Here is a 1,104,277-nt window from a genome sequence, read left to right as displayed (position 1 = left end):
AAAAGTTCAAACTACTGAACTGATGTCCCCTAACCCAGTCCAACATCTATATCCTTAATCTTATCGCCCTGTGAACAGTTTTATCGTTAGTCAGCTCTTGATTGTCAGAATTGCAATGTCTGCTACATTCAAATCTGTATTGAAAATGTCTTCATTTATTTAACTAATAATTTGTAAAATATTTACCATGTGCCCATCAGTGATTAAAACATAAAGATCTTGGAACTTCATTCTACCTTCTAGCAGAAGATAGAGAATTGAAAAAAAAAAACACATTTAAAAATCAGGTACAGTCATCCTTTGATAGCCTTGCAGGAATGACTCCCAGACCACCACCCTCCAGGCTGAAGTCTGTGGATGCTCAAGTTTCTTACGTCTTCTGGAGTAATATTTGCTTATAAGCACTAAACCAATGCACTTGAATAATATCTACTAGAAGGTAAATACATCATAAATAATAGTTATGCTGTATTGCTTAAGGGAAAATGACAAGGAAAAGTCCACACATACTACATACAGTTGCAACTTTTTGAAATATTTTTGATCTCCAATCGATTGTATCCACAGGTATGAAACCCACAAATATATAAGGACAGCAAAATCCTTTAGGTAGTGCCGGGCGGTGTGGCCTAGTGGCTAAAGTCCTTGCCTTGAAAGCCCCGGGATCCTATATGGACGCCAGTTCTAATCCCGGCAGCTCCACTTCCCATCCAGCTCCCTGCTTGTGGCCTGGGAAAGCAGTCGAGGACGGCCCAATGCTTTGGGACCCTGCACCAGTGTGGGAGACCTGGAAAAGGTTCCTGCTTCCTGGCTTCGGATCGGTGCAGCACTGGCCGTTGCGGCTCACTTGGGGAGTGAATCATCGGACAGAAGATCTTCCTCTCTGTCTCTCCTCCTCTCTGTATATCTGACTTTGAAATAAAATAAATAAATCTTTAAAAAAAAATCTGGTAGGTAGAAGTTGCAAAATATTACACATAGGAAAAGAAAAATAGTTTGAGTGGTTGAACAATTTGGAGTGAGGAAGCCAATATGCTAACAGCATAAACTAAAGCAGGATAAATCCTTTGAAAAATATAAAATTTGAGAAACATGAAAGAAACCGACCTCTATGGAAGAGCTAAAAGGACTCCGTTACCAGATACGGAGAATTGTGAGGACAATGACAAGAGACAGGTGGCAGCTCCTATGTTAGGTATTTTGGGTCTCATCCAAAACAACTGAACAGCTATAGAATAATGTTAAGGAGAGGGCGCAGCATGATCAGATTTAAATTTTGAATAATTCATTCAAACTGATAAATGGGGACTGATTCAGAAACAGGCATGAGAGAAACGAGACTGAGTTGCAAGGCCACCTAGCCCAATAGCAGAAAAAACAGGCTTGATGTGAAAACGGTCACCTCTGGCACCAAGCTGGTTATAGATGTACAAGTCAACGGAAGCAATAAAACAGCAATAGCCAATTATTATTTTTTTAAAAGATTTTATTATCTATTTTTATCGGAAAATCAGATTTGCAGAGAGAAGAGATAAAGATCTCTGCATCTCCCACGCAGGTTCAGGGTCCCAAGGCTTTGGCCTATCGTCAACTGCTTTCCCATGCCACAAGCAGGGAGCTGGAAGCGGGGCCGTCTGGGCATGAACCGGTGCCCAAATGTGATCCTGGCACATGCAAGGCAAGGACTTTAACCACTAGGCTATTGCACCGGGCTCAGCAATAGTTAATTATTAATAGCTAATGTTTCCAGATAATCTTCAGTTCAGCCTCAGTCTGCTTCTTTGCATAAACCTTAAAGCACTAAATTTCAAAATTAGTAGTAGTAAAACTGTATCAGGCATGAGGTATAAAATAAAGAGAAATAAGAGCACGAAACTGGAAACTTCTACATTGAAATATTGTTTATAGCCCCCTTATCTATAGTCTCAATAAACTAGGATCTTTTTGTTTTTTACCCATTAAACTGATTTAGTTGAGCACTAAGCTTTTTTACTGTTATGTAAATTTAGAAGATGTTATCTGAAAAACTAAAAAAGAAAGAAAAAATGAAAGGGAGACAAGGAGGGAGAAAGAAATATAATGGTGAGAATTGCACTGAGGCCAGCACTAGCTCAACAGGCTAATCTTCCACCTGTAAGCACTAGTGTCTCATGGAGGTGCTGTTTTGTGTACTGGTTGTTCTGCTTCCCATCCAACTCTCTGCTGGTGACCTGGGAAAGCAGCAGAGGATGGCCAAAGGAGTCCCTGGGCCCCTGTACTCACACGAGAGACCCAGAAGAGGCTCCTAGCATGGAGGCTCATTCATTCTCTCTCCTCTGAAAATCTGGCTTTCCAATAAAAATAAATGAATCTTTAAAAAAAAATGTATCTAACAACTACATCGAATCTGTTAAAAACTCATTAAAATTAAAATTTCAAAAAAAAAAAAAAAAAAGGCTGAGTTAAAGGGAATATTACCAACGTTTAAAATGCTGAGCTCCAGGCCCAGTACAATAGTCTAGTGACTAAATACTCAACTTGCACGTGCTAGGATTCCATTTGGGTGCCGGTTCTAGTCCTGGCAACTCCACTTTTGAGGACGGCCCAAAGCTTTGGAACCCTGCACCCGAGTGGGAGACCTGGAAGAAGCTCCTGGCTCCTGACTTTGGACCACCTCAGCTCCAGCCCTTGTAGCCACCTGGAGAGTGAACCAGCGGATGGAAGATCTTTGTCTCTTCTTTCTGAAAATCTGCTTCTCCAATAAAAATTAAAAATAAAAAATATTTTTTAAAATGCTAAGCTCCAGAGCTATCATGGTGTATCATCCCTTCCTATCTATGACTATGGTGGGTCCTGGAGAAGGTGAGACTAGACCCGTAGCTGGAGCACAGGTTAACTATGGGGCGGAGAAGAAAGGAGCAGTCAGTAGGTAGTTGTCTGACAAAACGTTTGGCAACTTGGACATGCATGGCAGAGACATGAGTGATCCGCAAATGTCAAACATATCATTTGCTCCCGCAGATTCCTGGCTCCTTTGCCTTAAGTTCTGGCCCATGGGCTGTACATGAAGTAATGTGTATCATTTCCAGACCAAAGCACAGAAAAGCCACTAGTGCAATGCAGCTGTCTCTTTCTCTGCCAAAGCCAGTAGAAAAGCCAAATGCTCAAGACATTATAGTTATCAGTGTGGTTCAGTCTTCATTAGCTTGCGTTCCTGATAATTGAACATATTCCTCACTAACCTTCACTGATGTAGGTAGTGAGGGAAAAGGAAAATTTTACATTAAGCTATGTAGATTCCAGGATTATTATTGAGGATGACTTAGCCTGTGTACACTGGATAGCCATTATCACTAACAGATATCATTGTACCAATATAGTTTTACAAAACTGGCCACACCTCACAAAAACAGAATTATGAAGGAGAATAGTTATGCATTTGTAAAATTTATCAGTTCTGTGGAACTAATTAAATCATTGGAACTCCTATTAAATAATGTAAATGTTTCCCTGAAGTTCACCCTAAGAGTTTGGAACACATATCCTCAGTTCTGATTACCAAAATGACAACAGCTAGCAGACCAATTACAAACGCTGACCACTAGAAGAAAACTGTCTGAAACTATGGTAGTTAATAAGGTTTACACAAGAACTAGAAGATATATATATAATTTGTGTTTATTTATTTGAGAGGCAAGAGGGAGGGAGGGAGGGACAAAAGGAGTTCACACCTGCTGGCTCACACACAGGTGCCTACAATGGCTGGTGCTAGACCAGGTAAAGCCAGTTGGAAACTCTACCCAGATCTACCACAAAGGTAGCAGGGACTCAGTACTTGACCCATCACCGGCTGCCTCCCAGGGCCTGCATTAGCAGAAACTTGGAATCAGGATCAGGGTCAGGATTTGAACCTAGGCACTCTGATACGGAATGTAATATCCTAATCAGGGTCTTAAACACTACTCAAAATGCCCGGTTCCCCCAAAATGGAAATACTCAAATGTGGATGTTTTGAGGTGTTTTTAAGCGTTGGGATTTGTTTCTTCTTATATTAAGAGAACTGTGTTAATTCATTGAATCAATTCAAGATATATCTTTTTTTTAAATCATGACCAATTTTCAAAATTCACCTTTCATTGAGTAGCTACCTTGTCAGCCATCCACTGAAATCTGCCTCACTCATGATTTAAGAGAATGAATTACATGTTCTGGGGGAACCCAGGAAACTGACTTTGAGCAAATCATTTCACTTCCCACTTATGTAACAGACCTCAGTTCCTCATGGGTAAAAGAAGCCTGGAGTCTAATGTTAACATTTTTTCTCACTTGGAGGCTAAGGCTCTTAGTGAAGCATCTGAAATGTACTGAAGTTTTGAAAAAACAAGACCTTCTTATGACCTTGCTTTCTAGTTTTTCTGGCTTCTGATAAGTGCTTATCTGGCCCTTTCTAATGACCTCCAAATAACAGAACCGGACTATCTGTTTTCGAAAATTGCACAAATAATTTCAAGAGCATCATTTGTGTTGCAATAAAGCTACTGTAATGTTCACCCTAACAACCTCTGCCCTGTGTAAGATAAGTATAGATCCCTTCTTATAGAGACTCCTGAGCACAAAAACTTTCATATCAAAACTTATTCTCTGCTTTGTTAATCCAGACATTCTTAGTTATAATTGGTTAAAAGTGGATAGCTATGAGATAGGGAATACGGGAGAGGGTAGCAAAAATCCTGAGCCTATGGAATTGTACCAAAATTAAAAATAAAATAGAAGAGAACAAAAAGCGGATAGCAATTTGGAGCTGAAATGTGATTGTTTCATTTCACAAATATACAACAAATTACTCTGTAACATTTGAACCTCTTTTACATGAATGTAAGCCTTTCTCTTTAAAAATGCTGATTAAAATACACATATTTGTATTTTAAAGATTTATTCATTTTTATTGCAAAGTCAGACATACAGAGAGGAGAGGCAGAGAGGATCTTCCGACCAACCAATGATCCACTCCCCAAGTGACCGCAACGGATAGAGATGAACCAATCTGAAGCCAGGAACCTCTTCGGGTCTCCCAAGCAGGTGCAGGGGCCCAAGACTTTGGGCTATCCTTGACCGCTTTCCAGGCCACAAGCAGGGAGCAGGACAGGAAGTGGGACTAGAATCGGCACACATTTGGGAACCTGGCGCGTTCAGGGCAGGAGCTTTAGCTGCTAGGCCACCGCGCAGTGCCCTGTTTACATATTTATTTGAAAGGCAGGGTTAACAGAGAGAAAAAGAGACAGAAAGAGATCTTCCATTTGTTCTTTCATTCCCCAAATGCCGCAACAGCCAGGGTTGGCCCTGGTCGAAGTCAAGAACTCTCTTTTGGTCTCTCTTGTGAGTGACAGAGGCCCAAACACATGGGTTATTTTCCACTGATTTTCCCGAGTGCTTAGCAAGGAGCAGGATCAGAAGTGGATCAGCCAGGACTCAAACCATCGCTCATGTAGAATGTCAAAGTCACAATCTGGTGAACCACAATGTTGGGTCCCAAAACACTGATTTTTAAAACATTCTTTGCAGGGGCCCGGTGCCGTGGCCTAGCGGCTAAAGTCCTCACCTTGAACACACTAGGATCCCATATGGGCGTCGGTTGTAATCCTGGCAGCCCTACTTCCCAATCAGCTCCCTGCTTGTGGCCTGGGAAAGCAATGGAGGAAGACCCAAGGCCTTGGAACCCTGCACCTACATGGGAGACCCAGAAACAGGTCTTGGCTCCTGGCTTTGGATTGGCTCAGCTCCAGCCATTGTGGCTGCTTGGGGAGCGAACCATTGGACTTTCCTCTCTGTCTCTCCTCCTCTCTTTATAGATGCCTTTCCAATAAAAAGAAATAAATCTTTCAGAAAATAACAATGATAAGGCCCGGTGCTGCGGCCTAAGTGGCTAAAGTCCTCACCTTGAACACGCCAGGATCCCATATGGGCGCCAGTTCTAATCCCAGCAGCTCTACTTCCCTCCCGTCCAGCTCCCTGCTTGTGGTCTGGGAAAGTAGTCCAGGATGATCCAAAGCCTTGGACCCTGTGTGGAAGACTTGGAGAAAGTTCCTGGTTCCCAGCTTCGGATCGGAGCAGCACCGGCCGTTGCACTCACTTGGGGAGTGATTTATCAGAAGGAAGATCTTCCTCTCTGTCTCTCCTCCTCTCTGTATATATCTGACTTTGCAATAGAAAATAAATAAATCTTAAGAAAAAGAAGATAACAATGATAAAAGAGGCTCATTATGAGCCTTTGTCTTGGGGCCTGTCTCTAATTAAACTAGGAGACCTATAAACTCTGGCATCTTTGATTTCTGTTGCTTTAGCACTATGAATGCCTTCTGCTGAATCTCCCACTTTGTTTTCCAGTTTAGTTATCATATCAGTGTGGTTTATCAGTGTATTTCTCCTACCCTACAGACATAGGCATCATAGTTTTAGTCTTCTTAAAATACAAAATAGAAAATGGAGCTACCACATTTGTGGGATTTTTCCCCGTGTCTTTCAAATATTAAAGAATAATCTTCCCATACACCAAAAATAAATTCTGTTAGGAAAATGCACTGAACACAGACTATTACTAGCATGATTTCACAGCTAAGGATTAGTCATATGCATGCTGTTTGCCAAAGATTGATGTGGGACAACTATACAGAATCTATTTGCCTTATCTTGCCCTCTTACATCTCCCTATAAGGATTTTTTCTCTCTTGACCACAAAACTTTAGTAATAGGAAAATAGGGAGGCAGGGGAAAATTTGTTGGAGTGATTGGGCTATGTGACAATTTTCTAAGTAGAGATTTAATGTGGGTCCAGCGCAGTATCCTAGTGGCTGGAGTCCTTGCCTTGCATGCACTGGGATCCCATATGGGCATTAGTTTGTATCCTGGCTGCTCCACCTCCTATCCAGCTTCCTGCTTGTGGCCTGGGAAAGCATTAGAGGAAGGCCCAAACCTTGGGCCTATACGTGCGTGGGAGACCCAGAAGAAGCTCCTGGTTCCTGGCTCCTGGCTTTGGATCAGCTCAGCTCCAGCCATTTCAGCCACCTGAAAAGTGAACCAGTGGTTGAAAGATCATTCTCTCTCTTTCCTTCTCTCTGTAGATCTGATTTTCCAATTAATTAACTCATTAAAAAGATTTAACGAGTAAGCTTACATTTCTGGTTGATCATTACTTTGCCAATCTACTATATATAAATATACTCACATACATGCATATATATACATATTATCACACAGTTTGTACCCTACATCCTCAGTCTATAAACAGAGGTCTTTACAATCTTTCCAAGCATATCATGACTTTTGGTCCTCAGAGGCAAGAGTCACTTGTCTCTCGGACCCGGCGGCGTGGCCTAACAGCTAAAGTCCTCGCCTTGAACGCGCCAGGATCCCATATGGGTGCCGGTTCTAATCCCAGCAGCTCCACTTCCCATCCAGCTCCCTGCTTGTGGCCTGGGAAAGCAGTTGAGGATGGCCCAAAGCTTTGGGACCCTGTACCCGCATGGGAGACCTGGAAGAAGTTCCTGGCTCCTGGCTTCAGATTGGAATAGCACTGGCCATTGCGGTCTCTTTGGGAGTGAATCATCAGACGGAAGATCTTCCTTTCTGTCTCTCCTCCTATCTGTATATCTATCTTTCCAATAATAAAAAATAAATAAATAAATACAGAGTCACTTGACTCTTGAACACATCAGGCTATTTCTCTCTCTCTCTTTTTTAAGATTTATTTTTAATTTTTTTATTGGAAAATCAGACCTACAGAGAGGAGAAGCAGAGAGATCTTCCATTTGTTGGTTCACTCTCAAAATGGCCGCAACAGTCAGAGCTGAGCTGATCTGAAGCCAAGAACTAGCTGCTTTCTCCAGGTCTCCAACGTGGGTGCAGGGTCCCAACGCTTTGGACAGTCTTCGACTGCTTTCCCAGGCCACAAGCAGGGAGCTGGATGGGAAGCAGGGCTTCCGGGATTAGAACTGACACCCATATGGGATCCCATTGGGTGCAAGGCAAGGACTTTAACTGCTAGGCTTCCACACCAGGCCCATTCTGTTTCTTGAATTTTACCATCTTTGTAATTGAAGAAAGAAAAGAAGTGGTCTGGGCCCGGTGGCGTGGCCTAGCAGCTAAAGTCCTTGCCTTGAACGCACCCGGGATCCCATATGGGCACCGGTTCTAATCCCGGCAGCTCCGCTTCCCATCCAGCTCCCTGCTTGTGGCCTGGGAAGGCAGTTGAGGATGGTCCAAAGCCTTGGGACCCTGCACCTGTGTGGGAGACCTGGGAGAGGTGTCCGGCTTCGGATTGGCGCAGCACTGGCCGTTGCGGTCATTTGGGGAGTGAATCATTGGACGGAAGATCCTCCTCTCTGTCTCTCCTCCTCTCTGTATATCTGACTTTGTAATAAAAAAAAAAAATCAGTCTTAAAAAAAAAAAAAGAAGAGGTGGTCTACTACTTCTTATAAACTATTCTGTCGCTTCTATGACTTTCCCCTTCTCGTCTCCAAAAAAAATTTTACTCTTTTTTAAGAATTCTGTCTTTATTTATTTGAAAGGAAGAATTACAGAGAAGGTAAAAAAGACACAAAAAATAGAGAGAGAGAGAGCTCTTCCATCTGTGTTTCATTCCCCAAGCGATTGAAACGGCTGGGGGTGGGCCAAGACAACACCAGGGACCGGGAGCTTCTTCTGGTATCACATGTGGGTACAGGAGTGCAAGCACTTGAGCCACCTTCTGCTGTTCTCCAGGCACATTAGCACATGGTTTGGAAGAGGCAGGTCCAATAATCCAGTACTGCAGGCAGAAGCTTAACTTGTTATGCCACAATGCCACCATTTCAGCACCTCACCCCCAAACTTTTTTTTCTTTTCTTTTATTATGATTTTCTTATTTTTATTGAAAAGGCAGATTTACAGACAAAAAGAGAGACAGAAAAAAATATTTTCCATCTGCTGGTTCATTTCCTAAACGTCTGCAATGGCCGAAGTTGAACTAATCCTATGCCAGGAGCCAGGAGCTTCTTCCAAGTCTCCACATGGACACAGACAGAGTCCCAAGGCTTTGGGCCTTCCTCTATTGTTTTCCAAGACCTCAAGCAAGGAGCAGGATGCGAAGTGGAGTAGCTGGAACATGATCTGGCACCCATATGGGATGCCAGCACATGAAAGGCAAGGCTGTCGCCACTAGACTATTGTGCTGGGCCCTTTGTTTTTTTCTTTTTTTCCTTTTTTAAAAATTTTATTGCAAAGTCAAATATACAGAGTGGAGGAGAGACAGAAAGGAAGATCTTCCATCTGATGATTCACTCCCCAAGTGACCACAACGGTCGGTGCTATGCCTACCTGAAGCCAGGAGCCCAGATCTTCTTCAACGTCTCCCATGCAGGTGTAGGGTCTAAAGGATTTGGGCCGTCCTCAACCACTTTCCCAGGCCATAAGCAGAGAGCTAGATGGGAAGTAGAGCTACCGGGATTAGAACTGGTGCCCATATGGGATCCTGGTGTGTTCAAGGTGAGAGCGTTAGCTGGTAGGCCATTGCACTGAGCCCCCTTTGGTTTTTTCAGAGGCCAACATACATGGGATAAACATTACAGTGCGCTGGGTTAAACTACTGCTCTGCTCCTCTTATCTCATATCATAGTGGCTATCCATATGTACTTCAATCTACTTTCCTGCTAATGCACTTAGGAGGCAGCCAGTGATGGACTCCAGGCACTTGAGTTTTCCGACATTCACTTGAGAGTCCCTGAAGGACTTCCTGTCTCTTGATTGCATTTTGCCCCAGACCTGATCAGCAAATAAAAAATCTTTCTGTCTCTCTACTCTCCACCCTACTTCTGTCACTCCAAATAAACAAATAAATAAATCTCTTCTTTTTTAAATGAAGGATTCTCCTATTTCCCAGTCAACATCCTTTACCTTATCTTCAGTGTTTCAAAGAGAGCTGTTCAAACATCAGTGTAATGCATCTCTTCCATTTTAATTGTTCCTGGCTTGGATTTGGGGAAGAGGAGAATTATTGATGATTTTTAAATTATTATTTTTTTATTGATGTGAGGAACAGAGAGGAAAAGATAGAGAAGGAGAGCTCCTGTCTACTGCTTTGCTCTCCAATTGTCCATAATAGCTGTAGTGCAGCTGAACCAGCTAAACCCAGGAGCTGGGAACTCACAACAGCTCCCTGATAGAGGTTACCCTCATGGGTGACAGAATTCAGCTCCTTGAGCCTTCGCTGCTACCTCCCAGGGTCCACATTAACAGGAACTGAAACCCGGAGTCAGAACTGGAAATCGAATCCAGATACTCCAAAGTAGGTTGCAGGCTTTCCAATTAGTGTCTTAATCATTAGCCACTGAGTGATTTTTACACTTGATCTTAGCCAAAAGGCCGAGAAGCGATCACTGAGTGATTTTTAATGTTACTTTTTTCTTTATACTTTGCTATATGTTTTATCTTCAATAATGTATTATCTTCATTGATAAGAAAAAAAGCATTTCAGAGTAACTCAGGATACAGAAAATAAACAGGCGGTGCTATAAACAAGGTTAGGAGATAGAAAAGAAGCATGCAAACTCTTTTCATTATCAAAACTCAAATTACTTCACAGGCAACAATCATTGCTATAATAGTACTATTCCAATACTTATTGAAGCCTTTGGGATGTTAATATTCTGTAAAACACTCTGGTTTATTATAGGTTAGGTTATCTTTTCAAGTCTCTCGCTCTCTCTTTTTTTTAAAATCATCATATCATATCATTCTTGGAAGCCTCCCCAAGTCCCTGGTAGAACAGAAAAGGTACAAATATGCTGTTTTAGGTGCCAGAATTGTGATTATCTGTGGTGGGTTCCATAAGATCTATCTGTTTAGCTGTAGTGGAAATGCTTCCTTAATGCAAGGGACCTGATGAAGATAGCAAAATGATAAACCACAACATAAGACTGCTCACACGCAGCCAACACAGCATGTCTATACGCAATAGACCATACATGATATACAGAAGGTTCTGGTATTTATTCCTACCTTTTCATTATAGAAATGACAAAAATTCTTAGTCATTCACAGATGACCTCTCTTTCTTCCTTATCTTCCTTTTTCCTCCTTTTTTTCTCTCTCCTTCCTTCCATCCTCCCTCCTTTCAGTCTTCCCTCTTTCTTTCCTTTTTCTTTCTTTCAATTTAAGAGATGAGAGAGAGAAAGAGAGATATCTATCCACGCTACTCCCAGGGCTGGGCCAGAATGAAGATGAGCGTCTGGAACTCAATCCAGGTCTCCCACCTGGATGTCAGAGCCCCAAGTGTTTGAACCGTCACCCGCCACCTCCTTGGGAGAATATTAGCAAGAAAGCAAAATCAAGAGCAAAGCAAGGCAGGGACTCAAACCCAAGGACTCTTAACCATAGGCCAAATGTTCACCCAAGAGTTTTCAGTTTTATCTTGTCATTGAGCCTAGCACTGATTTTCTTTCACATGTCCTGTTCTTGTAGTTCCCAAGTCTGGCTGGGTTGCAGAGTGGTTTCCAAGATCCATGCTTTTATTTTTGTTTGCAAATGGAGTTGTATTTTCTAAATATGCCGATTCTGAATGAGCATTGTGAATGAAGACTCAACAATCAACTTACGAAGGAGGCTTAGCCAGAGCTCTGCCTAGTGTCACAGTCCAACTTGATGCTGAAAAGTGACCTTCTTTCTGTTTGCTCTGCTGTGCAAGCTGTGGCCTCACTCAGTTTGACTCAGCTGGCTCTATGAGGAATGTGTTATCTGTGCCATGTATATTGACTGATGAGAGATATCATTTGTATACTTTGACTTTACCTGGCTTAAAGTCTCCATTGTGTTTCCTGACATTCGGTGACAACCTTCTTGTCTGTATCCCCACAAGGGTTTTACCGCTGAGCCATTTAAATCTCCCACTGCGGATCTACAATATCTTGTACAACATGGCCTTGCAAATGATCTCCTTAGAAAGAGAGATTATAAATTCCTTAAGGTCTAGGACCTTAGTCCTGGGATTAAGCATAAATTTCTCAAAAAAAATATACAAATAATCAAAAAGCACATGAAAAGTTGCTCAAAGCTACAGTGAGAGTGGGTGTTTAGCTCAATTAAGACATTTGCATCCAGTGTCGCACACTGCAGTGCCCAAGTTCCAGAGTGCCTAGGCGTGGGTCTCCAGGCCCTACTCAGATTCTGATCTCATGTCCTGACTAATGTATACACTGGCAGGCAGTAGGCAATGATTCAAGTACTTGGCTTCCTGCCATCTGCATAAAGACCGGATGCAATTTCACAATCCTGGTTTCCACATGACCCAGCCCTAACTGGTGTGGACATTGGAGTAGTGAACCAGCAGATGGAAGATAAGTTCTCTCTCTCCCTCTCACTCTATCTCTGCCTTCCTTTTTCCCTTCCTCTGTTGTTCTGCTTTTCAAGTAAATAAAAATAAATTTGAGGGGATGGTGTTGTGGCACAGCAGTGTTCCATACAGATACCAGCTCAAGTCCTGGCTGCTCTACTTCCCATCTAGTTTCCTACTAATGTGCCTGGGAGAGCAGCAGAAGACATTACAAGTGAGTGGACCACTGCACCCAAGTGGGAGACCTGGAGGAAGCTCCAGGCTCTCAGCTTTGGTTCAGTTCAGATCCAGCCATTGCAGCCAGAGAATGGAAGACCTTTACTATTATTTCTTCTCTCACTGTAAAACCTGCCTTTCAAACAAAAATTAATTAACTTTTTGAAAATAAAGTTTATTTTTTAAATAAACCAGTTTACATTCACCAAGATGCACAAAACAGAAAAAGACAAATTTAACCTCAATCTGTAGAATGATACAGCTGTTCTGGGAAACCATTTCACAATTTTTCAAACTCAGATGTTGTGGCCTTTTTTGCAGCCCACCCCTCCAGATATTTGTTCCACAGGGGAGACTGACACATCTCACAGTAAGGAATGCCAGAGTTGGCATCACACCCATGGCCCAGACTGGTGCAGTCATCTCCGCTAAAAATCATCTACTCTTCCTCTAACATCAGCACCACTCTCACTTCCCTTTCCCTATGAAGAAGGGATATCTGTTTCTAAAGCTCACTGAGTTTTTGGAGCCTCGCTCACCTGTGATGCCCTTGTACATGTAATAAACTTGCAACCTTTTCCTCTGTTAATCTATCTACTGTCAGTTTTCCTCAGTAGACTTGATTATTGAACCTCTGGGAGGGAAGGGAAGATTATGTTGTCCCATCTGGTAGATTAGTTCTTGCACAGAGGTGGGCATGAGGAACGGCCTTGAGAGTAAGTGGAGGGGGAATGTACTGGATAATCAGTTGTTTTGGAGGTAAGGAAAATGTTCCAGAACTGATCAAGGTGATAATCGCACAATTCTCTGAATATACTTACAATGATTGAATTGTCTGCTATAAATTGATGATTTACATTCTATGTGAACTGTATCTTAACAAACTATTAAAAAGTAACTGGAAAGCATTTTTTGAAGATTTCCTTTTTAGACTTTTATTAGAAAGGAGGAAAGACAGAAAGATCCTCCATCCACAGGCTCACTCCCTAGGTGGCTGCAATGGTCCAGAGCTGAGGCAATCCTAAGCCAGAAGTCAAGAGCTTCTTCTAGATCTCCCACAGGGCACAGGGTCCCAAGACTTTGGACTATCCCCCACTGCTTTTCCAGGTCACAAGCAGGGAGCTGGATGGGAAGTGGGGCAGTGGGGACAGAAGCTGGTGCTCATATGGGATCCCAGTGCTCGTAAGGCAAGGATCTTAAGTCATTGAGCCATTGCGCCTGGCCCACTGGAAAGCATTTTGTCAGTATCAAACTGCTAAACCTTAAACTTTGCTTTGTTTCGTGGGATATTTTGTAAGAAGTGCACCATGCTTGAGAAAGCTGGCAGATTCATACAGGAAAAAAATCTCTGAGTCCTTATATTTTTCCTAGCAGCTGGACAAAAGCAAGATGATGAAATAGATCCCTCCTTTCCCATGGGACTTTAACTGATAGCATCAGCATGGTTATAAACAATTTGGTTTGTTGAAAACAATACTGGAAATGTCAAACTGTTTCAATATATGTGAAGAGAGAGGGAAAAACCCTTAGCGCGTAAACTTCAGACTCCAGAGTAGATATTAGCATTTCTAAACTTGGCTTAGATTACCACTGACCTTTCTACTTCCTGAAACTCTTAGTGGTGTAGTAAGCAAGGGGGGAATTTTTCCTAATAACAGGGTACCTGTAGCCCTGCTGAGATACAATCTGTTTGGTGACAGACTTGCTTTAATTTTTCTCACACATTTGCCAGCAGTCATGTTTTCACTCAATGCCTTGCAACAATTACAGCAACTGAGATGATGAAACTGATAGCTACAGGTAAGCACCCATGAGGGTGTCGGAGCTAGTCCCTGCATCACAGAGGATTTCAGTGCCAGCACCAAAGAAAGATGAGGTCAGAATGGAAAACACGTGACAGGAGAGCTGGACGGAAGCCACTGGCACACTAGGATATACATAGAAAACCCACTGACACCTGCCAGCATATTTGCAAATATCACAGCATGATTGGGAAGGTGCTCACCTTCTAGAACAGTTCCAAGAAGATGCATGTATTTTTGCTTTAAAGCTCAGGAGGGTGATGTTTATTAAGCTTGTACACATTAAGTTTTTGCACTGGTGCCTCTGGAGCAGGTGTTACTTGAGTCAGTATCACCATCCTGAGCCACAACCTTCGGTGACCTCTTCCATTCCAAGCAAAAGGGGATGCTTTGACTCCATCATTTTAATTCTGAGTTTAAATTGGGTCTGAGGGAGAAGTCAATTTCATAGAAACAGTAGCTTCAAAACAAGGCTCCTGCAAGCAGTAATTAAAATGGCAGAGCTGGAGCAAGCACATTGGTGTGGCCTGTGGTGGCTACGGGCATTGATATCCCAGCTGAATGCTTGTTTGAGAACCAGCTGCTCCACTTCCCATCAAGCTTCCTGCTAATGGCCTGGGAAAACAAAGGACGATGGCCCAAGTCCTTGAAAGCCTGCACCCGTGTGGGAGACCACAAAGAAGCTCCTATCTTCAGAGTGGCTCAGTTCCAGCCATTGTGACCTTCTGGGAAGTCAATCAGTGGATGGAAGACCTCTCTCTGTGTTTTTCCTCTTTCTGTAACTCTGTCTTCCCAGTAAAAATAAACAAATCTTTTTAGTTTAAAGGAGAGAAGGAGAAACAGAAAGAGCCTCCATCTGTTGGTTCACTCCCCAAATGGCTGCAATGCCTGGAGCAGAGCCAATCTGAAGCCAGGAGCCTGGAACTTCCTCCAGGTCTCCCACGTGGGTGCAGGGTCCCAAGGCTTTGGGCTGTCCTTGACTGTCTTCCCAGGCTACAATCAGGGAGCTGGATGGGAAGTGGAGCAACCAGGATGTGAACTGGCACCCATATGGGATCCCAGCGTGCTTGGGGGCAGAGAATTTAGCCACTAGACCATCACACTAGGCTCAAAAATAAACAAATCTGAACAAAAAAAAAAGCAATTCCACAACTATCTACAATTAACCCAAACTGGGGGATAAAAAACAAGAATGTGAAAACATCAGAATCAAAATTATATTACTGGGCCTGGTACGGTAGCTTAGCAGCTAAAGTCCTCACCTTGAACGCCCTGGGATCCCATAAGGGTGACGGTGCTAATCCTGACACCCACTTCCCATCCAGCTCCCTGCTCGTGGCCTGGGAATGCAGTCAAAAGGCCCAAAGCCTTGGGACCCTGCACCTGTGTGGGAGATCCAAAAGAGGTTCTAGGCTCTTGGCTTTGGATCGGCACAGTTCTAGCCATTGCGCTCACTTGGGGAGTGAAACATCGGATGGAAGATCTTCCTTTCTGTCTCTCCTCCTCTCTGTATATCTGGCTTTCCAATAATAATAAAATCTTAAAAAAAAAATTTTTTTTTCACTTGTGTCATGCATTATGCTAATAATATCATTTCATTTTTGAAAAAAATATATAATAGTAAAAAGCAAAACAAAGCCAGAAGTTGGCTGGACTGTCATCTTCAAGTCAGTGATATCGTTTTGTTTTGTTTTTAAATATTGATTTTATTTTTACTGGAAAGTCACATATAAAGCGAGAAGGAGAGACAGAGAGGAAGATCTTCCATCCGATGTTTCACTCCCCAAGTGAGCCGCAACGGGTCGGTGCTGCGCCAATCCGAAGCCGGGAACCAGGAACCTCTTCCAGGTCTCCCACGCGGGTGCAGTGTCCCAATGCATTGGGCCGTCCTCGACTGCTTTCCCAGGCCACAGGCAGGGAGCTGGATGGGAAGTGGAGCTGCCGGGATTAGAACCGGCGCCCATATGGGATCCCGGGGCTTTCAAGGCGAGGACTTTAGCCGCTAGGCCACATCGCCGGGCCCACAAGTGAAAAGTTTTTAATCCTGACTATTTCAAGAATGGATTTTAGATCAAAGACACTTGAAATGTCCATTAGGATGCCGCCTCCTATACCAGAGTTCTTGGGCATGATATTTGCTTCAAGATTCTTATTCCAGCTTCCTGCTAATGCAAACCTAGGGGATCAGTGGGGGGTGATGGGCCAAACCGTCAGGCTCCTGGCACCCTCGTAAGAAGCATGGAGTGAGTTTCTGGCTTTGGGCTTTGGCCTTTGAGCCACTTGGAAGTAAGCCAGTGGATGGGAGCTGTTCTCTCTTTGTCACTGCATCCCCAAAATAAGACAAAGTGAGAAAGAGAAAGAGAGAGAGAGAGAAGAGAAAGAGAAAGGAGAATGTACCCTTACATAGTGGTAGAACAAGATCTTTCAAAATAGATCGCTTTTTCATTAAAATGTATTATTTTACTAGTAAATGCATTTCTTATCTTGTCGTTCAAGAAGTAGAAGAAATGCCCCAAACAGAAGATATAACAGAGTTCATCACTTGTGGTTATTTAAATATTGCTAAGCCAATTTTAATTTAGAAAATAATGCTCCAATGAGATTTTGGGGTATAAAGCGAATTCAAAGTATTTCAGTTTGTTGAGAGAATACAGAAATGAAAATATGTGTGTTGAAGATTTTTGGCATGTGGGTAGTTGCTTCAGCTTGGGTTTTCATCCAACAATTGCAGTATTACTTTCCAGGGGAAAAACATGGCCAATGAAACAATAGCATTCTTAATTTCTCTAATAGCAATAAAATACGGAATACTAGGAAATCATTCAGCTTCCTCATAGGGATAATAGATATAAAATCCACCCACATGACAGAGTTGTTATGAAAACTAATTAATGCCTTAAAACTGCTTTGATTTTCCCATGTGAAAGACGCTTAATCTGATCTTCCTCACTGAGCCTCAGATGAGGCTTCTTATATGGGAAGACACTATTCATCTAGGAGCTGAAATTGGCTCTGCCTTGTGCAACTTGAATTTCTACTTGGCAGGAAGGTAATTTGGCAGACAGAATGCTGTTACACTTGCACAATTTTTTCATTATTTCATTCCTCAAGCACCAACCGTGGATACACAAAGTGCTCAATTCAATGTGTAGACATAAATAGCACATTGAATTCGGGTGTGAACATATATGAACATGCTCCCCCGCCTTTTTTTAAGATTTATTTATCTTTTATTGGAAAGGCAGATACGCAGAGAGGAGAGACAAAGATCTTCTCTGCTTATTCACAGGGCCACAGTTGCTGGAGATGAGCCAATCCAAAGCCAGGAGCCTGGAGCTTCTTCCGGGTCTCCACACAGATGCAGGGTCCCAAGGCTTTGGGCCATCCTCAACTGCTTTCCCAGGCCACAAGCAGGGAGCTGGATGGGATCCAGGACATAAACTGGCACCCATATGGGATCCTGGCACATATGCAATGCAAGGACTTTAGGCTATTACACTGGGCTCCCTGAGCATGTTTTTTATTTATTTTTATTGTTAATTTTTTTAAAGATTTATTTTTTTATTGAAAAGTCAGATGAATAGAGAGGAGGAGAGACAGAGAGGAGGAGAGTCTGTTGACTCACTCCCGAAGCAGCCCCAACAACTAGAGCTGAGCTGATCTGAAGCCAAGAGCCAGGAGCTTCTTCCAGGTCTCCCATGCGGGTGCAGGTCCCAAGGCTTTGGGCCATCCTAGACTGCTTTCCAGGCCACAAGCAGGGAGCTGGATGGGAAGTGGAGCAGCCAGGACATTAACCAGTGCCCATATGGGATTTCAGCATGTGCAAGGCGAGGACTTTAAGGTGCTAGGCTACTGTGCTAGGCCAGAGCATGTCTTTTTTTTTTTTTTTTTTTTCTTTTTTAAATCTTGGGCCCAGTGGCGTGGCCTAGTGGCTAAAGTCCTTGTCTTGAACACGTTGGGATCCCATATGGGTGCTGGTTCTAATCCCGGCAGCCCCACTTCCCATTCAGCTCCCTGCTTGTGGCCTGGGAAAGCAGTCGAGGATGACCCAAAGCTTTGGGACTCTGCACCCGCGTGGGAGACCCAGAAGAGTTTCCTGGTTCCTGGCTTCGGATGGGCGCAGCACCAGCCGTTGCGGCTCACTTGGGGAGTGATTCAACGGATGGAAGATCTTCCTCTCTGTCTCTCCTCTCTGTTTATCTGACTGTAATAAAATAAATAAATCTTTTAAAAATATGTTAAAATTAATATTATTTCATTAATTTCTGTCCAAAAAAACACAACTAGCATTTCTCAGAGTTCAGATTTCATTAACATATTTTTTCGTGGGGCCTGGTGGCATGGCCTAGCAGCTAAAGACCTCACCTTTAACGCACCAGGATCCCATATGGGTGCCGGTTCTAATCCCGACAGCCCCACTTTCCATCCAGCTCCCTGCTTGTGGTCTGGGAAAGCAGTCGAGGGTGGCCCAAAGCCTTGGGATCCTGCACCTGCGTGGGAGACCTGGAAGAAGCTCCTGGCTCCTGGCTTTGGATTGGCACAGCACCGGCTGTTGCAGCCATTTCATTTGAGGAGTGAATTAATGGACAGAAGATCTTCCTCTCTGTATATCTGTGCAATAAAAATAAAATAAATCTTTAAAAAAACATATATACTTGTGTTTTTTATCATGACAGTATATCAACAGATCCTTCTCAAGTCTATTTACTGACTGCAACTTTGTGATCTAAGTGTAAGCTGTTAAAACATGGAATTTTGGGGTTCATTGAATACTTGATGTTTTTGTCCAGTTTGGCAGAAAAGATGTCGAACATCGTAATTCTTGATTATTATCTATATGGGATCATTAGTTTCAAACATAAATGTAACTTAGCTCTGTTCCAGAAACCGGCTTTTGAATCAAATGTTCAGTTTACCAGCCCCATCCTGACAACTTTCCTCCTATGGGAGATCTTCAAAAGTTTATGGAAGGGGGGCTTGGCGGCGTGGCCTAGTGCCTAAGGTCCTTGCCTTGATCCCTTATGGCTGCTGGTTCTAATCCCAGCAGCTCCACTTTCTCTCTGTCTCTCCTCCTCTCAGTGTATCTGACTTTGTAATAAAAATAAAATAAATCTGGGCTTGGCAGTATGGCCTAGTGGCTAAGGTCCTCGCCTTGATCCCATATGACCGCTGGTTCTAGCCCCGGCAGCTCCACTTCCTCTCTATCTCTCCTCCTCTCAGTATATCTGACTTTGTAATAAAAATAAAATAAATCTTTAAAATAAAATAAATCTAAAAAAAAATGTTTATGGAAGGGGGTGGGCATCTGGTGTTAAGATGCCACTCAGATGACAAAGTTGGAGGAATTCGGGCAGGATGTCATCAAAGCTAATTATCTCTCGCTGTCTCTCATCCCCACACTGCTGTGTGCTGCGTTGTTCTTGGGCTTCTGCTGTAGTGACCTTGCTTACTCCTCATCTTCCCCCAAAGCCCGCAACAGAGTCAGATTCAGCTCCCACACTCTTAATGCCTTTTCTGTTATCACAGGGATCCTGGGAAATACTCAAACCACACCACCACTGCTGCTCAGTGAACTTTCCCAAATCTTGTTCCCTTAAGATAATAGCTATCGCTTAACTTTACTCGTGCTTCTATAACTGAGACAGAGCCCAAGAGGAAATGTTTGCTTATGCTGTAGCATATCTAGAAACTTAGTTTCTAAGACTTTCAGTTGAAAGTGACTTGGCTGCTGAGACTGAAATTACCTGACTTTTGCTCAGCCGTCATTTCAGATGGGCCTTCATTTGGGTCTGGCATGGTGCTTCTCCTTGTTGCTTAGTTGTGTGACATTGAGTGCTTAGACTTCTTCTCATTACCGTGGATAGAGGCTAAAAAAGAGCACCCGAAGGGATCAAAATGGAAGCTCCATGGCATTTTTATGATCTAGCCTTGCAGTTCACATAGAATTAACGTACAGCTGCAGCAAGCCTCCCAAGTTCAAGGAGGGAAGCTAGAGAGGAGTCTCAAGAAGTTTGAAGGCATATCTTGAGATCATCAACTCCCAGTCTTTTACTGGGCCTGTACTAATGCTACCATACAGAAGAATCATCTCCAAACTGTGGTAGACCCTCCCGTCTGGCCTCCTAGCAATTGTAGCTGCATGATATTGGACTTGCTCAACTGGATCGTACAGTTGTTTCAACTGACTCTTTCTAGAACTCAGTTAAGGTGACACAGATTAATGGTTAGGAGCATGGGTTCCTAAGTTCTACTGTCTGGATCAGATTTCAGCTGTGCCACTTTCTAATTGTGTGACCTTGACTTAACTATCTAACCTGTCATGTCAGTACTTGAAGTTCTTTGTATGAAAAATGGAGATAATAACATACTTTCCTTACAGGGTTATGACAAAACCTAATTTTAGTTAGTACATATAAAATATTTAGGAGAGTATCTAGCACATAGGAATTATTTAGTAGGTATCAATCATCCTTATCAAGGCTTCTTACTTTGGAATATTTGGAGGAACTTTCTTGGACTCATTGAAAATATGTGCAGAATTTTAGAACTGTGTGTATTTGCATTTGACAGAGTGTTCCTAGCTTATCGCATTCTCAGTGAGGCCTCATGCAAGTGTTTAAGAACCGTTGTCTTTCTATTAATATCTTGGGATTATTTACAAAGTCACAGAATGTAAAATATGTTTCTACTGAGTGAAAAATTGTATGTATGTCATTTTTGATGTATTAAGAATAAAGACTGGAAGGCAACACATCAATAAATGTTAATAATAGTTGTCTTCGGGTGTTATATTCATTGTTTATTTCAAACATTCAGCTTTAAATTTTTGTACTTTGCAAATTTTCTGCAATCTCCAATCTTACTTTTGCCTTCAGAATTTTAAAATTATTTTAAGGACAGAAAAAAAGAAACTTGACAGATGTTGACACATTTTATTTGAAAAACTTGCCTCCCAGAAAATGATCCAACTGTTCTATTTCTCCATATTATTACCACCGAGTGCTAGAACTCAGTGACGCAATATGCATAAAATTTGAGACCCCTATATCGATAACAGGATTAAAGGAAGTCTTCTTGGGCACGCTTTATTCGTTCAAGAATTCTGAAACTATGTGCACACCATTCGTGTGTGCTCTGTGGAAGGATATGACTCAGAAGTACCCTACCCGACCTCCACATGATTTACGGAACTCTTGAATAAGATAAAATTGAATAATGATCAAGCAATACACAGTTTAACTCACATGAAATACCATTAAAAAAAATTCAAGCTTTAGTACTTATCTACTCAAAACTTATCCTGAGAAAAAGGAACAAGGACACTTTTGCTCCCTGTTAGGCATTTATTAGCAGCTTCCTCTCGGCAAAGAACACCTACTCACTTGGGAAATCTCCATCAGAAACAGAGGTGGGAAGAAACCAGCCCACAGTGCACTTTAGCTGTGGGATCAACTGTGACTCAAACCAAGTCATAAACAAGGGTGAACCTCAATGTCTGTGCAGGACTTAACTTGATAGGAAATCAAGGAAACTGAAAACTGTCGTCCAGCATTGCATGGGTTAGCTTTTGTTTTTCAGAACCCTATAATTCTTCATTATTTTGCTTAAATTTTCTGTTATTTGAAATATTTTTCCTCCTAAAAAACTTTTTTTTTTATGTTTTATTTATTTTTATTGCAGGTCAGATATACAGAGAGGAGGAGAGACAGAGAGGAAAATCCTCTGTCCAATGATTCACTTTTTAAGTGACCACAACGGCAAAAAAAAAAAAAAAAAAAGCCAGGAACCAGGAGCTTCCTCCAGGTCTCCCACATGGGTGCAGAGTCCCAAGGTTTTGGGCCATTCTGACTGCCCTCAGGCAGGGAGCTGGATGGGAAGTGGAGCTGCCAGGATTAGAATCGGAGCCCATATGGGATCCCGGGCGATCAAGGCGAGGACCTTAACCATTACGCCATCATGCCAGTCCCTCCCCAGGCATTTTTACCCACATGGGCACTTCCTGGCTCCTGGCTTCAGATCAGCTCATCTTTGGCTGTTGCAGCCATCTGGGCAAGGAACCAACAAATGGAAGATTCTCCCGTCTCTCCTCTTTCTGTATAATCTGCCTTTCAAATGAAAATAAATAAAGAAATCTTAAAAAGTTTTTTAAGGGCCCAGCGTGGTGGCCTAGCGGCTAAAGTCCTTGCCTTGAAAGCCCCGGGATCCGTTCTAATCCTGGCAGCTCCACTTCCCATCCAGCTCCCTGCCTGTGGCCTGGGAAAGCAGATGAGGATGGCCAAGTGCCTTGGGACCCTGCACCCATGTAAAAGACCTGGAGAAATTTTCTGGCTCCTGGCTTCGGATTGGCGCAGCACTGGCTGTTGTGGTCATTTGGGGAGTGAATCATCGGACAGAAGATCTTCCTCTTTGTCTCTCCTCCTCTCTGTACATCTGCCTTTTAATTAAATAAATAAAATCTTAAAAACATTTTTTTAAAGTGCCTGGGGACAGGAGCCATCCTCTGCTGCTTAAATATGAACTATTATTCTTGCTGTGTTAGAAAAAAAATTATCTGTTTGAAAGGCAGAGAGACCCAGAGAAAGAGACAGACAGAACTCCCACCTACAGGTTCCATCCTCAAATACCTGCAACAACTGGTGCTAAGCCCAGCCAAAGCTGATGCTGGGAAGCCATGTGGGCGGCAGGGACTCCATCACCAGAGCCCAGCCTGCTGCCTCCAAGGTGTACATCCTCGGGAAGCTGGAATTGGGAGTAGAGCCAGCCAGTGCAATGGTGAGATGTGGGTGTCTTAGCTGCTGGACCCAAAGCTTGCCCCCACTATTATTTGACCTTGGAACAACCATTAATAAATCAGCCTTGAAAAGTTAGCATCTTAGGGGAGGGACAAAAAAAAAAGTTAGCATCTTTTATTCACCCTAAAGATGAACATCAATGTCAGTTTTGTCATGGAACAAACACATGCTTCCCAAACACTTCTCCAGCATTAAGCCACATCTTTTCTGAGATTAGAAATTACCTTTGTACTTTCAGTTCTACCTTTCCTTTCTTTCTGCCAGAAACCCAGAATAATTTGAAAAACTAGGTATGCAGGTATGTATTTAAAGCATTTTTCAAATATTTATTTAATTTATTTGGAAGGCAGAATTAAAGAGAGAGAGAGCTCTTCCACCCACTAGAAAATTCCTCAAATGACTACAATCATTAGGGCTAGGCCAGCCTGAAGTCAGGAGCCAGGAGTTTCTTCTGGGTCTCCCACATAAGACTCAGGGGCCCAAGCATTTGGGCCATCTTCCACTACTTTTCCAGGCACATTGGCAGGGAGCTGGACCCAGGGTAGAGATGCAAATCTGGTGCCAGTGTGTGATGCAGGCACAGCGGGTGGCAGATTTACTTGCTAAACCACGAGCCAGCCCCATATTTGAGATCTTGTCAGGGAAATAGAGAGAGAGCCGAAGAACACTTCCTATGTGCTAGTTCACTCCCCAAATGTCTGCAGCACCTGAGCCTGGCTGAACTAGGAGTTGGAACTCCATCTGAGTCTTCCACATGGGTACAGGATCCCAGCCACCTGAAACATCACCTGCTGCCTCTCAGGGTGTGCTTTAGCAGATCGATGGAATCAGAAGCAGGGCTGGAACTCAAACCTAGACCTTACAGTATGAGATGCAGTATCCCAACTGGTGAGCTAACTGCTCAAATGCCTTGGAATTCCTGAATTTTTATGCTGTCCTACAACCTTCAGTCAATCACTAAAAACTATCCTCAGGCTATTTGATATTAAAAATTATCATTATTCTTAATGTGTTAAGTAGGATATTTCAAAATAAATGTTTTACAGTTAAATAAAATTCATTCCCTGCACTTGGAAAAATTTCACTTTGTGTTTACCCAGCAAATTTTAACCATCTTTCAAATCCTGGTTATTCTACAATAGTCCCCAATGAAACCCTTCTAGACTTTCCCGGGAGAACTGCCATTCCTGGGCCTGGCCGCATGGTCTAGCAGCTAAAGTTCTCACCTTGAGCATGCCCCAGGATCCGATATGGGCGCCAGTTCTAATCCCGGCAGCTCCACTTCCCATCCAGCTCCCTGCTTGTGGCCTGGGAAAGCAAATGAGCATGGCCCAATGCTTTGGGACCCTGTACCCATTTGGGAGACCTGGAGGAAGTTCCTGGCTCCTGGCTTCGGATCAGCACAGCGCTGGTCATTGCGTTCACTTGGGGAGTGAACCATTGGACAGAAGATCTTCCTCTCTGTTTCTCCTGCTCTCTGTATATCTGACTTTTTAATAAAAATAAATAAATCTAAAAAAAAAAGAGTTGCCATTCCCTCTTAATGGATCCTCTTCACTCTTTGCACCTACCTTGCCTGTGCTTGTCACTTTAGGGGTTAGCACATATGTTGTGAAGGGAAAATTCTATGTGTGGAGCAGCTGCTCCAGCATTATTGTGGGACGGGTGGGAGTTAGGGGTGGGTTAGGAGGTGAGACTGAAGGGCCTGGGTTCAGGCAGAATTTATATGCAACAATTAAACATTACATTTGGAATAAAGATGACATTTATTTCTCACCGTTCCATTGGCTGGGTAGACCAAGAGCAAGTCCATCAAGGCTGCACAGAGAGCCTAGTTTCAGGATCCAGCCTGGCATTTGGTTGCTACCTCCTCCAGGACAGGACACACAGGCACAAAATCTCTTGCTGAAGGGCCCTCATCTCATTCACCAAGGACGAATCCTGATGTCCCAATTACATCTTAAAGGTCCCATCATTTAATGCTACCACCGTAGCGATTAAGTTACAACATTGAAATCCTGAGAGTCACCTGCTTTGTAGTCATGGACACAGCTTCATCTTCGGGGCCTTGCATCCCTCATGTGTAAGGAGGCAGTACCAAGAGTCACACCCGTCCAAGAATCCTTAGCATCCACAGTTTCACCATCTGGCCTCAGCAACGGCTTCCCTTTTCTCCAAGTCCTTATTGGCTTATGCTGTGTCTCCTCACCCCTGATCATACCACGCAAATCTCGAAGGGAAAGATGACCTTCAGAAATTACATATGCATGCACAGTTTCTTTAGTGAGAAAGAATATGCGAGCAAGTGAATCTGAAACCAGAGGTAGGGAGAGAAGAAATGTGATATGAATGATGAACATGATGGCTGTTGGGTAGAGGGAAGTTCATGGCCAAGAAGCCAAAATCAGCAGAATGGAGTTCCTTAGGAAGCAGCGGTTGCTATGATACAGGGTTCTTCAAAAAGTTTCTGGAAAATTAAATGAAGATAAACTTAGGAGATGATGTGAGGTCTTAGTAGGCTAATCCTTTGTCCGAAGCACTGTCATCTCACATAGGTGCCAGTTCGAGTCCCAGTTGCTCCACTTCTGATCCTGCTCCGTACTCATGGTTTGGAAAAGCATCAGAGGATGGCCCAAAGCTTGGGACCCCTGTACCCACACTTGAGAACTGGCTCATAGCTTCAGACCAACCAAGCTCTGGGAATTGCAGCCATCTGAAGAATGAACCAGCAGATGGAAGATCTTTCTGTCTCTCCCTTACTCTCTGTAACTCTTTCAAGTAAAATAAATAAAACAACCCCAGACACAGGGGGGAAAAAATGTAGAAACAATGGTTTACCCACTTTCCTGTAGGCCTTGACCCTTTGTGCCCTAATAAACTATGTAAAGATTATCAAAATAAAATAATAAAAAGAAAAATAAATAAATAAATAAAATGATCTTCAAGAAGCTCATGGAAAATAAACATTATGAAAAAAGTATGCATGGATTCAATAATTTTTTTGCAAGAAAACTTTTAACTTTATCCTTCCATGAACTTCTACTAATATTTCTGTGGGGCTGGCATGGTGGCTTAACAGGCTAATTCTCTTCCTGCAGCACTGATATCCCATAAAGGCACCACTTCATGTCCTGGTTGCTCCACTTTTGATCCAGCTTCCTGCTTATGGACTGGGAAGGCAAAAGATGATGGCTGGAAGCCTGGGGCTCCTGCATCCATGTGGGAAATCCAGAAGAAGTTCCTGGCTCCTGGCTCTGGATTGGCTCAGCTTTGGCCATTATAGCCATTTGGAAAGTGAACCAGCAGATTAAAGATCCCCTCTCTTTCTCTCTCTCTCTCTCACATTCTCTCTGTCTCTCTCCCTCTATGTAATTCTGCCTTTCAAATAAAAATAAATAACTCTTAAAAAAAAAAAAGAAGCTGTGATATATATACACACTAAGGAATACTACTTAGTCATAAAAAATAAAATCCTCTTTTGCAACAAAATGGATATAATTGAAGACCATTATACTTAGTGAAATAAGGCAATACCTAAAAGACAGATAACATATTTTCTCCAGTTTCTGCTAATATGTAAAGTACTAAAAATGTAATGAATGAAATTAAGATTCTGAGGTTTGCTTATTATCTATACCCCTTGTCTATACTCCTGAGGGAAAGTGGATTTTCTACTTATTACTTGTACAATTCTCTATTTAATGGAGGATGAAGCTTGTGATTATAAATTAAATTGGCAGAATGTCATTGAAAATGAAAAGAAAAATAAGGAAAAAGGGTGGTAGCAAGGGTGCTAAGTAGCATTATGTGTTTAAAATTGTATATGTAGGGCCTGGTGGCGTGGCCTAGCGGCTAAAGTCCTCGCCCTGAACGCCCCGGGGATCCCATATGGGTGCCGGTTCTCATCCCAGCAGCTCCACTTCCCATCCAGCTCCCTGCTGTGGCCTGGGAAAGCAGTGGAGCATGGCCCAATGCATTGGGACCCAGCACCTGCGTGGGAGACCCGGAAGAGGTTCCAGGTTCCCGGCTTCGGATCAGCACGCGTCGCCCGTTGCGGCTCACTTGGGGAGTGAATCATCGGACGGAAGATCTTCCTCTCTGTCTCTCCTCCTCTGTGTATATCTGACTGTAATAAAATGAATAAATCTTAAAAAAAAAAATTGTATATGTGAAATACATGAAATCTCTTTCCCTTGTATTCATGAATTTAAAATAAAGGAATTAGTTTAGGAGAATATGACTGAATGATCTTGTGTTGGGTGTTTGCCCATAACGGGTCCAATTAACCATGACCAAAGCAGAAGGTCATAGAGTATTCACTGAGTATACGTTATGAGATCTGTACTAGTTAGCATCTCATTACTTTAAAACACTGGGGAGAAGCTTCTTGAGAAGACTGATTGTGACTTAGAGTTTGGGGGTTCACAGTGAGGGAGGCAGGTCATGGCAGAACTTGTTTGGAGAAATAACACGGTGAGCTACGAAGCAGAAAAGTTAGGGTGAACTTGGCTTAAATAACCAACCTTCCGGGCAGAGCCACCTTCTGAGAGCAAGGCTTCCCAGAAGGCCTGCCCCTCGGGGGACATAATGAAATCAAGTCTCCACCTTTACTCTATCCACACTGTAAAAAAAATGTATTTTCTTTCTTTTTTTTTTCTTGATTGATTTTTTTAATTGGAAAGTCGAATATACAGAGAGGAGGAGAGGCAGAGAGGAAGATCTTCCGTCTGATGATTCACTCCCCAAGTGACCACAGCAGCCAGTGTTGCACTGATCCGAAGCCAGGAGTCAGGAGCCAGGAGCTTCCTCCAGCTCTCCCACGCGGGTGCAGCATCCCAGGACACTTGGCCGTCCTCCACTGTCCTCCCAGGCCACAGGCAGGGAGCTGGATGGGAAGCAGGGCTGCCAGGATTAGAACCGGCACACATGGGATCTTGGCACATTCAAGGCGTGAACTTTAGCCGCTAGGCCACCGCACCAGGCCCTACTCTATCCACACTTAACTCTAAGGTTTCGGAGTTCGAACCTCTGTGTAGGTCTGGGGTGCTGAAACCCGTTCAGTACACAACAAAGCCAATGCCCAGGGTTAGCCAAACTGTGAGATCAGAGGGACAGTCTATGAGACAACCCTCGCTGCTGGGGCTGCTTAGAAGGTTGGGGGTTTCCCAAAACCACTTAGAGTTGATAATTCTCTAGATTCCTGGAAGCCACCCAATACTGTTAGAGTCTCGGTTAACTGTTTTTGCAGAGCAAGGACAGAAAGGAACATCACAGGGGAACAGATGGATAGGCCAGGGCGTAGCACAAGCTCAAACACAGTGCTCCTGGTCACCCAGCCCTGTAGGTTCATGGACAGGGCCACCTCCTCCTGGCCACTACACATGACAATGAACACACTGTGTTGCCCTCAGGGAAGGCTCACCAGAGCCTTTGGTGGCCAGAGCATTTGCTGGGACTCAGACACGTGCTGTTCACGTGGCTGACTGACGGCAGTCCAGACCCCTCCTGGGGCTATGCTCATATCTTTGATCTTCAACCCCTCTTGGTGTGTAAGACCCAGAGCCCTCATCCAAAATCATATTTTTAGATTGTTTGGTGGCCAAAGCCCCAGGCAAAGAGAGACACTTTTATCAGGCAGTGGGCAGAACATTGCAGAGGCCTTGAGATGGCTTTTAGGTCCCAGGTGCAAAGGCCAGACCTCTCTGAGTAATGTGAATTCTAAACCATACAGACCCACTCCCAACTGGGCAGAAGAGCGGATGTACTCAGCAGAGGGTGTCTTGATGGCAGAACTAATCCTCAAGGCTACCCATTGTTGTGTGCTTGATGGGCCAGGGACTCCAGCTTTGGTAATAAATAACCCCTGAAATTCCAGCACTTTTACGTAATAAAGTTTATTTCTCTTGTTCACAGTCCAGTGTGGGTTGGTGGAAGGTAGGAGGCGAGGAAGGAAGAGAGGGAACGCGTAAGCGAGGCAGAGAGAGAGGGGAGGGGGAAGGAGAACAGGGCGAGGAGGGGCTCTCTCCGTGTGACCATCCGGGGACCCAGGCTGCCTCTGTCTCTGTGGCTTCACCCTTTTCCTGGTCCTCTTTATCTTCTCCATTCAGCAGAAGGGATGGCCAAGCCATGAGGATGGTTCTCCGGAGGTTTTCATGGGCCTAGGAGTGGAGCTGGCCATTTGTGTTCACTCAGTCAGGGGTTGGAACAGCTACGTGGCCGCACCTAACTGCACTGGAAGCTGGAAAACAAACTCTGGCTGTGAGCCAGGAAGAAGAGACGATCATGTCACTGGGGAGCACCAACAGTCTTTGCTGCACAGGACACCAACATCAGCTGCGCGCCACATCGTCTCTGCTCTTTGGAACTCATTCCCCAGGGCCAAACCGCTGCATCATACCCTGTCCCACTGAACTGTGTGTTGCCTCAGATTTATGTCTTTAGGCGCCATTTTTGCGACATAAGCAAAGATCATTCTTCAACTGCTTCGACATTTTCTATGGTACAGGCTATAACACAGGCACCATAAATAAAATTTTTAAATCATCCTGGGTGATTTTAGTAGACCTAGAAAGTCCAGTAAAGACCTTGCAAACTTTTACCATCTCGAAATAAGCTTGTTTTCATTGCTATGGCACAGATAAATAATTTAAATATATAAATACATATATAGAACAGCAAAAAGTAGAAAGTAAGTTGAGTATCTGGTATGCACATGTCAACATGAGAAAAACATTAGTATACTGGCTAGTCACACACGTGCACACACACACCAGAAAGGAGAAAAGCGCAGCAAAGTATCAAAGCATTAATTAATGATTAATTCATTTTTAGAAGTATTAATGATTATCATTGCACAGTGAGATTATGCACATTTTATTTACTTGTTGGCTGAATTTTCCTACAATGAATTCAGGTTACTTGTTTAAAAAAATTGTTTTTAACAAGAAAATAGTTATAATGACCAGGAATCATTATAATAGCACAATCAGATTAGGAAAAGCTTTGCTTTAAAAGTTCTATGTCTTCTGGATTTCCTGTAGCAGAATCCAGGGAAGGAGCAGCAGGTATCATGTCTGGCTTGGAAGGTGGCAAGAACGCCCCGAGACAGCCTAAGAGGCCAAAACCACGCACGGGAAGAGCCAATGTTCAAGCAAAAACAAGAAGAGGAGCATCTTGGCCACAGGTGGAACTAAGAGACCTGGAAAGGCGGCGGCTGTTCCTTGTTGCTGACATGCCCGGGCCCATTGAGCTCATTCTTTTAAACACCTGGATTCCTTGCCCTACCTACTTCCTTTGCCACCCCTGGTTAGAATGAAGTGTTATCTTAGAGCCTGTTGCACATTCCCTGGGGATTGCAAATTCCATGTGTGTGAAGAACCAGGTGTCCAAGGTGTGGGTGTTTAACGTAGGGGTTAAATGCATCACAGTGACTCGGTTCAACACTACTGATTTTTTTTTTTTTTAATTAGAAAGTCAGACATACAAAGAGGAGGAGATACAGAGAGGGAATTCTTCCATCCCAATTCACTCCCCAAGTGGCCGCAATGGCTGGAACTGAGCTGATCTGAACCCAGGAGCCAGGAGCCTCTTCCGGGTCTCCCACACAGGTTCAGGGTCCCAAGTCTTTGGACCATCCTTGACTGCTTTCCCAGGCTACAAAAAGGGAGCTAGATGAGAAGCACAGCCATTGGGATTGGAACTAATGCCCATTGGGTATCCCAGCACATACAAGGTAAGGACTCTAGCCACTAAGCTACCACTCCAGGTCCATGGTCTCCTGATTCTATCTTCCTGCCATAGAAGGCTCCACAAGGCAGCAGGGACGTCGTAAGTCATTGACTTCCTGCCACTCCCATGGAAGACTTGGATTGAGTTCCTGGCTCCTGGATTTAGCCTTGGGTAACCCAGACTGAGCCCTCTGGCCAACACCTTGCCTGTGGCAGGCATCTAGGAAGTGAACCAGTGGATGACACATCTCTCTCTCTGCCTATCTCTCTCTTAAATACATAAATAAAAATTAAAAAAAAAAAAGTACCTCTAAAGATAAGTGATTATGTTTCACATGTACATTTTTGGAATTTTCCAAGTATGAGAACATGGGAAAATGACACAGGAGCTAACCTGATAAAGTTCCAGAAGACCACAGCTGGGACAATTCTAGACTAGAGGAATTCTAGACTAGCTAGACTTGCTTTGTGCACCCAGTTCCCTTTTCCAGCCTGTGCAGTGGGCTGGACTTTATGGTTTGCTTTCAAAGGACAGGTTACAGAAAGGGTGACACGGTCACCCTATGGAGGGCGGACACGTGGGAGGCCCTGCCTTCCCTGGCCAGGAAGGCTGCCATCATGGCTGTCCTTTGGATGCCATCTCCCATGACACTGCGAGAAAGCCACCTCACCTCTGAGTACTTCCCCAAATCCTCTCATCCCAGGGGAACAGTGAGCAAAACACCAGACAAAACATCTGCCTACCAGTAACAGGAAAACTCCGCAGCTAGCTCTCCACAGCTCTTGTTGCTATCTTTCCAATTTTTCTGGAGATCTAAAATTATCTTCAACAAAGTGTTTTTTTTTTTTTTTTTTTTGCTTTTATAAAACTCTTATAGAAAACAAGATAAAAGGTCATTCTTTGGAGGGAGGAGCCTCGGGTTAATAAAATGTACTTTAAATCCTTTGGAAGTGGCTCTGGCAAGAAATACAGAGGCCATGTGGGTAAGGTAACCTTGGCAAGGCTCCCTCCATTTCATAAGCGCTGTTCGAGGGCAGAGCATGCTAGCATTTGGCCTGAGACCTGCGGGCTATGCATTTATGAGGCAGTGCTGCGAGTGCCTGCGGAAAGGACACAAGCCTACCTGTCCTTGCCCGCAGCTTTATTCATCTGTCCCGGTGTTCGGTGTTCCAATGGAAGCTGGGATTTGACATCCAAAGGAACATTTTCCCACTGATTTCTCATGCTAGCCTGGGGTCACCCAGAAGCAGGGGGGTGAGCCTGCAGGAGGGGACTCTGAGTTTGGGAAGGGCCAGCAGGCACATGATTATGCAGATGGAGCTTTCTGCAATCTCCCTTCCTCCGCTTGGCAGTGCAAGTACAGCTCTGAAGATAAAAGGCTTCCATTAATACCAAACCAGTGGAAGTCAGAGGTTTTTATTCTTTTTACTATGGTTAGATCATAACTACAATTTCTTCCCCTCCCCTCGATTTTTTTTTTTTAATGTTTATGAATGAAGTCAGGGTTTGGGCTGCCCTGGGCTATTTTCCAGCGTTTAGGAATGCAGCAGAAACTTGAATGCTGTTTTGTTTCCAAGATGAGTAGAAGCAAATGCCTAAATGGGAAAACAACAAACTCCCCCTTTACTCCTCTTCAGCATCATTGGCTCTGTACTTCACAGCTACTTATTGGCAGAGTTCATGGTTCTAGAAACTTCCCTGGCTGCATGCCAGGGACTGAGCCACTCTCACTCCAGACTGCGTCCTAACAGGTCCACTTCCTGTGCTAATCCTGCTCTCTCATCACCATCTCCTTCCGTATTTGCTCACTTACTCATCCACCCCTTTTTTACTGAAACACCTGTTATACTAAACCGGGCACAGAAGGGAGGGTGATACATAGCCAAAATGGATCCTGCTCTGGGAGATGTATGGCCCACTGGAGGAGGCTGACATCGGTGGCAAATGAGCTATGAAGAGTCTGGGGTGGAGGAACAGGGGAATGTTAGAAAGATGGCTGGGGAAGGCTCCTTTGGAGGTAACACAAGAAATACAGCCTCAGGGGTTGGCTTTGTGGCACAGCAGGAGCACCAGTTGGAGTCCTGGCTGCTGTGCCTCCAACACGGCTCCCTGCCAATGTGCCTGGAAAGACAGCAGAAGACGGCCCAAGTGCTCAGCCCCCTGCCACCCATGGGTGAGACCTGGACGTACTTCCAGGTTCCCAGCTTCAGCCTGGTCCAGCCCCAGCAGTTATGCCATTTGGAGAGTGAAGCAGAGAATGGAAAATCTCTCTTTTCCTCTCTCCGCCATTCTGCCTTTCAAGTAAATGAGAAACAAAAATCTAAACAAAAGCAAAAGGAATGTAGTTTAAACCAATCCTGTGTACCAAAAGAAGAGCACCTTTGCATATCATGGAAGAAGAGGGGTATGTTCCAAGAAACGGTCGGCACTTACCACTGAACACACAGTGTGGAGTGCACTCACACACCACTACATGGTATAACCTACCACATGTGCTCCTGGCCTGAACAAGCATTTGTCACACAATGGTAAGTATCTCTGTCTACACATCCAAGAGGTCCAGTAAGAATACCCAGCAAAAGAACTTTTGAGCTTGACTAAAATTGGGGAACTCTGTCAGATATACTGTGATGTGTCATTGATCGGAAAGTTGTGACCGTGTTTCAGCTAGAAGGAGCCAGAGATCCTGAGGCCTAGAGGCAAGAACCAACTTAATGTGCTGTAGGCTGCAAGCCTATGAGTGCGGCACTGAATGGAAGGAGCGGCCAGGAGACAATCGGGCAGGACCCTGTCTCTGGGAGTTTGCAAGTCCTCCTAAGAGGTTTCATTTTCATGTCTGGGAGCTGTTAAAGTTATGGAAAACAAATGTGAGCAGGGTCAATCACTTTGCTTTGGGAAAGGCAACTTTTTCATATACCCTTGACTTTAATTCACCAACTGTTTGACTTTTGCACTCATTTATCATTCTGTTTCCTACACACACAGAAATGCTGTACTCCACTATTAGTTGCAGACAACAATGTGCCTTTACCCCTAACACGCTTCATGTATTTCCTAAACACCAGGACATTCCCTTAGATAAGGGCACACGCCGTCAAAATCAGGAAATCTAACATTGGGACAATGCAGTTATCTAATCTGCAGGTCCTATTCCAGTTTCAGTTGGCCCAGTCACGTTCCTTCCCACTACTTGCTTCCCATCTCAGGCCCAACTCAGGACAGAGCATTGTAGGTGTTCTGTTTCTTTAATCCGGACCAGTTCCTCTTCTGTCTCTTCAGACCTTTTCTCAACCTGGATGCTTCTGAAAAGTGCAGCCACTTTGTAGAACGATCTTCTACTTGTGTTTGTCGAGAAGTTCCTCGCGATTCTACTCAGATGTTGCATTTTTGTCAGGAAAACTGCGGAGGTGATGTCATGCTCATTTCATCATGTTCACCATGAGGCACACGGAGGTGGTTGGTAGCAGGAACTTACACGTATAGAAAGATAATGACTTTACATGGAGGATGGTTTTCAGAGTGAGCACTGAAGCAGAGGGGCCAGGAAAGAAGAAATCTCTGCAGCAATGCAGCATGTGGCCCAGCAACAGGGATGAAAACAGGGGGTTCCAGGATTAGAACTGGAAACTCACTTCCCTAGTTTGTTTCCATTTTGCTTTGCTTCTTCCTTTGTTTTTATTTAAAGGACAGAGAGGGAGAGACACCTCATCCATCTACTAGCCCATTCTCCCGAGAAGCCTGCAACAGTCAGGGCTGAGCCACACCTGAGCCAGGAACTTCATCTAGGTCTCCCATGTGGGTAGCAGGGGCCCAGTAACTTGAGACATCACTGGCTGCCTCCCATGAAGCATACTAGCAGGGAGCGGGATGGGTGCAGAGGTGGAATTCCATCCTGGGTGTACCAATCTGTGAAAAGGCCAGCCTGAAACCAGGAGCCAGGGACTCCTCCAGGTTACCCCCGTGGGTCACAGGGACCCAAGTACTTGGGACTGTCTTCTGTTGACTAACAGCTGCCTAACGTGTCGCATTACAACTCCTGTCCCTCAGCATTTTATTGTGACACTTCTATAATAAATTCACTTAGAGCTAAGCTGCAATGCTCCTAGTTCTGGGTGCCTGTTAGGCGGCAGTGACACCCTGCACTAGGGAGCTGAGCCTTCAGTTAGACTTCTGAAATCAGCATGTTTTGTATTTGTTCAAGATCAGAGTTTGGTTTTTAAAGTGAGACTGCAACTAGCAAGCCTTATGGCTGAGGAACTGACAAGGAGACTCGAGGAGCTTGGGATCAGGACAAGGGAGGGGAAGGGCCAGGGCCTTCTGGGGTTTAATGTGGACAGTGGGTGTCAGGGAAACATTCATAGACCGACACTGAGGACATATGGTGAATCTGCACTAGTCCTGAGGCATCTAAATGGCTATAGTGTGTCTATAAAAGTTGTACTCTGTGGGCCCAGCACGGTAGCCTAGTGGCTAAAGTCTTTGCCTTGCATGTGCTGGTTTGTGCCCAGGAAGCTAGCTTCCCTTCTAGCTCCCTGCTTGTAGCCACAGAAAGCAGTCAAGGTTCCCTCCTTGCTTCCTGTCCACTCAAGATGGTCTGGGTGGGAGTGGAGTGGTCAGCATGTGCACCGCCAGTTAACCCACTACTTGAGACAACAACCTCCCAAATGGAGTACTGGGTCAAGTCCTGGATCTTTGCTTCTGATGCAGCTCCTGGCTAATGTGCCTAAGGAGGCAGCAGATGACGGCCCAAGTGCTGGAAAGCCTTTTTAACACTTTCAAAAACCAGAGTTTTCCCATTCCTTAATGATTTGCTTCAGACATTCTAAAAATGAGGTAGGTAACAGGGGCAAGCAGGTGGCATAGTGGCTAAACAGACATGTTAGGAAGGTGCAGAGCCTATTATAGGAGCATATAGGCTCTAGTGCCCAGTTCTACTTTCCTGTTAACATAGACCCTGGGAGTCGGCAGTAACGGCCAAAGGAACTGCATTCCTGCCACCTGTGAGGGCAACCTGGCCTGAGTTCCCCTGCAGCACAGTCCTGGCTGTGGTGAGCGTTTGGTGGCATAAACCAGCAAATAAGATTGTGCTGCCTCTCACATAAAAATAAACTGAAAAAAATTCTATACCAAGCTGAATAACCAACTGCTCCCCATTTTCACTGCAAAACACAAAAGGAAATGGGCTGATGAAGCTGCCAAAAGAAGGAATTTTGGCTGTATTAATGACTTAAAACTTTTGACCATGGAACCATTTATTTAATAAAGCAAAACCTGGGAGGCTCATGTACAAAACAGGAAAAGGGAACAGAAGCCTGGGTGAGGAGTCCCTAGTCCAGCCAGGTCCTTCTCCCCGCAAAGGACTTTGTCAAAATGGGATTGTGGCTCATCAAACTACCAAGAGCCCAAACGCTGTTTACATAGGGGCTCATCTCATGTCAAAATGGGATGCAGAGCAGTGTGCATCTCCACTTCCAGATTGGAAATGGTCTTGACAACAGCATGCTAGACTCTGCCATGATCCATACCTACAATATCAGGATCAGCTTAAATAGCAGAATGAGGGACTTACGACTGTGTTTTGAAGGACTATACTATTGTAACAAAATAGGGAAAATCAGTGGGGAGAGGGAATTTGGAGAGTGGAAATCCCACAGCCTATGGAACTATATCATACACACATTAAGAAAAAGGGGGGGGGGGGGGCCCGGCACCGTGGCCTAGCGGCTAAAGTCCTTGCCTTGAAAGCCCCAGGATCCCATATTGGCACCGGTTCTAATCCCGGCAGCTCCACTTCCCATCCAGCTCCCTGCTTGTGGCCTGGGAAAGCAGTTGAGGACGGCCCAATGCATTAGGACCCTGCACCCGCGTGGGAGACCCGGAAGAGGTTCCAGGTTCCCGGCATCGGATCGGCGCGCATCGGCCCGTTGCGGCTCACTTGGGGAGTGAAACATCGGACGGAAGATCTTCCTCTCTGTCTCTCCTCCTCTGTGTATATTTGGCTGTAATAAAAATGAATAAATCTTAAAAAAAAAAGGGGGGGGTAATCGTTAAGAACAGGCTATTTTAATGGTTGAATGGAGAAACTCATGAAATATGAAAATTAAACAAAATTCATACTTTTATGTCCACACCTAGGGCTGCACTCATTTGCTTTGGTGTTGTCTATGGTGGCATTCACAGCACAGTGAGAGTCAAGTTGTCTCACGGAGATCGGTCTGTGAAGCTCCACTATATTTACCTGTCCTCTGCACAAACAGTTTGTCGGCCTCAGGTTTACAGGAAAGAAAAGGTTCCATGACAGGGTACAACACTGAGACCTGAGAGCAGCAGGATCTATGTATTTTCTCCCCTCAGAAGGCAGGAGAGTCGGGCTGAAGTTGTTCAGTGAGGTCCTCCTTGCATGGAGAAGGAACTAACCTCAACCTCTGGGATCCATGCAAGTCCCTCCCTTCCAGGCCCCCAGCCTGTGGCTTTTAGCCCTTGGGCTCCAGCCAGTCTCCTACAGAGGGCCGAAGGGAAAAAAGAGAAGGCAGTTATCTGGCAGGGCACCAACCGCCGCCTCCTGCCACCCCCAGTTTGGAGCCTGAATTCCTGGCAGTGAAAGAAAGGATTTCCTCCAGAAGAACACAATTGGAGTCATGTTTTGGCCAGCCAGTCACTAGATTCCAGAGGGTGGGAAAGCCTCTGTGACTGGAGACGAGGAAACTCCAATTCCAAGAACTGATGAGAGGTTAAGGAGAGCTCGAAGACTAGGAGAACCAAAAAAAATATATCTAGAATAACTAAGAGTAACTAATAAATTTATTCATATTACTTTGTACCTCGAAATCTTTAAAGAACTTTTAAGATCAAATCAGCTCCTCAGCATAAAGCTGCATTTCAGAATTGCACAGCATTGGGCTTCTCACTATTAAACCATTATGATTCTGTCACCATAATTCTGTGATTCTAGTTTTTCTGCTATAAATGAGGAAATCTTATCATCTTGGTTGATCTATTAACCTGCAGTATAAAGAACAGTAACAGTGCTTACAGAGGGCTATGTTCAAGAAACTGATTAATCTCAAATAACTGTTTAAGGCCTGTTTCAGTGACTCAACTGGCTAATTCTCTTCAAGTGCCAGAATCCTGTGCCAGTCCGTGTCCTGACTGCTCCACTTCACATCCAGCTCCCTGCATGTGGCCTGGGAAAGCAGTCGAGATGGCCCGAAGCCTTGGGACTCTGCAGCTGTGTGAGACCTGGAAGAAGCTCCTGGCTTCAGACTGGCTCAGCTCCAGCCACTGCAGCCACTTGGGGAATGAATCAGTGGATGGAAGATCTTTCTGGCTCTCTCTACTTCCCACCTAGCTTTTTTATTATAAAGTCTTAATGATTACACTGGAGACTACCAAAAAGCAAACACAACACCCCCTCACAGCACTCCCCCGACAAAAAAAAAACAAAAACAAAAAAACAAAAAAACCAGAAAATTAACAAAAAGTATGTAGCTATCATGGTCCTCACAAAAAAACAAACAAACAAACAAGCAAATAACCAACAGCAAATCACCAGTATCCTAGCTTTAGTAGTCCCATCTGTAACTTCATTTATTGTCTTTAAGAAATGAAAATAGTACATGTGAAAATAAAACATGCTTTTTAAAAGGAAACAATAGAGGAAGGAATGACAAACCAAGTCTCCCTGCTCACCTTCTCCCCAAATTTCTATTCCATGCATGGTTTCCTGTAGACAGGTCCAAGGAGAAAAAATACATATCTTATCAAAATTCTGACACAGATGGTTTCACATTCTTCTGCAACTGACTCTTCCAACTATAGGGTCTATCCAGGAGATCTTTATGTATTTGAATGGTCGAATTTTTTGGACATATGATCCTTGCGCCCTACTTATGGGACATGGTGGTTGTTTAGCTTTATTATTGTAAACAATGCTATAAACACACTTGAAGAAAACCTTAATGGCTTGCTTTTTTTTTTTTTTTTTAATTATTATTGGAAAGCTGGATATACAGAGAGGAGGAGAGACAGAGAGGAAGATCTTCCATCCGATGTTTCACTCCCCAAGTGAGCCGCAACGGGCCGGTGCTGCGCCGATCCGATGCCAGGAACCAGGAACCTCTTCCGGGTCTCCCACGCGGGTGCAGGGTCCCAAATCCTTGGGCCGTCCTCAACTGCTTTCCCAGGCCACAAGCAGGGAGCTGGATGGGAAGTGGAGCTGCCGGGATTAGAACCGGCGCCCATAAGTGATCCCGGGGCTTTCAAGGCGAGGACTTTAGCCGCTAGGCCACGGTGCCGGGCCCCAATGGCTTGCTTTTGTGACAATATTCATAATAAAAGCGTCGCTGCCTGGCTAGCATTTTTACTGTTAGTAGCGGCTACCAAAGTATCTTCCATGTTCACAGTCCCACTACAAAATCTGTCTGCTTCTGCACTCTGGCTAAAGCTGGACATTACCATTTAACTTTGGGAATTTGATAAGGTACACTGCAACTTCTCTTACATTTATTGATCAAGTTTATGTTTCTTGAAGAACAGATTATCTGCATTCAAAATAATTTTTCTCTAAATATTAAATGTCATTTTGACAAGACATTTACTATACAAGTCAATTTGTGTATGTGCTCAGTTTACGGCATTTTTCTTATTTTCTGAATTTTACGTTGCTTTAGAAAGCACTTCAAAACATAATTTAGGGCTTGGCAGCGTGGCCTAGTGGCTAAGGTCCTTGCCTTGATCCCATAATTTAAACATAAAAAAATGTTTCTCCCACTGCTCTCTCAAGAACTAGTTTATAATCTTTTGTTTATTAAAGCAGACTTGTTCTTTTACCCTTGCTTAGTTCGATTTTTTTTTTTTTTAAGATTTATTTTATTTTTATTACAAAGTCAGATATACTGAGAGGAGGAGAGATAGAGAGGAGGTGGAGCTGCCGGGATTAGAACCAGCAGCCATATGGGGTCAAGGCGAGGACCTTAGCCACTAGGCCACGCTGCCGAGCCCTGATTTTTTTTTTTTTTAACACAAGACAAGGGCAGGCGTTGCCCACAGCAGTTAGGACATGGCTTGGGACTCCCACATCCCAGATTAGAGCACTGGGGTTTGAGTCCTGCCTCCCCTTCTATTGATGTGCCCCTTGCGAAACAGCAGGTAGTGGCTCAAGCACTTTGGTTTCTGTCACCAAGGTCAGGTAATTGGGAAACGAATCATGGCATGGAAAATCTGTCAAACACAAAATAAAAATATTTTAAACATTTTGTGGAGCAAAATCAATTCTATTTGCATCAAATCTAAACAAAAGGCAGGCAGCGTATAATCTCTGGTCCACAAGTTTAAGAATCCTTATTTCCTTTCTCTTTGGAAAAATGTGCCCGTTAACATTTCCTCTGGGTGTGGACATGACAGGGTGGGTTAAGTCAGCCACTTGGGATGCTGACATCCCACTTGTTTCCAATATCTTCCTGCTATTGTGTCTGTGATGTCACAAATATTTGCATCCTTGATACCCATGTAGAATACCTGGATGGAAGGTTCTGTCGTGATAGCCTAGTGGCTAAATCCTTGCCTTGCATACGCTGGGATCCCATATGGGCGCAGGTTCTTGTCCAAACTGCTTCAAATTCCCATCCAGCTCCCTGCTGGTGGCCTGAGAAAGCAGTAGAGCATGGTCCAAAGCCTTGGGACCCTGTACCCGTTTGGGAGACCCAGAAAAAGCTCCTGGCTCAAACTAGCAGTAAACAGGGGAGACAGCACTGAGTGCAGCAGGACATTCTTATGGAACAAGTCTCAAAGTGAGGTACATCACTGCCACCTGCCACCATTTCAGCTCAGTCCCATGGCTACACCCAACTGCCAGGAAGGCTGGAAATGATCATCTGGTATTCAGAAAAGAGAATGGCTGGCTCTCTGGAACACATAACTTCTGTGTGTTCAGAGTTCCCAAGAGCCACACAAGACAAACATCATTATTTCCACTTTATAAAGAAACTGAGGCTGAGAGAGGGCACAGGGTGATGTTGCCAAGGGCATGATCCGGCAAGCGGGGAAATGACCTGCTTTGCCGGATGCCTTTGGGCTGATGCTGCATTTTTATGTCTATCATTTTCCCTGACCACGGCGCAAGGCTCTTCCCATGTTGACCATCAGCTTGTGGCTGCTCCATCATGCCCAGCTTGCTGGCCTGGCAGATTTTCAATCATTCTTTCATATTTTTTTCCCCTAGAGTTGGGCATGTTTATCTTTGCTAGGAACCATGGGAGTGCAGTTGGAGGCTGGGTAGAAGGTAAACCGGATATGGCTTCATTACCTGCATGGCTCTAGATTCTAAAATGTGCAGGTTTTGGATCCAGTGCAATGGTTCAATTGGCTGATCCTTTCCCTATGTTCTAGTTAGATTTTGCTGAAGCACTTCCGAAAATAGGCCTCAGGCTACTTTTTCCCAAGGGCAAGTATCTTCTACAAAACTGCATCATCAGAAAGTCCAAGTCCACCACTATCATGTCCTGAAGTCAAAGCTCAACTTGCATTGGAATGTCATGAACTGTCCAAGATATTTTGTGTTTTGGAACCAGGGTAAATTATGGTTTGCGTATCACATGTGCCTCTTTCAAAATTCCTTTTAATCCAAAACAAGAATCAAAAAAGAACTGGCAGTTAAGTCTGTCTTTTTAAATACCTACATTTTGCTGTTGGAGAACAGCCACAGCTGACTGTGTAGCCCTAAAGACCCCTCAACACCTACAGCACATCAGCCTGACAGAGGCCAGGTGCTAGCGTGGGACACTCCCACCAAAGATTCTCACAGCTGAGCCAGAAAGAAAACAGTACAATGCTCAAGGTGCTGTCTCCCCAACCACCATTAGCTGGGACCTAATAAAAATGCAAATCCTTGGGCCCAGCGTGGTGGCCTAGCAGCTAAAGTCCTTGCCTTGAACGCCCCGGGATCCCATATGGGCGCCGGTTCTAATCCCGGCGGCTCCACTTCCCATCCAGCTCCCTGCTTGTGGCCTGGGAGGGCAGTTGAGGACGGCCCAAGGCTTTGGGACCCTGCACCCATGTGGGAGACCTGGAAGAGGTTCCTGGTTCCTGGCATCGGATCGGCGCAGCACTGCCTGTTGCGGCTCGCTTGGGGAGTGAATCATCGGATGGAAGATCTTCCTCTCTGTTTCTCCTCCTCTCTGTATATCCGGCTTTCCAATAATAATAAAATCTAAAAAAAAAAAAGCAAATCCTTGCCTGCTGCCATCACCTATTAAAGCGGAAACCTGCTGCAGGTTCACCGCCCAGGCGACCACAACCACTGGCCAGGCTTAGGCCAAGCGCTTCACTCGGCTCTCCCAGGAGAGTAGTGGGGCCCAAACAGTCGTGCCATCTTCTGCCACTTTTCAGGCCATTTGCATGAAGCCGGATCAGAAGCTGGCTGCTCTATTTTTAATCCAGCTCCCTAATAACGGCCTGGGAAAACCGAGTAAGATGGTCCAGGTTGTTTAAGCTCTGGCGCTGGTCTGGTTCGGTCTAGCTACTGCCTCTAAGGCAATATGGAGAGTGAATCAGCAGAAAAGATTCAGCTTGGACTTTCAAATAAATAAAGGTTAAAAAGAAAAGCAAAACTCTAAAATACTCAGTTTGTCATTTTGAACAACAACAAAACAGACTCAAAACGTTTTGGAATTAAAAATCAAACAAGTGCTGAATTGTGTCCAAAAGACAAAGCAGATTAAAAACGGAACTACGAGTCTAAAACCTAGAGGGTTAAATGCAGAAACGACCTTCAGAGTTGGCAATATTCTCAAAGAGCGGGCAATTAAAGTGGCATTTTTTTCCATTTGTCTAAGGAACACAGAATCCTAGGGGTATTAAGGTATTAACACCCTATTTCATGCCAGAGACATTAGTGATGGGCAAGGAGGGTACACAAGGTCTCTACCCGGGGATGGAAATAATGAAAAAGAATTGGTCCGTATCATATCAGATAAGCTATTTTCCCCAACTACTGTGTGTCATCCTAAGCACAGGCCTTCATGCAGCACCACCTCAGACCTCAAGTGCAAACTCTCAGCATCGAGCCCACACCTGAGTCACAATTACATTTTATCAGGAGTCCCAGAAGAATTCCTGTGTATGTTAGTTACATCTGGCCCAGTGGGCAGTTCTTCTGAGTATTATACAGCTGGAATAATGGACAGGACAAAGCTATGTCTATTTATTTGAAAGGCAGTGCTACAGGTTAAGGGGGGATACAAAGATCTTTCATGCACTGGTTCACTCTCCACCCCAAGCCTCAAGGGCCAGGGTAGTGTTGAGCTTCACTGGGGTTTTCCACATGAGTGGAAGCGCCCAAACACTTAGGCCACCTTCTGCTGCTTTTCCAAGAGAACCAGCAGGAGGCTGGACAGCGAGGGGACTACCTGGAACATGATCCAGTGCCCATGTAGGACATAAGCAGCAGCCTAACCCATGTCACACAAAGTGTCCCTGCAGAGCTGAGATTTTAACCATGGCCTTAGGGAAACAACATTTGTATTAAAGAGAATTTGTCAAGGGCAGAGTCTTCTACAAAACTTCTGAGACAGAACTGCAAGTAATGCTGAGGTGGGAAGAGTGAAAGCTTAGCCAAAGCCTTGTACCAACGAAAACTACAAATAGACAATGAACTTGAGCTAAGCATTTCAAACCGAAATCACAAAGCACTTCTTAAAACCAGTACATTATTAGCACCAAGAAAAACTGGAACATATCTTTCATTCAGTATTTAAACAGTTACAATTTTTGTCCTTAAAATGAAGGCTTGTGACACCAATGGTTCAAGTCCTAGATGTCCCACCTTCGATCCAGCTCATTATTATCACACTTGGGAAAGCAGAGGAAGATGGCCTGAGTATTTTGGCCCCTGCCAAACACGTGAGAGACCCGAATGGAGGTCCAGACGCCCTGGTTTAGCACGGCCCAATTGCAACCATTACTGCCATTTGAGCGAGCAAACAGCTGACTGAAGATCTCTCTGTAACTTAGAGCAGTGAGATTTTACTTCATTCTCATTAAATCCATAGAAGGCTATTTATAATGGGCACTTTACTAGTTAGCGTTTTCATGTGTGTGGGTCATTCTCAACTAAAGTTGTTAAAACATAAATGGTTTTCTTTGCCACTGCCCCACACCCATCTATTGGGTAACATAAAATGACAATGTTCTCTCACAGCTTTTTGCCCAGGCATGGCTACATTTTATTGACCATTACTTCAAAATAATCACCTAGAAATGAAATTTATTACATTTCTGATCATTTCTGTCATCTCATTTTCTGCAAAACCCTGTAAAACTGACCAGTAACTGTGATTACAGAAAGAAAAGCTGAAGTAGGGCTGCTGGTTGTATGCAGATGAAAAGCTGAGAGTTCAAAACTGCTGTCACTCCAGTCCATAACCCAGGTACTACCTGACGTGGGTTCCTGATGCTGATAGTACACAGACAGGCACAACATTAACTCGTCTATGAAACGTGTGGCTGTAAGGACTACGCAGGACCACATTACTGCTTTCTTATTAAATACTATCAGACAGAATTACAAAATTATCTCTGATACTCTAAGTTTGGTTTACACATAATTTCATTGATATTGTGTTTTGTCTCATCTTGTTTCCCTTTATTACCCATTGCTTAAGATAATTTTGCATTGCACTTTAAGGCCACTTTAAAAACTAAATCTCATATTGAATCAAGAATTATCTAGCTATACCTTTTAAATTACAAAGTGATAAACACATTTTCTTGTGTTGTGAAAATAGAAAAAGTTCTGCTCACCTAATTCCAAAACTTGAACAAGAAACAAATCTTTATTTAGGTAAGTACAAAGGCAGAAAGCTAAGAGAAAAATACTGAGAGAAGGTAAGAGAAGCACAGCAGTGAGATTTTGAAATTGGTCCAAGTTCTGAAAGTTCAACTTTCAATCTAACTCCCAATAATTCAGAATGTTCAATTCATCTACAATGTTCAATGCAATCACGAGGTACCAAATAAAGTCCAAAGATTCTTGATCTAACATGGAAAGAGATCACAGAAATGCTTTAAAATACAAAGAAAATATTTTTATTTGTTTACCAAAGACTCTAGGAAATAATATAATAAGTTTAACACAGACTGGGTTGAAAAGCTATAGATGAATAATTTGTTTTGTTTTACTCAACCTCCCCTCCAATACAGCAGATGGCATCTCTGGCATATTCCTAACTGAAGCGTGATGTATCCAGGTGAGAAAAAGACAGTTTCCATCTATTAGTTATCATCTTTCTTTTTTTTCTTTTTCTTCTTTTTCTCTGGGCTCTGAAAGCAAACAACAAGAATATTTTGAAAAAGCTGCAAGCGGATAGCTGAGTATTAACTTTTTTCTTACAAAGTACAAAACTTTCTCTTGAAAACAAACTGGGGCAATTCTGAAATGTAAAAATATTCTCTACCTCTCTCAAAACCAATTATTGTAATGAAATCGCAAAAATATTAAATGCCTATTAATTCCTGAGAGGAATAGATTAAAATAAGGAGAGCCCAGGGCCAGAGTAACAGTGCAGCCAACTAAGCCTCCACTTGCGATGCTGTATCCCATTTGGGTGCCAGTTTGTGTTCTGACTGCTATACTTCCCATCCAGCTCCCTGCACCTGTGTGGAGATCCAGAAGGGGCTCCTGGTTTGGCTTTTGTGGCCATTTGGGGAGTGACCCATTGGATGGAAAGTATCTCTCTCTGTAAAAATCTACCTTTCAAATAAAAATAATCTTAAGAAAGGGGTGGAAGTAGAACCCGCCCACACTAGTGAGTACATACTGGAACTGCTGTGCTGGTGCATGGCTCTTCCTCAGAGAGCGGTTCTTCCTTAATGTGCTTCTTTTTATCCTTCTTCTTCTTCTTCTTCGCAGGAGTTTCCTCTTCTACCTCTACTACTTTATCTTCTTCCTCTTCTTCAACTGAATAGGGTCAAGTATAAAAATGTAACAATCAATCAACATCATACATCACTCCCCAAACCCTAATTTTTTTTTCTGCTAATCTGGTCAGCTATCTAATGGATTCTGTTCATTTTATAGCTGGAAAAGTCTTTTTTGAGGACTGATATAATCCCTACACTTTCTATCTCCAACTACAAAACGTCTGTTACAATAAACTGTTATTCCCTTTACGAACTGTATTGATTTTAGAGACCTATTAAATGATGGTAAGTAAAAATGCTAAGGATAAAAATAAAGCAGGAAAGGGAACGGTTGGGGAACAGCAGTTGAGTCCGTAGCAAATTTAAGGCATGACCAGCAAGACTAGTATGATTAGGGTAAAATGAGCAAGAAAAAAATTCAAGAATGTCTGGAAGTGCTATTTCTAAGACAGGGAAAATTTTGGAATGACAGATTAGGAATGACAAGCACACAGGCATGCTAACTTTGAAAAGCTCATTGCATATAGAATTGACATCAATCTGGAAGTTGGTGTTTCAAATGTCACTAAAGAATTTAGGGATCTGATTGCTTTTCAGTAGAGAAATAGCAGCACAGAAGTAAAATGACTTGTTTGTGAATTCTGTTCCAAGGGCAAAAGCACATATTTCTGAGCCTACTTTTGACCCGTAAGTTACTTAGAAACCAAGTTAATCACTCATTGCTTTAATGTGTTACTCCTGCTAGAGTAATGCGAATAAGCTAAAAACACAAGTGTACCCTAATTTCAACAGAGCCCCTCCCTTATTGGTGGGCACTTTTCCACTATTCTTAGCAACAAGGCAGGCTACTGACACACATTGAGGAAATTATCAAGTTGCCAGCAAGCATTTTATCAGCATATGCTTATTGTTCCTACTTTCATATCTTTACGGTAAAAACTGAGTTTTGGTACACTTAGCATTAGCACCCAGTGCCACATATTCAAGGATATTTTTCAGATTCCTTCTGAAGTCGGATAAGCTTTGTAATATCCTAACACTTCCCAGCCAAGCAAAACAACTATTTCTTTAAGACTAACAAAGTCTGTAATTCGTTAAGAGGTCAGAGTGGTTATACAAGTATGTAATTCAAGAGACACCAAAACATTCAAACTCACCTTTAATTTTAATCTTGGCCTTTTTCGCTTTCTTTTCAGTAACTTCACCCTCGTCATCCACTTGTTCTATTTTGCGTTTTTTAGAGCAGGTTGGAAGTGTGGAGTCACCAGAAGGATCGTAAGTCTTCACTTCACTGAAAGAGTCAAAGAGCTTTAGAGAATCTCTACAAACACCTGCAACTGAAAAAATTCTCACGAGATGTAATGAAAATGTCATTAGATAATACTTACATAAGCACACAACGCTGTTTCATTTTAGTAGCTTTGGGGTAGTTTATGAAGACTAATAGTTTCCAAAAGATAAAAGTATTGATATTTTTCAAGTAGGTCAATCACTTTCAACAAGTGGTGAGCTAAGTGAATTTTGATTTAGTAATCAACGTAGTTACTATGGTATAGGAAGACAATCAGCAAATAGGGAAAATGAATGGAGAAACCTCTTTATAACTGACTAACCCAAAGGAAACTAAATCAATACAACTTTTAAAAACATTAGGTAATGAAATGAAAGAACATAACAAAAAGTTTAAATCAGTTTAATACATTCAGCCCTTTTCACAAGATCCTAATAGGCATGGATATCTTTTCCCTAAAACCCAGTATTTCCTTCAGTTCTAATGTAGCAGAATGAAAATATTGAAATATTCAGTGTCTAAAATGCAAACTGATTTCCAAAATTAGTGCTTTTAAAGTATTAACAGTGACAAGCATAATGGCATAGGAAACTAAAACAACACAGGTAGCCTAGAGGGTGGCACCGTGGCTACGTTGCCACTTGGGATGCCGGTGTCCCAGATCAGAGCCCCTGGTAGTTCAGAGTCTCAGCCACACTGTTTCTGAACCAGCATCATGCTAAAGCTGCATTGGGAAAGCAGCAGGTGAAGGATGGTTCACCTCCACAGGCCCTACCATCCCCATGGGATACTTCAACTGAGCTCCAGGCTTTTACCTGGCACAGTTCTGCCTGTTGCAGTCATTTGGAGAAGGAATCAGAAAGAAGAGATCTTTCTCTGCCTTTCAAATAAAATTTGGGGGGAAAGGAAGTGCTGCAGATCATTTTATTTTCATATGTGTCCCAGTAGATGAATTATATAAATTTAGGGGTTAAAAGCATTAATGGGGCCCAGCAGCGTGGCCTAGCAGCTAAAGTCCTCGCCTTGAAAGCCTCGGGATCCCATATTGGCGCCGGTTGTAATCCCGGCAGCTCCACTTCCCATCCAGCTCCCTGCTTGTGGCCTGGGAGGGCAGTCGAGGACGGCCCAATGCTTTGGGATCCTGCACCTGCGTGGGAGACCCGGAAGAGGTCCCTGGTTCCCAGCATCGGATCGGCGCAGCACCGGCCTGTTGCGGCTCACTTGGGGAGTGAATCATCGGACAGAAGATCTTCCTCTCTGTCTCTCCTCCTCTGTGTATATCTGGCTGTAATAAAATGAATAAATCTTTTTTTTTTTGAAAAAAAAAAAAAAAAGCATTAATGATTTTTAAAACAAAGATTCACAGTTTTCCAATGATGACCGTGAATTAGAGACCTTAACAATATAGGGTGGCTACAGCAAACCTGGAAAGGAAAAACAGATACAAAGAAAACACTGATGCCCAAGTAACAGTTACATTAATTTTGCAGAACATACAAAAGCATTTCTTGGCGTATTTTACTATCCACAAAAACACATTTAAATAAGATGGACAAATTGAGCTTTACCACACTCTCATCACAATCTCAACAATACTGAACAATGCTTCCAACTAATAACCAGGAGAACCCTTCACCCATAAACCTTCTGCTAATTTGACAGGCATATCTAACTACTTCACACTTGTGAGCCATTTTTACATTTGTCTTCAGTCATTTAAGTCTTTTTTTTTTAAGAAGGATTTCATTGTAGATTAACTGAACAAACTTCATGCTGTAGGGGGACCATGAAAAGAAAAATATTCACTTCTGGGAGGTATATCATGGAGTAGCATACACCAGCATCCTTTATCAGAGTGCCAGTATAAATGACAGATGCTCCACTTCTGATCCAGGTCCTGGCACCAGGAAAGCTGGAGGAAAATGGTTCAGGAGCTTAGGCCTGACCTAGACTAGACAGTTAGAGCCATTTGGGAGGGAACCAGCAGAGGGAAAATTCTTTTTCTCCCTCCCTCCCTCCCTCCCTGATTTCCAAATAAAAAATTTTTAAAAAGAAAGATGTTTACAAACAATTTCTTCAAACTAGTATGTGTGTGTAATTTAAAACTCAAAGTGTGTATGGAAAATTACATGGTAAGGAAAAAAATTAGGGCATATAAAATGACAACACACAGGATAATCAGTTCAATTCAGCCACTCTAGCAATGCATATTCCTCAAAGCTTGTAAATATTTCATTTGGTAATTTAGAGAAGATTAAAAACTAAAATTTCACACAGAAACTATTAATTCAGCCATCCCTAAGTTTACTCACCTTTTGTGTTCATATTTTTCTGCTTTTGCTAACGCCTTCCCTGTTCCACTTATTTTTCTTATCTAAAAAGAAAGCGGGAAATTACCAATAAAATTCTAAGCCATAATCTTTTTATAATACATTGTCTAGTAAAAATCAGTGGGTCAGTAAGAAGTAACAATTCTTATTCCTCTGATGCCATATCTTGATGGTGAGCACTGTTCAATATATGAATTCTTGGTAAGTAAGAGAAACTGAACAGGCACACAAAAAATTTACTGAGCATTCTACAGTGCATGATCATATATTACTCTTTAGCAGATGAAGGAAATTAAACTACCACCAATCCCCTAACTTTTGACAAGTAAAATTCGCAATGGGTAGGATTTGGGTCTTACCCCTCTATCTTCCAAGGTCCTCAACCTGGCCTCTAATTTGGCTCTGTTCTCAACTCCCATCGCAGAACTGGAGTCCTCACCAAAAGCATCGTAACGGATAGCCAAAACAGTTTTGGCTGCCAGCATTCGGGAAATCTGATAGAAAACACAAAGTTTGAAGAAATCAAAGAATATTCAAAAGTGATAAGAAATAATTTACATGAGGAAGGGAAAAAAAGCAGAAAATCATCACTTTTTCGAGTTATACAATTCAGGTCACCTACCATATGACTACTTACAGGTTGCAAGTAATGGCTAAATAGTTACTTATCACTCTCAGTGGTTCAGTGAATAAGAAAGAACGTATAATAGCTCATATGTGAAAGCAGCTCATAATATTCCAGTGCCTTCCATTAGTTTCTATTCAATGATATTGGTAATACACCCTAGAGTTATTCTAAAGCAAATCTATCCTCCTCCCAAAAAGTCTTAAAAAATTTTATGGACCTTTTGAAGAAAATTCTTTTTCATTAACTTTACTGAAAAGAATGACACACATATGCAGATATCTTCCATTTGGGTGGCAGAAACCCAATTACTTAGAACCATCCATTAATTTCTCTAAACAGAGAGCTGCATCAAACTGCAGCAACCAAACTAGAACAGGTAATCTGATATAGTATCCTGTTCATGGTAATCAGTGGCTTAACCCACTGTGCCACATAGCCGGATGAATAATTAACATTTTTTTACAGAACTTTTATTTTAGAAAATCCTGTTGAATTATTCATTGTACTTAAAGATTTATCAAAGGATTCAATGTGGGCCAGTGCTAAGACCTAATGGGAAAAGCCACTGCCTGGGGTCTTGGATACTTCATTTTCCATCCAGCTCCCAGACTGGGAAAGCAGTGGAAGACAACCCAGGTTCTTAGGTGACTGTACTCATGTAGGAGGCCGGAACAAGCCACTATCTTTGGACCCATCCACTTCTGGCCATTGAACCTACACTGGGAAGCCAATCTATTAATAGGAGACCTCTTCATCTCCCCTATCACTCCTCTGACTCTTTCAAAGAAATATTTTAAATAAATATTTAAGTGAAAAATAAAAAGGATTCAGTGAGTGAATGTCAGACTGTTTCACTCATGAACGCAGTTAGAACTTGCCACAGAGACTACTACTGGCAAGCCACAGCAGGGATCCTAAACTGGTTTTAACAGAACCTACAACAATTTCTTTTGATAGTACACAAAGATAATGTTACACAGTGAAGAACAGGAAAAAGGGGGCCGGCACCACAGCAAACTAGGCTTCTGTCCGTAATGCCAGCATTCCATATGCGTGCCAAGTTCAGTTCCTGGCTGTTCCACTTGTTAAGATTTGTTTTTATGGGGAAGTCACAGAAAGAAACAGACAGAAACATCTGTCCACTGGTTCACTCCCCAAGGAGCTGCAATGGCCAGAGCTGAGCTGATCCAAAGCCAGAGCCAGGAGCCCCTTCTGGGTCTTCCACACAGGTACAGGATCCTAAGGCTTTGGGCCATTCTCGACTGTTTTTTCAGTTTACAATCAGGGAAGTGGAGTGGCTGGGACAAGACCAGTGTCCATACGGCATCCTGACGGCTGCAAGGTGAGGATTTAGCCACTAGGTTGTTGTGCCAGGCCTGCTGTTCACTTCTGATCCAGTTCCCTCTTAATGTTCCTGATCACGTGTGGGCCTGGGTTGATCACCTCAGCTGTGGCTGTTGCGGCCATTTGGGGAGCAAAACACAGATGGAAAATCTTTTCTTTTTTTTTAAAGATTTATTTTTATTTTATTACAAAGTCAGATATACAGACAGAGGAGAGAAAGAGAGGAAGATTTTCTGTCCAATGATTCACTCCCCAAGTGACCGCAACGGCCGCTGCTGTGCCGATCTGAAGCCGGGAACCTGGAACCTCTTCCAGGTCTCCCACGCGGGTGCAGGGTCCCAAAGCTTTGGGCCGTCCTCGACTGCTTTCCCAGGCCACAAGCAGGGAGCTGGATGGGAAGTGGAGCTGCCGGGATTACAACTGGCGCCCATATGGGATCCCAGGGCGTTCAAGGTGAGAACTTTAGCTGCTAGGCCACGCTGCCGGGCCGAGAAAATCTTTTCTTTCTCTCTGTAAACCTGCCTTTCCAAATAAATCTGCAGCTCACCTTCCCTTTGTGTTTAGGACTTGTCTGGCCCACAAGTGAAGCATGGTAAATGAGACCATACTTCGGGGTATCCCGTCGAGATTTGAGGGCCCGGAAGAGTGCCTTTTCTGCTCCAAGAATCTGAACTGTAGAAGCTGCATGCTTGGCCAAATTCAAAAGAGAACCTACAAAAAGAAGGAAGTAGGTAGAAAAAACGCATTTGCAAACATTCCAAAGCTCCATGCGTAAGCCTCAGGCCATGTTTCAGTATCATTTTTACAGCTGGCATATAAGTAAATCTTACCTACAATTCAGAATTCTGTAGTACAGAAGTCCCAGATAATCCTGTTTCATTTGTGATTCCTTCACTAATACCAAGCCAAAGCTTAACATCCATGATGATGTGATTTGCCCAAAGGATGGCATTTACATTTCAACATTCCATGAGCACAGAAACACACACACAAACATGCATGCACATACACGTGTAAAAAAAAAAATCCCAACACTTACTAAGATTTGGGACTTAAAATATTTCATAATCATAGATACAAAAAAAGAGTATAAATACAAATAATCAGATTTTTAAGGATACTTCAGTAGAACCTAATTAAGTATCCACACTTCCAATTGTTTCAGATACAAATCATGAAGAGATGCACCTATCAGCATATTAATCGGCAAGAGACTGCTTGTTCGGGTTATTACACAGAACGTTCTCTGTCAGAAAACATGCACCATTAATTAATGCTATGGACTCAAATGCTACACATGTGTTTATTAAAGTGCAACAAACTCAGACTTCTGTCAATCTCTGTATCTCATACTGCTACAAAATTTGCTGCACCTGAGATGTGGATAAGACAGTGAAATAATACCAGATGAATTTTTTAAAGATTCATTTAGCTAGGTGAACAGCAGAAAAGAAAAAGATCTTCTATTTGCTGGTACACTCCCCAAATGGCTGAAATAGCCAAAGCTGTGCCAGGCTGAAGCCAGGAGCTTCTTCCAGTTCTCCCACACGGATGGCATGGGCCCAAATACTCGGGTGGTCTTTTGCTGCTTTCACAGGCAAATAGCAGGGAGTTCAATGGAAGCAGAGCAGCCAAGACAGGAGTCAACACCCATATGGGATGATGGCAACACAGGTGGCAACTTCATACAATACACTATGCTAGTACAGGAACCCCAGACCAGACGATTCTAAACCTACAGCCCAGGATAGCTAACTGAAAATTTTATAAAATAATACAGCTAGGTCTTAAATGCCCAGATGGATGCATTGTAATATCTTCAGCACAAACAGAAAATTTAACTATATGTTGAATCTATTCCAATTAACTGTAAAAGCTTCTAACGATGGACAAGTGTCTCAGAAGAGGTAGTGACTAAAGATGCCTTCATTATCCAAAAGGAAATCAGGCAAACAAACAAAAATCATCATTGAACACTTGGTCCTTAGCCCACACCTATATGCAACTTATCTATTTTTATCAACTAAACTATTTTTAATAACTAAAGATTTAAAATAAAAAGCAAGCCATAAGAAAAACCCAAACACTTATATTTATAAATCACATGAAAAACATCACCTGCATGAGCAATAAGCCGTGCTCCAACTAATTCCCCAACCATGACTGTGACATTGGGTGCAATGGCCATCATACGATTCTGTAGATATTCATAGAGCTGGGTTCTATATTCAGAGATTTCAATTACCTAGTACAGAGAATAAAGAAGTCACAAATAAGGAAAAAAAATATCAAATCAAAGACCAGCTGCTCAACACTGGGTAGATTTACTCTTGATTCCAATCTTCAATAATTTCCTCAATATTGCTCTTAATGTTTCAAAACTCCAAAGGTTAGACACTGAGTCATTATTTCTAGGATTTTTGTATATAGCACAGGCTATACCAAAAAAATAAGCCTTATTTCCTTGAATGGCAATAGATTCTTGATTAATAGCTGATGCTTATACAAATTATGTTATTTTATCTCTCCCTGTCTTTGTCTACTTGAAACTAAGATGGCTTCAGATGAGGTAGTGACTGAACACCCTCATATTTAGATTATCAGGTGAACCCAAGTGGGAGAATCATCATCGCCATCAGAAAATTAGTATTACAGAGTTGGTAGCACTACTAGATTTTCTACAGGGATAACTGACCTGGGTGCAAAGATGCAGAATGTTGCAAATATCTTCTTCTGAAACTTCTGTTCCCATAGATATTTCTGCAGCTGCTTTCACTTCAGCTTCAACTTCCTCTGGGAGCAGTTCAGAAAGTGTAGCAGAAGCATAGTTCTTCCTATCGCCTATAGTGTTTGCAGAGGATGAAGGAGAATCACTCTTCAACAAATTATATAAAATCCGCCACAATATTCAAAAGAAAAAGTAGAGATAAGCCAATAAAAAGGATGCCTAAACAAAACAAAAAGTGAACAAGTTTGCCCTGGTATTGTACTTAGGTAAAGGCTTTCCTTCAGAGACAAAAATCTTCCCCCATCTTCATTGGAAAAAATAACTAGAGATTAAGACATAATACCCGATAAGAATTGAAACTGAAAAACTGAAAAAGAGAATTTTGGACTGAAAGTGGGGCTGGTCATGCTCAGGATTTGCTCAGGTCCACAGCTCCCTCTCTTAGTGACTAACATTCCTCAGCTGACATTCAAAACCAACAAAAACATCCAAATTAGTGAACCTCTGTTGCACAACCTACCAAAAGGCAAGTTAGAAATCACCGTGTTTCTAAAGTCTAAGTCATTAAATGCTTACATCTCCCAAACACAAAGAATGTGTAAAAGACCCTGGGAATTTCATGAAAAATCTACTTTAATTCATTTTTTAGGATTCAATCAAATTCAGTTCGTTTTAGTGCCTTAAGAAAATACACAAATTACTCACCAACTTTCTGTAAACACTTGCAGTACGTCAAATTATCTGAAATAATTTTTCCTAATTCAGGGAAATGCCAGCCATACCATTCTCTACATCGCATAATATAGTTATTTAGTTCTTTATCCAAGTCATCCAACAAAGCTGTAGATTAAAACAACAGGTGTTAAAGGACAATACTACTGTAACAATATTGGGCAAATCAGGGAAGGGGGGATGAGGTTGTGGAAGGAAGAAATCCCAGAGCCAAGTTTTTGGTTTTGCCTGATCACCTGGCTGTCACCTGGCTGTTATAAACTCTACTGCTATGAACACAGGTATAGTAACTCAGAATCCCCGATTTAACCTCTTGCAAGGAGAGGGGAGAGCCTTGCGGCTCCTTTGCGTCTCATCCAGCTGGATGGCTCAGTATTTGGATTCATGTCAATCAGAGTGAGTTCTGGACTCCAGATTTCAGCAAGTCCAGTACAGCCCATTGTGTCCATTTAGGGAGTGAATCAGCACACAGAAGATCTCACCCAATCTCTCTGCCTTTTAAATAAATAAGAAACACTCTTGATTGTTGTCTACGGCCATACCACCCTGAACACATCTGATCTCGGAAGCTAAGCAGGGTCAGGCCTGGTTAGTACTTGGATGGGAGAAAAACTCTTATGGGAACATATTTAAAGAGGAGAGATTTGCCAGCATACAACTTTTACAATTGGGAAACTGAGAACAAAAATGTTCCTGAAAATCACTGGATAGGATAATAACCCTTCACAGAGCCAAGTGGCAAAAAGAGAATACATAACAATACAATCTCACTGTTGTGATATTTTCATAGAAAAAAAAGCGGCCTATAGGTTAATGTGATTCACATTACCTCTAGTCAAATTATGGCTAGTTTACTCTATGTAGTTGCAGTGTTTCTCAAATTTGCTTCCATTCATTTTCTACATATTCTAGCTAATTTTTTTGAAGATTTATTTTATTGCAAAGACAACCCAGATACATGGAGAGAAAGATCTTCCATTCACTGGTTCACTCCCTAAATGGCGTCATTGGCCAGAATTGAGCTAATCCAAAGCTAGGAGTCAGAAGGTCTTGGTTCATCCTCTCCTGATTTTTCAGGTTACAAGCAGGGACACAGAAGGGAAGTGGAGCAGCTGAGACATTAACAGGAATTCATGCAGGATCCCAGTGCTTTCAAGGTGAGGATTAGCCACTGAGCCATCGCACCCAGCCCTGTTCTTAGCACTATCTTAAGAGATACAGTTTCAATTTAAAACAAAAAAGATAGTTTCAATAATAAGAAAATTCCACGAAGATAAGCAGATTAGATTTTTCATATTTCATACTTACAAATAGCCTGAACAATCATTGTGTCCACTTTATCAGCACTAAATTTCAATCTATACCGAGACAGGCTATAAACAGAAAATAGCAAATCATTAAGACAGTATTAAGGAAAAGCATTCCCTTGAGAGTATCTCAGCATACCAGAATCACACCTTTTTTGCTTTTTCTTAAAATGTTTGTAATGCAATGTATTTGGTCTCCCATTGTTTTGAGTGGAAAAATGTGAATGAGCTTTTGCTTTCACAGTTTAATAATAAATATTCATCTACAAAAAAAGTGTCTTTTATTTTTAAAACAACTCAAATCCTACCCTGTGGATGGGTGTTTACATGTTAGTGGGGATGCCCACTGAGCTTGAGTCCTAGCTCTGACATTTATTACAGCTACCTGCTACACAGCCTGGGAGTCCACAGGTGATGGCTCCACTATTTGTCTTCCGGATGCCCAAGTGGGAGGCATGGATTGAGTTCTGGGCTCTTGATCTCAGCCTGGTCCAGCCAGGTTGTAATAAGCATTTGGGAGAATGAAGCACGCTGGTCTCTGGATACTTTTCAAACTACATTGTGTTAGTTTTCTAATTAGAAAGATTCACTAAGTAAGAAGTATGTTACCAAAATTTCAAAATATACATCCTGCTAGATCTTGCATTTCTTTATAAATAAAAAAATAAATACGTATTTATTTTTATTCAAAAGATTTACAGGGAGAAGGAAAGACAAAAGAGGGAAAAGATCCTACTGGTTCACTCCCCAAATGGCCAAAATTGGGAATAAGGAGCTTCTTCCAAGTCTCCCACATTGGTACAGGTTCCTAAATAACTGGGACAACCTCCACTGGTTTCCAATGTAGTAAGTAGGGAGCTGGATGGGAAGTGGAGCAGCCAGGACATGAACTGTTATGCACATGGCATATTGGCACCTGAAGGCCTGTTGAGCTAGCCACTAGCCTGTATTTCTGCAACATTCAGTTTGTGTATGAATAACAAACTAATTGATGATTTTTTTTTCCTGCATATTGATGCTTTATGTCACCTTAACTGTAGCACTCTAACATCCAGAAACAATATTGTGAGTACTTTTGGGATACTTGTAGGAGCTGTCCATGTTCACTAATATCCTTGACCTTGCCCCACAAGATGTTATTGGCTGATCAATTCTACCTCCATTTTGGGTCATTATCAAATGTTGTGAAGGAAACATGACTGCGGTGATTGAACCAATCAATCTCAACTCTGGATTTTGAGTTTTCCTAATTGCAATGCCTACTACAATGTTCTTCCTGACCTTTGTATATTCTGCTCTTATCTCTGCAACGCAGCAATTTCAGTTCCTTTCATCAGTTTGTGCTTATCTTTACATTTACAGGTATACAGCTTTGTTTACCATAACATTTATTCATTCATTGCACAGTAGACAGAAAGAGCTGTCATTTCCAAGCTTACTCCTGCAATGCCGATAATGGTCCATCAGGCAAAGGCTGGGAGCTATACCCACACCTCCACGTGAGCGGCAGAAACCCAGTTCTACAAGCCATAACCACTGCTTCCCAGGCTTGGCACTGGCAAGAAGCTGCAGTCAGGAGCCAGGCTGTACTGCTTTGAAGCAGTCTGCCCTTAGCTTTTCACTTTCATCACAAAGCCTGTCATTTTTGGTACAAACACACAGAATACCAAGCTTTTCATGAAAAGCCACATGTATTTCATAGCAAAGTAGTAATGCCGGTTCCAAGGGAAATTCGAACTTAGTAGGGACAGTTTTGGGAATTCTACACTAAGCTTTGAGTGCAGGTCCATGTGTGGATCCCGACTAGCTACACAGATCTTGGCCATCAGCTACTTAATAAGGTTGGTGCAGATTTAATACTTAGAGATATCTTTAGTTCAATGCCTAATACATTTTTTGGATTAAAAAAACCTTTAATTTCGGGCCCGGTGTGGTGACCTAGCAGCTAAAGTTCTCGCCTTGAACATGCCAGGATCCCATATGGGGGCTGGTCGTACAAATCATGGCAGCTCCACTTCCCATCCAGCTCCCTGCTTGTGGCCTGGGAAAGCAGTGGAGGATGGCCCAAAGACTTGGGACTCTGCACTCACCTGGGAGACCTGGAAGAGGTTCCTGGCTCCTGGCTTTGGTTAGGCACAGCAGCGGCTGTTGTGGTCACTTGGGGAGTGAATCACTGGACGGAAGATCTTCCTGTCTCTCCTCCTCTCTGTATATCTGTCTTTCCAATAAAAATAAAATATATCTAAACAAACAAATCTGTAATATCTAGTAATTCTTACCTGTGAGCCAATCCAAGACACATAGCTGCCATTTCACGTGGTTCTACCCCAGGGATTAACCCATCCATTTGTGAACGAATTCCTCTCATGAGTTCATTAACAACAGGGCTGTGGATACAGCTGAGATTCAACTTTTCCTACAATAACAAAAACATCTCTTTTTAAAAATTTGCTGGAATTACCAGATAAACACTTGATTTCTGTTTGACAAAATTGTAGCTTCCAATGGGTCTCTACAAGGACACATATAAGTTCCCCGGAAGACACCTTGAGTATACGAACCAGGCTACAAAAGAACATGCCCACCAGTGTTGTGCCATAGCATGTTAAACTTCACCTGCAACCGCGGCACCCTTTATGGACAGAGCTGTTCCATTCCAACCCAGTTCCCTGCTAATGCACCCGAGAAAGCAGCAGAAGATGGCCAACGTCTCTCACATGGGAGACTCAGAAGCAGCTCATGGTTCCTGACTTAAGTTGGTCCCATCCCCCAGCATTGTGGTCATTTTGGAAGCGAATCAGTAGATTAAGACAGATCTCTCTTCTTCCAGCTTTTAAGTAGGTGAAAATAAATGAATACCTAATTAAAAAATACTTCACACATGAAATATTTACAAAGAACTACTTATAAGATTACTAAATGGGAAAAAAACAAAGTTATTAAATCAGTAAGATTCAAATAACAGGCTCCTTCTCTGCAATACAGCATCCCTTAATTATTTCCAAAATTACACACATGGTAACATATACACATTGATCACATTTATAAGTTGAAAAATTATTTAACACGCAGTTGCAGAGGCAGGCAGGGAGATGTCCCATCTGCTGATTGCCTCCAAAGGGTGGACCACAGCCAGGGCCAAGCCAGGTAGAAACCTGGAGTCTGGAGTTCCATCTGGATTTTCTAGCTGAGTGCAGAAGCCTAAGCATCAGGCCATCCATCTTCTGCTGCCTTCCCAGACACACCAGCGGGGAACTGGGTGGGAAATCGAGCAACTGGGATGCAAACAGGTGCCGAGACGGAATGCTGTTGTTTTAGGCAAGTTTAACCCACTCTACCACAACCCTATATAAGAGTATTTAAGATTTAAATAGTTTAATTTCACTTTATGTATACAAAAGACATGCAAATTATACTTTTCACTATGCTTAAGAACAATATTTAGCAGTTCATAAATTCTTACACAAATCATAAGCATACTTTTAAAACTGAGAAGTTGCAAAGAAAAAAGTTGGATACCACAAACTCACCATTCAGCAACATATCTTTCTGTAACTGTGTTTAACACACACATACACATTCACTCTAGCACTAATATCTAAATTACATTCTCAGACTTTGTTACTCTTGTACATAACGTATATATGCTGCACTGAATTTGGAATTAGAATGTTTTAGTTCATACAATACTTAAAGAGGTCTGCTTTCTTTCTAAAATGCTAACGGTTGAGCTGTAGCAGAAATACGTGGAGCTTTTCATCTCATCTACGAACATTTCAAAGAGTATAGAGAAAAGATCATCACAGAACATCTTAGTGCTTGACAGTATCAAAAGTAATTTACTCAATGACCGCATGGGAGACCAGGAGAGGGCTCCTGGCTCCTGGCTCCGGATCAGATGAGCTCAGCCCTGGCCATTGCAGCCACTTAGGGAGTGAAATCAGTGAACAGATCTTCCTCTCTGTATATATGACTTTCCATTAAAAATAATAAATCATAAAAAAAAAAAAAGTAACACTTTAGGCACAGTGGATTACACCGTTGTTTACAAAGCCAGCATCCCATGTTTGCTGGTTTGAATCCCGGTTGTTCCACTTCCAGATCAACTTCCTGGTCTGTCATTGCAACCGTTCAGGGAGTGGAACTAATGCATGAAAGGCTGGCCCCTCTGTCTTATGTCTAACTTATCATAACCTCTTAGCATACTGTTGCCACTTCACACTTTTTTCCTATCTAAAGAGACCAACAGCATAATCCTTACCTACACGAAACAAGAGGTACTGTACTATGTTGTACCTCTTATACCTGCTAGTATATTCTCTAATTACTACATATCAAACTATGACAACTGGCCCTGGAACTGTTTTGCTTGTCCCAATAGGCAATTTCTGTCTTTTTCACTCTTACTTTATCTCTAGGAACTACACTATCTTATAACGCTTCTTTTTCTTTTTAGAAGCTTCATTTATTGACTAACTTATAGGAAAGGCAGATATACAGATAGGAGAAACACTGAGAAAGCTCTCTCACCCACTGCTTCACTCCCAAAATGGCCACAACAGTCAGAACTGAGCCAATCTGAAGCCAAGAACTGGAGCCAGGAGATTATTTCGGATCTTCCCCTTGCAGGTGCAGAATCCCAAGGCTTTGGGCCATCCTGGACTGCTTTCCCCGGGCATAAATAGGGAGCTGGGTGGGAAATGGAGCAGCTGGGATACAAACCAGCACTCATATGGGTTGTTGTTGATTGTAAGATGAGGATTTAACCACTGAGACAGCATGCCGGGCCATCTAATAAAGTTTCTAAACATTTACATTAGACAGTTGGAGATTAGCACTGTCCCATAACAGGTTCACATCCTGGCTACTCCATCCTAACTAGCTTCTGGCTAACATGCCTGGTAGAACAGAAGGTGGCCAAGTCCCTGCCAGCACATGGAGGAGACTTGGATGGTGTTTCAGTAGCTGTGGCCATGTGGGATGGAAAGCAAGCCTGCATGGAGATCTGTCGCTCTATTAGTCACAGGCACATCAGTACGGCTAAGTTTCTGTTCCAGTACTACTTCCAACCTAGCTTCCTGTTAACACACACCCTAGAAGGCAGCAGTGACGGTGGAGCCTGCCACCCATATGCAGACCCTGATGAAATCCCCACTCTTGTGTTTGGTCTGCCCCAGGCCTAAATGTAAATCAGTGGATGGAAGACCCTCCTCTCTACGCCTTCCAAAAGAATTAGCAAAAATCACAACCTTCCTTTAAAAGGGGGGGAGGGGCCTCAGTTCAATTTTTGTTGGGAGATAAAAACATGTCTAAACAAAAATACATGATATAAATATGTTAACAAATCATATAACGGGGATAAGGGTGGAAAAATGCAACCTAGTTTTTTTTTCTTTTTAATTTGTATTGGAAAGTCAGATAAACAGAGAGGAAGAACTTCCGTCTAATGATCCACTCCTCAAATGGCTGCAATGGCTAGAGCTGAGCCAATCCAAAGGAGCCAGGAGCTTCTTCCAGGTCTCCCACACGAGTGCAGGATCCCAAGGATTTGGGCCATCCTCGACTGCTTTCCCAAGCCACAAGCAGGGAGCTGGATTGAAAGTGGGGCTGCCAGGATTAGAACCGGCGCCCATATGGGATCCTGGCACATGCAAGGCAAGGACTTTAGCCACTAAGCTATTGCGCCAGGCCTGAAAGGTAGCTTTTTAAAATCATCTTTTGCTTTCTTTTATTTTCCAGAATGAATAAGCATAATTATATGCTTCATTCTGCTTATTTTAGTGGAAATCAATTCTTGTGTATCCTAAAAGAGAAAAAACAAGGATGAAGGTTTATGATAAGCAGTCAATTACAAAGACAAAACTTTCAAGTCAGTTGTACAAGAGCTCTAACAGGCCTGAAAGAAAAACCACAATTTTACCTTTATGACCCCTCCCAGCTTAGCATCAGCTACAGCCAGAGGCTCGTGCGCTTCTTTTACTATTTTCTTCAGAACTTTCTTCAGCTGCTTATTGATTTTGCCCTCCATCAAAGCTGTGAATGCTTTTCAGGAAAAAAAAAAAAAAAAAAGAAACAAGAGTTTAACTGTGAGGGCTTATCTTAAATTGAAAAAAATAATAAGCTATGCAGACATCATCAAAAATGGCTCCCTTTGAAAAGGCCAAAATTTACATTGCTTCTGAAACATGTAAAGGTGTATGCTATACAATCTCCACTGATCTTCCACCCTTGTTTCTTCACCAGACCCTGGGGTGAAAAGCAAACTCAGGCTTCCTTCCGCTGGGCTAAACAAAACCTGATGGTCTCAGAGAATCACAAACTGTTAGAAATAATCTACTCAAAGAAGACAGACTGGCTTTCCTATGTCACTTCAGATTGACTGGCTTGATGCTCTAGATCGTGAAACATGCTAAAATATGAAAATCAGCAAATGGGAGTGAGCTCTTCCAGAGTGTTCTAGAGGCTTATCTATAAATCTCCAACAAAGACGAGTTGTAAACCTCCAGTGATCAACAATGTACTAACTTATACCTCTCATTCTTCCTTAGAGCAACCATTTCTTCCATTTTCTGAACTTTCATCTGGGGTTAACATTTGTCTGGCTTCTGGTAGAGGTTAAAATATGCCTGGCAGGAAGAAAAGTCATAACTTGTGAGGTAATTTGTGTTTTATAAGCCTAGGACATGAGGAACTCAAGGTAGGTAACCCACATAGGTGGCCTGGACCCAAGTACTTGAGCTATCATCATTGCATCCTAGGGTGCAAATTAGCAAGAAGAAAGACTGCAAGTTGGGCCCGGCAGCGTGGCCTAGCGCCTAAAGTCCTCGCCTTGAACACGCCCCGGGATCCCATATGGGCGCCGGTTCTACTCCTGGCAGCTCCACTTCCCATCCAGCTCCCTGCTTGTGGCCTGGGAAAGCAGTCGAGGATGGCCCAAAGCCTTGGGACCCTGCACCCACGTGGGAGACCTGGAAGAGGTTCCTGGTTCCGGGCTTCGGATCAGCACGCATCGGCCCGGTGCGGCTCACTTGGGGAGTGAAACGTCGGATGGAAGATCTTCCTCTCTGTCTCTCCTCCTCTCTGTATATTCCAATAATAATAAATCTTTAAAACAAACAAATAAATAAATAAATAAAAAGACTGCAAGTAGAGCCAGGACTCAAATCAAGCACTCCCCGCCACGTAACATGTGAGTATTCTAAGTAGTACCTTAACTACCACACCAAATGCATGCTCGAAAAATTAAAGTTTTAAAATTCAACTTCTTGCTCATTGTTCTTAATCTCCAGTATCATCTATGGACTACGTCAGCCAGTGAATTCTGGAGAGATTTCGTCGTGCTTGGAATGGTGAGATTGGCAGCAATTAAGAACTGTTCACCAAAACAACTTAGGCAGTGTCCTCGGAGCATGCCCCACATTGGGAACCCTGGGATGGTTGGGGTGTGGGGTGGGGCTTCTCTCTTTATCTCACCCGCTTACCCCAGAAAAAAAAGAGAGAATGTGGAAACAATGGTTCTAACCACTTTCCTGTAGCCCTTGACCTTTTTTTGTCCTAATCAATTATGGAAAGGTTATAAAAATAAAATAATTTAAAAATAAACTGTTCTTTTTAAAAATGTATTTTTTAAACATAAAATTTCTACTCTATATCCTTTCTTACATTTATACTTTTTCTTCCTTTAAAATCATTTTTTTTCGTATTTAATGTCTCCCAAGACACAATATGATAGACCAGCCCTGAGAAAGGTATATTTTTGAAACGGAATAATAATAAATATATTTCCTTTAAAAAATAGTTAATTGGGCCCGGTGGCGTGGCCTAGCGGCTAAAGTCCTCGCCTTGAAAGCCCCAGGATCCCATATGGGTGCCAGTTCTAATCCCGGCAGCTCCACTTCCCATCCAGCTCCCTGCTTGTGGCCTGGGAAAGCAGTCGAGGACAGCCCAATGCATTGGGACCCTGTACCCGTGTGGGAGACCCGGAAGAGGTTCCAGGTTCCCGGCTTCGGATCGGCGCTTATTGGCCCGTTGCGGCTCACTTGGGGAGTGAATCATCAGACGGAAGATCTTCCTCTCTGTCTCTCCTCCTCTCTGTATATCTGGCTGTAATAAAAAAAATGAATAAATCTTTAAAAAAAAGAAGTACAGTGAGGACTCAAAATAAACTTCTCCACATAAATGGCAAATGAATTCCAGCCACTAAGAGCCATTCTTGACAAAACACGCTCAGATTCTTCCCAAAACTACATGGATGAAGTCATGTACCAAGCCAACTACTGCTACTTTGGTTTTATCATGTCCCAACTGCCATATAGAAGAAACAGGAAGTTGATTCCTACGAAAGAACTCTGCCCTCTTAGTGATGCTCAATTTTATGGCACAAACAGGAACACGTACTACAAAGGTTTCTATTAGATTTCTGAAAGAGCTCAGTACTTCTCATTTCTACTGTTAGAAGCTAAGGTTCTGACTATGATACAACCTCTACCTTCATGAAACTTAAGATGAGGTGGTTTGACTTAAAATTCTCACCTAGTTTGTATTTTCCCATTTACCTGCTTCATAGAACACAAAAAAGTTACAAAGGGGAATTCAATGATTCAGATCTCATGGCATTATGTCAAGGATTAAATGACAACCATGAAGTGATAAGCACAAATCTGACAACAATATGTGAATGATACAGGCGTTATTAATACTAACTTGTGAGTGCTTGGCACAGAACACTGACTCACTGCAGAGCACCTGGTTTTACTTCTGGCTCTTCTATCATTTTTCCCCTCTCTACTATCAATCTAGCTTCCTGCTCACGTCCATCCTGGGAGGCTGCAAAGGACATTGGTAATATCTCCAGTCCCTGGCATCCACACGGGGCTCTGTGTTTCTGGCTTTTGCTTGGCCTATCCTTTAGGGGAAGTGGATGCAGGTTCTTTTTCGTCTGCCTTTCAAACACCATGAAAGAAAATAAGTAAATAAATGCATACATGCAACAAAAAATCCCACTTCACGAATAAACTCTCGTTCATCTTCACATTTTTTAAAAAGATTAATTTTTTTTAAATTAGAAAGTCAGATATACAGAGAGGAGGAGAGACACAAAGAAAGATCTTCAGTTCATTGATTCAATCCCCAAGTGGCTACAACAGCCAGAGCTGCGCTGATCCAAAGTGAGGAGACAGGAGACTCTTCCAGGTCTCAAGGCTTTGGGCCGACCTCGATTGCTTTCCCAGGCCACAAGCAGAGAGCTGGAAGGGAAGTAGGGCCACCGGGATTAGAACCAGCACCCATATGGGATCCCAGTGCGTGCAAGGCGAAACTTTAGTTATTAGGCTACTGTGCCAACTTATTTTCTTTTCTTTTCTTTTTTTTTTAAAGATTTATTTTATTTTTATTACAAAGTCAGATTGAGGAGAGACAGAGAGGAGGTGGAGCTGCCGGGATTAGAACCAGCGGTCATATGGGATCAAGGCAAGGACGTTAGCCACTAGGCCACGCTGCCAAGCCCGCCGGGACCTATTTTCAACATAAAATGATTGGTCTAAAATATCTTCAATGGGGAATGGCATTGTGGTACAAGTAAAGCTCCTGGTTCCAATGCTGGTATCCCATAGCGTACTAGGGAAAGAAGTGGAAGATGACCCAAGTACGTGAGTCCCAGAGTCCAGGTCCTGGATTGGGCATGGCCCAGTCCAGGCTGTTGCAGCCATTTAGAGAATGAACCAACATAGGAAAGTTATTGGGCCTGGCCAGGTAGCCTAGCGGTTAAAATTCTCACCTTGCATGTCCTGCAATACCATATGGGTGCTGCTTCTAATCCCAGTGGCCCCATTTCTCATCCAGCTCCTGGCTTGAGGCCCAAAGCCTTGGGACCCTGCACTCGCATGGGAGACCTAGAGGAGGCTCCAGGCTTCAGATTGGCACAGCTCTGGTCACTGGGGCCAGCTGGGCAGTAAATCAATGGACATAAGATCTTCCTCTCTGTCTCTCCTTATCTCTGTATATCTGCTTTTCCAATAAATTAAATCAATTTTTAAAAAAAGTTATCAGGCCCTGCACGATAGCCTAGCGGTTAAAGTCCTCGCCTGGAACACGCCGGGATCCCATATGGGCACCAGTTCTAATCCCAGTGGCCCCACTTCCCATCCAGCTCCCTGCTTGTGGCCTGGGAAAGCAGTTGAACACAAGAGTCGAGCTTTGGGACCCTGCACTCGTGTGGGAGACTTGGAGGAGGTTCCTGGCTCCTGGCTCTGGATCGGCACAGTACCAGCCGTTGCTCTCACTTGGACGGAGGATATTCCTCTCTGTCTCTCTTCCTCACTGTATATCTTTGTAATGAAAAATAAATCTTAAAAAAAAAATAAAATAAATAAATGCATCTTTTAAAAAATATTTATCGGGGCTTGTGCCATGGAGTAATGGGTAAAGCATGTGACGCCAGGATGATATTCCACATGGGCGTCGGTTCAATACATTGCTGCTACACTTCCTGTCTAGCTCCTGCTATCCTGCTTGGTAAAGCAGCAGAGGAAGCCCACGTGTTTGCATCCCTGCACCTATGCAGGAGACCCAGAAGAAGCTGTTTTCTTCTGGCTTTGGACCAGCCCAGCTCCAGCCAATGGGCCATCTGGGGAGTCAAAGAGCAGGTGGAAGATCTGTCTCTCCTCTCTCTACCTTTCAAATCGATAATTAAATCTTCTTAAAAAAATCTTTCTCTGTTACTTCCTCCCTATCACTGCCTTTCAAATAAATTATAAATTATATATAATATATATAAGGTTTGTTTATTTATTGGAAAGTCAGATATACAGAGAGATGGAGAGACAGAGAGGAAAATTCCATCTGTTGATTACTCCCCAAGCAACTGCAATGGCCAGAGCTCAGCCAATCTGAAGCCAAGAGCCAGGAGCTTCTTCCAGGTCTCCCACGTGGGTGCAGGTTCCCAAGGGTTTGGGCCGTCCTCAACTGCTTTCCCAGGCCACAAGCAGGGAGCTGGATCGGAAGTGGGGCTGCCGGGATTAGAACTGGTGCCCATATAGGATCTTGACACATGCAAAGCAAGGACTTTCCCCACTAGGCTATTGTGCTGGACCCGTAAATTATATCTTTGAGAAGAAAGAAATGTCCCAAACAGAAGAAAAAGGAATTTACAACAGCCCAATTATCAGTGCTACAGCTCTTCAAAATTCCAGTTGTTCTTAATGTATTTCATGTAGACAGCACCCCCTACAGTTAAAACATGGCTTACACAATCATGCTTGTGATTTCACCCATACTTATTGCTCCTATGTGGCTGTAACTGCTGATGTATTGGTGAAGGAGCCCCAGATAATAATTTGTAAAGAAGAAACAGGCCCCATAATTGGGTCTACGTTCAGCCGATCCCTCTGCTAAGGCGCATTAGTGTTCCAGAATATTTAGCTGGATTTCCAGTCTTCACACCAGAAACTATAATCCCTCCCCATGGATGGACACAATTACTTGCATTTGTCAAAATCTTGGCTAGTTTAAAATAAGTCTTCCTCATAGTTTTTTATTTTCAAGTTACACTACCAACTAACTGGTCTGTGATGCAGAATTTAAGAAACCAAGAAGGTGATAATTTGGATTTTATATCTGTCCTTGCTATTTTATCCCACACTTGGTCTACTGTAATCAATTATAAATCTAGCTGAAGGATAAACAATCACATCCTTTCAGATCAACAAAATTCTTGAGCTTTTCAGCAGCTTTGTATTAAAATAGCATCCAGACAATCAACTAAAAGCACTTCTTTTAGTTTCCTTTTTATTATTGATTTTTCTCAGCTAACGTTTTTCAATTGTGACTATAGCGTTTCTCAACTATCCTCCTGGACTCCAATGACAAGAGAGCCGTGTACTTGCCCACATTACCTTGGTCCCTTGTAGAAGAGCTTTTACTGAATTTTGCTTCAGCATTATCCTATTGGTTTCCACAGGGAGATCAAATTAACCACTGCTCACCTCTCATCACATGAGGGAAAACAGCCCTATGGTGAAAAAAGCTAACTCAATGTTGTCTCAGTGGTAGTGACGAATTTGAGTCAGATCACTTAAATTCAGTTCCATTGAGAATGCATCATTGACAACATTGAGTAAGATTAACTAAGGTAACTGAATCAAACACCGTTCAACAAGCATTCCAATCACCGATTTTCAAAAGCAAAACAAAGCAAAAAGCTCTAATCTTTAATTTTACCTGCTAAGGCTTCTGCTGTATCCTGAAATTTCTCAAAATGTTTTAGCTTTACTCTAAAATTAAAAAGAGAAAGAACCAAGTTATGGGCATACATTGATTTCTGCAAAAGCTACCTAGCTGGAAAAGCAGTGTTGAATGTTTTTCAAAGCACATACCATTAAAGAAACCTGTCTATCTTTGGTTGTCAGGGCAAGGTTACAATTTTTTCATAACATGACCAAGTTTTTCAAATGTTAGGCCAGTAATGTCTGAACAAGTTTGCAAGTAACTTAGGTCAAAAGTAAGAAACACACAGAGGAGTTTTAACATACAGCATAAAATTCACCCAAGTGTGTGGGGGGGATATATATACATACATATACAGAGAGAGAGAGAGAGAGAGAGAGAGAGAAAGATCAGATCCTGTTAACCCCTTTTATTCCTGAAATGTTAAGTTCATGGCAACATTTCCCAGTTAATTCATTGCTGTCTCAGTGGTAGTGACGAATTTGCTTGAGTCAGATCACCTGGATTCAGTTCCAACAATACATCATCGACAACAATGAATCAAATTAACCCAACAAAGCACGTAACTCTTTCAAAAAAAGAACTTGGCCAGTGGGAGACGGTCTGTATTCCTGGGCACCTGCCACCTACATGGAAGACTGGACAGAACTCCAGGCTCCTGGCTTTGACTTGGTCAGTCCCAGCCATTGCAGTCATGTGGGAAGGAAATCAGACAACAGAATATCTAACTCAGCCTTTTAAACAATCATAATAAAAGAAAAACTAGTCTTTTATTTGCTAAGTATTGTGTTATTTTTTAACACGGTTTCCTTGAGCCCAGCGCAGTAGCTCAGTGACTACAGTCCTTTGCATTTCCAGCTTCCCATATGAGCACCAATTTGTATTCTGGCTGCTCCATTTCCCATCCAGTTCACTGCTGTGGCCTGGGAAAGCAGAGTAGGACGGACTAAACCTTGGGACCCTTGCACACAGGAGGGAGACTTGGAAGAAACTCCTTGCTCCTGGCTTTGGATTGGCTCAACTCTGGCCGTTGCAGCTACTTTGGTAGTGAACCAGCAGATTCTTTCTCTTTGCCTCTCCTTTACTCTGTAAATCTGGCTTTGCAATAAAGCTTCTTAAAAAATAACAAAGTTTTCTTAAGTAGTATGGAAGAACAGGGGTGGTTCCTTAAGTAACACACTTATAAATACAGTTTTGGGAAAAATAGTGAGTCCATCATTTCCACCTTTTTTAAAAAGATTTATTCATTTTATTACAGCCAGATATACACAGAGAGAGGAGAGACAGAGAGGAAGATCTTCCGTCCGATGATTCACTTCCCAAGTGAGGCGCAACAGGCCGATGTGCGCCGATCCGAAGCCGGGAACCAGGAACCTCTTCCGGGTCTCCCACGCGGGTGCAGGGTCCCAATGCTTTGGGCCGTCCTCGACTGCTTTCCCAGGCCACAAGCAGAGAGCTGGATGGGAAGTGGAGCTGCCGGGATTAGAACCGGCGTCCATATGGGATCCCGGGGCTTTCAAGGTGAGGAATTTAGCCGCTAGGCCACGCCACCGGGCCCCGTTTCCACCTTTTGACAATGGGTTGAAAGTTCGTTCAACTCCCTACTTGTATCAGCAACATCACCGCTGATGTATTTAGGCTCTTGTAGAGCATTTAACTGTGCAAATGCTACAATTCCATGTTTTTGTTTCTATAGTTGGCTTTGTTTGCCATTTCTTTGGGTTTAACACTCCCCACGAGATTAAGAATCCTTCTACTTTAGTGTTATCAGGTTAATTATCAAACACTCCCTGGCATCCATGAACATAATTAGATATGGATCTCTCCCAAACAACAAGCATCAAGGAGATCAGCCAGGGCCTCACGGACAGACCACATTCACCAAATGAGCTAATTCAACTGTTCAGCTAAGTCAGCTATCTCCCACCACTCAAGGCATAGCCTGGGCATCAAAGTTACACCGCATCTAATGTCAAAGACAAACTCCCACATCCTGCTAGTTCTCTTATAACACAGAATAGCAGAGAGCACAAACCATCCCATGCTTTGGATAATTAACTACCTTTCAAGGAGAAGTTATACTTAACTCCTAATCTGTGCTTGCAAATCTCCTATAAAATAGGAATGCTGGGGTGCTGTTCAATCCTGCATGCAACTAACAAAATTATTAGAAATACTCTATGTCACACATGAAATATCTATAATTATAACAGTATTTTCCTTGAAACAGTAAAAAAAAATGCAAGACAAATAACCTTTTACTAAATTATTATTTTCAAGATTACGTACATTTTATTTGCTTTTTCTGGAGTTTCAAATTCTTTCCACAAACTGTCAACCTCCTGAAGTTTCTTCTCATTTAGAACCTGTGGTAAAAAAAGATAGAGTGTGATTTAAACAACAAAGTCACTTAACTCCTCAAGTACAACCATACAGGCAAAATGGAGTGGTAAGCTATTTTTCTCACTGAAACAGAAAGCTAGTTTTTTCATCTATCTATACCATCAATTCTAAGATACAAAAGATAACAGGGTGGTGCTTGCATTGTAAAGGTCAGGCCCTACATCTGACCCAAACCCAGCCACTGCAGCTGCTTGGCGAGTGAACCAGGCGATGATAAACCTCCCTCGTCCCTCCTCTCCAACTCTATCCTTGAGAAAAAGGGGATAGGGCCCGGCGAAATAGCGTAGTGGTTAAGGTCCTCGCCTTGAACGTGCCAGGATCCCATATGGGCGCCGGTTCTAATCCCGGCAGCTCCACTTCCCATCCAGCTCCCTGCTGATGGCCTGGGAAAGCAGTTGATGACGGCCCAAAGCTTTGGGAGCCTGCACCCGCGTGGGAGACCTGGAAGAGCCCCTGGCTCCTGGCTTCGGATTGGCTGAGTTCTGGCCGTTGCGGCCACTTGGAGAGTGAACCATCAGATGGAAGATCTTCCTCTCTCTGTCTCTGCTTCTCTCTGTATGTCCACCTTTCCAATAAAAATAAATAAATTTATTTTTTAAAAAAGAGGGGATAGCTAATCAATCATTCCTTGTCATTAACCTGTAGGTATAGATCTTTCAAGACTCTTGGGATGTCTGTAGTAACATTTGATGCAAATCGCATTTATCAGAAGTGTATTTTAGAGGGCTTAACCACCTAGAATTGTAATGTAGAATAGTCATTACCAATATTTAAAATATTTCTATTTTTTTAATGTTTCAGAAAATACTTCGTATATGCATATATATTATTTCTGTAGAAAAAGTTACTGGAAGTAGAATTAATACTCTAGGATTTGCATAATTTGTGTTGACAGATACTATCAACTACTTTTTCCAAAAAATAAAAGACTGTACATTTATTTGAAAGGTAAAGAGTGAGTGTGTGGGGCCCGGCAGCGTGGCCCAGCGGCTAAAGTCCTCGCCTTGAATGCGCCAGGATCCCATATGGGCGCCGGTTCTAATCCGGGCAGCTCCACTTCCCATCCAGCTCTCTGCTTGTGTCCTGGGAAGGCAGTTGAGGACGGCCCAATGTATTGGGACCCTGCACCCGTGTGGGAGACCCGAAGAGGTTCCAGGTTCCCGGCTTCGGATCGGCGCAGTACCGGCCCGTTGCGGCTCACTTGGGGAGTGAATCATCGAACGGAAGATCTTCCTCTGTCTCTCCTCCTCTGTATATCTGACTTTGTAATAAAAATAAATTAATCTTTTTTAAAAAAAAGAGTGAGTATGTGTACACCTGACTGACTCACTCTCCAAAAAACCACAATGGATGGGCTCAGCTCTGGCCACTCAGGGAGTGAACCACAGATGGAAGATCTTTGCCTCTCTTTCTCTGTAAATATGACTTTCCAATAAAGATAAATTAAAAAAATTTTTTTTTGAATTCTCATTGTTCTCTACACCCTTATCAACCCACCTGAGATTAGTCAAATGTCCAAAATGCAACCAATCCTAAAATGCACCCACCCTATATATTTACCACATCTGAATCTCAAATGTCTTGTTTTAAAACATTTATTTTCATTTGAAAGACAGATTTACAGAGAGCAGATACAGATCTTCTGTCCTCAGGTTCACTGCCCAAATGGCCACAATGACCACAGCTGAGCCAGTCTGAAGCCAGGAGCCAGGAGCTTCTTCTGGGTCTTCTACACAGGTGGCAGCGGCCCAATGCTTTGGGCCATCCACTATTGCTTTTCCGGGCTACACACAGGGAGCTGGATGGGAAGCGGCACAGCCAGGACACAAACCAGAGCCCATGTGGGAAGTTGGCACTTACAGGAAGAGGATTAGACAGTTGAGGCACTGCACACCCCCATGCCTTAAAACTGACGGCAGGCTGAACTGGCACATAAAATTTAATGACACGAAGCATGCACAAGCACTAAGCTTATCTCAAAAATCAAACAATTAATTAAAAACAACACCTTGTAGATAAACACCCTTATATCATAGAACACATAAAAATATTTATTATCTCCTTGTAGTCTAATACATTCTTTTGCAATGATAGGAATTCTATATTGCAAGGTGTAGAAAACCTTTAGTTTACCAAATGAGTAAAGAATGTGTTTTGTCTAAATCTGATCCCATATATTTACACAACTAGAAAAGCTTATCAAAAAAACCAAACGTGCCCAGCACAGTAGCCTAGCTGCTAATGTCCTCACTTTACACACATTAGAATGGGTGACCATTCTAATCTCAGTGGCCCTGCTTCCCATCCAGCTCCCTGCTTGTGGCCTGGGAAAGCAGTTGAGGACGGCCCAAAGCCTTGGGACCCTGCACCCCTATGGTAGATCTAGAAGAAGCTCCTGGCTTCTGATCCATGCAGCACCGGCTATTGAGGCTGCTTGGAGAGTGAATCATCAGATGGAAGATCTCTCTCTCCTCCTCTCTGTATATCTGACTTTCCAATAAAAATGAATAAATCTTCAACAAAGAAATAAAAAAAAGAATGGAATAAACAACTGTTAAGCATTGTACAGGGCATCAAAATATATAAGCTAATAACAGCGATGAAGTTTTAGAATCTAATGATATATTTGTAATTATTAACCTTCTGAAACTAAAGTTAAAATAGCAAAGGAAATGCCAGAAAATCACGGTGTTTCAGCCCATCTGAAGGTCTTTTAAACCTTCCTTATGACAAACAAAACAAAACCAAGCTGCAATATTTTGGAAAGAACATTAATGTCAGAGGCAGTCACAACAAAACGAGATACCACCACACCTTCTGTTTTACAGTTATCTATAGATTTTTCTAATACTCAGCTTTTTATTTGAAAGGCATAGTAAAGGAGAGGAAGAGGCAAATAGAGAAAGAGCAGAGATGTCTACCAAAATGATCTCAAAAACTAGGGCCGGAAGCCAAGAGCTGGAACTCAAGATCCCAAGCACTCTATCTTCTGCCACTTTTCAGGGCGCATTATCAGAGAGCTGGATGAGAGGTGGCGCACCCGGACCACTAACATTTTTATTTACAGATTTTCTGACAGGAACCTTGGAAGCATTTATGTACAAAACGTAATTCTGAATTTTATAACTTTAAGGGGCAAGTGTTGTGGCACACCATATCACACTGCTTATGTGGCAACTGCTCCACTGTTGTTCCAGCTAATAGCCAGGAAACAGCAAATGGCCCAAGTGCTGGGGTGCCTGTATTCATGTGGAAGACCTGGAAGAAGCTCCTAGCTCCTGTCTTTGACCTGGTCTAGCTCTGGACATTGTGGCCATTTGGAGAGTGACTAGCAGGTAAAGATCTCCCTCTCGGGCTTGGCAGCGTGGCCTAGTGGCTAAGGTCCTCGCCTTGATCCCATATGGCCGCTGGTTCTAATCCCGGCAGCTTCACTTCCTCTCTGTCTCTCCTCCTCTCAGTATATCTGACTTTGTAATAAAAATAAAATAAATCTTTAAAAAAAAAAAAAAAAAAAAAAAAGATCTCCCTCTCTATCTGTAAATTTTTTTTAAAGATTTATTTATTTTTATTGCAAAGTCAGACACAGAGAGGAGAGGCAGAGAGGAAGATCTTCAGTCCAATGATTCACTCCCCCAGTGACAGCAACGGCCTGTGCTGCGCCGATCCAAAGCCAGGAGCCAGGAACCTCCTCCAGGTCTCCCACACGGGGGCAGGGTTCCAAGGCCACAAGCAGGGAGCTGGATGGGAAGTGAGGCTGCCAGGACACACCTGGTATGTGTAAGGCGAGGACTTTAGCTGTACCAGGCCCCAATGTCTTCCTTAAAAAAAAAAAAAAAAATCATTCATTTATTTTTAGTTGCAAAGGCAGATTTACAGTGAGAAGGAGAGACAGAAAGATCTTCCATCCACTGGCCAAATATCTTCCATTCACTCCCCAAGTGGCCACAAAGGCCAGAGCTGAACTAACTCAAGCCCGGAGCCAGGAGCTTCCTTGGGGTTACCCATCTGGGTGCAGGGTTCCAAGGCTTTGGGCCGCCCTCTACTGCCTTCACAGGTCACAAGCAGGGAGCTGGATGAGAAGTGGAGTAGCCGGGATACAAATCAGCACCCATATGGGATCCTGGTGGTTTCAAGGAAGGATTCAGGGACTAGGCCACCACACTGAACACAGCTTTTATATTACTGGCTGGTTTCAAATCATGTCTGTATTTCACACATACTTAATATTATACAGATAGGATTAAATGCTGTAATTTGCTTCACAAGCATGCAGTGTGGGATAGGAGAGTTCTAACACTGAAGTAGATCGGAATAGGAGTGAGCAGCACACAGGGGTTGGCTACAGTGAGAAACAAACCCTCCAATCTGTAGCAAAAAGAGCCCCAACCTACCACATACCAAAAAACATCTGCCTAATCTCATTTTAATGGGTTACCTAGGATTTTGTTTTATTCAAACTGTTAATGTTGAAATTTTACTTCAGACAGAAGGGACAAGTAATGTTTTCTGAAACTTATCTGAGCATGAATAAATGAACAGTTTAAAACGTGAACTGCCAAAAAAAAAAAACCCAACCCTGTAAGAGATTAACTTCAAAAGCATTAAGTGGAAAAAAAAAATTTACTACAAAAAACTAAAATACCACTAACATGAAACTTCTAGAACAAAATTATAGAAAAAGCTGAGGTATCGCACTAAGCCTCTGCCTGCAGTTCTGGCATCAGCACCCCTTATAGCTGCAGGTGTGTCTCAACTGTTCCATCTCTGATCCAGCTCTCTCTGATGGCCTGGGAAAGCAGAGGACGGCTCAAGTTCCTGCACCCATATGGGAGACCTAGAAAAACCTCCCAGTGTCAAACCAGCCCACCTCCAGCCCTTGTGGCCATTTCAGGAGTGAACCTGTGGGCGGAATACCTACCTACCTACCTACCTCTCTAAATCTGGCTTTCCAATTAAAAAAAAAAAAAAACTGGATCGTAAAACTGACTGCAAAATTGTACAAATCTTGCTAAAACATGAGGTGAGTTACACAGCATGTAATATCCTGCTCAATAATCAAGTTAAATATGAATATTTGACATACACATCAATTCAATTATTCCAAACTGTGAGAAAAAGGAACAACGTTATTACACAGCCACTCTGCACAGTAAGATTTAAATGAGTTGAAATCTGGATCTGGCATGGTGGCCTCGCAGCCGCACATGCCAGGATCCCTTATAGGCGCCGGTTCTAATCCTGGCATCCCCGCTTCCCATCCAGCTCCCTGCTTGTGGCCTGGGAAAGCAGTTGAGGACAGCCCAGGGCCTTGGGACCCTGCCCCCCTGTGGGAGACTTGGAAAAGGCTCCAGGCTACTGGCTTCGGATTGGTGCAGCTCTGGCCATTACAGCCATTTGGGGAATTAACTAGTGTATTGAAAATCCGTCTTTCTTACTGCCTTTCAAATAGTCACATGAATCAATCTTTAAAAACAAACAAACAAAAAAACTGGTTTCCACAGCCATACCAGCCACATTTGCAGGGCAAATAACTGTATGTGGCTAGTGCTGCCAAACTACAGTTGGAAGTCTGGCATGAACAATGAAGGCTGTCTTGATCTTAGACTATGTGTCATAACATGACACAGGCTAAGTTTATGAAATGTGATGAAAAGTAACTGACAGTTCCTTCACCTATTGTTTTCCCATTGTAACATACAATCCTGCCAGTGAACAATAAAATTTTAGTCTCATTTTTTGAATCATTATAACCATGTAGGTATACTGGATCCTAATTAGAGGTGAAAAAAAGCACTCTCAAACAATGTTTTTCATGCTACCAATATAATATGATATGTGCATTTCAAACTATGAGAAGGGAAGCTAATCATCTTGTACAATAGGTTCACTTCCATCTGCTTTAACTCACACACTGTCACATTTATGTTTCTAAATGTACTGTTGTTTTTCATAACATCCCCCAACCACTACCATCTAATCCTAAAACACTGTGTCTATTTACTCAGCAAGCATTAACATCAACTCCAATTATACATCAATCAACATTTCGGTATTGAAATGCAACTCATCCAATATCAGATGTTACATAAACAATTCCTAATTTTGAACAGTAACGTGTTGATCAGTAACAACGATGAAAGTTATAATGAAAAAAATCATTGATATATCCCGACTCAAAATACTGACAGACCACACCGGCTCACAGAATATGCAGAATCCTACATCATCAGGCAAAATTCCCGAAAACTGGAAAAAAGTGAAATACACGAGCTGCAGAGTTCTAAAAGGAGCTACTGCTGACAGTACCTTAAAGCTGCCAACACCGTTAATAACGGGTTTCAAGCCCCGGAAAGATAGGCAAGGCTGCCTCCTAATCTCGGATACCTCAACGCACTACAGGAAGAACCCGGGGTCCGGCCATTGCGTGGCTGAATCCTTAAGCTAATTCCAAACTTCCCCTAAGGAAACAACCAAATCTCAAATCGTTACCGCCAGCCCCGATTCCTCCCCTAGATTTCCAATCTGAAACATCGAACTGCCTGATGTACATGCTGCATTCTACCGTCCAAGCTTCCCACAGCCCCAGTCCTACGTCCGCGGGATCTCCCACAACACCTTCGCTCCATCACCTTAGTACTTCTCAGTTCCACCTTCGAAATCCCTCTACCAGCTTCCTTCCCCCACCAGCCCCAAGGCTCAGCAAGTGGACCCTGCCACATTCGCGCAATCACGTCCTTCCTTCCAGTCTCGGTCCCCGCCTAATCCAGCGTCCCTAGGAAGAAGGCACGCTCTACCAGCTCCATCTGAGAAGTTCTCGATCGGTCTTCACAGGTGAACCGAGCCAACAAACCCTGGGACGCAGACACGCCGGGGCCACGTGCTCACCTAGCGGCGCCCGCTGACCTGTCCACATGCAGAGCCGGGGACCCACCAGGCACCCGTGCGACCCTAGGCAGTTCCACCCTCCCCTGGGGGCACCCTCTCCTCTCCCTGTCCAAACGGGCCTCCCCCGCCCCCACGGTTCATCGCCCACCTTACCTTAAAGATGGCGTAGCCGACCGACGTCTCAAACAGCACCAACATGGTGAAGTCGGCTCAGGGGGCCGCACGGCCCGTCACACCACGATATCGACGAACAAAGACGAACAAAGAAGCCCGCTGGGCCGCGGCGGGCAAAACGCGAAGGCGCACGTCTTCCCCACAAGAATCACACCGCGTAGCCCTCAGCTGCCACACCGTCCGACATGTGGAACACCAGAACGCGCTTCTCCTTCGCCACGGCTTCTGGGAAGCTGACGTCACTTCCGACAGCAGCCTGAAGCTGAGCGTCCGACCTCTTCCGGAATGTTCCCGCCGAAAGGGGGAGAGTAGGAGCTCCGAAACATCGCGAGATCTCTTAGCGGTGGCCCCGAGTGTTCACGTCGCCCTACCGTGCGCAATAAGGTCGTGGCTGTGGCGGTGTTTGCAAGACATCTTCGTGGATGTCGTCTGTCCGGCCGTACTGATTCTTAACAGAAAATCCACGTCCTGGGATCGAGTGGAAAGGAAATCCTGGGTTGAATAACAGGAAGAAGTGAGGGAAAGGCTCGGCGCGGTAGCGCAGCAAGCTAAGCCCTGTGGTCGCCTGTTCGTGTCCCGGCTGCTCCACTTCCCATCCGGTTCCCTGCTTGTGGACTGAGAAAGAAGGAATGACCCAAGTCCTGGGGACCCTGCACCCGCGTGAGAGACCTGGAAGGAGCTTCTGGCTGCTGGCATCAGACCAGCCTGACCGTAGCGGCCATTTGGGGAGTGGATCTGTGGGAAGCAGATTTCTTGTCTTTCTCTCCTGTAAAATCTGCCTTTCAAGTAAAAATAAATAGGTTAGGGGCTCGGCAGCGTGGCCTAGTGGCTAAGGTCCTCGCCTTGATCCCATATGGCCGCTGGTTCTAATCCCGGCAGTTCCACTTCCTCTTACTTTGTAATTAAAATAAAATAAATCTTTAAAAAAAAAATAAATAGGTTAGTTAAATTAATAAAAATACGTTTTAAAAGGGGAAGGAAACTAACATGTTAAGGAGCAGGGTAGGAATTAACTTAAGTATGTGAGGGGAGCTATAGAAACAAAATGGGAATTTTTGAGTACCTGAATGAATTAAGAAATGAAGAGGCAGACTGTGGAGCTGGACCAGCATTTGTGCTCAAAAGGATTGCTCATGTTCTAGAACCATGTTAAGATGGATCCCACCCTGCTCCAAGGGTAGTGTGTGTCCAGGACCCTGTGCTAGTCATGTCCTGTTTCTCTTTCATGTCTCTGTTTCTCTCTTTCTGTAGCACTCTCTTTCAAACAAAACTCTACAGTCTAAAGCAGGCTTGGCTCTTAGTTCTTTATAAAGCTGTCTGCCTGATCTGTTAGGTGTATTTATATATAGGTATATATCACCTATATAGACAGACATTTTTATTTATTTAAAATATTTTTATTGCAAAGGCAGATTTAGAGAGAGGAGAGGCAGAGAGAAAGATCTCCCATCTGCTGGTTCACTCCCTAAATGTCTGCAATAGCTGGAACCTATATGGGATGCCTGCACTTGAAAGCAGAAGACCAGTTAAGAAAGGCATCATGCTGGCCCATCAGATATATTCTTTTGGTTAAACTTTTCTGTTCTGGGACCTGGTGTGGTAGCCTCATGGCTTAAGTCCTCACCTTGCATCCACTGGAATCCCATAGGGACACTGGTTCCTGTACCAGCTGCTCTACTTCCCATCCAGTTCCCTGCTTGTGGCCTGGGAAAGCAGTTGAGGACAGTCCAAGGACTTGGGACCCTGAACCCACACGGGAGACCCAGAAGAAGCTCCTGGCTCCTAACTTTGAATTGGCTCAGCTCCAGCTGTTGCAGCCACTTGGGGAGTGAATTAGTGGATGGAAGATCTCTGTCCTCTCTGTATGTCTGATTTTCCAATATAAATAAATAAATAATAAATATTTAAAAGAAAGATTCCTAGTTCGGCCTACACTGAGAAATGGGCACCAGTTAGAGTCCCAGCTACTCCATGTCTGATGCAATTCCCTGCTTATGTTTCTGCGAAAGCAAAAAAGGATGGCCCAGGTGCTTGGGCACCTGCAACCACAAGGGAGAACTACATGTTCTGGCTTTATCTTAACCCAGCCCTGGCTGTTACAGCCATTTGGAGGAATGGACCCACAGATGAAAGATCTCTGTTTCTTGCCTGTAAGATCTATTTCTGTAATTCCACCTTTCAAATAAGTAATTTTATTTAAAGTTTCATTAGCATGTTTGCTGCTACTTTCTGTCTCATGTTTGAAATTCTCTTCTTGTGCAATGACAGCAGCTCTCTGACAGCCAAGGTGTGGAGGGGTCTAGGGTGAAGACAGCAACACGACTGATTACACCTGTAGCTGTAGTCCAGCATGATCGGTAAGACAAGAGAAAGCGATGGTTTAATGGAGAATGGGAATAGATAAATGGAAGAGGAGGATAGATGGTTTTATGACATTGTTTAACTTGAAGACATTTTTCTCTCTAACTTCCTTAACATTTGCTGGTGGGTTGTCTGTATTTTACACTCTCCTGTATCCATATAGAGCATTATGCTGTGCTACTCAAGAAATAGGATCTCATTAAATCTTTAATATGGGAGGGGGGAGGCAGTGACCCACTGCCATGCTCAGATGGCTGTGTGCTCCAGCCAAGGGGAAGAGGTGGGGAACTCATGAGAGCCTGTGGATGAAGGCTTGGGGCCAAGGAGGATAAAGGGTATAGCACTGGTAGGCATGTGGGGACCTGGGAGCTCATCTGCAGGCAGGTGGAGTGAACCTGGTGATTTCCTCATGTGCTTGGTCCTGGGTGAGGTGAGGAGAGGGGAGGGGAGAGCCCCAGGTCAGCACGCTGCTGCTGGTGTGCTGGTGGACCAGGCCTGGAGACTTCAATGGGCTTGGATCTTGGGTGTGTGGAGGGGTAAGGCTCTAGGCCAGCATATGTGCCAGGAGCTTGTGACCCTGGTGTGCGGCAGCACACTGGACCAGCACATCACCCACTGTGCTTCCATAAGCTGGACTGGAGAACGCATAAACTCCTGGTCACAGGAATTGTGGATTGGAGCCTGGTGTAATAACCTAGCAGTTAAAATCCTTGCCTTGCCTCAGACGAAGTTTCTTTGGAGATCTCTTCAACTGAATTGCTAATCTCAGAACCCCAACCATGAAGAGACTATGTCAGCCAATGGGTTCTGGATAGATTTCATCGTGATTGGAACAGCGAGATGGGCAGCAATTCAGACCTGTTGAGCAGGACCCTCGGAGCATGCCCTACATCAGGGACCTGGGATGGGTAGGAGGCTGGGTGGGGCTTCTCCCTTTGTTTCTCCCCTGACCCCATATGCAGGGGAAAAAAATGATTATATTAGTGTGGAAACAATAGTCATACCCACTTTCCTGTAGTTCTTGACGCTTTGTGCCCTAATCAACTATGTAAGATTATAAAATAAATAAAGAAGACAAAGACTGGCTACTAACAACTACAACAACAACAAAAAAACCCTTACCTTGCACATGCCGGGATTCCATATGGGCAGTGGTTCTAATCCCGGCAGACCACTCCCCATCCAGCTCCCTGTTTGTGGTCTGGGAAAGCAGTTGAGGACAGCCCAGAGCCTTTGGACTCCTGGCTTCGGCTCAGCTCCGCTCTGGTTATTGCGGCCGCGTGGGGAATGAATCTGTGGATGGAAGATCTTTCTCTCTGTCTCTCTTCCTCTCTTTTTATCTGACTTTCTGATCAAAAATAAAGTGGAGCCTGTTGTGATAGCATAGCAGTTAGTCATCGCTTTAAATGTGCTGGGATCCCATATGGGTGCTGGTTCTAATCCCGGCAGTCCCACTTCCTATCCAGCTTCCTATCTGTGGTCTGGGAAAGCAGTTGAGGATGACCCAAAAGCCTTGGGACACTGCACCCACGTGGGAGACTCGGAAGAAGCTCCTGGCTCCTGGCTTCGGATTGGCTCAGCTCCAGCCGTTGCGACTGCTTGGGGAGTGAACCGTCAGACAGAAGATCTTCCTCTCTGTCTCTCATCTTCGCTATTTGTCTGCCTTTCCAATAAAAATAAATAAATATATAAAATGAACCTTTAAAAAAAAAAGAATTGTGGATTGATTAGGCAAAGGTGCAAGGGGATATGGGGTAGGGAAGACAATCCTGGGAGTATCTTGTGGGTGAGGAGTAACTCCTGAGGGACTTCCAATGACAAGGCCGCTGTACTTGCAGATAAGTGAGAACACTGAGACCTGGTGGTTTGGAGGGGTGAGACCGGAAGAACTTCATGGGTTAGACCAATGCACCAACCTACATGGGAGACCTGAGCTGAGCTTGTTAGCATGGAACATTGCTAACCACCACACACCAGGCCACACCAGTTACGGCTGAGGGCCTATCTGGCAGGGCTAGATCCCAGTATCTGACAGTGAATGTCAGATCAGGGGACGAACGGGTCACAGTAGGCTGGGACATGACACCAACCAGCACGCAAGAGAACCAGGTCCAGGGATAGATTCTGCGGGAGATACGTAGGCCCAACCCTATGGAATTACAAGTCCCGCTGGTTAGCTTAAGACTTGGGATGGTGATGGGCTGAGCTAGGTGTGACCATGGAATTCACTGACACTCACAGGTATTGGAACTGGGAACAGGCTAGGCAGGTTCAGGCTACAGCACCTGCATGAGCACCCCCAGACAGGGAATGAGGTGGGTTGGGTCACAACATCCACCAGCTCATACAAAGGCAGGTCATGCCAGGTAAGGGTCTAGCACCTGCTGGCATGTGTGAGATCTGGGTCTGGAAGTGGAATTAATTGAGGAACTTGGGAAATTCCTCTGGTGGGTCATAGCTCCCACTGGTGACCATGTGGTCCAGGTGTGGGTGTTGGGCAGGCTGGGTAAGGTATATCTATCCATTGGCAAGTATGTGAGTTGGTTTTGGAAGGGGGTGGACTGGGCAGGGCCAAGCAAACATTAGCCCACTGGCAAGTGCAGAAACCAGGATGGAGTGCAAGTCATGCTGGGCTAAGCCTGTCACACCTACCAGTTTGCATGAGCCAGGAATGGGAGCAGGCTGAGCAGGGCCAGGATCCAGCAACTGCCAGTGAGAGTTAGGACTGTGGGTCAGCTGCGCCAGGCTAGGCTGCGGCATCGTAAAGCAAAAGCCAAGACAGGGGAGAGGCTATGTCAAGATGGATCAGAGAAATCACTGGCATGTGTGAGATCTGTGGCTAGGATCAGGCTAGGTTGGGGAGCTAAAGACACGCCCTGGCTGGGTTGTGGTTCTTACTGGTGAGCACGGGGGCCGGAGTAGGGGCTGTGATCTGGTCTGGACATGGCTGCGGTGTCCTTCAGCATGGGTGTGGACTGGATCTGGGATGTGCCAGACTGGGCTAGACTCCAGCACCTACTGGTACTTGTGAGAACCGGGGTGGGTATAGGATCGGCTGGGCTAGGTCTCTGCCCCTGCAGAGCCACATGTTAGCTCTGTCTGGGTGTGGACTAGGCTTGACTGGGCTGTAGCACCCACCAATAATAACTGGAATGGGTGAGGGCCAGTCAGGAAAGGCTACTGTTCCTGCTGGAACAGGAAGTGGACTAAATAGGGCTGATGCATGGACCCAACAGTGTGTGCAAGATCTAGCATTGGGAGAGGTTCTGATGCAGGGGCTTTGGGAACTCCTCTTGTGGGACACAGTCCTTGCAGGTGAGCACAAAAACCAAGAAAGGGAGCAACCCAGACCATGGTCAGGGAATGGTACCCAAAGGCATACTTTGGCTCAGGTCTGGAGCGAGTCAGACTGGGCTAGTTCATATCACTGCTGGCGAATCTGAGAGCCAGAATGGAGTGTGGATCATTCCAGATCAGGCTGTAATGCCAGCCAGTTCACATTAGGACCAGGCCTTTGGGCTGGCTGGGCTGGCTAGGTTATATTCCCCACCAGCATGAACTGGTACTGAGGTTTGGTCAGGCCTGGCCAGGCTACATCACCCATTGACAAATGCCAAGGTGAGGCAGACCATGCCAGGCTGGGCTACAGCACCCAACTAGCACACGTGAGACCCAGGGGGAGAAGGGGCGAACCCAGTAGAGGGACTGCAGAGGGCTCCACTGCTGGGCCACTACTTCCACTGGTGAATGTGAGAGCTGAGATTGGGAGCAGACCAGGCCGAGCAGGGCTGTATGTAACACCTGTTGGCATATCAGCTGGATTAGGGGAAAGCCAGGCTGGGCGAACTGTACCTGCTGGTACATGTCAGAGTGGGTTTGGGTTGGTTGGGCTTTGCCATAGCATCAGCTGGCAGATGCTGATATGGGGGCAAATTCTTGTTTTTAAGATTTTTATTTTATTTTTATTGGAAAGACAGATATACAGAGAGAAGGAGAAACAGAGAGGAAGACCTTCCGTCCAATGATTCACTCCCCAAGTGAGCCGCAACGGCCGGTGCTGTGCTGATCTGGAGCCAGGAACTTCCTCCAGGTCTCTCACACGGGTGCAGGATCCCAAGGTTTGGGCCATCTGCGACTGCTTTCCAGGCCACAAGCAGGGAGCTGGATGGGAAGTGGAGCTGCCGGGACCAGAACAGGCACCCATATGGGATCTCGGGGCGTTCAAGGCGAGGACTTTAGCTGCTAGGCCACGCCACCGGGCCCCACTTTAATGTCTTTTTAAAGGTTTGTTTATTTTTATTGGAAAAGCAGATTTATAGAAAGAAGAGGCAGAGAGAAAGATCTTCCATCCACTGGTTCACCCCCACAAGTGGCCGCAATGCCTGAAGCTGAGGTGATTCAAAGTCAGGAGCGAGGAGCTTCTTCTGGGTCTCCCACGCAGGATCAGGGACTAAGGCTTTGGGCCATCTGCGACTGCTTTCCCAGGCCACAAGCAGGGAGCTGAATGAGAGGTGGAGCAGCTGGGACATGAACCCGTGCCCATAACGGATGCTGGTGCATGCAAGACGAGGATTTAGCCAATCGTGCCAGATATGCTCCCTCCTCCTCCTTTTTTTTTTTTTTTTTTTTTTTACAGTTTTATGTATTAATTTTCTTTGGGAAGGCAGTGTTACAAGGAGGGGGAGGGGAAAGTGAGAGAGCAAGAAAGCGAGAGAGAGAGAGAGAGACAGAGAATTTCCATCTGCTAGCTAACTCCTCCAAAGTATCCATGACAGCTGAGGCTGGGCCAGGCTGAAACCAAAAGCTAGAAGCTTCTTCTGGGTCTCCCATGTGTATGCAGAGACCCAGGCACTTGGGTCATCTTCCATAGCTTTCCCAGGCACATTAGCAGGGAGCTGTATCAGGATTGCAGCAATCAGTGCTCCAGCAGGTTCCCTATGGGATACTGGCATCACAGGCAGCAGTTCAATTTGCCACACCACAGTGGTGGCACCTGGGATTGTTTCTAGGCTACAGTGATAGGCCTGCTGCCTAGAGGTCTGTAATCCATTTCTCTTACGTCCGCTGGCCATCCATCTCTGGATCAATTTATTGAGTGCAACTGTTGGCTCACTTTTTGCACACTATAAGCCTTCAGGGACTTTTGCTTTTGGTCACCAGGGAAGCAGCTTTCGTGTCTCCAGATTCGTCTATAGAGGTGTGGCCTTTTGTGAAGTATGTTTTACTTTTTCCATAGCTTATTCCTTTTAGAGTTCATGGGTGCTCAGAGGAAACAGATAATTAGGGCATATATGGGGGGTTGGGAGTTCCACCACCTGCTCCACCATCCATCGTTCTTACTTGTTCCGGCTCATGCAGCTGGATGCATGAAGGTTCCTCTCAGGTCCTCTCAGCCAGCGTCTCCTGAGAACTTCCTCCCATCAGGTCAGCCCTCATATGAGCCTCACAGTCTTCCTTCACTATCACCCCTGGTTCCTGTGCTAATACAAGGTGTCTGTTTTACTCTAATTCCTATTGGGTTAAAGTATTTCCTGAATAAAAGTTTGGAGTCATGGCCAGCATGGTAGCCTAGTGGCTAAAGTCCTTGACTTGTATGCGCGGGGATCCCATTCAGGCGCCAGTTAATATCCCGGCTGCTTCACTTCCCTTCAACTCCATGCTTTTTGCCTGGAAAAGCAGTCGAGGATGACACAAAGACTTGGGCCTCTTCACCAGAAGATCCTGGCTTCGGATTGGCTCAGCTCCAGCCATTGCAGCCACTTGTGGAGTAAAACAGCAGATGGAAGATTTTTCTGTCTGTATTTCCTTTTCTCTGTATATATGCCTTTCCAATAAAAGTAAATAAGTCGGGCTTGGCAGCGTGGCCTAGTGGCTAAGGTCCTCGCCTTGATCCCATATGGCCGCTGGTTTTAATCCCGGTGGCTCCACTTCCTCTCTGTCTCTCCTCCTCTCAGTATATCTGACTTTGTAATAAAAATAAAATAAATCTTTAAAATAAATAAATAAGTAATAAATAAATAAGTCTTTACCAAAAATAAGTTTGGAGGCTAGTCTACCTTGAGAACACAGAGGCCGTCTGGTGAGGTGTATCGCCTAACCACACAAAGCAGCTCAACAGAGTCTCATCTATGACTGGTTTTATTCAGCCCTCGGTGAATTGTGAGCTGGAACAAAATAAGCCATTTCCTCTGAACTAATGAACTCTGAGTGATGTGTTCACTTATAAAGCTCGGGTCCTGGCTCTGGACTGATTTGATAAGACCGCTAGCTAGCACTGTGGTGCACAGGGGTAAGCTGATACTTGGAGTGCCTACATCCCATACGGGAGTACCTCACTCCAGTCCTGGCTTGACTTCCTGCTAATGCAAACGCTGGGAAGGCAGTATATGATGTCTAAAGTACCTGGGTCCCTAGCACCCATGTGGGGAAACCTGGAACGTATTCCTGTATCTTGGTTTTTGGCCTGCCTAGTTAAGGCTGTTACAGGAATTGAGGGGAGTTAAAGAGCACCTAGCAGTTCTTTCTCTCACTTTCTATCTTGCAAATAAATATACATTTAAAAATATTTTTAAAAATACCTTATGTATCTAGGAACAGAAAACACTCGTTGAGAACTGGAACTGCCGTAATTAATTGGTGAGTTTTGAGTTCTTTGCTTCTTTTTAACCCTTGACTGAAGTTGGAAAACTCATGTTACAGGTTTTCTTCCAGTGTAAAGATGAGAAAAGCCTTCCCCCTCTCTGAAAAAGATTGCTTTTTTTTTTTTTTTAAAGATTTATTTTTATTACAAAGTCAGATATACAGAGAGGAGGAGAGACAGAGAGGAAGATCTTCCATCCGATGATTCACTCCCCAAGTGAGCCGCAATGGGCCAGTTCTGTGCCTATCCGAAGCTGGGAACCAGGAACCTCCTCCTCCAGGTCTCCCACGCGGATGCAGTGTCCCAATGCATTGGGCCGTCCTCAAGTGCTTTCCCAGGCCACAGCAGGGAGCTGGAAGGGAAGTGGAGCTGCCGGGATTAGAACCGGCACCCATATGGGATCCTGGGGCGTTCAAGGCGAGGACTTTAGCTGCTAGGCCACGGCGCCGGGCCCTGCTTTTTTTTTTTTTTTTTTTTTTTTAAGATTTATTTATTTTTCTTGGAAAGGCAGATCAGATTTATGAAAAGACAGAGAAAGATCTTCCATTCACTGGGTTCACTTCCCAAATGGTGACAATGGCTGGAGCTGAGCCAATCCGAAGGCAGGAGCTTCTCTGCATCTCCCAGTTGGCACTGGGTCCCGAGGCTTTGGACCATCCTCCACTGCTTTCTCAGGCCATAAGCAGGGAGCTGGATGAGAAGTGAAGTAGTTGGGACATAAACGTGCCCATACGTGGTCCTGGTGCTTTCAAAGTGAGGACTTAGCCATTTAACTATTATGTCGGGCCTGATTGGTAGCTTTTGTAATGACTCATTTTTATTTCTGTGGCTATTACTCCATTTCATTAAAAAAATATATTTTCTTTATTTTTATTAAAAGAGTTAAGGAGCTGGCATAGTGGTTTCTTAGGCTAATCCTCTGCATGTAGTGCTGGCATCCCATAAGGGCACAAGTTTAAGTTCTGGCCGCTGCATTTCTGATTCAGATTCGTGTTAATGTCCTGGAAAAACCAGCAGAGGATGGCCCACATGCTTGAATGCCTGTAAACCATGTGAGAGACCTGGAAGAAGCTCCTGGCTTCATCATATTGGGAATGAACCAGCAAACAGAAAACCTCTTTCTGATTTTCCATCTCTTTCTGTAGCTTTGTGTTCAATAATTTTTTTAAATCTTGAAAAAAAAAAACAGACATGCTGTTTATACCCAGTCAGAAGGTTATTATCTAAAGGGGGAGATGCGTAGAAAGGAAGAAGCAATTTTTTCTAAATTTTTATTTTATTTAGTTGAAAGGCAGAATTCTATACACAGAGTGGGAGAGACCGAGAAAATGATCTTCCTCGTGCTAGTTCACTCCCCAAATAGCGGCAATAGTGAGGACTGGGTCAGGCTGAAGCCAGGAGATTTATCAGGTCTTCCACATGGGTGAAGGGAACCAAGCCTAGTGCCATCCTTTGCTGATTTTCTCAGGTCATTAGTAGTGAGCTGGATCCTAAGTAGAGCAGCTGGGACTGGAACTGGCACCCATATGGGATGCTGGTGCTAAAGGTCATGGCTCAACTGACTAATCCTCTACCTCCAAGCACCTGTATTCCATATGGGCGCCAGCTTGAGTCCAGCTGCTCCACTTTCAATCCAGCTCCTTGCTAGTGGTCTAGAAAAGTGGTGAAGAATGACCCAAAATCTTGGGCCCTTGCACCTGCATGGGAGACCTGGAAGAAGCTCCTGGCCCCTGGATCTGGCTTTCTATTGGCTCAGTTCTATCCTTTGTAATTATTTGGGGAGTTAGCCAGTGGATGGAAGATCTTACTTTCCATCTCTCCTTCTCTTTGTGAATCTGTCTTTCCAATAAAAATAAAGACATCTTTTTTAAAAAAGAAAATACTTAAGATTTTCAGCTTTTCCTTTTTCCTTTCACTTTTTTCTCTTCTGAACAATTCAATCCTAAATTCACTGGATGGAGTTGACTTGAATAAATGTCCACAAGGCGTCAAGTGGATGGGAAGGTTGCAGCCTCAATGGGGGTAAAGAGGGTGTCCTGTGAAGCAGAGGACCAACTAGGGGTCAGTGCTTGAGTGGAGTGTGAGGACATGCATGCAGACCATGGCCTAGCACAGAATCTGGGAGCCTGCATGGAATGAGAGTGTCCTCGTGGGACCGTGGGCTAGTATGAAACATCCTGTGGCAGAGTTGACTCACTCATAGACGTGGGGCTTTCACCAAGTTATGCGGGAAGGGATGGATTTTGGAATTACCATCGATGTATATCCTCAGTTCTATATTCGAGAAAAGTCTTCCTCACAGATTTCTCTTGGTTGCATTGTCATGGGTGTGCCTCTGTATTGGGCAGAATGCCTTATTTTTTCTAAGTTCATAGGTCACCAGATTGTAAAAAAAAAAAAAAAAAAAAAAAAAAAATTCACTCCTGAGCCTGAGGAAGAAAACTGGGGAATTACCTGCAGAGAGTGGTAGACTTTGAACTGCCTATATTGGCTGCATGGGACTTTGGGCTTTCCTCTTTAGGGTTATGGAGGGTGTGATCTATACAAAGGAAGAGCAGTCAGCAGGACACATAGTGGCTTAAAAGGGAAGACTTGACCCAGGCTGGCTTTCAGAAGATCAATAGTCTCTTTCTTCATGAAACAGAAACTCCAGAGATGGAGGGACCTCTATGATAAAACACTTCAGTGAACTGCTATAGATGCTAGCCAGGAAAAAACAAAACAAAATAAAATTCCTGGGAAAAGTTCTTGCGAGGACCAGCAGCAGGACTAAATAGCAATGGGGAAATATGTCCACTGAAAAATTTGGGGAAAGAAAGCAAATATTATTTAGGTTGAAAAGAATTACAGTAAGAAGTGAAAATTTTCATTCCACATCTCTTATTTTTATAAAAAAAAGTTTTTATTATTTTTTATTTGAAAGTCAGATATACAGAGAGGAGATACAGAGAGAAAGATTTCTGTCTGCCGATGCACTCCCTGAGTAGCAACTGAGTGGGCTAGAGCTAAGTCAATCTCACGCAGGTGCAGAGTCCCAAGGCCTTGGACCATGGTTTCCCAGGCCACAATCAGGGAGCTGGGTGGGAAGTAGAGCAGCCAGGACACAAACTGGCATCTATGTGAAATCAGCATATGCAAGGCAAGGATTTAGCCACTAGGTCAACACACTGGGTCCTTCATATCTCTTCCTTGACTGAGTTTTCAAAGCTATCTTTTCCATTTACTGATTTCTTTCCCAACTGAGAAAGCATGAGTGTGGACGCTGCAGGCTATATGAATTTCTAATCTTACACAGTTACTATTTTCTTTCCTTTTTTTTGAAAAAAAAAAAAAAACTTAGCTGAAAGTTGGAGTTACAGAGAGAGAGGGAGAAAAAAAGAGATCTTCCATCTGCTTCTTCATTCCCCAAGTGGCTACAGTATTCAGGGCTGGGCCATAGCCAGGAGCCAGGAGCTTCATTCAAATCTCTCATGTGGGTTCAGGGACCAAGGGACTTCAGTTATTTTTTGCTGCTGCCTACCCAACTAGTTTGGGAGGGAACCAGATCAGAAGTGGAGCAGCTGGGCCCGATGTAATAACTCAACGGCTAAATTCTTACCTTGCAAGTGCTGGGATCCCACATGGGCACCAGTGTGTGTTATGACTGCTCCATTTCTTACCCAGCTCCTTGCTTGTGGCCTTGGAAAGCAGTAGAGGACAGTCCAAAGCTGCTCCAACCAACAGAGCCAGTAACGTGGACAGGGAGAGGGTCAGGGGATGAAGCACCAACAGGAGACCAGTGATGGTAGAAGTCTCTGCCAAGTCTCTATTCTCCTTCAGGTCTCCTCATATACTCTTCTCCCTTAAGTCCTAATTTAGCCAGGAAATTGGATACAAATGAGTTCAATTAGTCTAGGTGTTATTAGCCACAAGCCCAGTTCCTGTTCCTGCCCAGCCCAATATCCCTAATCAACTCCTTAGCCCACAGCACAAAGCCTTGACACCCTGCACCCACATGGGAGATGCGGAAGTTCCTGGCTCCCAGCTCCTGGCTTCAGATTGGCCCAGCTCTGGGCTTTGTGGCAGCCATCTGGGAAGTGAACCAGCAGATGGTTTCTCTGTCTCTGTAAGTAGATCTGCCTTTCCAATTAAAATAATCTTTGAAAAAATATGTATTTTTTTTTATTTCAGATCAGAGACAGAGAGACGTACAGAAAGAAATCTTTCATCTACGGGGTTACTCCCTGAAATGCCTATAGCACCTGTACTGACAACCAGGGGCCAGAAACTTGATTTGGTTCTCCCATATAGGTGGTAGGAACCCATTCACTTGAACTATCCTTACTGCCTTCCAGGTTCCGTATTAGCAGAAAGCTGGAGTCAGGAGTCAGAGTGGCCTTGAACTCAGGCCCTCTGTTACGGGAGCCAGTTGCCAGGCCAAACATGTCCATACTTCTGCATTTGCCACTCTGCTCTTGGAAGGCATCAGAGGCGAAATAAGGAAGTAAAACTTCTAATATAGGACTACTCCTTACCAGTCTTCCAACCTTTCTTATTTTATTTATTTTTGTCTGTACTTTTAGCTCTTATAAAGGTTCTCAGATTTCCCAGGACTCCCATAGATAGGGCTTTACTCTTGCACATGTCACAAGCAGCTGTTTTAGCTTCTCCATGAGTACCAGACTTGATTCACAGTGCCATACTCACGTGGGAAAACACGTTATGAGTCTTTCTTTTTTTTCTTTTTGAGATGAGAAGGGGGATATTACCATAAGAGCATGGCAGAGGTCATGGATAACCAGGTACATTTCATTTTAATTTCTCCAAGAATCTTCAACTTGAGAATTGTTAGGGCAAGTTTTTCACATTTCCAAGTCCCTCCAATTCTGCTTTCGTTTCTCTTTAATTTAGTAACCTATCCTCCTTTACTGCTGTCCAGCAAACTCACCCATTGGTGCACTGGCTATTCTATAATCCCAAATCCTGCTTCCCTCTAGGTGACTTCAATTTCTACGTAATAGCTTAACCAGCATGCTAATCTTGTATTCCTCTAGTTTCTCATTTCTCACGAACCTTTAGTCACTCATATTCAAAATTATCACTCAGAATTTTCCTCTGAAATGTCAAATTCAAACCATGCTCTTACTGTCATGAACACACATGGGGTATGAAACAAGCCCCAGAGATCACTGTTGTCTATTCTGGAGTGATTTTTCAGGGGACGAGGGAAGAAAACAGTCTCTAGGGCTTTCATGTGAATCTCAGAGGTTTAGCTGATCTGAAGTCAAGTCGCCAGTGTTCAACCCTGAGTGTATCACTTGGGAGAGTCATTCAATCTCTTCTCTATAAGGGGAGAATAGTACTAGTACTTTAAAGTAAATGACAGTACTTAAAGGAAGGTCTGTCATTTAACACATTTTTACCATGTCTCCGTTGCTTATAGGCTAATGGCTTACAATCTCTTATTTTCAGCCGAGGTTTCCTTAAGTGGTTAAAATCAGAACCATGCATGTCCTGAACTCCTTCCCCGTGGGTGACTCCAAGACTGCACGCGTCCGTCTAAAATTTATTTTTCCTTTGAAACCGTACTTCCCGGGCTCAGCAGCGTGGCCTAGTGGCTAAGGTCCTCGCCTTGATCCCATATGGCCGCTGGTTCTAATCCCGGCAACTCCACTTCCTCTCTATCTCTCCTCCTCTAAGTATATCTGACTTTGTAATAAAAATAAAAATCGGGCCCGGCGTTGTGGCCTAGCGGCTAAAGTCCTCGCCTTGAATGCCCCGGGATCCCATATGGGCGCCGGTTCTAATCCCGGCAGCTCTACTTCCCATCCAGCTCCCTGCTTGTGGCCTGGGAAAGCAGTCGAGGACGGCCCAATGCATTGGGACCCTGCACCCGCATGGGAGACCCGGAAGAGGTTCCAGGCTCCCGGCTTTGGATCGGCGCGCACCGGCCCGTTGCAGCTCACGTGGGGAGTGAATCATCGGATGGAAGATCTTCCTTTCTGTCTCTCCTCCTCTGTGTATATCTGGCTGTAATAAAATGAATAAATTTTTTTAAAAAAATAAAATAAATCTTTAAAAAAAAAAAACCTACTTCCCTTCTCTAAGGTTTCCTATCAATCTGTAAGCGATATCACTATAACAATTTCTGTAAGTCAGAATCTAATCAACCACCCACATCTGATTGTTACATCTCTAGTATCATCCAACTCCTACTTTGCTTTTTTTCTTCAAGATCACTGATGCAGTCTTCTAACTTACTTCCTGTCTCTTTGCTTCTACACCTGGTATTTTCACTCACCCTGCTTAAGAGCCCCACTTCCAATGCCATTTCTTTCAGGGATTCAGTCCCTGAAATAATATGGTCTAGTAGGTTTTTTGTAAATGAACCTTTTTTAAAAAAAGATTTATTTTTATTGGAAAGTCAGATATACAGAGAGGAGAAGAGACAGAGGGGAAGATCTTCTCTGTCTGATGTTTCACTCCCCAAGTGACCGCAATGGCTGGTGCTGCGAATGATCCAAAGCCAGGAACCTCCTCCATGTCTCCCACGCAGGTGCAGGGTCCCAAGGCTTTGGGTCATCCTCAACTGCTTTCCCAGGCCACAAGCAGAGAGCTGGATGGGAAGTGGAGCAGCCAGGATTAGAACCGGTGACCATATGGGATCCTGGCGTGTTCAAGGCAGGGACATTAGCTGCTATGCTATCATGCCGGGCCCACTTAATAGTTTTCAAAATATGATCTGTGGACTGATGGAGGACTGGAGCTCTTTTCAGGAGGTATGCAAAGTCAAAGCTGTTTTCATAGTAATTACCTAGATGCCCTTGCTTTTTTCTCTAGTTTGAGATTAGCACTGATGATGTAAAGTAATGGCTGTTAACTGCTAGCATGGCTTATAGAGTGACAGTTTTATTCTCCACTGTGATGCATTTGAGATTAAAAAAAACAAAAAAGCGCCACTTTCACCAAAGCCACTTTCACTTCCCTTGACTTAATGGTAAAAGTTAATTAAGTAGGGCCCGGAGGCGTGGCCTAGCGGCTAAAGTCCTCGCCTTGAACGCCCGGGATCCCATATGGGCGCTGGTTCTAATCCCGGCAGCTCTACTTCCCATCCAGCTCCCTGCTTGTGGCCTGGGAAAGCAGTTGAGGACGGCCCAAAGCTTTGGGACCCTGCACCCGCGTGGGAGACCCGGAAGACATTCCTGGTTCCTGGCATCGGATCGGCGCGTACCGGCCCGTTGTGGCTCACTTGGGGAGTGAATCATCGGACAGAAGATCTTCCTCTCTGTCTCTCCTCCTCTCTGTATATCTGACTTTGTAATAAAATAAATAACTCTTTAAAAAAAAAAGTTAATTAAGTAGGTTAAGTCAGGCTTCTCCCCAAAATCTGCTCTCAAATGCTCAGGGTAACCTGTGAATTTTTACTTTACATGGCAAAGGGACTTTTGTAGCGATAATTCCAGAGCTTGACATGGGGAGGTTATCCTGGTTTTTCTGAGTGTGTTCAATGTAATCACAGAGTCTTCTTCTTTTTTTTTAATTGGAAAGGCAGATATACAGAGGAGGAGAGACAGAGAGGAAGATCTTCCTTCCGATGGTTCACTCCCCAAGTGACCGCAATGGCCGGTGCTATGCCAATCCAAAGCCAGGAGCCAGGAGCTCTTTTTGGGTCTCCCACACGGATGCAGGGTCCCAAGGCGTTAGGCCATCCTCAACTGCATTCCCAGGCCACAAGCAGGGAGCTGGATGGGAAGCAGGACCACCGGGATTAGAACCAGTGACCATATGGGATCCTGGCGCTTGCAAGGTGAGGGCTTAAACCACTATGCTATTGCGCCGGGCCCTAATTACAGAATCTTTATAAGAGGGACACGTAATCAGAGAAGAAAATAATGTGACCTTGGTAGCAGAGTGGAGAGCAAGTGAGTCTGCTAGGGCCAGTGGGTGAACGCTCCGGAAAGCAGGAAAAGGGGAGGGGAAGAAAGTGGAAGGGTGAGGAGAGTGAAAGGAGGGGTCAGAGTTGGGGAGGGGAGTTATTTGGGGGCTCCTTTTTTGGCCATTTGAATGAAACTGCTGTGAATATTTCAAAATATGTTTCTGTTTGGACCTATGTTTTCTGCTTTCTTAATTGTACACCCATGAGTGGAACTGCTGGGCCATATGCTGACTCAACTGGAGGAACTACCAACCAGTTTTCTTTTTTTTTTTTAAAGATTTATTTTTATTACAAAGTCAGATATACAGAGAGGAGGAGAGACAGAGAGGAAGATCTTCTGTCCGATGATTCACTCCCCAAGTGAGCCGCCGGGCCGGGGCGCGCAGGGAACCTGGAACCTCCTCCAGGTCTCCCACACGGGTACAGGGTTCCAATGCATTGGGCTGTCCTCAACTGTTTTCCCAGGCCACAAGCAGGGAGCTGGATGGGAAGTAGAGCTGCTGGGATTAGAACCAGAGCCCATATGGGATGCCGGGGCGTTCAAGGCAAGGACTTTAGCCGCTAGGCCACGCCTCCGGGCCCCTACCAACTAAAACATATCTCCACTAGCAAGGTAGGAGGTTTGTTTCTTCATATCCCTGTCAACAATTATTACTTTAAAAAAATACATTTACTTTTTTTTTTATTGGAAAGACAGATCTACAGAGAAAGATCTTCCATCTGCTGATTCACTCCCTAAGTGGCCACAACAGCTGGAGCCGATTCGAAGCCAGGCTCCAGGAGCTTCTTCTGGGAGCTTCTTCTTCCCACATGTGTGTAGGGTCCCAAGGTTTTGGGCTGTCGTTGACTGCTTTCCTAGGGAACAAGCAGGAAGCTGGATCAGAATTCAGACTGGCAGAACACGAAGTTTCCCCATATGGGGAACACGAAGTGGCGCCCCATATGGGATGCTGGCACAAGCAAGGCGAGTTCTTCAGCCACTAGGCTATTGTGCCTGGCCCAATTAGTGTTTTTTTGAGCATAGCCATCCTGGAGGGTACGAAGTGCTATCTCTTTGTGGTTTTAATGTGCATTTCCTCAATGACTAACAATGTTAAGTATTTTCTCACGTTCATTTATATCTCTTCTTTGGACAAATGCCTATTCAATTGTCCATTTTAAAGTTTCATGACTTTTTTATTATCAATATATATTCTGAATCTTAGATCTTTATTAGATATATTATTTTAAAGTATTTTTTCCATGTGCAGTTTTTCTCTTAACGGTAGCAATTGGGTTTTAATTTTGATAACATCTAATTCATAATTTTTTTCTTTGGCTGTGCTAACAAGTGGTGGTCTCAACCAAGTCGTGGATTTACGAGTGTTTTACCCAAGTGAGGTGTTTCACCTAATAGTTCTCTTACAGACCTTGAATCCATTTTAAATTAGCTTCACTTGCATGTGGGCCCGGCGCAGTAGCATAGTGGCTCAAGTCCTTGCCTTGCATATGCCGGGATCCCATATGGGCGCCGGTTCTAATCCCGGCAGCCCGCTTCCTAGCTAACTCCCTGCTTGTGGCCTGGGAAAGCAGTCGAGGACGACCCAAGGCTTTGGGACCCTGCACCCACGTGGGAGACCTGGAGGAGGAAGCTCCAGGTTCCTGGCTTCGGATAGTGCGCAGCTCTAGCCGTTGTGGCCACTTGGCGTGTGAGTCAGTGGACGAAGGTCTTCCTCTGTGACTCTCCTCTCTGTATATCTAACTTTCCAATGAAAATAAATCAATCTTAAAAAAAAATTCGTTTTACTGATGTCGTGAGATGGAGATTCAGTGAATCTATTCTCTCCCTGGCGGCCGTCCAGCCGACCCCCTATCATTTGCTTACGCCATCAGGGCCGTTGTATCGTAAAGGAGAAACAGGAGCGGGCTCCTCCTTTAACTCCACACCGGTCCCAGGGCTCGGGAATCGACTGCTCCTCCGCGCCAGTTTACAGCGTCTACAGCGCGTCCTGGCGGATTTGTTACTTGCTTTTCCACAAGGTCTGCGCTCGGCGGCCAGAGGAGGGCCTCTCGGCGCTGGCATTCCAGCTCCGTCTCTAGGGAAGCGGACGGGCGAGGCACGGAGCGCGGACAAAAGAGCCGGGCCGGCTGTGTCCTGGGAAGCGCGCAGGGTTCGGCGAGGGAGGAGTCTGAGCGGTCCGTTCGGCTTCAACGCTGCCGCGGGAGGGGGACCTGGACCGTCCCCGCTGGGGGATGGCGTTAGGGGCTTGGAGGGGCGGCTCTTCCAGCTCTCCCCCGCAGGCTGTAGCCTCGCTAGGACCCTCCCTCCTTCCCGGCCGTCGCTTTCCCGCCCCACACCGCCCCACTTTCCCGCCTGCCGGTCTCGTCTGCTTTCCCCAGCCCTCCACCCGGGAGCTCAGCGGAAGTGACGCGACACGTAGCGGAAGTTCCTGCAGCCGCGGTGTTGTGCTGTGGGGCCGGGGAGAAGGATTTGTAAACCCCGGAGTGAGGTTGTGCTTGCCGCAGGCCGCTGCCGTGCGGAGACTCCCCGTCCCCTAAGCCCTGGGGAAAGCCGCCGTCACCATGTCTGACCAGGTACGGGGGTGGAAGACCTGCGGCGGAGGTGGTCGGGCCTGAGCCCCGCAGGTCCAATCTCCCCGAGGGCCCCAGGGATGGAGGCGCGGGGGAGGGGAGCGCAGCCTGGGGGAGGGGGCGGCCGGTGGAGGGGAGTGGGCCGGCCAGGGAGGGCGGCGAGCGGGGCCCGGGGCCGCCGGGGCCTGTCGCGGGGCCGAAGCAGCCGGCCCGCCCCCCTGCCCGGCCGCGCTCGCCGGCCCGGGCCCCGGCGCCTCCCCGGCGTCGGCCGCTGCCTGCTCTCGGGTGGACCAGGTGCACGGCCCCACTCCCACCGCCTCCGGAGACTGCCCCGGGCGGCTCCTGCTCCCAAAGCCGGGCCCTAGGCCCCGGTTATGTAACGGGAGAGGATCCCTGACCAGGAGCTTCCCGTGGCCTTGGCGAGGGGACTGGACCTCACTGCTTGGGCGGCGAGGGAGACATTATCTGATGTTGGGAATCTGGAAAGGACAGTGCGTTCCGTGCGGGTAGCAGCTAGGGCCGGGCAGCTCCGGCTCTCTAGTTTTTTTTTTTGTTGTTCCGGTGTGGGGGTGCAGAGCTGTCCCTCTCGTCTGTACTTTCCCATTTGTTCAAGCCTTCAGTTGCGAGAGAACACTCAGAATAACTCAGAAACAACGTGGAACAAAACTGCTAGAGCGAGAAAAAAGAGAACATAGCGGCTGAAGATGACTTGGAAGAAAATGATAGGAAAACTTTGTGTTGCCCACCGTTTGTCGAAAGTTGCCCATTCCTGCGATGTGCGCCCTTGAAGTGTTAATGTTACAAGTATCCATGAGATTTATGCTCAGTGTTGGTAGTTTTTTTTTTTTTTTGTCCCCCTGCTACATTTTTCTTGCTCATACTGTTTTTGTTAACCACGTTAATGGCTAATTTATAGTTTTTAAAGTTCTTGTTGGGTCTTTGCTCAGCCACCTTTCACTTTGAAGAATGTTTTTGGCCTTTTTGCTTGTTTAGATATGGTTATTCAGAAAACGGTTTTTCATGCAACTCCACGAAGTACCCGTACTTTTAATTTTAACACAAGAATTCCCTTGGCTCCTAACCCAGTTTTCTACCGCTTGATGAGAGCAAGTGAGGCCTTTTGCCGATTTGTGCTATTGGACAAATTGTAGCCGTGTATTTTTTTTTTTTTTAAGCCTGACAAGTCTAGTTTTGGATAGATCTGTTTCCTGATAATCTCGATTAATTCCCAAGTTGCTGTGGGAATGGCATTATAAATATCTCCCTAGATAGTTGTTTACTTGGTTACCAGGGAGGAAAGAAGAGGTGTAAAAGCTTGGTTTCATCAGCCTTTTATTTTGATGCTTACGATGACTAGAACGCATGTTAAGTCGCTGTAGGCAGATGAGAGCAAGAGTAGTTTGAAGTCAGGTGGTGGGAGAGACATGAAGGACATGGGGCACAAACATTCTTTCCTGGGTGTCTGAGGGCAGAGCTGTTGCTATGCTCAGAGTGCGGGGCTGTTTGTCCCTTTCACTCTTATTCTTTCATTATTGCTAATTGGAGTTTTCTAGAAACTCACCCGATTAGTGCTATTGCTGCAACAGATTGAAAAGTGGAAGCAGATATGAAAATCCAGCTGCCTTCTATTAAGCCAGACATTAAACAGCTTGGCAAAAATGTGAGACAATGCCCCTCATTAATTTTGTTTTGAAGAAAATCTTTTGAAATAAAAACAGGCTTATTGTAATGTGGAAGTGAATAAATATTTAAAAACATTTCTCAGTTTCAGTGTTTAGTGCTATAAATATCGGTAGGTAGAACTATCCTAACAGAAGGGTTATGATGTTTTAAAAGATTTTTAAGCCTATGAAATGAACAGTTTGATGCTGTTGCTTTACTGACTGGTCTTGTTAGTGGTAGGATCCAGTTTAAGTTCAGTGCTAAAGATTTAAAGATAGTGAAACTGAGCTGGTGACTTTAAGAGGCTTGTAAGTGAGAGCAAGGATCCCACCTTACCACTGTGTAATGTCAGCAGCGCGAAACTGAACCTCGGCTTCTGGAGAACAACCTTGATTTAAAACAAGTTCTTTTAGAGTAATATGTTTGTCTTCTAAGGCTGCTCTAATAAGGTGCAAGGATAATGAAGTTGACCAATAGTTTTCAGGTTAAAACAGGTGAACTTTGAATTGAAGATTTGTCTGTTGGGTAATGAAAAATCATTAGTTTTGGAATTTGAGTGAAATAGGTTTTTAACAGTTTCACTGCTAGTGAATCTTGGAACCATTATCAAGTAATCTTCTCAACTGTTTCTAAATGGGAGGTGCCTAGACTCATGGCAGAGAAACTGTGGAAATTGTTCAGAATGTTTAATGTTTGTGTGTGTGTTTTGGTGTTGGTGGGGAGCAGAAAGGGCTTGTAGCTCTTACGAGGTACTGGGGATGAGGGTACTTGGTCCCTGCAAAATGTAAAGGACCATTCTTTAAACAGTTAACAGAAAGTGCTAGCCTAATTTCACCTTACAGCAGAAGGCGTGATCATATTCAAAGGGTAAGGATAATTTGTACCAACAGATTTTCTAAATATCCAGTCATCCAGTTTGGCTTGGATTGCAGTTATCTGTTAATTTTGACAGTTGTGAGACTGCTTCAGCCTAACTGAATCCTCAGCAGAGAGGTTCGCTCTCGCAATCCCACTCTAGAAAGAGATGGAATGGCTTCCTTTTATGTTTAGTTTAAGACTTGGAAGCTTTCTGCACTTCTGGTTATCAGTTGCTGCTTAATTTGTTAATTTTAGTAACTTAGATCAGTTACTTTGCTCATTATCTTCAGTTTTGTTATGCTTCTGGGTTAGAATCATCTCTTTCCTTCAGTGCAGTGGGCCTCGCCCAGGGTGACTCAAATGGTCAGGAGCTGGAATCACTGGGGGTGGGGTACTTGGGACCTGACCTACACTCTGAATCAGAGTCCAAGGCTCACTGAGAGTGAATGTTTTAATATAACTTGGGTAGAAATAGCGAGAGGCCTAGGATCTAGCCTTGGAAGTGACTTCTCTACTGTTTTGTTGTTGTTAAGATGTTTTCTTGTTGTTGGGAAGGCGAGTTTACAGAGAGAAGTAGACTGATCTTGCATCTGCTGGTTCACTTCCCAAGTAGCCGCAGTGGCCGGAGCCTAGCCGATCCGAAGCCAGGAGCCAGGACTTCCTTTGGGTCTCCATCACAGGTGCAGGCTCACAAGGCTTTGGGCCATCTTCTACTACTCCCAGGCCACAAGCAGGGAGCTGGAAGGAAAGTGGAGCAACCGGGATGCAAACCGGTGCCCATATGGGATCTTGGCTTCCTGGAGGACAAGTATTTAGCCACTAAGCTGTAGCGCTGGACCCTCACTTCTGTATTCTTTTGGTCAGCCCAGAGAGAGGCATATTAGATTCTATTTCCCTTTTTTTTTTTTAGATTCTATTTCTCAATGGGAAGATTTCTTTTAATCTGCCACATTTATGATTTTTTTGTGTGTGATGTGGTTCTTCCTTGTGTTTTTTGTAGTTCTCTGTTGATGTTTACTGTTCTTAATAACTTAGGTTAAAGTAACAGAATACCAGGAAATGACATATTAAAGTTCTCAAGCACTTATTCTATCATAGCATATGTAAAATTGTAGCTGTTACTTGAGCTGTGGTAGCAATATCAGTATTTTAACCTTTTTCTTTTTAAAGATTTTATTTATCTATTATTTAAAAGAGTTGAGCCTGGTGTGGCCTAGCGGCTAAAGTCCTCGCCCTGAACGCCCCGGGATCCCACGTGGGTGCTGGTTCTAATCCTGGCAGCTCCATTTCCCATCCGGCTCCCTGCTTGTGGCCTGGGAAAGCAGTCAAGGACGGCCCAAAACCTTGGGACCCTGCACCCGCATGAGAGATCTGGAAGAGGTTCCTGGCTCCTGGCTTTGGATTGGCACAGCACTGGCCATTGCAGTCACTTGGGGAGTGAATCATCGGATGGAAGACCTTCCTCTCTGTCTCTCCTCTTCTCTGTATATCTGCCTTTCCAATAAAAATGAATAAATCTAAAAAAGAAAAAAGAAAGTTACAGAAAGAAGGACAGCCAGAGTGAGATCTTCCATCTGCTGGTTAACGTCTCGAAAGGCTGCAAAGGGCCGATCTGGGCCCGATCTGAAGCCAGGAACCAGAAGCTCCTTCTGGGTCTCCAAGGACTTCCCCCATCCTCTGCTGCTTTCCCAGGCCATAAGCAGAGACCTGAATGGGAAGTGAAACAGCCAGGACACAAACCTGCACCCATATGAGATCCTGTGAGTCTACAGGCCAAAGCTTAGTGTACTACACTACAGTGCTGGTGCCTATTTTAAGCATTTCATCCCATGGGAGAGGAGTGATAATACTTTCTCCTGCTGCTAGTGGATACTGCACATAGAGTGTCATAAAATAATGCAAATAAAAGGGCCCATTGCTGGTAGTTGAACCCATGTACTCTGATGTGGGATGCTGGTGTTTTGACGGGCATCCTAATGACAGGCTAAACACCTTCCCCACCCGTACAAAATTTATTTGTCTTGTGAAAACTGAATGTGATTGTTATGGTTAGAGTCCTCATTAATGTTAGTTGGGGATAGCTGCTAGATTTTAACTTGTTTCCATATTTGATAACATTAGTGATTCTGATTTCAGTTTTTCATTTGTTTTTGTTTTTTTGTTTTTTCCTTATGTAACGTTGGTGAAGGATCCTGGAATATGACACAAAGCTGGAATAAACGTTAATTTTGTGCAAAACAACAACAAAAAAGGCTAGTTGAGTAGTTCCAATTTCAAAATTATGAAGCAGGGTAGGTGTGGTGATGCGGTGGGTTAGACTGCTGTTTGGGGCCCCACATCCTGTAGGTGATTCACTGCCAGCTCCTCTTAACTTTTTTTTGAACGAATGAACAGGTTAATGCATTTAACATGTTTTTATTTAATGTCACTGTTTTCTCATCACTGTTGTAGGCCATACAATGGAAGGTCACCTGAGAGCATGAAACAGCAGTTCTTACCTTTTTCAAATTCCGAGATCTGTTCTGTAGAGGAAGGGTTGGTTGCAGTGGAATGGTCTTGATCTTTACATTTATTAGCAATAGACCTGATAACTTCATCTCTAAAACTGAGTGATTTGTTTCTTCTAGGACATTGGAATTGTTTCAAGTTATTTTCTCCTAAGACATCATATAGCATTCTATTTTGGAATATCCTAAAATAATTATCTTTTTCTCGATAAATAATTATGATTTTTTTTAAAAGTCTTTTTTTTTTTTTTTAAGATTTATTCATTTTATTACAAAGTCAGATATACAGAGAGGAGGAGAGACAGAGAGGAAGATCCTCCGTCCGATGATTCACTCCCCAAGTGAGCCACAATGGCCGGTGCTGCGCCGATCCGAAGCCGGGAACCTGGAACCTCTTCCGGGTCTCCTATGCGGGTGCAGTGTCCCAATGCGCTGGGCCGTCCTCGACTGCTTTCCCAGGCCACAAGCAGGGAGCCGGATGGGAAGTGGAGCTGCCGGGACCAGAACCGGTGCCCATATGGGGTCCTGGGGCGCGTCGAAGGTGAGGACTTTAGGCGCTAGGCCACGCCGCCAGGCCCCTTAAAAGTGTTATGGTAAAAGTTTAAACAAACTCTAGTAGTTATTTGGAAGATTTTTTTTTTTTTTTTATTGGAAGGCAGTTTTGCCGGGAGGAAAGACAGAGGTCTTCCAAACACTGGTTCATTACCCAGATGGCCACAACAGCTGGAGCTGAGCTGATCTGTTGCCAGGAGCCGGGAGCCAGGAGCTTCCTCCAGGTCTGCCATGTGAATTCAGGGTCCCAAGAATGTGGGCTCTCTTGCACTGCTTTCTCAGGCCACAAGCAGGAAGCTGGACAGGATGTGGAGCAGCCAGGACGTGAAGTGGTACCTATATAGAATGCCTGTGCTTCAGGGTAGAGAGTGAACCTGTTGAGCCATGGTGATAGCCCTGCACCTCAAAAATTTTTTTTTTTTTAATTTACTTGAAAGACAGAATTATGGAGTGATTAGGAGAACTAGAGCTCTTTCATCTGCTTTACTCTGCAAATGGTCCCAGTGGCTGGGGCTGGGCCAGGTTAATGTCAGGAGCCAGGAGTTTCTTCTAGGCCTCTCACATGGGTGCAGGGGTCCAAGCACTTGGGACATCTGCTTTCCCAGTCACATTAGCAGGGAGTGGAATTGGAAGTGGAGCAGCTCTGTGATCTCAAAGTGCCACCCATATGGGATGCTGGCATCACTGTTGGAGTCCTTACAGGCTACACCACAACATTAGCCCCAAGTACTTTGATTTTATAGTTGAACTGGATATACCTGCAACATGACATATCTACTTAAGATGTGTCATGTTTGTGACTTCTTCTGACTATTCATTTTGCAGTTGCCTTTTCTGAGCTAATGAGAATCTGAAGGAAGAGAGGCTGCTTTCTTTTTCTTTTCTTTTTTAATAACCTTACTTAGTTGATTAGGATACAAAGTGTCAAGGGCTACAGGAAAGTGGATAATTCCATTGTTTCCACACTAATAGCATCATTTTTTCCCGTTTCTAGGGTCAGGGGAGAAACAGAGGGAAAAGTCCCAGAGAGGCTGCTTTCTAAACTCAGTTTTGTAGGCCCATTTTTAAAGCTTTTATTGAAGATAACCTACAAAATGGTGTGCTTTCTTAAAGATTTATTTATATGAAAGGCAGAGTCGTAGAGAAAGGAGAAACAGGTGGGTCTTCCATCTACCGAGTCACTCCCCAAATGGCCATAATGGCAAGGACAGGACCAGTACTTAGACAGAGTCAGAATCCCTGTTCAGGTCTCCTGAGTGAGTGGTAAGGAACCACAGACTTGGGCCATCTTCCACTGCTTGCCCAGTGCATTAGCAGGGACCTGGGTCAGACGTACTGGAGCATATGTGGGATGTCGGCATCCCAGCTGGCGACTTAACTTGCTGCATCAACAACGCTGATCCCTGAAATTTACTGAATTTTCACAAACTAAATGCATCCATGCCATCAACGCCCAGATTAAGAACCGCTGTCGGGCTCGATGTGGTAGTCTAACGGCTAAGTCCTTGCTTTCCATATAGCTGGGATCCTGTATGGGCACTGGTTCACTTCCCATCCAGCTTCCTGCTTGTGGCCTGGGAAGGCAGTAGAGGATGGCTCAAAGCCATGTGAACCAGCCTTGTGTGAGAGACCCAGAAGAAGCTCCTGGCTTCTGGCTTCCGATTGGCCCGTCACCAGCCACTTTCGCCACTTGGGGAGTGAACCAGCGGATGGAAGATTTGTCTTTCTTTCCTTCTCTCTGTAAATCTGACTTTCCAATAAAAATAAAATGTTTAAGAAAAAAAGAACCACTGTTTTGATTACTGACACATGGATTAATTTTGCCTGTTTCTACCCATTGGAGCATTTTGAAAATTGAATAAAAAAGTACGTGTGTATTTCTGTCTCTGATTTTGCCTTCTCAGCATCATTTTGAGATTTGTCTATCATTTTATGTAGTGAAGTGTTAATGAAGAGTCATTGGAGTGTTGTGTTCCATTGTGTGACAGTGCCATAGTTTATTTTTTCTGCTTTTGAAACTTTAAGACAGTTTTCTTGGACTTTTTATTTATTAATTCATTTATTTACACTTTTTTTTTCAAAAACACAGGCTCTCTGATAAAAACTTTGTTTTGTGTGTGTGTGTGTGTGTGTGTGTGTTTAAAGTTTTATCTTTATTTGAAAGGCAGATTGACAGAAAGAAAGAGAGAGAAAAGGTCTTCTGTTGGTTTATTCCCCAAATGGCCAATTTGAAGCCAAGAGCTTCTGGGTCTCCCGTGTGGGCACAGGGACCCACGCACTTTCATCATCTGCTGCTTTCCTAGGTGCATTAGCAGGGAACTGGATCAGAAGTGGAGCTGCTGGGACTTGAGACAGTGTCTTTATGGGATACTTTAGCCAGAGGTGGAAGATTAGTAAGGAATGCAACGGGTCCCAGGAGCTATATTTAACATGAATCATAGGATGCCAGTTTTTCTTTTTTTAAAGATTTATTTACTTTTGCCTGAAAGGCAGATTTACAGAGAGAAGGTGATACAGAGAAGAGAGCTCTTTCATTTGCTGGCTCACTCCACAGGTAGCTGCAATGATTGGAGGTGAGCTGTTCTGAGGCCAGAAGCTGATCCTCTGGCCATTTTTTACTGCCCTCCCAAGTACAAGCAGGGGACCGGATTGGAAGTGGAGCACAGGGACGCTGGGATCCTGGCACCCAAAGGGGATGCCCTAGCCGATGGAGCCGTAGTGCTGCGCCTAAGATAACTTTCTGTGGCAGAATTACTTTTGTACTGAGTAATAGCATATCTGATATTGTAAACAAGTAGGGTGTTAGTTTTTCTCATGAAACAAATTCTGAAAGTAGCCAAGAGCTGGTGAGACAGTGCAAGCCTTCATAGTCTTCCTTTTGAACCCTTAATATAGCCTTTCATCTGATGGGTACATACACACACACGTGTGCGTGCGCGCTGCTCTGTGTTTTTGACAGGAGAAAGGGAGAGGCAGAGGAGAAGAGAATGTTAATTGTATGTTATGACCAGCATTGAATCACAAAACGATAAAAGACACTGGGACTTTTTTTCATTATTTTAACGTGTTTATTTCCATTGGAAAGGCAGATCAGATCTACAGAGAGGCAAGACAGAAAGGTCTTCCATCCACTGATTCACTTTTCAAATGGTTGCAACAGCTGGAGCTGACCAATCCAGCTTCTTCTGGATCTCCCATGTGGGTTCAGGGTCCCAAGGCTTTGGGCCATCCCCTATTGCTTTCCCAGGCCACAAGTAGGGAGCTGGATGGGAAGGGCGTGGGTGGGAAGGATTAGAACTGGCGCCCAGGTGAGATCCTTTGCTGTTGTTTTAAACACTTTGTTATTCATTTGAAAGGTAGAGTTACAAAGAGAGATCTTCTGTCTGCTGATTTACTCCACAAATGGGCACAATTGCCAGTGTTGGGCCAGACCAAAATCAGGAGCTAGGAGCGTCTGCAGGTGTCCCCTGGGAATCCAGGTGCCCAAGTATTTGGGCCATCTATTGTTTTCTCTGGTGCATTAGCAAGGAGTTGGATTAGAAATGGAGCCGCCGGGGCTTACGTGGGATGCCAACACTGCAGACAGTGGCTTTACCAACCTGCCCTGCAGTGCTGACCACTGGGCATGTATTTTTTATCTGGGCAAGTTACAGCCTTTGTTTTGTATAGAAGTAAGGCCAACCCCCGCTCCTTCCTTCCCTATTGACATAGCAGAGAAAAATTAGAACATTTGTCCCATCCACCTTCCTCCATTGCTTAGCCCTCCCCACCCTAATCTGGGATGTGCCTGGGCATGCATGTCTTTCAACTATTTAAAGAATATTTTTTTTATTTTATTGTATTGTTGTTGACAATCTTTACATAGTTAATTGCGGTTAAAAAAAGGTTCAGGGGGTATAGGGAAGTGGGTAATACTATTATGTCCATAGTGTTTCCATCATGTATCTGAGGTAAAGGGGGGATATTGAGGGAGAAGTCCCACCCGGTTTCCCGCCCACCCCAAGTCCCGGATGTGGGGCATGCTCTGAGATATTTGCTCAAGTGGTTTTAATAGTTCTCCAGTTATGAATCGCTGCCAGTTTCGCTCGATGAAGTCGTCCACTGATTGATATGGTCCATCATAAAGTCTCCGTTTGCCCCATATTTTGCTGTCAACATATAGCTGAGATGAATGAATGACCGGTTCTGTCTTCTGTCTTTTCTTGGTTAGAGTTCTGAGTCCAGCAGTTCGATTGGGGAGATCTCCAAAGAAACCTTGAGGTATTCCCAGACCAGATTCTTGTATGTTCTGGCAAGCACAGGGCCCGGCACAGTCCATCACCCCGATCAGCTGGTGTTTTCAATTGCTGGGTTGGTTCTGTTTTCAGTCCCGAGTTGCACTGGAACCAATGGGTGTTGCAGTCCAGTCTGGTTCTGCCCAGCACATACTCGGCCCTTACATCAACCAGTGGGAGCTGCAGCCTAGTCTGGGCGACCCACAATAACCCCCATCAGGCCCGCCCCCTACCCTTGTTTGCCAGTATGTATAGCAGACTAGTCCAGTCTGTCCCCCATCCCATTTGGCTCTTGTACTTGTCAATGGGTATTAAAGCTTAGTTCCATCTCACCAACTCAACCTCTCTGTCTAGCCACCCCAGCCCCCGTCCTAGTTTTCATGCCCTCCCGCGGGACCAGTGACCCAGGAAGGGGGAACCCACTTTTTCCCTCCCAGGTCTTTCTCAGTCCCGGTTTATGCACTCTTTAGGTGGTTCTGTGATTTGACTTGACAGAATTAGTCCCCAGTGCCAGCTTCTGCCAGCTGATGCTGTGGCCAAGCCCAAACATCCCTCACCTGCTCTAATTTATGCTTGCACCAACAGGAATAATCAGCCCAGCCTGGCTTTTCCCTGATCTAGTCCACATTCAGTGCACAGGTGTTGCAGCCTTGCTTAGTCTGGTCTGTCCTCATCCCAGCCCATGCTCTCCAGTGGGAGTAGCTGTCCGGCGAGGGGACCAGCCCCTTAATCCCCCTGCCAGCTCTGTCCCTCCCTTCCTGGATCTCACGTGTGCTGGTTGGGTGCTGCAGTCAAATCCAGTATAGGCAACCTCACCCTGGCATTCCATAATGTGTACTGGTTTTGCCACAACCAAACCCGGCTCAACCCACACTCTGTTCTGGTGTTTGGATTTGCCAGTGGATGACATGAACTGATTCAGCCTGGTCTGCCCCTGACCCATGCCGAATGTGTGCCAGTGGGAAACTTTCCATGTCCTATTCTGGACTGTTTTCTATCATGCTTCTTGAGCTTACCTGCAGGGACTGTGTTCTGCCAGAGGAGTTGCCCAGGCTCCTCCATCAGAACCCCTCCCAATGCCAGATTTTGCGCATACCAGGGGGTCCTTGAGCCAACCCTACTCAGTTCACCTCCTGTCCTAGCAGGAACTGTGGCTTTTCCCGGCTGGCTTTCACCCCATTCTGGTTCTTGTTGTTGGATGTTTCAGCCCAGCCATGGCTCGTCCATACCCACATACAGCTCACACATGGCTCAGTAGGAGGTTGAGACCCAGCCTAGTCAGTCCCACATCTACCCTGGTTCTCTATGACACCAGATGGTGTTGGGGTCTGAACTGGCCTGGTGCATCCAATCCCAGCCCACACTAGTGCCTCGGGTGACTGCAACTGTTTCCTAGATAGAACGCAGCCCCCATTCCAGCACACGTGCCCCTTGGTGGGAACCTCAACCCTGTTAGGGTGTCCAACTAGGGAAACTTGTAATTCCACAGGGTTGGGCCCACATAACCCCATAGAGTCTACCCCCGACCAAGTTCTCTCGCGTGCTGGATATAGTCTTGACCCTGCCAAATGTGACCACTCCACCACTCCACCAAACAGTTGGGTGATGGTACCCATCACTGCCAAAGAGACCTCCATCCATAGTATTGGTGTGGGCTGGTGTGTGACGATCAGTGATGTTCTAGGCAAACAGGCCATTTCTGTATTCCGAATTGGGTTGGTGTATCTGACTAACCGTAATTGTCTCCTGGGTACTTCCCTCCTAACCACCAGGTCTCAGTCCCCACGCATGCCTAAAACTTCCATGACCCTGTCACTGGGAATCACCCAAGATTCACTACTCACCTACACTAAAATTGGACTTAGTCATGGGTGTCCCCAGGCAGCAAACATATCTTAAAAAACCCGAGAGCAGGCCGCCGGGTGGCCAGCAGGCAAAGCCTGGCACCTGGTGAGGCCGAGGACTCGTTCACTGCCTTGCGGCAGTGTCTTTGGCGTGAGCCCCCAGCATTGGGTCCGACCCGGCAGGGGCACCCCCCACAGCCGCCACACTGTGAGGAGCTGCAGTTGCCCCCAAGCCCAAGGCCCGAACCCCTCCCAAACTCACCTAGCTGCAAGATATTAGCAGCTAGGTGGAGCTAGGAATTTTACCCCAGTTCCCAAGTTCCCTCATGGCGCACTTACCCTGAGGAAAGAGCTCTCTTGGATCCTGGGTGAGGCTTAGGACTCATTCACTGCCTTGCGGCAGTGTCTTTGGCCTGAGCCCCCAGCCTTGGGTCCGACCCGGCAGGGGCACCCCCCACAGCCGCCACACTGTGAGGAGCGGCACTTGCCCCCAAACCCAAGGCCCGAACTATTTAAAGAATATTAAAAATGAAAGTTTTTTAAAAAAAGGAAGAAAGGGAACATAGATGTTGAATAGGTAATGAATAATGCCTGCCATACCTCCAGTTCTGTTAATACTTTTGTTTATACATAAGCCAGTTCCAGGCTTTGCATAAGCCTGTGTTCAAGACTCAGAGTTTACACAACTGACAACAGTTTCAATTACAGTTTTTAATCCCTGAGAAACTGCCTATCAAGTGTTTAACCACAGTGGAGTGTTGAATGTAAATAAACAGGCCTGGTATCTTGACAGGCTTCACTTCAACCTTACAGTGATGGTGTTCAATCTGGTCAGTTCTGTTCCAGATCTCTAGTACTGTCAAATGAAGTTTGAACATAATGCCGGGTGAGGATGAGAGTATACTTTAAGTTTTATGTTTTTAGGATTTTGGTAAATCCATTTAAGTAAGGAGGAAATGACTATTGTCAATATTAGGCTTTTATCTTTCATTAATGCAGATAAGTGCTAGGAATGTCCATTTTAATCCTCAAGGTTTCTTCATTAGGGAATGAATGAACTGATGTATGTAGAATTTTTTGAAACTTTGTTTAAAAATTTGAGATAGCAAGTAAATGGTTGGGTCTGGGTCAGAGCTAGGAGCTCGCTAGGAGCTCACTTCGAGTCTCCCTCTTGGGTGTTAGGGACCCAGTTACTCGCTCTGTCACTGTTGCACCCTAAGTTCTGCATTAGTGGGACGCTAAGGGTCAAGAGCCAGTACCAGGCATTGACCCCAGGAGCTCTGAGAATGCACATGGGTGTTACAACTCACATTTTAACTGCCAGGCAAAGCACCTACCCTTGGCTGAATGCATTTTTAATGATTTTTTTTTCTTATGAAAAACTTAATGTGTGTATAATGAATTCTATGTAACTGTCTGGGCCTGTGTTACTTTTATCTTCAGCATCCTATGTTATTTAAAAAATAATCCCATTGTGTTATTTCATCTGTAAATGTTCCAGCAGGTCTCAAAGAAAAAGATGTTTTAACAAAACCACCATACTGTTAGCCTGTGCTAAAAATGGTTTAATAACTTGTAATATCAAGTAAGAGTTGGACTGTAGGTGTTAGGTTTCCCGAGGATCTTTTTTCCCTGAGAATGTACAATCCTTGTGTAGTTGGAAGGGTTATTTGATGGATTAAGGGTGGATAAATGTTACATCCTGGTACTGAATTGTCAACATAACCAATTGCCACAGTTTTTGTGAATGTCTTTTTTTTTCTTGACTGAAATGGCACAATAAAACCCTTCTTATTAATTTCATACATTTGTAAGAATTGTTTTATTTTCTACATCTTCTCCAGTCTAATTCTTTTTCCATATCCAACCATTGTTTCCAAGTTGGTAGTACGTTGTGCCTAGTGTGTTCCCTTTGCCACTCCAGTTATCAGGGTTTGCTCTGTGGATGACCCAGAGTTGAAAATGGAGAGGTTTTCAGTAGGCTCATTCATCTTTCATGCACACTCAGTTTTCTTTCCATCACAAGTGTCTTTGCTCCAGCATTGTGGACCCTTTTCAGCCGATTCAGACTGTCCTCCCTGGGATTCTCTTTTCTCGGATGACCTAGTGTCCCAGGCCCAGAGCTGAATGCTTGTACTGTTTTGTGACTAGTGCACTATGCACTTTTGCATTGGTTTTCTTTAGAGGGGGGAAGAAGGAAAGAGGCACACAAAAGCCATGGAGATCACTGTAGACAAACTTTGACCTTTTTTGTCTGGGATCTTCTCAATTTCCAGGCTACTTTGTCAAAGGAAAAAGTACCAGCCAGAAGCTGGAAGACTACATTAAACATAAAGTTAGTAACATGACTGTTACTGTGTTCAAAGTAACAGTCTAAGTTGAAACACAAGTGTTCGTGTTGATAGGAAATTGGAGTTACCTCTAATACCCTACTATGAATATAAGAAACTGAGAAGATTTTTAAAAAATATTTATTTATTTTTATTACAAAGTCAGTTATACAGAGAGGAGGAGAGAGAGAGAGGAAGATCTTCTGTCCGATGATTCACTCCCCAAGTGAGTGCAGTGGCCGGTGCTGTGCCGATCCGAAGCCAGGAGCCAGGAGCCAGGAACTTTCTCTGCGTCTCCCATGCGGGTGCAGGGTCCCAAAGCATTAGGCCATCTGCGACTGCTTTCCCAGGCCACAAGCAGGGAGCTGGATGGGAAGTGGAGCTGCCGGGATTAGAACCGGCGCCCATATGGGATCCCGGTGCATTCAAGGCGAGGACTTTAGTAAAGGGTACCAAGGACTTCCCAGGCCACAAGCAGGGAACTGCATGGAAAGCGGGGCTTTCCAGAGCCCATGTGGCATCCCAGTGCATGCAAAGCAAGGACTTTAGCACTAGGCCATCATGCTGGGCCCAAGATTTTTGTTAAAATTGACTATTGGGCCCAGCGTGGTGGCCTAGTGCTAAAGTCCTTGCTTTGCATGCACTGGGATCCCACATGGGCTCTGGAAAGCCCCGCTTTCCATGCAGTTCCCTGCTTGTGGCCTGGGAAGTCCTTGGTACCCTTTACTTGCGTGGGAGACCTGGAAGAGGCTTCTGGCTCCTGACTTCAGAGCGGCACAGCTCCAGCTGTTGTGGCCGCTTGGGGTGTGAATCAATGGATGGAAGATTTTCCTCTCTCATTTATATCTGACTTTCCAATAAAAAAAAATCTGACTTGTATACAAATCTGAAGCATGAGTAAGATTCTGTGGCATGATAATTGTGCTTGGCGTTACAGAGATTATAAAGTTGGAAATACTTGAACGTGATCCTTGTAAGTTTGTAGGGAAAATGAAAATGTGCCACAGAAAAAAATGTATTAGTGTTTTAAAATCAGTTTTTAAGGCAGTTGTTTATCTGCCTCAAGCAGATAAGGAGAGGGGAGATATCTTCCATCTGCTGGTACGTTTTCCAAATGGCTGCAGTGGCAGGGCCTGGTCCAGGTCAAAGCCAGAAGCCCAGAACTTTACAAGGGTTTCCCCATGTGAGTGGGTGGGGGCCAACCTCTTGGGCCATCTTGTGCTGCTTTCCCTTGCATATTAGCAGGGAGCTGGATCAGAATTAGAGCAGTGAGGGCTTGAGCCATAAGAGATGCTGGCACTACCGGTGGTGGGTCAACCTTCCATACCACAATGCTTCTGAGAGGGATCTTTTTGTAGTGTTTGAGTGTTCTACATAGGGGAATAGGTTGGAGAGTTGATCAGTACAGAGATAAATAACAGATACGAAGATGCTTTGTTGATGGACTTGAAGAATATGATCTTTTCAAAGAGAAGAATGGAGAATAAAGATGCATTACTAAGCTGGAACTACCATGAAACCAGTGTTTTATCAGTAGGAGTTTAACTGAAGATTTTGAACATATCAGATTGCAGTTTAAACAGAAAACTCTGGTGGCAGTTTGAGTTATTTGAAGGAAGCAAGACTTGGAGTGTCCCTACTGCTGCAGTAATGTTAGTGAGCAACAATGAGTGCATGGAATGAGGTGGAGTGCAGAGATGGGATGGGCTCGGGAGCAACTGAGAGCATCCTCAGAGTGAGGAGTGGTGGAAGGTGCAAACACCCGGAAGTAATCCCATGTTTCTGTTTTGGGAAGCTGAGTATGTAGTAAGCATTTACTGTAATTTGGAATCAAAGAGTTACCATTTGTTTTGATTTTGGTTTTTGGGAAGAAGATAAAGCCAACAGGAGTTTAAAAAAATAATGCATTTATCTGGGCCTGGCGTGGTTAAAAGTAGTGGTTAAAAGTCTTACATGTGCCGGGATCCCATATGGGCGCCGGTTCTAATCCCAGTGGTCCTGCTTCCCATCCAGCTCTCCGCTTCTGGCCTTAGGAAAGCAGCTGAGGACGGCCCAAAGCCTTGGACCCTGTACTTGCATGGAAGACCTGGAAGAGCTCCTGGTTCCTGGCTTTGGATTGGCTCAGCTCTGGCCATTGCGGTTACTTGGGGAGTGAACCATCAAATGGAAGATCTTCCTCTGTCTGTCCTCCTCTCTGTATATCTGCCTTTCAAATAAAAATAAATAAATCTCTTAAAAAATGCATTTATCCTTGGACATGTTAACATTGAGATATCTGGGTGTAGATATGTGGGAACTGGATAAATGAGTAGGTAACTCAGAGAAGTCAAGTTGGAGAGAAGGATTCTGAGTCGTTAGTAGCTGAGGCATCCTTAAAATAATAGCTTAACCCACCTGGAGACATGAGAGAGAGGGGCTGGAGACATGGGGCTCAGGAGATGACCAGCATTTAAAGGACTTAGGATGAGGAGAGAAAGAAATTTGTAAGCCAAAGGTAAAGGGTTTTCCAGAAAGAAGTTATTAGTGTCCGTTGTTTTAGAGAGTTAGATATTTGAAAGTGTCAGTTTGGCTTAACAATAAGGAGTCCCAACTGGTAACCCTTGGTGAGAGCAGTGTCAAGTGAAAATTAAGTGAAATGGGTCATAAACCAGACTACAGTGGATTGGGAGTGAAAGTGAGGAGGATATCAATGCATTAAGGCCATACATATAAATTTATTTATTTTTAAAATTTTACAGAAAGGGGAAGGGAGGGAGGAAGGGAAAGGAAGAATTGTATCAGTCCATCTTTCATCTACTGGTTCACTTCCCAGACGGCCACACTGTCAGCTGGGCTGGTCCAAAGCCAGAAGCTTTCTCTGGGTCTCTCAGGTGGGTGCAGGGATCCAAGGCAGAGGGCTGTTGGGCCATCCTCCTGCTTTCTCAGGCCATTATCAGGGAACTGGATTGGAAGTGGAACAGCCAGCACTAGAACCAGTACCCAGGTTGGATGCTGGCCTTGAAGATGGAAGAATTAGCCTACTAAGCCACCACACTAGTTTTAAGGCTATATGTATATCTATCTATATATGTATTTAATTTTTTTTTTAAGAGGCAGATTTACGGAGAGAAGGAAAGACAGAAAACTTTCATTCACTGATTCACTCCCCAATGGCTGTAATGGTTGGAGCTGAGTTGATCTGAAGCTAGGAGCCTCTTCCAGATCTCCCACAGGAATGCAGGGTCCCAAGGCCTTCAGTTATCCCTTTCTGCTTTCCCAGGCCTCAAGCAGAGAGTAGGATGGAAATGGAGCAGCTGGGACATGAACCGGCACCCATGTGGGATCCTGGCACTTGCCAGGTGAGGATTTAACCATTGAGCCATTGTGTCAGCTCTGATAATACCAGTTTTATTTGGAAGGTTGTGGAGTGCTACAGTTATAGAATAGTTATTGAAAGTACTGGATTTCATTGAAGTTTGGGATAGATACCTCTGCGGTGGTTTCAGGAGAGGCTGAGAGAGAGGATGTTGTATTCTAGGTAACTGAGGTATAAAAATGCCAATACTGGAAGGGTGCTAGTGGACATGTTTGCAGAACAGCAAATGGTCTGGTTTAACAGAATCTTTGGGTTTGTAAAGGGAATAGTGAGAAGAAAATGAGACTTTTAGTGTTGTAGGAAGAACTGGCTGCTGGATGGTGAAGACCTTGTGTGTGTGTGTGTGTTTTAAAGTTTATTTTTATTGGAAAGGCAGACTTACAGAGAGGAGGAGAGACAGAGAAAGATCTTCCATTGGCTGGTTCATTCCCCAAGCAGCTGCAATGGCCAGAGCTGTGCCAATCCAAAGCCAGGAGCCCGGAGCGTCTTCCGAGTCTCCCACGCAGGTGCAGAGTCCCAAGGCTTTGGGCCGTCCTCAGCTGCTTTCCTAAGGCCAGAAGCGGAGAGCTGGATGGGAAGCAGGACCACTGGGATATGAACTGGCACCCATATGGGATCCCAGTGCTTGCAAGAAGACTTTAACCGCTAGGCTACCACTCCAGGCCCCCATGTGTGCTTTTGATCAGGAAAGTTGTACTGTGGAAGGAGGGTTCTGAAATGCTGTGGGTGATGGATTGGGGAGGGGAAAACATCGTTTTTTGTTCTGAGTAGCTGCTATAGCTACCCTATCTAGGAGCACAGCAGTAGAATCATCCTTGTAGCTATAGATGGATTGCTGCAAAGGATGCTTCCACAAAGCGATCCCCCCGCCCGCCTCTGCAGTCATGCAGGACTCCCATCTTGGCTGCTGTTTACTGCCCTTCACTGTCCGGAATAAGCTGTTGTCTCGCTCTTTGGATAGTAAAAAGCAGCAATAGGTATTGATTATGAAAATAAATGAATAGAGTGTTGTGGTGAGATTATGTTTGAAGTTAGTCTTCTAGTTTTCAGGTGAAATACTGTCTCAGTGAAGGTTCATTTTGTCTGTTACTGTAATAAAGACTTATTTTATTTTTATTGCAAAATCAGACGTACAGAGAGGAGGAGATACAGAGAGGAAGATCTTCTGACCAGTGATTCACTCCCTAAGTGACTGCAATGACTGGTGCTGCGCTGATCTGAAGCCAGGATCCAGGAACTTCCTCCAGGTCTCCCACACGGATGCAGGGTCCAAGGCTTTGGGCTGTCTTGTACTGCTTTCTCAGGCCACAAGCAGGGAACTGGATGGGAAGTGGGGCTGCCGGGATTAGAACTGGCGCCCATATGGGATCCCAGGGCGTTCAAGGCGAGGACTTTAGCCGCTAGGCCACTGCGCTGTCCCCCTATTATTTTTAAATATTAAAATGTTTAAAGGCCTTTGCAGTGGCTTAGTTGGCTAATCTTCTACCTTCAAGCACCAGTATCCCATCTGGGTGCTGGTTCGTGTCCTGACTGCTCCACTTTCTGATCCAGCTCCCTGCTTTGTGGCCTAGGAAAGCAGCGAAGGATGGTCTAAAGCCTTGAGACCCTGCACCTGCATGGGAACTCCACGGAGGCCCCTGGCTTCAGATAAGCTTGGCTGTTGTTGTGGCCATTTGGGGAGTGAACCAGGGAATGGAAGATCTTTCTGTTTCCTCTCTGTAAATCTGCCTTTACAATAATAGTAATGATGATAATAAAGCTTAGTAATTTTAAGCCACTGGTATGAGATACATAAGTAATGGCTTATTTTACTTGTAAAATACAGTATGGTTATATTTTTATAAAGTCTGAATAATAAAAGTATATGGAGCAGTTGTAGGAAAAGCTGTTTTTACTACACTCTTGGGAAATTTTTCAAGGTGCTCCTTTTTTACCGAGATACTTCATGGTGAAGTGTTTGGACTCAGTAGTTATTAATTTTGCTTTCAAAATTCCTTTATTTGAATTATTTTGTAGCCTCCTTTTCTTGATTTTCTGTCTCTCCCTGCTGTCTCCCTCTTCCTGCTGTCTCAGGGTATGCTTTTTTCCCTGATTCTAACACAGTTCCCTTAATTTTTTCCCAGCCATGCCTTATCTTCTAATCTTGAATATGCACCTCACATAGTTTAAAAGTAATGAGGGGGCTTGGCACAGTGTCCTGGCAGCTAAAGTCCTCGCCTTGAACCCGCCAGGATCCCATATGGGTGCCGGTTCTAATCACAGAGGCTCTTCTTCCCATCCAGCTCTTTGCTTGTGACCTGGGAAAGCAGTCGAGGACTCCCTAGAGCCTTGGGACTCTGCACCTGCGTGGGAGACCTGGAGGAAGCTCTTGGCTCCTGGCTTCGGACCGGCTCAGCTCCGGCTGTTGTGGCTGCTTGGGGAGTGAATCACCCAATGGAATATCTTCGTCTCTGACTTTCCTCTCTGTATATCTGACTTTGCAATAAAAATAAATAAATCTTTTTTTTAAAAAAAAGTAATAGGAAAGGGGCAGGCCTTGTTGTGCACTGAACTAAGCTGCCGCTCTGGGTGCCCCATCACATGTTACAGTGTGGGCTTGATCCTGCCTCTCTGCTTCTGCTTCAGCTCCCTGCTCAGTGCCTGGGAGGCGGCAGATGATGGCCCAGAGAGGTCCTGCCTGCTAGGTGGGAGACTTGGATGGAGTTTCTAGCTGTGGCTTCAGCCTGTTCCCAGCTGTGTGGGCGTTTAGGGAGTGAGTCAGTAGGTGGGAAATCCCGTCTGTGTCTCCATCTCTCCCTCTCTGTCCCACATAAATAAATGAGTAGTTTGAAAAAAGGATACATGATATAAAACTGTTTGACTTGAGCATTAGGTCAGTAGTTTGCTGTTTGCTTTTGTTTTCCAAGTAGCCTTTATTTGTGCAAATATTGTCAGTTTGTACTTGCCAGTACAGTTTCTTTTAACTGTTGACTCAGGATAGGCAGTAAGAAGAAAGTGAGGCCTTTAGGTGTGTGGCTAAGACTCATGGTGGGGACTGACTGTAAGACAACCATGACTGAATTGTTTCTGCGGCAGAAAGCTTCCGCACCACCTGGGAACTTGTGAGGAACAAATTGTCAGCTCTACACCAGACCTAGTGAATAAAACATGAGGTGGGGCACAGCGCTCTGTTTGTTTGCTGTAACAAGTTTTGCAGGTGATTTTGATGCATGGTAAAATCAGACCGTTCCTGTTGAATATGACCAAGACATCCCTTTCTTGATTGGTGTTGAAGTGGTGATGAGATAGTACTTTTTAGGCCATCTTTTGCTTGACTGGCAGAGAAAAATAAGGCTCTTGGTATTCTCAGGGATTTTTTTCATTATGAGGGAAAGTAATGGATATTTATAACTTTAGTAATTAAAATATAGGAAGTTTTATCTTGAATTGCACTTTTGTTTTTTTTAGGAGGCAAAACCTTCAACTGAGGACTTAGGGGATAAGAAGGAAGGAGAATACATTAAACTCAAAGTCATTGGACAGGTGAGTTTTATTATTTTTCTTTAACTTTCCGAAGTGTGAATAATTTCTCATGCATAGGAAAGATAATGTTTTATCTTGGAAAGGATTTGAACAAGTTGTGGAGGGTGTTGTAGAGATGGTGAACTGCTGGCTGGGACTTCTGTGTCTCCCACTGGAGTGCCTGCTTTGGCTCAAGCATCTGGGAGGTGGCGGTGTGGCTCAGATGTTTGGGTCTCTGCTAGCTACATGAGAGATCCAGAGTTCTTGCTTCGGCCTGGCCGGGCTGGGGCTGTTAGCAGCGTATGGGAAATGAACCTATCTATGGATGCAAGATCTCTCTTAGAGTCAGCCTCTTTCTCTTTCTTTATTTCAAATAAAAGAAATGTTAAATTTTGAAGAAAGTCAAGTTATTTAAAAATAAATTTTTGTTTATGGACCTGGTGCAATAGCTTAGTGGTGAAAATCTTGTCTTGCAACCACCGGGATCCCATATGGGCGCTGGTTCATGTTGTGGCTGCTCCACTTCCCATCCAGCTTCCTGGTTGTGACCTGAGAAAGCAGTAGAGGATGGCCCAAAGCCTTGGATCCCTGCGCCTGCGAAGGGGAGACGTGGAAGAAGTCCTGGCTCCTGGCTTCAGATTGGCTCAGCTGCAGCTGTTGCAGCCAGTTGTGCAGTGAGCCAGCAGTTGAAAGATCTCTTTCTTTCTCTCCTTCTCTCTCTGAATCTGCCTTTACAATAAAAATAAATAGATCTTTAAAAACAAATAAAATAGGGCCCGGCGATGTGGCCTAGCGGCTAAAGTCCTCACCTTGAAAGCCCCGGGATCCCATATGGGCGCCGGTTCTAATCCCGGCAGCTCTGCTTCCCATCCAGCTCCCTGCTGCGGCCTGGGAAAGCAGGAGAGGACGGCCCAATGCATTGGGACCCTGCACCCGCGTGGGAGACCCAGAAGAGGTTACAGGTCCCAGCATCGGATTGACGCGTACCGGCCCGTTGTGGCTCACTTGGGGAGTGATTCATTGGATGGAAGATCTTCCTCTCTGTCTCTCCTCCTCTCTGTATATCCGGCTTTCCAATAATAATAAAATCTTTAAAAAAAAATAATAAAATAAAAGATTTTCTGGGGCTAGTGCTGTGGCATAGTAGGCTTAGCACTTGTGGTGCCAGCATCCCATGTTGGCACCAGTTCAAATCCCACCTGCTCCACTTCTGATTGAGCTCCCTGGATCAAAAGATGGCTCAAGTCCTTGTTCCCCTGTATGCATGTGGGAGACTCAGAAGAGACTCCTGGTATTGGATTGGCTCATCTTTGGCCATTGTGGCATTTGGGGAGTGAACCAGTGGATGGAAGATCTCTCTCTAACTATGCCTTTGGGAAAAAAAAGATTTTCCTTTCTTTAAGAAAGTTCTAAGCTGGGCCCAGCGCAGTAGCCTAGTGGCTACAGGCCTCTCACACACTAGAATCCCATATGGTTACCGGTTCTAATCCTGCAGCCCTGCTTCCCATCCAGCTCCCTGCTTGTGGGTTAGGAAAGCAGTCAAGGATGACCCAGAGCCTTGGGACCCTGCACCCACATGTGAGACCCAGAAGAAGCTTCTGACTACAGATTGGATCGGATCGGCTCGGCTCAGCTTCGGCCAATGCGGCCATTTAGGGAATGCAGTCAGTGGATGGACGGTCTCTCTGTCTCTCTTCCTCTCTATATTTCTGACGTTCCCATTAAAAAAAAATTCTAAGCCATGAAACTTCTGCTAATATAGATTTGTAAATGTGATATGTATCTGTAAGGGTGAAATTATATAGCGTGCCAGCGCATTTTGTGTATAGATATATATGTGTTATGATTTGCTAGACAGTTAGGTAGAAGAAAGCAGTCTGTAGTCCTCCAGATGAGTTTGAGTCGTGTGGTTGTTTGTTTTACTTTGACGGTAGGAGTGTTTTCTGCTTCAGCTAATGGCCTGTGTCTCCGATACTTCACTTGTAGGGAATACTTTTTGTTTAGAGTTGCTCTTTGGGAGTCTGTGATAGTTCATCTTTTGACAGATAGAATAGGTGTGTAGTAAGGAAGGATGCGTTCCTTGACGTACATCCTTTTTACTTGTATTGATAATTTTGATACCTAAGATAATATCTTTGTTAATTTTTTTGTAATAGATCAGAGCAACTTTGAAAATGATTAGTGTTTTAAAAAGTTTACTTTTAGCTATTTGAAGGATAGAGGGAGCGTAGGGTAGGGAGAGAGAGTTGAATGTTTGCTGGTTTACTCCCTACATGCCTACAAAGCATCTTGAAGCCAGGAGCCAGACCCTCCATCAGGTTTCTCACACGGGTGATAGGGGCCCAGGCACTCGGGCCCATCATCTCTTGCTTCTAAGCATACTTTTAGCAGAAGGCTGGATTGGAACATGCGGAGGAGCTGGAACTCACACTGGTTCTCTGATGTGTGTAGTCCTGCAGGGTAGCTTACCTGTTGTGTCATGATGCCTACCCCTGATTAATAATAATAGTTAATATTTATACATCTACTAATAAAATGTTTGAAATGTTAAGTATGTTTTGGTGGAAAAATATAGATATCAAGGTTTATGGTTTTTTTTTAAGGTTTATGTTTCTCATTGCTCTATATATGTGTAATTAAATTTCGCTCCAACAAAGCAAATAGTTTATACAAAGGAGGATAATTTTTTCCCTCTTGTCTCCTTAGGACAGCAGTGAGATTCACTTCAAAGTGAAAATGACAACACATCTCAAGAAGCTCAAAGAATCATACTGTCAAAGACAGGTGTGTGTATTGTGATTTTTAAACAAAGTGTTTTGTTGCACATTTTTTTTACTGAAGGTTGTCCAAAAAAAAAAAGATCCTATTATTTTCACCATTAGCAAGTCAGGAAAACACCCTGATTTTATCATTTCCTCTATTCTATTTAATTGCCTTTTTTTCTTTTGAGGCCTGATTGATTCAAAGTTTGAATTCTTAAGATGTGGAACTAGTTTGAAAAATAATCCGAGTTGCCCAGACATCTCAAGTGAATGTTTCCATCTTGATGTCTTTCTAGTGTCTGTAGAACTAAAGGCGAATACTTGTTGGGGATTACTGTGAAATTTCCCTGTGCTTCCAACTGTGGGTGTTCAGTCATCGTTACATTTAGGTACCGATATTATTAGCAGGTTGTCTTTATGCACAATAGTGCTTGTTACTGCTAATTGCATTTGGCAAAACTGGGAATTTTCTCTGTTTAAAGAAATTTCTTAAGAAAATCTTGTTAATTTTTTAACATCAAATCCTCACAGATTCTGTGATTTCATGTACTAGATTGTTTCATCAGTAACTAATTCTTTAACCTAAGTTTGGACTCCATTATTGTGATGGGCAGGTTATTTAACCTGTATGTGCTTTGGGTTCTTGTTAATAAAATATTAATATTGTGTTAGCACTATGTCTTAGAGATGAAATGCAATAGCCTGTGTAAAGCTCTGCCTGCTGCCCAGCCGTGCTCAGTGAATAGCACCCATTATCATCATTATTATAAGGTAGATTTCAGAAATAAGTTTAATTGGAATGAATTATATGTATATAGACTATAAATATATTTTAGGTGAAATGATTTAAATTATTTGACATATTAATGGATTATAGGTTTCATAAGTATAGAAGGTTTGCTTTTTTGTTGAAATTTGTTAACACAAAGTAATTTTTGTCAGAAGAAAGTGCTTAGGTGTTCAGTCACAGTTTTGTCTGTGTATGTGGATTTTCATTGTTGACCTCAGCCAATTCAGATCAGTAATAATTTTGATGGGTGCTAAAACTGAGAGGAAATTCATCTGTGGGAAGGGACATGTACTCATTGTACGCATTATGTTGTAAGTACTTGAAATACATTATTTACTCCTTCAGATTGTAGAGAAAATCGCTGCAGTCTTTTCACTCTGAAAATAGGGAACTGACTGTTGAAGAGAAACAGTGCGAAGTAAAGAGCTAAACCACAAAGCTACCTAAAATTGAAGGCGCTAGCTTTGCAGAAATTAAACTATCAGTTCAGTGTTGTTAATGTATAATCACATTTTGAAAAATTTATTTGTTGGGCTCTGCATGATAGCCTAGTGGTTAAAGTCCTCGCCTTGAATGCACTGGGATCCTATATGGGTGCCGGTTCGTATCCTGGTAGCTCTGCGCTTCCCATCCAGCTCCCTGCTTGTGGCCTGGGAAAGCAGTGGAGGACGGCCCAAAGCATTGGGACTCTGCATCTGTGTGTGAGACCTGGAAGAGGCTTCATGCTCCTTACTTTGGATACGCGCAGTTGCAGCCATTGTGGTCACTTGATGAGTGAATCATTGGACTGAAGCTGTGACTCTCTCCTCTCTGCAAATCTGCCTTTCCAATAAAAATAAATCTTCAAAAAAATTTATTTATTTTTATTGGAAAGGCAGATATACAGAGAGAAAGATCTTCACTCCACTGGTTCATTCCCCATGCTGCTGCAGTGGCCAAAGCTGAGCTCTGATCCGTTGCCAGGAGCCAGGAGCTTCTTCTGGATCTTCCATGCAGTGGGAGGGTCCTAAGCCTTTGGGCATCCTCTGCTGCTTTCCCAGGCCACAGGCAAGGAGCTAGATGGAAGTGGAGCAGCCATGATTAGAACTGGTGTCCATATGGGATTCCAGTGCAATCAAGGCGAGAACTTTAGTCACTAGGTTACTGTGCCAGGTCCTATAGAGTCTCTTCTAAGTATCTTTCTATGCTTCGGAATGTATGCATTAGTCTTTAGAAATAGGTTTTTCTATAAATATCAATTTTTCTTTGATATAATGACATATAAGGAATAGGAAAATTTAAACTATGTATATGAGTGGAAAATTGAAAAGTGGCACATAAATATCTAGTGGCTGACATTATGTAGAATGTAAATTAGCTGCTGAGACAATGGCATCTCGTATAGATACCTGTTTGTGTCCCAGCTGCTCCAAGTCTCATTCAGCTTCCTGCTTAATGCCTAGCAAAAGCAACAGAAGGTGGTCCAGGTATAGGGTCCCTGCACCCACTTGAGAGATGGCAGGTGAGGCTCCTGATTATGTCCATCTAGCAAGATGGACAGATCAAAGATCTCTCTCTCGGATGTAAGAGCCCATTCACTTGTTCATCTTTTACTTTCCCAGGTGCATTAGCGGGGAGCTAGATCAAAGTGGAGTACCTAAACATAAACCAGCACCCATATGGGATGTTAGTATCAGCGGAGTGGTGTGATCCACTATGCCACAATGCTATCCTGTAATTCTGCCATTGTATTTTAGAAATTGGTTTTTGTAAAAACTTTATTTGATTTAAATACACTTTTTTTGAAGGTCAAAATAAAAGGGGAAAACAATTTTTTGAAGATTTATTTCCATTGGAAAAGCAGATCAGATTTATGGAGAAAAGAAAAGATAGAAACATACTGCATCCGCTGGTTCAGTCCCCCAGTGGACGCAATGACCTGGGCTGAGCTGAGCCGATCCAAAGCTAAGAGCCAGGAGTTTCTTCTGGGTCTCCCATGCGGATACAGGGTCCCAAGGCTTTGGACCATCCTCTGCTGCTTTCCGAGGCCATAAGCAGGGAGCTGGAGGGGAGCTGAGGCCGCTGGAACATGAACCAGCACCCATATGGGATCCCGGCGTTTGCAAGGTGAGGATTTAGCCATTGAGCCATTACACCAGGCCCAGAAAGAGATTTTCTGTCTATTGGTTAACTTTCCACATGGTTTGATGGTAGTAACCAGTAACTCCATTCACATCTTTCTCTAGAGGCAGTGAGATCCAAATTATGGGCCAACTTCTGCTGCCTTTCCACATCTGTAGGCTGGGAGCTCGATCAGCAGGAGAGCAGCAGGGACTTGAACAGACGCTCTGATAGGAGATGGTGACTTTGCAGGTGATAGTATAACTTGCTGTGCCACCGTGTTTCCTGTTGGATCACAAGTTTTAGGAGGAAATGAATGTAGAGTAGTGATCAAGAACACAGGCTTAGAAGGAGATTAGGGCTTAAATTCTTGACTAGCTTGTGTGTTTTCTTCAAGCTTCGGATTCTTTAGCTATAAAGATAAGGTGATACTTCCTCCTAGCATTGTTCTGAACGTCAGTGATTATGGTAAAATACTTGGTACAGAGGTGGCTTAGCAAACAGTTGGTACTCAGGATATGGTAAGTATGATAGCATCAGTTGTCTAATGTTCTGTGTAAAGCTTTCATGCTTACTTTTTGTGCCTCAAAGTTCCTGTTATAATATTTGTATACTTTTTTTTTAACCTATTTTAGGGAGTTCCAATGAATTCACTCAGGTTTCTCTTTGAAGGTCAGAGAATTGCTGATAATCATACTCCAAAAGAAGTAAGTATAATTTCTTTCTGAATTAGGAAGATTTTAAGTTTCTTTTTTTTTTTTTTTAAAGATTTATTCATTTTATTACAGCCAGATATACATAGAGGAGGAGAGACAGAGAGGAAGATCTTCCGTCCGATGATTCACTCCCCAAGTGAGCCGCAACGGGCCGGTGCGCGCCGATCCGAAGCCGGGAACCTGGAACCTCTTCCGGGTCTCCCACGCGGGTGCAGTGTCACAATGCATTGGGCCGTCCTCAACTGCTTTCCCAGGCCACAGGCAGGGAGCTGGATGGGAAGTGGAGCTTCCAGGATTAGAACCGGCACCCATATGGGATCCTGGGGCTTTCAAGGCGAGGACTTTAGCTGCTAGGCCACGCTGCCGGGCCCTTAAGTTTCTTTTTAACTGTTTGGTTCTCTAAGTACTTTATTTGCCAGAGAGAAGATAAATCTTGAGGATTGAACTTATAGAATACTTTCTTTTTTTTTCTTTTTATTTTTTTTTTAATTGATTACATTGCATTATGTGACACAGTTTCATAGGTACTCAGAATGCTTTCAAAGTGCCAATAAAAGAGGTAGAAGCTGGGAATTGAGTATTTAAGTTGTCTTGTAGTAGGGCACATACTACAACTTCGTCTTATTTGTTTCTTGATTTATTTACTTAGTTGAAAGGCTAAGGTTACAGAGATAATGAGAAAGAAATTCCATCCAGTGATTCACCCCCCCCCCCCCAAATGACCGCAACAGCCTGGCTGGGTCAGGTGGAAGCCTGGAGCTTCTGGTCTCCTGTGTGGGTTCTGCTGGGGCCCAAGCACTTGGCCCATCCTCTGCTGCTTTCCCAGGTACATTGGGGAGCTGGATAGGAAGCGGGACAGCTTAGACCCAAACTGGTGCTGTTTCGGATGTTGAAATTTTGAGTAGTGGCTTTATCTGTTGTATTACAGCGCTGGCTCCATACTTCTTTTTAAAAATTAAGTGACAGGCTGGCATGGCTAATCTTCTGCCTGTGGTGCCGGCATCCCACATGGATGCCAGTTTGAGTCCTTGCTGTTTTGCTTCTGATCCAGCTCTCTGCCAAGTGGCCTAAGAATGTAGTGAAGGATGGCCCAAGTTCTAGGGCCTCTGCACCCCCAAATGGCAGACCTGGAAGAAGCTCTGGTCCTCAGCTTCGGACTGGCCCAGCTTTGGTCATTTTGACCCTTTGGGGAGTGAACCAGCAGGTGGAAGATCTGTGTTTCCCTGTCTTTCTAACTCTTGATAATTCTTGATTTTACAGGTAAATAAATTTTTAAGAATTGAGTGAGAGACAGACATAGAGGAGAGTTCCTGGCTGCTAGTTCACCCCTGAGTGCCCTCAGGATCTCTGGTTGGGGTTAGGCTGCGCTGGGAACTTAACCCAGGTCTCTGATAAGGGTAGCGGGAACCCAGTTACTTAACCCATCACTGTTGCCTCCAAGGTTTCACATTAGCAGGAGGCTGGAGGCGGATGATAGAACCCAATAGCATGCTCGCGGTAATCCAGTATGGGATCTCAGCATTTTAAATACCTGTTCTTAATGGCTCTTTTTGAAGATAGATAAATGGTTGTCAAACCTGGAAGATTTTTGGTATGCTTTTAAGGTGATGATGACCACAAAGGGTAGAATTTGATTTCTCACTCGTTTTGAGTGGTGGTACTGAAGCTTAGTGTATATTATCGTATTTGGTTTTTTTTTTTCTTTTAAATTTTTAAAATTTTTTGTGTCTTCAGTTATTTTATTGTGCATAACCTGTTTTCTTATATATCCCAACTCCTATCACTAAATAGAGGCATCTTGAAGTAAAATGTGTATGTATGTATTTGTATGTAGATTCCACCTATACAAAATAACATTCTGATTGTGGGGATGATTTACTTAGAAAGCATTTCAGATTTACTGAATTGTTAGACTAGTGTTGTATTCTCCTGTATACCTTTTCCTTGGGTTCATCACTTATGTGCTATATGTGCTGTCATCCTGTGTCGTCGTCATCGCTGCTGAGCATTGCAGATGTGACCCTAAACATTTCTACATTATCTCCTAACAATAGTTCAGTTATATTTTTAACATAGACACGGTATTACTGGATAGCAAATTAAGGTAGATTTTATCCATATTTTAACCAGACTCACCCAAAATATGCATTCTGACCATTCATTGTGCCTCTGTGGCCTCTTTGATATGGAACTGACTGGAACCTCAGGTTTCCAGTGCCTAACCCCATACCTGCCCTTTATCACACGGACATTTAAAAAAATACAGAGACAGGTTTCCCTTTCAGAGAGAAGTTCTTGAATTTGGACTTTTCTGATGTCTTATAATTAGGTTAAATCCACCAGCCCCCTACTCCCTCTTTTTTTAATTTGAAAGGCGGACACACACAAGACTTCTTTGGTCTGTTGGTTCATGCTTCACAGGTCTGCGGTAGCTGGGGCTGGCGGCCTCAAATTCATTCCAGGTTCCACCTGAGTGGGGATGATGGGTGCTCAAGTGCTTGGCCCATCGTGTGTGGCCTCCTAGGATGTGCCTTTAGCAGGAAGCAGAACTTGAAGCCCTGGTTTCTTGTGAGATGCAGGCGTCCCAAGCTGTCTTATACTTGCCGCCACGAAGTTCTGTACTTCTGAGTGCCACCACATCTGAGGGTACAGGATGTCCATCTGTCTTGTTACGGCCAGTGTTAATTTTGGACAGTTAGTGAAGGTGATAATCGCTTTATCCTCTGTATCCCTTATCATTTAAATTGTCTGAATACCTTGAAGGTATTGATCAGTTGTGGCCCTTTCAAATCACTCTGTTCTGATGTTTGGTTTTTATGAAAATAATTTTCCAACTTGTGGAAAAGTTGCAGCAGTACAGAAGATATGTATGTATTCTCCAGATTCACCAATTTAACATTTTGCTACTTTTGCTTATTGTATGTGTGTGTGTTTTTCTCTTCATCCCCAAGTCTTTTTTTAATGAGCACTTAACTACTTTTATTTTCAAAATTTGAAAGAGGTACAGCTATAGCAAGAAGGAGATATAGAGAAATCTTCCATCTGTTTGTTAAAAGGTTGCCAGGAGGTGGGCCAGTCTGAAGCCAGGAGCTTCTTCTGGGTCCCCCAAGTGGGTTCAGGGGCCCAAGCAGTTGGGCCATTATTTGCTGTTTTCCCAGGCTATATGCAGGGAGCTGGATTGGAAATGAAGCAGCTGGGATTAGAACCGGTGGCCATGTGGGATATAGCACTGTAGGTGAAAACTTAACTTATTATACCATAGTGATGGCCCCAAAGGAAGGAATTTTAAATGTCAATACAAAACACTTAAAAAAATTGGATCTTTTGGGCCCTATTTTTAAAAATTTATTTTTATTGTAAAGTCAGATATACAGAGAGGGGGAGAGACAGGAAGATCTTCCATCTGCTGTTTCACTCCCAAAGTGGCCTTAACGGAATTGTGCCGGCCCGAAGCCAGGAACTTCTTCCAGGTCTCCTATGCTGGTGCAGGGTCTCAAAGCCTGGGGTTGTCCTCAACTGCTTTCCCAGGCCACAAGCAGGCAGCTGGATGGGAAGTGGAGCTGCCGGGATTAGAACCGGAGCCCATATGGGATCCCGGTACGTGTGAGGCGAGGACTTTAGCCGCTGAGCTACTGTGTAGGGCTCTTGGACCCTGTTTTTATAAATCACATTTTAAACATTTTTTTTTTTTTTAATAGAAATGGTATTCTGTCAAGTAATGACACTTAGGGGGCTGGGTATCGTAGGCTAATGTTCCACCTGTGGTACTGGTATATCATACAGGCACCAAATTGATTCCTGGCTGTTCTGCTTCTGATCCACCTCCCTGCTAAAGGCCTAGGGAAGCTGCGAAGGATGGCTCGAGTCCTTGGGCCCCTGCACCCATGTGGATGATCTGGAAGAAACTCTTGGCTCCTGATTTTGGATCTGCCCAGCTCTGGACATCAGAGCCATTTGGGAGTGAACCAGTGTATAGAGGATCTCTTTTTTTTTTTTTTTTTTTTTTTTTTGAGGAAGGAGACAGAAACTTAAATGCATTTAAAAGTAAAATGTGTTTTAAAAACCAAAGCATTCAGTGATTAATTTTCATTAGATTTCCAACTTCAATATACTTGTCAAAGACACTTCAGTTGTGTACAGCAAATGAATATGGCAGTCACACGGATTCAGGTGAGTGAAGAGGAGTAAGTACACAGAATTAGGAAGCCAGATCTTGGAATACTTTTTTTTTTTTTTTAGTCATAGGACTTTTTTTTTAAGATTTATTTTACTTTCATTACAAAGTCAGATATACTGAGAGGAGGAGAGATAGAGAGGAAGTGGAGTTGCCGGGATTAGAACCAGCGGCCATATGGGATCAAGGCGAGGACCTTAGCCACTAGGCCACACTGCCGAGCCCAAGATCTTGGAATACTTTTAAGAAAAGCCAGTTGCTCACAAATCTTCCGGGTGTAACTGTGGTTCACAGTTGCATCTCAGTGCTTTTAAAATGGTGGCTACGTAGTTACAGCTAATTTAAAAATATTAGTATTAAGTGTGAATATTTAAATGCTTTTATATTTAGACATTTCTCTTTCTTCTTACAGCTGGGAATGGAGGAAGAAGATGTGATTGAAGTTTATCAGGAACAAACAGGTGGTCATTCAACGATTTAGATAATTTTTATTTTTTTTGCTTTTCCCTTAATCCTTTTTTATTTTTAAAAATAGTTCTTTTGTAATGTGTTCAAAAATGGCATTGAAAACTGGCATCCCATCTCTCAAACATCTGGTAATTTGAATTCTAGTGCTCACTGCTCATTGTTTCCTTTGTGCTGATCTTGGGTGATCAAGCCTTAGCCCCTCCCTCGGGCCCTCTCTGTTGTAAAATCAGTGTACACAGAGGGGCCTCCTCCTTCAGGACTGCATTTCAGGCTTGTGAGGTTAAGTAAGAGCGACCCACGCGAGTGTTCCTAATTGGCCCCGAGATTCACCAGGTGATGGCTTCACTCCTGGACTGTGACTTTCAGTGGGAGATGGAAGTTTTTCAGAGAATGGAACTGTGGAAAAATGACCTTTCCTTAACTTGAAGCTACTTTTAAAAATCTGAGGATCTGGACCAAAAGATGATCAGATTGGAGTCAAGATGACAGATTTGGTGAAAGAAATGACTAACTCCAAAGATGGCATCACTTGAAGAGAAAGCATTTTAAGATTAAAAAAAAAAAAATCTTGTCAGAAGATCCCAGAAAAGTTCTGGTTTTCATAACCAGTTAATAAATTATTCATGCGGAAGTGTGTACAACAGAACACTGCTCCTTTTGATTTTATTTGTACTTTTTGGCCTGGGATATGGGTTTTAAATGGACATTGTCTGTACCAGCTTCGTTAAAATAAACAATATTTGTAAAAACCGTACTATTGCTTATTTTATTTTAATTGTATAGAACGGAAAAAGAAAATGCCTAAAATCAGGTTTTCCTGTATAATACTGGAAATTGTTTGCACATAGGATTTTCTCTTCAGTACTGTACAGTGATGTTAATGACTCAAGCACTGAGAGTTACTGAAGTGCCTTCTCAACCAAGGATTTAATTAAGGCCACAATACCTTTTCAAAATACTCAGCGTTCTGTTTAACAACTTGATATTCCTGTATGGTGCATGTATGGAACAGTTATTCAATCGTGTTGAATAAATGGGCACACAACAATTTGATTCATATTGGTTATTTCAGTTCAGCAGTTGTAAGGCATTCTGCCTAGTTATTTATTTTCCTTTTCTTTATGTCAGATATCTAAACTTTGTGAAATTAAAATGCCACACATTAGTCTGATCTTATCAGAGGACTTGATTTTTTCCTTTTAACTCTTTCATGAATCAAGTTCAATATACCTATACAAACATAACTCAGCTTCATTTTACTCCTAATAGAATGTCAGCAGAGTACTTTAGAGAATTGACCTTGAACATATTTTGAAAGCATTTTACAAACTGTTATAGCTACTCAAATCACCTGCTGAAAATCAGATTGACTCAATGTTATACATTCTTACGTTTGACCGTAGTTGAAAAATTAATTGTATTGTGTAAATTAAGCTTCAAACTGGTAATTATTATATTCTTTTCTAGTGACTAGGAATTAGGTCCATTTTTAAAAAAACCCTTTTGAGTTGTGTACTTCTGTTCAGAGATTGAATAACAAATCACACTGGCTAGTTGAGTTAATCCACATTGCATGAATTGCTAGTTTTAATTCTGTTTGGGACTGTAAGTGTATGAAGCCCATTTAGGTGGTGGCGCTTACTTAAGTCCTGGGGAGTAGTTTTTAGTTTTTTCATTCTTCAGATTGTATTGCACCCTGCTATGCTTGCCTTACAAATGCTTATCAGGTATTGTAGAGCTTATAAAACAGGAGTTTCATGGCAAAAATGTACTGCTGGGCATCAGATTAGAGAGACCTCGAGTAACATTTGGCATAGCTACTTTCTCTGGTCCTTGACTAGAACATCTGAGACTGTAATAGGAGGGAGAAAATAAAGTGAATAATGGTAATTTTCCCCACAAGGATGTTTTCTTTGCTTATTCTGTTCTTGAGTTGTTTGAGCTGCTCTTTTCTTATCTGATGAAGTACTATTGAATGAATGTTCCAGTAGGGTAGACAAGCTTGAAAAGGTTGAAGTTGTGTATTTAAATTCACTAGGACTGATACCTAGCATTTCATTTTATTTCTACTTCATCTTACCTAAAAACAAGGAGTTAAAGTAAGCATCAGATCTAAGCAGGTCTAATAACAGCAATAGAGAATCCAAAATAAGTACAATTTCTGGGTTGTAGTAGATCTTTAGAAAGTAAATGCCTATGAATATTATTGAAAAGTTCGAGCAAATTACCTGTTAGGCTTCTTAGCTGTGGAGAATAAAGAAGTACAGTCATGCCAAAGGAGAATTTAGGCTCGGTTATTTTATCTTATTTAACACTCTTTTGGTCCTCTTTCTTTTCATTTGAAAGGCAGGGAGCAAGATCTTCCGCCTGCTACTTCACTTCCCCAAATAACTGCCACAGCCAGGGCTGGGCCAGGCTGAAGCCAACACCCCAGAACTCCACATGGTTCTCATGGGTGGCAGGAGGTCAAGTACCTGAGACATCAGCTCCCTTTCACACTAGCAGGAGGCTGGGCAGAAGTGGAGGAGCTGAGACTCAAACTGGGCACTCTACTTTGACACATGAGTGTCCCACGCAGTGTCTTAACTACTGCACCAAATGTTCACCCCTAAATGGGGAAATTGTGTGAATAGCTGATTCTTCAAGGCACAGGTAGGTACAAAAAAATTAATTTTCAGGGCTCCAGAATAATTCAATCCCATAGAACTTTGCTAATGCAAGTCTCTTATATAGTAGTTGCCAACTATGTGTGGCCATTGAGCACTAAAAGGTGGCTAGTGTGATTGAAGATGTTTAACTACATGTGACTGGTCAGGTGTCTTACTGACTAATGCAGCTACAGTCTGAGGATATGAATCTCATGAAGCAACTCTGCTCATCAAGGGATTATAAACACTTTGTTCTAAATAAACATTAAATTTTAGATTCTTAGCATGAAATGGCTTGGTTTTGCTTTATAAAGAGATTTACAATAAACGTGAATAATTGAGTAAGAATCACTTCCTCTTAGCAAATTGAAAATTACTGTTTGCCTTAAAAATGCTACCTTTAGCTCATTCAGACACATGTAAGTGAAATACTTTGCATATCCTGAGACCATCTTACTGCTTAAAGCGAATTATGAAGTCATGGGCAGTTTTAGGCACCTACTTATGTGTTTCTAAAAAAACAAAGGATTGAAGAAGTGACTGTTGAACAGTGGTACTGAAGAGGTGGTAGGACAGCAGGTTACAAGGCAGAGAACATCTTAGCTGTGGGTTGAGGTGAACCAGACTGGGCCCAGGACAGAATCTGATTATAAAGCCAGTGTGTCCCACTTACTTTTCTGTTTTCTGCTAGTGTTAAGGTCTGGGCATTTGTAGGAACTGGAAATAAGAGTAAACCCAGGGTCGAGAGATGTTGTGTGTCCACTGCAGGCCACTGGCTTCCTTCTGGAGTTCTTGATGGAAAAGAAGACGTTTCTCCAAAGCAGCTCTTTGTCTGAGGAGAGAGAACCACCCCAGTTCCCAGCATGGTTAAGCAACCTAGAAATTGTCATAAACCGGGAGTTTGGGTTTGAGTGCTCATCAGTCTGGGCCAGTGGTTCTTTGGTTTTAGTGAAGGATTGTACTCTTCATTTAGTAACTTCACAAAAGATGGGTTGATTGTCATGAGCCTTGTGAAAACCAAAAGTGTAGCTGACAGTTCTTACGGTGGTGGGCGCTCTGGCTGAGCAGCGTGGCACATCTGGACTCCTGTCACACAGGAGGCACTAAGGCCAGTTACCACCAGCTTCCATTCCTCAGTCAAATCAAGGCTTTGCCTCTGCTTTTATGTACTTGCTTTTCTGGTCAGTTTCCACTAAGGTGGCTTTTTTTTTTTTCAGTAAAAGGGAGGACTCTTGATAGCTTGCTACAGGACATGGAATGTGTAATTCTGAAATTAAGACTTTGATAATCTAGTTTGTGGTACTCAACAGCTGAGGAACAACTCAGGGTTAGTGACAAACTAGCAGAGTTGTTCTGGTAGCCTTTTCCTAGTCGCCAAATGAGTATCCTCTTAGATTCAGTTTATGTTGTGGAAAGCACATTTTAAGGGAGAACGTGTTTGTGGTGAAGGTTGGAATCCTCACTCCCCACCCCGGGCTTGCACCTTACGACCGTTCAGTTTCGATGGCTCTAAAAGGGAATGGCTGTTCCTTTGCTTTCACCGAGGAGGGCAATTTCCCAGTATAACAGTTGTAGAGGCCCTAGTGTTTAGAGGGTCAGTAGAGACCAAGCGACTGAAATTCTGTTCTGTTCTGTCCTGTGTCTTCTAACAAGGCATCCTTAGATCTAGTCTGACCTTCCTGACCACAGGTGGACATAGTTCCTGTGCCTTGATCACTTCATTCCCTGCCTTGCTGACTGATCCTCTGAACATGCTAGTGTCACTGCTTTGGACCTGTGCACTCCATTTGCTGGAGCGCTTTTGATATTTATGGGGTTAGCTCCATGTCCTTCAAGGAGTTCATTATGTAACACCTCTTCTGAGAGGTCTTGCTGTGACAAACCAGTCTAAAAATAAGTTTCTGTAACCCTATCGCATGTTTTAAATTTTCTGTGTAGTATTTTTTTATTGCTACCTGAAGAATAATGAGCATCTGTCTATGCTCGCTCCCTGAATACAGACATCATGGGAGAAGAGACGTTGTCTTGCTCACTCCGGAGTTCCCAGAAGCTAGAAGTGCTTGGCACAAGGTACACAATACTTTGAGGAACAATGGATTTGGAATTGTGGTGTCTTAAGGTCTAGTTGTGGGGTGCCGCCGGTTCTCCCTTTGGCCCTCACCCAAATCCTGTCTTGGGACTTGGCTTTTCTTATCTGGAAACCGGAAGACTGAGCTAACTGAGCTCTAAACTGCCAAGGCAAGTTCTCCACACCATGAAGGCACTTGTGATGTCTGCAGCAAACCATGCCTGTGGGGAGTGGGGAAGCTACTTGTCTAAAGGGCTGTGCCCAGGCCACTAAACCGTAAATAGGCACCCCAAGTGCCTAGTACCTGGCATGTTCCTGGGCCTGTTGCAGGGCCTCCTCCGAAGCCAGCCTTGCCACTTCCTCTTCCTGCAGCCGCCTCTGCTCAGCCTCCCGCGCAACCTGCTGCTCTGCCTCCTCTTTGCGCCGCAGGTAGTCCAGCCGTTCTTCCTCAGCCATTGCCATCAGGCGCTTCTCCTCTTCTGCCAACTGCATTTCCAGCTCCTTCTGCCTTTGCCTCTCTGCCTCTACAGAACAGACAAGGGCTGGACTTGGTAGGGGGCATCGTTGGGAAAAGGAATTTTCTGCTCCAACTGTCCAGTTTGATTCCTAGGGTTTCCTTGTGAGGAACTTAGAGATCCTCTGTGGATTACCTAGGGGAGGGCAGAGGTAATTTACTAATTTGAGTCCATCGAGCACCTGCTATGTGCCATGCACTGTGCAACTTGTAGACTTGGGGGAGAATTTTCCAGAGCCTGGTGTGTTGTGGGGACTGGTATAAAATCAGAGTCCAGAAAAACTTGGTGCTTACTCAGGTGAGCATATGAGAGAGGCAGAAGCAGGAAGTGGCTGTGGTCTTACCTGCTGAAGTTCCTGCTCTCTCCCCCAAAACCAGGCTAGAAAGAAGAACAAAAGGGAACAAAAGAAGAAAAAACAAAGGCTGGAGAGAATGCATTCTCTGGATACCTGTGCCCGTGCCCATTTGCTAGACAAGGAAGCAAGGGGCAGGGCGATGGCTCCAGTTTTGGTGGCCCCAAAGGGTGGACAGGGAGGTCTCTGCTCAGGAGGTTATGAACTTGGGAGCAGGCCTGGAGTCATCTGCTCAGGTCAGTCCTATTTTAGTCTGATCTCAAGTCACTGTGCAGTCACCCAAGTCATCACTTTGGAAGAAAACAGCATATGCATCCACAGGGCTTCACACACTAGCCCTAGGATCTAGGAGTAAAAGATGGCCCACAGAGGGATGCGGGTCCCTGTGCCCCAACAGAGGACAGAAGCAAGGGGCCCCAGCATCTTCTCACCAGCCCTCTCGGCTTCCTCCTGCTCCTTTTTCCGCTGTAGTTCCTGCAGTTTCCTCCGGAACTCTTGTTGCTGCTGTCGGGCTCTCTCCTGGGCCGCCTGCTTCTGCAGCCGCTGCTTTCTTGCCGCTGCCTCCTGCTGCTGCTGTTGCTCCTCCAGTCTCTGTTTCCTTAAGCTGAGAAAACACCCGCCTTCCCTGTGAGACAAGCATGCTAGGGAGGTGTGGCCACCTGCAGGCTCCTGCTGCAGCCAGGAGTGCAGAAAAGGGCTAGAACGTGATGAGCCAAGGACCAGATGCATGGAGGTTTCAGCAGCCAGCTCTGCGCTCTTGGGTCTCAAGTCCTCAACATTTCTTGTTCCCATTCTTTTTTTTTTTATTATTAATTATTTTGCATTATGTGACAGTTTCATAGGCTCTGGGAATCCCCCCACCCCTCCCCACGCCCCTCCCCCCTGGTGGATTCCTCCACCTTGATGTAGTATTACAGTTCAAATTCAATCAAGATTCTTTCCTTGCAAACATATACCAAGCATAGAGTCCAGCTACTTATTGTCCAGATGGGTTGAACAGTTTCTTGGGGAGACCATTTCTGGTCTGAAGTTAGAGCTGGTATAATATCATCACAGTCAATTAAGAGTCCCAGTATAACATCAACAGCAATTTGCAACATTATGGAATTGACATGGTTTTGAGTAACCAGTATGTTAAAAAAAAAAAAAAAAGCGAGTTCTTAACCACAACCTATGATTAGCTCATTGACATTTCAATTTTAGTTTATATACAGGACCGGCTGCTATATACCTTAAAATGGCTATAAGGTACCATTCAGCTGTCTCGTGTCTATTTCATTCTAGTATTTAGCCATTTGTTGTGATGAAGTATAATTTTGCTGATCTTGGCAGATTTTAGGATAATCTAGACTGGCTTGTAACTCTAACAAGACATTTGTCGACAATTAAGGTGCAGAACATTTTTTTTGGGGGGGGGGTGTGCAGGAAAATCCTCAACACCATGGTGAGGAGTGTCTTGTCCCCATTCTTAACACAGTGGAGTTTTGAAACTCATGCTCCACAGGTTGGTGGGGCCTGCATGGCGTAGCCACAGGGCAAGGGTTCAGCCAGTGTTTGCTGGATGCCTCTTCAGAGCCTCCCCATCTCCAAGAACCTCTATGGGCCAGACCCTGCATCTTATGTCTCAGGTGTTCCTGCGAGAAGAGAGGAGGGGACAAGGAGCCTGTGGTTTCTTGCACCCCTCATTAGGCCAGTGCCAACCTTCTGCTGCCTGACATGGCCATGGTCTCCCTGGGGCAGGTGCGGGGAGGACCCACCGGATCTCCTCTCTGTAGCGCTGCTGCTCCAGCTCCAGCTCCTCCTTCATCCTCTCTGCTCTCTCCAGCTCTTCCTGCTGGTGCCGCCTCTGCTCCTCCTGCTCCCTTCTCTTCCGTTCCACCTCCAGCCGCCTCTTCTCTGCCCTCTCCATTCGCAGCCTGTCCCTGGAAGCCAGCACCTGCTCCTGCTCCCTCTTAGGGAGGAGGCCCTGAGAAGACACAGTGCACTCAGCCCAAGGAACAGACATCACTCTCCTGAATTTGCTTTGGGATTTGGGGATCACAATGCACTTCTCCTGATACTGTTTTACTCGTGGGACTGTTAGCAGGGTTCCTTGAAATATGGCACGTGGGGCCAGACATCTGGACATGTAATGGAGATGCCCATGGTGGAGTACATGGGTTCAGAATGAGCTGTGGCTTTGGCTGCTATTGCAGCTTCCTCTGAATCGCAGCCCCTGGGAAGGCAGCCTAAGATGGCTCGAGTACCTGGGTCCCTGCCACCCATGTGAGAAGCCTGGATTGAATGGATGAATCTCACTTTCTGGTTTTTTTTTTTTTTTTTCAAGATTTACTGTATTTTGGGCCCAGTGCAATAGCCTAACGGTTGAAGTCCTCGCTTTGAATGTGCTGGGATCCCATATGGGTGCTAGTTTGAATCCCAGCAGCTCCACTTCCCATCCAGTTCTTTGCTTGTGGCCTGGAGAAGCAGTTGAGGAAGGCCCAAAGCCTTGGGACCCTGCCACCTGCGTGGGAGACCTGGAAGAAACTCTGGGCTCCTGGCTTCAGATTGACTCAGCTCCAGCTATTGCAGCTGCTTGGGGAGTAAACCATCAGACAGAAGATCTTTGTGTCTCCTCTTCTCTATATCTACCTTTCCAATAAAAAACAAATAAATCTTTAAAAATTTATTTTTATTGGAAAGTCAGATGTACTAAGAGGAGGAGAGACAGAGAGGAAGATCTTCTGTCCATTGGTTCGTTCCCCAAGTGACCACAGGGTCCCAAGGCTTTGTGCCATCCTGGACTGCTTTCCCAGACCACAAGCAGGGAGCTGGATGGGAAGTGGGGTCACTGAGATTAGAACCTGCACCCAAATGGGATCCTGGTGTATGCAAGGCGAGGACTTTAGCCGCTAGGCTACTGCACCAGGCTCCTGGCTCTCAGTTTTAACCTGGCATAAATTCAGCTGTTGCGGGCATCTGGGGAATAGACCAGTATAAGGCAGTTCTGACATCTCTGTGCTCGCCACATTGTCTCTTATAAGTTTAATACATTTAATCTGATACATAAAAATTAAGGAGCAAATGTTTGATGCAGCGACTGCATTCCATATGTGAGTGCCCAGGTTCAAGTCCTGCCCCTGCTTTAGATTGCAGCTTCCTGCTAATGTGCACCCTGGAGGCAGCAGGTGATGGCTGAGCTGCTAGGTGCCTGCTGCTCACACAGGAGCTGAACACTTGGCCCCTGGCTTCTAGCTTTGGCATGGGCTAGCTCAGCTGCTGTGGGCATTTGGGGAGTGAACCAGCAGACGGAAGTCCTCTGGCTGAGATATCTTGTCTTTCCAATAAATAAAACAATTTAAAAATCAGGTCATTAAAGACAATACAAGTGCTAATATTGTGTCTAGGATGCTGTAGATGCCAGAGTTTTCAACCCTTGCTGCCCTTCAGAAGTTTTTTTTTTTTCTCCTTTTTAAGAAAAAAGATTTATGGGACCAGTGTGATCACCTAAATCCTCACCTTGCAAGCACTGGGATCTTATATTGGCACCAGTTCATGTCCTGGCTGCTCCACTTCCCTTCTAGTTCCCTGCTTATGGCCTGGGAAAGTAATAGAGGATGGCTCTAAGTCTTGGAACCCAGCACCCACATGGGAGAACCAGAAGAAGCTCCTGATTCCTGGCTTCGGATCAGCTTAGCTCTGGCTGTTGTGAAAACTTGGGGAGTGAATCAGTAGATGGAACAGCTTTCTGTCTCTCCTTCTCTGTAAAATCTGCCTTTCCAACATAAATAAATAAACATTAAAAAAGAATAAAGATTTATTTAAAAAGCAGAGTTAGAGGAAGAGACAGTAAAAGGTATCTTCTATCTGTTGGTTCACGCCCCCAAATAGTTGCAATGGCCAGGGCTGGGCTGGCCAGGTGTGGTTATGACACCTGCGATTTGACAGGTGCACTATACACAGTTAACTCATGGGAGCCTAACTAGTGGCTCCGTGTTTCAAGACACTTGTTAAAAAGGCAGAGTTACATAGAGAGAAGGATCAAGTGAAATCTCCTATCTACTGGTTCACTCTCCAAATGGCAGCAACAGGCCAGGCTGGCCCAAAGCCAGGAGCTTCTTCTAGGTTCTCCCATGTGGATGCAAGGCCCAAGGCCTTGAGTCATTCTCTGCTGCTTTCCCAGACATGTTAACAGGGAACTGGATTGGAAGTGGGACTTTAAAACACTCTTTAAAATAATACCTCCAAATGCCATTCACACCTTTATTTCAGTGGAAGAAATATAGGGGCTGACACAGCCATGTGAATATCCCACATGGGCGCTGATTCGAGTCCTGGCTGCTCTGCTCCTGGTACAGCTCCCTGCTGTGCTAAGTCACCTGGAAGGCAGCAGAAGCTGGCCCCAGCCATCCGCTGAGACCTGGGTGGAGTTTCTGGCTCCTGACTTCTACCTGGTCCGGCCCTGGCTGTTGCAGTCATTTGGGGGAGTGAACCAGCAGATGACAGACACTTCTCTCTCTGTAAACTCTGCCTTTCAAATAAGCAAGTAAGCGTTTTTTAAAAATAACAAAAACAGAACAGTAGTCTATTCCAGAGACAAATAGGTTCTATTGGTCTTTCTGAGAGGACATATCTGAGTGGTGTGTTTTTTTCTGCACTGTAGGGATTTTCGGGGTAGTTTGCTTTAATTCTCAGCTTTTCTCTTCAGACCTCCACATGAGAATCCAGGCCCTGGAACAAAGCGTCTCTGGCATGGAAAAGCACCTAGTGAAGGCCAGTATTTGTACTGAAGCTGCCTTGGGTCCAGTTATGGATGCCCAAGAAGCAGCTGAGCAAAGTAGGTATTTCCACCGTCTGTGGCAGGCGAGCACTCGGAGCCCCCGGTCCAGCCCAGGACTCGGCCCCTCTTTGCTTGTGTCCTGGAGCAGTGCGCCTCTCCCAGATGGTGTGGTGCCCACTTCCTGCACTGCACGGGCTGCCTAGGCCTTCCCCGGCACTCTCAGGGCCTCCTAGAATGCATCACGGCAGTGGGGCCCTACCACCCCGTGTCCTTGGTGTCCTTGATTAGGCCTGATTGCTTTACTTGGTAGATCTGTTTACTAGAGTGCAACAGACAGAACCAGTGTTTTGCACAGCTAGTCCAGTCCCTGCAACACAATTTGAGGGCTGTCTCCTTCCCCTCTAAAGATGCCCCAGGTGAGGACAGAGCTCCCTCTGGCCCAGGTGGGAATAGCCAATCTACCTGCAATGGCTCCTCCGGGCTTCTCTCTCCTTCAGGGTCCACGTGACCAGCGACAGCTGTGGCCTGGCTGGGCGATGACCTTCCCTCGAGAGAAACTTGGGTTTCCGGAAAGTCATACTTGTGAGCAAGCCAAGGGCCGTCTAAGATGGGGCTGGCCGAGAAGCAGCCTCTGCCTGTGTCTTCTGTTCTGGTGGAGTCAGGGCCATGAGGCCCGGCTAACTCTGCCAGTTCCGGATCCCTTGCCTTCTGGGGCCTGCCCCTCTTCACACCTGCTCTTTTGGCTTTGGAAGTGAGCTCTGATTTCTTTTCAGCCTTTGAGGGCTTTGCTTTGCCTGGGGGAGAACAATTAGGGACAGAGGTATAGGGTTAGGTGAATGCCGTTTCTGTCACCCCTTATGGCAGCTGTGGAGTTTTCACCTGCAGTGACATCATCCGGGGCACACAGTCCTGAGCCCCACCTTCTCACACTGTCTCAGGGGTATCTGCAAGCACCCCATGTATTTTAAGAGTACTCTTCAGACCACAATTTGCGAAACTGCCTCAACCCCACGGGGGCCCGCTGTCCTTGGCAGCACCAATAGTAACAGTTCTGTTTCACCCTGCTCTGTGGTGAGGACAAGGCTTTTTCACAAGGAGACCAGAGGCTCAGCTGGAAGATCCAGCCTTTGGCATCTGTGGCCCTGTAACCTGGCAAAGCTGCAACCTTCCGTAGTCTAAGGGACTTCCTGCTACTTTTGTCCAGTCTTGCCCATGCTGCCCAAGCTGTGGCCTGCAAACATGTAAGTTCAGTTTACAAAGCAAATGCTGAAAACAGACCGGGGCCTGGAGGGTAGCCAGCAGTGCCCTCTCCAGCATGTGCTATAGCTGGAGGGCCTGCGGCAGCAAGCAGACAGCTCACGGCCTCAGCAGCACAGGACTCTGACTCCCTGGTGAGGTGCAGCTGAGGTGGAATTAGGGGTGGGGAGGACTGCTCAGAGCTTGTTATGTTCCTGTCGCTTCATGATGCCGTCCCTCCTCAATGCTCTGGTATGACAAACAGGCTAAACGTCCCGTATCCGAAGTGCTTGGAAAGAAAAGTTTCAGATTTTAGATTTTTTACTCTGTGTGCCTATATGATGAAATATCTTGGGCAACAGAACTCATGTCAAAAGACAAAATACAGGGGCTGGCATTGTGACAGAGGCTAAGCTTTCACCTGCAATGCTGGTATCCCATATGGGTACCAGCTCAAGAGTTCAAATCCTGGCTGCTCTGCGAGTGTACTGGGACAGGAGCACAGGATGGCCCAGGTACTTGGACCCTGCACGCATGTGGGAGACCTGGAAGAAGTTTCAGGCTCCTGGCTTTGGCCTGATCAAGCCCTGGTCATTGTGGCCATTTAGGGAGTAAACCAGTTCATGGAAGATATTGACCTTCTGTAACTCTGCCTCCCAGGGTCTGCATTAGCAGGAAGTTGGGGTCAGGGTCAGAACCAGGTATTGAGTTAGCACTGTGCTTTGCAAAGCGAGTCTGCCTTACCTGTGAAACCACTTTTTTGACCGTGATCTACATTTTGACTGTGATCTGTCCCGTGAGGCAGGTCTGGGATTTCCTATTTGCAGCATCATGTCAGTTCTCCCATTTTCAGATTCTTAGGATCCTTCACACTTCAGAGTGTGGGATTACAGGTGCTCAGTTTTTCAGGTATTAGTCCATCAAGGGAGTGGTAAGAGCATGCACCAGGAGTGCACCAGGAGTGGTGGGTTCACCACCCTGCTGTATTTGATCTATGTGTAAGTCACCCAAGCTCTTTCAGCCTCAGCTGCTGCATATGGTCGTAGTGACTCCTACTTCATGGAGGTGCTAGAAGGATTCCATGAGATCACATACGCAGTGCTCCTAATGCAGCTGGATGGCCCCAGGTCTCTAAAGCTTCCTCTAATGACATGGGGTGGACCAGGATGCTCAGATGCAGGCTGGTCTCCTGTCCCCACTCTACCCCGCTCTGGCAGCCTTCTGGATTGTTACACACACACACACACACACACACACACACACACACACACACTCTTACCCGCAGCAGCCTCGGCTCCTCTGAGAGCCTTTTTCTCCTGTTCCCCTCCTGGGGCGTGGCTCTCGTCTGCCTGGGTTCTTCTTCTGTTGACCTTGGCAGTCAGCTCCTTGCCCTGAAGGTGAGACATAAAGAAGGGAACTGTGACACATGGGTTCCAGATCCAGCAGGACACTCTTTGTGGACCTAGTTTGGGAGATTTGAAGATTCAGCATTTACAAAGTGCTGGGAGCTGGGGCTGACATGTGGTGCAGAGGGTTAGGCTGCCTGTTGTGATGCTGGGAATCCTACACGGGTGCTGGGTTGAGTCCCAGCTCCTCCACTTCTGATCCACCTGCCTGATAATGGCCTCTGAAAAGCAGCAGGAGGTAGTCCAAGTGCTTGGGCCCCTGCACCCAGGTGGTACACCTGGATGAAGCTCCTGACTCATGGCTTTGGCTGGGCCCAGCTCTGGCCTGTTGACACCATTTAAGGAGTAAACCAGCAGATGGAAAATTTCTTCTTCTAACTCAGCCTTTCAAACAAGTAAATTATCTTTAAAAACAATTCTACAAAAAAAAAATTCTAGGATTAGTTTTATGGGAGAAGAAAGAAAAAAATAAGATACTGTATGGGGAAGTTAAACTGTGACCCACAGGGGCCAGCACTATGGCCCCTGCCTGAAGTGCTGGCATCCCCAATGGGTGCTGGTTTGAGTCCAGCTGCTCCACTTCCTACCCAGCTCTCTGTTGATGCACTTGGGAAAGCAGCAGAGGATGGTTCAAAGTCCTTGGGCCTCTGCACCCATGTGGGAGACTTGAAAGATGCTCCTGGCTCCTGCCTTCAGACTGACCTAGCTCCGGCCATTGCAGCCATCTGGGAAGTGAACCAGTGGGTGGAAGATTCTCTGTCTCTCTTTTTTTCTCTGTAACTGCCTTTCCAATAAAAATAAATAAAAATCCCCCAAAATGTGTTACCTACAGAGCTGGATTAAAGTGAAGCAGTTTTTACCGTTGATAAATTGATGTTGCCACCCCTAAGGTTGAGTATTTTGATTTTAAACATTTATGTTATTTGAAAGTCAGGGAGATGCCTTTCTCTACATATACATAGAGAAAGAGAAACCAATATCTGATCTAGATATCAATCTGTCCAACCATCCATCCATCCATCCATCTTTAAAAACAATCCATCCATCAGTCCATCCATCTGTCTATCCATCCAAAAATACATATTATTCAAATATATTACATTTTATACATTATATTACATATTTATTATATATTATCCAAATTATATCTATATCCATCCAAATATAAATATTTCTCTATAGAGAAACACAGGGGAAGATGAGCTACCTGCTGGTTCACTCCCCAGGTGCCTGCACAGCTGGGGCTAGGCCAGGCTGAAGCCAGGCTCCAGGAACTCCATGTGGGTCACCCACATGATGACAGGGAACCGTGTATGTGAGCCATCACCTGCTACCACCAGGATGTGCATGAACAGGAAGCTGAATCGGGAGAGGAGCAGGGACTGAAGCCCAGGCACCCTGCTGCAGGATGCAGGCATCCCAAGCAGCAGCTTAAGCTGCTAGACCAAACTCCTGTCACCCATGTTGTAAGTCAAAGCCAGTGTTATTCACTGCTGCATCATTTACTAACTTCCACGAAACCTCAGGCAGATGGTGACAGCCATGTTAGTCTCTGCTTTCTCTCCTGCACTGAAACCACACAGATGTTCTCCTAAGAGCAGATGGCAGAGTAGGGTCATGCTACCCTCTTGGTATCTTTGTAGGGACTGGAAATGGACACCCCATTCTGCAGAAGGACATAGCAGGACAAGACCTGGAGAGCAAATCCAGGCTGGATCTGGGCCCCACCCGTGGTCACTTTGACAGAGATTTTATACAATGGTACTTCCAACAGTTCATGGGAAATGGAATGAAAATAGGAGTGTATTTTGTTGTAGAACAATTTGAAAACCCATGCACAATTTTCCAAATATGCACCTTCCATGAATTTTTGGAAGCCCTGAAAGTCTGGTATGGTGAGCAGTTTTCACAATGGCACCTGGTGGCCTGCTTGGGATCTGGGGAGGGTTTTCAGATGGGGCTCCTGGGTGTTCTCACTCACACGTCTGGGGCTGGCAGGTGCCTGCTGGCTGGACAGTCTTGGCAGAAGAGATGCATCGGCTTTGCCCAAGTGCTTTGGTGCACCAGATCTGTGTCTTGGAAGTCCTCTGGGTAGGTGGGAAGCATTGTTATCCCTGCCTCTGTGGAAAGAGCAGACCAATGGGAGTGAGTTAGAAAGACTTGGTGGAAAAGGAGGGCATGTGACCCTAACTGAGCCCTTGCTCTCTGCCAGGCCCTGCGTGGGCCATTTGACAGGATCAGCCAGCCATCTCTCTCAACAGCTGCAAAATCAGCTTTGTACTGTGGGGTTTCTCAAGGGCAGCCCTTCAAGTGCGAGATTCATTAAATGATGCAGAGTGATGTAACTGAAATGTGTTCCACCGAAAAAGGAAAGGGACCCTGAAGGAAAAAACTGTCTTAGGAACATGCAACAAATCTGTCCATTCCCTGTTGCGCTCTGAATTCTAATCTTGATCAGATTCAGCTACTGAAAGGTCACGGGCTGTTAGTTATGGAACTGTTGTCATGGCTGCTGTGCTCCGAGGGTGACTTGACTTATCCCTTTGGGTAAGAAGGCCACTGAAAACCATCTTCTGGGTCTTGCTAATGGTGGTGGCAGCAGGAGTGTGCATCTGCCAGGTGCCACGCCTGTGCCCAAGCATCTCTCCTTTCAGCTCAGTCGGTCCTATGCCCTCAGGGCCCTGCTGTGGAAACTTGAGAAATAGTTGTTGAATGAGGTAAGTGGAATTTCCTATAAATATATGAGTCTTTAAATCTTTCAATGTCACCCTATTAACCGCCCCCACTCCCCCTGATGAAGTCAGTGCTAGCAAACCTTGCTCTTCCCTAAGGAACAAGTACGCAACCAGCAAACACGACAAGCCTGGGTGTGTTGCCTTTTTTTTCTCCTTTTTAAACACTCACGCTCAGGAGTGCCCGTGTCAAGTCTGAAATTTATGCTCAATGACTATAATGACTTTTATGGAGTGTCTATGTATATATTTGTCCTCTTGGGGTTTTCCAAAATTATTTTTATTTCTTTATTATTTTGGGGGGGTTTGGGGTGTTGTTAAACACATTGTGAAAAACTACTCCATATGAAAATAAAATGGAAAAAAGACCAAACAACATAATTTCCCCAGTGGCTGTCTCAGTCATACAAGTGCCTTTCCCTCTCTGCTCCTGGAGAAAGCGAAAGCTTTGGACCCCAGTAGCAATCCTTGTTGCACTGGGAAGGTGTGGGCTGCTTCTCAAGCCACCGAGGCTCGTGGGAGGCCATGATGGGCTCTAGTTCCAGGGGGAACCAGAGAAGACCACGCCTGGTGCTGCAGCCAGAAGGCACCTAGGGCAACGAGCTCCCCGGGAGCACACAGGGCAGACACCTTAGCATCTCCTGCTGCTGCTGCTCCTCGCGTCCATCACCCAGAGCTGAATGAATGCTCAACAGAGAGCCGCAGGTTGACCTTAGGTTCCTAGACTGTTCAATAAACCTCAAAGTTACAGACAAAGCTGCTTCTGCATGTCAGAGTTGAACTCGACTCTCCACCTACCCCAGCCACACAATGCAGATCATAGTTTAATCTTTCCCATCTGTTTCTCTTAATTCTAGCTGTCCCAACATGCTGAGAATGCTCATGTGTCCCGGCGGGGGGTGGTGGTGGGAATAGAAGCTAAATTGTTCAAAGAAAAACACAGTGAAAGCAGACAAGTCCTTGGCGCTGCTGTTCCGAACACTTACGTATTTTTTACAATATCGGCCACAGGGGTATGGATGGGCCCAGCCAGGCAAGTGCTGAGAGGGTCAAGGGTCACGGCCCCAGGCTCTGTGAAAACAAAGAATAAGCTCCCTCAGCACAGTGGGGTCAGAACATCCCGGAGAAAATCAGACAGCAGGTCATCCTGCTGTCAGCACAAGGGGCGCTCAAGCGAGGATGCCGGCACAGGAAGTATACAAACTGCGGCTGGCACCTTGCAAAGTGACATTACAGTTACACCAGCACAGCCTGTAGGGGGTGCCATTGTGCTGCTGTGCGTGAAGGCAGCTGCCGGCAGCGCCCGCATCCAGGTCCTGGCTGATGCTGTGCCTGCGCGAACAGCATAGGCTGGCCCAGCATCCTCTACTACTCAGGTGTGTAGTAGACCCAGATAGAGGTGGACTGAGCCAGTGAAAAAAAGCTCGCTCGCTCTCAGCTTCTCAAGGCTGCCCTTCCCATTCCCTCCACTCCCCTTCCTGCCTCTCCTCTTCTCTCCTTTCATTATCCCATCCTTTGGGATGTTTTAGCCTTTGACAAGAAATTCCACTCCTGGGTGTTCATCATAGGAAACATTTAGAAAGAATAACAGGCTTTTTTGGGGGAACAAACTTAATGTGTCATAATTACTAATTTGGTAATAACTCACAAGAGATTTTGGAAAATAATTTATGATACAATTCTTGGCACAAAATTGTTTATAAAGATACATGGGGGGCCTGTGCAGCAGCCTAGTGGTTAAAGGTCTTGCCTTGCACGTGCTGGGATCCCATATGGGCGCCGGTTTGTGTCCCGGCAGTGCCTGTTCCCATCCAGCTCTCTGTGGCCTGGGAAAGCAGTTGAGGACTGCTTCATTAAAAAAAAAAAAAAAAAAAAATAGGGCCCGGCGGCATGGCCTCGCGGCTAAAGTCCTCGCCTTGAAAGCCCCGGGATCCCATATGGGCGCCGGTTCTAATCCTGGAAGCTCCACTTCCCATCCAGCTCCCTGCCTGTGGCCTGGGAAAGCAGTCGAGGACAGCCCAATGCAATGGGACCCTGCACCCGCGTGGGAGACCCGGAAGAGGTTCCAGGTTCCCGGCTTCGGATCGGCGCGCATCGGCCCGTTGCGGCTCACTTGGGGAGTGAATCATTGGACGGAAGATTTTCCTCTCTGTCTCTCCTCCTCTGTGTATATCTGGCTGTAATAAAATGAATAAATCTTTAAAAAAATACATTAAAAACATACATACATAGGGTAGCCATGCGATACAACGGACTAAACCACTGTTGAGGACGCAGGCATTCCACTTTGGAGCACTGGGGCCAAGTCCTGGTCCCCCTCAGAGTTGCATCTAGTTCCCTGCTCATGCACCTTGGGAGGCGGAAGATGATGGCCTAAGTGCTTGGGCTTCCGCCACCCACATGAGAGACCTGGGTGGAATTCCTAGATCCTGGCCTGGCCTGGCCCAGCGCTGGCTATTGTGGTCCTGCTGGTGAGTGAACCAGCAGGTGGAAGATAGAGTTCTCTCTGTGTCTCCCTCTTTATCATTCTGACTTTCAAATAAATCTTAAAAAAAAAAAAGATAAGCAGAGGTGGGCACTATGGCTTAGCACGTAAAGCTGCTGCCTGCTGTGCTGACATCCAGGTGTGGGCTAGCTTTAGTCCTGGCTGCTGCACTGCTGGTCCAGCTCCTTGCTATTTGGCCAGGAAAGCAGCTGAAGATGGTGCAAGTATTTGGGCCTGTGAATCTATGTGAGAGACCCAGATGAAGTTCCTGGATTCAGCCTGGGCCAGCCCTGGTCATTGCAGACATTTGGGGGAGTGAATCAACAGATGGAAGAATCAGCAGGCCCCTCTCCCTTGGTTTCTCCTTCTTTTTGTAATTCTGCCATAATATATCTAATAAATTATCTATATAAATAATCATCTATAAGTTACATATATAAAAATCTTATACATATAAGATTATTTATTTTTACTGGAAACTCAGATTTACAGAGAGGAAAGACAGATCTTCCATCTGCTGGTTCACTCCTCAAGTGTTTGCAACAGCCAGAGCTGAGCTAATCTGAAGCTGGGAGCCCAGAGCTTCTTTCAGGTCTCCCATGTGAGTGCAGAGTCCCAAGGCTTTGGGCCATCCTCTGCTGCTCTGCCAGGCCACAAGCAGGGAGCTGGATGGGATCCCAGCACATGCACGAGGATTTAACCACTAGGCTATTTCACCAGGCCTATAAATTTTCTAAAAGATAAATAAAGATATGGACTACAGAACAGTGTGTAAGAACTTTGAACTCTGGATGAATAAGGGCTGAAACAGACAAGGAGAAAGGAGACACATGTTAGAACAAGAGGAGGCTTGTGTGTAGTTAACCTTTTCTTAGAGCCTCAGTGTGGTTATAACATTGGAAAGCAAAGTGAGGTAAAGGTGAGAGTTACGGAAGCGGCCGGTATTGTGGCATAATGGGTAAAGTTGCTTCCTGTGACACATCTCATATGAGTGCTACTTGGAGTCCCGGCTGCTCCACTTCACAATTGGCTCCCTGGTGTTATGCCTGGGAAAGCAGCAGAAGTTGGCCCCAATGCTAGGGCCCCTACACCTATGTGGGAGAACCAGATAAATGGACCAGATCTGGCTATTGGAGCCTTTTGTGGAGTGAACCAGCAGATAGATCTTTCTCTGTTTCTACCCCCTGGACTCTTTCAATTTTTTTTTCTTAATTTTGGGGCTGGAGTTGCGGTCTAGGAGGCTAAGCCACTGTCTGTGCTTCTGGCATCCTATGTTAGAATTGCCAGTTTGAGTCCTGGCTGCTCTACTTTTCATCCAGCTCCCTGCTGAAGTGCCTGGGGAAAGCAGTGAAGGTGGCCCAGGTGGTTGGGGCTCTGCACCTGCATGGAGACCCTGAGGGAGTTCTGGGTACCTGGCACTGGCCTGGACCAACCCTAGCTGGTGTGGACATTTGGCAAGTTGAACCAGTGGATGGGGAATCTGTTTTTCTGGCACTCTGTCTTTCCCATAGAGAGTTCTATTTGAAGGTGACTTTCTGGAAACGACTTCTGCAGGTCACATAGTCAGCCCTCCCAGTTCACACAGTCAGCCCTCCCAGTTCCTCTAGGAGGGGACCCTCCCATTGATGCATGGCAACAGGCTGCCCTACGGTGCATGTTTCAGTTAAATAATTTTTTTTGTGACTATGAAACCTATATTTCACTGCAGAAAATTTGAAAAACATAAATAAGCATCCAAGTGAAAAAAAAAACCTCTTATGAGCAACACAAAACTATCTGTACTCTTTAAAAAAAATAAAATTTATTTATATTTACTTTTATTAGAAAGGCAGATTTACAGACAGAAGGAGAACAGAGAGAAAGATCTTCCGTCCATTGGTTCACTTCCCAAGTGGCTGCAATGACCAGAGCTGAGCTGATCCAAGCCAGGAGCCAGGAGCTTCTTCTGAGTCTCCCATATGAGTGCAGGGTCTCAAAGCTTTGGGTCGTCCTAGACTGCTTTCCCAGGCCACAAGCAGGGAGCAGGATGGGAAACGGAGTAGCCAGGACATGAACTGGTGCCTATATGGATCGTGGCATATGCAAAGCAAGGATTTAGCCACTAGGTTATCGCACTGGGCCCCTGAATTCTCATCTGTTACTGGTTGCCAGGCATAGTGGCATAACCTCTCGAGAAGACAGAGTGGCAATTTCCTAAAAAGTTAAACATGCGCATACCAGATTGTTCACCTGTTCTCCTATGTGTCTGATCCAAGAGAAATGAAAAGCACACGTTCATAGAAAGATTTGAATGCAAATGGTCAGGGCAGCTTTTAGTAATGGTAAAAAAAACAAACTTGAAACAGCCCACATATCCATCCACAGGTGACTCGGGTAAATATACAGCCCTACTGAATCTGAATAAAGGGAGTTTTGTCCAGTGGTAAAAAAGGAGAGGACTTTTGATACACTTGACAGCACAGCATAAATCACTGCAAGTCCAACTGGTTTGCGTGAGGACCGAGTATGAAGTGGGTAGGATTGAGCTGGACTATAACACCCGTTGGTCCACGAGGAAGACAGGGCTGGAAACAGAACGGACCCAGCAATCGCACTGACCAGCATGTGCATAAGCTAATTAGTGTGACGGACGGTGTTGGAGTCTGTACTAGCAAACTCACGCAAGAATCAGGTCTGGGATCATCTCAGATGAAGTTTCTTTGGAGATCCCTCCAACTGAACTGCTGATCTCAGAACCCCAACCATGAAGAGGCTGTCAGCCAGTGGATTCTGAATAGGTTTCATTGTGACTGGAACTGTGAGATTGGCAGCAATCCAGAACTGATGAACTATCAAAACTGAGCAGGACCCTCAGAGCACGCCTCCCGTTGGGGATCTGGGATGGGTGGGAGGTTGGGTGGGGCTTTTCCCTTTGTTACTCCCCTAACCCCAGATACAGGGAAAAATGATAATATTAGTGTGGAAACAATGGTATTACCCTCTTTCACCCTGTAGCCCTTGACCCTTTGTACCCTAATCAACTAAGTAAGATTACTAAAAAATAATTAAAAAAAAAGAAAAAAATTAAAACAAAAATATTTTTTAAAAAGCAAAAAAAAAAAAAAAAAACCCCAATATATATCATCCTCTGGATATTATTACCAGCAATTTAGCCAACATGCAATATAAAAAATGAAAAGCAGTAAGATTGTTTTTAAAACTATAAAGAACCTCTTATGGAACATTATTAAAAGATTTACCCTTTGTCCACATCTTGGTAATACAGGATACAATCTTTTTTTTTTTTTTTAAATTTTCACTTTTTTTAGAAAAGTGTGAATCATCCAATGGTTCACTTCTCAAATGCCCACCAACAGCTAGGCCAGGGCCAGGAAACCAGAACTCAGCCCAGGTCTGACACAGGTGCCAGGGCCCTAACACTTGAGCCATCAGCTGCTGCCTCCGCGTGCACACACTGGCAGGAATGTGGATTAAAAGCAGAGCCACCTGGACTCCAGGGACTCCTGCATGGGATGTGGGCACTCCAAGTGGCATGTCACGTCTGCAACAATGTACCCCTAACTTAGCTTCTGTACCCTTAAGACGATGCTGAGACAAAGGCTCTAGTGATCAGTCTCTCTCCTCTTTCTCCCTCTGAGAACTCGGAGAGCTCTGGCGTCAAGTTATTCCTCCCCAGCTTCGTTCATTTGAAAGTGCTAGAAAAGAGTGCATCCATCATCCCACTAACATCATTCACTCCCTTAAGACTATAGCTAATCTGGGCCCGGTGGTGTGGCCTAGCGGCTAAAGTCCTCGCCTTGAAAGCCCCGGGATCCCATATGGGCGCTGGTTCTAATCCCAGCAGCTCCACTTCCCATCCAGCTCCCTGCTTGTGGCCTGGGAAAGCAGTCGAGGACAGCCCAAAGATTTGGGACCCTGCACCCGCGTGGGAGACCCGGAAGAGGTTCCTGGTCCCGGCATCGGATTGGCGCGCACTGGCCGTTGTGGCTCACTTGGGGAGTGAAACATCGGATGGAAGATCTTCCTCTCTGTCTCTCCTCCTCTCTGTATATCCGGCTTTCCAATAATAATAAAAAAAATCTTAAAAAAAAAAAAAGACTATAGCTAATCTGCTCTTCAGCATTCAAGTGACTGCAGTGTGGGTTCCATGGTGCCATGCACAAATGTTCAGGAGGCACTCACTGTCACATCAACCTCTAGACTCACTGGTAACTTGTAAGATGGTTGAGCTCACTGGATAGGTTGATGGGGCTGCACCTCAGAACTTATTTTGTCCTGGATAATCCCCGTAGCATTAACAGTAGAACTTATGGAAGTGTTCCTGGGAGAATTTCCTCAGCCTGGGCTGCCTCAGAGAAAACTGCCTCAGCCATGAGTTTCACAACTCTGCAGTTATTTCAAACTTAAGGACGAGGCACAACAGAGCCAGCAGAGGGCGCCTTTGTATTGACCAAAAGCTGAGGTTTTTCCAAAAGCAGATTTCACCATTTTGAAACCTTGTCAGCTGTGGAAAGCAGATCATAAAGAAAGGAGATTTTTTTTGTTTGTTCCTTGTAAAATAACCCAATATTTTGGGAAGTATTTCAGCAAATCAGAACAGTACTTTGAGTAACTATATATATATTTTTAAAAAGACTTTAATTTTTATTGAAAAGATTTATGGAGAGAAGGAGACAATGACAGAAAGATCTCACATCTGCTGGTTCACTCCCCAAGCAGCCACAATGGCCAGAGCTGAGCCGATCCAAAGCCAGGATCCAGGAGCTTCTTCTGGGTCTCTCAAGCAGGTGCATCCTTTGGCCCATCCTCAATTGCTTTCCCAGACCATAAGCAGGGAGCTGGATAGGAAGTGGAGCAACCAGGACACAAACCGGTTCCCATATGAGATCCTAGCACTTTCAAGGCAAGGATTTAGCCATTGAACCATTCCTTTGGGCCCTATGTTTTTAAAAAACTTGTAAAATATTTTTAAAGCACAAGAGTATCCAAAATATCCTACAGGGGCACAGTGGGTTAAGCCCCCAAAGGTCCTGCCTGCTCCACTCCTGATCCTGTTTCCCGATAAAGCATCGAGGAAAGCGCATGAGTGACTTGGATGGAATTTCAGGCTCCTGGCACCCGCCTGGCACCCGCCTGGCACCCGCCTGGCCTAGCCCTGTATCTCCTGGCCAATTGGGAAGTGGGCTAACAGATGGAAGATTCTTCTCTCTCGTTTCCCTTCTCTACAACTCTGCCTTTTAAATAAGTAAATCTTACTTTGATGATTCACTCCCCAAGTGAGCCACAATGGCCGGTACTGCGCTGATCTGAAGCCGGGAACCAGGAACTTCCCTCGGGTCTCCCATGCGGGTGCAGGGTCCCAAAGCTTTGGGCCATCCTCGACTGCTTTCCCAGGCCACAAGCAGAGAGCTGGATGGGAAGCAGGAGTGCCGGGACTAGAACTGGCGTCCATATGGGATCCAGGTGCGTTCAGGGCGAGGACTTTAGCTGCTATGCCACGCCGCCGGCCCCTGCTTTGCCTTTCTTTTTTTTTTTTTTTTTTTTTTTTTTTAAATTTTTTTTCTTTTTATTGTATTGTTGTTGACAATCTACATAGTTAATTACAGTTAAACGAAAAAGAAGGAAAAAAAAAAAAGGTTTAGTGGGATAGGAAAGTGGGTAATGCTATTATGTCCATATTGTTTCCATCACGTATTTGAGGTAAAGGGGAATATTGAGGGAGAAGCCCCACCTGGTTTCCCGCCCACCCTAAGTCCCGGATGTGGGGCATGCTCTGAGATTGCTTTGCCTTTCTTCCAAAGTGCATTGGCTTTTGTCTTACTCTGAGGTGCTGCTGTTAACAAAATGTCATAAACTGGGTGGCTCATAAAGAATAGAGATTGGAGGCTGGTGTGGTGGCACACAGGGTTAAGCTACTGCTTGGGATGCAAGCGTCCTAGATCAGAGCCCTGGGTTGCATTCCAGCTGCTCAGCCTCTGAACCAGCTCCTGCTCACGTGTTGGGCCCCTGCCACCCACCTGTGAGGTCATGATGGGGCTCTTGGCTCCTGGCTTGGGGTTGGTCCTGCCTGGCCACTACAGTCATCCCAAAGGCTAAGGAGATCTGCCACTGCGCCTTTCATATAAATCAATCTTCTTGAAACACACCAGGACAAAACTGAAATGCACTTCTCATTGTTCGGTAGGCTGCAAAGCTGGAGAGCAAGGTGTCTGGGGAGAGTCGCACGGCTCTCAGGGGGTGCCTCCTCACTGTGTGCACACGTGCTGAAGGCCAAGGCAGCTCAGGGACTGCACTGATGAGGGCCCGTTCCCATTCAGGGAATCTGTCGCTGCGAAAAGGCTCACTTCTACCACATGAATTTGGGGGCAGACACAAACCTTCAGGCCATGGCAATCCCTTCTGTGTGAATTTTATAATCAACTTATGTCCCACCAAAAAAGTTATTGAGAATTTCAACAGCAAAATTGCCTCAAGATTGCAGCTATAGGGAGAATTTGTTTGATGATAGTGAAAGTCATACGTATGAACATTTTGTGGAGGAGCCGGTGCAAGGACTCAACTGGCTAAACCTCCACCTCCAAGTACTGGCGTCCCATATGGGTGCTGGTTCGTGTCCCAGTTGCTCCACTTCCAATCCAGCTCCCTTCTTTTTTCTTTTTTTTTAAGATTTATTTATTTTTATTACAAAGTCAGATATACAAAGAGGAGCAGAGACAGAGAAGAAGATCTTCCGTCCCATGATTCACTCCCCAAGTGAGCACAAATGGCCGGTGCTGCACTGATCTGAAGCCAGGAGTCAGCAACTATCTCCAGGTCTCCCACACAAGTGCAGAGTCCCAAGGCTTTGGGTAGTCCTCAACTGCTTTCCCAGGCCACAGCAGGGAGCTGGATGGGAAGTAGAGCTGCAGGGATTAGAACCAGTGCCCATATGGGATCCTGACACGTGCAAGGTGAGGACTTCAGTTGCTAGGCTACATTGCTGGGCCCTGCTTAACAATTTCTAAGTTACCAAAGCATGCGCGGCTGCTTGCTTCACAGAGAGCTACATGAACAGAGCGCCTCCTGATGGGACAGCACGGTGCCCCAAGGAAAAGGCAGGCCTGAAGCTCATCAAGGCGCCAGTCCCAAGTCCTAGCTTGCAGGAAATAGTGTTAAATAACACCATGAGGCTGTAATCAGAAAACCTTGATTATAGGAAATCCAACAGGACAAGTGACCCAATTTCCTAAACATAAATTAAAAGGGGAGAGCAGAATGGAACCTATAAATTGAGACCGAAAGAGTTTAAGCAAATTCCTAAGCAGTTACATACTAATTAGGAGACAATTAGAACAATAGGATATTCAAACAGATTAAATGATTGTGTTAATGTTAGATGTAATACTATTATAAAAAGAATGTCAGGAAAGTCCTTTCCTATTCCTCAGGGAGGCATCCCCAGTTATGGGTGGGTAAAATAATGAGCCTCAAATGTACTCTGTGATAATGTGCAGGAGAGGAAGGTGCTGGAGATGGAGAGTAACAGTGGCCAAGGGACGGCGAGTCACTGTGCTGTTCTGTCAACCTTTGGGCAGGTCTGGAGGTTTTTTTAAACAACTATTTCTTTTTAAAGATTTATTTATTTTATTACAAAGTCAGATGTAGAGAGAGGAGGAGAGACAGAGAGGAAGATCTTCCGTCCAATGATTCACTCCCCAAGTGAGTGCAATGGTCGGTGCTGCGCCAATCCGAAGCCGGGAACCAGGAACCTCTTCCGGGTCTCCCACACGGGTGCAGGGTCCCAATGCATTGGGCCGTCCTCAACTGCTTTCCCAGGCCACAAGCAGGGAGCTGGATGGGAAATGGAGCTGCTGGGATTAGAACTGGCACCCATATAGGATCCCGGTGCGTTCAAGGCGAGGACTTTAGCCACTAGGCCACGCCGCTGGGCCCAACAACAACTATTTTTAATGCCATTTTTTTTTTTAAATTCTTTTTTTTTTTTTTTAATTATTTATTATTTAACTTCAGTAATTACATTGTATTATGTGACACAGTTACATAGATACTTGGGTTCTCCCCAACCCTCCCCAAACCCTCCCACCATGGTGGATTCCTCCACCTTGTTGCATAACCACAGCTCAAGTTCAGCTGAGATTTCCCCATTGCAAGCGTATACCAAACATAGAGTCCAGCATCTTATTGTCCCGTCAAGTTCAACGGCTTCTTAGGTATACCCTCTCTGGTCTGATGACAGAGCCAGCAGAGTATCATTGTGCCTTTTTTACTTAGAAGAGCACAAGTGAGCGGGTACACAAGACAGCACATCTGGCAGAGTGTAAGCATGGATGATATTCCAATCCTCTGGGTCCCTTCACAAATGCCCTCTAAGCTGAGATTGGGCCAGACCGAAGCCAGGAGACTAGAACTCAGATCCCCCAGGGGGTGGCAGGGCTCCACTCGGAGCCACCAGCAGCTGCCTTCCTGAGTCAGCATCTGTGGGTAACTGTGCTGGAAGCTGGGTCAGGATTCAAAACCAGTGACTCCATAGTGGCTTTTGTTTATATTTAATAATTTCATGGAAAACTTTTGTCTCTTAAAGGTTTAACTACAGAGTTCCTTGGATTTCCCATGTAAAACTATTTTAAGAGTTTGTTTTTAAAAATTCATTTATTTGGGCCCGATGTGATCTAGCGGCTAATGTCCTCACCTTGAATGCACCAGGATCCCATATGGGCGCTGGTTCTAATCCCAGCAGCTCCACTTCCCATCCAGCTCCCTGCTGTGGCCTGGGAAAGCAGTTGAGGACAGCCCAAAGCCTTGGGACTCTGCACTTGTGTGGGAGACCTGGAGATAGTTGCTCACTCCTGGCTTCAGATTGGCGCAGTACAGGCCATTGCAGTCACTTGGGGAGTGAAACATGGGACGGAAGATCTTCCTCTGTCTCTTCTATGTCTGACTTTGCAATAAAAATAAATCTTTTTAAAAAATTCATTTATTTTACTTGAAAAAGATAGAGAGAAGGAAAGAGATCGTCCCCTCCCCAAATGGCTGCGAAAACCAGAGCTGGGCCAGTCAAAACTGAGAAGTCAGGAGCTTCTTCCAGGTCTCCCAACTTTTTGGGTACTGTGGCCCAAGCGCTTGGACCATCCTCTACTGCTTTCCCAGGCCACAGGCAGGGAGCTGGATGGGAAGTAGAGCAGCCAGGACTGAATCATACGGGATCCCGGTGCCATAGCTGGAGGATTAGTCCAGCAGACTACCATACCAGCTCCATAACACAGTCTAAGTACTGACAGTGTCATTCCCTTCTTTCCCCTTTCCTGTTGTCTTCCTCACTGCGCTGGCTCTGACTATGTAAAACAGAATGTGACCCAGGGCACCGATGTCCCAATCCCTGTCCAATGAGCAGGCTTCTAAAGTTCTACCTTAAAATGGGATGCTTACTGTACGTTTTCTTTTTTGCAGACACTATTAAAATCAGGAAATCCTAACCATTTCACAGATTCCCCTAAGACCACTTATAGAAAGAACCTCAGCCACCCTCATACCCTTGAACCTGTTATTGTAAACTTAAGTTATAAACAGGTTTTCAAATGTTAGATCTTTGCATTCCTGTGATCAGTCACATGGAGTCAGCTTATTGTTATTTTGTAACATATGGCTTACAGAGGGGTCTGATTGACTAATACTCAGAAGTTTCGTGTCTTTGTGAAATGGGTCTCTGTCCTTGCTCTTGTTGCCCTCGCCTGTGGCTTTTTAGCTGCTCGTTTGATGAGTTCAGGGCCCACATGAGAAAGGACCTCTCCTGGAACGTGAAGCCAGTCTTCAGACTTGAGGGACAACAGCTGGGTTCCGGGACTCCAGGGACTTGTGGGGCTTTCCAGGCTGAGGGGAAGGAACCATACAGCTTCAGGGCTGATCTACTTCCTCCTCTGCTATGGAAGACTTTCACACACTTTTCAGTAAGAAACATAGAAAGCTGAGGCCAGTGCTGTGATCCATAGCTAACAGGGCCTGGGGAAGGGCTGTGTCGGGGCAGGGTTTGCTCAGGGCATGGGGCACTGGTCCATCCTGTGCTGTAGACGCTGGCAGGTGGCCCGGCCCAGGATCCAGGACCCCACCTGCTGGGCTCCTGATTGTGTCCACACTTTGAGGGCAACTTCTCCAGCTGGCTGGACCATCACCAGCCTAGCTTCTTCCACAGCTGTCTATTCCTGGAACTGGAGTGTTCTCCTGGGAAGGCTTGGAATGAAACTCAGCCCCACCAAACTGTAGCCACGCCAAACCAGGCAGCGCTTCGAGCCTTGGTTTTGGTCATTAGCTGTATGCATAATTCTTCTGACTTGCAGGCCTCATGCTCCTTCACCCATGACCTTCTAAAGATTCCAAATCATCTCCAAGATTCACACTGGCTTCAAAAATGCTGTCCTGGGACTTGGCACCATGGCACAGTACGTTAAGCTGCTGGCTGTCACAAGTCAACATGCCATATGGGAGCCAGCATATGAGTCCCAGCTGCTCCATTATCAATCCAGCTCCCTGCTAATGTGCCTGGGAAGTAATAGAGGATAGCTTGAGTTTTTGGGACCCTGCCACCGATGTGGGAGACCCAGATGGAGTTCCTGGCTTCATCCTGGCTCAGCCCTGGCCCAGTAGCCATTTGAGGAGTGAATCAGTGCATGAAGAATCTCTTTTCCAACTCTGCCTTGCAAATAAAAAAAAATCATTGTTTTAAAAATAGGCTGTGCTGGGGATAGCATTTTGGTGCAGAGGGTTAAGCCACCGTCTGCGATAATGGTATCTTATATGCCTGCTGGCTGAGTTCCGGCTGCTCTACTTCCCATCCAGTTCCCTGCCAACACACCTAGGAAAGAAGCAGATGACCTAAGAGTTTGGACCCCCATAACTCAGGTGGGAGACCCCGAGGGAGCTCCTGGCTTTACCTTGGTCCAAAACTAGTCGTTGTGGGAAGTGAACCAGTGGATGGAAGAACTGTTTCTCTCCTTCTGTAACTTTGTGTTGCAAATAAATATGTGCTTTTTTTTTTTTTCCTTTTTACTTTGTGAGGCAGAAAGAAACAGGTAAAGGCAGTTCCCATTTTCTGCCTCACTTCCCAAAAGCCTGCAATGGCTAAAGCAGGAAGACAGGAATTCAATTCTTACAACATAGGTGGCCGAGACCCAATATCTAGAGCCATCACCTGCTGCCTCCTTGGGTCCAATCTGCAGGAAGCTGGAGTCAGGAACCAGGGGAAGCTATCAAACTCAGCAACCTGATGTGGCATGTAGGTACCTTTCCTGGCACCTTAACCACCAAAACAAACAAAACAAACAAAACATTCTTAGTTATTTTGTGATTAGAAATGCATGGCTGGTATTACAAATCTTAAATAGCCAAGGGCTGGCCCTGGTGTGAAAGCCCAATACGTAAATCCTTGTCATGCATGCGTTGGGATCCTATGTGGGCGCCAGTCTGCTTCTTGGTGGCTCCACTTCCCATCCAGCTCCTTGCTTGTGGCCTGGGAAAGCAGTAGAGAATGGCCCAAAGCCTTGGGACCCTGCACGTGTGTGGGAGACTCGGAGGAGGTTCCTGGCTCCTGGCTTTGGATTGGTTCAGCCCTGGCCATTGCAGCTACTCGGGGAGTGAACTAGTGGATGGAAGAGCTTTCTTTTTCTCTCTCCTTCTCTCTGTAAATATGCTTTTCAAAACAAAAAACAAAAAACAAAAAAAAAAAAAAAAAGAAAAAAGGAAAGAAAAAGATAAAAATGCTAAGGGCTTTAGAGCCAAAGAACCAGAAGTTGGTATCAGGTCCTCCACTCCCTGGCTGCGTGGCTGTTCTCTCTGAGCCTCATCTGGGCATGCTCCTTTACAAGGAGCCAGCAGCGATGAAGCGAAAATATATGCACAAAGCACCAAAGCCCACATCTCACTTCACAGGAAGTGCCAACAGTCACTTCCCTCTCACCCCACAGGGGCCCAGGTGTGGAAGCCCGGCCACAGGGAGTCTGCGGAAACAGAAATGGCTAAATCACGTGGGTGGCGCTCCTGGGGTGCACCTGTTCTCACCTTTCTGCAGAGTCTGCCTTCCCGCCTGCCTTTGGGAGACTGCATCTCCCGGCTCTGCAGATCACCACCTACGTGTGGAAGGCACAGCTCCTCCAGGGCAAGGTGGCATCCCAGGCTGCCAGGGAAGGGGCATCAACACTCCTACCACTCCCCAGGATGCACATGCAGCCACCACCGGGCCATTTTGTCCTTAATTAAATATTTTTCCACTTTCTCTTTCAAAGCCCTGCTTGAAAAGCTTCTGTTCAGGTTTGTCCACTTAGGGAGTGAGCACAGTCATTCCTTAAATCTCTGCTGCCCCTCCCCCTCCATGTGAGTGCACTCCCAGATGGAACATTTCTTTCAGAGCTGGCACCAGCCAGGGAGGCATTCAGCTGGGGAGGGCCCTGGACCTTGCTAACAACCCTGCTCAGAGGCACACAGATGCTGGGCCTGCATCACTATGATATATAGGGACAATAGGTACTCCTCTGGAAAAGCTGAGACACTTTGCAGAGAAGGTTCAGCCTGGGGCTGGGCAGCCACAGACTGCACAGCTGCCCCTGTCCTGAGGCCTGCAAGTTACATCAACTCTGGTTCACTAAAGTCCTTCCTTTGCCACATGGCCCACCTCCTCCAGAAACCCTCCCAACTTAGGCTGGCTCACATGGCCTCTGTGTTCTGGGCTCATCACGCTGCCTTGGAACCACCTGCACACGTGCCAGGATCCTCCTCCCAGGTGGGGGCAGCTGTGTGGAAGTTGCCTCGTCCAATCAGAGAAGGTTGGGACTTAGGCCCTGCTTTCGTTTCTGTTGGCCAAGTGACATGAGGGAAACTTCTACTGCAGGTCGCCAGAGGTTAGAGACCTGGTAGGTCTATCTGGTTCCATTGGGCTTCTCTGCCTCAAGAAGCAAACCCAAGGCTACTGAATCACAATGAGAAGCACTGGCTTCTGCTCTTCTCAGGTGAGGATACCTGAAGAGTGCGAGGGGCTTACTGGGGCCTCACAGGCAGGCGGTGGCAATGCAGTGCCCCCTCCTTCTCCGCCCCTGGGCTTCACTCGCTGCTGCTGCCCCACAGGCAGGGCTCTCACATGGCAGCAGGATTGCAGACCTCCTCTTGGGCTACCTGCATTTGCCAGCTTTTTGTCTCTAAGACAAGTCACTAACCAAAGGAAGGAAGTTTATTTTGACTCACGGTTTTGGAAGCTCAAAGTGCAAGATGGCGTGTGATGCCACCAGTTGGGCTGGCTGTTGGAAGTAGCAGGGCAGGTCCCCTAAACAAACATGGAACCAGGGCAAGGGAGGGCAAGGGAGGGCAAGGGAGGGCAAGGGAGGGCAAGGGAGGGCAGCGACCCCCCCCAACTCAGCTTTTATAGCCACGTTCTGCCAAGGACACACGCACAGCAACCCAACCAATCACAGGGAGGGCCAGGGCAAGAGGGCGGGAACGCCCAACGCAGCTTTTGTAACCACAACCTTCTGAGGGCACGCCCCCAATAACCCAACCAATCCCTATAATTGGGTCTAGCCGTCAGCTTGTAGGGCACCACTAATTCAAGTCTTCGAGATTTCATTGTCTGCACGCGTTGGTGAGCCCAGTCACAATCCCATCACAGCCCTGTTGATGTCACTGTTCCCCCAGGGCGGGCTGGGTGGGACTGAGCTTTATTTGTAGGATCACAGTGAACATGGTGGACTGGCTGTCCCTGGGAGGTGGGTGTCCTGGCGCTACTGCTTGTCTCGGGTGGGCCTGTCCAGTCGCAAACGCTCCAAGTGTGAAGGTGGGATGGGGCTCTTGAGATTACCCAGGTCAAGCATGGTTTATGGCAAAGGGAAACACCCTGGGACTGCAGATCTCAAAGGAGAGGTTGTTGAGCCCTAGTCTCTTGAACCTCAAGAACATAATGGGTATATGAATCACCTCATCGGCTTCTTAAATCAGGGCAGTGCTGGATGAGACCCCACATTCTGTCTAACAAGCCTCTGACTTCCAGCAAGAACGGGTTTATGCAAGTGATTCTTGTAAAACTTCCAGCTGCACCGTGATGCAATCACTTGGTGCTCCAGCCACTCATTAACCCACCAGCTGATGGGGCCAGCAGCCTGTTTCCTCCCCCAGCCATGGCCAGCGCCACCCTTGTTGGCTGCTTCCAAGTCTGGCTGGAGATGCAGCTCCTGGCTAGTGGCTGTAAACCTGTCGGGATGCAGGACTGTGGCAGCATTAGGAATTTCTGCAGGCTTTGATGCTTCACAAGAGTGGGTCACAGCCAAAGTTGACACCTGCACCGTAGGTGCTAGAGGATAGGGAACTTGGCTGGGTCACCCCTGAGCCTCGTGAACACTCAGCATGCTCCTTCAGCCATTCATGCTTGGAGCATTTACTAGGCCTTCTTAACATCAGTGGCTACTTGGCACACACATGTGAGTAACTTGACTTAGGGCTCTCAGGGAAGGGGGTGCATCATCAAGACATAGACGTGCAGTGAGGAGTCTGCCAAGCTGATTGCTTCCTAACTAGGGACCGATTTTCATTGGTTCCCAAGGCAGCTCCCATTAGGGTCCATGGCAATTACACCTCCTGGAGTCCCACGGGGGCTTTGTACTTTTAAGTTAAAAGGCACTTTCACAAATGCATGACATATTTATTTTTCCTCTTGCCTTGATGTCATAAAGACCAGCAATGGAGGATGTGGGGGTGCTCCCAACTCTTGTCTTGGCCAAGCCACTTAATTGGCAGCCAGGCAGGCATGGCACTGGAGACAGACAAGACAGGCTGAGCTTAAGGAGTGAAACAGGGAAATGGTCACATCTGGCACAGCGGCACCTGGCTTGTGTGGTAGAGGCTGTTAGCTGACCCTTGACATCCACTGCTTCTTCCCTTTGGGTAGCCGACCCCCTCCCACCCAATTTTAGCATGGTATATGGACTCTCCCAGCTGCCCCTGGAGCTGGCTAAGACCCAGGATAGGGGCAGAGGGTGGTGTGCAGTTCCTGAGGAGCTAGCATTGTGGTGCTGTGGGTAAAGTTACCACCTGTGACACTTGGGTTGAATTCTGGGTGCTCCACTTCCAACTCAACTTCCTGCTAATGTGCCTGGGAAAGCAGCTGAATATGATTCAAGTGCTTGGACACCTGCATCAACGTGGAAGACCTGGAAGAAGCTCCAGGTTCCTGGCTTCAGCTTTATCAAATTGATAAATCACTCAACCTTATAAACAAAGACAGCTGTGGGCCCATGATTGGCTTCTGTCTCCTGTTCTGCAGGCCTTAGGAGGCCTTATTCTTTTTGGGTCTGCTGCCCTCTCCTGGACTTAAGTAAAGAACTAAATGCATCCCTAAGGGCAAGCAATGAGTCCTACAACAAGACTGATTTCAAAAGTAAAGAAGTCTTTTGTGACTGCCTTAGAACACAGCTTGTCTGACAAGGGGCAAATTGTGGCTACGATAATTAAGGTTCAAACCCAGATGGAGAGCAAGCTCTTTCCTGGGCACCTCAGCTGTGACTGACAGCTGTTGTTCCAAGTGTGGTCACATGGATCAGCTACTGCATGTCACAACCATGCAAAACAAGAACTACTAGTGTTTCCTGTGTACAGATGAAGGGAAACGATCAGAGATGCTCCCTACATGCTGGGGCTATGGTTGGAATGCAGGCAATCAGACCCCATCAACAGTACTGTTAAATTTTTTTTCCCATTTATTTAAAAGAAGATTGGGAGGGAGATTCGTCCATCTGTTGCTTCATGCCTCCAGTACCTGCCACAGTTGGGATTGGACCAGGCCAAAGCCAGGAACTAAGAACGCTATCTAGGCCTCACGGGGGGGCAGGGACCCTACCACTTGATCTATCATATACTGACCCCGTGGGTGTGCACTAGCTGGAAGCTGGGAGCAGGACCAGGACGCAAACCTGGGGATTCCACTATGGCTTGCAGGTGGCCCAAGCTATGTGTTAACCACTGTGCCAAATGTCTGCCCCATGTTCAGTGCTCTCAGTCTTAGTGAAGGTACTTCCAATAGCGCCTGTCCATGAACCCCTTGCCTTCCCCTCCCGCTCCATTATTTTCAAAATAATAGATTAAATTGAGTCACTGCCCGATTCAGAGAAATAAAATACTAGGAGCCAGGCCCAGTGAGGGCCAGGTCAAAGCTAGGAGCCAGGAGCTCGAGCCAGGTCTCCCATGTGGGTAGCTAAGACCCAACTAGTGGGGCCATTCGTGGGGCCTCCCAGGGACTGCCAGGCTTTGCAATCACCTGGAATCTTATTTAAAACACCAGCTGCCCAACCTCAGCCCAGATCTAATTAAACAGACTTGTGGGGGTGTGTGCATTGCTAAAGAAACCTTCCAGGTGTCTCTAATACATGCTGAAGTTGGAGCATGAAGGGCCTCGGAGGCAGGAATTGAAATGTCCCTTTCTTCCGGGAGAAAGTTTTGTACTTAAAACGGGAAGTATTTCCCAAATCACTGTCTACTTGGAGGTTACAGATTTGAGCTGTCTTTGGAAAGCTTGCATGGAGAATTCTCACCATATCCAAAACCAGAGGTGCTACTGGCTCACTGCTTATGATTAACCTGGAAGATCATTGCCTAATTCAGAGTAGGAAAAAAAGTCATGACAACTAGCCTTAAAGCTCTGAGAGGAGAAATTGATCCTTAAATAGTTAAATTCTTTGGTACTTCCTCCTTTTTAAAAATTTCTTCAAAGACTTGAAATCCTCTTTAAACATTAGCATTTATCATTCAGGACAGGCAAATGCCTTCTTTAATTTTCTGCAATGTCATTTCATGGCCCTGAAAATTGTCTGAACAACCTTTTGGAAACTCAACCAGAGGCTGCCTTTTCGTCATGAGACAGGAAACCTGTCTTGATTGACTTGGTCCTTGCTTAGTTTCACCACATTCTGTGTTGCCTACAGCCTCCACTGCACTTGGTTAAGAACTGGAAGCATCGTCTGTGTCCACTATCTGCATGTCTGACTTCCAATAGGGATGAGCTGAAGACTGGAATGCATTTCCCTAGAAAGTGTCACTCAGCTTTGAAAATGGAGAGTAGAGGGGCTGGCAGGGTGGTATAACAGAGTAAACCTCTGCCTGTAGTACCTGTGTCCCATATAGGTGCCGGTTCAAGTCTCAGCTGTTTCGCTAACTGACCCAGCTCCCTGCCTATGTGCTGGAAAAGCAGTGGAGGTTGGCCCAGCTCCTTAGGTCCCTGCACCAGTGTGGGAGACCTGGGAGGAAGCTCCTGGCTTTTGACCAGACCAAATCTGGCTGTTGTGGCCGCTTGGGCAATGAGCCCGGGGATAGATGTTCTCGCTTTCTTCCTCCCCTCCCTTTGCTCTTAATGTAACTCTGTCTCTGCAATATAAAAAACTTAATTAATTAAAATGGAGGTGACTGAAGCGCTTGAGCCATCCATGCTGTTGCCTGGAGTTGGAACTGGAAGCAGAGGCAGGCACTCGGATAAGGGATGTGGGGTCCCAAGTGGCATCCTAACTGCTTTGCCAAGTTGCCTGTTCCCTTCCCCACCCCATGGACTTTCTGAATCCAGAAACAGTGAGGTGTTTAAAAAGTAGTATTGGGGGATAGAGCATTGGCTTGGCAGGCTACTCGTTAAGATGCCCGTTAGAGTCCTTGGGTGTGACCGGCTCGTGACTCCCGTTTCCTGGTAATGCAAAGCCTAGGAAGCAGCAGGGTTGGCTCCTGCAGTGGGTTCCTGTCTCCGGACCGGGGTCCTGGCTCCTGGCTTTGGCCATTGTTGGCATGTAAGGGAGTGAACTAGTGTGTATGAGCGTGGGTGCTCTCTTCCTCTGTTTCTCTGCCTCTCCGATAAATAAGAAACATGTAAAAATCGGTATAAAACATGGCTATTTTTGACTAGGACTTCAACGGAAAGAAAAAGAAGCAGATAATAAACAGAAAAATATGAAGTTTAAGGCAAAATCTCATTTGCCTATTTGGTCTCCCGAAGCGCACCAGGGTCAAGAGGAGACAAGGGGAGTCTGAGTGATCTTTCAGAGGTTGGTCAACAGTGACTGGGGAGGGTAGACATGTATTCACCGTGATATCCAAGACGAATACTCATTAAAACCTACTCGATGTGTATACTTCGTTGTTCCTCATGCAACTTCACGAGGGGGAGAGTGTAAGCAGATGAAGTCATAGAGGCAGGGAGAGGTTATGGCAGAAGCAGCTCAATGCCAGGGCCCAGGCTCTCAATCGGGTAGACTAGCGTTGCTGCTGGGGTCCCATAGTGTTGTCTTTAGTGAGAGAGCCAAGGAAGTAAAGGGGCCTGGTGCTGGTGGATGCAGCCTATACCTCAGGTGCACAGCACCAGCTGGAATCCCCGGAAGAGCTCCCTCTGTTGGCTACATCTGTACAGCAGCAAGCCCAGGTCTGTCCAGCCCCTGCTTCTGGCCACCTCCAGTCTCTCTGGCTACTTGGGTCAAGTCAAAAGAAGCCTTACGCAAAACAGCTCGGTGTCCCCAGGAAAGGGCTCAGACAGAGTCTACCTCAGGGATTGGGGAGTCAACTAGAAGAAAATGCCCAGAGGCCCTGGACCCAATAGTTCATAGCCTCAGCATCACCTTCCATCAGATGCAACGATACCTGTTTGGGAGGAAGCAGCACCAACAAGCCCTCACTACCCAGGACTGTGGATGACATAGGCTGGGTGTCTAGAGGTCATGTCCTTCATAGGCTGGACCCTCATGCATCTCATGGGCAAGTCATCTCTCCTCTCCCATCCCCTCCATCGAAAAGAGAGGTGCAGATGCCTGGTGGTGGCCGTCTCTAAGAGCCCCAAAGTCTCCTCTCTTTTCCATCAATTCGCAACAGCTGGCAGGCAAGGGATCCTCCCATCAGTGACCGTGTTCCCACTTCCTGCCCTACCCCGACAGGCAACGGAACTTATCAGACAATGGCTGTGTTGACAGTATGCCCCCACTCTGCTCTGCCCCCTGCCATGGCCCGACTGCCTCTTACCTTGGCCTTTTGGGTCATTTTCTCCAAGGGGTCCTCCTGCTTCGTCCTGAGAGCCCAGTTCTCCACTGCCCTGTTGGGTTAGCACACAGCAGACAACAGTGAGATTCCCCCCAAGTGCAAGTGCTGCTGTGCTCCAGGCCCCGGGTTCAAGGGACCCAGCTTTCTTAGATGCTCCATCTGCCTGGTCCCCATTTTCTACCTGCAGTGGCCAGGGAGGCCGCAGGGAGCCACTGCTAGGTTCCTGGCTATACTTGAAGTGATGGGCCTTTGCCTCACTGATCTGCGTGGTGGTCCGGAGGAAGTGAAAGTTTACTGGGTGGTGGGAATAAGAGCCAAGAGGCAGGAGGAAGCAGGGCATCTCTGGGAATTCCCGGGAGGACTGGCATGACTGGAGCAGATTGAGAGATGGGGAGTGGGGCAGGGTGTCAGATTCCGAAGGCCTTGCTGGCAGGTTAGGACTTGGAACTTTGCCTGAGAGACCCATGGAAGGCACTGAGGCTTGAGGACAGGCAGCCACGGGGTCAGGTGGCTGTGGAGCCAGTTGGGCTCTTCGCTGCATGCCTCAGGGACTACAGCTTGTAGTCAACATTTGGTGCTGTCTTCCTTCTCCTGCAGCTCGCAAGTTGACTGCAGGGTCACTACCCAGAAGTCTCTGTAACAGTAGTTTTCAACCCTGGCCACCCATTCAAATAATTTAAGGAGTTTATGAAACAACATGATTCCCTCGACCTGATGCCAAACAACAACAACAAAAATTAGACTCTGGGGGCTGGTGCTGAGGTGAAGCAAATTAAGCCTCTGCTTGTGGTGCCGGCATCCCATATGTGCAATGGATCGAGTTCTGGCTGCTCCACTTCTGGTCTGTGAAAGCAGAAGATGGCCCAGATCTTTGGACTCCTGCACCCACGTGGGAGACCCAGAAGTTCCTTGCTCCTGGGTTTGGACTGGTCCAGCTCTGGCCATTGTGGTCATCTGGAGAGTGAACTAGCAGATGGATGATTCTCTGTCCTTCTCTCTCTCTCTCTAATTCTGCCTTTCAAATGAAAATAAAATAAATCTTTGAAGAAAAATCAGACTTTGGAAGTGGGGTGAAGTTTCCGAGGTGATCCAACATGGAGCTGGGATGGGAACAGCTTCCTAGCAGCCTAGGCGGCACGGCAGGTGGACTTGGTGACCCAGAACAGGACCATGCATCTGATGAGGCTTCCCTCATGTCACTCAGCCCACCAGCCGAAGTGACACATCTGACCTGTAACATGCAGGGCTCTGGGCATCTCTACTGGGTCACCCTGCTCCTCTAGAGACAACCACTGCTTTGCTCTCATCAAGTGCAGCCTACTTTGGGAGGGGATCACGCCTCTCCTAGCCCCTCCGACTTCCTGCCCTTGCCACATTTTTACCCAGGATGCTGCTCACTAGCACACTTTGATTAGTGTGAGCCACAGATATATAAAAGCTACAGTAGGTCAATAATTTTCCTTCCTTTGGGCTTCTCCTTTTGGAGACAAAGCCGATTTGGTTGTGGCATAAACCAGATCCATCTCAGAAGAAATGGAAAGATTTAAGAAAAAAAATATTGCAAGGACACTTGCCTCAGTCACAGTAAATTACTTATGCAAAAGCCTGGAAGAGAAAACAAATATTTGAGAGGCTTCCTCCTTTGCAGGAATTTTGAAGTCCAGAAGGACAAACCTTCAGTCTCAGCAACACAAAGCTACACCAGCTTCTGGGAGCAAGAACAATGGCCATCTTTCAAAAATTTATGGAAAACATGCATTCTGAAAAGTTGTGCTGGGATTGCAATTTTTTTTGGCACTGAAATAAACTTAGCACTTAATTATGCTTTTTCACGTACTTAAAAAATTATCAATCTATTTATTGTCATTTTATTTGGAAGGCAGAGAGAGACACAGAAAGAGTTTTTATCAGCTGGTTCACTTTAAACACCTGCAACAGCCAGCCAGAGCCAGGTTAGACTGAAGTGAGGAGGCCAGAACTCCATTCAGGTCTCCCATATAGGTGGCAGGGACCCAGGTGCTTGAGCCATCATGTGCTGCCTGCCGGGATGTGCGTTAGCAGGAAGTAGGACTGGAAGCAAGGTGCCTGGCCCTGAGCTAGGCACTCCCATCTGGGATGCAGGTGTCCCCAGTGGTGACTCCATCTCTGCACCAATGCCTGTACCTTCCTGCTCCTTTGGAAATGACTCACAGTCTCATTTCCCAGTCGGGAAGATAGAGGCAGAAAAAGTTAGGGACCTGGAAAGAATCTTCAGTTGAATCTTCGTTAGGGAAAAAAAAAATCCTAATTTGATATCCTATCCATTCAGTTATATGCTGCTTAGAAAAATATCAAAAACCTCTTACTTTTGAGATATATGAACACATGTGTGAAGTAATTTGTACTTAAGAGCATCCATTCATTACTAAAGATCGGAAACAACTTAAATGCCTTCCAATTGAGGACTATAGAAAACTTTGCTAATTTACACCATGGAATACTATGTAGCCATTCAAGAGAAATAGACTTTTCTTTATGGATTAATATGGAAAGAATTCCAGGAAACACCAAGCCAAAAAAAAAGTAGTAAGAGTCTGAACAATGTGTCTAATGTGCAAACATGTGCAGAAAATGTGTATTTGTGTTTGCTTCCATGAAAACATGCATCGCACAGCTGCAGAAAGCCTGGCCCAGCAAGAGAGGTTGTCTGAGGGACAGGAACTGAGCGACTGGGACATTCCCTGTTTTATACTCAAAATTTTTAAAAGCTGCTGAGACTCTTTCAGACTCAAAATTTGGATTTAACAAACCAAAGCTAAACAGATCCTGTCATTTTTCTATATGAGTGACGAATGGATTGACTGAACAGCGCTACGACAAGTTGAACGCTGTCCCCAGAAATGCCTGGAACCAGGAGTGACTTGGGATTTCTTGGATTTTGGAATATTTACATATACATGAGACATCTTGGGGATGGGGCCCCAATCTAAACACAGGATTTATTTTCATCTCATAAACATTTTACACACATGGCATGTTGGTGACTTTACACCATGGTTTTTGTGTGTTGACTGCAGTGTGAGGTCAGATGTGAAATTCGCCACTTGAGTCATGCAGTACTCAAGAGGTTTGGGATTTTCAGATTAGGAATGCTGAACCTGCAGTGGCTGGAGAGAGGGTGAAACGGAGAGAGTGAAAATTTAAATCCTAGCTCTGTCACTTGGCTCTTTACTGTGGTTTAGATAATTTAGGTGTCCCCAAGGGTCCAGGATTAGGAGTGGAGTCCCTTAGGGCATGCTACTGGGAGGAAGCAGGACCTTTGTGTGTGTGGGGGGGTAGTGTGCATGGTGGGAGGTCCTTTGGTCTCTCTGGTGATGTACACACACACACACACACACACACATTCTCACACACACTCATGCCCCATTGCACTCCAGGACAAACCAATGCCCACCTTGCCTGGTCTGGGATTTTAAACCTCAAAAACTGTAAGTAAACCCTTTTCTACATAAAGTTAATGACCTCGGGTATCTTGTTGCAGTAACACAAACCTCACTAACATCCATCCTCTGTTCATCCAGCTGATGAGTTTTATAGAGGGTCTGCTGCATGGCAGGCACCATGCCAGCCACAAGGGGCACACAAAGATGACAGATCTGTGTCTTTCGAGCTCCCTGACTCCTGGGGAAATGACAAGAAATTTCACAGTGGCCATGCAGTGTGACAAATATGGAGGCAAACAACAACAGGTGTCTGCCAGGCAGTGCTGAGCCTTGCAGCAAAGGGAAGGTAGACCTGTTTCCAGCAGAGGAAGCAGCCATACCAGTGAGGGAGACTTACATATGGCTGCAATGTGTGGGCAGTAGGGATTTGATAAGACCCACGTCTTGTAAGCTGCAGTTTGTAGGTTTTTTTTTTTTAAACTCTGCATTGAAAAAGGTATTTTCTTTGGAAGAAAAACACATCGCTGATAGTGGGAAGGCCTTGGGATATGGTGAAGAGTGTTAGCAAACCAGTGGGAGGACTGAATTAGGTTTCAACAGAGCACTCAGAGGCGCAGTCTTACAGGCCGGAGCAGGGAGAGGCCGTCACTCTGCCAGCTGCACATGCGAATGCTGACTCTAGAGCTGCTGGGAGTAAGATCCTGTCCAGGTGTCCTAACTCAGGCACTTGACATGCTGTGTATCCTAGCGGTTACTGAACAGCTGAATCTCAACTTGTCTACTGTCCCCCGCCCCCAACCCCACCATCCAAACCTCTACTGTCACACTTAGCATCCCTCGAAAACTCCAAGCCCACAGCAGCCTAGAGAGACCCAGAGAACAGAGTAGCGTGGGATGCAGAAATCAACAGGAGGGATTCCAGCCTGTCTCCAGCTAGTTGGCATGACATATCATTGAGCTCAGCTTCCTCGTCTGTGAAATGGGAGTGGTGCCAAAGATTGCACTGAGTTCCTGGAAGGCTTAGCCAGGAAAATACCTTTGGAAATTCCGTGTAACAGACTGCATGACACACACACATAAATGACTATGCTCTCTTAATAATGGAAGAAAATCAGTATCTCATTTGAATGTATCAACTTCAGGTGGTGTAAGTTTTCAAAAGACCTCACCGACTTTAAAAAAAATGGTTTATTTTATATTGGAAAGGCAGACTTACAGAGATAGAAGAACACACACACACAGAGGCAGATATCTTCCATCCACTGGTTCACTAGTCAAATGGCTGCAACATCCAGACTTGAGCCGATCTGAAGCTAGGAGTCAGGAACTTCTCTGTCTCTCCCATGTGGGTGCATGGGCCCAAGGACCTGAGCCTTCCTCCACTGCTTTCTCAGGCCATAAGTAAGGAGCTAGATCGAAAGTGGGACTTCCAGGGCATGAACCAGTGGCCCATATGAGATATTGCTGCTGCAGATTAAGAATTAACTTGTTATGCCACCATGCAAGCCCCATGGCTTGTCTTTAGTGAAAAAAAAAAATGGCAGAATCCTAAGGTAATGTGTGAGATCAAGATGGAAATACATCATCAGCTCTTGGCTCTCGTATGGCATTCTGAAGGCAGAACAAAGATGTGCAATTAAATTCTTCCTAGGAATCGAGCAGAGAGATCCTAGAGATCGCAGGTGCCTTGGGTTCTGTGGCTTTAAATCCCAGCTCCCTCCGCTGTCAGCCATGTCTCCGACGATCTCTGTGCCTCAGTTTCTTCATCTGCACTGTGGGGTTTGGCACAGTAACCAGAAAGGCGGGTGAAAAGATAAAATGATCTTCAATCTGTGAGGGCCTGGCCCGTGGCAGGCATCAGTGGCTGTTTGTTCCTTTCTCCCTTGTGAATTGAGTTCTTTATAGATGTGAACGGTCTTTGAAAATGCTGATTTCATAGAAGGCTCACCTCACTGGTGAGAGGCCGGCACGGAGGTCCCAGTATTATTATCTCTGTTTTATTAGGGAGCGACAAGGTCATTCAGGGTCAGAGAAAGCCCGGGCTTTACCAACTACTGGTCAGGCACCTTAAGATGGAGAATGCACCACTTAATCCAGGGCCTCTTTTAGGAAATGCAGCTGACTCGATATCCTGAGGTCCTTTTTTGGAAATGGTATACTGTGCTCCTGGATTCATTAGGTCCAGTGAGCAGCCCAGGATCCCTCTATAACTGTCTGCCAGCTAGTTAACAAAGCAATTCTCCATGTTGCTGGGAACCAGGACTTAGCTCAGCAGCAGTGCCCTCCCTCTTTGGACCACAAAGCCAAGCACTATTTCCGGGTTGCTCTCAGTCTTTTTCACCTATGCAGTGCATCCCTGAAGTGACCCAAGACCCAGTGGCAGCAGCAGCCATCCTGTGTGCTTGCTGCCATGTACTGGCACTTGCTTGCCTGGGCAAAACCTGAGACCAATCTGACTCAAAAACAGGCAGTGGCTGCTCCATGCTCCAAGTCCAGGCATGCCTGGCTCTCATGCCCATGTTCAGACAGTTTTCTCTGCCCTCCCTGCAGCTGAGGGCTCATGTGCCTGCCTGTGACAGCTACATGGTAGGACACTCATTTCTACCTCCTTACATTGTCTGGGCATAACCCATGTCCCCTTGACATCAGTTATGCTTCCTGAAATGCCTGATAGAAGCAGGGTGTCCTCTAACATGGATGAATCATGTTGCCTTCAGTGCTGTCAGGAGGTTCTTCTTCTGTTGCTTTTTTATTCTGTAAGATTTATCTATTTTTCTTGGAAGTACAGATTTATAGAGAGGAGATACACAGAGGAAGATATTACATCTGCTGGTTCAGATATTACATCTGCTGGTTCACTCCACAAGTGGCCGCAATGCTGGAGCTGAGCTAATCTGAGGAGCCAGAAGCCTCCTCCAGGTCTCCTATGTGGATGCAGGATCCCAAGGCTTTGGGCCATCCTCTATTGCCGTCCTAGGCCACATTCAGGAAGCTGGATGGGAAGCGGAGTAGCCGGGACAAGGACCGGCATCCATACAGGATCTTGGCACTTGCAAGAGGAGAATTTGGCCACTGGGCACTGTACCGGGCCTTGTAAGGAGGTTCTTAAACTTCACATGTTGCAACTGAGAAATGAATGAGTCTCCCCCACAGCCGCCTCTGCCTATCTCTTCCGCACATTCTATGTTGACATGGCTCATTTCATTGTTCAGTTTTAGAATGTCAAGGGTGGAGATGACCCATGCTTGCAATCCTTGGAGCTTAGCACATGTCTGATATGCTCCATACATGCTGGCCAAAGGGAAATGTTTGATCGCTTAGAGAGACAACTCTTCAGAGCTCTAGCAGAGACTTCCAAGCGTCAGTGAATCTGCCAGCTGACTGCAGACATGCATGCACAGGGGTGGCAGTTTTGAGGGATGCTTGGATGCTTGGCTGACAAGGAAGGCAGTGCTTCTGCTGGCCTCATTCCAGTTGGAAATCTGTTAGCTGTTGGTTTTGGACTGAGTGTGTGGGCTCCGGACCTGGGTTGCCTGGCTTTGAATGTTGTTTCTGCCATGCAGCAACTTGCATCTTCACCAAAAGATCTGACCTTTCTCATCCATGAAACAGGACAAAGGCACCTGCTTCTTCATTCATCACAAGAGTTCAGTGAGCGCATGCATATGAAACTCAGAGCCTGGCATGCAACAAGAGCTTCAGAAAGCTGCAGTTATGGTAATCTGCATCTTTTCCCATCTCCTTCCTCTACCTGCATCTTTCCTATTGAGTGCTGTCACCCGTGACATGCCATGCTTCTGCTCTGTACACAGACAAAAATAAAGCGCCCTGTGGATGGGCACGAGATGCATGAATAAAATGTATGAATGAGGTGCATCTACCCAGCTCTGTGGGGGAAGGACAGCCCATGTGCTCTGCTCTGAGCCTACTGTCCTTGTCTGCATGACCCCAAGACTGTGTTTCTCCAAGCCATCCTTGAGAATCTGCGAGCTGCCACATAAAGAGAGCTGTAAGCACTGAATGCCCCAGAGAGAGCTGTGGTCTCTTGGCCAGGGACTGACCAGGGGTGCAGGAGGCCGAGTGCAAGCTCCGAGAGCCCTGTGGAGTCATACTACATGACCAGGTCCATGTCTTCAGGAGGGTAGGCTGGAAAATGGGGCTGAGGAATGACAACTCCCTTTCCTCCTGTAGCACTGCGTCAAAGTTGCTGAACAAAAGGTGGAGAGCAAAAACATTGTGAACACAAATTGCACTGAAAAATTATTGTGAAATTGCCTTTTCTGATTTCTGTGGTTTTTGGATGCCATAAGTAGAAATCTCATATCCCTGTCTGCACAACTGTCACCGTCAAGCTACTCTACACTTTAATGATCTGTTCAGCGTCTGTCCCCTGCACTAACCTGGGGCAAGTCACGCCTCCTGGACTAATTTGGTTCACTGATGCATCCCAGGGACCCAGCATGTGCGAGACACATAGTAAGTAGCAGGTGCTCAAATACCGGTTCTATGAATGAACAGTGCAGGAGATGATGACACCTCTTCAGGAAAAACCAACCATCATTCTTTTAAGTGCTAAGGGAAGAACGAATCTATTGCTCGGGAGGGCTCCATTGATGTGAGTAATAGAGCTTGGCCATATTATCTTTTTGAATACTTGAAACAAACATCAGTTGTCTTGCTGCTCAGAATGATTCTTCCTTTTTTGCACTTTTAAGGCCCCATTTCTTTTATGAGACACCTATTCCCCAACTGTGTGGCTCCAGGGTGGGCCAATGATGCTATAGTTGGGCTTGGGCATGGAGCCGGGAGGTCCACCTTCCCGCTCTGGAGAAACCTGAGGAGGAAAGGCTGCTGCCAGACTGTCCTGCTGGGGAGAAGCCTCCCTGAGTGAAGCCCAGGAAAGCAGGGCTCAGTGGAGAAACAGCCTATTCAGGCAAATGCATGGCTGTTGACCAAAGCTGCACTTTGTGAAACTGGAATGGGGGAAGCCCTGAGAAGGTAAACCCAAGATGTCTGGATTGGCTGAGGTCTAAAGGGTGATGCTAGGACTTGCACTCTTCCCACCAGTTTGCAGTGCTAGCTAGCACCACCATCAGGAACTCCACAAGGGTTTGGTCACCTCTCCCTGTTTCTGTCTGAGCTGCTTCTGATCAAAGGCCTGTGATGGCGGCCCTTGGAATAATAGCAAGGCTCTGTGGTCCTTCCAGGCCAGGCCTGGCTCTGTCCCCTTAGTGATTTATGGCTGCTTATTTCCAGTCTAGGAACCTCTGAGGAAGACAAAGAAGGGGGGTCCTAAATCAAAGGACTATGGGATGACAAGGGTGGGCCAATGGGCACCTCTCATGTGGCATGTACCAGTGCAGGAGGCAGGCTTGCAAAGACAAACGGCATCCTCCCCACAGAGACCCTCTGTACCCTTAAGCAGAAATGAAGTGGAGCTTAGGAGATCAATGAGCTCTTAGAGAAGAGAAGACACGACCAGCCCTCCTGGAAGAGAATCGCAGCTGATGACTTCTAAATAGTTAACCCAAGAAGAATCTGTCTTCCCCACAGTGGGACTCCGGCTCCACCGAGTTGCAGGGGTAGGGCAGTACCCCATTATTTCAATGACTGTGAGAGCAAATGAATTCCATGTGCCAGTGCCATGAGGCGGTTCAAAGTTACTCTTTCTCCTCTCTGTTCCACGTCCCCCCCGCCACCCAAACCAGACACCCAACTGATTTGTCCCCGATGGCTGGCTGTGATTACTGTCCTAATTTGTTCTTTCTTCATGTGCTACAGACTGCCTATTTTCTGTCCCTTCTGATAAAGCCAGAGCTCTGGGGGACTTCTGAGGCTGTTTTTTTTTTGTACCATGCAGAAGTGTATTAACTGGCATTCCTGTGTCTGTGTCTATAAAACCCCTCGTCGGCTCAGTGTGAGACCACCTTCAGGAACGGCGTCATGTCGATGTGCAGCTTGCGCGTGGAAAATTCTTTGCTGTTTGAACATATCGGCTCTTTATTTATACAACTTTGAGGCTCTCCCGTCTTCTGAGCCGCTGCCTCCAAGGACTGCTGCGCTCCCTGTGAAGACAGGCAGAGAGCTCAACTTTCACAGGAAGGCTACCTGGCACAACCAGAGCAGCCCGCAGCCCCCAATATTTATAGAAAGCAATTCTTCACCATTGGAACGCTAATAACCACACCAATTTGTACCATCCGGGATGTGGTGTGTGTATGTGGGGGTGGGGGTATCACAGGGAAAGATCTGAGATTGGCTAATAATTAATACCTGGGAAAGTGGGGAGAGGGTCTCAGGTTGGAATGATTTCCTTGAAACCTCATGACAACTCCGGGAGTCTGGTATGGTTACCCCCATTTTCACAGATAAGGAAACTGGGAGGCTCCAGGAGGTTAAGCAATTTGCCTAAAGCCATGATTGCATATGTGGCAGTGGTGACATCCCACATCTGCCCAAATCTCCCTTTGCAGTAAGATCTCTGGGATGCTTCTACAGCTCCCTCATGCTTCTCTGCCCCACCTTGGTGCAGCTAAGGTATGGCAAGACTCCAGGCTAGTTCTGAGCTGAGCTTGTGAGGGGTGCTTAAGGAAGATTGACTGAGTGAGTGAGTGGATAGGAAGGAAGAACAGGCCAGCAGAGGAGCTTGGGGTGGGGGGGGCATGGAAGGGGGAGGGGCTTGTTCTCTGGAGTGCATCTTTCCAAAATGCAAAGTGACCAGGTCCCTTTCCTACCGAAAGCCCTCAGGAAGGAGGCCAGCTGACTTGAAAGGTTCACCAAGCCCTTTTTGCCCAGCTTTGGACTCTCTCTCCTGCCTTGGCCAGTCACTGCACACCTTGAGCAGGGTGCATGTGCTTGGCCAGGCAGAGTAGAGAAGTCCACACTGACAGGAGGTGAACACTCCTGCCCTTGTAGTATGTACGCCTAACCACTGGCTAGGGAAGGAAGGTGAGAATTAGCACATAAGAGAAGCCCAAAGGGGCAGGTCTTTCTACTTTCTTTCCTCTGTGGGGAATACTGCTCCCCTCCAGTACCTCCTCAGCCTTCAGCTCTGGCTTGCCTGGGCCCCTGAGATGTCCCAGAATCCTGAGTGCTTTCTGTTCATTGCCACAAGGGTCCTTGAGGGTGAACACCCATTTCTCCTCCCCACTGGGTTGAGGCAGGCATCCCAGCTCTCCTGCTCCCACACCCTCCTCCCTGGCAGTAACTGCCAGGACATACACACCGGACACCCATTTGCAGAACAGAAGAGCATTGGAGACAGGAGCCCTGCCATAGTCACTGCCTTCACGGGGTGGTACGGGGTGAGGGTGGTAGGGGAGTGGGGTGTGTGTGAGTTTCCCCTTCCCAAAGATGCTGGATTTGCTGTGTTCCCTGCAATCACCCTGGGTGTGTAGTTGGCCACGTCCCTGTTTTCTGGGAAGCTAGCTCTCAGCTGGCCATATATCCAGGCAGCCTGAAGCTCTCCCTTCCACTACATTTCTGTTACTTGTGAGTGTTGGTGATGCATTAACCATTGGCGGGGGTCCCATACGCGGCCATGATTCCAGTGAGCAACCACACCCTTTTCCTTTGTTTCGAAATGTGGCAAGGGATTTTTCCGGACACATAAATATCCCGTGTTGGGTCATCCCAGTCGTATATCTGATAAACTTGTTGGAGTGAGGCAGCCCCTCCCTGCTTGTAGACCAAATGAAAGCTTAGTTGGGTCCAAGTGAGAATCAAAGTATTCCAAGCTTTCTAGCCTCCGCAACCATGCATGAATCACTGAGTAGAATAACAGCAATCAGACGATGCTGCTTTGAAGGAAATCTCTGCATCATCCCCAGGAGAAAATTTTGTGTTAGGCTGCAAGGACAAAAGGGCTAGCCAGGATCCATCGCATTAGCTGGAGTTACTTTAACTCCTTACGGGGTTGGGGCGTGGACCCAGATGGAGGAGTGGGGAGCAGAGGGGCTCTCAGAGCAGTCCTTCTAAACCACTCAAACTATAAATCTTTGTGAAACAATTCCCTCGCCAGGATGGCTCATCTTCCCGATATTCAGAAGGCCATCAATTCTAACTGGATGGGGTTTTCAGAGAAGGCACTATAGTTGGGAGAATGTGCAGTGCTGGTTGTGTTTATTGTGCTCAAGTGTTCTAGAAAAAAAAGACAGGGGGAGGGGGAGGGGTCATGGGGAGGAAAGAAAACATGAAACAGAAAGAGAGAGAGGATTGGAGGTGATGATAAAAGGCATAAGAATAGAGATACTGAGACCAGGAAAGGAAGGCTTGGGCATGGTAACTCTTCACTCATTACACTGGGACGTACTGAGTGGCCTTGTGAAAGTTGGACAAATGACTTAGGCGGGATGACTTGGAACAGTGGCTAGTCCAGAAAGACAACGCAGGGGTGACAGGGTGAAGGGCACTGGGGAGTGGTGGCGACCAGCCTGTTGCTGGTCAGGGAAGGTCTCTCTGAGGAGGTGACATTGGAACAGAGGGCTGGATGACCAGAGGGAGCCAGGCATGGGTAGATCTATGTTTAGCAACTGGTGTAGCCCGGGTCTCTGTGGGCGGTTCACTTGGAGGTAAACCCAGGCAGGGGTTCTTTGCAAAGGAAAGCAGAACTCCTGACCTCTAGGCTGACTCTGCCCCAGCCTCCTGGTCCCCATCCCTGACTCCGGGAGGCGCCCCTCCTGCTTTCTGAGTGGCTGAGCCGCCACACCCAACACTCCTGGGTGTGCTGAGACCTAGCACAGCCGAACAAAGAGTGTCCAGAAGTCCAGGGCTCTGCAGGCAGAGGACAGAGATGGAAAAACAAGGTGAAATAGAAGGAAGCTGGAAGAAAACAGAGATGCCAACACTTTTTCTTCCTTTTATGTGCAGATTTTCGTGGGAATGATGAAAAAAAAAACTGATGGAAGGGTGAAATGTTTAGCAGAGCATCAAAACTCATCCTTTCACCTGCAAGGTATTGTAAATACTTTAATATTTTTATGCTTTGCTAAAGACACCTGGGAGCCTTTCCCTTTAGTAAATGAAACAATAAAGATTAATGAGCTAATTTGGTAAAGCTGATTTGGATTGCACAGAAGGCATTGCGCAAGCGCTTGGCATTTAAAAAGTTATCTGACATTTAAAAGGAGACAACTGTTAATGAATTCAAGAGCTAATCTTATACTCTGACCGAGTGAGCCATGGAAAATCCGGGATTATTATCTTGCTGTAAACATCATGTGATTTAGTTGAGCCATCAAAAGAGAGCTATCAGCTGTGCATAAACACATACACACAATGTAGCAACGTGGAGGACCTCTACTCAGATTAAATGGGTACCTTCCCCTTTCCTTCCTTATGCTTGGACTCTAAGAGCTAAACCCCAGACTCAGAAGAAACCCTATTTCCCCATCAGTTTTCCTCTTTTTCCCAGCTTGTGTGTTCTGCAGGGCCACTGCCAGGGTTGGCGCCACAAGAAGCACATGAGGTTCCAAACTCAAGACTAGGTCCCCACCCACCCATGGGCCCCACAGAACCACCAAAGATACAGATCTGTGCTGGAGGCATCCTGTAGGTTCCCCCCTTTCCTTCTCCCACTCCTTTCTAATTGGGGTTCCCCATCTTTGTAGCCGCCGCTTAATGGCTCCAAGAGCTATTGTCCCTCATTAAGGCCATGGCAACACTCTGGCTAGCCAAGTGCCTCCCACACAGCTCACATCTTCTTTTTGCTGGAGAGCGAGCTGCCAAGAGTACCTGGGAACCTGTGGGCAGGCTGGGCTGCAGGGAGGCTCTCTCCTCAGCCCTTGGCAAGGGCAGACAGCTCAGCAAACTGCTCTGTTTGGCTTTCTCAGATTTTGCTATTTCTTGACCATGGTAGCCTTAGGCACCCAAAAGTGGGCAGCAGAAAGGGGCAGTGTGGGGCTGGAGGGCACCAGGAGTTTCATTGTGGTCGGGATGCCTGAAGGAGGGCAGGGTGGTGGTGGGCTGGGGTGGGGGTGGGGTTCTGTCTGCACTGTCAACCTCAAGCTGCTTGGGAGGGGGATGAGGCACACCCAGGGTCTCCACTCTAGCCCCCAACCTGCCGGCTTAGCCCCTGTGGAGAGCAGAGGGGACCTCAAGCTCTGCTGGAGCCCCATGCAGCTTGAAGGTGCCCCAACCATTCCCTGGTCACTCCCTGTGGGCCCCTGGCGCACTTCTTAAAGCTGCAAAGTAATGTGGTGGTGGCGAGGTGGGTGCGGTGCAGGACTGGCTACAGAAGGCTCCTCTAGTTAGGCGCGGTGGAGACAGAGCGTTTGGTCAGTAGCCATTTTCACACCTCTGCTCTATGGAAGGAGATTTTCCATTCCCCTGAGGGATCAGCAAAGCAGCTGGCATGCAATAGCCTAAGCCAAACAATGCAGCAAACTTCTAGTCCTAGCTAGCGCCAGGGACTGGATTTGGTGGCTCTTGCTATGCTAGTCATTGTTCTGGACTTCAGCTTCCCTACCATGAAAATGGGGCCAACTAGGAGGAGTTCTGATGGAGGAGCCTGGGCAACTCCTCTGACAGGACACAGACCCTGCAAGTAAGCACAAGAAACATGCAAGAAAACAGCCCAGAAGAGGTCATGGAAAGTGTCCCACTGGCATACATTTGGCATGGGTCGGGGGGGGGGAGGGACCAGGCTGAATCAGTCGTGTCATCCACTGGCAAATCCAAACACTGCAGCAGAGTGTGGGTCGAGCCAGGTTTGGTCGCAGTACACAACACAGAAAGCCAAGGTGAGGTTGCCTGTGCCAGATGTGACTGCAGCACCCAACAGCACTCATGAGAACCAGGAAGAGAGGGGGCAGAGCTGGCAGGGGAATAAGGGGTGGTTCCCTTGCTGGACAGCTACTCCCACTGGAGAGCGTGGGCTGGGATGAGGACAGACCAGACTAGGCAGGGATACAACACCTGTGTGCCTCATGTGGACCAGATCAGGGAAAAGCCAGGCTGGGCAGATTATTCCTACTGGTGCAAACAAAATTGGAGTGGGTGAGGGTTGTTTGGGCTTAGCTGCAGAAGCTGGCACTGGGGGCTAATACTGTCAAGTCTAACCACAGAACCACCTGGAGACTGCATAATCTGGGAGTGAGAGAGACCTGGGAGGGAAATAGTGGGCTCCTCCCTCTTGGGTTACCACTCCCATGGGAGGGCACAAAAAACTAGGAGAGGGGCTGGGGTGGCTAGATAGAGAGGCACTCAACATCCGTGAGGGCTGGATAGTTGATCTGGTTAGATGGAACTAAGCTTCAATACCCTTCGACATGTATGAGAGCCAAATGGGATATGGGGAAGACTGGACTAGTCTGCTACACATACTGGCAAACCAGAGTAGGGGTAGGCCTGGTGGGGGTTATTGTGGGTCGCTCTGATTGGGCTGTAGCTCCCACTGGTTTATGTGAGGGCTGAGTGTGTGCTGGGCAGAACCAGGCTGGACTGCAACACCCACTGGTTCCAGTAGAAGTCGGGGCTGAAAACAAAACCAACCCAGCAATTGCAACCACCAGCTGATCAGGGCAATGGACTGTGGCGGGCCCTATACTTGCTAGTACATACAAGAATCTGGTCTGGGAACACCTCAAAGTTTCTTTGGAGATCTCCCCAATCGAAATGCAGGACTCAGAACCCTAACTAAGGAAAGATGGAAGACAGAACAGGTCAATCCATCACCTCAGCTATATGTTGGCAGCGAAATATGAGGCAAACAGAGACTCTATGATGGACTATGTCAATAAGTGGATTCTTCAACAACCTCATCGTGCTTGGAGTGGCGAGATTGGCAGCGATTCATAACTGGTGAACTATCAAAACCACTTGAGCAAGGATCTCAGAGCATGCTCCACATCGGGGACCTGGGGTGGGTGGGAGACTGGGTGGGGCCTCTCCCTCAATATTCCCTTTACCTCAGATATATGAAGGAAACAATAGGGAAATAATAGTCTTACCCACTTCCCTATAGCCCTTGTACCTTTTTACCCTAATTAACAATGTAAAGATTGTCAAAAATATAATAAAAAAACACACACACATATATATATAAAAAAGAAAATGGGGCCAAGTCATTGCTGCCTTTAGGGAGATTGTGAATGATGGGACATGGGCCATGTCTGGGAGGGGTTTATAGCCATGGCTGCTAGCTGATACGGTCCTCCATTTAATTACAGGCTTGTGGACACAGCAGAGTTCTCCCTGGATCAGCAGGAGCTGGGAAGGAACACAGAGCCAAGAGTGATCTCCTGTGCCCCAGGGAGGCAGCGACCTGCTATTCTCAGGGAGGGGTATGGGAAGGGACCCCAAGCTGAACCCCAAGGTGTGAGACTTCCTTGTTGTGCTGGGCCTGACCTGAGCGCTGACAGGCAAGGGACACTCACCTTGGAAAATGATTTCCTTGTAAAGTGGGCATTTGAAAGCCCCTGTTGCATGAGAAGAGAATGTCGTTGTGGTGCTTTGATTCCAAGGTGGGCCCCCAGAACTGATCTAGCCTGTAATCTAGCAAGAAAGTGGAGTTGAACCAGCCTTGTATTGCTGGCACCATAGTGGGCTGGATGAAAAGAAAAATGTCCTTTCCTTTTCTCTCCTGTCCCCGCTAAGTCCCCTTTGCTGCCCTGCCTTCTCCATCAGACGTCCTGTCTTCTGCGCTCTACCCTTTCATGGGCAGCTGTGCCGTGGGGGTGGGGTCAACTGGACCCCTTGACCTGGCTCATATTCCCTGCCTCCCTTTCTTCCCCAGGCCTTCAGCTCCCCAGGGTACAGGCAGAACCATTTAAGCAATTACCTTTACTAGGCAGAATCCTAAGTGGTGAACCCGAGTCAGGGCTCCAGACCAGGGAGGGGGCAGCTTGGAGTTGGGGCGGGGAGGGGAGAAGGTTGGTAGATGGGCTCAAAGTTTTCCCAGTCCTTCTGCTTTTCAATCTCCTCATTCCCATGGCAGAGCCTTTAGACTGTACACATGCTCTGGGTACAAGTCTACAGTAGCTCTCAAGCTAGGTGGCAGGACAAGGTGATAATCAACATTGTTATCCAGGATAGGGGCTGCCAAGTGCCAAGCCTCATGTTGGTATTTTCCCAAGTCTTTTGGCTGTGGCATCTAATCCTTGTCATTCCTGAGGCAAGGATTGTGTTCCATTTACAGAGAGGAAATGGAGGCTCTGAGAGGTTAGGCAAGCTGCTGAAGGCCACCCAGCCAGGAAGGAGGACAATGGATCTCAATGTACTTTTACAGGACTCCCAAGTCACCAGGGCTCTTTGCACACACAGGTCTGGAGTAAATGGGCCCTGTGGGTCTTTTTTTTTTTTTTTTTTTAAGATTTATTTTTATTACAAAGTCAGATACACAGAGAGGAAGAGAGACAGAGAGGAAGATCTTCTGTCCGATGATTCACTCCCCAAGTGAGCCACAACGGGCCGATGTGCGCCGATCCGAAGCCGGGAACCTGGAACCTCTTCCAGGTCTCCCACGCGGGTGCAGTGTCCCAATGCATCGGGCCGTCCTCAACTGCTTTCCAGGCCACAAGCAGGGAGCCAGATGGGAAGCAGGGCTGCCAGGACTAGAACCGGCGCCCATATGGGATCCCGGGGCGTTCAAGGCGAGGACTTTAGCCGCTAGGCCATGCCGCTGGGCCCGGCCCTGTGGGTCTTGACACCTGTTTTCTCACCTGTTTGATGGGGACAGTAACTGCATGCCCTTCCCAGGACGTCACAAGAGTTAAGGAAGACAATGTAAAGTCCAGCACATAGTAAACCTCAAAAAGTATCAGCTGGGGCAAGCGCTGTGGCATAGCTGATAAAGCTGCTGCCGGTATCACCAGTCCTGGCTGCTTCACTGATCCAGCTACCTGCTGATGCTCCCAGGAAAATCATCAAAAAATGGCCCACATGCTTGGGAGACCCAGAGGAAGCGCCTGGTTCCTAGTTTGAGCCTGGCCCAATCCTGGCCATTGCAGTTATCCGGGGAGTAAACCAGCAGGTTGAAGATCTCCTCTCTCTCTCTTTTTCTCTCTCGTTCCCACCCGCCCCCCCCCCCCGCCCCCAATCTCTGTCTCAGTCTTTCTGGCTGTAATTCTTTCAAATAAATAAAACATCTTTAAAAAATCAGTTACTATAATTTAAAAAGATACTCTCCAGATATTAGAGATAAATATTACAGCTTCTGTTAAGTACATGGAGTCCCCAACATAATTCTCTGAGGCCAGAGCCGTGGCACAGTAGGCTAAGCCTTTTTCTGCTGTATCAGCATCTCATATGGGTACCAGTTCAATCCCTGGATACTCCACTTCTGATCTGGCTCTCTGCTTATGGCCTGGGAAATCAGTGGAGGATGGCTTGAGTGTCTGAGTCCCTGCATCCATGTGAGAGACCTAGGGGAAGCCCCTGGCTCCTGGCTTCGGACTGGCCCAACTCTGGCCACTGTAGTCATTTGGGGAATAAACTAGCAGACAAAAGAGTTCAGTTTTTCTCTTCTCTCTCTGTCTAACCTCTCCTCTGTGTAAATCCACCTTTCAAATAAAAATAAGTAAATCTTTAAAAAAATAGTTCTCTCCAAAGGCTGGCATGATGACTCAACTGGCTAATTCACCTGTAAGCACTGACATCCTATATGGGTGTCAGTTCTGGTCCCGGCAGCTCCACTTCCCATCCAGCTCCCTGTCTGTGGCCTGGGAAAGCAGTCCAGGATAGTCCAAAGCCTTGGGACCCTGCACCCGCATGGAAAACCCAGGAGAAGCTCCTGGCTTCGTATCAGCTCAGATCTGGCCATTGTGGCCACTAGGGGAGTGAATCAGCAGACGGATTTTTCTTTTTGTCTCTCCTTCTCTCTGTATATCTGACTTTCCCATAAAAATAAATAATTTTTTTTAAAAAAGTCCTCTCTATGTCACATAGGTTTGATATTTCCTTAACTAAAAAGAAACAGGCTGGGACTGTGTGTCACTGGCAGTCAGCAGTCTCATGATAGATATGAAAATTCAACAAATAAAAGCCTTGATTCTGTAATTAAAATAAACCTCTTTCACTTATTTCCTTAAGTGTTCAAAAAATATTTATCTGACAGGTAGAAAGGGACACAGAGAGAGATAAGGACCAGTCTTCCATCCACTGGTTCTCTCCCCAGATAACCACAACAGCCAGGGGTAGAACCAGGCCAAAAGCAGGGACGGGAACTTGGTCCAGGTCTCTAACATGGGTAGCAGCAAGCCAAGTACCTGAGTCACCTGCTGTTTCCCAGGGGGCACACTGGCAGGAAGCTGAACTAGAGACTTGAACCCAGGCATTCTGCTGCAGGCACTCCCAGTAACATCAGCTGTTATGCCCCACTCCGTTTAGGGAGTTTGGAGATGGACAGTGATTCCTTGGGCAAAGTTGAACTGAAAAATGAGGTTTGCTTAGATGGCTGAAGAGTGTTGAAATCAAAATCTACAACAAAAGCAGGAGGGGAGAGCTGGAGGGAGCATATACCTGCATGGCACCAGAGGTTGTGTTAACAAAAGCTGGCTTTACAAATGAGATGCAAAGGAAAGGTGAGGAGCAAAGAACACTTTCGGTGGGGAAAGGCAGACAGGTAGTCCTTCTAGGCACCCTGCTGAGGACCAATGCTGTTTACAGGATTCACCAACAACTCCAAGAAGGCCAGTGACAACTGCAAATGTGTACAACTGGATTCCCCAAGGGCTTAGAGCTGAAAGTGTGGCCTTGTGCAGTGATGCTGGGAGGCAGCAAAAGCATTAACAATCCAGGCTTTGTGGGACTCAGAAGAAATGCACACAGGGCTAGCAAACATAGGAAAGAGGAAAGACTGAGTCTGGGTCTCCTTCTCTGGCTTTCTGCCTCACCCTGTGAGCCCGTCAGCAGGAACCCATCGGGCTATCATCTGGCATGCGCCCCTCTCCAGGGGCCAAACTAACAGATTGCCCAATCTTGGATGTTCAACTTCCTAAACCATGAACTAGCTAAGCCTCTTTTCTTTGTAAAGTACCAGACCTCGGATACTGTTATAGTAACATCAGAGAAACGCAGAACACAACAAATACCTGGAAGTACTCTTGGATCGTGTGTACTTTCTGGAGAGATTTCATTGTGATTGGAATGGCGAGATTGGCAGCAATTCAGAACTGTTGAACTGTCAAAACCACTTGAGCAGGACCCTCGGCGCATGCCCCACATGGGGACCCTGGGATGGTTGGGAGGCTGAGTGGGGCTTCTCTCTTTATCTCCCTCCTTCCCTCAGATACAGGAAGAAAAACAGAGAATGTGGAAACAACAACTTTACCCACTTTCCTGTAGCCCTTGACCCTTTGCGCCCTAATCAACTATGTAAAGATCATCAAAATAAAATAATAATATGAAGAAAAGAAAAAGATTGTGGGGCTGTCAGTCAAACGTCAGCTGACCCCCCTAATCTCACCCCATTGCTGTTGCTGGAAATAAATCTGACTTAGAGGACGATGGGCATGCCAGGACATTACCATAACAGCAATCAAAGATTTATTGATTGACTGTTTTTGCGTGACTACTATATGCCAGGAACTGTGCTGGATACAAGAGACACAAATGGGAATGAGGCAGCATAAGAAAAAGTCCACAGCTTGCCCAAGCCTAGTACCTTGTTCTTTTAGACAATAACCCAACAGTTAAATGGAGGCAAGAGATTGTATGACTTAAGACATTGAAACAAAAGATTATTTTGTACCCTTGCACCAAAAACTAATGTATCTACAGGTGTTTTTTTGGGGGGGGCGGGGGGAGTCCTGAAGGAGGAAGGCTGACAGGGATATGAACACCACCTGTCAAAGCATCAAGGAACAGACAGGGTAAACACAGGTTGATTCAACCTAAATCCCAGTGTGCTGCAATTGCAGACTACTCTTTGAAATCCAGCGAGAGGGCATATTTAGGAAACATAAGATGGCATATGACTTTCTACTGTCACAAACTTATAAAACCTGACCTCACGAGATAGAATAGGATCAGACAGAAGTGGCTGTGTGAAAAGGTGGCATGATTCCATTCTAATGGAAGCCTTGGGCCTTTGCTGAAGTCCTAACCTTCACCAAGCCATCACACAGAACCCAAGATAAAGATATGCTGACTCTCCCTAACTCGGAAACAGCTGGAACAGAGGGAGAAAATTCATAATGTGAAAACTGGTGAGATGCGTCCTTTCTCATTTTAAAGAAAGATCCTTAGAAAAACTAATGAAGATTATGTGTTTTGTTTTAGACCACTTCTTTTTTTATGGACCATTTTTTTGGCTTGACACTCCTACAGGCCAGTGGCTCTGGCTGTTCTGGTCCCTGGCTGACACAGATGCAAAGCCACCTTCACACTGAGATTCAAAACTTGGCAGAAACAGGAGGAGCAAAATGTTGAAAAAAAAAAAAACAGTGAGAGCCTTACAAGGCAAATTCTGACTGCCCAATTCAACAGCCTAATAAAAACCTAGTGAATGTTAGTAGTACTCAGTTTAAAAACCCATCATGCGAGGGCTCTGCTCAGCCTGTGTATTGCATACTTGCTGTATACTGGTATGCTGTGATTGCCAGGTCTTTGTAAGCTAGACTTCAACTAAAACCAGCTCCTGTCAGGAGTTACCCTTTTTCTCAAACGGAAAATTTTGAAAATAGGCAACCAATGGAAAAGCTAAATAAAATCAAAATGCTCAACTCAACCCATCCATAATTTCTAGTTAGAACAGTTGAACTCCTTTCTCTTTTTTACATAACTGAAGTTACAACTGACTTACTTTGTTTTCCACTTTTAAAATATTAAATCAGGGATTTTGTCCCCCAGGATACATTTAACAAGGTCCAAAAGCATGTTTGATGTTTATACTGGGGATGGTATCAAATTGGGGAGGGCCAAAGATACCGCTCAACCTCCCACAATACAGAGCAAAGCTTCCCAGAGCAAAGAACACATGGGCCAAAATGTTAGAGGAGCGGGGATTAAATCATTACCTTAACACCAGATTCCAGAATGGCCAATCACCCTTTTTCTCCCAGTTGGATTAAACCACTCATGGAGAGGGATGTGCTGGCCTCAAGGCTGCATTTCTCGGAAGTCAGATCACTAGACTTTTTCTCATCTTTCTCCACTATAGATAATGCTGTAATGGACATCTTCATTTAGTTCTCCTTTGTTCAATGATTTCCTTAGGATAAAGCCCCGAAGTCAGAAATACGGAATCACTGGATGTGGAGACATTTCCACGTTTCAGTGCTGCTCAGGAGTCACACTGCCATGTTGCTTTGCAAATGGATTGCTCCAAATGACAATCTGCCAGAACTGTGTGAAGTGTCCTAGTTTCACCCAGACCTTGGCACCACCAGGTGTTACCACTTAAAAGCATGGGAGGAGGCATCAATCTCAAGTTCAAAAATAGCATCTTTAGTTTGCCTCAGTAGGCATGTAAACCGTTACTTGGGAGGAACACTTTTTTCCCTATTTGTTTTCTTAATTTTATTTTTGACATGGATTGCTGATGTCATTTGCTTATTTTTCCCACTGACTGCATGTCTGAATTTTGAAATGGAATGTCACCTTTGCTGTGTACAGGTAGTAACTGTACAGTCAATGCGTCTCTCCCTCTCTCCAGCACTGCCATAGCTATGTTCAGATATCCTTCTAGAGTTTTCATTGACACTTTTCAATATGCCATTCAGGGGCTGGCCACCTTCCCTCCCCTGCAGCCTCTACACGGAATAGCCCTTGGAAGAGGAACAGCTTGTCTGGCAGTGGGTGTCAGCGACCCCAGCAGGAGCAAGACTCAACTCAGAAGCCATCCCGGGATCTAATTTCCCTTAATCAAACGGAAGGCCTGAGGAGGAGCCACAAGGCAGAAAGAAAAATAAATCCGAGGGAGAACAGCACCTTGGGCGAGGAGCTGGGAAGACCTGCATTAAAGAAAGGGCATGATACCTCCAGGACTTAGAGCTGGCTGCGCTCTGCGTGCAGCTATTAACATGCAAAAAATACCTTCATAAATACTTGATTCTGGTCACAGTGGGGAGGCAGTTCATTTGAAAGAGGAAATGGGAGCTTGGAGTTGAAACACGTCTGCTTGTCTCCTTTTTCTTTCTTCATTGCTCTTTTCATCTCCACATTTCCCTTGTAGCTTTCTTCCCCCCCTCCCCCTCCACCGCGCCCCTTTCTCCCCCTTCCAACTTCAGCCTCTCTTCCAGCTCCTGGGAAGTTTGCTGATTCAGTTGCTGCTGCGGGATTTCCCTGGGTCTTGCGGCCGGGGTCTGGGTCAGGCGTGGAGGGGCTGCCTGGGGAGCTCGGCCAGCCGCTCGCCACCCTCGCGCTTGGGCATCTGCGTGCCAGCTCCAAACTTGCAGCCAGGAGACCGGGCCGCAGTCTCCAGTCCCACCAGCAGGGGGCACCCGGAGGTGGCCTGCCTCGCTGGGCAACTGCAGGGACCCAGTGTCTTAGGCAAAGCTCCCGGTTAGACACTGCTCCCGGTTAGACACTGCCTGCGCCTTCTCCTTTAAAAAGGCGATATCAAAATCCTGCACCTTTGGGATCTCCGTGTCCTTTATCCTACCCACTCGCAGCCGGCACTGTGATAAAGGGGAAAAAAAGGCATTTTCTAGGGCTGAGCCCCTAAGAGGGCCAGACAGACCCCATGAAGATGGGGACAGGAGGCAGGGGATGTGGAGTGGGGATTCCCCACAGGAAAGAGGGAGCAGAAGTGGCCACTGCTGGTCCCCATAAAGGTCCTCGGTATGCCATGCCCTCACCTGCTGGATTGGGCTGGGTGGGGCTGGCCGGGACAGCAGTCTGTGGCGTTTGCCTGTGGCCCATCAAGGCAGGGAAGTGAATGAAGTTGGCTAGGCGGAGATCTGTTTCTAAATCCCTTCCAGATGCTTTATAGTAAACATGAAATTAGTCATTTGCATGGAGTAGGTTGAGGAAGTAGTTAAAGTCGAGGCCAGTGATTAATCTAATAAAGGACCATTAGTCTGGAGAAGTCAAGGAAGGGGGTGAGGGAGGCCAGGAAGACCCCTGGCTCTGCCCCCAACTCGGCCCGCTAAGTCTGGGCTGTGGGGGCCTCTGTGTCCTCTACCCTTGCCCGTCCTGCCAGGCCTCTCTCTGAAGGCACTAAATCGACAGAGACTAGAGCAGACTCGGGTTCTGGGGGGAACTAAGCCCATCCCAGCCCAGGGCAGTCCTCACCCCTGCCCAGTGGGCTTGCCACAGCCTCACAGGGATACATGCTGGGTGCCAGTGTGGGGCTGTGTGCCATTAGCAGCAGCGAGGGAAGCTCATGTCTGTGTCTGACCTCAACGGGGACCTGGCCTGCCCACTGTGGGCGTCCAGCTGGAACCTTAGGACCCAGGTCAGGCACGTGGATAAAAACAAGTTCCCGTTAGTCATGAGCTGGAGGGAACTGAAGAAAGGCGGAGTGTGGTGTGCAGCAGGGAACTGGGCCTGAAGGAGGAGTGGAGAGGGCTGCCTGGAGACTGTCACGCAACAAGGAGAGAGACCTGGGAGGTCCCTGGAGCCAGGCGGCTGCGTCCGCCTCAGGTTTTCTGAGACCCTGGCTGCGGCTCTAGGAATTCCCCCAAGGGCCCTTTCTAAAGAGAATTTGAAGACAGGCTCAAAGCTGCCAATGAAGTCACACACTTATAAATATTTGTGAACACAGGCCTTTGAACCACTCATAGATATTCCTAACCCATCGGGGGAAGCATTTTCTTCCTTTTTTCATGATTATTCTTGTCTCTCTTTTCCTGATGGCTAATCTCCTCTCCCATTAGGAACGGAAGGCAGGGCCTTCGCCTTGTTTTTGACCTGATATGTGACTCCTGCAAAAGTCAGGCCTGGTTGGCCTGCAGTTTGCTTTCCGTGATTTCAGTTGCCCATGGAAAATTCCAGAGATAACTGAAGTGCTTTAAATTGTGTGCCATCTTGAGTCACCCGGTGAAGTCTTAGGCTGTCCTGTTGGGTCCCATTCGGGACATGAGTCATCCCTTTGCACTGCGTGTGCTACCTGCCCGGTGGTTACTTGGTGGCTTTCTCATTTATCAGATCCACTGTCAAGGGATCGCAGGGCTTGTGGTCAAGTAACCCTTATTTCACTAAACAGTGGCCTCAGAGTGCCTGAATCCTGATGTTGGCAGCTTGGAGATGCCAAAGAGGGGACAGAAAGTGCTTTCTTTAAAAAGTGAAAAGTCTGGATGTCTCAGACAACACTTAGCATATAGGCAGCTAGATATTCTTCCTGGTTTTAGGCATTCCCTACAGGTCTTACAGCACACTCCCATGGATAAGGGGAAAACTACACTAAGGTATAAGTCAAGTTCAGATATCCCAAGTTCAAGAGTAAAACAACTACTGTGATGATGTAGTCTAATTGCATCATTTTTCTGATTAGGCAGATGAGGCCCAGAGAGGCCTCCCTCCAGAGCCTCACGGAGGTCACACAGCAAGCTGGAACTAGAGCCCAGGAGTCTGGACTCTTAAATATCAGGCTCCTTCAGAGCCGATCTTGTACCTGCATCTCCATTGTCGGGGTCAGAGGCGAGGCTTCAGGTAGAGTCATGTGGAGATTACGTTTGGATTCTGTGTCTGCTGTGGGGAAAAAGAAATCAGAGAGAAAATGCAGTAAGGTCTTCAGCTCTAGGTCTCACAGATTTTTATTTATATCATATAGCTATATGGCTGGTGCTTGCACATTAAGGAGTCTACACACACTGACACCTCTGACATTTGTAAGGACCCATGCGACAGCCATCACCTCCACAGGTACATGTTAAATAGCACACTCAAACCTTCTCCTCGGATTGACATATTTCTGGTTTCAGTTGGTCTGAAAAAAATCAGAGTAAATCCTTTGTGCTATTAAAATTCAGATAAAGCTGAAATTAAAAAGGAAATATTGATGGAAAAAAAATCTGCTGATGCTGGTAGATATAAATTTTGTATGTTCGCACTCCACTGAAGTGGCAAAACACTCCTGCCACCTTCCAGATAGAGAGATCACAGACTTGCCTTTCCCCTGCTAACGGGGAGGGCAGCAGCAGAGGCAGGAACACCAAGCACAGCCCGAGGCCAAGGTGGGGCTGGGCAGGGCGTACAGAGAAGGAGGGATTCGCAGGGTTCAGGAGTCCAGCTATGAGGCATGTGCCATGCAGACCTGAGGTGGGCTTGGCACACACACCCCGGAATGTCCCATTGTGCTGAGGGTTGCAGTGTAGAGTACCTAACACCAGGAGCTGTACACCTGGTGAGGTCCTGGTGAGCCCAAGGCTGCCTGACTCTCCAACTTGATGGTTTGAAAAGATAGGATCTACTGCATTCTCCCTTCCCTTGGAAACTAAAATTATCAGGGGAAGTTTGAGATTTGACTAGGTACATGCCCCAACTGACAAGGCTTTTAGTCCCCTTCTAGGGAACCAGTGTTCAACAAAAAAGTTCTGTCCATAGCCGGTATTCCTAAATAGCTCTCGTGAGAGCTTCTGATGCCCTCTGTCTCTGGGTCTTCTTGACCTGAGGCCCACAGAACACAGTTCATGCTGTTGGCTCACTGCCACATCATGGAACAATGCACGGCCAGGACCCAGGACCCAGATGTCTTATACACTCCCCTCCACATCCTGCCATCTCCTCTACAGCCTCACTTGGGCTTGCCACGTCACAGCTGTTTGGCCACAGGCCATCTTCCGGACAGATCCAGCCCGGCAGAATTGTGTTGTGATGTGGTTCACTTCACTGTGGCTTGGAAGGAATCATGGGTCTCTTAGAAACAAAACTTATAAATTCTAATGCAGGAGGAAAGTGCTTGTAACACCAGGAGAATGAATCAGTCAGCCAGAGTTCAGGAAACATAAACACCATTTTTAGATAGGAGACTGAAAAATCACTTAGGACTTCTCCATCTCTTGGGTCAAGACCTTGGGAATGTACTGAGGGCCAAGCTGTCAAAGAGGAGATACAACTCGAACTGCATTCCTGGGAGCGCAAGCGAACGGGGGTGGTCAGACTTCCTCTTGGAACAATATGGCAGGATCCACCCCTGTTATCAGGTCAAAAAAACTAAGCTATCAACCCTCCCAGACAACCGGCTGTGAATGCAGGGCTCGGCTCGTGCTCATTGTTCAGGAGCCAGTGTGTGCCCAGCCACAGAGCACACGCTGTTCAACTCATAGGCCCCAAGTGAGAAGCTCACAGTCTGTGATGAACGCTTATGCCATGGGAGAGATAAACAGAAATTGCATTCCTTTCCCGGCGACCCATCGGCCAGCCTGAGCAGATTTTCAAATGCCGGCATTCATCTAACCGCAGGCTTTTAGCGAGGAGATAGCGCTCCCACCAGATAACCAGGCCATTTCAGAGATGACCCTTTCCTCAATGGTGCCTCATCCTAAACCTCTCCTGCCTCCTCCACATCATGGGATGCCTCACCAAACACTCACTACTTGAAAAGCATTGGATTCTAGGGTGGAATATAGCCCCTTCAGCTTCCTTCTACTTCAATCCGTGTGAACTAATTCCCAAGTTGCTACTGTGCCTTGTTTTAAGGACATCGAAAACATAGTTCTATTATTTCTATTGTCCCAGAACACTTGTCTCCTGGCAACGGATACTCTGGGGGTCTCATTTGATGTCAGATAATCTGACTCCAGAAAGTTCCCTGTTAGGCCAGGTGGGCCACCTGAGCATGTCAGCTCTTGGGAAAGAACAGCAGATCAGGAGGCTCCAGATGGCCAACCTGGTTACAAGGAGAAGTGATACACTGTAAAGGCTCCTTGAAGTCAACCTCTTTAGGGTCTTTGTCACATATGCCATTTCTGAGTGGCACCTCCTTTGCTGGTCCATCACTGGGTAGGAGCTGGGGGACATGTCTGCTGCCAGACAGTTCTCAGGAAGCCTTCTCACAGCTTTGCACAGACGCCTACAGACAAAGGCCTTACATGTGAGCCTGGGTACCTCCATGGTTTTGTGTGTGGGGTCACAAATGGAAAATACAAATTCAAATGTCAGATTATTACCAAAAAATTCTTTCCATTACAAGCTTAGCTATAAAAGGATAATTCTAGTCCTGCTGACCTTTTCTTAAGAATATCTAAAAATACTTTATTTTATATGATGTGACTCAAGACACCTCTGACCTATAGAGTGTGTGTAGGGTTCTAATAAATTTTGATTCTGTTTGTTTAATGCAGATGACAGAGACCCCGGATGGCCTCCGGTACTGTCATTAGCAAATTCTTGGGACAAGATTTAAGACCTTGTTTATGCTACATATTTTCCCTTTAAATCTTCCTGGATGAGTATGAGAGTGAGACAGCATATCAAACAGTTGCTGGAGACCTGAGAAAATCTCCAGGTTATACACATATCACTGGGAGCGCCAATTAAGGAGCCTTGTGGACAGTTCTAGAAAGTATGAGTCAATCTGAATTTAAATAAGGAAATGTCTAGTAAAAGCAAAGGCATTGTTTGTCTTCCAGTTTGAAATAATAGTCTTTTCAGACCAAGGCTAGCTTGGTCTCAGGGGTCTGGCTTGAACCTTGGGAACACCAACTCCTCTCCCAAGTTATAAATGACTTTTTATGGAGAGGTCTGAAGGTGCATGGCTGTTCAGCAAGCCCCAAATGGAAGCCAAGCTGAATGACAGAATTTGTTTTGTTGGGAGGCAAAAAAAAAAATCAACTGCCTGAGAAGCCGTCAGTCAAAATTCACAATAGGATCAAGGATCGAGGGAGGAGGCAGAGGGCTCAGCTGTAACTTGTTCTGGTTCCTGGCTCCAGCTCCTGCCTTAAGTTTCTGCCAGTGCACACGCTGGGAGGCAATGGTGTTGGCTCATGGAATCAGGTTCCTGCCACCCATGTGGGAGACCAGGATTGCATTCCTGGTTCCTGGCTTTGGCTTTGGGCTAGTCCTAGAAATTTGGGCAATAAAACTGCTTACAGGTGGGAGTTTGTCTCCCTATCTCTTAAAACAAAACAATACTATAAAGGTGAGAGTAGACACTCATTTACTCAAAAAAAAAAAAAAAAAAAAAAAAAAAAAAGGCCAAAGGTATAGGACTTGAGTCACAGAGTGGTGTCAGTTCTCTGCAAAATAATGTTGGTTACTGGCTTTCAAGTGAACACAGGCCTCTAACGGCCCATACCACGGGCAGACGTGTGGAAGAAGTCAGAGAAAGTAGAAGGAAAAAAAATCTGTATTAAACATCTTAAACTTCTTTATGGTTTTTTCTTTTAAGATTTATTTATTTTATTGGAAAGGCAGATGTACAGAGAGGAGGAGAGATAGAGAGGAAGATCTTCCATCCGATGATTCACTCCCCAAGTGGCCGCAATGGCTGGTGCTGATCTGAAGCCAGGAGCCAGGAACTTCCTTCCGAGTCTCCCACACGGGTGCAGGGTCCCAAAGCTTTGGGACATTCTCAACTGCTTTCCCAGACCACAAGCAGGGAGCTGGATGGGAACTGGAGCTGCCGGGATTAGAACCGGCGTCCATATGGGATCCTGGCACGTTCAAGGCGAGGACCTTAACTTCGCCAGGCCCAAACTTCTTTATGGTTTTAATGAGAATATAACACAAACATCTAAAGGGTTGATTTGGAAAATCACATCAATGGATTGCTGATTATTGAATTACATTTTTTATCATTTGGAGAAAAATTAATCTTGCAAAGTTAATTCTAGATTGAGAGATGGGAGTGACATACAACTCCCTCTGCCCCACAACAGATTCAGGTTTGTCTAAAATGTTTCACTGTGGGATGCCCATCCCCTCACACATTGTGCAACTAGTGAGCTGTCAATCCTGGGCCCTTGGAGAGGACGCATCCTGAGCACTTGAAGACTCCTTGGGTTCGTGACTACTATGAAACTGAAGGGTAATGAAAAGAAAGGAGTTCCTGAAATTCTTAATGAGACTCTAAAGAAAAGGGAAGATCAATTCATAAAAGTTTGTGGGCATAGAATCATCAACTTGGTAGGCCACTTTCTCTTACTTCCTTCTTTGACTCTAGTGGCTGACTTGCTTTCAAGGGCTGTTTAAAATGTTCTTTTTTTTTTTTTTTTTACTTCATGTTTTTGTAAAATGACAATTGATATGTGTGTCTGACTTTTTAGGTAATTTTTTTTTATTGGAAAGTCAGATACACAGAAAGGAAGAGAGACAGAGACAGAGAGGAAGATCTTCCACCTTCTGATTCACTCCCCAAGTGGCTGCAACAGCTGGAGCTGAGCTGATCTGAAGCCAGGAACCAGGAGCTTCTCCAGGTCTCCTATGCGGGTGCAGGGTCCCAAGGGTTTGGGCTGTCCTTGACTGCTTTCTCAGACTAAAAGCAGGGAGCTGGATGGGAAGTGGGGCCGCAGGGATCAGAACCAGTGCCCATATGGGATCCTGGCATGTGCAAAGTGAGAGGACTTTAGCCACTAGGCAACCATGTCAGGCCCTAAATAGTTTTTTTATTTTAATTTAGATGTCATTTTTATATGTAAGTATTCATTATAGCCAAGGGCCAACAAAAAAACCAAATACTTGTAAAGAACCATACAGGTTATTCTAATGAATAGATGTTTTAAGAAATTCGTTTTTATTTATTTGAAAGGCAGAGACAGAGAGTGCGAGCTAGCTGTCTCCTGCTCAATCTAGCCAGGGCTAAGTCCGGCCAAAGCCAGGTATTGGGAACTCAATTCAGGTCTCCCAGACAAGTGGCTGTTTGAGCCTTTACCTGCTGCCTCACAAAGTGTGCATCAGCAGGAAACTGGAGTTGGGGAGCAGAGTTGGGACTTGAACCCAAGCACTCTGAGATGGCATGCAGACTTCCCAGCTAGCGTCTTAAGCACTGCACCAAACACTGATAGATATCTTAGACTGCTCTTTGTACTTCATTTCTGGGAACATCAGGCATTTTCAGAGCAATGTTATACCTAAACAAACAGGGTGGAGGGTAGTGCTGTGGCACAGCATACTGGGGCTCCACCTGAAGCACTAGCATCCCATATGGGCACTGGTTCAAGTCTCGGTGAATCCAGTTCCAATTCAGGTTCCTGCAAATGGCCTAGGAAGGCACAGGAAAACAGTTTAAGTCCTTGGGCTCCTGTATCCATTTGGGAAACTCAGAGGAGGAACTAGATGTGAAATAACACACTTGCAAGTCAAATGACAATAACTAGAGGCAATTTTTCTAAGAGAAAAGCTTACCTTTCAGGAATGACTGAATACTAAATCCTTGCTCTGTATGGTTGATACTTGAACTGACAGATTCACGGGCTGAAAAACAATATGGAAAACTTAATTCAAAGATGTGAAACCCAATAATTATTTTATGGAACCAACCCAGATGCCGGTCAACTGATGATTGGATAAAGAAAACGTGATACAAATACACTCTGGAATCCTATTCAACCATGGAAAAGAATGAAATCTTAACAGTTTCCAACAAAATGGACCCAGTTGGAAACCATTATGCTTAGTGAAACAAGCCAGTCTTCAAAAGGCAAATATCATATATCCCCTCGGAGCTGTAACAACTCATACACAGAGCACAAAAATATAATCCCTGTGAGTGAGATTAGCTTACCGGGAATTAAATGCTGTACACAGCACCTACACTCGTAATAGCAGGATTCCCATTTCTATTTTGCTTTATTTACATAATTTTCTTCTTTCTCTGCTTGTATGTCATGGGGACTTCATATACTACAAAGTTAAGTTTATTTATGTGAAGCAAATGAATATGCTATTGGAGTAATTTGGAAAAAATAATGGGGGGGGACCAGGGGAGGAGGAGGTGGGCTGGGGAGGGAGGAATCCCCATGCTTGTAAATCTGGCTCTAGAAAAGTGTGAAATCTACTCATTTTATAAATAATAATTATAATAATAAGGTGAAACCATCTTTAAAAAGAAACATTTCTTTCCTTCTTTTTCCCAAGACAGTGGGCTGTCATCCACCTCAGGCTTTGAGGTAGATGCCTGCATGCTTAAGCCTGATAGCAAGCCAGATGGTTTCAAAATCCTTCAACATCATTATGGAGGGAGGGCTGATGCAGGACTTCAAAAAGCATTTAGGGAAATAATGTTTCTATGAATGATATTTAAAGGTGAAACTGGGCAGGGCCAGAAAATCCTGCCAGGGGAACTTCTGACAGAGCAAGAGCATGAAACAGTTAATGTTTGAGCCAAGCTGTGAGGAGGTGCCCAGATCTGTACAGCAGCAGATGTGTGGCGTGCAGGGCCTTGGAGTCTGCAGCCATGGCGGGGGTAAGAGAGACAGGGACAGACGGCATTAGGAGCCCCGGCTCCAGCGGGGACCGGGCCAGGGGACACAGGAGGACTCGAGCCCATTGAATTCCAGCAACAAGACTTTTTTTACAGCCCTTGACTCTGTGTGTGTGTGTGTGTATGTGTGTGTGTGCGTGTGTGTGTGATTTGTTCGAGTCACCCATGGTGAGAAGTGTTCTAACTGTCCTAGTCAATCATAGTGAATGTGACCTGAAGCAATGCTTGTTGTAGCTAAAGAGAGTGAGGATGACAGAACTGAGAGAGACAGGTAAGGGAGGTGCACGTGCTAAGAAGTCCATTGAGTGTGTTCCACCAGAAGGAAGAGCATTTTCAAAAACATTTTACCTATGGGAAGGCAGAGAGACAGAGACACGTGGAGCTCTTGCATCTGCTGCTTCACTCTCCATAGTTGTACATTAGCTAGGGCTGGGTCAGCCTGAAGCCAGGAGTCAGGGACTCTAGCTGGGTCTCGTATGGGGGGGCAGGGACCCGAATACTTAGGACCATCATCTCTTGCCTCTTAAGATGTACAGTAGGTGGAAGCTGGATTGGAAATGGAGGAAGGACTTGAACCCAGGTAGTCTGATATGTTATACGGGCACCCCAAGTGGCAACTTAACTCCACACGGCCATAACCCCTGTCCTGGAAGAGCAGTTTTTGACGGAAAATTTGGGAGAGGGGGAAGAGAGTATCAAGCAGGTAGTCATAGAGTCAAAATCACAGAAAATGCAAAATAAAGCTCAGAGCCAAAAAGATTCAGGCAACTTCCAGACTCTTTTCCAAGCTGATGTATTTGTTTTTGCCTACCCATCTCAATAGTGAAAACAAATATACTAGAAAGGCTGCCAGAAAAGGATGTTTGGATTTCCTGAATCCTCCTGGCTGCTTTGGGACTTAGGAAGGCCTGCCTCTTGGTATGCTTCTGTCTCAGCACGCACACAGGTGCCCACATGCACCCGGCAGTACCAGGCTGAGCTGGCAACCTGGGATTCTGAGAGCCAACACTAGAGAGAGGAAAAGCCATAATTCGTGTTAATTGTTGACCCTACAGTTCAAGAATAGATGCTCTGGAGAATGGAAAATGAGAACAAACATTAATTATTGAGTAGGGACCTTGGAGACAGACACTCTGGATTAAAAGGAGAGAGATAAGTTGCATAATGAATGTTAATTTTCCCTCAAAGAATTGAGTGGTCGGTGGTTGAAAGGGAAAAGCGAGGCTCAAACAGTCATGAAAGAGAACCCTGTGTGTGTGTTGGGCGAGAGGGGATAAGAGGGTTAGACAAACACTTTCCATCACTGCCTCACAACTCCCGAGAAAGCTGCTGTCAGATCTGCCTTAGCACTGCCATGATTGGCCACAGTTGTCTGCTTGGAAGTTCAGCCACTGCCCTACTGCACACAAGCCAGAGAACAACCACATGGCAGTTACCAGCAAAGAGGCCCAGGACACTGCAGTTTCATTTTTTGTTTTGGGGGGTACTAGTGGAGCTTTGAGCTTGAGGGTAGGTGTGCATGGCATAGTGGGGTGAAGCTATTATTTGAGATGCCTGCATCTCATGTCAGGGCGCCTGCTTGGAGTCCCAGCTCCTTTGTTTCTGACTCAGTTTCCTGTTCACACATCTTAGGAGGCAGCAGATAATGGTCCAAGTATTCAAGGACCCTGCCATCCATGTGGGTGACTCGGATGGGGTTCTGACCTCCTGTCTTTGACCTTGCCCAGCCTTGGCTTTTGCAGGCATTTATGGAATAAACCAGCAAGTAGAAAAATTTTTTTCCCTCTCTGCCTTTTTCAAGTAGATAAAAATAAACAAACATTAAAAAGAAAAAGATGAGTTGAGGCCCCCCTGGAACCATGGGCTATTGGTGTTTCTCTAGGGGACATGTGGGCTCCTGGACCTTAATTGTTTTATCATAATGACAACACACAAATCTCTTCTCCCAAAGTAATCTGCTTAACTGAAAGTAAAAAGGGAATAAAGGGACCCTGAGTAGAAGATCAAAGATAGGAGCAGAAGCCAGTGGTGTGTGGCAAACACAAGCAGGGCGGTCACTTGTTGCTGGGATTCCAGAACCACGGTTGAAAGCCTGTTTTAAGTTAGCGGCTCCGGGGACCTTCCCTTTTGCCCACTGCCTTCCTTTCAGGGCCTCATCAGCTGTTGTCTGGGTGATTTTGCTGTGGCCAGAACTCTGCCATTCCTCTTGCTTGGACGCTGGGCTATGTGACATTTCTCCTCAAACATGTCATCCCTTGTTGTCTAAAAAGCATCATATTAGTTCTCCACTGGCACACAAGGCAGTCCCTGGTCAGGCCCTGGCTTGCCTTTTGGGCCCAGTTGCCCCTATAAGGCTCTTTTCTTACTCACTCACACTGGGCTACTGCTTGTTTCCCACATGCTCTACTTTCCTACCTCTTTGTCTTTGTTCTTGCGGGTCCCTCAGCTGGATGCTTCTCCCTCCCTTCCCTGTTGATCCATGTCTACCAAAGTCTCAAAGGTCAGTACAAATCAAGACTCATTTGCAAAAATCCTTTCTAGTCTCCAGGGCTGGAGTTAATCATTCCTTCATTTATTCACTGAATGCCCTGAGCTATGGCGCTTTGGTCTTGGTTGTACACTCATTTCTTGCAGCCTGGTAGTAGTGGTTGGTGCCTCTGTGCTACAATTTGGATACAAGTTTGGATCTTGAACATCCCTGGGGTAGAACCTTTGGAAGGTAGGGCCTGTGTGGTCCTTACATTCTTCCGGACATGTCCTCTGGAGATGGATATTTTGAGGGGGTTGTTACAGAAGCTGATTCTGGGTCCAGTCTCTTTGAGATGCCCAGCTGACCTTGTGATCTTTCCTGTGTACCTGTTCTCCTGTCTGCATGGGCCCCTGCCCAGAGCCAAAGCCTGCTCCAGGCCTTGCAGACTCCAACTCTAAAACTACGAGCTCCATAAACGTCTCTTTATTTCATACATACTTTATCTCGGTTATTTTGTTGCAGTAATGAAAAGCTGACTGACACAACCCTTCACTAGAACGGTCTGAGATCCTTGAGGGCAGACGTCACAAGGCCTGATGTGAAGCCTTGGGAACTAGGGTGAGGAGAATAGACAGGCCTGGGACCAAGATCTTACTCTTGCCCTTATCAGATAGGTTAACTGCCTGTGTTTCAACTTCCTCAGCTATGACATGAGAATGACAATCCTCCATAGGGTTATTGGGATGCTGGAATGGGATGACACATGTAGCACAATGCCCAAGTCTCTGCTGCCCAAAAGAACATCCTTTCATGTCCTAGTACATGGTAGTGTTCAGTGCATTGTATTGAAGTACTTAAGCACACTTGTCGAAAGCCTTTTTTCTTTCAGCTCCAGTGATATCTTTTTTTTTTTTTTGAAGATTTATTTACTTACTTATTTTGGAAAAGAGGAAATGAAATTATCTCTATTTGTAGATGACATGATTCTCTACATAGGAGGACCAAAAGATTCAGTCGAGAGATTATTGGAACTCATAAGAGACTTTGGCAGGGTAGCAGGATACAAAATTAATGAACACAAATCGATGGCACTAATGTACACAAATAATTCCATGGATGAGAAAGAAATTGTAAGTACAGTCCTCTTTAAAACAGAGGAGAAGAATCTTAAATATCTAGGAATTAAGCTCACTAAATATGTGGAAGACCTCTATGACAAAAACTATAAAACATGTAAAAAGAAAATGGAGAAACTTACAGTGTTCCTGGATTGGCGGATAACATCATCAAAATGACCATATTACCAAAAGTGATATACAGATTCAATGCAATCCCAATCAAAATCCCAAAAACATTCTTTTCAGAAATAGAAAAATGATACAAAAGTTCATCTGGAATCACAAAAGACCATGAATAGCCAAAGCTAGCCTTAAAAATAGAAATCAAGCTGGAAGAATCACAGTTTCAGACCTCAAGACATACTACAGAGCAGTGGTTATCAAAACAGTCTGGTACTGGTACACAACCAGAGAAGAAGATCAGGGGAACAGAATAGAAACACCAGAAGGGAGCCCACATATGTATAGTCAACTAATCTTTGACAAGAAAACTGAAAACAATCCAGGCAAACATTTGGGACCATTCAACAAATGCTGTTGGGACAACTGGATAGCAGCTTGCAGAATTAAGAAGCAAGACCCACACCTGTCACATTACATGAAAATCAGCTCTAAATGGATCAAGGACCTAAATCTACACCCAGAAACCATCAAACTATTAAAGGAAAACATAGGAAGCACACTCCAAGATAGGAACAGGGAAAAACTTCTTAGGAAAGACGCCAAAAGCAAAGGCAATCAAAGCCAAAATGAACAAATGGGACTACATCAAACTAAAAAGCTTCTGTACAGCAAAGGAAACAATTAACAAAGTGAAGAAGCAGCAAATAGAATGGGAGAAAATTTTTGCATACTACACAAGTGATAGGGGACTAATATCCAGGATTTATAAAGAGCTTCAGAAATCCAGGGACAGCAAAACAAACAAACAAACAAACAAACAACAACAAAAAAACAAAACCCTGTAACAAAATGGGCAAAGGAAATGAACAGACATTTTTCAAAAGAACAGATTCAAATGGCTAACAGACATACGAAAAGATGCTCAGGCTCCCTAGCCATCAGAGAGATACAAATGAAAGCCACGTTGAGGTATCATCTAACTCCAGTGAGATTAGCCTATATTCAGAACTCAACTATCAACACCTGCTGCTGTGGATGTGGGGAGAAAGGCACTCTCCATCACTGCTGGTGGGACTGTAGGCTAATACAACCACTGTGGATATTAGTATGGAGAGTGCTTGGAGAATTGCAAATAAATCTGCCATATGACTGAGCTTTCCCGCTCCTAGGAATATACCCAATAGAAATGAAATCTGCATATGAAAAGGGGATCTGTAACCCTATATTTGCAGCAACATAATCCACAATAGCAAAGACATGGAAACAATCCAGATGTGCATCCAAAGAAGAGTGGTTAAAGAAACTGTGGTACATCTACTCCATGGAATATTATTCAGCCTTGAATTTATTCTATTTACAACTAGGTGATCCCAATTAGAGACCATCATGCTCAGTGAAATGAGTCAATCACAAAAGAACGAATACCATGTTTCTCTTAGATAAGGAAACCAGCATGCAAAGTGTAACTTCAACAATCCGATTCATATTCGTTTTTATTTTCTGGCTGTATCCCTTGTGTTTTGATTTTTTTATTTCAGTTTTATTTATTCCAAATACTTTCTTCTCTCTTGTCAAATTCATTGCTGGCTCATAGATTACGTGGTAGCACCATTTTTCCCAAGAGACTTTTGTGTTTCCTTTTTGTCACCCATGTGTAGGTTACTCAGTGGCATGTTTTTTCATGGTGCTGTAATTTGTCATTGTTACTGTTGTTGAGGCTGTTGTTCTAACTCATACCAGTTGTTGACCTTATTTCATGGCTACTCAATTATGGAAATGTATAGTGATGGAGTACTGGGGTCTACCATGTCCAGATGTGGGAGTATAATGTAACATGCATCCCTGATTCCAGATGAAAGAAGGACGCCCAATGAAACTGTTGGACATGTGTAGACAATGGGATGCAGGACTATCTGACATTGTCTGTATCAGCAATGTCAGGGTAAACTTAAGTAAGAGACTGATGCAATTATGATTCCTTATGAAGGACTATACCACTGTAGTAAAATGGGGAAAATCTGTTGGGGGGTGGGAGTTACGGGGGAAATCCCAGACTATATGAAATAGTACCACATATTTCAAAAATTCAAAATAAAAAAAATTTTAAAAAGATCTATTTTTTTTTAATTGCAAAGTCAGATATACAGAGAGGAGGAGAGACAGAGATGAAGATCTTCCATCCGATGATTCACTCCCCAAGTGGCCGCAATGGCTGGTGCTGAGCTGATCTGAAGCCAGGAGCCAGGAACTTCCTAAAGGTCTCTCACATGGGTGCAGGATCCCAAGGCTTTGGGCTGTCCTCGACTGCTTTCCCAGGCCACAAGCAGGGAGCTGGATGGGAAGCGGAGCTGCCGGGATTAGAACCGGCGTCCATATGGGATCCTGGCGTGTTCGAGGCAAGAACTTTAGCTGCTAGGTTACAGTGCTGGGCCCCCAGTGATATCTTACACCAGAATTTCACTTGCTACTTAATAAGATGGAGAGAGAGTGCAAGCTGATCCAGTTTGACTTTCATAGAGCAATAGGAAATACGTTGGCAATGGTTATTATGCTTGTACTATGTTACGGATTAGGTAAACTATTGCAATAAAGAGAGCATAAAATGACCTCTGGTCATAAGAGGTCAGAGGTAGATGAACAGATCAAGGTGACTCTGCTCCTGTGCTTACAGTTTGTTTGCTTATTTGTTTAGTTTAGTTATATTGGAAAGGCAGATTTACAGAGAGATGAAGAGACAAAGATCTTCCATTTGCTGGTTCACTCCTTAAGTGGCTACAATGGCTGTAGCTGAGCTGATCTGAAGCCAGGAGCCAGGAACTTCTTCTGGGCCTCCCACATGGGTACAAGGTTCCAAGGCTTTAAGCCAACCTCGACTGTTTTCCCAGGCCTGAAGCAGGGAGCTGGATGGGAAGTGGAGCAGCCAGAACATGAACTGGTGTCAAATGGGATCCCAGTGCTTGCAAAGTGAGGCTTTAGCCACTAGGCCATTGCACCGGGTCCTTTGTGCTCAGTTTTAACCAAAACATATAGGCAATGCTCTGAGAGTAGCAGCTGTATTTTCTGGGATATAAAGAAGCAGATGCAGGGGCCTGGTGAGGTAACCTAGTGACTAGAGTCCTCGCCTTGCACGTGCTGGGATCCCATAGGGGCGCTGGTTCCTGTTCCAGCAGCCCTTCTTCCTATCCAGCTCCCTGTTTGTGGCCTGGGAAGGCAGTGAAGGATGGCCCAAAGCCTTGGAAACCTGCACCTGTGTGGGAGACCGGAGGAGGCTCCTGGCTCCTGGCTTCCGATTGGCTCAGCTCTGGCTGCTGTGGTCACTTTGGAAATTAGCCAATGGATGTAGGCTCTTCCTCTCTGTCTCTCCTCTTCTCTGTATATCTGACTTTCCAGTAAAAATAAATAAGTCTTTAAAAAAAATGAAGTTGCAACAAGGTGGAGGAATCCACCATGGGGGGCAGTTTGGGGAGGGGTGGGGGGGAATCCCAGTGCCTATAAAACTGTCACATAATGCAATGTAATCAATTTAAAAAAAGTAAAAAAACAAAATAAAACAAAATGAAGTAGATGCAGGGGGATGGAAATTGATCTACAGCAAATTTAAACATAGGAGAAAGAAAACTAAAAAGTGTAAAAAAAAATTAAAATCAAATAAAAAGATGAAGGAAGTGAGGGGGTACCTGGTAAGAGGCGCAGACAGTAAGGATGATTGGCTCAGGCATTCCCAGGAGGTGGGACTGGAGCTGGTCCCTGAGGCCTGGGTGAGCTCTGATCCAACTGTATTTAGGGTGACCTGGGTGAGAGCCTTGGACTTTCTGCGCAGAAGCTGTATGTGCAAGTCACACTCTCTGGATCTCAGCATCCTTATCTCTCAAGTGAGGCCTTCAAACTGTGGCCCTCCCTCAGCTCTAGTGGTCCCGTGTAGACAGCCCCTACACTCAAGTCCGAAATCATCTTAAGAGGCAAAGGAAAAACTGGTCTACGGGGGAGCTGGGAGGGGCACAGCAGCTCTGCTCAGTAAGTCTGATAAATGCTCCCTTTGTTTGAATGGTGATGAAAATGGTACCTAGACCCTGCCCAAATTCAGGATTCTTTGAAATGGAGCAAAAGCAACGGTTGTGCTGTTCATAGTCTCACAGATTCTCTTAAAAAGATATAAGTGCCATCTTTTGTAATAAATAAATATATCCTTTTAAAAAGGAATTCTGCATCAAGAATAAAGTAGTTTGTATTTTTTTTCCCTCTGGAAGTTATAAAATGATAATCTGTCTTAGCCAAACAGGAGGTCGGGAGGTTTTGTGTGCAGAGAAACCACAAGAAGTGTTTGTCAAAGGAAAGAAAGGTGTCTTCAGTGTTTTCTGGTAGCTCTGTGCTGGCTGCCTGCTAAGGTTTTCCAGTGCAGGCTGCGGAGGCATTGCAGGCTTAGTGTGGTGAGGGAGAGGACCTTCTTCTTTCTCAAGTGCGCTCAGACCAAAGCCAAGTGCAGAGCTTGCCCCGTTGGAGCCACTCAGCACTGTGCTAGGTGTGAGCAGCCCAATCTGACCATGGGCTGAGCCTTGTGGGACACTCGGTTATTTCTGTCAGGGGAGCTTATGCCTTGGCCTCTGCATAGAACAACCCATCCAGTCATTTCCTGGAGAGATGGATTCACTGTAGAGAGCTAGAAGCTGCAGCGACTACCTCCCCCAGCATCCCCCATCCTTGGGAGCTGGCGTGCCAGCAGCGTAAGTGGCCCCAAACCTTCCTGCCTTGTTTCTGCCCTCCAAATCTCATGCAAGCACATCTAATTGGCAGAACGTCATTTGCATCCAGACCTCCCGCTGCAAAGGTTATCTGGGAAATGTAGTTTTTAGCCTTCTGGTACAGGCATGTGGAAAGGAAATTCTCGGCAACCACATTTTCTTAATTTGAACATCTGACCCAAGGTCACAGGAACAAGAAATGTCTTGGCAACATAATTTCTTATGGGTTCTTAACCAACACTGACTGGCAAAAGGGACCATGGGAATCGTTACCACATGGGTCTCCTTCTACCCTCCTCTGCTTCTTCCCAGTCAGAGACAGATGGATTGTGAATACCAGGATTCAGAACTAATATTTGGAGAATGAAAACAAGAACAGTCATCAATGGTTCAATGGCGGAGCTCCTACTTCAGGATTTTGACAATAGAACTGCCCTTTCCCCTCCCCTTGCCCCTTGCTCTGGAGTCTCCCTAGGAAAAGCAGCATGGTTGGAAGCATACAGGGTTAGAGCTGCATGAGCTCAGAAAGCATTAGTACAGCATATTTCAAAATGTGTTCCAACCACTGTTTAGATCCACATGATGCTTTGAAAAAGCAAAGGTCAGAAGTAGTTTAGGACCAGGTGACCTATTGGATGACCCTTCACCTTTCTGTTTACCAAGTCACAGACCATTCAGAAATGACACAAAGCATTGTAGTGATCCGGGACTTAAGAACAAATTACCCACAGACCTAGTCACTTATAGCATTAACCCTCAGCTGTGCCTCACCTGGGTCCTGTGGCAATGATGTGGGTATGTGGTTCTGGTGCAGAGTCTCCCAAGGCAGGTGGCATCACATTAGTCTGAAGACTTCAGTGACCAGGGAGCATCACTGCTCAAGGCAGCTGGCTCAGGAGCCTGGAAAGTCCATTCTGGAGGCTAGCAGAGGCTGTCAGTTTCTTGCCATGTGGACCCCTGGCTGTTAGACTGTTGGGTTTTCCCAGTGTGTAAACCAAGAGTGAGGGGGATGCCATAGTGCCTTTTATGTTCCAGTCTCAGACACCACACATTGTTGTCCAAATTATAAGTGTTTCACACTCACACTCGGGGTGGGGGGGCGGTTAGGTTCTCACTTTTCAATCAAAGTTATAGGGACACTGGGCCCGGTGTGCTAGCATAGTGGTTAAAGTCCTTGCCTTGCACGTGCTGGGATCCCATATGGGCGCTGGTTCTAATCCCGGCACTCCTGCTTTCCATCCAGCTCCCTGCTTGTGGCCTGGGAAAGCAGTCAAGGACGGTCCAAAGCCTTGCACCCGCGTAGGAGACCTGGAAGAGCTCTTGGTTCCTGGCTTTGGATCAGCACAGCACCGACCGTTGCGGCCACTTGGGGAGTGAATCATCGGATGGAAGATCTTCTTCTCTGTCTCTCCTCTCTCTGTATATCTGGTTTTCCGATAAAAATAAATAAATCTTTAAGAAAAAACAGTTACAGGGACACAAGACCAGTGTTGTCCTATAGTGAATAAAGCTGTTGCTTGTGATGCAAACACCTATGAGCATTAGTTCAGGTCCCACTTGTTTCACTTCTAATTCATCATCCTGCCAATGGCCTGAGAAAAGGAGTGGAAGACTGCTCAAGTGTTTGGGGCCCTGCAACCCATGTAGGAAACTCATGTGGATCTCCTGGCTTCAGCTTGGCCCAGCAGTGGCTGTTGCAGCCACTTGGTCAGTGAAACAGCAGATGGACGAGCTCTGGGTATCTTTTTCTGTGTTACTGTTTTCAAACACACACACACACAAAATGCAATGTAAAAGGACAGATGCTATGGTACCATGGAGTGTGTGTTTGAGTCCCAGGTTTGTCACTTCTCATCTTGTTTCCTGCTGTTGCACCTGATAGGCAGCAGATGATGATTCAAATCCTTGAGTTTCTCTTATCAATGTGAGAGACCTGCATGGACATTCCGTACCCTGGTTTTGGCAATGGCCAGAGTTGGGCCTGACAGAAGTCAGGAGCCTGGAGCTTCTTCTAGGTTTTCCATGTGGTTGCAGAAGCCCAATGCTTTGGGCCATCCTCTAATTCTTTCCCAGGCACATTAGCAGGGAGCTGGATCAGAAGTGGAGCATCCAGGACTCAAACCAGTGTCCACATGGAATGTCACTACTGCAGGTAGAGGCTTAACCTCCTATGCTACAGTGCTAGCCCTTAATGTATCTTTTTTTTGAGGGGAGATATTTCACAAAATTTGGAGTGCGTTTTCAAGCTACCACACCAAGAAAAAGTAGCAAGCTGCAAGAGGGAAGGATGCTGATTAAATGATTCCTTCATCATCTCAAAAAAAAAAAAAAAACCTCAAAAAACATTCTGAGTATTAAAAACCACGTAGGACAAGAATAACTACTAGTTAGAATCTCTGAAAGGGACCAGGAATTTATATTTACATGTGACCTGACGTCCCAACCTGAACCACTGCCATTGATTTCTTAAATTTCTTGAAAGAAGAAAACTTCTGAGTAAAGGCACTGCTGACAAAAATTCTCTGTTGCTGGCACTGTTGACTGTGATGACAGATGGAGTATCTGCAGGGAGAATAAGCAATGCCGAGAGCATGTCCAATGTTCTGACTTGCATCCTTCCAAGTCAGCTTCTCCTTTCTGGAGACTTTGGGTTTTCTAATTGGTGCAATACCCCAACATGACCAAGAGAGTCCAGTTCCAACTCCAGACTTCACATCTTTGTTTTTTCTCCTGAAGGTTTGTATTCATTTCTCTCTGCTGTCTGAAAGCAAGATACCATGACCTAATTGCCTAAGAATTTATTTCCAAATAGTTGTTGACAGAGTCTGAAAGTCTCAGGAAGATCAGACAGATCATATTCCCTCTTCTACTTACAATTTTTTTGGAGAGGGGGTTAAACAAAACACAACAATAATCCTCAAAGAACTTTCCTTTGTGGCACCTGGGGTATCCAGTCAATCAACAAGCATTTCTTGGACATATGATAAAGATAAGATATTCTCTGGGACGCATATATTTGGGAGTTAAACAGAAAACAGATGCAATAACTACAAATGTGGGCTTGAGAGAGAAACACACGAGGCTCTGGCTAGGCAGTGCTGTGATATCAGGTGCCTTTTAAAGGGAAAAACGTCTCAGAAAATATGAACTTTCAGTTATTGTAAATATTTGTGGGCAACTAGGGCCAAAGCTTGGAGAGAAAAGAATGGTGAGTGAATGTTTAAATCGTGAAAAGGATGGAAAGGGTGACCTTGAGTTTGGTGGCAGATAAAACTGGGAGAAGAAGTCAGAGAGGGAGATCAAGATGGCTCTGAGCTGACCGAGCTTCAATGAGCCTGTGTGATTAGTGGAAATCCTTTGCAATACACCGAGAAACCAAAACAACCTCTTCTCTCCCATTCCCATTTATAGACTCTCAGAAAGCTACATTTATTCTGTGGATTCTCACAAGGAGATGTGGGATTCAGATCCTTCAGTATCCTCTAAGATATCATCCATTTTCCAATGACTGAAAGTCAACTCACAGGTACATGGAAGGAATACTAGAGAGAGGCCAGTAGCTCACTGATTGGCTGACTCCTTCATCCAGCAAGTACGCAGTGGATGCCTTTAGATTGGAGAGGCAAGGCACAGCACAATGGCTCAATTGGTTAATTCTCTGACTATACATGCCATTTGGGCAACGGTTCATGTCCTGGCTGCTTTTCTTCCCATTCAACTCCCTGTTTCTGGCCTGGAAAAGTAATGGAGGATGACCCAAAGCCTTGGGAACCTGCACCTATGTGGGAGACCTGGAAGAAACTCCTGGTTTTAGATAAGCTCAGTTCTGGCCATTTTGGCCATTCATGGGGTGAGGGGGTTGGACCAGAAGATGGAAGATCTTTCTGTCTCTCTTTCTCTCTTTAAATCTGCCTTTTCAATAAAAATAATAAATAAATCTTTCAAAAACAAAAGACTTGAGATACAAAGAGGATTAAATATACTGTCCATGGGATTGAGATAACAAGGCAGGCAAGTCTCCATTTCTTCACCACATATCTCGTTTCTCATTGTGTGTCTTTCTCATGGAAGTGGCTGAAAGATGCCTCAATGAACATTTGCTGTGGTGCTGTTGTGTATATGTCAGGGGCTGTGATAGGTGCCAAGGATACTGAAGTGACAGAAGCGTTGAATCATGCTGATAATGATGACACAAGTTTAAAGCTAAATATTTCTTCTACTGCTGCTGGCTTTTGCTTTATAAAAAGAGGAACTATTTCTCCTGGAACACAGTGGACAAATGGGCAGCAGGTGACCAGAATCATTTGCTTTCCAGCTGTTGTGCCAGCTGTGTCACACTGACGCTGGCTTCCACCTGTCGAACTCTTGCTTCCGCCAGTTTAGAACTGAGATATTTTTATATGCCAATCATGGCAAAACCCGAGTGGGGATGGGATTTGTCTGACAGTGAATTGGGAACTGAATGTATTGCACTTCCTGGCAATCTGTATACTAGGAGGTTTCTTCCACAGTGATGGACAAGATATCAAAGGCAGCGATAGTTCAGGAGTTGCTCTGTGGGGGAGCCAATCCTCTCAGATGAGGTTTTTTAGACAAAGGGGTACAGGGAGTGCAGCGAGGGGGAAGGGCAGCAGTGTTAGGGTCTGGGCACACAGAGGACAGGCCAGGGCTGCTTAGGTCTCCTGGTTTGGAGTCCAGGCTGTTTATGAAGCCAGTGGTGACATAACCCTCCAAATCAGTGCCTCTTTTCATCTTCTCTCACCAAGGGCCTATTTGCTGACGAACTCGTGTATGCATCAGGCTGGTTTCTGGGTGGTTGACATTCATCATCCTCTGACTTCATTTCTTTCCTCCTTTTGCAAAATGACTATTGCCCAGAGCCAGCATCCTGTTTCCAAAAAGTGAACCTGCCAGGAGAGTTTTTGGAAACTGCCTTGCTCTCTGCCAGGAGCCAGATGATTCACAGCAATGAACCAATGCACAGAACAAGAGCACCTGATTGGATTACCAATTAGCAACCTCCAGCTCAGCACGGCAGGTGGAAAGAAGAGAAAACAGTAGTGTTTAGCTTGGGCAAACACCAACAGGGTTTTATCATTCTCATCGAGACAGAGCCATGGCAAGCAGACTTCTTCCCAGCTATGGCACGGGAGTGTCTCTCCCCAGATGCTCCAGCAAGAGGAAACTTGTTGTGCAAACAGTGGGCGATTGTGTGTGAACTACAGAGGCACCTCTGTGTTGGCAGGAGACGAGGAGAAAGTGGGCGGCTCACATCTGTTTTTAATGAAGTCTCTGCTGCATGGAAACTTGGGAAGCTGTAGGTATAACTTCTGCCCTCTGGCAGCAAGACTGGCCTGGGGCGTGGTAGAGTCTTACCTTCTCCTGGCTGCAGCTCCAATGTTAGAGTTGGCTCTGGGGGGAATGGGCAGACCTCTTCTCCAGGGGGGTCCGGCCTGCAGCATTCCAGCATGGGCTCTCTGGGCTCCTCTGGAAAAGCAGTACAAACATAGGCAGAATCAGCAGCTGTGCAGGTCAGGAGTTGAGCCCAAGGGGCCTGAATGCTGCTGTACTTGCTCAGAGGCCATCAAAGGGCAGGGTAAACCCTCACCCTGGGATGTGACTGAGCAGGGCCATGGTTCAGATCCTGTCTTCTGTGAATCAGGTAGGAGGGGCAGAAAGGTGTGCTGCCAGTGTGGCCTAAATCATGCCTAAGTGAGGGGCTGTCAAAAAGGGGCCCCTCTGGGGACCTCAAGGCCAGGGCTCAGCTGGCAGGAGCACCTGGGTGCACCTGGCCAGAGTACTTCCCTGCCCACCCACCCTCTTTCGCTGTCCCTCTCTCTCTAATGCATTTGTGTAGCACCAAGCAGGTCCAGCTGTGCTGTGGGGACCAGATTGCTAGCACTGTGCAGTGACCAGTGCACAGTGAGGAGAAGGATGCTGGAGTTGCCTCCTTCTTGTGTACAGACTGAAGGGCTGTCCATGACCCTTGCTGTAAGAGTGAAAGCAGACCACCCCGTGTTCCGTTCTCCCATTCAAACTAGGGCATCCCACTACCGCTGCAGACCTGCTACCCTACACCTTGTGGTTCAATAGCAGATGCTGCCAGGTGATGGTCTCCAATCTAATTCACTTCCCACAGTGCTGCCTGGTTCCACAGGACTGCCCCCACTTCAGATGCTGGCCACAATCCCCAGGCTGTGACACATCTACCTGATGGGCCACCATAAATTTGGATTCCATTTCTCCTTGGGCTTGGTAATGTACAAGAGTGGCTCACAGGACTTGGGAAACACATGGACTATGTTACGGTAAAAGATGTTATAGACAAGCAGCAGATGGCCAGAGACACCAGGAGGGTGCGTGAGGGTACCTGCAGAGCCTGCAGGTTCTCTCTGAGTGGGCCATCCAGCCTATACTTCCACATGTTCAGAAACTTAGAAACATTCTTGCCGATGCACAGTTTTTATAAATATTGGGCTTCAACTCATCCTCCCTGTCTCTGAGGGCTTGGCAGGGCTTGGCAGCTCCAAACCTCGAATCCTCCACTCACTGGGTTTTTCTGGTAACTGGTCCCTCCATAGATTGTCTAGGGGCCTAGCCCCAAGTCACCTCTTTGGCAAGAATTCAGTTGTTGAGGAAAGTGGCTCAGCGGTGAAGATTCTGCTTGGGATGTCTGTAACCCGTATAGAAGGTGTGGGTCCAAGTCCTGGTTCCCCCTTTGATCCCAGCTGCCTGTGAATGCACACCATGGTGGCTCAAGTCGATGGGTTCCTGTCACTCACATCTGAGTTGCATGCTCCCGGCTTCGACCTGGTCCAGCCCTGGGTGTTTGCAGTAACTGGGGAGCGAGCCAGCAGATGAGCAATCTCTGTCTGGCACTCATGGCCTCTCAAACAAGTAAAAATAAATTAAAATTTATAAAAGTATAAGGATCAAAACAAATCCCTCAGTGTTACCAGAGGTTCTCCCTATGATAACAAAGGACCTTGTATCCCTCTGGAAAAGCCACGGATTTCAGGTTTGTAAGAGGAACGAGGGACAAACACCATGCGTCCTTTTCCCTTTCCAAGGCAAAGGGGTCAGGAGTGGGGCAGGCCATGAACTAAAGTGGATGCTTCTGTGAATAACACACATGCACTCACACACCACAAAGGCACCAATGTGCAACTTGCAACAATACAAAACACACATGTACCCACACAAAGGTATACACACTTCATATACACATGCATCCATGTCCATTCATTTGTACAACTACACACATGTGCCTGTTACATAAACAGTGACACATGTTGACACAGGCACTCATTCACAGGCCTGTTTGTCTATATGAACATGTCAACCACTCAGCCACACACTCCTGCGCATACTGGACTCATACTCAGAGACACTGTAACATACTCAGAGACATACATGTTCACTTATGTGTATGCATGCTGCCACCATATCACTTGAGGTTCTAGCTGTCTTCTTGTCATAATGACCCTGACTAGTTGTTCTAACTGGGTTCTCTCTGCCCCAGGATGCCCAGGAGCTGTTTGGGTGTGCATGGCAGCATTTGCCCTGGGCTGTGCAACCCCCTGGAACACTGTGAATGCTGACATGGCAGCACCTCAAATTTGATTTGTGTCTATCAGAATCAAAACAACATCATAGCCACTTGAGTGCAAAGGGCATGGGACATTGTGAAAGGAGGCTTCCAATGTAGAAGCTAGAGAAGGAAGGACAGAATTGGGAATGAGGGGGACTGGATTTGGATTTGGACCATCTCAGCCTTAAACAGAGAAGCTGCAAACACAGTATGGGATTAGTGATTTATGGGATTCATTTATTTTTTATAAGAGTTCAACCTTATGTGCTGTGTCGGTGAGGAGGGTGATGGAAACAGTAAGGGCTCCTGTCCCTGGGTGAGCCCAAGATGCAGGCTGTGCTATCTATTTTGCTAGTGATTCTCAGTTCACAGTGTTCATAGAGAGGCCTCTTGGTTTGTATTGGCATTTCAGGCCCCTCTTCAGCTGCAGGTGAGGCTAAGTCATAGGGCAGGTGGTCCTGCCCTGCCTTGACCTTCAGTAGAAATCCAGGGTCCTCCCCTCTCTGTGAATGGGCCTCTTGCTGGATCCTGGACTGGAAGGTGACTTCCTTCTGGGGACTTTCTACCGGCAGGGTCACAGATGCCCTTGCCCTGGGCTAGGGGATCATGCTCTGGGCTGAGTAGGCCTGGAACAAGCAAGTAGCACAGGTCCCTCTGGAACACAGGGAGCTGTGACACCACACGCTGCTGCCAGGTGTGGGGCCAACACAGCTTGGCAATGCATTTTGGTGCAGCAGGCCCTCCAAACATGTACTGATCTTGAAGAACATGCATGGTGAGTGGGCATCTGGCTGGCATTGTTGGAAATACTGCTGGTTCCCCATTTCGCAATGGGAATTCTCATCATGGATGCCTTGCAACTCTAGAAGGAGCTGCATATGAGCCAGTAGGTTAGGGACATCTTTGCACACTGGGGAATGATTACCTTGTTTTGTTGGCAGTGTCCTTGCCGGAGGTCTCATATTTGGGGGACTCCTAGGGCTCCTATGGCCAGATGTTCTGGGACTGTCCAATGTCCCCTGGCTCCCTGGACTCTTTCTCCTGTTAATCAGGGGTAGAACATCCACCAGCGAGGCCATATTCTGGGATGGGACACTGTCATCTTCAAAAGCTGAAGGGACACAAACACAAGTGAGATAAGTTCTGAACTGACAGGAGGGAGAACATGTCTCTTTTCTAGGTCAGGGGATGGCTCTTTGTGTTTAGCATCACCCATTCTCCAGTCTGTCTCTGGCCCAGTCTTGCCAAGGAGCAGACTGGATGTCTCCTGTGGTCAAGATTAAATTACTCTTGGCCAGAGCAGCAGGTGACCCTTCCTTTGGGGAACTGCCAAGAACTGGGAAGGATTGAGTAGTGGTGTGGAGGTATTCTCATACTGAGGCTAGGATCCTGGAAGCAAGCCAAAGAGGGATGGGGAGACTGCAGGTGCCTCCTGCCTCCAATTGGAAAGCTCTGTCTAGGGGAGACCCTGGCTGGGGCGCTCATGGGATCACTGAATGCTGGCTTCTGACCACAGAGCCAATGGTCACATTTCCTTCTCAGGATACAAAGTACAGATGCCTTTCAGTATCTGTGGAGCACAGGTTCCAGAATGCTCCTCTACTGCTAATACCAGAATCCATGGGTGCTCAAGCTTCATTTATAACTCTCTACACTATCTACACAGAACCTCTGTGCATTCTTCTGCATGCTTTTTTTTTTAAAAAAGATTTATTCATTTTATTACAGCCAGATATACACAGAAGAGGAGAGACAGAGAGGAAGATCTTCCGTCCGATGATTCACTCCCCAAGTGAGCCACAACGGGCCGGTGCGCGCTGATCCGATGCCGGGAACCTGGAACCTCTTCCAGGTCTCCCACGCGGGTGCAGTGTCCCAATGCATTGGGCCGTCCTCAACTGCTTTCCCAGGCCACAAGCAGGGAGCTGGATGGGAAGTGGAGCTGCCGGGATTAGAACTGGTGCCAATATGGGATCCTGGGGCCTTCAAGGCGAGGACTTTAGCCGCTAGGCCACGCCGCCGGGCCCACTTCTGCATGCTTTAAATCACTTTTAGTTACTTATAATACATATTATGAGTACAATAAAAGCCACATAGTTTTTATTCTGTATTGTTTAGGGAATAATGGCAAGAAAAAGGAGGCTGTATAGGACTAGCACAGACACAATTTTTAATTAAAAATGCTTTAGGATGGACCCAGCAAGATGGCTCATTGGCTAAATTCTTGCCTTGCAAGCACCAGGATTACATATGGGTAATGGTTCGTGTCCTAGCTGTTCCACTTCCCATCCAGCTCCCTGCTTGTGCCCTAGAAAGCAGTCAAGGACGGCCCAAAGCCTTGGGACTTTGCATCCAGGAAGGAGACCTGGAAGAAGCCCCTGGCTTCAGATCAGCTCAGCTCTGGTTGTTGCAGCCACTTGGGGAGTGAACCAGTGGATGGAAGATCTTTCTTTCTGTCTCTCCTTCTCTGTAAATCTACCTTTCAAATAAAAATAAATCTTAAAAAAAGTGATAGTTATATATTTTTGTGAGCTCCTGTGCCAAATTTAAACGTATATGCACAATGGAACCTGATCAAATGTCAATTACTATTTTGAGTTCCTTATCTCTTATGTTTGTAGTCTCCCAGCTCTTATCTTTGTTAGTTGTTATAGTATATAGTACATTATTGTAAACTATAACTGACTCACTACTGCTAAATACTAGAATGCATTACTTTAATAATTGCTTTGTACTGGTTATCCAACCTCCTTGTACTGCTTAGCCTCCACTCTTCCTAGCCTCTAGAAATCAAACTGACTTTGTTTGACTTTCCATATTAACAGAAGAAATATAGTATCTCTCTTAATGCCTCTGCTTTATTTAACTTGACATAATGGTCTGAAGTTCTATATACTTTGCTGCCAATGTCTGAGTTTCCTTTCTTTTGTTTTGTGGCTGAACAATGTGCATGCATACCACATTTCCCTAATCCATGCAACCACAGTGGACACCTTGCTTGATTCCATGTTTTCACTATTGTTTCTGGTACATAAATGAACATGGGAGTGGAGCTATCTCTCTGATAGGCTGGTTTAATTTCCTTTAAATATATATCTGTGGTGGTGTAGCATGGTGTAGCTAATCCTTCTCTTCAGCGCTGGCATTCCATATGGGCAATGGTTTTAGTCCCAGCTGCTCCATTTCTGATCCAACTCCCTGCTAATGATATGGGAAAGCAGCAGAAGACGGCCCAGTTCTTTGAGTCTCTGCCCATGTGGGAGGCACAGAAGTTCTGGTTCCTGGCTTAGGGACTGAACCAGTGAATGGAAAATCTTTCTCCACCTCTCCTTAGTAGGGAAATAGCTTGGTATGCAGTAAATTTGTTTTTTCTTTCTCTCTCTTTTTTTTTTTTTTCAGAAACCTCGTAACTATTTCTCAAAATGGCTGTACTAATATACATTTCCACCAATAGCAAACAAATGTTTCCTTTTCCCTGCAACCTCTTAAGTATTATTTTCTTCTTTTTGGCCATCACTTTAACTATATAGATGATATCTCCTGTGGTTTCCCTAATACTAGTGATACAGAACATTTCTTCATTTTTGTTGGCCAGTTCTGTCTCCTTTTTTGTGAAACAACTATTGTATTCAGGGGCATTGTATTGCTTTACTTTTTCATATTTTCCATGCCTTTATATTGATATTTGCACTTTAGTTGTGTGTGTATATGCTTTGAGATTAAGATTTATCTATTTGAAAAACAGAGTTACAGATAGAGTTTCGCCATCTGTTGCTTCACTCCCGAGGTGGCAGCAATGGCTGGGACTCCCTGTGTCTTGTTCCACTGTAATCAATGGCAATGACAGTGTAATCAATCAATGACAGTGGGGCCTGAGACACTCTCTCAGAAGGATGCATGGCCATTGTGGTTTACCCTCAACACAGGCGAGGGTGGCAGCCGACAGTCTGTCATGGCTGGGGTGGTGGGAGCCTTGGTCTTTACTTCCAGAGGGGTCACACATAAGAAACCTGCACTGGCTGAGGAATGGCTGGGTTCTCAGTAGGGCTGGCCCAAAGTTTGGCGGAGGCATGTGGGTCCCCACAGTGACAGCCCAGGTTGCTATACAAATGCTGTGGCACTCATTTACCTCCTCTTTCCCAAAGAAGACAATTATGTGGTCTGGGGTCAGGGAAGTAATAGGATGAGCAGTTATGTGGCCATCAACACTGCAATGCTAGGTAATACCTTTTATGATTTGAATATTAGTTTGGCGCCCACAGGCATATGTGCTAAAGGCTTGGTCCCCAAAATCTTAAGGTAATTAATAATTAATGATAATGAACCATGAATTAGAGTATAGGCTTGACCCAATCATAGTGTCTAGGAACTGGACCTGCTAGGAGGTCCTGAGGTCATTGGGGCATACATCAGAATCTAGTTCTCTTGAGAGGGTAGATTTTTAATCCCAGCCTCTCTGTGTGTTTCCTGACTTACCGTGTGATTCTCCCACTGCCTTCTGCTGGTTATCCACTGCCCTCATCAGACACCAGACCTATGGGGTTACCTGATCTTACACCATGAACCTTCCAAATCATGAGCCAGAATAAACCTTCTGTGCTTCCTAAGTCGCTAGGTTCAGGTAGTTGTTATAGTGACAAAATGCTGCTGCTAACAGAGTAAGTACCAAGAAGCAGGGTCAGTGCTAATAGAAAAAAAAAAAAGTAGAAGTAGGTTTAGAAGTGGGTGACTGGCAGACACCCACAGAAGAAAGCTGCAAGTCGTGTTGTATTATACATGATGGGAAGCCACAGTCACTGCATGGCATGTAGTCAGCCACGTGGGTGGAGACAGTGACGACAGTGAGGTCTCCATCTCTGTTCCGAGGCCTGGTCTCAGACAACCTGGCTAGGATGGTGGAGCAGCAGAGACCTGCCGCAGAGGAAAGAGCTACTGCAGAGAGCTCTGTTAGGGCAATGTCAGGGAGAAACAGGATGTCAGGGTTGGCAGAGAATGCCCTCTGTGGTTGTGCCCAGTGGAATCCAGAGGATGACACAGCCTGTCTTGTTAACTCTAAATACCCTTCCACTAGGGACCTCAATGTGCGAACGACTTCCAGGAAAATCCCTGTTTCTTTGAATTTCTTTCTTTATGCATCTATTACTAGGTTGAGTAAACATACTGCACAAATTTACCCCAAGTTCTCTGGAACTTCTTAGGCCACCTTCTTCCTGCCACACAGGCAAGAGACAAACAAACTCTAGCTGGTGTCTCCATCCCTGGTGGGTGGGCCTGGCAGCTCAAAACCAGTGCTCAGCTGGGCAAGATGAATAACAGTAAAGATGGAATTCCAGAGTGTTGTTCTTGAACTGCATGGCTCCGGCTGTGCACCTGCCTGCCTAGGCCCACAGATGAGAAAGCCACTTTCTTATTTATTGGCACACAGAGTGACCTCTGCCCATACCTGGATTTTGTAAAAAAAGAAACTTCTAAGTCTTTCAGAGGGCTAACTGACTTGAGAGACAGACTAAATTAACCTTTGCCCCAGGAATCAAAGGATGTTCTCAAAACAGACATATTTCAAGGATGTCCTGACCTGGGTTTATCAACTTGCTTCTTCTGAAAGGCCATGCGGTATAATGGTGAAGGACACAGACTCTGGCATGACAAGGCCTGAGCTCTGGTCCTCACAAGGCCACTCAGAACTGTGTGACATCCACAGACTGCTTCTCTGCCAGGGCGTCAGATTGCTGGGGTTGTCATGAGGCATATCCAAGATATTGCTTAGAAGTTCAGAGCAGAGCCTGGCCGGGAAGGAGGACTCAATCCCTCTGCTTCCCATCAGAGGTCACTTGACAGGATGGGCCTGCTGCCTCACACACCTTTCAGAAAGGAAGCTCGGCTTTCTGAGACTGGGAGCTTTCCAAATACAGCCCATTACCTCCAACCGATCTAACACATAAAAATAGACACTTGGATGCACCTATGATTTCAAGTGTTTCCATGAAGTTTTAAAAAAACGGGCATGAAGGCTATCATTGTTATTGGGACTGCTTAGTGACTATCTACCCACAAAGGATTAGGAATCAAATTCCACTGTTTCCAAACACAGGATTAATCATAGGGTGTGCAGAAAATATTTAATAAAGTCGGTGCCTTTTTGATGCCTGCAACTAGAAAATGCTACCAGGGGGATGAATTCATGACTGAATCATTTACAACACAGTCACTAAGTTAACTTTACTCCAGCCCACTGGCTGAGGCAGTGGCTGCCTGAATAAAAGCCGCTTCAAGAGGCTGGAGATGGACTGCCCTCACTCCCAGCCTTGTGCTTGGCTGACAACCCTCAAGTGCTGTGCTGTGTGTCCTTTCAGACACTGCCGTGGGATACAGGAGGAGCTACCTTGAGGTGAGAGCATGGCCCTGCTTGTGTCCACTGGGAGATGCACCCTTAACTTTCGTGGTCTTCGGGCCTGCTTCAGGGGAGGCCTCTGTGCAGACCTGGTCCCCATTTCCACTTCCGGTTTTGACTCAGAGCATGGAGCACCTAGGAGAAACAGAGAAAGCAAAGCTGTCACTGACGTATTGACAAGATATTTCTGTTGGGACCTATGCCCTGATGGATGACAGTTTCTGATCTGGCTGGTCCTGGAGTTGGCTGAGGATTTTATTTGATTTTGCCTTCCCTCAGTTTGCATGAAGCTTCTGAGGGTTGTGGAGGAAAGAAAGGGGAGAAAGCACCCCCTCCACCCCTCAGCTAGCTTTCTTTTAATTTTATTCCAATTTTTCCCTTTTATGACATGACGGCAAGATGAATGTAGCTACAAGTTTTAAGAATCTGGTTTGGGCTGGCACCATGGTTTAGCGGAATTAGCTTCACACTGTGTCGCCAGCCTCCCAGGATGGGAATCAGGTTGTGTCCTGGCTGCTCCACTTCTGATCCAGATTCCTGCTTATGGTCTAGGAAAGCAGCGGAATATACACCAAAACTTTGGGATCCTGTAGCCATGTCGGAGAACTGGAGGTAGCTCCTGGCTCCTGGGTTCAGACTGCCTAGTTTCAGCCACTATAGCCATTTAGGGAGTGAATCAGCAGATGGAAGATCTCTTTAAATCTCTCTTTAAATCTGCCTTTCAAATAAAAACTTTTGAAAAAGAGAAAAATTAAAACTTCAGAAAATAAAAAATCTGGTTCATGATGATCTTGTGACATTCATGTAAAAGTCATCATGGAAAACAAGGCTGTAATGGCCAGCACTGGGTCAAGAGCCAGAAACTTCTGCCAGGTCTTCCAAGCAGGTGGCAGGGCTCAAACACTTAGGCCATTTTCCACTGCTTTCCTCAGGCTATTAACAGGGCGCTAGATTAGAAGTGAAACAGCCAGGACGTGAACCTATACCCGTACAGAATGCTGGCATTGTGAGCTACAGTTTTATGTATCATGCCATAATGCCAGCCCTAGAGTTCAGGGGAGAGGGAGATAGAGAGAGAGAGAGAGATATCCTTCATCGGCTGATTGGGAGTGAGGAATTCCACCTAGATCTCCCAAATGGAGAGCAAAAGCCCAAGCTATTGGGTCATTCTCTGCTGCCCTCCCAGGCATGGAGCTGGATCAGAAGTGGAACCCATATGGAATGTGAAGGAAAGATAGGAGTTCACATGCAGGGACTTACCCCACTGTACCATAACACCAGTGTCAAAAACAATTAGATTGGGCCCAGTGCCATGGCCTAGCAGCTGAAGTCCTTGCCTTGAACACTCCAGGATCCCATATGGGCGCTGGTTCTAATCCCGGCAGCCCTGCTTTCCATCCAGCTCCCTGTTTGTGGCCTGGGAAAGCAGTTGAGGATGACCCAAAGCCTTGGAATCTGCACCCACGTGGGAGACCCGGAAGAGGATCTGGGCTCCTGGCACTGGCCATTGTGGTCACTTGGGGAGTGAATCATCAGATGGAAGATATTTCTCTCTGTCTCCTTTTCTCTGTATATCTGACTTTGCAAGTTCCCCTTTGGAACTGATTCTGCTAGAACCTCACTCAGAAACACAGAATCTCTTTACCCTGGTAAGTACTGTAGTGTTCACCCCTTACAGAGGAAGAGCAGGAAAATGATGCTTTGGACCAGCTTTTTTTTTCTTTTTTTTTTTTTTTTTGATCTTTGTTTCATAAAACGAAGATCCAAAGATCCTTTTCACCTTAGTTGTCAAGAAATTCAGCTAAATTCATTGCTTACCTGTAGCAGTGAAACAATCCCAGATGTCTGCCAGCATTTCCCGTCCCCCCCCTTAACTGGCTTGTATTTCAGGGATAGCTGTCTTCTTTCATACTCTATTTTTTGTGTGTGTGGGAATCTGGTTCATGATGACCAAAATATTCTTGTACCTTTTTGACATTCACAGTGCACCGAATTCATTTATGTGTATGCCTATTTTCCTTTCTATTTCACAGCTCAGCAAATAGTACTGGTTAATAAAAAGTTCAAAAAATATTTTTAAAAATGGAAGTGGGGGGTTGGTGCCATGGCATTGCACATTGGGCCTCTACCTGTGGTGCTGGCATTCCATGTGGGCACTGATTTGAGTTCTGGCAGCTCCACTCCTGATCTAACTCCCTGCTAACATACTAGGGTGGGCAGTGGAGGATGGCCCAGGTTCTTTGGCCTCTGTGCCCATGTGGGAGACCTTGAAGAGTCTTCTGGCTCCCAGACTGGCCCAGTTTTCCATTGTAGCCATTTGGAGAATGCACCAGTGGATGCAAGACCTCTCTGTCGTTTCCTCTCTTTGTGTCCCTGTGAATCAGTCTCTCAAATCTAAACCAGCCGTTTGTTTTAAAAATGGAAGTGAATGTGACCGGAGTAGACCTACTTCTTTATCCTACCCCTTTTTCCCCTTCCTTTGGAACATTATCTGACAAGAATCTGGGGAAGGTTAGCCATGATTTGCGAGCAGCATGGATTGGCAGGACCCCAAATCTCAGTCCTTTCTGGACCATTTGAGTTTCCCCAGAGGGACACTCATTCACCGGGGACTTACCTCTTCTTATGGCTTTGTCTTTTGGTGGGTGTCGGGTGTGGAAGTGGATCTCCACTGGGAAAATGAAGAGTTCTATTGGGGGCTCAAGGGATTTAAGCTGGTTCCTCAAAGGCAACAGGACCTTGCATGGGTCTTCAGAGATAGGAGGTAATTTCAAAGCTTTGGGCACCTGGAAAAAATTGAAATACAAAACCAACATGGCAGGGATCAAAACCCCACTGCTCACAAGTAGTAAATGATACAGAGTCTTGTCGTATCCTCTGCACCAGGAGCAGCTAGGGGAAGTAGAGCTTGGCAAGTTGGGAACCTGCATCTGGCTTTGGCGGCGCTGCTCGGTCTCCTGGGAGCATGGCATACGGTACTGTGTTACTCAGGCCTCTGATTCCTCTGTGCATTACCAACATGATCAATCTAATGGCCTTGAAAGGGTGGAGAGCCTTTATCCTGCAGCCAGGGAAACGGACAAAAGACGAAAAAGACAGAGCTGATCCCAGCTATGCGTACTCAAAGTGAGAAATCACAGCCTCTGCTGGTGAGCGGCAATAAGCCAAGTGCGGAACTCTGACGTGCAGCTGCTAAGGTAGGAAGTGGCTGAAACAAGAAGATGAGTCCAGATTTGCTCACCTCTCCAGGCCCTTTGCCCTTCCTCTGTGAAGCAGGAGTGAGCATAATGCCTGCCTCACAAGGCCGTGGAGAGAAATAACTGAGTTCGTATTCGTAATTACAATAGTATTTGGAACTTGGATTATTGTTGCCACAAGTGATAAGTACATAGGCTTTGAGAGCAGTCTCCTTTCTTGTTGGTTTAACAGCCAAACCAGCCACTGGCAGAAAACCAAAGCTTCTCCTCTCTTACTACATGAACACAGCTGAAACAGAAGAACTGTGCGTCAAAATCAGCAATTAGTTTGGCCAAGATTTTTTTCTGTCCCTGCACACACAGACACAAAACATATATGGGTTTGCAATAGAGAGAAAAAGATAGACAGCTATTAGGGATAGTATACTTCCTGTTACTAATCATTTAGAAGGGGCTGAAAATTTCTTAGTTGGCACCTTTGAACATATGAACATGGCTTTATGAAATGTGTATGTGTGCTGGGTTTCAAAGAGCTGCATTTCACAGAAGGAAAACATAAAACCATCTCTACTTTTTCAGTGCCCGAAAAGAAAAAAAAGTGATCAGAAACACACATTAGCTTTGTGTGTGTTTAGAGTTGATGGAGGAAGGAAATTCAACCAAATAAGACTGGCTAATATTTATAATTTGGAGATATTAAGAAAAATGATTAACCAAATATATGCACATAGGATCTTTATGTTCCTGGAGACCTTCACTGCCCAGGTGCCAGCTGCCCACCAAATGCCCTTTCTTGAATGCTGACCTTGTGTGTTTTCTTGAACAAGGTTTGCTTTGAGAAGTCTGTGCGGAATCTCAGACAATTTGTGTGAGGTATGACTCACAAGCCACGCCTTAATTTCTTAATTCTAATTAAAACTTGACATAGAGTTTTAATACAGTGGAAAATGATGCTTTCCTCGGGCACCGTATCCCTGGGTTGAGGGAAGGGATGTCTCTCCTGTGAGCTTGGCTCTGTTCGGGGATGGCCCAGGTATGAGAAGGAGGGCTTTCTTTAGGCCCATGCCGGTTCTGGCAAGTCAGGTCTGCATTTTATTTCTGGTCCAAAGAACCTTTGTGATGTGATGAAAAGACTCCGATTAGCTCAAATACCGGAACTCTGGGAAAATACTAAACACACTAAAAGCAACCCTGTGCTTCCCAAGGACTCTGCGATTGAACAAAACCTTGCTTGACCAGGACAGTTGCTTACAAACTCGAATGCTGTTGTCCTTGCATGTTTACAAATCTTCCCAACCCCTCAGCCGAACAAAGGAAAGGATTTTGTTGCCACAAGAGAGTATGATAAGAACATAGGCTTTAAGGTGGAATTAGGGACAGCCCAGATCCCTTATTCTTTGCCATTTTGTTAACTTCAAGCAAATGACTGCAGCTCTAAGTGAGCTCCACCAGCCAGTTGAGAAGCTGGAGAAGCAGGTTCTCTCTTGAGACATCCCTCTGAATGATCGTGTGTCTAGGGGGTACAAATCACACACACTCTCTCACACATACCTTTTTCTTCTTTAGTTCCCCTGGGGTGTGCTTCTCCAAACCAGTGGCAGATGCTATGGGAGGGAAATGGAGTTTTTCAGCTGTGGGTTCCTCTAACAGGGGGCCACTTCTGGTCTTGAGGAGTTGTACAATCTCTTTTCTGTCTGTGGAAAAAGGATGGGAAGGAGAACTTATTAGCTGCAGGTCTGGAGGGGGAAGAAAGTTGACACTCAACTTAAATCCCTTTTTGGCTGATGGGAAGAAAGGCACGGAGAGTTCCTAGAGCACAGACAGTGGTGGCTTTGGCTGGGACAGGTGCACAGGGACTCCTGGTCTCATGACCTGAGTCATGTTCTTACTAGCCGAGTCAGATGATAGAGAGAATGATAATAATAAAAAATGTATTAAGAGACAGATATAGAGGAAAGAATTATACAAAGTATTTTATATGTATTGACTTGGTCAGTTCCCACAATAGCTTCACAGAAGTAGTTTGCCCAAGCTCACAGCCAGGAAGTTGGGGAATAACTGGAACCCAGACAGTAAGGTTGCAGAATGGGCAAGGTGAAACACGAAGCAAGGTGGGGACTGACGGAGTCCCATTCCCAAGCCCATTCAGACTCTGTTACTTATTTTTTTAATATTTATTTCTATTATTTTATTTTACTTAAAAGTTAAAGTTACAGAGAGAGAAACAGAGGTCTTTTGGTTCAGTCCCCAAATGGTTGCAATGGCCAGGGGTGGGCTGATCTGAAGCTGGAGCCAGGAGATTCTTCCAGATCTCCCACGTGGGTTCAGGGGCTCAAAACCTTGGATCATTCTCCTCCTCTGCTTTCCAAGGCCATTAGGAAGCTGGATTGGAAGTGGAAAAGCTGGATCTTGAATAGTGCCCATATGGGATGCTGGCAAAGCAGGCAGAGAATTAGCCTGTGTCAGCCCCTGGACTCTGTTACTGTCTAAGCTGAGCAGCCCAAGGAAGTGATGTTCAGCATATCTCAGCATTCTTAGATAAACTCTGCACTAGTAGGTTTTTCCAGATCACAGTGTGAGACACAGGGCTCCTTACCCCTAAGGTTTGCCTTCCGACTGGAAAAGGCACCTCCATAGTATGTAATGTGGGACGTGGGGCCCAGGAGCCAAGAATGATGGGTGTGTGCCTGGCTGGAGGCTGTTCTGGAGGTCTGCTGGGGCTTTTCATTGTGGCTTTCCTGGGATGCTTCTGACGTGTCCTAGAAACAACAGATACACAGTGCTGTAAACAGGGGGCCAGAAACAGAGCACTCAGGTGCCATTCATGGTAAGCCCCCATGGCTAGACCCATGGTTCCAAGGGCGTGAAATGGCTTTCACAGCCTGGGAAGAATACAAGCAAGCATACCATAGCAAGATCTCTGATGGTAATTAATTACAATAAAACATTTTCTACACTGCTGCTAGAAAGAATGACATTTAAACATACCTGACCTATAATGCTTTCTTGCAAAAATGATTTTTAAATCAAATGAAATGCTAGTCTCATTGTTGTCATCCATCATAAAATGTCTTCCTCCTCTCACCATCCACCATGTGGTTCTTCTATTCCTGCTCTGCTCGGCACGTGGCCTTCTCATGAGTCAAGCAAATTCACATTTTTTGTTGCATGAACAACTTTTCTTGCATATCCACACACATGCCCACACATACAACAAACATTTTGCCATTCATGAAGCCTTTCTACATTTCAACTCTTTTAATTCTCATGGTAACTTTATGAGATATACTAAAATGCATGGATATCAATTTTTTGGCACCCAAACAAACCTATCTTGCGCAGGCTCATCACAACTGGTAAATGAAACAGGATTCAAATCAATCTTTTCCAAGCTTAAGGCCAACAGTTCTTTTCCCTGGATAAGACCACAGTAGTGGCCCACATGGGATGAAGAGTCAGGGTGGCATTTGTAGCAAGTCATTCTGGAAAGTCCCAAGTTTAACAAATGAAGCCACTGATGTTACCCCAGAATCTTTTTGAAGGACTCCACATCTAAACATGCACAGAGACTTCTTGGAAGGAGCACGCAGAAGGCAGCTTTTCCCCAATAGCTGTGAGGTCCCTTTGGCAGAGAACAGTGCCAAGGTTCCACAGGTGGCACTTTAGGAGATGGGGGTCTGAAGGACCCCATCTCCTTTCTTACCTGCAGATACCCCAGGAAATGGCAAAGGGAGAGAGAATCCCCTCTGAAGACAAGAAGAGCATGACAGATGCTGGACGCGGTACCTTGGCTCTGGGTGCCTTTTCCTGCTGGGGCTGCTTCCTCAGTGGCAGCCTGGAGGGCCCCTGACTGCTGTGGTTGTCAGCTCCAGAGTCCTGCTCCATGCATCCTCCATACCCAGCTTCCCCTTCCTGCAGACCTCGGTGATCTGCAAAGGTGAACAGTAGCTCAGCTCAGTGCTGTTGCTGCCTCCAAGCTGCCTCCCTGCTTGCTTCTCTGAGCTAAAGGTCCTTGTTCCTTTCCTTCTACTGCCTGCTGTTTCTGAAAGCACCTGCATGGAAGTGGCAGCTGGGGCTGGGAGGGTTGGAGTGGAAGCAGTGCCGCATTGGGGGATCAAGAGACTCATGGGCGGGTCTCCCTCAGAGAGTTTCCTCATCTGTAAAATGGGCACACTGACTGCTGGCCCTTGTTTCCTTGCAGAGTTTTCTGGAGCTCAAATAGGACAGTGAATGTGACAGTCCTTTGCATACTGTGAGGGTTGCTGAGTGTTGTTGGGATGGCCCAGTCTACTGCAGGCTGCTTGCTGGTGGAGAAACCTCTGCCTAATGCAGCGGCAAGGCGGGCCTCAACGCAACTCCTTCGCTGGCAGCCCTCGGGGAGGATCTGAGTCAACAGATGACTCTAGTGTGGTTAGCAAATCTTTCATCAATGGCTGAAGGGGTCCTGCAGCTATTTTCAGCACTCAGGGTGGATTTGGGGCTGAGACAGTGTGGCAAACCTGCTGTTGTTGGCAGCCAAGCTCTAGGGGCACCTCTGCTCCCAGCAGGTTGCTGTCAAATGGGGGCTCTGGAAGTCATGGGGAGGGAGCACTGGGCTGCCAGGAGCTCCTCCTCCTCTCCCCCAGCCAGCCTCCTCCCACGCTGCCCTCTTTATCATGCCCACCTGGGTGTTCTGTCTAGCCTCCAATGCTCACACATGGGCCTCCTTGCCCCTAGTAGCCTTTCTTCCTCCTTCTCACCCCTTCTCTCCCCATCCCCCCGCTGGCTGCTCAAGGTTTCTCTGGGTTGGAAGAGATGCCAACAGAACTGGTAGGAGAGATGTAGGCATGGGGAATCCCTTAATCTGAGCTGGCCCAGGGTCACATTGGGCCTGCCCCCACAAGGGCTCCAAGTCCTGTGTGCAGCACTAAAGACCTTGTAGGGTACTACATAATGATCCTTTGGGGTCCATCAGACTCCAGGTCCACCATTCCTTGACAAATGCATTGGGAACCAAATGCATCTCAGGCTGGAGGAAGGGGGTGTTAGAAGCAGGGGGAAGTGGAGAAACAATTTGCTCTTTGGCTCTAGCCCACAGGAGATAGACTTCTCAAACTTTGATAGTTTTTTTCATCAGTAAACATCACTGGGCTCATTTAATCACGCTTCATAGAAACAGGGTTGTAGAAAGAGGACCATAAAACAGTTTCTTTCTATCTCAAATATGGATTCAGATCATCCAAATAAGGAATGCAGATCCCATTACTGACATTTTGCAGGTGTACAGAGTGGAACCGAAGTGACCTGGCCAACATCACATGGTTAGGAGATCTGGGATTTGAAGCCAGGACTCTTGCTACTTCTCTAGATTAAGTATCTGGAAAGGAGAGAGAAGTCAAGGGGCTATAAAGTTAAAAATCAATGCCAATCAGACAGGGTTCCAGTTACAGCTTCTTGGTTCAGCTCCTTTTACTTCTTCAAAACTTCATGTCTTTGGCCCCTGTGATCATGGACAATTGGGCACTGCAATTAGCTAGTAATTATTCTTATAAGCCACAAGCTAGGAAGGTCTGTAATTACTGTTTATTGAGCACTTACTATGTGCCAGGTATGGCACATCATTCTGCTTTACTCCCACATATAGCCCTTGAGGTAAAGGTGGGAGTGTTCGTTTTATTTTATAGACAAGGCGACTGAGGCTTAGGGAGGTCACATAACCCAGGCTCCTGTGTTGGCGACCATAGGTTTCACCATGGCTGTCTACGGCCTGATTGTGACCTTGGTATATGGCACTACTTGGTCCATGAAACAGGCAGTGTTTGACCAGCTGCAGAAACATAGGCAGTGCTAGCCTCAATGGTGTGTTGGAATCCTAAGGCATCAACATTTAAGGATATTAACCGGAGACAGTAGTTTTGCAAAGAAAGAGGAGATAAGGCAACGGGGAGACAGTGTGCCATCTGGGGAAGGGCAGCAGCTTCTCACACAGGGACAACCCAGTGAGGCCATTTGATTTCTTTAGGGGTCCAGCATCAACTGGCTTCAAGAGCTGTTGATCCACACCGGCCAAGTGCATAAAGACGGATGTACAGATGGGAGTATTAACTTAGAAAGAGAACTATGACTGCCTGACCAGCATCCTTCACATGGACAGACAGTGCTGGGGCCAGAGTCATGATTCACACCACACATGTTGCCTGGAGTGCTTGCTGGCACCAAGCTCTGAGGACTTGCCATGTTCTCCATTCCTTCAACTAGCCAGATCCTCTCCTAATTCTGACCTGACTCTCCCCACCAAAGACTAGGCTTGATCAGGCACTACCATGGTTTTTAGAAAATTCCTTATTCATTCCATAAAGATTACTTCTACATTATGCTAATCCCTGTTTTTTTCTTTTCTCAAGGCTATGCTAACAGCAAATGTTTTCAGCTTTGTCCTTTCCAGTGATTTCCCCCTCTCTTTCCCCAAAGCAACTCTGGCTTTTAATGTTACAAGTTCCCAAGATTGACACAGTAGATAACCAGAAACTTAACATGGTTCAATGACTTCCTCAAGATCTTACATTTTGTAAATGAGAGAATGCCATTGCTACAGATATCTGGCTTCAAAGTCAGAAAACTTTTCACATAATATTGCCATAAAAATCACAGGATTAAAGAATAATGAAGAGGAACAGACTAAGAAATTATCTAGCATCTCATCTAGACCAGAGCTGTCCTGGCAGAGTACCATTAGCCTCATGTGGCTATTTAAATACAAATTAATTTAAAAATCCAGTTTCACAGTTAGTTGTACAAGCTATATTCCAAGTGTTCAAAAGCTAAGCGGAGCTAAATTCCTACCATACTGGATGGTAATGATAAAATATTCCATCATTGCAGAAAGTACTATTGGACAGTGCTAGACTAACCAATCCTCTCACTTTACAGATGAGGAACATGAAATCCAGATTTGACCTAATTTGGGGGAACTCCTATTTAAGATATTAAAAATGCAAACTCCAGAGCAGGTGTTGTGGCATATCTGGTTAAGTTGCTGCTTGCTATGCTCACATTTCATATTAGAGTGTTGGTTTGAGTCTACTTCCCATCCAGCTTCCAGGTAATGTGCCTGCAAAGGGAGTAGAGGGTGGTCCAATAGCTTGGGTTCCTGCTATTCATGTGGAAGACCCACAAGGAATTCTGGGATCCTGCTAGGATCCCGCCTAGTCTGATACTGGCTATGGCCATTCAGGGAGTGATTCAGCAAATGGAAAAACCTGTTTCCCTTTGTCACTCTGCCTTTCATTTGAATAAATAAAACTTAAAAAAAAATCCAGGGAACACCTGGCATTACTGTAGTCTGACAACAAGGAGCAGCACAACTTCTTCTGTCCTCCAACACCCCCATCCCACGGACATAGCAGGGAAGACAGAAACATTTATCTTACTCATCTTCCCCTCTTCCAACCCTTTCCACCCTAATCAGAGGCCCACATGGGTCTGCGACCTCCCCACCTCTGTAATAAACATAAAAAATATTAACTTTTTAAAATCCAGGGACCAGTACTGTGGCATAGTGTATAAAGCTGCTGCCAATGGTACCGGCATCCCATATGGGTGGCAGCTGGAATCCAGCCACTCCAGATTCAGCTTCCTGCTAATGCACCTGGGAAAGCAGCAGCAGATGCCTAAATGGCTGCGCTTCTGAGTTACTGGGATACTCCGAAGAAGCTTCAGGCTCCCAGCCTCCGCCTGGCCCAGGCCTGGCCATTAGTGATGAATCACAGATGGAAGATTCTCTCTCTCTCTCTCTCTGACTCTTTCTCTTTCTCTTCTCTTCTCGTCTCTCTCTCTCTCTCTCTCTCTCTCTCTCTCTCTGACTCTTTCAAATAAATACATACATTGTTAAAAATAATACAAATATTTGAGAACTTGTCATAAGATCTACATGTACCTTGTTCAAGAGATTTTCCTTGTTGGCTCCAAAGTGGAGGGAAGACAGGCAGGAGGTGGTATTTTGGGGGTACACCTGAAAGATCTTGTTGAGGTCTGAGATTCTTTGGTACATTAGGTTGACTGTCCTGGAGCAGCACAGAGTCCTTGATGTATCCTGAAGAGGTATGTCAGGAGTTACTTGGAGAAATACTGGCTACTAACCTAGAGGTCTTGGCAATAATGACAAGGATTCCCACCTGTACTAGCCTTGGCTTTGGGCAGCACCCAGTAAGGGAGACAATTAGAATATGGGAGGGATGGGAAAAAATCAAATAGAACCCATAGATGCTTCTCCCTCTACCACCTTGGACGTTTCTGGTCCTGTGCCACTTGCGTGCTGCTCCTACATCACCATTTCTGAGCAGTGGCTCTTCCTGGAGGAAGACACATAGCTGCTCCATGTGGGGTGGGAGAGAGGCTCACCCACCTCACAGGAGACACCAGTGAGGGCAGGTGGATCCGCTTTTTTTCTTGGCTCCCAGTCAACAGTCTTTTCAATTGAGCCATCTTCCAGGTATTTGCTGAGGACTTATCAATTGGTCTCTCTGCTATAGGCAGTAGGAGAGATACAACACACTCATAGTCTACTACAGAGACAAAACACCAGGCTCAACTATGTGACCCTAAACATCTGCATGATATAGAGCCAGGAAACAGAAGCTCATTGTAGACTGGTGTTGTCAGAGAAGCCCTTGTCAAAGACATGGTGGCCTTGAAGGTTGGGAAGGACTCACCCTGGGAATGAAAAGGAGACTCAGGGAACACAATAGCATCACAAGGTGGTGAGCTCTGAGGTGTGGGGGGAGAGGGAGGCAAGGGCCACTGGGCTCTTGCCTGAGTGTCACTGCTGTTACCCCAACTTGAGGACCTCACTTTCAAGAGGGGCTCTGGAGAAGAAGGATGTTAAGAAGGCTAAGAAAGCACACATGCAAGTCTTCTTTTAAACCATGCATTAGGATACATGTTTTCTATGGAAGGGGCCACAAGATTCTCATGGAGGGGGTCTGAGATTTTACTGATGCTATTAAGGGCCTCCATTGTTGAAGTCATTGGGCCCAGTCTGTGGGAGCAGTGGCCCATCCACCACTTACCACACCGAAGATAAGCACGTTTGCTTAAGAGGCTCTCCTTCACAAGGGTTAAATAAATGGAGCTGCTGACCACTGTGGGACTAACAGACATGCCCATGTCTCATTTTGTTTCAAGTCACCAGTGACTGGGGAAGGGTTATCTATTTCTTCTGGTCCTGCCTATTTGTTGGTGCTGAAGAAACGGCAAGCAACCAAGCCAGTACTGGAAAACCTTACTTCTCCCCCTGCTCTCATCCCCAGTAGGTTTGCCAAATAAAACACAGGGTGCCCAGTTACATTTGAATTCCAGGTCAACAATGAATACTTTTCTGGTAGAAGTATGTTCTAAACATTGCAAGTGTTACTGGGGGTGGGTGTGGGTGTACCTGTGCTAAATCTGGCAGCTCTAATTCCCAACCACTTCCTGTTTTCATTTCCAAGCCTTTGCAGAGAGCATCTGGGGTCTCCGTTCAGCAGAGGGGCGTCCATTTCCCATGTGGGTTGTGCTGCAGAGTCCCTAGCAGGAAATGTTAACACTGCCACTTCCTGGAAGACCTGAGATCACCTTGAATGGAGAGAACTAGGGAATGCTGCGGTGATGTTGAGCTGTGGGTGTGGGAGGGCTCTGGGTTTTGGTTCCAGTTTTACTTTTGGCTGGATGACCCTGGACACAATTCACTTTGCTTCACTGGACCTCTTTTTCTTTCATCTCCTAAAAGGTGGGGCTGATCTGAAAGACCCCTGAAGCCTCTGAATGGGGAAGGATGATGGGAAGAATACTCTAAGGTTCAGGTGTGGAGTCTGGAAGGAGGGAGTGAAGACAAGATGCTAGACTGTCCTTCTTCCCCACGGATTGGGAATGGAAGAGGGGCAAGAACAGTGATAGAGGTTTATGAAGTGACCAGGTATGGCGACCTTCCCCTTGCTTTAACCCCAAACTGGGTCTGAAATCCTGATGTTTCATTCCTTGGTAGGAAGTATTGTCTCATACCAGAATGTGAGGTAGGATGGCTCAGGGCCCCCCTGCCCTGCTTTCCCCACTGACCTGCACACTGGAACTTGTACATGGTGTCTGGGGGCCATGCCCGCAAGAGGTCTCGGAGGTATCTCTTGGCTGAATACCCAGGTTGGATCTGCTGCTGGGCCTGGCTCTCTGGCTGGCTTTGGAAGTAGAGGTGAGGTCGCCAGGCTCTGTCCTGCTCCCTCTGTTGGGACATCAGTCAGGAAACAGCATCACTGCTGAGCCTTGAGTGTCCCAATGACACGGGGGCGGGTGGTAGCACAATCCTCAACAGTAACCCAGAAAGTCCCAGAAGGTGCCAGAAGGCACCAAAAACAGTCTCAGCTAACAGACATAAACCAAGAGTTTACAGAGTGAAGCTCCAAAAGGCCCCTACAGATTTGTAATTGGAAGGAGAAGGAGAAATGACAAATTCCAGACCCCCATCTTGAGATAAAGCCTTAAGGCAGGATAAATGCCTGTGGAAATGATTTTAGTGCCCTCAAAGATGGCCCTGGAGGGCAATGGGAAAGCCAGTATGCATGTTGGCACTCAAATGTTTGTAAGATGAATAACAACATGACAGGACAACCATGTCTGTGTTCAGGGGAAACCTGGCATGTTGAGACTATCTGGCCCTGCTGCTCTTCATTTCAGCTGCAGAGAATTTTGGGGGACCCTACCCCACTGGCCATGACATTGTGGGGAGTCATTATGAATAATAACATTTTACACGTGTCTAAGGATTTACACTATCCACAGAACCTACACCTCCTTGTAATCCCATAGGATGGACTGAATTAATACCGCCACTTAAGTGACGCAGAAACCCATGGGTTGATTGGCTAAGCATAAAAATGGCAAGCATACAGTACCTATGTTGACACCTCTCACCTTTCTGCTTGCTAATGGCAGACATCACTAATCCATCATAGCATTCTTGGCTGCTGAATGAAACATGATCTGAATCTCTTTTCCCTGTAAAACTTTTAGGGGCAAGTGTGGTGGTGCAGCAAGCTAATCTTCTGCTAAAGAGCCGGTATGTCATGTGGGGGGTGCTGGTTTGTGTCCTGGTTGTCCCACTTTCAGCTCAGCTCTCTTCTTGTGGCCTGTGAAAGTGGTTGAGGATGGTTCAGATCCTTGGGCCCCTGCACCCATGTGGGAGATCCAGAAGAAGCTCCTGGCTCTTGGTTTTGGATCAGCACAGCTCTGGCTGTTGCAGCTATTTAGGAATGGGGTTAAGATTTATTTATTTTTGTTTGAAAGGCAGAGTCTACTGGTTCACTCCCCAAATGGCTTCAATAGCCAAAGCTGGGACAATCTGAAGCTAAGAGCCAAGACCTTCTTCTGGGTCCCCCACATGGGTGCAGGGGCCCAAGGACTTAAGCCATGTTCTGATGCCTCCCTAGGCACATTAGCAGGGAAATGGATCAAAAGTGGAGCAGCTAGCACTTGAACTGGAACACCTGTAATACAGACAACAGCTTAACATGTTACAACACAGTGCCAGCTCCTAATTTTTAAATTAAGGCATAATTTATAAATCAGAACATGCACAGAGCTTAGAGGTAAGTTTGATAAATGATGAACAATTGCATATAGTTTTTTAACCAGCACAGAAAACACTTTCTCAGCCCAGAATCCCCCTCGTGCCCCTTCCAGTGTTCTCGCAGCCACCTCACAGTCACTATCTGGGTTTCTAGCACCATGGACTACTTTTTCTGTTTTTGCACTTCACATAATGGAAACATGCAGCACACATTCTCTGAAACTCCATGGAAGCGATCTGCAAGCAGGAACTGGTACAAGAGCTAAAACCCATTTTCTCTATGCTTGGTTAAGCAGCTCCCCCAAGGCAAAAACATAGACTGGGAATATACAGGAGAGCTTAGTCTGTTATTTGCTCTATAGCAGAATGAACACAGATTGATTTCCTCTTGGATTTTGTAGACTGGACAGTCCAAGATCAAGGGGTCTGAATGAAGGGGGGGCCTTTGGACTGTGTTGTCCAATGGTAGGAGGCAGGACAAGAGTGTACATATGCACACACATATACACACACTTACACAAGGAGTGGGCTAAGCACATCCTTCCATCAGAAACTACTCCTATAGCAACAGCATTCTTCAGTTATGAGAGCAAAGCTCTCATGGACCAAACACCTTTGCAAAGGTCCTCTGCTGTGTTGGGATTAAATTCCAGCACATGAACTTGGGAGGACACATTCAAAGCATAACAGAGTAGAAGGCTCAGCTGGTCAGTTGAGGGGTTGGAACTGGAATCCAGGGCTTCAAAATCCGTATTAGTGTAAGCCTTCCTATCCTTCCAGAACTTGTCATTCCATCAATGGACCCCAGGACTTCACCCCATGAACCAGCTTGACATCAGAGCCAGAAGCAAAAATGATTTCAAAGCATGGACCTCAGTAAGGTGACCCAGATTAACTATAAGGCTAGAGAGGCCAGCATTTTCTCACATCCTGGGATGCAGTAAGACATGAATCAACAAGCTGAAGCAATGAAAAAGGTGATTGATTATGAGCTATAGCAGGAGGACCAAAGTATAGTGAGTACCGGGATTGGTTAATTCAGGGCTTTGATGGCTCTGACATCAATCCATAGTCATCAAATCTATGCTGGCTTAAAGGCCTGCGGAGCCTAAAAGTGCACAGAGCAGGAACACCAACTGCATCCAGAATGTGTGAGCAAGAGAGAGAAGTAGGAAGTCTGGTAAGAAAGCCTGGAAAGGACCCGGGTGTTTGGATTTGAGGCCTGTTCTGCCTCATAGAGACTTCAGGATCTGGGATGAGCCTTGGGACCTTTCAGAATCTCTCTCTAAAAAAGCAGCTAAGGTGGGGGAAATCTGTGAATTTTGTAATAAAAACCAGAAGAGTCTGATTTCATAGAGCCCAACATAGAATAGGGTTTGGGCATCACTCAGAACTCCATGCCCTAATGAATGAGTAGCTCTAATGCTAGCCCCATCCTTTGTCAACTGCCCAAATGATAGTACTTTCTGCACTACAGACTACCTGCTTCGTAGTGCTTTTTGATTATATACATGAAATATGAGAGGTCTTCAAAAAGTTCACAGAAACGCCTATTACAAAAAAGAAGCTATGTATAGATATCAAATTCTTGCACCAAAATAAGTTTAATGTTCCCCAAGCCCTTTAAACCCCCTTTTCAATCTGTCTTTCACTCCTTCTGGCCTTCCCTCCCTATCTTTCTCATACACATGGAAGTGTTTTCTCATTTCCCATGCTCCCAGTGAGAAGCCGGGAGAACCCAGTGAGAAGACTGAGCAGAGGCTGTGAGATCAATCCCACCCTGGTGGGGTACGTGTCTTTAAGCAACTTCATTACTCTCCAATTTCACTTAATGTCCACAGTGGATGAATTCAATGAGCTAAGGGATGTAAAACGCATATTCAATACTTAGCACATAGGAGGTGGTCAACAGATGTTAGAATTTTTCTCTATCCCCCTAGTCAGTGCGTGGGAGACTATGTTACTGCCACAACATGCCTTATCCTCACTTCCTTTTGCTAACAGATCCCCCAGTTTTGTGATATCCCAGACACTGGCATTCCCAGACTTCATGGTTGCTGGAAGGGACAACATGACCTAGTTGTGACCCATGAGACTTAAGGAGATGCTGGGGTGTCTTTGCTTCTTTGACAAGGGGCGGCTGTACAAGGATGGCTTGCTAGCTCCTTCCTGCTCTGAACCCAAACAGGGTCTCCGAAAGCCTGGGAGCCATCGTGCAAGCATGCACTAAGACTCCAGGGAAAAATTACAACATTCCAAGGATGGTGGAGGAAATGGACAGAACTCAAGTCTTCCATGACTTTGGATGCCACCTGGTCAAGCATGGAAGTCCTGTCTCTAAACTCTGTCACTTGATGCTGTAGCTGGGATGGATGTGGCAGGTCCTCAGGTCTGGTCCTCAGAGTGGCAGTGGTGGGAGGATCTTTATGAAAGGGATCCCAATGTGAAGCCATCAGGTCAATGGGAGACATAGGGTACTTTAGCTTCCAAGCTTCTCAGGCCTCTTGTTAGGCACAGTGACCATTCTCTGTCATGCTGTCCTGTCATTTATCATGAAGGTCTCACCAGAGTTGAGCTGATGCTGGCATTGTGCCCTTGGATCTAGAAATGGTGAGCTACTAAACAAACCTCTTTGCCCTATAAAGTTAATTTGTTTTGTGCATTTTGTTATAGTAACAAGAAAAAAGAGACTACTACCCTGCAGATAATTAAATCTCTTCATTGTATAAATCAGGGTTTGGTGATCTTTAGGAACTAGGTAATATTACTTAAAGATTTATTTACTCAAGACATGTTAACACAGAGAGGAGAGACAGAATGAGAAAGAGAAATTTTTCATTCATTGGTTCTGTCCCCAAGTGGCCACACAATACCCAAGATTGGAGTAGGAGCCAGGAACTCCATCCTGGTATTCCCCCTGGAAGAGGCCCAAGTCCTTGGACCATCTTCCACTGCCTTCCTAGGCATATCAGCAGGAAGTTAGATTGGAAATGGAGTAGCTGGGACTCAAATTCACATTTCAGTATGGGATGCTAGAATCACAAGTTGTGGCTTAATTTGCTGTACCACAACATCTGCCTCAATAATGAATACTTCGGGTTTTGTAGGCCTTATGACTTTTATTCTAACTACTCAACCTATCCCTGTAGTGCAACAATACTTATAAATAATGTGTAAATAAATAGTCATGCTTGTATTCCAGTAAAACTATTTGCACAAAAAAATGGTGAGCAAGATTTGGCCAGGAAGTTATGTGCTGACTTAAGCCACCAGTAATCGCTGACAGTCATGAAGCCTCTTGCCTTGAACTGCAGCATGTGAATCTGAAGACTTGAGAAGAGCTGGGGAAGAAGCACTGGATAAAAAGTGATGAAGGACCCAAGAAACTGTTCAATTCATCTGGACAATAAGATGCTGGACTCTATGCTTGGTATATGTTTGCAAAGAAAGAATCTTGATTGAATTTGAACTGTAATGCTGCAACAAGGTGGAAGAATCCACCATGGGGGAAGGGCACGGGGAGGGGTTGGGGGATTCCCAGAGCCTATGAAACTGTCACATAATGCAATGTAATTAATAATAAAAAAAAAAGGAAAGGAAAGAAAAAAAAAATATAATCCTACATATTTGGAGTAAAAGTAATAAAAATACTAAAAAAAAAGTGATGGAGACAGAGGAATAATTAAGAAATGAGTATCAGATAAAAGAACACAAAACTTATTTTTCAATGGGGTTTGCTCTTTAGGAATTTATAAATTAAGTGAATACTTGATATTCAAACATGGAACCTCTGTTACTATCTTGACAATTTATGTGGCAAGCACTTCAAGGGCAAAGAATTGGAAAATTTGGCCCCCACATAGTCTTGAATTTTTTCCAGAGGAAATAAAAGTGAGGACTGTAGAGAGGACAAGGAAGCTAAGTGACACTTCCATAGCCTTCCCTTTTTCACGCAATAAATATTTGGCAGGAGCTTTCTGTTCATCAGGCATCGCATTAGGCCCTGGGACTAAGCTGAGGACTAAGATCCCCTAAGACCTCTTCTAGGTGAAGCAGAATCTTGTTTCTTCCCTGCCAAGCTTTTTTCAACTGACCTGTCTCTGCATATGGCAATCCCAGCTCTTCCACCGCACTAGGGTCCCTGTGCTTGCAGTATGGTGCTTGAGTCAGCTCCACAGCCAACTTGCCTCCACTGTCAGGCATTCCAGAAGTGTCAGCTTGGTCCTGCAGCTTGACTGGGTGACTTATTCAATAGTGCAGGCGGTGTTCATTCAGAGCTAAAGAATCTCTTGGTCTGGAGTTTGGGCTTTGTCCATATGTTGTTGCTGAGTCTGAAAGCTGATTTTGTCTTCTCTACAAGGGTGCTTTAGCCAGCTCATGGAAAAATGAATAAAAATGATAAGCTTATTTTGGTATTAAAAAAAAAGGAAACTCAAAAATGCTTCCTTAATAATGTACATTTTCCATGAACTTTCAGAAGTTTACTCATATTCACTTCCTGTCACAGCTGTAACAAACCAGTTGCTCAGGCTTCCATACCCATGGGTTTTGTATTTGGAAATTCATCCAAACACAGGTGGGAAATATTTTGTTTTAACAATTGTGTCTGTTCCAGAGTATTTATACCAGGCATTATAAGTGATCCAGAAATGCTTTCACATAAATGGGAACACTTGCCTAGGTTCTATGCAAATGCAGTGCCATCTGATAGAAGGGACTTGGACATCCCTGGGTATCAGTCTTGGGCAACCATTCCCCATGGACAGTAATTGAAGTGTACTACATACTTGGTATTTGGAGTGGGTCTCACTGGGCTAGAACTGAGGTATTGGTAGATCTGCGTTCCTTCCTTCCTTCCAGGGGAAATGTCGGTCCCTGCCCTCCTGCAGCGTTCACAGGCAGTCTGTGCTGCTCGGCCTCAGCCCCCATCTCCACAGCTGGCAACATTGGGTTGAAGCTTCTCATGATGCCCTCTCTTTGGTTCTTCTACTTTAAAGGATCCCTGTCATCCAAATAAACTCAGATCATTGCTCCAGGTTCAGGCCTCTAATTGACAGCCTTAAATTCATCTTCCATGGACCTTTCCTTTGCCATGTAACTAACAGTCAAATTCCAAGGATTAAGAAGTAGGTAATTGTGGTGGTAGTGATACATTATTCTGCCCATTATGGCTTCTTTTTCCTTGTTTTATACTTTCTCATTTTTCTCCAGTCTCAAGGTTTCTCTCAATTCAAAAACTGCTTGTGAAATTGGTAAATAGAGACACATTGCATTGGAGAAGGCAAAGCTCTTGGGAAAGCCCAGGAGATCAATCAGGGGGAAACATATTTATTCATTCTAACCTGTTAAGTGATATTTCAAGTGGAAAAAGAACAGCTCTAAGAGGGCATGTATGTTACAGTCACAACCTCACAAAAGTGTGTCTTACATATGCATAACCACAGTGGAAACACTGGGAAAAAACAAAGTGCCGACACTGGATATAAGATTACAGGTGATTCTTTGTTACGAAATTAGATTTCAGCAACACAGCTAAGGTTACCTTTATCAACAGAAAACATGTTCACAACCACCTGGTTTCATTGCACAAAACCCTCTGCTCGAATGTTACTCTAAAACATAAAATGAGACAGAGGAGAGCCAGGAGGACAGTTTCTAGAACAGGGAAGTCCAACAGACTGCAGGAGGCCGACTGAAGTGGATGACCGCGAACTGCTCAGGCTCACCTTGGCCTTTGTCAGTCACCTCCAGCTACAGGTTTCTTCTTGGATTATTCGCCGGAGTAATTAGCCTGGAGAGTGACCTGGGAGCCACACTCCACCGTATGTGCTGCCTTAGGGGGTCTCCAATATCATTCTCTGCCCAGGGAACTGGCAGGATGGAAGGGGCGGTGGCACTGCGTTCACTCCCAGCAGACAGGGAGTGGCCCTGTGCCAGAGTGCCCAGGAAGGCCTGGACGACCAGCTGTCCCCTGACTGCAGAGGTTGGCACAGGCTTTGTGCACAGGAGTCAAGCAGAGAGGTGGACATAGAGACACCCACAAATTCCAGGACATGCAATCACCCCTCAGCTGCTTCTTGACGTGTTTTCAGTGGCAGCTCCACCCTCCTCCCCCCCCCCCCGTGGTGCCTAATCACCCTGACCTGCTGTCCATGCCTCACGTACCCCCTCCTGGAAGCCGCTTTAGATTCTTATTTTTTATTTTTTATTTTTTATTTTTTTTGGGGGGGTCAGAAGCATTCACAAGCTCTCACCTTCTCTACACTCGCACGGCGTGTTCCAAGATGGCAGCCCAGCTCCTCTCACAGGCCGAGGCTCCTCGAGTCAAGTGCGTAGGGACATCTTCCCGCCTCCATCGCTAGACTGCGCTCCGGCCAGGAGAGGTGGGAGCCTCCTGGCGGTTCCTGTCCCCGCTGGCTGTTGCCCCTTGCGGCTCCTCTGTGGAGAGGAGGACCCCGTCGGGGCGGGGCCTCTCTCCACCCGCCCAGAGGGGCTTGTTGCCACTGGGAAGCCAGGGAGCAGAGAGCTGGCGGGCTTCCTGGGGTCAGCGTGCTCTGCCAAAGGCCTCAGAACTGAGAGGGACGGCTCATTGTTGTCACACCTGTGCGGGTGTGACAGGAGCCAGCCCTGGTGTCTGCCAGGTGAGTGTAATTGGAGTAGAGTGGGGGCAGGGAGTGAGGGGGTTGTTGTGAGGCCGCTGGCAGCGGTGGAGCCAGAAAAGGCTTCCTCCTGAGGAGGTTCAGCATTATGCCAACATGGCAGCTCCCAGCCAGCCTTTCCTCATGGACTTCATGTCTGTGAAAGAGGCTCCCTCTCCTACGAGATATCCTTGGCGACCGTGTACTCCTGGATCCGGGCCATAAAGAAGTGCCTCACCAAGTGGCTTGCATTTGTCTCGTTAAGGCAATGTTGTAATGAGGCTTGATTCCTGACTAAACCCTTCAGCTTCAAAGACTTGAACCGCTGTGTGTCACAGACATAAAGGCTCAAGGGCCAGAATTGCCAATAGCTGAAATGAAACCCCGTTTCCTTTAAGAACACGGTCGGCCTGAGTTTGTCTTTATGGCTTATAGCTGTGTGACAATGGTGAAATCACTTCACCCATACATACCTCAATGTCTGTTTCTGTCATACGAGGTTGACAGGAGTATATTCCTTATATGTAAAATATGAAGTTAGACCCTTACAGCATACATACAAATTAATTCAAAATATGGGGGGCTGGCATTATGGTGTAGTGGGTACAGCCACCTCCAGTATTCCATATGAGCACTGGTTTGTATCCCAGCTGTTCCACTTCTAATGCAACTCCCTGCTAATGGTCTGGGAAGAGCGGCAGAAGATGGCTCAAGGGCTTGGGCCTCTAGACCCATGTGGGAGAATCAGATGAGGCTCCTGGCTTCAGCCTTGCTCAGTTCTGGCCCTTAATTTAAGGATTAAAGCAGTAGATGATAGATCTCTCCCTCTCTGTGGAACTCTTTCAACTAAATAACTCTTTAAAAAATTAGCTCAAAGTGGAGCAAAGAACTAAATGTAAGAGCTAGAATAGAAAACTTAAGGGCAAAGCTTCTTGACATTAGATTTGGTAATGATTTCTTGGGTTGACACCAAAACAACAAGCAGAAAAAAGTGAAATTCATAAAAATTATAAACTTTTCTGTTTCAAAGAATATAGTCAACAGAGTAAAATGATAACCTGTAGAAGGGGTAAAGCTATTTGAAAGTCTATATCTATAAAAGATTAATATTTAAGAGGTAGACATTTGATACAATGTTACGATGCCTCTGGGGTGACTGCATTCCGTATAGGGGTGCATGGGTTTGAGTTCTGGAAGGCATCAGGTGATAGCTTAATTACTTAGGTCCCTGTCACTCACATGGAAAACGGACAGAATTCCAGGCTATTGGCTTCCACCTAGTTCAGACCTGGTTGCTGATGAATATTTGGGGAGTAAACCAGAAGTTGAAAAATATCTTTCTCTGTCTCTTTTTTATAAAAATGAAAATAAAACATTTAAAAGATTAATATTTATAATAGTTCAAAATTCCTATAACTCAAGAGCAACAAAACAATCTTAAACATTTTTTTTTTAAAGATTTATTCATTTTATTACAGCCAGATATACACAGAGGAGGAGAGACAGAGAGGAAGATCTTCCGTCCTATGATTCACTCCCCAAGTGAGCCGCAACGGGCCGATGCGCGCCGATCCGATGCCGGGAACCTGGAACCTCTTCCGGGTCTCCCACGTGGGTACAGTGTCCCAATGCATTGGGCCGTCCTCAACTGCTTTCCCAGGCCACAAGCAGGGAGCTGGATGGGAAGTGGAGCTGCAGGGATTAGAACCGGCGCCCATATGGGATCCCGGGGCTTTCAAGGCGAGGACTTTAGCCGCTAGACCACGCCGCCGGGCCCTAAACATTTTTTAATTATATTTTTGACAATCTTTACATAGTTAATTAGGGTAAAAAAGGTTCAAGGGCTATAGGGAAGTGGGTAAGACTATTATTTCCATATTGTTTCCTTCAGGTTTAAAGGGGGGTTTTAAGGGAGAAGGCCCATCCAATTTTCCACCCTCCTCAGGTCCCAGATGTAGGGCATGCTCCGAGGTTCTTGCTCAAGTGGTTTTGATGGTTCACCAATTATGAATCGCTGCCAATCTTGCCACTCCAAGCACGATGAGGTTGTTGAAGAATCCACTGATTGACATAGTCCATCATAGAGTCTCTGTTTGCCTCATATTTCGCTGCCAACATATAGCTGAGGTGATGGATTGACCTATTCTGTCTTCTGTCTTTTCTTGGTTAGGGTTCTGAGTCTGCCATTTTGACTGGGGAGATCTCCAAAGAAACTTTGTCTGAGGTGTTCTCAGGCCAGATTCTTGTATGTACTAGCAAGCACAGGGCCCAGCACAGTCCATCGCCCTGATCAGCTGGTGGTTGCAATTGCTGGGTTGGTTCTGTTTTCAGCCCCGACCTCCACTGGAACCAGTGGGTGTTGCAGTCCTGCCTGGTTCTGCCCAGCACATATTCGGCCCTCACATAAACCAGTGGGAGCTACAGCCCAATCAGAGAAACCCACAATAACCCCCACCAGGCCTGCCCCCACCCTGGTTTGCCAGTATGTGCAACAGCAGTCCAGTCTGTCCCACACCCCATTCGGCTCTTGTACATGCCAATGGGTATTAAAGCTTAGTTCCATCTAACCAGTTCCACTATGCAGCCCACACAGATGCTGTTGAGTGTCTGTCTAGCCACTCCAGCCCCTCTCCTAGTTTTCATGCGTTCCCGTGGAAGTGGTAACCCAAGAGGGAGGAGCCCACTATTTCCCTCCCAGGTCTCTCTCACTCCCAGATTATGCAGTCTCCAGGTGATTCTGTGGTTTGACTTGACAGAATTAGCCCCCAGTGCCAGCTTCTGTTGCAGCTCATGCTGCAGCTAAGCCCAAACAACCCTCACCCACTTTAATTTTGGTGTTTGCACCAGTAGGAATAATCTGCCCAGCCTGGCTTTTCCCTGATCTGGTCCACATGAGGCGCACAGGTGTTGTAGCCCTGCCCAGTCTGGTCTGCCCCCATCCGAGCTCATGCTCTCCAGTGGGAGTAGCTGTCCAGGAAGGGAACCTGTAGGAGGACATTGTGACCCTAGAAGGTCAGTGAGCACAGGATTACAGTTGATTGGACAATATTTGTATGATGAACAACTGAATGGATGTCTTGTGTGTGACTGATTGGATATCCTTTGCATGAGAACAACTGAATGGCTACCTTTTGTATACCTGATGAGATATCATTTGTGTAAGAACAGTTGAGTGGGAAGTAATATACAAGGCAAAAGGACTTCCACACTAAGGCGTAGAAACAGTTGATGGTTCTGTTGATGAACTGAGTATCTCTACCCTAATCCTGTATGACCCTCAGCATATAAAGTCTGTTGCCCCTAATAAATTTTGGCTATTGATCATCAATCAGTAGTCCATGCGTGTTATTATCGGCTCTGTGCACCAAGTCCATCGCTGCAGGACAGTGACAGGAACTACCCCTTATTCCCCTGCTATCTCTGCCCCCTCTCTTCCTGGTTCTCATGCATGCTGGTTGGGTGCTGCGGTCATATCCGGTACAGGCAACCTCACCTTGGCATTCCATATTGTGCACTGGTTTTAAGAGCAACAAAACAATCTAATTTAAAAACAAATGGAGGGCCCAGTGGCATAGCCTAGCAGCTAAAGTCCTCGCCTTGAACGCGCCAGGATCCCATATGGGCACCGGTTCTAATCCCAGCAGCTCCACTTCCCATCCAGCTCTCTGCTTGTGGCCTGGGAAAGCAATCGAGGACAGCCCAAAGCCTTGGGACCCTGCACCCGCGTGGGAGACCTGGAGAAGAAAGTTCCTGGCTCCTGGCTCCTGGTTTTGGATCGGCGCAGCACCGGCTGTTGAGGTCACCTGGAGAGTGAATCATTGGATGGAAGATATTTCTCTCTGTCTCTCCTCCTCTCTGTATCTGACTTTGCAATAAAAATAAATAAATCTTAAAAAAAAAAAGATTTTGAACCAATATTTCTCAAAAAATGCAGACATAAATGACCAATAAGCACATGAAAAGATGGTGATTGTCATTTGTCAATAGGGAAATGCAAATCAAAACCATGATGAGAGACCACTTCACACCCGTAGGTTGGCTACTGCAAAATTTAAAGCAAGAAAGAACTCAGAAAATAACAAGTATGAGGATGTGGAAAAATTGGAGCCCCTGTGTATTGCTGGTGGGGATGCAAGATAGTAAAACTGCTTTGAAAGCAACTTAGTGGTTCCTGAAAGTCTTAAAAATAGAATTGCCCTGTGATCTAGTCACTTCACTCCTGCAGAAAAATACAAAAGAACTAAGAGTAAGGATGCCAACTGATACCTGTCCACCCACGTTCCTAGGGTATTAAGTCACAAGAGCCAAAAAGTTAAAGCAGCCCAATTTACACACATCGGAATATTATTCAGCTTTAAAAAGGAAAGACATTCTGAAATATGGTGCAGCATGAATGAACTTTGAAGACAGATACTTTAGAGACATAAGCCAGTCTCCAAAGAATAAACACTGTGTGAGTCCACTCATGTCAAGTATTTAGAGCAGTCAGATGCACAGGCACAGAAAAGTGGTTGCCAGAGCCTGGGAGGAAGGGGAATTTGGAAGTTAGAGTTTAATGGGTAGAGACTCTTGGTTCTGGAAAATGAAAAATGTCTGCAAGTGGCTGGTGGTAAAGGTTGTGCAACATTGTGAACATTCTTAATGCCAACATACGGTGTGCTTGCAATGATAATTTTAAAAGTACATGCTTATAAAGCTGACATGAGGATTAAATGAACCAATACATTGAAGAGCTTAGACCACTGATATAATAATACATGGAAAATTCTACATATATGTTAGCCATTATTGAAATTATTATCTGTTAGTTATACCAGGAAACCAATAGATAAAGAACACAAAGCCTTCAAAATCAAGCCTGCCGGATCATATATACAGCTTACCATGCAAATGCTGCCATAACCCAGATTGATCTTAATGAAAACCTGATTTGCTTTTTTTAGAATTGTAAAGTCTTTAAGAGATACGTTGGAAGACCCTAGTCCACTTTGTAAAAACATGTGTTACTGGGCCCGGCGCAATAGTGTAGTGGTTAAGGTTCTCACCTTGCACACACCAGGATCCCATATGGGCACCGGTTCTAATCCCAGCAGCTCCACTTCCCATCCAGCTCCCTGCTTGTGGCCTGGGAAAGCAGTCGAGGTCAGCCCAAAGCCTTGGGACCCTACACCTGCGTGGGAGACCTGGAGGAAGTTCCTGGCTCCTGGCTTCGGATTGGCTCAGCTCTGGCTGTTGAGGCCGCTAAGGGAGTGAACCATCGGACAGAAGATCTTCCTCTCTGTCTCTCCTCCTCTCTGTATATCCGCCTTTCCAATAAAAATAAATAAATATAAAAAAAAAAAAAACATGTGTTACTGGGAGTGGAGAAATACTTTTTTATTCTCTAAGGCATTTAGGGTCTTCACAACCATACCCCCTAGGGGTTGAGCATGGAACTTGGGAGTCATTTGCCTGCATTCTAATTCCTGCTGCACTGCCTGTGTGTGCACTTGGGGCAAATGAGTTCTTGTCAGGCCCCAGTTTGTGCTATAGAGTGGAGGTAGTGCCTGCACCTAGCTCATAGGCCCATGCAGACTGCATGAGGTGCACAGAAATGCCTGGCATTTACCAGCATTAGCAATTAGTGACATTGCCTTTGACCTGATGGAGTCACTCTTTCTCCTCTTTGCTACCTTGGCACCTACTTAACCCTTGGTTAATGGTTGCCATAGCATTTCTCATGTCTTAGGAACACTGCTGAATAGGGGGCAATTTGAGAAATACTTTCAAAGAAACTTATTCCTCCTAATCTTTGTAAACATAATTGATAATTTGTTAATTTGTTGTTTTTCATACATTTCTGTATTTTCTATTTTGTGTGGTGAATCTATATTTAGGTTGGAAAAATGAGCTAGATTCAAAAGATATACTTTATACTTCTGATAATATTTTTTGATAAAATAATAACTTGAGGATCTTGGCTCAAAACATCAACCAAAAGGGTAAATGTGTTTAGTATTAAGATGTGGGGAGAAATTAGACAGTGCAGAATGAGTGGGGAACTATTCTATGAAACAAGCTAACGCAGTTCTTAAATGTGGCCTAGTTTATAATGACGATGGCAGTAGCAATACAACCTGGGTTGATATCCACTATAGTTACCTAAACCCTGTTTCTTCTTCAACAGAATAGAGAAGTGGCATGCCTTATTAGTTGAATTTTAAAACAAAGTATTTTTAATGTAGTATTTTATCAATGTTGAACTTATGGTTTGAATGTGTGCCTCACAAGTTCATGTGTTGGAAACTCAATTCCCAAATTCATATGTTAACGACATTTGTAGATAGAGTCTTTGGGGGGCCATTAGGGTTAGATGAGGTCATGGGGATAGGAATCCCATGATGACTTTCATGCCTTTACAGGAAGAAAAACAGAGACCTGAGGTGATATACTTCCTTTGCTTTGCTGTGTGACACCCTCCACTGTGTTATGATCCAGCAAGAAGGCCTTGCCAGATGCTTAGCAGATGCCGTGCCACGACCCTGGACTCCCCAGTCTCTGAAACTGTGAGCTAAACAAATGTCTGTCCTTTAAAAATTACCTCAAACTGTGGTATTCAGTTGCAGTAGCATCAAGTGGATTAAGAAAGACATTTAGGAACTACTACTATATTTATGAAATTCTAAGATCAACAGGGGTTGGCATTATGAGGCAGCTGGTTAAGCTCTTGCTAGGCATGCCAGCATCCACATCAGAGTGTCTAGAGGGAATCAGCCTTCTGTTCTGATCCAGCCTCCTGCTAATGTGCTTGGGAAGCAGTAGATAATGAAGATCTTAGCTTCTGGTTTTGGCTGGGCTGAGCCCCAGCTGTTGTAGGCATTTTGGACTGAGCTAGTGGAAGATCAACCTCTCTATCTCCCTCTCTCTCTTGTCTCTTTCAAATAAACAATTAGTTTTAAAAACAAAAATATGAGAGTAATAAATACTGTAACAATGTGAACATTATTTGGTGTTTCTGATTGAGAAACACATTATCTTTCTGCTATACTTTAAGAGTATGACTGTGACTCTCCCTTAGAAAAGAACCCATAGGATGACTATCCAGGTTTTATAGCCATTTGACTTCTCACTAATGGGAAGGTGAGTGAACTAAGGGCCTCAACAAGAAGGATAATAACTTTGACAGTGTTGAAAAAGAGTTCCTTTTTCCCTAAAAAATTGACCCACAACCATCAACCTATCTGTCTAGAAGTCTGACAAGTCTGACATCTGATCTCTAAACTCGACATGTATCTGCTCATTAAGAAGAAGTGAGTTTAAGAGTGGCCAGACACATGCTGCCAGGTCCACACAGGTGTCTGGAGGTGCTGTGGGACGTGGGGAACACTGACTTGCCTCTCTTTGTGGCAGCCTGTGCTCTCCCAGGTCGGACCCAGGCCTGAGTTCAGCATGATTCCTGCTTCCTGCTTCACCATCCAGCCAGAGCAGCACTACCATGTTGGTTGGCCCTCCTCTGCTTTGGCTTTCTGGCTTCTCCTTCCCATTTTGGCCTTTTTGTTTGTTAGTTTTTTACTGTGGGTAAGAGGACTTTTAAGAATTATTATTTTTAACTATTATTTTCCATGATATATTTCCCTTCCTCCCTCCATAGTTTCACTAGGGAACTTTTTAACACTTGCACTATGCTTTTGGGACAAAGAAATATTGGCTTTGAGAAACAGATGGTGTTGTTTTTTGGTAGGCTCCATTTCATACTGTTTGTTATTCTGTTTTCCTTCCTCATGTTTTTACCGTTCACTCTATCTTCTTCAAAGAGGTGTGATTTTATTTTATTTTTAAAATCCCATAGCTTAGGTGAACAAGGTATGGAGTGGTTGAGCTGCCACTTGGGAGGCCCACACCCCATAATGGAATGGATGGGTTTGAGTCTCAGCTCCACTCCCAATTCCAACTTCCTGCTAAGGCACTCCTTGGGAGGAGGCAGATGATGGATTAAGTACTTGGGTCTCTGCCATCCATGTGGGAGACCTGTACTTAGTTCCTGGTCCCTTGTGGGCAATTGGAGAGTGAATCAGTGTGTGGGAGGTCTGCCTCTCTTTTTCTTCCTCCCCCCTTTTTCTCTCTACCTCTCAAGTAAATAAAAAAATTAAATCCCTTGGCTTTAATAATTTATGTTTGATAACAAATAAATATGTAAGTAAAAACATGATTTATAATCCCAACCACCATGGTTTAAACCACAGTTAAAATATAGGTATGTATCGTTAGTAAAATGTTTAATTTTTTAAAAATTGAAATTGTATTAAGAGGTGATGTTTTCTATGATATATAGTCTTGAATTCTGACGCAATGATCTACTTGGCTGGGTAATCTTAAGTGAGTTACTCAACCTATCTGTGTTCGAGTTGCCTTAGGTTTATAATGGGACTTTTAACAGTAAATGTTCCCCATGATTGTGGGAAAATATAAATGAATTATATTTGGTAAACACCAGAAAAGTGGCAGAAATATATTAACTGCTCAAAAACTGCTAGTGAACAATGGTATTTTCATTATATGAATACTCTTTTGTAACTGGATTAAGAAAATACATTCTGTATATTTTCTTGCATTACTTATGACTAATACATGACTTTATTGCCTGACCCAAAATCTATTATGTGAGCAATTCATTTAATTGGTGTTCCATTGTTGGACCTTTATTGTTTTCAGTGTTTTGCATAGTAATAAATAATCCTCTAGTGAATGTTCCTGGGCATAAATCTGTTTCCTAAGGCAAGCTCACAGCAGTTGAATGCTAAATCAAAGAGCACCAGCCCTTCTTAGGATTTTGCCAAACCGCCCTCCAGAAACATCATGTGATTTTGTGCTTTTAATCTGTGAATCTTGGCTTTCCCCACTGCCCTCCCAGCTCTGAGTGTTAGGATTTTAAAAATTCTTTGCCAGTCTGTGATTTTCATCTTCACAAACTACCTGATGCTTTCCACTCCTTTTGAGTTGCTTTGCCTGCTTATTTATTTAGTGAAAGACAGAAAGAGAGAGAGAGAGAGACGGACTATTAATCTTTCATCAGCTGATTCAGCCCCCAGATGCTCAGCAAAGCCAGAGGTGGGCTAGATCCAGTGTATTAGCATATTAGTAGGAAGTTAGAATAGGAAATAGAGCAGGGACTTCAACCCAGGGATTCCACTGTTCGATGCAGCTGTCCCAAACAGTGACCTGACTGCTGTTACTAAATTCCTGTCCCTCTCTTTTAATCTATACCCCCCTAGTTTTAAAGGCCTATCCTGTTACTGTTACAGTTACAAACATTTCCTTTCTGGTTCGATGCCATTTCACTCCCCATACCCTTAGACTATGGCATTTGTTTTATATAAATTTGAGCTAATAATCTAATGGGTGGAACCAAGGGAAGAGAAGAACTTACTTTCATGGAAACTAAAGCAAACCAAAAATGAAGCTGTTCTAAAAAATGGACTCATCTACTTTATAAACAAGTAAGATCCTTATTGTCCAAAGCCTGTAGGCACTGAGACAAGTATCTGAGAGTTGTGGAAGACACTCCTACACTGAGCAGGAAGTAAACTTACCTATCAGTCAGTGTCCAGCAGGAAAACAAAAACCACTCTACATGTTGAAACACGGAAGGTATTCAGCGAATTGGTTACACTGGGGATTGGCATATTCAGGCACCAGAGGGTGAAGCAACACTGAGATCTATAACACTGGGGAGCTGGAGTCTCCCCTGAGGACAGAGGGAAGATTCTGGGGACATACTGGGTCTGTCTGTGGGGACCTGGACCTCAGAAGAGAGGTGGATGCACTTGTCACTTGCAGCGGAGTAAGAAGGGGAAACATTCTGGTTTTCTCCTTTTCCTTCTCCAGTCTCCCTATAGGTCCCGTTGATAAATTCAGTCTCAAGGTAGTTGGCACGCGGATTTGTGGAATTGTATGTAGCTGTGGTTAGCCCCACTAGCGAGCACAGGAAGGCTCTGAGAGCTGACAGACTGAGATCAGTCAGAGTGATCTGAAGCCATTAGAACCACTTCAAGTCCAGCAACAATAAGGTAAAATGCAAGGGATGCTAGGTTCCAGGTTTGAATCCTGGCATTTACCAGCTATTTTGGCCTAGGGCAAGTCACTTAGCACCCCTGCTTCTGCAGAAGGAGCAAACAACAAACAAACAAACAAACAAACAAACAACCAAACAACCAAACCTATTTCAAGCCAGAGCTATTTATGCTTCTAGAAAGGCAGTGGAAGGTAGTGCAAGTGCTTGGGCCCCTGCAACCACCTGGGAGATCTAGCTTCAGTTTAGCCCAGCCCTGGCGTTTGAGCACAGCAGAAGGGGCTGTGCCAGGCTGAAGCTAGGAGCCGGGAGATTCTTCTGGATGGCCCGAAGGACTTAGTCCATCTTCATTGCTTTCCTAGGAAATGTTAGTAGGAACCTGGATCAAGAGTGGAGCAGCTGGGACTTGAGCCAGCACCTATATGGGATGCTAGCACCGCAGACAGCATCTTAATGTGCTTTGCCACAGCAGTGGTCCTGAATTAAAAAACAAAAAAGAATATTTGATTTTTAAGACAAAAGACAACTAGGCATTTTGTTGTGGTCTCAAGTGTCTCTATTTTGAAATATGGAAACTTTTGCCTAGGGTGAGAGTAGATGATAAATTTCTCCATAAGCATACTGGAACACAATCTAAGAAGCACGGAGAAGCAAGTGTGTGATCCATTGCTTAAATTAGTGCTTGTGATGCCAACGTCCCATATTGGAATCCTTTAGTTGTAGTCCTGTCTACCCCACTTTCAGTCTGGTTTCCTGCTAATGTGCACCCTAGAAGGTAAAATATGGTGATTCACGTACTTGGGTCCCTGACACCCACATGAAAGATCCATGTGGAGTTCTGTTTGCCTGTCTTAAACCTGGTCTAGCCTTAGCTGTTATAGGCATTTGTGATGTGGACCAGTAGATGGTGGATCTCTCTCCATCTGTATCTCCATTTTTGCTTTTCCAATAAAAGGAAAATAAATAAATATTTTAAAATGTCTGTAAAAATAAAGAAACATTGGAGGTATCCTGTAGGATTAGTTCATTTATTCTATAGACATCCATGTGTACCCACTATTTTCTGTCAATGATTTAGACATGCTCCCTGCCCTGAAGGTGATGTTATTCCATTGTGAAAAACATGAGTGAAGAACTAAATCTGAATGCATGATAACATGGAACTGGCGCAGAGGAGGGAACTTGGGAAATGCAGAAAGCTTCAATGAGGAGATGATGTTTGAGCTGTGTTTTGAAGGGTGAACAAGAGTTTGACAACCATATGAAGTTATGAAAGAGGATGGTCAGGAAAGGGTGTGGGATATCAGGGAATGAACTAGTCACATGCAAAAAGCTGGAGGAGTCCATGGTTGAAGTGGTGTTGGCAGCAGTGGCACATGTGACTAGATGTGGAGGAGAAAGCCAGTGTATGAACGGCTGGGGGTCAGAAGCTTGTGGCTTTATCCTGGGCAGAATGAATAGGCAGCAGACAGTTTCAAACTAGGGAATGACTTTCCATCTCTAACCTAGATTTAGAGTGACCTATCTTCCTAGATGGTTTTGTGGCCTCTGGGGAAGCTAGAACAAGCAGTTACACTAAGTGACAGTGGGAGGGATCACTCCCATCTCATGAGGCACAGGAAGCGTGAGTCGGAAAAACGAACACAGGAGTTTGTCCTTTGCATTAAATTCAGAGTGGGAAAAGTCATTAGCTTATCTTGCAGACATTGACAATCTTGAGGTAAATATTTAAAATGATGTCTCCCTCCTCTCCACAAAGCCAAGACCACCAGAGGTGCATGGTGATGTTTGTGGCTGGGAGGCAGGATTTCAGGGTTCTGAGGAAACGTTTGCTGGCCTAAATCTGTCTGGAGACTGAAGGAAAAACACAAGGTGGTGATGACCCAGTGCTTGATGCTTTTCAGAGCCCCCTTGACATTCACTGTCTCATTTAATCCTGGTGACAAGGGTGTGTGGCATATATGGCCAAAAGAAGGACCCTGTGGAAGAAATAAAGGGCTAGGTCTAACAAGTTGTACCCAAGTCACAAGTGGATATGCAGACACAGGCCCATGCTTCCTCCAAACCCGAGACCCTGCTCTGCTTACCTGTTTTCTTCCATATGCCAGGATGGCCTCTTTGAGGTCGTGGAGTGTGTGCAGTTCAAGATCAGGCCTCTTCCTGGGGCCTTTGGGGTGGGTGAGTCCTCTGCCCCTTACGTTGGGTGTCCATGCGGACAGGGCCAACCCTTCTGAATAGAGGATCAAGGCCCCCTTCCTAGTGCTGAATGTTTTAGGAAGAAAGAGGCTCCAGCAGTGCTGGCTGGCATGGTCCTCATCCTGAGGTCTGCTGGCCAGGACATAGTCTTCTGGGGATTTCCAATTCAAGTAATCCTGTAAGGAGGAGACACCACTTGGACTGAGCCCCCTCCAGAGACTGCCAGAGCAAAGTCTGCTTGTGCGAAGTGTTGGATGCCTTTTTTTTTTTTTTTTTTTTTAGCTCCTGGTTTTCTCTGAGTTGTTCACAAGGTGTGATGGAACATAACGGCTCTACTCATGCAGTTAACTTTTGTCTCCACATCTCAAAATTCATAGAACCCATGGCACAGTTCTATTTGGCTGGTTACAGCTTTCTGGAGAGCCATTCGTGCCTGAGGCTCAGCTGGGGTGGAGTGCGGTTACAGGCCAGTTAAAGTGTGCTGGTATGCAAGTAAGTAATCAGAATTATCAAGGGCAGCTGATAACTTTGAAATTAGACCCGAACTAGCTGGCAGTTTAAATAGAGGGAAACTATTCCAGCCCACCACGACTTTAGCTGAACACAGGGAAAATTTCTATACATTCCACATGCTATGTAACATTACCTAATTTGGCTATTTGGGACCCTATAAAGTAACTACATATCTTATAAGTAAGTAAATGCCATTGGCCAAAGAACGCCTTTGAAACTTTATGTATCTTTTAACACAGAAAAGGTCAAATATCACTACAAACTACCATGACAATGGAAATCTCTGTATGACCCCCAAATTTGCAAAATACCCCCAGTGGATTTCTTATTCCTGGCAGGAGTCAAAGAAATAAAATTCCAGTACAGCAAGGTAATTTTGCCACCTCTTTAAAATCTTCTAGAAGGAGATTTTCTTTGGCCTATATAAAATATGAGTCCTGTGGGTTGAATTCCAGAAAGTTCAAGGAAGCCATCGAAATGGCACGAACACACACAGCATTTCAACCACAGAACACGACTTCAGCAAGCCAAACAGCCGTTTGCTTGCCCAGAACCCAGGTGGGAATTCTGGTCTTGAACCAAACCGTCCCAATTCCAGACAATCTGAAGTCTCCTTCTGTCCCAGCAGAGGTCCACAGAAGTTAGCAACCAGAGGAAGAAAGAAGGTAGGTAGCAATTTCATGAAAGAAGACAGAAAAGCTACGAGAGAGCCTTGTTGCTCCCTAACAGCACAAACCAAGACACATAGGCTGATCCCCAAGTGGGAAAAAAACAGATGATTCCCACACCCCCACCCACAAAGCATGCCTTTAGTCGGCTGTAAGACTCACCTCTGGTTCCAAGTAGACTTCTAGCTTCTGTTTGTTCTGGACCAACTTCCCATGTCCCCGGCTCAGGAGGGAGAGTGGCAACATGCTTCGCCTGCGACCACCCCTTGTCAAGGATACTTCATCTTGGTCCTGACAGCTGAACACTGGTCACACCTCAAGGTTTGCACAACTCAGCAGCAAGCTTGAGGAGACCACAAACACTGGGCCTTTTTTATGGAAGACATCCCCCCTTCTGTCCCCCGACACACACGCATACACACATACACACCTGACAGCAATTTCTAAAAAACAACCAGCCTCACAACTTAGACAGTGTGGATCTTTGTGGAGAGAAAACAGAAACCACATCCCTGGCCTCCCTGAGCCCCACAGAGGCTACTCTGGAGCGGCCCCTCGCTCCCCACCCATGGGCCCTTGTTGTTTCTGGGCACTGGTTGCTCTGCTACGGGGCCGCGTGTGTCTACAGATCCGGTGCCACAGCACCAACCTCTTCATTGTGAGAGGTGGTTGTTTCCTGGTTGCTATGGCAGCCCAGGGCCACCAAGGCACGCAACCCAGCCAAAGCCAGGCCAAAGCAGCCCAGGGGTGTGGGAGTGGGGTTCTATTCTTGTGCTCACCTTGCTTTTAGAATGCCTTGCCTTCTCTATTGTCATTGCCAGGTGGATCACCTCAGATCCCCTGTGGTGTCTCCCTCAGCTGGGCATTCCCAGTTTCACCCCCATTGGTCTGGATACCAGTCTTCAGTAATGCTTCATTATGTCACTGTTGCTTTACCTGAGTTGAGTGGAGGATCCTGGAGATCTCCAGTTCTCTTTGGTTCTCTATTGAGCAGCTCTCATCCCCAGATTGTGGGGGAAGGGAGAAAGCTTGGAGGAGGGCACCTTGGAAGTGCAGGTGGGTGGTGTTTGGGTTGTTAGAATTTAAGCTGTCCTCTAATAGAGGCCCAGGCTGCTATATGTAATTCATGAAATCATCCTCTGTGTTGTCTACTGCTGTGGCCTAGGCTCTGTGGTCCTCTTTGATGAGGACTCTGTGAGAGGCACAGAGAAGGTCAGTGATCCCAGGACCCTCCTTTGACCTGGAAAAGTGAACTCCCCTACCTGTCAAGTTCATCTACTATGGCAGTCTCATGAGAGTGCTCCCTGTTGGCCCCTGTGAGGAAGTACGTCAGGCTGCTTATGGGTCCATTTGCTGAGGGGCAGGCTCAATCCTGAGAAAAGACAGAGATCACACTGTAAAATGACATTGCATTTGTTGTGGAAATCCACACAGAAAATGCAGAGGCCCCATGAGATACTGCTTCCCAGCAGTGAAGATGGCTAAAAGGAAACCCAAGTGTCACTTAGGATGTGAAGGAATGGGAGACCCTGGGCACTCTTGGCGGGGTTGTAAAGTGGTGGAGCTTCCTTAGCACATGCATGGCAGTTGCTGAAAAATTAGGTGTAGAGTTGTATGATCTGGTTGTTCTGCTTCTGACTGCTCTCCAGAAAGAACGGAAAGCAGAGGACCCAGCACAGTAGCCTAGGGGCTAAAGTCTTCGCCTTGTATGTGACAGGATCCCATATGGACACAAGTTTGTGTCCAGATGTTCCACTTTCCAACCAGCTCCCTGCTTGTGGCCTGGGAAAGCAGTGGAGGATGGCCCAAAGCCTTGGGACCCTGCACCCATGTGAGAGACCTGAAAGAGGCTCCAGGCTCCTGGCTTTCGATTGACTGGCTCAATTCTGGTCATTACAGCCACTTGGGGAGTGAACCAGTGGATGGAAGATCTTTCTGTATCTCCTTCTCTCTGTAAATCTGACTTTCTAATAAAAATAGATGTCTATTGTTGTTTAGTGTCGCTTTGAGTCTGTTGTCTATGAATTACCAGATTTGATCTTTATAGGGTATATTGTACTTTTTCCTCACTCTTTTTATGGTCCTGAAAGATTTCCCTGCACTCCCTCCCCATTACCGGTTAACATAGTGTATTGAGGGCCTTACAGTTTTACGATGTAGATCTTAAATATTCTGACATTAATTGTTGTTTTATAGATTATATCGCGTTATACTATACTATAGATTATATCGCGTTATACTATACCAAGGCATGAGGGGGGAATCGGGTGCGATCCTGACAACCTCTTAACAGGAGGTCATGTGCGTGGAGCAGGGGGAGCACTCCAGAGTAGAGCAGGTGGTAAGGAGGAAGCTTGGATCCCAACCACGAAGACTCCCAGACCTTCACCACAAACTATTAAGACGAGCAACAAGGACTATACCCCAACTGCCAAGGAGGCCACAGGGAATTGGATGCCCTCGGAGGCTGAGTACTCTGAGGTCACCCACCCCCAACCGGAGCTTCCCCAGGGGATGGAAGAAGTCCAAACACTACCGCACAGAAACCAACGTCATCGGAAAGACAACCAGAAGCCCTGAGCGGTCCGCAGACACAGAAGAACAATAAATGTCCTTCGGGACCAGGGAGGAGAGCTTTCTCTGGTCCGAGCCTGGCTCCACTTCTGGACCCCCGCCCTCCCTCGCAGTGACCATCGGGATCGCTTTGAAAACCCCTCACAGCAAACAAACAATCATACAAACTAAAAAAAAAAAAACCTAAAATAAATAGACAAACAACAGAAAGTAGAGCTTGAAATCTGACAGGAAAGAGCTGGCGTGGATTGGCTCATGCCTTGCTGGGTGGGACACAAAGATTAGTCACTCCTCACCATGGTGTTGAGGATTTTCCTGCACACCCCGCCCCCCCCCCAAAAAAAATGTTCTGCGCCTTAAATGTGGACAAATATCTTGTTAGAGTTACAAGCCAGTCTAGATTATCCCCAAATCTGCCAAGATCAACAAAATTATACTTCAACACAACAAATGGCTAAATACTAAAATGAAATAGACATGAGACAGCTGAATGGTACCCTATAGCCATTTTAAGGTATATAGCAGCCGGTCCGGTCCTGTATATAAACTAAAATTGAGATGTCAATATGCTAATCATAGGTTGTGGTTAGGACTTTTTTTTTTTTTTTAACATACTGGTTACTCAAAACCATGTCAATTCCATAATATTGCAAATTGCTGTTGATGTTATATTGGGACTCTTAATTGACTGTGATGATATTATACCAGCTCTGACTTTGGACCAGAAATGGTCTCCCCAAGAAACTGTTCAACCCATCTGGACAATAAGTAGCTGGACTCCATGCTTGGTATATGTTTGCAAGGAAAGAATCTTGATTGAATTTGAACTGTAATGCTGCATCAAGGTGGAGGAATCAACCAGGGGAGAGGGGAGGGGTAGGGGTGGGGGGATTCCCAGAGCCTATGAAACTGTCACATAATGCAAAATATTAATAAAAATATTTAAAAAAATAGATGTCTAGCAGCACATCACTCACAAGAGCTAAGATGTGGAACCAACATGCAAGTCCACTGACAAATGAGTAAAATGTACCTGCCTCCAATAGAATATCATTCAGCTTGAAGAATAGAAGGGAATTCAGACAGGTGCTGTAGCGTGGCTGAACCTTGAAGTCAATATGCTCAGAGAAATAAGCCAGACACAAAAAGACAGATACTGTGTGATTCCACTTATGTGAGGTACTTTAAGAAGTCAAATTCATCAAGAGAGAAAGTAGATTGCTGGTTGCCAGGGACTGGGGGCAGGGCATATTTGACAGTGTTTCACTGGTAGTTTTGATTTGGGAAGATGAACAAGTTTGAGAGATGGATTCACAACAATGTGAATGCACTTAATGCCAATTAAACTGTGACCTTGAAATGATTGAAATGGTATTTAAAAAAATATGTGAAAGGCAGAGTGACAGGAGAGAGATCTTTCTTCTTCTGGTTCACTCCCCCAAGTGGCTTAGGGCTGGGCCAGGCTGAAGCCAGGAGGCCTGAACTCCATCCAGGTTTCCCCTGTGGGTGGCAGGAACTCAAACACTCAAGCCATCATCTGCCGCTTCCCAGACGCATTAGCAAGAAATTGGATTGAAAGCAGAATACCTGGGACTCAAAAACTGGCACTCCAGTTATGGGTTGCAGGGGTTACAAGCAGTGGCTTAATCTGCTGCCTGCAATGCCTACCACTGGACAGTAACTTTACACACACACACACACACACACACATCATCCAGGAAACATTTCCACAAATAATATAGCAAAAAACTAAACTTAGTACTTCAGAACCACAGCATTATCATTGAATGACTTCCTCACAGCAGATGAGACCAAATTCCATAAATGTATAGTCCAAATCACTTCCCAGGGTCTTCTGATATGGTCACCATGGATCATATGGACAGAGACGGGAAGAGAGAGACAGGTGGGTTGGCCAAGAACCCAGAGATCACATCTCCCCTGTTGAAGCATCGGGGATGTTCCTCTTCAGGAGGGATCTTTTAAGCAGAAGAGTGATGAGATTCTAGATATTTGTTTAAAGGGTTTTTTTTTTTATGTTTTTAAGATTTATTTTTATTGAAAAGGCCGATTTACAAAGAGAGAGAGATTGAGAGAAATCTTCATCTATTTTTTCACTCCCCAGAAGAACTCAATGGCCAGAGCTGAGCCAATTCAAAGCCAGAAACGGTCTGGGTCTCCCATGCAGGTTGAGAGAACCCAAGGTCTTGAACCATCCTTTGCTACTTTCCCAGCCCAGTAGTAGGGAGCAGGATCAGAAGTAGGGCAACCAGGACATGAATCAGTGCCCATACGGGATGCCAGTGCTGCGAGTGGAGACTTGAACCTTGCTGCACCACCACATTGGCCCCTCCAGGTTGGAAGCTGATGGATGTGGGATAGGTAAGATGCTCATCTCAAAACCTCAGGGTAAACTCCCTGGATTTGCAGCTTGGGCCAGACTTGAACCAGTTTGTCAAATGGATTAAAAATAATAATTTGCTTTGGGTGAGACATATAAGTGAAAACTCCACACCAACTATAAGGAGGTATAAATATTGCCATTTTAAAAATGCCACTGCTCAAAAAAAAAAAAAAAAAAAAAAAAAAAAAAAAAAAGAAAAGAAAGGAAAAGAAAAGAAAAGAAAAGAAAATGCCACTGCTCAGAGTGGTTAAGATGCTGCCCAAAGGATAAGTGTTACTGTGTAGTAGGCTGAACCACTTCTTGAGACACCTGTTTCCCTTAGTGGATTCCCTAGGATGCAGTCTCAGAACCCCTGCTTCTGATCCAGCTTCCCACTAATATGTACTCAAGCCCTTGGATCCCTACCACCCATGTGGGAGACTCAGATTGAGTTCCCTGGCTTTGGCAATGGCTCAGTCCTGGCTGTAATATGCAACTGGGGAGTGAACCAGATGATAGGAGATCTGTCTTTGTCTCTATGCCTTTCAAAGAAAATGAACATTACAACGTTTTTTTTCATAAAAAAAAAAGGAAAGAAGAAAGAAGAGAGGAAGACAGAAAGAAGATGGTGCTTAAGAGAGTAAAGCAGCCTAAGAACTTGATGAAGTGACTGGATCTGAATGAGAACCATTAGCTGAGGAATGACTCCAGTGTCTTGGCTGGAAATTCTTTCCCTGAGCTCACTTGACTTTGAAATGTTAACTTTCCCATAAGTGGGGAGGCAGGGCCCCTGGAAGTGATCATTCTAAGTGAGCATCTCTCCTGGGAAAATACCCGGGCATCCCTCTGAACCTCCCAAGACTGTGGCCAGGCTACCCAGCCTCTGTGGCGTTGTAATCTCTGGACAGCCATCGTGTTTACATCCTTGCTGTTTAATACAGACAATGAACAGATCCACAGATCAATTAATAGACATTTAAAAGCATTTACTCAGTCGCCACAACAGTTTATGGAAAGTGCATTTAGAAAGCAATCGAGATTATTGCTATTCTAAAGTGCTTGGGGAGCCCAGATGAAAGGCGCTTGTAACTGGAAAGTATTTATAACTCAAGAAAAAACCCTCCACACCCATGTTATACAACACCAACACCATCCCCTGGCATGTCTGACCTGTCAGCCCATGCAGTGTGTCTGTTTAAATTGCACTGTAAATTCTATAGGGTGGAGACCTTGCTTTCATGGTTTGTAGAGCATCATGAATAACCATGGCAGTCTGTAAATAAATAGAAACCACATGAAACAGGCACAAAAAATTGATGCTATTCAATGGGCACATCCCTAGTGCATTCTGGAATTTTCCCCTTGTTTCCCCTTGCTTGGTAACTGGATACCACTCTGTAGAAGGGGTCCTTGGGCAGGTGTCATATTCTCTTCCCCCTTTAAGAAAAAGTGTGATCCTATTTTCTAGTAATCCTATTATTTTGGGGGAAAATCTTTAACAGGAGTCATTCATGTTGCTTTAGCTACCCAAAGATCAGTGCCTAGAAGGTTTAATTGATTTATACAAAATCACTCAGGGGACTGGAGACGGAAAGGGACCTAATCACATCCTGCTTCTACTTCCAGCCTGTTGCCCAGTACACATCTACAGTAGAGCAGTGACCTTCCATAAGGAGCTCCATTATGGCTGCTCCTCTGATGTCAGAAGGCAGCCATAACTGGCTACCACGGCACCATTTTCAGTCTCTAATCTGGTCACGGGGCACTGGTTCCTTGACCTAGTTATGTCGCCACTTCCAAATACTCCATCTCCCCATATTGTGTCGCTTCATTTTACCTTGCAAAATCTTATTACAAGGGAAGCCCAGAAAAGGTTTTTATCTTTTTTTTCAAAAAAAGTATATTTTGCTTATTTGCATCTACTTGAGAGGTAGAGCAAGAGGAGGGAGAGAGAGAGAGAGCGATAGAGAGAGAAAGATACACCATAGCCAGGCCTGGACAAGGTAGAAGACAAGAACCTGGAACTGCATCTGGGTCTGCCACATGAGTAACACAGGCCCAACCTCTTGAGCCATCATCTACTGCTTCTCAGGATACATTAACTCGAAGCCGGATTCAAAGTGGAAGAGCCAGAACTCCAACCAACATCCCAATATGGGATGTGGGTATTTCAAGTAGGATCAACCTAGCATATCACAGTGCCTGCTCCTGTATTCATCTATCCTGTTGTGTTACAGGAAAAGTAGAGTGAGACTAGTAGTTATCTCATATAAAGACAAGTTGCATGGGAGAGTCAAAACATGACCTTTTTTTTTTAAGATTTATTTATTTTTATTGGAAAAGGTAGATTTACAGAGAGGAAGAGAGGCAGAGAGAAAGATCTGTCCACTGATTCACTTCACAAGTGGCCTCAAAAGCCAGGGCTGAACTGATCTGAAGCCAGGAACCAGGAGCTTCTGGGTCTCCCACATGGATGCAGTGTCCCAAGGGTTTGGGCCTTTCTCGACTACTTTCCCAGCTCCAAGCAGGGAGCTGGATGGGAAGCAGGGCTGCCGGGATTAGAACCATATGGGAGGGCCCGACAGTGTTGCCTAGTGGCTAAGGTCCTTGCCTTAAATGCGCTGGGATCCCATGTGGTTGCCAGTTCTAATTCCGGCAGCTCCACTTCCTCTTGTCTCTCCTCCTCTCTGTATATCTGACTTTGTAATAAAAATAAAATAAATCTTAAAAAAAATAAATCTTAAAAAAAAAAAAAAGAACCATATGGGATCCTGGCACGTGCAAGGTGAGTACTTTAGATGCTAGACTAGCATGCCAGGCCTAAAGCATAACCATTTTAAAATACGAGACATGGGTATAATAAGCTGTAGCATCTTGAGTCTTTGCATTTGCTTGTGTATTATACCCTCCAATTACATGGAAGGTAGGGACTGTGGTTTATAATTCTTGGTATCTCCCTATTGCACCCTTTGCAGAAGTAACAACTGAATGAATATTTACTGTTTGCTTTTTAGCACATCTAGAGAGGCACATAATTGTGTTTGAGATGGAGTGAAAGATCTATGAATGGGTGGGTGCAACAGATTGAGCTGCTACTTGGAGCATTCCTGATGCCCACCTGCACCCCAAATCAGGGCCCCTTTTCAGCTCCGCTGCTTCCCATCCAGTTTCCTGCTAATGTGCCTGAGAGGCAGCGGATGATGGCTCAAGTTGTGGGGCCCCAGCTACCCACATGGGAGATCTGCATGGAATTCCAGGGTCTGGCTTTGACCTGGCTCAGTTCTGGCTGCTGTGGGCCAATGGATGAAAGATTCTCTCTCCTTCTCTCTGTGTCACTCTCTCTCTTTCTCTTGCTTTGCCTCTTGAGTATAAAAAATAAATAACTAGATATATAAAGTAATTAGAGAGAGACAGAAGAAAAAAAATGCTTGGAAGAAGAGAATTAAGTTAAGGCCCATTTTAGTAGTTAGTAGTTTGCCTCTAATACAAAATTTTCAGCCATAAACTAAAGACTGCCACCAATCCAAGGCTCAACATACAAAGATTCAAAAGATGCCAATACTAAAAATGAGGAAGATACAAGCCTTTTAACTTGTTGAAAGAAACATAGATTTGCTAAAGATAAGTATGTGGTCTATTTAGAAAGTACTGGTAGCTTTTCATGTGGCCCAAATCAAGTGTAAGGAAAGAAAATGCAAAAAACAATAAGGAATATTCTAGAATCATAGCACAGGAAAAATGTCAGCCTTTACTCCCTGTTTAATTTTTCTCCTTATGTGTAGATTATGGCCGCATGGCCTGTCTCATTCAGGGCGGAACTGGAAGTTTCTTTATTTTAGATCTTTCTGAAGGATTTGCTTTGGGAATCTAAAATATTTAATTATGCCTTTGCTGAACACTTCATTGTATTAGTAGAGCACTCACCGTAATTGCAAACCTTTAAATTTACAGTGGAGAGAGAGTTTGTAGGAGAAATGAAAGTTGGCTCTCTTGAAAGTTGGAATTCTTGGCTCTCTCATAACACAGGGAAAATTAATCACCATCTGGCTGGTAAAAGTGGCAAACTTGTATAGGCACCAACTGATGGAGGAAGTCAGGGCTGTCCAAGCAGATGTCATTCATTGCAACTACATGGATTTTTTTTTAAGATTTATTTAAATTGGAAAGTCAGATTTACAGAGAGGAGAGACAGAGAGGAAGATCTTCTATCCCCTGATTCACTCCCCAAGTGGTTGCAACAGCTGGAACTGAACTAGTCGAACTGAAGCCAGGAGCCAGAAGCTTCTTCCAGGTCTCCTGTACAGGTTCAGGTCCCAAGGCTTTGGGCCATCCTCTACTGCTTTCCCAGGCCACAAGCAGGGAGCTGGATGGGAAGTGGAACATCTGGACACAAACTTGTGCCCATATGGGATCCCATTGCATGCAAAGTGAAGACTTTAGCCACTAGGCTACCATGCCAGGCTTACATAGATTCTTTTTTTAAAAAAAATAAACTTAATATGGGCTGGAGTAATACCTCAACTGGCTAATCCTCTGCCTGTAAGCTACAGCATCTCATATGGGCACTGGTTTGCATCCTGTCTGCTCCACTTCCTATCCAGCTCCCTGCTTGTGGCCTGGGAAAGCAGTAGAAGATGGCTCAAATCCTTGGGAACCTGCACCTGTGTGGGAGACCTGGAGGAAGCTCCTGGCTCCTGGCTTCAGATCAGTTCAGCTCTGGCTGTTGGGGCCACTTGGGAAGTAAATCAGTGGACGGAAGATCTTCTGGTCTGTCTTTCCTCCTCTCTGTATAGCTAACTTTCCAATAAAAAAATTAAAGAAATCTTAAAAAAATAAACTGCTACATGAAAATTATATGTATTTGGGATAGTATGTGTTATCTTTTTTCTTTCTGTAAGGCTTCTTTTTTTGGAAAGGCAGATTCTCACAGAGAAGGAGAGACAGAGAAAGATCATGCATCTGCCGGCTCGCTTCCCAAGTGGTTGTTGCGTCTGGAGTTGAGCCAATCCGAAGCCAGGAGCCTGGAGTTTCTTTTGGGTCTTGCACGTGGGTGCAGGGTCCCAAGGCTTTGGGCTGTTCTTGACTGCTTTCTCAGGCCACAAGTACAGATTTGGAAGTGAGTGGAGCATCCAGGATCCAAACTGGCACCCAGATAGGATCCTGATGTGTGCAAGGAGAGGTTTTTAGCTACTTGAGCCATCGTGCTGGGCCCATGTGGTACTTTGATATTTGTATATATGGTGTGATGTTTAAACCAGTGATATCTAGCTCCTCAATCAGTTATCTCTTTATATTGAAAATATTCAAATAATCTTTTGCTTTCTTTTAAAAAATACAGAACATTATTGTTATCTATAGTCATCGTACTGTACCTTAGAATGCCAGAACTTTCTCCTATCAAAGTATATCTCAGTGCTCATTAATCTATTTTGTTTTATCTTGCCCTCCCGTCTACTTTCTCCAGCCTCTGATAAGCATCATTTTCTTTCTCAATCTCTGTCTCTTAAGATTTGTTTACTTATTTGAAAGAATTACAAAGAGAAAGAAAGACAGAGAGAGGTCTTCTGTCTACTGGTTTACTCCCTAGATGGTTGCAATGGCCACAACTGAGCCAGTTCAAAGCCAGGAGACAGGCAGGAGCTTCATCCAGGTCTCCCATGTGGGTGCAGGGGTCCAAGGACTTGGACCATCTTTATTGCTTTCCCAGGTGCATTAGCAGGGAGCAGGATTGGAAGTGGAGCAGCCAAGACATGAGCTGGCACCTATAGGGGATACCGGCACTGTAGGCAGCAGCTTAACTCGTGCCACAGTGCTGCCCCCACCACTATTCTACTCTCAGCTTTGAAAAGATCCAATTTTTAAACTTCAGGAAAAAATGCACTTATTCACTCATCAAAGAGAGGGGGAGAGAGATCTTTCATCTATTGGTTAACTTTCCAGGAGCTAGCAACTCCATTTTGGTCTCCCACATGGGTGGCGGCGGCCCAAGCACTGGAGCCATCTTCCACTTATCACCGGGGAGCTGGATGGGAAGTGGAGCAACTGGGACTCAAACTGAAGTTCCTTGTGTGATGTCAGAGTCACAAGAGTGATTTAACCCACCACCTCACGATACCAGTCCCAGATCAACTTTTTGCATTCCACGTATAAGTGAGACCATATTTGTATTTCTATTTTGGTTTGTTTCTCTTAGCATAATAGCCACCAGGTATATCCATGACAGAGAAGCCAGGAGCTTGTCAACACCTTGGAATAGTAAGCTAAGTCTCTGCCTACAGTGCCAGTTCAAGTCCCAGCTTTTCTACTTCTGATCCACTTCCCTTTGTGTGGCCTGGGAGAGCAGTGAAGGATGACTCAAGTGCTTAGAATGCTGTACCCACATGGCAGACCTGGAAAAAGTTCTTGGCTTTGGCCTGACTCAGCCCTGGTCACTGTGGCCATTTGAGGAGTGAACCAGAAAATGAAAATTTTCTCTTTCTCCCTTCTTCTCTCCTTCTCCCTCTGATTCCCTCTGTAATTCTGCTTTTGTATTTTAAAAGATGATTTTTAAAAGTACATATTCTAGGAAAAAGGAAATATTTGGGCTGGTGCTGTGGCATAGCTGATTAAGCCACCACCTGCAAAGCCAGAATCCTATGTAGGCTCTGGTTTATAGCTGCCTGCTCCACTCCTAATCCAGTTCCCTGGTAATGACCTGGGGAAGCAGTGGAGGATTGCTCAAGAGCTTGAACTCTTGGGAGACCTGGCTCCTGGCTTCAAACAGCTCTGGCTGTTGTGGCCATTTGGAAAGTGAACCAGTGAATGAAAGATGCCTCTTTCTTGCTGTAACTTTACCTCTGGAACAGATAAATTTGTCTGTTTGTTTGTTTGTTTTAACAAAAATGAAAAGTATTTGCCCCTTATGTCACAGAGCAGAACTACCTGGATCAACTAGGGGCCAAAAGACCAGATAATACTCAGCCATAAGTTGTCACTGCAAGTGTGGTCAGACACAAACAGCGCCCTTCTTAGAGCCTTGAGCCCCCAGCTAGCCCTGGCTCATACTCACTTTGCATGCCAGCCTACCAATAAGCAGGTGCCCAGGGGACATATTAGTCAAGCAGGGAGGCTGTCATTGAAATGGTGTGTTCCAGGGGTAGCAACCAAAGCAAGAGTGTGCGTAACTTTTCAGATTTTTACGATAATCCTTCTCTTGACTCACTGTCTAGACATAGCTAGGTGCACAAAGGGTTAACAGGCCTTGTAGGACTCAGCTGCCAAGTACACTTAATGCTCAGTCCAGCACTCCCGGCTTGTATTCTTGCGCTGCTGGAGTGGCCTGTTCATGGCATCTGGTTCCCTGGCAACAGCTTTCATTGGCTCAATCAAAGCCCTTTCTTCTTAAGAAAGCTCCTACTGAGATGCCCACCACCACTACTAATCACCATCTTAACTCGGTGTTCAAGATGCAGCTGGTATGAAAAATAGCATTTCGTGGACGTAAGAAGATCAAGTGAGGTTGGTTGAAAACACCTGCCTTGTGTGATCCTTGCACTGTTATTTTTTTGTTGCTTTTTTTTTTTTTTTTAACAAGGCTACTGGGAAATTACCTGCTTTTCCACTGGGATAAGAGTTAAGACTGGGGCCAGAAAGTTTCCTAGAGTTGGAGTTCTTTGTTTGGCAGAAATCCATGAGTATCTGTGATTCATGACTGTCTGTGTCCTGGGCCGATCTCTGATAGAACTGTGGCTGTGTGCTCTGACAAGGGGCGGTGCTGAGCTCAGAGTTCTGACAAGGAAATCCATATTGTGGAAGGCTTGTCTGCACTCAGCAACAAGCCGAGGAAGGAGCTGGCCTGCCTTAAGACTTCAGGAGTCTGGCGGCTGCTCCAGCCTTCCCCGAGAAGTTTCAGCAGCTCCAGATTGGCTGAGAATTGCGGGAAAAGTCTCTCACTGGGAAGTCTCTTACTGGGAATCTCTCTGAGTTTTCTTGTTTTGTCCGGGGGAATAATTGGAGAGCAACCAAGCAGAAGTGAGGAAGAAGCAAGCTTCACTCTCACTTCACCTGTGTCAACCCATTTAATTCAGTCTGCCTTTTAAATTTAATTGTATTGAATTTTCAAAAACTTACTTGAGAGAAAGAATACTCACATTCATTGATTCAGTCTACAATTCTGAGCAGTGGCTGGGACAGGGCTGGGGCTGAAGCCAGGAGCTAGGAAGTGAGTTTAAGTCTCCCACCCGATTACTTGAGCCATCACCACTGCCTCCCAGGATCTGTTAGCAAGAAGCCAGAGTTCAGAAGCCAGATCTCAGTGACAAACACACCACTCTAATATGGGATGCAGGTGTTTTCACTTCTCAGCGAAACAACCACTCCTTGTCATTTTTTAAAAAAGAAAAGTTTTATCTCATGTGCTTGTATTAACAAAAATCTAAGTGTAGAGTATAGTGAGGAAATGAAAATGTCCCATTAATAGGAATTTTGACTTTGGGCCTGGCTATCCACGATCCCATTAGAAGGAGCTCTTGACTTTGGGTCTGGCTGTCCATGGTCCCATTGGTAGGAGCTCTTGGCTTTGGGCCTGGCTGTTCATGGTCCCATTGGTAGGTGGGTGCTGCCCTGGGTGGGTGCGCTGTAGCTTTCTGCTTCCCAAGAGCTGGGCTGTGGTGCTGAGATGCCATGAGAAAGTCAACAGTTGAGAGACAGGGCTTGTGACTGCTTTGCTAGGGAAGCTGAGCTGTGGAAGCAAGCAGAGACTCATTCCCATTGCCAGGAATGAGTGTCTCTGAGTTTTACCACTGAGTTTGTCTGTGTAACAGGGTAAAGGCTGGTGTTGGTGCACCATCACAGGCTGGTCAGATATGTTACAGGAGCCGATTCACAAAGTAGCATCACTATGAGAGCTTTTGGGGCCTGGGGAGCATTCTGTTTCCCCTTCGAGTCCTTTCCAAGTGAGTCTTAATCAAATTTTTGAAATTATTACTAAAAATGGATCTATAAGGGCCCGGTGTGATGGCCTAGTGGCTAAAGTCCTCACCTTGAAAGCGCCAAGATCCCATATGCGTGCCAGTTCTAATCCCAGCAGCCCTGCTTCCCATCCAGCTCCCTGCTTGTGGCCTGGGAAAGCAGTCGAGGACAGCCCAATGCCTTGGGACCCTGCACCCACATGGGGGACCTGAAAGAAGTTCCTGGCTCAGCGGCGGCGTGGCCTAGCGGCTGAAGTCCTCGCCTTGAAAGCCCCGGGATCCCATATGGGTGCCGGTTCTAATCCCGGCAGCTCCACTTCCCATCCAGCTCCCTGCTTGTGGCCTGGGAAAGTGGTTGAGGACAGCCCATAGCTGTGGGACCCTGCACCGCGTGGGAGACCTGGAAGAGGTTCCAGGTTCCCGGCATCGGATTGGCGCGCACCAGCCGTTGCGGCTCACTTGGGGAGTGAATCATTGAACGGAAGATCTTCCTCTCTGTCTCTCCTCCTCTGTGTATATCTGGCTGTAATAAAATGAATAAATCTTATCTTTTAAAAAAAAAAAAAAAGAAGAAGTTGTTTCTGGCTCCTGGCTTCAGATCAGCACAGTACCAGCCATTGCGATCACTTGAGGAATGAATCATCGGATAGAAGATCTTCCTCTCTGTCCTTCTTTCTGTGTATCTGAGTTTACTACAAAAAAAAATAATAAATCTTCAAAAAATGGATCAATCAATAAATAATGGCTCAAGAAGCTCTCAGTCTGGCAAGGTGAAATAAGACAATGGCAGCTTGAACCCATGTAACAGAGGGTGTGGCATGATCACAAGAATACTTTGTACTTCTCTCACAGGGGAAGCTTGATGATGTAACACAGCAAATTTCAATCTATTCTGTAATGGGGGACTCATTTTTAGCTTGGTCTCTAAGAAGAAAGTGATTCTTATCTTTCCCAACAAAGGATAGCATGCTGTTTAAAGATCAAGAGAATAAAGACAGAACTCTTGGTTAGAGCATTAAATTTTATGAAATATCACAGCCATTTTCATTAGTAAAATAGTCAACAACAGAACATCTCCTGAATATATCAATGGAAAAAGTCATGGTGCTTTAAGTTTACATAAGTATATAAACAAGGAACTTTTTGTGGTTACTAACATGATGGAGTAATGTAAAATAATAGACTTCTAAATTCCAGATTCTGCCGAAAGAATTCCAGATTGATCCCCAAACTGTTCTTTTGGCTGTACTACTATGACTTTTCACTAATTTTGGGGGGTGATAAAAAACCCTAAATGTTAGAACCCCTTATATATTCCTTGGGATTAAAGTCTATTTAAAAATATGGCATAGCAATGGCAAATAGACTTCGGATTCACTGAATCCTGCCTGATGGCAGTGGCTGCCTTGAATGGTTGGGAATCAGTTTGTGGGGTCCTAGCCTGCAGAGTTCCATGGATGATTAGTGATGCCTTCTACAGGCAGGGCAGGAAGATGGGACTGTGATACATACACTGAGTGTTGGCAAGTCAATGCTATAAATGACAAAGAATTTACAACAGCTGAAGCTGAGCTGATTTGGAGCCAGGTGCCAGGAGCTTCCTTCAGGTCTCTCACTCGGGTGTAGGGCCCCAAGGTTTTGGGCTGTCCTTAACTGCCTTCCCAGGCCACAAACAGGGAGCTGGATGGAAAGTGGAGCAGCTGGGATACGAACCAGTGCCCATATGGGATTCCAGCACATGCAAAGTAAGGACTTTAGCCACTAGGCTATGGCGCAGGGCCAGATTTCATTATTCTTAACAAATCCTTTTGGAATCAACCTAAAATCAAAACTTGAAAAACTAATTCACCCTAGTTCCTTAATTTTGAAATTGTTACTGATTTTTAAATATATGCTATTTTAATAACATTTTTGAAGGGGAGGCCCACCATTACAATAAATAGGAAGACTGAAAATGTTATATTAAAATTTTTATTTCTGTTTATTTGAAGGGCAGAGAAGACATAGAGCTTCCTCCACTTGCTGGATTTCTTAAATGCCCACAGCAGCTGAGATTGGGCCAGGCCATAACTAGGAGCCTGGAACTTAGTCTAAGTCTCCCACATGGGTGACTGGGACATACTCACTTTCACCATTACCTGCTGCCTCTTAGTAGGCACATCAGAAGGAAGCTGGAATTGGGAGCAGAGCCAGGATTTGAATCCAGGCACTCTGATGTGGTATGTGTGTGTTCCTAGCAGCATCTTAACCTCTACGCCAAATGTCTTCCTTCTAAACATCTTTACCCGTATATCTTTCTCATCCCTTCATCCAGTGTTTGAGAATCAGCCTGTTTCAGTTTCAGCCTGTGAATTCTTGGGAATAGTTTGTGGCCAGTGGCAGAGCATCCTGGGGAGTCTGCCTTTCATCCCCAGGGCTAGTGATCTGTACTGCCTGAGAGTTCTGGGTAAGGCAGTCTAATTGTTAGGCCAATTGTGAGATCCCGGGGTTGTATTTGTATTTCTCCTTTTCTGAAACTCAAAGTTCTGTCCTTCCCTTAATTAGATTATTCATTTCTAGAAGGCAAACAGCTTCTTTCTAAAGTCACCCAGAAAGCTTCTGAATAATATTTGGTACCCGAAGGTGACTTTGCAAATGAGTGAGTTGATCATACCAAATTTTTAAAATTCTGCAATTTCTCCTGAGATAGCTGTCAATATTTTTTTAAAAAGATTTTATTATTATTGGAAAGCCGGATATACAGAGAGGAGGAGAGACAGAGAGGAAGATCTTCCATCCAATGATTCACTCCCCAAGTGAGCCGCAACGACCGGTGCGCACCAATCCGATGCCGGAATCCAGGAACCTCTTCCGGGTCTCCCACGTGGGCCGTCCTCAACTGCTTTCCCAGGCCACAAGCAGGGAGCTGGATGGGAAGTGGAGCTGCCGGGATTAGAACTGGCACCCACATGGGATCCCGGGGCATTGAAGGCGAGGACTTTAGCCGCTAGGCCACGCCGCTGGGCCCTGATAGCCGTCAATTTTTATTGCACATAATTACAGTGCCCATTTTATGGTCTGACAGTTCTTCTCCAGTGTCCCCTGATGTGCTTTGCTGTTGTTTTGCTAGAAGACATGAAAGGGCAGTCATGCCTTCAGCAATAAATATTTGCCTCACTTATTGTAAATATGCCTTGCTAAGTCCTCCCATGGGCAGATAACAATAACTCTGTCTCAACTTACTCTCTTGCCAGCAGGTGGCAAATTTCTTTTGACATAAGTTATAAGCAGCATTCCAATTTTAGAAATGTTGAAATGTAAACAAATAAAGGTCTGAGAATAAAAGGAATAAAGCAGATCTCTAAATGAGGCCCAACCTGAGTATTCAGGCTCAAATTATAGTGCTCCGGTGTGCAGATGTGGGATAAAGGGGTGGAGGGAAATACTCTGAGAATTCAGGGGTGATGGATCGCTTAAAGATTGTGCAGAACAGAGCAGAGGAGCATGTGGCCTTCTGATGGATGCTAAAGAAAAAGGAATGACATGGGGATAGGCAAAGAGAAGAGACAGGGTGTGTGGCCATGAAAAAGCACCTCATAGGTCTCCAGATGTGAGGAACAGAATTGACTGGAGTGCTGGGGCCTGAAATTTATCAAGGCATTTGTCCTGAGAGGAAGCTTTCCACTGGGCTGCACCTGGCAGATGACTGAGGTACTGCAGCAGGCAGGTGCTGTCTTTGGAGATGCCTTGGATGTGGGACTCCTCTGATGGGTGATGGTTCAAGGACTCCTGGTGGCCTTGTAAGACTTCATTAGGACCATGTACATTGCCATCTCAGAGACTTCCAGCTGACCGTGGTTCCTGCCTTCCTTCCTGTGTGGGTCAAACTGTGTCCAGCCAGATGCTCTCCCTGCTTCCCTCCCTGTTTTCTCTACAGGTGTTTTCCCCCAGTAAATCTTTTTTTTATTTATTCATTTTATTACAGCCAGATATACACAGAGGAGGAGAGACAGAGAGGAAGATCTTCCATCCGATGATTCACTCCCCAAGTGAGCCGCAATGAGCCAGTGCGCGCCGATCCGATGCCGGGTACCTGGATCGTCTTCCGGGTCTCCCACGCGGGTGCAGGGTCCCAGAGCTATGGGCTGTCCTCAACCGCTTTCCCAGGCCACAAGCAGGGAGCTGGATGGGAAGTGGAGCTGCCGGGATTAGAACCGGCACCCATATGGGATCCCGGGGCTTTCAAGGCGAGGACTTTAGCCACTAAGCCACGCCGCCGGGCCCATCCCCCAGTAAATCTTGTGCACGTCTGTTTCTGTCTTGGTATTTGCTTCCTGGATCCCAATCCTTGTAGAGATGCAAAGCAAATATCCCAGATCTGCACTTTTGTTTATTATTTGTTACCCATTCCCAATTACCACCGCTTTTTAGAAGATGGCACTATTGGAGATTTCTCCCACGCTCTCTGCCTTCTTTCTTTTCTCCTTTCTGTCCTTCCCTGCCTTCCTAACATTTATGGATCAGGTCATATCAGGCATTGGTGCTGTGTTTTGGACATAAAATATAAGCAAATATAAGCAAAACCTTTTTACAGCTCTGCAAGAGTTCAGAGTCCCCAGGGCTACTTGACACAAGCTCATCATTAAAACATTACAGGAACAATGCTGGTCCCAAGCAAGTATATTTCTGTAATTTCTACTTTCTGTCACCAGACATGAGTTTTTTTTCCTTTAATTACATATTGGCCTTTCTGTATATTGGCATCTTCCAGTTCTTTTTCAAAGAATACATCAGATATGCTTAATTTTGGTTGTTGTAGCCATATTGTCAAGAGAAATAAAATGATTCATTAACATGCTGTCATTTGACAAATATTTTTGGGACATGTAGTATGTTCTGGGTTCTATGTTTGGAGCCTGGATAGAGTAACAGACAGTATACAAAGAAAAAATAAATATGTGGAATTAGAGCTGGCACGATGGTTCAGTTGGCTAATCCTCTACCTGCATGCACCAGCATTCCATATGGCTGCCAGTTCATGTCTGAGCTGCTCCACTTCACATCCAACTCCTTGTTTATGGCCTGGGAAAGCAGTGGAGGACGGCCTAAAGCTTTGGGACTGTGCACAAGTTTAGGAGACCCATAAGGGGTTCTTGATACCTGGCTTTGGATTGGCTCAGCTCCAATCATTGTGGCTATTTGGGAAGTGAAGCAGCAGATGAAAGAGCTTTCTCTCTGTCTCTCCTTCTCTCTAAATCTGCCTTTCCAATAAAATAAATACATCTTTCATTATATATGTGCCATTCCAACTAAGACCCATACACAGATAAGAAACCTGTGTGGTTAGGGGAAGGAAGACAGTGGGAACAGCATTCCCAGAATGAATCCTCAAGATGAGGGAGAGCCTGGTGAATTTGATTGCTGGATGGAGGGCAGTGTGGCTGGAGGACATAGGCCAGGGAAGGTAGGGAGAGATGAGTATGTGAGTAGATAGAAACCAGAGGAATTGTAGCTTGTGAGCCAGTATGAGAACTATGAAATGGGCTTTAAGAAGGTAGTGGAGGTGGGCATTTGGCCTCACGGTTCAGGTGCTGCTTGGGATGTCCGTATCCCATGCTGGAGGGCCTCGGTTTGAGTCCTGGCTCCATTGTTTATTCAGGCTTCTTACTAATGCGCACCTGTCAGGCAGCAAGTCATGACTCAGGTGGTTAGGCCCGTGCCACTCACCTGGGAGACCCAGTTTTGAGTTCCTAGCTTCTGACTTTGACCTGGCCCAGCCTTGCTGTTGTAGACATTTGTGGAGTGAACCAGTGTATAGAAGACTTTGCTTTCTCTCTTTCAAAAAAATTTTGGGGAGTCCTATTTCATCTTTAACTGATGGAAGTGGGAAACCTAGGGATGTGTGTTCTGACAGTTGTTTGGTGGTGACTTGTAGAGGAAAAAGAAAACAAAACAAAGCAAGGAAGAGGAGGTCCCTGAGAGAGAAGAGTAAGAGAGTGAGTAAAGAGTGAGTGAGTGAGCAATAGGAAATAGAGAATGATTTTGAGAGGGAAATATCACAACCTAATGTCTGGAATAATTGGCTGCCACTGCGGTCCCCAATTGGTTTGACTGATCCATGGGAATGGTGTGGAAATCATGATTTACAGAGGAAACAATAACCAACACCACAGACATTTCACTTGATTCAGCTTGCAGAGTTGTGTATGAAAAATTAAAGTGGGTTAAGCTTTCTGTTTCATGGGTACCAGTGTTGTAGCACTCACATCAGCTGCAGTGCACAGGAGCACTTTCCATGGAAAGTTTCAGCAGATGGGCTCAAGACCCTGAATGAATTTTTCAAAGTTGTCACAGGAGAGGATGCATGGCTTTATCAGTGCAATCCTGAAGATGATGCACAATCAAACCAATGGCTACCAAGAGGTGGGATGGTGCAATCCAAGCCAAAGTAAAATGGTCAAGAGCAGAGGTCATGGCAACAGGCTTTGGTGGACTCAAGGCATTTTGCTTGTTAACTTTCCACAAGGCCAAAGAATGATAACATTGGTTTTTTAGAGAGAATGTTTTGAGAATGTTAGACAAAGCTTAGCAGTAATACATCTAGGTAAGTGTCACCAGAGAGTCCTTCTTCACCATGATGGTGCCTGCTCATTCCTCAAACAAGGGTAATATGTGAGGGTTTCTATAGGAAATAATGAGGCATTTACATTATGATCCTGATTTGGCTCCTTTGGCTTCCTTTTGATTCTGTATCTTTAAAAAATCAGAGGCAATTTTTTGTTGTTGTTGTTGTTAAATTCTTATTTTGAAATTTTGTATTTTATGGTATATTTTTTAAAGATTTATTTTGTTTTTATTGAAAAGTTGAATATGCAGAGAGTAGGAGAGACAAAGAGGAATATCTTCCATCCACTGATTCACTGCCCAAGTGGCTGCAATGGCCAGAGTTGTCTGATCTGAGGCCAGGAACCTGGAGCCTCTTACTGGGCTCCCACAAGGGTGCAGGGTCCCAAAGGCCATGGGCCGTCCTCGACTGCCTTCCCAGGCCACAAGCAGGGAGCTGGATGGGAAGTGGGGTTTCCGGGCTTAGAACCGGTGTCATATGGGATCCCAGCACAAGTAAAGTGATGACTTCAGCTGCTAGGCTACCACGCCAGGCCCAGAAGCCTCCATTCTTTATGAATGGATAAAGTGACTGATGTTATAGCTCACAAAAACATCTTGGGGATGGCATCATGGTGCAGGAAGTTAATCCTCCACCCTGTGGTGCCAGCATCCCATATAGGCACCAGTTTGTGTCCTGACTCTACTTATGACCTGGGAAAAGCAGCAGAGGATGGTCCAGGTCCTTGGGACCCTGCACCCACATGGCAGACCCAGAAGACGCTCCTGGCTCCCACCTTCAGATCAGCTCAGCTCTGGCCATTGTGGCCATTTGGAGAGTGAATTAGCAGATGGAAGACCTTCTCTATCTCTGCTTCTCTTTTTGTAAAATCTGACTTTGAAATAAAATTTTTTTAAATATTAAAAAATAAACCCCCATACATCTTGAACTTGACAAAAACTTATGCTGAAAAATAAAATTTATGTTTTAATTGCATTTTCTTTTTTAAAAATTTATTTTATTTTATCAGATATACAGAGAGGAGAGACAGAGAGGAAGATCTTCCATCTGATGATTCACTCCCCAAGTGGCAGCAGTGACCAGAGCTGTGCAGATTTGAAGCCAGGAGCCAGGAGCTTCTTCTGGGTCTCCTATATGGGTATAGAATCTCAAGGTTTTGGGTCATCCTTCACTACTTTCCCAGGCCACAAGGAGGGAGCTGGATGGGAAGCAGGGCTGCCGGGATTAGAATAGGTGCCCATACGTGATTACAGCGCATGCAAGGTGAGGACTTCAGCCACTAGGCTACTGTGGCAGGCCCTTAATCACATTTTCACATGAACTTTTTGAAATTCTCATCTACCAATCTATTTTTTTTCATTCTCACCACTGACAAAGTGTGCTGATAGGAGCTGCAAACAGCAGCAGCAATAATCCTCATCAGGGTGAAGATAAACCAGAATTATCACCCAGATCCTTAAGGAAACCCCACTACAAAGGAGAATTCAGTCACAATTACACACCAAAGAAAGGGGGAGACAAGGAGAAGGCACAATCAAGCACACATCAGTTAGGATTTCAGGATCGAATCAGACTTTTAAAATCTCCACTTTCTGTTCAGGACTTTCAGTCTCTACCTGTCTGATCCCCTAAAGTTTCCCATAAAGAAAATGTCAGTTTATTGGAACTTAGAGTATTGAGGAACTTCAAAACTTCAAAACAGGAGGTTGTGGATGGTTTTACTTTATACCTTACTAAGTTCCTACGGAATGTACCTAATTTTTGCAGGCAACTGCAATACTACTTTGGGGCATTTGGGAGCACCGGGAGGAGACATATTTTGAGCTCCTCCCTCTTTGTTGCTGCCGCTCTCTGGCTCACTTAATTTCAGAATGTCAATGCTGTTTCCAAGCCATCACTGTTAGAGTCACAATCTTTGGTGACCTTGGAAAGGTAGGATTTTAGAAATACGCTCCATTATCATGATGTGCCAGCTCAGTGCTGAAATCCATACCTGGCTGGTGAGGCTCCCTGTGGAAACTGGCAGCTGTTAATAGGGGTGATGACTGACTTGAGTTGCAATGGAAAGTAGATTCCAAAGCTGGCCCTGGAATGTGAACTTTTTCTGGAAACTTTCTATAAGGCCTCTTAGAGAACAGCAGGCATCAAGGTACTCACACCAGGAGTCAATTAAAGAGACCTAAATTGTTGCCATTCCAATAAACAATGATCTCTCTTCCTTTTCAAACAAATGTGTTAGAATGGCCTAAAAGCCAGATCTCATTACACGATCAGATAGAATAAATCTGATTAGAATCTTTTCATCTACTTTAATTAATTTTCTCCTTCAATCAGAAAAATTTTTGGTACATGTTAAAGGCATATTTAAACATCAATGTACGTCATTTTTGAAGCCTCCTGGAGTGGTTTTCCTTCATCCTTACTCCATTTTCATGAGGCATGGGTGTTGCTAGTACACAGTACTTAAAGAGGAAAAGATTTGAAACATCTCACCATGGCTCCAGTGGCTAAGCCTTCACCTGTGCTACTGGCTTCCCATATAGTTGCAGGTTCCAGACTTGGCTGCTCCACTTCTGATCCAGCTTTCTGCAAATGCTAGGAAAAGTAACAGAGAATGGGCAAAGTCCTTGCAACCCTGCACACACCTGAGAGACCCAGAAAAAACTCCTGGATCCTGACTTTGGCCTGGTCCAACCTCAGCATTGTGGCCATTTGAAGAGTGAACCAGAAGATAGAAGACTTCTCTCTGTCTCTCTCTGTAACTCAGCCTCTCAAATAAATAAATCTTAAAAAACAATATCACCTTTATTTTGTGATATAAATACACAGAACATAAAGGCTAGACTTGGGGGTCATTTAAAGTGGTTCTGAGTAGCTGTTAAATATTTGGTCCACTGGAGGGAGAAAGAGAAGTGGCAAGACTGTGAGTGGATCATACCTATGCCTTCCAATCTTGTCTGAAGTAGGATCTTCCAAATGTAATCACCTACAATTATCCACCTCCTTCCCTCTCTCTTTCACACTTCAAAAACCATTTCTTCTTCCCAAGGTGCAGTTCATCTTCCGGCAGTATGGAGATCTGCCACAAAAGGGTGTAGATACAGATTCTGCCAATAATAGAATGTGTTACTCATACAACAGTTGGTCTATCTATGTTTAGGAAGGAAGGAAGTGAGTTTTCATACTTGACATGATTAGGATACAACAGTCTCAGAAAGGCCAGCCTTTGGGTTAGAAAGAGTGATTGCTGAAACTTGGTGAAACAGGAAACATGGTTTGAGTTATTGCTGAGTGCTAACCAGCATCTATGTCAGCTACCCTTGTGGGGCTCGAGGGTGCGTAATTGTGGCTGAATTCTCCCTTGCAGTAGGATTCCTTGAGGGGCTGGCTGGCGATTCTAGGTCATCTCCACCCTGATTAGAATTATTGTTGCTGCTTGTGGCTTCTCTCAGTTTACTCTGTCCTTGTCAACAGTGACAATGAAAAAAACATTGCTTTGAAGTTTAAAAAATATCCGTAAATTGGTATACAATTCAAGCAATTATTTTGTTGTTGTTTTTGTTTATTTGGTTTTTGCCTTTCTTAAAAGAGGGTATCTTGGTTTGAAACATTTCTGTTTGATGGTATGTTGGCCATTTATTATTTACAGAAGTTAATTTTTTCCTTTTGTTTCTTTTAATAAGTTCTGAAACCAATGTCTTTAGAGATCAGTGGTATCATATTTTCCTTCCTTTTTTTTAATTGGCCAAGAATACCAGAAATAGAGGGGAAATCATTCCTAAGAGCTAATAGGAAGGCACAGTGCTCAAACCTGATGTGAGCTTGATTTACTGTTGATAAATTTTCATATTGAATTTACATTGAAGTGAACACACCTAGTAAAGAAAGCCTTCCCTGAAGATTACTGGCTCAATATATACACACAAAGTGCCTGGAGACCCACTGTTAGCAAAGGACCCGCCTTTCATCAAACGCAGTCAAATTATCTGTTTGCACTGCTCAAGGGGAGGTGATAGGGGCCACTTATCAGAGTCCCCACACCAGCCAACAGAAGACCTCCCACACTCTCTGTCTTAGAAAAAGGGCCCAATTTGGCCAAACAGGAGATAAGGAAGAGGACTCACTACCATGACTGGGTTTAGGCACAGCTGAAGCCTGACAATGTCCAATCATATCTCATGTTTACATAGGAGCCCTTTCCTTGGGGCAAAGTGCTTTACTGGCATTATCTCATTAACCTACCCTCTGACCCTAAAAGCGTCCACATTTGATGGGCTTGGAGTGAATAGAACACAGAGAAAGAACAAAAGAATTAAATGGGAAGCAGGATTTGGAATTCAAGCCCCTGCGTGTCTAGGCCTGGGTCCCCTCGTCATTCAGCATCATTCCCTGGTGAACCGTTGGAGCTTATTCCAAAGCATGAGGGCTTCATGATGTAATGTGGCCGGAGTTCAAAAAAAGAAACAACTTGATTGCTATTTTCTGTTTTTAGGAAGTGTATAGAAAAGGTAAAAATATGCAATATTCTGCCTGTTATCTTGTAATCCACCAATTCTTTTTAAATCTTGTTTAAGATTTATTTATTTGAAAGGCAGAGTTATAGAAGGAGGTGGGGAGAGACAGAGATCGTCAACAACTGGTTCATTCCCCAAATGGCCTCAAAGCCCAGGGCTGGTCAAAACCAAAGCTGGGAGCCTGAAACTCTATCTGGGTCTCCCATGCTGGCGGGAATAAATGAATGGGTCATGTGTGCAAAATTATTTGGAACCAAGTATTAGCATTCTTAGAAATATGATGTATAGATTAGTATGATTTAAAGCTAAAATCACTCTCTCCAGTCCCAAGATCCCATAACTGTATTAGAGCTGAACCCACAGTTGAAACTCTAAATACCAGCAGAGAAGGTAGAAGCTCTGTTATCCACAGAGCTGGGGAACAGAACAAAAAGCGCAGGGATTCTTCTCAAAGAACCCTAGATCCTTTAGGAAACCCACTTGGGCCCTTTGCAGCTGCTTTCCCGGGCACATTAGCAGAATTGGATCCGAAGTAAAGCAGCTGGGATTCTAATTGTTGCCCTTATGGAATGCTGGTGTCATGAACAATAGCTTAACCTACTGCACCAAAAATCTGTCCTCAAATTTGGGAATTCTGAATCTTGATTCAGTGGGTTGTGTGTGGTGGGAGTGAGAGGCAGAAACTGTTAGATACAGTCTGCTCATTTCACTCTACTCACAATATCAGCTCTGTGTGAGTTCCACCACCTCTATGAGTTTAACAAACCTTGGACTAAAAATAATTGAAAAAAAAATTGCATCTGTAATTGACCATATTTGGGCTTTTGAATGTCAGTCCCTAAACAATATAGTATAATGGCTGTTTACGTAGCAATTATATTGTGTCAGGTATTAAAAGTCATCTGTAATGATGTAGAGTGTAAGAGAGGATGTATGTAGGTTACATGCAAATACTATCCTATTTTATATAGGGTATTTATATTTTGTATAAGGATTGAACAGCTTCAAATTTTTCTTAAAAGATTTATTTTATCATTTTTTATTGGAAAGACAGATTTACAAGAGAAGGAGAGACAAAGAGAAATACAGAAATACACTCCATCTGCCGGTTCATTCCCCAAATAGCTGCAGCAGCCAGAGCAGAGCCAATCCAGAGCCAGGATCCAGGAGTTTCTTCTGAGTTTCCCATGAGGGTGCAGGGTTCCAGGGCTTTGGGCCATCCTCTACAGATTTCCCAGGCCAAGCATGGAGGTAGATAGGAAGTGGAGTAGCCAGGACAGGAACCAGTGCCCATATGGGATCTTGGTGTTTGCAAGGGTAGGATTAGCTAATTAAGGCATTGTACCAGGCCCAGAGCATCTTCAGATCTTGAAGATCAACCTGGAATCAACCCCCCTACAAATACTGGGTATGGGGTTGAGGGTGCCAGTACTTACTACTTTTTTCCCCTGGGGACTGATCCCAAAGGATCTAGGATTTCGTGAGAAGAATCCCTGGGCTTTTGTTCTGTTCCCCAGTTCCGTGGATAGCAGAGCTTCTACCTTCTCTGCTGGTATTTAGAGTTTTAACTGTGTGTTCAGCTCTAATACAGTTATGGGATTCTGGGGCTGGAGAGAGTGATTTTAGCTTTAAATCATATTTATCTATACATCACATGTCTAAGAGTGCTAATACTTGGTTCCAAATAATTTTGCACAGATGACCCATTTACTCCCTTATGTATCCACCCCCTCCAAAAATGTACTGAATGTATTACTTTCCTGGGACTGATGTAACAAATTACCACAAGTGAGGGTAATTACAGGCCATGCACATTTATTCTGTGACAGTCCAGGGGGTCTGGAGCCAGGGTGTCAGTGGGACCCTGCTGTTGCTGAAAGCAGGCGAAAAGCATGCCTGTCTCTTCCTTGTTTCCTGTGGTTGCTTGGTGCCCCCTGCCATATAGAGGCATCACTCCAGACTATCTCTGTTGTCATGTGGTGTCCTTCCAGTGCAAGGGCATGGGATTAACGGCCACTTTGCTTCCATATAACCTCAACTCACATGATTATATCTTCAGTGTTCCTTTTTCTGTACCAGGTCACATTCCAAGGTTCTGGAATGGACATGAAATTTGGGGAGAATCCATCAAAACTAATCATGAGACCAATCACTGCTCTCTAGGCACAAATAAAACTTAATCTTTTGGTTTCACTTTGGAGTTTGTATGTCCAGTAGTGCCCCTTCTTGAAACCCTTTAGTTTTCCTATAATGATGCAAGAGGATTGGAGGCCTAGATTTCTCTTTGATTTGCTTTTGGACTTAAATTCTCACCCATTTCCATAAGGAGCAAGAGAGCTGGAGTACATCCAGCAAGGAGCTTAATTAGTTCTTACACAGTTAAAATAGCTACAAATTCTCCCTTTCATCAAAAAAAAAAAAAAAAAATGAGCTTGTGTGACCCATGAAGAGAAGGGCAACTGTAACTGATCAGCATTGAGAGTGCTTTCCACCTTGGACAGATTATAGAAGAGGAGGCTGGATGACTAGAGAGAAATCATGGAAGATTTATGGGCCATGCTTAAGGGTTTTTTTATAAGACTTTTTTATTTGAATGGCAAACAGAGAGAAGGAAAAACACAGAGAGAGAGAGAAAGAGAGAGAAAGAGAGAGAGAGGAGAATCTCCCATCTACTGGTTTGCTCTCTAAATGGCCACAATGGCTGGAACTGAGCAAATCTCAAGCCAGGAGCTTCATCTGAGTCTCCCACATAGGTGCAGAGGCCCAAGGACCTGGACCACCCACCACTGTTCCCAGGCCATAAGCAGAGAGCTCTATTGTAGTAGCCAGGATACAAACAAGTGCCTATATGATATGCCAGTGCATGCAGATGAAGGATTAGCTTGCTGAGCCAACCATGCTAGCTTCCATGTTTTGAGATTTTAAACATGGAGGAAATTTGGTCCTAGTCACATTTTCATGATCTCTTTCTGCATGAGTATAGGATGAATTAGAGAAGGAACTTAAATAGAAGGAGCAAGATCAGTTAGGGACCATGACAGTGATCTAAACAGGAGGGGATTTGGGGGGACAGAGTCCAGACTCTAATGTGGTTGACTGAAGGTAGGAGTAGAGAGCGCAAATAGAGTCAAGGATGAATGATTTTTTCTGGCAGAGAAAGTAGATTGCACCAAGCTGTCAGATCCCACACCATTCACCTTGTTCCAGCAGTCCATGCCTGTTAAACACCAAGAGCTTGCAGGGTTGCAAGGGACACGGGGAACTAACCAGCACACTCTTAACAGGATTGGGAATAGCATGGCTGTCTTTTTGGCTCAGAACCTGCCTCGCCTCCTGTCCCCTGATACAAGTGTCTTAGAAGGAACCACCTTTTCTAGCTCTGTTGGTGAGCTGCCTGCCTTGGCTGTCCTTCCTTCCCACAGCCCCAACAGAGTTTTCAGCATCCCTGTTCTTGCACCCAAGTTGTGGAATGCAGGAGCCCAAATAGACTGTGGGATGTTCTTTGACCAGCTTAGCACCGTCAACTCCACAGCTGAGTTGAAGATGTCTCCCCAGCTGCAAGTGATCTCTTGTTTCACTCTTGGAGGAAGTGTTTCCAAGCAACCCCCAACCTCCTTAGGGTATCTGTCATCTTGCCCATTCCTTCATCTTCAGGGGCCAATTAGAGACTGGACTTGGGGAGGGATACAGTGGGAGAGCACAGACAAGTGAGTCATCTGGACTTGGCCCCTGACCTTCTGGAGTCAGTTTGCCCCAGGGTTGGAGTGAAGGTCTTCTATCAGGCTCCCCTGGGACTCCTGAGAAAGAAATAGGAAAGAAACCAAACCCGAACCATCTTGAGATCCACGTGTCTGTCAGTAGTGGCTGACACTCTGTCACCCCTGCGGTAAAACACTATGCCCTGATGTTCTGACTAGCACACTTTAAACATAGGTCAGGAAAAAGCAGGATCTAATTCTCGACTAACAAGTAACACATGACTTGGAATAAACAGATCTGAATCACAAGGAGAACTGATCACTGACACAAGGTCATTCTTTGGATACCACCAATTCAGTAGTCATAGTTGGGAAGAATTATCAAGAATAGCGTTGCTGTACAGTGTTGAAATCAAGGAGTCCTGGACAGGTTACTTAATGTGTTGGTGTCTCTCTTTTAAAATTATTTTTATTGGAAAGGCAGATTTACAGAGAGAAGGAGACATAGAAAAATCATTTGCTGGTTCATTCCCCAAGTGGCTGCAACAACCAGAGTTGAGCTGATCCCACAGTGCAGGGTCTGAAGGCTTTGGACCATCTTCCAGTGCTTTCACAGGCCATAAGCAGGAAGCTGGATGGGAAAGTGGAGCGTCTGGGACACAAACTGGTACACATATGAGATGCTGGCGCTTGTAAGGTGAGGATTTAGCCATTGAGCCATCACACTGGACCAAGGTTTCCCAATCTTTAGAAGGGGCAGAACAGTATTAAGAACCATATTATCTCTTAGTGGTTGAGAGAAATAAATAAGTTGTGCAATGTGCTTAGCACACACATTACAGATGTTTCTGGTACATCAGAACTGCCTATGAATGCTGCCACTTACTGTAACTCTGTGGTCCAGGGAATAAGAGGAATTATGGGAAGTCAATTAATAGTTGTCAAAAGAATGATTGAATAAAAGTGCTCTGGAACAAAGCTCTATTCAGCTGTCTGTTACTATCATGTGTGCTTTATTTCCTCACTGGGGTTTTTCTTTGATTTTTTTTAAAAACCACATTCCTTCGTTGTGCTTCCTTTTTCTTGGTTCACAGGAACAGGTTAAGAAAGATGCCTAGGTTAGAGGAAATATCTCCAGAATCTTTAGGTGAAAAGAGATGTTCCCAAGGAAGGTGAGGCTGGCTCTACTATGTTTCTTGAAGGCTGATCCTAGGCAAAAGACTGTAGGTAGGTTTAGTTCTTTCATTTTACAAATCAAAAGCCAGGATTAAGAGACAGACCCTTGCAATCACTGTCTTAGAGGCAGAAACTGTTAAATGTTCCTCTTCATATAACAAGTTATCCAAATCTGGTGTTCTGTCTAGGAGAAATGGTGTCTTGGCATTAAAGATAATATAAGGCCATATAGGTAGCATTCTGATTGAACAGCAGTGGTAACATTTTTGATTCTTTTTTGGTAAATACTTCAATTGCTCAGACAGATTTCTGTAATCCTGGGAGACCAACTTGGGCAGTTATAAATGTCTAATAGGAGGACTTGCACTGAAAGGGGACTTGGTTATCTGAAGCAAATATTTTGTACACTTGTAGACCAAAAACCACTAGGTGAATGGGGGAATTGTATGTTGCCTTCCTCTCATCAGAGGTGGACTAACTGAATTTCCTTCATTCCTCACTTAACTCCTACAGTGAAATGATTCCTCCCTTAACTGAAACATGAATCTACTCTGTAGAGGGAACTCTCCTCAGTGGACTCCAGGTGGGGAATTCACCAAGTGAAGCTGTTAGTCTTTTTTTTTTCAGTCCCTTAGGGTGACAGTAAAATGATGCTTCTCTGTGACTGGAGAGGATGGTTTGGTCGAAAACATTTGTTCTCCTTTCCTGAGGCCCGTCTGGCTTTATCAAGCCATTTGGTTTCTGGAGATCGCTACAAGAAGCTCTGGCGTATGCATGCTAGTCTGAACACTAGCCGTGCTGGTGGCAAATTAGTGTGGCATTGAGTTTCCTGAACAGAGTGCTGTTTACTAATTCAAATCTCTTTGGAAATGGAAAACGCAAATAATAGTGAGAATAGCTGTACCTGGCTTAAGTTTTCTCATTTTTTACAAATCAAATAGGTAAGAAGAAGAAATGCAGGGGCTGCTGTTGCAGTGCAGCTATTTAAGCCACCGCTTGTGATGCTGGCACCCCATATCAGAGTGCTGGTTCAAGTCCTGACTTCTGCAGCTTCCTGCTAATGCACCTGGGAAAGCAACAAAAGATGGCTCAGGTGCTTGGGTCCCCGCCACCCTTGTGGCTGACGAAGATCCTGGCTCCTGGCTTAAACCTGGCCCAGCCCTGGCTGCTGCAAGAATTTGGGGAGTGAACCAGTGATAAGTCATCTCTCTCTTTCTCTCTCTCGCTCCCTCTATCCCCTCTTTTCTCTCTGCCTCTTTCTTTCCTTCTGTCACTTTGTCTTTCAAATAGTAACTCTTTAAAAAGTGCAGCTGTAACTGTGCAATTTCATTTCAGTGTTGATAGGGGAACTGACAGAATGGACTGATGCATGCTTGTGTAAGAATCTTGTATGAAACAAGAAAGATGTTAAAATTAAATTTTTGCTTCTTTGCATTCTCCCCTTTTACCCCTGTGAGATCAGCAAAATTCGGCTTGAACTACACACCCAAGACTCCTAGTATTTACTCACTTATTTTAAAGATTTATTTGTTTATTTACTTATCTTTATTGGAAAGTCAGATTTACACAGAGAATGAGAGACGGAGAAAAAGATCTTCTGTCTGCTGGTTCACTCCCCAAGTGGCCTCAATGGCCAGAGCTGAGGTGATCTGAAGCCAGGATCCAGGAACTTCTGAGTCTCCCATATGGGTATAGGTCCTAAGGCTTTGGACCGTCCATCCTCTGCTGCTTTCCCAGGCCACAAGCAGGGAACTGAATGGGAAGTGGGGCAGCTGGGATATGCACTGGCACCCATATGAGATCCTGACATATGCAAAGTAAGGATTTGGTCATTAGGCTATTGCACTGGGAACATCTTTTTGTGTTTAAAACAGTCTGCACACACATGGATATGCAGACACACTACACACCCCACCAGATTTCCACTTCTTCTGTGCATGATTTGATTTGTGTGGATCTAGAGTTCCTAAGCTGACACTGCTCCCTTCAGCTCTGGATGAACTGAAGAGCAGAGTCTAGTTCCCCATGATGACTAGCCAACATCAGTCTTTAATCAGCAAATCAGTAGACAGCTGAACCAGGCAAGACCTTTTGGTTTCTTGCTTACCAGTTTCTGCTGTGAGTCCCCTGTGCCTGAAAATTTCCCTCTCTTGGAAGCCCAGTTACCATGTAGTGAACATCCATAAGCCTGCAAAAGCATAAATGCGGAAGGGGGACATGCTGAGGGCCTGGGGGCAAGATGCTGTGTCACCATGGCCTCAGGAGAAAAGATGATGTTCCTCCTGTCTCTCTGCAAATGCACTGGATTTCTGGTCGAGTTGCATGAAATTATTTCCTGATTTGTTATTATTTTTGAGATAACATTAGAAAGTGTGGTCTTCAGGGAGTATGAATTCTTAGAGTAGGAGTGGCAGAACAGGTAGATTTAACTCTGCTCTTAAAACTCTTTCCCCAAAAGGGTTTCCTTGTTGACTAAAGAAGGGATGCAGACCTAAAACAGTTCCCCTTCCTCATTCCACTTCCTAAAGGCCACACAAATTTCTCTGTGCCTCAGTGGCAAATTCTGTAAACTGGGGCTGAATAGAAGGGTGTATAGGGCAGGCCACTCACAAAGCTCCCTCTTGAGCTGTTACGCCAATGTCTGACTCACAGGACGGTTAGGATCCCAGTAGTTCCTCCTGAGAGCTTGAGAGCTTGTGAAGTGAGTACAGTAATGGCTTCTGTTATGCACTGGAGACGGAGGTTTCTGTGGGGCTGGGGTTCATTTGCCTCCTGTTCCCACTCATTGATCCTCCAGGGGGAAGGCAGCCTGCCCTGATGTGCCAGCAGCCTGAGCTTTCCTGCTGAGCCCCTGGCCCAGCCTTGGGAGACCGCCTTGGGCTTTAGGGCAGTGACTGACAGGGACGGAACCAGAGGAGCAGGGAGGAAGATTCCCAGGAACTCTAGGCCAATCCCCAAGAAATGGCGGGGGCATCTGGGAATCATCTCCCCAAGCTCGTTCTACTACCAGACCTTGGGAGCCAGCTAAGCAACAAGCCATGTTTGGGTCTCAGAATTTAAACAGCGTTTGTGAGGCTTGTGCTTCTCACTAAGAAAAAAACAAGCAAAAAACCCAAAATACTTCCTGGGGACTAGCACTGAAAATTTCCTCGTGAACTCCACTCTGTTCTGATGTAAATCATTTCCATCTTTTTGGAATGGTTCTAGGGTAAATTAAAAAGAATAATAGAGAATGGAAGACATTAAGACCTCAGCAAATGTTTGTGGCATGGTGATTAGGGGCACAGGCTAGAGTTTGCTGCTTTCCAGGTCACCTTGTGTAGCTGGAGTGTCCCTGGAGGTGCCTCTGACACATCTTCAAATCCTGCTGCTCTGCAGGAAAAGATGACCAAACACCTGGGTGGATCCCTCCCTGTGGCTTGGCCAGGGTCCTTGTGACAGAACAGTGCTGCTTTTAGCCTCCCGGACCTGGTTTCCTCATTGTTGAGATGTGACAGAGGCCTTGTTTGCCCATTTGCCAGTTCCTGAGAATGCTGTGAAGAAAGAGACTTTGTGAAGCACCAAGTTACTGTACCCTCCTCACGCATCCCTTGTGAGCCCAGCAAGGTGCACTGTTTGTTGTCTGCAGTCCTGGCCAAATCCCAGGACACCAGGTCCCAGCAGCCACTGTGCTCAAGACAGGACTTACTTGGCATCTGGCTCATTGCAGAGCCTCAGAATCCACCTGCTGGAGCTGGAGGTAATTCAGGATTTTAGCTCTAAGACTTGTCTATAGCCATTGCAAAGCCATTCAAAACTTTTAAAAAGTAAGCAAGTTAAAACAACACACACACACAAAAAAAACAGCAAGCCAGTCATTCAGGGAGCCAACCACCCCTCTTTGCGGCTACTCCACTCCTGGAACCTAAAATGAAATGCTGGGTGTCATTTGTGTTCCCCTTGGAAATTAGAAAAGTAAAATTGACACTTGGTTATGCCACCATGCTTCCATTGTTGCTAATAATTCCTATTCCCTGTCCCACCATACAGTACCCCACCCACTTTTCCCTTTGATTAATTTGTCTCCTAGAATCTGCAAGGCCCAGCTGAATTCTTGGGATCACCCTTCCTAAGGACATTGGGCAGCATTGGGTGGGATCACTTGAACACCTGTCTTTACCTGTGGGCTGCAGGGAACATTAGTTCCTCATCCTTTTCTATCCCTGCCTCCTAAATGTCCTTTCTGGCTCCTGATTCATTAACCTCGCAGAGACCCCTGCTCAAATTCTGGGCTGAAGCTGGTACCAGAACCGCAGTGTAAGGAGCATTGCAGGTGGGAGTGTTAGAAGCCAGCTGAAGAGGTGAACTTGGGCTCCCTAAAGGATTCTCCAAAAGTGAAGCAGAACCACCCTTAGAGCTCCCAGCACAATATCCACTTTGTGGCCAGGAAGTCTTAGAAAAAAAGCTTTAGGGTCCTAGAAAAGCTCTTGCTTTGAGAATCACTGCTCCTGGGCTCCACATGGTAGTCCTAGTGGCTGGGGTCCTTGCCTTGCATGCGCTAGAGTCCCATGTGGGTGCTGATTCTAATCCCGGCTGCTCACTTCCGTTCCAGCTCTCTGCTTAAAGCCTGGGAGGGCAGTAGAGGATGGCTCATGGCCTTGGGACCCTGCACCCGCATGGGAGACCTGGAGGAGGCTCCTGACTCCTGGCTTCGGATTGGCTCAGCACTGGCCATTGTGGCCACTTGGGGAGTGAACCAGGAGGATCTTTCTCTGTCTCTCCTTCTCTCTGTAAATCTGACTATCCAATAAAAGTAAGTACATCTTTTAAAGAGGGAGAGCGAGAGAGAATCACTGCTCCCAACCCCAAACCTCTGTGCTATCACTTCGGCTACTACAAGTGCAGATTTGGTGCTAAAACCCCTAGCAACAGAGATGCTAAGATACAGCCACAGTCCTGGAGACAACCTGAGAAGATCCCTGGTAGTGAGAGGCCCTGGGTTTTGAGGGACATGAGCTATCAGCTGGGGGAGTACACTTGCTGCAAGAGCTGGCAGAGGGAGGTGTAGGCAGGCAGACAGGGCCACATACCAAGCTTTGGCTTCAGCAGACAGTAGCCCAGTGGTGACTTTGCCCTTGAGCTGGACTTGCAGAGGCCAGTAGTGAAGTTCCTTTTCCTTCACTGAGCATCCACTGGATTGACCAACTAGAGAGTGGACCTTACTGACCTATACAGGGGGAAGAAGACAAGCAAGCAGGGATTTGATGAGAGCTTTGGACAGGGATTTGCCAAGAGCTGGAGGCCCCCCACTTGGGACTGCCTACAACACTGGTGCTGGGGTCCACGGGAGGCCTTTGCCTTACCAGGGCGTAGAACCTACTGGATTCCTAGAATCTGGGATCTTGGGAGCACCTTCTTGCTAGACACCTTCTCTTCATTGCTGGATGGGTTGTCCCATTTGCTGCACCTTTCCAGCAGCTTGGGCAGGAGCCCTGGCCCGCAGATTCCAGGCCCTACCCTGGATTCAGACCCAGGGCAGGAGGCTCACTGTTGCCTCCACCTGCGCCACTGTGCCTCTGCCTCTCACAGCCCGGTCATCTTTAAAGCACAGATGACTCCCCATTTCAGGCTTAGGATAACTGTGAGGCTAGAGGAAAACAGATTGTGAAAGGGGTTTTGAAAAACAATAAATGCCACCCAGTACCTGGGAATATTATGCCAATGGGGGTGTGTGTGCTTGAATATGATACTTGCCAGGTTCTGTCTTGCGGTGGAGGTACTTGCTTTTTTCCTCCCCAGGGAATGCCTTCCTCACTCTGAACTATGATGAGAGTTACGAGAGTTACTTCATGGATTTGGTCTCTTTCCTTTCATCTGTCGTCCTTTGGGTCCCTCCCTTTCAGAGGGCCTTCTGTGTAGTGGCGCCTTGATCTTGTTGAACAGGTTCACTTAGAATAAGCCAGCGTTATCTTGGTCCAACTTCCCCATTTCCCATCATTGAAGCACTAATTGAGAAAATTCTGCATGGCTGTATGCCTCTCCCAACACACACATATTAATAGGAGGCATAGAGTGTGGTTTATCAAAGAGCTACCATTCTAAACCTACTCTTTAAAACTAGTTGGCTTTGCATGAAATGTGAGGAATACAGGTTCAGATGTAAGAAATGTCACAAACAGAGAAGAGCTGAAAAATCAAGTTTTTATGAAATCAGTTCAATGCCGCTAAGGGGAAAATAAGAGAACAGACCTGGACTTGTTTATTTAAATCCACACTGGTGTGGTTTGGGTCCCTTCTAGGATTTCCTGGAGCCCTGTGGACTGCTATTCACCATCCACATATGCATATATAAAAATATACCATCTATAAATAGCTACCTGCCTTTTCAGTAAAATTAAAGATGGCAGTTAGATTTTTCCCAGCATAATTACAGGACTCAAACCTACAGCTGTTAGACTACTGTGGTCCAACCCAGAGGAGTTCTAATATCACTGTGTATATCAAGCACATTCCGAAAAGCTATTTGTTTCATGATAAGATGTTAACAGGACATTCTCTTTTTTTTTTTGCCAAGATTTCTCACCTACCTAACTTAAAAAGATTAGGTGTCCCATAGGGGGTTGCTGTGTAGACTGCTTTTGTTTTGTAAACTGCAGAAAATTTTCACAAGTGTTTCAGCTCCTTATCTGGGGATTAACACCAAACTCTTGCCAATGTTTTTCTTAAACTCTACACATGCCCTTTCACAAACACTGTCCCGCACCTATTTTCTGCGGAGATGCAAGTGCTTCAGAAAAAAAAAAAATTCCCAGAACTTCTAGAATGCTTAGGTGAGGATTGCCGGTCTGAGAGCTCACCCCAACGGGAAGGGAATTAACACTGGTCACTTTTCTCTTACAAACACAGGGGATAGCAATTGATTCAGAGGCTGGCTTTGTTCCGCCTGCGGCATACCAACCTGCTGTCTGAGTGAGCACCCTGCAGCTCCCAGAGGAAGGGCCTAAGTGCCTTCAGCAGTTCTTTTGCAAGAAAATAAAACAACAGCAACCCTTTGGGAACTTTCCACCTGCTCTAAAAGCAAGCATAAACAGTGTTCCTGGGCTAAAAGGTGTAATTTTATGAGCAAAAACTGAATAAACCCCACAAAACCCAAAGTGAGGTTATTGGGGGTTTTTTCCCCCTCCCTTCCTTGATGCCAGACTTTTTGGTATATGTGCTGCCGAAGCGAGCACGATGCCAGACTCTTGCTAGGGTACGATGACTTCTCAGCCTTTGTGATGTTGGAAACCCAGGGAATCTTCAAGAAAAGCTGCCTCTTGGCCCTGTGACTTCCCCCTCCTGGAGAGAAGTGCAGGGCTGCTGGTTTTCTTTGCACGCGGTTGTGAAACATGCCAGCCGGGTTTGTGTGCCGGTTAATTAAAACAAAACCAGGACTATGTTCTGCTGTGCTTTAAAATTCCAGAAACTTCCAGTTGACGTGGCGCAAGGGAAACCATGGCAAGAGGCTGTGGGACACATAGGCTCCTGGGTGAATACTGTGCTCCTAAGGCTGACAGAAAATTGCCCAGTATTCAAATGCCTTGAGCAGTTCCCCGAGGGACGGCTTTAGTATCAGACGCCTGGACAGTGCCATGGTTCCCTGCCCAATCTGATTCCAAAGTTAGCCTCTTCTACAAGAGGGCATGGCAGTGTCAGTGGCTTCTGAGGCCACGCCAGGGTCAGGCGTGGAGTCTATTCCTGCCTAGCTGCTGAGTCACTGCCATCCCGGGGAGCTGCCTGCCCTCTGGTTCAGCTTACCTAGAAGGTAGAGTGAAGCCTTGAGCTAAAAATGCTTCTTGGGAAACCTCTACCATCACTTGAACCTGAATTAATGATTTAGATAAGGCATGATAGGATAGAAAAACAGTCAGTCACAAAACAAAACAAAAAACCCACAGAATTCTCCCCAAGGAAAAAAACAACACCTGAAAGGCAGAAAATAGCAAAAACATCTTTCAAATACAGACTCCCTCTCCTAAGGGTGGTAAACACGCAGATCAGACAGCATCTAAAAGGGATGCTTATTCAGTACTTTCAATAGGCAGGATGTGAAAAGGCTTAGGGGTGTTAGGGGTGTGTGTGGTGGGGTGGTGTGCAGGGAGACAGGAAACATCCACAACATAAAAAGTAAAATAAAATAAAGGACAGTCAAGGCATTCATTAAGCTCCGAGTTTTAAGAGGCAGAGAGAAAAGACCTCAACAATCAATACTATCCTTTTATGTCCTTTTCTTGGGGGACACACCCAGTAGTGTCCTTCCATGCCTTCTTTCCAGAACACAAGTTCGGTTCACTAATGAACTGCATAAACAGTCACTTTGTATTTAAAAAATTTTTATTTGTGATCTGTACACGTGATAAAGTGGGGCTTCATTGTAGACTTTCAAAGGCAAAACAAAACTCCAAAGTAAAAACGTATAAATACAATATATATCTTCTTACAAAAATGGGAGATTTACAAAATATACATACTGCACTTGTCTCTATTTTACAAATTTCACATGCACCTTAAGAGATGTAACGCAAAAGCTGATAAAAAATGGTGTAGTGGAAGTTTAAAAATTCTGACACGAGACAGTTATGAAAATCTTTGAAACACAAGACCATTTTCTCTGCTGAATGTGGAAGCAGCTCCACTCAACTGAGCGCTCCATACTGCAAGTAACTTGTTCTGTAGGCAGTACCCTCTGATTTGGCATTTAAGAAACAGGATAGCCCTGCAAGATTGGAGGGTAGTGTCAAAGGTGGGGGGAAGGTTAGCTCCCATGATTCTCTGCTCAGATTGACACCATTATGCAAAAGAATCTGAGTTCTACTACCAAGAAAGAAAGTACATGATTTAAGATGAATAAATTTTAAGTCTCCCAGCACATTTCAAAGAACTCTAGGATCACTTTGAAGTCTACCTTCTTCTAATGACTTTTTATAAAAAACGGGTCCCGGGTTCAAACTTTCGTCTCTGTTTACCAGCATTTCTGCAGCAGTTACCTCCACCCAACTTCAGGGGCAGGTGGGGTCAACACACACACACACACACACACACACTCACACACATCCGATGTTCTATAAACAGATTTATGAAACCAGGATAAAATAGATAAACTGATTCCCTAGCTTTTTTTTTTTTTAAGGAAATCTTTCTTTTATTATGAAGCTGAAGGGCATGCTTTTCCTTTTATCTTGAAGGATCCAAATCAGAAAGGGGGGGAAAATGAGAAAACCTACACGTAGGCTTATAGCAGGAAGAAATGAAGGGGCAGATTTCCCTGAACATGTGAGCAGAGCTTGTTGGATCATGTGTTCTGAATTAAACTGACTTAAAACAAACAATAAAACGTCCTTAGGTTTCCTTCAGCCAAGTCAGAACCTCTGGCTGAACCGGGTGTGGACGCACACCGTCCTTCACTTTTCCTTAAAAAGGAATGTTTATCTCAACCAAATTAACAACCAAAGGGAAACCTCAGGTTTGCGCTGCTTTGCCTGTAAAAGTTGCGGTCTTCACAGTTACGCCTTTCCACAGGGAGACACTTTGGTTTCCTCTTTTGTCTCTTACAACAAAGACAGGAGTGGGGGTTGGGGGGAGAAATGCATTCCTGTTTTGAAAAGCAACAAGTCACCACATCTTTTCAGGGTCCTAAAGGAAATAAAACACCCTCTTTTCAGCCTCCTGCCTTTCCCCAAAAGATGACAAAGTAGCAGAACGTCCCCAGCACTCCGTTCCCCCCGGCCTCGTCATGAGACCTCCTTGTCATTTCCTTAGCATCTTCACATTAGGATTCCGCCAGGCAGGCCTCCCAGCACTTCCACATTCTCGGTTTACAAGACTTGAAAGGAGTCGGGGAGCACAGACAGGCGGGAGGGGGCGGGGAGGGACAGAGGGTAATGCCTGACCCTGGAAATTAACCCATCTGGGCTCCAGTTTGGCCCCAGTGAAAAGAGATTATGGTTTGACCACCGCCTGACAAGAACGCGGCAGGAGGCCCTCCCTCTTCCCAACAAAGCAGCCGGCCAGGGCCGGGGCTGTGCCTCTCCCCGAGGCCTCACCGCAGTGAGGACAGGCCACTTGCCTTGCAGCGGGGGACGGCCCTGGGCCCCGCTGGGTCCGCAGCCGGGAACCCCACAACAGTCTCTACTGGTCTCAGTCTGCTGCGGCCCAGGCCGGCCATACCGTTCACAATTCACAGCATCATAGGCCTCATCGCCATCATCATCCTCGTCCTCAGTCTTGGCCACAAGTTTTTTTTTTTGTTTTGTCCAAACCACTTTCCACCAAGGTCTCCCTTCCAACTCCTACTCCTAACCCCAACCCCTCCAAACTCCCTTCCCCAAAATCTGTAAATAACTCCCACCCAGGTCACTTCTCTGGGCTGGGGGTTTAGGGGCGAGGGGTGACCCAATCAAGCCCCCAGCAGCAGTCTCCCTCCCCCTCCGGGGGGAGGCGGGTGGGGGAGGGGCCGGGGCTCATACCGCAGTCTCCCCCTTGCTGCTGTGGCTGAGTCTGTGGTAGAAGCGGCGCCACGACTGCAGGGTTTTGCCCGACCAGATCCAGAAGCCGGTGGTGATTCCTACGATCATGGTCATCAGGTACTTGATCATGAAGACCGTGAAGTCGGGGCTCATGGGCGGGAAGTGGCCGGGCGGGCAGGGCACGGCGTAGCTCTTGCACGTCTGCAGGAGCCAGGTGCGCTCCCAGTGCTCGCGGAAGGCCTGCTCATAGAAGTAGCAAGCGAGCACGATGGTGGCGGGCACGGTGTAGAGCACGCTGAACACGCCGATGCGCACCATGAGCTTCTCCAGCTTCTCGGTCTTGGTGCCGTCGTGCTTCATGATGGTGCGGATGCGGAAGAGCGACACGAAGCCCGCCAGCAGGAAGGACGTGCCAATGAACAGGTAGACGAAGAGCGGCGCCAGCACAAAACCCCGCAGTGCGTCCACGCTCGACAGGCCCACGTAGCACACCCCGCTGAGCAGGTCCCCGTCCACCTGTCCCATGGCCAGGATGGTGATGGTCTTGATGGCAGGCACGGCCCACGCGGCCAAGTGGAAGTACTGCGAGTTGGCCTCGATGGCCTCGTGGCCCCACTTCATGCCGGCCGCTAGGAACCAGGTGAGGGACAGGATGACCCACCAGATGGAGCTGGCCATGCCGAAGAAGTAGAGCACCATGAAGAGGATGGTGCAGCCCTCCTTCTTGGTGCCCTGCGCCACCGTGCGGTAGCCATCGTCCGAGAAGCGCTCCACGCACACGGCGCGGTCCTCCAGCAAGAAGCCCGCCACGTGCGCCACGGCCACCATGAAGTAGCAGCCCGACAGGAAGATAATGGGCCGCTCTGGGTAGCTGAAGCGCCGCATGTCCACTAGGTAGGTGAGCACGGTGAAGAGCGTTGAGGCGCAGCATAGAACGGACCACACGCCCACCCAAAGGCGGGCGAAGCGCCTCTCCTCCTCCTTGAAGTACATGAGGCCGTTGGCACGGCCCGGCTCGCACGGGGCGCCACAGTCGCGCTCACCCAGGAAGCGGTAGCCCAGGTAGGGCGGCACCTTGAGCTGGCGGGGGCACGAGAAAGGGAAGGAGGAGCGGCCCCTGCCGTCCGCAGCCCCTGGGGGCAGCGCGGTTAAGGGCAGGTCTGGCAGGTAGGGTGCGGTAGGATAGGCGGTGGGGCCGCCGCCCGGGCCCCCGGAGCCGTCCGACGTGTTCTGGCCCACGCAGATCTCGCCGGCGCCGTGCACCGGGAAGTTCTCGCAGCGCAGCCGCTCGGGCCACTGGAAGCCGAACTTGTTCATGAGCGCCTCGCAGCCCTGGCGAGCACGCTCGCACAGAGAGCGGCATGGCGGGATGGCCTGGTCGAGCACGGTGCACACGGGAGCGTACATGGAGCACAGAAAGAAGCGCAGCTCGGGCGAGCATTGCACCTTCACCAGCGGGTAGAACTGGTGCACCTCGAGGCCCGCGTCCTCTTGGTTCGTGTGGCCCAGCAGGTTGGGCAGGATGGTCTGGTTGTAGGCGATGTCCGTGCACAGCGGGATGGAGATGGGCTGGCAGAAACCGTGGTCCGGCACCGAGATGCCCTTCTCGCCGTGGTAGGGCTGCGCCCCGGCGCCCGCGGGCAAAGCGCCCAGCAGCGCCAGAAGCAGGGCGCATAGGCCAGGGGACGAACGTGACACGGCCGCGCCGGAGCCCCGCATCGCCGGCCCCGAGTGCAGCAACGCTCTCAGCCTAGGGAGTGAGACGAGGCGGCTGGGAGAGGTTTGGCTGCGGAGAGGCGCCGCCGCGCCCGGCGCATGAGAGTCCTCCAGGCGCCGGGGCCGGGCCGTGGGCGGCGCGGAGCCGAGGGCGCTGCCGCTGGGGTGCCTGCGTCGCGGGGGCGAGGCCCGCCAGCCGCGGGGACGCCGCAGCCGCCTCCGCCCGGCAGTCGCGCGACGCCGGGGGTCCCCCAAACTCGTCGGTTTGGGCGGGGGGGCGCGGAGCAGGAGGGGGCGGCCCGGCCTTCTCTGCTGAGACGTAACGGTGCGGCTTCTTTCTCTACGACGAGGAGCAACAAGCGTCTCCGGCACCCCTTCAAAGTTTGCCCAAGTCACTCGACCCACCCTCCCCAGTGCACAGTGACGCGCACGCCCCCCGCACCAAGTCCGGCCCCCACCAGGCCCGGGCCGGCGCCGCCGCCGTCTCCGCCGCCGCCTCGGAGGTGCTGCTCCGCCTCCTCGCCTCGAGGCTCGACTCCCCGCCGCCTCCTCCTCCACGCCCCGCGCCCTTCTTCGGCCCCAAGTTTCAGCCCCACCGGCTGGCTCTCGCGGAGTCCCACCGGCGCCTCAGAGCCTGGAGCCCGGCGATTTGTGTGGGGGAGCGCAGTCAGTAGGCGTCTGAAGCAGCGAGGGCCCCTGCGCCCGCAGCCTGAGCTCGGCCTCTCCGGCCTCGCGCAGCCCTGGCCCTCGGGAGTCCCGGCGCCCGCCCGCCGCCGCCGCCGGCCGCCGAGAGGGAGCGCAGAGTAACGCCTGGGAGCCGCGCCGGTGGCCTGAAGAAGCGTTCGGGCTCGCGGGACTCGGGCTGACCCGCCCCCTCCCCTCCCCCCATTCACAAACCACTCCGGGGGCGGTGCCCGCGCCCCCGAGAAGTCCAATGGCAGTCTTTGTTTTCTCTGGAGTCGCCTCCGCATTGGGTGGAAGTCGGAAGGGGCGGGCGAGGGAACGGGGTGGGGGCGGTGACTGCGGTGCTCTGGGCGGATTCCTGAGGGGAGGGGCGGGGGACCGGGAGGGAAAAGTTGGAAAAAAACTTTTACCCTGAATTCACTCAGGGGGAGAAAAACGGACCAGAAGGAGAGTTTACGTGAAAGATTTGTCCCTCTTTTAAGTGCACTAAATACACAGTCCTGGGCAGAAGGGATCGTTCGCCACTGGCTTTTTGCCGGGAGAGCTGAGAAGAACGCCGCGCCTGGGTCGGGGAACTACTGGAACCCGGAGTCACCTCAGTCCCGGTCCCGGCTGAAAAAGTGGGCTTTGGCCGAGGGGGGCTTGGGGCAGCGGAATCCTAAGGGTGCGGTTCGGGACGGGATTTTAAGGGGGAGCGTCTTGAGAATGGCTTTTCAGCCCCCACCCCGCCCCACCCAGACCCAAACAGACCGCGTGAGGCCGTGGTCCCCTCTCCCCTCCTCCTCTCAGAGTTGTGGAGAGGAGGAGGGGCGGCCTCAGAGGAGAAACCGGAGTCGGTCGAGGGGGGCCGCGGGAAGGCAGCAGGAAGTGCAGACCCTCCTGGAGAGAGCCGGGAAGGGGGGCCCCGGGTCCTAGGCCGCTCCGCCCGCACGCGCGGCCGGGCCCAGCGTCTGCCGCGCTAATGTGGCCGGAGCGCGGCTGAAGGAGACCGAGACGGCGATGGGGGGCGGTCATGAAAGTAACCTGAGCCCGAGCGCTCGGAACACCCCGCACCGCCTCCCAGAGCCTCTGAGGTGGCCCCGTTCCCCTTAACTTCTGCGGGCCTGCGGCCTTTTGGGAGCCCGTTTCGTTGCAGAAGAGTCTGATTCTGCATTTGAAATCTGCTCAGAAAAGTTGCCATGCATGTGTCAGACACCAGGGCGATCGCTCAAGGGAAGAAAAAAAGTCTTTCCAAATCCCCGAAGAGGGGTTCCCCCTTGTTCTCGGGAGCGCGTCCCGATTGGCAAGCGTTCTTTTGTTCTCGAACAAATCTGCCTCCTGCACTGTGCTCGGGGGCGCTCGCGCGCCGGCGGGGTGGAAAGTGGCGAGGGGGCTTCTCCCCTTTTTGGGGGGCAGCCGGGGATGCCAGGAATACCTTGCAGGCAAGTTACGTAAGTGATCTGTTGAGGAAGAATCGGGGTGGGAGAAAAGCTAGTCCCCGCCGCCGCCCGCCTCTCTTTCTCTGTGGAACCCCCATGCCTTTCCATTCTTTCTTCTGGCGAGAGTCCCAGGAGCTTCTGACCGAGTCGGTTCCCGACCCCGGTGCGCGGCTTCTGATTCTGGAACTCAACGGTGTTCATCGGAGTTCCCTCCATAGGAGACTCGAATTTCCTGTGTCTTCTGTGATCCCTGACGTCTGCTGGGCAGCCTGCCCACTTGACGGTTCTTTGTCGCTTCCCACTCCTACCGGTCCAGCCACAGAACTTCAGGCTTTGGGGCAAGCGAGGTTGCCAGACTGCTGGCCTCCTCGCCCTCGCCCAAACAGGACAGTGCCCTTCTGCCTCCCGCGCATCACTTTCCCCTCAGTCTCAGACTGCTTTTTTGTTTTGTTTGTTTGTTTTGTTTTGTTTTTGAGGGGGAGGGGAGGGGAAGTCTGCCTCAAGGTCATATGAAGGAGTAGTAATACGGGATCCCGCCACCACCACTTTCCTTTAACTATCACCTCGGTTCCCTAACCTCAGGGAGCGTTGCTATTTCGTGAGAGGTTGCCGTTTAAAAGACAATGCGGCCCCTTTGCTTTGTCCTTGCAAGTGTGTATAGTAGAGCTCTAAGTTCCTTTTCTCTCCCCGTGAGTCTCAGGGTAGTCTCCCTTTCTGAATCAGATTTTCGTGCTTATTCATCAGGCCACTGATCTAAGTCATCTCTGCTTGTGGAGGGAGACATGGCGAGCACTATCATCAATAAAATGAAAACTGACAAGCTAAAATGCTGTCTCTAGAGTAATGACAACCAGTGTAGCTGTTGAACGGGGACTCCTCATGCTGCAGCCCAAAGCCCACTGCTGTTAGGTAAGGGGACTAAGAGGAAAGAGAGCCTTTAAAAGTACAATGAATGGGGCCCGGCGGCGTGACCTAGCGGCTAAAGTCCTCGCCTTGAAAGCCCCGGGATCCCATATGGGCGCCGGTTCTAATCCCGGCAGCTCCACTTCCCATCCAGCTCCCTGCTTGTGGCCTGGGAAAGCAGTTGAGGACGGCCCAATGCATTGGGACCCTGCACCCGCGTGGGAGACCAGGAAGAGGTTCCAGGTTCCCGGCTTCGGATCGGCGCGCACCGGCCCGTTGCGGCTCACTTGGGGAGTGAAACATCGGACGGAAGATCTTCCTCTCTGTCTCTCCTCCTCTCTGTATATCTAGCTGTAATAAAATGAATAAAATCTTTAAAAAAAAAAAAGTACAATGAATGAGATATTAAAAAAAAAAATCTACGCAGAGGATACAAAAACCCCATCCCAGATGGTAAATATCACGGGCAAATATATGCACAAAGAGAGAAATTTTTTGAGATTGTTTTGTTTTGAAAGACTTTTTCCCCCTAAGCCTCCATGTAAAATTACTACCCAAAATTAGATTTGGCTGTTTGTGAGTGGGTGCCATAACTATCCATGCTTTGCGTGGAATAGAATGCTGTGATTTCAAGGCGTAAAGAAATAGAATATATCATAACAAGTCAACCCACAGTATAAGGGACTAAATAGTGTGTTTGCAGCTCCACAACAAATGTAGCCACATTAGTGTACTCTGTCCAGGATCTGCTGAATTCTTTATTTCCAAGTAATGCCTACCACACCCAACCCCCAAAGCCACTCATTCCTGTCTTCTTTGGAGAACCCACGGTGGAAAATTTTGTAACTGTCTGCAGCAAAAAACTTCTAGTCTTCCCTGCCCTTTAAAATAACATAGGCCTTTATTTCTTCACATCTGTTCATAGAGTTTCACAGAAAAATGTTGGTATTCATTGGCTCTGGTTTTCCAAATGCTACTTATTTTGGCCACATCCCAGGTTTATCTACATTCTGATGTCAGGTCAGATTTGAAAATGGTCACCTCCTTAGTGCCACAATTGTGTGGTGGTAATGAAACTCTAAAGCTGCAAGAATGACTCATGTGTGACCAGAAAGTTCAGCTTTTAACAGGGCTTCTCATTCCAGCCTCCCTTACCAGGCCATTTTGACCTTGAGGACTTGGAATGTTCAGTTGGGCAGGTTGCCATTAATGGGAGCTCATTGTTTTTTAGGGTGTTGATCATTCCTTGGGAGGGGAACATTCCTATCCCTAAAACAGCTTGAAGTGTTCTGCATGTCTGAAGTGTCCAGATTGAATACCGGGAGAGCCATGTTTTCATCACTGGAGGAGTATGGGTCCCATTCTACAAAGATGCTTTGTGTAGTAGGTTCTGGCCACTGGATCTGTTGACCTCCTTGTTGTTGAGCGTTTTGTTAAAAATGGATTGTTGTGTAACAACTGTAAGTCTAGGATCTTAAAACAATGAACATTTAGTATCCCATAGTTTGTTTATGTCAGGAAGGTGTGTCCTTAGCTGGGGCCCCCTGCTTGGTCTTTCACAGAGTATAGTGATGTTGATTGGATCTGTGGTTGCCTCAAGGCTGTGGACAGTTATCAGTCAAATCAGTTCCTTGTCATGTGAGCCTCTCATGAAGCAACTCATGATATGGCATCTGAAAGGCGGTGTGCTAGCGGGAGCGGGGGAAGACAGACGCACAGGTAGTACAGTGACTACATTACAGGCAGTAGGTAGTGGGGGAAAATGCTGTCATCTGCAGGTTCATTCCTCAAATGTTTGCAACAACTGGGGCTGGGCCAGCCAAACAAGAACTCCATCCTGTTCTTGTGACTGGCAGGAATCCAATTATTTGGGCCATTACCTGCCGCCTTTAAGGTACATTAGTAGGAAGCTGGATCAGAGACCGAAACAAACAGGCCTCCATCTCAGGCACTGTGATATGGTCTGTGGATGTCCCAAACAACAGATTAACCTGCCTCACCACATTGCTCACACCTACAGAGGAGGTTAATGCAAACTAGTTTTGTTCTGCTTTTCACCATCCATGTGTGTGTTCTGGCCCTGGTGAGTCACTTAACCTCCCTCATTCCTCCAGCGTGTCCCTTATTCCTCCAGTGTGTTGTGAGAATTCATGGCATAGTATTTACAATACACGTTGTGATCCTTGAGCCAAAAAAAAAAAAAATCACCTGTATGGTTACAGGGTCAGATCCCTGTATGGTTACATGGATGCAAAGCATGGAAATAAAACTAAAGGCCAAGTTAGCCTCAGATTTTGTGGCTCTGGCTCTTTGCTAAAGCTGTTATTTATTTATTTTACAGTATTGTATTCATAAATGTTTATCATCAGTTCTTTAGGAAAGAGGCCCTGATCTTTACATCTGCCAATTCCTGTGGTGTAAGGCCAATTTCATGTCCATGTAATATCACTGAACTTGGAATTTGTAAAAGATGCACATAACCAGTTCCCCAAAGACTTGGCTCAGAAACACCTTTGGATTTCTAGAGATTATCTTCTTCAGATTACTTTAGAAAGGCAGATTTACAGAGAAAAGCATAGACAGAAAGAAAGGTCTTCCTTTTGTTGGTTTACTCTCCAAGTGGCTGTAACTGCCAAAGCTGAACTGATTAGAAGTCAGGAGCCAGGAGTTTCTTGTGGGTCTCCCACATGTGTGCAGGGTCCAAAGGCCTCGGACAATCTTTTACTGCTTTTCTAGGCCACAAGCAGGGAGCTGGATGGAAAGTGGAACAGCTGAGTCTTGAACCAGTACCCATATGGGAAGGCAGGTGGAGGCCCAGCTCCGTGCCTGCGCCATGTCTAATCAAAAGCCTTACAAAATTGTAATGATGGACTGGAATTTCCAGATTTGGGATATCAAGCCAGGTTGGTGATGATCCCCTGAATAGTATACCTATAGAGGTTTCAAACCCTACACTTGGAAGAGTCTGTGTATTTTCTCTAGTTTCCTGAGGGACAATTTAATTCCTACTGTAGAAATAATGCTAGTGGAAATCTGGGAAATTAGGGGATGTGGGGGCAAGTAGAATTTTGATGATATACCAGGCTTTTCCTATAAGAGGATCTTGATAGGCTATGCCAGTCAGCAAAGCACCAGGAGAAACTGCAGGAACCATACTCTCAGTAGTGATGAAAGCCCCCAGGAACCTTCTAAAAGAGTGCAGATGGGAGCTAAAACTGATCATTAGGAGTAGCTGAGAAGAAGCGAGGGGAGAGAAAGGAGGAAGGAAGAAAAAGAAATTTAGGAAGGCTGATCCCATTTCTTGTCTGTTCTGTTAAAATCTCTGGAATGAGACTGGGGGGGGTGTAATTTGTAAAAGTCACTAGATGATTCTTGTGAATTAATCAGGTTTAGAAACCACTGATCCCGACTGTGTTCCAAAGGAAAGCATCATGTCACAGCTACTTTCTTGAGTGTCTTGAAGTCCAGCATACGGTCCCTTGCTCTACTTAATTATGTTTTGAACTCAAGGATGGAAATAATAAGAACCATACGGAAGTAAAATTTTTGTGTATGTGTGTGTGTTACAAGAGTGGAGCTGGTTGCATGATGTGATGTTGGATTGCTACAAGTTCACAGTGACTATCCTGAAATGGAACAGCTGCTCCTCCCACAGTGTGTCTGCTGGACATGGAGTGGTCACCTTATTAGATACTTTTATTTGGGGATCTGGGTATATAATTGACTTGCGGAAGCTCAGAAATTGGAGAAGGGAGGAAGCAGAAGCCAGGAAGCAAAAGCAGCTTGGGAGTCATGAGAACTGGGAGGCTAAGGTAGCATGAGTGGAGAGCAATGAGGTGATGGTCTCAGAAATAGAGGGAAAAACAAGATAGCAGAGGAAAGGAGGAGGGAGAGGGTGAGGGAAAAGAAGGAGGTAAGGAGAGAAGGAACACTTGTTTCAAAAGCAGAAGGCAAAAGGTCCGGACCATAGGAGCTGCCTCCTGGCTGTCTTCCTTCCTCAGAATCCTCCCATCCCCATGAGAGAAGCTGCCTGACTGCCTGTCTATTGCTAGAACTAAAGAGAACCTTATCGACAACAGTGCCAAGTCTAGAACAGGGTGAAAACATAGGTGTTTCCTGAGTCTCCCCAATCCCACCCTCGGGGGAGCAGTTGGCCCACAGCTGCCGGAGGCTGAATTAAGGATCAGCTCCCAGCTGAGAGAGGCATTTGTGCAGGGCTGACCAACAAAGGCTCAGGCAGGCAGCCTCCATTTTGCTGGATGGCTTGGGCCGTGAGTCGGAGAATTTGCTTCCTAGAACCATAGTTGATGTTGAGCCAATTGTGATTGCCAAAGTGTTGCAAGACAAGAATGACCTATAAAGGTCCAGGAACTTTGTATCAAGTGCCCAGCATGCCACAGAGGCTGTGGCTGCCCTCCAACATCATGCTCCTCTTTCTCTAAAGTGATACAGGAGGGCCAGTCTTTAGCTTGATGTGTGACTATCTGGAATAAAGATCCAATTTTTTTTCTTTTTTAAAAATGTATGTGTTTTTTGTTGGAAAGGCAGATCTACAGAGAGGAGAGACAGAGAAAAAGATCTTCCATCGGGCCCGGCGGCATGGCCTAGCGGCTAAAGTCCTCGCCTTGAAAGCCCCGGGATCCCATATGGGTGCCGGTTCCCATTTTCTACTCTCCCTGATGTCAACCACTGTGTTCTGGCCATGGGAAGTCAGTAATGGAGCAAATAGTAGAAGGAGCCTGGTTCCCTCACATTTGCTAGCCTGCCATGGACTCATTAATATGAGACTGAATTACTGTCTTATCTAAGCCAACGGAATTCTCAGTGTTGCTATGCTTTACAGCAAAACCTCATTCTATTTGGTCATAGTATGCCTGGTACACAGTAGATCGTCATCAACATTCAGTATCTTTCACCAGCTCACTTGCAAGGTTCTTGAATTTTCCTCCTTTTGTGAGTCAAATCATACAACTCACCAATCAGATGAAACACAATGAAAAGAAAAGATCTGTAACTTGCAGAGATGCAGCATGACGAAAGACTAGTTGGAAACAAAAGACCCTGGGATCATGAGTGATCAACGAGCCAAACATTTGGGAATGGTGCATCACTCTGACATAAACCTGGGATGCAGACTCAATTCAGTGGCTCGAAGGTTGCTGTATGTAAGGTAACCAGATGAGGGTGGTGGTAGAAAGATTTTAATTCCCAAAACCCACTTCCTGGGCCCCACCCAGGGAGAGTCTGTTAAAAGTTCCCCAGGTGAATCCAAAATGCAGCCAGAATCTGAAATAGCTGGTGAGAGGACCAGGTGAAAGTATATGTATCAGGGGCCCGGCGGCATGGCCTAGTGGCTAAAGTCCTCGCCTTGAACGCCCTGGGATCCCATATGGGCGCCGGTTCTAATCCCGGCAGCTCCACTTCCCATCCAGCTCCCTGCTTGTGGCCTGGGAAAGCAGTCGAGGACGGCCCAATGCATTGGGACCCTGCACCCGCATGGGAGACCTGGAAGAGGTTCCTGGTTTTGCATCGGATCGGCGCGCACCGGCCCGTTGCAGCTCACTTGGGGAGTGAATCATCAGACGGAAGATCTTCTCTGTCTCTCTTCCTCTGTGAATATCTGACTTTGTAATAAAAATAAATCTTTAAAAAAAAAAAAAAGAAAGTATATGTATCACTTTTTGAGAGAGATACAAACCAAGTCTTCTTCCCAGATTGCCTATTGTGTGCAAGTCTGTTGCAAGGTGGGCCCGTGGCACATTTGTGTCAGGGGAGGCTCCAATGGTAGAAGGTTCAGGCATGGCTGGGGGGGAGGGGGAAGCAGAGGACGTCCACAGCCTCTGCCCAGCCACTGAGCCTCTTGTGCAGGCTGCTCAGCTCTGTGGGCCCAGCGGGCTGGCTCTGGGATAGCCCCTGGCTTAGTGCAGGAGTTCCTTGCCTGGTGAAGACTTCTCCCAGTGGGGATTTGCTAGTGTGTTTGCCATCCGGTCTCTTCCTAGTGCCACTGGGATCTGGGCAGTTCCGAGCCTGAACTGGACTCAGAGGCCAGGGTTTGCTTGATGGTCCTACTTGGAGTGTTCCCTTCAGGGCCACTTGCCTGTCTCTTGTCTCCCCTCTCACATTTCCAATTAGCCCCCTTCCCCCATCTCTCTTCCTCTGCCTGCATCTTCCCCTATTATTACAAATAGCATGTTGAACTCTAGAGCTAGGCCCTTCAATTAAGGTGTAGACAAAGTGGTTTGACTCCACTTGATTAAAACCTCCATGAATGGGAGAAAACACAAACCTCAAAAACATTTGCCTTTCAAAGCTGGCAAGGGGGTAAGGGGAGGAGGAGAAACTGTTACTTGATCTCGAATTTGCCAGATGTCAGTTAAAGGCACCTAAAGAATTCCTAAGCCTTTGTTTACCAAATCCTTCCTGCCAGCCTCGGTGAACCCGTGGGCCTGTGGCTACCTGGCAGGGAGGCCAGTGAAAGGCCAAAGTGGCTGAGAAGGGGCGGGTGGGTGGGCTGAGGGGGTGGGGGAGGTGTTTGAATTTTGTTTTTTCCTCTTAATTATCTGGGGTGGCCCTTCAAGAAATCAGTTCGCTCTGCGTTGGGAAATGAACCCTTCATCTGCCCAAATGAGGGCAATCAACCCATTTACTAAATAAACACAGATCATTACAGACTGCCAGTCCCTTTTTGTGATTTAATTTGAGAACGGCTTCACCTGAGGCCAGAGCCACCTGGTGGGGTCCCTGAGAGAAGTGGCAGCCTGAAGTGGAGTTGAGGGGCGGGTGAAGAGAGGGGTCTTGGCCACATCCCTCTCTTGCCTGGAGTCTTATCTGCCCAGTTTATCTGGATCCTCCGCTGGAAGGTGTGAATTTTGACCTTGACTGTGTGAGGCTGGTTAAGGCGACTTTCATTAAAACAAACAAACAAACAAAAAAACTGGCTATCAGAAGTCACAGCATGGTGGAGTGGGAGGAATGCGGGGAAAGAGAGTGACTGAGAAATCTTTATTTTGTTAAAAAAAATTAAGATTTTTTATTTTTCATATTTTTGTTGGCAGGGCAGAGTTACCAAGAGAGGAGAGGGAGATCTTCCATTCACCGATTCACTCCCCAAATGGTTGCAATGGCTGGAGCTGGGCCTAATAGAAACCAGGAGCTTCTTCCAGGTCTCCCATGTGGGTGCAGAGAGCTGGAGTTGTGCCAGCCTCTGCTGCTTTTCCAAGCCATAATCAGGGAACTGGATCAAAAGTGAAATACCTGGGACTGAGACTCAAACTGGCACCCATAGGGTATGCCGGTGTTGCAGGCAGAGGCTTAGCTTACCACACCACCTCAGAGAAGCCTTTATTTGCTAACCAACTTCTCATTAACCTTTTGAGAACTCTTTCTGCATCTAATTCCCTGCCTCAATCTCCAATTATACTTTGTTGAGAAGTGGTCACAGGTGTTTATTTAAAGCCCAGTGCAGTAACACTGCAATGAGAAGCAGAGTGAATGCTCAAAGACTGATTTGAGCAAATTAATAGGGCGCAGTTCAAGTTAAAACTTGAACTGCATGGCCTTTGTTTACTTACAAACAATGCATTTGCAGCATGCCCTGTGTGCAATACTCTAGGAGATGCTGGTAATGTATGCCCCTGCCATTATCTGATAGATGAATCTTTCTTTTGTGTGTGTGATTACCTCAAGTCTGTCTCAAAATGACTGACTGAAGGTGTTTGGCCCTGGGCTAGGAGCCAGCATCTCCTGGGAGTGAGAAAGGAGGCTTGGAGTTGAAGTACGGGCCAGGTGTGGTGGTGCTGCATGTTAAGCCCTGCCACTTAGGTTGCCCAGGATCCACTCTCATCTCTGCTTCCCATTCAAGCTTCCTGCTAAGGCAAGTGGGAGGCAGCAGATGCTGGCTCAGCTCCTGGAGTCCCTGTTACCCTTAGGGGAGACCGGATGGAATTCCTGGCTCCTGATTTCAGACTGGCCCACACCTGGTCATTTGTGGCCATTTGGGTGTGAATCAAAGAAATAAAAATGAATCAGTAAACATAAATACATGTAGTTCAGGGGTTTATTTTTCAGGTGAAATCTCAGATTTCAGTAATGCGTTCCCTTTATTTTACATGTGGAAAAAAAAAAAAAAAAGACAACCACAGCCCAGGATGGTGAAGTGGTTTGTCAAAAGGCTCACAGACAGAACTGGAACTAGGATCCTCAGGTTTGGCCTCCTGGGCCTCTGCTTTATCCAAGAGCCTTGTCCATAGTGGCCTGTTTATATTTTCTGTACTTTCTGCTCACTTCAGATGACTGTGGAAGGCCAAGAAAGATAAGTGTGCCAGCACCCTGAGAAAGCTGGTGAATTGATCTTCTCCCTGTTTGTGGTCGATGGTCAGAGCTCATCTTCACAGCTGGGCCTTGTCAGGATAGCATGGGAAGAGGATCCAGGCCTGCCCCCCCCACACTCGCTCCTCTACTCCCCTACCCAGGGCTGGCTGCAGGGGAGCACCTTGGATGTGTGGGCTGGTCCTGGGACAGACTTGTGAAGTGCCACCAAAATGGAAGAGGGGGGCAGTTTTAAAAACAGCCAGGAAGATTCAGAGGAGAGATAAACGTAAGCAGGCGACAGACTTGTCACTCCAGCAAACGGGCCTTTGGTTTCCCTGTGAAACTTCACTCCTCCTCTTCCCCTGGCCGGAGAGACACCAGTCCGGCCTGTTGTTCTAAAGCCCTTGTTCTGAGGACCATATTGGCCTTGTGTGGTTTGGGCACCCAGGGCTGGGGCTGCCAGCTGAGCGGTTCAGAGTCAGCCAGTGTGTGTCCGTCAGAGCTGGAACTATTTGTGTGAGTAGCTACCACCTTGTGAGTGTGGCCCAGGAACACGGCTTGTGCTAGATGCTCCACCTGGGTTCCTTGCATCTTTATCCTCAGAAGCAACCCTCTAAGGTGGCTACACTCTATTTCATCCAACTTGTACAGCTGGGGAAACCAAGATCTGGCCAGGCCCAAGGGCACACAGGTGCTAAGTAGAAGAACAAATCCGTGTAATCCAGTTCTTGCTTTGAAGAGAAAATAGTTGTGGAAAAGGAAGAAGGGGGAAGAAATTTAGAGCAAACAGATGGGGCAAGCTTGTGTTTTCCATGGAAGCCTTCGTGGGAGGCCCCTGCTTGGGTTGGCACTGGTCTGCAGCCAGCTGTCCCAGAGGGTGGGAAAGGGCCAGGATGCTGGTGGGAGGCAGGACCAGGTGTGGAGGCCACCTCCCCCAGTGCCTGTGTCACACTTCTCAGTGGGCTGAGAGGAGTGATAGAGGAGTTTCTTTGGTGGCCATTTTTGAAAGCTCTTAGTTTTTAGTATCCTAGCCACCCCCTCCATTTTCTATAGAGGCATGTTTGAGAGCCCAGGTTTTGTGGATTTCAATCCTGGTTCAGTAGCTTGTTGGTGAAGGAACTTCGGATGAGCAACTTCACTTCTATGGGCCTCGTTTATCCATCTATAAAATGGGTGATAACCTTTTACAGCACCTGCTTCTTGGGACTGCGAAGATAAAGGGGGATATGATCATGGACTTGGTACCAGAGATTCTGTAAGTGCTCAATAAAGGATAATTATTATTGCTGACAGTGGAAAGCTGGCCGTTTGGCCTAGGCAGGTGGGAGCTGAGGTTTCTGCTTCCTCAGAAGGCTCTCAGCATGCATGCTGTAGCTTGACTGCAGGAATGGCAGGGACAGAGCAAAGTTGCATTTTTGTCTGAATGTCTCTAATGATGAACTGTATCTAATGATGGATAGCCACTGGATGTTTGAGTTGTTGCAGGCCACAGAGGCTGTTGAATGGAAGGTTCTCTTTCTGTGCTCTGGATGCTGACACCCAAAGGAGAAATATCCTCTTTAGTCACAGGTGTTTCAGAACCAAGGACTGTGCTGGGCATAAAAGGGGGGGGAGGGAGAAACAAAATCAACCAACCAACCAACCAACCAACCAACCAACATGAAACACCTTTTGCTGTCTTTCCTGGGTGATAGGTACCCAGAATTCACCAATGTAACTTCTGAAGCAAAAGAGGGAACAGAGTTAAATATCCCTTAACTCCTTTAACATGACTCAACACCATCATCTTTCAACTTAGTTTGAATTATTACGCTGACCATTTTATTTGTATCACAAACTAATTCAACATCCATCCCCTTTCCCCGTAAGAACATTCTAGATTTGCAGAGCCTGTGAACATCAGAACATTCTAGATTTACACTGCACACTTTAGCAAGGAGGGAAGGTCGGTAGCAGTTCTTTGCTACCTGGCAAGTCCCCAGCAGACAATGTCCATGTCCAAATGCTATTTGTATTTCCAAGAATGTTTGCATAGGGTAAGTGTTTATTTGTTGTATACGTAAATTACTGTTTTCTGCCTCCTTACCTTATGCAGTTAAATTTGTCGGTTTAACATAAGTTTCCGCATCCTAATTTCTGAGCGCGTAGACACTCCAGTATGTGATTATGTGTGTATGTAAAATAACAATTACAGGAGCCAGCCTTGGCTGTAGACCCCGATGCATGGTCTCTGGTGATCCTAGTTCCTGATCCCCTTGAATAAAGGCTGCCGGATGACTTTTTTTTTCTTTTTAAGATTTATGTTTTTAGTGGAAAGTCAGATATACAAAAAGGAGGGAGAGACAGAGAGGAGGATCTTCTGTCTGTGGATTCACTCCCCAAATGGCCACTATGGCTGGAGCTGTGCCAATCCTAAGCCAGGAGCCAGGAGCCTCTTCTGGATCTCCCATGTGGGTGCAGGGTCCCAAAGGTTTGGGCCATCCTCTGCTGCTTTCCCAGGCCACAAGCAGGGAGCTGGATGGGGAGTAGGCCATGGGGATTAGAACTGGTGCCCTTGTGGGATACCAGTGTGTGTAAGGCTTTAGCCACTAGGCTGCTGAGCCAGGCCCTGCCAGATGACTTTTTAATACACTCAAATTAATTAATTACAAGATTGTTGTTCTAGATCATAGAAGGAGAACATTGGTGGCCTCTATTTGATAATTTCTAGAACCTAGTAATGGCTTTTAGTACCCAAAGGCTTAGGGTACCATCTTACTGTTGAAAAAAACCCTGCTGCTTTTTGTTAACATTTAAAAAAACCCTCATAGGGCCCAGTGGCATGGCCTAGCGGCTAAAAGCCCTCACCTTGAACGCCCCAGGATCCCATATGGGCGCCGGTTCTAATCCCGGCAGCTCCACTTCCCATCCAGCTCCCTGCTTGTGGCCTGGGAAAGCAGTTGAGGACGGCCCAAAGCTTTGGGACCCTGCACCCACGTGGGAGACCCGGAAGAGGTCCCTGGTTTTGCATCGGATTGGCGCGTACCGGCCCGTTGCGGCTCACTTGGGGAGTGAAACATCGGATGGAAGATCTTCCTCTCTCTCTCTCCTAATCTCTGTATATCCGGCTTTCCAATAACAATAAAATATATGTATATATTTAAAAAAACCCTCATAATTGCCCACTATGGCTCCTGTGTTCTCTGTCTTCATTTACATTTTTTTAAAGATGCTAAACTGAAGTCTTAGAGAGGCTAACTCAGCTGCCATATGGTACTAGTATCTGTGAGGGCTGGGATTTGAACTTGGAGAGGACACTTGGCTACACTGGACACCTATTGGGTCTTTGTGCCCTGGGCCTTTGAGCTTCTTTGCCTGTAAAGATCTCACCTCTGCCTGAAACCCTGCAGATGGGGCTCTCTGTAAAGGTTCCCATGGAATAGTTCGGACAGCTTTAATTGTCAGAAAGTCCTTCATCATATTGAACTGAAATTGGCCTCCCTGAGGCTTCCATTGATCTGCACAATATGCATTTAATCCTGCTCCCACACAGCCGCCCCTCAGACACCTGCATGCCAGCCTGCCCCCCAGCCTCCCCCTACACACCGTTGGTGAGAATCCTGGAAACAGGCCCTCTCAAGGTTCCAAGCCCCCAAAGTAAATGCAGGCTGCAGCAGAGGGAAGCTGGGTGGGGCTTAAGCAGTAGGTAGAATAATAAATCAGGGATTGTGAACAACTAGGAGGCACTGCTGCGAAGCTGGGTGCAGTACTCCCTGGGAGAGTGGCTCACCACCAGTGCACCCCACACTTGCCATAACATAGACACAGCCCTTTGAAGTCACTGCTCCTGAAAGCAGCGAGCACAGTGAGATAGCATGACTGGAGCCCTCTGGTTGGTGTCCTAGTCTTTATCTCAACCTGATGGGGCTAGTGGAGAAGGCAGCCCCAAAGGCAAAAAGAGTGAGAATGGAACCCAAAAGGATGTCAAAATGGGCAGGGAATGGTGTGTGTGTGTGTGCAGAAGATTCTGTAGCAGGAATGTTTATATTGGTGCATATGGGGTCTGATGTGGAGGCTGACCTCGTGAAGAGAGAAAATAAAGCAATATTCTAATCCTGTCAGAAAAAAGAGCTGGAGGGCCCAGCACGATGGCCTAGCTGCTGAAGTCCTCGCCTTGAACGAACTGGGATCCCATATGAGTGCCTGTTCTAATCCCGGCTGCTCCACTTCCCATCTAGCTCTCCACTTGTGGCCTGGGAAAGCAGTTGATGATGGCCCAAAGCCTTGAGACCCTGCACCCGCTTGGGAGACCTGGAAGAGCTCCTGGCTTCAGTTTGGCACAGCTCTGGCCCATTGTGGTCAGTTGGGGAATGAATCCACAGACAGAAGATCCTCCTCTCTGTCTCTCCTTTTCTCTGTATATCTGACTTTGCAATAAAAATAAAATAAATCTTAGGAAAAAAAAAGAGCTGGAATTTCAGATTTAAAAAAGTCTCTCCTGTCCACCAGTTACCTTGGGGGCCGAGGACAGAACGGCATAGGTGTGTGACAGGTGGACATGGGAGCACCCATGTCAGCACCTGGCGGCTGGATGGCTTATCCCTGCATAATCCTATGGCTGACTGTTTCCAAAGGGTTGGTAATCATGTGACAGCCCCCAGGCTGGGCAGAAACCAGATCTTGGCTACCACTGAAGATCCTCTGGAGAAAAAATCCCTCCCTTGTGTTCAAATATATGTGTTCATTCATTCATTTGAAGCCACATAGACCAGGCCCAGCAGATTGGGTAGTATGCCAGCCTTATGCAGTCCCTGCCTATTGCCTTTCAAACTCCTGGGGCACCTGGCATGGGCAAGACTTTGTGCCAGCCAGCCTGTGCTCAATGCATCAGCTTCCCCTGCAGGGCCTTTAACAGGTTGACATCTCCCGTGCTGTAGGATTCTGATGGCTGTGGGCTGGACTGCCCATGCTGGCTGTCTTCTGGGAGATGGGAGGTATACAGCTCTGCCCTGTTGGACAAATTCCCCTTTGTGTGAATCTGGATGTTGTCCCTGCCAACAGAATGGAGAGAAAAGCTGGAGTCCCAGAATGCGGCCCAAGCCTTTGCGCAGTCTTGCTCTGTCTCTCAGCATCTGCCAGCCATTAACATAACCTGATACCCAGCCCATCCAGATAAGCGTCCTAATGACCACAATGGCTTCTCTTTCTGATTGCTGGGGTACTTTGAGCTTACACCGGTGGGCTAGTGCTGGGCCAGCCATTCTGCAGGCAGCTCCCTGAGAGGCTGGTACGCGGGCCCCAGGGACCATGCCGTGTTTCTCTTTAATAAGCTTCTCACACTACATTAAAGATAAAAGGGGAAGGGAAATATTTATATTCTGACAAAGCAGCTCTTCCCTTCAGGCTCTTGTTTTATTTATTAACTTGCTTTGTCCCTCTCTGTTTCTGGGGCTAGACATTTCCTCTCCTTCTCCCCTTTAGTCATTCTTTTGGTGGAAAAGGGACAATGACAAGGGAACTTTAGAATCTTAGCACAAGAGATGGGGACTTGTAGGTCAGTGCCATCCCCAGGTGACACCAACAGCTGTTCCTCCATCATCCTGGGAGATGTTCATCATCAGCAGCCTTCTATGGAGCACTCAGTCATGTGTGTAGGTTGTGGGTACAGGATGGTTGGCAGCCTATGCCTGTGCCCTCTGGGACCTCGTGCTTTATTGCAGTTTCTTCTCTCCCAGAGGTGATGGTTAGCATGCTTGTTTCCTCAGGCTAATCTGCCCAGGGCCAATAAAACACAAATAGGTTGATTCAAATCCCTAATCACTCTTTTGCAACGATCATTGTTCCTGTTTTGTCCATCTATTATTCCAAAGCCTGGGTTGGTTGTTATGGAGTTAATCCTGTGAAAGCTTGCTCTGCTACCAGCACCACCGCCACCACTCCGGCCACCCCCCACTGTGTCACAATCATACCTGTTCCAAGAAGTCTGCCTAGATTAGACGGGAAGGCAGGATGGTTTATTCCACTCTCTTGGGCTGGCAATATCTGAGATTATTTGTCTTGTTTTCCAAAAAGGAGTGCTTTTGTTTTATTAGTAATGCCTTTACTTTTATTTATTTTTTTTTAAGACTTACTTATATATTTGAAAGACAAAGAGAAGGAGAGAGCAAGAGAAATTTCTCATCTACTAATTCACTCCGCAAATGACCTTAACAGCCAGGGCAAGGCTGCTCCCATTCCCATCCAGCTCCCTGCTTGTGGCCTGGGAAAGCAGTAAAGGCTGGCCCAAAGCCTTGGGACCCTGCACCTGCAAGGAAGATCTGAAAGAAGCTCCTGGCTTCAAATTGGCTCAGTTCTGGCCATTGTGGCCACTTGGGGAGTGAACCAGTGGATAGAAGATCTTTGTCTCTCCTTTCTGTAAATCTGCCTCTCCAATAAAAAGAAAAATCTAACAAACAAAACTATTCCTGCTTCTTGTTAATGTAAACTCTGGGAGGCAGTAAGTGATGTCTCAAGAAGATGGATTCTTACTGCTCGCATGGGAGACCTGTGTTGATTTCTTGGTTCCCAATTCAGCCAGCCCCAGCCATTTGGAGAGTGAAGCAGTGGATGGCAACTCTCTGCCTGTCTCTGAATGAATGAATGGATGTAATTCTCCCCCAGCCTCACCCTTTCTAAATATTGAGAAGGACTCAGTGTGTTTCCCAAATGCTCTCATATGTTACAATGTCTATGGCCCCTGTAACTATTGTCTGAGTTTATCTTTGGGCCCAGACCTTGCATGTTTTGGTTCTGAATCGCATCTTGCTCTGTCTGCTGTCTCCTTCAGTCTTAAACTTTGACTAGACTGGAATTCACTGCCAGTTTGCCCCTAAGTGCTGCCAAGAATCTGATGCTGATGTGTTGCTTAAAGACAGAACAATCAGCAAAAGACAAGTAACAATCAAAATCTTATACCTTAAACTCAAGGTGAGTGAGCAGAAGGAGAAGGTAGAGAGTAGATGACCCGGGATAGCGGGAGCAGTGTTTCTGTGTATCCTGCTGTGGGTGGAAGATTGGATGAGAGGGACAGGTGAAGGACAATGGGAGCCGGCATGGGTGGGTGGGCGTCTCCACTGGCCCCCTGGAGAGAGTTCCCTTGGCACAGGGGTTGGAACCCCAGGTTTCAGAGTAGCCTAACTTGATGGCAAGTCTTTGTTCTACTACTTGCTGATCAACTGACTTGGAGCCAGGTACAGGTTCCCTTTGAACCTCATGATTCTCATCTGTCACATGGGAATAAGCCATTTTATAACATTGTTAGTGAAGAGCAAATGACGTAATTCATCTAAATGGCAACGCGGGTAGCACACTGGAATAGGTATTTAATAATGGTGGTGATTACTGTTGAGGCCCTTGAGCCCCTAACTGGATTGTGAAGTTCATGGGTATGGGAAGGAGGTGGATTGTCTGTTACCCCTAGTTATATGCCTCATACATAGACAGCAATCAGTAAATACATGGGTGACTTTATTGTATCAGGTCACACTTAATTGTAAGAAGCAGAAATTGTAACTCAAATTGATGTGAACCAAGGATGTGTACATTGTACCCTGTAGGTCAAATTCTGCCTGCCACGTGTTTTTATATAGTTCATGGTGTGTACATTTTTAAATCTTTGTACAAAATCAGAAGAATTTTTCTTTGAGAAACTTGGAAATTTTATAAAATTAAAATGTCAGTGCCTATCAATAAAGTTTGTTTATTTTTATTGACAAGGCAGAGTTACAGATAAGGAGTGAAGTTTTATTGGAACACAAGCACTCTTATTCATTTATTTATGGGAAATGGCAGGTATTAGAGAACTTTTTCTGTAATGGGCCGGATAGTAAATATTTTAGGCTTAATGTCCTTAATACAAGGACAGCTCAAAAAGTTCATGGAAAATGAAAATCAAGGTTTTTTTGGTTGCGAAAAATGTAAAATCTGTGTATGAGAGGTCTTTATAAAGCTCATGAAAATGTGAATTAGGAAAAGCCATAATTTGTATATATGTGTGTCAAAATGTTTTGCATCTAAATAAACATCTTTAAATTCTATTTTTCCACAAATATTTTAAAATTCTTTTGTATGTCTTCTGTCTCACCTATTCAGCTCCGCTGGTGTAACACAAAAGTAGCCATGGCAATAACCTTAGAAGCATAGATCTGAGGATAGGAAATAGAGTGGAAAAGCAGAAGCTTTTCTAGATATGAAGCTGGGCCTCCTGGTGCCAAGTTTGACTTTGACCACCCAATGGTAGGATTTTAGTCAAGCCACTGTGCTTCTGTGGGTCAGATAGTCCGAGAAGAAAAAGAATTGGATTAGATCTTGAAGACTTTTTTTTTTCCTCCAAAATTTCTATTTTAGTTTCCTAGTTTAGTGACCTGGACTTTTTTTTTTTTTTTTTGAAGGTATGTGTGTAGCAGTGAGAGGACTTCCATTGCAAGCAACAGAAGCTAGCTCTAGCTATTTTAAACAAAAACATATTTACTGTAAGTTTATGCTGGTAGCTCACAGAAATAAAGGAAAGCAGCAAAAACAGGCTGAGATGGCACAGGAATGAGGGCTGCAGGACCTCTTCAACTTCTGTAGTTTCAGTAGATTTCTGATCACTTGAAGACCATTCAAATTTGAAATTGCAGGGAGTGAACATTTAGCCTAGAGGCTAAGACACCAATTGAGATGCTTACAATCCCCTATCCTAGAGTTCTTGAGGTTCAGTTCCTGACTCTAGCTCCTAACTCTAGTTTCCACTAATATACAACTCTGGAATGCAGACAGCTCAGATAGCTCAGGCAATTGGGTTCCTTCCATCCATATGGGATGCATGGATTATTTCTTGGCTTTGGCCCTAGTCTAGCCATAGTCATTAAAGACATTTGGGGAATAAGCTTGCAGATGGGAGTATGTTTTCTTTCTCTGCTCTTCAGATAATAATAATAATCTTCCTAGCCTTAAAAAAATAGATTGAAATTCTGATGTGGTGTTTCTAACCTAGCCTAGCTAGGAATGGTATAAAAGATCCACTATGATTACTTCCACTGGGGAGTAACTGTTCCCCAAAGGCAAAGGAGAAGCTCTGACTAGAGAGAGGGGACTGGATGCTGAGCAGACACAAACAACAGATGTCCGTAAAAATGAAAGGCATAGTTGTTTAAGAGCTCAACATTGGGGGTGGACTTGGCAGTTAAGTCACCACTTGGGATACCCATATCCTATACTGGAGTGTCTGGTTAAAGTCCTGGCTAGTCCCCTTCCTATCCAACTTCCTGCTAATGAATGCTCATTGTTGGAGGCAGCAAATAATGGTTCAAGTACTTGGATCTCTGCTATCCATGTGTTAGACTCTGATTCAGTTTTGGGTTTCAGAGTTTGGCCTGGCCCAACCCTGATCAAGATGAGCATTTGGGAAGTGAACCAGCAATGGAAGAACAATTCCTTTTATCTCTTTGTCTTTTTTTTTTTTTTTTAAGATTTTATTATTATTATTGGAAAGCCGGATATACAGAGAGGAGGAGAGACAGAGAGGAAGATCTTCCATCCAATGTTTTCACTCCCCAAGTGAGCCGCAACGGCTGGTGCGCGCCCAACCGAAGCCGGGAACCAGGAACCTCCCACGCGGGTCTCCCACGCGGGAGCAGTGTCCCAAAGCTTTGGGCCGTCCTCGACTGCTTTCCCAGGCCACAAGCAGGGAGCTGGATGGGAAGTGGAGCTGCCGGGATTAGAACCGGCGCCCATATGGGATCCCGGGGCTTTCAAGGCGAGGACTTTAGCGGCTAGGCCATGCCGCTGGGCCCAATCTCTTTGTCTTTTAAATGAAACGAAAATAAATTGTATAAAAGAGAGAGAGCTAGACATTGTAGCAAGGGAAGACAAGAGAGATTCTTGAGTCTTGTTTATTCTCAAAGCACTTACAGGGAATGGTAATTTGGAGCTACAAGCTAATGGGAAGGGATGCTTAGATTTTACTCAAGGAGACCTGGTTACAGAATTGCATTCTGTTTTCATTTGAATCATGAAAGTATGTCTGAGCATGTGCAACTGCAGCTCATTCTAGGTGAGAAGTTAAGAAATTCTCTAATTATATATATTACACCGTGGGCAGAGGATCCTGAGACAGCCAGTGACTTATCTCATAGGTCAAGTTGCAGAGCTAAAAGCAGGACTTGACTTCCTGACTTGAGTAACTGTCCTGAGCCAGCTGCCTAGCAACCATGGCACCCGTTCAGAAGCAGTCCCAGGGTTAGGCCCCTCAGTGCCTGGCTCTGCATTGAGACTGTGACCTTATCAAGGTCAGGAACTGGGTCCTGTGGCTCCCTGTGCCTCCTGGGGCCTCACCTGGCTCTGGACACACTAAACAGCTAGCCAGTATGGACACTGCTTTGCAGCCTCCATCTGCTGCGGATGAAGACTTGAAAACTTCCAAGGCTCCTGCGGGCAATGCCCAGTCCAGGGACTCAGGGAGGACGTTCAGAGCTAGAGAATTTGAGAGATTTTTTTCTGATAGGTGGGTAGGCTCGAAGCTCTGTGGAGTTCATGGCAGACAACTAGGCCATCGCCGTGTATGCATTAGTCCTTCTATCAAATAGTGCAGTTTCATGACCTCAGCAAACACCCTGGCTGCTGTGACTCTCCATTCAGTTCTCTTCCCCCTTCCATGGGGAAAAATAGGGCTGGGCCTTGAAATCCACTCAGAGGGAAATGTTTACAGAAATTTGTCTTCAATTAAGTGCTTGTGCTAGTCAGTGTGCTCTGTGCTTAGGAGAGCTCACCCATGCCCTTGATTATCTTTGGAGCCATAAACTCAAGCCCTGGCTTATCTGTAGTGGACCTGTAGTGGACCTGAGGGGCCCAGGCAACCTCAGCCCTGCAGGAACAGCCCCCCAACTCTTCTCCAGCTTATCCCACCTGCAAGGGAATCATTTATTCAATACAATTACCATTGCCTTTTCTTATTTTTAAAAAAGATTTATTTATTTTTAATGCAAAGTCAGATAAATATATAGATAGGAGGAGAGACAGAGATGAAGATCTTCCATCTGATGATTCGCTCCCCAAGTGACTGAAATAGCTGGAGCTGAGTCGATCCGGAGCCAGGAGCCAGGAGCCAGGAGCTCTTCCGGGTCTCCCACATGGGTGCAGGGTACCAAGGCTTTGGGCCTGCTTTCTCAGGCCACAAGCAGGAAGCTGGATGGGAAGCGGGACTGCCAGGATTAGAATTGGAACCCATATGGAATCCAAGTGTGTTCAAGGCGAGGACTTTTAGCCACTAGGCCACTGTGCTGGGCCCTGCCTTTTCTTATAATTTACCTCTACTTCAGTAAGAGAGTTCGACTCACTTTTCTTTACTTGTCCCACCCCATCCCCCGCCTGAGGATGTCAATCAGCTGTGCTCAGTGAGGTTTGTAGGACAACAATGATTTCTGGCTTCTGCTTCACAGTCATCTAGAACGTGTCCAGTTGTTGGGAACCTCAAAATTACATGAACCTCGGTTCACTATGGCTTCATAAATTTACCTCACTTTGCATTATGAAGAGCAGGGAGAATGTGGACTATAGATTGTCCTGTTCCCAAAAGAATCGGCCCCCTTGGGGGTGATTTTGAGCTGGTTCCCTAGTAGTTTTCTTACCACTATGGCAGGAATACAGGGTTGATTTGTTTCAAGAAAGCTCCCCTACCCCTGCCCCGACTTCAACAGGAACCACCCTTCCAACCATCTCCTCATTGTGTCCACGTAGGCATGGCTATTTCACAGCTAGCCTTGTCCTTGCCCTGTGTCTCTTCCCATGTTATGTACATTCGTGGCCTCCTGTGTGATAGCAAATCTCAGGTGTTTGTTCAGCAGGCCCACTTTAGGCTGAGTGCCTCCGTGGCACGCTTCTGGTCCACGTCATCAGGCAGTGAAATCTTGCCTTTTACTTAGGAAAACTTTCGGTTTGATCACCTCCTGGTTCCATATCCTAAGAATCCACAAGAATCCAGCTCCTAGTCTGCCTGCACCTCTTTTTCCTCCAAATATCTAGAGATGTAGACTAACAGAGATCCAGAGCTATGCTGAAGGACATTATGGGAAATGTTGAGGGCGAAGGGTGTGGCAATAGTGACAGTGGTCAGCAGCCCTAGGGGTCATCACAGGATTTCCTACCTTTTTTTTTTTTTTAAACAGTTCCAATCTTTTCTCTCCCTCTTAAAAATTTTTTTCTCTAAACTTTTGATGTCAAATTTATTTAGGCAGTGCTTCAAATGCCAGCAGCATCCAGGGACAGTTTCATGCACCCGTGACTTTGAATAAAGAGTGAAAAGTTCAGACAGGAATGACATATCCAAAGCTGGGGGCAGAGTCTGCAGCGAGACACCAGGGTTCTGCTGAGTGCTTTGCAGGGAGTTGTGAGCCAGTTGTGTGGATTGCGTAGGCTGGGGTGTGTGCAGAGGAACACAGCAGCCAACGGCCGAGGAGAAGCCATGGAAAGGATATGCGTGTAGCTCAGACTGAACACTCCAGTAGGCAACGGAGCCTTCACCGAAGGCTTTTCATCTCGGAAGGTGACTAGGAGGCTTGAAGAAAGGAAGGCACTTTGAGCAGGGATGAACAGAGCAGAAAGGGCAGCATGGGACTCTTCCTTGTGCAGAGTTTTGTTGATCAAGTGCAAACCTTGCCAGAGCCTGATTCATTCCTTTGCCAGAGCCTGATTCCAATTTGTCGTCACGTCAGAGGACAGTCACTCCTATGTTGTGGGAGGAGGAGACAAAACCCCAAACTCCGCGACTTGTTCCAGAGCTATTAACCACTATATTCATTTAGTTTCCTTCAGTTCCTCTTAGCTGATGCTACCCACCAGGTATCCCTGGGCTGTAGTGTTCAGAGCAAGCTTGTCACCAGGCCAGTGAAATGATGAAAACTCATTCAAGAACTGCAGGCAATTAAAAGAATGATGTGCAGATTTACCATCTGGCACGGGCAGCTTGAATGATCCTAAACAGGGCGAGAGGGTTTTTGAGCCTCTTCAGTCTTGGAGTCTCCTATCATTTTTTTCCCCCTATGTAGTTCTGAAGCAAAGCTACTTAGATCTGTTGCTGTAATCTCTCCAGCATCGCTCTCCCCAGGCAGGATGGCCCTCTTTCTAAAAGTCATGGTCTTGTCCTGTTACCCCTATTTCTCTTGAATGGAAAAAGTCAACTTGAAGGTGGTATGTCAGATGACCTTTACAATTTCCACCTGGTTCCATGTGGGGAGAGGGAAGGATGAGACTTGGGGTTGGGTGCAAGTTTCTGGCATCTCTCCTAATCACGGGATGATGTAATTTTCTAAACTCTTACGGAATCTGGTTGCTTAAGCAAGGCCTATTCTGAGATTGAATCAAATTTAAGTTGAAGCCTTGGGTGGCGGTGGGGGCAGCTGTTGCCTAGATCACTTATTTGCAAAGTAGTGAAACTTTAAAAGAGAGAATATTGAGATTTTTGTTGTTGTTGTTGTTCTTGGTGGTGGTGGGAGTGGTGGGGTAGAGCTAGCTCAAGCAGGGTATCATCTTAAGGGAGTAAATGAACTGAATTAGAAACAGGTGTGCTAGCTTTTCTTGAAACTATACCTCATTAAAGCAATTAGGGGGGGCAAATGCTTGGCATGATGCATTTCACATTTTGTGCAATGGAGCCTGTTGTGGGACAAGAAGCAAGTGAACCAGCACGGGTGAGTGTGTAGCAGTGAATGTTTGCTGTTGTGGCTCAGGACTGTTCCATACATACACATTGTAGGTGTTTGGATGAGAGCCTTCCACTGATCAAAGTAGCCAATGATCAGCAAATACATGGGCTCTTCTGCCTTTACATACTTCTGTTTTTAAATCATGAACTTGTTCTAAAAAAATCACCACCAACATCACTACCAACATCTCCAACTGTAGCAATAATTAGTTCCTAAGATTAAAAAAAAATTTCTATTTTATCTTACTTTTAAAATTTGTATCTACTCTCCATAAGTCTAGGCTAGAAAAGGACATTTCTAGATTGGTCCACTCTACAAAAATGTGGCTTATTCTCAAGTCATCTGTATGTGTATAACCTTGTGCTTACACCTCTGAAGTGACCACTAAGTGCTTGGGATTTTCTCCTGTAAAATTTCAGTGGTGAGCATTGTATACAGCAAGTGCATTTTAGTGGATGCACTGCATTGAACATCCTCCTTGAGTCATAGGGAAAATAAACCTTGTAATCAAGATCATCTGTGAAAAAAACCCCTTCAGTAGCTTACAGACTACAACAGGGACAGTCTGACAGAGCTGGGTGTTTCTCCAACAAAGGATCCAACTGTTATTTCATTCTGTTTGGTTTTAGATTGTGAACCAGAGGAAATGACTGGCCCTGACTTTTTTTAAAAGATTTATTTTATTTTTATTACAAAGTCAGACATACTGAGAGGAGGAGTGGAGCTGCCGGGATTAGAACCAGCAGCCATATGGGATCAAGGAAAGGACCTCAGCCACTAGGCCACGCTGCTGAGCCCCGACTGGCCCTGATTTTAAGGCCACATTATCCTATCAATGTTTGATGCAGCGGGTGAAATCCCACTTGAAATGCCCATGTTGTGTATTGGAATGCTTACGTAGGAGGTCTGGTTCCCCTTCTGATTCCAGCTTCCTGCTAACTTGTACTCCAGGACACAGCAGTGATGGCTCAAATAGTTGGGTCCTGTCATTCACTTGGGGGGGGGGACCAGAACTGGGTTCTGAGCTCTTGCAGGTGTTTGGAGAATGAACCAGTGGATGGGAGATTTTTTCACCCTCTGTCTTCCTCTGTCTCTCTGCCTGTCAAGTGAATCAATAAAAATAAGAAATGAGGGGTCTTCAAAAAGTTAATGGAAAATGTATATTATAAAAACACCACACATAATTTTGGTTTTGCACCAAAATATGCTTATCATTTCATTGAAGTTTTCTATAAACTTTCTAAGCATTCTTGTGAGATGTTATGAGAACATTTATTGAATGAATAAATTAATATAATTTATTGTTATTGTACTGCTTCTTGTTTGATTATAAGCTATTTCCCCATCCTTGAAAAAACCCCCAAAAGTTTGAATGTCTATAAAGAACAGCAAAGTATGTGGACACAACTAAAAGAAAAAATTACCAATTGTTTTTATAAGGAGAACAAACAGTCAGACTCTTTAGATTAAGGCCTGGTCGTAAATATTCTGAATTTCTTAGAGGTACGATATATAGCAATACTGGCAATTTTAATACTATCACTAATCATTTGGAATATTCTGACATCCTTTCACTGTAATATTTGTATATTTAGTGGAAATCTTAAAAAAAGTCATGTTACAGTTATGATGTAATTGCAAGGTAATATTTCAGGCTGCCAAGATCAAAGACTTGAAATATGACTTACCAAAAAAAAAAAGTTTGAGAGAGACCCCTGCAAGCAACCTTTTAAAAGACCTTAACCAATAGCATTTTGTCTTCTGTTTTCCTTAGGCTTTGGGAACAGAACCTCACAAAAGATACATTCTCCAGAGGCCCATTAATTCAAATTAAAGAGCAAAAATAAATAATTCTAGATGAAATTTCTCCATCTGATTTAAACAACAGGAAATAGACAGACTCAACGTATTGGCAATAAAAAGGGGGAAACTGTACTTGAATTGTAAATTGGGGCCAACACCACAATCTGAAAGTGAATGTTATAAAAACTGCTTTATAGTTGCTGTGTTGGTAGAACAAATTCTTAAACATGTAGAATCTAAAACTAGAGGTTCTATTTAAAAATTAAATTCTTAAATAAGAGACTGATAGAATCGTGATTTCTTAAGAAGGATATACTATTGTAGTAAAATGGGGAAAATCTGTCGTGGGGTAGGAGTGTTGGGGGGAATCCCAGCCTATGAAATTGTACCACATAATTTCCAAAATAAAAATATATTAAAAAAATTAAATTCTTTCTGTGCAAGAAAGATGGAAATATGCTGAACTGACATATAAGTTTTTCATTCTCCCAAATATATTTCTTTTTTAAAATCCTGAGTTTATTTTGGTGCCAATTTTTAAAAAAAACTATGTGTAATTTTTTCTTTTATGATATGCAGTTCTCATACATTCTGAAAGCTTTTTTGCACCCAAATCAACTCATACTTTGTGTTTTTTAGTTATTTGAAAGACAGAGGGAGACCGATTTCTCGTCCCCTGGTTTACTTCCCAAATGCCCACAACGACAGGAGTAAGAAGTCAATGGATGGCTTTCCTGCTGATGGTAGGGACCAACCACCTGCGCCATCTCTCGATACCTCCTTGGGTGTACATTAAAGGGAGCTGGATTCTGGGAGTAGAGCAAGGACTGACACCCAGGAACTTTACCTTGGGTTGTGGGCATCTTAAGTGGCATGTTAACCGCTTTGCCAATATCCACCTCCAAGCTCATATGCTTCTTTTTTCTAAAGATTTTACTATTTATTTTTGCTTGAAAGTCAGAAATACAGAGAGAGGGGGGAAAAGATAAAGCCCCATGACTTCTGGTTCACTCCCAAAATAGTTGCAATGCTCAGAGCTGAGCCCCTCTGAAGCAGGGAGCCAGGAGCCTTTTCTGGGTCTCCACATGGGTACAGGGACCGAAAGCATTGGACCATCCTCTGTACTTTCTCAGGTCAGTAGAAGGGAGCTGGATTGGAAATGGAGCAGCTGGAACTCAAGCTGACACCCATATAGAATGCTTGTGCTGCAGGCAGAAGATTAGTGCGCTATAACTCAGCATTGATTTCCTCCAATCTCATACTTTCAACTCTGGTTTTCCATGAGCTTTTTGAATTACCCTCATAAAACCACTATTATGATAATAAACATCAGTTAAGAAGGTCTATTATGGGCCCAGTGTGGTAGCCTAGTGCTAAAGTTCTTGCCTTGCACATGCTGGGATCCCATATGGGCACCAGTTCTAATCCCGGTGGCCCTACTTCCCATCCAGCTCCCTGCTTGCCCCCTGGGAAAGCAGTAGAGGACGGCCCAAATCTTTAAATTCTGCACCTGCATGTGAGACCTGGAAGAAGCTCCTGGCTCCTGGCTCCTGGCTTCAGATGGGCTCAGCTCTGGCCATTGCAGCCACTTGGGGAGTGAATTATTGTATGAAAGATCTTCCCTTCTGTCTCTTCTCTCTGTATATCTGCCTTTTCAATAGAAATAAATAAATCTTTAAAAAGAAAAGAAGGTATGTTATTCTATATAAATATATAGATTCTCTCTATATAGAATATATATATACACATGTATTCTATATAGAGAGAATCTATATATTCCAGGCCCGACCCTGCTTAGCTTCTGAGATCAGACAAGATCAGGGGCATTCAGGGTGGTATGGCCATAGACCAGAATCTATATATTCTATATTCTATGCCATTCTATATTTTTATTGAAAAGGCATATTTACAGAGAGAGAAAGAAGAGACAGAGAGGAAGATCTTGCATCTGCTGGTCTACTCCCCAAATGGCTGCAACTGCCAGAGCTGAGTCAATCTGAAGCCAGGAGCCAGGAGCTTCTTCCAGGTCTCCCATGCAGATGCAGGGTTCCAAAGCTTTGTGCCATCCTCCACTGCTTTCCCAGGCCATAAGCAGGGAGCTGGATGAGAACTGGAACAGCCAGGACATGAACCAATGACCATATGGGATGTCTTGCAGGCAGAAGATAAGTTAGTTGAACCATAAGAAAGGCGTACTATTGTCATTTTACAAAAGAGGAAATTTGTATTCAGAGATGTTCAATAGCTGAGTCTCTCATAAAGACTAAGTAATAAAACTGTGATTTGCAGCAATTCCTGATTTTACCTGTGAGTTTGTTTTCGTGACCCAGCTCTGGCCATTGTGGCCATTTGGGGAGTGAACTGGTGTCTTGCCCTCTCTCTTTCTGTAACTCTGACTTTCAAATAAATAAATCTTGATAAAAAAAAAGAAATGCCAATCTTGTTGAGAGAAGGTACGGGAGGACTCTTGGATATGCTAGGGGTGGTCAAGGGACGCATGGCCTTGGTGACCATGGCAAGGGTCATGTACCAAAGTTCATCTTGGCAACACAGGGGGTGCAGGGTCGTCATGGGGCTGCACAGTGTGGTGGCTGTTGACCTGACAGGGCTCTGCAACAAGTCGGTGGTCTAATGCTGCAGGTATGTGCTGGGAAGGCTGTGAGGGCCTGCGGCGGTTGGCGGGGACCTTTCCCTCTGCGCAGTCAGCTCTATACTGACAGCAGTCCTGCAGCTGGGCTGCTCCGGCTGCTCCTCATGCGGTGATGACAGTGTGATGGAAAGGCTATTGCCTTGAAGCCGAGCAGCTTTGCCAGGCCCTGGGAACCTGCAGCTTTACTTGCACTGTGCTGCTCTCCTGAGAAGACACCCAGGTTGCTGATGGTGGGGGGGGGGCACAATGTGGGTGAGAGGACAGGATGCCTGCCTTCCCCAGAGTACCTCCTTAACCCATTGATTGGAAGCCAGTCTCTTCCAAGCACGACGCCATGCTGGCAACATCTCTCTCTTCTGAACAGGGATGAGGCGGGGTCCAGCTGGCCTTGCTGGCCAGCATCCACAGATGTAACCAAGAGGGGTGTAGAGGATGTAGGAACGCTTCCCTTCCTGGAAAGGGATTTCGCAAGCAGCTTCAAAGGAATGAGAGCGGCGTTCTTGTTGAGGTTTGGGTCTCCAGGGAGGCCATCATTCCAGCTGAACGCTTCACAAACACAACCCGCAGAATTGGAAATTCTAGACGCCCGGGTCGGAAGCACCTGGAGGCACAGATTTTTCTTTTCTTTCTGGGCTGCAGCACTTTTGGTACACCATCTTTTGTCTTGCGCGATGCAGGGAGGGCTTCCCCTCCTCTCTGGAGGCTGTGTCTCAGCATTTCTACCTCCCTTGCCAGCGTACAGGCGCTGGGAATCCAGAGGCAGTTTTTTTCCCTCTTCCCCTGAAGGCAGATACCTCTGCTCCCTCTCAGAGCCTATGACTGTGCTGCCTTGAAGCAGAGATGCTGCCAAGATCTCCTGGATCTGCTGGATCTGGGGATCCCTTGTCGGCTGATGTGAAATCTGCCATGGCTTCTTCCTCTTTGTGCTGCATTAGTCTTGCTTCCGTGGGCAAGGAAAGGTGAATGAGAGTGTGTGCTGGGCCCTGGGAGGCCGGGGAGAGGCTCTCAGAACCTAGGGGGAGAGTTTCTATCTTTTTTTCCTCTATTGAGCAGCTTGGTTATCATATTCCTATGGAGAAAAAACGAGTAATTTAAAAATATCAACCAGAGGAGAGAGTTTAAAAATATAGAGAGGGACTGGGCACAATGGCTCAGTAGGTAAAATCCTTGCATTGGATGTGCCAGATTCCATATGGGTACCAGTTTGTGTCTTGGCTACTCCAACTCCCTTCCGGCTCCTTGCTTATGGCCTGGGGAAGCAGTGGAGGATGGCACAAAGCCTTGGGACCCTGCACCCGCGTGGGAGATCCAGAGGAAGTTTCTGGCTCCTGGCTTTGGATCGGCTCATCTCTGGCCACTGTAGCCTCTTGGGATGTGAGTCAATGGATGGAAGATCTTTCTGTTTGTATTTCTCTCCTAAATCTGACTTTCCAATAAAAATAAATATATCTTAAAAAAAAAAAAAGAACCTGGGCCTCTGGGTGTCTTCATTCAGAGCCTATTGGACATTGACCTTCAGTGTCCAACCAAAAGACAAATATAAAAATAATCACTTACACAGTGCACCAGATTGGGACAAACACATAACAACATTAAACTCACCATGAATAATCACAGAGAATGTGTGGCTGAGTTTCTATGTGTCTGTGACTCCCACTTGGCATTCAGTTGGGGGGGGCGGGGTCTCCAGCAGAGGCTAATGGAGTTGTGTCAGTTACCAGACACGTTCTGTTTAGGTTTGGACCCCTTTTAAGAGGGGAGCTTTTTATCCATCACCTGACCCCAGTGTGTTTGGGTTATGAATTCTTTCAGAAGGCTTCTGCTTACTGATGACATAGTGACCTGAAAGGGGCAGGCAGACCGGATCCATGGTAGCTTCCCAAAGAGAAATATGATCGATATCCATGTGTGAATGGGCAGGAAGTGGCCTGGCCGAAGCACTGCCGCCACGTGGCTGCCCTGCCCCCATGCTCAGGGAGGTCCACCCCCTCACACCATTCTTCACCCCCATGTCCTCCTTCCCCCACGTTGTGGGACACAGCTGAAGAGAAAATTCCAGTGGCAGTGAACACCCAACTTTCCACTCCATCACTAGCAGCCAGCCAAACACAGAAGCCATATTCAAAGGCTTCTTTGTCCACAAGATAACAGTTTGAATCGGAAACTTGTTTGGCCAGATTCTCTTGTTACAATTTACTGTTGTATCAGGTGGGGGCAGGGACAGATGGACACTTTTTTTTTTTAAAGAATAGGATCCTTCCCACAGGCTGGTCAGTTACTCCATATATATATGTTTGAAAAAAAGAAAAAAGAAGGAAAGAAAAATCCTTGCTCTGCCTGTACCTCCCACGTGCAAAAATGTGGCTCTCAGACGGGGAGGAGGCTCCAGCAGGAGGGAGTGTTTGTGTGGTGGCCGGCCGGCATTGGGAGAGGGAAAAGGTAGTCCAGAGCTGTCCTTGTTAGAATAGTTTCCCTCCCAGGCATTACAGATGAGCACAGAGAGAGGAGGGATGGGGAGAGAGGGAGAGGAAAGATGGACCAAGAACTCCCCACTGCACATTCCTAGGAGAACAATCGTCTTTGTTCACCGCAGGCTTGGCGAGCAGCTTGGGAAAGATCCGGGCTGGGGCAGGTTGTAGCCTGTGTGCACGCGTGAGGTCTCCTAGTGACCAAGGGCCAGGTGGGTGGGCCTGGAATGTTGATACCAGAGCTGGGCTGAGGGGGTGTTTGGGTCCATTATCTCTGCCCACTTGCACCCAGAGTCTCCCCAGGCCTGGGACCCGGAAGCCCCCTGCAGCATTCCCAGTGGGGTGATGGAGGGAAGCAAGGATTTCCTGCTCCCGCCCCCAGCAGGGGAGCTAGGTTGGCCCAAGACAGACTGGCATTCTGAGGGCCCAGCTGGGGAGTGGGCAGTTATGGGTCACAGTTACCTGGGGAACTGAAAAACAAAATGCATTCCTGTGTGCCCCAAGATCTTCTGCAACTGAGCTTTCACTGGGGTCAGGCCGAAGAATTTGTGTTTTCCAGAGCTCTTCTGGAATTGCCCATGCCACTGGTGGGGAAAGACAGCTGGCAAGGTCCCTCCTGGCACCAATACAGTCTTTGTTTTGTTATATACCTGCTCCTATCTGAGAACCAGGTGGGGATTCCAAATCTCAGGACTGGCCATGCTTCTATAGGGCCTGAGTGGTCCTCAGGGCAGACTGCTCCAGCCAAGGTAGGCTTGGGGAGGCCATTCTTCTGGAGCTCCTTAGACATCTCCAACAACAGGAACTTGTAGCATCATTGGGTGTGTTATTGAACACACAAAAGTCAAGCATGGACAAGGCCAGCCACTGTTACTGGGGAGGCAATGTGAGTGGAAAGCCCCTGACAGGCAAGAGATCAGGATATTCTGCACAGCACAGCCCCTTGCCTGCTTCCTTCCCTGCTCATGTCTGTCTTGGCCTAGCTCTTAAGGGTGGCCTGCATGCTCTTTTTTAAGGTTTTAATAATGATTTCTTGTGCTGGCCCATGAATCATTCCTTTTCCTCACTCCACAGGCAGTGATTCTTGATTCTTTTCAGCGGATCTTTGGGTTCACATGTTTGTGGTCTTGCTTGCTGATTCAGCCAGACATTGACCTGTAATCTCCACCCCTACATAATGTGTATTCCGCCAGTGGGTAAGAGACAGTGACCTGTAAGCATAAAAATAAAAAATGCCAGTGTGTTAAAAGGCGGTAAGTGCTGGGGCCCTGTTGTGGAACAAAGGGCTAACCTAAGAGGTGGAGTAAGTACCCATGTGGAGATGTGGATGGAGCTCCAGGATCCTGTCTTTGCTCAGGTTTTGACCCTTCGGAGTGATCCAGCAGATGAAAGATCTATCTGTCTCTCTGTCTGTTACTTTCGCCTTTACACAAATAAGTAAATCTTTAGGAAGAATAAAACAGATGATAAGTACTGGGGGAAAAATTAGGCAGAAACTGCTAACTTGAATGGGTATTGTGGGTTGGATATGTTGCCATGATAAATTTTCTATAATTATACTTAAAAAAAACTTAAAGGCAGAATTACAGAGATGAGAGACAGAGATCTTCTATCTACTGGTTTTTCTCCAAATGGTCACAACTGCTGGAGCTGAGCTAATCTGAAGACAGGAGCCAGGAGCCAGGAGCCTCCTCTGGACACCCCCATGTGGGTGCAGGGGGCTCAATGATTTGGGCCATCCTCCACTGCTTTCCCAGGCCATAAGCAGGGAGCTAATTCAAAAGTGGTGCCAAGACTAGAACTGGCTCTCATATGGGATGCTAACACTAGCAAATGGAGGATTACCCAGTTGAGTCACTGTTACCAGCCCATCCTTGTAATTTCTATTTATATAAACAGTACTTCTCTCAAATCTGAGTCCATTTGGGCTTATAATGCAAAATACTCTCAATGAGTTCATTTAGAAAGTATGAAAGTTTATTTCTCATGCATCTGGAGGTTGGGAAGCCTAAGGCCAAGACCCACTTGATGTCTGCTTGCAGCCTGTGTTTTCTGACTCATGGATGGCACCTTCTGGCTCTTTCCTTACAATGTGGGAGGGACAAGGGTCTGTCTTGGGCCTCTTTTAGAAGGACACTGATCCTTGTGGGGAGAATTTAGGGAAATCCCAGAGCCTATGAAAATGTGTCATAAAATGAAAGGAAAAATATATATATTAAGAGAAATTATATAATATATAATTATACATATGTATTATTATATTATATATGATGTATATATAATGGAAAAGTAGTCTGTATGTGTGTATATATATATATATATATATAAGTAAATGTATGAATTAGCCCATATATATGTATATATATATATATAAAAGTAATGTATGAATTAGCCCTTAGCAAAAAAATAGATTCCCTGCCCAAGCTATATCACTATTCCATTTTTTAATTTAAAAAGTTATTTTTATACCTGGAAGGTAGTATATTTCAACACATATTCATTTGTGTACCTTTTTTCGTACAATTTTATTTTGAAAAAAAAAAAAAAAAGGAAGGACACTGACCCCATTCATGAGGGTTCCCCCATTCTGACCTCTTCACCTCCCAGGAGGCCCTACTTCCTGACAGCATGATTGTGGTGATGAGAATGTAAACGTACGGATCTGGGGAGCACACAGTTTTTCAGGCCACAGCTCTCTGGTCTGTTTCCTTTCTGAAAAAAGAGAGAGAAAAGAAAAAAAGGACTGAAAATTCAGCAACTCCATCCATCTTGAATTCCTGTGTTCTTTGTCATGCCTGGGAACTGCTTTCCCATGGTAAGCTTTAGGGTTTGTGAATGCCATTGGCTACATTACAGAGGAAGCAGTCTCTCAAGGGCTCCTCCAATTTTTCTCCACTGTCTAACAAATCACTCAGCAAGTACCCTGAAAATGCTTCCCCAAGTCTGTCCTCCCATAACCACTCACATTTTTATTAAAAATTCATTTGTTTTTATTGGAAAGGGAGTTTTACAGAGAAAAGGAGACACAGAGGGGAAAATCTTCCATCTGCTGGTTCACTCCCCAAATAGTTGCATTGCTGGAGCTGAGCTGATCCTAAGCCAGGAACCAGGAGCTTCTTCTGGGTCTCCCATGTGGTTACAAGGTCCCAAGGACTTGAGCCATCCTCACTGGCTTTCCTGAACCACAGCAGGGAGCTGGATGGAAAGGAAGTGGAGCAGCTGGGACATGAACCGGTGTCCATACGGTATGCCAGTACTTGCAGGCAGAGGATTGACCATTTAAGCATTTCATTGGACCCATCTGTTGTTGTTTTTTTTTTTTTTAAATAAGATTTGTTTGTGTGTGTGTGTGTGAGAGAGAGAGATTGAGAGAGAGAGAGGAAGTCTTTGGCCACAATGGCTAGCGCTGAGCCAGGCTGAAGTCAGGAGCCAGGAACTTCATCTGGGGTCCCCACATGGATGGTTGTGGCCCAAACTCTCAGACCATCCTCTGCTGCTTTTTTGGGTTATTAGCAGGGAGCTGGATGGGATATATATGGAATGCTGCTGCTGCAAATGGCAGCTTAAATTGCTGCTTGATGTAGTTACTTTTCAACTTATGATGGGGTTCCATGTCAATGACCCCACCCTCAACTGGAAATGGTATGGGTCATGGATGCATTGTGTGCACCTTCCCACCCTAAGTCAGCAGCACAGCACACAGTAGCATGTCAGTTGCTTGCCCTCTTGATCATGGGGCAAGCCGAGTGTGGCAAGACATTATGACTTCATATGTACCACTATACTGGAAAATTACCCAAATTCGAAATTTGCAGTATGGTTTCTGCAAGAAGCTTTTAGCTTTCACACCATTGATAAGTCAATAAATTTTATGTTCAACCATCATTGTAAGTCTGTGAGAATCTGCATTACAACACTTGTAACAATAATTAGTAGCATTGTTTGCTTTAGGTGCTCAAACTTCCTTATCCAACTATACATTTTCCCTACTTCTGGACACAGCACCTCTTCTTTGTGTTCAGCTCAAATTTGGAAGTAGGAGAGAAAGAATGTGGGCTTACTTCATCTATTCCCCAGATCATAGCTACCAGTTGTTAACAGAAACGTGACCCAGTTAGATCTAACAAGATGCAATGGGAATTTTGCTGGGAATAGACAGAGGAAGAAGCAAAGGTAGGGGTGGAGAGAGGGGAGAGGTTAGGGTAGAGACAGAAGGAGAGATGGAAAACAGAAATGTTTGTCACTCTCCTGCTGAACTTAACCAGAAGGGATTTTGGATCCAGTAGTTTCAGCAGCCACCTTGTTACCATGAAGGCAATGTCCAACTGAGCAGGAAATCAGTTTTATAGAAACTGATCTAGAAGAAAGAGAGAGAAGGGGATGTTGTACTGCAGTGGATTGAGCTGTTGTTTGGGATGCTTGCATCCAGTATTGGCGTGCTCTGATTTAAGTCCTGCCTCTGTTTCCCATTGTTCACTTTGGGAAGCAGCAGATGATAGGCCATAGTATCTGGGTTCCTGCCATACCGTTGGGAGACCCAGTTGAGTTTCAGGCTCCTGACTTGAACCTGGCTCAGTTGTGGCTGTTACAGGCATTTGGGGGCAAACTAGAGGATGGAGGATAGTTTTCTGTTTGTCTGTCTCTCTCTCATTGCCTTTCAAATAAACATAAACAATGAACAAGAAGATAAAACACAAACAGCAGAGGAAAGAGAAAGTGGGCCTCTTGAGTCAGCATCATAGCTCAAATTTTTAGTTCACGAGTCAAAGCTATTTGGAGTCCATGGTCATTCATGATTTGACATTTATGATTAATGTTCAATGTTGAGTAAGAGACAGAATTTGTGGTGGGAGAAATACCAGGCCAGCAATAAAAGTTTTGGACATTCTCATCCATTAGCTATCATGTGATTGATTGGGGTCAGATCATTACACTGCTCTGGTCCCCCATGTTCCTCATCTGGGGAATGAAGGAGCTGGGAAGATGAGGGCTGAGCTTGCACTGGTGTGCATTGGCTACCTTCTGGTGTGGCATACCATTGCTCCATTTCTGAATAGCCAAACTATCTCAACCTTCCACTCCCTCTGTCATCTTGTGCTTCCAGGCAGAGAAACTCATCTTCTCATCATCCTTAATCTAATGACCAAAACACACAGGTGCAAGATGCAGCACGTTGTATTAAAACCAACCATGGAATGTTTATCTCCTCCATAAATTATGTTTATTTCTATCTAAATGTCTAGATTCATTTTGTCTTAGTAGTATGTGATTTAGGAACAAGAGCTAACGACAGCATAGCCTGCGGCCCAGAGTGTGTGATTCAACTGTATAGCGATGACAAAGAGGATAATTCATGGTGACATCAATCATCAAGTTTGCAGCTTTTTTTTTTGAGTCTTTTTTTTTTGTCTGTTTTGTCTTATTCTCCAACTTCATGGATTTTCCCTTTCACATGTTTAGAATGTTTTTATATTTCTCCCCATATTTTCTTTTAAAGATTTGTTTACTAGTTTTATTGGAAAGGCAGAGTTACAATTGGAGAAGAATAAAGAGAGAGAACTTTAATCTGCTGGTTCACTCCCCAAATGACTGCAGTGGCCAGAACTGAGCCAATCCAAAGCTAGGAGCCAGGAGCTTCTTCCAGGTCTCCCGAGTGGGTACAGGGACCCAAACACTTGGGCCATCCTCCAGTGTTTTCCCAGTTGCATTCACAGGGGCTAGATGGAAAGTAGAACAGCCAGGCCTCAAACTTGGCACCCATATGGGCCACCCCCGTATTTTTTATTGTCAGAAAAATCATGCAGGATTTTCCTCTATATAGTCCATGAACATCCTTCATTGTGGTTCACTCCCCAAGTGGCTGCAATGGCTGGAGCTGAGCCGATCTGAAGCCAGGAGCTAGAAGCTTTTTCCAGGTCTCCCGTGCTGGTGTAGGGTTCCAACGCTTTGGGCTGTCCAGTACTGCTTTTCCAGGCCACAAGCAGGAAGCTGGATGGGAAATGGAGCAACCAGGACATGAACTGGTGATTATATGGGATCCTGATGCATGCAAGGTGAGGATTTAGCCAGTAAGCTATCACACCAGGCCCTAGGATAGTTTTTAAATGTGTCTAATAAGAAATATTAGGCTGTGAAAGAACATCCTCTCTTAAAGAACTGACAGAGACTGAAAATTGTGTAGGAAAAACAAAACACAGCACCTTTTAAAGCCCTGTAGGCTCAGGTTGGGCTGCAATGGGCAATGTTATCTAATAGCTTAAGTGGTGGTTAAGTAGGTCTCAGGGACCTGTTAGTCTTAACCCTGGGGAAAGGAAGCTTAGCCCAGCTGATTGGAGCCCAGTTGAGCCTGGAGGCATATGTTTCTGCCCCTGGGAGCCTGTCATTCTGCTTTTGCCACAAGCCCAGATCTGTGGCTCTTACCCTGACCACCTTTCCTGGCCAAACATCACTGTGGCCTTCCAGGGAGACCATTTAGGAAGAGTTGAATGGGTTGGCAAAGGGCCACGCCTGGCTTGGAAAACCACTTGCACCAGCCGCTGGGTCTGGAGCCCACATTCCAGTGGAGGGAGACGAGTGGCTGTGTGGAAATAGGGCCAGAGGAAGGCCTCGCCACACACAGTTTGGTCCGTGTGCTCTACTGGGTCCCACAACCAGTGCCGGGTGTAAGAAAATGACCTGACTGGACCACGTCTATATAAAGCACAGTGAGCTTTATTTTGGTCACTTATTTTTATGGTCACTTATTTATGGTCACAGTGAGACCATAATTTTCCTTACTTGGTTATCAAATGAATACAGCTTCAAAATATTCCAAAGCCTCCGGGAGAGTCGTCTTTGTGAACCAAGGGCTTGCTCTGCTGCTGCAGGGGCTTCTTGTACATCAAGTAGAACCAAGGAGACCCACTTCATTCTCACTCAAAGCCATGGCCATGGCTCCAGTGACTCCCTTCAGGTCAGGTATGTTGGCTCTGTGCCAATTCCAGGCCTTTTTGAAAAGATATATTTCTTTATTTGAAAGGGAGAGGAGAGAGAGAGAGAGAGAGAAAGAGAGAGAGAGCACTTTTCCATCTGCTGGCTCACTCCCCAAATGGTTGAAAAGGCTGGAGCTGTGCTAGGCTGAAGCCAGGGGTCAGGTACTCCATGTGGGTCTCCCATGTCGGTGAATCATCATCTGTTGCTTTCCTAGTGCATCAATAAGCAACTGCACTGGAAGCAGAATAGCAGGACTTGAACCTGTGCTCCAGTACTGGATGCTGGTGTTGTAAACAGCAGCTTAACGTGCTTCACACTATGCCAACCCCTTACCTACGAACGTTTTCAAAGAAGCGATACCTGGAAATCCTCCAGTTGTGCCTGGGAATAGACTTTCCTGCTACCTGTTAATGGAGGAAATGGATATGACTCAGGCAAGAAGGCGAGATTTGGGAGGAAGCAGACAAACACTCCAGGGGCACTGTTTTTCACTTTGCCTTAAGAGAACAGATTTTGTGTCAGGTGCTTGGAGGTGGATGGGCAGGAGGCCTGAACCCCCTATCGTGGCTGACCCACCATCACTTGGACTGGCTGTTAGCACTGGTCCCCCTGGGCTCCCATGGGGCCCATGGTGATCGCTCAACATCTCTCCTGGGCAGTCCACCTGCCAGCTGGTGTTAGGGAACAGGTTTTCTGAGAATATCAGAAAAACAAAACAAAACAAAACAAAACAAAACAAAAAACCGAATTGCTGATCTCTAAGTTTCATTGGGCCAGGTGGGGTGGTCACTGCATTTTCCCTAGTTCTGAGCATCAGGGATTTGGACCAGACAATCGCAGGGTTGGGTATCGGCAGCAGGCAAGTGTGATCATATAGAGCAGTTATTCTGTCCTATAAGTTGTTGAGGTCTGTGTGGTCCAGCGTCATGCTGTGCATGGTGTTAGGTGTCAATGCCTCTGAGATATTTCCACAGTCAGGCTGGCCCAGATTGGGCTGAGCCTCAGTTTCCCCCAGAGGGGGAAACGAGGCAAAGAGTGGCTGAGGTCTGTCCCAAGAAGACCAACAGACAGTTGGGGTCTGGGTACCGCTTTCCCCCAACTGCACCATGACTCTCCTCTCCCTGCTGGCATGCCTCTGACAGCTTGTGCACATGCTGGGATGTTACATGGCAGTATGAGCTTTCCAGATGACGGATGGGCTCTCCAATGCTAGGAAACCAAGTCGTGGGGGTGAAGGTGAGACAGGAAAGCTTTCTCAGGTGGGCAGTGGTGTGCAGAGGCCATTCCAGTTTTGGAATTTCCCTAGCAATTCCCACAGACTCAAGCCTGTTACATGGGAGAGGCTGCAGAGAGACAGGGAGCTTTGCCTGCACCTGCTTGCTCTGGCCTGACTTCTCTTCTGCTTTGGGGGACTGGAGAGAACAGAGCAGCACCCTGGGGAGAACACATGGAGAGTGAATAAGCTCCTAGGCCAGGGAGCCGCCACTGGGCTGCCTGGTAGTAGACTGCAGACTGGCAGAGCTGGGGGGCTGGGGAGGGGATTCCTCTGTGTGGGAAAACCTGCACCTCTGTGGCCAGTAACCCCTTGCCTGGAAACATTTCTGGCCACTAGACATGGACCCCTGCTGGCCAGGGCTGTTCCAGGAGACACTGGTGCTGGAAGAGGCAGCTGAGGAGGGCCTGTGGCGGCTCAGTGTGCCTGTGGCTGGGCTGACACAGGTTCATCCTCTCTGCAGCCCTGAGTTGGAGGTGCCCCCTCTAGCATATGGCCTTTGGCCTGTCATGAGAGGAGGAATGGTCCAGTACATGTCCTGCTGCATTCTCAGGCCTGGAGGAAGTCATCTTGGTGGTGAGGAGACTGTGTTTTACTAGATGAGGGAGGAAGCTAAGGTTGGACCCCTGGACACACTGGAGAATGGATTCAAAGCCCAGCTCTCCCATAGTATTTGACCTACATTCAGCCTCACAGAGTATCTTTCTGCACTTAAAAGGCAGAGGTGTGTGTAGGGAGGAGTGACCCTCAGGCCACTGGAGGAGCCCCAGGTCACTGTGGTGTCAAGAAAACTCCAGAAGCCGGAGCTAACAGCTTGTGCCCTACACCAAGCATCTGTGGGGCCACCTTTGCCTTGAGCGTCCGGCTTGCCATGCCACAGAGAAGGAACAGCTCCTTTCTCCATGATCTTCAAGCAAAGATGTCCTCAACACTGCCTCCTTTAGTTCCCAGTTTCCCCACTCCACCTGCTGCCAGTGTGTTCCAGCTGTGCTGGCCACTGGGGGTGGGGGGTGGGGCAAAGGATGACTCCCACCTCTCCACAAGGGTAGAAGTCACCCCAGCATTTGGATCCTTTTCTGTCGGCTGCTCACTTCCTTGGGAGGGTGGGCTGGTTTGCAGGAGCAAAACTGCAGCTCCAAGGGTCCCAGGATGAGCAATCATGTGATAGTGGCTGGAGGGATTTAAGGACATTATTTGTGGGTCGCAGACCCAAGGTTCCAGCTGGGCGGAGCCAAGGGGAAAAACAGTGACCATTGCTAACCAGGAAGGATGAATTTAATGTACACAGGGCCTGGGCACTGGATGGTGCGGGAAGATGGAAGGAAAGAGGACGCACCTTCTTGAGCCTTGTGCTTGTATGTCCAGAGGTAGTAGCTAGAGGACAATTTCCATAACTTATTCCTCTCCCTTAACCCACCTTGCATAAAATACTGCTCACGAATAATTATCAAGAAGCTTCCCTGCTGCTAGGAAACTGGGACTGGGGCTCCAGCACCCCTTTCCAGTCCCCAAAGACCAGGACACCCTCCTACCCCCACTCCAGGAAAATTTGGAAGCCAACTCTGGAGGCTGAGAGAGCAGAGGTCTTCCAGGCAGCGGGGTCAGAGGGCACGGCCAGGGGAGGGGTCAGCTTTGTTTCTGCTTCGAGCTGGTGAAAGCTGAACCTTTATGGAACTTTTCTAGCTGCATTTTGAGCTATTTAGCTTCAAAAACAAAAGATTTATTTTTCCCTCCTTCTCCTTTTGGGTTTTGTCCTCCGCTGACAGCGATGACAGATGTGGGTCTGGAGGCTGTTAAGGCTGTTTCCCCCGTCCTGCAGAAAAGAAAAGATAGGATCTTAGTGAAAAGGGAGCCCAGCGTGCGGAGAGGCCATGCAGATCTTGGCAGCATCGTCCATGGTGCCTCCAATCTTGTCCTCACAGAAAGGAAAGTTCAGAATGGAGTGACAGAGAATGCCTCTGTGGGATGTAGCATCTGTATCACCAGCCAAGGTTCTAACTTGTTTTCACATGCTTAAGCCTCCTGAGGCATCCTGGTGTTGATTCTGTTAGCTTGTGGTCCCCTCTTACAAATTGGAAGGCTGAGGCTTAGAAGCCGCTTCACCAAGGTGGCAGGTGTCTGAAGGAGGCAGAACTGGCCCTCTAACCCAAGTTTTTGTCTCAGTTATAGGTGTCTACTCAAGAGACAACCTAAATGATGTGATTTCACTTCTCCCAATCTCATTTTCCAGATCTATCAGAAAAGGCTGTCCTGTCAGTTCCGTTAAAATCATCTGATCTCTTCCTTCCCTGGGGCCAGGCAAAAGAGGTCACAGAAGGAGGTTGGGGTGTGACTGTAACAAGGGAAGAAATCAATTTGTGTGTCTTGGTGGCATTTGGGGTTTTATACCAAGTTCTTGATAAAACTCATTCTGTTTCCGTACTGTGCTCAAATAACAATCAGAATGACTCTAAAATCCACTAGAATAGCTCCCTGGGGACCATTTAGTATTTGGATGTAGAAGTTACAATGAGCAGGACTGGCCCGGGTAGCAGACTAATCCTCATTCTACAGCACTGGCATCCCATATGGGTGCTGATTCTAGTCTCAGTGGCTCCACTTTCATTTTAGCTCCCAAGGCAGTGGAGAATGGCCTAAAGCCTTGGGACCCTGTATCCATGTGGGAGATCTACAATGAGCTCCGAACTCCTGGCTTCAGATCAGCTCAGCTCTGGCTGTTGTAGCTGTTTGGGGAATGAACCAGTGGATGGAAGATTTCTCTGTGCTTCTCTTTCTTTGTGTAAAATTGTTTTTCAAATTAAAAGAAAATCTTAGAAAGAAGTTGCAGCTAGTATCATCTAATCTTCGAACCTTTGTGAGTTTGAAACCACTCCACTGTTAGTGGAATGATGCTGTTATTGAAAATGTGTATAGTGTCTAGTCTAGGACTTGTGTACCTAGCTTACTTTCAGCGACTGTGTTTGTGAGGGACGGGTGCTGAAGTCTCAAGTCATCTTGTTCTTTCAGTTCTGGAGTAGAAGGAAATATCTATAAGTCCTGTGGGAGTTGGCGGGCAGCTTTTTGGTGGCCACAGGGTACATTCTCAGAACCTCAATCCAGGTTCTGTTGTGCTGGCTAGCACAAGCGATTGGCCTGCAGCCATGACAGCTGACTTTCCTGAGAAGCAAGTCTAGGTGGAGAATCCTGGGGGAGGGTCAATGGCCCCAATGCCAGAAGCCTGGGGCTCTGGTTGGGTGGAGAGGGAGCCCCCCTTGGCTCCTGAGCTCACAGGCTGTCCTTTTATTTTCCAGCAGGAGAGACCAGTGAACCTCAGGGAACCAGTCTCTCTGGGTAGTTGCTTCACCATTCTAGGTTCCAGGCTGCTGGGAATGGGATTGTGCAGGAGAGCTTGCCAGAGGTGAGTTCTGTGGGGAAGTGTCTTCCCACTCTTCTCTCTTATAACAACCATGAGGCAAAGGATAGCAGGTGACACAGTAGAGAAGGTGAGCTGCTAGGCTCTGGAGCTGGATTCCCTGGGTTCACCATCCCAGGCCTGCTGGACCTGCATCTTGACAAATGAGCTGGCCTCAGTGCCTGCTTCTTCATCTGCTGAATGGGTGGCCCTATTACTGCGGTGCAGCATTAAAGGATTGATTGATTGCCGTAGTTCCAAACACGGCATGGGGCTATGTCCAGGGCATAGATTGAGTGTGTCCCTTGTGCCTTGTATCTGGGTCAGGTCTGCACAGTCTCCCGTGGCTGCAGAATATTGGGAAATTATCTGCATTGTGTTTTGTCAAAAATGTGGGACAATTAAGAAAATTTGAAAATTGTGCAAATGTCAGAGATGCAAGTTCTTTCAACTCCCTCTGTTGCTGGAGGAGAGAGGGGATATGCATGCCCCACCTGGCCTGGCTCTTTCTGGATTTGTTGTCAGGCCATGGAGCTCTAAGCACAGCCACACAGCCACACAGCTGTCTGCTGTGCTTGAGGCCATTTGTAATAAGCTAGCTTCATACAGCCTGCTTTTCTCCAGAGCCAAACTCTAGCAGGCCTTGTAGGGTACAGCCAAAGCAGGAAGCAGGCTCTGGTGTCCCCACATTGCCTGAAATCATGTGGTCCTTCTCGAGGACCAAATTGCGAGTCTGTCCCGCTCCACATAGTCTCTGTGGCTCCAAAATGGGAAAGAGTGTTCCAGAGAAAGATGAATGACCTCAGCAATGGTGAGAGGAAGAAATTGGGTGAATGTCCCAGCAGGGCAGGTGGGGTGGGGTGGGAAGCAGAGACAGGAGCAGGGTTTGTCCCAAGGCTCTTCAATGATGAGGAAGGTGTTGGTGGATAGCTATGCATGAGAGCACAAGGTGGGTTGATGTTCACTCTGAGCCTAGCCTCACTGTCCTCTGTGGACCAGCAGTAAAGATGGTTGGCCGGGGAGTCTTCTGTTAAACGCGTGATTTGGGCTAGGCTAAGGCTCTTGTGAAAACATTCGCTAGTGGCTTTTCCCTCATGGCTCTGGATTGGTGGTAATGATAGACACAGGGTACTGCTGATATTTAGAAGTTTGCAGAGAAGATGAAGGGTACCAACTGTTTGGCAGGGTAGGGGGTTTCCTTCCTCCAGTGGGTCTCCTCGAGTCCCTTCAATATCCCCTGACTTCATTCTGTCCATTTTCAACATTGGCAAGAACCAGGTAGGATGTCTGTCAACCTGCTGTACCAACAGGGCATCTTTCCTAGCTATGTCCTAGGTTGATTCCAGCAACACTCCCCAATGGCAGGAGCTCCTTGACTTGTCTTGGGCTTGTACCTCTAGAAACCCGTGGGAAGTTCCACCTAACCTAACACCATTGTGCAGCAACACAGCACATGCTAGAATGTGAATGGCTAGCTCAGGAAGAGATAAAAATTCAGAATGGAAGTATGGTTTCTACTGAATGTAGAGGGCCTTTACCCAGTCATAACCAATCAAAAATCCTAAGTCCCCGTGGGTGTTGTTCTAATTTTATAGACAAGGAAATGGAATCTGACAGGTGAGGCCTCTTGCCAAGGTCTGCAGCTGGTTAGTCACCTACACACGGTCCTTATGACCATGGTTTCTTGGAACGGTTTTATCGCTTTCCCCCCATCTTCCACATCAGCTCTCCAGCATGCCGTTCAGGTGTGCTTCCCTAAGGTGAATATTTGGTGCAGTGCTCAAGTCGCTACTTGGGATGCCTGCATTCCATTGCCAGGTGCTAGGCTTTGAGATCCTCTGCTTCTGATCTAGCTTCCAGCTAATGTGCCTGGGAGGCAGCAGGTGATGGCTCAAGTACATGTTCCCCAGCCACCCCCTGTGGAAGACTTAGATGGAGTTCCAGGCTCCTGACTTTGGCTTAGCCCAGTCCAGCCCTAGCTATCGTGGGGAAGTAAACCAACACACAGAAGATCTTTCTCTGTCTCCTCATCTTTCTGCTTTTTAAAAAGAATAAAAGGGCCCGGCGGTGTGGCCTAGCGGCTAAAGTCCTCGCCTTGAAAGCCCCGGAATCCCATATGGGCGCCGGTTCTAATCCCGGCAGCTCCACTTCCCATCCAGCTCCCTGCTTGTGGCCTGGGAAAGCAGTTGAGGACGGCCCAAAGCTTTGGGATCCTGCACCCGCATGGGAGACCTGGAAGAAGTTCCAGGTTCCCGGCTTCGGATTGGCGCAGCACTGGCCGTTGCAGCTCACTTGGGGAGTGAAAACATCGGATGGAAGATCTTCCTCTCTGTCTCTCCTCCTCTGTGTATATCTGGCTGTAATAAAAATAAATCTTAAAAAAAAAAATGAAAGAGCACATCCTTGTGAGGGTTGGTTCTAGAAAAGAAGGCTGAAAGCAGAGTGTGAGGGCACAGGCAACAGGCTAGCTTTGCTGGGGCCTGTGTTTCTGTGGTAGTGGTGGTGGGCAGTGTTGGGAGGGTAAGATGCGGGCTGTTGTATATGATAGAAGATGAGTGGGTTCTGTCTCATGCTTGATTGGTCACCCTTTGATTGTGAACTCTGTTCCTCCTGCTTAAATCCCAACCGTTTACTACTACAGCCTGCACAGACTAAAGGAGGGGGAACAGTGACCCTGGGTCTCTCTCCTCTCTGACCTTGCTGTAGAACTGGAAGCAGGGCGAGGGACTCAGAGTGAGGCCGTAGAGTGCAAGCATTTCAGCCTGGGCTGAGGATGTATGACAACTTTGCAATTGGAACAAACCCTGTACATATAAAGAGCTCAAGAAATGGAGCATCAACTCAGGCCTGGTTTTGTGAGGCTCTTGGGTCAGACATGGACTTTTTGAGGGGACATTGCCCCATCAAGAAGTTCATGAGGACTCAATCTCTTCAACAAGCTCACAGAAGGAGCTGGCTGTTGGACACAGTGATTGAGCCACTGCTCTGCACACCCACATCTCACACCCCAGTGCCTGGGTTTGAGTCCCAGCTGTACTCTCCTTTGTAGCTTCCAGCTGATGCTGGGAGGCAGGGATGACGATGCAGATGCTTGGGCTCCTGCTATTATGTAGGAGACCCAAGTTGAGTTCATGGCTCTTGACTTCAATCCTACCCAGTCCTAGGTGTTCTGGACATTAGAAGAGTAAATCAGTGGATAGGAGATTACTCTCTTTGTCTCTCTGTTTTTCAAGTAAATAAAATTAAAATACATTAAGCTTATGAAATATCTACATTACACATGGCTTTGAAATTATTTTTGTACTAAAATACATTTTAATTAATATTTGGGTGTACTTTATGAAATTCACTTCTACTTTTACTGCAACAATAGTGTACAAGATAGTTAACGCTTATAAAATATTTGTTATGTTTGGGCTTATCTTAAGAGCTCTGCATGTCTGACCCAGTTTAATCCTTGGAGTGACTTTAACCTTTATCATTGTTACCTTTGTTCATTTGAAACACAGAGCTGTTGGATGATTTATCCAAGCTAGCATAGGAAGCAAGAGGTGCAGCCAGGCTTCATAGAGACAGACATGTACTTGGAAACCCTGCACCTGTGCCCTCATCCAGTCCATTTCATGGCTTGGTCTTAACAGACATGGTTACGGGCTATCCTGGCACCTGTCCCCAGAGAAAGAGCTTTAGCTCAAATCCTTTCAGGTCCTGAGTTTGTTAAGGCCAATGAGACTTTGTGGCGAAGATGATGAAGATGGGCTGGGCTTTCTTTAGAGCAGAGTTTCCATGGCTGTTTGGAATGACACCTTACTCAGTCTGCAGACTCTCTGGCATGGGCAGCAAGAACTTTCCCTATGAGAAGACTGAGGAAAAGTGACCCAGCTAAGCCCTGGGACAGGTAGCAAAGGATGTACTGGTCTGAGATGGTCATCCTTCCCCCATAGCAATCCATTTCTTGGCATCTTCAATGTTTCCAGAAAAGGTTGTATATTGAAATAGATTATTTGGAGGTTAGTGCTGTGATAAAGTGGATTAACTTTCACCAGTAATGCTGACACCCCCGATAGGCACCTGTTTGAGTCCCGGCTGCTCTACTTTTGATCCACCTCCCTGCCTGGGAAATCAGTGGAGGATGGCCCAAGTACTAGGGCCCCTGCACCCATATGGGAGATCTGGATAAAGCTCCTGGCTTCTGGCTTCAGCTTGAACTAGTCCCAGCTTTTACAGTCATTTGGGGAATGGGCCAATGGACTGAAGATCTCTCTCTCCATCTCTCTTTGTAATTCTGCCTTCCAAATGAATAAGTACATCTTTTAAAAAAATGTTTATTTTATGAGGGAAAAGCTCTCCTTGTGCCTCCGGACACCTCTCTTGGTGTGTTTTCAGAAACACTCAGGTGAGCACATCCCGACAGAGTAAGGATATATGGGACAGTGGGTGGACTGTTACTTGGTTGTTTGACAATTCTCTTGGCAGAATTGTGCCCTAGGCAGGTTTCAGTCACAAAAGAGGCAGATGTCAAAAGGAAATGAGATTCTTAGTTGGGGTTGAGGGTGGCAGTGGGGATGTGTGTGAAAAAAATGTATCTCATGAAATGGTACCAGTCTGTAAGAGTTAGAAAAACCCAACCCTCATCTCTAGCTGTGGAGGAATTCACAGGGAGACAATGCATTAATCTACAGCTGCGCAGTGGAGTCTGTTGGGAGAGGCAGGAGAGCTCTTGGCTCCAAGTTCACCCTTGACTAGAGAGTGGATTGCATGCAGAAGTGGAACCTGACTAAATTTAGATTCCTTAAGGATGGAAGAAATTCCCTGGGGCACAGACTGAGGAATTTGTTTCTGTTGAAAATCTAAGAGGAGCTGTCATTGTGTTTGTCCCAAGAGGAGGTCCTGGAGGGCCACCTCGGCTTTCTGTCAGCCTGTGCACATGGCCCCCACCACTTCCCCATAGGGGAGTTAAGTCCCAGCCCCACAGTTGATTGGATGCCATGGCTGGTCTGCGTAGAGCAAAAGAATTGAACCAGGAGGTGGGGGGGCCTCATAAACAGGTAGAAATAAGAACAAAAACGGATCCCCTAAAAAAGACCCCAGAAGACCTGGAGGCCACAGGATTAATAATAGGGATGGGGATGAGTATCAGAAAGCTTCCTGTCCAGCCTCCACTCTAATCCTCTCTGGCTAAGAACTGCAGTGGGAGAACAGGCACAACAGGGTCTTTTTGGAAAATCCAAGATTCCAGCCTGCCTCTTGGTCATTTTCTCCTCCTTTTTTTCTTTTAAAAATTTTATTTATGAAAGCTATTGCTGTGGTGTGGCAGGTTAAGCTGCCACCTATTGCACCAGCATCCTGTATGGGCATTGGTTAGAGTCCTGGCTGCTCTACTTCTAGTCCAGCATCCTGCTAATGATCTGGGAAAGCAGTGGAAGATGCCCTGAGTTCTTGGGCTCCTGAATTCATGTGGGAGTCCTAGAAGAAATTCCTAACTTCTGGCAGGAGACCAGCCCAGCTCTGGCCATTGTGACAATTTAGGGAATTGACCAGAAGAGGGAGAATCTGTCTCCTGCCCCTTCTCTCTGTAAATCTACTTTTCAAGTAAATAAATAGATCCTTAAATTTTTTAGTTATTTACTTGAAAGTTACAGAGATAGAAAGAGGCACACAGGGAGCAATATCTTTTATCCTCTGGTTCACTCCCCAAGTGGCCACAACAGAGCCAGGACAGAGCTAGGCCAAAGCCAGGAGACATGAGCTTCAGGGCTCCCATGTGGATGCGTGACGGATGTCCAAGTATCTGGACCATCCTCCACTGCTTTTCCCAGGCACATTAGTAAGGAGCTGGTTTGGAAATGAAGCAGCTGAGACTCAAACCAGTGCTCATAGGATACGCTGATGTTGCAAGCACTGGCTTTAACTACTGTGTGCCCTTTTCCTTCCTCCTCTTCCTCCTTCTCCTCCTCTTCCTCCTCTTTCTTTCTTTCTTTCTTTCTTTCTTTCTTTCTTTCTTTCTTTCTTCCTTTCTTCCTTTCTTCCTTTCTTCCTTTCTTCCTTTCTTCCTTTCTTCCTTTCTTCCTTCCTTCCTTTCTTCCTTCCTTCCTTCCTTCCTTCCTTCCCTTTCCTTTCTTCCTTCCTTCCTTTTCTTTCTTTCTTTCTTTCTTTCTTTCTTTCTTTCTTTCTTTCTTTCTTTCTTTCTTTCTTTCTTTCTCCTCTTTTTTGATGGATAGTTTACTTTATTCATTTTTAATGCATTTGAAAGGCAAATAGACAAGACAGAGAGCTCTTCCATCGCCTCCTGGCTCATTTGGCCAACATCTTGCACAAAGAAGACTGGCCCAGGTTGAAGCCAGGAGCTAGGAACTCAAGCTGAGTCTCAAGTCATTGAGGCATCATGTTCTCCCTCCTGGGGTGCACATTAACAGGATGCTGGATCAGACATGGAATAGCAGAGACTCAAAGCAGGCACTCTGTGATGGCGGATGGATGCTGGGCTTCCAAGTAGCATGTTAACAGTTGTACCAAGCATCCTTCTCTGGGTGTAATCACTCTGGGGCTGGGCTGGAACAAGGTAGAATGCCAAGACCGTGACATTGCCTCAGGGAATGCATCTCCTTTCCCCCTCTTCACTTCCCTCTAAGGTCCACGCCTTGAACATGCTGGGATCCCATATGGGCACCGGCTCTAGTCCCGGCAGCTCCACTTCCTATCCAGCTCCCTGCTTGTGGCCTGGGAAAGCAGTTGAGGACGGCCCAAAGCCTTGGGACCCTGCATCCGCATGGGAGCACCTGGAAGAGCTCCTGGCTCCTGGCTTGGATCAGCACAGCTCCGGCTGTTGAGGTCGCTTGGGGAGTGAATCCACAGACAGAAGATCTTCCTCTCTGTCTCTCTTCCTCTCTCTATATATCTGACTTTGCAATAAAAAATATGTTTTAGTTCTTATATTATTGAATTATTTTTGTCCTTAAAATTTTTTTTTTTTGAGAAGCAGAGGGACAGAATATCCATCCCCTGGTTTACTTCCTAAATGCCTATGAACCAGAAGTTAACCAATGGCTCCCATGTGGGTAGCAGGAACCCGGTGGCTAGAGCCATCACTTCTGCCTCCCAAGGTCTGTATCAGCAGGTCAGGAGTGGAAGTGGAAACTGAACTGAGGCTCTCCCATGTGGGACAGAAACTTCCAAATAGGCACCCTAGCCACTAGGCCACATGCCCACTCCTGCATCTAATTCTTGATGCAAAAAAGGGAACTCATTAGCAGCATGCAGCAGCTCTGAGTTGAGTTTATCAGCCAAGGTTGCCTAGTTATAAATGCCAGGGTCAAGGTTTGCAATGCGAACTCTCTGCCCCGTGAGTGGTGTGACCTTAGGCAACCTTCCAGAGACTATTTCCTCGCTTGTAAAAGGATGATCAGCTAATCCCTGCTCACAGGTAATTGCAAGAATTAAAGGTTGGATCACCCCATAAACCTGGCCTTACAATTCAGGTCTCAGCTCAGATGCTTCCCTGTAAACCCATTTGTCCCCCATAGGGAAGCCACCAGGGGTGACTCCCGGCTTAGAGGGTTCCTGCCAGCCTCTCCAGGCTGACAGCTGGAGAGGCTGTCCCTCTGCCTGGAACATCCTGACCCCAAGCCTCCTCCTCCACACCCAAACCCTCATTCAGACCAGAAGTCAGCTGTCAACTGGAAGTGTAGCCAGGCCTCAAACCCAGGTACTCCCCTTTGCATCAAAGGTAGCATCTAGACTGCAATGCTGATTGCCAGTTCCATAGTAATTTCTTAAGGACTTACTTGTATATTTATTATTAGAAAGGAAGAATTACAGAGCGAGAAGGAGAGCCAGAGATCTTCCATCGACTGGTTCACTTCTCAAACAGCCACAGCAGGTGGAGTTAGGAGCCAGGAGCTTCCTCCAGGTCTTCCACACAGACGCAGGAACTGCAGGCTTTAGGCTCTCTTCCACTGCTTTCCCATGTGCATAAGCAGGAAGCTAGATCAGAAACAGAGAAGCTGACAGATAAACTGATGCCCATATGGGATACTGGCACAGCAAGCGGAAGCTTAACGTGGGTACTGGCCCCCTCAGCATTTCTTTATTAGACTTTGGCCGTGATCTCTATAAGAATACTTCAAAAAGTTCATTAAAATGAGATTAAAAGATAATTTTGATGGAAAACCAATGTTTTGCAGTTTTCACGCTATTGATGTGACATCAGCCATCTCACAAAATTCCTGGAAATATAACTCTGAGTTCCAATGAACCCAGTATTAGGGTTCACATTGTGAGAGTCAGGCTATGGGACAGCAACACTTATGTAAGATCCAGGCCCCCACCTCAGCCTTCATCCAAAGTGAGGGGCTTTGGTGTGGATGTACAGGCCTTGGCAGCTTGAATATATAAGGTTTGGCTTCTTGACTGGGTTTCCTGGGCCGGTGGGGCTCCTGGGATTACAGAGACTGTTGCCCAGGACACATGGTGTGTGTGTGTGTGTGTGTGTGTGTGTGTGTGTGTGTGTGTGTGTGTGTGTAGGGGATGCAGGCTGGGGTGCCCAGAGGGTTCCTTCTCAGGTCTGGTGGAAAACTTCAGATTGGCCTGCTTTGTGCCTGATCTTTTAGCTCTCTGTGCATGAGAATGGGTCAGTGGCAGGTGGCCTCAGGGTGGGTATGAATAGCAGTAATTGTCCCAGTGTCAAAAGGATGAGCTGGGAAACAGGACTAGGACTGGAGGAGGCCGGGGGTGGGGCCCTCAGAGCTCAGTGAATTAGGCCTTTTCTATAGATTCCGTAGGCTACATAATGAGCCACTTTTTCAACCTCTGGGTCGCTCAACTACAGCTCTGACCTCCTGGGGGCCTTGAGGAGGGGGTCAGCCCCTCCCCCACTGCCTTTGTTTACCTATTATCTCTCGGGGAGGGAGACTGGATTCCTGCAGCAGGCCGTTAGATGTCTGCTGTAAGGCCAGGAAGAGGACGTAAACCTTGTTTGCTGCCTCTGATGCCTTGGGCATGCAGTTGCATCTGTTTGACCACAGTTTCCCCATCTGTGAAATGGGAACCAAGATGAGTCATCCCAGCCTCATGAGGCAGTTACCAGAATGGAAGGAAATCACCCTCATGGTTGCTGGTGTTTTCCCATGAAGCATTCAGCTGAGAGCACCTTGATTAGTGGCTGAGACCTGGCACTGGTTGACTCAGGATATGACCCTGGGCCGGTACCTTTTCCCTTTCCCCTCCCTACCATATGGGTAATCACACTGGGTCCTCCCTGCCCCCCAGCACTGGTAGGATTAATGGGAGAATGTGAGAAGCAGCTCTGGGGAAGCAAGGAGTGATGCACAGGGAGGGTGTAATTATTTTCCTGTAACTACATGAATGTTTATACCATGTCTACCCTGCCAATTCCAAGGGGCTCTCACAAGTGCCTTGTCTCACACTTGCAAAACCCAGCCAAGTGTGGGGACAGCTTTTCTTTGCTTCCCATAGCAGGCTTGTCCACACCCTAGGTATTGGAGGCTGGGTGGGCACAGAGGAGCAGAGTCCTCCAATGGATGGGCTCCATACCCCGGATCCTGGGAACCCCAGGATGGCTGCAAAGAGCATTTGAGTCAAAACGGAGATCCAAGCATAAGCATAGCAATTGTGTGGCTGGCAAAGATTTTGGTGTAGGGTTTAGCAAATTATAGTCTTTCTCAGATTGTCCTACCCTGTCCCTAATGTTTCAGTCTCCTGCTTCCCTCCAGCTGTCATCACCACTGACACCATCTTTATCATCTCTTCGGAAGTGCCCAGGAGGGCAGGGTCCTGTGCTGGATGCTGGCGTTGGCTGTTGCAGAATTGAAAACAGCTGCCTGTGTTCTCCCTCCCAGATAGTTTCCCTCTAGAAATAGCACACCAGGCCGAGATGCAAGAAGGGAAGTTTAAGGGTGAGAATGAGCAGAAAGAGATGTGGGAAAATGGGGTCCCAGGATATTCTACACCCAAACAGAAGTGTAGATGGGAATCGGGGTTGGACCTGGGCATCCTGGCTTGGTCACCTGCCAGCCTCTTGAACCTATTGAGTAACTGTATTCTCTGTGTGCTCCAGCATCCTCATCTTGTGACGAGTTAGTGTGATGATTGAATGGAATAACACCAGAGCCTAGAAGATAGGGTGCCTCATACGTGTCTTTCATGGGCAGTATCAGATCTGCCACCTGAAGGGTGTCCTACCAGGAGTCTGTAATTGTCTTCGACTTGGGGACTTCTGGAGGACTCCCCTTGAGCCCATGCACACCCTCAGGACCATGCCCAAGAGTAGCTCTCTGAAGACATGGATGCTACTGAACAGCCAGCTGTCTCCCTTCTTTCCCTGTCTTAGTCTGTTGTTGGAGCTGCTATAACAAAATACCTTACACTGGGCAATTTATAACAAGGGCCAGGGAGGACATCTGAGACCATCCAGTAGCCTCAGTGCCTGTGGAATGCTATCTGCTTTGCAGGTGGGTGGGGGGGATCTACTGCATAAAGACTTCATCTTTATGACCTAATCTCAACAAGACCTCCCAAATATACTATCTTAGGGATTATGTTAGAAGCACATAAATGAGGACAGGCCATTCAGACCCTAGCACCCTCTCACAGCCAGAGAGGAAAATTTTCTGTCTGTTGGTTCACTCCCTAAGTGGCCTCAATGGCTGGAGCTAAGCTGATCCAAAGCCAGGAGCCAGCAGTTTCCTCCAGGTCTCCCAGTTGAGTGCAGGGTCCCAAGAACTTGGGCCATCTGCTACTTCATTCCCAGGCTACAAGCAGAAAAATGAGTGGAAGTGCAGCAGCCAGAATGCACACGAAGCAGCACCAATATGGGATCCTGGTGCTTTCAAGGTGAGGATTTAGCCTCTGAGCTATCATGCCAGGACCCCTCTGTTGCTTTTCCCCAAGCTCATTTGCAGGGAGCTGGATCAGAAGTAGAGCAGCTGGGACTTGAAACAGTGCCCTTGTTTTCTTTTTAAAGACCCGAACAGGCCAAGAAAACCCACACCCAGAGGGAATGCTGTCTTCCCAGAGCGGCTGTGCCAGTTCCCTCGCAAAAGTCAATTCTTTGGTGCTGAGATACCAGAGGCCCTGGGCTGGTATGCACTGGGCCCTGGCGTTTGTCTTTGGATGCTAGTGGAGGGGTGGTCAGATATTTGGAGACCACATCAGGCAGCTTCTAAAAGTAGCCGGGGGCCTGCAGAACAAGCAGGAAAGAGGATAATGGCAGAGTGGGCTGCTTTAATTTTACTTCAGGAAAACCAGGGGATGTGGGAAAGGCTGGTGCCTGCTGGCTGCATGCAGGCACCGCCTGGGTTGTGTAGCCACAGTCGCTTGCAGTTTTGTGAAAACAAATGATTGTGATTAGGAGGAAAGAGTGTAGAGGAGCTGGGCTGAGCTCCCACCCACCACCCACGGGAAGCAGGAGAGAAACAGAAACAGATGCTTGGGGCTGGCACTGGGCATTAATGGGCAGACGGTTGTCACACCCGACTGGTTTGGCTAGTCCTGCAGAGGCTCCCCCATCCCCCGCCCTGCCTCCCTGGAAACACTGGGCTTCTCCTTTCACAGTTCCCTCTGTCCTCAGGACGCCAGCTTTGGGACAGGAGGTGAGGGCCCTGGGAACAGTCAGTTGTTGCAGGAGGATGGGTGGGAGACCAGTCTGAAAACTTGCCTTCTTACTCAGCAGGACCTCCCAGGACAAGTGGCCCAAGGCAGCCAGAGGAGACAGGCACGCTGTGAGGCAGCATGTCAGGACTGCTATGTGGTATGCCCACAGTCTGTAGCCCAGTGCTTTGTTCCACTCCTGGCTCTCCCACCTTCCAATCCATCTTTCTGCTAATGCACCTTGGAAGTAGCAGATGTAGGCCCGAGTTCTGGTGAGGATGAAGTTCTTACTTGCTGGGTTCAACTTGTCCCAGTCCTGGCTATTATGGGCATTTGGGGGAGTGAACCAGGAACTGAAAGATTCTTCCTTTGTCTCTTCTCTCTGCCTCTCAGACCAATAAATTAAAATCGTAAAAAAAAAAAAAAAAGAAAAAGAAAAAAGAAGGCAAGTGCACTGACTCACCTGCCTTCCTGAGGAGTCCACAGCTAGTCTTCTCTTTCTCATGACTGGTTCTGGCCCCCCATGCTGGGGCTGCCCAGCAGAAGCAGCAAGCCCCCATTCGGCTCTGTCTTGTTCCGTCTCACTTGTTTCAGAAGGGACCAAGTAGGCAAGGAATTCCACACAATGAAATACAACTCAAGAATGAAAAAGACTGCCCTACTTCATTGAACAACATGAGTCAGTGTCATAGGCCAGACATTTGGTGAAAGAAGATGGATATCAGGAGCAATGTCCATTCTATGGAGCCCCAGGACAGGCAAAGCAAGCCAGTGGGGGACAGTCACTTGCTGGGTATTGATTTGTAAAGAGCAAGAGGGCTGGCTATGGTCCTAAAGCTTGATCTGGGTGCTAGATATGGGGGTGCATTTGTGTCCATCAGAATTCACAGATTTTGATAAGGCGTTTTTTCAACACGTAGATTTGACCCCAATACAACGTGCAAGAAGGATCAAATAAGCAAAGAAGCCATGGTGGCATAAGCATTGCCTTGCAATGCCATCTTCCCTTGCCCGTGTGTGTTGGTGCTTTCTGAGTGATAATTCTTTCAGACTTTGAGGTGCATAGTAGGCTATACCAACCCTTTTCAGGGGTTCTGCCCATGCCAAGGTGGCACTTGGGAGAGTATGAGGCTTTGGGATGTATAAGATGACTCTGCAGGAGGGAGTTCAGGCCTGGAACACATGCAGCCTAGCTGGTCAAGAGCCACACTCTTCTGTGGTCTGCATAAAAAATGTGGGGTGAGCAGCAGAGTTGAGGAGTCGCTGTTCTACTTACTGGGTCTCTCCTGGGAGGGGAAAGGTGTGTGGATCTTGCAGGGGGGATTCGTGGGCATCCTGAAGGACTTGATTCCTGTTTACAGATCATCTCTCTCACAGTTTTCTTTCTTTTTTTTTTCAAGATTTATTTAATTTTATTTGAAAAGCAGAGTGGCAGAGCTAGGAGAGACAAAGATCTTTGATTCACTGGTTCACTCCCCAAATAGCCACAATGGCTGGAGCTGAGCCGGTTCCCTGCCCGCGCATTCCTGTTTTCCTATTGGAAGCATGGGGAAGGTGGGAGCCACTCTCTTCTATGGAGTCTGCACCCTGCTGCCTCAGTCCCTTCTCAGGCTGTAGTGGGACCAAACAAGAATGAAATGGATGGACAGGATGCTATTGGTGTGGGGATGGCCTTGAAGAAGGCACCGTGTGGTGTCTGAGGAGTTTGTTCCCAAGCGTGAATTTCTTCCAGGTCACTGAGACCTGTGTTTGATGGGGAGAGCACCTGCTTTGTAGTCAGTGTTTCAGGCACCATCCATGTCACTCATGGTACTGAGCAGCAGCTGTGTCTCAGAGAGGTTTCTGCCAACTGTCCCCTTGGCTGATGGGGCAAGAGGGGAGTGTAATAACCCTTTCTTCAAAGCTTAAATCCAGCCAGCTCTGTCTCAGAAAAGTGCTGCTGACACAAGGCCTGACTGTGAACAGACACGTCTCTTCCATTTTCCACTGCTCTTGGTGAAAGCTACTAGGGTTTGATGAGTGGGAACAAGCCACCCTGCTGAGACATGCTGCTGGTGCCAAGTGTTTTTGCCAGGAGTGCTAAGTGGTTTCCATGCTGCAGAGGCAGCTTTGGGCAGCCTGGATCAGCGAGATAGCCTCACTAAGCAGGGTGGCCCTTTGGGTGGATGCTGGGTAAAGCCCACGTGCCTTGTTCTCCATCCTGCAGGATGTGCATATGCCTGTGTGTGCACATGGGTGAGCGTGTGCACATGTGTACCTGCACATTGTGAGGCCCAAGCCTTGTGCGGAATGTGGAAAACAGCTTGTAATGTTTTAAAATCAGTGACACACTTTTGGGAGAAGATTAGTCCCTGTTTGAGTTATATTTTCACCATACTTCCTGGGGGCATTTCCTTTAATTCCTGGCCAGAGGAGTGGCAACCGAGAAGAATCTTTGGACTCCTCTGTCAGCAGCATTTCTTCCATGTGTGATCCTGCATAGTACATTCTTCCAGCCGCGTGCCCCCCAAAAAGCCTCCTGCACTGCTCTGGCTGTGCCCTCCCCTCCCACCGTTGGTGATGCATTACTAACTGAGATGATTGCACCTGTGATGATCCCAACAACAGCAATATCTCTGGTGCATGCAGAGCAAAACCTACTTGTGCATTGGCAAGAGGATATGCTATGACAGCTTGTTCTGGGACTCCCAGGCCAGGACTGGGCTACACTTCTAGGGAGCCTCTGCCCCTTTTGGGTCCAGACCTGTCTGAACCCAAACTGTGAACTTCACTGACTCTCTCTTTTCATTTTTACCTGTTTCTCTGGATCAGCGATAGTCCCTAAGGTGCAGTGAACAGGAGATCCCATACCATCTTTCCTTCACCCTCCCAATGTAGGATATTGCTACTGTGTCCCAGAATGGCACAGAGGGGTAGGGAAGAATGCTGCCTACTACCTTGGCATCTTGCAAATTTCTCCCTGGAACTTGGCTTGCCCTGAAATCCAAAGGCAGCTCAGAAGAGAAAGACCAGGCCAGTAGCTGCTTTACCATCACCAAACTCCCCAGAAGTTACCATGGATAGAAACTGGAATCCTTTTTTTTCCTTAAGATGTAACTTTTTGCACAGCCCTGGGAGTTGGCCACTGTTAAAACAATAGACTTGTCCAAGCATCTTGTCTAGGATCTGAGGGGAGGAAGACAGTGTGAGGCCCAGGAGCGGATGAATTGCCCCCAAGAATGGAAAACAAATGAGCTAGGGTGTAAATGGATGTGAAAAACAAAAGAAAGAGAGCCCCAAGACAATGCGCACTATTGAAGGAAAAGAGGCCGTGGACAGAGGCCCGGGTCGTGGAACCAGCTGCTGGGTGGTGGGAGAGGGTGGGTTAGCTGTCAGCACACGATGGAACCCACGAGGCTTCTCCCCTTGTGAATCAGGAAAGCACAGCTTTGTTGCTATACGACAGAGGGACCCGGCTGCCCGGGTCTGCCTCCCACCCGGCTTTCCACTAATGTTTACATCCAACACAGGCTGCAGCTTTCTTTCCCGGATGAGGCATGTGGGTGATTTCCATGGAACATATGGACTCCCCTGTAATTTGACCTCCTTGCCCCTGTTGGTAATGGAGCCAGCGGGAGCAAAATAATGGCCCTGCCCTCCCCATCCCCTGTAGAGGCAAGGCTGAGGGATTTTTTTTCTCTGCAGAACATGCTGGTCACCTTGCCCTTGGTGCATGTCCACAGCCGTCCTGAAGGAGGGATAAATCTGTGGCCTCAGGACTCAGTCCTCTTGTGGAGCACAGCAGCTGGCCCCTTGACTTGCTGGGGATGGGGCTGTGTCCTGCTAAACCTTACAATGAGGCTAAAAGTCAAAAGCACAGTTAATCCACAGGTCTCCAGCACAGCATCCTGAAGGTATTGGGCTGTCACTTGTGATTTCAGAGGTGTTGTAGCCAGATGTCCTGAGAGGACATCACACACGTGTCTGAAGAGGGGGTCAACACCCAAAGGGCAGTTTCTACTGGATGCACATCACTTTTGCACCATGAGAAAGTCAAAGCATCCCATAAGTTCAGCCATCAGGGGTACAGGACCATCTGGTTCGGTAGAGACTGCTGGGTAAGATGTAGGGCTGTGTGTGTGGTAGTAGGGTAGTCCCTTCTTCTTCCCAGCACTGGCTGACCATCCTGGAATGTTGGTTCAGAGCCTGCATATGTGAGACTCATTCTGCAGAACTCATCACAGTTGGTGTGCGGGCTCCTTGGGAGAGACCCAGGGCCCAGGAAAGAAGGAGGTCAGATCCTGGCTATCACCAAAGGCCAGGATCCTTGGACAGCTATGCTGAAGAAAGCAGAGGCTGCTCCTGACTCCAAGACTGCATTTTGTGTGAACAATCAAGGCCCTGAGAGGAGGGTCAGTGACTCGGTTGTTTCTTGTTGGATCTGTTAGGTTACCACTACTCCCTTCTCTACATCATGGGCTGCAAAGCTTTTCTTCTTGGGTACCTTGCTGCATGGGTCCACACCCAGGGCAGGAGCCCACAGCTGGGGAAGGGGCCCACAAGCAGTTGGCCTCTTGATCCTCTTGGGAATTTGGGGAGTAAACAAGCAGATGGGGAATTTCTCCATCTGCCTTTCAAATAAATAAAGTAAATTTTATATACATCTACGTATATATACATATGTATCAATATTTATGTTGCTAAAAGAATAGATTTTTGGAAAATTTGTTTTCTTTTATTTATTTATTTTTATTACAAAGTCAGATATACAGAGAGGAGGAGAGACAGAGAGGAAGATCTTCCATCCGAGGTTTCACTGCCCAAGTGAGTGCAACGGCCAGTGCTGTGCCGATCCGAAGCCAGGAACCAGGAGCCTCTTCCAGGTCTCCCATGTGGGTGCAGGGTCCCAAAGCTTTGGGCCGTCCTCTCCTGCTTTCCCAGGCCACAAGCAGGGAGCTGGATGGGAAGTGGAGCTGCCGGGATTAGAACCAGCGCCCATATGGGATCCCGGTGCGTTCAAGGCGAGGACTTTAGCCTCTAGGCCACGTTGCCGGGCCCAGGAAAATTTGTTTTTATTTTATTTGAAAGAAATAGAGTGAGGGAAACAGAGAGAGACACACACACATAGAAAAAGAGAGAGAGATCTTTCATCTACTGATTTACTTCAAAATACCCAGAACAGCTAGAGTTGGGCTCTACCAAACCAGGAGTCAGGGGCTAACCTGGCCTCCATACTAGAAGAATGTATCATTGTACTCCACAAATGTCTACACTTATTATTTGTTAATTACAATACATTTTTAAAAAATTCATTCAAAACATTTAAAAAGGTAATTGAGTTGATTTAAGAATTTCTGATATTTGCAATGCTGTTTATTCCAAGTGTTGAGTTTTTCAAAAATGCATGCAAATACATCAACAATTGGAAAATTGTTTGCATCTGAAAGAGCATACATTATAGTGTTATCAATGTTTCATGATTTAAGTAGAATTACAATATATATATAACATATATATTATATATGTGTATATATATATATATGTATATATACATACACACAGGCTTATTCTTTCTTCAAAAAACTTTTTATAGAGGGATAAGAAGAGCAGCAAAGAGAGTCGCCATCCTCTGTTTTTACTCTTCAAATGCCCACAACAGTCAGAATCCCAAAGCCTGGAGGAGTGCAGTCCAGATCTCCCATGGCAGTGACAGGAATCTAATTACTTGAACCTTCACTTGCTGCCTCCCTGAGTCTGCCTTTGGCAGGAAGCCGGAGTCAGGAACTAGAGCCAGGCACTGAATCCAGCACTTTGATATGGGATATGGGTGTCTTTCACAACTTAAAATTGAGTGTTATTTATTTATTTTTTATTAAAAACAAGAGATTTACAGAGTAAAGGAGAGGCACAAAGAGAAAGATCTTCCATCAGCTGGGTTACTCCCCAAATGGCTGCCGCTACCAGCACTGAACCAATCCAAAGCCAGGAGCTTCTTCCAAGTCTCTCATGCAGGTACACAATCTCAAGGTTTTTGTGCCATCTTTCACTGCTTTCTCAAGCCATACAGGGAGTTGGATAAGAAGTGGAGGAGCCGGACATGAACTGGCATGCATGCGAGATTCCAGCACTCATAGGCAGAAAACTAGCCAGCTGAATCATCGCCATCAGCCCACATATTATTATTATTATTTTTAAAATTTATTTTGGGGGGTCTGGTGCAGTAGCTTAGTGGCTAAGGTTCTCACCTTGAATGCACCAGAATCCCATATGGGCACCAGTTCTAATCCCAGCAGCCCTGCTTCCCATCCAGTTCCCTGCTTGTGGCCTGGGAAAGCAGTTGAGGATGACCCAAAGCGTTAGGAACCTGCACCCACATGAGAGACCTAGAAGAGGCTCCTGGCTTTGGATTGTCTCTGCTCTGGCCGTTGTGGCCACTTGGGGAATGAATCAATGGATGGATAATCTTCCTTTTTTTAAAAAAAGATTTATTTATTTTATTACAATGTCAGATATACAGAGAGGAGGAGAGACAGAGATGAAGATCTTCCATCCGATGATTGACTCCCCAAGTGAGTGCAACAGCCAATGCTGCGCCAATCCGAAGCCAGGAACCAGGAACCTCTTCTGGGTCTCCCACGCAGGTCCCCGACGCTTTCCCAGGCCAGAGCAGGGAGCTGGACTGGAAGTGGAGCTGCTGGGATCAGAACCGGCGCCCATATGGGATCCTGGTGCGTTCAAGGTGAGGACTTTAAGCCTCTAGGCCATGCCGCCGGGCCCTAATCTTCCTTTTTGTCTCTCCTCCTCTCTGTATATCTGACTTTCCAATAAAAATGCTTTTAATTAATTAATTTTGGGGCTGGTGTGGTAGCTTATAGCCCAAACCTCCATCTTTGTCAGCATCCCATGTGGGTGCTAATTTGTGTCCTGGCTGCTCCATTTCTCTTCCAGCTTCCTGCTTGTGGCCTGGAAAAGCAATAGAGGATGGCTTAAGTCCTTGGGTCCCTGTACCCACCTGGGTAATACAAAAGAAGCTCCTAGCTCCTGGCTTCAGATCAAATCAGCACTGGAGGTTATAGCCCTTTGCAGAGTGAGCCAGCAGATAGATCTCTCTCTCTCTCCTTCAAATGATAACCAATGAAATCTCTAAAAATTTATGTTGATACAGGAAAAACATCTGCCTACAATAGGCAGGGCTGGGTTAGTTGCAAGCCAGGAGACTAGAATTTATTTTTGATCTGTCTGATGGCCGTCAGGGACCCAAGTGCTTGAGTCATCATCTGCTGCTTCCTAAGGTGTCCATTAGCAGGAAGCTGCTCTGCAAGAGGATACAGGGACTCCACTACGGTGTATGGGCATCCTAAGTGATGTCTTAACTGCTGAACCCAAAGGCCACTTAACCAGCTTAGTAACTACTGGGCTAAGTGATCATCCCATGTTTATGCCTTTTACCCACATTCCCATTTTTTTCTGTTATATCTGATTTGGAACTTTCTTCATAGACGAATCAGATTTTTGTTATTTAAAAGATATATGTTTATTGAGTTATTCCACTGTATGAGGTAGTAAACAGATCAGAATGAATCACAAGAAATTTTTAGGTGTAGAAATGCTGCCTTTAAGGTCTTACTCAGCGCGCGCGTGGCCGGCAAAAGGGAAATATGAATTAAAACTTGCGCTCACCTTCGCGAAAAAAAAAAAAAGATCTTAGTCAAGTAACACCTGTCGGATGTAACTAAACTCTCACTTAGAGCTAGTTGCTGGCAGCGAAGCATGGTACTGTGGCTTGGAGTCCTGCCTCCAACTGTACAACCTGGGGCAAGTGATGGTCCTCCTCTGCGCTGTGGGTGATGACTGTACCTACCTCAGGGGCTACTGTTGGGATCAAAGGAGAGAGTTGGCATGGAATATTTAGTAGTCTCTAGCCTTGGAAAGTGCACAGTACATGTGAAATAGTTATCATCTTGATAGAGACGGTCATTCTCCAAGTGTTTCCTTCCTCAGGCTCAGTGGTGCTAACTGGAGTGAAGGAGGACGACCCAGAGAAGAAGGCCTGGTACAGCCCAGAGCCATGCATGCGTGTGTGTGTGTGTGTGTGTGTGTGTGTACTGGCAGTGTAGACCCAAGGGAGATATTAGGCTGTATGAGTTATCCAGAAATAAGAGGACTACAAAGAGCTGGTTTAGCAAGTGCAAGAAAGTGGGATGTTGGCAAGTTAGTCAGAGGCTGAAGAGCCGGCCCCCAGGCTCGAGGTCTTGGAGGGGAGGCAGAACCATGTAATGTAGTCCAGCTGTGGTGACTCCTGCAGAACAAAGGTCACCACCTCAGAGGACAGCACAAAAGAGGGCAGTCAGCATACTGGCCAGGTCACTGACATGAAGGTTGAGGTCACCGAGAATGACAGTGAAGGAAAGAGGGGAAAATATGAACCAGAAATAGGTGGGGGTCTGGAGAAGGAGATGTGGTCAGATCACAAGGACTTGATTGGCATGACCATGTGGCACCAACTTGACACCCTCTTTCTTCTCCCTTTGTGGTGAGAGCCCCGGGAGATGGCACGGCTGGCTCGGGTAGGGGAGAAAGCAGTGTGAGGCAGGATGCTGACAAGTGTACACTGGGTTAGGTTAAGACATTGGGAAAATACAGACAGAATGCATAGGGAGGGAGCCTGCACATGGCATACTGTGCAAAGGTCAGGGGTCAAGAAGCCCCTACCAAGACAGGATGAGAGTAGGAATTCAAGCCCAGCTGGATGGGATGGGGATTTGAGTGGGGTAAGGAGGGGGTCCCTACACAGATTGCTTCAGGTGGTGGAACTGAGACCTAGGGAAGGAAATGGTGGTTTGACAAGTTCTGTCCTTGGAGAGTCTGTGGCTCTGCCATGGCAAGCAAGTCTTCTGGACTTTTCGCTCCAAAGAGCAGTAGAGCACGTTGTTCCCTTGGGGTCCGAACAGCTGCTGCAGTAGCCATGAGCACACCGAGACACGCTGTGGTTTCTCCTGTTGCTGAAGTGGGCTGCATGACTAAATCAATCCTGGCACCTGTGGGGATCAAGGGCTCCTGGTGACACTGAAGGAAAAAGAATATACAGAAACGGGGGAGCTGCATAGGAGCTGGGCAAACCCTAGGCTCTTTAGGCCTCTCCCACAAAGGAGTCAGAACAGCACACAGTTCCTGGATGCCTGGCTGGAAGCCTTTTCTTCTCCACAGCTCACCAGGACTCCTGAGAACACTTCGACTAGTCTTTTGTAGGACTTAGGGATGCCACCTGCATCTCTAAACCTGTGAGGGCATCTGAGGCCCTCTTACACAAGAGGAACTCCTCCTTCCTGGTCTCGGATGTGCACACTTCACCATTCCTGGTCATTTTTTTCTAGCTCAGCGTAACCCTTGCTCTTTAAAGATCCAACTAAAAAAACCTATCCTTGGGAACTGCTCTGCTTTCTCTGACCTCTGGGTCATCTACTGTCTTGGTCCTTCTGTTTGGAGTGGCACCTTACTTCTCTGCAGGGATGGCCGAGAATACAGCATCATTAGCTGGAGGACCTGTGTCTTGCCCCTTTGTTTGAGTCCCTTAGCTGTGGTCTTTCTAGAGATGCCCTCTCCTCACCTGTCCTTATAGAACCTGGCAGTGTCTCAGTGTTTCTGGGTCCTGAGTTCTGTAACATGCCAGTCTCAGGCAACTATCTTAGTGAGGCATTCTACTTAGTGTATGAATCTTATTGAAAGTTTATTCATTTCTTTTTTTTAAGATTTATTTTATTTTTTATTGGAAACTCAGATATACAGAGAGGAGGAGAGAGAGAGAAGATCTGTCCATTGATTAATTCCCCAAGGGGCTGCAACAGCTGGTGCTGCACTGATCTGTAGCCAGGAGCCCACCTATTTTTATTTGCTTGAAAGGCAGAGTGACAGAGGGAGAAAGAAAGAGAGAGACAGCATGTGAGAGAGAGTGCATTCAACTACTGGTTCACTCCCCAAACACTTACAAGAGCCGGGGCTAGACTAGGCTAAAGTCAGGAGCCAGAGACTCCATTAGAGTCACCCACATGGGGGACCTGAGCACAAATACTTGATTAATTACCTGCTGACTGTGAGGGTATGCATCAGCAGAAAGTTGGATTGGAAGTAGAGGCAGGATTTGAATCAAGCACTAAATATGTTTGTAGGTATCTCAGATAGCAGGTTAATGTACTGTGCTGAATTCATCCCTGCACTAATGCTTACATTCTTGTGCCTTTACTTTTTTCTCCTAGCATTTTGTTCTGACATTATGTAATATGCAATGGAGGCCTTGGATAGCACATACCATAGTAACTTGAGCCAAGAGAATGTTTGGTGGATGATTGTTTTCTGTACTCTGTAGCAGGTTCACCCCGGCACTTCATCAGTCTCACTACAATCTGAATTGCCCATGGTTGAGTTTTAGATCCTACCATAGCATTATTTTTTTTAAAGATTTATTTATTTTTATTGCAAAGTCAGATATACAGAGAGGAGGAGAGACAGAGATGAAGGTCTTCCATCTGATGATTCACTCCTCAGTGGCCGCAACGGTCCGTGCTGTGCCGATCCAAAGCCAGGAGCCAGGAGCCTCTTTCTGGGTCTCCCATGCAGGTACAGGGTCCCAAGGCTCTGGGCCATCCTCGACTGCTTTCCCAGACCACAAGCAGGGAGCTAGATGGGAAGCGGGGTTGCTGGGATTAGGACCGGCGCCCATATGGGATCCTGGAGCATTCAAGGTGAGGACTTTAGCCTCGCTGGGCCCTGGAATTTACCATAGCATTATATTAAGTTTATTCCACCACAATTTTGACTTGTTTCATTGTCTTGTCTTCTGTTGGAATGTTGCTTCTATGAGGACAAAGATTTTGTCTATTTGATTCACCATGGTGTTTTCAGTGTCAGTACAGCTCCAGGCACTGCTGGCCTCTCAGTGTCTATTGGATGGATGGATAGATGGATGGACCTGCTATCTCCTTGGAAGGAGGGGCTGTCACATCTGATTTTTATGTCTTTGTCCATATGGCCTCCTCTGGAGGACAGTACAGTTGGTGGATTTGACCAGCTGACTGGCTGGCCAATTTTGATGTAGGAAGGGGGCTTAGGCCCCACTGAGAAATGAGGTCAATTGACCGGGCATTACTTTAGTGCCATAGCAGCTCTGAGAAGGAAACTCTATGCTGCTAGGATGAGGGGAAAAAAAAGAGTTTATTCTTTTGGGGCATGCCAATAGCACAGTGGTTATATGAGAAAATGTCCTTGCTCATTGCTCATGCTTTTGAGGTGATTTATATTAAAGTATACGATGTTCAGTGACACATTTTGGATTTGCTTTGAATGAAACATTCCAGGGGACAGCATATGCTGCCTTGGTAAAGATGTGGCTTGGGATGTCCCCACTCCATAGTGAGGTTGCTCAGCTCTGGTCCCAGCTCAACTCCTGATACCAGCTTTCTGCTATTCCACACCTTACAGGAGACAGTACCTGGGTTCCTGCCACCCATGAGGGAAATCTGGTTGGAATTCTTGACTCCCAGCATCAACCTGACTCCATCTTGGTTGTCGTGAACCTTTGGAGAATGAACATGAACCAGCAGATGAAATCTGTCTGTGTGCTTGACTTCTCCATATCTCTGCCTTTCAAATAAATGAAAAAAAATTAACTAAAAAAATTTTAAATATAAGTAAAGTATTTCAATGAAGATAAAAATGAGAATGGGATTGATAGAACAAACATGACAAAATCATAATCATGGTTCAGGCTGGATGGAATGTATGTGAACCTCATTGTATTATTCCCTTTTTTGCATGTTGGACATTTTGGGAATGGTGAGAATTTGATGTGGTGGTCAAAATTCAAGTTCAGAGGCCAACATCCCACATTGAAGTGCCTGGGCTCATGCTATGCCTATGGCTCCTGACTCGGGGTCCCTTCTCATACAGACCTGGGGGCAGCAGATGATACCTCAGTCTCGGGTCTCTGCCCTGAGTTCCTGCCTTCTGGCTTTGGCCTGACCCAACTCCACTGCTGTGGGCCTTTGTGGGGGCAGAGCAGCAGAGGGGAGTTCTTCAGGTCTATCCATCTCTCTCTACCTCTCAAGTAAACAAATGATTAAAAAAAAAATGACATACATACGTAAGCTGAGCAGTGAACAAATGCTAAATGTCCAACTGGGTATGAGCTCCTTGTACACTGGGCCAGGGCCTTGGGATGCCCTAAGGAGGGGCTCCTCTCCTGGGGTGCAGTGAGTGGCATGCCCCTTCAGCATCCTATGACCAGAATGGTGGTACCCTGCCCACAGCAAGGTCCCCAGCTGAAGCCTTCACAGCAGCCAGAGTAGCTCCAACTGGCACACACCTGTGGGAACCAGAAGCCTCTGGCCTCTCCTCCCTCTGAGGGGAAAGGGAAGTTCTGCATCATTAAATAATACGGGCTCCAGACAGGGGGTCAAATGTCAGCTCAAGTGGAAGGGGCACCTGCTCCCCCACCTCCCTTGGGTCATTCTCTCCATTCCTTCATTCCATATTCCTGTTCCGCTGCTGCCTCTCCAGGGAGCCCTGGTCTGGCCTCAGTCTCCAGTTTCTGGGGGCTTTCTTTGTGCTTTGTGGGGGTGGGGGTGGGGAGGAATTTCATGGTGGCTGCATGGTTTCTCTGCTTTGAGTCCTGTGCAGAACTTTAAAAGCACCAGGCTGTGCCGCTGTTTGCCGTCCAGGGTGGCCTCAGTCATTGGCCTCAATCTTGGACCTTTTGCTTGGGGCAGTTTTGGTAGGAATTCATTCTTGTGCCACCTGGAAGAGTCCATTTTCACAGCCATCACTGCCAGGGTTCATTTTCCTTGGTCATTTGCTTGCCATGGAAGGTTTCTTGTCATCATTTTATTCATGGTAACATTGAATCCCTTCCTTCACAGAGGTCAGAGAACCCAGTGACCTGGGCTGTTTGTGCCTTCTTTAAGTATTTGTGTCCTGTGGCTAATTGTCCACGATGTTTTAGTAAACAGCCCCTACCAATTTATAAGCTCCCAGAGGAACCCCCATGCCTTGTTCAGCCACATCCTCCTCCTGAAAGACATCTCCAGCTCCTTCCAAATGAAGTACAAATGTGTCTCCTAAGCCTCTTAAATACAGTAAGGATAGTGGATGGTTAATGAGTACATACTGAGCACCAGGTGCTTTCCTAAGTACTTTTCATGTGCTCATTTGACCTGCTTTCTCTCTTCTCTGGCTGAAGAGCTTAAATTCCCGACAGACACTGAAACTTTCTGAGAAAGAGGGCCAGAGAAGAAGTACCTGAGGAAAGTTAAAGGATCACCTGTGGAGGGGGCCCTCCACACCCAGAGGCAGGCTCCATTATTCCTTTCCTATCCATTTGAATGGGGGGTTAATGCTGGAAGGAATTTGGCCTCAGTCACCACTAGGCCCCAGGCCGGTTCAGATAAGAGACTATAATTGTTAGGGAGCCAGCCCAAGCCCCAAGATCCAAAGGGAGATAATGCTTGGCTGTTTAGCACGAAGCTGGAGACCTTTGGAAACAAATTGGGAAAAGAGGAGGAGAGGCAACAGGAGAGAAGGGAGATCAGTTTTAAATCTGTTTATTTCCATGAAAACAATCATTTTAATGACTTGCCTTTTAATTTATAAAACAAACACAGCTGTGGCTTGATGTGCTCTCCCTGATTTTAAAGGTGCTAACCTTCCAGCATCCGGCTCCAGTCACGTCCCGGGCACAGAACCTTTGCCACCAGCATGAGAGGCAGTCTGGTGATGACCCGCCAAGGTGAACCAGAGCTGGCACACCTGTGTGCAAATGGCCTGAGACCCAAACACACATGTCTGTGTGGCACAGAGGGGACATGCTGCTTTTTTCACCTGATTCATACATTCCTGGACTGTGGCTTTCTAGGGCTGCCCCCAATGCCTGGCATTTTGTAGACCTCAGGCAAGTCCTTTCAGTTAATGAAAAGGCATTTATGTGAAGGGCAGTGTGGGGTCTTGGATTGGATTCTGGAGTATGGAAGGCTGGTAAGGAGGAAATGGTTAAATGTAAGCCTGTAGTTAATAGTAATGGCTAGCGTTTACTTTATCATTTTTGACAGATTTGCCCAGGTTGGAGGGATGTTCACATGAGCGGAAACTCAGAAAGTCTTGGTACTAACTTTGCAATGTTTCTGAACATTCCAAACTGAAACAGTTTGTCATCAAAAAAAAAATTGCATGGTTAGAGAAAAGCCAGTTATGGAAGACATTTAGAAACAAAGCTTGACATCAAAGATAACACTGTCCCCAGGAGGCTTTGATAAAAACCATGTAAGTCAAAGAGCTGGGAGAATTCCATATGGGACTAAGTGACCAGTGCTGCTCAAACTTCTTGGAACACATGGTTACCCCAAGGGTACATTTTAGGTACCCAATGTACTTGAAAACTCTAAAAAAGCATAGCTATTTCCTATATATATATATGACTCTTTTTACAAAAGATTTATTTTACTTGAAAAGCAAAGCTACAAAGAGAAGGAGAGGAAAAGTGTATGTGTGCTTCCATTCATTGTTTTATTCCTCAAATGGCTACAATGAACACATCTGGACCAGTCCAAAGCCAGGAGCTAGGAGTTTCTTCTGGATCTCCTATGTGGGTGCTGGGGACCAAGCACATCAGCCATTCTTGGCTGCTTTTCCAGTCCATTAGCAGGGAGCTGGATTGGAAGTGGAGCATCTGGGATCAAAACTTGTACCCATATGGGATGCTGCTGCCACAAGTGGCAGCTTTATCCACTATGCCAGTGTTGGTTTTGGCCTCAGGTGTTTGGTCATGGGAACAGAGAATGGACTATGGCAACTTCTCTGCCCTTCAAATTTTCTTTTTTCAAAGATTATTCTTTATTTTGAAGGCACAGAAATATCCGTATCTATCTATCTATCTATCTATCTATCTATCTATCTATCTATCTATCTGCTGGCTCACTCCCTTAAATGCCTGTAACAGCTAGGGCTGAAAAGAAGAGTCCAGAACTCAGTCTGGGTCTTCCACACAGAGGACAGGACTCGACCACTTGAGTGCACATTAGCAGGAAAATGGAATTGGAAGAACTAGGACTCTCAAATCTAGGTATTGTGATAAGGGGTGTGATTGTCCCAAGCAGTAATTTTACCACGGCACCAAGCCCTGGACCCTGCCCTTGAATTTCCTGAGTTAATACTTCTACATGACTCCTGTGAGACTTGGGATGGCTTCCTTGTGTGTCTGCCTCTAGGGAATCCTAGTTCCCTTCCTTCTCTTTGGGCCTGAGAAGGAGCCCAAGAAAGATTGGTAGGAGAAAAGCAAGCAAATATATTGAGCTCAAGTTTTCCATTTCATAAGGAAATGAATACTCAGATAAACTTCCACTCAGATACATGTTGAACTGGACAAAGAATAGGTAAGTTGTGAAAAAAAAAAAACCAAATCAAATTATAAAGTAAAAAACAAGTAAATTATTCAAGATAAGTGTTACTCGAACAAGATCTGAGAATCCTCTCAGTCTAAACTACCCATCCTTAATGAACAGAATTGTGTTTTCCTTGTGGTGTCGGAGGAACATCTTTCCCAGGGCACTGTTGTCACCTGCTTTGTAGAAACAGAAGGAAGTGGGGGCCATTTGGTTCAGGGTTAAGATGTCACTTGGAATAGCTATATCTCTTATCAGAGTTTCTGGGTTTGAAACCAGGATCCTTCCCTCTGCCCAGCTCTGACCTGTAGGGCAGCCAGCTATAGGGCCCAGTAATTTGACTGGCAGAGTTAGAGAGGTGAGAGACTTCCATCTGCTGGTTCACTCTCCAAATTAACTCAATAGCTGGGACTGGGCAGATCCAAAGCCAGAAACCAGAAGCTTGTTTTAGGTCTTCTACTTGGGTACAAGGCTCAAGCACTTGAGACATCACCCACTGATTTCCCAGGTGCATTGAAAGTAGAGTAGTTGGGACATGAACCAGTGTCCAGGCCAAGGCTTAACCTACTATGCCTTCATATTTGTGTGTGTGTGTGTGTGTGTGTGTGTGTGTTAATAGATTCATTACCTTTTATTTAAAAGACACAGAGAGACCAGGTAAAGAGGCACTTTCCATCCACTGATTTATATCACCAAATGATTACACTAGTAAAGTTGGGCCAGGCCTGAAGCCAGGAACCAGGAACTTCATCTTGGTCTCCCATGAATACCTTCCCAGGCATAGCATCAGGAAGCTGGACAGAAGCAGAGGAAACAGGATTCAAACTGACACTGACATGAGATACCAGTATTCCTACTGGCAGCTTATCCCACTGTACCACAATACTTACTCCAGAAATATATTTTTAATGTGTATGCAATCTAAATTCTCATCTTCTTCATGTAAGCTTAAAGGGTGGTATATCTGAAATTGTTCAAAAGAGACTTACAAGCAGATTCTTAATCTACATTTTCTATTTTGTCTCTGGTCCATGGGTAAGAAACAAATTGATCATTCTAGTGAGCAAGCCTTCTCAGGAGCTTGAGAGATGAACACTGTGTATTTTGTGGGACTCATGTGGACTGTATTCAATGGCTCCTCTGGGATGGGGCCATCTCGAAGATGTTGTTTCCTGGGGTAGTATAGTAGAATGGTTGGAAATACAGGCTTTGGAATACGGTGGACACACATATCTGTCATTCACTGTGTAACCTTGAGCAAGTGACTTGCTCTCTATAAGCCTTGTCCTTCTGTAAAATGGCAATTATATTAGTACATCTATCTGATGGACAGATACACACCTGTGTGTGCATGTTCATAGGCTTGTGATACATGGAATAGTACCTGGTCTCTGGTGCCAGCAGCTGTTGTTATTATAATGACCAGTATTGTACATAGTAGAAGCAGAGCAGCATGGCCCTAGGTCTGTTGGTGAAGTTCTTGGGTCTCCCTTAGAAACAGGTAGAATGGGCCCAGTATGGTAGCCTAGTGGCCAAAGTCCTTGCCTTGCATGTGCTGAGATTCCATATGGGCACTGCTTCATATCCTGGTTGCTCCACTTCTCATCCAACTCCCTGCTTGTGGCCTGGGAAAGCAGTTTAGGATGGCCCAAAGCCTTGGGACTCTTCACCAAGGTGGGAGACCTAGAAGAAGCTTCTGGCTCCTGGCTCCTGGCTTCAGATGGGCTCAGCTCCAGCCATTGCAGCTACTTGGGGAGTGAACCAGCGGATTTGAAGATCTTTCTGTCTCTCCTTCTCTCTGTAAATCTGACTTTCCAATAAAAACAATAAATCTTAAAGAAAGAAAGAAAGAAAAAGAAATAGGCAGAACATCTGGAGAGTGCAGCAATGCTCTTTGGAACAGGCACAGGCTGGGCTCCAGAATCACCTATCAGAGAAAGCAGCCTCCTTGCCAGGAAATATTTTCTCTTTCCTAGGGAAGGGGCTTGCAGGTTCCTCCCAGACCTGCTGGGGCTTTATTCTTGCTCCTGCTCTGTGCCAGTCACCAGTTAAGAGCACACGACTACAGAAGGGGACTCCCCGGAGAGGCCTCTGCCCTCTGGCTTTCTCTCCTTTCCCTGGCGAACACCTGCCTCCTTATGGTCAGGTTTTCTCCCTCACTCTGTTTTCAAAGTCAGCATGGCAAGGGGGAAAGTGGTCCCCAGGACAGCATTCCCCATGGTTTCCATCAGCATCAGCATTTCCCAGAAGAAGTGAAACAAATGCCAGGTCTGGAGACGTAATCCAGAGCCGTTTCTGTTTTGATGACGCGTCTGCCTCCTGTGCACAGGCCATTTATAGTGGTGATGGGGGCTCAGCATGCGCGGCCCCAGCATGTGGCACCTGTGCACTTAGGAAAGCAACCGAAGCAGAAAGCCTGCTCTCACCTTCACTCTATCTTTCTCCCCTGCAGCAGGCACTATGCCCAGACACCAGGGCGCAGAGAAGAATCTGCACAAATAGGCCCCTGGTTTATTATCGTTAGATAATACATTCTTTGTCTAATCGTAAGCCTCCCTGACTGCCTACCCCTTCTTCAAAGCTAAGTGTACAAACAGACACTTTACCAGTCTCTGAAGGCTCCTGGGCCATGTAAAACTCAAGTTCAGGGCCCGGAGGCGTAGCCTAGCGGCTAAAGTCCTCGCCTTGAACGCCCCAGGATCCCATATGGGCGCCAGTTCTAATCCTGGCAGCTCCACTTCCCATCCAGCTCCCTGCTTGTGGCCTGGGAAAGCAGTTGAGGACGGCCCAAAGCCTTGGGCCCTGCACCCGTGTGGGAGACCTGGAAGAGGTTCCTGGTTCCTGGCTTCGGATTGGCACGCACCGGCCCGTTGTGGCTCACTTGGGCAGTGAAACATCGGATGGAAGATCTTCCTCTCTGTCTCTCCTCCTCTCTGTATATCCGGCTTTCCAATAATAATAAATCTTTAAAAAAAAAAAACTCATGTTCATTGAATATATTTTCTCTTGTTAATCTGCCTTTTGTTATAAGCATCTCAGCCACGAGATGCCTATAACATCGAAAAAAGGTCATTTCTGTTCTCCTATGGCTGGGATGAGGAAAAGTAGTTAACAAGCAGGAAAGAAAATGCCCAGAACTTGCATTTATAGGTGGAATGGGAAGATTAAGAGGTTAGAATAATACAAGTGTCCTGTAAGGAACTTTATATTTTTGAAGCACTCACTCTACTTGCTTTAAACAATGATTTTAAGAGGTTTAATATAAAGATGCCTGTACAATAAAACTATAAGCAGGTAGATATACATACACAGACACAGGGAGATAAAAATGAAAGAAAAATCAAATGGAAATAATTATTACTTCTTATAAAGATTTGAGAAAATATATGCTAATATATTAGTTGGGCTTGATCAGTAAATTTAGCTCTGAACTTCCTGATAGCCAGTGCAAGATAGAAAATATAATGGAATATAGAATTTTCCTCTGGTTAAAACAAAAATATCAGTATGAGATGCTGGGAATGCCAAGATCCAGAAAGACAAATGTTAAGGAGACAAAGCTTTCTTCCATGTTGCCAGACAGCCAATTCAAAGTGTTCTGGGAGTGGGCATGTGGTAGTCATGAAGTTGCATTTGCCATTCTTACATTCCATATTGGAGTGCCTGGGTTTGAGTCCCGGATCCTCCTCCTACTCTGGTTTCCTGCCACTGTGCACCCTGGGAGGCAGCAGGTGCTGACTCAGTTCTGTGCTCCCTTCCCCCGCATGGGAGTCCAGCCTCCATGCTGGGGCTTGTTGCAGGAGTGAACCAGCGAATTGAAGATTTCTCTGTCTCTCTGCTACCAAACAAAATGAGAATAAATGAAAAATTTTAAATGTATGTAGAATCCTCCCTCTCCTAGTTTGTGTCTCCTTTCAGACTAATTTTTACGTTTACAGACAATAAAGTATCAGACCTATTTTGGCTTAGAGTTAAAAGTAGGAAAAAACAGACTTCAAAAGGATAAAAATTAAAATTTCTCCCTTCTGGTCACATTGACACAGACACATTAACACAGGTTCAAATGTATCTTTGCCCTAAGAGACTCAAGAAGGCCAATGGGATGCGCCGTTGGCTTTGCTGAGCAAAACTCAGAAGAATGACAAGATGTTTCATTCCATCTGAAAAACTGAGAAGGAAATGACTAGAAATTCTTCCACTAAACAAGCTTAGCAAACATGAGATCAGCCTGATTTAGCCAGCCCCAATTCTGCTGTTGATGTTTAGCCACCTCCTAGGTAGAGCTATATCCTGCCCTTATTCTGGGGAACCAGCTGATAATGTGGCGAACTGACTGCTAATGTCAGTGATTTCCTCTCTACATTGGGATTCCCAAACAGGGCTCCTGCTGCTGACAACCCAAGAAGAAAGGCCAGTTTATAAACTCACCTGAGTTTTGGGGGACAATGCTTCAGAGAGGGCTCAGCCCTCACAACCCCTAAATACAGTTCCTCAGCATTTGAGAAAGCCATAGAAGCAGGAAGGTCTCCCTGGCCTCTTCCCAGGAATTCCCTGGCCTTCTTCTGAAGTAGAGTGCAGGACCTCCACTCACAAGATGCCCACTCAATGCCAACAGGGAAGGAGAGCCCGCATCTCTGAAGACACAGGATACCGAAGAATCTTGTTGAAGGAGCCTTGCTCAGCTCCTCAGCTCAGTACCATTAGATCACAGCCCTTTGTCTGACCACACATCTCTACTCTTTCTACCTTGACATCATATGCAAAATTACCCTTCCCTTTCCTTTCTCTCCTCTTCCCTTTCTTCCCTTGCCTTCCCTCAGGAAGGCAGAATTACACACACACACACACACACACACACACACACAGATTCTCCATTGCTGCTTCACTCCTTGGGTGGTCACATAATTGGGGCTGGCCCAAGTCAAAGCCATGAGTCTGAAACTCCATCTGGATCTCCCATGGGTGTGGCAGAGGCCTAAGCCCATGGACCATCTTCTGTTAGCCTTTCCTGGCATGTTAGCAGGGAGTTGGATTAGATATGGAGTGTCCAGGACTGAGACCTGCACCCATATGAGATTTCAGCCTCACAAAAAGGTCTAAGCTGCTATGCTACAACAGCAAACTAGGTCTTCATTTCTGAATGCTGCTGCATCACATAACGCTTACATAAATGTGCATGCTGTTCCCTAGATAACCTGTGTCTTACTATAGGTGTCTTAGCCGGGAACCTTGTAATGGGAGAAGAAGAGATGTTACATTGCTTCTCCAACAATGTAAAGGAAATTATTATCAATTTTTTAAAGGAGTCTATCAATATTAAATTTGATAAAGTTGATAGTATATATTAGTTCATTAGTCATATAAGAGTATCCTTATTAGTAAGCACCACTGATTTTTTTTAATTTATCTTTTATCTATCTATTTATTTATGTGAGAGGCAGCGAGATGGAGAGAGAGAGTTCTCAACTGCTGGTTGACTCCTCAAATGCCTGCAAAGGCCAGAACTGCACATATGATGAGAAAAGGTTCAGAAAGCACAGCTGGTTGGGGATGCAGTGGTGACTTGATGGAGCTCACATGGAGCTCTGCCCTGCCGGTGAAGACCTGGCCCTGGCGCTCCCTAAGCATAGTCACTGGCTGGGGCTTCCCCTGGGAGTAGCATAGCCTCATTCCTCAGGCTAGGACCTGAGGGCTGGAACAGTTGGCAGCCCATGTCTGCTATGCAGCTGACTGGTACCTTGTTCTAGCACCCCTCTGGGGCTGCCACATGGGCAAAAGGGAGGCAGCCAGACTATGTGTCCCAGCTACTGATGGAGACCTTGTTGTCTCCTCTCCATCCGAGTGCCCGCCCCTGACTTCTCCAGACCCGTGAGTTTCTTCTGAGCATGGCGCCCCCCTCCCCAGGTTACTAATGGACCAAGTGTGGAAGGGACCAAAGGACTCCATGCATTCTACCAAGTCAGTGGTATGAATAGAGAGGAAAGAGAAGTTTCCCAGTTGTAAGTGAGTTCTGTGTAAAATGTAGCCTCAGCTCCTGCCTCTAGCATAGCCTCCTCCACCCTGGGTCTGGGGCTTTTACAGATTTGGAAATCTCAATCCACTGACAAGACCTTGTCTCTGCCATGCATTCCTGCTTAGGCTTCTACCTGCCTGCTGCTCCAGGGGAAAGACAGCCAAATTTTCCCTCAACCTGAATCCTCCATGCCGCTGCCTGCCCCTAGAGAGAAGTGGTAGTCCCACATCCCCACCCAGAGGAGCCTCCATTTCCATCCCTCCCCCACCGACCTTTTCCTCCCTCCCTTTCCCCCTCTCCCCAACACAGGCCAATGAGAAACTGCTGAGAAACAACATCCACAATTAAGGACCAGGTCACATTTAGTTCAGCACCACTGGCTGCTTAATTGGCGGATTCTATTGCTGCTCTCCTCATCTGCCAACACAGACTCTAACAAGCTGTTCGCAGGGCAATTAATCCTCAGGTTCCTGAGCCCTGGCTGATGAAAGGTCTACACCCGCCTGCCCAGGCATAGGCTTATCTGTGAACCTATTGGGGTGGTGGGGGGATAGGAGTGGATTCTCATGCAGGGGTCCTGAGCCAAATTTAGGATGTGCACCCTTGGAAGGAGGCTGCACCCTTGGAAGGAGGCTGCTCCAGGACCCAGGGAAGATGATCTAGCCTCTCTATGGGGTCTAGAAAGGCAGGCCCTGATGGTCCTTCTGGGACCCTTCAGACCAAGGACATGGAGAGGCAGCAAAACTTAGTAGTTAGATACAAACAGGTCCTGGCTGTGTCCCTTATTAGCAGGATGACCTTGGGAACCCAGTGTTACTCATCTTCACCGAACTCCACTTGCGACAACAATTACTGTTCTCCATTATCAAGTACAAACTAGGATTACAGTATACTGAGCATGCTTAGCACGGGGCCTGCTGCTAATAGGGCAGCAGTGAGATGGGGTAAGCAAATGGAATCATACAGCCAAAGGCAGGTGTTTTCAGTCCCCAGCAGGAAGGAGTGACCATAGCCATGGGGAGGTAGCCCTCCTTTCTGCACAGATGGGAAGCAGCTGTGCAGACAGCCAAGCCTGCACAGACTTGAAATTTGGGTTTTATGGAATCCGCTACCCTCTTGAGAGAAGCCACCTGTGAGTGCTCAGTGTGGAGCTGTAAAGCTTACTCTCTGCCCGTCTGTGGCAGCCACAAGGAAGGCAGAAGCCACCAACATCATCATCGTTAGCATGATCCAGATTGGGAGCTTGGCTTACAGACACATCACATCCCCAAGTGCATTTTGTGATCAGAACAACGCAGTGAGGTGCGAACCCCAGAGGGAGAAAACTGAGGCTTTGGGAGGTTGTCACTTGCCTCGGTCAGCTACAGGGCTGGGTGCCAAAGGAGATGGAGTGTGGAGCCGCAGTTTTCTGTTTTTAGGTCCAGCACTTTGTGGGGTTGGCTGCAAGAGCGGTTATCCTGAATATTGCCAAAGTGATGCAAGTGGTGCGTTGCTGTTGACTGCCCAAAGTGTTGCTGAGGGGCAGACAGTCATGCTTCACTCAATGGCCTGTAAATATGTGGGCCACCTGGGCCAGGCCATGCTGCTAGTCACAGGAAATACCCACCCCCAAACCCCTGTTCTCTGCTAATAGAATGTGGGCCTAGTGGTTTTAGTTTGAAAGCCTCTCCATTAGTATCGTTACTGAGCCAGGGTTGCAGTGAATCCAGTTGACTGGGGGTGGAAACAGTGATCCAATGCTGGGTAAGGATGATGTCAGCACCTAGGCTCGCTGGGATGGATGCCCAATCCTCCCACCTGCCTCCCTGCCCCCTTATTTTGCTTACCTGATTTCATATGAGCTCTTTTATTTATCTGACTCCCGTACACTGGGAAACTGAATTATGGGGATCTCAGTTCTCTGTGTGGGTAGTAGTCTGAACTATGGTGCTTTTCAACTGGACTCCAAAAATACTTGCCTTGATTTTAAGGGAATGTTTTTTTTTTTTTTTTTTTTTTTTTTTTTTTTTAAAGTGATTGGAGAGACTAGGAAACATGAGGGCAAGAATGGAGCCATTGGAAATGCCTGGGTTTCTAAGGGATGACTTCTGGATTCTGCCGTTTTCATATCTCTAAGGAAGATGGGGTAGGGGGTGGGAGAAGTCAATAATATCAGAAATCATGGAACTTTATGGTAATCTCAAATTATCATTTTCTTTCAACTTTTGCTTCAATTTTTCTTTCTGTTTTTAAAACCAGGGTGGATAAGGAGCGAAACTGGCCAATTGGAGTAGTGCTTTATTTATTTGTTTTGCTCCATCCTTTCAGGCAAGCTAGCTAATGAGCAGGAGATGACTTAAAGGCAGGCAGGATGGGGGTTAGGAAAAGGAGTCGTGATAATCCTCAAACTACATAATTGGCTGGTGGTTCATCCAGGGCCACACTGCAGCTCTGCTTCTATTCAAGGCAGCATAGAGCAGGGACACAAGGAAGAGCTGGCATCCCACTCTCCAGCCACTCTAATGAAGGAATCTGTTCATCGGCGTGTAAAGGAGTGTGTGATATCATAAGTACCCAATTAAGGAGACCCTTGCCAGATTATTCACTCCCAGGAAGTTTTAAGAAGGGCAAGACATTTGTTCTGTTAGGCTCAAAACACCACCACCACCACTGCCACCATTCCCCCCATCAGTTTTGTAGATTTTTTTGTGGCTGGCTCATATTTACACATACACATTCTCCTCTTCTTAATACTCTCACTTTCCTGTGGGAAATCATCCATCCTCACCTTTTCACCTTCCAGGTGATTCCAACTTCAGGGCCAGGCAGGGAGCATGGGAGCTGCTCTAACTCATTAGTGCATTGCATTTCCCTGATTTGATTAGTTCCAGGCTGGGCACAGCACCCTGGTCTGTCCATCGGGCCAACAAGACTCAGTTCTGGGTCCTGCTTGACAGTCATCTTGGGGTTGTGAGAAGAGAGCCTCATGAAGAAATGAAGATGGGAAATGGACTGAGAAAATCCAGCTAGGGTATGTAGTATGAACTGCCAGAACAGTCCTCTCTAGAAGCCTAGCAGTCCTACTTTTAGACTCTTCTGTTCTTTTTTTTTTTAGATTTATTTATTTTTATTGGAAAGACAGATTTATAGAGAGAAGGAGAGAGAAAGATCTTCTAGCTGCTGATTCACTCCCCAGGTGGCCACAATGGCCAGAGTTGATCTGAAACTAGGAGCTAGGAGCCCTCTTGGGGTCTCCCATACAAGTGCAGGGTCCCAAGACTTTGGGCCATCCTCCACTACTTTCCCAGGCCATAGGCAGGCAGCTGGATGGGAAGTGGAGCAGCTGTATATGGGGTGTTGTTGCTTGCAGGTAGAATAGCCTATTGAACCGGCCCTTTAGTTTCTTTTTGAAAAACAAATTTTTGTTGCAAAGTTACTCTATAGAGAGGAGGAGAGGTAGAGAGGAAGATCTTCTGTCTGTTGATTCATTCCCCAAGTGGCCACACTGGCTGGAGCTGTACCAGTCTGAAGCCAGGAGCCCAGAGCCTCTTCTGGGTTTCCCACGTGGGTGCAGGGTCCAAAGGCTTTAGGTCATCCTCGACCGCTTTCCCAGGCTACAAGCAGGGAGCTGGATGGGAAGTGGAGCTGTTGGGATTAGAACCGGCACCCATATGGGATTCTGGCATGTGCTGGCAAGGTCTTTAGCCACTAGGCTATTGAACTGGGCCTGAAAATCAAATTTTAATTTTGTAAGTTTTTACAAGTTTATTTTATTTATTGGAAAGGCAGAGAGAAGGAGAGAGAAGGAAAGAGGGAGGGTTCATCTGCTGGTTCACTCCCCAAATGCCTGCAAAAGTCAGGATAAGGCCCAGCTGATGCCAGGAAACTAGAACTCCATCTGGGTTTTCCCATATGGATGACAGGAACCCAATGCCCTGGGTACCACCATCCACACACAAGTCCTTAGGGACCTTCCAAAGCAAGAGTTTTGGTGAGGCCACAATTTCAGGCAATTCATGTGTTCATTCACTCTGTCACTCATTCACTAGACCCTTAGCACTACCCAAGTGTGATATCATGAGCTATGGGAGAAGGACCCATTCCCTCCAGGTCACTTCCAAACCAGGGAAGCTTCTATAAGGCAACAGGTAGAAGCCAACATGTCCCTCTCATAGTCCGTAGTCCACCTCAGGCAAAGGTTAAGGTGGGACCATAATGAGAATCATCTTATTTCCCCCAGGAGCAGCTAAGTCTTGGCCTCGTTGGCAACTTGTCAGAGCAACAGAGAGGGATGGGCATCGCTTGTGTACAGGCAGATGGTGCTGACTGTTCTGAAGCTGAGCACAATCCTCTCTCCCTGCACTCCCTGCTCATCAAGGCTGGCAGCTGACAGCACAGGCATGGGTCTGTGGGACAGTTCTACCAGGCTCGATCCAAAATTCAGCTTGGATTTTGCTACCATCAATCACATCAGATTTTGTCGAGGCAAGAAGGAGGCCTGCTGCAGGCAGCTGCCTCAGGTGAATGACTAATGTGTTGTTGAAGAATAAAAAATAAAATCAAGAACCTTCTTGAAGAAAAGGATGCTACTGGGAGAATCAAGATGGCAGAATAGGTAAGGACACATTTAAACAGACGGAGAAATATTAGCCAATGTGAAGCAGAGAGGACACACTCCAGGAAACAGGAGAGGACAGAACAACAGCAGAGGGGAATCCAGAGACTGACAGACACAGGAAAGCAGTGAAAACAATGGTGTGGTGTTGCAGTGACTGATACGCCAGTGATATTCAGTCGCTTGAATGCCTGCTTTACGTGCTTCTCGTTGATAAGAAGCTTAATAACAAGTGTTTTAAATTCTGTATCCCCCATTTTCTCAATGTTTTCCTTAGTCAACTCTGAAGTTGGCAAAGGCTTTTGCTCCTTTGCAGGGCAGTCATCAGTAATATTCATTGTGCCTTTGTCTCTTTTGCTGTTGGTCATTGTACTTCTGGTTAGCAGCTTCTTACCCTTGGGGCAGGTTTCTAAGTTGTGTCACCCACAGGTCTACAGTTCAATTTTACTTATTGCAGTTGGTACAGGGCTCTTTGTTTGCAGTCACTCGTGCCACTCTTTCCAGTGAGTTCCAGGTCTGGGTTCTTATGTTCAACTTCCACCATGGTCTCCATAGCCCGAACTCCTGTCTCACCAGTTTCTACCTCCTGTGATACCATGCTGAGGCTGCACCATTATCTATACAACCTTTGTCCCACTTCCGGTTGGAGCAGGTCCCTGGATTAGGATTACATCTGGTGATTAGGGAGACATCCAATGCCCTATATAGCTAAGTTGTTGGTGGTACTGATCTTGCTGGAACCTGTTGGCCATTAAGTCTGAGAGTCATACGGACATATTTTGACCCATACAATGCCAAAGTCAGTATTATTTTCTGTGTAGGATTAGTGCAATGTACTGAGCTCAGTGAGTTTGCTCCCAGCTCAGCGCATACAGAGTTCACTGTTGTACCTGCAGTCTTAAAGCCTTTGCCACACTGTACAAAAATGGTGCCTGATAGAATTCTTGATCTGCTGGCCATCAGGTCCTGGACCTATTTTGAGTGGAACCTGTATGATGCTATGTTGTTGCAGTTCACTGTGCCAGAAATTAGTTCACTCCCAGCTCAGTGCATGTGCAGTCCTGTCCCATAGCCTTTCTTTCTCTAGACAAAATGGTGCCTGATTTGGCTCTAGGGGGCAGGCTGGGCTGTGAAATACACCTTGTTCCCGCACCACCCTCCTGGGACCTGCTGCTCTGTCTCTGCTCCTGGTCAAATCAAACAGACCAGCAGGATGGGCAGTTCCTTGTCTGCGTTCACCTCCAGAGCTCCCAGTGAATGTCCTTTCCCACCTAGTTGTTGGTGGAATTCTGGCTGCAGGTGCAATTCAGATCTCCACTGGCTGAATGCCACTGGGGTATGGGTCACTGCAACACCACACCATTGTTTTCACTGCTTTCCTGTGTCTGTCAGTCTCCAGGTACCCCTCTGCTGTTGTTCTGTCCTCTCCTGTTTCCTGGAATGTGTCCTCTCTGCTTCACATTGGCTAATGTTTCTCTCTCTGTTTAAACATGATCTTACCTTTCTGCCATCTTGATTCTCTGGCATCTGAGTTTTCTTTCTTTTCTTTTCTTTCTTTTTTTTTTTTTTAAAGATTTATTTTATTACAAAGTCAGATATACAGAGAGGAGGAGAAACAGAGAGGAAGATCTTCCATCCGATGATTCACTCCCCAAGTGAGCCGCAACAGGCCGGTGCTATGCCGATCCGAAGCCGGGAACCAGGAACCTTTTCCAGGTCTCCCACGTGGGTGCAGGGTCCCAAAGCATTGGGCCGTCCTCGACTGCTTTCCCAGGCCACAAGCAGGGAGCTGGATGGGAAGTGGAGCTGGCAGGATTAGAACCGGCGTCCATATGGGATCCCGGTGCGTTCAAGGTGAGGACTTTAGCCGCTAGGCCATGCTGCCGGGCCAGGCATCTGAGTTTTCAATGCTTGACTGTATTCCTTGATTTGTAGCCTTGTCCTTCATTTTCAAACTGGATCCCTCCAAGCCCTGCTGTGGGCCTCATCTAGCTGCTGTCTCTGCTGTAAGCAATCTCCCTCTGACAAGCACTTGAGTGGTTCCATTTAGGGCCCATCCAGGTAAATTCAAAACTATTTTCCTGTCTTTTACTGAATCACACCTGCTAAGTCCCTTTTGCCATGTGAAATGATGTTCTCAGGTTCCAGGACTCAGGCTTGAGTATGTTTGGGGCATGGTTAATCCACTGCACAAACTGAGAAGCGTGGCTGGCTGGAACAGGCCACCCTCAGGGCGTGCTTCTCTCTTTTGGTATTGTCTATGCCACCGGGGAGACTAAGTCTACCTTCCATCCAAGCACTCCCTGCCTGCCCTGTAAGTTAGCTGTGTTTTCTTGGCTGGTGAACTCATTCTGCTAACCACTGCCATTTGTCAAAGGCAGCATGCCATGAAAGTCCTGGCCACATTCATCCTGCTCTCCCTCTCCTGTTTGAGGGTGCAGGTCTGTGGATACCACTGTTGCTAGCCCTGAGGCCCCCGTGGTCCCACACACGAAGCCAGGGGGTGCGCCCCATTATTGGGGCTGACTGTGCTGTGGGCTGGCAGGTGGTCCCCTTCCAGGGGGCAGGTCAGAACTGTTTCCAAGTTTTCACAAATACCACCTTGCTTGTTTGGGTGGGAGGCTAGGTCCTTAGATGCTGTGGGCAATGTCCAAACCCTGAAGGAGTCTTTCTCAAGTAGGTGACAGAGTGAGTCCACAGGACCCTGAAAAGTGATGCTTGGTGCTGTCCTCACTCCCCTCTTCACCAGGCCAGTTGGTGTCCAGGAGGGGCAGGAGGTGAGGGTGGGGGAGGAAGGAGAGAAAATTCTCCTCCGATGGTAAAAGTGGGAGATGGAATTTCTCAGGATCTGGATTGAATGGAAGCATTGCCCTGACTGGCCTAGAGGAGTGGCTGTTGGGGTTAAAGTATTCATCCTTTTTTTTTTAAAAAGATTTATTTTATTTTATTACAAAGGCAGATATACAGAGAGGAGGAGAGACAGAGAGGAAGATCTTCCGTCCAATGGTTCACTCCCCAAGTGAGCCGGTGCTATGCTGAGCCGAAGCCGGGAACCGGGCTTTAAAAAAAAAAAGATTTATTTTTATTGCAAAGTCAGATATACAGAGAGGAGGAGAAACAGAGAGGAAGATCTTCCATCCGATGATTCACTCCCCAAGTGAGCCGCAACAGGCCGGTGTGCGCCGATCCGATGCCGGGAACCTGGAACCTCTTCCAGGTCTCCCACGTGGGTGCAGGGTCCCAATGCATTGGGCCGTCCTCGACTGCTTTCCCAGGCCACAAGCAGGGAGCTGGATGGGAAGTGGAGCTGCCGGGATTAGAACCGGCGTCCATATGGGATCCCGGGGCTTTCAAGGCAAGGACTTTAGCCGCTAGGCCACGCCGCTGGGCCCAAGTATTCATTCTTAATAGCAAAAAAGATGCTGATGATGTAACCACCTCCAAGCAAAACAGACTAATTCCTGAACTTGGGGAATGGCCTTTTAACATGTGTTTTGTAGAATGAATCCAAGTCTGCATGTATTTATCCAATGTCCTAACGTGAGCAGACATGGCCATACCACTAATTCAGGTTAATTCTCTGGGGGTCTAAGTTAAATCCTGAATTATCCACTATTTTTAAGGAAGCAAATGGTTTCATTCTGCTCTCCCCACAGAGTTATTTATTTTTATTTGAAAGGCAGAGCTACAACATAGAGAGGAGAGACAGAGAGATCTTCCATCTATTGGTTTACCTGCAGTGGCCAGGAACTGTCCATCCAAAGGCACAAGCCAGGAGCTTCATCCAGGTCTTCCATATGGGTACATATGCCTAAGCACTAAGCCATCCTTTGCTGCTTTCCCAGGTATTAGCAGGAAGCTGGATAAGACACACTGAGCCACTGAAACTCCAGTGCCCCTATGGGATGCCTGTGCCACTGGCAGAGGCTTAACCTGATATGCTTTGACCCTGGCCCAAATTTCATTATTTTGAAGAGCTCTGAGTAGCAGTTTTAATAAGATGTTATCTAGGAGACATATTTACAGATTTATTCTTGAGGAAGAAAAAGCTCCAATTTAGAATTCAGCTGTTGGAGGAGGCAATGGGTCAGAGGTGTGGTCTTAATGCAGGTAGGCACGTGTTGGGGGGTTCTGATTCCTATGGAGCATGAGCTTGTTTTGTATTGATGGTGTTGGACAGCAGGCTCCAGCCACCAAGTGTGCAGGTACTTACATATACCTCAGAGCATGCACTTTCACATCATACCACACTTATAACACACCAAAACAGAAGCCTTGCATACATCTAGTCAACCTCTCTCGGACTAGGAGCAGCTGAGAGATAGAAGCAAGGTGGTCTCCCAAGCAGGACATACTGAAGCCAGGAACTGGAGCTGGAATGCGAAGTTCCTGCTGCCAGGTCAACTTTCTTCCTTCTCTTCCTGCTACTTCTTATGTATCCACAGTCACATTTGGGAAGGGGAGAAAGGAAAGAGCAAGAGAGAGAGACAGAAGAGGTATAGATTTGGAGAAAACAGCATATCCTCTGGTATCTGGAATTTGGAGCAAAACATTCATTCCATTTTTCCTTCCATGCTGGGGACAGAGCTGGGTCTCTGGAGCGAAGGCAGCAGCAAAAACAGTGGCACTAACCATTGATCCAGTGCCAGCTCTGTGTCAGCCACTCTTCCAAGTCCTTGGTAGAGATTCCCTCAGTCACTGCTCAGAGCAGCCACTGGAAGTAGGTCCTATCATTAGCCTTATTACATTGGTGAGGAAACTGAGGCAAGGGGAGATTAAACAACCAATCCAAGATTGTAACTGAGCGAATCTGCTTTCAGAGATCTCTCCCAAGCACTGCTTCTCTACTACAGAGACATTTGATAGCTGCCACAAGGCACTGGATTTTCAACCACTGGGTGTGCAAGGCCTGGAGTGGCAGGGAGCACTTGGTTGACTGCAAGCAACCTTATCTATTGGTCTTAGAGTATCTTATATTCTAGTAGCATCCTTTCAGAGTGCTCCTAGATGTGCAGCGTAGGCAGACCCTGCTCTGTTATGTCACATGATCTTGTTGGGTGATACATTCCATTTCTGTGTAGTGTCCCTGCTGTCTGGTCAGCTCAGGCTAACCCAGCTACAAGTTCTGCCCCATGAACTAGAGTGATTTAGCTTCCTAGACTCAACATGCTCTTTCAGGATTTCTTTTATAAACATAAAGGCAAGGGAGACCAAGAGTCATGGAGCGTGTGCCTTTTGGGAACATGGCACCTGCCTCTGCATATTTGAAGGACAAGACCTTCAGATTTAAGAAGAAATCATTCAAGTTCAAAGTCACGGGAAGAATTTTGCTTTTCTATTCCTAAAGGTCAAGAGCATTGTGTTTTGTTGGTTTTTTTTTTCTGTTTCTACCTATCATCCAGGGCACCTGAGCTGACTTTTATACTAGTATTGTGGTGATAGGTTCTTTGAAGAACTAACTGTTTGGGGGATGTCAGGGTTAGAGGAGTCAGCAATTATGAGCTTAAGAGATAATGACATGTGTGTTTAGTGCGATGGCAAATTATACCATAGAAAAATTTTTTTAAGATTCACAGTGCACTGTTTCCCATATAAACTTATTGCCTCAGGAAAACTGTGGTTAAAATGATAAATTACCAAGAAACTGGAAATTTCCCCCTGGAGAGCCAAAATAGAAATACAAGAAGTAGCATTGTTGAAGTCCTCCCAAATTGGAAGCCATGATTATTCAATTAGAAGTAAGCATAGTCACTCTATAATGGTATCTTCTAGCAGTTCTTCGCTACGGGGCACAAAGGGAGAGTGAGTTATCATAGACTGCCGTCTCCCATCTCCAGGATGGGTTATGCTGTCCCACTCAGCAGCTGAGTTTTCCTTATGGATCTCCAAGGGGATAACATCCTCATTTCCCTGTGAATCTGTATCAGCTTTCTGCTGGCTTCATGGATAGAAAGATCTTTCTAACATCCACCCCGAATCTTCCTGTGATGCTTTAAACCCATTGTCTTTCACCTTGTCCCTGGGAGAATGGTAGCCACTGTTAATTTTTCACGTTCTTATAAAATATAACTAGGTCAACCCCTGGCCTCTGCCTGACCCTCTGAATGAAGACAGTAAGGGCTTACTTTTCCTAGTTACCATTTGAGAAGTTTCTCACTTCTGGGTCTTCTCCAAACTCACATTATAGTGAAGTTCAAGAGTCCACACCCAAGTGCAGTGTGGAGGTAGAGGGATTGGTCTCCTTGAGTTCTACAGGTCTCCATGATTCACTGTTCTACCCGCAGTCACAATTCACCAGTGCTAACCCTCCTGGAGGGATAAGCTGTGGTTTCTTCATTTCCTACCCAGGAAGTGCAGGTCTACAGGAAGAAATAGAAAAGGAACCTCTTGAAAAGGATGAATGGAACAGTCCCCAGTATATATTGGCTTGGGATTTTAGGCAGCTCAGCAAAGCCTTCTGAACCTCAATGCCCTTCTCTCTGGGAGGGAAGATGATACCCTTCCCTCTGCCCCTCAGCAAAGCAAAGGGTCTATAGATGCTATGGCAGAGTACCCCAGAGGTAATCTTTGACATGGCCTTTAATGTCTCACTTGAGATACCTGCATCTCACCTCAGACTATCTGGGTTCAAATCCTGGGTCTTCTCCTGATTCCAGCTTCCTGCTAATTTGCACCCTGAGAGGCTTCAGGTGATGGTCACATGGTTAGGCTCCTATCACTTATGTGGGAGATTCATTTGAGTCCCCAGCTCCTGGCTTCAGCCTGACCCAACCTAGCTATGGCAGGCATTTTGGTAGTGAACCTGCAGATGAGATATCTGAATATCTATGTTTTTCTGTCTCCCTTCTATGCCTTCCAGAAGAAAGAAAGAAAGAAAGAAAGAAAGAAAGAAAGAAAGAAAGAAAGAAAGAAAGAAAGAAAGAAAGAAAGAAAGAAAGAAAGAATAGAGGTTACATTGCCTTTCCTGTGGCCAAGAACTAATGACTGAGTCCAACTGGGTGGCAAGGTGGGAGCCAATTCAGCATATAGTGGCCCAGTCCCTGGACTACACTCTTCTGAGTTAAAGGTTGCTCATGACATTATAATTTTGTGATGTCTCCTCTTTCTTTCCTTAGTTAGCAGCCTTAGAAACATGTGACGAGTCTTAGACATGGAAAGACAAGGCCTCACCCATTCGGTTGATGCGATTCTCCACATGGGATATGAGAATATTTGTTACAGCAAATCCTTTGGATTGAGATTGCCAAACACAATTATTTTACCTGGATGAGGAACCCTTTAGGTGCAGAGAAGTCTGTTGATTTCCTAGCAGAGGACAGGACCCTGCCGGGAGTAAATGCTGTTGGAAAATTGTCAACCTGTCTGCAAAGTCAGGGTGCTTGACATCAGGGAATTTGGAGCTGGACAAAGAGTGTGGGAATCAGTCCCAGATTTTCCACTGGTGAATTATGTGACTTTGGGTACCTCACTCAATATCTCTGATGTTTCCCCTTATGAAAAAAAAAAATGAAATGATCAGATCACATGGGCACACATATACCCCACAGGGTCTGAAGATGGCAGCGTAGGGTAGAGTGCTGTTACAGAGCAGGTAAGGAAATGCAAATCAGGGTCTTTTGTCACTACATTGATCTGCACTGGAGTTTTCCAGGACCCAATGCTAGTGGGGAGAAGAGTAAACCATCAGCTGGTTTTAGGAACCCCCTTGACTGAGGGGCATCACACCAAATCAGCAGAGGCCTGAGGATGAGGATACACTGTTTTATACTACATGTATACATCCATGATAAACTCTGATTTATAAATTAGGCATAGCAAGAGAGTGATACAATGCCTAACAAGATAGAGCAATCATACTGCGGTAACAGTGTTGTGAATGTGGCATGTCTCTCTAAAAGCATCTTATTAGGCTATAGATGTTAGTAACCTCAGGATTGAATTTTTTTCTTGTTAAGAACTTTGACCTCTTCATTTAGAGGATGATTTAAGGCTTCTTTTTGGCATTTCTGAATTTCCAGCATCACTACTCTTGAGCTGTTTGGGGCCATTAAGTAAAATAAGGGTTATTTGGATACAATAAGATACTGTGATGGTTGATTAGATAACCAAGATGGCTCCTAACTGATGGACAAAGGGATGATCCACAACCTGGCAGCAGGGAGTGGGATGATGTAAGATTTCATCATACCGTTTAGGATAGTCATGATTTAAAACTTAGGAACTGCTATCTTTATATGCAACTTTCCACTTAATAACTTCAGACCACTGTTGGCCATAGGTAACTAAAACCATGGAAATGAGGGGCAGGGATGGTATTGGGGAACAGGGGGGACTACTTTACTGAGAGAAGGGGATAAGGATAGTGGGTATGTCTATGCATGAGTGATGTGTGTGTGTGAGAGGGGAGTATTCCAGTCACAGCAACAACAGCAGTCAGTCTGGAGCCCCTGCTGGGGACCAGCCCTCATAATGACACAACATCATTGGTAATAGTTTTTGTTTTGTTTTGTTTTTAATGGGGAAAGAGCTCAGAGAGGTGAGTTATGGTCCAAGAACACAGAACTAGGGGTGTGGGAGCTGACTCATGGTCATGCTGAGTGACACTGGTACCCATATTCTTTGTGCTTCCCCACAAGTCTCTTTTAAATTCAGGTCCTTGGTCTTTGGGCCCAGTGCTCAATGGCTAAATCCTTGCTTTGCAAGCACCGGTATCCCATATGGGTGCCACTTCATGTCCCAGCTACTCCCCATCCAGCTCCCTGTTTGTGTTCTGGGAAAGCAGTAGAAGACAACCCAAAGCCTTGGGACCCTGCCCCCATGTGGGAGACCCAGAGGATGCTTCTGGCTCCTGGCTTTGGATTGGCTCAGCTCTGGCTGTTGCGTCCATTTGGGGAGTAAACCAGTGGATGAAAGTTTTTTCTCTCTGACTCCTCTTCTCTCAGTAAATCTGATTTGCCTTTCTAATAAAAACAAATACATACATCTATATTTATTTACATACCATATATATTTAAAAAACATTATTATTAAGTTATTATTAAGTTCTTCATCAGGGAAGCCCCAGTTTAAGCAAGAGACAGGTGGATCCCAGCACCCACTCCAGTCCAGCAAGAGAAGTAGCAAGCTAACTGGGCTTCCCAGCTTTCGCTAGGGATGCCTGGGAGACTCCAAATTAGAAGCGACTGTCCTCTGCTGGATGTGACTCTGAAGTGCCTGTTCCTTATTTGGGGCATTCTTACTTGTAACAGAAGTGGTAATATTTCAGCAACAGTGGTGATTAGTGTCAGAAGGAGCCAAGTGACTGCCCATCTCCATATAAAAAGCCCTTGGGGCCCTCTAGGGCACCCTGGCCGCCTCTGCCCCATTCAAGGCAGTGCATGCTCCCTGCCTGGCGCCCAGCTGGCAGCAGCCAAGCTGTTGTGACACAAACCCCTTCAAACTCAAAGAGCTTTTAATCAGCCTACAAGGGAGGAGAAGGAAGTGAAAGAAGAGTAGGAATAGAAAGCACAAGGACCTGGAGTGAGTGAGTGGACCTGTTGGGGGGAGGTTTGGAGAGGGAAGGTGATAGAATCCTCCTAGAGGGAATTTAACACTTTGTGTAAATGAGGAATGCCCATGTCTTTTTGAGAAAGGAAAGCAGAGAAGAGAGGAGGCTTGGGGAGAGGGAGAGAGAGGGGAGAAGAGGAGGGAAGAGGGAGAGGAGAGGAAGAGAGAAGAGAAGAAGCGAAGAGAGGAGAGGAGAGGAAGAGAGAAGAGAAGAAGTGAAGAGAGGAGAGGAGGAAAGAAGAGGAATATTTTTACAGTCTGAAGGAGACTGCCTTGATTTACTGTCACATGCTCACTGAACTCTCAGCGGCTGGTCCTAGGTGGGGAAGGATGAGGGGTGATTTGTTTCAGTCACACAGTCCCTCATGTACAGGAAATGGAGGGCCTGGCGCTTTCCTCCTGGGGCCTCCTGAGCCAGAAGGCTAACTTTGGAGGTGTGCAGTTTCACACCACTGGTGTCTACCATAAGGGGATCCAGGGGGCAGACAGGAAGGAAAACATCCTGAGATGTGGTCAGGGTTGCCTTCTGCTCCGTGGAAGTGTTGGGGAAACTGCCAGGGCTGAGGCCCAGGCCAGGGGAGGTAGGGTGCTACTGTGTGGCAGCAGCTAAGATCCAACATGGTTGCAGTGGCTGGAGTTTACGTTAGAAGGGGCAGTCTCCTCACTGTCCTTTCAAGCAACTACAAGGTACAAACTCTGGGAGAGATGACGGTATCACTTGTTTGCACATCCACACGCACCCACGGGTTTTGATGATGTAACCCAGACTTTCCCCTCCTCCTTCAGTACTAAGGTGTTTGGTTGCCACAGCCACTGCTCAGGTGGATTCATTATTGTTTCCTGAGATACCCAGTTAAACTCGACAGTTTTTCATAACAGTAACGTTGTGCCTTTATTCTCCTAATTTCTTATTTTGTTGAAAGATTTCGTATATTTACTGGAAAGTTGGAGTTAGAGGAAAAGAGAAAGAGAGGAGATCTTCCATGTGCTAGTTTACTGCTTAAATGGCCACAATGGCGGGGTTGGGCCAGGTCAAAGCCAGGAACTAGGAGCCCAAAATTTCATCCAGGTCTCCTACATGGGTACAGGGCCCCATCTTCCATTGCCTTCCCAGGCATAACTGGGAGCTGAGTTTGAAGTGGAGGAACTCAGATAGAAACTGGCACCCTGGGCCCAGCGGCGTGGCCTAGAGGCTAAAGTCCTCGCCTTGAAAGCCCCGGGATCCCATATGGACGCCGGTTCTAATCCTGGCAGCTCCACTTCCCATCCAGCTCCCTGCTTGTGGCCTGGGAAAGCAGTTGAGGACGGCCCAATGCATTGGGACCTTGCACCCGCGTGGGAGACCTGTAAGAGGTTCCAGATTCCGGCTTTGGATCAGCGCGCACCGGCCATTGCGGCTCACTTGGGGAGTGAATCATCGGATGGGAGATCTTCCTCTCTGTCTCTCCTCCTCTCTGTATATCTGGCTGTAATAAAATGAATAAATCTTAAAAAAAAAAAAAAAAAGAAACCGGCACCCAATTAGGCTGTTAGTGTGTTAAGTGGTGGCTTAACTCGCTGCACCACAATGCCAGACCCTATTTTCCTAATTTTTAAGCTCTCTTTTCCTTCTCCTAAGCCTTATATCACTTCCATTCTGCAATTTTTCTGCATTTTCTCTATGAAGAATGATCTTAATCAATCACTGGCCTTTATTGATCTGTGAGATAGGACTCTATCTATTACTGGTGACTACAGTAAAATTGGGGACAGTGTGTGGTGCTGTGGAACAATAGGTTACTCCACTGTCTGTGACACTGACATCCCATGTGTGCATCCATTGGGTCACAGTTGGTCCAATTTTGATCCAGCTCCCTGCGAATGTGCCTGGGAACACAGCAGAAAATGGCCCTAGTGCTTGGGCCCCTGCCACCCATGTGGGAGACCTGGATGAAGTTCAAGAAAAACTAAATCTGAGAGAGAGCGAGAGCGAGTGAGTACAAAAGGCCAGGGCTGGAGATGAGGGACTTCCAGACTTTGAACAGAAGATCTGAGCTTTCCGCTCTTAACTCCAGGTGCTCTCTGCCATTCCTCATAACTCCTCAGTTCACCTTGCATGCGTCCTTGTGTGTTGCACCCTGAATACTAAACACTGACGTTTACCTGGAGTGTGCCATCTTCAGGCTCTGTCTTGCACTGATTACTATGTCTTTGCGTTAGGTTGGTAATGCTCTTCCATCTTGGGCCTGGCGCGATAGCATAGTGGTTAACGTCCTCGCCTTGCACGAGCTAGGATTCTATATGGGCGCCTGTTCTAATCCCAGCGACCCCGCTTTCCATCCAGCTCCCTGCTTGTGGCCTGGGAAAACAGTTGAGGATGGCCCAAAGCCTTGGGATCCTGTACCCACATGGGAGACCTGGAAGAACTCATGGCTCCCTGCTTCGGATCAGTGCAGTACCGGCCGTTGTGCTGACTTGGGGAGTGAATCATTGGATGGAAGATCTTTCTCTCTGTCTCTCCTTCTCTCTGTATATCTGACTTTGCAATAAAAATAAAATAAATCTTTAAAAAAAAAAAAAGACCTATGTCCCCAGGAGGACTTTCTTCTGTCTGGCTTGGATCAGCTGACTGTTTTCACCTTCAGTTTTCTGTTCTGGGTCTGCTTAGGATTCCCTGCTCCAACTCACTGAGAACTCTCCAACGCCCCTCTCTGCTTTAAGGACTCATGCTTTTGTAGTGGGCAGATAATCCCCCATGGGATTCCTTGCCCTCTGGGCTCATCTCCCACTCCTGCTGCTGCTACTGCCCCCCAGGAAAAGGTTTCAGGTGGTTTGGAGTTCATGCCACCTAACTGCTGTGTGTGTGTGTGTGTGTGTGTGTGTGTGTACGCATGCGCATGCATGCATGCACACAAATGGAAGGGCTTGGTATAATCATAGACGTCTTTGTTGTCAGGGTTGCTGTTTATCTTTATCTTCCCCTCTTGCCAATAAAACAACCTATTTAAACCAGATTTTTTTTAGATTTTTCTTACAAGCTTCCTACTAAATGGCTTCAGCCATCCTTGTTACTTTATAGGCTGAGAAAGCACTGTTAGGCCATGGCTGCCTGCTTTGGTGCAAGGACCTGAGGAACCCACTCTGCCCTGGGTTACACTGTGGGTAACAGAAGCTACTCCCTAAAGGGCTACTCCAATGGGAGTTTCTTCTTTTAAAATTCTAATTTTGGGAATTCCAGACTCACGGAATTAGAGAAAATGACCTTATAGACTGTCCTCCCCCATCTCCTCGTCTGTCTTGGTTGACCATCCTCTTGCTGCTTCCCAAACTGCCCCGCCAGTTTGAAGATTTTAAGTTAGATCCAATACATCATACCATTTTACCCATGAATATTTTAGTACATTTTCCAGCCATAAAGACTATTTGGCTTTTATCATAATCATACTGCAACCACATCAAAAAATACTAGCAATAATTCCGTAGTGCTATCTGATATTTATCTACTCATTATTCAACTTTTTTTTGATGGTCACACAATTATCTTGTATGTTAGATTCATTTAAATCAGGATTCAGTAAGTATTCCTGATTGCATTTGACTAGTATAACTTTTTTATTTTATCTTTTATTTTTTTTTACTGTAATGGTTTCTTTTTTCTTTAGTTTTCTGTTTTTCCTCCCAGGAGCATCATGAGGTAGACAACTTCCTAAAGCATACATATTCTATTCCTTCACCAGCAAAGAAATCCTGGAAGTGTGGGCCAGCAGCAGTGTTTTCCTATAGTATGGGTCTAGTTATTCCTTTAGAATCAGTCCTAGCTCCTAAGTTCCTGGCCGCTGTCACATGGATGCTTTGAGAAGTCAAGATCATGTTATCCTCATACTAGTGGCAATCGTGGGGTCCTCAAGGATTTAGAAGTTACCAGTCCATTCTCCTGAAGTCACTCACATTAGGCTGGGCCCTTTACTGTCCCTAGTCACATGGAGGAATGCAGGAACCCAGTCTAGTCATACTGAGCACTGGGCTGTGAAAGTAGCTGGTTTGATGGCTGCACCTGCTGGCTCAACAACCAAGAGCCCTGCCTCCTGGTGCAAGGTCTTTCACTCTTCCTGGGGTTTTGTGGATCTTCCAGGTTTCTTTCAGAGGGCCACCAGAAAGGAGGCAGAAGCCTAAATGGCAGGCTGTGTTGCCACTGCTGGGAGAGAGGGAGGGTAAGAAGCAGCTGAGAAACAGAGCCCACGAACCCACAGGAGCTGCAATGATCTGAGAACTTCCTTTATCCACACTGGGCCTGAGCCCATCCCTGTCCCCTTCGCTTTCACAAGTCCACACAAGCCATTATTACCACACACTCTCCAGCCCACACAAATACCATATCCACAAACCCGCAGATCCACACCGGGCACTCTTCGAAGCATTCAGCTTGCAGACCTTCCCCCACAGCGTTCATTCCTGCAAGTGTGGACATGAGGACACACACACACACACCTCCCAGTGCTGAACAAACACAGACCCTGGGGGAGGGGAGACCCTAGGGAAGAAGAGAGGGAGGAACCAAGTGTTTTCCCAGTGGCAGCCAGAACTAAAGGTCTCTGACTTCAGTGAGAAGAGGGAGCTATCTTTATCTCCATCTCTCTATCTCCCACCTGTCTTTAACAAGTGTCCTGTTAAAGTCTTGGGAAAAAGACAATGGTCTTGGAGCTCCTGTCTTTGTACGCCCCAGGGAGTCCTAATGGGGCTGTGGGGCTAGTGAGCCAGGAGGGGAAGAGGAGCTGGCTGGCTAAATAGGGCAAAATTCAAAGTCCCCCATCTGAAGGAGGAGAGCCCTCCGCTGTGGTTCTGATAGAAAAACACCAACTGCTAGCAAGATAATCCAATTTCCTTTCTCCTTTGCTTGGAAGGGATGGCCCTGGCCCTCCTGCTCCAGCTTCCTGCTGGGACTCAGTCTGCCTAGAGCTCTTCACCCCCTGCAGCAGAACTCATATCAAAGCCTCAGCCCCCCAGGGTTCATTAGGAGGCATTTATTTCTGCATATTCTTGGAGGGCAGGAGGGAGGATAACTTGATTCGCAATGCAAATTGCTTGGCTGTAATTTTAACTCTTCCTTTCTTTCACACAGGGAGATTTTGCGGGTCATTAAAAATATATGATGGCCTCCAAAAGAGCAGTGACAGCCACTGTGCTGGGCAGGGCCTGCCCATGCAGCCTGTGCCAGCATCTGCTCTCCAGATTGCCTGGTTCTGGGGCCAATCTGGACACTCCATCTAGTCTGCACCTCAGTTCTGCCTTCTGCTGCTGGGGGGTGCCAGGTAACTGCATCTCCATGTTCTTGGTTTCCTCCTTTGTAAAGCTGAGGATAAAAAGGAAGTTGCATACAGCTGGGGCATAGTTATTGCACCTGGTCTGAGATGTGTAGTGGATGGGCCATTCGCTCTGAGGGCTGGGTTCTCACACATCACGGGCTGGCTGTCTTCTTCATTTCACTGCCATCCTTATGCTAGCTTCTGGTTTCCAACCAGGTCAGAAAGAGTTGCCTGGGTGTTCTGGTCATGACAATGTTTCCCATTGCCTCCTCCTTAAGCCTGTAGGAATTCAGAATTCCTAGAGCTAGCTAGGCCTTTACTTTTTTTTTTTTTTTTTTTAAGATTTTTTTGTTTTTATTGCAAAGTTAGTTATACAGAGAAAAGGAGAGACAGAGAGGAACATCTTTTGTCCGATGATTCACTCCCCAAGCTACCGTAATGGCTGGTGCTGCGCTGATCCGAAGCCAGGAGCCAGGAGCTAAGAGCTCTTCCGGGTCTCTCACGTGGGTGCAGGATCCCAAGCCTTTGGGCTATCCCCAGCTGCTTTCCCAGGCCACAAGCAGGGAGCTGGATGGGAAATGGAGCTGCCGGGATTAGAACCGGCGCCCATATGGGATCCCAGCATGTTCAAGGCGAGGACTTTAGCCTCTAGGCCACTGCACCGGGCCCTAGACCTTTACTCTTAACCTGTTCGATCCTGTAGACAACTGGAGGCAGCAGGGAGGACAGGACCCAAGCAATGTGAGCATTAATTAAAGCCAATAGTTCAGAAAAAAGAAAGAAAGAAAAATTCTAGATTAGACAAGAAGACAACTGCTTTTCTGTAAGTTTGAGGTAGTGACCTGGGACTCTTCTGGGAGGAAGCATGGATGGCGCTTTAGGTCCAGGTCAGGGTTCCAGGCTGCTCCAGATCTGGGTACACAAATGCCTTGTTTATGTCACAAACACAGCTCTGGGGCCAGATTACCTAATGTACTGTTAGAGGAGGAGCCACACATTGTTCAGATTTAAAATGATCTTTTAATTCAAGTTTCAAACATAAGTGGGATAACAGGTCAGGAGTCTTTCAGCATATCAAATGTAGAGCATTAGAGGAGTCGGCATTTCTATTTCCACACTAATGCTCAGGAGAAATTGTTGTAGGGTTTTTCGAACCCGAATACTGCAGCAACCTCAATTCTTGTCTCGCAGGAAAGAAGAATTTTCATGCAGATACAGTTTAGTTTTAAAGCAAGATATTTTAGAAAAAGTTGAGAAAGTAGACTCCCATCCTAGTGATGGGAGGGGGCCTCGAGATCCTCTACTATAGTGGCAGGGGGAAAGGCAAGAGAGAAAAAGAAGCCTGTGCATACATGATGCTAGCGAGACGATTCATAGCAGCCAAAAAGTCAGAATGATCCACATGCCCAACAGGAGGTGAGTGAATACATGCAATGTAGTCTCTGGATGTGTTGGAATATTATTCAGTCACAACAAAGAGTGGAGCCCTGGTCAATACTCCAGCCTGGGTTAACCATGAAAGTGTCACATTAAAACAGAAGAAGCCGGCCATAAGCAACTGTGTATTGTTGGCTGCCATTTTAAGAAGCATCCTGATTAGGTGAAACTATAGGGACATAAAGTAGACTGGTACTTGTCTAGGGCCAGAGGCTGAACAGGGAGCTAATAGACAGGTGGCTTCTTTTGGGGTGACAAAAACGTTCTAAACTTGGCTGCGGGGATGGTGGCACAATCCCGAGGCCGTACTAAAAAAAGAGCACTGGATGTTATACTCCTAAACGGAGGAATTTTGTTGTATGTGCTTTGTATCTCAAAAAACCAAAAAATGTCCTGAGGAGCGGTGAAGTGAGCAGTGTAAGAAATTCGAGGAGATCCCTTGTAAGCTTTAGGGACCTGTGGCCCGCCACCCCTCTCTGCCTTACCATTTGCTTCATCAGGGCCTTCCAAGACCCTGCCCACCAGGGACAGGCAATGTACTCTAACAAACAAGGGGAGTGGGTTTAGGACAGATAGAGAGGTCAGTGATGGAGCACAGTCGGTGGGAAATTCATTTATCTTCCAGTTGTGAGCCAGAAGATGACATTCACAAGAGGTTTAAACAAATCTCTGACAGGCAGTCCTCACCTTTGAGGTTGATGTCACAAGCTTGTCACATTAAACAAATGATATCTTATGCAATGGGAGATCTGAAGGAACTGTTAGACACGAATTCCAATTTTTAACAAATGTATTCGTCACGAACTCCCCCCACACTTTCTCTCTCCTTGTCGCGCATCTGTACATGCATGTCTCCCTACATTCATGTTTAGTTCCATGAAAAAACCAGAAGTCTCCTCCATAGAAAGATCTGGAACCAGGCTCACTCCAGGAGACTGAGGACTTCTCCCCAATTCCTCAATCATATCCATATTTTCAGTTCTTTGCAGTTCTGGAAACTTCCATGCCTATGCTTAACCTTGTGTTTGAATGTTTTTTCCTACTTCTTTGCCCAGTAACCACCAGGTTGTCCTAGCAGAATCCTCTCTGACTTTTGCTGGGGGTAGTTGGTCTCTGTCTCCTCCTCTGGGCTTTGAATCAGCTATGGCTCTCCTCTGGTCTGTGAACTACTCAGGAGATCATGGTAAAGTCATCTGAGGCATATGGTAACACAGGAGGGATATTCCGCAGGCACTCAGATGATGATGGGAAACAAAGAGGAAGAGAAAAAAAAAGGAGATCACATTTTGGTGTTATTTCTTATTTGTTCACAGTAACATTTAAAAAGAAATACCAAGAATTAATTCTAGGAGGTGGTTTGGTTTGGAAGGTTGTTGTTGGTATGTTGTCTCTTTGAGGAATAAAGTAGAAAAGGAGAAAATCAGGCATATTTTATGCCACAGTGTGATTTAAATGGACTTCAAGATTTAAAAAGTAGTTTTCTTTCATTTCTTTTCTTGTAAAATATACATCAATTTGCTCTTTTCACCCTTTTTAACTGCATCACTCAGCATTTTGTGCATTAGTGTTGGGCAGACATCAAATACAGCTATCTTTTATGGTTAATATTAATTTTTCTCCTGTAGAAAAATAATTCTCCCCCAGAATGCCCTTAGTTTTCACTATTTCTGGGAAAATGGGGCGTGGTTGAACTGAGGGCTGAACATAGAGCTCCCTTGCTATTTGTTCACATGGAGAACACACAGCTGTTCCCTTTCAGATCACAAGGGGCTTCATGTCTTTGCTGTGGTCCAAACCCATCCCCCTTCAGCCTCCCTGTGTACAAATGCATCAAGTTTGTGGACTTCAAAGGGTGTTCCACCTACATGCCGGAGATATGGGGGTTCAGCAGGTGGGAATGGCCCCTCTCTATTAGTTAGCATTTACCGAGCCTCTATAATCATTAACTAGTTGCCCTGGTGGAGTAAGTCCAACAGGAATCAATGAGAGTTATCTGAACATAGCAGGAGAGAAACTCACCTTCCCATCTCATCCCCAAGCAGGTCCCTTTATGAAGCCCTATAAAGAACTGGGAGCAAGGTGGTACAAAGGGAGGGAAAACCATAGCATGGTTCTTATTCTAGGTCTGGTTAGAGCCAGCTGTGTGACCTTGCATGTTTCCTCATCTGCGTCCTCAGAGGCACTGGTGACTGGCCTCAGTCAGGGAGAGCAAATGGGTAACATATGGTCCACTTCTAATGTTCCTTGTCACTGTGGCAGACATCACTAATCAATCACAGTTTTTCCCTGAGCCTGGACAGAGCTCCATAATCACAAGCACTTACAATCGAGCAGACGTCCTTGGGAGCCACTGCTCATTTCCCATGCCTGAACAAGATGGTTGCTTTGCTCTTCCTTCTGGCACTCATTCTCAGTCATCTTAGGTATTACAGGTATTCGTTTTATTGTGGCAACCGCTACCAACAGGCCTCATAAAATGGTGCTATTCTGTTCCAAGTATCCCAAACAATTTCTCTTTTCAAAACACTCCTATGAAACAGGAAAATAAGCATTGCATTCCAGTGTCCTGGAGGTCCAGGCTGCCTGAAACAAAATTGAGTGGCCCAGATGCTCTACAGCTAGAGCCAGGCAGGGCTCCAAGCAGAGACGGCCACCCTGCCTGCTACCTCGCCCTTCCCCGCAGAGCGATTGGCCAAGAAAGAATTCTATCCAAATAGGAATTCTTGCAGGAGTTGGTACAAATTTGGCATGGAAATGAACAAGTTCCACTCCTAAACTGTTGATGGCACTATAAAAGGGTGCCACTGTTTCAGAAAATAGTCAGGCAGTTCCTCAAATATTTAACATAGGTGCAATGTGTGATCCAGTGATTTCATTCCAGGTTTGAGGGGACTTTAAACATTTGTGGAAAAACAGATACAAAATATACCTATTTTGTTTTTTTCATAATATATACTTGCCATGAACTTTTAGAATAGAAATAACAGATATACACACAAAAACTTGTCTATGAATGTTCATAACAGCATTGTTTGTAATGATCAAAATTGGGAAAAGCCTGAATGTCCATCAACTGTTTAATGGATGATATAAGGCAACCTTCATGCAAAATATGAAATATAGGTAATGATATATAGGTAAACAAATATATGCATATATTCTGATAAGCCAGTGTTGTAATGGAGACTAGAATACCAGGAGACAAAGCATTGCAGTATGCCTCTCTACTCCCAAATAAAAGAAGGATCCCCAATGAAACTCTTAAATAGACCTCGACAAAATACTAGACTCTGTACCATTGCCTATACCTACAGTGTCATGACAGATATTAATGGCAGAATGTTGGAATTGTGACTGCAGCTGAAGGACTATTTTCTTGTAAAATATAGGGGGAATGGGAGGGGAGGAGCATAGGGGGAGGGAGGAAAGAGGGAAGAATGGGAAATCCCTATTCACAAAATTATATAATGGAAAATTTTAAAAATAGACCAAAAAACCCCCACAAAATTGCAAGCACACAGAAATGGTACAACCATCCAATGGAATATTATTCAGTCTTGAAAAGGCACGGTATGCTGATCCATGCTACAACATGGAAAACATCCTGCTGATAAAGGTTGCCAGCTACCAGTGACCGTGTGTCACATGGTCTCACCCACATGAAATATCCAGAAACCATAAATATATAAAGACAAAGAGTAGATTGACTGGTGGTTGCCTAGGACTGAAGGAGAGGGAGATGTGGGGGGTGATGACTGTGGTGATGTGACTTGAAGTGATGAAAATGGGCCAACATTGACTGTGATGATGGCTGCACAGCTCTGTGTGTACTCACAGCTGTTTAATTGCATAACTGAATGAGTTCTATGTGACTTATATCTCAAGAAAGCTGCTCTTAAAAAGCTATTACATTAAAAAGTATTAATAACATGAGTAAGTTAAAGGTGTGCATGTGTGTGTTCCGTGACCATGAAACAGCATCCTAACAAGCTTTCTGTGATCCTCTGGTGCTGAACTGGACTGAGCACACATCTGTTCCTTCAAACTCGGACCAGTGTCTCAGTCCCTCCCTGGTGCTTCCCGCTGGCTGCCCATGCCAGCTCTCTCCCTGTTAGCTATCATGGCAGTGGCCTGTGATCATTTCAAACTGTTGAGGTCCTGTTCCATTTTCTTCCCGTGAGGAGCAGGGCTACCCCTTCCCAAGCACAACGGCCCTGTCCCCACCTAGTCTCTGTACCTCTTTTCCCCCCAGGGTCTCTGCCCTGTTCCTAACCCTTCCAGGCGTGCTCTCTGCAGGATCACCAGGGCCCCTGGCCTTCTGGCGGGGCAACTGTTCCAGGGGCCTTTGCTCAGTACTTCTTAGGGATGTTGCAACAAACCTCGAACTACATGTGTGGGAAGACCCATGTGGTTGTTCTGAGGCATTTTTAGTTGATGCAACAGGGGAGGACATCTGTTCCTCTTCAGTGCTGCCTGAGTCCTGCTTTCTGGCTCCAACCTTCTCCTGGCTTGAGAGACCAAGTCCTGGGCTCCCTGAGCTACATCCTTGCACATCCCCTAATGCTCTGTGTTTTCTCCATTCATTCAGAATGCCAAGCCTCCAGGCCTTCCTGGATGGGGTGCTGCTGTCCGCTCAGCCTTACTTCTATCTGCTCCACTCCCCTTAAACATGCACAATTCACCCCCTGCTCAGGAACCCCAGGAAGCCTCTGAGCCCTCAGTGACTTGGACGCACTCTGCCCATACTTCCTGCCTCAGGAACGTTTTGTGGCCTTGTTCATCTCTTCAAGGCCACTGTGGAGGCATTGAGGCCAGGGCTGCTGGGGCAGACATCTGTGAGCAGCAAGCCTGGCCCACGGTGGGCTCCTAGAACATACAGGATCGGAATTTGTGACAGGAGAACTGTACTCAAGTCCTTTTTTCATTTAGGACTTGAGGACAGGTCACCAAGTTCATGTGTAAACAGAATCTTCAATAGTTGGCTTCTATTCCAGTGGTAGCCTTTTCCACAAAGATCCTGTTGTTGTGTGGAACGTGCACTCGACAGGACACCTCACTGGGGAGACCTCCTCCTTCTGACCTAAGGTCATCCTCTCTCGCTGAAGAAAACTCCAGAGTGTCTAAGTTTGGACAAGGCTGAGGAAACAGAGAAGGCATGGTTTCTCTCTGTTTAGTTGTGACCATGGAGGAGACAGTGGTTGAAGCAGTGGGAGTCTTGTGAGAAAGTCACCACTGGGCCATTGGCTCCCACCATGGTCTGCAGCATCCAACAGGAGCTGTACCATTGGCTGTCTGACAGCTCACCGAATAGATGAGCCTCTCTACTTAGAAATGATGTGTGTACCCCTGCCCCAACTATCTGCCAACTTTACAGGCACTTGTACTATAGCCAACCTTGTATGCTTTTGCATTTACCTCTTCAATTAAATTATTTCTGAATCCATATACATTATTTCAGCATATCATCATGATGATATTAACATGTTCTAATTATTTTCTAGCAGCTCAGTGGAGCTCTTCTTTTTTATTTTTAAGATTTATTTTATGGGGCTGGTGCTGTAGTGTAGGAGGTAAAGCCACCTTCTGCTAATGGTAGCATCCCACATGTATGATGGTTTTAAGTCCCAGTTGCTCCACTTCTAATCTAGCTCACTGCTAATGTGCCTGGGCAGTCTGACCCAGTTCTGGCTATTGTGGCCATTTGGGGAATGAACTGGCAGATGAAAGATTGATCTCTTTCTGTAGCTCCACCTTTCAAATAAATAAAGTAATGCCGTGTGTGTCTGTGTGTGTGTGTATGTATATGTGTGTGTTTGTGTGTATACATATACTTTGAGACAGAGATAGATCAGCCATCTGGTTCACTCCACAAATGGGTATTTCCCTGGTGGTCTAGAGGCTAGCAATCAGCACTTTCGCTCCCCAAATGGCCACAACGCCTAGCGTTGTGCCAGGCTGAAGCCAGGAGTTTCTTCTGGGTCTCCCATCTGGGTGCAGCACCCCAAGCACTTGGGCCATCTTCTATTGCTTTCCCAGGCACACTAGTAGGGAGCTGAATTGGAGTGGAGCAAGCCATGACTTGAACTGATGCCCAATATAGAATGCTGGCATTGCAGGCTGTGGCTTAATCTACGCTGCGATGCCAGCCCCAAGCTCAGCAGGTCTTTCTCTACACTCGTATTCTCTCTCTTCCTTGCCCCTTAATTTGGGGACTTCCAGTATAGCTTGGCTCAAATTCCTGGAAGTAGAATCCATTGTCCCCACTTAGGGATGGAAAAATAAGGGCTCAGTGAGTTATGGAGCAGCCTGAAGTCCCACAGCCCATGGATGACAGAGCCAGGTCTTTGGGTAGAGCCATGTGCACAGCCCATCTGCAGGGAGGAGAGCAGGGGCCCATGGAGGAGTCTGTAGGAAGCCTGATGGGGCAGCTTCAAGTGGAAAAGAGCCCAAAATCCTGTGTAAATCATTTGAGAACACCTAGAAACCAACCCCATCCTCTTTGGACAATCTCAGAACATGCCAGAATAATAAGTGTTTTTGTGAAGCATCTCTGTTTCATACAATTCCCAGGCCTGAAACCTTAGATGCAGTCGACTTCAGGCTGATAGCAGAACAGCCTTCTGTGTATATACAGAATAAGTGATGGCCCCATAAAACATGGATTTCTTTAATCTGCTGGGGGAGCACCCCTGACAAGACACCACAAGGGCACAGCTGTGTTTACTCCAGGGTCACCTCGGTTATTTGTAATAAATGCTTTTGCTTTTGCACTTTGGATATGAAGTATGTTACCACAGGACCAGACGCTGTTAATGGGCCCACATGGCTCTGAACGCACCAGCCGCTCCAAGGTTTTATAGCATCCATCACGGGACACCAGGATCCTTATTAAAGAAGAGAGCTTTTCCAGAACACCATATTTTCTGGACCCAACCCACCAAGAAAGGGCTGCCGTGAACACTGTTGTGCCAGGGTCTCTCGCACCATGAATGCAAGGGAGGAAAATCATCAGATGGTATTTATTATGTGCTGTCCTGTGTGGCTGCAGGGCTGGGGGTCCTGCGAGGAAAGTCAGAACATTCTGACACTTTCCCCTGAGGAGCTTCCATTCAGATAGGGGAGTATAGATGACAATCCAGCTCACCCTGTGCAACATGGAGTGAACATGTAATTAACTTTGATTTACAATGTGCACCTCTGCAAACCCTGATCTGCTTAACCCTTCTGGGCCACCCAAGGTTCTCTCTCCTTTCAATGCTTGTTTAATATCTTATCAATTGCTCAGGGCCTCTTTCCCTATTTAGGCAGCAGGGTTTACTGAGTAAAATCTTATCTCTGAGGCCTGGGAGAATCTCCTGTGTCAGATGGCGGTTCGGGACTGTTTGTTCTCTTCCAACAATGTGCCCCATGTGTTCTGAGGTGAACTGAGGATCAAGTGGGCTCTGGCTTTGGTGTTGAAACCCGGGCCTGCCACTTGCTTCACTGGGTGGCCTGGGACCGGTTGCTTGGCCAGTTTGAACTTCTGAATCTTAATGTCATCTGTAAAATGGAACAAATAATAGCTACTTTGCTGGACCTGGACATGGTGAGTGCTAGGAGGGTGCTCATACAAAGCACTGCTGGTGGTGGGTGTCTGACACAGGGGTTATAGTGCCTCTTGGAATGCTCACATGCCATATTGCAGTGCCTGGTTTGAGTCCCTGCTCCTCCACTTCTGATGCAGCTTCCCGCTAATGTGCACCCTGGCAGGCAGCAGAGCATTATCAACTATTTGAGTCACTGCTAGCCAAATGGGAGACCCATGTAGTTCCAGGCTCCTGGTTTTTGGTCTGACCCAGACCTGACAGTGGTCAACATTTGGGGAATAAGCCAGCAGAGGGAAGATCTTTCTTGGTATCTCTCTGGTTCTCAAGTAAAATGAAAAACAAATTAAAAAAATATTTAGGGTTTATGGAAAAATGGAATTAAAAGATAAATGTATGTTAGTGTAAAATTATTTTTAATTCATATGTAAGTTTTTCCATAATAGGCATTTTCTAGGAACTTCTTTCTTCAAGTCCCTTGGGGCACATCCATGTAGCAGACACGATCTTTGTAGCAGGTAGAATGGAAAGATTAACAGGGATTTAGTGCAGTATCTGCTACAGATGGGTTTATGTGTCACCATCAAGACCACGTGCAATCCATATTGATCTCAGAGTGCCCCTTAAGTATTGATTTCTTGCAACACATACTCTGATGCCCTTTTGGGGTATCACCTCTTGGTGCCTCACAGGGACTGCCTCACCTAAGGCTACTCTCCCCTCCCACACTGGATGTGTATGCAAATATTCAGTCCCTTTGCCTCAGTGTAGAACAATCCTGAGGCCACTTCAGCTCCAGAGGTTGTCTGTGGGGCCCACCAGGGCCCCAGGTAGCCTCTCTGCTGTGTTCAATTCTTCTCAACCAAGGGCTCCCCTCAGGACACCTGTGGCCCTCAACTCTGTCAGCATCTGTTTCAGGAGAAGCCATTCTAAGATCTTGCTGGAAAGATCTTACTAATGAGATTTGAATGTATCTCTCAAAAATCCTATGCATGGAAACAAGCTAGCGTATTGTTTTTTCTGATTTCCTATGGCTGCTACAAGTTATTGCAAGGTGAGTGGCTTAAAACAATGCAAATGTACTACTTTATGATTCTGTGGTTCAGATGCCTAAAATGCGTCTCTCTAGGCTAAGCATGAAGGTCCTATCAGGACTTCACTTCGGGCGTCTTCATTCTGGAGAGCCCTGAAAACAGCCTGTTTCTTGCTTGTTTCAGCTTCAAGAGGCCATCTTCATTCCTTGATTCTTGGCTCTTCTCTTCCACCCTCAAAGCCAGCAATGACAGATTGTTTTCTGTAGTCTTCAGACTCCATGTCCTCTTTTACCTCTCTTTCCTTTGATAGACTCTGTGATAACATTGTCCCCCACCCCTGATGACCAAGAGTATTCCCCCAAGCCCCACCTCCCACAGTCTCCTGATGGGCATCCTTCATTCCATCTGCAATGTCCATTCCCCCTGCCATGGAATGCAGTCATGGCTTCCTGGGATTAGGGTGTGGGCATCTTGGGAACCATTGTTCTACTTACCACAATAATCAAAATTTTGCTTTTTAACTGATAAGACAAATGAGAACCAGACCCCTGAAAGTAAAGGCGGACTTACTCGGACAATTACAACATGTATACATTTTGGCATATGGGATATTTCAGGGTTGTGCACATCTGGAAAGCACAGTACAGAGAGGCGGGTGCTTTGGGAGGAAATGAGCAGGGTAGGTAAAACTGAAAGTGATAAGGAAACCAAAGTAATGTTATTGTGAAAAGTAGGGTGCTGTGGTTTTAATTAGGACTAGGGTAACCACTAACCCCCGAAGCCTGTCTTTGGGCCTGGTTGGCCCTGGACCTGACTCACCAAGTGCTGAGACTGAAAAAAAGCTAAGGAAGGATGATCCTGTGTGTGAGACATGGAAGTGATTATCAAATGACAGGCCACATACAAACCACATGGGGCAATGGATGTTTTTGTTGAATGTCTGGCACTGCAGGGGATGGAGGACAACACCCAGTTTCCAGTCACCAGCAGGTGTTGACATTAAGCTCAGGACCTTTGCATGAATGGAGGGAATTGCTGACTTCCTACCAAGAAGGCTGGATCCAGTAGTCATTTGCTTCTTCATAGCTTCCAACTCTCCCTCTAACTACCAGCCACCATTCCTGGCTTTGTGCTCAGTACTGCAGGACAGATAGATGGATATCTATTACCAAGTTAGGGTATCCCTGCCTCAGAGAGGTCCCTTTCCTGTATGAGGCCTTTGTCCATGTTTATAATTCACTGAGTCAAAGTTCAGAAGTTAAGGCAAGACACAGCTCAAAAGGGCCTCATGTCTTCCTGGATTTCCCCTGCTATCATGGAATTGAGTGTCTGGGCTGTGCAGGAAGTGAGGTGTGAATATGTGTCAGGAAATTTAAGGTATGTTTTGGATAAACATACCAGAGCTTATGCATCCCCAATGAGTCTCCCTTCAAAGCAATCTCTTTGGAAGACAAATCACTGATTCCAAAGATGGTGCTAAAAACGCTCTGGATCGTTTCCTTTAAGACACAGAGGTGAATTCTTGGGAGTATCTTGACGAGGACAAATATTTATCCTTGGAGGTGGAGTTGATTTGTAACAGCCCAAACCCATTTAGATGAAAGGAGAATAAGATGCATAATCAAGTTCAACAACACCATTTTAGATTAAAAGGTGAAGATGCTCAAATAGAGCAAGACTGGTTCTCTCGTGAGGCTTCAATCTGGCTCTGCAGGCCTAAGGGACAGGACAATGGCAGCCTTCTAGAAACAAGTGGCTTAGCCTCCCTGAGTTTCATTTTCTTCAGCTGAGAGGGAGAGAACTGTAGTCTTTCCTGGCAATCAGAAAAAAGCAAGGCCATCTGGGAGCCTAGTGCCATGGCTCAATTGGCTAATCCTCTACTTCCAAGTGCCAAGATCACATATGAGTGCCAGTTTGAGTCCCGGCTGCTCCACTTCCCATCCAGCTCCCTGCTTATGGCCTGGGAAAGCAGTCGAGGATGGCCCAAAGGTTTGGGTCCCTACACCCACGTGAGAGACCAGGAAGAAAAACTCCTGGCTCTTTGCTTCGGATCGGCTTTACTTCAATGGATGGAAGATATTTCTGTCTTTTTTCTGTAAATTTGCCATTTATATTATATTATATTATATTACATAACATATAATTGCCATATACATTTTATTTATTTATTTTAAAGCCAGGGCATCTGAATAAAGCACAGAATCATGTCAGTAACACCTGTTCCACCAAGGACACATAGTAGGTGTTCAGTAACAGTAGCCATTACTTTTCTCTTTCTCATTTTCTTTTTCCTGCACTCTCTCTTCTGTGCACAGATGCCTCTGCACACCATGCAAAGCAAGTTCACAGTACTGATTAAATTTGTGGTTTACTCGGACACTAGTCACTGCGATGTGCTCAACATCCATGATGGGTCGTACCCTCTCAAATCTCACCTTAACTCTCCTGGAAGTAGCTATGATTATTGGACAAGTCTTTAAAATGTTATCTATTTATTTTTGTTTGGAAGACAGCCACAGAGACAGGCAAGAGAGATCTTCCAACAGCTAGTTCATTCCGCCAGATGTCCACAAGAGCTAGGGCTGGACCAGGCCAAAACCAGGAGCTCAGAACTCAATTTGAGCCTCCCGTGTGGGTAGCAGTGCCCCAAGTTACCTGAGCCAACCATCTGCTGCTCCCAGGAAGCTGGATCAGAAGTGAAGTAGCTAGGACAGGAACCAGGCACTCCGGTGTGGGATGCCTTGGCCCAAGCAGAAGGTTAATCACTGCACCAAATGTTCACCCTAAATGGACCCAGTTTTGCAGGTGAAGACATTGAAGTCCTAATGAGGTGAAGTCAATTGCTCAGTGGCACCGAGCTACAAAGCCATAGAGTCATGATTGGAACTCAGGTACTTTGGAAAGCTGGTGCCCTTAACTCTTTCCAAAAAGCCTTGCCACTTTTTTTCACTGTGACAAGAGGGCAGCATGAGCAGTGGTTCAGTTGTGGATGTTGGAACTCTGGCTGGATTTGAGCTTGACTCTCACCTAACCCAACATGGGTCTTGATGCCCATGGAAGCAGAGTCTAGCAGAGTGTGTTTTCAGAAAACCATGGTCATAGAATTGGAATGCAAATCTCCAGGAACCAAATGCTGTATGCACAGAGGGGCTTTGTCTCGGAACCCTCACCCTTGAGCTACACATGTTCCCCCTGGGTGATAGCGGTACTGTTGAGCTGAAAGTCTTTGGTGATAGCCTAAGTATGAGAAACAGCCCTGCTGATAGTAGGAAATTCTCCTGAAAGTGGGCAAAGTGTTTCCATCAGATTATGGCTAAATTCCATTGGGGGTGAAGGAGGTGACAGACAAAACCACTTAGTGCTTCTGCTAGCCTATGAGTTGACACTCTGATCACACACTTTTCCTAACACATGTTCCAGCAGCTTGTTGTAGGAACTCAGGGACTGCCTGCTGACCCCCAAGCCAGAAAAGGACTCCTCCTTCCCCCTCTCCAAATACTTCTTTCTTGAATGGTCCTATAAAGTCTGAATGGTCAGAAGAAAACCTAATGTTGCTGGCAGTTTGTCTGCGGCTGGTCTGGAACATTCATTCATTTTTCTTTCTTTATGCGTTCATTTATCTTCCTCCTGCACCTGGGAGACTGCACACTTGGTTGACCTCAAAGTGGCTTGCAGCCCTCCTGAGAGTGACCTCGGATCTCAGGGACATGTCTATTGAGGTGATTCATTTTTTAAAAGAGGCTTATTTACATCTGCTATGCTTTTATCTGTTCTTTGTTGTTGCTTGAGTAACACCTGTTAAATGACCCAAGTTGTGCCTTCCTCCTTACCTTTTGAAAGGACAGAGCAACATACATTTAAAAGCATGCTGAATGTGAGAAATTTAGGCGAGGAATAATCTGGAATTGACAATACTCAAAAATGCCTCCAGAGATTTTTTTTTCCCTAAAAAATCTTAAGCTCCCAGTTTCTCTTACATCAATAAACCAGGCGCTTCCTAGCTAAGACTCACCCAGCCAGCAAGTCACTGGGAGGGCCAGCCTTCACAAAGGCGGATGTGTTTTCTGACTTGGTCAGCATCAGTTTCCAGCCAGAAATTCCCCATTCAATATTGAAAGCCTCTCTCATTATGTATGTCTGTTTCTTCTCCTGCATGTGAGAATCTAAGGCACCTTTCAGTTGCCAAGTTTGTGATTCTGTGTTTGGAAAGATGAGCAAACGTGTGAGTCTCCCTTGCCCTAAACAGCAAGCCATCATTCTAACCCAAATATTCTTTGTTTCATTCATTAGCTCAGTAAATGCTTGTTGAATGAACGACTGGATTAATTAATGAATACCGGCTGTGTTCCCAGCTCCAGGGAATGCACAGATAAATTAGACAGTTTCTGCCTGTGAGGAGCGTGTGCTCTGAAGGGAGAGACAGATTGCATAAACACGAGTGCTGCTCAGTTTCTTTCTTTCCAGTGGGTTCTACTTGTGATCATCAGATGCATTTCTGTTTATTTAGTGCCTAGTCTGTGTCAGGCACATTCTTGGAGATTTGCAATGTAAATTTCTCATGTCACTGTAAAAAAATAAGTTATTATTGACTCTAAAGATTAGCAAATGAAGACCAGCAAGTGAGAGAATTTTCTGTGTGATTGGCTCCTTGTCACAAACAAATGATTTGTAAGTCACATACACCCAGCTTGAGCTATGCAGCTTTGCTGATCCAGGAAGAGAAGCAAAAATGAGCCTGTGGCTTGACCTCATGGAAGGGTAACAAGTGTTGATGTGTTTTCAGTCCATTCACATCACCAATTGAACACCTTGTGTTTCAGCCTCTGCTGGACGCTGGGAATAACATGAAACAGCTAGGAATTCTTCTGATCTCCTGATATAAAGAATTTTGAGGAGACAGAAGTATCAACTAACAATTGCAAATAAATGAGGCTGATATCATGATGTACATGGCAACAGGGAACTCTGGTGATCCCAGAGGTGGGAACACCCAACTGGGGGCTGATTGACCTTGGAGCTGAGTCTTGAGGGGTGACCATGAGCTCCTGAGATGGACAGGAAGGAGAAGGACAGTTAAAGCAGAGGCAGGAGGAAGTGCAGAAGGCTAGGGATATGGACATAACCTGGATTAGGGTGATGATGAGGAATTCTGTGTTGCTGAACATAGAGGTAGCAAGTAGGACTCCAGCAGGTGGAGACTGCCAGGGCCAGACTGAAGAGTCCTGCTCAGAGTGTTTGCTAGCACTGATGGGGCTTCTTATTTTTTTTTTTTAAGGTTTATTTATTTCTTTTTCTTTTTTTTTTTTTTTTTTTGATTGATTGCATTGCATTATGTGACATAGTTTTATAGGCTCTGGGATTCCCCCCACCCCTACCCAAATCCTCCCCCCATGGTGGATTCCTCCACCTTGTTGCATTACCACAGTAAAAGTTCAGTTGAGATTCTTTCATTGCAAGCATATACCAAGCATAGAGTCCAGCATCTTATTGTCCAGATAAGTTCAACGGTTTCTTGGGGAGACCATCTCCGATCTGATGGCAGAGCTGGCAGAATATCGTCCCGATCAATTAGAAGCCCCAGCACAACATCAACAACAATTTACAACATTATGGAATTAATTGACAAGGTATTGGGTAATCAATACGTTATAACAGTGCAAGTTCTTAACCACATCCTGTGACTACTTCATTGACCCTTCAATTTTTGTTTGTACACAGAACCGGGTTCTATACATCCTAAAGTGGCTATAGGGTACTATTCAGCTGTCTCGTGTTTGTTTTCATTTTAGTATTTAGCAGTTTATTGTGTTGATGCATAGTTTTGCTGAACTTGGTAGATTTTAGGATAATCTATACTGGCTTATAAATCTAACAAGGACTTTGTCAACAGTTGAGGTGCAGAACAGTTTTAGGAGGGGTGTGCAGAGAAATCCTCCATCCCCTAGTGAGGGGTAACTAATCTTTGTGTCCTATCTAGTAAGGTATATGTGGATCCACGCTGATCATTTCCTGTTTGGTTCTAAGCTTTCCTTGTATTTCTCTGACTATCTATTCTATTTTTTTGGGGGGGAGGGGGTGCTCCGGAGCAATCCTGATGGTCATTGCAAGCGAGGGTGGGGATCCAAAGTTGGAACCAAGTAAGGACCAGAACATGCTCCTCTCCCTAGTCCTGAAGGAAGTTTGCTGTTCTATTTCTGCAGATCCCTCGGGGCTTCTGGCTGTTGTTCTGATGACCTTGGGTCCTGCGTGGAAGGATTTGGGCCTCTTCCATCCCATGTGGTAGATCCAGACAGGGCTGGGTGACCTCGGAGTTCTCGGCCTCCGAAGGCACTCCAATTCCCCATGGTCTCCTTCTCTGTTGGGATGTAGTCCTTGGTGCCCATACTGATAGTCCAGGCATTGGCATTTTGTACAAACCTCTTCAGGTGATTTCTTTGCTCAGCCGAGATTGTGTATGCTGCTGTGGAGCATACTCTGGAGAGGAAAGAGGAGGAAGGTCGCAAAGCTAAGCAAGGAAGACTGTTGCAGGGTGCAAGCAAGATCATGTCAGACACGTATGAGACTGATTAAGGAATCTTTATTAACCAAGCTTGGTGATAACAAGTCCCATTAGAAACATCAAATCACAAGTCCATATGGCAATCTAGTCAATCATAACCCAAAGAGGAACAAATGGTCAGTACCCTGAATTCCATCCGTTAAACTGAAAACCTATGGCCCAGGTTCCTCAACAATGTAAGTTACCCTAAGAGACATGCAATGAATAACCTGGGCACACTTACAAAGCTGCAGACATTCCCCTTTTCCTGGATTCTCTGCCCACATTCCATTACCAGTAGGCCTCACCTCTTCTGGATCTCTTGAGAGTACACACATTAAATATATTAAGCATTTCAGCATTAACACCTTCACTGTCCCGCCCAAGCAGTGAACAGAGGGTGAAGAATACAGACACACAGGGGCCATGCTCAGGGGATACCTGTCCTCAGACTCTGTCCGTGGGAAGCCAGAGAGCAAGTAGGTACTGGGGAGGCCAAGAGTCAAGAGTCAAGAGTGCCAGAGTGACAATGGAGGCACACAACCAAGAGAGAGCCCCTCCCTCTCACGAGCCTTTATAGGGGCTTGTGAGGTGAGTGGTTACATAACAATACAATACTGCCCCCTCTGAGGTTCCAGGTGATGATAGGTAAGCATCACAGGTGGGAAGGAGGGAACACCTAGGTGGTGGGGGTGGGGAGAGTGGCTTCTGAACTCTGACCCTGAACTAGCTGCCTACCTCACTGCAAGACTGCAAGGCAGTGCAGGGATTTCCAAACGTATGGGTGTCAGGAGCATTGGGAAGACTTGTTACAAGGCAGGTTTGCTGGAGCAGGTTTGCCCCATTTCCCAGGTTCAGATTTGCCATATCTGAGGTGGGTTCTGAGAACTACCTTTCCAGCTAGGCTATGCTGATGTCTCTGGTATAGGGGCCTGGTCTGGTGGAGGGGGTGGAGAAGAGAAATGGCCTGGAAGAATTCAGAAGAAGGGAGAAAGGGATCAGGCAGGTAACTGCCTGGGTTAATGAGGCCATTAACCCAACTGGACATGGAGAAGGCATTTTTGCTTTGTTTTGGATAGGGAGGAGAAGTTTGGCAATACAGGATTTGATTGGTGTATTTTCTAGAAACATCTAGGCCAAGGCACTGGGTCAGTAGCAGACAAAACTGGCAGCCCATACTTTTCCACTTACCAGGAAGAAGCAAGGCAAACCCAGGGACACCCAGCAGTTTGGATTTACCTGAGTTCCAGATAGGTATAGGCTGACAACTCCATATAGGTTGAAAATGCATTTTACTTCCACTAGAAAGTAGAAAATACTATGATGATATTTTTAAAAATTAAGTCCTATATATGTTATTAAATGTAGCACTTAAGTATCTTTATTTTCTTGAAAGGCGTATCAAGAGAGAGGAGAGAGATCACTCACTGGTTCATTCTTCAAATGCTCACATCCCCAAGGGCTGGGCCAGGCCAAAGCCCAGAGCCATGAATTCCATCTGGGTCTCCTATTCTTAAGCATGCTCAAAGATATATACAATGCCTCAATCAGTTTTTTTCCATTTACCTTCATTCATGGAAATTGTTTTTAAAGATTTACTTACTGTACTTGAAAATCAGGGCCTCAGAAAGAGAGAGATCTTTTTTTTTTATAAAGATTTATTCATTTTATTGCAAAGTCAGATATACAGAGAGGAGGAGAGACAGAGAGGAAGATCTTCCGTCCGATGATTTACTCCCCAAGTGAGCCGCAACGGCCGGTGTGCGCCGATCCGATGCCGGGAACCTGGAACCTCTTCCAGGTCTCCCACGCGGATGCAGGGTCCCAAAGCTTTGGGCCGTCCTCGACTGCTTTCCCAGGCCACAAGCAGGGAGCTGGATGGGAAGTGGAGCTGGCAGGATTAGAACCGGTGCCCATATGGGATCCCGAGGCTTTCAAGGCGAGGACTTTAGCCACTAGGCCATGCTGCCGGGCCCAGAGAGAGATCTTTCTTCTGCTGGTTCATTTCCCCAAATGGCCACAAGTGTCAGAGCTGGACCAGTCTGAAACTGGGAGTCTGGAGCTTTTTCTGGGTTCTCCCATGTGGGTTCAGGGGTTCAAGGCCTCAGACCATCCTCTGCTGCTTTCCTAGGATATCAGCAGAGAGCTGGATTGAAAATGGAGGAACTGAGACTCAAATTGGTGCCCACATGGAATGCTGGTGCTGCAGGTGAAAGATTAGACTGCTACACCACTGCTCTGGCCCCCATGCATGCTTTGAAAGACCTTGAAGCAATTATTTGTCATATTGGTAGTCATGTTTCTACCTTATTTGTGGGAGGAGTCTAACACATTAGTCTAAGCCTCCATTTCCTTCATGGCAAAACAAGAGTGTGGCTACCAAGGACCCCAAGGGCTCCAACATCATTAACCTTTGACTCTGCATCCATTTTGCCACAAGGATCTACAGGAAAAAGTATCTAACACTGGAAAAAGTTTTTCTAACTGTTTTAATTTAACTTTTCTGAGTACATTTCTATCAGGAAAAAAAAAATATCAGGAACCCTCTTGTCAGAGCTGTGTCTTAAAGGTATTTCCAAACTGGTTTCTTATTCTTCACTTGACAAGTGCTGTCACAGGGCTCCATCACTTCTAGACTAACAGCTACCAATAAATAGAAAATTATTTCCAACCAGCTAACATGCTGTTTACTTTCCAGAAAAATTGCACTTTCCAATCTGACAGTTGATCAAGGAGTATCCCGCTGCTGTCAGCAGGGAGAAATGTTTAAACACAGAGATGGGAGTTTAAACATTTTCTCATTATCACAGAATAAGGGGGAAAAACACAAATAAATAAATAAGTAAAAATGGCATCCAGACTCTCTAACCCCCTGCTGGGAGTGTAATGAAGCCGTGTCATGTGACCAGAAGGAGAAGGCTTTCATCTCTGGCCCCAGCATCTTACTCAAGTGACACCTGTCACATGACCCAACTTGGGTCTTTTATCTGCCTCTACCAGCCACCCTTTTGGGGAATTGTCTTTCTCAGAGATGTGTGGCCCATCACAGCCATTGTGGCCGGCGCTGTGGGGCTGGCCTGTACGTTTCCAGCCTCAAATCCCCACTGCTTTCCCTGAGCATCATTTAAACACAATCAATTGCCAGCCACCTGCAAAACCAAACAGAACGCCTTAACATCTTGGAAAAGACAAAAGATCACTGCCATTGTTACATAGTTTACAGGAATTGGAGTTTGCGGAGAACAATATATTTAAAAACCTGATCCTCAGCTTTAAGGATTTTGGTCTCAAAACTTTTCATTGCCCATTCCCTCTTTCTTTCACTGCCTTGCAATCAGCAGCAGCCACTGTAGCAGCAGCACTGCCAGCTAATTTTTTATAGAGCTTACCATGGTTTGGGCACTGTTTAAATGTACTAACTCATGTAGTCTTTACAAGCAACTCAAAGGGACAGGTATTACTGTTATTCTTATTTCACAAAGGAGGAAGTGAAGGCTTATGTTCATACAGTTGGTACGTGGCAAAGCAAGACCAGGCTCCCAATTCTGCACTTCTAATGGTTTAAAAAAAAGATTTATTTATTCTATTTGAAAGGCAGAGTTAGAGAGGGAGAGGGGAAATATCTTCCAGCCATGGAAGAGATCTTTACCAAATGGCTGCATGGTCCAGTGCTGGGTCAGCCTGAAGCCAGGAGACAGGAGCTTTATTTGGTTCTTTCATATGGGTGCAGGGCCCAAACACTTGGGCTATCTTCTGCTGTTTTCCCAGGCACTTTAACAAGGAGCTCAATTAGAAGCGGAGCAGCTGTGGCTTGAAGTGGTGTCCATATAGGATGCTAACCTTATAGGTGGTGGTTAAATTTGTTGTGCCACAATGCTGGCCTCCTAAAGGCTTTTTAGTGTTTTTACCTGTGTACTTTCTCTTTCCTTTCTCTCATCCTCTCTCAGGCGAAGAAAGGCTCTTAATCTCATTGTTTCCCTGAGTTACTGATTCAAATTCTACAGTTATTTACTAAGCTCCAGTGATGTATCATGTACAATCCAAGTGCCTGTATATGTCGTGAACAGAATACATCAGAATACATCAAAATTCTTACTCCGGTGGGGTTTCTGTTCTACTGGGAGAGAGAGAAAATCTACAGTAAGCATAAGACGCTGGAATATTTTAAAAACAAAAGAGACCAGAATAAGGCAAAGGAGTACTGGGTTCCAGTTAGAAACGTGATAGAGATATATGCCCTGGGAGGCAGTAGGTGAGGCCAGGTACTTGGGTCCCTGTCACCTACAAGGGAGAACTGGGTGGAGTTCAGGCTTCTGGCTTTCGTATGACTCAGAGCTGGTTTTTCAGGCATTTGGGGGAGTGATCCAACAGACAGAAAATATGTCATTGTCTCACTGTCCTTCAAATAAAATGAGAAAAAATAAAAAGAATTAGAAAATGGTAGAGGAATCATATGAAAGATATTTACTATGTGTGAGAGACCAATCAGGGTACTTGTGTGACATTCCTGAATATAGGCAAGATTCCTAGCCTCGTGAGCTTACAAGAGAGCAGGGGAAAAGTCAACTGCAATAGGTGAACTGTAAACAACAAAGCAGAAGCGCAAGTGAAAACGTGTCTAGAAAAATAAGGCAGGTTACTGGGGGCTGGCGTGTAGGGGACCTGCTCACTGAGTCAGGCGTGATGACAGGTGCCGTGTAAGCAAAGACTTGGCATGGGCAAGCGTTTCAGGAAGATGTGGCTATGCCGATATTTGGGAGAATGAAGAAAAAGCCAGACAAAAGCTGGAGAAGGGAGCACATCTGATGCTTTTACATTATCTGCTGGTTCTCCTCACTTCTTTTGTCTTCATAATGTCTCTCCTGTGCTCAACACTGCAAGAGACTGCTCAATCCTGCCCCAACTCCAGCAGGGAGCCCATCTTGGCCCGTTTCATGGCTGATTATCTGGGCAATGTTACTGCCTGACTTCACCACTTGCTCTGTCCATCCACTGTCTCCCTTGTGGCCTAACCCCGCCCAGGAGGTACCAAGTTCCAGGGCCTCTACTCGCTCCCAAGTTTCTCCTGGGCTTCTCTGCAGGCTGCTCAGTATTGGGGCACTCACTTAGCCTGAGGTTCACAGAATGACTCTAGTTTTCTTCCCCATCGCTGTCCAGGTGTGCTTGCTCTCTCTCCTTCGTTGATGTTTCTTTAGAAACATCTTAGAGCTGTGGGCTTCCTCTCATGCTACTGTTCCTCGTTGTCTTTGTTCATGTGGGCAATCACCCCTGGGCACAAGGCCATTGATAAGTAGGTGATGCTCACTTCAGCCAATCTCCATTTCCCACTCCCAGGCCAGTAATTCTAATGTTGCACCAAACACAACTTCGTCAAACTCAAGACATCCAGACATGAGCTCATTATCTTGTCTCCCAAGTGAATGGCCTGACTGGGTGATGTGTCAGGCTGCCCAGGCCCCTATATGGGGAATTTATACCAATTTGTCACCACTCCAACCTCAACCCATGCTCCCTGCAGCCCAGGGGTCACAGTCCATGAGCTGCGGTAGCAGATTCTGTTGGCTTTCTACCCAATAGTCATTCCCCACTCTTTTCTCATAGGGGCCATGTCCTCTGGGAGAGGACAGGATACATTTGCCATGATTTATTCAGAAAATCTTCCCTCAGTAAAAGTAGTCCTAGTCTTGGATGAGGAGGAATTGCTGAGCATCCAGAAGCAGTCCCTGAATGGCCATTTCAGGAATGGCTATGTGACAGGTTAGTTGGTAGGCTGTGGAGGGTGTGTGCTTTCTTTTCAGAAGGAACACAGAAGATGAGATATCTTGTTTTTCAACTAGACAGTGCAGTATCTGCCTGTGAGGCCTGGAATTGTGGCAGCATCTTATGACAGTGACAAGATTCAGTTGGAGGACTAAGGCAAGGAAGGTCACTGGGGATGGAGACAAAAAATGTGAGTCACTGTGGTGTCACTGATCCATGAATGGTATTAATCAATCCTAGGACAACCTACCATTGGCTTTTTTTTAATATGAAAGGAGAGGAAAAGAGGGATGGAGAGAGGGAGAGAGGGCAGAAGAAAGGGAGGGAGGGAGAGAGAGGAAGGGAGGGAGGGAGAGAGAGGAAGGGAGGGAGGTGAGAAATGGAGAAAGGGAGAGAAAAAGAGAGAGGGAAAGAGGGAAGGGGAGAGAGAGAGAGAGAGAGAGAGAGAGAGAGAAAGGAATGGAATGAATAGATCTTTGCTCTGCTGCTTTATTCCCTAAATACCAGCAATAGCTATGACTTGGCCAGGTCAAGGCCTGGAGTCTTAAACCCCACTCAGATCTCCCATGTGATTGACAGGGACAGCAATTTAGGTTATCCCCTACTGCCTCCCAGCACTCATATGTACAGGAACCTAGGCTTGGAAGCAGAGCTCGGATTTAAACTGAAATACTCTGGTAAAGTACATTGGCCTGCCAAGTGACTTACTAACCACTGTGCCCCAACACTTGACTCGATTTTAGACTTTTTAAAATTTTTATTTTCCAGCCACTGGTATACTCTTCAAATGCCTGCAACATCCAGGAACAGGCCAATTTGCAGCCAGGAATGTGGGACTCAATTTGTGTCCCTCATGGGAGCAGCAAGGACCTAAATACTTGTGCCATTGTCTGCTGACTCCCAGAGTATTCCAGTTAGAAACTGGAAATTCAAATAGATCTGGGACTTACGTACTGCAATATGAATTGTGGACTTCCTATGTAAAATACCTTCACAGGTTAAGACATTGAGGTGGAGGTTTCTGTTCCCTACAGTCAAAAACATCCTACCCCTCTTACCTTTTCCAGACATAGCACTATTTTCTTATCTCTTCAACCATCTGCCTGGAAAACTCCCATTTCAAAACAAACTTACCATCATCATCTCTTCTGTGATAGGCTGAATGACATGTTGTCATTGAATCTTGTGCTTCTTTCCATATAATTCCCCATTAGATCCCAAGATTCTTGTAGAAACTCTTAATCTTTCTATTTCTAATGCCTGGATGTTTGTTGAATGAATTAATAAAGAGACAGAAAGGATGATTTTTTATCTTGGCCCAGTGTTGAGCTCCCAGGTGATTTTCTTGTAATATCCAACAACAGTTTTTACCATAGAAACAATTGCTTACAACTTGGTTGAATTCATTACTAAACACATCAGATCTTATATCAAGTGCACGCAGACCCACTAAGGGATAGAGAGGAGTTAGAAGTAGGAAATGTGAAGAGGTTCAGAGGATGGACTAAAATAAAACTACCTTGGGAATTCATTTATGAAAAGTGTCAAGAGTAACAAAAAGATGTTAATTTTCTCTGTCAATGTGACCTTCAGAAAAAGACCTTCTGAGCTCTTTGTTTCTAAGAAATGTGACTCCTCAGAGTGATTTATTTTCTTCCGAACAATGACCTCCGCTAGATACTCCCAAAGGTTTCATTCAAAAAATGCAAACTTTTAAAGAAAACTCCAAGGTACTATTAGACATATGCACTTAAAATATCAAGGATTATTCGAAGATGTCATTTCTAACTCATAAAAATCCTGGTACTTTGTGTCAGCTCTGTTCAATAAACACTTTTTCTATAGCAGCGGAAATGTTCTCTGTTTGCACTGGGCAGTTTATGTGGTTACTGAGCCCTTGAAATACGGCCAGTGTGTAATGGAGGAACTGGTTTTTAATTTTAGCTCAATCACTGATGCAAGTGTAGCTGATCAAGTAGTTACTGAGAGAGTAACTAGTTTAGATAGTGTAGTCATAGTCCAACTATATCGTGTTGGATCACACAGGTATGTGTTTTACATGCCCTGGTACTACTTAGGACAGACTAGATTATGTAATAGTAACTATAAGTTACTATTAAGTAGTAAGTAGCAAAAAATAAGTCCAAGATATTTGTAATTTAAAACAATAAAGTTTGGGTCTGGTGCTTTGGCTCAACTGGCTGATCTTTCACCTCCACACGCCAACATCCCATGTGGTTACTAGTTCGTGTCCTGCTGCTCCACTTCCCATCCAGCTCCCTGCTTATGGCTTGGGAAAGCAAATCTTAAACAAGGAAGAAAGAGAAAGAAGAAGCAAGCAAGCAAGCAATATGGTCCAGTACAATGGCCCAATGACTAAATACTTCTCTTGCAAGTGCCAGGATCCCCTGTGGGCACCAGTTCATGTCCTGGTTCCTCTACTTCATATCTAACTCTCTGCCTGTGACCTGGAAAAGCAGCAGAGGATGGTCCAACGCCTTGGTACCTTGCACCCACATGGGAAAATCTGGCTCCTGGCTTCAAGCTGGCTCAGCTCCAGCCGTTGTGACCATTTGGGGAATAAACCAGCAGATGGAGGATCTTTCTCTCTGTGTCTCCTTCTCTTTAAATCTGATCTGTCTTTCCAATAAAAATTAATAAGTTGATAGAGTTTTATTTCTATTTGTCACCCCATATTCACCAAGTGTCATCTGGGAACTCTGTTCTGTATCTCATTATTCTTGGACCTTTTTGAATGCTGCAATACAAGGAAGAATCAAAAGATCTGAAATGTCTTGCACTGGCAATCAAATGGAATGTTTGGCCCAGAAGTGACACCTATTGTTTCCCTTTCACAGTTCATGGCAAGAACTAATCATATGAGTGCATCTCTGTCCACTCAACATACAGCCAAGAAGTGCCATTGATTCTGGATGGCTTGAAGCCAGAAATACTAGGTAAGTAGCACTTATGACAAAATAAGTTAGCATCACTAAAATAACTAATATGTTGAATTGAATATATATAAACTATGCCTTAAAAAGTAAGTCAAGTGTGTATTTATACAAAGAGATCAACAAAAATGGTGGTTGTGAGGACAGAATATCCACAGGGAACAGGCGTTTAGCCTAGAGTACCTGGGTTTGATTCCTGGCTCCAGCTTCCAAGTGCCACCTCCTGCTAATGCAGACTCTCAGAGGCAGTGGTAAAGGCACAAGTCATTGGATCCTGCCACCCATGTAGGAGGTCTGGTCTGTATTCCTAGCTTCTGACTCTAGCTCAGGTCACAGGGGACTTTTGGGAAGTGAACCAGTGGATGTGAACTGTTTGTCCACCTGTCTGTCTCTAAAGCAAATTTTAAGAAAGAAAGAAAACGCACAAATACCTGGAATACTTGTTTTATGAAATCAAGGGATGGGGCCCGGTGCAGTGGCCTAGAAAGGCTAAAGCCCTCACCCTGAACGCCCTGGGATCCCATATGGGCACTGGTTCTAATCCCAGCAGCTCCACTTCCCATCCAGCTCCCTGCTTGTGGCCTGGGAAAGCAGTCGAGGGTGGCCCAAAGCTTTGGGACCCCGCACCTGTGTGGGAGACCTGGAAGAGGTTCCTGGCTTCGGATCGGCACAGCACCTGCCATTGCGGTCACTTGGAGAGTGAATCATTGGACGGAAGATCTTCCTCTCTGTCTCTCCTCCTCTCTGTATATCTGACTTTGCAATAAAATAAATAAATCTTAAAAAAAGAAAGAAATCAAGGAATGAAGGAAGATTTGAATGATGTTTTCAAATGTATACTTAATTTTATTAGGCTTTTCAACAGCCAAATTCATTAATTAGAAGAGAAAATAAAAGATAAAAGGACAAGAACAATTTATCTTTGTTTATTTAAAAATTTTTATTTTTTGGAAACACACACACACACACACAAAATCTTCCATCTGCTGGTTTAATCCCCACATGTCTGCAATAGCCCGAACTGGCTCATACTTGTATCCAGGAGCTGGAAACTCCTTTGTGGTCTCCCACATGAGTGATAGGAACCCAGGTACTTGGGCCATCATCTGCTGTCTCTCTGCACACGATCACCAGTGGACAAGCTGGAACTCAAGCCTGGCACGTCAACATGAAATGTGGTAGCCTAACCTGCTGCACCACAGGAGGGAGCCTAACCTGCTGCACCACAGTGCCTGCCTATTTATCTTCCCTTATAACTACAAAGGACATTGCCAACTTCCACTTTAGGAAAAAACCCTGTTCTCATGAAGAACTTAAGCTACACTGTTCTTGCAACATGTTTATCATGATTCTGGGTGCATGGCTACTCACAGTCATGAGAAAATCAAGCAAGGAGATGGAGCCTTTGAGCTCAGCCATTCCCATCTCCAGTGTCAGAAGCCCTCCCACAGCTTGCCTCATCCACACGCAGGGGGAGGGAGTCCAGGCTGGTGGGAACTTATTCCGCTAGTAGCTGGGTGAAAGTGTCACCAACACCTTCTGCTGAACCAAAGTAGCATCCCTGGGTTTTTGATGGTTTCTCCCAGTTTTATAGCCACTCACTGCAGGGTCAGCTACTTTTCAAGAGTTCTTACCTCTCTGGATGCCCCTGGAATTTTGTCTCTGCAGCTACTCCTCCCTGCTCCTTGAGTGTTCTTTTGTAGTTCTTCTAGGAGCACGTGGCACAAAAGGAAAGCTGGGCTAAGGGAAGCATAGACACTGAGGACAGACAGGATGGTATCAAATCCTAGCTGCTTAGAGTTAAGTCTTAATGCTCCTTGTAAAATGAAGATTAACCATACCAATGTCTTAGCCTTATGGAAAGGACTAAACAGGGGGCCAGAGCAGTGGCAAAGCAAGCTAATTCTCCACCTGCAGCACTGGCATCCCATAAGGGTGCTGTTATGAGTCCTGACTATTCTACTTCTTCTTTTTAAAGATTAATTTATTTTTATTGGAAAGGCAGATATACAGAGAGGAGGAGAGATAGAGAGGAAGATCTTCCGTCCAATTATTCACTCCCCAAGTGACTGTAATGTCTGGGGTTGAGCCAATCTGAAGCCAGAATCCCAGAGCTTCTTCTGGGTCTCCCACACAGGTGTAGGATCCCAAAGCTTTGGGCTTTGCGCCGTCCTTGACTGCTTCCCCAGACCACAAGCAGGGAGCTGCTATAGGAAGCAGGGCTGCCAGGATTAGAACCGGTGCCCATATGGGATTCTGGCACGTTCGAGGCGAGGACTTTCACCTTTACTTTAAGGTGCCGGGTGCTGCTCTACTTCTGATTACGCTCCCTGCTAATGGCCTGGAAAAGCAATGGAAGATGGCCAAGGCATGGGGTTCCTGTATCCACTTGGAAGACGCCAAAGAAGCTCCTGACTCCAGCTTCAGACTGGCCCAGCTTTGGCCATTGTGACCATTTAGAGAGTAAATGAGTGAGTGGAAGAACTCTCTCTCTCTCTCTCTCTCTTTCTATAACTTTTACTTTCAAGAAAAAGAAATAGGGCTTGGTGGCGTGGCCTAGTGGCTAAGGTCCTCCCCTTGATCCCATATGGCCGCTGGTTCTAATCCCGGCAGCTCCACTTCCTCTCTATCTCTCCTCCTCTCAGTATATCTGACTTTGTAATGAAAATAAAATAAATCTTTAAAAAAAAAGAAATAAATTTTTTTAAAAGGGACTAAACAGAATTAAACTTGTAAATTAATAGATGTATTTATAAAAAATACTTTAATATGTGTCTTTTAAAATGTAGTATATGGAACTGAATATAATAATAATTGAAATGTAGTTCAATCATGAGACAGTAAACAAATTTCCTTCTTGGATACAAGATGATTTTTCATTTATGTAGCCTGAAAGGATTAGCCTTGCCTTTGGGGGATGGTCAGATTATACTTTTCCACAAAGTCACAGTCTTATGAAGCTATATATAAATGTCTTAAGCTCAAATGTAAGAATTTAAGTCAGATATATCCTGATAGGAATAGATGGTGCTTTGGCTTGTTGCTCCTTAGCTTCTAGAGAGGTCTCAGTCTTTTGAATCATGGTCCAATGCTACCTATTGACAGAAGTAATTTGAGCTGCCCTGGCTTCTTTCATAAGAAGTCATTGTAAAAACAAAAACAGAAAAACAAAAATGCCACATGTTTGCTGCGTCAAATTTCTCCTTTTACTTGTGTGTTAATGTGTGTGCAGGTGTGGCCAATGGTGCAACAGGGGGCTTGGGTCACATCTCTGAAACTCTTTGTTCTCCACTAGTTCAGGCTGTTCACCACCAAATGACCATATTCCGCCCTCAGCCCTTCTGCCATCACCACAGTTCCCATCCAGTGGTAGGGGACAGCTCAATCCCATCTACTGATGTCTGGGTTCTGATAATCCAGTTAGTGAGAAGCGCCCCCTAGGAAGTCACAACAAATAGTCTTGAGCAAATTCTTTTGTTGACAACTTTATCCAAGAAGCCATCTTCCCTGGAGACTTTTCTGACCTTTGGCCTAATCCCTTCCTTGCCACAGCAGTCCTTTTGTTGGGGGAATTCTAAGTGAATGCAGGAATGACAGGCCTCTGGAAGGCCGCGCCAGCTCTAGATTCTCTCAATGGTTAGTCTCCCATCTGCCTCTTGGGAAATGGACCTTCTGGCCCAGCGTTCTCTCAAATGACAAAAATGGGTGAAATTATTCAGAAGTCCTCCTTTCAACACTATCTGTATCTGCTTCTGAGTCAGTCACTGGTAAATTCTAGGCACATGACAATACGGTAACTTTCCGCTATTTTTTCTTCAAGTATGATTTATCATGGCCTTGAAGTCCTGTTAAAATCTTCCTAATCACAGGTGATGTAGAAAACCTTTGGCCCAGATTGGAGTTAGAGTTGAAAGCCTCTTAGTAAGCAGAAGTGAAGGAAAATGGAAATAGCAGGAATGTAGCCCTGGAAGGGAATGGAGAATAAGCAAGTTCAAAATCATGAACAACAGAGTACATTTCCAGTAAGAAAAACCTGTGGGGCATCTGGCATTTGGTGATGGAACTGTGTTGATCGAAAATGGAATGATAAAATACAAGGGAGGCAGCATCTTTCCCCTAGTAAGAAGAATTAAGGAGTTAATCATCACAATCTATCTCCTGATGGACAAACTGCAGTTGGAACTCACCATACTCCACTGTTCCAAGTATGGCAAACTTGGAAACCCTAGGTGCCAACTGGTGGGTTGGGCACATGGCAACTTCATTTCCCCTTTACTTCTCTGTTGTAGACATCAGTTACACATTTTTTATTTCCCCATTTCCACATTTTTTATTTCCCCATTTTGAATATCCTTCAAAAGTCTAATTTTCAAGAATTGCTGCCAGTTACCAAGTCTTAATACCTCCATTTACATTTTGAGCCTCCTGAAAAGTGAATATTTTAACACAAATTCAATCCAGTGGAAAAGATTTACAGGCCCCCAGTGTCCATGTGATTACGGCTTTTAGTCTCTAACTCTGGCACGCTCAGATTTTGCATGTTTCAAGCCATTTATTAAACCATTTAATTGCTCTAGTTTTCCCCTGTTGTGGTTCATCCCCTGCTGGTTTTTATCTCCTTATTTGAGTTTTAAGGCCTAGAAACATCAGGAGATTACACCAAGAGGGGCTCAATCTGTCTCCTCCCTTCTTCATGGCACAGGCACTGAGCCTGTCAGACTGCCTAGAGCTGATTTTCTATTGTGACCAATTTATGTCTACAGGTAACAATTGTTTGTGGAAGGCCCCTGCAGATCAGAGAGACTGGGTGAGATGCTTCTCTCCTGACTGCTGAGTAAAACAAAAGCCCTAACAAAGATAGGAATAATAATAATGCTTGGGGGCACCATATCCTGAGACCCTTCCCACCAGTGTCTTTGATCATTATATGAGGGGCAAACACTTCACTTTATAGAGTCAAGTGGAAGTTCATCCTGTTCTCATGACCAGTGTGTTTGAAATGGCACAGTTACCCATAGTAAAAACTGTTCCAGAGAATATTTGGCTTTGGAAATCCCCTATCATATCATTGCCCTGCTGATTCTAAGTCCCATGGCACATTGTCAGAATACAAACTTAAGTATTCCATAAAAGGCTTCAGGGGGACAGTAATAATTTTAAACTCTCTTGTTCTTTAAAACAAGATCATTGTTGAAGAACCAGAAGACAGACAGCCTTGATGTGTATATGTCTTTAAATAGTGACAGCTAACAGTGGAGCTCAAAGAGAAAGTGGCTAAGAGTTGAATTCTGCCATGTGAGTGATACTAGGGTGAGGGGGTGGGTGGTGAGCATGGCAATGGTTACCACCAGGCCCCAAAAGCTCTGATAGAAAGGAGGTTAAAGCTGTGGTTGCCAAGCAAGTGGCCAGTAGCAGTAGAATGACTATGTCTTGGAGAAATAGCCTAAGAGGTTGACTAGCTGACCCACACATAGGTTCCACCTTGATTCCTCTATCCCAGTTCTGTCCCTCTGTCTGCCATGTAAGGCCAAGTCTGGAAAGTGTTCTATTGATACCTAGAGATGTCTATACTAGGCAGGTTCTGGAGTTGTCCCATCTGACTTCCTGAATCTGCCAGCAGAATTCCTTTCAAGATATAATAGCTTTGGGAATGTCCTCCCCAGAGTCGTTTCCTCTTTAGAATGACCTTGGGGGCCCGGTGCGGTGGCCTAGTGGATAAGGTACTCGCCTTGAACATGTGGGATCCCACATGGGAGCCAGTTCTAATCCCGGCAGCTTCACTTCCCATCTAGCTCCCTGCTTATGGCCTGGGAAAGCAGTCAAGGACGGCCATAAGCCTTGGGACCCTGCACCCACTTGGGAGATCTGGAACAAGTTCCTGGCTCCTGGTTTTGGATCGGTGCAGCACTGGCCGTTGCGTTCACTTGGGGAGTGAATCATCAGATGGAAGACCTTCCTCTGTCTCTCCTCCTCTCTGTATATCTGCCTTTCCAATAAAAATAAAATAAATCTTTTTTAAAAATGACCTTGGAAAGTCGTTTGCACCAGCAAAATGACCAACTGTCATGATTTACTTAGGCCTGTGCCAATTTCAACACCCAACATCCTGCATCCGGGGACATCCTGGGTCTGGGACACACTGGGTAGCTGGCCACCCTTGCATCTGATTTTGTCTTGTCAGTGAGCAGAGAGAACTACCCAGGTGAAGGAAAACAGTGCCAGCTGCAATTCTTCACTGCAGTGAGTTTGGGGAGGGTCTAGCCACAATCTGGGAGTTTTATCTTTGGAGCCCTCTGGCTGCTCCAGAAGTGGGAGAGAAGTAAGGCCCATTGTCATCCTTTGTTTTCCCAGGTCAGGACAGGGAAGCCTGAAGGGCTAGGTCATCTATCCTTAAAACTGCAGCTGCAGGGCTACACACAGAATACAGGTACCCTGGGTCAGGGACAATGTCCCTCCATCTGTCAGCAATTGTGTTTCAGTTTTGTCCATAGGAACCTCACGCTTGGGACAGCACAGTTGGGACCACTTACCTGGGATGGTCTTCAGGACCTCGCCCTGTCTTTTCACCAGCATTTGCTAAACCCGGCTGGGTGGTGACCTTTCTGGTAGGAGACCAAGAGGTCACACATTTCTGGCTTTAGTCTCACTCCTGAAACTGTAAACAAAGACTCCCCTGTAGGGATGAAAAGAGAACAAGATCAACACATTAGTTCCTGGGATCTATCACAGTGTATTTATTTAGGTCTGTTGTAATATTTGTTACTAGAGGAGATGTCAAAAAAAATGAGCCACATATATTTACCAATCATTTATATTGCCTCGTGTGACTCACTTTATTGAATCTATTAAGAGTTGTCAAATGCTTTCTATTTAATTTTATTCAATGTGTATTTGCCAGCTGAATACCTGGGCAAGGCATTATGATAGGTGTGAAAACGACAAAGCTAGGGACAGGACTGACTGGGAGACACACACACATCCACATCCCCTACCCACACACAGACAAGCACCAAAGTGAGGTGCAAGCAAAGAATCAGGGTAACCCCTCTACCAGAATCTACTACGGAGCACTGGAAATCATAGGCCTGGAGCCCTTTGGGCCTTGAAGGGCTTTCAGGGAAGGTAATCCTGGCTGAGGGATTGGCATGAGTGAAGGCGTGGAAGAAGAGGCACATTGGGGAGGACACCAGATCATTTTGTGTGGCCACAGCAAGACAAAGCAGAAGATAAAGGTGGAGAAGAGGTTTGAACTAGATGAACAAGGGGGGGCGTCTGGACTGTGACCCTGATGATAACAAAGAACATCATATTGGCTTGATAGTTACAGAAACTTTCAAATCACGTTGTATGCTTTAGACAATTTATTTAATTTCTGTAAATCAAAAACAATCCTGGTTGCCATTGCATATAGGAACCTTACCTCTTTTTTTAAAAAAAATATTTTATTTTTATTGTAAAGGCATATTTACAGAGAGAAAAGAGAAGAAGATACAGAGAGGAAGATCATCTGTATGTTAATTCACTTCCCAAGTGGCCGCAGCGGCCGGAGCTGCACCAATCTGAAGCCAGGAGCCCTGAGCTTCTTCCGGGTCTCCCATGTGAGTGCAGGGTCCCAAGGCTTTGGGCTGTCCTCTACTGCTTTCCTAGGCCACAAGCAGGGAGCTGGATGGGAAGTGGGGCTGCCGGGATTAGAAACGGCACCCATATGAGATCCTGGTGTGTTCAAGGCGAGGACCTTAGCCACTAGGCCACCGTGTAGGGTCCTAGAACCTTACCTCTCGATTTAGGTACAGATGCTGCTTGATGCACAGTGGGGTTACATTTTCATAAACTCGACACAAGGGAAAAATGCCTTTGCTATGCTTCACCCCAGTTCAGCAGTACAGTTTCCTGAGGGATATGGATTGTCTACCCTAGCATCAACCTGACTTCAGATTGCCCGATGTTGAGTCTATTAGTTTAGGAAAAAGTCAAAATGTGAAGTGGTCATCTCTCAGTCTATGAGGTCTCCTGAGGATGCCAATGTCTGTGGGTGCTCAAGTTCCTCACATTCTAGAACGCACACACACCCTCCTGTATCTTTAAATCATCTCTAGATGACTTGGGAAAGCTTACCACATAATGTTATGTACCTAGTTGCAATATGGTAATGTCTAGGAAATAGCAGCATGACAGGTATGTGTCTATGTTTAGCACAGATGCAAGTTGTTTTCCAGGAACATCTGGTGAGTGAAATCCAGTTAGCAGACTGTGAGTGATGGAACCCAAGCTTAGTGACACCTTCCTGAATCAGAACCAGTAGATACCAAGGGCTGACTGCCGTTTCTACTCCATGCCTATGGCCTCCATACCTTCCCAGCATCAAAAAATCCTAAACTAAACCCTCCTAAATTGGGAACTGTCTATGTTCAGCATCCTGCCAGGCTCAGCATCCTGGCAGTTTGCATTTCCATACGCACCTATATTGGCTGTCAGCTGTTCCTAATGCTCACCACATTAAAGCTATGAATCAAGTCCTCCAATAATAAACCATTTTAAGAGATTCATCCACAAATGGGGAAAATAAGAATTCCTAGCAGATCACTTGAAGTGTAAGGAAGGTAACACATGCAAAACATCTTATGTGGTTCCTGACATACAACACATTTTAAATACACAGAAGCCATTGCCAGGAGCCTGGGCATAGTCAATGTCCTCTGAGAAAAACAGCAAGACACAGGAGCCCCAGTGTGACCCAGCACCTCCAAGGAAGGTGCTCGGGGCATTCTTTCACTTGGACATTTCTTCACAGTCCACTCAAATACGGGTTACCCAAAACCTCTCACAATTTACCAGAAATTCATGGTTCCATCCTTTAATGGAAAAAGCAATAAGTGCTTTCATAATCTTGTTGGCTGGAAACTTCTCACACCCTGAAGAATGAAATAAACCTGCTTTGCTGGGCCTGTACATCTGCCGTGGGTGCTGGGGGCAACCTATGTCTGTGGCTTCTCCTCTGCCTAAGGACACAGGTCCACTAAGCTGGGTTGTGGAGATGTCAGGTCTTGTCGAGGTGTGCAAATGTGTTGCCAGGGACAAGCTGCACATCCGGGTGCGCCTTTCTTCTGGTTCATGTCGTGGCCCGAAAAGTTGCACAGCTAAAATAAACAGTGTGCACACGTCACAAGAGGACTCTCAAATCCAAACTGCCTGGGGTCTTCTCTCAGGGCAGAGTGCACAGAGTGCACAGAGTGCTCTCTGGCCTGTGGGACAGTGGCAGGCAATGCTGGGACTTCCCCCAGGCTTTCCTGCTCCTCCAAATAGCAGACTCTGTAAAACAGGAAGTGTGTGTGTGTGTTTGTGAGTGTGTGTGTCTGAGAGAGAGAGAGAGAGAGAGAGAGAGAGAGAGAAACATTTGGCAGAATAATGCTGGGAAGGCAACTAGTTAATCAAAAGGATTTCGACTTGGCGGTGGTCTGCCAGACTCTTTCCCAACTCATAGAAAAAGCAAAAGAGAAGGAAAGGGGGGAGGTGAAGAAAAACAGTGAAAGAATTAAAGAAGAAAGAAGAGCGTGGCTCTCCTTCGGCAATCTCACAAATGCAAAATCTTCCACTCTGGTGACTCCTCATTAGTTACTGAATCTGACAGCATAATTATCGCAGCTGCTACCCTGCTTAGAATAAATAAATACGAAAGTGGTGTTTAAAAAAAATTTTTTGAGAAGGGAAATTCAGTCATCTAGACAGTCAGTAGGACAAGTTTATTTAAAACTTTTAGATTCTTACGTATTTAGATCATTGCCGAATGAGATAATGAGATAGTTGTCTTTCAGTCTAATTGAGTCCCTAAGCTCCTGGCTGTTGGATGTCACCCGTTTCAAACTTTGCTTTAACTTTCCTTCCTTTGGAAATCTGATCCTGCTCTCCATTTACTCTTCCTGGGCTGATAACCTGGGCAAGGCTCAGTGCACTGGAGTGCAGAAAAGTGACTTTAATAGGATTGAGGAGCTAAATAGCCTTTCACAGGAAACGAGATAATCAGATCTCCTTTCCTTGCCTGTAATGGTGACAAGAGAAAGCACAAGTGGATGAGCAAGCCAGAGAGGCAGAACTCTCAACGCAAGATGTCTCCTCATGTCGGGCGTCACGTGGTTTCAAACGCCTCCTTGGCTTCCTCTGTCCATCAGCAGGAGCTGCTCGGTGCATTTAATTATTCAGGGTGCATGGATCCTGCGACCACGAAGTAGTTTCAGCTCCTGTGTATGTATACAGGCCTTCCATCTTCAAAGCCCAGAGGATCACACAGCGCTTTAAATTGAAGTTGCTAACTAACATGGAGTGCATTTACAGCTCTGACTAGGGGCACGGTACACATGCATATCCGATTAAAGCGGATGATTTTTCCTTTTAAAATTAATTAGTGTCTATTTATCTTTTCCTCTCCCTCCTGCCTTCCATTCTCCTAGGACCGCATTTAGAGGAACCCTTGAATACAGTGAGTTAAAAGCTTTATAAAATAAACATCTCTTCCATCTGGGATACAGGAAATTGGGTTAACCCATTATGCAGATGGGGAAATGAAGGCTTATGGAGGCCAATACTGCATATTACTTTGGGAAAAAAAAAAAACCCGCAGATTCCTTAAACCTCAGTTCAGAGATCAGACTCCATGTACCATTTTGTTTTAACTCACTCTTACATAATGAACATAACCTATTACCAATTTTATTAAAAAAATTTTTTTTCTAATACCAACTTTAAAGAAAAAAATTGGAAAGGGAAAAATGTGGCCTGAAATCGCCCTAAATTAGAACACAATTTGTTACCTTTCAGACTTGTTCACAGGCATGATAATTTTCACAAATACATTATAATATATAATTTTATTAAGGCTTAGAAAAAAATATTTTAGGGGCCTGGCACAGTAGCCTAGAAGCTAAAATCCTCACCTTGAACACGCAGGGATCCCTTATGGGTTCTAATTCTAATCCTGGTGGCCCCACTTCCCATCCAGCTCCCTGCATGTGGCCTGGGAAAGCAGTGGAGGACGGCCCAAAGCCTTGGGACCCTACACCCATGAGGGAGACCTGGAAGAGGCTCCTGGCTTTGGATCAGTTCAGCTCTGGCCATTGCAGCCATTAAGGGAGTGAATTATTGGAGGGAAGATCTTCCTCTCTGTCTCTCCTCCTCTCTGTATATCTGACTTTCCAATAAATATAAAATAAATCTTAAAAAAAAAGATTTTATTTGTTTTACTTGAAAGAGTTTCAGAGAGAGACAAGGACAGAGAGGAAAAGATCTTCCATCCTCTGGTTCACTCCCCAAATGGCTGCAATGACCAGAGCGTGGCCTGTCCAAAGCTGGGAGTCAAGAGCTTCTTCCAGGTCTCCCACATAGGTGCAGGCGCCTAGCCTCTGGAGCATCCTCTTCTGTTTTCCCAGGCCATCAGCTGGATCAGAAGTGGAGTAGCCAGCTCATGAATGGCATATGGAATGCCAGTGCCACAGGCAAAGCATTGGTCTGCTACGCCACTGCACCAGCCCCATAATATATAATTTCGTATTTGTGTTTCTTATAGCATATGTCATAGTACAAACACCTAACACTTCTGTTAATTATAATTTTAAAAATATTTGCTTAAACGCGAGAGGAAGAGAGAGGTGGACAAAGAGAAATCGCTCAAATACTGGATCACTCACTAAATATCCATAGCAACTGGGGCTGGGCCAGATGGGAGCTGAACTCAATCTGAATCTACACTGTGGGTGGCAGTGACTCAGCAACTTGAGCCATCCGTTGCTGCCTCACAGTAGGAGCATCACAGGAAGATGGACTTGGGAGCAGAGCTGAGTCTCAAGCTGGTACTCAGAAGGTGGATGTATTGTGGAGGAGCCAAGTAGCCTGCTATCCACTTCACTGAACACTCACCCCAACTGTCACTGCAAATGGTGACATGGTGCTGAGTCAACAGGCCGACATTGGTCCACTTTGTGTTCTAATGTGTAAATTGTTCCTTTTATACTTTAAAAAAAAAGATTTATTTATTTTTATTGGAAAGTCAGACATACAGAGAGGAGGAGGAGAGATAAAGATCTTTCATCTGCTGATTCTCTCCCCAAGTGGCCACAATGACTGGAGCTGAGCTGATCTGAAGCCAGGAGCCAGAAGCCTCCTCCAGATCTCCCACATGGGTGCAGGATCCCAACGCTTTGGGCTGTCCTCTACTGCTTTCCCAGGTCACAAGCAGGGAGATGGAGGGACAGTGGGGCTGCCAGGATACAAATTGGCACCCATATGGGATCCCCATGCTGGCAAGTTGAGGAGTTTAGCAACTAGGCACCATTGAAATAACTACTTTTATAAATGTATATTTTAGATTCTCTGCCCCACCCCATTCAATTGTTTCTTTTAATAACGTCTAGAACTAAAAGTACAGGGTTGAAGGGTCTGACCCTTTTAAGGCTCCTGCACTGTGTGTTACAGTGATCTGCAAAGGTTTCCCCAGTTTACACCACCATCATCATTATCAACAGAGAACCACTTGACTACAACCTCACCAGCATCAAGAGTCACTGGGTTAAGGGAAAACAGAACCAGTTGAACAGTTCTTTGTATTTATTTGATGCCTAGTACAGATATTTTTTCTAAGTATCACATGCTCTTTTTATTTCCTCTTGTGTAAATTGCTACTTTATGCATTTGCCTCATTTTCCATTCAGTTCCTGGTGTTTTTCTTATTAATTTAAATGAGTTGAAGGGCAAAACAAAACTATAACTGCCATTGGTTTTAAGACATCTGAAAACTCAAGGGTGGCTGTGTATATTATTATAAATTTAAAAAAAAAGGAGCAGGGACTAAGATAGGATTGAGGGAGGAAGGGTTCAGTGGTTTTCAGGCATTCAACACGTGACCTGGGGACCTATGGAATCCTTCCTGGAAGGTTTAAAATTAAACAGAGCACAGGACTGGGAATTCAGATCTCAGGTTTAATCCTGGCTTTTCTAGCAAGTTCCTATGAGATTTTTCCAAGAACAATGAACAGCTCCTCTCTGAAACTTGCCTTCACAAATATTCTGGTTCAACCTTAAGCAGGTTGGACAATAAGGCAACACACAGAATGGGTTTGAAGGCAAGGACAAGTACACAAAGGGCTAAACCAAGCTTCATGAGTGTCGCTGCTGCTCCACTTGCCATCCAGCTCCCTGCTGCTGTTCTTTGAAAGGCAGCAGAAGGTGGCCTCAGTGTGTGAACCCTTGCACCCATATGAGAGACCTGGATGAAGTTTCAGCCTGGCCCAGCTCTTGCTGTTGTAGTCATTTAGGAACCAGCAAATGGATGATCTCTGTCTTTCTTTCTACCTCTCCTTCTCTCTAACTGCCTTTTAAATCATTTTTTTTTAGTTTAAATGGTTGCACTTTTGTAATAAGCATTAAAAAAAATAAAAAGACAATGTCAGTCAATGTTACGTAGTTATAAGAGAAACATGGCTGGAGCTGATTGGGCCTCCTCTGGCCCTCTTAATTCCAGTGTTCCATGGGATTGCATGGTCCTACAGCTGCTGATAGAATCCTCCTGTTTTCTTGAGGAGGAGAAGTTCCTGGGGGACAGGGCCCCGTTTCCTTAGCTGTTGTGCTATCAATCTCATACCTAATAGACATTCAGTAAACCATTAATGAATGGATGGGGGCATAATTTCCTGACCACAATAGAAATACAAGTGCATACCAGTTCCCGGGAATCAATGATAAGCAAAATAATAGGGAGAGATGTGGTACAGACCAGGGAAACAATGACTAAGATGTGGGAGAAACAGAACCTGTATTTGGGAAAAACGAGTTTGGAGGCATTTAGGATGGAAGTGACTGCTAGGAAGAGGTATTACATGGATCATCAAATACATTACAGAAAGAATACCAGAAGAAAGCCTGGAGATGTTTTATCAGACTGAAGCTAAGTATCACTCAAATGTTAATGGGCTGATGTGAACGAGGCCTGCTGAAACTGAGAGACTAGAATTTGGGGTGTCCCTAACGCAAGGGAACAGTGTGCTGTGCGCCTGGTGGCAGTATGGCCTGCTGGCTGTAAGTTTTTGCAAACTGACTTGTGGAACAATTGCAAGCTTTTAAGTTTTAAGGTCCATTCCCTTCCTCATTCCCCACCCCCCACCAAGATGCTGAAACCTGTTTGCAAAGAGAAGAGGGATTTAGTCCAGGAAGAAAGGGTAGAGCCTAGGATTTGGATAGCAAAATGGGACCAACCCAGAAAGAAAGGGAGACAGCCTTTGAAGTCTTGACGATCAAGCACTGTGGCTTAAGCACCAGACTCTTAAATCACGTGGCATTTACTGCCCACCCCCCCTTAAAAAAAAAAAAAAACTTTTCTGGATCAGTGTCTGAAGCTCAAAATGGCTGGGTTCCAAAATCTGCCTTAACTTTCCAATGACAACATTTGGACAGCTTCCTGGAAGAACCAAGTGCAGCCAGTTTCTAGAAGGGGCAGCCTAATGATTTTCTGGTCCCCTGGTCCCCTGCCCCCACCCCAGTCATTAAGCAGTATTCCTTCCCCAGAGCCCAAGTTCATGCTGAGGGCAGAGGGAATTAAATGAAGAGGCTGGACCTGCCGCTAAGATTAGAGTGCTGCCAAGGGCCTAATTTTAGGCCACAGCTACCCCAGCTGCCGCCCTGCCCGGCTGGCTCAGCCACGAGGACCACAAGTGCGGCTGGACTGTGGTGCTGGAGTGGGAAGAGCGGCTCCCCTGGCCATCTGTGAAAGCAATCAGCCTGCCATTGGGTGTGTTTTCAGAGGGACTATCAATAATTTCTCCTCCGACAAATGTTTCTTCAGGTGTTCAAGAGTCAATAAGGGAAAATGTCAGAACTTGGCGGAAGTTCCCACATGGCTTGCCATGCTAATATTCACGCTTTTTCTCTGGAGAGTGCTCCCCCAAAAGGGAAGGGGTTCTGGAATTCCTAGTTTTTCATGGCCAATAACCTGGTGATGAGTTCTCCCTGGCCCTAACGCTCGCTGCCACAACCTACGGAAAGTGCTGCTTGGAACTTCTCAGCTTGATGAGAATGGATGTGCATGGGTGGGTCAGTTCCTTCACTTGGGGAGGAGGGCTTTCTAACCCTGCTTGCAGCAGAATTCAGGCTGTCCTTCCGCCCTCTGCAGATTTCCCAGTCACAGGTTTCATGCTTTAATTGTCTTCTTCAGAGGGCAGACAATAAGAGCTGGCATCTTTCAGATCAAAGGGGGAAACAGAATATATTTTAAAGTGACAACTCTGTTATCCTGCAGCCAGAATAATAAAACGATGTAAATATAAGCCCCTAAATGAGTCTATGCTGAAATGCTACCTGGAAGTGAAACCTCCTGCACAGTTATGACAAGGTCACTCTCCCTGAAATCACTCACAGAACACGCCTCTGTTTGGACAGTTCTCATGCCTGGCATGGCCCATGCAACCATGGAGACGCTATGTCCTTGCAGGTTGGCAACTGTGATCATGGCAGGTGCTCTCTGTAGGCAAAGTAGGCGCTTGAGGAAATGCTCCCTGGGGCTGGCAGAGCAGGGAACGCCTCAACCTGCACCACTGGCATCCCCTGTGGGTGCTGGTTCAAGTCCCGGCTGATCCACTTCTGATCCAGCTCCCTGGGGATGTGCCTGAGAAAGTTGTGGAGGATGGCTCAAGTGCTTGACCCCCTGCACCTACATGGAGGACCCAGATGAGACTCCGTGCTCCTGGCTCTAGCCTGGCCCAGCACTAGTCCCTGCTGCCATGTGGGGAGTAAACCAGCAAATGGTTTACTTTCTTTCGGTCTCTTTTCTCTCTTTCTCCTTTATTTCTGTACCTCTGCCATTCAAATAAATCAATCAGTCATTTCAAAACATGCCCATTGTCAGGGGCAAAGAAAAAGCAGGATGGCACTGCCAAGCCACGGTGATGTGTCCCAGGAGAGAGCACAGGCTCATAGTGAGGGTCCCTGCCATGAGGGTACACACACTGGCCCTGGCAGCATCTCTGTTTCTTCTCATTTTCTTTTCAGTTTTGCTGGTAGCTTTGCTTTTCCTATCTGCTTGTTCTGTGTCCTGTGAGCCGAATTCTCTCCATACTTCTGCAGCCCTCCCCATACACATGCACACACGTGTGTGCGCGCACGCAGACACACTCACATCCACATTGCATCCGCCCGCCCCTGTCTCTTGGCACCAGCTCTTTCATCTTCTCCCTCAGGGACTGGAGATGTCGCTGCAGGAAGTGCTTGTCCGCCGAGGCAGCAGCAGCGGAGCCCTGTGGCTTTGACAAACCTCATTTAATTGGGAGGAAGCCAGGAGAATTTGAAAGAACTGAAACATCCACGAAACTCCTTTTATCAGGCATAATTTAAACTCTGCATGGAAAAACCCCTATATGTATAAAGAAAAGTCAACTTCCCTCCTGCTGTGAGCACTCCTCAGCTCCCCCCCTCCAGCGCAGGCAGGCTGCTGTAAGATTCCATCTTTTCATTTTTCTAAAAGTGTCAAAGTAGATTTGGGCTCTGGGGCTGTGAGAACAGGGAAGGAATACAGATGGTTCTGGCTCTCACCCATGCGTGTGAGCTAGCACACACACAGACACACATATGGGTACACACACACACACTGGAGTCTCTCTCTCAGTAGTCTTGCTTGCCAGCCACCTGGAGGACTCCGACCCATTGCTCAGCACACATCAGCCTGGACAGTTGATTGCTTCTCCCTAATTACCTTTTGTTAGGCAAAGCCGGAACCCAGAACACTCTGCAGCTTGCCAACCCTCTCAGTCTGCAGAATAATAGAGCCTGGAGGAGAGCTGGTGGGACAAGTTTATTTAAGTGGCAAAAAAGATGTGTGTGTGTGTGTGTGTGTGTGTGTGTGTGTGTGTACCAACCAAGTGTGAACACTTGGATGAAGTGGCAGTGCCAGAAGTCTCAAGCCCGGGAGAAGAAAGCTAAGAAGGCGGTGGCTCAGCTCAGCTCCATTTGGGAAAGGACAGTTGGGAGGGGAGAGGGGAGGAGGAGGTGCAAGCAGGGGCCTGGGCATCAGGAGAGGAGGGAGACTCTGCCAGCCACACCTTTTATTCCTCCCTCCCTTTCACCTTGTAAGGCCCACTTGGGAGTCCCCTGCAGTCTGATCTGGCTCTCTGGCTCTCCGGAAGGGACTGGAGTCCCTGCAAAGTGCTGGGCATGCATCAGGCTCTCTGGACAGCTGCAGCCCATGACACCCAGCCTTGGACTGCTGAGATATGATTTGTGCTAAAGCGTGTGCACGGGTACCCTGGCTCTTCTCTCTCGCCCTCTTTTCCGCCCACCCCATGAGATCCTGGGGGCCCAAGACAAGTCTCTTGTTTTCCTCAACGTTTTATGGCACTTTATGTGTTCTTGACACTTCATGGCAACTTAATAAATTCTAACGACTGGCTCTTCATACCGGGTTAAGTAAGACATTAACCTCCGTTATATGATTATGGTTATTTTTGGAGATCTTAAATGACTCACTCAAATAATAATAAAATACCTCCACGAAGCCCAAACAATGGGCTTTGGACTAGTGCAGGCAAGGGTACTAGACAGGGCACAGCTGCGCTGCAGGGGCTCCTTGTCCTGCCTCCTTCCCCTCACCATCTCCCATCCTCCCCCCAACCAACCTTATTGAGCCCCCTCTTCCCTGCCTCCTTGTCTCCCATCCCTGCTCCTCTTCCCTCCTATGAATCCTAACTGTTTTCCATTGAATGCTGGATGTTCTCAAAGAAACCCCACGAAAGGCTAGGGTTCCCCCTGCCACCCCCTAAACACAGCCTTGCCTGCATTGCACTGCCCACATCCTCCACACAGCCCTTCCTGCCCACATTCTCAGCATACAAGGAGAGCTCCGAATCACGGGATCTCTCAGACTGCAGATTTGGAGGATGACTTTAGGCCTCGGGCAGCCCAGCTCCCCAGAGCTGGGTAACTTGGGCTTCCCAGTGGGCGGCCAGCCTGGGAGGATGCTGCCCCTCCCCCAGCACCCGCCTCAGCGGGCACTTCCTTCTACAGCGTCGTGTTACCAATCAAGAAGGCTCAGTTCTCCTCTCGTGACATATCCGTGTCACCTATCAGCTTACTCTTGATGGAAAGGGAGAAGGGGCTTGTGAGAGGCTTTGGTTTGGCTTCCCCTGGCAGCTGCTGGCTAAAGTAAACAACAGGGAGGCAGTCTCATGTGCCCTGCTTGCATTGTGGCCCCAAGGGTCCTTGTCCCCTTCCCCCAACCCGTGCTCAGGAGTTTTCAGAAACTCTCCCACAAAACTCAGGCAAGATCGGGTTCTGTCTTCCTTCCCCCAAGAAATTCCATCTCCAAATTTATTTCCGGGTTAGATTTTAGGATTTTTTTTACTGGTGTTGAGGAAAAAAAACACCCACTTGGGTTGCCAAGACATTGCACATAGTTGCAAGTCCACACATGCATGCACACGTGCGCACATGTGCCTCCACTCACCATCAGGAAGCTGATACAGCTGGGAGGGCAGCACACTGAAATAATCGTGTGCAAGCGCTTCCTGGGCTGAGACGCGATCTCGGGGAAATCCCTTGAGCATTTGGGAGGCCAGGTCTTCTGCTTCTGGCGCCTTGCCCAGCCTGGAAAACAGGGATAGAAAAGGAGGGTTTCTCCAGGGGTCATCCTTCTGAGAAATCCAGGTGGGAGAGACAGAGACCCAGAAAGAAGAGATGGAGACTTAGAAGGGTGTTCCAAGGAGAATTTTCCCTGGCATGACTAAAGTGGAGAGGGGACTGCACAGTGGGAAAAGGATTCCCACATTGAATGTCTTACCTGCCCTGTGATTAAAAGGAACACACAAAAATCTCAGTGCTCAATGCCTGGCTCCCAGCCCTCTGTGCTGTCTCTGAGCACAGAGCGCATGTGAAAGGCACAACAGGAGCATTACAGATGCAGTCACGTGGTATCGTGGTTTCTCCTTGCAGGGATGCAGCAGCTCTGACCAAGGAAAAGACTGATAGACTGCATGTTCCAGGCTAGGGACCTAAGGACAGTAGAGAGTTCTGGAGAGGGAAAAGGAGAGAAACGAGCTTCCAGAGGGTGATGCCTGGATGGGAAATAACCTCCACAGCAGCATTTCTGGAGTTTACTTCCCACCACTGTTCACAAACCCTGCCCCCCTTGTGGGAGCTCCTCCTAAAATGGAGCAGAGGAGAGAGATCATGAATTCTCCCAATTCCAGGAAGAACTACTCCTCAAGTTGATTTGGAAGGTGGTTGGCTCTGGAGGATGCAAGGCAAGACTGTGCCCTGGTGGCCTGAGCCAGTGGAGGCATCAGGAGCCCTTAGTACATGACCACAGCCAGGTCCAGTCGCTACGAAGGGCTGTCTGAAATGCACCCCACCTAATCAGCAATGTGATTAGGATTAGGGGTGGACCCTTCAGAGGTGATTAGCGCAGGAGGTGGAGGTCTCATGAATCAGATTAGTATCTTTTACAAAAGCCACTCGTGGCACCCAAGACACAGCAAGACAGCATCTGTGATGCCAACACAGCCTAGGCAGACACTACGCTCACTGATCATGGACTTGGGAAGAAAACAATTCCCTGGCTGAGGAATTTTGTTGTAGCTACCAGGACAACACAGCCTTGGGATGCAAGGAGATCAGGGGTGGCTTTCTGGAGGAAGCAGCATTTGAGCTGGGAGCTGCAGTTCAAGGGGCAAGCATTGCCTGTAGAATTCTGCAACATTCAGAGTGGAGTGATGGAGTAGAAAAGAGAATTAACAGAGAATGAAGGCTCCTGGATTGGCCTTGGAATAAGAGGTGGAGCAGAGGTAGAAGTGGCTGGGGAGGGTGGCAAGAGCTTATCCTTCAGGCCTGTGGGTCTTCACGGTCCCTACTTACTCACAGGTGTTTGAAAGCCTTGCCAGTCACTCCAGGTCATCCATTTGCACCACCCATAGAGAAGATTACAAGTGCGAACCACAAGAGTTGCAATGAGGCAGATCCTTGAAGGTCCCCACGGGACATGTTTGCCATTCCAAATTAAGGCGCACAGTCATGAAACACCTTAGCAGATCCTCAGTCAAGCAAAATAGATGGGTTGACTTAGTGTCAAATATCCCAGAAGAGAGCAGGGAACAGCAGATAGTGCTTACCTTTGCAGGTACCAAAGTGCAGGGATGTTGGGAGAGCTGGCCTAGAGTTGTGATTTGCTTAAGATTTACATATGATTTACATAACAAACTTTTCAGTGTTTGAGTCCCAGCACATAAAACTATTTCTTCAGGCAAACGTTCAAACTCAGGAGTAATTGCTTCCTAGATAACTTGGAGAAGAAAGCCCCAATCCTAAACTAATTTCCAGGCCAGTTAGGATGGCAAGGAAGCTGGGTGGAGGGCTGCTCATGAACAGAAGAAAAGTCTAGCACGTGTATTATCCCTGTCCAGTATTTTCAGGTGCAAGTGGTAGGGGGTTGGAGGGGGAAAGTTAGTACAAATCACTAGAATCCAATGTTTGTGTGGCAAAAGACTCAGGGAAAAGCCCCTGAAACAAAACTGTAGCTGGCCCACCCATGTGATTGGGTGTGTTCTAAAACTGGAGCCCAAACCCACTTTCTGCAGCCTTACAGGCTTTCTGGTTAAATATAAATTTCTGGGATTTGGAGAAAGTGGGTAGGTGGTGATTGGGGGCAAGGTGTCTGCCAGCCAGCAATTGCCATGCCAATCATCCATGGCTTCCCTTCACCACGGTAATAATGGCTCAGAACTGCTCCTGAGACAAAGTTTGGGGGCTGCAATCTGAACTTATTTTCATTTGGATCCTATTTACATAGGAGTCTGGGGAAGCCAGGAGAGACTGATGGAGACATTGCAGGGACTCCCTTTCTTATAAGAAGTACAGGCAAATGAGAGAGAAAAGAGGGGGTCAGACCAGGGATAGGAGAATCTCTCTTTAGGATTTTTCACCTAAAACTGAGCCTCCCCCATCACTTCTAGCATCTTCATGATTTGCTTCAGTCTCCTGGTCTCCAAACTCACTTCTCCTGCCCCATACCACTTCTCCTGCTCCATGGCTGGCGGAAGTGATGATGAGGGCAAAGTACGTGGAAGAGGTGCTTCCTCTGGGAGTCAAGTTTATGTAGAAGTTAAATCCATATCCTCTGGCACATGGGGTTCCCAGTAGGATCTGCAGCAGACCCACCAATCCTGACCCTTGGCAGGTGTCCTCAGACTCTCGTTCTTACTTTCAGTATGGTGCCATCCTCTCTGGGGGTTAAGAGCCCCAGGGACACCAATGATGTATCTCTGAGCACACATGTTGATTTACAGACACCTTCCACACTGAGTTATTTCTCCTTCTGCCATCTATGGTCTTGCTTGCTAACCACTGCCTTTAATTTCACATTCCCACCCTTTGCCACTACATCAAATCTTTCTAGCACAATTCTGCATTGGTTAGCATCCCTACTTGGGAAAGGAGAGTTGGCATAAAAGAATTAATATGGTACATGTTAATTTGCCTCCTATGGTTGTTCCATTTAGATAACATAACAACAATGTAAACCTGGTGAAGGTTACTGAACATGCCAGCAGTATCTTATAGTTAGGAGAATCCTCCCATCCAATCAGTGTGTGTGTGTGTGTGTGAAAGGCAAAGAATCCTGGGATGCTTGTGATAGCATTTCAAGGAGAGATATTCCATGGCCAATATAGCATGTGTATATTGTAGAACATTTAGAAAAATATCCAGAAAGAAATACATATCCCACCACATGAAGATGACCTCCTTCATGCAAAAATAATGACTGTTGTTTCGGAAGGTCAAGTTACATGTTGTTTTAGGCTGTTTTTTTCCACATCTTCCACATCATCAACTTCTTCCAGTGACTAGGATGCAGTTTTAATGACTACATCACACTCAGTTATGTGAGCATACCCAAATCTGTACAGCCAGGGCCTTTTTATGAGCTGTTTCCTTTTTGTTGGGGTTAGGCTAGAAAAGTACTATTCAAATCACACTGCGCCAAATATCCTCAAAGAAAAATCTTTGTGCGATTATGCGATTGTTTCCTTAGGACAAATTCTTAGAACTGAAACTTCTTGGATTCACACTAGTCTCTGGAAAACTTACAGCAATCTCCTTTTCTGTGCTCTGTCTCTGAGAGTTATCCAGGATAACAAGTTCAATCCACTTCAGCCAATCTGAATTGCCATAGGCCACATGGCTTATGAAAGTCATAAGAAGTATTAAAATTGTGCAGTGAGCCTAAAAGATGTGCTAAATGCCAGGACTTCTATCTGTGATTTTAAAATTTCAGGATCCAGACACAAGCAGAAAAGAAGGAAAACCAGGCTTTGTGATTGCATGAAACACTATCTACTAATCCAACACCACACATCTGCTCTCTGGTTGTTCTTAGGGGTCCAAGGCAATCAAGACAACCATTCTAATTTCTTCACACAACCTGGCTCTTCCACTCCCATGCTGCTCTTGGCCTTTGTGGTGCAGATTGAGGCTGCCACCTTGGAAAACAGAGTTCTGCATTTTTTTCCCTAAAAAGAGAAGAGCAGATGTAGAGCCTGTACTTCCTTATGCCCTCAGTTTAGGATGAGATAGAGTAGACACGATGACAAGAAATGCAGTATAATCAGCTTTCCAGATATGATGATTTTGCATCTGGAAACTCAACCAATTGTGGATTGAAAATCTTAAAAAAAGAAAAAGCATCTATGCTAAAATGTATAGGCTTTTCCCCCTTGTCATTATTCCCCAAACAACAGAGTTTAGCAGTTATCTGCATAGCAATTACATGATATGGGTTAGATTAATAATCCAGAGATGACTTAGGGAATATGGAAGGATGTGAGTAAACGTGAGCTCATTTATATCAGGGACTTGAGCATCTGTAAGGGTTGGGTGTTCTGTGGGAGGTGGCAGTGCGACTGCCTACACATCCAACACCAAGAAGAAACAACCCAGAGAAGGTGTTCTACAAGGTGCCTATCTAAACGTTGAGTGTGCACCTCTTAGGGCCACGGTAAAGAGGTCACCATGAAACCTGCAGTGAGGCCCTGAGATCCATTCACAGGGCTTGACTCTGTTGCACCCCCAAAGGAATGGTGGAGAAAAGCCAGCAGTTCTCCCCACACTTACCATCTGAATCAACTGGCAATCCACAGAGACCTGAATACCAACATTCCTGCCCCCACCACTAACAGTTGGACAACCCTGGACATGTTACTTAACTTCTTGGACCTTAGCTTTCTCCTCTTTGTCACAGGATTGCCTTGTATAAGGGTGGAATGTGACCATAACTGCATACACGCTCTGCTGAGCACATGGTGCACCTGCCACCTAATACTAGCCTCCCCAACTCCCCCCAGGGCCCTTTGCCAAGTTCAGCACTTTCTGCTGTCCTAACCTAGGCCAACACTCTCACATCACTTCAAACCTCGGAACTATTCTGTTTGTGCCCTGTCCAATGCAATAGCCACTACTTGCATGTGACCACTGAGCCCTCGGAAGGTGGCTAATGCAAACGAATGACTAGATTTTAAATTTAATATGAAATGATTTAAATGGCGACTGAGTCTAAAACAGCGCAGCTCTGGATGTGAATCATTCCTTTGAAGACCTGAACTGAGAGAAGCCACAAGTCTGAGCCTAAGTAAATTGAAATTGCCAAAAGCAAGGGAATGTATAGAGGAGGTGGGGGTCACTGGGCCAGAAAGACCAGAGGGATATTCAGAGGAGTTCAAGTCCTGCTCAGCCCTAGAAGGAAGGGCTTGGGGGAGCAGAGCAGGAGGCTGGAAGCTCTGTCTTCTGCTGCTGGGCAGTGGCAGCAGGAGCAGCATAAGGTGGAACTGTGGTTTGCAGGTTTGGAACAATTTAATTTGGAAGACAAGAGTAAAATGAAAAAAAAGCTGTATTGACATCCAAATCTCTCCAGCTCGGTATCAAGGAGTAAGAGTTGGCACATCTTGCCTGAAATGATGAACAACAGTTCCCTGGTACCTGTCTCCAAATAAGGGGGGAAAAGGGTTCAGGTTACCCAAGTATTGTGCATGTGCAATAAGGGAGGGGCACACTGACACCCTGGAGGACTTGTCCCTCTGGGTTAAAGGTTTTAGGTTGTCCATAGATCCCCAAGTCCCACTTATTTCATTGTTTGTGTCCTGGTAGCCATGCCACAGTGTGAAGGCCTTGCCAAGCATGTCAGTAGTGGGATGGAGAATGCGAACAAGTCTGGGTGAGGTTGCCTCCACCACATTTCCCGGCCAGGATGGCTCTGTCACATGCTCACTTGGGATCCTGGCCTGGGAAGCCCCTCCCCTACCCACCTGTGTGAGTGTGTTTTTCTTTGACATTTGAGCTCATTTCTCCTGTCTCTGATGTTTTCCCCCACTGCCCTGTTTGCCTCATCACTGAAGCAAAAAGAACAGAGCCTTGGCTAATTACGCTTAGATCAAATAATGCTGGTTATTGTAATTGGTCACTGTCCGAAAACACTGGAGTTCTTCTGCACCCCGAGGTTGCCTGGAATGGCTTAGTTAGCTAACTATTCCCGGAATGTCTCTATTATCTGTTTTACTTTGCAAAAAGAAACTAGGGATTTGTTGAAAGCTGGTAATAAAAGTCTGTCCTGGTCTGAGGGGAGACCGCGTACAGAGGGCCTGGGAAAGCATGACCTCCATGAATCAAGTCCCCCCTCCAATGGCCACTCAATGAGGTTATTGGGTTTCTCTGTGTCAGAGAATAATAAACCCACTAGGTTTTCTCGCAGGCCAACTGAATCTCATTCTCAGGGACTGGGGCATGGCTGGGAGGCTCAAAATGATTTTAATGACCAAACTCATTGCAAGTAAAATGGTTCCTAGGAGAAAACGAACAGATTCCCTCCCTCCCAGGAAAATGGCTCTGGGATCCAGAGCCTCACACTCAGGCATTTACATATTGCTGTTCAGGGAGATGTCCCTCCAGCCTGCTTAACTGTATCCTTCCAAAGCAATGCTCACCTGTCGCAGATGGTCTGTAGGCTTTGAGGTTTCAGTGGTGGGAACCATTCTGGAAAGCACACAAAGAAACTATTCATTAACAACCAAAAACCAAAAAACAACCCTAAGGTCTTGTTGTCAGAAATGCTGTTAAAATCCTAAATGCTCCTCTTGGCTTGGGGTAAAGAAGGAGCAGGGGTCCGGTAGGCCAGCTAGTATCCTTTAAGGCCTCTTCTCCTCAGCTTTGGCATATGGTGAAAGGTTGCTACTGTGAGATGAACCATGTGTTCCCCCCAAATCCTGGCCCCCAAAACTTCAAAGGCTTCTTTGGAAACAGCATGCCACTGCAGATACAATTACTTCAGATGAAGTCCTGAGGGTGACCCAATTCGATGGGCAAGATCATGAGAAAGGAAGAGACCATGAATGCACAGAGTATGGGGTATCTAAAGCCGAGTGAAGGCCCCGAACAGACACTCCCTCACTGCACTTGGAAGGACCCTGTTCTGCAGACACCTCTGTTTTATACCTCCCAGCTTCTAGAACTATGAGACAAAAAATGTTCAGGTTGTTTACGCCATCCCCCTTAAACTTAGAAAGCAGAACTTTGTGAGGACAACCCTAGCAAACCAGTAACAAACACAGGTCTAAATGTTTGTGGGAAAAGCCAAATTCAAAAGATAAATTTATGCTGATGCAAAAAAAAAATTGAAACCCATCCACAGGTTTTCATGATATGCATTTTCCCATGAACTTTTGAAGACTCCCCCACTACAGCTGAAAGATTCGGAGAAATCAACCTTTAGCTAACACCTACAGTGGAGAGCAGGAACCAAGTGCTGGGGAGAATAGAAAAGAAATCTCCGTGGCCTAGCGGCTAAAGTCCTCGCCTTGAACGCCCCGGGATCCCATATGGGCGCCGGTTCTAATCCTGCCAGCTCCACTTCCCATCCAGCTCCCTGCTTGTGGCCTGGGAAAGCAGTCGAGGAAGGCCCAAAGCCTTGGGACCCTGCACCCGCGTGGGAGACCTGGAAGAGGTTCCTGGTTCCCGGCTTCAGATCGGCATAGCACCGGCCCGTTGCGGCTCACTTGGGGAGTGAATAATTGGACAGAAGATCTTCCTCTCTGTCTCTCCTCCTCTCTGTATATCTGACTTTGCAATAAAAATAAATAAATCTTTAAAAAAAAAAGAAAGAAATATCCCTCCCCTGGCAGAGTTTGTAATTCGTTTGGGAGAACAAAGTAGACACACCTGCATGATGCGTCATGCTACCACGTCTCAAAGGCTCAGACGGGGGACAAGGAGATGGGGCTAATTTTAGGTCACTGGAAGTAAAAATGGGAATGAATTCTGGTTGATTAATCCAAAGTGAATGATAATAAAAATTAGAACTGTCATGGGAACACTAGTCTACAACACTGTCATTTGGGTACATCTATTTCTATCATTTGTGATGTTGACATTACTAACCCACTATCTAACCCAAACTGAACCATTCTGAAAGGGAATAGACTTACTAAAAAATATGGGTCAGATGGCTGTCTCTGTGTAAGGCTGCCAGAGGGGCTATGGAAGAATTGGGTGCTGCCACCCTTTCCCAAACCCCCTCTTCTTCCCACTCTGCCCTGGAAGAAGAGTATTCCAGCTCTCAGAGGATGAATATATAGCTGTCTGATATTTCATGGGCTTGGAATGCAATTGCTTAAGTTTTAGAGAGCTCTTCTCCCAGCTCTTGTACAAACAGGATAAACCAAGACTTTATCACATCCAAGAGTGTAGTTCAGAGTTGCGGCCAAAAACCTGTTTTGGTAATACAGACATATTAGTTTTGGTTTGTACAGAGAAAGATTTCTCAGTGGTTGGTGATGGTGCCAACAGGTAGTCAGTGTTCCTACTTTTATGCTTATCTTCACATGATTTCATTATTTGAGGGAAAGCATATGTAACCGATTGGCTGGCAGGAATGAATCTGGGCTGAACAGGTGTAAAGTTTTTCTTGCCATCAATCCTGAAAACAATACACAATGGCAATTTACATAGTGTCTACATCCTGATAAGTTTTATAAGTAGCCTGGTAATGATTTAAATGACCCAGGAAGATCACTCAGATTCACAGATTATGTGCAAAGTCTACACCATTTATCTAAGGGACTTGGGCATTCATGGACTTCCGTATCCATTGCGGGGGGAGGGGGGGGGCGGGGAGCTGGAACCAACCCCCTGTGGACAGCAGGGGACAAGACCATATTACTTTGTAATTTCAAAAGTAAGTTCAATTAAGAGTTGAATTTATAGTACTAAGAGTTGTAGGGTGAAAGGAGTGATCAAAGAAAGCGACTTAAGCTGTTTCTAAGTTCAGATGCAATCAAATGTGAACCGCTCTGCTAGCATTTTGTAGTCCCAGGTGGGTATTAAGGAAAGCACTTATGTATACCAAGTTATTTACTCTCTGTTAAGTTTGATTTTGTCTAAATTTAAAACAGTTTGTAAAGATAAGAATAGTGGGCATTTGTTTAGTATGTTTACTTCCAAACCTCTTTCTGCTGCTTGTTTACAGTTCTGCCCTGACCAAGCAAAATTAGGATATCTCCTCATTCTGTCATTTTCCAATTTCCAATCAGCATAATGAAATCCATTTCAATCCTCTGCTGTTTTCTTTGTTTCCCTTCTTACAGCTCTACATGCTATGGGTTCTTTGTTTTTTTCTTTCTTTTTGACATTTAGTATTTTTAAGAATTAACTTATTATTAGAGAGAAAGAAGGGAGGGGAGTGGCGTGAAGGGAGACCACTCCTATCCACTCTGCTTCTCCCCAGATGGCTAAAACAGCTGGAGCTGGGCCGGACTGATGCCTTTAGCTAGGAACCACTTTAGGTCTCTCATGTGGGTGGCAGGAACCGAATCATCTGAGCCATCACTGCTGCCTCCCACTGCTGCATAAACAGGAAGCTGGAGTCAGGTGCCAGAGTCAGAAAGCAAACTTGGGTACCCTGATTCAGGATGTGGGCATCTTAACCAGTGTCTTCATCGCTAGGTTAAATGCCCACCCAGGCTTTCCAATACTACTTATAACTTTATTGTTGTTCTTGTGAAATCTGGGTTATAACTGAATTAGCTACTGATGGGTTTGAGGTTCAGTTGAGGCCTGAACCACATCAGCCCCCAGGTTCCTTAACCCAAATTGCAGGTCGGAGTCACCCCAAGAGGATGCCACCGAAACAGTTCAGTGACTTAAGGAATCAAAAGTACCTGCTTCAGCATATTCAACAAAATAGAGCCAATTAGCATTTCCCTCCTCCGTTCCTTCAAGAAGCGGTGGGCAGTCTAATTGGCCTGGTAATACACTAGAACCCTGGATCCAGGTTTTGAATCCCTCCTGTGCCACCTACCCGTTGTATGACCTGCAAGTGGTACTGCACCTTACTGGGCCTCACTTTTCCCCTCTGCAGAAGGTGGCTAATTACAGTTCCTGTCGCACAGGGGTGTGAGAACCAGCATCACAGCTATGGGCCAAGCATTTGCTCAATGACTGTCATTTTCCAGCCTCATTCCTTCGCCAAGTGCCACAGTTCTCTCTGCTCTGAGAGGATTGCTACTTCGTTGCCATCTTTGGAAACCTTCTGTAGCTGTTTCCTTCTCCTTAACTTCTAACTGCTTCGAGCTCCTATTCTTAGAAGCTTGGTTTAATTTGTTCTGTATGTTCTGTGTGTGGGTGAGAGGTGTGTTTCCTAGCTGAGTGATATAGTAACGTAAACACATGCCCAGGCTCTGATTTCCCTTCTGCTTCTTATGAACTCTGGGATTTGGAGAACATTGCTTAACCTCTGGTTGAGTAACAGAGAAAGTTTCCAAGTTTGTGAAATGGGAGTCATTTTCCTAGCCATTGGGAGGATTAGGGAAGATGGAGCAGCTGGCACATGGGGCTGGCACTCCAAGGACTGTTAGTCTCAGGCTTCTCCTCCCTTCATGCTCATACTTCTCATTTTTGCAGAGGTAGCATGATCTAACAGTGGCTTTCAGCCAGAGCTGCCTAGAAGCCTCACCTGGGGAACTTGCACAAGCAGGGCAAGCCTGGCTCCACCCCTGTGTGCCTGATTTTAATGGGCCTGGGGAGGGTCCAGGCATTGGTTAGCTGCTGTGCTGTTACTTTGTCCTTAATGGTCTCCAGATGTTTTCAGGCAGGAGCTAAGACAGAGGAACTGCTGGCCCAGAGCAAGGGCAGGGCCAGACCTCGCAAGCAACCACACATCTTGGGGGCTCTTTTCCTCCAGTGAGGCTGTTGTGAGAATTCCATTCTTCAATAAAACAAAAATCACAGAACACAGGGTCTGACACGTGCTGCACAGGTCGCTCACGATGTGAATGAGGAAGTAACATCAGGGAGAGGAGATCTGTTTTCATACTTTCTCCCGGGACCCAGGAGGATCTGCGTTTGGGACTCGGGACTGCATGCTGGCGATCTGCAGATTTGTGCTGTCCTTGCCCTCCACTATCTGTTTTGTAGCTACATGAGCGGAGATAATGGGGGGTTTGATGTGTGCAGGATCCACCAGGGAGCTGCTGGGAGGCTCAGCCTAAGCCCAGGGCTTGTTTGTGGCCACCCTCCCACTCCGATGCAGATAGCCTGCTGCTGAATGACCTTGACTCTCTCCCATTGATTTTTCCCAGTAGTTAAGCTGCAAGCGATCAATGCAAGAATGATCCACAAACAGATAGGCATTTTACACAGCGCCATTTCAAGAGGAGGCTGCTCCTCTGGCTTTAATAGCCTCTAAAAATAATAGGGCTGGAGGTAGTTTGTTTCCCTTCTCCTTCCAAAGATGATAGTAAATCATTACACCAGACTTTTCTCCCTCTCCTCCCTTGGCAGTTTTCTTTAAAAGAGCTTTCATTTGAGTGCAGTTGGAATTCAAGGCAGGAAAAACTATGGATGAGGCAAAGAAATCTAAAAAGGCAGAACATCTTAATTTCCAAATGAAGCAGAATGAAACAAAGACAAGGGTGGAATGGGTACTAGCATTGTAAAAATAGTGCATTTTTCATAAATGTTTAATACAGCTCATTTCACAAATGACTCATATGGTAACAGTCAATAGAGATTTGTTGATGGATTGATAAAACATCCCAGGACCATTCTGAGTCTTAGCTTAAGGTAAAACATTTTCTAGTTACTATAGTCTTGCCATGATCACCATCACCCCAAGGTTATCTTGTAGTGTAGTCTACTGAATTCCATCTCTGGAATTTCCTGAATACAATGCATTCTTGAGATACCATATATTTAAATAGTTGATAATGTTGTTAGGCTCATTTTGCTATCTCAAGTAGTAATTTTAAAATGGCACTGCAAAAACTCTGTAGCTCTGTCTCCCCCACCTGCAGCTCACCCCTACTGGGAACACACACACACACACACACACACACACACACACACACACACACACTCATCCCCTCCCTGCAGCTGGCATCACTCCTTCTTAAGGAACTGACACAGAAGCTCCCCAGTCTCTGGCCAAGTGGTCTCTGCCAGGCTATAGGTCGTTCCTGGCTTCTGAAGGGCAGTGCTCTCACAGAGGATGCTCTTTGACATATGAGTTTGGTGCTGCAACTCATAGTTTCTGTGGTTTCTGAGAAAAATGTCTCATCCACTGACACTCACTCCTAAGGTCTCTGTGAGGAAGAAGAGGTGGAGCTGTGGATGGGCACAGTCATGGGTCTCCTTTCCAGGGCCAGTGTCACAGTGTATATGTGCACACTGCAACAGATGATTTTTTGAGCTACTGCTGGAGTATGCTCTTCAGTGTTTTTATCATATTTAATGGTGCATTATTTGGCATCTGCCCTTTCATGCCAACTCTGCATATACCATGGGTCATGAAAACATGCACAAAAAATGCATATCACAAAGAAAATCTACTGCATTTTAAAAATATTTTGTACCAAAAATGAGCACATTTTAGAACTCCACTTTTCCATGAACTTTTTAAAGTGTCCACTTATGTAAAGGCTACCACATGTAGTTCCTGACCTTTTTCCAGTGAGTCTATGGTGCTATGATTTCCCCAGCATTATTATTGATGATTATATCCTGGTCTTTCTTAGTCCCTTTGGCTGTTTCTTTGCAGTTTCCTAAGATTTCTTTCTTCTGCTTGGCTTATCAATATTCATTCCCCAGGGTTCCATCCAGGCTTTCTCTCCTTTCTCTAAGCACTCTCCCCTCGGCATCTGAATTTACACTTGTGGCTTCAAATACCTCTTTAAGCAGACACCTGATTGCGTATTTGTACACTGACCTCTTACAGTGGTTTCTGAGGTATCTCCATGTGGTGGTCCTAAAAATATCAAATTCTCTGTTGAAATCTTACAGAGTACTCACTACCTGCCCTGTGAATCAGTTCCTTCTCCTTTTCTTTCCTATCACAATAAATGGTGCTGTCAAGTTCTCACCCATCAGAGATGATTCCTCTTCACACCTCAGATAAAACCAGTCACAACTGCCCACTGAGGGTCTCCTATGCGCTTTTCAGATTCGTCCCCTTCTCTCCCCACTTATTGTCACTGTGCTAGGGGAGGCTTTCTGTCTTTTAAAGTATTACCACATGGCTTCTGATCTCAACTATCATCAACTCAATTCCACACAGAATCTTCCAGCAACTTTTTCTAAGGTTAAACTGTCATATTATACCCTGTAACAAGTCACACTGTGCCTCCTCTATGCTTATATGTGGAAGTCCAAATCATTAGGATGATTACCAAAAGCTTTCCAATCTGGTTCCTGTCTACCTCTCTAGGGTCATCTCCAGAAATGGCCTAGTACAAAGCCAACATGGCAGTTGACCTGAGCAATTCATCTGCTTTGTATATTATCAAATATATGGCCATGTGGTGTTCAATAATGCTTTAGTCAATGACACATTAAATATATAACAGCAGCCCAACAAAATGGAAATGGAGCTGTGGACTAATGACATGATAGTGGTCTAAACATCACAGCACATTACGTTGTTCTTGCTTGTGATGGTCCTGGTATTTAAAAAATAAACACAAAAAACCTCATCGTGTTGTCAGTCATACAAAAAACAGCACACACAATACCTAATACTTGATAATGAAACTAAATGACTGTGTAACTGGTTTGTGTATTTACTCTGTATCACTGATTTTTAGAATGTATGCCTTCTATTTTAAAGACAAAGTTATCCATAAGAGAATGTGCCGTGGCAAGCCAGCAGCAGCCTCGTCCCTCATGTCTCCCATGTCTCTTCATGTTATCAAGAAGCCACGCAGAGCAAGTGGCCTACATCATCAGGATAAATTCAATCTATGATATCCACATAACAGTGAGAGTCACCTAATGATGCCTTTCTTAGAGTGTGCCCCAGGGGCTGGATGGCATTTAACGAGGTCCTTGCTTTCCTGCTCTTCTGGATCTACTCTTTTGTCTGGGAAGTCCTTCTTCTGCTTATTTGGAGAAATCCATTTTATTCCAGTCATCTTCCTCTAACAGTGTGGAATCCCAGCTCACATCTGCTCTTCTCAAAACCATCCCCACATTCCTCAAATTAAGGGGCCTCCCCTCTGAGCCCTGACCCTCTGTTCCTAAGAGTCTCTGGGGATGTCTTTCTTACAGCCAGGAATCCATGCTGTGTTTTGTTTTACTATCCTAGTCTTTAGCACCTACCAGTCACTAAATATAGCTGAGAGAATAACAGGTTGATGGGTGGGTGATAAATAAAAATGAAGGAAGTTCATTGAATCTTACTCTTACAATGTAAAAGCAGGGGCAGGCACTTGGCACAACACAAGTACTTAGGTACCTGGCATTCTACATCAGCGTGTCTGACTTGAATTCCAGCTCCAATTCCAGTTTCCTGCCAATGTGTAACCTCAAATACTTGGGTTCCTACCACCCATTTGGGAGAACTAGATTAAGTTTTGGGTTCTTAGTTTTGGTCCGACTCAGGGCTGACTGCTGTGGGCATTTGGGGAGCAATATGGCACATGGGCGATCTCTGTCTCTGTCTCACTGCTTTCTCACTGAAATGTGGAAGAAATATCAAAGTTACTCCAGATATCCCACTCACGCGCCCTGCTCAACCTCTTCCAGAGGAAGATCATGCAAGGCATTGGCTGTGAAGACAGGGCAGGAGCCCCTGACTTAGGCCTGTGGCATGACCCTCAATACCACTGGGCTTCTTCTCAAACTTGGGAAGAGGATAGCAAGTTTTTACTTTATTATTGTTTAGCATTTTATTTTTCAAATGGATACATAAAACATTACATAAGTTAGCAGGGTCTTACTTTGGAAAAAAAAAAATGTTTTCTCCCTGCTTTCACTCACTTGCAATTTTCCCCAATCTTCATGAAGCTCATCGGCTCCTCCTCATTTAAAAAAAAAAATTATAATTGTCACCAAATAAATTAAAGATGGGGAAACTAAAAATTAATGTTGAAACTGGAAGAAACAATCAATAAAGATGAGAGTGGGCTGTGTATCTTAGTTAATTTCACTGACTGATGGGGGTAGGGAGAGAAGGTTTAATAAACATGTTAATAGTCAACTCCCCAGGAACTTTCAGCAGCACTCCAGAAGCAAGACGGTAATGAGCCCAATCCAGCTGCTTAGACCCAGTAGCTTCCTTAGCTGTGGGAAGTGAGGGCTGCTGGAGTCCCAGGAGGGCACTGCACTCACACAGCCTTCCAGAAGCATGTCACCAAGCTCACAGATAGCAAAGCACAGTCATTGAGGCCCAAGCTGGGAAAACGTGTGCTTTTAGCAGGGCTCCAGTCTAGGGCTTGGTTTTAACAACCAGGTCATTATGGTTGTCCTTTGATTGTCTAGGCAGTGTGGAATACCGCCACAAACTTCACCTTGGAGTCTAACAGGCCTATGTTTTTTCTGGGTGGCCACTTCCTGGCTGGGTGACCAGAGATATGACACAGACTGCTCAAAGTCTTCAGCTCTCTCACCAGTGAGTTGGGGTGATGACATTGTCACTTTCTGATAAGGTTTTGAGACTCAAAGTAACAATGTATGTAAGGTGACTAACGCATAGTTGATCAATACATACTATTATCACCCAGTGATAGTGAATAACTTACATGTTCTTCCTTGGTAAAGTTGTCTGAACCAGAATTATTAGTCTTAGAGGGTACATCTGGAACCAGAACCCAAGTGTCTAATTCCTAGTTATTGGTTCATTGGGCAAACATCTACTGAGTACCCATTAATGTGCCAGTCAGGGGAGCATGCGCAGAATGCTAGGGGCATTAGAAGTGATCAGGTTTGCTCTGTGGAAAACTCCAGCCTTCCTCCTACCTTCCTATGTTTGGTGAAATAAACAATGGTAACATGCTGAGCCTTTGGAGCCCTTACTGGATACCCACTATGTGACACACGGAGAGCGCAAGTGGGCAGCCGTCTGGCAGTGGTGCAGGTGTTGGGAGCATGGCCCTTTACCAGACAAGGGGCAGCTCTAACAAGCATTCCATTGTCGTGGGTCAGTGTCAGGAAGCTGGGGTTGGTTCCTGTGATATGGGAGGTCAGTCCCGTGCAAGCCACAATGAAAGTCAAATGCTGGCAGCAGGAGGTGAGCCTGATGACCAGAGGGTGGCCATGATTGCCAAAGGCACAAAATCCAAAGAAAGCAAAAGAGCCTCAGTTCACCCTATGTGCATCGCCTGAGCAACAGAATGTTCAGAGTGGATACAAAACAGAGCAGGGAGCCACCTGAGTGCGGACTCTGCAGTGGCAAATGTTCTGCAAGGTAAGACACAGGGATGTGGCCTGAATGGAAGGGGAGTGTTGGGGTTTGCCAGCTGGAACTGCCTTGGCCTGAGCCTGTTAGAAAAGCATTAATGGCCTCATCTGGGGGTTGGCACAGCACCTACCAGCAAGGCACGAAATAGCAGATCAACCCTGGTGTATGTTCTGGGCTAGGCCCATAGGGAAATGTTTCTGAAATGACAGCATCTTCCTTGTCCTGAAGACTGGGGAGCTGTGAACTGAGTAACTGCCCCAAACCTTCCCCTCCTCCACAACCACCCCCTGAACCTTTGCCTGGACCTCAAAGCAATGCTTGCACCTGCCATTACATATAGAAGTTACCTGTGCAGTCAAAGGCAAGATTTTCAGTCTCTTTTCCCTAACTTCACCCCCTGGAACTGTCACCCTCAGCCAAGCTAAGAGTCTTTACTCAGATATCAGACAGGTTTCATAGCAAACACATGGAGACATGATTCTGGATCCTGCCACTCCAAAACATCATAGCCCCTTCAGGAAGATGGTCATGTTAGATTTTAATCATCACCTGTCCCGTAGCAGATTAGACAGGAAACTTTTCCCACTGATTTTAAAGTCAAAACAAGACCTTTCCTGGGTGAGGATACATGGCTGTGAGTAGAATGCTAATGCCCTGATTCCATCCCTGTTATTTCTTGCTTCCACCTGGTGGCAGGAAGCTGGGAAAGCAGGCATGCTGAAAAAGCCTGCAGGGCCAGGATCTGCGGGCCAGCCACTTGGAGTACTACTGCTGGTGAGATCCCCACAGGGCTTTTCCATAGCTTTACTGCCTTCTGATTTCCACTGAGTTCTTCCCGCGCAAAAACTTGCGGTGTGCAGCATTTTTCCCTGGGACTGAAAGAATGAGGATTATCCCAGATGCCTCCCTGCAGCTGAGCTCATGTCACCAATCAGGCATGATTTTCAGCAGATATTTCTTTAAAAGTTGGAAGGCCTCAGTGGATCCTGCACCCTCCTCTATGGGAACAAGCATCAAAGAGCAGGAATAAAATGCTTTGCACGCACATCGGGAACTAATTGCCAATTTGGCAAATGCATTGACTAATGTCATGCCCTGTTATTTCTAAATCCTCTCCTGTCCTTGACCCCCAGTATCTAGATGTAAACTTGGAACCATTAGTGGGGAAGGATAAAGTCTTCTGGTGCCTCGAATGGAATTGAGAGGGATTTAAACTCAGTGCTTTTGAGTGCGGTGAAATGAACTCAGCAGTACATTAATGCTAGGATTTGAGCACACAGCGTGAGCGCTTTCAAAAAACCGTGTTTAAGGAAGCAAACAGAGCCACGACAGGCCCTTTCAGGGGAGCCAGAGGAGTCAGATGAAACAATCAATGACACATTACAAACCACAACTGGGCTGTGATCGTGGGGGCAGAAGAAAAGTCTGTCTTTATCACAGGAGCTTGGAGTCTAATGAGCCAGGGACAGAGCGGCCTTCCGAGGGCTGAGGCCGCTCTGCGTTTTAGCCGGGAAATGTCTAAATATTTAGCTGATGCCCTTCAAAGCTCTGCACAGTTCTGTAGTGAACTGGTCTCCAAGGCCCCATCTGATCGCCACTGGGGAAAATTTGTGCAAACAGTATTCATTGGAGAAGTCAAAAAGCATGCTGATGAAAACACCCACATTGACATATTTTTTTTCCTCTTGAAATGAAGTGTTGCTAATGTCTTTCAAATGCTGAATTCAAGAGCAGCACCTTGCCAGTAAGCACTGTCTTGTCACTGACTGCAATGGGTGCTCTGCTTTGGTTCTTACCTGTTTGCACCACGGGAAAATAAAGCATGCATGTGCTATATTCCTGCCTGCCCACCTGGAGAATCCCACACCGCATGGCCTGGGATATCCACAGAGCCACGTGGTGCTTGAGCCTCAAAAGGCGGAGTGGTTACTTTGTGCATTTTCTTGGGTATGGACAGGAGAGCGAAAAAGACTGAAGGAATTTTGGAAAAGTGTCTATAGGGACCTATCATTAAAATTCACACCATGGTCTGGTCCTAGTCTTGGTATCTGTTAGCCTAAAAGGAACATCCCATGTGCTCTAAGCTTCGAGAGTCTTCTGGGCCACAAAGCCAGGACATCGCAGGATATGGGAGCAGCTGGGACTCGAACCTTTGCAGGCTTCCTGATGGTGGATTTCCCTCTGGCTTCCTGTGGTCTCTCTTGAGTATCACTAGCACTGTTTCCCTTCCCCCCACAGAGACAGCCAGGGCAGCCCCAGTTCCCCGCCAGTTTGATAAATGTGTCTTGGCTAATTGTGTGAAAGATGGCAGCCCTTTAGCAAGTGTGACCAGTTTATTGTTGAACCAATCAGGGGCGCCTTGGTTCGCGTGTGAAAAAGGGGTGTGTTGCCAGGGAGGGCGAGTGTTTTGGCGGCAGAGTCAAAGGAGGAGCGTTTTGGGGGGGGTCACAGAGCAACACCCACTTCTTTGAGGGGATGTTACTATGCTCTACTAAACCTGTAAACCTCTTACTCAAAGCACTTTCTCTCTCCTCCCTCTTTTTTCAAGATCTTTTTTTTTCCCATGGTGCGAACAGGCAAGAAGACACTGGCTACTCTGCAGATGGAGTTCACGTTCCAGGGTTTTTAATATTTCACTTTTATATTTCTGTTAGAGAATGATCCTGCTGAGAGTCTGGGAATCTGTGCTCGTCAGAACCCCCTCACTGACACTTGGATATATTGCTCTGAAAGTTATCCCAGGAGAAAAGATTAAACAAACAAAAAAAAAGCGCCTACTTTTCAAAGCCTACTTCTCAATCTGCCCACATCAAAATAAGACAACTGGCCCTTTGAAGTGGAGGACACAGAGTTCTCAGCTGGCTGGTTTAGAATGGGGAGTGGGGAAGAAGAAAAGAGAGAAAGGGAGGAAAGAAGGAGGCAGTGGAGAGGGAAGGAAGGACAGAAGGAAGCTAGGCAGGATGGAAGGAAGGGGGAGTCTCTAAAGTTATACCTCAGTCGCCTTACCCAGATTGCATCAGGCACCTGCGTCTGAATTGAGGGCTAGAAAACCTGCTTCTCAGAGCTCCCGAGGAAATAGGTAACTCATCAGAAAAACTTGTCCAGCTAGATTAGCATCAGGTGATTTTAAAAGCCCTGTATCAACAGACGTGATACTGTTCTCCTGGATAGAGTCCCAACAATGCTAGAGATGATGGAGGGGATGAGTCTCTGAATTTCTAAGCCCTGAAGGTTCCCTCAAAATTGTATCAGCTGAATTCCAAGTTTAAGGGGGTGGGGGCTCCACTACTTAGTCCAGAAAAGCAAGGTAAACAAAGCTTGCCCAGAATGGTGTTAACACAAGTGTCACCTGTGACCTTTTTTCTGACTCTCATCTCCTCTCTGGTTCCCCTTAGTTATCGAAATCTAAATGTATGGCAGCATCAGCCACAGCACAGGGATGGGAATAAGTGGTTGGAGCAGCATCCGCACAAAGAATCATGACTGACACAGGGGATGTTCTTGGAACACAGATATACTGGCCCTTTTGAACCACAGACTTGTGAATGACTTACCAATGGTGCTGACCCTGTGGCAAAAGCATGCTGGACTTCTAAGATTCACAATTATGGTTAGATTTTTTGGTGGTGGCTCAGGTTACAACTCCCTTTCATTCATGAACTCAACCTGGCCCATACCACAAGCTTCCTGAGTCCCACAGAAGCAGGGGTTACAATTGAGCACCTCAGAAACAGAAAAACTGGTTTATAAGTGTGGATGAATGAATCCCACACCCTAGTTTCTGAGGTACCAGAACTCCTCCACATCCATCCCTGTAGTCCCAGTGCCATTGCATAGCATCTAGCAGAGAGTAGGTGCTCCAAAATGTCAACTTACATGAGTTGAATCAAATCTTTACTATAAAAATAACACAGAATTTTTAATAAATGGAAATGTGCACATTACATGGAACTAAGAGTAAAATGAAAAACAGGATCTATTTATTTTATTGGAATCCAATTCTATCCAGGTTTCTACCACTATTTTTCTCACCAGAACATTCTGTATTAAGGATCACTTATTGCCTGGACCAACCTGGAACCCAAATATTTGAAACTTGGGAAACAGCATATGCTCCCAATGATAGCTTTGCTTTGACATCATCCATGTGGCTTTTTCCAGCCCAATCTGTCACCCTAACCTTCTGCCTGCATTCTTGTTAGGAAGTCCATGGAAGTAAAGATTGCCTTTTCACGCAGATGGAGAGTGGAGTAGATGGGAAGAAGTACTGGCAGGCAGGAAGCAGGCTGTCCTACAAACCAGGGTGTTTAGAGACAGGAGCTGTTGCAGGCTGGACCACAGTCTCTACCAGAACATGATCTTTGTTTTAGCTCAGAGAAAATAAAGGATGTGTAATTCAAGTCTTTTGAAATAAGGAGTATTTTTTTTCTGACTTTTAAACTCAAGCAAAATTGCTAGGAATGGTAAACCATTCGTAACTGACCCCACTGTTAAAGACCATTTAACAGTGGGTACAACCATTCGTAAAGAAGCTCGAAGAACTTTACAGTTAGTTGTTAGATCTCAGAAGAGTTTTCCTTAACTTCGACTAGTTCAAGATACAGGATCCCAATGTATAGCTGCTTTAGCAAAAATGTTAGAGGCAGGAGAAAAGAAGAAAAATCTTTCAGCTCCCTATATCTTTTATTTTCTTCTTCAATCAATTCTTTCATCTTTAAATTTCTTGCTCACTTGGAAACTTGCTAGGAAACCCCCACACCAAAGTTAGTAAAGACAACAGTTTTGGAGGGTTCTATTTGAAGTGCTGAGACAATACAATCATTTACAGACTAGTAAATATGGCTTGGGGCACATGCATCCTAATCTGGTTCTTATCAGGATCCTTCTATCTCCCCTTTTATTCTGCCAACTGAGAGTCCACTTTGAGTAGGCCTTCACTTGCTGCTCCAGCTATGGTCTTTCACCCTGTGGCTCATTTGATTGTCTTCTTCCTTCTGCCTCACTGTCGTCAGTGACCATTGGGAATCTGACTCTTGGGACAAGTTCTCAAAGACTTCCCCATGGGCAGCACTTCCAACACTTCCAAATCCGCCTCCCACAATTGGTCTCAGAGAATCCAATGTGTGGCACATCAAGTCTAGAGGAAATTGATAAATTCTTGGAAAGAAAACTCTAGAGACATCAACCCTGGCTTGTCCTAGGGAAGAGGGAGTTCTTACCCACCCTCTATTGCACTAGATTTTCTTTCATACTTTATGAGGCTCAATAATCTAGAAAATAAATCCAGTGATAATTTTGGGGCTCAAAAGTGAGATCATTTTGTGAGTTGTTCTTTGGAGCCAATGGGTATTTGGAAATGGATGTGGATTTCACAGTAAAGAGTCATTGCAGATTCTTTTTTAGCTTGTTACTTGTGTTTCACAGAACTGGGGAACCAATCTAACCTCAACTGCTATTTCAGAATGCTTCACATAAAAGGGAATGTCAGAATCTAAAAACCCAGTTGGATATTGCTTTGCTATTGGGTCCTCATTGCAAGAACCATCTGTGTGGTCAATGCCCTCTTTCCATTGCTAATTCTTGGAGCATGCAGAAGCTTGCATTAGTATTACCTGGGTTGTAGTTAGGTAGCTTGGAGACTCCGGGCCAGGTATCTTCTGTAGGGACTCCCAACACCTATCAAAAACCAGAGAAAGACAAAGACAAGTGAGGGGCAGACAAGGTAGATGGAGCAGATATGGCGACATACAGGAAAGGTTAAGGAGGGAGTGAGAAGGAAACAGGAATGTGTCCCATGACATCAGCCCATGTAAATGAGGAGAAAGCTTTACCATGTCCAACATTTGTAGTTGGTTGGCAAACCTCCAGTGTATGCCTGGAGTCCTCTACCTGTGTCTCCACTAATGTACTTGTAATCCTGAGAAAGACTGAACATCTCTGCCTGAAGTAATTTCCCTAAATCTTGTGCAGTCACCATGCATTAGGATATCATGTTGGGAATTAGGGATCTGAGGAAGCAGGAGTGACTGTCCCTTCGCCTGACATAAGACGACCAGATCTGTATTGACAGAAGACACTTGACAGCTTAAATTATGCCTCAGCATGGGCACTCAGCTGTTCCCTGATGTGCTCACATTAAAAGGGATTCAGATTACTGACCTTTAGGCAGTGGAATGTCAGCTAAAAATGACCCCAAAGCTAACTTGAGTCCTTCCCACCAAATTCACCTCTTCTGCTTGTTCTCCCTGTGGGTAGCAACTTGGAATATGGTATTGGTTTTTCACTAGTGTATTATCATGTTCACATCACTTGAAAAAGAGTTGGCCTACATTCTGGTTTACCAAACTGAAGCTCTACTTTTTAATTAAGATGTTGTGTGAACCATCGCTTAGAATAGAAAGCCAGGCAGCTCAGATTCTAGACGGAGTTGCCACTATGCATTTCCCTGTAGGCATCATCTTACCATTCTTTAAGACAATCATAAGAGCTCATGGACACTGCTATATTTTGGTGGAAGACCAGTAAAGCACCAGTAGTTTTCATTACACCTCTATAACAAAGCTCTTCTTTGAAACATTATCTCCATATAACTCTTAGGAGGCATGTCTCAGAAAGTGCACTGGATCCGCACGGAGAACACCGACTATGGAGGCTGGCCCAGTTTCTAAGGCAGAAAGTCAATGGCCTAACAAGGCCTGCAGATACAATCAATAAGGAACACAGGATGGGAATGTAGCAGCCTGTCTCTGACTGAGAAGCACAATAATTTTCGGTTCCTGTTGAGCTTATCCTCAAATGAAAGACATTCAAGTATTATCTTATATAATAAAAACCATGACACCCAGTAAAACCTTGCTTCTTTGATCCCCTCTCTAAACAAACTGAAAAGACAGTGTGTGGATTAGATGCTTTCCTATCACCCACTCTGAGCCTCAGGGAGCCCTAAAGATCCTGGAATCCAGTTGGAAAATCAACTGGATGGATTATTTTGTTGGGGGAGGGCTGGGGAAAGGAAAGTTATTTCTGTTTTTGAATGGGAACAGCTGATGTGTTTGTACAGACGCACATGTCAACAAGGAGGTGTGACTCATATGTACCTGTAAAAAAGAAAAGAGGAAACAACACAGGAAAGCAATAACCACATCTTTGTTTTCTCTAAGGTGAAGGCTCTAGGAATTACTGGCTACTTTGTAATGTGTTTTATTAATGTTGACACAATGGGTTCCAGAATTATTTACTTACAATATCATATGCTGAAAGCATAAGAGAATTTTAAAAGTTTAAATGAAATTCAAAATACCTTATTTGGAAATTCGAGTTGCAGTTTCGATTTGCAAGTTACTGAATTATTCTTCACTTGAGAAAATGACTAAATCTCCTGCTCACTGTCTGGGAAACTGGAAACCAAAAATCGTTGATTTATTCCCCTCCCTGAAGGCTTTTTAAAGGCAGCCAGTGAGTACTGTGTTTGCAACCACAGCAGGTTAGAGGGGCTGTTTATCTGCCTTTATTGGAATGGAAACTAAAGGCATTTTGATTAATGGATTTAAAGTTTGCATAGTTTATCCTGATTTTGGAACTGAATCCAGGAATAATTACAAAAAAAACCCAATTTGTTATTGAAAGAATTCAATTTAACATGTATTTATTTGCTTTGATGTTACGTGGAAGACATAGAAACAGACAGAGGTGTTCCATTGGCTGGCTCACTTCCCTAAATGCACACACCACTTAGGGCTCTCCTAGGAATTCCATACTGGTCTCCCACAGGGACAGAAGCGACCCAAGTAGAGGAGGTCTGAAAATGGTAACAGCTGTGAGTAAGATGTTGGCACGCGCGCGCACACACACACACACACACAGGCGTTTGAGAGAAGGTGAAGAAAAAAAATTCATGGCTCCTCATTACAAGTAGATTCCTGAACGTGGGATCTCAGGATAAATGTTGAGGACACTGCACAGAGGCTGGGAGATTCGGAATAGATCTAATGCTTTCTAAAAAGCAACTCCTCCATAAAAACCCCTTGAGTCTGCAATAACTTTCCATTTTCATCTGTGATGACTGCATTTAGTAAAACACAAGCTTGGAAGCTATTTGAGAGTTACCCGTTTGCTCTTCTAACTTGATTCACAGGCAACAAAAGCAAAAATGGACCAATGGGATCAATAAAAATCTGTACAAGAGAAATAACAGAACAAAAAGACAAGCTCTAGGCCAGGAGAGAATATTTACCAACCATACATCCAGAAATACAGGGAACTCAATGCAACAGCAAGAAAACAATTAACCCCATTTTTAAAAGAGCAATGTACCATGATGGACCCATAAACTCAGAAAATGCTCCTCACTAATCATCATGCAGAATAGGACCACCATGAAATCATGTCGCTGGCTGCTGCTGCTGCTGCTGGGCTTCAACAGAGATGAGGATGACAGGAATCCCATTGTGTTACTGATGCAAATGTAAATGAATGCAGTCTCAGGGTGGGTGTGTGGTGCCATGGCACAGACACTCTTCGGGATGGCTGCATTCCATGTCAGATAGGCTGGCTCCTGAGCATTTAATCCACTTCTTCCTAATGCTCACCCTGAAAAGCGTATTTGGGTCCCTGCCATCCAGGAGGGAGAACCTGATGAAGTTTGGAGCTCCTGGCTTCAACCTGGCCCAGCCTGGCTGTTGTGGGAACTGGAGGAGTGAATCAGAAGATAGAAGACTTCTCTCTCTCTCTCCTCCCTCTCTTTCTCTCTTCATTTCAAATAAAAAAAAATACATTAGTATGATTTTGCACTTTCCACATACCAGGTATGGGGTGCTAGGAAATAAATTTAGTATGTTGAAGAGATATCTACACTCCCATGTTTGCAGCAGCATTATTCACAATCACCAAGCAATGAAATTGACCTAAATGTCCATCAAAGATCTTGAATAGATAAAGGAAATGTGGTGCATATAAAAGGAAATCTGTTATTTGTGAGAACGTGGATGAACCTGGAAGACACTATCAAGTGAAATAAGGCAAGTGACAGGAAGACAAATACTTTGTGACCTCATTTGTATTTGGAGGCTAAAGAGACTGGACCCCAGGAATAGAGAACAGAATGGCGGTGACCAGAGGCTGGTTTTTGGGGAGATGCTGATTGGAGTAAATGGAGGAACAAGTTAAAACACTTATTGTGCAACATGGTGACTGTAGCTAATGACAAGAGATTGTATTCTTGGAGATGACTAATACAGTTGATTTGAATTGTTCTTGCCATAGAAACTGGCAAGTATGTAATGTGATGCCTATGCTAATTTCTTTGATTTGGCCACTCCACAATGCATATTCATTTCAGAGCATCGTGTTGCATTTAATCCACACAACTTTTATTTGCCCATCACACTGAAAAAAAAAAAATCAGCCTAGATCCAAAGCTTAACTATTAGGCAGATGCAAACCTCAGCAACTTGAATAGAGCTTCTAGACATCTGATGCCATTAAATATAACATTTAATGTGACAGATGAGGTCATTAACTGTGGTTAAATATATTAGTGATGCCATTCCTCCCACAATGCTTTTCTCCTCTGTTGCATTTTTGTCATAACTTTGTGTGAGCTTGGGTGTGGTAAAACTACTCAGGGATGTTATTTCCTCATTGGGAAAAGCAAAAGACGTGAGTCTGAAGTTATAGAGTCCCTTCTTGACAGTTCTCTTCTCACAGGCACTCAGAAGACTTTGTCCTGGTTTGAGTTTTGGTAAGGTGTGCCAGTGACAACCATGCTCTACTTCTACATGTAAACAAAACACAACTACTGGTATTGGTTAGCACTTGCCATTCACCAGGCTGTGGGCTAGAAAAGAATTATTCTGACATGCTTGAGATGTAGTGGGGTTGGGTACGCTTATTTCACCTTGCTTGGATTGTGGCACTACAGACGGAAAACAAAACAGGGGTCTGTACCAACTTGAATGGAATCATGCAAAAATGAGATGTAATGAAGCCAACCTCCTGATGTCTGTAAACAGAGTCAGTTGCAGCTGGTACTGTGGCTCAGAGAGCTACTCATCATTTACCATGCACACATCCCATATCAGAGTGCTGGTTCCCATCCAGCTCCCTGTTAGTGAAGTTGGGAAGGCAGCAGATGATATAGTCTGGATACTTGGGCTCCAGCTACCAACTTGAGTGACCTGGATGGAATCTCTGGCTGCTGGTTTTGGCCTGGCCCAGTCCTGGCTGTTGTGGCCATTTTGGGATTGAATGAGCAGAAGGAAGATGCTTTTCTTTCACTTGGTCTTCTAAATTAAATAGCTAAATAATATAGAAGTAGTTCTTTGTGGTACTTTAAAGTAAAAAATGAGCTATATGAATTTTGTCAACTTGAAAAATAATTGTAGGGAAAAAGTAATGAACAGCAGAGAATATGACAGATCTCCCAAAAGTTCCTGGTAAATGTGTGATAAGGGAGAACTACATGGATTTAAAAATATTTTACCCTCAATCTGGCACTCCAACTCTCAGTCTCCCCATGGACAGACGCCGAGGAAAGTTAGCCCTTGAGCATGGCCCCTGTGTGCCTGAATTCCTTACCCTCTGTGCACTGTTTGGGCAGGACAATAAAGATAGCAATGTTAAGAAAAAATACAGATGTTTTACCCTCGAATAGACTTCTCTTTTAATTCCACCTTTCATAAGCTTTTGGAAATGCCCTTTCATCATGATGGAAAATGACAGCAGCTACAATATTTCCTTACATTTTACTCAAAGAAACCACAATGTCCTGTTGGTGAGGTGGGTTATGAGGCTCGCTCTACCTCAGTTAGAGCTGCGTTCAGAACTCATGAATCTCACCTTTAGACCTGTGCTACTTCCTACATGGTTACATGTTTCATATTTGTAATGTGCTTTCATGAACAACAAAGTTAAGTTCCTTTGATTTACTGCAGCGTGATGAAGATAACAATCGAGGGGAATGTAGGGGCAGGGAAGGACTTGTTAGACATGTATGTTTTTGTTTGTTGGCCCTTTCTGTTCAGACTCAAGCTCAATCCTTTCACTTCATTGAATTCTTTATGGTATCTTTCAGAAGGTCAGTGTCAGTCATCAAGACCAATCCTGGAAACTCTTAAACTAAGAATGGGAAAGGCATCAGATCACTCAGCCTGTGATTTCTACAGCTGTGCTAAACGCAGAGCACTGTAACATGACTGCTTTTCTGAGCAGCCCACAACATTGAAAAAATAAGTTCACATACAACTCTTCACACACGGATACATTCTTTTCAAATATGCTACTTTCTGAATAGCCTAAGCACAACTTTGTTTTTTAAGATTTACTTATTTTTATTGTAAAATCAGCTATACAGAGAGGAAGAGAGACAGAGAGGAAGATCTTCCATCCACTGATTCACTCCCTAAGTGACCCCAACTGCTGGAGCTGAACCAATCCAAAGCCAGGAGCCAGGAGATTCTTCTGGGTCTCCCACATGGGTGTAGGGTTCCAAGGCTTTGGGCCATCCTCAACTGCTTCCCCAGGACACAAACAGGGAAGTGGATGGGAAGTGAAACAGCCAGGAATAGAACTGGCACCCATATGGGATCCTGGTGTGTGCAAGATGAGGACTTTAGCCGCTATGCCAGGCCTGCCTCAGGCACATCTTCAACATTATGATTTATATTAACCATCTATACATGCATCCTTTTACATATTAAGTAGATTGCATTTGTTTCACATGCATTTTCTCACGCTTTATTCATCTCGTTTTTACACTGAACACTTGAAAGTATAGATCATAATTTTTATTTTTCTTTCTTTTCTCTATGCCTTGTGGTCACTCCTAAGAACATGTATGGTACTTGTATATGTTGAATGCCTTGTTGAATATTGTTCCCTGATTAAATCGCTTAAGAAAAATTCTTCCCTTGTGTCAAAGGCCATTGGAGGGTGAGTTTAGATGATGTTAATTGTGCTTGCTGTATTGTGAGGAAGAAATAACGCCGCCACATGCAGAACAGAACAACTTGGTGTTTAATATCAGATAATACTTGTGAGCATTTAGGTTCCTGGATCACCCCTACACCAATTTACACGAGAGAGGCACAAAGCCAACATTCATGGAGCACTTATGGAATGTGCAGTTTGTGATGCATTTGTTCTCACAGCAAGCTCAGAAGGCCACGACCACTAATCCCATTTTACAGAAGGGAAAACTGAAGCCTATGGAGACCACATCACTTAAGCAATTTAATGAGAAAGTGGCCAGAATTGAAACCAGTTCACTTGTCTACAAAATCTGAACATTAGGATAACAGGTGGTATCATGGCATCTGTCCATGTGATGTGAGAACACTTCTCCATCTTGCAGGGATTCTAAGAAAAAGCCTTTAGATTTGAAAGGCATCTTTTGAGTTGGTGATTGTTTCCCAGTGTTGCCCATGTTCCCTCATCGTACCCCCATGTTTCCAAAAGAAAACGTAACATCAGTGATTCATCTTTCTAAAATATCTTGCTTGCACACAATGCATTTCATTTTAGGCAGAGGACAAGGATCAGGATCCAAGGTAGGAAGTGATTATCCTCGCACACTTTAAGCACCTTGACACATCCTTTTCAGCCTGTATGAGGCAAGTCAGATGCAGAAAGACCAGTGTGGTATAATTCTTATATGGAGGCACAAGCAACAGGCAAGTTCATAGCAATGGGAAGTGGCTGAGAGGTCTGCAGAGGGGGCTGGGCTAGAGGACAAGGGGAATTATGGCTTCCTGAGAGACAACTCCTCTTTGGGAGGAGCTCAAGGTTTTGGAAATGCTGGATGGAGGCACAACACTGTGAGTCTTCTTAATGCCAGTGCACTGTGTACTTAATAGTTATTAAAGTGCTAAAGTTTACATTATGTATGTTTTATCATAATACAAATCTCAAAAAAAGGAAATAAGTAGTGTGACTATAGTTTTACTTAAGGAACATAAAAACAGAACATGTCATAGTGCAGATGAAGTAGGGATAAACAGTAAAGAAAGGAGACCAAATACACACACACACACACACCATGGCAGCTTCACAATTTGGTTGTAGATGAGCATGATAAACAGAATAGGTCTCTCATCCCTAAGGTGCTTACACCTGTGGCAAACACCAGTGTCCATCCACGAGCACATATTGGATGTGGTTCAATATCCCAAAGCAGATGGACCACTGTACTCCACCCTGAGACAAATTCAATTCAACATTTAAAATGTAGATATTTCCTTTTCTGAAGAGACATTTTTCTCTTACCTCCCAGATCTTTTCCAGTTGTTCAAGGATGCTGGAAACCCCAGGGAACAGAGGTTCACCCTGGAACATTTCAATGAAGATGCATCCTGCACCCCTGGCACAGGAAACAAGAGTCAATGTAATGCTTTCAAAGGAGACCAGGTATGCAAAACTTAGCAGCACTCCCCAGCCTGAGAAATATCTGAGGGATTGTTAAATAGGGGCCACATGCTACTAGAATCTTGGGTGAAAATAATCGTGTGGCTTGTACCTTTGGTTTAAATGGAACACAATATGAGGACTCTTCAGAAAGAAAAAAAAAATAGAACTAGAAGTTTATTTTGGTGAAAGCAAAGAAATCCATGAAGACTTTCTGATGATACTCATTTTCTATGAGCTTTTTAAAGACCTCTTGTGTAGTTATTATACATTTTACACCATTAAAGCTCATGAGCTCTCTATTTTATAAGAGGGGGTGATACTGAATCGCTAAACTATATACCACTTCTCACTTAGATGCTATTACTACAAGGGGCATCATTATTTTGTGTATCATCAAGAAAATTTCTAAAAACTTGTAAATTATTCCACAAGTATGTCCTATGATTATGTGTCAATTAAAAAAATTTTTAAATGTTTGGGATAGGCATATGGCGCAATGAGTAAGGTGTTACTTGAGATTCCTGTATCTATATCAGAATGCTCAGGTTCAAATCCTGACTTTGCTTCTGATTCAACTCCCTGTTCATGTACGCCCTGCAAGGTAGCATGTGATGGCTCATACTCTTAGGTTCCTACCACCTACATGAGTGTCCAGATGGAGTTCTGGTTCCCTAGCCTTGACTGGCCCAGCCCTGCTTGATGTGCACATTTGTGGAGTGAGCCGACATATGGAAGATCTTTCCCTCTTCCTCTGTATTTCTCTTAAAAAATAAAAGATTATCATCTCTAAATTTACACATACAAATCCAGCAAATAGAAATTGCCAGAATATTTATTTTATATTTATTGAATACATTATAAATTTAATCAGAGGTTATTTTATTGTGTATCATCATGGACGTACAAAATACAACATGGAACATTGAGGGAAATGAGCTAGTTGATGTATTTCTGAAGCGTTTTCGCATTCAGGATTTGACTCAGACTCATTGATATCATGTTTACCCACAGCATCCTTCTCAATACTCAGAGTCTGACCATGTTGCATTTCTTAAAATCATCTGTAAAAGAACACAGTCATCAGTGCTAGGCTCCTCAGCTGGCACTTCCTTTTTGACTCTTGCTGCAGGAATGTAGCTGCACATGTCTGACTCATTCCTTCTCCCCTGCCATTGGTTCTGAGTCACTGACACCATTCTGCAAGTTGTGGTGCTACTGTCTTTGATGTTCACACTTGTGCCACAGCAGCGCTGTTCACAACTTCGGCCTGGCTGACTCCTGATGCAAGAAGCATCAAACTTCACAGAAAGCATCTATTTTAAGATGAATGTCATGGTGTGCACTACGCATGTTCCTTCCTACATGGTCAGGCTGAAGGAGCTTTCTCAAGGGATGGAAAGGAAGGGGATTTAGATTTCTAATAATTCACATTTTGAAAACTGTTGAAAATGTTTTGAGTATTAAAGATAGTTCAGGTGACCAAATTACAGTTGATCTTCATGGTCCAACACTTTGCAAAAGATTTTTTTTTATACCAAATGCCTTTCACCATAATACAGAATTCTACAAACTCTTTAAATCAGCTCACTGCTCTTACATGACAGAAACAAGGAGGAAATCTAGGTAAAACATTTTAGTGTAGATGACCAAATTACTAAATATTTATTATCAGTTTCATTTGGAATATGCTTTTCCATATTATTCATGTTTGTTTATGATATGTGATGAATTTTTACTCTTTCAATCTGATTATAGATACATGCTATTTAATTGGCTTTTCATTGATTAAATAGGGGAAACAAGCTTTCCTGACAATGAAGTTTAAAAATAATTTGTATATCTTGTTTCTGGTTTGGAGACAGAATATACGTCAAAAGAAGATTTAAATCTATATTTTATTGTGCTGAAATAGACAAAATTTATTTTCATGACCTAATATTAGGTTTGAACATAATCAACTGGATTATTCTTAGACTTGTGTCAAGAAAGATACCAGAGAGCTTTACAAGCCAATTTGGATATGATGGTTGTATATATTTTTTATATTATTAACTCTGCTGTACAAGAGACATCTTGATGTGATAAAATAATTTTAGTGTTTATTTACTTTCATCTCCATGGATAGCAGAGTAGCAGAGAGAAGAGAGTGAATATCTCCTGCTAACTGATTCACCTCCACTGAATGCTGCAAGAGCCAGGGCTGGGTCCTGCCAAAGCCAGGATCCTGGAATTCAGTCCAAGTCTTCCACCCAGATAGCAGGGAACTAAGTATTTGTTTGACCCATGATTGATGCCTCTTAGAATGAGCACCAGCAGAAGGAGGGACCAGGAGTGCTATGGGTGTGATTCTGTAAAGGTGCTCCCACTCAGGATGTGCCATTTCAAGTGTGGCTCAGCCTGCTGTGCCACAACAGTGGTCCCAGGTATCAGAATTTTGTGCAGACAAATGTTAACTTACAAACTTGGTAAATAGTCTCTTGGGATGAATTTTTAGAATTATTGGCATTTTAATCAGCAGCTTGTATGCCAACATCTGAGTTCCTTCTGATTCCTTTCTTTAAAGCAACAACCATCCATGAAAGGTATAAATGAAACAATATGTGGAAAATATAAGTTCAGAACCATTGTGGTTCCCTGCAGTAGTCAGGGAGAAACTGAGAGCCCTCTCTGTGGTGACAATACTCATACTGTCTCCATGTGCACTTGAAAAACCTCAGACCCTCTCATTTTGAAGCATGTGTATTGCTATTTTGTGCCTTGTTGATGAAGTAGAGCTGGAAGTATACTGGTTTTTAAAAACCTAAACCAAACTCTCCATCTAGTTCCCCTTCCAGAAACCCCAGAGGCTTACAAACTACTAGAAGCATTCAAACTGCTACTTTAAATGCTTCAAGGCATTTAAAGCAAACTCCAAAGGGCCTGTGGACCACTTGCCCTGCTCCCAAAGGCTTTAGCAATCTAGAGAAGGTCTGCTGCCTTCTCACAGTGCCTTGTTGGCCCGGGTGAGCCAAGAAGGAAAGCTTTGACTGTGCAGTTTCACAGTGTCTTCTGTCTTCTGTGCCACTAGGACACTGTACAAAATCATGTGAAATACATTGGTGAGCACTGCAATACTTAGACCATCACACAGATACCTTAAAGTATCATAAAATGTTTGCTCTTAAAGAGATAAAGTGATATTTGGTTGAAATTCTCTATTTGCATTTTGGAGCAGGTTGAAATATTCCTTATCTAACTGAGTCTGTGTTTGAGGAGAGGGTTGTGTATCTTGTGTGCCTTCCAATCCCAAGACACACAAAATTCTCAAGTCAGCTATATTCCAGAACTAGACTAGCCATAGGTACCATAAATATTGGTGCATTGGTAACAAAACAAATCTGCACACTGTACATTTAAAAAATAAAAGAACGTTTTCCTGGTGTATGCATGGTGCTTTATAAGCTATCCAATTCATCTCCCTGTTGTTAAGTTTGTTTTCAGGAACTGTCTTTCCTGTTGTTGTTTCTTTAGAAGTCATCTGTCTACCATTTATTTTGCCCGCCCCAGCTAGCAAACATTTTAAATATTCTTTTTTTTTTAAAGATTTATTTTATTTTTATTACAAAGTCAGATATACTGAGAGGAGGAGAGATAGAGAGGAAGTGGAGCCGCCGGGATTAGAACCAGCGGCCATATGGGATCAAGGCGAGGACCTTAGCCACTAGGCCATGCTGCGGAGCCCCCATTTTAAATATTCTTAACATCTAGGCTCAGATAGGGAACTAACTCCTATTTCCTTTTATTCTTCTGTTTTGTTCTTAAATCTTCATTCCTATGGCTCTCCTCACCCTACATGTCTTCAGGCTTCTCGGTGGATTTCCGTTCAGTGGTGACACTCGGGGGCACCCCAGCAAGATGCAGAGGAACTCCACACACATGGGGAACACACAGATGGCAACAAACACCGAATGCTTCCAGAAAGGATGGATGTGCTGGGTCAATGTATTCTCTAACTGTGGTCCTTCAGTCAAGCTAGAGGAAACAGTTTATGTGTTTGCTGCTTTTTCTGGCTCTGTTCCTGACTTTTTCTCTATTCTGAGTATGAATAAATCCTTCCGGAGGAGAGAAGATTCCTCAGATTCCTTAGGCAATCCCTGGTGGGGAGAAAATAAACTCCCAGTCTCAGGAGCTTGAGGCTTCTCAGAGGTGCAAAGAGCACAGAAAAATGTTGGGAAAACTGGAAGTGTCTCTTGTTTTTTCACTGCTGAAATGACTTCAGAACAACCTAAACTATGGCAGGGCCACAGCATTTCCATTTGCTCTTCCCTTGGTCACTTTTTCTATCTGAAAGTTTGCAGCAAGAAACCTGACGGTGAAGTATTTCAAAGGCGGGGTTAGGTTTCTGTCAGTCCTAAATCTAGCAGCTGTCTGAAGTCCATGCTGAACAGAGGACCTTGTCTACCAAAATAAATCCGTCTTAAGAATGCAGTGTTAAAACATGCATGAGCCCTTGAAAACATTATGCTAAGCAAAATAAGCCTGGCATGAAAGGATAAGCAAGGGACGATTCTACTTAGAGGAGGTACCTAGAATAGTCAAGTTCAAAGAGATAGAAAGCAGAAGGGTGGTTACTAGGAGCTGAGAAGAGGGTGCAATGAGTTCTGGTTTTGGTTTGGGACGGTGAAAAGATCTGGAGGTGATGGTGGTGATGGTTAAACAACACCAAAAAAAAGTTCTGGTGATGGTTAAACAACACCAAAAAAAAGTTCTGTTGATCGCAAGATGCCCTACTTGTACCTTTTTCATGATGAACAGAAGCCCTGCTCTTTGCTCTGGGCCCCCATCCCACACTTCACCAGGCCTCAAAATGAACCTCAAAGAGGTTCTTGCACTGTTAGAAGCCATTTCTTTAAGACGAAGGCACTAACACTCTCCTATAATCAGAAAAACAAAAATCAAACTGCATAATTGAAATTTTCATCAAAAGGAGAGAAAGCATAGCTGCATAGACCAGCAAAGATGAATTTTAGAAATCAATTTAGTGAAAAAACGTCACAGAAAACTACATACAGTATTATATCATTTTTGCAAAAAGTCTGAAAACAGGCAAAACAAAATGATAATTTTTAGAATGAAAATAAAATGTAAAAATACTACTTAAAAGGGCTAAGGTGATGATGACACCGAAATATCCAGAAGAGGGAGGAATGATAACACATAAAAGCCCCTGGCCATGGGGAGGGGACAGCTGGATAGGGGGCCCAGGCATGTATGACAATGCTTCTGGCTGCTACTCTGGTGTGAGTTTATGGGATTCACTGTTTTGTGCTTCTTAATCTACATAAACGTTCTCAATCCTGACATTAATGACGTTTGCGGCTACATAAATCCTCTTTGTGGGGAGCTGTGCTTTCCACTGTTGGAGATTCAGCAGATCCCTAGTCTGTACCCACTAATGTCCATGGTTGTGACCAGCACATACAAACAAAAACAACCACAGCCACACAACAACAACAAACTTTCCAGACCTTGCCAACATCCCCTGGGGAGCAAAATTGCCCCAAGTTGAGAAGTATTGATCGATTGAATATATATTTGAGGGCTTTAAATAATCCATAATGAAACAAAGTTTAAAGTTAATGGGTAAAAGTTTCACTCTGTGGAACACTGCCAGAAAGACATCATTAAGAGCTGAGGGAGCCAGAGCCTGCTGTAGGGCTTTGAAGTGACAGTGCAAAGCGTGTGAGCTGACAGGTGCTGGAAGGCTCTGACTAGCAGGGGATACTTCTAGAAATGGTACTAGGTATCAGAAATCAATGACTCCAGATCCACTGGAGGAAAATATCTGCAACCTTTTTCACTCTTTGGGAAAACCTAAAGATTTGTACTAACTCTGTAGAACAATGTTCTCTTCCCTTTTTCAATCTATTATTGATCTTTAAAAATAGGACCTGTTGTTTATATAAACCCTTTCTTCCAAGGCACTGAAAAAGACCCATGGATTCTATTATCTTTGAGTTAGAGTTGGCTCTGCATGAAATCAGCATACATCTAACTGTGGTCCTCTAATGGCTAAGATGTCTTCAGGAATCAGATCCAGATCTCCTAATATCACTGTTCTCGGAAGTTGACTACCCAAGATCCCACCCCCACTATTGTGTCCTGTTCATCTGAGAGTCTCCCCAGTGAAGTGGTACTACTTGACAGCATCTCTTTGCTTCTTACACCTGCACTGCAGCCCTGTGGAATGCTAGTGGGGAGAATTTACTACTCTCATTTTAAAAATAAAGAAACATGTAGAAACAAAATGCTATTTTCTAAGATACTGGTAGACAAAATGAGTGATTAGAAATTAAACTGGTATGACAATCAAGTCTCCCAAATTTTGATTTTTTTTCCCACCAGGAATGTGCCTCTGCCTGTGGCCTGGAGGTGTAGATGTGTTTCTCTGTGGACAAGCAATAAAAGGGGAGAAAGGGCCAAGGACAGAAGAGAGGAGCTGGGATGAGGGATGTAGCTGAACCAGCATCTGACGGACAAAGGGCTTTGGCCAAGAGTGCTCTGGGACTCAGGTTCTTTAACTGTTAACAAAACCATCAAATGATTGTAAATATCCAATTAGATGTATCTGAAAGTCTCCAATGTTTTTGTCTAATATTAGCGATTATCATCATTAGAACTGTTAGTAGCACAACATACGAAAGAAAAAGCCACCCTCGTGGGCAGGGAGGCTCACATTCTCTGCAAGGCCTTGGCATAGCTCTTACCATATGTCCAGCTCGGAGGAATACTCGGTGGCACCCAGCAGGGCGTCTGGAGGTCGGTACCAAAGAGTCACCACTTCGGAAGAGTATGTCTGGCTGGGAATGGACTTGGCGCGAGCAAGACCTGCTCGGAGGGAAAAAGCACGGACCCCCACTGTGCTCAGCGTGTCTGGGGAAGTACAGTCGCCAGGGACAGGATAATTGGCAAGTTAACGACATGTATAAAGTAATACACACACAGAACGACTCAGCTATCTTGACTGTGCTGGGCTACTAAGTCACGGAGACGTCTCCATTTTGGCCCTGGCCTTGCTGGCAGCCCAGTGCGTCAGGTGGCTGAAGTTTCCTTGCCTGTGTGATATGAACGAAGGTGCTATGTGCTGCCCTTCATGGAGAGGTTAGCCAGTCTGCTTCCTTCCCACCTCGGTCCAGACTGCCAGGAGAAGTAAGGTGGCCATCTTGAAATACGCTGTGGGAGGAATGGCCCAGGGCGGTGGCACCGCCAGTGGTGGGAGGAGTCTGCGCCAAGACATCGCTAGCCCATCCCACACGCTCTGGCTTGCTAGGTCAGTGTTGACGAAGGACAAAGTGAAGCTGCTAGCCTGTTACCCCCTGTCACTCTGGATCTCTGTGACATTAACTGGACGCAGCTCCTGACCGACACAACAATGCTGTTCCTTGCAGTTTAGGAACTCCTAGTAAAGGACAGGGTGCTGTTCTACATCAGTTTGGGAGAGGCTGAGGTGAATTTCCCTTGGGTGCTTCTCAACAAACTCAGAGTACTTTGGTCAGGAAACTGCACATCTCCCCGATAGATGATCTATGACTAGGGAAACCTTTACAGACAAGGACAAGAGACCCGTGTGCATTAACTGTTTTTGCACTATAACTTTTTTTAAAGAATAACTTATTTTTATTGCAAAGTCAGATATATAGAGGAGGAGAGACAAAGAGGAAGATCTTCCATCCATTGGTTCACTCCCCAGGTGGCCACAATGGCTGAAGCTGAGCTGATCTGAATCCAGGAGCCAGAAATCTCTTCCAAGTCTCCCACATGGGTGCAGGGTCCCAAGGCTTTGGACCATCCTCAACTGCTTTCCCAGACCACATACAGGGAGCTGGATGGGAAGCGGGGCCACCGCGATTAGAACCGGCGCCCATATGGGATCCAGTGCATTCAGGGCAAGAACTGCAGCTAGGCTACCGTGCCAGGCTTGTGCGTTTACTGTTGACATGCTAGAATGAAGACTACTGTCTCAGAATAAAGTACTCGAGCTGTGACATTGCCATTGGATATCTGCCAGTCTGAGCATGGTGCTTCCTCAGCCCACATGGAATCAATGTGGCAACAGATATGAGCACCTATTAAGGTGCCAGACATCGGGGATGCCAAGCTAAAAGAAAGCCGATCCAGGTTGCCTTCACAGTGCTCACAGTTTAGTGGAGACAAAGTCATCACACACACACACAGAAACACACATGGGTACTTTGATAAGTTCATGAAGAATGGAATGGAAAGATAAGCTTATTTTGGCACACCCCAAAAATGTGAGGGGTGACTGTTTGGCTGAAGAGTTAAGTTGCCATTTGGGATGCCTGAATCCCCCATCAGAATGTCTGTTTTGAGTTCTGGCTAAACTACTTCCAATCCAGCTTCCTATTTTTTTTAATGGTTTATTTGTTTTTATTGGAAAGGCAGATTTACACAGAGAAGGAGAGAGAAAGATCTTCCATCTGCTGGTTCACTCCCTAAATGGCCGCAACAGCCAGAGCTGATTCAAAAGCAGGAACCAGGAGCTGCTTCCAGGTCTCCCATGCAGGTCCCAAGGCTTTGTTCTATTTTCAGCTGCTTTCTCAGGCCACAACAAGGAGCTGGATAGGAAATGAAGCAGCCAGGACATGAACCAATGCCCATATGTGTTGCTGGCACTTAGAAGGTGCAGGACTAGCAAACTGAGCCATTGTGCTGGGCCCCAGCTTCCTCTTAATGCACAGCCCAGCAAGCAGCAAGTGATGGATCAATACTTGGGTTCCTGCCACCCATGTGGGAGGCCTGGATAGAGTTCTGGGGTCCTACCTTCAGCCTGATCCAGCCCTGTGGCTGTTGCACGAATTTGAGGAATTTAGGGAATGAAACAGTAGATGGGGAATCAATCTCTCTCTCTCTCTCTCTCTTTCTCTCCCCCTTCCCTCTCTCCGTCTCCCTTTCTCCCTCTGCATTTCAAATGAAATGTAAATAAGTAAAAATGTAAAGCATTTGTAATCTGTGCATAGGTTTTTTTTTAATAATATGCACTTCTCAAAAAGCTCTTGAAGACTCCTTGTATTCATTGATTTCAAAATATTTTTGCACCAAAATAAATCTCTTTTATTTAATTCCATTTTCCATGAGTTTTTTTTTTGTAGAACAGATATCTATGTATGTGTGAATAGGAATACATTTGTGTGCATTTACACGTATCCACATGTGAGTCTGAGAATATAATTTTAAATTAGTAAGTGCAGGGCCCGAAGCAGTGACCTAGTGGCTAAAGTTCTCACCTAGAATGGGCTGGGATGCGATATGGGTGCTGCTTCCTGGCAGCCCTGCTTCCCATCCAGCTCCCTGCTTGTGGCCTGGGAAAGCAGTGGAGAACAGCCCAAAGCCTTGGGACCCTGCATCCGCGTGGGAGCCTTGGAAGTCATTTTTGGCTGCTGGCTTTGGATTGTCACAGTGCCGGCTGTTGTGGTCACTTGGGGAGTGAATCATCGGATGGAAGATCTTTCTCTCTGTCTGTCCTCCTCTCTGTATATCTGACTTTGCGACAAAAATAAAATAAGTATTTTTTAAAAAAACTAGTAAGTGCTAAAATGGAAAGACACAATGATGCTGAGAGGGAAGTGCTTTAATGGGGATAGAAGCTTCAAGTTCCCACACAGTCACGTTTACATACAGATTTGCAGGCACATGGGAACAGGTGTCCTGGAGCTGCATTTCCTGCAGGAGTCCACACTATCATCTGGAGTTAACCTCTTTATCTTGCTACTCTGGGATAACCTTGATCTATTCTGATAGAATATGTGTATCCATTCAGATTTAGGAAAGCTACTAAGCACCAGTCACTCTATAAATGTCTCTGTATTGGCAGTGGCAAGGGGGTAGCAAGGGTGCCCTGGTTTGGGACATCTGTGTAGGCTGGGCCCTGATGGAATTCCTAGAAGCACCTACCTTGCCTTGCTTCTTGCCTCCTGTTTCCTGTATGGTAGTCCTATACCCACACGAAGTTTCATGTTCCCAGGCCCGCCAGTGTTCAAAGGCCAGACCCAGCCAAGGCTTTAAACAAGAGCACACAAAAGCATCATTGTTTCCAGCCCAGAAGGAGACCAAGGGGCGACTTACCAAAATCAGCTAGTTTGAGCTCTCCCAGGTGACTGATGAGCAAGTTCTGAGGTTTCAGGTCTCTGTGCAGAACGTGTTGCTGGTGGATATATGCCAGGCCCCGTAGAAGTTGAAACATGAAAAGCTGGAAGGAATGAACACCATACCTAAGGAGATTTGAGCCACTCTGTGTTGATTTCTCTCTAAATCAAAAACAGTCATTTGAAACACTATAGTGAAAGTATCTCCTGAGAAACACACACACACACACACACAAACACACACACACACACACACACACACACACATTTTTACATTCAGAGGGGGAGAAAAGGGACAAGAAAAAATCAAGCAACTTGACTATGTCTTAAACAAAGAGAGTCTGGCTTTTCCTGCTATCTCATTTCTTTGATACTGAAGGAATTACCCTTCTTTAAAAAAATCTGAAGTGTAACTTTGAAGTCCTCTTTGGAACACTAGCTATTGATTTAGAAGTGAAAGATTTAATTCCACTCCCCCCCCCATTGATGGACTTGGCGTGTAAGATCAAAGTTGACCTGGAAATGAGATTCTAAAGTTTACAACTGTTTAAGTTTTCCAGGCTCTGATATGAAGCCCTTTTAAAAACACAACACAAGGAGACCAGGCTGGGAAATACATCCTTAGGTGGTTTTGGGAAATAAAGGAATCATTATCTTCGTAAACCTGTTTTTAAAGTCTTAAATTCAAAGTTGAAAACAAGAGAAATATACATACAGATTCTGAGGAGAGAGAGACCAAAAGAGATGAGGAGCCTCTCTTCCTCCAAAAAACAAAACAAAACAAAACAAAAAAATCAAAGGAGAATAAAGGATCAACAGAAGGGAAAGGAGTAGAGAAAGAAAGGCGGTTGTTGGGGAGGGGACACAGGAAGGCTGCATTTTAGAAAATGTTTCATGTGGTTGTGAAGCTCTGAAGCTGAAGGCATGACCAGGTCCCTACCAATACGGAAGCTTCACAGAAAACAGAAAGCCCCGTGTTCTCGGGATCTCCTGCTAGTTTTCAGTGCCACTGGCAAATGAGAATTCAGACACCAACATTAGTGTTTACAGAGACCTGTGCCAACAAAGAACATGTTCTGGCGGTTCTGAAAAGAGGGAGCCAGGCCTAGGCATCCGGAGGATTCAGGCACGAATGGCAGGGGCAGGGCTGTGTGGATAAATCCGCTTGTTTTCCATGGCCTCTTGGAGATGCTGCAGCAGATACTGACTGAACGAAGGCCTGGAGACACTGGGACAAAGTTAGTGAGCAGCAGGGGCCAAGCAGCCGAGGAGTTTGTTTTGCACAGCACACCTGTGGCTGTGTGGGTTCCACGTGGCTCCCACCTCGGGTTCAAAGGGTGCTTTTGTATCTAGAAATGTCTGTGTGTCCTGCTGTAGTTGCTCGTTGGTTCCGTGACACTTCCTAACTCTTTCTCTTCCTGGTGCTTCAAATACCACACACTGTTCATTTGATCATTCCTCAAACCGCTAAGCTACTAAAGCACAAAATGCCGTTATGACCTTTAAATCTTCCAATTAGCTAGAAATATAAATGTTCATGGAAAAGGCACTAGACAGCCAGATAAATTGTAGGTAAAAAATAAAAGATGCTATACTATATTCCTAAATGTGTTCTTCAATGCAAAACGATATAGGCATGGAGACAGCTACCAAGGAGAGCTGAGGTCCCCAGCTAACCCTGCAACCCCATCTGCACTGCGGTCCTGGCTGTACCACCCAGGCTCAAACCTTCCCTGCATTCTGTATCATGGGAAAACTAAAGTTTTTGAAGTTTTGCTGGGAACCAGCAGTGGCTAAAAATAACCAACATGGCTACTGGCTGCCTTCCTACCATGATCTTTAGTTATAAGAACATTATAAAAACATTGCCATGGTTGACACTCTGCTCCCATCATGCACCTGATGTCATGACACTTCAGAGATTTAAAAAAACAGAGAGAGAGAACACGAGGAAATGGGAGACCTTCAAGCTCTACCTCAAAATACCCCCTGCGAATATTCTGTAAATCCTGCCTCAGACACCACCCCTTATGAAGTATTTCTTATAGACAGATATCTCTGGACCTCACTGAAGGCAAGTCTTTTTAAAGCATCCCTACCCCACTTGAGTGTGTCCTTGGACTTTGTATGCAAATAAGGTTTGCTTCTCTGCTGACCTCTGCCTACATCTCGGCTTGGAATTCCTCTTCCTGTTAGAGACAAGAACACAGACCTGGACAGTCCAAGAGTCAGAGACTAAGGAAAGAGGCCCATGAGGACAGATGAGGGACAGTAGAGAAGAAGCTGGTGGCAAGCGAGGACTAAACAGTCATTGCAGAAGACATGCTTGTCCTTAGGTTATAGATGACAAAACAGTACTGGGGCCTGTGTTGTGGTGCTGTGGGTTAAGTCACTGCTGGCAATGTCAGCATCCCATATCAAACCCTGGTTCAAGTGTCAGCCACCCTGCTTCCAAGGCAGCTTCTTGCTAAGGCACCTAGAGAATGCTTGGGCTTCTGCCATATCACCTGGCAGAAACTCCTGGATGGAGTTTCTGGATCCCGGCTTCTGCCTGGCTCAGCCTTGGCTATTGCAGGCTTCTAGGGAGAGAACCAGTGGATAGAAGATCTCTGTGTTTCTCCATCTCTCTGTCACTCTGCCTTTCAAATAAAATAAATCTTTAAAAGAAACAAACAAACAAAAAAGCCTAGAAAGAGTCATTGCTAAGACTTAAATTCAGACCTGCATGGTTTCCTCTACAACATCCTGAGACAATGGAGAAACTTGGAAAATGAAGACACGCAGAGAGGGAAAGTGGGCTGGCTGAGTCAGATAGAAGTTTTTTAACCGGTCAGGCTGAAATGTCTTTCCTGTAGTCGGTTCTCCCTAATGAATCCTGACTACCTCCTGGCCTGTGCTCAGTGGCTCGGTGGCTTGCATTCTGCCCAGTTTGGAACTGGTGCATCACCAGTTGGGCCTTGGGGTGTGGTGCTTCATGGCGGCAACTCACACAATTGTGTTGCAGGCTGCATAAACTCCCTGCCTAGGCATGCTTCCTTCCCTCGCCCCCTGAATTCTTCCCTCAGCATGCCAGAAGCTTCCCCTGTTACCGTGTCATGACCTGGCCCAATCTGCTGGTGTTTTCCCAGTGAGCCTCTGGCCCCACCACCGTCGGTGACTTTTTCCAGAGAGGTTTGTCGTACACTAGGGCTTAGACCTGCTTCCCCACGTGATAAAGTTTTCAGTCACCAGATAATTCCACTAGGCCAATGCTATTTGGGCCTCGAAGACACAGTTAGGTCAGCCAGCCAACTTATGGAAACCCCAGTCTTTCAGCCCACCAGAAGTCTCTGGGACAGTACTACAGGGAGCAGGCTGCACTCACTGGGATTCCCAGACCGGCTTCCCAATCACTACTCTAAACACAAGCCTCTCACACTTCCCCCTCTGCCTCCATAAGCCCATCCCCTTCCGACTCTGGGCTTCCTGTCATTTAATTCAATACCTGTTGCTCTGGTCTCCCAAACTTTGCCATCCTTCACTCTGCACTCCCCAGTCCTTGCTTTAAATACTCCAAGAATTTCCTTCTGAGTCCCTTCCTTCAATGAAACCTTTAAAACCATTACTTCTCTCTCCTTAAGTAAGAATCCCAGTCCCTGGGCTACCATGTTATCTGCCCACATCTTCTTTTGCAACTCTTTTCACTGTCATCTGCTGAGTTCCTCACTGCTCTCCACCATTCACTGAAGACGTGCCCCTCCTCCCACATCTAGCCAACGTCTGCAACCCTCCTTCTGTTTAATCAGCATCTCTGGTTTCCGGACCTTCCACTCTTTCTTTTGCTCTCAGCAAACTATTTGTCTTTACCTTCTTCCCCCACCTTAGACTCAGTCTGGAAGCCACTGATCATAGCTCTCTCTCTCTCTCTCTCTCTCTCTCTCTCTCTCTCTCTCTCCAGTCTCGTCAACTCTCTTGCCCAAATGTCTCTTCCTCTCACATGTCTGGCAAAATCCCAATTCTCAATTAAGCCAAATGTACTTTCTCTGCTCCTCTATTCAATTGCCTTTAAAATAATCCATGATCAGCTAACTTAATGGTCTGCTTCCTCCCCAGGCCCTTTATCAGACTGCTAGATATTCCTGCTTGGCTTCCCTGCTTGGCTTCTCTGTTCCACTCTCTGCCAGCTATTTAAGATGTTTTTCACTCTCTACCTCTTGTTTTCAAGTCTTCTTTTTAAACTCCTTTCCTATATTCCCATATTTAACTCCCTATCCTGTATTAGATCCTGTATTCCATAATATTCTTAGCTAACCTGGCCTTAGCACTGTGCTTCTCACTGCCTAGAGAAGACCATATATCTTATTGGACTTCAAGTTCATTGAAAATAAGAAACACAACTTACTCATTATTGAAACTCCAGAAATTAATATAGCACTAAGCACTCCATAAATAATTCCTGAATGAGTACATAAATATTATTTATTATTCAAAGAATAAATACATCATCTACAAGTGTCATATGGTTATTTTTAAGAGCCAATCAATTAATTAATGCCAACAAAAGCTTAGGGAATGAAAAATATGAAATATAAGTGGTTTCTAAAATTCATAACAGATGTAGAAGTATGACTAAATAAGGGTACATTATTATTATTCTTACTTTAATGACTGAAAAAGGGAAGGTGGGCCCACGTGCATAATAGGATCTACTGACCAGGCAATGCAAACTTTATCATAGAGCAGCGGGCTGCTATGAAGAAGCTGTTTATTATGTGATGGCCTGACTTCATTTACTTCCTCTTAACATGATTATTTTTATGGTTTATACTTCTAAAGACATGTTTGCATGATTCAATGACTAGCAAGCATAGGCTGTGCAGAGAACAGCTAGACATTGCTCTGTAGCTTGAGGGCCCACACTTTGGCTCTGTCCTAGGCTGTGCATGGCATCTGTCTGCACAGGGAATTCATTCTGGAATGGCAGTCAGTTCCAAAATCCCCTGTTGCAGATGAGCTGGATGACAGTCCTGACCCTGAAATACTCACCCTGACATTGTGAGGATGAAGCCCTCCTGGGTGCTGACACATGTACTGGGCCAGATCTGTGTGCTGAGCCATGGAGGGTAGGAGAGGAGAGAGCAGAGTTAGTGATGTTTGGAGGGTGTCCTTACGTGAACCATAGCCTTGACTTAGGAAACTATGATGACGTTCAGAATTTCTGAAAATAAGGTGCAAAAGAAACGCAACCAGGTTTTTCTGAGTCTCCACTTTGTGAAGGTCAAACAATGTGTCGTTCTAACTGGCTGCTCTTAGAAGGAAGCCTGTTTGTCAGCAGAGATGCTCATTTTAAACAACTGGCATTGGACATGACACAAGAATTTTTGCATGCCCAGTGTCCTTGGAGTAAAGTCAAGTACACAAGCCTTATGAATCTTTTTTTTTCCTGCCTATTCAAATGTATCTTTTTCCTTTTAACAATGCAAAAGGAATAATTCTTTAGTAGGCAGGTATGCAGTCTTAAATTATGTTGTGACACATCTTCATTGTCAATGAAAATGTTGAATTCTGCTCAGATAGTGATGAAAATAGATTTCAAAAAGAAGTGGAAAAGTTTTATTGAGGGGGACAAACTCTAAATCCCTACTTACCATTGCTGATCAGGGGAAAGGGGGCAGCAAAACCACTGAATACAGCAGCAGAAGAGCTCCAATGATCACAATCATAAAAACTTCCCTGATACCTCCCATACCATAATGAAAGTTTTATCAATCCATGAAATATTAACAGGTTCATTATGCAAGCACCAGACTTTTCTTCATGCACTCTAAGATTCTGGAGCTACTCACCATGTACTCAAAAACAAATGTCAGGCTCTCTCTGGTGTGAATGATGTCATGCAGAAGCACAATATTGGCATGTTTCAAACCCTTCAAGAGAGAAGCTAGAAAAATTAAACAAAACGGTATATCAGGCATTGATAAGGAAAGTGCAGTTTCATTTCAAATTAGGTGTTCTGGTGGATTTATTTGTTTTGTTTTTTACTGCTGGGGGAACAAAAGTCTCTTACTGTGAAAGAATTATTTAGAATTTCCAAGGACTTCAGGATTTCAAAAATGGGAGGTCACTCTGTTTACACAAACTGACCATGCTTACAGGCAGGTGCAAAAACTACTCCCGTGTTTCCATTTACAAAACTCTCTAAGGCACAGGGAGCACTCTGACTGCTGCTCCCACTCCCACCCCAGGGGATCTCTTCCTCCTGGCCTTAGAGTCCCAGAGAGCAGGCCTGGAGAGATAAAGGCCATTGGAAGAGGAAAAGGGGTGTTCTGTTTTCTGGAACAGGACTTTACAAATATCAATGTCCCACAAGAGCTCAGCTGGGCTGGCTGATGGATGTGATGGGTGGGGGCAGAGATAACAGCTTGGGGTGAAGAACTGTTGAAACACAGCAGAAAATGCAGAGGGTTTCTTGAAGGGAATGTTGCAAATCTGTGTGGGAAGAAGAAAAAGCAAACTTGAAAAGGAAAGCCTCTCTCCCCTGCCACCTCCTTGACTTGGGAGCCCAGGAGATCGGGGTGTGTGTGTGTGTGTGTGTGTGTGTGTGTGTGTGTGTATGTCTGTGTGTGCGCGCGCATGCGCGCTAAGGTCTCTTCAAAGGCAGGTTATTAATATGTGACTAAAGGGAGTCCTGAAGGAGGAAAGTCACCGCGAAAGGCTGGAAGTGGCCGTCAATGGTTATCAAGCTAACTGGGTGTGACAGAGAGAGGAAGACTCCTGGCTTGAGGAGTGTGGAGACTACAAAAGGCCCAGGAGACAGAGGGGAAATCTCAGCTAGGTAGGTAGCCCTGCCTGGAGAGACAGTATCTGTAAGACTCCAAGGAAAGGAAAAGTTAAGCATAAAAACTCAGATCAGTCGTCTGCCCACATGTTGTGAATTTCCTGTACCCATTACCAGTAGAACAATTCATAAGATTAAAAACAAGCTCAAATGCTAGGTTAAGTCTGGAGACAAAGTTCATTTTTTTTTTTCAGATTAATTTATTTTTATGGCAAAGCCAGACATAAAGAGGGAGGAGAGACAGAGAGAAAGATCTTTCATCCGTTGATTCACTCCCTAAGTGGCTGCAATGGCTGGAGCAAAGCCAGGAGTCAGGAGCCAGGAACTACTTTCCAGGTCTCCCACATGGGTACAGGGTCCCAAGGCTTTGGGCCATCTTGACTACTTTCCCAGAACATAGGCAAGGAGTTAGATGGGAAGTGAGGCTGCCAGGATTAGAACTGGCACCCATGTGGGATCCTGGACTGTTCAAGGCAAAGACTTTGGCCGCTAGGCCACCACACCAGACCCAGGTTTGTCTTCTTAACAGCCAACCTCCCATCTAATGGGGGCACCTCTCCTTATCTGCTCCATGCTGTTCTGGGTCTGGGGTTTCGGGGGAGAAGATTGACTCTGCCTCCATCCAAGAGGAGGCATGAAACTCAAGACTGCCCAATCAGATCACAGCATCTCCCTTGCCATGGTGATGGGTTCAGAGACAGGTATAAACCCCACCTGGCAGGTGTGCTTAGGAACAGGTACTTTCTTTTTACTGTGAGGGCTGTACTTGTGGGATTTGAGGCAGCAGTTGCTGGGGGCAGATGACCGATGGATTGTGACAGTGTGTCTAGGAATCAGACTAGGATGGAGACACTAGTCAGAGGGATGGAGAAACCCGATTTCTGGTAATGCTACTGGGGTCTCTCGTCACCAGGCCTGTGAGCTGGTGACTTCCTTTCTTTACTGAGTTAGTTGGAGCTGGGAACTTCTTACCACCGCAGGAGCTGGCCCACATCTGCTTAATCCTATGTTACTCTAGGGACTAACACTCTAATTTGTTCTTTTTGCCCTAATACTGTATGGACTGGATTTCTTATTGTGCTTTTAGAAATACATTGCTTTGTAAATGTAAACACACACACACACACACACAACAAAAACCCGCAACAATTTCTCAGGCATCTGCTTGACCTTGCCAGTTGAAGGTCAGCTGGGAATGGAGGGAGTAACTTGGTCTTCTGGATTCTGCCACAACATCTAGTGCAATGCTCAATCAGCAGTGAGCACACAATTTGCAATAGGTATTTATTGCATGTTTTCAAGGAGAACTAGCTGAGGAGCCAGAAGCCCTAATACGAATCCTGCTTCTATCATTTTCTGAGCAAGCTCTAGAGAGTATTGCAACTCAAGTCCCCACCAGTTTTTTAAGAGAGTGGAAAGGCTTAAAATGAGAATAGAATGGGTCTACTCATAAAGTGTCGGTTAACATAAAGCATAACACAGATGCAAGTTAAAGCTGACAGATTCTTGCTTCTCCCTTTCACTTTGGACTTCATGAAACCCCTACTCTCATCCAGTCTTCAAATCTTCCTTGCGGTATGTTTTTGCAAGAGCACTCATTATTTATAACAATGACTTCTGTCTGTCACTTGCAAATGCTTGTATACTATATGTATTTTCATTTGCAGATTATTTCCTCAATTTTTTTCTCTCTCTATATATATTCACTACAGAGTATACACTGAAATTAGATTTGAAAAGAATACGGCAAAGCTGAAATTGGTAAGAATCAGGATATTTTGGTTTTACTAGATGAAGCTATCTCCTTTCCACCCAGAGGCTGCCAAGAACTCATTGACGTGAATGATGAAGGTAATATTTGTACAAGAAGCATATGGCCACACAAGTTGCTGCTGACACTCTGGGTGAGGAGCGGAAGAACTGCATGATTCATATCAGTGGTAGAAATGACAAACAGGGCTTTCCCATGAAGCAAGGAATCTTGACCCATGGCCGGGTTCACCTGCTGCTGAGCAAGGGGCATTTCTGTTACAGAGCAAGAACAGGAGGCTACACTGTCAATGCTCACTTGAGTTATTGTAAAAAAGGGAAAGTTATTCCTGTTTTGACTGATACCCTGGGGGCCTGCTCACCTGGGTCCTGAAAGAGCTGCCAGAATCCGCAAACGTTTCAATCTCTCTAAAGAAGATGATGTTCGCTAGCATGTCGCAAAAAAGCCCCTTAACAAAGAAGGTAAGAAGCCCAGGACCAAAGCACCTCCAACACAAATGCCGGCATACCGCTTGGAAGGAACAGCCTGCTAAACAAGATAAGCAAGAGTTTGCAGAATATGCTAACTTTTGGCCACACAAATGAAGGAGGTCAAAGAAAAATGCCAGGAACAGATTGCCAAGAGATGTAGGCTGTCTCCCCTGAGAGTGTCTATTTATAATCAGAGTCCAGTTAGAAATAAGGCTTAAGGGGGCCCAGCAGCGTGGCCTAGCGGCTAAAGTCCTCACCTTGAACGCTCCAGGATCCTATATGGCCGCTGGTTCTAATCCCGGCAGCCCCACTTCCCATCCAGCTCCCTGCTTGTGGCCTGGGAAAGCAGTGGAGGACGGCCCAAAGCTTTGGGACACTGCACCCGCATGGGAGACCTGGAAGAGACTCCTGGATCCCGGCTTCAGATCGGCACAACACCTGCCGTTGCGCTCACTTGGGGAGTGAATCATCGGATGGAAGATCTTCCTCTCTGTCTCTCCTCCTCTCTGTATATCTGACTTTGTAATAAAAATGAATAAATCTTTAAAAAAAATAAGGCTTAAGAATAACGAATAAACAAGATTGGATATCAAAAAAGGGGGAGTATGGTAAAGCCAAAGTTGCTAAGAATCAGGCTATTTTAGTTTGATTTTTATTGTCACCTTTCAATTGCTTAAATATATGACTAGAACTGCCAAGGCTTACCTTAGCCATTGTGATTGCCTCAAGCGATCACTTCCTTGAAAGTTCAAAGAGTAGCAGGTGCTGGGAAGAGATTGCTGCTCATAGCAACAGTGAGTTAAAGTCCTTATTTCCTGAAATGTTCTCGATAACTTCACTCTTGTAGGAATAGGGAAAACGTATATTCTATTTCTCTGACATTCTTTGACATATTTGTACCACTTATCTTCAGTCCCCAACTTCAGTGCAGAATCTGTCCCTGCTAGGAAGGCTCACCATTGTAGTAAACGGGGACTCAACTCCTTCTTTTATGTCCTCACCCAGTCCATCAGCAAATCCACCTGCAGTGTCTTCAAAACATGTCCAGAAGCCTTCACTTTCTGTCACATCCTCTGCTGCTGCCTGAGGCTGAGTCCCCCACGTGTCTTGGCTGATTTATCACAGATGCTGCCTAACCAGTCTCTGTGTTTCCTACCTTCCCTCCTGCAGGGTCTCCTCCCCAGAGAAGGTCAGATCATTGATCCTCCAGGTTCCAAATTCCCCAGGGGCCTCACATTCCACCCATGATAAAACCAAAATGGCCTGCCATGTTTCCACTTCCATGCCATGTGTTCCTGCCGGTCAATGCCCGCCCCCTCGTTTTTGTTGTGCTTGTCATCTCTCTGCTCACCTGGCTGTAACCACATTGGTCTGCTGGAAGTTCTTTGGACACTTCTAAACGCATTTCTGCCCCCAGGGTCTTGCCCTTGCCCTTGTTCCGTCTGTACCCCACCCTCTTGGCTCAGTCCTTCAGTTCTTGGTCTGCTTCCTCCCTCACTTCCTATGACTCTCTACTCAAAGGATACAGGGGAGGGCATTATCAGGTAAATTCTTTTTGTCGCAAATATCTTTTGAAATCTGTACTTTTTTAATAATATGTATTTCCGTGAATTTGTTTTGAAGAGCCCTCACATGCATGGATTTCAAAACCTTTTGCAATCAAAGATAAACTTATCTTTTAATTCCATTTTGTGGCCTTTTTGAGGTATGCTCACATGAAATATTGGTTTCGTTGATCGCTGTTGATTAGTAGCCCTCACCCTATCCCTGCACCCTGTGTTGTTTTATAATTATTATGATAGACACACATATTACTTATACTATATATTGTATACTATACGTATTACTCATCCTGAGAAGTCAAAAAATGTTTGCGACAAAGAGATACTTTCACCTCTTTCTTTGCTAATTTCAGTGTTTTCAATACCTAGAAAAATTTCTGATATCTAAGTACTCAGTAGGTACTTACTACTGAATAGCTGCCCACGGACTGCTTAATATTATTTATATATCTATCATTGCTTGCTCACACTGAAGGTGCTTATATTCCTTTCTTTTTAAAATTTCAATTGTCTCCGCTATAAGACTATGAATGCTGTGTGTTTTGTAGCTATGCCTACCATTGCTTTACAAATGCTCCTACACTGCTGGAATGTTTGTTATACACATGCTGCATCTTGTTGAGTAATGGATAGGGAATTCAGAGGTTTGAGGTGTTGATCTCATTGGATTGTTGGTATGCTGTCTACAGCAATCTAAGATGCCTATTGTCTCAGATGTGTGAATCTTAATCTAAGAAGGAAAGATCTTTCTCTCTTTTAATTGCAAAAACTCTGGTAAATTCCCTAACAGAATGTGGTGTTTATTTTGCAGACTTACCAGGTTGGGGTACAAAGTCAGCTGAGAAAAGATCCTAAGATCAGAGCTCTCTGGTATAATTGTTGTCTTTATATGAGACCTGCTGTAGATACACCGAGCCCTCCGTGTCTTTTGGTCTTGCCTCTGTTGATTCAGCCAAGTGCAGATTGAGAATATTTTTTTTTTAGAAAACTGCATCAGTATTGAACATATGGAGACTTTTTTCCTTGTCAATATTCCCTAGACAATGTGCTATAAGAACTAATTCCATAGCACTTACATTTTTATTAAGTATTGTAAGTAATCTGGTAATGACTTAAGTATATCAAAGATGCATGTAGATTATATGCAAATACTAGGGGATTTAAGTATCTGCTGAGATCAGCGTATATAGTAAGTCCTGGAACCAGTCACCCACAGGTACCAAGACATGATTGCACTTATTTTTGTTTCTCATCCAAGAAAAGACACAACGATAGCTTGTGGGTCTTTAAAGTTTCAGACAGATTATAATACATTTTTTTGTCATTTTAAAAAGAATTTTTTGGTTATAATGATGATATTAACCATAACAGCTAACATTCATAAGTATTTACCATATGCCAGGATTTGGTGCAATAATTTTTTATGCATTAACTTGATGTGGCCGTGAGAACACCCAGAAAGTGAAAGAGAAAAACCTGAAGGAAACAGCATAATCCCAAACATCATGACTCATAACCGATCTTGATTCAAGTTGTTTAAAAAACATAAAATACTTTCTTCATTGTTTTGAACATCCAAAAACATTTATGGCCAACAAGTGAAACATTAATCCAACATGTAAGTAAGATCCTTAACTGTGGGGAGCGGGGTGCTGAAGCCGCTCCAGGATTGAGAGGGGCCGTTGCAAGATGGCGGCTGGCCCAGGGCCAGGAGGCAGAGTTGGTCTCGCCAGCAGGTAAACAGGAAGTCACAGGGATAGGCTAATGCCCTCGCTGTGATTACTGGCCTATCACGTAGCGCCAAGTGGACCCACCAGGAGAAGTGATTGGTGGAGAACGATATAAAAGCCGGTAAAAGCTAGGCAGGGACAACAGATGGACATACAGATGGCAGATGGAGCAAGACAAGACAAGGCAGAAGAAGGACCGGCGGGAAGAAGGGTGGCAGAGAGAGAGCTGGAAAAGAGGGATACAGACAGAAGCCATAAAAACAGTATGGAGAGACGGGGACAAGAATGGAGAAATGCAGCAGAAAGTACTGGAAGAAATATGGGAAGAAGGGTGGTGGAGAGAGAGCTGGAAAAGCGACAGAGGAAAGCTAAGACCAATGGGGACAGAAGCAGCGGAGATAAGGATTTAAACGCAGCCACTTTTGGCAGTCAGGGGTCCGGTTGCGGTTCCAGCTTTTCCCAGACCCTCAAGAGTGTGCCTCGTCATTTTAGTGTCACTGCTGGGCAGTGACACTTTAACAATTAAAAAACTGTTTTTCATCTCATAGTGATATAAGGACTTTCAATTTCTTCATTTTGTTAATTTTATTGCAGCTTGTGGTTTCATGAAGTTTTTGGAAAAGTAATGCTTTGCCAACTGCAATGGTTCATGATATTTTGATGTTCCTCTACCCTGTCCTGCTGTAATTTAGAAGAAAATGCAAAAAATGAAGGTGATAAGGAAGAGCAAGACTGACTCTGAAAGTCCAAAGGGGGTGGCTGTGTGTAAGGTGCCTGGTGTCAAGGCCACCTGCAGGCCATGGGCTCCTCAAGAATGCAGGTGCCTGACCCTGGCTCTGTACCCGCAGTGCTAGCATGGGCCTGGCACTCAACATGTGCTTGTGGACTAGTGAAAACCAGGCCAGTGATAAGGAATTTATATAGGAATCAATAGTGGCCTTCACCCTCAGTTCTCATTAGATATCAAGACTAAAATTTATAGTCCCTGATCTTATATTTTCTCTGACTTGCCAGTCACAAATCAATGAGTCAAGAAAATAAATCATCCATAAGGATTTAAGTAAATATTGAGATCAGCGATAGATTTCTTCGGAATTGTAGTCCTGATTCCACTCCAGTGTTGTGGCATCACTCTGTTTAGGCTGTGAATGTGCTCTGTCTATGATGTGATGTGATTATACCAGAGGGAGGACTCCTTGTCTACCAAGCTGGCACTCATCATCAGTGGCTCAGGAGTTCTAATTAGACTCCCCGCTGCCTGCTGTACCATATGACTTCTGGGACAGTCTTCAGGCCAGTGTTGGCTCAGTTTTATCTTTCATGGATCAGGAATAACTACCTTGCAATGTTTTCTTCTAGAGAATGAGCTTAAAAGACTTTAAGTGGAAATCATCTCTGATTTAAATGCTGTAATTACTAATGTGGTAGAATCAATGATAGAATTGATGAATATGCAGCATTCTATTATTTACTTTAAAATGTTTCTTCTGCATTTTCCTTAATGTTCATAAAAGCAGATTCTTTTTTTTATTTTTGTTGTTGCTGAAGAAGCAATACTTGAGCATTTCCAAATTCATCATAATAAGGTAGAGAAAATTTTCAGTAGAAAACATACAGATTTTAATACCTGACACAACTCTGATTTACCAACTCTCTGTGACCCAGAAAAGTGACCCAAGCTTTCTGAGGCTCAGGTCCTTTCAGGTCCTTCCCTGGTAGGAGTTTAGAGTCCTCAGGTTCAATGCTCAGCTCTGGCTCCTGATTCCAGATTCCTGATACTGTGGCCCCTGGGAGGCTGTGGTGCTGGCTTAAGCCCTGAGGTTAGTGCCACCTGTATGCGAGACATGAACTGCATTTCTAGCTCCTAGATTCAGCACATCCCAGGCCTGGCTCCTGTGGGCATAATAGTTGGGAGCTCTGCCTCTCAAATAATGATTCTGAAGGTTATATGACTGCTTGGGAATATGCTTCTAACAGATTGAAAGTCCTAAATTTAAAAATAATGTATGGCATTAAGATATTGATAGTTTAATAGAACTATGAAATGTCCTAATATAAAAGCACAAAATATTAGCCTATGCAAATGAAAATATGGTTTCCTAGTTGTGAAAAATAAACAGATAATATAATGCTAGAGACAGTTATGAAATATTTTCTAAGCTGCCATGAAGGTCTCTGATCTTTTTAGGTGACAAAGGAAGGAGGGCAGTAAGGGACACATCTACATGGTGCATTACAGTCAACAAAGTGTGAGCTATAGCAGGCACCCAATAAATACTTGCAGAATGAATACATAGAGAATGTATGAACTGGGCCCTACACAGTGGCCTAGTGGCTTAAGTCCTCGCCTTGAACGACCCAGGAACCCATATGGGCCCTGGTTCTAATCCCAGCAGCTCCACTTCCCATCCAGCTCCCTGATTGTGGCCTGGGAAAACAGTCGAGGGCGGCCCAAAGCCTTGGGACCCTGCACCTGTGTGAGAGACCTGGAAGGAGTTCCTGGATCCTGGCTTCGGATTGGCACAGCACCGGCCATTGCGACCACTTGGGGAGTGAATCATTGGACGGAAGATCTTCTTCTTTATCTCTCCTCCTCTCTGTATATCTGACTTTGCGATAAAAATAAATAAATCTTTTAAAAAGAGAGAGAATGCATGGACTTTTAAACCAGAGAAATTTGAGTGGACTTCCAACTTTTTATTTGAAATGATGGATTTTACCTCTAAAAGTTGTTAGAGGATTGAAAGAGGTAGGAAAAGTGTCTGACATATTCAGATGTGTTCATAGTGCTGTTCCTATTTTTGTGAAGTTAGGTTCAATAGAAAACAAATAGTACCACAGGCGATTGGACTAGTAAACTGCTACATGTGTGTCAGTAGAGAGAGGGGGAGAGAGAGAGAGAGGAAGTGAAACCTTCACAAATCGCCAGCTGCCATTGCAGCAGAGTGGCCAAGCTGGTCAGCAAGAGTCACCCTCGCTCGCAGGCTTTGTCAGGAAAGCTGCATTGCTTGCTTGGTTATCCTGCACATGGCTTTTCCAGCTCATGACCCTGGGTTGTAACTAATGAACTCCAGCTGTTCTGATTTTGCCTTTCAGCCCTTTCCGTTTAACCTCCCGTCTCCCCAGCCTCACATCCTTGGAGCTCTTACAGGAAAAATTGGACAGAGCCAAAGGTTGCAAATGAGGCCGCTTATCTTCTTAAGGGGAGAGGGCTCCAAATTTCTACCTCTTGTGGAAAAAGAAACATTTCATTGTTGGAAATTGGATGCCTAACAACCTTCAATGTGTCAAAAATCCTTTTGTGGTTTTCAATATTACACAAGCAAAGCATTCGGCGAGGTAAGTCCATAAAACAAACCCTGAGAGGCCATAGTCGTGTATGAACGTAATTGTAAACACCTGTGATGGGCAGGCAGTTCCTGGGTAAATACGCAATGAGAGCACAGCACAGCGCAGCTCCAGCTTTCCTGACCCATGCTGGGAGCCATCTGTCAGGAACCTTTTGCCTGTTTTGCAAAACTGGCAAAAGGCTTCACTGTTACAGTCGAATGCGGGTTGTGGGCAAAATCTGAATAAGGCCAGTTCAGCTAAGCAAGCTGGGAGAATGAGGTGAAGCTGGACACGCAGACCCTCTCCTTTTGTGGGTGACTGGGCTTCTCTTTCACGTTCAGAAATACACTCCCGCTTAAACACATAACTCTTCCCAAATCTGATCATCCTTTCCAAGGGACCACTAATCAGTCCATTAGTAAATGTAACTTCCATTATGTGAAACACAGCAGTGCCTTCCCCCAGAACGCACCTGCTCCTACCGGGATGAATCGCCTAGCTGCATACTCTACTAGACATGTGGTCCTTCTATTTAAATTCCAAATGACGCATTTCCCAGGGGCTCTCAAAGACTTTTGAAAATGGCACCAAATTCAGTTATAAACTCGTTTTCGGAATTGCTTTTTCCATGTCTGTTTGTATAACCCGTCCTTTTAAGCTCGGTCGAAAATCCACTGACTCCATTAGCCACAATGAGATGAGCTCGTTCTCCTTTAGGGTCACAAGGTCTGTTATACACTTGAAATTTGAATCATCTTTTCTGCTAAGACTAAAAACAACACAGAACCAAAGATTTGAGTTTTTTCTTCTCAAATTTAACAACATCCAGGAATGTCCTTGGTTCAGAGTATGTGCTCAGTAAAGGAAGAAAAGTAAGTACATGGTCAAAAGAAGTTGAGAATAAGTTCAGGGAAATGTCATTTATTTGTTTTGCTGGACATAGTAGTAGTTTTCTCATTCCAAATGGCTTATGTAAAGAAAAATTGATAAATTCAACTTTTTAAAAATATATATGCATTTTCATGTAATGCCCTCCAACAGCCAGAGCTGGACCAGGCTGAAGCCAAGAACCAGAAACTCCATCTGGAACTGCCATCTGGGTGGAGAGATTTGAGTACTAGAACCATCATTTGCCACCTCACAGGGTGTACATCAGCAGGAAACTGGAATTGAATTGCAGAGCCAAGATCCAAAGCAGGTCACGCCGTTGTGGTATACAGGGTCCCAAACAGCCATCTTAACTGCTAAGCCACATTCCTACCCCAATTATATTTTTTATATTTTTGGTGATTTATTTTTTGCTATTTTGGATTCTTGATTTTTATAATAGTATAGAATATTCTAAGTTACTAGATCATAATAGTGATTGTCCTCAAGAGGGGAAAGAATGGAATAATTGCTAACATTTATTGAACTCTGATAATGGACTGTGTGTAACTGCTTTAAATGTAGTCTCAATCCTCATAACAGCTCTATGAAATAGATACCAATATTACCCTCTTTCTGAAATAAACCATGTTTCAGATAGGAAAAGTGCCCAACATCACACATGAGCCAGATATCCCTGTGTCACGAACCTAAGCCCATCTGACACAGGATCGTCACCCACTTTCTCTTCTGTCCCGGGTATAGCAAGGACAGAGCCCTGCGCTAAAATTCCCGTGGCACTACCGTCTGAGGAGTCGTCTGAGTTTTGTTGAAATAATCTTCAGGCAAACAGACCACTAAGAACTGTGATTTTTTCCCCCTCTTCTCTAAGTATTTTCCGGGTTATAAAGCTATAACGCTAGCATTAAACACATGGAAAGTATTTAGTAAATGCTCACTGAGTTCCTAGTTTTGGTTAAATGATATAACAGTTTTCAAAATGAGTTTCCTTATGAATACTGAAATTATAATGTAAGTTCTCTTGGGAAACTGGTATGGGCAATAAAATTGCAATTATTCAGTTACTTGTAGAGCTGTCAAAAACTAGACACTGATTACATAGATGTGATGCAAAACAGATCTCCGGGGTTCATTTCTGCTGGTCTTACCTTCCCTGATGGCAGTGAAAGGGACTCCTTCCTCGGTGTTCATGCTGATGACTTTCAAAGCCACCAGGTGCCCATTGATCCTAGAAGACAGGGAGGTGGTCACACACGGAGATGGCGCAAGCAGGGATTTATACCAAGAATGATTTAACAAAAGGCATTTTCCTTCCAAATATATTCCACTGTATGAATATATATATTGCAAAAACTTTTTTTCTCTTTATGAAAGTGATGTGTTCATTACAGACACGTGAAGACCATAGAGAAGCACAGAGTGATTCCCCCACCAAAACCACCCCTGGATCCTGATGTGCACTGATCCTTTTTGACCCTTATCCACACATCCTTGACATGCAAATGACTTACTGTAAATGTCTCCCAATAGTCTTTCTGCCTGTACACTTAAGCTCCTACTGTATACTCCCAACAGAGAAACTAGGACACTCTTTAAACATGCACATACACATAATAGAATATGCATATACATACACATTTATAAAAAAAGAAAGGGAGAGAGACAGAGACAGGGAGAAAGGTCCCATCTGCTGGTTCTCTCATCAAAACCTACAATGGCTGGGGCTAGGTCGGGGCTGATTGAGGGAGCCAGGAATATAGTTCACCTAGTCACTTGAACCACGACGTTTGCTGTCCAGGGTACACATTAGCAGGAAACTGGAGTCAGGAGCTGGAGCTGGGTGTTGAACATAGATATTCCAGCACAGCGTGCAAGCATCGTAATCATCAGGCCAAATGCCCATCCAGGGCCTCCATTTAAATGAGTCAACACAAACCAATTTTCTGTTCACGACCCACCATTCCTCTCCTTCTCACTTAGAATAAAAGTCAGATTCCCCCACTGGCCTCCTAGGTGCTAGCTGACCTGTTTAGACCAAGCTCTCTTCACCTCCTTCTCTCCTCTTATTTAACATTTTATTTATGATGTAACCAAAGTTCTAAAAATAGTGAAGACTTTAATGCAAGTTCAAATCTGTCTTTAGGAGAGTGAAATTCATATTACATTTTTAGTAACCCATTTTCCTTGTAGCATTCATCTTTTTACAGATTGATATTTAATGATGATACCATATTTCATATCATAAATGTTCTACAATCGGGCCCGGCGGCGTGGCCTAGTGGCTAAAGTCCTCGCCTTGAACGCCCTGGGATCCCATATGGGCACCAGTTCTAATCCCGGCAGCTCCACTTCTCATCCAGCTCCCTGCTTGTGGCCTGGGAAAGCAGTTGAGGATGGCCCAAAGATTTGGGATCCTGCATCCGCGTGGGAGACCTGGAAGAGGTTCCAGGTTCCCGGCATCGGATCGGCGCACACCGGCCCGTTGTGGCTCACTTGGGGAGTGAACCATTGGATGGAAGATCTTCCTCTCTGTCTCTCCTCCTCTCTATATATCAGGCTTTCCAATAATAATAAATGTTGGCAACGCCCGCGTCGCCACGTAATCCGAGCCGAGCGGAGGGACTAGGGTTGCAACGCAGACAACGCAGAGAGACAAGACAAGGCAACACGCAGTACACCGAATGCCGGTCGATGACAGAATGATCTTTATTGCAACTCCAGACTTTCTTTTATACTCTGCTTAGCTCCTCCCAGTAGTGGCCACCCTAAATCCCTTCAGTTCCTCCCAGTAGTGGCAACCCTAAATCCCTTCAGTTCCTCCCAGTGTTTATCCAATCCTCTCGTGGCCACCCTAAATCCCTTGAGTTTTATCCAATCCCCTGGCAGATAACTTGACAAATAGGAAGCAGGAACTTGCGGTTAAGCCAGTGGCTATATGTATCAGGCCAAAATTACCAATCCTGTTATGCTCTGAGAAACAAGCTAAGCTGTGGAGTTAATCCTTGGGAGACCGGGGCCTGCATGTCCCCCTTTTTTTGTTTTTTTAATGGACGCCTGTCTTAGGTTGTCCAGCAGTCAGTTGACGCCTTACCCGTCATGGGGAGCCCCACCTGGGGAATCCCTGTCTTAGGTTGGTCATCAGCGCTGCCAGATCTTACCCGTCTCTGGCTGCCCATCACACCATGTTCATCCAAACTTGAGCGCTAGAATTTTCCACAGCTAAATCCATCATGGTTTGTCAAATAATGACCTGCTCCCAGGCTTGTTGCCTGCATAGGCGGCAAAGAAGACTAAACAGTACTGCAATCATGGCTACGACCATCAGCCCCATGGCCAAGATTCCGCTTTGTTCCTAAAACATCCATGCTGCCAGTTAAATGCCATTTCACAGGGGTAACACATATATGATGGTAAATCGGGGAGCAGCTGGAGATCTGCGTTTCCCATGGGCAGGATATCAGGAAGTTGCACCACTGCTGTCAGGGTCTCCTATCCTGCAAGAACATCATTAGGAGTGGGATCATGTTGAGTTGGAGCCAAGGAGATTTGTCGTGTAAGTCTCTCGGGAACCCATCTAGGTGTTTCTTCATCCTGGGGAAAAACACAAACAGAGCCTCGCCCCCATGTTAGTACTGGATCTGGTCCTCGCCATTTATTTGTGGCCAGATCTTTCCATTTTACTTGGCCTTTATTCTCATTAGAAGGGCGAAGCCAATGGCGCTCTGCAGGAGCTATATCATTAGTGACAGTTAGAAAATTTAACACATAGATTGCAGATGCCAGTAAGGAATGGGGTGAGCTGCAATGCTCAGCCACATCCCCCTTCTTTATTTTTTCTAAATAAACTTTAAGGGTGCGGTTAGCACGTTCAACAATGGCTTGACCCTGAGGATTATAAGGAATGCCTGTTTTGTGAGTTATATTAAAATCTTGGCAGAACTTCTCAAAACCTTGGCTAACATAGGCCGGTCCATTATCGGTCTTAATTTGTTTGGGGACGCCCATATAGGCAAAGGCCTGTAAACAGTGGGCTTTAACATCTTTTAATTTCTCTCCTGAATGAGCGGAGGCATATATTACATGGGAATAGGTATCAACTGAAACATGCACATATTGAAGTTTTCCAAAGGAAGGGACGTGGGTAACATCCATTTGCCACACATGATTGGGCAATAACCCTCTGGGATTAACCCCTAGGGATGGGACAGAACAATATTGAGCGCAGACTTCACAATTGGTGACAATCTGGGTGGCTTGTTCTCTAGTCACCTTAGCATGTAATCTCAGGGAAGCTGCATTGAGATGGAACCTTTTATGAAGGCGCACTGCCTGTTCATAAGGGTCCATGGCCAGGGATATGTGCAACACCTGAGTCAACGAATCTGCCCATACATTACCCTCGCTTAGGGGGCCAGGCAAGGAGGTATGCGCTCTTATATGCCCAACAAATAAGGGACAAGTGCGCTGCCAAATCTGCTGCTGTAATTGTAAAAGAAGCAAATAAACTGAGGAGGTCGGGGCTATATAGGCTGTGGTTTCTAAAGGTAAAACAACATGAGCCACATAGCAGCTATCTGTGTATAAATTCAGGGGCTCATCATGATAAATTTGAAGGGCAAAAAGAACAGCGGCTATTTCGGCGGCTTGAGCTGATTTGTGAGAGATGGAAACAGCCTGTTCTTCATGTCCAGAAACTATAGCAGCCTTGCCTTTAGCCGACCCATCAGTAAAAACCACACGAGCTCCTAATATGGGTTGTTGTCTAATTATTTTTGGAAAAACAACTGGATGTCTTTTAAAAAACTGTACTAAGCGATGGGAAGGATAATGATTAATTAACTGAGAAGAAACCGTGGCACAAAAGACAGACCAATCATCAATATTATTCTGCAACCATACCACCTGTTGGGAATCATAGGGGATGGAGATGAAATCAGGATATTTTCCAAAAATTTGCAGGCTGATCTTACATGCCTTATACAACAGAGATACAACAGCAGTGGGATATGATTGCACAATTTGTCCAGTGGATGCTGGGGAGTGGACCCAATATATAGGTCCAGTCTGCCAAAACACTGCTGTAGGCGCATGATTGGAAGGAAAGACCAACAACCGCATTGGTGCCTTATAATCCACATAATTAACATGAGCATTATGAATGGCCTGCTCGACTAACTGCAGACATTCCCTGCCTTCTTTGGACAATTGTCTGGGTGAGGAAGGATCTGGATCACCTTTAAGAATATCAAAAAGTGGCTTGAGTTGCCCAGTGGAAATATGCAAAATTGGTCGGATCCAGTTAATATCACCCAACAAACTCTGCAGATCATTCAAAGTCTTCACATCACTTAATCTGATGGTCAAATTCTGAGGGGTGACACCAGTTGGTAAAAGTTGATGGCCTAAATACTGATAAGGAAAATCTGTCTGAATTTTATTCGGGGCAACAATCAACCCGGCTGTGGCTAAAGCCTGATAAATACATTGTGCTGCTGAGGACAGAATGGAACGGGTTTCAGCTGCAATCAAAAGATCATCCATATAATGGATTAAATAAATATTTGGAAATTGTGATCTAATTCCTTTTAAGGCCTTATCCACATATATCTGACAAATGGTAGGGCTGTTCATCATCCCTTGTGGGAGCACGACCCAATGGAAACGTTGGGAAGGGGCCTTTAAATTGATGGATGGTAAGGTAAAGGCAAAACGTGGAGCATCTTCCGGGTGCAAGGGAATGGAGAAAAAGCAGTCTTTTAAATCTAACACAAGCATATGCCAATCTTTTGGTATTCCCACAGGAGATGGCAAACCAGGTTGCGTGGCCCCCATAGGGGCCATGACGGCATTTACTGCACGTAAATCTTGTAAAAGCCTCCATTTATTATTTTTCTTTTTAATAACAAAAATTGGGGTGTTCCAAGGAGAGGTGGATGGAACAATATGTCCAGCCTCAAGCTGTTCCTTTACCAATTCAATTGCAGCCTCTAATTTTTCACTTGAAAGGGGCCATTGTTCAACCCAAACTGGTTCATCTGTTTTCCATGTTAATTTAATGGGTTCCACTAACTGACGAGGCTGCTCTACAATGGCCCCTGCGAAAAATGTCCTAACCCTGTCACAGACTGGTTGGGGGTCACCTTGAAGATGTCTGCCCAAACCTTTTCCAGGAAAGTATCCCTGTCTATTAAGCATATTTGGCACAGGCTGAGAGGTCAATACAACATTCATGGCACTCAACAAATCTCGTCCCCACAGGTTGATAGGAATATGTGGTAAGACATACGGCTGGAAAACTCCTGAATGCCCTTCTTGATCCTTCCACCTTAACAACCTGGCACTTTTCTGTGGCTGAGAAGTTCCTATCCCTTGGAGAACGGTTGGGGTGGCCTCTAATGGCCAGGAACTTGGCCACTGTGCCTGGGATATAACTGTACTATCAGCTCCGGTATCAAGTAAACCTGTGAATTTTCTCCCTTCTATCTCTAACTGTAAGGTGGGTCGGGTTTGCATGTCGGAGACCCAACATGCCAAGGGGCCAGAATGTCCAAATCCTCCTTGTCTATCTCTCTTAAGAATGGGGTTGTCAGTTGGAACCTTGGGGATCAAGATCAGCTGGGCAAATCTAGCTCCAGGTGGAATGATTATAGTGCCTTTGGCTGATTCTGCCATGACCTCTATTTCTGCTGGAGTATCCTCATCTATCACTCCTGGGAGTACTCTGATTCCATGCATAGTAGCACTACTTCTTCCTAGGATCAGGCCCAAGGTATTCTTAGGCAAGGGGCCCCTGACTCCTGTTTTTATCCGTTGGGGTCCCAGGAGCGGGGTCAATACCTCTCCAGAGGTGGCACAGAGGTCCAGTCCTGCGCTACCTGGTGTTGCTCTGAGGAGGGTTGAAATGTCTGTGCTCCTCGCCGTGGGAGAGGGACTCTGGAAGGAGTCTGCGCTGTTCCGGAAGTTACAGGTGTCTGCTGGGCTCCGTACACCTGAGGTTGGGGGGCCCAGAGCGGGCCCCTGACCCCGTTTCCCGATAGGGGATTGCCTTGGGCATCATATCTGGACCTACAATCACTGCTCCAATGATAGCCTTTATGGCATCTTGGACAAAGATCTGGGGCCTGCAAGGATTGTGGGGGTGATCTTCCTTGTCGCGGAATTTTGGGACACTGTTTTATAAAATGTCCAGGCTGTCCACATCTGAAACAGGTTTTGGGAGGCGCCCTAGGGTGGGGCTGAGGGTGTTGAACAGCGGCTGCTATCACTTGCCCAAGGGCATGGGTGGAGTCAATATGTCTGCAAATTTTAAGATAATCATGCAGGGACTTATCTCTGTGGGACCTGAGAGCATCCTGACAATATTTATTAGCATTCTCAAAGGCTATATGCTTAATTACTGGCATTGCTGGTTCCACGTTACCAAAGATCTTACTAGCAACCTGCATAATACGGTCCACAAATTCTTGAAAAGGTTCTGTGGGGCCTTGCAAGACCTTGGAAAGCTGGTCTCCTGTATTAGCATTAGGCAAGGCCTTCCAGGCTCCAAGGGCTGCATTTGCTATCTGTGCATAAACTCCTAGGTCATAATTAACTTGTTGTTGGATGCCCTCAAAAGGTCCAGTGCCAGTAAGCATTTCAAGGCTTCGATCTGCGTGTCCCCCAGCCGCGTTCTGCTCAGCAAAAAATCTGCACCTATCTTGAAAATCCCCTTTCCATAGGAGAAAGTCACCACCATCGAGAGCAGAGCGGCACAATTGCATCCAATCACTAGGAGTAAGATTCAAACTCGAAAAGGATTCTATGAGTGCAAGAGTAAAGGGTGCCTGGGCACCATAATCTTTAACAGCCTGCTTTACATTTTTGAGGTCTTTAAATTGAAGGGGCTGATGCTCCCGGCGAGGGGGACCCCCTCGAACTGGGACCTCTATTACAGGGAAGCATCGAACCCCACCCACCGGCTGATCAGTGAGGCCGTCACTCCATGGCCGCGTGGGGTAATTATTGGGTGAATGGCCCATGGCTTCCTCCTCAGGAGGAGTGGTAGGGGTCACAAAATTAGGGGCATATGGTGGTGGTGTTGAACTGGACAATTTGCCAGAGGAACGTGCACCTATTCCTGCTTTCTTTAACTTTCTTTTAATGTCCCTAATTTCCCGCTTTAAGAAAACCTTCTCTTTATCCTTAATTTTCCGCTTTAAGAAAACCTTCTCCTTATCCTTAATTTTCCGCTTTAAGAAAGCCTCCTCATCTCGTTTGTCCTCACTCTCTTCCGAGGAAGAGGCCTCGTTCTCATCTGAAGAAGAGGCTTCACTCTCCTCTAAAGAAGAGGTCTCACTCGGGGTGGTTTCACTCGAGGCCACCTCGTTCCAGGCTTCCAAGGACCGTAGAACTTCCCACCCCTGGATTGCTTCAAAAGTAGTCTGTACTTCTCTTAACTGTCTCTCAACTTTCACTTTATCAGTAAATAATGAATCACGGACTAAGCGCCACAAAGAAAAGTTAACAATGGGGAAATTATCTGGGTCTTTTTGTAAACAGGATTGTAAATTGGCCTTAACCTGTTCCCAATCGGGAATATTGAAGTTGCCTGAAACAATAAACCAAGGACTGCTAGATTGAATGGCTTTAACAAAATTTCTAATCATTTTAAATTTAACTGGCATCCCCAGTTGACGTAGAAGTTCTTCAAGCTCGGTGGCCAATTTATCCCGTGAGAAGGCAGAACCCATTTTATCGTCCTTTTCAACGGATAAATTAAACGCCAAGACCTAACTATACTTCAAAATAAATCTAAAACCTGACTATACTTCAAAATAAATCGAAAACTTAAAAAATAAATCCAAAACCTAGTTATATTTCAAAATAAGTCTAAAACCTAACTCTATTTCAAAATAAATCCAAAACCTGACTATATTTCAAAATGAACCTCCCTCTCCTACCAGTTTAGGAGAGACTTACAATACGTCCCACTTACCTGAATCAGCTGGCCAGACTCTTGGGACGACCCTTCGTCGTATCCTCTCTTTCTCAATCTCGGTGGGAACCTCCAGATGTTGGCAACGCCCGCGTCGCCACGTAATCCGAGCCGAGCGGAGGGACTAGGGTTGCAACGCAGACAACGCAGAGAGACAAGACAAGGCAACACGCAGTACACCGAATGCCGGTCGATGACAGAATGATCTTTATTGCAACTCCAGACTTTCTTTTATACTCTGCTTAGCTCCTCCCAGTAGTGGCCACCCTAAATCCCTTCAGTTCCTCCCAGTAGTGGCAACCCTAAATCCCTTCAGTTCCTCCCAGTGTTTATCCAATCCTCTCGTGGCCACCCTAAATCCCTTGAGTTTTATCCAATCCCCTGGCAGATAACTTGACAAATAGGAAGCAGGAACTTGCGGTTAAGCCAGTGGCTATATGTATCAGGCCAAAATTACCAATCCTGTTATGCTCTGAGAAACAAGCTAAGCTGTGGAGTTAATCCTTGGGAGACCGGGGCCTGCATGAATAAATCTAAAAAAAAAAAATGTTCTACAATCTGTTTAGGCCTTCCAAACTGGGTCCAGCTTTTAACTATTATACAAACACTTTGATGACCATGAGCAAATGTGATGAGTCTTTGCACACAGCGTCAACTATTTCCTTAAGATAGAGGTAAGATTGCTCAAAGGGAATGTACAATTATACATTCTTGCAATTTTAAACTCAGGTTTCTAAATCATCTCACAGTGACCCTACCTCTAACTGGCCAAGAGAGTGGCTATGCCACCCATTTCTCACCAACCCTGGGCAGGGTTTTGTTTACATTGTATCACAATTTTCATAACAGTTTTAGATTTATAGGAAAAAATTGAGAAGGTAGTAAGAAGTTCCCCTAAATCTTGTTAAAAGTTTCTTCTACTGTTAATATCTTACATTAGTAAAGTTTTCTTTTGCTAATGTCAGTGAGCCAATATGGCTACATTATTATCACTAAAGTCCATAGTTTATTGGAATTTCTTTAGATTTTACCTAATGTCCTTTTTCTTGTCAGGGACTCCACTGAGGATTGTATTTAGTTGTTGTCGTCACACCTCTTTAGGTGCCTCCTGACGTTGAATTTTGCTGATTGTCCTTATTTCTTGACAGCCTTGACTATTTGGTCAAACTCTTACAGACTTTTTCCTCACATTTTTCTTAGGCTTAAACGAGACTTACCCATCATATGAACTTACATAACACCATGGCTCCTGACCGCTAATGGGAGCCTGACACCTGACTAACATAGTCAGTGCTTGTCACCTTTTTCTACTGTCATGTTTCCCTTTGCATTTTATACCTTTAGAGGAGTAACACCAGTTATATCTACCTCCTGCTGAGTATATCATACACATTTATTCTTTAGACTTCTTTTCCATCCTTCCCATTAACTAATTTCTTGAACCACTTATTTATATCGGTGTGTAAAAAGGTTTTGTTGGGCCCGGTGCGATGGCGTACTAGTTAAGGTCCTCACCTTGCACGCACCGGGATCCCATATGGGCGCCAGTTCTAATCCTGGCGTCCCCCACTTCCCATCCAGCTTGTGGCCTGGGAAAGCAGTAGAGGATGGCCCAAAGCCTTGGGACCCTGCAACCATGTGGGAGACCCGGAAGAGCTCCTGGCTCCTGGCTTTGGATTGGCTCAGCTCCAGCCATTGCGGCCACTTGGGGAGTGAACCATTGGACGGAAGATCTTCCTCTCTGTTTCTCCTCCTCTCTGTATATCTGCCTTTCCAATAAAAATAAATAAATATTTTTAAAAAAAGGTTTTGTTTTGTTTTAAGATTTATTTATTTTTATTGGAAAGTCAGATTTACAGAGAGAGGGAGAAACAGAGAGAAAGCTCTTTCATCTACTAGTTCATTCCCCAAATGGCTGCAATGGTCAGAGCTGAGCTGATCCAAAGCCAGAAGCCAGGAGCCAGGAACTTCTCTGAGTCCCCACATGGATGCAGGATCCCAGGGCTCGAGCCCATCCTCTATTGCTTCCCCAGGCCACACGCAGGGAGCTGGATGGGAAGTGCAGCAGCCAGAACACAAACCAGTGACCATATCAGATCCTGGCACATACAAGGTAAGGACTTAGCCACTGGGCTATTGTGCTGGATCCCCAAAAACTTTTTTTTTCATTTAATTGAAAGGTAGCATTAGAGACGTGGGAGGAAGAGAGAGGGAGAAAGAGAGAGAGAGAGAAATAGATCAATCTTCCATCTGCTGGTTCACTCCTTAAACGGCTAGTACTAGAAGGGGCCAAAGCCAGGAACCAGGAGTCTTCTCTGGGTCTCTCATGTGGCTGCAGGGACCCAAGCACTTGGGCTGTCTTCTGCTCTTTTCCCAGGTGCATTAGCAGAGCTGAATCAGAAGTGCAGTAACCTAGTCTTGAACTGGTGTCCACGTAGCCTGCTGGGGTATAATGCGACCCGTGTTTATTCTGTTTCTGCAGGTTCACCCTTTGGAAGCTCTTGAGGTTGGCTCCTGTGTCCCTATGGTAACTAATCAGAGTGGCTTTGTTTTTTGCTTTATTCTTCATTGTGCATGTGTGCGTGTGTGCATGTCTTGGCCTATTAATAGGGAAAAACAATGATCATTTTAAAATTTCTGCTTTATTTGTAGAGCTGAATTTCTGTGAGCTTCTCAGTCTTTCATATTTTGTTTTTGATTTGCTTATTTGCCTACCTTGCTCTTGAAATATTTGCACGTGCTTTTCACTAATTGCTTTTGTTGTCTTACATTCTGAAATTTTCAGCTTCAATTTTTTTTTAAGATTTTTTAATTGAAAAGGCGTATTTACAGAGAGAAGAAGAGACAGAGACAAAGATCTTCCATCCGCAGGCCCACTCCCCAAATGGCTGCAATGGTCACAGCTGAGCTAATCCAAAGCCAGAAGCCAGGAGCTTCTTCTGGGTCTCCCATGTGGATGCAGACTCTCAAGGCTTTGTGTTGTGCTCGACTGCCTTCCCAGGCCCCACGCAGGGAGCTGGATAGGAAGTGAAACAGCCGGAACACAAACCACTGCTCATCTGGGATCCTGGCGCTCACAAAGTGAGGATTTAGCCACTGAGCCATCACACCAGGCCTGAGCTTCAACGTTTTTAATGTTCATTGTTTTCCAAAGTGTTGCTTGTGTGTTTCCTTTTTCATTTAATTATTTAACCCACTGGGACTTCATCCTGTATATTCACTTTTTTCAATCATCCCCGATCCATTTATTGGACTATTTTCTCTTTGCTGCTCATTGGAAATGCTACCGTGACTATATAGTAGAACCAGGATCTATTAATACTTGGATTTGTGATGATTATGAATTTTTACAAATCATGTTTCTTTGATCTACCTTTCCTTTTGCTTGTGCTACACAATTTTAATTATTGTAGCCTTAGAATATACATTGTGTCCTCCATGTCCATGGATTTGGTATCTGTGGATTTAACCAACTGTGGATCGAAAAGTGAAAAAAAATTGCATCTGTATGAAACACATATAGATTTTTTCCTTGTCATTATTCCCTGAACAGTATAGCATAACAACCACTTGCATTGCGTTCACACTGCATCAGGTATTAAAAGCAATCTAGAAATGATTTGAAGTGTAGAAAGGATGTCTGTAGGTTATATGCAAATATTGTGGCATTTGATGTAAAGGACTTGAGAATCCATAGATTTTGGAGTCTTGGGACAAATCCTCCACAGACGCCAAGGGATAACTGTATTTAGAATGCATCAACACTCTACATGAGGTAATAATCTGACATTTTTGCATCAAGGTTTCCTAATTCAAATATTCTACATTTAACAATCCCTAGAGTGGTCACTGTACAAGACTCAGTGCCTTCTGCTCATCTCCTATGTGTATGCTGCCTGCACACACACACACACACACACACACACACAGCCTCTCTGCCCTAATTCCCTGCTCCGCTCCAATACCAGGGCTGCTCCAGCCTTGGGGACTTTTTCCCTTGCTCCTCCTGCTGCTCGGAGCAGTCTGCCACTGTCCAAGCACGCGGCTCGCTCCTCACTTCCATCAGTCTTCGTACAAGGCTCACCTTCTCGTCACCTGTCAGTCAGCCTTGCCCTTGCCCTTGGCTTCACCCTGTTTTATTCTTTTCCACTTTGCATGCATCAGCAAACTCAGGGTTGTACAGATTTGTTTATTGCCTACCTCACTCCTTCTAAAATGTGTACTAATTTAGAGCCAGAACATTTGTCTCTTTTGTTCTTAGATGTGAAATAGTGCCTGGCATATAATAGATAAATCAGAAAAGAAATATTAACAAATATTAGTAGAATGTATAAATGCCTAACTCTATGTCCATAGCAAATCTTTGTATCAATTCTGCCTACTTTTGATACTAATGGCAATTTAAAAAAGAGATTTATTTATTTGCAAGGCAGAGTGACAGAGAGAGAAAGAGACCTTCTAGCTCATTGGTTCATTCCCCAGATGATTGCAGTGGCTTTTGCTGGCCCAGGTTAAAGCCAGGAGTCTGGAATTCTATCTGGTCTCCCACATGTGTGGCAGGGACTCAAGTACTTGATCCTTCCTCCACTGCTTCATCACATACATTAGCAGGGGGCTGGATAGAAAGCAGACAAGGAGAGAATCAACACTCCATTCTATGGGATGTTAGCACAGTAGACCATGTCTTAACCTATTGCACCACAACACCAGCCTCACTTATGGTGATATTTTTGTTGTTGAAATAGTAACCTTCCCCTACTGTATTTTCTAAATGATTATCATTAATTCATAGGACAGCTTTTGATTAGTATACCTGCACATTTATTTTTAACTGATCCCCTACTGCTCTTACTGTTTCTGATAGGTTCTTAGATTATTCTCTTGGGATTTTTAAGTAGACAATCTTCTAACTACAAAAATGACATTCAGTCTTTTTTTTGTATTGCATTGACTAGGACCTTTATGACATTTTAGCAATAGTAAATAATGGACATTCTTTCCCTATTTCTAAGTTTACATTAAAGCTTCAATATTTAAGGGAAAAGAATGTGAGACATTGATTTGAAATAGTCTACATAATATTGGAGAATTATTTGGTTCCTCTTCAGCTTAGAGCTTTACAAACAAAATGATGCTGTGGACATCGTCATGTGCCTTCCTGGCACCTATCTTTGTTTTTACATAAAAATTCATTGTCTTGGTGGTAGGGAATAAAGCAAATCCCAGAGAGATTCCCTGCTCCACTTTCAACCACCTGAGGTAATTCATCTCTTGTGTGTTTTCCAGAATTTTCCACATATGTACAAGTGTATACATGTATGGCATGCCCCAGTGCTTTTTCCTAAAGTGGAGTACAGGGTAAACATTTTTCTACAATTTGCCTTTTTTTCTCTTAAAATATTGGATATCTTTCCATATTAGCATGAAGGTATTTCAAAATTTCATGGAAAATGGAATTCAAGCATAAATTTATTTTAGTGTAAAAAATTTTGAAATCCACACATAATGTTTCCCTCATCCACATTTTCTGTGGATGTTCGGCACACCCCCTCATATCCCTACTGCATACTTTCAATGAGTTCATACTGTTTCATGGTGGGTAATTATTTACTCAAACCTTCATTAATGGGTATTTGTGACCAGGTTTTTATTTTTCCTCTTAAAAATCTTGTTGCAAGGAAAATACTTCTATTTGTGTCTCTGTGCACTTGGATAAATATTTCTAATGGTTTGTTTCGAAAGTTATAATTTATTTGAAGAGCAGAAGGACAGGGACAGACAAAAGGTCTTTCATATGCTAGCTTACTCTCTTCAAATGTCCCACAGTAGCTAGGGCTGGGCCAGGCTGGGCCAGGAACCCAGAACCCAACCTGAGTATATTCAGATGGAGGCAGAGACCCAAGCACTTGAGCTATCGCTTGCTGCCTTCCTGGGTGCATATTAGCAGGAAGTTGGGATTGAAAACAGAGCCAGGTCTTAAAACCAGGCATTCTGGTGTGGCATCAGAGTGTTATAACTACTTCGCTAAATACCCGACACTCTAAAGCACTTCTCTGTCCTATTCTTCAACTGAATTCCATGAAGGAAATCTTTTATATTGCCAATTCCTAGAATAAGCACAGAAGTCAACTATAAACTTACTTCTATGTCTTAACAAATAAAAACAACACTAACATGAAGGTAAGTAATACTTAATCCTGTGTCATTTATATTGTAGTTTTAAAGTCACATTCAACCAATATCGAGTCACTATTTTTCTCTATTAAAGCAACCTAAGTTAAAGAACTAAGAGCTTTAAAGTCCCACCTTAAGGAAAAGGCAGTGAGATTCGTGGATTTTCCAGTCGTATTTAACAAAGGTTGATGTTTTCCAAAATACATATTTGACTTTAGGGTAAGCAGTATTTGCATCCTCCAGCTAATATGTATGTTTTGCAGCTATAGACAACTGAGGATTTGTCATTCTTTGAACACAACCATACTTTGCAGAAACCAACTTCAGTTTCTCCTACGAAGGCCAGGTGACAAAATGCAGCAGTAAATTCAAGAAACTGCCATTGCAAACCTCTGCCCTTGTGACCGAGGGAGGGACATGAGCAACCCTCTGTAGCCACCTTAACAACCCTGCTTCCCACGAGGCCAAGGAGCAGTCATTGTTTTTTGGGGCATTAGCACATATGTCTACTTTCTTTAGATTGAATACAAGAACAGCAAGGCTGATAAACACTTTAGTGGGCTGATTTTGATTACAGGCAGGGCGTGACTGTTTTCCATTCAAAGTTGTCTTAATCTCTGCTTATTGACCAGGGCATCTTGCACAAATCCCAGATGCTAAGAACTCCTGGGATGCCTCTCACCTGGTTTTATAATGCAAAACTGAATGGGTAGGACCCTCAAGGGGAAGATCTCTCCCAGTTATGAGTCACTTACCTGCTAATCCCCTTGTAAACTGTAGCGTAAGAGCCTTCACCCAGCTTCTCCAAGTTCAAGTAGGATGAGGCTGTCCCAAAAGGGAAGCTCTTTCTCTGCTTTAGGATAAATGGGAGAGGTGAAGGATGGGGAAGAGAGAATACGTTTTTTTTTAGCATTGACTTTTTTTTTTTTAATCCCCAGGGAAAGTAGACAGCGTTGAGAGAGTGTATTTGGGATGCCAGCTCAGCATTTGCCCCAGGAGTGACAGCCCAACTCCCTAGACAAGTACACTTTGAATTCTTGATCAACATCAGCTGCTCACTCACCCACAGAAAACTCTGCCTCAGATCCTCTTCCTGAAAAGAATCACTATTACTGCGTGGCCTTTTACTCTTGAACTTCCGGGCCTGGGCGGCAGGCAGTCCCCTGGGGTGAAATGAAGTCATGGAACACGACTCTTCTTTTAGGTCTGTTAGCTAGTGCAAAAGGAAAGAGCAGGAATAAAGTATATGCAAAAATCAAGATTCAGAGGCTTGCACACCATTTTTTCTTCATTTGCCTGACTTTCACTCCTCATATATTTTCTAACTTCCCTGCATCCCCACAAAAGGCACCTTTTAGGAAAGTCAGATTTTCTTAAAGACCGTTAACGGCATCAACTGCTAAAACACTGCATTCTTGCGTCTGCTAAAAATACATCCTAACACAGGCTAACCTAGATCTCTTTGATAGATATTTTCTGATTTCTCTCAACTCTTATTTTTTTATGTCCACTTAATTTATCGCTTTAGGGGAATGATCTTCTAAGCATGGCATTGCTGATAATCATGAACTAATTATCCAGAGTTTGAATCTGTAGCACACCAACCAGTTCTTGCCTTTTGGCATTCAGCTTAGACTACAGGGGAAAACTACTTTTTCAGCTTCATGTCGAGTGAATTTCATGCAGCCCAAAGCCAGGGAATATTTTCCCCTTTTGGTTTACAAGCAAATCCCCACATTTGATAACTACAGCCATAAATTCTCTACAACCTTAATAGAATCTGCTTTTTATGGGTTTAGACCCACCACAGCAGAGGCAGACCTCACTCCAGACCTTCTGAACTGGCTTTGTCAATAGATAAAGATGCTCCTCTTGGATACAAATACCTCCAGCGCAGCCTCCATCGTCACGGGCTGCTGAGTCCTCCGGCAGCCGAGTGCCTTGCCTCCCTCGGAACAGCGATAGCAGCTGCATCCTGGCTGCAGGGTCTTTGCACACAGCTCTTGACCCATAATCTTCTGGGTTCAAGGAGAAAACTCGTGCTTGAACTTCTCTCCCTCTGCCTCTCCTGTCCTTGCTTGCTCCCTTTTTGCTAGAGGTCAGCAGTGTGGAGCTTTCATATGACTCACACAAGGGTTCTGTCTGGAGCAGCCCTCATGACTTCAGCAGTTTTTTCTTATCAGTGCAAGAAACTCTCCATCAGAAAGGCAGCTGCTTGGAAATCGCATGTGCACAACTGAAAACAAGGCAGCCAAGACGGGACAGAATAGAACTTGGCCGGCTAAGGGCACCCTTCCAACCCCAAGCCAGTGCCGTTGGTATACAGCGCTGGGGATTTGCATTGCTCTTCCATGCAATGACATTTATAGGCTATCATTGATAATGATATTGGTATTTATTAGGCTTACCTGGTACTGAAGTGGATACTTTGGGGGCTATTTTCTCCTCGCCTTTCATGTGAAAGCATTTTGGTTCCCAGGTTTTAAAACAAATTTGCAACCTTGCCAATTTTAGCAATCAAAGAAACCACAGACTCATAAAAGAGGAATAGTGCTGAAAATACTTGCTCCTTCTCTTTGCTTCAAGCAACAGTGCATCTAATAGTTCTAGAGGAGTAGTCATTTGATCATTTATTCAAAATGTGAAAGTGAGCACCTATGTTACTCTTACCCAACGGGAAACAGTATTAGCTGATGGTGGAGAGTGAAGTTTTTTCTTTCTCTGCTTTCTTCTGCCTTTCTTCTTTCCATGTAATTAATGCTTTCTATATGAACCATACGAGGTCAATAGCATGGCATGTCAAGGAATCTGCCTCCAACTGGCTTGCAGGCTGTGATTTTTGAGTAGAACTTCTTTCTCTGATACACTTTTGAAATTACCACTCTAATATACTAGTCTTGAAGTGAGACAGAACATGGGATATACACATACATACACACACAATCATTTTTATTAGGAGGAAATAGAAGAGTCATGCCTGTTATAATAGCATTTATGGATAGTTGATATCTAACCTTACAATACTTTTTTAAAAGCTTTGAGATAATTTACTTGGGGATATATATTCAAGTATATTTTCAAATTGCTACAAGAGACTGAAAATAAGTCAATTCAAAGATTCTCTCAAATCAGAAACATTGACAAGGACGCGGATAACTAGAATATATAAGGAACTAAAATTACTCAGTTGCAAAAAAAAAAAACAGTCTAGTTAAAATTAGGCAATACGTCTAAATAGACATTTCTCACCAGAAGACATACAAATGGCCAACAGATACATAGCAAAATGCGCAAAAAAAACTAATAACTAAGGAAATACACATCAAACTTACAATGAGAAATCACCTGTATCCAGTTAGGTTGCCTATTATAAAGAAAGACAAAAAAAAGTGTAGACAAAGATGGGGAGACAAAGAGCCTTTGCTTGCTATTGCTGAGTATGTAAATCAGCACAGCCATTGTGGAAAATGGTATTGAGGTTCTTCCAAAATTTAAAAATAGAATTACTGTAAGACTTAGCAATGCCTCTACTGGATTTATCCAAGGAGAATAAAATCAGGCTGTCAAGGAGACATTGGACACCCATGTTTATTGCAGCACTGTTCAAAACAGCCAAGAATGGAAACATCCTAAGTATGCATCAACTGATGAATGGAGAAAGTAAGGTATATATTAATAGTCACAATGGAAAATTACTCAGCCATTAAAATGGATGAATCCCTGTCATTTGCAATGAAAGATAGAACTGGAGTTCATTATGCTAAGTAAAATAAGCCAGGTATAGAAGGATAGGTCTCATATGACCTCACTCACATGTGCATTCTAGACAAGCTGATCTCCTGGAAGTTGAAAATAGGGTGGCACTTACAATAGGCTGGTGGAGAGTAACAGGTCAGGAAGGGTTGTGGAAGGCTTGATGATGGAGACACATGAGTTAGATAGGATGAATAGGTGCTGGTGTTCCATTGCACATTAGGAGACACCGATAACAACAATGAGTTGTACTCTTTTTTTTTAACTCCCAAAAGCTGGAAGAGACTATTTGGGCTATCACAATAAAAGATAATAAATGTTTAAGAGGATAGAGGTGTTTACATTAATTTGAATATTTTACAAAGTATAGATGTATCGAGATACCATGCAATTTCCCTTAAATGAGTTTAATCTTTATGAGTCGGTTAAGATAAATATAGAGTAGATGTTGTGATACAGTATGTTAAGCCTCTGCTTGGGACCCCACAAACTGTACTGGGGTGCTGGCTTGAATTGAGGCTACTCTGTTTCCAATCTGGATCTCAGCAAATATGCCTGGGAGATAGCAGATGATGGAGCAAATACTTGAGTTTCTGCCAGTCCACATAGAAGAACCAGATGGAGTTGCTGCTTTCTGACTTCAGCCCGGTGCAGCCCTGAATGATACGCACATTTGGGAAGTAAATCAGAAAACAGAAATTCTGTCACCATGTCTTTCAAATAAATAAATCTTTCGCAAAAAAAAAAAAAAAATATATATATATATATATATATATATTAAGGACATACATAGAAAAAAATTTCTTTAAAACAAACATATTTGTCTTAAAGGTTATTACGCTTTTGGCTGATGGACAATGCTATGATGTGGTTTGTCTCTAACAATTCATGTGTTAGAAGCTTGGTCATCAACGTGGCAATGTTGGAGTGCTGAGAGCTTTTTAAAATATATTTATTCATTTATTTATTATTTGAGGTAGAGGAATAAAGACAGAAAGATACTTTCCCATCCATTGGTTCACATTTTTTTTGGAAAATTTATTTGTTTTTATTGGAAAGGCAGACATACAGAGAGAAGGAGTGACAGAGATCTTCCATCTACTTTCACTCCCCAAGTGGTTACAATGGCCAGAACTGAGCAAGTGGTTGCAATGGCCAGAGCTGAGCCAGTCTGAAGCCAGGAGCTGATTCTGGGTCTCCCATATGGGTGCAGGGTCCCAAGGCTTTGGGCCATCCTCTACTGCTTTCCCAGGCCACAAGCAGGGGGCTAGATTGGAAGTGGAGAAGCTGGGACGGGAGCTGGTGCCCATATGGGATCCCAGCAGATACAAGGCAAGGATTTAGCCATTAGGCTATTGCACCAGACCTGGGTCACTTCTTGAATGCTTCCAGTGGTTAGCGCTGGGCCAGGCCAAGACCCAGAGCCAGTAAATCAATCCAGGTCTCTCACAAGGAGATCCCACTTGATCATTAGGAAGCTGGAATTGGCAACAAGGATCTGAATAGCAGACGTAAACACTCTGGTGTGGGATTTGAGCATCTTAACCACCAAGTTCAACACTCACCCCAGTAGTGGAACTTTTAAGATTTGGAGCCTAGTGGGTGGCAATCACATCACTGGGATCACTGCCATTGGAAGGCATGGATATTGGTCCCAAGTAGCAAGTTACTTGTTCATTTAAGGGTGAGCTGTTACAAGGGAGCACACCTAGTACATGATGCTCTGTGGCATTTTGTCACACCATACAGTCTCTCCCTCTGGCCATATGGCCACCTACTGTGACACAACAGCAACCAACAGGACCTACACCAGAGGCCAAGTCAGATGGGGACTGCCTGTTCTTGGACTTTCAGCCTCTTCAAGTGTGAGCTAAATAAATGTCATTGCTTACAAATCACCAATGTCAGGCATTTTTCTATAGCAACGGAAAATGGACCAAGACAATCAATTAACCACAAGAGTGAGAAGCTAGTTTCTGAGAGTATTTAATCCCATTATAATTTATCAAACACTGATTATAATAAATGCTAATTTATTCCTAAAAGGAGATTATATTTCTATGCAAAAATTATATATCAGATCAGGTTTACAGTATTTTTTCACTCATTCCTTTTTTTTTTTTTTTTGTCTTCCAAATGCCCATGAAAGCAAGGGATGGTCCAGTGCTAGCCTGGGACGTGGAGGCTCAATCTGGGTCTCTCATAAGTAATGGTAGCTGGAGTCAGGACTAAAGCCCAGGCATTTCTGCCACATGGAACACAGGGGTCCTAAGTGGTATCTTAGCTTTTACATCCAACACTCACTGCAGGACTTTTCCTTACCACTTCCTAATTTTCATCAAGTTTTAGAATTTTCAATTGGCCAGCGTTTTATTTTTTTTTTAATATTTTCAATTGGTCAGCCCCGTGAATGACATACTGAAGTCACAAGTATGCTAAAACTGATACAAGAGTGGATTGCAGTGGCGTAAGTAGCTAAATGCTACTGAGAATTTTCAAAAATTTGGTAATTTATAGTCATATTTTAGGTCAAGGAAAATCACCAAATGACTGCCTGATATATAGTCTAGCTGTGTACCCAAAACAAGGCTTTAGTACCAAGTATTTCTCAGTAAAGCTTAGATGATAGAGACTTAGATGTTCCCATCTCACCTTGTGAGTCTCCGAAGTCCAGATCGATTTGGGCAGACTAGCATCAGCACCCTGTGCAACTCTGTAGAGCGATGCCATTTCTGTCCTCCCAAACTCAGTGTGCTGGTTACCACCATCAGCATAGAATGGGGAGCCCCCACTGCTGAGAGGAGGCCCTCGGGCCTGCCCACCCGCCTCAGTGGCCTCACAAGGACTCTGCATTCTCCAGCAACATCCGCCAGGGCTGCGTATTACAGTGCAGAAATGTGGAAGCCATTGGGGCGGTCCACCCTACAAAACCACCATGTTTGTTGCGGCACCGTTGTTCTTCTTTCCATCCTGATGACTCCCCTGGAGTTACACGTACTTCTCTTCCTGCTCCTGCTTCAGGCCCTGTTGCCAGAGAATCTCATGAGACAAATAGCAGCCATTTCTAATTAGCAGTGAGATTTTAGGCACTGATAACTACTGGCCTACATTCCCACCCACCACATTTTGGGGGTCCTTTATTCACTTTCCCTAGGGGTGTGATTCCACAACTACTATAGCTGGCTGAAAGCTTGCATTTTTCTTCATCCTTGCCTTCTGTCTTCTGTACTTAGCCAAATTATTGGGAATTATGCCCTAATTAATAATCTTCCTAGAATATAGAAATTATGACAACCATTTAAGAGATAATAGCATGAAAATATGAAAGAAACATTAAAAAAGTCCCACTGGTATCCAGAAAATGGAGCCTATCAAAGAAATACATCATTAGATGAACACAGCAACGTGCAGAATGATGACTACAAAATGCTTTTTGTAGCAAATAAATGATGGAAAATCAAGTGTAGTTAACAATCTTACGAATAATGCTGTTATTATTTTTGAATGTATTATAGAACAGAAAATGTTTCTTTTCTATCACTAGTTTTATGGATCGAAGTTACAAAAAGACAAGTTAACAAAAGTATATGGATATGTTTAATGTAAGTTTGATTGACACAAGAGCCTTCAGAAAGGAAGACCCAAAGAAAAGAGACAGCTATCTATTTTTACAATAGCTTAGAAAAGGATGGATAATTATGGAGAAATTTGGAGCTGGACAAAAGGGTCTGATTTGACAGTAAAAAATGGGAAACTCAACAAGGACTGCTTGTTCACATTCCCTTCAATCCCGTGTGCTCAGGAAAAAGGACGTTCCTTTCCTCTAGGAAGTTGCCTCTAGGATCCAAGTCCTACAAACTGGTTTAGAGGATAATGCGGCTAGGCCTCATGGCTGTCAGAGGAGAAGGGACAAGAAACAGATGAGGATCATGACTTTCCTGCTGCTATTTCCACAAGTGCCAAGGTGCCAAGTTTTGGGGTAGATTTATCTTCGTACCATTAGAAACCAAACTCTTTAATGTTAAGAGAAAATAGACATACTATCAACTCGAGGAAATTAAGCAAAAGTTATGTGATCTTAAATTTGATTTGGAAATATCAACTTACAATTTTGTTCCTTAAAAAAAAAAAGAGAAAAAAAGCTCTTAATTAGAAGATAAAAACAATACAACTTGACAGCAGTGAGCAGAGCAGTCTCATGCGCAATTTGTGGTGTCTCACTACCACTTTCCTTTAAAAAGAATTAAAGACTTATTTTTATTGGAAAGGCGGATATACAGAGAGGAGAGACAGAGAGGAAGATCTTCCGTCCAATGATTCATTCCCCAAGCTGCCGCAATGAGTGGAGCTGAGCCAATCCGAAGCCAGGAGCCTCTTCCAGGTCTCCCACGTGGGTGCAGGGTCCCAAAGCTTTGGGCTGTCCTCGACTGCTTTCCCAGGCCACAAGGAGGGAGCTGAATGGGAAGTGGAGCTGCCGGGATTAGAACTGGTGTCCATATGGGATCCTGGTCGTGCAAGGTGAGGACTTTAGCCGCTAGGCCACGTCCCAGGTTCCCGGCTTCGGATCGGCGCGCACCGGCCCGTTGCGGCTCACTTGGGGAGTGACTCATTGGACGGAAGATCTTCCTCTCTGTCTCTCCTCCTCTCTGTATATCTGACTTTGTAATAAAAATAAATCTTTAAAAAAAATAATTAAACAGCCTTGGATATGTGATGAGCTCCAGGTCTACAGGATGGACTATATAGAATGACAGTTGCATCTTTTTCTTACCAAAAAAGCAGGAAAATTATCAAGAAAGAGGGCCCCATCTCCTTGTAAGCCAGGAAGAGTCAAGTCAAAAGGATGCAAACATGGTGAACATTGCAAAAACGTGCTGGACCTTGTGCAAGTGTGGCAAGCACCAGCCCCACAAAGTAACACAGTGTAAGAAGGGGAAAGACTCCAGGAAGCCCAGGGGAAGCAGTGTTCTGATAGAAAGCTGAGTGGCTACAGCAGGCAGGCAAAGTCGATTTTCTGGAAAAAGGCTAAAACTACAAAGAAGATTGTGCTGAGGCTTGAGTGTGGAGAGCCCAAGGCAGCTCCAAGAGAATTCTGGCTATTGAAAGATGTCAACATCTTGAACTGGGAGGAGATAAGAAGGGAAAGGGCCAAGTGATTATCATTATAATCATCATCCTCTGCTTTGTTATGAAGATAATAAAATCTTAAAGTTATTATTCACTTCATTTGGTTTTTTGGGAGGAAATAAACTGGAGCCATCAAAAAAATAAATAAATGAAAAAGACTTGAACACCAATCTCAAACGGATCCTCACTAGCTAAAGAAGCTAAGTTGAAGATCCAAAAGAGAAGTGGCTGTGATGAAACATGTAATATCTGTAACTTTCTAATGATTCTAAACAGTGGTCACATGGAGATTCCAAATGCATATGTGTATACTCTGAGTATTGGTAAAGGAGAAAACATACAAGTATTGTTTGTCTTGTCTTTACAAACAGCTTCTGTAGGGTCATCAAAGAGTTGATGGGGGCAGGGCTCTTCCTCTTTGGAGGAATTCCGGCTGATACTTAGAGGAGGACGGGCAGAGCAGCAAGTTAGGATCACGCAATCCCTAATGCAACGCTAGATGGCAGCAAACAGTCCTCCGTGGTTGCTAACACGGTTAGCTGAGAGCTGGATGAGGGGGCTTGCCATGCAGGGGTTGGGTTGACACCAGCTGAGCCCAGGTCAGTCCTAGCTTTACAACAAGCACATTGTCCAGACGTGATGTGGCTTCTGGTGCAGTGCAGCAGGGAGCACACGGCCACCATTCCGGTGTGTTTTTGACTGAAATAAATAAATAAATAAATAAGCAAGCCTAAATGGAATCATTAATGTCCCTGGAGGACAGGGACATTAATACTCCAGAAACAGCCAAATTAGGACCTGGTTCTAACAAGTTTCTCTAATGAATCAATGCCATTAAAACAGAAGAAAACAAAAAAGACTTAGGATATAACAAACAATCGCAATGTATAAATGCTATTTGGATCCTGTTTCTAACAACTCTTCTGTAAAATGACATTTATAAATGCATATTTATATATAAATTTAGATATATTAGATTTTTTCAAAGATTTGTTTTTATTGGAAAGTCCGATTTTTTACAGAGAGGAGTGATAGAGAGGAAAATCTCGGCAAATGGAGGCTCTAAGGTGGATTATGCTAGCCAGTGGATTCTGGAGAGATTTCATCACGTTTGGAATGGTGAGATTGGCAGCAATTCAGAAGTGCTGAACTCTCAAAACCACTTGAGCAGTGCTCTCGGAGCATGCCCCACATCAGGGACCCTGGGTGGGTGGGAGGCTGGGTGGGACTTCTTCCTTTATTTTCTACCTTACCCCAGATACAGAAAAAAAAAAAAAGAGAGAGAGAGAGAGAATGTGGAAACAATGGTCTTACCCACTTTCCTGTAGCCCTCGACCCATTGTGCTCTAATCAACTATGTAAAGATTATCAAAATAAAATAATAAAAATAATTTTAAAAGATTTATTTATTTTTATTGGAAAGTAAGATTTAAAAGAGAGAAGCAGAGACAGAGAGGAAGATCTTCCATCCAATGATTCACTCGCCAAGTGGCCGCAACAGCCAGAGCTGAACTGATCCGAAGCTAGGAGCCAGGAGCTTCTTCTAGATCTCCCACACAGGTGCAGGGTCCCAAGACTTTGGGCTGTCCTCAACAGCCTTCCCAGGCCACAGACAGAGAGCTGGAACGGAAGTGGAGCAGCTGGGATATGAATCAGCACCCAGATAAGATCTTTGTTCATGTAAGATGAAGACTTTAGCCACTAGGCTATCATGCTGGGCCCTAGATGAGTACTTACTTTGCATAGTACTCACGAAAATTCTGTGGCTAGAGATGTCTACTAAAGTATTTACAAGTAGAATGATATAATTTTAAAACAGTCCAGAAAAATAATGCTGGAAGTAGAAAAGACAAAGTTTTTTAAAATGGTGATCACTGTTTGCCAGCATCCCACATGGGCTCCAGATAGTGTCCAGAATGCTCCAGTCCCAATTCAACTCCCTGCTAATAGCCACAGAAAAGCAACAGAGTGGTCCAAAGACCCGGGCTCCTGCCACCCATGTGGGAAACCTGGAAGGTGTTCCTGGCTTCAGCCTGGCCTACCTCTGGTCATTGTGGCCATCTGGGAAGTGAACCAGTAAATGGAAGATAGCTCTCTCTCTCTCTCTTTCCGTCTCTGTCCTTCCCTCTCTATGTCACTCTGCCTTTCAAATAAATAAACATTTTTTTAAAGAAAATATTCTCAGAAAAATACAGATAAAAGCAATTTTTTTCCTGGATGAACAGGTAGAAAAATATTTTTAAAAATATTCACACAAAGTCCATACATTTGTTTACTTACTTCTTCATATTTCTGTCTACTCTAACAAGGGTAAGAGGAGACTTTCATTCCAACCTTAGCAACATCATCATCATCTTCATGTGTGCCAGCTCCATGCTGATTTTGAGACCAAACCACACAACTACATGATAGTGAGGTAGGGAACATTATTATCGCATTGGCCATTACAGGTCTAGGTGGTCTTTTTGTTATCTCACTTGCTCATTCACATGAGTTTTCCTTGACATCATATTATTCTTCTATCTTCACAGTCTTTAAGAAGAAGTAAAGGTCAGAGCTGGTGAGTTATTGAAAAGGAATGTGGAGCAAGCTGACCATAATTTCCAGATTCACAAATTCTTACTGATTTAAGACAGTGGTTTCTGGAGCTCTGGGAATTTCTACACAAAGATGCCAAAATGTCCTGCTTACCATGCTGAGTTTTCTAGCTTTTGATTCCATGCTCCTGGCCTTGTCTTGGGCTTTCTCCACACCCAGGCCTTCCCAGCTGCAGGAGTGCTTGACCTGCTATGGATCAAAACTCTTACTGCAAATGGAAGGCTCAAGAATGCCGAGTGATTCCATATGTGCAGGCTCACATGCTAAATCTCCTGCAAAACAATGACAGGTTAAAAAAAGACATGTCATAGGTGAGGAAGGAAATCTAACTGCAAGGTGTTCTTGTGACAGAATGGCTTAGTTTGAGAAACAGTGCAATTATACTGAACACCATAGCTTAGAAAGGACCCATTACCCAAAATGGGAAATTCTTGGGGATCTATAGATGCAAACAAAGTGGAAGACTTCCTATTTTCACACTTAGCAAATCAAGAAAATTATGCTTTTTCAGACTCGATATTTTTGTTATTATTCTGTGTGTGTGTGTGTGTGTTGGTTTAATTCAATCTGAGGAAAAATCCCTGAAATGACTTGCACCTATTCTTTGGCCCCCACTTCAGTAGGGGCACCAAATATGTACTTCATCTTCCACTTTCTTTTTTTATTTATTATCTTTAATTCATTAATTACATTGTATTATGTGACACAGTTTCATAGGTACTTGGATTCTCCCCACCCCTCCCCAAGCCCTCCCACCATGGTGGATTCCTCCACCTTGTTGCATAACCACAGTTCAAGTTCAGTTGAGATTCCCCCATTGCAAGCATATACCAAACATAGAGTCCAGCATCTTATTGTCCAGTCAAGTTCAACGGCTTCTTAGTTACACCCTCTCTGGTCTGAAGACAGAGCCAGCAGAGTATCACATCTTCCACTTTCAATGTAACAGTAAGATTATTTTTAAAAGAGCAATTCAACATTCTGTTGATAAACAGCCGTGAGGCAATTTGTCCCACATATATTGTCCAAATCTGATGATAAATAGAAAACAGGGGACAATAGTAGAAGGCTAGTGCTTATACTTATTTATCACTTGGTGGCCAAAGCATTCAATGATTTGCCCAAGGCCAGGCAAGATATGACAGGATTTAACCCAAGGTAGGACAGCTCCATAATTCATATTTTTAACTGATTCGACTATTTTCTTTCTTAATATAATTTAAGAATGGGGTGACAATCAGTCATACCAAGGAGTTTTCAAACCTGTATTTGATTCTTCATTACTCATTTTATCAAATACGTTATTAACTTGCTCTAATCTTCACATTCATTTAGTTCTCTAATCTAGTCATGGACTCCCCCAAATTTAGACGAGAAAGCTGGGTATTGTCCGATATTTCTATGAAGTGTCAAACAGAATTTGAGCCCACTGATACTATAGTATAGTATAGTATAGTATAGTATAGTATAGCCTATACTCTTAGCCATGTTTTCACCCAGTAAACACAAAGATGCCAAGAGCAAGCACCAGGACCCCCAGTACAGGCGCACATCTTCATTCACTGCATCATTCCTTGTGTGTGGAAGTGCAGCTTGCTTCTTGGTACTTAGAATGGTATTTCCAACTCCTGTGAAGAGCTTCCTCCACACACACATTCTTGAGGTGGAGGTCAAGGTCAGCCTCCTCCATCTGCTGCCTTCAGTTCCACACTTGTCCTTCTGGCACTTCCTCCTGTCATGAGCAGTCAGAATGATTCGTCCCCCCAAAAAGTGCTCAGCCTGTTGACTACAGAACGATGATGACAGTGGGGTAGACCTTGTCATTCTTCATTTCCATGAAATGCATTTAAATGCTCCCATCGCCTTCTTTAACATGGCCTTGAAGTTCACGGCTCAGTCGGAGAAAGTTGGTCAAGGCTGGAAGTTCACCCTTTACACTTCTCCATACTGAAAGCAGGAGCTCAACAATCATTTACAACCATCGCATGCAAGTTCGCAGCGCTTTAAGATGTGTGTGCACTGTGAGAGCATGCCCACAAATGCACACAAGTTACAAAAACCTGGCTTGCAAATTCCTGATACCTGCAAATGGTGTGGAAGACCCTCTGAGACTCCCTCTCCCCAGCTCAGACCTAGGGTGCCTGAGCCCCATCTGGCTTCCCCCATGCCTGACAGAAGACAGCCTTGTACCAACAGCACCACTTGGTGGCCAGCATGGAGAACTGGCTGAATTTGCTTTCTCCCACCAAAACTTTCTATCACCTCTACTTTCCTCAGACTTCACTATTCACAGACAAGCTAACTGTACCTCAGCCCATCTTTTTCATATGCATTTTGTTTACTTTGCAATTTTTATTTGTTTGCTTGAAAGACAGAGAGAGATCTCTTCCACTTGCTGATTCACTCCCCCATGCCCACAGACAGGCCTCAGCCAGGCGGAAGTCAGGAGCCAGGAACTGCACCTGGGTCTTCCAGTTGGGTGCCAGGTCTTCAAATACTTGAGCCATTGCCTGCTACTTCCTTAACAGGAAGCTGGAATTAGAAACATAGCCAGGGCTTGAACTCAGCTACTCTACTCTATAATGCAGTCATCCCATGCAATGCCTTAATAGCCACACTTAAAGTCTATCCTTACATCCTTTTTTTTTTTAAAATCCATTTTCATTTCTCCCTACCCAAGCTGTTTTGTGAAATTTTTCCTGTTCGTCTAACTGCTTTCACCACATACACAGCCTCACAATTTTCAGAGCCGGGCAAGCCAGACTTGGTCTCTGAAATGTAGAGGAATGAACCACGAGTTCAAAAATGAAGTACTTAAAAACCTGTGCGCATTCATTATGTCCATGCCCACCTAAGAAATACTGTCTCTCTTTGTTCCTCTCTCTGCTCCTAGTACCCGGTGGTCAGTTGGCTTATGCTCATAGCTAGGCCTCCTGTAACAGCCAGGAATGGAGGTGGAAAACCAATGTAAGAAAATAATGCCACCAGAGACAGACAGACACACAAGCACATGCAAAGACACGTGTGTATACACCCACACCCACAGCACAGAACAGAGATCAAAAATGAGGAAATCTCTTAGTCTGGTGGGCTGCCTTGGGCAGCTTGCTTTGTCACTGTGCACAGGGGACAGTGGAACAAAGAACCATAACCATGCAGTAATTAACAGGAATAAAAATCATAAATAAAAGGGCTGGTATTGTGGCCACCATTTGTGATGCAAACATCCCATACCCAAGTGCTGGTTCTAGTCCTGGCTACCCTGCCTCCATTACAGCTCCCTGCTTATGTGCCTGGGAAAGCAGCAGAGGATGGCTCAAGTACCTGGGCTCCTGTCACCCAAGTGGGAGATCTACATCCTGGTTTAGTAGATGGAGGTCTTAGTTTATGGTTTTGGCTGGGCCTAGTCCCAGGTGTCACAGCCATTAGGGAGTGAATCAGCAGGTGGAATATTTCCATCACCCTCTCTCTGTGTCATCTGTCTTTCAAATAAAATAATGGACCTTTAAAAATTTTAAAAATCTTGTAATGCAGTATTTCCTAAATATCTTAACTAAAAATCGAAGTTACACGATAAAACACAAGATGAACAAACTACAGTATCCTAAGTAAACACAAGGAGTTTGTCTCTTTGATAACTGTGCAGTATGTGCAAAGGGTACCACAGTTTCCAATCAGCTGAGGGTACAGCCTGCCACCCTCTCCATCCCCTGGCCCTGCTTTGAGCATAGGGCAGGTTCATAAGGGTTGACAGCAGTATGAGAACTGATTGGCAACACGGGACTTTATAGAACTATTTTCCCAAATGTTAGGGCTTTTATTAACTTTTTCCGCTTGACTGAAACTCAACACAGGAGGATATTTTGATCAGTGAACGTATAAGGGCACAATTTTCCTTTTACCTCAGACTGAATGGGGCTTTCTTCCCATTCAATCACATTCCCTCTCTGTGCTCCACAACTTCCAAGGAATCTTCACCTCTGTCCTTTACACCTGCTTCTCTGTAAGTACTGGCTTTCGCAAAAGACACCTCACTCAGTACCCAGGGGTTTTCCTTCTTCGTTTTTTGGTTACAAAATGCTGTAAAAATACCACTTTCGGCTCATGACACTAGTAGGTTAGTTCAGAAAGTAAACTGTTATGCGCCTCACTGTCATTTAGGTTTCAAATAATTTGCTTGCAAATAAGTATTTGAGATATTTTTATCATTTGTGTAGGTTGGGGACCTAATGTTTACATGCTTATAGAATATATATGTTATGCAATGCAATTTCAAAAAAGAGACGATTTGTCTCTGATTATCGCATTTGATTTTAAGCCAAAAAAAGTGACTTGCAACGTCCAGCATGAGATTGGAATGCAAGAATGCATCGACAGAACAGGTTCCATTGACAAAACTGAGACAAGAAAACAATACAATTTATAACATATTAGGCACATTTTGTATGTTTATAGAAGCAAATTTTATATAGATACTTCAGTTTCGTTAAAATATGCTTGCTCTAATGTCTAATTACTTATGTGTCATGCTACAAGATTTATGAATATATGTTTCCACAATTCTCTGATAGTGTTTCTATTTTAAAAACATGTTAGCATCTGCTTACCTACATCTGGTGATTAGTCATTCAATCCACTAATACTTTTTTGGAATAAGATTAGTAGCCACATTCCTATTTAAATCATTCCTCCCAGTGACCACATGCCATTGCTTCTCATGCTGGTCATTAGTTTCTTGCATGAAACTCAGACACAAAGGCAGGTGCTGCCAGCTGGCAGTGATAGGTGCCCCTTTACTTTTTCTTTCTTTTTTTTTTTTTTTTTTAATATTTTTGCTTTATTTTCAAATTTTATTTTTTAAAGATTTATTTTATTTTTATTGCAAAGTCAGATATACAGAGAGGAAGAGAGACAGAGAGGAAGATCTTCCATCTGCTGATTCATTCTCCAAGTGACCGCAAAGGCCTGAGCTGCGCCGATCCAAAGGCAGGAACCCAGAGCCTCTTCCACGACTCCCACGCAGGTGCAGGGTCTCAAGGCCTTGGACCATCCTTGATTGCTTTCCCAGGCCACAAGCAGGGAGCTCGATGGGAAGTGAGGCTGCCAGGATTAGAACCAGTGCCCATATGGGATCCTGACGAGCAAGGGTGCTTGTAGCCGCTGGGCTATTGTGCTGGGTCCAGGTGCTCCTTTTCTAAGCTCTTCATCTCTCAGAAATTCAGTGTTCATTTTTTTTTAAAAGAAATGTCCAAGTTGTTCTTAAACATCCTTTTTAACACACACACCTATGTGTCAATGGTTAAGCAGAATAAGATACACAGACTATAGCTCTATTTCAAAAGCCTGTAAGTTTTTCTCATAGAATATTTTTTATTTAAAAAAACTAAATTTATTTTATTTGGAAGGGATAGTGAGAGAGAAAGAGCTCTCCAAATGACTGCAACACACAGGGCTGGGCTTTGCCAGGCCAAATCCAGGAATCTGGACCTATGACCAGACCTCCCACGGGAGTGGCAGGGATCCATGTACTTGAACCATCATGTGCTGGCTCCTAGGATGTGTGTTAGTAAGAAGCTGATTGGAAGCTGAGTAGTTGGGACTTGATGTCAGGTATTCTGACAGTGGGCATCCTAGAGTGATAACTCAATCCACTATGGCATCATGCTCACCCCACCAGGTCCCAATTTACTCATTTGTATTTTAGGGATGATTCTTTGAACCATGCAGTTTTATAAAACATGCAAATGAAGCGTGTATTCAATAGTACTATATTATAAAGTATATTTAGTATGATTAAGACTAAGCTCCCAAGTCATTCCTTTCACATACCCTCCAATGTACTCATGCTCTAGACAGACAAGCCCTTGCTTTCTGTCCTTTTGACCTTTGGCAGGAAGATTGTTGTCTTCTGTGACACATTTAAGGGACAGGAAAGTGAAGAGCCTTCCTTAATTTTACTCAGTGGGCAGTCACTCAGGATAGACAGACTAGAACCAATGCAGCCAGGGAAGCTGACAGAAGAGGTGAGAACTTAATCTATTTTAACAAACTGCATTTCAACAAATTGTTAAATTTTTAAATGTCAATAAACAGATGTATTGAACAGTCACAAAAGTGCAAGGTATGCTGTTGGTCTCTAGGGATTAAAAACAGAGAAAATCTCAGAGCTCTGACTTAAGAAGAGACAGAGGTTTATAAATTATCATAATACATGTTACAATCAAAGGACTTACCTTTGTGAGTACATTCAACCCAGATTGTGCACTGATAGTCTTTTTTTTAAAGATTTATTTATTTTTATTGGAAAGGTAGATTTACAGAGAGGAGAGATGAAGAAAGATCTTCTATCTGCTGGTTCACTCCACAAATGGCTGCAATGGCCAGAACTGAACTGATCCAAAGCCAGGAGTCAGGAGCTTCTTCTGGGTCTCCCATGCAGAATCAAGGTCCCAAGGCTTTGAGCCATCCTCCACTGCTGTCCCAGGCTATGCTCAGCGATCTGGATGGGAAATGGAGCAGCTGGGACACAAACCAGTGCCCATATGGGATCCTCACACTTACAGGGAGAGGATTAACTTCTAGGTTGTTGGAGATATCCCTGCTCACCTGCCTAAGACTTTTCTACTTTTCAATTATTAACATATGATTTGTTAGAATTATAAAACTGTTTTGATTATCCTAAAATGCACGAAAATCTGTAAAATCATACTTGAATGATAAAAATGGCAAAGTTTAAATTGTAAGTTAAGATTCCCCACCAAAACTTTCATCAACTGTTAATGCTAAACAAGATGTAACTGTATAGAAACTTTTTTTTGGTAAAGATTTATTTTTATTACAAAGTCAGATATACAGAGAGGAGGAGAGACAGAGAGGAAGATCTTCCGTCTGATGATTCACCCCCCAAGTGAGCCGCAATGGGCCGGTGCTGCGCCGATCCGATGCCGGGAACCTGGAACCTCCCCCGGGTCTCCCACGTTTGTGCAGTGTCCCAATGCATTGGGCCGTCCTCGACTGCTTTCCCAGGCCACAAGCAGGGAGCTGGATGGGAAGTGGAGCTGCCGGGATTATAACCTGCGCCCATATGGGATCCCGGGTCATTCAAGGCGAGGACTTTATCCGCTAGGCCATGCCACCGGGCCCTGTATAGAAACTTTGATGTTAAATTCATGCTCAGCTGTTATATGATGAATGTTAATGTTAATCCTTTCACTGTTCCTGTGCCACTCTGATTTAGGTTAAATTCAAAACCATGTTAGCTCTGGAGAAATTATAGCTGTTATTTTTCTACCTTCTACCAAGGACCCCTAGATGCATTCCCTGGAGAATACCTGGCTGCTGTGGCCCCCTCTCTCCACCCCATTTCTCAGCTTGAAGTAGCCATAATGATCGCAGGCCCTTATCCCTGATATGCAGCCAAGGGTCATTCCCTGGGGAAAAAAGGATGTTGAGGAGTTAGATGGAATGATAGGCAGTTAGGGTATGTGGTCCCTGGTGAAGTCATCTTTGTATAATACATAATATTGTTTCTCCCCATTTTTCTGCTCTTCCAAGAACATGTTCTCCCAGCTACATCTTTCAGGCCTAATTTTACAAAACACAGAAGCAGGATTTGTAGGAGGACATTGTGACCCTAGAAGGTCAGCGAGTACATGATTACAGTTGATTGGACAATATTTCTATGAGAACACCGGATACCTTTTGTATAACTGATTGGATATCACTTGTATGAGGACAGTTGAGTGGACAGCCTGTGAATGAGAACACTTGGTAGAATATACAAAGACAAAAGGAGTTCCAAACAATAGTATTGAAACTGTTGATGGGTTTTGTTGATAAGCTCAATACTTCCTCCCTTATCCCATATGACCCTCAGTGTATAAAGTCTGATGCCACTAATAAACTTTAGCTTTGACCATCAGTCAGAGTCCACGCGTGTTATTATCAGCTCTGTGCACCAAGTCCATGGCTGCGGGACAGCGACAAGTAGCCATCTAGCCTTTACACCTGCACCGTGAACTGATAATCTTCAGTTGGTGACATCATTTAAAAGACATCCTAAATAGTTTTTTCATCTTATCTTTTTAGACCATTGTCCTTTCTAGAAGGTTCCTTGGGTCTGTAAACATTCCATCTCTTTGTCTTCTTAAATACTTGGGTTTGGGGTATCAATTCCATCTCTTGACCTTACACCCTCTCCAGTTGCTACTTCGTCTTTGATTCCCCTTCACAGCAGGCTGTCTTGCACAGGGTGTCTTCATTCTTCACCGTCTATCCTCCCTCTGACTTATCACAATAAAGCTTCTGCTGCTGCAACAAACCTGCTTTTGTCAAGTGACCAGAGAGTCCATGTTCTTGACACCTAAAGGCTACTTCTTTTGTTTTTTAAAGATTTATTTATTTTTATTGCAAAGTCAGATATACAGAGAGGAAGAGAGACTGAGAGGAAGATCTTCCATCCAATGATTCACTCCCCCAAGTGACCGCAACAGCCAGTGCTGCGCCAATCCAAAGCCAGGCACCAGGAACTTCCTCCAGGTCTCCCACACGGGATCAGGGTCCCACGGTTTTGGGCCATCCTTGACTGTTTTCCCAGCCACAAGCAGGGAACTGGATGGGAAGTGGGGTTGCCAGGATTAGAACTGGTGCCCATATGGGATCCTGACGAGCAAGGTGCAAGGCGAGGACCTTAGTCGCTAGGCTACTGCGCTGGGCCCCCAAAGGCTACTGCTTAGAGCTGTGCTTCCCTTTGAAGGCATGAAACATCATTGAGCACACTGCCATTCTCATTAGTCTCTTATCTCTGTGAAGTGTGTATGCTATGGTTTTCTTGCTACATCCTCACTGACTTCTCTGCAATCATCTTTGCTGGCTTCTCCTCTGCTCTTCTCCCAAGCTTGGGTGGTCCTAGATAGGCCTCAATCTATCTATACTTTCCTCCTGGGTGATTTCATCCAGTTTCTCAGCATTGAATGGTATTTGTGATTCTCAAATCTCTTTTTCTTAGCTGCAGTTTCTCACAGGAATACCAACTGTTTATGTGACATTTCTCCTTGACTAAGAGGCATCCTGAAGTAAAAAATCTCAAAATCAAAATCAGACTTCTAAACCAGGGTATGATACTTTTGATTACTTTTCTCCACATTAGAAAATGGAATATCCATCACTCACTTGCTTAGGGAAAACAAAACCCAGCCTACATACAAATCCAATCTTGTTTCTAATCCATCACTGAATCACGTCAACTTTACCTCTGGAGGATAACTTAAACCTGTTCATATCTAATTTTTTATTCATATTGCTGCCCCAACCTAAAATCACAGCAAATTCAGTGTAAAGATCCTGGCTGGCATTATTTTACAACTCTAGAACCAGGAATTGTTAGTTATTTAAAAAAGAGAAGAGTTCTAGTTCTTATGATATTATGGTATTATTTTTTTAAGATTTACTTATTTTATTATAAAGTCAGATATATAGAGAGGAGGAGAGACAGAAAGGAAGATCTTCCATCTGATGATTCACTCCCCAAGTGAGCACAAAGGCCGGTGCTGTGCCGGTCTGAAGCCGGGAACCAGGAACCTCTTCTGGGTCTCCCACACGGGTGCAGGGTCCCAAAGCTTTGGGCTATCCTCAACTGCTTTCCCAGGCCACAAGCAGGGAGCTGGATGGGAAGTGGAGCTGCTGGAATTAGGACCGGCGCCCATATGGGATCCTGGTACGTTCAAGAGGACTTTATCCGCTAGGCCATGCCGCCGGCAACCTGGTTCTTTACCGTGAGCTGAAAACACCAGACACAACGAGGTATCTTAGGAGGTTTATTCCAGCAGGGCAAGAACGGGGTGGAGGTAGTGGAGAGAAAAAGAGGGAAGGGGAGAAAGGGAGGACTGAAGGAGAAGAAAGAGAGAAAGAGAGAAGGAGAGAAAGAGAGAAAGAGAGAAAAAGAGAAAGAAAGAGAGGAGAGAAAGAGAGAAAGAGAAAGAGAGAGAGAGAGAAAGAGAAAGAGAAACAGAAAGAGAAACAGAAAGAGAAAGAGAAACAGAGAGAGAGAGAGAGAGAGAGAGAGAGAGAGAGAGAGAGAGAGAGGAAGAGGAAGAGAAAGAGGAAGAGGAAGAGGAAGAGGAAGAGGAAGAGAAAGAGAAAGAGAAAGAGAGATAGAGAATCGCACCAGGAGACCTTTTTGTCTGGAAGGTATGGGGGCGGGGATTGGGAGGGATTGAGGGTAGGCCCCAGGGGATTGGTGCCTGCAGGTGAATGCCTAGAGATGATGGATGAGTGGGTGGGGTTGAGGAAGGGGCTGGAAGATTGGGGTTGGGATTCTCGGGTGGAATGCCAGGTTACATCTGATTGGTGGATGGCTAGACTGGCGTGAATTTCGTGAACTGTGAGGAAGAGGAAATGGTGTAGGGTCCAGGGTGGGATATTCAAATGGAATTGCTTCATTCCATGAAATAGCACAAGTGTTCTATGGGCTGACAGAAGAAGAGATTGGTTTTATAGATAGGGGAGAGTTGACAAGTAGAAACAAGAACGGACTGGTCATTTCAGTTACTTTCTTGGTAAGGTGTGACAAGGAGATAGCACATTAGGTTACTTTGGGCCACTTTTCCACAAGGATTCAAGTAGAGGGAGTGGTGCCATGGTTGTGAGGCAGCAGCTTAGCTGGTGCCATACTGGAGCCCTGATTGGAGTCTCAGCCGTTTGACTTCTAATCCAGCTCCTTGCTAATGTGGTTGGAAACTCAGGGGATGACAGTCCCCTACCATGCACATGGGAGACCCAGATCGAATTCTAGGCTCCTAGCTTCTCACTGCTCCAGAGCAACTTTGCAGCCAAATGGGAAGTGAACCAGTACAGGCTCTCTCTGTCTCTGTCTCTACTTTCTCTCTTTCAAATAAATAAGTAAGTCTTTTTTTTTTTTATTTAAAGAAGGAAAGGTAGCTTCATTATAATGCTATTGAAGTTGAGATGTGTAGGAAATACGGCTGTTATCTCTCTTAAGATCGGATATCAATTTAGTTTGCACTTGGTGACAGTAAAACTTAGCACGAATGGCTCTTATTTTGCTTTTTTGTGTGGTCTATTTGGGCTTAGTGCAGGAGCCTTGTCTAAAACAATAGTCGCTGTACTTTCCATTTAACACTACTCTCTACCTTGCTTAAGGCATCACCAGCTTTCACCTTGTCTAATGCAATAAGTTCTGTTCAGTGACCCTGATTGCTCCTAGCTCTTCCATAGTCTATGTAGTCTGAACGACCTTAAACAAAAATATTATTCATTGATTCTTGAGCCTGACTAATCATATTTTTAAGATTGTATGTAGAGTTAGAATGCACTATGAAAAATGTAACCAAGACCATTTCCACTCAAGACAATGTGATGCATTTAGAATAAAACAGCAACCCAGAACCTGGCCTGCCAGCCACTACATGATCATTGGAAGGCCATTTTCTACCACCTATCCCTCCGAGTCACTCCCTGGTTTTGCCTCTTTTCCGAACACAAGTTATTTCTTTCCCTAGAGAACCAGGCAGGATCCTGGGCTAGATCTTTCCCTTCTGCTCAGTCTCTAAATAGGGTGTCCACGGGCTCAGGCTTCAAACTGGTTCTCTTTCCTACCTAGAGCGTTCAAAGTTATATCTCCAGCCCAAATCTTTCTCCTCAACTCAAGACTCCTCTACATGACTACCTACCTGATATTTCTTTCCAGATGATCAGCAAGCATACGAAAGCTAGCCTGCCTACATTCTGAGAACTCGAGACCCAAACATGCTGTTTTCCCATTTCAGTAAATGACAGCTCATCTTTACCAATAGCTTGGTCTTTGAGCTATTTTTTAAGCTCAAAGCTCATGTCTAATCCATGAGCAAATACTGTAGGCTCTAACTTCAAAATGCACGCAGAATCTAACATTTTTTCACCTTCTCTATTGTACCCAAGCCTCAGCCATCACAACTCCGCAGCTATAGCCTCTTAAGGATTTCCCTGCCTCTATTCGTCCACTTCTACACTCTATTTTCAGTGCACACGAGGCATCCCTTTTAAACAGAAAGCCACGTTACAAGACCCTCTGGAGAAAACTCCCCCAGGGTTATTGCCATCAGATCAACTCACAGTCCTTTCCACTGACCAGGTAATGCGGCCCCTCTGAGGGATCAGCATCTGCTGTTCTTATCTCTTCCTTATCCTGTTTAGGTTCGGCCTCATTTAGCTTCTCCAGCCTTACTGTTCTGCCCAACTGCGCTGCTCTCATGACCTTTGCACTGACAGGTCCCCTTTCCCCACAGTGCCAGGTGTGCACCTGCTGCCTTCCAGAGCTGGGTCCAGATGCCTTCTTAGGAGAGATGCTCTACTGGCCCACTTTGTATGAAACTGCACCCTCCTGTCATTCCTTTACCTTTATTGTTGACAACAGCAACATCCACACACACAGCAGTAACCATGGACCATGAATTATATTAGATCTTTCAAGGATTATGTAACCCTACAAACAGCTGCACAAAATTGATTAACTTACTTGTTACACAGTCACAAAGCTGGTAAGTGTTGCAGCTGAAATCCAAAGTCTAAGCTACTACACTATTTTGTCTCTTTTATGACCCTCTTTACCACTTTGTATTTGTTTATTCTTTCCAGCTCTTCTCATTTGTTTCAGTTAGCACTGTGTTACCAGCCATCCCAACGCTCAGTGGCTTAAGGCAACAACTTATTATTTCTCAGGAATTGGGTCAGGAATTCAGGAAGAGCTTGACTAAGTTATTTTTCTGCCCTACTTGGCACTGGCTGGTGTCAATCACCCAACAACAGTCACCTGATGATGGGACTGGCCTAGAAGTTCTGGAAAACTCCAGTCACACATGTGGCACCTCAGCACCGCTCCACGTGGCCTCTCTGTTGACACTGCCACCTGGCTGCAGCTTCCCAAGGGCATGCCAGCTGGCTACCCAAAAAAAGGGCATAGAAGCTGCACGTTCTCTTGAAAGCCCTGATTTAGAAGATTCAGATCTTCACTTCTCTTAGCTAAAAAGAATCACCTGGGGTCAGCCCACATCCAGGAAAAGAGAAGAGTTCTCTCTGAATGCTCAGAGGGAGACGGAGGGCTGCCATCCCTGGAGACTTCTGCCACACCAGCAGAGTGGATGTTCATTAGCATGTTCCTCCAGCGCTGCCTGACACATCACAATCATGGCACAACAGGTTTTTCCTTCATCCCTGGATTCAAGGGGCAAGGGAAAGAGTCTGCAAAGGTCATCGATCTGAAGGGGTGTTTCCTTAAGGAGAAAAGGAACAAAAGGCAGGCAAAACTGAGAACTCTGCCAGCTTTCGTGTTTGTCTTAAAAATAATGTAAAAAGTGATTAGAAGTTCAAACAGTACTAAAGGCTATAGGATGAATTTTCTTCTCTTTCTTAGTTTCTTATTGGCAGCCATTGTCGCTGTCCCGCAGCCATGGACTTGGTGCACAGAGCCGGTAATAACACGCGTGGACTCTGACTGATGGTCAAAGCTAAAGTTTATTAGTGGCATCAGACTTTATACACTGAGGGTCATATGGGATAAGGGAGGAAGTATTGAGCTTATCAACAAAATCCATCAACTGTTTCTGTACTATCTTTTGGAACTCCTTTTGTCTTTGTGTATTCTACCAAGTGCTCTCATTCACAGGCTGTCCACTCAACTGTCCTCATACAAATGATATCCAATCAGTTATACAAAAGGTATCCGGTGTTCTCATAGAAATATTGTCCAATCAACTGTAATCATGTACTCGCTGACCTTCTAGGGTCACAATGTCCTCCTACAAGCCATGGTTGAACGCAACCTTTCAGAGAAATATTTGCAGTTATAAGATTATATGCCTTTTGTTTATAGCTAGGTGTATATTTATCATCCATCTCCTGAATACTTATGTATGCCCATCTGATAGAATATTTATACACATATTTAAACAGCAGTCTGTTTTTGTTTTACCAGCCTAACTTCCAGATCATTCCATACAAGTACATATAGATTATGCTTCAAAGTGGTTGAATGGGATGCATTCATTGTACATATCATACGATTTCAAAAGTCAGGATGTGACTACGGATTTTGGCAGACCTGAAAAAGCAGGGATCAAGGATTGGGAAGAGGAAGACTGAAAGATAGAAAATTAGTGCAAAGTAAAGATGGACAGAGAAAAAGATAAGGTAGAAAGGCACAGGCGTACATATACTGAAGAAGAGAGGTGAAAATGCAGGAAGAGGAAGGATGCATAGTTGAGCAAAGTCTCCAAGAGGATCTGAGAGGACAATGAGTTTGAACTGCAGTTCCTGGTCTCCCCAGGGTTAACTCCACAGCTTAGCTTGTGTCTCAAGGGGTAACAAGATGGGCAATCTTGGCCTGATACATTTAGCCCCTGGCTTGACTGCAAGTTCCCTCTTCCCTGCTTCTCCTTTTTCAAGATGCCCTCCGAGGGATTTTAGGAGTTGCTTGAGCTTTGGGAAAATATTGGGAGGAACTAGGCAGACTATAAAAAGGCAGGCCAAGTTCAAATAAATGGCATTCTCTTTACAAGAATGACCCACTGCATGTTTTCTTTTTGTAACCCTAGTCCCTCCGCTTGGCTCGGGGTACATGGTGACGTGGGCATTGTCGACATTGAACGGATTCCTGAGAGCACAGAACATCTCTAGGGAGAAGGAGGCAAAGGCTAGGGCTGTAACAGCTGTTGGAAAGGAATCAGGGAAATTCAGGTCTAGTGTTTTCTTACTTTGCTTACAAATGTATGGACGTTGTCTTTTCTTTAAATGCTTTCCAAAGGAGATCGGCAAGTTCTCCTGGCTATGTGGAAGTCCAGACCGGTGATACACCTTTGGTGTGCAGTGGTGCCGAGTTGCGGACTATGGTGGTTAACCCGTGGGAGAATAAGCTTTGAATGTGATTAGAGCCTGGGGAAGCAATGGGTTGCAGTGTTAGTGAATGCGAGGCGGTACGCACTAGCGCCTTCAGACCATGTGACTACTCCAGAAGGGTGGGTGCTGTAACAGATCCGCACCTACAGTGACAACACCTAGCTTAGCAGTAGGTGGCTTGCACCCACAGCGTGCCCAGAGTGGACATTCTTTGGGAAAATCTTCACGGAGTGATGGCATGGCTGAGACAGCCTGTTGCATAACTACTGCAAGGAGCAAGCGAATTGATTTTCCTCACTTACTATATCGGAGGACCCTGAAGCAGTAACAGTAGAGATTGGTTTGCTTCCTTTTACCACATTTCGCCCAAACGGGCGCCGCATGGAGATGACGTCATTCCAGGGGGCGGGAGGCGATCGCCGGGTAGGGTGCCGTGTCCACAAGGCAGTTTGAAGTTAGGTTATGTTTTTCGCTTTATACCACCGGCTCTTGCAGTTTGAAGGTGTAAAAATACAACAGCTGGTCCCCGACACCTTCCCTGCCTTCCGTTACTAGGGAAGCATTCGGGTAGCTAGGCCCGGGCGACTCCGTGTTACGTCATCCCCGAAGCGCGGCCTAGGACTGGTGGCCCTGCCTTGACCGAGGGGAGGGGCCGCACTTCGGGGAGCGCGGCTGGGCGTGCGCTGAGCATCCTCAGGAATTTAGAGCCCTACGGGACGCCGTGAGCCGTCTCCTGGCCGAGCCTGACCGACGCCGGGAGCAGTTCCCGCCCGCCAGCACCCTCGCCGCCGCCCTGCCGCCCCGCCCCGTCCTGGAGGCCCCGCCCCCCGTGAATCAGCTGGTGTCGCGGACCCGCGGGGCTCCAGCCGGTGCCGGGCGCGGTGCTGCCGGTGGCGCTGAGGTGAGCTGGCGCGGGTCCCGAGCCGGCCCTCTGCTTCGGTGGGCGAATCGGCCGGGGCCGCCCGTGTGCGGGAGGCGAGGCGGAGGCTCAGGCCGAAGGCCGGGAGGGGACTGCGGGAACCCTGCGGCCACCACGCCCGCCCGTTCCCAGCCGCGCTCCGACCCGCGGGTCCCGACGCGGACCCTGGGCTCCGGGCTCTCGGGTCCGGTCGGTCCCGCCCCGTCGGCGGGGGTCTCCGCCCGCCTGGGATTCCTCACGTTCGCTCTTCCCGCCTCCACCCACGCTACCTTCCATCCATTCATTCGCGAGGGTTTGGCCAGCACCCGCGCGGGGCGCTGAGCTGACTCCCCCGGGTCCTGGCCCGGGACCTGGGTGAGTGTGTGTGTCTCCGGCGGCTTGTCCCGGCTGTCCACGGCCGCGAGGGGCTTGAGAAGGCGGCGGTCCAGGGAGGGGCTGGCTTTGCTGTTAAGGATCTCGTGGTAGCTTGGGAAGTGATCGTCGGGAGGAGAAGTAAGTTCTTGGGAGCAGGTGTTGCCGTCGCTGGTCGCGGGGCTGGTGCAGCCGTGGGCTGGGCCGTGCGTGCGCCGCTCGGGGCGCACTGGTCCAGTGGCCTGTCCAAGTGTGGGATGGATTCACGTCAGTAACTCCTGTGCCCAAATGGAGACCCTCCCTGGATTGTCGCTAGGTTTATTGGTGGATGTAGTTGTTCTTAACACGGCTGTTAATGATTGTGGGATGTTTCCTTAGAGAAATCGGTAAACCTGTTGGCCTCCGACCGTGTGTGTGTGTGTGTGTGTGTGTGTGTGTGTGTGTGAGAATTTCTGAGTTAATGCACACTTGAAAGAATTCAAAGCATTTTTGAATTCACTTTTGCCATCAAGGGCACCGTTTTAACCATATTGTTATAAGGATACTGGTTAAGATTCTAGGTTTGCATCTTTGACTTTGGGCGAGTTACTGAACTGTTTGGCCTGGGTTCCCCTATCTAAATTGGGGATAAATGTTCTCCCGATATTACTGCTCTTGTGTATGGTCCTTTGCTTATTTATGACAGTATTTGGCTCATGGTAAATATTCGGTACAAAGAAACTATTTATATAATTGGTTTTTTTTTTTTTTCCACTGCAGCATGGTACAAATTGACTTTTTGTCCTAAGTGCAGGGAAGGATTACTGAATATTTTAAGTAAAGGCAACTGTCGTTCACCTTTACTTTTCTGATCCACAGGCCTGCATTTGGAGAGTATGATTTCAGGTTTGTTTGTAGGAGCTTGGTCTTCAGTTGGCCTTTTAAGGTGGAGAAGATGCTGGTGAAATGCATACCTGGTTTAAGTGTTCTGAAACTACGCCTGGTTTGGGCAGAGTCCCAGGCTTCAGCTCTGACAAGCTTTGTCCCTACAAAGAAGTACCAAATAGGTGATTTGGGGGAACTTTTGGTGACGCTCATTTACTGTGTGGACCGAATCCCTGCTCTGAATTTCAGCTTTTCAGAACAAACATAGGTTACTATCTGAAACACTTTCTTTTTGGGCGTTTTGGTTGTGGCCCAATCAAGGGGCATTCTAATCAAGGGGCGATTAGGTGGAAATTCTGCCTGTAATCCTCTCATGGAAAACATGGGCTGAAGGCAGTAACTGCTGGATCTGTTCTGAAGTTGCTTCCAAAGAAAATGAGTGACTTGCATGAACCTTTAATGTTGCATGAAAGTGAGTAAGGTATGAGTTGGGAAACAGAGGAAGGTGGAAGGGCCAGCGGCAGATGGGGGAAGAGGAGTCCTGCTTTGATGTGGTCTGAAGCCAAACCTTTCTCAAACACTCAGGGATGATGCGAGTACTTCCCTGACTTTTAAATCGTGGAGCTCTTTTTATTATTTTGCCAAATTAACTCTACCATGTATTCAGCTGTTTCAGGAATCTAGGTTTTACGTCATAAAGTTTGTGGAAAGGTGGAATTAAAAAAAAATTGAAAAAAGTGCACAATGGGAAAATAGTCTTAAGAAAAAGGATAGGGTCCGGCGCAGTGGTCTAGCAGCTAAAGTTCTTGCCTTGAACGCGCCGGGATCCCATATGGGGTTCTAATCCCGGCAGCCCCACTTCCCATCCAGCTCCCTGCTTGTGGCCTGGGAAAGCAGTCGAGGATGGCCCAAAACCTTGGGCTCCTGCACGCGTGTGGGAGACCTGGAGGAAGTGCCTGGCTCCTGGCTTCGAATTGGCTCAGCACTGGCTGTTGTGGTCACTTGGGGAGTGAATCATTGGAAGAAAGATCTTCTTCTCTGTCTCTCCTTTTCTCTGTATATCTGACTTTGCAATAAAAATAAAATAAATCTAAAAAAATGAAAAGTATAGAATTATTTTGATTCAGGCTGTGTTGAAATCCATGAATAATTTTCTTTTCCAATAATAATGTATTTCCCGCAAAGTTTTTCAAAATCATTGCTAGATTTTTCAGCTACAATGTTTTTAAAACTGATTTTTCTCAACCCTTCTTCGTTGACGACCAAGTCAGTTACCCAGAAATAAGAAAGCCCCACAATAGATTTTGTTGATTGTCAGCTCTTAAGAAAGTGCTTGGTAACCACAGGATAGCAACAAACTTGGTTCCTTTTTAGTAGTGCATTTCGCTTCCTTTTCCAATCTCCGTTCCTTTGTACATGTGATGGTGGCATCTTTACCTTATGTCTTGATGCTTCTGTGCATTTAGCCAAACTAAATGAAGTAAGTGGGCTGAGCAAAAATACTTGAATCAATGAGGCAGGGAGTGCTTTTCTGGGCTGTTGCATAATTTTGAATTGGAAGGAAATGTACAGTTTCTCATCTCCTCTGAGAAAGGCTTTGGTTAGGGGTTCCCCTGGCTGTCAGAGAATTGGGCCTTGGGGGAAGATCAGCCTAGCCTCATTAATTCTACACGTTGATCAGCTCATATTTCCCTTCCTTGTCACAGTATTTCAGTATTTCCCTTCTGACCTGTTACAAGCTCTTCAGTCCACCTGTCCTGCTTAGGAAGGTGGTGGTTTCAGTTTTATAATAGCATTTTGGTGGGCCAAGGCTTCTTCCACAGCTTAATTTTTTTTGGAATCAATTTCTTTACTAAATTTTGGGCAGTGCTCCAAGGAAGCATATACCAAGAATGATTATAGTAATTCTCTCTATTAATAACAAAGTGAAGGAAATCTAACTGTAGATGATAGGAAAATAGATACTCGCTTTTTGATGCAATTGAGTGCTCATCCCCTGGTAAAAATGAATGGATTGGATCTCTACTTGTCCAGATGGATACATCTCAGATGTATCATGTTGATTCAAAAAGCAAGTTGTCCAAAATACTGTGTACTACATACAGGATACTGTAAGGTGCATTTAACTGCACTTTTGAGATGATGCAGCAGTATATATATTGTTTATTAATGCACACAGGAAACTAAAGTTACCTAAAAGTATAGGGACATAACTGGGAAGGAGTCACACAGGCTTTTGAATAGCAGCTGAACTTTTTCTTCTGTTTTAAAGAAAGAATGGATGCAGAAATGACAGTGTGTTAATATTAAGACTAGGTGGGGAATATATGAATTCATTATTTTTATGGTTGTATGTAAGGTTAGTTTGGTTTGTGGAACTAGCCCTTTAAGTTTTTGTTTATAGTCACGACTCTTTCTCAGTGAACTTGTCGCCCTAGAGTAATAGACTCCGGAAAAGCAGCTCTGCCTGCAGTAAGAAAGGAATGTGCCTCTGTAGCTCGTGCCAGGCAAGCTTTTCCTAGGAGAGGAACCAGAATGTTAAGTCTAGAGATGCTTAGGAAATGCACACATTTAATGATCACTAACTCTGATTGTACAGGGGAGTTGGATGCTAATGCCCTGGAAGGAATTGGAGCAGAGAATAATGAAAGTGTTAAGTCACCATAGTTTCATGTGGTCACTCACAGTTTTTAAAATTCGAGTTGGTTACATTTCATTATAATGTAGTAGACCAGAGTTTGTTATGTGAATGCAGCTTTTCTGTTTATTGTTCATAGAAAATGCTTATTGGTACAGATATAAGTAAACATGATGGTAGCATGTTAATTGAGTAATGAATAATATATTGTTCGCTGTTCAGCAGTGATGGGCTTGGTGCATGGAGCGGCTATAAGAGTACATGTGGGGCCCAGTGCGGTAGCCTAGCAACTAAAGTCCTCACCGTGTATGCACCAGGATCCCAAATGGACACCGGTTCTAATCCTGGTGGCCGCACTTCCCATCCAGCTCCCTGCTTGTGCCCTGGGAAAGCAGTCAAGGATGACCCAAAACCTTGGGACCCTGCACCTGCATGGGAGACCTGAAGCATCTCCTGGCTCCTGGCTTCAGATAGGGTCAGCTCCGGCCATTGCAGCCACTTGGGGAGTGAATCATCAGATGGGAGATCTTCTCTGTCTTTCCTCCTTTCTGTATATTGACTTTCCAATAAAAATAAATCTTTTAAAAACTGCTTGTGGACTACTGACTAATGGTCAATAGCTGAAGTTTATTAATAGCATCAGACTTTTTCATTTTTATTATTTTTATTTATTTAAAAATTTTTAAATATATATATATATATATATATATATTTTATTAATTACATTGCATTATGTGACACTGTTTCATAGGCTCTGCGGATCCCCCAACCCCTCCCTGTACCCTTTTCCTATGGTGGATTCCTCCGCCTTGTTGCTGTATTACATTTCAAATTCAGTCAAATTCTTTCATTGGAAGAGTATACCAAGCATAGAGTCCAGCATCTTATTGCCCAGTTAAATTCAATAGTTTCTTGGGGAGACCATCTCTGATCTGAAGGCAGAGCTTGCAGAATATCATCCCGATCAATTAAAAGCTACAACATAGCATCAATGACAATTTACAACGTTATGAAATTGACATGGTATTGAGTAACCAATATGTTAAAAAATGCAAGTTCTTAACCACATCCTATGATTAGCTCATTGACATTTCAATTTTAGTTTACATACAATCGGCTGCTATACACCTTAAAATGGCTATAGGGTACTATTCAGCTGTCTCATGTCTATTTTGATTTTAGTATTTAGCAGTTTATAGAGTTGAAGCATAATTTTGCTGAACTTGGCAGATTTTAGGATAGTCTAAACTGGGTTATAACTCTAACAAGGCATGTGTCAGCAATTGAGGTGCAGAACAGTTTTAGGAGGGGTGTGCAGAGAAATCTTCAATACCTTAGTGAGGAGTAATTAATCTTTGTGTCCTACCTAGTAAGGTATGTTTATGTCCATGCTGACCATTTCCTGTCTGGTTCTAAGCTTTTCCTGTTGTTCTCTGCCTATCTAGTCTAATTTGTGTGTGTGTATGTGTATTTGGTGGGGGGGCTCTGGAGCGACCCTGATGGTCATTGCAAGAGAGGGTGGGGATCCAAAGTTGGAACTAAGTAAGGAGCAGAGAAAGCTCCTCTCTCTAGTCCCAAAGTTTGCTGTTCTGTTTCTGTGGACCGCTCAGGAGCATCGGACTTTTTTTAAAGACGATGGTAACACAGGCACCAGGGAGGAGGGGGTGAGGAATTATAGTTCAACAGCAACAGTCTGCTTTCCTTAGTTCCTTAGTCCCCTTTCCCTGCCTAGGGAGGAAGCACCTTTCTTTGTTTGTATATACACTCTATTGTTCTCATGTAAATGATGTCCAATCAGTTGTCTTCCTACAATGTAATTAAGCAACTGATCTCCAGTATAACCTTGGGATTTAAGTTTGAGTTGAGCAGTATTTTCATTTTTAATAAAAAAATACTTATTACTAGCACTTTCAAAATGAGTTCAACTTACTCTGGGTGATAGTTTTAGTGTACGTCCTCTTTAATTGTTCCTTCATTGACCTTAGGCACTCAGTGCTCTCAGGAAAAAGAGCTTCTTCATACTTTGAATTCGGTTTTTAACAATTGTGACCGTTTTAGTAAAATAGTAGTAACTATTAAAGGACTAAATCTTTTGAATCTGGAATAACCTGTATTAGCTAATAACATGGCACAAGTTATTGTAGTACTTGAGGGTTTGAAGTTCACTTGGCAATCCTATAATTAAGTATCCATTAGCATGTTTCATGAGAATTTCAGTAATATGACAAGTACATTTAAAAAATCCACAGTGGGTACAAAAGGGATCTAAGTGGTTGTTACTGGGCATTTATTGTATCATATTTATACACCTTCTCCTCACCCTACCAGTAATATCCCTTTCATAGGATTCCTACAATCTTAGCAAGTCATCCAAAAACAACAACAACAACAAAAAAACCCACAAACAAACAAAAAACCCACAAAGGCATTGGATTGCACCAAAAACTGTGTGCGTGTCCAAGGGAAAAAGGATTGAGTCTTCCATGGATCGTCTAGCATTTGTGAAGTGATGTGAGATAAAAGGTTCTTCAGTGTTAGGAAATCCTGTTAGCAAATTTTGAAGGAGAGTTTCTGTTATGAGAAGAACTTTCCTTTTGTGTCTGCTCCTGCCTTGTATTTATTATGGGTGCTGGAAATCTTCTATAGCATTTGAAAGCCTACAGATGAGAATTTAAGCTCAAGACCTGTACCTTCTGCTCAAGTACGCACTGAAGCGTAGCCAGCTCAGTGCAGTAGTGTTTACTGTGGGAATGGTAATTAGTCACAGTTTGTGACCTCCAAGAGATTACGCTTTGAATGAGTGACTAAGTAAGTAAGTATGTACATTATCTTATTAGGAATGACATGACAAATAATAAGTGACTTTCTAGGCCAGCCTCCTGGTGTTTATTTGGTGCATTGGGTTTACTGAGTACTGAATAAAGGCTGGTCAGCTGCCTTGGTGGTATTGGCCTTGTTCTCTCAGCAGCGGTTAAGGCTAGTAGGATGGGTTTGGAAGCAGCCTAGACCTTTCATGGCGGTTGGTTTGTTGAGCAAGTTCTGTGTTCCTCAGCCTTCATTGACCAGTGAAGGCTGCAGGGGCAGGGTATTCAGGAAGTAACAGTTGTTGGTGTATAATTTATAAGTCAGATGTTTGAGTCAAAGGTAGCAATCTATGTGTAAACACATTGAACCTCTAAAAGTAAATATTTATTGAGCATTTACCATGTATTAAATACTAGACTCTCTTAAATTGTTGTTTACTACCTTCATAGTATAAACTGTGGCTTACTACACTGTTATGTAGCCAAGTCAGACTTTAAATACAAAGTGTTAAACGATAGTAATATAATATTAAAATACTGAAAAAAAATACAAAGTGTTAAGGGCTATGTGAATTCTCTGGTAATTTCAGTTCCATTAAACTAGTTACTTTATAGCCAAATCTCTTCAGGAAATTATGACAGCTTTCTACTATTTTTACTGTCTTGTTATTAATTTTTTTTTGTTTTACTTATTTGTATATTTTTGTGCACACACACACCTCTTCATCCATGGTTCTCTCCCTAACTGCTGGCAGTAGCCCCAGGTGGGCCAGGCTGAAGTGAGGAGCTCTGCACTCTAGCAGGGTCTCTCACATAACTGGCAGGGACGCAAGTACTTGGACTATCACCTGCGTATTATCAAGAATCTGGGTTTGGAGCACCCAGGCTCTGAAATGAGATGCAGGTGTCCCAAGTGCTACTCCCGTGTCCACCCCCAAATAACCTTTATGAAACCAGTGAGACAGGAGAATAAAACTGGGCCCTGCGCCATGGTTTAATGGTTAAATCCTCAGCTTGCCTATGCTGGGATCCCATGTGGATGCCAGTTTGTGTACTGGCTCCTTCACTTCTATGCAGCTTCCTGCTTGTGGCCTGGGACAGCAGTTGAGGACGGCCCAAAGCCTTGGGACCCTGCACCCATGTGGGAGAGATGGATGAGGCTCCTGCTTCCTGGATTCCAGTAGGCTCAGTTGCAGCCATTGCAGCCACTTGGGGAGTGAACCTGCAGATGGATGATTTTTCTCCCTGTCTCTCCTCTCTGTAAATGTACCTTTTCCTTAAAAATACATCTAAGACTAGAAGGACTCAGTTTCACTAATGTAAATTTGCTTTCTTAAGATTTGAGGCTGTTGTCTAATTTATGGAGAGTCACTAATCAGACGGAATACTTCAGTGGAAACTGGTTACAGACAGGGATCTGGGGCAGGCATTTTTTTTTTCTTTTTGATGTTTACATAGTTGAGAAGCATACATGCCTATGTGGGTGGGAAGGGTTGAGGAACAGGGGAAAGTGGATGAGACCACTGTTTCCAATTTTCTTTTTCTTCTTTCTGTGTCTGGGTGAAGGAGGGAGAGAAGGGGAGAAGCTGCACCCAGCATCCTAACTGCATCAGTACCCGGGGATGGGAAACAGCCACCCAGTGTCATCTAAGGGTTCCCAATGTGGAGCGTGCTCTAAGGGTACTGCTCAAGTGGTTTCAATTGTTCTGAAATGCTGCTGGTTTTGCTGCTCTCAGGGTGAGGAAATGCTTCCAAGTTTCATTGGCTGACATAGTTCACCTTAAAATCTTTACTCTCCCAGATACTTGCTGTCAACGCTTGGCTGGGAGAGTTGTCCAATTTGTTCTGCCCTCTGTCCTCTGCTAGGGTACCAGATGAATTCTGCAGGACCTAATGAATTGCTGTATGCCGTGTGTGCATCTAGGCATGTTGTCCACTGCACCATCTTTAGCAAACTTAAGAGGCCCAGCTCTGACACAAGCGCTTCACAGCTCCTGTGATTTTTCCTGGAGTTCCGAGTTCAGCAGTTTAGTTATGGGGATCCCCAAAGAAACCTCGTCTGAAGTAACCCCAGACCTGACTCCTGTGTGGGCTAGCCAGTATAGGGTCCGACTCAGTCTGTCTCCCACATCAGCTTTCACACATACTGGTCGTTGCAGTTGCTGGATCAGTTCTGTCTGCAGTCCCGTCTCTTACACAAGCCAATGGATGCTGCAGCCCAGCTCAACCCTGCCTACCACGCACATCAGCGGGAACTGCAGCCCATTTGGAGCAACCCCCAGTAATCCCCACCAGACCTGCTTCCAGCCATGGTTCCTGCACATGACTGTATGTGCAGCAGACTAGTCTGGTCTGTCCCACTTTCTATTTGGCTTTTGTATACACCAATAGGTGCTGCAGCCTAGCTCAGTCCAAACAACCCCATTATCCAGCCCACATTTATGCTGGTGGGTGTCCAGCCAGGTCCACCCCCAGCCTTTGTTCTCATGCTCACCGTGAGAGCTGCAACCCTCAGAGGGGTGCCCATACTTGCCCTATGAGGCCCACTTCCAGCCCCGAATCTTGCACTTTCCAGGTGGTTCTGCCCTTTCCTGTCAAGCTTGACAGGACTTGACTCTATTCCCAGCACTTGCCAGCTGATGCTGTGGCAAAGCCCAACCAGCCTGTACCTACTTTGGCTCATGCATTAAACGGTGGATATGTTCGCTTAGCCCAGCCTGGCTCTCCGCTTAACCCAACTCTCGTGCAATCCAATCAGTGTTGTGGCCCTGCCCAGCCTGGTCTGTCCTTAGTCCCAGTTTTCATACCTCACCAGCAGGACCAGTGGCTCAGCAGGGAGGTCCTTGCTGCCACCTTAATGGGTTCGCTCCCTGATGCTCTCCACCCTGGCACAGGCTCTTATGTGTGCTGGTGGGTGCTGCGGCCCAGTCTGGAATGGTCCACTTCACATTGGCATTTGACTGTGGGTGCTGCAGCTTGGTCTGGTTCAGCATGCCCCTAGTTCTAGCTTATGATGGTGGGCGTTACAGCCTAGCCCACCTTGGACTGCCCCCAGTCCCAGCCATGATGTGAACTGTCTGGTATTGTGGGCCCGACCCTGACCTGTCCTGCACCCTGGCTTGGTTCTCAGATCTGCCAGTGGGTACTATCAACTGGTCCAGCCTGGCCTGCCCCGCACATATGCTGGTGGGTACTGTAACGTGGCCTGGCATGGGCTGGGCTGCTCCCGGCCTTGGTTCTTGTGCTCACCTGCAGGGACTGCTTTCTGACAGGCATTCCCTAAGCTCCTCTATCAGGTCACCTCCCAGTGGCAGATCTCACACACATTGATAGGTTCTTGGCCCAGCCTGACTTGGCCCACCTCCCATCCTGGTAGGTACAGCAGTCTTGTGGTGCAAGCATTCCCATGTAGCAGGTGGAAGATCTCTGTCTCTGCCTTTCAAGTGGGTGAAAATACAACCTTTTTAAAGAGGGCAGGAGCTTATTTATTTATATATGCCTGGCATACACAATTGTGTGTGTGTGTGTACGTATGTGCGTATGTGCATGTATAATAAGTAGCGGGGCTAAATTGAAGAGTAACATACTTGTAGCCTTGCTTCCATGGAAATTTTAGACCAGCAAAGTATCTGGAAATTCATAGGTGAAAAAAATCAGGCAGTTTTATTTGTTGAAATTCAAGCTTTTAAAAAGTGATCATATTGATTTACAGATTTACCTTTCACAAAATTAAGGCAGAAATATTTTATCCAGGAAGCAGTGTTTCCTAGAGATGAATCCATTGGCCCCTGTGTGGTTTAGTTTTCTGCTTACGTCTGTGATAGTATAGTCCAACATATTTCTCCACCATACTTAAAAGTTTTATTTTTACTCTGCTTTGTTCCAAAAAAATTTGAGGCATCTTTTGAAAATGTGTATATGTAGTAAGCTAAAGAAAACAGAAAAGATGAAGCCAGTAGTGAGACTAGAATACACAGAGCACATTATGAAGACCTGCTTGTTTTCAGCCTGTTGTATAGGATTTCTGACCTCTGGTCATTAACTCTGTAATCCTGCCTGTGTTTGTGCTTAATGTCCTCTTTTCAAAACACGGGTCCCTTCTCCTGTGAAGATGCAGTCCTTCCATGTGTGTCCTGGGTACTGTCCTTGTCCACTGTGTCCAGGACTTTGGGTTTGCCCCCTGTCCTTGTCTCCCTTGGATCTAGTTCATTACCATTGACATTCAGGCTCGCTCAGCCTCAAGCTGAGTGGAACCCTGGATCGTCATGCCTTCTCCAGCTGCTGCTCCATGTCAATTTGCTGCTTCAACAATGTGGTTTTCTTTTCCTTTCTTTAAAAAAAAATTATTTATTTTATTGGAAAGGCAGATAGAAAGAGGAGACACAGAGAGAAAGATCTTCCATTTATTAGTTTACTCCCTAGGCTGTAATAGCCAGAGCTGAGCTGATCAGGAGCCAGGAGCTTCTTCCAGGTCTCCCATGTGGGTGCAGGGTCCCAAGGCTTTGGGCCATCCATCCTCTACTGCTTTTCCAGGCCACAATCAGGGAGCTGGACGGAAGTGGAGCAGCTAGGACACAAACTGGTGCCCATATGGGATCCTGGCGAGTAAAAGGCGGGGATTTAGCTGCTGGGCCACTACTCCAAGACCAACAATGTGACTTTGTTTTTTGTTTTTGCATATAGTAAGTTCCTTTTATTTGTTGAATAACAGTTTCTAGACAGTACTCTTCTAGCAATTACAAGGGACCTTTTTTATTTGTAATATTGTTTACATACATGAGAAGGTCACATGTCCTGTGGTTTTCTGATTAAGGTGGAGTGGTTGGAGGTGTGGAGGTAGGGGACTGAGGTAAATGTTTCGGTTCTTTTTTTTTTTTCCCTCCTGTGTCTGCAGGGGGCAGGGAGTGGTGGTGGAAGGGGTACCTGCCTCCTTGCTGTCAGTCTGTCAATCTGTATCAGTGCCTGACGTTCAGTGATGTGTTAGAGATCCCCAGTATGGGGAAGAATGTTCTGAAGGTTCCGCTTGTGAGGTCTTGATAGTTCTAAGATGTTGGCTTCATTGCACTAGGATTAAGATCTTTCTGGGTCTGGCGGCGTGACCTAGCGGCTAAGGTCCTCGCCTTGAAAGCCCCGGGATCCGATATGGGCACCAGTTCTAATCCCGGCAGCTCCACTTCCCATCCAGCTCCCTGCTTGTGGCCCGGGAAAGCAGTTGAGGATGGCCCAATGTATTAGGACCCTGCACCCATGTGGGAGACCCGGAAGAGGTTCCTGGTTCCCGGCATCGGATCGGCGTGCATCGGCCCGTTGCGGCTCACTTGGGGAGTGAATCATCGGGTGGAAGATCTTCCTCTCTGTCTCTCCTCCTCTCTGTATATCTGACTTTGTAATAAAAATAAATCTTTAAAAAAAAAAAAAGATCTTTCTAAGGTCTGTTGGCTGACCATGTCTATTTTGGAGTAGCCACAGTCCTAGATATTTGCAGCCAACCCTGGCCAGGAGACTTGTTTAACCTGCTCTGCTTTCCATCTCTAAGTTAGCTTAGATGAGCTGGCTGTCATGTCTTTCTGTGTGTCTGGGTGTTCTCTATTGCACAGGCATCAGCAACTGAGGAGGCCCAGTCCTGATACTTGTACTCCAAGATTGGACTACATATCTTTGTGATTTTTCCCAGAGGCCTAGGTTTAAGTCCAGTGATTTGTGGAGTACCCCTAGAAACCTCACTTGGGGAGTCTTCAGATTTGACTCTTGTGTGCCCCAGTCGCCAGCTTTGACTCTTGTGCTCATCAATAGGAACTGCAGCTTTGCAGGAAGTCCTCAAAGTTCCCCGAGGAGGCCTGTTCTGAGGCCCTTATCTTGCATGTGCCCTTGGGTGCTGTAGCCCAGCCTGACATGGCCTACCCCGTCCCGGCACTTGCTGGGGGATTCTTATTGCAAGCATTCCTGACTCTTACCTGTGGGTGCTACAGTCCAAGCCAGCCTGGCAATTTGGCCTTACTTGGCGCTTCTTACATTTACTCTGGTTCTTGCACCTGTCCAGTGCTATGGCCTGTCCCAGTTTGGCCCACCCCCAGACCCAGCCCACAACAGGCTGATGGGTGCTGCAGCTCTGCCTGGCCACACTGCCCCTAGACTCAGCTGTCACACTCACCAGTTTGAGCAACTGCCTATCTAGGGAGTCCCCAAAGGGACTCCAGGGAGCTGGATGGGAAATGGAGCTGCCGGGATTAGAACCAGCACCCATATGGGATCCCGGTGTGTTCAAGATGAGGACTTCAGCCAGTAGGCCACGCCGCCGGGCCCCACTTGTCTTATTTTTAAAAGAATTTTTGCTTATTTGAGAAGCAGAATGACAGAAGTAAAGAGAGAATGAAGGAGAGAGATGTCTGTCGTTCACCCCCAAAATGGGTACAACTGCCAGGTCTGGGCCAGGCTAGAGCTAGGAGCTAGGAATTCCATCTGAGTCTCCCATGTGGGTGATAGATGCCTAAACATTTGGGCCATTTTCTGCTGCTCCTCCAGGCACATTAACAGGGAGCTGAATTAGAAGTGGAGCAGCCAGGACTCAAACTGGCACTCTGATACCAGATGACAACATTACACCTGTAGCTAACATGCTATGCCACAAAGCCAACCCCTCTGCTTGCTTTCATGTGCCCACATCATGCTTGCATTTCTGCTTACTCCACCTCTCATCTCACTCATCTTTGTGTGGTCTGTGGCTGTTCCAGCCTCTAAGTGCAGGTGCTTGCAGCTTGATCGCGTGCCTTGCTTCCTCTACACACACTCTCATGTCAGTTTCCCATGATGGTTTCCATTTGCTTGATTACAGCTGTCATCCATGTGCTGTCCCATGTTTGTGTCAATAGCTGAGATGTTTCTTTTGAGTTCAGGAACTTCAGAGAGTTCGTGGAAAGCAGAATTAAATCATAGGTTAATTTGGGTGCATAGCATTTTGAAATTCTTGCATATTAAGGACCTCTAACTAATTTGTGAAAATGTGTGTCATGAAAAACTGCACCAAAATAAAATGTTCTTTTAATTCTAGTTTTCCAGACTTTTTGAAAATTCTTTCTGTAATCAGATATCCACTTGATAAGCCCTCCTGGGTTCCTCCCAGACATCTTGAACTTAACGTTCTAAAAAAATCAGAAAATCATCTTTCACCTTAGAATTCACTTACTCTATGAGATTTCAGTAAACAGAACCATCAGAATACCAATGATCATACTAGACAGATTTCTGAGAGCCTTTTATTCCCCAACTGTTCTATCAAACTGCTAAGTTCTAACTGTTCTGCCCACCAAACACCTCTCATTTATTCATGTCTTTATTCTTCACAAAATTAGCAGCCTTATATTAAAGAGCCCACACCTCCTTCTTTTACTGGGAATATGAACTGAGTGAGTAGCTGCGGAAGAAATGTTCCATTGCCAGGTTGATTTGGGCAATATATGTGTGTTTATCATAAATTTGCTTTAAAAAACCTTTGGAATAAATCTAAATCATAACCCTTAAAAGAAATCATTAAAACATCTGTAGCGTATTTTGATGTGAGTGATGCAACTTCCTAGAGTGCAAGATGCAATCAGTTAAAAGTACGTGAAAGAAAACAGGTGAAGGATAAAGCAGTTAAAAGTTGGGGAATTCCTGTTGTCTTAAATACAGTTTCCTAGTCTTTTACTTAAAAACTTAGGGGTGTGTTTTGGAACTTATTATTATTATTATTATTATTTTGCTCTTTGAAATCAGGTGCACAAACCATGTATGATCTTAACACTTCCTGTTTGAGCAGTGGAACCACTCCATCATCATGCTAATGGATCTAGCAATATAGGTTATTAGTAACCTCACATTAACTCAGGTTAGAGTTTGCAGTCAGGTGAGTTCAGGTCAGATTAATTTTTGCTACCCAAAGAGTTATGGAAAAAACTTTGTTTTCAGAACTTTTTGGGTGTGACTTCCTGCTTAAAATTTTTAGGCCTGTAGAATAGTTTGTTGCCGTTCTTCCTGGCAATATACGACACCTACTCCAGATCTTTTAAGGACACTCTCAGATCATGGTGTTAAGACAGTTTGCTTGGTGTGTACGTAACTGCTTATTTCTCTATAAAATGTAGCAGAATGTTGTGCAGTCAGTGGACTCGAAATTGACATCAGGTGGTTAAGAACTAATGTTTGAGGCAGGTATTTGGCTTTGTGTTTAAGCCAGATTAGGACACCTGGGTGCCATTGAGTGTCCTGGGTCCACGCCCTGACTGCAGCTTCTGATGCCAGTTTCCACCAGTGTGGAAGACCTGGAATGGGTTCCTGGCTCCTGGCATGAGCACCCCTGATCTGCTACAGGCTGTTGGGTAATGAACCAGCTGGTGGGAGTGAGATTAACTGCCGTTTCTGTCTCTCTGTCTCGCTCTCTCTCACTTTCCCTCTCTCTCACGCACACATTGAATTAATAAAGGAAGAAAAGAACAAGATTTGCCTGTTGTTTTAAAGGACTGTCTGAGAGTTTCATTATTTTACCCTTTGCCATGAAGGGGATAGAAAATTGAAATTCCTAGTGCTGCACTTTAAAGTGAGTGTAGAACTTAACAGATGAAGCCAATGCTAGAGTCTAGCCTGCTCCTTTTACAGACATGCTGTTGATCTGTGGAGAGCTATGAAGGCCGAAGGACCCCACATTTTCTGCCTCCAAGGTAGTGCTATTTCCATCCCACCACCTGGTGCTTTATAGGTCTGTGGAGGAAAGTTACTATTGTTAAAAGAAAAGCAGCCCAGATCAGGGATCCTGATCCCAAAGGGAGTTTTGGTAAAGGACCTTAAAGCTCATCTGGGGAGACATTCTTCAAAGGAAGGAAGTGAAAAGCAATCAAAGAGCGGAAGGAAGCCTGCTGACTGAATGGTTAAAGCAAGCTTGGGAGAGGCAGTCATAATACTATTAGAAGAATAGGAATCCTGGCTTTCTTTTTCTGTACACATATGTAATTGGAGGCAAAAAGTTCCATTAGATGGAGTTGGTAAATGCCACCTGTATGTAAGTAAGAAGGTTGTTTCTAAGATAAGTTTCTCATATTTAGCTGCAATATTCTTCTGTAGTATGTTTCCTGAGTAGTCATTCTCTTTTCTTAGTGCCATATTTGGGTTTCAGACAGACATGCTTTCTTGGAGGAATTCAGTCATACTTCAATTAAAATACAATGAGCTCTATAAATACTGATGGGGAAAGGTGTCTGAGTTATGACATCAGCTCTGAATTGTAACAGTCTGCTGTGGAGTTAGCAGTGGTATCTCAAAGTGCTGCAGGCTGGAAGGTGACATGGGTTTCTCTGCTAACGGGTTTCTCTGGCTGCTTTTTAGTGTCAGCCTTGGGAGTGAATCCCCTTCCTTATCTTTTTCAACTTTCAGATGTCACCTTCTGGCGTTTTCACAGATGTATAAGCGTCTTGTTGACTCTGCTGCGGTCATCAGTTTCTTTTTTTTTTTTTTTTTTTTTTTAAGATTTTATTATTATTGGAAAGCCGGATATACAGAGAGGAGGAGAGACAGAGAGGAAGATCTTCTATCCGATGTTTCACTCCCCAAGTGAGCCGCAATGGGCCGGTACGCGCCAATCCGATGCTGGGACCAGGAACCTCTTCCGGGTCTCCCACGCGGGTGCAGGGTCCTAACGCATTGGGCCGTCCTCAACTGCTTTCCCAGGCCACAAGCAGGGAGCTGGATGGGAAGTGGAGCTGCCGGGATTAGAACCGGCGCCCATATGGGATCCCGGGGCTTTCAAGGCGAGGACTTTAGCCGCTAGGTCACGCCGCCGGGCCCGGTCATCAGTTTCTTGTTTCCTTCTTCTACCACTTTTAAGAGCCATGTGATTATGACTGTCCCCTCCCCACCAGTTAATCTCGTTTTGTTAATGTTGGCCCGTTAGTGCCACGCAGCCTAACATTTTTGCAAATTCTGACCCTTTGGACCTGGCCCTTTTTGAGAAGATCTTATTTAGCCAGCTGTGTATAATAAGTAGAAAAGGAAGTTATGAAACAATGTACAGAGTTTTAATTCCATTTAGATTTTTTTTAAAGAATGTTACTGTTAAATAATGTGGAATAAGGCATAATTGCTGTTAAGCAAACTGTATATTCAGAAACATGACATTAAGAGAAAGTGAAAGTGCATGACTTTATTCTGTATAACCAAAGATTCTCCATATGTTTGGTTGTCAGGCAGAAGTTCAGTTCCTGAGTATCATTGTGGGGCGTGAGGTGTGATCTGGCAATTCCACACTATCCCTGGAGTTGTTTAAATTTAATCAAGGGCACAGCCCCTCCTTTACCTATGGCAGATAAGCCCCCATCACTCCTGGCTTTAGAATGCACCGTTATTATTACCGTGAATTACTAGGACATGTAAAGCAGCAGAGTAGCACCTAGTGATTGCACTTATTAATGCCATTTATTTGTATATGTTTCTTTTCATAGAACCCTTCTTCCATTTTTGGATGGTGCAAAATTCACTTAAAACAAGCGCTAGGTAGAAGGGGCTTTTCTCCAGCTATGCAGATGGGCATGGTGAGAGTGCCCAGGCAACCTGGAGTCAGCAGATGGACCTGAGAGCCCTATTGCCAGGATGGGTTGTTTCCAGCACAGTGACCATGCCAAATTCCTTTGCAGAAAAACTACAGATTTGGACATAAGATTTTTGTGGGCCATGCAAGAAAGACCGCATTGGCTTTCGTCTTATATATTAAGTTTTGACCCCTTCTAAATGTAAATTTTTAAGCTCAGGTTTGATTAGCACTTCTTTGTGTTTGTTTATTTTTCCAGCCCCCTCCCCCCTTTTTTTTAATTAAACATTGACATTCTGAACTGGTGGGTCATGCTAGTGGTACAGTAGTTTTTCATGTAGCTCCTTTTTTTTTTTTTCTGAAATGATAGATTTTAAAAAGCTGATTTTAAATTCAAATTCAGGTTTTTGGACTTTGAGGCATGTTGGTCTTGAATTGAGGTTGATATGGAGCAAATATTATGGTTCTAATAAATGGAAAACTTTAGTGACAGTTGTTTTGTGCATTGCTGAGAATGCAAGTAAAGCTGTTTGAATTGGATATATTTCTGACTAGAACTGAGAAAAATATTTCTCAGCTAATTAGTATTTAAATCTTCATGTGTTCTGAAATAATTTAAAAAATGCCCTTAATGTATATGTGATTTTTGCACTTACCTTTGATTTTTCATTTCAGATTCTCATCTCATATTAACAAAAAAAAATCTGTTCTTGGAAAAGCACAACTGTATTGTAGGTAGTCTTTTCTTGTTTGGATACTCTATTTGACAGCAGGCATTTTTTATAAGCTCCGTGGGCAGGCTCAGTCTCGATGTTTGACTTTGGCAGGCAAGATATGAAATAGCTTAAATAGTTCCCCCACATATGTTGTTGCCCAATGAATGTGTACTTCTTTCTTTCATCAGAAGGATAATACATCGGAGTATTTTTTCACTGCTTTTTGTGCTAACCTTGTGTATTGCCATTTAGGTCTTGGGATGCTAGTTGCAAAGGGAATGATTTGGTGATGGAGTGTTCCCACTGACCGATGGACTCAAAGAAAAAAAGGTAAAGCCACTTCTTCCCCTTCTTCTATCCTAGGAAAACACAACAAACCACTCCACACATGTGGAACTTGCCTTCAGATTAATTTTCTTTGTTTCTTTTTGAAAAACATTTTGAGAGAGAGAGGGAAGGAGAGGCAGAGGGATTGACAGGCAGATGGACATAGAGAATACTCTTGTATTCGTCCCCAAATGCCTGTGGTGGCTGGAACTGGGCCGAAGTCTGAACGAGGAGCCAAAATAATACTCCAGGTCTCCCATGGGGATGGCAGGAGCTCAGTTAGTTTAATCATCATCACTGCCTCCTGGGGTATGTGCCAGTGGGAAGCTAGAGTTAGGAGTTGGAACCAGGAGTGCCCCTGACACTCTGATGTGTGATGAGCATCTCAGGAGGCCAAAAGTCCAGTCCCAGCTAACCTGTTCTTGCTGATGGTAATTCGAGGGTGGGGGGGAATATATATATATATTCAGTTGGAAAGAGAAGCTTTTTAAAAATAAAGTTGATTAGTTGTAAGTTTTGTTGCTTCTTTATTATGCTTTATAAAGCACCCCCCACAAGGTATCTTAATTTCATCACTTTAAAGCTCCCCTCACTATGTTTGAACAATTTCAGGTTTTCAGAAGTAGCCTTACTAATTGCGGTTATCTTCTGTCTTTAGGAAACTAGTCATGAGAGATGTTTAAGAAGAAGGTTACTTTTGTGTTTCTCTTCCACAGAATCATTGTTGCTCCCAATTACAATATAAGGGAATATTGTTTAACAAAAGTAGAGAAATTCTTAGGTATTTAAAGAAGTTTTTGTGCCTCATTAAAATTTTAGCAGCAGAGGCATGTGTTAAGCATAGTGGTTAAGGCATCATGTGGGCTGCGTGCATGCAGATTGGAGTGCCTGAGTTCTAGACCTTGCTTTACTTCCAATTTCAGCTTCCTGTTAATGTGTATATATATATACCCTGAGAGGCAGCAAATGATGGTTCCAGTAATTGAGTTTCCGCCACCCTGTGGGAGATCTAGATTAAGTTTCCAGTTGCTGGCTATTGGGTATATAACCAAAGGAGAGGAAATCAGCACGTCTGAAGAAATACCTGCACTCCCATGCCTGCAGTGGTAGTATTCACAGTAGTTGAGATATAGAATTGATCTAGATGCTTGTCAGTGAATGGATGGATAGTGGAAATGTAGTATACATGCACAATAGGATATTATTTAACTGTGACAAAGAATGAAATCTTGCTATTTGCACCAGTGGGGAATATTATGTTAAGTGAAGCAAATCAGGCTCAGGAAGTAAATACCATGTGTTGTCACTTATATATGGATGTTAACAAAGTTTATCTCACCTGAAATAGAGTGGACCAGGGGTTACCAGAGGCCCGGCCAGGTTGGTGTGTGGTGGTGAGAAGATATCAGCTAGGAACAATGGTGCAGTAGCATAGGAAGAATAACCTCTAATGTTCAGTGCTGCACAGCAGCAACCAGCAACCAGGGTAGACAACAATTAATTACATATTTGAAACCAGCCAAGGAAGATTTTGAATATCCTCAACACAAAGAAATGGTAAGCGTTTGAGGTGATGAAAGTGCCAGTTATCCTGATCCAATCATAACACATTGCATATGTTCATTAAAATATCATGCCATGCACTCTAAGTATGTAGGTATTATATATCTACTAACAATCTTTAAAAATTAAAAATTTAAGTAGTATGTATAGATTTAAACTCAGCATTAAATAGAATAGATTTCTGTTTGTAATTTTTCCTCATCAACTACTCTTTTTACCAATTGTATTAGTTAGATTTTCATTCCTGTAACAAAATACCTGAGGCAACAATCTAGTAGGAAAAATGTGTTATATAGCGCACAGTTTTGGATGTTCAAGTGCAGTTTGGGTGGCCCAGTTTCCTAGGTTCTGTGAAGGTGATGGATTGCAGTGGTGCGCAGGAAGGATCATATGGGGAGCCAAGCAGCAGAGGCTGGGTTTATGTAGCCCCCTCTTGGGAGGGCACATCTGAGAACCCAAGAACCTCCTGTTAATGCTCTGTGTTTTGAACAACATAATCAGATTAAGTTTCCACCTTTTCCGTACCATTAGCTTTGGTCTAGGGTTTGAAAGTCCTGCCTAAGTTTAGGACCCAATTCATAATGTAACCGTAGCATCAACTCTAAACTGAAATTTCAAAGTAAGGCTTCACCTTAGAGCATGTTTTAACTTTAATATCAATCAAAACAGGGGTTAGTATATTCAGAAGCTAGAATCCTGAAATTTTTTGCTGTCAAATCAAAAGACTTCCCAAAACAGCCCTGTTTTTTTTTTTTTTTTTTTTTTTGCTTCTTAGGGGGAGTTAAGTAATGTGTGGGCCTAGATTATCCTCTTGCATTTTTAAATGAAAAGTTATTTTCTCTTAGCTCCTGTGTGATAACCAAGAGGATGCAATTGGAACCAGCCATCCATATGCTGGTGATAAGTGTGACCACATGTAAAATATTTACAACAAAGGATACGATTCTGAGCTTCCAAGACAAATGTGTGATCTTTTTTGGTGTTTGTAGTTCCACAGAAGCAGAAGGATCCAAAGAAAGAGGCCTGGTCCATGTCTGGCCAGCAGGATCTTTTTTGGTTGCTCCGGAGAGATTGCCAGGCTGGGGAGGAAAAACGGTTCTGCAAGCAGCCCTTGGCGTGAAGCATGGAGTTCTTCTGACGGAAGGTATTAAAGAATGGCCCAGCAGATCCTAACCAGCATGTTCACACACAGCCGTGTGTGAAACCTGGCCACGAGCATGTTTGCATACACTGTGTGTGTGAAACTAGGACACCAGCATGCCCACACACAGCATTGTGTGTAAGACCAGGCCACCAATATGTCTATACACACCCATGTATGAGACCAGGCCAAGGAATTCTGGGGAAATAGGGATTCTTAGTGATCTAGGCTAGATTGTGTACCTTCTTTAATTTTAAAATGTTTTTTATCAGAAACCAAATTAGGTTTGTTTATTCGTGTGTTTTTAATATTTATTTGTATTTGATAGTCACGTTTATAGAGAGAAATGGAAAGAGAAGTCTTCCATTGACTGGCTCACCCCAAATGACTACAGTGGCCAGAGCTGGGCTGGTCCGAGGATAGGAGCTGGGATCCTCCCAAGTGAGTGCAGGAGCCCAAGGACTTGGATCATCATGCTCTGCTGTTCCAGGAACAAGAGCAGGGAGCTGAATCAAAAGTGGAGCAACTGGGGCTTAAGGCCAGCACCCACACAGGAGCCAGCACCACAGGCTGAGGTTAACCTACTGTGCCACAGTACCAGCCCCTAGGTTAGTTCTTAAACTGGATAAATACCAATAACTGCAGTAAAAGGATAAATTTTGGAGGCTGGTGTTAAGGTATGGCAGACTCATCCACCTCTTGCAACCCTGGCATCCTGTGTCAAAGTGCCAATTCAAGTGCTGTTTGCCCTGCTTCAAATCTGGCTTCCTGCTAATGCATCTGGTGGGCAGTAGAAGATGGTCTAAGTGCTTGGTCACCTGCCATCCCTGTAGGAGCTCCAGAAGAAATTCCTGGTTGAGGACATTTTACTATTTCACAGTTTTTTCTATGCTTCTTGTCAATACTGCTTTCTTTACAGGAATAGTAGCTATTGAAAGAGTTGGTGAGCTGTTGCAATCATATTATTCTATCACATGGGAAAACATTTGACATGATCTTAACCAATGAGCTTATTTTCCTTGTTTTCTCTATGTAAACTCCAAATTCCCTAACAAGGGCACCTATCTTCTTCCTGGCGACTACTGTGTTCTTCCCTACATGGATTAAAAAAATTTTTTTTTAAGATTTTATTTGCAAGGCAGAATTAGAGAGAATGAAAGAGAGAAGGAAGGAGAGATCCATCTTCCATCTGTTGATTCATTTTACAAATAGCCCATCAGCCAGGGCTAGCTCTTCTTCCCAGAGGCCTTAGCAGGGAGCAGGATTGAAGATAGAGCAGGCAGCGCTCAAATTGGTGCTCGTATGGGATGCCAGCATAGGTGGTGGCTTAAGCTGCGGTGCCACAACACCTGCCTGCCCACCCTCCCACACCTTTTTCTTTTTATAAGAATTACATATTTGCTGAGCTATGAGTTAAATTATGTACACAACCATTTGTGTGTGTGTGTTTAAAGAGTTTATTTATTTTTGCTCAAAGGCAGATTTTATGGAGAGGGGATAACAGATCTTCTAAGTGATGGTTTAGTCCCAAAGTGACGACAATATCTGGAGCTGAGCTAATTTGAGGCCAGGAACTCTTTGGGTCTCCCATGTGGGTGCAGGGTCCCAAGGCTTTGGGCCATCCTCAACATCCTTCCCAGGCCACAAGCAGGAAGCTGGATGGGAAGCTGAACCGCCAGGACACAAACCAGTGCCCATAAAGGATCCCGGTGCTTGCAAGGCAGGATTTAGCCATTAGGTCACCATGCTGGGCCTCCACAATCACTTTCGGTACTATATCTTTAAATAGATATTTGACTTCACTTGAGTATCTGCTTCATATAATAAGTCACTTTGCATTTGTTTTTCATCAGTTATTATTTTTTGGGGAAAGAATAGTACTTGTGCATTTTAAAAATTGGGATATATCTGGTGAGATGGAAAAGAATGTTCAGTTCTTTAAGACTCGTAGCTGCGTCTTTGTTCTGTTGAAGATTCAACCAGCTGGATCATAGGCACATGCTCCCAAACTCCCCCGGGGCTGATGTCAAGTTGAGACTGAACACAGTGGGGTGATATATTCTTTTACCCATCTTACTGGTGCTTTTACTTTTAATTCTAAAGCTATCCTTTTAGTCTGACAGCTTCATTTCCTGATCTGCTTTGTGTTGTCCTGGCGATTTGCTTTATAAACAAGTCTCACTTCAGAAAGGCTATTTAGTATCCAGCAGACAATATAAATTGCATCCAAAAATTATATATAATATGAGGTTAGCCGCTTTGTTAATGCTGATTCCTTTTTTGTAATCTCGAAACATAAGGATTATTTTTCAGGTTTGGCCAAAAATGAATATCTGATATTTTCATGCCCTTGCAGAATTTTCTGTTGTCGGACTTAGTGATAAGTCAACTTTACAGATAGTGTGACAAATGTGTTTTTTATCTTATTTTGTTCTCATCTTAACCTGGTTATTCTTTTGTCTTTGAGTATTTGGAATCTGCCTCTGTAACTGCCTGTGATAATAGCCATTAGGAGTGGGTCCACATAAGGGGTTTGTAGGATGAGGCAGAAGGGAATAAGACCCTTCAGTTGAATGTAAGTTACCTCTTGCAGTTTGTACAAATTGTTATTGAGAGCAAGTGTTTAGCCTGATGGTTAAGACATCTGCATCCAACACAGGGGTACTTGAGTTTGATTCCTGGTGCTGGCTCATGGCTCCAGGTTCCTGACGACACAAACTGTTGGTGTAGGTGGCGATGGCTCCAGTAGTTGGATTCCTGTCACCTACAAGAGAGATCTGAATTGCTATCAGGTTCCTGGCTTCAGCCATTGCAGTCATTTGGAGAGTAAACCATCAGATGGAAGTGCCTGTCCCCTGCCTCCCGCTCTTTTTCCGTCTCCTGAATAAAACAAAAAATTAAAAAAAATTTTTTTTTCATGGTGAGTAAATGTGAAATACCCTGTGCCTGAACCAAGTTTCTAAAATGATCATTTGAAGAAAACAGTTCAAATCTTATTATAAAATTAGAAGGGCTTAAAGGTTTGCTGATAAAATTTCTAGTTAATTCACAGTTAACTCATTAACCTCTCCTTTTTTCCCCTTCTTTGACTTCAGATGGTGAGGTCTACAGCTTTGGGACCCTTCTTTGGAGAAATGACCCAGCAGAGATTTGCCCAAGCAGTCCTGTTCTGGAAAATGCCCTGGCTGGGCAACGTGTTGTTACTGTGGCGACAGGGAGTTTCCATAGTGGAGCGGTGACTGAAAGTGGTGTGGTATACATGTGGGGGGAAAACTCTGCCGGCCAGTGTGCCGTTGCCAATCAGCAGTATGTGCCGGAGCCGAACCCTGTCAGCATTTGTGATTCAGATAGCAGCCCCTTGTTAGCAGTCAGGATTCTGCAGTTGGCCTGTGGCGAGGAGCACACGCTGGCACTGTCTATAAGCAGAGAGATTTGGGCATGGGGTACGGGCTGCCAGCTGGGTCTCATCACCACCACCTTCCCAGTTACCAAGCCACAGAAGGTGGAACATCTGGCCGGGCGAGTGGTGCTACAGGTTGCATGTGGTGCTTTCCACAGCCTAGCGCTTGTGCAGTGCCTGCCTTCCCAGGACCTGAAGCCTGTCCCAGAAAGATGCACCCAGTGCAGCCAGCTGCTGATTACCATGACTGACAAAGAGGACCATGTGATTATATCCGACAGTCACTGCTGCCCACTGGGAGTGGCTCTGTCTGAGTCCCAGGCAGAGAGCCATGCCAGCACTGCCATCAGCCCCGCCGTGGACACCCTTGACAGTCAGGGAGAAGTATTCGAGAACACTCCCACAGAACGTGATGGGCCCATTACTGCTGAACTGAAGGAGAAAAGCATTGAAACCACCAGTGGCAACCTCAGCTCCTCCCAGGCAGACATGGGAACAGTGGAGGTTTCTTCTGCCGGGAGCGCTCCATCACACCCCAACACCCAGGCTGTGAATGAATGCCTGGGGAAACTGTCGGGCCATTTGGTGAGAGGGGACTCGGAGAACAGTGAAAAGCCAGTGCCATCTCAGGTACCTCTGCATTTTATAATTTAAAGCTGCTGTTGGGGTTGAACCCTCTGAATTTTCCTTTAGAAATTTTCAATGCTTAAGGCTTGGTGAACTTTTTTGGAATTTGATTAGATAAGGAAAAGATTTGGATTAATCAAGTTGTGGCCTGTTATCAAGTTGAAAGATGTCATGTTGAGCTTGCTTTGTAAGAAGAATCCCACTCCCCGCTCCCCCGCCCCCCGCTAGTGCTTTTTTTCCCCATGACTAAAGTACTGAATTTTGGGGAACCCTTGAATAATTTAATATAGCTGTATCAGAGTGCTTCAGAAAATTCCTGGTAAAGTGAAATTGAAACATCAGGCTTTTGGTATAGCTTTTTAAAAAAATTCATGCATATATTCTTTTCTTTATTCTTAGGAAGATATATATATATATATATATATATATATATATATATATATAAAGGTATAGTTATATAGAAAAAAGAAGAGACCTTTTATCTGCTGGTTGTCTCCCCAAATTGCTGAAATGGCCAAGGCTGGGCCAGGAGAAGCCAGGATCCAGGAACTTCATCCAGGTCTCCCATGTGAGTGCAGGGACCCAAGACTCAGGCCATTTTCCTCAGGTGTGTAAGTAGGGAGCTGTTCCAGAAACGGAGAGGCTGGAATTCTAACTGGTGCCCTTATGGGATGCTATGCAGCAAGCAGTGGCTTAACCCATTATGCCCTAGCGCTGGCCTTAGTGTAGATTTTCATAGTGTACATTTTACACAGTTTCAATACCCCTCACATATCCACTGAGGTTCTTTTTGTGTTTTACTTTTTAAAAGATTTTTTTATTGGAAAGTCAGATTTTACAGAGAGAAGGAGAGACAGAAAGATCCTCCATCTACTGGTTCACTCCAAAGTGGCCAAAGTGGCTGGAACTGAACTGATCAGGAGCCAGGAGCTGATTCTGGGTCTCCCATATGGATCCAGCGTCCCAAGGGTTTGGGTTATCCTCAATTGCTTTTCTAGGCTACAAGCAGGGAGCTGGATGGGAAGTGGAGCAGCTGGGACACGAACTGGCACCCGTGTGAGATCCTGACAGAGGCAAGGCAAGGGATTAACCATTAGACTATAGCTCCAGGCTCCCACTGAGGTTCTTGGGGTTTGTATTTGTGCCTCTTCTGAGTTCTGCCTGGTAAAGTTCTTTCCTTCAGCAGTGAAGGTCCTTGAATTATAGGCAGACCAAAGAGCTTCAGCCATCATGTGCTGTTTAAGCTTCTCTCCAGGTCCAGCTGTGGTCCTTAAGGGGTTTGCTGAAGGGTAACATTTTCTTAAGCAATTGTCATTTTGGAAACTGGCGACATGGGTATAAGCTACTTGCCAGAAGCGTACAGTGAAGTCTGAATCTCATTGACAAAACCAATGGATCATAATGAGCACAAAACTCTAAAGTACAACCAAATCAAACGCACAAACCGAATTGTACAAGAACTGTCTTGTGTATTTTTAATTTAAAAACTTTTTTTTTAGATTTTTTTTGAGCCGCATAGCTTTTTGATTCTTGTTATTTGCTTTGTTGAGATCAGAATATGGGAGTGTTTTTAGAATTGGTCTTCATTTCACAATCTAATAAGCAAGCTATATGGATATTTGAATTTAAAATAAAATTAAGTGTAATTCGTTGGAGGATGTAAAAATATAAACAAAGCAAAGAAAATAATGCTTCAATAAGAATGTATGTGGGGCTTGGCAGCCTAGTGGCTAAGGTCCTCGCCTTGATCCCATATGGCCGCTGGTTCTGGTCCCGGCAGCTCCACTTCCTCTCTATCTCTCCTCCTCTCAGTATATCTGACTTTGTAATAAAGGTGAAATAAATCTTTAAAAAAGAAAAAAGAAAGAATGTATGTGGAGAATTCTTACACTGTATATGGTTGTGAAAAAAGTTTGTCTTTTTGCAAATCATCGCTCTAATTTGTTAAGTTTTAAATATGAAAGTATTACATATTGTTTATTTGATTACCATCACTAAACCTTTACTTCTTTTGGACTTACTTGATATTTAGTTTTTGTAATTTATACTAGTTTTGGAGTGTGTATTTTTTTTATTGAATTCATTCTTTGTAAGTAGCATTTCCATTACGTAGCGTATTCATGAGAACTTAAGTGAGTTAGGATATAAAAAACCAAGAGTCTGTATGTTATTTGTGAAATAAAGTAAAATATTACTGGTTGGCCAGGACCTGTCAAATTGCCTTTCAGCAAAATTGCTGATCATATGTGTATTTTTGTTGTTGTTGTTTTGGTACACTTATTTATTTACTGTATCCTTATTTTAATTAAGTAGAAGGAGCCATTTAGAAATTAGTTTGAGGTTTATAAGATGTGGAGCTTTGTGGCTTTCAACTACCTAATGGTAATAACCCTGTAAAATACGCCCCTCTAAATACCCTGCTGCCTGTAATGAGTCCTGGAAACAGAGGGCAGTTTAGTTCTTCTGAACGAGTTGTGAGAATTCTGTCACCACAGAAAGGGTCAGCTTTTGATTTGTCTTCCATTTTATGTACTATGCTTATTTATTTTGTTGCTTGTTTTAATTGCAGATGACTTGCACAGAAGTAGCTCTTCCAAATTTGGTGTTTAAATCACCATTGTGTGAGGCACTAGGAATTGTCTTGCTTAAGACAATAAGAAGCCAGGATTTTTAGAAAATATTTATTCATTTAGTTTTTAGTTCAGGGAACATTTAGGAGTACATGCATGCTCTTGGGATTATTGAGTAGAATAAGAAGCAGATTTTTCATTATTATCTGTCTTGTAAGCAGAAATATTTTTTGTGCTTGTTAGGTAAATTTAATGACTTTTCTTTAAAAAAGGATGTTTGACAGCATAGAGAAGTTTCAACTGATATTTCACTAAGGTATTATGAAACTGTAGTTTGATTTTCTAATACATCCGTGACTCACACTTGGAACATTGGTTCCAAATGTTTAATTATTAACCTACTACCTTTACCCTCAGTGGTAGCAAAAGCAAACATGTCCTTCAGCTTATCTAGTCCCTTGGCTGGAAAATAACTCATTAATGAGACACAGAAGGATTTGAACTTAACAAAAACAATTTGGGGAAAGATAGGTCAAAGTTATACCTCATCTTTCTACTTACATGCTATGTTTAGGTTTCCATTTTGTAAAACATTTTAGAAAAAGCCTTTTCTTTTTAAAATGCAGTCTATTCCTTCTGTTTCTTAGTAGCAGCCTAGGCAGTTTTCCTAAAAGCAATCGGCAATAAGCTTGAATTTGTCCAATCATACAGAGGTTGTCGTGTTACACAAAGCTGTATTTTCCATACCTTTCCTCCTTCCTCCTCTTCTACTGTGCTTAGCTTCCTTTTATTTTTTTAAATAATTTTTTTTAAGATTTTATTTTTATTACAAAGTCAGACATACAGAGGAGGAGAGACAGAGAGAAAGATCTTCCATCTGATGATTCACTCCCCAAGTGAGCCGCAACGGGCCGGTGTGCGCCAATCCGAAGCCGGGAACCTGGAACCTCTTCCGGGTCTCCCATGCGGGTGCAGGGTCCTAATGCATTTGGGCCGTCCTCGACTGCTTTCCCAGGCCACAAGCAGGGAGCTGGATGGGAAGTGGAGCTGCCGGGATTAGAACCAGCGCCCATATGGGATCCCGGGGCTTTCAAGGCGAGGACTTTAGCCGCTAGGCCACGCCACCGGGCCCTGTGCTTAGCTTCTTAAAAACAGCTAGGACTTATTTGTAAATGTCATGGGAAAAATATAGTACCCAGGCAAAAGGAACCAAAAAGTTTTTGCCAGAAGATCTACTTTTTCTTAATCTATATAAAATGAGTCTGTTTGAGTTGAGTTCTTATTTTTTACAATGCAGACTTAGCAGCATAGGGGATCCTCTCTCCCCCACCCACTCTTCAACTCTTTCTCCCTCATTTTTTCCCAAATCATTACAATAGTTCATTCATTTTACAGTTATAAGTTTCACTTTCTGATATATAAATGCAAGGAAGTGTGCTTTCTTCACTTGTTGCAATGTTATGTGCTGATTCTGTGTGTGCCCTGAGGATGGGGCACCTGTAAGCTGGAGATGAAGAGCTGCCCTTCTCCTATGGATTCCTGTATACAAGTAGGAATGGTTGTTTAACTAAAATTGTTGCCTTTGGGATAAGGGATGATATTTTCACCTGCTCTCCTGTGTGTGTGTGTATTTTAGCCTCTTGTAGAAGAAGCAATTCCTAATCTTCACAGCCCACCAACCACAAGCACCTCTGCCCTCAACAGCCTGGTGGTCTCTTGTGCATCTGCTGTTGGTGTGAGAGTGGCAGCGACCTATGAAGCTGGAGCCTTGTCTCTTAAGAAAGTGATGAACTTTTATAGCACAGCCTCTTGTGAACCTGGAGTGCAGGCAGGCTGCAGTACACTAGGCCCAGAAGGCCTGAAGGACAGCAGAGAAGAGCAGGTCAAACAGGAATCCATGCAAGGGAAGAAGAGTTCAAGTCTTGTGGATATCCGAGAGGAGGAATCCGAAGGGGGCAGTCGAAGACTCTCCCTCCCTGGATTGTTGTCACAAGGTAAGGAAATAACCAAGGTGTGTGAACTGACTTTTGTCCAATCAGCTATGTCCTTCACATGTGCTGCATTTAAAACAAGTGAGCATTGTTAGTTAATAAAGCTGTCAGAGTCAAATGTCAGATTTCTTTCTTGGCGGTTTGCTCAAATGATGGTTTTAAGAGAAAGTCATCTTTATTAAAACATACCTAGAGCTGCTTTGAACTATGAAGTATTAAATGTTCAGAAATACAGATATGTCTGCCCTATATGGATAGAAATATCACACAGTAACCCATAAATATGTATATTTTACATAGCTGTTAAAATTTTTCAAAAAAATTAAAAGTACATAATTCCTCTGTTAAGATAGTCGAGCATACCTTTTGTGACTACTTCTGCTAATGAATGTTAAGAATTGTATTCTAGAGTGTAACAGCAGCCTTCTTTACTGATTAGAAACCAGATTGCTGAGTTTTGATGTGACTGTTACGTAAGTGAGGAATTGTTATGGAATACTTTACCTGAAGGAGGGGTTCCTTTTTAAAACCTCAGTAAGAAAAACCATCCACAATAAAATGTTATTACCAAAAAATGTTTGTTTTATTTGAAAAAACACAGTAGCAAAAAGAGCTAGAGACATACGCAGAGAGATCTTACACCCACTGGTTCATTCCACAAGTGTTTGGTGCAGCTGGGGCTGGGCCAGGCTGTGGCTAAGAGCCAGAACACAACCTAGGGTTTCCATGTGGAAGGCGGGAGCCCAAGTACTCGAGTCACCACCTGACGCTTCCCAGGGTGTTCATTAATGGGGAGCAAGAGGAAAGCTGAGCCAGGACTTCATCCAGGCAGACCTCTAGGGTATGCAGGTGTTCTGAGAGGTAACTTAACTGCCGCTCCAAATACCCATCAGGCAGAATCTGTTTAGTGTGCTAACAGTATTACACAGTTAGTTTGTATTTCTGTGTCCGTTTAGCAGTCTAGATCACATAGACCTTGTCTTCTCAAAATTGGCCTGCAGACCAATGGCATCAGCTTAATCTGTGAACTTGATGTTCACAGAAATGTGAGGGAACTTAAGAAAGTTTATGGAATTAGAAAGTAAGTTAATTTTTCTGCAAAAAAATTGAAATCCATCTGTATTATTTGAAAGAATTAACAGAGAGGAAGAGAGAAATCTATCCACTGGTTCACTTCCCAAATGACAGCAACAGTTGGTGCTGGGTCAAAGCCAGGCGCTAGGAGCCTCTTGGTCTTCTGTGTGGGTGACATAGGAGTCTAAGGACTTGGGCTATTTTGCAGTGCTTTTCCTGGTCACATTAGCAGGGAGCTATATAGAACGTGGAGCAGCCAGGACCTGAACTGGCACCCAAATACAATGCTGGCATCGCAGCAGGTGTAGTAAGCTGCTATGACACAACACTGACCCCTAGCTTTTTCTTCACTTGAAATTAGCCAAAAGCCAAGAAGCGATCCCTAGCTTTTTCTTAACATAAAACATTTTCCATGAGCTTTGTATGTATGGATTTAAAGCTTTTGCACCAAACGAACTTTTCACTGTTTTTCATCAACTTTCTACAGTAGTCTTCCCAAAGAGTCTCAAACTGCTCTTCAAACTTATATGCATTATAACTAGATCTCCCAGGTGACTAGTGTGCCCATTCAAATTTGAGAAGCCTTAATTAGACCTGTGTGGGTTGGCATTTTAGGAAAAGAGCTAGAGAAAAAAAATTATGATTTATGGGCTAGAGAGCCTCTGCAACACTTACTAAACTCTACTGGCATTATGTAAAGCAGCTGTAGATCACACATAAATGAGTGAGACTCTATTCCAGTAATGCTTTACTTATGGAAATGTGCAGTGGCCCTATTTGACCCATATAATTCAGTAGACCATGGTTTATTCTCATGCTCAAAGTAACCCTGGACTGTACGAGACCTTACCTTGTCTTTTCTGCCTCTCTTCCCTGTACTGTTCTACTTACTGCATGCCCTCATATCACTAAGCTCTTTTCTTATCCTGCCTGCTAGTTTCCCATGCTACTAGATTTTCCTCTATATAAATAAAAATAAAGCTTTTAGCTTTAATACGTATGAATCTGTTAGTATGATGTGTAAGAAAGTCCACGAACTCTGTTAAGTTGAAAGAGAATTTTGTTGCCAACATTTTCTTTTTCTTAAGTAGTCTTCGGTGCTTTAAGTGTCCATATGTTTGATCTCTTTGATTCATCTACATGGAATATGGTTCGTGTACGAAAATCATGGAGGTGATTTTGCTGTCCATTTCATTGACTGTATGAAATAGGTTCTCCTGGGAGATGTACATTGAAAGATTAATTGTATTTAGTAACCTAAAGTATCCTTAGAAAAATTTTGTTTTTTTTTTCTTCTCTTTCAAAATTACCTATGGTACAAATAAGTTTGGTTTTTCTATGCATACAAGTAGTATTTTCCAGAAAAGCTGTTGATCTTAGGCAAGGGTGACCACTTTCTTACAGCCCACAAGCTAGTGACTGAGGTGACATTTGATGATTTTCTTCAAAACCTGACTTGGCACCAAATTAGTATAAATTAGTATGAGATATACATAGTATCTTGTATGCATCTATTATGATTTTGAACACTGAGAAATAGCAATCTTCCTTTACAAGATTGTTCAAGCAGTCCATAGAATAATTTGAAGTATGCAGGAAAGTATAAAAACTTTTAGTACTTCACTTTCATAATCTTCCCCTACCTTTGAAATTTGAAAACTTTAAAAATGAATCTTTTTACAATGTAATTGGATTTAGACTTTGCCTTGGGAATGCTTAGCTTGTAACTCTGCTGTGAAATGGGGAAAATATTCATTCACCTTAGTGAAATGTTTTTTTCAGCCCATTTTTTTTCCTTCAAACAGATTTATTCAACATAACAAAAATTGTAACACAAATAACTTGGATCTGCTTTACAACATGATCCTTAATAAAACTTAACAGGTCTGTCCACACGGTGTGAAAAAGCAACTACTGAAATAAATAGGATAGTGCGTAGTGCACATCAAATGAAGGGTCTAACTATGGGAACTTTACTAGTTTGTAACACGCAGGACCAAGTTCCTGTGATAGGTGCGGAGAGCCGAGCAGAGTCAGGAGGCCATTTTGTGCACTGCCACTGCAATGCCATCATGTTTCTGGATCATAATGTTCCCGTTATCTGATTCTAGACACACCACAGGAATGTCTGTGGGGTCAGAGGTAAGCTTAGCTGCTTGCTGGGCTAGAACAGATATCACTCCAGTATGCTCATCTGACAGCGTCCCACGGCAGCCCAGATTAAGTCCTTGTGAGTCTGTGCACAGGACTCCGACAATGGATGGATTCTTCATTGTGTCCTCCAGGTGCTGCTCCAAGGTCGCCTCTATCCCCTCCCCAGCTCAGAACCCCGGTTTTTCAGCCCATTTTTGAGAGCGCAGGTTCTAGAGGTTATCACCAGAGGTACACAGAAGTGGACTGTGTAGCTGAATACATGGAAATGGGGCCACGTTAAGCACATGTGAACAGAGCTTTTCATTATAGGACCTGTGAGCGCCTTCTACACACTGACACATTGGTGTGCCACACACACACACACATCTCTGCAGGGGTGGGAGGAAAGATGGATGAAAGTGCAGGGAGGTGTTTACCAATCTTATTTCACAACTGAAATCCCCTTGATTGCCTAGAACCTGCAAGGATGTGTTTTGAAAACACCATATAAGTGCATTTCTCTGTAATTCTTCTGCTTCGGAGTTAATTCTCCCAGTCTCACCCCTCCACCCTGCGCTCTGGTTTGTTGGCAGTCTCCCCCAGGCTTTTAAGAAAGGCTGCTCGGGTGAAGACGAGAACTGTGGTTCTGACCCCCACGTACAGCGGAGAAGCAGATGCCCTCCTGCCTTCCCTGCGGACAGAGGTGTGGACCTGGGGGAAAGGGAAGGAAGGGCAGCTGGGCCATGGCGATGTGCTGCCAAGGTGAGTGCCTCCAGGAACCGGACCTCGACCGGGACAGATAACCTCTGTGCTGGGAAGGTCTGTAATGTCCGTTTCCTCCTAGAGGAAGTCTTCTGCCCACAAATGGTTGTGCAGTTCAACTTTGATAAGAAGCTGTCCCTTGGGTCTTGAATTTGTTCCCGACAGCAAAGAGCTTCAGCATTCTTGATGCACCCTGCTGCTTCTTTAATGCGTGATTATTTTGGAGTACCAAAAGGAGTGGTAGGGATAAGATGGCATTTCATTGGAATACCCTAATGGTGCAAATTTTTAATTGATAAAAAGAGCCAAAAGTTCTTTTTCCCTGAAAGGTATTTCTCTGACACTGTCAAAATAATTATAACAAAGGCAATATACTGTGTTAATCTGCATAGACTAGGGAAAAACTTGTTTTGTTTAGTAGGAACTGTTAGCATGTAACAGACACAATATGTATGACATTTGTGGGTCTGTAAATACAATGATTACAAAGTGAATTAATAGGAATGTCTGTTCTTAGAAGAGGGGAGACAATGATGTCTTTTTTTTTAAACTACCTTATTTTGCTCTCTATGTTTATACTTCATTGTGTCCCAAGTATACTCTGCTATAATAGCAAAGAATCATTTGAAGTTATATGACTTCATAATTCTGGATTATGGCGGTTAGTTACAATTAACATATGATTAAAGTAAAAACCTTCCCAAATGAAAATATTTAAATATAAATTGAACATATATCCATTTTTAATTTAGAAAAAAACTATGTATGTAATTTTTTTTAAGAGAGTTTCTTCTATCTGCTTATTCACTCTCCAGATGCCCACAACAACAGGAACTAAACCAGGCTGGAGCCAGTAGCCTAGTTTTCAGTCTGGGTTCCCACTTGGTGACAGGGCCCTAACTCCTTGAGCCCTCACCTGTTACCTCCTGGGGTGTGCCTTGGAAAGAGGCTGGCCTCAGAAATAGAACCAGGGCTTAAACCTGGAAACTGTTTTGGGATGCTGGCATACCAAGTGGCATATAGATTGTGTTAAGTATCTGCTTCCACCACCCCCATTATTTTAATCATTTCTTTGGGAATATTTATTTACTTGAAGCCATTTGCTGTGTGATCTGAGAAAGGTCGTGAGCCATATGTGTTTTTGTGTGTGTGTGTGTTTCTTTAAGGCTTCAGCCGCTGTGTGTGAAATGTCTGGATGGTAAAGAAGTTATCCACCTGGAGGCTGGTGGTTACCATTCTCTTGCTCTAACTGCGAAATCCCAGGTGAGAGGCAAGCCAGTAAGTGCTGATCTTACTTTCACAGATAGCCAGTTTGGCAGAACTGAGTACCTGCTGTGGTTAGGCAGCAATACTGTATCTTGTTTGAATGTTCTGCTCTCTGTCTCTTGTTTTTTTTTTTTTTCTTTTTTTCATGCTGTTGTTTCCAGTTTACAGATGAGGAAAGTAGACAAGAGAATTTTCGTGACTTATCTGGAGTCATACACAATACTAGAGCTTTCATTTGCACGCTGCTCTTCTGGGCTAAGAACCTGGCTAGAACATGATCTCATTTAAACCTAAACTCTAAATTTCCCAGGGAACTGAATTTTTGTTTGTTCTTTGATGAAGAAAACCTATAACAGACACAAAAAAACAAAAACAAAAGATTTTTTTAAAAAGATTTATTTATTTTATTACAGTCAGATATACAGAGAAGAGGAGAGACAGAGAGGAAGATCTTCCGTCCGATGATTCACTCCCCAAGTGAGCCGCAACGGCCCATGCGCTCCGATCCGAAGCCGGGAACCTGGAACCTCCTCCGGGTCTCCCACACGGGTGCAGGGTCCCAAAGCATTGGGCCATCCTCAACTGCTTTCCCAGGCCACAAGCAGGGAGCTGGATAGGAAGTGGAGCTGCCGAGATTAGAACCGGCGCCCATATGGGATCCCGGGGCTTTCAAGGTGAGGACTTTAGCCGCTAGGCCACGCCGCCGGGCCCAAAAGATCTTTTCTTGTACATTGTCGAACCTGAAAGTGATCTCCAGCATTCCTTAAAACCTTCCCTATAGATGCGAATTCCCTCCTTGGCAAAGAAGGCATTTTAAATTGTTCATAAGTGTATTCAAATAATGATTTTCCACAAATTCTTTGATTTTTTTTTAAGATTTACTTTATTTTTATTGGAAAGTCAGATATATAGAGGAGAAACAAAGAGAAAGATCTTTTGTCCAGTTGCTCACTCCCCAAGTGACTGCAGTGGCTAGAGTTGAGCTGATACGAAGCCAGGAGCCAAGAACTTCCCCCGGATCTTCCATTTAGATGCAGGGTCCCAAGGCTTTAGGCCATCCTCCACTGCTTTCCCAGGGCGCAGGGAGCTGACTGAGAAGTGAAGTAGCTGGGATACAAACAGGCACCTATATGGGATCCAGGCAAATACAAGGCGAGGATTTAGCCGTTAGGCTATCATGCCGAGCCCAATTCCTTGATCTTTTCAGAAAGCCAATAAAGAATCCTGAAAGCTTCAAATATTAGATTTTATGCTAAATTGAACTAATGTTTATGTAGGTTACATTAGTATTAGGAAAGGGGAGGAAGATTTATTGCTGTTTACATGCTGAATCATCCAGAAGACTTCCTGACATATGAAGAAGATTAATTAGGTCAACTACACAATTAAAATGACTGGATTTCTCATATACATACAGTGAAACAGAAAATGCATGTAGGGGAGAAGCTGCTGACAATTGCAAACTATTGCAAAGATAGGGATAATTCTACCAGGAAATGCAGAGTGCATATGACACTGACTTTAGAGCTCTTTTAAAAGGTCAAGAAACAAATCAAACATAAAAAGGAAACTTTTGTAATTTTGGATGAGAAGTATCAATGTTTCAAAAATATTTCTTTATCATCAAGTCACTCCAGTGTAAATTCAGTACAGTTCCAAAAATAATTCCAATATGATATTTCCAACTCAGCAAAATAATTCCAAAGTTGTTGTAGGAGAATAAACAGAGGTGAGCTAGGGATATTCTGGAAAAAGAATAGAAAGGAGAAGTAAACTTTACCTTTATAAAACATATTAGAAAGTTACTAACAGATTAGTGAAATGAAAATATGCTTATAGACGAGAAATAAATCCAAATGTATAGGTGAGAATTTAGCATCTGACACAAGTGAGCTTTTTAAATCAGTTATGAAAGCAGTACTAAATACTCACTAAATACTGTTGGAACCATTAGATACACAAATACATATTTATACTCAAGGACTTAAAATATCTTTTTAAAAACTTTACTCTTAAAAATTTATTTGAAGAGCACAAACTTTCCTCTGCTGGTACATTCCCCAAATGCTCACAACAACTACAACCAGGGCTGGGCTAGACCACAGTTAGGAGCCTGGCGTTTCATCCAAGTAGGTGTTCCATGAGGGTGCTGGGCCCATGTACCCCTGGGATGCGTATCAAGAGGAAGCTGGGTAGCTGGATTGGGAGTGCAGGCAGGACTTGGTCCCAGGCTTTCAATTATGGGATACAGGTATTCCAAGAGCTGGCTCAACCTACCGCGTTACAATTCCCACTTGTATTTTTGGTTAATATTAAATTAGAGTTTTAAAATGCAGAAGGCACTTGATTAAACTATATCCACAGTTGTCTTTGTAGATATTAAAAAAAATCATGTTGTAGATGTATATTTAGATACAGATTTCTTTAAAAGCTAAAATGTCAATTCATAACATTAAGAAAAAAATCAGATCACAAAGAGGCATTTGTAGTGTGATCCTGTTTTATCCTTTTCTGTTTTATACGTGTTATAGCTAGTAGACATTGAGTTTTCTGGAAGGAAACAGTGAATCTACCCAAACAGTGGTAGATTCATCAGTATTTTCATTTTCTGTTTTTTGTTTTGTTTTACTGTGATAGTGTTAGACAATGACCATGAGTCACTTTTATAACCAGGATAAACAAAGCCATTTACATTAAATATCGTTATGTTTTTATCTGTAGTAGGATGTAGGTGTTTATATAGGAAGGAACCTTATATGTAAATAATTCCAAAGTGTTCCTATCTACAGAGTAAAGAATCATGATTAATTTCCTTATAGTCCTTGCCTTTATTTATTATCATTCTCTGTGTAGGAGCATAGGATAGTTTCTGAATTAAATACTGACTCTGTCATTTTCCATTGTGTTGCCTTGGGTAACTTAATTAGCCTTTCTGGACCAGTTTCTTTATCTGTAAAATGCGAACTAATAAATTAAAAAAGATTGTTGTGGGAATTAAACATCTGTTGATAAGCAGAAAGTGTTAAGAACAGGACCTGTGGGTGGTAAACACCTGTTAAAAGTCAGGTGTTGCTAACTTCCCTTCTGTGTCTTCATTTGTACTCTGTGTACCCATTACATCTTCATGTGTACTGTACATACCCATTATCTTTGTTCTTGGTTAGAATTTGTTTTCTTGATATGTGTTATTTTTTTAAATATGTATTTAAAGACTACTATGAGTTGTTAATGTGTAATGGTGTGTATACATTAATTACTTATTAATGTATACATTAATGATTATGAAATATAGTTGTCAAATTCACAATCCTTACCTGCTTTCGTATGTTTCTCTGATAGGTTTACTCATGGGGTAGCAATACCTTTGGTCAACTTGGGCATTCTGATTTTCCAACAACAGTTCCTCGTCTTGCAAAGGTACTCTAGTGAACTTGGTAGCAACTTTTCTAGAATTCTAAGCTATAGCACTTAATGTTTTTCCATTTTTTTCTTTTAAAAAATAGAGTTGCTTTTTTAGCGTATGTTTATTTTGATATTTTTAATTTTTTTTTTTAAAGATTTTATTCATTTTATTACAGCCAGATATACACAGAGGAGGAGAGACAGAGAGGAAGATCTTCCGTCCGATGATTCACTCCCCAAGTGAGCCGCAACGGCCCATGCGCTCCGATCCGAAGCCGGGAACCTGGAACCTCCTCCGGGTCTCCCACACGGGTGCAGTGTCCCAATGCATTGGGCCGTCCTCAACTGCCTTCCCAGGCCACAAGCAGGGAGCTGGATAGGAAGTGGAGCTGCCGGGATTAGAACCGGCACCCATATGGGATCCCGGGGCTTTCAAGGTGAGGACTTTAGCCGCTAGGCCACGCCACCGGGCCCTTGATATTTTTAATTTTTTAAATATTTATTTAATTGAAAATCAGAGAGAAGGAGAGACAGAGGTCTTCATGAGCTGGCTTACCCCATGAATGATTACAACAGCCAGAGCTGGGCTGGTCTGAAGCTGGGAGTCAAGTGCCTATGAGTCTTTGGCGTGGGTGCAGGGACCAAGGACTTGAGTCATTCTCCACTGCTTTCCCAGGCACATTAGCAGGGAGCTGGATTAGAAGTGGAGCTTCCCTGGAAATGGCACCCATATGGAATGCCAGAACCACAGGCAGAGGCTTAGGATGCTACTCCACTATGTTAGCCCCTTAAATTTTCTTAAACATGAAGCTGCTTATTTAAACATTAAAAAAAGTTAGTTTATATTTCTTTAATATTGATTCTTGAATATTCATAGTTCTTTTGTCTTTCTAAAGTGAAAAAAATGTACGAAAAAAAAATTCAAAACAAATGTTTTCCGAACTCTGTATTACCGAGTCATGTCTGTTCTGTAACTTAGCATGTGTTTGGCTTTTATATAGCATTATCTGGTGGTTATCTGCTTTTATGTTTTATTTCTAACATATGATACTATCATCTTTTTGTAAACCTTTTCCTTTTCTATAGTAAAGCTAAAGCCTGTAGGTTATCATTGTTATTTTTACTATTTTTATGCTCTGGTTTTAGTTTATGCAGTGCTATTAAGACAGTGCCTTTTATGCAATTCTAGAGCAGTGTTTTTCTACCTTTTTTTTTTCCCCTGCTATAACATCATGAGGAAATACTAAATCCCTATAGATAGTATTGGTTCCTTAATCAGCAGATTTGCCTTTTTTGGTGGGGGCAGGTAGTTTGTGTAGTGTGCAAAATGGAGTGGAATATGGAACTCAAGCTTAGGTAGTTGGATTCTGAGGTCTTCATTATCACACAGACCTCCACTATGAGAGTGACAAACTCAGAAAGGATGGTCGTTCCCGTGATTTGTCTACTCTATGTACAGCATGCTCCCACCGCTGTCTTGGGCATTTTTTCTTTTAGTCAACTTAATTTTCCACCGTAGAAAAGTCTTAATGTTAGGGAGTAGTTATGACTTGCCTTCACTCGGTCTTCAATATTCTCAGCATAAACTGTCTCAGAAAGGCTACCGAGTTCCTGTTTTATCAAAAAAGCAGAGCAAATCATCATTTCTTGTGGTTTTGGTTGTTTATTTTGTTTACCTAGGAAGTAGAAAGTATACTTATTTATGCTAAAGAAATTTTTCTAATGTGACAAGAAGGTGCCGGGAGGCAAAATTCTATGTAGTTTTACAATAATGTCTTGGTTTAATAAGTGTACATATCAGTACTATGGCATCGTGATTGTGGTTTACTTGGTGAATGGTGAAAAAAAACATATTGAAGTCATTCTAATTTGTAAGAATGAAAAGTTTAGGCAGAATGAGATTTGAATTAATTTTAATTAGAGTAAGAAGATGACTGCTTCCACCTGTCAAAATGCTAATTCATTCTTAGCAAAATGAATCAAAATTCAAAACTGGCTAGTCTGAATTTGAAAAAAGTGTCATGGTAGAAGAGGATAGCTGTGAAGTAACCAGTACATGCACATGGACACATAATAACCAGACTGAGCCAGGCTGAGACCAGGAGCCCAGAAGTTCATCTGGGTTTCTCACGTGGGTGGCTGGGCCCAAGTCCTTGTGCCACCACCTGCTTTCTCCCAGTGTGTGCGTTAGCAGGTAGCTGGATCAAAAGCAGAGTAGCTGGGACTTGAACCAGGCTGAGAATCTCTGTACCACATCCCAGCCCCAGTGCTGGGTTTTTTGTTTGTTTGTTCTTTTTTTTAAATAGAAACAATCCAATTCTGAATTTAAAAGCTGAACATGGGTTTTCTACATCGGATATGCATTTTGCTGGCTGAGTTTTGCTCTCTGAAACAGGCCTGACTTTGTACCATGCCTTAAGTAACCTAATATTTTAGTTTCTGTAGAGCTGAAGTTGTGTATCGCCTTGGACAAACATTATCTTTCTGTTATTGCAGGTCAGCAGCGAACATGGAGTCTGGAGTGTAGCTGCAGGCCAAGATTACTCCCTGTTTTTGGTGGATACAGAAGACTTCCAGCCTGGGTTATATTACAGTGGCCGACAGGACCCTACAGAAGGTGACAACCTTCCAGAGAATACCAGTGGTACTAAGACTCCAGTACTTCTCTCCTGTAGTAAGGTGAACAGGAATTGGATCCTTAGGTGCACATGCTGTAACACATGAGAAATCTGTTGTTTTGGTGCTTATATGCCTGACCACCAAGTACTCTGACTACCTTAATTAAGATTGCAGTCCCTTTTAATCCAGTCACTCCTTACATCCTCTTCCCCATGCCTTCTCTCCACTGTCCCTGTCACTAATGCACTGTGTCACTTCCTTGTTCTGTCTGTTGTCTGTCCTCTCTACTGTAAGATTCACGAGGGTAGGGATTTTAGGCTCTCCTGGTCACTGTTCTTTGTTGTACGTGTCTTAAAAAAAAATCTTGTGGGAATGCTGAAAAGTACACATCACAGTGATGTTTCTTGACTGCCTATGTGGAATCTTTAGAGGCGAACTCAATTGGAAATGGGGTGGGTGTATTCTGTTAGTGGGAGGTTTGTTGTGGGGTCCTGAGCAAGGTCAGGGCAGACAGGAAGGACCCAGCAGCCTTCAGCAGTACTCTGTCATTTCTTCTCAGCTTTTCACTCAAGTTCCTGTTGCTTACCCCTTCTTGCTTATTTGAAGATCTAAATTTTTCTCTGTTCTGCTTTGTCTTTTTTATAAACTTGAACTTGTGGCTACACCCAACCTTAGTAACTCATATCTTTTGCAAATAGCAAAGCTTTTATGTTCTGAGTTTCTTATTTCTTTTGATTGCTTTTAGGAAAATTGCTTATGGAGTCCTTTTAAGTCTGTTTTTCTGGCTGGGTTGGTATCCTAGGAATGTATAGGAGTAAGATCTTAGCTGCTAAAGGCAACACAGGTGAAGATTGGGCTCGCTTTGGTGTGTCTTTAGTTACCATAAAGGCATACAGGTCACCTGCTTAGTTTAATAGTTTAAACATGTGAAGACATTGGATGATTCGTTGAATAGTATTTTTGGTAAATGACAAAGACCATTTTAAAGAATATTGCTTTGTGTGGAACTTTTTAAGAACTGCTAAAGTCTTAGCCACTTGACATTTTCTTGTTTAGAACTCTGCTCTTACTGCTCCTCCATCATTCACAAGTGGGCCCTGAAACATGTATCCTTATCCTATGTGTCTTTCAATTTCTAGGGTGTTTGTAGGTCCCTAAGTATCTTTTATTGTGAAATAAAAGATATTTTGGTGGTTAATTATAGATACATACATGTGAATAGATCATTGGTGTATTGGTTACCAGCTCTAAAACAAAACAGGTAAGCAGCTTGATCTGTAGCTTTTCTCCAGAGTTTCACTCTGGGCAATATTATGCTGCCAATGTTTTTAAAATGCTCTTGGAAAATTCCTGAGTATTTGACAATTGGCTTTTACCAGCAGATGCAAGCTGGCTCAGTGCATTAATTATTTCATTATTATGATCTAATTATGTTTTACCTGTAATCTTTGTATGTTATTCTGTTTCAGCTTGGATATGTAAGCAGAGTCATAGCAGGAAAAGATAGTTATATAGCCTTGGTGGACAAAAACATCATGGGATATATTGCCAGTCTTCATGAGTTGGCTACTACAGAAAGACGGTTCTATTCAAGACTAAGTGACATCAAATCTCAGATTCTCAGGCCTCTTCTTAGCTTAGGTAAGTGGAAGTGTCCCCCACCCCCTATGCCCAAATCATTAGCGCTCTTATTTTTATTCTATTCTTTCTATATCATAAAGAAAGAAAACCATACTCACTTCAGCAGCAAATATACTAAAAAGAAAGAAAACCTTTGAATTGAGGTTTATTCCTTTCTTTCCAGTCTCTGTTTTTTTGTGCAGTGAGCAGGTTATATTTTGTTTGCGTCAACAGTCCAGCTGCCTCTCCCCTCTCCTGCCATTTCCACAGCTCCTTCTATTTGCAGAAGTAGTCAGTGGGGCTTCCAAGGTGTGACAGAGAGGCAGACTCCACACTGGGGACATTGACTCTGGAGGCTGGACTTCTCAGTGAGGCTAGATTCTCATCAGCTCAAGTGGATGGAATTGAATATTTTTGCTTAGCTTTACTGAGTTGTCTCCTAAAGCCCTCTGTAGCATTCCAAGGGCCCCAGCATTCTGATTTGAGTTGCCCTTCTGCATGGAAGGGCTGAGCTGTCTGGAGTGGGTGAGAAGAACTAGCAAGACAGAAGTTGGTATGAAAAGTTGAAAATAAACTAAGAGATAAATACAGAAGTGAGTCTAATTCATGACCATTGCTAACTAGTGTGTGAAATTAGAAAATTCACTTCCATTCATTTGTTGTTATATTACGTATGTTTGAAAAGAAGGTTGAATTACTGAGGTGGTTCTCCAATTTGGTTGATCTTTGTCACCTGGAAAGCTTTTTTTCAAATACCTATCCCAGGATCTGAATTCCAGACCTACTCAGAATCTGTAAGGGTCTTGTCCTGAAATTACTGAAACTTGTGATCTGTCTTTTTTTTTTTAACATTTGTTTATTTATTTGAAAGGCAGAACAATATAGACAGGAAGAGAGGGAGAGAGTAAGGGGTGGAGAGAGAGAAAAAGAGAGAAAGAATTGATCTTCCATATACTGTTTCACTCCCCAAAAGCTTCTAGGACAGGAGCTCCACCTGATTCCCTGCACACTTAGGAACTATCTTCAGTACTGGGGCCATCTCTGTTGCCCTCCCACACCTTAAGCCAGAACCTGGAGCAGAGGCAAAGCAGCTGGGACTGGTTTCGCAAGTGGCAGCAGCTTAACACACTGCACCAAAATGCCACCACCAGGTACCCCCATCCTCACTTCAGACCCAGCCACCGATGGTCTTTCAAGTCACTTTATTGAACAATGAGATTATTTGTGTTCCTTTGATAAAATATGTCTCAACCTGTTGAGTGTTTTCAGAAAAGAACTTACAATGTTGTTCATACAATCATAATGTTCAAACTTTGGATGTTATCATTATTTTGTTACAGAAAATTTGGGCAGTGCCAACACAGTTCAGTTGTTGCAGGAGGTGGCAAGCCGATTCAGTAAGCTGTGTTATTTAATTGGTCAGCATGGAGTCTCCCTGAGAAGCTTCCTGCAGGGGATGAAGGAAGCCCGGAACCTGGTCATTCTGAAGCATGCCAATCTCTTCCTGGACAGTTATACAGAGTAAGTATCGTACCGTGTCATGTTCAGTCCCTGCGGGGCTGCTGTACCAGGGAGAAGAGTTGTTTAATCAGAAGAGACAGCAGCTGTGTTTGAACCTTAAGCCAACTCTAGCATGGCTAAAGTTTAGTTTTTTTTAAAGCACCAGAAAGTTGAAAAATTATAATCCCTGCTATATCCTAGCAGAATTGTTGATAATGACTTATGTTACATAAAGTATAATAAACATGGTTATTTTCATAATTGTTTCATTTGTACTAAAACTTGATAAAGTTTCAAGACCAACTGCTGGTTAAAAACATGAGATTGATTGATTCTCATGTTTGCTTTGCACTGTCCTGTCAGTGAAGATTTGAAAGACCAAAACACTCTCAACATTGAGATATTTTCTTGATAAAACCCAGAATGATTATCAAAGTTCTTCTTCTGCTCTTTAAATAAAATATCCCATATGTATTTTAATTTGCATTTTAGCATTATGTGAGGCATAATTTAAGTGTGACTTTCATGTGTGTTGTATCAGTGATCTCAAATGTGCATAATTTTAGGTTTTTTTTTTTTATTCATACTTTATCCATCCAAAAAATACTGAGTGCCCATGGAGTGCCTGTCACCGCACGGATCTCCAGGTCCCCACTAGCCACGGCCGGGAGCACTTGAAAACCTTCTGTCCTCAGGGAGTTCAAGTTCTGTTTTCACTTAGGGCATTAAGGTGAACACTGTACAAATAATGATTGTTGAAAGGATGTTCTAAGTTGCCCATAATCCTCCTGCTGGAAGGAGCCACAGTTGGTCATTTTAGTGTGTTTGTTTTCAGATGTCATGTACAGACTGATGCATGAGATTTTAATACTAAGCAAATTTGAATATATTTGAAACTTTTCTGAAAGAATATAGTCTAGTTTGAGTTTTTTAACTTACCAACCTTCCGATGTGGAAAATGAAGTAATATAACTTGACACTGATTCTCTGTTTAAAATCTAGATTTTGCTGTTTGTGTGAAAATTTCAGCTGTCACTAGTGTAATTTTCTTTTCATATTTGTATTTACCTCTTTTTTACTTCTTTTTCTTCTCTGATACTTTAGGCCCTATGCTTGAAAGTGCTTCAGCTTTGATAGATGAATTACTTTTTAAACATAATATCTTATTATTATATAATAATCTGCTTGCTTCCAAAAGATGAGGCAAGTAGATAGGTTAGGTTTATATGTAAATTCTAAAAATTTTAAATTATGAAATATGCATCACATAAAATTGATCACTGTAGCCTTTTTGTTTGTTGGTGCATTTGTCATTGAGGTAAAATTCACATAGAACGAAATATAGCCATTTTAAGCTTGTGGTATTTAGTGCCTTCACCATTCAGTGCAGTTAGAGTCTCAGTCTAGTTCTCCGCAGTGTTTGTCATCTCTGAACAAAAGCCTTCACTGGTTAAGCAATCACACCCCATGCCATCCCTAGACGTCACTCTGATGCCTGCATGGTCTCCATGGATTGACCTAGTCTGAATGTTTCATACCAGTGGAATCATGTGGCATGAGCCTTCGTGTCTAGCATCATGTTTGAACATAGATCACCTTGGACTGTTTGTAGTAGGAATTTTTCTTCTCTCAAAGTCAGTTGATGCAATTTGCCAGGCTAGGAGAAGAAGTTTCTGTACTGGTAGTAGTACTTCTAGCACTTTTAAAAAGAAGTATTTATTTGGAAGAGTTATAGGCAGGGAGAGGCAGAGAGAGAAAGAGATCTTCTGTCTGCTGGTTCGCTTCCCGAAGTGGACTGGCCAGGGCTGCACCAGGCTGGAGGTAGGAACCAGGAGCTTTATTCAGGTCTTCAACAGCTGCTTAAACCCACATATTTGGGCCATATCCTGTACTGTTTTCCCAGCACGTCAACTCCAGGGAGTTGGATCAGAAGTGAAACAACCAGGACTCAACCCTGCACCCATAGGCCCTTTAATCAACATTTTTTAAAAGATTTATTTATTTTTATTGGAAAGGCAGATATACAGAAAGAAGAAGAGAAAGAGAGGAAGATCTTCTGTCTCATGGTTCACTCCCCAAGTGGCTGCAATGACTGGAGTTGAGCCATTCCAAAGCCAGGAGCCTCTTCCGGGTCTCCTACACAGGTGCAGGGTCCCAAAGCTTTGGGCCATCCTTGACTCTTTCCCAGGCCACAAGCAAGGAATTGAATGGGAAGTGGAGCTGCTGGGATTAGAACCAGCGCCCATGTGGGATCCTGGCGCATTCAAGGCAAAGACTTTAGCTGCTAGCCTACTGCGCCCGGTCCTAATTAACATTTTCTAACACTCTCACCCTTAAGCTCTTTTAAACAATTTGCTTACCTTCTGTACTGCTAATTTTTCAAAAAGTTTATATTTTTTATTTATTGGAAGGCAGCATGTCAGAAAGGGACAGAGAAAGACACACCCAGCTGCTAGCTTACTCACCAAATGTCTGCAGCAGCCATGACTGGACCAGGCTGGAGGTGGGAGCCTGGAATTCCATTTATATCTTTCTTGTGAATGGCACAGACCCAGATACTTGAGCCATCCTCTGCTGAGTTGGATGAGAAGCAGAGACAAGTTTCAATCTGAGGCACTTTGGAAAGGGATGCAGGCCTCCCAGGAGGTGGCTTAGCTCTCCGTGACCCAGAACTTGCTTGCCCTTACTGTTCATTTCTGAAGATGTTACTGGGAAACCTGAAGTAAAGATTAGGGGAAATTTCCATTAACTATATGACAGATTCCATCACATTTTCTTAAATTATAGCATTGCTTGCAAGGCTGAGTTTTTAAAATTTCCCTTTGCACTAACCGCATTACTAAACCAGCACCTCTCTGGTTGTTGCGATTATCACCTTAACCTGCTTTCTCTTTATCCTTGTGTAGCTCACAAATGTTGACATCACAGAAGCCAAGAACTCATTGGGGAGATACAAAGAAATGTTTGCTCCAGGTACTTGCTTGAAAAGTCTGAAAAAGCACTTTATATTTAAACACTAATGTTCTGTGTTTTCTTTTTTGCTGAAGGTATTGCACATCTATTACAAATTTCCTGGTTATGGGTGGATTCCCGCTTCTTGCCAAACCTGCCATGTAAGCAAATACATACCTTCCCATTACTATTCAACATCCAAGGATCATGTTTTATGGGGTTTTGTGTTTTGGGGTACTCAGGGAAAGCCTTGGCTTGGTCATTTTGCCAAAGCCCTTCTAAAAGATAACTGGGTCTCGGCAGCATGGCCTAGTGGCTAAGGTCCTCGCCTTGATCCCATATGGCCGCTGGTTCTAATCCCGGCAGCTCCACTTCCTCTCTATCTCTCCTCCTCTCAGTATATCTGACTTTGTAATAAAAAAAAAAAAAAAAAGATAACTGATTATCCACAGAAGTAGCATAATACGTAAAAGCATCAAACTAAAAGGCGTAAGATCTGGATCCCTCCTTAGTGCCACCTCTTGTTATCCCAGAGACTGGGTAACACCCCCTTAAGTGAATCAGCCCAACTCTTCATGTGAAAAACAGCACCATTCTTTCCCCTCTTGATGGAAAATAACAAATGTATGTGATGACTTACAGAAAATAGGATAAAGAGGAGATAGACAAGCATTATATGTGTTGTTCAGTGACATTTGCAATGGTTGGAGGAAGCCAAGTTTAATTACAGGAGAATGCAAAACTAGGTGGAGACACAAGGCAGTCTAAGTGGGGAGCTTCCAGGCCTCTTCACGGCCCTGGCAGTCGTTGGCCTTGGCCTTATGCTGCTGTGTTGCTAACCTGCCTCCAGTGTTACAGAACTCGGGGTGATCTTGGTCTCTGCTAAATCTGCTAAAGGAGCTGAGATAAGTGAAAGCCTCTTGCCCACAGTCCCATGCTCACAGCCTAGGCATGCAGCAGACGACCAAGGTTTTCTCTGGGCTGGGCAACAGATGCTAGGATGGAGTATTTGGGTGGCATTTTCTAAGTGGAGGTTAATGAATCCCTGTCTCTTCCCTAATTGAAGACAGAAATGACATCCTTTGTCTGTGTCTGTCCAGAAGTCAGTGTTCCCGAGTTTCAGACCTCCAGAGCTTAGGAGTGAGTTCTGTGCACTCATTGGGTCTTAGCTGACGGTCAGGTTCCCATCCCTCGGTTAGCTTAGCACCTGGATCATTGTATAGGCTTTTTTTCTCTTCTCAATTGTGGTAGAATACGCATAACATAGTATTTAACCATTCATAAGCATACAGTTCAATGGTGTCAAATACGTTCACAATGTTATGTATTCACCACTGTTCCTCCCCAGAACTTTGTACCCCAAAGTTATGTACCCATTAAACAGTAACCTGTCCACTCTCCTGCAGCCTCTGGCAACTGCTAGTCTACCTTGTGTTTCTGGGATTTAACTTGTTCTCTGGGCACTTTATGTGAGTGAAATTGCATTTATCCTTGTGTCTGGCTAATGGTCCTGAAGCATAATGTTTTCAAGATCCATGAATGTTGCAACATATATCAAATTGCACTCCATTTTGCAACTAAATAATATTCCACATTTGATTCATCCATGAATCTGTTGTAGGATATTTAGGTTTTTTTTTTTCCTGCTTATAATACGCTAATTCTTATTTTAAAAACTTGAGGAACAATATGAAGTAGCCATGTAAGGAAAGAGCGTGAAAAACTCCCAAAAGGCAAACTCCCAAAAGGCAGACAAGCTTGTCCCCTGGTGAGATTCCCTGAGAGCCCACCTGGGTTCTTCTAAAGGACGTAGGTCTGTAACAAGAGGCCAGTGCATGAGCAAGTCCTGGAAAGTATTGGAATTTGAGAATGGAACTATTTCTGCACTGGCCTTCAGAAGTCTGGTGGGAGGGAATGTGAGTTCATCCCGTCCTACCCCTGTCTCGGGAGCAGGTCAAAACAGAATGCTCCCGGAGGGCTGTGAGAGTGTCCTCAGCTGACCTCTGCTGCAGAGCACGGAGAGGAAGTAGGAATACCAACAGAGCTGGGTGGTGTTAATTGTTGCTCATGAAGTGACAGAAAAGGATTCTGTCCCAACAGCTCTTAACTGTTGTATAAGCAGTTTAAGTGGTTTGGTCTGGTGAGCATAGACTCAAATCGATGACAAATTTTAATAATGAATTTATGTAACAACATAAGTTTACAAACTAAATTGTGGCTTTTGTTTGAAATGCTTCTGGAGATATCAGAATTGAAATCTTTACCTATAATTTTCTTTCCTTTTTCCTGTGAATAATAGTACTGGTTCCTACAGCTTTAAATTTTTCTTCTATAGTAATTTTTTGGTACATTTTTTTAACATTTATTTTATTGGAATTTGTGTTATGTGATAAATAATTGGCAGAAAACGGAAGAAATTAGAAGTGTGCTAATATCCATGCCAGTGCTGTTGGAACAAGAACTTGGCTTTTCCTGCTGTATTTCTGTTTAGCACAGTGGATTATGGCATTAATTTAACCATTTACTGCCATGACTTTTGGCTCTGAAATTAATATGTAATAATGTCAGTTGGCTCTGATTGTTCTTTGACATTGTGGGATGCATGATTCATTTACTAGGACAAAGGATACAAGCATCTGCTTAGCCTTTTTAATTAAAGTTATGATTGCTACCATTTGCTGTTTATACTTCCTCCCTGTTTTATAGATAGGAAAATTTTAAAAATTACATCTTTCTTGTTTCACTATATTTATGTCATTACTTTCCTAGCACCTAAATAAACATATTCTGAAACATATCCTACTTAGTGAAATTTTCTATTAGATTACCTTGCATATTACCACTACCAAAATGATTAACCAAATTTATTTTTCTTTACTTCCAGTGATTTCCTAAATAAAAACCAAGAGCTATTACAAGATTTATCTGAAGTGAATGATGAAAACATTCAGTTGATGGAAATATTGAATACTCTCTTTTTCGTGCCAATCAGACGACTTCATAATTATGCAAAAGTTTTACTAAAGCTTGCTACTTGTTTTGAAGTGGTAAGTTGCCCATTTCCACCCCTTTTGGATACTTGAAAGGTCAAGGATCATTTGGTTTATACCCCTCTAGTGCCTGGAACTCTAGCTTAATATTTATGTTTATCTAATTCAGTGTCTTTTTAATCAGGGAAATGACAGCAAAGTATGATTATAGGAGAATCTAGTTTGTTTTTATACTGTGGGTTCAGTTTCCTTTGGGGATTTTATCAAGATTAAATATTATTTGACTGAGTCAAAGGTTAAAACCTTGTTTTTAGTACTACTCATTCAATGATTGTCAGACTGTATTGGGTGCAGAGTATGAGATCGGCTCAGCGTGATGGCACAGCTCTGTGAGGTGGAAGAGTGACTTCCTGTCTGGGTGCACGATATGCTTGGACTATAGGTTTGGGTCACTTTAGTGATGCTATGAGAAGTTAGTGGTAACAGAACTTTCTCCAACATTACCTAGTTTATTTTCCGTGTAAGAAGAGTTAAATGGAGTCTAGCATAATTAGTGCCACCAAGATATGAGTGTATGATAAGGCTGGTCATGAGACAATCACTTCAGAAATTGTAGTGAGGTAAGTGGTGTCAGTTTGTTTGTCCTGTGAAGGATTCTAGAGAAACCATGATAACTCCAAGGTCTCTTAGATTTAGGATCTTAATCTTGGAACCTATCTCCTAATCTACACAGATCTCTGTCCCCAGAGTATCCTGAAATTGACGTGGACTTTCTCTGTTTGACTCTGCTGTGATCTTTGTAGGTCTTTCATCTAGTCTGCTCTCAGGTTTCACCCTGATTGATCCGGCGTTAGCTGTACCCAGATTCGCACCTCAGTATGGCTTTGATTAATAAAAATCTCTACTGGATTAGTTTGGGATTGTTCAAGGAGTCTGATAGTCCCTGTTCCCAGACTGAAGGGCCTAGCTCCATGGGTTAATTGCGATTCTTTAGTTTGACTTCAAGACTGCATATAATATGATACCTTCTCTTGTTTCTAGCCTTTTCTTTTGCCCTGCCTGTAGGACCCTAATAGTTCAGATTCCCTGGATGTAGCTCTCAGGTGCTTTGAATGTCCCATCCTTGCCCTCACAATGGAAACTTCAAGGCCTGAGGCGAAAGGCATCACTCGGGAAAGTGAAGCTCTCTCTGACTGCACTACTTCTGCTTCTTCCTGCCATCTTTCAGGAATGATTTACTCTTCCCGTGTGCCTGGCTGACACATTCTATCTCCACTACTCATCTCTGTTAGTAGTTCTGATCCTTATCATAGTGCATTAAAATCCTCTGTGGAAGTTTTGTTGGGACACAGATTGTTTGTTTTTTTTTACTATAATGTGTAAACTAGTACGTCCAAGGTACAGCTTATATGTATGCATTTGTGTACATATGTATACACACATAAATTTGAACTGCATATGAAACAAATGTTTATTGAATATATTTCATATGCTTGTTTCTGTTCTAAGCATGTTCTCTCTATTCATTGAATCCCCACCTCAACCCTGAGAAATGGGTGGTATTATTATCCCCTTTTACGTGCAGAATTGAAGTACACTTGAGAGCTGCCAAACTGGGATTCATATTCAGGTTCTCTGGCTCCAGAATCCATTTCCTTAACTGCTTGACTATATTGTCGCTTCCACTATGTAACCTAGTAATGAACCCACTGGTTACTCTGATATGTTGTGTGTTTTTCTCTCTTCTCTGCCTGCTTCTGTAAGCTCCCAGAAGACACAAAATGTGATGCTTTTGATCATCTAACTATTCAGAATATCTTAAATGAATGGAAGAGATGTGAGCAGCTCTAAGCATTGTGGAACATGTTTAGTCTGAATGGGAGGGCTTGTCATTTCGTCTGATCTCTTTGCTCATCAGCTCAGCCCTGTGCTGGTAGCTCATTCTCAAGTTGGATTTGCACATTCCTCAGGGTGCCAAAGATCCTTTCAGAGTCCAGAGCATTGAAATTGTTCTCCTAGTGATGCTATGACATTGCCTTTTCCTGCTTGTTGTCATCTGCACAGGCGGAGTAGAAGTAAGGGTGGTAACACTGCTGGCTCCCTCACAGGAATCTTAGCTGTGGCACCAGACTCAAATGCTTGCCTTTGTGCTCTTCACCAACACAAGCTCATGTTAAAGACAAAAAATGTGCCTCTCAAGAATGTTCATGATGAAGCAGTAAAAGATACTGATTTTAATTTATTAGTAGCTCCGCCATTGAATGGACCTCTGTAACATTCTGTGTGATGATGGGGAGCATACGCAAAGCAGTTCTGAAGTGTGAGGGTTTCACATGAGAAAGGAGGACTGCGGTTATCGGAGCCAAGAACTGTTTCTTCTTTGTTAGCTTAAAAGAGAAAACAGACCGATACACTGTGGTTGCTTACATTTGGGCATTGGCAAATATTTTCTCAACAAGGAGTGAATAAACATGTCATTGGAAGTAGATTGTATCATTCGGGTTTTTTTGTTTGTTTGTTTCTACTATGAAAGGTGTGAAATACACTCATGAAGCAAAAGGGGATTATTTCAGCTGATGGTTTTGAAGGCTCACAGCCCAAATTTGGGCAGGTCCCCTAGGTTCCTCATCTGGTAACAGTGTTCTTGCTGGCAGAGGTCCAAGGCAGCCCAAGGCATCCTGTAGCAAAAGCAAGTGTCAGTCCATGTCTGTGTTCTCTTGTAACGTCACCAGATGGGGGCTCCACCAAAATGGCCTCATTTAATCTATTCACTTTTCCAAGGCCCCACTTTCAGACATCATGATTGTATCCTTTCCACTCTTTTGTGCCATTAACATGAGGTATTGAGGACCACATTTTAGTACACGGGCCTTTGTGGGACATTGGATACCCACAGTATCACCCAAATCCTAGCAGAGAATAACTGATGGACACTATTTGTTACAATGACAAAATCTATACTTTGAGCAAAAATTAGTATTGAAACCTGCCTCGCTCTGTGAGTCTGACAATTCTTAGGATTGTTTTTGATAAGATAGGTAGTAATAATGATTTATTTTAATGTATATTTTTTTGAGAGGCAGATTCACAGATAAAGGGAGAGAGCCTTATCCTCCTGGTTTAATGCCTGAATACCTATGATGGCTCTGGCCAGAGCTGGGAGTTGGGAACTCAATCCCAGGTCTCCCACGTGAGTGACAGGAACCCCTTTACTTGAACCATCGTCACTGCCTCCCAGGATTTGCATTAGGCAGACACTGGAGTCAGAGCTGGCTGTGGTATCTGTCCTAGGCACTTCAGATGGCATGACGTGATGTTTTGACATGTAAAACAAAGGCACCAACATTTAGATGAGATCAGGCGCGTTCAGGTGGTATGGCTGTAGATATAGCACCAACATTTAGAAGATCTGCCTAAATCAGTCAGCCAATGTCTTCCAAATATGGAGTCCAAATTGTTACAAAATCATGTATGGTAAAAGATCTGTTCAGTGTGCAGAGGAAACCAGTGAATTTTAGTGGAACAGAAAACAAAAAGTGCAAGGCTGTGGTTTCAGATTTCTCACCGTAGCTACCTTTTGGGAAACTTCTGTTTAACAAGAGAGTACTGTGAAAAGTTTGTGGAAAAATAGTGCATTTAAAAATACGTTTATTTTAGTGCTCGCTTCGGCAGCACATATACTACAAAATAAGTTTATTTTAGTGCACAAATTTGAAATTGATGGATTTTTTTTCATAACACATTTCCATGAAACTTTTTGTAGACAGTTATTCTAATTAAGTGGCATTTCATAACTCATGAAATGCAGATTTGCTAGTTTTTAAATTTTTGTTGTTATTGTTGTAAAGGCAGAGAAGCAGAAATCTTTCATCTGCTGATTTATTTCCAAACATGCACAAGAGATAGAAGCCAGGAGCCCAGAACTCAGTGTGGGTCTCTCATTTGGATGGTGCGAATGCGAACATTTGAGCCACCATCTGCTGTCTCCCAGGGCGCACAGTAGTAGCAGAACCTGGCTGGGAAGCAGAGGAGCTGGAACTCAAAAAAACAGGCAAACGGGTACACAGGCATCTCAAGCAGTAACTCCACTGCTATGCCCAACACCCATTCTTGCTGTCCTCTTTCAAGCTAGGTTTGGAAAAAGATTTGAAAAAAAATGTGGACCAGTACTTTTTTTTTTCCATTGAAATATTTTGCTTTGGAAAATATGGTTTTAACTGAACGTTATTACTTTGAATAGTAAAGGTTTTGAAATGTTTCCTATTTTCTGATGTGATAAATATCAATAGATATAATGCACACATGCCAGATCAAGGCAGTGTTGTCTGCCTCCCTGAACCCTCCCTGGGTTATTTCCCTATTACATGTGTGCCTGTGAGTAGGCGAGTTTCTCTGAAACAAATCTTCCCCCTTTTCCCAGCTCCCTTTAGTGTAGCTCTTCCATTCTGGGCTGAGTTTTCTCTGTACCTTTCCTACCAAGTAGGAAACCTCACACTGAGCCTACCAGATGCCAGACAATGGTTTTAAGTTCTTTTTTTTTCTTTTCCTCCCCTCAATTATTGGCCTCCAGACATCTCCAGAATATCAGAAACTGCAGGACTCCAGTTCTTGTTATGAGTCTCTTGCTCTCCATCTCGGCAGGAGAAGGAAGGAAGCAGAATACACGCTGGGCTTCTGGAAGACCTTCCCGGGAAAGATGACGGTAAGCCCTGCGGCAGGGGAGGGCCCGTTGGCAGCCTAGTACCAAATCACTTTGTACCGTTAACTCGTGTGATTTGGTTGAAACTGTGGCATAAAGGAAAGTGTTCAGCTCCAGCTTGCCTCTGGGGTATGGGTTTTAATTTTTGCTTTATGAATGCATGTCAGCCATATGAAAAGATCCCTGCTGCGGGCCTTCATTTTTGCCGTGGTTTTCTCTGTTCCTCATTTTTTATCTCATAGTAATGCTTTTCAGTTCCTCTCCCTGCATGTCAAAGGACCACAGCAGTGGTACTGTAAATATATCTATCTTCCCCATTTCCAGGGATGCTCTCTGAAGACCTGGTCACTTTCCTCACTTAATTTGTTCCTACCTTGAGCTCTAATTTGATGAAGTGTTTGGATCCATCTCAGATTTAACACCAAGCTAAGCCTTGAGCACCAAATTCCTGTGAATGTGATTCATGGCTATCTCATTTTCTGTTTGCGTGTGAAGATTGTTTTTGATTGTTGCTCTGAGACATTTTTCATCCTAGGATTCCTTGAGGAAACCTGAGCGACGGCTGCTGTGTGAGAGCAGTAACCGAGCCCTGTCTCTGCAGCACGCAGGAAGGTTTTCTGTGAATTGGTTTATTCTCTTCAATGATGCCCTGGTGCATGCCCAGGTAGGCTGGATGCCTGTCCCTAAAGGAGGCCATGGGAGGGGAAACAGGAGTACACTGCCTGTTAGTTACTTCGTACTGTCAACTCGTGTGATTGTACTGAAACTATGGCATAAGAGAAAGTGTTCAACTGCAGCTTGCATCTGTGGTGTGGACTTCAGTTTCTGGCTCCTGAAGGTATGTCATCCATTTGCTGTGGTCCCTGCAGCGAACATGGCGAGGCCCTCAGGGTTAGGGGAACCATGTGGCTGAGATGGCAGTACTCTCATGAGCTTAAATGTCTCTAGGAGGTTATGAGGCAGAGACTGCAGGGACCCCGTGGGCTAAACACCTAACGGGGGATACTGGCAGAGACCCCGAGGTGTACTTGAGGTTTGACAGATGTGCCCCTGTGTTCTCTCTTCCAGTTCTCCACGCACCATGTTTTCCCTCTGGCCACACTGTGGGTGGAGCCACTTTCTGAAGAAGCTGGTGGTGTGTAAGTGTATTCCCTTTCCCTGCCCCAACCCTCAATTCCCTCTCTCCCTCACCTGGGTTGCTTTTTCAAAATCAGGAGGGCTTGGAAAGTTTGCCTCTGCATTCTGCATATTGAGGCTCACCTTCTAACACAATCCATAGTAAAATGGCCTTTTGGGAAGAAGATGACAGATCATGGTAGGGTCTAGAATGATGTCTGTCTGCCACTTACAGCCCCAATGTTCAACGGAGAACAGGAAAATTTAGTACCTTCCCCCTATTGTGAAACCCAAATCCTGGCATGTACGTCTTAAATGAGTTGTGTGACCAATTGTCATATCTATGTTTATCCTTGTGAATGTTTTAGGAATGGCATAAAGATAACTACACCTGAAGAACAGTTCACTCTCATTTCATCAACACCCCAGGAAAAGGTTGGTCCATTGTGGTAGTTTTGTTTGTTCTTTGATTTTGCTATTTCTGCCCTTTTTTGGTAGTAAAAAAAGTACAAGCAGTTATAGTTGGCCTATTATTTTGATGTATTTCAATTAAATCAATACCTTAGTATTTTTTTAAAATATGCCTTGGTTTTACCACACGACAGTGTATGCTAGTCAGTGTTAAGTAATAATAAGCATTAATAAGAATAATTAATAAGAAAAGCATTAGGAGACAGAAAAATTGTTCACCCCAGGGAAAACTGGGATGTAAGCCCTGCTTGATGAATCACTGCCGTTTAGACAAAGTGGCTGCGGGCGATCAGCCAAGCTGTGGACCAGGCCTTGAGGGGGACATCTGATCTTCCGCCTTATGGAGGAGGCAGTGGTGTTCAGTGGCAGGAACCACCCATTTCGCGTAGTGCCAAGTACACGTTCTACAAGGACCCTCGCCTGAAGGATTCCACCTATAATGGACGCTGGCTTTCAGGGAAACCTCATGGCAGGTAAAAATGTTTAAGGTTTCCACCTGGGATGAGGCTGGCAGTTGATACGGAAGAGTGTCAGTTGTCTGGGACTTTCATTGACTTCATCTGTTCTTTGCTCATGTACTACAGAGGTATCTTGAAGTGGCCTGATGGAAAGATCTATACTGGCATGTTCAGGAATGGCTTGGAAGATGGGTAAGAGAATTGTATAAAACATGAGAGTACATTGGAGTTTGGTATCAAATCACATTGTTTTATGTTCAGAGCTGTTTTCCAGACAAATGTAGATTTTGGTTTTATTTGTTGAGAAATGCATCCAGTGCATTTGGACTTATACTGCAGTTGTGTGAGCAGGAGAAAACTGGAGATTGGGGTGCAACTAGTGATTTGCTACAATTAGTTATTCACTCTGATTACTGTTGGACGCCAAAGTCACAATAGCCTTCCAGCTGTTGCGGTGCACTGCTTTTACTTGTTTACTTTTTTTTTTTTTTTTTGCTTATTTATTTATTTATATATTGTTTCCTTAATATATCTGATGTAAAAGGAGATTTTATGGGAGAAGCCCCACCCAGTCTCCCACCCACCCCAGGTCCTAGATGTGGGTCATGCTCTGAGGGTCTTGCTCAAGTGTTTTTGATAGTTCAACAGTTCTGAATTGCTGCCACTCTCACCACTCCAAGCACGATGCAGTCACTGGAGAATCCACTGATTGGCGTAGTCCATCATATAGTCTCTGTTTGCCCAGTATTTTCATTGCCAGCATATAGCTGAGGTGGTTGATTGACTTGTTCTGTCCTCTGTCATTTGGTAGTTAGCGTTCTGAGTCCGAAAGCTCGATTCGGGGAAATCCCCAAAGAAACTTTGTCTGAGGTGTTCCCAAACAGATTCTTGCATGTACCAGCAAGAACAGGGCCCAGCACAGTCCATCGCCCCGATCAGCTGGTGGTTGCAGTTGCTGGGTTGGTTCTGTTTCCATCCCTGTCTTCCACTGGAACCAGTTTGCACTTCCACTGTTTGCAGTCCAGCCTGGTTCTGCCTAGCACATACTCGGCCCTCACATAAACCAGTGGGAGCTGCTGCCCAGCCGGAGCGACCAACAATAACCCCCACCAGGTCCACCCCCTACCCTGGTTTGCCAGTATGTGTGGCAGACTAGTCCAGTCTGTCTCACATCCCCTTCTGCTCTCGTACATGTCAATGGTTATTAAAACCTTGCTCCATCTAACCAGCTCAACTATCCAGACTTCACGGATGTTGTTGGGTGTCTCTGTCTAGCCACTCCATCCCTTGTCCTAGTTTTCGTGCCCTCCCGTGGGGGGTGGTACCCCAAGAGGGAGGAGCCCACTATTGCCCTCCCAGGCCACTCCCACTCCCAGATTATGCACTCTCCCGGTGGTTCTGTGGTTTAACTTGACAGAACTAGCCTCCAGTGCCAGCTTCTCCCAGCTGATGCTGTGACTAAGCCCCAACAACCCTCACCCACTCTAATTTATGCTTGCACCAGTAGGAATAATCACCCAGCCTGGTTTTTCCCTGATCTGGTCTACATGAGGCGCACATGTGCTGTAGCCCTGCCTAGTCTGGTCTACCCCCATCCCAGCTCACACTCTCCTGTGGGAGTAGCTGTCCAGCAAGGGAACCACCCCTTATTCCCCTGCCGGTTCTGCCCCCTCCCTTCCTGGTTCTCACGTGTGCTGATTGGGTGCTGCAGTCACATCTGGCACAGGCAACCTCACCTTGGCATTCCGTGTTGTGTACTGCTTTTGTCGTGGCCAAACATGGCTCGACCCACACTCTGTTCTGGCGTTCGAATTTGCCAGTGGATGATGTGAACTGATTCAGCGTGTCTGCCCCCGACCCATGCCAAATGTATGCCAGTGGGACACTTTCCATAACCTCTTGGCTGTTTCCTTCCATGCTTCTTGCGCTTACCTGTGGGGTCTGTGTCCTGCCAGAAGAGTTGCCCATGCTCCTCCATCTGAACCCCTCCGAGTGCCAGGTTTCGCGCATACCAGTGGATCCATGAGCCAGCACTACTCAGTTCACCTCCTGTCCTAGCAGGAACAGTGGCTTTTCCTAACTGGCCTTCAACCCATTCTGGTTCTTGCTGTTGGATGTTTCAGCCCAGCCATGGCTCATCCATACCCACATATAGCTCATACATGGCTCAGTTGGGGTTGAGACCTAGCTTAGTCTGTCCCACATCTGCCCTGGTCCACCAGAACACCAGAAGGTGTTGCAGTTTGGCCCGGCCTGGTGCATCCAGTCCCAGTCCACACTTGTGCCAAGGGAGACTACAACTGTATCCTGACCAGAATGCAGCCCCATTCCAGCTCGTGTGCCCCTTGGTGGGTACCTCCACCCAGCTAGGGTGTCCCCTTAGCCCCCCAACCGAGCCTGTTCCCACACATGCCAGTGGTTGCTCTGACTCAGCTTGGCACAGCCCCTCACCTGTTGCGACCCCTGCCTTAGACACTGTAGCTCAGCATCCGTGGCTCACACAGACCAGTTGGTGCAAAAACCTACCTGGGCATGTCCTGTGCTCCAACCTGGTTTCCAATCTTACTTGTGGCCTAAGGTTTGCTCAGTGCTGCCCGGTGCGCCCATTCCATCGCCTTTTCATACACTGATGAGCCTTTGGTGCTACTTTGCTCAGCCTGTCCGACCCCCAGGTCCGGACCACCTGTTCACCAGTGGGAGCTATAACCTGTCAGGGGAGCTTCCCAAGTTTCTCCCCCTGATCCCCTCCCAGACCCAGTTCTCATACATGCCACTGGGCTTTAGGCCAGTGCCCGGTGCAGTCAAGCCCTCCCCTTGGCCTTGCATGTGCTGGTGAATGTTGCAGTCCGACCCACCCCACACCCCACTCAGGATGCACACTTGAGCGCCGCTGCCCCAACTAGTCCAGACTGCTGTCGGTTCTCCAATCTGTGATCAATGGCAGGCTCCCCAGTCACACCTAGCTTAGTCCACCACCACTCCATCTCTTGAAGTAACCCGTGGGGCTAGAATTTCCATAGGGTTTGGTCCACATATCCCCCACAGAATCTTCCCCCGGATATGGTTCTTTAGCGTGTTTTGTTAATGTCATGGCCCTGCTTAATGTGACTGGTCTCCGCTGGGTCAGTTCTGTTTCCAGCCCTGTCATCCACTTGGACCAATGGGTATTGTGGTCCGGCTCAATCCTACCCACTTCATACTCGGTCCTCACGTAAACCAGTGGGAGCTGCAGCCTAGTTGGGGCGACTCCCCATAACCCCCACCAGGCCTGCTCCCTTCCCTAGTTCCCATGCATGCGAGTATGTACCACAGGTTTGCTCAGTCTGTCCCACCTCCCATTAAATTCTGGTACTTGTCAATGGGCATTGAAGCCTAGTTCGACCCAACCAGCCTACTGTCCAGCCCACACACATACTGGTAGGTGCCTTTCTGTTTAGCAACCCTGCCCCTGTCCTGGTTTTTATGCTCTCCAGTGGGAGTAGTTACCCACGAGGGAGGTGCCCACTATCTCCCTACTAGGCCACTCTTAACTTCTGGATTGTGCAATCTCCAGGTGGTTCTGGCATTTAACTTAACAGAATTTGCCCCCAGTGCCAGTCTCTGCCATCTGATGATGTGGCAAAGCCCTACCAACACTTGTCCACTCTAATTTTGCTTGCACCATTCGGAGCAGTCAGCCCAATCAGGCCCTTCCCCGATCTAGCTCACTTGAGGCCCACAGGTGTTCCCCTCACCTGTCTCATCCTTTGCCTTCAATGCTGTGGCATATATCCTTGCCTCCTGTAGACCAGTTGTTGTAAGAGCCTGGGTTAGAATGGCATGTGCCCCCTCCTGATTTCTATTCTTTTTAGTTTGAGCTGAAATTCGTTTGGCCCTGCCCAGTCTGCCCCCTTCCAGTTGCAGCTCGGCCTACTCCACATCCTGTTTTAGGTTGCTCCTTCGGGTGATGCTGTCTTGACCTGCCCAGAATACCATTGGTTCCTTTACCCATAAGTGATTGCAGATGCCATGGTCACTCCTATCTTAGCCCCTTGCCACCCCAGCTCGCGAGCTAACCTGCAGGACTTGTATTTCCATAGTGTGAGGCCCACACTTCCCCCATAGAGTTTACTCCCAGACCAAATTCTCTCACGTGCTGGTAAGTGTCTTGACCCTGCCGAATGTGACCAGTCCACTGTTCTACCACCCAGTCAAGTTATGGTGCCGGGCTAGACAGGCCCCCATCCATAGCTTTGGTGTGGACCGGTGTGTGGCAGTCAGTGAACTCTGTGCTAATAGCCATTCTCAGGATTCCTAATTTGGCTGATGTTTCAGTCTGGCTCAAATAGATCTTATGTGTACTCCCCTTCAAACCTTCAGGTCTCAGTCCCACTCTTACCCTAAAGTTTCATGTCCCTGTTACTGGGAATCACCAGGAATTCGTGTCTCACCTACACTAAAGCTGGCCTTATTCATGGGTGTCTCTAAGCAGCTATTTCGTATCATAAAAACCCCAGAGCTCGCTGCTGGACGGGCAGCAGGCAGAGCCTGGCACTATTTGGTGCACTTGCCGCCCAAAGCCAACGACTCAGTCACTGCCTTGTGGCAGTGGCTTTGGCCTGAGTCCCCAGTCTTGGATTCCGCCCAGCAGGGACACCTCCCACAGCTGCCACCCTTGGGGGTTTCAAACCGCCCCCAGCCCCCAAGGTCTGGAATCTTCCCAGACTTGCCCTGCTGCCAGCTTTTGGCAGCAGGGCGGAGCTAGGACATTAATCCAGTTCCCAGGTTTCCCTTATGGCTACTCACCCTGAGGGAAGGTTGCTCTTGGGCCTGGAGAAGCCAAGGACTCAGTCACTGCCTTGCTGCAGTGGCTTTAGCCTGAGTCTTACTTATTTTTAAGGATTTATTTATTTGAAAGAAGAGTAATGAGATGAGGAGAGATATCGATTGATTTTACTAATGTTCACTCCCCAAGGGCTGGACCAGGTCATGCCAGGCCAAAGCCAGGCACCAGGAGCTTTCTCTAGGTTTCCCATGTATGTGGCAGGGGCTCAGCTCTCTGGTCATTTCCTGTTGCTTTCCCAGGCTCATTATCAGGGAGCTGTATTGGAAGTGGAGCAGCTGGGCCTTCCAGAGCTCATATGAGATGCTGGCGTCGAGGCCTTAGCTAACATGCTGTACCAGCCTGGGACTGCTTTCTAAAGTCTGCTTATCAGTCGTGAGGCCCTGGACACTGTTGATAAGGAGGCTTTTGAAACAGTGTTGCTCCCTTTACTGAAAACACTGAGAAATTCTCCTTTCAGTAGTTTAAGATTATCCAGAATTTCTAGGATACGTCAAAGGGGAAACCCTCTCAGTGATTTGTTATCCCAGTGGGTATTTTGATGACATTATTTTGAGTAAGCTAACCCTATTTACTGATGCTAAAGATATTCAAATGAGAAACTTGTGTGATGAAGTATTTTGTGTCATGTAAAAATTTTTATTTTGCATATACTGTATAATAATATATTTGTATACTTGTGATATATTTGTATACTTGTAATATATTAGTATCCATATTGTTTATAAACAATGCATTTGTATACATTGTATAGTAATATGTTGTTTACACTGAATAAGTGATTTTGTGTGTATATGTGATAATGTATGTTTCTTGGATGTCTTTTAATCTCTGTTTTTAGAATTTTAGATAATTTTACTTTAACCTCTTTCAGATAAGGGAGCTGGATACCTAGAGTTATCCAAAGTGATGCATCTAATTAGTAACAGAGATGGGCCTTCTGTTTTCCTTGGACATGAGATAAACATCTAATCTCTCAGCATTTGGGTTGATGTTGTGCGTGGCTGAGACTGGCCAGGCAGCTTAGGTAGTCGATACAGTTAAAATCAAGACTCTTTGCCCTCTGCCCACCCTCTTAAAATGCTTGATGATCTGTGCATACAGAAGATTAAGGTGTCATAAATGCAGCTCCTGGTGCTTTTTTGCTTTTCTTGGTAGGTATGGTGAGTACAAAATCCCACACAAGGCTCTGAACAAAGAAGACCATTATGTGGGTTATTGGAAAGAAGGAAAAATGTGCGGTCAAGGAGTCTACAGGTAATAATAATTGAAAGCTTGCTGAACTGGTGCTACTTTTTCTTGTTTAATACCACCTAAAAATATCTGTAAGCTTTTATTTGAGAAGGCAGAGAAACAGAGAGAAAGAGATCTTCCACCTGTTGGTTCACTCCTCAAAACAGCCCAAAGCTAGACACTCAGAACTCTGCGTCTCTCATGTTGGTAGTTGGGGACCCAAGTACCTGAGCCACCATTTGCTGTGTCCAGGGTACATAGTCACAGGAGGGTGGAATTGGAGCTAGGACTTGAACCCAAACATTCTGACATAGGATACAGGCTTCCCAAGAGATGTCTTAGCCACTAGGCCAGTGGCTGTGCCTTGTGTTGCTTTCTCAAAGAACCCGTGTGCCTAAATGTTTGTAGGGTCGGAATTTCCAAGGAGTAAATTTTATTACTTTTCTAATGTCTAAAATTCTGAATAAGGTCTTTACTTACAGACCAACTTCTCATCTATCACATGGTAAAAATATGAGTTTACTAAATTTAGTTCTTTTTAGTTATCATATATACCACGATTTTTATGAGTATCCTGCATGTCCTGTGTGTAACGTTTTTATTTATACTATTCAACTCTAATTTGGACAACACTTTCAATTCTTCATTCTCATTAATAACTCATTATGTTTTCCCATAAGAGATGAAACATACTGGTTTGGTCCATGTTAATGTGAAATACCACCTGTGATGTCTTTACTTGACCCTCAGTAATTGAAAAGAGAGATTTTTTTAAAAAAAGATTTATTTATTTTTATTGCAAAGTCATTTGAAGTAGATAAATATAGCTGCCCTTGAGACTTGAGTATCGTTTCAGGTTTGCTAAACCATGTAGAACTGAGCACAAAATTTGATATGCGTGTGATCCTTATCCATTCTTTGCAACCACAGTTATGCCTCTGGTGAAGTGTTTGAAGGCTGTTTTCAAGATAACATGCGTCATGGTCATGGTCTCCTACGAAGTGGAAAATTGACTTCCTCTTCTCCTAGTATGTTCATTGGCCAGTGGGTGATGGATAAGAAAGCAGGATATGGTGTCTTTGATGATATCACCAGGTATAGCATTCTGCTTCTAATGTCAGTTTCTTGTGACAGAGGATAATATTCTTTTTTTTTCCTAAAGATTTATTTATTTTATTACAAAGTCAGATATACAGAGAGGAGAGACAGAGAGGAAGATCTTCCGTCCGATGATTCACTCCCCAAGTGAGCCGTCTGTTTTCTGTGGAGCCAACATTACATTATTTCTCTATGAAATCTACATTCAAAATTAGCCTTCGAACCATTTTCCTTTAAATATCAAACACATAAAGCTTTATTGTCTCAGTCAAGGTGCTAAATCTTTATTATATGAAGACATACCTGTAATGCATTTACTGGAAGATGAGAATGGAAGGTAGATAGGAACCATTGTGTTTATGCCAGCAACCCAGATAGCAAGACTAGTTATCTATACCTTGGGAGGAATGTAGTTCCTTCATGTTACTGAGCACCACAGTTTTCATGATGTGGAATTTAAGAAAATGTTTGATGTTGCTACTAAATTCCATGATTATTTTACAAGTTATTTTTACCTATCTCATCCTCTTAGTGGAGATTAGTAAGATTTTTCTGGGCTTAAATAGGTGAAAAATAAGCCTTCTTTTATGACAAGCCCCATTCCTTTTCTCTTTTATGTAGCAAAACTTTACAGTAATTTTTTCTTTTTCTTTTTTTTTTTTTTATTGCAAGGCAAGAGAGACGAGAGTGCTCTCATCCACTGATTCATTCCTGTTTCGTAGGGCCAGGAACTCCATGTGGGTCTCCAACATGGGTAGCAGAGATCCAACTTCTTGAGCCATCATCTGTTACTTCCCTGACTGCCTTAGCAGGAAACCAGCAGCGTAGAGCTAGAGCTGATACGGAATGAGGGTGCTGTAAGCATCTCTGTGCCAAACACCCACCCCTAATTTAGGCAAATTTGGGGGTAAGAAAAAAATTGTACACAGATTTGATTCTGCGTATTAGATTGCTACTGAAATTATTTAGAGTTAATTTCTTGCAATTTGAAAAAAGTCTGTACTTTAAGGTTGTTATGGAAATATTTACTGCACTAAATTCTGGAGAGACCAGTACTCTGAGGAATATATCTTTTGCTGTCATATTGTCCTGTGACTGAAGAGCTAGAGTGAACTGTTTTAGCCAGAAAAATGGAGCCATCATCAGCCTTGGACTGATGCCTGGGTGCTCCCAGGTAGTAACTGTTGTTTCCCCTCTTAGTCCATTGCTTTTCCTTTTCATTTCTGTGCAGGGGGGAAAAGTACATGGGAATGTGGCAAGATGATGTCTGTCAAGGGAATGGTGTGGTCGTTACCCAGTTTGGACTATACTACGAAGGCAACTTCCATCTTAATAAGATGATGGTGAGTGGAGTGTCTGCAGGTGGTTACTCCCGACTTTTGGAAGCTCCTGTGTCCTTAACTTTTACAATAAATAAATGCTTATTAACATTCTACTTTCTTACTTATTTGTTTCCTTCTAAGATTGCATGCAGCTTCTGGAATTTCTGTTTTGTTTTGTATCACAGGGAAATGGGGTCTTACTTTCTGAAGATGATACCATCTATGAGGGAGAATTCTCCGATGATTGGACTCTCAATGGAAAGGTTGGAAACCAGCTTTCTTCTTTGTCTTCTCTACTATAGTCCTTGGTTGTGTTGTTGTTGTTGTTGTTGTTGTTTTACTTTATAAAAGCTAATTTAGATACCATAAAAATTCACCAGTTTAATGTGTCCATTTCAGTGATTTTCAATAAATGTGTAGAGTTTTACAATCAGCACTTTAATCCAGTTATAGAATATTTTTATGCCCGGGAAGAGTTCTCTTACCCACTCACAGTTACTCTTTCTCTCTCCAATTCCAAGCGACCACCCTGAAGTGCCTCGCCTGGACCTTTCATGGAAATGGAATCGTCCCTGTGGTTTCCCTGTGGGACATTTCAGGGTGACATGTTCTCACTGCATGAGTGGGGAAGGGTTTCCCCCTCCTTAGCTTTTTGAGAGTTTGGGAGACCTTGTTTCTTCTATGAATGTTTGTGAGAACTCACCAGGCCCCTGAGAATTACTTTGGGAGAAGATTTTAAATTACTAATTCCATTTATTTGGATTTTCCATTTCTTCTTGAATCAGTTTTGGTAATCTATATCTTCCTAAGAATTCTTCTGTTTTATTTAAAATTACACAATTTGCTGGCATAACATTGTTTTCTTGGTATTCGCTTCTTAGTCTGTTACTGCTATTAACAAAATACCACAGCCAGGAAATTTATTTCCTCTTGTGGGGTTGGAAAGTCAGATATTGAGGCACCGCATTCAGTGTCTTAATCATCTGTGACTGAGTCACTTTCCTCAAAAGCCCCACCTCCTAATACCAACACAATAGGTTTCAACATGAACTTGGGAGAGGACCCAGATTCAAATCATAACACCTTCTGACCTTTTTTCTGTGTGGATGGCAACAATATCTTATTTCACTCTTGGTTTTGTAAATGTATAGCTTCTCTTGAAAAAAAAGTTTTGCTCTGTCTCATTAAAAATCTGTCAGTTTTGTATGTCTTCTTTTTTGAAATTTAAAAAATTATTTTCTCTAGTACGATTTTGTAGATATAAGGAGTTTCCCCTCCCTCTTTTTTTCCTCCTCTCCCATTCTCCAAAACCCCCTTGTTATGACAGTAGTATTTTTTCAGCAACAGTCACAGTACAACATTCTGCTAAGTGTATTATGACATTATAGGTATTGGCAATGGTAGAAAATCTAGTATCAAATTATAAAGGTATATCCAAAGACACAACTTTTGAAATCATTGATCTTTTTTTCCTCTCAAAGTTTTTTTTCTGTCTTACTAACTTCTGCTCCAATTGTAGTATTTCTTCCTTGGCTTGTATTTAGTTTGTTCTTTTCCTAGCTTCATATGGTAGTTTTTCTAATACGTGTTTTTTTTTAATTTTATGCATGAATTATTTTCATACATTCTTTTTGGGACATGCATGTTCACATGTTTTTGTTTGCTTTTTAAAGGAAATAGCAAGTTCAAAAGGAGAACATTAACAATATATTTTCTCTGAGTTTTTCATTTGAAAAAAAAAAAAAGCTCCAACTCTTCATTTTTTATCTCCAACTTTACCCAGGGAACCCTGACCATGCCAAATGGAGATTACATTGAAGGTTATTTTAATGGAGAATGGGGATCTGGGATAAAAATCACTGGAACCTACTTCAAACCTAGTCTTTATGAGAGTGATAAAGACAGACCACAAGTTTTGTGAGTAATAGACACTAATTCTGGATGAATTATTGAATGTTTTGAGTTGTGTTAATTTTATCATGTCTAGTTAATATTTTAAAAGCGAAGTTATGTTTTTAAGGCATGTGTGTGTGTTTTTAGCAAGGTGTAACCTCCTTGAATTGTCAGCTGACATTGCTGAGAAGAGCTAAATGTATCATCATGCTTAGATTATAGATGTTAGAGCCAGGATGTTTGAAATAAAAACTGTGTGTGACGGTAAAGGTGCAGGTGACCAAGCCAAATGAAAGCATTCTTCAGCAGAATCTCTGCATTCTTGGTTTTGAAAAGTAAATATCAAACCTAGATATCCAAGCTTACCAGGTAGAATTGTGCAATTTGCGTAAATGGGAGGAAAAGGCAGCGTTTTGAGTGTGTTACGTGTGTTCCAGTTTTGACCTGTCATTTTCCCTTTCAGATGACAGTTGTAGCCTCGTTTTCATATTTTAGTGGCATTTCAGGTTCAGTGTTCCTTGATATATTTTCTGCACCATGTTTGTTCTTATTTTTAGAACCCAATAGGTAATGCATTTCACGGTTCTTGTTATGAGATGTACAAAGTACAGAAAGTTCTGCTTTAATAGCAATTAATTTTACAAAATCAATTCTGTGGAAATATAGAAGGCAGAGGAGTCAATTCCAATGTACTTCATACTTAAAACAATCCAATACATGTTAGAATCCAGTAAGCATTAGTGTGCCAAAAACCATTCTTTGAAATTTTCACTTGTTTTAAAAGTAGAATCGCTATCAGTCTAGGCAATTCTGGTCACAGAAATATTTTCAGTTATATATTAGAAAGTTTCTGTTCTTCAGAGTGATTTTTCCCTAAAGATAATTAATGAAGAGTTAAATGATCTATTAGCAGGAAACTAGGAAACCTGGCAGTGCAGGCTGATGAGAAGTGGAAAGCAGTGTTTGATGAATGTTGGCACCAGCTGGGCTGTGAGAGTCCCGGACAAGGGGAGGTTTGGAAAGCATGGGACAACATTGCTGTGGCCTTGACTGCCAGTCGGCGTCAACATCGAGACAGGTGAGTGAAGGCCTGCCTGGCCCAGCACGTGTTAGGGAGATGAAACAGACAGTCAGTGAGTTATCAGGGCTCACTATGTTTAACTTAAACATATGATTTAATGTCAGAATTTATGATGTTCTGCTGCTGCTGGACCAGGTGGAATAAAACACACTTCCTTTGTCTTCTATTGAGCTCAGCGATTAAACCTGAGCAGAACACATGATCAGCTATTTGTAAACTCTCAAAATTGCCAGTAGGTGGATTGAAGAACACCTGAATGTAAAATATCACCAAACCAATGTGGTTTTTGCTCTAATATTCTTCGTACTAATTCACTACACTTCAAAACCTGAAGGAAACCACTGTGACAGCAGACAGACAGAATTCTGGAAGAAACCCCCTTCTGATTCTGGAGTGAGACAAGAACTCCTAAAACTGAGAACTGAGAATAGAATATCCACTTGATTTTTCTTCTCTGCCCCCTCCTCTCTTCCTGCATGCCCTTACTTTCAGGTACTTCTGTGATGGCTGTGGCTAGAGCAGCCATCAACTGGAAGCTTGCGGGAGCCAAAACTTTAAAGGAAGTGGAAACTCTTTCCGCCTTGACTGGATGCTCAAGTCCAAGAGGCTGAGCCACTGCTTTTTTGGCTGTAATGTCCTTTCCCATCCCTTGGCCCTAATGTGGGTAGCTTCTGGCTGAAAGACAAAAGAGGCATTTGACAATGTGGAAGATAATGGAGACAGAGAGGCTCTGGGAGGAAATTCCTGGGCTCACTCCAAACATTCACATACATGGATTTGATTGTAATTGGTTTATAAAGGACTTTGAGAACTGAGTTGGTTGGTAGACCTGCACTCAGGCCATAGACTGACCGTTGTGATCCACTTATCAATGAGGCCCAGATAAGGCTGGAAAGGCTTTGAGAAGGGAGCTGACAGTGGAACCACAGACCAAGGAAGACTAAAACAAAAGCAGCCATTTCAGAGGCTTCCAAAGTCACCTGCATATTCAGTGGTTCACTGGACAACTCACAAGATTCAGAAGGGTTGATCTCCCAAGGAGAATCACAGCACATAGTAAGGAACCCAACCAGGGAGAATCAAGATGGCAGAATAGGGTAAGGACACGTTTAAACGGACGGAAAAACATTTCATCAGGATGAAGCAGAGAGGACATATTTCAGGAAATAGGAAAAGACAGAACAACAGCAGAGGGGTACCTGGAGACTGACAGACACAGGAAAGCAGCAGACACAGCAGTGTGGTGTTGCATTGACTGATACTCCAGCACGGCAGTCTGAACTCTACCAGCAGTCGGAACTCCACCAGCAACCAGGTGGGAAGGGATTTTCACTGGGAGCTTGGGAGGTGAACCCAGAAAAAGAACTGTCCGTCCTGCTGGCCCGTTTGAGTTGACCAGGAGCAGAGACAGAGCAGCAGATCTCAGACGGGCAGTGCGAGAACAGGGTGGATTTCATAGCCCAGTCAGCCCCCTAGAGCTGAATTGGGCGCCATTTTGCCTAAGGAGGAAAGGGAAAGGGAAAGGACTGAGCATGCGCTGAGCTGGGAGTGAGCTCATTTCTGACTTGGTGAACTGCAACGACGTGGCGTTCTACGGGTTCCACCCAGAGCAGGTCTGGGTAGCCCTCGGATCTGATGGCCAGCAGATCAAGAACTGTAGTGGTGGTACGTCAGGCGCCATTTTGTGCACTGTGGCAATAGCTTTAGGACTGCAGGGGGCAACAGTGAACTGTACATGTGCTGAGCTCACGAGAACTCACTGAGGTCAGTGGATTGCACTGGTACCGCAGGAAAATAATACCAACTGTGGCATCGTACGAGTCAAAATAGGTCCATGTGGCACCCAGACCTAACGTCCAACAGGTTCTGACAAGATCAACGCCACCAACAAATCTAATTATATAGGACACCTGGTGTCTCTCTAATCCTGGGACCTGCTCCAACCGGAAGTGGGAGAAAGGTTGCAGAGACAACAGTGCAGCCTCAGCATGGTATCACAGGAGGTGGCGAGTGGTGGCTGGGGCTGTGGAGACCACGGTGGAAATCTGACATAAGAACCCAGACCTGGAACTCGTTGGAGGTAGTGGCACAATTGGCTGCAAGCAAAAAGCTGTGTACCAACTGCAATAAGTAAAATTGCATTGTAGCCTGGTGGGTGACAGAGCTTAGAAAGCTGCCCCAAGGAGAAGACTCTGCTAACCAGGAGTACAATGATCAAGAGCAAAAGAAGAGACAAAGGCACAATGAATATTACTGAAAACTCCCCTGCAAAGGAGCAAAACCCATTGTCAACCTCAGAGTTAACTGAGGAAGACATCGAGAAAATGGGGCACACAGAATCCATAAGACTCATTTTAAAGATTCTGATTAACAATGAGAAGCTCATGCAAGAGTTCAAAGAATTTAAGGAAGCAAAAAAGCAAAAAAAGGCTAGTATATCAGAAATTAAGAACACAGTGGAGCAAATTAAAAGTACAGTGGAGAGTCTCCAAAATAGAATGAAGCAAGCAGAAGAAAGAATCTCAGAATTGGAAGATATTTCCTGTCATCAGGGGGAAGCAAACAAAAAGCTGGAAGCAGAGCTGGATCAGGCCAAAAAAAGTATTCAAGAATTGAAAGACACTATTAAGAGGCCAAATCTAAGAGTTATGGGAGTCCCAGAAGGTGCAGAAAGAGAAGCTGAGATTGCAAATGCATTTAAAGAAATAATAAAGGAAAATTTCCCTAATGTGGAAAAAGAATTGGGAAACAAGTTCCAGGAGGGGCACAGAACTCCCAACAGGCTTGATCAAAAGCAATCTTCACCACGGCATATGATAATCAAGCTCTCTTCCATTGAACATAAGGAAAAGATCCTTAAATGTGCATGTGAAAAAAATCAATTGACATATAAAGGAATGCCAATTAAATTCACAGGAGACCTCTCACAGGAAACTCTACAGGCCAGAAGAGAATGGAGTGACATATTCCAGATTCTAAAAGAAAAAAATTGTCGGCCTAGGATAACATATCCAGCAAAGCTTTCTTTTGTCTTTGAAAATGAAATGAAATTCTTCCACAGTAAAGAAGAGCTAAAAGAATTTGTCTCTTTCAAACCTGCCCTACAAATGATACTTCAAGAAGTTCTCTTGACAGAGAAGAGGAATAGCACCTGCCAGAACCAAAGGCAAACGGGAAGAACATCCCAGTAAAATGACAACAGAAGACTAAACCAGTGAACAACCTATTCCTAAAATGACAGGACCAAAGTACCACCCATGTATATTAAACTCTGAATGTAAATGGCTTAAGCTCAATCAAATGGCATAGATTAGTAGACTGGATTAAAAAACAAAACCCATCTGTTTATTGTCTGGAGGAGACACACTTCAACAAAGATCAGCGGAAACTATATCACATGGGTTTTGTTGTTTTCTGTTGGTTTCATCTCTTCAAAACACTTCCTTCTGATTAAATCATTGAGTGACTCGTAGATCATGCAGTGTCATCATTTTCTTCAAGAAGGTTCTTGATTTTCATTTCTTCAGCTACACGTTAGTCATTTAATAGCATGTTATTTAACTTCTTGGTGTTGCTAATTTCTTTTTTTCTCCCAGATGTTGATTTTGTTTTGTGGCTCTTCATTTAAGGGGATGTATTTTTTTTCAAAGATTTATTTATTTTTATTACAAAGTCAGATATACAGAGAGGAGGAGAGACAGAGAGGAAGATGGGCCCAGCGGCATGGCCTAGCGGCTAAAGTCCTCGCCTTGAATGCCCCGGGATCCCATATGGGTGCAGGTTCTAATCCTGGCAGCTCCACTTCCCATCCAGCTCCCTGCTTGTGGCCTGAGAAAGCAGTCGAGGACGGCCCAAAGCTTTGGGACCCTGCACCCGCGTGGGAGACCTGGAGGTTCCAGGTTCCCGGCTTCGGATCGGAGCGCATGGGCCTGTTGCGGCTCACTTGGGGAGTGAATCATCGGACGGAAGATCTTCCTCTCTGTCTCTCCTCCTCTCTGTATATCTGACTTTGTAGTAAGAATAAATAAATCTTTGAAAAAAAAGGGGGATGTATAGTAGCTGTGTAATGGAGACTGTCATATCTAGTAACATGTCATTTAACTCCATGGCATTGTAAATTTCTATTTTTCTTTCTATTGTTGATTTTGTATCATGACTTCATTTAAGGGGATGTACAGTAGCTGTGAAGTGGAGACTGACATCCAGATGTGAGGATGCGGTGTGGTATCCATCTCTATTTCCAAAGATGGACTTACAATGAAACTGTTTACTGTATCTTGACAATAGAATTCTGGACTCTTTGCCATTGTCCATGCCCGCAGTGATGGACATATGACTGTGTATGAAGAACTATACTTCAGTAATGATATAGAGGAACTGGGGTGGGGAGGGAATTGGAAAAGGATAAGGGAATTTGGAACTGTTTCATAAAATAATAGCAATAATAATAAAATGTTTTTTTTTTTTAAAAAAAAAAGGAACCCAGCCGGGTCCTAAGGGAAGACTGCACACGTGGAGTTTGCTGGTATGCTTGTGTAAAGCTTCCCTTGTTCTCATTCTGGGAGGCATCACCAAGAGCACAGTCTCTTCCCAGCACTAAAATCCAGCTGCACGGGTACAGTGTTTCTGCTCAAGGAGGCTCATTAAGACTCAGTGCCTGATACTTTTATTGCGGACTAGTCATTGAGGTACCCTGTGCCTGGCAATTTTCAAACTCCCGTTAAGTCCTCAAGTGAGCATGTAGCCTAGTAGTTAAAACTCTACTTGGGTTACCTATACTCACATTATAGTACCTAGGTTGGATTCCTGGTCGTGGCTTATGACTCCAGCTTCCTGCTAATATGAACCCGAGAGGTAATGGTAATGGCTCAAATACTGGGCTTCCTGCCACCCATATAGAAACCTGGTTTGTTTCTAGCTCCAAACTTTACCCCCTGGCCTGCCCCTTCCTTGCTTTGCAGGTTTTGGGGGGAGTGAATCAGCAAGTGGGAGTTATATCTCTGTTTTTATGCCTCTCAAATAAGTAAAATAAATTTTAGAAAGAACACAGCCGAGAAGGAAAGCAGATGTTCACCATAAATCTCATTGTTAATACCATCTATGAGCAACAAAACATCCTTATCAGTTAGGGGATGTTTCCTATCAGCATAGGGAGCTTTCAGCAAGCTTAGTTCCCAGGCATCAGCCAAGGGTCAGCTTTCAGAGTAAGGTCTGCTGAAGATAACAACTCAGACCTGCTATGCTTACTCTTTTAGTCGTGTCACTGGTCTTCATAGGAAGTATGTAAGGCCAGAGTTCGCATAATATTTAACATGTTCAAGATCTCAGTGAAAATTACTCAGCAACAAAGAGCCTTGAAAAACCCCATTTGGAGGAACACAGTCAACAGACATCACCGGTGAAATGCCAGAAATATTGAAATCAGCTCATAACAACTATGAAACAACTATTATCAAAATGCTCAGATCAGCAATCTCAAATACCCTTGTAACAGACACTAAACTGACAGAAATAGACGATATAAGGAAGAGTCAAATTGAAATTTAAGAGTTGAAAATAACAGGAATAATGCTTTCTGTGAACTTAACAGCAGGTAGATAGCAATGGAAAGTCAGTAAACTTCAAAATATGTCAATAGAAATTATCAGTCTAAGCAACAGAAAGGAAAAGCATGAAAAAAAAGTGAATACAACCTAAAGAACTTGTAGAGCTGTGTTTGTATTATAAGACTTCCAGAAAAAGGAGAAAGTATGTAGGGTGGAACATTTTTTGAAGAAATTGTGGTTGACATGAAGTTGTAAGGTTTAAGAATCTGAGCATGAGGCCCAGCACCATGGTGTAGTAGGCCAAGCCTCTTCCTGCGATGCCAGCATCTCACATGGGCACCAGTTTGTATCCTGGCTGATCCGCTTTAAATGCAGCTTCTTGTTATGGCCTGGGAAAGCAGCGGAAGAAAGTTCAAGTCCTTGGTCCCTGTGCACACATGGGAGACCTGGACGAAGTTCCTGGCATCAAATCACTTCAGCTCTGACCACCTGCAGTCATTTGGGGAGTAAACCAGTGGATGGAAATCACTCCCTCTGTGTCTCCTCCTCTTTTTAACTCTGCCTTTTCAGTAAAATAAATCTTAATAAAAAAGAAAAAAAGCTGAGCAAACTGCATCCTGGGAAAAAGAAATGGAGTTCCCTGTGTGTGTCTGCACTGCATTGAAATTCAATGGTAGATCTTGAAAGCAGCTGAAAAAAAATGATGCAAGGCATAGGAGAGATACTTTCATCACTGCATATTTCTCACAAGAAACCCTGCGGGCTAGACGGAAGAGGCACAGCATTTTTAAATGGAAAAAGAAACATTACAGTTGTAATTTTCTTTTCCTTATTTTCTCCTTCTCACCAACTTTTCTTTTGTTCTTTTTTTTTGTTGTTGTCATCTGTCTTTCCTCAGATTTCCTCTTTCTTGGAGCTGCCACAGCATGGCTCAACGTTTACAGCCTAAAGATCTTCCTACTCCTTGAAGGCAAATTTCTTAACTAAAACATTAAAGATGATTCTAGATAATGGTCTATTTGAGTTATGTCTTTATTGTTAAGACAGCTGAGAGCTTACCTCGATCTTATGTGTCACCGCATACTTTTGCTTTTCAACTCAGTTCTGTACTGGCTTTCATTCACATATATCAGTAACTTTCCAATACTCAGGAATTGAAGAAAGAAAAACTCAGCAGTTAGGAGTTTGTTCAGACTATGAATATTTATTCTAAATGATTAAATGTTCTCATTTCCTGAATGTTATCAAAATTTTTGAATAAATTCCTAATTTTGGAGTAATTTTAATATACTAAAATATACAATTGCATAGAAACTGTAGAATTGGAAAATATTTTAGGAACTTTAAATGCCTCACAGTCAAGTATAACAAATAATTGTTTTCTACTCAAGAGAGAGTAGTCTGGATTCCTTCCAATCAAATATACCAGAACTGGTATTTCAAGTAAACCATAATATCGCTTTACTAATTCTGTTTGTGTGTGTGTTTTAAAAAACTAAATATGAAAGGAAGTGTTTTCCCCCCATATTTGGGATAAATATGAATCGATAATGATATTTCACTCATGAAATTCATGATTGTTACTTCTATTCTTTCTTTCCATGGACACAGTTAACTCTTTCAGATTCAATTAAAGTCTGCTGTATGTGGTGCGCATGATCAATGCACGCTGGTAGAGTTTGTGGACATAGACCGTAACACTTTAGCCCTTGGTTAACTATTGTAGGATATTTCTAAGAAGTGAGAATGAGCAGACTTTATATAAACTGTGTTGCTACCACAAACACCTCATTTTTTTTAACCCAACATAGTAGCAATGGCTGCATACTGTTTTACACTTCTAATCAGTTGTTGTGTAAAGTTAACAAAAATTTCTACTGTTCATTGTTACTGGTGTGTATTTATCTTCATCTCTTGGTCCAAAGCTTCACTTCACCTATGGTAGAGTGTCCTCATCAAGCTTGATTCCTGAGCTCATTTTCATTTCTTTCCATGCCCTTTGATTTGTCCTTCTTGTCCTCTCATTCTCTTGTCGCTGAGAGGACTAATACCAGTTTCATCTTCAAGCTGCTTTTACAGTACTTTCTAGCACTGTGATTTAGATTGACACAAAATCTGTTAATTTTCTTGTTATTTGTGAAGTCCTACTAGATCCTGTTTTGAGTGACTATTATGTAAACTGTGTACCTCACAGCAAGTCTGTTACCATATATGAGCTTACTTGGGCCCCTCCTGTGCAGGGTGCCACACTCCATCCTTGACTGGTGACTGTGTGTTGTGTAAGTATTTGTAATTACCTTGCTTTCTTGATGTAAAATATGTAACAGGCTTCCTCTTCCTTTTTGTAGTCCTGAAATACTAAGTCGCTCACAGACGCAGACACTAGAGAGTTTGGAATTCATTCCACAGCACATTGGCGCCTTCTCCGTGGAGAAATATGAGGACATCAAGAAATACTTAATAAAAGTAAGCCAATAAAGTTGCATTGGTCTTATGAATCAATAAGGCAACTGTCCCAATAGATCACTCAGGTCAACCTGGAGCTGAATGTTTTCCTTCACTTTGTTGTTGTTGTTGTTGTTGTTGTTAATCCTCTTAGAAGTTCACTGTTCTGGATGAAGATTGCTCCATTGTAGGATGGAACTTTTGAAGTTTCATAGGGTCAAGAGGTTTTTGAGAGTTAAGATCAGTTTAAAATGGATTTTTGTTAGGAATATTAGCAAATTGGAGATTGTAAAATTAAAGCAGGCTGCTGTTACCCCTTGAAAATACCGTTTGCTTCTTTGTTAGCCCTATAAGATGAACTACAATGGGAAATCGACTTGCATTGATGGCGCGGGACAGAGGGTGCGCAGGAAGGACTATTAGGAGAAGTCAAGGGAACCAAAGTGCTTCCTTCACATTCTTTCTGATTTTTGTGCACTTTAGGGCAGATGATAATCTTTCTTTGAGTGGTGTCGCATAGCAGTACTTCTTGCAGCTGTTTTCCTAAGTTGTTAAGATAATTCTTTAATTAAGAAAATGAGGAGCTCCAACTCCATATGATTTAAGTAGACTACACATTCTCAGCAACATTGAACAACTATATTTGAATTTTCCTGATCTGAAACATGGACTCCTGACATTTTGAAAAATGTGTATCATTCATGAAACCATTAGTCAGAAATCAGTTGGCTGTGTCTGCTCCTAAGGCACATGGACTGACTTCCTTGCCTCCCCTGCTCAGGCCTGTGACACTCCTCTGCACCCCCTGGGCAGGCTCGTGGAGACCCTGGTCGCTGTGTATAGAATGACTTACGTGGGTGTGGGAGCCAACCGCCGGTTATTGCAAGAGGCTGTGAAGGAGATCAAGTCCTACCTTAAGCGAATTTTCCAGCTGGTGAGGTAAGATCTCTTCCTCAGCACCCACAAGCTGTGGACCACTGTTCATGCAAATGCTTGGCTGTCTTCACTCTGAAACTAGACTGAAACTTTGTGAATAATTAGAAGTATTCCCCTTCATCACAGAAATTGTTCATGCAGAAAATTATTTTCTATCACTGATCCTTAAACATTAATGAAAATATGCCTTCAATTTATACTTTTGTCCTAAACTTTAAATAGGTGAACCTTTGTCACTGTTTCATTTTTCCTTCTGTAGCTTTCTTACTCATTAAGTGTAACAGACGTTAAAGTGTTTAATTCTGGGGCCAGTGCCATGATGTTGCAGGCTAAACCTCCACCCGTGGCCTCAGCATCCCATATGGCACCAGTTTGAGTCCTAGGAGGCTCTGCTTCCAGTCCAGCTTTCTGCTTATGTCCTAGGAGAGCAGCCGAGGATGGTTTGAGTCCAGGTTACCCACACGGGGAACCTGAAGAGAGATTCCTGGCTCCTGGCTTTGGATGAGCCCAGCTCCAGCCATTGCAGTCATTTGCGAAATGAATCAGTGGTTGGAAGATTCTCTCTGTTTTGTCTCTCCTCTCTGTATAAATAGATCTTTTTTTAAAAAAAAGTTTCTTTATAATTTTGGTATGAAATATATAATTGTTTTCTTTTTTTTTTTAGTTTAATCTGTAGGTTAAAATCGTATCTCTGAAACCTAACAACAGAGTACACAATGTTCAATGCAAGGTGTTACGCTTGAGTTTTTAAGTCATGTCCTTTGACAACAGTATCATACATATGTGTTCAGTAAAGATAATGCGTTCATGTGCTAGTCACCAATCTAGCTCTGGAGGGGTTTATCTATTAACAGAACCTCATCTCTCTCCAGAAAAAGTAACACACCAAGCAGCCTGTGCTTTCCTGGGGTGTGCATTCCAGTGAGGGAAAGAGTAAACAGATAGAATGTGTGCTAGATGGTGATAGTGTGGCAGGATGGAGCTGGAGGTGAGATGCTATTGCTTTAAATAGAAGGTCAGGGAAACCTGACCAATTAGGGGCGGCAAAGCAGAGACTTTGAAGAAGGCAGTTAAAGGAATCAGCTAGCATCTTGGGGAAGGGGCAGTTCCAGGAAGCTGACACGTTTGAGCTGGTTTGATCTTGATGCAAGATCTCTTACTGTGTTTAAGCCAACATGCCATACTGAGCTGGTTATAGATTTATCCCAGAAATGTCCTTACATTTTTCAGTTTCAGAATTGATAAACACATTTGGAAAGGCTTTAGGGTTTGAGGGAGAAGTGGAAAGGTCACTGGGCTGGGCATGTTTCAGCTCTGACATGAGATGTGTATAATGAACATGAATGTCCTGACCTCTTTGTTATCCCAACCATTAGGGCAGAGGGAGTGTGAGGTGTGCAAAAACAGAGAAGATACAAGGCACACTTAAAGGGTCAAAATTTAAGTCTGTAAATCTATACACATTTGTAATAACCCAACAGCATATATGAAGTCAGAGTAAAATCTACAGTGAAAATGCAAGACTAGGGGGAAATAAGCTCTCAACACTTTAGCCCTGGGCATTTAAATGCAACATGTTAGCACTGGACATTCAAAGAACTCATTTTCAGCAACTTAGGCCTTTGTAGAAATTTTAAATTTTACTTTGAGTATTCTGCAGCTTAATATCGGACATTTAGGTAGTTTGCCTATCTTCTGAGAGTAATGGCCTCTGCTCACAGGTAATGCAGATTGACCTGAAGTGAGAGTTTCCAGTAAGAAATACATGTAAATAGAGATCAGAAGTTTCCATTCTTAGTATAGCTTGAAGGAAAGAGACTGCAACACATGGATTGTGTAGTAATATTATCTATTTACTACATTGTTAATTCTATGCTGTAAGAAGGATAAGAGTCTCAGGAAGCTGAAATACTGTCTGGTATAGTTTTCTCGTATTGATCCTTAAATGAATTAACTCATGAGAATGGGTTTTTATTCTTGGAGCAGCCGCTGCAGGGGCATGTTGGGTCTAATTCTATTTTTCCTTGATTCCGCAGGTTCTTGTTCCCCGAGCTTCCTGAAGAGGGCAGCACGATTCCTCTCTCAGCCCCTCTGCCTACTGAACGGAAATCCTTCTGCACTGGGAGATCAGACTCCAGACCTGAGTCACCAGAGCCAGGGTGAGTGGAGTTTTGGGGTGGGGAGAGGGAGGTGAAGGAGGAGGTTGAGAGCTGGAGCATCTCACCCCAGGTCCCACGGAGAAGTTGTTTTCTCCAGCTCTCAGTGTGCTCATTTCCAAAGGAGCTCAGTTAGAACAGGTGACCCATGCTAGCCAAACCCGCAGGGAAGAGGTCTGGGCCAAGCAGCTGCCAAGCGGACAGCATGCTGCTGACCTGGAAAAGCCGCCGGGAGGTGGATTTGAAGTGGGTCTTAGATGTTGAATGGTTGGAAAGACTTCACAGTTGGCTGAAGGGAAAACCCCAGAGTCATGCTTCCTCTGTAGGCAGAGCGTCATTTCCCACCCCACCCCCCACCTCTGACTTTGAGGAGCCAAGGCAGCATTTCTGATCCGGGGCTCAGCTTCAGTGTGCCTGGGCCTCCTCTCCCTCACCGGTCGTTTGCAGGTATGTGGTCACAAGTTCTGGGTTGGTACTGCCCGTTCTGCTGCCCCGGCTCTACCCGCCACTCTTCATGCTCTATGCTTTGGATAACGACCGCGAGGAAGACATTTACTGGGAGTGTGTCCTGCGACTAAACAAGCAGCCAGACATTGCCCTCCTGGGCTTCCTCGGGGTGCAGAGGTAAGCATGGTGGTGGTGAACAGAGCCACGGGATCAGATTTAGCGTGCAGACAGTGCGATGAGGAATGGGGCTGTCTTGGTTCCCGCGTTCTGTGTGTGACTTGCCTTGCCGGATTCACCTGTCCTGTTGAGTAAAGCGGTGCTGTTTCACATTCTGTGCAGCTGAGACTCTGGAGACGGAGGTGAAACCTGCCTGACCTTCTGAATGGGCTTTTTATGTTTAAATATAAATTTAACATGAGCCAGTATTGCCTGCTATTTTACATTTCTTATATGTATAAATTATATTTGCTGTATTTTAAGCAGAATAAAGATTTTATGTTCATGTTCCTCCACAGAAAAAAAGTTACATTTAATCTCGGGTATTCTGCCTTCTTTGCTTTCCTCCATCTCATCTGCAGCTTTTGTAATCAGAAATGTTAGAAGTGTTATTTTTATCATGAGACACTATTTCTTGCTATTAAGGACAGATGTGGGGAGCTTCCAGCCTGTGGGGCCAGATGAAGCCCATGAAATCATTGGGTCTGGTCCTGCCAAGACAACTGCAAGTGGGACTTGCAATTCAATTAATCAAAGTAGGCTAATTTTGAAGTTGGTAATTTTGTTTGATTCACGGCTAATGTTGCAGTGTCCCAAGGGCCTTTGGCAGAAACACAGGTTCCTCCCCTTGTTCCAGAACGCTAGCTGGTTGTGCTTGCCTTCTGGTGAGGTGATAAAGCTTAACCTCCCCTTCCCCACTGCTTAGTTGTTACGTGTTTATGCTGTCAGAAAAAAGTAAATAAGCCTGAACTGGAAGGTACATTTTTCAGAAGAATAACTTAATAATAAAAATGAGATGAAACTCCTTTTAGCCAGCCTTTTTGGGGCAACATTTGCCTGGTTCTGTGGTGTAGATGTATGTAGAATAAGAAATCCAATAGGAATATGGCAGAACTCTTAGATTGTGTCTGAAATGTTTATTAAAATTTTGCTTTTCTGTGGAACAGTTATGCTTAATGAGGTCAGGGAAGCCCATTCAGCTGTGTTATTTTTATGAGGATTTATCTACCGCATATCACAATTTACATGAACAATTTATGGATTCCTTTGCAGGAAATTTTGGCCAGCGACTTTGTCAGTCCTTGGAGAGAGTAAAAAGGTATAGTAGCACTTCGTCTCCTCAGCAACTCTGCTTCCCTTTGGGGTGAAAGGTTTGATAGCAGCAGCTCCCGTTTTGATCCAGCAGCTGAGCCCCAGCTTGTGCTGACGTCAGTTATGCCCTAAAGACCAGCCCTCTGTGTCTGTGTTACTGAGTTCCTTGTTCTTGCAAAAGCCAGTGTTCCTCTCTGACCGCTCTGACTGCTCTTGCTACAGGTTCTGCCAACCACAAAAGATGCTTGTTTCGCCTCGGCAGTAGAATGTCTGCAGCAGATCAGGTAATCCCCTGGTGTAGAAAAATTACACAAATCACAGTAGAGGTTAATCTATTAAGATATTAGTAGGATCGTAGCCTCAGCCAAGCTCTAAGAGCCCCCAGCACCATCGGAAAGGCTCCTTGGAGGTATCTGGGTGATCTTTTCCTTCCAGCGGCCCTGCCTTCACATTTTTAATTCTGTTCTTAAAGACTCATTTATTTATCTGAAAGGCAAAGTGGCTGAGAGAGGCAGAGACAGATCCCCCGTCTTCTAGGTCACTGCTCAGATGACCACAATGGCCAGGACTGGCCACACTGAGGCCAGCAACCAGGAGCTCTGTCCTAGTCTCCCGTGTTGGTGGCAGGGGCCCAAGTGCTTGAGTCATCTTCATATGCTTTCCCAGGTGCATTAGCAGGGAAGCTAATAACTAGCTTGGAAGCCAGTTTTGTGACTCCAGCTGGCACTCCAATTCGTGATGCCAGCGAGACAGCTGAAGGAGCTGTTCCAGCGCACTGACCTCCTTTTGTGTTTTCAGAATGCTATGGGAGGGGCCCGTCTAAAAATTTTATCTGTATAACCCTGTCTTTAACCAAATGGAAATGAACAAACTTCTCACTCAGAAAAGAGCATGTATTATGCAAGTAAAGTTCTGCCCAGATACTAAAAGTGATATGCAATGTCCAGCTCCATCCTGTGAGCTGCAGGCGTAGGCCGGGCGGGCTGGAGGGCGTTCCTTCTCAGGGCACCCAGGGCTGGTCACAGAGGTCAGCTGTCCTGTGAGCTGTAGGCAGGTGTAGGCTGGGCGGGCTGGTGGGCTTCCCTGCTCAGGGCACCCAGGGCTGGTCTTCCCAGTCTTCCTGTGGTACCCAAGGAGTCCACTGCAAGGCATGAGGGCCCCAGGAGTGGGGGTTGTCAGCAAGGAATAAGAAATGACTTCACTAAGAAGCCATGTGAAGATAACCTTTCATGTCTGTTTTTCAATGACAGCACGACATTCACCCCATCAGACAAACTCAAGGTCATCCAGCAGACATTTGAGGAGATCTCTCAGAGTGTCCTGGCTTCCCTCCAGGAGGACTTCCTGTGGTCCATGGATGACTTGTTCCCTGTTTTCTTGTATGTGGTGCTGCGGGCCAGGTGAGCCGCCCTCTCTGATGCCCTTTGTAGTGAATCATCATCTCAAGGACTCTGCCCTTTGCTTTTTTCAACCAATGAGGGGAGTGTCCTCTCCCAGTAGAAGAAAAAAGCCCACTTCTGTGGACCCATTCCGTTGCAGCACTGCTCTTCTCCGTGAGCTGTCCATTGTTCCCCTGTAAAAGCAGCAGGGCGCCCAGGTGAGCATGTCTTGTTTCTCTTCCGGGCAGGATCAGGAACTTGGGCTCCGAGGTCCACCTCATCGAGGACCTGATGGACCCCTACCTTCAGCATGGAGAGCAGGGCATCATGTTCACCACTCTGAAGGTGAGCGCAGGCATTGCCTCATAAGTTTTCATCTTAAAATCTGTTCTTCCTTTTCTTCTGTGTGCACTGCCATGAATCACTTCCGTCTATGCAAGGGTTCATTGCACATGGTATGTGCCTTTAGAGTACACATGGGTGACAGTTCAAATGGGTGGGGAGGCCTTTATTTCTGCCAGTGCTCATTTGCATATTTATATTACTCTCCATGCAATAACATCATCTTAAAAATGAGCCTGCTCTAGATATATTGAATTTTAGATTCAAAGATTTATTGAGTTCTTCCTGTGACGGCTTTGGCAGGGCCAGACCCAGTGGTTCTGTGTGTCTTGCATGGCCTGCAGATTGGCTGCCCCCACCTGTGGTAGTGCAGGAAAGAAAGCTGGCTGAGTCAGTTGTGCTTCACTGTCTAACTTGGCCTGTCAGTTCGCCTTTCGGATTGCTTCAAAGGCTTACATCAATGTAAAGCTAGTTCCTGTCCACAGTACAACCCACAGCAAAACTGTTAGAATAAAGGTAAAACACATAGGGCAGTTTGTAAATCCTCTTTGCCTTGTCCTGTGCGTGTTTTAAGCAAAAGGTTGCCAACAAGGTTCTCTGGTCTGAGAGTCATTTCCACTTTCTACCTTAGAAAAATTGCATGGGGAGAGCAAGAATACGGCCACTCTGCCACTTAGTAACACACTGTCAAAATCGCAGTAGTTGAGCCAACAAACTATGGTAATTGTTATGGGAACAGTCAGATAACTAAACAAAATGTATTACCCCTTTATAGGCAGGATTACAATGAAAATTTCACATAAAAAAAAGAACCATCAAAAATGAAAGAAAAAGAGAAGAATTATTTAATGCAAGGTGAAGCAAAGTATTGGCTACCTCATTAGCAATTTCGGAGGAAAGATGTGAATTAAAGGAATTTAAGTACTGAAAACATTACATCAGGCAGCAAATAAAAGAGGTGGATTTTTCTTTGAGACTATGCTTATTACACAGTGAGGCAAAAAAGGTAGCCATACCAGGGAGCCCAGGACTAGAAGAGAACAGGGAGTGGTGAAGGCAAATGGATTTGTTGGGCCTCGGTACTAATGAGGGGTGGGCTTTCTCTGTTCCCACGTGTGTTGTTGTTTATGCAAGTCCCTTAAATATAAACTTGAACTTGTTTTGAACTTTTTCTCAGGCATGTTACTACCAGATCCAGCGTGAGAAGCTTAACTAGGCCGCACAACAGCTTGAGATCCGGATTATCCACTGCAGAGTGCTGTAGCACCATCTGGCATCTTCTGGCTGTGGCAAAGAACAGTGTGGAACTTGGAAAGGACATTGTGATGTTTTGGTTGTCATTTCTGAGCCTCACTAATAATCACAGCCCACAGCCCAGGGGGAGGGGAAGAAAAGACTGTATGGTTTAAAAGGAAGGATTGAAAAAGGAGGTAGAAGTCCATTTAAATCAGCCCTTGGCACGTGGTAAGTTCCCAGACTATAACACACCTGGTATTTGGAGACAGCAACAGCAAATGTTGGCTTCACAGAGTTAGAAGGAAAGTTACCAGCTTCACTTCTTCCATTAAACAATTGATGAGTATTTTTGAGTTCCTGGTTTGCCTGAACCCATCTGCAGTGACCCAAAGCCCTTTGCAAGGACCAGCCTGTACTTAAAGTCACAGTGGCCACACTCTACCTTCCTGAATCCCAGTGTGTCATGTGTGCATCCTGCTTTGTTGAGGAAGGGGACAGATGAACTTGCAAACTGCAGTTTTAACTTTTTCTAAGCTTTTCCACAACGGTATTCAAATGGAAGAGGGTCTAAGCAACAGCTACCCTCCCATCCTGACCCCCAACCATGGAATGCATTCAAGTAGCAGGCTTCTGTCTCCTGTGAAAAAGAACGTAGGAATTGAGGCTTCACTTTCCTCCCTGTGCTACACACAGTGAATACACTGGAATCTAAAAACTGAGTGGCAGTTGCTGGGGGAGCCCATAAGTCCGTGTGCAAGGGCTGCCTTCAGCAGCCTTCCAGCGGGAGCCTGAGGACCTCGCGCCTGCAGGCTGATGAAGCCAGCTCTGGCTACCCCATCTCAAAAGCATTGCACCTCCACATTTTAGGGTTTGACTTTTTTGTGTGTGTTTGTTTTAAACATGCCCTGTTTTAACTGCTTGGTTTACACTGTACCAGTAACGCCAGTAGCTGTTCCAGATAACATAGGTGCTCTCGCTCGGCTTGGTTCGGCTCGGCTCGGCTCGGCTCGGCTCGGCCCAGCTAGGCACCACACCGTGCTGAACGGACACGGGTCCTGATCTCTGTGAAGTGACTCAGCAGACATTCATCACGTTTGTAAAGGGATCATGGTTTCAGCTCTACTTTATAATCAAGCTAAGTGTTTGTTACATACTGTTTCGGAATGTAGGCTGTCGTGTAACAGCAGTTTTCATAATAAAAAAAAGATGTTCATCTTTATGAGCTTGTTTTATGGTTGTAGAAAAAAATGACACCTGGAAAGCTAAAGGAAAGGCATGCTCACTATTTGTTTCATCCACATCAGAATCCGGGCATCTCTGCATTGGACTCAAAAGTCCCTGAGGGACAGTAGAAAATTTCTCTTTCTGCTTTCCTGCCTCTCTCTCCCTGGCTTTAAAATAAACGGATTGATAGCATCTTTCTGATATAGAACAAATTCATGTTCTGATGTTTTTTAAAGATGTATTTATATTGGAAAGTCAGATTTACAGAGAAGGAGAGAAAGAAAAATCTTTCATTTGCTGGTTCACTCCTCAAGTGGCCACAACAGCTGGAGTTAAGCTGATCTGAAGCCAGGAGCTTCTTCCGAATCTTGCCAATGAGTACAGGGTGCCAAGACTTTGGGGTCATCCTCGACTGCTTTCCCAGGCCACAAGCAGGGAGCTGGAAGGAAAGTGGAGCCAGGGTACAAACCGGTTCCCCTATCGGATCCCAGTGCATGCAAGGCGAGGACTTTAGCCACTAAGCTATCACGCTAGGCCCCAGTGTTTTGATCTTAACAATGCAAAAACATGGGTCTTCAGGAAATATGTTCTTTTATCAGAGTGAGTCCTAGTTTGATTGCTCTAGCTGTTTCTCACCCTCTCATTTAAACAGAATCAGGGAGAGGAAATGAGAATTTACAATTCTGGTTAGATCATTGAGTGTCAGTTCATCTCTTGACTGTAGTGTTTCCTCCAGAGCCCTTTTGATCTTTCTGCTGTTTCCTGACAGAATGTGCCTCGCATGGTTGGAAGGAGTCTAGCCATCTTTTCCTTCTGTACAATGCCTGTGTTTCTGTTAGGACTTTTTGAACAAATACTCAAGTATCGTATTTGACCAGTAAAGCAAAATTTACTAATTGTGTCACTTGACAGGGAAAAGTGGTTGGAGAGGGATAATATAATGGTGCTTTAAGAAGTTCCTGCGGCCTGGCGTGGTAGCCTAGCAGCTAAAGTCCTTGCCTTGAATGCATCAGGATCCCATATGGGTGCTAGTTCTAATGCTGGTAGCCCCACTTCCCATCCAGCTCCTGCTGTGACCTGGGAAAGCAGTCGAGGACAGCCCAAAGCCTTGGGACTCTGCACCTGCATGGGAGACCAAGAAGAGGCTCCAGACTGTCTTAGGATTGGCTCAGCTCCGGCCGCTTGGGGAGTGAATCTTCAGACGGAAGATCTTCTTCTCTGTCTCTCCTCCTCTATATATACCTGACTTTTCAATAAAAATAAATAAATCTTTTTAAAAATTTCCTGGAAATGGAAGGAAAAAATGTTTATTTTGGTGTAAAAATATTGAAATCCATTCATGAGATGGGCTGTTTCACAAGTCTATAGAAAATGCATATTATGAGAAATGCATGGATTTCAACACTTTTTGGCACTAAAAGCCATCTCTTTCATTCTTGTTTTTTTAAGTGCCCTCAAATACTGGAATGGACAAACAAAACCTTTGTGCATTTCAGCCCATTGAGCCCACTGAGAAATTCTCAAGGGTGATCAGTCACTTTAGTTCTTTTTTTTTAATTAATTTTTAAAATATTTGTTTTTATTGGGAAGGCAAATCAAATTTACAGACAGAAGGAAAGACAGAAAGATCTTCCATTCACTGGCTCACTTCCTAAATGACTGTAGTGGCTAGAGCTGAGCCAGTCTGCTCTTTGATACCAAAGCTGCCAGAGGTGTCATTGCTCAGAGAGGTGGTACATTGAATATTGTGAAAGTAGAGGCTGGTGAGGTGGCATAGCAGAACAATTCTCTACCTGTGGTGCTGGCATCCCATGTGTGAACTAGTTTGTGTCTTGGCTGCTCCACTTCTGATCCAGTTCCCTATTTATGGCCTGGGAAAGCAGTAGAGGATGACCCAAAGCCTTGATACTTTTCACCCACATGGGAGACAAAAAATTCTTGCCTCCGGGCTCCTTGCTGCGGATAGCTCATTTATAGCTGTTCAGGCCACTTGAAGAGAGAACCAGTGAATGGAAGATCTCTCTCCCTTTCTCTGTAAATCCTCCTTTCAAATAAAAGCCTTAAAAAAATCTGAAAACTTGATTGGAATTATGTTTTTTTTTTAATAAAATACACTATATACAAAGCATGGACAGGTGTACTCCCATCGTGTTTTTATCTACAGAAGAGCAGAAAATGTAGCCTTTTGTTTACCCTGGATAAAGGAATTGATGCTGAACTTGTGAACATTGCCATTTGGTCTTTACCTCCTGCGTTGCTGTCATCAGTACCCTTTGTCTTGTACTCTCTGTCATAACTGCTTCCAAACGGTCTGCTTCGCACGACCAGGCGCTGCAACACAGAATTTTCACAGCAGCTAAAATGGTCGGTCTCTACCTACAGGTTCCATACCTGTGGCTTCAACCAAAGTTGCTTCTGCCCTAAATGTGTAGTGTTTTAATTATTTCCTAAACATTGCAACAGTTGTTCAAATATCATCGACAGGGTATTAGCTAAGTAATCAAGAAGTGATTTAAAAGTATACAGTGAGATATGCCTTAGTAATGTGCAAATGCCACACCATTTTATGGAAAGTGAGCACTTGGCAATTTTAGTGTCCTGCATCCGTTCCGCTGAGATGGCAGGCGATGGTCATGACTGCAGTCTCGGGTGGAGGATGAGTACTGCATGGGGGCTTGTTAGCTGGCCAGAAGAACTGGCTGAGGGTCTTCTCATTTACTCACAGTTACGTGACGATGTTAATAATCCAGCTCCACCCACAATTTTTCCTTTTGTTAAAAGAGATGTGGGGTGTTTTTTTGTGTGTGTGTGTAGTGCCAATATTCCCAAAACAGTTAACAAAAACATTTTTGGTGTTAACCGTTTGGTGGCAACCTGAAAAAGGAAGGATGCGGTGAAGGTTGAGGAAGACACAAAGTGGACTGTTGGGTGCAAGGGACACTTAAGAAGATTTGCGGCGAGGTACTTAGGGGGAATTCAGTGGTCAGCCTGGGCGATGCCTGTGGATTAGATCCGAGAGCATGTGCAGAGATTTTATCTAGAGCAGCGAGGTGACTTTGGCACTAAGGGCCCACGCGTGCTTCTCGTGTGGGAGCAACAGCAAGTGTACAGTCTTACAGGTAAGCAATCTTATTATTACCTGTAATAATCCTTGGTTACCAGAAGAGGAGTCCTCCAGTGGGCTGCCTCCTCTGTCCGTTTTTAATAGCTAAGGATAGGATGCTGGGTAATCTAATACAAGTGCTTCTGTTTCATAGTGATCCAAATTGAAGAATTTTATTTAGAAGAGCAAGTTTGTTTTGGGAAGCTGTCTCCTGAGTGTGAAATAACAAGTTGTCATAGAGACAATAAAATTGAGCACTCATCCTGGTCAATGACATTGCAGTAAGGGTCATTTCTCTTTAAAATTTCAGGTACTTTTTAGAGGTTGATCTGGCAAAAAGTGTTATTTTGAAAAGCATGAATAGTAGCTACTTAATGGCAATCGGTACATTCTTTAAAGCTAATGGAAATACTGATTTTTAAAGTTAATTTTTAGGAGACATTCTGTCAGAGTCAGCAACCCTAATGCGGCCTTTGAGTCAATGCCAAGAACTCGTCATCCCTCGGGAGTTATTGAATCAGTCTCAAACTGTGTAACAAGTTTGGCTATTGACTTGCAGGCTCACTCAAGAGTTCTCATTCTGAGACAGCGAACAGGGCTGGATCCCAGCTGATGAGGTCAGTACAGAAATCCCAGATACCTCAGTCCTGCTGGCCACTGGTATCTTTTGGGACAAGGGAAATAGAAGAGGAAAATTCAACCCTGAGCATCTCATTGAATGTCAGATTTCTTCTCTGTAAAATGAAGACACTGCACCTCTTCAGCTCCTGATTTTCCGGCTGGGTAGAGAAGGAGGGGAAGGCTATGAGCCAGGATGGAAAGCAAGTGAGGCAAAGCTACCTCCTGCCTCCGAGTTAAGGTCTCGGCTGCTTCCACAGCCTCATGGCAGGGAACGGCCTTTTACTTCCTTATCTTGGTGTCTTGTTTCTCTATCCCATCCTAACAAGAACTGCACACAAGGGGCGCTTGCTGAGGCCCAAGCCCTGTGGCAGGTGAGGCTGTGATGTGAGCCAGATGAACTCGCCTTCTCCAGACAAACGTACGGGGCACTGAGCAAGTTTATGAGAAAGAGGATTGGGAGGGAGAAGTGCTCTGAAGATGAAAATTCACAGCTATTTTCTTAGCTACCTAGAGAAGGGGAAGATTTTTTTTTAAGGTAAATTTATTTTTATTGGAAAATCAGACATTGCAGAGAGGAAGGAAGACCTGCTGGTTCACTCCCGAATAGCAGCAACAGCTGGAGCTGAGCCAATCTGAAGCCAGGAGCTTCTCCCACCTCTCCCACATGGGTCCAGGGTTGCAAGGCTTTGGGCCATCCTCAACTGCTTTCCCAGGCTACAAGCAGGGAGCTGGATGGAAAATGGAGTAGCCGGAGCAGTCTTGCAAAGCGAAGACTTTAGCCACTAGGCTACTGCGCTGGGCCCTGGAAGATGGGACTGTGATAACAAAAATACCCTAGACTAAGTGGCGTAAACAACAAACTTTGATTTTTCCCAACATTCTGGAGGCTGCAACCAGGATCAGAGTGCCAGCAAGGTTGGGTTGTAGTGAAGATTCTCTTAGGGCTGCTTCTGGAAAGGAAAGGGCTTCTTTTTTGTTGTTGGGGGCGGGGGTTGGGACTAAGGGCCTTTTATGGGCACTAATGTCATGAGGGATGAGGCTTCACTCACATGAACTCACCTAAACCTAATTACCTCCCAAGGCCCATCTCCAAAAACCATTACCCTAGTAGTTTGATCTTGATCGTGTGACTTGAGAGTGGCCAATAGCAAATTTGTTGCAGAAATCTCAAGAAAGCCAGGAATGCATGGTTGTTAGGGTTGTGGGGTTGCCTCCATAAGTGAGAAACTTTGGATCAAAATGAGCTGCTTGAAATAAATGAAAGTTAGCCAGCTAACCCTGAAGTTGGCTGTAAATACATCAATAGGCATTTAATCCGAGTAGCTTCATCAAGGATATGTGGCTTGTGAGACATGCTAAGGTTGCCTGGTGCCAACCCCATCTGCTGCCCTGACTTGTCCGCCAGGCACTGCATCTCCCTTTCCAAATTCCGCACCCTGGAATTCCTCTCCTCTCTAAGGAACATGAGTCCCACCTGCAACTGTTGGGCTGAATGGTTCAACCAAGGCTGACGAAGCAGAACACTCCATGATGTTATAAATTGTTATTGATGTTGTGTTGTGGCGTTACATTGCAGGGAATGATATTCTGCCAGCTATATTTCAGCCTAGGGATGGTTTCCCAATGAAACTGTTGAATTTATCTGGACAATAGGACCCTGGACTCTATGCATGGTACATGCCTGCAATGAAGGAACTATGACTGAATATTAACTGTACTACTGCAACGATGTGGAGGAATCCAACATGGGGGGAGGGTTTGTGGGAAGGGTTGGGGGAATCCCAGAGCCTATCAAACTGTCATAAAACGAAATTAAAAAAAAAAAGAAAAAAGAAAGTAAAGATGAATATCAAGTAAAAAAAATTAGAACATAGTCTTAAGACTGGAAGAGAGTGGATATGGGAGAGGTGTGTTAATTTAGATAAAATCTGCCTAGATTCTGGAGGGTGTTTTCAACCCTTTCAAATTCAATACCCCAGTCTTCAGCAACTTATTTGAAGTGCTTCTTTTAAAAGAAACTGGCATGCATTCTTTATTATGCTAATATAACAAACATTGTTGGCACCTTAACCCGTCCTTCCTATTCCCCCACTAACTTCCACTACCATAGACTACACTTGGTATCTGACCTTGTCCGTGAAGTGCCAAGACAGTGATCTCTGGGAAGAGCCTTTGACCAGTGACTGGCGACATTGGTGTACAAGCTGCCCCGGGCCCTCCACGGGATTGGGATCTGCTTGTCCATAGAGGCTCCTTGGTTGATGACACACCCTTTACTGGCTATTTCCTCCACATCCTGTGGCCCTATTGCTAATTCCTGTGATCACTTTCCAAATAAGCAACCTGCACTAGAATCCCTGCTCTGTGTCTGATATTAGAAGCATCTTGGCTAAGAACCTGAACTACATATGTTTAAAACTAACATAATGATTACTTAGTAGTGATAAAAATGACAAAGAAGCATAGTTGGTAAGACATTGAATACTTCAGTATGTAAATCCGGAATATCATTACTCAAGAAAACAGAATGAACTAACACCTCGTTGAATTTATGCAAAAATCCATCAGGATATAGTAGCTCTGAATGTATAGTGAATGTGTGTGGTAAATTCCCTAAATACCACAGGCAGCATTACCCATCACGACATAATTTGATGAATTAGGAGCAATTTGGACAATGTAAAGCAGAGAAAACAAATTTATTTCTCATTACAGTGGTGTCAATTCATCCAATTAATGTGTAGTGGCACCCCCTCCCAAAAAAAAAAAACCTCTTCGTTTTTTCATACCAAGAAAAAAGTTAGATTCCAGGTTCAGATCACCATAACTGCTTTTTCCTCAACTGAGTGGGCCTTTTGATATGAGGCAAGGTGAGTCCTCGCAGTACGGGGCAGCTTCCAGACTTCCTTAGACAGCAGTGGACTGGTTTTATTCATCCCTTTGCCTGTCCTGCTGGCTGCAGCGTGGAAGTGTTGACTGAAACTCCACCATCTTGGAACAAATGGATGAGAATTCTATGACTCCCCTAGGTGGTGGAATTGTGAGCTGGAGGCAGCTTATTCCCTGAGGGCCTAAAGGCCCAGGGCTGTCCTTGCAGCCCTAGGGTGCCTCTGCCTATGACCTTCCCCATGAACCAGATACAAGAATACCCAAAATGTTCAGGGAAGTGCAAGTAAAATGTAAGTTTGTGTGAGTGCAGCAACATTTTCAAAGTCCACGCATCACTGTCTCCCAACACACACCTTCCATAGATATTTTGGAGTTTGCTTGCTCAGTGGTTTGTCACCTGTTTAAAAAAGAGGGGGTGCTATGTTTCTAAATATGTATAGTGAAAAATGTGAAATCTCATTTTGTATGAATAAAAAAAAAAAGAGAGATGGGGTAACCTGCTTTACAGAACGGTGTCGTCCCAGAGTTGGACACAGTGTATGGCTTGCTCAGTCAAAATCTTGGAAAATGGACTGCAATGTGCTGAGATCTGTGTGGCCAGTGTGGCAGAGTGGGCTGCGAGGTACGGATCACTCCTTGTCTTCCTAGGTCTGAATTCCTTTCGAAGCTCAGGCAGGGAGGATGATACACTCAGACCAAGGAGCAAACCCACAAGACAGGAAGGACAGGAGACGTTCTTCAGCAACCAAATCTGAAAACGGTATGTGGAGCATGGGTTCCTTGCCTAAGATCGTCTCCCAGTAAGTAACTGCTAAGTGAATGGAAGGAATCCCAGGGGCTTTCAGTGATGCCTGCAAACAGCTTGTCAGGCAGATCTGATGTCGTTGCTCCTGGCAAGTTTCAGAGCAATTTTCCTGTTTAAAGATTGATTTATTTTTATTGGAAAGTCAGATATGCAAAGGGGAGGAGAGACAGAGAGGAAGATCCTTTGTCCACTGACTCACTCTCTAAGCGGCTGCAACAGCTGGAGCTGTGCCTATTCAAAGCCAGGAACCTCCTCTGGGTCTCCCACGCGACTGCAGGGTCCCAAAGGCTTGGGCCATCCTTGACTGCTCTCCCAGGCCAAAGGGCAGGAAGCTGATGGGAAGCGGGCTTTTTGTTGTTGTTGTTGTTGGAGGGGATGGGATTAAGGGCCTTCTATGGGAATTCAGTGGAATTCAGTGGTCAGCCTGGGCGAGGCCTGCGGATCAGGTCCGAGAGCATGTGCAGAGATTTTATCTAGAGCAGCGAGGTGACTTTGGCAGCTAAGGGCCCATGTGTGCTTCCCGTGCGGGAGCAACAGCAAATGTACAGTCTTACAGGTAAGTGATCTTATTATTACCTGTAATAATCCTTGGTGACCAGAAGAGGAGTCCTCCAGTGGGATCCTGAAGCATTCAAGGCAAGGACTCCAGCCGCTTGGCTACTGCACCGGGCCCTAGAGCAGTTTTCAAGAGGAGAAATCAGTTGGTCGATTCAGACCCCTCCTGCCTTCTACCCTGCAATATTTTGTGTAGAAAACGAATAAGTGCTGTGTCCTATAAGTTAAGCCCCAACTTGGGATGCTTGGCATATCACATCAGTACATCAGTCCTGGCTAGTCAGCTTCTGATCCAACTTCCTGCTAGTGTGTCTTGGGAGGCAACAGTTAATAACCCAAGTGCTGAGGCCCCTGCCACTCACACGAGACATCCAGATGGAACTCCTAGCCCCAGCCTTTGGCTTGGCCTAACCTCAGCTGTTGTGGGAATTTAGGAAGTGAATTCATGGATTCTGTCTTTCCACCTTCAAGTAGGTGAAAAGAAACATTGAGAAAAAATGCTTACCTTATTCACATTCAAAATACCAGTATAAAAACAGGATTTCTATGAATACATTCGCTTAAAAACGCATTCATGAAATTCCATTTAGTCCTTTAATCAGTTGAGATTTATACTAAAACTGTCAGAGCTTTCAATACATTTTCATTTAGAATTTTCAAATGACTATGTTTAAGATAGAAGAAGAAGATATAGGAACCATTGAGATTATTCTGGGATAAAGTGCAGGCTGACAGGATTGGAGACAGGGAATACAGTCACATTACAGTTAGAATATCTTTTTTATTCCAGCTAACATTAGCAACAGCTCTATGAGAAAGCCAGCATAGGAGGGTCCTTCTGGAAGTTCAAGAAAAAAATGTAATTAAAAGATAAAACTATTGGTGCGAAAAATTTTGGATATCTGGACCTGGTGCGGCGTGGCCTAGCAGCTAAAATCCTCACCTTGAACGCGCCAGGATCCCATATGGGCGCCAGTTCTAATCCTGGTGGCCCCACTTCCCATTCAGTTCCTTGCTTGTGGCCTGGGAAAGCAGTCGAGGATGGCCCAAAGCCTTAAGACCCTGCACCCACGTGGGAGACCTGGAGGAAGTTCCTGGCTCCTGGCTTCGGATCAGCTCAGCACCTGCCATTGCGGTCACCTGGGTAGTGAATCATCGGACGGAAGATCTTCCTCTCTGTCTCTCCTCCTCTCTGTATATCTGACTTTGTGATAAAAATAAAAAAAAATTTGTAAAATAAACAAACACCAAAAACTTTGGAAATCTATATGTATGCTTTTCAGGATGCGTGTTTCCCATGTTTTTGAAGTGGCCTTATATTCTCATTTGGCCACAAGGAAACTGGGTTCCAGAGAGCTACATGAACTTCGCAAGTTCACGTGGCAGGCGATGGGCCAGAGCAGGAAGCCAGTTATCATGCCCTTTTAAATCCAGGGATACTTTTCCTCCTGAGATCAGGAGGCATGACCTAGAGGTCGGAGCCACCTTGTGCAATTCCAGCTGCCTTTCTTACTGCCCCCACCTGCCTTCTGGTCTCTGTCCTGTCTTCTTCTAGGCCTCTCCCACATCCTGAGACTGGTGCTGCAGGAGCTGAGTCTATTCTACAGCCGGGACGTGAACGGAGTGTGCCTCCTGTACGACCTCCTCCACTCCCCTTGGCTGCAGGCTCTGCTGAAGGTGAGAGCGCCTTAGCTGCCTGTGCCAGCAGAGGGCGGCAGAGACCCACCACGTTAGTCCGCTTAGGCTGCTCCCACAAGGCAGCGCAAGAACACTGGAAATTGATTTCTCACCGTCCTGCAAGCTGGGAAGCCCAAGATAAAGGCATTGGCTGACTTCGTGTCTGTGCTGGGCTCCCTGAGAAATTTCAAACTATGGTGCCTTCACATGAGGATGGAGCCAGAGGTCTCTCTCGGGCCTTTTGCTCAAGGGTACTCATCTTAGCCATGGGGGCTGTTCCTTGTGACATGATCACCTGTGAAGGATCCACTGCCTAATTCCATCATCTCAGGACTGAGGAGGTCAGCGTGTGAAGTTTGGGGGCACACAAGCATTTGGGTCATAGCAGCTCAATAATATTGTATGCCAGTTGACAAGAGAGTTCAACTTGGAGAAAGTTCTCAGAAGGCAGTCTTCAGGCAGGAGGTGCACAGACCTCTTAGGAAAGAAAAGATCACATAGTTCCTTTTCCTTTTTCCTTTTCCCCTTTCCTCTCCCCCTTCCCCCTTCTCTTCTCCCCTCCTCTCCTCTCCTTTTCTCCCACACCCTTTCCTTTCCACAGCCTCTGGGACCACAAAACACCCTCCACAGTGGCAGCAACAGCTGATCAGTTGCACACAATACTTCGTCCTTAAGGCCAACTTGGAACAAACAAAAATCCTTTATTTTTCTTTTAAATCCATTTGAGAAGCAGAAAGAGATCTTCCATCGCAGATGCATTCCTCAAATGCCAGGAATAAGCAAAGGTGGGCCAGGCCGAAGCCCAGAGTGAGTGCCTCAATCCAGCAAATGTGTGACAGGGATCCAAGCACTTGAATCATCGCCTCTGCCCTCCAGAGTGTGCCTTAGCACGAAGCTGGTTTGGAAGCAGGGCAGCCAGGTCTCCAACCAGGCACTCAAAATAGAATGTGGGTGTTGAAAGCAGTGGCTTAACTGCAGGGCCAAATGCCTGCCCCAACAAAAATAATTGCAAAAAAGTATTTGTCTCGGAAAGTGAGATGTTTGTACTTAAAAGAATCTCAATATTTTCCTCACCTGAATGTTTCTTCTTCCTTTGTAATTTGGCCAAAATGCCATGCACTTTGTAATAGAATCTGCTAAGCAGTATATGCCACTGCAATAATCACGTTGCTCAGAACAAAATGCTGCCAAGAATTTTTTTGAGGTCATTTCTGAGGCTGTAAGTGTTTGCTTCACTTCAGTGTGAAATGTGACACATATTAATATTATGCTCCTAAAAAAAGTGACAGCGTCTTTAGCATGAACAAAATAGTCTTCACAGCACAAATTTTGAAGCATTTGTTTCCACCAGCAGTCTCCCAGGAAGTCGAAAATTTTAGAAATGAACTTTGGTAGGAGAAACAGCTGGTTTCCAAGATCAGATCAGGAGAGCGCAGGTAGTGCACCCAGAGCACAGTACCAGTGCCCCCTACAGTGCCAAGGGCTCCCCCAAAGGGTCCTCTTTGCAGCCCCAGAAACCCTGCTCACGTTTAGTTTAGTGATTTGGGGTTTCTTCTAGCAAGGCAATTGCATGGAGAAGGTCAGTTTCCCACGGACCTTTGAAGCATTGGAGCCGCTTGAGTTCATTTGAAAACCCTCGATTCCAAGTGCTGGCCATCACTTTATCACTATCACTTCTCCCACCTTGTCCTCCTGCAGGTGTATGACTGCCTCCAGGAATTCAAAGCGAGGAAACTGGCTCCTGCCACACAGCATGCGCAGGCGTTATCCCACGAGGTAAGGTAGCTTCGCCTTAGAATGGCAGAGCAATGTGGGAAGGTGTTGTTAAAGCAGACCCAGAGGCCCCAGTGGAAGCATGTCACTGATAGGTGGGCATCTCAGTGTTTACCATTGAACTTGAATATAAGGCAGAAAATTAGCTGGCTATTTGCTCAAATTAAAACAGAAACCCCTGCGTTGTTAGCATACAGCTGCTTATTTCTTGCTTTCCCCTCAACCTTGCTCTCAATTTGCCATATGTAAACAGAATGGAGTTATAGTAATGACCTCTGAATTTGTAGCTCTATTTGTTTTAGAAGACCCAGCTTCTTCTGGGTCTCTTATGTGGGTTCAAGGGGCCCAAGTACTTGGACCATCTTCCGCTGTTGTTCCCAAACACGTTAGCAGAGAGCTGGATTGGAAGTGCAGCAGCTGAGACTTAAGCTGGTGCTCACACATGATGCCAGCATGGCGGGCAGTGGCTTTATTTGCTGTGCTGTAACACCAGCCATGTAAATTTATAACTCTAGCATGGACCGTTCTCTTGAATTTTGATCTCAAATATTGACCCATGTTACCTGGATGCTTCAAACACCTCCAACTGAACATGTTCCAGCTGAACCCCTGACCTTCCCCCTTCTCACTCCTGCAGCTCTTTCCAGCACAATAATGACATCTCTGTTCATGTGCCTCAAGTGAAAAATCTGCTTCTGTCATCCCTCACAGTCAGTCTAGTGGCAACTCCTGTCAGCCTCTCCTGACAACATAGCCCAGACTCTCAACCCCCCTGGGCCACCTCAGATAAGCATCATCATCTCTTCCATGGATAACTGCACTGAAGTCTCCTGCCTGTTCTCCTGCTTCTGATCTTGCCCCACTATATTCCCAATTAGCAGCCAGAAAGATACTCTGTAAAAGTAAGCCCAGTTGTGTCACTTCTCCATTCAACTCATTCTCATCTCAGTGTAAACGCTGAAGTTCCTCCGTAGTCCAGCATTGTGGCCTCCTGACTCCACACTCACGGCTCTCTTCTCTCCTCGCTGTTCCAGCTATAATGACCCCTCGCGGTTCTTTGAATTCATCAGACCCACTCCTGCCACAGGCTCTTGGCACTTGCTTTTTCCTATCACGAATGCTCTTGCCTATACAGCCACCAAGTTTCTCCCTCATCTCCTCAAACATCACTTTCTCAATGAATCTTTTCCTGGTCACAAAGCTAAACTTATATTCCTTCCTAGTGTTCCCTAACTACCTGCCTTGGATTATACTTCGTAACTTCTCATCATCAAACAAAAACTATTCTTATAAAGTCAATTTGTTGTCTCTGTTTCTTCATTGCCATGTCAGCACCATACAAATGGAGATTTTTGTCTTCCCGATATAGCCGGTGTCCAATAAGTTTTTTGAATGGATTAATGTATTTAATTCATTTTTACTTTATTGCCCAAACTATATTAAAAGAAATAGAGAAGGGCCCGGCGGCGTGGCCTAGCGGCTAAAGTCCTTGCCTTGAATGCCCTGGGATCCTATATGGGCGCCGGTTCTTATCCTGCCAGCTCCACTTCCCATCCAGCTCCCTGCTTGTGGCCTGGGAAAGCAGTTGAGGATGGCCCAATGCATTGGGACACTGCACCCGCATGGGAGACCCGGAAGAGGTTCCAGGTTCCCGGCTTCGGATTGGCGTGCATCGGCCCGTTGTGGCTCACTTGGGGAGTGAATCATCGGATGGAAGATCTTCCTCTCTGTCTCCTCCTCTGTGTATATCTGGCTGTAATAAAATGAATAAATCTTTAAAAAAAAAAAAGAAGAAATAGAGAAAACTAGAGAGTTAAAGGTCTACGCTCAATCATAGGAACCAGCAGCTCAGTTTGTTCACTGTTGCCCATAAGAAAACACAGGCAAGTTTTTTCCACTGTATTCCCAGTGGATGAAGGGAAGGCCTTGTAAACTGCTTGTTCTGATACGACTGGGCATCAAGATGCTGGACCACTGGAAATTCATCAGGCTCAGCTCTTTGGAAAGAGGACCACCTCTAAACCACAGCAGATATCACAGCTCCTTTCTTTAAAACTTTAACACTGCAACAGACATTATGATTGCTAATCAAATGCCATACCCTGAAATAGGAAAAAATTAAAGGTTTATTTATTTTCTTCTACTTGTAAAGGGTAGAGAGATGGGGAGAGAGAGACAGAGAGAGAGGAAGGGGGAAAAAAGAGAGAGAAAATCTTGCATCTACAGGTTCACTCTTCAATTGCCTGTGACAGCTGAGGTTGGACCACGGTGAAGCCAGAAGTCTGGAATTCCATCCATATCTTCCACTTAGGTGGTAGGATCCCAAGTACTTGGTCTACCTTCTGCTGTCTCCCAGGCTACATTAGCAGGAAGCTGGATTGGAAGCAGAGTAGCTTGGATTCAAACCAGCACATCCATGTGGAACAAGGCCATCCTAAGTAGTAGGCCAACGTGCTGTGCCATAATGCTAGCCCCAGAAATTATTGTTCCCACCTTCTGTTTGAGACTGGAGCAGCCCATGGGATTAAACTACCTAAGTGCCCCGGGTGCTTAATGTTCCTGTGAAGTGCTGACATTAGCCAACAGCTATTTTATAACCTCCAGAAGGATGACATCTGTCACATATGCTGTGACAGATATGGTCAGTTCTTTCTCCTAGAATATGATATGCCAGGACCTGGTGTTTGGGTTAAGACCACTCCAAACACTGGATTTGACCCACTTTTACTAAATATTAATTAATGAGGATGGATGATGACTTAAAGTTCCAAAGGCTTCTTAGGTCAATATCTGGTTAGTCAATGTAACTGTTATCTCACTTGGATGTGTTTAACCAAGTGGTGGAGACTTTTTAAAGTTTCATGATGTATGCTTTTTCATGAACCAGGTAGTGGAACTGTTGCGGGAAGTTCCTAACTCCCCTGAAATCCGAGAGCTGAAATGGATCCTCCAGGCTCCACACTCGAAGGCAAGTGCTTGTGAAATCAATCAGACCTGCCCACCTGTGCACGGAGACTTGGGAAGACATGAATGTGATAAAAAAAAAATACGCTCTTGGAATAAATGTTCTAGTGTACTCAAAGATGGGGAACTCAGATGGGATTGGCTCTGTATTGTCAGTAATGGAGTCTTACCCTTTGCATTTATGAGGAGGCATCTGGAACTTTCCGTGGTGTTTTGTTTCTTTCACAAAGCTAATGTCTCTCTAAACTTCTGGTGGACCATCAGGATAGCCTCCAGTAATAGAGGAACAACTTTCATACTTCCTCTCAAACTTGGGAAAGATTTTAAAAGATTTATTTAGGAGAGCAATAGAGAGGGAGGGGGAGGCGAAGGGGAAGAGAGGAAAAGAGAAAAAGAGATAAATTGAGGAGGAGGGAGAGGGAGAGAGCGAGAGAAGCAGAGACACAGAGAGGAATAGGAGGAGGAGGAGGAGAGAAAGAGATAGAGAGACAGAGAGAAGCAGAGAGAGAGAGATCTTCCACCTGATGACCACAACATCCAGAGCTGAAGTCAAGCGTTGGGAGTTCCTTCCTATAGGTGGGTTCCATGTCTATGCCTTGCTCACCTGTTCCCTTGTTGTTCCCAGGCTTTGCTCAGTGCCCATGACACAGTGGCTCAGAAAAATTTTGAGCCCCATCTTCCCCCACTACCAGACAACATCCCTGAGAGTGAGGAGGCAATGAGGATCGTTTGTCTGGTAAAAAACCAGCAGCCTCTGGTAAGGAAATCAATTGATTATTTTTTTCATTTAGAATTACACTAGTAATCATGACTTTAAGTTATATCTAGAAGCTACTATTTGGGCAATGTTCTTTTATGGGAATGATATGTTCACATTTGAGTATGATAATGACTGGGAATGATATAATTTTAAGGATTTATTTTATTTTTTATTTGGAAGGCAGATTTTATAGAGAGAGGAGAGATAGAGAAAAGACTTTCATCCACTGGTTCATGCCCCCAAACGGCTGGAATGGCCAGAGGTGAGCTGATCCAAAGCTGGGAGCCAGGAGCTTCTTCAGGTCTCCCATGTGGGTGCAGGCTAGTTTCTGCTGATTTCCCAGGCCCTAAGCAGTGAGATGGCTCAGAAGTGAAGCAGCTGAGACATGAGCGGGATGCTAGCACTTACAAGCAGAGGATTAGCCTGATGTGCCTCTGTACTAGCCCTGATGCAGATTTTTTTTTAAGATTTCACTGATTTATTTGAAGGAGAGAAGTGACAGAGAAAAAGAGGGAAAGGGAGAGAAAGGTTTTTCCACTTGCTGGTTCACTTCCTGAATGGCCACAATGGCTGACAGAAGCCAGGAGCCCATAACTCAAATCCTGGTCTCCCATACAGGCAAAGCTTTGACTCATCTTCATCTGCCTCCCCAGGTACAGTAGCAGGGAGATGGATCAGAAGAGGAACAGCTTCTAAATGGGGAATTGCAAGCTCAGCTTGCCGACCACCACAATGCCAGCCCCAGGAGATTAGCTTTCAACTATGTTGTGTGTTGCAATGTTTCCACTAAGGAAAGACTTCCTCTTGATACCTTTCTTATGTGGAAAGGCAAGATTTACAGGATACATTTTTGTAAAAAAACAATAGTTGTATATTTTCTTTTGTTACTTGACCTTCTCACTATGCATATATTTCACTCAATTCTAAGCTATTTGCCCAAGTTTCTCTCCTTGGTTGATGAGAGGCTAGTAAGATACTCATTTTATTTCCTAAGGCTAAGAGTATAGGTGTGGGAACATTCTTTCCCCCTGGGAGGATCTTTTATGCCTGTGTCGTTGGAGAGAGACATCGAAGGCCAGGGTTGTCTGGCCTTTCCTTTTTGATGGCCTGGTGTGACTGCAGTCCACAGGATGCTAAGCGACACCTTTCTCCCTGGTTGCTGCAAATGTTGTTACCTGAAAGGCCTGAGCTCTATCGACCGGGGAAAGCCACCAGGAAATTGTCAGGCTCAGTAAAAGAGGAGACCCCACTGTATTCTCTCTCCAGGGTGCCACCATCAAGCGCCATGAGATGACAGGGGACATCTTGGTGGCCAGGGTCATCCACGGCGGGCTGGTCGAGCGGAGCGGTAAGCCGGAGCAGTTAAGGTGTTATCAGGCAAAGCGGGATCTTTGACTGCTCGGTCTTTGTTCCAGAGACGCCCCTGTTTCCCAAGGGTATAAGCTGTAAGAAGGCCCATTGCTTGGTTCAAGCTGTGAAGAAGGAGCAAATTTACAAATAAATCTCCTTCAGTGAATTCCTCTTGTTCTAGACCATGTGTTAATGTTCTCTCAGTTTGTGTTTTCTTGGAAACCTAACAAGGTAGCTACTTTCATGCCAGGCAGCTGGGGCTCACAGACTGGTAAGCCCGGACTGGCCTAAACCATTTGAATATGAATTGAAGTCCAGGCCTACCTGACCCTAGTTTCCCAATGTGCTCTGCCCGCTACATTCTTCTGCCCTCAAGGAGGCACAGCAGGCACATCCCCAACTGGGAATGCCCTTTGCTTGTCTTTTCTATCCGCTAACCCAATGGTGGCCCTTTGACTTCTGTGCTTCTAGCAGGTGACCCTACACCTGCTAACACACATCCTCACTCCCCAGAACCCTGAGCTTGGCACGTGGTTTATATCTATCCTCCTTTTAGTGAGTAAAAGGGATTTCCAAGTTTCCAAACCCCATGGGTCTTCTTTTCTGCTCAGTTTCACTTCTTGCCCAATAAATGTGTTGATACCGTTCTTGAAATTTTCATCATCCTTTGTTTCTGTTTTTTTTAAATCCTTCTTCTTGTCTACTATTTTTCATGACCCCACTGTTCCATTGTATATTTCTCAAGCCTTATTCTTTGTGCAACTGGCACATAATAATTGTACATATTTAAGGATATAGGGTGATAACTCAATGTGTGTATTCCTTATGTGAAATGATCCAATTAATACAATTGGCACTCCCGGCTTGTTAAGCGTTTGTCATTTCTTTGAGTTGAACATCTATGAACTCCTTACTCATTGCTCTCTCTGACATGTGGAGTAGGTGACTGAGCACTGTCATCATATTGCTGTGTCAAAGGATGTTACAACTGTCTCCTTCCATGTAGTTGTGTGCCATCCCTGTCACCGGCACTCCTGCCAGCCCCTCCTCGCAATACTTTCTTACTGTCAGACTCAGAGCCTAATTTTATAAAAAACTATATTTGTCTTCTGAAAGTTATCATTATATAGAGGGAAAACGCACATCCAGATGTTTTCCATTGGCGGTTCACTTCCCAGATGACTGCAACAGCCTCATCTGGGCCAGGCCAAAGTCAGGAACCAGGAGCTTCTTCTGGATTTCTCATGGTGTGGCAGGGACCCAAGGACTTAGACCATATCCCATTGCTTCTCACAGACTGTTAGCAGGGAGCTGGATGGAAAGAGGAGCAGCAGGGACTCAAATAGTCACTCATATGGGATGATTATGTTGCATGCAGCAACTTAACCCACTACACCACTACGCTGGCCCTTTAAGACTTAATCTTAAGCCACATTTTTTTTTCACATTTCCCTTTTGAAGAATACCTCAGCTTTTCCTTTTCATTTATAATTTACTCATAACCTGACATTTTTATGTTTAGTGCTATCTTTTTATGGGTATCTGGTTCTATTTTATAGCATCAGATTAATAAAACTAAAACTATCATCATCGGTTAACAAGTCCTGGTCATGAGTAGTGGAAGTTGGGATTTATTGTTTTGCTTTGAAATACTTAGTTTAAAACAAATAGAACAAACTTAGAGCACGCTTGGGTCAATGAATTTGTTGAATATTTATTGGATACCTATCTCTATTTTTTCTGATGTCTTTGCACCCATCTTTGTTTCGTATTCTTGTTCACCTAGGACTGCTCTATGCTGGAGACAAACTGGTAGAAGTGAATGGAGTTTCAGTTGAGGGATTGGACCCTGAGCAAGTGATCCATATTCTGGTAATAGTCGTCTCTTTGGTCCTGAGGGAGCAAACGGCCCTGATTGAGTTGATTCCCTTGAGCCCATCATGCATGGTGTGAGCACGTGATCTGGGGGGATCTGGTGCATGCAGGTGTTTTGATAGGGGTCAGCAGCTGCTGCCCTCTGGGCCCCAGACTTGTCCTGCCATTCACTGACATCTCACCGCTCCCAGCTAAGCAACATTCTTTTCTAAGCTGCTCCTGCAGCCTCAGAAAACTGCCAGCTTGCCTCCCCCACCAGGGAAAGAGCTTCTCTGCCTCATTTGAGAGGGTCCCCAGTTCTACCTTTAGTTTGCAAGTCAATTAGTCCTACAAATGTGGGAACCCTCCATTTTCACCATGACTCATTTTGGCCCAGCAAGCGATGTTCGGGATGTGTTCACTGAGTGAATGGTCAGAAGGTAAAAATGGAGTCCTGTGGGAAGAAGACTTCACCCAGAGGGCAGTAAGGTGGCCCTGGGAGATGCCACCTCCAGGGTGGCTTCCAGCAGACTGGTGATCCTGCAACCCTGCAGCAAAGTGGTCACCCTTAACGAACCCTTGCGGATTTCTCTGAGGGAGACATGATCATCAGACCTAGACACATTTCACTGTAACTCCATCCACCAAACCCCAGTAGCCTTGCTCACTCTGGATTAGCCATTCTTCCCCCTTTGTCATTTTCCAGGCCATGTCTCGTGGGACAATCATGTTCAAGGTGGTCCCTGTGTCTGATCCTCCAGTGTACAGCCAGAAGATGGTAAGAACTTACTGAGCCTGCACCCTCACACACAGTGAGCCCCCAGATAGCAATCACAAAGCTGAATGTGGCTTGGAACATGACTCTTGCTCACACCACCCCGGGATGTATGTTCAATATCATGTTGGATATTTTTCAGTATCAGTGATCTGAGAGGCCAAATGAGGGCCTACAGGGAAGGACTCCTCTGATGATGCCTTTATGTACCTGCCTCAGGTGTATGTTCGTGCCATGACGGATTACTGGCCCCAGGAAGATCCTGCCATCCCCTGCATGGATGCAGGATTGACTTTCCAGAAAGGAGACATCCTCCAGATTGTGGACCAGAATGATGCCCTCTGGTGGCAGGCCCGGAAAATCACAGACCTTGCCACCTGTGCTGGGTTGATTCCTTCTAACCAACTTCTGAAGAGGTAAGAAAAACCAGCGTTCCTGGACTCAGGGCTGAACCCTCAGGAAATAAGGTGTTCTGCTCAGGATGACAGAGAAAGAGACAAGCAGAAGAATGGTACACACACACACACACACACACACACTGGTTACAAACCCAAACAACTTTACTGCATGACCTGAGCTTCACACATACCCGGGGGACTAATCTTATCAGTTAATTTTCTCAAGGAGGAAATTAAATTGAGCATAAGAAGTGCTATATCTGAGTGTTTACCTTCCCCTCCCCCGTTCATATGTTGAAGCCTGATGCCCAAAGTAATAGTAGTTGCTCCTAGGGCCTTGGGATGTGATTAGATCAAGAGTGAGGCCAGTGCCTTTCTCGGAGTCAGGGCCTTGATTTTTTTTTAATTTGTTATTTATTTTTATTGGAAAAGCAGATTTACAGAGAGGATGAGAGAGAGAGAGAAGGATCTTTCATTTGCTGGTTCACTCTCCGAGTGGCTACAATGGCTAGAGCTGAGCAAGCCAAAGCCAGGAGCCAGGAACTTCTTATGGATTTCTCACCTAGATACAGGGTCCTAAGACCCAGGGCCATCTTCTACTGCATTTCCAGGTCACAAACATGGAGCTGGATAGGAAGTGGAGTAGCTGGGACACAAACCAGTCCTATGTGGGATCCCAGCATCTGCAAGGGGTGGGTTAACCAACTGAACCAATATGTCAGGCCCCAGGGCTTTGATCTTGAAGTTCTCAACCTCTAGAGTCACACATTTCAATTGTTTATCAGCTGTTCAGAATATGTGATAGAAACCCAACTAGACCATGGCAAAAAGTCATTAATTTTTTAAAGCCAAGTTGAGGTCAGTTATTGAATTCCAACTCACCACCTCTGAGATTTGATGAGATCATCAAAGAAGGGAGCGAAGGGAGAAGGTGAAAGTTGTCCAAGGCACATCTGTGTTCAGGGGTCAGGAAGAGGACAAGGACCTAGTGAAAGAGACTGAAAGAATGAGGCAGGATATGGGCCCGGCGGCGTGGCCTAGCGTCTAAAGTCCCTGCCTTGAATTCCCAGGATCCCATATGGGCACCGGTCCTAATCCTGGCAGCTCCACTTCCCATCCAGCTCCCTGCTTGTGGCCTGGGAAAGCAGTCGAGGATGGCCCAAAGCCTTGGGACTCTGCACCCGCGAGGGAGACCTGGAAGAAGTTCCTGGCTCCTGGCTTTGGATCGGCGCAGCACCAGCCGTTGTGCTCACTTGGGGAGTGAATCATCGGATGGAAGATCTTTCTCACTGTCTCTCCTCCTCTGTGTATATCTGACTTTCCAATAAAAATAAATAAATCTTTAAAAGAAAAAAAAGAATGAGGCAGGATACCAACCAAGACCACCTGGGCTCCTGTTCACTCTACCAAACACTGAGAGCTGACTGTTAGATTTACCAATGTGAAGATCCTGGATGATCTTGACAAAAGCATAATCAGGGGAGGAATGGTGCCCAAGTCCTAACTAGAACAGGATTTCAAGAAATTTGTGACATCAATAATGGAAAACCCTTTGAGGTATTTTTGGCATAAAGTGGAACAGAGTAATGGAGAAGTGGCTTGGGGAAGTACAGTGATCTGAGAAGAGTATTTGGACAGGATAAGTGATGCTAGTGGGAGTGGTCATCCGGAGAGAGTGAACATTTAGTGAGAAGGAAGGAATTTATCACATGGAAGAGAAGAGAGCTGCTGTTATCAATGGCTTTGATCATCCAGAAAAGAGGGCTTGGCTTGATAGAAGATCATAATCCATTCCTTCACAGGAACAGGAGAAGCCTGCATATGTTGGGCACATAGTGGAGGAGCACAGGATGCCAACTTGTGGAAGTTTATCTCCAGTTTCTCTCATTTTTTTCAGTGGGGAAAGTGTCATGAGTGAGAGTAGGAGGGTAAAGAGATGGTCCAGAAGGAGTTGGAGAAAGCTTGAACAGTTTCCAGAAGCGCAAATGGGTTAGGTTAGTTTGGTAAGATCTGCATTCAGGGCCCACATAGGTTAAAGGTCATAAATTTGAAGTACTTCTGGTCAACTGCCTGAAATCAAGAAAGGGTGTGAAAGTGCTTATAATGAAGCACTATGGCATTTAAGCTGTTGAGAGAACTAAGGGAATGAAGCCAGTGTGAATTAGGAAAAGGAAGCAAAATTATTGGGTTATAGATTCCTACAGTGTCAGCTGATTATTGGGGTTGGGAGAATGAGTAGTAATAGTAGGAAAATAGGTTGCTGGAAATTGAAACTGTGGTGATATTGAGGTTATTGGTCCTGTTAAGGTCTAAGGTATAAATGATAGTAGGAGGATGGGAAGGTCACTGGAAAAGAGAAAACCAAGAACCCAAGAAACCAGTGTTAGGAAGAATATTCATGTGCTTAATAGAATCATCGAAGATGATGACAGAATAGTATAGTAAGTATGAGAGTGAGCAGGACTGGCTGGGGGATGTTACTCAAAGTGAGCAATGCTTAAAGATCTGGAAATGGCAGTGGGGAGTGAGGACAACCCTCATCCCCACCCACGTCTAGGGCCATGGAATGGGGCTGTGGCAGTGGTGTGCTGTGGTCACTTGATCAGCCACGATGAAGGAATAGACATCCCAGAATTTGCTGTCTTTGTTTCTGCCTAGGAAGCAGCGGGAATTCTGGTGGTCTCAGCCGTACCAGCCTCACACCTGTCCCAAATCAACCATATGTGAGTGTGTGGTCACCTCTAGCCCAGCACATGCTCCTGTTGGAGCCTGCCCATCTCTGTCAGGGTTAGTTTGTTGCCCCCAGAGAGAACGCCTAAAGATCCCCAGTGCCTGCAAATATTCTCCCTGGCAGCCAACCATCAGAAATGCCTCTATAGATAGTCAATGCTTTGGGTTTGGAAAAGTTTTCTGTTGATGAAAACACAAATAGTCTTGTGTTGGCAGTTCCTCAAGTTGTTCCTCTGTAGTGTGAAGCCCTCTAGGGTCTCTGCAGCTCACATCTGCACTATCCAACAGCTGACACGCAAGACTGGGGAGCCACACACAAGCCTTTTCTCCCTCTTTCTCCTCTTCCTCCTTTCTTCTCTCTTATTCATTCATTCTTCCTTCTTTTACTCAGTATCTGGGTTCCTAAAGTAAGCCAAACTAAGCTCATTAAATCAGAGGGAAGTCAAGTGTGATGCTGATAGACTATTGGGAGATGGAAAGGGAAGGAATTCTCCAAAAGCATCCCCATTTCAAGCAAGGCTCACAAATGCCTCCATTGACAATTTTGTTACTGCATCTCCATGGAACTTCCAAAGAACTAGCCTAGCATATTAATTACAAAAATGTTGGCACTTTGTTTCTCTTACTGTGGATTGATCTGGGAAACTTCAGCATTGACGTCTCTCTCTCTCTCTCTCTCTCTCTCTCTCTCTCTCTCCCTCTCTTTTCCATTATTTGTCTGCTCCCAGTAATCTCTATGGAAGAAGGTAAGAACTAGTATTTTGAGAACAGAAAAACCACATCTCTGCAAAATCTAGTAGTGGTTCTTTTTAAAAATTCAATTTAATTCAGTTATTAAGCTCTTCTGATATACCTGGTAGAGTGGCAGTCACTAATCTATAAAATGATCAGTGAAAAAAATGCAAAGTGTAATTGTTCTAACACACAAAGGAATAAAGAGAAGTAACATTTATAACCAGCTTCGGTGTCTAACATAGCACTTGGGAAGAACTTGGTAAAAACTGTGAAATGGATCAACTATTTTGTTTCAACTGTTTTATATATTTTCTATGACAATAACACTGTAAGGAAACTGTTATTGTTGTTCCCATTTTATGGGTGAAAGATTGAGGCTCAGAGTCAATAAGCATGGTTATCTAAAGCTGCCAACAGTGATTCAAGCCTTCATGTGTCTGAAGAGTCCTGCATTACGGGCTGAATGGCACTGTCAGTTACTCCCCGTTCCCCTTCTCCATGCCCAGCCATCTGGAAGACTCCTGATGATGTCACACACACACACACAAGAAAACAAGATGCTGCCTCCCTGCAGAGAGGGGAGACATGGAGGAAAGGAATCCTCTTAGCCACCACCCACATTTCATTCTTAACTTGGAAAGGGACTCCAAGGACTGCCAAAGACTTGAGTAAACTGAGCTGTAATTGTGGGATTCTAACCTTTGTCCCCCAAGGACATAAGAGGTATGTGATGCAAACAGAGGAAGGCAGAAGCGAGTAGAAGGAGTTAGGGAAGGCTCGCCTCCAGGGCACCTGCTCCTGGGTTTATGTACCTGGCATCACATCACAGGTTGCTCTGTTGGGGTTGCGAGGAGAGCCTGGCACAGCCTCTGGGGACTGGGGATTGTGCCAGATTAAAGCTAGGAGCCAGGAGCTTCTTCAAGGTCTCTCATGTGAGTGCAGAGATCCAAGCACCTGGGTCATTCTTCAAGGCTTTCCCAGAATGTTAGCAGGGAGCTGGATCAAAAGTGGACCCACTGGGCTTTGAACTGGTGGCCATATGGGATACTGACACCACAGTGTCAACACTTACGCATGTTAAGTTCTTTGTGTTGAGAACCTTCACATTTTTGTCTCTCAGCCTTTTGTGAGACGTGTGATTCACTGCTGTAATGTATCACTCTGCTGTGCTGACCCTATATGTTACTATTGACCCAGTCCCAGTTGGAGAACAAGTTTAGAGATAAACACATTTGCCCAGCCTTCAAAAGTCCACACTTTAAGAACTTTAAACATTTGATGCTCTGTGTCCTCCCATACAATACATTTTTATGAAGAAGCAGCCTTTTGTCCCTCCCAGTGAGCAGTGGTTGTAAGAGGAGCTTTATTGGAAGATAGTCTGAGTTTTACTGGTTTATACACGTGGAATTTGGGTTTTAATGCTAACAAGTTCATACGTGTTTCAGTTTCTCCTTTCTCTGTTCTTTTACAGATGATGACATGAAGATTGATGAGAAGTGTGTGGAAGCAGGTAACACTTGTCCTTGGTCACTTTATACTGAGAGCAAATATGAAGCTCTTAGCTACAGATTGTGTGGAGCAGAGTGGGCCAGAAAGGCCCGGCCTCTCCTGTGCTGAACACGCCCCAGCCCTTTCCCTCCTTCGGAGGTGCCTCATTTAGAAGGGATGTCTCCATGCTCCCACCAACCTACTGGAAGTGTTGTAGAGAACGGCATCTTGGAAATGATCTCAAGGATCCTGAGTGGCACTTGTAGTATCAGATGGTACAGTCCATGGAAACTCCTGTGCTCTTGGTGGGCTGCTATACAGCATTCTGAGACATTAGACTTTACAAACGCAAAGTCTATGTCTTGTTATTAAGTCTGATACCGTCTTTTGACAGATTCTAGTATAGACAGACAATAGTGGGTTACCAAAGTGTGAGAAATATATAAAAAAGGCTTTTACATTTCTGTACTTTTTTTTCTGGCAAATTGGGAAAAGATGATTCAAATTTGGTGCCAAAACTGAGATTAGCTTAAGAATCACTGGTTTTTGTGAGATGAATAGTTGGGAAGACTTTGACAAGTAAATTTATCTTGCCTGTATAGACTAATCTAGTGTAGAAATGAAAGGCTAGTAGTATGTTACATTTAAATAGTGGACATTTCAAAGATTCATGTATACCTCAAAGAACAGCTGAGAATTAGTAGTGATACTGTTTATTTCACCAAGTAGACATTCTTTTAAAAAATATTTATTTATTTTTATTGGAAAGGCAGATACGCAGAGAGAAGGAGATACAGAGAGAAAGATCTTCCATTCACTGGTTCACTCCCTAAGCAGCTGCAACAGCTGGAGCTGAGCCAGTCTGAAGCCAGGAGCCTGGAGCTTCTTCAGGGTCTCTCACACAGATGCAGAGTCCCAAGGTTTTGGGCCGTCCTCGACTGCTTTCCCAGGCCACAAGCAGGGAGTTGGATGGGAAGTGGAGCTGCCGGGATTAGAACCGGTGCCCATATGGGATCCCGGTGTGTGCAAGGCAAGGACTTTAGCCACTAGGCCACAGTGCCGGGCCCGTACGCATTCTTTTTTTTTTTTTTATGTTAGTAATATTCACTTTCTTTCTGCAATTTTAATTAGGTAATTTTATTAGGTACTTAGATAATTTTATTAGCACAGTAACATAGTTGAAAATTCAGGAGCTATGAAAGTGTAATCAGTATGAAGTTCCTCTGCTCAGTGTTCCTGCTAGAGGAGTAAGTGCTATCAGTTTATCTCCGCTGGCCCCTGTGCACATGAAAGCAACGATAGGCATTTCTCTCCTCTCCTACCCCTTGGCCGTACACACATCCTTTAGCAGTATGGCACGCATGCACACCGATAGGCATTTCTCTCCTCTCCTACCCCTTGGCCGTACACACATCCTTTAGCAGTATGGCACGCATGCACACCGATAGGCATTTCTCTCCTCTCCTACCTCTTGGCCGTACACACATCCTTTAGCAGTATGGCACGCATGCACACCAATAGGCATTTCTCTCCTCTCCTACCCCTTGGCCGTACACACATCCCTTAGCAGTATGGCACGCATGCACACTATCTGTCCTTGACTTCTCAGCTTCAGGTTCCATCTCTTGCAGATGGTTCTATTTCAACACATAGAGCTTCCTCTGCTACTGCTGCTTTTCTTCCTCTCCCTCCTCTTCCTCCTGCCTTCCTCTCCCCAGCTTCTTCTTCCTTCAGAACAGATTTTTTTGGTGAAGTAAGTTGGTGTACACTTGTATAATCACTTACTAGTATCTGCAGACATTTGCGTTACGTGTTATAAACAGCGCTTCAAGGAGTCGCTTTGTAAGTCTTCTGGCTCACATGTTTGATATGCGTAAGGTGCAGAATTGCCTGATTCAAGGGTGTGTGTGTTGATAATACTGATTATACAGATTGTGAATTGTCCTTCATAGAATTCTCATTTCTTAATCTTTCATTTCTTCCAAAGATACTGACGAGAATGGTCTTCACCAATGAGGAAGATGGTCTACCTCCTCTGTTTCTCAGTTACCTGAACAAATATACTCAGTGATGCCACCCTCAGACTAACTCTTTTTGCCACCCCATCCCTTGTTTGGGGGTCACCAACTCTGCAGACAGACATCCCTCCCTTCCCATCACAGGCCCTCCAGCAGCCAGGCTTGCTGTATCTGACAGCGTATAGGAGTCTCTGACATCCTGCTTGATCCCTCCCTCTGGCCCTCTTTGGAATTGCAATTTATTTATCGTCTTTCCCATTTCATTGTTTTATTTTATGTTATGCTCCTGCCACGCTCCAGCTGCTAGACGCCATGGACCTCATTCAAGGCTATATATGCCACTGAGACACTACTGACGTGGGCCTTGAGTTAGGAATACAAGTTTACAGATGGTGCCTGAGCAGAAGTGTATGCCAGGATATTAGACCGTTTTAATATGGACTCAGTGTTGACAGTAATGCAATGACTTTGGTTTTTGCCTCCACGGAAACCTCTAGATGAAGAAACATTTGAATCTGGTAAGTTGAAAAAAGGGCATTATCTGGTTTTGGTTTTTAAAATGCATATTCCAAATCTTGGTATAATTTAAACATATTCAGGGTTTTACTATAACACTTGTTTAAATACAGTAACAGTAGAAGAATTAAATGCTAACTACATGAAATGATCAATCTATTAGTCTGTTTCACCACAATGGTTACTATCTTTAAGAGTCCTATAATGTTATGCTATCAACCTCAAATACAAAATTTATTGAAAAGAATCAGCAGTGTTGACGTGAGACACAGTACAGTTTTCATTGATGAACGTTTTTTGCAGGGCCAGTACTTGTTCCCAGAAGGACATTCTAGAACTCGGTGGTGGGGAGCAGTGCATATTTTTTTAGTTGTATTGAAGGAAGGCACTGTAGACCTTGCCTGGTGGGAATGAGGAGACCCAGGTGCCCTGCACAGTGAACAGCTGTCCCCAGCCCTGCATGCCTGCCAAGTGTCCTACTGGACCAAACTCATTAGAAACATAAAGGTCATTTAGCAGTTTTCTCAAGATGTAACAGGAAAAGCCAATCATTATGGAAGAGATATTCAGACAGAATACGGGCTTTGCTTGGCGATTATGGAAGCCTTTGTTCTATATATTCCATCTACTCCTCATGGACACTAGGTAGACTGCAAAGTGTGGAGTCTCTACTGAACCAATTTCCTTTTTCTTAATTATTTGTTATATGGCAGATGGTAAGCATCGATTATCTATTCCTCAAAGTAATCTTTACACAATTAGTGCAAAAGCAGGTCCCACGAACTTTTTATTTTTAAGCTGATAGCAGTTGGGATGTGATAACGTTACTCCCATGATTCCAAGCATGCTGCTCGTTCGTGTAATTCACTCTCTGGTCTCTAATTGCGTGAGCTTATTATCCTTGCTTCAGTTAAGGCAATTTCCTTTCTCTCATCATATATAAATAAAATCTCATCTAGGTTTACCAAACCACCCTTCGTTCCTTTTCACATCCATTTTTTTGTACTTCTAAAGAAATGTTTTCTGATCATCTCTGTTTAAGTTCATGATCTTTCATTTTATGAAGTCTAAGCATCTAGTAGTTTCTTATGTTTTCTATAGAAATCATGTTTGATAATGTATATTACAATGTAAAACACTATTTTGAAGATTTCTTTGCCTAAAAGAATTACAGATAGAGAGACAGCGAGAGATCTTCCATCTGCTGGTTCACTCCACAAATGACTTCAACATCTGGGGGTGGGCTGGTCTGAAGCCAGGAGCCTGGAACTTCTTCTGAGTCTTCCACTTGGATGTAGGGGTCCAAAGCCTTGGGCTATCCTTCATTGCTTTCCCAGGCCATTAGTAGGGAGCCGGGTTGGAAGTAGCCAGGACCCAAACTGGCACCTCTTTGGGATGCTGGTGCCATAGGCAAAGGATTAACTTGTTACGCATTATAACAGCCCAATGTAAAATACTTCTAATGCCTAAATTATTTCCTTTTTAATTTTTATGTAAAGGTTACAGCACTATACTGATCAAATTATAATTAATCTGTTCTTAATGGACAATCAGCAGTTGGCTTCCAAAGAATAGCAGTACAATTGGAAAGAACATAACTGCCCTTATCTATTAGGAGGCAGTTGAAATGGTGAGAACTTTCTTGAACATCCTAAACCCAGCTCAAGTAGGAGCACATTCAAGAAGCAACTCCCAGCTAACTTGGTTCAAGTAGCTAATCCTTGACATCCATTCATATTCATGATCTTCATCTTTTTTACTAAGATCACCTAGCAGGCAGGCAGAGTGCTTCAGTTGGTTCCTACTTTGAGAAAAGTGTCATGCTTCCCCTTTGAACTTCTTTGGAAGATGATGGTAATGATCTATTTAATAGCAATGTGTGAGAGAGAGAAAGAAAGAGAGAGCGAGAGAGAGGATAGCTTTTTCAAGCTAAATTTCTCACTCAAGTCTCATCCTGTAGAAGGCTACAAGGAGAGTCTTTTTTTTTTTTAATTGTTTGGCGAGGCATGGAGAAACCAAGATAAAGCTAGACCCATGTAAAGATTGTCCACCTGCAAAGGCTATGGGAACTCAGGCCAAGCTGTCTGGGTAGGGTGGTGGTAACTCTGTTACCTAACCCCCACATCTGTTGGGAGCTGGAATCCAGAGCTGGAAGCAGATATCAGACCCAGGCCCTGGAACAAAGGGGGTGCAGGCCTTCTGCCTGAAGTCTTAGCCAGTAGGCCAAATGCCCACCCTCAGGGAACAGCTTGAGAGGCAGCTTGTGGGAAAAGCTGTTTCTGTCCCCCAGCAGCCGAATCAGGCTAAATGAATTTCTGAATCCCCAATTCTGCATTGCTCATTTGCCTGGCCTGGCCTTATGTGAGTTACAACTTTTGTTAATGATGACATGAATGCTTTTGTTTCATTATTTGCTGTTTGATGGTTTTCATGTTTGTTTCTGCCTTTAACCCAATATCCAGAGGAGCTTTCAGAAGGTAATTGTTATTATTGACTGAGTATGCTGTGTTTGAGATCATTTACTGTCTTAGAGTGAATACTTGACAGAATAATTTCTTTTTTTTTTAATTCTTTTTTTAAATTAATTATTTCGCATTATGTGACAGCTTCATAGGCTCTGGGAATCCTCCCATCCCTCCCCCTCCCCTCCTCCCTGGTGGATTCCTCCACCTTGATGCAGCATTACAGTTCAAATTCAATCAAGATTCTTTCCTTGCAAACATATACCAAGCATAAAGTCCAGCTACTTATTGTCCAGATGGGTTGAACAGTTTCTTGGGGAGACCATTTCTGGTCTGAAGTTAGAGCTGATAGAATATCATCCCAGTCAATTAAGAGTCCCAGTATAACATCAACAGCAATTTGCAAAATTATGGAATTGACATGGTTTTGAGTAAACAGTATGTTAAAAAAAAAAAAAAAAGCAAGTCCTAACCACAACCTATGATTAGCTCATTGACATTTCAATTTTAGTTTATATTCAGGACCGGCTGCTATATACCTTAAAATGGCTATAAGGTACCATTCAGCTGTCTTGTGTCTATTTCATTTTAGTATTTAGCCATTTGTTGTGTTGAAGTATAATTTTGCTGATCTTGGCAGATTTTAGGATAATCTAGACTGGTTTGTAACTCTAATAAGATAGAATAATTTTTAAGGTGAATAGAATATTTTAAGGGTGAAATAAATTATGAACTATTTAATTTCATATAATACCTTTAAAAATGAACAAGGAGGGCTTGGCAGCGTGGCCTAGTGGCTGAGGTCCTCGCCTTGATCCCATGTGGCTGCTGGTTCTAATCCCGGCAGCTCCACTTCCTCTCTGTCTCTCCTCCTCTCAGTATGTCTGACTTTGTAATAAAAAAAAAAAAAATGAACAAGGAAAGAGTGTTAATTCCCTTTTATGAGCCCATGAGTAGATATTTTCTTTCTTTTTTTAAAAGATTTATTCATTTTATTACAGCCAGATATACACAGAGGAGGAGAGACAGAGAGGAAGATCTTCCGTCCGAGGATTCACTCCCCAAGTGAGCCATAACGGGCCGATGCACGCCGATCCAATGCCGGGAACCTGGAGGCTCTTCCGGGTCTCCCACGCGGGTGCAGTGTCCCAATGCATTGGGCCGTCCTCAACTGCTTTCCCAGGCCACAAGCAGGGAGCTGGATGGGAAGTGGGGCAGTGGAGCTGCCGGGATTAGAACCGGTGCCCATATGGGATCCCGGGGCATTCAAGGCAAGGACTTTAGCCGCTAGGCCACGCCGCCGGGCCCGATATTTTCTTTTAAACTTAACATTCCTTTTAAAGAAAAATTTATTTGTTTGAAAATTCAACCAACACTAATTTTATCTAAAATGAATGATTTTATAAGGGAGAAAATAAAAATCCATCATTCTTCCAAGAGATTAATTATAGAAACTATAGGTCCAGATACTTCTGTGTTTCCTATGCGGGGCCAGGGTCCCAAGGCTTTGGTCCATCCTCCACTGGTTTCCCAGAACATAAGCATGAAGCATGAAGCTGGGAAGTGGAGCAGCCGGGACCCAAACCAACTTATATGTGGGATGCTGGCACTTGCAAGTACAGGATTAGCCAGTTGAGCTGTTGTGCCGGCCCCTTTTGTTTTCAAAAAAATCCTTTTTCTTGGGCCCGGCGGCGTGGCCTAGCGGCTAAAGTCCTCGCCTTGAAAACCCCGGGATCCCATATGGGCGCCGGTTCTAATCCCGGCAGCTCCACTTCCCATCCAGCTCCCTGCTTGTGGCCTGGGAAAGCAGTTGAGGACAACCCAATGCACTGGGACACTGCACCTGCGTGGGAGACCCGGAAGAGGTTCCAGGTTCCCGGCTTCGGATCGGCGCGTTGCGGCTCACTTGGGGAGTGAATCATCGGACGGAAGGTCTTCCTCTCTGTCTCTCCTCCTCTGTGTATATCTGGCTGTAATAAAATGAATAAATCTTTAAAAAATGAAAAAAATCCCTTTTCTTAAGATACACCTCAAAATGTACACTTAGTTGTTATGCTTTTCCTGTATGTTGATACCTTCTTTCTTACACTTTTAGTCAGGCTTTGACTAGCTCTTTATTCCTTGCCTTACTGGAAAAAAATGTTTTCAGTTTAGAAACTGAAAATTCTGAAGAGTGTGTGGCATATAACTGATAGGATGGAAGGTGCTGGCAAATTCCTTATTAAGCTACTAGTGAAGCACTCCACTGTAAAAACGACAGTGGGACATTTGAAGCTGAAGCAAATGTTTCACACCTGCTTACTCTTTTCTTGTCATTACCTTTGTTCCAGAGAAGGAGGAGTTTATTGGCTACGGTCAGAAGTTCTTTATCGGTAGGTGATGATTAATAAGAGGTGGATCTTTTGTCACTTGCTAAGTTATTTCATACTGGCCCGATGCTCTTCTCACTCTTCTGAAGCTAATCCTGCTGTTGAACATTTTCAAATTTGTTCCATGTTCTGGTTTTTCTGTCTGATTTTTGGGTCAATATTCTGGTTTATTGATTAGTCCTTATTGTTCATCTAGTTTCTCCTTGGTATCTCTTAATTATTTGCTGAAAGGAAATATTTTTGCTTTCTTCCAGTTTGTTTTACAACTTACTCTAAAGACATAGATTTTTGGTGGTTCTGAAATTCATCACTTACAGTCACATTTCTTCTTTCTTAAAAAAAATTGAGGAGAGAGAGAGAAGGAGAGACAACAAGAGACAACAGCTAGACTGGGCTGGGGTAGAAGCAGGAGCCAGGAACTCAATCCAAGTCTCCCCATCTTAGGTTGCAGGAGACAATCACTCTAGCCATGACAACTGCCTCCCAAAGTCAGCATTAGCAGGAAGTTGGAGTGAGGAGCCAGAGCTGGGAATCAAACTCAGGGACTCTGATATGCGGTGAAAATGTCCTGATCATTAGATTAAACAGCTGCACCTGGCCGCGTTTCCATGCTTTTTCATCTAGATCCTGCAGAAATAAAGTCCATATCACACGGTGTCTCTGTTTTCCAATGCCCCTCCCCTTCCCCTGGGCCACACTCCATCACTTCCCCAGGGCCCTGATGACCTGGCTCCAGCTGTGCTGTCTATTTCCCACCGACCTTGCTCTTCTCGTTGCCCTACTGCAGACTCTGGCTCCTCCAAGCATGCAGCTTTTCTCTGCATGTTGACGTTGGCTGTTCTCTCAACCTATGTTGCTGCTCTTCCAGAGTCTTCCTTAACTAGCTCCTTTACTTCCCACATACCCCTCCCCAATGCCAACTTCTCAGAAACACCTTCACTGAAATCATACCCTGTCACTCTTCATCTGCTCACCCCTTTCGTAAACTCTCATGTTGCTAATTTTTGTTTCTCCTTCCACCATACAATGTAAATTTCCCCCTGAAAATGGACTTGGATTAGTTGACCAGTACACCCCCCTAGCACCAAGGATGATGCCAACCCACGACTCTGGAGGTGACTTGGAGTTAACAAGTGGAGTATTGGTCATTTTTACTTCATAGCAGTCTGTCTCTTCTACCGTCAGAAAGCCAACTCCACATTGATTAGCCCCTTAGAGTCCCAGTCCCTGCAGGCTTCAATAGGCTTGATAGGAGAAGTCATCTCTCCAGTCCTGGAGCTCATGTTCTCTGCCTTTCACCCTGCCCAGCTGGTTTCCGCCGCAGCATGCGCCTTTGTCGCAGGAAGTCCCACCTCAGCCAGCTGCGTGCCACTGTGTGCTGCACCGGTGGCTGCTACAGTGCCATGGGTGCCCCTTACGAGGAGGTGGTGAGATACCAGCGACGGCCTGGAGATAAGCACCGCCTCATAGTGCTCGTGGGTACGTGTGTCGCAGCATGCAGGACACAGGAAATGCTTGGCATTTTCCTTCTGGATTTGTCTTGCTGTGGGAGTAGTAATAAGCGCAGAACTCTCTATGGACCCTTACATAAGTACTGTTTTGGGTTTTTAATAAAAATAGCAAGACCTTTTTCATATGTGTGTTTATAAACTTTTGTTGCAGCAAAAGGACATGTGTGTGTGTGTGTGTGTGTGTGCAATCGAATGTGGTGTGCCATGGTGTACATGAACTTGAATGATAACGGTTATATTACGAGGACGTTATAACTGAAGCATTTTTTGCCTGTGTAGAATTTGTGCTAGAAGTGTAGACGACATACTCCCACGCTGGATCACATGTCTGTATGAGGAAAATCAATACTTAAAATTAGCTTCCATAAGAAATTTATACCTGCCTCCTCTAGAAAAGTGTCTAAAATCTGGTTAATTGAATCTTTGGTGCTAAAGAACAGTTCAAGTAGAGTGCTGCATCAGTAGCATCCTCTGCTTTATTGCCAAGTTCTCTGTGCGTTCAGCTGTGAGCAGGGCCTGGACAGGTAGAGTAACATGTTCCAGAACCAGGACTGACCACATCATTTGCATGGGCCCATACAAAAATCAAAATAAAATGGAAGTGTTGAGGAGTTCAAAAAGCAATAGCAGAACATTGGTGCAAGTGTGGTGACCTTCCAGGCTTTTCAATTTGTGTAACTGCCGGTTATATATTCATGGAATTATCTCTGCCTCTGCTTGGGCATAGGAGTTATGATTCAACCATTCAGAACTGTACCCCTGAATTCTCAAGTCCAGGAACCTGTGATTGTTGAGACTGATTACTGGTTGTGATTTGAAAGAAGCTTCATTTGAAAGAGAAAGTCAGGATGTGTCAGATGATGTGCAATCAGACTAACACAGTGACACAACATCCATTCTTTTTGTAAAGTTTGTTAGGGTACAGCTTCCTGCAGTTCCCTGTCTCATTTCTGGATGTTGAAGTGCTGTGGACCAGTCCATGGGGGTCACCAGAAAAATTCCCAAGAGATTTCTGGTATTGTTTCAATCTGTAAGAAAGGAAATATCAACTTTTCCTAAACTGTTTGCGTTCAAGTTTCTTCAATAAAACAAATGAAAATGATTATTTCACCACATGATTATATTTATTCTTATTGATTAATTTCTGTGTGTGGGTTTTTTTTTTTAGGGCCTTCTGGTGTTGGAGTAAATGAACTAAGGAGACAACTTATTGAATTTAACCCCTGCCATTTTCAAAGTGCGGTGCCACGTGAGTTCAGTTTTGTTTTAGTTTTTTGATGTTTTGGAAAAACTTTCTTTGTGTCTTCAAATATCCTGGTCTTACTGAACTATGTCATAACATGTTTGTTGGAAACTCTTGTAAGATGCAAGAGTTGGAATGGTCTTTTTTGTGTAAGATACAAGGTTAGAGGAGGTGCCTAATGGCTGTGATTTGGGAATTAGATACTCTTGAAGAAACTCTCACAGCAAAAAATATGTAATGATTCTCAAGTACCAGACCTGGGATGATCACATGGGGGAAAATTCAACCTGGGATTATCTTGGTTTCTACCCAAGAGGATGCCTCTGAAGAAGGTCAAAAGTGGACACCCAGAAACATCAAGCTGTGAAAGGAATCCCAGATGGCAATCAGGGATGGAAACTGAATTCAAGAGACCCTGTGGTGGAAGAAGTAATGTTAGTATTATCTACACGATAACCCAGTATGTCAACTTACAAGAGCAAGCAATGAGTTTACACATTGGACAGGTCTAAAGGAAGTAAGGGCAAGTGGCCAGCATTGATACCTGCCAATTCAGAATAATTCTGTCCTGCTGTCTGCGTTCAGGGAGAAAGGCAGCAGGCACGAAAGGAAAACAAAGAGAAGAGACTTATACTCCTCTTGATTTTTGGTTTCTCTGACTCCTGGCTTCCCAGGATGAAGAAGGTCTGAGCCAAATGTGTGCAAGAGAAACTCAAGATAGAAATGAAGTTCATAATCTTGATTATTATAAAGAGATAGGATTTTAATCACTAAATTGAGTTGAATTATGAAAATGCAATTGTAGATGAATGATGGCGTGTTTTTAAAAATGAGCCTTAAATGTGATTAGAAAATTCTCCGGAGCTGCTGGTTTTTCACATAGCAGCAGTGAGACACGTAAAATGTCTTAGGGTCACATCTCAGATTGTATATTCTGAAGTTAGTACCTATGTATGCAAGAATGGGTGTAAATCTCAAGAAGGAAAACTAAAAAAGAATCCATTATTTCAATGCTCTGGGTGAAAGTAGAATACTAAAAGGTCACCAAAAAATTACAAAGTGTTTGGAGAACCACCAGTCAAACTGAAAAAATATTGCCCAAATGTTGTTTTTGAAGTTGAGTAAACCATATTTAGCTTAAAATGTATGCCTTGGGTGATGCAACAACTCATTTAAAACACAATATAAAATATCAGGGCAATGGAAACAAAGAAGGGACCTCTTTTGTTTGTGTTAACATAATTCAGTATTGCCCAAAGCTACCACAACATCTACAACACAGCAAGTACTTGCTACACATTAGTTGAGTAAATGGATGAGTACACAAGAAAAAAATTTTTTTAGGTATTCAGTGAATGCCTATATTTCACGCTAAGTAGTATTTAAGTTGAAGAGTTACTAATCAAAAGGGCTACATTCAAAGAATCAGACTGAATCTAGAATCATCCAAAACTACTTAGTGTTACTGCTTATTGAAATTAGGCTGCACTCCTCCTGGGTATTAGTGCATCTGGGAAGGACAGAACAGCGAGGTGTTTCTCTAGTTTACACTGGAGATAAGCAGATGTAGAAACATAAAGCTAGGAGAAATTGGAACATCTGGATTCTAGTTTCAACTTTAGTTTTCCTTAAAGAACTAACGAGGGGTGATGGGAATCTGAGGAAGTTAATTATTCTCCAAAAGCTGCAATTACTTACCAGTTAACTGTGAATAATAATGTTACACTTAGCTAGGAGCATGGAGGCGGAAATAACCTCATGGGAAATGTGCCATTCAAGCAAGCTATTGCTAGTATTGCTACCTGAAAGTCTTCAGGCATCTTAGGGTTTGCAAGTAGTTCCTTGGTGCCTGTTTTAAAGTAATAATCAAGGTTCCCGTATGTCCCCCTCACCCTGGCTTACAGCTTAAAGCATCCTTTTCCATAGCATGAGCAATTAAGAAAGATTTACAGATGAACCGATTTTGATATGAGAACTTCAACTTTATTCTCACCAATTCAAGTTTCTTCTTTTGAATTGAAACTTTTTATTATGTTTATGCATTTATTTATTGAGATGTATAGATTTAATGTATACTGGTAATTTGAGGACTCTGAAATTTTTCATCTCTTTTTTTTGACAGATACCACTCGTTCCAAAAAGAGCTATGAAATAAATGGGCGTGAGTACCATTATGTGTCAAAGGAAACCTTTGAAAGCCTCATGTATAGTCACAGGTGAGGCAGAATTCATACATCCATCAGTTGTAGTCTCTATGTTTGCACTAACTAAAGCTCTTGAGGACAATGCCCCTTTGTTTCTGAAGAGATAAGCAAGGAAATGTCCATTGATGTAATAATATTCAGTGCATATGAAAAGGTAACAGGACAGAGCTACAAACTAGAGATTTAGAGGAAGTAACTTTTGTATGCTGCTGAATATCTGCTAGTTCTTTTTTTGTGCTAGCAATGCCCACACATTTATGCTCGATTTTCTTGGACTTATCATCATATTATCACTAATGATGTTTCACATGTAGTAAGAATTATTTTTTGAAAGATTCATTTCTTTACTTGAAAGGCAGCTACAGAGAGAGAGAAAGACAGAGAGCTTTCATCTGCTGATCCATTCCCCAAGGGACATGAATGGCAAGGGTTGGTCAGGTCAAAGCCAACTCTATCTTCTGTGTCTTTCCCAAGAGTGGCAGAGGCCCAAGTCCTCAGGCCATCTTCCCCTGCATCCAAAGGCATATTTATCAGGATTGGAAGTTGAATAGACAGGACTCAAATCAGTGCTTATATAGGATTCTGGCATTCTAGGCAATGGCTTAACCCAGTCCTCAAGAATTCTTTTGTCTCTCACCCTTGCAGGATGCTGGAGTATGGTGAGTACAAAGGCCACCTGTATGGCACCAGTGTGGATGCTGTTCAAGCAGTCCTTGATGATGGGAAGGTCTGTGTCATGGACTTGGAGCCTCAGGTGGGTCTGTAGCAGAATATTTCTTACCTTCCCAAAGCAATGAATGTGTGTCATCTGCTTTTTACTCCCACTGTAGGTCATAGTAGAAATATCTAATTTCAACAGCCTTTGAAAAATAAATCACTTTTCATATCTAATGGCCAGGGTCTTTCTTGAAGCATCAATTGCCAGCATCTTGATTTTGGTTGAAGAGGAAATCTTGGCTCTTTGACACAAAAACAGAATAGGAGTGAGGACTATAAAAGAAAGGTAGATTCTTGCTTTGATCACAGAGACATCAAGGTAACTTCTGATGGTAGGAATAAGATGCTGTTTTACACAAGGAGGTGAGGCTGCTATGCTGCCACATATGTGGTTGTGTCTTGGACATCATTTGTGGACTGAAGCAGAAATAAGCAAGTTAAGCTGGAATCAAGACAATGTGATTTGAAGACCCATTGTTGATGATCACTAAATTCTGTTCGTGCTTAGTCATTAAAAAATATACTTTGAGTGCTAAAGAGAAATGGAGGAAGAGAGATTGGTCCTTGAGTCAAAGCCAGTGGTCAGTGTGAAGATAGCAGTGTGATCCGATGTCAGGCGATATCAAGAAGAAAGGGAAGTGAGGGGAAACAATATAGATTCATCTTGAGGGTCTCTCTTTATCCTTGTCATAGGAGATTTACTCTCAGTAACTCAGATTCTTTCTCATATAGATCCTTACCCAGATAGTAAGGTTGTGATAGCTAGTCCTAGCTAGTGAGACTCACAGCCAGGGTTGGCACATAGTTTTTGAATAAAATATTTGATGCTATTTAATGATGAAAAACTGGAGGCCACATGAGACTATTTGCTGGCTAAAACTAATTGCAGATTTCTAATCTTAGACCAAGAACATTTGTGTTGACCCCAAGAACCTGGGGCTTTTGTTTTTAAATGTGCTTTAATTTCTCCATGTAGGATATTCAAATGGCTCGAACTCAAGATCTGAAACCCTATGTCATATTTATAAAGCCATCTAATGTGAATTGTATGAAGCAGTCTCGGAAAAATGCCAAAATTATTACCGACTACTTCGTGGACATGAAATTCAAAGTAAGATTTAGTGAGAAGCCACAGTGGTGCTTGCAGTGACAGGCAGGCTGGGGAGAGATCTGGGTTTGGCCAGCTGAGCACCTTGGAAATCACTGTCCTTCTTGTCTCATCTCTTCTTTTCTATCTGCTCCTGAAACCCTTCAATAAGGTGGTTTGATTAGAAATAAATTGCTATATTGTTTCCATAGATGACTGTGTTAAAGAATGTAACTTTGGGGGCTGGCATTTGTCTTAGCAGCTAAGTTGCCAGTTGAGACACTCTGTCTATCTCTTGCTAATGCAGTCCAGGGAAGTAGGGAGGGAGGGGTGATGAGAAGGCAGGAGGAAGGACAGGAGAGAAGAGAGAGGAGAGGAGACAGCAGAAAGGAGAGACAATCTCCTGTTACTGGTTAACTCATCAAATGCCAAAAAGAGCTAAGGCTGGGCCTGGAGTTGAAAGCTCAATTCAGGTCTCCCACGTGGGTGCTGGGGCCCAACACTTCATAGTCAGCATTATGAGGAAGCTGGAATTGAGAACCACAGCCAGAATTCAAACCCAGTTACTCTGATATGGAATAAAAGTTTCACTTATGTAAAAGGTGTGCATACACACACAGATTGAGAGAGAAATCTTCTGCTCACTGATTCGCTTCTCAAATGTCTAGGGCTGGGCCCAGATGAAGTCAGAAATTCAGAACTCAATCGGGTCTCCCCTGCAGGTGGCAGGGCCATGACAACTTGAGTTATCACTTGCTGCCTTTTCAGAGGTGGCCAATAACAGGGAGCTGGAATCAGAGCAGAAGCTGGAACTCAAATTAAGTGTCCCCAGGGTGGCATCTTCAGCATTGTATCAAACACCTGTCCAAGAAGCAGACAACCTAGCCAGCATCTTAACTGCTAGATCAAGTACTTGCCTTAAGCACCTTTTATGATGCCTTTTGTGTGACTATTTTTACTTTTATGTCTTTTCAATAACTATGAAAGTCTGATTCTCCAGTTTGTCTTTCAGTTCATGAATTCTTTGACTGTGGCATTTATAAATTGTTCTCATTTTTTTTAAGAAAAAGGCTTATTCGAAAGGCATATTTTACAGAGCATTCATTCCCCAAATGGCTAGAATAGTCAGAGCATAGCTGATCTGAAGCTAGGAGCCAGAAGCTTCCTCCAGGTCTCTCACTTGGGTGCAGGGTCCTAAGGCCTTGGACCATCCTTTCCCGGGTCATAATCAAAGAACCTGAACTAGAACTGGTACCAAAATGGGATGCATGTTGGTGTATTATTTTTGTTGCATACAGTCTCTGCTATCTATATTCTTCTATTTTTCTTGAAGGATGAAGATCTACAAGAAATGGAGGAGTTATCCCAAAAAATGGAGGCTCAGTTTGGCCAGTTTTTCGATCACATGATTGTGAATGGCGACTTGCAAGACGCCTGTGCCCAGCTGTTATGTATCATACAGAAGGCTCAGGAAGAGCCTCAGTGGGTCCCAGCAACATGGATGCCCTCCGACAATGAGTCTTGATGGTGCCGCCTGTTGCATGCTGTGGTGCAACACTGCACCCTGGTGGGAGAGAAACAGAGCAACATCTGTGTCTCAGCAGCTGTACTTGACCTATTTTAATGTGTGCAACTTTACAAGTGCTGTAGTTCATGAACATTTTTGCAAAAATTATGTATGACTATATATTCTGTTGTGAGGTTATAGAATTACATGTTGGGCATCTAGGATGTATTTTTTTCCTTGACCTTCTATGTGGCTGTGGTAGGAATATCAAAAATGTTCTTGAGAATGAGCACCTCTTAGAGATGGCAGACAGTCCTTGCAAGGTTCGAGTAAAAGGTTCTTTTCTGAATAAAATGAGTAACATTTATTTCAGAAGTGCATTTTACTTTATGAACCTTCTGCTTGAATGTCTTTCACAAAAAAAGTGACTAATTGACTACCAGCAAGAAAGGTTAACACACACAATTCATGTCCATAGCAAAATCTGGGAATGCAACACCGCTCTCAACATTGACACATCAGTCTACAAGGAAACAGTTTTGGACCAGAGCAGTTAACAATCGTTTGCTAAAAGCCATCATCCGCATGTATGGATGTGGGGCATTGGGACAGTCCTGGAGACAGGGAAAAAATCCTAAGATATGATGATGCTATTTCACAGTCTTGATCTTCTTCCCCACTATCTGAGATGCCCAGTCACTCTTCCAGACCCTTAACTGTTGTTTTTCTGCATCATTCTCTTCCTGCTTTTCCACACCACCTCTTCCATCTTTTAATTATAAAACATAGTACATGACTTAATTTTGGAGGTGGGTTTGCTTGTTTTTTGGTTGTTAATATTTCGTTTTTACTTACCTACCTTTAAAAACAACCCAAACAAAATGGAGAAAATAAAATTTTTACAAGACACTTAGATGAGCTCAAATTTAGTGTTCTGCTTTGAGAAAAGGACTCTGCATTTTTGCGATAATCAAAGAGGCTCCCATACACATTTCCACATAGTGGCCCGCAGCGGCGTTCACACATCGGTCCCAATTCAGCCGCCTAGGAACGCAGCGCCGGGCAAGGCATAAGCGGGCGGCTCCCGCGTCTGCGGCCTCGCCCGGCTCCAGGCGCTGCCAAGCCCCCGCCTCCCGCGGGTCCCGCAGGTCCCGGAGGCCGGCGCGGCGCGGAGAGCCGGTCTCAGCCCCGGGCGGTTCCGCGGAGGGAACCCGAGGGGCGAGCGCCATGAGGGACCACGCGGGCCCTCGTCTGGAGGAGGCCCCCCCGGTGAGTGTTCTGAGGTCAGACCCGGCTAGGGGCGCGAGCGAGGCCGGACCCGCACCCCGACAGCGGGTGGGGACCCCGGGCGGGTAGGCCGTGTCGGGGGGGGGGTTGCGCTCGCGTCGCCATGAAGACGTCTCACTTGGCCGCCGCTCCGGGTGGCGCGGGCTGGGCGGCCGGCAGCGGGTGCCCTCACGCAGACTCCGTCAGGAGCGCGGGGCCTTCCGCCCTGAAGAGCGCGAGGCTTGTACGCCCGACCCCTCTCTCAGGCCCCGCTAACAAAATCACAGCGGCCACCCAGGGATCCCTGCGGGGACAGCTGTGACCGGAGCGCCACAGCCGCCAGAGGCTCTGCCCTCGGACCGGCCAGCCCAGACCCCGATCCCCCACGGGGCCGGTCTGCGGAGGTCAGCCCCGGCCCGGCGACCCCTCGGCCCAGCCGCCCACCCGGGGGTCCGAGGGCCCGAAGCGGCCCGGGCCGCGCAGTCCGATGACGCAGTGCGCCTGCGCGAGCGGCCGGCCGAGCAGGGGAGGCGCCCTGCGCCTGGTGGGGCCGACGGGGGCTCCCGGCTGCAAACTGAATGGGGAAGAAGCAGGTGGTAAGCGAGCGGTGGTTATTTTTTCGCTGTTAGGACTTGTGTCTCCGGTTGAATCATCCTTGCTTTTGAGGGTTCTACAGGTTGCGTTTCTGGGTAGGTGGGACCTGATTTTTGCGGGATTTTTGAATGAAAGAATTAGCAAGAGCTGGGCCTTTGGCTGGAGCGAGCTTCGTTGCATCTTAGAAACCGTAGCGCTGTAGTGCAACATTTTTTCTAATGTTTGGCTGCTCGGTGGGATTAGAACTGCCTGTGTCGTCCTACGTCGTAGAGCATGTGCTGTTTGAACAAATTGATTCCTAGGTGGGGCGAACGTTGGAAGGTCTTAGAATGTAACCGCGTTAACTCCGTTTCTTCTGCGAGCAGCCTGAGAAACTTGAGGCATTAACTTGTATTTTCAGAGATTACAGAATGCTTCCTGGCAGCGATGCTGTCTGAACTGCTGTCACGAGTTTTCTTAGGCATTTATATGATCTCCTTCTTCCCCCTTTCTTTCTGCCTTAGCATCTTTTTTGCGTTGTGTGTACTGTCTTGAAAAGCATGTTACTGGGGCCTGAAAATTCTTTTGGCTTAGCATTGAGGTTTACCCCTCACCCCCACTGAGTTTTAAAAAGGATCCGGGCTCCTCGTCTTGGTCTGCAGGACTGACTGGGCGCTGTAGCCGCTGCCTCATGGTTTGGACACGATTCTAACGTTATCAAAGATGTGATGATAGAGTCAGATCCAGTACATTCCTCTCTGATGTCTCAACAGCAGGCTTTCCAGAAAATTGTTTTATGGCGTTTGAGGTGAAATAAAGATGCCCAGGCTGTCCCTTAACACAGCTTTCTTCTTTCCCCCAGCGTCCTCCACGAGCCCTTCCACCTGTGCCAAGGTAAACACAATTGACAGTAATTTCATTGTAGTGCTTTATAAACCTAAAGTGAATACAGTGAAAATCAGACATGTAAGGTTGAGAAAAAGACTGTTCGGAAGACACTTCCTGAAACTTTTGGGAAAGGCTTCATAAAATGTTAAAGGTAAAACATCTTTGAATCCTGAGGGTGGCGGTTACAATCCAGTATTCTCCTTTTTTTAAAAGCCAGCCTGCCAACATGGTGGGCTGGGCACCTGTTCTGAACTCTGTCTTGTAGACTGGCCATAATTCTCATCCTCTTTTGTGTGCCAGAATAGTCTCCTCAGAGTGTAAGCTGATTATGGTCAGTGACAAATCAAAGTTCTTAATCTGCCTTATTATATAGCCATAAGGATTATTGGGGCTATTTTATTAGCAGTAAATGTTTTATTTCTTATAAGTAGTACGCTAGTTTGTAAACTAGTGACATTGTGTGATTGCTAAAAATTATTTTAAATGTATATCAATTCTCGTCCATTTTAGTTTGACAATGTCATAAATTTTGAATTAAAAGTTTCTTTTTCTGTTTTTCTCCTGACTAAATTTGGTCTGTGTCATGTGAAGTGTTATTCAAGGTAAGTTAATTTACTATCATGTGGAATTTTAAAAATATAGACCTTGGGTTAGAATGCTATATTCAAAAATTAGTGTTCAAAATAGTTTAATTCCTTTTTAAGAATTTTGACTATGAATGGTAAAATGTATAAAACCATGCTTTGTGTGATAATAATTGACTACAGCTGCTATTTAAAAATTATGACAATGTATAAACTAAATGATCTTGATGTGACAAAAGTGTTTCATTGCTGAAAAGAGTCATCCAGAACCTAAGTTGTTAGTGTAAGCTCTGTAATGGGGACTGCATCTTCCATTGTCTCGTTTGGTCAGGACGGGTGAAGTTTGGCTACACTAAGAACCCCCAAGTCTCAGGGATGTAATGTCACACAGGGGTATGTCTGATGAATGCAGAGTAGATTGTGCAGCAGTGCTGGGCCGATGCCCTATATTAGCTGTGACGTCAAGAAGTAGTAACCCACAGTAATTGTGCCCTGGGGCTCTGCCATCCTAACCTGCTTTGGCAGGTGCCACCACAAGGAAGGAGAGAGCTGGAGGTTGCTCCTTAGCTCTTTTGGAGTTTCAGCCCCTGCAGGACACGGACCTATAGCTTGGTGGCTGGAATTAGTCAGAGGTTACGCCTGACTGCAAGTGGGGTACGGGGAGCGGATAGGACTGTAGGGGTTCAGATGAGCATTTAAACCCATTTCCTGTGCCACAGTTTCTAACAGTACTGACCGTCAGCCACCACACTGTAGGTCTCTTGGGCGTTGTCTGTGGATTCTCCCAATGAGTAGCAGTAGGCTGGACCCAAGGAAGAGGGGGAAAAGTGTGTCCTTGCTACGAGGTTTTCATTTTGTTTTGTTTTGCTTTTTTTTTTTTGGAGTGTTCCCTGCAGTGAATGAATGTTAGGCAACCATTTCTGTTGTTCTTTCTGTCTTATAGATGATATTCCACTTAACCGTCCCAAGAAGAAGAAGCCCAGAACTAAAAATGTGCCTGGTAAGAAGTTAGTCTTTGTTGTGTGGGCTCACAGGCTCATGTAGGACCTCAGGTGTGAGAAACATCCAAGAGCAGGGAGAGGAGGCGGGTCTGCTGTGGGGAAGATGGAATTAAGGCTGGTCTGAAGTTCTGGGATTCCTGGCGTCAGTGAGTACAAGGCAACAGAGTTGTTAGAAACCTTCATGGAAAAAACAGTTGGGACCGTAAACTCTCATTTCCACAGCGTTTTTGAAGTCTTTGAAATCTTTTATCCCTGACAGCATGCATTGTTTTAAGTTATGGTTGGTTCCAGACATTAGGATGGGATCCTGGGTTTTGTGGAGGAATTCTTAAATCCCTCCTTTCAGTCAGAATCACTACCCTGGAGCAGTGGTCTGAAGGGAAGGCAGGCCCATATCGTCCACGTGTTAGCAGCACTAGCTGTTGCAGGTACAGAGGCTTCCTCTTCTGACCTAGATGCGCATGTGTGATCCTGGATGATGCTGTTTTTGTGGTTGTTCATAAAAGGAATCATTCTATGTACTGTGTTGGCTTCTTTATATGTAGAGGTCCTTGTGTGTTTAAGCAGTGACTTCATAGTTTGTAAGAATGAACCATAATTACCAATTCATTTTTCTTTTTGCTTGATTTCAAATTTTTCACTCCAAACCATGTTGCAGTTCTTTTACATAAAAGAATGGGTGGTATGGAGGAAGAGGAATTTCTGTGGAGTTGACTGCTAGCAGTGGAATTACTGGGTAAAGGACATATGCAGTTTTAAAACTAAACTTTTGTTGAATTGTGTTCAAGGAAGGCAATGTAGTTTTTTTTCTTTTTTTTCTTTTTTTTGCCACCAGTAGTATTTGATGGTGTCACATTCTGTAAATCTTTAAAAGCCCTGAACAGTATCAGTGTTATTTATTTTTTATATATTTTGTTAATTCAGGAGATGTAAAGTATCTTATTTTAGTTTGCATTTCTCTTAAATACTAGGGATGTTAGACAACTTTTCAGTTATTCATTAATAACTGTTTTGCTTGTGAAGAATACAGGTGAGAATGTTGTCAAATAAAATTCTAATCTGCTGAAATTTGTTGAAATTCTGTTTTCATAGAGGGAGAGGTTGAAATGATTGGCCAAAAGAAGAGATATATGAGTTACCTATTAATTTCAGACATCTATAATGGTTTTATCAACATAGGACTACACTGTAGTAGAAATGGATAACTTTTTTCCTGCCAAGAGTCACTCTGACTATCACATCATTCACAGGTCATATGGAAATATCCACTTAAGAGCAGCTGCAGAAGGAGGGAGGGAGGGGAGTGATAGAGAAAGAAGGGTGATCATTCCTCTGCATTACTTCTTAAATTCCCAAAACAGCCAGGGCTGGATCAGCCAAAAGCCAGGAGCTAGGAAATCCTATATAGTTAGAAAAACTGCAGGCACTGAATCTACTGCTTCCCAGGTACATTGTGAGCAGGGAGCTGGATTGGAAGTGGGGACAGAACTCTGCGATGCAATCGTCACGAGCAGGGGTTTAACGTATTGTACCACAACTCCTGCCCCATGATTTTGTGATTTTTGCCTTTTGAAAGTTCTTTGTGTTTTTCTCAAGTAGATGTTCCTCCTTCCTTTTTTTTTTTTCTTTAAATTTAAGCCCTCAGCCTTCCCTATTTCCTCTTTTCCCATTTTAAAGCCCAATGTGACAGTTGAGGAATGAAGCATGAAGATTTGGGATTCAGTTGTAAAACAGAAAGGATTTCTACATAGGAAGCGTTCCAGTTACCTGTTGTCATTGTTTAGAGACTCACTGATGGCTGCTTAGGTTAGCCCATCTGTTTTTCTGTAGCCAGTGCTGCTTTGGAAGGCGTTGCTCCGACCACTGCTCATGGACCACCTGAGGACAGTGAGCTGCCAACTAAAGAACTCACAGAACATCCAGAGGCTCCTGTTCAGAGGAGACAGAGGAAGACACGCCCTTCTCTGGGTATGTGAAGAAAGCCAGGTTGGACTGTGTCCACAGATGTCATTTTTGAGAATATGATAAGAACCCTTCTCCCATTTTCCCCATCCCTATACTGGGGGTGGCTTCTTGCCTAAAACATTTACCACTCAGTTAACTCTAGTCACTTCATTCAAGAATGCTTTGTGGCTATCTTTTGGTCACGGTGTGCAAACTTCAAATCTGGTTGTGTATAAGAAATTGACACTTAGTGACACAGACATTTCAGATTAGTAGGGAAAGCACAGGTTCTGCACTGACAATAAGTTAATGAAACAGTATATATTGGCATCATTCTCAGGGCATACCAAATGCTGTACGATTTATTGATCCATCAGATTGACGATACCTTTTTCACATTATAAAATCCTGTGTTGATGGAAAGTGAGCATACCCATATACTGCTGATTGGAGGGCAACTCAATATAGCTTGTCCAGATTTTTAGAAATAAGAACAACCACAGTAACTACATTAATTAAATAGTTAACTAACAGTTGAAGCCCAGATGTCTAACAGTTGGCTAGGTAAGTCATGTTTTACTCAGTAAATGGAAACCAAGTACCATGAAAGGGGTTGTCAAGGTGATAGTGATGTGAATATTCACCAGTGTTGCTTTGTTAAATCAAAAATGAGATGGTGCGGAGAATCCTATTTTTATATGTCATTAATACTTGTAGTTTCCTAGGGCTGCCATGACACAGTACCACTGAAGTGTGACTAGAAACAACAGAAATCTATTCTCCCCCAGTTCTCAAGGAGGAACTCAGAAATTGAGGTATCTGCAGGGCCTTGCTGCTGCCTGAGGCTCTGGGGGAGAAGTCTGCCTTGCCTCGTGGCAGGGAAGGGTCATTCACAGTCCTTGGCATCCTTTGTCTTGTGGTGACACAACTCCAGTCCTCTGCCGCTGTCTTCATGGTTTTCCCTGTGTGTCTGTGTACACACTTTCCTCTTATAAGGATACCAGTCCCTGAATTTAGGGCCCTTCCTAATCCAGCATGACTTCATTTTAACTTAATTATATCTATAAAAACCCTACTTATTTCCAAAAATAAGGTTATATTCACAGATACTGAAGAGTCAAGGCTTAAACATTCATACACACACACATTGAGCAAAATTCAATGCAGACGATAAGTATATACATCCAAGGGAGTTTCAGAAAGTTTGTGGAAAAACAGAACCAGAGGATAGTGTGCATTTTTAAAATTAGTGATTATTTTATTATTATTATTATTATCATTTTATGGTACAGTTCCATAGGCTCCTGGGATTTCCCTTATCCCCTCCCCAATCCCCCCACCTAGTCCCTCTGTATTATTGCTAAAGTATAGTTCTTTATACACAGTCGTATGTCCATCATTGCGGGCATGGACAATGGCAGAGAGTCCATCATCCATTGTCAAGACATAGTAAACAGTTTCATTATAAGTCCATCTTTAGTATGGAAGTCCTATTTCCTGGAATGTGTCCTCTCTGCTTCATCCTGATTAAATGTTTCTCCGTAAATGTGTCCTTACCCTATTCTGCCATCTTGATTCTTGATAAAGTGCATTTTCACAAATTCTCTCAAGTCCTTTAATAACTCATTCAAAGTAAAAATAAAAAACAAACGTAAGGATATAAACAGGAACAATAGTTTTATTTTAAAGAGGGAGGTTGATTTTAATTTTCTCATTTATGTTTTGCTAATTTCCCAGATATTGAGTATGACTTTTATAATAATGGGCAAATTGACAAAGGATTTTGTTAAAACAAAAGGAAGGAGAAAAGGTTGTGAGCTCAGCTGTCTCTCCCCATAACATCAGTCTCCATAAATAATTTATCACAAATTAGTTTTCCTGATTGGTTACTTGTCCCTTTAGAAAACAGCAGATCCTGACTGGATGGCATTTGAAACTACAAGAGACAGGCAAATGAAATAGTTGGCAGAGGGAAGTTGAACTGAGAATAGCAGAGCCTGGGCACTCTCTGAGTATCTATGAGAAAGGAAAGGGGATAAAGGACACAAGAAGGAAAATCAGAGATTTCACCACTGGAAAGAAATTAATTTTACATTAAAATGAATGAATTACCAAATACATTAGGGTACAGATTTGAAAAGTAAGATGATTACTAATAACTAATAATAAGTGTTATAATTTGTGGGAAACTATACAAATGACTTGCCCATTTTTAGAAAATTTAGGACCCAGCTAAGTTTTGGGCCAGAAAATACCTGTCACTGCTAAGGCTATTCTAGAATGTACTTAGTCTTGCAGGAACAGCTTTTAATATTTCTAGACTTTAAACGTTTTATTTTTTTTCGGGGGGGGGGGTGGTGCTGACCATGGTAGGCTCTACTGCTTGTATTGTATTTCCAGCTCAGGCTGTAAATTTTTTTAATGAAAATTGAATTTTAAGGATTTAGCATTGAAAGGAGCCAAGATTTCTAGGGGGAAGAGAAGCTAGTGGATTAGAAATCTCCATTGACCTGTTGAACTGTAATACCGATGCTGTTTACTGAAGAGTTAACGCGGCAGGCCTGTGACTCCTGCAGAGGCTGGCTTGCCAGAGTAATCGGCTTTTGACTTATTCTGGGAACTTAGGAGGTAAACAGTTTGCTATGTGGATAGAAGACTTCCTATCCAATGTAAGGCGGCTGACTGTGATCTGTGCTGTACACCCACTTCCCTTCTGGGCAACTGGAGTTTTCATACCTGCTAAGCCTATGGTATGAGCTCCTGATAAATCCTGGGGCATTTATTCTACGTTCCAACTCCGTGCTGAAGGCCTTAGAGGCCTTGTCTTGTTGAACACTGTTAAGCACCACCCTTGGAGCTTGTAGCTGGTTGCTTCTAAACTTTGTTCTATGTGCTTTTTCCTTCTGCTCATTTCTTTATGCTCTTTTGCTATATAATACATTGTAACTATGACATAATGGTTTCTGGGTTCCATGAGTCCTTCCAATGGACTCATTGAATCTGGAGATAACATTGGTGCTTTCCAGCACAGACTTTTTTTTGGGATCCTTACATATTTTTCCATGTTGTTTGGCATTGTCAATTGTCAATTTTAAATTTTATATTGTAATTTGGGAATGTGAAATTTTAAAAACTCTTAAAATAGTGGAAGTCATTTTGACCTAATTAAAATTCTTTAAGTTCTCATGTCTTCTAAAAAAAAAAAAAGGCTTCTCTGTTGTTTTGCTTTCTCCTTTGTAGTCACCTTCAAACCTAATGTATTTCTTTTCAGAATCAGAGACTTCTTTCCCACAGAAAAAAACATCTAGTCCATCTTTATTACGAAGTGAGAATGGTATTGACACGGACCGAGCTGGGGAGGCTGTTATCCGAAAGCCTCGAAGGAAGACAAAGTAAGAATTTATTTATTCTTCTGAATACTCTTCAGGGTTATGCTGATACTTAGACTTCCAAAGTGAGAGCATCTCAGTAAATACTTGTATATGCTTATCTCTAGGAAAAAGAGTATTACAAACATGAGTTAAACCTAACGAATGATAAATTTTAAAAGAGTGAACTGACTCAGTAAGGAAAAACATGAGTATTGTACTTCAATAACAAATTATAGAAGCCATCTCTAAAAAAGAAGCACACAAATGGACTTCATATAAAATTACAAAAATCAAATATTATGAATATTTAAAATTAAAGATACTGGCTCTTATGACTCATTGTCTTATGACCATTTTGATCATATAATCATTCTGGAAACAAGCTTTTGCTTGTTCATTTTTTAGCATGTGAAATTATATCTCAGATAGAATAAGACATATCTTAAAGGAATATAGTGGAGAATATATTTTATCATTTGTTTTTGAAAATAACGCTAGAACTAGTGATTGATGTCTACTTAGTCACTTCATTTTGCTATTGAGAAAACTGATGTCCACAGGAATTATGTAACTTGCTGCATCTGACAGTTAATAGCAGCTCAAGTTGAGTAGAAACCAAATTTCTTGTCTCCAGTTGCTGTGTTCTCATTGGTAGTGTGGATCTGTAGAAGTCTGGTCATCGTGCACTTTTCTTCCCTTCTCCCTGATGCCAGGAAGACCCAGCAAGCAGAAATACAGTACGCCAACGAGCTTGGAGTGGAAGATGAAGACATCCTCACCGATGAGCAGAACGCTCCCGAGCAGCAGGCGAGGTTCACTGCCCCCACTGGCATCAGCCAGCCTGTTGGCAAAGTCTTCGTGGAGAAAAGCCGTAAGTTGGTCCTTGCTTCAGAGCACTGGTTCCTTGGCAATACCTAATTTTCGTTATAATGCAGAATAGTATGTTTAAGCAACCAAAAAAGCAAAGAGTCTTCGGAAGTATGTTCTAGTCCCGAGGAATTTTTAAATGGATCCACAGTGATGTTTCAGCATTAGCCTGAGGTCTCTTTTGTGTGGAACAATGCAAACCACCACCAGACTTGTTAGTAGCCAACTTTGTCATTATTCTCAGGGCGATTCCAGGCCACTGACCGCTCCGAGTTAATAAAGACCACAGAGAACATGGATATGCTGATGGACGTGAAGTCATCCTGGACCACCAGAGATGTGGCCCTTTCAGTGCACCGGGCCTTCAGGTATTGGCTGCTTTTCTTGGGTAAAATTAACATTAACTGTGTTCTTGTGGAAAGAAGCCTTGGCTGTCAAATACTGTCAAATAATTGACAACTTAAAATGTTGAGTAGGTATATTTTTCCAACATTCTGCTAGAATCAAGTGATCCTGCCTATTCTTGTAAGTGAAAACGAAGAAGCTTGTTTGCACATTGTCTAAAATGTCGAATCTTTATATGTTCTTCCTGTGTAATCAGTCAGTTGCTCCTCCTCCCTTCAGGATGATTGGTCTCTTTTCTCCTGGCGTGTTGGCTGGCTGTGCTGTGTGGAACATTGTTGTGATCCACGTGCTGGCAGGAGGGCAACTGTCTAACCTCCCCAACCTTCTGCAGCAGTACAAGACCCTGGCATACCCATTCCAGAGTCTTCTCTATTTGCTCTTGGCTCTGAGTACCATTTCAGCTTTTGACAGGTAAGATGGTTGTGATTCCAGAACCTTCTCACTTTTCTTCAGGATGTAATGCTGAGCAGAACTTCCAAAAGTTTTCAAAATAGAATTTTAGGGTAGTTCTATTACTTCTGCCTTTTTCTTAAAAAACAAACAAAAAAAACCAAACTGGTCTGTTTGTGTACCTTTTTTGTGTGTTATGATAGGACTGTTGTAAACAAGATGTTTCAAAAAGATTGAATGCATTTTTACATTAACTTACACGTATAAAATTTCATCCAAATATAATCAACTTCCAAAACCTGAAGTACCGTCTGAATTCTCTAAATCAGGTCTAGGTGAGATACTGGACATAGCATTAGTTTTCTAGGCCTGCTGCACCAGAAGCACCATGCCTCAGCTGGCTTGCAGCAGCAGAAACAGGCTTGTGGTCTGGAGACTGGCAGTGTGCAGTCAAGGTGCCCCCGAGTTTGATCCCTTTCTGGAGGGCTCTGAGGGAGAGTCTGTTCTCAGTCTGCCTTCTGGTTTTCAGTGCCAGCTGCTGGTAGGCCTTGGCATTCCTTGGCTTTGAGGTGCATCATTCTGGTACCTGTGGCTCTTGTCACCTGGCACTCTGATCTGTGTGTCCCTATTCCGAGTCTCTTCTTTCTATAAAGATGTCAGTCATACTGGATTCTGGTTCCTTCTAATAATCTCTAGTTCATTACCTACACAAATACCCTGTTTCCGCATCAGGTTGCTATCATAGGTACCAGGGGTTAGGAATCACTGTATCTTTTTGGGAACACACTTAACCCATTTTTTTTTGTATCAAAAATTGATTAATTATAGCCTACTGATATGGATAAAATAAAGAGGTTGGAACTAATGAAATTTTGAAGATCAAGTTTAATTTGTCTCTTGCTGTCTGAATATCTCTTGCCTCTTACTGTCTTCTGGCTAGATATTTTATGTGGTTTTACAAAATAGATATTCTTTTGTGTATTAAGGATAAACTAGGGCTACTTTAAGCCTAGTAATATATAATGGCATGGAATACAGAACAAAAACTGCTCAGGGAAATAAAGTTTCGTTAGGGTTGCAACTGTACCATGACCAGAAGCATTTGTATTTTCTAGGATTGATCTTGCTAAAACCTCAGTAGCTATTCGAAATTTCTTTGCCCTGGACCCAACAGCTTTAGCGTCTTTCTGTGAGTAAAGAGTTTTGTTTGACAACTGTGTAACATTTTATTTACGCTGTGATTTTAAACTAGGAAAAGTGATGCTTTTTATTTTTACAAAGTTTTCATGTTATTTCTCCTTATAGACATTACCCTTAGATGTTCAGTGAATTTGTAACTAAAAAAAAAAAAAAAACCCATCAGGCATAATTTCACAGAATTATTTTTCAGTAGAGGTTAATCCACATAAAATTTTTATAAGTTTAATTTGTTGTTTTGACTTACTTAATTTTTAGTTTTTGCATGTACTGCTTGACATTAATGGATTCAGTTATAGGTGTGGCCTTGCTGCAACTTGCCTTATATACTTTCGATAACTTTGTTTTAAGTTGTGGGAATGTTAATAAAATTAGTTTTAGACCTCAGTCAAGTCAGTCATTTAATTTCTTAGAAGATCTAGGTTCTTGCCAATTCTTATGATGAACCAGTGAGCATGTCAAGACCCTTCTTCACGTGTGTTCTTGAAGAAGCAAGACTGCTTAGCCTATTGGAATGGATCAAATGATTGTCTTTTATATTATTATTCAGCAAGAAAAGATTGCTTTAATATAATCAAATTAGGCCCAGTTGTGAAAATTATTAGTAACTTAATTTGTCTTTTTCTCAGTGTACTTTGCTGCTCTTATACTATCTCTGAGTCAGCAAATGACAAGTGACAGAATCCACCTTTACACACCTCCTTCTGTCAATGGTAGCCTCTGGTAAGAATTCACAGTAACGTTAGCAATTGTTAATCGTAATAACAGCAACAGTGGGAGTAATGTTCTTTTCTCATCTTTTTGCTGTTTTTCATGTTCCTCTATAAATAATGTAGGCCCTGTTTTGTTTTCAAAAACGTGGCAAGAAAATGCCTAATCCTCTCATTAGCAAGCAGCTATCATGGACACCTGTACTTTTAATGAAATGTCTTTAAAAAGGTCTGTTTTAGGTATTCAGGTAGGATTTCAAAGCGGTTTATCTGCTCATGGCTTGGAGGAGCTCTGTACCCTTACCCCCAGAGCAGTGACGAGGGAGTTCAGCCAGGATGGAGTCAAGCAGATCAACGACACTAGAAGAAGAGAGCTAGGAGAGCCGGCACCTGCAGATGACAGGGCCGCTGAAATTCTAGTTCCTGAAACTAGTTCCTGAAAGATCCTCTTTCTTGAGGAAGTGGCTAGAGGCCGGAATAAACAAAGAAAGAAAAGTTATCTCAGAATATTGCCAAGGTATTGGAAGGAGATTTTACAGCATTTTGTTTTGTTGATGACAGTATCTTTTTAGTTAGCTCAATGTACAGAGCAGACCTGCTTAGATTTCCAATAACTTTTGAATTTTTGCTCTCATGGTATATGGTATATTTTATGTTTTACTTGTTATTTCTCTAGGAGAGAGCTAGGTTTCTATAAAAGTGATGAAATTGATATATTTCTTGATCAAAATAAAGACACTTCTAATGAGTTTTTCTATATCTCTAGGGCAGCGGGAACTGAGAAACAGATTGTCCAGCCGTGGATTATAGTGAATTTGGTGGTGGCACTTCTGGTTGGATTATCTTGGCTTTTCTTGTCTTACAGGCCAGGCGTGGATCTTAGTGAAGGTATTATAGAAAAAAAAACAGTATATCTTTAAATCTTTTGTAGTGATTTTGTAAGTATTTTAAGTATTCTTAAAATGTTCCAGTAACAGAGACATATTTAAAATAAAAAAAATACAAGAGATATGAAAAGAAAGTGGTTGTGACAACATGTCAAGGAAAGCTTGGGGGAGTTTCTAAAAGAACTGGAGTTTGGAAGTCCTTGATGAAGGTCTCTCCCCTGAGCACCCCCAGGGGATCTTTTTTCTCTTGGGATCCATCCAGTAACTTAGAGGGCCCTTGCCATTCATCTCTATTAATCTGTTCCTGATAAAAGTATCCCTTGATTTGGAAATAAATCATGTCTGACACATATTCAAGTGGGTTTGTTCTACCTCCTTCTCTTCTTAACCCTTTACTCTCTAATGAAGTCTTTAGGAATTCCACTTTCAAGGTGGCCAGTATTGCAAGGGAGAGTCACCAATTTCTGGTCCCAAACTCCCTTTGGAACACCTGAAGAAGCAGAACTATATTAGCAAACTGCCAGTCATTTAAAACTTTATCGGGTACTTAATATTTGTATTGTAAATTGTATTTCCTTGGCAGGGATTATAAACCTTTGAGTCTCCTGTGTTAGTATTTTTTGGAGTTTAATTATTATTTGATTTTTGATTGGATCAGATAATTAGGACCTCTCTCAGCACTTTTAGGATGGAGAATTTTTTTCAAAATGCCCATTTATGAAAATCAAGACAAAGAGTATAATCACAATGTATATCCTCATTTGCGAATGTGCCTTTTTAGCATTCTATTTCTCATGTTGGTCCACTGAATAGCCTGTTGCTTTATTCCTCTTGGTATATTTGATGTGTTTTTGAAGATCTCAAGCCATATATGTTTTGATTTCTTTCATTTACTATAGTTTTTGACTGTACAGATAGCTTTTCATTTAATACTTGTAATATTTTATAGGTCTTAATTTACTGTGATCATAATGTTATTTTTCTTACACATCTTGGTATTTTAATAAATTAAATAACTAGGCTATGTAATATTTTAGTTGTAAAAAGGTCAACTACTTCCATTCTACTCCATGGTTAGAATTAAAGCTGTATCCAACCAGCTTGCAAAGTACTCAGTCTAAATCATGAATAATTAGTAAATATTTGTAGAAACTTGCTCCCTTTCAGGGCCATGTGAGTTATGTAACTTTTTGTTTTCATGTGGAACAAAAAGTGAATATAAAATGAGGGTGATGCGTAGCTTAGCAGGTTGTTTTGGTGATTGGAGGCAGTAACACAGTGAAGCTATCCTACCACAGACCCATGTTAGTTCCAAGTTCCTTTGTATCTGTCCCCTATGTTCTGGATTATCTGATCACTATAGAATAGACCTTTTAGCTATTTAATGATGTTAGACTGTTTGCATGTCTCAAATATCCCAGCAAGTCTTATTATATTGTTTCTATTGCATGTTTTCTTTTTTCAGGGATTTATAATAAGTCTAAAACTTGAACATTCAACAATACAACAGATGCACATTTGTTACTAGCTCTTTTACATCAGATTTTACTGTTAACAGTTCTTGGCTTGGGGGCTTTCTGTTATTGTGTATTATGTCAGTATTTCAAGAGACTGTTTATAACTCAGCTATACAACTCTTCTTATGGCACTAGGAAGTAATGTAAAATAGTATCTGTTCATTTTCTCCTTCAGAGCTGCTGTTCTCCTTCGATGTGGAAGACTGTCCTGAGAAAGACAGAGGAATCAGAGCCTCCTCATAAAGCCAGCATGCCTACAGGGGAATGGTGGCTCCATGTTTGTCCCAAACTTGTTTTACAGTTATTTTTATAAAATATGTATATATTTTTAACTGATTTTTGGATTATATAATACTGAAAAACCCACTATTATGGACAGTGTTAAAATTGTAGCTCCTATTTATACCCAAACATTAATTTCTACAGCATCATATCTTATTGACAGTGATAGTGAGCTAAAAGCCAGAAGGTAAAAGTGTTTATTTCTTATTCTGTCAAATTAGTTGTCTTTTTAATCCTTATAGGAGTACTAAATCAGGAAAAGCCAAAGCCTCTTCTGTTGTAAAATATGCATCAAGTTTAAACACAGATTTAAGGAATAGAGTAAAAGGGGAAGAGGCCATCATTTTTTAAATGTTTTCTTACTAAATAAATTGAGACATGAAACATCTTCCCTGAAATGTAGTGTTTGTGCATCATGTAATACTTATAAAATGTAATTCTTAATCTTCAAAGATGCCTTATACCTAATAAAAAGGAAAAAATATATTTCTATTTGAAAAATTGTATATCCTAAAAAGTGCATCTCTCTTAAACAGCTGTAGTAGTCATTCTCATGTCCAGTTGAACATAAGACTCATTCATAGAACTCTAACAAATACATCACAGGAGAAACTGAGCAGTGAGAGAATTTAGGAGGCTTGTGTTTGTGGGTTCACAGTCTCAACTGACATTTTTTAACAAAAGATTTATTTATCTGAAAGGCAGAGTTAACAGGAAGAGAGAGAGAGATCTTACATTCTCTGGTTCACTCCCCAAATAGTTGCATTGATGGGGGCTGGGCCAGGCTGAACTCAGGAGCCAGGAACTGCCGGAGTCCAGCTCCAGCCGAGGTTCGGAACTCGGGAAGGGTGCGTGGATGAGGCGTGAAGAGAGAAAGAAGGAGACGGACCACCAGATTCCTTGATCGTAGTGGACAAAACGAGAAAGCTGTCCGCTTTATTTATACAGAAGCAGTACAAAGTTTTTTCTTAGGGGCATATTGACATAGCTTCAGGGGGTTACAATTTACAACTTCTTGAGAAATGATTGAGGAAGGATTCCATATTCCTTGCTTATCTTGGCTTGTCAGTCTTCATCTGCTCTCCTCAGGTCTGGACTATAACCTAGGCGCCGCCTGTGTCAACCAGACCCCTATCTTGTATGAGTTAAAAGGTCTGGGGCCTTGGTCTATGGGGATCGGGATTATTGACATTAGTTGGCCATTAGGTCTGTAAGCTCACACAGTTTGTTAAAGCAAGGAAAATAACAGCGGAAAGAATTGCAGTTAGCAATGAGCTAAGTTACTCTATTTAAGTTTCAACTCTACAATGGATGAGCGAGTGTTTCCAAAGACAATTCTACAAATTGTTTCAGTATTAGGCAAGGCATTATCCATTCCACCGTTGCAACCAAGAGTTTCTCAGTAGACAACACATCTTATGCAGTAATACACTCCTAATACAATTCTTGTTCTACAACTTATCTATCACTAAATGGGAGAAATACATCAAGAGAGAAAAAACATGAAGATCTAAGACAAAAAGTTATAAACATTACATTCCTCCACAACTGCAGGCTTTACAACTTCATAAGTGATCAAACAATAATCAAAAATATCTCTTTATGATGTTAGTGAAATCACCCTGTATTTCCTCTAGCTAAAAATTTATGAAAACAACTAAAACAGCTACATTTTCTATATTCTAAAGAATTGCAAGGACAGGCTAACCTTTAAGACCACAGTAACTATATTTTTTGCCTTAGCAGGATGGCCTTTAGGGTCACAGTAACTATATTCTTTGTCATAGCAGAATGACCTTTAGGGTCACAGTAACAGGATAACTTTTAGGGTTCCTCTTATCAAGCCATTCCCCAGAAAGCATGATAAATATCTGGGCCAGATTTTATGGCAATGGGTAAACAGCACAGACTTAATTATACTCCTGTGTGTAGTTAAAGGCCCACTCACCAGGACATCCTCAGTAACATTAACTCTTAAGCTCACATTGGTTGTAAAAGCCATCTCACAGGGGCAGACAATGCCTCAATAGATTACATAGTGGGGTGGTTGAGAGTCCATGCGAGGGGGAGTGAAAACTGCGTCAAGGTGGTCAGAGATGAATCCACTTAGCCCTGCTAAGCAGCTGGTAGCTCCCCGGGCCCTGCCAGTCAGGGAGCTGTTCTCTTCACACCTTCGTGTTATACACACCTACTGCATGGCCTCCGTCAAGGAACTCCATTTGGATTTGCCAAATGAATATGGACAGGAGCCCCAGCACTTGGACCATCCTCTGTGCTCTCCTTTTGTGAAAAATAAGAGATTCAGTGATACCTGCCTCTCTCCCCTGCTTGTTGGCAGTTTCTATATCTTGAGAATTATTGCACCAGAGTAAAGTGAATATAGACTTCTGGACCCCAGCCTCAGAGATTCAAACTCAAAAGGCCTAGGTGGTGCTTGGAAAAAAAACTACATCATATAGAAATGCACCTTGGGTGACTGCGATGAAACCAGTAAAGTAGCTAGCATCTTTGGGTTTCTGGCCTGCATAAACCACATATAATCTCATAATGACTTGAACTTTAGTTTATTAGGTTTGTGGGAGGACAAGAAAATCAAAATTGTATCAACATGGTACCTGTCATCTACAGGCTCATAATTTAGTGAGAGAGAAGATAGGTAGAAGAGTAAGAATTATTTTGGATAAGATTGGGTATGAGCAGCGGCTTAGTAGGACTTATACTGGTGTGATGGACAAGAAAAAAGCCAAACGTGAGTAAGCCCCAAAGGCTTAAAAATTGTCAAACAAAAGTGTTGAAGTCAGTATAGCAATAATAATCTGAATTAACCTAGATTTATTGTTTGTTAAAAATTTGCCTCATTTGTTTTATTTGTATATTTAAAAAAAACACAGCATTTTGAAAGTAAGTTGCTAACATCATGGTACTTTACCCAGATATCCCAGCTGTGTCTTCTGAAAATAAGGACACTTGATTATTTCAGCATAATATCACTTGGCACAACTGGAAAACAATTTCATAATGTTTGATCCACTCTCAGATTTACAATTTGTCTCTTGAACTCTACTCAAGGTTCATCTCAACTTTTTCTATGTTCTCCATGATATTTTTAATTGAATATTTTGATTGAGATAAATGTGGATGGATCAAATCATAAGAAATAATACAAAGATTTTTTTCTCTCTTGCCAGTTTCACTCAATAACATTTTGCAAAAGGGTAGTGTATTGTTGAGCAGGTTATTCACATTTCTACAACCCATCCATTTTATTCAGGTTCCTCATTTTATTTGCACTTGTATTTCTTTTATTTGTGTATGTATTCTAAAAAAAATCTATACATTCTTCCCACAACTGTAAGGCTGTATACCACTATACTAGACTTTGGTTTAAAAAAAAAGTTTTCCACATTGTCCTTTTCTAGTAACACCTGTCTTCCTCCTACACCGCTGAACTCTGACCTTAGCAACTCATAATCTGTTTTTCTAAAATTTTGCTATCTCAGTAGTGTTATAAATTGCATTAGTCTGTCATGTTTTGGGATTGCCTTTATTTTTCTGCTGAACACAATTCTCTGGAGTCATCTAAGTTGCCTGGACCAAGAGTTCATTCCTTCTTATTATTAAGTATTCTGTATTTATTCATTTGAGAGAGATAGAGTATGAGAATAAGTAAAAGCTCTCATTTCTGGTTCATTCCCAAATGACTTGGGCCAATGTGAGGAGCCAGGAACTCAATCCAGGTGTCACATGTGGGTGGCAGGACCATCATGTGTTCCTGGGAACACTTTGGTGGAAAGCTGAAGTCAGAAGTGGGGACAGACATTACCCTAAAGCAGTGAATATCCTATTCGGCATCCGAACTCCTAGGTTAAACATCTGCCTCTGCAGTCCTTTTCCAAACCACCCTCCCTGGGCCCTGCGCGATGGTCTCGCGGCTAAAGTCCTTGCCTTGACAGCGCTGGGATCCCTTATGGGCGCTGGTTCTTACAAAATGGAAGTTAGATCTAGAGGTTTAGTTAGATTTAGGATAGATTTTTTTTTTTCTTTTTAAAATGTTAATCTATTTGGGGGATAGTAGGAAGGAGTGTGGGAGGAGGAGAAGGAGACAGAGAGAGAGGAAGAGAAACAAACTGCCCTCTGGTGACTGGCTCCCCAAAGGCCCACAGTCAGATAGGGCTCGGTTGTGGCCAGATCTTCACATGGCTTACAGGTGCTCATGGTTTGAGCCTATCACCTGTCATCTTCCAGAATGCACATCGGGAGGAAGCTACATTGGAACTAGAAATCAATTTATTTCTGGTTAAGTTTTAAAAAAGATTTATTCATTCTTATTGGAAAGGCAGATCTACAGAGAGGAGAGACAAAGATCTTTCATCTGCTGGTTCACCCTGCAAGCTGATCCAAACCAAGAGCCAGGAGTTCACTTGGGGTCTCCCATGCGAATACAGGCTCTACAAAGGTTCTGCATGAAAAAATACGCCTTATGAAAAACTATGCATAGATTTAATTTTATACCAAAAATAAGTGATTTTTTTTCTACAAACCTTTTAAAATAATTTCATCTAATGTTGTGTAGCATGAACCTCAGAGAAGTCAGAGTTGGTTTTTGGACAATGAGTATCCTTCGTAATAGTTAAGTACCATATAGTATAATCCCAACACGATAACAAATGTGTGCTAAGACCCTTGGGATATTGGGCCATGTTCCCCAAAGACAGCAAAGTGAGGCTTCAGTTCTTACCTCCTAAGAGCTCATCCTTTGAGATCAGCAACTAACAGTGTGAGTCCATTAATAGCAATATGGTGAGTCGTGGGTTTGCAGTATGTATATGGGGTTATAAGCCAGCTGAAGACTGACTTTTCCACTGGACCTTGAATGAAAGAATACTTCCAAACAGAATAGTAAGAAATACTAATTCTGATACAGCAGAGTCTACTTAAGAGACCTTTGGTCTGTATAGCAAGAATTCTAAATTTGTGGTCCAATAAAGAAGTTCTGGAGGTTTCTAGGTGTTGTTTTGCTGCTGCTGCTGTTTGTAGTGGCATGTTAGTACCAGAGCAGTGGAAGGATTGGATGGCAGCCGAACCAGGAGCAATCTATTGCAACAGCTTGTGCATAAAACGTGCCAGAGTAAACAGAAAAATGACAGTCCTGGCATTTAGGGTTAAACATTTAAAATGCGTCCACATTTCAAGTTTTTTTCCCCCCTGTGGATGCGATATTTCCATAACCAAATGCATTTGCAACAGACGTTTAAGAGGAAGATGAAGACCATTCTGTATCTACAAAAAGGTCAGGTAAAGATGTGCAAACCGATTGCTGGGATGTCTCCAAAGCGCATGGTCTCACCAGGCTCCACGCGGAAACAGTGAAGCAGGGCGCACGCGCGGCGCCTGCGCAGTGGCGGGCGAGCCCGGCGGTTACGTGCTGCTGCCAGTCCCTTGGTGGAGGATGGCGGGATGGAGCCGCCCAAGGAGGTGCCTAGGCCTTCCAACGTGCTTGAAAACCGCAATGAGCACCTCCATTCGCTGTTCGCGGCCCCGTTTCCACAGAAGAGTGCCCACGGCAACCCAGATGCCACACACTTGAGAGGGCCTGAGTATCCTTGGGCCCGTCATGGCCACGACCATGGCAGGACGGCATTGCCCAAGGACAAGAACAAAGAGGGCGCTGGGCACCGCCTGCTCAACGTGAGTAGGGGCCTGGCCGGCGACCGGGGGTGGGGGGGAGTGTATGTCCTCCCGCTGTCTGCAAGGGAGACCTAAGCGGTCAATGTGTCCAGCTGAGAGAGATCTGCCCTGCGTAGGGACTTGGTTTAGCACCTGAGGAGAAGTTTACCTGTGGGACCTAAGGCAGTTACCTAACCTCTCAGAATCTTGTTTTAGTGTTAAGACGGTAAGGAATCACCACCTCACAGGAGAACTAAAAGTAAGAATGTGAAGTGCAAAGAACAAAGTGTCGATAAATGTTAGCTCCTGGCCTGGCACCATACTTTGCAGTTCATCTGTGTGGTTAAGGGCTAACCTCCAGAGACTTAATGAACATAATGACGCCCCCCCCCCCCCCGGCAGGTGCACATCATGAGTTGCTTGGTTGTGTGTGTAAGGGAGATGGAGGAGTTGGGATTGCTAGCACTCTTGATCCATGCATACTGTAGGGCTGGACACAAGGTCTAGTGCAGGAATCGGGTAGCCGATCCTGCAGTAGGGGTCCTGAGCAGAGGCACACAGGGTGAGGCCCTGGATGTCCACCCTGTCTGAAAGATCTGTGGGAATGAGTTGCCTAAGGAGGGAGCAGACTGGGTGGCAGGAAAACGTGCTGATGCAATCATTGTCAGTGAAGCCGGAAATGCTTTTCGCTTGGTTGAAGGTGACATGCTTCTGAATCTTCACAATATTCTTTTTTTTTTTTTTCCCCACACGGATCTTTTTTTTTTTTTTCCTCTTCACAATATTCTTAAAGAAGCCTGAGCTCATCCCCAAGTAGTCAAAGGCTTTGTGGGAACACAACCCTCCCCCCCCCCCCACACTAGGATACTGTTAAACAATTCCAGGGGAGAGCCCTACAGCTTGCCTTTGGGCATGTCAGCCATGTTCCAGCTTTGTTCCAGCACTGTTCCTAACGGCTGAATAGACACTTCTGCGCCAAGGCAAACCCAACACCAAAGGGCCCGGCAGCAAAGACGGCTGCATCGTGGGTTTGCCTCCTGGGTCTCACTGAGTATCCTTTTAATCCATTTTCTGTTTCCACTCCTTCAGAAACGCCTAAGAGAGATCTAAGAGAGAGATTTTTGGTGGCTTTTTAGTGTTAAAGACCAGTTGATTCTAGTGCACAGACTAATTTATGTGGTTTCTATTCTGTTCCATTGATCTGTTTTTGTGCCAGTATCAGGTTGTTTTGGTTATAACTGCACTGTAGTATGTCTTGGAACCCCATCTTTGGTTTCATTGTTTAAGATTGCTTTAGCTGTTCGGGGTCACTTCGCTTGCATATGAATTAGCATCATTTTTCTAGATTTGAGGAGAATGTCATTGTATTTTGCCGGAAGCCTGCTCTATCTGACTTGAGAGCTTGCAAAGGATGCGTGGATCAGTGAGACGATAAGAAGAGATAAGACATGGACCACTGTGGCATGAATCTCATAATGGACAACTCAGAAAAGTTGCCTTCTTTATTTATACACAAATCATTACAAGCTTTTGCACAACATCCAGTTGTTTCATTTTTATTTCATTACAAAAGAATAATTACAAAATCAATCCTAAAAAAACATTATTATTATTTTACTTCAGAGAAAATATTTTCAGCAAGCTATTACTCATTCAAACCTGTAGTGACCTGGCAGAAGCCAGGACTCCACGGTTGGCAGCACATGCAGTTACATAGTGACAAGTGGTTTACTTATATTTAAAATCAATTTTTACTAAACACAAACTAAAATAATATTGCTTAAAATATTAGAGTACAGAGTTAAAAGATCATAAATGAAAAGAATTTATAAAAACATATAACAGATTCTTTGCTAAATCTTATCATCAAAGCATGCATTAATTACAGTCACCTTCACCTAGTGCTGATTCCATTGTTTTTTGTTCTTAGTGTTGATTTAATTGTTTTTTGTTCTTTTGTTAAAGGGCAGTGAAAGGGATCAAGGCAACTCAGCCAATCTACAGAGGGCCTTTAGAAGAAACTTCCTTTTATCTTTATAAACTGTTTTATTTCCCTAAATATAAGTGCCAATATAAGGTTGAGGTTTTAAGCCATTTTTGTGGGGGTTCACATTTGTTTCCCTTTAGAAGATGCCCCATATACGCTCTGCTTTCCATGGTGAGAAACCAAAATACATCACATCATGTGTTGTAATAGTTTGAGGCACATGGTAAACAAACTCTTTGCACCTCCATGTTTACCATCTGTTCCAAGATATTATCAAGCCATTTCTTAAGGAAAACATTACTTATACTAGGGCAAACTTCAGGACAAAGGTGGGCACATAACAGGATGTTTGGAGGCATTGTGGGCTCAGTTGTACGATTGTATACTTTTAGCTGTGTGTCATTGCCTTACGTCACTAAAGATGTTTTTATCATAACATGATTGATCAGTTTGAGGTGTTATACCGGTTACAGGAATCACTTCACATTAGCAGAAAAACAACAACATCCCCCTCAGGAGATTTCTATGAAACACCAGAGAGGTGGTTGAGTGTCCATACCATGGGATGAAGCAGCAATGATGTGACCAGAGACATTCTGCCGGGCCTTGCCATGCAGCCAGAAACTCCTCGTAGCCTTGCTAACCGAGAAGCGGTGCTCATCACACACCCATGCCATCCGACCCAACTGCATGGCTCCCCACAGTATTTTCATTGGGATCACATTGAATCTGTAGAATCATTGGGTAATATAGGCATTTTAGTGATTTATTGAAGACTTATTTTTGCTTTGGAAAGAAGAGTTACAGCAAGGAAAGAGGGAGAGAGAGAGAAGAGTGGAAAAGAGAGAGGGAGCTAGATTTTGGGGTTCAAAGAAATCTTGGGAGACACCAAGGTGAGTGAAATTATTTTAATGTCCAGTTTGGCGGCCACCTCTTGCCATGAGCAAGAAACACTTCGAACAAAGAAAATGGGGGGGTTTTATACTAATTATCTATGAGAAAATCAATAGCTATATGATATTGGGTAGATACATAATGAAGGGTTATTTTGTGATATAGAGCAGAAAGCAGGTATAATATTTGCAATATTTAGCGTTCAGATCCAATTATTTCTATATTTTTGGGTCATAGAATTTAATGAGAAGAAAGTATTTTGAAGAGGTGAAACTAACAAAAAAAATCAAAATCCATGAGATATAGTTTCCACTGATTTTTGTTGGTGAAATACGTCTCCTGTAGCAACAAATAGATGGGTTTTGCTTTTTTTTTTTTTAAAGATTTATTTATTTTTATTGGAAAGGTGGATATACAGAGAGGAGAGACAGGGAGGAAGATCTTCCGTCTGATGGTTCACTCCCCAAGCAACTGCAACAGCTGGAGCTGAGCCAGTCCAAAGCCAGGAGCCTCCTCCAGCTCTCCCACGTGGGTGCAGGTTCCCAAAGCTTTGGGATGTCCTCAACTGCATTCCCAGGCAACCGGCAGGGGGCTGGATGGGAAGCAGGGCCACTGGGATTAGAACCGGTACGCATATGGGATCCCGGCACGTTCAAGGTGAGGACCTTAACCACTACGCTATTGCGCCGGGCCCAGGGTTTTGCCTTTTAATTCAACCTAATAACCTATGTCGTTTGATTGATGAGTAAGCCATTTACATTCAGGGTTAATATGAATGGGTGGTAATTTGATCCTCTCACTTTAGCAATAGGTTGTTCATTGATTTAGTCTTCTGTTGTTATTTTACTGGGATGTTGTTCCCATTTGCCTTTGGTTTTGGTGGGTGCTATTCCTTTTCTCTGTCAAGAGAACATCTTGAAGTATCATTTGTAGGGCAGGTTTGGAAGAGGCAAATTCTTTTAACTTTTCTTTACTGTGGAAGAATTTTATTCCATTTTCAAAAACAAAAGAAAGCTTTGCTGGGTACGTTATGCTGGGCCAACAATTTTTTTCTTTTAGAATCTGGAATATGTCACTCCATTCTCTTCTGGCCTGTAGTTTCCTGTGAGAGGTCTCCTGGGGTATCAGTCACTGCAACACCACACTTTTGTTTTTGTTGCTTTCCTGTCTGTCAGTCTCCAGGTACCCCTCTGCTGTTGTTCTGTCCCCTCCTATTTCCTGGAATGTGCCCTCTCTGTTTCACACTGGCTAATTCATATCCAATTTTTTTCAATAAAGATTTACAATGCAAAAGCTCAGGATTTCAATCCTATCAGTTCAATGTAGACAGTGAACAGCATGCTTCAAAGGTAACTGTCCTTCCTGGGAATTTTTAAAACTCCAAGATCATTCCTGTCTCCTGTCTTGCTTCTTGATATTTCAAGAAGGTGTTTCTCAGGAGATTCTGGAGTACCAGGAATGCATTCACCTTGATAATTAACGCTATCAGAGAGAATCTTCTACCTGCTAGTTCACACCCCAAATGACCTCAGTGACTGGATTTGAGCTGATCTGAAGCCAGGAGCCTGGGGCTTCTTCTGAGTTCCCCCATGTGGGGGCAGAAGACTTAAGACTTGAGCCATCTTTTGCTGATTTTCCAGTTAATAAGGAGGGAGATGAATCAGAAGTGAAGTAACCAGCACTGCAGGAGGAAGCTTAGCCTACTAGACTGTTGCACTGGAACCATTGATGTTGGTTCTTCTAATCCATGAGCATGGAAGACTTCCATTTTTTTTGTCTTCTATTTTTTAATGTTTTGTAATTTTTATTGTAGAATTTTTAAGGATTTATTTGTTATTTTTATTGCAAAAGTCAAATACAGAGAGGAGGAGAGACAGAGAAGAATTCACTCCCCAAGCAGCTGCAACTGTTGGTGCTGAGCTGATCTGAAGCCAGGAGTCTGGAGCCTCTTTTGGGTCTCCCATGTGGATGCAGGGTTCCAAGGCTTTGGCCCATCCTTGACTGCTCTCCCAGGCCACAAGCAGGGAGCTAGATGGGAAGCGGGGCTGCCGGGATTAGCACTGGTGCCCATATGGGATCCCGATGTGTGCAAGGCAAAGACTTTATGCGCTAGCCTATGATGCTGGGCCCTAGAAATCTTTTGTTTGGCGCTGAGCAAATCCTGGCCCAGATCTGGTGGCCCACAAGTGTCATTGGTGCTGGGCACAGCCTGACACAGCCTGGTTTGGGTGGTGTGCTCGTGGGGTCCTGAGACTGTGGGTTTGCAGGAGGACTTGGGGATAGCACCAGCAGGGACATATGGCAACCTGGGGGCTCATGCCAAGGCAGCCTGAGAGAGGATGGGGATTTTTTCCAACATGCTTAGTACCAGGTGGAGTGAGGGAGGGGAAAGCCCTAGGTAAACATACTGGCATGGTGTGCTGATGGACTGGGCTTGGGGAGCTTCGAATGGGCCTCGTTATTGGGTGTGTGGATGGGTAAGATCCCAGGCCAAGATATAGGAATAGGGAAAGACTTCTTGGAAAAGACAGCACAAGCACAGGCACACAAAACCAAACTAAACAAATGGACTACACCAAACTAAAAAGCTTCTGTACAGCAAAGGAAACAGTTAACAAACTGAAGAAGTAACAACAGAATAGAAGAAAATCATTGCACGCTACACAACTGACGGGACTGATATTCAGGATTTACAAAGAGCTTCAGAAATCCAGGGACAGTAAACAAACAAAAACCCAAAAAACAGCTCTGTGACGAAATGGCTAAAGAAATGAGCACTTTTCAAAAAAACAGATTCAAATGGCTAACAGACATGTGAAAAGATGCTCAGGCTCCCTAGCTGTAAGGGAGATGCTAATGAAAATCACATTGAGGTTCCACCTAACTCCAGTAGGCTGGCCTACATTCAGAACGCTACTAACAGCACCTGTTGGTGTGGATGTGGGGAGAAAGGCACCCTCCTTCACTGTTGGTGGGAGTGTAGATTAGTACAACCACTGTGGAAGTGCACAAGTTGGAGTTGGGGTCACAGAATGCAATCACTTCTGTGATCTTTTTTTCATAATGTGCATGTCTGTTGGTATACTTAAAACATATTTCCATTAGCAATGTAGTTAGGGATGGAATCCTTATATCATATATTGTTCAACTCAAGCATATACTACCAAACATTTTTTCATGGAAATATATTAATTATATTCTCACTAAGGGTATTAGAAGAAGGTACTAGAGTTCTTGTGTTCCACATCCTTGCCACTTGGTACTGCCAGTTTCTTTATTTTTAACTATCTGATAGAGAGAGGGCAATGTATAATGGTATCTTAACGCGATGTTAATTTTCATTTCCCTGTGACTAATCATGATGTAAGATTTCTTGTGAAGTGCCTCATCAGGCATGTCTCCCATTTTTATCCTGGGATTTATGTCTTTTTGTTATTGATTTACCAAGGTTTGCATGTATACTCATTCATTCTATATGTAGTTATTGGTAATCAGCTATCATGTCTGCGCTCTGTGTGGGCTAGTAGAATTTTAAAGACAACTGGAATGGGTAAAATGCAGACGCTGCAAGGGAATATGCAGAATTTCGTAGAAGTGTCAAGGCGCTTGTATTCAAAATGGGGTCAGTAGTGACAGTTGAAAGACCCTGTGGAAATAAGTCAAGTCAGAATTTTATGCAGGTTTAGAAGAAGTTCTAAGCAGTGCCAAAAGGCTTTGTGAGAGCACTCTTCAGAACATTGCCCAAGGTTCTGATAGGAATTGGAAGACTTGTTCTGCTGATGCTGCTGTTAGCGATGAGTGCTCTGACCAAGTGATGAAGGAAAAGTAAGAAGGTAGCAGTATGAGGGAAGAGATGATACTTTGTCAGAAAGAGTACAATTATTATTTTTAATAAGATTCATTCATTTATTTGAAAAGTAGGGTGATGGACTGAGAGCCAGAGAGCTTCTATCTACTGCTTCACTCTCTAGCTGCCTGTGACAGCTGGAGCTGTGCCAGGCCAAAGCCAGGAACCCCGATTTATCCGAGTCTCACACTTGAGGGACAGAGACTTGAGTACTTGAGCCATCATCTGCCACCTTTTAAGGCACACAAGCAGTAAGCTGTTTCTGTAACTAGATTGTGAAACCAGGTGCTCTGGTATGGATGGGAATGTGGGCCTCCCAAGTGGATGATTAACCCTCTGTGCCAAAATGCCTGCCCTGGGGAAGATTGGACTCAAAAGATTATTTTAAAAAACTGTCAATATTTGCTGCACAAAATTCAAGACAATTTTGTAGGCAGTGATACCATTTTGTCCATTCCCAAAGAGCTTAGGATCTTAGAAACGTAATCATATAAATGCAGTTTTACTTTCTGAAGAAAAATGAGTGTCCCTCATATATATATACTTTTAAAGATTAGAAAAAAAGGAAAAAGCCAGAAGCAGCCAAATCAGGGTTATAGTGTGAATGCCTAGTGGCTGCCAATCAAAACTCTCACACAATGCCCTTGTTTGGTGAGAAGAAGTGGGGACTTTGTTATGAGGACTCTGGTGAAGCTTTGCCAAGCATGGTTCTGATAAACTCTGGTTAGTTTTCCTGAAATACTCTCACAATAAGAAGATGTTACCATTCTTTAGCCCTCCAGAAGGTTAACAAAATGCCTTGAGCATCTCAAAAAGCTTGCCATGCCTTTTGCTCCTGACGGGTCTGGCTGGGCTTTGGCTGGCTCACTTCTGCCTCTTGGTAGCCATGGCTCTGACTGTGCTTTGTCTCCAGGATCGTACTCCAGGACTGACATGCCTGTTGTACTGATCATGTTTCCTGCTGTTCGTTGCTGATTTTCTTCAGTTAAGGCACAAGCAAGATCAATTATTTGTTTGAAAATTGCTGTGAGTGGGTCTGGTGCTGTGACTTTAGTCTTCAATATCATCTTTCCCCCTCCGCCTTTAAAAATCATCCTTTGTGATTTCTTTGAGATATTGTTCCTAAACACTTTTCATGAAGCATCAGTTGTTTCAGCTTTCTTTTACCCAAGCTTCACTATCAGTTAGATGATTTTGTTTTGTCTTGCTTCAATTTCATCAGAATTTTTATTGCTCTGACAGGAATCCTTTGAAAACTGGCATCTTATTTTCTCAGTATCTTGAACTAGATATTGCTCAGACATATTATAACCAATTAGTACAAGCTTACTTTGGTGCAAAAATCTTGAAATCCATGCATAGTTTTCCTCAATGTGCACATTATCCATTAAGTTTTTAAAGATTTCTTGTGTATAAAACACATTCAGTCAGATATATGCAGCAATAACAAAGTTGTGTAAGATATGAGACAAACTTGTCCAATACAACTATAGTATTTGTTATCTATTTTATTTTTAATTCTTAAAAATTTATCTTTACTTGAGAAATATGTGATTATATCGATACTCATAGGAAGAGTAAATAAATCTAATCAACATACCTTTCACTTTACATATGCATAATTTCCTGAGGTTAAAAACTTTTAAAATTGGGTCTGGTGCGGTAGCCTAGTGGCTAAGGTCCTCACCCTGAACACGCCGGGATCCCATATGGGCGCAGGTTCTAATCCCAGCAGCCCCTCTTCCCATCCAGCTCCCTGCTTGTGGCCTGGGAAGACAGTTGAGCACAGCCCAAGGTCTTGGGATCCTGCGCCCGTGTCGGAGACCCGTGGCTTCGGATTGACGAGGCACCGGCCATTGCGGTCACTTGGGGAGTGAATCATCGGATGGAAGATCTTTCTGTCTCTCCTCCTCTCTGTATATCTGACTTTGCAATAAAAATAAATAAATCTAAAAAAAATTTTAAAAATTTAGTGTCAATTTTGGAACATGCAATATCTTGTGATTAACCATACTGTGCAGTAGATCTGTGAAAGTTTTTCTCTTTCTTGAAACTTTGCACCATCTGGCATTTTCCCTCTCTTAATCTGTCTATTCCCTTTCCAGGCCTCTTAAAACTGCCATTCTACTCTTACTTTCATGAATTCAACCATTTTAGATTCCATATACAAATGAAATTGAGCAGGTTTTGCATTTCTGTGCCTTGCTTTTTTCACCTAGCACAATGTCCTACATGTTTATTTATAGCATTAAAAGTGAAAGAATTTTCATCTTTTAAAAAGATTGAATACTATCCCATGATGTATTTACACCGTATTTTTATTATCCCTTCATCCAATAATGGACACTTAGGTTGCATCAATATCTTGGCTATTGAGAATAATACTGCAATGAGCATGGAAGTGCATAGCTCTTCAATATACTATGAATGACAAAACTCAGCTAAGATCATATTCAATAGTGAAAATTGAAGGCTTTTTCTTTCAAGTTCAGGAGTTTTGCAAGGATGCTCATTCCCACCTACTCCCATGGCTTTTATATAATGTACTACTAGAAGCCCTAATCACAGCGTTTTGACAGGATCATATCACAATCTTTATTGTCTTCCTTCATTTAGTTTCTTCTTCCACAGTGTGGAAGCTTTGACTCTCAGTATCAGGAATACAGTTGTATATTGCTCAATTCTACAATACATGTAGAATTGTTTTATTTCTTCTGCAAAAAATCAAATTTACTAAGAATTCAAAAAATTTGCATTATTTTTTGTTTTTCCTGTAATATGGTTTGTTGTTGAAAAAAAGTTGAATTAGTTTTTCCTATATTTATTCAATCTCAGAATTTTCCCACACTACTGATTGCATTAAATAACTATTTTTTTATATTTACAGGTAATATCATTTCATCACAAATTGTATGCTGAAGTGGTATATACATTGCTAGATAGCACAAATGCATTACCTCACATAATTATCATTTTGTAATAAGAACATATAGCATCTACTCTCTTTACACTTTCAGGAATATAGCATATCATCGTTCATCATAATCACCTTGATGTACAATGGATCTCTTGATATTTATTCCTCATTTCTATAATTGAGTATTCTTTAACCAACAGTTCCCTATCTCCTCCTCTTTCTTACTCATTCCACCCTTTGGAAACCACCATTATATTCTTTATCTCAAAATTAAATGTTCACTCATAAAAGCTGAACACATTTTGTAAAGCAGGGAGTGTAACTCAACACAATGAAGATCATATGTGAGAAAGCCAGAGCCTAATGTTATACTGAATATGAAATAGTTGAAAAGCTTCCCTCTGGTTTCTAGACCAGGACAATGACACTTACTCACTGTAGTGCTGGAAGTCCTAGCCAGACCAACCAGGAAAAATAAAGACATCAAAGGCATCATATTGGAAGTGGGAAGTCAGTTGTTACTGTTGGCAGATGTCATATTATATTTAGAAAAACTCCAACAAAGCACAGTCAGAACTAATAGATTAAGTCTAAGGCTACATAATGAATTCAAAGGTTAGTAACGCTTCTAGTATACTGCAAACTCTCTAAAAAATCAAGAAGGCAATATCATTTATAATAGCTATAAAAAATCTAAAAAGTTTTTGATCAAGGGGATGAAGAGTAAACAAATAACATGTAAATAGAAAGTACTCCGTAATTATTAATTGAGCAATTAATGTTGTTAGATTTATATTTAATTATGTGTGTATGTGTTTGTGTATAGAACATTAATACACTTCCAACAGTTATAACTCTACAGAATATAAACTTAAGGAAGTGTCTTTCTCTGTTTTGTTTTACTCTTCCCACTCTGCCCCATTTCTGTGGTGCTTTAGATACATATATGTTTCTCCTTTTCTAGCAAAACATTCTGAGATTGAATAAATATAGGAAAAATTAATTCAACTTTTTTTCAATAACCATATTACAGGAAAAGCAAAATAATGCAAAATTTTTGAATTCTTAGTAAATTTGATTTTTTTGCAGAAGAAATAAAACAGTTCTGCATATGAGATACCAGCCTTGCAGGCTGTGGCTTAATTCATTCTGCCACATGCCAGCTCCTCTTTGCTTTCTTCTTAGTAAATGTATCTTAACTTAGTATATCTTAGGCCCTTTATGTTAGACTTTCTAAGCCACTGAATTATGTATGTCTTTTGTATTAGAAGGGTGCTCAACCATCTTGACTTCCCTGGCATTATACTGATTTTAGAGCTAAAAGTTCCAAATCCTAAGAAGTCCCTCAGTTCTGGGAAAGAGGAATAGTTGTTTGCCCATTATACTAAGAATACATTTGGGTTTTGCCTTTCTGAACTGATTTCAACATCATTTGTCTTAAATAAATGTAAAACCTTTGCATATTTATTGATGTGAATGATAAGTTTGAGTATTTTGATTTTTTTGCTTTATTTATCATGTTTTGCTCCTTTAAAAATTTCTTTGACATAGTGTCAAGTCACCATGTGTTGGCTGTGATCCAAATTCCAGCTTCTTACCAATGTCCATCCTGGGAGACAGCTTATGTGGATGGGTTCTTGACACCCATGTGAGAGACATGGATTGAGCTCACTGACCCTGGCTTTAAAATGTCCAAGCCTTAGTTATTGAAGGCAATTTTGGGAAGGAAATGAGTAATTCGGAGATGTTTCTCTGTTTTTTTTTAAACTATTAAATCCTTTGTTTAATTAATTGAAAACTTAACTAAATATTGTATTAGTTGGCTTTTATCACTATATCCAAAATACCTGAGAAGATCTGTTTGGGAAAACAGATTTATCTTGGTTTAAGGTTTGGAGACTCATTGTCCATGAACAGGGGCTCCATCAGTGTGATATCTATGAGAGCAGAGTATGTACAGAGGGAAGGTCACACAGCAAGCTGGGAAGCAGAGGGTGGCAGGAAGCAGCCTGACTAGTGTGACCAGTCTTCGCAGAAGAACTACCCTCCAAGTGTTGCATGTTTGTACTTTTATTTTAGGCCCTCGTCATGTACAAAATTAGAAATTCTAGGTGTTGACGTGTAGAAAATAAGTTCAATGTGGAAGGTGAGAAAGTAAACACTCACGGACACCTGTGTGACCATGGGCTGCATTATATAGAGAGCTGCACATCATTAGTGGGCAGTGGGCCCAGAAGATTGGGTTTGGTGAGGAGAGGTAGACAGAGCATACCTCAGCATCTCTTGCACTCATGGCATCTAGTAGAAGAAAGAGAGAGGGAAGACGGAGAAGGAGAGGTAGGTAGAGAGAGAGAAAGGGAGAGACAGGAAAGGGAGAACAAATCTCCTAATAATTCTTATTAGGAGATGGGAAACTGCCTCTGTAAGCAGGAAGTCATCTGAGAGTTTTATCATGCCTCCAAAAAATTAAACCTGGATCTTAGTCTACATATTTTTATGATACATTCTTCTCAGGTCCCAATGAACCAGATGTATCCTAGACAAGGGGTTGTTTTGATTGGCAAGTGAGACAATAGGATTATATATGGAGTGGGCACTGTGACTTCCAGGTAACTCTGCAGATCTGCCAAACGTTCTTCATAATCCATATCATTAGGGAAAGCTCCCAGAGACCTAAACACTTCCTACTAAGCTCACCTCCCAGACACCATAATTAGGTGAACTCTTCATCATCAATCCATCAACAATAAACATTAGTCCATCAACGGTTAGCATAAGACATCAATGGTTAGCATAAGCATAGTATGAGTTTAGGGAGCCAAATCCTGTTGACACCATAACAAGTGTTTATCAAAATTTGTATTTTTATTTCAGTGTTTACATTTGTCTTTATAACTTTTGTGGGGGCACATAACCTTCATTTTTCTTAAATATTTATTCTTGGAGTTGTCAGTTTTCATTGCAATCTTTTAATCTCATTTGTCACTTTTATATTGATTGATTAATGATCTAATTTCATTTCTCCCTTCTTCCATTTCTTGGAATGCTGCATTCTTTTTCATGAGAATATGAAAGATCTGTACACTCACATTCATGTCTCTTCCCTGCTTTTAGTCTCAATGGTAATTAAATATATTAACTGCTCTCTGTTAAGTCTTATGTTAAGGTTTACCCAGTGATCTTTTGGTTTGGATGAATATTAACTTTTAGCTGATTCATCAGGAAACATTCAGGAGAAAGTGTTGCCTGAGTTGTTTTCCATTTCTTAGATTTTTAAATGGTCTTGTACTTGAAGGATGGCTTGGTTGTGTACAAATACTTTGCTTGACCTTTCCAGTTTTCCCAGAAACATAATGAGACCTATCAATATGTAAGCCTTTCTCATAGCCTAAAAGTTCTTGGATTGCGATTTTAAATATCAAGTCTTATTTCTGTTGTTTTTCTTCTTCAGAGGTTTCTCATTTGTTTGCCTTTCCATTCAACTACTTTTCTCTTTTCCCCCTAATATTATTGGTTTTATTTTCTTTCCAAGGGCTCACATTAATCCATGAGCATTTGAATCCATGCTTCCTTGGGCATTGTGCAATTTATTTCTGAGACATTTTTGTCTTTTTTTTAAAGATTTATTTTATTTTTATTGCAAAGTCAGATATACAGAGAGGAAGAGAGACAGAGAGGAAGATCTGATGATTCACTCCCCAAGTGACCGCAATGGCCAGTGATGCACCGATCCGAAGCTAGGAGCCAGGAGCCAGGAGCTCTTCCAGGTCTCCCACACGGGTGCAGGGTCCCAAGGCATTGGGCTGTCCTTGACTGCTTTCCCAGGCCACATGCAGGGAGCTGGATGGGAAGTGGAGCTGCCAGGATTAGAACCTGTGCCCATATCGGATCCTGGAGCGTTCAAGGCGAGGACTTCAGCCACTAGGCCATCGTGCCAGGTCCGACATTTTTGTCTTTTTAAAGACGTCTTTTTTTTTTCACTTGGAGGTGTAGTCTCAAGGAACGAGCAGCAACAGCAATGGCACTGGGGATTGCCCTTCTCCTGTTGGGTTATGAGGATGTCAGACCTGGAGGGGGCACCCGGGAACCATTCTCGGTAGTGAACCTGGCTGCGGTCCCACACTCCTGCAGGGACTAGGGCTATTGTGGTGCAGTTTTTGACAACGGATCACTCCCCGCAGATCCAATACTTTCTGACCTGCCTGTTGGTTCAGCATGGGCAAGGTCGAAGAGCTGCTGAAGTTTGGTGAAGTCTTCAGGAGAGAATAAATCCATCTATTCTGGGCACCAGTGGGGAAACTGGCAGAGTGTTCTTAAAAATTTTTGGACTAGAGACTGCTCCAATTTATTGGCCAGAAGAAGCTCACCTTCCACAAGGAAGCTTATAAACATGGCAATCAAGCAGTGGTGGGCTTAGTTGGTGACTAAGCTACTGCCTTTCAAGGTCATGATATTGGATTCTGTCATCTGGGTACCACCAGAACAAAAGCCAGGACATAGAATTTGTGTTGATTGAAATTTTGTGCTGAAGTCTGTAGAGAAGGCAAAAGGTGAATGGTGTAAACATTTCGACTTGCTTTGCTCCAAAGGAGCTGATAAATCATATCTATATATATACACATATATCTATATATCATATATATATATGGGTATATAGATACATACATACATGCGTATGAACAATTAATGGAGAAGTGAAAGCCATTGATGCAGAACTAAAATTTGATTGTCACTCAATACTTAGGCCAAGAGTCCCATTATGTGACTGGGAAGACTCTCACTTAGATGAGTGGATGATTAGAAATCCTGCGCTAGTGGGCAGTCTTGGCCTGTGTTGACTAGGGCTAGAACAATGCTTAACAACATGGTTAACAATGCTTAACAACAAGGGACAAGAATTTCTGGAAAGCAAAGATCCACACCTGGGGATGGCCCATAGTTCTCTGATGTCCTGAGGGCAGTAGAGAAGTGTTTTTCATTGCAAAGCTCCACACTTAGCACTAAATAGATAATTTCAGCACCCCCCACACAAAAAGCCAGCATGTCTTAACTTTTTTGTTTGTTCTTAGACACTCAAATGCAATTAAGATATTATTGTGCTCTGCCTCAGTGGTTCAGAGCCTGGCTGCACATACAGTTATACAGGTCACCCAGGGAGCTTTCCAAAAATAGATTTCTGGGCCCCTACCTTCAGCTTTCCAGATAAAAGGTCCAGGATGTGGACACCAGCGTATGTGTTTTTCCTTTTATTAGCACTGCTGGTCATGATTTTGTTGCCACTGGTCGAGGGACCAGTTTTGCACTTGACTGTAGAGTCACAACAACAGTCTCAACCATACATACATGTTCTGTTCGTGAGTTAATCAAGTGCCAATGAACTATATTTTAAATGTGTAGGTGAATACTGTACCTTTACCACTGCTTTGGAATGTATAAAGAAGTTATAACTCATGCAATGCATGGGGAAAATAAAAAAGTGAAATACATGGACAGATCTTAGATGCTTCTTATATTGTTTGAAAATATGCAAGTACTTGTGGTGATAAAATAGCAGTTAACATGTGTGTAATGTTTGCTAAGTTTCACATGTGTTATCTGTACATTAACCCTCCAAACTATCCATATAAAATGATAGCTGTCATTAACCTCATACCTTTTAAAACATTAAAAAAATTTAAAATATTGTTTATGTAATTGAGCTGGATGGGATAAATGTTTCAGTTTTTTTCTCTCCTGTGTTCTCAGGGGAGGAGGTAGAGGGGGCCCTCTTTATAGTCAAACTGTCAGTACCCAGGGATGGGGGACAGTCATTTGATACCTTAGAGACTCCGATGTAGAGAAGTGTATTCCTAGGATGTTGCTGGAGTGGTTTAGATAACCTTGAGAAGTTGTTGGTCTTGTTGCTCCAGGGCTGTGGAGATCTTTCCAAGGCCTGACCTCATATTCTATGTGGAGAAACTGAGGCCCCTGTGGACAGCTGCCTTGCTAGGGGCCATAGTTGCAAACTGGAGACTGGGAAATAGCAGGGCCAGGAGTCTAGCCCAGGTCAACCTGATTACATAGCTTCTACTTTTATGTGCTGTGTATTTTCAGGTGACTGCAGTTTATTGTTAATACATGTTGATGAATAAAAGTAGAATATTTGAGTTAAAAATTTCTTTCCTGAGTTTATCAGCACTCATTTCATGTTTATTTTTCTGTTTTAATCATTGGATTTGTGATTATAGACTAAAAAAAAATCCCCAAACCCATGTTTGAACACATTTGATTGACTTTCAGATTTCATACTATAATTTAATTTATTGTTCTTTTGGAAGTGTTGTCTTTTGAAAAATTCCCATTTTTTCTTACTATAGTGTTTTAATGGCACTGCTCTGCTTTTCCTTATTTATATCTTGTTTCTTACAGATGGTTCAGTTTTACTCCTTTCATTTAGTGTACTGAATTGCAGTTACTTTAAGTAGCTATTTTTTTTCAAAAAAGATTTATTTATTTATTTGAAAAGCATAATTACAGATAAGGAATGAGAGAGAATGGAAGAGTGAGACTGGAGGAAGGAGGGAGGGAGGGGGAGAGGGGAAAGAGAGAGAGAGAGAGAGAAAGCGCGCTCATCCATAGGTTCAGTACCCAAAAGGCCATCATGGCCAGGGTTGTATTAGGCCAAAGCTGGGAGCTGGGTACTCCAGCCATGTCTCTCATGTTGTTGACAGGGGCCAAGCACTTGGGTTTACTAATTCTTGGGTGTGTATTAGTAGAAGCTGGATCACAAGTGAAACAGTCAGACTTGAACCAGTGGTCAAATGGGATACCAACATCATAAGTGGTAACCAACCTTGCTGTGCCACAATGCCAGTGAAATTGTAATTGGTGGGAAGTGAAGGAAATGGGTTGGGCCTAACTTATGACAGTCTTTGGTTATTCTGGTATGTGTCTGAAATCCTTTGTGCTCACATGTATGAAAAGGATCTCTCTTCTTTGTCTCTTTTATTCCTGAGACAGTGCTGCTGTAAGGAAGCTCCTCCTGGGCCTTTTCTTTCAGATCTCTTCTCTGCAGTCATTGCTGTGAATTACCATATCCTAGACATGAGGCCAGACTTACACGTAGTATGAATTTTCTCTCTTTCAGGATGATTTTGTCTATGCTTTCTTCATGTTTCTTGCTCTTCTCTGCTCTTTTCCAGAGTTCTTTATGATTCACTAGCTTTCTGTCTCTCAGTTTATAATGGTAACAAGAATTCCAGTGCTGCAGTATTCCACAATTTATGTGTTCAATGCAATGACAAACTAAACTGCTTTGTTAGTACTGTGCCTTTTAGGATCCCCTTAATGATTTTGTATTTAGCTATGTCCCTTTTAAAATGCATCTCTGCTTATTGATAAACTTAGTAAAGATAAGGTTGAGTTTCTTACTAATATTGGTATTTTGCTACCTATAGTACCTGATACTTACTAGATGCTTACAAATAATTAAATTAACATTTCATCCCATTATTTTTTTTCTTTTCTGAAGTCTTAAATTATTTACATTGTAGATGCTGAGAAAAACTCTGAAAGGGACTGAGAGTGAAGAACTGGAAATAACACCTGAGAAACCAACTTTGGTGCCATTTGGGGATGTGGTATGAATCACTAATTATCAATAGACTTTTACAAATTAATTGCTGCTTGAAACATAGTTGATGTTTATTATTTGGTAATAAAAATATCTGCATGAAACAATCCTAGCATATATTTATGAAGTTTTAATTCTTTTACACGTTTCCATTTTTATAGATCAGAAAACATTGCAAATAATCCTGAAATTAAGGACTAAATCCCAATTCACAGATATAGTGTCTACTATACTAGGGATTCCCAAGTTCAATAATGTCAAACTCATAGGATAATTTTTTAAGATTTTATTTATTTTTATGGGAAAGTCGGATTTACAGAGAAAAGACACACAGAGAAAGATTTCTCATTCACTGGTTCACTCCCCAAATGGCCACAATGGCTGGAGCTGAGCTGATCCAAAGCCAGGAGCCAGGAGCTTCCTCTGGGGTCTCCCATGCAGGTGCAGGGTCCCAAGACTTTGGACTGCCCTCCACTGCTTTCCCAGGCCACAAGCAGGAATCTGAAAGGGAAGTGAAACAGCCAGGATACAAACAAGTACCCATATGGGATCCTGGAGCATGCAAGGTGAGAATCTTAGCCACTAGGTTGCTGCACCAGGCCCCAAAATAATTTTTTAAAACATTGACTTTGGGATCTGCTAAGCCATGGGGTCAGTATTTTTACTGCATTCTGTAGCAAGATTTGTCTGCAAAGCCGGATTCCCTATATCTGCTCAAATCCCCAGGACCAGAAGTACACACACACACACACACACCATGATAAGCCCTAAAATCTAGGCTAAGAATTGAAAAAGAAATCTGTTATTTTAAGTGCTTCAGAGTGCAGGATGTGAGAGCCAGTGAACAACCAAAACTGTAAAAATATCATGGTATTCTTCAATAGTGCTGTCTCTTGTCTGAATACTATTAGAAGAGCTACTGGGAATGAAATAAGAATTTATCTTGCCACACTTCCTCCCTTCAATGCAATATTTAATTCAATATTTCTGCTATTTTTACTTTGAGACTAAACATGGCTAAATATATTTGTTTAGTGCTAGGTATTAGAATTCAGATGTTCCCGTGTTCATTTTGTATTTGATTTTTATGGTTTAACAAAAGATAAAATTTCCTTTGACATTTAGAAGACTTTTGTACAAGAAAACCCAACTACTTACAGTCCCTGGCATAGAAAAGCTAATGAGTAATTGCTTGCTGAATAAAGTGGTTTTAAGTTACTGGATAAATGAGATTGAAGCAAAACCTATTTCTTGCATTTTATCAGTTGCTATCTCATATAAAACAAGAATGATTCAGAGTGATGATCATGTTCTCTTGACTTTGTGTTCTTATTCAGTGTTTCTTTTCATTCTGTTTTTCTGCTTTATGATATTTTCCATGAACTATATATTTTCATTGAGAAAGTATATGTAGAGAAGAAAAACAATATTGAACTTTAAGCAGAATATTGTTCAGGGTGGGTGTCTGGCATTGTGGTTTAGCCACCACCTGGGATGCTTGCATCCCGTATTCGAGTTCCTGGTTTCAAGTTTCAGCTCTATGCTTTTCTTTTTTTTTTTTTTTTTTGAAGATTTATTTTTATTGCAAATTCAGATAAACAGAAGAAGAGAGACAGAGAGGAAGATCTTCCGTCTGATGGTTCACTCCCCAAGTGACCTCAGTGGCCAGAGCTGAGCCGGTCCGAAGCCAGGAGCCAGGAGCCTCTTCTGGGTCTCCCATGTGGGTGCAGGATTCCAATGCTTTGGGCTGTCCTTGACTGCTTTCCCAGGCCACAAGCAGGGAGCTGGATGGGAAGCGGGGCCACCAGGATTAGAACCAGTGCCCATATGGGATCCTGGTGTATTCAAGGTGAGGACTTTAATCACTACATTACCATGCCGGGCCCATCTCCATGCTTTTCTTAAAATATCCAGCTTTCTGCTACTGTACATTCTGGGTAGCACAACCTAATAGCTAAAATACGTGGGACTGTACTACTCACATGGGAGACACAGGTTGAATTCCTGGCTTCTGGCTTTGGACGGCCATAACTGTGGCAAGTATTTAGGGCAGTGGACCAATACATGGAGGAAATCTCTTTGTTTCTTGGCCTTTCAAAAAATAAATAAAACATTTAAAAATGTTTTTCCAGTATAAAGGGAAAGTGTACTTTTTATAAATGCATTCACTTCCTGTGTCTTTATTTTCCTGTAGGTTGGCTGCCTGGCCATACATATAAAGAATTGTAAACAGTTTCTGTCTAGGAGTATCCTTTTTTGATTTTACAATCATAATGTGTTCAGATCTCATTGTTTCATTATCCATTGCTGCATAAAAATTACTTCAAAACTTAGTGGCTTACAACATAAGCATTTTATTATCAGCAACTGCCAGTGCATTGAGTACTTCTGTCTCACGGCAGCCCAGCTTGGGCTCAGACTGTGTGAGAGTTCACAGGAGCTGGAAGGTCTGAAATGACCCGTTTATGTGTCTTGTGGTTTGGTGTGTGCCTGGACTGATAAACTTAGATAGGTCCTGAAATAGTTAGATTTCTCACTTTTTATTTTTGATCAAAATACTAAATTAACTTTACAAAATATTTTTAATTACTGAAGTTTTTGGTGTCTCCTTAATTTTTTTAAAAGATTTATTTATTTTTATTGCAAAGTCAGATGTACAGAGAGGAGAGACAGGAAGATCTTCTGTCTGATGATTCATTGCCCTAGTGAGCGCAACAGCCGGTACTGTGCCCATCCAAAACCAGGAGCCATGAACTTCCTCCAGGTCTCCCTGCTGGGCCATCCTCAACTGCTTTCCCAGGTCACAAGCAGGGAGCTGGATGGGAAGTGGAGCCGCTGGGATTAGAACCAGCGCCCACATGGGATCCCGATGCATACAAGGTGAGGACTTTAACCACTATGCTGTTGCGCCAGGCCCCTCCTTAAATTTTGCATCCTGGTCAACTACCTCTCTTGCCTAGCCCTGATCACATCCATTGAATTTTTTTGGTAAAAGTGACCAGAGGGCTAGCCCAGATTCAAGGCAATAGAAGGAAACACTCTCTTTTAATCTGAGGGTGATAAAATTTTCAGTCATTTGTAATGCACTCTAATCACATTTAAGTTAAAGGAGAAATACACACCTTATTGGTGTATGAATCAGTAATTCTAATTTATTTGTAAATGTATGTCTTTTAACATTTTCAAAATGTATATATTGACATTGGTGACTTTAAATGTTGGATGCTTATTTTTAGGCTTATCATGCTATAAAACCCAGTATACTCTACAATTATATTCTAGATCTACTTGATTTATTCTTAGCTTTTGGACTAATAGAGTCATGGATTGCAATTACTGGTTTAATTTATCATGTGTTATTATTCAGTTACAACAAAGCTTGTTTCCTAAACTTCTGTATCAGTCAGTTCACAACATTGTACTAATTTGTTCATTTGCATCTCCATAAACAATGTTGTGAAATCTACAAAACTTTGTAGCTTGATAACCAGAAGCAATAAGAAGGTCAACGTAATTAGTTTTGATGAAGTGAAGTATTTTTCTGTACAGGTAATGTTAAAATTATCTTCTTGATATAATAATGTCTCTTTATAGTTTCAGATATTCTACCCTAATCTTGTCTTTTCCATTTTTTTTAAATGGGTAGGGAAAAAGTGAAAGCCGTACCTTTATATTAAGTATTTTAAAATAGTGTTTCTATACTGTGTGAACTATAATCCTACACATAATCTAGGCCAGAAGGCCGAGAAGCAATAAGGCTATAATTTGTTTTAGACAAAAAGTTTCCTGCAAAATGCATGGTGATGGGTTTCTGAGCTGAAGTGCCACTATGGTCCTGTGTTGGTCCTTCATGGATTTTTTCCATCTGACTTCTTCCCTTCGCATCTGCCCTCTCCTATTTTTGTCTTTAAAATCTCTTCCACTTTTGTTTTTCTCTACTCCTACAGTCCCTTTGTACAGACTGTGACTGTTGTGTGGGTTCAGGTACTCAGTATTTATAAACACTCACATGTATACATCTTATTGCCATCCTAGCTTAACAGATGAAGAAACTAAGAAACTATGTAGTTAAAGAACTTTCCTAAAGTCACAGAACTGGTATGTCGTAGACTTGGAAATGTGTTCAGTCTCACCTCAGACCACACTTCAGTAAATTACCCCTCACACTGGAACGTATTGTTTTGTCACAGTTAAGTTTCTTAGAATCTTCAATGCATCCCAGATTTTCCAAATCAGAAGCAATTTTCCATATGGCCACAGGGTTCATTGATCAGTCTGTTTCCTAATAGTTTTATTGCATGGATTTTCTTCTGTGCTGATTTTTTATTTGTACAAATTTCATTTTACTTAAGTGTTGATACTTTAAGTCGTATCTTTAAGAGTCGATATGTACTTTTCTTTGCAGCTTTACACATGTAGCAAATCTCCAGAGAGTCATGGAGAATAGATGCTGCAGGGTTGACAGCTGAATAGAGACTGTAAGGTGAACAACTCATGGTCTTTGGAGTCTGGTTCAGCTAGAATGGTGAAACTGTTGCTGACTCTTCCCAATGTGGAGGTGCAGTTCCAGTCATCACTTCTCACCACCTTTTCAAGTGAGATTGTCTCACTGCAAAACTTACTAATAGCAGCCAGAACACTTGCCTACCTTGAAATCTGCCCCACCAAAGTAGCCCACCATCTTGAAGTTCAGTCTTCCATAGAATCTCAGGCCATGGATGCAATATAGTCAGGTTTTTCTGCCACCATGTAGCAAGAATAGCCTTTAATCGTAAATCCAGTAGGAATTTTTTACTTACATTTGAGATTTCATCAAGTTGGCTGTCAATTCTACATTTTTACCTGCATTCTGGAGTTTTAGAAACACACCCATATTTTCCATAATGTTCTTTTTCCAGCATTCTAGTTTTTTCTAATGCCAACATTATTCCAGTAATCTAGTTCCAGAGGCTTCTCTCTCTTTTTAAGGTAGGCTTAATAGTAATGATTTTACTGGTATCAGCTTTCTGTGATAGCTTATTATCACTTTAAAATATCAGAGAGGAGCTTCTTAGAAAGGAAGAAGGCTTATTTTGGCTTATAGTTTTAGGAGTTTATAGTCCAATATTGAGTTTAGGCATCTGGTGAACATGACTATGGCAGGAAGACAGGCATATGGCATGCCAGGAGGCAGAGGGAGACAGGCAGCATACTTAGCTTATGTAACCAACACTCTCTGGAGAACTGCTTTCCAAGCCTGGCATGATCTAATGACCCCAGTGTCTCCCAGATTTATGGAAGAGAAATCATTTGTCAGTCTGCCACATTTGAAAATTATGTATCATCGGACTGTGTTTGTTGCATTTCTTTTCTGATTTCACACTGATGTGACTGTATTTTATTACATTATGTTTATTTATTGTATTGGGTCTTATTGGCTGCTTAAAGTGGATTGTTGATGTTCATCCTCTATGGGACATTTTAGTTATTATTTCTTCAAGTAGTACCTCTCTGCCCCATTTTTCTGATCTGCTATTTTCATTCCTGGAACTCTGGTTAGTATATATTAGATGCTCTTCCATATCTTTTAACTTTCTAAACAAATTTTTATTACATAATATCTTCCTTGTATTTTAAATAATTTGGCAGAAATTTGTTCTGGCTCTCTAAATCTGTTAAGATGTATTAAATCTGTAGTTGAGTCTATTTGTTTAATATTTTAATTTAATTATCTTAATTTCAATTTCTAAAAGTTCTGTTTAATTCTTCTAACAGTTTATTGTTCCAGGGACATATTTGCAGCTCTTTTTAAAAATTTATTCCTTTAAACATAGGAAGCATAACTCTTTTTAAAAAGTTCTAATTGAAGTTTTTGTGGATCTGCTTTTGAGTCTCACTTATAGTGCTTTGTTTCCGTGCTGATTTATTTTTACTGTCATCTCTTACCTTTCCTGGACCTCTTGTGAGGTCTAAGGTGAAAGCAGCTCTGAAGAGAATACTGTGTTAGCGTCTAAGGCTCCTGAGATTACTATCTGTTGGGATTATTATAAACTAAGTGTTGTATTTGAGATATTTTTAAAATTTAAATGTTGGCCAGCTTGTTTATATTGCAGCACATTGTATGCAATGTAAAACCACTTAAATGATTTTAAGTGTAGACTCAGGTGGTTTTATGCCTCTACTTAGCATGAACTTAGGTGTCAGTTCTACTAAACAGATTTATATTTCCAGTTTACCAGGAACTCCCTACCTCCCATTGTAATCATAAATGTGTTGGGAAGAATGTTTTCCTCTTCTCTGAAGCCTTAGCTCAGTGGATTCTCAGTGCTATCAGAGGAGGGGTGGGCAAGTATCTTCTGTGATATGCCCCATATCTTGTCTTCTCTTTTATATACATTTTGAGGCCATGAAAATGCAGTTTCAGATTGGGAAATATCTTCTGGGCAAATGTAACTTCAGGGTCTACTTTACCCTTCTTATTGTATGCTAATATTTGATATTTTATATGATTTTTAAAAAATGATTTTACTGGTTTATTAGTGCCTTTAGGAAGTTATTTTTAGATATTATATTCAGTACTTGTAATGTTTTAGCAGACACATTGCTTCTAACAATGCCAAATTGCTGAAATGCCAAGCCAGTCTCTTAACTGCTATGCTTCATAGGAATTTTTTTTTCTCATTTCTAAGGAGAACAGAGTCACAAATATAACTTTAAGAAGTTTCCTACACGGTGTAACATGTGTTATGTTTGCATCTAATCAGAATTTGAATCTGAAATTCACACTGAACATTTAACGCTTCTTTTTATATACATTTTAAAATTGAGGTTCCTAGACATCAAGATGATGAGCGAAATAATATTTACCTGGATCTAATGCAGCATGACGCTACAGAAAAATATCCTCTCTTCTTAGGGCGCTGTGAATTACATCTTTATGAAGTAATCCAGGTATGCGTAGAAGGCCTTTTTTTTCTACCATAGTACCATTTAATCCAGTTGGTGTTTGTTGTGGTGGTTTATTATGTCTAGGTGACTCGTTTTCTTTATAATCTGCCCTTAAATACATGTGTTTAGGAAACAGAGTTTTCACTGTGAGACTTAGTGACCCAAATGTCTTAAAAATCTTTAGTGGAACTGTTAAAAACACAATGTTATTTGTTAACTGTGGAATTGGGAATGTGGAATTGGAATGGGAAAGCAGAGGTTGCCACAACTAGTGCCCAAAAGATACCCAAGTTATGTCTGCATTAAAAGATCCCAACAGTCCTTCAGAGATGAGAGACTGTCCTTTCAGGAATCATGTGGTTAACATCTGAAAAAGAATGATGGTTGGGTGTAATGGGGGACAGGCATTTGGCCTAGCAGGTAAAATCTTGTTTCGGAATATTCCACAATGGAATAGCTGGGTTCAGGTCCTAGCTTCAGCTCCTGACTGCAGCTTCCTGTGTATGCACTTCCTGGGAGGCAGCAAAGGTGACTCAAATGATTGATTTCCTGTCTCCCCCTGGGAGAGGTGGACTGAGTGAAGCAGTAGATGGAGCTGGCTGTCTCTGCCTCTTTATTTTTCAAATACATTTTAAAAAAGGAAGAGGAGAAGAGGAGAAAGAAGAGAAAAAAGAAGAGAAAGGGAGGTGGAGGAGGAGGCAGATGAAGGAGAGGAAGGAGAGGAAAGCAGTATAGGCATGGCAGTTTTTCCAAGACTTTCAAAAGGAGAACTGTAACTAGCAAGGACATTTTGTCTGGGATGTGTTTATGCATCTGGAATTTTAATTTTTTTGAATATTCATTGTGTTTGTATTTTAAGCATAAGATTCATGTATGCATTCGAAAAATCATTACTATAATATGATTCAGATAAGATACAGGAAAATAACTTTGAGTGATTTTTATGTTTAATGATTTTATTTATTTATTTTTCTAGAAAGGGTGTTTCACTGAAGAATTGCTAATGATGAATAAAAACACAGTAAGAACTTTGCTGAAACTTCCTGAATTTCGTGTGTGTGTAATATGCAGCGTTTTGCTTAACTTTGCTCTGATTAAAAACTTTACACTGCTTATACCCTGTCTTTTTAATTATTATCCTACCAGACACTGTTTACATTAGTAAAAATATATTAAGTAGAAATTGCAATATTTGTTCACAAAATATTGCTAAATAATGAAAAAATTGGAAGTAATTGGATGAGAGTGCCATGCCTCTGGCTGCTTCTTTGCCTCCCCTCAGGAACCACACCTGCTTAAAGTGCTGTTTTTCATTTTGGGATTTTCAAACAGTTATTCATATGGCTCACCTATTTTTTAAAAAGTGCTTAAAATAATTGGCTTGATTAATTAATCACCTGTTTAGAGGTACTTCTGCTGTTCTTGCTCAAATCTGGGAATGGAACCAAAAACAAAACAAGGTGCTGTTGAAACCATCACCTTTGACATTCTTCTTCATGTTACACATAAATAGATCCTATGCCAAATTATCTGACAGTTGAGGGCGTTGGAATGAAAGTGACAGAAATATGAGTAAATGATTAAAATGTATACTTATATGTGAACCAATATATTTAAGTATATGTCAGCATTTCAATATAATCCTACTAGTGATTTTAACTTGACATTTCCATGTTTTGGTGTTATGATATTGCTTAACTTTAACATGAAAGCTTTTTTTTTTTTAAAAGATTTTATTATTATTATTGGAAAGCCGGATATACAGAGAGGAGGAGAGACAGAGAGGAAGATCTTCCATCCGATGTTTCACTCCCCAAGTGAGCCGCAACGGGCTGGTTCGCGCCAATCCGATGCCGGGACCAGGAACCTCTTCCGGGTCTGCCACGCGGGTGCAGGGTCCCAAAGCCTTGGGCCGTCCTCAACTGCTTTCCCAGGCCACAAGCAGGGAGCTGGATGGGAAGTGGAGCTGCCGGGATTAGAACCGACACCCATATGGGATCCCGGGGCTTTCAAGGCGAGGACTTTAGCCGCTAGGCCACGCCACCGGGCCCAACATGAAAGCTTTTTAAATTTATTATTGTGATTTTTAATTTATATAAAATGAATATATTTCAAATTTTTTTCATGATATGGGTTTAAAAGCACAAGGATTCCAACCTCCTCACTCAAGAGCTCGATATATTCTAAAGGAGCTCATGGTTTATACACACACACACACACACACACATATATATATACACACACTCACACGCATATGTATTTCTATATATATAGAAATAATATATGTATATATTACATCAGGAGATTCATATTTTGGCTTTTTTATTTTATTTGTGAAATAAAATGTTATTATTACTTTCCTTTAAATTATTATTTTGATCAAATAATGAAATAAATTTGCCACATGTTTAGTTTATCTGCAGGGTAGAAGCAGAATTTATGTTCTCCTATGGAAACTTTGGTTATGGATTTTCACATCAGGTTAGTGTTCCCTCTTTAAAAAAAATATTCAACTTTAGTTTTTTTAGTCAAATTATCCTCTTCTTAAACCCTACTTTTTCCCAGTTGATAATTTTTTTTGGAAAATGTGTATTCATTTATTTGAAAGGCAATTACAGAGGGAGAGGAAGAAAGAAAAAGACATCTTCCATACACTAATTCACCCATGAAATGATCCAACAGCCAGGGCTGGGCCAGGTTGAAGACAGGAGCCTTGCTTCCATCCAAGTCTCCCATTTGGGGCAGAGGTCCGAGTACTTGGGTCATCTGCTTTCTTCAGTGTGTTAGCAGTTAACTGGATTGGAAACAGGCAGCTGTGACTTGAATAGTGGTGATATGGGGAAGTTGGTGTTGCAATGTAGCTTACCCCTCTGTGTCACAATGCCATGCTCCAGTTCCTAAACTGTTCAAATCAATATTTTTAAAATAATCCTGACCTTGAAGTATAGCTTTTCTGAAGCCTAAATAAAAATGAAACCTTATCATTATTTGTTTATATATTTTCAAGCAATGATTTTTTATTCCTAATATTGTTACGATAAAACTTATGTGTAAAGATATGCATATATTAGAAATAAGCATTATTTAAAATATTAAAGATCTTTTGAATTTAAAATAGTTATGAAAAATGAAGTCACTGGGACTGGTGTTGTGGCATAACAGATAAAACCGCCTTCTGTGTTACTAACATCCCTTGCGGGCACCAGCTCATGTCCTGGCTGCTTCACTTCTGATCTAATCCCCAGCTAATAGACTGGGAAAATAATAGAAAATGTCTCAAGTATTTGGGCCCCTGCCACCCACATGACAGATCCAGATGAAGCTCCTGGCTGTTTTTTTCTTAGTGTGGATATCTAGGGATTGTAGACATCTAGGGCTGAGCTAGTGATGAGAAATATCTCTTTCCCCTCTTCTCTTATCCATCCCTCTTTCCCTGCCACTCTGATTTTCAAATAAATCTTTTTTTTTAAAAGTGAATTTATGACCACATATGCTCCTTTCCTCTAGTATATTTCAACATCAGGGTTATTTCAATATCTGGTGTTATTTGAATCCTATTTCATTCATCAAGAGAGTAAGGAAATATTTCCTAGCTTTGGCTTGCCCCTTTAAATTCACTAGCATGATCATTTTATACACTGTGCTGTGTTCTTTTGCTTCATTATGTCCTTAGGCAAGATGGTTAGAAAGGAAATTCTTGTTCAAAACAATGGCTTTTTCGAAAACATATTCTAGAAAAGCTGTCCTAACATACACTCTCATCAAGTATTTGAAATAATTCTTGATATCATTGGATGTTATCACAACTTTGGAGCAATTGGAATCCAACCTTATTTATGTGTTGTTATATAGGATAAATGACCCCTTTATTTTACATGTGACTTTTCTTTTTCAATTTCTATTATTTTGGGGATAGCTTTTGGTATTTTAAAATTAGGCATTAAGACTGGCAATATCAATTCAAATACATCAACCACGACATTAATTGAGATATCCCTGTAATATGTTTAAAAATTTTGTCTGTGGTATTCCATGATGATTTTAATATATTTTGAATTAGATGTAATATATAAATGGAAGCCACAAGGAACCAAACTTTGTTTTTCATTTCTGCTTTGATATTTTTCTGCCTGTTTTCTGCTTTTTGAAAGTGCAAATTAAACTTTATTTGAACCATATTTGTTTAGTTCTTTGGGTGACTATCATAGCTTGTGACTCTCAGAGATAGGGTTTTTTTTTTTCTCCAAATAGGATTATAATATGCAATAATAGCCAATCCTAAAGAGATAAAATGTTTTCAGAAAAAAATGGGTGCATATTTTTTTTAGATTAGTGAGTAGAAGTTCAATTTGATTTGATACCTCTGGTTTTTTTGTGATAAGTCCCATACTTACCTATCAGAATACAATAAAGAGGACAGCTTTGGGAACAGATAAAGCTGCATTCAAATCCTGACACTCATTCTTATTGCATAACCTTGGACAACTTATCTTCAATATCATTCTGTAATATGTTTTATTGCATTACTTTCTTCTTATATTTATTGAGGGGCTTAAATAAGATTCAAGGTGTAAAATCCTTGGAAAATATTTAGTACCCAGTACATTTATTTAGCTATAATTTTTTAGATAACATTTTATATTTACATTATAATCAAAAGCTTAATGCTTTACTAACTAAAGAGTTCAACAAGTAGAAGGACTGTGTAGAGCTCAGCAGGAATATAGACAATACCTATTAACAGTAATAAAATGAAATTTGACTCATATATAGTAAAATGTAAAATAGTCTGAAACCACTAAAACTAAAGTAATACACCATTCTTAACAATTTGTTTCACAAAGAAATAAAGCAAAGCTTGGCAAAACTGTATTTTCAGCAATAATATTACACATAACTATTTTTTTGTGTTTGCTTTTTGATTTTATTTACTTATTTACTTAAAATATAACTTCCACCAATCAGGAAGAACAGGCATTGCTTATATTTCTGTGTCTTAGTTCAGTCAATGTGATATCCTCCAGTTCCAACCATTTTGATGTAAATGATAGATTTTCATTCTTTTTTTACACATAACGCACATTTTCTTTATTCAGTCACTTGATGATGACTACCTTGACTGACTCCGTATTTTGGATGTTGTCAACTGTGCTGCTATAAAAATGGTAGTGAAAGTGCCCAATTAATACAGTTCCTCTCTTTTGTCCTTATTTTTGTTATTAATGGCCTATTTTATAGTCAATTGGGATTATTAATGGCCTATTATGATTGTAAGTAAATGGTGTTAAAAAACACTCTTTTCTTTAGTTAAAACCTCTTCAGAAAATTGTTGAACCATCTATGTTTATGCAAGTCGCACCACCTCCAGAAAGAAAAGATCCTGTGACGTAAGTATTCTACATCTTACTCATATTTTCAGATTCAATGGCATTAAAAAACCCTTCATATTCACTCCAATTACGCATTCTGGAATAGGGGAAATAGGATGGATGTCAAGCCCCACTAAAACTGCATTGCTTATGTGACCTCTGTCAGTTTCTACTCCAGATAATGGATCACAGTGACACTTGGAGTCTCCTAGAATTAGTTTCAATCCAGTGTCTAGGAGTTGCCAAATATCCATAGATCCCTTGGGGGAAGATGGGGAGCCCTTCAGTCACCTTCAGAGACATCCAAGGAATGGTCAGGATGGATTAGACTCTAAGGGAAGGGAAACACATTCAAATGCTTAATAGGGTAGAAGAAAACTTAAATTTCTGGGTTTAGCCCTGGAGAGCAGAGGTGAGGTCTAGAGATATGAAAAAGAGGAGGCCTGTGCATTTGGCACAGTAATTAAGGTGCTACTTGGTATTTCTGCATCTCATATCAGAGTTGCTGATTCAAGTCCTGACTCTATCATTTCTGACCCAGCTTCCAGTTAATGTGCACTGTGGGAAGCAGCAGGTGATGGCTCAAGTACTTGGGTCCCAAACTGAGTTCCAAGCTTCCAGTTTCAGCCTGCTAAGCCCCATCTGTTGTGATATTTGAGGAGTGAAGCAGCATATGGAATACGTACCCCTCTCTCTCCCTCTCCCTTGCTCCGTCCCTGTCTCTCTGCTTTTCAAATAAAATGAAAATAAATTTTAAAACATTAAAAATAAAAGACAAAAGAGTGCTTAGTTCATGAAGGATAATTAAAGAGGAAAGTTGGACAGTGAGATAGTATTGTTGGTCAGAGAGAGGCTTTTAAAATCTGGGTGTCTTATCAACCATTTTCTGCTCTGCATTATAGTAATATTAACCTATCTCCACACAAATTCAATCATTACTTCCATATGATCATTGAAAAGTCTGTTAAAATATTGTTAAAAATCTGAAAGTGACTTAAAATACATTCTGCCACCCACATGGCAGATCTTGATGAGTTCTGGGCTCCTGTCTTTGGCTGGACCTCTTATCACATCCCAGCTTATCACACCCCAGCTATTGCGGATAATTGGGGATTGAACCAGAAGATGGGAGATCTTCACCTTTCAAATAAATGAAATAGATACATATTCCCCCCAAAAGGATAAATGTTAGTTAACTATAAAGGAAGAGTTTCAAAAGCTTAGGGAAATTGTAATATTAGAGTAGACTTGTTACTTAATATTTGTCTACCCTGGGAGGTCAAACGAACAACCTCATCAAGAATATGAGAACTGGATTAAAAACTTGGAACCCTTAAAGATCTCTGTAATTACCCTTCTCTGGAGACAAGACCATAAGGTGAAACTGCAGTCATTGAGTTAGGAAACCTACATGCGGTGGGTATAATTGGTTCCCAGAGTGGCAGAAACCATACAGTGTATATGATTACTTTACTGCAGATTAACTTCAGAGTGTCAATCAAGATAGTCTGACACACACATACCAAGGCATTGACTAGTTCAGCATGGTATGCCTGGAAGTGAAATAAATAATAGGCCTTCTTAACTCTTCCTAGGCAGTTCTAGGAAAAGTGAGTGAAAGTTCAGCCTGAATTATTAAATCAATGAGTCATGAGACTTGCCCAGCTTAAAAATCCAGGACCCTTTAAGTGAGGAGGCTGAATTCCCTCAAAGAGAGATCCTACTATCTGCCAGAAATTTATACTGTTAATTTTTTCCCCATCTTTCCTCATGGAACCTATGGATATTTGGGAATTCCTGGACACTGGATTGAAACTAATTCTAGGAGACTCCAAGTGTCACTGTGATCCATTATCTGGAGTAGAAACTGACAGAGGTCACATAAGCAATGCAGTTTTAGTGGGGCTTGACATCCATCCTATTTCCCCTATTCCAGAATGCGTAATTGGAGTAGATATGTTCTGCTAGTTCTGTGAAATTAAAGCTATTATGGTGGGAAAGGTCAAGTGGAAGCTATTGGTATTGACTATACCTAGAAAGATAGTAAGCCAAAAGCAGTTTTGCATTCCTGGAGGGATTGTGGAAGTTACTGCCAGCATCAAGGATTTGAAAAATAATAGACATTGATTCTGTTCCTATCTCCATTCAGCTTAGCTGTGTAGCCTGCGCAGAGGACAGATGGACCTTAGGGGAGGACAGGGGGTTATTGTAAGCTCAATCTAGTGCTGAATGTACTTACAACTGCTGTCATACAGATATGATTTAATTTCTTGAGCAAGATAAAATATCCCCTAGAATCTGGAATGCAGCCATAAGTGCATTTTTGTGTAATTTCAACATTTAACTTTATTGCCATTTTTGCAGAAATGTTATTTTGCCACAAGCAGTAGAATATCCAGCATTCTTATCTCCAGATCTGAATGTTACTGTTGGGGTTCCAAACATGGGACCCCAGCAAAGCCAGGCATCTGTGGTGCGGCTTGAGAAACTGCAGCAGCAACCCCGGGAAAGGTAAAAAGCACGGACTTTCAGTTTATACATGTGTTATTTGTGTTCTATGTTACTATCTTCCTCTTGGATGTAGGTTTGCTTTGGTCCAGGAAAACTGATTATGGGGACAGTTGCCTAAGCTAATGGTCAGAATACCCGCATGCCATTTCATAGTGCCTGGGTTCAAGTCCCAGCTCTGCTCCTGACTCTGGCATCCTGCTGATGTGCACCCTGGAAGGCAGCTGGATGGCAGCCATGTGAGAAGCTGAGTCTCTGGCTGCCAGCTTCTGCCATACCCCCGACCTCTACAGCCTGTTGAAGGTGTCTGAGGAGGGAACCAGTGGATTGGAGTACCCACTCTCTCTGCCTACCAAATGAAATTTTAAAAATCCGAAAGCCTCATTTTGGCATTATATCCTGGATTCAGAGATTATTTATTATTTTTTCTTACTAAATTTAAGTACTTTTTGCAAATCAAAGGTTATTAGCAAGAGGTGAATTCTCATTTAAATGGAAAAAGCATAATACTTGATCTGCCACTTCACTTGAGAAAGTATTGTATTGTTGCTTATGCTCTTGTCTGTATTTCCTGTCATTTTTCTAGATAGTTTCTTTTTATCTGTATTCTAGTTCACTGGTTCTTTTTTCTGATCTGCTGTTTAACCAATTAAAAATCTTAATTTATTTTCTCTTCCAGTCATCAAATTCTCTACTTCTCACCTCTAAGGGCAAATCTCTAGCCTTGTGTTTTAATTCCTCGAACAGGTTATGGACTGAGCTATAAACATTTGCTTCTCTCTGTCCTGTCGGCTGAGGAGTCCAGGATCAAGGTGCTTGCTTATTGGGTTTTGGATGAGGAAATCGTTCCTAATTTGAAATGGTCACCTTCTAGACCGGTTCTAGTCTGATGTTTAAACACGGGCTTGTTTTCTTTTCTATGATCTCCTGTGCCCCTGTCCTGGAATAGACATTTGGCTGGTAAATGTAGTCGCAGTGGTTTGCTCGCATTCTGTTAGCCTGTACCATGAAATCTGGGCCCTCGACTGTGTTTGCAGTGATTAAAGCCTCCCAGTTTGAAGTGTTGTGCTCCAGGCAGCCCGCTGTGCTTTCCTGTGACTGTCTTTTGGCTATCTTGGTACTCTCTCTCGTCTTCTCAGACCTACCAGGTGTTCCTTTTCTACTTGTTTTCTCCTACATTTATGTTAATACCATGAAGGAGGAGTGTGTGTGTGTGTGTGTGTGTGTATCTGTGTGTCTGTGTGTACGCACATGCCCACTTTGGGTTTTCTGCATAGATAAATGGTGTTTTACCTAGGGATTTTGAAAACTCTGCTCCTGGCACCACCATCTTCCTGGAACTACCTTCTTGTATCTGTCAAACTAAGTAATATTCAGAGAGCCTCTCCAAAGAATAGTGTTTGGAAATAAAAAAAGCACGGCAATAGAAATATTCATGCCTTGGCAAATGGTGACTGTGTTTGAAGAGACTGAAGCAAGCGGAAGTTGTTAAAGAATCTTGAAGTGATGATCCTTGGCCACAGGGATTAATAGCAAAGGTTGCTGCAGTCTAAAGTTGGAAAAGACAGTTGCTGAGTAGATGCACTTGTAGACTGTTGTTTGTTTGGTCTCATTTGATTCGACTTTTTAAAATGCAATACGACAGTGGCTTTTGTACTAGATGTGGTCTGGCAGTATTTTGTGATAGTTACTATCAGGTAATTAGAAGTGAAAGTTTATTTTTGAAAGCTTTATTTATTTTACTTGAAAGTCAAAGTTACAGAGGAAGAGAGAGATTTTCTACCTGGTGGTTCACTTCCCAATTGCCCTACTAGCCAGAGCTGGGTTAGTCTGAGGCTGGGAGCCCAGTTCTTCTTCTGGATCTTCCATATGGGTGTAGGGGCCCAAGACCCTGGGCTGTCGTCTGCTGCTTTTCCAGGCCGTTATCAGGGAACTGGGTTGGAAATGTAGCAGCTGGGACCCAACTCAGCACCCACTTCTGCCAGGGCAGAAGGCAGACAATTAACTGGCTCTGCCACTGAGCCAACCTGAGAACCTAGTTTCTGTTATCTCCTGACTACCTGGTTGACTGACTTTCTTTGTTTTTGCTAGGATTAACCCAAGTGAATCCAGTTTGATTTTGATACCTTTCACATACTTTTTTTGCAAAACTGTCATGTTTATAATGATTTATCTTTAATTTGTAGCATCTTTTGGGAAAATTTATTTAGATAATTATGACAACAGAATAATAGCAGTTTTCTTTCTTTACTCTCCTTTATAATTTATTTTCTTGTCTTATTAGGTGAGTAGGACACTCCAGTTAATGTCTGATAAAATGACAAGATGAACACTTTTTGTTCATGATCTTTAAAGAAATGTTTTTAATTTTGTCAGGAGTTTTTAAAGTTTTTTCCCTCTCTTCCTTTTTCTGGCCTTCCCTCTTCCCCAACTCCCTTCCTCTTTTCTTCTCCCCCTTTTTTTCTCTTTATTTTCTTCATATCTTGTATTAGGTTAAGTATGAATGGGAAGTATGAAAAATAATATTACCTAAGAATTATGCACTTCAAAATCTTTTTGTGCCAAAATAAACATGTTTTAATTCTACTTTCCATGGACTTTTAGAGGTACTGTCCTATATTATTTTATTCTATTCCTAGTTTTTAAAGACTTTGTAAAAAATTCAATGTAAGTAAAAATGTAAGATTTTTTCAAACTTTTTTTCTCAGTTAAATTGTAGTTACATTATATAAATATTTTCTAATGTGAATGTCAAAAATATCATTTTGGTATTCCTGGAATACCAGCTTTGTTTATGATATATTGCATTTTCTATGTAACTGGATTCTTATTCCACAATAATCATTTTATCTATAACATTTGCATCTATGTTCATGGAGACTGTAATTTTCCTTTTTTGTGGCGTTGTCGAGGCCATAGTGTTTTCATGAAATGAATTGGAAACTTTTCCTTTTCTCTGTTTAAACTCCTGTTAGTTATATTTTTAGGTTATGTAAATCTTTTGAAGTTTTAGAAGCTAACTTCTTTCCTCAGGACTTGTGTTACTGAGAAAGAGATTGTGTGTGTGTGTTTAAGTATATGTATATGTTTGTGCGTATATATATAACATATACATATATATGAATAATTTGTATGTATGTATAGTGATATGGACTGAAGATTGGTGTCAAGCACCTCTCTGTCTCCCCCATCCACTCTTTACACATCCAAATTCATACATTAAAGATCTAATGTCAAATGTGATATTTTTTGGAATTAGTTTCTTTGGGAGACAATTAGGGTTAGGTCATTAGACTGGGGCCCTCGTGATGGGATTAATGGATGTCCTTGTGAAAATGAGGAAGACCTGAGATTTCATCTTTCTCCACTGTGTGAGGCTGTAAGAAGATGGCCTCTGCAAACCAAAGGAGGACCTCAGCAGAGCCCAGACCTGTCTGTGGGCCCCTCAAGGAGGACTCTTCAGCCTCCGAACTGTGAGACATAAACCTCTCTGTTTATGACACCCAGTCTATGGTATTCCAATAGCCAAAAGGGACTAAACCATATAGTTTAATACTAAGTCTAATATAATAAATGATTTCTAAATCATGTTTGTATTGCTTAAATGACAATAAGGCTATTTATTGCCTACATATTTCTGATTTAGATTTAAAAATTTTACTCCACCAATATCAGAAATTTGTTTTGCCTGACTTTGATTAGGCTGCATCCTTTCCCCTGTAACCCATAGTTAACTACTACAATGATTTTTGTTGTAATAATTCCCTTTCCTTTGATTATACTTCTAGTGAACTATAAAAGTTGTGTTTTTCTTTTTTAAAATTTCTATAAGTGGATGTTTATGTATTGTTCTGTGAATCCTGCTATATATTTTTTTTCTGACAATTTTTTAAAATCTGTAACTGATTACTTTGTTAGGTTGGAAAAAATGAAGACAGAATATAGAAATCTGGGTACATGGATAGAAAAAGTTGGCTATTTAAACAAAATTATTAACCCCAAATTGGAAATTAAATATCCTAAGGTAATTGAAATAACAAATTCTATCATATATAGATTCAAATACATTTTTAACCAGAGATTGTAATGATTAAAAATTCTTTGTTCTTGACAAGTATGTATATTATACATTGCAATATAAATATATGTGTGTGTGCTTTCCTGTTTCGTTAATGTGCCATTCAGTAAAGATTGACTATTTTCTTAACCACTATCTGTGACCCCCCCATTCACAGTTCAATTTTAGTTTATATACGACATATGACATAACATCCATAACATAACATGTTATGCTTAACATCATATCATCTTAAATTAAGGCAAACATGTGGTATCTAACCTTATTTTTAACATGTTGACTGCTCAATAATTCCATAACGATGTTAATTGTTTCAGATGGTATGTTAGTGCTTTTATTTGACCGGGATGATACTCTGCTGTCTCTGCCCTCAGACCAGAGAGGATCTACCCAATAAGTAGTTGTACTTGACTGGACTATAAGATGTTGGACTCTATGCTTGGCATATACTTGCAAAGAGGGAATTTCAACTGAACTTGAACTATGGTTATGCAACAAGGTGGAGGAACCCACCATGAGGGAGGGTGAGGGGAGAATCCCAGATTCTATGTAATTACAACACAATGTAATTAATGAATAAATTTAATTAAAAAAAGAAAAAAAAGATTGACTATTTTCACAGTTTTATTAAGCTGTAATTCACATATCACATGATTGACTTATTTAAGTGTATTTTAATGTACTCCAAAAATGTGGAGTATATTTATAATCAATTTCAGAACATTTTCATAATCCACAAAAGGAACCTCACACATTTTTAGCTAACATTCTCCCAATTCAGTCATTACCCAGCCAGCCCTAAGCAACTGATGGACTTTCTCATTACACAATATCTATTTTAGACATTTCAGCATGAGTAGAATCATGCAACATGTGGTCCTTTGTGAACTGATTATTTTAGTTAACATATTGTTTTCAAATTCTTCCCTGCTGTAGCATGTAGGAATATTTCATTTCTTATTATTTTCAAATAGCATTCTGCTATATGGACACACCACTTTTTCTTTATGCATGAATAACCTGATGGATATTTGGGTTGTTTCTGCAGTTGTATTGTTATGAATCAACCTGTTTTGAGCATCCATGTGCATTGTTTAGGGAGCATATGTTTTTAATTCTTTTGGGTACATCCCTAGAAGTGTAAGCTTCTCCCTATGGTAATTCTGTTTAAATTTTTGAGGAGCTGCCAGACTGTTCATCATTGTGGGTACATATTTTTGCTTCCAACCAACAATGTATAAGCATTTCCAGATCTTCACCAGCATTTGCTATCTTCTGTCTTATCGTAGTATCCTTCTGAATTTCAAGTGGAACTGCATTATTGTTTGAATTTGCAATTCCTTTAATGACTAATAATGTGAACATCTTTTCATGTTTTCACTGATGATTTTCATATCTTCTTTGGATATATATTTATCCAAATTCATTGCCAGTTTTAAGATGGTTTTTTGTTATTGAATTATAGGAATTTTTAATATATGCTGGCTTTTAGATGCTTATCAGATATATGAAAATGGTTTAATATTTAGCACTATAATATAAGCTACATATTCTCTAAAAATAAAAAAATCATAACTATTTCAGCAAAGAAATGTTGACCAAGAATAAAACTCTGAAATGATATTTGTAACATGACATTTTATTCTTCTCAATAATTGAGCAGAGTTGTACCTGCAGGGTAAATTTATTGGTATTTATTGCCTTGGAATTAGTATGTTCTGGAAATTTGTCAGTTATAACCTTTGAGTATGCATTGAAAATTCAGTAGTTCATAAGAACTCTGTAAAACATGCATACTTTTTCAGTCACAGGCCATAGGTATTCTGATGACAATCTGTTTCCTGGAAGTATCACCTCATACCCTCTGAAGTTAGAACGTGATGTAATTTATCTTGTATAGTATCATGTATTCAACAAGATGCCCTCCTTTTAGAGCATCATCTCTTCAATGTATTTTGATCTTTAAAATGGTGCTCTTAAATTATTTTTTCAAGTCCCATATCCTTCTTGCTATCTGTTTATTTTGAAGAAAAAAAGAATATTAAAAGAAGGTATTGTAGCAAGGAAAATAGCTCATTAAATATTGTCTCCAATGTATTTTCTTTCTTTTTTTTGCCTTTTAGGAGAGCACTGTGAGTAAGCCACTCCAGGATAATCTATCTGAAGAGAAGTCTGAAGACGCTGCAGTATCAGGTAAGAAATTAACTTGACCTTTGCTTACTTACTATTTTTTTTTTAGATTTATTTATTTTATTACAGTCAGATATACAGAGAGGAGGAGAGACAGAGAGGAAGATCCTCCGTCCGATGATTCACTCCCCAAGTGAGCCGCAACGGGCCGATGCGCGCCGATCCGAAGCCGGGAACCAGGAACCTCTTCCGGGTCTCCCACGTGGGTGCAGGGTCCCAAAGCATTGGGCCGTCCTCGACTGCTTTCCCAGGCCACAAGCAGGGAGCTGGATGGCAAGTGGAGCTGCTGGGACTAGAACCGGCGCCCATATGGGATCCCGGGGCTTTCAAGGCGAGGACTTTAGCCACTAGGCCACGCCGCTGGGCCCTGCTTACTTACTATTATGATAATCAAAACAAAGGTGACTGTATCACAAAATAAGCCATTTATTTAAATGATTTTCACTCTTTGTCAGGAAATAAATATGTATTTAATTATAGCTTTGATATAATAGTGTTTATTTTGTAATACTTCCAAAGCTTCTCTTTACTGGCTGTTTAGATTAAACAATCCTATAGTACATCTTGACCTGGTATCTTGTGATGCCTTCAAGACCCAGGATAGCTAACGCAATATTAAGCAACAAAAATAAGGGTCTTGTGTTTCTATATGAATTATAGCATCATTTTTTCTGGATCTGAGAAGAATGTCATAGGTAGCTTGATTGCATCACATTGAATCTGTAAATTGCCTTTGATAGTATGGGAATATTGATGATATAAATTCTACCAATCCATGAAATGGAAGATTTTCCATTTTGGAGTGTCTTATTCCACTTTTTTTAAATGTTTTGTAATTCTCATTGTAGAGATCTCCCACATTCTTATTTAAATTTATTCTAAGATATTAAATTTTTGTGCCACTATTTTGAATAAGAATGATCTTACAAGTTCTTTCCCACCCATAGAATTGTTTGGATATACAAAGGTTGTTGACTTTTGTGATTGATTTTTTTATTCTTTTAAAAAGGTGCTTTACTGCTTTCCCAGGCCATAAGAAGGGAACTGGATGGGAAGTGGAGCAACCAGGACACAAACTGTTGTCCATATTTGATCACTTGCAAGGCGAGGATTTAGCCACTGAGCCATCATGCAGGGCCCGATTTTTTTTTTAAATTCTATTGAGTTTTAGAATTTTATTTTATTTTTAATCTTGATTACATAGTTGAGAAGGATGCATAGCTATGTGGGCCTCTGATTGGAAGGAGAGAGTCAAGGTATGAAAGAAGGTGGGTGAGATAAATGTTTAGTTCTTTTTTGCTCCTGTGTCTGCAGTTAGAGGACAGGGGGAAAGGCACTCTTTGCTGTCGAACTATATCAGCAGCCAAGGATGGAGATGGTCATTTTTTTTTTAAAAGATTTTATTATTATTGGAAAGCCGGACATACAGAGAGGAGGAGAGACAGAGAGGAAGATCTTCCATCCGATGATTCACTCCCCAAGTGAGCTGCAACAGGCCGGTACGTGCCAATCCGATGCCGGGAACCAGGAACCTCTTCCGGGTCTCTCACGCGGTTGCAGGGTCCCAAAGCATTGGGCCGTCCTCGACTGCTTTCCCAGGCCACAAGCAGGGAGCTGGATGGCAAGTGGAGCTGCTGGGATTAGAACCGGCGCCCATATGGGATCCCGGGGCTTTCAAGGCGAGGACTTTAGCCGCTAGGCCACGCCGCCGGGCCCCATTTTTTTTTTTTAATTACTAGAATCATTAAAACTGAGATGAGGAAGTTGTGGAGCCTTCTATAGTGTTTGTTTGTTTGTGTGGTTTTTTTTTTTTTTGTAGTTTACTTTTTTTTTTTTTTTAAAGATTTTATTATTATTGGAAAGCCGGATATACAGAGAGGAGGAGAGACAGAGAGGAAGATCTTCCATCCGATGTTTCACTCCCCAAGTGAGCCGCAACGGGCCGGTACGCGCCGATCCGAAGCCGGGAACCAGGAACCTCTTCCGGGTCTCCCACGCGGGTGCAGTGTCCCAAAGCTTTGGGCCGTCCTCTCCTGCTTTCCCAGGCCACAAGCAGGGAGCTGGACAGGAAGTGGAGCTGCCGGGATTAGAACCGGCGCCCATATGGGATCCCGGGGCTTTCAAGGCGAGGACTTTAGCCGCTAGGCCACGCCACCGGGCCCTGTAGTTTACTTTTATTGAAAAGGCAGATAACCAGAGAGAAGGAGATACAGAAAGATCGTTTGTCCACTGGCTCACTCCCCAAGTGGCTGCAATGGCTGTAGCTGAGCCAATCTGAAGCTAAGAGCCAGGAGCTTCTTCCAGGTCTCCCACATGGGTACCAGAGGTGCTTGCAAGGCTAGGATTTAGCCACTTTGAATCATCCTCTACTACTTTCCCAGCCCACAATCAGGGAACTGGATGGGAAATGGAGCAGCTGGAACATGACCCAGTGCCCATTCAGGATGCTGGTTCTTGCAAGTGGAGGATTAGCCAGTTTTGCCAATATGCCAGGCCCTACAGATGGTCATTTGATGTTATGTTAGTGACCTTGGTGTGGGGAAGAATGCTCTGAGGGTGTTACTTGAATGGTCTTGATAGTTCTAAGTTGCTGTTGGTTTTGTTGCACCAGAGCTAAGGAAATTTCTGTAAGGTCTTTTGACTGACCAAGTCTATTTCAGGGTATCTACAGACCTAGACACTTGCAAAACCTGACCAGGAGACTTGTTTAACCTGTTCTGCTTTCCATCTTTTGATGCGGCACTTGGTGTCATCTGTTGGCTTAGAGGAGCTGGCCGTTCTATTCCTTATATGCATTTGAGTATGTTCTCCATTGCATTGGCAACTGAGAAGGTCCAATCCTGATACATAAACTTCGAGGTTGAACCACAAATCCCTATGATTTTCCCTGAGGCTGGAGTTTCAGCCCAGTGGTCTAGTTGGAGAGTCTCCCAAGAAATCTTACCTGGGAAGTCCTCACATTGGATTCTTGTGTGCAGAGTCAGTTTTCATCCACCTCTTGAACCTGCTATGCGTGTTGAGTTTATTATATTCTTCAACTTTACCAAACTCTCTCATGAGCTCCTACAGTTTTATTAGTAGGGACTTTTGGTTTCCCTATATAGAGAATCATGTCATTTGCCTTCAGGGATTACTTAACTCCCTCCTTTACAACTGGTATCCCTTTGATTTGTTTTTCTTGCCTTAATGACTCTGGCTAAAACTTCCAGGACCATATTGAATAACAGTAGTGATAGTGGTTCCTCTTCTGGTTCTGTGTCTTAGTGAAAATGCTTCTTCTAAGTTTTCCCCATTCAATATGATGCTGGCTGTGGTTTGTCATATATTCCTTTTTTGTGCTGAGGGTTGTCACTTCTTTTTTGTTTGTTTGTTTTCTAAAGATTTATTTAAAATTTTAAAAAAGATTTATTTGGTTTATTTACAATTTTATTGGAAGACAGATTTATATATAGAGAGAGATCTTCCATTCACTGGTTCACTCCCCCAAAAGGTTGCTATAGCCAGAGCTGAACTCATCTGATCTGAAGCCAGATCCAGCAACTTCTGCTGGGTCTCCCATGTGGGTGCAGGGTCTCAAGGCTTTTGGCCATCCTCCGCTGCCTTCACAGGCCATAAGCAGGGATGTGGATGGGAAATGTTGCAGCTGTGACACAAACTAGCGCTCATATGAATTCCTAGCACTTGTAAGTGGATATTAACCAGTTGAGCCATCACACTAAGGATGTTGGTTTTAAATACTAATTGGTATAGTAAAGTATCTTTAGAACATTTGATTTTTTTTTTCTGGTGTGGAGTAATTATTCTTGTAAGATTTTTTACTTAAATTTTATTATCTTTTCTATCTACTACTTCTCTGGTTACATTAGGTTTCTTGATATATTTATTTCTTTTTTTAAACAAAGATTTATTTATTTTTATGCACAGTCAAATATACAGAGGGGTGGAGAAAGATCTTCTATCCACTGATTCACTCCCCAAGTGGCCGCAATGGCCAGAGCTGAGCCAATCCAAAGATAGAAGCCAGGAGCCTCTTCTAGGTCTCCAATGTGGGTGCAGGGTCTCAAAACTTTGGGCCGTCCTCGATTCCTTCCCAGGCCACAAGCAGAGAGCTGGATGGGAAACGGGGCTGCTGGGATTAGAACCAACATCCATATGGGATCCCGGCATGTGCAAAGTGAAGACTTTAGCCACTAGGCTACTGCACCACACCCCTATATGTTTATTTCTTAACTCCTAGTGATCTGCCAGGCTAGCAGAGCTATTGCATCCTTAATCTGTTCTTCAGGTGGAATATTAATAAATTCTGTCCTCATTATCATTAGCAAAATGGAGGACAGTCTTTCTCATTGATTGGTATTTGCCATCTCATATTTGTTTTTTCATGTACCCAAATAATGTTTTGAGTCCCATTAGATCATCTAGTAACATCTGTTTTCAGTATCCATATTATAGCTAAATATTTGTTGATCATTCTGTTCCAGGAATTTTAATTTGATTGTGTTAATCAATCCCTTAACAATTGGTTGAGGAAACTGGTACTATTATCTACATTTTTACAAATGAGAAAACTCACTATCAAACAGATCAGTAGCCAATCAGAGGTTATATAACCATGAATTGATGTGATTGCATTTGAACCTTGTCAGTTTTATCTACAAGTTGTAGCATTATTCACAATAGATGAGAAACTGAAACAATCTAATTTTCCCTAAATGGATGAATAGATAAGGAAAGTGTGGAGTACATTCACAATTCAACCAAAAAAATGAAATTCAGTAGTTTATGACAACATCAATGGAATTGGAGGTCATTATTTTTACGTGGGATATGGAGAGACAGTTATTGCATAATCTCACTCATGGAAGTTGGGAGTAGACTGATGGGTACCAGAGACAGAAAGAGCAGAAAGAAGAAACATTGATCAACAAGTACTAAGTTATAGTTAGGTAGGAGAAATAGGTTCTGATGATAAACCTTTGAGGAGATAGATGTGTTTAATTTTAACATTGTATAATACATACTGTATCAAAACACCACATCACCCCATATACATGTGTATTTTTGTTTGCTAATTAGAAATAATTATTTGGAAGGGAACATTTTATCCAATGGTTAAAATACCTACATCCCTCACCAGAGTGCTGGAGTTCCATTACCGGTTCTGTTTCTGTAACACAAACTTCCCTCTAATTAGGAAGGCCATGAAGGCAATCGTGATGGCTCAGTTAATTGGGTTTCTGATTATCCTTATGGAATATTGTATACCTGTCTCCTGGTTCTAGCCTTGACCCAGCCCTGACGAGCCAGTGGAAAAGGGCTCCTTGTGACTGTCTTCCTCTGCTTATTTCTCTGCCTATGAACTAATTCCAAATAATTCAAGCAGAAAAATCACCCATAAAGGAGATATGCACATGGTCAGCAGGTATATGACAAGTGCTTAACATTACTAACGATCAAGAAAATGCAAATCAAATCATTGGATATCTATTAAGATGGTTCTTTTCAAAAAGCTCAAAAGATGAAAATGTTGACAAGGTTGTGCAGAAGTTGTGAGTCCTTGTTGGCTGTTGGGAAAGTAAAATGATGCAGCCATTTGGAACACAATACACATGTTACTAAAAAAATAATTTACAGATAACATCTTATGATTCTGCAGCCCCACTTCTGAGTATCTATCGTAGAGAACTGAAATCAGAATCTCAAAGCAATGCTTGCATTTCCGTTTTCATTATAGTGTTAGTCACTACAGCCGAGTTATAATAACGCCTTAAATATCCTTCTATGGATGAAACAATTAAAGAAAATATATGTAATTAATAGCACTCTGCATTAAAATAGAAGAAATTCCTAGCATATGTTACAATATGGATGAACCTCAAAAATGGTATGCTAAGTTAAAAAAGACACAGAAGGACAAACATTACACAACTCCACATATATGAAGTATACAAAGCAATCAAACACACAGAATGGAATGGTAGTCCTGAGACCGAAAAAAAGGACAAATGGCATGTAGCTACTCAACAAGAATAAAATTTTAATTATGTGAAATGATAAGTATTAGAACTCTGCTAGCTAAAAAACCTTGCGTCTGTAGCTAACAGTACTGTAGAAATTACTTAAACATCTGAAATGGTACATCTCATATTACATAGTCTTTCCACAATTACAAGAAGGAAGCAAAAAGGAATTGACCAAAATGATGCAGTAGATTGTGACCATAGTAAAGTTTTCTTTATTTTCAAATTATACATTTCTTCAAGTATTAATTATTTGTGTTCCCATGCCTTTAAAGTTTTCTTTAGTATCCATTAAGCGTATATTGCTGGTATTTCTAGGAAAATTTTACCACTGCTTCAATCAGCCTTCCTGGAATAGTCATACTTTCTCTGACTTCATACACCATTCTTCTGTTGTCTTTCTAATCTCCACCTTTTCATTTTTCATCTGGGATTTATTTTATTTCTCTTCATAGCCTATGCATGATTATATAAGTATGTATAATGTGTATTCTATACCTAATATTGTTGGCTCTGAAACCTTACCATGTTTTGCATGTCTCATCTTCACACTTGTTCATTTGCCACACTTTCATCTTCCCAGAGCTTCACCAGCCCATTTTTGCTAAGTATGTTATGTTACAATCGCTACTTTTGTTTATGTTGATCTTTGTGGTAAGAAAAATTATAATCATATCTTGTCAATGTATGTAAATAAATAATGCATTTATGATTTTGTATAAAGTAAACTACTTCTGTTTTTCAGCACATGTTCCACCTCAAAGCAAAGGGGCTACTACATTCAAGGTAAAAGAATTTGGAAGAGAATTTCTGATGATTATTATTTCATAAAGAGATGAAATATTTGTATGTGGAGAATTATTTCTAGATGGAAAGAGAAAAGCATCCAGAAAGTTGTTCAGTCGTTTCTTAGTTATTCCTGGTAGCTGTATAGTTACATAATTTTAAGAATTAAATGATACCCCTTATAGAAATGTTTCTGCATAAAATAGTGATATTTAACTATACATTTGAATATGGTGAACAAAAGGAGTTGAGGAAGAGAAAAAAAGTAAGAAAAAAATCTGTAGCTTTGTAATACAAGCTTAGGAATGGATACCATAGACCTAACAACATTTTTATTACATCTCATACAGTTTTAATTTATCATTGATAAACTTCACACAACTAGGAATCAATAAAATGCAGAGATGCATGATAAAATTTTATTTTTAGCTAATTTTGCTAAAGATATTTATAATAAGACAGTGGATTCCTGTATAATTTAATAAGGTAGATAACATTTGACAAATAGGATTTAGTAACTCCCATCAGTAGGCTGGTGGCTCCCAAGTGACAGTTTGTACCTTTTTTCCTGTGTCAAGCAGAGGAATGAAAAAGATATATATAATTTTTCATAAAGCTAAATTTATTTGTCATGTGCTGTCTTATTTTGTTGCAGCCTCCTTTGTACAATTTTGCTATTAAAAATTTCTTTATTCTTTATGCCATTTTACTACTAACATTTTCCATGTTTAGTGACATATTGGTGATTGTGAAATGGTAAAATGTCACATTTTCAGATTTTCTTTTTGAGATGCTGATATATAAAATCTAGACATCAGAACTACTGCTTTGTAAACTAGCTTTTTAAAAATCATTTTATAGGTGATAGGCAAGTAGTTATCGTGTCTTTTATTAAGCAATATAATGACTTACAAGTATTAATAGTAACCTTTTATTGTAAAAGATAAGGATATAATTTAAGTTTTTTTATTCATTTAAAATATTTTGTAGTCACTAATGAGTAACTTGCAGCTTGTTACACTGCTGTATTTTCCAGTTGCCAGACAATGACGCAGAAGCCTTTGCCACGCCAAATTTGAGCCAGCCTTATCAAGATATTGCAATTGATGTTTCTTCTGCAAGTTATGATCCATATCTATCCATGGATACTCCATTTTCCACCGATCCTAGTCTCAGAATAACAGAAGACAAAAAAACACAACCTTTACCTGAATTCCACTTGGAAGATGCTCCAGGTGGAAATATGGAAAGATTGTTTTTTCCTCCAGAAGTAAAATTTGGTGATGAAACTCCAAGAATTTTAAAAACAGATTCATCTCCAGCAGAGGTAAAGTTGAGGAAAAGTAGCTACATAAATCTAGAGAGAATAATGGGGAAAAAGTTAGATTCATCTTCAACGGAAATTAGGTGGCAAAGAAGCTCTCCAAACTTAAACGAGAGGAAGAGCATAAGCTTAGTATCCCACTATTCAAAATCAGAAGCCCTGGAGCTGAAGGGGTCTACTCTCATGGTGGAAGTGTAAAACCAGGAAAAGCAAAGTTATGTAATAGACAAATGCAAGCAAGTTGAAATATTTTCAAATGTCCATAAGCAGAAATGTGTCTCTCCATATTAGATATTCCTACCCTACTTAAATGATCAAGAAAGGAAGAAAAACCCTTTGACGAAAAAACAGTGATCTGGCATTCCACGAGTACAAATTTATTTCATGGGTTGGTGTTAAATTCAGCTAGAAGAGTTACAAGAAGAAAACAGAAATTTAAATGTAATTTAAAAAGCTAGGATGTTGTTGCAGTGAATTTTTTAGTTAAGCTGTTATATTACAGGAAATAACATGTTGTTCCTGTTACAAATGATTTTATATTTTGTAATGAGAACGATCTGAATAAACATTTGCAGGTACAACGTGTAAGACCTTTGTTTCTGGAAATAGCAGGTGTTCCACTTGCTCTTTTGATCTTGCTTAAATCACTATTACAAGCAGCTCAGACAGCAGTGTAATAAGATGTGAAAGGTGATGAGGCTGTGCCTTGAAATATTTTAACTAGCCTGATTCCTAAATCTTAAGACATGAAAGTGCTTCCTCAGCTTTTGAATGGTAGATCAGATTAAGGAATTTCTAAATTTCCTTCCAAATTTCAAAAGATATAATTTTGTTAAATATCTTTATCTGAGGAATTGCTCTTAATCATCTAAATCAATAGCCTAACCTACATAATTTTAAAAGAATACTCTTCATTATACTGAATATAAAAGTAATATAATTTTAGAAAATGGAGAGAAGCATAAAAAGTATTTGCAATTCTTTCATATTTATCAATTTTATTTCCTTTCAATCTGCAGTGCACATAAACTAATATACATATATAATTTATATGCTTTTAAAACTTCTAGCTATGATTATTATACACATTTGACAGTGTATTATTAGCAACTTCCTGAATTTTTCTGAAAATCTGCAAGGCATGGAATATCTTAAAATATGGATATTTCATAATTTTAAAGCAATTTCTTTATTGTTGGGCATTAAGTTTGAAATTGACATTCTTTTACCTGATTGCTTACATTGGTCCCTGGTTAGCTCATATTAGGAATGGCATATTGACAGATTTTTTTCGAGAAAGACTATACTTTATATTCTTTTTTTTGAAGATTTATTTATTTTTATTGGAAAGGCAGATATACAGAGAGGAGGAGAGACAGAGAGGAAGATCTTCCATCTGATGGTTCACTCCCGAAATGGCTGCAATGGCTGGTGCTGAGCCAGGAGCCTCTTCTCGGTCTCCCATGCAGGTGTAGGGTCCCAAGGCTTTGGGCCGCCCTCAACTGCTTTCCCAGGCCACAAGCAGGGAGCTGGATGGGAAGTGGAGCTGCTGGGATTAGAACTGGCATCCATATGGGATCCCAGTGCATGCAAGGCAAGGATTTTAGCCACTAGGCTGTTGTGACAGGCCTTTGCCCATTTGTTATCTAGATTGTTTTTCATTGTTGAGTTTCTTGAGCTCTTCGCAGTATTCTTTATTAATAATATTAATTATTAATTATTAATATTAATAATTTTATCAGTTGCATAATTTGCAGATGTTTAGTGCCACTTTGCTAGTTGCCTCTTCACTTTGTTGAGGCTTTTCTTTGCAGTGCAGATCTTCTTAGGCTGATGTGATCCTATTTTTGCTGATATTGCTCATGCTTCTGGGGTCTTTTCCAGGAAGTCTTTACCGAGGCCATTGTCTTGCAAAATTTCCCCCATGTTGTCCTGTAGAAACTAGATGATATCATATTTTTAGATTTAAATCCTTGATCTATTTTGAGGTGTTTTTTTTTTGCATGAGGTGTAACGTCGGGATCTTATTTCTTACTTACGCATATAGAGATCCAACTGTCCAAACACCTCTTGTGGAAGAGACCATCCTCTTTCCAGTGACTTATTTGAGCTCATTTGTGGAAGACTAGATGTTTGTAGATGGATGGATTGACTTGTTGTGCATTCGTCTGTACATTTTTTTTTTTTGGCAGAATATCATCCCAATCAATTAAGAGCCCCAATATAACATCAACAACAATTTAAACATTATGGAATTGACATGGTTTTGAGTAACCAGTATGTTAAAAAAAATGTAAGTTCTTAACCACATCCTATGATTAGCTCATTGACATGTCAATTTTAGTTTATATACAGAACCGGCTGCTATACACCTTGAAATGGCCATAGGGTACTATTCAGCTGTCTCGTGTCTATTTTCATTTTAGTATTTAGCCGTTTGTTGTGTTGAAGTATAATTTTGCTGAACTTGGCAGATTTTAGGATAATCTAGACTGGCTTATAACTCTAACAAGACATTTGTCAACAATTAAGGTGCAGAACATTCTGTTTTAGGAGGGGTGTGCAGAGAAATCTTCAACACCGTGGTGAGGACCCAGCTGATTTTATTATTTCTGCCTGTAGTATGTCCTGAAATCTGGTATTGTGGTGCCGCCAGCTTTATTTATTTATTTATTTATTTTTAATGACTGCTTTAGTTATTCTGGATCTCTTGGGTTTCCATTTGAATTTTAGCATCATTTTTCTTCCTAGATCTTGGAAGAATGTGACTTGTATTTTGATTGGGGTACATTGAATTTGTAAATAGTTTTGGGAAGTTTAGAAATTTTGAAAATTCTTTCAATCTGAAAATATGGCGTATTCTTTCATTTTTGTTCTTTTATTTCTGTCTTATAATGTTTTATAATTTTCATCATAGAGATTTTTCAAATCCTAGTTAGATGCATTCCAAGGTGTTTAAATTTTTACAGCTGTTGTGAGAGGTCCTGATTTTGTGAGTTCTTTCTCAGCAATGTCACTGCCTATGTATAGAAAGGCTATTAACTTTTTGTATTTTATATCCTGTAACTTTTTGAAAAAAGATTTGTTTTTATTGCAAAGTCAGATATACAGAGAGAAAGAGAGACAGAGAGGAAGATTTGTACGATGATTCACTCCCCAAGTGACTGCAATGGCCAGTGTTGTGCAGATCTGAAGCCAGGAGCCAAGAGCTTCCTCCAAGTCTCCCACACCAGTGCAGGATCCCAAGGCACTAGACCACCCTCGACTGCTTTCGCAGGCCACAAGCAGGGAGCTGGATGGGAAGCGGGGATGCCGGGATTAGAACCGGTGCCCATATGGATTGGTGCGTTCAAGGCGAGGACTTTAGCTGCTAGGCCACCACATTGGGCCCTATCCTGCAACTTTTTTTTTTTTAAGATGTATTCATTTTATTACAGCCAGATATACACAGAGGAGGAGAGACAGAGAGGAAGATCCTCCGTCCGATGATTCACTCCCCAAGTGAGCCGCAACGGGCCGATGCGCGCCCATCCGAAGCCGGGAACCAGGAACCTCTTCCGGGTCTCCCACGCGGGTGCAGTGTCCCAATGCATTGGGCCGTCCCCATATGGGATCCCGGGGCCCTCAAGGCGAGGACTTTAGCCGCTAGGCCACGCCGCCAGGCCTATCCTGCAACTTTTTAAAACTCTCTTAAAAATTCCAATAGTTTTTTAGTAGAGTCTTTTAATTTTCTTATAAATAGAACAGTATAATCTTTGAGCAGGGATAATTTGACTTTCTCCTTTCTAATTTGTATTCCTTCAATTTCTTTTTCTTGCCTAATAGCTCTGCTTAGAGCTTCCAGAACTATGTTGAATAGCGATGGTAGAAGTAGAGATTCTTGTCTGATTCCAGATCTTAATGTAAATGCTTTCAGCTTTTTATCATTTAATATAATTCTGATGGTGGGTTTGTCATGTTTTGTCTTGATTGTGTTGAGAAGTGTTTCTTCTATGTCCAATTTACTTAATTTTTTTTAATCAGGAAAGGATATTGTATTTTATGTTTTTCTATGTATCTGTTGTGATAGTCATAGTGTCTATAATTTATTTATGTAATGTATTGCATTTATTCATTTGCATGTTTTGAATCATCTCTGTATCCCAAGTGTAAAACCAAGTTGGTCTGGGTGAATGGATCTTTTTGATTTTTTGTTGGATCCAATTAACTAATATTTTGTTGAGGATTTTTGCGTCTGTGTTCATCAGGGATAATTGTATTTGGTTCTCTTTCCTCATTGTATCCTTTTCTGGTTTTGGAATTCAGGTGATGCTGGTCTCATAGAATGAGTTTGGGAGGATTCCCTCCCTTTCAGTTGGTTTAGATAGTTTGAGAAGAATTGGAATTAGTTCTTTTTGAGAGATTTGATAGATTCCAGCAGTGAGGCCATCCACTCCAGGGATTTTGTTTGTTGGGAAGGTCTTTATTACTGAATCAATTTTGTCTTGGTGATTGGTCTACTTAAGTCTTCTATATCTTCATGAATCAAACTTAATAGATTGTATGTGTCCAGGAATATATTTCTTGTGGGTGTTGGTGGTATAGTGGCAAGCATAGCTGCCTTCCAGGAATCTATTTCTTGTTGTTTTTTCAATTTATTCTTTTTATTTCTGTGGTGCATCTCCTTTTCCATCTCTGATTTATTAATTGGGGTCTTCTCTGTTTTTGTTTTTGTTGTTGTTTGTTGTTACTCAAAGTATTGATGCATCAATTTTGCTTTCCCCACCCCCCACAAAACAGCTCTTTATTTCATTGACTGTTTTGGGGTCTCAATTTTATTTCTTGTCATATTTTAATCCTTTCTTTCCTCCTAGTAATTTTAGCTTTGCTGGTTTTTTTGGTAGATCCTTGAGATACATTTTAAGATTCTTTATTTGATATCTTTCTGTTTTATTGATATAGGCACTAATTTTATAAACTTCCCTCTTACCGCTGCTTTTACTGTATCCCATAAGGATTAACATGTTGTACTGTCATCTTTGTTCATTTCCTGGAATGTTTTGATATCTCTTTTGATTTCTTCTGTGACTCAACATTCATTCAGGAGTGTATTATTCAATCTCCACGTGTTTTCATATTTTCTAGAGTTTCCTAAGTTGTTGATTTCTAACTTTTCTCTGTGAAAGTCAGAAAAGATACATGTTGTGATTTCAAATTGTTTTTAAACTTGTTTAGCCTTCCTTTATGCAGAGTATATAGTCTGAAGACTTTCTTAGCACTAATAAAATGTGCTTTCTGCTGCTGTGGAATGAAATGTTTTATAGATATCAGTTAGGTTCAACTGATCCATAATATAGATTAACTCTTTTTGCTTTGTTGATTTTTTAAAAAATTCATCTGTTCATTCATGAAACTGGGATATTGAAGTCTCCTATTATTATTGTATTGCAGTCTGTATCTCCCTTTGGATCCATTATCAACTGTTTTGAATAGTCAGATGCCCTGGCATTGGGTGCATATAATTTACTGTTGTCACAGCTTTCTGTTGAAATAATTATTCATTACATAATGTCTTTCATTGGTTCATATGAAGATGGCTATTCCTGCTCATTTTTCTTTTCCATTAGTATGAAATACCTTTTTATTTTCATCCTTTCACTTTTCGTCTGTGTATATCTTTGCTGGTGAGGTGTGTGTGTCTTGTAAGCAAAGTTATGCTTTTTTATCTATTCAGCAAATCTAAATCTTCTAATCAGAGAATTTAGACCATTTACTTTTTTATTATTATTAATTCTTTTGCATTATGTGACATTTTCATAGGCTCTGGGGTTCCCCTCGTCCCTCCCCATGCCCCTCCCCCACGGTGTACCCCCCCCCACCCCGTTGCAGCATTACAGTTCAAATTCAGTCAAGATTCTTCTCTTGTAAACAGATGCTAAGCACATAGTCCAGCTGCATATTGTCCAGATGGAATGTACAGCTTCTTGGGGAGACTGTTTAGCTGCGATCAACCCCTGGTGGTTTTAATATTTCTAGTTATGCATCACTGCCAGTCTTGCCACTCCCATTTCGATGAGGTCGTTGTAGAGTTCACTGGTTGACACTGTCCATCATATAGTCTTCATTCACCCGGTTTTCACTGCCAACATATATCTGAGATGGTTGATTGACCCGTTCTGTCCTCCGCCCTCTCTTGGCTAGAGTTCTGAGTCCAGCTGGTCATCTCCACAATCAGCTTGTAGGTGCAATTCCTGGGCTGGCTTGGTTTCGGACTAGAATTGCTCTGGATCCAGTGGGTGTTGCAGACTACGTTGGTTCTGCCTATCACGTACTCGGCACAGCCAGTGGGGGTTGCGGCCTAGTCGGGGCAACCCACAATATCCCCCACCAAGCCCGCCCCCTATCCTGGTTTGCCTATGTGTATAGCAAGCTAGTCCAGTCTGTCCCACATCCCATTTACCTCTTATATTTGTCCCTGGGTTTTAAAGCTTAGTTCTGACTAACCAACTCAGCCATCCAGCCCCCACAGATGTTGTCGAGGTCCGCCCTGTCTAGCCACCCCAACCCCCTTCAAAGTTATCATGTCCTCCCGAGGGAGCAGTGACCCTGGAGGGGGGAACCCATTATTTCCCTCCTGGTTCGTTCACTGTCCCGGTTTATGCACTTTTCGGGTGGTTCCGCAATTTGACTCGACAGAACTAGTCCCCAGCGCCAGCTTCTGCCAGCTGGTGTAACGGCTAAGTCCTTACACTCCTCATACCGGTAACCTCGCCCTGACATTCCACATTGTACGCTGGTTTTGTCGCGACCAAACCCGGCCCAACCCACACTCTGTTCTGGTGTTTGGATATGCCAGTGGACTACATGCACTGATTCAGCCTGGTCTGCCCCCATCCCGTGCCAAATGTATGCCCGTGGGAAATTTTCCTTGGCCTATTCTGGGCTGTTTCCTATTGTGCTTCTTACGCTGACCTGGAGGGTCTGTATCTTGCCCGAGGAGTTGCCCAGGCACCTCCCTCTGAGCCTCTCCCCTCGCCAAGTTATGCGCATACCAGGGGGTTTTTGAGCCAGCTCTTCTCAGTTCACCTCCTGTCCAAGCAGGAATAGTGGCTTAACCTGGCTGGCTTTCACCCCATTCAGGTTCTTGTTATAGGATGTTTCAGCCCAGCTGTGGCACATCTATACCCACGTACAGTTCACAAGTGGCTCAGTGGGGGGTCGAGACCTAGCCTAGCCAGTCTCATGTTTACCTTGGTTATCCAGGACACCAGACGGTATTGGGGTCCGGCACAGTACGGTGCATCCATTCCAAACCCACACTAGTGCCTTGGGAGACTACTACTAATTCTGGATTAGGACACAGCCCCCATTCCCACACACGTTTCCCTTGGAGGGAGCCTCAACCCAGTCGGGGTATCCCCCTGGCTCCCACCCTGGGCCTGTTACTAGCTTTAGATCATATGCCTGCCAGCGTTTGCTCTGACTCAGCTTGCTGCGGTCCCTCATTTGTCCTAGCTGCAGCCTTAGACATTGTGGCTTCGCATCCTAGATTCAAGCAGAGTAGCAGGTGCAATGGCCCGACTCGGCTTGACCTGCGTTCTATTCACCATCCAACGAGGGCGGTGGGTGTGTTGTCCTAGAGATTCAAGCCTCTGTTCCTGGACACTGCGAGGAATCCTGTCTCCCCTATACCAAAGTTGGGTCTATTGAGTGTCCCCAAATAGCTTTCCATATCATAAAAAATCTCTGAGCTCCTGGCTGGGCGGCCAGCAGGCAGAGCCTGGCACCACTTGGTGCACTGGCCGCCCAGAACAGAGGGCTGGCCCTCAGTCTCCCTGCTGTGGGTTTGGCCAGTGAAACTCACGGAGATGCCCGCTTCCAAGTCGCGGGAGCAGGGCGGAGCGCGGACTTTCGTCCAGCTCTGAGGCGGCCCCCATGGCTGTGAACCTGAGGGCTCTGTTGCCCCCCCCCCACCGGTCTTGGGGGAAACTGCGAACGTGCCCGCAGGGTTTGGCGTGTTTCCGCAGCCGAGTTTCATGGAGCGAGGGCACTCCGGCAGCCCGCCATTCCGCTGAAGTTTCAATCTGCCCCCCCATTTACTTTTTTGTTCTTTTTTTTTTTTAGTTCACATTCAACTTTATTTTTTTTTTAGTTTTTTTAAAATTATATTGTTGACAATCTTTACATAGTTAATTACGGTAAAAAGGTTCAAGGGCTATAGGGAAGTGGGTAAGACTATTATGTCCATATTGTTTCCTTCTTGTATCTGAGGTAAAGGGGGCTATTGAGGGAGAAGCCCCACCCAGTTTCCCACCCTCCCCAAGTCCCAGATGTGGGGCATGCTCTGAGATCCTTGCTCAAGTGGTTTTAATAGTTCACCAGTTATGAATCGCGGCCATTTTCGCCACTCCTAGCTCGGTGAGGTCGTTGAAGAATCCACTGATTGAGAGTCTTCATTTGCCCAGTATTTCGCTGCCAACATATAGCTGAGGTGGTTAATTAACTTGTTCTTTCTTCTGTCTTTTCTTGGTTAGAGTTCTGAGTCCAGCATTTCGACTGGGGAGGTCCCCACAGAAACTTTGAGGTATTCCCAGACCAGATTCTTGTATGTTCTAGCAAGCACAGGGCCTGGCACAGTCCATCTCCACAATCAGCTGGTGGTTGCAATTGCTGGGTTGGTTCTGTTTTCAGTCCCGACTTGCACTGGAACCAATGGGTGTTGCAATCCAGCCTGGTTTTGCCCATCACGTACTTGGCCCTCACATCAACCAGTGGGAGCTGCAGCCTCGTCGGGGCGACCCACAATAACCCCCACCAGGCCCGCCCCCTACCCTGGTTTGCCAGTATGTGTAGCAGACTAGTCCAGTCTGTCCCCCATCCCATTTGGCTCTTGTACTTGTCAATGGGTATTAAAGCTTAGTTCCATCTAACCAGCTCAACCATCCAGCCCTCACGGATGTTGTTGAGTGCCTCTCTGTCTAGCCATCCCAGCCCCGTCCTAGTTTTCATGCCCTCCCATGGGAGTAGTAACCCAAGAGGGGGGAACCCACTGTTTCCCTCCCGGGTCTCTCTCAATCCCGTTTGATGCACTCTTCGGGTGGTTCTGTGGTTTGACTTGACAGAATTAGCCCCCAGTGCCAGCTTCTGCCAGCTGATGCTGTGGCTAAGCCCTAACAACCCTCACCCACTCTAATTTATGCTTGCACCAGTAGGAATAATCAGCCCAGCCTGGCTTTTCCCTGATCTAGTCCACATGAGGCGCACAGGTGTTGTAGCCCTGCTTAGTCTGGTCTGTCCCCATCCCAGCCCACGCTTTCCAGTGGGAGTAGCTGTCCGGCGTGGGGACCAGCCCCTTAATCCGCCTGCCAGCTCTGCCCCTCCCTTCCTGGATCTCACGTGTGCTGGATGGGTGCTGCAGTCAAATCCAGTACAGGCAACCTAACCCTGGCATTCCATATTGTGCACTGGGTTTGTCGCAACCAAAGCCGGCCCGACCCATACTCTGTTCTGGTGATCGGATTTGCCAGTGGATGACATGTACTGATTCAGGCTGGTCTGCCCCTGACCCATGCCGAATGTATGCCAGTGGGAAACTTTCCATGGCCTATTCTGGGCTGTTTCCTATCATGCTTCTTACGCTTACCTGCAGGGACTGTGTCCTGCCAGAGGAGTTGCCCAGGCCCCTACATCAGAACCCCTCCCAATGCCAGATTTTGCACATACCAGGGGGTCCATGAGCCAGCCCTACTCAGTTTACCTCCTGTCCTAGCAGGAATAGTGGCTTTTCTTGGCTGGCTTTCACCCCATTCTGGTTCTTGTTGTTGAATGTTTCAGCCCAGCCATGGCTCGTGCATACCCACATACAGCTCACACATGGCTCGGTAGGGGGTTGAGACCTAGCCTAGTCAGTCCCATATCCATCCTGGTTCTCCAGAACACCTGATGGTGTTGGGGTCTGAGCTGGCCTGGTGCATCCAATCCCAGCCCACATTAGTGCTAAGGGAGACTACAACTGTTTCCTAGTTAGAATGCAGCCCCCATTCCAGCAAACGCGCACCTTGGTGGGAACCTCAACCCAGTTAGGGTGTCCCCTTAGCTCCCAAACCAGGCCTGTTCCCAGCCATAGATCACACACATGCCAGTGGCTTCTCTGATTCAGCTTGGCTCAATCCCTCATTTGTCCTGGCCTCTGCCTTAGACACTGTGGCTTAGCGTACTTGACTCATGTAGACCATTAGGTGCAAGAGCCTAGCTCAGCATGACCTGTGCTCCATCCTGGCTTCTTGTTTTGCTTGTAGGCTAAGGTTTGCTCAGTCCTGCCCAGTACATCCCGTTCCATTACCAATTTACACTTTAGCCAACTGTTGGAGCTACTTTGCCTAGCTTGTCCGACCCCTAGGTCTGGACCACATGTTCACCAGCAGGAGCTGTGACTCCCCAGGAGAGTTTCCCAAGTTCCTCCACTTGATCCACTCCCAGACTCTTTTCTCATACATGCCAATGGGTTTTAGGCCAGTGCCCGGCACAGTCTGGCCTTCCATTTGGCCTTATGTGAGCTGGTGAATGTTGCAGCCTGGCCCACCCCACACCCTATTCAGGATGCACTTTCGGGTGCTGCTGCCTTTAGACCATTTACTTTCAAAGTAATCATTGATGAGTAATGACTTAGGCCTGCATTTTTTCCACATATACTAGTAGCGTTTTAGATTTCTCTTTTACTTTTACTAGGAGATTGTATGCCTTCATGGTCCATCATAGTCATGACTTTCATTTTCTTTCTGTGTGTAGCACACCCTTAAGCATCATCTGTGGGGCTGGAAAAGTGATGCCAATTTTTTTTTTAATTCAAAGGCATGAGCTAGGTCAGGCCAACAAGTCCTGTTGAGTCTCAGGTGTGGTGCAAGAGTACAGAGTGTCAGCTGGTGGAAGGGTGTGATCTGTTGGTGTAATTACTGCCCGTTCTCTCTTGTCATGCTTGATGTTGTTTCACATTAGCAGCAACTACCTTCTGGCTGCAGTGGTATATCTCTTCACTCCTTTTGATCCAAGGAATTCTTTTTCTCACTTTTCCAATGAATATCTACATGAGGCCCATGGAATTGTAGTTCTTTTCTTTTTCTTTTCCTCACCTGGGACAGCTGAGCTTAGTGTGACAGCACCCTACTCAACATTCTTGGATCTCCTCTAAACAAGATCCTTGGCCCAAGAATGTGCTGTAGCATCCAATAGTCTAAAGAATGTTACAAGTGCTCTCATCTAATAGAAATTAAGATGCCAGACACGATTCTTTAGAAACAATTTTTTCTACTTGAAAGATTGTTAGAGAGAGAGAAGGAGAGACAATAAAAGAGGTGTTCAATCTGCTGGTTCATTCCCCAAACGGTCACCATGGCCAGAGCTGAACTGATCCAAACTTAGGAGCCAGGAGTTTCTTCCTGGCTTCCCATGTGGGTGCAGAAGCTTAAGACCTTGGGCCATCCTCTGCTGCTTTTCCAGGCTTGCCCAGAAATATTTCTTTAGGATTCTTATCAAGAACCAAGTACTTTGTTTTTCAGGTCACTGCTGTTAATTATATATTATATATTTCACTCTAAAGCTCTTAGGGGGAGCTTGGACATGTTGATATCTTGATTTCAGTTCTCCAACACCAATTTTTTACTTTTGCTCTCTGGAACTGTTTTTATAGTTTTATATAAATTTGTATAGTTTTAAACCATTAAACATGATATATTGCTGTTACAATCAAAATTTAGATTCTGTTAATAAAAAGCGACATGCAAAATGGTTATTGCATATCCAACTAATGTAGTACTACAATTATGTTTCCTATATTTATTAGATGTTATCTTCAGCTAAAAGGTATGTTATAAATTACCGATGCTTTTAAATATAAATTCCCTTCAACACACATTTCTGTTTGTGAATGTAGAAAGAATTCCTCAAAACAACTGTATTTCCTATGTCCTCAGGTTCTGTTCTTGAACACACTGGAATTTTTATTACCATTGTAATTAATCCATTATTTTCAAGGTTATCCATGACTTCCATACACTAGATGTGATGATCGGTTCTCATTTTTCTGACTACCTAGCAACATTTGGCACAGACAGTTGCATCTTTTTCTGGAAACTGATTTTTAACTGGCCTTTTGTGATATCACACTTTCCTGGTTTTCTTCCTTCTTCACTTGGCTGCTCTTTGCTAGAGGATAGAGGCTCTCCTTAGATATTATTGTACCACTCCGGAACAATGACCAGAGCTCATTTGCCCCAGTCACCATACGCCTCCTAATATTTAATGAAGGTGTAGACACTCAACTAAGCCACAGAGGCATAATTCAAAGATAAAAGTTGTCAAAGGAGAAAACCAACAAGTGGTTCAACAAATGCCTAGAGATAAATGTAGAAGCATGAAAAGTGTGAACAAGGGAGACAAAATGACTCTCTCAAGGAACACAACATTATTTCAGCATTAGAATGCAAAGATGAAGAGATTAGTGAAATGCCTGAAAGTGAAATTTTTGAAAAGATCACAAAGCTACTAAAAATAGAATGCATAAATTAAGGAAATCCATACATAGCATGAATAAAAATTTTCTCATGAAATTGAGATAGTTTAAGAAAAATCAAACCGAATATTGTTAATGAATAATTCAATATGCCAAAGAAAAAGCACAGTGGAAAGTCCTCTAACATATAATTTACAATGTAAAAGTCAAATCTTTGGAAGTAGACCAAAAGTGAGAAAAATTGAAAATAGTGTCATAAATCTGTGGGGCACTATTAAACACCTAATAACCCTCTTATAGAGGTTCCTAATGGAGGGGAAAGAATGGATTGCAAGGCCTATTCTATGAAACGAGAACAGAACGTTTTCCTCATTAGAAAGAAAAGGGACACCCAAATACAGAAATTAGACAAGCTGAAAGGTCTTCATCACAACACATTGTAATCTGATTTTCCACAGTAAAACATAAAGATTCTAAAATGTGCATGACAAACACCAGATTACCTTGATGTGATCTCCAATTAGCCTGACAACCAATTTCTTTGTCAGAAACCCTAGAGGCTTGGAAAGAATGGAAAGACATAGTTCAATTCTTAAAAGTAAAATCAGTGCAGAATACTGTACCTTGAAAAGCTGTAATTAAAAAAAAAAAAGGTAAAAGACTCTCTGAACAAGTTGAAAGAATTTGTCACCACTTATTCAGCTTTACAAATAATGCTTAAGGGATGTCTTACACATAAAATGGAGGATGATCATCATTATGAAAGAATGTGAAGGCAAAAAAATCTCCTAGTACAAATACAAAGAGAATCTGAATAATATACATGGAAAATAGCTTGGCTAAGTTGTTACATATCAATAACTTTATAAATAATCTCAATTTTCCAATTTAAAGATATAGACTGGCTCATTGTGTTATAAAATAGGACCCATTTATTTTCTGCTTGTAAGACACACAGTTCACCAACAGATACACACAGACTAAAAGAGAAAGGATGGAAACAGATATCCCATACTAATGGAAAGCAAAAAAGAGCAGAAATAGCCAACCTAATATCAGACAATATAGACTTTAACCCAGAAACTGTCGAAAGAGATGAACAATATGTGATGATTACAAAATTAATTAAACAGGAAAATGTGACTGTAGCAATCATGTATGCACCTAATGCCAGTTTGTCTGGCTGTCTAAACACTATAGGGGTATAAAGAGACATAGATTTCAATACAACAATAGTGGGGGTATTTGGCACACAGTTTTATCAATGAACAAATGGATTATGCAAAAAGGGAACAACTGAGCTAATCTATACTATAAATGAACCTAATGTCAACAGAACATTTCATCTCACAGCAACAGAATACACATTTTACTCATCAGTGCATGGAACTTTTTCTATACCATGTGGCCAGCCATAGGTAAGCCTCAACATATTAAAAAATTGCAATAATACACATTTTTTATTTATGTAAAGTGGGCAAGTTTCACTTATATCCCAATATGGATTTGGGAGCATAGGAATACTTCTCATCCTACCCTCCCTCCAGCCTACATTTCCCACCCACCCTCCTCCTTCCTTGTTTTTGTTTCAAATTTTTATAAATGCTTACTTTGATTTCACTTCACAATCACAGGCTTAACGTAAAGATATCAAGTGGAAACTAATTTTTAAAAGAACAAAAAAAAATCTCTACTCTTTCTGTGAAATATAAAGACTGTATATAATAATCAAATGACAGAACATTACTCTTGCTCTTATAGATTATATTTTCTATTCTGTGTATTATAGATCAGGGAAACATGATGCTTGTCTTTTGAGGGACTGGCTTATTTCACTAAGCATAATAGATTCTAGTTTCATTCACTTTGCTGCAGAAAACATTTCACTTTTTATGTCTAAGTAGTATTTCACTGTGTACACTTATTCAGTCATTAGCTGATTGACATCTGTGTTGACTCTACATCTCAGATACTGTGAATTGAGCTGTTATAACTATATGGCTGCAGATAACTCCTTTTATTAAGATAAATTCTCAGGAGTGGGATGGTTGGGTCATATGGTAGATCTAGTTTCAGATATCTGAGGAATCTGCATACGGCTTTCCATAATGACTGTACTAATTTACATTCCCACCAACAGTGGAATAGAGTACCTTTTTGACCACATCCTCACCAGCATGTATTTATTTATTTAGATTTGTGGATAATAGTCATTCTAATTGGTGAAGTGAGACCTCATTGTGGTTTTTATTTGCATTTCCCTTGTGGCTAGTGATCCTGAACATTTTTGTTTTCTTGTATCTGTTGCTATTTGAATTTCATCTTTGGAGAAATGTCTGTTCATGTCCTTTGTCTATTTTTTTTTTAATTTTTAAGAAGATTTATTTACTTTCTTTGAAAGACAGAGAGAGAAGCAGAGACAGAGAGACATAGGTCTTCTGTCCACTGGTTCACTCCATAGTAGGCCACAACAACCAGAGCTGTGCTGATCTGAAGCCAGGGGCTTCTTCTGGTCTTCCCAGCAAGGATGCAGAGGCATAGCTGGGACATGATCCAGCACCCATTTGGGATCCTGGTGCTTACCAGGGGAGCATTAACCAACTGAGCCATTACATCAGACTCAGTCTGTTGATTTTTGGCTTTATATCCTGCAAGTTTACCAAACTGTCGTATGAGTTCTAATATTTTCTTACTAGGGCCTTTTGGTTTTCTTGTGTAAAGGATCATGTCATCTGCAACAAAGGGTAGCTAGATTTTCTCCTTTCGAATTTGTATTCTTTGATTTCTTTTTCTTGTCTAATGACTCTGGCTAAAATTTCTAAGACTATATTGAATAGCAGTAGTGAGAGTGAACATGTTTGTCTGGTTCTTTTTTTTTTTTTTTTTTTTTTCCATTTTCTCACAGGTTTTTTTTTTTTTTATAATCCATTTTATTGTATTGTTGTTGATAATCTTTACATAGTTAACTATAGTTGAAGGAAAATCAAGAAAGAGAAGAAGAAAAAAAAAAAAAAGGTTCAGGGGGATAGGGAGGTGGGCAATGCTATTATGTCCATATTGTTTCCATCATGTATCTGAGGTAAAAGGGGATATTGAGGGAGAAGCCCCACGTGGTTTCCTGCCCACCCCAAGTCCCGGATGTGGGGCATGCTCTGAGATATGTGCTCAAGTGGAGTTAATAGTTCTCCAGTTATGAGTCACTGCCAGTTTCGCTCGATGAGGTGGTCCACTGATTGATATGGTCCATCATGAAGTCTCCATTTGTCCCATATTTCGCTGCCAACATGTAGCTGAGATGAATGATTGTCCTATTCTGTCTTCTGTCTTTTCTTGATTAGAATTCTGAGTCCAGCAGTTCAAGTGGGGAGATCTCCAAAGATACTTTGAGGTATTCCCAGACCAGATTCTTGTATGTTCTAGCAAGCACAGGGCCCGGCACAGTCCATCACCCTGATCAGCTGGTGGTTGCAATTGCTGTGTTGGTTCTGTTTTCAGTCCCGAGTTGCACTGGAACCAATGGGTGTTGCAGTCCAGTCTGGTTCGGCCCTTACATCAACCAGTGGGAGCTGCAGCCTAGTCGGGGCGACCCACAATAACCCCCACCAAGCCTGCCCCCTACCCTGGTTTGCCAATTTGTGTAGCAGAAGACCAGTCTGTCCCCCATCTCATTTGGCTCTGGTACTTGTCACTGGGTATTAAAGCTTAGTTCTATCTAATCGACTCAACCATCCAGCCCTCACAGATGTTGTTGAGTGCCTCTGTCTAGCCATCCCAGCCCCCGTCCTAGTTTTCATGCCCTCCCACGGGAATAGTGACCCAAGAAGGGGGAACCCACTTTTTCCCTCCCAGGTCTCTCTGTCCCGGTTTATGCACTCTTTAGGTGGTCCTGTGATTTGACTCGACAGAATTAGTCCCCAGTGCCAGCTTCTGCCAGCTGATGCTGTGGCCCTGATCTTGTCCACATGCAGCGCACAGGTGTTGTAGCCTTGCTTAGTCGTGTCTGTCTCTATCCCAGCCAACACTCTCCAGTGGGAGTGGTTGTCCAGCGAGGGGACCAGCCCCTTAACCCCCCCGCCAGCTCTGCCCCTCCCTTCCTGGATCTCACGTGTGCTGGATGGGTGCTGCATTCATATCCAGTACAGGCAACCACGCCCTGGCGTTCCAGAATGTGTACTGGTTTTGTCGCAACCAAACCCGGCCCGACCCATACTCTGTTCTGGTGATCGGATTTGCCAGAGGATGACATGAACTGATTCAGCCTGGCCTGCTCCTGACCCATGCCGAATGCATGCCAGTGGGAAACTTTCCATGGCCTATTCTGGGCTGTTTCCAATCATGCTTCTCGCGCTTACCTGCAGGGACTGTGTCCTGCCAGAGGAGTTGCCCAGGCCCCTCCATCAGAACCCCTCCCAATGCCAGATTTTGCGCTTGCCAGGGGGTTCTTGAGCCAACCCTACTCAGTTCACCTCCTGTCCTAGCAGGAACAGTGGCTTTTCCTGGCTGGCTTTCACCCCATTCTGACTCTTGTTGTTGGATGTTTCAGCCCAGCCATGGCTCGTCCATACCCACATACAGCTCACACATGGCTCAGAAGGGGATTGAGACCCAGCCTAGTCAGTCCCACATCTACCCTGTTTCTCCATAACACCAGATGGTGCTGGGATCTGAACCGGCCTGGTGCATCCAATCCCAGCCCACACTAGTGCCTCGGGTGACTGCAACTGTTTCCTAGATAGAATGCAGCCCCCATTCCAGCACATACACCCCTTGGTGGGAACCTCATCCCAGCTGTGGCATCCCAGATTGGGACCGTTCCTAGCTGTAAATCACGCACCTGCACGTGGTTGCTCCGAGGACCATTAGGTGCCAGCCTGCTACACAAGCCGGAGCTTATCTTTTACTTGATAGGTGTTCAAAGCTCAGCATTATTAAGGGATTGGAAGTTCTTCAAAGGAAGAGTTACTGGCATTGGGAATCTTTAGGATTGACTCAGATCCCAGAAACAGTGGGGTCACTCTAGAGCTATCTCAGCAGCGATTCAGATGTCCAATACCCCAGAGCTCCCCGGCCGGGTGGCCAGCAGGCTCAGCCTGGCGCCAAATGGCGCACTGGCCGCCCGGGCCCAGCCCGCCATGAGCCATGGGCACATGGCGGACTGGGTTCGGGATCCGAGCTAGACGTCCTCTCCCGCAGCCCTCGGCTCGCCTCTGGCAGCCGGAGGTTAAATCCTGTAGGCCCGAGGTTACGCCCCTCCCCAATCCCGTTCACCCACCACCCAATGAGGGTGTTGGGTGGGTCCCGGACATGCCCAGTCACGGAGGCCTCCCCCCTCGGCGTACTCACCCCAGAAGGAAGCAGGCCGCACCCAGGCATGTCCGGGCCCAGCCCGCCATGAGCCATGGGCACATGGCGGACTGGGTTCGGGATCCGAGCTAGACGTCCTCTCCCGCAGCCCTCGGCTCGCCTCTGGCAGCCGGAGGTTAAATCCTGCAGGCCCGAGGTTGCGCCCCTCCCCAGTCCCGTTCACCCACCACCCAATGAGGGTGTTGGGTGGGTCCCGGACATGCCCAGTCACGGAGGCCTCCCCCCTCGGCGTACTCACCCCAGAAGGAAGCAGGCCGCACCCAGGCATGTCCGGGCCCAGCCCGCCATGAGCCATGGGCACATGGCAGACTGGGTTCGGGATCCGAGCTAGACGTCCTCTCCCGCAGCCCTCGGCTCGCCTCTGGCAGCCGGAGGTTAAATCCTGTAGGCCCGAGGTTGCGCCCCTCCCCAATCCCGTTCACCCACCACCCAATGAGGGTGTTGGGTGGGTCCCGGACATGCCCAGTCACGGAGGCCTCCCCCCTCGGCGTACTCACCCCAGAAGGAAGCAGGCCGCACCCAGGCATGTCCGGGCCCAGCCCGCCATGAGCCATGGGCACATGGCGGACTGGGTTCGGGATCCGAGCTAGACGTCCTCTCCCGCAGCCCTCGGCTCGCCTCTGGCAGCCGGAGGTTAAATCCTGCAGGCCCGAGGTTGCGCCCCTCCCCAATCCCGTTCACCCACCACCCAATGAGGGTGTTGGGTGGGTCCCGGACATGCCCAGTCACGGAGGCCTCCCCCCTCGGCGTACTCACCCCAGAAGGAAGCAGGCCGCACCCAGGCATGTCCGGGCCCAGCCCGCCATGAGCCATGGGCACATGGCGGACTGGGTTCGGGATCCGAGCTAGACGTCCTCTCCCGCAGCCCTCGGCTCGCCTCTGGCAGCCGGAGGTTAAATCCTGCAGGCCCGAGGTTGCGCCCCTCCCCAGTCCCGTTCACCCACCACCCAATGAGGGTGTTGGGTGGGTCCCGGACATGCCCAGTCACGGAGGCCTCCCCCCTCGGCGTACTCACCCCAGAAGGAAGCAGGCCGCACCCAGGCATGTCCGGGCCCAGCCCGCCATGAGCCATGGACACATGGCGGACTGGGTTCGGGATCCGAGCTAGACGTCCTCTCCCGCAGCCCTCGGCTCGCCTCTGGCAGCCGGAGGTTAAATCCTGCAGGCCCGAGGTTGCGCCCCTCCCCAATCCCGTTCACCCACCACCCAATGAGGGTGTTGGGTGGGTCCCGGACATGCCCAGTCACGGAGGCCTCCCCCCTCGGCGTACTCACCCCAGAAGGAAGCAGGCCGCACCCAGGCATGTCCGGGCCCAGCCCGCCATGAGCCATGGGCACATGGCGGACTGGGTTCGGGATCCGAGCTAGACGTCCTCTCCCGCAGCCCTCCGTTTGTCTGGTTCTATCTTAGTGGGAATGCCTCCAACTTTTCCTTATTCAATGTGATACTGATTATGGGATTTTCTCATAGTACCCTGACTATGTGAATAAGTGATCTTTATTTATCAAATTGCTTAAATTTTTTTATCATGAATGGATGTTGTGTTTTATCAAATGTTTCTCTGCATTTATTAATCATATGATTTTTATTCTTTAGCTTGTTAATATGATGTATCACAGTTATTGATTTGCTTACATTGAACCATCCTTCATACTGGGGTTAAATCTTACTTAGTCTGGGTGAGTGATTTTCCTGATATGTTGTTGAATCAAATCAGCTAGGGTTTTGTTGAGGATTTTTGTATATATATTCAGCAGGGATTATTTTTGGTAGTTCTCTTTCTTTGTTGCATCTTTTTTCTGGTTTTGGGATTAAGATGATTCTAGACGCACAGAAGGAGTTTTAGGGGATTTCCTACCTTCCAATGGTTTCAATAGTTTGAGAAGAACTGGAATTAGTTTTTCATGAAAGATTTGGAAGAATTCAGCAGTGAAGCCATCCTGTCATGGGCTTTGCTTTGTAAGGAGGATTTTTATTACTGATTAAACTTTCATCTTAGAGATTGGCCTAGACCTAGTATTTAACTGAAACATGTCATAGTGAAGGTCTTTTCTCTCCTTTCCTATTTGGAGTTCTCTGGAATTCCTGTACTTGGATACCGATTTTTTTCCCCCATGTTTGAGAAATTTTCAGTTAGTATTTCACAGATTAGACCTCCTAATCTAGCCTCTGTTTCCACACCTGCAAGAACTACTTAGAAATCTGTGCTAGGGCCTTTGATAATAACATGTAACTCTTGGAGGCATTTTTTGGTTCAGTTTCATTAATTTTTGTCTAATATTTTCTCCTAGAATGATCTCAGAAATTTTCTTCTGCCTCATTATGTCTGTTGTTAAGACTTTCCACTATATTCTTATTGGCACAGTGGCTTCTTCATTTCTCTTTACAGTTTGAATCTTGTGGGATAACTTCATTCATGCCTTGGATTTTCTTAATTCCAGTATCTGATTCTTGTTCTGAGTACTCTTAAGAGCATTTAAAAAATTTTCATTTTTCTGACATTTCATTGATTTCATCCTTATCATGTTCATTGATTTCCTCTTTATCATGTTGCATTCCTTTTGGGGAATCATAATGTCTTATTTCTATGTTTACTTTTAGGTATCTGTGAATACACCCATTTTTTTTTCTATGATGGTTCTTGTCTTTAAATTACACCTCTGTGGTTTGGAGGAGTGAAAACTCCTTCAATGAAAGTCCAGAGGAGTAAATATGGGGTGATAGTCCAGGGTGACACTCAAATTGGGCATGGTAAATCTTGTTTTTCAACAGTACAAGGGAGTGATCATGACTGTCAGCATAACCACTACCTTGCCTTCTCTCTTTGTCCACATCAATGGCCTTGCATTAGCCTACTGAGGCTGTAATACTTACCCATGTTAGCACATGAACTACACAGAGGATCTCTATGTTGTCTCTGTGAGCACAAAATCCTGCTACAGTATGCCTTGAAATATCTGGGATCTCTTAGCTTTTCATATCAGAAACAATGACTATCCAGAGAGATACCCATGTGCATATCACGCCCTGTCATGCAGTTACAGTTCCTGTGGCCTTTGTGCACAGGACTTCCATAGTCACTGGGAGTTGGGGTTGCTCAGAGCACTCTGAGTGAGGAGTGCAAACAGTGTTCCTGTTGCTCCTGAGCGTGTCGCAGTGTGAGAGGCTGTGCGTGCCTGCACCAGCACAGACTTAAAGGCCATGGGGAAACCCTATTTGTACTCTGAAGTTGCATAGTTAATGCACATGCATGCATGCTGGCAAATGCTATAGCTGCTGCTTACCTTCACTGACTTTTAAGTGACATCATACCCCTATTGGTCCAGTCCTCCTGTAGTTGGTGGTGGGGACAGTGATGGCTCTTCTACAACAATGATTTTAGGACCCCCATCCTCTTCCTTAATCTAATCTAAGGCTGGAATCAGTGTAAGATTTTGTGTCAGTCAATATTTTCACCACGTTGGATTTCACAGTCAGTGTGCAAAAAGCCACTGCTACTTCCCATGACTTCAAAATGGCACTGGCTCCAATCTGGTTTGAATGCACAAATATTAGCTAGAGACAGAATAAGAGCATCCAGGATATATAAACTGGTACCCATAGGAGAGGCTGGCATTGAAGGTGATGGCTTTACCCACTACACCACAATGCTGGCTGCAGGGGCCCTTTTTTTAAAAAAAGATATCTTTTGGGGGGAGTCCCATTTTCCTGCTAGAGTGACTTTGGATCACTTAGAAATTATGACATACTAAAACTCTCCTTGTTCTCCCTCCCCTTACTACCCATTTCTTTTCTTTGCTAGGATGAAATTCATAAGAGAGATCGGAGAAAAGTAGTCTTACGGAAGAAGGAAATTCTGCCGAGAACCGTGAAGAGTCACTGTCAGGTACCATTCCCTACTACTCATCAGTTATGCTGTGCCCAGAAGAGTGCTCTAATCTTTTAAAAGTCAACGAAGGAAAAATATCAAGATAAGATTCAACAATCATGTACAGCATAAATAATCAGAAAATCAGGAGTGGAGCAGAGCTGCTTTAATCTAATGAAGGGCTTATGCAAACTCCTTACTGTTTCTGATCCAAAAATAGGTAAGATGAAGTATTAGGATTAAAACATTTCGGATAGAAGGTAAATATGTGGTTGTTTTCTCTATTCTAGCTGTAAAGAGCTAAAGAAAAACTTTAAGATACTATATAATTGGTATCAAAAGTATTCAAAACCTAGAAATAAATCTGACAAAAAATTTATACCTGAGCTTGAAAAAAATCCATAAAATTACTGCACAAAATTAAAGAAGAGATATGCCATGTTCAAACATTAAAACACAGGGGGTGCAACAAAAAACAGAATGGAAAGGGTTATTGAACTTACAGTTTGTATGATGACTTCCTTATATTAGAGAGTACATAGATGGTATTTGTCCTTTGGAGATTGACTTATTTCACTGAGCATAGTGGTCTCTAATTGGGACCATGTAGTTGCAAATGATATAATTTCATTTTTAAATGGCTAAGTAGTATCACGTGGAGTAGATGTACCACAGTTTCTTTATCCACTCCTCTTTGGATGGGCATCTGGGTTGTTTCCACATCTTTGCTATTGTAGATTGTGCTGCTGTAAATATAGGATTACAGATTTCTTTCTCACATGCAGATTTCATTTCTTTTGGATATATTCCTACAAGTGGGATAGCTGGGTCATATGGCAGGTCAACTTTCAGTTCTCTTAGCATTCTCCATACAGATTTCCATAGTGATTCTACTAACCTATGCTCCCACCAACAGTGAAGGAGGGTACCTCTCTCCCCACATTCAGGCCTGCAGGTGTTGTTAGTAGAGTTCTGAATGTAGGCCAGTCTCACTGGAGTTAGGTGGAACCTCAATGTGGTTATCTTTTTATTTTATTTTATTTTTATCGGAAAGTCAGATATACAGAGAGGAGAAGAGACAGGGAAGAAGATCTACCCGCTAATGGTCTCTGGGTGCAGATTTAGGTTCTTGATCCATTTAGAGCTGATTTTTGTGTAAAGTGACACATGGGAGTCTTGCTTCTTACTTTTTGCAGGCTGCTATCTGATTTTTCCAGCAGTGCTTATTGAAGAGACCAGACTTTTTCCTTGGATTATTTTCAGTTCTCTTGTCAAAGATTAATTGGTCGTACATGCGTGGACTCCCTTGTTGGATTTCTGTTCTGTTCCATTGACCTTCTGTTTCTGTACCAGTACCAGATTGGTTTTGATGACCACTTCTCCATAGTACGTATTGAGGTCTTGGAGTTGTGCTTCCTCCTGTTTGATTTTTATTCTTCAGGATATATTTGGCTATTTGTGGTCTCTTGTGCTTCCAGATGGACTTTTGTATCATTGTTTCTATTTCTGAGAAGAATAGTGTTGAGATTTTGATTGGAATTGCAATGAATCTGTATAATACTTTTGGTAATATGGACTTCTTGATGATGTTGATCCTACTGATCCAGATACATGGGAGGTTTCTCTGTCTTTTAATGTCTTCTATTTCTTTTTCTTCTTCTAAATGCTTTGTAGTTTTTGTTTTTCGGAATGTTTTGAGATGTTTTTTGGCTCCTCTCCACAATTTTAAAATTTCTATCTTAGCCATGAAGTTATTTGTGTATACTAGTGCCATCACCTTATGTTCATTAATTTTGTATCCTGCTGTGCTTTCAAATTCTCTTATGAGTTCCAAGTCTCTTGATTGAATCTTTTGGTTCTCCTATGCAGGGAATCACAAACAGGGATATTTTTAATTAATCAGTTCTAATTTGAATTCCTTTGTTTTTCTTGACTAATAGCTCTGGCGAGGACTTCCAATACTATGTTGAATAACAGTGGTGAAAATGGAGAGTTCTAAGCATTTAGAACACAGAACTAAATATTTAGTGCCAGATCTCAATCGAAAAGCTTCCAGTCTTTCCCCATTTAGTATGATGCTGGCACTGAGTTTTTCGTATATTGCTTTGATTGTATTATAGAATGTTCTTCTATGCCAATCTTGCTTAAGGTTTTAGCATGAAGTGGTATTGTATGTTGTCAGATGCCTTCTCTGCATCTATTGAGATGATCATATGGTTTTTATTTTTTGATTTGTTGATGTGATAAATCACATTTAGTATTTGCAAATGTTAAACCATCCTTGTATAGTAGGGATAAATCCCAGCTGGTCCAGTTAGATAATCTGCCTTAAGTACTGCTGGATCCTGTTGACTAGTATTTTGTTGAGGATCTTTGTGTCTATGTTTATCAGGGATATTGACATGTAGTTCTCTTTTTCTGTTGCATCTCTATCTGGCTTTGTTGTTAAGCTGATACTGGCTTCATGGAAAGAGTTTGGAAGAATTGCCTCCTGTTCTATTGTTTGGAATAGCTTGTGGGGGATTGGCATAAGTTCTTGAAACATTCTGTAGAATTCAGCAGCAAAACCATCTGATCCCAGGTGTTTCTTGGGTCAGAGGGATTTGATTGCTGATTTAATCTCAGTCTTTATTATAGGTCTAATTAGATTATTAATTGCCTCATGATTCAGTTTTGATAGATTGCATGTGTCCAAAGATCTATCCATTTCTTCTAGGTTTTCTAAAATGTTGACAAACAGTTGCTTGTAATAATTCCTAATAATTCTATGTATGTCTAAGATGTCTGTTGTTATATTTCCCTTTTCTCTCTGATCTTATTGATTTGTATCATCTCCCTCCTCTTTTTAATTAGTTGGGCCAGTGGGTGTCTATTTTGTTGAATTTCTCAAAGAACCAGCTCTTTGATTCTTTGATTTTATGCATTGTTCTTTTGATCTCTATTTTTTCTCCCTTATTTTGGTTATTTCTTTTTTCCTGCTAATTTTGAGATTGTTTTGCTGCTAATTTTCTAATCCTTCAAATGTAAGATTAGCTCATTTACTTGTTACTTTTCTGATTTCTTAACAGGAACATTGATTGAGATGAGCTTTCCTCTTAACACTGCCTTGATTATGTCCCATTAGTTTTAATATGCTTTGTTGATGCTTAATTTGTTTCAGTTTCTTATTTCCCTTTTGATTTCCTCTATAACCCATTGTTAATTTAGCAGCATATTATTTAGGTCTTTGCATGTCTAATTGAATAATTTGAGTTATTGGTTTCCAGTCTCACTCCATGATGGTCTGAGAAGATGCATAGTATAATTTCAGTTTTTAAAAATTTGTTTGTTGCGACCTGGCACAATAGCCTAGTGGCTGAAGTCCTCACCTTGAATGCACTGGGATCCCCTATGGGCGCCAGTTCTAATCAGAGCAGTCCCGTTTCCGATCCAGCTCCCTATTCGTGGCCTGGGAAAGCAGCCAAGGATGACACAAAGCCTTGGGACCCTGCACCCACGTAGGAGACCTAGAAGAGGCTCCAGGCTCCTGGCTTCAGATTGGCTCAGCTCTGGCCGTTGCAGCCACTTGAATATCAGATGCAAGATCTTTCTCTCTGTCTCTCCTCCTCTCTGTATATCTGTCTTTGCAATAAAAAAAAAATAACCAAATCTTGTTTAATTAACTTTTTTGGCGGACTATAACATGATCAGTCCTGGAGAAAGTTCCAAATACTGTTGAAAAAAAGTGTACTGTCTGTATGATGAAAAGTTCTGTGGTTATGATTTAAGTTCATTTGCTCTAGTGGCTGAGTGAGCTTTATTGTTTCCTTGCTTTTTAAAATCAAGTATTGGAAAGCATTTATTTTTTATTTATGCAAGGAGAACAGATTTCATGTATTTCCTATATGCCCCTGCCTCCCTCCTCTTTTCTTCCTTTTTATTTTTTATGTAATGTACTTTTAACTTACAGTAACAGATTTAATTCTCCACTAAATAATTTACATGTAGAAAGTAGAGAGACCACTTTTCTGTAGGAACAGAGCCGAAGACTATAAAATTAATCAAATCTTGAAATGTGAATCTCACTCATATACATTCTTTTTTTAACTCTACATAAGTAGCTATTACAAATCAGACTAAAAATAGAACATTGCATATCATAGAGTCTATGCTGCAACTACTAAATTCTGCCACTATAGATTAATTTCATGTATGGACAATATGTAGCTAAATGATTTTGGCTGTGTCCCAATAATACTTTATTTTTGAAAGATAAAGTGGAGGGTCTGGTTTAGTTTGCATGTAGGTCACAGGATGTCATCTTGTGTTTTAAGTGGAAGCTAGTAATGTGACATGTTGGCAATATATGCAAAATAAAATGTGTAACAATAATGTCACAAAGGTTGAAAATGAGAAATAAATATTGATGTGAAATTATCACATACATAAGAGGAATTTTACAATCATATTCTTAGTAATGCATACATGCATACCTAGATATATACTATGTATTAAATATAGTCATGTACCACATACCAATGTTTCAGTCAGTGATTCATCATACTTAATAGTGGTCTGTCAGGCTGGGTCCAGGACCTTGACGGAGAAGGGAGAGGTGCTCGGTTCTTGAACTCCATCCCACAGTTCACTGTCTGCATGTTAGATGGACCTTGAAAATGCCAAGACAACCAAGGAGAAGGAAAAAAAAAATAATAAAAAGTCCAAGCCATTTCCCCTAAAGCCAGAGTCCAGGTGGACACTCCACTTCCCTACCTCTTCAAGGGGCAGTGCTTTCCTATCACTTAGCTTTGAATAAAAATTCTGTTATGCTTGCACTTGTTTCCTGGCTTTTTATTTCTATAGAAAGCCGAGGAAAGAACCCACTGAGCTTCACCAATAGCAGTCTCATAAGATTATTTTATTACATGGACCCAAAATGGCTGAATAGGGTAAAGCTGTACTAACTACAGCTGCCCTGGAATAAAACAACAGCAGCAAAAACAGCAACAATATTTCCAAGGGTTTAACTGACAGAAATACTCAGTGGAGGTGTAACAAAGAATCAAGACTCCATGGTACAGTGAGGAAAGAGGCCAGAGACACAGCAAAGGCTGGATGCACAGCTAAATTAAAGTAAGGAAGAAGCTGCCCTGCCCCCTGCCCCCTTTTAACACCTCGCTCTTCCCACACCAGCAGTTTTGGTGGAGGGAGAATTCCATAGTCACCCACTGGCTAACTTCAACCTGGCAGGCAGCTAACAGGAGTCTGAGAAACTGCTGGCCCCTAAAAAGCCAGATTGCCTCCCTACCCTCCCTAATCCCGGCAGAATTCTGGGCTTGCCTGTGATTCGTTGCACATCTTGTCTCTGCACTACTGCTAACAGAAGCAGTCAATCAAGGCAACTTGGGGGCAGAGGTCAAACTCCTTGCATTCTGCAACAATAGGTGTTTGGGGCATTAGCCTTGGAGCTATGGTCAACTGTTCTACGTGAGCTAAGCTTTTGTAGCAGTCTTTAAAAAATCTGCTCCCATCTTGGGAAATATGGGTAATGAGCCCATTGGACCTCGAAATTCCAGGATTGCAACAGTCTGTTGCTGGGAGATGAATACAATCTAGGGACGTTGATGTTATAAGCTGAAGCACCAGTTTCATTCTTCTACAAGAACTGCAGAAAGGCCCATTCCCATCACGCAATCCTAGAGTCACAGAAATAGGTAACAACAAGCTCCATCATCATTCAGGGTTGCCAGTGGGACAAGGGTACAGCCCCTTTGTCTCCCTGAGCACCGAAAACTAGGCCATGGCCATCACAATCCCCAGTGTGACACAGAACTCCGGGAGCTACACACTGTAGGTTATTCACATTCATTTCAAAATCATGCTTCTAGCTCTATGAACTACAGAACCCTCGTTCTAATTTTGTCAGTATCACTGAAATCTACTTGGTGCATCCCGGAAATAACTTACTTGCATTCTATCTCTAGTCTCAACTCTTGAGGAGGGAATGAACCCTGTTCCAGTTTTACAGTCTGACTACAAAGGTAGAGATGCTAGGACAAGATAGTGGCTTGAATACTCACTCACAGTATCACTTTAGAAACAAATGGCATTGATTTGTGGCTCAGCTGTTCCACTTCCCATTCAGCTACCTGCTTGTAGCCTGGGAAAGCAGTGTACCATATAATGCAGATGTCAATGTAGAAACGTAAGAAACAAGATTGCATTGTACCTCCAAAAGGGCACAGTAGCTTTCCAGAATTAGATCCTGATTTGAAGGAAATCTATGAAATGCCAGAATTAGGATTCAAAATAATGACAAGGAAATCCAGTGTGATACAAGAGAATTCAAATAGATTAAAGAAATGAGGAAATCAATGACATGAATGAAAATATTAAGAAGACCAAAATTGTAAAGAAGAACCGAATATTTTGGAGGTCAAATCTACAATCAATGAAATTTAAAAATGACTGGGTTTTAATAGTAGAATAGACCAAGTGGTGAAAGAAATTTCTGACCTTAAGGGCGAGACTTTCAAGTTAATTTGATGGAACAAAAATAAAAAGAATGAAGAAAATGTACATGAAATTTGAGATACCATTAAATAACCAAATATTCATAGTATAGGTATTCCTTAAGTAGAAGAGAAGAAAAAAGGTGTTGAGAACCTGCTAAACGAAATAATGGCTGAAAACTCCCCACGTCTTGAAAAAGACTTGGACATCCAAATCAAAAAAAGATCTACCCTGAGACACATTGTAGTCAAATTTTCAACAGTTAAGGACAAGGAGAGAATAGTGAAGAGAGTTAAATTGTCAAGATACATACACGTATAAAGGAAAACCAGTTAGACTAGCTCTAGTCTTCTCAGGGGAAACACTATGGGGCAGAAGAGAGTAGGATGATATGTTCAAGGTCTTAAACTGGGTAAAAACCCTCTATGCAAAGAATACACTTCAAAATTATAAGGACTATGTGTAACAAACCAATAGCCAAAATCGTACTGAATGAGGACAGATGAAAGCATTTCCCCTTAGATTAGAAACCAGACAAGGATGTCCATTTTTGTCACACTTAATCAATATGGTACTGGACTATTTAACAAGAGAAATCAGGAGAAAAGAAAGAAGAGACACTAAAATTAGAAAAGAGGCAGTCAAAATATCCTTGTTTACCAAAGACATGATGTTTGCTGTACATGGAAAAACAAATACTCCATAGGGCCCGGCGGCGTGGCCTAGCGGCTAAAGTCCTCGCCTTGAACACACCAGGATCCCATATGGGTGCCAGTTCTAGTCCCGGCTGCTCCACTTCCCATCCAGCTCCCTGCATGTGGCCTGGGAAAGCAGTCGAGGACGGCCCAAAGCCTTGGGACCCTGCACGTGTGTGGGAGACCTGGAAGAGGTTCCTGGTTCCCAGCTTCGGATCGGCACAGCACTGGCCGTTGTGGGTCACTTGGGGAGTGAATCATGGGACAGAAGATCTTCCTCTCTGTCTCTTCTCCTCTCTGTATATCTGACTTTGTAATAAAAATAAATAAATCTTTTAAAAAAAACCACAAATACTCCATAAAAGAGCTGTTAGAACTGATAAACCATTTCAGTACAATTCCAGATTGCAAAATAGCTTTTTAAATACTAATAATGGACTCACTGAAACAGAAGTTAAGAAAGAAATCTCATTTAGTCATCACAAAAATAATCAAACACTTAGGAATAAATTTAGACAAAGTAATGAAAGATCTTTAAAATGAAAACTATAAAACATGGAAGCAGGAACTCAGGAAGAATACAAAAAAGATATTCCTGTCTCATGGATTAGAAGAACCTGTATCATTAAAATGCCCATACTAGATAAAGCAATTCACAGATTCAAAGAAATCCTATTAAAATACCAATTACATTTTTTACAGAACTAGTAAAAACAATCCAAAAAAATCATTTGGAATCACAAAATACATAGACTAACATAACAGATCCTAAGGAGGGTAGGGATCAAGTTAGAGGCATTACAATATCTAATTTCAAAACATATTACAAAACAATAGCAAGATGGTACTTGCATAAAAACTGACATATAGATTGATGGAGCAGAATAGGGATCCCAGACATTAATACACATATATGCTACCAAATGATTTGTGACGAAAGTACCCAGTCTATACATTGGAACAAGAATGATCTCTTCAGTGAATGATGCTGGAAAAACAGAATTATATATAAAAAGGAATAAAATTTTTTCCATACTTCTCACCATATAAAAAAATTAACTCAAAATGGGCCAAAGACCTAAGTTTATGAAATGAGACAATGAAATTCCTAGAATAAAGTGAAGAAATTGAGTAAATGACCACTTCTTCAACTAAGGTCCCTAAAATTTAGGCAACCAAAGAAAATCTAGACAAATGGGATTATATCAAGCTAAGAAGTTTCTGTATAATAAAGTGATGAATAAAATGAACAAATATCTAGCAGGATGGAAAAAATATTTTTACAAACTTCCCTTCCAACAAAATATTAATATCCAGAATATATCAACAATTTAAACTCAACAACAAAAGTTGTGTTGAGAAATGAGCAAAAGCCTCACCTTTAGGCAACTGCCCAGGTTGCCTTGTACCTAGGCAAAGCTTACAATGTTGAGAGAAAAGCAGCCAGTAGCTGACAGGCATTCTGGGCCTGGTTAATGATAAACTTGTGTTAACTATACCAGTGTGCCAGCATAGTTGCCTATACATTTTTTGTTCAAGATATGTGGAGAAGGCGGGGAATGCTGGGCCGGGTACCTGCACTTTACTATATTATTGCTAAACTGGGATCTTTTAGCTTTTTACTTGTTGATCTCTTATTTAGTTGAACATTAATCCTTTGACTAGAATGCTAATTAAAAATGTTACCTCAATGGGGTGAGAGGGAACTTGGGAATGGAGAGGGGAAATCCCAGAGCGTATGAAACTATCATATGACAATTATAAAAAATAATTTAAAAAGTGAAAATGAATGTTACCTCAAAAACTAGAAAAGGAGGAGAGAGGGAGCTAAGAAGGGAACATTGTTACATCCTTGGAGTTGCATCCGTGTGCTACACTATGTTTTTTTGTATCAATATTAACATGAAAAATAAAGAAAAATTATTTTCCCTAATCACATGATAGCTGTTTTAATGCATGCAAGTACATATTAAGATACAACAACAACAAAAGAACCATCTCAAAATAGCCCTGTTTACACATAACCTAGTAACAACTCTAGGTATACTAAGGAGTTAAGAAGTAAATAAAAATAAGAAGTAAAGTTAGACTGTGTAGGTAAATCCAGATTAATAAACATGTGATCTTAGTGATTGGGTGATCAAATTAAACAAGTAATTGATACACAGTCATTTGAGAACATAAAGTAATTGAAAATTCAAATGAAATAAAAGATAAGTAACTAGAGAAAAGGAGTTCATATTTTCAATTTATACAGAATTCTTAACAGTACATAAAATCAGAAGTATACCAGTTGGGTAAAATTGGGAAGCCATATTTTAAGTATATTCTTTGATATTAATCTTGTTCTTAATTTGTTTAATCTTTGAATTACTATTTTTGATTCCTGGGGCTTGGTGGATGAGAAGAGGCTAATGATGTGCACTGCTAATATCATGTCTTTTCTTTTACCATTCAGTATGTCCTACTTTCAGCCTCCTAACAAAATACTTCCACAATGCATGTGTCTTACCTCTTCCCAGTTGTGCTGGATAAATCATAATGGATGATTTTTCTCCTATAAAAGCAAATAGTAACATATAGTCATCAAAATGTTAAGTTTAAAATTATGTTTATTACTTTTTCTACTCATTTCTCTCTTTTTTTAAGAATAACTCAGAAAAAGAAAATATAACATTTCCTTACTTTCAAGGTAAGTTGTTTCTGTATATAACATTATAATTTTTAAGTATCCAGTGAAATTGAGAATACAAACTCACATAATTACAAAAATTTCCTTCAAGAATTATGCTGTTTGTGTATATATAATGTAAAATATGTATGTATATGTGTATATGATGAATAAGTCATTTATTTTTTTATAAATAAGCCATTTATTAATTTGCTATTTGTGCTTTCAACTTTTTCTGTCCTCTAGGTAAAATTAATATGAAGGTTTTTAATAAATCAGGAGGCAGTATCAGTAACTTAAAAGGTGATAATCAAAATATTTAACAACAAATATACTGTGAGCATGGAAAATCAGATTACGTGATACTGTTGGATCAAGTATCTGGAGGCTTCTCGCTGTGTTGTGACAGCATTAAGGGATGGGGGCGCATTTCCGAGGGACTCAGGGCAATCAAGGCAATGAATGTAAAGTGACATGTCTTCAGGCAGCAATTTTTTTCTTACCAAGTGATAAAGAAATTTTTTGATATTCTAACAATTGGAACAATGATAGTTGTGCAGTGACTGTTTATCCACATAGAAGATAATAGAACAATCTAATCAGAATGAGGAGAAGATAGCTGCCTAACTCTAGGACACTTGTTATAGAAGCAAGATAAGTAAATGGTCACATCTCTAAGTAACATACAAGCATTCTTAAGTTGTGGAGGGTGATCTCTAATTAAGGATTTGTGGCAAAAATAATCAGATGAAAATGTGACTGGCATGTATAGTTTTAGAACAAAGTCACCAAGTGGTAAATCAGGCTTAACTCAAAAGTGAAATGCAGGATGTTAATATGATTATAATGTAGCACTTTTAACATAGATGTATTCGGACACTCATTTATGTGATAACAAGTGCTAAAGACACACATTGGTTTATAGGAAGCCATTTTTGTAACATAGAATGTTAGTTTCAGAATAAGTATTTTAAATATCAGGAAATGTTAAAGTTTGCTTAATTAAGAAAAACAAAAAGACCATTTGGAAAAATTTAGCATTAAAAAGACATCTTTATAGAGATTACAAAACTTGGCATCTGTTATATTACATTGCTACAGTTGGGTATATTTTCCCAAAAGCACATGTTGAATACTTACTCTACAGTACAATGGTTGTAGGAAGGGCTTAATGAAAGGTAGTTGGGCCATTGAAGATGGAGAGAATGGATTAACTCCATTATCATAGGAGTAGGCTTGTTAGGAATAGGTTCATTATTCAAGGGTAGGGTAGTGGATCTCTTTTTCCCGTCTCTGTCGCCATTCTGCCTAGCTCCATGTGATGATACATGAGGACCCTTACCAGATGATCTTGGATTTTCCAGCTTCCAAAAACAATAAGAAGCGAAATTCTATTCCTTAGATATTACCCAGTCTCAGGTATTCTGTTATGGCAGTACAAAACAGATTGAGACATAAAATTGGAATGGAGCAGTAGGGTTGTTGTTGTAAGCAAAAACGTAAAAAATGTGGAAACATCTCTGGAATTCAGTAATGGGTAGAGGATGTCAGAACTTGGAACGGCAGGCTCACAAAATTTTAGATAGAGCATTGGTGTGATTCTGTTGGGCCCTCAAGGGAAGAGAACTGTAGGAAAAGTCTGAAATGTTTTGAAGATTACTTATGTAGTTCACACCAATGCTAGAAATTTGGGTGATAAAGGAAATTCTGATAAAAATCTCAGAAGAAAGGAGCATCAAGGCACTGGAAAATGGACTCAAAGTCAACTTGTAGGGTCAGTGCTGTGATACAATGAATTAAGCTGTCATCTGCAGTAATATCCTGCATCAGAGTATTAGTTCAGGTTCTAATCAAGATCCCTGTGAACGTGCCTGGAAGCATAGCTGAAGATGACACAATGACACAGATGAAACTTGGCTTTAGCCTGACTCAACCCTAGCAGCTGTGACCATCTTAGGAGTGAACTAGCACATGAAAGATCTCCCCCCTCCCCAACTCTCTTTATTAGCCAGTTACTTGACTTTTCTGTGAGAAAGAATTCAAGAGTAAAGAGTGATATAAATAGTAAGCAGCAAGTATTTATTAAGAAAAAGTATATTGTTCAGCCTCATTCACAAGAGAGTGCTCATCTCTGAATGTCCTTAATGTGATACTGGTTGTATAATGAATGGGGAGGTACATCCTAATAACATGGAGGAATATTTGTGAATTTTCTGGAAAGTAGTGAATATTTCCAGAATCTGACTGCCTTTTGCCTTCTTTTTATATCTGATGTCTCCTGTCGATGGTGGCTAGTAGGTGTGTAATGTATTGCAGTGAGCGTAAAATGAGCTATAGGTCAATCTAGGTCTTTCTTGGCTCCCTACACAGGTATGAGCCTCGCTTAGGCATGAGATCTGTTTATCTCCAGAGCTGCAAGAAGAAACAAATCCATGTATTGCAGCCAGTGAGGTATAACAGCTGTCTTAGCTGCTTTTCCTGCCTCCCTGTCTCACAGACTATGAGAATTGAAGTACCTACTGAGCTCTGCCAAGTAAGCCGTGGGCCAGGATTGCCTGCAGCCCTGGGGCTGCGTATCTACCTCAGTGTGGCCAGAAGGTGGGACATGGAGCTAAGAGTATTATTCCAGAGCCTGTATATTTGATACTCTGCACTGTTAGGTTTTGGCCTTACAGTTAGTCCTTTCTTTTTGCCTAGTTCCCCCTTCTGGAATGGAAATTTCCATCTAGGCCAGTCCTCTCATTGTGCTTTGAAAGTTGGTAACTTGTTAAAATCCTGAGCTCACAGTTGAAGGGGAATTTATCTCTCAGCTTGTTATGTAGGTCTCCTCTCTAGGTTCATAAATTGAACTCCTGAGAAAATACAGAATTGTTTATTAAAGGTATTTTAAAAATAGATTTGTGCATTCACAGAGCTTGAGATGGGTATGTGTGTCAAATATGTGATAAGAAATCACTCAAATTAAATGTGAAAGAATAAGCCAAAATGTGGTAGCTGGGCAAAGAAAGAGGCTACCTTATGCATCCCATGAAGCAAAGCCTTGAATTTTGTAGGTAATTTGTAGCAGTCATAAGAAAAATCATAGGACTAGGTTTAAAACAATGATCATAACAATCAGAAATGCAATTATGAGACTTTTAAATTTTATTTTGTTTTTCTGAACTGGCATTAAGAGCTAAGGTCAAAGGTAAAAGTTCCCAGTACAAATATATATTATAAACTGACTAAAATACAAACTTATGTACATGCCATACAGAGCATGGTGACAATTATAATGTGTGTATATTAAGAGCACTACTACAAATATGTAGCAAAGTTACTAGGTGACAGACTTAAGGGTGCAACGTGGCAGGAGAATTGAAAACATTGTCTTACTTTCATATTTCTTAGGTTTCAGAGACAGGCTCGGGTATTTTTATCCATTAATTCACACAGCAGCTCCATGCAAGGTGCTCCTCGACATTTGACAAAAGAAGAAACACTGAAAGGTGAAATGATTTGCCCATAACTAGATGGTTAACTACTAGTAAAAACTATTTGAGTGTAAGTAGTGTGCTCTACATCCTGAATTCTTAACAACTAATAGGACACACATTCACTAGGGAGTTATGTATAAAATAAATCTGTTAAATGCCATGGGTAAATTTGTTCATGTAATCTTTCCTTTTTGTCCTTTTACAGATGTAATGTCAAGAGATACTAAAGCACATAAAAGTACAGATAAAAATGTAGACCAGGTATGTAGGTTGACACATTTTTTAAAAACATTGTTGACATTTTGCATTGTTTTCAGTTAACGGTGTAAAATTTTGTCCTCAGTGTCATCAGTGTAATTTCTATCAATAAGAATACTCTTTATTCTTATTCTGTTTTCTAAATGCCATGCCAAGCTAACAGTAATACATGTTTCAGAAATGAAACAGGAGTTTTGTAATTTGTAACAGGGATCAGACAATAAACAAATAACAAAATGAAAGGTGAAAACAGAAAGGAAATCTTGTTTTACACCTTATATTTTGCACTCAGAAAGCAAGAACCATAATCACACAAGAGAAAATATTCTAAACCCTAAAAGAAATGCCAATACTTTTCCTCTCTATTTTTATTGATTAACTGATTCCTAAATCTAAGACATTGGAACTGCAAACTAAGTTTTTCTTTTTAAAGATTTATTTATTTTATTACAAAGTCAGATATACAGAGAGGAGAGACAGAGAGGAAGATCTTCCGTCCAATGATTCACTCCCCAAGTGAGCCGCAATGGCCGGTGCGCGCCGATCCAAAGCCAGGAACCAGGAACCTCTTCTGGGTCTCCCACGCGGGTGCAGTGTCCCAATGCATTGGGCCGTCCTCGACTGCTTTCCCAGGCCACAAGCAGGGAGCTGGACAGGAAGTGGAGCTGCCGGGATTAGAACCGGCGCCCATATGGGATCCCGGGGCATGCAAGGCGAAGACTCTAGCCGCCAGGCCACGCCACCGGGCCCGCAAACTAAGTTTTGTGGAGACTAGCAGGGCTTTATGTAACCATTTCTTGGATCTAGGTGTATTAGTCAGCTTTTTGTTACTTTTACTAAAATACTTCGGAGATCCAACTTAAGAGGAAAGGTTTATTTCGACTTGAAGTTTAGAGGTTTGCAATTTGAAATCAGGCAGTCCCATTGGCCTGGCACTTGATGAAAGTTGGTGATGGCAATGTGCAGCGTAATTATGTGGCAATCCAGGAAGCCGAGACACACAACAACTTATATTATAAATACTGTATAAATTATAAATAATATAAACTACAAATACAATGCTTTGCTTATATAATAACATTCCCAGGACTGGTGCATTGGCTCAGCTGGCTAATCCTCCACCTCCAAGTGCCAGCATCACATCCGACCACTGGTTCATGTCCTGGCTGCTCCGTTTCCCATCCAGCTCCCTGCTTATGGCCTGGAAAAGCAACAGAGGATGGCCCAAGGCTTGGGACCCTGCACCTGTGTGGGAGACATGGAGGAGGCTTCTGGCTCCTGGCTTTGGATGGCCTCAGTTCCAACTGTTAGCAGCCAATTGTGGAGTGAATCAGCAGACAGTTCTTTCTCTCTCTCTCTCTCTCTTTCTCTTTCTCTCTTTCTCTCTCTCTCTCTCTCTCTCTCTGTAAATCTGCCTTTCCAACAAAAATAAATATTTTTTTAAAAGATGAGAAAGTAACACTTCAGTGAGAATAGCCTTCAGAGGGTAATCTCCCAGGACCCAAAGTCCCACCTCCCAGATGCATAATTAGATCAAGTCTCTACCCTCAATACATCAACTGTTAATATAAGACTTTAGGTTTAATTACATAGATTTGGGGAACCAAACTGTGTTGAAACCATTATACCATGCAGTAGGGTTTAGTCACTTTATTGATAGTAATTCCAAATTGTCCAGAACATTACTGATTCTAATATTCAGCCCTTCTGTTCCAATAATCCATTAAATTGCCCTGGAAATGTTAATGCTTTGATGTTTAAACGACTTCTTTCAGACTGATTCATGCATGTTAAAATAACGTAACAATTCTTACTATATGATCTAATTATGTTGCAAGAGAGGAGTAGCAGTCACAAATAATTTCAAACTACAAAGCATAGGTCATGAGATCTTAAGTCTTCAAGAATTTTTCAATATTCTTCTCACAAAGACCACTGGCCCCGTCTCATCTTTCCTGGGAGAGATGTTTGCCTTCTAGATTCATTGTGACAGAGGCACTACTCCCACAGAGTTACCAGGTGCAAATTGGGTTTCCATGGCTCCAGAAAGCTTTGCTCCCGTGACTTTCAGTGGCCCTGCCCTATCATTTTGGGAAATCATGCAGTGTGACACAATAATTTCCCTTTTTGAAGCTGAAGTTGGAAGGTTATTAATTTCTGAATGAGATTTGGGGCCTGTCTCCCCGTGTTTTGAAGTGTAATGCCCAGCTTCAGTTGAGATGACTGACAAGACTCATAGTTCACACTGATACTGATCTCCTTATTATAAAGTCATTTGGCCACAGTTTTGGTGACTGCATTTCCTGTGTGTGTGTGTGTGTGTGTGTGTGTGTGTGTCTCATTAGGCTTAAGATTTACCACATCTTTAAGTTCAAGTTCCTTTTGCTTAGTACGTGTATGTTTAAGTCATCTTTCTCTTCTTCTACTTTGTAATAAGCAATGAACATAAGGCAAAATATGGCTTCAAAATTTTGCTTAGGAACAATGAGCTAAATATTCAGCTCCAAATATACAAGTTCAACATTACAAAAAGCTACTGGACTATGAGTACAGTTATCTAAGTTTACATTTTATGAAAAGAATCACCTTTCCTCTGCTTTTCACTAACGTGTTCTTCATTTCCATTGGAGATTGAATAGACTTCACTATCCATCCTTTGTTGGCATTTTGTTCATGGATACTTAGAGATTTATTCTTGACGACTGAGGCCTCCTACATCTCTTTTCTTTCTGATCCTTCACCATAATCACCTTTCAGAGTCTGTTCACAGAAATGGTGCGCTTTCCTAGGCCAAGCCTCTAAACTTGTCTCCTCATTCCCAAGCTCCAAAGCTGATTCTATGTATTTTTTTTTAGCATACTACCACACTCTGAGTAGCTGTTTCAGTGTTAGTCTGTTTCAAATGCTCTAATAAAGATACGATACATGGAGTGGTTTACTAACAACAGTTCTAGAGGCTCGGTGTGGGGGTGGGGAGTGGTCCAAAGTCATGGCCCTGTTAGATCTGATGTCTGGTGAAGGCTTGTGCAGGTTCTTTAATGGCCAGTTTCTTTCTGTATCTGCACAGGACAAAGGGAAAATAGAGCTCTCGGGAGTTGCTTACACGGGTGGTCTTTTTGTCTAATGGGTGCTATTATAACGGAATGTCTCAGGCTGGATAGTTTATAAGGAGCAGAAATCTTTTGGCTCATGGTTCTGAAGTCTAGAAAGCCCCAGATAAAGGGGCTAGAAAATACTGAAGGTCTTCTTGCTTTATGAGCCCATGGTGGATGGGTACAAAAAAAGCAAAAGAGAAATGGGGAGAGGGTACAAGATTGTCCCTTTCTTAGGAACACCTTCCTGCTATATTAATATGAAATCATTTGTGAAGGTGGTGTCCCTGTGACCCAAACACCTTCCACAAGGTCTTAACCAATACCATGTCTTCAAAGATGAAGACTCTAACCATGAACTTTACAGAACTCATTCAAATCATAACAGACAGTAATCCCATTGATGAAGGAAATGCCCTTGTGGCCTAATTATCCCAAATTGCCTACCTCCAAAAGGCATTTGGAATTGGTTTTAGCATATGAATGTCAGGGAACATAAATATTCATTCTAATGCCCCACCAAAGCAATAAACACATAATTTATATTGCTTTTATGACTAGGTCCTGTCATAAAGACATTTATCTTACTCATCTTCCTAATTCTGGATCCTGGCACAGTGGAATAAAGAGCCATCCAGTAGATGTTGCATTTTGCCTGTTTCCTTGCATATTTTGGCTTGTTAGGCAACTAGTTCTTCTGGTAGTTATCCTGTGATTTTCTCTTAAAGATGTTGGTAATGTTAGGAAAATGCATGCAAGTACACTCTAAATATATTTTCCTACTCCTAAAAGTACTGCATTTTCTACCTCTTCTGAGACCATCAGCAACCAAGACTAGAGGCCACCTGTGAATGTGGAGAGGTACATGTCATGACCCACAGGAGTCTAGATTGGGGGCAGTCGGGGCCTAAGTGTGGAGGGAGGGTATTGAGCCAAGATCTTGCAAACAATGGGCCTATCTATTTGCTAGTTGCCTCTTTATTTAACAAGAACTGTTTATGCTGCCTATACAGCCCAAAATGCATGCAAATACATGTAATATTTACGTAATTTATAAACAAAGCCTTAATACTAAAAAATGCAGGCAATAGGGGGGAAAAGCTATGAGGAATAAAGGAATAAGATTTATCATGGCATTAGTGAGAAGCACAGAGGCTAATTAGAGAGGAAAGAGGATAGTGTTCATATTTACCAAGAGAGGAAGAGTCCAGATGAAGTTTCCCTCCAAGTCCTAAGGACATCTCAGTTTACCTTACAGAGCTGTCATCTGGTACTTCTGCTGCTTAAAGTTCAAATCTGTTACTCGAAGAGCACTGAGCAATTAAACAGCAGTGGTTAGAAACTCACACATATTCTGAAGTCTGAAGTTCTCTAGTAAAATGAAGGCCCTTTGGTTCTGTCCAGATGGAACAGCCTCACTCCTCCCAGACCCTTCCTCTTACAACTAAAAATGTGTAGACATAACAAACAAGTATAGCTTATGAAGTCTCTGGAAGGTGGAAAGATCTAATAACTTGAAGAAGGACATGATGGTGAATTCCCTATGTTTTCTTATTGCCTCCTGTACGTACTGAGTATGGTGCTGCGGAAGTCTCCAACCAGATACTGCCAACAGGGGTTGCAAGTAAGTCTCTATGGAAAGTCCAGTCTCCATAACTGAAAGATCCAGGGAAAAAAGTGGACTAACAGTGAAAATCTTTTGGCAATACCTGCCCTACTCCAGCCAGGCAACAATGTAAAAGTCACACTTCTCTTATTTCCCCTACGTGGTATCAAATATCCAAGCAGGAAGCTGATTTGTCTTAAGTTTTTGATATTTAGATTTCATGCTTGTATTGTGAAATTTTCACTAATAGGAAAGAAAAGAAAGAAAAGGAAAGAAGGTGAAAGAGATGGAGAGAGGGAGAGAGATATGAAGGGAGAGCAAAATAGAAATTTTTATAAATGAAGACTAAATGGACATTCTCAAAGAAAACATAAAAAATACTGGTGGCACAAATAGTCCCAAAAGATGGCTAAAATTGGGTCTGTAAGAAGAAAGAAAACGATAACCGAGAAAGCTTAGAATTTCAGAAAGAAAGGAACACCATAACAGAAAACCTATAACAGACTATTTTACTTCCCATGAGTTTTTAAATAATACATAACAGCTGAAGCAAAGATTTTAACACTGCCTGATATGTTGCATTGTAGAGTTAGAAGAATTACTTAAGGCAGTTATAATTAAAAGCTGTAGTAGGGGGAAGTGTCTAAATGAAGTAAGTTTTCTATACTTCAAGTGGTGTAACATCTACACCTGTACAGAGTGGTGTTATGTAAATGTATTGAAATGCCCAGAGCAATCATGAAGAAACTATACAAAAAGATATTCTCAAAAAAAAATGCTGTAAATAAATCAAGGTGAAATCTTTAGAAATGTGAAAACACTCACATGAATATAAAAAAGGAGAAACAGATGAAACAAACAGAAAATATGAGGCAGACTTAAGTTTCCACATTATTATCTAAAAATTCAATTTAAAAGACAGTCAGTAGTATGATTTAAAATGAAAAACATGATCCAATGATATACTGTTTATAAAATATGAACTTCAAATAATATAGTGGTACAGGCTGTTTAATAGTAAAAAAATGAGAAAAGATTGTTTTATCTAAATATTAAGCTTAAAAAGCAAAATGGCTAGGATAATATCAGAGAAACTAGACTTGATTGCAAAGAAAATTACTGGAGACAAAGAGGAGTGCCATTAAATAAAGTATCGATCATAGGAAGAAAGAAAAATCGTAAAGCTAGAGAACCTACATATACAAGAGGAAAAATCCAGTGGAGTTGAAAGAAGACATAAAATCAACAATTGTATTTAGGGACATCAATACCCTATTGTCAGTAATCTATGAAAGTACTTGCCATAAAATCAGCAAGAATGTGAAATGCCTAAACACACCAACCAACTGACAAAATATTTTCAAGTGTTCATGGAGCAATCACCAAGACAGATAATATCCTGGGCCATAAAACAAGATTTCCTAAATTTAGAATATTTAGGGAGTTCAAGCAATTTGGAAATTGATCAAGAGAAAAATGACCTTTAAGTGGCATTTGCACACACAGTTTAATTAGGTCCTATTACTTGACGGGGAGGTCCCTTAGAGTATGACACTATTCAGACACTACAGCAAGATGACAGCAGCACCACTCAGGAAGGAAAGATGGCAAGGAAGATTTTGAGAAAAAGAGATGTCAGAGAGGGTTACATGTCTGTGATTTCACTAAACTGCTTTGCAGGAAGTCTGTGGGTTGGAGAGCGCCAGTAGCTTGGATCCTTTATATCTTTGAGTTCTGTACTCAGATGGCTAGCAGATGCTGAGCGCAGTTTTCTGAGGATATAGAAAGCAAACAAACCCTAAATAGCTGAAAATTTGAATTTACTTATTTGGATTATATCTAAAACAAGTGGATGAAATTTGGCAAATTGGTGAATTTCTAACAAGATTAAAAAGACAAAAGATGGAAAAGACTTTTGAGGCAATAGATTTCAATTTGCTGTGTATGAGCAAATAATGTAACTCAGGAGGACAATACATGGAGACTGTCCTTTTCTCCATTACATAACAAGTGATAAAATGCGAAATCAGTAACAGAAGGATAGCAGGAAAATCTCCAAACACTTAGAAATTAAACAAATGCACGCTTTTGGATAGTTTTTTGGATCAAACGAGTGGTCCCAAATGAGCTAAAACATGTATGTATAATTTGATAAAAATGAAAATACAGTTTATTAAAATCTGTCATATACAAGTAGAAAATGTTGAAGGAAAATGTATACCACAAATGTGTATCCTGGCAGAAGTAAAATCACAAATCTATAACCTAAGTTTCTACCTTAAGAATATAGAAAAAGTACACAGCAAAATAAGTTCTAAGCAGTCATAAGCAAAAATATAAAGATAAGAGCAGAAAGTAGTGGCGCTGAAAACAGATTAAAAAAACACTAAGAGAAAAATCAATGAAACAAAAAACCCAATTCTTCAGAATTATCAACAAATTGATAAACTTCTAGCAACACTGAAATGACAAAAGGGAGTAAAAATAGCAAGTTATCAGCATCACAGACTATATCACTATACATCTTGCATTCATGAAAAAGATGGTAAGGTAATGCAATAAATAATTATCTGTTTATAAATAAAGAAATCTGAAAGATATTGACCCGGTTCTGGGAAACCACAAATTACCTAACTCAACCAAGGAGTTAAGCCTCTGCCCATTAAAAAAATTCGGTTGGTAATTTTAAAACTCCTGGACAAGAGGTGTCAAAGACAGCTGATTTCTTTAGAGAATGTTACCAAGCATACAAAAAGTTATCAACAACGTTACACAATATTTTTAAAAGATGACTAAGGGATACTTTCCAACTCATTTCATGAGGTGTTACATTAGTCTGATAATCAAGCCCTATATAAACAGTAAAACAAAGAAAACTAGAAATGAATAATACACAGAATAACATAATACATATATACAAACTAGTAAAGAGTAACTTCTCCAGTTTGACGAGAACATCAACAAAACCCCATAAGTTTCATAATGCTTCATGGTGAAAAATGAAATGCTTCCCCTCCAGGATCAGGAACAAGACTAAGGTGCATGTTGTTATAATTGTTTTTTTCAATATAGTACTAAAAGTCTTAGCCATTTCAATGTGGCAAAAAAAGAAATGTCATACAGACTGGAAACAAAGAAACAAAATGCCTTTTATTTTTAGAGGAAATTATTATCTGCTAATTGAATTTCTTCTCAAACTATTCAAAATAATTAAAATTCCTTGTATGCGGCCACCACCACCCAAATTGCAAAATCAAAAAGATAAGAAAAAAAAAACCACCATAGATAAGTTTCCATGACGAACAGAGATGAAGACTCCTCACCAAAGTAGTAATTAAATCCAAAAACATCAGGAAGATCATACACCTTGACCAAGGAGGATTTATCCCTGGGATGCAGTGATAGTTCTGCACATGCAAATCAATAAATAGGGGGTAGGTATAGCTCAGTGGTAGAGCATTTGACTGCAAATCAATAAATGAAATACATTGTACTAACAATTTGAAGATTGAAACTGTATCTGAATTATCTCAGACATACAGATTATCTTGATAGATTCAGAGAAAGTATTTTATGAAATGCATCATCCTTTTGTGACAAAAATCTTAAGCAAATTGGATATAGAAGAAACATTCCTCAATACAGTCATAGTAATATATGAGAAACCCACAGCTAGCATCAGCTGTATTCCCACTAAGATCCGGAACAGAACAGGATGTCCTTTTTTTTTTTTAGATTTACTTTATTTTCAATGGAAAGTCAGATATATAGAGGAGAGGGAGACTTCCCTAACAGATCACTGGAATCATTAGAGTTTGGTAAAATTGCAGAATATAAAATTAACACACAAAAATCAACAGCCTTTATGTATGCAGAAAGTTACATGACAAAGAATTGTAGGATCAGTATTATCCTACAAAAAATTTGTGTACAGATTTTTATACAAGAAAAACTACAAACAATTTAAATACCTTGGAATAAACTTAAGAAAGTGGAAGATCTAAACAATGAAAATTACAACACATTAAAAAATAGAACAGATTAAAATGAAAAATCTTCCATGTTTATGGTTCGGAAGAATTAAGATAATCTAAATGTCCGTAATACCCAAAGCAATGTACAGATTCAGTATGATCCAAGTCAAAATATCAGGGACATTCTCAGATATGAAAAAAAAAAAAACTCCTAAAATTCAAATGGAACCACAAAAGATCCTGAATAACTAAAGCAATCTTAAACAACAAAAGCAAAGCTGGGTGTATCACAACATCAGACTTCAGGAAATACTAAAAAGCAGTTATAATCAAAACAGCCTGGTACTGGCATAGTAATAGACATATAGAATGGAACAAGTTGAAACACTCCGAACTTAAGCCACGCATTTGCAACCAACTGATCTTTGACAAATGAGCTAAAATCACTCCCTGGAGAAAAGACTCAACAAATGGTGTTAAGATAATTGGATCCCTGTACACCAAAATAGAAACAAGACCTCCTACCCTACTACCCTACACTAGATTAAAAAAAAAAAGTCAACTCACAACGAATCAAGGAGCTAAAACTAAGACATGAAATCATCAAATGACTAAAGGAAAACATTAGGAGACAGAAACTACAAGACCTTGACATATCCAAGGACTTACTGGATGAGAATCCAGAAGTACAGGCAATAAAGGCCAAAAACGGATAAGTAGAATAACATCTGGATAGGAAGCTTTGGCACAACCATTGAACAGACAAGCTGAGAGAAAATATCACACATTTGTTAGAGTGATGTCCAAAATATAAGGAGCAAAACAAACAATGCAGTTAAGAAATGGAATAAGAACATAAACAGGCACTTTTCAAAGAATGAAATACAAATGGCCAATAAAGACATGCAATAATGCTCAGGATCACTAGCTGTCAGAGAAATGCAAACAAAAACCACAGTGAAGTTTTAGCTCATGTCAATTAGAATTGCTGTCATCCAAAAACAAAACAAAATGGTGATGAGAATATGAAGAGAAAGGTACCTTAATCCACTGTTGTTCAGAATGCAAGCTAGTACAACCATTATGGAAGACAACATGGAGATTTCTCAGAAATCTGAAACATCTACCTTATTACCCAGCTATCCCATGCCTGGGGAATTTACCCAAATAAAGTGCAATTAGCATATAAAAGGGATATTTCTATCTCCATGTTTATAGCAGCTTAATTCATAATAACTAAGTTATGGGATCAATCTACTTGATGATAAAGAAAATATATATACACACACACAATGAAATATATTCAGCCATAAAATAGAATGAAGTCCTGCCTTTTTCAACAAAAAGGATGCAACTGGAAATCATTATGCTTACTGAACTAGGACAGTCTTAAAAAGAAAAATAGTCACATGTTTTCTCTGGTTTGTGGTAATATAAAATAGAAAAAAATATATAAAAAAGAAAAATTGGTGGTTAACAAAGCAATCTTTTTGCACAGTTGGGTAATAGGTGCTTTTTAAGAATGTAAAGGCTTTATTTGCATATACTCCAATGTACTATGCCATGTGAGAAAAATATTTCCCATATTTTTATCAGTAAACCTGTGAGGATAGCTGTATCAATTTGAAACTCAATGTATCAATTCAAGAAATGTAGAAAAATCCATGGCTCCCTTTAAGAAATCCAATTTTGCATCAAGTTATGTAAAACAGCTGGACTATAATCCAAGTGACTGATGCATCTGCTATTATATTTAACAATGAAGCTTTTTACTATCAGAAAAGGGAAAATGTGAAGTAATCCACAAAAACAGAAATCAAAAGCGAACTAAAGAACCAATAAGTGAGTTCAGCAAGGTTGAAGAAACCCACTTCAACATGTGAAAACCAATAGCATTTCTAAATATTAATGACTAATACATAGAAACTAACATTTGAATGCAATATAACATTTACAATAACTCCCAAACAGTAAACACTTATAAACCTGAAAAAACATGTTCAGAATTAATGCTGAAGTTTCAAAATATCAGTGAAGTTAATTCATGGAAAAGATATACCATGTAGGACTGGAAAATTCAACATAGTAAAGACACGGACTGTTCCAGGTGGATGTATGGAGTCAAAGTGATTTCTGCCTAAAGCGCACCTTTTTATAGGAGCATGTATGTATGCAGGTATGTGACAGAGGAGAATGCTACTATCTGTCCACACCTCAAATGCTGCAGTGGCTGAGCCTGGACCAGGCCAAAGATGTTGTCTGTAAAGTCCAGTTCCCTCACACCTGATCACTTCAGCCCTCACAGTTGCTTCTCCGGATCTCCAGTCGCAGAAAGCTGGAATCAGGAAATGGACATGGGAGTTGAATTCAGGCACTCACCTGGGCCCAGACATCCTTGCTGGTGTCTTAACCACTAAGTCTAATGCCTGCCCCTGTAACATGTAAGTTTAAAATGAATGTATAAAGGCTAGAATAGCTAAAACAATCTTTTAAAAAGAATAAAGTGGGAGGAATTATCTAATATTGGAAGTTTAGAGAAGATGTATTGGAGGAGAGATAATCACATGGACCAATGGAAGAGTAGATATCCCAAAAAATTGACCCACAAGAATATACCGGACAGCTGAGAATGGTGCAAAAAGAATTCAGTGGAAGAAAGTCAATCTGTTCAACAACTGGTACTGGAAAATGGGACACACACACAATCTCGAACTAAGTCTCATACCTAAAAGTAAAAGTGGAATGAAAACGAATATTGATGAAATGCAAAGAAGTTGCTGATGGGAAGTTAAAATTTTACAGCCACTTCTGAAATAGATTAATCTCTTAAAAATGAAAATAAAACAGATGCAACTGCCATATGACCTAGCAATTACACCCTGGATCATTTCTCTCAACATATAAACAAAAATTAGATGTTGTAAGTAATATAGATATATTTTTAAAGATTTATTTTTATTGGAAAATCAGATCCACAGAGAAAAGCAGAGACAGAGAAAGATCTTGCGTCTGCTGATTCACTTCCCAAGTGGCCCCAATGGCCAGAGCTGAGCCTATCAAACCAGGAGCCTGGAGCTTCTTCCAGGTCTCCCATGAGGATGCAGGGTCTCAAGGCTCTGTGCCATCTCTATATTGCTTTCCCAGGCCACAAGCAGCGAGCTGGATGGGAAGTGGAGAAGTAAAGACACAAATCGGCACCCATATGGGATCCCAGCTCATGCAAAGTGAGGATTTAGGCATTAAGCTATCATGCTGGACCTGTAAGAAATATTTTATACACATGTTTGTGACAGCATTATATATAAAAACCCAGATAAACTTCAAATGGTGAACTCACATAAAAGACATCCATGAAGTTGCCTCAGTTTGTCCTGCCCCAGCTATTGCAGTTATTCAGGGAATGAGATGGATGATCTTTCTCTCTCCTCCCACCCACCCTTTGTTCTGCCTTTTAAAGTAAAGTAAATAAGTAAATTGAATAAAATTCTCAGAAACAAAAGGGCACAAATATTAATACAGAATTGGCCAAGATGATTTTTTGGAGATTTATGCTAGAGAAAAAAATCCCTAAGTATTAAACATTGTATGATTCCATGTGTGTAGCATACTTGGGAGGAGATAATTTTTTAAGCTTTGGAACAAATTAGTTTAATGATTGCTAGAAAGGAAGTAAAGGATGGGATTAGAATAGGTTCCTTGCAGAGGTGCTATGCATTTTAACTGTATTATATCAATATCCTGATCATAAAATCATATTAGTTTTCAAGATTTTACTGTCAAGGAAAAGTGGATAGAGGGTGCACAGACTCTTAAGTTATTTCATTCAACTTCATGTAAACCTATAGTTATTTCAAAATCATTTAATTTTTTAAACAAAATTTTTGATATTTTGAAAGACAAGGAAAGCTCACCTTCAATGTTTTCCTGAAAGATGGTATCAGATGTATACACAGCAAGTAAAACTAAGCCAAATCAAACTAGATAAATGTGGTTTGTAAGCCAAAAAACATTTAAACTGGAGGCATATTCAAGAGGTTGAAATAGTCTGTCACTGGGGCAACTGGTTTGAACACTGAAGACTCCCCAGAGTTCTAGAACACACTCCTAGAAGTCTAAGCTGATAGCTTCACAGACAAGTTACAAAATCTTCTGAATTCTATGGGAAAATAGATTTTGGAGTTATTTGCAGTTAAAAGAAGTTTGGTTTTTGTTTTTTTTTTAAATGAATCAATTTAGAAAGTGAGTTAAAAAAAATACAGTCTTGAGACAACTTCTGGAGTACTGAGCTGAATTGGAAAGGCCTGATAACATCTTTTTCAACTCATAACTGATTCAGGTGAATTTGTTTCAATGGTTCATTCACATTCTTTAGAGTCTCTGCATAAACTATGATTTTCAAGAAAGAGATTGAAATATAGCTAGTATTTTTGAAGTAAACATCACAAAATACATTGATATCTTTAAAGTTAACGGTATACATTGTGTGTTAGGGCTGTCCGTAACCAAATGTTATGACATCGGTAGGTAAACACTGAATGGAAAAGACAGCAGCTATTATCTGGTGCTTGGAGAGTGTCTGGTTTACAGTAGTTTCCCTGTTTATTTGTAGGATGAGAAATAAGTGTATGATAAAGGAATATATTTGCAGAAAAATAAAGAATGCATTCAAAATAAAATTGGATAATTAGTGAAATGCCTAAATGGCAAAAACTATAAAAAGAAAAGATTTAATTAACTGTATGAACTAACACCGTTTGGAGATTCTAATTAAGTGACAAATAAAGCATGGCATCTTACCTCTTTTCAAAATTTAGGAAAGTTCCTACCCAAGAGTGGCTTCAAATGTCTTAGTTTCAGATACTTAAAACCAATAGTGAAAATAGACAGATGGGTTTGCATCAAATTTTAAAAAGTCTGTGCATCCAAGGAAACAACCAGTAGACTGAAAAGGCAAGCTGTGGGGTGGGAGGAGGTATTTGCAAATCATGTCTCTGACCAGGTATTAATATTCAAAATAAATAAGGACTTAAACAGTTCAACAAATACTAGAGCAATCCAATTTTAAAATAAACAATTTTCCAGATATACAAAAGGCAACAAACATATAAAAACCATAATATGGTTTTGTAGATACAGGGATTCCCCCTTCACCTCCCTTTCCCCCCGCTCCATTCTCCTCCTACTCACCTTTTTGTCCCATATTATTACAAAAGTAACAGTCTTTCAGCAATAGTCACAGTCCAAGATTCTGCTATTTAAGCGTATTATGGCATTGTAGATATTGGAAATGGTGGAAAATCTAGTATCCTACTCTCAATTCAACCAAAGAGCTTGATTATGATGTGTCACAGTGAGGCTCACTTTGGTCGAATCTGTTTATGATTCTCTGCTTTCCTATATTTGGTTTTCCCTTTCTTTCTCCATATGAGGGAACTTCTCATTCATTATTTGATTGAATATATCTTTCAACTCAGCTTCTGTTTCTGTGCCTTCAGGAACATCCAGAATTCTTATGTTTGGCCTTTTGATGGTATCAGGTAATTTGTGTGTAATTTTCTTAGCTTAACTGAGTCCTTCTTCCAGCTTTTTGACTGTTTCAGCATTATTGCAGAAAGTGTCTTGCAATTCTGATATTCTTTCTTCTGTCTCATTCATTCTATTATTGAAGACTTTTCATTGAATTTTTAATTTGCTGCATTGTAATATTCATTTTCAATAATTCAGTTTGGTTTTGTTTCAATGTTGCTATTTCCTCCATAATGTGTTTCTTAATTCCTTAAACTCCTATATGTGCTTCTTGGTTTTTTTAAGGATCCTTATAATGATTTAATTTTTTTTATCTGGCAGTTCCTTTATGTCTTCCTCAGTTAACTCTGAGATTGACATGGTGTTTTGCTCCTTTGCAGGGGAGGTGTCAATAACTGTGCCTGTGCTGCTGCTTTTGGCCTTGACCATTGCAACTCACAATAGCAGATTCTTCTCAGCGCCAATTTTAAGGTTTATCATCCATAGGTCTATAAATTGATCTTACTGATCCCATTCAGTGCCTGGATCTGCATTTGTGTCACTCATTCCTCTGCCTCCAGTGAGTTTTAGTCCTGGACTCTCATTCTATGCTTCTGTCATGGTCTTCACAGCCAATACTCCCTGGTGGCCACTCTCAGCCCACTGCGATCCTATGTTGTGACCACACCATTGTCTGCTCAATCTTTCTCACACTTGTTATTTTAGTAGTACCTGGGATTAGGGATACACCAGCTGTGACTTAAAATGGGGGCTGTGTTCTATCTAGGAAACAGTTGTAGTTACCCGAGGCACTAGTGTGGGCTGGGATTGGATGCGCCAGGCCAGTTCAGACCCCAACACCATCTGGTGTCCTGGAGAACCAGGGTAGATGTGGGACTGACTAGGCTAGGTCTCAACCCCCTACTGAGCCATGTGTGAGCTGTATGTGGGTATGGACGAGCCATGGCTGGGCTGAAACATCCAACAACAAGAACCAGAATGGGGTGAAAGCCAGCCAGGAAAAGCCACTATTCCTGCTAGGACAGGAGGTAAACTGAGTAGGGCTGGCTCATGGACCCCCTGGTATGCGCAAAATCTGGCATTGGGAGGGGTTCTGATGGAGGAGCCTGGGCAACTCCTCTGGCAGGACACAGTCCCTGCAGGTAAGCACAAGAAGCCTGATAGGAAACAGCCCAGAATAGGCCATGGAAAGTTTCCCACTGGCACACATTTGGCATGGGTCAGGGGCAGACCAGGCTGAATCAGTTCATGTCATCCACTGGCAAATCCGATCACCAGAACAGAGTGTGGGTTGAGCCGGGTTTGGTCGCGACAAACCCAGTACACATTATGGAATGCCAGGGCGTGGTTGCCTGTTCTGGATTTGACTGCAGCACCCAACCAGCACACGTGAGATCCAGGAAGGGAGGGGCAGAGCCGGCAGGGGGATTAAGGGGCTGGTCCCCACGCCGGACAGCTACTCCCACTGGAGAGCATGGGCTGGGATGGGGACAGACCAGACTAAGCAGGGCTACAACACCTGTGCGCCTCATGTGGACTAGATCAGGGAAAAGCCAGGCTGGGCTGATTATTCCTACTGGTGCAAGCATAAATTAGAGTGGGTGAGGGTTGTTAGGGCTTAGCCACAGCATCAGCTGGCAGAAGCTGGCACTGGGGGCTAATTCTGTCAAGTCAAACCACAGAACCACCCGAAGAGTGCATCAAACGGGATTGAGAGAGACCCGGGAGGGAAATAGTGGGTCCCCCCCTCTTGGGTTACTACTCCCACGGGAGGGCATGAAAACTAGGATGTGGGCTGGGATGGCTAGACAGAGAGGCACTCAACATCCCTGAGGGCTGGATGGTTGAGTTGGTTAGATGGAACAAAGCTTTAATACCCATTGACAAGTGCAAGAGCCAAATGGGATGGGGGACAGACTTGACTAGTCTGCTACACATACTGGCAAGCCAGGGTAGGGGGCGGGCCTGGTGGGGGTTATTGTGGGTCGCCCCGACGAGGCTGCAGCTCCCACTGGTTGATGTGAGGGCCGAGTATTTGCTGGGCAGAACCAGACTGGACTGCAACACCCATTGGTTCCAGTGCAACTCGGGACTGAAAACAGAAATAACCCAGCAATTGAAACTACCAGTTGATCGGGGTGATGGACTGTGCCAGGCCCTGTGCTTGCTAGAACATACAAGAATCTGGTCTGGGAATCCCTCAAAGTTTCTTTGGAGATCTCCCCAATCGAACTGCTGGACTCAGAACTCTAACCAAGAAAAGACAGAAGACAGAACAGGTCAATCATTCATATCAGCCACATGTTGGCAGCGAAATATGGGGTAAACAGAGACTTTATGATGAACCATATCAATCAGTGGACGACCTCATCGAGCAAAACTGGCAGCGATTCATAACTGGAGAACTACTATAACCACTTGAGCAAATATCTCAGAGCATGCCCCACATCCGGGACTTGGGGTGGGCGGGAAACCGGGTGGGGCTTCTCCCTCAATATCCCCCTTTACCTCAGATACAAGAAGGAAACAATATGGACATAATAGTATTACATACTTCCCTATACCCCCTGAACCTTTTTTTGTTAACCATAATTAACTATGTAAAGATTGTCAACAACTATACAATAAAACAAAATAAATTAAGAGTAAAAAAAAAAAGAAAACCATTTTAAAAAAAAAGTAGATGACAGGGCTCTCAATGGTGCCCATCACCTGGATTTTGGTTTTCTTTGCTCTTGTTGCTAGAATCTGCTGGCAATTAGGTCTGGGGGCAACCTAGACTTATTTTGGATGGAACCCGTGGATTGCCAAGTTGGTATTATGTTCCTGGTGGGACCAATGCAATGCACTGAGCCAGAAGTGAATTCTCCACTGGCTTAGCACATGCAGAGTTGTCCCCTGATCCAGGAACTTTGTCACAGAATCCAAATGGCTCATGATGAGGCACTGGTGGAGGTTGGGGCCACAAAATCCATCCTGCTCCCACGTCAGCCCACCCAAAAGGGCTCCACTACTCTTCTTGTGCTCATGGTAAGATTAAAAAAAATCAGAAGGAACTGCAATACTGTGGCATTTCTGGTGATCTCATCTGACCGCCCCTGGAGCTCCAATCACTGCTGGGATGTCTGTTCACTGCCCTACCACTCTGCTGACTCTGTTGCTTCCCCGTGTCTCCAGGTATGCCTCTACCATCAGCCTGTCCTCTCCTATTTCCTGGGATAACACTCTCTCTCCCTCTCCTCCCCTGGTCCTTTTTCATCTGTTTTAATGTGTCCTTACTCTATTCCGCTACATTGCTTTCTTGATCTCTAGGCTAATTCTTATGTGTTGGGTGGTGTCTGATGTAAATATTAACAAGATCTTTTTCAGGTTGCATTTTGAGTTAACATTTGTTATGTATTTTGTTACATAATACTAACATAATATTGAATTTAAATATTGATCATTGACTAATAAAATAGTGTCCATTATAGGTTCATGAAAAATAAATGTCACACTTGGCTTGTAACCAAAATTAAGCTACAAGGGCCTAATTTGTGTTAAGCAGTGAGAAAAATAAAATGCATGTAAATATGTGATTTTCAGGCATTGGACAAAAGGTAGCATGAAACTTGTGATTCCTTTAGAAGCAGACAGACAAGGTGAGCCCAACCATTTTACCAACTGGCAGCAGCAACAAGAGGAGGAACTTAAACAGTGTTTTGAAGTTTCATTCATTGGAAATGGAGAGATTAGAATTTGGTGGACAGAGGCAGAATTTGTAAAGAGTGGAAACAAAAAAAAATTGTTGTGGCAGAATGTCTCTAGATGACTGTGAAATAGCTCCCTCTGAAGGCTTTGCTGGTTAGTGATCCAAATAGGAAATCACAGAGAAGAGTGTGTAGGGGTGGGTGGAATTCACTGGAAAGGATAAAGCTAAAAATTACAGGAGTTCACATGGGCTACAAATAATTCAGATTCATTTCAGCCAGAGGAAAAAACTGAAAATACCACTGGTGTAATCCATAGGAGACCATCATCTGAGTAAAGAGGCTAAGCCAGGCTTTAAAAATCACCACTAAAGACTGCTTTGGGAAATGCCGTCCCATTAATATTAGAAACAATCTCAAAAGCATCCATATCATTCCAAGCGGTTTCAGTGTGTACCCAGAGCAAAGTAAATCACTACTTCAAAGGACAAGACACGTTCTAATAACCAAAACATAGCACTTGCAGTTCCTGCCATTCAATAATAAATTATCAGACATGAAAGCTGATGTGATGTCTCCAGCTTTAACTATCTGGGGGAACCCTTGTACTTTCATATGAATTTTAGGATTTTTTTTCTAGATCTGAGAAGAATGTAATTTTATTGATTGGAAGATTTTTTTATGCATGTATGTTCTACTTTTTTTCCTTAATTGAACGTTTTATAATTTTCATTGTAGAGGTCTTTCACATCCGTAGCTAGATTTATCCCAGGGTATTAAAAATTTTAGTAGCTATAATGGATGGTACTGATCTTGCAAATTCTTTCTTAGCCGTGTTATTGTTTATGTGTACAAATGTTACTTATTTTTGTATGTTGATTTTATATCCTGCAAATTTGTCAAGCTGTCTTATGAGTTCCTATAGTTTCTTAGTGGGGTCTTTTGATTTCTGTATGTATAGAATCATGTCATCTGCAAATAGAAAGCTTGACTTCCTCCTTTCCAATTTGTATCTCTTTAATATGTTTTAGTTGCCTGGTGACTCTGGCTAAAATTTCCAAAGCTATATTGATCAGTAATGGTGAGAGTAGGCATCCTTATCTTATTCTGGCTTTTAGTGTAAATGCTTTTCCCTGCTCAATGTACATTTATATTTCTTTAATAATTATCAGAGTGAAGTTATGAGAAATATACTTATGTTTTGATATTTTAATGTATATATATTTTTTTAAAGATTTATTTTTATTGGAAAGGAACATCCAATTTAGAGAGAGAAGGATCTTTGATCCACTGGTTCACTCCCTAAATGGCCACAATGTCTGGAACTGAGCTGATCTGAAGCCAGGATCCAGGAGCTTCTGGGTCACTCATGCTGATGCAGGATCCCAAAGCTTTGGGCTGTCCTGCACTGTTTCCTCAGGCCATAAGCACGGCGCTGGATGGGAGGTGGAGCAGCTGGAAGATGAACTGGCACCCATATGAGATACTGGCACTTACAAAAGAAGGATTTAGCCATTGAGCTGGTTTAAAGTTTTATATTTTAAGTAGCAATTGAAAGAATAAAGCGATTTTGGAAGTATCTTGTGTTAGATATAATCTAAAATTAAAACCTCTTGCTTTGTAAGGTGGTCTTTTCATCAGACGTGTTCAAGTCAGCATCTTTCATCCCGTCACATTCTGAATCCATACCAAACTATCGGGTGAGCCCTAAAAGTAATTCTATTTCAATATTAATTATGGTTCATTAGTATGTCTCTCCAATACTTTCTTTGCTTGATTAAGTGGTCCTAAAGCCAAATTCCTTATCAGAAACACCTGACAACATTAAACACTCCTTATTCTCAGGTCCTGCCTCCAACCAGTGAAACTCAATTGGGAATGCAAGATAGGAAGCTATATTTTCACAATAACAAAAAACAAAATGCACAAAATTCCGAGTAATTCTTAATCTGTCATTTGAGTATTCACTAGCATTTAAAAACCAGTTATAATAAATTGTATTTGTTAGAAAGTGCTTTGAATTATTAAGTTGAAATAAAGTAAAGTATTTGGGTATTTCCTATTTTTTTGCATTTGGATAAAGCAGACGTTTTTTGAACAAGAGGCTATGATAAGAGATTTTAATTTTTAAAGTCTCAATAATAGAATAATCTTTTACCAGAACTACAAAATTACGTATAGAAATTAAACTGAGATTTCACTTATAAGTGGAGATTTTTTTTAGCTTATTCTGAATCATCAAAAAACAAAACTCTACTGTAACATAATAACTGGGATAAGAACCATTGTCATTGTTGAAACTCAAATTTAAAAGCTAGTGATCTATACTCTTGAGTCTTTGAATATTTATGATACTTTAAATTGGATCTATCTTTCAATCTGTCAACATTTGTATGCAGGTGTGTGTTTGTGTGTATTAAAAATTCCCACATTGCCTCAAAAATGTTAAATATATGGCTAAAAATTGCATCCTGCTGTTAACTACTGTCTAAACAAATGCAACTGACACTAGAAATAGTTGTTAAAAGAATCTACTAATTGGGTGGCTTTTTTGTTTGTTTGTTTAAGATTTATTATTTTTATTACAAAGTCAGATATACAGAGAGGAGGAGAGACAGAGAGGAAGATCTTCCATCCGATGTTTCACTCCCCAAGTGAGCTGCAATGGGCCGGTGCTGCGCCGATCCAATGCCGGGAACCAGGAACCTCTTCCAGGTCTCCCACGCGGGTGCAGGGTCCCAATGCATTGGGCCGCCCTCGACTGGTTTCCCAGGCCACAAGCAGGGAGCTGGATGGGAAGTGGAGCTGCCGGGATTAGAACCGGCACCCATATGGGATCCCGGGGCTTTCAAGGCGAGGACTTTAGCCGCTAGGCCATGCCGCCGGGCCCAATTGGGTGGCTTTTAAGCATTTAAAAAGTAGAATCAGAATGAAGAATTTGAGTCATTTGCATTCAAATAAAATATTATCCTAATTTTCACTATTTTAAAATGCATTAAGGTAGGTGTTCTCCCTTTGTAGTGAGATGAAAGATGAACAAACTAACTAGAAAATTTATTATAAATTGAAAATATTACAGATCTTATTTTTGCAATTTCAGAAATTCCACCTGGGCCGTTTTGATCCTTTTCTAAGAAATATAAATGACAACATGTCAGACAGTATAAAGAAAGACAAAGAGATATATGAAGTTAAAAACAGCTTAAGTACAGAGGTGATAGAACATGAAGACCAAGACCCTCCTTATCCAACATATTCAAAAACTGCAGAACCTACTATGAAACCCTGCTTTGACCCTAATGTCACAATGAAGACTTTCTACACTATGGGAAAGTTAGCTTGTGATCCTACTGTCAACCCAGTAAAGACATCAGACACTAAGGATAAATTAGCTCATGATCCTACTGTCAACTCAATAAAGACTTTAGACAATAAGAATAGGTTAGCTCATGATCCTGGTCTCATCAGAATGAAGACTTTAAACAATAAAAATAAGCCAAAGGAAACAATATTAAATGGATCTTTACCAAATTTCAAAAGAGAATCATCATTTATTCAAAATATAAATAAGTGTCACCTCTCAAAGTCATTAAGTCCCACTTCCCACATAGAAAGCTTAAGACAATCAATGGCACTCAAGTCAGTTTTAAGTAAAAATCTACAAGACCTTTCAGACAAGTTATTTGCTAATCTAGACATTCCCGTAAACTCTGAAGCAGTAAAGAAAAGTGATTCCCCACATCTAAGCATCCCCAGTGAACCAGCAAGGAGTATGGCAGACAGAGTATTTGAAAAAGTCCAAGATTTACATAGCTGGCTTTCAGAAAAAGATGTTTCAAATTCAAAGTCTGTTTTAAGTCAAGTAATTAAAAATGTTCCCACAGATTTTCTTTCAGGAAACGGAGCAGGAAAATCTTCAGAGGTAGCAGAACCCATGTCTGAAAAATTCTCAGAGGCTCATGAAACAGATTCTCCAATGAATAAAAAGTGTCGTTTCAAAAAGAAACATTTAATAAACGAAACATCAAGCTGCAAATCAACTTTCGTTGGCTCTGTGCCTGACTGTGTGATAAAGCAAATATTCATGGCACCCCTCTCACATATGAAGCTGGGGGTGTCAGAGTCTAGCGAGCCACAGATGCACCTGCAGGATCAACTATCCACTCCATGGGGCAAAAGCTTATCTTCCCATATTCTGTTTCACTTTGGAGAAGAAAATGATGAAGCAGAGTTGCCACAGTCCAAATCGGTGGTAAGCCAGATAATTCAGGCATTTCCTGTAGAGACTCTTTTAGAATATGGGCTAATCAAAGTGATAGAATTAGAGAATGAGTGCCAGAATGGGTCCTTGCTGGGAACAGAGGCAGGACTTCCAGAAAAAGAGCCAAAGCATCCCACGGAGGATTATCCAGAAGTCAAATGCAAACCAGAACTTCTCTCAAGGCAGAACACACCCACCCATCCCCATGATGCTACTGTTTTTTTCGGTGGAGTTGAATTTATAGAGGAAGGTCAAAAGAAGTCCCCACCACATTCAACACATGATTGGACACCAGATAAGAAGCCAGTTTCCCCAAGTAATGGCCACAGGCTTGACATACAAGAGCATGATCTAAATTCTGTTTTAGAAACCTTCAATAATTCTTTTCTAATGGGTAAGCTTGATGAGTCTGATGTAGGGATGTTAAAATCCTTTCTGAGAAGCATCTTGAAAGCCTTTTTCACACATAATCAGTCTCAGAGGAGAAGACAGCCAGAGAAAGAACTGGAACAATTAATTCAACGTGATATTCCCAACCATAGAGACCATCTTGAAGAAATCCAAGGGAGTTTGAATAATGTGGACACATTGCACAGAAAACCCATTTTGAGTCCAAAGCTGCGTGTGTTTCTAGAAGAACTCTCAGAGTCAGAAGTGAAAAATTTAAAGTCGGAATTAAGTAAACATATCCAGCATTACCTTGTAGAAAGACTGTCAGAAGCAGGACATATTGCCAAGGAGGACTTACCAACAATCTATCAAAACTTGCATTTGATGAATGAGAAAGCTGACCTAAATGGGCAAAACATTTTCCAGGAAAAATACTCTGAAGCTGTAAGGGAAATCATGTCTTTTGTAAATAACTTTAATCATCACTTCATAGATAAACATCTAGAAATAAAGCTAAGATCCTTTTTAAATGAAATTCTCCAAAATTATTTCCTAAGAAACCTTTCAGAGAGCAGTTTATTTAATGAGACAGAGCCTGAGACCATACACAGTAACGTATCTTCTCTGAGAACTAGAAATACCTCTATATCCTATCATGAGTTAGGAGAAGAGCTTGCAAGTGGGAGTTTTGGTAGAAGGCCTGAAATAAAAATGAAATGTCCCTTAAATAAATCTCTTCAAAACTACCTTTTGGCTTTATCAGAAAATGAATTAGTAAGTCTAAAAGCTGAATTAAGCAAACACCTCCAGAGTCTTTTTATAGAAAAACTTTCAAAAGCAGGATTAATGACAGAAAGGCAGTTAGAGCACATCAGACATCATTTACATTTGCTTAATTCGAGCTGCACACCACTGAAATGCATAAAGTCCAATCTACCAATTAGGGATGAGCAACACTTGATGGAGGAACATTCAGGAAGGGAGAGCAGATATTCAAACACTGTTCCAAAGTGCACACTACAGAAGGCTCCTAAGGATCAATGTGTAGAAACAGAGTTGGTCAAAAGAGGAGAAGGTGGCTATTTTCGCTTACAGAGTTTACAGAAAAATCCAACAATCATGGAACAAAATAGTTGCTACCCTAGAGAGGAAAGTAAAACACCAGATTTAGTAAAAATACAGCCTTCTTCCAACAAAAATACACAGGCAATCCCATTAAATAAGTCATCAGAAAGACTTACAGATATGTTGTTCAAGAAACCCAGAAAAGAATGTGGTTTTGAACAGTTTCCTCGAGCTGACAATTCTGTTTGTAAAACAGAGAGTCAAGACTCGAATGGTTGGACTGGAAAATCCAAAATGACTCAACCGAAAGCTTGCTCGGACAGGAAAATGAAGCTTCTTGGGAAAAAGGAGCATGTTAACATTTATAAACTGACTGTTCAGGAACGACCTGAAGCAGTATTGTCACCACAGCCAAGTATCCCTAACTGCAAAATACCAAGAGAAGATAATAGGCAGTCACACAGATTCGCTTTCCCTTTGTGGCAGACCAAAGCATTTGGCTATTGCAATTCAGAAACTGGGGAGAAACCCGACCAAGAAGAACAGTACTGCCAGAGATTAAAAGGAAATAACAACAACAATAAAAAACATTTAGTTACATTTGCACAATATAATAAAGAAATACAGAGTCTTTATTTAAACTCAAGTTTTCTCTTCGGTGAAAAATATGCCAGGATCCCTCAATCACAGTTGTTTATGATAATAGAAGATAAGAAAAACTCAAACTCATCCTTCTTCCCTGAAGTACTAAAGAGAGAAAATCTAAAACCCAAGGTCCAAAAAGAAACAGACCATCCCAAGCCAAAAAAGCCATTTAATAGGATAGGTAGGATAGTGCCCACCACACTGCCCACCACAAGAATTCATCTAAAGAAATCCGTTCCAAGAACAGTACTTCATTGGACTGCAAGAAGAACTATACATGTAATAACATTTTCTCAGTCTTCTGCTGCATTTGGCAAACTTCTGTAATTTATTTTAGGGTATATGAGGATACTTTTAAAATTTTGTGACAAAATGCATCAAAAGATAAGTTAATTTTAGTGCAGACTTTAAAAAAAATCTGCATGCAGTTTTTGCGTAATATGCATGTCTATGACCTTTTCAGATGCTGCTTATATATACATGGATTTCAAAATTTTGTTACACCAAAATAAGTTTAACCTGTTTTTAAAATTAGAGTGAGACAGACAAAGAGAAAGAGAGAGACAAAGAGAGAGAGAGAGAGAGAGAGAGAGAGAGAGAGAGAGATCATATATACTATTCCACTCCCCAAATACCCACAATGTTTGGGAATTAATCTATGTTTCCATGGGTGACAGGAACCCAATGATTTGAGCTGTCACTTGCTTCCTCCAAGGGTTGCACTAACTGGAAGCTAACGTCAGGAGCTGGAGTTAGTCACTCCAGTAGGAAACAGGAATATTAGCTGCCAGGCCAAACATCTGCCCGACTTTGCTTTAATTCTATTTTCCAGGAACTTTCTGAATTACTCTCATATGTCTACACGTGGTAACTTTAATTGCCCCCCAGATACAAACTTCCAAGCTGAAAGTTTGTCCCAAAAATTGAAGTGATCATTCTATCTGATTCAAAGTGTATTCACAGAACCAGGAAGAATGTTTATGCCCACCATTAACATAGATAAAGGGCACCCTCCCTGGGGTATGAGTTAGAAAAAGGAATCCTTTCTGCTTAGCAGCTCCTGCGACTGCCCGAGGCAGGGCAGTCCTCCCTGGCATGAAAGATGGGCTTGATGTTATCCCTGATTGATGTCAACCAGTTGCTGGTAGGAGCCAGAACTCATACCCCCTCTACCAGTGCCCCTCTCCTGAGGAAACACAGAATACAAGGATACTTGTATAATTTTTTTCAGATAGCTGAATTATTTGAGTTTTAGTAAACAAATATGAAACTGGATATGCATCTCACTGTGCTAAGAGTTCTAGAGGTGAAAACTACAGTTTTTCAAATTATTGAATTTTAATTTAGCTTTGTCTTTTTATTTCACCATCACCTTTCTCTTATTTCATGTGCTAAGAAATGGGAAATCAAATCTATTTTTAATATTAGCATTAAATAGAGTTTATAAACTATTTTTTCTTAAAAGGTTTATTTATTTATTTGAAAGGCAGAGTTACAGAATGAGAGAGGAAGACATAGAGCTCAAGAGAGCTTCCCTCTGCTGGGTCACTCCCAGATGGCTTTAATGGCCAGTGGTAGGCCAGGTGGAAACCAGGTGTGCCATGTGGTTGTCAGGTGCCTAATTATTTGGACCATATTCTGCTGCGTTTCTCCAGCCACCAGCAGAGAGCTGAATTGGAAATGGAGCAACTAGGATGCAAACTGCCAACCATATTGGATGTGGCTGTTGCAGGCAGAGACTTAAGGGACTATATCATGAACACCAGCCCCTCTAGAAGCAAAGTTCAACTCTAGGAATGGGAGGGACTTACCTTAATTTTCTGGAACATGGCTGTTAATATATATGATAGGCATGACCAGCCTTTGGGAAAACTTACATAAGCTCCAAGGCTGATATTAAATTGATAGTTTTATATGTATAATTCTGTCTTCAAGACTGAGAATAAATATAATGTCAGAATAGTTGTTTGGCATTTGTTTTTCACAAAGTTTTTAGCTTTATAGTGGCAGGAAAAATATTATCTAGGTATCTATGGTATATGATATATAGCTAAATGTTATATTAGCTATATAGTGGCAGAGTAAATATTAACATAGCTTGTTCTCTGAACTTCGGAGTTTTCATAGATTTAGTAATTTAGCAATGACCCAATGATTCTGTGTATTTGTGTGTGTACATACATATTAGGTAAAGGAGGCAATATGGGTTCATTGCTTTTGGAAAGGAAAGACTTTAAAATTTCCTTTAGACAAATGGACTCTCTAGTGTTAGTTTTTCAAATGCAGAAATTGTGTTTAAGTAAAATGTTAGCAGGTCATATAGGATCCCATGTCCTTATCCTGAGAATGGGCAAAGAAGATAGAGTTGTCCTTATTTCCCCCGTTAACAAGTTCCACTGTACTTTTCTTTGGTGAAATTGACATCAGAGAACTTAATCTGGGTCTCACACATGGGTTTCAGGAACCCAGGTACTTGAGCCATAATCTGCTGCCTTCAGGTCACACATTAGCAGAAAGTTGGGACTGGGAACAAGGCAGAACTGGAACCTATGCAGTCCGATATGAATGTGGGCATTCCCAGAGGCATCTTAACCATGCGCTGAATGCCTGCTCTGTGCACAGTTCATACGGCAGTTTCCTAATGAGAAGCTCCAGAGGTAGGATTTTAATTTGGAGAAGTTTTCGGTGCGTTCATTCTTTGTCTTGGAAACTAGACCTTGCAGATGTAAAGTGTACTTTTAGAAAATGTAACTTAATAAGCCAATCTTTTATCTTAATACTTAGGATTGTTCGGATAAATTTGAGGATTTACCTGTGACCTCTTTTAAGCATCTGACCAAAGCAAAATCAAGAGCAAGGCTTTCAGGAAACAGCCCAGATGACAGTCATAATCAGATAAAACACTCTGCAAGACCATATACTGCTCCAGAGCAAAGCAAACGGCAAGAAAACTACCCTGCAAGATTCACAAGCCCTCGAATGGTCTCGACAGGCCTAGTTCGTATAAATGATACAACCCTAGATTTTGAAATACGTAAACTGCAGCCCCCTAAAAAATTAAAAGAGGATATTGAAAAATGTTCGCTCATTTGTGATATTATCCAAGTGCTAAACAATTCAAAATGATGTGTGAGATCTACAGTCAGAACATCATTTCTCCGTCAGCAATGTGGTTTGGAGTTCTGTCCTCATGTGTGATAGAAGGCAGCATCCCAGTTTCATCTTGCTAGAACCATTTTGTTTTGATTAAAATGAGAAATGAGCACATTTTATGTAAATGCGTATTTGTTTATAAGCCTTCAGAAACAAACCCAGCAATATATATTTAGCTCAGATGCATTTTGTTTCCAACTTCTCCCCCTCACTATTGTCTCTCTGAGTCCCATAACTGCTGCTAAATTCTAATTTCTCCCTCTCTACCCATTTTTGGGTTCTCTTTTTGCAGTCATCTGTATTTAGAGTTTTGTTATGAGTACATTTTAACTCTTCAGCTTGTTATATTCCCGGTTTAACAGCCTGTAATCCTCTGGGCCTAAAGAAGTTCTAGTAGTTTTAACCTCATCCGATATTATCTCTTCTTAACACTTATAAATTATAACATTTAACCCTGAACCATCTGTTCCCCTGCAATAACTTTATAACTCACTTGAAAAAACTTTGAAGTCACCGAACTTTGGCCCTTGTTGCATTTTATTCCACACTTGACAAGCAAAAACTATAATATACAGAATTTTTGTCAGGTCAGCAAGACCAGGAGATTCAAATTGAATTGGCCAATAGACAACAATTCCTAGTCATTCTTTCAATGTTGTAATTCAGGGTAGTGGTGCTTTTTACAGGTACCAAGACTTTGTAGTTATGCTCAGATTTGTTATCATAGATGATGGTCCTGGGACTACAGGGGTTGAACTTAAGATTTTTGAATTTGTGAAGGCGTTGAAGTGATATCCTAATGGTAGAAACTGTCATTTAGATTTTGAATTGTGATCTCTTCTGGGCTTAGTGGATACCCTGTAAGATCCCATCCTGTGACACCAGGCAGCGGCAACATCAGCAGTGGCAGCACCAGTAGGCACGCGCCCAGGTAGCCTGGCAATCACAGGGATTGCCCGTGGACATTCTGCAGTGTACCATGTCACTAAGCTGTGGGGTCTGGTAGCAGATAGTGATGCCTTTCCATGAGCCTCTCCATTTACAGTGGGTTCACTGTACATAATTCTGTTTTAAGTCTGGGAGCATGTGTACTTAATCAGAGTATAACCAGGAGAACACAAATAATTTTAGATTTTTGCAGCAGAAGAAGTACAAGAAGAACTGGAGACATAGGGTGCTACTGGAAGCTGGAAAAGGCAAGAAACTGTCTCCCTACAGCCTCCAGAAGGAACGTCATCCTGCCACCCATTTAAACCTCTGAACTCTGGAACTATAAAGCTATCTTGTATTATTTATTCTCACCTTTTGTGGTAATTTGTCACATTCAGAGGCTAGCACCACATGCAAAGAGATGATGATGATTTTGGGGAGGAAAGGGAAGCCCGTGAGAACAAGTAGGGAGCAAATTGGAGGTGGCTGGGAGAGCTGTCACCTGTGATGTGGGTTTCAGCACTGCGGGTAGAAGGTGGAGTAGGAAATATCTTAGACTGTGGGGTTCTTCTTTTTCTTATTAGAGCCCATGGGGAGAACGTCAATAAAAGCCATTCATCATCAGAGCCTTTGTCTCCCAGGAGTGGGCCTGACTTGCCATCCTTCCTGGCAGGGGCAGGAAGTAGAAGGAGGCATTGTTTGGTAGGCTGAATAATGACTCCCCACCCCCACAGATGCCTACATCCTAATTTCCTGAACTTGCAGGTATGTTAGGTTACATAGCTAGGGGTCATTAAATTTCCTTATCAAGTGACTGAACATAGGGAGAGTATTCTGGATTATCTGACTATGTCCAATGTAATCAAATAGAAGAAGCAACTGGAAGAGAGAATCAGGCAAATGGCAATACAAGGGCTGAGTCCAACAGTACTGACCTGGAAGGCTAACCAAGGGCCATGTGCTATGGGAGGAGCACAGTCTGAAAGGAGCAGGGCAGTGGGTTTCTCCAAACCTCCCAGAAGGAATGCCAGTACCTTGTCTTGCTGAGATCCAGTTCAGAGTTTGGAGCTTCTGAACTGTACATAACTGATGTTGCTTTAAGCCACTGAGTTTGTGGTAATCTGTAACACCAGCCATGGAAAGTTAATATTGCAAGAGAGTCACCTATGTTACGAAAGCTGAGGTGGTACTAACAGGCAGAGGCGCTCCATGGATTGTAATATGGGCACTCAGTTTTTTGAACATTTTTCTGGGTGTTCCTGTAGGAAATAGGCAGACTCAGACTGAGAAAAGCAGATTGCCCTACCCAACGGGGGTGGAGTACACCCAATCAGAGGAAAGACAGAACAAAAACCCTTAAGTCAGAGAATTCCTCCTCCCGACTTGGTTTGAACTTTTCCCTGCCTTTGGACTCAAGCTGAGAAATGGGCTCTTCTGTCTTGAGTTCATGGCTGTTGGACTAGAGCTGTACTCTCAGTTCCCCTGGTCTCCAGTGTGCAGACCTTGGGACTTATCAGGCTCCACAGTTCCAGCTGCTTACCATGAATCCATTTCTTTATGTGCACATGTTATACTTCCCAGGCCACAGCCAGAGAGCTGAGGCACCATTTCACGGCTTCCACCGTGGGCTTCTCTGGCTGAGGGATAGAGGCACAGCCCTGACCACTGTGGTTACTCTCAAAGTCTCTGTCAGTCCTGTACCTCGTCTCCTCCACCACCCATTCTGGATTCACTTTCATCTTGGCAGCTCTTCTTGGCTTGGTTGGTAGAGTAACCCAAACCCACATTTTGGGGAGATCTAGCCAATGAACATGAAAAGGATTGTTTTCAATTGCCCGTTAATTTGTAGACTGCCTGTAAGCATGTACAGATTAAGAAAGTCAGCTAAGTTCCAATTAGCCACAGTTTACCCACCATGCTCTTTCGGAGGGAGATGGCCTCTCTTGCTAATAAGGGATTAGGACTAATTCAGACCTCTGTGTTCTTCTGTCTAATGTCCTACAGAGGCAATGCTCATGTAAATGACTGAAACGTGTGCCTTCACTGACCCAAGTACTCAGCTGTCTCTTGAAAGTTGCAAGTTCGCTTGGAAATGGCTTCTTCAAAAAACACATGAAGAATTTGTGTTTGATCTTTGCAAAATCACACAAGGAAAATAAAAGCATAAACTCAAGTCAATAAACTTTTATTGAGCTCCCACAGGGGGCATGAATTTAGCATGTATAATTTACATAGGTAAAACCAAAAAGAGTGCCTTAATTAGCCCTCTTCTTTTTTAAGAAAAAACACATTACAAATTCTCTATGTATTTCAAGTGAATCATTTATTTTGAGTGAGGCTCAGTTTGATGTTACCATAAGTATTAATAGAAAAAGGGAAAATACAAATATTTCCTTTTCTCCAAAAAAGGGTTTGGTGCCAAGGTAGACTAGCCTGTTGAAACAAAAACTGATGAAAACGGCTAGAGGACCTGGAGAAAAACAGGATGTACCTGGAAGCACTGTCCTACAAGGGCTGAAGCCCAAGAGGAGAGTGAAATGCTGAAGAAGTTTATTGGCTCAAAAACTACAGAAGGATAGAAATGAGTTAGTCACAGCTTGGGGACATCTTTAAAGAATAAATGACACTACTGGTTGCTAGATGAATCATCTGGATGTTTCCCTGGAGCTGTGAGAGCACACTGAGCTAGACAGAGAGGCTATCCACTCACGCCCACCCTGTCTCGCTGTGAGCAGAGTGGCTTTAAAAGAGATTCTCCAGTGCACCAACTGTATTTTCAAGTATAACTCTGGTATTTGTACCTAGCAATACAGAATAAAAAGCAGCAAGAAGACAGTGTCAAGTATACAGGGCATAAGGTGATTTGGTGGCCCTAGAATTCCCAGTCTGAACCTTTGTCGTCAGGAAAATCACATTCTGGCTCGGTCCAAGGTAGCACTGGAGGCAGTGCCATCGATGGCTTGTTATAAGCAGGAGGCAGCAGTGAAAGAATGGAGTCCTGGCTTTCTTCCTTCATCTATTAAAGAAATTCAAAATGAGGCTGTTGGTACATAAATTTAATACATCAGACTTGTTAGCAATACATAACTTTTAACGAAATTGTGTTTGAAGTGTTTATATTGCTTTTCAGTATTTTCCGTAAAAACGCCTTTGTTGCTCACCACCTGGAAAGAGTTAGAAAAGCCAGAAAATGGACTTTTATCAGAAATATTTTGCTCTTGCATCATTCTAGCCAACATAGACAAAGTCACCAATCAAAATTAAGACTGAACATATAGTGACATATGATGATGGTCTAGTTTATTTTCACTTACTTTGTTTTTAAAAATGCAAATCTTTTAGAAATCCCATTGTTAAACTACCAAAAGGTTTTCTGTTTCTTAACATTATTTTTATAAGTAAGTTTTTGTAAGAGTCTTGATAACCAATAAACCAACAAAATAAAATGTTTTTTAGTAGAATTTGAAACTATCTAGACAACAGATTAGCTCACCTGTTTGAAGAATACATGGGACAATAAACTGCTTGCTGATGGCCTGAAATTAAAAAGAAAAGTTATGAGAAACAATCAGATTAGAATGTATAATATAGCAGAAATTGTTAGCTCTATAATACAACTGTAGCACTGTAATATAGTAGAAAATGTTAGGAGCTATGTCAGAAGCTCAAATCTTAGCTCCACCTTTATCTAATGGAAACAACAAATTCTGGAACTGTCATTCAATTAATATTAATCATACTAAATATTTCTTGGACATTCACTATTTACAGGGAGTTTACCAAGCACTTTCAGGTTAGAAATAATAATTAAGACACATGTTGTTTCTGAAAGACTGATGCTAACACATAGTTACCTATAGTGATCATTTACATTACTATAAAAGTGGCTACTTACATTTCAATATTGCTTAGTAGTTTCTAAAATGTATTACTATAAATGCAACCATTAATATTCAAAAAAAGCAACTGATTTTAACAAGGTTATACTTTGCTCGGAAACAGTTAAGCTGGTACTAGAAACCAATTTTTCTGATGTTGAACTGGTGGTCATTCTTCCATTTGCCTACTGACTCTATTTGTTTTATTTTTTAAAAAAATCATTTATTTGGAAGAGTTATATACAGAAGGAAAGAGAGAGAGAAAGAGATTTGCCATCTGCATGTTTACTCCCCAGATGGCTGCAACAGCCAGAGCCAGGCCAGGCAGAAGCCAGGAGCTGCATCTGGGCCTCCCACATGGGTGGCTGGTACCTAGGCACTCAAGCTATCTTCCACTGCCTTTTCCAGACTATCAGCAGAGAGCCGTAATGGAATTGGATCATTGGGACATGAACCGATGCTCAAATGAGATGCTACCCGCTACTCTACAACACTGACTTCTCCCTGCCACAGCCTCCACTACCCCTACCCACTCCCCCACCAACTTAGCATTGATATTTTGTAGATTAAGATTTCATTTTTGGTCAAAAGATAAAACATTTGAATCTTGTGGGAAGGGAAATATGACAAAGCTTCTGTAAGGTATAAAACATATCTCTTATGCAATTATAAGTGGCCAGTATTACCTTTTCTCAGGATCTTGTTGCAAACAGAGTTGTACCAAGCTGAAGAAAGCAGGAGAGAAGGTTTTTGAGGATGGCGTGTGCGATCGGTCACTATTCACAGTGTGAGTTCCACTAGAGGCCAGTACACTTTCTCCAATCCCAGAATCTATACCAGATCGTGATTTTTTCATTCTGGAGTCTGACTGAAGGAAAATGCTGGTATCCAATGGGCTGTAAGGAGGACCTTTCAGCTTCTGTAAGAGCATCTAAAAAAAGAATTTCTGTCAACACTGTGTAGGCAAAATATCAAAACAAAAATACTAACAATAAAGCTCCTCAGTCTAGAGCATATATATTTAATAGCAATGATCTAGAATGGAAGAGATCTTACAAAAGGCCAAGGGGTCAGGAATCTCAGTGGCACGTACCTGAGTTCTATGCATATCCTGGAAAGGTACCTGCCCACTGGCTAGTTCGCATGCTGTAATGCCAACACTGTAAATATCTGACTTCACATTATATCCATGTAGATCCTGTAGAATACAATTAATGTAATGTTTTTAGTGGCAATAAGTAAGCATAAAGTTACGTGTGTGTGTTCTTTTTGATAAAGGATGGTAAACAATAAGGGAGAGAAAGGCCCATAATAATCACTTAATATATGATAAGCAATTTAGAATTCCTAACATCATTTTGACAAGAGAAAAAAGTCTTGCAGGAGGCCATTCACCAATCCAAATATAAAAACACAACTGTCCTTCAGTCAGACTCAAAAGACACTTGAGACGCACAGACAACCCAATGCAACGGCCACACCTGACCTGTCTCAGTAGTTCTGGACTCAGCCACGGCTGCACTGACGTGCTGAACTGTGGAAAATCAAACACAGCCCTATGCCTCTGTCCGTGCTTAATCAAACTATGCAGATGGGACAGGCCAGAGAGTGTCACCAGGCCATCACCAGAAATGAGAATATGGCTGGCTTTAATACTCCTAGAACAAAAAGAAACAATCCTAAGTACTGGGAATGTGGCCCAGGAAGAACGTAAAAACCTGGTCAGGACAAATCCACGTATTCTCTTGGAAACTAAATACCCTTTACGAACCAGCAGTGAGATACACACTGCTGTGAATACAGGGAATGAAAGAACTCATTCAGTTACTTAACACAGCACTAAAACAATATTGTAGAAAGCTACATGCTGAAGTAATAGTTTTTCAAACAAGGAATAGAATCAAATTTTCAGCCTTACTGTTTGAGATGCTATTGCAAAGCACGTAGGAACATTCCAAGAAAAGCAAGTAATACTTGAAGACTAGGATTGTAACTTAAATGTTAAACACAATACTACTCAATAAAAGACAACCTCTCCTGGCATAGCACTTACAAAGATAGTTTATGTAAAATTTCCCTTTTGGCAATAGAGGATTACCATTATTTTTTCATCCAAAATACTGAATGTTAATCTAGGCTGTTGAAACTGTCAGTTAACCAGAATGCTGGTTAAAATAAGCAAATAAAGAGTATGAACAAAAGCTTTGAGGAGATCAAAACAATAAAAAAGAAAGGTTTATTTGAAAGTGACTTGATTAAAAGACAAAACAAAATCCCAGTGTATGCCAAAACAACAGGTGTCACATTCATTCAGTTACTTCTGCATTTACAGTTTGGTATCAAGGATATTGACAATTAGTTTCATAATCTCAAAGTACTGTAAAATATTTAGGAAATCATGAAAAAATGGAATTGTAATTTATTCACAATACAAACATGCTCTAAACTGGCAAGCAGACAGCTCTTTATTTGCTTAAAAAAGAAAACACGCTCCACCCACTCCAGTCCACCCCCTGCCCAGCCTGCTAATTATAATTAGGATCCCACTCCCTCCTTTGCACTCTGAACACACAGACTCTTACATCCTCATGAGACAGCCTGAGCTCAAGTGCGCAGGTGCTGTACTCCAGCACCAAGCACAGCAGTTCCATAGTGTACAATACCAATAAATAAATACCTATGAATGCAGCCATTTTGGTGCAGGTAGTTCAGCCCTCTGACTGCTCCAAAGAGAATGTTTCTTATTAGAGGTTCACTCATTCCTTCAGGGAAGTAAGTCTTCAAGAGGTGACTTGCTGAACCTAAAAGAAACCCTTGAAATCTTTAGATGAACAGCAAAGGTGCTTTTGGTTCAGCCATGTTTTAAATATTCTGTTTAAACACTTGTGTGCGTGCACACACACACACACACACACACACACCCCTGTTATTTTCTAGAGCCTAACTACTTTCCCAGGTGAAGGTAACTTTCCTTCAAGAATCTTAGAAACATTTTTTCCTAATGATGCTCTAAAAATTATGAAAGAGAATTAGCGATTTTTCAAAATTAGTGAAAACACACACCTGGGTATGTATGTGTGTGTGTATTTTTTAAAATACAGACTTAAGTCGCAAATAAGATGTTTTGAAAAATCAAGGCTCTAGAACCCATTCACTTATTCATTCCAAGCACTTTCTGACTACTATTTTGTGTTCGGTACTACAACGTGAGTTCCTGGGATCTCTCAAACATGGAGAGGCTGCCTGAAGTTCACAGCTCTGCATAACTGTTGCTGTCTGCTGGGTTCCAGCAGGTCTCCACTGAGAGACGGCAAGGAACCTGAAGGGAAGAAGCAGCATGTGTGGAGGCAGGGGATCTTGGAGAAGCACGGGTAGTAGTCCCATCGATCAACATGTCTCTTGGACTTTCTTCTGAGAGAAAAATTCAACATGAATCAGATGCAGAAATAATCTCATAAAATCCAGTATCAGCCATGAGGCTTTTCACTTAAACAGAGTGCATCTTACATCTAAGCTCTCTCTCATCTTTCTAATAGTAGCATCCACATGAAAATGATATCATTTTACTTAAAATCAGTTTTCTTACCATAGGCCATAAATGGAGAAATAACCCAGAGCCAGCTGCCAACAGTGAAAACTGTCCAGTAGGTTGTAATGTTGGGGTGTCGGAAGAGGTGGGACAGAATCAGCCCTTTCTGGGATAAAAAAACAAAGAGACCAGACATTTAAAATCACCATTTCTCTTATAATGAAGGTATCAGCACTGGTGGAGACTGCTACTCAAGGGAAGAAATAGTGCAAAGCCCCATTCTTGGTGCTGGCATCTCCATGAATGTCACAGCCACTCCACATGCCTGTGGCTCAGGGAGCCCCAGCTAACAGAAGACAATACCTGGGAAACTTGGCTCCCAGAACGTTGTCAGGGGGAGGAGTACAATATGGAGGGAAACTTGCTCTGACTCCAGAGGTCACAATTTTAGGAACTACGCCATGTTCTTGTTAGAAAAACACTTTTAGAACACAAGCCATCTGATCATAAAAATCACAGCCAACAGCCCATCACACGAGAAATGACCGCCAGCAGTCATTTCAAGTGCCCCTTCTTTTTCTATGGAATACACACATGCATGTAAATATTTCAAAAATTGGAATGTCACAGCAAAATTCTTCATCCCATTCTAGAAAAATGATCAACAATAATGAAAATGGCACTATAGTGTACCTGAAATGCATTTCTATCAAAATATATCGACTTGAAAAAATACATCGACTCAGAGAATGTAAAGGCAATGCCTTCGTCTGCTTGCTTTTTCCCTCCATGACTAGTTGTGCTTGGGTTGACAAGGGATGCTCTCAGTCACCAAACCAGCCCCGAGAGCACGCTGCTCCTTTGAAGGAATGAATAGCAGATTCCTTAGTTCAAATGTATTTTCTCTTTCCCACACTGGATCTGCCTTCCAAGTATCCTTTGCAATTCTGTAACTTCATGTTAATTAGAACAAAGCAAGCTACCTTTCCTAACAGAAAGGAGGAGGGTGGAATTCTTACAGGTGTAACCCCATCAAACAGAACACATATCATTTTCTTCCTCTAGTCACCTGTAAAGCTTTTAGGCGTTCCTCAGTGCAGTTCTCCAGGTTGGTAATTTTTATGGTTACCAGTGTTCCTGTAGGAGTATGCCGTGCGAGGTGGACAGAAGTCAAGTTGTCAAATCCTCTTCCTGTAAAACTCATGAAACTCATGTTAGCAACCAAAGAAAGCAACTGACAATTTGGACTTTACCAAAATCAAAATGTCTGCTCTTCAAAATACAATACTAAGAAAATGAAAAGGCAAGCCACTGACTAAAAATATTAACAAATTTTGTATCTCACAAGATTGTCCATCCAGAACTCTCTACGTAAACAATTCTAATAGATAACAAGTGATCTATCTAAAAAAGAGGCAGTCCACGAAACAGGAATATAGGCATAGCCAAATAGGCATATGAAAAGATGCCCAAGATAGAGAAATAAACATTAAAACAATGACATACCATTACATGTCTATTCTAATGGCTAAAACTGTGATTTGATAGAGTTGTTGAATATAACAATTTGTCATTCAGCAGTCTCTAGCTATCCTCAATCTCAACCCTCGGCAACTACTCATCTGATATTTCCTTGTTATATAAATGTTATCTCTGGTCTTCTTCTTTTTAAAAATTGATTTATTTTAAAGTAAGAGTGTCAGAAATAGAGGGAAAGATGAAGAAAGAGGCTTTCCACCCACTGCCTACCCCCCAAATAGCTGCCACATGCAGTTTGTGATAGGCCAAAACCAGGAGCCAGGAACCAAGAACACAACTCCTTTATGGGTGACAAGGGCCCAAGTACTTGGGCTGTCTTCCTCTGCTTTCCTGGGCACATCGGCAGGAAGCTGGATCAGAAGCAGGGTAGCTGGGATTTAAACTGACACTTCAATACGGGGCGGTGGCATGGTAAGTGACCGTCCCTCATTGTGCCACCCCGATGCCCTGGTGTCTGTGCTTGGCTTCTCTCACTAACAGTGCTTCCAGACTCACCCATTGCTGTCATTTGTACCAGCAGATTCCCTCTATCACTGAGGACTAGTCTGTTGTGTAGAGAGAGCAGTTTATTAATCCAAAGACTAGAGGATATTTAGGTGCTTTTTTTTTTCTGATTGTAAGGAAAGCTGCACAAATATTCCTACGTTAGTCTTTCAACAGACATGTGTTTTCATTTCTCTGGAGCAAATACCTGAGATGAGTTTGCTGGGTCAGGGTCAGTGGCCCTTTAACTTTATAAGAAGCTGCCAAACTTTCCAAAGTGGCTGAACCACCCTAAATTTCCACACACAGTGAGTAAAAGATGTTAGCTGTGCAGCACAGCTCTGCAGCGTAATGTTTCCTGGATGCTCTGACCATCACCATCACCAACTTGCTGCTTTAGAAAAGGGAAGGTCCTCACTCCCCTTGGTCTCTCGCCCTGGCATGTAGCCCAGGTTCAGTCAACGGGAAGATGTGGGAGTGGTATGAAGGAACAGGGGCAGTCAGAGCTCACTGCAGAGGGCCAGTGTCTGTGGAAGGACTAACTCAGCAGCAAGATCACTAACTAGGCTACAGGCCTGCACTGTGCCATGCAGGTTGGGATGGTAGCAGCCCATGAGAGCACTAGTTTCAGTCCCAACTGTTCCACTTCCCATCCAGTTCCCTACAAATGCACCTGGGAAAGCAGCAGAGGATGACCCAAGTGCTTGGCCCCTGCACCCACACAGGAGACCCAGATGAAGCTTCTGGCTCCTGGTTTCAGCCTGATCCAGCCCCAGCCTTAGCACTGTGGCCATTTGGGGAATGAGCCAGCAGATGGAAAATATCTCTCTTTGTGTGTTTTTTCCTCTTTCTCTGTAATAAGTAAGTTACTAATAAAGTAACTAACTAAATAAATATTTTTAAAATTCCACCTAGGCTGGTCCTAGTCCATGGCTGATCCTAGACAGATACTCTACAATTGGTTTCTTGCCAGCCTATTGCTCTAACCAACAATCCTGTGAGTTAGCAACATTGTTCAAAAATTCCTTTTGTGCTTCAATCAGCCATTACTTTTCTTGTTATTTTTCAATAAAAACCCTGAAAGGAACAACTAGCAAACTCCTGCTCACTCTTCAGGAGCCAGCCCCTTTTGGTCACCTCTGTTTGCTCCCGGGCTGGTTGCTTTGGTGCTCCCTCCTCTCTGCTGCTGTAACACTTGGCACACGGCTTAACTATTGTACTCTCCAGTGCAGGAGACAAAGCTGTCCTAGGTGCCTGTCCACGCAGAGGACAGGAATCACTCAAGGCATTGTCCCTGGCACCTGACCCCATCACTGGGTATGGTATGTAATGGATGTTTATGACTATTCAGTGCAACTGTTTCACATAACTGAAACCGTACAAAAAAAAAATTATCCATCCCGCTCCACTCTTAACTGATAAAAGCTCACACTACAAACATGATTTTAGGTAAAGTTTTAAATTAGAAACTAATTTAGTTAAGGGACTCTGACTGAGAAGATTTGCAAGACTTGATATTAATTCATACCAATATAAATTATGCCATAAAATTAAAAGCCTCCCACAATAGAAACAGAAGTAAGAAGTACTTAGATTACTTTAGGTCTCCCTCCTCTAAATGCACATCACTGAAATAAAAAAAAATCTTTAGATAGGAATTTTGAAAAAGTCTGGGTCGGGCCCAGCGCCGTGGCCTACCAGCTAAAGTCCTCGCCTTGAAAGCCCCGGGATCCCATATGGGCGCTGGTTCTAATCCCAGCAGCTCCACTTCCCATCCAGCTCCCTGATTGTGGCCTGGGAAAGCAGTTGAGGACGGCCCAATGCATTGGGACACTGCACTGGCGTGGGAAACCTGGAAGAGGTTCCAGGTTCCCGGCTTCGGATCGGCACAGCACCTGCCCGTTGCGGCTCACTTGGGGAGTGAATCATCGGACGGAAGATCTTCCTCTCTGTCTCTCCTCCTCTCTGTATATCTGGCTATAATAAAATGAATAAATCTTTAAAAAAAAGAAAAAGAAAAAGTCTGGGTCATTATCTTTAGACAAAATATATTGAATTCATTAGGCTGACATTAGTATCTAATTTTTTGCTGTATGTAATCACCAAAAAAGTCTTGCCTACAAAATAACCTTTCTGATAATAATTTCATTTCTACTTGCAAGGGGTCAATTATACGAAATTCAGGATTATTACCTATTTCCACTTGGAGTTCATAGTGTGAAACATTGGTGGAACATATCACTTCGCTGGCTCTGGCAGAGGGAGGGAACTGGGAAAGGGTTGGCTCATCAACCTGCAGTTTTAACAGACGCAAACATAACAGATATAAACTTTTGCAGTCCGGTAATCTCGTGTCCCCACCCCAATAGACATTCTCTTCTGCTGGTAGCCCTCCGTTCACTGATGATGTGCCTGTTTGTTCCTCAGGTATTGACAGTAGTGCTCACAACCTCTGTTGGAACATGTGAGTGAAGACCTGTTGTATAAGTAACTTCATGAGCTTCTTTTGCAGATTAAGTAGCCCCAATTCCTCTAGTGGTATCAGAACCAATATTGCCTATTGCCTATTGCATATGTCTATGTCTCTATAGACATATAGAGAGCTCCTGAATGAAGGACCATGTGCCACCAGAAGGTCTCATGGGGCATACTGTGGGCAGTCTTGGGTTTGTGTCTCCATACGTGGCAACAAAATAGCAGGTGGCAATGAGACAGCACACAGTGCGGGGGTAACAGGATGCCTAAACCAGTGGCATTATATGAGAGCCAGGAGGATCTGCTAAAGGCTTAGAATTAACAGGCACCAGCAGGTGGCAAGAATCTTGTTACTGTCTCCAAGGAAAGGAGGAGGAGGAAAGGGGGCAAATGACATTATTATGTGCTAGGAATTGTGCTAAATGTTTTTCACATACTTGATTCTTTTTACTCAAGAGAAACAGCGGAAGTCTGAAATGACGACAGATGCAGATATACACAGACAGTGGCAGATAAGTTTCCCAAAAACTTTTAAGGGAGCAGAAAAAAAAGCCCAGGGCTAATGATGAATGAAGAAGAATATTGTTCAAGAGTAATGAAAGCCCATAAAAAGGTAAAATTGAAAATTGAAAATTATTCCAGTGAAATGAAAAGAAGTCCAAACGAATCAGTTTACTTTCTTTAGAACCACAGGTAGTCTTCAGATAAACTCACATTTAAAGAAAACACCCAAGAGATACAGCAAATGGCTATCAATATGTACACCTGTCAGGTAGGTTAGGGACATAACAGTTCAGTGCTTGAAAAAATGGTGTAACCTTAGCCAGAGATGGTCCGAGAGCAGAGCTGCTCAGCTTCCATCGGGCTTCCAGCTCCTCCACCGGTCTCTATAAACCAGAAGCAGCACTCACAGCTGCAAGCAGGTTCAGATTCCTACACCAAGGGCAACTTCATTTAGGACAGTAAAACTGCAAATGTACTGAAATTCAGAGGAGAAATCAGAATGGAAATATCAGCGCTAATCCAAATCTCAGAACAGGAGACAACTACAAAGGAGTAAGCTCGACACTGCTTTCCAGAAAGGCCTGAGATCAAATTATTAGGTAGGTGACTTACAAGCACTAAAGGAGATAATGTAACCATAAACAGGCAGTGCTGAGATGACTGTGAGGAAGTCACCCCAAATGGACCCCTCTTGTCTTTGATCTGCTGTTTAGTTAGAGAATAGAAAGCAAAAATTATGGCAGCGTCCCTGTCCTTGTTCTTTGAAAATGTTAGCAACTTCCTGAAGATGCAAAAGGTCTGCTTAGAAAAAAACAAACAAGCAAACCAATGAACAAACAAGCATGAATTGTGCATTGCCAGACACAGCTAACTACTGGAAGGATAAACCAGGACTCGCGATCTTGAGTAATGGGAACAATGGGTATAGATCAATACAGTTTTACAGGAATAAATATAAAATCTTAAATAAAAAAAATCAGTGGCCTAATTACTAACTCAAGCATAGAATGACAGGGAAGCTTAATCAAAGCACAATATGAAGGTGCATTTATAAAGAGTGAACAGCCGGAAGGAGACAGGAGCCCTCTTGCATGTCACGTCGTTGATGTGACCAAGATAACCAGTCTTGGGAATGTGGTGGATAACTGACATACCATAGCTTAACAGGGACACTGCTGAATACAGATGCCTGGGGAGGGCCGGTAACATTGGTTCTGATACCACTAGAGGAACTGGGGCTACTTAATCTGCAAAAGAAGCTCATAAGGTTACTTATACAACAGGACTTCACGCACATGTTCCAACAGAGGTTGTGAGCACTACTGTCAATACCTGAGGAACAAACAAGCACATCATCAGTGAACGGAGGGCTACCAGCAAAAGAGATTTGATGTGCAACAATGTCTGCTTACCACAAAAGAAAGGACAGGCTATGAATTTCAAGTATGTTGACACTTGATATGAGTTCTCCTTTACAAATTAAACTGCTTCCAATTAATATTTGGTTTCCCGGGCTCGGCAGCATGGCCTAGTGGCTAAGGTCCTCGCCTTGATCCCATATGGCCGCTGGTTCTAATCCCGGCAGCTCCACTTCCTCTCTATCTCTCCTCCTCTCAGTATATCTGACTTTGTAATAAAAATAAAATAAATCTTTAAAAAAAAAATATTTGGTTTCCCATGGAGCTTTGCTATCAGGATGTAAGCTGCAATGTAAGGGCACTACTTCCTGTGACACTGGGAGACTGGGTTTATCCATCAATCTAACATGGTTCTAATGCTGACATACATATCCACTAAATCAGTTTCTAAGGGTGACAGACTGGTTCAGCAACCACCATGGAAGGGCACTATGAAGCTTTGGGAGAGACCATGGACCATGTTGGATGTTTTACTTGTTTTACATACCTTCCTGTATTGTTTTACTGTTTTCTGTAATGGAGCATTTTGTGTTTGCCTTTCTGCAAATAATCCTCAGGGATACTGTAGAAAACACTGAGTGTGTTGAATATTGCGCTATTACACCTTTTAGGAATTATAGCAATGTCAAAATCGTATCATTTGAAAAATCACCACCTCAATTCAAATATTGCAGCTTTTCACTTGCAAAGATTAATTACAGAAAATTAACTTTCCTAGAGACATGAGGGCTTTCAGTGTTACAGAAGGCAGAAATCATTTGGAAAACCAGAAGGGTCCTCCAAACATGACATTTGAACACAAAATTTAATACTGCCTATAGGCTCCTGGTCCTTGGAAAACTTGTTGCCCCATTAAAGACAACAGATGGTGTTTTTAAGCATGACTCAGGCAGGGCCCAAGAAGTGTTCTCTAATCAGCAGGCACTGGTTTCCAGCTGGTGTCAATTTACATTACATAACTTCTCCAGTTTTACGCTTCCGCAAGAGACATCAGACAGACCTTGCCTCTGCTCTCCTCACTGAAAGTTTTAGTTTAACTCCCACAACAAATGAGATGTAAGATTCAGCTCCTCAAAATAGAAAATGCCTCCAACCTGGAGGCTGGAAGGATCCGGGGAGGCACCTGTGGATGGAGTTCAGCCCTCTCCTTCATGGACACAACAATAAATTGGTTCTGAACACTGCCATACCCTGGAGGGAATCCCAACTCTGGCTGGCTATGACCTTCTGCTCTCCAAACACTCAGGTGCCTAGAAGACTATCAACTAGTAGGGAATAAAAGGTGAAATAACGACAAGGAGGATAGCTGAATGCAGGACTGAGATGAATCATAAACAAGATGAACTTGGATTATCTTTATTTTGTGGCAAGCAGGGCATTCCCAAGCAGGTGCCATTCTGTGGTCCAAAGAGGAGTAGGAAGGATGTGGGAGAGGAGAAGATGCGGAGAAACACTTAGTATCAAGCATGATCTTTTAACTGTTGTTTCACAGATCAGGCACTCCCCAGAGTAGATAAAGGAGAAAACAACAGGATGCCTACTTTAATGAGGATATTACAGATAGGGAGACAGACACTAGTCATCATGAGATTATATTGTGAGTCCTATTTCATGGGAAGGTCTAATATATGCGGGACCATAATGGAATAATAAGTACAAACAGCAAGGTTTCCTAAGTGGAACACTTGAAACTTTCTTTTTTATGAATGAGGAGGAATTTAAAAGGGGGAAAAGGATGAATGGTATCTCATAGAGAGAGCACACCATATGTTAACTCAAACCTAGACATTCTAGACCTTTAGCCACTGGCTTACGAAGCCAGCAAAGATTGAGAGACAGAAAGTGGCTCAGGCAGACTGGGCTGGGAAGCAGTGCTGAATGGGGATATGCATGGCTGGAGAAGACTATGTGTCTAGGAGACCAGAGACAAGAAGTCCACCTGCAGTGCTCTGGGGAAGATAAGGATGCTTGAGCGTTGCAGTGCTCCTGTGAATGGGCCTTTCAGAGTGGACTCTTAAGACATGATGTCCAACTCGACAGGGGGAAGAGAAGACTCCAGAGCTTCTGGTTAGGATGGCTTTATAGGATGATTTTCAAAGTAAGAGCAGGAAATACAATGGGTTGCTGAGATCTGAGAAACTATTTTTGTTTTTCAAACTATTTTGCAACGTCTTTGAAAAATCCAATCAGCGGTGCTCTAAAGACACTCTTGGGGCCTTGAAAGAGTATGGGATGGTAGGTAAAATCTAAGAATCAAAAGAACTACTTGAAGCCAGACTCCCTTCAGGAAACTTGAAGGAGCTCCAGGAATTTGAAATGTAAGCACTGAAGTTGTGGGAAGAGGTGAGATTTCTCAGGGAGAGTCGGTTTAGGAAAAGAAGAGGCCAATTACAGAGTGGAGAATAGCAGGGGGAAGGAGAACTAGTAAAAGAAACAGCAAAGCAGGAGAGATGTGAGAGAACCAGGAGTGACTGTTACAGGGGGAACATGGATTGCCTTACCAAGGACTGACGGATACTGGTTTCAGACTGTTTTTCAGGTCTCAGTGATTCCACTTGTGTTCGTGAGGTACAGAAACAATCCTGGAAGGCAGAAATGCATTTAAAAAGTTAAAAATTGGTCACCAGGGGTTGTATGTGTGTGTGTATTTAAAAATCTGGTGCCTAGGGTGGAGAGCAAGAGAAAGGGCAGAACGCAGGAATCTACAACTGAAGTCAGGCAGGATGTGTAGCACGGAGGGACTCAGACTGGCAGAGGGGAGACTCAACTGGGAGTGTGGACGACAGATTTTGTATCTGTCAGAATTATACTCGGAGCTACCTCTGATCCTTGTTCTCTCCTTTCCTGAGATCATCATATCAATTCATATTAAGCCCTGATATTAATTTTCAACTCCTAGAAAATATTTATTTATTTAAAAAGCAGAGACACAGACAAACAGGGTTAGGCCAGGCTGAAGCCAGGACGCAAGACCTCAACCTGGATCTCCTAGAAGCCACTTGCTATCTCCCAAGGCCAGCGTCAGCAAGAAGCTGGAATTAAGAGTGCAGTCAGATGGGGACCCAAACTCTCTGATATGGGAGTCAGACGTGCCAGCCAATGTCTTCATAACTCTTTTGTTACCTTTGAGGTTTTCTTTTAAATATTTAACTAAGGATCATCCTGCTGTATTATTTTTATATTGTTTTCATTTTGATCCTCAGATATTTTCCCTTTTAGGTCCAGAGAGAAGGTTTACTCACTTTAAACCATATATTGGGTCAATCTGGAGCCAATTCGATTCTTAAAGTCACAAATATCTCTAACTCTGATTCAAAGCAAATTCAAAATACTTCTATTGTCGCAGCATATATTTCTGCAAATTAACTCATGGTCTTATTATTACATATTGCCATTAAAAACATAACACATGTGACTAATCATCAATTGGTAGGGTGCATCTAATGTTATGCCATTTAAGAAGCAAAGGTATGCCAAAAGAAAAGTATACATGCGTTGTATAAGACGCTCCCAGTTAAATAAGTCATATAACTCCATATTTGGTAGTTATTTAAAAGCAGTCACATTTCTCTTTGTTTCAAAATATGTCAGAATTTCTCAATATTAAACTGGTCATTTTAAAGTGAATTCCTAGAGTTTGTATATTTTATTAATCCATACAATACATTGATTTATATTCCCACTGTCTTATGTAAAATTCTGAATAACAGAAGCTAACAATGCCAAGACAGCTACAGAACTGATTCATTGTAAAATTTCTGTTGGTTTTCTAGGGTAAGTAACATTTACAACAAAACTGTTTTTGAAGACACTTTTTACAGTTGTTCATATGGAAAACAATTTCCAGAGAGGTCACTAATCTGTTTGGTATTTACATGTCTTCTGCAACATTTACCTTGAAATCTTCAACAATCATCATGAACAACAGTGTGTATAAAAGTCAACAGAGTAGGCCCAAAGCTTCTTTAGAATTGTCCTTATGAGGCTGCTGCCTGGCTGGGACTTGGACCTCAGGAGAGCTCCCATCCACTTGGTAAGAAGGACTTACATGCCTAACTGCTCATGCAAGCAAAATGATTGCTACTCAATACCTCCCATTTTATTCTGAGAGGCAAGAATTTTGTCATCTACCAACAGAGGGTATGGTACCTATGGGACTTATTCCCAATATAAGCATTGGTGTCTAGGCGTCATATTTTACATAATCCAAATGTTTTTTGGTCCATGTCCAAAAATTTATTTTAAAATGTGCTTTGCTGCCTTTGGTCAAATAGATGCTCATCAGATGAATTTTTTTTAAAAGATTTAGAACCACTGTATCTGCTTTAGCTTAAGGATTTCATTGTATCTTATGTACCACACAATGCTTGACTAGGGAGTTTTCCTATTAAGATAGGGTGCTTCTAAAAAATGGTGAGTACATTGATATGATGAATAATTTTATATATCTCTGATCTGTAAAAATTGTAAGAGGTTGGCACGGCAGGTATCATGTTCATTTTCAGTTTACCCAGGAGTGCCAAGAACTGTAGTCAGAACTCAGACTCCTAGTTGCGGATCCACTTCATCAATCTCCAGAGATGAGAGGAGATGGAGACAGTGATGTTGTTATAGGAGAAGCACGTTGCACATTTACTTTAACTGATTGCTTCCAAGATTTACTCCTTGAAAGAGGAGCTTCATGTATCTGGAAACACACTGAGATGAAATTCCCCATCCTGAAGAGCAAGCAGCAGCAAACTTCCTCTGCAGGAGGCAGAGCGTATTTGCAGGCTGTGTGGTCTCTGATACAGTGATGGCTCTCCTGCTGCAGCAGGAGAGCAGGCTAGGCAAGATGCAGACGAAGAAAACGAACGGGTGTGACAGTGTCTCAGTAAACTTCATCCACAAAATCAGTCAGATCTGGCTCACGGATCAGAGTTGAGTCATTTCTGTCCTAATCCTTTAGATTTACATTTTTATATGTAAAGTTAATCAATGTTATCAATGTGTAAGTTGGAAAAGATGTACAAGGGCATGGGCCTAGTTTTTCCATTCATTAGATGAATTCTGAGATTCAGAGGGCTGTGTATCAGGACCTCCAAATTTGGCCAAAGGGGTATCTTCCTTAATTGATTATTCCATAATAATGGATTTTGGAACAATTATAGAATATGATCAAGAAGGGCTAATATTAGATCAGTTTGTAATTTAAACTTTACATTATCTCTGCAATGATGAAATATTTTAGAATCCTCTGAATCAAAATATTCCCTCTTTTGTCCTAGAGAGGAAATTTTTTTTAAAAAACCTTCAAACGATAAGGCTTAGCTAACTGGATGGGAATTAGCCTAAGTATAAAAAATTAATGTAAGAAAGTGAGTATGGCTAAAATGATTAGAATAATGAATATATCAAAAAGCACAGGAATAGCTCTTCCTGAAAGAGACAAAAATTCAAGGAGAATTTAGTTAATTTCTCAAGAACTGGGTCATTCAGGTGCAAACAACAGATTAGAGCATCCGGTGCTCCCACCAGAACCGGCCTCTTTCACAGCGCTGTACTGAGCAGCTCACCACCCTGGAGGCACAAAGTCAGAGCCGACAGAACAGACACTTACCAAAAGAGACATTGACTTGCTTTAGTTCACAGAAAGAGGTGAAACTCCATCTATTCTAGAGAAGATTGGCAGTTTTATCTTCGTTTCAGGATGCAGAAATACCCTACTGTAAAAACAAGGGCAAAATAATTTAGACCTACATAAAAAACATTCTTTGAAGACAAGTAATTGCCCAAAACCCACTTGACATTGATACAGCAATTCCTTGACACAAGGACTAGGAACATGCTTGAAAGAGCTCTACACAGCAAGTTGGACTGAGGAGGGCGCGGCGACGTGAGGGGAGGCTCTCTGCAAGTCTAGGGCCTCACCTCGCTTATCTTTTCTGTACATTTGTTTTTTGAAAGAACCTTGAGCAAATAAGAAAGTAAACCGGGGAAGCAAATTTGAACCGATATTTGATAGAAATGAGTTCCTCCCCCACCAAGATGAGACTGAAGGATTCACGAGTCCCAATACAAGAAAACTGAGAATTTCCAAAGCCTTGTGCTTGAATTAATCACCTATTAAATCATTTAGGGTCCCTGAACACCAAATTCAGGATAGAATTAGGATTGATGAAAAACTAGAAATTAATGTGTCCTTGTTGCTGTGCACTTAAAGAAAAAGAGATATACCATTTTTTTGGGTTTTCATGTGAAAATTATATTCTTATAGGGTAAATTGTTTCCACCTTATGATTTTTAAACTTCAATTCCATTCTTGAAATTTGTTGACAGATACTAAAGATGTGCAAATAATTCCTGTTTACCTTGTTGACACTGTTAATCTTCAAGAGTTTGCGAGGATCCAGCAGTAGATTCAGGTATAAAATAGCAACTTGTCTAGCCTTAAGGAGCTGCAAAGACACCAGCAACGGTTTCCTGACAGTTACCAGTAGAAAAGGCGGCCATGGTCTAAACTTGCTAGTGCCAGTTGTCCCCTGACATGAAACCAGTGTCACCTCTTCGTTCTACATTGCACATGACTCATTTTACCCAAGCCCCCAATTTGATCAAATCTACAAATACCCGAGCAAAATGAGAATTGGAAGATGTTGTAAGCCACAAATGTTACAGATAAATATCCAAGTCTTAAAAAATGTTTGAAAGGCCGAGTATCCAACTTTATTACTAAGGAAAGAGGTAAATGTATTCCCGATGTCCACTATGAACCTGCCATGCATTACCATCAGTGGCTGTGCTACAAAAAGGGGGGAAGCCGTGCTGGCCCTGTCTACCTTCCAGTGACAGAAGTGACAGCTGTACCATCTGCAAGTGCTCCCAACTCCCAGACTTTGTACACCTCTGGAAGATCTGCAAGGGTGCACGGAAACGTCACTCATATCACAGTGGCGGTGGGGGCATAGCTCACCCAGAAAGCAAGTCGGCAGGGTTTCCATAACCATGCCAATCGCCACACCTTTTAGCTCAGTAAAACCTCTACTTACTCATAGTCTAGTCTAAGCAGACACCCACGGGAATGGAGAAAAAATACACATACAGGGAACCATTACACTGTTCTTGCTTAACAGCCAAGAATTCTTTCCCCAGATGTCTAATGAATAGGTGAGGGGCAGCATGGGGGGCTGGGGACACCCAGTGGGGACAAGGCCCCTCTTTCCGCTGACCTTCTCACCATCAGCGAGGTTAGGGATGTGGTGATCAGCTGGATTTTCTGGGGATCATTACTGTGAATCGGGCCACTTCCACAGAACATTAGCAAGTTGTTACCTGTTTCGTCTCAAAAGAATTAAAAACTTCATTACTTTATCTATTCTTTTCTTTTTCTTTTCAGAAAAACTTAGCGAGAACTGCTGACACTGCAAGGGCTGTGGTGACAGAGTGGCTTAAGCCCAGGAATTTGGCCTTGGCTTGGCCCCTGCGGACTCTTCAGTGGGGCCAAGCAGCTGCTGCGCCCCTAGCAAGGAGGTGAAGAGGAGTGCAGCTTGCTTCTGCAAGCTCTCGGGGGAATATAAATCCTTTCTATAAAAATAACCATACTTAAGAGAGGACATTTCTAAAAGGCCCGTGCACTCGTGTCTATGAAGCTAACTGCAATTATGATACTGCTTTATTGCGGATTTTAATTTGTTCCATAATGCACTATCCAAAGGCTTTAGCCTGAAAGGGTAGCACGTTCAGTGGTAAGCGAAGGACATTCTCTCTGTTTACAAAACTCGGGTTTGGGGTTGTTTTAGGCATCTGACAGAAGGTTATTGTCACAGAGGATGCCAAAAATAAAAAATACCCCACCTGACTTGACTCTGTTGAGCTTTGAAATGACTGTAATTTTCAAAGTGATTCTGGGAACCCATCAAAAACGTAAAAAACCAAAGCTCCGAAGAATTTTCCTCAGTTTAGTATCGTGACTCATGCTTCCAACAACATTCATTTACCGAGCGCCTTCTGGGTGCCAGGCACCGTGCGTTTGGTGCGGAGCCACCCGTCCGTAGTGGAGAAAGAAGTACTTGACACAACAAAGCCACAAGGGAAACACGCACCGCAAGACCCGAGCTACTCTGAGAGCCTCCGCCATCGTCCAGCACTGGGGGCACCTGGCAGTGAACTCAGCAAGGTGGCAGATGGCGGCCGGGGTGTCCGTCTGCGCCAACGCTCACCAGGCCGGTGGATGCGGCCAAAGGTGAGACAGGGCGGTGAGGAACGGGCACCTGACATGGCAGGAACCCCCTCCGTTCAGGTGCTGCTGTCCAGGAGCGGACGGGGGACCCGCGGCCTGGGGCGCCCAGCTCCGGCCAGAAGCCTTGCGGGGGGCTGGCAGGGGGCACGGCTAGGTCTGGCCTCGGCGCCCCGATCTCGCACGGATACAGCCCGCACGTCTCCCATCGACCTCTAGACCTCCCCCACCATCCCGGGCCTGCCTCCCCTCTTTACCCTAGTGGCGACCACCGCCCGCGGACTCTCCTCCAGGCTGCCAGCAGCGCGGGAGCAGGGCGACCAGGAGCCCCGCCAGCCGAGGGGCGAGCTGTGCGCGCTAGGCTCCCTCCCAGCGCGGGCCGCGGGGCGCTGGACGGCAGCACGGCGGGGACGGGAGCCGTCGGCCTGGAGCTGTGCCCCAACCCCCGCCCCGAGCACCCTGGGGCACCCGGTTCGCCCCACCCCGGCTCCGGGACGCGGCCAGGGGCGGGGCAGCCAGGGGGCGGGGCGGCCTGGGCGGGGCGCGGCGAGAGGAAACTACAAATCCCAGCCGGTTGTGCGCAGGGGCCGTGGAGGCTGCTGGGAGAGTGGGTCTTCTTGGAGCTGTTTCCCTCTCGAGGAGGGGCTGTCAGTGACCCGGCGTCACTGCAGCTCCAAGGTCGCCGGATGATGATGTCGTGAAGCCGTCTGCCGGTCCCTGCCACGCCCGGGCAGTTACTGGCGGCGGCGGCGGCAGCCTCGGCTGCTGGCTCTCCGGCTGCCGCCGCGTCTAGGGCTTCTTGCAAAGGGAGCGCAGGTTGGAGGACGCCGGGCCATTCCGGTGAGTAACCTTCCCGCGCACGCCTCCAAACTTGTCCTTGATGGACTTCCCCGGGAAGTGGCGGAGCGTCCCCGCGCGCGCCCCGGTCCTCAGCTTCTTGGAGGTCACACGCGGATGCCCGAGCTGGAGCTGGGTGCGGGAGAGCTAGGTCCCCTCGCCCCGTGTGGGCAAGTGCGTGTTTATGGACTTTGGGTGCCGAGGGATGGGCGCTGGGCTCCGACCTCGGGATGCTCCCTCAGTGGCCAAGTCTGAGAAGTGACAGCCCTCCGCCCCACAAGCATCCATCTGCAGCCTTCATCTTGGAGGATGAGTGGCTTTAGTGCCTGGACATTAAAACCATAAGCCTCGATCGCCATCTGTGCTGTCAATGCGAGGACGTTAGAGAGAGCCCTTTTCTGTATTGAGGTCACGTTGAGCTTTTCTTACCACTGATTTCAAGCCAGACACCACAAGTCCTTTAAGGGGGGGGGGGGGGGGAAGCAGTTTGGTTTGAAGCATAAATAATAGATATTGGCAGATGTTCTTTTTATTAGCTGCATGAAAATAATCTGACCAACACTTTAAGAAATTCTAGCTTGTAGTAATAGGCTTGAGTTGTCACTTGCTCATGCGTCTGTACTTAGATCTGGCGTTTCTATGCTGAGAGGGAAAAAACCCTGGAAACGCATCAGGCTGGAATGGAACATAGGAAGAGGGTGAAGTGGGCTGCTTCAGAGCCCAGCGTATTTCAGTAACATTTTTGAAGCCTTCAAATCTGCTGTTGAATTCGAAGTCTGAGCTAGTGGGATCTCCAAATCGCATGTCAGTGGTGATGGTGCCGTGTTGCCTGAAAATAAACCCTGAAGGGCATGCAGGCTGGGAAGGGCAAGGATGAAGGCATTCTGTTATCACAGCAGTTATTCTAGCTATTTTTAAGATTAAGCAATGTCCAGCAAGCCTCAGATGTGCAGCCAGCACACCCTCTGGGGAAGACAGCATTTTGTTATCTCCCAGATCTCTATGCAGACAATGGAAGAGGTCAGAAAGAACTCGAGTTTGGGGACTTGCCATCTATCTGCCAGGCTCCCCAGTTAGGAGCTCTGCAAATGCTGGTGGCTTCATCGCTTCAACCTGCCTGCTCCTCTAATCTGTGGCTCAGACTGTGGGACCAGTGAAGTCAGTCTAGGTTTGCCTGGCCCCTAGGCTGCTCGGCAGGCAGCTTCACCCACTTTATCAGATATGACAGGTGTTGAACACATAATGGTTGAAGGGGACTTTGCAGTGTTGTTTCCTCATCCTTCCAGCATGCTCTGGAGATCTGAGGTTTCTGACCCCCTTTTGGGATTTGTGCTTGCGAACCAGTTATTCTTTGCCCACCATTAGTCCCATCCATCCCAGAGCTGCTCAGGGAGACTGCAAAAACAAAAAAACAGAACAAAAAACCATCCCACACCCACTTCCACTTGTGTGAGAAATAATAGAACTGGACTCTTGCCCCAAATGTCCTCTCTAGTTCACAGCTTTTGTGATTTCACAGTTCCAGGAGTGAGCCAAGGGGTGTTATTCTCCACTGTGAATGGTTAACCTAAGTAACAAAGAGTAGACAAACTTGTTTTTTTACAAATGTGATTTCAGTGTCCAAATTGTGTTAAACACCAGATGATAACATATTATACTGTGGTTTTTCTTTTTGATCATCTCTGCCAAGTTTTGAATTTCTTTGGTTAACAAACTCTTTAGCTGGCAAGAAATCAAGACATTAGGTAGCTACTAATAGTAGACACTAATAGTCGCGTTTAGTTGACTTAGATTTGAAACATATCCATTCACACTTGCAGTCTTTTTGTAATCATAATGAGGTGCATGTATGCTACTACCTGTCTAAATGTTTGCATATATTAATATATTCTTAAAGCACTGGGATGTTTATAGCTAAGCAACAAAAGCAGAGACAAGATGGTCAGTGTGCCCAGTGTCAGTTGACTGCCAGCAGGAACCACTGAGTATAAAAGAATCCTTTTTTTTTTTTAATTTTTAAAATTTTTTTTTTATTCATTGATTACATTGTATTATGTGATACAGTTTCGTTGGAACTGGGAATCACCCCACCCCTCTCCCAGCCCTCCCCCCATGTGGAATATTCCACCTTGTTGCATATCCACTGATCAAATACAATTGAGATTCCCTCTTTGCAAGCATAAACCAAACACAGAGTCCAACATCCCATAGTCCAATCTAGTTCCTCAGCTTCCTGGGGAGACCCTGTCCAGTCCGAGGGCAGACCCATCAGACTTATCAACCCGATCAATTAAAGGTTCCAACGTACCCTCAGCAACAATTAACTTCGTTGTGTAACTAATAGTTATAGCATTGAGTAACCAGTATGTTAAAAACAATTGCAATTTCTTAACCATCTTCTGTGATCACCTCATTGTCAATTCAGTTTTAGTTAATACACAACATATAACAATATACATAAAATAACATGTTTTACATAACATCATATCCTCTTAAATTAACGCAAACTTGTGGTATCTGACCTTTTGGGATTGGCTCATTTCCCTTAGCATTATGGTTTCCAGTTTGGCCCATTTGGCCACAAAGAACTGCATTTTGTGTTTTTTAATAGCTGAGTAGTATTCCATGGAGTAGATGAACCATAGTTTTCTTATCCAGTCTTCTGAAAAGAATCCTTAATATTTATGGACCACATACTGTATGCCAACTGCACAAATGAATGCTTTTATTTTGGTAATTCATCTTATCTTTACAACCATCTTGTTTACAGTGCCCATTCAGCATTTAGTGATTTGCTGAGTCTCAAGGTAAGTAAGGCAGACTCAATGATTCTCTGTTCAAAGATTTATTGTTTATTGGAAAGGCAAAGTAGAGGAGAGAAGGGGAGAGACAGAAAAATCTTCCATCTGCACGTTCACTCCTCACAAACCTGCCAGAGCCAGGACTGGGCCGGGAACCAGAAACTCTAGCTTTGTCTCTCACATGGGTGGCAAGAATTAGGTACCTGAGCGCCCCCCCATCTTTGCCTCCAGGCACACTGTGGCAAGCTGGATCAGAAACCAGGACTCAAACCAGGCACTTAGATGAGGGATATGGGCATCCCAGCAGTGGCTTAACATGCTGTACCACAACACCCATTCCAGAATCAGGATTTGAATCCAACACTTGCCTTCCTACAAGAACCACGATCCTTCTGCTACTCCTCCTCAATAAGCATATTTTCACTGAGTGCCTTCTATTGGCCAGACGCTGTTCTGCGTACTGGAAATATAGACTTCGTTAGTTAGAAATGCAGTCTGAAGAAAGAGGCAGCTAAATTGTGCTGAGCAATAGGATTGCAGCAGGTAGGGGTGTATAGAGGTTCTGTGGGCTGAGAAAAGGGACCCCAGAGTCAGCCTAGAGTGGGAAGGTTTAAGCCAATCTTGGAAAACCAAATGGGAATTAGCTTGAGTAGAAGAGAGGAGAAGGGGTTGCTATAGGCTAACCTGTGTCCTTGCAAAATTCCTGTGTTAAAGTTCCAACCTCTCTAGCCTCAGAATGTGATTTGGAAATGGGGCTTTGCTGGGTGGGCCTGACACCTGCCAGGTGTTCTTATAAGGAAGGAGAGGAAACTGAACACAAAAGAAGACCCCGGAGATGCACAGGCACAGAGCAAAGATCCTATGAACATACATCAGGAAGGCCAAGGAGGGAGCCTGTAGAGAAACCTGTCTGCCAGCTCCTTGACCTTGGACTCGCAGACACCAGACTTGTGAGAAAATAAATATCTCCTGTTTATACCACAAGGTCTTTGACAGTTTGTTACAGCAGCCCCAGCACAGTATTCAGTAGCGGTCTTGTAGGCAATAGGAAAGGTGAAGAAAAGCCTTTGAGTTGTTTCTGTGTGAGTTTAGTTTTCGCGGTGAGAAGTGTTGAAAGTTGCAGCTGGAGACTAGGTTAGGGTCAGGTGAGGGACATTTCTGTATGCATTGCCAAGGGGTTCCAAACTTTTCCTTCATGAGTAGAATGAAGGGAATTTGCAGCCGTGGGACAACAGTAGATTTGTGTTTTGGAAGGTCTGAGCCTTGTGCAGAGGTGGCTGAAGGGAGAGAAGACCAGAGGCTAGGACACCAGTTAGGTGGCCATTGTCCCAGGAATCCAATCTGAAGATTTTTCTTCCAATATTGAACCATCTACTGAGACAGAACCATTGTCAGTATAAGGAAGACTTCGGAGTGCACAGCCAACCCTCAGGACACACATAAGGATTAGAAAGTGTTTGTTATGGCTGCTTGTTCCTAGAGACAGGCTTTGTTCTTGACATTTTGCTTTTTCTTATGTAAGTCAAAGCTTTACACGTAAATGCAAAGTATCACTATTTCGCTGCCCTAAAGAGTGATTGTATGTATTCACACACTTTTGTGGTGCTTACATTTTTTTAAGCCCAATCCCGTGACAATTTTAATGACATATCTACTTTATCTCCATTTTATATGTGAAAATATTGAAACATCAAGCAGCTAAGTAACTTGCCAGGAGGTTGTCTGGCTAATCAACAACAGAGTTAAGGTTCAAACTCTGTCTTCAGAGTCTTTGTTCTTAGCCTTCTATGAGGCAGTTGCCATGTATTATTGAACAAGATCTTTACTTGTGAAAGAAGGGGGAGGGATACAGCAACAAAGTGGTTATGGTTGCTGCTAGGAGTAAACAACGTAACAGAGGAGAAATGGAACAGCTATGATTCAGGTTAACAGAATTCTTCTGGAGAGAAGGGGAGAGTCTTGGGAGGCAAAACTTGCTTTGAGTTGGTGCTTCTGGGAAGGCACAGTGGATAAAGAGGCATTTATGCTGGTGAAGAATGGCTCGAGTTCAGCTGTATAAAATAAACATAGGATGTTAAAGGCAGAACTGGCTTGTATCACAATGATGGGTCTGGGGATTTCCTGATGTGTTGAGAGAGGCAGTGAATGTTGCCCTTTGTTTTGGCTAGATATATTGGGCAACCAATATATCTAGGAAGTTACAGAAACCAGTTTGAGGTACAGGTCAGATGTCCAGGGAACAGAGCTGGAGGATTAAAGGACTACAGAATTATGACATTTCCAGCCTGCAATGACTGAGGTGTGTACCAGTTGTGGCTAGGAGCCAAAAAAGCTCATCGAGAACCAACTTATCAGTTTGTAAGTCATGTTTTTACTAACTCATAAATCTGTAGTACTGTTTCGATTCACCTAGTTTATGCCTTTATTATCCACATCCACTGTGATGAAATTTCCTAATTGTTTTTCTGTCTCCATTCCTAAAATATATATTGTGTTCTGCCTCTAGGTTTATTTTTTTTCCAAATGTCCCTTTCCATTTAGAAAGATCTTGCCTATAGGGTCACGCATGATCTAAATTAGTGAGATGTAAATGCCTTCCCACTGACATGGGTCTGTGTGCTGCCACTAGCCTGTTTGCTGCTTGCTCATGGGCCTTGTTTTTGTTTTGCTTTATCTTGCCAAATACCTCCATTCTCACATCTTTCCCTCCTTACAAACCTGCCTCAATTTTACATCCTAGGAGAAGATAGATCACTTCAGCTAAAAAGCCTTCACCAAGTGTCTATAGGAGAACGCTGTTGTAACACCCATTAAGTATGTATTATCTGATGGTGTTATCTTATGTCTCGGCTTTCTTAAATCATTAGACGTTAGATCTTGTCTAGATCTTGGAGATCTTTCCATTAGATCTTAGGTTTCTTAGATCTGTAGCCTCCTTTTGGGCAAATACTGTTGCTAAACTGTTTCTCTGATTAGTACTTTTAGTTCAATTCAAATGACATTGTTGAAAGCTTTCCAACCAGAAGTTGATAGGTCAGTTATTGATTGAGTTGATGTAGTTGAAAGTTCTTTAGAAGTAATTGCTTAAAACGTAATGTTCTCGCTTAATTCCACGCTTTACTCTCAAATCACATAACCTTGAAAATACCCTGTTCATACAAGAAAGTGACTATACAAAATTTACCAGTGGTCTAGATCATTTTGTAGTGGCATAGAGGTTTTTTTTTTTTTTCGGAGATTTGTTTTTATTTTTATTTGTAAATTTTATTTACAGAGAGGAGAGACAGAGATATTCCATCCACTGGTTCACTCCCCAAATGGCCTCAACAGCCAGAGCTGAGCCAATCCAAAGTTAGGAGCCAGGAGCTTTCTCCCTATCTCTCACACAGGTGCAGGGTCCCGAGGACTTGAGCTGTCCTCTGCTGCTTTCCCATGCTGGAAGCAGGGAGCTGGAGCAGAGGAGGAGAGGACACAAACCAGCGCCCATATGGGATGCTGCTACTATAGGCTGAGGATTAGCCTGCTACTCTACCTTCACTAGCCCTTGATATAGATTTTTTTTTATAAAGATCATTGATATATTTGGAGTTTATCATTATTTTTCTGCTGGTATTTGCTGAACTTTGAGTTTTTTTCTCTTGTGTTTTTGACAATGCAATAGTTAAAATAGGACGTTTTTATAATATTGCTTTTATAATATTGCAAATGTTTTATAATATTGTGGTGGAAGTGGAATTGATAGATGAAACGTGGTAATAGCCAAAATATCCACATACCAGTGAACAGTTCATGTCAACAACTGTTATTTATTGAGTTGCCCCAAATTCCTGCTATTATATTCCCATTCTGCTCAGCAAGGAGAAGGAAAGGAAAAAAGATGGCACGTCTCCTTCCTTTCAAGATGTTCAGGAAGGAGGTTTTAATACATGTGTGAAGGAAGTAAATTAGGTGCTGATTTAGAGTACAGAGTTAATCAGGGGGAGTTGCTTTAGATGGGGGAATGGGAGTGCAGGGTAAGTCACTTCGTCCTGAGGATGACTTTTAAATTGAGCCCTGAAGTTGTAAGAAGTACTTAGCACAAGAAGCCCGAGAAGGACGGGGTATTCCAGGCGCAGTGAGCACAGGAGGGAGGTGTGGAGAGTGCGGTGAGGAAGTGCAGACAGGGCGCCGGAGAGTGCAGGGAGGAAGCAGTGCAGGAGGAGCAAAGAGCAGGCAGAGGCCAGACCAGACCGGAGATTAAGCCTGGAGTGAATAGGAGGTGATGATGATGGCTTGACACTGGATGATAGAAGGGAGGGAGAACATCAGGTGGGTCTGAGGTGCATACTGATAGTAAGCTACACAAGATTTGTGCATGGATTGGATGTGACAGGGTGAAAGAAAGGAGGAGTTGAGGACCCAGTGGATCATCGTCGTTCTGTTGGAAATCTGAGTAGAGCTTAGCAAGACATCTGTGTGAAGAGCTAAACTGGGGGTTCTTCCCCCAAGGAGGATCAGAGCTGAGGAAGACTCCAACATTGAAGGATCAAGAGGAAGGATGGGGGAGGGGTGGTCCATGAGGAGGCCAATCATGAGCATCATGGAATGTGGGCTGCAGGAGGGCAAGAGAAGGAAGGCTGGAGTGAGGAGTGGGCATCCGTGCTGAACCCAAGGTGGCGCGAGGTGTCACCCAGGCAGGGCTGAGTGGATTGCATAGTGAGGATGATTGGTGGTGCAAGGGAGAGTGGTTTTAGTGAGGTTGAAGTATGGAGAAGATAAGACAAGCTTATGAGAATGAATCATCTTTGGAGAATTTGGCTGACGAGAGGGACCTTTATGTTTATGATAAGGTGGAACATTTGGGACATGCTAATAAGCCAAGAAGGAGATAGAAATGAGTGGAGGCTAGGCAAAACCGATGGAGCAAGGTTTAGAGTAGGTGTGGATCAAAGCTGCACTTAGACATCAACTGAGTGTAGAAGGACACATTGCAGAAAAGCTGGAAAGTTTCATTCCCTGGTGCCCATTTTCTCTTTTGAGAGGTTTACTGTTGTATTCTCACATCCACAAGGATACAGGTACGTGATGGAGAGAACCTTGCCAGAGGTGATGTGGATTCACTGATGGGAATGAGAATAAGTGAAAGGATTACAACAGATTGCAAGTGAGTGGTGACTCGGAAAGATGTGGCGTGTGGTCAGAAAGAGGGGGCTTTTAAGAGGATGATAGAGGGCATGGCAAGGCCCACAGTTGGTGGCTGAATTTGCCCCATTCCACATGGTTTTGTGTCCTTTTCAGAACTCATGGATTGCTTACATTTAGCATGCAGATCAGCTCAGTAGAGGACTTCCCAGCAATCCATCACATTGGGGTTAAAGTGAGGAAGCTCTGCTCTTTGCTCTCCACCATAGGCCCGGCCATGAGGTGCTTTGGGGTTAGGCAGGGCAGTGGTGTAAGTCAAGACAAAGGCAAGCTTGTTGGTTGAAAAAGAGCACTGTGTCTGGAGGAAAAGGGGAGGAGGAGGGCACTGGAAACCAACTAGAGTCCCTGTGAGCTGGTACTACTATTCCAAAAGCATGAAATTTAACCAGCAAAAAAAGAAAAAAATCCAAGCCTTCTCATCTTTCTCCACTAGCACTAGGCTAAACCGCTGAATTTGCCTTTGTTTTCTTTTTAGTCACAAAATTGAAAACCTACAAATGAGGCTTATGTTTGCAACTGTGAGTTTTGAAAAGAAGCAGTCGGATCATTTCTCATTGGATGTAGGGCTTATTGTAAGAACATTCATCAGCAGCAGTGAGGACATGATGAAATGAAGAAATGAGCCAAAGAAAGGTTTGATTTTTAGCTCTCCTATGAGACTGATGAGTTCTTTTTGGTTCTTTCAAGCGGATAGTGTGTGCTGTTGCCATAAAATGACACATCACTCTTTTAACACCAATGTCTTGTACAGAATTTTTGATCATGCAAATATAGTACCTCTGTACAACAGAGGAGCTGCTTTAGTAACTTGGGAGAAAAAAAATGAATTCAAAGGTTTTTTTTTGTGTGTGTCAAATTTAATTCTGTTTTCCTCAAACTTGTAAAAAGTACTTTTGTATTCACTCTTGATTTAGTTTTTCAAAGTAATTCATTTAGTTAATGTTGGACTGAAAAATGCATCAGTAATCAACTTTTTTATAAAACATTTCTATGATTCAGTGTACTGACTTAGGCATGTATTGTAGAATCACTATAGGCTATTGGATTTTGGACACACAATAGTAAAATTTCTTCCTTCAAAGAACTTATAGTAAAGCCAGGGAAAAATGATACATCATCTTTTGAGGTTATCCAAGAAGTGAACTGTGATTAAAAGTAAAATAGCTGTGAGAAATTTTTTAGATTTGCTGACTTTTCTTCTTATGCTTATAAGCCACTCTGTTTCCTTACAGCAAATAGCAGTAAAAATCCTCACAAAAGAAGAGAGGAGGTCTTGTACTGTACTTGGGATACAGAATAGAAATACCCCAGTGTGTTCCTAGTCAAGCTGGGAAAAGGAACAGCAGCAGGTGAGAAAAGTGTTTGGTGCAGGTGCCAGGGAAAGAGGAGAAAGCCAGCAAAGCCCGTGGTGCTGGAGGGATGAAAGAAGGAGGTGCTTGGGAAACAAGCCAAGCGCCCCAAAACAGGCCCTGGGGTGGCATCTCAAGCTGACACGGCTGAGTTCCCTGATAACCTGGTTATCTGGTTTCTTAGCCAACAGCAGGTTGTAAAAGGGAGAGGTGCGCTGACAACGGGTGTAGAGTAGTCGTGGTTGATATAGCTCCATGACCAGGGAGGGAGCAAACAAAATTAGAAGCAGACTGAAAACTCTTGAAAACAAATAGCAATTTGAGATCATCTTTCAAAGGTTATATTTCTGGAGGATCTCACTGTCATCAGTAGGCTATAATAAAGTAATCAAGTAATCACTCCCCAGAATGACTGAGGCATTAAACTGTTTCGTATTCATCTCAGGAGCTTTAGCTTTTCCTTCCAGTAGCAATTTCATGTCTTAACTTTAGGGTAAAGGTGTCTTATCATAAATGTTCTGGAAAACAAACAAAATTGGAAAAAGAGGAACAATAGAGAAATATCAAAGGGTTTTTTTTTGAGGGGGGGATGCAGTATGGTTGGTCCCATCTCTAGGGAATGTTTGCAATGGAAACCATATGGCACATATTTTTATACACAGTGGCTTAAAAACCTTCAGTTTTCAAATGCTCTGACCAGCTTGTATTTCTCATTTTTCTCCACATGATGACTGTAATGTTACTTGAATACAGCCTGACTCATCCACTTATTTTTTAGTTTTTTTTTAATTAATCTCAAGAGAACAGAGATTTCATGCATTCTATAGGTCCAGTTCCAAGAAGACATTACACTTCCCTCCATTTAGCAAATAATTAGTAAATCCCTGTTATTGTGAGACATTAAATTAGAAGCAAACTTAATTTATTGGAATAGAGACTTACTTTGATCTTTATTTACTGCTTTTAGAAGCTCAGATCTAGCGAAAGAATTAATCAGAATTTGTGGTAGTACATCTGTATTATTTTCTTGATGCTGTAGAGTAACCCATTTAAAGATAAACTCAAGCTCAGATTTGGTGTTGTCTTTTTAAAGAGCCATATGGTGTGTATAAAAGCACATAAGACTGTTTTGTCTTATTATAAACATGCTCAACATTGGGACCAGAAACCCATTGCTGAAAGCAGCTAGAAGTTGTTGGAGAACAAGTTGAGGGCTTACCTAGGTTTTCTCCTTTATTCAGTAATCAGTTAGTGTTTTTCAAAAGTGGAACAGGGAGATAGGATTGCGCTAGGACCATCCCTGAGGCTTTTTCAGATCAGGTTCTCTCATTCACGCGGTGAGCCTCCTGCCACTGGAGCTCAGAGGTGAAAGGTACTAACTTTGGAAAAACACATGTAAGTCTGAGTTCAGGACTCCACCTCTTAGCCTCCGTTTCTTCGTTTCTTAGTCTATAACATGGTGATGGTAGTGACTTCCCCGTTGTTGTGAGGCTCAAAGGGGATTGTGTGCAGACAATGTTTACCACAGTATCTACTGCCTGCATGTTGATAGAGGGTGTAGACACCTCCCGAACTGAGCCAAAGACTAAAGAAGGAAGCTCCATATAATTAGATTTATGGGGGCAACTTAAAATATGGGATTCTAGACCAGGGCAGATGCCACAAGGGGACAGATGGGCCATGTAAGCACAGCCCATGTGAAGGTTTTCTTCTGAACAACAGTGTAAGAGGCCAGGTTTTATGCATTTATAGTCAGCAGGGAGCCAGTGGAATCCCTGTGTTACACAACTGGCCTTGTACTTTTTGCAGAAGTTGCCCCCTCTGGCACCCTGCTGTTCTTGTAGACCTTATCAAACCCTGCTGGTGATGATACTTAGTGCTTTATGGTGAGAGAGTCCCAGCAGCATGACTGGCTGGTGGTCAGAGTCTTCCTGAGAGAGAAAGAAGTGGAAATGCAAGGTAGTGGGGTAGTGGTCCCACACCTGGCCCATGGTCAGTATCAGTGTTAGTAAGGAAGACTGGATTTGATATAGAATTGAGAATAGATGTTTATTCATCAAATATTTTTCCATTTGCAACTCCTAAAACTCTTAGATTTTTATTAAAAGTTATTTATCATCATTAACAGATCTCAGGATACTCCTGTAGTTTTGTTTGATATTTTCTTCACTAGAGTCATGCATTTTAACTGAAATGACTTCTTTTTTTATTTTAGTGTCAAAAAGACTTACTTTATGTCCAGAACAAAGTCTCACCGGACAGCAGTGTCTTTGCTTCAATTGTGCAGGTCTAGAAACTTTTGGAATTAATCAGGCCTGATGGATGTGACATGATAAACTCATTCAAGAATGATATACAAAGCAGAATGTCCTATTTTAATGTTCAGTGCAATATACATTTGTTCTCATAGAGTTAATATGTATTTCTCTTATAGGAGAATCTGCATGAGCAATCAAGTTGCCAGAGTTTAGAGGTGGACACTGGTGTAGAGCAGTACGCTGAGAGAATGGGATTGGGTAGATAGGCAGAATGCAGCAATGGGGGTGGAGTGTCAGTGTTGTCAGGAGCCATGCTAGCTCAGAGTGGAGGGGGCTCCAGCTGGAGGAGCTGGAATGAAGCTCTTGCAGTACTGGGGACAGAGAAGGTGTGAACTACTGGGATAGAATGGGATGCCTGGACAATAAACTGACAGCAACTGGGATGGCCATGTGGAAATGGGGAGTGAAAGGAGAAAGGGCAACTGTTACACCTGCAGCTATGCTCATCAGGTAAATTGACGTTCTTCCATAGTAACTGAAGCAAGACTAAATATTTCCTTTTTAAAAGATGTATTTGTATTTGAAAGGCAGAATTATAGAGAAAACAGACGGAGAAGGTCTTCTATCTGTTGATTCACTCCCTAAATTGCTGCAACAACAAGGGTTGAACCAATCCAAAACTAGGAGACAGGAGCCTCTTACAGGTCTGCCACACAGATGCAGGAGCCCAAGGCTTTGGGCCATCTTCTGCTGCTTTTCCAGGCCATAAGCAGGGAGCTAGATGAGAAGTAGAGCAGCTGGATGCAAACCACTGCCCATATAGGATGCCAGCACTGCAGTCAGAGGATTGGCTTACTATGCCATGGCCCCAGCCCCAGCAAGACTAAACAATTCATGGGAGAAGGAAAATGAGTTCAGTTCAGAATGTGGAGAATTTGTGGTCTCCAGTATGAACTGATCCTGAGATTTCCAGTTAAATCCAGATGTGGACTGAAGATAGAGCATTGGAGAGTAAGCATCAGGTAGTTTGAGATTGCTGAAGAGAGGAAGAAGAGGGCTCATGAGAGAATCATGAAGAGGCGGGGATCACGGGCATTAAAGTCAGGTGCAAGTTTCTGAACTTCATCAGCCACTCACTTACTATGACCCTGCCAGCTTAAGAGTGTAATAGTCTCCTGAGTTTCAGATAGTCGGTAGTCATAACCTCAAAAACATTTATCTGTTCTTATTTGATTTCTGTCTTTGGCAAACCAAAATCATCCATTACATGTCAATTCTTGTTCAAAAAGAAATCCTGCATTGAGCTTCTGGAATTGACTACTGGTTTTGAGAAAGACATACTCTTACATCTAAATATAATGTAGTTATGCTATGACATAGTGAATACAATAAAAACATTATGAAGTCTCTTACCTGGAAAGTACATAATTTAAAATCTCATAGCTATGTCTTAGCTGTGCAGATCATTCTGGAATTACAGGTATTTATGAGTATCTGTAATAACTATTCCTCCATTAGGTCTGCATTACTCATGTTTTTAAGAACTATACTTGTTTTCTTCTCATTTTTAACCATTACTTAGTTAAAAGAACATAATAAAAGAACACCATTTTATTATGTCTTAAGTTTTTAAAATATGACAACCATGCTGATTTTACTAATGTCCTGGAATGTGCATTTTTTGGCGAAACCGCCCTTGTGACCTATCCTGGATCCACTATCAGCTGAGTATCAGATCCGTGAAGAGCTAAATACAGCAGTGCTTCAAGAAGCTCACAGGAAATAGAACAATTTTGGGTGCCAAAATATTTTAAAGCCCATGCCTGTGAGAATCTTGAAAAAGTTGATGAAGATGTGTATTAGGAAAAAAGGTTTGGGTGGTTTCAGACGTTTTTCCACCAAAATGAGCATCTTTTAATACCATTTTCCATGAACTTTTTGAAGCTCTCCCATAGTTGGCTTGAACCTTCAATCTCATGTTTTGAGGAAGTCAAAACCCTCTAACCTGTTTACAAAGCCCTGGTGTTCTTGGACCTCCAAGTTCCTGCCATCACGATGGGTCTCTTTAAAGAAAAGGCTGTTCCCCCAGCCACACGCAGAGCGGCTTCACCCGCTTGTTGCTGGCCAGAGACCTTCTTCCACACACATATCTTTTCCAAGTGTTTTCTCCAACAAAAGCGTTTAGCAGACTTCTGCTATCAAGTATGAAGATGACAAAATATAGACTTTATTAGATATACTTTGATCACATACAGCCTTGACATTGACAGCCTTGACCCTTACATTAACATTTATCTACTGCATTTCCCAACTTCCAAATACTGAAATAATGCATACTAAACGGTCTCCATTCTGGAGAAGTTTTAAGAAAATCTATCCAGCATAAGCTTTTGCAATATTAGAATATGCTATAGGACAGGAAATATACTCTTTTGCCAGAAGACACAGAGAAGCTCCTGCTGGCTTAAATAGATATAGAATTTCCATTTTGAGTCACTCTCTGTCCCAGAGATACAAACCATGATTGTACAGGAAATGTGAGTCCGAAGTCTACCTATTTAGAGATTGCATTAGATTGCATTAGTATGATTGAGCTATTTGCTGGCCTAGTTCCTTTGATTAAGCTACCATATGACCTTCACTCAATTATTTTGCCCAATAATAATTTGTTTTTCTCTTTTTAGCCAAGCCTGATCTTTTTTTTGTAGAAACATAAGTTTTTGAAAAATTGAATGATGCAAGCGGCAGAGGGTCCTGTAAGTGCATGAACAGCAGTCAGTGCTGTTGTAAGCATTTTTGCCTGTTTACCATCACTTTTGGCAGTGTCACTCTGGGCCATCGAGCAAAAGTTCCTGTCCTAAAGTGCACTTTTGACAACATCTTAATGTTAGGGCTGGCCTTGTGGCCCAGTAGCTTCATCTGCCACTGGGATCACCAGCATTGCATATTTATTTGGTTAGACTCTTGGTTACTCCACTTTCAATCCAGCTTCCTGCTTACGTGGTTGGGAAGGCAGCAAAATCTGGTTGTATAATTTGGACCCTTGCCATCCCTTTGGGAGACTAGGATGGAATTTCTGGCTCCTGGCTTCAGCCTGGCACAGTCCTATCTATTGCAGTCATTCCGGTAGTGAAAGAGTAGATAGATTCTCTTTCTGTGACACTCTGCCTTTCCATTAAATAAACAAATCTTTTTTTTTAAAAAGAAGTCATATTCATATTATTTGTTCATTTCATTTTTTGTAAGTTTGTTGTCATAGTGTTAAATTCTGTGGTACAGAAAAGTGCCACTATTAGGCAGCAGATCAGAGATGAGCAAACGATAGCTGAGCAAATCTGGACAGTGTTGCAAGCTGAGACTGCCCATATGGGACGGCAGCACTGCAGGTTTACACTTTTGCAGCATTAAAAGAGAGAGAAAGAGAGAGAGAGAGAGAGAGAGAGAGAGAGATATTAAAAACACAACATAAATGACAAATGAAAAAAAAAAAACTTGTATGGCTTCAAAACCTAAAATACGACTTGGCTTTTACTAACTTCTTGTATGGAGTTGAGTTTTGAAGTGAATAAATAGCCTGTTAATTGGTAAAAAATCACTAATAGAAATGCTCAGTGATTCTGTAATTGTCTATTCTGGGTACTTTGCGGTCATTAAAATTGTGCTGTTAGATCTACAATACTTTGATCTGAAAGATAAATGCTGAACAGCATGGTTAAGATTCTTCATGCGGAGGATGGTGAACAAGTACAAGTAGACTTCATTTGATCCTTCATATTTATGTATTTTTGGAGTGTAGGTATTTTTGTAATTTGAAGAATTTATATGAAATGAGTAGATTAACATTTCATGGTACTGATTTAAAAAATGCAAAAATGCTCATGTACCTAAATGCATATCATGTTTTATTTATGCTTTACAGGGGGAGAAACTGGGTAGAAATGTCCAGTGTAGGCTTGTGGCCGATTCTTGCCAGATGAGAAAGAAGTTTGTTCAGGAATATAACTTATTCACACTTTTAAACAATCGCCACTTTGAACTTACATAGCTTTCCTGCAATGTTTTTGCCAGGCAGCCAGACATCTGAAAATGTTCCATTGCAGCTGAATCTCACATGTTTTTTTTACCATCCCTCTAGCTAGAATCTAATTGCTGTTACTGTGGAACAGCTAGGGAAGAACATAAAGACAACAGGGCCTGTAAAGAAATTTTCAGGAGCCCTGTGCACGTTGCTTACCTGGCCAGGATTGCTGGCTTGGCAGCAGCGCATGCTTACCTGGCCAGGCACCTGTTTAACATCAAGTGTTAAAGAGATGTAATAATAAATACACAGCAAGTAGACTGCCACAGGGTCCACCAAAAGCTTCTAAAAACATCCCATTTGTCCCCTGCCCTCATACCTTGCTTAGGTCCTCTGCATATTCTCTCCACAAACACACATTTTGGTATATTTGTAAGTATAATACAGAAAATATTTACATTTTGGGGTTTTTAAAAATGATTTATTTATTTATATTGGAAAAGCAGATCTACACTAAGGAGGAGAGACAGAGAGGAAAATCTTCCATCTGCTGGTTCACTCCCCAAGTAGCTGCAATGTCCAGAGCTGAGCCGATCCAAAGCCAGGAGCCAGGAGCTTCTTCTTTGTCTCCCATTAGGGCACAGGGTCCCAAGGCCTTGGACTGTCCTCCACTGCTTTTCCAGGCCACGTGCAGGGAGCTGAATGTGAAGTGGAGCAGCCGGGAAACGAGCCAGTGCCCATATGAAATCCTGGGCGATCAAGGCGAGGACTTCAGCCACTAGGCTACTGTGCCGGACTTTGTTTTTATCTTACAGTCCTGTTCCTATAACTTCTTAAAAGTTATTAAAGCTAGGTTTAGCATTTCCCCTCAGACCAGGATCCTAGATTGATGACTCACTATGCTTTGATGCAGAGATGTGAGTTATGAAATAGAATGGCTTCTGATAATGATAGATATTGTCTACTAAAGTTCATAATTTTCTTTTGCTCTGAACTTGTCTATTTAGAAAAGGTGAAACTCGGAGTGGACAACCAATGTTGTATTAAGTGCTGCGTTTCTGTAAAGTTTACCACTGATATTCAAATGGTTCCTTGCACAGAAAAAAAAGCCCTAAGTGGCCCTGTGGTGGTTTGATTCCTCCACTGATGAACCGCAGACACCTGTCAGCAGATGCCATGGTTCCTGCTGAGTTGTTGGCCATGGGCTCAGGAATGTGTAAGCAGCGCCTCTTACCACTTCAGTACCTGTCGCTCGGGCTGACTTCCTTCAACGTGTATAATCTCATCCTCTTTTCAAATTAAGATGTTAAGCTAACATTTTCCCGTTTATAAAGATAATTTATTTTCATTTTATTTGAAAGTTGTAGACTGGCAGAGATCTTCCATCTGCTGTTTCATTCTCCCAAATACCTGCAAAATCCAGGACTAGTCCGGGCACAATCAGGAGCCTGGAGTTTAGTGTAGTTGTTGAGCCATCACCCAGTACCTCCCAGAGTGTTCATAAGCAGGCAGCTGGAATCAGAAACAGCCAAAACCCAAGCCCAGGGGATGCAAATGTCTTCAGCTGCATCTTGACTGGCTAAAATGTCTTCATGTCTTCTTTAAACCTTAAGCCAAGCATAAGCAATACCTAAAGCTACGTCTTTAAATTTATAAGCCAGAAAGTCTTGTTCTTACATGGTGAGTTAACTTTCTCCCATCCAAGTACAAACCAGGCCAGACCCTGCTTAGCTTCCGAGATCAGACGAAATCGGGCGTGTTCAGGGTGGTATGGCCGTAGACATGAGTTAACTTTCTCACAAATCTTTTGAAGCACAAACTCCACGTAAAATTTTCAACTTAACAAACTTGCAGCTGGGAGCAAACTGTGCTCACAAGCGAAGCACTTGGCTCTGCTGATCCCCGGCAGGTGGCCAGTTCCCACTCTGCTGTTTTCATTAGGTGCAGCATGTTTGCTTCATGTATGTATATTGGGGTTGGCCCTAAAAGCAGTGCTAATGATAGAAGAACAGACACAAAAGTACAGATGGTGTAAAAAATTGAAAGTGAGTCATTTCCGCATATTAAATATGTCATTGGACAGTAAGTGATTATGCAGGACAGTCCCGCGGTGTGTGCAGTTGACAGTCAACAGAGACGAAGCCCAGCGATTACCTGAAGTGACTTCAGGAGGGGGGCACTGCTTAAGTGTGTGCCTGCTCGGTCAAGGTTAATTCAGGTGAAGATTAGCGGGAGTTGCAGACCTCGGGACTAAGCCAGGCAGAGGAGTGGGCTGCCCTAGAGTCCTATCAGAAAGCGCAGATGGCACCGCGGGTTCACGGCCTTGCCTAATCTGCAGGTGAAGCTGCCCTGGATTCCTCATGCTGCCCTGGGTTCCCTCCCTTCTCCTGTCAGTAAAGATTGTGGCAGGGAGGGGTTGCCTGCCTCAGCAAACATTCACTAGAAACAAAATAGGGCCGTTTGTAAAATGTCCCAAATGGCATCAGTGGGGAAGAAGCGCTGACCTCCACAAACCTAAATCTCCCTCCAGGTTGGTGCTTTTAAACTGATAGACTGAATGTCCTTCTGGAATCCAACATGCTTGTATATAGAGCTGCCTCATACATTTCATATTTTGAAAACACTGCTGATGTTCCAGTTGGGTGGTGGTGACCGAATACACACTGGGCACACACCTGGTTTCTTGGCGTGAATCCAGCGGTTGCTGGGAGGCCAGCTGTGCTGGAGTAGCCCGCTGGGTTAGCTTAGGCATCAGGGACTTGGCCTCCCGAGGTCGGCTCCTCAGTGCCCAGGACACATTTCTGGATGCCACTTCCCTTTCCCTTTTGATTTTTTTTCTTTTGAGTTCTTAGCACTCAAGCCATAATAAGCTCAATAAACTTAAAATGTCTGACTTTTTTTTTTCTGTGAGTTGCTGTGTGATTTTTTGTAAATTTTATCTACAGTATAGCTAGACACATTGAAATGAGCAAATCTTTGTCCTTGTCAAAATCCACTGTTTTATGCAGTGGTGCACTAAACTTATTTCGTATTTTCTTTTTAAGATTTATTTTTTAATTGGAAAGTCAGATATACAGAAAGGAAGAGACAAAAAGAAAAAAATTTCCATCCACTGGTTCACTCCCCAAGTAGTCACATGGCCAGAGCTAAGCCAATCCAAAGCCAGGAGCCAGAAACTTGAAGGCCTCCCATGTGGATGCAGGATCCCAAGGCTCTGGGCTGTCCTCAACTGCTACGAGCAGGGAGCTGGAAGGGAAGTGGAGCAGCTGGGTCACGAACTGGTGCCCATATGTAATCCCAGCTCATGCAAGGTGAGAACTATAGCCACTAGGCTACTGCACTGGACCCTTATTTTGTAGTTTAAATTACAGTTTTATCTGCCACTGCCCAGGGGAACTGCCGTCACAGTGGTAATTGGCTCTAATCCCAGTCTGGCGTGTAACTCAGCCACCAAACATGTTTGTTAAAATTAATCCCCAGAATGTCATTTGTAGAATACAATTTTAAAATGTATTTCCAGTGTAAATATTTCACCAGGTCATTACGTTTACCACAGTTTCGGGCTCTGCACGCCTGTAAAGTAAGGTTTCCTGGAGCAGTCGTTGTCTTTCAATGAGCTGTTGTGGCATGAGCAACCTGTTTTAAGGAAGTAGCAACTTTTTTTTTTTTTCTTTAAGGCTCAAGGCCTATTTTTAGGCACTTATTAGTTCCATTTAGGACCATTTAGTTCCATAGCTGTGCTAAACTCGTCATTAGTCATTGTTTTCTACAAACAATGTTCATTTCGTTGACATGTTCTGGTCTTTCTTTTAAAGTCTCATTCCTATTAAATAAGGGATTTTTGCTGTTTTACTTTGTTTTCTCCTAAGTGCGCATGAATTACGAATGCTGGATTGTTTTTACATTATGCATGTTGGATGGTTGTACATTCATGCATCTGACAAATGCAAGGAAAATCATCAGTGGGGCTGAACTAAAACCCTTGCTCGCCACAAGGTGGAAAGTGGATGTAACTTCCACGTTGGCAGAAGGTGCCATGCAAGGAGTCAGGTGTAGCTGGTGCTCAACATTGTGGAGGGTACAATCATAATAATGCTAGGAAACTAACATGTGGGTGGTGATCGAAATAATAGCTAATATTTACTAAACATTTACTGTATCCTAAGGTGTCATGTCAAGACTTTACATGTATTAAATCATGTAATTCCCCCAATAGCTCCTTGATATAGGTGCTATTATTACCCACTTAATCATAATAACCCTGTAATGTGGCCCTATTTTTAGTTTCATTTAATGAACCTAAAAAAAAATTGAGGGTAATCAATTTGTTGACGTTCATAAAACCCGTAGGTGATGGAGTTGGGATTGAAATTTAGACCATAATTTCGTGTTCACAACCACTGAGACAAGCTGAATAGTGGCTCTCAAAGGCAGATTCTAATCCCCTGGAGCCTGTGACTAGCGCCTTAGGTGGCAAAAGGGACTTTGCAGACTTGAGCTAAATTAAGGATCTTGAGAAAGAGATGATCCCGGATTATCCTTCAGTGTCCTGATAAGGAAGCAGAGGGAAATGTGGCAGTAGAAGGTGGAAGCAGATAGAGACTCAGAGATGCTGTGCTGCTGCTGGCCTTGAAGATGGCTGGAAGGGCCCTGGGCCAGGCTGTATAGTCCTGGAACCTAGGAAAGGCAAAGCAATGGGTCCCTGACCCCCGACCCTCCAGAGGGAGGCATCCCAGCCTGCTGACACTCTTGTTGGTCCAGTGAAAACACTGCATCCTTCTGACCTCCAGAACTGGAAGACGGCAAACCAGTGCCTTTTCACGTTGCAGAGGTTAGGGTGGTTTGTTGTAGCAGCCATAGAGTTAACATAGCCACCATGTTTTGCAGAAACGTTACTGGTAGGGTTAAGACATTTTATCATAAGCGCCCTCTCAGAATACACAGGAGTGAGCTTTAGTAACAATACCCTGTAGTGGTCCCTGCCCATGGCACTGGTCACTGTGTTGCCCAGAACACAGCTTCTTAGCTTTTTTCTACATGAAAATCACTCCAAGCTAATCTATTCCCCACTCGAACAAACAAACAAAAAAAGATTAGGCAGAAAAAAATAAGCATTTGCGTGTCTGCTCTCTGTCTGCTCCCAAACAAGGCACTATGTTTTTTTATTTAGTCCTCTGGCCTGTCTTATAAAGAATGATTATTAATACCCCTGTCTTGACAATGAGGAAGGATATTCAAAAAGTTAACTCCTGTGCTCAATGTTAGGAAAGCCATAAAGATGAAAACTCAGACCTGCCTGATGTCAAGAAGCATGCATTGTTCTATATCCCTTTCTGGTACTCCAGGCTAATGTAACAGAAGGGGTCAGAGTAAGTCCAGAGCATGTCCAAAGTGTGTGTTTATTTCGAAGGAGTCACCAGGAAGCACATACCACTGCCAGATTACCCTGACCCAGTGCAGGCCAACGATGTGGGCAGGTTCCTGAATGACCCTGAGGGTCAGCATTCTTGCTGCATGAGTCTCAACGATGGACTTGGTTCTGTGATCATCTTGGCCTTCTCTCTTTCCAGTGCAGGAGTTCAGACCAAGCCAGCAACAAAACCTCTGTAACTAATTAGACAGCAGTCTTTAGAGCAAAGACCTGGGGTTGATAGTTGAAACATATGTAATTGTTTGTTTTCCTTTATGATATATTAAAAAGTAGAAATGATAAACCTAATATGGAAGCAACCAGTGTAAGACGGAGCAGTGAACTGTGTCAAGACCCAAGGTAATCATTACATTTTCACAATGATCTTTAATTAAAATAGAGTTAAAAGAGCCACAGTTGTGCTTCGGAACCAGTTGGCACCTGCATGCAGCTATTTGGCTTTCAAACTCCCCTTTTCTTCCTCCTGTACCTTTCTTTCATCTTCTGTTTTCTTACCTTACTTCCTCTCTTCCCAGCTTCCAAACAAACTTGAAGCTTATTATTTTCTTTTAAAAATGCTTTTGTAGAAATGGAAAATAACTTTTAAGCGCACTTGTGGGTGCAGGAAGTAGAATGCTACTCTTTCTCATTTAAAAATTCCTGTGGGGCCAGCATGATGGCTCAAATGCCTAATCCTCCACCTAAAAGCACCAACATCCTGTGTGGGCACTGATTCATGTCCCAGCTGCTCCACTTCTCATCTAGCTCCCCTTTATGCCCTGGGAAAGCAGTAGAAGATGGTCCAAAGCCTTGGGACCTGCACTCACATAGGAGACCCCGAGGAAGTTCCTGACTCCTGGCTTTGGATTGGCTCAGCTCCAGCTGTTTTAGCTGCTTGGGAAGTGAACCAGCAGATGGAAGAGCTTTCCCTCTCTCCTTCTGTCTGAGAATTTTCCTTTCCAATAAAAATAATTTTAAAAAATTATCATACAATTCTCTGAAAGTAATGATCTAAATGTCAGTATCTAGAGTCAGGTAGTTGGCCCAGCAGTTAAGTTTCTGGTTGGTAAGCTGGCATGCCATGTTGGAGTGGCAAGATTACATCCTGGCTCCTCACTTCCAATTCACCCTAGGAAGCAGAAGATGAAAGCTAAAGTAGTTGTGTCTCTGTCACCCATTGTGGGAGATCCAGATGGAATCACGGGTTCTTGACTTGAACCTGACCTGCCTTAGCTTTTGTGGATATTTGGGGATGAACCAATCAATAGATCTGTCCCTCTGCCTCTCTGCCTTTCAGATAAAATGGAAAAAAATAATTATTTTTTAAAATGTTTCAAGTATAGTGACAAACTAAGAAATTGATCCAGGAAATCTTTGATTTAGACAATTATTTGATATCTGAAATTATTTTACTGTTAGGGACAAGGGTTAGGAAACTTGTTCCGAAAGGGGTTACATCGAAATATTCTAGAATTTGCAGGCTGTGAGATCTGGCAGGATCACTAAGCTTTGCTGTTGTAGCATGAAAGTACACACACTAGTGTGACTGTATTCCAAGAAAACTTCATTTGTTGACACTGAAACTTGAGTTTCCTATAACTTCACATGTCATGTAATATTTTTTCTTTTCCTTTCAGCAACTTAAAAACATAAAAATCATGTTGTACAGGTTTTACAAAACCAGATGGCAGGTCAAACTTGGTTATGGGCAGTAGTTTGTTGACCGTACACTAGATGGCCTGTTACGTACCAGTGCATTTATTACTGTATTTGCATTACCATTCTGTTTTTTAAAAATATTTTTTATTTGAAAGTCAGAGCTACAGGGAGAAGTAGGGATTCAGAAAGAGATCTACCATTCTTTGCTTCACTCTCCAAATGTCCACAACAACCAGAGCTAGGCCAATTCAAAGCCAGGGGTCAGGAGCTTCTTCCAGATCTCTCATGCAGGTGCAGGGACCCAGGAACTTGAGCATTCCTCTGCTGCTTTCCCAGGACACTACCAGGGAGCTGGATGGGACATGAAACAGTCCCTGGAATGCTGCTACAGTAATGGGAAGCTTAAGCTATGCCGCAACACTGGCCCCTGCCATTCTGTTTTTATAAATATATTGCAGGATTCTTAATCTGTAATCTGGCTTTATGGAGTTTTAAGATTTAAAAGGCCTAGGTAAAGGTTATATCTGACACAAAGATGATATGTGATACTTGCTAGCCTGCACAGGAAGTATCACTCCTCCCTCTGCCCAGCCCCAGCCCAGCCCCTGGCTGGCAGAACAGCAGTTCTGAGGTGCTTGCAGTTGTGTACATCAGGGAAGGTTATTTTCTTCTTCCCAAGTTCAAGACATTAATATTCATGGATTTGATCCAACTGTTGTTCTGGTGACAGAAATTCTGGAAAATAAAATGCTGAAGTAACATTTCAATTGCATATAATAGAGTGATCTTGGAATACGAAGACGAGTTTCTGACAACTGGTATTAAAATCAAAGTAGCTAAACAGAGTTGAACTTTGTGTTGGTTAGTACAGATTATTATATAGCAAACTGTGTTTTAAGAAAGTAGTTACGCATCTAAGCATAACAGAATTTTAAAATACTTGTGTATTAAAGTTTTGTGAACCCAATTATAGAAAGATTCGATTTTTCTTATGCCAGCATGAATTATAAACACCTTCTTTGAGAAGGACTATGGCTTATTTTTTTTCTCCTGAAAAATGTTTTTTAGTTTATGAAGTAATAGGAATGATAAGAATACAGATCTTATACCAGTGACCACGGAAGCGTTTTTGAAATGCTGCTAACCTGGAAATCAGAAAGTCTGACTGTTGAAAGTCTGTTCTGTACTCAGTCAGTTCTGCCCTTAGGATCTCACTTGTTGACCCCTGATAGTGGTACTTTGCATCAAACCTCTTGACTGAACTGGTTTCTAGAAGGTTCCCCTTGGTATTGTAGTCCGCTACTCAACTTTCTAAAAAGTGTCTCCTGACTTCTGGATGTTTGGTTTAGTTGCCTGTTCCATCTCAGAAGCTCTCTTTCCTGATATTTGCTGACAGTGCTTCTATATTCTTGTAACTCAGAGGTCAATTTTTTACTCATTTACTGTGCTCCTGTAATAATCAGCTTTTTGTTAAGAAAAATAACTGTGTTTGGAAGTCCACAGTTCCAGATCAGGCAGGCCCTCTTGGTTTTATGTCAGGCCTGGTGGTAGAGGAATGTGTGGGAGGAATCGCCACCTGACAGCCTGGGTAGCAGAGAGCTGGTGGGATTGTAGCAAGCTTTGATAATCTGTGTAATCTACCTACCAAGGGCATGTCCCCAGTGACCTGAGGACTTCCTACCGGGTACCACCTGCTCGGGTTTCTGTAACTACCAATAGTATCTTCCTGAGGGCCAAGCCTTTAACTTTTGCCTCTGAGTGACATCAGCATCCAATTAATAGTCAAGTGGTGAGCAGCTCCATTGGAGGCAGCTTGTGAAACATTGCATGTTTATGATGCCTGTAAATAGCAGGCATGAAGGAATTCGCTGTAAATAAAAGCTACAAGTACTAAGGAGAGACTATTAATAGAGACTATCTTTTGATATAAAGTAAGGCTTACGTTTAGAACCGAACAGTTTTGCTAGACAATTGCAGTTCCTACTTTTATATATCTAGTGTATTGTATTCCTCTTTATGTACTGTTACTTCACTAAGCCATTTCCCATGGACATTTTGATTTCAGATGTGCGAATGTGTTTTAATTTTTTAAAAAGTGATATACAAGCATCTTTACCTGCACCCACAGCTTGTCATACTTTGTGAGTTCATCCATAGTCAAAATTCTAATGACAGAATCATTGAGTTACTTTTTAAAATTTATTTATTATTTTTAATTCATTAATTACATTGTATTATGTGACACAGTTTCATAGGTACTTGGATTCTCCCCTCCCCTCCCCAAACCCTCCCACCATGGTGGATTCCTCCACCTTGTTGCATAACCACAGTTCAAGTTCAGTTGAGATTCCCCCATTGCAAGCATATACCAAACATAGAGTCCAGCATCTTATTGTCCAGTCAAGTTCAACGGCTTCTTAGGTATACCCTCTCTGGTCTGAAGACAGAGCCAGCAGAGTATCATCCCAGTCAATTAAAAGCTCCAACATACCATCAGCAAAAATTTACATCATTATGGAATTAATTGACATAGTAATGAGTAACCAATATGTTAAAAATAAATGCGAGTTCTTAACCACCTTCTGTGACCACCTCATTGACATTTCAATTTTAGTTTATACACAACATATAACATACATAACATGTTATACATAACATCATATCATCTTAAATTAAGGCAAACTTGTGGTATTTAACCTTTTGGGATTGGCTCATTTCCCTTAGCATTATGGTTTCCAGTTTGGCCCATTTGGCCAGAAAGAACTGCATTTTGTTTTTTTTAATAGCTGAGTAGTATTCCATGGAGTAGATGAACCATAGCTTTCTTATCCAATCCTCTGTTGATGGGCATTTTGGCTGCTTCCATGTTTTTGCAATTACTGATTGTGCTGCTATGAACATGGGAGTGCATGTTGGTTTCTCATAAAACAAGTGTTCTGGATATATTCCTAGGAGTGCTATTGCCGGATCATACGGTATGTTGAATTTGAGTTGTTTGAATGTTCTCCATACTGATTTCCATAGAGGCTGTACCAGCCTGCAGCCCCACCAGCAGTGGAGTAGGGTTCCCTCTTCCCCGCAACCTCGCCAACAAGTGTTGTTGGTGCTTTTCAGAATCATTGAGTTATAACACATGCATATTGAAGTTTGGTATAACTGCCACATAGGCCTTCTGAAAGCTTAGATTCATTTACATTGTTAGCAGCAGGATATGAGAATGCCCCTTTCTCCACACCTCCAAAAAATGGATCTGATAAAACTTAATGTTTATTGTAATGTGTGAAAATATTTTTAATTTGCGGTGATATTGAGCATCTTTTCTATCAGTGGCTCTCAACAGGGGGTTCTCTTGTTCCTGAAGGACATTTAGCAATGTTGGACACATTTCTGGTTGTTGGACTTGAGAAGGGCTTGACAAAAAGATTCCACTAGCAGACAGTAGGGACTGAAGGACCAGGGTGCCACGGAATGTCCTCGCATCCTCCAGGACATACCACAAAGTCGCTATTGCCAGGGCTCAGATACCCAATTTTGTAGTGATCCAGTTTGTCTTCTTTGTTAGTTTAAGAGGTCTAATTTTTAAATTAATTTACCAGTTGCTTTGGATTTATTGCATATTTTGGATTATTGCAATCTTCTTTTGTTTCTTTTATAGACAACTTTATTATTGCATATAAAAATGTAAGAACCTCACAGCAAAATAATTCCATTTTCCCTTCTTGCCCTTTGTGCAGGAATATGTTTTATGTTTATATGTATTATAGACCGTACAATTTGCTACTGTTCTCTTTAAACAGTTGACTGTCACAGCTATATTGAACTGTAGTTAACAGGCATCACGTTGCATGTCTTGAGTATACAATTTGGCTCTGTCTCTTAGTAATTTTCTCCTGTTCTTTAATATTTCCTTCCTCAACCCCAGGCAGCCACTTGACCTACTTTTGACGTTTTCTGGAAGTTTATATGATGGAATCTTAAAGGTGACCCCTCCCTTTTTTTCTGATGAGTCTGCTTGCAGCATAATTATTTTACAGTTTTTCCATAGTGGTGTTGTCTCCACCAGAAAAGCATTCTTAGTGACAAACATCCCAGGTAATTAGAGTGTTGTTGTGAAAGGGCATGCTGAGTCGTTGTCACCTGATTTGTTCATTGTTGTAGGTCATGACTGTCCAAGCTCACTTGAGAACTGCTGTATATGTCACTTGACTCACCAGAGAAAATGCCCACATGACCAGATCCACTTCTCTCCTCAATGGCTTGATGGATTTCCTGTATCTGGATTTATACCAAAGCTGTCCTCAACCAAAGCAAGAAGAGGTCCTGCATGAGTCAGTCCCAGAATGCCATTTTTACCTCACCAACAGGTGAAGAAAACCTCATGAATAGCAATCACAGAGACTCGGAGAGCATCACTGGTGAGTGCAGTTTCATGAAGGAAATTGCCATTGCTTCCAGGATAAAACACAGACGCTTCATTCTGGAACCTGCTGTGCTGGACTCCAGCCTGACTCTCAGAGACAGGCTATCTCATTCTCTCCATGCCCAGGTTTCTTGCCGCTGTTGGCAGAATCCACCTGCTTTCAGTACCTCGTGTGTCTGGCTGCCCTGTCCCATGTGATCCCCACCCTGAGCAGGAGCTGCCTCTCAGCAGCTTTTCAGCTCCACAGGGCATGCGTTCGTATGCCCATGAGCCCTTGACAACAGGGCCTGGCACAGTGGAGGCTCTTGGCACTTGCAGGGTAGGCAGACAGAGGCGCCTAACCACCCACACCCAATTGAAGGGAACCTCTCGACTCTCAGAGTGGATTCTACAGTTCAGGTGCCCATGAAAGCTGATTTGGCAGTTTCTCGACTTAACTCAGTTGACTTGAGTGTTCCTGTTTGTCAGAGATGTAGTACTATATTTAAATGTGGGGTGCTGCTGCAAAGCAAGTTGGTGATATTATATAGCATCCACTTACTGCATACTACCATGTTTCTAAAATCAAGAAATTCTGAATTCTGAAACTCATGCAAACCCCAAATTGTTTTTCTTTAAATTCAACTTTGATGGTGTATCTTTATTAAGATGTAATAAAATGCAACCATCCTAAGTATGTAGTTTGAGTTTTAACAAATATATGCACTCGTATAACCACCAGTACAATCATAACACAGAACTTTTATCCCAGAAATGTCCCCTTGTACCTACCCGTCATCTTTGGCTTAGGACAACCACCAATCTGCTTCCCATCACTGCAGGTTCCATTTTCATGTTCCAGAATATCATAAAAACTGAATCCAAGTCTTTTTTGCATCAAAGTGTTTTTGAAATCTATCCAGCTGTGGAAGTGTCAGTCATTCATTTTCAATACTGAGTTGCAACTAATCGTTTCCCTTATTGTAGCAGAGAAGCAACAGTGTACATAAAAGAATAAGTATGATTGCATTCCAGTAAAGCTTGATGTGAGAGACCAGACAGGCAGCATGCTGGGGACGTGGTATGAAGACATGGAGGGGATTGGAATGTGAAGAGTGCAGGCCAGTTTTGAGGTCATGCAGGAGAAGTATAGGGAGGCATTGAACCTAAATGGAGGCAGTGGGACTGGAGAGAGAAGTAGGGGTTCACAGAGACATCGGGGATTAAATGGGAGAGAAGGTTTGTGAAGCTTGAGTCCTCACAAGAGTAAAGAGTAGTACATTTTCAGAAATATGAAAGCCAGTAGGATGAGCTGATATAAAGACCACTTAGTTCCACCTGCTAGTCCTGGATGGTACATTTTTAAAATTACTTTTTGTAAATAGACTGTTAGTGACCTTCAATTTTCAGAAGATTTCACTGATACTTATTGAAAAAAACTGCTATGGAATAGTCACTCTTCTAATGAATGTCATTTTGTTCTTCATTTTCGTTATGCTCTTGCATGCCTACTTCTCTGTTCCCAGCTCTGTATGTATTTATAGTCAACCTCTCTTTCTTCAAATACTATAATGGCAACTCTGTATATGGAATACATATAGCAGGAGAAACAGGAATAATCACATGGAAATTGTAGTAACAAACCGTGGGTGCTTTGTCAGGATTCTAGTTTGATTTTCCAAGGATTAAGAGTTCGTTCAAGTGCAGCTCATCTCTGACGGAGGTTATGAAGCTGCTGATTGTCCCTCTGGGCCATAGAGGTGTCTCATATGACCAGCCCTCTGGTATTTGACTTACTAAGTTGTCACTGGTAGAAATGTACCGTGCTGTGGTTTGTTTACTTGAGCTGTTCTGTGCTGTCATTATTCACCAGCTTGCCAGAGATAGAGTGTGTCCCTTTATACACCCACAAAGGAAATACCAGATCCCTCTTAAAAATGAGGAGATGAATATGACATCCTGTGTTTGTCTATTTTTAAGCCCTCATATTTTAAGCGTGTGAAACAGGGTAACTTTTTTTTTTTGGTAAACTCCTGGTGTTTAGTGGTGGGAAGTGTTAGGAGCAGGAAGCCAGGAGCAGACATAGGAGGGAGGACAGGCCCAGCTGTGCCAGGCGGTGTGCAAGTGGAAAGTTAGGGCCCTGAGCTCTCCATGAGCCCCTGGGGGTCTGCCAGTATTATTCTGGGAGGTCCTTTTTTAAAATATTTTCCATAGATTCAGGAATTTCTCCTTCTCTCTGGAGGGGTCTTCATTGTTATCTGATTGACTTTGTTATGACTGACAGATGATGTTCTTTGTTTTACAAATGGGGGAAAGCAAAACTCAGAAAGGAGAAGTCCTGTGCCTCCAACTCCTGAAAGGAAGAGTCAGAGCCAGAAGCTCGATCAGATGCCAGTGCCCATAGTCTCTCTAGTATTGAGAGTGAAAAATAAGATGATGAGCACACTTGGCACCGGGCCGAGTGAGGAGCTACTTAGACATGATGTGTGGGACTCCGTCTTCTGGCACTCCTGGGCAGCCTTTGTCCCGTCACTAACTGTGCAGCAGACAAGCACAGTGTGAACACATTAGAGACATGGGTCCAGTGGTCCTCAGCAAGCCATTCCCCTTTTAAGTCTGTTCCCTTGTCTACCAGGCAGGGTTGGAGGGTTTGGGAAGTACCTTCCACTTCTAACAATCCATGATTGCTTAGATTCTCTAGTTGTAGACTTGACCGGATGTTTAGGCCTGAAGCCTCATTAGAAAGCAATAATCAAAATGGCTAGCATTTAGAGAGCACTTTCGCAGTGCAAACGTTTTGCACACATTTATCTCAATTTGTACAACAGCCCTGGAGGTAAGAGAGGACACTGTTATCTTCTCCCGTTTACAGAAGAATGAACTTGAGGCCTAGGGGGTGAAGGAACTTGGCAGTGTCACGTTATGATGTGTGCACAGCCGGGACTGACACCCAGGACTTGATGAGTTTGATCAGACTATTACACTAAATTTACACCAGGTGAGGGCAGAGAAAGCATTCAGAGACTTTTTTCCCTTTTTCCCTTTACTTCAGATTTCCTTTTCACATATTTAGGGCTTTTTTTTTTTAATTAATTAATTAATTTATTTATTTATTTGGGAAATCGGATTTAACAGAGAGTAGGAGAGACAGAGAGAAGGATCTTCCATCTGCTGATTCACTCCTCAAGTGGCTACAATTGTTGGAGCTGAGCCAATCCGAAGCCAGGAGCCCGGAGCCTCTTCTGGGTCTCCCACATGGGTGCAGGGTCTCATGGCTTTGGGTCGTCCTTGACTGCTTTCCCAGTCCTCAACTGCTTTCCCAGGGAGCTGAATGGGAAGTGGAGCAGCTGGGACATGAACTGGCATCCATATGGTATCCCTGCAGATGTAAGGTGAGAATTTAGCCACTGGACTACCATACTGGGCCCCCATGCTTCACCTGTAAAATAGAAAGAATAAACTTCTTCCAGTGCTAGTGCTCTGTAAATATTAAAGCCATCTTCAACAAATATCTAGGTTCTAGGAGAACATACCAAAATATAATGTTTTTCTAATTTTTAAAAGATCCTCCAAATAATTCAGATTTTACTTTGCAAGTATGTGTTACCCTTATCCCTAGATATTTAACCATTTGAACCAGTCACTTGTTTTGGGTTTTCCCCCTCTAAGCATACAAGTTGACATCAAACTTCTTTTGAACAGTGCTAAATAAATTGGTAAATTTGTTTGAATTCATTTTAAACTTTTAGCATGAGTTACACTCACTCAGCTATATAAAATGTAAATCATGTGTACTTAAAATTTATGGTATGATTTTTACATTAGAAGCTTTCTTGTTTTTTTTTTAAAGATTTATTTTATTACAAAGCCAGATATACAGAGAGGAGGAGAGATAGAGAAGAAGATCTTCCGTCCGATGATTCACTCCCCAAGTGAGCCGCAACGGCCAGTGCTGTGCCGATCCAAAGCCGGAAACCAGGAACCTCCTCCGGGTCTCCCACGCGGGTGCAGGGTCCCAAGGATTTGGGCCGTCCTCGACTGCTTTCCCAGGCCACAAGCAGGGAGCTGGATGGCAAGTGGAGCTGCCAGGATTAGAACCACTGCCCCTATGGGATCCCAGGGCGTTCAAGGCGAGGACTTTAGTCACTAGGCCACGGCACTGGGCCCGAGAAGCTTGCTTGTTAAAGGATGTGTTAATAAAAACCAATGGAGGGATGATGTTTAATTTCGTTGGTTGTCCTATTTTCACCACAGGAATTGCACTGATTTCTCTCTAGCCTAGAGAACTGAAAGGTGCTGATTCACTTACGAGCTTCTCCTCTCCAGATGTCTGCTCCAATGAGGATCTCCCTGAAGTTGAGCTGGTGAGTCTGCTGGAAGAACAGCTGCCACACTACAAGCTCAGAGTGGACTCACTCTTTCTGTATGAAAACCAGGACTGGACCCAGTCCCAGCCCCAGCAGCAACATGCGGCTGATACCCTCTGCCCAGTGCTTGCTGAAGAGACTTTCCGCTATATGAGTGAGTAGTTGGTTCCCTCTCAGAGTCTATCTGTTGGACTAAAGATCAGGATTGTCACGATACTGACTTTTCCAGCATGGTGATACAGTGGGTTAAGCCATGCCGCCACCGTGACACCACATCCCATATGAGCACTGTTTTGAGTCCTAGCTACTCCACTTCCAATCCAGCTTCCTGCTAATGTGCCTACAAAAGAGTCTAGGATTGCCCAAGTCCTGTGGTTCCTGCACCCACATGGGAGACCCAGGTGAAGCTCCTCGTTCCTGGCTTCCAAATGGCCATTGTGGCTGTTTAAGGAGTGAACCAGTGAATCAAAGATCCCTCTCTCCTGTCTCTATGTCTGCCTTTCACAAAAATCTTGAAAAAAAAAAACAAAAGTTGGTGTTTAGTAGCCTTTGCTCAGTGTACACCAACTTGTACTTAAACTGACCAAGCAGAGATCATTATAATTTTGTATGTCTGAATGCAGAAAGTTTGCCTTCTTTTTGCTTCGAAGGCTAGTGTTGCAGGCACGCTTCCATGTTTCCATTTCACCTACCTTGTACCGGATATTTTCCTCGGGGTCAGTAGAAAGGGAGTTTATTCTTAAGAAGCAGTGAAATTATTTGAATTTTTCAGATTATTTCATATCTCTCAGTCTGCTATCCCTGAGCCTTCAGCTCTTTGACTCTTCTGTGCTAACTACTACCATGGAAATTATGTCATTCATTAAGAAACATAGTTCTGCGGCCCGGCAGCGTGGCCTAGCGGCTAAAGTCCTTGCCTTGAAAGCCCCGGGATCCCATATGGGCGCCGGTGCTAATCCCGGCAGCTCCACTTCCCGTCCAGCTCCCTGCTTGTGGCCTGGGAAAGCAGTCGAGGGTGGCCCAAAGCTTTGGGACACTGCACCCGCATGGGAGACCCGGAAGAGGTTCCTGTTTCCCGGCTTCGGATCGGCACGTACCGGCCCGTTGCGGCTCACTTGGGGAGTGAAACATCGGATGGAAGATCTTCCTCTCTGTCTCTCCTGCTCTCTGTATATCCGGCTTTCCAATAATAATAAAATCTTTAAAAAAAAAAAAAAAAAAAAAAAAAAAGAAAGAAACATAGTTCTGGGCCCAGCGCAGTAACCTAGAGGCTAAAATTCCTTGCTTTGCGCACACCAGGATCCCATATGGGTGCTGGTTCTATTCCTTGCACCCGCCTGGGAGACCTGGAAGAGTCTCAAGACTCCTGCCTTCGGATCAGTGCAGCTCCGGCTGTTGTGGCTGCTTGGGGAGTGAATCCATGGACAGAAGATCTTCCTCTCTGTATATCTGACTTTCCAATAAAAATTTAAAGATAAATCTTTAAATCTAAAAAAAAAAAAGGAACATAGTTCTATGGCTTGTTGGCAGCATTCAGTTATAATAATGCCAGGAAGAAATTCATGCACACCATGTAGTAACCTCTGTCATTTACTTAAGGATTCACAGAGAAAATTTCCGTGAGAGGCTGAGCAGATTTGTCCTGAAAATAGATTTGTTTTCACACCAAGCTGTCAGAAGTGACAAAGTTAAATAGAGAAAAAATGTTAAAGCAGGACTGAAAAGAAAAAAGAAAGTTAGGGCTTTTGAAAAGCAGAGCTGGTGGGAGATCTTCCATCTGCTGACTTACTCCTCACCTGGGCCTGTTCAAACCAGGAACCAGGAACTTCCTCTGGTTCTAATATGTGAGTTCAGGGGCCCAGCCCCTCGGGCCATCCTCGGCTGCCTTCCCAAGCACGTTGACAGGGAACTGGATCAGAAGTGGAGCAGCTGGGACTCAGACCCCTGCTCACGTGGGGTGCTTTGACTGTAGGTCGTGGCTCTGCCATGACACCAACCCATGCAGAGCAAGTTTTGAACTTTGAAATATGAAGATTTATTTTGCATTTGACGTCATTCCAACAATCTGCATGAAGACTCAGCTTAGTGGCTTCTTGTGTTTTCATTTCAGTTGTTATAGGAAAGTGTTATGTGCCTGGTAGGTGTTAAAATATATAGTAAGATCTCAGCTCAACATTAATGTTTGTGAAATTCTTTGATGTTTAATTTGACTAGAGATTATCTTTGATTTTAGACATTTTCCCAGTGAGTGCTTTAGTGTTTTCAGTGCCAGATTGTCATTGGAGCTTGATTGTTGTGAAATACCCATTTCATGGTAATGATTAACTTGGCTTATAAAGATTTTCTAACTTTTACTGCCCAGGGGAAAAGGAAGTGTAAACATGTTTAAACTTTTTTTTTTAAGATTTATTTTATTTTTATCACAAAGTCAGATATACTGAGAGGAGGAGAGATAGAGAGGAAGTGGAGCTGCCGGGATTAGAACCAGCGGCCATATGGGATCAAGGCGAGGACCTTAGCCACTAGGCCATGCTGCCGAGCCCAAACATGTTTAAACTTGAAGTATCCCAAAGCCCAAATAAAGCTATATCTTTATACTCAATAGTTCTGTTAGTAAAAATTAGTTTTACTAAAATTTAACTAAAATTAATTTTATTTAGAGAAATTTCAGATTTTCTAATAACATTTTAGAAGGAACACTATTATTTTACTTCTGTTTCCCTTTATTTGAGTTTTAAAATATGTCAGAACTTTACAACTAAAATCTAAAGTAACACAAAAGATGCCCCGTGGGTAAACTGTAACTAAAAATATTTCTTAGATCATAATTTATTGGAATTACTTTAGAGTAAACTTTCAATGAAAAAAACAAAAAATATGTAAGTTCTAAAACACTTTTTAAATTACAGTGTTCAAGGAAACACTCTAGAACCTGTGATGAGCAGGATAATGCAGATCCATCATTTAAGGTTCTGGAAAGTTCATCTTCCTGTAGTCCAAGGTTCTGTTTTCACTTCAGTAACTTGAAAGTTGGACTATGTAGGAAACATTTAAAATGATGAAACAAAGAAGCCACGATTATAATTGATCAGCTAATACTTTATCTCTGTAGTCTCGCTGTTCTTTAAAGGTATCAGTTCTTTTGGGTTAACAGTTCAGTCAAATATAAACTTTTATGAATTTGTGTTTTATTAATATAAAAGATAAATGAATTACTTTATTGGTCAAATTGACCACAGCTTAAAAAGCAAGGTAGAAAGCACCCTTTCCCAGTTTCCCATTGTGCTGAGGCTTAAAGATTTGTAGTCTTTTAGTAATTCTTATGTTCCTGGTGTGCCATTCTAGGGTTCAACTCTAATGTTTCTTTAGCTCTTTCTTACTCCTCCTCCCCTCTGTGAATACATGTGTTTATCACAATGATCCTCAACAGCTAGTCAGTGTAAGGGACCCAGGCAGACACATCTTCTTTCTTGCATAACCCCAGAAAATTCAAAGCACTGTGAGAAAAAAAGAATGGTGATTAGGAAAGAACCATAGACACATTTGAGACTGGAAGGTTATCTTCTGAATGGAGAAGGGCATTGGTTCTCTGAGGTCACCCAGAAACAGACTGTTGTTGTTCCCAATAGAACCCTGGAAAACTGTGCATGGGTCCAAAAAATAACTCCTTCCCAATCTCTGCATTACACACTCATGAAGTTTAAGATGCTGAACAAATGCTTCATGCGTGGAATAGGTCACTCCAGGGCTTTCCTGATTTTGTTAGGAGGAGCCTCTGAGTAAGCAATAGTTAAGGCAAGTCACCTGATGAGGTCACACATGATGGAAAGTGTCATTTTGTCTCAAGTCCACAAATAGAAAACTGATCTGCCTTTGAGGGGACTCTATTTGGGAATAGATGGTATGTGCCACTCTAAGGTATAAGAAAAACAAGAGGGGAGATTACTTATATGAGCTTTATTTGTTTTTATTTGTTACGTAATTTTTATGTAAGCTGGTGGTTTTCAACAAGGGGACCCTCCTAGAAGTATGACTTAGGAACTTGGCAGAAATGCACACTCTTGTGCTCCCACCTCATCTACAGGCTGTAGACAGGACAGCTCTGTAGATGGGACACAGATGTCTGTGTTTCAGGAAGTCCTCCTGGTGATACTGACCCACGTCGAGTTTGAAAAGCAATGATATAGGGCTCGGCAGCGTGGCCTAGTGGCTAAGATCCTCGCCTTGATCCCATATAGCCGCTGGTTCTAATCCCGGCAGCTCCACTTCCTCTCTATCCCTCCTCTCAGTATATCTGACTTTGTAATGAAAATAAAATAAATCAAAAAAAAAAAAGCAATGATATAAAGCACTTTCAAAAATTCTAAGTGGTTGTTGCACAATGACATTACTTACAGAATTAAGGAGTTAGGTAAGGATGAGCAATTTTGCAGAGAATATGGTACTGCTTATGGCAATGTTCCTGCTTAAGCTCTGGCCTCAAAAATGGTCAATCTGTGCTGGAGGAAAGCAAATGCAACTAGTCATGTTCAGGAAACATTAGCCATAGCCATGTCATGGCAATTCATACATTTCTAGTTCTGCTGAATCAGCCCTTTCAACTAGTTCCACAGGACAATGATAGCATCTTCCTCGGACATCTGCTGTATAATGGATTACCTCATCACCTGGGTATCATTTGCTAGCTTTGTGCTGTCCTTGGGAGAAGAGTGAAATACTGGCGCTCAAGCCATTTGTAAGCCTTAGCGCTCCCCTGGAACTCAGCTGAGGGATGGCATTGGTCAGCAGTCACCTTTTAGTTCTGTCTCAGCTCTCTTGGAGGCAGTGTATTATTGCAGAGATGTACTCTGCACTGTCACATCAGGAGCTGCAGTCACTTCTTTAGGTTTATTACTTCAAGAATCGATAGATGTCAGGAGCCCTTGCAGTGTTTAATGTGAGTGGTAATTGTGTTTCATTTATTGCCATTTGGGGTTTTGGTATGGGTAATTTCACACATGAATTTTCTTTAGAATCCAGTAATTGTGGTTAGAAACCCTAAACCTTGAAAAGATGTGGGCAGATTAGGGAAACACCAAGCACCATGTATGATAAAAGACAAAGATGGCAAAGAAAATTAACATTGGTATTTCCTATCATGTGGATAATGTGAGATTGTGAATGTGAAATTACACAGGGATAAAACATAATGTGTGGATTAATGGAGTGCTGTTGTATGCTAATCCCCTCTTCCCATGTTTCAGAAACATTTGATTCTCCAAATATTATACGACAAATGTTGCCTATTTAGTAACAACCTTTGCAAAGTAATTTGCAAAATTGTTTTTAAAAAGTGTTTGCCACCTACTTGCTGTATAGAATATTTTTTCAAGGTTATCCAAGTCCATGTTTGGCAATAAGTACGTATCACTGCAATTTTTCATATGATTTAACATGGTGAAGAATTAGTTTATGGTTTTGAACCATTTAATTACTGCACTCAGATGTCAGAAAATGCCTCAGAGCTTTGCCGAGGGTCCTTTTGGGATCCTCCCAAACAGCATGTTCTTATTAGGAGGACTGTGATAAAGAAGAGAAGACAGGACTGACAGGTGTCACCACCTGCTTGACTGACTGCCATCTCTGTGAAATTAAGGTGTCCCAGCCTTTGGATCTTAATAGTTCTTAGGCTACTTCACATGAAGTGTAAGAATGAGAGAATTCTGGTTGCTGTCTAACTTCTGTGCTATCATAAATACTGAAGCATTTTAAAATTCATTTTTGATTTTTGAAACCCCTTAGTAAGACTTGCAGTTTCTGTGTGTGGGAGGAAGGGGAGGGATCATGACAAAAAGAACATCTGCTCTTCATGAATGTTACCTAAGAACTTAACGTATATCTACCGTAATCTGTACCCAAAGACAATCACTGTTAGCATCGTCATCTGTATTCTTCCAGCCTCTTTTCTGGATTGATTGCTCACACTTTACAATCGGGATCTTTGTCATTACTTGTAATATATGCATCTGGTGGTCCTTCATAAAGCTCCTAGAAAGTGAAGATAAAAGATAGCTATATTGATCCAGAAAGGTTTGAAAATCATAAGTAGGGTTTTTTGTTTGTTTTTGTAATACACGTTTCTGTGAACTTTGTAAAGCCCCCTTATATATTTGGGTATTTGATTAGATCTGGGCTAGTTGATGCAGTTAGTGGGCGAAGGGCCCCAGGGCGCTCTCACAGTACCCAGGGTTTTTTTCCTAGTGGTTCATAAGATGTGTATTATCATTTCCATATCATAGTCCCTTCTTTGCCACTCACAGTTTGCTCTGTGGTCTTAGACATGTCGCATAATTTTTCTCAGAGATGATCCCAAATACCAGAAAATGAGAACATTAAGCTATATAACTTCTTAAGGTTCAGCTCTAAATGTTTGTGCAAGGACAGATGGTAGCATTTATAGGAAGTATATATCCTTTACCCCTCAACAAAGCATGTTTCATTCTAAGCATTCCTTTTCTGTGTTCCTTCACTTTTTATTTTTCTTTGATGATGTGTGACTGGTAGTTCACATTTTTCACAGCCTTAACTGGTTTTACTTCAAGTTAAACCTGCCAGTTCATCTTCAGCTTGGTCAGTTATGGAAGCCATGTCATGTGTTTTTAAAGGCTGTTTTTAATGAATTTTTAGGATACCTGGTATCAGTCATAGACTACTGGTTTGCATCCTAGGTTCCTCATGAGAACACTGAGAATCCTGTACTTAGTCCCAGTGCCCTAGATCTCTTCCAGATCCCTTCAGAACCTGGAGCAGAGAACTGACTTTAGAACTGGCTGTATAATTATTTTAGAGCATATATGTGTGTGTGTGTGTGTAGAAAATTCTTTATTTTATGACACAGTTTAACAGGCATTGGGGTTTCCCTCCCCATTCCCACCCCTCCCCTGTTGTTCTCCCCTCCAGTCTTTCACTAGGTGTCTTCCAAGTCCCTCAGAAGTCCATCGCACTGCCATTGATGTGTCTCCCAACAATGTAGGGCCTTATCTGTCGTTTCGCTGTGAGACCATCCTTGTATTTCAAGTACAGGGATATACTTCTGTCTGTTTCTGGACATATTTATTTCTACTGCACTTCCATTGTACTTCCCCTTAGGCACAGTTCACCATAGCCTGAGAAGAAAAAAAGAAAGAAAAATATTTAAATAAAATGAAATAGTGATTCTTCATCTCCATGATGTTGTCAAACTCGTAGCGGGGGTATCAGTGTGACACTAGGGTGGCACAAAAGAGTGTCCAATATCTCCCTGCTGAAATTAAGAGCATAGCTATATTGATTTGGTTGTTTCCTCCCTTGTTACTAAGTCCGGAATCAGAGACCACCCACTGTAATTTGCACTTTTTTTCCTTTTCTTGCCATGCTTAGATTGTCAAATTGTTTTGTGATTGTTAAATTGTTTCTCTTTCTGGGGCCCAATAGCCTGTTTCCTTACCACCATCTTTTTGTTATGGAGCCAGTATCTCTTACTGGAGTACAAATCGTTTTGGAGTAAAAAAAAGTGTCTGTTTCCATATTTTTTTAAAGATTTATTCATTTTATTACAGCCAGATATACAGAGAGGAGGAGAGACAGAGAGGAAGATCTTCCATCCGATGATTCACTCCCCAAGTGAGCCACAACGGCCGGTGCGCACCGATCCAATGCCAGAAACCTGGAACCTCTTCCGGGTCTCCCACGCGGGTGCAGTGTCCCAATGCAGTGGGCCGTCCTCGACTGCTTTCCCAGGCCACAAGCAGGGAGCTGGATGGGAAGTGGAGCTGCCGGGATTAGAACCGGCGCCCATATAGGATCCCGGGGCTTTCAAGGCGAGGACTTTAGCCACTAGGCCACGGTGCTGGGCCCAGTTTCCATATTTTTTAAAAAGATTTTGTAGTTAATTATAGAACTTTTCCAGCTACCTACGAATAACTATCAACCCAGTGCATTGTTTTTCTTTTATCTAGAGAAAGACTGTTAATAAGTAGAGTAAAGATAGCCTGGACTCATTTTAGCCAATGGTACTAGGAAAAAAAATACAAATCTCAGGTAAAGGTAGGCTTATCCAGTGCTGTCCTACATGTCTAGTCTTTTGGACGTGTTAAAGAAACTAAAGTGACCATTTCTAACTTGCTAAATTATTTAGAGAGAAATTAAATAAAACCAAGGCCATTTCGCCTATCCTGTGTTTAAGATACTTTTTGGTTGCAATTATAAAATATTTAACAGCTCACTGAATACTTTATTGCTTGGTAGATTATCATAGTTCATCCCCCCCCCCATGACCTTCCAAGATAAGCGTTATCACCAGCATTGTATAAATATGGATTATCAATCCCCAAAGGAGGATTAAGTGACTTGTTTAAGCTCACTGAAATACCTGCATTCCATTTACTACTCAGAAGTCCCTGTCCTCCTTTCACACTACAGGGCAAACTAATTATGCAGTCAGTTTAAGCCAAACACAAATCCACATGCTGCAGAAACAGATTAGATTAGGTTATAGAGCAAGCAATTGCCAATGTTGTCCATTCTCCCAGTCCTGATTCTCAAATGTGAGTGGGGTAGAAGCTGTCTTCCTGGGAGGAGGGGATGGTTATGAGGAGCCTGACTTAGGCTCTTTGGATTCTGCTTACGTCATTGCGTGTTGTACACTTTGTAGTGATCAGTTCCTTTCCTGAGTGTTTCGTGGGTGTGCATCACTTCTTTTTGTTCTATTGAATGCTTTTTTTTTTTTTGGAAAAGCCTAGTAATTTTGTTGCTACTGCTATGTTTGAATTCTTATGAATATTTGAAGTTTGTCATATTTCTAATACTTGTATAAACAGTTGCTTTTTTTCATTATCTTAGTTCTAGGCACAGACAGAGTGGAGCAGATGACCAAAACCTACAATGACATTGACATGGTTACACATCTCCTAGCAGAGGTAGGAATATATCTTTTCTTTCTCTAGTACAGAAAGTTAAAATTTGAGAAGTATTTTGAATCTATCAAAATTGCATATCCAATGAAAAATTTGCTGGAATGAACGATTTACTAACTGGCATTCCAAAGTAAAAGGGTTCCTGAATTTCCTTGTTGGTGGGAGTTGTAGAGGAAACATTTGTTTAAATGATGCCTGTGAGTTCCCCATCCTACACACACATACAAAAAGGGTATTGTTTGTAAATAAGACCTGCTACTGTTCACCCTGGAGCAGAGCTGCCCGCTGGGGAAGCAGCTCCATTGTGAATCAGCACCAGCAGTTAGGGCATCTTCCCCTTTTTACTTTCAATAGGGGTATTATTTGAGTCTGCTTTGCCCATAGCAGTTTTCATATGCAGGAACTTCTAATTGTCACTGTATGGACTGCTCCTTGTATTTCCATTTAGTTGATTTTTAGGAAAAATGGTCCTTCTCTTTAACCTATTCTCCTCCTTTCTCCACCAGCTCCCCTAAATTATTTCCATGTCTGCCATTTAACTCATATTTGACATTAGACAAATGGGCCTTGAAAACATGGAGTCAACAAATTCAATTTTTTAAAAAAGATTTACCTATTTTTATTTAAAAAGCAGATTTTACAGAGAAAGAAAAGGAGACATTAAGAAAAGGTCTTCCATCTGCCGGTTCAATCCTCAAATGGCTGCAATGGCCAGAGCTAAGCCAATCCGAAATCGGGAGACAGGAACTTCCTCCAGGTCTCCTACATGGACTCAGGGTACCAAGAACCTGGGTCATCATCTGCTGCTTTCCCCAGGTTACAAGCAGAGAGCTGGATCAGAAATGAAGCAGCCTGGACACAAACTGGCGCCCACATGGGATGCCAACTCCACAGGGTGGAGGATAAGCGTGCTGTGCCACCACACTGGCCCCAAACTCACCCAAATGTTTTCTTGTGCTATAGAAAGAAAGCATAAAACTTAATTTTATGTAATCAGTACTTAATGTGAAAGGATCTATTTTCATATATAAGGTGGCTGGACATACAAGTTTTCCATCCTACAGAACACAGTCAGTCCTCTTCACCACCAGATGGATGGAATTGCTGAAGCCTTGCTAAGCATCACCATCTAGCCAGAAAGAATAACACTGGGCAGGAGCTGGCTGGTTGGCTCTCCTACAGGCCTCCCTGCATCGTCACCACGAACTTCTTTAGATTCCCTTTCTCTCCGTGCTCCAGGCAGAAGCCTGTAGCCTCCAACTCTTCAGTCTTTTTATTCCCAGTTTTATTTCTGTTCATCACTCTTGTGCCTCATACAACAGGGCTCCTGGCCATGCTTCCTTCTAAGCCACTGTCTCTGAATGAGTGGAGAATCCAACTGTCTGCTCCCCATGTCTCAGTCTTCTAATCCTGTATCATTACCATGCTCAGTAAATAACCTTGTTCGACTTTTCCTGTGTACCAGGCCCCATCCTCATCTTTAAAGGCTGTGCTACCTGTAACCACCCAAAACCACCCAAAACTGTATGTTTCATTATTGGATTCCTGGATCCTGGTTTCCTGGGATGATTAATCTCACATAAGAACAAGAAAAGAGATATCCTCTTACCTTTATAAATGTGGCAGTCTTTCAATTGATCACCGTTTAACACTCATTTTGTGTGTGCCAGGCCCTGTGTTAACTTGTGCAGTCTGAGTATTAAGATGAGTCTTGATGCTTTCTAGGACATTGGTTTTGAATTTAGCAAAACTGACTGCAGAATTTCTAAACCACCATTTACTGATGTTTGTAATAAAAGATGAGGTGTTGGTGTTTTCACAGAGGGATCGTGATCTTGAGCTTGCTGCTCGCATTGGACAAGCTCTCTTAAAACGGAACCATGTCTTATCTGAGCAGAATGAAGCCCTGGAGGAGCAGCTGGGACAAGCCTTCGATCAAGTAAGCTTTAATTGAGTATTTATAGCATTAAGTAATTGGGTCTTATGCGTTGGAGAGTTTTATTTTCCTGGGTATCCCTGAAATAATAACAACAGGTAAATAGCTTAAATGCTTGTTGTCAACTGTGAACTAACTATATTAGATACATAAACTGCCACTGTACAAAAGGATGCTTGTAACTCTTAGTCATTTTAAAGCTTATGGGTGTTTTCTGTAACTTGTTATTTTTACCTAGTTTCATGTATATCTTGTAAATGCAGTATGATTGGCAACAATTGAGCTGATAAGTTGAAAATACTTATTTCCTAGAATTAAAACCAGTACCCTGAAGACATAAACAGTTATACACAGCTTATATGTAAACACCTTGGGATACGCAATTGAATAGGGGTCTAATACTTCAAAGGTTTTTCAGTGTGTTTTGTTTTTAATTGTCAGTATTATTAATCAGATTTCCTCCTTATGTATTTCTACTACATAGAATATGAAAACTGTCTTCTTACCTGTTGTAGAAAAGGCTGTACTTGTTGAGTTGATAATGTGAAGCTGTGGCTGTTCATGGTGTCTTTTAGCATGCTTCATGAGTCAGTGAAATCTAGTAGCAGATCTTGTGAGGTTTTCTTTACATGGTGAAAAATTGTCATCCTGTAAATTAGAAGCTGTATTGTATATAAGCCATGCAGAATAAAGAACTTGTTAGAGATGTTGTGCTTTGGGTGTGCAGGTTAATCAGCTGCAGCATGAGCTCTCGAAGAAAGATGAGTTGCTTCGAATTGTCTCCATTGCTTCAGAAGAAAGTGAAACTGACTCCAGCTGCTCCACACCTCTGCGCTTCAATGAGTCCTTTAGCTTGTCTCAAGGTTTGCTGCAGTTGGACATGCTGCAAGAAAAGCTCAAGGAACTGGAAGAGGAGAATATGGCTCTTCGATCCAAGGTACTTTCAACTATGATATTCGGGTCTGGGGATTATCAGACCATACTAAGAATGTACCAAACTAAAAATTTGCTATCACTATTCCAATTAGGGAGTGGCAGACAAGAAACTGTATTTGCCCTCCATTGTTACTTAAATCCCACTAAATGGCAATGAAAAGAAGTTGATCTTACTAAGATCAACTGTAGAAGTTGACAGATAAAATAGAGAAAGCCACAGCAAAGAACGCTTTGTGAAGTTTAAAAAAATAGCTAAGTAGTTACAACTAAGGTAAGTGCTGTGTCAGAAAATTACAAAGGCCTGTGAGCTTATGTATGGAGGGAGTCAAGAAGGTCCTATGTATATATATGTGTGTGTGTGTGTGTGTGTGTGTGTGGCTGGCATTGCTGCAGAGTGAGTTAAGCCTCTGCTTGCAGTGCTGGCATCCCATATCTGACTGTTGGGGAGAGTTCTGGTTGCCCCACTTGCCATCCTGCTCATGCACCTGGGGAGGCAGCGAGGAATGGCCCAAATGCTTAGGGATCCTGCCATCCATGTGCGAGACCCAAATCTTACATTTTTTCTTTCCTTCAAGGCTTGTCACATAAAGACAGAAACTTGTACGTATGAAGAAAAGGAACAACAGCTTGTCAATGACTGTGTCAAAGAACTTCGTAAGTTATTGACGTGTTCTATTCCTTAGCTTTTAGGTGAGCTCAACTCAGAAATGAGATAAGTGGATTCGGTAGAAGCATCTCAAGAAACAATTTGAGTTGGTTGCTTGGAAATCAGAAAATAACACTAAGTGTAAACCCTAACTAAAGAAAAAAAAGGAAAAGTGTTTGTTTTGAGGGGCCTGTATTAAAGCCCTGTATTTCCTTAGCTATAACATGTTAAAGTGAAAGGATCCAAAACTCTGGTTTATGAGGAAATAATGCTATGATTCTGTCTCTCAAATTAATGACCCAAAATTTCAAAATAAATACATTGGGTGAAAAAGATGGGCTTCACCAGAAAGACTGAGTTTCTCTGTAAATACGCCACTTTGCATGTTGAAAAAGGCAAGTGTGATAACACATCAGTGCCTTCAGTTTGGGGGCCTCAAAACATGGTGCCTGGAAACCCAGGAGGTATGTAAACGTTATCTTCTTTCTCCACACGTGTCATCATTTTACCGCTCTTTTTTACCGTATAAAAAGCACCAAAGATATGGCTTGCCCAAGAGCACAGGCCAAGTCCTCTGCCTGCTTACTCTATGCCTTATAGTAGTGGAAACTTCATATTACTTTAAAAGGAGTTTTGTATGACTCTGGAAAGTAGCTTTTCTGCTTGCGTTCAGATATCAAACTTCCTATATAAAATAAAGGTTTGCTCCCCCAGTGGAATTTCAGAGGTTAGTTTCATGTGTATGTGGGAATGGTGGCTTTGGGGCTGACGTGGTGGGTGAGCTGCTATTGTGATGCCCATATGTCACATCAGAGCACCATTGAGTCCTGGTTGCTCTGCCCCTACACAGCTCTCTGGTAACATACCTGGGAAAGCAACAGAAGATGACCCAAGTAGTTGGGTCCTTGCATTCACCAGGGAAACCAGAATGAAAGTCCAGGGTCCTGGATTTAGCCCGGCCCAGCCTTGACCCTTGAAGTCATTTGCAGGTTAGGCCAATGGATGAAAGACCTTTCTCTCTATATCTCTCTCTATAATTCTATATGATTCTATATAATTCTCTCTATAATACCTTTTAAAGGTATAATGAGCAAATCATTTTATAAATAAATAAATAAAAGAAAAAGAAGAATGCTAGGCTGTAAGGGTTGCCCATGAGGCCCTAGGCACTTTGCCACGTATCCCGTAAAGTGTCTCTCCTGCAGATGCATATCAGTCGCTTTGTTCTGTTCTCTCAGAGATTGTGAATATTCCATTCTGGAAAATGTTTCTTGGTTGGACTCAACAAGATTAATTTTCATTGCTTACGGAATTTTACTTGTGTTTCTGAAGAGTTCTCAGAGACATAAATGAGTAATCTCCCAGCACTTTCAAAAATGTGTAATTCACCTCGCTTTCCTTTAAACTTTCTATTGTTTTATAAAGAAAATGATTAGAACAGATATTTTTTTCTTTTAAAAAAGAAAAAGACTGAGGTAAAACCTTGGCCCAGCTTGCTCTGTTTTCTTTCGTTGTCTCCAGTTCAGTCCCTAGCATTAGCCTGTCCCAGGTGAACCTTTTTTGTTTCCTGGGGTTAATTCTGGATGAGAGAGAGACAGAGAGAGTGTGTGTTTAAAAAAAACACACACACACACACAACTTTTCATGCTAATCCAAGGCTTGTTACACAACAGAATTTGTCCCACAGGCCAAAGTTTGCCAATCCCTACACTATGTTTAAGTTAATTTTAAAAGTTGTGCTGTGCTTCCAAGGTGAAACAAATGCTCAGATGTCCAGGATGACTGAAGAACTGTCGGGGAAGAGTGATGAGCTGATTCGATACCAAGAAGAGATCTCTTCTCTCTTGTCTCAGATTGTAGATCTTCAGCACAAGCTTAAAGAAGTAGGTCCATTTCCTCAGAATGTTGTTGTGTGAATCAACTCTTGCACATTGTCCTCTGAATGCTCTAATGGATTTTCTATTCTGCCCCTGTTGCTTGACTTTGGAAACCCTGAGACTATGCTACCCCATAGAGATACTTTTAAGATGCCTTTAACAGAATGTAGTTAATGTTTTCTATGGGAAGATGTCACATGCCCTTTTTATCATGTTGCCAGCACGTGATTGAGAAGGAAGAGCTCAGACTTCACCTACAAGCTTCCAAAGATGCCCAGCGGCAGCTGACCATGGAGGTAAGGAAATCCTCCCTTGTCTCAGGTAATTGTGGGGGATGGAGGGTGGGTGGGGAGAATGGGTAGCTTCTTTCATTTTCCTGATCAGAATTACTGAGGGAGGAAGGCTGGATTTAAAAATGACAGCAGGGCCCGGCGGCATGGCCTAGTGGCTAAAGTCCTCGCCTTGAAAGCCCAGGATCCCATATGGGCGCCGGTTCTAATCCCGGCAGCTCTACTTCCCATCCAGCTCCCTGCTTGTGGCCTGGGAAAGCAGTTGAGGACGGCCCAATGCATTGGGACACTGCACCCATGTGGGAGACCTGGAAGAGGTTCCAGGTTCCAGGTTCCCGGCTTCGGATCGGCGCGCATCGGCCCATTGTGGCTCACTTGGGAGTGAATCATCGGACGGAAGATCTTCCTCTCTGTCTCTCCTCCTCTGTGTATATCTGGCTGTAATAAAATGAATAAATCTTTAAAAAAAAATAAAAATGACAGCAGCAGCAACAAAAGATTTGAAAGAAATTATGAGCTCTAAGAAGGAAACAGTTTTCAACAATCCTGTCTCTGGGGCTGGCACTGTGGTATAACAGGTTAAGCCACTTCCTTCAACACCAGCATTCCATATGGGGACACTGGTTGGTGTCTCCTGGGTGCTCCACTTCAAATCCAGATCTCTGCTAGTGTGCCTAATCAAAGCAGTGGGAGATGTCCTGTGCGCTTGGGGTCCCTGCACCCATGTGGCAGACCTGGATGAAGCTTCTAGCTCCCAGCTTTGACCTTGGCCAGCCCTGGCAGCTATGTGGGGTGTGAAATCAGATACTTGTGTAGAGTATTTTTCCCAAGCATGCTAGGAGAAGTGAAAATCTCTTCTGTTTACAGCACAATTCCATATATTAGACATAACTTAGTGATTCTTTAGCATGCTAAGAATCATCTGGGAGAGCTGTTTAAATAGATATTCCCAGACACTATCCCAAGGCTTTCTAATTCAGTTGGACTGGATCGAGGGCCTGGAATCTGCGTTTGATTAAGCATCCCAGCCCTGGTGATTCTGATGACTTGATGTACGTGCTATACCTAAAAGGGCTTTTGCAGTTAAGATAGCCTAAGAAATCTGTATCTGAACTGTATAGAAGATTCTAAAACAAAAGAGGAAGTCTGCTTTTTTAGATAGATTAATCACCGTGACGTAAAATATAAAACTATGTAGGCTCTTGGGTTTGTTTGTTTGTTTTTAATTTTTATTGGAAAATCAGATATACAGAGAGAAGGAGAGACAGAGAGGAAGATCTTCCATCTGTTGATTCACTCCCCAAGTGGCCGCAACAGCTGGAGCTGCACCGATCTGAACCCATGAGTCCAGAGCCTCTTCTGGGGCTCCCAAGCCGATGCAGGGTCCCAAGGCTTTGGGCCGTCCTCGACTGCTTTCCCAGGCTACAAGCAAGGAGCTGGATGGGAAGCAGGGCTACCTGGATTAGAACTGGTACCCATATGAGACAAGGACTTTAGTTGCTAGGCTACCATGCCAAACCAGGCTCTTGGGTTTTTGGGGTTGTTTTTGGTTTTGCTTACAGACTTGGAAGTGATGTTTGAAAGAAAAATTTAATATGTTTCCAACCATAACTTGACCATCTGTACATTTTGGGCAGGCTTTAAATCAAGAGGTATTGAATTGACAGTTCTGATTGTCTCTGTGACGTTTCAGATTTTTAGAAAATCACATTTATGTATGAATTCGTCTGGGATTGCTTGCAGTTGGAGATCAATACGTGTGCTATTCTCTGTGCATAGTTTGTTTCAGAGTATTTCAGTGGAAGTGAGAAATACATTGGCCCTGTGGATAAAATGAATACTTATCCCAAGGGTTTTCCCCCCAGTTTGTTGTTTCCAGAAGATAATAAAGCATACCACCGTCCTTTCTTTCAGCTGCATGAGTTACAAGACAGGAATATGGAGTGTCTGGGAATGTTACACGAATCCCAGGAGGAAATAAAGGAGCTTCGAAGTAGAACTGGTCCTGCAGCTCATCTCTACTACTCCCAGGCGTATGGAGATTTCACTGGGGTGAGGAGCCGTGAGAGATGCTTTGTATTTAAGGAAACCTTGTGAGATTAAATTGCCCTGCTTTTTTGTGATGACACAAAGCAACTCGGGAAACTGGCAATTTAGACCTTAACTTGTAGATGTATACCTTCTTTAGTGTGATTTTTTTTTTTATTCTAACAAATGACCTTAAAGATGTATTATGAAATGTGAGATACACGCTAAGGAAATTACACTGAGACCCACGTGCCATGGAGCTGTTTAAAGTTGGGTCAACTACTCGAGCCCCACCACCTGCCGCTTATTTTAACAGTAATTTAAACATCTAGAACCTCTCATATTTCTTGGTATGTTTATCTCCAGTTAGTGTGTAGGATCAATAAGAACAGATTTAAGTTTGTTTAATTTTATCAATAAGCAGTATTTTTGATAAAAAAAATCAATTAAAAAATCCTGAGTTTATGGCAGATTTTGTAATGTTGGCTCGAAGAGTTATTTTAACAATCTGAGTCTTAAACTTTTATGTCCAATCCCATGAACTTTTTTTGGAAAACCAAAATTATACAGTTTAGTAGATTTTGATAAGGGTACAGGGCAGGACTTTAGTTTTTAAAATTTATTTTGAAATAATTTAAAATCCAGAATAGAGTTCCAGGAGTAGTACAAAGAACTCCCACATATCTTTCCCCTAGATCCCTCAGTGTTCTCATATATTACTATGTTTTCCATTGTCTTTCTTTTTTTTCTGGGCTGCTTAAGAGTAAGTTGCAAATAGACCCTGTTACTCCTTGGTCCTGAAGTATGTGCGTTTAAACATATACTATCTGGCTCCTACATAGGCACAGCACAGTTGTTCACATTAGGAAGTTGGCTTCATATAATACTAGAAGCTACAGGGACCATTCACTTTTTGCCAACTGTCCCAATAATGTCCTTTAAAGGATACATGCAATTAGGTTGTTTCAAAGTAGGACAGTATTTTTTATGTATATTTTTTTTTCCTTTTTAATAACATTGAACATACAGGATTGTAGAGACTCTGTTAATCCCTCTAAGGGTAATAATCACTTTGGGAATCTAAAATTCTTTTTCCTAGGAATCTCTGGCAGCTGAGATTGAAGGGACCATGCGTAAAAAATTGAGTTTGGATGAGGAATCCTCTCTCTTTAAACAAAAGTAAGTAAAAATCGCAATGTTGTCATTCAGCTATTGGAATGGAAATCAGAAAGCAACCTCAACCCGAAATAAACATTATGAGACTGAGCAGTGAGTCACGCAGTGTTAGCTTTTCCTCACAGTGTCCTCACTTGTGAGAGTTGTGTTGTTCAGATGTTTGCCTTGGACTGACTCCTTCTGAATTTTAGGGGCTGTTGAGGATGGCTGTGTTTCTAATGAATGCAGATAGTGTCAACAGTGCTGGTTGATGCTGATAGTAATGAATCCATCTCTACCCAACAGAGCCCAACAGAAGCGGGTGTTTGATACTGTCAAGGTTGCCAATGACACCCGAGGCCGTGCTGTCCCAGTCCCAGCTCTGCTGCCCATCCCAGGCTCCAACCGTTCAAGTGTCATTATGACAGCCAAACCTTTTGAATCTGGGTTACAGCCAACAGAGGGTAAAACACTCCTGAACCAAGGAAGCAACTCAGTGGAAATTCCAGGGTAAGCATCTCAGATCATGCAGTGATTGTGTGTTTCTTGTAGCACTGTCCCACCAGATCCATGTACTCAAATGCTAGCATTACAGCATACTGTACCAGGAAGGTTCTGGAGCTTTCTGGTTTTACTTTTAATGTTCTATATTGTCATTTGTAGAATTAGTCATAAAATTGAAACTGTTAAATTGCCACATGGGGTTCTGTGTGCTGTAACAAAGGACCTGGTTCCAGTCTAGGCTGCTCTGCTTCTGATCCAGCTTCCTGCCAATGTGCATCCTCTGAGGAAGCAGATGATGGCTCAGGAGCTTAGATCCCTGCCACTCATGTGGGAGACTTAGACTGAGTTCCTGACTTCAACCTGGCCTAGCCCCGGCAACTGTGGTCATTTAGGAAGTGATGATGAGAGATTTTTTTTCCCATCTGTCCCTCTGTCTCTTTTTGTTTGTGTTGCATGCAAAATGAAAATAAAAAATAAAATTTTTAGGAAATGCAACTTTCATAAAAATTTTTGGAGTAACTCCAACATTCCATTTCATTACCAGTTTGAGTTCTGTCTGGTCTACTTCCAATCCAGCTCCCTGCTGATATACCTGGGAAAGCAGCAACTCCTGGCTCAGTTGCTTGGCTCCTGCCACCCACATGGGAGACACAGGCAGAGTTCTAGGATTCTGCTTTCGGCCTGATGCAGCGCTGGGGGAGTGAACTAGCAGGTGGAAAACCTCTCTCTCCTTCTGTTTCTGTAATCCTACCTTTTAGATATATAAATAACTCTTTATAAAAAATTAGTTTTGGAGAGAAAATGCTATATTAAGTATATTCAAAATGGAGTTTGCATTTACTCAAAAATGCTTTATTATTTTCTTCTCTGGTGATACAAAGTTTGAGCCTAAAGCCTCATGTTCAGAGTTGAATTTATTGAAATGTTTTTGCTTATTGCCATAAAAGGTTCAGAGGAAAGTTTCTAATAAACTGTACTTCCTCAGATGCTTCAGTTCTTTGGGGATAAACAGTAAGTTTTAGTGTCTGTTGAGAATAACCAAGTTGTTCTTTTTAAATTTTATTTTTGATGATATTTACATCGATGATTAGGGTACAAAGAGTAGAGGATTAGGGGAAAGTGGATGAGACCATTGTTTCTAAATTTCCTTTTTCTTCTTCCTGTGTCTGGGGGAAGGGGAGAGATAAGGGGAGAAGCCGCACCCAGCCTCCCAGCTGCCTCAGTACCTGGGGATGGGGAATGGCCACCCGTGCCATCCCAGGGTCCCAGATGTGCATGCTCTGGGGGTTCTGCTCTGAGAGTTTTGATAGTTCTGAAATGCTGTACATGTTGCTGACCTAAAGATGAAGAAATCCTTCCACAATTCACCTTAGAGTCTGACATAGTTCATCTTAGAGGCTCCATATGCACAGATATTTACTGTCAACACTGACTGAGGTAGTTGACCAATTTGTTCTGCCCTCCTTCCTCTGCTATGGTACCAGATGTCCTCTGCAGGCCCCAATGGGCTGCCATAGCCTCCATGTGTCCACTGCTGCATCCAAGCCACTGAGGAAGCCCAGTTCTTACACATGCACTCCACAGTCAGACCACAGATTCTGTGATTCTCCCCATGGTTGGAGTCCAGAGATTTAGTTGTGGGGGATCCTTGTCTGAAGAAACCTTGTCTGAAGTGATCCCAGACCTGACTCTAGTGTGTACTTGCCAGTATGAGGTCCAGCTCAGTTTGTCACTCCCATCAGCCTATGCATATACTGGCAGTTGCAATTGCTTGGTCAGTTCTGTCTCCAGCCATGTTTTTTGTGTAAACCAGTGGATGTTGTGATCCAGCTCAGCCCTGCCCACCACACATTCGGCTCTTACATACACCAGCGGAACTACAGCCCAGTCGGAGTGACCCGCAATAACTCCCACCAAGCCTGCCCTCAGTCCTGGTTCCTGTGCTTGCCAATATGTGTGGCAGACTGGTCCAGTCTGTCCCACATCCCATCAGCTCTCAAGCACATCAGTGGGTATTGAAGCTTAGCTCAACTTAACCAACCCTACTATCTAGCCCACACGCATGCTGGTGGGTATCACTGCCTGACTAGCCAGGCCCGCCCGTACCCAGCCCTGGTTCTCATACTCACCAGTGGGAGTTGCACCCCATCAGAGAGGTCCTCAGTTTCCCCACTGGGCCTACTCCCAATTCCAGATCTTGCACTCTCCAGGTGCTTCTACAGTCTAGCTTGACAGTATTTGCCCCTAATCCCAGCACTTGACAACTGATGCTGCAGCAAAGCCCAACCATCCTGCACTTACACTGGCTCATGCATGCACAGGTGGATACAGTCGGTTACCCCCGCCTGGCTCTCCCCTTAACCCTGTTCACATGTAGGCCAACAGGTGTTGTAGTCCTGATTGGCCTAATCTGTCCCTAGTTCCAGTTCTCACACTCACCAGTAGGAGCAGTAGCCAGCAGGAGAGTCCCTGTAATCCTGTACTTGGTTTGCACTGCCCCACCCACTACTGGGTCTCATTTGTGCTGGCGGGTGCAGTGGTGAGGCAGTGGATACACTACCTCACCTCGGCATTTAACTGGTGGGTGCTGTAGCCTGGTTCAGCCTGGTCTGCCCCCAGTTCCAGCTTATCCTGGTGAGTGCTGCAGCCTTGTCCAGCCCAGCCAGCATCCAGTCCTGGCCCTAATATGAACTGGCTGGTATTGAGGCCTGACGTGGCCTGTCCTACACCCTGTCCTGGTTCTGTGATCTGCTAGTGGGCATTATGAACTAGCCCAGCCTGGTCTGTCCCCAGATATGACCCATACATATGCCGGCAGGTTCTGTAATCTGGCTTGGTCTGGGCTGCTCCCAGGTCCCCACGCATTACCACCGGTGCCATCCCACGGCCCCCTGCCAACCTGCATTCCCAGGCCCCCACGAGCCCGCCCACCCAGGTATGTTAGCCAAAAGGCCTATGCTCACCAGTACAAAAGGCCTCCTTAATTTCAATTTTGTTAAAACTTAGATTTATTGTTCTTGCATCTTTTTATTAATTCATTTCACTGAATTACACATGATTAGAATTTAAGTGGCATTATTGGAAAGCTAGCAGAAAGCCTTTGCACAGTGGATGTATGGTAGCTGAAAACCATCTTGCCCACCACATAAATCCTTCAGACTGGTTTTCTTTGGTAGCAGCTGGTCTCCTGTGGCCAACTGGTGCAGGCACAGAAGCCTGATGTGGTAATACTGCTGCACAGTTATCTCAGGAGAAAATCGGGAGCGTATTTGTTTGAAATCACACTCTACTTAGCATCAATGGCAGTACATCTTTTTAATACTAGTCATAAGATCCTCCTAATTTTGAAAATGTTGAAAATTTTAAAAATATGTGAAATACACTATAGTGTAATTCTTACTTTCTTTCAAATATTCGGAAATGTCCTTCAGGAATTCTGTGGCCCAAAGGTAATTTTTTTACATTTTAAAAAATTTTCATATTTTGAATTACTTTTTTTGCAGCTAATGTCATCTCTGAATTTAGTGGGTAGCATCTTTTTCTTTTTGCAGTAAGTAGAATAATGGTACTTTTTCAGTCAACGATAAATACCAGCAAAATATGATAGTTACTTTTGTGAGTAATATGAATTTACAGATGTTCATATATTTGTAAATAAGCTAAAAAAGTTAAGTCAACATAACAATAAAGTCCATTTTCCCTTTCTGAAGTCCTATGAAATGATCTATAAGAGTGAAATATGGTACCACTGTTTTGTTGTTGTTTCTGTATTGCTAGTAGTTAAGACCAGTCTCCTGAGCGCTCCCCCCTGACCCTGACAATCATGACCTAATCCATGGATATGACTTTCTCCCAGGGACTCGCAGGAAGGGGCCCAACCAGGACCCTCTGTAGACAGCGATTTGGCTACAGCACTTCACCGCCTTAGCCTGCGTCGGCAGAACTATTTAAGCGAGAAGCAGTTCTTTGCTGAAGAGTGGGAGAGGAAGATCCAGGTTCTGGCTGACCAGAAGGAAGGGTTTAGTGGCTGCCTCACCCCGACAGAGAGCGTTGCTTCTCTCTGCACTGACCAGTCGGAGATCACAGACCTGAGCAGTGCCAGCTGCCTTCGAAGTTTCATGCCAGAAAAATTGCAAATTGTCAAGCCCCTGGAAGGTAATACATCAACAAGAAACCTTTAAAAATTATTATCAACTGTGTGTTTCAGAGACTTTCCTTTCTTGGGAAATGAGATTTGTACCTAGGAACCTTATGAGCAGAAGGTAGGTTTACCATCCCTGATTCTCACAGTTGGGGTGATAGTCCCTGAGGTACTTAGCGGAAAATTAGTGAATGACGATTTATGCCTTCTCTAAGTCATGGATCAACAGTTATCTTCACTGACTGACTGATGTACAATATAAGGACAGGAGGAGAAGCCCGTTCCTACCCTGTGCTAAGGAATAGCAGTTAAGCAGGACGTGATTCCTGAAAATGATATAGAGCTCATTCTTCATTTCCATCTTCCTTTCCCAAAAGAATTATTTACCCAAGAGACATAATTGACTTAGAGGTATATATATGTGTATATTTTTCCTTCCACCCACTCAAGTTCTGTTTCATTTTGTTTGCTGTTTGTTCTCTTGTTAAGATAGAACTTGGATTCAAAATAGAAGTGTCTTATTTTTTTTACAGAACATTCCTAGTTTTCGAATGAGTCTTTGTCATTATCATAAAAGAGTTCTGCAATGAACAAAATTTTGAGTAGATAACCTGTTATAAGGACCCTAAAACTCAGTGCTGCTGTAACTTGCTAATCTATGCAGGTATTTATTAGAATTGGCACCTTTAGCTCCAGTTGTGATTCCAGCTTCCTGTTAATGTGCGCCCTTGGAGGTATCAGGTGATGACTCAAGTGCTTAGATCCCTGCCACCCGTATGAGAGACTCCTGGCTCGAGCCTCGGCCAGTCCTGGCTGGTGTGAGCATTTGTATCAGTAATGGAAGATCTTTCTCTGTGTTGTCTCTTTCAAGAGAAGTTTTTGTTGTTGTTGTTTTATTTTTAATAAAAATTAGTTTTTTTGCTTATTCAGAACATCCTTTATGAAGTTACTTTTGAAGACATTTTATTCACAGCTTCAACATACTGTCATTTTTCCACAGAGAACATACACTTGCAAATTTTGCCAAAATGCTAAGAACAAATAATTATTTTTGTTACCAGCACTGTTTTTATGACATGTACAATTTTAGCTTTTTCAAAATCTAATAGTTATGGGAAATATAAGCAGGCCTTTTCCCTTTTTGTCTCTGTCTTGCATACTCAGGATCTCAAACACTGCATCATTGGCAGCAGCTTGCTCAGCCACATCTGGGAACCATTCTGGATCCACGTCCAGGCGTCATCACTAAAGGCTTTAGCCAGGTGCCCAAGGATGCCGTCTATCACATCTCTGATTTAGAAGAGGATGACGAGGAGGGCATCACTTTTCAGGTTCAGCAGCCTCATCAAGAAGAACAGAAGCCTTCGATATCCGAGCCAATAACAGGGATCTTCCTACCACCCGTCACCTCAGCCAGTGGGCCAGTGGCAGGTAAGGAGTGTAGTCTGATATCCAGTAGTACTTATCTGCTATTTGGTCAGCCAGTTAGCTGTCTGTTCTCAAAGCCCAGTTAGCTGTCTGTTCGCAGAGCTCACTGAAGTGCCCTCAGTCATGAATGTAAGGTAATGAAAATCTGCAAGTACCTTCATTGTGGTATAATGGGTTAAGCTACTATTTAAAATGCCAGTTTAATTCCAAATGAGTACCACTAGAAATTCTGACTGCTCCACTTCCAATCCAGCTCCCTGTTAATACACCAGAGAAAACAGCAGAAAATGGCCTAAGTGTTTGGGCCCCTGCTACCTGTATCGGGGGAGATCCAGATGAAGCTCCTGCAAATGCCAACCCAGTGATAAGCAAAAAGTCTCCTCCATCTTGGCGTTACTGTGATAGTAGTTTTCACCTGTGGGCTCTGCACAGACCAACCACACTGTGGTTATTTTGTTGTTTTGTTTTGTTTTTGCTTATGTATTTATTTCTTTAAGGATTAAATAAAGGATTATTTGTTTAATTAATTTGTAAGACAGAAAGAATGAGCCAAACTCAAGAGTAAGAAAGAAGACGGAATATGCTGGTTAACTCCCACAGTGCCTGCAGTGGTTCTTGGTTGGGGCACAGCCTGGGAGCCAGGAGCCCAATCCAAGTATTTCATGTGGGTGACAGAAACTTTATCACTAGAGCCATTACTGTTGGTTCCCAAGGTCTACATGGTTCGTTTGCAGGAAGCTGGAATTGGGAGCAGCAGCAGGACAACAAATGTAGGCGCTATGAAACAGGTGTTGTAACATGGAGAGTCAAGACATATAGCAAAGTTCTAGCTTGAATTTCAGCTGTTCCACTTCTTTTTTTTTTATTAATTATTTTGCATTATGTGACAGTTTCATAGGCTCTGGGAATCCCCCCACCCCTCCCCACGCCCCTCCCCCCTGGTGGATTCCTCCACCTTGATGCAGTATTACAGTTCAAATTCAATCAAGATTCTTTCCTTGCAAACGTATACCAAGCATAGAGTCCAGCTACTTATTGTCCAGATGGGTTGAACAGTTTCTTGGGGAGACCATTTCTGGTCCGAAGTTAGAGCTGGTAGAATATCGTCCCAGTCAATTAAGAGTCCCAGTATAACATCAACAGCAATTTGCAACATTATGGAATTGACATGGTTTTGAGTAACCAGTATGTTAAAAAAAAAAAAAGCAAGTTCTTAATGATCTATGATTAGATCATTGACATTTCAATTTTAGTTTATATACAGGACCGGCTGCTATATACCTTAAAATGGCTATAAGGTACCATTCAGCTGTCTCGTGTCTATTTCATTTTAGTATTTAGCCATTTGTTGTGTTGAAGTATAATTTTGCTGATCTTGGCAGATTTTAGGATAATCTAGACTGGCTTGTAACTCTAACAAGACATTTGTCGACAAGTAAGGTACAGAACATTTTTTTTTTGGGGGGGGGGTGCAGGAAAATCCCCAACACCACGGTGAGGAGTGACTAGTCTTTGTGTCCCACCCAGCGAGGCATGAGCTGCTCCACTTCTAATCCAGCTTTCCGCTAATGCATTTGGGGAGGCAACAGTTGGTGCCCTAAATACTTGGGACCCTGAAGCCCACATTGCTGACCCTGCTGAAGTTCCAGGCTCCTGGCTTCAGCCTGGACTAGACCCTGCTCTTGCAGCCATTTGGGTAATGAAATAGCTGATTAGAAATCTCTCTCTCTCTCTCTCGCTCTCTCGCTCTCTCGCTCTCTCGCTCTCTCACCTTTTGTGTGTGTGTGTGTGTGTGTGTGTGTGAGAGAGAGAGAGAGAGAGAGAAATTCTTCCTTTTAAATGAATCTCAAATAAAAACAAAAATCCAGGCACTTTGATGTAGGACATGGGCATCTTAATTTGTCACCTAACTGTTATGGCAACAGCAACCCTAATCACTGGAGGGACTCAACTGGCTCATCTTCCACCTGCAAGTGCTGGCATCCCATATGGGTGCCAATTTATGTCCTGGCTACTCCACTTCCCATCCAGCTACCTGTTTGTGGCCTGGCCCAATTCCTTGGAACCCTGCACCTGTGTGGAAGACCCAGAAAAGCTCCTGGATCCTGGTTTTGGATCAGCTCAACTCTGGTTGTTGTGGCCATTTAGGGAGTAAACCAGCAAATGGAAGATCTTTCCCTCTATTTCTGCTTCTCTCAGTACATCTGCCTTTACAATGAAAATAAATAAATCTTTTTTTAAAGAGAGAAAGAATCACTAGAGTACGTGGTTTGACTAGATATGTTGAATGACTAGATACTGAGTTTTAAAATTTTGTTTCCTCAAAAGGTATCTTTCTTTAATTTCTGAGCTATTTTAATACCTTCTGGTTTATAGTTTTAAAGTATTAAAGGATTTACTTCTATTAACCGGTTTATATTACACAATATTTATGTTTTCGTTCGAGGATTTTTAGTACAGAAGCCATGATTAATGCTGAATCATTAATACTGATTCGTAGCAGTGAACTTCTTACATTATTAATCTAGTCTCTCAATTTTGTGTTTGATTCCCTACAACCTGCCCTTCCAGTTGCAACCTCAAACCCAGGAAAGTGTCTGTCCAGCACAAACTCGACTTTCACCTTCACCACTTGCAGAATATTACATCCCTCGGACATCACTCAGGTCACCCCCAGGTAGGGCTGTCTGGGACATCAGGACCTCACTTTTTTTCTCCATTACATCTTCACAAGTTACTTTGATTCTTGTCATAAAACTTAGCTGCATTTCCACAGACCTGTTTTAGAGTTAAAATTTAACAGTTAACAAGACCATGGTAACCTTTATCATAGCCTATGGAAAAGAAATATATTTCAATAATTAATGACTTAGTTATAAATTAACCAATCAGTGTTTTCACCTTTTAGATCTGCCCCACAGGGTGCAGTGACAGATATGTTGCCAGTCCCCCTCTACATCCTCAGGTTAACTGCTAGCAGTAAATACTAGCTTTTTATCCCTAACGCTCTGTCCCACCATCTTTCTTTGCAAGTGCTGGGTTCCTAGCATTGTCCTGCGGAAGCAGCAGTGCTGCTGCATCTAGCACGGCTAGGAGTTCTCCGGCCATGTCCTACAGACTGAGCACCGGCGAGTCCGTCAGCAGCCGGCGGGATTCCACCATCACCCTCAGCAGCACCGTGAGCCTGGCCAAGCTCTTGCAGGAGCGAGGCATCTCCGCCAAAGTGTACCGCAGCCCGCTGGCCGAGAACGCCCTCCTCCAGCCTCTCCCTAAAGCCCTGGCCGTCCCCTCCACGCCCCCCAACTCACCCTCTCACTCACCTCGTTCCTCCCCACTGCCCTTTGAACCCCGTGCACATCTTGCTGAGAACTTTTTGGCCTCCCGACCAGCTGAAACATTCCTGCAGGAGTTGTACGGATTGAGGCCTGCCCGAAACCCTCCGGACGTGGGCCAGCTCAAGATGAACTTAGTGGACAGGCTGAAAAGGCTGGGGATCGCCAGGGCAGTCAAGGCCCCCAACGCCCAGGAGAGCAGGAAAAGCCAAGAGGCAGAAATGGGTCTTCGGAAAGTAGACTCAGCTGTGTATTTCAATTCAGGCAGCAATCTTCTGGGTGGACTGAGGAGGAATCAGAGTCTTCCCGTCATGGTGGGGGGCTTCGGCACCCCGGTTTGCACATCCTCCCCAAAAATGGGAATCCTGAAGGAGGACTGAGGCTGTGCAGTTAACTGACCTCTTTTACAAGCTAGCACATGAAGGATGTGATGCACTGATACACGCGGTCTGGTTGAACTTGAGAGAAGAAGAATGTTGAAAAAGGGTCGTGGATGTGGGGAGGGCGCAGCGGAGGGGTGGAAACCGAATTGAACTGAAGTCTAAGGGACAAAGTCTGGCAAACTGAGAGTGTAAATGTATGGGCAGCGATTGGAGGCAAGACAGACTATACACTCCTGAAGCTGAGTTTTCATGTCTTGGAAACTCAAAGTTAAAGAAGTCAAGTATACCAGAAATCCTGAACTTGCTGTCATGTTCATTGCCAGTAAGCAGCAGGGAGAACCCAGCTTAGAAAAATGGGAAGAGAAAAGCCGCAGCTTGGATTGTGCTTCCTGGAAAGCTGTTCTAAGGGTTTGGCAGGTCAGCTCAGTGTGTCACTAGGACAGAGACAAGACAGCTTCATAAGGGTTCCCTGCTGATGCATCCAGAAACTGGGGTGCCCACAGCTTTAGCAAAACCAGGAACGATGTCTTTCCCTTACAGCAGAAGTGGAAAATCCCTTTGTCTTTTCTGTTTTCAGGCTACTGGGCCATTGGGAACCAAAACACCACTCAAATCCTTTTTAATTTAGGATGAATAAAATTTCATTTTTTAAATTTGTATTTTTATACAATAAAAAAAAATGTGGCCCTGACTTATTTTAAGAAGGAAAATAGGGGCGGGTTGGTACCAAGGAAACATGTTTTTAGACTGTTGTGCATAAACACAGTAACCAAGGAATACAAACCTAATTGCATATCTATTAAGTTTCCTTGGATGCTAGAGGGGGTTAAATCAGAAGTGCAATCAATAGGAATTAGGAGTTACGTGTATTTATGTATGTAATTTTTTTTTATAAAGAAAGTTGGTCACAACTAATTTTTTTCCAAAGTGCACCTTGCAGATTTTTAATTAAAGATGATGTGTATTTGCACAGAATTCTCAGGCACATTAAATTATTATAAAGTGAAGTAAAACCCAGGTGCTTGCTTTTTTTTCTAATATTATTATAATCTGCCTTGTTCTTAATATCTGTAGAATTAGTGAATGAACATTGTAGTGGACAAGTCAAACTTCTTTCTGCTCCCCCACTGCCTGCCCAGCACTCTGGGATGGCCAGGTAAGAATCTGGAGTGAGGAGTCGGTGGTGTGATGCAAGGTGATGGATTAGGCAGGAATGGATCTATCAGTTACCAGGGTCTGCTCCTCATCAGACAGCATGGTGTTATGCAGCAAGGACAGTTCCAAAAGAAATGCCCTTATAGATCATCCATGATAGGCGCGAGATGTAAGGGGCCACATCCTTTGCTTATGAAAATGGAAGGCATGTTACTTAATCTTTTCAGTGCTTTGTTCACGAATTCTTTGCTCCTTTGTCCTGACTTAACTGAAATCAACCTGCTGAAGGATTCTGGGCTCTGACTCCTCTGGTTCCCATCAATACCTCTATTCCCAGGCCAGGGGAGGGCCTTCCTCTCGCCTCTCAAGGTACTCTCCCTGCCTGAAGAAAAACTCGTGTACAGGAAGTGGTAAGAATGTGTGAGTTGTCCAAACTTTTTAGAATCTTTTAATAATAAACATCTCCTCAATGAAGAGCTCCAAAGCAAGAGTAAAAGTATCACTACCCTTCGCTTCTCTTCCCTCAGCCATGCTGAGATCAGAAAAGTCTCTCTCTGTCACATACACACACACACACACACTCACACACACACTCCCAGAGATCTCAGCAGGTGTCTACAGAACAGAAATGTCCATGAAGGGAGCAGATATTAAACAGAATTCCCTAAATATTCCAGACCACTTTTGGAAAAAAAAAAATAGGCATTTTAATTTGTACATGAACTCTGGGTGCTTACTTCAGCTCACTTTATAAAGCTTTGTGTTTGTTCCCTGACGAAGTCATCTTCCTGTTGACACGCACAGTTTCAAAAAAAAAAATCAGGAAGTAGGAAAATGCAAGACCGGAGAGTAGTATAAAGTGTTAAATTATCAGATTTATATATTTTTATAAATAGTTATAAATTAAGCTAGATTTTGTAGGGTTCTGTATTGAGTAGAGTTTGTATACTTTTCTATGATCAAGTTCTGTGATCCAGGCCTATCACTCTGGAGGCGGAGTGGGAGAAACAGCAGAGAGACATAAGCACATCTGAATAATAACCAGGTCTTTGAAAATGATGTTCCACCAAAAGCGCAATGAATTGGATACTGGCACGTGATCATCTCTAGAGCCGAATCCTGCCTTCAGATTGGGTGTTGCTGTCTTCGAGGTTTCCACCTCAAGTCATTGATGGTACAACCTGAGAATCTCTTGTCACACAACTGCCGTGAAGTATGATAAGGACTGAAGCCACGCAGCCACTTCCTCCTCAGTATGTCTGTTATGCTTTGGTACACTTTGCGGTGCGACCTGCAGTAACCACTGTATATGTTCTTCATGAAGGTTTTCCATGATTGTACCTCAGGTATTTCTGAGCAGCCTGTTTTCTTATAGGAGGCATTGTCTTTGTGAGCTCATAATTAAATGTTCACAATCACGAAGATGCCACATTTTATGTAAATAGTCTGCAGTGTGGGTCTTTACAGAGAAGTTCATCACCATTATTTGTCATTTTTTAAAAAGTTTTCTGCTGTATATCTTTGATTTACCATAAAAGAATGAAGTCCATCACCATTGTTAACGTCGTTTTTGTGTGTTATGCTGATGTCCTTGATTTTGGCGTCAGTGAGCAGCCTTTGGCAGTGGAAGAAACAAGCCTGTGATAGCTTGCAAGAGCTATTCTCTGTGAAAGATGTAGTTTGCCCAGCCTCATAGACCATTCACCTGTGTACTTAGTACTCTGGGATGGGACTGGCATGGAATCTGATGCCCAGGACGAGGGCTCTTGGTGTCATAGTCCCACTCGCTCTCTGATGCCTGATGCGTGTGGGTCTGTGCACCTCATACAGTGCAGTAGCTGTGCTGTATGGCACTGAGTGGGCACAGCCCCCAGGCGTGGGCACAAGGGCCCTCTACCCGGGCCAGCCAGGGAAGCACTGGCATTTGCTATTTGGGACTTGACCTTGTCAAGCAACACCTCCCTTTGCTTTGTTAAATGTAAAGCAGATAATAAACCTGAGTAGCTTCTTAACTTGGCATTTGTCTCCCTGTGTTTTCTTCCCAACCCTTTGCACTGATAATCCAGCACCAAGCCTTTCTTTACCCTCACGTTGGTTTTGGTTAGAAAAACCTCTGTCAATCAGCACATACAAACCACTTAATAGTTGTAATTAGTAAGTATATATTATTTTTGGCAACACCCCTTCACATTTGTGCAGGATTGGTATAAGAACACCTCCCCACACATGGAGAAAAGAAAAATTTGCAGATACTCAAATCTCCTCTATAAAATGTCATGGTATCCAACACATCCTCTTATATACTTTAAATGATTCTGTATAATTTATAATAATGTAATGTAATTGCTGTATAGAGAGCTGTGATATGGTATTGTTTAGGCAAGAGTGACAAGAAGAAAAACCTGTGCATGGTCACTACAGATGCATTTTTTAAAAATACTTACTTGAAAGAGTTACAAAGAGAGGGTGCTCCTCCATCACTGGTTTCACTCCCCAAGTAACTGCAGTGACCTAGACTGAGCCAGGCCAAAGCCAGGAGCCTCATCCTGCTCCACATGGGTGGCAAAGGGTCAAGCACCTAGGCCATCTTCTGCTGCTTTTCCCAGGTCACTCTCGGGGCTGAATGGGAACTGGAACATGTGGGACATAGACTGACACCCATGTGGGACACTGGCTTTGCAGGTGGTGGCCGTGCCACAGCTTGTATTTGGCTTTTAGCCACTCCTCATTTGGAGGATCGGCTTCTGCTTCTTGATTATTATCATTCTGTATTTCTTATTTTTATTTGAAAATTAGAGAGATCTTCCATCTTCTGGGTCTCTCTGCAAATACCTCCAACACCTGGAACTGGCCCAGACCAACGCCAGGAATCTGGGACTTCATCCACAGCTGTCCACGTGGATGGTAGGAAACCAAGGACTTGGGCCATGAGATGTGCATTAGCAGCAGGCTGGAGTCAATGTCTTTTCCACTGTGCTTACTGGCTGCTCCCTTGGGATAAGAGTCTTGGCCCTGCTCCTAATTTCAGCTTCTTGTGAAGGAACTCCAGCTCACAGGCAGCAGATGATGAGTAATTGGCAAACTGCCACCAACATGGGAACACTGGGCTGAATTCCTGGCTCCTCAGCTTCTGGCGAGTGAACTAGTAGATAGGAGATCTGTTTATCTCTGCCTCTCAGTCTTTTTTTAAGTAAATGATATGTGAATATAAAATTTTACTTGGTAAACAAACTCAAATATCTATTCTGTTGGCAATGGACTTGACTTCGCAATTGATTAGTCAATTCATTTGCTTATTCTCTTGGTAATATCTTGTTTTAAGCTCTGAAAATCTGTCTCCATCATAGTGGTTGGGGTTGTAGCAGCCGTTATGCAGCCATGAGGCTTCCCTCGGCTGCCCCCTGAGGCTGGCGTAGCAGGTGGAAAGAACCTGGTTTTCCAGGGACATTGCTGAGTCTGCAACAACTTTGATCACACCACCTCCAGACATATTCCATGAAGTCAATGAGCCACATACAGTCAAGAAACAGCTTTATATAGTCTAACTATATGTGGCCCACCCTGTGAGGACCCCTGTCACGAATGCTGTTGTTCCCTTGGCTTCATCCAGCACCTCTTGCCTCACAAGACGCCCCCTCCCTGTGTGCTCACCCTCACTGCCCTGGCTTGAGATTTTGTCCCCTCTGAGGACTGCTAATTCTGTCTGTACCCTACATTCTCCCTTTAAATTTCCAAAACAAATAAGATCTCCTATACATACACTTGGATGTCCCCCCTGGGACTTCAACATATCCAGAACTGAACTCACAATCTCTCCATTCGAACTGTTGGTCCCCCAGACTTTCCCATTGCAGTACATTGGCACCGCCCTCTAATGAGCTGCTCAAGCTCAAAACCCAGGTGCCATGACCTCATCCTTTCCCACACTCTGGCATCCAGCCAATCACCAAGTCCCACTGCACCTTCCCATGTGTCCCCACAGCTGTGCCCTCAGTCAAACCAGCCTTTTGCTCTCATCTGGACCACTGGCACAGACGGGTTTGTTGGCATCTTTGCCTCTGTCTTGGGTCTCTTGACTATTTCTCTGCTTTGAGGCCACTTTCTGAGATGCAGATCTAGTTGGATCCCTTCTCTGATGTAAGAGTAATTCCTGCAGCACACTCCCACTGCATCTGATGAGTAGATTCATTGTGCCTTTCTTGAACTTGGGATGGGCTTTGCTATTAGTCTCCAAGCTCTATCGAGCACAAGAACTGGGGTAAATATGCACACCTAGCATGCAGCAGACAGCAAGTGGGAGGCTGCAGGGATGGGCAAGTCCATAGCAGTGTCTTGTCAAGTGTGGCTCATGACCCATCTGCAAATCATGAAGTCATTCTAGTGCATCAGCTGCAATTTAAAGAAGAGAAAGAAATGCAAAAGCAATTCTAATACAAGCAATAAGGAGACTATTTCATGAAACCTTTATGATACAATGTGCAAAGTATATCTTGCCATGAGTTAGAATTCTACAGTGAAAAAAAAGCAGTCAGATTTTGAAAAAAAAAATCAGAAACCCTAGGTAACTGAAAGAGACTTACACCCTGGAAATCTGTACTGTAAGTAATTTCAAAGTATTCAAGGAGAAACTGCCTACTGTGGAGTCCCAGATTTATGTAAGCAAATGACAGAGGGGTTAAAATCCATACAGCCCAGCTTGGTGACTCTTGCCACAGGCCAACTAAGTCCAGGAGTGCTGTTTAGTCCCAGAAGTTCTTTCTCTGAAAACACTCCATGAGCCTACCAGTGTCTCGTGGCTGATGATGAGAGGGCAGACAGCATGAGTGTGCATTCCTGGTGGGGACGGTGGTCACAGAGGTGGCTGGCTAGGGTCCAACCCTCTCACTTTAAGAGCTGAGTGCCCCGAGCCAATGAGGAGCTGCGATTCTGTTCCCATGACAATAAGATAAACAAATTGTGACGAACCTCACAATTCAGGTCCAAGTCAAGGGAGTCTGGAGAGGTGACTTCCTCCTCCAGTCTGACGTTGGCTGCATATTCCAAGCGACTCCAAGGGAAGGGGAATTCATGTTCGAGCCCGTTCAGCCTTTGCAGAAGCCTTCAGCTGGGTCGCCTAGAAGTCTGTCTCTCAGCTCTAGACACACTGTGGAGTTTCTACTTTAGCATTCAATGTCCACTAAAATCTTGAGTTCTCCCACTTTGGGGTTAAATAGAAAATGAACTCTGGTTTTGTGCGGAAGGCGAATAGTTTCTCTATGACACTGTGATTTCTTTGAGATTCAGCTTGAGAAGCAACTGCATGGAAAAAGCACATCTTTGGGGCACCCAAGGTAAGCTCTTTGGAAAAGATGTTTCGTATAACTGTTTTCCAGTTGATTATTCACACCAACCATGACTTCTCTGAAGATTCTATTGGCCACCGGTGACTTCAGCATCCCCAACTGTCACCGGCAGCCTGTTGGGCCGCAGGTAAAGTCATCAGGGAGACACGCAGCAAAGGAGAATGATTTCTTGCACACACACGTTTATAGATACAAGGGATACTGAGCCACTGCAAATGCAGATTTACTTGTACTGAGATGAAAGTATCTCCTACATATACTGTTACAGAAAACAACAAGATGCAGCATGAGATGCAAATGTTCTCATTCACATAAAGATCCAATGCTTTACTATTCACAGTAAATATTAAATTAGAAGGGTGCTCCCCCACCACCCCAGAGCAACACTGGTTGCCTCTGGGGACAGTACAGGAAGTCAGGGGCTGATGCTTACTTGCTACACATAGTCAACTGCTGAGATATCACCACACCGACCAATAAATGGCCATTACCCAAGCCCTCCAATCCGCCCCGGCACTGCCAGATGCCCTCGGTGATTCAGCAGCTAAGAGGAGAAGTGTCTGGCTGGGTTTGGAAGCAAGGCTATTTTCACACTCCACAGCTCCTGTCTGTGCTGATTATTAAATAGGGCTGTCTCACTGGTTGTTGAACGTTTTGAATATCGCCTCTGTGGGTGTTCAGAGGGAGCAGCCTTGGCTTTTAAAGAGCAACAGAATACACAGCAAGGCATGTGTAATGTGGCGGGGTGGGGTAGACAACCTGGAGTTCATCAGTACAAACCTGGGTGAAAGTGCAAATGGGTACATCCACAGAAGAGAAATTCACATGGTCCTGACTCAGAGATCTCAAATTGGTTTTAAAGACTGGGTTTCAAACGGTCTTGGTGTTGGCAGAATGAAATGGGCAAGGATGTATTGGAGAGTAGCCACACATTTCTGTGCAGACTAGGATGAGTTTATTGTACTCCTCTTCCTACTTTGCCATGTTAGAAATTTCTCCATAGAAAAAACTTAAATTTAAAATCTGATGACACACATTTACAGCTACATTACTGACATTTGTTGAAAACAAAAAAATATATTTAGGACAAAAAAGTTTGGTTTGGTGCCATTTACTGAAAAACTATATAAATCCTTTAGAGAGAATTCTGGAAAATGATCTATAAAATATTCTTGGGACTCATCTCCAGGTGTTGCTACTTTCTACTTCCTTAGGCCTTTCTGTAATTATTTTTAAGAAATTTTTGAAGAATTTATTTTTATTTGGAAGGTAGATTTATAGAGAGAACAGAGAGAAAGACCTTCCATTGGCTGGTTCACTCCCCAAGCCACAGTGGCCAAAGCTGAGCATTCCAAAGCAAGAGCTACTTGCAGGTCTCCCATGCGGGTGCAGGGTCCCAAGGCTTCAGGCTGTCCTCCACTGCTTTCTCCAGGCCACACTCAGGGAGCTGGAAGGGAAGTAGAGAAGCTGGGACATGAACTGGTGGCCATAGACATCCCAGTGCTTGTAGGTGGAGGATTAACTGAGTCATCGTTCTGGTCGCTGCTACACAGACACAGACACACACACACACACACACACCTTTCCTCCCCAAATAGCAGAAATAGAATCTTCATTGCAAAAAGCCACTGTTGGGTTGAGAGTGTTCTTACGTTAAATTCCCAATTGCTGAGAACCCACTGTGTGCTCCGGGCTTTCCTGATGTGGTCTCATACGAAATGCACAGGCATGGGCTCCATTTGCTGATGAGGAAACTGGGCCTCAGAAAAGCAAAAATACATGCTGTGTGGTCCCACACAGAGAAACAGGCACCTCTCTATGTCATGTCAGACCCTTGACAAAAGAATTGGCTTTGGCATAAGCCCTCTTGGCCAGCACGTAGTCCAGGATCTCTTACGCTGAGTGCCTTAGTTTTTGTGCCAAACATACATAAAAGTACTTCACAAAGTTCATGGAAATGGAATTAAAAGATAAATTATTTTTAGTGTGAAAAAACTGAAATGTATGCATTTTTTCATAATATGCATTTTCCATAATTCTTTAGACATACATCCCCTGTATAACATTGACTTTTCTGGCTCTTGTGAAACGGACACACTTTTATTCTTGTACCATCATGTTAGGGAGGTTCCACAAACAGGAAAAGCAACGCACAGGGCCTCACGCTCATGTTTCTCTGATATCTGCTTTTGCAGATCCTCCTCGAGGGGTTTGGTTTGTGTGGAATCACAGAGCAATCTCTCCTCTGTAATTCAGAAGGTGCCCAGCAATGAGGACCTGTGAAATTCACTTGTGCTGTTGTTTGAGGAACAGAGCTAATTTTCCAGAAAGTTCCATGAAGGATTCACTGTTGGGATTTCTCTTCACGTCGTTAAGAGCCTGATAGCAGGGCAGGGCTTTGGGAGTCCCGGCACTTAGATTTGCTTCTAAACCTGCAACTTGCTTCTTTGACTTTGCCCAAGTGTAAGACTGTGACAGCCATCATTGAGTACTTATTGTGTCCCTGGCCCACAGTAAGCTCTCTGTTAGAGAAAGATTTAAGTTTGTCCCATCCACTGAGCAGCAAGAGCTGATAATGTTCTAATAAGGAATGCTTCAAAAAGTTGACAGGCAAGTGGAATAAGTTTATTTGGGGGGCAAAAATAATCTGAAATCCATGCAAAGGTTTTTCACAGTAAGCATTTCACATGAACTTTATGGATGAACTCTCTGGAATGTTGTCCAGCTGCTACACTGGACCGGTCATTCCTGGGATCCACGATTATTTTCTTGGTCCTTGCTGGCCTTCCCCAATTTGACCGTTTGTTTGCTTTGGTTCTGAATGGTTTAACTCTGCTGTTTCTTGCCCACTTCAGCAATCGCTCCCTGAGCTAGCCACCAACAGTGCCCGTGACTGACCTGGGACCATGTACCCCAACCCTCTCATCTATTGCACCTGCTGGGATCCCTGGAACCTGGGACCAAGAAAATTAATAAAGACTCCTCATCCACCAAGCCAGATTGCTGCAGCAAAGACCAAGTAAGGATTATCTGAGATTGGATGAGCCTTGGGCTTTGGTTTTCATGCTTAACTTTCTTTCTCAAGATCTTTAAAAACAGTATGTGTGGCAGTAAAAACTCAAGTGATATGGAGAGCCTAGCTTAACCCAGCTTGCCCCGTGGCACTGTTGGCTGCCCATTGATCTCACTGGTCCTGTCTGGGTTGCATGATTTTTGTTTTTTAATTAGAAAGTCTCTACTTTGGCCCATCAGGGAAAGTGCAGTTTCCAAGCATCAGCCTATATGGTGACTGCCTCCTCCACATGGGACAAGAGCATTGGAAACTGCTGCTAGCCTGGAGACACCCCAGGATGGCAAGCGGGAGCCCGGGCGTCAGAGATCTCGTATCTTAAAGATTCTACATGTAGTCCAGAATTGGGTCGTTGTGGGGATGTATTTAATCCATGAGTGTTAAAACAGGTTGATGAATGTCCAGCTGACTCCTTCCAATTATTTATTTTCATTTTCAGGCTAGTTCCTCTTCTGCCAGCTTCAAAAGATCAAAATTATGTCCAACCCCAACCAGCTACAAAACCTATTGTCAACTCAAAGTGAGTATTTTCATTACCATTGGGAGCAGGAATGGTTTGAGATGTATGAATAAAGTCATCTCCCACCTTGAACTTCACAAAGTTGCCTGTCTTGGAATACTTGCTACCAGAGATGTCAGAGACTTGTCCAAATCCATTGTGAATTTTCCCTTAACCCCAGGTTCAATGCATAGATTCTGTGGTTTCTCGGCACCCACAGTTTACAAACTAGCACAAATGAGCCGTCGGCAGTCTGTTATAATCTTGCCTAGCTGTGTCTCATAAAGATACATACATACAGTCTGCCTTTGTACTGTGGGCTGCATGGCCATGGGTCCAACCAACCAAGGATGGAAAATATATTTAAAAGACAATTGTGTCTGTACTAAACATGTTATATTTTCTTCTTGTCAGTCTTTCCTGAACAGTACAACTATTCACACAGTGTTTAAAGAAGGTAATTTGTTTGCAAATGCTATGCCATTTGATACAGGGACTTGAGTATCTGTGAATTTTGGTATTCATGGGGGTGTCCTGGAAACAATTTCCCATGGATACTGAGGGGCCACTGTAACATTCTTCTTACTTTTAATGTATGCGGTTCATTTTATATGTACAATTATGCATACAAAGATATGATATTCATTTGCATGGAACCTACATAAAGATTTGAAGTGAGACATGCATAATTTGTTTCATTGTCAATTTCTTTATATAAGCTGTTTTCACTCTCCAGTGAAGGCTACACACAATGAGCATATGAACATGTGTATACACATGTATGTAGCAGGTTCACCTGACTCGCAGAGCCTTGTACAGGGGGCTGTGTAGGGGCCCTAGCCCTGTAAGGAGAACTCTCTTGTTCTCTGACCAAGAGCTTTTCATGAGGGGTCACGTGTGGGGTCATCAGGACCCTGAGTCAGGGCCATCTGCAGAAGCTCAGGTGGGCAGAGCCCAGAGAGCAGAGGTCAACCGATGGCAGGAGGAGGGTGGGACTCCTCGGTGCTCCTCGGTGTTCCCTGAGCACATCTGTGTCTTGCAGATTGAAAATCCCGTTAGGAAAGCAAGAGGAGAGCAGTAAACCTTACGTGAGTACTCACAGGAGAGGGAAATGGGGCGGCCGCTCGGAGCTGTGAGCACTTGCAAGGGGTGCCTTTGACAGGCACCTCACTGGGTCTTCATAGGGATCCTGAGGGTGGGGACTTGTTAGGATTGCACATAACTCAAGGCTGGTGAATGACAGAACTGGAACATCTAAACAATTATATGTATGTGTGTGTGTGCATCTATAGATACATATGCTGATATTGATATGTAGATAGACATCTATATCTATACTATATATATGGAAAGAGAGAACAGAGACTCCCACCTGCTGGCTCACTCCCCAGATTTCAGCAACAGCCATCTGCAGCCAGGTCCAGGCATTCAGTCGGTCAGTCAGGAGCTGGGAGTACAGGCTGGATCCCCACAGGGGCCTGGTTACCTGAACCATGCTTGCTGTTCCCTGGGAGCTGCAGTAAGCAGGAAGCAGGAGTCAGGAGGTAGAGCTGGGACTGAACCCAGGTACTCTCATAAGCAGCTAAATGCCCAGTCCCAGAGTGAGCACTTTATTTCCACCCTCTACTACCTTATGGGAGTGTGTGTGTGGGGGGGGAAGCAGCAAAGAGAGTACCCCAGTAGCAGCTAGTTCCAGTCACATCACAGCCCATATTAAATTTCAGGAATCCCTTAACCACCCTGGGAAAGCCACAGGTGCAGGCAGAGGGACCTTTCAGGGGTTCTTGAGGAGCCAGGGACAAGAAAGTTCTGAGAAACAAGGCGGCTAAGCCCAGAAGAATCCTGACCCCCGCTGGAGTGTGGCCCACTCCTTGTGATGTCCAGGAGCTCCATCAGCCTGACCCACTTAACCTGCATGATTTGCAGTTGGCGAGCGACGCCCTCTGGTGGAATATTATGGGTACTTTGACTATATATCTGTATCTATCTGTATCTATATCTATATTTATAGATATAATTTATATCTATATTTTTAACCCACGTTTCTCCTTTTGACAAATTCTTTCAGTCCTTTAAAATCCAGGGAAACCACTTATTGGCCTTTTGGTTAAGATCAAGTGTCAACGCCAAGGAAGAAAAAATAATTGCCCTCAAGGTAGAAAGGATGATGGTCGTTGGGGAAGCCAGGCTGATAGCAAGGAGGCTGGATGGGAAGGCACAACAAGAGCCTGAAGCGGGATGATGGCCCATGTGCTGACTTGACATCTACATGGGGAGGATGAAGAACCTATAGATATAGATATAGATATAGATATAGATATAGATATAGATATAGATAGCAACTCTGCAAGCCATTTTTGTCATGCTATTTCAGTTTGTTCCTTACAGAATCCTTTTAAACAGGAGTTCTTAACCCCACTGCCTTTCTATTTTAAAAATTACGTTTTTGAATAACAATGAGAGGTGGATCACTCCTGTCTTCTGGCTCACTCTCCCCAAGTGCCTCCAGGAAAGGCAGGAGCCAGGAACTCCATCTGGAGCTCTCAAGTGGAGGGCAGGGACCTATCCTTGAGCCAGCACCTGCTGCCTCCTGTGGTATGCAGCAATAGGAAGCTAAAATCTGGAGTAGAGCCAGAACTCAAACCCAGACACTTCAATAGGGAATGCGAGTGCCCCAAATTGTGTTATCACATCTAGGCCTGATGCCCAGTCCTATTTCCCACTTTTTAGATAAGAAAACAGAAGCAAAGCAGCCCGGCACAATGGCTCAACCTTGAATGCACCGGCATTCCTTATGGGCACCGGTTTATTGCCCAGCTGCCCCACTTCCCATCCAGCTCCCTGCTTATGCTCTGGGAAAGCAGCAGAGGACGGCCCAAAGCTTTGGGACCCTGCACCTGCCTGGGAGAAAAGGCTCCTGGCTCCTGGCTTCGAATTAGCTTAGCTCCAGTCATTGTGGCCACCTGGGGAGTAAATCAGCAGGGAAAAAATCCTTATGTCTCTCTTTCTCTTTGTAAATCTGCCTCTTCAATAAAAAATAAAATGAATCTTTGAAAAAAAAGAAAGAAAAAATAAGCAGAGGCATAGAGGTGTGGACTAACAGAACCAAGGTTCAGCACGGGTCTGGGCATTCCCACAGCACCAGCAGCCTACGGTGCCCAGCTGCCTCTTGGCTCTGTCCACTCCAGAGAACAGGGAGGAGGAGCAAGGGCAGAGCGCAGGCCAGGACGGTGATGGTTTAGTGTGGCACCATTGAGCTTGAGAGCTCTCTAGGGACAGCCAGCGGCCAGTGGGTGTTGGGATTGGAGCCCTAGGGAAACGAGGAAACTGTAAGAACATTGCCATTCTGTCTGTGCTTCTGTCCTTGAGTTAAGGCAATAGGCTTGATAAGATCTCAGCAAGCCAAGTCTGCAATTATATCTCCCCTTTCCCCGTGATGCCCAGGAAGTGATCAACGTGTCACCTGGCTATCAGCTCATCCGGAATCGTGAGCAGATATCTGTCACCTTGGGCGACGAAATGTTCGGTAGGAAAAAGCCCTTGGATTCAGAGGTTATGGACAAAGTAGGATATTCCAGGTAACGCCATTGGAGCAGCATCCAGCCCCTTGGAGCTGACCCTGCCTGTCCCTGCTTGGGCTTGAGGGCCAACCTCTGACATCCACACAGGCCACAGGCCCCGGCTGGCAAGGTGCTGCCAGTTCCCCTTCCTGCTGCCCCGTCCCTGTACCCCCACCCCGCTCTGCTCCGAGCCTGTTGGTGAAGAGACCCCTGAGAACAGGAAGATGGAGTCAGACACCTGATATGGAAAATCCCTGGGAGGACGGATACCATAGTGTTTATGGGGGTGCCAAACAGATAAAAAATTCACTTGAAAAAAATCTGAATTTGGCATATGCAAAAATAAGAGTAAAGGTCTGAGAATGAGAGTAAACATCTCGTTCCCATTATGTCCAAAAATACCACCCAGTCTTGCCTTTGGGAGATGCAATATAGAAGATTCTGGTAGACTCACTCCCAGAAAACAGAACATCCTCTGTCTGGCAGGCCCCACCAACTTTTAATGCTCTGATGCGATTTGAGTGTCTTCATGCCTTCACCTTCTACCTTCCAGAGCTCCCATTCATATTTTCTTTTTCCCCACTATTCCATCCAAGTTCAGACATCTTGTATCCTCCCTGTTCGGTGGGAATGGCTTTGCAATTATTTCTTTAAGTTTGAGCTTACTGTGAGAATTACTTCTCCAAGACAGAACTTGAAAAGATCAGCAGTAACAACAGAAAACACACAAATAGTGAAGAATAACAGTAACGGTAATAACCAACAGGCCCTGCAGTGCAGAGGAAGGGCCCAACCAACTGTTTCAAGGAGTACCCATCGGACGGGTCTCGGGTTGGGGGTCAGACTGAAGAACCCACATGCTGAGTGAATTCAGCCTCTCCTGACCTGGCCCAAAGGAGCAAGACCCCAGTGTCTGTCTCCTCAGTCAGCTGCTGCCTGCCTCTCTGCTCAGCCGTGACCATCTGCAGGAGGAAAAGGAGTCAGTTGGGTTTCTTTCGGGTCACCAAATGCCCCCAGATGAGCTACTTATAAAGGAAATAGATGCTTACTTAGCTCCAGTTTGGGAGGCTGGAAATCCAGTGAGCTGATGCAGACTTTGCCCAGGCTCCAAGGCAGGTGGAGGAGCCCATGCAGAAAGAAGTGTCCACAGTGAGCTAGCAAGCAGAGAAGGGGCAGCGAGACGCTAGCTCAGGTTTTCTAACAGCCCTCTCATGAGGACTATCTTCCAAGGCCACCACGTACCCAAGGACATTTCACAAACACAGAAATTGGATACACTCAGGGGCTGGAATGGTTAAGCACGATGGATGATTGGGTGACTTGTCCCACAGGACTAACATCATTCATGACCTAGAAGAGCAGATCTCAGAGTTGACAGCAATAATAGAACAAATGAATAGAGACCACCAGTGCGCCCAGAAGTTGGTAAGTGACCCTGGCCTTAGGCCACACCCTTGTGGGTAGAGCAAGACTCACATCTTCAGGTTACCCATGCACCTGTCAAGCACTTTACTATACGAGCCACATCATGCAGACAACAGGTCTCCAAAGGCAGAATCAAGTTCCTTGGTAGTGTTTCTCTGATTCTGTTCTCATCCGTAATTGCAGGAACTCAGGTGTTCTGGAACTCATTCAGTTCCGGTGCTCTAGGTGCCTCCTGTGTGTGCAGTGACACTGTCCTCTTTGCATGAAGGGGCACCAGGGCTCCCCAGCTGGCTTTTGTTGGGAATTCGGCTCCAGAGCTTGTGAGGCTCTTGCTAATGACATCAGCACAGCCATGTTGCTCCCCTCTCCCAAAGATTCCTGAAAACCTCAGGTGCCCACTCTGTTCCTTTGAAAGCTGCTGGGTTCTGTCCTGCAGCGTCTGCAAATGCCCTGTCCCACTCCTTGTGTGCAAGTGGTTCCCGTGTGTGCAAGTGATGTTTTCTGTTTGGCTGTTTCATCATAGTAGCTTCTGTTTCTTCTGGGCCAAGCCCTTTTCAAAAAAAAAAATCTATCGAATTACATAGCCAAGAATCCAGAAGCATGGTCTTACTTATTTCTAATGACTTGTTTTGTTTAATTGAAAGGCAGCGTTACAGAGAGAGTAGGAGCAGTGGGGGAGACACACAGAGAGATTTTTCTTCCATCCACTGGTTCATTTCCCAAATGGCCACAATGGCCAGGGCTAGACCGGGCTGAAGGCAGGAGCCAGGAATTTCTTTCAGGTCTCCCATGTGGATGCAGAGGCCCAGGCACTTAGGCCATCATCCTCTGCTTTCCCAGGCACATTCACGGTGAGCTGGACTGGGACTCAGGATTGGAAGCAGCACCCAAATGGAACACTAGTGTTGTAGATGTCTACTTAACCTACTACACCACAACTCAGGCCCTGGGCCATAATCTTCTAGAGGACAATCTAGCAGAGAAGCCCAGGCCACCCACAAACAGTTTGTGTAAAAGGTGATGTTCAAGCAGCAACATTATAAACTGATACAGTTGGAATCCACACGGAGCAAGGCAACGTGCTATGCTCTTTGGCGCTGTGCACACTAACAGCAGCAGCATGGGGGAGGGAGGAGCGTCCCTAAGAAGGGGAGGGCTCTTTAGAAGTTGCAAACCGGAGTGGAGCTGGGGTCCTCAATCCTTGGTTGTTAATGCTGTTCTCATTTATAGCTTGCTAATGAAATGGAACTGCGCTTTGCTGAGATGGAGCAGGACTTCCAGAACAAGAACAGGTGCGCTTTCTGGCATGAGCTAAAGGCCCTCCAGCTCCTGTCACCTGTGCAGGATTCCGCCGCCCTGGGACCTCAGTGCCAAACGGAGTCAGGGTTCAAGGGTGGACATGAATGATTCATGAGTCTGTGTGGGAGCAGGTGGCTTGAGCTCAGGATACCACAATGAAGCAAAGGTTTTCCTGTGGCTTTTTAAAAAGTTATTCAGATTCTTTTCAGTGATAATAATTTCCCTGTGTGTTTTGTTCTCTCAGTTGCTGAGATGAACCAGTTTTTGTTTTCTGTGAGACTTCTCCGTGACAAACAAGCAAGGTTCTCATCCCAGCCTCCCCTACAACCCCCTTCCCTCCCCGTTGTCTTTTCCCTCTCTTACCTTGACTTCCACTGGCTAAGTCAGGGACTGAAGGACATAGGAAGAAGGCCTGGAACGGTCAAGGGCATTGGGAATTAAGGAGGTATTAAAATTACGCATTTCGTCTGTACAGGAGATATACCTTCAAACCTCCTGGGCACCACAACCACCACAGAAACTTTGATGGAGGAATAGAGCTTCTAGATGAGTCATAGCCATTTACTCATGCATTGAGATCTATACTGACTGTATTTTAAGAGTAAGTTTAGTTTTACAGAAAAACTGAGAGAAATTTAATAGCATTTTCATTACTCCTTGACAACAAAGTGCGATAAAACTCAGCAATTCAACCCAAACAGGAATACACAGATACAAAATAAGCTATTAAATAAAGCACAAGGAATAGTATTGAGAGCAGCAAGAGATAAGAAATTCCAGAGGAATTCTCAGCAAATATCTTGCCGGCTCGGAGCGAGAAGGATGATATATGAGAATGCATCAAAAAGCTAGTTGAATTAAAAGATAAGTTTATTTTATGCAAAAAATTGAAATATGTGCATAGTTTTTCATTATATTCATTTCCCATGGACTTTTTCTTTTTTATTATTTTTTTTATGATCTTTACATAGTTGATTAGGGCACAAAGGGCTAAGGGGTACAGGAAAGTGGGTAAGACTATTGTTTCCACATTCTCTTTTTTCCTTCCTGTATCCCCATAAACATTTAGAAGACCCCTTCATGTATGGACTTAAAGACACTTATCTTTTTAAATTCTATTTCCCAAAAATTTTTTTTAAAGATTTATCCATTTTTATTGCAGAGGCAGATATACAGAGAGGAGGAGAGACAGAGAAGCAGATCTTCCATCCAATGATTCACTCCCCAAGTGACCCCAATGGCTGGTGCTGAGCCGATCTGAACCCAGGAGCCAGAAGCTTCTTCCAGGTCTCCCACACGGGTGCAGGGTCCCAAGGCCTTATGCCATCCTCAACTGCTTTCCCAGGCCACAAGCAGGGAGCTGGATGGGAAGCAGGGCTGCCAGGATTTGAACTGGCGCCCTTATGGGATCCCAGTGCATTCAAGGTAAGGATTTGAGCTGGTAGGCCACCATGCCAGGCCCCCCCAATTTTTTTTGAAGTGGCTTCCTACATACATACATGGATAGAGCAGCCAATAATATAAACAAACATTATTTTTTCTAAAGAAAAAACTCCAGTGCAATAGAATGTAGACTCCAAAACAATATAGATAATAACTTTACTTCACCCTCACCAAGAATATCCAGATCCTTTCCCCAAAATCAACAAAGAAACATGAACTTTAAAATGTGCTATATTATAGACCTATAATTATACTACACTATATAGTACAAATAAACCTAAAAGATATTTACAGAACATTTAATCCAACAGCTGCAGAAGTTATATTCTTCTCATCAGCATATAGAACATTCTACAAGACAAACCATGTGTTAGGCCACAGAAACAAGCCTCAGAAGTGCAAACAAAAAAAAAAAAAATTAAATACTTTCACATTCTTCCCTGACCAACAATAAATTCTACTTTGGAAGCTACATATACACAAGGAAACTAAACAACATGCTTCTGCATTACCAATGAGCCAATGAAGAAAAACTTTTAAAATTAGAAAAAAAAAATTTATACAATATAAATGAAAAAAAAATTACATTAAACAATGTAGATTTTAAAAAAGCCTCAAAAGGAAATGCAAGGGGAGCTCTAAGAAGGAAACCTAAGAACAAGGTGCCTACATTTAAAAGAAAAGGTTGAATAAATGACCTAACAATGCACTTGGAAGAACTAGAAAAGCAGGAACCAAGAAAACTCCAAATTAATAGAATAAAAACTGTAATAAAAATCAGAGCAAAAATAAATGAAAAAGAGAGCTTTTGGGGGAGGGAGGGAGATATTTACTATTTAAAAGGTAGAGTTAAAGACAGAGAGACAGAGACACGGACAGAAAGACAGGGAGAGGTCTGCCATCACTTCTTCATTCCAAAACACCTGCCCCTGAAAAAAAGATTTGTTTAGGTATAAAACATGAACTAACTGAAGAGTTGCTGTTTTGAAAAATGAACAATGCAAATAAACCATTATCTCGGCCAACAACAGAGAGAGAAAGAGATCCAATTAAACGAAAGGATAAAGGACACAACAAAAAAGTTCCTAAGCAGAGATTTTTATGAACAACTTGATGCCAACAAATTGGAAAACTTAGAGGAAATAGATCAATTTATGAATATATATATCACCTACAAAAATTGAACCATGAAAACATAGATGCCTTTACAGAGAAACACAAGCTGTGAGAGTGAATCAGTTTTAAAAAACAGTCTTCCAGCAAAGCCAAGCCAGGACCTGATGACCTCTCTGCTGAATTCTACCAAATGTTTAAAGATGGACTTACACCAATTTTTCTTAAACCATTCCAAGAGATTGAACAAGACAGAACCCACCCCTTCTAGTGTATGAGGCCTAGAATTGTTGAGATACCAAAATCAGACAAGGACACAATAACAACAACAACAACAACATAAGTCATAAAACTATAGACCATCCCTGAATGACCATAGAAGTAGAAGTCCTCAACAAAATATTTACATACCAGGTGATGGCACCTGAGGACACATCTTGATCAAATGTGTTCTATATAAGGTCTGGAACAAAAGCAAAGATGTTCATTTTTACTGCTACTATTCAAGGTAGTAGTGGAAATCTTAACCAGAGAAAATAGGCAATCTATAGGGAAAAAAGGGATCGAAACTAGAAAGGAGGGAATCAAATTATCCTCTTTTCAAATGACATAAACCTATATGTAGAACATCCTAACAATTCCACAAAAACACACAACCCCTCCCCCCAAAAAAGGAAAAATCCTGAAAAAGAGTCAAAACAGCCAAAGAAATCCTGAGGGGAAAAAAGAAAAACATAAAGCTTGAAACATCACATCACCTAACATCAAAGTATACTACAAATTGATGGTAATAAAAACAACATTTTGCTGGTATAGAAACAGACACAATGAGACAGAATAGAACAAACAAAAGTTAATGTATATATTTTACAGACAATTGATTTTCCACAAAGATGCCAAGAACATGCACTGGATACAGGACAGTCTCTTCCACAAGTGGTGATGGGGAAAGTGGACACCTAGGCGCAGAAGAAAAGCCCACCTCCCCCTCTCTCGTGCATATTGAGAGCAATACAAAGTGGACTTAGGACCTCAATGTTAGATTCAAAACTATGAAAACACTGGAAGAAAATGTGGTGGGGGTTGAGGGGATGCTTCAAGACATTGGTGTAAGCAGATTTTTTTTTTTTGGATAAGACTCTAAATGCACAGGAGACACACACACACACACACACACACACACAAAATCAAACTGAATTCTATCAAACTAAGAACTTTCTGAACAACAGCAATCAACAGAGATAAGACAGCCTGCATAGTGAGAGGAAATATCAGTATGCTATTCATCTGACAGAAGGTTACCAGCCAGAATATTCAAGACATTCAAGTAACTCAATAGTTAAACACATAATAATAATAATGCGATTTTAAAACAAGCAAACTATCTGTACATTTCTCAAAAGAATACATACAAATGGCTCTTGGAAATATGAACATGTTCAACATCAGCAACTTTTCAGGAAATGCAAATAAAAACCCAAATGAAGTATCACTTCACTCAGTTAGCTTGGCTATAACCAAAAAGACCAGAAACAAATGCTGGTGAGGATACCAAAGAAGGACAACTGTTGGTGACGATCTAAACTAGGACAGCCATTATGGAGAAAAGGATAGCCGCTTTCCAAAACTGCAAGTAGAACTGCCACAGGCTTGGGGAGTCCCACTCCCATGTGTACATCCAATGGCAATGAAATCATCATGTCATATCATGTCTATTGCAACACTGCTCACAATAGCCATGGTGTGGATTCAAACAAGATAGCCATTGATGAATGAATAAGATGGACCATGATCCAGCTGTACAAAGGATGAAATTCCATCTTTTGCAGCATCATGGATGGAACTAGATTACATTAAGTGCTGTGTTATAAGCCAGGCAACAGAGGGACAAACACCGCATGTTCACACACTTTTGTGAAAGCTAACAAAATTGATTCTAGAAAAGTAGAGATTAGGACAGGAGCCACTAGAGGTTAAGAAGGGAGTCCTCTCGGGCTTGTCCGGGCAAGTGCCAGGGGACTGATTCAGTAACTGAGGGTCCCCTGCCTGCATGCAGGCAGCAGGGGAGGCCCTGCTCACCCGGAGACTTCTTTACATGGATGGTTGTGACCCTGCAGGGAGCTCAGAGAGGCCCACAAGACCGAGGTCAACGAACTGGAGAACAACTACAAAGCCTCCCTGAAGGCGGAGAAGGCAGCTGCCCAGGAGAAGATAGGTACCGTTAGAACAGGGGAGGGTGCCAGGCCGGGGGCAGCCCACTGCACCCATGGCCTCAAAGCCCCTGTGGCCAGGGTCCCTGTTCAGGTCCAGCTTGCCAGGCTTTCTTTCAAAAGCTCAAAGGGAGAGAGTGGCTAGGAGTGAGGTGGAGAACAGGAACTGTCTTATCTGCCTGTGTCCCTCCACTGCCCAGATGACCAAAGCAAGTCTCCTTTGACCTCTCCATCTGAGCACTGAGGACAAAGATAATCTGCTCTTAACTGTGTGATCATGGAGGCACTTTTAAAAGCATATTTTAAGTTTTGTTTAGCCACTGTACTCACTTGGAAGATGATGGTGTTCCATTCAGTTCTCACTGACACACTATGATGGCATGGCTTACCCCCACTTCCAGGTTTGCTGACCATTTGCCTCATGATTGAACCTGAGCTTGGAAAGGGCAAGATGGACATCCCTTGGAATGCTGGCTACTAGAGTGATGGCCACAGAGAATGGCAAATTCCCTAAACTTCTTCCTTCACTTTGCCTTAAATTTCTTGAAGACGATATCGCCTATTTTGCCCTTTTCCAAAGGGAACATGTCTGCTTTCATAACCCATGTAATCGAAGAAATGTTATGGAAAAAGAAGCAGAGGTTGATACAAGACTTGGTTGCTCTTTTCCCATGGATGTAGGTTTGCCCCTGGGATTCTTGTTAAAACTGTGTTAGAGTTGTACTTGAGAAGACCCAGTAAATACAGTGCCCCTGGGACCCAAATCAGTGGGCGTAGGGTGGGATGCAGGCAGTTGCATTTCTCCTAAGCCTCCAGGGTGATTTCCAGGGCACTCAGTTATTTCTCTACCAAGGGGAGGAGTTTGGGGTAAGGAAGGTGTGCAGGAGAGCTACATTTGAATTTGAACATGTGTATATCAAAGGAATAATCACAACTCGCTGGTTGTTTTTCATTTGTCCAGAGGAGATGAGAAAGGAGTATAAATATCTGAAGAACATGTTTCATATGTATCAGGTGAGACCCGGAGCTCTTGGGAGGATATATGAGAGAAGCCAGGCGCATTCCAGCAGATAACCTTGGGATGAACCTTGAGATTCCCCAGACTCCCAGCGTCCTTGTAGCTCAACGGCACTCACTGAGCCCAGAGAGAACCATGAACTTGAAGACCTCCAGGTGTGAGAAGTCAGACACCCAGAGCCTGAAGAGACCCACAGAAAAATATACATTTGTAATAAGAAATAATAATATCTGCTTGTTGTTTACAGTAACAGAAATGCAAAAACTAACAATCTCAACAGTTACAAAAATAAATAGTATTATCTCAAGGAAACTCCTCCATCCCAGGCTGACAAGGTCACCCCATGGAAGGCTGAGTAGGAGCACCACTTCTGAGATTCTGTAATGCACCATTTTAGGCTGAGCATGTATCCAAAATTTATTTTTCAAGATATTCCCAAGGCCAGCATAGTAGCATAGCAGGCTAGTCCTCCACAACTCATATGGGCACCAGTTCCAGTCCTGGCTTCTCTACTTCCCATCCAGCTCCCTACTTGTGGCCTGGGAAAGCAGTGGAGGATGACCCAAGGTCTTGGGTCTCTGTACCCATGTTGGAGATTCAAAAGAAGCTCCTGGAGCCTGGCTTTGGATCAGCTCAGCTCCCGTCATTGCAACCGTTTGGGAAGTGAACCAGTGATGCTCCGCTATTTTCCCAGGCCATAAGCAGGGAGCTGGATTACAAGTGGAGCAGCTGAGACTCAAACTGGTGCCTATATGAGATATCATTTCTGCTAGCCTGTTATGCCACTGTACCAGCCCCAGTAAATGGGTATCAAAAAGAAAAAAAAAGATATTTCCTGACCCAGGAAAGGACAATATTTTGGAGTGGAGAGCTTCAGAGGCATCAGGTTTGTGACCCAGATCCACTTTGTGCTTGGCTTCAATCTGAGATGCTCCATGGAAATGGACGTGTATGGCCACTGAGTAGCTCACCAGTGCTAACATATTGAGAGATAATCCCATCTAAAGGGCTACAAACAGTCCAAATAAGTGCTTATATCCAGCTTGGGTGTGAATCCTGCTGGTAACCTGGCAGGGAAAGGGGACAGGCTCCTTGGAGTCTTCCAGCAACATGCAGGGCTCCCACCCCACCCAGCCCTTTCTCCCCAACCACCCAGTCTTTCCCCTTAACTGCCTCTCCCCCCCACACACACACTTGCTGGGACTCCTTGCCATGAAGTCTTGAGTCAGCCAGCAATTTCTGGAAGACTCCACTGTGTTCTAGGTAAAACATATAAGTATCAGTTATTCTACTTTCTTCTTGTGCTACTCAGGAGAGACTTGTGGGTCGGCAAGAGCTGGCACGTGACTCCTCAACATGGAGTCCTCTGCCTGTCTTCTGAGGAAGGTCACTTCCACCCGGAAAATACTGGAACATGGTTTGCCCTTGACCTTCAGGGTCTGACAGTCTCTCCACTGGGCTAGGCTGGGAATTCCTTCCCATCAGACAAGCACCGAGGAGCCCCTCAGGCAGGGCCACAGGAGAGGCAAGCTGTACTGGGCATGGTGCTGGAGCAGCAAGGGACCTGTGTGGTGTGAGTGTGGGCCTCCCAGGTCTCCAGCTTAAGGACTCTTCCCCATGGCACCTCTGTGCCTCCACAGGACAGCATTTATGATGAAATGGAAGACAAGTGGTCAAAGCGGAAAGCCGAATGGGAGAAGGATGAGAAGATCGAGCGGGAGAAGATCCTGCTACAGCAAAGTGAGTACAGAAGCTTCTGGCTTTTTGATGATGACTGTATCGACACAGATGCCATTCAGCTTGGCCCTGACTTGCAGGAGGCAGCCTTAGATTTGCCATGGGCAGTGTTGGATTCCCAAATAGAAGGCTCCTTGAATTTTCAAGAATGCGAAGTGGCTGGGATAGGGTCCTTTTTTGAAGTTCTACTTTCTGAGACTCACTGGTTCCAAACTTGCCCAAACTTGGGCAGGGCAAAGCATTGGGGCTGGACTCAGGTGACCCCAAAATTCCAGATATTCTTGATTTGCCATTTGAAATATTCATTTATGAGGGAATGGGTAACCCTTCACTCCATTATGCTGAAAACCTCTACAGCTCCCCAGGGGGACCACATTTAGTGTTGCCAAGCCTGACACACAGCACGGAGCCTACAAAGAAGTCCACAATGCATCTCTCACCCTCACTGAGCTTCTCTACAGACAAAAAAAAAAAAAAAGAGTAGTTGGTGGAGACTGCTCCAAGGACTTGAGGACTAGCTGAGAAGAGGCAGGGACCTCAACAAAACAATTCCATCTCGTACACCAGCCCCATTCAGCCCACAGATGGTTGGCTTTTAATAAGTGGCTCCTTTAAATATAGCTACCACCTTGGAACGTTAATCCATATTCTGCTGGGGACCCTGGACTTGCCAGAAGGTGGCATGGAGACCTGCAACAGGATGGGGAGCTGTGCCTGGCTGAGGTTTTAGCAAGAACCCTGGTGCAGTACAACCCAGGCCATCTCCCAGGCTTATAGCCACACACATGCAGGTGTTCTGTGCTGTCAAAGTCCAGGATGTAACCCAGGGTTTCGAGAGATCAGACTTCAGTTGCTTGCTGTGTGGCTCAGCCTGTGCTCGCTTGCTCTCTGCCCACCCAGACGCTCCCCATCCGCCCTCATAACAGACTCTGAAGGATGTGTGTTTCCTCTGGGTGGCATCTGGGCTCTCTGCACGCTGGTTTCCATGCCCAGGGTTCCCGTGTCTGCCTCCCTCTGCCCCAAAGCTAAGTCCAGCAGGAATTCACAGAAAGAACCCTGTTACCCAAGAACTTTCAGGTAAGGCTGTCCGAGAGCATAGAGGTGACTTGTGCTGATGAAATAGACAAAATCACAAAAAATGAATCCCAAATAATCCCCCTCTCCCCCCCAAAATCAGAGGCATTGACAGTAAGTTCCATGTGGCTGACTGGCTGACTGGCTGAGAACAATCATTTGGTTCATCTCACCCTGAAGCCACAACAGGTTGAGTATCAAAACCCAATCCCAGGCAGAGAAGCCCTTGACATTGACCCCACCTGGAAGCATCTTTCCCTTCAGATATTCTGGGTTTCTCTGGTTTGCTCTGCCCAGTACTTTTGCAAATAAGGGCTCTCCTCTCACCTCCGCAGAACACAAGATGACCAAAAAGTTTGAGTTAGAGTCAGAAGAAGAGAAGAAGAAGATATATGAATCCTATGTGGCTGCCTTTGAGAATTTCATGCGAGAGAAGGAGGTAACTCAACTCCCAATGTCAGTAGTTGGCTGAGTGGTCCAGGTGATACTGTGAATTCCCCCAGGGCCTCTGTAATCAGGTGACCTTGTCTTTATGGGTGTGCTGCTTCCCACCCAGCTTTCCTGGATATGTGCAAGTAGACTGACAGCATTGCTGGCCTTCAGTTGAGACAGTCTTACTGCAGAGTGACTGGAATGCAAATTAACTAATGGGAATAACAGAATGCTCAACATGCAGAACTTGCAATTCTCTGTTTTGCCAAAATCTTGTTTCTGAATGTCTTCCTCCTCCTCTTGGACCATAGCTAAAGAGAAAGGGCATGGTTGCAAGCGAACTTGAGCAAAACTGAAACTGAGTAGGTACCTACCAGTGAGCGTGAGCTGCTTGCCAACTTACTACTGAAATCAGGCTAAAAGGAAAGCTGAACTCAGACCAAATTCTACCAAATGCACGAATGTTTACTAAGCAAACAGGCAATAGCAACCTGATCTCTGAGCTTTCAGGGGCACAAAAAGATTTAGTGGCATAGATGTGTCCCAAGGCAGAACTCCGTAAACACTGTGGCCAGCATCCAGAAAGCAAAACACCTCGTCTGTGGGACCCAGCATCCGTGGGACCCAGCACCATTCCAGGAACCAGTCCTAAGTGTTTCCTTTATAGGCTACAGTCTTTCTTGTATTCTTGTTCCCTTTTCATGCAAAAGGGAAAGTATGTCTATACTATTTTAGCTGTTTTTCACGACTTCATTTGGAAGCACACATTTCCAACTATCATGCTCATTTAAAACCCACCAATTAGAAAATGGAGTGGGAGGGGACGAATAGCCTAAAGATGCCCATGTGTCATAGCAGAGCGCCTGGGTTGAAGTCCAAGCTGCAGCCCTTGATTCTGCTTCCTGCTAAGGAAGACCTTGGGTGCCAGTGGTGATGGCTGAAGTCACTGGACTCCGGCCACTCATGTGGAAGACCAGGATTGAATCCCAGCTCCTGGCTTCAGCCCTGGCCCAGCGCTGGTCACTGTAGGCATTCAGGAAGTGAATTCCTTATCTACAGCTCGCATCGCACTCTCTTTCTTGCTTTCTCTTTCTCTCTATTTTTCTTCCTGCCCCTCCATACCTGTCTACCATAGAACTCTCGAATAAACACATTGATTCATTTTGAAAAAGTCACTAGCTAATGAAAGCCCACATGTGATATTCACTACTTTTACTGAGCAGAGTGCTTGTGAGGAAATGGGAATGGGGCTGCAGCGTGGGGTGCTTCTGAGGTCCAGAGGCTCGGGTATCTGGGTAAGGAGCAGCTCCTCTCATGGGGCGGGCTTCCATCTGCATGCATTCCTCCCCTTCCTCTCTCCTGCTGCCTTCCCAGTGATGCTAATTTTAAAAAATGCAAGTTTTGGAGATTTGGGATATATTCTTTTTCATTTTTACAAAAGAAAAGGGAGCTGCTATAAGTACCATTGTAAAATATTTTTGCAAACCAATGCTCTTATTTTTTCTTGGACATGCCCTGAAATCTAGGCTAGGTATAGTCTCCATCCTATTAGAAATCCTCAAGTTCTTTCCTACTCTAGGTAGCCAAGAATTTGGGTCACTTCACACCATTCACAGTAATTAGGTTGTAAGTTTTCTAATTCTGGCCCTTCCAGTGGGTATGAAAGACTATTGCATCATGCTTCTGCTCCGCTGATGACTAGTTATGCCGGGAAATTTTTCGCATGTTTGGAGGACCATGTTTCTTGTTTTGTGTGGTGTCTGTTCAGGCTTTGCCAGTTGAAAAGATTGGGTTTATCTTTTTTTCCCCCCCTCTGGAAAGAGAAGCAATGAGAGAGAGACATTTCCCATCTATTGGTTCATTCCCCAAATGCCCACAACAGCCAAGACTAGACCAGGTCAGACTTGTAGGAACTCAATTCAGGTCTCTGACTAGAGTGTCAGGGACAAGTCTTTGAGCCATCAACTGCTGTCTCCCAGGGTATGAGTTAGGAGAAAAGTAGAAACAGAAACAAAACTGAGATGTAAAACTTAGGCACTCTGTTAGGGAATTTGGGTGTCCCGAGTGCTAGCATAAACATCATGACAAATGCCTGCTCCACGATTATCTTATTCTTATGGGTATGAAGGGGCATTTTATACGTTGAGAACATAAGTCCTTTATCAGACAGGTGTGTTGCAAATGTCTCCAAGCTTGTGGCTTGCATGCTTATTAATGATGTCATTTTATGTACAGAAGTTTAGAGAAAAAAAGGACATGGAGCCATTGTTATAGTGTAGCTAGTTAAGCCACCATGTGCAACCAATAAGGGTGCCTGTTCGAGATCCAGCTGTTTGGTTTCTGATCCAGCTCACACTAATGATCTGGGAAAGCAGCAGAAGATGGCCCAAATCCTTGGGTCCTTGCATGCTTGTGGGAGACCCAGAGGAAACTCCTGACTCCTGGCGTCAGACCAGTCCAACTCCAGCCATTGTCGCCTTTGGGGAGCACAGCAAGAAATGGAAGATCTCTGTTTCTGCCTTTATCTTCATAATTTTGCCTTTTAAATAAATGAATTTTTCAAAAATGGTTATTTACTTCCCAAATGGCCGCAGCATCCAGGTTAGGCCAGATCAAAGCCAGGAGATTCTTTCAGGTTTACCACATAGGTGCAGGGACTCAAGCACTTGGACCATCATCTGCTGTTTCCCCAGCTGTATTAGCAGAGAGCCGGATCAAAAGTAAAGCAGCCACGACTGGAACCAGCACCCAAATGAGATATCGGCATTACAAACGACGCCTTTACTTGCTATCCCACAGCCCTGGCCCCATTGCTTTGTATTCTTAACTTTTATGATTTATTTTGAATAATTTTGTGTATGGACTTATGTTAGAGGGCATGACTCATTTTTGTTCCATATGGAGATCTGGTTGTTCCTGAATGATTTTTTGGAAGACACTTTCTCTTCTCTGCTGAGTTGCCTTGGTGTCTTTGTTATAGTTAGCAGTTTGATAAGGACTGAGGAGGGTGGAGGGACAGATTCTATTCTGCTCCATTCGACTGTTTGTCAGCACTGAGGTACTGCAGCTTGAAGTCAGGCAGTAGAGATAATCTAATTTTGCTGTTGTTTTTCAAGATAATTTTGACTTTTCTCCATCCATTGCATTTCCATTTAAAAACTTGCTTGTCAAGAAAGCCTGCTGACATTGTGCTTTGGAATTGCACTGAATTATTAAAAAAAAAAAAGTCTTGGGAGAACCGAATTCATAACAGTATTGAATCTGTACCCTGACTTAAGATTTTGAAGAAGAAAACCTGATCTTTTAAATATTTGCCAATGTGATGAAGTTGCACACAAATAATGTTTTCATTATTTGACTTCAGCACAGGATGTCATTCACAGTGTAAATTTCCAATGTCTTTAAGTGTTGTGCATACCATAATCCCACATCCTGTTCTGCAATTCTTACTTCTCTTAGTTATATTTTCTTATTTGACATGAAACTCTTTGGTTTACAGGGCCTCTTGAAGCAGCATGAGAGGGACACCTTGCAGTTAGAGGAACTGAGAAAGACCAAAGAGGTAAGCTTTCTCACCCTTTCCCGTGGAGCTGGCATTTTACAAATCCATCAGTAAAAGGACAGACTCCCAGTAAAACGGAAGTTATCAGGCAGGGTTTTCTGCAATCAACCAGTAAAAGGGGATTTTAGAGCTGCCTGTACAACAGAAGCTGTGCTCTCTTTTCAGGGTTAGACTTGAGTTACCCATTTCAGCAGTGTACTGGGGTCACTTTGAATGCTGAAGGCTTTGCATGGCTTCTAAAGCTCTAACCACAAGAAGATTTTGAATCACAAAATGCCGTGCCCTTTCCTTTTTGTTTTTTCTTTAAGGAGGTCTCTCCTGCTTCTTTCCACTTCAGCCTCCTTAAAATTTTTTATTTGTTTGATAAGAAGAAAAAGGGAGAGAGAGGGAAAGAGAGAGATACCTTCTGTCCACTCACTCACTCCCCAGATGTGTACAACATCCAGGGCTGGGCCAGGCCAAATCCAGGGACCAGGAATTCCATTCAGGTGTCCCGCATGGGTGGCAAGAACCCAAAGATGTGACTTTGCATCTGCATTAAGAGGAACTTGGAATCCGAAACTGGAGCTGGGATTCAAATCCAGGCTCTCTACTGACTAAGCTGAATGTCCACCGTCCCCTTCCCCCACCCCCAGCAGTTGAAGATTTGTAAAAAAATTAATCAGAAAACAATTCCTGCATATACCTCCACCTGCAGTTTCCTCTATTATTAACCTCTTACATTAGGATAGCACGTTAATTGTGATGGAAGAGCTAGCGTTAATGCATGATTATTAACTTAAATCCATAGTTGACAGTAGGTCTTTGTGTTTGTATTGTATGTTGTATGGGTTTTGCTTAGTAAGTCCTGCCTTGTCTCCAGCACTCCAGAATAGTACAGAATAGTCTCTGTGCCCTAAAAATTCCCTCTGCCCCTTCCATTTCAGCCCTCCCAACCCCAGCAACTGATCATCTCTTCACTGTCTATAATTTTGCCTTTTCCATAGTCTCATGCACTTGCAATCCATAGTAGCTATTTAATAAAGGCCTGTTGAGTGAATGAACAGTTGCTGGCACTTTAACAGTGCACATGAGCTCTGAAGGCCCAGCCCTGCGACAATGACCATGAGGTGTAGACAAATGAACTAGTCCGGAGTTGGCGTTAACAGTGTGAGGTGACCACCTGGCTCTCCGCGGTATCAGAGAAGGAGTAGCCACAGTTGCTCCTTCACCTTCTGGTCCAGGTGCCATGGAGAAGGAACTAACAGGTAGACCCCAGTGTGGCACCCCATCCTGAAATGTTGTCTTCTCATGCAGATCATAGAGGAAGAGTTGCATGCACAAACTCTTGTTCTAGAGTCACTCAACATGAACCTCTGCAACACCCAGATGGAGCTCCAGAAGGAGGTAGGTCCTGGCTGGAGCGGGGCTGGGACGGAGGGAACACTACTGAGGGGCACACATCTTTCAGAAAGCAGCCATGGGACACCTGGAGAAAACACTCCAGATCAAGCTTGCTGAAGCTGAAGACAAGTACAAGTACACCATTCAGTTGCTAACAGAGGAAAACATTCATTTAAGGTGTGCCTTCCTGATGCGGCAGCTGAGGGTGGGTGGTGGGGTGGACTAGGGGGCAGGCGAGGGGAAGGGATGTGGTGCTAGCTAGTCTTTGGGAGTGGGAGGGAGATGGGGTGAGGAACAGGTTATGCAGATGCGCTGTGGGGAGCCAGAAGAGTCACTCAAAGCCTGCTGCACAGAGTGCCAGAGGGTGTCTTTGAGGTGGGGCTGGGCTGTGTCTAAACTTCTCTGTCTCTGTTTTTCATGCAAAAATGGTTCAGGAAGTAAATCTGCATGCTTCTGAGTTGATTCAGCTCTGTGACTCTTGGGGACTTTTCACTGTGTCTTCCTCAGAGAACTTGGTGTGAGTGTTAGTGGTTTACCTTTTTTTTAAAGGTTTATTCATTTTTATTGGAAAGGCAGATATACAGGCAGAAGGAGAGACAGAGAGGAAGATCTTCCGTCCAATGGTTCACTCCCCAAGCAGCCGCAACAGCTGGAGCTGAGCCAATCTGAAGCCAGGAGCCAGAAGTTTCTTCCAGGTCTCGCACACGGGTGCAGGGGCCCAAAGCTTTGGGCCGTCCTTGACTGCTTTCCCAGATCACAAGCAGGGAGCTGGATGGGAAGTGGAGCTGCTGGGATTAGAGCCAGTGCTCATATAGGATCCCGGCATGTTCAAGGCAAGGACTTTAACCGCTAGGCTAAGGCACCAGGCCCAGTGGTTTACTTTTGATACAATTGCTTCTAGTATCTGGTACCTGTGGAAATGAACTTCATTATTTAACAATTATGGTTTTTCACTGCATTGATTTAGTAGGAAATTTTTTTTTCCTGTGGGAATTTAGCCATCTGAATGTCATCTCTCACAGAAATTAAAAATGTCTTGGGTTGGCACTGTGGTATAGAGGACCAGACAATAGCCTGTGATAACAGAACTGGTTCCTGTCCCGGCTGCTCCACTTCTCACCCAGATCCCTGCTGATGTGCCTGAGAAAGAAGCAGCAGAGGACAGCCTGGAAGCTTGGGTCCCTGTCATTGCAGCTCCTGCATTCAGCCTGGTCCAGTCCTGGATATTGTGGCCATTTGGAGAGTAGACCAGCAGAGGGAAGAACTATTTCTTTCTCTGCCATTCTCTCTCATAACTGCCTTTCAGAGAAATCTTAACAAAAACATCTCTGCAAGTCATGACCACCTTACATGCCTTTCTGTCTCTTGAGTCTGTAAAACTCCCTTTCCTTTTGCAGGCAAAAGATAATTGCCAAGAATGAAGAAATTTATGAAGGACGATGTGGAAAATCAGCTGACAGCGCCTCTTTGGAGGATGATTTGTACCTTTTGGAAGGCAGTAGCAGCAGAAGATGAGAATTATCAACAAAAAGCTGTTCTCCCTGGCTGACAGAAGCAAGGCCGTCGCTGTATTAGCTGGCGGTGACAGGAAGCCACCCCCACAGGCCTGGCCAACTCCTGTGAGGTTGCCTTGAGAAATGCGTTTGATAAATTTAGCTCTTGGGTTGCTTTGACTCCAATTTTGTTTTTATCTTCACAATTCTCTGCCTTCTGAGTGGGTGGGGATGTCTGGACCCTTGTCCTAGTTGATCATAGTGAATCTCAAGTCCTCACTGAAAAGCCATGTCCTCTTGCATAGTTTATCACAGACTCTTGCATAGTTTATTCTTTGAGAAGCCATGTCTCTGAGTTTTGCACAATGTATTCTGTCCTGACATAATCTCTTAGAAAAAGACAGACTCGAAGGCCTCTCCTGTTGGATGTTGACTGTATCGGAGGGCATGCCTTGTCTTTTCCTGGAGCATGGAGCTGGCAAAAGATGATTTGTTGGTTTGATTCCCCAACTTCTTTCTCCTGTCCATGTGCCCTCAGAGGGTCCTCAAGTTTCTATCAGGTTCCCTGACTTGTAGCTTTGGAAAAGTAATGATGCTTCCAGAAGACCTGCTGATTCTTACCACCATCTCTGAACTATCGGGAGAGTTCAAACAAGGTGGGCAACATGAATGGAGTGGGCTGGGCTTAAGTGGCATGAACGACAGCCTCAGTGGAAAATCCTAGGAGGTGGGTGTGTGCAGGAGGTGGGGAAGTGGTGCCCAGCAAAGTGCATGCCCATGTGAAAAGGGTGCTTCTAAGGCCCTCTTAGCTGCTGCCACCCAGGAGCATAAGGTCAAACATTCTGATCTTCCAAAAGGATTCTGGTTTCTACATGTTGTCTTCCAATTTTTAAAAGTTGGCAAGCAGCTTTAAAAACACAGTGGTCCCCAGCTGTGGGCAACAGCCTAGGTTGTGTTATACCTAGGCAAGGTTACACTACTGGGAGAAAAGAAACTAATATCTGGTGGGTATCCTGGGCCTGGTTAATGCCAAATCCGTGTTTATCATACCTAGTGTGCGAGCATAGTTGCCTAGCCTATTCCATATTTTTTTCTGGAGATAAGTGTGTGGAGGGGTGCTGATTCCATGAGTCTGGGTGGGGGTGGGATGTCCATTGGGGCCCAGGTCACCTTAGATCTGCCTGCACAGTTGGTGCTAGGTCTGTGAACCCCAGGGGTGGGGGTCTGGTGCGGCTCGGGTCACCTGGCTTGTATCTCAGGCCCACTTGCATGGTAGGTGTTGGGCCCGTGAAAGGGCGAGGGTTCTGGCGAAGCCTGGGTCGACGGCCCAGGGTGCCCTTCTCAGCAGAAAAGGTAGAGCAGTGGATGGCGGGCCCAGATACATACAGAGGATTTGGCAGCACAGTGCACTGGGATCTGCAGAGGACATCTGGTACCATTGCAGAGGAGGGAGATCAGAAAAAACAGGACAACTACCTCAACCAAGTGATGACAGCAACATATATGGGCAAATGGAGACTTTAAGGTCGACTATGGTAGCCAATGGACATAGGAAGGATTTCCTCATTCTTGGATCTGTGAGACTGACAGCATTTCAGAACTATTAAAACCACTTAAGCATAACTCTAGGAACATACTCCACATTGGACACCCTAAGTTGATATCAGGTGGCCATTCCCCATCCCCGGGCACTGAGGTGGTTGGAAAGTTGGGTGAAGCTTCTCCCCTCATCTCCTCCCTTCCCTCGAATACAGGAAAAAGAAAAAGAAATTTTGGAAACAATGGTCTTACCCACTTTCCCCTAACCCTTGATCCTTCCCACCCTGATCAACCATATAAACATCATCAAAATTAAAATTAAATAAAAATGCAATGGTGCAAGCCAGTTTTGGAAAGCTCAAGCAGAACAGGCTGTGGTCAAAATGTTTTGTAACAGGGAAATGTCATTTGGAAATGTAAAAACAAACAAAGAACGGGGATCACACACACACACAAAACAGTCTCCAATGAACAGTCAGATAAAAATGTATTTTATTCTATGAATATGAATGGACAGCTAGAAAGAGAGGGTTTTAAAATTACTTTGTTACATTTAACTTTATGTTTTTAAAATAATACTGTACTTCACATCTAATTTTAAAAGTGCATAACAGTATTAACTTAGTAACTAATAAATAAGCCTAGTGTTAGATATGTCAGAATGTCATCAATCCAGAGGGAAGAGCAGCTTCTTGGTTAGTGTGAATGTGGGCTGTGGCATCTGCTTCTCCTTCTTCTCCCCAGCATCTTTAATGCTCACTTGATAGTTCACTTTGGTCAGGATGGTAAGGATATCTTCACCTCTGAAAAACACAGCACAACACGGTGACCATCTGGAGGACCCCCAGCTGCTGACCCATCTCCTTTGCTCTGCTCAGGGATAACTCTAGCTTTTCTCAGGGCATCAGGCATTTGAAGCTATCCGTTGCTGGGGCAAGATAGATCACCATTTGCCATGGGAGTGAGTTGTCTCCAAAGCTTAGTAATTCAACCCTGGTTTACTCAGAAATCCCGTTGACCAGTAGAAGTCTAAGGGCCATGATTAGATTTTGTTTTGTTTTTTTTTTGGGTGGGGTTCTTTTCTTACTCTGCTCCATCTGCTATGTTGCTTGACATGCCCTGTCCTCTGCTTGTAATTGCTTCTATGGATTCATCTGCAATGTGATCAAACTTCAGGCCATTGAAAATCCAAAATCTGTACCCATCTTTGTCACCAGGCTTCTTAATAATTTTGCTGGGCAAGCTCTTCCTCCATCTCTGTAGCTAGCCCCTAGGACCTAGTCGGATTCATGATCTGAATTATAAAATGAAAATATCACAATGATGATATTGTGCACTCTTCATGTGCAGTGAGAAATTCTTATTTTTTATATTGACACAATATAAGGCAAGAAGGAACCTGCCAAATATTCCTCACTATTCATGTGTCTTGCTGTGTATGTATCTGGCTGAACTGTGTTGAATGGTGCTATAATTTAACTTAAGGAAGTGTTGATATAATAAGTGAAAAAAGAATATTTTCCTACATGTGTGGCTTCAAAGCATCCAGTGTAGTGGAAACACAAGAGCTGCCTAGTTTCTATTATTTATCTCCCACAATGAACCTATAGAGTTTGAATCTGGTTAGCCATTATAGGACTTTCAAAAGAGGATGTTAAACATTAAAGTGCTTCCAGCCTTCTTGAAAGATTTCTAAATTAGTTTGGTTACCTCAGTAATTTTTCTGCCTAAAGACAGGGAACAGAACTGTCTGATTTGACCATATTTCCTGGCTCTGTGATACTTTATTTCCTTTGAAGTGTTGATTAAAGGAAACACCAAATAAGTATCCCCATTTCTCCATCTGCAAGCAAAGATGCTAACACTTGTCTTCTCTCTCACAGTTAAGACATCTGGAAGTGAATGGGCATCTCCCATCTCCCGTCTTGCAAACTTCTCTGATCTGTTAATATCTCAGTCGTAAAGCACATTCTATTGGACTCTGAATATGGGTCTATAATCATGGCTTTGGGGATGAGGCAGGTCATAGAACATAGAGAAGGGTTAGGTCAGCAACACTTACAGAGGACATCTTTCTTCCAGGCTCTTGCAAAGAGATTGGATGTACCAGGTTCCCTCTAGGAGATTTCGGTAGGAGACATAGTTGTTCACAGTGGCCATCCCCAACAGGAAGTCAGCTTCGTCCGGGACATATCTTTTTGGAGACAATGAGTCCATTTCTAAATAGGCTTCTTGCTGTTCTGAGTCTATCGCAACAGGTACACCTTTCTGGTACTTATCTCCTTGACAAGCTTGAATAAAGAATACTTTGGGTTTTCCAGCAAGAGAAGGGCACTTTGAACCAGTGAAATATGAAGTCAGATCATAGATGCAGGCCTCCTGTCCATCAGTGCCATAGATGATGCCTTTGTCTCCGTGAGATAGGATACAGCAGACGAAGCAGTCCCTGCCTATGTGGTCTATGCTTTGGTAGTATTTCAGAGCATCACAGATTTCCTTGGCTGTGGAGTCATTGTAGCGTATGACTTCAAAATGCAGTCTTGTGAAGGTAGTATTCAAAGCCTCTGAAAAGTAAAGTCAGAAAAGTTACATTCCATCACAGTCATTCTCAGACTTCAGCTCAGAGAGCAACGAGTTCCATGTTGATAAAATTTGAATTAGAACTTATAAAACAGGGCCTCCTATTTTGGTAGCTGGATTCTATAGGCTTCTATCAACTGTCACAAGCAATTGAAAACGTTTCCCAGTTCTGAAGCATATGAGAAAGAGCAGAATGCTATTGTTGGCCTGTTGTCTTTTCTGAACCAGTTTATGAGATGGCTAAATTATTAAGACTTACCACTAAGCTCATTTAGTATATGATTGTTTCATATTATCAGGGGAAAAGCAAAATAGATTTTAAAGATTTGTTTATTTTAAAGGCAGAGTTACAGAGAGGGGAAAGAGAGAGAAAGAGAGAGAGAGAGGTCTTTTCCCCTGGTTCACTCCCCAAACAGCCAAATAGCCTCAATGTCTGGGACTGAGCCAGGTTGAAGCCAGGAGCCTGGAACTGTGTCTGGAGCTCCCAGGTCAGTATAGAGGCCCAAGCACTACAAGCTGTTTTCTGCTACTTGCCCAGATGCATTCACTAGCAGGAAGCTGGAGCAGAAGTGGAGCAGTCAGGATGCAAACCAACACTCACATGGGCTGCTAGTGTCGCAAGTGGAAGCTTAACTCACTGTGCCACAATGCTGGCCCCAAAAGCAACGTGATTTTTAATAAAACATTAATATTTATTCTATGCTTAACCAGGGGACAGCCTGGTTATTCTATGCAAAATCTTTATATTTATCAGAAATAAAACATATTTTTTTTTAAATTTTATTTTTAATTAATATTTAGCATTATATGACAGTTTCATAGGCTTTGGGAATCCCCCTCCCCCTCCCTCTCCCCTCCCCCCTGGTGGATTCCTCCACCTTGATGCAGCATTACAGTTCAAATTCAATCAAGATTCTTTCCTTGCAAACATATATTAAGCATGGAGTCCAGCTACTTGTTGTCCAGATGGGTTGAACAGTTTCTTGGGGAAAACATATTTTTAAGAACAGAATCAAGAGATCTACTACAAAAAAAAAAAACAAAACAAACAAAAACAGCTATCTTCTCTATTTCTCACCATCACACTCTATTCCCCTATCATGTTTCCCAAAGGCAAACACTTTGAGTTTTTAACTACATTTCCAATATTAGCTTCCATTTTTATGAATCTAGATGCTATAAATTTTGGACCTCTGCATTAAGTTCTTGTTAAGAATGATGAGCAGGTTGAATCTACAGTAATACATTTTTTAAAGATTTATTTATTTTTATTGCAAAGTCAGATATACAGAGAGGAGAGACAGAGAGGAAGATCTTCCATCTGATGATTCACTCCCCAAGTGACTGCAACGGCCAGTGCTGCACTGATCCAAAGCCAGGAGCCAGGAACTTCTTCCATGTTTCCCATGTGGGAGCAGGGCCCAAGGCTTTGGGCTGTCCTTGACTGCTTTCCCACACCACAAGCAGGGAGCTGGATGGGAAGTAGGGCTTCCAGGATTAGAACCAGCACCCATATGGGATCCCGGCATGTTCAAGGCAAGGACTGCAGCCACTAGGCCACTGCGCCGGGGCCTTTAGTAGTATTTTTAATACTAGAATTATAGATACATAATATTCCTTAATAACTCCTTTACAATTAATTTCTTTATTTTTTCTTATTAAACTTTGAATTAGTAAAATACATTGTTTTTCTATTTCCTGTTTTTTCTAATTGCTTAATATTACTTTTTCTCCAAATATTCTGATAGATTTGGTCAATTGCTTGTCTGTGACCCATTTTTATCTCTTTCCGGGGAGCCTTACCCCTTGGACATCACATCCTTCCACTCTGGTCTCCACTGACCACTCCTTTGCCGTGTTGAGTTTCTCTTCTCCTGCATCTGTAGATCTTTCCTATGATAGCTTTTCTGAAGCTGTGAGTGCTTTGCTTTTGACTTACTAGCTTGTTTTACTTTAGCAGAGCTCTTAGCTCATGAGAAGTAAAAATTTTGAGCCCTTGAGTGAGTCTTCATTTCCATGTTCATATTTCTGTTAGTTTAGCTAGATATAAAACTTTATTTCTAAAAGCAGTTTTTCCTTATAATCTTTTTTTTTTATTTTTTTTTTTATTTTTATTACAAAGTCAGATATACTGAGAGGAGGAGAGATAGAGAGGAAGTGGAGCTGCTGGGATTAGAACCAGCGGCCATATGGGATCAAGGCAAGGACCTTAGCCACTAGGCCACACTGCCGAGCCCTTTCCTTATAATCTTGAAGGCATTTCTTTAGTCTTTAGTTTTCAGTGTTGTTGCTGAAAAACCCAGTAACATCTGGTTCCTGGTATTGTGTATTTGTCTTAATTTTTGTTCTCTAGATGTTCCTAGGATGTGATGTGCTCTGATTCAACTCTCAATTATAGACCTTTTCAGTCTGGAGACTGTGTTTTATTCAAATCATGGAAAGTTCCGTGTCCCCTCATCTTCTCTGTCCTCTCTTTTTGAAGAGAACTCCCTTCATTAGAATTGGAAAAATCCTTGAGTGATTTCCAAATTCCCTTATCCTTTGCTCTTATTTTCATTCTTTCTTGTCTTTTTGTCTGATTTTCTGAGATTGTAATTTTTCATTTTTGTGCTCATAATTTTCAAGGATTCTTTCTTGCTGTTTCTGATCTTTTAATAAATTTCTGCAAATGTTAAATATAGATTTTCTGAAGGTTTATTATTGTTTGGCATCGTCTTTATTTCTTTCATATTCTAGTTCATTCTTTTCTTATTGTATTAAATTTTTTTTTTTTTTTTTTTTTTTTAAAGATTTACTCCATTTTTATTACAAAGTCAGATATACTGAGAGGAGGAGAGACAGAGAGGAAGTGGAGCGGCCATATGGGATCAAGGCGAGGACCTTAGCCACTAGGCCACGCTGCCAAGCCCTATTGTATTAAATTTTGTCTTCACATGTTTGATAATTCTTGGCTAACATTTCATAAGTTCACCAACCAATCAGTTTACTTGGTTTTTGAAAGATTTATTTATTCATTTTTAAAGCAGGGTTATAGGACAGAGAGAGGTCTTCTATCTGTTGTTTCACTCTCCAAATGACTACAATGTCCAGGAGTGAGTCAGGCTTAAGCCAGGAGACAGGAGCTTCTTCCAGGTCTCCCATGTGGGTAACAGGGACCCAATCATGTGGGCCGTCTTCCTTTCCTTTCCCTGACCTATTGTTGGGAGCTGGATCAGAAGTGTAGAAGCAAACCAATGTCTATACTGGATAATAGGCAGTAGCTTAACCTACTAACCATGATGGCCCCAACTAATTAATTTAAAAATTGACTAAACACACTGTGCACATGAGTGAGTTTGTTCACTGATGAACGTCATAACATAGCCATTGGCTGGGGCCTGGCCATTTCATCAGGAGACCCCTTGGAACCAAATTGCGTTAGAAATCTGGCCTGCTTGGTACAGTTTTTATTATCTCCATTCCAAGTATAGAAAATGGGTGTTAGAAACATTTTACTTCTCCCTTTTGGGTCCAACCGTACCTGCATCAACTTCTGTTCCTTTCCTATCCTTCATGTTGCGATGTTTGGGTATTTTCTTCCGTGCCACGCTAAAGTCATGATTGTTGAAGATCAAACAATATCCCCGAGGTTTGCTCTTCATTTGGTAAACTTCACCTGATATCTGGGAAACAAAAACCCAACCCAGAGGCTGAATGCAGAACAAGCACAAGGGATGTACACAGACACTTTCCTGAGAAGGCTTAGGCCTGCCTCACTCACAAGTGAGGCTGTCCCCTGAATGGCCCTGGGAACCTCTGCCCGATTTGGAGGGCCCCTCTCCAGGACCTCTCAGGCTACCACCCCATAGTTCCAAAGTCAGTGTTCTCAGACTTGGGCTTCTTTAACTCTTTCCACATAAATGAGGCTATGTCATAACATTTATGGGGGGAGATGTAATTACAAGATAAATTGGTCTTACTGCCAAAAAATTGTGAAATCCCAAAGTAATCTTTCCAAAACATGCATTTCCTTGGAGCTTCCAGAAGACCCTTCATCCATAAGGATTTCAAAAGCTATTGGCACCTAAACAAACTTATCTTTTAATGGTGTTTCCCCTAAACTTTGAGGAACCCTGATACCAGCATTGTCCTGTATTGTGTTATTATCTATTCCCCTTCCTGTTTCTTTCACTATGCAAACATCTCCTCAAGGCAGATAACCTTGGTGCCAGAGCCCAAGACTGATTCATTCAGGGGAACCCTATCAAAAGCAGCTGAATGAATGAATTTGAGTGAGTGAATGCCCATCCATGCCCTAGTGAATCTCTGGGCTGTCTACTCCACTCATCTGGGCTTCCAGGCTAATACCTGAGAGCCTGCCTCTCATGCATGCCACATGGTAATCCCAAGGATTTAAGAGCTCTTGGCTCAATCCAGCTCTCAAGTCTCTAGCTCCTTCTGAAAAGAGACAGTGGGCTGACTAGGCAAGTACCGACTCCTGTAGCTACAGAGTTAGGACTGCAGTACCTAACAGTACGAGGCAGGGCTGGATCTGGGGCCTACTTGTTTTCCTGGGTCCGGTTCAGTGCAAAGAATCTCAGCATTTAGTTGGCAATCAGCAGTTCCTAAGTGTGGGTAAAGGATTCCAGCTACCTTTGCATGAATCTTAAGACTTTGGCCTAAGGGACCCCTAACTTTCAGGATCTTAGTATGTTGACTAAAATATCAATTGCTTATGAAGTGCATGCTAAGATTATCATTTACTTTTCAGTATGCATATTATTTACTCTGCAAATCAAGCATATTTTCTAAGATATTAAAACTGTGCATTGGAGAGCCCTGCCAATGAGTCCCAAGCCATTCAGTGAAGGTTTTACACACACACAGGAGTTATTGTGTTACTGTGCCTAGAAAGGCAAGTGGCCTTCTGGCTCCTGAGACAGCACAGATGACCAGCTCATGACTAGTCGCAGCTCACAGCTAACCACAAGGGAGAAGCACTTCCTGCTTGTTCTGCTCTGGCTAGACTCTCTTGGCCAGGCCTTCACCCAGATGCTGGGCTAGGTGGGAGTCTTCTACCCCTTCACCTTCCAACTACCCCCAATACCTTTGCTTATCCCAGGAGTTAAAATACAAAATGAATTTACTGAAAACTAAAGGTGTCACATTTTTAAAAATCAAGTCATATTCTAATTTTTTCTGTGCATTTATTTTACAGTTCTCAATAGGTTAAGTTCAGTAAACTTCTGCCCCTTATTGGTCTGTCCAGCAGTTTAAGAAAACAAAACAAAAACAATTAGCCAATACAATAACTCTAATTTGCTGTGTGAAAGGCAAGAGGCTCAGAGGTTTGCATGTACCTGTTCCTTGCTGTATTGCTCCCTTGGACAGTCCAACATCGCCAGCATTCCATATGTCTGCTCCCCTACAAGCAACCAAGAGACACAGCTAGCATGAGACCCGGCAACAAAAGCACTTGGGTGAAGAAACCCACAGAACCTCCTCAAACAACTGAGGTACTTTCTAAAATGAAAATTCCCAATCTAAAGAGAATCTCTGGTCACTCCCCAGAGACAAGCTTCTAGAGACAGATGCTTGAACTAGCAGCACCAAAGGGAAAAATCACAACCAAGTAGGCAGTGCTGTGACTCTGTGATGACTCCAGGTGGCCAGCTTGAATTCTGTAGCATTGGCATGAACAACATTGGCTTGAATTCTGTAGCATTGGCATTAACTCAGCGGGTAAGCACTGATTGACCGGAATGTTGCTCCTCAAAGCACTCCAAAAGCCCTCGACTCACGCACATAGAGGGGAAAGGAAAGAACAACGACATGAGCATTCTGTAGGCTTAATTTTAAAGAATGACTCAAAGGGCATGCGCACACGCCAAAAAGGCAGGATGAAAAGACAACAAAAACCTAATGTTTATATGGTGGTAGTTTTACTGGTTTAAAAAAAAAAATTTTTTTCTAGGGCCAGGTGTGATAGCCTAGTGACTAAAGTCCTCTCCTTGAACGCACCAGGATCCCAACAGCCCCGCTTCCCATCCAGCTCCCTGCTTGTGGCCTGGGAAAGCAGTCAAGGGCGGCCCAAAAGCTTTGGGCCCCTGCACCCACGTGGGAGACCCGGAAGAAGCTCCTGGCTCCTGGCTTCAGACTGGCTCAGCTCTAGTGTTGTGGCCGCTTGGGGAGTGAATCACCAGACAGATCTTCCTCTCTGTCTCTCCTCCTCTCTGTGTTTCTGACTTTCCAATAAAAATAAATAAATGTTTTTAAAAAGTTTTCTAAATTTAGAATAATCTTCTGAGTATTTGTGGTTCTTATAGTCACCAAAAATAGTTGATTGGTCAGCAATTTGAAGGTAGCCCTTGTGGGATCTGGATTTTTCCAGGTAGGAAAATGCACAGAGGATTGAATCACGGTCCTTCTGTGGCACCAGAAAAGAATTTTGGCTGAAGCACCCCAAGAGGTGGCCGGCAGCTGAGGCTGGGGCTCAGGTGTGTGGCAAGATCTGGGAGTCCTGGGAAACTGCAGCAGATAGAAAGCAATTATTCAGGGGTGGGTATTGTGGGGCTGCAGGTTAAGCCACCACCTGCAACACAAACATCCCAACTCAGAGCTCTGGTTTTAGTTCCAGCTCCTCTGCTTCCCGTGTAGTAGACGGAAGCAGAAGATTATCCAGATGTTTTGGCTCCTGTACCTAGGTGAGATCTTGGCTTCAGCCATGGCCATTTGGGGAATGAACCAATGAATGGGAGCTCTCTCTCTCTCTGCCTTTCAAATAAATAAAATCATTTTTATAAAGATTTTATTATTATTAGAAAGCTGGATATACAGAGAGGAGGAGAGACAGAGAGGAAGATCTTCCATCCGATGTTTCACTCCCCAAGTGAGCCGCAACGGGCCAGTGCGCGCCAATCTGAAGCCGGGAACCAGGAACCTCTTCCGGGTCTCCCACGTGGGTGCAGGGTCCCAAAGCTTTTGGGCCGTCCTTGACTGCTTTCCCAGGCCACAAGCAGCGAGCTGGATGGGAAGTGGAGCTGCCTGGACTAGAACCGGAGCCCATATGGGATCCCGGGGCGTTCAAGGCGAGGACTTTAGCCGCTAGGCCACGCCGCCGGGCCCAATATAAAATCATTTTTAAAAAATAAAGTTTGAACTTGAGCTGTGGTTATGCAATAAGGTGGAGGAATCCACCATGGTGGGAGGGTTTGGGGAGGGGTGGGGAGAACCCAAGTATCTATGTAACTGTGTCACATAATACAATGTAATTACTGAAGTTAAATAATAAATAATTAAAAAAAAAAAAATAAAGTTGCCCTTGTTGAAAACAAAAAAAACAGAGAGGAATCACTCGCAATTGACCAAGGCCTCTTGACCTGGAGAACAAAGTAAAACTTTTCTTGAGAGAAACAGATTAAACAAAGAAGCCCTGAACCATTACAGCAATCCAGCGAGCCAGTGCATCCCACAGCCAGCACATGCCACAGATGAAAAAGAACGCACAGCGCTGCTACTGACTTGGGTACCGACTTCAAACATGCCACATGGATCCTGCAGGGTCTGTACTTGAGGCCCTGGAAATGGTGATTGTGGAGAAGCAATGAATGGACACTAAACCCTCACGGTGACATTAGACAAGCTGGTGGAAGGGAAGGGGCTCAGGGGCTGCCAGGGAGTTAGTGAGCTCAGTCAACCTTGATTGACACCTGCCTTCAAGACTTACCATTTGTATATGTGCCTGGAGTTTCCGGGGTCATTCTTCTCCCTGGTAGAAGACAGAACCCACCCCACAGGTCTGCTTAGAGGCAGCTGTGGCCAGGAGGGCCCTGGTTGTCTCAACCCATTCAGCTTTCCCCAACAGCCAGGCTATCTCTACCTCCACTGGAGTCTTCGTAGTCATGGATTTTCACCAGCAGGTTCTTGTCGATTGGGTCACAAATCTTTTTCAGGGTGTCCAAGTTTTTCTCCCCAAGAATCATCCTCTTCTCCATCTCTATAAAGATGTCCAGCAAGCTCTGGGAAAGGAGAGGACCGGTTGAGCCATCGTGGGCTTAGATGACACCATCTCTCACTCCACTTCCTCCTAGCCGAACCCCTGAGAGTGGATGCAGGTTTCCTGCAGCCAGTTGACTGGCCAGGGAGTGAGTTTAGATTTTCCAGCCCAAAAAGAAGTAAAGAATAGAGAAGTAACCATATCCCATGAGGCCCTGCGCTCCAAATGCCTCCTTTACGTGGACACAGATGACCAGCCTGACATACTACCTGTTGTGCTTTCTGGGACCAAATCCACCACCAGACCTGAATTCACACACACAGACACAGAGGCACACTCCCAGACACAAGCAAGCATGCAGATCCTCACACGAACCTGTATACCACATGGACCCACAGACATGCACTGACACAGAGGCATAACCACAGATCACACACACCAAACATAGAAACACATGCAGATCCACTTATGTGCATACATACTATATGGACACACACATATAGAAGAAAATCCAGACATAAACAAGCCTGCGGACCTTCACTCATGCCCAGATAAGCACACAGATTCACATACTGGTATATATTCTATATCCACAAATACACATAGAGATACAGACAGGTACATATCATACACACAGCACATACAGAGGTACAAACATAATCATATATATATATACACCGTTACATACCATACGTAGAGATACAAACACAGACACACATGCACTCATGGAGGTCTAAATACCAATTTTTTGAGGGACCACAGCAAAGAGAGAGTGTCTCTGGTCACCACTGACCTCCTTGCCCTCCAGTGACCCATTCTGGCCATATGCATAACCCACTCTGGGTTGTGAGCATAACTCAGTCTGGGCTGTGTGCATAACCCACTCCAGGCTGTGTACATAAGCCTCTCTGGGCTGTGTACATAACCAGCTGCCCATCGGGCCTCTGACTCGGCCTTACTTCCTAGATAGTTGGTATTCAGCACTTCATAGTAGAAAGGTGCCACACCCATAGCGTTTATACCTGCCACCTGCCTTCTGCGCTGGCTAGGCAAGAATGCACGTTGCTTTGTCCAGCACAGCCCCTGTACCTCTCAGAACCACCCCCCAGGCTGACTGTTTCTCAGGACTCCACCTTTAGGAGGTGCCAGGTCTTACCATGTTATCTTCCAGTTTGCATTTGGATATCTCTTTTCTCAAAAAAAATTTAAAAATTTTCAATCCCTCTTGACTTACATCTTCTGAAATCTGGAAGAGCATGACCCTGTAAGGTGAAATATACACTTGAGAAAGAGTTTCCTAAGTCATTTCTCTTTTGCAGTGTATAGTCACAGAGGACCTGATGCCAGTGGCCCTTCAGGCGAGGAAGCCAAACCGTGAACACGGAGAAAGCTAGAATGATGAAAGAATTCCACTGGCTCATGCCCACCGATGCCACTGAGGCACAAAGCTCGATTTACCTTTCAGTTAATTTTGGTTAAACTGATTTTGTTTTTCCTTTGTCTTTCTCTACACAACAGCTTTTGGAAATCACGCTTTCCAAATCTCTTCCCTTACTAAAACCTTGGCCAGTGTCCTCCAAGTGCAAGGGCAAACATTTGGTTCTTGAATGCAAAGAATCCACAGTGAACACCACAGCTCTCACCAGCACCAAAGGCCTGGAAGTTCCACATGACCAGCTGCCCTGCCCTCCCCCACTTTGTTCAGGGTTTTGCAGAACTCGTTTCCTGTCCGCCAGCAGGTTCCCATGCAGCACTGCCTGGGTGTGTCCTCATAGCTGCATTCACTCTCTGGTTCCTTTGTGCAACCCAAAGCCTAATGCTCAGATAGTAATTGCCTGTTCCAAACCTGCTCCAGTCCTCTGACAGCTGGTCCCATGCCTGGCTTCCGGCACATGAACCCGGAGGACTATAAGATAGGCATGCTTCAGTGCAAGGCCCCAGAGTTCTGCAGTTAACTCCTTGGCTTCACCATCTTTCAGGCTATGATCTAAGGTAGGCTACATATCTTGCCCTCCTCTGTAATCTGAAATAACTGTGTTTCTACACCAAAAGCAGATGCTAAGAATTGAATGAGTAAATACTTAAAACAATCTTTGGCAGCATACAAGTGAGCAACAGGCCCTTACTTTTTCCTAATCTATGTCAAGCACATTCAGAATTGGATCTAATTGAAAGCCCCCATGCTTAACGACACGGTGTTCTGGACTTTCACTTTCCTCATTCTTCTTTTTTAAGCTTTATTTTATTTTTATTGAAAAGTTAGATAAACAGAGAGGAAGATCTTCCGTCCAATGATTCACACCCCAAGTGGCTGCAATGGCCTGAGCTGCGCCAATCCAAAGCCAGGAACCTGGAGCCTCTTTCGGGCCTCTCACGTGAGTTCAGGGGTCCCAAGGCTTTGAGCTGTCCTCCACTGCTTTCCCAGACCACAAGCAGGAAGCTGGATGTGAAGCGGGGCTGTCGGGATTAGAACCAGCACCCATACAGGATCTCGATGTGTGCAAGGTTAGGACTTTAAGCTGCTAGGCTACGACACCAGGCCCATACTTTCCTCATTCTAAAAACCTGCATGTGGGGCTGGTGCAGCGCAGGCTAATGCTCTGCCCTGTGCTGCCAGTATCTCATATGGGTGCTGGTTCTAATCCTGGCAGCCCCGCTTCCCATCTAGCTCCCTCTTATGACCTGGGAAAGCAGCGAAGAATGACCCAAGCCCTTGGAACCCTACACCCACACAGGAAATCCAGAAGAAGCTCCAGGCTCCCAGCTTCGGACAGGCCCAGTTCTAGCCATGTGGCCATTTGTGGAGTAAACCAGCTGATGGAAGACCTTCTCTCTGTGTGTTTCTTCTTCTTTCTCTGTAAAATCTTCTTTTCAAATAAAAATAAATAAATTAAAAAAAAAACTTACTTTCTTGTATCATCCTTGCCTGGTAATAAACCTGGATGATTTATGAGACATTTACTTTGTGTTAGCAATTATAATTTGCAAACCCTAGCATGGTTTTATCACCGTGCTCACCCAATTTGTTAAAGATTGCAATAGACAGATGCTCTCCTGGCTCATCAAGGGGATTCAAGCCCTCCACCAAGAGGGTCCAGACCATCGCTAGCACTGGCAATCTCAGCCCAGCTCATAGGGCTGAACAAGTGAAACCTTCAGGAGACCAGGATGCTGTCACAAGTTGTGAGGCTGTCATATCTCAGAATTAATTCATGCCTTAAGAAATAAACCCCTTAGAACATAGCATTCACACTTCTAGAAAACCAAAGCCACGCCCCCCAGAAACTCACATCTACTTGGGATGTGTGACCATGACCTTCGTTTATCAGAAGATCTTTTCAGATAACATTTCATGGCCATGGCTCCTGAATTGGACTAGGTTCCAATTCAGTGGCTGACACATGTCAGCAGAGATTGATGGATGCATCTCTAAAACATAGCACTCCAAGAATAATTAGCATCCATACAGGCTAGGAGAGACAAGGTACATACACTCCCTCAAACTCCCCGGAAAGGAGCTGGCCCCAGGGATATTCTGGACTCTGACTTGGAGCCTACAGAGAGCTCTGCCAAGACATATTTCTCCACTGTTGCGAGCCATCAGGTTGTAATTTTGTCACTGCAGCCTTGGGAAAGAATCCACTCAGACTGTCTTTCATCACTTAAAACCAACCTGATCAAGTCTCATGCAGGGAGACACCTGACAAGGGACATGCAGAACCTCAGGTCTCCAGCAATTAGGGACCCACACATACATTACTGGCTAGACTTTCGGGTATAGCAATGTCAGCGGTTTGTCTGCATCTCATGTGCTATAGTTAGTGACAAATGAGCAAGGATGATGAAATGGGCCACAGCTGAGAATTATGTAGAAGTTGTCTGAAGGGAAAGCTAAAGATGACCTTCAAGGAGTGTCTCAAAACAGGAAATGTTCAAATAGAGAAGGTGACAGTGGATGCTGTTCTTAATCTTGGCTAGAAATCAGGAAGCTGTTGCTTAATGAGGCCAGATGAGCCAAAGCCCTGACATTCTTCTGAAGACACTCAGACATCTGGAGACAGCCAGGCTCATGGGAAGGAAGCAGTCACTGCAGACTGAGGCTGGGCAGCATCTACCTTATTCCAGAACTTTCTCATTTCAGTATGCAAGTGGAGAATAGGAGCCTTAACTCATCGAAAAATTCCCTAGGCCTCCACAAGCAGGTGGGAAATAGGGAAGCTTTATTCAGATGGAAAAAATGAGCACCTGATCTCAGCATCAGAAAGACAGAGTGACAGACCGAGACAGAGAGTCCAGGACATGGGAGAAATGCTAGATTTAATACGTCTATGGGTAATGTTTTGCTTTGAAAAATCAATTCTGTTTTCTGATTTTAGCACATTTTTGTTGAGTTGTACATAAGACTCTAAATTTCTTAATCCCTCCCTGTTGGGAATCTGTACAGACAACCTCAGGTCTGCCTTGCCCGCAGGATGTGCCCACTCAGGCTTCAGAGTTCGGTGCACCCACCTGTAGGCAGAAATTTGGGCCCTTCCAGGGATCTTCAGCTCTTCCTCCATCTCCTTTTTGCTCGTGGCCAACAAAGAGTTCAGCAGGTCCAGTCTGTGAATTCGGAACAGCAGCTCCTTCAGGAATGACAGATTGCCCTCCTCCAACATTTTGTTCTCCTGGAGCCTTTGGAAGAACATCAGGGTATCCTGGATGGGTTCAAGCTTCCTTTGTGGGATATAATCCAGGCTCAGAAACTTTAGGGATGCCAGCTCATAACTGTCCAGTTGATCCCTAATTTTGTAAAGACAGCTGGGTAAATCCATGCTTGTCAGGAAGTAGAAGAATGTAGCTGCAACCTAGGTGAAAACAGAAGGCTGAGGTTGGCACTGTCATGCCGAAGATTAAGATGCTACCTGCAGCACCAGCATCCCATGTCAGAGTCCCAATTAGTCCTAGGTGCTCTGCCTCTGATACAGCTCCCTACTAATGTGCCTGGGGATCCCAAGATGGCTCAAGTACTTGAGCCCCTGCCACCCACATGGGAGACCCAGATGCAGCTCTAGGCTCCAGCTTCAGCCTGGCCTAATCCTGGCTCCTCTGGACACTGGGGAATGATCCAGTGTATAGAAAACTCTCTCTCACTTCTGCTCTATCGCTCTGACTCTCAAAAAAGTAAAATCTTAAATAAATAGGAAGCCATGTACAGGTGAGGAAGACAAGTGCCAATTACTAGTTTGTTCCTTCAACAAGTACTTTCGTATCTGCCATTCATTTTGCTGTGGACTCAGGGAAGGAAAACAACAACCAACAACAAAACAGGACATGCATCTTCTCTGAGACAGCTTGCTGTTTGGGAGGTGGCTACACCAGCAGTCAGTGGTCAGAGAACTGTGATGGAAGCAGGGCCAAGCAGGGGCACAGAGGAAGGAGATGGGTAGAACCGAGCTTGGGAGATGGGCTTCCTGGGATCTTGCTCCCAAGAATCAGCTCCTGCCAAAGATGCAGGCATGAACTGTCAAGGTGGTTCAGTCAGGCAGGAGCAGCTTCCTACCCTCAGGGTAGCCGGGATGGGGAGTGATGCTGCAAAGGGTGCCAGGACCCATGTCCCATAGGGATTCATGCCACAGCACAAGGCTCAGACTATGTCCTGGAGGTGATGGTGAACTAAAAAAGACTGTGAGAAGGCAGATGATGTCACTGAATGTGGGATAAACATGTAAAGCATAAAATGTCGAGGACAGGTTGGAGGAGTTGGAGGCACTCTTAGGAGGATGCATTTATTGATGGTGGGCAGGAGTAGTTGTGTCTGGAACAAGGGTGCTAGGGGATACATCCCTGTCCCCCACGGGGTCTTAGGACCAGTTCCTACAGCTGACCAGAGGCCTAACCTGAAGCAGAACCAAGTCAACCCAGAGGACCCTTTTAAACTCAAGCAGTCCAGATTAGGTTATATGGCATTTCCCATAGTACCTCATTTAAGGAGAGAGGCCAGCATTTGAGGACAGTGCAAACAATCTCACGGCAGCAGGACAGGGGCCCCGAGTTTCTCCTCTGTTGAGCCAAGCGGTTCATACCTTGACCAATTTCCCCCTAGTTTCCTGGGAGACAGACCTCTGACCAAAGGAGCCGAGGGAGCAGTGTATGTACTGGGCCCTTTGAAGGAGCCAGACTCGGTGAGCCATGCCATGTGACTCAGCAGGGCTCCCTGATGTAGGCAACGGCATTGCTGCGACAGCTGAACGGGGCTCACTGTACAGGAGGCAGGTAGAAGATGGTGATGAGCCTGGACTCAACCTCAGATTAAATCCTGCCCATGACACTGGCTGCCAAGACCTGGCCAGCTCCCGTCCTCCACGGATCAGGAAAATAGGGACGAGAAGAGTGCTGTTTGCAACACTTGCTGTGAGTTCATGAATGACAGCTATAGAGCATGGTGCATAATGACCAATGACTTAGGAATGTCGTCATGCTAACCTACATAAGCAAGAAAGCCACAGAGAGCTGGCATGACGACTCAATTGGTTAATCCTCCACCTGCAAGCACTAGCATCCCTTCATGTTCCAGTGCTCCACTTCTCATCCAGCACCCTGCTTATGGCCTGGGAAAGCAATGGAGAATGGCACAAAACCTTGGGACCCTGTACTCATGTGGGAGACCTAGAGGAGGCTCCAGGCTCCAGAATCCTGGCTTTAGATTGGCTCAGCTCTGGCCATTGTGGCCATTTGGGGCATAAACCAACAGATGGAAGATCTTCACCTTTCTATCTCTTCCTCCCTTTGTAATTTTTCAATGAAAATTTTAAAATCTTAAAAAAAAAAAGCCCCTGACTGCAGGCTTCTGACACAGAACATGGGACCTTAAGCCATCCTTGCACTTTCCCAGCTTGTCCAGGGTCTCTAGGAGGGTTCTCAGACTTCTCCAAGTTGGAAAGCTCTTGGTTGAAGGCTTATGCAGAAGCTGGTGTGCCCTTAAGAAGTTATTCTGGGCAGGTAGTGCTTAAGAACTGTGAACCATAAAACCATTTGAGAGCCTTCATGCTCCCTTCCAACTTCATCCAGCTGTTTCCTCAGGTTCTTTCCTGAACTTCAGTACCTTGAACTGCAGTCCATTATGAATGAAGACAAAGCAAACATCAGCCTTGTCATTTAGAGGCAGTGAGCAAGTCAACTATAACTCATGTCCTCGTCAGGACCAGGCCAAAGCCAGGAGCCAGAGACTCTAGCCTTATCTGCCACATGGGTGGCAGGAACCCAAGCACTGGGGGCCATGTATTGCCGTGTTCCAAGACACATTTGCAGTGGAGCAGCTGGATTCAAACTTGCACTCTAATATGGATGCCAGCATCAAAAGCAGTGGCTTAAGCCTCTGGGCCACAATACTGCCATTGTATAAACCTGTGGGGAAGATGGTCAAGCCATGCTTCAAACCAGTGCTATTTGTGTGCCTGCAGAATATTCATTGGTGATCACTGCAAAAGCAGTTTTCAGAAAACTTCCAACTGATCAAAAACGTTTCTGACAACCGGAGGATAGACAGTGCCACAATGGCCACCGAAGGGATAGGAAACTCCCTGAGTATCTGGGCAGTATTACACAAAGAGGTACCCCCATGCTCAGGAGCCACCTGGCCCCACAGGTTACTGAAGTAGACAGCCATGTTTAATTATGCACTGTGTATGGATGACGGCAATCTGAGAGATCCGAATAGAAACACTAAATAAGTTTTTAAAAACCTGCAAAGCTAAAATTGAGCTACTTGGAAGTCATGATCCACAAGAATAATTTATGTTTGAAGAAGATCCCTATAACGGGAAGGACACAGCCTTCAAGGGGCTGTATCAGCAATGTGTGCAGTGCTCTGGGGCCTTCCTAGAGACAGCCCCCCAGGGCTGGGCAGGCCCCATGGGCCTCAGTGTGTAGCAATGCTGGGATGTTCCCCCAGCCTCACTTCTGCCTTCTGTTGACCATTTATCTTCAAGAATCATTGTTACTGGAAACTGGCTGTACATACAGAAGTATAAATCAAAACCTTACACTGCTTTGATCTAGTTGAGTCTCCACTCTGTCCCATTTACAAAAACAGGGGCACAAACACCACAGAACAGCAGAGTAGATCAAATGGAGTGGCAAAACATGGCCCAGTGCCCCTGGTCAGTGTAGGAGTCAGTCTGCACATAGCGATGGGTGCAGGAGGTACAGACCGCCTGCTCCACAGGCCCTGGTGGAACTGCCCTGGGAGAAATTCTTTCCTTCTCACACCCAGTAGACAGGTGCATGCTGGGAAGTCAAGGAAGAGAGGTGGGTCTCTGGGATCAGCACCTTCTCTGCTTTTCTGCTTATCTCTTGAAGAGGTCGGCTTATTCGCACCTGAACCACTTTATTTCTGGAATGTCATTATATCTAGAAAAGGGTGCTTGAACGCTGGCTTCTTTTGTGGCCAACTGAAAAAAGCATCTCTGTTTGTGTGCACATGTCACATATCTTGCACATAACCTTGATTCTTAAAAAAAAATTGATAGGATTGGAATTGTGAAGCAAAACTTCATCTCTCCTTTTTGAATGAGAGCTTACATTATTGCTTACACAAATTTTCTAGATTTAGGATTCTGATGGGGCCAACGTCCTAGAAGCATACACTCTGTATTAGGTTTATGGGAGTAGATATTAAACTGCAAAAGCAATTATTTGTATCAAAAATATTTTAATTTAGGATATTTGTACCAAAAATATTTTAATTTAATATCGTAATATTTTAGATATCTGACTAGCAATTAACGGCACATACTCAAATCACAATAACAAGAAGAGCAGCAACAACAATTGTTGTGGCTACAAAGGAACAAACTAGTAAATCCCTTTTTACAAATACACTTTTTGAGCTTCTGCACTGCAAGGGAAACCATTAAAAGGTGAAGAACCAACCAATAGAATGGAAGAAAATCTGCAAATTATAGTCAGGATCTGGAAAAAGCTCAAGATATTCAATAAAAAAACAAAACAAATGACCCACTGAAAAAATAGGACAAGAGCAGGCAATTTTAAGAGAATGAAATACAAACGGTCAACATACACATGAAAATATGCCCAGGATCAATAGCCATTGGGAAATGCAAGATGACACCACCACAATGAAGCTTCACCTCATCTCAATTAGAGTGGCTATCATACAGAAATAAAAAAAAATAATAATAAGTGCTGGTGGCGATGTGCGGGAAAGGTATCCTAACACATTGTAGTGGGGAATGTAAACTAGTACCACCATTGTGGAAGACAGTATGGAGATTCTTCAGAGATCTGATAATAGATCTACCATATGACCCAGCCACTCCACTCCTGGGAATTTACCCAAACAAAATGAAATCAGCATATGAGAGTAATCCGGACCCCCATGTGAATGCAGCTCGATTCACAGCAGTTAAAATTTAGAACCACCCTAGATCTTTATTGATTGATGCCTAGACAAAGAAAATGTGGTATATGTACTCAACCATAAATAGGTGAAGTCTTACTTTTTGCAACAAAATGAATGCAGCTGGAGAAACTGTTATGATTAGCCAGTCAAAAAGACAAATATCACATTTTCTCTGATATGAGAGAGTTAATTTAGAACACACACAAAAAAAGGTGTAGGAATGAAATGATCACTTCAGAACAGGGTTGTCCTTTTTAGCCCATGTTTATATCCCAGTGGAAAAAGTGGACTTGTGGCCTTCTTACATTTTATTTGTTGAATATTGTAACCAGTGGCAATTTAAGCCTGTGAATATAGAGTGGACTAAAATTATGTCTACGCAAATACTGTTGAAGAGATGGAGGAAGGATGGGTGTGGTGGGATACACAGCAGAGTCAGGGATGTACGACTGTCTTCTTGGAACCATAACTACAGAACACATAAAGTCTATTCTCGTTATATTAATTAAAACTGTTCTAAAAAAGAAGACACTGATGGACACCTATGGACAAACAGCTGTGCTCAACAGGGCGCATGGGTGGAGTCTCACCCAACACAGCACTTTGTGTGACCTCAGACAACTAGAAGCAACCAAATTCCCCATGCTGGAGGCACGCAGCACGGCAGAGGCAGGCTTCAAACTCCTTTGCAGTTCCACCTGCGGAAACCAAAGTTGGCAGACATGTAATACTGCAGAACAAAGTGAGAAAAGCAAGTCGCAACAAAACAAAAGGCCCTATCATCTGCTGTTTCACAGCAGTTAAAGCAGAGTAACCCATTTTCAGAAAATGTAGACATCAGGTCAAAGCAGGGACGAAAGTAATGGAAAGATTCTGGAAAGAAATACACCAAAGTTAAGAACCTCTCTGGGGAATGAAGAGAAGGAAAACACACACACACACTCAGGAATAGAGGGGTAAGTGGGTGAGGAAATGGGGTTTGTCCGCTTCTATAATGTGTTAAGGAGAACATATCCACGTATTTTCTATGTAAGTCAATGACACAAATTATGAGAGAGTTCTGTCTAAGGCCAAGTGAGAAAGTGAGTGTGGTAGGCCGTGATCAGAGCTCAAGAGGAAATGCAAGCCATGGCACTTCCTCCTACCCCACTCTGCAAAACAGTGAGCAGCCATACATGTGTTCTTGAGAGAAAAAAAAGTATTGGAATCCAATCTTGAAAATAATAACTTTGCAGGGGGAGGGGTTACCGGCATTGTGGCCAGCAGCTTAAGACATGGCGTGGCCTATGAAGCCAAGTTTGAATTTTGGCTGCTCTGTTTGTGATCCCTCTCCCTGCTACCGTGCCTAGCAAGAAGCCAGCCTCAATGCCTGGGCTCCTTCTGCCCGTGTGGGAGATGAGGCCACACTCCCAGCTCCTGCCTTCAGCAGGATCCCGACCAAGGGAATTAATCAGGTAAAGATGATGTCTCTCTCCCCTCACTCTTCTTCACTCTGCCTTTGAAATACACAATTGAAAAAAAAAAAAAAAAAGAGAGAGAGAGAGAGAATAGTAAAAACTTGTTTTTTCAAAAAAAGTTACAGAAACTTTTACATATCTCTGTTAGAAATAAACAGATATCTAGTGAACTGACTAGGAGAACGGAGGAAGATTTGAAGAACACCCCGACAATCCGTGACGGACATGTACTCTCAGTAGAAAACATGCATTGTTTAACACATATGTACACATATGAACTATATGTAAACACATATGTACACATATGAACTATATGTAAACACATATGAACTATATGTAAAATTTGACCACAAAAAGTAATAGATTTCCAAAAAGCTCACACTTAAAAAAAAGACAGTACATATTCGACTGCTGTGAAATTAAAATAGAAGAGACTAAGTTGACCAATAGCGGCCAAACCAAATACAATACAAAAAGGACTGTCATTATGACTGAGGTGATTTGTTCAACCTGGATGTGAAAACCACTGGGCAAACTTCTTAGAACAGATAGAAACACTTCACATTAAAATAATGTGTAGGAGGGCTAGAAATTTAGGCCTTAAAGTTCTAAGGAAAAAAAAAGAATTGGTGAAGAACTTTTCTAAGTACTGTTAAAAGAGAAAATCCAAAAGTCATTAAAGAAACAATTAGTACATGTTCTGAAACAGTAACTAGAACATGAAGGGTCTTTTAAAAATTCATGGAAAATGTGCATTATGAAAAAAATATATAATGTTCCAATATCTTCTGTGCCAAAAAAAACCTTACCTTTTAATTTCATTTTTCATGTATTTTTTTAAAGTACACCTGTATTCTTCAAAAAATAACCCAAACAAAAATGTTAAAGATAGAGATTTTTGTACAGGGGAAAATCAGAAACATCTAAGATTTTTAAGATGGAGGGCTAACTTTCTTAAACTAGGGTTCTCGGTCCAGAGAAAGCTCTCCTCCCTGGTCCAGAAGGACGTTTATTGTTCTTCTGTTTCTGCGGACCGCTCAGGGCTTCTGGTTGTCTTTCCGATGACGTTGGTTTCTGCGCGGTAGTGTTTGGACTTCTTCCATCCCCTGCGGGAGCTCCGGTTAGGGGTGGGTGACCTCAGAGTACTCGGCCTCCGAGGGCATCCAATTCCCTGTGGCCTCCTTGGCAGTTGGGATATAGTCCTTGTTGCTCGTATTAACAGTTTGTGGTGAAGGTCTGGGAGTCTTCATGGTTGGGATCCAGGCTTTCTCCTTGCCATCTGCTCTACCCTGGAGTGCCTCCCTGCTCCACGCACATGACCTCCTGTTAAGAGGTTGTCAGGATCGCCTCCGATTCCCCCCTCATGCATTGGTATAGTAGTTTTACTATTGTTTAGTGCTGCTTTGAGTCTGTTGTCTATGAATTACCAGATTTGATCATGATAGGCTAGCCTGGCTCCACCTCTGGACCCCCACCCTCCCTTGCAATGACCATCAGGATCGCTCCGAAAACCCCTCACAGCAAACAAACAATCATACAAACTAAAAAAAACCCTAAAATAAATAGACAAACAACAAAAAGTAGAGCTTGAAATCTGACAGGAAAGAGCTGGCATGGATTGGCTAATGCCTCGCTGGGTAGGACACAAAGATTAGTCACTCCTTACCATGGTGTTGGGGACTTTCCTGCACACCCCCCCCCAAAAAAAAAAAATGTTCTGCACCTTAACTGCTGACAAATGTCTTGTTAGAGTTACAAGCCAGTCTAGATTATCCTAAAATCTGCCAAGATCAGCAAAATTATACTTCAACACAACAAATGGCTAAATACTAAAATGAAATAGACACGAGACAGCTGAATGGTACCTTATAGCCATTTTAAGGTATATAGCAGCTGGTCCTGTGTATGAACTAAAATTGAAATGTCAATGAGCTAATCATAGGTTGTGGTTAAGAACTTGCTTCTTTTTCTTTTTTCTTTTTTTTTTTTTTGTTGTTTTGTTTGTTTTGTTTTATTTTGTTTTTTTTAACATACTGGTTACGCAAAACCTTGTCAATTCCATAATGTTACAAATTGCTGTTAATGTTATATTGAGACTCTTAATTGACTGGGATGATATGCTACCAGCTCTGACTTTGGACCAGAAATGGTCTCCCCAACAAACTGTTCAACCCATCTGGACAATGAGTAGCTGGACTCTATGCTGGGTATATGTTTGCAAGGAAAGAATCTTGATGGAATTTGAACTGTAATACTGCATCAAGGTGGAGGAATCCACCAGGGGGGAGGGGGTGGGGAGGGGTGGGGGGATTCCCAGAGCATATGAAACTGTCACATAATGCATAATAATTAATTAAAAAAAAAAAAAAGTAGGGTTCTCATCTGTTTAAAAAAGAAAGATCAGAAAGAGCTCAAGAAGACAGTTCAGAGGAAAGTATCAGTGGTTTTACATTTCAAATACTAGAAAAGATGTCCAACTTCACTTACAAGGGAAAAAAAAGGAAAATGGAAAGTTTAACGAAAGATGACTTTTCAACAATATCCTATTAGCAAAATATAAAAATTGCAGCACACACAGGATTGTAAGATGGCGCAAACAGAAACAGATATATGAGTAAGTCAGGCATATTTGTACATATAAAATGTACATGCACTTGGACCTGGCAATTTGACTTCCGGAATCTTCTGCAGAAGTTTATTTAAACAAGTATGTTCTCAAAAACGTGTAAAAGCTACTTGTGGCAACATTGCTTGAAATTACAAAAAAAAAAAAAATTGGAAACTGTGAGTCAGAATAAGCAAAGTCAAGTAAGCTGGTGATTGTATTTTAAACATCTCTCTTCAGCTAATAGAAGTAATGAGAAGATCCACATGGTTGACCCTATGTGGTCTACATTAACTGTGCCTATTTGTTTATTCACAAAAGAACTCGGACAAAAACACGCAGGAAGCTGCCTTGGTGGTGTCTCCAGAGAGCAAGCCGCCCCCCAGGTGTGTCTGTGGGGAGGCCTGGGTGAAGGGGAAAGTGAGATTTGATTTTCTTTGCACTCTTTGCATAGTCTGAATCCTTGCCTTGTGTATCTGTTACTTACTCTGTGCCTAGACTTCGACGAAAATCTCTGAAGATTTCTTTTCATTTACGTGCTGACAAGACTCTAAACCATTTCTAGCTCTATTTAGCTGCCTTAAATGGACAAGCCTCCAAATTACTAATCAGTTTTACCTGCTGTTAAAAACGTGCTTTACAGGAAAAAAAAAAATCCACCGAAGAATCAAAATGAAAGCAGCACCTCCTTTTTACCCTCCACATTTTTTTTTCTGGTGACAACAGTTCTTGTACTTGTTTTAGAAAACATCCAAAAGAAAATAAAAAGTATCTATTCCTCCATCATTCAAAGTAAGCATCTAAGTATAACTCACGTGTTTTCATACCAAGTAGTTTATGTGTTTCTATTTTCCATTATATTCGAACATATCATTCTTTTGTAATTCAAGTGATTTTTTCCACTAATAATATTTTAAGTATCTTTTGATATCTTTACTTTTTTCTTCTACAATACTTTATTATCTGTAAAGCACTTAACCACGTAGCTTGTTCAGGATCTATATAATCAATCCCTTATGACATTTAAGATGATGTTAAAATGCAAATTTTACTGTATGTCTCTGATTATTTCCTTAAAGTAATTTCCTAGAAGTTGCATTTCTGCTCAAAAGGAATAAGCATGCGTCCCAAGTCATGACTAAACCACTATACCAAAAGTCTACCCTCCCAAATATTCTTCTCTTCTCATCTTATTACAAGCAGCCAAAGAAAGTGCCATTATTATCCCCATGTTACCACTGTGGGAATTCTGCAGAAATTGACTAGCTAAGTAAGACAAGGATCCAGCTCAGACTATTTTTAAATATTTCATTGAGGGACTACAGCACCAAATGCTATAAAGATTTAGACCTTTATCTAAGTATAGATAAACAATCAGTAGCAGAATCCTAACATTACAGATGAGAATTACAAAAAGTCAAAATAGACAAAATCAATAAAGAAAACCACAAAACAGAAGTTCTTTACAAATGCATTGCAATAAAAGCACAGAGCCTAAGCAAATGCTGGCTATGGATGAAATCTTGGCCATCTCATTACAGTCCTCTGCTTTGTAAACACAATTCAGCTGCAAAGAAGCCCCGCCCAGCCACAGCCAATCATGGCGACGGGATCTGGCGGCATCCTAGCTCCTCCAGTATATGAACACAGATTCAAAGATGGAGATGGAGAGAGACCCAAAACAAAATTTATTTTCATCATGAAAGGTCTCCAAAATGTCACGAACATTTGTATGATAAGAAACTGGGCATTTCAGAAATCTTTTGTACCAAAATACACTCATTTTTTATTCCACTTTCCACAAATTCCTTTAATTACCCTCATCTCTGAAAGCCACACTCATGTCCAAACTCTTAGTCTATAAAACTGTTGCTCTGCCCAGTCCAGGCTGCCTACAGATGGCAGACTCTTATTGGAACCTTCTCGATGCCAATTCCATGAATGAATAAACACATTTCACAGCAGAGCCCTGCAGCCATCAAGGATGCATGCAAATCAGCCAGGTGGTCAAACCTCAACCAAACTGGTAACCAATCCTCTAATTTTCAAAATGAATGAACTGAAAAACTTCACCAAAAAGTGCTTCTCCTGGTAAGCATGGAGCTCTGATTTCTCCGATCGTGCTTCCTATTGTGTGGTCCTCTGGTGTCTGCCATTTCTATTTATTTATTTATTTATTTTTTAATAACTAAGCTTGCATGGGCGTATGGGTGTGTGTGTTTACATCGGTGGATGTGTGTGTTGATGGTAGGTGATGGTAACTGCCAAGGTTCTTGGGATTTCAGTTTTGCCTTCTAGTCGGAAGCAGGCTGGGCTTTGGTAAGGCTGAGGCCTTGGTCATGATAACTGTAGGTGAGGCATGTCAGTAATGGCCACGATTGCACGGATCCATGCCGGAAAAGGTCCCTGCTCTCCTCTCCTCACACAACAAGGGCCTAGTAGATAATCCTGGTTTCTTCCCCTACCGCTAAACGCAAGTGTCCACCTCACGGTCACAGGCTATTGGATCCCACCATCCGGCAGTCTACAAAACTCACATCAGAGGCCACCCGCCCCACAGGCCCAGTTGAGCTTACCAGAGCCGAGTCCTGGGGCCCTCACGACAGTAACACCTTGCTTGCTGACCTCTTCTGCCCCTGCAGCCGTGCTCTCAAGAACAAAATTTCAAATGAAGACGCGACGGGTACGGCCTCCTGTACTTCCTGTTTTTGAAAGCCCTGAGTCATAGGCGCTAGAGCAACAGGAGGAAGACCCACCTCCTAGTGCTTTCAGCGGCAGAGGTTTCTCCAAGAGCTGCCAGCAAACTGGGGTAGCAGGAAGGTGTGGCTGAGCTCCGGGGAGGGATCAGGGCACCTTGGACTCGTGCTCCCTTTTTAAGTGCCTTCAGATGAGTCACTGTGCCTTTGGGGCCTGTTTTTCCTTCTTTCCTAACTTAGAAAGTTAGACTGGATGATAGCGAATACCACTTTCTATTCAACAGCCCAAGAGTTGAAAGATCTTTCTAGGTTCACCATGGAAGACTTCAGTGTTTGCCTCCAATAGACACTGGCTGAGCCCCTCTGAGAGGCCTTGCTACATGCTGGGCCCTCTTCAGGGCTGCTGGCTCCCACAGTAAACAACTCTCCTTGTTTACCTATGAAGCCTTGTGTGGCCTCTGTGACCCAGGTACCACCTACCCTCAGTAGTCCCAGAAAGCTCTGAAATCGAAGGCCTTCCTCCTAACGGGCCAATCCAGTCTCACCCAACATGCAAATCCTGAGGTGGTGGCTGTGCAGGCCTTGAAATTATAACTGAACAAAGCACCCATGAAACCATGCCTTTATGCTGCAAGTTACATTGTTTTGTTTTCTGAGTAAAAGACAACCCAGCACTTCTCTTTGAAACTGTCTTCCTGTTCTCCCCACATGGAAGGTAAGATTATAGAGGGCGGGGGCCTGTCTTACACCTGAGTGCACCGAATGAGGCGTCTGCAAGTGCCTGGTCAGCAGCATAGGCCTAGGTACAGGTTGAACTTGTAGCATCTGTGCTCTCAGCTGACCCCAGCTTCTGCCTGGTAGTATCCCAGCAAGAATACCAGGACAGAGTGAAGAGCTGGTGGTGGCTACATACACTCCCAGAAGACCTCTCAGCCACCTCCATGCTTCACCCCCACATGGTGCTCTTGGTTTGTGACTCTGGCCTGTCCTAGGCTGTGGCCACGTTGAGGGCATATGTCTTTCTGCATGCCCAGGACCCATCAGAAGAGCAGTAGCATCCACCACACGCAATAGTTGTCTCCAACCAAAAGGAAAAGGAATGCTGTAATTAACTATGTAAAGATTGTCAAAAATATAATTTAAAAAAAAGAGAGAGAAAGGAATGCTGTAGACAGATGCTGGCCGTGAACCTGGAATTCCCTAACAAAGTGACTCAAGTAGTTGCAAGAAGAGGCTGAACTGCATCAGGACCCTGGCGTAGGCAAGCTAAAGCAACAGCAAGCCTTCTCAAGTGGCTTGGCAAACAGTGGCAATTAGCTCAGGCCAGGGATCAGTCGGGAAGTAGAGCCATAAAGCTTCCTGAAAGCAGTCTGGCCACTTTATATAAATGCTGGAAAAAATACCGTCTGCCATGGTTTCCCCAGATGCCACAACCAGGTCTATACACCTGCTGAGTCTTTGTGTCATCCTCAGATATGATTTGTAAGCACTGCACACCCTGTAATACCAGGTAATGGGTGGAAACCACCACCTGCCCAAATAGATGGAACTTAAAAGCAACAGCTTATTTTTTTTAAATAATTTTTAAAAAGAGGAGGAGGGCTGGCATTGCGACTTGCCAAGTAGAGCCACCACCAGTATTATGTTCTGACACTGGTTCAGATCCCAGCTGCACCGTTTCCAATCCAGCTCCCTACTAATGCACCTGAGAAAAGCAGCAGCAGATGGCCCAACTGTCTGGGTCCTTGCACTCACATGGGAAGACCTGGAGCAAGCTCCTGGCTCCCGGTTTCAACCTAGTCTAGCTCTAGCCTAGCTCTAGCCTAGCTGCTGCAACCATTTGTGAAGAGAACCAGTTGATGGAAGATCTCCCTGTCTTTCCCTCACTCTCTCTATAACTCTGCCTTTCAAATAAATGAATAAATCTTTACAAAGAAATAAAAATGTTGTAAAAAGCAAGGAACAGAAAGAGCAAACTAGAAATTTTGTGACTGTGATAAAAATAGTTGCCATTTCCTTAGTACTTAGCCTCACGTTGTGTGAAAGCTGCACACACATCACCACCTTCGATCTTTAACCTAGCTTTCCAGGTATTATTAATGCCACTAAATGATGAGAACACAAACACAGAGAAGTGATTCACTTGCCAAAGGTCACAGAACTTAGAGATACCGCACTCCAAAAAGTACATTTAGCCTGGCTCCACATATTGTCAGGAGCATGAATCAGAAGCATTAGGAGATGGATCTCAGAAGCTGTGAGAGGGGAGGAGCTGAGCTGGGGAGACGAAAGATCCGAGAAGCAAGGAATGCTGAGTTCATTCTTTGGGGCAACAAAAAAGCAAACAGATACAACACAGGAATCGAGTTTTCTGCAATCCCCAAACAGGTCATGTGCCCAGTGACCTGGGCAATTGTTGGAGTCTAGGGGCAGGAAGGAAGTGTGGCAGGCTGAAAAACCACAAGGAAGCAGGGGCAGGGGGTGTCTAGATGAGATCAGAGCCTGGCAGGATGCGGAGGGATCCCCAGGTGGACAGGTCCCAACTGCCTCCCCAAGAGGGATGGAGACCCACGAGGAAGGGTCCCCAGGTGGGCAGAGAGAGGACCGATTTGGTGGCCTCACCCTTCTCTGTGGCCCGGGCCAGCTCTTGCCGCATGGCACTCACCTTTTCCAGGCACTGTCACCCAATCCCCTAAGCAGCCTGACTGCACACGCTCAGATGCCCAGCATTTCTCCAGGCTACAGAAAAGCCCAGAAGCCAGGCATTGGGGGGCCTAGGAGGCAGGAGAGCCCTCTGGGAAGCAGCTTGCTTTTGCTTTCCACGGCTCACAGCCCGGCTTGAACAGCCTCCTTCCGTGGACTCTCTCACTTCCTGTTTCTCTATACACCAAGTTCAGAACACACGAGCAAAGTCAGCGGGGCTTTACAAAAATCACCAGAGGCAGGGAAAAAAAAAAAGGAAAGAAAAAAGAGTGAGGGAGCCCAAGAACACATTTCCCTCTAGCATTCGGGCAGATCTGGTGTTCAGTGAGAAAGACAAAAATCCTCAACAGAAAAAAAATCAAACAGGAACTTCTTCCCTTACCAAAGGAAAAACAGGTGTTTAATCTTTAAAGAGACAGATGCCCACGTTCCTGCCACCCAGGAGAGACGAGAGGCCGCTGGGCTGCGTGCAATTGGGAACCAAGGGATGGGCTTTACTGGAAAGCCAAATCCACTAAGTGTGAGTAACCTGTCTATAGCAAGTCAGATGCCCCGTCTTCCCTTTCAGGGGGTTCTGGGGACAGGAATTTTCCCCCTGGGGTGAGCTCCAGCCTCACACAGAGGCACGGATCCTGAGGAGCTCTTCTTAGGGCTAAGCTGGCCTGCGGCTGAACCGCTGGGAAATTGTGAAAATGAAAGGGGAAGGGACTCTGGCGGAGCCAGAGCAGTAGGTGAGTCCTGGTCCCCAGCTGCATTCTTGGGCTTGGTAGTAAGCAGTGTCTCATCCACAGCCTCCAGGGACTTGATCGCCCCCACCGAGCCCAAGCTACCACCTCAGCACTTTCGATCTCTGTTCCCTAGTTGAATTTTTTCAGGGTATTTTACCCCATTGGTTTTTCACATCTGTTACATTTTATAACCAAAACACTACTAACACCACAATAGCAACAAGTTTCACTTTTACAGGAACTAACTCTAATTCTCTCTCTTTTTGTTCTCCCATGCTTTGGGTCAGAAAATAGAGGCTCAGATAATCACATGGATACAAATTCAGCCCTTGGCAGGGTCAAAAACAAGGACTTTCTCTACCATAACATGCTAGCCCAAATCTTACATATTAGAAGAATCTCCAAAAACCTAGAGTTTGAGGTGATCCATGAGGGCACTAAGATGGAGTGACCTCTGCAGAGACATTCAAAGGACCCTGACTTCTTAGTAACCCATGTGAACAGAGATGGCTTACAGCAGCACGAGCCAACACTGCTAAAATCATTCATCTACACCAGACACACTCACTTGCACTGGATCACTCCACCTTCTGGACAGTTCTCAGGGTCAGACACGACTCTGGGTCCCATTTTGTTGATGAGGAAGTGGAGAGGTTTGGAGAGATTGAAAGACTTAGCCAAACTCATCCGGCTAATGAGTGACAGAATGTTTCTCTACAAAACCTTGAGGGTTAATCATTGCTTAATCATTAATGCACAACTAGAAATCTCCACCCAAGCTGCCTTGGAATTAACTGGGAGGCTGTGAGGACACTGGTCTTCAGCTCCAGCTTTAGAACGCCTGCCATAGCACAGCTGGAGGGGACCAGGCAGGTCGCACTGTATCCAGGCTTTTGACTACTCTCCATACACATTCACTGCCCTCTGAGTGGTCACCTGAGCTCACAATGTCTGTAAGATGACTAAGACAAGGTGGCTCTGTGCAGATGGGGAAGCTCGATGCCCAGCAGCTGATGCATGGCCAAACCAGTGCATGAACCCAGGAGGGACTCACCCAACAGTTTGCACACTTGACCCCTATGTATATCCTCCTGCCTATACCCAGACCCTGACTGTCCCAGGGTTCAGGGACAGGATGAGATCATCCTCAGGGCTCTGGCTTGAAGGAGAGGGAGGAGTCATAGGTCCTCCCACTCTTACATCTTAATATATATTAAGATATATATCAATAATTATCAATATATTAATATATTGATATATATCAATAATTAACAAGTGAATCCCTAACCAGAGGTGTTGCCATACATGGGGGGAAGAGATTGGCTCATACCCAGTGCAGGAGGAGCCTGCAAACCCCTCTGTGGCCACACCCTTGGGTCTCTCACTTCCCTGAGACTGAAGCCCCAGTCAATTAAGTGGCTAAAAGCAGATTTACACCGGTAAATCTCCCTGACAAAGTTAAAAAGGTCTAAACTTCATCTCCACTCACTGTGGCATACCCTTCCCATCCTTCTAGGTTGGAACTATAGCTCACCATTCAAAGATGCTGTATACTGACAGCAAAACAACCCCCCCACATGGATGCATTCTTCTGTCTGCCACTTCTAACCCCGTGGGCCAAGGTGCTCTAGTCTGCCGCTTCACCTGTGTCCCTCCTGGGCTGTCCTTGACTCCTCCGGCAGCTGTTCCTGTCTACTGCCTTCGGCTCTTTGTCCAAAAGTGGGACAGGAAGAGACTACATTCCAATTAAACCACTGCAGCTATTCCTGGGATTTGTCATGAGGACCACATAGTCATGGCCATTAGAAGGAGTTGATAACCACGGACTTCAAAGTCTTTACTTTCCGGCTTGGTGACTGTCAACCTCCCCCCTCCACATTCTCAAGAGAAACTACTGCAGATAAGATTTCACATCACTGACATAGGGAGGAAGAAATAGATCATTGTCAGGGATGACTCCAATATTCAGGCTGCTGCTTGAGATTTTCCAGAAATTTCTTGAAGACCTGAGCCAGAAGAGGTGAAAGTCTTCAGTGATTTTTCTTCTTTGTGCCTGTTCTCAAGACATAGGATACCTTAAACCCTAAGGACAAATGTCTGGACTTGGCTGTTTTAGCTTGCTTCTGTTTGTTTTTAATGTGGTAAAATGTAGGACAGGTGCTGTAGCACATCAAGTTAAGCTGCTACCTGCAGCATTTATATCTCATATGAGCACCGGTTCAAGTTCTAGTGCTCTACTTCCTAACCAGCTCCCTGGTAATTATGCCTGGGAAAGTGCCAGAAGGCGGCCCAAGTAACTAGTCCCCTGTTCTATGGAGAAGACCAAGGTGAGGCTCCCAGTTTCTTCTAGCTTCAGCCTGACCAAGCCAATGCTGTTGTAACCATTTTTACTTTCCGCCTCTCCCTCTGTTTCTCTCTGTTTTTCAAAGAAATAAATAAGTAAATCTTTAAAATGTAGTAAAATATACGTAATATAAAAATTTTCCATTTTAGTCCTTTTTATGTGTAAAGATTAGTGACACTGGATACATGTCTTCTGTTATTTGATCATTGCATCACCCCAAAATCACAATTGATGCTGTTAAAACAGTGTTTTCATTAAGCACCATGCAGTCTGAAAATGTTTCCCCATTTTTGCTTTATTTGGTTTTTGTTTGTTTGTTTGTTTGTTTTGTAATTGATTTTTTTATTAATTACATTGTATTATGTGACACAGTTTCATAGGTACTGAGATTCTCCCCACCCCTCCCCAAACCCTCCCCCCATGGTGGATTCTTCCACCTTGTTGCATAACCACAGTTCAAGTTCAGTTGAGATTCCCTCATTGCAAGCGTATACCAAACATAGAGCCCAGCATTTTATTGTCCAGTCAAGTTATTAGTATACTTTCAAACACCCTCCTAAAGGAAAAGGGAGCAGTTCAGAAATAAGTGACCTAAGTTAGAACTTCAAAACAAGCTTAGACCTGAAAATATGTAAAATTTAGTTGCTCCATCTAGTGGTGATCTGTTATATGATTTTTTTGTGTGTGAAGAAACTGCAGTTTTTCATGTTGAAGACTACTCTGATAATATAAGAAAAATATTTAATAAATTCATTATATTATTGTGTTATATAAATATTTTGCTTTATTTGATCCCCACTGGTCTCACTGCTCCCTTTGGCCCCCACATCTTTTGGTTTAAAGGAGCTAGGACAGGTGACATTGAGACACTGAGAAAACTAAAGCTCAGAAAGATACAGTGACTCAGCTGATAACAGTGGCACAGCTGCTATACCTACATACAGCACTAGTAATTAATTTTTTTAAGTAGGAAAATGGAGGGGTTATTCACTGTAACAGGTGTTCTCCCCACTTTTAAAGTTTTATTAATTTGCTCAAGTGTTTGGTAGGCAGAGTGACAGAGAAAGAAAGAGCTTCATTTGTTGGTCTACCACCTAGCAGGCCACATCAGCCAGGCAGGATCGGGCTGACACCAGAATCCAGGAACTTCATGTTCCACTTGGGGGACAAGGATCCAAGTGCTTGGGCCATATTCCATTGTCATTCCAGATGCATTAACAGAGAGCTGGATCACAAGCAGAACTTCTGGACTCACAAACCAGCATGTGCATATGCAACGCCAATGTCAACAAGCAGTGGCTTCACTTACTATGCCACAAGGCCAAACTCTCTCTTTTAAATATTGATTTAGTTTTATTGGAAAGTCAGATTTATAGAGAGAAGGAAATGCAGAGGGAAAGATCTTCCATCTGCTGATTCACTCCCCAAGTAGGCACAATGGCCAGAGCTGAACTGATCCAAGGTCAGGAGCCAGACATTTCCTCCGGGTCTCCCATGCAGGTGTAGGGTCCCAAGGCTTTGGGCCATTCTCAACTGCCTTCCTAGGCCACAAGCAGAGAACTGGAAAGGAAGCGGGCCTGCCAGGACATGCCCATATAAGGATCCCAGCACATGCAATGCGCGACTTCAGTCACTAGGCTACCGTGCCAGGCCCAGTCATTCTTCACTTCCTGTAAACTGAAAATATTTCTTAATACAATTTGGTAGTAATAACACACCCATTCTCAGCAGGAGAGTGGCACACACTCAGCCTCTTCTGCTGCAGAAGTTCTCAGCTATGATGACCAAACCCTTCCCCTAGGGAAGCAGACACAAAAAGCATAATTTATGAATTTTTTAGTTTGTACAAATGACTTGTAGATGTATGTAAGCATGTGTGTGGGTGTATTCACCTCTCTGTGAAGAACATTTACACTGGGGCTTAAGAACTACCTTTGTCTCATGGTGGCTGCGGAGAATCCCTGGGTTGGTGCACTGCTTGGGAACATGTGCCTGACAGTTCAAGTTTCTGGCAGATAAGCAGGAGGCACCTCAGAACAGCAATGCGGAAGCATGAAAAAGCTACATGAGCACCAAGGCTGTGACCATCTAATTCACTCAAGCAGTGACCATGGCTCCATGAGCAGAAGGGCCGGCTGTTAAGAAAGGCTGTCTGATTCCTGAGCCGCTGAGGTCAGATATGTGAGGAGTTCTTCAAGTCAGGCTTCTATCTCCAGAATCTCCAGAAAGAGGTAATATCAGAGTTCTAATCATTCTCATTCCAAGTAACATTTTAGAAATGTCAGTTAAATCAATATTCATCCACAACTAAACTTGGGTTAAATCCTTGTGGTCATTGATTTTTTTATATAGAATAAAAACTTCACCAGTAGATGTAGCAGCCGTACAGTCATCAACTTTAGGGTTGTTTACATTATGACACAGACTTCTTCCTCCTGAGTAAATGAGTCAACCCTCTTCAGGCTCGATGTGTCATGGGGAACCAGACAGGGGTCCCACTCTTCAAAGGACACAGTAAAAAGAATGAAGAGATAAGCCACAGATCAGGGGGAAAAATTAGGAACAAACAACATCTGATAAAGAGCTGTTACCCAACATGTTCAAAGAAATTTTCAAAATGAACAGTAAGAAAACAAACAATTCAATGGAAAAGTGGGCAAGAGATCTTAACAGGAGCTCTGTCAAAAGAGAAATATGCATGGTATGTAAGCGAATGTGAAGATGTTCAGCATCATATGGCATCAGCAAATTGCACATCAAAGCAGTGATGAGACAACACAACACATCTTTTGAGACACTAAAACCTAGAACACCAGTAACAGCAAACATTGGTGAGGTAAGAATGTTAAGCAGCAAACTTCTCATTTTATGCTGGTGGGAACAAAAGCTGGTAAAACACATTGGAACACAGTGTAGTAATTTCTTACAAAGCTAAACACTCTCATACCCTAGGATCTAGCAATAATGACTTTGGGCCAGTATTATATTACAATGGATTAAGTTGCTACTTACAATAGAAGCAGCCCATATTCAGTTGCCAGTACAAGTCCTGGCTGCTCTATCTTAATGTATTTATTGTATTTGAAAGGCAGTTACAGATAAGGAGAGAGGGGGAGAGAGAGAGAGAACTTCCATCCACATGCTCACCCCCAAAATGTCCACAATGAAAAGGACTGAGCCAGGCCACAGTCAGGAATCTAGAACTTCATCCAGGCCTTCTATATGGGTTCAGGAGCCCACGTACTTGGGTATCTTAGTGGGAATCTGGTTTGTCATTGGAACAGCTGGGTCTCAAACCATTATTCATAGAGGATGCCTATGTCACAGGTGGCAGCTTAACCTGTTATGCCATAATACCAAGCCTCCCTGTTGCTCTGTTTCTGATGGAGCTCTCTGCTAATGTGCCTTGGAAGATAGCGCAAGATGGCTCAGTAATTGGGAACCTGCCATGCATGTGGGAGACCCAAGTAGAGTTCTTGCTTAGTAGCTTCAGCCTGGTACCAACGTGGGTTTTGCAGTCCTTTGGGAAGTGAATCAATGGATGAAAGAGCTCCACCCCACCATCTCTGGCTCTCAATCTCTCTGTGTCATTCTGCCATTAAAAAATTCAGTAACTTTATTCTTTAAAAACCATAGATATTTATCCGAATGAATTGAAAATGTGTACACAAATAAATATCTTCACATGAATGTTGATAGCAACTTTGTTCATAATTTATAATCACCAAAAGTTGAAAGCAATCAAGACACCTTTCATTTGATAAACAGAAAAACAAACTGTAATACATCTACACCAAGGCATATTGTTCAGAATTACAAAAAGTTTGCTGTCAAACCATGAGAAAACATGGAATACTATTTAATGCATGTTACAAATTTGAAGCAGTCAGTCAGTCAGTCTAAAAGGTTACATTCCAACTATATGACATCCTGGGAAAAAATTCTATAGAGCTGATTAAAACGATGGTGTTGCCAGGGACTCTGAGGAGGGAAAGTAAGTAGGTGGAGCTTTGTGCACTGAAACCATGCTGTGTGACATTATAATGGTGGCTATGTGATATTTTGCATTTGGCAAAACAATTAGAAGGTACACACCAGAAGTAAACCCTAATTTGCACTCTAGGACTTCTGTTAATAGTAATGTATTGATTGGGTTCAGGACACAGGGAGCCCAAAATGCATTGGCTTGCTGAGTAGTTTAAGCTGAAGGGCTAAGCAGAAGCAGCTTGGGCAGGAAGAATTCTCCGACCTTCACTTGAGTCAGGTCATAAGGCCTCTCTGCAAGAGATGCCCTCTGCTACCCAGGGGCAAAGAGCATCCTAGTCTCTGGACACAAGAGATGTGAAGAGGAGCCCAGACAGCCCTTGCTCATCTCCTACAGTTTACTGTGCCATGAAAGCCTATCACAGATTATCCACTTGACATCATACCTGCATCAAATTTTTTCTTGTTCATCTGTTTGTTACAAAACCTCAGTTGTAAACTCAGAAAGATAAAATGAAAGGATTTTCCCCCTCCAACATCAGCATCAGTCATCAATTATAATAAATGTAACACACTAACATAAAGTGTTAATTATAACAGACTCAACTCTGCTAATGTGTGTGTGAGGCAAAAAAAATGATGGCCCAAGTACCTGGGTCCTTGCCACCCACAAGGGAGACCCAGAAGAAGGTCTTGGCTCCCAGGACTGGCCATTGCAGCCATTTGAGGAGTGAACCAACAGATAAAAGATCTCTCTTTCCCTCTATTGCTCTTTTTTGCCTCTCCTTTTCTCTGTTACTCTCTGTTTCTGTCACTCTGCCTTTCAGATAAATAAAATAACGTAGATCTAAAAAAATGTTCCTGTTGTCACAATTTCTGAGATTTCTGCAGCCCAAACAGACCTAGTGGATTTGGAAGGGGCCACAGCTGAAAATGGAGATTTCACCTGGAAAACAGCTCGTATGAAAACTGAATGGCAGAGCCAGGTGGCACAAAGCACAGGCTGGGCAGTAAGGCACCTGAACTCCAATGCAGCTACCCAATTCTGCAGTCAGGCCAATGTCAACATTGCAATATGGGGGAAATAGACAAAATTATCTCTGAAACTCTTCAGTTCATACATGGCCTTGGATGATACATTCTTTCTAAAATTCAGGTTGCTCAGTAATTATAGTGTTGAGCATGTCCACAGGTGGAAGCCACCACTTGTGCTGAGTACACCCAGAAGCAGCTGGCTTGTGGCAGCCTAGGGGTATGGGCCTGTAGGGGACCTGGGAGTGGCATTGGCAGGGACATGTGGTAACCTAGGGGCTCACGTCCAAGCAGGCGGATCAAACCTGGGGATTTCCCCACAAACTTAGCCAAGGATGAGCTAGGATGAGGGGAGGGGAGGAGAGAACCCTAGGTTAACTTGCTGGTCTGGTGTGCTGGTGGACCAACTTGGGGAACTTTGAATAAGTCTGGATGTTGGGTGTGTGGAAGATTAAAGTCCCAAGCCAGCACATGTACCAGGATCTTGGGCCCCTGGTGGGTGGGCAGAGCTCCAGGCCAGCACACTACCCCACTGGAAGACTGGGATTTAGAAGGCTGGACTCGGAAACCCATGTGCTCCTGGGCAATGGGGACAATGGATTGATTAGGGAAAAGGGCAAAGGGATGTGTGGGAAGGAGGGCCACTGAGGGAGTATGTTACAGGTGAGGAATGACTTCTGAAGGACAGCCACAGACAACAACACAGTCCCTGCAGGTAAGTGAGGGAGCTGAGACAGAGTGGTTTGGTTGGGGGAAGCTGGAGGACTTTCAGGGTCAGACCAACGCAATAGCCCATATGGAAACCTGATCTAGGCTAGGTAACATGGATTACCACTGACCACCACTCACCAGCACACACAAAACTAGGGCTGGGGGCCTACCTGGCATGGCTAAACCAAAGTACCAGAGAAGTTGGGACAGGGAATGGGTAATGTTAGGCTGGCCCATCAGAGTAATCAGCACATGAGGGAACAAGGTCTGGGGGCAGAATCCATGTGGGATATATGGGTCCACCCCTGTGGAACTGCAAGTTCTGTTGGTTTGCTTAACAGCTGGTGTTAGTGACAAGCTAAGTTAGGTATGACCATGGAATCCCCCCTTTACTCATGGGCACTAGGATTGGGAACAGGTCTAGCTGGTCCAGGCTGCAGCACTTACAGCACAGCCAAGAATATGGTGTAGGGGAAGGCCAGGCTGAGGTATCCACCGGCTCATACAAAGCCCGGGATGGAGGGGGCATACTATTCTAGGTAATGATTAACACTCACCAGCACATGTGAAATCTGGTGCATGCACAAGCCAGACTAAGTGCAGATTGATTGGGCTTTGCTGCAGCTCCAGCTGGCAAGTGCTGGGACTGGGGGCAAGTACTGCAAACTAGACTGCAGAAACACCTGGAGAGTGCAAGATTTGGGGTTGGGAGTGGGCCAAGTACGGAAACTGTGGGCCCCTCTCTGATGGGCTGCAACTCCCACTGGTGAGTATGAGAACCAGGGCATGCCTGGCTAGACTGTCAGTGGTGCCCAGCAGCATGAGTGTTGACTGGCTAGCGGGGTCAGTCTATCTCAGGGATGAGATAGGCTTCAATGTCTACTGATGTGTATGAGAGCTAAATGGGATATGGGACAGACTGAACCAGTCTGCTGTACATACTGGCAAGCACGGAAACCAGGGCTGGGGGTGTGACTAGTAGCAGTTGTTTGGGGTCACTCTGAATAGGCTGCCATTCCCACTGGTGTACAATGAGGCTGAGTGTGTGTGGGCAAGTGTTGAGCAGAGTTGCAGCATCTATTAGTTTGCACAAAATATGGGACTGGCTGAGGTGCCGTAGGAGTGGGGCGGGGTGCAACTCAGTCCCAGCACCCAACCCCTGCTCTGCCTGAACCAGCATCAGTGTACAGCCCTACGGACAACCAGGCTGACCAGGCATGGGGGCTAAGTGCCCGGTGACCCTCTTGTGGTCAGGACAGAACGCAAAGAACAGGAAGCGCAGTGGACAAGCAATGAGGACTGACCCAGCAATTGCAACTACCACTGTGTGTGTAAGCTGATGGGGGTAACACCTGAGCCAGACTTCGTACTGTCAAGCACACACAAGAGTCAGATCTGGTTTCACTTCAGATACTGTTTCTTTGGGGATCCCCCCAATTAAATCACTAGACTCAGAACTCCAACCATGGGGGGAATCCCAGGATCTGTGGTCTGACCGTGGAGTGTATATGTCAGAACTGGGCCTCTTCAGTATCTCAGACAGAGTAGTGGCCATCACACCCAGATGTACATGGAGGATTAGAGGCAGTCCATTGGAACCTGGCATAAAGTGGTGGAGGAAACTGAAAAAGTTCTAGCCCCCATGATATGTTGTCATTTAACTTTTCACTTACATAAAATAATGTAAGGGTGGGGACAGGTGTTTGGTTCCTGCATCCCAAATTGGAGCGCCTGGGTTTCTGTGTCGACTCTGTTTCCAGGCTCCTGCTAAGGCACACCCTGGGAAGCACTTGAAAACAGAGAAATAAACACTGTGGTGCAGTCAGGTGGAATATCCTGAACAGCTTGTTGAAGGCCATGGTTTTTCATTGATCTTCTAAATGTTTTATCCATTCTCCTCCTCCCCCCTTTATTTTTTGACAATCTTTGCACAGATGATTAGCACACAAAAGTTCAAGGGCTACAGAAAAGTGGATAAGACTATTGTTTCCACATCATTACTTTTTTTTTTTCTGTATCTGGGGTAAATGAGGAGATAAAAGGAGAAGCCCCATCTACCCTCCCACCTATCCCAGGCGCCCCATGTGGGGTGTGATCCGAGGGTCCTGCTCAAGTGGCTTTGGTAATTCAGTAGTTGTGAATTGCTGCCAATCTCACCATTCCAAGCACAATGGAGTTGCTGCAGAATCCACTGATTGACATTGTCCACTTTGAGTCTCCATTTGCCCAATTTTTCACAAACAACATATGGCTAGGGTAGTTGATTGATTTGTTCTGTCCTCTGTTGTGGTACCAGGTGTCCTCTGCAGGTTCCTATGGACTGCCATATCCTCCATGTGCACCTGGATATGCTGTCCACTGCTCCGTCGGAGCCTCTGAGGAGGCTTGGCTCTGACACTTGTACTCCATGACAGATCATGGAACCTGCACTTCTCTTCATGGTTAGGGTTCTGAGTCCAGCAGTTCAGTTGGGAAGATCCCCAAAGAAACTTTGTCTGAGGTAATCCCAGACCAGATTCTTGTGTGTACTTGCCAGTACAGGGCCCGGCAGGTCAGTAGCCCCCAATCAGCTGGTGGTTGCAACTGCTGGGTCAGTTCAGTATACAGCCCTGTCTTTCACATAAACCAATGTGTATTGCAGTCCAGCCTAGTTCTGTCCACCTCACACTCGGCCCTCATGCAAAGCAGTGGGAGCTACAGCCTAGTTTGGGCGACTACCAACAACCCCCACCAGGACTGCCCCCTCCCTTGGTTCCCGTGCTTGCCAATATGTACAGCAGACTAGTCAAGCTGTCGCACCGCACATTCAGCTCTCATATATGTCAATGGGCATTGAAGCCTAGTTCAACCTAACCAGCTCCACTATCCAGCCCACACACATGCTTATGGGTGTCATTCTGTCAAGCCACATCTCCCCAGGCCTGATTTTCATGCTCTCCAGTGGGAGTGGTAACCAAACAAGGAGGTGCCCACTATTTTCCTTCAGGGCCCACTCCTGGGATCATGCACTTTCCAGGTGATTCTGCATTTTAACCTGACAAAATTAATCCCCAGTACCAGCATCTGCCAGCTGATGCTGCAGCAAAGCACATTCAACACTCAACCATTCTGATTTATGCTTGCACCAGTAGGGACAGTCAACCAAGACTGGCTCTTCCCTGATCTGGTGTACTTGAGGCCCACAGGCATAGGCCTGCCTGGTCTGGTCTCTCCAGTGGGTGAAGTGTTCCAGCGGGATGGGGGGCCCCTCACATTCCCCGTACCAGCTTTACCCCTCCCTCCCTGGTTCCTACTGGTTGGGCACTGCAGCCCAGTCTGGAATGGCCTGCCTCACCTCGACTTTTGCCAGTGGGTGCTGTAGCCTGACCCAGCCTGGCCCACCCCCAATTCCAGCTGATGCTGGTGAGGGTTACAGTCTAGTCCAGTCCAGCAGGCATCCAATCCCAACTGTAATGTGTATTGGTATGTGTTGTGACCAAACTTGGCCCAACCCACACTCTCTTCTGGTGCTCAGATTCACTGGCTGGTGATGTGAACTGATTTAGCCTGGTCTGTCTCCAATCTTTGCCAAATGTATGCTGGTGGGTACCTTTCCCTGGCTTGGTCTGGGTTGCTCCCTATTGTGGCTCTTGAGATCACCTGCAGGGACTGTATCCTGCCAGAGGAGTTGCCCAGGTTCCTCCATCAGAATCTCTCCCAATGCCAGATCTTGCGCATACCAACGGGTTCCAGGGCTAGCCCTACTTAGTCCACCTCCTGTCCTAGCAGAAGCAGTGGCCTTTCCTGACTGCCCTTCAACCCATTCTGGTTCTTACTGTTGGATGCTTCAGCCCAGCCAAGGCTCGTCCATACCCAGACAATGCTCACACATGGCTCAATAGGGGCAGAGACCTAGCCTAGTCCATCCTACATCTATCCTGGTTCCCCAGAGCACCAGATGGTGCTGGAGTCTAGCCCAGCTTGGTGCGTCCAGTCCCAGTCCACACTTGTGCCAAGGGAGACTGCAGCCATATCCAGACCAGAACACAGCCCCCACTCCAGCCCCCGCACTCCTAGTGGGAATCCCAACCCAGCCAGGGTGTCCTCCCAGCTCCCCAACCGGGTCTGTTCCCAGCCATAGATTACTCATGTGCCAGTGGTTGCTCTGACCCAGCTTGGCATAGCCTCTCACCTGTCTTGGCCTTTGCCCTAGATGCTGTGGCCTAGCATCCCTGGCTCATGCATACCAGTAGGTGTAAGAGCCTAGTTTGGCATGACCTGTGCTCCATCCTGGTTTCTATTTTTGCTTGTGATTTAAGGTTTGCTCAGCCCTGCCTTGTCCGCCCTCTTCAATAGCCAAGCCACACATTAGCCAATTGTTGGGGCTACTTGCCCAGCTTGTCCGACCACCAGACCTGGACCATGTGTTCACCAGTGGGAGCTATGACCCACTATGGGAGTTTCCCAAGTTACCCCACTTGACCCACCCCCAGACCCAGTTCTTATACATGCCAATGGGTATTAGGACAGTGCTGGGCAGAGTCTGGCCTTCCATTTTGGCCTTGTATGAGCTAGTGAACATTGCAGCCGGCCCACCCCACACCCTATTTTAGGATGCACATTTGGGTACTGCTGCCTTGACCAGCCCAGACTGTTGTTGGTTCCTTTACCTGTTGAGTGATGGCATGTTCCCTGGTCACACCTAGCTCAGTCCATCACCACCCCAACTTTTGAGTTAACCAGTGGGACTAGTATTTCCACAGGATGTGGCCCACACATTCCCCACAGAATCTACCCCCAGAAATGGTTCTCTCGTGTGTTGGTTAATGTCATGGCCCTGCCTAATGTGACCAGTCTCCTCAGCCAACATTCTGTCAGCTACTACCATCTGGCCCTGCTTGACAAGCCTGCGACCTTCACTTTTGCATGGATGGTGTGTGCTGGTCAGCATCGTTCATTGATAACAAGTTCTACACAGGACTCAAAGGAGGCTGGCATATCCGTCTGATCCATAAAGATCCGGTCTCTCTCCTCCAAACCACCAGGTCTCAGTACCCTCACTTACCTTCAAGGAAAAGTTACTCTGTTTTTGGGAGTCTTCAGGATTGATTTGCAACCTACAAGCACAGTGGGCTCAACATGGAGGTATCTAGGCAGCAATTCATTCTCCCAAAACGCCAGAGCTCTTTGCCCAGGGACAGCTCACGGTGTGTTTGAGGTGGCTGGAATCAGGGCTCCGAGCATGGAATCCACCCCAACCTGGGACCTCCCAACAGCCAACAGGCTGCTGGAAGTTCTCCCACCCAGACCTATCCAGTCTTTAAATTTGCTTTTATTTCTCGCTTCCCTTCTGTCCATTTGTTTTATACCTCATAGATGATTAGATCTTAAGGACTCAATATTTTGATCATTAAATTTTTTCCTAATTATAAAATGGGCTGCATACTTAGCTCAAGCAATTTTGAAATGCTGAAAACAGGAGCCAACCCTGGGGCACAACTAGTTAAGCCTCAGTCTGCAATATCAGCAATCCTTATAAGTCCAGCTTGAGTCCTGGGTTGCTCTGTTTCCTGCTCAGCAAACATGCCTGGAAAAGCAGCAGATGCCGAGTCTTTGCATTTGCTGCCATTTGGGAGTGAAATAGCAAATGAAAGATCTATGCCTCCCTCTCCATAATTCCTTCTTTCAAATAAATAAATAAATCATTTTTTCAAAATTGCCAGAAAGCAGATGGACACCCTAGCCTAGTAGGTTAAACCTCTACTTGTGGCCCCAGCATCCCATACAAGAATTAGTTCAATCATGGCTGTTCCACCTCCCATCCAGCTCCCTACTAATGTGCATGGGAAAACAGTGAAGATAGTCCAAGTCTATCGGTCCCTGCATCCACATGGGACTCCTGGAAGAAGCTCCTATTTCTCTCCTTCCACACCCCCCACTGTCAAATAAATAACTAAATCTTTAAACACACACAACACACACAAATGCCATGGACTTGACTCTATCAAGGATCACAAACATAAAATACCTGTTTGTGAATATAATCCTTTAAGAGTGTCGATTATCTGATTTCTTGGGCCAGGAAGTTGTGTTTCCCTTGCATAAGCAAATACCTTAGAAATCCCCAAATACTTAAAGGCTAAATAATAAGCTTTTAAATAATCCATGAGTTGGAAATCAAAATAAAAGTAGGTATGACTGTGAACTGAATTGAAAGGAAAACGAACCTGTTTAAGCTTGGAGTGTTGCTCCTGTCTTGAGGGAGAAGGGGCGAGGAGGAGCGGGAGGACACAACTCACAAGGGCACATGGGATGTTTTGGCTGTAATGGGTGTATTAACTATCATGAATGTGGTGATATTTTCACAGATGTATGCTCTAATTTACCAAAGTATACATGTTAAGTTTCTATCATTCGTTGTTATTAATTATACTTCATTAAAATTATTTTAAACAGATACATGTTTAGTGGTTACAAGGCTAGTTAGTACAGCTGGGGTTCAACCACTAAAGTGTATAGAAAGGAATGGATAATTGACAAACCAAGGACATCTAAAAATGTCTTGCCTCATCAAAAGGAAGTCAAAAAACTTGAGAAAAAGTGAACCATTACTACAAACAGAAAAACAAATAGAAAGGTAGTAGATTTAATCCCAGTTTTATTAATGGGGACAATAAGAGAAAATAAATTAAATAATTCATTTTAAGAAAAAGACTTCCTAGACTAGATAATTTAAAAAGCTGAACAGCGTTCTGCTTACAACAGGAATGCCAAATGTGAGGCTATTAAAGTATGGAAAGTACAACAATGGAAAAATAAGTGCCAACTATACTCTGATTTCTCCTCAGATCATATGAACCTTCCCTTTTACTAAAGAAGCACCAACTAATATTGTGCAAAGTAGACTTAAATATGGTTGGTCAGAGCCAGTGTTGTGATGCACTGGGTAAAGGTGCCGTCTGCAAGAAAGACATCACATGTGAGCACTAGTTCGAATCCCAGCTGCTCCACTTCTGATCCAGCACCTACTAAGGGCTTGAAAAAAGCAGCAGAAAATGGCCCAAGTGCTTGGGTCCCTGTACCAACATGGAGACCTGGAAGAAACTCCTGGCTCCTGGCATCAGTTTTGCCCAGTACTGGCCATTGTTTGGGGAGTGAAACACAAGATGGAAGAGCTCTGTGCGTATCTGTTCCTCATGCTGTGATTCTGAGTTTCAAATTAAATATGTATGTATGGGCTCAGCAGCATGGCCTAGTGGCTAAGGTCCTCGCCTTGATCCCATGTGGCCACTGGTTCTGATCCCGGCAGCTCCACTTCCTCTCTATCTCTCCTCCTCTCAGTATATCTGACTTTGTAATGAAAATAAAATAAATCTTAAAAAAAAAGTATATATATATATATGTATGTATTAGCAGCACTTGCAATATTATTTCATTTATGATGATGACATAAAATGTGCTTTTTAATTTACTTATGTAAGCTTTTGCTCAACTAGGCATCTTGTCCTGAATGAGGCAAAATCAGCTAATCAAGGCATAAATATACTATGTAAAAACTTAGAATTTAATAACAAAAGAGGTAGCTTTCAATATGCAAAGCATTGCCACAGGGAAATGAGGAGTAGTGGGCCCCCTGCTGGCAATAACTGTGGCTGCCTCCTTTCCTGGCCAGGAGATCTGGTGATATCCATTCCCATATAGAACCAAGAAAAGGCACTATCATAAGTAATCCATGCCATTCCCACCCTTGCTTACTTTCCAGGTGGGAGAAAGTACATGTGCAAGGAGACTCAGATGTAAAGGAGTCTCTTAATTGTATCCTGAATTCATCAATCCCTGCCCAAGGATTATTCTAGAACTTTCCCTAAGTCATCTGGACTTCTGTCCCTGAGTCATTAGCTGGTGTTTTAGCGTCTCTTCATGAATGGCATCCAGCTGTCCAGTTCTGTGCTTCCTGAATGACTTCAACAACCCCCATCATCTTCCCTGTGTGTTGGTTAATTTGTCTAATCTTCATTGATTCACTTCCTTTACAACAAAAATTTACATAAATAAGAGAAATTAAAAAGCACATTTTATGTCATGATCATAAATGCAATAATATTGCAAGTACTACTAATAAAGGAACTGTGAAATTAAACAATATTAAAATGTAACATTGTTTCTGGGTACTAGCCAAATAGCTTTGCTTACTCTCTGTTGTGTTAAGAAGAATTAGCATGTTTTGAGAGATGTTCATACTGACAATACAGTTTTCTTCCTGAGGAAGCAGAACTGTAAAGAAGATAATTTCTCGCTAGGTGAACCCTTCATGGCTGAATGCTAGCTGTGTACCATCCAGCGCCCCCTGTTCCTACATTGCTGTGGTGACACACACTGTAGGTGTTGACACATTAGCTCACAGCGCAGGTACTGAATAAAGCCAACTATAATGAAATCTGCCTATAAGACATATCTCACCAACAAAAACCAGCAGAAACTATGTCTGATGTTTTTGATGTTTTTGTTTCATCTGTTCAAAACACTTTGTTTCCCATTAAATTCTTCACTGACTCATAAATATACAGTAGCATCATTTTTTTCAAGAAGATTCTTGATTTTTTTTCACTTCTTCAATGACACATTAGTCAATCAGCAGTATATTATTAACTTCATGGCGTTTTTAATTGCTGTTTTTCTTCCTATTGTTGATTTTGTTTTGTGGCTTTTCATTTAACGGGATGTATAGCAACTGGGTAATGGAGACTATCATATCCAGTAACATATTATTTAACTTTATGGCATTGTAAATTTTTCTTCCTGTTGTTGATTTTGTATTGTGGCTTTTCATTTAAGGAGATGCATAGTAACTATGTAATGGAGACTATAATATCCAGATATGAGGGTACGATGCAGTATGTATCTCTACTTCCAGATCAAAGATGTACTCCCAATGAAACTGTTGGATAAATCTTAACAATAGGATGCTCTGCCATTGTGGACATATGACTGTATATAAAGAACTATACTATACTAATATTATAGAGGAACTCAATTGGGTGGGGAGGGGCTTAGGGAGGGCATAAGGGAAACCCCAGGGCCTATGGAACTGTATCATAAAATGATAATAATAATAACAAAAGAAATTGAAAAATAAATGAAAAATAAAACCTTATGTATAAGAAAAAAAAAAAAGAAGAAAGCAACCTGTAACCCTATATCTACAACAACACAATCCAGAAGAGCGAAAACATGGAAACAAAACCAGATGCCCGTCAACAGAGGATTGAATAAAGAAACTGGGGTACATCTACCTTATAGACCACTACACAGCTTTCACGCATAGTAAAATATATATATGTGTGTGTGTGTATGTGTGTGTATTTACATACACACAATCAAGTACATACACATACTCTCATAAATGAATTGTATACGGGAGACAAGCATACTGGAAAGTAAAGGTACCTTGCAGTACACATCTTAGCTCTCAAATAAAAGGAAGACTTCCATTGAGACAATGAACTATATCTTGGCAGTACGATATTACATGTTCTGCCTTTGTCTATACCCAAAATGTTATAAAGCACTTGAATAGCCAAATCCTAAACTAGCAACTGTTACTAAAGGGCTATACCCTTATGATAACTTGGGGAAAAATAATGAAAAGAGAAAATGGAAAGACAAAAGGGGGAGGTGGAGGAAGGAATCCCTATGCCTACAAAACTGTATCATGAGAAATAACAATAATATAATAAAACAAATAGGCAAATAACAAAATAAAAACTCAAAACAGAGCCGGGCTCAATACTGCTCCCAAGAATTCCCAACAAGCAGGAAGTAGCAGCTGACGAACAACGAAAGGTAGTCTGGTAGGTCACAATGGCCACATGCTCCAAGCAGCGAGTTGGTGCTGGGACAGAGCATGACAGCACCAACCAACACTGCCCCTCCCACCGAACCTCCCCTGAAAACTGCAGACGCACCTCAGTGTTCACAAGGTTGGAATGTGAGCGCTCTGGCTGCAGGGTCCAACCAGATCTGGCCTGGAGCCTAGTGCTGCCCAAGGTGCTCCTAAGTGGAAGAGGCCAATACCCACGGCTGAGCCCTCCCTGGTTTCCTGCTACCTGGCATTGAGATTTGTCCTCTATTAATTGTTTTAATTTATTTAGAAAATACTCCTCCCTCTCCCCAAAAAACCTTAATCATCAATCCCAAAATAAAAGGCCTTAAGCTGTGAATCAGCCAGCAGGGGTGGCTCCCCAGATGCAGCCACGTGGGGTTTGGAACCATGTCCTGTACCATCTGGAAAGCAGCTGATATGGTGGAAGGTACCTAGGATGTTCAAATGTGATGTGGATTTGAGTTCTGGAGCTGCCGTGCACTTACTTGTGGGGCTGGGGCAGCTCCCCTCAGTCCAGAGGGGCGTCTCTTCTCATTTGGGAGATAACAGAGGTGCTACTCTACTGGCCCTCATAGAGAGCAGCTGCTCCCTTTGTTTAAAAAGATTTATTTATTTATCTATTTACTTATTTCATTGCAAAGTCAGATATACAGAGAGGAAGAGAGACAGAGAGGAAGATCTTCTACCCGATGATTATCTCCGTAAGTGACCACAATGGCTGGAGTTGAGCCAATCTGAAGCCAGGAGCCCGCAACTTCCTCCGGGTCTCCCACGCGGGTGCAGGATCAAGAGCCACTCCCTTTTAAGAACTAGTTCCCCTGCTCCCTGGTGTCACTTGGGTGGCTCCTAGCCACCTTCTTCCTGAACCTGCAAATAAAAAGCAGTCCTGCCTGCTAACTAGCCCTGGGGCCATGTCAAACTCTGCGAACTTGCTGACTCACTCTCCTCCCAAACTTGGCCAGGGCCTCTGCCACTCCTGCATGGAAAGTACCGCTGCATTTCTGTACACTGGTTCCCTACTTCCTGGCATTGGGATTTGTCATAATTAAGTTGTTTTAGTTTATTTGGAAAATGCTTCTCCCTCTCCCCAAAACCCTACAATTAACACCAAAATTCTTGAAAAACAAATAAATAAATAAATAAATTTGTCACCGTATATATGTCTTTGTTTGCTTATAGTACTAACTTCGAGAGTCAAAATCTTCCCCATGGCCTGCTCAGTGTCTCTCTGAGGACACCAGATTTGCTACTGTTCCAGTTCTTCCAGGCTTTCTTTGTAGACTGGTAAAGTCTGGATAATGTTTGCTCTGCTACTTTCTAGCTCTATGGCCTTGTGCAATGTCCCCATCATCTCAGGGAATAAGTTTCATTGTCCACAGACTAGAGAAGATGGTGAGTACTGCCGCTGAAGGTTATTATGAGAATTAAATAACACAAACAAAATACTTAGAATGGCTCCTGCCATGCCCAGAAAATACTCATTAAGTGGAAACAAATACCAATTTATAAATACAAACATATCATACATTTTTTAAAAAAAAAAACAGAGTCAATAAACTGTCCCAGGATCAATCGATATCTTACCAAGTCAAAACTCAATGTACCCCACCCTGCTTGTTGACATTGTGGTGCCAACCAGTAAAATGGATGCTTGCTTGTCATAATTTTAGGCGTGTCAGTAGAGGGCGCTGGAGAAACGACACAAGGGTGTTTCTAGCGTTTTTTTCCTGCCCTATGACCTGATTTTCAGGGATCTTAAGAAAACCCCACATTCTTGGAAATGTAGTCAAAGCAGTAAAATAAGTCTATGAGTTATCTGTATTCCTATGTTTACTGCAGCTCAACTCAAAGTGGCTAAGATATTAAATCAACCCAGATGTCCATCAACAGATGACTAGACAAAGAAATTGTGATAGATACCTATAAATACATACAGATATGGAATACTAGGCTACTAAAAACATTGAAATCCTGTCTTCCACGCAAAATGGACGCAACCAGAGACCATTATGCTTAGTGGAGTAAGTCAATCCCAAAAAGACAAATATTGTATGTTTTCCCTGACTTCTGCTAATTAATATACAAAATACAAAAAAATATTGTTTATGAGCAAAATTGACATTTTGAAATTTGAACATTGTTTATAGCCTTGTCTGAATTTTTGAGAAACAGTGTTTCTCTACTTTCTTGTTCAATTTTTTCTTTAGTGGAGGGTTATGATTGTGATTATGAAGAAAACTGTAAATGTGTCACTATAAAATTAAAATAAAAATATAAAAAAAGGAGGAAGGATGGTAAGAGTGATTGGGTGGGTATGATGGGAAATACCATTATGTACTTTAAAAAAAAAGCTTCGTATATTTTTATCGGAAAGTCAGATTTACAGAGAGACAGAGAGAAAGCTATTCCATCTGCTGGTTCACTCCCCAAATGGCTGCAATGCCCTGAGCTGAATAGATCTGAAGCTAGGAGCCAAGAGCTTCTTCCAGGTCTCCCATTTGGATACAGGGTCTCAAGGCTTTGGGCCGTCTTCAACTGCTTTCCCAAGCCACAGGCAGGGAGCTGGATGGGAAGTGAAGCAGCTGGCATATGAACCTATGCCCTGATGGGATCCTGGTGAATGTAAGGCAAAGACTTTAGCCACTAGGCTACCGATCCAGGCCCATACCATTATGTCCTTAAAACTATAGTGTGGAGCTGGGATTGCAGCATACAGAGTAAAGCTGCCTTCTGCAAAACCAGCATCCCACATTGGCGCCAAGTCCCAATCCTGCTCACTGTGAAGTGCCTGGGGAAATCAGTGGAGGATGGCCTAAACACTTCTATGGGAGATCCAGCAAAAGCTCCTGATTCCTAGCATCAACCTGATCCAGTCCCAGCCCTGACCAAAGCATCTAGAGAGTGAACCATTGGGTGGAAGACTTCTCTCTGTCTGGACCCCCTACCCATATAGCTCTGACTTTCAAATCAGTAAATATTTCAGAAAAAAACATTTAAGAAATAAAAATTAAGAAAAAATCATCTATATGAAATGTATTCCATTTGTACAAATAAAATGAAGTAAAAATTTTTGAAAGCCCTCATAGTGTCTACCCTCAGAGAATGTTGCCAGCACCCAAATAGGCATCTTTCTGCTCACCAATCACTCACTGGTCAACTACAGACAAGCTCTGGCCATGTCACTAGTAAATGTCTCTTCACCCACTTACCAAATGCTTCAGAATGCTTATGTACCTCTGGTCATCAGCCTCTTCCTACTTAATTCTTTGTACTAATTTTTTCCCTTTGATCACTGTTGTGGTGTCTTCTTTAATTTTAGAAAAATGTGTTTAGGTGGAACCCAGATGAGTCTGAGCAGTGGAGCAGGTACCTTACTGTCCCAGCTGGGAGAACCCGTGCCATGCCAGGCTGCCTACTGGGGATCCTGGTTCCCCATCTGCCGCTGCTGAAAAAGAGGAGGACCCTGAGCTTGTGGGCAGGCAGTGCACCAGCTGGCGCCAGGCTTTACCCACTGACCATCTGGCAACAAGCTCTGGAGTCTTGGAGGTATCAATTATTGCCTAGGGATATCCATGGATAAGGCCGCTGTATGTGTAGGCGAGGAATGAATCCTGAGGGACACCCAACAACAAAGCCACTGTACTTGCAGGTAAGTGGGGGGGACTGAGAACTGGTGGTTTGGAGGGAAGAGACCTGAAGATCTTTATGGGTCAAATTGATACACCAGTCCACATGGGAGTCCTGGGTTGGACTTGTTAACATGGAACATGGCTGACCATCACAGGCCAGTTCAAACGTAAAGTATGGCTGGAGGCCTGTCTGACAGGGCTAGATCCCAGTACCTGACAGTGAGTGTTGGATCAGGGAATGGGTCACATCAGGCTGGGCCATGACACCAACTAGCAAGCAAGAGAACCAGGTCGGGGGTGGATTCTGTGGTTGACAGGTGGGCCCAACCCTATGGAACTACAAGACCTGCTGGTTAGCTTGAGAGTTGGGATGCTAATTTTATTTCCTTTGGATATATTCCCAGAAGTGGGGTAGCTGAGTCATATGGCAGGTTAATTTTCAGTTCTCTTAACTCTTTCCATACTGATTTCCATAGTAGTTGTACTAGCTTACACTCATACCAACAGTGAAGTAGGATACCTTTCTCCCTGCATTCACACCAGCAGATGTTGTTAGTAGAGTTCAAAATATAAGCCAATCTTACTGGAGTTAGGTGGAATCTCCATGCGGTTTTTTTGTGTGTTTCCCTGATAGCTAGGAACCTGAGCATTTTTCATACACCTATTAGCCATTTGAAATTGTTCTTTTGAAAAATGTTTGTTCATTTCCTTCACCCATTTCTTCACAAGGTTGTTTTGCTGTAATTGAGTTTCTTTCTTTCTTTTTTTTTTATTACAAAGTCAGATATACAGAGAGGAGGAGAGACAGAGAGGAAGATCTTCCATCCGATGATTTACTCCCCAAGTGATCCGCGGCCGGTGCGCGTCAATCCGATGCCGGGAACCAGGAACCTCTTCCAGGTCTCCCACGCGGGTGCAGGGTCCCAAAGCTTTGAGCCGTCCTCAACTGCTTTCCCAGGCCACAAGCAAGGAGCTGGATGGGAAGTGGAGCCGCCGGGATTAGAACCAGCGCCCATGTGGGATCCTGGCGCGTTCAAGGCGAGGACTTTACCCGCTAGGCCATGGCGCCGGGCCTATGTAATTGAGTTTCTAAAGCACTTTGTAAGTCCTGGATATAAGGTCCCTAATGGTGTGCAGTGTATATATTTTCTCCCATTCTGTTGGTTGCTTCTTCATCTTGTTGATCATTTCCTTTGCTATACAGAAGCTTCTTACTTTGATGCATTCCCGTTTGTTTATTTTCACTTTGGTGGCCTGTGCTTTTGATGCTTTTCTAAGAAGTCTTTACTAATTCCTATATCTTGGAGAGTGCTTCGTATGTTTTGCTCTAATAGTTTGATGGTTTCCGGGTGCAGATTTAGATACTTGATCCATTTTGAGGTGATTTTTAAATAAGATGATAGGTGGGGTCTTACTTCTTACCTCTTCAGGTTACTATCTAATTGTCCCAATATAATTTATTGAAGACACCATGCTTTTTCCCTGGATTATTTTCAATTCTCTTGTCAAAGATTAGTTGACTGGGGGCCCGGCACGATAGCATAATGGTTGAAATCCTCACCTTGAACTTGCTGGGATCCCATATGGGCGCCGGTTCTAATCCTGGCAGCTCCACTTCCCATCCAGCTCCCTGCTTGTGGCCTGGGAAAGCAGTTGAGGGTGGCCCAAAGGCTTGGGACCCTGCACCTGCGTGGGAGGTCCGGAAAGAAGTTCCTGGCTCCTGGTTTTGGATCGGCGCAGCACCAGCCATTGCGGCTCACTTGGGGAGTGAATCATCGGACGGAAGATCTTCCTCTGTGTCTCTCCTCCGCTCTGTACATCTGCCTTTCCAATAAAATAAATAAATCTTAAAAAAAAAAAAAAAAGATTAGTTGACTGTACATGTGTGGGCTCCCTTTTGGGGTTTTCCTCTATTCCATTGATCTTTGTTTCTGTACCAGTACCAGGCTGTTTTGATCACCACTGTCCTGTAGTATGTCTTGAGCTCTGGAATTTTAATTCCTCTAGCTTGATATTTATACTTCAGGATAGCTTTGGCTAGTCATGGTCTCTTTTGTTTTCAGATGAACTTTGTATCATCTTTTCCATTTCTGAGAAAAATGTTGTTGGGATCTTGATTGGGATCACATTGAATTACCTTTGGTAATGTGGACAATTTGGTAATATGAACATTACGGACAATTGGTATGTGATGTTCATCCTACTGATCCAGAAACATAGCAGGTTTCTCCACCTTTTAATGTTTGCTATTTTCTTTTTAATGTTTCATTATTTTCATCATAGAGGTATTTCAAACCTTGGTTATGTTAGTTCAAGGTATTTAATATTCCTCTTCAGGGGCCCAGCGTGATAGCTTATTGGATATATCCTTGCCTTCATCTGCCACGATCCCACATGGGCAACAGTTCATATCCTGGCCACTTCCCATCCAGCTCCCTGCTTGTGGCCTGGGATAGTAGTCAAGGATGACCCAAAGCTTGGAACTCTGCACCTGCATGGGAGATTCAGAAGAAGCTCCTGGCTTCTGGGGTCAGATTGACTCACCTCCAGCCATTGCAGCCATTTGGGAAGTGAACCAATTGAGGGAAGATCTTTCTCTCTGTAACTCCTTCTCATTGTAAATCTGGCTTTCCAATAAAAAAATAAATAAATAAAAATAAATCTTTAAGATTTTTTCTCAGTATATTAAAGGGGACTATATTTACAAGTTCTTTCTCAGTCATGGAATTATTTGTGTCAATTTATGTTAATTGTTTGTATCCTGCCACCCTGACAAACTGTCTTTGTGAATTCCAATGGTCTCTTAATTGAGTCTTTTGGTTATCCTATGTAGAGAATCATGTCATCTGCAAACTGATATAATTTCAGTTCCCCAGTTCCAATTTGAATTCATTTATTTTTCTTACCTAATAGCTCTAGTGAGGACTTCCAATACTATCTTGAAAAGCAGTAGTGAAAGTGGACATCCTTTATCTAGTTCCAGATCTTAGTGGAAAAGCTTCCAGTCCTTCCACATTTAGTATGAATTTAGCATTGTTTTTTTCCTTATATTGTTTTGTGTTGTAGAGTGTTCTTTCTCTGCCTACCTTGGGGGTTTTTAGCTTGAGTGGTGTTAGATTTTATCAAATGCCTTCTCTGCATCTGTTAATGCTACCACACAATTTTTATTTTTCAATTTGTTGATGTGGTGTATCACACTCAGTAATTTGCAAATGTTAAACAATCCCTGCATGCCAGGCATAAATCCCACTTGGTCCAGGTGAATGGTGTACCTGAAGTACTGTTGGATCCTATTGGCTAGTATTTTGTTGAGGATTTTTGCAACCTTGTTCTTTAGGGATATCAGTGTGTAGTTCTCTTTTTCTGCTGTGTCTATATCTGGCTTCGGTATTAAAGTGATATTGGCTTCACAGACAGATTTTGGAAGGATTGTCTCCCTTTTTGTTATTTGGAAAACTCGTGGAGAATTGGGCTAAGATCTTGAAACTTTTGGTAGAATTCTGCAGTGAAGCCATCTCCTCCAGGACTTTTCTTGGGTAGGAGAGATTAAATTCCTGATTTAATCTCAGTCCTTGTTAGAAGTTTATTTAGATTAATTGTCTCATGATTCAATTTTGGTAGATTGTATGTGTTTAGATATCTATCAACTTCTTCTAGGTCATTGGGGACATCTAGTTGCATGTAATAATTACTCTGTCTGTCCAAGGTGCCATTGTTGTATTTCCTTTTTTATCTCTGATCCTATTGATTTATACCTTTTCCCTCCTTTTGGTGATTAGTTGGGTTAGTGGAGAATCTATTTTGTTGATTTTCTACAAGAACCAGCTCTTTGATTCATTGACCTTATGTATTGTTCTTTTGGCCTCTATTTGGTTTATTTCCTTCCTCATTTTGGTTACTTCTTTTTCCCTGCTAAGCTTAGAATTTGTTTGCTGTTGTTTTTCTAGCTCCTTAAAATGTGTGGTTAGCTCATTTACTTTGGAATTTTTCTAATTTCTTGCCATAAACATTGATTGAGATGAATTTTCTTACCACTGCCTTGATTGTGTCCTGTAAGTGTTGATATGTTGTATGAAGCTTTCATTTATTTCATGTGGGGAGCAGGGTGCCGAAGCCGCTCCCAGGAATAGGAAAGGCCGTGGCAGGATGGCAGCTGGCCCAGGGCCAGGAGGCAGGGTTGGTCTCACCAGCAGGTAAACAGGAAGTCACAGGGATAGGCTGATGCCCTCGCTTCGATTATGTCATTGCTACTGGCCTATCAGGTAGCGCCAAGTGGACCCCTGGGAAGAAGTGACTGGTGAAGAGTGGTATAAAAGCAGCCGCTAAAAGCTATAAGATGGACAAGGAGGAGAAAGTTGGGGAGAGAACGACGGACGGAACGAGAAGAATCGGGCAGCAGAGAGAGGGCTAGAAAAGCAGCAGAGAAAAGCTAAGGCATATGGAGAGAAAAAGCAGAGAAGGGTACAAAAGCAATAAGGCCTCCGAGGAGAAGAACAGGGAGAAAAGCAGCAGAGAGAAGGCTAGAGAAACAGGGAGAAAGCTAAGCCCAACGGGGAAAAAGCAGCGGAGAAAGAGTATACAAGCAGCCGCTTTTGGCAACGAGGGGTCTGGTTGTGGTTCCGGCTTTTCCCAGACTCAAGGGTGTGCCTCGTAGGTAGTGTCTCTGCTGGTTGGCGACAATTTCAAGCAATTTTTTTCTTTCCATTTTGATTTATTCTACAATCCATTGTTAATTTAGCAGCATATTATTTAGTCTCCAGGTATTTGCATATCTTCTGGGGTCTTTTGACTTGTTGGTCTCCAGATTCACTCCATAATCTGAGAAGATGCATGGTATAGTTTTTTTTTTAAATTTTACTAAGACTTCTTGTTTTGTGGCCTATAATATGATCAATCCTAAAGAAAGTTCCATGTACTGATAAAGAAAAAATGTATTCTCTGTTTGTAGAATGAAAGGTTCTGTAGATATCAATTAAGTCTGTTTGCTCTAATATCTGGGTGAGCTGTGTTGTTTCCTTGCTGAGTTTCTGTCCATCGATCTGTCCATTGATATTAATGGGTGTTAAGTTTTCCCTCTATTTTTATTTGAATCTAATTTTCCCTTTAATATTTTAATATTTGTTTCACATATCTAGGTGTCCTGGCATTTGGCAAGTATACATTTATTATGGTGATATCTTCTTGCAGAATGGATACTTTCACATTATGTGGTATCCTTCATCTGTTGTAATGTTTTTCACATCAAAGTCTATATTATCTAATGTAAGAATGACTACACTCTTTTTTCCTTTCCAATTGCCTGAAATATCTTTTTCCATCCTTCATGTTCAATTTCCGCTGATCTTTGTTGGTGAGATGTGTTTCCTGTAGGGAACAGACAGGTAGGTTTTGTTTTTTGATCCAGTCCACTAATCAATGACATTTGACTGATGCATTTAAGCCATTTACACTCAGGATTGTATTGATAGGTAGTAATTTTATCCTATCATTTTAACAATCAGTTATTCATTGTTTAATTTAGTCTTCTGTTGTCATTTTATTGAGATTCTCTCCATTTTTGCCTTTGGTTTTGGTAGGTGCTATTCCTTTTCTCTGTCAAGAGAATAGCTTTAAGTATCATCTGTAGGGCAGATCTAAAAGAAGTGAATTCTTTGAGCTTTTCTTTACGGTGTTAGAATTTTATTTCATTTTCAAAGACGAAGGAAAGTTTTGCTGAGTGCATTATTCTGGGCTGATAATTTTTTTCTCTTTAGAATCTGGAATATGTCACTCCATTCTCTTCTGACCTGTAGAGTTTCCTGCGAGAAATCAACTGTGCATCTGATTGGGGTTCTTCTACATGTTAATTAATTTTTTCAAATGCATATTGAAGGATCTTTTTCTTATGTGTCATTGCAAAGATCAGTTTTGGTAGTTCTGTGCGTCTCCTATATTTTGTTCCCAATTCTTTCTCCATATTAGGAAAGTGATGTCTGATGTGGTACTGGTGGTGGTCTGGGCCTGCTGGCCCCAGACCTATCATGAGTAGAACCTATAAAATTTCAAGTCAGTACTGTTTTCCCCGTGGAACCAGTGCAATGTGGTGAGCTAGATATGAGTTCGCTCCCAGCTTAGCACATGCATAGCTCACTGTTATCCCTCCAGTCCCACAGCCTTTTCTTCAATACACAAAATGGAAACCGATGCAGTGGGGGAAGGGATCTGGACTGTGACATCTACCCTTTGCCTGCACCCACCTGCTTGGTTTCTGCCACTCTGCTTCGGCTACTGGTCAGATTGAGCAAATCAGCAGGAAGGGTGGCTTTTTTCCTGAGCTTACCTCTTGATGTCCTGATGAAGTCCCCTTCTCACCTGGCTGCCAGTGGCGCTCCAATTACCAATTGTGACTGGTTACCTGGTTACTGCAATACTGATCCACTGTCTCTACTGCTTCCCTGTGACAACAGATCTCCAGGTGTCCCTCTGCCATTGACCTGTCCTCTCCTATTTCCCAGGATTACACCCTCTGTGATTCCCCATGGTTAGTGATTCTCCATATGTTTAAACCTGCCCTCATTCTATTCTGCCATCTTAGCCAGCCCTGTCAAATTTATTTTGTAGCATAACAGATTCCTCTTTTAATTCTGCTTTTTCCATACATTTGGTTTAAAAGTCTTTAATTTTATTTGATAGGTGCACACACATACAAAATGATAGAGAGACTATTCATTGGCACACTCTCTAAATACCTGCAACAGGTTGAATTTCTTTTCAGGTTTTTTTTTCCTGCCTCTTTTGTCATCTCATTTCAATATTAATGTAAATATCTTTTTCGGCAGTCAGATTGCCCTTTCTTGTTCAAATTTCTTATTTTTCTATGTTGATGTTCATGCATCTGGGAAATCACTTATTCTTATCTCCTCTGAAGGCCCTGTTGGGTCTCCTGGTGTAGTTTGTCACTATAAGGAAGTGCTAAGTGGCAATACAAAAAGATTGAATAGAGAGACACTACATTCACCTGTGCCACAGAAAAATATAAAGACCACTAAAGAAAGGTCATGTTTCCAGGGGACTACATGAAGAGAGTTTTCAGTGAAGAAATGATGGAACCACACAGACTTTGAAGGACAGCCAGGGGCGACCACCACAGACAGTTCCAGCTGGGCAATGCTATGTTGCCAGAGAAGCAACTCCATGATCTCCACCACCAGAAGCCATGGCTATGAGAGAATTCCACATGTCCCACTGATTTCCAATCCACCCTATTGAATGACTGGGGTCAGAACATTTACTTCAAAGAGAAGCCACCTGACCTCCCTCCTTCCAAAGTGCCAAACTCAGCTTACTGCGGTTGAGCCACTGCTAAGCTCTGTCCTGGCACAGCAGACAGTAGGAACTGTCAGAAGCCTCCAGATCCAGAGCCCTCTCCATAACAGAGAGCACATGACAACTAGGAGAATTCTGTGCTCACTCCTTCTGTGTAATCCAGGAGGAGTCTCTTCAATTCTCCTTCAGTTGTTGGTGCCAGTACCAGCAGCAGTCCATAAAAATTTTTGAGAAGACCAGAGCTGAGAAAGCTTTCCCTTAACCTCCTAGTGCCTGGTACTTGACCCTATGGCTCAAGCCTCAGCATCATGCCTGCATACTGCATGGGAGCTGCCTTGAGATGCCAGGACTGTATGTTGGTATTCCAATCTCTGGAATAACCGGGACTCGTGGGCAGTGGTTGGAGAGGTAAATCTGTATCCCTCTGCTTTGAGGGAGGGGGAAGAGGGTGATTACTCCAGTTCCCAACACAACCAGCTCTCACTATAGGGACCTGGAGAAGACACTACCACATCCTGAAGCATGACTGTGACAGTCTCCCCAGACTCACCATGAGCTACCCAGTGGGGCCTAGCCTGCACCACTCTGGACCCACACCTGCCAATGTGAAATCCCCAGGGTATCTTGGAATCACTCTGTTGACTGAAGTGGGGCCCCCTGTCTACCCTCCAGTCTGGGACTGTGGTTTTTAGGACTCTAAGCCCCAACATGAGTCACTCTCCCAGGAGGACCTGGGGAAGATCCCAACATGAGTCACTCTCCCAGGAGGACCTGCCCAGGAGGACAAGAGGACAGCCACCCCAGTGTTCTTCCAGACCAAGAATACCTACCTCTCTCTGGGGACTAAAGATACACAATATAGGAAGCTCACATCTGCCTCAGATTCATCCTTATACTTCTACATTTATTAGATGACTGTAGCACTTTACTTCCAGCTTACAGAGCCCAGTATGATAGCCTAGTGGCTAAATCCTCACCTTGCATGCACTGGGATCCAATATGAGTGCCAGTTAGTGTTCTGACTGCTCCAGTTTCCATTCAGCTCCCTACTTGTGACCTATGAAAGAAAGCAGTAGAAGATGGCCCAAAGCCTTGGGGCCCTCACCCACTCAGAAGACTCAGAAGAGGCTCCTGGCTCCTGGCTTCAGATTGGCTCAGCTCCAGCCATTGCAGCCACTTGGTGAGTGAGTTAGTGGATGAAAGATCTTTCTCTCTGTCTTTCCTTCTCTGTGTAAATATGACTTTCAAAGAAAAGTAAACAAATCTTTAAAAAACACTAAAAGATTACATTGATTAAAAGTGAAGAAATTACTCGGAGGTTATGCTTCATTACTTGTCTAGAAACAAAGCCAAAAGTAATAAGTCAAGTAACACCCTGCATTCCATCTAAACAAGAAACTTCTTTTCCACCAAAATCTACTCAGTAAATAGGAAACTATTATGCCTTATGTATAGCTGTAAGGTACAAACACAGGAAGCATGGATAAGCAAGGTAACATGACACCTGCCCTGGGTATTGAAGTCTATCTATAAAACGCCTCAACCAAAGTCCTACCTGGGAAATCTTAGAAGTCTGAATCGCTTCTCTTGAAAGGGTCACAGCTCTTTTAGAATTAGTCAGTCCAAGATCCCTCTATTTGGTGGCCCCAGGAGATTTTCAACCTCTTCACACACCCATGGAGGAAGTTGGGAACACATGGCATTTCAATTTCTAAATGCTCTTCATCCAATGAGTTCACTTTTATGTCTGTGAAAACAACCTTTCAGCCTACAAAGTGTTTTGACAGTTATCTGTGCCTGAGGTAAAGAATGGGAATATATTGTCTCCCCAAACTTGTTTCTATACAACCTTAATTCCCGTTTCTTTCTGTGTCTTGTGGTGTTGCATTCACACTTGAGATTGACACCTGCTCACCCCAAACTGGCCATGCCACCTAAAGCCTAACCAGGCTATGAACATTGCCATCTCATTTTTGATGATCAAGTGGCATTAGTGGCCAGCAGCTATTCTGAGCATCACACTTCCATCTCCATAAAACCCATGAAATTAACTGAAACAAAGGCACTAGTTGGAACTGTGCATTTCAAGGCCAATAGAACCATACAAGAAACAGATCCAGATTTCCCATTTCTAGTTGTCAGGGTATCAGGGTACCAGGACCACAAAAAAAGAGTGTGGCATTGAAGAAACGGAGGCTACTCAGTGTCCCAATAGTTTGTTGAGCAACATCAGCATTGTTTTCTTAACTAATTCTGAAGGAGATTTTCCTAAGTAAACTGTTCTGTGATTGGTTTGTGCAATTAAATCATTGAACATTAATGTGAAATTACACTTCCAAAAAAGCTGCACCAATTTGAATGTCCAACAGTATTAGACAAAATGCCTCCCAAATGCTCACACATTTTTTCTTAACAATGAACAGTCTTTGTGTAGCATTAATTGTTTTTGTTTGTACTATGTAGTTACTAAGAAGACTGAACTTTTTTTTTCAGAATGTCATTGTCCTCTTGTATTTATCCTGTGGAACATGCGTTTGTGTCCTTTATTCATTTTCTAAACTGAACCATTTGCTTGTTTTATAAGATTCATTTTTTATCTTTATCTGTAAGGTAGAGGTACACAGAGAGAAAGAAAGACAGAAAGATCTGTCTGTCGGTTCATTCCTCAAATGGCCACATGAGCTGGAGCTGAGCTGATCCTGAGCTGGGAGCATCTTTCAGATCTTCCAAGTGGATTCGTTGGCCATCTCCCACTGCTTTCCCGGGATATAGGCAGGGAGCTGGATAGAAGTGGAGCAGCCAGGACATAAACTGGCACCCATAAGGAATACAAATGCTTCAGGGGCAGGCACAACCTATTGTGCCATTGTTTAGGCACCTTGTCTCTCTTTTGACTCATAGAAATTCTTGTGGATTCATTTTTTTCATTTTTTATTATATTTTTGACCATCTTTACACAGTTAATTAGGGCATAAAGGTTCAAGGGTTATCATTTCCACACATTTTTTTCTATATCTGGGGTAAAGGGGGAGGTAAAGGGAGAAGCCCCACCCAGTCTCCCACCCATCCCAGGTCCCTGTTGTGGATTCATTTTTAAAAGTATGGTAGTATGATGTAAATTTTTGCTGATGGTATGTTGGAGCTTTCAATTGACTGGGATGATACTCTGCTGGCTCTGTCTTCAGATCAGAGAGGGTATACCTAAGAAGCCGTTGAACTTGACTGGACAATAAGATGCTGGACTCTATGTTTGGTATACGCTTGCAATGGGGGAATCTCAACTGAACTTGAGCTGTGGTTATGCAACAAGGTGGAGGAATCCACCATGGGGGGAGGGTTTGGGGAGGGGTGGGAGAACCCAAGTATCTATGTAATTGTGTCACATAATACAATGTAATTACTGAAGTTAAATAATAAATAAAAAAAAAAAAGAAAAGAAACAATGTAAAAAAAAAAAAAAAGTATGGTAGTACTTCAAAACCTAGGTTGGAATATGAAATTTAAAAAAATAGTGCAGTATTGATGCAAAAATTTAGAAATTCACACATAGTTTTATATCATATGCATTTTCATTTTTTAATTTATTTTTATTGGAAAGGCAGATTTTCAGAGGAGAGACAGAGAAAATTCCTCCATCTGCTGGTTCACTCCCCAAACGGTTGCAACAGCTTGAGTTGAGCAGATCTGAAGCCAGGATCCAGGAGCTTCTTCTTAGTCTCCCACACAGGTGCAAGGTCCCAAGGCTTTGGGCCATCCTCCACTCCTTTCCCAGACCACAAGCATGAAACAGAGCAGCCAGGACAGTGGAAACCTGGAACTAGCAAGTGTAGTTAACCAATTAAGTCATTGTGCTACCCCCAGCCACACATCATATGCATTTTCTGTGAAATTTTTGAAAACCTGTGCCCTACCCCCTTGCTTCCATCTCAGTAGCACCTAGACAGCCTCAGGGGACATGGGGACTTTGACTATGGGCCAAGAGGAGTAGAGCAAGCGAGGGAACACCCACAAGTGTTTGGGTCCCAGACAAGTTGGGAGGGTGTTAGGGCCCCAAGCTGGCAAGTTGACATGGTGTGATGGTGGACTGGGCTTATGGATTTATTAACATGCTTGAGTCCTGACGGGTGTAGGAGTAAGTTCCAGGCTGGGATGTGTGCCAGTGGACTGGCTTTGGGATCCCAGGTGGGCAGAATGGTCCTGCCAGAAGACAGGGTAGGAAACCCATGCACTCATGGCAGAAGGCTGTGGCTTGATCAGAGAAAGGGACAAATGGATGTGTTGGGAGAGAAGACCACTGAGGATGTATGTTCCAGGTGAGGAATGACTTCTGGGGCATTTCCATCAACAAGGCCACTATACTGCAGGTAAACAAGAGGGCTAAGGCCAAGCGGTTTAGTTGTGGGGGTTGAGGGGCAGCTGGAGGACCTTGCTGGGTCAACTAGATGTACCCACCTATATAGGATACCTAAGCTAGGCTAGTTATCATTGACCACCATAGACCATCACCCATTGGTGCACGCTAAAGTTAGAGATTGGGACCTACCTAGCAAGGCTAAATCATAGGATCCGCCAGTGTCAGACCCTGGACAAGTAACATTGGGCTGGGTCATGACACTAACCAACACAGGAGAGAACCAGGTCTGGGGGCAGATTCTAAGGGGGATATGTGGGCTCACCCCTGTGGAACTACAATATCCACTGATTTGCTCAAGAGCTGAGTGAGTAACGAGCTAAGCTAGGCATAACCATGGAACCCACCTCCACCCAATACTCGTGGATACTGGGGTTGGGAACAGGTTGGTCCAGGCTGCAACACCCATAGGCACACCCAGAAATAGGGTATGGGGTGGGTTAGGCTGCACCATCCACCAGCACACACAGACAGCAAGACAGAGGGGCATATATTTTGGGTAAGGACCTAGCACCTACTGGTACACATGAGCTCTAGGTCTGCGAGCGGCTCAGGTGGCAGAACTGCTGAAACTCCACTGGTGAGGCATCACTGCTGCTAGTGAGGACATGGGTCAGTGCCAGGTACTATTCAGGCTGGGCAAGACTGTTTCACTTGTCAACAAAGTGCGGGTTAATTCAAGTTGGGAAGGGGGGCGGAGCATGGACCAGGCAGGGCTGAGCCAAACCTTAACACAGTTCCACGTGCAAAAGCCAGGTTAGAGTGTGGGTCATTCTGGACTAGGCTATCACACCTACCTGTTTGCATGAAAGCCAGGGATAGGGGGCAAACTAGGAAGGACTGAGCTGCAACACCCAGCAGTGAGAGCTTGTACTGGGGGTGAGCTGAGCCTGGCAGATTGCAGTATCTGATGGCAAAGGCCAAGGCATGGGATGAGCTATGCCATGCTATGCCAGAGCAGCCACCAGAACATGCAAGAACTGTTGCTGGGAACAGGCCTAGTCAGGAGTTAAGAAGACCCCCCTACTTATTTATGGTTCCCTCCGTTGAGCATGAGAACCAGAATGGGGAGGAAAGCTGGGCTGCAGTACACCTTGGTCAGGGTGTGGACTGAGTGTGGACTAGGTCTGAGGTGTGCCAGACTGGGCTGGGCTCAAGCACCTGCTGGTAATTACAAGAGCCACGGTGGGTATAGGATGGGCTGGGCTAGGTCTCAGCACCTGCTGAATCACAGGAGCTGGGTCTGGGGGTGACCGGGGTGGCTGGACTACAGCACCAACAGTAAAAACCAGAATGGTGTGAACTGGTCAGGCAAGGCCTCTGTACCTGCCAGGACAGGAGGTAGGCCAAGTCCAGCTATGTCAAATATTCACCAATGTGCCCAAGATCTGCCACTGGGAAAAGACCTGAAGAGGAGCTTGGGGAACTCTTCTGTCAGGAGGCAGTTCCTGCAAGTGATCACAAGAATCACGACTTGAAGCAACCCAGACTAGGCCAGGTTACAGCACCTGCTAGCATATCTGAGGGTCAGGTCTGGGGGAATGTCAGACTGAGCCCCTTCATAGCACCCACTGGCAGATGTGAGAGCTAGGACATGGTGCAGGACAGGCTGGGTTTGGCCACAACACCAGCCAGTTCATATTAGGGCTGGACCTGGAGGGATGGTTGGGCTGGGCTAGACTGTAGCACCTACCAGCATGAGCTGGAACTGGATGCATGTCAGGCTGGGACAAGCTATAGCACTCACTGGCAAAAGCCAAGGTAGGGTGGGCCATACCAGACTGTGCTGCAACACTCACCAGCACACGTAAAACCCACGTGGAAGTAGCGGGGTGTCTGAGAATCTGGTAGGCGGTAACGAGGATCCCTCTGCTGGGCCACTGCTCCCACTGGTGAACATGAGATCTGGACTGGGGCCAGACAAGCTAGGCAGAACTACAGTATCCATTGGTCTGCATGTAAGCTGGATTAGGGAAATAACTAGGCTGGGCTAACTGACTGTACCACTGGAGCACCACACATGAGTAAAATTAAGTGCAAGTTGGTTGGGATTTTGCCACAACATTGGCTGGCAAGTACTTGGACAGGGGGCTAGACTGCAGAACCACCTAGAAAGTACAAGATCCAGAACTGGGATTGATCCTATTCAGGAAATGGGTTGAAATTCCCCAAAATAAGCATGAGAACCAGGGCTGGGGTTAGACATGGCTGAACAGGCAGTAGCACTAACCAGAGTAAGTGTGGCCTGGATAGTGGGGTCAGTTGGGTTGAGCTAGGTTGCAGTACCCATTGGTGTGTACAAAAACCAAATGGGATATGGACAGACCAGATAGGCCTGCTGCATATACCAGCATACACAAGAACCAGGGCTGGGGGCTAGCCCAGTGGGGATTATTAGGGGCTCATCCTGACTGGGTTAAAGTTCCTACTGGTGTACATGAGGGCCAAGTATGTGGTGGGCAGGGTTGAGCTGGTTCTCAGCACCTGTTGGTTTGCCTAAGAAATGGGGCTGGGAATCCAAGTAAGTCTGCTCAAAGGTGCAGGTGTCTGAATCTCCCAGCCATGTGGCTGTGGCTAGGAGAACTCTTGCCAGGACAGGCTTCTTGCTGGGGCTCCTAGCTCCCCGTCCACCGTGGCCAAGTGGTGGGCGATCCTGGGCTTGTCCAGGCTCAAGATTCCAGAATTTCCTGATCTTGGGGATGGCTCTGGGCATGCTCAGGATCATGGCTCTGCCCACTGTCACCATGTTGGTGGGCAGAGTGCAGGTAAGTCGGCTCAGAGGTGCAGGTATCTAAATCTCCCAGCCATGTGGCTGTGGCTGAGAGAACTCATGCTGGGACAGGCTTCCTGCTGGAGCTTCTAACTCCCCATCCACCATGCCCAGGCAGTGGGCGAATCCTGGGCTTGTGGGCAGCCAGAGCAACAATGGAGCTGGGTTTTGCTCACTGCCTGTCCAGCTCCAAGCTCTAGGGTGTTGGAAGTCTGAAATTACTGCCAAGGGACATCCATATATAAGGCCACAGTATGTGTAGGTGAGGAATGAATCCTAAGGGACACTCAATGACATGGCCACTGTACTTGCAGGTAAGTGGCGAGGGGGGGGGGGACTGAGACCTGATGGTTTGGAGGGGAGAGCCTGTAAGATCTGTTTGGGTCAGACTCATGCACCAGCCCACAAGGGTATCGGGAATTGGGCTTGTTAGCATGGAACATGGCTGACAATCACATGCCAGTGTACATGAAAGCTGGGGCTGGGGGCCTGTCTACCAAGACTAGATCTCAATACCTGACTAAATGTCGGAACAGGAGACACGTCACATTCGGAAAGGCCAGGACACTAACCACCACCCACGTGAGAGAACCAGTCCCGGGGGTAGATTCTGCAGCGGATATGTTTGCCAAATCCTGTGGAAATACAAGGCTAACTCAAGAATTAAAGTGGTGATGGGCCAAGCTAGGTGAGACGATGGAACTTGCCAACATTCACGGATACAAGGACTGCGAATAGTCTGGGGAGATCCAGGCTGCAGCACCTGCATGTGCATCCTAAAACAGGGTGTGGGGCAGGCCAGGTCACTACATTCACCAGCTCATACTAGCCCAAGATGGAGGAGCAGATTACACCAGGCAAGGGCCTAGCACCCACTGACATGCGTGAGATCTGGATCTGGGAACGGGCCAAGTGGGGGAAATTGGGAAACTCCCCTAGTGGGTCATATCTCCTGCTGGTGAACACGTGGTCCAGGCCTGGGAGTTGGACAAGCTGGGCAAGGTTGCTCCAACAATTGGCTAATGCGTGGGTTGATTTTGGAAGAAGGCAGACCCAGACAGAACCGAGCAAATCTTAGCTAACTGGCAAGTGCAGAAGCCAGGCTGAAACACAGGTCATGCTGGGCTAGGCTGTCACACCTACCAGTTTGCATGAGCCAGGGATGGGAGCAGACTGAGCAAGGCCAGGTTCCAGTACCCACCAGTGAGAGTTCAGACTGGGGGCAGGCCAGATCAGGCCAGGCTACAGCATCTAAGGCCAAGACAGGTGAGGGGCTATACTAAGCTGGGTCAGAGCAACCACTGGGATGTGCAAGATCTGTGACTGTGAATAAGCCTGGTTGGAGAGCAAAGGAGATGTCCTGGCTGGGTTGTGGGTCCCACTGGTGAGTGCGGGGGTCCAGAGTGGGGGCTGCTGTCTAGTCTGGGCATGCTGTAGTGTCCCTCAACACAAGTGTGGACTGGGTCTGGAGTGTGCCAGACTGGACTAGACTACAGCACCCACTGGTGCTTGTGAGAACCAGGGTAAGTGTAAGACTGGCTAGGCTGTGTCTCTGTCCCTATAGAGTTGTATCTGGATGTGAGTTGTATCTGGGTGTAGATCAGACTTTGCTGGGCTGAAACATCCAACAGTAATAACTGTAATGGCGGAATGCTAGTCATGAAAGGCTATAGTCCTGCCAAGGCAGGAGTAGACTAAGTAAGGCTGGCCCAAGCACCCACCAGTGTGTGTGAGATCTGGCACTGGGAGAGGTTCTGATGGAGGAGCTTAGGAGCAAATACAAGCACCAGAATGGAATGTAGGTCAGGTCGGGTTGGGTAATAGCACAAGTCAGTTCACATGAGGGCCAGGACTGGGACCAGCTGGGCTGGGCTGGGCTGGGTTAGGCTCTAGCCTCCACCAGTGTGAGTTGGAATTGGGGGGTAGACTGGACCCAGCCATCTATAGCACCCACTAGCACATGTCAAGGAGAGGCGGACTATGCCAGACTGGGCCGTAGCACCCAACCAGCATATGTGAGACCTAGGAAGGGAAGGGGCAAAGCCGGTAGGGGAATGTGGAGGGCTCCCCTGCTGAATCATCACTCCTACTGGAGAGCGTGATTTGGGATGGTGGTAGGCCAGGATGGACAGAGCTACAACAACTGTTGGCCTCATGTGGGCTGGACCAGGGAAGAGCCAGCCTTGGTTGACTGTCCCTACTGGTGCAAGCATAAGTCGGAGTGGATGTGGGTTGGTTGCACTTTGCCGCAACATCATCTGACAGATGCTGGCACAAGGGATTAATTCTGTGAAGTTAAACTGCACCTGGAGAGTGCAGGATCCAGGAGTGCGAGTGGGCCCAGTAGGAAAACAGTGGGCACTTCCCTGTTGGGTTACTACTCCCACTGGAGAGCATAACAACCAGGACTGAGGCAGGCATGGCCAAACAGAGTGGCACCTGCCAGCATGTGTGTGTGCTGGATATTGGGGCTGGTTGGGTTATACTAAACTTCAATGCCCATTCACATGTATGAGAGCTGAATGGGATGTGGGACACACTGGACCAGTCTGCTGTACATACTGGCAAGCACGGGAACCAGGCCTGGGAGCGGGTCTGGTGGGGGTTATTGTGGGTCACTCCAACTAGGTTGCAGCTCCCACCAGTTGCCATGACGGCCGAACGTGTGCTGGGCAGGATCAGGCTTGACTGGGCTGGAAGCAGAACCGGCCCAACCATTGCAACCATCAGCATGTTCATAAGCTGATTGGGGTGACAGACTGTGCCAGATCCTGTATTAGCAAGCACACACAAGAACTAGATCTGGTATCACCTCAGATGAAGTTTCTATGGGGATCCCTCCAACTGAATTGCTGGACTCAGAACCCCAACCATGGGAAGAATTGCAGATTCGATGGTCTGACTGTGGAGTGTATGTGTCAAAGCTGGGCTGCCTCAGTGGCTCAGACAGAGCAGTGGACAGCATATCCAGGTGCACATGGAGGATATGGTAGTACATTGGAGCCTGCAGAGGACACCTGGTACCACAACAGAGGACAGAGGACAGAACAAATTGATCAACTATCCCAACCAAGTGTTGTCAGTGAATATCTGGGCAAACAGAGACTCTAAGGTGGACTATGTCAACCAATGGATTCGGGAGAGATTTCATTGTGCTTGCAGTGGTGAAATCGGTAGTAATTCAAAACTGTTGAACTATCAAAACCTCTTGAGTAGGACCCTCAGAGCATGCCCCACATTGGTGACCCTGAGGTAGTGTTGGGTGGCTTCCCTCCATCCTGAGGTGTAGAGACATTTGGGAGGGTGAGTGTGGCTTCTGTCCTTATCTCTCTCCTTCCCCCCAGATACAGGAAGAAAAAAAAAGAGAATGCGGAGATAATGGTCTCACTCACCTTCTTGTAGTCCTTGACCCTATTCACCCTAATCAACTATGTAAAAATCATCAAAAATAAAAATAATTAAAATCTGAAAAAAAAAAGAAAGAAAAAATGGGGCTGAGACAGAACTGACCCAGCAACTGCAACCACAGTGTATGTGTATGCTGATGTGGGTGACAAACTGGGCTGGACGCTGTAACTGCTAACACACAGGGATCAAGTCTGGGGTCACCTCAGATGAAGGTTTTTGGAGACCCCCCACTGAACTGCTGGACTCAGAACTCCAAACATAGGGAGAATCACAGGATCTGTGGTCTGAGTGTGCAGTACATATATCAGGACTGGGCCTCTTCAGTTGCTAAAGATGGTGCAATAGACAGCATGCCCAGATGCGCATGGGGGGAGGGAGAATATGGCAGTCCTTTGCGGCCTGCAGAGGGCATCTAGTACCATAGCAGAGCAAGGAGAGCAGAAAAAAAATCCATCAACTCTTGACTCTGGGTGAGTCAAGACTCTGGAGTGGATTATTTCAGCCAATGGGCCTTGAAAGGTTTTCCTCATCCTTGGATCAATGGAATCAACAGCATTTCAGAACTATTGCAATCATTTGAGCAGTACTCTCAGAACAGGCTCCACATCAGGGACCCTGGGAAGACATCAGGGAGCTTGTCCCCCATCCCCAGTACTGATTCGGCTAGGTTGCTGGGTCCAGCCAAACCCCTTCTCTCCCACCCTTTCCCATGAAGAAAACAGAATGGGAACAATGGTCTCATCCAACTTTTGCTATTCCTCAACACTTCCTACCCATGGTCCACATGGGCCTGAATCCTTTCCAACTACATAATCATCATCAAAAACAAAATTTTTTTTTAAAGTTTTAATTAAAAAAAAAAAGGTCTCTGATGTGTTAGATTTTGCAGATTTTATTAATGGTCTCCATTACGTGAGAAATATGTCCCTCTGACTCATCATCACATGCTTTTAGTGTACAGCTAAAATACACAGTTTGATTTCCACTCTGGCTATTGTGCAGCAAGCAGTGCTCTCTAGCTCCCAAGCTGATTCATCTTCCCAAGCCTCAGTGTGTGCCTACCAGGATATTCTTTGTGTCTAGCAGAATAATCTGGAGTCCTACTCATCTGGAGTGGAACTATTTTTATATTTGTTTACGATGATTGAGTTTTAGTTTTTAATTTTTTTATCTTCTTTGTAATACAAAGTTGAGAGGGATGCAATCCCATGTGGACCTCTGATTAGGGTGGTGAGGGTCTGATGGGGAGGAGAGTGGGTGTTACCCCTGGGGAGGATGCAAAGGAGGTTGCTTCTTGCTGTCCAGCTACATCAGCACCCAGGGGTGGGGGTCAGTCATTTCATAATGCCTTAGAGACCCCAATGTGGGGAAGAATGATCCAAGAGTGCTGTTACTTGGATGGTTTTGATAGTGCTGAGATATTGTTGATTTTGTTGCACCAGTGTCAAGAAAATCTTTCCAAGATCTATTGGCTGACAAAGTCCACATTAATGCATCCACAGACTCAAGAACATGCTGCAAAGCTTAGCCACGAGAGCAACCCAACCTGGTCTGCTTTCTATCCTCTGACCATGCTGGGCCTAGATGAGCTGGACTTTATGTCCCCCTGGGGCATGTCGTCCACTGTACAGGCATCAGCAACTGAGGAGGTCCAGTCCTGAGATAGGCACTGTAACATCAGACAGTACACTCTGTGATTTTCCCAGGCTGGGGTTTAAGTCTAGTCATCTAGTTAGGGAATCCCCCAAGAAACCTATCCTGGAGTGACCTGACATTTGACTCCTTTGTGCACCAAACAGTACAGGCTTAGGTGCGGTCTGTCACCTGCACCAGCTAACACACATATGGGTGGATGCAGCTACCTCGTCAATACAGCTCCAGCCCCACATCTCATGTGAATCAACAGGTGCTGTGTCCTAGCACAACCAGGCTGCTATAGACCTGCGGGTGCTGTGGTCTAGTCAGGGAAACCCCCAATTACCCCCTCCAGACCTGCCCCCAGCCCTGGTTTTTATACATGCTGGTATGTGCTGTGGTCTAGCCCAGCCCAACCTGCATCCCATCCAGCTCTCATGCACACCCATGGGTTCTTCAGCTTAGCTCAGCCCAATCCTCCCCAAAATCCAGCCCTTATGTGTCCTGACAGGTGCCACCACCTTGTCCAGCATGGCCTTCAACCTTGGTTCTTGTACTCACCAGTGGTTGGTACAGCCTAACAGGGGAGTGCTCACATTTTCCCTGCCAGGTGTTTTTGCAGCTCCAGATCTTGCACCTGCCAGGGGTACTATGGTCAAACTTGACATGTCTTGCTCTCAGTCCTGGTTGGTTCTGTAACCTAGCCCAGCTGACCCAAACCCATTGTAGCACTTCTCACACCAATGGATATGGCAATCTACTGCAATCCAGCCCACACCCAATCTAGGTCTCATGCTCACCTGTGGAAGCAGTGACCCAGCAGAGGCTTCCTAGAGGTTCCCCTAACAGGTTCACCTCCAGCTCTGGGTTTTGTGTGTGCCAGCAGATATTGTGGCCCAGTCTGAGATAGCCTATCCATAGCCTCAGCATTTAGCAGAGAGCAGGTACTAACATCTAGCTCAACCCACTCCACCCTCAGTCCAGCTCTCCCCAGCAGCAGGTGCAGCAGCTTAGGCCAGCCCAGGCCAATCCCAGACCCAGCCTTCATGTGAACTGGTGGGCATTGCAGTCCAACCCAGGCTAGCCAGTACCCTGTTCTGGCTCTCAGTTGTGCCAGTGCATGAACTGGCCCAGTCCAGCCTGTCCTCTCCTCTCCCCACCCCCACCCCCCGCCCAGACCAGGCTCACAAGTATGCCAATAGATGCTACAACCCAGTCTGGTATGGCCTGCTCCTAACCATGTCTCTCGCACTCACCAGTGGGAGCTTCAGCCTAGCAGGAGAGTCCCCCAGAGTTCCCCTACCAGACCTGCTCCCAGCCCCCAGCCTAACAGTTGCTGGCAGGTGCTTCAACCAAGCTTGGCATGGCCTACCTGTAGTCTCAGCTCTTGCTGGCAGGTATTTCAACCCACTCTATCCAGGTGCAACTCACACCCTGTCCTGGCTGTTGTACATGCCAGTGGGTGCTAAGGCCTGGCCCAATCTGGCCTGGCTCCATATCTGACCCACACAAATCCTGAAGACTGCTACAGATTTTCCTGGCCTGCCTGCTCCCAGCTCCCACTCTTGTGCTACCCAGTGAGAGATGCAGGCAAGTATCAGGAGTTCCCCAAGCTCCCCTACAAGGCCTGCTTCCTGCCCCAGATCCCACATGGGCTTGTAGATGCCGTAGCCCTGCTTGGCCTCATCTCCCTCAATCCCATCCTTTGCATATACTGCCAGGTGCAGTAGCCTGGCCCTGCCAAGCCTCCTCCCAACCACAGCTCCTGCATGTGTCAGGTAGGTTCCTGCTAGGTAAGTTTTGTGGTCCAACCTAGCTTGGCCTGTCACCACCTCAACTTTCCATGTAAACTTGTGGGTGTTATAGTTCAGTAGAGGGGAGCCCACAAGAACTCTAAATGTGCCCACAGATCAGGTTCTCTCACATCTGGTGGGTGCAACTTCCCAGCCTGACATTAAAGGAGGGTACTGCAGCCTAGCCCAGCCAGGTATGCGCCCCCCGCCCAAGTCCCAGCTTTTGAGCACACCAGCAGGTAGCAGGCAATGCTATTCAGCCCAGCCCAGGTCTCCCACGTGGGCAGATGCCCCGGCTTGTTCCAGATTTGTACTCTGGTTCCCCTCTCTAAATCACTCTATCTCTGCTCTCTCTCCTACCTGGAAGTGCAGTGACCTTGTCCATGGAAACCCCCAATAGTCATTCCTGCCCTGTCAAACATGCCCTCAGCCACTCCCACTCCAATACATCCTCAGACCCCCTTCTCCAGGCACTCTGCAGACCCCCACCTTGGGACTGGGGTGACATGTCTGAGTCTGGTGTTCCCCACCTTCCCCATGTATTTGAAAGAAAGAGAGGAAGGAAAGAAGGAAGGAAGGAAGGAAGGAGGAAGGAAGGAAGGAGAGAAAGAAAGAAAGAAAGAAAGAAAGAAAGAAAGAAAGAAAGAAAGAAAGAAAGAAAGAAAGAAAGAAAGAAAGAAAGAAAGAAAGAAAGAAAGAGGAAGAAAGAAAGAAAGAGAAAGAAAGAAAGAGTATGCTGGCAGACTGGTATAATTAACACAAATTTGGCATTAACAAGACCCCAATGCCCACCGGCTTCTGGCTGCTTTTTTCCTAGCACTGTGACACTTGTCTAGGTACAAGACAACCTGGGCAGCTGCCTATAGCTGGGAAAGTTTTTCATGCTCGTGTCAGCCAAGTCATCTGTCTTGTCATTTATAATTCCTGTTTTTTATGCTTTGTTTATAAAAATTTTATCTGGTCTTTTATTTCCTATATTTTCTTCTTATACCTTTCTAATATGGTCTAATATTAGCCATTTTTAGTTGTCGTGAATGTGTGCATGGTCTGAGGTAGGCATCTAACTTTTTCTTGCAAATAGAGAGGTCGGCATCTTTTTCTTACTAATTGTCCTGACACCTTTTAAAAATTCATTCTTTCTTAACTATTTTGTTATATCACATATGCCAAAACATACCTATCTTCTCACCTAAGTGAGTGTATAATTTCCAAGAGAGAAAGGATGTAACTTTCATTCCTAACTCTCCTAGCTGTATACCTGACACCTAGTGGAGCTCGGTGTGTGTTGGTCAGTGGTATGGCTGATAGAAAGCTAGACGAGAATCGGCATATTTTTAGTGAAGCTAAGTAGCAGGTAGCAGAACTCAGAACAAATAAGACCTCATCCCAAATCTATGAATAGATGTTGTTATAGTATTAGTTTGTGTTTTTATAAAAGATTTATTTATTTGTTTATACGACAGATTTAGAGAGGGAGCAGGAAAGGGAGAAAGAGAGAGAAAGAAATTCCATCCACTGATTCACTAGTCAAGTGGTTACAACAGCTGGGGCCGGGCCAGACAAAAGCCAGAAGTCCAGAATTTCATCTGAGTCTCCAAAGGCCAGGACACAAGCAAGTGGGATGTCTTCTGTGCCTTTGCAGGCCATTAGCAGGGAGCTGGATTAGAAGGGGAGCAACCAAACCAACACTGTAGTTAGTAGGTTAATGCTGATAATGCCAGCATCCTACGTAGACACCATTTCAAGCCTTGGCTGCTCTGCCTCTAATCCATCTCCCTGTTAATGTTCCTAAGAAAGGAAGGGAGACTGGCCCAAGTGTTTGGGTCACTGCGTCACTGCACCCACATGACACCCAGAAGACTCCTGGCTCCTGGCTTCAGACCAGCCCAGCTCCAGCCGTGAATGAACCAGAAGACAGAAGATCTTTGTGTCTCTCCTTCCCTCTGTAACTCTGATTTTCAAATAAAAAGTAAAATAAATCTTTTTTTAAAAAAAAAAATATAGGAGTGGAGCAACTGGAACTCATACGGGTCCTCATATGGGATGCCAGTATCATGGGTGGCAAACAGCTTAACCCACTGTGCTATAGCACTGGTCTCCGGATTGTGCTTCAATAAACACTATGTGCCAAGCTCTGTCTTGGGTTGGAGTGTAGGAGAGAAGGGCAGAAGATGACACTGTTCATGCCCTTGTGACACAGGTGATTCCTGCATGCTGGAAGAACAGCTGGATCACTGATGACTTATTGGTAGCATGGAAGTCTGGAAGGCATGCATGGATTAAGGAGCTGTACATGTCTTGGTGTAGATAGGTTAACGAGATAAGCAAGTGCACAGCAGCCAGTGTGCTGAGGTTTGTGGGGGACCAGAAAGAGGGCACACACTTATATAAGAATAAAGTACCCTGTACCACATTGAAAGAGTTGAGGTTTGACCTCACTGTGGTTTCAATTTGCATTTTCCTGAGGTTAGTGATGTATAATACTTTTTCATATATTCACTAACCACTCACTGCTCTTCTTCTGAGAACTATTTATTAATCTCCATTTCTAAGTTGGACAGTTTTGTTGTTGATGTTAAATTTTGACTAGTTAATATGTTCTGGATATTAACCCTTGCAAATATTTTTTCCCCTTTCTGTTGGATGTCTCTTCACTCTACTGATTGTTTCCTTTAATGTGCATACATGTCTCGATTATATAATCTAATTTGTGAATTTCCTCTTTAAATTAATACATTATATGCAGTAGATAGAAAATTTTCAACTTCCAAAAATATGAGATTTTTTCTTGTGTAACGATTATTGAAAATGTGTAAATTATATACAAAACTTAAGTATTGTTGCTAACTGCTTTAGATTAATTACATTCATTAAAATTTATATCCCTTAAAAAAAAAAAGAATAAAGTACCCTGAAAGGATATGCAAACCATTGGAGACACTCATTTCCTCTGTGGAAGGAACTGCAGACTTGGGGACAGTAGGAAATTTATACCAAGCCCCTACGGGTAATGTTTGACTTGCTTCACCATTTTATTTGCAAATAAAGAAAATGGGAACTTTAAATGTATGAGTATACTTTAGAAAGTTCATGGAGGGCCTGGTGTGGTACCCTAGTGGCTAAAGCCTTCACCTTATACGCACCAGGATCTCATATGAGCACCCATTCATATCCTGGCTGCTCTACTTCCCTTCCAGCTCCCTGCTTGTGGACTTGAAAAGCAGTAGAGGACAGTCAAGGCCTTGGGACCCTGTACTGTAATGGGAGAATCAGAAGAAGCTCCTGGCTCCTGGCTTCAGCACTGGCTGTTGTGACCACTTGGGGAATAAACCAGCGGATGGAGAATCTTTCTCTCTGCCTCTCTTCTCTGTATATCAACGAAAAGAAATAAAATTTTTTTAAAGTTTGTGGAAATAGAATTAAAAGATAAATAAGATGAATATATTTTGCTGCAAAAACACTTTATAATCTAGGTATCATTTTTATGCTATCCTTTTTTTTTTCATGACCTGTCTGAAGACCCTGCATGTGTTAACAATGGAATAAGAGATGGAACACAGAGAACAGTGTTGTTACCTATTAGATACTCAGAGGGTCCCAAGTCCTGAAGTCTTAACTCCGTGGCTCCTAATTAGAAGAGTGGTGCTGTAAAGGGCCAGGATTGCTCTTGCTTCAGGACCTGGTAAATCTCAGGGAATGGAGCTGCTGAGGGCACTGAGGAGTGGGCCTCTGGAAACGACTTGGAAATGCCCCCACCTGTGTCCAGATGGCCTGGGTGGCCACAGGAAGACAGCGGTTGAGACCCAAGAGTCCTTTCAGCTCTTCCCACGTGTTCTCTTCCTGCCCTTGACTTAGAATCCCTGGAAACCACCTTACATTGAAGGCAGCGAACAATTCAAAGGAAGCCTAGCTTAAAGTATTTGTCACACAGACCCAGGGACTCAGTGCCAGGAGCCTGTGGAGGCTGGGCTGTCCCTCTGTTTCCTGGAAGGATGATTCATGTTTCTCAACAGCTGCCGGTCCACCTACATTCATGCTCCGTCACACTCCTCAGCCTGAACCAAGCCCAGTTCTCAGGGGCCCAGATATTGATAAATTTGAATTGTCCTTGACATCTCAGGGTGGCATCTAAAGGGCAGGATCCACGGCTCCCACTTCCAGGACTAGGGCTGGGGTACCACTTACCCTGTGCAGAGCAGAGCCATCCTCCATACCCTGGGGAAATATTTCCCTAAGAGGAAGCAATGCAGGGCAGACAAAGACTGCCACCTGAGCTTGGAAATCAGCCAAATGAAGTCAAGTTCCTCCAACTTTCTTGTAATGCAGCCTTAGTTTCTCTGGAACTTGATTTTTCTGCTCCATAAAACGAAACAGTAGCAAGCACCCTTCTGGTATATGGTCATCATTTTCAGCAGCACGTGGCTAGACTCAGGAGCTGGAGTTGTCATTAAGCAGCATCAAGATGAACCAAACCAAAACCAGTTTACTCTCCTTGTTGGAGTGTCCACAGTGGGGATCCAGGAGAGCACAGGTGAAAGGGTGAGAACTCTCACTCTGACACCACCGCCCCCAGCCACTGTGGAACAAACCTCCTGAAGGTTTTAAAGGTGTCTTGGAAAGTTTTTCAAAGGGTGAAGAGCAGATGGATGGGAGCTGGTGCCACATCTGGGACTGGAGCCACATCAGCAGCAGTGAAGAGAAAGGGCCATCAGAATGAAGTAGACTGGGCTTGCAGCAGAAGCCCTGAGCATCAGTGAGTTGTTCAAGAAACAGTTTGGGGACCTTTAGAGGCCAGGTGAGAGAGTGTCCCAGCTGCAGCCCTGCTTGCTGCTCCAGACTAGGTGCTGGGTGAGTATTTTGCAACATGAAATGGCTCAGAGCAATTAAAACATAAGTCAGCTCTCAATGTTATCTATAATCCCAAAACAAGCAAACAAACAAAAAATTATAATCCAAACCCAGATATGGTCAGCGCCAAAATAAAGATAGGAACTGTTAGGGAGAAACACTCCCAAACTAACCCCAACCATGGAGAAAATTGCAGATTCGATGGTCTGACTGTGGAGTGTATGTGTCAACGCTGGGCTGCCTCAGTGGCTCAGACAGAGCAGTAGACAGCATATCCAGGTGCACATGGAGGATATGGTAGTACATTGAAGCCTGCAGAGGACACCCGGTACCACAACAGAGGACAGAGGACAGAACAAATTGATCAACTATCCCAGCCAAGTTTTGGCAGTAAATATCTGGGCAAACAGAGACTCTAAGGTGGACTATGTCAACCAATGGATTCGGGAGAGATTTCATTGTGCTTGCAGTGGTGAAATCGGTAGTAATTCAAAACTGTTGAACTATCAAAACCTCTTGAGTAGGACTCTCAGAACATGCCTCACATTGGGAACTCTGCGATGGCGTTGGGTGGCTGTCCTCCATTCCAGGTTATGGAGGCAGTTGGGAGGGTGGGTGTGGCTTCTGTCCTTATCGTCCTCCTTCCCCAAGATACAGGAAGGGGAAAAAAGAGAATGCGGAGATAATGGTCTCACCTTCTTGTAGCTCTTGATCCTTTGCACCCTAATCAACAATGTAAAAATCATCAAAATAGAAATGATTATCTTTAAAAAAATCTTCCTGTCCCCAAGCAATTGGATAAAACCTGATCTAGCCAGATATTCAACCATACCACAAGCCAAGAACTCACCCAGGGTGATGGCCAAGTGCATTAATCAGTTTCAAAAAGCACAAAGGTTCATGGGGAAAGAATAGCCAAACACTCAGTGCTCAGTTCAGGACATAAAACATGACCAACATGTTTGATATCCCTGTAACTCCTCCCTGTTGTAGCCTTCACCCTCCTCCAAAGCCTAACCCCTCCCAGCTAACAGCTGCTCTGAAATCTGGTGATCAACCACATACGGTGCTTCTTTATACATGCACAGCACATTGTGAATTCATAAGCAACAAGTAGGATTCTTACATGTGCTTTCTGTGTTATGTAACTCATATCATGGTGTATCTAATCATCCTGTTCCTGGTACATGTGTTTCAACTGCATGCAATTGCTGATATTGAGAATATGGAGATGATCTAGAAGAGTGTTAGTTTCTTGTGGTTCACACTAATAAGTCCAACTTGGTGTGTTGCACTGGCAATATTTCTTCAGGTGATTATGCCATATTTGTCTAATGTTGTTATCCTCTTTTTATTTTTAACAAGCAACATTGCTCTGAAAACTGCCCTCCACCTTATCTCTTGGTGGTATACACACAGAAGGTTCTTTTGAGACACAGATTCAAAAATGAAATTGTTAGAACATTAGATAAATATTGCAAGTTGTTCTTTAAAGTAATTGTGTGCAACTTGCTCTTTAAATAATTGTGTCACTTTACCTTCCCCCTGGCAGCACATTAGAGTTCCCTTTGCATCATAGTCTCACTCCTACTTGGCATTGACAGATTTTCTAATGTTATCAGTTTGATGAGTATTGAATGAAATCACATTGTGGGTTGCCTTTCACAATTATCTGGTTACTAAGAAGATTCATCGTTTTGTGTATACTCATCATATGTATCTTTCAACTATTGGGGTTTGTTGTGCCTGTCTAATAGGACTGGCTAGATAGAAGTTTAGATAGGTAGATAATAGATGATAGATAGATAGATAGATGATAAACAATAGATAGATGGATTATAGATAGGTAGGTAGGTAAGCTCCTTGCAAACAAGCGGGTTTTGAAAAGTCCTTAGAAAATGCATACTATGCTTTGAAAGTCTATTTGTGATCTTTTTCTGCCAAAATTTTTGTATCAAAATAAACTTGAAATTTTAAAAATGTACTTTTGTCTATTTTTAAAGGCAAAGCACTATATATATGTAATGCAAACCTATATGTGTAACAGTTAAGATACATTTGTCATATTCATATATTATAGGTAATTTGAGAAAAAGAGAAGTCTGTTTGCCATCAACTAGCTCACCCCCCAAATGCCTGCAACAGCCAAGACCAGACCAGAATAAACTCAGAATTCAGGAATTCAGTCCATACTCCCACCTGTGGGGCAGGGACCAGTTATTTAACCCATAATATTCTGCCTCCCAGAGTGTACATTAGCTAGAAACTACTATCAGAAATAGGCAAAACTCAAACCAAGCACTCCTGTATGGGATGCTGGTATCCCAAGCGGCAGCCCAGGCCCCATGAACTTTTTTCCTCTCCTAAATGCCTTTCTCCCTCATACATACATGTATAAGTCTATATCTGAGTGTCAGATTGCTGTATGATGTGACAGATGCCATTTCTAAATTTGTAGTTCATCTTTCAGTTTTTGGAATGTTTTTCTGATGTGTTAAAATCGTCAGGAAGAACATGTATTTCTACTTCAGTAATTTCACAAGTGACAGATCTGTACTGGGTCATTAAGCAGAAGCTAAAGGTTTTCAGGAAACATGTCCAATGTTTTAGGTTGAGATCATAGAGAATTCTTCCACAAGATTCTGGGCTTAAGGGTATACTCATCTCTCACTGTGAGATTCCCACGTCCATGTGCACATGTTAGGGCTTCAAGTAATCTGAAAGAAGCTAGTCTACCTTGACAAGAGACAAGAATATGGAATGGAAATTGATACATTATTACCTACATCAATCAAATCTGTATAAACATACATAAGGTTTGTGGACCTCCAATTTTATACTCACTCCAGGCCTGTTTGTGTGGGGACAAGCCTGAGGGTGTGTCCCAGTGGGAAGGGGAGGTGTGATGGGAGCGCAAGAAGAGTGCAGTGAAGATGAAGAGGGGACAAGGTCAGCCTGAGCCAAGGACCCACCAGTGTGCACAAATCTACCACAGGGAGGAACTCTGAAAGAGGAGCTTGGGGAACTCCTTTTGTCAGGACACAGTCCCTGCAGCTGAGTGCAAACAAGACAAGGAGAAGCCTAGAACAGGCCAGATTACAGTACCGCTGGCATACATGTGAGTCAGGTATGTGGGGAGGGTCAGGCTGGGTCAGTTCATAACATCCACGGGCAGATCTGAAAACCAAGACAGGGTGCAGGAAGGACTGGATCGGATTGCAACACCAGCAATTCACACCAAGGCCAGGACTGGGGGCTGACTGGGCTGGACTAAGTTGCATCTCCCACCAGCAAGAGCTGGAACTGGGAGCAGGCTGAACTGAACCAGACTGAAATACCCACTGGTGGATACAAGGTGAGATGAACCATGCCAGCCTGGTGGGTGCTGGGTCTGTGAGCCCTGGGGGTGGAAAGTCCAGTAGGGCCCGGGTAGCCTGGCCTGGGTCCTCAGACCCACTACATATTGGATGCCAGGTCCATGAGCCCCTGGGGCAGGTGGGTCCAGCAGGGCCCAGGCCACATGGCTTGGTTCCTCAAACCCATTACAAGGTTGGTGCTGAGTCTGTGAGATCCTGGGGTGGAAAGTCCGGTGGGTCCTGGGTTGCCAGGCACAGATCCTTAGGCCCACCTGCGCAATGGGTGCTAGGTCTGTGCACCCCAGGGGTGAAGAATCCAGCTGGCCCTCGGTTGCCTTGCTCAGGTCCTCAGACCTGCCTTTGCAGCAAGTGCTGGTCCCATGAGGCCCAGGAATGGGGGGTCCAGTGGGGCCTGGATCACCTGTCCCACATCCTTAGGCCCACCTACTTGGTAGGTACCAGGTCCTTGAACTTCTGGACAGAGGGTCAGGTGGAGCCCCATTTGCATGGCCCAGATTCTCAGGCACACCCGCACAGTGTGTACTGGGTCTATTAGCTCATGGGGTGGGGGATCCGGTGGGGCCCAGGTCACCTAGCCTGGATTCTCAGACCCACTGCACAGTGGATGATGCTAGGTCCGTGAGCCCCTAGCGCAGGGAGTCCAGCAGGGCCTGGGTCACCTGGCCTGGGATTTCAGGCACACAATACAGTGTATGCCAGGTTGTAAGACCCTGAGGCAGGGTGTCTGAGAGAGGCCAGGTCGCCAGGCCCAGGTTCTTAGGCTGCTTGTGCAGTGGGTGCCTGGTCCATGAGCCCTGGTGGTGGGGGGTCCAGTGGGGCTCAGGTCACCTGTCCCAGGTCCTCACATCCACTGTGCGGTGTGTGTTAGGTCCATAAACCTTGGAGGTAGAGGTCTGGCAGGGCTCATGTTGCCTGGCCCAGGTCCTCATACCCACTGCATGGTTGGTGCCAGGTCTGTGAACCCTGGAGTGGGATGTCTGGCAGGACCCAGGTCACCTGGTCCAAATTCTTGGGCCCACCCATAAGAACTGGTCCTCCTTTGTGGAAAAGACAGCTGGTCTAGATCCACATAGAGAATATGGCAGCACACTGGGGCCCACAGAGGTCATCTGGTACCATAATAGAGGAAGAACAGAATAAACTGGGCAACTACCCCAACCTAATGCTGAAATAGGAGGACTGTTTCAGCCCATGGACATTTAAAGTGTTCCCTCAGGCCTGGTGTGATAGTGTAGCAGTTAAAGTCTTCCGACTTGAACACACCATGATCCCATATGGGTGCCGGTTCTAATCCCAGCGGCCCCGCTTCCCATCCAGCTCCCTGCCTGTGGCCTGGGAAAGCAGTCAAGGATGGTCGGAAGCCTTAGGACCCTGCACCCATGTGGGAGACCCCAAGGAGCCTCCTGGCTTCTGGCTTCGGATTGGCTCAGCTCCAGCTGTTGCGGCCAGCTGGGGAGTAAACTATTGGATAGAAGATCTTCCTCTCTGTCTTTCCTCCTCTCTGTATATCTGCCTTTCTAATAAAAATAAAATAAAATATTTTTTTAAAAAAGAAAGTGTTCCCTCATCCTTGGATTAGCAAGATTGGCAATATTTCAGAATTATTGCAACCACATGAACAAAACACTCAGAGCACACACCACATCCGGACCACAGTTGGGATACCATCCCACCACATCAGGATACCATCCCACCACATCAGGATACCATTCCCCATCCCCAGGTACTGGTGTGGTCGGGAGGCTGGGTATAGCTTCTCCCTTTGTCTCCCCTCTCCACCCAGAAAGAGGAAGAAGAAATAGAAAATCCAGAAACAATGATCACACCCACTTTACCCCAACTCTAGATCTTCCTACTCTGATCAACATCGTAAACACCATCTAAAATAAATATTTAACATAAAGAGTGAAGTGACATACTGTATACAGATCCCGCCACCACCACACCCCCTTACTCAACAACTCCCTACCAAGACTGGAAACGTCACTTCCAAAAGTTAAACCTACACGTTGTAGAAAGTGTTAGTTGGGCCTGGCACCGTGGCCTAGTGGCTAAAGTCCTTGCCTTGAACGCCCCGGGATCCCATATGGGCGCCGGTTCTAATCCCGGCAGCTCCACTTCCCATCCAGCTCCCTTCTTGTGGCCTGGGAAAGCAGTCAAGGACAGACCAATGCACTGGGACCCTGCACCCGCGTGGGAGACCTGGAAGAGGTTCCAGGTTCCCAGCTTCGGATTGGCGCAGCACCGGCCCGTTGTGGCTCACTTGGGGAGTGAATCATCGGATGGAAGATCTTCCTCTCTGTCTCTCCTCCTCTCCATATATCTGACTTTGTAATAAAATAAATAAATCTTTAAAAAAGAAAAAAAGAAAGTGTTAGTTGAGTTGCCGTCCGTGGAAAGTCCCTATAAGTTAATTCCCAGCCCGCATCAGCTCTCAGTCGAGGGCAGAGGGATGGAAGGCATTTAAGAACAGCGTTCTGCCCTCCCATTCAGTGGAGATGTGCTGGGTACCTTCCACTCCACAAGGCTCCGGCAGGCCAGCTGAGGACCTGCATCTCCTGCAGTGGCGAGTCCCTTTCTTGTGCGAGATTTCTTCTCTGAGCAAAGCACACCAGATGCGGGACAGGCATTGGGTGGGATCGGATGATGAGGGTGATTCACAGCGTGATTTTTAGCCAAAGGGAAAGATTTGGTTGGGGGAAGAGGAGAGAATGACACAGCAGAAAACAGGAGGGAGCCCCACAGGAATGTCATGCACAAAAAGAAAGTAGCTCTGCAAAGTGGCACACACAGTCTGCCCGTTGCTGACTGGAAGGAGAAATGGCCAACAGGAGTAAGAACACAGGCCAGTCACTAGGCCTGGGGGTGGGGCCGAAATCTCTTGCGATGCCTTCCCTTGGTGAAATAGTGGCACCTCCAAGAGGAATGAGGGGAGCAGACGCTGCAGAGACCTGAGGAGACAAATGGAGAACGCCAGAAACCACAGAAGCAGGGAGACGGCAGAGGGTGGTGGGAAGCAGCACTGTGCGAGGTGTGAGGGCAGCCTGCAGTGTGCGTGTGTGTGTGTGTGTGTCACACCAGCCACATCCAGGAATGCCATCAGACACACAGAACCAACCCAGCTTGGGATTCTGCGATTCAGCTTGGGATTCCCCCAGTGCAGGCCTGAGGGAAAGAGCAGGGTATGGTGCCAGAGGGAGTTGGGTGATGACACACAGACTCTACGCTGGGGGAAGAGGGAGCGAGGGGCAATGTCGATGCTGGAAAGATGTAGATGAGCGCATGGCAGGCCGTGGGAAGGAGGGTCCTGGAGGAAGGGAGGAGGAATGATGTGCGGAAGCTGCCAGAGAGCAGCAGGCTGGAAACGGACAGAAGGGCAGGCACCAGGAATGGCCATGACTCTGGGATGCTGGCCTGGGGGTCGTGCTGGGTAAGCCCATTTAAAGAGAGACAAGCAAGCTCAGGGACAAATACAGAGTGGGGGAAAGGTGGCACACCAAAATGGAATCTTGGATGGACAGGGTCTTCTGCTCTGTGAGTTACTGTCTTTCCCAAATATCCCACATTGAGCATGCATCACTGAGTAACCAGAGACGTTGTTAAACAAAATGCTGTTTATTAGAAAATCAATTTCCACTGTTCACAAGTACCTAGTCCATATGGCTCATAAAGGTGTTCTAATTTTAGAACAGTATCTGTATTTCCAGGCTTCTTGCAAAACCATTTAAAACTAAAAAAGAAATAAGAGTTTCACATTGTATATTCTTTCTTTCAAGAAATATCTATTTTTTTAAAAGATTTATTTTTATTACAAAGTCAGATATACAGAGAGGAGGAGAGACAGAGAGGAAGATCTTCCATCCGATGATTCACTCCCCAAGTGAGCCGCAACGGGCCGGTGCTGAGCCGATCCGGTCTCCCACGCGGGTGCAGTGTCCCAATGCATTGGTCCGTCCTTGACTGCTTTCCCAGGCCACAAGAAGGGAGCTGGATGGGAAGTGGAGCTGCCGGGATTAGAACCGGCGCCCATATGGGATCCCGGGGCGTTCAAGGCAAGGACTTTAGCCACTAGGCCACGGTGCCGGGCCCAAGAAATATCTATTTTAAAGCCATATATGTATATATATACACACACACATATATATATGTATGTTTGTATTTGTTGCATGCGTGTTTGCATTGAGAAATCTATGAATCTATGAATTGCTTCTCAGCCCTTTGACTAAGAATGAGTATGAGAAATCTATGGCATATAGAGTTAGAACTGGTGCCCATATGGGATCACAGTGTGTAAGTCAAGGCCTTTGGCCATTACGCTATCACACCAGGCCCTAATGTTTGCTTTTAAGACTCATTCCAAGTCCAGAAACACAAATGCAATTCTTGCATTGGCAACAAATGGGGGGGATAAAGAAGCAGTATTTCCATTGTTAAGAGTAAACTTTCCTATAAAATTAAATTAAGCATTTCACAGCTATTCAAAATGATTTTTAATAATAATTTTTAATAATAAATTCAAAGAGAGAAGTTAGAGGATCAGATATGTGATAGAATGGGGAGCATGACTTCTCTTGAACACTGACATTTTCTCATCTTTGAACAATGTGAAGACATTACCAACTGAAAATTAAATTTAAAATAAAAATTAACCAGGTTTACAAATTTTGATAGAAAACCCTTCTAAACATTTGAAAATTGTATGTTAGAAAATCATGGCTTGCATTGGCAAATAAGTCATTCTTTAAAAAGAGATTCCTTCAAGCTTTTTCTGTTTCATTTTTTTTTTATTTCCTAGACAATGTGATGTTACAATGTGATGTCACCAAAACACAAGTGAAGTTTGCACACTACATTCTTCATCCTATCGCTACTCTTCTCAATACCAGTCTGGAAACTAACAGATCTATAAAAAGGAAACAAATTGGAGAATAACACTCAAAGATCATGATGGTCTTCGGTAGTCATACTTTAAAGCAGAATGAATACAAATTAAAATAACAAAACCTAAATTCCTAAACACTGGTCAGAAGCCATGGAGGACACCAGGACCATACTTACAGCTTTTGTCCACTGACCTCATGTTTCGCAGAACCACAGCAGCATGGAATGCCCCTTCTAGCTCCTTTAAAAAGGGTTCTCTTTTTTAAAATTTGTATGAAATATTCTGTTTTTAAAAAACTAAATTCAGGGTCAGGCATGATAGCCTAGTGGCTAACGTCCTCGCCTTGAACATGCTGGCAGCCCTGCTTCCCATCCAGCTCTCTGCTTGTGGTCTGGGAAAGCAGTGAAGAATGACCCAAAGCCTTGGGACTCTGCACCTACATGGGAGACCCTGAGGAGCCTCCTGGCTTCTGGCCTCGGATTGGCTCAGCTCCAGCTGTTGTGGCCGCTTGGGGAGTGAACCATTGGACAGAAGATATTCCTCTCTGTCGCTCCTCCTCTCTGTATATCTGCTTTTACAATAACAATAGTAAATAACTCTTTTCTAAAAGGCTAAATTCAAAACTGTAGTTCCTGTCTGAAGGTACACTGTAATACTCCTACCACATGCTTAAGAGCAAGCTGCAAACTTTACTCAAAACCCAAACCTTATGAGAAAAAAAGTTGAATGTTTTGTCACATACAATTTATATATCATCGTGGACCATTATATTACAAACTTGCACTTGAGAACAAGTAGTTTCAAGTAAGTATTAAGGGAACAGTCACAGTCCAACAGTGAAAGGGTCATTAAACCTGTGTTCCAAGTGAAGCCAGAAGGCTGGCTTTAGCGCAGCAGTTCCTCTGTTGACTCACATCACCTAACTACCAAAGTGAACTCAAAGCTTAAATGCACAAGTTTTCAAATCACATGTCCAGAGGGTTGTAAATCTTCCACTCGTGATGAAATGACTCGAATGAGTCACTTTGTGTTCCACAAGTTGGGCCCAGGGTCTCTAGGTTTCAAACTTCCAAGTTCCTGATCCCGCTTGCAGTTTAAGTTGTCCCCCCTCTCTCCCCAGCTAGAGGTTTAGCAAAGATGAGGGGTGGTGGGGCAGTTATCTGGCATAGAATCAAAACGTGCAAAACTTGAAACTAGAATCAAAAGAGCAAACTTGAAACTGGCACTTGGCAAGAAATTTGAGAACCTCTTACTAGTCATGTCCTATTAAAGAGTTTATGGTAAACTTCTTCCCTTCTTGAGCACCAGATAGTAGGCTCAAGAATCAGTGGCAATAATTGGATACAAAACAACAACAAAAAGTTGGATACAAAGTAGTCCATCCAACATGCCAGGACAGGTGTGTAGGAAACAGACCTGTCCGCAGCCACAAGAGAATGAACGCATGCGGAAAAAAAAACAAAACTCATGGACCCAGAGAATCAAACATCAAAGGACCCAAGAACTGCAGCTGGAGAACAGCTCGACTAGATCAGTCAGAAAGCATCTGACCTGGAAGATTTCAAGAATCATCTAAGACAAAAATTGCATGTGAAATGAGGTAAATTTCTAATTTTGGTTTTCCTTGGAAGAGACTTGTTCATTGGTAAAGTACTGCTGTTCAATAATGTTGTGCTCTACTATACAGGCCAGAGCTTGTTCTGATGAATCAGTTTCTACTCCTCACCTCACATGAACACTGGCAGAACAGAGTGTCTTACCAAGAGTAATCCCTGTGGCATCAAACCTGCCAATCACCATGTGAATCCCTGAAATCAAGGTCAATAGGGTACCATGATGGCTAATAGCCCAAGTAATGGTAAACACCAGTAACATCACTTTCCGTTCCATCACTAACATTTTGCATAAAACTTTATCAAATATTTTTATGTTTTTTTTTATTTTGTTTGGCACCAGTCAACTGTGTGAGCAAAGGAGAGAAGAGGAAAGAAACAAAAATGAAGTACAAGATCTTGCAGGATTTATAAAATGAAGCAAGATCTGGTGGTACCTCAAAAAAGTCATGAAAGATGAAATTAAATGAGCCTGAGTGGTGTTTTCATACTTGTCATTTTCCATGATCTTTTTGCAGAGTTTTTGTACATGTGCATTTCAAAAAAAGTTTCACCAAAATGAATGGATGTTTTAGTTCTGTTTTCCATGAAACGTTTTTGAAATATGTTTGAATGTAGAACTTGGAATCTGCCCAGTTCCTTCGTAACTCTCTGGGAAGATTATTGCTACAGACACTGTCAAAAAGCTGTGATGAGATCACCTGCTATTCCTAAACACTAAACTGTCTCACACACATGCAGACACTTAAAAATAGACAAATGCAATGCTTCACAAAATCTCCAGGGCAAGGATGAGGAGACAAGAGTCAACAAGGAGGTCTCCAGGTGTCTGTACATATGCACACTTCACAGGTGGAAATGCCAGGGACCACTAAACTGCTTGCAAGAGGCCTTTCAAAAGAAAGTACACTGAGGGCCAAGCACGAAAGTTCAATGGCTAAACTCTCGCCTTTCAACAGCCAGGATCCTGTTGGCTGGGTGCCGGTTCATGTCCTTGCTGCTCCACTTCCCATCCAGCTCCCTGCTTACCAACTGGGAAAGCCATAGAGGATGGCTCAAAGCCTTGGGGCTTTGCACCCATGTGGGAGACTCAGATGAGGCTCTTGATACCTGGCTTTGTATCAGCTCATATCCAGATATTGCAGCCATTTGGGAAGTGAACCAGCAGATGGAAGCTCTTTCTCCCTGTCTCTCCTTCTTTTTGTAAGTCTGATCTGCCTTTCCAATAAAAATAAATAAATCTGTAGAAAAAAACCTGGCACAATTGCCTAGTAGCTAAAATCCACTCTCTCTGCATGCACCAGGATCTCAGACAGGGGGCAGTTTGTGTCCTGGCTGCTCCACTTCCCAATCAGTTCCCTGCTTATGGCTTGGGAAAGCAGTCAAGGATGGTCCAAAGCCTTGGGATCCTAGGGAGACCCAGAGGAAGCTCTTGGCTCCTGGCTTCAGATTGGCCATTGTGACTTGGGTGGTGAACAAGCAGATGAAAGATCTTTCTCTCTGTCTTTCTCTCTGTAGAGCTGACTTTCCAATACAAAAGAAAGAAATCTTCAAAACAAAAAGGAAAGAAGCCCGTCAAAAGTCTCCTAATTCTGGAGTTTACTCTTACACAGGCACTAGGTTCTAGGAAAATGGAACTATGAACTAAACCACACATCAGGACTTCACCCATCAAACCCCAGGTGGCCTGATAAAAGAGATTTCAACAGCAGTGTTTTGTAAGCTGGCATTCTAATTTGGACACATCATGAACCAGTGAAAGCAGCAGCTCCTCATACAGATGATATCAGGGATATTGCTAGTGTTTGGTTGATGTTAATGATGCGATTTGAAGCAATGAAACTTGAGTCCAGCTATTTCCATCTGGAGTACCAGCAGAAGACTCCATCTAGATAAACTAAAAGGCCTTGTACACACCTCACCACAATTAGTTACAGAACTACATATTTTCTATCACGTTCCCAATGTCTTGTGGCTGAGGCTCCAAAAGTTGGCTGGATTGAGTTAGTGTCTCAGAGAAATGAAGGTGCAGGGCAAAATAAAAACCCAAGGCTTTGTTTTATGTCCTTGGCTTTTTCCTTCGTGTCATGCCATCCATCACTTGCAGAGAACTACTATTAAGTGGCCAAAGGCTACATATATCCAACTGGCCAGAGACTCTGATCACCAGCTTTTAGCCTTGGCTGTATGAAAAAATGTTTTGGGAAAACCATCCTAACATGTAAATTAAACGTAGTTCTTCAGTCAAGTGGCATTCAAAGTCATGCAATGCTAGTTACCTGATAACAGGGTTTTTATGACTACTCACAGAAAACCCATTGTAGATGCTTTTAACCTTCACGTATTTATCAAGGCACCCTCGAGAGATATTTTCCTGCATTTCTTGGCTTCTCTTATGAGTGCCTGCATGTGCAAAGAAATGTTCATAATATCCTGCTATAGCCTATATCGTTACAGTTCATTTACGTGGGAAATAAAGTCAGTAAACCATGACAGCAGGTAACTGTAAGTTGCTATAGCTCCTTAGGCTCAGCTTCCTTATCTATAAGTCATTTAACCACAGAACTTTCAATCTCCCTCCCAGGTCTATTTTAAAATATGATTCCAGCAAATACAAAGAAAACTTTCTCTTGAAATTGAAAAAGAAAAAAATGGAAGAACAAAAAAAATCCAAAATCTTATTTTCAAAGTATCAATGTTCCAAAATGAAGCTGCTTCCTCAATCCAGTGCCTAGTATTTCTCCAACCAAGGAAAACCCAATGATAACAACTCAATATACAGTTCTGGTCCCTGAGATGGACTCTCTGCCTGTCCGTCAGGCCAGAGGAGCAGAGTGTGTAGTGCAAGATGAAGGCTGTTGATTACAGTGCAATTCCAAACCTGAGGATACTCAGGGAAGAGAAAGGTGCTTCTCTGTAGACTGAGTCTTGCCTGAAGCCAGTTTTCTCCATTGGTGGATTTAAATTCCCTTCCTCCTTTCTCTTAGATTAAGTTAGGTGTTCTGTCAGCCACACCTGAAAGCTTCTAGCCACCACAGAAGTTGACAGTAACATGCAGTTTATGTTCCTGGAGCAGCTGAACGGTCTAAGTTAAGAACAGTAGTTCCTTGGGTTCAAGAGAAGTTTGAACCAAACCTAACTCTACTGAGTATCTCAGATTCACAAACCACAACCAATTATTCTATTCAAGTTGCAAAATTAAAGCTACATACAACCTATGTCTTCAATAAGGAAAAGTGTCATATCAAAATAGTATTTTCAAAAAAGGTCAGAATTGATGTATTGAGAAAATAGAGGACAGGTGGAGACCAGCTCATCATCTGTCACAGGTTCCCATGCTGGATGGGAGGCAAGAGGATGTGATCAAAGGTTCCTTTCAAGCCCTTGAGTCCATCAAATTCCCTTCTATGATGAAGGCTGCTCCTGTGGCACAGGAAATATTAGTCGCTTCCTTAATGTGAAAGCAGGCTGGGGCATCTGTCTCATTTTTCCACTTCTGTCCTTTTGTTGACTCACATCATTATTAACAGCTGTGAGGATGGATAGGATGTCTTCACCTCTGTGAATAGAGAGAGAAATAGGTTTTAATAACCTAGAGAAAGTCACACATCAGATTTTAGAAAGAAACCACATGCCAGGGTTGCATAGATGCATGGTAGATAGCACAGTGCACTGATACTGTCCTCTCCATTCTTGGTTCAAGGATGGATACACAGAGCTGCATGACACATTTCAACACTTAGAATGGAGTCTGACCAATGGTGGCAGGTACACAATATTCACAGTACAGACTATGATCAACACCATATAAAAAGTAGGTCTAGTTTCATTACCAAGTTCAAGGTAGAACATACTGATTGAGAGGTAAAGAGAAATCTCCATGGAAGAGGAACCACATTTGCCAGAACACTTTAGGGTAGAGTAATACCACCAGAAGCAAACATAAGCTCTAGAGACAGAACTCAACTTGCAGTTGTAGCTTTATCACTTACTAGCTGTATGGTCTAAGCAGGTTACAAATCTGACTCAGGTTCCTTAGTTCTAAAAATGCGGAGCATAGGAGTCTTCATTATTTTTTATGGAAAAGAAATATTCTAATGTGTGTGAGTATGTATATATGTGTGTGTGTATATATATATATATATATCCAATCAATTGATGGATATCTAGGTTGATTTCATATGTTTGCTATTGTGAATTGAGCTGCTATAAACATAGGAATGCAGGTATCTCTTTCATATCCTGATTTCATTTGCTTTGTACATATTTCCAGGAGTCCAATGGATTTAGTTTTTTGAGAAATCTCCATACTGTTTCTATAATGATTATAAAAATTTACATTCCCACAAACCACATATTAGGGTACTCTTTTCACTATATTCTTGGCAGTATTTGTTTTTCTTGGGGGTCAGGGGGCGATGATTACCATGGCTCTCGTGAAGATGAGGAGTTGATCAAAATGAGGTTACTACCTGCAATGTCAGCATCCCATAAGGAACCACTCCACGTCCCAGCTCCTCCACTTCCCAGCTCGCTCCCTACTAATGGCCTGGGAACAGCAGGCCCTTGCCAATCAGGGAAGAGACCTGAATGAAGCTCGTGGCTCCTTCCTTCAGCCTGGCCCAGGGCCGGCTGTTGTAGCCATCCAGGAAGTGAACCAGTGGATGGAAGTTCTTTCTCTGTCTCTTCCTATGACTGTCAAAATAAATAAGTAAATTTCTTTACAAAAGAAAATACATTATATATAAAAAAGGAGTAAGAGGCAAATGCAAAGTTGACTCTGGCTGCAATGCTGAATTACAGTAGCAAGTTATAAAAATGTGGATTGAGGAGTAGGAGCTCCTGGAGAGATCTGGGAAGGTGAGCTCAGGAAGAAGGGAGCTGATGTGAGGACCCAGAACAACAGAGTCTGGTGATGACTGAGGTCAACTCAGTCATTCATCAATCAGGCTCAACAATACACCAGATACTGTGCCATATACGAGGGTGGAAAGTGGAATGAAGTAGAGTCTCTACCTTGCAGAAATTCAGAAATGAATAAGCCGGAGATGATAATACAGGAGGTGTTTTGATAGAAGCATCAGTGATCTCCAGGTATAGCCAAATCTGCCAAGAACACAGAAGGAAGAGAGAGAAGAGGAAAAGGAGAAAAGGCAGAGGTGGTTTGAGGAAGAATCTTGGTGAGAGAGAGTAAGAGAGAAAGAGGGGAAGGGGGGAAGGGAGTAAAGGATAAGATCTGGGAGGAATCTTGGTGAAGTCCTATTTTCAGGGTCCAGATAAGAGCACGTGATAGGGCCTGGGGCAATGGTTCAGTAGCTAAATCCTTGCCTTGTAAGCACCTGTATCCTATATGGGCACCTGTTCTTGTCCTGGATGTTCCACTTCCCATCCAGCTCCCTGCTTGTAGCTTGAGAAATAGAGGATGGCACAAAGCCTTGGGCCCCTGCACCCATGTGGGAAACCAGGAAGAAGCTCCTGGTTCCTGACTTTAGACTGGCTCAATTCCAGCCATTGTAGGCACTTGGGAAGTGAACCATTAGGTAGAAAGATTTTCTCTCTGTCTCTTCTTCTCTCTGTATATTTACCTTTCCAATAAAAATAAATAACTCTTAAAAATGTGACAGAGAAAGAAGTGAAATTATTGAGTCATGGGAAAATTATGTCTAAGTCAGCACATGGTCATAATAAAGTAATAAGTGAACAAATGTTCCTCATGTCATTGTTCATGCTTCGCTCAGAACATTGCTCAACTGTTTGCCAAACATCCTTTTCCATCTCTAGAATCCTCTTCTGATCCTCCAAATCTTGGCAAGGTGCTCATTCCACCTATTCTCCAACACTTACGCTTCACAATGTGTGCCTACCATCTGGGGATGCTCTTTCACTCTCTCATCAACACACTTATTTGTCTATCTCCCTAGCTTATGAGTTACTTGAGGACAAATACTGCTTCTTTTGAATTCCCCTATTTTACTTGCCATGTCCACACTGGGGCTCAATAGAAGTTTGTTGGGTGGATAAGCAAGCGATGAGTGCATAATAGATAAACACATAGTTGGAGAGATGAAGAAACAGGTAGCTGAATGCAACAAGTCAGAGTTCTCACCTTGGGACCAAGGCTTTCAAATGTTCACAGAGAGACTGAATATACCAGCTGCCATTCTTCACATGCCTAACAGATGCATACCCAGGGACTGTAGCCAGACCAAGCAGGAAATCTGCCTCATCAGGGATGCTTTCCCAAAGGGAAGGAGTTACACACTCCGGATTCACAGCATCAGTTTGGATGGATGCAGCAGGTTGCATCCCCTCCCCTTGACAGGCCTGGATGAAGAACAGCTTAGGCTTGCCAGCCAATCCTGGACATTGCTGGGCTGTGAAGTGAGATACAATCTCCCGGATGGGAATGAGGGCTGCATCAGAAGAGTAGACAGCTCCAAACTCGCCATGTGTCAGGACACAGAACACAAAGCAGTCTGCATGCTCATGGTCTGGGTGTTGCTTCTCCTGCTGCAGCAGTGCCTCTAAGGCTTCCTTCGTCTGATTATTATACGTACTGACTGTAAACTCAAGCCACTGAAACACTTGTGTCAGGCACTCTAGGCAGAAAAGGAGACAAAAGAGGAACCAATGAAGTAAAACAAAAACAGTGAAGGAGTAATGCAAAGCTAATAGTTTCTAAAACTGCTTGAAGCGTTGGACTAGTTCTACTTCCACAACAATAAACTCTGGCAATGATTTCTCATAGGACTCACAGGGCTGACCCTAAAATCCTGAGAGTCAGCTGTGATGTGTAATCTATACCATGTGTCTCTCCCATGGTGGCACTCCTATTAAGGGTACAGCCAGAGCCGAAAGCCAAGTCTTATCACACCCAGCAACCCAGTATGCTCTCCCTCGTGTAGGTGGAAGAGCTATAATTAGCAGGGACTCCTGCCACTCAGCAAAGGTTGGTGATACTCCAGGCATGCACCAGGAGCTTAACAACATGAATAATAGCATCCTTACACTGATGTGAAGATGAAAGTACCAGAAAAAAATGAGAAAAGAAACAAGTGATTTTTCAGATCCCCAATTCGCCTTGCTATGCTATTGCGGACTCACCCACATCTTTCTGGGTCCCATGCCTATTTGACAGGGAAGCAGCAAATATCTCATTGTTGATGATGACACAATGGCCTCTGTGTTTCTGATCCATCCTATACATAGTGGCCTTGAAGAGAGGAAGACCAAACTAATTAGTAGCCAACCTTACATTAAGGGGTTCCATGGGTTTTTTTTCTCCTAACCTTCAGATTAGGATTCTATCCAAAATATAAGGTAAGGGAAATGATTGCATTTGAATTGTTTCAGAGAAGAAATGTGCACACCAACAAGTTTTAGTTTTTAGTGTCTTTGAAAAGAAATGTACCAAGTGAAGGCAAGTGGCAGTGTAGGCTTCTGACTACCTCTGGTGACATTCTCAACAGATTGATGGTGTCCATGTGACAGTGCAGCCATTTGTTTTATTTCTCTACCATCTGAGAGTGCTAAAAAAAAAGAAAAGCACACACACACACTTCAATGAGAAAGACAGTCACTGAACTGATTGTTAGCAAAAAGAAGGTGGAATAGAAATGCTAGAACAAAAGGACAGTCCCAGGTGAGACAAGGGACAGCTGAAGACATGGACGACACAGAACATGGTGTTGATCTCCCATCGCCAAGCGCGGCCACCATCAGCAGAGATGATCTGGCCCCATGCAGCCCATTCTTTTGCCTGATGACACAGCCCACAATGTATGTAAACAGTTGTCCCAGCATAGTGAGTTGGCTTAATGTATGTCCTCCTACAAACTTTAAGGTGTTCACTGAATCCCTTTGCTATGCTGGCAGGCATGACTTCTGACCATATTCTTCCTAGCTTCTTTCCCAATGTTGCTCACTCACACTCCCCAAACATCTTTCTCCAAGCACTTAGATTCCCATACCAAGAACTGTCTGATATAGCATCCACATGGAGAATTGTTTTTCTTTCTAAGCACTCCTGTGACATGAATCTAGTCATCATTCCTGACAGCAGGGGACTCATGTCCCCACATTTCTGAAACTTTGTGGAAAGCCACACTGCTACAAGGGGAAAGGTTGAGGAATTAAGATCCCATGGATCAGGCTCAGTGCAATAGCCTAGTAGTTAAATCCTCACCTTTCATGCCCAGGACCCCATGTGGGTGCCAGTTCATGCCCCAGCTGCTCCACTTCCCATCCAGCTCCCTGCTTGTGGCCTGGAAAGACAGTAGAGAGTTGCCCAGGGCCCTGGAACCCTGCATCCACGTGGGAGACACTGAAGAAGCTCCTGACTCCTAATTTCAGCTCAGCTCAGCTCTGGTCTTTGCAGCCATTTGGGAGTGAATCAACAGATAAGAGATCTCTAGATCTCTCTGTCTCTCTTTGTCTCTGTGGATCTGCCTTCCAAAAGAAAGTCAGAAAAAGGAAAAGGAAGAAAGAAAAGATTCCATGGATCTACTCAGGGGTTCCGGGGGCGCGGGAGGGGATAAACAAAAAACCGTGTGCTGAGTCAGCCACTCCCTGTCCCTAGGATTGCAGGGTAGGAAGGGACAGAGTCACACACCCACCTTGGGCAAAGATCAGTCCAAAGCCCTGGACTTAGCTTAATCATGCCTTTGGCATGTTACTGAAACGCTCCTCTGGGTAGCAATCCATCACAGAGGTGAAGTCCACAGTAGGTGACTGACTCAGGAAAGGGGTGAGAAAGCATCACGTAAGGCTGTTTACTTCTCGCTTTCCCAGCAGTTGGTAATAAAACCACCCAGCTCTGGGACACAAGTCAGTGGCTCACTGCAGGTAAGGACCAGTCCTCGAGGCTCAGCCAGGTGAAGCCAGTTCTCGGAGCAGAGAGCGCATAGAGAGGGGCCTGAGCTACAGCAGCTGGCTGCCCTCCTGCTTCTGGAAGCCACACTTAGACTTGGCCACCTGTCCTGCCGAAGTGGGAATTAGAAAGAAACTGCATCATTCTTCAGGAAACAAAGCAGTTTCCTGTTCACACAGCTACACTGTAACACAGCCAAGTCCTTGAAGGTCCACTCTGGTGTCAGACTGACTGATAAGTTCAGTTTTACCCTTTTATAGCCGCAGGATGTTCGGGGAAGTCCCAGACCTCCTAGGACTCAGCTTTCTGATCTTGAAGGGAGAACAACAGCAGTACCTAGATAGCTGGAGGGTAAAATGTGATAAGTCTGTAAATTTTCTAAACAGACCCTGGGATGGGTAAGGTATACAAGAACGGTGCCTCCAGCACCCTCAGCATCACACTGAGCAACCTTCAGATTTGGCCAAGAGTGATGTGTCTTCTGTGTCAGAAACACGAGGAAGGGGCTCTGATAAACTGATATCACAGAGAAACTTCCCCAAAAACCTGCTTCTTCCTAAGCAATTTAGTCCAGTGGGAGATTCTGGAATGTTCTGCCTAAGGTTCTAGCTTCAGGCAGGGATGCACGCATTACACACACACAGTACTGCCACCTTTCTCCCCAGCTTCCTCCCATTGCTCTTCGTCAGACCAACAGGAACATCAGCAACATGCAACTCGCTCGGGCTGCACGTGCTGCCCTGTCACCGTGGCCCACAGGCATTAGCGCTCTCCTGACCTGATTGTGAGGCATGGAGGGAGAGCAGCAGCTGCCTGAATTCTCCAGAATCTTCTAGACTAAGCTTGAAAGCACAAGGCAGTCATCCCTCTCCACCCTCCTCATAGGAAAGCCTGGAGCAGTCCCTTAGTGCCATGAATTGAAAAGAGAAAGACATTCTCCATTAAACCAGTCAGTTTTCTCTCCCAAGGTGCCTTGGCATACGTCAACTATGACTGTGTCCCTGCCTTGCTGGCCCCAAGTTGTGCCACATGCACCAGGAATACTTTCCGTAATGCCCCAATTTGCTAGGACTCTTTGGAAACAGCAAATATGTGAAATGCAGAGAGTTAGTAGAATTGGGAGCAAGGTAGAGGTCTGGGCTTGTTGCCGAGGAGGGCATAGAGCTCACACCCAACCACAGGAGAGGTCACTGACGGGGGACAGCAAGAGAATCAACAGACAGCCCAGCAAGCGTGCCTGACGCCTGTGCAGGAGATGCTGTCCCTGCAGCCTGCTCTTCTGAGGACTGGCAACAAGCCAGTCCACCCACAGGCTGAAACTGCAGAGCCACACGTCAGCCATTAGGTGGAGCAGGAAGTTGAAAGCAATCTTCCCCCTCCTCCAGGAGACACTGTCACAGGAAGGAAGCAAGGAGAATACTGTAGCAGGCTGTCTCCTTCCAGATAAAGGGGAGAAGGGGGAAGGAAGATGGATTCATTTCTTCCAAAGTAACCACAGCGCAAATTAAGGAAAGCAATGGGGCATCTCTCCTTCTCTCCTTTCACGAGGCACCCTATTTCCTGGACTTTTATCTTGGGAGGTGATTTCTCCTTCCTCCTCTTTCCCTGCTCACCTGGTCCCTGTCTTCAACCGGTGCCCAGCTTTTTATTTCTATATTAAGCTGAGGAAAGAACCCACTGAGCTTTTCTGGTAACACCTTTTTCCTGGTACCGAAGGTTGAGTGTGAAAAAGACCTAGACTGCAGCCATGTGGCCCAACTCAACTGAGACAAAACTTTCCAAGGGGTCTTCAGACTCCAGATGACCCTGAACATGAAACCTTGTATGACAACCAGCCTCTGTCACAGCAACTTGAATGACCATACCATAGCACTGTGGAAGCCACACCTCCAGGGGTTCTTTACCCAAGTGATGCCCATTTCAGCAGGAAGTAGCTCAATGACATCTTCACCCTTTACCCCTACAGAAGTAGGATGTGAGATTCCAAGAGATTCAAGTGGGTAGCATAAGTATTACCCACCCATTTCCTAACTGGTGAAGAGACCACCAATGGGGAACCTTTTACCTGTAGATTCCCACCCAACAAGGAGGAGTCAGGGAATACTTAAAATTCCAAGACCCTTCCCCAAACCTTTGGTGTCTCTACCTCTCTCTTTTCAAGAGGAACCCCACTTCCTGGCTTTTTCTCGAGAGGTGCATTCCCCTTCCATCTTTCCCTGCTCACCTGGTCCCTTCACAAATAAAACTCTGTCTGAAAAAAAAAAAGGAAGAAAGAACATCAATAATGACAATCAAGGGGCAAGTGCAGATGGGCAGGGATTTTGTGCAAATTTCTCTGCTTATACCTACTTGTTCGTAGGGCTTTGCATCTGGGTTAATATTTTATCTAGCTAGACGAAAATTTAAACTATATCCAGGGGCCTGTCTTTTCTGTTTGCTTTCCCTATCCACCATCATGACCATTCTGCAGAAGACAGCTCCCCCAAAAGCACCTGACTGGGCTGATGGGGAGAAGCCAAGCCTGTTGCAGTAGTAGCATAGGAGAAGTCTTGTGTGAGCCAATCAGCAACCCACTCCACAGCCCTGGAGCGGCCTCCCTGTTGAAGCCCCAGCCCCCACCACACCAGACCAAAGCCACACTGCGGCACTTGGGGCCACAAAGCATGGAAGAGCCTTAACTTGGAGAACAAGTGTGAAGGAGCATAGATTTACCTTCCAGAAGGCGTCCTACCTTTCTTCTGTCTCAAGCCACAGTTCCCTTCCTACAGAATCCTGGACTCCTTCTAAGGGACATCCTAGGGTCCAGCCAGGTATCTGCTGGTTTGGGGGCAAGCTTGAAAGAGGCTTCTGAGATTCACAGCATCTCAGAGGTAGCAGCATCTCTGCCCACGAGCTCCAGGCCCTGCCCACGAGCTCCAGGCCCTGCCTCCCATAATTAGTCCCTTCCCAGGGCTGTGATAACTTGAGTTTGAGCTTGAAGGTCAACCAGCCTCTCCTTCTCTGAGGACAGTGTATCCCCTACCGACATACCCCCTCACTTGGATATCCAGGTCACAGGGGATGAATAAATGAACAAATGCATGTAGCCTAGCCACACTGTCTCCTCTCAGCTGATTTCAAGAGAGGTCCAACAAGGCTTTTATAAAGAGAAGTAACTCCTTAATAGAGAAACATGTCTTTAAGAAAAACCCTACATATGCCACACTGAAAAACACAGATTTATGGGAAAAACAGCCTAGCAGCAAAGAGCCTGGGTTCAGCTCTCAGCTCCAAGTCTTGACTGCAGCATTCTGCCAATACAGACCCTTGAGAGACAGGGCTGATGGCTCAAGTACTTGAGTCCCTGCCCAGCCATGTGGGAGACCTGGATAGAGTTTCTGGCCCCCAGCTTTGGCCTGATCCAAACTCCACCCATTGAGGACATTTGGAAATGAACCAGTGGCGACAAGCATTCCCTTTCTCCCTCTCTGTCTCTCTCCCTCTCAAATAGATTAGCAAATGATTTTTACCAAAAATAAAGGAATGATATTCCTTAAAAACATGAATTTATTTTAACCAAATGATGGAGTATGTCTGCAAATACAGTTTTTTTCTCCTTAAACCTATATCTTGGCAGTGTTCTTTTAGAAAGCCCCTTGAATGTTCAGGAAACATCAGAGGTTTAACGAAGCTCCTCTCTGTCCATCATTGGATGGAAAAGGATGGGTTTCAAGACACCTCCTAATTCTGAGCATCAGTGAAAACATACAAAATGAGAGGGGTTATCCCCAAACCCCTTTATTTCCAGTACCGCCCCAAGCTCCCCTCATCTTCATCTGGCTGTGGGCAGAATCATCTCACTGAGCAGAACCACAGCCCCTCCCTTGGAGACTAAGCCATGAGAAATCACTACATCTCTGAAAGGTAAGAGTGTGTGTGTGTGTGTGTGTGTGTGTGTGTGTGTGAAAATCTGAGCACAAAAGTAGTTGAAAAAGAGGTTGGGAAAGTTAGCTTAGTGCACAATCACAGTCTTAAAAATTTGGTGGCTGGAATGGAAAAGGACTGGGGTTCTACAACTCCCCATCCAAAGCTGTGTTGAAGGTGGCACTTGGTAAAAAGTGTATTTAATTGGATTACAGTATAGCAATCTCTGCCCTAGTTTCTCTTCCATTCAAATGCCTAACTGCTGTTCTGCAGTATGACAGGTTTGAATCAGAATTATTTCCTAGAGAAAAGAAGTGAACTTAAGTTTTAAAAATAATGGTAGGAGGGCCCGGCACAGTAGCCTAGCCGCTAAATCCTTGTCTTGCACGTTTTGGGATTCCAAATGGGCGTTGGTTCATATCCCCACCGTTCTACTTCCCATCTATCTTCCTGTTTGTGAGCTAGAAAAGCAGTCAAGGACAGCCCAAAGCCTTGGAACCCTGCACCCATGTGGGAGACCCAGAAGAAGTTCCTCACTCCTTCGGTCGCAACACAAACCAGTGCACATTACAGAATGCCAAGGTGGGGTGAGCCGTACCAGATGTGGTTGCAGCACCTGAACAGCACATGTGAGAACCAGGGGGGAGGGGCAGAGCCAGCAGGGGGAAAGTGGGCTCCCCTGCTGGACAACTACTCTCACTGGAGAGCATGAGTTGGGATAGGGGCAGACCAGACCAGGCAGAGCTACAACACCTATGAACCTCAGGTGAGCTAGATCAACGAAGGGCTGAGTTGGACTGACTGTTCCGACTGGTGCAAGCAAAAAATTAGAGTGGGTGAGGTGGTTGGGCTTTGCCGCAGCATCAGCTGGCAGAGGCTGGCACTAGGAACTTAATTTATCAAACTGAACTCCAGAACCACTCGGAAAGTGCATAATCCAGACATTGGAGTAGCCTAGTAGGGAGATAGTGGGCACCTCCCCCTTGGGTTATCACTCCACTGGAGGGCACAAAAACCAGGACAGGGACAGGTGGCTAGACAGAACAGCACCCGCTGTTCTGGACTGGATAGTAGGGTCGGTTGGGTTGACCTAGGCTTCAACGCCCATTGACATGTATAAGAGCTAAATGGAATGTGGGACAGACTGAACAAGTCTGCGGTACATACTGGCAAGTTTGGGAACCAGGATGGGGGCAGGCCTGGCGGGGGTTATGGGGAGTCACCCCAACTAGGTTGCAGCTCCCAATGGTTTGCATGAGGGCCAAGTATGAAGTGGACAGGATTGGGCTGGACTGCAACACCCATCGGTTCATGTGAAAGACAGTGCTGGAAACAGAACTGACCCAGTAATTGAAACGACCAGAATGTGCATAAACTGGGGTGACAGACTGTGCCGGACCCTGTACTGGCAAGCACACACAAGAATCAGGTCTGGGATCACCTCAGACAAAGTTTCTTTGGGGATCCCTCCAATTGAACTGCTGATCTCAGAACCCCAACCATGAAAAGACTATGTCAGCCAGTGGATTCTGAAGAGAGTTCATCACACTTGGAGCGGCAAGACTGGCAGCAATTCAGAACTGTTGAACTATCAAAACTGTTTGAGCAGGACCCTCGGAGCATGCCCCACATCGGGGACCTGGGATGGGAAGGAGGCTGGGTGGAGCTTTTCCCTTTATTTCTTCCCTGACCCCAGATACAGGGGAAAAATGACCCTGTAAGCCCTTGACCCTTTGTACCCTAAGTAACTAAGTAAGATTATCAAAAAAAATAAAGTAAAATGAAAAAAAAAAGTTACTGGCTCCTGGCTTCAGCTTCAGCCATTGCACCCACTTGGGGAGTGAATCAGCAGATGGAAGATCTTTCTCTGTATTTCCATCTCTCCTGTAAATCTGCCTTTCCAAAATAAATAAATAAATCTTAAAAAAAACAAAAAGGAAAGAATGGTCAGAGCAAGTACTCTGGTGTAACAAGCTCAGCTACCACCTGCAATAGTAGGCATGGCAGTGTGAATCCTGGCAATTCCAGTTCTGATCCAGCTCCCTGCTGATGTACCTGGAAAAGCAGCAGAAGACAGCCCAAGCCTTGGGCCCTTGCATTCCATACGGGACACCTGGATGAGGCTCCTGACTCCTGGCTTCAGCCTGGCCTAGTCCTAGCTATTGTGGCCATTTGGGAAGTGAACCAGCAGATAGAAGCTCTCTCCTCTTCTCTCTCTCTCTTTCTCTTTCTGTATCTCCTCTCTGCAAATATGTCTTTTGAATAATTAAATCTTTCAATCTTTTTACAAAGAAAATTATGATGCTATGTTATATTCTATCAGGGCAAGCAGACGGGACTCATAAATACAGTAGGCAGGAAGAGATGTCAACATTGCTCTTAACAAATGATGCATTTAATCTCTTAAGATCATTTACAAAGTGCCCTCCCACCAGCTGGATTCCTTTAGATGCCTACACACCCGCACCTGACACATGGGGACTCAGACTCCATGTCATATTCTCACATGGAATGCACATCTCCCACCTGCTGTTTGCCCAGCCTTTGCCTGTCTTGGATCCACAGGCCATCTGTGGGTCTCCATCACCTCCTTTATAGAAAATAACAAGAACACACTTCTAGAGGGAAACGGAAGGACCTTGTTGAGTGCTGACGTGTAATTGAAGTGAGAATCCTGTGGTTGGAAAAGGATTGCTTTTTCACCAGCATGGTAAATCCTAGATCACACAAAACTCCACAATGGAATCTCAATCTAGGGAAGAGATGTTATGCAGAGCAGGATGCTTGTGGAGTGTTAAAATGTCTCCCCCTTGCTCATTTGTTAGGTGGGCAGGGAAAAAGATACCAAGTGAATTACAAAGTGAAGAAATATCATAGAGGAGCATCCCTAATAGGAGGAAGATGGACACCATGCAGTTCCAGACATGAAGCCCTAAGTCAGATAGAGCATCATGCAGGTGATAGGCTGGCAGCATGCAAAGCTTGAATCTAATCATGAGGAAACACCACACACCAAAACAGAGCCAGATTCTGTACTTTTTATGAAAGGCAGGAGGATTGGCTGCGTTCTTCGACTGTTTCGGTGTCCTAAAAGAGGAAGAAAAGTTGTAGAAATGTTCAAGATTAAAGGACTCTAAAGGGACGTGACAATTACATTTAATATTATATTACAGATATTGATTGGTAAGTATGTCTGTATGCATGGTATTTGCATATATAAAAATATGTGATCCTAAGTTTTGTTCTGGAGAGGAAAAATACAATGAAGAACATTATTGGTTTCATGAACAAAACTAGAAATGTGAAACATCAATTGTACAAAAGTATTGTACAAATTTCACTTTATTGCATGGACAACTGTGTTATACAGCAGTAAAAGAAAATCTTTATTCTTAGCAACAGCACACCAGAGGGAGAAAGGGCCATGCTGTATGCAGCCCACTGTCACAAAGTCTGGAAAAAACTATGTGTGTGGAGGGAAAAGGAGTGAGAGAGCGAGCATGTACATGAGCAACAGCACATCCACGGGGTGGTAAACAGAGCTCTAGACACAGGTTGTCCTTCAGGGGCCCACGTGTTGAGGACTTGCTCTCCAACGTGGTAGCATTTAAAGGTGGTAGCATTTTATGAGCTGGGGCCCCAAGGAGTCGGTTGTTGTGAAAGTCTTATTATCAAGAGCAAGACTGGCTCCTCCCCAAGCTTGGGCTTCCTGTCACACCATCTGATAGCAAGTGTTCCTGTCATTGTGTTGTCACCTGTCTACCCCTGGGTCTTCATCAGAACCAAGCCAACACTGACACCATGCCCTTGAACCTCTGGAACTATGAGCCTTTTTCTTGACAAAGTACCCAGCCTTGGGTAGTTCATAACAGGAACAGCAAACCAACTAATATAATATGTGATTTTTTTATTATTCACAATCTTGCAATTTTTCATTAAGATTGAAATTCTTTCCAAATTCAAAATTTGTAACTCTGAAAACAACATGAAAATAAAGAAACCATGAAAAAAAATTAAGAATAAAAAATAAAATTTCCACAAAGAACCAATTTAGGACACAGGGAAAGGATCTGAATGGATATCTCTCCACAGAGGATATACAGATAGACAACAAGCACATGAAAAAAAAAAAAAACACCAACAGCATTAGTCATGAGGGAAATGTTAACCAAACGCCAATGAGATCCATTAGGACAGCTATTGTTAAAAGCAAATAAATAAAACAAGTGTTGGTGACGATATGTAGAAATTAGAACTCTAGTGCAAAGTTTGTAAACAAGATATAATAAAATGGTGCAGCCACTGTGGAAAACAGTATGGAGTTTCCTCAAAAAAGAAAAAATAACATTACTATATGATCCAACGCTTCCACTTATTTTCATACACCTAAAAGAATGGAAAACAGAGTCTCAAAGAAATGTCTGCACTCAGCTGGCACAATGGCTCAACTAATAGTTAATCCTCTGCCAACAAGTGCCAGTATCTCATATGGGTGCTGGTTCATGTCTTGACTGCTCCACTTCCCATCCAGCCACCTGCTTATGACCTAGCAAGGCCTAGGAGGATAGCTTCAAATCAGCTCAGTTCTGGCCAATGCAGCCATTTGGGAAGTGAGCCAGCAGATGGAAGATCTTTCTCTGTCTCTTTCTCTGTAAATCTGCCTTTCCAATAAAAATAAATAAAATCTTAAAGTATTTTTTAAAGAAATGTTTGCACTCTTGCTCACAGCAGCATCACTCACAATAGCCAAGAGGTAGAAGGAACCTAAGAATCCACCAGTGGATGAACAGGTGCATAAAATGCGGTACAGATACACTGTAGAGTATTATTCAACCATTAAAAAGAAAAAAATCTGAGACACACTGAAACAGATGAAAGTTGAAGACTTTATGCCAAGTGAAATAAGCCAGTCACAGAAGAACAGATACAGTACCATTCCACAGTTATGAGACACTTGTCATAGACAAATACATAGAGACATAAAGAAAGGTGGGGCCCGTGGTTTGGGAGGAAGAGGAGATGGGGAGTTACAGTTTAATGCGTAGAAAATCACAGTTAGAGAAGATGAGAAAAATCTGGAGTGATGTTTACGTGACAATGTGAGTTTATTTAACATTACTGAACCGTGGACTCACAACTGGCTAAGACAGTAAATGTCATGTGTATTTTAGTACCTTACCATAATAACTTTTAATAATTAAAACAATAAATTTGGCCGCAGAGCAGTAGCCTAGTGGCTGAAGTCTTCACCTTGCATGCACTGGAATCCCATATGGGTGCCAGTTCGTATCCTGGCTGCTCCACTTCCCTTCCAGTTCCCTGCTTGTGGCCTGGGAAAGCAGTCGAGGATGGCCCAAAGCCTTGGGATTCTGCACCCACATGGCAGACCCAGAGGAAGTTCCTGGCTTTGAATCGGCTCAGCTCTGAGCATTGTGGCCACTTGGGGAGTGGACCAGTGGATAAAGATCCTTGTCTCTCTTTCTCTCTTTCTAATAAAAATAAAATAAATCTTTAAATATATATATACTTTGTGCCATTTTATTATGTCTTTATCACAGTTTTTCTAAAGCAAGGTAAGTGATCATTTTGCACTATCTATATGCCACAGTTGAAAGCACAACAACCTCTACAGCTAATCTAACTTCTGCAGACAGATGTTGGCATAACAGAGCTACCCAAGTTTTCTGAGAGGAAGTATTAGTCATGCCACATGTCTCCCAAGTATCATGGTCACATTGTGAAGGACAGATTGAGTATGGTAAGAACAAAAAACCTGCGGGGCCTGAGAGGCTCAACCCCCGGGCAGCCATGCGGCCCGAGGGCTCGGGTCCCCCGCCACGATTCCAGCCTCACACAGCCAAGCTTTCCACCACGTACATACGTACATGGGGTGAGCGGCTCTCGGGCGGCCAGTGCACCATTTGGCGCCAGGGTGTGCCTGCTGGCCGCTCGGCCAGGAAGTTCTGGAATTTGGTTTCTTTGATATGCTACATGAGTCGCTCCATGCTGAACCCACAGTGCTCTGAGAATGTGTATTAGTCCTTAAGATTCTCAATGGCAGTTAATCTTCCTCTGAAGAACCTGTAGTCACTTTATAGTGCAGACTGCCAACACCAGTTCATACAAAAGGCAAAATTCCTGGCTTGTCCAGCAGGATACCCCATTACCTGATAGGATGAGGTATCAGCAGAGGGGTCACAGAAGGCAGGACTATGACATTGAATGGCATTCGAGAACCATACTCGGGGCTAGAATGTGTCAGGTATGCGTGGACCAATCCCCTGGAAACTCTGACCCCACTGGATGGTTTAGAAGGGCCGGTGGAGTCTATGCAGGAGGCATGACAGTCTTTGGGGCGCGCTGGGCTGCCCCAGAACAACCTCTGGCATACTTAACACTGGCTGGGAACAGGCCTGGTTGGGGAGCTTGGGAGAGGCCTTGGCTGGGTGGAGCTTACCACTAAGGGGCGCAGGAACTGGAAGGGGGCTGAGTTCTGGTTGGGTCATGTAATCCCTTGGCACAAATATCGATTCGGACTTGACGCACCATGCTGGATTAGACCGCAACACAGTTTGGTGCTCCGGAGGACCAGGATAGATGTGGGACAGACTCGGCTAGGTTTCAACCCCAACTGAGCCATATATGAGATATATGTGGGTATGGACGAGCCGTGGCTGGGCTGAAACTCTCAACAGCAGGAACCAGAATGGATTGAAGAGCGGTGCTGGCCAAAGGACCTGCTAGTATGCGTGAAGCCTGACACCAGGAAGGGGTCGAATGGAGGAATCTGAACAGTTCCTCTCACAGGACACTGACCCTACAAATAAAAGCAGGAAGCATGGAGGTAAACAACCCAGAAGAGGCTTTGGAAAGTGACCCACTGGCATACACTTGGCTCGGGTTGGGGGCAGACCAGGCTGAGTCAGTTCACGTCATCCACTGGCAAGCCCGAGCACTGGAACTGTGTGGGGGCCTGGCCAAGTTTGGTTGCGAAAAAAAAAAAAAAGTACAAAACACAAAATGCCAGGGCGAAATGGCCTATGCCAGTAGGGAATGCAGCACCCAACCAGCACTCCTCCCACTGGTTTAGGTGAGGGACAAGTGTGTGATGGGCAGAGCCGGGGAGAGCTGCAACACTCATTGGTTCCAATGGAGGTCGGGACTCAGAATAGATCCAACCCAGGGGTTACAACCACCAGCTGATAGGAGTGATGGACTGTGGCGGGCACTGTGCTTACTAGCAGTACATGTAGGAGCCTGGACTGGGAACGCCTCAAAGTTTCTTTGGGGATTCCCCTGAACAAAATGGAGGAATCAAAACATTAACCAAGAGAAGATGGAAGATGGAGTAGATCAATCAACCACCTCAGCTATATGCTTCCAGCAGAAAACTGGACAAGGGGAAACTCTAAGATATTCTGTCAATCAGTGGACTCTGCACCAGCCTCATCGTACCTGGACTGTTGCTGATGATATGTTGGAGCTTCTAATTGATAGAGGTGACCCTCTGCTGGCTCTGCCTTCAAACCTGAGAGGGCCTCCCTAAGAGGCCATTGAACTTGACTGGACAGTGGGATGCTGGACTCTGTATGGTGTGAGCCTGTAATTAGGGAATCCCAACGGAACCTGAGCTGTGGTTATGCATCATGGTGAAGGAATTCACCATGGGGGAAGGGTTTGGGGTGAAGGGGGGGGAATCCCAGTACCTATGAAATTGTGTCATGTAATTAATGAATAAAAAAATTAATTAAAAAAAAGAAAGAACCAAAAACCCAGTTCTTGCTCTCTGGGATAGATCTGCCACATGATTTGCAAGGTCCTGGTTCATGCATTTTTAAGAATTTCAAAGTGATGACAGTAGAGCACTAAACAAAGCATACATGCCTGCACAGCCCCAAAGATTGGACACCCAGGAGACTGACCCTGAGCTCCTCCTAAAGCAAAAGAGAACCATGTCAAGGAAACCCAGGACTGTGCTAGAGTCCAAGCACAATTATGCTCTCTTATGCTCACGCTTCATCTTTCTCTTCTTTTTTGGATGTTGGAAGCAAGAGGTAAAACAAATGGTTAAACATTGACCAGCCCATCACTGTACCCACCGGTAAGGCTCCATTGAATTGCTCAATGTCTGACTGGGAAATTATCTCTTCCTCTTCTTGTTGCAATAGCTCAGTTTCCTTGTCTACAGCAGCTGGAAATAAAACCAGACAGTAAAACAAAATCAATTTCTGACTACTTAGCAGCCCAGCAATAACAAACCATCAAAAACAACCATCAAGAGTAATTATTTTAAAGAGGTTGTAAAATTCTAACACTATTTTCATATGAATATCTGCATAAGAGTATGCACCCAAGAAATAAATGTTATTTTTATCAACTATTTTTATTTTTGTTAAAACTGATTCCTGTATGTTATATTTTTTCTTATGATTTTTGTTTTATTACTTTTGTAATTTATTAATTCCTTAAAAGTTTCCATATACTTTATCAAATATGATTTCAGAACTTAACAGTGCTTATTGTGCAAGATAATTATTGAGATCCTTAAAGGATTATCTTAAAAATAATATCAGTGTTCAGATAACAACAGATAGAGAAAGAAAAGGAAAGGAAAGAAAAAAAAAGGAGATACTATTCAAAAGCAATAATTAAATCAATCTGTTACATCGTAAAATAGATTTCCAAGGAGCCGTCAAATGAGCTAGGGTGAATACTCGGCTATGATTCAGACACTGATTAAGGTGCCTGCATCCCACATGTCAGGGCCTGGATTCAGTACTCAGCTCCGGCTCCAGCTCCAGCTGCCTGTTAATGCAGACCCTTGAAGCAGCAGTGACACCCAAATGCTTGGCTTCCTGCTACCCTTGTGGAAGACCTGGATTGAGTTCCGGCTCCCAGCTTCAGCCTAGAAGGGGTAACCAGCAACCAGCAAATGAGAGCTCTGTTTCAATCTCTGCTCTCTCTCCCTGTGTTTGTGTATCTGTCTCTCCTTTTTTCTGTAACTATGCCTTTCAAATAAAAATAAATAAATCTTTAGAAAGAAATGATGTTTTACCTGCTCATATTTATGGGAAAGGTCAGCTATATTAGTGAAAAATAAGCAAACTATTTAATATGATTTGCCTGATCCTAGTTAAGTTTATGTATGATACATATATACATACACAATTGTTTCTATAGAGATGAAAATTCTGCAAAAATATATTTCAAACCATGATTATATCTGGGAAATAAGTTGGTAACTGAGAAAAGAGAAAAAGAGAGACTTTCTCCCTCTATATTCTGTATTACTTTCACTGTTTGAATTTTAATTTGTTATCATTATATACTTTATTTTAAAAACTTTAAAACACTAAGATGAACACCAACACTCAAGAATTCTCTGAACTTCAGCCTACTGGTCTCCAAATCAACTTATGTCCCAATTGCATTCAGAGGACTTGGACTTGGGATCACACTGACCTGCAGAGAAGTTTAAAGTTTACAGCCCTATGCAGTCCTTTAATTTCTCATCTTAAACAGACTGGAACCAAACCATTAGCATTGTAGAAAAATAATATTACTTATTAATAATAATTGACACCCAAAAAAAATCATATGCAAGCAGGTTAGAGACACAAAACTTCAAAATTAGAACTCTTCTTCTGGGGAAGGGAGAAATTCCTATACCTACAAAACTGTATCATAGAAATAACAATTTTTAAAAAGAGAGGTATAAGGCCTGGCACGATGGTTCAGCAGCTGTGTCCTCGCCTTGCAAATGCCATGATTCCATATGGACACCAGCTTGTATTCCTGTTGATCCACTCCCCATCCAGCTCCCTGCTTGAGGCCTGGGAAAGCAGTGGAGTATGGCCCAAGGCCTTGGGACCCTGCACCCATGTGGGAGATCTGGAAGAGACTCCAGTCTCCTGGCTTTGGATCAGCTCAGCTCTTGGCCATTGTGGTCGCTAGGAGAGTTAACTAGCCTATGGAAGACCTTTTTCTCTGTCTTTCCTTTTTCTCTGTGGATCTGATCTGCCTTTCCAATAGGGAAGAATGGATATTTAAACAAAAGGGTGGGAGGGATAGAAGAGTGGGCAGGCAGCCGGATGGGTGGGTTGGTGGGTAAAACACACACACACACACACACACACACCAGGAAGAAAAAACTCTCCTAATAGAAAGCTCAGTCCTCAAGATTCATGGAGGCAATCACTAATTGCATAGAAATTAGGCAACTTCTCCATAATTCAGACATCCAAAACATTATGGTCGCCTGCCTAATGATAACTCATTACAGGAAAACAACATCAGAAAACAACCTCAGTACTCAAAGTTCACCTGCAGGCCAGTGAAATACTCTTTCACTATCAACTTCCTGCTTTTTAGTTCTCACTCAATAACTGCAGGGTCAGCAATGTTTTAATTCTTTGTAACTTTTCCTTTAATTCCTTCAATGCTTCAATTTTGAGATTTTATCAACTTAACAGCAGTATTTTTGTCCCTCACTTTGGATTCACTGAATTCTTAAAGCAGAATTTCCTCTTAGTTTCCTTTTTCAGTCCAAGAAATCTGGTTGACAACAGCTTGACTCATTGTATTAAGCATGAGTTGGGTGTGGCATAAAAATCTCCACAAATATGCATAAAAATCTACAAATATGCCCTTCAGCGTTTGAGTTCCAGCTCAACAATGTAGAAAGACACACATGAATATATAACCTGCTAACCCATGTTTGATTTGTTTCGTGGGCTTCCACCTCCATATATTATCACAGCAAAAACTGTCTTTACAATGCAGACTAGAAAAAGTTCTTCATGAATCCCTTTAACAAATGCAGCCATAAAACCATGAACTGGGGCTCGGCAGTGTGGCCTAGTGGCTAAGGTCCTCGCCTTGATCCCATATGGCCGCTGGTTCTAATCCTGGCAGCTCCACTTCCTCTCTATCTCTCCTCCTCTCAGTATATCTGACTTTGTAATAAAAATTAAATAAATATTTAAAAAAAAAACCATGCACGAATGCTAATTCCCACCAGACAAGCATTTTATAGGGATTAACTCACTCAATTCTCATACAAATCTATGAGGTGCATGTTAGGACTATGCCCACTTTACAAATGGGGGGAAGGGAAACATAAAAAGGCTAAAGAAAAAGCCAGCACATTACACAAGCAGTCCTAGTTATTAGAGTCTTCGGCCCCCACCCTTAACCCTGTGCTATCCTGCCTCCTTCTTTGTTGTCATTTCACTGGAAACAACTTTCTATACTCTCACTACCATAAAAAAAAAATCACACAAGGACAATTATCTAAAACTACTATCTCCCCTTGAAGTAAGCTTTATGGGTGGGAGTGATGCTAAGTTCTTGCTATACTTCCAACTTCTCCAACAGTGCCAAGCATCAAGTGTGCTTTCAATAAACGTGTTGAAGGAAGAAAGGGGAGATTTATGGTTTTCCCAAGAGGACATTAACCAAATGGTGAGCAAACATGGTCAAAATTGCTTTAAGAATTCTCATCATCGGGTGCAAGTCACCAAGTGTCCACTTCTTACCTTTCTCTTTTATATACTTCTCTATTATTCTTGTGAGGCAAGGGGCGACTTTTTTGCAGAGTTCTTCTAGGAACGTCAGATCATTTTCCCGTATTTTACCTTGTTTCTCCAGATAGTCTAAAAACTTCAGAGAGTCCTGCAAAAGAATCCAGGGAGCCACTTTTACCTGTCTAGTGATTACACATTCAAATATTAAACAATTATTAAATAAATCACCTGTGTGGCCACTAAGAACAGAGCTTTGCATTCATGTTCGAAATGTATTTCATGCACTGCAGGGTTCAGTAGTTTAAGAGAAGAGCTCTATCTAAACGAATCTCTTTGTGATCCTATTAATACCAGACACCCTGTATAGATATGACAGGTAGGTAACTCTATACACACCAAGCACAGCATTTGCTAAATAGCAATATCAAAGCAACCCAATGCAGGAGAAACTATCATATTCCTCATTTTGAAGATGAAATGACTGAAGGACAGAAAGGTTTAATCATTTCCCCAAGGTCACGAAGCCTAGAATTGGCTGAGTCAATGCACTCTGATACCAACATCAGTCATTGAGCTATACCACCTCTTTCTCACAACTGTCAGTGTAGAACTGATTATAGGCTCCAAGAAAATTTGGCTTGAGAAACTTTCATATTTGGTATTTTGAAAGAAAAAAATCCCAAAGCACTCCTGGATAGCGAAGAAATCACAAACCAGCTAAGATTCTTTGAAATCTGAATGATCTGTGGGGTGGAAGGCACCATAAACTTTCCAGTGACCAGGACCAGTAAATATACTGATTTGCCTATGAAAAATATATATGTAAACAAAATTATCATGGAGCCCACATTAAAGAGTGCTGAGAAAGTGAGCATCCAATGCCACCATCAGGCTGCAGGCATAGGCTGGAGAGGAAGTCTCCACCCATCACACTGAACAGTTTAAAGTCTGCAAGGGACCAAAGCCTTCTGGGAAGCTAGGAAGAAGATATGGGTACAAACGCCAACCCACACCAAGTGGGAGCTAGATCTCGGTTGAAATGAGAACAAATCATACACACACATCACATGAGCATGTTGGACAAGGGTTGGGATCAAGGACATCCATGGCATGAACAGATCTGTTGTTAAATAGAAGTCTTAGGGGGTGGGCTGGAGAAAGAAATGGATTAGAGAGAAAAGGCTGGCTGAAAGATGGAGTGAAGAAATGACCAAGATCTATCCACAGCAGTGGAAGAGCAATGGTGCTGGACTGGAGAGGCGCTGCTGAAGTCCGTTTTGGGGAATTGGGAAGATGAATTGGAATGTGTGAAGAAATAAGGTAAGAGTCAAAGATGTCTTTAAGTAGTGATATCATTCATTACTATCATCCATCTCTCCCCACCACAAGCTCCACACAAACTACACATGGGAGGCATTCCTGGACTGCTTCATGAAAGATGATGAGAAGCTATGGCTGGAACACAGCATTCCAGGAAGAGAACCAAGGGCAGAAAATGCTGAGAATCTGAAAATTGGCTGTGAGATGGCCCTTGGGGATTTTACCAAGCTGAGTTTCATCTGCTTTAGACTGAAGTGTTGAAATGGAACTAAAAGTTGAGCTAATGAAAGGAGTGTATAAACTATTCCTGCAATTGAGCAGAAAGGGGGAGATTGAGCAGTAACAGAAGGAAAAGGAAGAGTTAAAGAAAATCTGTGTGTGTGTTTGTGTGTGTGTGTGTGTGTGTGTGTGTTCAACCAACCATCCAAGATGCAAACAAGTCAGAGAAACCCTAAAGTTTCAAGTTTCAGTCTTGACTGCTTTCTATCTCATCTGAGACAGAAAAAAAGAGATGAAAAAAAGAGAAAAAAAGAGATGAAAAAAGATATGAAAAAAAGAGAAACCTGAGCTGGAACTGGGGATGGGCCGGCTGGGCCAGACTATAGCACCCACGGGCAAATGCTGAGGCAAGGCAGGCCATGCCAGACCAGGCTGCGGCACCAAACCAAAAACGCAAGACCCAAGGGGGAGGGGGCATTCCCCTGCTGGATCACCATTCCTGCTAGAAAACGTGAGCTGGGATGGGGGCAGACCAGGCCTGACAGCTACAACACCTATTGGGTCTCATGTGACCTGGACCAGGGAAAAGCCAAGCTGGGTTGACTGTTCCTACTGATGCAAGCGTAAGTCAGAGTGGGTGTGGGTTGATTGGGGTCTGCTACAGCATCAGCTGGCAGATGCTGGCTGGCGCTGGGGGGCTAATTCTGTCAAGCCAAATTGCAGAACCATCTAGAGAGTGCATGATCCAGGATTGGGCCCAGTAGGGAAACAATGGGCATCTCCCTCTTGAGTTGCCACTCTGTCTGGTGAGCATGAGAACAAGGAATGGGGCAGGCAGGCATGGCTAGACACAGAGTAGTACCCATCAGCAGGTGTGTGGGCAGGATAGTGGGCCTGGTTGGGTTAAACTAGGCTTCAATGCCCATTGACACGCAGGAGAGCTGAATGGGATGTGGAATAGACTGGATCAGTCTGCTGTACATACTGGCAAGCACATGAACCAGGGCAGGGAGCGGGCCTGGTGGGGGTTATTGAGGGTCATTCTGATTAGGCTGCAGCTCCTACATGGTTTACATGGCCAGGTGTGTGGTGGGCAGGATCTGGATAGGCTCCAACCCCCATTGGTTTGTGTAGAAGACAGAGCTGGAAACAGAACTGACCCAGCAATTGCAACCACCAGCATATGCATAGGCTGATTGGGGCAATTGTCTGTGTTGGACCCTGTACTAGCAAGCACACGTAAGAATCTTGTCTGGGATCACTTCTGACAAAGTTTTTTTGAGGATCCCCCAATTGAATTGCTGGACTCAGAACCCCAACCATGAAGAGAATTGCAGGTTCCATGGTGTGAACATGGAGTGCATGTGTCAAAGCTGAGCCTCCTCAGATGGAGCAGTGGACAGCATATCCAGGTGCACATGGAGGATATGGTAGTACACTAAAGCCTGCAGAGGACACCTGGTACCACAACAGAGGACAGAACAAATTGATCAACTAGCCCAGCCAAGTGTTGGCAGTGAAAATCTGGGCAAGTGGAGATGCTAAGGTGGACTAAGCCAGCCAGTGGATTTTGATATTTCATCGTGCTTAGAATGGCAAGACCGGCAGTAATTCAGAACAGTTGAACTATCGAAACCACTTGAGGAGTGCCCTGGGAGAATGCCCCACATCGGAAACCCTGAGATGGTTGGGAGGTTGGGTGGGACTTCTCCCTTTGTCTCTTACCTTCCCCTAGATACAGGAAGGAGAAAGGAGAATGTGGAAACAATAGTCTTACACACTTTTCTGTAGCCCTTGACACTTTGAGCCCTAATCAACTATGTAAGGATCATCCAAAAAAAAAAAAAAAGTCCCATAAAAGAGAGAGAGAAAGAGACAGAAACTTTTCAAGAAATTCCATAGACAGGGAAGAGGAACTAAATGGAGTATGCATGTTGCCCTTGCAGCCTGGGACAGCTAGGGCTGGGCCAGGTAACGACACTGGACAGAGGAGTGGAGAAAGAATCACTGGAGTGCATCAGTGAGGCACAGGGATCAGAAGGTGCCCTCCTCACATAAAGTGCACAAGGCGTTACCAAGGTGACGCGCAAATGAACTTTGTACCTCGAAACAGAAACTCACACATCTTGATAACAACCCAATAGAATGAAGAAACAAGGCTGAGTGATTCCGGAAGCAATGGTCAAAATTCACATCACTTCATGAAGTTTCTTAGATGCTTAGAAAATGACCAAACACACACACACACACACACACTCAATTTACACAGAGCCTGTGCACTACTGCAGTTTAGGTTAAGCATTAGCAGGAAACATCTGCCAGCTCTTGTTTTGCTAAAAAGCCAGTAGATTTGGGTGTGGCTTCCTTTACCTCCTGCATGCTCTGCCAAGAGTGGATTTGCTGCTAGCTGGTCAGGCATATGAGGATGTATGTGAGCTTACATGGGTCAGCCTGCTATCAAAGAGGTATCCCTACCCAGCCTGCAAGAGACTTCCAGGAAAGACTGGAAATTTGAGTGCTTTCCCTCTTGACTAAAGGTGTTTCCTCCAGGGCACAGTGCAATGGCCAACTGGCTAAATCTTTGCCTTACATGTGCCACAATCCCATATAGGTGCCAGATCTTATCCTGGCTGCTTCATTTCCCTTCCAGATCCCTGTGCCTATGCCCTGGCAAGGCAGTTGAGGACTGCCTAAATCCTTTGGACATTACACCCATACAGGAGTCCTACAGGGAGTTCCAGGCTCCTTCCTGGCTTTGGATCAGCCCAACTCCAGCCATTGCAGCCACTTGAGGAATGAACCAGTAGATGGAAGATCTTTCTATCTGTCTCTCCTTCTCTCTGTAAATCTGACTTTCCAGTAAAAAATAAATAACTCTTTAAACAAGCAGCAAAGAATCAGGAGCTTTCTCCAAAGGCTAGGAAGCAACTGATAGGTGATAAAGTCTTTCTGAGGTCCCATGACAGGAAACATAGCCAGATTAAGCCAGGTGGGAAACTCCCCTAGGCTGGAGATCATATTTTATTTCCTGTGAAAGGCTGGCCTAATAGTAGAGCCCAGAGGAAACCAGCCCAGAGGAAACCAACCCAGACCAATCTTGGCCATGGTTGCAGAGCCGGAACTGGGATATGACCCTGTGATCATCGGGGATCTAAGAAGGAAGTGCAGTTTTCCTGTATTTGGCCTTATCTGTGCCACAGCTAAGCCCAGGAACTTCCCCTTTCACTGTGGTACTGAGTGAGAAAAACCTAGACAGTGCTTTGGCTGCTTGGGCAGGGCATAAGTCGGATCACTCAGGGGTGGGCCATAAAAGGTAGGCCTGTGAAATCATTTGGTCTGGCTCTGTTAAGGAAACCACAGGCTACGGAACTCAAAATTCATGAACTCTTCTGCAACAGGTTAGTTTGAAGTTGATAATTTTGTGTTGCCCACTAGTGATATTATAAATAACCAGATGCCCTTGGCAGAAATAAGTATCATCATATGTAAAATAATAAATAAAAATTTAAAAGATGATGGAATAGGGAGGCAAACATCTAGGGCACTTCTGACCCTGAACTTGATTCTGTAGCTACAGATGTCTAGCAGCTGCAAAGCAAAAGAGAAAAACTCATTGCCAGACTTTTCCTAGAGGAAAATGTGCAGTGCTGAGTGTGCCAGGTCCTCCTGTAATAGAGCTGCTTGCCTCTCCCCTCACCTCCCACCCCTTGCTACCCCATACCACTACCACCCATACCACCCCCCATTCTCCCCTTAGCTAGACGAGGGTACAACAGTAAGGAGAGGACATTTTACTGATAAACCCAGACACTTGGAAATTTGGAAGAGGATACCCCAACTTGGAAGATACAATAATCAGAAACACCCAGAGAGTTTTGCAAACTGGTAGGATTCTCCTCTGGTATTGACATTTGTTACATTTAAGGCAGATAATTGCAGTGCAAGCATAAACATTGCAAACATGAGTTTTACACACTGAAATTATATGGCAGAATTCCAATAACCTTACAGTACTTTTTAAAACATTATCTTTTAAAAAAAATCATCATCTCAGGGATGCTGTGGCATAGTGCCCTAATCTTCCACTTATGGGACCAGCATCCCTTATGGGTGCTGGTTCATGTCCCTGCTGTTCCACTTCCCATCCAGCTCCCTGCTTATGCCCTGGGAAGACAGCAGAGGATGACTCAAGTCCTTGGACTCTCGCACCCATGTGAGAGATCTGGAAAAATTCCTTACTCCCAGTTTTGAACTGGCTCAGCTCTGGCCACTGAGTGTCGCCGACCAGCAGTGACACTACCTATAAGGCACACTCTGGGAAAAGCCAGAACCGCAACCTGACCCTTAATTGCCAAAAGCGGCTGCTTTTATACTCTTTCTCCGCTGCTTTTCTCCATGTACTTTTCTCTCCGTAGGTCTTACTGCTTTTCTAGCCCTCTCTGCTTTTTCTCCCAGTATGCCTTAGCTTTTCTCCCCGAAGATCTTAGCTTTTCTACCCCTCTCTGCTGCCCCTTTCTTCTCGTTCTTCTTATTGCTTTTAGCGGCTGCTTCTATACTGCTCTCCACCAGTCACTTCTCCCCAGGGGTCCACTTGGCGCTACCTGATAGGCCAGTAGCAATGACATAATCGCAGCGAGGGCATCAGCCTATCCCTGTGACTTCCTGTTTACCTGCTGACGAGACCAACCCCGCCTCCTGGCCCTGGGCCAGCTGCCATCCTGCAACAGCCTTTCATGTTCATCTGGGCCACTCTGGCACCCAGCTCCCTACAATTGAGGCCATTTGAACCATGTACAAATGGATGAAGAATCTCTCTTCTGTCTCTCCCCTCTATAAATCTGCTTCTTAAATAAAATAAATCTGGAAAAACAGTCTTTAAAAAAGTCATATACGAAAGTACACACACACACACACACACACACACACACATGTATTTTCTAGCTCTGAGCTTTGGGAAGAAAAAAAAAAACAGAAGAGGAAATATCAACCTGGGGGCATTGGGCATCTTTTAGCACTTGTCTGTGGTTCAGAAATAACATTTCTAATTCGATAAAACCAAGCCTTTTAGAGAAATGATAGAATCCAGCACTGGGAGAAAAAGTACATACAATGAACCTGGGACATCATTACAGGGCAGTAAAGGTGTGTGAAAATGACAAGGATTCCATCAAAATGATTCAAGACCAACTTGAAGAGGCTGTCACTGGACCAAAACGAGACAATTTAAACTTCAATCAGAACAGCTACAGCAGACTGAAAACCCTCATATATGCTTAAATCCATTGAAAGTTTTCATGTGATTTTCTAAAGGGTCATCTTCTGCTAACGACAAGAAACCAATTAACCATCTTGACAACTGAGTAAGTAAATGAAAACATCAAGAATTTACGGGTGGGAGCAGCACGGTAGCCTAGTGGCTAAAGTCCTTACCTTGCAAGTACTGGGATCCCATATGGGCATCGGTTCATGTCCCAGTTGCTCCACTTCCCTTCCAGCTCCCTCCCTGTGGTCTGGGAAAGTAGTCAAGTACCACATAAAGTCATGGGACTCTGCACCCACATGGGAGACCCAGAAGAAGCCCCTCGCTTCAGATCAGCTCAACTCTGGTCATTGTGGCCACTTGGGGAGCAAACCAGCAAATGGAAGATCTTTCTGTATGTCTCTCTTTCTCTCTGTATACCTGCTTTTCCAATAAAAATAAATAAATTAAAAAAAAAAAAAAAAGAACTTACGGGGCCTGGCACCGTGGCCTAGCAGCCTAAAGTCCTCGCCTTGAACGCCCCGGGATCCCATATGGGCGCCGGTTCTAATCCCGGCAGCTCCACTTCCCATCCAGCTCCCTGCTTGTGGCCTGGGAAAGCAGTTGAGGGCAGCCCAATGCACTGGGACCCTGCACCCGCGTGGGAGACCTGGAAGAGGTTCCAGGTTCCCAGCTTCGGATTGGCACAGCACCGGCTATTGCACTCACTTGGGGAGTGAATCATCTGATGGAAGATCTTCCTCTCTGTCTCTTCTCTCTGTATATCTGACTTTGCAATAAAAATAAATAAATCTTTAAAAAAAAAAAAAAGAACTTACGGGGTTGGTGCAGTGGCTTAGGAGGCTGATCCTCTACCCGTGACACCAGCCCCCCATATGGATCCTGGTTTGTGTCCCAGCTGCTGCACTTCTGGTCCAGCTCTTATTTATGGCATGGAAAAACAGCAGAGGATGGCTCAAGTTCTTGGGGTTCTGTACCCATTTGGGAAACCTGCAAGAAGCTCCTGGCTTCTGGCTTCAGATCAGCTTAGCTCCAGCTGTTGTGGCCATTTGGGAAATGAACCAACAGATGGAAGACCTCTCTCTGTGTATGTATATATACATATACATATATATATATACATATACATATACATATACATATACATATACATATAATATCTAGGTAACAAATAATAGACAAGAGGGAAACAAAATGATAGAAATTTAATATCTTCATTTTGCAACTGCAAAATAATCAACACAATCACTCACCACATGACAGCATTTGTTAGGACAGACCACCTTAAGTACCTTAAGATCATAATGGACCTGGAAAATTCTTATTGCCTCATATCTTTTGCTCTACCTTTTCTATGTTAAGATACATAAACATTTAGCTCTGTGTTAGAATTGGCTACAATACTTAAGACAGTAACCTGTTACACAGAAGCAATGTGGTATACCACATAGCCCACATTATAAAGTAGGCTGTACCATCTGGGTTTCTGTAAACACACTCTGTGGTGTTCACACAAAATTGCCTAATCACACATTTCTGAGAAAGTATACTTTCCTATGAAACCACATGTGACAGTATATAAAATTGTTGAACATCGGCAGTTGCTAATGTCAAGAGAACCAGGCATTTTGTACCTTCTGATAAAAGCATGTGACACAGGAGCACACAAAGAGAACTCACATGGCACATTATAAAGTATCATTTTGCCTAATGCCCAAAGTTAATGTCTTGGGGTCAACATGATAGCATAGCTCATTAAGCCTCTGGCTGTGATGCTGACATCTCATATAAGCACTGGTTTGTGCCCTGGCTGCTCTACTTCCCATCCAACTTCCTGAGAATGGTCTGAGAAAAGAAGTAGAAGATGGCCCAAATGCCAGGGCCCCTGCCACACATGAGGGAGACCCAAATGAAGCTCTTGGCTTTGACATGGCTCATCCCTGGCCAGTGCTATCATTTGAGTGAATCAGTGGATGGAAGATCTCTCTTTCTCTCTCTCTTTCTTTGTAATTCTTTCAAATAAATAAATATTTTTAAAACATTTTATTTTCAAATTTATGTATTTTATTTTTAATAAAATAAATTTGAATAATTTTATTTAAAATTAATTCTTGAATTAAGTAATGATTTTAAAGGGATTGACCATATAAATCATGTATGAAACTTTATGTTTTCTGTCATTTGTCAAACTTGTGTTCTGTTGATTGTCGTGGATGTTTTTAAACAATAAAAAAGCAAAAAGATAAGAAAAAGATATTATAAAAGGTATATAAGACAAGAAGTCCAGAGCTTCCAGAGACCATGTGAGGAAGAAGAGCAACACATTTGAAGGTGCTGTAAGTAGCTCTTGGCACATCCCCAGCAACGGTTGACATCAGCACTGATTGCAAAGTCTACACTGCACATGTGCAGCTTCCTCAGAAAGACACGGTGGGAGAAACCACATGCGCTCATCCATTCATGCTTCATTCAGATCGGCTGAGCATCAGCTCATCTCAAAGGCACCACATGCTGGGCTCTAAAGGTGAGGAAGACTCAGCACCAGCCTCAAGACACCAGGGTTTGGGAGCAAGGAACCCTAAGCAGGCAGGCCAGTGAGAACATGGGAGGCTGGAATTCCAATTCCTGAGGGCTCTAAAGGAAGGAAGAGCAGAGCGGAAATGACTCCAAGATTGTAGTGAAAATGGAATCAACCACGTTGGTCTACAGAAAAATGTCTGATGAACTGCTCACATTGTGCTTGTTGGACTGACTTCACATGAAACAGCCTCCTGTGGGGCAAACCTTTTATTTGTCAGTAATGTCAGTGGATTGGGGAAGATGGCCCAAGAGCCTTCTCAGAAGTTAGACAGTGGGCTCGTGTATGTCCACTTTGTGACTACATTTCTTAACATCCCCACATGTTTCACAGCTTCTTTTGCATGATCAAAATTAGATAATGTAAAACTTCAAAAAGTAGCAAGCAACACTATGTTCTAGGGTACATTTTGAAACTTGGTCCCTTCTCAAACTAACTAAAATCTTCCTCACAAGTTGTTGGTGCAGTAGAAAGCATAAGATCTTGAGGCTTAGAAAGGAGGTTTACAGCTCCTTTTCTGCATTTAAATTTAACTACCAGAACAATTAGTTGATAGCCACTATGTTAATATCCAGTGAATCGCTAGTAACTCCAAAGGCCTGCACACTCCTTTACAAAACACATCTCAGTGCCATCTCCTTTGACTTTCTCAAACATTCTACAGGGGAGACGCCACAAAGCCCCTGCAAAAGACTCCCGGACTACCTCAGATTATTCTCACCTGGTTGTTGTTTACCAGATATGCCTTGAACAGTTCTACATACTAAAACACAGGGGGTGTCAGCAACAGTCAGCATTGAATTCATGGTTGCTATAGTAAATACACACCTCATGTGAATACCTTATGCATGTTACTTCATCTTATTAGCCCCACAATCCTAGAAGGACACCCAGGACAATTTGACATGTAAGAAGACAGAAGCCCAGAGTGCTTCGGTCATTTGCCCACACCACAGATTGAGTAGGAGAAAGAGTGTAGAATCCAGGCCCATCAGACACAAACCAGACATTTTAACCCTGGTAAGTTGTGCGTACTGTGAGGAAGAAGCCTCCATGGAATCCCCTTCCAGCCTCCTCAGAGTCACTGTCAAACAGCACAGTGCTCACATAGCCCCCAGGCTCCGGGACACACTCACCATCTCAGACTTGGGCAGTGACCCTCCCAGAAGGAACTTCATGCTGTTTAAGGTGTCTGCACTGATGCCTTCTGACAGGTCGTAGAGCATCTTTCTAAGACATACACCCAAAATGACAAGTAAATTTTCATACTTGCACACATCAGTCAATCAAGCATTTTTACACATGTTATCTGGCATGTGAAGGATCAACTTTGGGAGTAGTTTAGAGATTTGAAAACAACTCTGAGTTTCCAAGGTGCCCACTAACATGGCAAGCTGCCAAGGCATATCTCCAGATTCTGGGTCTAGTGCTGCTTTCCAACACATTAGGAAGACATACCCAATTTCAACCCATCCCCCACTCCCACCATCTTTGGGTCCCCTCCTAGAAATCCAACATTAATTTAGATGTCCTTGTGGGAGAAGACCTGAAGGCAGCCAATACTGGATTGCCCACCACATGTTGAAAAAGGACTGGGACAGATATTTGCCACATATTAAGACACCACTTAGAAAGCCCACATCCCGTATCGGCTCTGGTGTGCTGCCATCATACACCCTGGGTGTCGGCAGGCAATGGACTCCAGTGGTGGGTCCCTGTCACGTGGGCAGTGCAGACTGAGCTCTGGGCACTGGGGAGTTGAACAGTGGGTGGAAGATATCTCTGTATGTCTGTCTCTCTGCCTTTCAAATAAGTAACTTTTTAACATAAGGGAATCACAGCAATGTCAAGATTGCGATATCATCTATAACCAGAAAAGCTGAGTGTCTCGTTCCCAACACCAAATCCCTCAGATGTTTAACAAACAGAATGGATTTCCAGAATTCATCATTCCTTAAGCTGACCAAGAGTCATCCATGTGCTGAAGGACTTGAAGGATTCTAATCACTAAGCCATGAGATACTTTCAGAGGCCAGCATTGTGGCATGGGGAATGAAGTCACCACCTGTCTTGCTGGTATCCCCTCTCAGAGAGCTAGTTTGAGACTCAGGCTGCTTGGTTTCCCATCCTACCCCTTGCTAATGCACCTTGCATTCGGGATGGGAAGAAGCAGTAGAAAATGACCCATATACTAGAGTCCCTCGCACTCATATCAGAGATCCTGATGGAGTTTCCAAATCCTGGCTTCAGCATGGGGCAGACCCGGCTCCTGGCTCTTGGCGGGGAACTGGGGAGTGAGTGAACCAGGAGATAAAACAACTCTCTCTTTCTCTCTCTCTCTCTGTCTCTCTCTCTCTTTCTCTCTCTCTCAATCTCTCCCCCTCTGACTTTCAAATAAATTAATTAATTAACTAAAAAAAAAAAAAAGCCCAGTGGCTAGAAGGAATGTGAAACAGAGACGCCTCCTCCCAGCGGGTCCCCTCCCGGCCTCACCTGAACAGAGGCACCTTCCTTCGCGTGGGCAGCAGACACTCCACCAACTCTTTGCTGTACCCGAGGTGCTGCAACAGTTTGATCTGCTTGATGATGTAGAGGAGTTCCGCGAGGAAGAAGGTATTCTGTTCTTGCACCAGCTCGTAGGACAAAAGGAGCTCAAAAATATCCAAGGCCGAGTCCGCCTGCTCCAGCTTCTTTTTGCTGACCAAACCCAGGCAGAGAAACTTGAGGCTTTCCACCTCTTGGGCCCCCAGCTGTGAATCAAGCTCCAGAAGCAGCACACGCAGGTTTTCCCGATCCAAGCTGAAACTCGGTCTCCAATCTCTGGATGCCATGGCCACCCTGCGAGAGGCAGAGAGGGCTCAACACGCGTGAGGACCAGGAGACCCAAGTTCACAGCCCCTTGCTCAACCCCAGCTTCCTCTCTCCTAGACAATAAACATTCCAGGAAGTCTGAGAAATTTGAGGCTCCTCCAATGACCAGCAGCCCAGAAAACCGATCCCAGCATCCCCAGCATCCCCCAGCACTTGCAAGTCTCGGTTAGAAGGCTTAAGGGGGATTGTTAATCAGAACTCAATTTACCCTGATTTCTTTTTTTCATTTCCTTTAGAATTTATTTATTTATTTATTTATTTATTTGAAAACTCGAGTCAAGGATGGGACCAAGTTGGGGGGAGAGCTTCTGTTGGCTGACTTACTGCCCCAGATGACCATAACAACAAGGGCTGGGCCAGGAGTTTTTCATCAAGTCTCCCACGTGGGTCAGAGGTAGGAGCCCAAACACTTGGGCCATCTTCCGCTACTTTCACAGGCCCCTAAGAGCAGTTAGAACTGAGAGTAGAGCAACCAGAGCATGAACTGATGCCCATATGTGATAAGTGCCATGGCTCAGTGGTTAAATCTTCGCCTTGCATGTGCTGGGATCCCATACAACACCAGTTCACGTCCCAGTGGTTCCACTTCCCATCCAGCTCTCTGCTTGTGACCTGAGAAAGCAGTCAAAGATGGCCCAAAGCCTTAACACTCTGCACCTGCATGGGAGAGCTGGAGGAGCTCTGGCTCCTGGCTTCAGATTGGCTCAAGTCTGAGCATTGTAGCCACTTGGGGAGTGGTCTCTTTTTCTCTCTACAAATGTGCCTTTCAAATAAAAACAAATATTTTTTAAAATGCTTTAAAAATGCTTGATCATCCCAATAAACTCCTGTCTTTGCTTTTAAAAAAAGTGTCACAGAGAGTAACTTTATGTACAAGACCACCAACCCAGGTCCTAATGTCTTCTAAAGTGTCCCACGTGGAAAAGGGCCAAGGGCAAGTAAAATTTCTCTCAGGCCTGGCAGCCTGTGCAGAGCTCTTCAATTCAGAATCCACTTCCACCCCAATGACACATTGGAAATGAACCGTAGGTGTAGCCATAAAGCAATCATATGAAAGTATTTGTTACATCCTAACTCCCAACTGCTAACCGTAACAGAACAGGTCTCTATCTCCCAGAACCAGAAGCTGTAACCCCAAGTCCCAGAAGAACATGATTTTGGTCCAGAATTACTCAGATCCGTGTAGGAAGTTACAAATGACCTGTCTAACTTGATCAGTTTATAAATTCTGGGAATTCTCTGTGCTACATTTCATTCTAATAGGAAGAGCCCTGCATTGATAAAATTCCCACCACACTAATTCTGAAAAGACTAAGGTATATATTCACTCACTGGGAATCGAGTGTTTCCAGAAACAGAAAAATATGTGCTAAAAGGAGAACAAAGCTAACCCGAAAACCTCACCCACAAAATGCGGTTACATGGAATTAGTGTAGCCAGAGATTGCATCAATCTTCTAGACCCCCATCTAACTTTCTCAGACTTTGTGCCACGAATATATTATTACTTTGTTGTTAGATAAGGTCTCTTATTGTAATCATCCTGGAAGTCTTCTTCGTTTAACCTTGAGGTTAAATGATTGGTTTCTGATACACACCTTCCTCTTCTCACGCATCCTACATTTTCTTTGTGACAGTCAACCTGCCAAATATGGTCCCAGCTCATAGCAAATGCCTACCAGTTACCTATGTTGGGAACTTCTTTTTTTTTTTTTTTTTTTTTTTTTTTTTTAATCACCGTTACTAACTTTCATTTTCCCAGCAGGTCCCAAGAATTCTGGGCACTGATCATGCCATTGTGACAGTTTGAGCAAGTTCCTGTGACAAAGGAAATTCAGAGCGTGAGATTCCAGGGTGGGGGGGTAGAAATGTACATACCTGCTTCAGTTCTAGTTCCTGCAGTTCTCTGAAGGTCAGTGGTGCTCAGGGAAACCTCCTGAAAACTAAGTTTGACAAGATCGGGCGTATTCTGGGTGGTATGGCCGTAAACAAAAACTAAGTTTGAAATGAAAAGAAGTCAGAAATCTCTGCGTGCTACGAAGACCAACGACACTCCCATTTGTGCAGGAAGGGAACCTCGGCCGGCCAAGTGAAGACTGACTTCTTGGCTGGGAGTGACTCATGTTAATTTCCTGATGACATCATCACTGCCTTCTTCTCCCCCCCCCCCATCCCCCCCCCTTCCCTGGGTTAAAACAACCCTGACAACAGCGTCTCCTAAAGGCCAGCACCCAACTTTCTAACACTAGAGCTCAGGATTTTGTCAGGAAAGAACAAGTTCCAAAGAAGCCACCAAGTGCTCCTTCCCACCTTCCCTCTGGGTCTCTATGTCTCCCCCAAAAGAGGAACATGTCTACATTTTTTAACTCTCTTCTGCAAACTCTCTTAACCTGTAAATAAAACCAAAAGGCTCATAAAACAGTCAGCAGTCTAATCCTCTACATCTATGTGCAAATAAATAAGTAAATGAAACTTGTAAGAGTGAGGATGGTGGACTACAAATCCTCGTGGAGATATTTGCATGTGATTCGATGGTAGGGAAAAAAAGGCAAGGCAGGGTGGTGGAGGTGTCACATCCCTAACACTGCCCCACACGTGTCTACGTCATTCACCATGAAATAAAAGTATGAAAATCAGGGCGGTGAGGGGAGCCGGGGGAAGAAAAAGCAAAAAGCAAACAAAAAAACCTACAAGCTGTCTGCTCTTCTAGCACACTGATTCTAATTGAAAGAAAGATCTATGATATAATTTCTTTTAAAATATTTATTTACTTATTTCATTATCTATTTATTTGTTTATTTGAAAGTCAGAGCTAGAAACAGAGTGGGGAGAGACAGAGAGAGTTCTTTCATCTGTTGGTTCACTCCTCAGCCAGGGGCTTCATGCAGGTCTCTCACGTGTGTGGCACACCTGCTACTCTCCTCGGGCTGTTAGCAGGGAGCTGGATCAGCAGCAGAGCAGTCAGGACAGGATCCTGTGCCTATGTGGCCACAGAAGGCTCCACTCACTATGCCACAGTGTCATTCCCATAGAAGATATGATTTCTAACAATAGAACACTGGATATTTTTATTGTACCTACCATGTGCCAGGCACATGGTATTTATAAATATTTATTCATTGAGTCACCCCAACAACTCTCTAAGACAAATACTGTTGCTATGACTCCAATTGCACCACATGAAAAATAAGGTCTAGAAAGGTTAAATAATTTGCCTAAGGTGATGCAGTCAAGATTTAAACCAGTAAGTTGCACTCTAAGTCACTACATTATTATTATGCTAAGTAAAATGTGCACAGCTCTGAGAAAATATGCAGAACCTTTCAAAAAAAGTTTTATCTCTGTAAAGGAAAAAATATGCCTTAATTAGCAAATACAATGTCATTTGCATATCTTACACACCATCTAGAAACCAGCTGTGTTTGAGAGGCCAGTCCTCCTCTTGACTTAATGGAATGTTAAGCCTGTACTGTAAAGTGCAATGAAAGTACACTACTGTAAAAACTAAAAAAAGAAGAAGAAGAAGAAAAAAAAAGTAAGAGGGAGAAGGAAGGAAGCAGTTGGATGGGAATGTGGGTAGGATGGGGAGTATTGCCAAGCTTCCAAAACTGCACTGTGATATATGTGAAAATGTGGGCTTTGTATAAATAATTTTATTCTTAAATAAAACACAAGCCCTAGCATGGGCATGTAGTGCAGGGGAGTAAGCCCCTGCTTGAGTCTCTGGCATCCTCTATTAAGGACCAGCTCCAGCCCGGCACAATAGCATAGTGGTTAAAGTCCTCGTCTTGCATGCACCAGGATCCCATATGGGCGCCGGTGCTAATCCCAGGGGCCCTGCTTCCCATCCAGCTCCCTGCTTGTGGCCTGGGAAGGCAGTCGAGGATGGCCCAAAGCCTTGGGACCCTGTACCCGTGTGGGAGACCCAGAAGAAGTTCCTGGCTTTGGAATGGCTCAGCTCCAACCGTTGCAGCCACTTGGGGAGTGAACCATCAGACGGAAGATCTTCCTCTCTGTCTCTCCTCCTCTCTGTATATCTGCCTTTCCAATAAAAATAAATAAATCTTGCCTGGCCTCCAGAGGCTATTCCTTTCCATGTGAGTATGCTGAGAGGGGAACTCTGGGGAACAGGGCAGGCCCAGGCTCCACGCACGACCAACATCATGCGGTGGATGGGACCAGGAGGGTGAGACCTTGGGGTCTGGGTAAGAGAATTTCCAGAGCCTATTGGCTGCTGGGAGGTCCCAGGCCAGGCTGGATCGGACTCCTTGCTTGGGGACCTAGCTCCAGCAATCACAACCACACGGTCAGCTGGGCCCCGGGTGGTAAGTGCGTCATTAGGCACTAGACTCTACCTGCAGGCCACCTGGTGGCAAGCTCTGGGTTCTTGGGGGTATGAAATTGCTGCTTCTTGCCTAGATACATCCATGTTGAGCTCCCTGTGCTTGTTGGTTGCAAATCAATCCTGAAGGCCTCCCAATGACAGAATAACTTTTCCTTGAAGGTAAGCAAGGGCACTGAGACCTGGTGATTTGGAGGAGAGAGCCTGGACAATCTTTATCGGTCAGACTGATATATCAGCCTACTTATGAGTTCTGTGTAGAACTTGTTATCACCAAAAAAATGCTGACCACCACACACCATCCATGCCAAAGTGAAGGTCGCAGTTTTGTCAAGCAGGGCCAGATGGTAGTACCTGACAAAATGTTGGATCAGCAGATGGATAGGGCTATGACACTAACCAGCACACGAGAGAACCATTTGTGGGAGTAGATTCTGTGGGGAAGGTGTAGGCAAATCCTGTGGAAATACTAGTCCCACTGGTTAACTCAAGAGTTAGGGTGGTGATGGGCTGAGCTAGGTGTGACCAGGGAACATGCCATCACTCAACAGGTAAAGGAACCAACAACAGTCTGGGCTGGTCAAGGCAGCAGTACCCGAATGTGTATCCTAAAATAGGGTGTGGGGTGGGCCGGCTGCAATGTTCACCAGCTCATACAAGGCCAAAATGTAAGGCCAGACTCTGCCAGCACTGGCCTAATACCCACCAGCATGTATAAGAACTGGGTCTGGGGGTAGGTCAAGTGGGGTAACTTGGGAAACTCCCATAGTGGGTCATAACTCCCATTGGCAATCACATGGTCCAGGTCTGGGAATTGGACAAGCTGAGTAAAGTAGCTCCAATGGCAGACTAATGGGTGGCTTGGCTATTGAACAGGGCGGACCAGGCAGGGCTGAGCAAACCTTAAATCACAAGCAAAAATAGAAATCAGGATGAAGCACAGGTCATGCCAAACTAGGCTCTTACACCTACTGGTATGCATGAGCTAGGGATGCTAGGCCACAGCATCTAGGGCAAAGGCCAAGACAGGTGAGGGGCTATGCCAAGCTGAGTCAGAGCAACCACTGGCACATGAGTAATCTATGGCTGGGAATAGACCCGGTTGGGGAGCTGGGAGGACACCCTGGCTGGGTTGGGATTCCTACTGAGGAGTGTGGGGGCTGGAGTGTGGGGGCTGTGTTCTGGTTTGGATATGGCTGCCCCCTTGGCACAAGTGTGGACTGGGACTGGACGCACCAAGCTGGGCTAGACTCCAGCACCATCTGGTACTCTGGGGAACCAGGATAGATGTAGGATGGACTAGGCTAAGTCTCTGCCCCTACTGGCCATGTGTGAGCATTGTCTGGGTATGGACGAGCCTTGGCTGGGCTGAAGCATCCAACAGTAAGAACCAGAATGGGTTGAAGCGCAGTCAGGAAAGGCCACTGTTCCTGCTAGGACAGGAGGTGGACTAAGTAGGGCTGGCCCTGGAACCCGCTGGTATGTGCAAGATCTGGCATTGGGAGAGATTCTGATGGAGGAACCTGGGCAACTCCTCTGGCAGGATACAGTCCCTGCAGGTGAGCTCAAGAACCACAATAGGAAGCAACCCAGACCAAGTCAGGGAAAGGTACCCACCAGCATACATTTGGCAAAGATTGGAGACAGACCAGGCTAAATCAGTTCACATTCCAGCCAGTGAATCCGAGCACCAGAAGAGAGTGTGGGTTGGGCCAAGTTTGGTCACAACACATTACAGTTGGGATTGGGTGCCTGCTGGGCTGGACTAGCCTGTAACCCTTACCAGCATCAGCTGGAATTGGGGGTGGGCCAGGCTGGTCAGGCTACAGCACCCACTGGCAAAAGTCGACGTGAGGCAGGCCATGCCAGACTGGACTGCAGTGCCCAAACAACACATGTAAAGCTGGTAGGGGAAATGCGGAGGGCCCCCCACCCCGCTGGAACACCTCACCCACTGCAGAGCATAAGTTGGGATGGGGGCAGACCAGACCAGGCAGGCCTATGCCTGTGGGCCTCATGTGCACCAGATCAGGGAAGAGCCAGTCTTGGTTGACTGTCCCTACTGGTGCAAGCATAAATCAGAATGGTTGAGTGTTGAATGTGCTTTGCTGCAGCATCAGCTGGCAGATGCTGGTACTGGGGACTAATTCTGTCAAGTTAAACTGCAGAATCACTTGGAAAGTACATGTTCCAGGAGTAGGCCCAGTATGAAAATAGTGGGCACCTCCTTCTTGTGTTATCACTCCCACTGGAGAGCATTAAAACCAGGCCTGGGTAGACGTGGCTGGACAGAACAGCACCCACCAGCATGTGCATGGGCTGGATAGTGGGCCTGGTTGGTTGAACTTCAATGGCCATTGACATGTAGGAGAGCTGAATGGGAAGTGGGACAGACTGGACAAGTCTGTGGTACATACGGGCAAGCATGGGAACCAGGGCGGCATGGGGGTTGTGGGTCGCTCCGACTAGGCTGTAGCTCCCACTGATTTGCATGAGGGCCAAATATGAGGCGGGCAAAATCAGGCTGGACTGCAACACCCATTGGTTCGAGTGGAAGACAGGGCTGGTGGCAGAACTGACCCAGCAGCTGCAACTACCAGCTGATTGGGGTGACGAACTGTGCCGAACCCTATAGTGGCAAATACACAGAAGAATCTGGTCTGGGATCACCTCTGACAAAGTTTCTTTGGAGATCTCCCCAACTTAACTGCCAGACTCAGAACCCCAACCATGAAGAGAATCTCAGGTTCCATGGTCTGCCATGGAGTGCATGTGTCAAAGCTGAGCCTCCTCAGAGACCCGGATGGAGCAGTGGACAACACAATTAGGTGCACATGGAGGATATGGCAGTCTATCAAAACCTGCAGAGGACACCTGGTAACACAACAGAGGACTGTGGACAGAACAAATCAATCAACTAGCCCAGCCAAGTGTTGTCAGTGAAAATCTGGGCAAATAGAGACTCAAAAGTGGACAATGTTAACCAGTGGTTTCTGTAGTGATTTCATCGTACTTGGAATGACGAGACGAGCAGCAATTCAGAAATGTTGAACTATCAAAACCTCATGAGCAGGACCCTTGGAGCATGCCCCACGTTAGGGACCTGGTATGGGTGGGGGCTGGGTGGAGGCTGGGTGGAGCTTCTCCCTTTATTTCCCCCTTTACCCTTAGACACAGGGAAAAAAAAAAAAGCAATGTGGAAACAATAGTCTTACCCACTTTTCTGTAGCCCTTGAACCGTTGTGCCCTAATTAACTGTGTAAAGATTGCCAAAATAAAGCAATTTCCAAAAAATAAAAAAATAAAAAACCCTGCTGCTCAATCCCTGGCTCTGGTTCCTGACTCCTGCTGCCTCTTAATGCAGACCCTGGGGACCTTCTGTGATGGCTCAAGGCATTGGACATATCATGACACCCTTATGGAAGACCGGGTTGAGTTCCTGGCTCCTAGAGTTTCTTCTTGCTGAGGTAGAAGCCCCTGTGGGCACTGGGAGAATAGGTACATGGATAGGACCTCTCTCCTTGTGTGTGTCTCAAAGGAAGGAAGGAAGGAAGGAAGGAAGGAAGGAAGGAAGGAAGGAAGGAAGGAAGGAAGGAAAAGAAATTTAAGTGGTTTTAAAGGCAATTTTTATATGATATATGTTTTATTATGATTTTTTAAGAGGTACACCAAGTCTATATTTTATTGGGTGGTCAATTATAAATACTTCATCTCTTGGGTCAATTTAGTGAAACTGTCTCCTCTCTTTCATCTTACTGATAACATTCACTAACTCAACTTTCAGTCAATGAAAATACCTATTGCTCAAGCATCTCCCACATAGAAAGCCCTCATGCAAATTCAACTGGCAGGTAACAGACAATGAAAGAGAGTGCCTACCTTCCATAGTACAAGCATGTCTTCCTCTCTGATAAACTGCCCAACATCATTACTCATGCTCAGTTGGCAAGAAAATCAAGGTCCGATGAGGCAAAGCATCTGGCCACTGCCCTGAAGCTGGGAAGATGTGGAAATTCAGTAGCTCCTACTCATGGCTCTGAACCCAAACTCCATATTCCTGCCTGAACTCAGTATGACACGAGGTCACCTCAGGAGCCATCAAGCAGTGTGACAATGCCAACAGTGAGACTTTGCCTCGGAGCCACAGGAGCCGCAGGGGACAAACGGTAAACCCAGAACTTCCTGGAGGAGTGCTGATATTTGGTCAAGATCTGAAGAGTTAAGGCAAAATAAATACATGGAAAGTAGAGCTTAAACTTTCATCTAGGTGCTCACACAAAGCATCTGAAGCATTTGTGCCATGATTCACAGCGTCCTGGGCTGTGACCAATACAAAGTATGGTCAAAGTATGACCCACTTTGTACTCAAAATTCCAAACTTTCAACTTAAAATGTTTCTCTTGAAATCACTCATCACAGAATCCCTTCGAGTAATGGCTCAACAAAGCTGCGACAGGTATTTCAACCACTTGGTAGAAAGGCTGGGATGAAGAAAATGAAAGTCTGAGTTGATGCCTGCTGAGTGGGGATAAAAAAAACCAGATAGAGGAAAAAGCATTTCTGAAACAATAAAATCACACCCTTCTGTGAATAATACACTTCAGTACATAGGTGCTTTTCAAAGTACCTATTTTGCATACATTCTAGGGTCTAGTAGAGCTGTGGAGTTTTCTTGGATCAAGATCCTGACTTGGCCTTCCTAAATAATTAATTAAATGGGTAAGCATACTTATTTTGACTTTATTTGAAAGGTAGAGAGATAGAGAACCTGTCTGCTGGTTCACTCCCCCAGATGTCTGAACGTCTAGGGTAGGGCCAGGTTGAAGCTGGACCAAGTCTGCCACCATGGACAGCGCAGGCCCATCACTTGCTGCCTTCTAGGGGTACCTGAACAGAAGCTGGATTTAGGCAGAGCAGACAGGACTCTAAGCATCCTGATACTCAGTGTGGGTGCTTCGAGCAGTAAGCCACAGTAATGTGAAACAATTACAGTATTTGAAGCAAGTTACTATAGGGAGATAGTGTGCAGGGTGCATGTTTGTATTCAAAAACTCATGCTTATTTCCACTGAGGATACAATTATGGAGAGTACACTAAGGATGAGTTCTAGAAGAATAAACACGTCTTATAGTCTCTTCCCTGATTGGTTGTAGTCAACCAAGTCTACTTGAAGAACCAATCAAAACCATGAATGCTTTTTGTAGGAGTGGATGTCTGTGACACTCTCCTGGGAAATACCCAGTTCTTTGTAGTTATGCCTGGGTAGGAGAGGGGGCAGCAGTTGGTTTTCCTTTATATCCAGGCTCTGGCCAGAGTTTCCAATCCTTTGTCTAGGGAAATGTCATAAAAGTAGACTTGTGAACTAAAGAAAAGATACAGACCCAGCTATCCTGCTCCTAGGAATATACCCAAAAGAAATTAAAGCTGCATATGAGAAAGGGATCTGTAATCCTATATTTTTAGCAGCACAATCTACAATAGCAAAGACGTGGAAACAACCCAGATGCCCATCCAAAGAGGAGTGGCTAAAGAAACTATGGTACATCTACTCCATTGAATATTATTCAGCCATTAAAAAGAATGGAATTATACAATTTGCAACTAGATGGTCCCAACTAGAGACCATTATGCTCAGTGAAATAAGTCAATTACAAAAAGAGAAACACCATATGTTCTCTCTAATGTAAGGAATCCATCATGCAAATTGGAATGTATAGTGGTGGAGTAATGGAGAGTACCATATCCAGATGTGAAGACACAACGCAACAAGCAACTCTACTTCCAAACAAAAGATGGACTCCCAACGAAAGTGTTGGGTATGTCTAGACAGTGGGATGGTGGACTGTCTGACATTTCTTTACCAGCAATGTTGGGGCACACTTAAATAACAGACTAATGGAATTGTAACTCCTTATGAAGAGTTGTGACATTATGGAAAAATTAATCAGGGGGTGGAAAATAGGGGCAGGGGAATCCCAGACCACACAGAATTGTACAATAGATTTTAAAAATAAAATTTTTTTAAAAATCAGGAGGAAAAAAAAGAAATGATGCAAATTGTGGGGGAGATGAATGTACTGCCTGAAAAAGAGATTATTATCACATAAATTCCACCTTAAGGACACCGCAACTTTCAGGACTTCTTTGTCACTCACCCCTAACCCTTGTCCCCCATACCACCCCCATCCCCGACACACACACACACACCATTCCCTCCCTCAGCCCACGCATTTCAGACCTTCCCAGAAGGTACATGGGAACAGAGTTATATGCAAGTAGAATGCTATTTTGAAGAGAGAGACTTTTCCTGGCAAGTGTCCCATGAAGGGCTTTTTTTCTTTTTTTAAGATTTATTATTTATTTTTATTGGAAAGATAGCTATACAGAAAGAAGGAGAGACACAGAGAAAGATCTTCCATCCTATGATTCACTCCCCAAGTGGTCGCAATGGCTGGAGCTGAGCCAATCCGAAGCCAGGAGCCAGGAGCTTTTTCCAGGTCTCCCACACAGGGTGCAGGGTCCCAAGGTTTGAGCCGTCCTTGACTGCTTTCCCAGGCCACAAGCAGGGAGCTGGATGGGAAGCGAGGCTGCCAGGATTAGAACTGGCACCCATATGGGATCCTGGCACGTGCAAGGCGAGGATTTTAACAACTATGCTATCGCACCAGGCCCAAGAAAGGCTTCTTAATAGTAACCTGGCACACGACTGTAGCCAGACAAATAAAACTCAGCTGGTATTGTGTTCACCTTATTACCAAAAACAGCTTGGTAATTCTGGTATGGTAAAACTGTAAACTTCCAGTAGATGGCACTATTTCCTAAAACGAAGAAATGAACAGTAAATTGGCTAGGGAACTACATGCCCCTGGTTGAATTTCAGTAACATGCTTTTAATTCTGCTAAACAAACAAACAAACAAAAACAAAACAAAATAGCAGAATCCAAAGACAAAGGCAGAAAGGCCTTTCATTAGAGGCTGTTTTGTTGTTGCTCAAACAACAAATAGGGAAAAGCTGCCTCAGTATTTAGTTTAACCATTTTTCAAAAGGGCAGCATATGACTTACCCACATTTGTAAAAATCCATAATGAAATAAATGACAATAAATGTCACTGAAATCAATATACGCAAAAGTATGGGGTGGTTTGGTTAAAGCGGCAGTGCAAGTTGACTTGCATGTTCAGTATAATAACTACTAAGGTCCAAATGCTCTTTTTACTTAAATGGGCAGACTGGTCATCAAAGCTTTCAGAGAAATGCAAGGAAATGAAGTCCCAAATGGTCCAAATAATCTTTTAAAAAGAGCAAGCTGTTGGATTCATTCTTATCAAGTTCAAAACTTACCACAAAATTTAAATAATCTGAAAAATGTGGTACTGGCACAGGTATAGAGGGATGAAAGCAGCAGAATGAAGAGACCAGACATAATCTTGATATTGACAGTCAGCCAATGTTTGATGAACGTGAAAAGACAATCTACTGGAGGAAAAGTCAGCCTTCTCAGTAAATGATGCCGAAACAAGTAGACATTACACACGGAAGAGTGAAGTGGGACCCTTGCCTCAATCACATGCAAGAGAAAGAAAAAAAATCTCGAAATGAATCAGAGTCCTAAAATCATGAAACCTTTAGAAAAAGCACAGATGTAACACTTATCATCAACATTTAAAACCTTTGAACTGAAGAGAATGCTACTCAGAACATGAAATCCACAGAATCGGGAATCATATTTGCAAAGCTTATGTTGGATATAAAACTAGCTCCCAGAATGTTAAAAGAATACAACTCAAAAAGACAAGTAACTCAATTTAAAAACAGATTTTAAATAGGTTTTATTTATTTAAATAAGTTGCCTTATATCTCTGAAGTAGCAATAACCCCACCAGCACACACAGTTGCTTGACAGCACTAGTCATTGTGGAAATGCAAAATGAAACCAGGATGAGATGCCCACTTGACATCAAATTTAATGGTTACAATAAAAACACAAAGTAGGGGCCCGGCGGCGTAGCCTAGCAGCTAAAGTCCTTGCCTTGAACGCCCTGGGATCCCATATGGGCGCCGGTTCTAATCCCAGCAGCTCCACTTCCCATCCAGCTCCCTGCTTGTGGCCTGGGGAAGCAGTCGAGGACGGACCAATGCATTGGGACACTGCAATCGCATGGGAGACCCGGAAGAGGTTCCAGGTTCCCGGCTTCGGATTGGCGCGCATCGGCCCGTTGCGGCTCACTTGGGAAGTGAATCATTGGACGGAAAATCTTCCTCTCTGTCTCTCCTCCTCTGTGTATATCTGGCTGTAATAAAATGAATAAATCTTTAAAAAAAAAACACAAAGTAACAGCAAGTTTTGGCAACAGTTGGAGACATTGGGGCATTCACACACAGCTAGGGGGAATGTGAGATAATGCCACCACTTTACAAAGTAGTTGTACAGTTGCTCAAACCCCTAAACACAAACTTACTACGTGACCCTGCAATCCCATCACTAAGTACATGCCTAGAGAAATAAAAACCAGAGCAATTCAGAAGCTTGTGTGTAGCTATTTCTAGCAACATCACCCCTAGCAGCCAAAGAGTGGAAATGGGCTGTTATCATTGATCAGTGTGTTAAGCTTGGAACATAGCATCCATATCAAAGTGACAGTTGGAGTTCCTGATCCTTTAAAACACAGCTTTTTTTAAAGCAAACGTTTTCCAGTAACTAATGAATAAGCAAAAAGTGTAGTATGTTCATATGCTAGGATATAGCTCAGCCATAAGATGGAATGAAATTCATCCATAATCTTTAATATATGTAATACGTATATATTTTTATTTATTTAAAAGGTAAAGTTATAGAGAGGGAAGAAGGTTGAGACACTGAGAGAGACCTTTCATCTGCCAGTTCGCTCCCCAGATGGCTGCGACAACCAGGACTGGGACAGCCTGAAGCCAGGACCAGGAACTGTTTCCAAGTCCCCACAAGGTACAGGGACCCACACACTTATGCTCTCTTCCGCAGCATTAATAGATATATTAGCAAGGAGCTAGATTGGAAGTGAGGTAGCCTCAAAGAAGTGCAGGCAGCAGTTGACTTGCTACACCGTAACAATAGCCCCCAAATTCATCCATATTCTGCATCATGGAGAAAATTTGAACCTTGCTGCTAAGTGAAAGACCTCAGACAGATTTCGCATGTTCTGTTGCATGACTATTCAGAACAAGCCAATCTGTACAAACAGAAATAGATTTCACGCTGCCAGAAGGAGAGGATCCGGCAATGATACCTAGTCTGATGTGGAGTTTCCTTGCATGGAAATGCTCTGTAACTAGACTGGGCAGTGACTGCGCAACTCTGTGAATACAATAAAAACCTCTGAAGTATATACTACCAAAGGGTGAATTCTGAACTCCGGGCATTGCAAGCTGAGCTTCCACCTGTCATGCCAACATTCTGTGTTGGTGCCAGTTTGAGCCCCAGGTGTCCCACTTCTGATCTAGCTCCCTGCTTATAGTCTGGGAAGGCAGCAAAGGATAGCCCAGTCCTTGGGACCCTGCACCCATTTGGGACACCTGGAGAAGTCTCCTAGTTCTAGCTTCAGATTGGCTCAGTTCCAGCCATAGCTGTCATTCAGGGAGTCAATCAGTGGATGGAAGATCTCTCCCTCTCTCGCTTCCTCTCCTCCCCTTTCTGTAACTTTGCCTTTCAAATAAAATTAGATAAATATTATTAAACAAAGGGTAAATTGGGCCCAGGACCGTGGCCTAGCGGCTAAAGTCCTCGCCTTGAACGCCCCGGGATCCCATATGGGCGCCGGTTCTAATCCCAGCAGCTCCACTTCCCTTCCAGCTCCCTGCTTGTGGCCTGGGAAAGCAGTCGAGAACAGCCCAAAGCTTTGGAACCCTGTACCCATGTGGGAGACCTGGAAGAGGTTCCTGGTTCCCGGCTTCAGATCGGCACAACACCAGCCGTTGTGCTCACTTGGGGAGTGAATCATTGGACAGAAGATCTTCCTTTCTCTCCTCCTCTCTGTACATCTGACTGTAATAAAAATAAATAAATCTTAAAAAAAAGAAAGGGTAAATTTTATGGCATGTGAATTATATATCAATAAAAGACAGAACTGGGATATATTCCAATCTCATGGTGTTAACTATTTGCACTTCACAATGTAAAAATTATAATACTTACATTCTGTTTAAAACACTTGATGCTAATCAGAATGCCCCCTAAGGGGAGACATTGTGACACAGCAGCTTAAGCTGTTGCTAGAAACATCCTCATCCCCTGTTGGAGCAACACTTCAAGTCTGGCGACTTTGCTTCCGATACAGCTCCCTGCTACTGATGAACCTGGCAAGCAGTCCAAGATGAGCTTGAATACTTGGGTCCCTGCTACCCACATCAAAAAGGTTTTGCATGTTCTGTTGCATGACTATTCAGAAGAGACCCACATGCAGTTCCAGCTCCTAGCTTCAGCCTGGCCAGTCAACTGTTGTGAGCAGTTGGGGTGTGAACCAGCTGGTGGGCGCACACTCTCTCACTCTCTCTGTTTCTGTCTGTTTCTTCTTGTGTCCCTCTTTGCCTATCACTCAAATAAATAAGTACATCTTTGAAAATATTTCCTGAGGATCCAGCATGTTAGCCCAGTGACTAAAGTCCTCGCCTTGGATGTGCCAGGATCCCATATGGGCACAAGCAGGGAGCTGGGTGGGAAGCAAAGCCACCGGGATGAGAACTGGCGCCCATACGGGATCTCAGCACATGCAAAGTAAGGACTTTAGGTACTAGGCTACTGCACCAGGCCCCCAATCATGTTTGAGGGGAGATCTTCAAGAATCTGAGAAGGAAGATCCATACCAAAAGCTGTGGATATCTGTCTGAGCTTTAATCTTACTGAATATACACTGGAGAAAATTGAAGGCCCCTAGGCAAGGGATGAGAACATGTGTCTAGAGGCTTCAGGTTGTTGTGTAGGAATGACTGGATTGCTGAAAGGCTTGGGCAAAGCCAGTGAGTCAGCACTGCCATAGCTGAAGGGAGAGCCGACTAAGGCAGAGCTAACAAAGGGAGAGCCGACAAAGGCAGAGCTGACAAAGGCAGAGCTGACAAAGGAACAGGAAGTGGAATGATGGAGACAAGTGAGAAAGACACAGTAGATCCGAACCAACCTAATTTTGAAATGACATGAATATAGAAACACAGAAGGGAAACCAGGTGAAAATGATATTCTGGTGGTGCCTTAGCCGAAAGGAGATACACAAAACAGGAGATGCAAAAGAAAGAGGCTTTTTGGTTTTGTTGTAGCTTCTGGAATATATGGAATTGGAGGTACCAGAAGAAAATCTAGAAAATTAAGATGTCGGGGTCGGTGCAGTGGCATAGCAGCTAAAGTCCTCACCTTGAACATGCCGCAATCCCATATGGGTGCGGGTTCTAGTTCCGGCAGCCCTGCTTCCCATCCAGCTCCCTGCTTGTGGCCTGGGAAAGCAGTCGAGGACAGCCCAAAGCCCTTGGGACCCTGCACCCGCATAGGAGACCTGGAAGAAGTCCCTGGTTCCTGGCTTCGGATTGACTCAGCTCCAGCCATTGCGGTCACTTGGGTAGTGAATCATTGGACGGAAGATCTTCCTCTCTGTCTCTCTCCTCTCTGTATATCTGATATGACAATAAAAATAAAATAAATCTTAAAAAAAAAAAAAAAAGAAAGAAAATTGGGTCCGGCACCATGGCCTAGCGCCTAAAGTCCTCGCCTTGAATTTCCCAGGATCCCATATGGGCACCGGTTCTAATCCTGGCAGCTCCATTTCCCATCCAGCTCCCTGCTTGTGGCCTGGGAAAGCAGTCGAGGACGGCCCAATGCTTTGGGACCCTGCACTCGCATAGGAGACCTGGAAGAGATTCCTGATTCCTGGCTTTGGATCAGTGCAGCTCCAACCGTTGCGGTCACTTGGGGAGTAAATCATTGGACGGAAGATCTTCCTCTCTGTCTCTCTCCTCTCTGTATATCTGACTTTGTAATTAAAAAAATGAAAGAAAATTCAGATTTGAACTTAAAGCAATCTGTGCTACTAACATTCATCTTGGAGTCACTATCAGGAACAGACTGAAAGCTGCAAGACTGGTCAAAGAGTAAACAAAGGGCGGATCCTTGGGCACAGCCTCACTTGAGGATCAAAAGAGAAACACCAAAACATTCTTGATAGAACTGTGATGCATCGCTTCTCAGCCTTCTGGCTAAAATCCAGTGTAGAGCTTCTGTCGTGACATACCTTGGGAAAGTGGGGAGGGGACAGTGGCCCCTTAGGATCCAAGGACCCCTGACTCGGTAACTAAGAGCAGGAGATATAGAATCTTGAAGTGTGGCAGAATGGCTCAGCTGAGATGCCAGTGACAGACGTATGATACTCATGGTAAAGGAGGAAGTAGAAAGAATGTTGGTTAATCCACAGATGGCACAGGATAGGAACTTGAAGGAAACGGAATTATTTGATTGGGGAGCAGAGCTGGTTCTTAGATTCAAGCACTCAAGAGGCAAAGAGGCTAAAGAAACAATCAAGACATCCTTCATTAGGTAAATGAATAAATTATGCATACCCATAAAAAATATTATTCAGGAGCAAGTAATTCATTACTTAGCTGTGAAAAAGGTATAGAAGAACTTACCATGCATACTGCTAAGGAAGAAACCTGCCTGAAAAGCCTATACTGTGTGATTCCTAGTCTAGAAGAGGTAGAGCTATAGATTCATTGAAAGATCAGTGGTTGAACCCGGCACAGGTATGTACAACTGAGCACACTGGCTCTCTCGGGGGATGGAAGCTCAACGAGCCTCCAGGACCACCCCATTCTGGAGATTAGGTTTTTTGACCTGCATGGGTGCCTGTAGCCAGGCAGCCAGGGCGCCAAAGGTCCTGGGTGAAGCCGCTCAGGCCACCTGGAGGCACACTCTCATGGTTAGAGGGTCTTGATTGATAGGGGGAATGATGTGATCACACAGGTGGCAGAGGGAGATGACCTGTGGTTTTTATGCCCAGGTTAGGAATTGCAGCTGAGGGACTTCCATTGGAGGAGAGAACAAGAGTGAGAGAAGTAGGTCTGATAGCAGAATCTGTGGAGGCAATGTGGCTCACCCCTATGGAACTGCAATCTCTTCTGGCTCCTCCTAGAACTGATAATGTGATCAGGCTTTGAGGGGGAGCTAAGGGGGCACCCCAGCTGGGTTGGGGTTCCCACTGGAGAGAACTAGAGTAGGATTGAGGGCAGTAGGCATGGCTGTACATGGCTCCAGAATGCACCGGCACGGGTGTGCACTGGGATGGTGGAGCAATGGATTGGGCTTGACTCCAAACACACTGGTTCTCATGAGAGCCAGGTTGGGTGTAGAACAGGCCAGACTAGGCCTTGACTCCCACTGAACTACGTGAAAGCTGTGTCTGGGTGCAGGTAGCACCAGGTAGCACTGGGCTGCAACAACCAACAAGATCCAGAATGGATGTGTCAGGACAGGGGGTGAACAAAGTCAACCTGGGCCAATGACCCACTGGTGTGCACTGGTGTGCACTGGGAGGAGTGTCAATGGAGGTGCTTAGGAAACTCCTTCTTTGAGATGCAGCCCCTGAAGGTAAGCAAAAGAAGCAAGGCAAGGAGCATCTCAGACCATAGCAGGTTGCAGTACCCACCAGCATAATGTGAGTCAGGTCTGGGGACAGACCAGTTTGGGCCAGCACATAACACCCACTGGCAGATCTGAGAACCAGGACAGGGAGCAGGAGGAGCCAGATCGGGCCACAACACCAGCCAATTCACATTAAGACCAGGACAGCAATCAGGCTGAGCTGGGATAGGCTGCAGCACTCACCAATAGGAGCTAGAATAGTAGACAGTCTAGACTAGGCCAGGCTGCGCAATAAGACTGCAGACACTGAGGTGAGGCAAGTCATGCCAGCCTGGGCCCGGTGGGGGCCAGGTACATGAGTCCCAGGGTCAAGGGATCTGACAGGACTCAGGTAGCTCAACTCAGATCCTGGGGCCCACCTTCTAGGTGGGTGTTGATTTTGTGAGCCCCAGGGGTGGTGGATCTGGCAGGGCTTGGGTCTCCTGGTCCTGGCCCTGGGGCCCGCCTGCTAGGTGGATGTCGGGTGCATGAGCCTCAGAGGTGGGGGATCCGGTGATAATTGGGACACCTGACCCAGGTACTTGGACTCACCTGCAAGAACATGCCCTACTTACTGAAAAAGGTGGAGCAGTAGACACAGGCCCTTTTCTAAAAGGAGAATATGGGAGCACATTTGGAGCTGTAGCAGAAGAACAGAAATAACTGGCCAACTATGCCAAACAAAAGATGACAGCAAAAAATATTGGTGAACGGAGCCAATGGACATTGGGAGGGTTCTCGGATTGGTGAAAGCAGCAGCATTTCAGAACTATCCAAGCCACTTGGACAGAACCCTTGGATATGTACACATTGAGACTCTGGGTTGTTTGAGATGGCGGTTCCTCATTCCTGGGTACTGGAATGTGTGGAACGTCATGAGTGGTTTCTCCTTTGTTTTTTCCCCTTCTCCCAGGAACAACAAGAAGAAATAGCAAATTCGGAAGCAATGAATTCACCCAATTTCCCTAAATCTCGATCCTTCTCACCCTGATCAACCATGTAATCATTATTTTTAAAAAATTAAAATGTCTTTTAAAAATACATCAGTGGTCTCCACTGCTGGTGGGGCTGCAGGCTGGTACAGCCTCTATGGAAATCAGTATGAAGAACATTCAAACAACTCAAAATCAACATACCGTATGATCCAGCAATAGCACTCCTAGGAATATATTCAGAACACTTGTTTTATGAGAAACCAACATGCACGCCTATGTTCATAACAGCACAATCAGTAATTGCAAAAACATGGAAGCAGCCAAAATGCCCATCAGCAGAGGATTGGATAAGAAAGCTATGGTTCAACTACTCCATGGAATACTACTCAGCTATTAAAAAAAAACAAAATGCAGTTCTTTGTGGCCAAATGGGCCAAACTGGAAACCATAATGCTAAGGGAAATGAGCCAATCCCAAAAGGTTAAATACCACATGTTTGCCTTAATTTAAGATGATATGATGGGGCTCGATGGTGTGGCCTGGTGGCTAAGGTCCTCGCCTTGATCCCATATGGCCACTGGTTCTAGTCCTGGCAGCTCCACTTCCTCTCTGTCTCTCCTCCTCTCAGTATGTCTGACTTTGTAATAAAAATAATAAAATAAATCTTAAAAAAAAGATGATATGTTATGTATAACATGTTAAGTTATGTATGTTATATGTTGTGTATAAACTAAAATTGGAATGTCAATGAGGTGGTCACAGAAGGTGGTTAAGAACTCGCATTTACTTTTAACATATTGGTTACTCATTACTATGTCAATTAATTCCATAATGATGTAAATTTTTGCTGATGGTATGTTGGAGCTTTTAATTGACTGGGATGATACTCTGCTGGCTCTGTCTTCAGACCAGAGAGGGTATACCTAAGAAGCCGTTGAACTTGACTGGACAATAAGATGCTGGACTCTATGTTTGGTATATGCTTGCAATGGGGGAATCTCAACTGAACTTGAACTGTGTTTATGCAACAAGGAGGAGGAATCCACCATGGTGGGAGGGTTTGGGGAGGGGTGGGGAGAACCCAAGTACCTATGTAACTGTGTCACATAATACAATGTAATTAATGAATTAAAAATAATAAATAATAATTTTATATATATATATATATCAGTGGTTTCCAAGGCTTCAAGTATATGAAGAAAGATGAGTGCAGAAGCCGTTCTCACAGCAGCCAAGTGTTCCGGCTGGTACTCTAAGGGCACATACATAACACTGGACATTTAGCAAAACTCAAGAGGATTGTACAGTGCAAAGAGTGAACCTTAATGTAAAGCACAGACTTAGACAATATTAGGGCACTGATTTAGGTTCATCAGCTGTGACACATCGTCCACATTAATATCAAATGTTAATTATAGGAGCACTGGACAGACAGGATCTGATCTTAATACATTCTATATTATGTTTTTCTGTAAACCATAAATTGATCTAAAAAGCTCCTTTCAAAAACTAAAAACATGGGGGGGGCTATGGAATTATTAATGAATGAGTAAATAAATTCTAATCTCTTCTCTTTTTTTACTATGGTAAAATTCATACAACACAAAATTAGTCGATTACAATATTATAATATTAATAAAAGCACAGTTCAGTAACAAGAAATCCACAATGTTGTGCAACCACCACCTCTATCAAGAGATGAAGTATTATCATCCTCTTTGAAGGCAATCTCCTACCCATGAAGCATTCTCCCTCTATTCTCTTCTTTCCCTAGTGCCTGATAACCATTAACACACTGTCTATATGGATTTAGCCATTAGAGTTATTTTACATAAATGGCCTCACACCGTGTGTGTCTTTGGGACTGACTTCTTTTACTCATCAAAACTTCACATACAAAAGCTCCACAGGAGGGAGGCATTTGGTCTAGCCGTCAAGACACCGATGAGGACACCTGTGTGCCACATTGGAGTGCGTGGATGTGATTCTTGCTTGTGGCTCCCAATACCAGTTTGCTGCTAATGCAGACCCTGGGAGGCCGAGATGATGATTCACGCAGCTGGATCACTGCCACCCATGTGGGAGAGCTAGACTGAGCGGCTGACGTCTAGCTCCTGGCTCTGACTTGGTTCCGCCTTGTCCATAGTGAGCATTTGGACACCTCTCAGCCCACTGCTCACCCTTCCTCATATCTCCTCACTCCCACTCAAAGTTACACCCAAAGATTCTTAAACAGGCCCTGCATTGCTGTTTGTTCTTCACTCAACTTAGTTCCTTTCCTACGACATATTCTCTATTCCATCTCAACTATGCAAATCCTATCTACTATACCATTTCTGATTCAGCCTAATACAGCCACTCCACAGTGTGGCCTAATGGCCCCAGCTTACCCTTGCACGACCTTAGCAATACACAATCACAAAGAATCTCTCATTTCATCCTCAGAACAGCTATGTGAGGTAGGCAAAGAAGGCATGGTCTTACTTCTCCCTTGTGTCAACCTGAGCCTTAAACTGCAATTTCTCTCCACACCATATTCCCTGCCACTGAGCAAAGGCACAAGGAAAAGAATTACTAGCATTCTTTTCATCGGGGTCAGGGGATTAACTGATGTTTAAAATTAATAATACTATATAATTCAAAAACAAAAAAGTAAATAAATAGACAATACAGCATAACTTAATAAATGATTTTTTTAATAAGAGGCATATCAAGGAAAAAAAAGTCACTGTTTGGGCCTGGCGGCGTGGCCTAGCAGCTAAAGTCCTCGCCTTGAACACCCCAGGATCCCACATGGGCGCCGGTTCTAATCCCAGCAGCTCCACTTCCTATCCAGCTCCCTGCTTGTGGACTGGGAAAGCAGTTGAGGACAGCCCAAAGCTTTGGAACCCTGTACCCATGTGGGAGACCTGGAAGAGGTTCCTGGTTCCCGGCTTAGGATCGGCACAGCACCAGCCGTTGCGGCTCACTTGGGGAGTGAATCATCGGACAGAAGATCTTCCTCTCTGTCTCTCCTCTCTGTATATCTGACTTTGTAATAAAATAAATAAATCTTAAAAGAAATAGAAAAGTCACTGTTTACTGAGCTCTAAATTGTTCCCATGCCAGGCAAGATGGAATAAGGCATGTTACAGGCTATGTGTCTGAGGAGGGAGAAGAGAGGTTAAGACAGCAGCCTTCACAAACAGCAGACAGGTATACGATGCCTTTCCTGGAATGCATGCTACACACTGCTAACATTTGTTCAAATTTCTGAAGAACATCAGCTCATAAGACTGGTTGTTTACATTCTCAAGCTGGTGTTCCCACAAATTTCCTCTAAGAGTTGAGAGAAGAGCTGAATTGATGTTAGCAGTTGAGATGGTGTTAGCAATCCTGGTGTTCTCATTTTTTTTGGCACCACTATGATTGTCTACTGCACAGGGGAGTGCCATACACTGCTTCTCCTTATCAACAGAACCCCAGCTTGTGCAGGCTATGCACCTCGGGGTGGCAGAAATCCTCCTTAGTTTTAATGGACTGAATCTGACTTGCTGTCAGCGAAGCATGATCACGCTGGGCTATTGGCATGACTGGTTGAAAACTGGACATATCTTGTGACTGTAGTCAGAGGTGAAGCAAGAAAACTTCCCGTTAATCTTAAGAGGAGACAGCAGGATGAGATGCTTCCTCTGCTGAAACCTGGGTGATACACTTGGATCTGTAACCATCCTGTAACCATTACATGACAAACCTGGAAACAAAAGCCAAAGTGTCATAGTTTCAAAGAGAAAAGGTGGAAAACATCAAGTCCTTGAGGACACTGTGGAGCCATTCAATTAACCCACCCTTCCTCTGGACTTCCTGCTTCATGACGTTAAACAAACAGCCCAAACAGGTTTCCTTGTGGTGTTATGCCCTGCCTTCCTGGCTTCAAAGAGCCTGTGACTGATTCAACAGTTAATCATCTACAGCTAAGAAAGTACACATTTAAGATTTATTTATTTATATTGTGAAGGCAGACCAACAGAGAGAAGAGACAGAGAAAAAAGTCTTCCATCCACTGGTTCATTCCCTAGATGGCTGCAAATGGCCGGAGCTGAGCCGATCCGAAGCCAGGAGCCAAAAGCTCCTCTGGGTCGCTCACGGGGGTGCAGGGTTACAAGGCTCCAGTCCATCCTCCACCACTTTCTTAAGTAGGAAGCTGGACGGAAGGTGGAGTAGGCAGGACACAAACATGTGCCTATATGAGATCCTGGTGCTTGCGAGGGGAGAATTGACCAATTGAACCATTGCAATGAGCTCAGAAGGTACATATTAATGTGATATTTTCAGCATTCAAGGCTCAAATAATATATATCATCAATATTTATATGCAGAATATCATATGTGAAGTTCATCAAATTTTACTTGTTTCCTATATTTGTAAATCTTGAATGATTGAAAGAAGATACTATAAATGGCATTTGGGGGCAAAAGTAAGAACAAAGTACTGGCTAATGATAAGAGCCACAACAAAGACACCTGTCACCTTGTCTGGGGGGGGACTGACAAAGCCACAAAATCTGTCCAATCATTCACCATTCCACTCTAAAAGTTTCCTTCCACCACAATTAACATAGGGTTCTGGTTCATGAGGCCAAACATACACTTCACTTCCTACTGGTGTCCCTAAGCTACAGGTGAAGACATTTTCAGGCACCCAAGGCATGCTCCATGAATGAAAACACCAACAAAACTACTTTGCAAAAGAAATAACTGTCCCTTCACTGTTTTAATCCTTTGTGATACAACTGTGGCAACAAATATGCAAATATACTTTAAACAACACATATAAATAAATAGTTCTGTAATGGGATGCAGCCAGTGATAGCTAGCACCCATTGACAGTGGGCAAATGAAATTTGGCTGTGTCCCTTATCCTTTGTCCTGAAGGTGGGTCCTAACAGCAATGGAATGATAATTCCATCCTGAACCACTTCCCCGCATCCTAATTTAGCCAGGATATTTGATGTAGACAAGTCCAATTAGTGCAGGCATTTTTAGCTACAAGCCCAGTTCCTGTTCCTGCCCATCCCAACTAGTACAAATCAACTCCTTAGCCCACAACACTTAGGTATTCCCTCCTGCCCACGTGTGACTCACCTATCAATTGCGAAGGGACGGTATTGCATTGTCGGGTAACCACTCCCCTCACAAGCCCCTTTAAAAGGCCCATGAAGCAGGGGCTCTCATTCTCTTTCTGGCCAGGTGCTTCCATTACTCTGGCACATCGACTCTTAGCTGACCCAAGACAGGTAATCCCCTGAGCATGGTCCCTGTGTACTGCTTAGATGGGGCAATGGTTATAATGATGTTGTTTTTGGTTTGTGTGCTGTCAGGAGTTCCAGGAGGGGTGAGGCCTAGCAGTAGTGGAATGTGAGCAGAGAAGCCAGGGAAAGGTGAATGTCTGCAGCTTTGTGAGTGTGTCCAGGTTATTCGTTGCATGTCTCTTAGGATGACTTATATTGTTGGGGAAGCTGGGACATAGGTCTTCAACTTAATGGATGGACTTAAGGATAATGACCATTTGTTCCTCTTGGGATTATGATTGGTTGGATTATGATTGGTTGGATTGCCATATGGACTTGTGATTTGCTATTGTGCTCTATTATCACCAAGTTTGGTTAATAAAGACTCCTTAATAAACCTTAGACATGTCTGGTGTGATCTCGCTTGCACCCCGCAACAGTTCATTATACGTAGAATTTTAAGTGAGACTTGAAACAATGATAGTGGCATCAGAGTGTAGAATGAGAGGTGTCCTTGATACTGTGAACTGCTCTCATACACTACCAGGTTGCCCTTCCATGTTGTGTCTTCCCTGGATGCTGACAGCTCAATTCCCGTTGCAATGGTATTAGGAAGTGGAGTCTTTGAGAGGCAATTAGATTATAAAGGTGGGAACTTCATGAATAAAGTTAGTGCCCTTATCGAAAGAGACAAGAGAGGGTTCCCTTTCCTCCCTCTCTCATTCCCACTCACCCAACCAGGCCACATGACAACAGAAAAGAGCCACCTGCAAACTCAGAAGCAGGTGGCTCACCAGACATGACCTCTGCTGCCCCCTTGATCTCAGACTTCTAGGCCTCCAGACCATGACTTAGTCCACAGTGATTTGACACAGTTGTCCAACCTCTGGATATAAGACAACATCTGTTCTACATCCAGAGCTTATGTGCAGGAAAAAAAACTGTGCAAGGCAATATATAAAATGTTGGTTAACTGTGCTGTTTCTGGTAGCATTTTTTTGTGGCATATGGACACCTACAGGCTAACTGCAAGCATTTAAATACCTATCCCTGCAGTTTTGTTTTAGTTGATCATAGATCATAATAATGACTACAAAAGGCAACATAATTGAAATGCTTGATTCAATCAGCACTTGATTTTTAAAGTTCTAAAGTATTTCCTTTCCTAAGGCTGACCCAGCCAGCTCTTTTGTCCACAGAGATCAGTGCCTCCACCCACCACCTTGGGATCCAGTTCCAACACAGACCCAGGGGGAACCTCCTGACCCAGGGGGAGGAGCTCACCTATAACAAGCACCTCTATGCCTGGAGAAAAGCTCCCATTCCCTAGAGATGGACATAGTGGCATTCAATACACCTTTGAGTCATTCACTGGGTTAAGACAGGATGAGTTGTTTTCGCAGAGTATGCTGCAGCAAGACATGGTACTTCTTCTTAGCAGGAACTTGACTGTTCCAATCACACACTTTGCTGTAGAGTTCAACATGGAGGTCCAGGAGTGGGCGTTTTCTGGAGGTAGGAAGAAGTGAAATGTTAATGCCATGATAATATCAATGAGAAGACAGAATGTCATGATGGTAAAAAAAAATGTAAGTGCTTTGGAACTGTTCCTTTTTAAACACTCTATAAGCTACTTTGTAAATGATTTAAACAGGCTGACATAGCTTTGGCTCAAGGGACGCAGTCCCTTTGCACAAAGGGCAGTTGAGTTTTACTCTGGGAATACACCATTCACATCTCACCCCACCTGGATCATAATGGATATAAAAGGCCAATCTCGAAGGATCGGGTTGCTCCTCCTACAGTCCCCTCTTCCTGCAACGTCATTATTAGGCAGAATGGGGAGAAAAAGCTATGAGATCCATTCATGGGGTTGTCACCACCACACCCAGAATGCATTTGATAAGCAGCTTGGAAACTACCAAATTATAATTAGGAGCCAATGGAAAAAAGCCAGTTAATCTTATAGTTGAGGTATACTGTGGCTTCCATCAGCTTAAATAAAAACCAGATCGCTGATGTTTGCTTTAGACAAGTATTCTTTAAGTTATACTAAAAATAGTTACAATGCAGACTCCTTTCATCCACTGGAAAATATAACTCAACAACTCCAGTGGTTGCTGAAACCACAGATGATGTTAAACCCTATATTGTATGTATGATGTTTTTTCCTATACACTCATCCACCTCTATGACAAAGTTTAACTTACAAATTAGGCATTGTAAGAGATTAGCAACACAATTAACAATGGACTAGCAATAACAATATACTATGATCAGCTTCATTCAAAATGTATAATTACTTCTTTCTGGAATGTTTTCATTCCATATTCTCAAACTGAGGTTGACATTAGGTAAGTGAGACCTCACAGAAGGAGGGACTATTGCAGATAACTCACAGGTCTGAACAGTCAGATACCATTGTCAGAACCTGGGAAACAGAAGAGCACGCAGTGTTGGTGAGAATTCAGGGACACAGCCACACTCACACAAAGCTGACCCTGGAGGACAGCTGGTGAGATGTATTCAAGACACGTAAAACCTGTGTCCTTTGACATTTCTGGGTATTCCTCTCAAGAAAATCATTACAAATAAACACAAATACTGAGTTGCAAAGATATTTAACATGTTGTTTGTGTGAAAGAAAAACTATCCAACAAGTGAAGATTGCTGGAGCAAATTAAACTATAGCCACATCATGGGTTGCCCTGAAGATATTCAAGTGATGTTGTTAAAATGTGACCAGCAACATGCAAAGTGTGTGATCTGCCATTAAACAAACTCAAATTACCATATGAAGTGATATTATATCATTTCATTTGGGTTGAAAGTACTTATATCTGACTGTGTAGGTATCCAGAAAAATATCTAGAGAGCAAACGCCAAGACTTAGTCAGCAGAGGTTGGCTCCAGTAACTAAGATTACAACTGTTTGTTACATCCTGCTTTCAGTATCTATTTTTCATGGATTTTTACAACGAATACAAATTATTTTATAATAATTAAAGAGCAATTAAAAATCTCTCAACCTGGGGAAAGCATGTGTCCCAGCTATTAAGACACTCATCAAGGCACCCATCGTCCATAGCGGACGGACTTAGTTCAAGTCCCGACTCCTCCTGATTCTAGCTTTCTGCTCATGCACACTCTTGGAGGCAGCCATGTTGATTCAAGGAACTCTGCCTCTCACATGGGAGACCTGGGTTGAGTTTCCAAATCTCAGCTTCAGCCCAGTCCTGTACAAACTGTCACAGATACTTGGTGAGTGAATCTGCAGTGTTCTCTCTTTCTGATTCTCTACCTCTCATAAAATTTTTTAAGTTTTTCATTTTGAAGAAAAATACTTAACTGATGAACTACCACAAAATACTGATAGTTACACCGGCTCTATATCCTATTCTTTAGGCAACTCCAATGCAGAAGAAAAATAAATTTCTTTTCCTCACTGAAGAAAAGAACATCCAACCCAGCACAGCAAGGCAAGTGGTTCAAGCAGGGCAAAGATCAGGCAGAGCCTAGCCACCTGCACTGGGCTCACCTTTCTTGTCCCAACTTCTGGGAGAGGAACTGCAAGTATAGGGAAGGTGAGCTGGGGACCTGCTCCAGCAGGGACACATCCGCCGTGCACAGGCTCCAGAAGAAGTCGGCTTCACAGTGAATGGTGGAGGGTCCCACCTGAGGCATCTTGGGCTCGGAAGTTTTCACTGCTGGTCCATCCACCTCCAGCAGACTCTCTGACACCACATAGTTCTGGAGGAAGAAAAGCTTGGGTTTCCCTACGAGATAAGGGCACAAGTCCCCCATGAACATCCTCCGGATGTGGTGCAAGGGGAAGCCCGACTCAATCTTGTCCACACCGAATACGCTCTGGGCACTTCCTCGGCTCACTAGGACACACGCAAAGCTGTCGTAGTCTTGATGCTTGGGTTCCCTGGCAGCTTTGTGAAGTTCGCTGATGATGTCACTCTCACGGAGGTACAAGAAGGGCTGCACTTTAAAGCCCAGAGAGGTGAAGGTTTTATGAAGACCCTCTGGAGGAAACAAACAGGCAAAACAATGCTGGAGTGAGCAAAGCATGAAGGGAAGTGCATGGGAATCCTAGGCATGGACCATCTCCATTACCTAAACTGTGACTGCTTTTGTGGTAGAATATAGAGGGACCCGCGGACTGGCTGTGAGGGTCAGAATCCACTGGCAATGTGACAAATGCGACTCTCATGTCCCAGCTTTACACTTAGGATCTGTTCCCTGCTACACCTTCATCCCTGACATTGCCACCACATCTGGCCTTTGGCGAAGATTGAGCCCTCTCAAGTCCAGCCAATCCAAGGCAAAATAAAACCTTTTTCTCTTCACACACTAGGGGATTTTTCAAAAGGTTCTTTCTTAAAATAACGTGATACCCAGGAACACCGGAATGGGTATGCCTGCAAGGTGCAAACCCAAGCGTAGGTCCAAAAGGCTCAGTGATGGGGACCTGGGCCACGAATTCCCTTAAGGCTTCATGTGTTGAAACATAACCCTACTGTGAGGTATTAGCAAAGTGGAAACTGGAGCTGGTACATTAGCTCAACAGATTAATCCTCCACCTCTAACCACCAGCATCCTAAATGGGCACCATTTGTGTCTCAGCTCCTCTACTTCCCATCCAGCTCTCTGCTTATGGTCTGAAAATGCAGCAAAGGATGGTCCAATATCTTGGGACTCTATATCCATGTGGGAGACCCAGAAGAAGTTCCTGGCTTCTGGCTTCTGATCAGCTCAGCTCTGGTTGGTGCAGTTATTCGCGGAGTGAACCAATGGATGGAAGATCTTTCCCTTCATCTCTCCTTCTCTCTTTAAATTTACCTTTCCAATAAAAATAAATAAATCTTTATTTTTAAAAAGTGGAAGCTTGATCTAGCAATGTGTCTAGCAATGGAGCCTCAAGGGTGGTTAGGATTAGGAAAAAATATTTAGGGAGCAGCCCCGCAATTGAACTCTGCTGTCTGTGAGAGGAAGACCACACGAGATGTACTCGCCTGCTTCCTGTCTCTTGTCTGGTGATTCCCTGTACCTCCGTGGGACTCTGCCTGCAAGAAGGCCACCCCTGATGCATCCCCTTGATCAGGAATCTCAAGAAACAAAAGCCAAATGAAAACTCCCTTCACTAAAATCCACCCACTTTATGGTTCTATGTTGTTAACAACAGCAAATGGACTAAGCTGGAAGTAGCAGAAACAGCCAACTTCAAGTCAGACAAGCCTGCCTTCCAACACCGATTGCATCACATCTATGTGACCTTAACACTGCTCTCCCCAGTTTTAGGCAGCAGTGGTAACAGCCACCTCACAAGATGTTGTAAGGAGTGGGCAGCACAAACAAAGCCACACTTTGGAGTGTTACGCACACATCATTGGAACAACAATCCACCAAGTAGGTCTTCTGACCTCTCCTGGCAATGAAGACAATGACAATCACTGTAATCTAACTCCACAGTTACACTATGTCTTTTTCCCCTTTGCCTGGCCCAAAGTGGATAGTTAACAATGGAATTACTGACCACCTAATATTGAAGCGGTATAAAGAAGAAGCTAGCATCCTTACACCTGTTTTCAGTCATCATTATCAAGGCAATGGGAGACTTGACTGACAGGTTGTTAAATAACCTTTTCAATGACATTCTTTCCCTCAAACAATATCCACGGGACAGAAAAGGCCTGGTTGTGTTACCTCCCAGCCACCGCCTCTGATGGCTCAGGCGGTTACAGGTCAGGACAAGGAGAGAATCTCTGCCAGTCCCATCAATACTTCCTTGCCGACTCATACACCTCAGAGCATACAAATCTTCTCCTCTAGGGGGCGGAGGCAAACAGGGAAATATTGCACTCTACTGGTTCTCCACTGGTTCACTTCTCCAAGCTCTCCCTTTGCTGATCCTTCCTCCCTCACCAAAGTCCTTGAAGCAAAGCATCACCAGGGTCTCTCTCCATTTCTGTGACCATGTATAGAGATGGACAGAACAAGCGTGTTCCAGGCCTCTGGCTCTTTGCTTAATCTGGGCTCCTTGGGTGCCCTGGCTAGACACAGTGAGTACAGGGCCAAAAGGAACCCATCTGAGATCAACTACATCTGAGTTTAAATCTTGCCTGCTCTCTTCTCTGAGGGCCGAACTTGCCTTTGCAGAAGGTTGACCTCCACAACCAGACAGACTAAACTGGGGACAGGATTCCCAGGTGCCGGGAGGAAAATCTTTACCTAACAGAACAGGAGTGGGGAGAAAGACTAAAACTGGAAGCAAAACCAAAAACCATGAAAGACAATGGCTGCGACCCAGATAAGGGAAGAAAAACCTGGGTGCTGAGTAGGGAAAATAAAACTTGACACTGCAGAAGTCCCACTTCTCCTTCTACCCACCCTGGAAATCCCTTGCTTAATTCATCCTCATTTCTGTGAGTTTCAACTGCCCTTGAGAAAATAATTTTGTGAGATAGTGGGGGAGAGGGACCATCAGGTCTGGTGGCCAGTACAGGGCTGTGACAGAGAGGTCAGGGCCAGCACTACTCAAAGGTTTGGGGACTTTGGCGGTCCAAACCTCAAAGCAAAGTACAGTCAGGGACCGCAGTGGGCTCATGTATCTTGGTCTAAATGAGGGCACATTTACCTTGACACTTTTTATTAAAGTCAGAGTGTAGGATAAATGAGAAAGGGAGAATGCTGCTCTGCTTTATTTATGAGTATCCTCAGTGAGCCCAGGTAGAATCACCACCAAGCACATAAGCAGAACATAAGAAGGGCAGGGTGGTTTCTATGGTTACAGGGACAGGAATGAATGGGAAATGTCAGGCTGACAGGCTGAAATGGATTTCTTCACAGGAAAATGTCTCAATAAACACTGCAGTCTCCAACAGAGGAACAAGTCACACAGCCTCAGTCAAGTTTACTTGGCTTCAAAACTCATGTTAGGCTCACAATTACAAGCTACTTTGTATATGTCTTTTAAAAAAAGATTGATTGATTGATTGATTTTACTGGAAGGACAGATTTACAGAGAGAAGGAGAGAGAGAAAGAAAAATTTTCCATGCTCTGGTTCACTCCCCAAGTGGCTGCAATGGCTGGAAGTGAGGCAATCTAAACTCAGAAACTGAAAACTTCCTCTATGTCTCCCACATGCGTGCAGGGTCCCAAGACCTTGCGCCATTCTCTACTGCTTTCCCAGGCCACGAGCAGGGAGCTGGATGGGAAGTGGAGCAGCTGGGACACAGTAAGCACCCATATGGGATTTTAGCCAGTAGGCTATCACGCCAGGCTCTATATGTCTTATTTTTTTAATATTTATTTATTTGGAAAGCAGAATAACACAAAAATTGAAGGAGAGAGACGGAGAGAGGAATAGCTCCTATTCACAGCTTCATTCCCTGGATGGCCATGACGACCAGGACTGACTCAAACCAAAATCAAGAGCCTAGAACCCTATGTAGGTCTCCCACGTGGAGGGCAGGGGATTGAACACTTGGGCCATCCTCTGCTGCCCTCCCAGGTGTACCAGCAGGGAGATGTAAAGGAAGCAGACCAGGCAGGAGTCAACATCACAATGCCAGCCCCTACATGTCTTCTTTGTAAAACACAAATCACTACTAGTAGTTTCTTTTGTACGAACCTTTTTTTTAAAGATTTATTTATTTTTATTACAAAGTCAGATATACAGAGAGGAAGATCTTCCATCCGATGATTCACTCCCCAAGTGAGCCGCAACGGGCCGGTGCTGCTCCGATCCGAAGCCGGGAACCTGGAACCTCTTCCGGGTCTCCCACGCGGGTACAGGGTCCCAAAGCCTTGGGCCGTCCTCTCCTGCTTTCCCAGGCCACAAGCAGGGAGCTGGATGGGAAGTGGAGCTGCCGGGATTAGAACCGGCGCCCACATGGGATCCCGGGGCGTTCAAGGCGAGGACTTTAGCTGCTAGGCCACGCTGCCGGGCCCTGTATGAACCTTTTTTTTGAAAGATCTGTTTTATTTTTATTGGAAAGGCAGATATACAGAAAAGAGACAGAGAGGAAGATCTTCCATCCATTGATTCAATCCCTAAGCAACTGCAACAGCCAGAGCTGCACCGATCCAAAGCCAGGACCCCAACCCTCTTCTGGGTCTCCCTCATGCGTGCAGGGTCCCAAGGCTGTCCTTAACTGCTTTCCCAGGCCACAGGCAGGGAGCTGGATGGGAAGCTGGGCTGCTGGGATTAGAACCAGCAGCCATATGAGATCCCGGCACTTGCAAGGTGAGGACTTTAGCCACTAGGTTACCACGCCAGGCCCTTTTGTATGACTTTTACAGGAGAACATAATTCTCGTTAACAAACATGTCAATTGCATGTCAAGAGAAGTTTCTTGGGGAGGGCACTGTGGTGCAGTAGGTTATCCAATGTCTGCAATGCCAGCATCCTACAGGGGTGCTTGTCTGAGTCCCAGATGTTCCGTTTTCAATGCAGCTACCTGCTAAGGGACCTGGGAAGGCCACAGATGATGATCTTAGGCCCTTGGGAAATCTGTGTGGAGTCCCTGGCTCCTGGCTTCCCATGGCCATTGCAGCCATTTGAGGAGTGAGCCAACAGACAAAAGATATCTCACTCTCTCTCTTGCTATTTCAAATTAATTAATTGGTTAAATCTTTTTTAAAAGTAAGATGAAGTTTTACTTATGCAAGTGATAGAAATCTGTAAATGTCTACTAGAAAAGCCCAAATCTTAGCCTATTTACAAAGTACAGAAAATTGTTCAGGCTTTTCAAAAACAGTCAATGCGGGGGCGGGGGGAAGGAAAAGTATTTCCTCATAAAATCTGCAAACACCATTCCTCATTCGGGAATTTACAACACATCTACAGCTTCAGGCCAAGCTCCAAAGTCCATGCGTCCACATTCCTAACAAGATTAAAAGGGCTGGCATTCACAACAGAGGCCAGCACAGGCCTGGTATGCCAAGGGACTTGCAAAGAGGACAACCAAGGACTGACTGGTTTTTTCCTCTGCCAGAGACCAGACACAACCGCATAGCCTTGAAATTCATTTCACTCACGACCAAGCACACTGCTCATACAGTAGGTGCTCAATAAACACTTTTTGGACAAAGGAATGAATCAAGCCATAAGCACTAGGGGATTTGCATAATCTTTTAATGAAGATATTAGATGATACCCCAGAGTTATGGGGTATCACGTTAGACCACTGCCTGCAATGCCCCTCTTCTGATCAGCTCCCTGCTGATGCACGTGGGAAAACAGTGGACTATAGCCCAAGCATTCAGGATCCTGCCATCTGTGTGGAAGATCCAGATGGAACTCCAAGCTCTTGACTTTGACCTGGTTCAGCCCTGGCTCCTTCCGCTCGTCTGCTCCACAATGGCTGCAACAATCAGATCTGGGCGAGGCAAAAGCCAGAAGATTGGATGTCCATCTGCATCTCCCACACAGGTGGCAGAGGCCAAAGAATCTGGACCATTTCGTCTACTTTTACAGGTGCACAGGCAGGGAGCTAGATGAGAAGCAAAGCAGCTGGGACTTGATCTGGCACTCATGTGGGATGGCAACATTGCAGGCAATAACTTAACCAGTCACATGGAGGTATTTAATAAATTATATCCACTAATCATTATCACATCCAAGTTAGTCTTATCGCTCACTGTTTCTTTCAAAGTTCTATTTTAACTGGAAATTTTTTTATCTGCCTCAATGTTATCTGCCTTCTGCATTCATTAACCAGATGGCAGAGTGACATAGATAAAGGAAATGCCACATAATCATTCTTGCTAGTGTTCTGCTGATAAGATGCAACAGAAGAACTAAAGTACAGCACCAAACAAAAACCACTTTGTACTCAAAACAGGGTTCTAGGCTAGAGTCCTTTTGGGGGGAAAACAAGGTCCCTAGGAGAGGAAAATAAAGAGCTGGAAGCTTGGGGAGTGTGGGAAGAGGGGATGGCATCTTTTGACTTCACAATCAGGAGGGAGCACCTTGCTGCTTAGAGTCTCCGCTGGTATCTGCTCCACTGGTAACAAGCCCAGTGCCAGGGAAGTGTTGTCTGGCTTGTCACGTGCTGGTGAGCCCCCTGGGCCCAGGAGATGTCCCAAGCCTAACTATTTATTGTGTTCCTTAAGACAGAAAGAGTTGGGTCTGGCGCAGTGGCCCAGCAGCTAAAGTCCTCACCTAGCACACACCTGGATTCCAGGTAAGCACCGGTGCTAATTCCAGCAGCTCCACTTCCCATCCAGCTCCCTGCTTGTAGCCTGGGAATGCAGTCGAGGATGGCCCAAAGCCTTGGAACCCTGCACCCACGTGTGGGAGACCTGGAGGAAGTTCCTGGCTCATGACTCTGGATTCGGATTCGGATTCGTGCAGCACCGGCTGTTGCGGTCACTTAGGGAGTGAATCATTAGACAGAAGATCTTCCTCTCTGTCTCTGCTCCTCTCTGTATATCTGACTTTGCAATAAAATTAATAAATCTTAAAAAAGAAAAGACAGAGCTGGAGTTCAGAGAACTCGAGTTCTCAGGGGAGGCTGTGCTGAGCACCCAGAAGCCCCTCTCCGGCCGACACTTGCCCAGTACTCCATCTTCAAGATGTTGAACTTGCAAGGACTTACTGCCTAGAACTTCTCTTCTCATTCTTGGGGCTCACATACACACTCATCAGTAGCCACATAAGTAGAACACAGAGGTACCAATAGACACGCAGCCAACACATGCTCACTTCCTGGGCCAAAGACAAGGGGCCCAAACTCCACCTCCAACGCTACACTCCTCTTGTAGCTTTCTCTCTGATCAGTCTCTTTGCTCTGCATCTCAGATTTCATACTTAAATTCTCCTCTGTTGTGGCCATTCAGACTGATGACTAACAGGAATAGTTCCCAAAAGGTTGCCCCTTATTATAATCTCTCAGGTTATCAGCCTCCGTTCCAGTGTGCTGCAGTGTGTGGGGGGGATGTGGTCCCACCCTGGCAGCCCATGCAGATCTCCAGTCCCCAGATTCTTGACCTCTTACTTGTCTGAGGTCAGACTCCACAAAGCAAGCCAAAGCCACAACAAGTGCTTGCTGAGGATTTGCAAGTAAAATCAAACAAGCAAGGGCAGGTGGCTGAGCTGGTGGTGGAGCTGCCATCTAGAATACCAGCAACCCTCATGGGACTATCTGGGTTCAATTTCCAGTTCCAGCTCCTAATTCTGGCTTCCCGCTAATAAGCACCCAAGGAGGCAGCAGAGACACTGAAGTAGCTGGATTCTCATTACACGCATGGAGACCTGGATTGAACTGCTAGTTCCTGGCTTCAGCACAACCAGCCACTGCCAAGTATCTAGGAGTGAACCAGTGGATAAGAGTGCTCTCGTGAATTCACTCTCTCTCTCTCTCAAATTTTTAAAAGTAAATACAGGTGGGCTGGTGCGGTAGCCTAGTGGCTAAAGTCCTCACCTTACATGAGCCAGGATCCGATATGGGCACCGATCCTAATCCTAGCAGCCCTGCTTCCCATTCAGTTCCCCGCTTGTGAATTGGGAAAGCAGTCGAAGACGGCCCAAAGCACCGGAACCCTACACCCACATGGGAGACCCAGAAGAAGCTGCTGGCTCCTGGCTTCGGATTAGTGCAGCTCCAGCCAATCCGACTGCCAGACACAGTCCTAAACTTTTTACAAATATGGACTTCCTCACTCTGCCCAGCCTTGCTAAAAGACAGGGCCTATTATTAATCTACTTTACTAAAAAAGAAATTGAGTTAAAGTGTCTTGAACAGTTGCTCAGAGTCACCAACTAGGATACAAGGAAGAGCTGTTCATTCAAACCCCTTGTCATCACGCCCCAGCCCTGCTCATGCTCCTGGAATGCAGAGCCTTCCACCACCCCTGCCTGCAAGGGACTCCAACCCAGTGTGGAAACATGTGTAACCTGTGGATCCGAGCCACAAATGGCAGTTTTCCAGGTCACAGCAGAGGACACCTTTATCTTTTGATTCTCCTTTAAAAAAAAAATAGGTAAGAAGCCTAACAGACAGCATCATGTGCTCTTGGGAGTGTCAGCGCTGAGGAATGTAACAAAACTGACTACCAGCACAGATGGAGGACAGTCTAAGCGGAAGTGACTCACTGAGAAAATACATTCCCATTCTTACTGTGTACTGATGGCCAACATGGTCAGGGCACTCATCTATGGCTGAGACGAGGACATTTCTCACTAATAAAATATAGGGTCATACTAGAAATCCTGGGAAATTCAGTCTTATATTTGCTCACTTCTCTCACTCTTCCTCGAAACCCAGTGAAAACATTTTACATGAACTTGAAAGATATTCTGATGTATTCTAAGAAATTGCTGAGAAATTAGAAAAGTTTGGAAAAATGATGATCAATCCTTCTAAGGAAGAGATAAATAATCAAACAAAATGTTATTCCAATTTATCTGGGCTCTTGTCACTCATTTGATACCTTACCCGTTTAAGTAAGGCATCCAAATACAAACAATAGAGACAGACTGGTAAAACAAACTCGGGCCAAAAACCAAAGTAAAGGACAGGAAACCCAAGTGACACCCAAGCGGATCAGATGATGTCCAGATCTCTTAATGAACATACATCAGTCTCATGTGCTAATGTACCCACATTCACAGTCCACAGGTAAGCCACGGGGCATCTGAGAAGGTCTGAACTCAGAGGGCCTCCCACACTGTAAAAGTCCCCTGGGTCTCAAGACTCTACCCTGTCTCACCATCTAGGATGCAAAGGCAGGATCAAAACTCAACAGCTCTCCTACATCACCCAGCAGGTGCCAGAGATCAGGCTACATATTCCCCAAATCAGTTCACTCTCCGGACACTGGACTAGACCAACTTATCCACACCCTCTGAAGTCAGCCGGAGACAGTGACTACATTCCAACCTAGCTTGAGAGCAAGTCATCACGAGATCCTCACACATTCTCTCTCCCATCGTCCATTAGACAATGGACCCTGCAGAGGATTCAAGGCTTCAGATGAGGATGAAGCCACTCAATGGCCACATGGACCAAAGTTCACGCAACCCAGTCTATACTGGGCTGTGACATAAGGGAGGAAACACATGTCACTGTCTACTGTGGTATGTTAGGGCAGCTGGGGTTAATCACACATGATTAGTCTGTTGTAACCTCAGGTGGGGACTTCTCTTAACTTTCTGCTTCCACACATACCTATGTTAGTGCCAATGCAATCAATTATCAGGCAGATTCCCAGGGGCTTGCTCCGCATCCTGTATCTCTCTTCTGTTAGGTGCTGTAAAGGAAGGCATGAGTTGTTAAATACTCTACATACTGCTCTACTTCTATAAGTGTCCCCCCAAATAGCAGCTTTTCAATTGAATTTCCTTAAACACCCCTTCAGCAGGTGAGTCACCATGAAGTCATCACAACTGACATTTCCCTGTAAACCAATTTGTCCTCTATTAAGGAAATGTGCTTAAGACTAATGAACTATTCCAATTTCTTAAACAAAAATCTCAGTCTCTTTATGGATCCTTGAGCTTTGTAGGATAAAAGTAATTTGAAACAGAAAGGTTCCTCTATCTCCACATGAAGCTGAAGCAACACAAGTGCTATCTTGCCAAACCAGTACAAAGTGCAGCCTTCTGTGGCCTCTTACGGAGAAAAGGCATCACCCCGAACAAAGGTTGGAATATGTGAAAGTTCAAAGTCATGTGGCTGCCCACTCATGGGCTCAGCAATCACTCAGTTGGAACAAAAGATGTCACTTCAGAAATTCCCTGTGTTCCAAAGATCATTGTGGCATCCACTTTAATCTCCTTCCTCTTCACCACATTCGAGGTCCCCTGCTCAGGGAGCTCCTGATGTCTCATTGTCACAAAGAACTCTTCTCACACAGGTCATATAAAGTCCCGTGTTCCGCACCCATACTGTGCAGTTGACACAGGACCAAGTCAGCTCATTTACACCATACCTGAGGCACCGAGGCTCCTGATTCCTGAACAGACGTCTTCACCGGCCCTCCTGAGGATGAGAGAGCAGTCATGTAGAAGGCTGCAGGAGACCCAAGCCCACACCCAAGCTGCCTGAGGGTGTTGATGTCACATGGCTTCTTTCCCCTCATTTCCACAAGGATTTCTTCCTTCCTTAGCTTTTCTCAGCCCCAAGGTTCACAACTAAAACTGAAGAACGTGGAGCTGGTGCTATAGTGTAGCAGCTCAAGCCGCCAGCAACCCATATGGGGGGCCGGTCTGAGTTCCAGTGGCTACGTAGCCAGTTCAACTTCCTGGGAAAGCAGCATAGGATGGCCCAGGGCCTTGGGTCCCCACACTCATATGGGAGAACCTGGAAGAAGTTTCTGGCTCCTGGCCTGTGCCTAACCCAGCCCTGGCCATTGAGGCCATTTGGGGAACAACCCAGCAAATGGAATATCTGTCTCCCTCTCTCTGTTTCGCTCTCTCAAATAAAAATAAATGAAATCTTTGCAAACAGTACAGAAGCACCTAATAAGAAAACACAAATCCACATGCAACCAAGGGGCTAAGTGGAAACCATACATTTTTAAATGGCAAGTGCAAGAAGCCTTTCCCTTTCTCTTCCCACACAAGGAACAAACAACAGCGATAAACTGGCAGAAGAGGCTCAGGACTTTCTATTGGGCAGAGACTCCAGTAAATTCACCACCCAACAGTCCTGACAGCTTCCTCCTGCGAACCAAAGTCACGGATGACACCCATGCGGAAGTTTAGGGTGGGGAAAGGAGGTGCATGTGAGCCGGCCCCTTGGAACAGATGACCAAAGCTCCACAATCCAGGGACACCAGGAGACGGCGAGGGAACTTCGTTAGTGGCAAGTTAGAAAATAGCAAGACCAGCCAATGCAGAGGAGCCAAATGCAAATTTGGCCAGATTACAACTTGACTAGCTCAGGGAAGTGGAGTACACCAGTTTTGAAACCACAAAGCGGCTGGCTCAAACCCTAGCACTGTTCCCGACAAACTCTGTGATTTTACTTCTTCAAATTTCAAGGGGTTACTCAACTGCAAACGGAAATACTAACATCCGCCAAAAGGGCATTGTAAAAGGAGAAATGGTGCCTAAAAACCGGCAAAGGAAGTGCCCATACTGATAAAGCTTAGGAAAAACGAGCTTATGAATGCTTTTGCTGGGTAAGTTAAGAGTCTTTTTTTAAAAGGGTAGTAGGCTATACCCCATACTGAACATTCTATTTCTAGCAGCTTATTCTAATTATAAACATAAGTACAAAAATGAATGTCAGGGCCCAGTGTGGTAGTCTAATGGCTAAAGTCTTCGCCTTATAACCGCTGAGATCCCATATGGGCACTGGTTCTAATCCTGGCTGCTCTACTTCCCATCCAGCTTCCTGCCTGTGGCCTGGGAAGGCAGTCAAGGATGGCCCAAAACCTTGGGACCATGCACCCCTATGGGAGACCTGGAATAAGCTCCTGACTCCTGGCTTCAGATCAGCTCAGTTCTAGCTGTTATGGCCACTTAGGGAGTGAGCCAGGAGATGGAAGATCTTTCTCTCTGTATCTCCTTCTCTTCTGTATATCTGACTTTCCAATAAAAAAAAAAATCTTAAAAAAAAAAGTCTGTGTCCCCCTGAAAACATTTCTGACTCTACCTTTCAAATAAATAAATCTTTAAAAAATATATATATATTTGTAGGCATATACTCATGCATATATACTTACTTAAACATAAAAGAGTCTACAGGTACTGTCTCTGACATTTAGAATTAAGAGAAAATCTCACTTTACCTTTTGTACTTTATCATGAAATTAACAAAATAAGCAAAAGCCTTACAAAATATTCTATGTGACATATCTATCTCATTTTAAAAGTATTTAACAAAAACTCGATAAGTTTTACTTATCATCATCATCATAATCTTTCAGTTGAAATCTATTGGCAGGGCCCGGCGCAATAGAGTAGCAGCCAAAGTCCTCAACTTGAATGCACCGGGATCCCATATGGGCGCCAGTTCTAATCCCAGTGGCCCCGCTTCCCATCCAGCTCCCTGTTTGCGGCCTGGGAAAGCAGTCAAGGATGGCCCAAAGCCTTGGGACCCTGCCCCCCTCCGCCCCCCTGTGGGAGACCCGGAAGAGGCTCCTGGCTTCGGACTGGCTCAGCTCCAGCTGTTGTGGCCTCTTGGGGAGTGAACCATTGGATGGAGGACCTTCCTCTCTGTCTCTTCTCTCTGTATATCTGCCTTTCCAATAAAAATAAATAAATCTTTAAAAAAAAAAAAAAAGAAAATCTATTGGCAAATCCAAATTCACATGAATACTTGTTTCAAATATCTTAAATTCCCATAAGACTAAGGTCAAATTCTCAGAAGCTTCTTATTAGCAGTAAATAAATCAAGTCCAAGAAACTGCAGGTAAAAGTTTTCTAATAAGATCACCAAGTGTTGGTAGCCTAAGTTATATTCCACCTATCGCTATATGAGCAAGTGTATATCGGCCATCAGGTTTAACTAACTAAATAAAAGAAATACGGTATAACTTACAGCATCTATTCACTTCTTAGTAGTCTTTGCTAGAGCAAAATGACAGGCACAAATTGTACCACCCAGCTCACCTGGACAAAATGCTGCCCAGATTCCAGGGGCAAAGGCGGCCCATCAGCCTACCAACAGGATAGTGATCGAGCATGGAGGACCGTCACCGCCTTCATCCACATCACACAGGTGCCCTCCAAGCTGCCAGCCAGCAGCCTGCCAGACAATGCTTCCTGGCCTAGTGAGGCACAGCCATTGCCCCTTCAGTGTGTGACTGAGTCTCCGGTCACATGCTGATCATTCACGACAAGTCCTGGAAATAAATGTCTACAAGATGACACCCTGGGCTCAAGAGCTGACATTTCCCCAAGAGAAGACATAGGTCCTATGGGTAGGAACGACCAAGGTTTTCTATTGTGATTCTTCTTTTTCCTTCTCTTTGGGAGCATCATCTATAAAGTGCTTATCCTTCCTAGCCTTATTCAGTGAGAACCTGTTGACCTTCCTTCTTACTGCCACTCAGTAATTGGTTTAACAGAGTTTATGATCATGATCGGATTACTACTTAACACAGCCTGGTTATAGCTTCATTTCAGGAATAAACATAACATCTCTTTGAAACAAAATCAAGATGATAAAAAATAGAGCAAGCTGGTGTTCACATTTAAATAAGTGTATCCCATTGATACCTAGGAAAGCCAGTAAATGCACTTGAAGAATTAATTAGAATATTCAGATACAGGAAATTGCCAACTGTAAAAAGGCAACATTTTGTACTTGAATTATCAAACATTTACAAGGAAGGAGTAACTAAACAGAAAATTTGGTCTTACTTTGAATGCCAAGTTGCTCCACAAGCCTTTGGTCTTTATTTCTTCCATTCTGTAGCTTCAAATAGAAAGAATAAGGTCACATTGCCTGTGAGTTTCTTTTTCAGTGGCACACACCATCACACCTCTTTAAAAATCTCAATAGCATCCCTCCTCAGGAAAAACATAAAAATACCACCTTCACAGTTAAGTTACCTAACAAAGGACAAGTAAATTCCATAAGGCCCATCTTATTGCCAACAAGCAAATAACTTTTTCTAAAAAGCAAAAAAAATGCAATCAACATACAGATATACTAAATCGGCATATTAGAATGTTTCAAAACAACTCAATAAAACCAGATGTAATAGCATAGTTGCTACAGGAGTGCCAAAACTGAAGTGGCTTTTAAGGCGTGAGATTGACACCTTATTCCTTTTAACACAGGAATGAAGTGTAGGATGGTCACGAGTGGGAGCTAAAAGTCAGACACACCTGCTTCTGACTCCTGATTCTGCCTCTTCCCAGTTAGGAAACCTCGAGCAAGTTATTCACCGGCCCCAGGTCTGTCTCCTCATCTGTGAGATGAGGACAATGGGCCCGGCGTTGTGGTGCAGCAAGCACAGCCACCACTCGCAGTGCCAGCATCCCATACGATGTACATTCACTCTAACACACTATCAGAAAGAGAAATGATCATTTTTCCATTTTAATTATCATTTATGTATTCTTACTGTATTCTTACTAAAGTAGGGATTTTTTTCTTGGATTTTATTCAGCTTCTTATTTGGTGAAGTGTTAAGCCTTTTTGCTGCAACGTAAATTTAAAATATGCTACCCCAATAACAAAGAAAGAATGAAAGAAAGGCAATAGGAAAAGGGAAGCAGGGAAGGCATAAGGGAGGAGGAGGCAATACCACGACCTTCTTACACTCCATCTACAAATCATACTGAATCTGCTAAAAATTAAAGTTAAAAAATTTTTAAAGAGAGAACTACAAATCAAGGCTACATTTTAAAGGCAGTATTGCAGCATCATAAAACTTTTTGTTCAGCAATATCTTGGTAACCTGTGTCGTATAATGCCGTTTTATTTTTTTATAGCATTGTTTGAGTTAACACCTAGGTATTCATGGCTTAAATCTGGTGGGGGAATTCACCAAATTCCTATGCCCCAGTGCTCGCTCTCTAAGCGAAGGAATGACTAGGGATACACCGCACGGAGCAAATTTAAGTAGAAATTGATAAATGAAGTATATGAGTTCCAACAGACAATGGATATGCTTAACCTCACATTCAAAATAGAAATACAGTGTAAGAATGTATGACAGTTTTTAAACTAACAACGATAGCATAATCTTTATTAGGTAGACTAGAACAGACAAAACTCAGAAAATCTGAATGTGAATCCAGATTTGTCTCATGATTTGATATCATGGAGACTCAGAGAAAATAAAGCTTATATTATTCTTTTAGAAAAAAAAAAGATTTATCTAAGCTATTATCTGATCCATACATAGTTTGTCAGCTATGTAATGGCAGAGCAGGACTCGGTCAGCTAGTAGAAGTAGACAGCCACTTAATGTTCTTTGTGCCTACGTCTCCCTGCTATGTTCTGTGAGGATGCTGGCAGTATAATCCTTAATATCACTTTTCCTTAGATTTTTTTTTAAACATTAATAGAAAGAAGGAGACAGAAAGATGTTCCAGCTGCTGATTCACTCCCCCAAGTGGCTGCAAGGGCCAGATCTGAGCTGATCCAAAGCCAGGAGCCAGGAGCTTCTTCTGGGTCTCCAACATAGATGCAGAGTCCCAAGGCTTTGGACCATTCTCTACTGCTTTCCCAGGCCACAAGCAGAGAGCTGGATGACAAGTGAGGCAGCCAGGATACTAACCATCTCATATATGGGATTCTGATGCATGCAAGGCGAGGACTTTAGCCACTAGGCTACCATGTCAGATCCCCTTAATATCATTTAATCTCTCAAATTCTATCGCTCGGTAGTATCTTTTAAAGCTCATATCAGGAGAGGGTTAAGAAATTGCAATTGTTTTTAATATATTGGTTACTCAATACTATAACTATTAATTACACAACGAAGTTAATTGTTGCTGAGGGTATGTTGGAGCCTTTAATTGATCGGGTTGATAATCTGATGGTTCTGCCCTCGGACCAGACAGGGTCTCCCCAGGAAGCTGAAGAACTAGACTGGACTATAAGATGTTGGACTCTATGTTTAGTTTATGCTTGCAAAGAAGGAATCTCAACTGTACTTGATCAGTGGATATGCAACAAGGTGGAATATTCCACATGCGGGGAGGGCGGGGGGAGTGGTGGGGTGATTCCCAGTTCCAACGAAACTGTATCACATAATACAATGTAATCAATGAATAAAAAAAATAATAATAATAAAAAAATAAAGCGCATATCCTCCAAAAAGCCAGTGAAGTTACAGGAGTTACTAACGTTTTCATTGCATCATTTTATCAAAGGGTTTATAATCTAACCATGAAATTATACTCTGGCCTAATTCCTCATTATAAATTCAACATAACTTTTTGTGGAGGGAATGATAAATTTACATAAGAAATAATTTTACAAGACGGATGATCAACCCAAGAAAACTTCTGAAAATACCTGGTAGTACCTAAATCTATCACAACAAACATAAGTGGCTATATAATATTTATATCAATGAGCTACAACAAAAGAACTTTCATCCCTCAATAACAAAATAATTCTTGCTGAGTTAAAATAAGCTCAGTAAAAAGCAAATGCATGAAGATAAGCATACGATGATACTTATTTTCCATCATCATTTATAGTGACACGTGCAAACAGTAGAAACATCAACAAGAAAGGGTTAAATATGTGTATTCTTTCTAAGAAATGCAATTACACTTAGTCCCTAAAAATAATGAGAAACAGTTTTAAATGAATCAGAATGGTGTACTACCATTTGTATAAAAGAAACAAAGATATGACCACAGACTATCACTTGCAGATTACAGAAGAAACTGCTTAACAATGCTTGCCTCTGGGAAAACACTTTAAGGAATGGTACAACAGAGGTATGCAGGAAAAAAAAAAAAAAAAGAAGTAGGCAAGAAAAAAACTTTTTAAAAAAGCTCTTATGACACTTTAAATTTTTTGTCAATAGGCAATTCCTATGTATTTCAAAGTTAAATTTTGGGGCCTGGTGCGATAGCCTAGTGCCTAAGTCCTCACCTTGCATTCACCGGGATCCCATAGAGGTGCAGGTTCATGTCCCAGCTGCTCCACTTCCCTTCCAGCTCCCTGGAAAGGCAGTAGCGGATGGCCCAAAGCCTTGAGATCCTGCACCTTTGTGGGAGACCTGTAGGAAGCTCCCAGCTCCTGGCACTGGATCAGCTCAGCTCTGGCCATTACAGCCATTTGGGGAGTGAACCAGCAGACAGAAGATCTTTCTGCCTTTTTTCTCTGTATATCTGTCTTTAAAAAAAAAAAAGTTAAATTTTCAAAGGAAAAATAAACAATGAAAGTTAACATAACTACACAAAAAGACATACATTCAAACATACATAGAAAAGAGACCAGAAGAAAGTACAACAAAATATGAACAGTGGTTGTCCTTTGGACACAGTGGACTTAGTTTCCTCATTTTATAATTCTCTATATTCTCCAAATATAACAAAGAATACATATTAGTTTTATAATCATAAGAAGCTGTACATATTTTTGAAACAAATATATGTTGTGGGCTGAGGAGTTGATTTACATTCCTTAAGCTGAGCACTCAGGAATCGGGCCTAAGGCAGTAGCACCTAGCCTTTGCAGACTCATTGGCGTCCTATTGTCCTGTTGATGGGCTTGGGGGAAGAGGAGATAATATGGTAATAAAGAGGCTTGTGGAGAGACGGCTCAAAAAGAGATGGCTCCCAGCACTTCTAACACCATCATGGTCTCCGTGTGTCGGTGCTTTTTGCTCGGACATTCGCCGTGCCTACTATGCCGGCTCAGCTAGCCGCGACAAATATACATTTGTATCACAATTGGTTCAGATAGTAAAACAGAGTTGAAATTGTTGGGATCCCATACATTTGCTCCAAACTCACCCTTAAGTTACATGAAGGATCTTTGAGAGTCAAGTTCAGGAGAGAGGCGTGGACACCATTGGTATAATTTGCTCCCACTCCTTGAGCTGGACAAGCAGAAAAGAGGTCTGGAGTTAAGATTTATAGATTACAATCAAGTGAACTCTTGAACAGTGGCTCAATCTGACATTTCTGAATCTCTGAAAACACCCAAATCACCATCTCTGAAAGCACCCAAAACCTTCCTGACCACCTTACCAAATTACAAATAACGGTCATTAAGAAGGGACTAAAAATGTCACTCCTGTTCTTGGCCTTTAATCAGTCATCTAGAGTCTGTGGGGGTAAGGGGTGCTCTGCAGACCACTGGCTCTCAGCCATGATGCTATGGAAGCAGGGAAGCGCTAACAAAGCCCAAGTCAAGGCTCAGGGTAAAAGCAGGGGAGGAGTGGGGTCAGGGGGAAGGTCAAGGTGAGTCAAGGAAAAAAATCAACAAAGCCCATTCCATAAGGAGGTTTTATGAAAGGCAGGACGCATGCAGGGTTGCCATGGAACCCCAATTCACTCTACCCATATAGGGACCAGTGGTCATTAGACTAAGTACTGGAGCAAGTACTCAGCAAGTACTTAAAAACCCTGAGTGCCAACAGTTCTGCCTGCCTGTGCAGAAAACAGAGGAGGTGCAGGCTCTTTCCTGAAAGCCAGGATGACTGGAGGCATTTCGCAGATGGCTAAGACTATGGTCATGATAACAGTCAGTGGAGTCAGTCACTCTGGCATATGAAGGATCTAAAAGGATGTGATCTGGAAGCCACAGGCTACCGAGGGATGTGGGACTTCTTGTTCCACTCCATACACCCATCCAACAAATGAAACTCAACCAACCATACCAAGCATACACAAGGCCCTTACCTTAGGCCACCGAGAGTCCAAAACTATTCTTACCAGATTGCTTGTATTTCTGGATTTTTGTCTTCAAGTCTATTCTGTGGATGGTCTCTAGGCATTTTTCTAATAAATCCAGTTGATCTGGAGCAACCAGCTTTAGTTTCTCCATCTCAATCACAAGATCCAGGAAACTCTAAGAGAGCCATTACCAAGAACAAATGTCAAGAGAGGTGACTAATTGGCTTCAAATGCAACCATGAGGCCACATAAATTAGTAAGACATAGTCACAAGATAAATTCTTTCAGTGACTTTCATGACCTGGATGTCATAAGCAAAATCTTCCTGAATTTTGCTCAAAAAGGAGATAATGACACTTCTTGCACTCATCCATCTGTCCCTAGATACATGGGGGTGGGAGTCATTTTGTGTCTTAAAGGAGCATTGTGAAAGAGTAGAACTAAAACCAAATAATACCTTCCTGAGTTCATTCTTTTCCAAAATGCCAGACTTGCATAATACTGAATATGCTGAAGTCACCCCCAAGAGTGGATGTGTGACATAGCTGATTATGTAGGCTTAGGAAACCTACAGTCCATACTGAAGTGTGGGGAATCAAGCCCCACCTCTACCTACCCACCCAGCTTCCTGCTAACACACCTGGGAGGCAGCCAATAGTGGCTCAAGTACTTGGGTTCTTGCCATCTCTGCTGGGATACCCAGATGGAGTTCCTGGTTCCTGGTTTCTGCCTAGCCCAGTCCCAGCTGTTGTGGACATTTGGGGAGTAAACCAGTGGATGAATGACCTCTCTCTGTCTCTCCCTCTGCGATTCTGCTTCTCAAATAAATCAACAAAACTTTAAAGGTTCATGGAAAATGGAACTAAAAGGGTAAGTTCACAAAAAGCAAAAATACTAAATAAAGTCGTCCCTGAAAAGAGCAGGTAGAAAGCTTGGAGAAAATTTTTATGAGAAAAAATGCCAAAGTTAAAATTCCTAAAACATTTTAACTAAGACTTCACATGCCAACTCATTCTGTCTGACTCAAGAGTTCCAGAGAGTCTAAAGGACAGGAAGGCTCAGCTATCCTACTATTCATTTACCCTGAGTCACAGGAATTTAAAAAAACATAGTTCAGAATCAGGCAATTGCTTTTGGTTTCATTTCCTTTGTGTTTCATATTTGGCTGCTGAAATATTATCCTTTTTTAGAACAAATTTGACAACTACCCCAGCCAAGCTTGACAGCAAATATCTGGGCGAATATATACTCTAAAGTGGACTGTGTCAGCCAATGCATCTTAGAAGGATTTCCTCATCCTTGGATTGGCAAAATCAACAGCATTTCAGAATTAATCAAAACCACTTGAGCAGAATGGAGCATGCTCCACATTGGGAAACCTGGGAAGACAATGGGTAGGCATTCCTCATCCCCAGGTACTGACACAGTTAGGATGCTGGGTGTGGCTTCTCCCCCAATCTCCCCCCCTCCCAAGATACAGGAAGAAGAAAGAAAATTTGGAGACAATGATCTCATGCACTTTCCCCTAATCCTCGACCTTTCCCACCCTAACCAGTAGTTTACATTGGCAAGCATCCTTCTCAACTATGTAAACATCAACAAAAACAAAACTTAAAAAATCAGTAACAAACAAAAAAGAAATAATAATCATGACTAAATATATGTAAATGAAATTACTGGGAAAGAAATTAGCGAAAACCAAAAAAGGAGTTCCATTGTTCATTTCCTTTCCTATTTTGCCTATGACACCCAGATTAGAAGGAACCTAAGGAAATCCTTAAGGAAGAACACACAGAGCCCTTGGGACAGCAGGGCTCAGTCATCCTGAGGACCTATTGTCTTATACTAGACAAGGCAAGTCCAATTGGAATTTCTTTCAAAATAAAATTTTAAAAATTTAATCTATTTAAGAGACAAGCACCTTGAAAAAGAGATGTCCTGGGCCCGGCACCGTGGCCTAGCAGCTAAAGTCCTCGCCTTGAATGCATCGCGATCCCACATGGGCGCCGGTTCTAATCCCGGCAGCTCCACTTCCCATCCAGCTCCCTGCTTGTGGCCTGGGAAAGCAGTTGAGGACGGCCCAAGCCATTGGGACCCTGCACCCGCGTGGGAAACCCGGAAGAGGTTCCTGGTTCCCGGCTTCGGATCGGCGCACATCGGCCCGTTGCGGCTCACTTGGGGAGTGAATCATCGGAGGGAAGATCTTCCTCTCTGTCTCTCCTCCTCTCTGTATATCTGACTGTAATAAAATGAATAAATTTTTTTTTAAAAAAAGAGATGTCCTATCAGCTGGTACATTCCCCCACAACAGCCAGGGCTGAGCCAGGTGAAAGGTTAAAGACAGGAGCCAGCAATTCAATCCAAGTCTCCCACATGGTGGCAGGAACTCAGTCACGTCAGCCACACCACTGTCTCCCAGGGTGTACATCAGCAAGCAACTAAAGGCAGAAGCAAGGGCCAAGGATTGAACTCAGGCATTCTGATAAAATCCAGGAATGACGGAAACACCCAAGGCCATTTTGGGAAGATCTTACCACCCACTCTCTTCTCAATTCATAAATCAATTTTCCTTTTTTATGTTTTATATTTATTGGAAAGGCAGATTTCCAGAGAAGGAGAGACACAGAGAAATCTCTTTCATCCACTGGTTCACTCTCCAAATAGTCACAATGGCTGGAGTTGAACCAATCTTCAGCCAGGAACCAGGAGCTTCTTCTGAGTCTCCTACATGGGTGTAGGGTTCCAAGGACTTGAACCACGTCTGCTGTTTTCCATTAGTAGGAAGTAGTAGGAAAGTGGAGGGGAAGTAGAACAGCCAGGACACAAACTGGTGCCCAGTGGGGATCCCAGTACTTGCATGGGGAGGATTAGCCAACTGAGTCATTGTGCCAGGTCCAAACCAACTGTCTTACCATCAGTGTTATGTAGAAAAACTACCTCAGGTGTCTGACTCTCATGGCCTGCTTCCCTCTTGTTACCATAGAAGCAGCCCCAACTTCTGCTGCGCTCTTGGGAACACAAACCAAGAATAGGAAAACTCACCTTATCTTTGGTTATCTTGCCTCGGCCTATGTAATCTCTCATAAGGAATATCAATGAAGACACATCGGATTTTATCAAATTTTCATCAATCTCTGTCATTAGTACCCTATAAAACAGAGAAGTTTCTTGGGTAAATTCAGACACCAGTCTTCCTGAGAACTCTAACAGCCCATGCCTCCTCCAAGCTAAAAACTAACGAAGAGATTAGTTCTTTGCCCCTCTGATGCACTAGTACCCCAACCCACCCCCAAAGCAGAAAGCCTAGATCACCCCCAGAAAGACATCTTAAGGAGACTTAAAAAGAAAAAGTTCATTCTTTCCTCCAGGTCGAATAGGAAATGACACCTCGGTTTCTAATTAACAGCTCTGAAAACACCTCAGAGAATGGAAACTTCCCTGAACATCCCCTGTTCCCCCAAAGGTTACAGAGAAATGAGCTAAGAACCCAAATGACTAACATGAAAGACAGAAATAGAATTCAGAGTAGCCTTGTTTTCTGGTTTTAATGAGCTCCCAGGTGATGTGGGCTCCAGGGACCAAATCTCCAGCTGCAAGATTCTAAAGCAAAGAGACACTTTGGAACACAGCGAGTGAGGCATCCGGGTCGTGGTGATTCTGGCCTTAGACTCAAAGAATCTTGAGGATGGATGATCACTCCTTTATTTGCCCTACAGCTGACCCAAACACCTGGCACATGCCAAAACACTGGAGAGCCCTGATGAACAGGTGAATCTAGCCTGGCCTCCATCCAGAGGGCCTGTAGAATGATCTTGGCTCACCACAAGAGGAAAGAGGAAATAGACAGAGGACCCTCCTTCTTTACTATCATCGGGCCAGTGCCTCCCCAGATGCTGGACAACTACTGACCTGCGATGAAAACTGAACAGGTGCAAGATTGATAAAAAGATGGACTACCAATGAAACAGTTAACTACATCTTGACAATGGGATGCTGGACTCTCTGCCATTGTCCATATCTGATACAATAGACATACGACTGTTTATGAAGAACTCTACTATAGTAATAATATAGGGGAACTCAGTTGGGAGTAGGGGACTTGAGGTGAGGGTAAGGGAAATTCCAAGGCCTATGGAACTGTATCATAAAATGATAGTAATAACAAAATAATCAATTAAAAAGAAAAATTAGAATAGCAAACACTTGCATCTGTTGAGTATCTCAGTTTTTTGTTTTTTATCTTTTTTTTTTTAACATTTCACAAAGTAACCATCACAGTTAAAGCTTAAAACACTTGTAAAGTTGGGTATAGTCTTCTTTGGAAGTAAAGTCCGGGCCAAGGTTAGGGCCTGCTTCTGTTTACATTGCCCATCACTGATAGGTATCACACACCAACAAGCCCATCCTGCTTACAGCTGTCTAATACAGCTCTTAATGACATAATCATCTTCAAGCACAGATGATCAGTGCAAGAGAAGAAGGCCGAGGTCTGCAGAGAAAAAGATTTATCAATCCAAGCTTACAAGTTCTCTTTTCTTTTTCCCAAAACCTTGGCTTTCCTAGTGGCTTCTAGGTCCCCCTGAATCTTCAAGACAGAACCCTGTGCTCAGAAAAAGGGAAAACCTCAAAAGCTGTCTGAACTACAGGGGACCCCGGTGTCTGCTTCCTCTTTGAGCCGAGGAAGCTGAGATTTTTAATTTGGTCTCCCCTCGTTGCCCAGAACGGGATCTCACCCTGCTAAACCTAGTCAGCCAGGGCACACTGACAAGAACTTAAAAGGGCTCACAAAGTTCTGAAAAATAATTGGAAGCTTACTGTCAGACTGGTATTTCCTGTTTTGGGGACTGGAAATTGCCAAAACGTCACAACAAGTTAGCAAACTCCTCTGCAGAACACTGTGTCAGAAGCCAGTAACATTACCATCTCTAAATTCTTCCGGTCTATCTTCACATCTTTCCACTCTTACCTCTCAGGCCAGCACATCTGTGCCTTCCACTTTTGCTATGATCTTCTACCCTATTCCTTTAAGCAAGTTCATTTTAAGAGGTCATAGAGTTCAAGGGGGATGCAGTGCTATCCTACAGCAGTTCAAGAGAACTCAGTGTGACCTCTCTTACTGTCCTCATCATTATCATTCAGTGATGTCCAGAGCCCCTCCTGCCCCCAGGTCAGCCTTAGGAGGAGCTGAAGAATTACCTGTAGTCTGACACAAGGTGAGGGTGCCTGAACAGGTGCGCCTCCACAGCTGCTTTGTCCATCTTCAGGATCTGCTGGAGCAGGTCAAAACGCTTCACTCTGTACAGCAACTCCGCCAGGTCCCCAACAGACAGCTTGCCTTGCTTGCTTAAAACATCCAGAAGGTCCCTGACATTGGGTGCAACCACGTCAGCGGTCACATCCCGGCACAGGAAAAACAGTGTCTCCTTCTCGTCTTCATCCAGTGCCTCTTCAACTTGATGGATGACTTGGGCAGACATCTCGTGCAGAGTCATCGCAAGGAGCCACAAGGTCCAAGCCCTCGTGCCATCAGCAGGAGGCCAAGAGGCTGTAGTTATCATTGCTGAGGATCCTCTTCATGTCTCAAAAACTTTGCTGTAGAGTTCTGTGGTTACAAGGGAACTTTTTTAAACCCTCTCACCCAGGTAACTGATGGATAAGCCTTAAAGTCTGGGCTGTTCCTTTCTCCCTGGTCTCACTAATCTCATGGAGGACATTCACCCCGTCAAGACTCCAGATTGGGATCCTCACTCAACAAAACCAAAACCCAACTCTACTCCAAAAGCCCAGACATGCACAGAAGGCCTACATTTTAAAGAAATGAAACCAAAGACAAAATCACCTCCCAAAAATCCCACATGCTAATTAAAATTTAACAGACTAATTTCCCCCAAGCAGAGCCAGGGGGAAATCACAAAGTATCAGCTCATGACTACATCACCAACGATGTCCTCAGTGGGAGGAAGGAAAAAAAGCCCGGTGACTAAGCAGCTGACAAGACTAGAAAGCACGAGGTTAGCTTCCACGTTCTATAACGTGCCCTTTTTTAGGACATCATCTACAGTGGGAAAATGAGGCTTCTGATCCAGCTTCTCTCCAGAAAACAGGAATTTCTGTCCCACCAAAGCACCAGAGGCCCTGCCTTCACAGCTTGCACAGCGGTTTTGTCAAATTCTGATCAGACTTCTTCACAAGTCCCACAGGGTCTCAGTGCTCTCTGCACATGGCTCCTGAGGGTGTCTGATGGGTAGATCTCACTTCTGGAATAGGGAGGGGAATTCATATCCTGCGGGGTTTTCTGGACTTCATTGGAACTCAACACACTTTCTTTTCAAATTCAACTCACAAGTAGTAGCAGTTCTTAGCCACAATGTATATTAATTAGCTCTTTAAGGTTGTGGTGAGAAACCTAAATTAAAACCTAATCTTGGGCCCAGCACCATGGTCTGGCGGCTAGGCTAAAGTCCTCGCCTTGAAAGTGCTGGGAACCCATATGGATGCCAGTTTCTAATCCCGCAGCTCCACTTCCCATCCAGCTCCCTGCCTGTGGCCTGGGAAAGCAGTTGAAGACAGCCCAAAGCCTTGGGACCCTGCACCCGCGTGGGAGACCTGGAGGAAGTTCCTGGCTTCTGGCTTTGGACTGGCACAGCACCGACCATTGTGCTCACTTGGGGAGTGATTCATCGGACAGAAGATCTTCTTCTCTGTCTCTCCTTCTCTCTATATATATATCTGACTTTGAAATAAAAATAAATAAATCTTTGAAACAAACAAACAAAAAAATTAATTTATTTTTATTGGAAAGTCAGATATACAGAGAGGAGGAGAGACAGAGAGGAAGATCTTCCGTCCGATGATTCACTCCCCAAGTGAGCCGCAACGGCCGGTGCTGCGCCGATCCGGAGCCAGGAGCCAGGAACCTCCTCCAGGTCTCCCACACGGGTGCAGGATCCCAAAGCATTGGGTTGTCCTCGACTGAACTTCCCAGGCTACAAGCAGGGGGCTGGATGGGAAGCAGGGCTGCGGGGATTAGAACCGTTCAAGGTGAGGACTTTAGCCACTAGGCCACGCCACCGGGCCAAAATAAATAAATCTTAAAAAAAAAACAAAGCAACTAATCTTAGTAGGAAATAATTGGAAAAACAACCCAACTCTAAGTTGCTAGTAGTTGCTTTGTATTTGTATGCAAATTTATTTAATTTATTATTTGTATCTAAATGTCCATGTGCTTTTGCTGTGGTCAATTCCTCCACCAGCCATTCAAACTGGATTTACATATGGCAGTCTGTAAATAACTGAAGGACTGAAATTTGCTAACATGATAGCTCAGTGAAAGGAGAAAGACCAGTACTCTTAGAAACAACAACAACAAAAAAAAAACTCTGAAAGCTAAATGCTGCTTTAATGTGTTTTGGAAAGCTAAAATCTGAACTCCACTCACAAGCCTGACCTGTTTGGGAAAGCTAAAATCTGAACTCCACTCACAGGCAAAGAGGACTTTAGACTGCCAGTTTTGACAAAAAGGAAATCAAGTTCCTTTCCTCCACAACTCACCAAAAGTCAATTTGCAATATTGTTTACAATTGTGGTCATCAATCAGCCTACAAAATATTTGTGTGTGTGTGTGTGTGTGTATTATATATATATATATCTGAAAGAGAATCAAACAGAACTATTAGAAATGAACATTTGTTCAAATCTCTGTTTCTAATGTCATCTTCTAGTCTGTTAATGTTAAAGCAAAGCCTTCAAGGGTTAACACAAGTCAGGAATCGCTTTACAAAAACATTTTCTGCTCAGTTCATTTCTTCCAACCATTATACCCACAACTGCTCTCTGCCAGTCACGCACACTCTGCAGGAGCACTGTGCCCAGCTGTCATCTTCTGTGGTATTACTTGGCAGCCAAATCCAAATTAATTACTCAGTGGCAGCATCTGCCACACTGGCAGAAAAAAAAAAAACTATAGCAAGTGCAGCAAAATACTCTGAGTATGCTGGAGGTGGTCAGGGCAGTTATTTGTGGCTAGAGGGGACTGGCATTTGAAAAAGGAAGCCATGCAGAGACAGCATTCAGACTAGGGTTCAAATAACCACTGCTTTGAAATTAACATAAAAATCACTCTGATATTAGGAAAGTTCATAAGATCTTTAAGGGCAAACCCAAAACCACTCCCATAAAACTCCCATCAAGACCCAGGAGCCAAGAGCCATTGAGCAAAGAACTTCACTGAAGGTAAGCTCATGCTTAAAAATGACTACACACAGAAACAGAGATCACCATGACAGTAGACAAAGCAAACAGTATTCACATCGAGGAATCTGCATCTGAAATAAACTTAAAATAGTATCTTGGTCAGCACTGTGGTGTAGTGGGTAAAGCCACAGCCTGAGAAGCCCATATGGGTGCTGGCTAAAGTCCCAGCTGCTTCAGTCCCCACACAGCTCCCTGATGCACCTAAGAAGGCAGTGGAGGATGGTCCAAGTTTTTGACTCTCTGCACCCAAGTAGGAGACACAGATAAAACTCCTGGCTCCCAACTTCAGCCCAGCCCAGCCTTAGTTGTTACAGCTGTTTGGGGAGGGAATCAGCAGATGGTACATCTTTCTGTCTCTCCCTCACTCCGTGTAACTCCGCATTTCAAATAAACAAAACAAAGATTGCTCAAATTAAAAAAAAAAAAAAAAACTTAAAATTAGTCCAAGGAAATAGGGGGAAGTTCTGTGCTGTGACAGGCTAGATCAAAGGTTTTTACCAAGGGAGATTTTACCACTCTGGAACAAGTGACAATGTCCAGGAGCATTGTTGGCTCTCACGCCTAGGTGTTGGCACCCAGTGCAGAGTGACCAGAACTGCTGTTAAACATCCCACCACACACAGCCCTGACCGCCAAGAATTATGCAGCCAACAATGTCCACAGAGCTGAGGTTGAGGCGGCTTGTCTGCATGATCTGAAAAACTGGTGCAGTGTAGATAGAGATGCTGAGTAAAACCTGCAAAGCATTTGCCCAAATACACAGCTGAGAGGTAAGAAAATGACCAAGATAGTAGAAGACCCAGGAAGGAAGGGAGGGAGGGAGGGGGGGAGGGAGGAAGGGAGGGAGGAAAAGGATAAAGTCACAGTGACAGTTAAGATTTATTGTGTATAATAGCATCGACAGATACAAAAAACAAGAATGATCCTAGTAAAAGATGCTGTAGACTTTAATTTAAATTACTGAAAAGTTATTGCTAGGGACCTAGAGAAACAGACAGCTACACTACATTCGTGAAAAAGAGATTCAAAATAACAAGACTTGTGAGTTTCTGGGGGGAAAAAAAACTGATGTGTGGATTAAAAACAAAAGACTTAATTTACCAGACAGCAATTTACAAATGGCCTAACTGATTATAAAAAAGAAAACTATAAGAAAGAAAAACTTGGGGCCCGGCGCGATAGCGTAGCGGTTAAAGTCCTCGCCTTGAATGCACCGGGATCCCATATGGGAGCCGGTTCTAGTCCCGGCAGCTCTACTTCCCATCCAGCTCCCTGCTTGTGGCCTGGGGAAGCAGTCGAGGACGGCACAAAGCCCTTGGGACCCTGCACCCGCGTGGGAGACCCAGAAAGAAGTTCCTGGCTCCTGGCTCCGGATTGGCTCAGCACCAGCCGTTGTGGTCACTTGGGAGTGAATCATTGGACGGAAGATCTTCCTCTCTGTCTCTCCTGCTCTGTGTATATCTGACTTTACAATAAAAATGAATAAATCTTTAAAAATGTAATGAAAAAGAAAAACTCAAAGCAAATACTGTATTTACCAATAACATGTTAGAATCATTCCCTTAAAAAATAAAACATGAAACAAAGGTACAGGTGCTTGTCTTCCCTCTTCTACAATGCGTGGACGGATAGAGCCAGCACAGGGAAGCAAAGAAAACCAAGTGGAGATCAAGTGCTGAAATCAAAACCGTATTCTCCCAAATATACGGGAGCTAAGACTTTAAAAGCAAAGAAAAAATAAATGTCTGTGCAGCTGCAAGTACAATTTTGTAATATTTTGTTTTATACCTTTGTCAAATCAAGGGTTAAGAATGTTATGCATCGGTTAAGAATGTTACTGATCTTGAATCACTTTAAATTTCACTTATGAATTATTTTTCCATTTATTGTTTCTAGCCATTGTCTGTATTCCCACTAAAATAAGATCTTTTATTTTTGACTTGGTAAGCTTCTTATTTGGTGAAATATTATGCCTTTTTACTGTAACGCACTTTTAGAACATTAAATTTGAAAAGAAAAAAAAGACAAGAAGAGGGTAGAAAAAGGAGGCGGGGTGGGAGGGAGAAAGGAAATATGCTCTTGGAATTTAATCTATAAATCACATTGAATCTGTTAGAGAATAATTAAAAATTAAAATAAAATAGAAAAAAGGGATTTTCCTACACTAGAGAACAAAGTGTATTGACAGACAAGATTTTCTACCGAGCACACCCAAGAGTGTATTGACAAACAAGTGATAAAAGGCTGAAGTTTGACACATGATCAAAAAATAAAAGTCAGCTATATTTCTATATATTATCAATAGGAAGGCAAGAAATATGCATTTCAAAACAATACTATTCACAATAGCACTAAAATCAATAAAGTATATAGAATTAAGCTAGCAAAAGATGATTAGGACATTCCAAGAAGAAATTCACACAAATCTATTTAAGGAAGATTTTAGCAATATCTAGTAAAGTTGAAAACATACATTATTCCATGACATAAAAATTTTGTTGCTAAGAAAAAACTTGCCAACAGATTTATGAAACATGTCCAAAATGTTCCTCCTAGCAGTAGATGCTACAGCCAAAAAAAGTGTGAGCCAGAGGGGTGGGTGTTGTTTATGGCACAGGGGGTTAAGTGACGGCTTGCACTCCTGGCATCCTGCACCAGAGCACCAGTACCAGTCCCCACTGCTCCACCTCCAATCCAGGTCCCTGCTAACGTGCCTGGGAATGCGGCAAAAGAGAGCTCAAGCACTTGGGTCCCTGCCGTTCACGTGGGAGTCCACAGTGGAGTTCCAGGCCCACTCTTTGGGCCTCTCTTCACTCCTCACCTCCCATGATAGGTTCCACCTTCTTTGCACTCACATCTTGGCCCAGGACCCATCCCCTTCCTCAGCAACACCCACTCCACACACTGAGCCTCAAGCAAACCTCAACAAGAAGTCCTTTACCAGATCTCTGCACCTTGCCTGAGTTATCCTCTTCCCTTTACCTGCCCGGCAAAGGCCTTCTGGGCTCTCACTGCAGGTGGGACATCTCCCACACTGCCTGAGCAGGAACCACCATGTTCTACCACTGAATTGCATGCAAACCTCTTGGAAAGCACCAAACACACCTCCCAACACCCTGCCTCAACCCTAACAAGTAACAGTGAAACTGTTGTAGGGTACGAGAGAGATCATGCCAGACAGGTCTAGAATGTATTAAGGAGTCTTTTATTAACCAAGCTTGGTGATAACAGGGCCCACCAGAAATGAGCAAATGACAAGTCCATGTGGCAATCTAGCCTGAATCAAAACCGTAAAAGGAACAGTCATTGCTGTGAAGTCCATTCCATTAAACCGAAGACCTAAGTTCCAGCTTCCGCAGCAATAAGTTATCTGAGAGACATGCAGCAAACAACGTGGACACAGCACAAAGCTGCAAACACCCACCTTTTCCTGGCTTCTCTGTCCATATTCCATTACTGCTAAACCTCATCTCTCCTGGAACTCTTGAAAGTCCACAAATTAGAAATACAAAGCATCTCAGCATTAGCATCTTCACTGACTCACCCAAGCAGTGAACAGAGGGTGAGGAATACACACTCACAAGGACCATGTTCAGGGGTTACCTCTCCTCTTGGGTCCACGCAAGCCTGCTGGAATCTTGGCCACACTTTCAAGTGGTGGCACAAGCATTGCCCACCCATTTCTTAATTGGTTAAGAGACCACCAATGAGGCATGTTTTACCTGTAGGTTCCTGACCAATAAGGACATGTCAGGGAATGCTTAAAATCCCAAGACCCTCCCATAAGCCTTGGGTGTCTCTTCTTCTCTCCTTTCAAGAGGCAATACACCTTCAGGCTCTCTCTTGGGAGGTGCTTCCCTTCCCTCTTCTTTCCAAGTTCACCTGGTCACTTTGAAAATAAAACTGTTCTAGACCCGGTGGCATGGCCTAGCGGCTAAAGTCCTCACCTTGAACGCCCTGGGATCCCATATGGGCGCCGGTTCTAATCCCGGCAGCTCCACTTCCCATCCAGCTCCCTGCCTGTGGACTGGGAAAGCAGTGGAGGACGGCCCAAAACCTTGGGACCCTGCACCCACATGGGAGACCTGGAGGAGGTTCCAGGTTCCCAGCTTCAGATCGGCTCAGCACCAGCCGTTGCGGCTCACTTGGGGAGTGAATCATCGGACGGAAGATCTTCCTCTCTGTCTCTCCTCCTCTCTATACATCTGACTTTGTACTAAAAAATAAAATAAATCATTAAAAAAAAAAAAACTGTTCTGTCTGTAACCTGGTCCTGGCTTTTTATTCTTGTATTAAGCTGAGGAAAGAACCTACCAAGCTTTTCTGGTAACACTCAGAATCTGGCCGCTGGAAGCCAGAGAGCAAGCAGGTCGTGGGGAGGCAGAGTGCAAGAGCGACCAAGCACGTGACCAAGACGGCAAGCCCCTATCATGTGCCTTTAAGGGGCTTGTGAGGGTTATGCAACAACACAATACTGCCCCCTCAGTCCCAGGTGATGACAGGTGAGCGTCACAGGTGGGTAGAAAGGATTATGTGGGTGAGAGAGGCGTGGCTTCCAAGCTTGTGACCCTGAACTGGCTGCCTAAGACCACAACAAAACATGGTTTATGTCAGCCAGCTTTCTCGACTTTCCTCACAAAATGTCAATTTTGCCTCGAAAGCCTCTGGTATCCAAAGCACTTGGTGTTCCCTGTAATCTCCACTTCAGCCACCAAACACACACTGAACATTCCATTCTTAGTATTGCTCTCCACCAGGAGCAGTCACCTCCACTGAGCCACAGCATGAAAACAAATGTGACTTTCTTGCAACACCACCAACTGGGACAGCAGTGGAGAAAAGCCTGTCTTACAAGCTGTAGAAAGTATACACAAACCTGAACTATTACCAGACCTGGGAAGCCCCAGGCAGCGAAGTTAGGGTGTAGTGGGTTAAGCTGCCGCCTGTGATGTTGGTATCCCATAAGGGAACCAGTTTAACTCTCAGCTGCTCCATTTTTGATCCAGCTCCCTGCCTATGAGCCAGGGAAGTCAGTAGGGGGATGGCCTAAGTGACATGGGAGACCCAGATGGACTTCCAGGCTCCTGGTTTCAGTCTGGCATAGCCTTGGCCATTAAGGTCATTGGGAGAGGAAGCCAGCACTTTGGAGTTCGCGCGTGCTCCCTTGCTCTCTCTCTCTCTCACTTTCTGTCTGTGACACTACCTTTCAAACAGTAAGTAAATCTATATATTTTTTTAATTTTTTAAGGTTTATTTATTTTTTAATTGGAAAGTCAGATATACAAAGAGGAGGAAAGACAGTGAGGAAGATCTTCCATCCAGTGGTTCACTCCCCAAGTGGCTGCAATGGCCAGAACTGAACCAATCTGAAGCCAGGAGACAGCAGCCTCTTCCAGGTCTCCCATGTGGGTGCAGGGTCCCAAGGTTTTGGGCCGTCCTTGACTGCTTTCCCAGGCCACAAGCAAGGAGGTAGATGGGAAGTGGGGCTGCCAGGGTTAGAACTGGCATCCATATGGGATCCTGGGCCCAATTGTTTTTTAAAAAACAAATATATTTGCGTTCACTATGAACAATACCGACCCATCTTTCACCTCAATTTGTGTGTCAACCTGCAGATACTGGCTGAATGTGCAGCAATTGGATCACCTAATATAATGTATAATAAATGTCTCTTTCCTCCTTCATCCTCCTTCATCCTAAACCTAAAATTGCATGATATGCCATTCTAGTCCTCTCAAATATTTAAAATGAAGATATAAAATAAGAGAATCTAATGTGGGTCTTCATTTCTGTAATGATTCAGATACAAACTCAGCATCATATAGAAGACTCTAGGCAATAATAACTGAGGCCAAAGCATAAATATAACCCAGTTTACATTGCTATTGCTATGGTTAATAAAATATGTTTCAGCAGTGGCTAAAAATATGCATTAAAAATATTTGGCTTCCCAAGTAACACATTTTTATGAATTTTTTTAAAGATTTGTTTTATTCTATGGGCCCAGCGGCGTGGCCTAGCGGCTAAAGTCCTCGCCTTGAAGCCCCGGGATCCCATATGGGCGCCGGTTCTAATCCCGGCAGCTCCACTTCCCATCCAGCTCCCTGCCTGTGGCCTGGGAAAGCACTCAAGGACGGCCCAATGCATTGGGACACTGCACCCGCGTGGGAGACCTGGAGGAGGTTCCAGGTTCCCGGCTTCAGATCGGCGCGCACTGGCCGTTGCGGCTCACTTGGGGAGTGAATCATCGGATGGAAGATCTTCCTCTCTGTCTCTCCTCCTCTCTGTATATCTGACTTTGTAATAAAATAAATAAATCTTTAACAAACAAACAAAAAAAAGATTTGTTTTATTCTATGTCCTATGTCAGCCAGGGGATTCTGGGGAGATTTCATCGAGCTTGGAATGGCAAGATTGGCAGCAATGCAGAAGTGTTAAAGATCAAAACCACTTGAGCAGGACCCTCGGAGCATGCCCCACATCGGGGACCCGGGATGGGTGGGAGGCTGGGTGGGGCTTCTTCTTTTATCTCTCCCCTTACCCCAAATACATACATACATACACTCATACATACATAAAATGTGGAAACAATGGTCTTACCCACTTTCCTGTAGCTCTTGACCCTTTGTGCCCTAATCAATTATGTAAAGATTATCAAAATAAAATAATTGCAAATTAATTAATTAAATATTTGTTTTATTCATTTAAAAGACAATGTTAGAGAGAGACAGAAATGGGGAAGGGGACAGAAAGAAAGAAAGATCTTGCATGGACCGGTTCACTCCCCAAATGGCCACAGTGGGGCTAGGAGCCAGGAGCTCCTATCACACGAGTGCAGGGCACTTGGACCACCTTCTGCTGCTTCCCCAGGAAACTGGATTGGAAGTACAGCAGCCAGGACTCAACCCAGTACCCACCCACAGAGGATACAGGCCAAGATTCAACCCAGTAGTCACCCACAGGGGATACAGGCCAGGACTCAACCCAGTACCCACCCACAGGGGATACAGGCCAGGACTCAACCCAGTACCCACCCACAGAGGATACAGGCCAAGATTCAACCCAGTACCCACCCACAGAGGATACAGGCCAGGACTCAACCCAGTACCCACCCACAGGGGATACAGGCCAGGACTCAACCCAGTACCCACCCACAGGGGATACAGGCCAGGACTCAACCCAGTACCCACCCACAGAGGATACAGGCCAAGATTCAACCCAGTAGTCACCCACAGGGGATACAGGCCAGGACTCAACCCAGTACCCACCCACAGGGGATACAGGCCAGGACTCAACCCAGTACCCACCCACAGGGGATATAGGCCAGGACTCAACCCAGTACCCACCCACAGAGGATACAGGCCAGGACTCAACCCAGTACCCGCCCACAGGGGATACAGGCACCACAGGCAGCAGCTTCACCAGCAACACCACAGCACCTAATTTTGATAAACAGCTTATCTTCCATGAACTGCTGCTGTGAGCACTCTTCACCAAGATAAAATCGTAGACAAACATGAGACATCCGCAGAGCTCATCAATTTACCAAGTTTTAAATTTCCATGGCAAGAAAAACAGCAGCAGGTCAAGCTGCCCCAGTTCAACGAATAGTTCAAATCGTCGTGCGTCAGCAAAGCTGGAGCTTAAGGACCAGATCTTAGTTTAAGCTTGGCTCATCCACATTTTTTCTAGGTATTTAAATCATGTGGTATCAACTTCAGCTACATACCCTCAGATAACTGTGATCAGGAACAGGAGCATTTCTTCATCTCAATATTCAGATTGAACCTGCGCAGTGGCCTAGCCACTAAAAGACCTCACTTTACACGCACTGGGATCCCATATGGATGCTGGTTCTAATCCCCGCAGCCCCACTTTCCATCCAGCTCCCTGCTTGTGGCCTGGGAAAGCAGTCAAGGACGGCTCAAAACCTTGGGACTCTTCATCCACGTGGGAACCCAGAAGAAGCTCCTGGCTCTTGGCTTCGAATCAGGGCAGCTCCAGCCATTGCGGCTACTTGGGGAGTGAATCATCGGATGGAAGATCTTCCTCTCTGTCTCTCCTCCTTTCTGTATATCTGCCTTTCCAATGAAAATAAATAATCTTAAAAAAAAATAAAAAGGATTCTGATCAAAGTAATAAAATGTGGCTCAAGAAACATCCTATCTATCTAAGGAAATAGTTCAATATCAGTTAAGCAACGTTTTAAAAAACTCATTTAACAGATATTCTGTGAAATGTATCAAGACAAAACTGATTCAAACTGACCACTGGAACCTCGCAATTCATTTTCTCTGTTTATACAATGGACCCTACCATAGCCAAAGGGTCAAGTCCTTCAGAAGATAGCTTTGTTGAAAAATCATAATACGTGAATAACCATGGAGATAAAAGCTTTTAAAATGATTTTAATGGCTTTTTTTCTGATTCTAGATACAACTTCCTATTTGCTATGGAAAAATGCAGACCAGTAGAAAACAATTTCTTTCTCCAATTACTTTGCCACTCCTGGACCTGTTTACCTGCTACCTGTTTCTGGTCCCTTACCTGGTTTCTCCTTCCAGTCCCTTGCTTCCTGGGGCCTACCTATGTTAGGTACATAGGATGTTAAAAGGATACACTGATTCCCATTGAGGTTAAATCATACCCAACTGGGTTATAAATATCTTAGATCAATAGCAGCTGACATACATTCTTTGGCTTAAGGGGGTAAAGCTTTGTGCTATATATATTCTCTGTGTTCTACCACAAGATTTTTATTAGTAACTTTTTAAAAAGATTTTTATTTACTTTTATTGTAAAGTCAGATATACAGATAGGAGAAGAGACAGAGAGGAAGATCTTCCATCCGATGATTCACTCCCAAAGTAGCCGCAATGGCTGAAGCTGCGCTGATCGGAAGCCAGGAGCCAGGAGCCTCTTTCAGGTCTCCCACGAGGGTGCAGGATCCCAAAGCTTTTGGCAGTCCTCGACTACTTTCCCAGGCCACAAGCAGGGAGTTGGATGGGAAGCTGGGCTGCGGGGATTAGAACTGGCATCCATATGGGATTCCAGCCACTAGGCCACTGCGCCGGACCCAGGAATTTTTTTTTTAATTCAACTCTGAACTTCGTCTCAGTCATTGTCGCAGAGAACGTGGTTCTCTCAGCAGATGTTATTCCAGCAAGAGGTTTGTCTCGTGCCTATTTTATGGTGAAAACTGTTGGCTTTGAAACTACTTCTGAGGGGCCAGCACTGTGGCACAACACATTAAGTCACTACCTGTGATACAAGCACACATTCCAGTCCCATCTGCTCCACTTCCAATTCAGTCCTCTGCCAATAGGCCTGGAAAGTGATGTAAGACAGCCCACGTCCTTGGGCTACCTGCCGCCCACAAGGGAGACCCAGGTGCAATTCCAGGCTGCTGGCCTCTGACTGATCCAGCTCCGGCTAGAGCAGCTATTTGGGGAGTAAACCGGCAGATGAAAGATTCTCTCTCTGTAACTCTGCCATTCAAACATGTACAATTTAATAAACAAAGAAATAAATCTTGGAACAAGTAGCTAGGAGAGGATTTTTTAATTTCATTGAAAAACTGAAGTGTATTGATAAATGGTGACAGATTCGTTTCTCCAATGAAAAGTTCACTGCAAAGATAGAAGCCATCTCGAATCCGCCGATGAACATGGTACCCAACCAGCGGAGTTTAATTCTTTCCTGGGTATTCAATAACTAAAGACCACAACTCAGAATGGCTCATAAAAGGAAAATCATGAAGAAGCTGTTTGCTTTGGCCCAAAAGTTAAATGACCAAATAGAGACCATCAAAAAAGCACAAACATAGAAAACAAGGGACTAAAGGTGGGAGAAGAAGCCATTTTACCTAGGAAGAATGCACATTTCATATGTGCATGAGGTCAAAGAATCACTCCTCTAAGCCAAAAATGGATGAAGCAGAAAAAAACAGAGAGGGCCCCTGGACAAGCAGATGAATGAAACACAATGAGCACATGCATTCTCAAAGTGAGTGGTTACTACAAAAATAAATCTCTCTGTAGAAATATTGATGTCAGAGGGGGAGTAAGTTACAGGTGGGAGCAGCAGTCAGCTCAGCCACCAACTGGGATGTCCACATCCTATGCTGGGTACCTGGGCTGGAGTCCCAGCCTTGCTCCTGATTCCAGCTTCCTGCTAAAGCCCACTGAAGAGGCAGCAGGTGATGGCCGAAGCACTTGGTTCCCAGCCACCTACCTGGGAGACCTGGCCTGACTTCCCAGCCCTCTGGGGCATTTGAGGAGTGACCTAGGAGATGAAAGAGAAGTCCATTCATCAACTTCTCTCTCCCTCTGCTTCTGAAACAAAGTTTAATATAAAAGAACAAACAAGACATATTGGTAGAACACACACAGGTTCTGAAACACAGTTCGTGGAAGGGAGCAAACTACATTTGAGTGCACAAATGTAGAGGGAAAAAAACAGTAAAGTATTGCTTATCTCTAGGGATTGAACTAAAAATTGGCTGGGAGGGATTGCTGTGTTTACCCTTGCATGAGTCTGAGTCCAGGTAATTCTAATAAAAACAATCACAAAATGCAGTGTTAAACCGGCCCTGTCAAACAGCCACTGAGCACGTAGGCCAATGCAGAGAAGGGTGGATCTGGGCTGGGCAGGTGACTTGGCCTGGGCTCCCTTGGCAGCACTGTGGGGCTTCAAAGACACGAACCAACTTTGGATCTACCTCTGCTCCCTCAGTCCCAGACTTAGCCCTGGCCCTGAGGAGCTCAGCTGACGCTGGTAGGATTATACTTCCAGCTAAGAACACCGGTTTAATTAATCTTTGGGGCTCACTATAATAGAAACAGAGAGACTTCCATCCCAGGGCTCCTCCCTGGAGTTCCTTCCTGGGATTTACAAAAGAAACAAGAGTCGCAGTACCTGGAGTGCCCAGGGGGTTCCAAGGAGGGGCAAACAACGGGAGATTTAATCCTATCTGCCCAGGTAGTGGAAGGCAGCACAGACCTCCGGGAAAGGGTGGGAAGCAGGGGGCGGAGGGCGGGGTGGGGGAGTTCTACCCGGAGAACTGGGGCTGAAGGTGAGAGAGGACATTTACTCACACCGGAGCCGCCGCCGGTTCTTCCGGCCGGATCGTGGGGCAGGACGACTCCCACCCTCGCCGGACACTCTGGCAACCAGGGCTGAGGCAAACCAGCATACCGGAAACGGTTCTGACCAAAACAGAAACTAGGAAGAGGCTTTGCATGCTGCAACTTGCTGCCTCCGGAGGCTGGGTCCAGAAACCTCTGCCTGCTTGTGAAGCCACGTACTCCTCCTCCGCGCAGCCCCACCGGGTGACGCGGCTGCCCCAGAAGAGGCGCCCAGGTCTGGCCAAACTAGGCTCCCCGATTCCCACGCCCTGGCGTAGGAGACCCACGTGGCCGTGCGCGTGCGTCTCTCGGTGCCCAAGTTCCCCTTGTGTAGTCAGGGGACTTAGGTGGCGCTCAGGGAAGCTCCATTGTAAAATACAGGCCACCCAGACAGTGCGTGTCACAGACTGGCCAACTTACTTCCTTTTCGGGTTCCTTAAGGCGTTCTGCCGAAGTTAAAAAAAAAAAAAAAAAAAAAAAAAAACAAGTTCCCCTTGCTTTCCAGGCCGGGTCTGCCAGACTTTCAACCAGCAGGTGGATTCACCGGGAAAGCTTTTGAGACGAGAGCTCAAAGGTCGGCTGCGAACAAAAACGGAAAGCACACACGCGTTCAGGAAAAGCGCATAGAACCCATAACCCCGAACGCTGTAAATAAAGCAAGTACAACCAAAACATGCGGCAGGAACATTCAAAAATCCCCTTTTGAATGGCTGCTTTTTCCTTTTTTAATCTTGCACTTGAGCCAAGAAATTTGTTCCACGGAACTGTTTGGTAAGATGGTCTCGGGGAACCATCAGAGGAGGGGGGAATACTAAAAGTTCCATTCCTCTCCTCTGCGACCTGTTTTCTAAAGCACACCAAGCATGCCAGCGCCAGGGTGGCGGGGAGCCGGGGTTGGACCCCAGCGAAGCAAGCGACTCAGGCCACGGTGCATAGCTGCTCAGGGTGCAGTTGTCAGCAAGGCCTGGGAGGGCGTCCTGGTCCTTGAGGTTCATTAGCCTGCGAAAGTCAGCTGCCTTTGTTCTACTGCAACACAGGAGAAGGACACATTCTCAACGAGTAAAAATAACAGCGGGTGAGTGCCCTGTGCCGGCGTCTCAGGTAAACCTGGGTCGGAGACGGGCAGCCAAGAACATCTTGAAACCACATTGCATTTCTTTGTCCTTTTGACGGAGGATGGAAAAGAGGAGGGGGCAAGGGGAGTGGCAAGGCTTTGAAAACTTCTTACCAAATATCCCCAACTTCCCCATAAATTGGCAAAGTCCACAGGAAACTCTCTGGGAAAAACCCTGTCGCAAAACAACAGGACTCTGGCTGGGGTCAGGGGAAAGGTAAGAGCCTGCATTCCTTTTCACTTCTGCAAGGAACCCTGGTGCAAGAACTCCAACAGTCCACCCCAGGGGCAGATCAAGGCTCGGGGTCACCCCAAACTAATCCCGCATAGGATTCGTCTCATCTCCCTCGCAGCCCCCCAGCCCTCCAGCGTCTGGGAATCAGGGCTGGGGGCGGGGGCTACGGCCCGGGCGTTCCGCCCAGCCTGGTGCCTAAGGGGCAAACCAGAGATAAGGAATCCTCTGGGTTGCACAACCTTGCGGCAGGCCCACCCCTGCCCAGCTGCCCGCCCCACACCGCCCGGCAGGGAACCTGTCTCCGGAGACCTGCCTGCTTGCCAGGGACCAGACGCCCCAGAAGACCTAGCAAGATGGAGTCCAGGAAAGTGAAACTTTGTAGGCAGTTGAGGGGGGAGTTGGCAAGGGTGATCCGCTGTGCCTCCCTGCCCACTTGTGCACTGTGGCCTAGGCTGGCCCTCCCAAAGTCTCACCCTTGTCTGAGGCGGGGTTCAGGTGCAGAGACCCCCACTCACCGGCCCCGGAGTCCCTGCTGGGCGCTGGCTCTGTCAGCAAGGCTGCCGCCCCAGCTTCCTGTTGACAAACCGTTGACTGGCTGGGTGGTGCCGATCCAAGCCAGTCAAGGGCTTAGTGCCCAAGGGCGAAGACAAAAGCTTTTATCTACTTTTCAGCGTTTTCTTGGGATTTTTTTTTATTTTGAGAAATACTTAATTTTTCTCCAACGTTTACACTTGAAAAAAAAAAATAGAGCTTAGCTGCCAAGACAGAGCTGGAAAGCTGACCCCAGGTAAAAACTATCTGAAAATAAATTCAGAGGCCGGACCCAGCGCGATAGCCTAGCGGCTAAAGTCCTCACCTTGCACGCGCTGGAATCCCATAGGCACACCGATTCTAATCCCAGCAGCCCCGCTTCCCATCCAGCTCCATGCTTGTGGCCTGGGAAACAGTGGAAGACTGCCCAAAGCCTTGGGACCCTGCACCTGTGTGGGAGACTTGGAAGAGGCTCCAGGCTCCTGGCTTCAGATCGACTCAGCTCCTGCCTCTGCTGCCGGTTGTATCTGTGTCTTCTCCTTTCTCTCTCTCTCTCTCTCTCTCTCTCTCTCTCTCTATATATATATATATATATATATATATATATATATATCTGACTTTGCAACAAAAAATAAGCAAATAGCTAAAAAGTAGTAAATAAATAAACGCACATACCTGGAAAAGGTCCCGAGGACCAACAAAAAACGTCAGTTCAGAAAAATCCTTATCAAAAAAGGCCATGGGGGAAATGCCAGAGTCAAGTGAGCTTTTATAGCAACAGCTCTCCCTCTCCCAGCTCTGCTCAGAAACCCCAGACTCTGCAGTCACGGCACAGAATTTCACAGCTTCCCAGTCCGGAGCAGGATCTCAGGGTTCTCACCCTCCTCTGGCGCTGGAGAAATCGGGATCCCTTCTTCCCATCCAGCCCCCAGCTCATTCTGAAACACAGAGCCTCGGGCTAGGGATTCGGCAGCGCTGACATTCCTGGGGTTCTGACCAACCCCTCCTGCACTCCCCAGAGGACATCCAACACTGGCCCCTTCTTCACCCCAGTAGAGAAGTGACCCGGGAAGATGCTAGGGTTCCCTTCTCTCCTTCCCCGCCCTTCCCCACAGGCAGTGCATAAAATAGGTCCTAATCTCTTCCCAGAGGAAATGACTTCTCTCGAAAAATTAACCAAGGGAAGTTCAAGCCCAACTGGCTCCACTTACGAAAATCCTGGAGGTGGTGGAGAAGCCGGTTCCAAACACATTCAAAACAACGTTGGCCCTGCTTCTCTTTGAATTCCACATCTGTGCAGTGACGCAGACAGGGGCTGAAAATATTCGGGGAATGTATCCACGTTTGTGCTGGATGTGTAGACTTTCTTTGTTGTCATGATCCCCTAAATAACACAGTGTAGGCATCGCATCCATAACAGGCACATCATATTAGCTATACTATGCAATTCTAGTTGTAAGCAGTCTGGAAATGATGTAAACCATGTATACATAGGCTGGATATTCGATGCCATTTAACAAAGCAGTTTGGTCATATGCAGATTATAATATCCACAGGGAGTCAGGGAACCAATTCGCTATGCATGTCTCAGGCAGGACTGTAGAGCATGAAGTATAGACTGGTTAGTTTGAAGGAAAAAAAAAGTAGAGATTAAGACAGCTGAGAACAGGGGCTGCCTTGTGGTGCAGCACATTAGCCCACTTCTCACCCAGCTTCATACTGTGACTTGGGAAAGCAATAGATAATAACCCAAGTACATGGGCCCCTGCCACTGTATGGGAGACACAGTCATTTGGGAGCAAACCAACAGATGGAAGAACTCTATCTCATCTTTCTCTTTGTGTCTGTGGCTTTGCCTTACAAATAAATAATATAGATTTTTTTTTAAGATAGTTCAGGGGAATGCTTCTTGGGTAAGAAAAAAATAAATTATTCCTTCAAAGGAGTCAAAATTCAGTGTGATTTATTTATATGGTGATTTCCATCCAGGGACTGTTGACAATAGAAGAGTCAGCCAACAGTTAGTGGAGTTTTACAACCGGAGGTAGATCAGGGAACCAAGAGAAGAGAGCTAGTTGGAAAACATACCTACCCCAGGGGGACAGCTTAAGAAATGAATAGGGCCTGGTGCGATGGCCTAGTGGTCAAAGTCCTCCACTTGCACGCGCCAGGATCCCATATGAGCTCTGGTTCTAATCCCGGCGGCCCCAGCTTCCCCTCCAGCTCCCTGCTTGTGGCCTGGGAAAGCAGTTGAGCACGGCCCAAAGCCTTGGGACCCTGCAACCACATAGGAGACCCAGAAGAGTCCCTGGCTCCTGGCTTTGGAATGTCTCTGCTCCAGCTGTTGTGGCAGCTTGGGGAGTAAAACATCAGACGGAAGATCCTCCTCTCCTCCTCTCCTCCTCTCTGTATATCTGCCTTTTCGGTAAAAATAAATAAATCTTTAAAAAAAAAAAAAAAGAAATGAATACACGTATGGTGGTGGGGCTGTGTAGTGATTTCAACCAAGTAATTCAGTCAGTCAGTAAACAAGCAAAAACAGGTGTTCCTTGACTTATGATGGAGTTTTGCCTTAAAAAAAAAAAAAAAAAAAAACAGCAAAAGTTGAAAATATCAGTAGTCAGAATGATCTAATTTACCAACCATAACTTCTCAGCTACCAACCAGCTTTAGCCCACAACAGTCATGAGCAATTGCTGGATCCCTTTATTTATTTATCTATTTTTTTTTTTAAGATTTATTTATTTTCATTGGAAAGGCGGATATACAGAGAGGAGGAGAGACACAGAGGAAGATCTTCTGTCCGATGGTTCACTCCCCAGGTGACAGCAACAGCTGTACCTGAGCTGATCCAAAGCCAGGAGCCTCCTCCGGGTCTCCCACGCGGGTACAGGGTCCCAAAGATTTGAGCTGTCCTCAGCTGCTTTCCCAGTCCACAAGCTGGGAGCTGGATGGGAAGCAGGGCTGCCGGGATTAGAACCGGCGCCCATATGGGATCCCGGCATGCAAGGCGAGGACTTTAACCGCTAGGCTATCACGCCAGGCCCAATCCCTTTAAATGTATTTCTAGATTCCCTGTTTGGCTTAGTTCCCTGACCACATGACCAGAAAGCAGCATTCTGGAAGCATAAAGGCATAGTTGGGGTCTACCTCTTTATTTATGAGAACATTATCTTCTAACGCAGTTCTGCATGCTGTCACATTCTAAATGGGTTTTTCTGGCTCAGGTACCTAGATCTTCTCATCAGTTTTATCCATAACACCCAGAAAGCCTCAGTGATTCTAAGGCTGCCAGAACTCAACTATTAGTACGTATTAAGTAGTTCCATGGTGTCTAGGGAACTGAAAATGGAACAGGAAAATCCATATGGCAATTCTGCAGAGTACTTGGCTTTCATCTTGACAGTGATAAGGTGCTCTACACCAGAAGAGAGCTTTTAAATTGCTTTTAAATTGACACTACTGAATCAAGTTTCCACACATACAAGCTTCTGCCCTTTCTCTTTGATATGGCTTTGACAGAACAAAGGAGGAGGTGGTACAGCCTGGAACTCTTGCTTGGCCTTTAAAGCGATTTCCAAAGCCATGTTCAGCTTCTTCCTGAGGCTCACTGGGTCGGGGGAGGACTGCAGGCTCCGTTGGACTATTTGAGGGACTCCATTAAATATTGTGCTCTGCTGCCAACTCCATAGTTGCATTCCTGCATTGTAAATCTTCCAGTGATACTGTTCTGGGCGTCTCCCCAGAGCCAAAAAGGAATCACTGATTCCCCGTTTCTGCCTGGTGCTAGGGCGATAGCTGCACACACTGGTCCAACAGACTGTACGCCCTGCATAGCTCACCATCCAGGAAGTTACAGGGAAGCACTCTGCAGAAAGAGCTCCACACATGTGTGGTCTGGCATACACACACAACCAACTAAATTGCTGTTGACTAATGCGTTAAAACTTACACCAATCTTTTTTGTTGTTTTTGCTTTTGTTTTCTTTTGTCTTGTTTTTGATGCTCCACTTGTCCCATGTTTGGCTAACAGAGCCTCTTCCAGTTGGCTTTAGTGCAATGATGCATCCTAATTCTGTGA

At 44.0% G+C, this 1,104,277-nt stretch overlaps 16 protein-coding genes, 2 long non-coding RNA genes, 4 other non-coding genes and 2 pseudogenes across 63 annotated transcripts; 10 read left to right on the top strand and 14 right to left on the bottom strand.

Moving 5' to 3' along the window:
• Window positions 1-45,011: 45,011 nt before the first annotated feature.
• NOP58 (NOP58 ribonucleoprotein) lies at window positions 45,012-77,928 on the bottom strand. The gene is made up of 15 exons (XM_058664866.1): window positions 77,819-77,928; window positions 70,667-70,743; window positions 68,372-68,424; window positions 62,076-62,197; window positions 58,435-58,571; window positions 56,157-56,221; window positions 54,822-54,956; window positions 54,084-54,229; window positions 53,507-53,633; window positions 51,936-52,099; window positions 49,776-49,910; window positions 49,399-49,460; window positions 46,953-47,086; window positions 45,693-45,832; window positions 45,012-45,195 (listed from the first exon to the last, which is right to left on the bottom strand). The coding sequence occupies exons 1-15, from the start codon at window positions 77,861-77,863 to the stop codon at window positions 45,148-45,150; spliced, it is 1,590 nt and encodes a 529-aa protein (XP_058520849.1). The 5' UTR covers window positions 77,864-77,928; the 3' UTR covers window positions 45,012-45,147.
• LOC118757970 (small nucleolar RNA SNORD11) lies at window positions 53,282-53,365 on the bottom strand. The gene has a single exon (XR_004995471.1). It is a non-coding gene; the product is annotated as a small nucleolar RNA SNORD11 (small nucleolar RNA).
• On the bottom strand, window positions 53,941-54,026 carry LOC118757971 (small nucleolar RNA SNORD11B). Its single transcript, XR_004995472.1, has one exon. It is a non-coding gene; the product is annotated as a small nucleolar RNA SNORD11B (small nucleolar RNA).
• Window positions 68,182-68,268, bottom strand: LOC118757965 (small nucleolar RNA SNORD70). The gene has a single exon (XR_004995466.2). It is a non-coding gene; the product is annotated as a small nucleolar RNA SNORD70 (small nucleolar RNA).
• Window positions 68,830-68,917, bottom strand: LOC118757966 (small nucleolar RNA SNORD70). The gene has a single exon (XR_004995467.2). It is a non-coding gene; the product is annotated as a small nucleolar RNA SNORD70 (small nucleolar RNA).
• Window positions 77,929-97,009: 19,081 nt separating the features above from the next.
• Window positions 97,010-129,973, top strand: SUMO1 (small ubiquitin like modifier 1). Its single transcript, XM_058664864.1, has 5 exons — window positions 97,010-97,329; window positions 118,156-118,230; window positions 120,916-120,993; window positions 124,497-124,568; window positions 129,164-129,973. The coding sequence occupies exons 1-5, from the start codon at window positions 97,318-97,320 to the stop codon at window positions 129,230-129,232; spliced, it is 306 nt and encodes a 101-aa protein (XP_058520847.1). The 5' UTR covers window positions 97,010-97,317; the 3' UTR covers window positions 129,233-129,973.
• Window positions 129,974-132,560: 2,587 nt separating this feature from the next.
• Window positions 132,561-255,720, bottom strand: KIAA2012 (KIAA2012 ortholog). The gene is made up of 20 exons (XM_058664287.1): window positions 255,544-255,720; window positions 254,092-254,376; window positions 233,815-233,974; window positions 231,659-231,814; window positions 227,530-227,672; window positions 226,340-226,502; window positions 225,295-225,437; window positions 223,164-223,332; window positions 220,538-220,681; window positions 215,081-215,266; window positions 211,941-212,051; window positions 197,037-197,105; window positions 191,365-191,441; window positions 175,799-175,936; window positions 142,077-142,188; window positions 140,024-140,355; window positions 136,560-136,768; window positions 135,234-135,406; window positions 134,240-134,459; window positions 132,561-132,699 (listed from the first exon to the last, which is right to left on the bottom strand). Exons 1-20 carry the CDS (start codon window positions 255,625-255,627, stop codon window positions 132,561-132,563), a joined length of 3,213 nt encoding a protein of 1,070 aa, XP_058520270.1. The 5' UTR covers window positions 255,628-255,720.
• Window positions 178,468-188,898, top strand: LOC131480394 (uncharacterized). The gene is made up of 3 exons (XR_009245489.1): window positions 178,468-178,591; window positions 178,740-178,824; window positions 188,558-188,898. It is a non-coding gene; the product is annotated as an uncharacterized LOC131480394 (long non-coding RNA).
• Window positions 255,721-294,464: 38,744 nt separating the features above from the next.
• On the bottom strand, window positions 294,465-298,333 carry FZD7 (frizzled class receptor 7). Its single transcript, XM_004576928.2, has one exon. It carries the CDS (start codon window positions 297,479-297,481, stop codon window positions 295,757-295,759), a length of 1,725 nt encoding a protein of 574 aa, XP_004576985.1. The 5' UTR covers window positions 297,482-298,333; the 3' UTR covers window positions 294,465-295,756.
• Window positions 298,334-298,620: 287 nt separating this feature from the next.
• Window positions 298,621-299,617, bottom strand: LOC131480322 (uncharacterized). The gene is made up of 2 exons (XR_009245412.1): window positions 299,186-299,617; window positions 298,621-298,820 (listed from the first exon to the last, which is right to left on the bottom strand). It is a non-coding gene; the product is annotated as an uncharacterized LOC131480322 (long non-coding RNA).
• A 122,368-nt stretch (window positions 299,618-421,985) lies between these two features.
• Window positions 421,986-535,172, bottom strand: CDK15 (cyclin dependent kinase 15). Of its 5 annotated transcripts, XM_058664860.1 has the most exons (16): window positions 535,019-535,172; window positions 522,676-522,803; window positions 520,365-520,540; window positions 509,857-510,006; window positions 509,549-509,646; window positions 494,794-494,873; window positions 482,903-482,997; window positions 482,103-482,165; window positions 477,058-477,181; window positions 473,682-473,802; window positions 466,795-466,888; window positions 459,147-459,210; window positions 443,795-443,843; window positions 437,275-437,414; window positions 425,333-425,475; window positions 421,986-422,766 (listed from the first exon to the last, which is right to left on the bottom strand). In XM_058664860.1, exons 3-15 carry the CDS (start codon window positions 520,392-520,394, stop codon window positions 425,366-425,368), a joined length of 1,218 nt encoding a protein of 405 aa, XP_058520843.1. In that variant the 5' UTR covers window positions 520,395-520,540; window positions 522,676-522,803; window positions 535,019-535,172; the 3' UTR covers window positions 421,986-422,766; window positions 425,333-425,365. The 5 variants fall into 5 exon arrangements, with proteins under 5 accessions (XP_058520843.1, XP_058520845.1, XP_058520846.1 ...); XM_058664862.1 differs by lacking the exon at window positions 522,676-522,803 and having other exon boundaries at window positions 520,365-520,543; XM_058664863.1 differs by lacking the exons at window positions 520,365-520,540; window positions 522,676-522,803; window positions 535,019-535,172 and adding an exon at window positions 512,607-512,752.
• LOC105941612 (small ribosomal subunit protein eS6-like) lies at window positions 484,529-486,353 on the top strand (annotated as a pseudogene).
• LOC105941847 (large ribosomal subunit protein eL42-like) lies at window positions 517,398-517,755 on the top strand (annotated as a pseudogene).
• A 363-nt stretch (window positions 535,173-535,535) lies between the features above and the next one.
• Window positions 535,536-621,362, top strand: ALS2 (alsin Rho guanine nucleotide exchange factor ALS2). 5 transcript variants are annotated; one of them, XM_058664856.1, is made up of 34 exons: window positions 535,536-536,061; window positions 554,257-554,334; window positions 556,884-557,038; window positions 560,131-561,065; window positions 565,269-565,626; window positions 569,424-569,592; window positions 570,759-570,855; window positions 574,198-574,275; window positions 576,757-576,939; window positions 578,349-578,520; window positions 579,840-580,020; window positions 583,047-583,112; window positions 585,836-585,998; window positions 590,512-590,643; window positions 591,176-591,304; window positions 591,709-591,779; window positions 592,125-592,191; window positions 592,498-592,700; window positions 592,812-592,877; window positions 598,666-598,764; window positions 599,671-599,835; window positions 601,070-601,181; window positions 601,346-601,423; window positions 602,944-603,077; window positions 603,967-604,131; window positions 612,029-612,146; window positions 612,907-613,064; window positions 615,098-615,220; window positions 615,665-615,841; window positions 616,934-616,979; window positions 617,195-617,256; window positions 618,223-618,372; window positions 618,600-618,696; window positions 619,871-621,362. In XM_058664856.1, exons 2-34 carry the CDS (start codon window positions 554,315-554,317, stop codon window positions 619,907-619,909), a joined length of 4,968 nt encoding a protein of 1,655 aa, XP_058520839.1. In that variant the 5' UTR covers window positions 535,536-536,061; window positions 554,257-554,314; the 3' UTR covers window positions 619,910-621,362. The 5 variants fall into 5 exon arrangements, with proteins under 5 accessions (XP_058520839.1, XP_058520837.1, XP_058520841.1 ...); XM_058664854.1 differs by having other exon boundaries at window positions 603,964-604,131; window positions 619,871-621,361; XM_058664855.1 differs by lacking the exon at window positions 535,536-536,061 and adding an exon at window positions 536,254-536,433 and having other exon boundaries at window positions 603,964-604,131; window positions 619,871-621,361.
• On the bottom strand, window positions 568,490-569,192 carry LOC118757855 (ragulator complex protein LAMTOR5-like). The gene is made up of 2 exons (XM_036493115.2): window positions 569,189-569,192; window positions 568,490-569,017 (listed from the first exon to the last, which is right to left on the bottom strand). Exons 1-2 carry the CDS (start codon window positions 569,190-569,192, stop codon window positions 568,731-568,733), a joined length of 291 nt encoding a protein of 96 aa, XP_036349008.1. The 3' UTR covers window positions 568,490-568,730.
• Window positions 621,363-628,447: 7,085 nt separating the features above from the next.
• Window positions 628,448-661,931, top strand: MPP4 (MAGUK p55 scaffold protein 4). The gene is made up of 21 exons (XM_004576932.2): window positions 628,448-628,526; window positions 630,682-630,803; window positions 632,502-632,579; window positions 635,464-635,544; window positions 636,166-636,297; window positions 637,567-637,648; window positions 639,437-639,522; window positions 640,211-640,282; window positions 640,499-640,695; window positions 643,336-643,400; window positions 644,136-644,153; window positions 645,614-645,652; window positions 648,146-648,166; window positions 650,627-650,641; window positions 652,957-652,998; window positions 654,304-654,474; window positions 655,675-655,755; window positions 657,872-657,965; window positions 658,599-658,707; window positions 659,647-659,781; window positions 661,091-661,931. The coding sequence occupies exons 1-21, from the start codon at window positions 628,448-628,450 to the stop codon at window positions 661,280-661,282; spliced, it is 1,911 nt and encodes a 636-aa protein (XP_004576989.1). The 3' UTR covers window positions 661,283-661,931.
• Window positions 661,932-661,988: 57 nt separating this feature from the next.
• TMEM237 (transmembrane protein 237) lies at window positions 661,989-677,639 on the top strand. Of its 2 annotated transcripts, none has more exons than XM_036493220.2 (13): window positions 661,989-662,533; window positions 663,966-663,997; window positions 664,583-664,593; window positions 665,519-665,575; window positions 667,407-667,544; window positions 670,792-670,912; window positions 671,605-671,762; window positions 672,003-672,126; window positions 672,383-672,574; window positions 673,669-673,742; window positions 674,380-674,473; window positions 675,227-675,348; window positions 677,040-677,639. In XM_036493220.2, the coding sequence occupies exons 1-13, from the start codon at window positions 662,492-662,494 to the stop codon at window positions 677,105-677,107; spliced, it is 1,233 nt and encodes a 410-aa protein (XP_036349113.2). In that variant the 5' UTR covers window positions 661,989-662,491; the 3' UTR covers window positions 677,108-677,639. The 2 variants fall into 2 exon arrangements, with proteins under 2 accessions (XP_036349113.2, XP_004576991.2); XM_004576934.4 differs by lacking the exon at window positions 661,989-662,533 and adding an exon at window positions 663,094-663,126.
• A 4,925-nt stretch (window positions 677,640-682,564) lies between these two features.
• C2CD6 (C2 calcium dependent domain containing 6) lies at window positions 682,565-792,098 on the top strand. 14 transcript variants are annotated; one of them, XM_058664834.1, is made up of 19 exons: window positions 682,565-682,834; window positions 699,991-700,077; window positions 702,265-702,316; window positions 703,474-703,619; window positions 706,878-707,000; window positions 707,974-708,018; window positions 709,410-709,478; window positions 712,305-712,384; window positions 714,731-714,877; window positions 718,793-718,898; window positions 721,076-721,145; window positions 727,908-727,948; window positions 728,985-729,275; window positions 750,926-751,009; window positions 760,828-760,870; window positions 764,531-764,586; window positions 784,096-784,170; window positions 785,571-786,722; window positions 791,616-792,098. In XM_058664834.1, the coding sequence occupies exons 1-19, from the start codon at window positions 682,604-682,606 to the stop codon at window positions 791,955-791,957; spliced, it is 3,240 nt and encodes a 1,079-aa protein (XP_058520817.1). In that variant the 5' UTR covers window positions 682,565-682,603; the 3' UTR covers window positions 791,958-792,098. The 14 variants fall into 14 exon arrangements, with proteins under 14 accessions (XP_058520817.1, XP_058520805.1, XP_058520816.1 ...); XM_058664822.1 differs by having other exon boundaries at window positions 785,571-789,110; XM_058664833.1 differs by having other exon boundaries at window positions 785,571-787,125; window positions 791,616-791,765.
• Window positions 792,099-795,083: 2,985 nt separating this feature from the next.
• On the bottom strand, window positions 795,084-815,399 carry STRADB (STE20 related adaptor beta). 6 transcript variants are annotated; one of them, XM_004576935.4, is made up of 12 exons: window positions 815,213-815,399; window positions 812,340-812,445; window positions 809,242-809,322; window positions 804,537-804,636; window positions 801,391-801,512; window positions 800,379-800,487; window positions 799,470-799,593; window positions 798,279-798,450; window positions 797,886-797,990; window positions 797,479-797,723; window positions 796,408-796,450; window positions 795,084-795,930 (listed from the first exon to the last, which is right to left on the bottom strand). In XM_004576935.4, the coding sequence occupies exons 2-12, from the start codon at window positions 812,349-812,351 to the stop codon at window positions 795,787-795,789; spliced, it is 1,257 nt and encodes a 418-aa protein (XP_004576992.2). In that variant the 5' UTR covers window positions 812,352-812,445; window positions 815,213-815,399; the 3' UTR covers window positions 795,084-795,786. The 6 variants fall into 6 exon arrangements, with proteins under 6 accessions (XP_004576992.2, XP_058520833.1, XP_058520832.1 ...); XM_058664850.1 differs by having other exon boundaries at window positions 812,340-812,442; XM_058664849.1 differs by lacking the exon at window positions 815,213-815,399 and adding an exon at window positions 813,091-813,155.
• A 145-nt stretch (window positions 815,400-815,544) lies between these two features.
• On the top strand, window positions 815,545-884,285 carry TRAK2 (trafficking kinesin protein 2). Of its 3 annotated transcripts, XM_058664840.1 has the most exons (17): window positions 815,546-815,795; window positions 842,627-842,883; window positions 847,194-847,388; window positions 856,094-856,170; window positions 857,990-858,106; window positions 858,831-859,040; window positions 859,615-859,693; window positions 861,438-861,568; window positions 861,784-861,858; window positions 863,767-863,904; window positions 864,980-865,059; window positions 865,342-865,545; window positions 869,396-869,694; window positions 870,845-871,111; window positions 873,680-873,785; window positions 874,142-874,286; window positions 884,176-884,285. In XM_058664840.1, the coding sequence occupies exons 2-17, from the start codon at window positions 842,793-842,795 to the stop codon at window positions 884,215-884,217; spliced, it is 2,256 nt and encodes a 751-aa protein (XP_058520823.1). In that variant the 5' UTR covers window positions 815,546-815,795; window positions 842,627-842,792; the 3' UTR covers window positions 884,218-884,285. The 3 variants fall into 3 exon arrangements, with proteins under 3 accessions (XP_058520821.1, XP_058520823.1, XP_058520820.1); XM_058664837.1 differs by lacking the exon at window positions 884,176-884,285 and having other exon boundaries at window positions 874,142-876,462; XM_058664838.1 differs by lacking the exons at window positions 847,194-847,388; window positions 884,176-884,285 and having other exon boundaries at window positions 815,545-815,795; window positions 874,142-876,462.
• FLACC1 (flagellum associated containing coiled-coil domains 1) lies at window positions 884,205-906,811 on the top strand. 3 transcript variants are annotated; one of them, XM_004577269.3, is made up of 14 exons: window positions 884,205-884,339; window positions 884,830-884,910; window positions 885,932-885,977; window positions 888,334-888,467; window positions 889,781-889,874; window positions 891,105-891,166; window positions 895,847-895,944; window positions 896,901-896,953; window positions 898,598-898,697; window positions 900,104-900,207; window positions 903,700-903,762; window positions 905,059-905,148; window positions 905,213-905,322; window positions 906,543-906,811. In XM_004577269.3, exons 1-14 carry the CDS (start codon window positions 884,227-884,229, stop codon window positions 906,658-906,660), a joined length of 1,266 nt encoding a protein of 421 aa, XP_004577326.2. In that variant the 5' UTR covers window positions 884,205-884,226; the 3' UTR covers window positions 906,661-906,811. The 3 variants fall into 3 exon arrangements, with proteins under 3 accessions (XP_004577326.2, XP_058520829.1, XP_058520830.1); XM_058664846.1 differs by lacking the exon at window positions 905,213-905,322; XM_058664847.1 differs by lacking the exons at window positions 888,334-888,467; window positions 889,781-889,874.
• A 1,834-nt stretch (window positions 906,812-908,645) lies between these two features.
• On the bottom strand, window positions 908,646-991,461 carry CASP8 (caspase 8). 4 transcript variants are annotated; one of them, XM_058664842.1, is made up of 9 exons: window positions 991,440-991,461; window positions 923,242-923,579; window positions 919,889-919,994; window positions 918,616-918,754; window positions 918,463-918,504; window positions 916,097-916,161; window positions 914,278-914,419; window positions 910,240-910,741; window positions 908,646-908,980 (listed from the first exon to the last, which is right to left on the bottom strand). In XM_058664842.1, exons 2-9 carry the CDS (start codon window positions 923,544-923,546, stop codon window positions 908,845-908,847), a joined length of 1,437 nt encoding a protein of 478 aa, XP_058520825.1. In that variant the 5' UTR covers window positions 923,547-923,579; window positions 991,440-991,461; the 3' UTR covers window positions 908,646-908,844. The 4 variants fall into 4 exon arrangements, with proteins under 4 accessions (XP_058520825.1, XP_058520824.1, XP_058520826.1 ...); XM_058664841.1 differs by lacking the exon at window positions 991,440-991,461 and adding an exon at window positions 934,774-934,923; XM_058664843.1 differs by lacking the exons at window positions 918,463-918,504; window positions 991,440-991,461 and adding an exon at window positions 934,774-934,921.
• A 7,715-nt stretch (window positions 991,462-999,176) lies between these two features.
• Window positions 999,177-1,032,709, bottom strand: CASP10 (caspase 10). The gene is made up of 7 exons (XM_058664844.1): window positions 1,032,096-1,032,709; window positions 1,030,739-1,030,832; window positions 1,020,238-1,020,373; window positions 1,016,800-1,016,891; window positions 1,003,033-1,003,141; window positions 1,002,035-1,002,527; window positions 999,177-999,487 (listed from the first exon to the last, which is right to left on the bottom strand). Exons 1-7 carry the CDS (start codon window positions 1,032,431-1,032,433, stop codon window positions 999,334-999,336), a joined length of 1,416 nt encoding a protein of 471 aa, XP_058520827.1. The 5' UTR covers window positions 1,032,434-1,032,709; the 3' UTR covers window positions 999,177-999,333.
• A 25,319-nt stretch (window positions 1,032,710-1,058,028) lies between these two features.
• Window positions 1,058,029-1,101,087, bottom strand: CFLAR (CASP8 and FADD like apoptosis regulator). Of its 8 annotated transcripts, none has more exons than XM_058664814.1 (11): window positions 1,100,872-1,101,087; window positions 1,097,424-1,097,474; window positions 1,084,134-1,084,539; window positions 1,081,980-1,082,085; window positions 1,078,977-1,079,112; window positions 1,078,053-1,078,159; window positions 1,073,982-1,074,036; window positions 1,070,600-1,070,649; window positions 1,069,837-1,069,918; window positions 1,060,193-1,060,685; window positions 1,058,029-1,058,163 (listed from the first exon to the last, which is right to left on the bottom strand). In XM_058664814.1, the coding sequence occupies exons 3-11, from the start codon at window positions 1,084,493-1,084,495 to the stop codon at window positions 1,058,031-1,058,033; spliced, it is 1,524 nt and encodes a 507-aa protein (XP_058520797.1). In that variant the 5' UTR covers window positions 1,084,496-1,084,539; window positions 1,097,424-1,097,474; window positions 1,100,872-1,101,087; the 3' UTR covers window positions 1,058,029-1,058,030. The 8 variants fall into 8 exon arrangements, 7 of the variants coding, with proteins under 7 accessions (XP_058520797.1, XP_058520801.1, XP_058520796.1 ...); XM_058664818.1 differs by lacking the exon at window positions 1,100,872-1,101,087 and adding an exon at window positions 1,100,181-1,100,363 and having other exon boundaries at window positions 1,078,053-1,078,138; XM_058664813.1 differs by lacking the exon at window positions 1,100,872-1,101,087 and adding an exon at window positions 1,100,181-1,100,361 and having other exon boundaries at window positions 1,097,424-1,097,524.
• Between the last annotated feature and the right edge of the window lie 3,190 nt (window positions 1,101,088-1,104,277).

This window comes from Ochotona princeps, chromosome 5, assembly GCF_030435755.1.
Source record: "Ochotona princeps isolate mOchPri1 chromosome 5, mOchPri1.hap1, whole genome shotgun sequence".
Taxonomy (NCBI): domain Eukaryota; kingdom Metazoa; phylum Chordata; class Mammalia; order Lagomorpha; family Ochotonidae; genus Ochotona; species Ochotona princeps.
This window is presented reverse-complemented; position numbering and strand designations above follow the sequence as displayed.

What these genes read in the sequence shown, in the direction of transcription:
- NOP58 (XM_058664866.1), bottom strand. Translation starts at nt 77,863, where the DNA reads ATGTTGGTGCTGTTTGAGACGTCGGTCGGCTACGCCATCTTTAAG. An exon ending in TCGGCTACGCCATCTTTAAG is followed by an intron (nt 70,744 to 77,818) that starts GTAAGGTGGGCG and finishes TTTTTACCACAG; the next exon opens with GTTCTAAATGAGAAGAAACT. An exon ending in ACGGCTTATTGCTCATGCAG is followed by an intron (nt 52,100 to 53,506) that starts GTGATGTTTTTC and finishes TTCTTTTTGTAG; the next exon opens with GTTCTCTTTTGAATTTGGCC.
- SUMO1 (XM_058664864.1), top strand. An exon ending in AACTCAAAGTCATTGGACAG is followed by an intron (nt 118,231 to 120,915) that starts GTGAGTTTTATT and finishes TTGTCTCCTTAG; the next exon opens with GACAGCAGTGAGATTCACTT. An exon ending in ATAATCATACTCCAAAAGAA is followed by an intron (nt 124,569 to 129,163) that starts GTAAGTATAATT and finishes TTCTTCTTACAG; the next exon opens with CTGGGAATGGAGGAAGAAGA.
- KIAA2012 (XM_058664287.1), bottom strand. Translation starts at nt 255,627, where the DNA reads ATGTTGCCACTCTCCCTCCTGAGCCGGGGACATGGGAAGTTGGTCCAG. An exon ending in AGGAAAATCTCTTGAACAAG is followed by an intron (nt 227,673 to 231,658) that starts GTACATGTAGAT and finishes TCACCTTTGCAG; the next exon opens with ATCACCGAGGTCTGCAGGAA. An exon ending in GGGAACTAAAGAAGAAAAAG is followed by an intron (nt 223,333 to 225,294) that starts GTATGTGTGAGA and finishes AATTTTTTCCAG; the next exon opens with GTGCCCAAAGCTTTGAAATT.
- FZD7 (XM_004576928.2), bottom strand. Translation starts at nt 297,481, where the DNA reads ATGCGGGGCTCCGGCGCGGCCGTGTCACGTTCGTCCCCTGGCCTATGC.
- CDK15 (XM_058664859.1), bottom strand. Translation starts at nt 510,805, where the DNA reads ATGGGTCAAGAGCTGTGTGCAAAGACCCTGCAGCCAGGATGCAGCTGC. An exon ending in CGATGGAGGCTGCGCTGGAG is followed by an intron (nt 510,007 to 510,679) that starts GTATTTGTATCC and finishes CTTTTGCACTAG; the next exon opens with CTAACAGACCTAAAAGAAGA. An exon ending in CTACAGACCATCTGCGACAG is followed by an intron (nt 437,415 to 443,794) that starts GTGAGCATTGCT and finishes CCTGTTTTCCAG; the next exon opens with GCTGGGCAAGGCGCCAGAAG.
- ALS2 (XM_058664854.1), top strand. Translation starts at nt 554,315, where the DNA reads ATGGACTCAAAGAAAAAAAG. An exon ending in ATGGACTCAAAGAAAAAAAG is followed by an intron (nt 554,335 to 556,883) that starts GTAAAGCCACTT and finishes TGGTGTTTGTAG; the next exon opens with TTCCACAGAAGCAGAAGGAT. An exon ending in ATGCCCTGGTGCATGCCCAG is followed by an intron (nt 591,305 to 591,708) that starts GTAGGCTGGATG and finishes TCTCTCTTCCAG; the next exon opens with TTCTCCACGCACCATGTTTT.
- MPP4 (XM_004576932.2), top strand. Translation starts at nt 628,448, where the DNA reads ATGATACACTCAGACCAAGGAGCAAACCCACAAGACAGGAAGGACAGG. An exon ending in TGAGAAGTGTGTGGAAGCAG is followed by an intron (nt 645,653 to 648,145) that starts GTAACACTTGTC and finishes GGAAACCTCTAG; the next exon opens with ATGAAGAAACATTTGAATCT. An exon ending in TTTTCAAAGTGCGGTGCCAC is followed by an intron (nt 655,756 to 657,871) that starts GTGAGTTCAGTT and finishes TTTTTTTGACAG; the next exon opens with ATACCACTCGTTCCAAAAAG.
- TMEM237 (XM_036493220.2), top strand. Translation starts at nt 662,492, where the DNA reads ATGAGGGACCACGCGGGCCCTCGTCTGGAGGAGGCCCCCCCG. An exon ending in AGTCTTCGTGGAGAAAAGCC is followed by an intron (nt 671,763 to 672,002) that starts GTAAGTTGGTCC and finishes CATTATTCTCAG; the next exon opens with GGCGATTCCAGGCCACTGAC. An exon ending in ACCATTTCAGCTTTTGACAG is followed by an intron (nt 672,575 to 673,668) that starts GTAAGATGGTTG and finishes TGTATTTTCTAG; the next exon opens with GATTGATCTTGCTAAAACCT.
- C2CD6 (XM_058664822.1), top strand. Translation starts at nt 682,604, where the DNA reads ATGGAGCCGCCCAAGGAGGTGCCTAGGCCTTCCAACGTGCTTGAAAAC. An exon ending in TGAAGACGCTGCAGTATCAG is followed by an intron (nt 721,146 to 727,907) that starts GTAAGAAATTAA and finishes TCTGTTTTTCAG; the next exon opens with CACATGTTCCACCTCAAAGC. An exon ending in CTGCAAGAAGAACTATACAT is followed by an intron (nt 789,111 to 791,615) that starts GTAATAACATTT and finishes CTTAATACTTAG; the next exon opens with GATTGTTCGGATAAATTTGA.
- STRADB (XM_004576935.4), bottom strand. An exon ending in CCAGTATCCGTCAGTCCTTG is followed by an intron (nt 804,637 to 809,241) that starts GTAAGGCAATCC and finishes TTAAAACTGCAG; the next exon opens with GTTGATGAGCCAACCCTTTC. An exon ending in TGAACTCCAAGTGGAAATAG is followed by an intron (nt 801,513 to 804,536) that starts GTAATAATCCTG and finishes TGAGTTTTACAG; the next exon opens with GAAGAGGATTTGACAACTTG.
- TRAK2 (XM_058664837.1), top strand. Translation starts at nt 842,793, where the DNA reads ATGAGTCAGTCCCAGAATGCCATTTTTACCTCACCAACAGGTGAAGAA. An exon ending in TTCAGCACAAGCTTAAAGAA is followed by an intron (nt 861,569 to 861,783) that starts GTAGGTCCATTT and finishes TCATGTTGCCAG; the next exon opens with CACGTGATTGAGAAGGAAGA. An exon ending in TCCTCTCTCTTTAAACAAAA is followed by an intron (nt 865,060 to 865,341) that starts GTAAGTAAAAAT and finishes TCTACCCAACAG; the next exon opens with AGCCCAACAGAAGCGGGTGT.
- FLACC1 (XM_004577269.3), top strand. Translation starts at nt 884,227, where the DNA reads ATGTACCCCAACCCTCTCATCTATTGCACCTGCTGGGATCCCTGGAAC. An exon ending in ACCAGTGCGCCCAGAAGTTG is followed by an intron (nt 889,875 to 891,104) that starts GTAAGTGACCCT and finishes TCTCATTTATAG; the next exon opens with CTTGCTAATGAAATGGAACT. An exon ending in AGCTGCCCAGGAGAAGATAG is followed by an intron (nt 895,945 to 896,900) that starts GTACCGTTAGAA and finishes TCATTTGTCCAG; the next exon opens with AGGAGATGAGAAAGGAGTAT.
- CASP8 (XM_058664842.1), bottom strand. Translation starts at nt 923,546, where the DNA reads ATGGATTTACCCAGCTGTCTTTACAAAATTAGGGATCAACTGGACAGT. An exon ending in GCCCAAATTTCTGCCTACAG is followed by an intron (nt 919,995 to 923,241) that starts GTGGGTGCACCG and finishes TTCACCTTACAG; the next exon opens with GGTCATGCTCTTCCAGATTT. An exon ending in GCAAACTGGAAGATAACATG is followed by an intron (nt 918,755 to 919,888) that starts GTAAGACCTGGC and finishes CTCCTTTCCCAG; the next exon opens with AGCTTGCTGGACATCTTTAT.
- CASP10 (XM_058664844.1), bottom strand. Translation starts at nt 1,032,433, where the DNA reads ATGGCATCCAGAGATTGGAGACCGAGTTTCAGCTTGGATCGGGAAAAC. An exon ending in CACTGCCCAAGTCTGAGATG is followed by an intron (nt 1,020,374 to 1,030,738) that starts GTGAGTGTGTCC and finishes ATTCTTTTGCAG; the next exon opens with GACTCTCTGAAGTTTTTAGA. An exon ending in TGGGACCCAGAAAGATGTGG is followed by an intron (nt 1,002,528 to 1,003,032) that starts GTGAGTCCGCAA and finishes TTTTCTGCCTAG; the next exon opens with AGTGCCTGACACAAGTGTTT.
- CFLAR (XM_058664814.1), bottom strand. Translation starts at nt 1,084,495, where the DNA reads ATGATAACTACAGCCTCTTGGCCTCCTGCTGATGGCACGAGGGCTTGG. An exon ending in ATCCTTCATGTAACTTAAGG is followed by an intron (nt 1,074,037 to 1,078,052) that starts GTGAGTTTGGAG and finishes TTCTATTTGAAG; the next exon opens with CTACAGAATGGAAGAAATAA. An exon ending in CAGGAGCCTCGGTGCCTCAG is followed by an intron (nt 1,069,919 to 1,070,599) that starts GTATGGTGTAAA and finishes CTTCCTTTACAG; the next exon opens with CACCTAACAGAAGAGAGATA.